The sequence below is a fragment of the Camelus bactrianus genome, chromosome X (genome assembly GCF_048773025.1).
Source record: "Camelus bactrianus isolate YW-2024 breed Bactrian camel chromosome X, ASM4877302v1, whole genome shotgun sequence".
Lineage (NCBI taxonomy): Eukaryota > Metazoa > Chordata > Mammalia > Artiodactyla > Camelidae > Camelus > Camelus bactrianus.
In genome coordinates, this window is record NC_133575.1 from 83,125,879 (window position 1) to 84,279,311 (window position 1,153,433).

The 1,153,433-nt window shown below is 39.2% G+C and overlaps 11 protein-coding genes, 2 long non-coding RNA genes, 3 other non-coding genes and 1 pseudogene across 37 annotated transcripts; 9 read left to right on the top strand and 8 right to left on the bottom strand.

Moving 5' to 3' along the window:
• The first annotated feature begins 154,297 nt into the window (after positions 1-154,297).
• Positions 154,298-154,873, top strand: LOC105061969 (translationally-controlled tumor protein pseudogene; annotated as a pseudogene).
• Positions 154,874-187,137: 32,264 nt separating this feature from the next.
• On the top strand, positions 187,138-187,210 carry TRNAA-CGC (transfer RNA alanine (anticodon CGC)). The gene has a single exon. It is a non-coding gene; the product is annotated as a tRNA-Ala (tRNA).
• Positions 187,211-259,835: 72,625 nt separating this feature from the next.
• Positions 259,836-262,831, bottom strand: LOC141576300 (uncharacterized). The gene is made up of 2 exons (XR_012504641.1): positions 262,716-262,831; positions 259,836-262,037 (listed from the first exon to the last, which is right to left on the bottom strand). It is a non-coding gene; the product is annotated as an uncharacterized LOC141576300 (long non-coding RNA).
• A 121-nt stretch (positions 262,832-262,952) lies between these two features.
• Positions 262,953-279,235, top strand: IRS4 (insulin receptor substrate 4). Of its 2 annotated transcripts, XM_074359166.1 has the most exons (3): positions 262,953-266,764; positions 273,657-273,743; positions 276,654-279,235. In XM_074359166.1, the coding sequence occupies exons 1-2, from the start codon at positions 262,963-262,965 to the stop codon at positions 273,710-273,712; spliced, it is 3,858 nt and encodes a 1,285-aa protein (XP_074215267.1). In that variant the 5' UTR covers positions 262,953-262,962; the 3' UTR covers positions 273,713-273,743; positions 276,654-279,235. The 2 variants fall into 2 exon arrangements, with proteins under 2 accessions (XP_074215267.1, XP_074215268.1); XM_074359167.1 differs by lacking the exon at positions 273,657-273,743 and having other exon boundaries at positions 276,654-276,787.
• Positions 279,236-301,395: 22,160 nt separating this feature from the next.
• COL4A5 (collagen type IV alpha 5 chain) lies at positions 301,396-497,648 on the bottom strand. The gene is made up of 51 exons (XM_010946101.3): positions 497,239-497,648; positions 417,737-417,796; positions 407,331-407,420; positions 400,836-400,880; positions 396,651-396,695; positions 396,503-396,565; positions 394,157-394,210; positions 393,789-393,815; positions 392,010-392,090; positions 390,223-390,285; positions 388,560-388,595; positions 388,429-388,470; positions 388,177-388,269; positions 386,879-386,932; positions 386,726-386,782; positions 386,402-386,446; positions 384,812-384,865; positions 383,254-383,295; positions 381,111-381,243; positions 375,655-375,828; positions 375,161-375,244; positions 372,181-372,273; positions 370,644-370,714; positions 370,152-370,343; positions 369,185-369,353; positions 367,249-367,341; positions 367,057-367,161; positions 365,987-366,084; positions 364,554-364,704; positions 355,239-355,352; positions 349,874-350,041; positions 348,911-349,000; positions 348,213-348,362; positions 346,729-346,827; positions 345,276-345,365; positions 344,697-344,836; positions 330,490-330,616; positions 327,623-327,703; positions 326,877-326,975; positions 326,275-326,325; positions 324,893-325,078; positions 316,334-316,467; positions 313,612-313,684; positions 313,400-313,471; positions 312,457-312,585; positions 311,549-311,647; positions 310,224-310,436; positions 305,960-306,137; positions 304,007-304,121; positions 303,488-303,660; positions 301,396-302,662 (listed from the first exon to the last, which is right to left on the bottom strand). The coding sequence occupies exons 1-51, from the start codon at positions 497,317-497,319 to the stop codon at positions 302,581-302,583; spliced, it is 5,058 nt and encodes a 1,685-aa protein (XP_010944403.2). The 5' UTR covers positions 497,320-497,648; the 3' UTR covers positions 301,396-302,580.
• Positions 497,649-498,906: 1,258 nt separating this feature from the next.
• COL4A6 (collagen type IV alpha 6 chain) lies at positions 498,907-763,349 on the top strand. Of its 2 annotated transcripts, XM_010946102.3 has the most exons (46): positions 498,907-499,192; positions 499,388-499,439; positions 617,278-617,361; positions 701,592-701,726; positions 702,910-702,954; positions 708,429-708,545; positions 710,919-710,987; positions 712,693-712,728; positions 715,520-715,582; positions 716,406-716,441; positions 716,633-716,674; positions 717,681-717,773; positions 719,097-719,150; positions 726,041-726,100; positions 727,173-727,217; positions 727,691-727,744; positions 729,135-729,204; positions 730,254-730,361; positions 731,427-731,567; positions 732,402-732,506; positions 734,241-734,401; positions 735,032-735,211; positions 735,787-735,970; positions 738,573-738,626; positions 741,710-741,781; positions 742,058-742,165; positions 743,232-743,453; positions 743,843-744,004; positions 745,619-745,789; positions 746,506-746,649; positions 747,093-747,218; positions 747,658-747,839; positions 749,699-749,762; positions 750,280-750,354; positions 750,876-750,983; positions 751,077-751,184; positions 751,580-751,651; positions 751,971-752,096; positions 755,823-755,939; positions 756,268-756,429; positions 756,619-756,717; positions 757,973-758,119; positions 758,825-758,941; positions 759,803-759,994; positions 760,697-760,983; positions 761,718-763,349. In XM_010946102.3, exons 1-46 carry the CDS (start codon positions 499,182-499,184, stop codon positions 761,976-761,978), a joined length of 5,121 nt encoding a protein of 1,706 aa, XP_010944404.2. In that variant the 5' UTR covers positions 498,907-499,181; the 3' UTR covers positions 761,979-763,349. The 2 variants fall into 2 exon arrangements, with proteins under 2 accessions (XP_010944404.2, XP_074215640.1); XM_074359539.1 differs by lacking the exon at positions 738,573-738,626.
• LOC141576370 (uncharacterized) lies at positions 543,199-578,371 on the bottom strand. The gene is made up of 2 exons (XR_012504731.1): positions 577,689-578,371; positions 543,199-545,372 (listed from the first exon to the last, which is right to left on the bottom strand). It is a non-coding gene; the product is annotated as an uncharacterized LOC141576370 (long non-coding RNA).
• On the top strand, positions 603,961-604,034 carry TRNAG-ACC (transfer RNA glycine (anticodon ACC)). Its single transcript has one exon. It is a non-coding gene; the product is annotated as a tRNA-Gly (tRNA).
• Positions 763,350-766,475: 3,126 nt separating the features above from the next.
• Positions 766,476-819,450, bottom strand: ATG4A (autophagy related 4A cysteine peptidase). 6 transcript variants are annotated; one of them, XM_074359541.1, is made up of 14 exons: positions 819,277-819,292; positions 786,819-786,929; positions 785,467-785,515; positions 783,818-783,889; positions 781,250-781,348; positions 778,790-778,891; positions 778,481-778,553; positions 775,856-775,935; positions 774,963-775,150; positions 774,763-774,841; positions 770,363-770,508; positions 769,093-769,149; positions 767,567-767,675; positions 766,476-767,015 (listed from the first exon to the last, which is right to left on the bottom strand). In XM_074359541.1, exons 5-14 carry the CDS (start codon positions 781,308-781,310, stop codon positions 766,945-766,947), a joined length of 966 nt encoding a protein of 321 aa, XP_074215642.1. In that variant the 5' UTR covers positions 781,311-781,348; positions 783,818-783,889; positions 785,467-785,515; positions 786,819-786,929; positions 819,277-819,292; the 3' UTR covers positions 766,476-766,944. The 6 variants fall into 6 exon arrangements, with proteins under 6 accessions (XP_074215642.1, XP_074215643.1, XP_010944406.1 ...); XM_074359542.1 differs by lacking the exon at positions 819,277-819,292 and adding an exon at positions 818,873-819,075; XM_010946104.3 differs by lacking the exon at positions 785,467-785,515 and having other exon boundaries at positions 819,277-819,437.
• A 70-nt stretch (positions 819,451-819,520) lies between these two features.
• PSMD10 (proteasome 26S subunit, non-ATPase 10) lies at positions 819,521-826,440 on the top strand. 2 transcript variants are annotated; one of them, XM_010946108.3, is made up of 5 exons: positions 819,521-819,698; positions 821,891-821,989; positions 822,858-823,004; positions 823,096-823,183; positions 825,489-825,631. In XM_010946108.3, exons 1-5 carry the CDS (start codon positions 819,585-819,587, stop codon positions 825,494-825,496), a joined length of 456 nt encoding a protein of 151 aa, XP_010944410.2. In that variant the 5' UTR covers positions 819,521-819,584; the 3' UTR covers positions 825,497-825,631. The 2 variants fall into 2 exon arrangements, with proteins under 2 accessions (XP_010944410.2, XP_010944409.2); XM_010946107.3 differs by having other exon boundaries at positions 819,522-819,698; positions 823,096-823,262; positions 825,489-826,440.
• Positions 826,441-831,183: 4,743 nt separating this feature from the next.
• On the bottom strand, positions 831,184-862,379 carry VSIG1 (V-set and immunoglobulin domain containing 1). Its single transcript, XM_010946128.3, has 7 exons — positions 862,134-862,379; positions 851,152-851,315; positions 843,565-843,763; positions 837,231-837,386; positions 836,708-836,827; positions 833,658-833,805; positions 831,184-832,863 (listed from the first exon to the last, which is right to left on the bottom strand). The coding sequence occupies exons 1-7, from the start codon at positions 862,180-862,182 to the stop codon at positions 832,470-832,472; spliced, it is 1,230 nt and encodes a 409-aa protein (XP_010944430.2). The 5' UTR covers positions 862,183-862,379; the 3' UTR covers positions 831,184-832,469.
• Positions 862,380-892,639: 30,260 nt separating this feature from the next.
• On the bottom strand, positions 892,640-933,319 carry LOC105061974 (NACHT, LRR and PYD domains-containing protein 12-like). Of its 5 annotated transcripts, XM_074358836.1 has the most exons (15): positions 932,853-933,317; positions 931,538-931,605; positions 922,281-922,314; positions 917,660-917,747; positions 916,533-916,577; positions 911,655-913,314; positions 909,598-909,687; positions 902,920-903,090; positions 902,623-902,793; positions 900,809-900,988; positions 899,952-900,122; positions 899,673-899,843; positions 899,192-899,362; positions 898,909-899,079; positions 892,640-894,776 (listed from the first exon to the last, which is right to left on the bottom strand). In XM_074358836.1, exons 4-15 carry the CDS (start codon positions 917,727-917,729, stop codon positions 894,695-894,697), a joined length of 3,153 nt encoding a protein of 1,050 aa, XP_074214937.1. In that variant the 5' UTR covers positions 917,730-917,747; positions 922,281-922,314; positions 931,538-931,605; positions 932,853-933,317; the 3' UTR covers positions 892,640-894,694. The 5 variants fall into 5 exon arrangements, with proteins under 5 accessions (XP_074214937.1, XP_074214935.1, XP_010944412.3 ...); XM_074358834.1 differs by lacking the exon at positions 922,281-922,314 and having other exon boundaries at positions 933,241-933,319; XM_010946110.3 differs by lacking the exon at positions 922,281-922,314.
• On the top strand, positions 904,652-907,030 carry TEX13A (testis expressed 13A). Its single transcript, XM_074358838.1, is given in 2 exon segments — positions 904,652-906,015; positions 906,018-907,030. Coding segments are annotated over 2 exon segments (1,227 nt in total). The 5' UTR covers positions 904,652-905,226; the 3' UTR covers positions 906,456-907,030.
• A 4,032-nt stretch (positions 933,320-937,351) lies between the features above and the next one.
• MID2 (midline 2) lies at positions 937,352-1,023,076 on the bottom strand. 6 transcript variants are annotated; one of them, XM_010946111.3, is made up of 10 exons: positions 1,022,719-1,023,073; positions 1,009,879-1,010,594; positions 997,672-997,767; positions 962,389-962,496; positions 960,857-961,005; positions 952,222-952,349; positions 950,889-951,122; positions 944,268-944,429; positions 942,628-942,835; positions 937,352-942,265 (listed from the first exon to the last, which is right to left on the bottom strand). In XM_010946111.3, the coding sequence occupies exons 2-10, from the start codon at positions 1,010,536-1,010,538 to the stop codon at positions 941,863-941,865; spliced, it is 2,148 nt and encodes a 715-aa protein (XP_010944413.2). In that variant the 5' UTR covers positions 1,010,539-1,010,594; positions 1,022,719-1,023,073; the 3' UTR covers positions 937,352-941,862. The 6 variants fall into 6 exon arrangements, with proteins under 6 accessions (XP_010944413.2, XP_010944414.2, XP_074214911.1 ...); XM_010946112.3 differs by having other exon boundaries at positions 950,979-951,122; positions 1,022,719-1,023,072; XM_074358810.1 differs by lacking the exon at positions 1,022,719-1,023,073 and adding an exon at positions 1,022,155-1,022,563.
• On the top strand, positions 996,497-996,570 carry TRNAC-ACA (transfer RNA cysteine (anticodon ACA)). The gene has a single exon. It is a non-coding gene; the product is annotated as a tRNA-Cys (tRNA).
• Positions 1,023,077-1,046,999: 23,923 nt separating the features above from the next.
• Positions 1,047,000-1,047,482, bottom strand: NCBP2L (nuclear cap binding protein subunit 2 like). Its single transcript, XM_045509999.2, is given in 3 exon segments — positions 1,047,000-1,047,175; positions 1,047,178-1,047,250; positions 1,047,252-1,047,482. Coding segments are annotated over 3 exon segments (480 nt in total).
• Positions 1,047,483-1,063,193: 15,711 nt separating this feature from the next.
• TSC22D3 (TSC22 domain family member 3) lies at positions 1,063,194-1,122,862 on the top strand. Of its 5 annotated transcripts, none has more exons than XM_074359873.1 (4): positions 1,063,194-1,063,209; positions 1,064,749-1,065,174; positions 1,120,104-1,120,155; positions 1,121,333-1,122,862. In XM_074359873.1, the coding sequence occupies exons 2-4, from the start codon at positions 1,064,855-1,064,857 to the stop codon at positions 1,121,561-1,121,563; spliced, it is 603 nt and encodes a 200-aa protein (XP_074215974.1). In that variant the 5' UTR covers positions 1,063,194-1,063,209; positions 1,064,749-1,064,854; the 3' UTR covers positions 1,121,564-1,122,862. The 5 variants fall into 5 exon arrangements, with proteins under 5 accessions (XP_074215974.1, XP_010944417.2, XP_074215975.1 ...); XM_010946115.3 differs by lacking the exon at positions 1,063,194-1,063,209 and adding an exon at positions 1,063,948-1,064,112; XM_074359874.1 differs by lacking the exon at positions 1,063,194-1,063,209 and adding an exon at positions 1,064,305-1,064,489.
• The last annotated feature ends 30,571 nt before the right edge of the window (positions 1,122,863-1,153,433 follow it).

Here is a 1,153,433-nt window from a genome sequence, read left to right on the forward strand (position 1 = left end):
GATTACTTTTGGTCCAGAAACCCTTTCTGAGTGGATGGCTCTATGGTCCGGAGGCTGCTTATAAACCTAGTTGCTGTTCTCCATTAGATATTGCTGGAGCTGTGCTATCAAGACAGGGAGGAGTAGAGAAAGGAAGAAGGAACTGGAGCAGAGGAAGGAAAAAATGTGGTTGAAGCAGAAGGGCCCACTCTTCCAAGGATTCCTTTCCTCTCACCCTCTCCCCTCTGCCAAGGGGCATTGTAGGCCAGGCAGACCCTAGTTCACACCCCAGCTCTGTCATTTATTAGTTGCATGATCTTGGACAATTTTCTTAATCTTTCTCAGCTTCAGTTTTCCACATTTGTGAAATTGGAAGGATTTTTAGGCCGACTAGATGAGAATATACGTATAAAGTAGCTGGCACATAGCAAACAATAAATGATAGTTACTGCAATTCCTTAAAACAGCTCTGTGGAATTCACTATTGCTATTTAATGAAACACTTACTGCTCTGCTGGGCAGAGTCGGATAATCTCCCCAGCTAGGCATGCCTATCAGAAAACAGGCTAGTCTTTTCAGACAAGTGAAATGTAGACACCCAGGCTGACAGTGACAGTCAGGCAGCTTACATATCAGGGAAGAGCTCACTGTGAGATGCTGTAGGCCTAACTACATCCTGGGGAAGCCAGCCTGAAACCTTCTGGAACCACTTCGGGGATTATGAATCTTCATGGGACAAAGTGAAGATGGTAAAGGTATCCCTTTCCTACCTATGTCTGGCATATGGTGTTTCTAAGCATAATTAATTAATTAATTTTATATTGAGGTATAATTGACATATGATGTTATACTAGCTTCAATTGGACAACATAGTGATTCAATACTTGAATATATTGTGAAATGGTCACCACAGTAAGTCTAGTTAACACCCATAACCACATACACAGTTACAAAATTTTCTTGTGATGAGGACTTTCAAGGTCTACCCTCTTAGCAACTTTCAAATGTGGCATATGGTATTTTTAATCCTGACAGCACTGTAACATAAGCAGTACATCCCCACTTTACCATTAAAGAGGCACAGATTAGTTTCATATGCTTCTGTGGACTTCAGGCCACTAAGCTACCTATTAGCTTAGCTTTGAGGTAAGGTTCATGTCAACTGCTATCTAGTTATATCCATCCTTCTGTGTGTAGGAATCAGGAGGTAAGGTGCTTCTCTAGGGGATAGGTACCAAGATGAAAAAGAAGGCACAAAACCACAGACATAAATTCTGGCAGAGACAATGTTATATATTCACCAAGTCCTGTTTAATTTTCCTCTTTCTGGGCTCACAAGAAGGTTACATTTCCTACCCTTCCTTGCAGTTAGGTGGGATCCATACGGCTGTGTTATTGCCAACGGTATGTGGAAGAAATAATGTAAACTACTCCCTAGCCTGGCCCTTAAAATATTTTATAGGGCTCTCCAGGTCCATACATGTTGCTACAAATAGCATTATTTTATTCTTTTTTTAATGGCTGAGTAGTGTTCTATTGTATAAATATACCACAGGTTCTTTATCCAGTCATCTGTCAATGGACATTTAGGATCTGGAGATCATCATTCTAAGTGAAGTAAGCCAGAAAGAGAAAGAAAAATACCACACGATATCACTTATATGTGGAATCTTAAAAAAAAAGACAGAAATGAACTTATTTACAAAACAGAAATAGACTCACAGACATAGAAAACAAACTTATGGTTACCATGGGGTAAAGAAGATGGGAAGGGATAAATTGGGAGTTTGAAATTTGTACCTCTTGGGTAGTGACGGAAATGTTAGGTATCTTGATTGTAGTGGTGATTTCATAGGTGTATACATTCATCAAATTGTACATCTGAAATATGTGTAGTTTGCTGCACAGAAATTATACCACAGTAAAGTTGTTTTAAAATTTTTAAAAATATATTTCATAGGAACCTTCAGCCCTGTCTTCCTCTGTTGCAGAGAGCTTGGAGTCTCATGGTGAGATGGGGCCATCACAGAATGGAAAGACCGGGTTGGAGGAGAGCCCCTGATGACTCTCATCACATTTTATGTCTATATGAAAGAAACTTTAGTTGTGCCAAGTCACTGAGATGTAAGAGTGGATTTTTTATTGTCACATAGCCTATCTTATCCTGCTACTGCACATGCTAGTCATATATATAGTTAGAAATACATACATACTGTAAAGAGTAGATGAAGAAAGAGATGGCAGGGAAAATGGCTTGGCATGTCATGGGTGGGGGAAGAGATGAATGACAACATGGATGAGAGTGACACAGTTTGGTGATTGCAGGGGGTTTGTGAAGATCACAACAACCTGAGGATGCCTGGCCCTCTATGTTTTCTGTTTCATGTGAGAAGAAACCTCATCTTTAGCTCTTGCTGAAGCTGCTACCCCATCCAGAAGGACAGAGCAATGTTGGGAGAGAACATTCCCAGTTTCTTAGATTAGGTTCACATATTAAGTGCATCCTGGTTGAGCAGATACTGATATTTGGCAACCCCTTGAGTTAGAAGAATTTTTGCACATCATTTAGTGTATTTTTCCTTAAATCTTCCTTAGCAGAAAGGATTTTTCCTGTCTTGTGTCCTAAGAATAGACAATAAGAAGTCTCTTGTGGCTGGGCACCATGACCTAATCCATCCTGGTTGCCCACTTGATCAGAGGCCCCAAATGTTACATTGGAGAGAGGGCTCTACACACCATGCAAGGTATGCTCATCTAGCCCCCAGGCTGCCAAAGATCTACTCTGGAGCTGCTTTCTGTGTCTTCCACTAAGCCTGGGCCATTGCCTGCCAGCAATCCAGGCTGTCCCTTAAAGTTGCCCTCAAGCCCAGATGCTGCAATTTAAGAGCACTTCCTTTTGTGCTGTTTTCAGGAGAAATGGGGAATGCCTATTACCCAGTCTGGCTAATTGCCTCCACCCAGCTTTGCTTCTTCTCTAGGCTGCTGAGTTAACTGCCTTTCATTAACCTAGGAAAACTTCCCTTTTTGGAAAGCCTCCCTTGGTGAGTATTTCGAGCCTGAGAGCAGCTGTATTCCTTCCAATGTCTAAGGAAGTCATTGAACATTTTACAACTTCTTGATGAACTCTTAAAAGGAAGTGAATTCTCAGCTAGGTTGAGGCCATCCACAGTCTCCCAGGGGAATGTACAGTGGCTTGAGGAAAACCTCATCCTGGCCTATTACAACAGTGCTGCCTTGCCAAAGTACACAAAGCCAGCCACTGTGCTCTGCCGCCAGCTGAGCCAGAGCGATGGAGGGCAGAGTGCAAGAATGGCAGGACTTCCCTGACCTGACAAGTCAGGAGGCCAGGCCTCAGGCCAGTAAGCTCTGTGCCATGCAGGAGTCATCACAGCCAAATGAGAACACCTGTTTCCACCCAGCCATGCTGAATGCAGTCAGACTTTCAAGAACTGTCTCCAGTTTCTGATCCTAAAAGAGGTGTTGAAATGAAATAGAGAGAAAGAAAGGATGAAAGAATAAGCGGGGGAGTGAGGGGGGGAAGGAAGGAAGGAGAAATGAAACGAAATGAAATGAAATGAAGCAAACTTTGCCTCTGAGTGTTTCTGGGCCATGACAATGAGTTGTGTCGACATCATATTTGCACATCACTAGACAACCCAACTGTGTGTGCCTAGTAAATTCACAGCACTGGAATTATGGCAGGAATTTAGGAACCAGGAGGCCTTCTTTGCCCCGATATGCCTTGTCCTGCTATATAAACATACCCAAAAGGACTTTAGGACAATTCCAGGAAAGCATAGCAGACGTGAAATAATAGAGTCCCAGTGAATGTAAAGATGTGCCTAGGTAATTTCCCTCATGCAGCTTAGTACCCCAACCCAGGGATGGACCACTGGATTTCTTAAGTCTCACTGTTTTTCCTATTGGCCCAAATTGCTATCTGGCTCCACCTTGGAGCCAGCTGTAGTCTCCCTCTGGCAGCAGCTTTGTGGAGCTCTGATACCTTATCAAGATTTCAGGGGAAGCACCAGATACCAGCAACCCAGTATCTACCACATTTCATACAGCAGGGGAGACTCTAAGGCCTACATCATGTGGAGCTCTGTTGGTTTTGGTGTCATGGAAAGGATGTAGCAGGTACATCTTCAATGGATAGACAGGAAGTTAGCACATTCTCTGAAGAACTGAGAGCAGGGGTGCTGAAACAGATATGGGATTTTTCCTAGATCCATTTCAGCTCCAAAATTCTGTAATTAGTACTAGCATTTAAAAACTATTTTATTTCGAAAAAGTCAAACTTGGCTTCCTTGACCACTTGCCCTCTATGATAAGGGCATAGTTCTATTATTCAGCTTCCCTGTAGTAGTCAGCATGTTTGGGAAGGCTGTGTGTGTGTGTGTGTATGTGTGTCTATGTGTGTATAAGTGTGAGTCTATTTCTTTCCAAAGAAAAAAGATACCTGAGGAGTTATAGAGACTCACCAACGGGTGCTTCCTGTACCAACCCACCTCAACCTGCCCACGGAGATAGGCTCAAACCTTAGGGATTCCTGAAACCATAGTGCCCAACAGCCCACACTTGAAATTGCTTCTTATGTTATCTTCCACTTTTTACAAGCACGGAAACAAAGCCATCAGGGCTGAAAGGTATCTGAAGTAAGCAGGTGAGCAAAACAGCATGAATGAAAGAGGGCAGTGAGAAGTAGGGCATTGTCCTTCTTGGATTAAATTTGTTTTTCCTCTGGGGGTCTAAGAAGGAGGGCATAGAAGTGACAAGGTCTTCAGGCAAGAAGGGACTTTAAGAAATAGAGTCACATTTAAACCACCCCAGACAGATGCCACAGTACCCTTATTTTAAAAATTTCTTGAGAAATTCCCTTAATTATTGTTTGTAAGTGTGCCCTTTTGGTTAACTTCTACTCCTTGTGCTTCTACAAGCTCATTACTTCTTGGTCTGTGGGTGGTGATGTAGGTGATGATGAGTGGGCTGTCTCAGGTAAGGCACTATGGAGTATACAAAGGAAGAAATCCCCCAAGATTTGGTCACCCTCTCTGCTTGATAGAGAATCTGGGTGCAATTTGGATAGCTCAGAGCCCCAGACTGAGTGAATGACAGGCCAGGCTAATAAGATCTAGCAAGGAAGTCCCACTGAGTTGTGTGACCCTTACCCATGAAATGTTCAAACTATCTTCACCCTTGCTATTTCTGAGCACTCCTGCAGGAATCCCCAAGAGTCAGAGCACTTCTCCATTTTCTGGGTACTTTAGAGATTCCTGGCACAATGAAAGAAAAAAAAACAAATCAGAAAGCAGCTTCTTTCTCCAGCTTATCTGTAGAGGGGATGTTTTCAGCTCTTTGTATCTAGTTTGGGGCTCCCTTTCTATTAATGCTCTGCATCTTTTAGGAAACACGGATTCTTGTTTGAATGACAGATCATATGTTTCTACTTAGCATGTGGCAGTCAACCTATTATTCTCATGCCATCTTATTGGTGATGGGAGCTGGGTGGATTGGGAGATGTTAGTGACATTTCAGAGAAGGGGTGACAGCAGCATTAGTATGTCTAGCAGCATCCAAACTGGGACACGGTGTGAAAAATAAAAGAAAGTGCAAATATATACACACATGCATAGACACATAGACACACAGACACACAAACACATCCATAAGGTTCTCAGCTTTGCTAACCTACCCTCCCCAGCACCCCTCCCACACACACACATAAAGAGCCACTGCAGCAAAGCTTGGCCTCCCAGAGGTACCTAAGTAAGAGCTATAGGGCTTGCATCTGGAAGAGCAAATATTAGGATTAAAGAAGTTAGATTCTTCTTAACTCCTCTCTTCTCCCACAGATTTTCCTCCAGGCAAGGTCATCCCTAGATAAAAATAGGGGTATCAGGTTCCTCTTCTTAATGTTCTCCCTGTCTCACACCCAACTTACTTGGCCTCACTACCGTATCCCACTAAAGCATTCACCTGTCCTCAACCTGCCTTCTCTCTGGTGGCTCCTACAGAGGTTGGCCTTTACTGAAGTTCTTCCTGCCCAGCAAAGCTGTGTAGGTTAGATTGGCAACCTGGATGGAAAAGGCCAGCAAAAGCTGAAAGGGCCATTTATGCTTCTGTCCCTGTCCAGACTCTCCTTTGTGGTCAATCACCTGCAAGGTTTTAACTGAGGGGGGTCCTGTGGGTTGTGCAAAGAAGGAAGAGGCAGATGCTGAGCTCAAGAAGCTCACAATAACATACAGGTAGCCAAAATGCACATGAAAAGGTGCTCAGTATCGCTAATTATCAGCTAAATGCAAATCAAAACTACAATGAGGCATCACCTCACACTGGTCAGAATGGCCATCATTAAAAAGTCTACAAATAATAAATGCTGGAGAGGGTTGGAGAAAGGGGAACCTTCTTGCACTGTTGGTGGGAATGTAAATTGGTGCAGCCACTATGGAGAATGGTATGGATATTCTTTAAAAAAAAGTAAAAATAGAGTTACCATATGATCCAGCAATCTGACTCTTGGGCATATATCCACAGGGAAGTCTAATTTGAAAAGATACGTGTACCCCAATGTTCATAGCAGCACTATTTACAATAGCCAAGACATGGAAACAGCCTAAATGTCCATCAACAGATGACTGGATAAAGAAGTCGTGATATATAAATATATATATATATATATATATATATATATATATATATATATATATATATATATATATATATATATCACACATACATACATACAATGCAATACTCAGCCTTAAAAAAGAATAAAATAATGCCATTTGCAGCAACATAGATGGACCTAGAGATTATGATACTAAATAGGGTAAGTCAGACAGAGAAAGATATCATATGGTATCACTTACATGTGGAATCTGAAAAAAAGGACACAAATGAGCTAATTTACAAAACAGAAAGAGACTCATAGACATAGAAAAACTACAAACTTATGGTTACCAAAGGGGAAAGGAAGGGGGAAGGATAAATTAGGAGTTTGGGATTAGCAGATACAAACTACTATATACAAAATAGATAAACAACAAGGTCCTACTGTATAGCACAGGAAATGATATTCAATAGTTTCTAATAACTTATAATGAAAAAGAATATGAAAAAGAATATACATATATAACTGAATCACTATGCTGTACACCAGAAACTAACACAACACTATAAATCAACTATACTTCAATTAAAAAAAGAATTTCATAATCTAGCTGAGGAGGAAGAAGCTAACATACCCACTGGAGACTGAAAAACTGGATATAATGGTGGAGAGATAATCATGAGCAATCTCATTCTTGCTGAAAGACCTGAGAGGCCATGCAGGCTTCCTGGTAAGCTAGAAAAGTCTTAAGACTTTGTAGGAGGTAGGCATTAACTTAGTATCCAATGAGTCTCACCATGGAGCCCCACACTGGGATGTGTTGGCAATCAGCTCTGCCTGGGTGTGTTGGGATTTGGAGTTGGGGTGGAGGGGCTGGCGGAAGCCATAACTTAGCACTCTTCTAACTCCAGTTCTCCTGCTGTTCTCCTCCTCCCTAGCTTGGCCTTCTGCACCTCCAGGTACCCCTCCAGGTATCATGTCCTTGAGTTTGGAAATTCCACCAAGCAGCAGCTGGAAGCCAGGCATTGGCTGCTGGAACAACATTGGCTGAATTTCAAGTTGCTTTCAGACCTTCACAGGGGAAATCTGCTTTGCTCTTGCTCATTCTAATCAGGACCATGTGCTCTGGGCCCCATGGAAACATAATTGGTAGAATACTTTCTCCAATAGTTCATCTTGGGGATTCAACAGCAAATACAAATTCAAGTTGCTGTGAAAGGGGTGCTTGGCTGCCTGGGCTCAAAAGCAGTGCTCCTGGGTTTCCAAGGGGATTTCTTGTCCTCAAAAGAGAGAAACTGTTGGGTCTCTGAAAAGGGCACAGCATTCTGACATTTCTCTCACTCCTTCCTCCCCTGAGAAACACAAGCACTTCTTGCATCAATAAGAAGAGGAAACTAGCATAGGAACAGTGATCCACTTCAAAAAGCCTCTCTTTAGGGTCTACTGAATAAAAAGCTGGGCGTTTCCACAAACAACTGCTGGCCAGAGAGGCCCTGGAAAGGTCAGATGTTCACTGAAGAGAGCTCTGGAATGGTGGGAAGCCAGGGACCTGGGCTCTAGCTCCAGTGGAGCCATGAATTCCTTGCATGATCTAGGAACAGGCTGTTCTTCCCCCTGCTAATTCCTCACACCTACCTTGGGACCCAATTTTCAAAATAAGGGAATGGCCTCTTCTCTGAGGGTTTTGGCAGCTCTGAAATTCTGTGATTTTAAAATCCAACTCTTCAAACAGTGGCCAGCGCTTGAGGGAAAGCAGCCTGTAGCAGAGCTCACTCCAGGGATAACTTCATGCATGGGAGCAGTGGATATCATTTCACTAGGGTTATATGGCACACTCTTGCCTTGCTTAAAGGTATCCCTTCATTGATATATCAAGAGCCTCTGCTTAGTCTGGTCTCCTTTCCTTTGGGATGATCACAGCCCTAATCCTATTTTCTAAAATGCAGATGGTCAGTGTAACCCCTTTGTGTGAATGCACTAATGAGACATATACTTCTCCCTAACTGGAGAATAGAGAAACAGGGAGAAGGTGATGGGGGAAGGGTATAGATTTGGAAAAGTGGTTGCCAAAGATACATATTTTCCTGCCTTACAATCTTACTCAGGGACAGCCCTGGTTTTTTACAGTCTTGCTGCTGTCATTTTGTTTCCAGAGTGGGTAAGGAAGTAGAGAGTTCTTACCTCCTCCTAATTATACCCTAATTGGAAAGTTAGTTTTCAGAGATCTTGGCCTATTCCCAGTTGGATTTGCATGAAGAGAATCATCAAATCACAGGGCATTCCTGCTACCATCAAGCAGCACTATATTTATGCTCTCCGTGAGGGATTTGGAAAGACCTTTAGGAATGGAGAGCCCATGGTCCTTTGCTCATCAATTTCTATTAATTAAATCCCTTTGTCATTATCAAGTTTCTCTGTTAGCTGAAGTTTCTCATGCTGTGATTTGCATGAGATATAGGATCTAATCCTAGCTCACCTCTTACCTAAACTTGTGACCTTGGCAGTAGTCAGTTAACCTTCTATTTGCACTAGGTTAAGAAACATGCAAGAAAAATGGTCTTAATGGTTCCCAGTCATATTTAGAAGGAAGGACAGGAGAGAGGGAGAGAGGGGCAGGTAGAATGAAGTAGGGTGGGGAAAGGAATGGAGAAGAGATGGAATGGGTTGATTTTTAAATAACAACTCTATCACTGAGTTTGATCACCCACCTTCTTCTCTAGACTTGGCTCTGAGTGACTTTTGGCTGTTTGCTAAAATCAAATCCACCCTCAAAGAACAAAGATTTATCACCACTGAGGATATTCAAAAGAATGTGCTGCAGGCTCTGAACTCAATTACTGAAGAGGAGTTTCAAAAAACGTTTTGAGCAATGGCAACATCATTTCAATAAATGTACAGGGATTTGGCCTACCAAGGTGCTAGTCTGAGGGATCACCACTCCTTTGGATGTGCATGTCTTAATATGCTTGTGAAAAAGCAGCAGCCACATTACATAATGGTCACATTTCAAATTATTGCCTGTTTCCTCTCCTTTCATTCTCAATGGGGATTGGCAACAGTTAGTTGCCAAGTTTTGTAGGGAGCAGCTGAAAGCCATGTGGGATTTTACCCTAGCTTGTTCTGTACCTATGGCTATTAGTTTCCCTTCACTGTAGGTGCAATAAAACCATATCATAGGAAATTGGCACTTGTGTAGTGCTTTATATTTTTCAAGGCAATTTCATATCAGATGATAATATCCTGGAGCGAAAGAACCCTATCTTACTTTTGAATACCCAAACCCTAGAACAATGCTTCACCCATAACACTCAATAAATATTCATGGAATGGAATAGCTATCCTTTCATTTTATCCTTGAAACATCCTTGTAAAGAAGGCAGACAAGGTATTATTCAAGCTATTATTCTTAGTTTACAAGGACCCAGGACACAAAGAGTACAGTGTGTATGGGGGTGGAAGCAGTCTACCATAGTGTTTAGTACCATGGGCTTTGGAGATAGTTCTGGATTCCAATTTGGACTTTCCACTGATTAACCATTGACCTTGAGTCAATTACTTAACTTCATTTTTCTCGACTGAGGAACAATATCCTTCTCAAGTGAGGATAATAATAGTTTCTAACTCCCAGGGTTGCTGTGAGGAAGCACAGCACTTAGCATAGGGCTGACATAGTAAATAAGCATTCAATCAATAGTGGCTATTCTTATTTAGTGAATTGTTTAGTTTACACAGCTAGCTGCTGGCCAAGCCCAAGGTGGAATCTAGGGCTAACTTTCAGTGTCAAATTCTTCACACAAGACAAGGTAGAAATGAGTATGAGATAAAGTGATCTAAACTCTAGAGGCTTGGCTAGCAAATGGAATACAGAAGTTCCTGAATGCCCTTTGTGCTTCTTACACAAGGGAGCTTCTGGAATGGATGTTCAAGACCAGTTTGTCCAATTTCTGCCACTTACAGAAATATTGTCTCAGGCTTGCAGGAAGTCCTTTTGTGACTTAGTCATTCCATCCATGGAAGCCAGAACCTCTTTCAGTCCCTAACCTCCCTGAGAATAGGGGCAAATATATATATAATTTTAAAAATATATATACACATATATATTTGTTATATATGTGTGTATATGTTTATGTATATAAATATATACATATATATTTGTTTTATCTATGTGTATGTGTACATATATTTATACACACACACACACACACACACATATTTAAGTAGCTGAGATAAAAGCCAAGAAGACAGAGTGGCCACTGATTACAGGATGAAATCTGAAGCAGCATCTCCTTGCATTCCAACTTCCTATCCCATGGAACAGAGCTAAACAGAGGCCCATGTTGGCCTGTTTCCTGATTTCAGAAACATAAATCCAATCAACTGAAATGCCTCCTGTTTATACTGGCTACACAAGGCCCCTCAAGACTTTACACAGGAAGTCATTAAAATTCCTTATATTCTCCCCAGGCAAAGGCATACCCAGTCAAGCGTCTTCCTTCTTCCTTCTATCCGGAGGAGATCTAGGAATCTAGCAGCCTTCAATGCAGTGAAGACACTTTCTATCTGTTTGGAGACTTGCAGATTGTCCCATTTGGGAATCTTGAGTGAAAATTTCAGTGAACTGCCCAAGGATTCTCGGCAGACCCAAGAATGGCCACTTATCTCTGCCATTGTACATGAGAAAGACCATATTCTTACCTCACAGGGTCCACTCAACCTGATTTCTCTTTTTTTTTTCCTCTCTTATAGTTACACCTGAAAAAACAGGGCCCTTACTCAAGCTGAAAAATATAGCCCCAGAGAGCCACAAACCCTTCAATCTTCAGAGTGCAGAAGACCAAAGGACCAGATCTCTACTTCTATTTGGCCCTATGAAACTCAAAGCCTGAAACATCCTGTTCTTTTGCCACTTCTGCTTCTTTACCAAACAGCTGGAGCTGCTCTAGTGGGGCAGAAGGATGAGTTCGAAAATACCCATTTTAAACTTTACATGTGGCTTGTCATCAACCTACAAGGAGAGCTTAAGCTAAAGCATGGCATTCTTCTCATTCCTTCTTTTCTAATTAACAACATATGATCTCCACTTCCTTCCCTCACTCCCTTTTCAGGAACTCCCCCACCCTCTTTCACTGTGCTAAAGGCCCAATGATACTGGAAGCTCAGGCCAGGGTGAGCCCATGGCTTACCTAGGTCGTGTCTTCTTCTCCAAGAGTCCCAAGTTACTTCTTTCTATGTACCAAGCTGCTTCCTGTTCAACAAATATTCAACTTCTTCCTGAAGAGACAAGTATAAGAGCATTTGTGGTTCTATGTCTTCTTGGGTTTGACAAATGATCCCTGTCCTAAGGCCCTCACACTGAGTATGGAGATCAAGCAAATGAGCAAGCAAGCTCTGAGCCAGCCCTTCCCAGAGTTGGTAGTTTTAACATCATCAGCCCAAACTTACATTTTCTGGCTCTCTCCCAAACTTCCAGCACTCCCACTTACTCCCTACTTGTTTGAGCTGTATGTTTTTAAAGCCCATTTCCCCCAACATGAAAGAGACAGACAGACAGACAGACAGACAGACAGACAGAAATAGATACAGAGACAGAGACACAGTGACTCAGAGACACAGACAGTCACGTGCTTAACCCCCAAAATAGAGCCTGGTGGCATAATTCAATGAGGAGTTATTTGAGACCTTAAGGATCTTCTTCATGACCCACAGAGAACATGGCTTGAGTGACTAACTCCAAAACCTCTAATATGAGACCCACATTTCTTTGGGCTCCCATTTTATACTCACAAGGTCCCCTAAACTTCATCTTGGGAAAGAGTTTTTGTGCTTGGCTATAGACCTCCCACAGAGTCAATGCCTTGTAAGGGGCTGAGGAACAGCTATTCTTAAGTCATACTAAAATCCATTCTTAATGGATGCACCAAAAAAAAAAAAATCATGGACAGAAATATGGCCTGAGGGTTCCCACACCTCAAGACCACCCTCGGAGCCCACAGGAGGAAGTAACCTGCCTCTATACATACACATGCCAAAAGCCTCTCCTATAGCATAGAAAGTCCACATGGGAAATCTCCTCCCAATGCCTGAAGGGGCCAATTGCCTCTGTTAAGTGTGTTAAAGTAACTAGGTTTTGCACCTTCTGAGATGTATCATGGTCTCCTGGGTTAAAAGGTGACACTCAGGTTGGTATGAACATCTGCAGAGGGGCTAGTGGCTAAAGAGACATGTATAGCCAGCTTTAACCCTGATGAATAGGTCAGTAGAGGAAAAAAAACATGGCATAGAGTTGACACAAGGAAGGAAAGGGGGAAATATCTCAATATATTCCACAGGACCTGAACAGCCATGCCTAGAGACCATGCACTAAAGCCCACTTCTACTCCACGTCCAAAAGTTGTTTACACTAGAGCTATTGTTTGCCATGCCTCATACTCTTTGGCTGGCAGTTGGTTTTAAAGTTTTGCTTATAGCAAACCATCTCATTTTTTCCCCTGCTGGGTACAGGATTTTATGTTGATGGTATTCTTCTTCTAGAGAATGTGAGATGGGAATTTTGTTGAAGATGAAGATTCTCAATGTGATGACGGGTAGACTTGAGACAAGACTCTCTACGACTAAGAGCTTCTCTCTTCTTCTTGTGCTATTGTTGGGAATACTGGTTCAAGGCTCTTACTCCTTAGAGCCCGTGTGAAACACGAAGTCCACAATGTGGTTCCTATAGCCAAATTTATTGTCATACCAGTAAATAAGCTTGATAACATGGTCACTGAGGACAATGCTGGTACAAGTAACAAAGACAGAGGAATAGGTATCACCGTTAAACTCACAAGAGACAACCTGGTCCTCTGTGTAGGCCAGAATGTCCTTCAAGGGGACTGTCAAGGCCTGACCATCTTCTTGATGTCACCATATTTGCCTGCTTTCTCCAGAATGCAGGTCAGATCTATGACAGACATGTTAGGGATAGAGACACAAATGCCAATGAAATTCCCATTCAACTTGGGAACGAACTTGCCCACAACCTTGGTGGTATCAATGTTTGCAGGGATGATGATCTGAGCTGCACCATAATCAACATGCCACAGTTTTCCAGAGGGATTATTCACATTTTTCAGGGTAGAATTAATGATGTGAACTGTGATCATGGATCTCTCTGTGATCCCTACATTTTCAAGGGTAAGTACCCTTGATCAAGGTGCCAAGAAGTTCATGGTACAGGAGGCAATGCTGGTAACCTTGAGGTAGTGATCATATTTCTCATGGTTCTCTTCCCTCACAGGCATAAGAACATCTGCAGAGGGGGAAAAGATAATAAACCTTCAACCCTCAAGTGAGGTCCAGTCTTCTCCAAGAGTGGGAAGAGGCCAGTGGACTCCACAGCATATTAGACACCAGCATCACCCCATTTGACGTCGTCAATATCTCACTCCTAAAAGATGGAGATGGGCTTCCTGTCATTGATAAGCTTCTCTTTCTTAGCCTTGGCAGTGCTGTTGAAATTTTCATAGGTGGAATCATACATGCAGTTGAGGTTGTCATAAATAGTGACAATACCTACTTTATCACAGATGAAAGCAGCCTACAGACCAGGCACTTAATAAAACCAAATTTGTTTATTCCAACCTTCACAATCCTGCTGCTGGAATGTGACCAGTACTGCCAAGAATGGTGCAGCTATGTATCATGCACACAGGAACAGACAGTGACCCATATCATTTTCAATGGTCAGATAACAGGTTGGGTTATGAGACTTCATTGCTCTCCAGTAGTTTACCAAATTTAGTTCATTGAACAAAGTTGTATTTCAGGCCATGATATCTCTCCTTCTATGCCCAGGTTGCTCAGCTTAGAAAGAAATAATCACACAACCACACTGGGGTTCCTATAAAAGCTTGATCTTGGAAGCTAGAACCACAACACTACCCAGAATCCCTCTATATTGCCTCAGTTAGTAACATTCACCATCCCTTTAATTGCCTATTCCAAACTTTAACCTCTCTTTTCAGACTCCTCTACCTCATCTACCCCTTACTCTTACAGTAGGTTGCTTTGCTGCCTCTGTAACTAAGATACTAGAGGCCATCTGGTAAGTAGAAGTATCCCAAACTTTCTGCCCTGACATGGTGACAAAAATATCTACATCTATACCCATCCTTGTCTACTTCTCTTCTACATGTGATCTGCATGTCACCCTTTCACATATGTTCTGAGATCTTCACTTACTTTCTGCTTACTCAAATCTACCTTTAATCTTTCCCAATCTCCTATTTCCATTTCCTCAGTATTTAAAGATGGCCAAGCCTTATTCTAATTACAGTAGAAAAAGAAACAACCCAAAACCCCTCAAAAACCTCTCCTTCAGCTATCATCTTGTGCATTTCATTATCTTACTGCAGTGTGAACTCCTCAATCCATTACAAACTGTTGCAATCTGCCTGAAACTATTTTAAGGTCCTCTCTTTTTTTTTTTTTTTTTTTAAAAAAAAACCACTTTACTGTGGTATGGTTCCTGTATGGTAAACTACACATATTTCAAATGTACAATTTGATGGATTTTGATAGATGTATGCACCAATGAAACCACTACCACTAAGGTCCTATCTTAATTGTTAAATTCAATTTACACATCTCAGTCACCACCTGACTTTATTTTCTGTGCCATTTGATACTGTTGGCCACTCCCTTCTACTTAAAACTTTCTTCTTTCTTGACTTCCATGGCAATATTCTTTCCTATTTTTTCTCCTACTATTAGTATCACTTTTTCTCAGTCTTCTCTGCAGGCTCCTCCTCCTCAACCAAACTTTTTAGTATAATTATTTCCCAAGATTCCATTCTCAAAACTTTTCTTTTGTCACTCCACTCACTTTCCTTGGATTAACTCATCCATGCCCACAACTTCAATGACCACCAACGTAATTAAAATTTCAAAAGTTGAATTACCAGGCAAGATTTCTACCCTGAGCTGAAAGTGCATATTTTCTATTGCCTACTAGACATATCCATTGGAAATCTATAGGTAACTCAAACTCAACATGTTCAAAAACTTGAATTAACTTTTTCCTTTCTCTCTCCAGTTCTGCTAATCTTTTAACTTTTCTATCTTACTATTCACTAGCTACTCAAGCCAGAAACATGGTTGACATTATCAACAACTTCCTTTCTTTAATTATCCACATCCACTCATTCACGGAGCCATGCCAATTCTATTTTCTAAATGGTTCTCTTCGCCAACCCTCTTCTCCATAACTTTTATCATTATTACTCCCAACTGGTCTGTATGCATGTCTCCTCTTCTTCTAATGCATTCCTCAATAGTAGATAAAATGACCTTTCTAAAATTCTAATCTGACCATAATTTCCCCTTATTTCAAACACCTAATTGACATAATTTCCATTGTTTCTCTCTAACTTTCCAATTGAAATATCCCAGGAGTTTGGAAGTAGCCTGGTGCAAGTAGAAACTTTCTTTTCTTTTATTTTAAGAATTAATAGTCATTTAACATTCTACTCCATATTCTATCTGTCTTTATTTTAATATAAAATTATATATTTCTCTATATTTTCCTTAATTTATAAAAGTATTTGAATAAATTTGGTGCTTCAAGAAGACTAGTCATGGTTAGCTCAAGAATTCAAGTATGCTGTACATCATCTCCTACTGCAGTTTGAAAAGCTCAGGCCCTACAAGAGTAAGTCCAAACTCATTAGCAGATCAAGCCCCAGTGGTTCTCAATGAAGGTAGGGCGGGTATTCTTTTAGGAGTGTTTAGAAAAGTATATGTGTGATGAAGTGTTTTTGATTATTACAATAACTAGGGAGGTACTTCTGGCATTTAATGGGCAGGGGACAAGAATACCAAACATTTTGCAAAGAGAAAGGTGATCTCACATGATGAACAACTGTCCTGCTGATACTTCCCATCTACCTCTCCAGCCTCATTTCTCACTCTGCACTCTCTTCATATTCCATCCTCCAGCCATAGCAAGTTATATACAGTTTATCTTAAAAGTCATGCAATTTTACATCTCCAAATCTTGACAGGGGTAGCTCCCTATACCTGGAATATTCTGCTTGACCTTCCATACCTCTTTTAGCAAGCCTTTCTTAATCTCAACCCACCCCTTCCCCTAGGTAGAATTGCCTGTTCTCTGGCACAATGATGCATGCATAGTAGACAATGAGTAAATGTTACTTATTTGTTGAATAAAGTAATTGCCAGTTAGTAGCATCTATTGATTAATTCATGTATAAACTCTTTCCAGAGTGAAAATTAGTCAGACTCTGCCCTCATTTGGGATCATTAAGGTGAGAGAAAAGGAAGAAGTAGAGTTGGAGCCCAAATGTACTGCAAGAAAAGAGCCATGGGTGAGGATGGGGGTTCTTGCATTTAGAGGCTCTAAGCCATCAGGCATGAGGGGCAATGGGTACACAACAGAAAGAAGGAATTAGAAAGAGAAGATAAGGGAGGGCAAGCGGGAAAATTGCATTACCTTTACAACCTGTCAATAGCCAGAACCTTTGCATAGATTTTTCTCCTGTACTGCCCCTGCCCCCGTCCCTGTCCCTTACAACCATTCCCATGGGCCCTGAGCTAGAGGGACTTCCATATTAGCTTCTACTTTATTATTTACTCATTTTTTAAGTTATAAAAACAGTTAATAAATACAAAAATCTTGATTTTTAAAACTGGCTTTAAAAAGACTATAAAGAAGGGTATAAAGTGAAAGAAATATCCAATCCATACTCCAAACTTCAGGCCCTGTCCTCAGAGGTGATTGCTGTTAATATCTTCTTCTGCCTATGCATACAGTTGTCTTTTTAATTAATTTTTTTTACAAAAATGAGATCATACCGTACATACTGTAATTGTTAATTTTATGTGTTCATTTGAATTGGTCACGAGATGCCCAGATATTTGGTTAAACATTATTCTGGGTGTGTCTGTGAGGGTGTTTTGGGATGAGCCTAACATTTGAATGGGTAGTTTGAGTAAAGCAGATTGCCTTCCCTAGAGTGGGTGGCATCATCCAATCAACTGAAGGCTTAAATAGAAAAGAAAAAAAAAAAAAGGTTAACCTTCCTGCAAGTAAGAGGGAACTCCTCCTGCCTGACTGTTTGATCTGAGACATTGGTGTTTTCCTGCCTTTGGACTTGAACTGAAACATTGGCTCTTTTTGGATCTCAGCCTTTCCAGCATTTGGACTGGGACTTACACCATTGCCTTTCTTGGGTCTCTAGCTTGTTGGCTGCAGATCTTGGGACTTCTCAGGTTCTATAATCAACCAAGCCAATTCCTTATAATAAGTCTCTTTCTGTGTGTGTGTGTGTGTGTGTGTGTGTGTGTGTGTATACACACATATATATCCTATTAGTTCTGTTTCTCTGGAGAACCTTGACTAATACAAATACTATACTGCAACTTGCTTTCTAAAAATACCTTGGGCATGTTTCAAAGTAGTCAAACAAATTTACTCTATTATTTGTAACAGTGGCATGATATTCTATATTACAGATATACTATCATTTATTCAATTGGTTAATGGAAACTAATTTACTCCCAGTATTTTTTGTAATGAACCAATAATTTTGCAGTGAATATAGCTGTACACATACCTCTGCCAAATCGTACATCTCTAGTCTAAGTATCAGAAAAGAAGTTGCTGGATCAAATGGTACATGCATTTACAATTTTTATTCATATTGTCAAATTACTCTCCAAAAGGCAGTATATATATACTCCTATTAATGGAGTATGTGAGTGCCTATTACCCCACACCTTTATTACCACTGACTTTTATCAGCCTTTAAAAATTTTGCCATTATGATAGGTGAAAAATAATATCACATTGCCACCAACTTGCTCTCTATAAAAGCTTAACCAATTTAATTACACTCTTCCCAAATGACCCTAAACCTCTGGAACCATATCAGAAATTTCTTGGGAAAATTCTAATTTGAATCCACTCAAGATGAAGATCATGTTTGGTGGCAGGCACCATGAACCTATTCTTCTGGTTAACCAGTTGAGCCCCAGTGGGCTCTTCATTGACCTATTTATCAAGATTCCCTTAAAAAAAATACTTCCTGTGCAGAAGATAAGAACCTTATCACTCTTAAGAAAAAAAAAATATATCACATGGTTTCAAAAGTGAAAACCAGAAAAGGAAATCACGTTACCAAATTAGATTGCTCACTCAAGAAGCAATTGCCTTTGAGAAAAAGCAGACCAGTCTTCAAGATCAAAACCATTCTTGCAAAAAGCAACTTGCCAAATGGAATAGTCATGCTCATTTTACTCACTGTAGCCCTGTTTGAGAAATGTGGATAAAGGTACTTTGATTGACTAAAATATTCACATTAACTTTCAAGGCTAAATGTTACTATCTAGCTAATACGTTACCAAGTTCTAATGAAACAGAATCAAACAGAAAGTGTCCAGTGCCCCATATATTTAGTAAGTTGTAAAAGAGCATGACTAGGTCAATTGAATCATTTCTCTGATACTGAGAAAATGGCATGGCTGCAATAACATAGTTGTATTTTAAAGGTCACCTGGAACAAGCTACTGATAAATCACACCTGACAGCCCCACAACAAATCAATGATAACTAAGCAAGCTTAACTTTCAAACAAATAAACAGATAGATGGAAGAGGAGTCATTAAATACAGTCTTCTTGGAAGCCAACATTGGAGGCTGTGCATTCTCTGCTGGTCTTTTGGCTTTAGGGTTGACAACTGATGGCAGTGCTTAAGGTAAAGGAAGATGTCATTATTCTCCCAGGCACCACATTAGAAACATATCACTTAACATCTGCCTTATCCCCATAGTCTATCAATTAGCTAATCTATTCTTTCAAAATGTCTCCTGCCTCTGTCCATCAACCTCCATAGCTTCCTCCATCAGCTTTAATCTAAGTGAAAGTTTTTCTTCATTCATGATTAATAGTTCTATTTGAAATGTCCAAGTCATCCTAGACACTGCTCCAAAGAGTCAGGTATACACTGAATCCTATTTTAAAGAGGATATTGGAATGATCATTTCATTTCCCAGACAAGTGACTTTGCAGTTCCCCAAAGTAGAGAAAGTCAAGTGTCTCTGCAGTGACCTGTGTATGTATGAGATGACTTGGTTTCCTGGGCAGATAGATTACCATACAGTGACTCAGTGTCTGACCAGGAAGCTACCCTTGTTGACAGGGTCAGTCATTCCTCTGGTCCCTAGGACTCAAGTTATCAGAGAGCACATCACTGAATTTACCAAAATAGAACTTAGAAAGACAATTCCTTTCTATGTCACTGTGGCATCTGTCCAAGCTTACTTCAATTAGTGCTTACATTTAGTTGATCAACAAATAAGTGTACAGTACCTGGGAGCAAAGCGCTGTGCTAGGTACAGTAGACTAGTACAAAGTATAAGATGTAGTTTTGGAATAGTCTATTGAGAAGGCAAACCTTACATGAGGCTGGTTGAGCTGGCTTCATGGAGTTATGAGGATTTGGCATGGAAAGGAACTAGAGAGGTGAAGGGGAAAGAAGGCATTTAGGTCAGTCCAGAATTTTATTCCTTTTGATCTGAAGCCTTCATTGAGACTCACAGAATAAAGTACATATAGTGTGCTCTTAAAAATAAACTATCAAGATCAAAACTGAAGTTAGAAGGCTTTTTGAGTTTAAGTTTAGGAAACATTTTCCAGTTGTTTTCATAAAAGGAATTGTCAATCCAATAATATAGTTGGATTGATAATAGTGTCTAAAATAGCTTTAGTTCTGATTTTTTAATAATTGGCAGAAATAAAGAATCTAGTGGTTATGAAACTGCCTGGGTCAAAACTAAGTCATTTATATCTTCCAGCATTATTCTAAAGTTAACATTAGTTAAAATGATCACCCAACTCCCACCAAAATTTCCAGTATGCTTACTGGTAACTAGAATCCATGAGCTCAAAGGAGTGATGGGACTTTTTTTTTAGTTCAGAAGCTGATGCACTGGATTAGAGGAGCAGATGGAATCTGCCATCTCTAATGGCAACAGGTATAGCTTGGGAGCAGGATGTTACAAAGGCTTGTTGATGCCCATGCAAGGCAAGATTGACCAGGGAAACAAGTCTATACTCTCCCCCCAGATATCCACCTAACCTCTCCTACTGTAATAGAATCTATATAATAATGTCTATTTTATTTTAGCCTGTATAATACAGGCTATCATTAATAGTGTCTACAGTAGTTTTAGTGCTGATTTTTTAATGATGCCACTTCCTCAGAGAGGCCTTCCCTGGCTCTTCCTATATAAAATGACACCCTCTGTCACTGTCTATCCTCTCATCCTATTTCATAATTATTTGAATTTATACTCATTGTCTCTTTAATGGACTTTTTGCTTACTGATACATATTCAGCTTCTAGAACAATGAGGTCAATAAATATTTGTTGAATGGATGAATGTCATAACATTTGAAAAAAGCTATATAAATCCCAAATAGGCAATTGGACATCATCGTTTAAACCAATGATCTCATTTAGGTTACTGCTTGTTTAGAAATGGTTTATGATTTGGGAAGGCATAAAGGCACCCCTTTCTACCTACACAGTCTCACTCCAGTTCCACCCTTTTCCATGAAACCTTTTTTCTCAGGTAACTCCATTCCTTTTCAGACCTCTAAATATGTGCAGCTTAATGTGTAACTGCCCTTGTTTCATGTGTATAGAATTTATTTGTAAGTTCTTTGAGAATGAGGATGATAGTCTTTTTTATCCTATGTTTTCTATCATGCTCAGCACAGCACAGGGCACATAGTAGGCACTCAAAAAAATTGTGCCACTTGTCGATTGATTCCAGGTGGGGAAATTGGCAAGCATAAGCTGTTGGAAGTAAGCTTGTTTTCTTTTTTCTAAGACAATCCAATAATCAACTGGTGTTAAAGAAATTATTCATAAGTCCTAGCAAATCATTTTAACTATAAAGGTAAATTTGATCCAGCAGTGTCCCTTGGGTACTCTTCACACTTGCTAATGAATAACTTAGGGGCCTAAAAAAATGAATTACAGGGCCTAGCCTTTGGTAGGGAGAGTTGTCAAATGAACATATTAATTTTTCCATCTGCTTCTGCCCTAGGCTATGTGGGTTACAGTGCCATAGGCAGCCTGCAAAGATTGCTTCATGCCTTGCCCTTTCCAGATTTCTTCTTCTAAAAGATGAATGTTGCATTCTTTCTGGAGTATGAAGATACTAGAATTCAAGTTGATTTCTGGAAACAGTAAATTCTCCAGCCCCAGTCTTGGGTTAAGAACACCGTGGTGTTTGTTGGGGTTTTTTCCCCACCAATTTCAATGGCTTTTGGAGCCCCAAACCCCAGCAAGAGACCGCTTCATCCTAGAATATTCTAGTGTGATCTGGGAAATGAGGTCCTTCCTAAACTCTTCTGAGATGACTACTGGCTCCCATGGTACCTTGTGCCAAGCCTACATATCCTACCCAGAAGCTGTGTTTCTACATCTTGGGTTGTAGAAGGTTTCCTTCTCAGGGATGGTGCCTTGCTGGTGGTACTGGCCAGTCATGTGGCTCTTCAGTGCTGCACCTGACCTAAAGTAGACTACAGGCTCATTTCCATACCATTTAAGATGTTATCTGTTTGCTCCTCATTTCATCTCAAAATGTACCTGCATCTATTAGCCTCTTGCTCTTTTGCTGCTGAACTGAGTTGAGATATGGATTTCCCTTAGTCAGTTTGCTTTTAATTGCAACATTTGTTACAGCTGGTGATAGAGACCAGCCTCAGCATTCCTACCAGGGTGCTATCTCTCTTCAAGGACAGTAACTCATGTTATTTTTGGAGTTGTGAGAGTCTATTTGATTTTGCTTTTTAAAAATCAAAAAGTTAAAATTATTTAAAAATTATTTTTTAATTTATTAAATTTTTTGTGTTAAAATTAACATATAATATTATGTTTTAGGTGTACAACATAGTGATTCAATATTTTTATACATTCTGAAATGATCACCACAATAAGACCAGTTACCATCCATTACCATACAAAGTTGTTGCAATATTACTGACTATATTCACTATGCTATTAACTTACATACTTATGGCTTATTCATTGTATGACTGAAAGTTTTTACCTCTTAATTCCCTTCACCTATTTCATCTTTTCTTCCCTACCCCCCACCCCCTAGTTTGTTCCTTGTATCTATGAATCTGTTTCTGTTTTGTTTTGTTTTTCAGATTCCACACATAAGGGAAATCATATGGTATTTGTCTTTCTCTGTCTGACTTATTTTATTTAGCATAATACCCTCCAGGTCCATTCACATTACTGCAAATGGCAAGATTTCATTCATTTTATGCCCGAGTAATATTCCATTGTGTATCTGTGTGTGTGCGGTAGTATGTGTATATGTCACATTTTTTTTATCATTTATCTATTAATGAACACTGATTTTTCAACAACTCTCCTTCCTTTGTCTCCTCTTAGGAAGAGACAACTTTTGGCAGACGTTAACAACAGCATAAGTCAGTGGGTCTAGTGTCTAATTCTGAGGCTTAACTATGGTTCTTCAACTGAGTTGTGATCTGAGAAAAATCACTTGTCTCATTTGGATGACAACTTCATTTATGAAATGAGGGGGTTGGACTAACTAGATCAGTGTTTCCTAAACCTTGCTGCATCTCAGACTCACAGGGCAGAAGCAGCAGTGAGAATTAAAAATACTGATTCTAAGGTCTTACCCCAGACCTACTGAATTAGAATACATCAGGGTGGGCACCTATAATTTTTTTAAAAGCATCACCAGTAAGTCTGATATATATATACAGAGGTAAGACTGAATCATGGTTCCTCAAACTTTAATATGCATACAAATCACCTGGGGAAGTTGTTAAAATGCCTGCCCTTCGTGATTCAATAGGTCTGGGCTGAGGCCTGAGTTTCTGCTTTTCTAACAAGTTTCAGAGTGATGCCCATGTTGAACTTTGAGTAGCAAGAGGCTAGAACTTTGATGGTTCTTAGCTGGGGATGACTTTGCCCCTCTGCCCAGGTAGTGTTGCCAGATAAAACAAATTTGCTAAATCTGGCAATCCTATCCCCAGGGGACATTAGGCAATGTCTGGAGACATTTTTGGTTGTCACAGCTGAGGATGAGGAGTTGCTACTGGGACCTAGCAGGCAGAGGCCAAGAATGCTTCTCAGGATCCTGCAATGCACAGGACAGCCTCATCCTCCAAGTAAAGAATAATCTGGCCTAAAACATCAATAGTGTCAAAGTTGAGAACCCTGGGCTAGATGATCTAATTTAAGGTTTCTTCAAATCCTTACATTACTGTATAAGATTCTGATATATAATTACAATAAAGTCATATATTTTGATCAATAATCAATGGTTACTAAATCAGAATTTTCTTCCCTAGCTAAAACACCTTATCACAACAGGAACTTTTCCAACAAAACTTCCAAGATTTATTTATGTTTTATTTCTCCAGGAATAACAATTGAGCACTGATAGTAGAAGAAATGCTGTCAATGCTGAAAGACCTTCAGTAATCAACCCAATCATAAACCCTCTCAGTCCACAGATGGAGAAATCAAGGCCCACAGAAGGGAAGTGTCCAGCCCAAGCTGTGTTGTTTTAAGGAAATTCTCAACATATCTGAGACTGTTGGGATAATTAATTGTTTATAAAATGTCAATAGTACTACCTGCTTTTAATTGGCAAACATTCTCATAATAAACTGGATAAGGAGATTCATTCTCCCCTCATTTGAAGATCACTACCATCCCCACTCCCGCTTCTGGCTTCTATTTCTATCTACATATTGAGAGTGATTTTTCTACAAAGCTAAGTTTACCTTATTCACTCAATACAGTCATTCTGATAGGGCAAGCTTTGGAAGAATTCACTTTGGCTTGTAGTAGTAATGAAAAATAAATATTCATTGAGGATTTACAATTGCTGGACATTGTTATAAGGGCTTTACATGGGCTAACTAATCTTACCAACCCTTATTTCAAAGTTGAGGAAACTGAGGAACAAAAAAGTTGTCACCTGCCCAAGGCTTAACAGTCAGTGGTGGAGTCAGGACTTAAGCCTAACAGGTGGATGCTAGAGTCCATGCTATTTAGCCATCAAAACAGACTGCCTCTCAGGGCTTGCAATTTTACTAAGAACTAGGAGCTCCTTGAAGGAAGGGGACATGCCACTTGCCTTCATATCCCCTGAGCTCAACATTATAATTGGGATATAGTTGGAGCTCCATATCCGTAGGTTGTATGAGTGAATGCTAAGATTTGGTGCTCTTGGCAAAGAAACCCACAGGCAGGTGAAATGGTTTTCTGCTTATTTCCCTTTCCACAGGCATTAGAAAGACTTTGCCTAATATTCTTGGCTTCCCACTCTGTTGCCTGAATAATTATAGTTTTTCTTTTCTGAGACAATTGGTGTTCAATTCAGGGAGGTACAGTGAGGATAGCCAGGTCTGTGAGGAGCTATTCGTCTGTCCTAGATAAAGGGTTAGCAGGTGGGAATGCTCCAAAGCAAGGCCAAGGGGTTCAGCCTAGATTCTGCACCTGGACGGCTGCTACCTCCACCTCCCACTGCCTTTGATGCCCTTTCTAGGCTGGCAGCTGCCAAACCCAGACTTAAGCAGATGAGCCTATAAGCACAGCAGGAAGATCCCTTTCTTCAAGAAAGGATGTAAGAAGAGTTCTGTCAAGACTCAGCTGAGATACTCCTCCCTCCCTTTATGGAGACAGATTGGCTTTATGGAACGATCATACACTGAAATCCAACAGACCTGGGGTCTCAGTCTGGTTCTGCTACTTACTACCTGAGTAACTTGACCTCTATTAGCCTCAGTTTTCCTGTACTGCATGGAATTGTGAGGAAGATTCCAAGTTAACTTTCTTATCACATGGAATGCCTTCAACCAATGTTACTTCTCTCTCCTCCAGCAGTTCCAGGACTCCCCTTTGCTCTGAGTCTTGTGGAAAGAGTATGATTTCCCAGGCTGCAGGCCATCTAGAGCTTGTCAGCCCAGAGTTGTTCATAGCCCTTTATTTCCTTTACTCTTCCCTTAGAGCAGTAGAATTGCAAAGTGGTATCTAAAAGTTGATCCTGTGATGTTGCAACCCAGGAAAATCCCCAAGAGTCAAAGAATACCAAGGATAGCAATGGCCAGCTAACTGCTGAAATGTGGCATCATGGTGAGTTGGTATAAAAAGAAATTGTGTATAAAAAAAAGAAGCAGAACTCATCTACAAAAGAAACAGGTTCATAAACAATCATGGTTACCAGGGAAAGGGGATGGGAAGGGATAAATTTGGGAGTTTGAGATTTGCAAATGTTAACCACTATATATAAAAATAGATAAAAAACAAATTTCTTCTGTATAGCAGAGGGAACCCTATTCAATATAGTGTAATAACCTTTAATGGAAAAGAATATGGAAATGAATATATGTATATATATGCATGACAGGAGCATTATGCTGTACACCAGAAATTGATACATTGTAATTGATTATACTTCAATTACAAAAAAAAAAATAGAAGCAGACTCATAGATATGGACAACAAACTAGTGGTTACCAGTGGAGAGAGGGAAGGGGGAAGGGCAATATAGGTGTAGGGGATTGAGCTACAAACTGTTAGATTTAAAATAAGCTACAAGGATCTATTGCACAATACAGGGACAATAGCAAATATTTTATAATAGCTATAAATGAAATGTAACCTTTAAAAGTTGTGAATCACTATATTGTACACCCGTAACTTATATAATATTATGTATCAACCATACTTCAATAAAAAATGTAAAAAAAAAAGAAATTGTATAAGTCAAAAAACAAATTGTGTAAGTCTGCAGACATGCTGGTATTCTGTACAAGAGGATTTGCTACCTCAAGATAGTTACTAGTTCTACCTTGGCAACTGGGAGATGATAGAAGAGCAAAGAAGAAGGCCTCAGTAATAGAATTCTGCAATCCAGAGGTAAATTATATCCCAAGAATGCAGTCATTTTGAGCCACTATTGTTTCTGTAGACAGAAAAAGTACCACCAGGAGGTAGAAGCTGGTTCATATATGGATACAGAAAAGCCACCCCAGCCATGCTTTCCCCTCTACATATGATAGAATTTCACCTAGTTCACAGATGTTCTCGTGTCAAGCATTTGCTATCAATAACTTTTAAAAGCCAAGATTTCTGGACTATATGTGAGTTACATTTGTAAATACTGTGATCTGGAAAAAGAACCATAGACTTTGGGCTACAACAGGAAAGCTAGGAACAATAGCCAGAAGAGCAGGGTCTTCCCAATTTAACAAGAATATACCTCATCTTTACAGGGCAATTTACAAGAGGAAACCCTTAAGAAACACTTGACTTGTGCCTTATAATAACATACTTGTCCTGAGCTTTTGGCCCAGATCTGCCACTAACAAGCTTGGAGACACTGGGAAATACACTTTTCCAGGCCTCAGTTTTCAAAGTTGTTAAAGGAGGACTGAAGTAGACAACATTCTTCTAGCACACAGACTGGAAGATTCTATGGGAGTGCCAGAGAGAGAACTGGATATTGACTTTATTTTTGGAAGGCAGGCCGGGACCTCGTCTTCTCCTTTGGAATCTAACGTAGGCAGAGTATCAATAGACACTTTTCTGTTCTTCCAGTTCTATCAATATGTGACTGACTCAGTTTAAGGACGGGAGTATGGGGGAGGGAGAGGCAGAGAGCAATGCCTGTGGGCTGAGACTATACCATGTGTTTTGTATTTGCTCAGCTTTACATGTGGCCTAAAGCCTGTTTGTTCTGTGCCTGTATTGTTTCAACTTCCATCCATTTCATTGGTTCTATAAATTGGCTTTAACCCAATTCTCTCTGTTTTGGTCATTAAATTTCAAATTGGTTCCTGGCTTTGTGTACAATCCCTGTCTTTCTTTAATAATGGAATCGATCTCACTCCCCAAAACGATGGTTGGAAACGTGAAAGCAGGCTAGTTACTGTTCCCTTCATTGTATTCAGTTTCCTATCACTTACCTTCCTTTGGATTTGCTCTTTACAGCAGTGTCCAGCATATTGGGCCTCAGATTCCTCTCTGATGAGCTGAGTCCTCATCCGTGGGAGGAGGCTGGATAATCCATGGCTCCTTGGGAATATGTTGTTAGGATGGCCACAGCAAACAGGCCTAAAATGAGAAACTGAATCAAAGCAGTCTAGTCCTAGTCCAGTGAAGCTATTCAGCTGATAAAAGGCTCTTGATGTTTGCCAAGAGCTGAAAGGGTTCCCCCTTACCTGAACATAGAAGGAAGCTGTATCTGACACAATGGCAATTAATCCTACCCAGGGATGTGCTGGTAAATACTTAACAACTGGCCCTGTGAGGAGTTGGAGGAAGCCCTGATTTACCATGTCTGCCAATTTCCGCAGTGAAAATACTCCCACCATGGTTGATTGCAAGCTAACAGCATGACATCATTAAATGTGGACTTGGAAAAAGATGAACACAACTGGCTTTTCAGAGCAGTGCAAGCAAACTCCAGCACACCACCCACTGCATCTGTATGATGGATCCACACAGCCTGAAGCTGCCAGACCTGGGGTCCCTGGGGCTGGCAAGGATTGGGGAGGAGAGAGTAGTGCTTACCTACTGTCCTGCTTCTCCAACCTGCTCCTTGGGAAAGATAAATCAGGGAGTCGGAAAAGAGAGTGACTGCAGAAATAAGCAGGGACCACTGCAGGGAGCTTTGACTGTCCTACCTGAATTGCATCCTTATAGTCTTGGCAGATGCTCATCTGGTGACCTGGAGGAGCAAAAACAGAGTTCATAGCCTGCCTGGATGGTGGAGAAAACTTCCTTTTAGAACTTGCATGCCTTTTTCCATATGGAAGGGAGAAAGAAAGGGAACATTAAATCAGTTTTTGTTCTTCAGCCAACTGTGTTTTGCCTACAAAATGATATAGATCCACCTCTGTCATGGGAAAGTGAAGAGTAAACTTTAGTGTCAAAGAAGCAGCTCTCTACACTTCATGGAACGTGGGGTCTGGACTCCACTGTAACACAACCAACCTGAGCAAAGGATGATCATCTTGGCAGCACTTTAGACTACTGCAAAATGAACACTGTAGCTTTAGTCACACTTCTCTAGACTCTGCTTCTTTTGTCTTGGCCAAAACAGAGACAAGCGTCCATGATCTAGTTGGTTGTGAAATGAAAATATTTGGCATTATGTGTAGTATCTGAACCACAAGGGCAGCCCCAGGTTTAGAACATTAAACCCTAAAGCTGGAAGGACCATGGAGAACAAAACGTCAGTGCCCTGATGCAGCTTTCTCACATCTCAAGGAATATTAAAGTTTAACACCACCATAACAAAACTAACCTGAACAAAGGGCAGCTATCTTAGCAAAGGTTTAGAATGTTGCAAAATGCACACTGTATCTCCACTTTAGACACACTTTCCTGGACAACTCACCTGGTAGATACCATTATTGGTTGTCCCCTTTTCAGCCTTGGCCAATACAGAGAAGGGCATTTATGGTAGAGTGGATTGACCATAGGATAAAGGTATTTGGCACAATAGCTGACATCAACATGTTAAGTTTGGGAAGCTAATGTTAAGGCTGGAGGGACGCTTGATTAAAACAACTGACTATGGTTGTAGCACTATAATTGAGTGTAAAATGTCATATACTTAAAAATCCCTAGGAGGAAAACCCAGGGACATCATGTTCCTTCCAACATGTTTTGATTTTTTCCCTACGATTTAGCACAGCGTAAGTTTCATTCCTGGGTCCCCCAAAACCTTTTAAAGAAGACTCCCTTCTTGTTTAAGTCTTTAGAAAGGAACTTGCAACATATGGTGATGGAGACGCCTTTCTTGGTGCCTAAAGAGCTCAGAGACATGTGGTTCAACACAAATGCCTAAAAACTAATTGTACCAAGGGACCAGTCACCTAATTGATTGACAGTTAATCTGATCCACTTCTTTGGCTACCCCAAACGTGGGTTGATTATTTGATGAACACTCTCAAGTTTATTTAGCTGTGTGACTATCCAACCACTTGTTAGTAAAGAATCCCTTATCCCTGAAGAGGGAATTGTAAATGTTGAATACTGTGGTTGTCAATCATGGGCTCATTTACTTGCCTCTTTGAATGATAATACAAATTCATTTGAAACACACACACACACACAAAAAGAATCCCCAAATGGCTTCTCAAAATTGTCTTATAGATAATAGCTAAAATTTATTGAGTGCTTGCTATGTGTCAAGCTTTGCTTTAAGTGTTTTACATGTAATATAAAATCCTCCCAACAACCTTCTGGTGAAGGTACTACTATTATCACATTTTATAGATGAAGATACTGAAACACAGAGAGGTAAATTATCTTGCCCAAGGTCACAGAGCTGGTAGGTGGCAGAACTAGGATTCAAACTTTGGCAATTAAGAGTCCTTACCTAGCCACTTTACTAATGTAATCTTATCATAGGCACAGAGTTTAATTAAAACATTAAAATTCTCCTAAGCTTGAAGTCCTCCATAGTGGCACCATACTGTCCTCCATAGAGGCTACACCACAGATAGACAACAAGACCTCCTGTATAGTACAGGGAACTATATTCAGTTTCTTATAATAACCTATAATGGAAAAGAATCTGAAAAGAAAAAATATATCTGTATGTATATGTAACTGAATCACTCTGCTGTACACCTGAAACTAACATTGTAAATCAACTACACTTCAATAAAATTTGTTTTAAAAAACGTCAAGAGAATTTGATAGAAAATTCTGGAGCCATGAGTAAGCTTTTCAAAAGTAAGTTATTACAGGGAATCCAAGGTGTTACTGTTTCTGTCTTTCACAGATCTTATGAAAAAGATTTGCTTTTGCTGGCTGTATGTTTTGTTGTTTGAGCCCCATTGTTCTCCTTTTAGTCTCTTCAGGAGGAAAATCCTTAGAAGTTAGAGTTGAAAAATGTCCAGCAGAGCAGTCAACTCCTTGCTTATTCAAGCAGGATTGTTCTCCATGACACACCCCATGTGTTTTTATTTAATGTTTCCAATCTTCTGAACAGAGTACACTTCTTCCCCTGAATACTTTGTTAGGAATTTTCTCCAAATCCTTTCTTTCTTCTGAACAGTCTATATGTTACATTGGCTTGTAATCTTCCAGACAGAACTGTGAAGCACTGAGCAAGTATTTTTTCAAGGCTCTACCCATGCCCATTCCTTAGCACCACCACTACAGTTACAGGGTGCTAAAATTTATATGCAACATGAAGAAAGAAAAGGCCACAGTTCTCAGGAAACACTATAATTTGGGCTGTTCTGGGGGAAGAGGGAAGCCCCTAGTAACTGGGACTGTACATGGTTATTATTGTACAAACTAGGGAGAAGTGAGAGGAAATCCACACTGCAGGTGAAAGACAGTAAGAGGCTCAAGGAGAAAGTAAATATTCTACAACTCTTCCTTATCTCCTTTTGTGCTAGAAAGATTCATGGCTCCATGAATGATCTGAAGTAGGGTCCCTACATAAGTTATCATCTAAATCAAGATGTTCTTTAGAGTACTCTTTGCTGAATAAAGACAACAGGTGTAAATTGAACTGTTCTGGGCAAACTGGAAAAGCTGGCTTCCCTATCCTGGAGGTAAAGCTCTCTAAAACTTGATGGCATAGATTCATGGTAGAGGACTCTACTGTAGGCCCATGTTGGACATCACAGAGTGCCCCACAGTTGCCCAGGACAGCACAAGGAGATGAGACAGCTCCCTGGGCCATGCATCCAGCCAGGGCATCAGCTGGGGGTTTTGTGTTCATATTTGTACAGTATCTTCTCAGATGAAATTGCCCTGCTGATTGCACAAAGGAAGAACAATTAGCACATTAATTAATTAGAATCTTGTTTTTTAATTCTGCTATGAAGACTAATCTTTTGTTAATTTGAATGAGATCCTAAGCTTACCCTAAGCTTTAATTATAGTGTTTTTATTTTAAAATATTGGCTGGCCCTGCTCCGATACTAGAGTGCTTAAATTTAAATACTCCAAGGGTAATTTAAACACATGATAATTTACTGACGAGTACTAATGACCCAAAGGAATTCCACATTGTTTAGTTCAAACAAATGATTAAGATGATAACAGACCATAAATTATGCTGATCACATTTTAAAATTCTTGTCCAGGGAGTGTGAGTACCTGTAAATGGGTGTGTGTCTGTTTGTGGTTGTCTCTGAACTGTCATGAGAGACTACAGAATAAGGGTATTGGAGACTTGCAGCTTTTCAGGGAGCCTGCCCTTGTTTTGAGTTCCTGCTCTATTATAAGCCATACTACCTTCATGACTCTTGGCAAGTTACTATCGCCTCTGAGCTTTTGTTCCCCATTTGTAAAATGAGATTAATAATACCCCTCTCAGAGAAGTGTTTGTGAGGATTAATGAGCCAGCATATGTAAAGTGCTGGGCAAATAGTACACTCCTGATAAATGGTAGCTATTATAATTTACATAGATATCTTATTTGTAGTTGTATATTCTTGTGTGTGCCTCCATGTTTATATTTTCCAGGTATCCATATTTGACTTTGAATCCATGTACTTACCTGGGTATATAGATGTATATTTCAGTATTTGCTGGTATGTATTTCTCTCTGTGTCTATGTTAATGCAGAAGTCTTGGTATGCAGCTAGATCTATGCATATATTGAGTGAGAGTCTGTGTGTATGAAGGAGGTGTGCCATATCTGCATGAAGAAATGTGTATCACTGTGCTTTCTGTAGTTGATGATCTCAAACTAGGCTGTGAAGACCACCTAAGCATGACTTTTCCATTTCCAGCAAATACTTTCAATTATTTGGCCTTGATTTCATCCTCATTTAGGTGGCCCAGGTAGTGGAGGTGGTTTGGTTGTGTTCCCTCCTTTTTTGGATTTGTGAGTATGTGTGTGTGTGTTTGTTAGAGCCAACAACTCCTTAGCCAACAATTAGCTACTTCCTTTCTCCTGCTTCCTTTTATTTTTCCTGCTCTCAAGTAACTCCTCCCTTCCCTTTTTTTCACTGTGTACAGACTTACTGACTTTTTACCCTCATTAACATTGGCAGGGAGGTGAGGGAAGGAGGGAACATCTGAAGCAGGTGGGACAGCAGTCTTCAGCTCTGAAACAAATTGTGAACCTGTTCAATGTGAACTCAAATTTGGGCCCCTGTTTTTTTGACAGGCAGATTAGCATAGAAAAGGAAGAACGTCCAGGTGGGAGAATCACCAAAGACAAATTGAGAGGTGGGTACTCACCTTTGTGGTATGATCTTACAATAACCATGAAGTCCCCTCCACCTGTTTCTCACACTGCCCTGCCACAGCACCTGAAAACCCACCATTAGGTCCTGTGCATGGTGAGGCTTCTCCACATGCTGCAAATACAGCTTTGTGGCCAGTTTTGTGGCACCCCTGTAATATGAAAGTGTACCAAGGTTCTGTCCCACTGGGTGAACCATTATTCTCATAAGTTCTAAAGAGTCTGGGGAATCTTCAGGACCATTCTGCTGGAATTTAAATTGTCACTGAGGAGAGGGAGGCATTAAGGACAAACAATCCTCACCTTCCTCTTTCTGCCTTTCCCTAATTTCAAGTCAACAGCTCATTATCAAGCATCGACCACATGAAGTCCTTAGATTGGGGGTGGGGACCAGGCACAAAAATACCACCTCTTCCTCTCTCCTCTCCACCTTGCAGTCTTTACCCTATGCCCTCCTCATTGCTGCAGGGAGCAAAGAAGATCAGATAGACCAATGTTAAACTATTTTGGTTATCCTTTCCCACAAGTTTTGGAATTTTAAAACAGGGCCTGGGGACAGCTTCGTGCACTCCTTCCCACATTTAAGCAGTGCCTCTACATTCTGAAATTAATCTCTCTGCCCCTTGCTGGAGCCAGTCTCCCATTTCTTCCACAGTGGAGACCATCTATTTGGTAGAGAGGAAGCATTCTGATTAAACTAACTTGATTTAAGGTGTGAATGCTATCTTGCTTGATGCATTTATTTTCCAAAATAAATGCACATTTTGCAGGGGAGCTTATTAAAAATAACTCTCAAATGGTAGGAGTTTAACAGAAATTTGGGGCCTTCAAGGCTATCTGAACCTCTCAAGATACAGCATATAAGTAATTAATGTTTTCCTCTCAATACTCATAAAATTCTTATATTCACCCAATTCTTCTGGTGCTCACTTTTCTCTTCAACAAGCCTCACAGCAAACAAAACAAAACAAAACAAAAACAAAACAAACAACAAAAAAACAAGCCTCATAGCCATGCTGTCATGATGCAACATGGCATAGGATTTCTCTTGACATAAGGGCTTCTAGGCTCCATAGAAGGGTTTGGATCACCCTGGGGGTGTGGTAGGAAATCATCCTTATTCTATCCACAGCCACTACACTGAACCCAGAGACTCCCATAGTAGAAGTCTAACCTAGCCTCACATACCCCCATGTAATTGTTGAACCCATTCCCTCAAATGTTTAAACATCTCCTTCTTCTTCCTCTCTTCTTCCAACTTCTATTTTTTCAGAAATAGTTAAGAATCAAATTCTACTTGGTGATCTACAAAGGGAGCTACATCACTGTGGGACCTATCTTATGAAAGGTAAGACTCTAAGGTAGAAAGCCCTGAGGAGTATGTATTTATATGAGACAGACGGCTGAATATGCTGAAATAAATTGTGAATTGTTATTCTTAATAAGTATTAGTAAATAATACTAATAGTAGGTAACATTTTTTGAACATCGCTATGTGCTTGGCACTGTATTAAGTGCTTTGCAGGCATCATATCCTCTACTTTTTGAACTATTGCAGGGCTGTGGTTAAGAAATAGAGTGCCTAGATTCACATTCTAGTGTCACCCCTTACTAGCTGTATGACTTTGGGCAAGTTACTTAACTTTCCTTTGTGTTGGGAATCCTATAAACTGGAGATAATAACAGTATATGTTTTATAAGGTGGTTGGGAGGATTATATAAGATAACCCATTTGGGCTTAAAACAATGCCTGATTCCCAGTACTTGGTCAATTAACATTATCTTTGGTTAATGATTCTCCAGTTAACCCTGTAGGGTAGGTATAGTACTAGCTTCATTTATATATTATGAAACTGAGGCTCAGAGAAGTTACTCATCTTGACCAAGATCAAACAGCTAGTAAGTAGAACTAGTGTTCAAACTCAGATCCATCTGATTTCTCATTGAACTACTTTGCTACTCTATTTAATGTATTTGACAGAGAAAAAACAATGATCAATATGTGAGTCCTAGCTTTACCTATATTGTTATGTGTAATATCTTATTAATTTTTACTGTGTTCTTCTACCTTCATCAAGATCATTAGCTAAGATTAGTAAATGTTACTGCATTCTAATTCACATATATGCATTTAAATCTTGCATTTGTATTTCACAACAGGGACCTAGCCTCTGCAAGCACTTTTATACCTTAATACCTGTAACCAAAACCTAGGATTTTACTTAAGCTACTAAATTAATGCATTGTACAGTAGCCTTATGGGTAAAATTCTAAGTCTCAGATTTATGAGCTATTCATTTGTACAGCAGACATTACTCTCTGTTCAATCTTTGGCCAGAAGAAGTTATACCAATGGAAAGAAAAGGTAAATGTACTTTAGCATGGGTGAGGCAATCAGGGCTAAGTACCTGATCAGGGAAGGGAGAATAGCTGTGAGAGAATAGCTGTGAGGCTGAGCCAAAAAACCCTGTCAGTGGGCCAATCAATCTTAGAAGACTTTAATGTATTTCAGAAACTGTTTAAATGATGGGAAAGACCATTTGACTGCCTGAAGGAAAAGTATTCCAGGGAGAATATATTGTTTTGGAAAAGGTTCAGAGATGGGAGTGGGATGTGCCTGCAGGGAACCTGAAACAGGTGTGCCTTCATACATGAGGTGTAACCATAAAGTGATAAATGTGACTTCTTTTGATACAAACATACCAGAACTTTATATCCTAGCAGTGTTGTCCTCTTCAAAGCAGACATCTTAGGGAGTCTAGATTCTTAATGAAGTTCAACATACCTTTGAAAATTCTCTTCTGGTCTAGCCTTCAGAGCAAAATGTGCAAACTGTGCCCATTCCATTAAGATAAAAAGTGAAAATAACTAGCTGCCATGTAAGAAGGGTCTGAAGACTGGAATATGACTCATGACTTCTTAGACATCACCTTTGATGATTACTTGGTAATCTGGAGAGGTGACCTTCTATACCAATAAGGTAAATGGACCCATCTTACTTGATTAAGGCTTGTGAGACTCATATGGCCTCTGGGATCTTCTCCCAGGTATAACACTCTCTTTTCTTTTTCATGTTTATCTTGAGTTGACGGCATATCATCCTGCCAGAGTTTACTTGCTTACAAATGGAGAACTAAATGGAGTTATATGAAAATCTTCTATACTTTCTATCCTTTATGAAATAGGCACCATGTGACCAAATGAATTTCATCCAGGTCTTTCTTAATGGATAGAGACAAAAGCAAGAGAGCTGTCAGACGGAGCTGGTATGATACAAAATTGAATAGAGATAATTGGGCAGTCCAAGATGTGTGATAACTGTTATCCTGGAAGCCCAAATGACTTTGTATGATATATGGGGTTTGTTTTTAACAGAGGCTTCAAAGAGATTAACAAGTATGAAAACAAATGATGGTCATTTAGATTTAAAAATGAAAACATGTACGGGAAAATTGCATATAGTCTGGGATGGAGCTTGGAGTTGGGATCAGGGATCTCAAATGACAGTAGAGAGGGTCCAGCTAAATGCTGGGGCTTGTGAATTTCATACTGTGAGTATAAACAGTGTTGCTACGAGAACATGAAGTTAAAAGAGGGGAAAAGAGATGGAGTTACTTGTGTCAATGCATCAAATGTTAGATTATGTTAGTTAAGAAGTAAGGCCAAAGAATGACTCATAATATTTATTAAGCACCTATTATGTTTCAGCTTCTTTAAATATATTGCTTTAAAACAAGCCTGTTAACTAAAGGTTATTGTACCCATTTTAATGATGAGGAAACTGAGGCTCATGATGTAACCTGCCTAAAGACACATAGCTAGTAGTTGGCAGAGCTAGGATTGAACATAGATCTCACTGACTCCAAAGTTTATGCTCTTAATTAGTATATTAAGCTTTTCTTTAAGGATGGGTGCATCTGAGTGTGCACGTAGAGAAGAAAGAGCTAGAAGAAAAGTGTGTTTTTTAAAGGCTAACAGTCTTCAGGAGAAAGGCTTAAGAATGTGGGCAGCAATGGGATCCCAGGTTGGTGTTGCCAATTACAGGGAATGTAGGAGGAAGAATTAAGTAGTGTTTGAACAGAGATTATAAACTGGTGGCCCGTTGGCCAGATCCAGCTAGCACACATGTTTTTTTTGGCCCACACAGTGTTTTCTAAAATATCAAATTTATTGCCAGTATTTAAAAAGAGAATTTTTCACATAAAAATTCCACTTTCCAGCTTCTCTTAAAAAAAAAGAAAAAGATCTGGCAACATGGGGCCTTCAATCCTGCATGGTAAAATCAGCCATGGTTGCACATTATACTGGTATTTGTGTACCAGTTTCCCAAAATCTTTAGCATGTCCTACACTTGGGCATCTTTACTCATTAAGTTACCTGCTGAGCTCCTGTAAACATTTTGATCTATGACTGATGGTTTTGATAGTCACACTTGATGACTCCCTATTTTCTTTCAAGAAGATACCATCTTATAGAAGAGATAGCAATGAAAGTAGGGCAAGACACCTTTTATGAGGTGATTCAAGGTGCTGAAATGTCTACATGGCTCCTTTGATTAATGTAAGAGAGGAGCTAGAATCACTGTGGTGTCAGCTATCAGCCTGGCTGGAGCTTGGTATGTTCTTCTTTAGTTGTTCATTCATTTGGGTACAGGTATGGGCATGCTGTATTTTTTTCTTGTTTGTTTGTCTGTGATTCAAGGTTGGATCATAAACAGTTTTTAGTTGGCAAGCAGAGAGCATAGTGAGGACCCCAGGGTCTTAGGTAAGATGGACCTCAAGATACCAACAGTAAAAAAAAAAAAAAAAAAAAAAAAGATATCAACAGTAGTAGGACCTGTCATCCATTGCAAAGAGTCAATGTTGGTCAGAGATGTTAGTGTATCCCTGAAAAGGAGGCAGCAGCCTAAAAGCCATAAAGGTGTCAGAAGGAAGATTGTCTAACTATGTTAGGTGTTGGGAAGAAATGTGGGAAGTAAATCAGTGATCCAGGAGGATTCTAGTTTATTTTTTAAGTGAATTTACTAAGGGGCTTGTATCTAGAACTATTACAATTCAATAATAAAAAGAAAAATAACCCAGTATGAAAATGGGCCAATTATTTGAATAGGCGTTTCAAGACAGAAGATATACAAGTGGCCAATAAGCACATGAAAAGATACTCACCATTGTTAATCATTAGGGAAATGCAAAATAAAACCACAATGAGATACTACTTCACACTCATCAAGATGGCTGTAACCGAAAAGACAGATAATAACCAGTGTTGTTGAGGATGTGGAGGAGTTGGAATCTTCATTTATTGTTGGTGGGTATATAAAATGGTGTAGCAGCTTTGGAAAACACTCTGGCAGTTCCTCAAAAAGTTAAACATACAGCTACTATATGTCCCAGCAATTCCATTCTTATGTTCAAGAATAAGGAAAATACATGTCCACAAAAAATCTGTACATGAGTATTCATAGCAGCATTATTCATAGTAGCCAAAAAGGAAAAACAAACCTAATGTCCGTCAACAGACAAAAAGACAAACAAAATATGGTATACTCAATACAATGGAATACTATTCAGCAATAAAAAGGAATAAAGTACTGATACATGCTACAATATGGATGAACATTGAAAACATATATGCTAAGTAAAAGAATCCAGACCAAAAAAGTTGTATAATGAACAGATATTTCTCCAAAGAAGAGATACAAATGGTGAACAGATATATGGAAAGATGTGCAATATCATTTATCAGGGGAATGCATACCAAAACTACAATGAGACATCACCTAACTTGTGTTAGAATGGCTACTATTAAAAAAAGAAAAGATATCAAATGTTGGCAAGGTTGTGGAGAAATTGAAATCCTTGCACACTGTTGGTGGGAATGTAAAATGATATAGCAACTATGTAAAATGGTATGAACATTCCTCAAAAAATTAAGATAAGAACTAGCATTTGACCCAGAAATCCCACTTCTGGGTATATATCCAAAAGAATTGAAATCAGGATCTCAAAGAGATATCTTCACTCCCATGTTCACTGCAGCATTATTCACAATAGCCAAGCTATGGAAACAACCCAAGTGTCCATCAATAGATGAATGGATAAAGAAGATTTGGTATACATACACACACAGTGGAATATTATTCAGCCTTTTTTTTTAAAAGGAGGAAATTCTGCCACTTTTAATGACATGCATGAGCCCGGAGGACATTAGACTAAGTGAAATAAGCCAGTCATAGAGGGTCAAAGAATGCATGATTACACTTATATGAGGTGTCTAAAAAGTCAACCTCTTAGAAGCAGAGAATACAGTAGTGGTTGCCAGAGGTTGGGGGTGGTGGTGAGAGAAATGGAGAGTTGCTATTCACTGAGTATAAAATATCCACTCTGCTAGATGAATAAGTTCTAGATATCTACAGTAGTTATGATGTAGAGTCTGCTGGTATTGTGCACTTTGAAATTTATTAAGAGGGTAGATCTCATGTTAAGTGTTCTTACCACACCAAAAAAAAAAAAAAAAAAAAAACGAACAAAGGGACACAAGAAAACTGTGGGAGTTTGTTAGGTGTGTCTATTACCTTGATTGCAATGATGTTATCACAGATGTTTGCATATGTCCAAACTCATTAAATTGTGCATATTAAATATGTGCAGTTCTTTGTATATCAATTTTACCTCAATAAAGCAGTTAAAATATTGAATGAATCCTTTATATGGAGTGTCCAGAATAGGTAATCTGAGAGACAGAAAGTAGATTAGAGACAGAAAGTAGATTAGAAAGTTTGGGAGAAGGATTTGGAGGGAATGGGGAATGACTACTAATGGATATAGAGTTTCTTTTTGGGGTGATGAAAATATTCTAAAATTAGACAATGTTGATGGTTGCACACCTCTGTGAATATAGTAAAAGCCACTGAATCGCACACTTTAAATGAGTCAATTTCATGATTTGTAAATTATATCTCAGTAAAACTGCTTTAAAAATGAATTCATAAAACAGACGTAATCTATGTATTGCATTGTTTCCTAAACTTGGGAAAAGAGAAAAAAATTAGAGATTTCTGTCCTTTATTGTATCTTCCATTCTTATCCCCTGAAAAGGACTTTAGGCCACTGCCCCTTTGGATTTCAACTTAAATCTTTAAGTTAGTGAAGGGGGCTGAAGATCATTGCTCAGCCCAAATTTCCTTTCAAATTGTGTATCTACATGAAAAGTCTCTCTGGACTTAGTATTCATTTGCATACCCACCTCAACCTTTACTCCAGGACACTCTCCTTGGTGTATCTGGTCTCTTCCTGAGTGTTGTTGAAGACAAATATCATTGAATACAAACAAATAAGCTAGCTAACTAGCTAGCTAACTAGCTAGCTAACTAGCTAGCTAACTAACAAACTCAAAACACCACAGAGGATTCCAAAGTCTAGCATTGGAAAGGACCCTAAAATGGAGTAATATATTCTAGGCAGACTCAGATGGGTAATAGACAATCCTTTATAGAAACATATCTACAATGAAAGCAATTCCATAATTTCTATTGCTATGTGGTACAGTCAGTCTCCTTGCCTCATCTGGTAGTTTCCTCTATTGTGAAATCTAAATTAAGTACTGGGAATCCTCAGAGAATATCTGAGAGAAGAACCATGTGCTTCTAGGAAAAGGTAAAGTAAGTAGGGTGGAGAAAAGAATGGCTATTTCGGAGAGTGGTGGTGGAAGGGACTCGTTTTTACTGAAGACCTTATAAACAGCTCTAAACAGGCAGACAGCACTTCAGCTCTAAGACCATTACCCTAGCTATGATAACAAGCTTTTCTATTGATGTGGTAAAAATGACTTTAAAGTGGAAACTCCCTAAGCAATTCCTAGTTTTATCTAAGACTTTCTTTTCTCAATTTGAAACTCAATAATTTCCTTCTGTGGTTTTATCAGTGGGCCAAAGGTCTGATAAGATTGCTTCCTTCCTGCACTAGGAACTCTGCCATCTCCCTTGGAAGAAGTGATATACTTGCCTTTCTCCCTTGGCTCAGAGCTCAGCGGAACAAGAGTCATAGGAGCTATGGAGCCAAAAAGTGCAGAGGCAGGCCACTGTGACTAGCCCAGGGGTGGACCAGAATGGACTTGAATTGAGTCCTCTATCTTTATTTCTGTGAATGTTGATCATGTGACAAATCACCTTGCTTTGCCCAGTTAGTCTGTAGGTTGAATCAAGAGCATAGTCTAGAAGTAACCATGGTTTATGTATGACTCTGGGGAGTAAACCTGGGTCCAAGAGAGTGTGTCTTTTCTGTTGTTGGCATTGTCAATAACACAGCTTTAGAAAATTTAGTCTGCTGAGTAAATGCCATGGAAGGAGATAGCCATTGTGTGGCGCTCCTGAAGGGAAGAGCTCTTGAGAATTTGAGCCACAAGGTAAAAGGTAAAACTCACCTCTGTTGGCTCTTCCCTCTCTTCCCCCTAAACAATTTAAGAAAATCACAAGGCAACCTTTCAGCTTTAGCAAATATCCCTGGTGACCTGATAGTGCTATCCTCATGCCCAAGATTAGCCTTTCCCAGAAGACTAGGGAGGTCTCCTGTCCCCAAATTTCCTTTATCTACTATCATGCTTTTGATTCTGCCATGTGACGGCTATTCCTTTGGTTTAACCCTTATGAATATACAACAAACATACAGGGGAAGAATGACACATTAAGCCACCAACTACATTTGACACCTTCAGTAGAGTTCATTTGCTGTATAGCAGAAGGGAAAGCAGGACTCTGAGGGACTAGAATATGGAATATAGTAGAGGGATTTTGAGCCAGGGGTCTGGGCGGAGGAAATCAGGATCAAGGTGGATGATGGTGCTGAAAGAACAGGTGGAAGGGTGCCAAAGACAGTCAGCTCTGCTGTAGTAGGAGATGAGCTCAGGAAAGAATCTCAGAAAAGGGACTTTTTAGCCCTCCTGTCTCACCCAAGAGAACTGAATGACACAATTACTGTTTAGTGAGGCAGTAAGAGATCCGGCAGCAAAAGAGATCTCCTTGCAGTGTGGCATCTTTGTCAGCTACTAAAAGGTAAGTGACAGCTAGCTTTTAAGCAAAAAGGATTTGGCATGTCTTCTGTTGGTAGATGTGTGGGTTTGGTTACCCCAAAAATGAGCATGGGAAGAGAATAAGGTAGAAGGAGTAAGAATAAAGGTGCAGTAAGTGTGAATGAGGAGTGGGAGGGCTGGGAGGATGGCAAGCTCCATAGTATCAAAAGCCTTGTCCAGGGCCCTCTGAGAAATGCTTTGCTTATTTCTTTCTCTCCTTTGTTGTTCCCTTCTTTGCTCTCCCTCATCTTTGTCTCCTCTCTTGCTCCTATTCTCCTAGAAATTCCTGCCTCTCCCTGACTTCTACCCTGACTGGATTTCAAGGATGCCAGTGGTCCTCTTTAGTCTTCCTTTGCCTCTGGCTCCATCCCAGTCCCAGCTGGTGTCCCTCAGGACCAAAGAGGCTGCTGGCAGACATTGTTTTCACAAATCAAGTCACATATTGGGCCCAAAGTCTACATACACCGTGTTAATTATCAGCTCATCAATTAATAGTGAGCAGCTGCATGCTTCATGTGTTTTTCCAGAGCTGCACAGGGGGCCCTGGTAGCTGATCACTGGTTTGGACTCTGGTTCCCAGTGGAGTTGAAGGGAACAATTTGTTTTGGCTGAGGATGACCTGTTAGAATAGAATTTCTCTGTCTCTCCTCGGTGTCTAGACTATACTCTATTACCCCATCTGATAGTCTATAAAGACTTCTCCGCATGGGATGCAGCTTTGATAGCAACCCAAACAAAGAAGATGGGAGCACAAAAGGAATCTCATTTTACCCAGCAGCTCCTTTCTCCTTCCTCAATGTTGCGCTCTTTCTCCCATTCCCCACCATACTAGGCTAGTGTGGAATATTGGTGAGGTGGTGTTTTTGCACCAGGAGTTACCTGGTGGATAATGGATTATGGGAGGTTAGGAGAACCATGCCTTCTTTTGTACCTAAGAGGCGACTGGGAAGAGGATGTAGGAAGCCTTTTCTTTTCCCTCCTGGAGATTGGAGTAATAGGCAGAAAAGAAATTGTCACAGATGTTTCAAAAGTCAGATATTTCCCAGAGGCCCAAAGGTATTCTGCATCTTCTAGGCTCAGCTGGCTTTTTCACACAGGGATTCTCCTGCTGCTGAAGCTCATGTCTGGCATGAATAGAAGGAAGGGGCCAAGGCGCCTGTTGGCCCCCATGAACTAAGCAGAGCCTTAGTAGTTGAAGGAGTCAGAAGAAGTGATGTGGTCAGTGTATGAAGGTGAAGATTAAGAGGCCATTCTGAGAATCTCCCAGAAAGTTTAGTGGCCTCCAAATTCTACACGTACTACTTCAGCTTCCTGTGCACATGGTAGATGCTCAAGAAATGCTTACTAAGTTGAAAGGGAAATGAAGTCACATTCTTTGAAGCCATTGGCTAGCTTCAATTAAGCCCATACAGATTTCTTGGAAAGGGGCTAGAAACACAGATTGGTATTCATCTTCAGGACTATATATATTCATTTTCATATTCTTTTTCATTAAAGGTTATTACAAGATATTGAATATAGCTCCCTGTGCTATACAGAAAAAATTTGGTTTTTTATCTATTTTTATATATAGTAGTTAATATTTGCAAATCTCAAACTCCCAAATTTATCCCTTTCCACCTTCTTTCCCCCCAGTAACCATAAGATTGTTTACCATGTCTGTGAGTCTTTCTGTTTTGTAGATGAGTTCATTAGTGTCTTCCTCTTCTTTTTTTAGATTGAACAGATGTGTGATATCATATAGTATTTTTCTTTCTCTTTCTGGCTTCCTCCACTTAAAATGATGATCTCCAGGTCCATCCAGGTTGCTGCAAATGGCATTATTTTATTCTTTTTATGGCTGAGTAGTATTCCATTGTATAAATATACCACAATTTCTTTATCCACTCTTCTGTTGATGGACATTTAAGTTGTTTCCGTTTCTTGGCTATACATAGTGCTGCTACGAACACTGGGAGAGGGGGCATGTATCTTTTCAAATTTGAGTTCCTTCTGGATATATGCCAAGGAATGGGATTGCTAGATTATATGATAGGTCTATTTTTAGTTTTCGGAGGAATCTTCATACTGTTTTCCATAATAATTCTCTTTTTCAAAGCTTCACTCTCAGACACAATTAAGATACTTGGAAACAGTTTGATCATTCTGAGGTTTGCTTTTAACAGTCTTTAGGTGATATCAGAAGCTACCAAAATATTTTGGTCTGGAGCTAGTTTGTCCTCTCTACTGAGGTAATATCCTTCTGAGTACTTATCTAATGTCTCACTCTTTAGGAGATTTCTTGACTTTGGCTTTTGGGAATGTGAACTCTAAACAGCTCTGTTTGAGCTTCAAGAATTGTTCTGCTAGCTACTTTCTGATCATCTGATGGTACTTTACTCACATACATGATCATAACTTATGGAAAACTGGAGAGGGAAGTTTCTACATGTCTCCAGAGCTCTCACTGTATACAGACTTCTCCTCTCTATTACTCTGACCTACATATTCTAACACCTTGTCCTCTTCAAATACTCCACTCTGTCTCCTCAACTTAGTGAGAATACCAGACTCTTTCCAGTTTCTCGCTTCCTGCATTACATCCTGGAAACTCTTTCCTGGTAGCTAGCTAGGGCAATTGTAGGGCTCACCTTATTTGTTTCCCTTCTCTTAAGAATCCTGTGAGGACTTGTTTGATGTTTAAAAATCATAGTTTCATATATTTTGCCTGTTTTTTCCAGTTTCATTGAGAAATAATTGACATACATCACTGTATAAGTTTAAGGCATACAGCATGATGATTTGATTTACATATATTGTAAAATGATTACCACAATAGGTTCAGCTAACATCCATTTTCTCATATAGATACAATAAAAAGAAAAGAAAGAAAAAAAGGAAAAAGCTTTTTTCCTTATCATGAGAACTCTTAGGATTTACTGTCTTAACTCCCTATATATCATAGAGCAGTGTTAGCTATAGTCATCATGTTGTACATTACATCCCTAGTACTTATTATTTTATAATTGAAAATTTGTACCCTTTGACCACTTCATCTAATTCCCCTTATGTCTCTGGTAACCACAAGTCTCATTTTCTATAATATTTTTTAAGATTCCACATGTCAGTGAGATCATACAGTATTTGTCTTTCTCTGTCTGACTTATTTCATTCAGGATAATGCCTCCAAGATCCATCCATGTTGTTGCAAATGGTAAGATTTCATTCTTTTTTATGGCCAAGTAATGTTCCATTGTGTGTGTGTTTGTGTGTATGTGTGTGGTTTTTTTTTTAAATCACAGCTTCTTTATCCATTAGTCTATTGATGGGCACTCAGGTTGCTTTCATATCTTGGCTATTGCAAATATTCCGCTATGAATATGGGGTACAGATATGTTTTTGAGTTTGTGTTTTTGTTTCTGTTGGATATATTTCCAGAAATGGAACTGCTGGATCATATGGTATTTCTATTTTTAATTTTTTGAGGATCATCCATACTGTTTTTCATAGAGGCTGTATCAATTTACAATCCCATGAACAGTGCATAACAATGCTCTTTCTTTTCCATATTCACACCAGCATCTTTTTTGGATGATGGTCTAACAGTAGTGAGTTTATAATTTGGTTTTAACTAGCATTTCCCTAATGACTAGTGATTTTGAGCATTTTTCCACATATCTTTTGGCTTTTTGTATATCTTTTTTGGAGAAATGTCTATTAAGATCCTTTGCTCACTTTTAAATTGGGTTATTTGTTTTTCTGCTATTGAGTTGTGTGAGTTCTTTATATATTTTGGATAGTAAGTCTTCATCAAATACATGGCTTCCAAATATTTTTTCCCATTCCATAGGTTTTATTTTCACTTTATTGATGGCTTTTTTTTTTCTGTGCAGAACCTTTTTAGTTTGATGTAGCCCCATTTGCTTATTTCTTTTATTTTGTTGCAAGTGCTTTACATGTCATATCCAAACAATCATTGCCAAGACCCATGTCAAGACAATTTATTCCTGTTTTCTTCTAGGAGTTTTATGACTTCAGGTCTTACATATAAGTCTTTAATCCACTTTGAGTTAGTTTTTACAAGTGGTATAAGATATGGGTTCAGTTTCATTCTTTTACACGTGAATACCACAGCACCATTTGTTGAAGATATTGTTTTCTCCTTTGAGTGTTCTTGGCTTCCTTGTCAAATACTAGTTGATTGTATATGTTTGGGTCTATTTCCAGGCTCTTGATTCTGTTCCATTGCTCCACTTGCCAGTACCATACTGTTTTGATGACTATAGCTTCACAGTATAGGTTGAAATCATCTCCTGCTTTGTTCTTCATTCTCAGGATTTCTTTGGTTATGGGTCTTTTGTGGCTCCATATAAATTTTGAGTGTTTTTTCTACTTCTGTGAACAATGCCATTGTAATCTTGATAGGGATTGCACTGAATCTATAGATGACTTTTGGTAGTATTGACACTTTAACAATATTAATTCTTCCAATCCATGAACACAGGATACCTTTCCATTTATTTGTGTCTTCTTTGGTTTCTTTTCATCAATGTCTTGTAGTTTTCAGAGTAGAGATCTCTCACCTCCTTAGGTAAAATTATTCCTAAGTATCTTATTTTTTTATGATATTGTAACTGGGATCAATTTCTTTATTTCTTTTCCAGAAATTTCTCATTGTATGTATAAATGCTACTGACTTTTGTATGTTAATTTTATATCCTGCAACTTCATGGAATTCATTGATTAGATCTAACAGGTATTTTTTTTGGTTGAAGCTTTAGGATTTTCTACATATAAAATCATGTCACTTGCAAATAGAGATAATTTTACTTCTTCCTTTCCAATTCTAGTACCTGTTATTTCTTTTTTCTTGCCTGATCACTGTAGCTAAGACTTCTAGTAATATATGGAATAGGAGTGGTGAGAGTGGGCACCCTTGTCTTGTTCCTGATCTTAGACAGCTCTGCATATTACTAATATGAAGACAGTCAGTTCACTTTAAGCAGGTATATGGAGGGAACATTATAGTGACTAATCAGATGTGAAATGCCTGCCCCAACTCCACCTACCCCAACTAAATTATATTTCATATAGAGTTGTAACAATGCTAATTATAATAATGCTTTACATATGTTCATGATTAAGATCCTGCAACATTTCACCTCTTATGTGTTTCCATGGCACATTTCCGTTTCAGTACAAGTTTTTTTTCATTTTATGAAATGCTGAGTACTACAATAGTTCCTTTTGCACATTCATTTTCTTTCCTGAAAACAAAAAAAAATTTTTAAGCTTTTATTCATTGATTTATAGAAGCATGCTTTACTTTTAATGACACTGTATCTAAGTCGTTGCTAGCCAAGCCTTAATTATGTTCCTGCTTTCTGTCTCCCCTCCCTTTTTTCCTGTCTTTTTCTTTCCTGCCTTGCAATTATAAATAGGGTAATGTTCAACTTGACTGGCTTGCATTTAGGACTTTCCCAAAAGGCCCTAACAGAGGACCTGGGGATGAGCCAGTATTTCACAAGTTTGGTTTAGATATGTACCCCAGAGGTTTCCCAAGTATCCAGACTGCCAAGTTGGCCTAGCAATCTCCCCAAAATCACTTCTCCTGCTGTGCTCTGCCCCTTGGACTTCCAGGGGATCTATTCAATTGAGTCCTTGTCTTCTAAGAGGCCCAGGTATGCTGGTATCTGAGGCGTAGCTAAACAAACCCAGCAGGGAATGGGGAGCTGCCTGTGTTACCACCATCAGAAGAGCCATTCCTCTCATCCATCTTTCATCACAATTCCCAGCACACATTAAGCACTTGGTTGCAGAGGAAAAGACACATTCCCCGGATCCCAGGGGTTCCTGTTCTGTGAGGACCAGGGACACATGCAACCAACAGACACACAAATATGAACATCATGACTTGGAAATGCTAAAGTTACAGCATTGAACAATGGTGTGTGTGTGTGTGTGTGTGTGTGTGTGTGTGTGTGTGAGTGTGAAAGCTACATAAGTTGAGGCCATTTTTCTAAGCCTTTTGTCCTTCCCAGAACATTTAGGACAGAGCTGATCATAAATTAAATGGGGCTTTTACCCAGTACCCTTTTCAGCCCATGTCTATATGCTCCTCCTTTCTCTATCTCTTTTTAAAAAGGAAAAGAAAGTCCTGTGGTAAAGCTGTGTGCAGCCATACATTTATTTTATTTAGTAGAGGAAAAAATGTAACCATCTTACACTAGTTGTCCCTTCTCTCCTACCTTCTGTTTCTTCCTCCTTCCATTGTTCTTCTCAGCCCCTTTCTTCTGAAGTCTCTTTCTCTCCATCTGCTCCCCTCTGTTCTCCTCTTAATCCCTAAGATATCTCTGCTGGAGATTGTAGCTGGAGAGTTAGAGACAGGCAGACAGACAGAGACAGAGAAAGGGGAGGATGAAGGAGGAAGGAGGGAAGAGGGGAGGGGAGAGGAAATAAGACAAGGGTGGGTGAGGGTTTTACGGAAGGAACAATATTTCCTCAGGCCCTAGCACATAGATTCTCTGCCTTCCCTTCACTTTCAAAGAAATTAATAATAATAGGTACCAAACAGTGAAAACTTAGTATGTGCAAGTGTTTTTAATATATTATCACATTTAATTCTTATTATTCTATAAGCTAGCACTATTGATTGCTCCCATTTTACAGATGAGAATATGGAGGTTCAGTAAGATTAATCAGTGGAATCAGACAGCTAGAGTTTAAATCCTAGCTCTGCTATCTACTAGCTAAGTGAGCTTGGACATGTTGCTTACTTCTGTGTGCCCTGTGTGTCACAATTTCTCTATTCTAGAAAGGTACATAGCCTGTATCCTATTTTGTAGAATCCTGTACTTTACTGATATGTTAAAATTGTAGGTGCCAATTTTTTGATTGCAAAGAACCAACCCAAATGTACCCCAGGACCCTCCTCCTCCCATGGGATTCATGCACTTAGCCAAAGATCTTTGGAAGACTTGGTTGATTGGCAGTTCAGGCCACTCATTTGTTGCATAATTAAACAAACAAACAAAAAAACCACATCTACTTGGTGTTGGCCATTCCAGGTGCTGAGGTTATTGTGGGTTAACAAGAAGACATGGCCCCTGTTCTCATGAAACTTTCATTCTAATGGTGGATGCAGACATTAACCACATTATCACAGAAATAAATGCAAAATTACAACTGTGGTAAGTGCTACAATGGATCTAATGGATAAGATCATGATACTATGAATGAGGGAGCAGGGAAAGATCCTGCAGAGAAGTGGTGATGGAGGTAAGATCTGGAAAAAGATAGGGAGTTAATTCTCAAGAAGAGAGAAAGAACTTGCCAGAAAAGTAAATAACTTGCACCTTGTTGCAGGAGGCAGTGGTGCAAATATGAAGAACTGAAGGCAGGTGAGTTTGGCCAGAGTGTAAGTGAATGAGCTGTGTATTGTAGGGTATAGTCAACATGTCAGTCTAGCATGCATTGTTTTTGAGCACACTGGGACATGTGGTAAACTTCCATTGTACTATATAAGCATGATTATAGCACATCAAAGATTTTCCAGGGCAGTAATGAATTCAAATATTCCATTGTGGTGTTGCCATAAGTACATTCATAGCATCAGTTCATGTATTCTAATTTATAGTTTAAAGAATATGGCAGCATGATGCATTCTCAGTTTCCTGTATCATGTCTATTTTGTGGGATAAATGGAATGGCCACAGGGAGTTTCCAAATAGTGAAGGGGGATTAGGTTTTAGTACACCATGAAGGAGGCATTTACACTAGGGTGGGAACACTGGCTAGGCATCTTTCTCACTGACTTTTCATTATTTCCTGATCCCCCTTTTTGTTCCCCAACCCCTCACCACCTTGAGGGTTGCAGTGCTGATCAAGTGAGCCAAAGCTGGGGTAGAGTTTCTAGAGACAGGAGCTTGAATTGGCCAGGGTAGTGACCTAGAATTATAAGGATCAGCAGGAGCCAGGAGATGAGGGCAAGCCTGTTCTTAGAATGCACTGAGAGGGTCAAAAGCTGAGCATGGCAAGCCTAAGGGGTGAATGAAGGGCCACAAATAGGAGACAGTTCCAAGAAGGTCTGAAGCCAGGTATGCAAAGGAACAGAGCAGGAAGTGAAGAGCAAAGGCAGGAGTGAAGTAAGAGGGTTCAAGCAGTTGCCTCAAATGAGGCCCTCAGGTCTGTGATTCATTTTCTTTGGCTGCCTGCCATGTAGTGTGTGGGTGAGTTGGCCCAGTATAATGGCATGGGGCTGGGACTTCTCCCGGTTTGCCCAGTGAGAAGTTCTGACTTGCTCAGGAGCATTCTTTAGGTGAGAGTCTGGTTCCCAAAGCACTCTGCTAATCCATAGCCTTTCTCTTGCACCAGCTCCTGCAACTAACCACTGTGGAGCTGAGAGTTTCAGCACCTCCTGTTCCTCAGCCCATGGTTGTCATGGAAGGGCATAAGGCCATAGGGAAAGATACAAGAAGGCTGGGCTTATCCAAGAGTGCTAGAAGCCACCTACTCACTATGTGGGCAGGGTTAATAGAAAAGAGAAGTCAAAGGGTTCACAGTTTCTTGAATTATAAATAGGCCCAGCAAGGTCTTCAAGCACTTAGTAGGGTGGATATGATATAAATTGGGAGGTAATAGTATTCAGTGTGGGATGACTTTTAGATTTGAATTCAAATCCCAGCTCTGCCATGTGATGGCTGTGTAATCCTAGGTGAGTCACTCAATCTTTCTGTGCCTCAGTTTCTATAGCTAGAGAATGAGGGTAATAATATATGTCACATAAAATTGTTGAACAGCTTATATAAGGGTCTACATGTAAACTATTTAGCATTGTGCCTGGAGTATAGTTGATGTTGAATAAACAGTAGTGGTTATTTTTACTGGGAAGAAAGCTGGATGTGATCTGCTATCTGAATTTTTCTCCTCAAGTATAGGATGGTGTTCAGTGTGCTGAAAAGTGGCAAGGATGGAAATTGTCATTGCAGTGGTTGGGTTAAGGGTGCATTCAATATGTAAACAATTTCTGAATGGGAACTTCATGGTATTAAAGTAGGGAAATCCATCATGTTGCTGAACAACATGTACTAGCAGAGATTTAGTCTGCTGGCCATTGGCAGTGACCCAGGGCTGCCCCATTAGGAGTTAGGTCTAGAGCTTGGCTGTACCAGGGATAGTTGGAATAGTCAGGAACAGGCAGAATCAGAGGGTAAATGCTAATCTTTGCCTTGGAAGCAATGAGATGGTCAAGTATGAGAGATCTGTGTGAAGACAGACACAGGGTGCAGAGCCAAGGTCAGGAGGCAAGTACCCATAGGAACCAGTTCAGAGTGAATGAGGAGCCAGAGCAGGAGCAAAGTGAGTGAGTTCAAGGTGATTGCCATGAAAAGGGCCCTGAGGGCTGACATTTGGCTTTATTGGCTGCCAGCTGAATAGTGTGTGGGTGAGTTGGCTGGAGTTGGTTGGTATGGGCTGGGGCAGACAGTAATAACAATCTTGCTATATGGATATAATTTCTATTTTGTAGGGAAGGAAACTGAGGATTAAAGACATCAAATAATTTGTCTCATGCCACACAGTTCATCCCTAGCAAAGATGAGAAGGTGGGAATGATCCCTAAGAGGACAGTTGAGGTAAAATGAAAAGCAAAGCAAAGTTTCCCCATGGGGGGGCGGGGTGGAGGCAGAAGCCAGAAGTACAAGAGAATGTTGGCAGTTGTTATAGTCTCTGAGACTGTGTTGATTAGAATGGCCACATCATAAGGGATGACTTAATGGTTAAGGAGTACTTCTGAAGCCAGACTGCTGGGGTTCAAAATCTCTCCCTGCTACTAAACAGCTGTATGAACTGCAGAAAATTACTTAACCTCTCAGTGCCACAGTTCTCTCATATGTAAAATGAGCAAGTAATAGTATCGATTTTTTAGGATTGTTATGTAATTTAATTTGTTAGTATAATTAAAGTGCCTGGCTCATAATAAGTGCTATCTAAAATTTAGTTAATAGTAAGAATCATCATCATCATCATCATCATCATCATCATCATCATCATCATCATAGGTTTATTTCAAGGATTTAGATAATGCATATAAAATACTTAGCACAATGCCTGCACATAGTAAGTGCTCAATAGATGAATTATTATTACTGTAAATATTCTACAACAATTAAGATTATGTAAGCATTGACTTCAGAAAGAATGCAGCAGCCTCGCAAAACCCATGGTGGAGACTATCTTTATGCTAGAAATCTGAAAGGACCCATTTCTCTCCTGCAAATACTGCCCATTCTCTCTGGTACACCTTTTTAACTGCAAAAGAAATGGGCTGTCCTAGGAGGCAGAGCACTCCCATCATTGTAGGCACTTAAGCGTAGGCTGTCTAATTGCTAGACAGGGTTGCTGTATAGGGGATTGACAGATAATAATGATATCTAACAGTAATGTAGGTACTCCTATTATCCCCCTTATGCAGATAAGGAAATTGAAGCACAGATCCATCAAGCTCTTTGCCCAAGATCATATAACCAGTAAGTGGCAGAGGTTCCTTCTAATCCCCTGACATCCTCGCATGAGATACAGAAGATTCAGTCCCAACACAGTGATATGAATAATACTATTGGATCCCTTTTTCCTTTTGCCAGGATGAAGGGGAATGATGGGGAGTTCTGCATTAGAGGATCTAAAAGAGGAAAAATATAAAAGAAGACAGTGAATTAAGTGGGACCTCTAAAGACAAACTTGATCATCTCACATTATTTTTTGAGGCAGCTTCAGAACCTGGAACCTAACCTCATGGGATTTGAACTGCCTGAGTTCTGTCTCCCAGGAATCCTCAAGGGACCTCAGGATAAGAACTAGCCCAGAATTGGTAATTAGAGAACCAAGTGCCCACACAAAATTGTTCTGCATGTTTCAGATCTTCAGGGAGATAACTTGTATTTTGCTTGCTGCAGTGGGCTCTATTTCAGTCATCAGTTTGATCTCCTGCCAGAGCTGTGTTCATGGAGGAGGGGAGGGGAAGAGACGGGATTCCTTGCGTGTAGGACAGTTCAGAGACAGGAGTGAGCAAGTCATATTTACTCACTCAGGAAATGAGATTACTTGGCTGGAACAATGAGCTCAAGTCATACAGTAGCAAGAACTAAAGGAAGTTTAACAAGGAGGAGTTTTTTAATAGAGGGTTTTGACATAGAAGTTTAGACTTTATATGAGTGGTGATTATCTGAGCAAGAGAAGGACATCAAAACACTTGAGAAATATTCTTACTGACCTATGCACACTACACTGGAGGGAAATGAGACAGAAGTTCAAAGAGGAGACTTGAAGATAGGGGAGGCTGTATAATGGCTCAGCCTGAAAGGAACTGGATACGGAACTGGATGGAAAGGGGGTAAAAGCCAAAGGAAGAAAACTGGCAAGAAGGGATAAGAAAATTACTGGTTAACATCAAGCCTTCTGTCATATTTCATCACATTTCTACTGGAGATAATTCCTCTCCTTAAAATCCACTTCCTACCTTTCTTTATTTGACTCACACTTACCTTTCTAGACTCAATCCATCCTCTAGATTTTATTAAAATATTTTGTTCATATATCTATTTTCTCTACTAGATTTAGAACTCACTGAGGAAAATATATCTATCCTTCCTACCTCCCTCCTGTCCTCCCTCATCTTTCTCTCTTTCTTTCTTTCTTTCTTTCTTTCTTTCTTCCTTCCTTCCTTCCTTCCTTCCTTCCTTTCTTTCTTTCTTTCTTTCTTTCTTTCTTTCTTTCTTTCTTTCTTTCTTTCTTTCTTTCTTCCTTCTTTCTTTCTTTCCTTCTTTCTTTCTTCCTTCCTTTCTTTCTTTCTTTCTTTCTTTCTTTCTTTTTCTTTCTTTCTTTCTTCCTTTCTTTCTTCCTTTCTTTCTTCCTTCCTTCCTTCCTTCCTTCCTTTCTTCCTTCCTTCTTCCTTCCTTCCTTCCTTCCTTTCTTCCTTCCTTTCTTCCTTCCTTCCTTCCTTTCTTCCTTCCTTCCTTCCTTCCTTCCTTCCTTTCTTTCTTCTTTCCTTTCTTCCTTTCTTTCTTCCTTTCTTCCTTTCTTTCTCTTCCCTTATTTTACCAAATACTACTGAATACTATGGTCCAAGGAAATCAAGAACAAACTTGAGACAGACATTCCCCTTGATTCTAGCAATAGTGAGCTTAGAAACTGATGGCATGTCTTGTGTGAAGCTATCTTAGTAACTGCCAGAGAAAATGAAACCTGCTGTCACTAGAATAGAGGGTGTGGTATAATAAAAATATATTTTTTTCAAAAAATAGAATGGGAGGACTCTTCTAAACACATTTTTAAAGTCCAACATCTGATAAAGGGCTAATACCTAAAATGTATAAAGAACTCATACAACTCAGTAGCAAAAAACAATCTGATTTTAAAATGGACAGAAGATCTAAATGGACATTTTGCCAAAGAAAACATACAGATGGCCAACAGGTACATGAAAAAATGTTCAGCATGATTAATCATCAGGAAATGCAAATCAAAACCACAATGAGGTATCACCTCACTCTGTTAGAATGGCTTTTATTAAAAAGACAAGAAATAACAAGTGTTGGCAAGGATGTGGAGAAAAGGGAAGCCTTGTGCTCTGTTGGTGGGAATATAAATTGGTGCAGCCACTATAGAAAACATTATGGAGTTTCTTCAATAAATTAAAAAAAAAATAGAACTACCATATAATCTAGCAATTCCACATGTGGTGTTTATTCAAAGAAAATCAAAACACTAATTTGAAAAGATATATGCATCCCCATGTTCATTGCATCATTATTTACAAGGCCAACATATGGCAACAATCTAAATGCCATCAATAGATGAATGGTTAAGAAAGTTGTGGTGTATATATACATGATGGAATACTATACAGCCATAAAATGAAGTCTTGCTATTTAAGACAATATAGACAGTTAAACAGACATACAGGGTCCCTGCGACACCCAGCCTGAGATGTGAGCTGGCAGGTGGGGGATGGGACAGGCTGCCCAAGCTGGGTGGAGAACTGGGGCAGCTGCCCTAAGGCAGCCCTGGGGGACTGCAGGGTGTTGCATGCCATGGATGAGTGGGTACATAGGGCAGAACAACCTGGGCCCTCCATAAAACAGCATGGTTGATGTGCCCTGGGGGAAAGGGTGCCATACCCCCATCTCTGAAAACCCGCAGAAGGTTTTCGGGCAAAGAGAGGTGGGGCTCAGGCACAGCCACCATATCCTCTGGCGCTTAGCACTCAGGCGGGGGTGGAGTTGAAGTCGAAACCTGAATCTTACCTAAGGGCTTAGCAGCCTCAAAGGCCAGATGGAGACTTGTTTACAGCCTGAGGCAGATAGGATCCTTCTGCCCTGGTATCTTTAAAAAAGGAGAAAAGAGGAAAAGATATATTGAAACCTGTGTATCATCGATAACAGGACATCAAAACCAAGAGAAATAAAAATGAAATGATGTGGATTTTTAAAAGTAATAATAATAAAGATATTTTTTAAAAAATTAAAAGGGATTAAAACTGGAGATATATAATTGTTTAAGAAGTAAAAATTAAAAGGGTAATAGAAAATAGAGCATGTAAAAAAAGATTTAAAATAAAAGAAAAAAAAAGTGTGGGGGGGTCTGTGTTCTCCTGGAGACTGTGTGCTTTTAATGTGAAGTCTTTCTGTCTTCATCCTGTTTTGGAAGCTCAGCTTGCTGTTTCCAGAGGCCTTCCGTTGGTGCCCTCCTCCGTGCTGCTCCCAGTGCCTGTCGGCAAGCAGATCATGCCTCCTCCCAACACTGGGTCAGGTGCAGCTCTCCTCCGCTGTGGGTGGGCGGGTCACTGCCCCTCCCGATGCCGCAGTCAGATGTTGCAGACTGGCCAGGTAGGAGGGTGGGTCGCGCCCCCTCCTAGCACCGTGGTCAGGGGCTGCGTTCCTGCCAGGAAGACGGGGGGCCACCCGCCGTCTCCTGGCGCCAGTCACTCTGCTGCTCTGTGCCGCTCTGCGCTCCACCTTGGGTGGGCTCTCTGCAGGCAGGCTCGGGAAAGACCTAGGAACAGCCCTGTCCCTGTGGCGGGCCAAAATCCAGCTTCTTGTTTGTCTTGGCAGAGCAAGTTCTCTGAGGGACCAGGACGGAAGGATCCTATCTGCCTCAGGCTGTAGACAAGTCTCCGTCTGGCCCTTGAGGCTGCTAAGTCCTTAGGTGCGGATGCATGTTTCACCCACGCCCCTGCCTAGGTGCTAAGCACCAGAGGATATGGCGGCTCTGCTTGAGCCCCACCTCTCTTCACCTGAAAACTTTCCACGGGTTTTTAGAGATGGGGGTATACACCCTTCCCCCCAGGGCACATCAGCCGTGTTGTTTTATGGAGGGCCCAGGTTGTTCTGCCCTGTACTCCTACAGCCATGGTGCGCAGCCACCTGCAGTCCCCTGGGGCTGCCTCAGTGCAGCCATCCCCGTTCTCTGCCTGACTCGGCAGTCTGGCCCTGACCCCAGCTGCCGGGCCGTGTCTCGGGCTGGGTGTCACGGGGACCCTCTGTGCCCGTTTAACTTAGTTCTGTGTGTCAAGGGCTGTTCTGTACAGATCCAAGCCTCGGAGGCTCCCCCTCTGTCCCGCTGGCCTCTCAGTTGGAGAGGGGAGACCCAGTGAAAGAGCACCAGTCCTCCTTTGCCGCTCCCTCCCCGCGGGACCCATCCTGCTCTGTTTTGCCTTTTCTTCTTTCTTTTTTCCTTTTCTCCTACCAGATTTTTGGCGTCTCTATCTTTTGAAGAGGATGATGTTCTGTCGGAGTTCTGCAGGTGCTCTGCTTGGCTGAGTGGGTCTGTGGATGTGAGTCTTGGTGTATTTGTGGGAGAGGGTGAACTACGAGCATCCTTCTACTCCACCATCTTAGCCTCCTCCACCAAAATTTTTCTTTTAAAATATTTTTATTATTATTTTTAAAAATCCACCTGATTTCATTTTCATTTCTTTTGGTTTTGATATCCTGTTACTGATTATACACAGGTTTCAAATATTGTCTTTTGACCTTTTTAACTTTTTTCTAAGGGTTTTTAAAAAGACATCACAACTTGATTGCTATTCTGCTTCAACTTGCTCTTGTATTATTCATTAGACACTCTTTTCAAACCTTTTTTTCTCCCTTCTTTTAAAATTCTCTTCTTCTCTTTTTTTTTTAAGTTTTATTCCTGCATAGGCGTTAGATAGATAAATACATGAACTCCTTAAGGACCACAATAGATAACTGATTCCCCATAAGCCACAGTGTCAGAGGGATATGAGCAAGATGAAGAAGCAGAGAAACCATTCCCAATTAAAAAAGCAAGAGAAATCCCCTGAAAGAATGATCAGTGAAATAGACATTGATGGCATACTAGATCAAGATTTCAAAAAAGGAGTGATCAAAGTACTGAAGGAACTGAAAGAGATAGTGTTTAGAGATATAAAATATGTCAAAAATGAAATTGAAGCTATAAAGAAGAGCCAAGTAGAATTGGTAAACTCATTGGATGAGATTAAGAATGATCTAAAGGCTGTGCAAAGCAGACTAGATAATGCAGAGGAATGAATTAGTGACCTAGAAGACAAGACAACAGAAAGCGCCCAATCAGAACAGCTACAAGATAAACAAATAAAAACAAATGAAAGTAGCATAAGGGACCTACGGGATAATATAAAGTGTGCCAATCTTCGCACAATTGGGGTCCCAGAATGGGAAGAAAGATCAAAGGGGATTGAAAAGGTATTGGAAGAAATCATGACTGAAAACTTCCCAAACTCAAAGAAGGAATCAGATATCCAAGTACAGGAAGCTCAGAGGGTCCCAAACAGGAAGAACCCAAATAGACCCACACCAAGATATATCATAATCAAGATGGCCAGAGTCAAGGATAAAGAAATGATCCTAAAGGCAGCAAGAGAACAACAAAGAGTGAGTTACAAGGGAACCCTCATAAGGCTCTCAGCTGATTTCTCTACACAAACACTACAGGCCAGAAGGGAGTGGCAAGATATATTCAAAGTCCTGAATGAAGAAAAGATTCAGCCTAGGATACTTTATCCAGCAAGGCTATCCTTTAGAATAGAAGGAGAGATAGAGAATTTCCCAGACAATCAAAAACTAAAAGAGTTTAGCAACACTAAACACATGCTAGAAGAAATATTGACAGGTCTACTCCAAATAGAAAAGCAGCAGGATGCTACAGAAATGAGAAACTCATAACTGGAAAGGTGATAACTCATGAATTACAAATAGAATAAATATGAAATTGTAAAAGAAGACATCTAAATCAGTGAGAGTGGGAGAGGGAGGCAAGAAAATATAGAATTTTTTTTCTTTCTTTTTAAAATTTTTTGTTCTCGGTAGGATGGGTTTGAGATCAAGTTACTATCAGTTAAATAAAACTAGTTACAGTAATGGGCTAATAGACTTACAAAAAAGGGTAACCACATGCCAAAAACTTACAAGGGAGTCACAAAAACTAAATAAAATCCATGAAAATACAAAGGAAAATTACCAAACCACAAAAGGAAGAAGGAAGGAACAGAGAGGAAATACCAAATCAACTGCAAAGATAAGTTCAAAATGGCAATAAACACACATCTATCAGTAATTACTGTAAATGTTAATGAACTAAATGCTCCAGTCAAAAGACACAGAGTGGCAGACTGGATAATAAAGCAAGAACCTTCAATATGCTGCATACAAGAGACCCAATTTAGGGAGAAGGACACAAATAGATTGACAGTGAAAGGATGGAAAAGGATATTCCATGCAAATGGAAAAGCCAAAAAAGCAGGTGTTGCAGTACTGATTTCAGACAAAATAGACTTTAAAACAAAGGCCATAAAGAAAGATAAAGAAGGACATTTTATAATGATTAAAGGAGTGATACAAGATGAGGACATTACACTCGTTAATATATATGCACCCAATATAGGAGCACCTAAGTACATAAAACAATTACTAACAGAGATAAAGGGGGATACTGATGGGAATACAATCATAGTTGGAGATTTTAACACCACATTAACATCACAGGACAGATCTTCCAGACACAAAATAAATAAGGCAACAGAGAAATTAATAATACAATAGGAAAACTAGATTTGGTGGATATTTTCAGAGCATTACACCCCCCCCCCCAAAATAGGATATACATTCTTTTCAAGTGCACATGGAACATTTTCTAGGATTGATCATGTACTTGGCACAAAAGAAACCTCAACAATTTTAAGAAGATAGAAATTATCTCAAGCATCTTTACTGACCACAATGCCATGAAACTAGAAATCAACAACAGAGAAACAAAGGAGAACAAAAGGAAAGCATGGAGATTAAACAATATGCTATTAAAAAAACCAATGGGTCAATGAGGAAATCAAAGCTGAAATTAAAAAATACCTTGAGACAAATGAAAATGAAAGCATAACCACACAAAATTTATGGGACATAGCAAAGGCAGCACTAAGAGGGAAGTTTACGGCGATATGGGCCTTCCTCAAAAAAGAAGAACAATCTCGAATAAACAATTTAACCCACCAGCTGAGAGAACTAGAAAAAGAAGAATAAAAAAACCCAAAAGGCAGCAGAAGGAAGGAAATTATAAAGATTAGGGAGGAAATAAATAAAACAGAGATTTTAAAAAAAACATAGAAAAAAAATCAATCAAACCAAAAGCTGGTTTTTTGAAAAAGTAAATAAAATTGACAAACCTCTGGCCAATCTCACAAAGAAGAAAAAAGAGAGAGCACAAATTAGCAAAATAAGAAAGGAAAATGGAGAAATTACAGCAAATAAAATAGAAATACAGAATATCATATGAGAATATTATGAAAAATTATATGGAGCCAAACTGGATAACCTAGAGGAGATGGACAAGTTTCTGGAAACATACTGTCCACCAAGACTGAATCAAGAAGAAACCGACTACTTGAACAAACCGATCACTAGAAATGAAATTGAAATAGCAATAAAAAAAACCTCCCTACAAATAAAAGTCCAGGACTGGATGGCTTCACCGGGGAATTCTACCAAACATACAAAGAAGAACCCATACCAGTCCTTATCAAACTCTTCCAGAAGATTGAAAAGGAGGGAATACTCCCAAACTCATTCTATGAAGCCACCATCACCCTGATACCAAAACCAGGCAAAGACACTACCAAAAAAGAGAATTATAGGCCAATATCACTGATGAACATAGATGCAGAAATCCTCACCAAAATATTAGCGAATAGAATCCAACAACACATAAAAAATTTATACATCATGACCAAGTGGGGTTCATCCCAGGGACACAAGGGTGGTTCAACATATGCAAATCAATCAATGTAATGCATCCCATCAACAAGAGAAAGGACAAAAACCACATGATCATCTCAATAGATGCAGAAAAAGCATTTGATAAAATTCAACACCCATTTATGATAAAAACCCTCACCAAAGTGGGTATAGAGGGAACATATCTCAACATAATAAAAGCTATATATGACAAACCTACAGCCAGCATAGTACTCAATGGTGAAAAGCTCAAAAGCTTCCCACTAAAATCTGAGACAAGACATGGATGCCCATTACCACCACTCCTATTCAACATAGTCTTGGAAGTCCTAGCCACAGCAATCAGGCAAGAGAGAGATTAAAAGGGATCCAAGTTGGAAAAGAAGAGGTAAACGTGTCACTATATGCCGATGACATGTTACTAAATATAGAAAACCCTAAAAGGTCCACACAAAAACTACTAGAGCTGATTGAAGAATTCAGCAAGGTAGCAGGTTACAAGATTAACGTTCAAAAATCAGTTGCATTTCTTTACACGAATGATGAATCAACAGAAGAAGAATGTAAAGAAACAATCCCCTTTAAAATAGCACCCAAAGCAATAAAATACCTAGGAATAAACCTAACCAAGGAGGTGAAAGAATTATACACAGAAAACTATAAACCATTGATGAAGGAAATTAAAGAAGACTTTTAAAAATGGAAAGATATCCCATGCTCTTGGATTGGAAGAATCAATATTGTTAAAATGGTCACACTGCCCAAGGCAATCTACAGATTTAATGCAATCCCTATCCAATTACCCAGGACATATTTCACAGAACTAGAACAAATCATAATAAAATGTATATGGAACCATCAAAGACCTAGAATTGCCAAAGCATTACTGAAGAGAAAGAAAGAGGCTGGAGGAATAACTCTCCCAGACTTCAGACAATACTATAGAGCTACAGTCATCAAGACAGCATGGTATTGGTACAAAAACAGACATATAGACCAATGGAACAGAATAGAGAGCCCAGAGATGAACCCACCAACTTTTGGTCAACTAATCTTTGACAAAGGAGGCAAAAATATACAATGGAATAAAGACAGTCTCTTCAGCAAATGGTGCTCGGAAAACTGGAGAGCACCATGTAAAGCAATGAAGCTAGAACACTCCCTTACACCATACACAAAAATAAACTCAAAATGGATCAAAGACTTAAACATGAGACAAGATACAATAAACCTCCTAGAAGAAAATATAGGCAAAACATTATGTCACATACATCTCAAAAATGTTCTCCTAGGACAGTCTACCCAAGTGATAGAAATAAAAGCAAGAATAAACAAATGGGACCTAATGAAACTTAGAAGCTTCTGCACAGCAAAGGAAACCATAAGTAAAACAAAAAGACAACCTACGGAATGAGAGAAAATTTTTGCAAATGAAACCAACAAAGGCTTGATCTCCAGAATATATAAGCAGCTCATATGACTTAATAAGAAAAAAAACAAACAACCCAATCCAAAAATGGGCAGAAGATGTAAACAAGCAATTCTCCAAGGAAGACATACAAATGATCAATAGGCACATGAAAAAATGTTCAATATCACTAATTATCAGAGAAATGCAAATCAAAACTACAATGAGGTATCACCTCACACCAGTCAGAATGGCCATCATTCAAAAATCCACAAATGACAAATGCTGGAGAGGCTGTGGAGTAGAGGGAACCCTTCTACACTGCTGGTGGGAATGCAGTTTTGTGCAACCACTGTGGAAAACAGTATGGAGATGCCTCAAAAGAGTAGGAATAGACTTATCATATTACCCAGGAATCCCACCCCTGGGCATATATCCAGAAGGAAACCTACTTCAAAATGACACCTGCACCCAAATGTTCATAGCAGCACTATTTACAATAGCCAAGACATGGAGACAGCCTAAGTGTCCATCAACGGATGACTGGATAAAGAAGAAGTGGTATATTTATACAATGGGATACTGTTCAGCCATAAAAACCGACAACATAATGCCATTTGCAGCAACATGGATGTTCCTGGAGAATGTTCTAAGTGAAGTCAGCCTGAAAGAGAAAGAAAAATACCATATGAGATCGCTCATATGTGGAATCTGAAAAAAAAAAAACATAAATACAAAACAGAAACAGACTCATAGACATAGAATACAAACTTGTGGTTGCCAAGGGTGGGGGGTCGGAAAAGATAGACCGGGGTTTCAAAATTGTAGAATAGATAAACAAGAGTATACTGTATAGCACAGGGAAATATATACAAGATCTTATGGTAGGTCACATAGGAAAAAAATGTGACAATGAAAATATATATGTTCATGTATAACTGAAAAATTGTGCTCTACACTGGAACTTGACACAACAGTGTAAAATGATTAAAACTCAATAAAAAATGTTTAAAAAAAGAGAAAGTTGTGGTGTATATATATACAATGGAATATTATACAGCCATAAAATGAAAACTTGCTATTTAAGACAATATACACAGCCCTTTAAGGCATTATGCTAAGTGAAATAGGTCAGACAAAAGTGACAATTACTGCATGAATATGTGGAATCTAAACACAACATGAACAAGTTCAATGATACAGAGAATGAATTTGTGGTTGAATTTTGTCCTCTGTTCTTGGCATAAAGCTTCAAAAATCCTTGGAATTTCCATAGTAATAGGAGAATTTTTGATGTGCTAATGATGTAACTCATTGGAGAGGTGGAGTAGATAGCTTCAGGATGGGAGGTTAATTGCCAGAAAAACCAACTGTGTGATTAGATAGTTGATTCCCAACCCCCAACCTTTGGGGAAAGAAAAGACCTGGAGATTGAGTTCTGAAGCCTTATATAAAACTTTGAAACTATGAGGTTCAGGGACCTTCTGAATTGGTGAACACATTGATGTTCTGGGAGGGTGGCTTGCCTAGGTTCCATGAGGAGAGGGTATGGAAGCTTGGTACTGTCTCCCTCCCAAGACCTTGCCCTATGTATCTCTTCATTTTGCTATTTATTTGTATCCTTTACAATAAAACAGTAATTGTAAGTACAGCACTTTTTAGCAAATTATTAAACCTAAAGAAGAGTTCTGGGAACTCTCAAATTTGTAGTCAGCCAGACAGAAGTGTGTGTAGCTTGGGGATAACCTGACATTTGCTACTAGCATTTGAAGTGGAGGTAGTCTTATGAGACTTTGTCCTTAATTTGTGGGATCTGTGCTAACTCCAGTTAGTTAGTGTCAGAATTGAACTGAATTGTAGGATGTTCAGTTGATGTCACAGAATTGCTGCAAAAATAGTGATGGGCAGCTCAAATATGTGAGTTATCAAGTTCTCTCACAAGGTGTATAGATAAAAGTTCCAGAATGGAGACTTGGTTGGGTGGTGATGGGGTCAAGTGGTGAAGTGAAATATCCGCAATTCATGAAGGATCCAGATGTGAATTTTTATTATGTTGGTCCTCTCTCAAGCTCAGCTCCAGATGGACCTCATGGAAAACAGAATAATGGCCTCCCAAAGATGCCTTTTGTTCTAATCCCCAGAACCTACGAATATGTTACTTTATATGGCAAAGGAGAATTAAGGTAGCAGATGGGATTAAGGTTGATCTTAAAATAGGGAGATTATCCTGGATTATCCAGGTAGGCCCAATGTAAATCCAAGGGTCCATAATTGTGGAAAAGGAGACAGATAAGTCAGAGGCAGGGTTATATAATGTGAGAATGACTTGACTGGCCGTTGCTGCCTTTGAAGATAAGATAAAGTAGGCCATGATCCAAGGAAATGCAGGTGGCCTCAAGAAGCTGGAAAAGGAACATAGCCCTGTCAATACCTTGATTTTATCACAGTGAGCTCAATTTCAGACTTCAGACCTCCTGTATAGTAGTAAGATAATAACTTTGTATTGTTTTAAGCCATTAAATTTGTGGTAATTTGTTACAGCAACCATAGGAAACCACTACAGACATACCTTCTTCTTTGTCCTCTCTGATCCACGCTGACTTCTATTTTTTCTGCACATAGTCATTTCAACTCAGTTTATCACCTTATTATTCATGAAGTACTTCATTGATAGTTTTGTCTTCCTAGCTATATGGTGAACTCCTAAAAAGTGGGGATCATGTTTTTAAAGCAGGTGTTAATTTGGTTATTCTTGTATAACAATAGTAATAACAAGAACAACAAAATAGATAACACTTAATGAGTGCCTACTGTGGGCTAAGCACTAATCATTGTCAGCATTTTACTCATATTAATAGCTCATTTAATCCTCACAGCAATTCTATGAGGCATGCACTATTATCATTTCAATTTTACAGATGAGGAAGCTGAGACACAAACAAGTTAAATATATTGTGTAAGGTCACACAGGTAGCAAATGACAGAAAAGGATTTACACCTAGGCATGCATATCTATATATCTATATCTATATCTATATTTTAAGAGTCTTCTTTTAGCTTCTATAATATTAAAAATCTCAGGTATAAGAAAGTAATTAATCTTGTATGTCCAGCTAAGGTGGAATAGCAGGGACCAGACTTACCATATGTCCTGTCGAAAACAAATAGAAGACCAGAAAAAAGTATGAAACAATAGTTTTAGCATTTTGAACATAAGGCAGAGAAGGGTAGTGATTCCTGAAAAACAGGAAACAAGAGAAGTGAGCACAAAGATTTCTTGATCAAAAGCTTACTACATGAGAGTGTTTCCAAGTTGCAACTCGAGGAGAGGAAACCCAGGTGGATACATCAGACTTCCTGAATTGAGGAGATGAAGTTTTGAGTCCAAAGAGTCCAAGGTGGCTAGAGTTTGCAGGACAGATTAATAGAACAGGGAGGTATGCACCGAGATTTGTGGAGGATTCCTTTCTAATACTGAGCAGAGTACTGATCAGCACAAACATGAGGAAACTAATAGAAGCTGGTGGAAAGATCCAACCAAAAAGGGTAGAAGGAATAATACTCAGCACTCACATAAGGCTAGGAATAATGCTTATTTCAACCAGGCAGATTGGAAAACCTCATAATTCATGAGCTATTGTTTGGAGTTCTTAGAAGGTATCTTTCTTCAGTTGTGGAGAATAACTTGTCCTAGACTGAACACTGACTGCTCTGGACCAGCCTAACAAATCTTAAAAAGAAGACATGAAAGGATCAAACTATTGCCAAGTAACTTAACCGTATTCCAGAACAAAAGTCAAGAATATTTATTGAAATGCACAAATATCCAAGAGGAATGACACCAATAAAATGGCAGAATAAGAATTTTTACTGCCTTCCTCCAAAGAACACCAATTTTGACAATTACCCATAAGAATACCTTTGTGGAAGTCTAGGAGTCCAGTGAAGAAGTTCCAGCACACTGTTGGAGCAAAGAAAATCTGAGTTTGGACATATTCAGTAAGAGGAATAGTTTCACTTCACCCACAACACCCCTCCCTCAAAGTGGCACAGCCCAGAGAAGAGAGACCTTCTCACCTGTGATTTCTCTCATGAGGAAAATGAGAGTGTGTAAGTGAGTACAACTGTGTGGGTTACTGCCAAAGAGGCTCAGTTCTTTCTTACACTATCCAGAATACTAAGGTGTGCTGAACAAATGGGGGGTGTGAAGGGGCTTGGGAGAACATCAGCCAGGGCTTTCAGAGGGCTTCACGGGGATGTCTGTCCTATTAACTACTTCATGAACTCCATCAAGAAACCCACCTAAGAGCCACTGGGAATACCTTGCCTGTGGATTTCCCCAACAGTCCCACAGGCACCTCCAATGCTCCATGCACCTCACCCACATACTCTACCCCTACCCTGTGGCCAGCTCCTGGTGCATGCAAAGGTGGCAAGTGTGAGCCTTTAAAGATGGCTTGTGAGCATGTGCAGAAGGCCAGCCCAATTCTGGGATTAGGAGAAAGCACACAAATCTGAGCATTCAGCACTGCCGTATGGAAAGAAATGGGAGGTTGTCAGCACCTGGTCTGGCTTTGCAGGATCTTATCAAGGGATAAGAATACCCACTCCCCCCGACTTAGAGGGATAAGTAGTGTGGAGCAGGTGTATCCATAGAAAATGTCTGAGAAAACCTCAGAATACTTGGCAGGGCTGACGGAATGTGTTTCTCTCCCAAAGCCAGTTAGTAAAGACTGGAGGAAGTCACTGCTACTTCGAATGCAAAGGAACACAAGAGTCTGAGGAGCATGAGAAATTAAGAAAATATGATACCACCAATATATAATTTTATGTGTCAATTATATCTCAGTAAAGCTGAAAAAAAATCCAGCACAAAAGAAGAGTAAAATTCACAATGTTGCACACCCAATAAAATAATGATCAGTCAGGAATACAAAGAAGCAGAGAAATAAAATCCACAATAAGAAGAAAAATCAACCCATCAGAACAAATCCAGAACTGATACAGATATTAGAATTATGAATGTTGACAGTAGCATTATTGGTAGTAGCCAAAAAACTGGAAATAACTTAAGTGTCCATCAAGAGGTAAATGGAAAAACAAATTCTAGTATATCTATACAATGGAATACTATATAGCAATAAAATGAACAAAGTATTGATACATGCCACAACATATTTGAATCTCAAAGTAATTATGCTTAGTGAAAGAAGCCAGACCAAAAAGAGTACACACTGTGTGATTCTTTTTATATAAAACTCTAGAAAATGCAAACTAATCTGTAGTGACAGAAAGCAGATCAATGATTGCCTAAGGGAGGTCGAGCAGGGGGGAGGGATTACAAAGGAACAAGATAAAACTATTGAGGTAATGGGTATGTCCACTATCTTCATTGTTGTGATGCTTTTATGAAGATTTTAAATATGTGTGTGTGTATTTTTTTAAATATGTGTGACTTACTGTATGTTAATTATATAATAAATCCGTTAAAAAGATAAAGGAAAAAAACAGCAATAAAAGAAAGTACTTAAATTGTTGATATTTATGACTAGAATTATGCAACTTTCATAGTCTGCTTCAAATACTTATCCATACAGCTCAAGCATTAGCAGGCAGTGTTTTTAAGGTCTCAAACCCCTGTAACTCTTACCCTCTGGGAAAATATAACAAGTAAAGTACATAACCCAGACATGTTTTCCAGGAATGGACAGAATCTCAAATACTTCCCCTATCTCCACTTCCCTGCTCAGTGCCATACATCTTCAGCTTTTGTTTGTCTACAAATATTTACTGAGCACCTGCCATGTGCCAGACACTGCACTAGGCAGGGTCGAGGGTAGGGGTTTCATATACAAGAGTGAATAAAACATGGTCCCAGTCCTTAAAAAGCTCTAATGGTAAATAAGTCAAAACACCATCCAACATCTAAGTGTGAAATCAGCAATGTTTGTTTTCTATGCTCCAGTGCCCTTCTGCTGTCTTCTTCATTCTGCTTATTAGAGAAAAGATTGATCAGATATGGGTTTGCCATCCTTTTGAGTCAATAAGCCTCTGGCAGGGATTAAGACAGTGCCTGTCTACTTATTCCATGAGACTACTGGGAGCCAAAGAGCCTGGGAACCTGGAGCCTTTCCTGCCTTTCTGGCTCTTGCCTGAACTTACAGCGTTATCAGAATCCTTGTTCTCAATCTGCCTGAAAACACGAAGATTCTGTGCATCCAGAGTCCACTGAAAACTCCGCCTGGGTTTTCAACTCCCCACCCATCTGAGTTCTCTTAGTCCCATACATATGCAACCAAGCCACCTCCTTCCCCTGCCATGTCTCCTCTGGCCTCTCTGTGATCCCCCAAGAAACCCTCCCATATCAATCATGTTGAACCAGATGGCCCAGAATTTGTGCTGCGGAGAGTCCCTTAGATACCCACAGCTGGTCCTTCAGAATGAAGAACAAGGAGAACTGTTCAGAGGGTAGTCAGGAAGGGTGGCCCACGGTTCTGAGAGAATATGAAGGGGTTGGAAATACCAGGTGCCACAGCCCAAATTTTAGGGACAAAAAGAAAAAGTAGGCATTTCACCTGGCTATATGTCAAAGTTTGAGGAATTAGTCATTTACATTGATTTCTTAATGGATGCCTCCCCATGACCATAAAGCACAGCTTATGCAGATAATTCAATATGTATCAGAATAACTTAATTGGTTATAAACTGCATTTTACCACAACACCAAACTCTGTTCATAAATACTCAAGTTCCAAAGTAGTTGCTTCTATACAACCACTTTAAGACACATATTTCTTTAGGACACAAGGAAGTGATGTCACACCCTGATAATGTTTGAAACAAGAAAGACTCTTGTCATTTCTGGAAGTTAGTAAGTTGAAAACTTATGGTAAATCCACAGAGTCTTTTCCTGGACTTCATTAAACCACTGTCTTTTGATAATATACAAAATGAGTTTGGGGACACAGAAAAGTATATTTCTTCAATGTGATTTTGGCACTTGAAGGGCCCTCACGTTCCTATAACCAGGGTCTTTACCTCTGTCCAACATACGTACACCTTTCTAAATTTTTAAGTCACTGGTTACTTCCACCTTGAGGAAAGTCTCTATAGTCATGATATCCCTAGGGAGAAGGGTGTCCCTCCCCAAAACATAAATGTATCTAGGCAAAAGAATTTCCCTTTCCTCCAAAGTTACTCTTGTCTCTTAAGCACCTTAGAAAATGTAGACTACTTGTCAAATATTCCTCATTCTTCTAGAGGGGATGTATCTGAAGATGCCCTAACATTTATAGAGGTATCTCTTGACTGAAAGGGGGAGGGTAAAGTTACTATTATGTTTGGAGTGGGGTTTCCACAAAGCTGGGCATTCTAGAAAATCTGAGCAGGTATGAGGCCACTGTATCATGAGTTCCAGTACTCAGCCTGTTGTGTGCATCCTAACTGTAGGTGCCAAGGTAAATTGTCCTTTGAGTAGAAGCTAGGCTACATCTAACATTTCAAGCCATTTTTTGTTACTTTTTTAAACTTGGTCTTTTCCCCCCCTATATTATATTCTACATGTTTATTTGGGAAAAATGGCTCTGGACCTTTAAAAAGTTTTACTAAGAAGGAGGGAAATACCACTGTTTTTCACACTGTGCTGTGCCAAGTTGTAACATTTTTTAGAGTTAACCAAGACCAATGATTTCCATCTCTGGAGTCTTCGTGCTTTCTATATTTAAAGTTGTTTGGAGAAAAAGCATCACATTCCACTTTAGGAGACCAATTCTATTACTTAGCAAAGTTCAGTGCAGTACAGAGGGTTGAGATGAATATTGGTTTTGTGTTAACTCCCTGAACCTTGTTTTCCTCATTTGTAAATCAGGAGGGTTGAACTACATCTCTAAAACTACACTCTCTAAAGTTTCTTTTATTTCTGACATTTGATGATTTTTAAATTCATTTATATACTCATTCAGTCTTCAAATATTTACAGAGCATGCATGATATATCAGATGCTGCATTGGCCAGGATGGGGTGGCGGTGTCAGAATCAAGACTGAATAAGACATGGCCCCAGTTCTTTAAAAGCTCTGGTGAGTTTTCTTTTCATGCCATGTTAAAGGCCTTTAAACCTTTTCTTTAGGGGATGAACAGCCATTGGTGGGTTTATTTAGGAGGAGGGGAATGTGTCTTGTTCACATTTAGAAAGCCAAATCATCCCTGTAGAAACTACTGAAGAGGCTGTTGCAGTGGTTCCTGACAGAAGTGAGGAGGGACACACTCAGCATCTAGTCAGCAATGTAAAATCAGTAAAACATGAGGGCCTTTTAAGTGTGTAGCATTGTTACCACTATGGAGCATGCACAATAGCATGAGAGTCTGTCTTTGTCTTCATAACTTGAGGAAATAGTTACACACTTCTTTGAAAAGTCAAGCAAAGCAAAGATTTCACCATGCAGTAATGAGGCTGGGAGAAATAATTTGTAAGATGAGAAAGTGTTTGAAGCCAGTTGTGATGATTAATCCCTCTCCTTCCCAAGTAGATGCGAAGTAGTATAGGAGTTCAGGAGAGGCAGAAAATGTGCACTAACTGCAGTGGTCAAGTAAGACTTTATGATGGAAGGAGTTGGCAGATTTGTAAAAGGGGAAGAAATATGTGAAGTCAGCAAAGCATAGATTGGAAGTGCCAAGTGATTTGTTTATGGAGTAGCATGTGGTTGGGTCAGAAAGTAGTGTGGTTTATGTGGTAAAACTAGAATTGCAGATAAGGTTGGATTAGATAGGTTTGAGTCAAATCTGGGAAGTTGCCAAAAGCCGTGTTAGATAGTTAAGACTTTATTCTGAATGTAGTGGGAAGCTGTTGAAAATTTCTAAGCAAGAAGAGATAATCTAATATGGGATTTAGGAAATGAATTTGATTGCAATGTGGAAGATTAACTGAAGTAAGGAGAGACTGGGGAGGTCAATAAGAAGGCTGTTGTAGTGTGGTATATATGATCATTCTGCCCTGTTGCTTCCCCTCCCAACACAGGCACACGCACACACGTACCACCCATTTCTCTATTCCCTGCACCACTGATAAAGCAGGATCCTTATCTGTCTGAATCCTAAGTCCAGTTTCGATGGTTTCATGTTGAAGTCACCATTCAGTAGGCATTTCTTGATCTTGACATGCAGAAAACTCTTCTTTTGCTGATTCAAAGCACCCAGCCTCTTCACAGTGTCACTAAATTGAACTTCCCATTGTGACTAGCTCAGCGCTCAGAGTCAACCACACATTTGTCTGGCATGAAACTATCTCATCCCACTGCCTTTTCCGGGATATCCAAGATTTTTTTCCCCTAACATTTACACAAAATATTATAACCAAAACTTTAGACCCACTGTCCCCACGAGACAGAACAGGCTCTAAATCCACAGTGACTTCTGGAGAAAAGGTAATCATTACAGTTATCTAAGAATTGGAGTGGCATTCACACAGCTAGTTCAATTAGCTCAAGGTAGGGACAATTCCCTTCCCCAAGGTAACCTCCTTTTGATTTCCTAGAGCTAAAGGGTTTTTTAGAGATCTTTCTCCTACAAATGAGGTGGCTGAGACCCAGAGAGAACAAGCAGATTTTCCTAGATTACCCTGCTAATTAGTGACACAACTGGGACTAGATGTAGTTTTTTAAGCTCCAGATCAAGCTTCTTTTCATTATACTTAGCTCTCAAGGCAATGTTTTTCTGATATCTGTTGCTTCACCCTAGAGAAAATTTTGCTCTCATGTGGCCATTTTCAGGAAATTGAAAATCTAAAGATAAGGAAGATTAAGAGGCCTATAAGAGTGATTAATCAGCTACTCAGAATTTCAAAAGAAAGTAATGAGGTAACACCCTATAGATTAGAGAGTGCCAGAGGGCATAGCAGCAATGGCAATAAAATATTTTAAACTATTTGTTGTATTTATGGAATACATTTTAATGTCACTAATATTTGTCACTAATACTTGTCTTTTATTAGTTTGTTTTTTTGGTTATTCAACAGTCCAAATATCTCTTTTAATTACACATTTTATTTTAAGATAATTGTAGATTATCATGCAGCTATAAGAAATAATACAGAGAAATACAAATGACACTTCATCCAGCTTTATCTAATGTAACATCTTGCAAAACTATAGTACAATATTGCAAGATCTTGACACTGATACAGGCAAGATACAAAATATTTCTATCACCACTAGGATTTCCTTATATTGCCCTTTTATGTCACACCCAGGACCCTCCTCCCCGCACCAACTTCCTTAACTCCTGACAACCATTAATCTCCATTTACATAATTTTGTCATTTCAAAAATATGTAAATGGAACCTTACAGTATGTAATCTTTGGGGATTTGCTTTTTTAAAACTCGGCATACTACTCTGAAGACTCATCCAGGTTGTTGAATGTATCAATAATTCATTCCTTTTTATTGATGAGTAATATTCCATGGTAAAGATATACCACAGTTGGTTTATCCATTCACCACTTTGAAGGACAACTAGATTATTTCCAGTTTGGGAGCTATTACAAATAAATCTGCCATGAACATTTGTGTACAGAATTTTTGTGAATATGTTTTCATTTCTCTTGGATAGAAGCCCAGGAACATGGTTGCTGGATTGTACAGTAGTTGCATGTTTGGTTTTTAAGAAACTGCCAAACTGTTTTCCAAGTGGCTGTACCACTTTACGGAAGCAATGTATGACTGGTACAGTTTCTCTGCATCCTTACCAACATTTGGTGTTGTCATTATTTTCTGTTTTAGCTATTATTGTGGGTTTGTAATGGTATCTTATTGTGATTTTAATTTGCATGTTCCTAATGGCTAATGGTGTTGAACATCTTTTCATATGCTTATATTCCATATGCATATCCTCTTCAGCTAAATGTTTCTTCACTTTTTTTTTTTTTTTGCCAATTTTCTAATTGGATTATTTGTGTCCTGTTGACTTTAGAGAATTTGCTATATGTCTGGATATGAGTCCTTTGTTCAATATTTGATTTTCAAACATAATCAATCTCCCAGTCAGCGACTTATCCTTTCATCATCTTCAAAGAGTCTTTCTCAGAACAAAATACTTTTAATTTGATGAGGTCAAATTTATTAATTTCCTTTTTCTGAATTGTGCTTTTATTGTCATCTACAAACTCTTTACCAAGCCCTAGATCCTGAAGAATTTCTTCTATGTGTTTTTCTAAAAAGTTTTATAGTTTTACAGGATACATTTAAGTTTCTGAACTGTTTTGAGTTATTTTTATATGAAGTGTAAGACTTAGGTCAAGGTTCTTTTTTATAGTTTTTTGTCTATGGATGTCTACTTGCTCCAACTGTTTGTTGAAAAGGATTTTTCCTTCATTGAATTGCTTTTGCATCTTTGTCAATAATCAGCTGGGCATATATGTATGGGTCTACTTCTGAGTTCTCAATTCTGTTCCATTATCCTGTGTTCCATCATTCTATTAGGCTTTCAATATCACACTCTTGATTACTGTAGCTATATACTAAGTCTTGAAATTGGGTACAGTGATTCCTTCCACTTTATTCTTATTTTTCAAAATTGCTTTAGCTGTTCTAGTTCTATTTTTCCAAATAAAATTTAGAATAATTTTGTCTGTACCTACAAGAACTCTTGTGATTTCTTGGGATTTTAAGAGGAATTATATTAGAACTGTATATTAATTAGGAGAGAATTGACATCTTTACTATGTTGACTCTTTCAATCCATGAACTAAGCATCTCTCCATTTATTTAGATCTTCTTTAAATTCTTTCACCAGCTTTTTGTAGCTTTCAGTATGTAAGTTCTGTACATATTTTGTTAGATTTACACCTAAATATTTCATTTTTGAGCAGTTGTAAAAGGTATTGTATTTTTTTAAACATTTTTTATTGAGTCAAGAAAAAGTTTTATACCTTCCAATCCATGTACCTTTTAAATCTCTTTCTTGTTTTATTGCACTGGTTAGAACTTCCAGCATTATGTTTAATAACGGCAGAGAGAATGCACATCTTTGCCTTGATCTTAGAGGGAAAGCAGTCATTCTTTCACCATTCAGTATAATATTAGCTCTATGATTTTTTAGATGCTATTTATGTTGAGGAAATTCCCTTTCATTCCTATTTTTTGGAGAGATATTATCATGAGTGAATGTTGAACTTACTCAAATTCTTTTTCTGCATAGGTTGATATGGCCCTGTGATTTTCTTCTTTAGCCTATTAATATGGTAGACTATGCTGACTGATTTTCAAATATAAACTAGCCTTGCATCCTTGGAATACATCCCATTTGGTTATGGGATATAATTCACATTCTATATTGCTGAATTCTATTCTTAATATTTTGTTAAGGATTTTTTGCATCTGTATTCATGAGGAATATTGTATTTAGTTTTCCTTTTTGTACTATTTTTGTCTCATTTTTGTATTGAGGTACTAATAGCTTCATAATACTTGCCTCTATTTTCTGCAAGAGATTGTACAGAATTGGAGTTAATTCTTTAAGTGTTTGATAGAATTCTCCAGAGAAAAAATTTTGGTCTGGAGATTTTTTTGAGAGTTTTAAAACTAGGAATTAAATTTATTTAATAGTTTATAGGGCTATTTAAATTATCTATTTAATATACAGGGAGTTGCGATAGTTTGCATTTTTTTAAGAATGGTCTATTTCATCTGAGTGTGTAGGGTTATTTGTAGCATTCTCTTATTATCCCTTTGATGCCTGCAAGATCTACAGCAATACTCCCTGTGTCATTCTTTATATTTGTAAGTTGTGTTTTCTCTCTTGTTTCTTTGTCAGTCTTGCTAAAGTTTTGTCAATTTTATTGATCTTTTTAAAGAATCAGGCCTTTGTTTCATTGATTTTTCTCTATTTTTTAATTGTATTGATTTCTGCTTTTATGTTTATTATTTCCTTACTTCTGCTTCCTTTGTGTTTATTTTGCTGTCCTTTTACTAAGTTCTTGAGGTAGGACTTACATTATTGATTTGAGACTTTGCCTCTTGGCAAATGTAAGCATTTAGTGCTATAAACTCTCCTCTCAGAATTGCTTTAGCTATGTCCTATAGATTTAGACATGTATGTTTTCATTTATGTCAGTTCAATGTATTTTTAAATTTCCCTTGAAGCTTCTTCGACTCATGGGTTATTTAGGAGTGTTCTCTTTAGTTTCCATGTGTTTGGAAATTTTCCTGTTAATTTTCTAGTTTGATTTCATTGTGGTCAGTGAGCATACTCTAATAAATGATTCCAATTTTTTCAGATTTTTTAAGGTTTAATTTATGGCCCATGATACAATCTAGTTTTGAAAATGCTCTGTGGAGTCTTGAAAAATATATATATATTTAGAATGTGTATTCTGCTGTTATTGTGTGGAATATTCTATAAATGTCAGTTAGACCCTGTAGAATATTGGTGTTGTTGAATTCTTCTATGCCTTTTTTGATTTTTGCTCTAGTTGTTCTATAAATTATTAAGTACAGTTCTGTGTTTGTCTAATTCTTCTTTCAGTTCTGCCAGTTTTTGCTTCACATATTTTGCAGCTCTGTTTCTTGGTGCATATACATTTAAGATTTCCATGTCTTACTGGCGTATTGACCCTTTTATCATTTTGTAATGTCCCTCTCTGTCCTGGGTAATTTTATTTCCTCTGAAGTCTACTTTATCTGATGTTAATATAGCCATTCTTGCCTCTTTGGCTAATGTTAGCATGTTATATCTTTTTCCATCCATCTACTTTCAGCCTGCCTAAGTTGCTTTAATTTATGTGCTTTTTCTGTAGATAGTATATGATTGGGTCATATTTTAAATTTATTCTTTCATTTTATTTTAATTGGTATATTTAGATTATTTACAATTAATGTAATTATTGATTTGTTAGAGCTTATGTCTTCCTACTGCCCTTGAGTTTTCAGTTTGTTCTCTCTGTTTTTCCTTTCTGTGTTTTTTTTTTTCCTGCCTTACTGTGGGTTACTGGCATACACATTTATATATACATTAGACAGTGTTATAATATCTGCTTCAAATATCAAACATAATTAGAAAACTCAAGATGAAAAGGAAAGCCTACTTTATTTACCCATATTTTTTTCTTTCTTTTGTTTTATCTTCCTGAAGTTGAAAAATTCCTTCTTTTATTGTTATCTTTCCATTTAGAGAAATTCTTTTAGCCATTCTTTTAGGGTAGGACTGCTGGCAAAAAATTCTTAGTTTTGCTTTATCTAAGAATGTCTCAATTTCCCTTTCATTTGTGAAGGATATTTCCACCAGATATAAGAATCTGGATTGACAATTCTTTTCTTTTAGCACTTGAACAAAAGCTGTGCCACTTCCTCGTCTCCATGATTTCTTATGAAAAATCTGTGTCATTCAAATTGTTTATCTCCTATAAGTAAGGTGTCATTTCTCTCTCATTGCTTATAAGATGCTTTTATTTTTTCTTTAAGTTTTCAGATGTTTGATGTAGCTTGGTTTGGATTTCTTTGTTTTTTTAATGGGAGGGTTTACTTCTTGAATGTGTAGTTTTAGATCTTTTGCCAAATTTGGCAAGTTTCAAAAGCGATTTTTTTAGTACTTTTTCAGTCTTGCCCTCTTTATTCTCTCCTCTGAGACACCAGTGAAATGACTGTTAGGTCTGAGACTCTGTTCACTTTTTTCCTCTGGTTATCTTCCTTCTGTTGTCAGATTGGGCAATTTCTCTCTTCAGGTTCACTGAGCCTTTCCTTTGTTCCTTATATTCTGTTGTTGGGATCATCCATGGTGGGTTTTTTTTTTTTTCTTGCTTTTGGTAGTTGCATTTTTCAGTTCTCAAATTTTCATTTGGTTCTTCTTTATATCTTCCCTTTCTTACTGAAGCTTTCTATTTCTTTGCTAAGACTCTATTTTTTCATTTGTTTCAAGCATGTAAGTAATTGTATGTTGAAGTATTTTATGGAGCTGATTTGAAATGTTTCTCAGATAATTTTAACGTTTCTGTCATCTCGGTGTTGGCACTTATTGACTGTCTTTTTAAAAACAGCTTTATTAAGGTATAATCAACATACAAAGGACTGTACATATTTAATGTGGACAATTTGATGAGCTTGGGCATATGCAAACACCTGTGCTACCATTTCATTTAGATAGAGAATTTCTTGGTTGCTGGCATAATGAGTAATTTTTTATTGAAACCTGGATATTTGAGATGTTATTATATGAGATTCTGGATATTATTTAAATCTGCTTTAGCTGGCTTCTTCTGACTCTGCTTTAGCAGAGAAGAGGAACGCACCTTGTTACTGCCGGCTGGAGGTAGATTCCAGTTTCTCTACACAGCCTCCTTTGACACTCAAGTGAGGTGTCCTCATTAGCATTGGGAGGTGGTGTCATTTTTAGCTCCCTATTACTGATATCTCCCTGATTGGGAGGGGAAAAAGTACTTCATTACAGCTCTCCATGAGGCATCTAATGACACCATGAGGTGGAGTGGCCTTATGACTGCTGGCCAATAGTGAAAGCTCTTCTCTCCACCAGGCCTCCTCTGACACCACCACAAGCAGGGAGAAGGAGAAGTAGCCCTTTACTCCTAGTAGGGGTGGAAGTCCACTGACACTGTGGTGGGTGAGGGTTTGGCTTGTTACCAGCTGACAGTGATGAAAGTCCTAACTCCCTATTTGGCTTTCTCTGACATCAATCTTTAGGTGAGGGTGTTGTGCTGCCTGGTTATAGACTCCAGACAGTGTTAGACACCCTTTTTATCCTTTACTAGCATTGATGGGGAGTAGGGGCCACCATTTTCTCTGTAGTGTTTAGTTGAAGTAGAGCAGTTATTACCTAAAATGTTTTCTATTTTGTTAGGCTGTCACTTTCCTGGCCATTTGGCTAGAGAAAGCAGGCTTTTGGGTGGACTTTTTGTTTCCACTTGTAGGCATTTTCTAATCAAAGGTTTCTTTGGTTCTACGTCTGAGATATATGAGGCAAAAGAAAACCCAGGAAACTCCCCACCATGTCATTCTTTGGATCCCAAGTTTCCTAGTTAGTCTGCTTTCTTCTCACTAACTTTCAGAGTCTTCTCTTGTTTGTTTCATACATAATGTCTAGGGTTTTACTTGTACTTAATTCGAAGGAATGGGAGAAAGTAAATCTACTCTATCTTCCTACAATCAGAAGCAATCAAACATCTCTTTTAACAAAACTTAATTTCTCTGTGTGTGCATGCACATGAATGCATGTCTTTTTTCCTTTTGGTGGATTTTCCTGGGCCTCTGCCATCCATAGAGTGTACTGAAGTCCAATGGCTCTATACTGAAAATTTTTCTTACCTTTGAATTAGTACCACTAACAATTCTAAAGAAAATCTTGTTTACTTGTCCCAAGAAGGCACATTACATTGGCATAAGACAGTATTGTAGAGTGTTTAGGAACAGACTCTAGGGTCAGACACTTGGGGTTTTAGTCCCAGTTTTATCACTGTGTGATCCTGGACTAGTTATTTTACCTCACTATTCCTCAGTTTCCTCATCTCTTATTTATAGAAAATGATAAGACTTATAGAGTGTGATAAACTAATATTTGTAAAACATTTAGAACGGTATTTGGCTTATTATTGGCTAAAACTATATATATATATATATATATATATATATATATATATATATATATATATATATATATATACACATTTAAAATACTTGCATTCTATACCACTAAGAGGGATGTCTTCTTCTTGCCTTCCCTCCCAAGCTTTGAACCTTGCCCGCCTCTCCAGTCTCATCTCACACCATTATCTCCTAGTTCAATACAAAATATTCCAATTGCCCTGAATTTTGTTCAGTTTCTTAAACATACAACAAGCTCTTTCAGCTCTAGGCCTCCACACTATATCCTACTCATTCTTCAGATCTCAGGGAGGCCCTATCCTGAGTCACAGACTAGTTCAGGTCTCCCTGCTTTGTGTTCCCACAGCACCCTACATTTCCTCTATAATTTGTGCCCTTGACTTCAAGCAGCTTCAGACTCAGCAGAGGGTGAGCTCTGGTCCCTTGTGGCCCTAAATTAGGCCTCAAGCCACAAGCAGCAGTTTATGATAATAACAATTCTGGAGCTAGTAAGGTTGGGGCTGGGACACAAAGAGTTTGAGATAGGTTACAGCACAGCTTTGAGTATATAAATTTGCCCAGGAACTTGGGGGAACTTAACAGGGTAAAACAAGAGAAAATATAAAAGGAACCTTATTAAATCTGCTTTATAACTTCATTTTAAATGCAGCTTCTTAGTCTTTAAACTTTTAAAAATAATTTCACATGCAACAACAGTTTAGTTATCCAGAAAGAGTAAATAAATGCTGACTTGCAAGCCAGTTCTGAAACGTTGCCAACCCCTGGCTTGGATGCCAGGAGACCCAGTATGTGGCCTTCAGCTGCCGATAATCACCATTGCCTTAAGCCTTCTAGCTTAGAGGTCACGTGCGCCTGGAGCCCATTGGTCCTTTACTTCAGGCCCTTTCTCCACTTCTTTCCTTCACCTTCAATCTTTCTGCCCATTAGTCTATCCTTGTTAGCCCTTCAATAAATATCTCATTCATCTCTCTTTTGTGTCCCAGTCCCTTCCAAGATCAGTCTGTTCCTTCTTTGAATGCATGCCGGAGGCAGATAAAATATGCAACAATTCTTTGTTACTAAAACTTGCTGATCTTTCTCCCTTAGTGTCTACCGTGTATGACATTGGATTCCCACTGTGACCATGATTGGTCAGGCCCCCAATTAGCTAATTATTTTTCTTGCTTCCAGTATCTACCCTGTACAATATATTCTGAATGCCATTGCCAAAATCATCCTCTTACATGGCACTTTTTATTATGCCATTTTATCCTTTTGTCTCTATGATATGTCAACAGCTTTAATCTGGTTTCAATTTCTGCCACAATCTGGTCCCGATTCACTTTCCAAGCCATAACACATACTATGTCTTTACCCAGAGTGTGGGACCTGGACATAGTATAGCATTTTCTTAAGTTTCCTACAGAAGTTTCTACATTATCTCCTTCTAACACTCACTCAAAGCCCTCTCCTCTTTTAAAATCTTTCTGGATATATCACCTTCTCCCCATCTTTGTGGGTGCCTATTCTCCCTTCCAAGATGCATATTTACACATGTTCATCCAGAACTTGACCTATAATGCTCTTCACTACCACAAGTCCTGCTGTCTCTCCTGAATGTGGCTGAAATAGTACTCACCAAGTATTCTACTGGATCCCTTACATTTCTTAGCTTCATTTGCAGTAATTGGAGCCATATAAATTGTTCTGACCAATAAACTGTGTGCTGAAATGACATATGTTACTTCTGAGCTGATGCAGTTGAGAGCTGATAGGCCTAGTCCATGTCTTCTCTATTCCTGCTGTAGCAACCTTGGAAGCTATGTGTTGAACTAGCAGAATTTCAGTATAGAAGGAGCCTGAATCCTAAGTTTCTGTATGGAAGACAACTCCTACCAACCTACACTGGACTTTCCATGAAAGCAAAACAAACCCTTGTGTTAATCTGCTGATATTTCTAGTTTATCTGTTGTTATAGCTGGGATTAACTACCCTAATTCACTTAACAACTTCAACAATGTAGCCTTACAATTTCTTGAGCTCACTCAACTCCAACAAATATGACCTCTGCTCTACTTTAGCAATTTCAGTAACCACATCCTAGAGTTGTCATTTTACAGAATTCATCTACTTCCAGAAATTATAATTCAGATATTTCACTTTCTGCTCAAAGCATCCTAATCTCCCGCCTCTCAATTTTCCCCACTCTTACTAAACTCATTCTTCAATATCTTTGAGACTTTCAAATCTTTGACCCTTCCCTATTCTCAGTGACTGACTTCCTACTGGCTCCATGTTCCATGCAAAGCTGGGACAAATTCTCACTCCTTTCTTACACCCTCACTTTTGCCCTTAGTTTCCTCAACTACTTACTTTTTCATCATACTTCCCTGAAAATCTCCAATATCAAATAAATATAAAAACCCATTTTCTTTACCTTTGATCCTAGGTTGCAGAGTGCTACTGCAGAAATTAGCATAATCTCATTGATGGATACCATTTCCAAAGTTAAGATTTCTACCCTCACATATACTCCCAAAATTGCTAACTAAAACTTCTTTTGTCCTAATCAGTTCTTCTCTTTCATTTGTTACCAATGTCTGTCATAGCCATTTATCTCACTCTTCTGAAGACCCTAAATATGCACTTCTCAGTAGATGCTCTTTCTCCTTCACAGAGGAATTAAAAGCCACCTAGAAGTGCCCTAAACTAACTGTCCTGTGTTGATTTATTTTCCTCTTGTATTAGAGGAAAAAAGAATGCCCTTACCTTTTCCAAAACAAATTATTCCACTCATGATTTGCCTCCACAGAGTCATTACTTTATCAGTTACCCCTCTTCACCTAGTTCTGTGTCTTTAACCCATTGGCTTTTTCTCACTTGCCTACAAACACACTCAAATTCTTTCCATCTTAAATAAATTACCTTCCCTCATAGCGCATGCCCCTCAGGCTTTCACCTTATTCCCTTAATTTTCTTCACAGCTAAACTTCTTGAAAAGAGCCGTTTGTACTCAATGGCTCTATTTCTTTGTCTCTGACTTGTTACTCAACCCATTGCAATATGGTGTCTGCTTTTATCTGCTGAAACTATTCTCACTAGAGGCACTGATGAATAATTAAACCAAATCAAATGATTGCTTTTCCTCAAATAGGATAAACTACTTGACTTCTAGGCAATATTTAACACTCTTTACCATTCTTTCCTGAAAAGTCCCACTCTGTTTCCACAGTATTACTCTCCTAATTCTTTGACCTCTGACTGCTCCTCTTTCTGTATCTGACCCTTAAATGTTGGTATTATAAATGTTTCCACTTTGATTCTCTTCTCATATGAATCTAGACATTTTCTTCCTCCCCATTATCTACCTTCATGCCTTCACCCACTATCTGTTTGTGAATGATGCCCAATTCCATCAGTCTTATCTCTAGCACTATCCTCTGCCTAAATGTTCCACAGGAACTTCAAACTCATTGTGTCCAAAACTGTATTCTCCAAGTTAGTGCTCCTGCTGTATTCTCAGTGAATGATATCAATATTCCCCATTTTCTCAAGCCAGAAACCTGGAAATGATTCTTCTCCTCTCTAAAATCTTCATTCTCCCTCTTTCTATATTCAAAATCCTAGCACCAAATAATGTCAATTCTACTTGAAAATTTTATGAATTTGCCTTCTTCTTATTATCTACTGCCCAAGTTTGGGTTCTTGTCCTATTTCACTTTGACTTCTACAAAAGCTACATAGATTATCTCACTGACTTTGATATCTCCTACCTGCAAATCATCATTCATCCAATTTGACCTTCAAAAGCACAAATCTAAGCATGTCAAGCACTTACTCCAGAAGCTTAGACTGTTTTCCATTGTCCATAGGATAAGTTTCAAAATTTTTAGTATGGTATACAAGGTCCTTCTTGGTAGGTCTAAATCTAATTCCATAACCTCATCTTCCAGCATTTTCCTTTACATTCTCCATCCTCTAACCACATTGAAATACTACCATTCTGCAAACACCCCATCCTCAAATTCAACTCCACTGTGCCATTTGCTTAGACTGTTCCTTCAGCTTGACTATCTATGAGCTCCGTTTTATTGATTCTATTTGGTCTTTATTCTTTCTGTGCTTCATTATGAAAAATTCCTGTCATTATCTATTCAGGTTGATTATTTTTTTCTGTAGTAACTCATCTGCTTCCACTTCCATTTGGTGAATTTTTCAGGTATTGTATTTTTTCAGCTCTAGAATTTCCACGTGTTTATTTTTAATAATTCCATTTACTTTCTTATTGCACATATGTATATCTTTAAACCCTTAGCATATTTATAATAGCTGTTTTGCATTTCTTTTCTGCTAACTCTATCACCTGTCATTTCTGGATCTATTTGTATGGGCTGGTTTTTCTCCCAGTTATGGGTCACATTTTCCAGCTACTTTGCATGTTTAATTTTTTTTATATTTTCTTTTTTAAATTTTTTTTGGCAAGAGGAGGTAATTAGGTATATTTATTTATTTATTTTTAGAAGAGGTACTGGGGATGGAACTCAGGACCTAATGCATACTAAGCATGTGCTCTACTGCTTGAGCTATACCCTCCCCCTGCATGTTTAGTAATTTTTTAAATTAGAGGTTGGAATTGTGAATGCTATACTTTTGAGTGCTGGATTATCTTGTCTTCCTTTAAAGACTGTTGGACTTTGTTCTGGGAGATAGTTACATATTAGTTTGATCCTTTCAAGGCTTTATTTTAAATTTATGAGATGGGCATAGGATAGTCTTTACTCTTCACTAATTTAGTCCTACCAGCAAGGCATGACCCTTATTAGCTCTCTATTATCCAATAGGAAGCCCTAGTTGCTAAATGAGGCCTCTTTACTCTGGCTGGTGGGAACTTAAATGGCTCTCAGTTCTGTGTGAACTCTGAGAATTATTTAACTGATAGTTTTCTGATCATTCATTGCCCACCCAGCCTTACAGAGTTTTGCCTAATGCATGCAGGTTTTTTTACTTAGCAACAGACTCCAGGGGACCTCTAGGAAGGTTTCTTGAGTTCTCTCTCTGTGTAGCTTCCTCCTCCCTGGCTACCTCAGCCTTCTTGAATATTGATCTCTGTGTCTTCAACTTGGTGAAACCCCTATGCTCTACTTAGGTTCTCCTCCCCTGCACCATGGTTGAGAAGTACCTCTTGGCAGAAAGCCAAAATGGCTTCATTCATTTCCCTTCTCTCAGGAACCATAATATTGTACTTTCTGCTGTTCAATATCTGAAAACAAATGTTTCTTTCTTCTCCTCATTTGTACCCTTCAGGACTTGAGAAAAAAAAAGTCTCTTCAGTAGTTCAGTCACCTGGCTGCCTAAGCAATGAGGTCATATTGTCATACTATTCAATGTTCATCCCTTTACATTCAAAAAGCAGTGTTGAGACATCATTTTTGTGCATCTTCAAAAAAATTTTTTTCCCAGATGAAAAAGACTCAAATGGGAGGGAACTTGTATCTCAGCTATTCCCAGACTACTGCCTTCTACTATATGTTTGTAATAGTGTGTTAAGTGTTTTTATCTAGAGAATACAAAGAGGGGGAGAAGGAGAGAGAGAGCAAGAGCAAGAGAAAGGGAGAGCATGTATGCTATTTGTCTCACTAGTCTCCAATTAGTAACTTTTACAGATGAATACTCAGTATTTAGTTTCTACTATCCTTACCAGATCCAACTGCTGTAGCTACTATAACCTATGTTGGTATTCTTTTCTGGGACTAGTAGAATATGAGGCAAAGGTAATTACAGTTTTTGCTACAGATTGCCCATGGCTGGACTTGTGTTGCTCCACTGTACAAAATAATTTAAAAATCCATGGCACAAGTCTAGGTAAAAAGGATAGATGCCATGATGCAGAACATATGAGCAGCCACAGCTCAGTTGGGCTATGACAAAGATCACAGAAAAGGTATGCAGTGGGTGATGCATAGTGTGGCTAATCAACAGTCTAACTTGCCTCCTGCGAAAGTAACATTGTGCTTTGGTTGATAATGAGACTTCAAAAGCAAAGAGTTTTAGAACAAGTTGTACTTGATGGGTTGCCATTGTAATTAGTGATCTTATTCTTACAGGATCCCAAAGAGTCCACAGACCCACCAAGTCACTTCCCAATAATATGACAAAAGTAAAAGAGGTTAAAAATGTCAGTATTGACATTAGGTGAAGATTTTAAGTTAGTATGCAAGAGAACTTTTCTGTTTAAAACGCAGATGTGATCTAAGAAAATTGGATGACAACTACCTACCTTCTCCATCTCTTCCAACCTTTTCTCTTTCTCTCTCAACTTGTCCTCTCTTTTCCCTACCCTCAACCCATTTAAAATCAGTCAGAAGAGAGTTGTGGCATGTTTAGTTTTTGGACTTACTGAACTTCCATCAAGTTGATGGATGACAGAGCCAGGAAACAGAATCATAGATGCTCTAGCTTGGGGGACAAAGCCCATTTTCATCATCTATCTTGATTTGGCAGGTGAAGTAAGGGCCAAAAACAATGGAGACCATCCTGTCTCCCACTTAATACCCCATCTGCTGCTACTGGCTTCTTGCTAAGTTCCAGAACATGTTGCTTCACACACGCAAAAAGCAAGCAACCAGACAAAAAAATTACCAGTACATAAAATGAACTAAATCTAAAGTCAAAACAAATCAACCAAACTAACACCCAAAAAGAAAGAAGATAGTAAAATGGACAAAAAATTCTCTTTGCTTATTTGAGTTAGGAGGAGAACTCTTCCAGAAAACAGTTAATTCTAATTTCCTTCAATGAGTGATGGAATTTATGTCCTCTGAGCCTTGGCAATAAGAAATCATGTCTTGTGGTTAAATTTAGACAAAGATTTTGTTGGAGTAATTGCTAAGCACCTAGGCACCACTGTTATGGTTTGATAGGCAAAGCTCACATTCCACTGTCAATCAATAAAATTTTTATTTATTCATTTTATTTACAAAGCACCATGCTAAGCTCTCTCACAACCACCCTCCACTCTTTTCTGGGTTGTGGTCTCCATTTCTGCTCACTGTTTAACCCATTGCTCCTAAGGTGCTAATGACTTTTAGAGACCATAAGTATTAACCTCCCATTATTAAAGTTTCCCAAACTTTAGCCACTCACACATCACTTCTTGATTTTTGTCATAGTAACACTAGTACTTAATATTTACCTAATGTATATCTTACTATCAACTCATTTTTTAAAACAGCCCCACCTTAAGCTATAATATATATTTATTTCACATATATACATATATGATATATACATGTACATGTGTATATAACATATACATGTGTATTATACACATGATATGATACACACATACACAATTTGACTTGTGTAAATCTGTATGCCTTAAAAGTATCTCCCTTAGCACCAGTAATACATGTATCTATATCTATCTGTGTATCACATTTCAGGGAAAATTGTTTTAAGGGATAGCTGAGAGGATTCAATGAAATAAAATATAGCACTGCTTCTCCCAGACTGAGGATTGTTGTGTCAAAGACTGCTCATTTGCCACCAAAATCCATTCTTCTGTTCCATAATGTAGTTATACCTTGAAAGCAGCTGCCCATCTACAATTTCTTGCATCTAAACGTGTGTCTATGTGAGTATTTATTGCCAATGAAAGCAAAAGTGATATGGACACTTCCAAACCAAAGCTTTTAAGAAGCAGTTGTAACTTCTTCTATTTTGTTTTTTCTTTTGTCCAGCTTGATACAGGGATAACCAGGAGGTCCTGGGGCAGAGGATCTCTACACTTGCTATAGATTAGAATCACCAGGGGGATTTTTAAAACATACCAATACCAGGCCCCATCCCAAACTGATTGCACCATAATCTGTACAGATAGAGCCTAGGTGACATACCATGGTTATAAATTCAAAGCCTCAATATTGTTAAAATGTCAATTATTCAAGAATTGAACTTTACAGTCAATATGATCCAAATTAAAATCCCAGCAACCTTTTCTTATAGATATTGACAAGCTGATTCTAAAATTTACGTGGAAATGCAAACAACATAGAATAGTCAAAACAACTGTGGAAAAGGAGAACAAAAATGGAGGACTATGCTACTTGATGTTAAATCTTATGATAAGCTACTGTAATCAAGACGATATTGTACAGACATAGGAGTGACATGTAGATCAATGGAAATGAATAGAAAGGATAGAAATATACCCTCACAATATATGGTCAATTGATTTTTGTCAAGGATGACAAGGTAATTCAATGGGGAAAGGAAATTCTTTGCAATAAATAGTGCTGGAAAAAAATGGATACCCATAAGGAGGAAAAACTAACTTGATCTTTCCTCACATTATACAGAAAAATTAAGTCAAGGTGGATCATAGACCAAAATACAAAAGATAAAACTATAACATTTCTATTAGAAAATACAGGAGAATATCTTCACAACCTGGGCAGAGGCAAAGACATGGAGGACAATAACTATAAATAAAAATATTTATAAATTACACTTCATTAAAAATGTAAACTTTTGCTCATCAAAATACATGAATAAAAAATGATGACTGTGAAAGACATAGTATGGGTGAAAAAATTCACAAGGCATATCTGACAAAAGGCTTATATCCAGACTATATGAGGAATGCTTAAGACTCAATAAAATAATTTATTTTAAAAGGGTAGATATTTGAACAGATATTTTGTAAAGGAACATATGCAAATATCCAACATATATGCAAGTAAATTTTCAATAGACACATGAAATATGCTCAGCATCATTAGTCATTAGAAAAATGCAAATTAAAGCCACAATGAGACACTACTATACAATCATTAAAATGCCTAAAATTATAAAGCTTGACAGTTTCATATGTTGGTGAGGATGTAAAGCAACCAAAACTCTTCCACTGCTGGCGGGAATGTAAAATGGAACAACAACTTTGGAAAAAAATCTGGCAGTTTCTAAGTTAAACATGCATCTACTATATGATCTAGCAAGTCCAGCTCTAGGTAATTACTCAAGAAAAAAGAAAACATTTTCACTGAAACTATTGTATGTGAATGTTCATAGCACCTTTATTCACAATCACATAAAACTGAGGACAACCCAAATGTCTGTCGTTAGATGAATAGATAAATTATGGTATATTCATACAATGAAATATTACTCAGCAGTGAAAAAACAAATTGTAGATATATACAATGACATGGATAAATCTCAAAGACATTATGCTGAGTGAATGAATCCAGGAATATATTATTTCATTAATGTGAAATTCTAGAAAATTCAAAGTAATCTAGACTGCTAGAAAGCACATCACTTGTTGTCTGGAATGCAGGTGGAGATCACTGACTGCAAAGAGGCACACGAGCACTTTTTGTGGTGATAGAAATGCTCCATATCTTGATAATGGCAAGTACATGGGTAAATACATTTTTTAAAACTCATGGAAATGTACCCATTAAATAGGTGCAGTTTATTTTTTATAAATGATATCAATAAAATTGATTGTTAAAGAGTTTACCAGGCCATTGTAACATTCAGTCAGATTTGATAACCATTGCTCTATGCCCTTACTCTCAAAGTGAGTTCCTAAGATCACTAGCATCTGATTTCCGAGGAGCTCATTAGAAATGCAGAATTTCAGTCCCCACCCCAGAGCTGTGGAATCATCATCTGCATTTTAATAAGATCCACAGTTAATGCAAATGCACTTTAAAATTTGAGAAACATTGGCCTAGGTGATAATGAAGTCTTGAGCTGGAGGCAGCCTGGGTCCTGAATCACCACATGGAGGAAAATCACCTGCTGACCAGGAATACTCCCCTTACACTAAACAGAGAATAAAATTCTCCTGTGGCTGAGGCATTTTAATTTGGGGCCTATTTATCACAGCAGGTTAGCCTAACTAAAAGCAGGTTGATCTAGATGGTCTGAGAGCACAGCCCAAAGTGATTTCAATGGAAAATAACTTTGATGTCTCATGTTCATGTTTCACCTTTAAAATTCACTCAAATGTCTTTCAATTTCATGGTGTATTTGTGTTTGTTTGAATATAATAATAATAATAATAATAATAATAATAATAATAATACTTTCAATTATACATTAAATTACTTCACTGCTTTCCCCTAAATCTAGAAATAAAACTGAAGCTCTAAGAAACTGTACCATGTCTATCTTGTTGTTTTCCCTTCCTCCAAGGGTTAAGTGTCCGCTCTTTAAGGAGCATGACATTGGGATAGGCAGTATATGGCATGAAGCAGAAATTAAATAAATACTTTTCTTGTTGCCACATGTAGGATGGTAAGATTTGAAAGAGAACCATCGGCACAGTACTTTAAATGATAAGAATGACTGTCTAGTCATTAGACTCCAGTCTTTAGCATACGATTTCAGAATTTCAGAAATTTTAACAGGTTTGGCAAGGAGAGGAATTCCTACAAACGCAAATCTTCCCTCAGTCTCTCAAATAGTACTACAAAGTGGTTGGCCTACTCTGCACAAAGAGCCACAAAAGCTTCTGTATATTTGCCAAAGTTGGTGTCAGGAGGCAGCGCTAACCTACTGAGCCCTTACTATGTGCTGGACCCTGGGCTGGGCACTTGCCTGCACATGATTTCATTTGGTCCTAGCCACATACTAGAGAATAATAAATTTTGCCCTTAATTTTGAATGAGGAGAGTGAGGTTCTGAGGAATTAGATGGCTGGCCAGACTTCACAGTGAATTGAATATAAAACTGTCTGACTCCAATGCCATCCTCTTTTTACAACATCCTTGTGCCCTGGGCAGTCGCTTATCTACCTCTTTATCCTAATGTATTCCTATCATTCTGAAAGAGAAAGGGCCATGGGACAGAGAGAAAGATTAAGAGTCAGCGAGCAAGCAAGAGCTCTTTCCTGTGTTGAGAAGGAGCAAAGGAGCCAGTTAAAAGCAGATGGGGCCACCACCTCATCACCCTCCCCACTTTTCCCCATCCAGAGGCTCAATGCACCTCACAGCTGCCTCCTGTTCATTCTTTCTTGATCCTTGTTTGGACTCAACGCCCTGCCCCCTCTGCAATCCTTAGGCTTTTCTCCGTTGTCTCTGGGCCACCTCACCCTCATTTCCCTTTCCTTTCCTTTCCTTTGATTCTCAACCACTGGCACCATCACCCCGCCCTCCACCACCATCCTTTGCACCCCACCCCCACTTCCTTTACCCCTTCTGCTCTCTCTGTTTCTTTCTCTTCTGCTCAGCTTTCAAGGCCCCATTAGGGCCCCACCATTGACTCTGCTCTTACAATGGCTCAGTGGTTTTGAGATGAAGTAAAACATCACTAATTTGTTCTAATTGGGGGGAAAGGTCAGTCTGCCTTAAATGACAAGTATGAGTGATAGGATATTTGGGGGGAGAAAATGCAATCTCATTACTTTCAAGTACATAAAGTAATCCCAATGAGTAAGACAAGAGGATAAAAGGCAAAGCTATATGTCTCAGAGATCTGTAAGTGGTTTGACAAATAAGCATGGCTCGTTTATAATTAGGACATTCAGTTTGGAGATACAAATGCTGCGGCTGAGGTCTTTGCACTTAAGTAGGCTAATATTTCCCTTGTTTACACAATTAGTTGATAAAAATGGGTACTTTCATCATAGATACAGGTACAATCTCATTAGAAGGGTCCAATATTTCAAATCCACTTTCTTATGTCACATGACCTGTAGGCAGAGTGCTTTGTTCAGCTAATTCTCCAAAAGGAGTTATGGTGAAGACAGCAAAAATACTCATTTTCTGGCTTCTCCTCTATGCAAAGTTTACTGTCAGTGAAAAAAGAAACTGTTCTGTTTCTATTCATTGCACGTGAGGATGAGGAGGTGTAGGGGAAAGAAATGAAGGGACACAAGCAGAGCCAAACCTCAAATGGTTTTAGTTTGGGATCTACTAATTTAGAATTGGTGAAAATTGAGAATCAGCTTACTTTATTTTTAACGTTCTATAAAGCCAATTTGCTAAGCTAATTACAATAGTAAACAAGATTTTCCTGCAAAGATTTATGAAATTCCTTAAAACACCAATTTTCCATGCATTGTTCAATATTTGAATAGCACCCTCTTCGTTTATGTGTTAAGTTAATTAACTAAACTTCTTACCAATTTCTGGAAGCAGCTCCCTTGAGGAAGTTCTACTAGAAAGCCCTTCTTTGGCTTATTTTACTTTATCATGTATGAAAGCAAACAATCATATTTATTTTCTTTTTGAATAGCTTATAAGTAAGGCTTCCCATCAATTCAAACTGGTCTCCCCTATTCTACTTTTCTCATAGCTCAGCAATATTTTCTTACTGTACAGTTAAGCAAGAATGGGAAGAAATGGGGACCGAATTCTACCAATGTCTCTCTGAACCTTTAGGAGGCCAAGGTCCTTGAATTCCTGTACATCTTGACCCTCTATCCCTGATGGTATGGAGGTAAGTGAGCAACTGGTAAAAGGAGACATTCCACAGTACTTTACCTTGCAGTCTTAGAGGGCTTCCCTTGTGCTCAGAATGGAGATATTCCATGCCTGGCTATGGAAACATAATATGAGCTTTTTCTCAGCTACTAGGGAAGTCAATTGATGTAAAACCACTACTTTTTCTAAAAACCACAAATTAGGGACTACTTCTTAGAATTGTGAGTTTCTTCAGCTTTAACCCAAAGGATTCATGGAAGGGGTCCTTGAAATTGTTCAGCAGGCCAAAGCTAGGGAGACAAGGGAGCAGCTTTTGTTTGCAAACCATTAGAAGTACATTTGAAAGGATTAACTTTATTTGAAAGCCACTAAATTTGCTGAACAAGGTCATAGGGCTACTTCAGACTAGTCTGAATTTTTGTGCTTTTGAGTTCTTACAAACATCATGCTTGGAAAGGAGCAACAGGAATTCTTCATTAACAGAATATACTGAATGGGTGAGGCTACTGGATTCAAGAATCGTGACCCATACCTGGCAACGTTCAAAGTGAAGTTGAAAGGAAAGCCTTTGCCTGCACATTTCAAAGGGAAATGTTCTAGGGACTGTTAAAGGTGGGAATATGATTATTTCTATTTGGGACTTCAGGAAGATAAAAGATCTAAGAGCCCCCTATATCTCCCCAAATGCCAAAGTTACACAACATTTTAATGGTAGCATAATCAAATTTAGTGTAACATAGACACAAGCCAATATTTTTCAGAAAAGTAATTGCTTTTACATTCTGTGGTTTAAAAGGAAGTTGAGCTGCATTCTAAGTGTGCTTTTGTTCATATTGAGGTTCTAACCTTTTCTGTAGGTGTATTCAATTTTGACATTAGAATGTAAATCAAAGAGACTATGGAATTTTGTTTACAAATTTCTACTTACAAGTCTGCATAAATAAATCTGTACAATGACCAAGGGTGATGTTTAAAAGAATACGTCAAAAGGAGTCAAAAATACAAATTGAAGAATTACTGACTAATGAAACTATTTGGCATCCCTTTTAGTACACATGTTCCTAAATGAGGCATACGTAATTTCTGGAAGTAGTCCCCACTTTGTGCTTTAGGGTTGGCATCAGAGACATTCTGAGTAGAAAGGGACCTTAAGATGATCCAGTGCAATATTTTTTAAAAATTTCTTTTCTTCAAATTTCTTCAATCAAAATCTTGCTTGAAAGCCCAACATAGGAACCTTGTAAAGGGGAGAGTCTCTAAATAAAGGAGAGACTGAGGAGACTGAAACTTAGTCTGCTCCCTCACCACTCATTCTCCCACATTTGCTGCCTGGGGAAGCTGAGGTCTACAGAAAGTGGCAAGAAGGCAGTGGTGAAGCCAATGAAATGAATCACTAAAGATGACAGGACAGCAATGTAGCGAATTTTGCTGTGTGTGGGCTTCCTCAAATCACACTCTATAGGCATCCTCATTTACCCAATATTTAAGGCTAACCCTGCTGGCTTATTTAAAAAGAGTGGTCTCAGACAAAACCTCAATAAGAATTTGCACTTAGACCGTTTGGGTCTTGAGATCTGAATAAGTAGAATGAGGGTGAAAGGTGCTCCCCGTCTTATTTAGGGGTTTCCATTTTACTGAACTTCTTTCTGAATAGGTGTAATGTTCCAGAATACTTTGCTTTGTTTTCTCTATGACTAGGAGAAGGGCCTGTGTGCATGTGTGTGTGAGTGAGTACGAGCAGCATGAGAGAGAGACAGAGATACCCATGGAAAGACACACACAAAGACACAAATACTGACACAAAGAGACACACTCACACAGAGATACAAAGAAAGGAACACACAGAGTGACACACACATACAGAGAGATACACATATTTACACAGAGAAATAGAGAGACACAGTGAGTGACAGTGACAAAGATGGCAAGACAGAAACAGTGACACATATATACAGAGTGAAACAGAGAGGGTGAGATTGAGACTGAGAAATTGAGAGAGACACACACAAAGAAGTAGACTGAGAGACAGATCTATGAAGACAGAGCAAGACTAAAGCAAAAAGCTTAAGAGGGAGTGAGACTGACCATGATGGAGAAAAACTGAGGCAGAGAAAGAGGAAAATCATGGTGACAGAGGAAGAGAGAAATCACTCCCATTGTTTCTTTCTCATTGGAAACCTTCAATGTTTGTTTCGTGTTCCATAGAACTTGGAAATTAAATTTTATTATCTCCTATTCAGAAGCAAACTTCTCACAGCAGTATCTGCTGCTCAGAGGCAAATCTTTTAAACTTACTATAGAAAATATGTTCTTTTTTCCCCATTTTCTTTACCAAGTATAATTGTTTGGGAATCACTATTATGGGAGCGGGGGAGCGAAAGCTGAGTCCAGGGCTGACAGGGGATCAAAATGATGAATTGACCAGCAGTTTTCCAGTCCCTGATGCCAGACATTCACATCTCTCTACAGCCCTGCAGTGCTGTGTGCTTCCTGGGTATATGCCCCATATAAGGCAGATACAGAGGCTGGGTGTACCCTATTTTCAATGTCTGTGTGCCGGGCACTCATTGCAGTCTTAGGATCTTCTCTCTGCTCTTGGTAGGAGATTTGCTCACTTCTGCAGGGAATTCTCTATCTTACCTATTCTGCTGGGAACCTTCTTACTGCCATCTAACACTGGATGTTATAATAATTCTCATGTAAAAATGAAAAAAAGGAGAGGTTCACATGGTCTCACAAGTCCATACACTGCAAGTGGTTCTGGCCACCAATCAGATCTAATAGTTTGGAGTCATTTTTCTCTCACACACAGAGAAAGAGAGAGAGACAGAGAGACAGAGAGAGAAATCAATGCTTATGTCTACTAAAAAATGTGTACAAGAAAGTTCATAGAAACTTTATTCATAATAGATCCAAACTGGAAACAACTCAAGTAAACACAGTAAAACAAATAAATAAATTACAGATAATTATGTATTCCTACAGCAGAATACTACACAGCACTAATAAATTAGTTACTGATACATACAACAGAGCTGAATCCCACAGAGAGGAATTATTATAAGTGAAAGAAGTCAGACAAGAAAGAGTACGTGTTGTATGATTCCATTTAAGTGAAGTTCAAGAACAGGCAAATTTAATGAATGGTAATAGAATGATGGTTATCTCTACCAGAAGGATATTAACTAGAAAGGGGCTTGAGGAAGATTTCTTTGATGCTATAAAATTTTTATATTTTAAACAGTTAGGAAAAAAATTTTAAAACAGAATATTTCATGGCGTGTAAAAATTATATGAAATTCACATTTCAGTGTCCCTAAATAAATATTCATTGGCATACAGCCACACCCATTTGTTTACATATTGTCTAAGGCCGCTTTTGTGCTACAAAGGCAAAGTCGAGTAGTTGCAACAAAGACCATATTGCTTGCAAAATCTAAAATATTTACTTTCTGGCCTTTACAAAAAAGTTTGCTGACTCCTGATCTAGGTCATAGTTACATGAATGTAGACATATGGAAAAACTCAAGCTGTGCATTTAAGATTACTGCACTTTATTGCAAATAGTTTTCTCAAGATCTAGAAAAAGGGAGATTAATAAGGACACTTGCTCAAATGCTTGGTGTAATTTAGGTACAGAAAAGAAATGATGGATTCAGCCCCTTCTTTACTTTCATTCTTATAGACAAGAATTACTTCTTTATACACTTTCTTTATGACTAAGGTATTACGTGAAGCAATATTAGAAGCAACTTTGATATAAATTAACCAATCAGAAAAGCTCTTTCAAATTATGAAATTCAAATTGACATCTTGCAGGTTGAAAAAAACACAATTAATATGTCATTTCCTGTTTTCTTTTTAAAAAGAACAAAACAGTAAAATGGAAAACTATTTTGGCAATAACAGAATGTTGGATTCTTATTGGTGGTCCACCTTTAAGTCATGTATTAAATCATTATTAAAGGTCATCATGACTTGTCTGAACAGGCATTTGTGTTATTAACTAAAGAACTGCTAAGAAAAATACCTATGCTACTCTTTCACAGGAAGAGAGGCCAGTGTGAGACAAATGACAGTGATAAATGCACTATAAAGATTTCTTGTAGGAAGCCTGTAATGATGCAATTTCTTTACATTGTCAAATTTGCTCCTAACTTTAGTTTCATATTTTGGCTATTTCCAATATTTATAAATTGCAATATATGTCAAGAAGCACATTTCAGTGTAAAAAAAATAGAGAGAGCTGGAAAATATATCTACAAGATGGCTTCAGGGTAGGAAATGCAATTGTTTCTAAAAGCCAGGATACAAGTTTAAAATCACAGTTTGGCAGTCAGACAAGCCAGTGACAGCCTTTTCATTAAATCTTGGCTAAATTGTATAGTTGTGCTGTTGTTGTAGTAGCTGCTATTGTTATGGCCACAGTTGTAAACCAAACAATATGGGAGTGATCCAAATAGAGTGGCAAGACAAAGCAGGGCAATTCTGTTAATCAGCTTGTGTTCTTTTTCCTCCTATTAAAGAAATTTTATATTCATCTTCTAAATTGCATACAGCCTCAACTATGCCAACCAAACATATTTCACCTGATCTGAAATATCTGGCAGCTTTTAAATTAGGGTTGCAGGACTTCTCCAGTCTATCTTTAATTCCATTCTTATGAACTCTGATGACTGATCCCACCTCTTGAAGTGCTGGGAGGTTTTACCTCCAGTTTAAAGTCTATTTGGCTTTAGAAATTAATTTTTACATGGGAAATATCCCACCATGAGGTTGTTGGAGGATTAAATGGAATATATAAAGTTCCAAGAACACAGTGGTGCTCTATGATTGACACTGATGCCAGCTTTGGAATAAATCCATTTGGTCCTTTATCCTAATTTGCTGGTAGTTGGGTCTGGACAGAGTGGAGCAATAGCAGAGCAGTTTAATAAAACTTTCTGTGATGATGGAAATGTCCCGCATCTGCGCTATCCAATTCAGTAACCACAAGCCACATGTGGCTCCTGAGCACTTGAAATGTGCCTAGTGTGACTGAGAAACTGAATTTTTAATTTAATTTAAATTCAAATGTAAATAGCCACATGTGACTAGTGGTTACCATACTGGACAGCATAGCCTTAGGGAACAAAATTGTACTCACTAAAGTATCTTTGGATTAGGTGCTCTTATCTTTTATAAAAGTGCCATGGATCCCTTGGGAAGTTTGTTGAACCCTACTGGACAATTTCTTAAAAATCTATTTTTCCTTTCTTTTAAAAAACAGCTTTATTGAAATATAATTCATATACCATATAATTCACCCTTTTAAAGTATATAAATCAGTGGTTTTTAGTATATTCACAGATATATGCAACTATTAACCACAGTCAATTTTAGAACATTTTTACCACCTCAAAAAGAAACCCCATATCCTTTAGCTATCATCTCCCTATCCCTCTACCTCTGTCCCTAACTCTAAGCAATGACTAATCTACCTTCTGTCTTTACAAAGTTCCTTGTTCTGGATTTATATATATATATAAGTATATACAAATATACACATATATTTGTTATGGGTTGAATTTTGACCCCCTAAAAGAAGTCCTAGCCCCCAGCACCTCAAAATGTGACCTTATTTGGAAATAGGATCATTGCAGATATAATTAAGAACAGGTCATACTGGAGTATGTTAGGCCCCTAATTTAATATGACTGCCATCCTTTTAAGAGGAAAATTTGGACACGGACAAGTCCATTCTGTGGCTTGTCTTTTCACTTTCTTGATAGCATCCTTTGACATGAAAGTTTTAAATTTTGGTGAAGTCCAATTTATTTTTTTCTTTTTTTGCTCATGCTTTTGGTGTTATATCTAAAAATCTTCTGCCAAATAAAGGTCATGAAGATTTACTACTATGTTTTCTCCTAGGTGTTTTATAGTTTTTGCTTTTACATTTAGGTCTTTGACCTTTGTGGTTAATTTTTTTTTTTGCATTTTTAAATTGAAGTATAGTCAGTTACAATGTGTCAATCTCTGGTATACAGCAGTGTCCCAGTTATACATATACATACATATATTCATTTTCATATTTTCTTCATTAAAGGTTATTATAAGATATTGAATACAGTTCTCTGTGCTATACAGAAGAAATTTGTTTTTTTAATCTATTTTTATATATAGTGGCTAACCTTTACAAATCTCCAACTCCCAAATTTATCCCTTCCCACCCCCTTTCCCCCAGTAACCATAAGATTGTTTACTATGTCCGCAAGTCTGTTTCTGTTTTGTAGATGAGTTCATTAGTGTCCTCTTTTTGTTCCCCTTTTTTTAGATTCCACATATGAGTGATATATGATACTTTTCTTTCTCTTTCTGGCTTACTTCACTTAGAATGATGATCTCTAGGTCCACCCATGTTGCTACAAATGGCATTACTTTGTTCTTTTTTATGGCTGAGTAGTATTCCATTGTATAAATATACCACTACTTTTTTATCTAGTTATCTGTTGATGGATAAATGCTGGAGGGGTATGGAGAAAGGGGAACCCTCCTATACTGTTGGTGGGAATGTAATTTGGTGCAGCCATTATGGAAAACAGTATGGAGATTCCTCAAAAAACTAAAAATAGACTTACCATATGATCTATCAATCCCACTCCTGGGCATATATCTGGAGGGAACTCTAATTTGAAAAGATATATGCACCCCAATGTTCATAGAAGCACTATATACAACAGCCAAGACATGGAAGCAACCTTTTAGGTTAATTTTTGTATATGGTACAAAGTAAGCATTTAAATTCATTAGTTTACATGGCCAGTTGTTCCAGCAATTTGTTGAAAAGACTTTTGTTCCCTATTGAATGGTTTTGCTATCCTTGCTGAAAATCAGCTGACTGTAGGTGTATTGGTTTATTTTTGGACTTTCAATTTTCTCCCATTGACCTATATTTCTATCCTTGTGCCAGTACCACACTATCTTGATTACTGGTGCTTTGGAGTAAGATTTGAAATTGGAAAGTGTGAGTCCACCTTTTTATTCTTCTTTTACATGATAGTTTTGGTTATTCTGGATGCCTTAGCAGATTTTAAAATCAGCTTATTCAATTTCTACAAAGAACTCACCTGGGATTCTGATAGAGATTGCATTGAATCTGTGTATCATTTTGGAGAGTGTTACTGAATTAAAAATGTTAAGTATTCCAATCCACAAACATGGGATATTTTTTCATTTACTTAGATCTTCTACAGTTTCTTTCAACAATCAGTAATGTTTAAGTTTTACATTTCTTTGTTCAATTTATTCCTAAGTATTTTTTTCTGTTTGATACTACTGTGAATGAAATTATTTTCTTATTCTTATTTTTGGATTGTTCATTGAAATGTATAGAAATATAATTGATTCTGTATATTAATCTGGTATCCTACAATCTTCTTGAACTTATTTATTAGTTTTGATAACTTTTTAGTGGATTTCTTAGTATTTTCTATATACAAGACCATGTCATCTGTGAACAGACATAGATTTACTTATTCCTTTCCAATTTTAATGCCTTATATTTCTTTCTTTTTCTTTTTGCCTAATTTTCCTGGCTAATCCCCCCAGTATAATGTTGAATAGAAGTGGCAAGGGTGGATATTCTTGTCTTATTTCTGTCCTGGGGGGAAAGCATGTGGTCATTCACCATTAAGTATGTTAGCTTTGCGGGTTTCATAGATCCTCTTTCTCAGGTTGAGGGTTTCCTTCTATTCCTAGTCTATTGAGTGCTTTTATCATGAAAGGGTGTTGTATTTTGTCAAAAACTTTGTCTATGTCTACTGATATGAGTGCAATTATTTTTTACTCTATATGATGCATTTTATTAATTGATTGTTGGATATTAAAACAGTCTTGTTTGGTAGAATTCAGTGGTGAAGCTACCTGGGCCCAGGCTTTTCTTTATGTGTAGTTTTTGATTACTGATTGATTCTTTTACCTCTTTCACTTATGTAAGTCTATTCAGATTGCTTATTTTTTCTTGAGTCAGTTTCAGTTGGATCATATGGTAAGTCTATTTTTAGTTTTTTAAGGAACCTCCACACTGTTCTCCATAGTGGCTTCACCAATTTACATTCCCACTAACAGTGTAGGAGGGTTCCTTTATCTCCACACTCTCTCCAGCATTTATTATTTGTAGACTTTTTGATGATGGCCATTCTGATCAGTTCATTCTCTCTCCTCTCCTTCTGGTATTCACATTACATGTATGCTAGCGTGCTTCATGGTGTCCCACATTTCTCTGAGACTTTTTCTTTACTCTTCACTCTGTTCTTTGATTTGCATCATCACTATTGATTTATATTCAAGTTCACAAGTTTCTTCTTCTGCCATTTCAAATCTACTGTTAAGCCCCTATAAAGAATGTGCTTTTTATGTTAGTTACTTTACATTTCAATTCTAGACTTTCCATTTGGTTCTTCTTTGAAATTTCATTTTCTTTATTGATATTCTCTATTTGATGCAACATTGTCATTATATCTTCTTTTATTTCTTTAATCAAGCTTTTCTTTAGTTTTCTGAACATATTTACAATGGCTACTTTGAAATCTTTTCCTGTTAAATTGACATCTGGTTGCTCTTTCAGGTAATTTCTGTTGCTTGCTTTTTTTTTTTTTTTTTTTTTTTTTTTTTGATACAAGGGTCATATTTTCCTATTCCTTTGCATGCCCCATAATCTTTTGTTGGAAACTGGACATTTTAGATAAAATATTATAGCAACTGTGGGTACTGGTCCCTCTCTTTGGTGCTTGTTATTGTTATTTGCTTATTTATCTGGTTAGTTAATGACTAGATATTTTAGTGAACTCTATTACCCTCATTCCACAGTGTTAAGTCTTTGATATTGCTCCTCAAGGAATCACAGCTTTGGGTGTGAACACAGTAACCCTGGGATAGTGTTACAGTTGGGCTCTCTTCTACTCTTTCCCTGACCACACCCATCTGTTAAACTCCACAAGTTGCCTGCTGATTGCTCTATTAGCTACAATGTCCTGCAGAATGAATTCCTCTATAAACTAGTCTAATCAGAATAACTTCTGAGGTCAGTACTTGATATTTGTTCTGACCTCATGAAGGTTCCTCCCAGCTCTCTTAATATTCTGATCTCTCCTGCACACTAACTGACATATAGTGTATGCTGTATTGACATTAGATTCTCAATTCTGTTCCAAATTCCCCTCATCACAATTTTTGCTATTTTTAGGTTTACACTTCCACGATTTGTTGCAAAGGAAGTCTGTTCCTAAAACAGGAGCTATCTGCTTAATGGCCTAGGTCTCCCCTTCTCTCCCCCCTCCCAGGAAAATATCTAGACCCGGGCTTTAGATCCAATAGGGGGGACAATTCTAGGAGTTCAGTGCCAGTGAAGGGAGGGTGGCAGTATCTGAGGTTCTCTTGGCTTATCTATCCTAGTTTGGAAATATCAACTCATGAACTTGGGCAAGGGCTATTGAGGCCCACATGTTTTCAGCATGCCATACCCAAGATAGAGCCACTGTTTCACAAGTGGGAGTTAGAAGAAGGGAGTCTGCACCTCTTAATTGCACTGCCCCAGGCTTAGCCTCAGCAATAGGCAGCTAGGAGCAGGGTGAGAAACACTGACATCTTGTGCCTCCTGCTAAGAAAGCTCTCCTGCTGGGAGCTGGGAGCAGAGGGAGCCCCATGTTCTTGGCTATAGCGATCTGGAGTAGAGTCACCTCACTAAACTGAGAAGGCAATGGGAGAGAGTGGTCTTGAGTCAAACGCCAGACTTTGTTAATAAATTCCATAGATTTTCTTGATTAGCTATTCTTCATTTCCTGTTTGCCTTTATGACCACTTACATACACACACACACACACATATGTACATATATATGTAATTTTATATAATATATAATCTCCATTTTCAATTGAGAGCAGGTCAGTGGAGCTCCTCATACCATCCATGCCAGAAATTGACCTCCTATAAAAATCTTTTCAAACACTTATGATATATTAATATAGGTACTTTTAAATTAATGCATTAAATAATAAGATATAATGATAAGTATAATAAATGCCATAAATTCAAAATAGTGATGAATAAAATTATATTTCAAAGTGTCTGTAAAACTTTAATATAATACACAAGTGTCTGTGATTATTACTGTAGAAAAATTACAGGGATGGTTAAAAATACTGTAGTGTGGTACATACATTCATAATTAAAGAAAATGCTACATTTCAACTAGAGATTAGTGAAAATAAAGATGTAAAATTTTCCCTTACAAATCCAGGGCCCCCTGAATTATATTTATGAACTCTTTGGGGGGGGCCATAAACCCCAGGTTCAGAATCAATGCTCTAAATGGTCCCTGGGATGAAGACAGAAATTGAGGAATCCTAAGGAACCCCATCCTGTTCTATGATCAATAAAGCACTATTAAGGCAAAACTGATATTTGGGTTATTGCAAAATCTAAATGTCTTTTTTCATGGTTTCCTTAACCTCCTTTCCTTCTTCATCTAGACAGCTGAAACCAGGATCTATATTTTTATTATTTCTTTCTCTACTGTGTTTTCTCTCCTTCATATCCAACCCATCTTCTTTCTCTGAAATAGCTCAAAATGTTTCTAGTAAAATGTTCCTCCATTCTTGTTACCATGGCCACCTTACTCAATCCTTCTTCAGACCTCTGACTCTCAAATTGCTTGGTATCAAGAATGAAACCTTATCATTTTTATCTGACAAGCTCACTGTCACATCACTTTGCTTCCCTCTCTCATTTCTTCTCCGGCAAGGACTGGCTCAGTATGTGACATACACAGTTCAGGACTGTAAGCTGATATTACTTATCATCCTCCGATCTTTTTCAATGGAAAGTCCTAGCACTAGAATCCAAGAAGAATCTGGTTCTGTTATAGGCTCAAGGAGCTGTCACTCTGGAGAAGTTCATACTGTCATTCTCATTTGTTATTTTGAAATGTCACTGTTACTTGGAAGATTATTATCCCGATCCTCTGCTAAACCTTTTTTCATCTATCTAAACAGCTTCTTCTTCTCCCCTTTTCAAATGTTGCCTAAAAATTTCTCTGATTTTGAAAGTATTTCCTCCATTTCGTTCACTTCTGGAGAAAATCAGTGACTAATTCATAAATCCAGCTGTCAACACTTGTCCCCAGAACTTTTTTCTAGTCCATCCTTCTGCAACAGGCAATTTCAACTTGTAGAAGCCTACCCTGGTTCCTTTCATAAAATTATAAACTAAATGGAAGTCTGCATATATGTACTGCTTGCTAAGGCCATTTAATCAATCTCTTAAACACACACTTTTCATCCAGGTTCTGTAGCAATACTATTAAAGGGCTGTCTTGAAACAGAAGAGGTTACATGCATAGGTAGGTGATGGGAGAAAAGAGCAATAAGCAGTTCTGTTTAGCTCTCAACAGGTAAGGTCATTCCTTATTTCTTTTAGTAACAGCTTCTATAGGCAAATGTAGCTATTGGAAAATATTCAGTGTAACAGAACCATTTCTGTGCCTGGGTACAAGACCCATCATAATATTGCTTTGTTTATCAACCAATTATACAAATTCTCTGCATTGATGACTCTGTATAAAGGTACTTTTCCCCCTATCTGTACATGTGATAGCCTTTTTCTATAACAAAAATACCTGAGCCTGTGCTGTTTGCAGTAGGTCCAGGAGAGGAAGAGAATTAAACTGAAATGTAGATAGGCTCTTTAATCCTCATTGTCTCAGCATCAAGTAGAAATTTCCACTCAATTACTCTTCTCGTGGCATTCTTTAAATATTTCCCAATCACCTCCCCTCAAAATATCTCACACACACACACACCCAAACCTAGCCTTCCAAATCACTGAAATCAAACAAAACAAATCCTGAGGTGGATGTGATGTATATAATACTTCCCAAATTTCTTTTCTGATATCTTCAGGAATAGAGTCTTAGTAAAGCTTCAATAAATAAAAATTCTGATTTAATAAACTAATTGGAGAGCCTCTGAACTTAGTATAACAAGGTAAAACTAATGAGTGGGAAGAAGGAGTTGGCAGAGTGGCAGGTTGCCAGCTTCTTTTTGGATACATTGAGTTTTAGAGTCTGGAAAAAACATGGTGGAGGTGTTTAGCAGGATGTTAGAAATTCAACTATATTTGTATTTCATAATTTTACATTTTATACCAAAACACCAGACTGACACTTTTAGATATTCACAATATTGATTAGAGTAGAAATCTTTACTTAGACAACTGCCTTAAGGTAATTGAAACAATATGTGAAAAAATAAATTAATGAATTCACTATTATTTTCATTTTTTGGACATTGCCCTTGGTTCAATCTTTGGCCCTTGAAACACATAAGTGTTGGAAGCATTTGGCTCTAGATAACATACTTGGTGGTCCTTATACTATTTTACATAACAAAATGTTGACTTACATCCATATTATTATGACATCATGAGAAGCACCCCATTTTGCACTTTACTTTCCAGAAGCAACAATTATTATCTCTGTTATTTTCTTCATCTAAACATTTCCTCTGAGCTCTAGAGTTAATCTACCTTTCCAGGAAGTTGAAATCTGAAGGCTGGCTTCTTACAGGTAAAAGAAAAGGATATTTAATCATCTTTGAGAATTAAGCACATCATATTTCTAATGACACTAATAAAGTCAATAAAACTGGATAATCTAATTGTCTTTTGCCCAAATGAAATGTCTCTAGCACCCTCTTTACATCTACCATTAGTTAGATAATTTAGGCAAAAAGCTTCTGCTTTTATATGAATTAGTTTGGATTGTTATATGGTTGTTTTCAGCCTGAATTGTCCAGATTGATATGGTGTGAGTTCATGAAAAAATAAAAAAAAAGCAGGCTGCCTTCCTTCAAATAGATGTGGGAGTGGGATTTTATGCATTAGGTGAATGTCATTCATCACTGCTGCCTTTGATGTTTGTAAAGATTATCTTTTGTGGAGAACACAGAAAACATGGTATCATAGAAGCACTTAGGGTTATTTATACCTAAATCTAAATGATAAAAATGGGGTACAGATTACTCAATAGGCTTTGATGAAGAAGTGCACAGCCAAGACCAAATATTTTAGGGATCCTACTTTCACTCCTATGTTGGTCACTTTCTGGAATAATATTAGATATCTTTGCAACAGACATTGTGGAAAATGTTAGTCAGGAATGGAAACTGAAATGAAAGCTGGTTTAATAAGTGGATTAAAAATACGATGATCAGATGGCCCATACAAATTCAGCTTATACCATCTTGGTATGGGAGCCTCTACATAAGTGGTCAAGTAACCATGAAAAGTCCCACAATGGTGTCCAGTCAAGGGCCAAGTTACACTGATCTGGTTAAAGACAAGCCATGAAGGGCTTTGGAAGATTTTGTAAATTATAAGTCTTGGTTAAACCAAGAAGAGTATTTTGGGGAACAACAACATGTAAACAAAGAATTTATAAGTGTTCTCTGTGGGTTCTGAGCCTCTCTGATCCTGAACTTGCAAAGGAAATTAGAGAGTTAGCCCAAGATTGGTGTTCCCTCTTTGGGCTAGGGTTGATGGGGAAAGTATGAGCAGAATCCTCTAGGTTGTCTGGTCCTGGCTGCAACCACACCACTCTGACTTTGTAATGCTTGCCAGACTCAGTCTGGAAACCACACAAAATATTAAGGAATAATCTTCCTGCTAAAGTAGCCCATGGTGACTGGTCCACAACATGATTGCTTAAATTCAAGAACAGTTTGTATTTGCTATATGCTTCCACATTTCTAACAATTCCATACTTGATAAACCTAGCTTCCGATTGTTATTTTTAAGTGCATACACATCTCCCAATAACACTATGCTAGAAAATGTTATGTGCAGGCAGCTGTGAATTAAGGATAACCTCAGCAATGTATATAGTTGGTTGACACTAGAAACCATGGTCCGTATTAAAACAAATCTGGCCCTGAAGTGTAGGACCCCAATGAGTAGTTATTTGAAGAAGACTTTTCATGACACGAAGAATGGCATTTTCAAGCCAAGCGTTAGACTAAATCAGGTTGGAAAATGTAAAAACATTCCATTTGTACAGGTGCTTCTAGAGATTCTCAGCAGTAATTTTAGCAATAAACAGTGAGTCTATCACTAGGGTCACATGGTCTGCTGGTTAATCTGTATTTAAAATGAGTGATATTGTTCATAATCATCCACATTTCTGAGTTAGGCTTGTAAGTCCTACTGAATGGAAGCTTGACTATGGAGATCTTTTAGAAAAATCCCAGAAGTTACTTCTAATAATTACAAGAACGTCAAGGTGGAAAAAGCAATAATAATAGTCATGGTCAACCTCATCATCTCTTAGGAGTGGTCTACCCACATTCAGGCATGGACACTGAGTAAGCTGATGGAGGAAGTGGTTTAAAATGAAGATTTTTCATAACCATGAAGAGGAGAGACACAAATTTACATAGAATAGCTTTAAAATTATTTGCCCTAGTACTCCACTGTTTTTTGTAGTTTTTACACCCTGAAGTCAATTTGTAACTTGCTGACCAAATGTGGTCTTGAATTGGAGCTTTCAGAAAAAATTGAAGTTTTCTACTGTAACTACTTTTAGGTTTACTTTCTGTGATGATTAATATTATGTGTCAACTTGACTGAGCCACAGGTGCCCAGATATTTGGTCAAATATTATTCTGGGTCATTCTCTGAGGGTCTTTTTAGATGAGATTAATGTTAAATCAGTAAACTGAGTAAAATAGATTGCCCTCTCTAATGTGAGTAGCCTTCATCCATTCAGTTGAAGGCCTGAATAGAACAAAACGTCTGACCCTCCCTTGAGTAAAAGAGAACTGTTCTTGCCTTACTGTTTTGAAGCTGGAACACTGGCTTTTTCTTATATTTAGACTCAGACTGAAACATCAGCTCTTCCTAGGTCTGAACCCTGATAGAATTCAGACTAGAACTATGCCATCAGCTCTCCTGGTTCTCAGGTCTTTAGACTCGAACTGGTATGACAACTTTGGCTCCCCTAGGCCACAAGCCTGCTGACTTACCTTGAAGATCTTGGGACCTGTCAGCCTCCATAATCACATGAACCAAATCCTTAAAATAAACAGATAGATAGATAGATAGATAGATAGATAGATAGATAGATAGATAATCACCTATTGGCTTTGTTTCTCTGGAGAACCCTGATTAATTCACTTTCAAATTGCCTTTTAAGCCATGCTCATCCTCTTATCTTTCCCATAAGTCCACAGAAAGAGGTATCCCTTTTTTGAAGCCCAGATCTTCCATTTAGAATATATCTCTTTAACATCTCCAACTTCTCCTCCATTGGCTCTTTTCCATACGGCTGTAATCATATATAGGTCTTTCCTATCTAAACAAAAAACATTGCTTGAGCCTTCCTCCCCACGCTCCACCCACATGCCACCCTATCTCAATCCCCACCCCAAGCTCCTCTTTTTCATTGCTAAATTTCACAAGAAGTTGTGAGTATCTGTGCCTTCAGTGCTTCGCTGCCCACACAGTATTTAATACCTTGCAATCAGGCTTCTATCCACACCAAACGAAAGTGATTTTTCAGGAAGGTTTCTAATCATCAATTTACCATTCTGGATTCTGGGGACAGAGGTCAGATTATAACAGAGTAAGTATCATATGGGCAGTGAGAAATTGGAGACAGTAGTAGGCTATTGTCTTGAAAAGGTTGGACAACAAGGAGAGGAGAAAGAGGGTATGAAGTCTATTGGTGGGGGGGATATCAAGTTGGACGGAAGCCTGTTTGTTTCAATGGGAAAAATTGAATACGTCTGCAGAGAAAACACAAGAGAGAGGATAACTGACAAAGCAAGAACTTGGAGGAGTTGAAAAGGAGAGAACCATTTCAAAAACACTTGGGGAATGATTGTTTTATAAACACAGAGTGAACAAATTAATGGTTCTTGTGTTGTCTATTATTATTCCTCCAGCTAAAATACCTGATCTTCCTAGCTCTGTCATCCCAGAAACAAGGGAATCCTAGATTCTGCTGCAAGAATTGTGGGAGAACTTGAACACCAATTGCATTTTTCCATAGAAACAAGGCTTTAAATCCTCATGAAGTGTGATTAAAAGAGAGGAGGCTTTTGTTATCTGGTCTGAAGATCAAACTACCACTTATGACATTGTTTGTATGGGGAAGTTCTCTCTCTAACTCTCCTTTAAAAGACATAGTATCCAGATTGGGAACTGCCTGTCCATAGCTTGGAGTCTGTCCTCCTATTCCAATGACACCAACACTGGGAAAAAAACCTGGAACTTCATATAGATAAATTGCATTCAAAATCATTTTCCAAACCATTCATTGATTTGTGGGCATGCCTCAATTTCACCCTAAAGTGGCATTACTTAGCTTGTTTGGCTTTCTTATTTACCCACCCTTGACTCCAAATGACTCTTAATGGTTCCCTGAACTCGATTTTCACCTTCTCAGTAGGAATGTTTTTGGCCCTTGAGGAAATTCCAAAGACTGGATCACAGACTCTGAAGGTAATATCAAAGTGGATTTCCAAAGATCATTTTGAATAGTGGTAGTCACTTCAGAATAAGTTTGTAAACTCCAAGGGTACAACTTTGAAATTTTGAGAAATAATTTTGTTAAGTTGATATATTTGTTTGATTTTTTTTAAAGCATAGACTATATTTTAGAGTGTTTACTAATTGTCTCTTCAGGGACTGATTCCTTTTCTGTCTAGCTTGATTGTAAGTGCTAAGAGCCAAGGACTGTAGTTTCTTTGTGGTCCTACCTATAGTCCTATATGGTGTCTTGCAAAGAGTTGATGTTTAAAGAATGTTTTAGATTGATGATCAATATGATGTATGTTCTCTTTAGTCTGATATTTATGACTTAGGGGCATGTAAATAGTAGTAAATCTCACCTGAGCTGTTTTGAACAGAACATAGTACATGTAATAAAAAAAAAAACTTGCAAAAACTAGAAGCAATATATAGAGTGGATGATGGCATAGTGCCAAAATTAGCTTTTAACACAAGCCAAATGGAAGAAAATAGGGAAGACCCTAGAAGATGGAAAGCTCAATCTCATTTTTTAAGCCTACAAACAGAACTACATATTGCAACTTACAACTCAATCTGACAGTTTGGGCGTAACTCTCATTGTACACACTACTCTGCCTTTCTCCCTCACTTCTCGAAGTTTCCTCGGCCCCTCATATGCTATCCTGTTGACTAGCTCCACATATGACATTTAATTCTTCACCTCTTCATTGATTTGCTGGAAATGACTCCAGATTTCAAAAACAAACTTACTATCTTATTGTCAATTTCTGTAGTTTGTTTCTAAATTGTCCTGAATATATCCTAAAGAGGGATATTTCCCCCAATTTATAAAAGGACACCAAAATGCAGGTTAACAAAACTAGCACCTTAATGAAAAAAATCCACGTATTGGTATTTTAATACCAATGACATATTCTTTAAAACTTGCAAATGAAATCTGAGTTGGTATTGAAGAAAGCAAATGAAAAAATGATGATGTTGGCAAGACCAAGAGTACGAATATTCATGAAGAAGGACAAGCATATATTTCCCTAAAATGTAGTGCTCTCCTTCCCAGGGGAGGCCATCTGGCCTCTTTGATTGCTAGTTAAAACCAATTAGAACAAAATGGGGATACTACCTTATTGGGTTTCACCACAAGCCTCCTGGTTTCATCCTTAATCTTATGGCTTCTTTTTAAATGTTTTCTGTTAATGGTACAAATTGAAAACAACAGCAACAACTCATGTTTAAGCTATGAACAGTCCACAAGGACTCAAACAAACACTCCTCATTAATATCTATAATCATTGCTTTATCCCAGAGAGGCAAAGATAATAACAACTCAGGCCTGCTCAAACATACAAACTGTTTTCTTGGCCCTTAGAACAGTCAGGCAGCTAGCTAACTGCTTATTCTTTGTTCACGCTCCCAGCACCTGAGGTCCTGGGAGTCTCTCAAGTGGAGTTGCAATAGTGTCAGAAACACCAATGGCCCTAATTTCACACACATTTCCACAAAGTGAGTTGTAACAACACTGGAGTGAAAGAAGCTTGCATTGCTTCACCTATCTACACATTGCAATCACTGGTGTATAACTTGAAGTTCCTAAATACTGCTGTTTTCTCGGGATTTTGGTCCAAGCTTCCTCCCCTTAACTGATTACTAGTGAACTCTGTTCTCTCCTCAGTCCAAATGTTCTTCTTAATAAAATATTCTTCCCCTGGTTATTGCTCCACCAGTCACCTCTCACTTTCTCTTATATCTGAGCCATAGCTACTTCTTCAGATGGTCCTCATTGCTCTGTAAATTAATTTATTTTTCTGGAGAAGGTAAAAAGAGACAATACCTAATGACCCAAGTTTTAATCAGATATATCCACTACCAAATTTGCATGTAATCATGATAAATTAGCTACATATACAAATAGTATAGAGTAGGGCATGATTTCCAAAGAATGGCATGCATACTATTTGTGATATGTGAGATGATTTTAGGTTGTACATAAACTAATATTGCTATGACAATAGTGACTTATTTTATTTTCTGCATAACACAAACACACACAAACATATATATGGCTAGCATCAGAAAACTGTGATTACTCAGGTTCTATTGCCTGAATAAGATGAAGGTTTCTAAAAAGGAGGGAGTAACTTTTTTAATTAAATAAATAATAGCATAGATCTTAACACAGATATAGGAAAATCATGAAAGTAGTACCCAAAAGACCAACATGTTTGTAGGGAAACATTTGTGTTATGGTTAAGAACTCTCCCATGTTTTAATGCTCTGCTCTGCCACTTATCAGCTGTGCCACTTTGGGAAAGTCCTACTCATGGAGTCTCAGTTGTCTCATCCATGAAATACACTTATCTTACAGGGCTGAAAAACAAAAAAGACATAACTGTCCTTCCTGAAATAGATAGGTATATGCAAATTAGGACTTGAGCCCTAAATTGGTCTTTCAAGCTAGTGTGAAAGGAGGGGAAACTATAGTTACCAGACAAAACATAGCAACATCTAACAGCAGAGGCATGAATTGGGGGAGGGTGTTTTAAGGGAGGATAATAGAGGCTTTGCTCAAACAATTTCCCAGGACATCAGAAGCTACTTTTGGTAAATGTTGGGAAAATATGTTGAGTTTCATAACAGACTGTCATCTGGAACAAGGGACTGTTCTTTTAACAACCTCTGCACTTACCAGATTGGTTTAGAAGTTATATGTTTCCATGCCTGTTTCCCCTATCACTTGCAAGCCTCTTTAGGACAGCAATTATGTCTTTTCATCTCTGTATTCCAAAATGTAGGACAGTGTTTGGCAAAATGTAATGGCTCAATAAAGGGCTGTGGAGCTGAAAATACCAGGGCTGATTTTGTGTTTTTAAATTTAAAACCCTTAAACTTTGACAACTTCATAATGTAACATGCTATGTGTTGACTCGCACATTACTGAGAATAGATTCACTTCCTGACTTTTCAATGGCTCCAGAGTACTAGAGGAGTGTCTGTTTGTGAATGAGCCTAGATATAATGAAAATGGAAAAATTCCTAGGTGAATATAAAGACTGAGAAGGTGAATATAAAGACTGAGAAGGTGAATATAATGCAAAGGAAAACCACATGATTCCCAAAACAAAATAAACACTTCGGGAAATGCTGGAAATCCTTGGGGAGAGAAGAGAAAACTCTACTACCCAAAGATAACAGACTCTATATCCCATTCTTCTAATTTAATTTATTGATATGAATACATTTTTATCATTTCCTTAATGAAATCTGGTAATTGGGGCATGATGCCTGCAAACACTGTCTCTCCCCTACCCTCACCATCACCTGCTCTACTTTCCCTTATGATTTAAGCTAAAGAGTAACAAGGGTGAGATCATCATTATCATTGCTAACTAACCTTTGGGAAAAAAAAATCAAGATTCCTGAAACATGGAAACACCTTACTTTAATCTTTATTATCAAGAACAGAAGATCCTAAAAATACTCCTGATTACTATTCTGTAATGGATAGGCTATAGAAAACAGTATACTGTCCATTCATAATACCAACTAACAGATAAACATCTAAAAGTTAAGATATTATGTTCTAACACTTGGAACTAGGAAACAAGTCAATTACTCCATCATTTTTATAACCTTTTGACACGACCTCAGTAGGTTTCCTGCCTGCTTATAAGTGAACAATTTTGAAAGGTGAAAATAGCATCTGAAACTCTAAGAACTCTTTCAATGTTAGGTTTCTTAGAACCTTAGCCTACTAATTTTTGAGAGCTTCAACAATAACCTGCTAGTGGTTGCAGCTTACTTGATGGGTATAACTTAATGAAAATTGCATTGAGACATGTCCACTAATATATTTCACGTGGGAAATTAGCAAATGACCTATGCTATGGTAAATAGGAAAATAGAATTTTTAGATACTATTTATTGAATTGTGGCCAAATCAAAGATCTAGAGATAAAAAGCTAGGCATTCAGCCATCTATTTAATATTTTCATCTTTCATAAACATATGATCATTGATGTATTTATTTAGAAGAGACACAACACATGAAAAAGATTTGGGAAATACATACCTAGGAAAGAGTTATAATAAAGACTTTCTGGTCATCTTAGGTATAAAATATCACAAAACCCTTTTGATTTGGTTCTAATTTTATGCTATGGTAGGTACCAAACAGTCTGTGAACAAACAAACAAAAACCCAAATTTGAGATATCCCAAAGACAATCCTCTTCTTAACTTGATATGGTTGGAAGAATATCTTTTTGACTTAAGTTGTCACCTCTTGGTATTTTGCAAAGTAATAAAAGGAACAGGGTGGAAGGTAATAGGCCTGGATTCTAATCCTTAGCTGTATCTTTAACTTATTTTACCCTGTCTTTTGACCTTTTGGATACTTGTTTTTCCTATTAGTATACCAAAAACAACATCTGCTTCACAGGATGGGCTTGAAAATTAATGAGATTATGTCTGAGAAGTACTCGAATATCAGGTGTTCTGTAAATTCTAGGTCCTGTTATTCAATATTAAAATTCATTACCCTTCTCAGAACCACCTAACTAACCTGCTGCATCTGTGGTCTGATCTCAGCACATAGGTGTAAACAAGAAAATGTCAAACTGGATGCCATGTTCTTCTCAATTTAATAAATTATGGTCAAATTTCATTAGTAACTAGCCATATTTTTCTTCCTCAAGTTTTTTATTCGGAATATTGAACAATTAGAGTTTATTAAGAGTTCATGACCACCATAGATAAGTATTTTACAATCTGATTGTTCTTGAATGTGAATTCTTAGCAATAGTAAGGATGAAGGATTTCCACAAGTTATCTTGGGGAAGTCCATCCTTGACCAATTTTTTTCTCTCTGCAGAGTAGGAATGTGTATCTCCAATATTCAAAAAAGAATCTTTTGTAGTAATTAAAAGACCATGAAGGAGTAAACATTACAGGGTTAAAGTTGTAAACTAACACAATAAAGGCCATATGGATGGCCCAGTTATCTTGATCTGTACTTGACAGTATCCTGGAGGAATATAATTTTTTGCTTTAATAAACTGAAAACTTATGCCCTAAAATAATGACAATAATAGTAAATGTTTTTAAGCAAGCATTTTTCCTATATGATCTCAATTGGTACACATTAAAAATATTTCCATAAGATAAATGTTACCTATCTGAAAACTAAGGCTCAGGAAGTTTTGCTACCTTGCCCAAACTCATAGGTTTAGTGAGAGACAGATCTAATATTTAACCCAAATCATCAGACTACAAATTTAATGTATTTTCCATTATGCTGTGATAACTGAATATGTAGATATTCAGAGGTCAAAAAAAAAAATCTCTTACAGTGATTCTGTAGCTCTTCTAACAAGCCAGAATTCTATCCAAATGGCTTTTCACTAAGGATTTCTATAGGGTTACCGAGCTGGTTACTCAATATACTTTGCCCTTATGAGTCTGTCTCTGATTGCCTTCTTCAGAGCTAGGATTGTAGGACATTAAGGGATACAGCTTTCAAGACTGTTTCCTGTTGCTGTGCACAGCTTTCCATCAACTTAATCATATTGCTTTCTTTGTGCTTCTCCCTCTTCTCTCTATATTTCTTTTTCTCCTCTGTTTTCACAAATCCTTTTGATTGTTTTTCCTCTAGGGCCCTGTCCCTACCAAAGTTTCCACTTGAAATGTAGCTATTTCCTATAAGAAATTCCAGGATATGGACAGTCATACCACCAAGTGCCATATGCTATAGCTCCAGCAAAAAGACCTCTCACAAAAGACAGAGTACTTTCTGTTCTAACAATGTCCCTCCTGCTTGAGCCCAACTCCTCCACATATTTTTTTTCCCAATATGTTAAGCCCTTAAAACACTTATCCTTCCTTTGTCAATAGACTCTTGTTTCCTCTTTTTGGGGTTGAAGAGTGTGCAGCAAGAACTCCTGGTACGAAAAAAGGCAGAAAGTTAGCCAAGTAACTAAACTAGGGGAAAGATGAAGGGGAAAGACTTTAAGAAAACATTCTTAGTATGGATGGTTAAGTAGCAACAGAGGATAAATGTAGGACACAGGTGGTCAGCATGTGTTTTGAGCAAAGGCAACATTATCCAACAGACAGCAGAATTCCTTTAGAATACTGCCATTTGCTATACAAGCTCAGAGGGCTAGAGGACAGGTTTTCCTCCAGGCGATCATCTCTACTGTGTCAGGTTGTATTACACCAAGTAAAGCCCTGACTAACATCCTGTCTGGTCTGTAACAAGACTGTATTTTAATTCTACTGCTATACCAACCAATCCGTACAAGTTGCAATCATAACTTAGTCCAGGAAACAAAAGCACTGCCTGGCACAGTGCATCCTGGTGCACATATAACCCACATCTTCCCTTAACTAAAATATGGTCTTTAAACTGACAAGGGAGCTCCCTTGTGGATATCAGCTGCTGTATTAGTCCAGTAAGAGTTGAAATTCCAGGTGACTCCATTTTGACCATCTCAGGAGCTAGAGAAGAATTACTGCTTTCTTCATTTTGTTGTTATGATGTGTCCTCCAGAAGTGTAGCTAAAAAATCAACAAATGGCTCTGGCAGAGATGAGTCCAATGGTTTGGCTGTTGACAAATCTCCCTAGGAAGATCTTTACTATTGATCATGTTAATGCGACACCTGCCCATCTGACTCTGGACTCATATGACCCAGGGTCTGTTGCCTAAATTAGAGAGCAGAAACCCACCTTAGGTCAGCTCCTAACCTACTAGCAGAGGCAATGTCTCATGGTACAAATGACTATGTAGGCACATAGTCATGCATTCATTCATCATCTAACAATTATTTATTAAATGCATACCATCTGTTAGTATGTTATTCTATGTGTAAAGAGAGTGACATCTGGAATTTAAACTTTTAAGTTTTTACCTAAGTCTGAGTGGGCACAATCAGGACAAGGCTAGAGATGTCATACAATTAGTAAATCAACAAGCTTGCTTCACTACATTGAATATGAAATGACAAAAGAACCAATTAAAGACCTAGCAAGTATTGGCCAGTCTCCCTGAATAATCAACTTCAGTACATTCTTAGTTGTCTGCATAATTCCTTGATCATTACTATTTGTTTAAGGGTGTTGAGGTGGGATGGTGACAGTTTGGAGAATGCTTCACAGCTGGGGAAAGTGTTCCAGCAAAAGACGGAGGACTGGGCACACGTATTGATTTCTCTTCCTTTCCGTAGTCTCATTGACATGATAGAAAATACATTTTCAAAATAATTAAACTGGGTTGGGAGAGGGTACAGCTCAAGTGGTAGAGTGCCTGCTTAACATGTACAAGGTCCTGGGTTCAGTCCCCCATATTACCTCTAAAAATAAATAAAATAAACCTAACTACTCCCCCTCCCCCCAAAAAAATACACATACAGGGGGAGGGTATAGCTCAGTGGTAGAGTGCCGGCTTAGCATGCATGAGGTCCTGGTTTCAATCCCCAGGAACTCCATTAAAATAAATAAGCCTAATTACCTCCCCCCACAAAATAATTAAACCATAACTGGGCTACAAAATAAGAAAGGTACCCAGCAATAGCCCAGAAAGTTTGAGGAGATCCATAGAGACAGAAAGTAAGTAAGATCTGCTTAATGGAGGGAAAACTGTGACCCAAAACTCGGGCAGTTAGAGTACCTTTTTTCAAGAAAGCTCTAAGAAAGCCATGCTCAGACTCAGGAAATACAAGAGCATAAGTGGGCCATGGAGTAATTTTCAGTATAATTAAGGAGCTGAATTCAGAACTGCTAGACCAATAAGAACTCTTCCTACCCAGGCTCTCCCTCCCATTCAAGGCAAACAGAGGCTGGCATTTTAGACTTGTCCCTGGCATTTTAGACTTGCCCCCAGGATTAAACCTGAAAACTGCATCTACATTATAGAGTAGGGTGGAGAGGCTTCAGTGGGGATTGGGGCTTGAAGAGAGTTCGAGGTAACTTTAGATCCCCACAACAGATATCCATAAACCAATGATTCTCAACTCTGCTTGCATATTAGAATCACATAGGAAGCAGTCAGGTTGAAAACAACTACTCTAAAGCAGTCTTCCTAAATTCTAATGCACATAAGAACCACCTGGGGACCTTTTTAAAATGCAGATTTTGATTCTGCAAATCTGGAGTAGGGCATGAGATTATGCATTTCTACCAAGCCCCTAGGCTCCCAAATTCCACCGCTATTGGTAGAAGGACAACACTTTGAGTAGCAAGGAGCTAAAAGAATCACAAGAGACTAATAGTTTCAAAACAGAATGGAAATATTAACCAACTTGGTCATATGAAAGTATAGTATAAGTGGGGAAGTAGGAAGAGGCAGGAACGTAGAAATAAGTAAAAAGATGCTAATTTCATTATCTTTCATATCTCACCTTTTAGGATCAATAGACCCTGTCTAACATTAAAATAAGATATATAGATTTAATTTATTACTGAAATCTATTTTAAACACCCTAAAAATAATATAACAAATACGGGGAAGTAGAATGAAATAGGAAGTCATGAAAATGAGGTAGGATCTTCATCTTTCAGGATAATAAAAATAAAAATAGTTACTGAACATTAAATATGTGCTAAAAAGTATTCTTAACATCCTACGTGTATCAACTAATGTAATCTTCAAAAAAACATTGTAAGGTAAGTACTATTATTATCTCTATTTTTGCTGATGAGAAAATGGAGGCACAGAGAGATTAAGAAACTTGTTTAAAGTCACAAAGCCAGGAAGTAGCAGAGCCAGGATTCAAACCCAGGCAGTCTGGCTTTAGAATCTATGCTATTAACCACTAAGTTCTCCTAAATTGAAATGAACCAATAGAGATTGTTTAAAACACTAGGAAATAGGAGCATAAACACATTATCTAATACTACATTTGAAACCACCTGAAGAATACAAACCTAAGTGGTGTCTGTGTGAGACTCAAGAGCAACTAGGGGATGGAGATGAGGATATTAATTTCACTTTTTATTTTAGACACTTCTGAGTTCCTTGGAAGTGTTTTGCCATGTACAAAGTTATTTAATTTTTAAAAACTAGTTTAATGTTTTTTTTCAATGAATTGGAAAAGTAGGAAAGAAATACACCAAAATATCAATGGTAATTATTTTCTAAGGGTGGATGAGGGTAGGAATTTATGTTCATTTTTTCCCCTTTTTCCAACCTCTCTGTGTTTTCTAAATTTTCTTTGAAATTATTTTCTAAGTAGTTGAACACATTTAAGATCTCAATGTGTAGGCCATATTGTCAGAAATAAGTTTCTGTTACTCCATATATTGAAAACAACTGGCACAGCAGAGATTGGAGGTGGTACTGGGACCTCTTTGGAGACATTTTGAAAGGGAGCCTAGCTCAATGAGGAAATCATTATCTTAGAATGGCTCTCCAAAGTTAACATAGCTTCTTATCTAAGTTTTCTGATCCCTCTGCTTCTCCATTCTCCCCCATCCTCCAACCCCCACCCATTGGAAAAGTAGGTACCTTTAATTGGTTATTTCAAGTAGCTTGTCATAGGTTATGCTCTTTTACAGTCTTTAAAATATCAGAACCAATTCCAGGACATCAGAAATAGCTTCTATCTGAGGTTTTCATGCAAACAGACCCTGGATATGCTACATTTAGCATGGCCAAGATAACAAGAAAGCTGCCTTCTTGAAAAAATGCTACAATTCCCCCACACAAGGCATTCTTCATGTACAGATAACTCATCTTGACAGCTTTGAAGGTCTTAAAATATCTTAGGTAGTTTCCTTATGGATACCCCCTTCTGGTCTAGTTCAAGACCCAAGATAATCTGAGATCTCTTGCAATTAACTATGCAATTTGATCAGCCTAAAGAGCTGAATCTAGGAGATCTTTCAGCATAAAAATTTCCAATGGAGATGACTCAATATAACCTAGAATTTGCAGGGGCAGACAGCTGAGGATATCAGCATTTAGTGAGTATAGTCCTATAAACTCAGCTAGAGAATTCAATGTTGTCACCTAGTGATTTGATAGAGTGTGTCTCCTCCTGATTTGAAAAGTAATCCCCAAAGAGTTGAGAATAATACAAAGAGTGAAGAAACAGTCATGGAGTTACTTGTGGTTCTTCTTGATTTCTATTATAATAGGGTTGCTTTGACAATTTGTACAGAATTCTTATATATAGGTAATATTGCTCTTGAGTTGCAAGCATGTGGCAACATCAGTGCTAACTGAATTTTGGAGGCTTAGCCCAAGTAGGAAGAAGTGGCTAACTAATATTTATCCCACCATTCTAGCACATGCATAGAGGCCAATAATTTCTTAACTTAATTTGGAATGACTCCATATGCTGATAAACCAAGCCACATAATTTTTTTTCTCAGTGGACAATGAAGTGACTCAGAAATTACTGACTTTTGTAGAAGAAAAACACAGTAAAGATTGAGTTGCCCCCAGGGAGGCTCATAGATCTTGGTATTTTAAAGGAAAGGACTCCCTTGCATCTCCTCTTGCTGCAGATGGATGAGAAGGGGTATGGCTAAAGGCAGTTGCCTCAGAAAGTGACACTGAAACAATGGAAGTTTTACTTTCATGTTTGTGTTTGATTTAATTAATCAAGACTTGAAATAATGCCCTCAGATATTACTGCAATACATTATCACACCTGGAATCATTAGATGCAGAGTCTTTAGGAAACACTGAAAAATTCCAAAGAAGATGGCAATTTAATTCATGACAGGTATTTAATTCAGAAGACTCCTTAATAAGAATGTTTTTACAGGTATCTGCAGTTGTATTATCTCTTAATTTTGAATTCACTTGGGCAAGGTCATTTTACTGAGACTTCTCGGATATCAATATCAAGGAGTTGCTTGACTTAGAGCTAGCTTCAGTGGTGGGGGTGGGGGTAAGTGCCTTATTCACAGTGCACTCATAGTCTCTGTAGTCTCACAAGGCATGCATTTGTAACTGCTGCAAGGACTTGAAGAAATGCTCAATTTCTCACTTTTCTAACACTTAGAGTAAAAGGCATAGTGAATTGGTGCAATAGGTAGAACTAAACTGAGTAACACCGGATACTTTTTGAAAGTTCCTAGATTCTCAAGCAATATCTTGAGAAATCTGTTTCACAGCTTCCTTCTTTTACAGTATTTTAATTTTATTTTATTAATGTCTTTGACACTGATTCACATGGGTGTGGATCACTTTATTATCAAGAGGCCTTGGCACCACTCTGATGCTTCCCTGGCAAAATATATAAAACAATAATTTTTAAGCATTTGATAGTGGACATGCAGGTCTGCTATACTCAAGACAGGAGAAGCACTCAAGTCACAGTCCACATACTCCCTGGCTTTCTGCCTGTGGGCAATTTCCAAACTGTAGTATAGAAATGTGTAGCCCAAGCAGAAAGTGGCAGTCTCATAGAGTGAAGGGAAGAGAGATCTGAGTTATGAATTACTCAGTTGACTGAAATTTGTGAAACAGTTACTAGAAAAGAAAGGGTTACAGGAATCTGCGCAGGAGTACCCCTTGGTTTCTTGGACAAATCCTTAGCTCAACAGAGATTTCAGAACTCACATAGTGCTGAGAATATATTAAGAGTTCTGACCCATCTAGAATGAAGGGTCTTTGGTAAACATACCAGGCATTCACTTGAAACCTGAGAAAGACCACACTTTAGGAGTAGGAACCACAAACCAGGAGTAGGGGCTACATCTTAGGACTAGGGGCAAAATAGAAATAGTCGACCCCCCTCCCACTGCAACAAAGCCTAAAACCAGACCTTGACATGATCAAGGTGATTCTCTAGTAATTTAACTGCCTTCCAGAACAAAATTTAATAATCTTTGGAAGAAGAAAACTTAATCCAGAGTCACTACAACATATCATTCACAAAGTCCAGTGGACAACAAAGAAATTAACAGACACATGAAGAACCAAGAAAATGTGAATTATAATACTAAAAACAAAATTCGTTAGAGGAAAACCTAGAAATTATTCAGCTACTAGAATTAACAGGAGAAAAAAAAGAGTTTGAAATACTTATTTTAAGTATGAAAAATTAGAGAAAATAGGGGAAAATGTAAACAGATATGAAAATTCAGCATAGGAAAAGAAACTCTAAAAAGAAAAAAATGGAAATTCTAGAACTACAAATGCAGTATCTAAAATGGACAATTCATTGGAATGAAAATAAAACTGAACATAATAGAAAGGGATTGATGAACTCATCAATAGAAATTATACTAATCAAAATAATGAGACAATAAAAAAAAGAATAAAGAAATAAACCAGAACAGACCATCTGAGACTTGTAGGGCAATATCAAGTGGTCTAGCATATGTGTAATTAGACTCCCAGGGGAAAAAGACAGAGAAAGAAGCATAAAAAATATTTGAAGAGGTAATGACCAATTTTTTTTGAAAACTGATAAAAGATACCAGCCCATAAATCCAAGAAACTCAGCAAACCTCAAGCAGGACAAATACACAGAATACACTTAGGGAAATCATAGTCAAACTCTGAAGACTAAGGTAAATAGAAAATCTTGAAAGCAGCTAGAGAAAGAAATAGCATTTTATTCAGGAAAGCAATAATAAGAATGATATCTGCTTTCTTATCAGAAATAATAAAATCAGAATTTTAAAATATCCTTTAAAGATGAAGGTGAAATAAAAATATTTTTGGCAAACAAAGCTGAAAGATTTAACTAAGATTAAATTAAAGATTTAATTAATAAAATTAAGATTTTAAAGCTGAAAGATTTAAAGAAACATTTACTCTTACTATAATTATTATATTTATTTATTTATTATATGAATTCTCTTTAATGTAAACACCAAAGGAATGTAGGAGATATAGCATATGTGAAAATAAAATATGTGACAAGAACCCAAAGTATAGGAGAGTAGTCATTGGAAATATATTGTTATAAAATTGTTAAATAGTTCATGAAGTAATATAGTATATTTTGAATGTATAATATGATAAGTTATAGATGTATTATAATCTCTAGAATAATCATTAAAAATAAAATATCATAGGGAACCCTCCTACACTGTTGGTGGGAATGTAAATTGGTATAGCCACTGTGGAAAACAGTATGAAGGTTTCACAAAAACTAAAAATAGAACTACCATATGACCCAGCTGGGTATTCCATTGCTGGGTATATATCTGAAAATCAAAACCACTAATTCAAAAAAATACATGCACCCCAATGTTCATAGCAGCATTATTTACAATTGCCAAGTTATGGAAGCAATCTGTGTCCATCAGCAGATGCATAGATAAAGAAGATGTAGTGTGTGTGTGTATACATATATACACACACCATGGAATACTACTCAGCCATAAAAAAGAAAAAATGTTGTCATTTGCAGCAACATGGATGATCTTGGAAGGCATTATGCTAAGTGAAATAAGTCAGACAGAGAAACACAAATGCTCTATATCACTTATATGTGTAATCTAAAAATAAAACAAAGTAGTGAATAAAACAAAAAAGAAGCAGACTCAGATATAGAGAACAAACTAGTGGTTACCAGTGAGCAGAGTAAGGGGGGGGGAATATAGGGGTAGAGGATTATTTTAAAGGTTATTATAGGATTATATGAAATTACGTGTGTGAAAGTTTTGAAACTTGTAAAGCACTATAGAATTTAAAGAGTCACTCAATAAAATTTTTTTAAATTTTTAAAGTTTTAAATAAATAGATATCACAAAAATAAAATATAAAAATGATAATGAGACATAACTAAAATATCAATGGGGAAATACATTAAAATACTTAACTAAATAAGTAAATAACCAAATAAATAAAATACTAAATATTTTTTTGCTCTTTCAGTGATTTCTTCTTACTTTGTGCTCAATGTAAGTCAATTCCAGAGCATGAGAAGTTATTATGAATCAAAGCATATAAACACAAACGCAATATACAATTCAAAATAGATGTATAGCATTCAGGCATAAAACTAAAGGGAATGTCCACTCACATACACAGTAGTTTGAGATCTATTAGATATGGTTGTCCTGGTGTAGTTTTCCAAAGATGGAAAAAAATGACTTTGACTATCAAGACTTCTATGGCCATATTAGATATTGGAACATCTAAGAATCAGTGTGTTATCAGGTGAACAAAAGACTTCAGGGCGTATCTATTTTTGAAAATACTTCTTTGCATTGAGGCAGTTATGAAAACATTTACTTTCCAAACTCAAGCCCACTTTAGGCTTGGAACTGGGTTCTAACTATCTAAACATCTTGAGTGATAACAGAAAGTATTCCAAATATGGCTATTCTGATTCATAGAGTGTTTTTTAAAGTATTTACAGAAAGAGTAGAAAAGTTTTTTTTCTGAATTTAATGTAAGTAAGCTTCCAGTCTTCACTTTCCAAATGCTTGATTTACAGTTTGGCTCCTCCACGTATTTTCCTTTCTAATTTCAACATTTGTCAATTTTACCTTCAAAATAGATCATTTATTGTTTATTATTATTATTATTATTATTATTATTATTATTATTATTATTATTATTATTATTAGATTCCACATGAGTGATATCATACGGTATTTTTCTTTGTCTTTCTGGTTTACTTCACTTAGAATGACGGTTTCCAGATCCATCCATGTTGCTGCAAATGGCATACAAAATAGATCATTTTTAAATTATAAAAACTATTCAACACATGCAGAAATAAAAAGCATTTTGAAATTAGTTGAGGTCAGTGTACTTCTAGTCTTTGTTATCAGTTTAGCTAAATGAATACAGTGCTTTTGTTGAATAGGAATAGATGATAAGTATATAAGCAAAATTTACTCATTTTGCTTGGATTCGGGGTAGATTCCAATCCATCATTGCCCTGGCATATATCAATTACTATATAAAAAGTAAAATGCAATGTCAAATCCAAAGCCTCAGAAGGAAGAATTCAGTTCCCAAGAGAACACTTATACCTTAACAATGTAAAACTTTATAAAGTATATCAGCATTAAATTAGTACCGCTGAAACAATGTATTGAGGATTTATAGTAATACCTGGAAGTTCCTGCTAATGTACATATAAGTACAATCATGGAAACTTTTTGTATTACGTGTTTTATGACCTTATAGACTTAATGAACCAAATGAAAACTTAATCTCTATTCCACATCCCATCCTTTATCTCTAGGTAAAATAGAATCTATTATCATTTTCAAGGTAGAGTTTTATATGTCCATACTTCTTAAGCCAAATTTAAGGAAATCATCTCTTAACTAATTTAGGATACTGTCTCTCTTCATTTTTGCACATGAAACTCCAGCTGATTTAGTATTAGCATTTATGATAGTCATGATCTAGTCAAACCCTTCAAATGTCCTTCAAAGCAATTAAATTTTAGGTTTTCAATATTTTCTGTGCCAATAAATTAAAGTGTGGAATTAGCGGATTCAACAAAGACATGTTTCTCCTTTGTCACTTGGATTGGGCTTAGAAGGGGAAGTATAAATGTTTCTCGGCCTGAGTCTCTTAACAGTAGAAATGTAGAAGAGAGAACAAGGTCACAATGAGACTGGCTGTTGACTGCAGAACACTGCCACTTGCCTTGGTGGTGGGGTTAACTAGATTGGGGGCAGCCAGTGTATTCTGGGGGGAGTTACTTGAAAGGGTTACAACAGTTGCTTGATCTGAGTAAATCTGTGTGGGTAGGAGCAGCACCAGAAACAACAGCCCCAGTCTGAGCCTGGCTACCATTGCTCTGCCCATATCTGCTCCATTGGTGCATAGCATGTCTCTCATGCTCCATTGGATACCAGGTGTGTAGAGAACCACTGGCTCTGGGCAAGTGGAGGCAAGGTCAAAACATAACAGATTTGATTAACTTTAAAAAGGTAAGGAAAGTAGGAACTGAAAAATAAAGAACAGATGAGATAAATAAAAATCAAACACCAAGATGGTAGACTTCAATCTAAAATATCAATAATTGTATTGTTTAAATAGACTAAGCACCTCAATCAAAATACAAGATTGCCAAACTGGGATGATAAAGTAAAACCCCACCATATGTTTCTTACTTGATACACACATTAAACATTAAGACACAAAGAAGCTGAAATAGAAAGGATGGAAAAAGATATGCCATGCAAACCGTAAGCAAAAAACAGATATTATGGCTATGTTACTATCAGAAAACATAGCTCATGATGAGGAGATACACTAGAAATAAAGTGAGCTAATTCATAATGATAAAAGGGTTAATTAATCAAGAAAAGATAACACTCCTAAATATGTTGCACCTGATGAAAAGTCCCTAAATATATGAAACAAAATTATCAGAAAATAAAGGAAAGTATAGACAAATCTACAAACAAGAAGACTTTAACACAATTTTCTCAGTAATTCATAGAATATGTAGAGAATTAATCAGAAATAAAATGAAAGGCTTAACATCATCAACCATTTGACCTAACTGAAATTTATGTACCATCAAGTCCATTAATAGCAAAATAGACATTTGGTAAAGAACATTCACCAAAATACCACATGTAGGGCCATAAAACAAGTCCTAGTACATTTCTGAAGATTGACATCATACAGAGGATATTCTCCAATAACCCAGGTATCGAAAGAGAAATCAATATCAACAAGAAACAAAGCATCCCCAAATATTTTTGAAACTATGTAACACACTACTAAAAAATCCATGGGTCAAAATGAAATCACAAGGGAGATTAGAAAATGTTTTTAAATAAATGATAATAAAAATAATACGTCAAATGTGTGATACAGCTGAAACACCCCTTAGAGAACATTTTACAACTCTGAATGCCTGTATTAGAAAAGAAAATATAGAATCAATGATTTCTGTTTCCACCTCAAGAAGTCAGATAAACAAGGGCCAATTAAACCCAAGTAAGTAGAAGAAAAAAATAATGATAATAATAATAATAAAAGTGAAATCAATAAAGAAACAAATAGTAGAGATTATCAACAAAGCCAAAAGTTTTTTTTTAAGATTAACAACATGAATGCAAGATTTAGTGAGAAAGAAAAGAAAATATAAGTGATCAATATCAGGAATGAAAGAGGAGATATCCCTACCCCTATGTTTCCCCAACCCCCTACTTCTCCCCATTGGTAACCACTAGTTATTCTCTATATCTGTGAGTCTGCTTCTTTTTTGTTATATTCATTAATTTGTTTTACTTTTTAGATTTGTGGTGTTTATATTTAAATTAATTATAATTAAATAAAAAATTTAAATAATTTTTTTCATTTATAACTATCCACGTTTTAATTGCTCAACAGCCACATGTATCTAGTGGCTACCATATTAGACAGTACAGATACAAAACATTTTCATCTTTGCAGAAAATTCTCTTGGACAGTGTTGATTCAATACAATCCAGAAAAAAATCTCTCTTTTTATTAAGAAATTTACATGTTGATTTAAAAATTTATTTGGAAAAGCAAAAGACCTAGAATAGCCAAAACAATCTTGAAAAAGAAGAACAAAGTTGAAGGATTCATACCATTTGACTTCAAGATTTTGTGTAAAGGAACAGTAATAAAGACAAGGTAGTACTAGGGGACAGGATTTTAAAAAGGATAAGTGGAAAAGCAGGAGTCCAGAAATAGACCCACACATACAATTTTCAAAAAAGGTACAAAGCAGTTCACTGGGAGAAAGGGAAACTTCTTCAACAAATGATGCTGTAATAATTGGGTACCCATATGGAAGAAAATCCTAGATTACTGCCTCATACCACACACAAAAAAGTATTCAAGATGGATCATAGACCTAACCACAACAATTAAAACTATAAGGCTACTAAAAGAATACATAGGATAATATCATTTCAAACTTGTGGTAGGCAGAGATTTCTTAGAGAGAACTTAGAAAACATGAACCATAAAAGAAAAAATTAATATACTTTATTTCATCAACATTAAAAAGTTCTGCTCATCAAAAGACAACATTAAGGAAATGAAAAGGCAAGCTACAGATTGGGTGAAAATATTTGCAACAGACAACAGACAAATAACTTGTATCCAGAACACAAAAAAAGAATTCCTAACACTCAATAGTGAATGAAAAGCTACCCAGTAAAACTGGGCAAAACACTTGAAGATACTTCAGAAAACAAGATATAGATGAATAGATAAGAAGAACATGAAAGGATGCTCAATATCAATGGCCTTCAGGAAAATGAAAATTAAAACCACAAGGAGATATAGCAATACCTACTAAAATTGCTAAAAACAAAACAAAACAAAAAATGACAACACCAAATGTTGGAGAGAATATGGAATAACCAGAACTTTTGTTCATTGGTAGTGGGAGAGCAAAATGGCACATCTTTGGAAGACTACTCAGTAGTTTCTTATAAAGTTAAATTGTAAGTCTACCATATAACAAAGCAATTCCACCCCTAGGCAGCAATCCAAGAGAAATAAAAATATTTGTTCACAAAAAGCATCTACTGAATGAAGCCATTAATATGAAATTCTGCAACAGAAAAAAAAAAAAAAAACCTAACCTATAGATTATAGAAATCAGACCAATGCTTACTTGGTGGTGGTAGGGTTGACTAGGAGGGTTTGAGAAAATTTTCTGGGATAACGGAAATATTCTATATCTTGTGAGTACATAAGTATATGCATTTTACAAAGTTGATATTGCACACTTAAGATCTGAGCATTATTGAATGTAAATCATAACTTATATTAGTTTTTTATTGTTGCATAGCAAGTTATCACAAACTTACTGACTTAAAACAACACCTATTTATTCCTTCACAGTTTCTGTAGGTCAGAAGTCCAGTATAACAGGACTGGGTTCTCTACTAAGGGTGAAATCAAGGTGTCAGCTGGGTTGAGTTCTCAGCCTGAGGTTCTAGGGGACAATATGCTTCCAAATTTACTCTTATTGTTAGCGGAATTTAATTTGTTGAGGTTGTAGAGTGAAACCCTCCAGTTTTTTTCTGTCTGCCAGGGACTGTTCTCAGCATCTAGGCTACTTTCAATTGCTTATCCCATGGCCTCCTACATCTCAGCAACAGATAATTTCTTTCACATTGAATTCCTCTCACAATTTAAATATCTCTGACTTCCCCTTCTACTACCAGCCAGAGAAAAATCTCTGCTTTAAAAAGGCTGATGTTATTAGGTCAGACCCACCCAGATGTCTTAAAACCAACCAATTTGAGACTTTAATTACATCTGCAAAATCCTTTCATAGCAGTACTTAGTGTTTGATTGAATAACCAGGGGCCACGAATCGTGGAAGAGGGGCATTTTAAAATGCTGCAGACCACATAACTGAATTAAAAAATGAAGGAAGAATAAAACCATTTTCAGACAAACAACAGCTGAGAGATTTGTTACCAACAGATTTTACTACAAGAAAAACAAAAGGAAATTTTTTAGGGTGAAGGGAAAAAGGAAAAAGGCGTGAGCCTGAATCTACAGGAAGTAATGAATAGCACCAGAAATGGTAAATATACCAGTTAATATAAAAGATTATTTTTAATGCCTCTAGAAGATTATTGACTATTTAAAGCAAAAATATTAAGAACATATGGTGGGTTTTATAATATGTGTAGAAGAAACATATGAGAGAATAATAGCACCAAGGGCTAGATGGGTCAAAAATGGAATTGTACTGTTAAAAGTTTTTTTTACATCATTTGTAAAGTGATAGAATAGTAATTCAAGATGGACTGTGACAAATTAGGGATTTATATTGTAATCTCTAAGGCAACCACTAAAAAACTGATTCAAAGATGTATAGCTAAAAAGCCAACAGAGGATATAAATTGAATTCCTAACATCCTGGTTAATTAAAAAGAAGACAGAGATGACTGGATAAAGAAGATGTGGTACATTTATACAATGGAATACTATTCAGCCATAAATATGACAGCATAACACCATTTGCAGCAACATGGATGTTCCTGGAGAATGTCACTCTAAGTGAAGTAACCCAGAAAGAGAAAGAAAAATACCATATGAGATTGCTCATATGTGGAATTTAAAAAAAGAACATAAATACAAAACAGAAATAGACTCATAGACGTAGAGTACAAACTTGTGGTTGCCAAGGGGGCGGAGGGTGGGAAGGGACAGACTGAGATTTCAAAATTTGTAGATACTGACAGACATATTCTGAATAGGTAAACAAGATTATACTGTATAGCACAGGGAAATATATACAAGATCTTGTAGTAGCTCACAGTGAAAAAAAATGTGACAATGAATATATATGTATGTTCATGTATAACTGAAAAATTGTGCTCTACACTGGAATTTGACACAACATTGTAAAATGACTATAACTCAATAAAAATTTTAAATAAATAATAAATAAATAAATAGAAGACAGGAAGAAAATAAAAAGTATAAGTACAAATAGTGCAATTATAAAGTAAATAGCAAATGGTAGACTTAAAGCCAACCATATCAATAACTACATTAAATATAAATAGATTAAAATGTTAAACTATAGGACAGAAATTGTCAATTGTCTTTTTAAAGACCCAGATATATGCTATTTAAAAGAGACACACTTTAAATATAAGCATACAATATATGAAGATATAAAGAAAAAACTATACAATGCAAGTACTAATTGCAGGAAAACTGTGTAGCTATATTAATGTCAGATAAAGTAGACTTCAAAGAAAGGTGTATTACTAGATATAAAGTTATGTCATAATGACACAAGGTTTAATTCATCAAAATATGTGAAAATACTAAAGGTTTGCACACCCAATAACATAGGTTCATAATGACCCAAGGAAAAAATTTACATAACTGAAAGAAAAATTAAACAAATCCACAATCGTAGTTGAAGATTTTAAAACTCTTCTCACAGTAATTGCTAGAACAAGAAGAGACAATATCATCAAAATTATGGAAGATTTGAAAAACTTGATCAAATTGACAGTGATAGAATACCATATTCAGCAACTGTAAAATACACATTCTCACAGGTGAAATGGGACATTACCTAAAATAGAGAATATGCTAGATCTTAAAACAATTATCAACAGATTTCAAAAGATTGAAACACTAAAGTGAATCAGAGAAAAGTCAGTTTTACTGAGTATTATTTTTAAATAATAAGTAAACCAGAGGATTAATCCAGAAAGTCTAACTATAGACAACAGGAGTTCCAGAAAGAAAGAACAGAGAAATGGAGGGGAGAAAATTATTTAAGAAAACTTCCTAGAGCTTCAAGACACTATTCATGAGATTGAATGGGCCCATCAAGTTCCCAAGATAGCAGATGAAAAAGAAACACATACACACACAAAGTCTTGTAATTACAAATTTTCTGAATCCCAGGAATAGAGAAGTTCCTGAAAATTTCAAATAAAAAAACCAGGTCATATAAAATAAATGAGAATCAGGATGACTTCGATTTTCCCTACAGTTCTGAATACTTGGAGCTGATAGTGCAATACTTTGAAAATTCAGAGGGAACATTATTTTCAACCAAAATTCCTATATCCAGTCAATTTATTAATTGAATGAAATTTACCCTCCATGCATCTTTTCTTAGTTGAGGATAAGCTTTAGCAAAAGAAATGAATAAAAAATAGCACAGGTAACTATGTTCAATATCTTGTCGTAACCTTTAATGAAAAAGAATATGAAAATGAATATATGTATGTATATGCATGACTAGGACATTGTGCTGTACACCAGAAATTGATGTGTTGTAACTGACAGTACTTCAATAAAAAAAATGAATAAACAAAGAAACAATAGGCATGGAATTCAGGAAATGGGTTGGCTGACATTTTGTCCTGTCCAAGATGTCTATAAGACATTTGGTCCATAAGACATTTGGTTCATGCCTAAATGTCCTTGAAATTGGGTCCTGTCCAAAATATCCATGAGCATATTTCATCCATGCCAAATGGTTTTGGACAGGACCAAATATTAAGGGCCTTTTGCTGTGGACCAAATGTCTTATGGATGTCTTAAACAGGACCCAGTTTCAGGGACATTTTGGTGTGGGCCAAATGTCTTACACATGTTTTAGACAGGACCAAATGTCTTGCAAGGACTAACTTGGCTGTGCAGTGAAAAATATTTCAGTTATCTGCAATAATGTAAGCACTATTTATCAATTCAACTAAAAAGAATGCTATAACTATAGTAGGAGGATGGGGATCTGAAGTGGTAGAAGAGTATGAGAATGAAATCCTCATGTATCATATCTGGAAATAAATAGACACTATCTAAAACTGAAATATTAAAAAAAATAGTCTAAGCATATTATTTAATGTTATGTAGTAAACAGCTAAAAAGTTAAACGTGATTAAACCCGAGGAATGAGGAATAGGGATAAACTGGGCAGAGGATGGCTGTTCTTCATTGTCAGACTATAGTATGTATTATTTGGAAAATAGTGCATATTATACATTAGTAAACAAACATTACACCTTTCTTTAACTACAAAAAAGGGAGAATTCCAGCAAAAAAACAAAACAATCCAATCTCCATTTATATTTTGAATATATGAAATAAAGATATAGAAAAAAATGATTTAAAGAATCTTTTTATTTAATTTCTGTGACAAGTAATGGCATGCTACAGACAACTTAGGTCCTTCTTAGGCTCTGTAAAACACTATTTGAGCAAATCAACACCTTTGGGCTTCTTATTCAAGAAAGTAGACTGACTACACATATTTATATTCTCCTTGTCCAATAATAATAGCAATAATAATAATATTTGTAATAGCTAACACTTATACAGTGCTCACTATGTACCAGGCAACATTCTAAGTAATTCACATACTTTAATTATAGTAATTCTCCATCAACTAGGTGTCATTATTATCTTCATTTTACAGATGAAAAAATTGAGGCACAAAGACGCAAACTATCTTGCCCAAAGTCTCAAAAATTGTTAGTGGCAGAGCCAGTAATCTGAATCCAAATTCCATGTTCTTAACAACTATACTATATTGCCTCTCACATTAAAATTCCACTAAAATAATCATGGGGAAAAAAAGAAAGTATGAGACAAAAAAAAACAGTTGTGTCCTTTCATGGGAGATTTGGTCTTCCTTAACAATTACAATCAAATACACACTTCTTACCATGGTTTCAAGACACTCTACTTCCCTCTCTAACTTCTCCTACTGCCCCACTATTTCTTCATTGATCTGCAGCCATTTGGGCTTTCTTTTGGTCCCTTGGATTTGCTAGTTGCTTCCTATCTTAAGGTTATTCCATTTTTCTGAAGTGCCCTTCCCCAGACCTAATGCTTTTCATCATTCTACTTGCTCAAATCAGAATGATCTTTCCTGATTCAGGATCTCATGATTTTAGGGTCAAATCAGATATCTTCCCTAACCAGCTTCTCTGCCTCTCATCATACCTCTATATCACACTACTCTGTTTATTTTCTTCATAGAACTTAATATTCTCTGATATTACCTTGTTTGTGTTTATATTACCTACTTTGTTTATTATTACTAGACTGTCCTTTACAATTGTGTCCTCAATACTTGTCTCTTCCACTTTTTCTCTATCATGTTCTTAGTGCTTAGAATAGTACTTGGTGTGGAGTCCTCTAAGTGCTCAAAAATTGCTTGTTGGGAGAGGAGGGAATGTAAAAAGAAATGGAATGTGTTGCAGTAGATGAGACACTTCAAAGAAATTTCTGGAAGCCAAAAATACAGATGAAAAAATGGTAAATGGTAAAGTGGAAAAAAGAAAGTCACAGCCTAGAAAACATTTGGAGGAAAGCTATAGTGGATAGAGCTGAGCAATCTTTTAGTGAAAACTTTAGGGTGGGAGTAAAAAGTGAGCTGAAAAGGGAGAATGATGGCAGTGTGTATGTGGAAATGCTGACCTCCTACCCACACATTTCCCATTACCCACATAGAATGCCATGAAGCTACACATTTACTCCTAGGCAAAGGCTTCCTGGAAAGAACCAAAAAAGCTAGCATGGGAGTTAGTGTCTCAGAATAAAATCTTCCTCATTGGGGCATTTTAAGTTCCCTGGCATATCTACTAGCTCACTGCCTGCTAACCCAAAGCAAACCCTTCCAAACCATGAGCCCTATTCTCATATACAAGTCAGCTTTTCTATTTTCTCATTCATAACCATAATGGATAATCATTAACCACAGGACAACTGAGGAAAACCTCTGCCCTGAAAGAAAAAGACCAAATTAATAAAAAATGATCTTTGAGGTAATAGAATACATGGAATTGACAATAACTCCCAAACAACAACCACCATCATTAAACTTCAAAACACCAAGAATAAAAAGAAGATCCCAAAAATTTCTAGTGGAAAAAAAAAGTTTACTTTCAAATGAACAAGAGTCAGATTGACATAGAGTTTATCAATACCAGATGCTAGATGACAGAGTACCTATAAAATTCTGAAGGATAATTATTTTGAATCCAGAATTTTAAACCAAACATATATCAACTAAGATTATAAAATAAAGCCATCTTCAGATATGAAAAGACTGAGAAAGTTGACCTCCTAGGCATCCTTTCTTAGACATTACTTAAAAATTGTTACAGAAAAATTAGACCAATGTTCATAGCAGCACTATTTGCAATAGCCAAGACATGGAAACAGTCTAAATATCCATCAACAGATGACTGGGTAAAGACGATGTGGTATATTTATACAATGGAGTACTATTCAGCCATAAAAACCGACAACATAACGCCATTTGCAGCAACATGGATGTTCCTGGAGAATGTCATTCTAAGTGAAGTAAGCCAGAAAGAGAAAGAAAAATAACATATGAGATCACTCATATGCGGAATCTAAAAAAAAGCAAAACAGAAATACAAAACAGAAATAGACTCTAGACATAGAATACAAACTTGTGGTTGCCAAGGGGGCAGGGGCTGGGAAGGGACAGACTGGGATTTCAAAATGTAGAATAGATAAACCAGATTATACTGTATAGCACAGGGAAATATATACAACATCTTATGGTAGCTCACAGTGAAAAAAAATGTGACAATGAATATATATATGTTCATGTATAACTGAAAAATTGTGCTCTACAGTGGAATTTGACACAACATTGTAAAATGACTATAACTCAATAAAAAAATGTAAAAAAAAAAAGAAAGAAAAATTAGAGAGCAAAGAAAAAGGAAGCCGTGGGATTAAAGAAAAAGTAGATCTAAACCAGAATAGAAAGAAATAGAAGTCCTATGATAGTCACTGTACAGTAGCACATACTTGAGGGTAGAAAATAGAAAAGAACTCTCGGAAAGCTGTCACTAGCATTGGTGTAACAAGGGCCAGGACAGTAAGAGTCATGAGAATGCATTTTTTTTTGTAGAGAATTAAAAACTATAATGAAACTGAATAAAAGTTGGTTAGTTTTTTTGTTACCGTCATGTACCAGCAATTCTAAAATATGTCAGTGACAAAATACTACTCCCTAAAAAAATATTTTGTTAGCCTAAGTTCTAATTGTTGCAGTGACTATTAAGTCTTGGTGACTACTGCCACTGCCCTGCCCTTGTATACCAATAGTAACCAGCAAAAAAGAGGGAGCATTGATATCAAGATTGAATGTTTGGTAGAGTATAAAAATAGGAGAATCTGTTTGAACTTGGTCCTCAGAATATTCTCCATTGAATAGTCAGGAGCATAACATTAGTCCTGTAGAGAAGCAATTACCATTCCAGCACAGAATTTGGCTATACAGTGTAAACTACAGTTATTATCATATAAAGACTACTTTCAGGTATTCAACTTTTAGAATCGATCAATCTGATTAATTACAGTACAGTTAAATATGGTTACCTAAGAGAAAGTAAATGTTATCAACCTTAACAATGTAAAAATAAAGGTATAACTGACAGTGGTTAAAAGGTAGGGGATGATGAGGTACGGTGAAAAAAAAGAGTAGGAGTGCTAATGGCTTCATCTTACAAAGTGGGGAATCAAGAAACATGGAACCAGAGATGGAAGTTTAATTATAGTTAACATTTCAGAGGTAACTAGTGGTTGAACTGAGAATAGGGATACAAATTATATAGGGAGAAAGAGTTGGGCAGGAATTTAAGTAAACTCACCAGATACTCACCTAGCAAAGTGGGATGTCAATAGACAATGTGTAAAATCAATTAAGAAATGATAACATAAAGATATTACTTAAGAGATATGGAGATAATACTGGAAAAACTGTTTGGAAAAGTTACAAGTGATTGTCATTGGGGAATCAGATTGAAAGTGGGCAGGAGAGAACTGCCTTTTTTCCGTATAAGCTCTTCTGTGCTATTTGATTTTTCAGCCATGCATTTAACTATATTTCTTTGCCAAAATTTTCTAAAGTTTTAGAAAGGAGTAGCTTTGAAGAATTTGACAATTAATTCTATACATAGAGAGAGCATCCTTTATATACGCTAACGTGTGTTATCTAAAGTTCTTCAACATTGTCTTAAGGGAGATAGCACAGCTCTGCAACTAACAGAACAATGCCCTCACTAGACTATTAATTCAGTTTGTTTCATTCACTCAACAATGCATGATGCTGAAGAGCAATGAGTTCTCCATAACCTCACAAATTCAAGCCATGGCTCATTTCCATGTCATAAATATAGCGATCTTTGATAAGCAGAAATAGCAATGACAGTAGCATATACTGCACCACCATCAATGATGATGACACCATGCTTTTCTTAGGCCTTGGGAAAATGAATGTATCTTAGCATATGAATCTCAAGGTATAGGCTGATTAACTTTGGTCTCTTTAAGATAACTCCTATAATCTATTTTATGTAAAGGATTTATTTTTTCTTATAATATAGACAGTTTGTTAAAGTATTTAATAGTCTTATTAAAGAATGGGTTTATACCATGTACCAATGCCCAGATTTTTTAAAACAAAAAACCAGAATGCCATCCTCATAACCATAAAAGTGTTAGCATTGAGCACCACTGAGCCAGATAATGGACAGACTGTTACAAAATGTTTATAGCTACCAAACTATTGTGAAACTAACTTTAATCACTTTACTATACAACCACAGTTACTAAAAGAATGAAAGTAGTGACAAATATATAACCATTTCACAGGTAAGGGTTTTACTCCTAGAACATATGAAATCTAAAGCTTTTTTAATAAACAATATTTGTATAAACAATGTTTTTACTTTATTGCCTATATTTAAAATTTTAACTCACAATTTATGGTCCTACTATTATAGGATTATATCAGAAGAATTGTTTCTGGCTATTCCTTCTTTATGTATTTCTCTTTTCCTTCTTTCTTTTTCATCTTCCTTTATTTTCAACGGTCTTACTTGTTTTCTTTTTTTCTGTTTCTCCTTTTCTCCTACCCAAGCCTCAGGCCTACCACTGGCACCCAGTGGCACCCCAAGGCATTTCCCATTGCACTCAATTATTCTACGTGATTGCTGACCACTATCATTTCTTTGCTAAGAAAAGATCTTTTGCTATTTTAGTTGTACCATCAAAATACTTCCTTAATTTAAGATTTAATTTCTCCTCTTCTATAACACATGCCACTGCTCTGTTGTTTCTTTTATTGGCATGTTTTACAGTACATCATTACCACCTGCCTTCATTCAAAATTTCTTTAAGACGGTTAAAAACATCAGATTGCTTAACCTTTCCCCTTGAGTCAGAGTCACAAATATCTTTGGCTGTCCTTCGAAATAGTTATCTTCTTACAAATTTATTTTTTAGGCATGAGGCATGAGAAATAATGCAGTGGCTTAAGAAAATAAACTTGAAAGTCTAGCCATGCCTTGGCAAACAAAGTCCAAGTGAGATGCTTATTAGAAAAGCCCAGTCCTTCAAAAGGGAGTTGCCAATGAGGCGAGGAAATGGGTTTGTGAGCTGAAGGAGTCTGCTAATGGAAATCAGCACTAGTTTCTATTTGTAGAGGCGGGTCAGAGGGATATCTTAAGAACCCCTATTCTGGTATCCACTTAGTACACTTCTGAAAGGATACTGGGCATTTTCAGCCACTTCTCCAAAAAGATAACTTGGAGACAGTCCAAATACACCAGTTTTCTGTATATAAAGTTCCCCAAGCCTACTATCACTTTACATCTGACCAAAAAATTGTCCATATGGATGTCTTTCTAACAAATAGTGCCATTTATTTTATTTTCCAAAATTCAATCACTAAAGATAATTTAAAAATAAGATTGGCCCTCCTACTGCTGTATTAGTACTTATCTTCTATTATACTGAATGTTTTCCTCAGAGAAATGTTTTCTCAGCTGACAAATACAGGGAGGTAACACAATACTCTCTCATGACAGACACCTCTGTCAGAAAAGAACATTGTGCAGTGCAGTCAATTCGTAATTAACCGGGGTTATGGGGAGCAGGCAAAGTATGGATTAAGTGTAATTCCACAGGTAAGTCCTACAGTTCATTTTTATCCATTAATTTCAACCTCTTTCCTAATCACAGGTTTTTTCAGAGCTCTTGACAATTAAGTAAATGTAGAGGTTTGTGTTTCACTTCCTTTCTTATCCTTGTCTAATGAGTAGGAAAATGGAGAGTGGGAAACAAGGGGAAGAGGTATTATCTACTAGCATAATAACAGTCACTGAATCTAAAAGTATAGTCTATGTTGGCTCATTATATAGCCCTAGTTTCTTCCTGAGGTTTCTGGGGTTTTATCATTAAGACTGGACCACAAATCAGAAATGAAAAGAACAAAGCAGAGGTCAAATTTTTTTAAAATCCAAAATCATATCAGATGTGTAAAATATAGCCTATCGATATACAGTTCTGGAGTCCAAAACTACCAATGTAGGCAGTTTCAATCCTAATACTGCTTTTGTCTTCCTGAGCAATTTTCTGATCCCTGGCTCTAATTTCCAATCTGTGAAATAGGGATTCCTCCAGGCTACTCTAGGGTGAGTTCGAAGGAAAACTAATAATGACTAAAGAGTGTATTTGATTTTAAAAAGAAATGCCTCCTGTGGGCACAGGTCACTCTGCTGTCTTCTGCAGGGGTTGAGTGATCTCAGGACTGTGTTGGTCTCCCCTTCCTGGCACAAATAGCTCAAGCTATTGTATACGTGAATTGTGTGCTAATAAATAAGATAGCTTAAAATGGGAGTATTTTTTCCATTTCTGCCAAAAAAGAAATCCTTACTTTGACTGGAATTTCCCTCTTTCTTGACCTTATTCACTTCCTATCTGTAGAACTAGGAGGTTGGACTAGATTATCTCTAAGGTACCATCTAGCTCCATAAGTCTGTGATGCTGCTTGTAAAAACTTGCAACTTTACCCTTTTTTTCTTTACTTAGAGCCTTATCCTCAGCAAAAAATCATAAAGTCAAAAGTAAGTTCAAGCCATGCTGCTGCATAAAAAAGTAAGAGATGTAGCTTTTTCTATTCTCTTTAGGTACTTTTATTATACTTTGAAAGCCAAAATAAGTATTGGAATTAATGTGAGTGCAAACTATAATTTCTATGCTCCAGTCCAATTTCTATGCCTGGTAGTCTAACAAATTTTACCAAGGTACGTCTATATGTTAAATGAAACTGGAAAGAGTAAAATACCACTTTACAGTAATGACTCAGTGTTGTCTTGATAACAAACAAACAGCATTTTTTTCCAGCAAAAAATATTGATGTTAATCTTGTTTAAGGAGAGGTTACATATTTGGGGGGGAAAAATGGACCCTTATTATCTAGTATTCCAGAATAACATAGGCATATAGACCTTGGACACCAATCAGCAATGATTTTTGTAAACGAGTTTAGTAGAGACAAAAAGACCCTATAAATAAGTATGTGCAAAAAGTGTGTCTGTGTAAGACATAGAGTGGATTATGGAGTAGATGATCAGTTTGAACTAGAGGTGGTGGAGGTGAGTAGCCAGAACAAAGAGTGTGAGTGGGGTCCCACGGAGTAGATGGGGAAGTAAGCCTCAAGAGACAGATCACAAAAGACTATAAATTCTAAATAAAAATTTTTTACTTGATCCTACAGGCCAATGTGTTTCCAAGTGTGCTTATACATATGAGGGATAATTTTAGATGGGTATATGGGTTATGTTGTTATTTGTAATAGTATTTATTTTAATGTGTATTGGAAAAAATAGACCTTCAAGCCCTTGATTTCACAGATGTAATTGCTTAGGGCAAAGCTAAAACTTTTTAAATGAATAAATTTAAAGAAAAATATTACCTAAATAAAAGTATGGACGGTACACAGATATGGCAAAATTATGAGGGTGATGCACAAATGACTGACATTTGGGAAACAGTTCTATATGGGGAACACTGAAGGATTTTAGTAAGGCAAAATTATAAAATTTATTGTTTAGAAAGATCAATGTACCTACAGCCTGGAGCATAGGTAAAAGGGGCGATAGTTAGGAGAGAGTATTGCAGTAAAATCTGAATTAAGGCAGTGGCAATGAGACTGTGGACTAAAGATAGATGTGAAGGATGTTAAGTAGACAGCATCCGTAATGCTTGATGAACAAGTGTATTAATCCATGGCCCAAACAAGGAAATAAAACTACTCTAAGTATTTAACACAAAGGAAGTTAAATACAATAACTGGTCACATTGATGTTGGAAGAACTGAGATGACACACAGGGGATTTCGAAGCTACACAGAGATTAGCAACAGCAGGAAGTTCCTGACACTCCCAAGGCTGAAAGGACAACAGGAAGAGATATTGTTACCAGAGACCAAGAGCAGAGGTCATGCCATGGAAGCTGGAATCTTTGCAAACCTGTCTAGTGTTAGCTGAAAACATGGAGGAGACACAGCTGTTGCCATGAGCCACTGGATTCTCCTTTTCACCCATCCTCCAATTTCCTATGGATGTTTCCTATTGGTTGAATCCAATCAGAGCCTCCTAACACGGAAGCATGGGAAACACAGCCTGCAGCTATCAACCCCTCTGCAAAAAAAAAAAAAAAAAAAGCAGAGCAAAGAAGGGTGAGGAATGGGTCCAAAGACAAAGAAGACTATGACTGGTACATTGTGTGTGGAAAGTAGGGAAGAAAGAAACATATAAGACAAAACCTAGGTTTATGACTTGAATAACTCATTAGTTAGGGTTGTCATTCTTTAAGATAAGAAATATTAGAGTAGAAATAGGTTTAGGGGCAAGATGAGTTTGTTTCTTAACCTGTGAGTTACCTTTAAGGTATCTGTGGAACATCCAACTGGATTGAGAAGATCAGTAAGGATTTGAAACATGGTAGGAAGAGCTGGCTGGAGATAGAGATTTAATAATTTTATGAGTGGTAGTTAAAAACATGAAAATAAATTGCACAGGTATATAGCATAGATTAAGAAGATAATAGGCCAAGAATGATGCTTTAGGGAAAACAACCATCAAAGAACAAACAGAGGAAAAGAAGTCAGCAAAGGAGCTTGAGAAGGAATACTTAAAAAGGTAGGATTAAAAGTAGTGCCTAAGGAGTCAAAGTAGGACAGAGTTTCAAAAAGGGAATGTTAAACAGTGCCAGATTCACCTAGCGTAATTAAGTAATATGAGAATCAAGAATCCATTAGCTCTGGCTATTAGGAGATCAGTAGTGTCCTTTGCAAAAGCAGTCTCAATGGAGATTTAGGGATAAATAGCAGTTTATAATGGTCTGGTGAGAGGATGGGAAATTAGGAAGGAATTGGAGATAGTGGTGTGAATCACTTTTTAAGAGGCTTGTGAAAGAAAAAAAAAGAGAAGAGAGAGGGTAGTAGCTTGATTAGGAATGCAGTATCCAGAGAGGGTTACTGAATTTTAAGTATGAGAGCAACTTGGACTTGTTTATATGTCGATCGAAAGGGGGAAGATGTATTAAAAATACAAAGGGAGAGAGAGAATAGCTAATGAAGTTCTTAAAGAAATATTAAGAGATAGGCATTAGTGCCAGATGGAGATATTAACCTTGGACAGGAGAAGGGAAGCTGCTTCTGAGACCAAAGGAAAGGAAATGAGTGGAAATAAAGATCATCTTCAGGTGTGGGAAATTGAAAGAATTCATCTGTAATAGTCTCAATTTTCTCTATGAAATAAGAGTTAAAATAAATCTCTAGAAAAGACAGTGGAAAGATGGTGGGGTAGGAAGTTCTGGAATTTTCACTCTAGGGCATGGACTAGCGCAGTGATCAGGGCTGTAAAGCTGAGATTGGAGAACACAAATTTGCTGCAACACCAATTAGCACAACTGTGTGGTTTCCTCAGCAGATTTGGTATTATTGGTTGTAGAAGTTGAGAAGCTGGCAGTTGGAATGATCCAAGTCTGGATTTAGCAAAGTAGTATGTCAGAAAAACAAAAAGTAGAGGACATGGAAATTGTCCATCAAGACAGAGGTTTCAATGAATCATTGTGAGGTCTGGGTTCAAGATGGAAGTGACTGATGTGATAAAAAAAAAAAAAGCCTGGAGATCCCAGTATTGGACAAATTTTTCCTCTAAAATTTATAAAATGTGACACTGGTATAATATTGGCCCCTTCTTGGTTTATCCTACTTTAGTTTTGTGGCCTAGGAAGAGGAAGGAAAGAGATGAATTAGAGGGCTATGTGTTTGTTAATGTCCTAGCTACATAAAATACATTCTTTTAGTTAACTTTCACAACTACCCTATGGAATAAATATATCTATCATACAGAGGACACAAATATATCTATCATAACTGAAGCTTAGAGACATTAAGAAAACTTACTGAAGTTAACGACAGCTAGTAATTAGCACAAAAAGAATTCAAATTCAGTTCTGATTGAAAATTCAGTTTTTCCACTATTCCCTGTTGTCTCTCTACCAAAAAAGAAGAAAAGAAAATTTACAAGTGAATTTGCTGCATGATCAAATGAACATGCAGTACTCTTGGAAAACAATACTTCCCAAAATGGAGTCTCCAAGTGAGACTACTAGCAACCTCCAAAGTTTATCCTGAACAGGTACATAGACTGATCTCTTGTACGTGCTAATATTTGCAGTATGGCAAGGCCTATACTTTGGTTTCTGGCATGAGTAAATAATTTGCTTATGACATTTAAACCAGACATCATCTCATTGGTGTCTCATTTAAAATAGTGCCAGGCTTCCCATTAGTTTTAAGTTTGGGTTTTGTTTTGTTGCCTGTGGCAAGGGAGAGTTGGAGGTGCAGGTGATCCACAGAGCTTTTACCACTGGAAGAAGTCCACAGACCGAAAAAAGATGGAGAGTCACTACATCAATGTCCTGGAAGCTGTGGCCTGCCCTAAGGGCTGAGTTTAAAAACTGGCTATGTATTTGAGTAAGGTAATGCTTGACACTCAAAATCTTGACAAGAGTCAGTGAAGGCCTAGAGTCAGGAGCAGATTGTATCAGCACAATAATCAAAGCTGGAGAACCAGAATCTAATATCCTTTCCTCAGAAATCTTCCTGGTCCCCAGCTTAAAGTTGAGATGAACACAGGACAGCCGACACCTCTAGATGTCAGTGATTGGTACTGAATGCAGGAAAGAATATAATTTTCTCTTCATAATTAGAGATACACTCATCCCAGGGGGGAAAACCCTAATTTTTAAAATATGATGAATTTAGTCAGTAGACAATCAGGAATGGGTCAGTGAGTCCCCTCTTCTATTGAATACTGAAAGAAAAGGAATCAAATATTTATTGAGCACCTAATGCATGCCAGGCATTCATTTTATACTCATCAGAAAAACTTTTGAGGCAAGCATTATTACCCCTATTTTACAGTTGGAAAAATGAGACACAAAGAGCCAAGTGAAGTTTCTCAAAGTCATGCAACCAATAAATGACAGAACTGGGGCTCAAATTTATATATACATGTTCCAAAACTCCTTATACCATAAAGCATTAAGTAATAAAAAGGAGGTAGGCATTTCTGATAGTGATCTACGCAAGGAGATTGTAGCTTGTCTATCCTGAAAGCTATTTATGAATAGGGATGCTACCCATTCACCTGGAATCCTTTGCAAGATTTCCTGACATTTGTGTGTGTATGTGTGTGTGTATGTGTGTGTGTGCCATGGACCCCTTTAGTACACAGAAAGACTATTAAATCCTTTTTTAAAATGCATAAAATAAAAGGCATACGATTACAAAGAAAACCTATTAAACAAAACTGTTATCAATATTTTTTAAAAGTTTTATGACAATATATCACTTTTTATTAAGGTTTTAAATATAAGATCTAGCAGTGGGTATACCTATAATTTCAAAGTACCTTCATAATCAAAGGAAATACTAATTTTTACTTATAGGTTAATAAAAATAAAGATGTAGTTTTTCTTAATAAAAGTTAGAAAAACCGTTGGATTCTAACCATGGATCCCTTATACACTCCCAAGGGGTCTACAAAGCAGTGTGTTGGAGTTGACATGAAGTGGCTTACAAGAGATGATTGTTGAATTTTCAAGCAGTTCTCAAGCTTGTTGCTAAGTGCAGCCTTTGTTAATAAGTAAATTATATAAATTTACAATTCAATAAATTATATGGAAATAGTTAATAAACACTAAAAACCCATCACTTCTTAATTATTTCATTGAATTCTATTGTTGTTTATGCTCTTCAGGTTATTTATATCTATTATATCTGTATGGTAAAAAAAAAAAAACTGTATAACAGCATGCTACCATGACATCTCTTCCCAACTCACATTCAGTGACATCAGGTTGGTAACTAGAAATCAGCCATGAAAACCAGAAAATGCTACAAACTAGGGCTTTTTATTCTGAAAAGATAACTGTTAAATATTTAATAGTACACAACTTTGTCCATGGGCTCCAGAATAAGACCATCTGGTAGGACAAGTAACACACCTGAAGATCTCTAGGGCAGGCATAACAACGATTCTAGGGTAGGCATAACAACGATTTTTGAAAATACAAGACCAAAAGCACAATCCACAAGAGAAAAGAGAAAATATCAGCATTCACCAAAATTAAGAACTTCTGCTCTTCAAAGATACTTTTAAGAGAGTGAAAAACACTCTGCAGAGCTGAAGAAAATATTTGCAAATCCCATATCTGATAAAGCGCTTATATCTAAAAATATATAAAGAACTCTCAAAATTCAATAATAAGAAAACAACCAAGTAAATAAAATGAAAAGATTTCAACAGACACTTCACCAAAGAATATACATGAATGACACGTAAGCCCATGAAAGATACTCAGTATCATTAGTCATTAGGAAGATAGAAATCAAAACCACAGTGAAATACCACTATGCACATACTAAGACTAGTTAAAATTAAAAGCATTGACTATATCAAGTGTTGGTAAACATGTGGAGCAATTGGAATTCTCATACATAGATGACAGGAATGTAAAATGGTACAACCGCTTTGGAAAACAGTTTGGCAGCTTCTTATAAAGATAAACTTAGACTTACCAAATGACTCAGCCAGTCTAGTTCTAGATGTCTTCACAAGAGATATAAAATCATAGGTCCACACAAAGACTTGTACATGGATGTTCATATCAGCATTATTTGCAATAGTCCCAAATGGAAAAAACCCAAATGTCCATCAACAGATGAATGAATAGACAAACTGTAGTATTGATACACAATTAAATACTACTCAGTAATAAAAAGGAATATGCTATTAATACACATAACAATTTGGGTGAATCGTTTAAAATTATGCCAAGTGCAAGAGGCCAGTAATAAAAGAGTACGTACTATATGATTTCATTTATAGCAAATTCTAGAAAGTGCAAAATAATCTTTCATGGCATAAAGCAGTTCAGTGGTTGCCTGGGGATGGAGAAGTTTAGGGGAGGGCATAAGGGAAGGATTACAGAGGAGCATGAAGAAACTTTTGGGAGTGGTGGACATCTTCATTATCTTGATTGTGGTGATCATTTCATGGGTATATATATATATATATATATATATATATATATATATATATATTTATCAAATTGTACACTTTAAATAAGGGCAGTAGATTGTATAAATTAAAAAATAAAATTTGTTATTTAAGAGTAAGACTAATCCTATTGGCAAAAGATTTAAACAGATAGTTCAACAAAGAAGGTATATGGATGGCAAATAAGTCTATTAAGAAGAGTTATTTCTTCTTAATTAATGTTTTTGAGACCCCTTCATCATGTCAAGTCACTGGAGGGGCCAATTATTTGAGGAGATAACTGTTTCAGATTTGTTCATAAATGTCTAAAATATGCCCTCCAAAGTAAATCACATATTTTCCTCCATATTCCTCATTTATTATATGAATATACATGGAAGGAGCAAGCAGGGAGAGTTTTCCTTTATAGGTAAAGAAGCTCAGGCAGAGATACTAAGCAACATGTCTCAGATTACTCAATAGGTCAATGGCAGAAATGGACTAGGATCCAGATCTCTATCTTCTCATTCAAATGATTAAGGGAAAAGTCTCTGTTGGAAGAGTTTTCTGTGTGGTTCCACAGCGTTATCAGAATTTGTGTCAGGTTATTGAAAGGTAAGCCTGCTGGTTGGAGGAATCTGTGTTCTGTTCAATTTTAACACACCCTTGGGAGAGATTTCAGTATAATCAAAAAAACTTGTGCTTTGAAATGTTTAAAGCATGTTTTAAGTTGGGTAGCATTTTTGCTTCTTAATCAAAAGGTCTCTTATCAATATGCTATTGCTTGGTACTGCTAATAAGTCCATTTAGTACATAAAAGACTCACATTCACACACAGATCCAGGAACAATATTTAAGTCAACATTTTAATAACTTCTATATTTTTCTCAAACCAATGATTGGTTGTGTCCTCCCCTCCCCATGCCACCCCTTTTCCCTTTAGATGTTGCAGGAGAGATTTTGGCACAGCCTAGAAAAGGGAGGAGGGAAATGAGTAGGAAAAGAGGGAGTTAAAATGGGAGTTACCCGAGGCCACTGCTCTCAAAACAGACAAAAAGGAAGAAACACAAGAGTGGGAAAACCCAAGCCTCTGCAACCCCTCTCTCAGAGTCAAGGCCTCCTTATGTGGGAATCCTGCCAGAAATTATAAGGTAGTGCTGAGAAGGAAGGCAACAAGGATTGAGGATGTTCTTACACTCCTGTTTAAGGACCATTTACAGAGTATAGGCAGCTTATATACCTAAACCTCTATTCTTCAATGGGAGACACACGCAGTCACCCACCCATGCATACACAATGGTCAACAGAGACCTCAGCAGCTACCAAGACACGTGTATGTTTTCGAGCAGACAAAGGGACACATCCAGAAAAACACACATTTTTCAAGCCCTCAAAAAATTAGGCAGAGAGGAGAATTACGGAAGAAAGAGTGCAGAAAGCCATAGGTGGTCGGGGAGGCAAGGGTGGAAGTGAGAGACTGGATTAGCAGTGAAGTGTGAAAGAGAGAGGGTAAATGAGTTAGTCTGGTTCCATAGAAACTCCACCTAAGGGTGGATTAGAACAGAATGAGACACAAATCTCCCCCAAATACTAGTGTTTCAAAGCTAGAATTTTCTATCAAGCCTTTGTATTCCCTATGCTAAAGTCAATCCTAATCACCTTTTCTACATTCTCCAGTAGGGTCATTTCCCATAAAGATTGTGCAAGTGCAGAATGATAATATTAGTGTGTGTATATATACATATATATTTAAATAATTCAAACTTTAAGGAAATATATTTCTAAGAAAATAAGCATGCATATCAGGTGATAGAAAGGCAAAAAAAGCAAATGCAAAGAAAAACAACTACAGCTATCTGAGAAGAAAAAAAAAACCTTAAGTAAAACTGAGAGCATCTTCTAATCATTGAAAAGTGGAAATTAGACAAAGGGAATAAAAAACCTACCTTTTTTCTTTTTGAACTGTTTTCAGTGTTGGCACACATTTGAAGGCACACATATAGACTGCTAAATCAATGCCCAATATAATCTCACTATTGTGAGTCACTGGAGGCAGGACTAGGCTGAAGTAGTGGAAAATCTGAAATACATAACATTTTCAAAGATATGCATTTTGATTACTTTCAAGTGCAAACAGTTACTCCAACTATGATAAGACAATTTTCCCTGGTAAAGGACCTGCTCTCCACAAAGAGTTCAGAATGGATTGTTTAGTACAATTGTGATTACCTTGAAACCAGCTATGAGTTTTTCAACGAAGTAGATTCTACATTGGCACTCCATCTTTCGGAGAAACGACAATAGCTAATGTTTATTTTGTATTTCCTGTGTACCAGGCAAGCATTGGTTTAAGCAGATTACATGGTTTGTCACATTTATTCCTCACTATTACTTTTATAAAGTAGATTCCATGATTTTCCTCATTTTATTGATGAGGAAACTGAGACTTAGGGAGATTAAGTAACTTGCTCAAAATCATACAGTTAGTTAAGAGTTAGAGCCCAGATTTGAACCTAAACAGGCTGACTCCAGAGCCTGTGCTATTAACTAGAGCACTGTGCTGCCTCAGATAAACAACCTTTTGCCTCAGGTAAAAAATCTGATATCAAGGATTTATTTTCAAAACGAAAGAAACTTTCAGAGTGTGTTTTGGCATCAGCATACACTGAACCCTCTCTTCTACGTCCTCTGGTCTCTGCAGCTACATACGTGGTTCCAAACAAATATCACTGACTTCCAGAGTCATGAGCCTCAGGGACTGCAGGATCCTCTGGCATCGAAGAAAGAGCCAGTTATCTTCAGTGAACTGCATTGCTAAGGTAGGAAAGTAAACTAGCACCTTTCAGAGGAATTTGTAACATGGATTGTAATCTAAAGATTTTCTGCTTAACTTTTGGTTAACCAGGAAAGTAAATCAATTACAACCTCCCATCCCTAAGCAGTAAAAATCATCAAGACTTTGCTGCAAAAAGCCTAACAATTGTTTACATGTATATGAATATAACTTAAAAATTGCACCTCCAGGGGAGAGGGAAATAGCTCAGTGGTAGAATGCATGCTTAGCATGCATGAGGTCCTAGGTTCAATCCCCAGTACCTCCATTAAAAAAAAAAGAAGAAAAAAAAAATTACACGTCCAATTGTATCTGCTCAGCAAGCTTTTTGTCTTCAGCTAGTGCATTAGATGAGCTTTAGCTCAACCTTGCCTCATCACAACACTCAAAGATTTTTAATTAGCAGAGTCAGAATTATGTAGAATTTTATATTTACCTCTGATAAACATACTAGTGACAATCTAATATGATCATTCAAATATGAGCATTCAACATTTTTGTTATGTGGTGAGAAATAACACCATGTGAACCAGGAATGATTATGACTACAGACCGAAAAAAAAAAATTAGAGGAAGAAAATTGAAGGAAAACTAAAGAAATCATCTTTGGATAGGTTGAAAAGTTAAAAAGCTGCTGGGCAAGTTGCCATGGATACCATGTACTGAATATAATACTGGACTTTTCTTACAGTGAAACACTAAAGGCCTGACTCTTCAGCTGCACACCTCCTTTCTGTGCATGCAGTAGCAACTACTTAAAATGGAAATTCTCTATTTCGATGAATGAGAATGCAATGGACAATTTCCTGTGCAAGCATCCTAATCTGCTGAAAGATATTCGAATGAGATTAATCCCAAAAGGATTTTTTTCCCACTTCTCTATTACCCAAGACTTCTAAATCAAACTCACTGCAGAACAATATTTATAAATCTACAGTAAAGAATCAGAAACCAGGAATTGGTCATAATCACAACAGACCTACAGAGCCTTTTTTCATCACTGACACTTGCCACCCAATGGAACACAGTCTTTTTTTTTTAACACCTTTATTATGACATGATTCCTGTACATTAAATTACACATATTTCAGATGTACAATTTGATGAATTTTGATAGATGTACACACCAGTGAAACCACCACCACGATCAGGATAGCCAACATTTCCATCACTCCCTAAGAGGTGCAAATTTTGAATTCCCAATTTATCCTTTCCTACCCCCTTTACCCCCTGATAACCGTAAGTTTGTTCTTTATGTCTGTGAGTCTATTTCTGACTTGTAGATAAGTTCATTTGTGTCATTTTAAAAAGATTCTACATATAAGTGATATCACATGGTATTTTTCTTTCTCTTTCTGACATACTTCACCTAGAATGGCAATCTCTGGGTCCAACCATGTTGCTGTAAATGGCATTATTTTATTCTTTTTTATGGCTGAGTAGTATTCCATTATATATTTTATACACACACACACACACACACACACACACACACACACACACACACACCCATATCTTCTTTATTCATTCATCTGTCAATGGACATTTGGGTTGTTTCCATGTCTATTGGAATAGTAAATAGTGGAATTGTAAATAGTGCTGCTGCCAATGGCACACATTCTTACTGCCCATTTATTGGAGATTTATGGGGTCTGGACAGAACAAATAATATGGCAAATTGGGAATCCCCTCCATAGATCACAGAGACACTATACCAGAAACATATACCAAAATAAGTTACTGTGTCAAGAGTTCACTGCTCTCTTCATATTCTTTGGATTTAACAAAATGACTAAGCCATTTCTGTAGAATTACAAGAGAAAAATTGAGCACTTAAGAGGGTTCATAGAAAAAGGCAAAGAAGTAGCAGAAACAGCCCTGTGTATAGCACATGGACCGTAAGGTAAAACAGACCCATGGTGAGAGTCTAAAAGGCTCAGATCCTACCTCCTGTCACTTTACTGGCTGGATGACCTGGGGTCAATTGCTTGATCTCACTAAGACTCCTCTTACCAGTTTATAATATATGGACAACAATAGTAGCTACATTACAGAGTTGCTATGAGGATAAGGTGAGTCACAGATATAAAACACTTAGAACAGTGTTCATTCTTCACTAAATGGTCACTTTTTATGCTTCCTCCATACCTCAAATCTTCGATTTCACTCCAGCCATGGCAAAAATACAAGTTTATGGTAGCACTGACTTCTACTTGTCATGTTCTGAGAGAGCACTGGCACAATCTTCATTGCCTGCCTCCTTCTACACGCACCTTATAAGTTCTCCATTAACATTCTCCATTAAGTTTATCTATTAATGTACAAGTCTTCAGGTTTTCTACCTTCCCACCATCCAATCCTTGCTTCTCCTGGCAATGCCTTCTAGGTAGCTCATGTTCTTCACTGTCCCCTCTCTGCTCCCTGAGAAATAGAACCTGCCCTTGGTGCGGCCCTGTGTCTCCTCTAAGTTATGACTCAGTGATCTTCCACAGCTTTTGAAAATTGACCTTATTCTCAAATTCTGGACTCGCTCTTTCCCTTATTTTTATTTTGCAAGCCCCCTGACTAATCTCAAATGATCCTCTTTATCTCTGGGGAACATTCCTAACTATTTTGGCTTATCTATTCTATTGTGCCTCTCTATAAGTTCTGTGAGTTGCTTCTTTCAGAATCTTTATATGCTATTAGCAAGTCTTTTACACACTTAGAACATAGATGCAAAAATCCTAAATGAAACGAATTAACTTTTAACAAGTATGATGAAGAAAAATGAAATAAAAGCAAAGACACCAATAATATAAACCACAAACCAAAAGAGAAAAACTACAAATACAGATGAAAGTATAAATGGTATAAGACATAGTATAAGATAATACTATACATTATTTTATATAAGTTAATTTGAAAGACGAGATTAAATGGAAATATAAATATGATGACCCTAATTGGCCCAGAAGAAATGGAAAATGTGAATAAACCAATATTTACAGACTAAGTTTAAACAGTAGTCAAACATACATTCCCTGAAAAAATTCATGAGGCCCAGGTGGTATTATGGGCAAGCATTCAAGGAAGAGATCTTCAGAGATCTTTCTATCTTACACAAATATTCTAGAGCATTAAAAAAATGGACACTATCCTACTTATTTCTCACATTTTGTGCACCTGGAAAAAAATATAGCACAAGGAAAGAGAGCTATAGCCTAATGTCACTTATGAATTCAGGTGGGAAAATCAAAAATAAAATATCGACAAATAGAACCCAGAATTAAAAAGAACAGTATCTCAAAAAATTGTAACTAAATGAGGTGATGGATGAGTTAACTAACCTTATTGTGGTAATCATTTCACAATATATACATATATCAAATCATTATTGTAACACCTTAAACTTACATAATGTTAAATATCAAATATATCTCAATAAAGTTGGGGGGGAATATAGTATGTCATGATAAAGGGTAGATAAATTCTAGAAAATCTAACAATGAAATTTACACATTAATAGATTGCAAAAGAAAAATGCCAAAAAGAAATCAATAGATTGAAGGGGAAACACTTAGTGAAATTCAACATATATGCATAATTTTTTAAATCATAGAGAATTAATTAGACCTTTTAAACTTCATAAAGGGCATCTACCAAAAATCTACATCAAACATATTTAACTGTGAATCATTAAAACTATCCCCATTAAAATAAAAAAACAAGGATACTGGCCAGTAGTACTATTATCCAACATATTACTAGAGTCTTAGCTAATGAATGAGAGTGATAGGAAATGAAAGGTATAAAGTTTGGCAACTTTATAGAAGAAAATGATTATGAAATACTGAGAAAGAGAGAAAATGCCATTATTTGTAGGACTATTACCTACTTAAAAATTACAAGAAATAAGAATTAATAAAATAACACAGATAAACAGAGAGTACAGAAAGGTGGTAGCTATATTAACATACAGAAATCAATCTTTAATATGTCAGCAATAACCTATTTAAAAATAATGGAAAGACAGACCAATGGAATCAAATAAAAGTTCAGAAATAGACAAAGTCACATGGAATTTTGTATATGACAAAGGTGGCATCTCAAATCTTAGGAATAAAGAAGGACTCTTCATTAAATAGTGTTAGGACAACTAGATAACCATTTGGAAAAGAAAAAATTGGATCCTAAATTAAGAAAGAAAAAACATCAAAATTCAGTTTTATAAAAACAGGAAAAAAAAAACATGAACAGATAATTTTTAAAGTGATATGAAATGACCTTCGAAAATATGAAAAGATGTTGAATTTTACTCATAATAAAAGAAATGCAAATTAAAACTAATCCAAGATATCATTTCCAATCCATCAGATTGGCAAAAGTTCAAAGCCTTAATAAAACACTGTTGAAGAGGCTGCACATAAAAATCCCTCTCATACATTGTTGGATTGAATATAAAATGGTGCAACTTTTATGGCAGGATGAGGGATTTGGCATTGTCTGACAAAACTACATTTGCTCTTTACCAGCAATTCCACTTCTAGAAATTTACTGTGAAGATATTCCTGCAAAAAGGTGCAATTCTTAAAACTGGGGCATTATTTATACATGTAAAATATTGGAAACAACTAACTGCCCATATAAAGGAAATAGATTCAATAAAATATGGTACATTCTCACAATAGAGTAATATAACATAAATATATAATACTGAGTTATACTAGGAAGATATAAAACAATATGCTTCATATTAGTTGTGTAAATTTAAAAACACATGTAATAACATAATATTATATGTCAGTTATAGATATAATAGGTTTATATAGAAAATGGACTAGAAAGATATATACTAAATTCTGATAGTATTTTCCCTTTGGCAGGTAAATGAGTACAATATAAATGAGGGTGGTCCTTAAAGGAGATTTTAATTTCTATTATTTTAAAAAGAAAAAAGGCTAGAGGTAAATACTACCAAAGGATAATAGTTACTAACTCATAATGGTGGGACTATAACTAATTGTTCATTTCTCTGTATTCTTTTTATTATTTTTTTCTAAAGTACAAAGGGTATCAAAAAATTTAAAGGAAAAATCTATTATCTGAGAAAGAATTACCTTCTCTTGCATTCCAAGACAAAATGTGAGGTAAGTGGAGCAACCTTATTTTTAAACCTTAGGGACATTTTGGAGCTATTTAATTAAGATTTCTTTAAGGAATCTATAGAGAGGTGGTATGACATAATGATCTAAAGTGGAAATAAAAAGACCAAGGTTCCAGAGACCTAGATCATAGATTCAACATCTCTCTGGGTTTTAGTTTCCTTTCTTTAAAATAAGAGAATCAAACAAGTTATTTTAAATCCTTTCCACTAAAAAAAATCTACAATTTTGCCCATGCAACAGCAGTGATCCATAAAGGGCAGAAAATCACTAGATGTGAATTACATGCCAGTATCTTGATGAGGATGAAGCTCTGGGGAGAAGAAAATAAGGAAGGTTGGCATAAGTCATTGAAGAAAGGTGTGTCAGTCAAGGTTCTTGATTTCCAGAAAGAGAAACTGGCTGTGATGATCTTAGACAAAAAGGGAATTTTTTGGAAGACCATCAGGGATTCAGAGAGTCAATGGCTAGTTGGAGGATCAGGCTTGGAAAATTGTCTGGAACCAAGGAGGCAGGACTCAAAGCTAAGCCACAAAACAAGCTCCATGAAGTACTCCAGCAGAGCTTTCTTTCACTCACTCAAGAATCAGAGTCTTAAGAGAGAGCTCCTGTTTTGTTGAACCTAAGTCATATTCCCTCTTCTTTGGTGGGAAGAGGAAGAATCATTTTTTCATTCAACAAATATTTATTGAGTGCGAACTATGTTCTCAGAGACAGAGCAGGAATAACAGATACATTTACTGCTCTGGGATTTGGAGTTGTTTATACATAGATAGTTGCTTTGCTTTTCTTGTGTTTGAATTTTTGTTTGTTTGTTGTGAATTTTTTACAATGAGAATATATTTATGTATTACTTTTGTAATAAAAACACAAATTTAATTAAGGAAAAATACTCCTGGTAAAGCAATGAAGTCAAGCTGTTGTAAAGGGATTAACATTTTGGGGAATTCTATGTGGTAGGTGCTATGTCTTCGAGGACAGCCTCGAATATAAACTTCACTGAAAGACAGCTGACTTTGGGATGAAGAAGACTATGGACTCTATGCTGAAGAAAACCGAGAAGGTGAAAGATGGTCCTGAAACATATGCTCGAAGTGTTTCTATGCCAGATTTTGAAGATGTTAGGAATTAACTAGGCTTGAGAGAATGGGGAGAATGAAGTGTCTGTCAAGACAAGAGAAGCACAAAAGGAAAGGTATGGAGTCATGAGTAAGTAATCTGGTGTGGTAGCACACGTAAGAAGAATTGGTATCATTTCAGTGATTCCACATGTGAGTTCAATGCTCTTATATTTGCATTTGAAACAGGCATTTCATAATATAAAGATGAATGGTAAAATTCATGCTAATAATTTAATTTTTTTACTATTTAGAATGGCATCCAATAGCAAATAGAAAGCACCTTACAATTCGAGAGAAAGACAGAGACAGAGAGACAGAGACAGAGGGACAGAAAGAGAGAGAAGGAGAGTATTTAAGTACATTTAATGACTTTTTTTTTTTAACAAGGAGCCCCACATTTTCATTTTGCCTTGGCCCTTGCAAATTATGTAGCTTACCCTGTTCAGGTCTGGTATTGTTTCTGCTGTTCTTTTTCAAAGGGAGTGGGTAGTCATTTTCACCCAGCATAAATGGACTGCTGAACATTTCACCACTAAAAATAGCAGGATAGAAATAACTGTTTCTTCTCCTTCCTGTTAATTTATAACCCTATAATTTCATTTGTATAGTTTCTCTATTGGAGTCATAGACCCTAGGCATTAGAGCAATATGACTATAAGATGGCATTAGAAATGAGATCAGAGTACAATTTTCTATTTGATTATAAACAGTTATTCATTTAACATATATTTATTAATTGCTGTGTGGTATGCAACCTCCAGGTCCATCCATGTTACTGTAAATGGCATTATTTCATTCTTTTTTATGGCTGAGTAATATTCCATTATATACATATATATATATATATATATATATATATATATATATATATACACACACACACATATACATATACATGTGAGATATATATATGTGTGTGTGTATATGTATATATATGTATATACCATATCTTCTTTACCCATTCATCTGCTGATGGACATTTAGGTCCATGTCTTGGCTTTTGTAAATAGTGCTGCTATGAACATTGGGTTGCATGTATCTTTTTGAATTAGAGTTCCCTCCAGAAATATGCCCAGGAGTGGAATTGCTGGATCATATGGTAAGCCTCTTTTTAATTTTTTAAAGTATCTTCATACTGTTTTCCATAATGGCTGCACCAAACTACATTCCCAACAACAGTGTAGGGGGCTACCCTTTTCTCCACACCCTCTCCAGCATTTATCTTTTATGGACTCTTTTTAATGATGGCCATTCTGACAATGTGAGGTGATACCTCATTGTAGTTTTGATTTGCAATTATCTGATAATTAGCAATACTGAGCATTTTTCATGGGCTTATGGGCCATTTGTATGTCTTCATTGGAGAAATTTTTTTTTAGGTCTTCTGCCTATTTTTTGATTGGGTTGTTTTTTTTGTTATTGAGTTGTATGAGCTGCTTGTATATTCTGGAAATTAAGCCCTTGTCAGTCATATCATTTACAGATATTTTCTCCCATTCTGTAGGTTGTCTTTCATTTTGTTCATAGCTTCCTTTGCTGTGCGAAAGCTTATGTTTAATTAGGTCCCATTTGTTTATTTTGCTTTTATTTCTTCAACTGTTTTTATTTAATTTATTGTTACACTCATTCTACTGACACTCTCTACCTTCAGTTTGCTGATGAATATGGAAGGTCTAAAAGGAAAAGGAGCAATGGTTTTCTCTCTTTCCATTTTCTTATATGCACTGTTTTCAGCTTAAGTGGTTGGATGGTTCAGGGAAGTAACACAAGTAAGAAAGGATATGACAAGGGTTCCTTGATAGTTCATGTTTCTTGGAACACTTGCTTTTTGTGTGTGTGTTAAAGGCAGTTCTTATTGGAATGGAAAGTGTGGCCTTCCTTGCTGACAGCATCTCTCTTACTTACTATTAGACATGTTGAACGCCCACACAGAGTGGGTCCACTGGAATTCTGTGCTCTGGGGCATCATGAACGTTATTTGCAAGTAGAGTGAGTAGAGTGTCAAGGAATGGTGATGAACATATATATTGCATGCATCTCCTCTGCTCACACATGTGCCTTATTGTCCTATTTGACCACACTTACAAAACACAAATTCAAAGATGAAATTATTAAGAATATCAAGACATCTTTTTTCTGCCCGCTCCCCCAACCCCCTGAGCGCCGCTACGGCCGCACCGCGCTCCCTCCGAGCTCCAGCTAAGCTAGCGCCGCCATTGTCTCCCTCCAGCCACCATCATGATCATCTACCAGGACCTCATCAGCCATGATGAGATGTTCTCCGACATCTACGAGATCCGGGAGGTCGCAGACGGGCTGTGTCTGGAGGTGGAGGGGAAGATGGTCAGTAGGACAGAGGGTAACATTGATGACTCGCTAATTGGTGGAAATGCCTCCGCTGAAGGCCCCGAGGGCGAAGGTACCGAAAGCACAGTAATCACTGGTGTCGATATTGTCATGAACCATCACTTGCAGGAAACCAGCTTCACAAAAGAAGCCTACAAGAAGTACATCAAAGATTACATGAACTCAATCAAAGGTAAACTTGAAGAACAGAGACCAGAAAGAGTAAAACCTTTTATGACTGGGGCTGCAGAACAAATCAAGCACATCCTTGCTAATTTCAAAAAAAAATTATCAGTTCTTTATTGGTGAAAACATGAATCCAGATGGCATGGTGGCTTTGCTGGACTACTGTGAGGATGGTGTGACCCCATATATGATTTTCTTTAAGGATAGCTTGGAAATGGAAAAATGTTAACATATTTGGCGGTTATTTTGGATCTATCACCTGTCATCATAACTGGCTGGCCACTGCTTTCATCCACACAACACTAGGACTTAAAAGACAAATGGAACTGATGGCATCTTGAGCGTCATTTATTTTGATGTTGGTTTATTTGGAGCAGAGGCATTGTTTTTGAGAAAAAAAAACACATGTAGGTTGTCTAAAAATAAAATGCATTTAAATTCATCTGAAAAAAAAAGAATATCAAGACAGTGATAGCAAAGCATAAATCAAGTGTGGGTCTCTTCTGAGTGTGAAGCCCTGTGTGACTCCACAGGTCACATGCCCATGAAGTTGGCCCTGGACTTTATTCTCTCCATCTCAGATCCTACATTGTTCCCCCAAACAGAAAAACAAAACCAGAAAAAGTATGTGTTTTTACAAAGAATGTGAGTGAAGAGGTAGCAGACTTTATCCTGAACTGGCCATCTAAAATGAAAACAATGAAAAAGAACCTCAAGTCACTTTGGTAAGAAAAAGAGAAAAAAGAGAAGGGATTAAAATTACTTTCTTCACAGATGCTGTTGGAGCATCTGTGAATGTCCTTACTCACATACAGACAAGCACCATCATCAAATGTTTGTACCCTCCCATACGAGTCCTCCAAACTCATGCAACCACAGTTAGTCACAATCCCCAACAACTCTCACATGCACACATTTCTAGGAAAAACACACATGGATGGGCAAAAAAACCCACAAGATGTCTACCATCACAGTTATGTTTAAAGAATATAAAAGGAAGGAAGGAGAAGAGAATGAGGAGGGAGAGAAGGAGGGATGAAGACAGAGGATAAGTGGACAAGAAGGTGAAAGAAGGATGAGGGCTGAATGGTGGATAAGAGAGAAAATAAGGATAAATAAGAGAGTGGGCTGGTTGAGTTAGCCCATGGTAAAAGGAACCACTTACTGACATTCTCTATTGACAGGAAAGAAAGTTGAGAGATTCAAAACAGTGATTTGATTACAGATAAAGACCAATTTTCTCTAGAGAGTGAGGTCAGCAAGACAGCAGAGTAGGAAGCCCTGGACAAGTCTTCTCCCCACAAACACACTGATTCATTAACAATTCATGGACAAATTATCTTTAAAAGAAATCAGAAACAAATTGAAACGCTCCTGCACCTTGGGTGAACACAAAACCACACTCACCAAAGCTTGTACTGAGATTCAGGACACCCTCTCACAACAATGCCTGCCCCTGTTGCAGCACCATAAAATCAGGAAGAGACCTCTTAGCTCCAGCTTCACACAGGAGAGGAAAGGGACTGGTTCATATGTCCAGTGCCCCAAATTTTCTAAGGAGGATTCTCAGAGGATTGGATTCTGTCTTGCCAGTCTTGGAGTTCTGATGAGTTCAACACAGTCTAGCCTCCCATGGAAGAATGGAGGTGATAGCTTGGGCTGGTAGATGTCATGGCTCTTCCTTCCTGCACAGAGCAAGCAGACAACTACTATAGCTGCTTGCTTTTTCCTGGAAATTGAAAAGTTGATAGAAGCCTCCAGAATCTCTGGTTGAGCTGTGTGGTGGGTGTTTTCTCCTATACAAGCTCAGTTCATGAAGACATGGATCTTTCTCCAGAACAGATCACATATTGGTCATAAAACAAGTCTTAACAAATTTAAGGAGAATGAAATCATATCAAGTATTTTTATGACCATAATGGGATAATAAAACTAAAAATCGATAACAGAAGAAAAATTGGAAGAAATATAAATATTTGGAAATTAAACAGCACACTCTTAGACAACCATTTGGCCAAAGAAGAAATAAAAGAGGAAATTAAAAAATACCTTGAGAGAAACAAAAATGAAAATACTTATGGGATACAGCAAAGGCAGCACTAAGAGGGAAGTTCATAGTGATAAATGCCTACATTAAAGAAAAAAAAGAGCTTAGCAAACAACCTAACTTTACACCTGAAGTAACTAGAAATAGAAGAACAAACTAAGCCCAAAGTTAGCAGAAGAAAGGAAATAAAGATTAGAGCAGAAATAAGTAAAATAGGAAATAGGAAAAAAATAGGTAAAGTCAACAAAACTGAGCTGGTTTTTTTGAAAAGTTAAACAAAATTGAAAAACTTAGCTGGACTAAGAAAAAAAAAAGAAAACACAAATAAATAAAATCAGAAATGAAAAATGTGTCATTACCTCACAGATATAAAGAACTAGTGGTTACAAGTAACAAGAGAGATGCAGCCGGGGCAAGAGAGAGGTAGGAGATTAAGAGGCAAAGGGGTAGGGGATTAAGAGGCAAAAATTACTATGTATAAAATAAATAAGATACAGGGATATGTTGTACAGCACAGGGAATATAGCCAATGTTCTGTAATAACTTGAAATGGAGTATAATCTATAAAAATAATGAATCACTATGTTGTACACCTGAAACTAATGTAATACTATAAATCAACTATACTTTAATTAAAAAAGAATTTAAACTGAAATAACTGGGGACTGGATGAGACTAGTAGCAGAAGTTTGTTTAAAAAATTTTTTTAGAATAACATGATCCAGATCTTTCTATTTGTCATTATTCTGTTACTGTTATATTCCCCAATATATGGTAAGCCTTTCAGTAAGTGTCTATGGGCAGAGTAGCTTCAGAGTTCCTCTACTAAAATTTTATGTGTAAATTATCCTTTCACATAATGCTATTGCAAGTCATCATCTTTATTCAGCATATTTCTTTAAAGGGGAAAAATTAAATATTATTTTTAATCTTCTAAACAGAAGAGTCATTACAATTGATGACACAGAAATAAAAAGGATCATGAGACCACTATGAACAGTTATATACCAACAAACTGGAAAACCTAGAAGAAATGAATACATTCTTAGAAACATACATCCTTACCAGACTGAATCTTGAAGAAACAGAAAGTCTGAAGAAACCCATATCCAGTTTGGGAATTGAGTCAGTAATCAAAAACCTCCCAAAAAAGTAAAATCCAGTACCAGATGGATTCATGAGTGAATTCTACAAAATATTTAAACAAGAATTAATTCTAATCTTCCTAAAAGTCTTCCAAAAAATGAAGAGGGAGTACTTCTGAACTCATTTTGTGAGGCCAGCATTACCCTCATACCAAAGCCAGAAAAAGAGACCACAAGAAAAGAAAACTACAAGCCAGTATCCCAGATGAACATAGATACAAAAATCCTCAACAAAATACATATAAATTGAATTCAATAGTACATTAAAAGTGTTATACACAATGACCAAGTGAGATTTGTCCCTGGTATGTAAGGATGGTTCACCATACGAAAATCAATTAATGTGATACATTACATTAACAGAATAAAAGATAAAAATCACAAGATTTTATCAACAGAAGCAAAAAAAAATCTGACAAAGTTCAACACCATTTCATGATAAAAACTCTCAACAAATTAGGAATAGCAGGAAATTACCTCAACATAATAAAGGTCCTATATAACAAATCCATAGTTAACATCATACCCAATGGTAAAAAAAAAACTGAATATGATGTTTGCCTCCACCATAAAGACCATAAAAATTTAGTACACAGAGCAGAAATGTACTGGATGAGTGTTGGGAAAACTTTTACCTTCCTCACAAAAGTAAAATAGATTCCTACAAGGTAGAGTAAGCACTAACACATTTTTAGATGATAAACTAGAAACAAAGGGATTGAATTATTTGCCTGCTAGCATATGCTCAAAGAATATCAGAACCAACCAGATTTCAGAGTCCTAATTAAAAATGTTAGTGATTCCTTAAAAAGTTTTATTGAAGTATAACACATATGCAGAAAAATGAAAAAAATCTGTTTTCAGCTCAATAAGTTCTCACAAATTGCAGGCCCCCAGTAACCAGCCTCCAGGTCAAAAAACTGAACAAAACTAACATCCCAGAAGCCCCCCTTAAGTCTCCTTCTAGTCATTCCCTCAATAAGGGTAGCTACTGTCCCCATTCATAACAACATGTATTAGTTTTGCCTATGTTTGTACTTCACATAATGGAATCATACCCTATGCGCTCTTCTGTGTACTGTATTGGCATACTGTACTGCATTTATCTACAGTGTTGATGAACATTTGAATCCAGTATTTACCTTTTATGAATAGTGTTGCTATTAGCATTCTTGTACATCTCTTATGTTGATCATAGAAGAGCATTTATGTTGATTTATTATCCAGAGGTGAACTTGCTGGGTTATAGTGTATGCATATGCTCAGCTTTACAAGATACTATGAGAGTTTTCCAAAATAATTGTCTCAATTTATGGTCCTATCTGAATGTATGAGTACCAATTGCTCTTGATCTTTGTTGTCTTTCTTGTTTTTGCTATTCCGGGTTTTGTGGTAACATGTCATTGTGGTCTTAATTTGTATTTCCTTGATGACTAATGAGATTGAACATCTTTTGTATATTTATTGACTGTTTAGATATCTTCTTTGGAGAAGTGCCTATTCAAACCTGTTATCCATTTTTCTATGAGTATACTGTATTTTAAAATTGATTTTTGTATGTTCTTTATATATTCCAGATGTGTCCTCTATCGAATATGTGAATTGCAAACATCTCTCTTATTATGTGACTTTCCTTTACAATGACAGTTAATTGTTAAACATCAGTAGGGCCTTTTTAAAAGGGCACTATAAATATTTAAATTATCTTCAAGCTGCCCCTTTAGTAGGCAAGGGAAGATAATCCTGTCCATTTTACTGATAGGGACAGCAACGGGCAAAGTTAAGACTTTAAAGCTGAGACAGGTATCTCACTACCCTGGTTCTTTGGTGTTCCATTAATACCAGATTCTATTGTAGATTCCTCTCTCTTCAGCACCTCTGACACCCCCTCCAACAACCAGTTGCCTACACACAATTTGACTGCAAATTAACATTTAGTTTCCTCTTGGAGGAAGATCAATTTTGATGTCAACCAGAATGGCTCTCCACTCCATTCTGTGTTTCCAGAGAGATTACACAATCATTAAGCCAGTCACCAATTAAACAAATTTATAGTAATATTAAACTGCAATACTAGCAGAAAGGTGCCTCACACGTTAAAAGCACAGTAACTCTTACTTCATAACAAAAGATTCACAATGGAATTTCAAGGTTAGCCGAAGTAAGAGACGAGTATACTCAGAAGACCTACTTCTGGGAAAAAAAAAAAATGCGATTTCAGATGCTCACTCCATATTCATCAAATGTTAGAAAAGAAGAAATGTTTGCTTTGCCTCTGGAGAGGTCCTGAAGCCTATAGGGGTTTGGCAGGACACATTTACCTGCTTCATATAGAGAATAATTCTTTAAACTTTGACAGAACTTTTGTTCAGCATGAGAAAAAATGTATTCCATCACAAGGAGGTGAAATCAATATCCCAACATCTGTGCCCTTCACCTAGTGGAAGGCTAGTAAAAGTCACCATTGGATTAGTAGGCAATAGTTACAATGGAGTGCTTTCACAGATCTAAGGAAGACACATTCTACCTCACCCAGGTATTTCCTCATCATCTGGCTGAAAATAGAATCAAAACTTTATTTTCTACTTTAAGATGTCAATCTCTATTAAAATTAAGTTTGGGTATGTATGATCGTGATGTTTGCATATCAATATGAATATACTCAATGCCACTGAACTATACACCTAAAAAGATTCAAGTGGTAAATTTTATGTATATTTTACCACAATAAAAACAAGCAAGCAAACAAATTAAATATGGGTAGGTAGGGCTATGGTTTAAGGAACATTCTTTAAAATTCTTCCCTGAAAATAGATTTATATGAGGGAACGTGTGAGAGAGAAAATAGCATACTTCTCAGAGGCCTTTAAGATATTGGGGCTTAAATTGAAGGAAATAATTTCAGTGGATCTTTTGGTATAAATGTAATTTGTTCTGGGCCTGTGACCCTTCTGGTGACCTGTAGTCCAAGTTCGATTCTACATTCTTTTTCCATTTACAGCTCCTTCCACAGTAAGTGTCATTACCCTCAAGTACATATTATAATTCATCATAGGCTAACAAAAAACTGTATCCTAATAGAGGTCCTTAGGGAAATCTGCTTTAATGAAAATAGACAAGAATGATTGTTAATTAGGATATCAATTATTTTATATAAAACACTTTAAATTGTTCTACGGTCCTTGAATACAGTTACTATTATTTTACAAAAATGAAGAGAGGAATTTCTAACCAAGGTAATCTTGAGGCTGGTCCATCTGGATCGTCTCATTTTCTGAATTAGTATAATCAGAATTTATGAGGTTTTAAATGTCTAGATTATATGAGTACCTCATGTCTGATTAGTTCATAATGCATTCTGCACAACATCCAGTGCAGTGGGTACTTAATAAAAACAATTTATATCGAGGAGGACATGCTTATTAATAGATTTTGTAATTATTGATTTACAATATAATGTATTCATGTACTAAGTAATGAATTAAATACCTATGTCAGTCACTGATCTAGGCACTAAGAATATAAAATACATCATTCTTGCATATGGAAGCTGACAGTCTAATGTGGAGGGCATTCATATAAGTAAACCATTGGAATATAAATTGAGAAATGCTATAGTTTTAGCAAAAATTATAAGATCATAAAAGAAAAATCCACTATTTTGGGTCCAGGATCAGAAAAGACTTCTCAGTGAAAGCAATATTTGAGGCAGTTCTTGAAGGAAAGTAGAAATTGGATGGACTTTGGTTGGAGTGGGGAATAAGGGTGCAAGCATAGAGAATAGCATTGTTAAAGGCAGTGACAGGTCAAGAAATTTTATATAGATTTGGGATGGAAAGCTGAAAGGTAGGAAGGTCTAGGAAACTTTTCTTAAAGTGACAAGGCCACTTTTTCATAGAAGACACATTTTCCCGTAGCTTGGGTGTTTATTTGGGATGTCTTTGGAGGGGTGATGAGGTTAAGGGAGCTTTAAAGCTCTCTGAAGCACCACCTACATTAAAGCATATATTTAGGGACTAACAAAGGACTGGTTTGGTTTGGCAGAAGTATTTAGGTGTAGGGGGATAGGGATGGCTAAGAAAGGTAACCTTCCCTCCCCTCATAGAAATGACAGGAGATGAAGATTCCAATGTAGCAAACCAACACTGAAAGACAATTAATACATTCTTAAATAAGGAACAGCCTCCCTTTTTAAGACTAAGGCCATTCATTTGTTTGATTTTAGAAAGATAATATGACTTCATTAAAGTCATTAATTCCTATGATTAAGCAACAGCATGTTTAGAATTTATATCAATCTTTGAAGTCCACATGTCTTGTATTTTATAGGAGGGGTAAAAGCCTCCATCAACAATTTTATATATTCATCATTGTAATCAAGGCATAACAACTAACTTTAGCTAACAGTTATTTTCATAGTACACATATAACCTCAACTCCAAACCATAAATGTAGTAGTTGGTCCTCCTTATGGAGCACATGAACTGCTTTCCATGGCTGTTTACAAACCAAATACACCTTAGTCCAGGTTGGTTTACCAAACTCACAAAAATACAAATCCAACAACTAGAGTATTTTCTTCACTTCTCTATACACTACATGGAACACAAACCAAAGGTAAGAGTAGCAATTGCTACCATTATTATAAGATATAATTTTCTTCCATTAAATTGCCAATATTAAAGCAGAACATGTTCACTTCTCTTGAGTGGAGCAGATGTGTAGTGGAAGAGAATACCCAGAAATACCAAAAAAAGACCAAGATGTTGCAAAGTTGGCATAGGGTGTGATCTATATGCCTACCAAGAATCACTGTGAGGCAGATCATTGGTATACCTTCCCAACTGGAAACAATGGACCAACAGTAGATAGGAAAGTATCAAACAAACAATTCAGGGATAAGAACCTAAGAAGAGGTTTGGTCAACAGGCAAAATCAGGCACATAAGCAGAGACATATTGGCATGGCAGGCGAGGTGGAGAGAGGTCATGGATAGGAAGGATAGTTGAATAGGTAAGGTCATAGTAGTTAGCTAGAGGTTGTTACAGAAGATCCCTGAGATAAGAGTTAGACAAGAAATGGGGATTACAAGAACTATAAAAGATACAGAAGAGAGTGATGATGGTCTGGGGAGGAGGCCCAGCAAGGCATGAAGAGAATCAGTGATCTCAGTGAAGTGAGTGGAATCAGAGCAACTGAGTGTCCTAGTGAAATCAGAGAGCCTGTAAGAAGATTGTGGCTTGAAACAGAGCAGGGCTGAATGAAGTTTTATTATTGTTGGTGAGTGTTAAGTGTAGTCTGAAGGTAAATATTAACAAAATTTAGAAGAGCAATGACTCCTTTATCTCTGGCATCTGACAGGTCACTAAAAAGTAAATATTGATTGATAGATGGCTTAAAATAAATGTTGCTGAGAAAATGACAAAGGAAGAAGTAGAGAAGAAAGAGGTCATGTAAGTGCTAGTTACTCACAAAAGAGAAGGTGATAAAGGGATGGCAAGGAGAGAAGTGAGTCTAGGCTACATTGTTATAATTAGTATACAAACGAACTTTGAGATAAATGCAGTTTCAGGAAAAGTCTCTGAGCCTCAGATTTTTCCACTGAAGATGGTATGGAAGGGTTGGACTAATGATCAGCAGGGTCCCCATTCAGCTTTGATACTTCATGGAACATGTTCTATGGTGAATCTATGAGTATGCCACTGGCACACCTCCTCAATTACACTGAGTTGAAAGAATCACCATTGACTTGAAAAAGACCTCCTTGGTGAGTCCATAGGGAAACCTGTGCTTATAAGAGAGAACCAGAGCTCCACTCTGGTGAGATGAACTGGAAAGATAAAAGGAAATGTGTTCTAAGATTTGGTAGGGATTTGAGATTGTCCTGCACAATGGATTAGGCTGAAGACAGAGATGATAAAGAATAAGGGATGGTTTGCGTGCTGTCTTGAAATAATGTAATGGGATTATTAAGTTTAAAGAGAGGACCATAGTAATGAAAGGTTTGGAATAGGAAGAATAACATGCAGAGGAGGGATGGAGGAGGGATTTGATTGAATACAGTACAGATCAAGAGTCAGGCAGAGAGAAAGAATAAATTTAGGGCCACAGGAGGGATATTAGTTTCAAATCAAACAAATGATCTTTCATTCTCAGCCTCCTCTTCTGGTCCCTCTTCTTCAATCTGCAAGCACAGACACCTGACTTCTTCATTTCTCCAAGGCAGTAGAGCATAGTGCGAACACAGGAGATTTAGAGCCAAGCAAAGTTGGTTTGAATACAGCTATGTTCTAGCTGGGTGACCTTGAATGAGTTACTTCAATCCTCTCTATTTCATTTTTCTCAGTTGCAAAATGGTAATAGTACCTACATTATAGGATTGTTGTGAGGTCTAAGTGAGTTAATACTCTTTAGTACCTACAAGGCTTCTGTCCTCTCCTCCAACCTATAGCCAATCAACTCCTCACAACTGCTACCTCAACTTTGATGTTGCTCCTGTGCCCAAAGTAGAGATCTAAAGGATAAAAGGCTGGTGGGTCACAAAATCCTGTTAAATGTCATGTGATCAGCGTCTTGTAGTGGAATGCACACTAGATTTGGAATAAGACAGAACTAGATTCAAACCCAAGCACTGTCACATAGAAGCTGTTTTAACCTTGTGTTAATTACTCCTCTGAGTCTTAGTTTTCACACCTTTGTTGTGAGGGAGCAATGAGATAACAAATAAAAAGTGACAGGTTCATAGTAGGCATCAATAAACTTTAATTCTCTTTCTGTTTTTTTATCACCAAATTTCTGGAGTGAGTTCTTAATATTGTGCATTAAAAATCTTTGGATTTTCTTATCTTCAGCCTGGTTTGTTAAGGTCACTGAAAACCTCAATGCCACATCAAAAGATAGTTTTCTTTATCATATCTACTTCTCTGCTGCTGTTGATACCATGAATCACTACATAATCCTAAACACTCTCCCCAATCTGGGCCTCAGGAATAGTAGTCTTCATCTGGTTTGCATCTCATATCTTTGGCTTCTGCTATGGTATCTGTTTCCATACTTCCACATCAAAGCATTTCCCACTGGCCTTAAGACTCCCATTTGGGATTTTTTTTTTTTTTACTATACAAATGAGGCCCTGTCTGTTCTTGGAGAAACTGTTAGAGATCCCCAAATCAAAGGGACTTACAGATATTTTCACTATGGGAAGAGGAGAAAAGGTATTCTAAAAGATGTCAGCAAGAGAGATGGAGGTACATCTTCCTTGACTGAATTGATAAATCAGCCAAGCTAAAAGTTCTGTCAAGAGAGATTAGCAGCTACGTGCTGATTGCCCATAGCATTGGCTTCTGCTGAAATTATGAAACCACCAAGTTACACAATTCTGAACATGGTGGGTTTACTGTACCAGGGTCAATACCATCTGTCTCCTGGATTCAATTATCATCTCTGTGGATGACACACAATTCTACTTGTCTGTGCTGAGCTTAATCCATGGGTTCAGTCCTGTATAACTAAAGCAACCATATTTTCTGCACCAAAAATCAGGAGACATATGCATGGCCTGACAAAGGACTGGGCTTTTTTTCTGATCTGTGAATTATTCATATGAAGACTTGCAAAGATTCAAAAATTCAATCACACTTACTTGTACTTTTAATGAATTTATTTTACTGAAAAGATTTCTGGCAGATGTCTATCAGTGTCACCATCAGTGTGAGCATACATTTATCCTTTGTGGCTTCCTTAAGGCTAAACTTTCCTGTCGCAAATAGGAAATTAGGTAAATGAGGTAACTTAGGGTAATGTTCAACTCATCTAACCCCTTGCTGCACACATTTAATCAGCTTTTAAATTATCGCTTCTTTGAGAAAAAAATGCTTTTCCTTTCTACCTTATTCTTTCTAATTCTGCTGCCACCAGCATCATATAGGCAGGTGGTTTATCAACTTTTGTGTGTACCAGAAACGACTGGAGAAACTTATTAAAATGACCAATTCCTGGGCCCCACCTCCACAGAGTTCGATTTGATAGAGCTGGTGTAGGTCCAAGATTTGCAGTTTTAACAAGCTTCCAGTTGTTTCTGGTGCAGGTGGTCAAACTATCACATTTTGTGTAACAGTGTCCTGTGAACTATCTACTTTGTTATTACTGGTTAAATTCAACTGTTTTATCAAAGGCTTATATTTTTTACCATAAAAGTATAATGAGAGGAAACTTAAAGTCTGTGATCCAACTTGAAGATAAAACATGTTCCTTATAGATTTAATCATGACACAATATGAATTAAGACACCTACTGGGCTCATTACAGTAGCGCTGTAATCTAATTGTGGGCCAAGTAACTGATGAAGAAAAAATAGCCCCTTAAGGGCTGAAACTTCATACCAAGAATCACAGCATAATAATGGTAATAGCACAAGTAAAATTTACAAAATGGGCACATTAATGCCTGACTGCAGCTTGTTTTCATTTTTAATTTCAATCCTATCTGAGACCTTTTTTATATTACTAAAAAACTGCTTATGTTCAAGTAACAGTAACTTTGGGTACTTGTGAATGCCCACCTTAATATGCAAACTTACAAAGAGGCCACAGTCTGACTTTTCATTGAACATACTCTGCATATTCACTTCCTCATCTGTGATGGTGCAGGCATCTAAGGCCAGAGAACAGGATCTAATGCCAGAACCGACCTAGTGTTCATGAGCATCAGCTACACAGAATATGAAGTAGTCTAATGTTCCATCTCAGGAGGATACACTGTCTACACATCAGTTATACCACACAGGACCGTGCTTTTAGAAACACTAGTCCAGGTTCTCCTGTATTGTCTCCTCTAATATAGGACCTGCACTCTTGGAATCTTCTTCCTGCTCAGCCTCAGTGGCTCCTCCAACATCTCCCAGGGGTATGCATATCCTCTCCTACCACTTGTTTCCATTAGTTACATTTTATCTTATTTCATCTATATCACTGCTTACTCAGACATTGTTTGCTTAGTCCTGTATAGGCATCCTTGCAAAAGTAATTCTACTCTATCGTTATATTTGCAAATATTCCAGGATGAAGTAAAAACATTTCTGATGTTTCTTGGCTGGGGTAGGCTATGTTTTCTAACTCATAGGCATTCTCAGGACCCAGACTCCTGGAGCAGTCACCATTTTGGACATTGACAGTCTCCATGGCAGAAGGAAAAAGCTTTTCAGATTTTACCACTTGCCACAGAAATAACAACTCATTGACCAGAACTAGAAACAGTCCTAATTAACCATAAAAGAACCATTGACTGCAGTCCTACTGCGTGTTCAGACGGAGAGGAGAACCGAATAACTTGATATCACTAATTACTCTAATAATCAGTAGAACTGACAAGTCACAGGTTATACACATTTCCCACTTTAATATACATGCCAAAATTAAACTCTAAAGTGGCTGTATTAATTTGCATTCCCACTGTCAGATTGTGAACATGTGTATCTCCTCATATTCTTCTCAATAATTGTTATTATCATGGTATTTTTGTTTGTGTGTTTTCCAGTCTAATGAAGGATAAAATGGAGCCAATATAACTTGTATTTTTTTTCTGATTGCTAGTGGAGTTACGCATTTTTTCATTTGCATTGGTCATTTGTATTTCTTCTTCTGTAACTTACGTATTTATGTGTTTGACCACTTTTTCTATTAAGCTGTCTTTAAGTATTCTTACAAATTTGTAGAAGTTCTTTATATATTATGGATATGAATCTTTATCTGTTAGGTGCATTGCAAAAATTTTCCCCAGATTGTCACTAGATTAAATTAAGTCCACTTATCTGTTGTTATTCTCCATAGACACAGGAAACAATCGCTTTGAATCTCTCACATAAAGTCCTCTGAAATATTTGAAAATAATCATCATCCTATAAATTTCTCATCTTTGGGCTAAATAGTTCCAATTCTTTTAACCTTTCCTCATAATACTGATGTTTTAGTTTCTTCAATCACATTTCAACTTTGTCTATGCTTTATTACTATAGTGGTCTATTGTAAACACCATACACTTTTAAACTGTGTGACTGGTCTGCTTTTTTCCTTTCTTCTCATTTTAATTAGCAGCTAATAAGCTTAAAGCTAAATTTGCTTCCCACTAATGGAAAAGACTTATGTCTTTATAACTTGCACTTCTGAGCCCCTTTCCTAGTCTTTTTATAGCTTTATATTTGTTTACCTTTCTCCTTTAACATCTGTTTTTATTCATATTATATTTTATTTTATATGTCATTATAAGATGTCTAATTATATTTCTGGAAAAAGTGATGTATAAATAAATGAGAAAGAGGGGAAAGAAAGAGAAGGAGAAAGTTCTGACAAATGTACAATATAAAGGTCCCTCTCCCAGAACTACTTAATTTTACCTCAGTATTTGGGTGGTACTTTACCGACAACATCTGTATGCTATAGATTCTGGTAAATTCTGATCCTCTCCATCCTATTTAGTCTTTTCTTTTAACACAGGCACCTAACCATCAGTCCATCCTACAAGTAACAACCTGTATTTTTCCTTTTTAAGTTTTATCCTTGCTGTAGGGACATTTTCCCTGATTGGTCAAAGTCATTTTGAATTAAATTCTGTCTCTGAGAATATTTAGCAACCCCTGACCCCTGACAACCACTTTTCTCCTCTGTTTCTATGAGTTCAACTTTTTTTTCTTTTTTAGATTCCACATATAAGTGATACTAATATTTGTCTTTGGCTAGTATCAGTGAGCATAATGCCTTCCAGATTCATCCACATTGTTGCAAATGACAAGATTTCCTTCTTTTTAAAGGATGAATAATATTCCACTACACACACACACATACACACACACCCCTTGGTTATTGTGAATAGTTCTGCTATTAACATCAGAGAACAGATGTATCTTCAAGGTAATTATTTTATTTCCTTTGGATATATACCCAGAAGTGGAACTGCTGGATCATATGGTAGTTCTATTTTCAATTTCTTCAGGAAACTCCATACTGTTTTCCATAGTGGCTGCACCAAGTTACATTCCTGCCAACAGTGTACAAGGCTTCCCTTATCTCCACATCCTTACTAACGCTTGTTAGTTCTTGTCTGTTTGATAATATCCAGCCTAACAGGTATGAAGGGTTATCTCATTGTAGTTTTGATTTGGATTTCCCTGATGATTAGTGATGTTGAGCATCTTTTCATGTGCCTATTTGTCATTGTATGCCTTTTTTGAAAAAAAAAAAAAAGTCTCTTCAGGTCCTTTGCCCATTTAAATATTTTTTCCAGTTTTATTGAGAAATAATTGACATACATCACTGTGGACGTTTAAGGTGTACAGCATGATGGTTTGATTTACATATATTGTGAAATGATTTCCATAATAGATTTAGTTAACATCTATCATCTCATATCATCTCATACAATAAAAAGAAAAGAAAAAAGTATCTCCTTGTGATAAGAACTCTTAGGATCCATTTCCTTAACAACTTTCCTATATATCATACAATTGTGTTAATTACAGACATTTTGTTGCACATTACATCTGTAGCACATAACTTATAAGTGGAATTTTGTACCTTTTAACCACCTTCCTCCAATTTCTCCTACCTCTACCCCATGCCCCTGGTAACCACAAATCTGATCTCTTTTTCTAGGAGTTTGGTGAGGGTTTTTTGTTTGGTTGGTTTTTGTTCTTAGATTCCACATATAAGTGAAATCATACAGTACTTGTCATTCTCTAATTTATTTCACTTAGCATAATGCCTTCAAGTTACATCCATGTTATTATAAATGATAGAATTTCCTCATTTTTATGGCTGAATATATTCCTATATATATTTATATACTACAACTTCTTATTAAACAACTTAGTTTGTTTCCTTGACTCTTTGCCCATTTTTAAATTAGTTTATTTGCTTTCATGATATTGAGTTCCATGAGTTCTTTGTATATTTTGGATATTAAACCCTTATCAGATATATGGTTTGCAAACATTTTCTCTCATTCCGTAGTTTGCCTTTTCATTTTGTTAATGGTTTCCTTTACTGAGTAGAAGCCTTTCTTTAGACAGTCAGTTTCATTTTTGCTTTTATTGCCTTTGTTTCAGTATCAAATCCAAAAAATCATTCCCAAGACCTATGTCAGGGAGCTTACTCCCTATGTTTTCTCCCAGGAGTTTTATGGTTTCAGGTATTATATTCAAGTCTTCAATTCATTTTGCATTGATTTTTTGTATATGGTGTAAGTTAGGGGTCCAGTTTCATTCTTTTGTATGACTCCTCAATTAGGTAAAATTTACATACAGTTGAAAACAAAAATTTTAGGTGTACCATTTAATGAGCTTTAACAAATGCATACACCCATGCATCCCAAGCCCCACTTCCAAAAGTTCTTGCTGCATACTGCTTTGTGGTGCACTTTTTTTGCAGTTAAAACCACATTGTGATCATCATTTGTTGGTAATAAATATAGATCTTGTTTATCTTTTTACACTGTAAATGTAAAATATGTCCATGCTGAAAATTCAAATGTCTTTTTCTCCCAAGCGGTGAATGATATAAACAATACTATTCTGCACCTTGGTTTTAGTTTTATCACGTTACAATGTATCTTGGGTATCTTTCCATTCCAGTATATATTGAGCTACACAATTCTTTTAACAGATATATAATATTCAATGATATTAATTTAATGTAATTTATATTATCTCCCTAGTGATAAATATTTGAACTGTCCAGTTTTTTACTATGGCAAACAAGGTTACAATGAAAAACTGTGATAGTTATTTATCTCCACATTTGTTTTATTATATCTTTAGGACAGAGTTCCAGAAATGAGATATGGGGACTTTTAGGCAGAGTTTACTTCCACACACATTCTGCACACCCAGAAAGCAGTCTGTATGATTTCTCTTACTTGAAAGTTTGTTTTCCAGGTTTCTAGAGCTGGCAAGATAAAGCTTATATTCTAAGACTGGGGAGGCCAAATTAGGGATCAAAAGATGAAAAACCAATCTAGGGCTTCTGGGCTAAGAATCCAAGTATCACAAAGCCCAGGGACAAAATAAGCTGGGACAATCTATACAATAATAATAATGGTTAGTACCTGAAAACAGTATATCATCAGCCCCATAAAGGAAAAAAATGAGGAAGGCAGACATGCAATTACCCAGGGAATTCATAAATGCTGGAAATCTAGAGAAGAGGTCTTCAAACTTGAATTCATATCAGAAACACCTGCAGGGTTTGTTAAAAAACCCAGATTGCTAGGCCCTACCCCAAGAGTTTCTGATTCATCAGGTCTTTGGTGGGACCTTAGAATTTGAGTTTCTAACAAGTTGTCATGTGATGTTGATGCTGTTGGTGCAGGCCATACTGAGAAACACTTATCTAGAAAATACAGACTAGAAAGATAACTCTCATATTTTAGCCTGTATTGGCCAAAATATTGTTCTAATTTTTCACTTAGTCCACATGGACAAATTCATGTAGATAGAGATCTGGTGATAACTATTTATTTCAACTTTCATTTGGATATCCTTTTTTCTATGTCTCTATGAAATTATGCCAATTTCCCTTTAATCTCTGCTCCCTTAATGTTCCATATCTCTCAGTCTCCATTACAGGCCCAGTATCAGAATTTTAAAATTTAATGAAAAACATCTTTAATAACTTAATTATCAAGTGTCAACATCCAAAATGCAGGTACAGATCTTTGTCACATTCGCCAACCTAAAGCCTATCTAGAGAAAATGGCACAGATTTAATATGTGTACTGGAAAGTTGAATTAACTATCTTTCTCCGGATGGAATGTGTACTAATTCTGTTAATTTACAAGGCTACGTGCTAAAATCAAAATAATACTGAATCAGAAGAAAAGAATTACAAGTATGAGTGCCTGCCTGTACATACACAGGCATATGTCTGTACATACATACTCAAGGTTATTTAACTTTTGAGACATGAAATTTACTAGCCTTTCAGAAATATGCTATCTCCATATGTCACAACATTTCCTGTAAAAAATAATATATATGTATGTATAAGATTACATGCCTCATTCTACTATTTATCATATTTCTACATGATTGATATTTTAAATAAAACTAAGCTTCACTTCTAAATAAAAAGATTAGCCAAAGTACTATCATATTGTGCAGCTCAAAAGCGCATGTTTCCAATAAACATTTAGTGAACTTCCACTATGTGCTATTCAGTAGGTTCTAGGGGTACAAAGACAAAGTTTCCTGCCCTCGAGTAGTTCGCAGTTTAGTGGGGGAGACAGTTGTAAATAAACTACTACAAGGCTATGTGAGAAGGGCTATTATAAAGGTATGAAGAAAATGCTGTGGAATGTAAAGGAATGAACTGCTTTTTTTCCTTGAGGAATCAGTAAACTCTTCATAAAGATTGTGACATTTGAATTGGATCTGGAAGGTGTTGCCTGGTGAAAAAGATAAAAAAAAAAAAAGGCCATTTCAGGCAAAGTGACTTGTACACAGGCAGACGTTTGGAGGTATGAAAGAGATTAATGTGTCCAGAGAAGAGTGATAAATTTGGTGTTGCTGGGTTCTAAGTGATTCGGATGAAAGCAAACAAACAAACAAACAAACAAACAAAAAACTTGAGCAGTAACAGAAGAGAGAGCTATGGATTGGATTATGTCCCCCCAAATTCATATGTTGAAGCCCTAACCACCAAATGACTGTATTTGGAGGTACAGCTTTCAGGAAGTCATAAGGGTAAAGTCTTAATCCAATAGAATTGGTACCCTTATAAGAAGAGGAAGAAGGAGAATTCTCTCTTTCTCTCCAGGCACATGCACTGAGGAAAGACCATGTGAGAACACAGTGAGAAGGTGGCCATCTGCAAACCAGGAAGAGAGGTCTCACTAGAATCTGACCATGCTGGCACTCTGATCTCAGACTTCCAGACTCCAGAACTGTGAGAATATACATTTCTAAGTCACTCAATCAATGATACTTTGTGATGGCAGCCAGAACAGACTAAGATGGAGAAAGAGGGTATTGCTGAGTTAATTTTGCACAAGAAGTCATGATAAAACCTTAGAGTAAGCTGGGATTTCTGAGCTCGTCTTGGCCAAGTGCCCACTGAGTGCAAGAATCAGTTCTACAGTATCCCTTGGCTTAAAGCTATCCAGTGATAAGAGACTTACTACCCAAAGAAGCAGCTCATACTATAATGGATAGCTTTGATAGTTTGAAAAGTCTTATATCAATATGCAATCTGTCTTCCTCTAATTGCTACTGGTCTTTTATTTCACTCTCTAGAGCCACCCAGCACAGATTGGCAACTCTTAGATTGCTAGCTCTAAGAAACAGCAAGGGTTCATTAAAAAAGCTGAGACCCTTTTTAACTTCGCATTTATAAACTGACCTGAGGTTGAAGATCTGTACTTGTACCAGGAACCATATTTGGAAAATGTATACTGACTAGGAATTTCTACAACAACATGCTACAACATGGATAAACCTCAAACATATTATGCTGAGACAGAGCCACACACAAAAGGCTATCTATTGCATTATTTCATTATATAATATATCTGGAATAGGCAAATCAATATAGACAGAAAGCATATTAGTGGTTGGCTGGAACTTGATGAAGAGAATAATTGGAAGCTACTACATAAAGGATATGAGATTTCTCCTTGGAGCAGTGAAAATGTTCTGGAACTAGATAATGGCAATTGTTGCACAACAGTGTGAATGTGCTAAATGTCATTAATGGTAAATTTAATTTTATATGTATTTTATCACAATTAAAGTAAAAACCAAATGGACATTTTAGAACTAAGAAATTACAATAAACAAAATAAAATAAAAATAAATAGGCTCAAGAACAGAATGTAGGGGACAAATGAAAAATTAGCAAAATTGAACTTAAAACCAACAAAATTATGCAATTCGTACAACAGAGAGAAAATAGATTTTAAAATTAAACAGAGCCTTAGAGATCTGTGAGGCAATAACAAAAGATCTAGCATTCATGTACCTGGAGTCATAGAAAGCAAGAAAAAGAGAGCAGTACTGAAAAAATACTTAACAAGTAATTGCTGAAAACTTGTCACATTTTGCAGAAGACATAAAGTTACAGGTTCAAGAAGATTTTCAAGCCCCAAACAGAATAATACCACAGAATACACACCAAAACGTCATGGTCAGACTTCTGAAAATTAATGACAAAGTCAAACTGGCAAACATCCAGAGAAAAATGACACCTTGCCTATAAGGGACAAATAATCCAAATTATGGTAGATATCAATAATTACATTAAATGTAAATGATCTAGTAACACCAATTAAAAGATAGGAATTGGCAAATTGGTTTTTAAAATGTGACCAAACTATATGCTAGTTAAAAGAAATTCATGTCAAACATAAAGATATAGGCAGGTAGAAAGTTAATTAATGAGAAAAGATGTATCATACAAAAATTAATAAAAGCAAAGCAGGAATCCATATCAGTACATATCAGATAAACTAGACTTCAGAGCAAAGAAAATTACCAGAGGCAGTATAATATTTAGAGGGTCAATCCACCAAGAAGATATAGCAATCCTTAATACATATGCACCAAATAACACAGCTTCAAAATATGTGAAGCAAATACTGATACACATGAAAGGAGAAATACTCAAATTCAAATTTATAGTTGGAAACTTAAGCACCCTTCTCTCAATAACTGATAGAACAACTACACCGAAAATCAGCTAGTATATAGAAGAACTAAACAATATCATTAACTGAAAGGATCTTAAGAGATATTTATAGAACACCCCACTTGACAACAGCAGAATACATAGTCTTTTCAACTGCCCACAGAATATATATCAAAGTAGACCATATCCTGGGTCATAAAGTAAATGTGAAAGAATTGAAATCACACAGAGTGTTTTCTCTTAACACAACAGAATCACACTACAAATCAATAACAGAAAGATAAACGAGAAAATCTCTAAACACCTGGAAGTTAAACAACACACTTCTAAGGAATTTGTGGGTCAGAGTAAGTCTCAATTGGAAGAGAAAAATAGAAGACTAAAATAATGTGCCTAATTTTGTGAACTGTAGCTTAAGCAATGATGAGAAAGATATTTATAGCACTAAATGCTTACATTAAGAAAGAGGCAAAGTCTCAAGTCAATGATCTAAACTTACCTCAAGAGACTAGAAAAAGAAGAACAAAAACAAAAAACAAAAACAAAAACAAAAAACAAAAAGCAAGCAGAAGCAAGAATATAATAAAGATAAGAGAAAAAATCAATAAAATTGACAACAAAAAATTCCATGAAATTCAAAATACACTAACAAAAAATATCAGGAAGGGAAATTAAGGAAACAATACTATTTACTATCACATTGAAAAGAATAAAATACCTAGGAATAAACCTACCTAAGGAGGCAAAAACCTGTACTCAGAAAACTATAAGACACTGATGAAAGAAATTGAAAATAACCAAAGAGATGGAAAGATATACTGTGTTCTTGGATTAGAAGAATCAATATTGTTAAAATGGCCATACTACTCAAGGCAATCTACAGATTCAATGCAATCTCTATCAAAATACCAATGGAATTTTTCACAGGACTAGAACAAATAATTTTTAAATTTGTATGGAAACACAAAAGACCCCGAATAGCCAAAACAATCTTGAGAAAGAAGAACAGAGCTGGAGGAATCATGCGCCCTGACTTCAGACTATACTCAAAGCTACTGTAATCAAAACATTATGGTAGTGGCACAAAAACAGACACAGATCAATGAAACATGATAGAGAGCTCAGAAACAAAACTACACATTTATGGTCAATTAATCTACAACAAAGGAGGCAAGAATATACAATGTGGAAAAATATACAATGGAGATACAAGTCTTGTTCAATATTTGAAAATCAGTCAGTATAATTTACCATATTAGCCAGGCTAAAAAACATCATATGATCATATCACTCAATGCAGAAAAAACATTTGACCAATTTAACACCCATTCATGATTAAAATGACTCTCAGAAAAAATAGAAATAGAATACAATTTGTCCAACTTAATAAAGCACATCCATATAAAAACTGGAGCTAAAATTTTATTTAATGGTGAAAAACTGTATGCTTTCCCCCTAAGTTAAGAAACAAAGCAAGGATGCCTGCTCTCATCACTCTTATAGTACTGCACATTCTATCCAGTGTAATAAAGGTAGAAAAGGAAATGAAAGGAATATAGATTAGAAAAGAAGAAATAAAACTATCCTTATTTGCAGATTTCATGGTGATATTTGTGGAAAATAACCAATAATCTACAAACAAGCCTCCTACATGAGTTCAGTGAGTTCAGGAAGATCAAAGTAACACAAGTTAAACACAAAATCAACCACATTTCTATATATTAGCAATGGACACATACATGGTCACTGAAATACCATTTATAACTACTCAAGAACAAATTGTGTATAAATGTAAAAAAAAAACATGTACAGGACTTACATGCTCAAAACTATAAAACATTGATGAAGGAATTTTTTTAATCTAAATAAATAGTGATTAATACTGTGTTAATGAATTAAAAGACTCAGCATAGTAAAGATATCATTTTTTCCCAAATTAATAAATAGAATCAATTCCTATCAAATTTTCATCAAAATTTCAGTAAGCTTTTATGTAGTTATAGGAAAGATTATTCTAAAAGTTATATGGAAAAGCAAGAGAACTAAAAAGCTAAAATACTTTTGAAAAAGTAGAATAAAGTAGAGAAATCACTCTGCCTGATTTTAAGCCTCGTATTGCTACTGTAATCAAAACTCTATGGTATTGGTTTAGGGATAGACACATACAACAACCCAGATGTAAAGAACTCAGATGTAACACATATATATCAAACTGACCTTTGACAAAGGAAAAAAGCAGTTCAGTAGACGAAAGATAACCATGTCTTCAACAAACGGTGTTGGAGAAATTGGACATTCAAAGGCAAAAAAAAAAGTGAACATTGATCCAAGTCTTATAATTATTCAAATACTAACTCAAAAGCTACAGACTTAAAGGTAAAATATAAAACAAACAACTTTTAGGGAAAAATCTTCAGGATCTAGAGCTACACAAGAGTTCTTAAACTAGATACCAAATGCATAATCCATAAATGGAAAAACTGATGTGTTGGATCTCATCAAAATTTAAAACTTTTGCTCTGTGAAAAACCTTGTTGACAGAACCAAAAGACAAGGTATATACTTGGAGGAACTATCTGTAAACCACAGATCTGACAAATGACTTGTTTCTATAACATAAAAAGAACTCTTAAAACTCAGCAATAGAAAAAATCCAATTATAAAATGTGCAAAAACCATGAGCAAACATTTCACCAAAGAGGATATATGGGTAACAAAAATTACATGAAAAGGTAATATTCAACATCATTAGCCATTATGGAAATACAAATTAAAACCACGAGATATCAGTGCACTCCTGTGAGAATGGCTAATAATAATAACACTAAATGCTGTTGAAGATGCAGAGAAACTGAATTACTCACCCATACATTGCTGGTGGGAATGTAAAATGGTATAGCCACTCTGGAAAACAGTTTGATGTTTCATTACAAAATTAAACATGTAATTATCATGCAACCCAGCAATTGCATTCTTGGACATTTATCCTAGAGAAATGGAAACTTATATTGACAAAAAATCTGCACAGAATGTTTATAGCAGTTTATATTTGTAGTTACTGTAATTAGCCCTAACTGGAAACAACCCAGATGTCTGTCCTTCAATGGTTGCGTGGTTAAACATAATGTGGTATATCCATACCATAGAATACTACTTGGCAACAAAAAGGAATTAACTATTGATACATGTGACATCTTGGATGAATCTCCAAAGAATTATGTTGAATGAAAAAAGGCAATACCAAATGGTTACACACTATAAGATTCCATTTATATTATTTACATTATTGAAGTGACAATATTGTTAAAATGTACAACAGATTAGTGGTGTCCATGGCTTAAGTAGGATCAGGCAACAGAAATATAGGTGTGATTATAAAAGGACAACATTATATATATCTTTGTAGTGATGGAACTGACTATATCAATATCAATATCCTGGTTGTGATACTGTGCTATAGTTCTACAAAATATTACCATTGAGGGAAATGGAAAAAAGTATTTGCAATCCCTCTGTATTTTTTATAATTTCATATGAATCTACAATTACCTTAAAATTTAAAGTTTGATTTTTTAATAATAGGCAACATAAAATGCTGAATATTATAACAACATACTTTTTGATATTTTTATAAGATTTTAAGTAGAGCTCTTTTTCTCCTTCAGAGTCCTTCTGAGAAAACAACTAAACAAAAAACACAAAAGATTATTCTAGAGCCACAATGTTAAACTTTTCAATTAAATCACAGAACGAACCAATAAACGAAGTAATACATATATTTAGCACCCAGCATGTGACATATATTTCAAGGGATTGCAGAAAAGTCCAAGGCACAGGTGCTGCTTTTGAGCAGCTTACTATCTAGACATGCACAGAAGAAATGATGCAATTTATACAACATCAGATTTCATCAGTTCTAATATATACTTTTTTCTCATGTTAACTTTTCTGAAATCAGAATGGCATCTTGGAGTAAATGAAATGCAGTAAACAAGAGGCAATATATGTTATGTGACAAAGAAGTAGGTTAGGCAAAGAGTGCTCATAATAGTCCAGAGGATAATTCATTGTAATCTGAAGAAGGAAGGGAAGACTACATAGAGGAGGTGCAAATGAAAAGAGCCTGATGCCAAGGATAAGATTTACAAGACACAAATGGTAGACAGGTGGTTTAAATGGAAAAGCAGAGAGAATGAAATTGAGCATAAGGTATAACATAAGAAAGGAGTAGTAATTGGGAATATGCAAATCACATTTCAAGTAACAGGGCACAGGGCAGTTTGGCTTGAGTAGAGCATTCATTGAAAAGAAACACAGAGTAAATTCTGCTTCTGATAATTGTGGGCTAGGTAATTCCTCTTGATGACTCCCAGTTAATAAGAATGAAGTATTTTTAAAATCATCTTAAAAGTATCAAAATATTTACTGGATAGGAATTACTTTTCAAAATCTAGGAGAAAGCAAATATTCCAGAGGGGTAACCCTAGTACTAAAAGCTGGCTTTGCTCTGAGGTCTTCTGACAGTCTGGGATAAATAGCTGTGAAATTGAGTAGTGGTTTTAGTAGTGGCACTTAGTGAGGGGAATAGAAGTCAAAGCCCAATACCTTCTCAAAGTGGCGATTCTGATAAACTCTCTTTGTCAATAAGCTCAGACCCCAAGGGACTACACCCTCAGGGTAAAGTGAAACTGGACTTGCCCTTCAATAGACTTACAATCCAGTTCATGAGTAGCCCAGGGACTATTAAGCCATAAACTTACATTAACATAGTCCCAAATTGCTAATGCTCCTTGGTGCCTGGCAAAAGGACAAAAATCTTCTCTGGTGAGGGTACCATCATCCTCAACTTTGAATTATTCTTTCTAATAGTTGTTAAGATCTAATTGTCAGTCTACAATCAAAGACAACCAGGCACATACAGAAATAATATAACATGTGGATGAACCAGCAGAAACAGCCTCACAGGACTTCAGATTTTGGACTTCTTATCAGACACAGACTAAAAAATATCTATGTTTACTATGCTTAAAGAAATCAAGCATGAATATGATCTGCATGGAACACAAAACCATTAAAAGTGACATAGCAGATATGAAAAGGGACCAAATATACTTCTAGCACTGAACAATTCAGTGTTACAATTAGAAGCTCTTTCATGGCTATAACAGCAGATTAGACACAGCTAAAGAGAATTTGATGAACTCAAAATAAGTCAAAACAAAGTATCCAGAATACACTGTATAGAGAAAAATGTTAGAATATACAGAAAGAAAAGAGGGTAAGAGATAGTGGATAGAGTAAGAAAATTTGGTATTTGTTTAATTGGAACCCAGGAGGAGAGAGAAAAAAATGGGGTAATATTTGAGGAAATAATAGTTATGAATTTTCTTAAACTAATGGAAAAAAACCAAATCCATAATTTTAAAATGCCTTAGAAATATCAACTAAGGTGAATAAAAATAAAGCTGCACCTGGAATTATAATAGTAAAATTGCAGTAAAACAAAGACACAGAGTGAATCTTGAAAGCATCCTGAATTTTAAAACAGCAGATTACCTTTAAATGAGCAAATTAGACAACAGCTGATGTCTCAAAAGCAACAAAGGAAATGGGAGGACAATGGAATGATAACTTCAATTAGCTTTAAGGTAACTACTAACCTAGAAGTCTGCAGTCAGCAAGAATATCACTTTAAAATAAAGATAAAATAGACTTTTTCAAACAAACAAAAACTAAGATATCTATTAGAAGAATGAACTAGAGTTAAAGGTATTCTAAAGGATATACTCCAGGAAAAAGGAAGGAGCAAATAGCAAAGAAAGTGGTAAACATGAGTAAATCTAAATGAACATTGATTACCTGAAACAATAATAATCCTTTGGAGGATTTTAACAATGTAAAATTAAAATGTAGCAACAATAGCATAAAAATCTGGATGTGGGAAAACAGTTACATTCTTCCAAGAAATAATGGAAGATAAATTTGGAGGAGACAATTGGGATCATATTATTAGGCAGATAAAATGTCAAAATAACGAGTTAGCATTTCAATGAAGAGACAATAGATTCAGGCATTTAAAGACACAATGAGAGTGGTATATTAAGAAGATGAGCCTGGACTTTTGTTTAAGTGGTTTAGAAGACAGACAGGAGACAGAAAGATGAGCACAGTAAACAAGGTGTGAAATAGTAAGGTATAGTAGTGGCAGTGGGAAATAAAAGCCCTAGAGAATATGAGAATAATTGGGAAAGAATAACAGACAGAACTTGGTAACTGATTGGGTGGAGAAGGCTGACAGAATGAAGTTAAGTGTGATCCAGAGGTTTCACAACTATGAAACTGGGAAAAGAGCCTGTTAACAGAAATAATTAAGTCAGAAGAAAAGTCACTTCACAGGAAGAGTAGCAAAGGTAGGGAACTGTACTTCAGGATGCATTGTGCTTAGGTGAAACAATAGTGCAAATAATCAACCAGGATTTGAAGATGAAATTAGCTTGCAGAAATATCAGGGCCTGGAGGAAATTTGAGGAGTCACACACATTTTGGTGGCATTTGAAACAGTGTGGAGACAGTGTATACTCAGAGAAAAGCAGAGAGTCAAAGACTGGACAGAAGCACACACATTTGGGAAACAAGATTATGAAGGAGGTCAGCAAAGATGATAGAAAAAGAGAAAGTGGCTGTGAGAGAGGTAGGACATGAGCAATGCAGTATACAGTGTCATGGAAACCAAGAGAACAGAATTTCAAAAGTGAGAGGATGATCTCCATTAAGAATTACAGGCAACTAGAGGTCAAGGATAATGGAGTCCAAGAGGCTCCTGAAGCATCATGTGTTCTCTTCATACTATCTCATCAGCCTTATCCTTATTGAAGAAAAAGAAACCCAAGAAAAATAGAAAATGAATTAAAGATCATTTGCAGGTTATTTTTATTTAGTCTAAATCCAAAGTTTTCCAAGTTTTTGTGGTGAAGCACTATTCTGTTTCTCAACGAAACCAGCAGGGACAGCTACTGCTGACATCAGAAGATGCAGAAACCCCTGAGAGTTCCCCAGAATCTACCAGAGGAGGCAAAGAAGGGAAGCATGATGCTAGCATTTCAGGCAGTGAGGTGAAGGTATGGGAGCACTGTAACTCAATGTTGCCGGGTTGGGTCTTGTGATAAATTATAGGTGCTACCTGACTAGTAGGCAATATTTTTAGAAGAGATTCCTATGTTATTTTTCTCTGTTGTAATTAAAACGTTACATTTGTGCAACCCACTTAAAAGCATAAATATTGTGTGCAATAAAGTGTGTGTCAATTTTCATGCAAACTTCATTAGTCTTCCACGGTTTTTTTTATTTTATTTTCCTCATTGATCTAGGTAAGGCACAGTTTCTGATTATGATTAAATGCTGCAATGCTACGTTAGGTCCAGACATCCATTTTCCACATTACTTTTACCCAAATCTCATTCATAAAATGAATAAACTGACTGTTAATATGCTATGTTCATTATACCACACTCCAAATTTATGTACTCTAAATGCTTTAAACATCTCTGATTTGGCTAAAGTACAAATCTGACTGTGACAAGAACCCATCTCTACCCACTGTTTGCCCTGCTGGAAAGAGATGGTCAATTATAACTATCTCTCACCCAACCCAACCACATGCTACCATTCCCAATATCAGACAACTTCTTTCCACCTCACATCATTCTGATCTCAGAGTCCTTCAGCTAACTGGCAACTGCTGCAGATTCTTTTGTATGGCATCATTACCATCTTTGTTTACTTTCATTCTATATGAGGCCTGCAGCTACAGGAGTTGGAAAGGTAGGATGTTTGAAATTTTCTCTTCACTCAGGCTAAATTATTAGGAAAGCTTTCTTTTACCAAAATACTCCATTGAAATTGCCATATCTAGAGGGAGCTTTAGGGTAGCTTTGTAAGCATAAACGAAGGACAACTACACTTGATAGATGATTTATATCACCAATGATCAAGCCAGTCAATCTGCATGTAAAATGAGCAAAAGGAAGAGGTCCACGGTTGATATTTGGATGAAGTTAACTTCATATCTCATTTTGGGTGAAGGCTACACAGTGAAGCCTAATTATTGTATTTGATATAACTATCTCATTTCCCAGACTCACTTACTAACTTAATAATGATAACAATAATAGTAGTAGCTAAAATTTATTGCACACTTATTATAATACCAAGCACTGTTCCTAGTGCTCTGCATGTATAGTGCTAGGCACTCTTACATTTTATGAATGTCAAATAAATACAACACTAAACATGGTGAAAGACATAAGATGATAAAAGATGACTCCTGTTTTTAAACACACAAATTTGGAATCTACAATATAAATTGCAAAATAATATAAAGTAAAAAGATTCTAAGCCGCAAAAAACAAGTTAAAAGATAAGATAAACAACTTATAAGGAAAAATATTTGAAACATAAATGGCAGACAAAGGGTTAATATCTTTAATATTAAAATAGTGTCATTAAATGAATAAGAAAAATAACACCTTAATAGAGAAACGGACAAGTACATGAACAGACAATTCACAAGAAAAAGAAATACAAATGCCAAAAAGTATTTTAAAATATACATCTTCAATATTATTTAAAGAAATGTAATTTAAAACAGCTATGAGATAACCACTTCTCACACATCAGATACACAAAGAAAAAATGAATATACTCAGTGATGCATGAAAAATGCTCAATATTGCTATCAGAGAAATGCAAATCAAGACTGCAATGAGGTACCACCTCAAACCAGTCAGAATGGCTATCATTAAAACGTCCACAAACAATAAATTCTGGAGAGGGTGTGGAGAAAAGGGAATCCTCCTACACTGTTGGTAGGAATGTAGTTTGGTGCAGCCATTATGGAGAACAGTATGGAGATCCCTTTAAAAATTAAATACAGACTTACCATATGATCCAGGAATTCCACTCCTGGGCATATATCCAGAGGGAACTCTAATTCGAAAAGATAAATGCACACTAATGTTCATAGCAGCACTATTTACAATAACCAAGACATAGAAACAACCTAAATGTCCATGGACAGATGACTGGATAAAGAAGTTGTGGTATATATATATATATATACATATACATATACATATACACACAATGGAATACTACTCAGCCATAAAAAAAGAATAAAACCGTGCCATTGGCAGCAACATGGATGATTGTCATTCTAAGTGAAGTAAGACATAAAGAGAAAGAAAAATATCATATGATATCATTCACCTTTGGAATCTAAAAAAAAAGAAAGAAAAAAAAAGAGGACACTAATGAACTCATCTACAAAACAGAAACAGACTCACAGACATAGTAAACAATCTTATAGTTACCAGCAGAAAGAGGGTGGGAAGGGATAAATTTGGGAGTTTGAGATTTGCAAATGTTAGCCACTTTATATAAAAATAGATTTAAAAAAAACAAATTTCTTTTGTATAGCACAGGGAACTATATTCAATATCTTGCAGTAACATTTAACGAAAAAGAATATGAAAATGAATATATGTATGTACATGCAAAAAATAAATAAATAAAAAATAAAGCACGAAATATGTGCAAAAAGACCCCATATGAATGGAAGTTTTTGTGTGCAAGTTAGTGCAATGTAGAAGATTCCTGAGTCTTTGAGAGTCTTTATGGATGTGTGTAGAATGTGAGCATGAGAATAAAAGAGATATAATTGAGTATAAGAGAAGAAAAATGGGAGCAAAGTAGGAGGAGGCAAGGTGTATGTTGAGGAAGGAATGCTTTTAAAAATATAAAAAGGGTGCACATAAGTCTAGAAGATGTTACTTTCATTATTCATATTATATATTTATTTGCTCAGAATATTCTCATTGATTTGGGGCAGCTGGACACACAATAGGGCCTTAATAAGAATGGGACATTTCATTCACTGTTTCTAAACAAATAAATGTGTACTAGATCAGCTGTATTTGTTCCTACAGACCACCTTATTGGAAAGGAAGACCCTCTACTATTGTATCACAGTTCATCAACATCACTTAGCAAATTAGCAAAGATAGCACCTTCTGTACGTTTTTTGTAAATGAGTATTACTGAGTGTACTAACTACCTAGGGAAGAAGAGTTAATAGCTGATGGGTGCAGGGAAGCATGAATTGAGAGTGATCTCAACAGTAGGAATAATAATTAGACTCTGAGGCCCAGGAGGCCTGGCTAAACAATGGATGAAAAGAAAAGCTTGGGAACAAGCTTTTTAGGGGAGTAAAAGAGAGTGGGTACATAACAGAAAAGTCAGTTTGGGACCAATGAATTAGTGTGAAAGTCACTAGGCTTGTCTCACACTGCTTCTCCTTTTATTTTTTTTTGAATTCTCTGTCTCTGGCTTCTCCAGCTCTCCTTCTTCCTCCCACTTATTCCCTTTGGATGTCTCCCAAAATTCAATTCTTGCCCCCCATCTACTGCCCTTTGTACTCATTCCTTTAGGGGAACTCATCTATTCTTCAGATTTGGGCTACTCCTTGTATACAAATGAATCTAATATGTCCAGTACCAGCACTGACTAACTCCAGTTTCTTATTCTTTTTCTGAATTCTAGTTCCAGTTGCCCACAAGATATTTTTCCCTTAGGTCTCCTACTGTCCCCTGAAATTTAATATATCAAAATTTTAATTATTTTCCCTTTTCACTCTCCTCACCTTTTTTAAAACAAGAATTCTTCCAAACCCCACCATTATCACTAACAGCACCACTAGTTTTCCAGTGTCTCATCCCTGAAACTGTGGAATGTTTTTGATTCCTCTCAAATCTTCATACTACATCCAATAAGCTGCCAAGTCTTTCTAATTCTTTCTTTACAAAATTCCTTAGGTTTCAGATTAATTGTTCTTTCTAAAATCACATCAAGTAATATCTAGATTGTCATATCTTTTCAAATGGCTTCCTTGCTCCAGCTTCTTTTTGCTCTAGTGCAACATTCATAAATGCTAAATTCAAATCATGTTAACACCACTTCTTAGAGCTCCATTAGTCTGGCGATTTTATCAAGTTAAACCCTTCAGCCTAGAATTCAGTACCCTACCTCAGCTATCTCTCTGTCCATGCTTCTCCCAAACTCTGCTCTCATTTACCCCCAAAGTAAAATCACAGAATGTGCATACTAGAAGTATCTTTGTCAGAAACGCATGTAAGGTATTTAGAAGAAGTTTCTAGGGACCTAGAACTAGGTGTAAAAGCCATCCAAATGTTCATATCAGTTGAAGAGATGGCAGTAGATAACGCGCTGGGAAGGTTTGGTATGATGAGAGAAGAGATTCAAGGGCAAAATCTTGGGTCATACACATCTTTAAGGATGCAGGAGAATCCACTCAGCAAAAGTGATTTTAGAAATCAATCACAGAAGGTAGAGAGAAATTACTCAGTTAGTGCCTACTATATACTACATACTAAATCCATTGTCTCTAAACCTCACCAATTCCTGGCAAGGCAAATATTATCAATACCTTTTTTAAAATGAAAAAAACTCAAAAACTGTAGCTCAAAAAAGTTACATAGTGGCAGAATAGGATTTTCATACAAAACCACGTTGGTTTTGATCCAAAGCCTGTGCTCTTTTCATCAAAGCCCATTGCAAAGGAATCAAAAATGAAGAGAACTAAAAATATATCTTTGGATTTGGTGAGAAAGAGGATATTAGTAACCATCCTGAGTTCAGTTTCTATACAGAAATGAAAGTGGAAGTCAAATTGCATGTGGGTTGAGACAGAAAAAGTAACAAGACTCTTAAGAAATTTGATAGGGGAGCAGGACAAAGCTATTGCTTGAATATGTAGTACGGTTAAAGGAAGGCATTTTATGGCAAGGAAGGCCTGTGCATACTTGTCCCCAGAAGAGAAGAAGCCAGCTGAAAGGGAGGGTTTGAAAATGCTTGCAAGAAAGGGGATAAAGAGGAGGAAGAGATGGGAAGACAAAGCACAGGTAGAGAGAAGTCAGTCTTGGTAAGAAGAAAGAAACAATTTTTTCTTAAAGACAGAATATAGCAAGAGAAAGAGGAGGAAGTAAAAGATTTTGGAATAGAAACTATGGTAATTGTCACTAAATCTCCATACACAATTCATAAGAACCTATAATATTCCACACTCCTTACACGTTTTCTCTTTAAATCCTGACAGCCCTATTTCTTAAGCATTTTAGGTAGGAGGTAATCATGATGAGGTGAACAACAAGGAGAAGAGGACAAGAAGTTTATAGATATATCTCTGCGCCTTCATCACTTCCTTTCTGGATCACATTTCCTGCTAATGGCTCACTCTGTTACAGCCACTGTATATCTTCCCTGTGCCTTAAAAAAATGTCAGGCATGCTTCTACCACAGGGCCTTTGCACTAGCTGTTCTCTGTGCTGCAAAGCTCTTTCCCTAGAAATCCGCATTACAGTAGTCCCCTTTATCTTCAGGGGATACATTCCAAGACCCCTAGTGGATGCTTGCAACTGAAGATAGTGCTGAGCCCTATATGTACTATGTTTTTTCCTATACATATACACTTGTGATAAAGTTTAATTTATAAATTAGGCACAGTAAGAGATTAACAGCAATGACTAATAATAAAATAGAACAATCAGAACAAGATACTGGAGGGGGGAGGGTATAGCTTAGTGGTAGAGTGCATGCCTCGCATACACGAGGTCCTGGGTTCAATCCCCAGTACCTCCATTAGATAAATAAATAAATAAACCTGATTACCTTTCCTCACCAAAAATAAATAAACAAGTAAATTTTTAAAAGAACAAGATACTGGAAAAAAAAATTCTGTGAATGTAATCTCTCTCTCTCTCAAAATATCTTATTATACAATTAAATGCCTACGAGTAGTAACAAAGCCTAAAGGCTTAGCTCCCCTCAGAGGGGTGAGGAAGTAGTGAGGAGGATCACTGGGAGTAAGGAAGCCAGGCACCATCACTGTGGTGCCAGGGCGTTTACAGGGGCATTGGGGAGACAGTGTGAGCATTACCTGAGGAATCTTGTATCCTAAAATTGCTGGGCTCACCAAAGGAGACTACAGTAGTCCTCCCTCATTTGAGGTTTTGCTTGCCATGGTTTTAGCTGCCTACAGTCAACCATAGTCCAAAACTATTAAATGGAAAGTTTTAGAAATACACAATTCACAAGTTTTAAATTTTGCACTGTTCTGAATAGCCATCCCACCCTGTCCCACCAGGCCCATGAATCATCTCTTTGTGTAGCATGTACCACCCATTAGTCACTTAGTAGGCATCTCAGTTATCAGATGGAATGTTGTAATATCACAGTGCTTGTGTTCAAGTAACCCTTACTTTACTTAATTATGGCCCCAAAGCACAAGAGTAGTGATGCTAGCAATTTGGAAAGGCCACAGAGAAGCCATAAAGCACTTCCTTTAAGTGAAAAGGTGAACGTTCTCAATAAAGAAAAAAATGTACGCTGAGGTTGCTAAGATCTACAGCAGGAACAAATCTTCTACGCATGATATTGCGGACAAGGAAAAAGAAATCTGTGCTACTTTTGCTGAAACACCTCAAACTGCAAAATTTATGGCCACAGTGTGTAATAAGGGCTTAGTTAAGATAGAAAAGGCATTAAATTTGTGTGATATTTTGAAAGAGAAAGGAACACATTCATGTAACTTTTTTTTCAGTATCTTGTTATAATTGTTCTATTTTATTATTATTGCTGTTAATCTTTTACTGTGCCTAATTTATTTTTATTGAAATATAGTCAGTTATAATGTATCAATTTCAGGTGTACAGCATAATGTTTCAGTCATACATATACCTACATACATTCATTTTCATATCCTTTTTCATTATAGGTGACTGCAAGATATTGAATATAGTTTGCTGTGCTATACAGTAGAAACTTGCTGTTTATCTACTTTTTATTTAATGGTTAGTTTCTGCAAATCTTGAACTCCCAATTTATCCCTTCCCACCCACTTTCCCCCTGGTAACCATAAGTTTGTTTACCATATCTGTGAGTCTATTTCTGTTTTGAATATAAGTTCATTGGTGTCCTCTTTTTTCTTTTTTTTTTCTTTTAGATTCCACAGATGAGTGATATCATACGGCATTTTTCTTTCTCTTTTTACTGTGCTTAATTTATAATTTAAGTTTTATCATAGGTGTATATGTGTAGGAGAAAACATAGTACATATAGAGTTAAGGACAATCCGCAGTTTCAGGCATCCACTGAGGGTCTTGGAACATAATCCCTGTGGACAAGGGGGAGACATACTCTCTTACTGTCATGCTTACAAGGCTTTTTCTGCAGGTTTCCCCCATTGCTCTTCCTCAGCATCTAGTGGGGTGCTGGGCATATTTCTGAATGGTGTTTTGAATTAGTCATGGGAGAATATTCCTGGAGAGAAAAAATGACAAGGCTGTGGATGGAGAAGAAAAGACAGGATTAAGATAGGAGTAACTGACTGAGGCTTGAGGATATTCTGCTTTGAAATCAGAGAGAGAAAATAAAAGGAGGAGGAGGAGGAGGAAGGAAGGGTGAGAGAAAACCTAAAGAAAAAAATGGTGGTAGGATCTATATTAGGCGAGAAGTAGGGTTTATGGACTCTCTCACAACCCTGTTTTGAGAATTACTAATGTACAGAGCACCTATTCTTTCTTTTTCTCACACACACAAACAAATTACACAGCTACACTCATAGAGTTAAACTGCAAATTTCACAAACTCTACCCTTCACACAACAGTTTAAACAAATTTTCTCACACATGCCCACATCCATCAAAAGACTCAGATCTCAGACACACACACCTTGATAACCTCCACACTTACTGACCTCAACACACATCCAGGTACCTCCCATGCCTTATACACACAGACACACAGCTGATGGACCACCTTATAGATGCTCCTGTACACACAATCCCCTTAAATCCTTCCCCACAAATTAACAACCACAGACCTGTGCATAGATACACAAATAGACACATCTATATGGCTCAGCTCCAGAATAACTCATCTCTTCTCCCCTCTCCTGTTTACCATCTGCAGTGGAAAAGAACCCTCTGTATAAAGAATAACTATTAAATAGATAGGGACCAGAAAAAATCATTTGTTGTACATTATTGTCAGTAATTTTGGTAACCAGATCAACAAAGCACTGCTAAAATGGACCATCTGCAGTGACATGGAAATTGGGGTTATAAAGCACCCTTATAATAGGATTTTACCTCCAGCTATGAAAAGAGGTCTACTAACAGATTTAGCATATAAATAAGGGGAAATCAGCCTATTTAAGAATGAAGGCCTTACAGCTGCATAATAATGCTAATTATACATGATTCTTATCTCTTTGTTAAGGCACTTATATGAGTCGCTTAGATTCTGTTCCAGTTAGCAGTATTACTGGATGTACTTGAAAGTAATACAATTACATTTCTTTCAAAATGTTCTATTACTTAGATTTTTCATTAATTCAGACTGACCTTAACTCCTCCTTTTATCCCACCCCAAACTTCTACTCCACAATTAGCAGGAATTAGAGCAGTTTCAGTGTATGTACAGACTTAAGGTTTTTATCCTTTTCTGCCTTGTACTAGAAGAAAGTAAGGGAGAGAGCAGAATGTCAACACTGAGGCCCCGGAGGGGAGAAATCTGGGAGGTCTGAGCAGATGGATCAGAAGGAAGAAAAACAGGAGGGGGATTAAGAGGGAAGGGAGGAGAGTGGGAGAGAGGGGTACAGAGAAGGGGAGAGCAGAGAACGTGACACCAGAGGGGAAAGCAGCAGGGAGAAAGAAGCTGAGAGGGAAGTCTAGGGACCTGAAATGGAGGGAAGCAGAGAAGTGGGGTGGGGGAGGGGGAAGCGGGAAACCCTATATGAGAGGTAATGAGCAGGGGCTGCAGGAGAGGCCTGGTAAGGAGGCAATGAAGGGCATTCAAAGGCAGTCTCTGTGCTGAATACTCAGTGCCTCTAGGACTTTTACACACATACACTCTTCACTCAAATTTGTTTGGTTCCCTTAAAACGTGGATAGACCAAAGATAAATTGTGCCTCCCTCACCATTTTCTCCAAGATCAAGTGTGCACATAAATACAGCACACAAGCACTACCCCACCTCTTTTGAGAGGGTCTGAAATCACTCTGCTTCTTTGAGCCGACTTTAAACCATCCAGCAGAGCAGCCTATGACCGTATATACTCCACTTTTATTGGCCCACATTACAGCGATTACTTAGGCACTACCTCGCTGATTGATTTGTTTTCTCTTAATTTCTCTCCCACAACCCTCCTCTCCAAATTCTTTCCAACCACTCAGTCCTCTGAAGCAGCCAGATGACACCCCACCCCCGCCTCCCTGGCCTCCAAGCAAAAGCGGCTGCTGTAGACTCAGCTTGTGGGTGTGTCAGGACCCAGCTGTGGAGCTGCTCACAAATGTGGCCTATCCTGGGGGTTGCTGTAGAGGCGCCGAGCAAGGCCGCAGGCTGGAACTACTCTCTCTGCTCCAGGGCTGACGTGGGTGGAGCAGCCACTCACCTCACTAACATTCGCAACTTTTCCTGAGGCTCTCAAAGGGAAATCTGGCTCTTGGAGTTCACAGTCCCCTCTGCTGAAGACCTTGGGGCAGGCTGCCAGGGGCTGGGGTGGACAGCGTTTTATTTGCTTACTTACTCTATGCCTTACTCAAAAGAGCTCTTCCAGAAAACGAAACAGTGAGCCAGGATATAGTCCAGAGCTCTCAATACTCATCTACTTCTAGGTAAAAATATTTCCTCACTCTTGACACTGTGACCCGCTTCCCCAGAAGGTGGGGTGGAGGGGACATCTTTTTGTCCTCTTTTGATCAGTGGTATTAATCTTACTGTCTTATAGCCTGGCCACCGGTCCCCAAATCCTTTTCACCATTTACCTGAGATAGGTCTGATAGTCCTGAAACAATTACACTCACTAACAACAGTTGGTCATGAAGGAAGTAGAGATTCAGGTGCTAGATGAATACTCCCCTCTTTGGATGCCGATCCAGACCCTCCCTGTATTCCTCTTGGAATCCCTGCAATCCTCCAGGCAGACATAGGGAAAATCAGGAAGTGGACAGTATTCTACATAGGGCAACCCAATAACCCTGAGACTTGGTTACTAGGCTGGAGCAGGCTTCCACATGCCAAGTACGCTAGACTATGTGGGTGCCATCCTTCCTTGCCTGGCACACTAGAGATGTAGCGATAAGCCAAACTACATGCAACAGAGGTTTCCAGCTGCCTTGCCCCAATACCTCTATTCTCAGGACTCTCCTCCCCGGGGATATTCCTCACCCAGCTCTCTAAGTTCTTTGAGTCCTAGTAAAGGTGTTTTTAACAGGGCTCTTTCAGAGCCTGGGTGCCCGTATCCCAGATTCCAAGCAGCTGGACAAGGGAGCCAGAGAATTCAGTACTGCATCTTCAGCTGCAGGTTAAGTCAAAGGGGTGGGGAAAAAAGGATTCTTAGAGATGGATGAGGAGATCAAACTGTGAAACCCTAGATTAGAAGCATCTCTGGTGACAGAGACAAATGCGCACATGCCCACAGGGTGAGCGAAAAGCCATAAACATGTCTTTTTAAAATGTTATTTATTTCAGGGAGTGTTCCCCTGGAGACTTCCTTGGTACTGAGAGTTTTCACCAGGTGCAGAATGCTGTGCACTCCGTGTCCTGTCAGCACTGAGCAGCAGATGAACAAGGCGGAGTCGCCCAGGAATAAGAGATGCCTCCAGCTTGCCAATCTCCTAGATAAAAAGCAGATTTGGGCAGTCCCATAACTGGCAAGCAGCATACCCTGAACCTGAGAAAGTTGATGTCATTATTGTTTGAAGGACCTCCCAACCAAACCCATTCCTTACTGTCCTAGTATCTCAACAAGGCCAGGATGAAGATGAGGCAAGAAAAATGCCTAAGATGCAAAATTTAAGGAGGCACTCATTCTCATGGTCATGTAAGTACATAGTCAGCAGTTACATGACCCTGAGAGTAAGAGTCTTCTTAAATTTTTTCACCTTAGAAATTTCTCTTGCCTTGTTAGATTCCTGGCCCTGTATCTCCTTCTAAAAATGCAAACTCCATCAGGCCATGTCTGGCCTGGGAAAATCAGAAGAAAGTCCTTTGCCTCATCTACATCTGATTGCACTATGCAGTTCATACAAGGAAAGGCACTTTAACAAAACACTGGGACCACACAACTGAGAATTAAGATAAGGAACACATTTGTAAGGATGCTATTTACACTCTACTTTGTTACTTCTCACAGTAGTGAACTCTTACACTTCTGAAGCAACTTATTCCATCTTTGGTCAGTTCCATTAGAAACATCTTCTATTACTAAGCAGCAATTTGCCCCTTCCCCAAGTTTCCTACCCGTAGCTCCTGGTTCTAACATACAGAAATGCCTATCCCATCTTCTATAGGACATTTCTTACAATATTTGAAGATAAGTAAGACATTCATATATCCCTTCGTGTACATAGAGTTACCATTTATTACACATCTACAAAACCCCAGCACAGTGTATGGAGCCAAACCCTACATGCATCATGCATCATCTCATTTAATCCTCATAATAATCTTGTATTAGGTAGATGCTTAATATTATTAACCCCATTTTACTAGTGAAGAAATTAAAACTTTATCAAGCCAAGGACTGTGCCTATTTATGTCACCATTATAGGCACACTGCCTGACACATGGCAGGTATTAATACATTCATTGATTTGAATGAGTGAGGCTCAGTGCCCAAATCATACAGCCAGCAAGTGGTGGAGCTGGGATTCAACTTCTAAGTCCAAAGCCCATAGTCCCTTTATTATTCCCACATACCTAGTTCTCTCATCTGACTTTCATAAGGCATTCATTTGAGTCCATTCATCCTGATGGCTCTCCTCAAACACAGGTCTATATCTACTTTAAGAATGACTGGTGTATTCAGAATGGCCATCGTTAAAAAGCCTACAAGTAGTAAATGCTGGAGAGGGTGTGGAGAAAAAGGAACCCTTGTACACTTTTGGTGGGAATGTAAACTGGTGCAGCCACTATGGAAAACAGTATGGATACTCCTTTAAAAAACTAAAAATAGAGTTACCATATGATCCAGCAATCCCACTCCTGGGCATATATCTGAAAGAAACTATAATTCAAAAAGGAAATTAAAGAAGACTTTAAAAAATGGAAAGATATCCCATGCTCTTGGATTAGAAGAATCAATATTGTCAAAATGGTCACAATGCCCAAGGCAATCTACAGATTTAATGCAATCCCTATCAAAATACCCAGGACATATTTCACAGAACTAGAACAAATCATAATAAAATTTATATGGAACCATCAAAGACCTAGAATTGCCAAAGCATTACTGAAGAGAAAGAAAGAAATAGGCTGGAGAAATAACTCTCCCAGACTTCAGACAATACTATAGAGCTACAGTCATCAAGACAGCATGGTATTGGTACAAAAACAGACATATAAACCAATGGAACAGAATAGAGAGCCCAGAAATGAACCCACAAACTTTTGGTCAACTAATCTTCGACAAAGGAGGCAAGAATATACAATGGAATAAAGACAATCTCTTCAGCAAATGGTGTTGGGAAAACTGGACAGCAGCATGTAAAACAATGAAGCTAGAACACTCCCTTACACCATATACAAAAATCAACTCAAAATGGATCAAAGACTTAAACATAAGACAAGATACAATAAACCTCCTAGAGGAAAACATAGGCAAAACATTATCTGACATACATTTCAAAAATTTTCCCCTAGTAGAAATAAAAGCAAGAATAAACTAATGGGACCTAATGAAACTTAGAAGCTTCTGCACAGCAGAGGAAACCATAAGTAAAACAAGAAGACAACCTACGGAATGGGAGAAAATTTTTGCAAATGAAACCAACAAAGGCTTGATCTCCAGAATATATAAGCAGCTCATAGGACTCAATAAGAAAAAAATAAACAACCCAATCCAAAAATGGGCAGAAGACCTAAACAAGCAATTCTCCAAGGAAGACATACAAATGATCAAAAGGCACATGAAAAAATGTTCAATATCACTAATTATCAGAGAAATGCAAATCAAAACTACAATGAGGTATCAACTCACACCAGTCAGAATGGCCGTCATTCAAAAATCCACAAATGACAAATGCTGGAGAGGCTGTGGAGAAAGGGGAACCCTCCTACACTGCTGGCGGGAATGCAGTTTGGTGCAGCCACTATGGAAAACAGTGTGGAGATTCCTCAAAAGACTAGGAATAGACTTACTGTATGACCCAGGAATCCCACTCCTGGGCTTGTATCCAGAAGGAACCCTACTTCAGGATGACACCTGCACCCCAATGTTCATAGCAGCACTATTTACAATAGCCAAAACATGGAAACAGCCTAAATGTCCATCAACAGGTGACTGGATAAAGAAGAAGTGGTATATGTATACAATGTAATACTACTCAGCCATAAAAACTGACAACATAACGCCATTTGCAGCAACATGGATGCTCCTGGAGAATGTCATTCTAAGTGAAGTAAGCCAGAAAGAGAAAGAAAAATACCATATGAAATTGCTCATATGTGGAATCTAAACAAACAAAAATAAAAACAAACAAACAAACAAAAACAAAGCGTAAATACAGGACCAAAATAGACTAATAGACAGAGAATACAGACTTGTGGTTGCCAGGGGGGCGGAGGGTGGGAAGGGATAGACTGGGATTTCAAAATTGTAGAATAGATAAACAAGATTATACTGTATAGCACAGGGAAATATACACAAAAGGTTATGGTAGCTCACAGAGAAAAAAATATGACAATGAGTGTGTATATGTCCATGTATGACTGAAAAATTGTGCTGAACACTGGAATTTGACACAACACTATAAAATGACTATAAATCAATAAAAAATGTTAAAAAAAAAAAACTAAAAATAGAGTTAACGTATGATCCAGCAATCCCACTCCTGGGCATATATCTGAAGGAAACTATAATTCAAAAAGATACATACACCCCAATGTTCATGGAAGTACTATTTATACTAGCCAAGACATGGAAGTAATCTAAATGTCCATCAGCAGATGAATGGATAAAGAAGTTGTGGTATATATCTGCAATGTAATACTATTCAACCATAAAGAAGAATGAAACAATGCCATTTGCAGCCACATGGATGGACCTAGAGATTATCATATTAAGTGAAATAAGTCAGAAAAAGACATATCATATGACATCACTTATATGTGGAATCTATAAAAATGATACAAATGAAGTTATTTAAAAAACAGAAATAGACTCACAGACATAGAAAAGAAGCTTATAGTTACCAAAGGAGAAAATAGGGGCAGTGAGGGATAAATGAGCAGTTTGGGATTAGCAGATACAAACTACTATATACAGAATAGATAAACAACAAGTACTTACTATATAGCACAGGGAACTATATTCAATATCTTGTAATAAGCTATAATAGAAAAGAATCTTTAAAAGAATTATACATATATATGTATACCCAAATTACTTTGCTATACACCTGAAACTAACACATTATAAATCAACTATACTTCAATTAAAAAATGAGTGATGTAACTGACCAGAGAATGCCAGCATGCTCCCGCTTTGAACACCAAGGTTCATGAATTTCCAGACAGGTATATAAATATTGATATAATTATACTCCAAGTGTTCTCAAATAGGATTTCCTGTTACCCATCCACTCCAACTTCCAGCCAGAAGCTCTATTCTGTCAGATCTCAGTGACACTGATGAGTTCACAATTAATGTCCTGAGTTCTAATACAAATTTCACTTTATTATACACACTGTCTCTGGGCATTAATATACAAACATTTGTGGATACAATACTGTGACTAGCCCTCTCCCCAATGGCTTGCATATTTGTCACCAGGTAAATCCTAAACTTTGATTTTTTTCCCCTTTCCTGTCATACTTGCTATCCTCCACTGGAACTAGCTTTAAAAGTTTATGTGGGCATTTTTCTCTGTTATTTGACACAATCTGCATAATCAGCCAGCCACCTTCCAGATCCTGTTTACTATTCTTTCAAAAGGCCCAAGCTTTGAAAAGAAGAAATAGAAAAACAAACAAAAACCCTGTGTTTCTAGATTCCCAGGTCTTCCAATTTATTACCCCAAATTTTATAATCTGGAAAGATAACTCTCTGATTTTCTGATGATATCATAAGAATCAGCAGAAATGGGTAATAATCAGCGGCTTTGATAAGTCTCTGCAGGCTATACAGCACATCCTGGATAAGTGCTCCTGGAAGATGGCACACTTTCAGGTTGGCCATATTTGAATCACTCGCGACTTCCATGAGACCTTCAATGGGAAATCCTAATGACCAAAATTTGGCTCCCCTGAACGTCTGTAGCACAATTTCTTGCTTCTATTAATGCTTAGGAATCTTTTATGTAGTTTATGCTTTTCAAGACAGTCTGGTTTACTCCACTGTGATTAGCATCACATGTCTATTATTATGGTTTATACCTATTTATGTTTACATTTATTTATTTACAGTTGTACACTGATTCCTCTCCTTCTCCTCCTTTTCTATGAACCTTTTTCCTACTGCTCCCCATGACTCTGCCTTCGATATCTTTAGCCATGACACCTTTGTCCCATGGATCCTGGGATGCTGCTACTTTAAAAAAAATCAAGCTCCATCCTCTGGGTAAAAGGTCTTATACCTACTGGGCATGTTATAAACCTCACAGGGTTAAGGATTTTTATTGCTTTTTCTTTTCCTCATCTACGACACATTCAACTAAGACTCAACTATGATGAGCAGGGCATTGTTTTAGAAACAGTGGATACAAATCTATACTTGCTAAAATTAAAAGGCTGGCAATCTTGCCCTAGTTTTGAGTTCTTTCTATGTTATTAGAATCTAAAACTTGTTTGTTTTCTTTTAATAATATTGCCTCAATCGTTGTGGATGCTTTTCAGCTTTCCTGATAATATGGAGTCCAGAGAGATGTCTTGTATGACTTTTGCCTCCTCCGCAGTCATGGCAGCTAGATGGCTTTTGGTAGCCACACAGCCAGTACTTTACTCTAGCAAGAAGTACGCTTGCTTCAAGTTACTGGAGAAGACCCCTAGGGTTTTCCTCTTGTTTGGGTTATTTTCTGTGGAGCCTCATCTTTTACAGGCACTATTGGTAACCAGCTGGTTCAACAACCATAGTATGCCACATTTTCTGTTGCCCTGGTAATATGAGCTTTTGCTGAGTAGTTTGTAGAAAAAAATGTTTTTCAAAATAAACATTTAAATTACATATATAAGTACACTATTAACATGCAATTTGACCCAAAAGTTTATAAACACATAACATGATGCCTTGTTGAGATAGTCAGTTTACCATCACTGGGGATACTGAAGTTGAGATTGTATGACTACCTGTAAGGGGTACTGTAGTGGAGATTCCTACATTGAGTTGGAAGCTAGTCTAGATAACCTCTAAGGTTCTTCCGACTCTAAGATTTCATGTTTAAAAACTAACCCTCAGAGGGTATACCCCATCTTGTATGACCTAGAGCTGAAGTCCTAACCCTGGGGGCCCTCTGCCTGTGTTGTGGATGTTGGGCATTTTTGTCGTCGCTGTTGCACACTCTGAACTCGGGGATAGCTTTAAAAGAATTTCAGGACTGTGTGATGGAATACACTGCCCCTAGATAGGCAGCATCTTCATAGTCCTCACTATATTTAGTACAGTCATGCACACGTTAGGAACATGAATACTTGTGACATTTGATTTTGCAGATTCAAAACTGTCACAGAACCCTTGCTTTCTATCATCCCTGAAATTCATGGCAGCATGGTGATAACATTTGGCCGGGTTGTACCCACTGATCTGAGCAATTTCATGAATTTTCCCCCTCTATCATGGCTTTCTTTAGGGTTCCATGAACCCAGAGTCATCCAGAATAGGAAATCATGGAGGAAATCACATCCTGCGTTTCCACCCAACCTCTCTTTATATTCCTAAGTTTAGTTTCAAGTAAATGAGTTTCCAATGTATATTGGAGGTAACATTCAATAAGGAAAATAGTTAAAAAGAAATATGTTGAAAGTGAGGAGGAGTAGTCCAATTACTTTACACTGGAGATAACCGGACATTTTATGAGACTGTTACTTTAAAAGTCTCAAATAATTTTAGTGTTCACAAAAAGAATCACTTCTCTTTGCTACCTATTTCTTTGGGCAAGGAGACCTGGACAATTTTGAATTCACAGTGCCCTTGGGAAAATCCTGCCTCAAATTCACTATGGATTTTTTATTTAGTTGCTAGGATGTTGAGTTCCTCCTAGGTGTGATCCAAGGTTATACCATTACCAGTGAACATAGTGACAACTAGAGTTCTTTCAGATGGTATATGGTTTGGTGGGCAGGTAGATAGAAGAAGAATGGAACAGGTTAATAGACAGGTAAATGGAAGTGCTTAAATAGATTAAAAGACAGGTAAATAGTTAGCACTGGAAAGAATGGCTCAGTAGGTAAATGATGGAGATTGGTGTTGGCATCTTAGAAATGGCATCCTTTCCTTGCCTGAATTCTGAATCTATTGTGAAATAATACAAAACAGTGAGCCTTTATTATTGATAAGGGGTAGGCTGGATGATGTAGTTTGTAACATTAGTCAAGAGGGTTTCCTGATACCAAATTTCAGAATTAGCAGAGATAACCACCCAGCCACAGGCAATGCTCTATGAGATTAAGCCTCTCCCTATGGGCTAAGTTGAGAGTTCTTCCATTATAAGAGCAAAAGAACAAAAGGTGGATGTAGCTTATTCCCAAGAAGAAGGGAGGAGGCTATTCAAATCCAATATTTGCTCCCAAACTCATTAGCCATGTCACTCCACTTCCCCTGGCGAGGCGCAGTAAAGGGCAGAGAGAGGCCAAGAGCATTACAGTGATGGCCAATCCTCCACAGGAAAGGAAACATCAGGAATGGAGAAGAAGCATTTCACACCCTGCTTCACTAAAATGTGGGCTTTTAGAAAGAAAATTAGTTGTTATAAAAATGATCCAAAATATTAGCCACTTTTATTTCATGTGAGAAATACTCTTAGCAAGATCCACAGCATGGTATTACTTCAACCTATAATTACTTATCTGAATCCAGTTAGCTCAGTAATTCAGAGCTGTATGCTACAGTGATGAAATAAGAAAGTCCTGGTCACATTAAAATATTCTCTATGGTATAAAAACCACATTGGGTTAACACTAGGTAATTTTAGCACATACATAATGACTTATTTTGACTATCTCAATAAGAGATCCAAGACCCAGAGTGGAAATAACATGTCAATATGCATAAAAAGTGACTGCCAGTGATAATGGATTCCAAATATCTAAGAAACTTGCATAATTAATAGCTGAATTCCTCTGAGACTGATCTTTTACTGACAAGTACATGGGTAGGACAGGTTGTCCCTTGGATTTTATAACAGTCACCTATCCCAGAGGTTGATAGGAAATTAATATTTTTCAGTATACTACAGAGCAGCCACACCAAGAAGACAAAACTTAATAACCTTGTCTATCAATCATTATTTATAGATGGACAAACTCAATATTGGGTTTAGAATTATGAAAGAGGAAGTTAGAAAGACTTGCAAACAACACAATGAAGATTTAATAATATTGCATGAATTATGAGTCAATCTCTATCAGCACTTTTAGGATGAGTTCTGGCTGGAAGCTATTACTTTGAACATGGTTATTTTCAAATTTTAAATCAAAAACATATTTCCTTAATCATCACACACAATTATCATTTACATTATTTCTCTGCAGGTTTAAAAAACTGCATGCAATGTAAACATAATTTGGCTAGAGACAAAACTGATATTGATATCAGGCAGAGACTAGTCTATAGTATAGAACACACATATTACGTGCCCTGCTTTTGATCCTCTCCACAATGACTAGGCCTCTTCCCTTTTAGATTAAGTCAAATATCCAAATGAAACAAATGGAAAATATTACTAGGAGCTTTCTTTTAATTACTACAGAAGCTACAATAAAGAAAACCCACTGATGAGAAAAGTAATTAACAGCATCGCTATTAGATGAAATGGAGTTATACTCTCCATTTCTCTAACACCCATGAGGAAATCCAACAGCATAGAAACAAATAATATAGCAAAAAAATGTTAGTTTAATGTTGGTAATTAACAGCTGATTTTAACATTTTAAAACATTAATTACCTTCTAGAGTTTCTGGTACAATCAAATCAAAACTGAATATAAAGGGCATTTACATGAAAGCAAATGTTGCTGTCTTTCCATGCGGTTAGATACGTAGTTTTCTGGGTGCTGTGATTTGTTGAGTCTGATAAATATATTTCCTCTGCTGATGACTGAAATTCCACTCTTTCTGTGGTTTTTAGAACTCCTTCTTTGGCTTTTTACTTCCCATTAGTCTATAAAGGCAACCAATATTTATTGAACACTGACTGTTCCAGACAGTGTACAGGTTGCTGGGGTTACAAAGATAAATAAAAGCCATTCTCCACCCTCAGGTAGTAAAAATACTCCTCAGAGGAGTATCATTAAATTCCTCACACCTATGTGAGAATTAGTTTTATCGATCCCTTCCTGCAAGAGATACTGAGGGATAAAAACGGAAAAGAAGGATTTTAAAGGGAGTTTGGAATGCACTTCTACTAGAATTAGTGCATGTCTTTCCTCTGAGTCATTAATCCCTTTCATTTTACCAGGAAGACGTTCTAAACACATTAAATAAAACAGCAATTATGTAAAATCACTACTTGCTCCAATAATATAAAATACTATTTCTTTCAACTACCAGATGGAAACAAGTTCTATGACCACATTTCACTTATTAATAAAAATGGGTTTCAAGTACAGTGAAGAAAGCCCATTTTAGAGGCAGAAAGGCCTAGGTTTCAATCCTAACTCTGCCACTTACTACTGGTATGATCTGAACAGCTTAATGGCCCTGAACCTCTGTTTCTTCATCTCTAAAATGAGAATAGTAGTAAATAATGTATGCAAAGCAATAAGCATGGTGCCTGGCTCGTATAGGTTTTCGTAAATACTGTGTCCTTTTCCCCGCACTAATAGTATACAACTGCTGTTCTCACGGTGTGGTCTGGGGACTTTTGTGGGTCTTCAATACCTTTTCTGTGATATCAAAACTATTTTCATAATAATACTAAAATAGTATTTGCCTTTTCCACTCTCGTCCTCATAGAAGTTTACAGTGGAGTGGATTATCACAACAGACTGAATGCTGAAGCAGATATGAGAATCTAGCTGTCTTCTATTAAGCCAGCTATTTAAAATATTTTTAATGTAAAATAATGTCACTCTTCTCACTTTTCACTCTATTTTTTAAATGTAGCTACTTTTTACAACTATATGTTATTATGTTAACATATAACAGGTTTATTATTGTTCATTGTAAATGAATTAAGAGGTAAATATTTTAACCTTTCTCCATTTCAATTTCTAATATTGTAAATGTTGATGGATATAATTCACACAAACAAAGTTCTTTGAGGACTCATGTTTTAGAACTACTGGTGATAGATCATTGAAATCCATAGCACGCCCTCAAATCTAATTTGAGGCCTTGGTTTTCCTATATTAACCTCTATGCTTTCCATAATTAATATATATCAACAGATTTAAGGTTTACCCCATTCTTATTTTGGCTTCCGCCAGTCTTTGTTAGAAGTGTGGATATGCCAGGAGCCAATGAAGACGTGGGCAAGAAGAGAAGCAAAGGGTCTGGAAATTTCACCAAATGATTAATTGTCTCTAATTATTAGCTGTAATGATTTATTTAATAGCTTATAGTGTTTTATTAAAGGGAGATTTATTAAGATTCAGTGAAATTCACCCTTTTGGTGTACTGTTCTATGAATTTTAACAACTGTACACAGCTGTGTAACCATAACCGCAATCAAAAAAGTTCCCTTTGTAGTTAGCCCTTCCTCCTTCCCCAGCCACTGGCAATCACTGATCTATGTTCTTACAGTTTTTCCTTTTCCATAATGTAATATAAATGCAATCATATAGTATGTAGCCTTTTGAGTCTTCTTTCACATAGCAACACAAATATGAGATTTATCCATGTTATTGCATAATAATAGCTTATTCCTGTTATTGTTGAATTATATTCTATTGTATGAATGGGTGAACGAGTTTGTTTCTCCGTTCTCTAGTTGGTGGATATTTGGGCTGTTTCCAGTTTTGGCGATTACGAATAGAGCTGCTATAAACAGTTTCATGCAGGTTTTTGTATGGACATATGTTTCCCTTTCCCTTAGGTAAACACCTATTCAGAAATATACAGACTGTTTTCTAAAGTGGCTGTACCAATGACTTTTCCATCAAGCATATCACTGCTAAAAATTTTAAGACTTCAGTAATAAAAAAGTTTCTCTCCTATTGGAGAGCTGTGTTTGTAAACAGTAAAAGACAAACATCGGGGAATATGAATGCATTCAGCTTCTCATCTTAAAATGAATTCTGAGAAATTAAATTAAAATTCCCATATATTGTCCTGCTTTCCAGCTTTTGTTCAACACAGATATTTTGTTTACATTTGATTATCCATTAGAGAATATTAGCTTATGCATTTTGAATAGTGCTGTCATAACAAAATTCATAAAACATTTGATGTCTCACTTTTGTCTGGCATCCACCATAAAATATAAAACAAAACCTGAGGCAGAACATTCCCTCTCACCTCCAAAAAAGGGAGTGAATACAGGAGAGGTATTTCTTATTTAAAATCATGAGCCTAACAATGTAGCCTTATCCATGATTTTCAGTAAAACATTAATGAGCCAGTTAGAATCAATGCTCAGATAGCAGAACGGTAGTTTTCTTTGCTCTTACAACCACACAAAGCCAAAGGAGATTATTTCCAGGATAGGAGATTACTTCCAGGATAGGAGACCTGAGAAAGCCAAAATTTTCAGGATTCAGTTTTTTTTTTTTAATCAGTAGCTAAAATTTGTACCTTCTTACATGCTCTTAGAGGAGAGATACTCAGAAACTCATAAGCTGCCTTGAATTGTAGGTACCATTTCACATGCCTCTAGACCTCTAGTTTCTGTATTAAAATATTAGATTGCAAGAGGTACTACAGGACATACAGTATTCAATCATGTGGCTCTTTTTGTAAATGGTGGTCACAAATGGCTGCAGATCACTTAATACATAAGTGAAATTGTCTTTTGAATACCCATACTAAGGTTCTAATCACTTGGTTTTAAGTTAACGATCAGTGTTCAAGTGAGTGCATTTAGGTATATTAAATGAAATCTGAACTCTGATAATATGTGTATAGAGGAAATTCCTGCTTTAAAACATTTGATTATAAATTTATACTGTTTAGTTGCTTTGGCAGATGTAAATCTGTCTTCAAAATTTGAAAAGCTCTGGCATTATTCATTCTGAAAATACTGCTGAGCTTTGAACGCTTTGAGCCAAGATTCAGAAGGCTATCCTCATTCATTTTGTATGGCATATCAGTTAAGGTAACAGAGGAAATGAGGCAGGGAGGTTTTGATGACCACTAGGGCTAAAACCAAATTGCAGAGTATGGTTTTGACCCTTCTCACCTTCTTTTTTGATCCCCACTCTCACTTCCAGTTAGCCTCTCTTCACCACTATCCAGGGCCATTGTATTATCCTGTGGCCTCTGTAAGTTCAAAGCAACCCAAGATGCCCTCCTCAAAAGTGATCTATACTGACAGAGAATGACAAATACTGTATGATAGCACTTATATGTGGAATCTAAAAAATAAAACTAACTGATGAATATAATAAAAAAGAAACAGACTTACAGATAGGGAGAACAAACTAGTGGCTTCCAGTGGGGAGAGAGAAGGGGGGAGGGACAAGATAGGGGTAGGCAATTAAGAGTTACAAACTACTATGTATAAAATAAATAAGCTACAATAATATATTGTACAACACAGGGAAAATAGCCAATATTTTATGATAACTATAAATGGAGTACAACCTTTAAAAATTGTGACTCACTATGTTGTACAACTGTAACATATAATATTGTACATCAACTATAATTCAATAAAAAGTGATTTATACTAAAAATAATCTTTCTCACTCTTCCCTCTCCCTAAGATCTTATTCTCTTAGCCGACTAGCCAAAAGGAAATAATTCTGGTCACTGAATAAAATAATTCATATCAATTAAAGTATGAATAATTGACAGACCCAAACTTCCTGTGCTAGCTATTTTCCATTGTCCCCCCAGATCCATTTCATCCCTTCTCCATCCTGCTCTGTCGCCTGAGAAACTGAGCTTTATGGGCTGCATCAACAGGTCATCTTGTCCTCTGCCTTCTCATTAGGTTTGGCCAATGGGAAATACTGGCAGATGACTTAAGGACACCATAGTGAGATCAGGATATTTATTTCCCAAGTTCTTTCTCTGCTGCATCACCATGGGTTGTCTAAGTCAATTGAACAAAGGCCATACCTTCTGTCAGGCGGTCCTCTTATACAGCTTTTAATGGCAATTTTGCAGTCCCTTTGCTCCTTTGGGCCTCTAGGCTCCCCACTGTTTCTAGTCATAGGATCTTGCATCATCCTTTGTTGGATTCTCCTAACCCTGCCCACACATTTGCTAATAGCACCTTTAATAAGTTCTCAGCTACACCATTTAAGTATGTCATCTCTTTCCTACTGGGACACTGACTTGGTCCCCAGGTAATTTACCTTCCTTTCCTCCTGCCCTGCCCTTCTTCTCACAAATGTAAATTAGACATCCCAATTCTGAAAGGTTATACAACCTATAAGATATGGAAAGAAGCCTCTGCTTCTGGACATGTTGATATGTACACTCTTCTTAAAGATTCAAGGAGCATCTCTGAATGTCTATAGAAATAATGAAGAAAGAAGCATGTAATGATAGTTAACATATTTTGAGTACTTGCTATGCCCCAAGCAATTTCTATGAATTACACCAGTTAACCCTCATAATGATCCAATATTTGTTATCCTCATTTTCATTTTCAGAATTTAATTATGATATGTCTTGGCATAGATCTCCCTGGGTTCTTCTGGGCTGGGGTTTATGCCGCTTCTTGAACCTATAAATTTGTGTGTTTTGCCAAATTTGGGAAGTTTTAAGTCATTAATTTTTCAAATACTCTTTCAGTCCCACTCTTTCTTCTCCTTCTGGAACTCCAATGATACTAATGTTGGATCTTTTGTTATTGCTGTACAGGTCCCAGACAGAGGCTCTGTTTCTTTCTTTTTTTTTTTTTTTCCAGATTACTTTCTCTCTGTTGTTCAGATTAGGTCATTTATATCAATCTATCTTCAAGTTAATTGATTCTGTCCTCTGTCATCTTCACTCTACTAATGAGCTTATCCAGTGAGTTTATTCCTTTTGAGAGAGGGGGGAATCTCAGGCTCAGGAGATCAAAGGGCTACAGACATGGCCACATTTTCTGGTGCAGCCCCTCTTGCTGGTGCCATTCATCTGCCCAGCTGTCTCTGGGCAGTAGAAGGAATTCTCTGGCCTGCAGGGACATAAAGGCATCCTAAGCCAGGCCACTTTCTAATGTAGGCCCCTCTTGTTGGTGCCTGCCACTCCATTATTTCTCAGTGGAGGAGCAGAATCTCAGGCCCAATCTCATGAAGAATAGCACATCACCAGGCTGCTTATTGTCAGCAGGACTTTCAATCAATCAACCCTCATTGCCTTCTGGGCTTGCCTGGTCCTACTGGTGGGACTTGTGTAATCAGAAGAATAAGCCTACCTAGGCCCCCTTCTGTATCTAGGGTGGAGGGCCAGAAATTCTGAACCTGGGTAACTTTCTTTTGTTGGGTGGTTCTACACACTGCCATTATGTTGTTCCTCTATTCCTTAGGTCCTAAACCAGTTCACTTACCCCTTACTACTATTCAGAATTATCTTCTTGCATTATTTCCTGGATTTAGTGTTATATTTAATAGGGAGGCGAAGAAAGAGACAAGTCCCTTCTTGTCTCTGTATTTAATAGGAAGGAGAGGGAGAGACAAGTCCATGTTATCTTGTCTATACCATAGATCCTCTTTCTAATTTTACAGATGAGGAGACTGTATCAGAAATGTTGAGGTATTTGTCAAAGATTGTAAGCTAGTGAATGGCTGAAGTGGGGCTCAAATCAAGGCAGTGTTTTTCCAAAGTCCATCTACTCACCGTCAGGTTTGGGGAAATTCATCAAATAATAGAGGCATTGAGACTAAAATATCTTTCATTGTACATAGAGCTAGTGAGCCCTGTATACGACTGCTTATCTACAGTATGATCTAGGGCATAGTTTTAGTTCCTTCCAAGGATTTGATTCATAAAGAGAAGAATTTGAAGGCATAGAGTTGAGACATACTGACCTTCATTTAACTGAACCATTTCTTTCCTTCCAATGTGCACTCTATTTGAAAGAATGAAGACTGGACCACTTGATAACTAAAACCCCAGTAGCTGAATAAAAAATTCTGAAGGAACAAGCATGACCCATTCTTGCCACCTAAGAATTTGGGAAAAGACAATTTTATTAGGTTTCTTCACTTCTGGACCAGGAAGGCATTTTGCTTGAGGGCTTCTGAGTATTGGAGACCACTTCTTATTTCCAGGAGTATTTATTGGCATTCACTAAAAGCAATGAGGGATTATCAGATATTCTACATAACAATCTGGTTATCTATTCTTATACCTTTTTACAATTCCTTACATAAATTACATAGCAAGGAAGTAATTCACTTGATTCCAGCCCTATTCACAAAAATGCAATTCACTTTATAGTAGCATAAATTGCCAGCAATGCTATAAATCACATGATCAAGTTCACACTCACCCACTTTCATCCATGTGCTATGGGGTGGTTCCCTCATATTAACTGGTTTTAAGGCTATCAGCACTTCCATCTCAAGCTCAGAGTGCTAGTGTTTACTAGAGATTGGATCAAGGAGAAAAATAGGTCATAGGATTCAATACAGGTTCCAAATCTCAAAGGATCAGGCAATTTCAAGACTAAGCACATAACTTCACAAATAAACAGGTTCCATGGCTTTCAGATTATGAGTCATTATCCCATAATTTAAACCTGATGATAATATTCCTGTATTGAAAACTACCCAAAAAAGTATCTTTATGATCATTCCATTTTTCTGCTTCCTCTATATGAAGTGGCCTTCTCCAATCAAATATAAAATCTATGTTTGATTTATAATTTCTTCTTTTTTTCCTCTTTAATGTTGCTAAAATGTGAGGCCACAAAATTTTAATTTGGCTCTGTAATGATAATGTACAGCATTTTCCAAGTGCACCCACCTACCCATTATCTTTATCTTCTCTTTCCCTCTACCCTAGTCAACAAAAAAAACCTTCATCAGGCAAAAGAACAAAACTTTAACCCCTCATGCATATCAACTCATGCAAATAGATCCTCTCAAAGGTATCTGGTTCTATAAACACTGGTTTTGTAGCACTCATTGGTTCCTACAAACTATAATCCAAATCAGGTACAAATAGAACACTCAGCCTCATTTATAATAATGAGAAAACTGGAAATAACCTGAATTATCCAACCATAGGGGAAAGTTCAAATAAATTATGCTGTATTATATAGTTGAATAATATACAGCATTTGAAAGGAAAATGGTACTAAAAGGGACCAGGGAGAAGCAGCTGATTTTGGAGATGGGGCACGGTAGGCACAAGGGGAGCCTGATATACATTGTTATGCCAGAAAGTAAGGAAGTGTTTCAGAAAAATGAAAGGAGTATTGTCAAAAGTACATAGGAGCCAACCTGAAGGAGCTACCACTGGCCAAGTCTAGAACAAAATTAGGATTAAAAAAGAAGAGACAGTGATTAATTATAAAACATTGAAAAATAAGAATCTATAAATTCATACTGATTACTAGATAGATAAATAAATAAATTGGGGAGGAAGGAGGTCTCTTGTTTACCTAGAATGCTGAGTCCCAACTGGTAAATGTGAAGGGAGTGATGAGTTGGAAAATTATCATTTTGCAATCAATGTTATATTTCCTAAAGTTGGAAAGTGTACTTTTATGTAAGATAATACACCCATTCTTAAGAAGCACACTCTGAATTATTTTAGGAGTAAAGGGCTGTAGTGCAACTTACTTTAAAATAGTACCAAAATTTTAAAAATATAGAAAGAGTGTGCACAAATGATAGAATAAGTGGAATAAATTGTTAAAAATAAATGAATCTCTACTTGATTAAAGAAAAAGAATGAATTAAAACTCTATGCATTGCCATGGAAAGATGTTCACCATATATTTTAAGGGAAGTAAAGCAGTTTGTGATATATAACTAGTATCCCATTTTGTAAAGAAAAAAGTATGTATATATAAGTTCACGTATGCATAGAAAAATATATGGAAAGATATATAGAAAACAACGAATGAAGTTTCCCTTTGAAAGGTGAAAATAGTGGAGACTTTAATGTTTTACTTTATACATTTTTGTACTGCTTGTATTTTTACAATGAACTTGAATTACTTTCATGAATATTAAAAATATTTTCCACATAAAAGAATTCACATGGGTAGACATCTTCTGAATTCCAAGAGAAAGAACAAATCATTCACAATGAAGTTTGACTAGAATATAAGTTGTTAAATTCAGTTTTAAAACGCACACACAATATAGAGAAGTATAACATAGATATTCAAGTAATCAGTGATAAAAATGTAAATATCAAGTGGCAGCCAGATCTTTCAGCAAAATAAATCCAAACCAAATCTAAAGTGAGTTATTTTTCTACTAAACATGTTGTGAGTGTGTTAAGGACCTCTGTGAAGAAAACCACAAAATGCACTAAGAAACAGAAAAGACATAAAAGAAGACTGAAATGAATGGAGAAACACCATGTTTCTCAATGGAAAGACTTAATAATGTAAAGATGTGACCACTCTCCTTCCCTTGAAGCACATTCTTCTCTTGGTATTTATGCTATAATCTTCTGTTTTGGTTTCCACCTTACTGCCTGCTCCTTTTCAGTCTCCTTTCCTGGGTTCTCCTTCTCCCAGGAACCTCTGAAATACTTAGTCCTTAACCATCTTCTCCTCTCTATTTGCATTCTCCCTAAATCAACTCACTTTTTCCCGTGACTTCAAATACTATCTACACGTTGATGACTCAGCACTGACCTCTCCTCTGACCACCAGCATCATATATCCAACTGTCTACTTGACAATGTCACACTGATGAGTCTTAGGCATATCAAACTTCAAAGGCATAAAGCAGAATCCTCGATTTCGAATTTCAGCTTGAGACACATCCTCTAGATCTTCATAAGGCTTCTTCTCATCATTTAGGTCTTGGTTCAAATGTCAACTCCCCAGGCCACCTGATCTAAAATATTACTCTCCATTTGCTGAAACAGATATTTATGTCACATTATCTTGTTTAAATGTCTTTATGACATTCATTACTATCTGAACTTATCTTATTTGTCTATATACTTAGTTGTTTATTACCTATCTCCTCACTACCACCACTGACAAAAATGTAAGCTCCTCAACAGCAATGATCTTGTCTGACTTGTTTACTGACTTGTTCATTTATCTCCAACATATATCATAGTGCTTGACATATAGTAGGTGCTCAATGAATACTCATGGAATGAGTAAATAAAGAAAAAATAATATATACATTTTAAATCATTTCATTTCAATCAAATTCCAGTTGTATTTGGGGAAAGGAGTCCTCAACAAAGAAATTATTCAGTGGTTTTGGAAAAAATAAGCATAATGGAATAGTGAAGAAATTTTTGAGAAAAAAAGTCAAGGAGAGGAATTTGCCATTGTAGGTATTTTTTAAGTACTAAAAATTGAACAATGAATATTTAAAGTAGTGTAGTACTGTTGAGGAATTGAAGTGGTAGATCTGAGAATAGAAATTGCAGACCAGAGCCAAATACATATAAACATTTAATATATGACAAAGGCAGCATTTTTCATGAACCACTGCCAGTAGTGAATGGTAAATTATTCAATAAATAATGTGGAGATAACTAGCTAAGTCTCCCTTTCTCCTGTGTACTACAACCTCCCTTGAGTGTTACCAGTTTCTTGTGTATCCTGCCAGAGGTAATCTCTGCACTTTCAAAGACTTTATACATTCCTTTCTTTCCCTACAAATGGTAGCATACCACCACACTACTCTGCACCATGCTTTTTTCACTTAAAAAATATCTTGTATATCTCTCCATATAACTTCATGTTGAGCTGCCATATTCTTTTTCAATAACTGCATAATATTTCATTAAATAGGCTAAATAGGAACACCATAATTTAACTAGCTCTCTGTGATGGTTATTTCCAAACTTTTGAAAGTATAAGCAAGGCTGCAATAATTATTTCACTCAAATATGACTATATTTGTGGGATAAATATTTAGGAGTGGAGTTTCTGACTCAAAGAATTTGTCCCTTCTGATTTTTGATAGATTATTTTCAAAATGTCCTTTATAGAGGGACTGCCAATGTGTTTTTCCAGTTTTATTGACATATAACATTGTGTAAGTTTAAGATGTACAACATAATGATTTAATATATGTATATATTATGAAATGATTACCACAGTAACTTTAGGTAATATTCATCGCCTTACATTCTTGTGAGGAAAACTTTTAAGATCTACTTTCTTATTAACTTTCAAATATACAAGACTGTATTGTTAATTATAGTCACCATGTTGTAGATTACATCCCCAGTATTTATTTATCTTGTAACTAGAAGTTTGTCTCTTTTGACTGCTTTCACCCATTTCCCCAACCCCTGCTCCTTGCCTCTGGTGACTACCAATTTGTTCTCTGTTTCAATGAGTTCATTTTTTTTTTTTTTAGATTCCACATATAAGTGAGATCATATAGTATTTGTCTTTCTCTGTCTGACTTATTTCACTGAGGATGTACCAATTTAAACTCATACCAGCAATGCTTGAAAGTTCCTGATTCTCTCAGCTATTCCCAATACAGAGTACTATAAACTTTCTTTTTTTTTTAACATTTTTTATTGAGTTATAGTCATTTTACAATGTTGTGTCAAATTCCAGTGTTCAGCACAATTTTTCAGTTATACATGAGTGTATATATATATTCATTGTCACATTTTTTTCTCTGTGAGCTACCATAAGATCTTGTATATATTTCCCTGTGCTATGCAGTATAATCTTGTTTATCTATTCTACAATTTTGAAATCCCAGTCTGTCCCGTCCCAGCCCCTGCCCCTGCCCTCTTGGCAACCACAAGTTTGTATTCTATGTCTATGAGTCTGTTTCTGTTTTGTATTTATGTTTTGTTTGTTTGTTTGTTTGTTTGTTTTTAGATTCCACATATGAGCGATCTCATATGGTATTTTTCTTTCTCTTTCTGGTTTACTTCACTTAGAATGACATTCTCCAGGAACATCTATGTTGCTGCAAATGGCATTATGTTGTCGGTTTTTATGGCTGAGTAGTATTCCATTGTATAAATATACCACCTCTTCTTTATCCAGTCATCTATCAATGGACATTTAGGCTGTTTCCATGTCTTGGCTATTGTAAATAGTGCTGCTCACAGTAATATAAACTTTCTGATTGTTGCCAATCTAATAGGTGAAAAATGTTATCTCAAACTTGTTTCATTTGCATTTCTTTTATAATAAGTGAGTTTGATATGTTCTCATATGTTTATAAGCCATAATTTTTATTTTCTTTTACACTAATTGTCAGTTGTATCTTTTCCTATTTTCTCTAGCATACTTTTGGTCTGTTCATCTATTGATTTATAGGAATTATTTATATAGTAAAAAAAAAAAGTTGGCTCATAAATTGGGGAAAAAAATTCCTACCCAAAGCCATAAGCCAAAATGAATTCTGTACGGATTTAAAATGTGAACATAAAAGAAGAAAGAATAGGATACTGGTGAATATATAAATAATCTCATGATGAGAGACTTTCCAATATGAACTTAAAGGTACAATTCATAAGGGCAACTATATACATATATATTTATTGATATGAAAAAAAGATTCACAATAAATAAAGTAAAAAATTTATGCACATTATGATCACATTTGTACTGAAGAATTCTGGGAAGATATACACCAAAATATCAGCAATAGTTGACTCTGGATGGTGAAATTTTACATGCTTTTCTTTACCTTTTGTTCATATATATTTCTTAATTTTATAGAATGATAATATACAATGTGTGTAATGAAATTTATACTATATTAGTGCACAAAGTATTTTTACAAATCAATATGAAAAGACAACAATGCTGGGGAAAGTGGGCTAAAGGCATAAACAGGCAATTTATCAAGTAAACAGTGCTATAGCCAACAATAGGATAAAAAGTGCTAGACATCCAGCAATTAAATTAGTGTAAACAAAAACAATACCCTTTTTCACTTATCAGATCAGCAAAAATAATCAAGTGAATATGAAATAGCACTCCTCTAACAAATGTAGCTGTTTCTAATAGTGCAGGCATTTTGAAGGGCTTTTTGTCAGTAAAGATCAAAAATTTTTTAAACGTGCATCCTTTCATCCAAGAATTACACTTCTATAAAGTGATCAGACAAGAGTGAAAAGATATATGTTTAAGAATGTTCAGCAAAGTGCTATTTAAAGACAAGATACAATAAACCTCCTAGAGAAAAACATAGGCAAAACTTTATCTGACATACATCTCAAAAATTTTCTCCTAGAAGAAATAAAAGCAAGAATAAACAAATGGGACCTAATGAAACTTACAAGCTTCTGCACAGCAAAGGAAACCAGAAGTAAAACAAGAAGACAACCTACAGAATGGGAGAAAATTTTTGCAAATGAAACCGACAAAGGCTTGATCTCCAGAATATATAAGCAGCTCATAGGACTCAATAAGAAAAAAATAAACAACCCAATCCAAAAATGGGCAGAAGACCTAAACAAGCAATTCTCCAAGGAAGACATACAAATGATCAAAAGGCACATGAAAAAATGTTCAATATCACTAATTATCAGAGAAATGCAAATCAAAACTACAATGAGGTATCAACTCACACCAGTCAGAATGGCCGTCATTCAAAAATCCACAAATGACAAATGCTGGAGAGGCTGTGGAGAAAGGGGAACCCTCCTACACTGCTGGCGGGAATGCAGTTTGGTGCAGCCACTATGGAAAACAGTGTGGAGATTCCTCAAAAGTCTAGGAATAGACTTACCGTATGACCCAGGAATCCCACTCCTGGGCTTGTATCCAGAAGGAACCTTACTTCAGGATGACACCTACACCCCAATGTTCATAGCAGCACTATTTACAATAGCCAAGACATAGAAACAGCCTAAATGTCCATCAACAGGTGACTGGATAAAGAAGAAGTGATATATGTATACAATGTAATACTACTCAGCCATAAAAACTGACAACATAACGCCATTTGCAGCAACATGGATGCTCCTGGAGAATGTCATTCTAAGTGAAGTAAGCCAGAAAGAGAAAGAAAAATACCATATGAGATTGCTCATATGTGGAATCTAAACAAACAAAAATAAAAACAAACAAACAAACAAAAACAAAGCGTAAATACAGGACAGAAATAGACTAATAGACAGAGAATACAGACTTGTGGTTGCCAGGGGGCGGAGGGTGGGAAGGGATAGACTGGGATTTCAAAATTGTAGAATAGATAAACAAGATTATACTGTATAGCACAGGGAAATATACACAAAATGTTATGGTAGCTCACAGAGAAAAAAATGTGACAATGAGTGTGTATATGTCCATGTATGACTGAAAAATTGTGCTGAACACTGGAATTTGATACAACACTGTAAAATGATTATAAATCAATAAAAAATGTTAAAGTAAATAAATAAACCTTAAAAAAATGTTCAGCAAAGTGCTATTTATAATAGTAAGATATTAGATATGATCTCAGTGTTATTTGACTACATTATGTAAATCTATATTATAATGGAATGGTATGCAACCATTAAAATTCTCATTTTTGTATTGACAGAGAGAGAGAGGGAAAGAGTTACAATATATTTTTAAGTAACAAAAAAAAGTTGATTACATATATGCTACAACATGGATGAACCTTGACAACATTATGCTCAGTGAAATAAGTCATAGGCAAAAGGAAAAATATTGTATGATTCCATTTATATGAGGTATCTAAAATTGGCAAGTTTATAGAGACAAAAAGTAGAATAGAGGTAACCCAAATTTGGGTAGAGATAGGAATGGGGAGTTATTTAACTTGTACAGAGTTTCTGTTGGGGACGATGAAAAAGTACTGGAAATGGATAGTGGTTATGGTTACACAACATTGTGAATATACCTAATGCCACTAAATTGTACACATAAAAATAGTTAATACAGTGAATTTTGTGTTATGTATATTTTACCACAAGTTTAAAAAGCAGATTGCAAATAACTATGTATAAAATGATCCCATTTTGTGCTTACCATAGGTGTATATAGTCACTAAAATACCCAGTTGATTTAGCACAGCAATGTAAACAGTATTTTGGAAATAGATTCTCCACTGTGTGTTTATAGATACTTTATTAACTTATATAAGTCTTTCAAATTTAAGTCTTAAGGTTTTATTTCTTTTACTCTAAAATGTTCAAGACAGGAAGATTTTAGTATAGATCTTTATTGTTACTTGAGCTCACCTCCATTTACTTGATTTCTGTGTTTTGCTTTTAAATAAGTATCTCCAATTTTTTTTAATTAGTTAACAGATAAATATTTATGACCGTTTTTGTTTCTAAATTAGATGTTTCATTGACTTGAAAATGATACTTATACCAATCCACTGCAAATTAAAGTTTAGTAGAGATGGGAGCATATACTGTGTCATTCATTCAGTCAGTCAATAGTATTTATTGAATAATACAGCAGTGAACAAAACAGATTTAATGTCTGCTTTCATGAAAAAGTGAAACATAGCTGAGACTGGAAAAATGATCAGGAGTTATAATAGTTAGGTTGACAACTGGTGGGAACATTACTCCAGGAAGAGTGACTAGTATCTGCAAATTTCCAGAAGCAAGAAAAAGCTTGAAATGATTCAATACCTAGTAGTGAGTGAGGAAGACTATAGCTAGAGTATAGGAAGGGAGTAAGGAGAAAAAAATGAAGGAAAATGAAGATGGAGAGACTACAGCCAGATCTTGCAGGGCCTTGTAGACATAATAATACTCTTATACAAAATTAGAAGCCATTGCAGGGGATGACATAAACAATCATACCTTTTTAAAAGGTCATTTTCCAAAACTTCCTTTGCTATAATTATAGCCAGTGATTTTTGTAGGGGTATTCAAAAGTTTTCAAGGCTTATCCACACACATTATCCTTCCACATCCTGTTGGGTAGATATCATTTTCTTCATTTTACTTAGGAAGAAACCTAAGTTTACAAAATGTTAAGTGAACTCACTAAGATCATATAGCTAAGAGGCACAATCAGTACTCTAGTTGAGGTCTTCTGACTTCAAATCTTATGCTCTCTATTGCCCTATTTTGGTACCAATCATATCACTGGTATTCAACTATCCATATTATCTTTTCATTAGCTTTGAAACTTTACTCTTAAAGGCAAGATAAGACAAGTCTTTGAGATCCACTTAATACTTTTTACTAGGAAAATAAAATCCCATCGATCTGGAGAAAAAGTTGAGTGTTCCACTTACGGGAAACCATGCTAGTAGTGGATTATTTGTACAAGATGAACTGCACTTAATATAGCTAATGGTGTTTTCCAGAAGTTTGATTATGGGACATGAAAAATATAATAAAACCAAATAGAAAAAGATTAAGGCAGATGCACATCAAATAGGGTACAATAGTTAAAGCAAGTAAACACTGCAAAATAGAAAGCACTTACCAGTAACTCAGATGTAACCAATTATTAGAGAATGCTTTCCATAGAAATAGTATTAATAGTAACTATGGCTAAACAAAAAGACACAGCTTCAAAAGCATACACAAAACTATGTAGCATGATTTGGGTACATACAGATAAGTACTATTTATCAGCAAGGCTGTATCTATTGATAAGTGCACAACAAATGAACTAAAGCCTAGCCAATCCATTTATTTTGGTTATCCTCATGACTGATGTGGAGAGCCAGATGACTGAGTGAACCAGAGCAATCAGCATCAATCTTGAGGATGATCAAAATGAACAAAGTGTTTATCTAACTCAACAAGTCAATAAGTCTAGTGAACAAGTGCTTATAGAGCACTGGCTATATGTCCAGAAATGTTCCAGATTTCTGTGGGGGCTAGAGTTAGAAGATGTACTCTGCCCTAAGTGAATTTATAATTTTTGGGGGGTTACAAGTTCTAAATATATAAACTATCAAAGCAGTATAAACACAAGTATAGAGTACACAATATTGTACATGCTATATGGCTTCAGGGATCAGTATGAGCCATAGTGAGCAAAATTAATTTGGACATCAAAGAAAAGATAAGATTTGAATTGTTGAGGAGAAAGAGAGGAAAACTGTAGCATACATTTGCTGAGTGCCTCCCCCAAAAATCTTTTTCTCCCTTCTTGCAATAGTGCTGAATTCTTGTTTGGGAAACCATTCCATCAGCAACTCTCAGCCAAGTGCTTTAAGCAGAGTTGATTCTTGCTCCAGGTGTGTATCATAATTGTATTAAGTCACTCAGGATATTCTATCCTCCTGGCACTAGTGACTGCCTTAGGGATGGGCAAGTAACCCAAACCTAAATGAATTACTGCATCTTATTCCTCTGGGCCCAGTAATTAATATAAAAGTAGATACTTAAAGGCTCCTAACAGGGTAAACTTCTGTACATTTTCTGAGAATGCTGGGATACAGATTTCTCCTCTACTGGGTAGTATATTATGAAGATTTGAAGCTTCTAGCCATTTAAAACCATACCACATGTGTGTGGTGCATGCGGACCCTGGAGTTGCCAAAGATCTACTATGTGGATCTTGTGGATTGGTATGGACACCATTGAAAGCAGAGTAGAAGCGATTCGGAGTAAATCTGGATCCTTGGTAGCATCAATAAACTGCTAGATCGATCCTTGCCTGAAGCCAGAAGTATCTCTGGAATTTTTAGTTATATGAGCTAGTAAGTTCTCTTTATTTGAGTGAAATCAGCTTTTGTCCAACCATTCACCTGACTAGAGCAAAGGATTCATGTTGGTGAATAGTGGACAATCATATTGGAAAATGAAGAGGCTTGTTATTCAAATTTATGTAGAGAAACTTGAATAACAAGGACAGGATATGGGACCTAATATAATAGGCAATTAGGAATTATGACTTGTTCCTTAAAAAGATAATGATGTGAGTGATGCGATAGCCTAGGAATATTGATCACACAGAGGTGAAAGTAATGGATGGCAGGGAAAAGAACAAGAAGACAGCAAGGAAGTCCTTTAGGAGGCATTGGGGACCTGGCCTATCGTGGTGGTGATGGAATATAGAGAAAAGGACAGAGGAGATGCAATAAAGTATTTTGGTTAATAACATGAATTCTGGAGACTGCCTGAGTTAGAATCTGGAATCTGCTATTGCTACTTATACCCTACATTACCCTACTTTGACTACCAGTCATATCATTTCTATCCAACCATTTCATTAGCATTTGAAACTTTAATCTTAGGAATATTACATATCTTTCAGTAAATTACTTAGTATTTCTGCCCCTCAATTTTCTCATTTGCAAAATGTAAATAAACCTAGTACCTCCATCATCATTATGATTAAATATGGAAATACATGTAAAATTCCTAGAAGAGTATGGAACACATAGTAATAGTCAATAAATGTTAGCCAATATTCAAACACTTTTCCAAGGCAAAATCTGTAGTACTTGGTAACTGACTGAAGAAAAAATAAAGCAAAGAGGACTATATTAGGAAACTTGTGTTCTAGCTCCAGGTATGCCACACTGGCTGTAGTGAACTTGAGCAACTTTCTTAACCTTTTGGGGGACTCTGATTAGTTATCTGTAAAAACATGTATATGGATTAGATGATCTCCAGGGCTGTCTTCAGATCTAATATTTTATGAGTCTATGAAATCTAAGTTATGAAAATATATATAATATATATATATGATATATAGTATGCTAATTTTATATTATATATAGCACTGGTATGTTATAGTAATATATGATATATTTATATAGTAAATTTTTGGGTAACATTTTGAATGCATTAATTAATATAATCCTTTCAACAACTCTGTGGGGTGGACCATTTTACAGAATAGGAAACTGAGGCTCAGAGCATTTAAATGACTTCTTCAAAGATGTATATAGTTGAAGCTTGGACCCAAAGTCAGAGCTTTGGACTCTGAACACCACAACATTTAGTATGGCTTGCTACCTTCAATTTTAAATGCCAGGGTTAGCATGGGAGCTATAGCACGTCTGAAAAGTGTGGTGTGTCCACATTAAAAAAGGCTTGTTTTCTGTCAGTAAACACAGGAGAAGTAGCAGATACAAACAGAATCAGAGGGCTTCTAGATTACTGTAGAATATTCCCATTTCCACAAGAACAGGTATTATGGTACTCAGGAGGGTAAAGAAGCCTGAAAGAAGGTGGATTTGAATAGGAAAAGACCCTTAGATGAGAGCCAAGCATCAGTATGTTGCTACAATGTCCTATATATGGAGAGTATGTCTCCAAGATAGATTGGTAATGAGTGGTATTAGTAGATTAGATTGTAGAATGCATTGATAGCCATGCCTTTGATAATAATGAAGGTTATGTAATAGCACGACACCATGTTAGCCATTGGGCTAACACGTTCCAGACAAACCTCAAGTGATGGCAGGAGGAAAAGCCACTAGTCATTGCACATTTACATATGAAGACTTAAGAAAACCCAGTTTTGAAGGCCAAATTTAGATCCCTAGATAAGAAACTCAAGGCAAAAATCTCTATGTTGATGTGTTCTAAGAAGCATTAGTTCCATGCAGAAAAATAAGAGTGGATAGTCCAAATTCTTTAGAACCCAGAACTCTTTAATAGTTGTAGTCTACACAGGAAGGCTAGGTTCCTCTTGAACAAAATGTCACCTAGAATCTTGTACTAAAAAGGAAAGGAGTGTGAGACAACCTAGTAGAAAAGCACAATATTCAGACCAATGTAGATCTCACTAGAGTAAAAGAAACTAAAGAAAGGTGTGAAAAATGGGTCAGGGCTATGACAGTGGTATAAAGAAAATTGAAGACAACTTAGAATACCAACTTCTTAAATACACAATTGACATATATAGGAAGTGGTTAAAATAAGTAAGGATACAATACACATACATGTATTTTTATACTTTTTCAAGAAGCTTTAAAAGGAGAATAGCTGAATTGGAATATACACAAGCATGTAAGGGTATAAAACAAGCCTTGAAGCAGTCAAACAGAAGGAGGAAAACCAACCACTTACAATGCCAAGTTACACATAACTTGGGCCAAGGAAGGCCCAGCCTGTGCTGTTAGATAAGTATATTGCTATGTGTATAAAGGTCAACATACATACTATAAGCATAGAATATTTGGACAATGAAAGGGCAATACAAACTTTGTGAGTGAAAACATACCATTTTTAAAACGTAAAATGTGTAAACAAAATCAGTAGCTTATGTCTACTTTACAGATTTGGCCAGAATAATATAATTTTGGCCGCCAAAATAGACATTTGTAAAATGGTGTATACTTTTGGAGGTTTTAAATTATATTAACAAATAAATTCACCAAACATTTCATTGAGGTGACATAGAGAATTGAGGTTTGCATAAAACAAATGACCACTTCTTACAATGAGATTTGTATGACTCTAAATAAAAGAATATGATTTGGACACACCAGAAATAGCCATAGAAACTACTGAATAATAGTAATTAAGTTTTGCATACTAGCATAAACAAGAAAGCCAGACTTAACAATCACTTGATTATTCAGTTTTAGGAAAAAGAGTGATGATAAAATGTAGGTATTGCTATTTTTAAAAACATACCTTTATAAATTAAGAGGCCACAAAAATACTTTTTGAAGTCACTTAGACCAAAACTCAATGAAAACTACAAGACTTTGTTGAAAGAAACCAAAGAAGACAAAAACAAATGGAAGGACATCCTGTGTTCATGGATTGGAAGAATTAATATTGTTAAAATTTCCACTATCCAAAGCTATTTATAGATTCAATAAAATTCCTGTCAAAATTCCAATGGAATTTTTAACAGATATAGGAAAAAAATCCTAAAATTTGTATAGAATCAGAAAGGACCCTGAATAGCCAAAGCAATCATGAAAAAGAAGAACAAAATCAGAAGCATCACACCTCCTTGTTTCAAACTATGCCACAAAACTATATTAGTTAAAACAGTATGGTCCTGGCATAAAAATAAATATATAGACCAATGGAACGAAATAGAGAGCCCAGAATTAAACACCTGTATATATGGTCAACTAATACCAGATATGGGCATATCAAGAATATCCAATGGGGAAAGGATAGTCTCTTAAACAAGTAGTTATGGGAAAACTGGATAACTACATGCAGAAAAATGAGATTGGACCCTATCTTACACTACTCGCAAAAATTAACTCCAAATGGATCAAAGACTTAAACATAAGATTGTAAAACTCCTACTATAAAACAGAAAGAAGGAACTCATAGACATTGGTCTTAGCAATGATTTTTTTTTATTTGACACAAAAGCCCAAACAACAAAAGCAAAATTGACAAGTGGGACTACATCAAACTTACACACTTCTGCACTGTAAAAGAAACAATTAACAAAATGAAAGAGCAACCTATGGAATTGGAAAACGTATATGCAAACTCAATAACAACAAAAACAAAAACAGATTTCAAAATGGGCAGAGGAACTAAACAGATATTTTCCAAAGAAGACATACAAATGGCCAATAAGTACATTAAAAAGTGCTCAAATCACTAATCATCAGGGAAACACAAATCAAAAACACAATGAGATATTACCTCACACCTGTAAGAATGGTTATCATCAAAAATACAAAAGATAACAAGTGTTGGCAATGATGTGGGTAAAAGGGAAACTTTATGCTCTGTTTGTGGGGTTATAAACTGATTCAGCCACTATGGATAACAGTATAGAGGTTCTTAAAAAAATTAAAAATAGATTCACCATATGATCCAGCAATCCTACTTCTGGGTATATATCCAAAGGAAATGAAAGCAGGTAATCAAAGTGATATCTGCACTCCCACGTTTATTGCAGCATTATTCACAATAACCAAGATATGGAAACAACCTAAGTTTCCATCAGTGGATGAATGGGGATAAAGATGATGTGATATCACATCATGCTAAATGAGATAAGTCAGGCAGAAAGACAAATATTGTGTGATACCTCTTATATGTGAAATCTGAAAAAACTGAACTTGAAAAAACAGAGTGGAATGGTGGTTACTATAGGGCTGGAGAGCAGAGGAATGGGAGAGTTTAAGAGCACAAGCTTGCAACTAGTAGATAAATAAGTCCTGGAGATCTAAAACACAGTACAGTGATTATAGACAACAAAATTGTGTTATAAGAGGGTGTGGAGAAAAGGGAACACTCCTGCACTGTTGGGAATGTAAATTGGTGCAGCAGCTATGGAGAACAGTACAGAGATTCCTTAAAACACTAAAAATAGAGTTACCATGTGATCCAGCAATGTCATTCCTGGGCATAGATCCAGAAAAGAAGAAAACTCTAATTCAAAAAGATACTTGCACTCCAATGTTTATAGCAGCACTATTTACAATAGCTGAGACATGGAAGCAACCTAAATGTCCATTGACAGATGACTGGATAAAGATGTGGTATATATATACAATGGAATATTACTCAGCCATAAAAAGAATGATATAATGTCATTTGCAGCAACATGGATGGATTTAGAGATTCTCATATTAAGTGAAGTAAGTCAAATAAAGGTAAATATCATATAATATCACTCATATGTGGAACCTTTAAAAATGATACAAATGAACATATTCACAAAACAGAAATAGACTCACAAAGATAGAAAACAAACTTATGGTTACCAAAGGGGGAAGGGGAGGGATAAATTAGTAATTTAGGATTAACAGATACACACTACTATATATAAAATAAACAGCAAGGACCTACTGTATAACACAGGGAGCTATATTCAATATCTTATAATAACCTATAATGGAAAAGAATCTGAAAAAGTATATATGTATATATTACTGAATCATTTTGTTGTGCACCTGAAACACTGTAAACAAACTATATTTCAATAAAAAAGAAAAAAACCAAAAAAACTGTTATAAACATTAAACTGCCTAAGAAACTAGATCTTAAAATAATGCCATTTGCAGCAACATGGATGAACCTAGAGATTGTCATACTAAGGGAAATAAATCAGACAGAGAAAGGAAAATACCATATAATACCACTTATATGTGGAATTTAGATGTTCCTACTACTTGAAAAAAATGATAATTATGTAACTTGATAGAGGCGTTAGCTAATCCTACATTGGCAATCATATTGCAATATAAATGCGTCAAATCAATATGTCATATACAATGTTATATGTCAATTATATCCCCATCTTAAAAAGACCAAAATGTGTCCAGTAGATCAAAAACAATTTAGCAATCAAAAAGCTCTATGATCTTCATGGCTATATGACAAAGTAAAAGAGATTTAGAGAGGTGGTAGGCGATAGAGGGGAATATATTTTTCAAAAATGAACAGGAAATCTCTAAATGTGTGCCTGGTGGAGTAAAACAAAATTATAATTTCAAGGATCACCTTACAAGACATTCCTAAATTACTATTTTAAAAAATTTAAGATAACAGAAGCAGAGAGTGAGCTAAAGAATCAGTGGAACCACTTAATGATCAGGCCAAAAGTATAATCAAGCATGAAAGAGTGGTAGCAGAGAGACCCAGCGAACCTATTTTTTTTTTTCTTTACCATAGAATACATGAATGCGAATCCTGAATCTAAATGAAATGTGAGGTAACGAGGTCATAGATATTAGAGCATAAACAAGCAGGCAGAGTTACAGACAGGATGGTAAGTGATATACATATCCAGCTGCCATCTACTTAAGTTTTTTAAGAAACTCAAGGGTGAAATGGTAAAACAGTAGCTTCAAGTAGTAATGTGTTGCCAAAACAGAATCAGAAGATTTTCAAGATCTTATATCAACCAGATTAAAAAAACCCACAAAACCCAGGAAACTTCTTTGGGGATTTACTTCCATAATTAGCCACCTGATAGAATAAATGCACAAGGTTGCCTCCCGAAATAAACATAATACGAAAGAAACTGGCATCTATGTTCTAGATGTTGTGGAGGTCAAGTATGTCCCCCTTCTCTTTCTCTACCTCTGCCATAAACCCAGTGATACTTCTATCACAGAATGTATTAATCTAATAGAAATGATACTCTCTTATAAACTTCAGAAGACAAAATAGTTTGAAAAATTAAAATAATCTCTGCCAAGATGAAAAACTCTGTCAGCTTTTTGGTCTTTGCAAAACCTTTTTTGTTTTTCTGGCAAGATTTCCTTGAAGAGGAAAGACTCCCTCTCCATACAGAAGGGTTTTGAATTGGGCAGGAATCACGGCCCCCAAATAAGAGTGATCTTGCCAAAGCAGAGAGTGCCAACAGAGATTCTGAAATCCTTCATGGATTTGGAAATCCACATCTTTCCGGTAGTTTATTCCAGTATTATTTCATCAGATAAATAGAGCAGCAAAATATCAGTAAAAAGTACTTGGTATAATTTTAGGAAGTATACTTAACACTATTTCCAGAGAAGGTAAGAGCATGCCATTTCCATTTATATTCACATTTCTATTTTTTTCCCTTTAATGCACAGTTGACCATTAGAGCTATTTTCCACAAAAATACTTCTTATAATTCTGCTTCTCATTTTAGCTACCCAAAATGCAGCATTATTTGATGGCATCATCCTTATGAATTTTAAAAAATCATTTCTCATAGATTTAACCAGCTTCTGATTCTTTCATGCAAAACCATACTTTTTAAAATTGAACTTTTACATTGGGATCATTGTAGGTTTACATGCTATTCTAAGAAATAATAGAGAAATATCCCATAACTTTACTCAGTTGTTTCCCCCGAAAGTAACATTATGCAAATATAGTACCATATCACAACCAGGATGTTGACATCAATAAAATCCACTTATCTTGTTCAGACTTCATCAGTTTTATTTGTATAGTTCCATTGCCAGAAAGATCACACATGTGATCTTCTGTTAATTTTGTTGTTGTTTTTGTCCCACAGGTCCCTATGGTTCTGTTTTATTTTTTTCTCAGTCTATTTTCTCTCCATTGTTTAGCTGAATAAGATCTACTTGTCTTCTAGTTTGGATTCTATTTTCTGTCATATCCACTCTTAGTATTCATCTCATCAAGTAAGTTTTTATTTCAGTATCACATTTTGGCTTTATCATTTCCATTTCATTCTTTGTTAACTTCTCTTCCTTTGCTGAGATTTTCTTTTTTTAATCTGTTTTGAGATACATTGTAACTACTCATTGAAGGAAGCTTCAACTGGCAACTTTAAAATGTTTGTCAGATAGTTCCAACTTCTGATTCATCTTAGCATTGTCATCAATTTTTTTTCATTCCAGTTGTGATTTTCCTGGCTTTTGGTATGGTGGGCGATTTTCTATCACATTGTGCATATCTTAAGTGTTAGGAGACACTTGATCCTATCTAAATCTTCTAATTTAGCCAGTAGTCACCTTATTTAGGTTTAGCATGTAGATTATGGCCTATTTTTGTAATCTGCAGTCCCAGTGACAATTGAGATTTCTGAGCTCTTATGATGTTATTTTGGTCTGTTTCCTTTTTCTGGGTCTGCTTAAGCTCCTGCTGGATCCCTGTTGGTGCTACTCAGCTTTGTTAGGTATAGAGTGGGTATACCAGACCCACAGCATGGAGAGTGTTTCCCCTGACATGTTCTCCCACTAGATGCCTGCTGATGGACTTCCAATCATATTTCTACTTTTGCCTGCAGAGAAAGAAAGTGCCTACTTGGACCTCTATCTGCCACTGGGTAGAGGGCCTAGGGCTACCAAGCCTGAGTGGCTCTTTTTTTTTTTAACATTTTTTTATTGAGTTATAGTCATTTTACAATGTTGTGTCAAATTCTAGTGTAGAGCACCATTTTTCAGTTATACATGAACATATACATATATTCATTGTCACATGTGAGTGGCTCTCTGACATTGGAGGAAGGTCAAGAAATTCCAGCCCTGAGTCACATTCTGCTGGGTGGAGGGCCAAGAGACAACATGTACACAGGTGTCTCTACTGTGGGTAGAAGGGCCAAGAGGTATTGAGTATGGAGGGAATTGTCCTGCCCAGGTTCTGCTGTTACCACTATGGGACAATTGTGCCCACTACTTCCACCAGGTGTGGGTAATGCAGTTGGTTAGTACTCCCTGAATCAATCCATTTTTGACACTAATTCTAGAGGATCAGGCCTTCTGTTGCCCGTAGGTATAGGTTTTGTCATTAAGCCCCTGCTGAGCTTCCCCTTTTTCAGCTCTTTGGCCAGGGAAAGCAAAATTTTTTAGGGTTATTTTGTCTACACTTATTGGTGTTTCTGGGTTGCAAAACTCTCTAGCACCCATCCCAAAATATATGGGAAACCAAAAGAAAACCCAGGGAGCTCTCTGTAGTGTCCTTCTCCAAGTTTTGAGATCTCTAACCAGTCTACATTTTGCTTTGCACATTCTCAAGCTCCTTTGTGATAGTACATAGTTGTATTCAGAGCCAAGAAACAGGGAATATTGAGTCTTTGCCAGCTTGCTCCAGTCAACAACATTCTTTTATGTTGGCTTCCCATGTAATCATTGAAACTATTTGATATATTTTACATTTTTTTGGCTATGGAAATCGTCAGTGACTTTATATTTTAGCATATATTACCCTGTATCAGAGGTTGGCAATCTATGGCTTACCATGGGTCAAGATGGGAAGCCCATATATTACAAAGTCAGAGTTGACTAGTTATGACAGAGATGGTTATGAGCCTCACAAAGTCTAAAATATTTATTATATGTCCCATTGCAAAAAAGTTTGCCAGTTCCTACTGCATAATATTTTAAGCTCAGTTATTTAACTAGCTAATTTGAAATTTGTATACCAACACAAAAGAGTATTGTTATCTCAATGTTAAAAATGAATTTTTATAGAAGGTAAGAAAAATACCAATTCAAGTGACAGGGTGAATTTTGTAGCAAGAGAGGACAGTACTGCTGCGTGACCAGAACCCAATTGTGGTAATATCAATACTCCTTCACTAATTCATACATGCATTTATTTAATAAACATGCACTGAGCACTGTAATTGGTACTGATACATGGCCACACAGAGGACATTTAATAAGCATTTATTAAGGGAACTAATTATGAATACTGACCAAAGTCCCAGTTCCCAAAAACTCACAGTTTAGGACCAGATATTGAGAGAGACAAGCATATAAAAAGATAATTGCATTACAAATGGAAATGGGCTTAAATAGTGTTTTGGAAACCCTCTAGGATGATATCACAGAAATTACAGCCCTCCACAAAAATTTTTCTTCCTTTCTTGGGCACACAACTAGACCACAATGTAGCACTTAATGTAGTTAGGTGTGGCCAAGTGAATGAGTTGTCTTAAATAAAATTTGAACACAAGTGACATATCCTATTTCCAGATTTAGATCCTAAAACTACCTATGCTCATCCATGCTCTTTCCTCTTTCTGGGTGCCTAGGATGTTGAGATTCTGAGCAACATGAAAGTCATATGTTGATGATTGGCGTGGTTTCTCTGCTTAGATCTTGAATGACTACATAGAGAAGAGCTATTCCACCAACCTTAAAAATCTCTCACAAATGTTAAAAGACAAAGAAATACATTTATATAGCGCTAATGTGATAAAATTTGGGGATCTATTTGTTACTGACACCTGGTGTAATATAACTAATAGAAGAACTTTACCTAGGGATGTAAAGTAAGGCTTCACAGAGGAAGTAATGTATGAGCTGGGTATTGAAAAATGGATGAGTTGTTCTTGTGTCAGTGAAGGGAGTAGACATTCCAGGCAGAATGAACAGGATGTCCAAATGTATATAGATATAATGTGGAAATGGCAAGATGTGTATAGCTGGAGCATGGGAGAATGAGAAGGACATGGAGAGAAAGTGATAGAAAGGAAACTGGAGAGAAGGTTAGAACTAAGATATATATCTATATCTATATCTATATCTATATCTATACTTATATACATAGGGAGAGTTTAACTTTACCCTTTGGGTACTGAGGAGACAACAAAGGTTTATTTTAAAATTGGGAAGTAAAACAATTAGGTTACTGGTTGAGAAACATAACTGGAGGCACCAATGGTGATAGATTTTGGTTGCATCAAAGATAAATCTCTTTGTAATTACTGTGTCTTCAAGTTCTAATGCCATAATTGAGATCAGAAATTGTTAGCATTATACACACTACTAAAAAAAAATGTGTATTCAAAAAATCTCAAAAAGAAAGCTTTAGCATAGAGGCAGAAAAATTAGAACTTTAGTTCAAAGTCTGTTTAAGATGATATTCTTATTATACATTAGAGATGATTAAGATGACTTTTTTCAAATTCTTAATATTTTACAAATTCAATAATTCTTGAATATTGTGCTTATGACTCTCAGGAGTACTAAAACATCACTTAATACTGTAGGTACAAGGAACCTGACAGAAAGGAATATAAAGTTTATTTCATCTCTTACATTATATACATTATGATATTATATAATAATACTATCTGTTTAATATTTGGAAATCTTGGCATTGATATTTTAGTCTTGTACAGCACTACATTATTTTTCTTTGATATTTACTTTCTTATGTCAAAACTGATGAAGGCAGTCAAAAGGTACAAACTTCAAGTAATCACTAGGGATGTCATGTACAACATAATAAATATAATTAATGCTGCTGTAAGTTATATATAAAAGTTGTTGAGAGAATAAATCCTAAGAGTTATCATCACAAGAAAAATTGTTTTCTACTTCTTAATTTTGTATCTATACGAGATGACAGATGGTCACTAAACTTGTGATAATCATTTCAGGATGTATGTAACTGAAATCATTTTGCTGTACACTTTGAATTTATACAGTGCTGTATGTCAATTATATCTCAATAAAACTTGAAGGAAAAAATAAAATAGTACTGAAATGAGTGTCATAAGTTTCATTTATGTTAAATATCATAGCTAGCCACAAATGTCAAAGAAATTATTGTTTATCTATCAATAGCAATTCTATTTGTAGCATAAGCTGGAAGAAATTTTAGATTCTAATAGTACAGAAATACTATATAGTATAAGGGCATAATAAAAGCTTTTATTGAAATTTATGAAACTCAATATAAATATAAAAGCAAGGAAATATCATAAATTCAGAAACTGGAGATAAACTGAAGGTAATTTTTCCACTTCAAATTATGGCCTTGTTTGGCAAGCTCATGCCAAATTAATTCTTTGCTGCAGAAATCCAGGGCCTCTCAAATTATTGTATCACAAAAAGAACATTATACCATCAAGATAACTGCAAAATAAAAGCCATTCCATATTTTCACAGAATCACTGCCAAAAAAAAGATGGTTCTCCTCTAATCACAAAGACAGGGGGATTACTAAAGAGGTGACAGAGGTCATTCACTCACCACTATACACTACCTTCACATCCTGAAAGACGGAGCCCTATAATCCATAGAAATTGCCAGGAGGCTTTAATACAGCTTTCATTCAAATCTATCACAGCTGTGAAGAGAGATAATGCTAAAGGTTTTGATAACATACCTTCAAGTACAGTGATAAGAGAAACGCCTTTAAAAGCTGACTCTTAAAAAATCAAACAATGAATAATGCCAAAAGATTCCAAAGTTCTCTTGTAATCTATTCTTCAAGTAAAAAGTTGATAATAATTGTTATCAGATAATTTATCTGCTTTTCATTTTTTACACGTTGTCTCTAGTCCTTCTGAATCAACTGTAATACCAATCAAGACAATCCCAAAATAAAAACATATCTTCAGACCTCAAAATAGTAAAATATGTTTTTGTTGCATATAAAATATAGGAGAACGAAACTACTATCTTTTCTGTTTCCATTTTTAGCAACAGAACAAATTACATGCCCAGAATGATCCTCCATTTGAAAATAGCAAAAATGATGCGTAAAATATTTTTAAAGTATTTGTATTTCCTTTTAAGGTCTGACAAAAAGTGAGAAATAGTTTGGCTAGGTGTTAAAAATATTACCTCTCAGAAAGTTAACTGAAGCTTTCATCCTGATAACCCTCACCAAACTAGGTAGAATTAAGCATTAATTTTTGCAGATTTAAAGGGCTCAGGAAACAGAAGACAAAGCCTAGTATTACCTACAAGTATAGGAATAAACTCAAGGTCATTATGGAAGTCTGGAACTCCAAAAATTTGAGGTCAGTTTAAGAGTAATCTATAAATAAATCTGCCTTTCCAACAAATCAAGAGGAAAATTGCCAACACGGTCCAAGATGGGAGCATAGGAAGATTCTGAATTCACCTCCCACAAACACAACAAATCTACAACTATATATGGAATAATTCCCTTAGAAAGGAATCTTATTGTATGAACACAGCCTTCACAACAAAGGATAAAAATACAGGACTGAGATGGGTAGGAGAGTCAGAGATATGGGCTCACCAAGAAAACCCCCAAAATCCAGCCACAGCAATCCACATTGGGAGGGATCACAAAGGTGCAAATCTTTTTTCCTGAGGAGCAAGGGATTCAAGCTCCACATCAGGCACCCCAACCCCTAGGTCCTGCACAGAAGAAATGAGCCCCTAAAACACCTGGCTTTGAAAACCAATGGGAATACCCCCAGGAAACTATGTAAAACAGGGAATGGAAAATCCACTCTTAATCCACTGAGCTCACGTGCAGACTTAACTCAACCTGGAAACAGGTGCAAAAATACCATAGGTGAAGGGAACCAACTTACTAATTTTGCAGCATCTGCCAAAGAGGCAGGAACTGGTTGGGATGCTCCCAGGGACTGAGTCACTGTCAGGAGCCATTTATGCAATCTCAGGTTACCTTGCTAATACTGGCACTGATGGGTACCTCTTTGGAATTCTTTATCTAACCTGTTGGCACCAGTGGACATGCCCTGCTGAGAGCCCTGCCTCCATCTGCACATTGGCTAGGCCTCAGAGTCAGCTGAACAACAGCCCCACCCACAAGTATCTTGTGGCAACAGTGGCCTCACCACAAGAGGGCACATAAAGCCCACATGGGGGACACCCCTTGAGCATCTGGCTCTAGTGCCCAGGCAGGATTGCATTTCTGAGCCCCACAGGACATCTCCTATACAAGGCCACTCCCTCAAGACTGGGAAAAATAGCTGAAACACCTAATATATTTCTACAAACACAGAGAACTAGGCAAAATGGGGAGACAGAGGAATATTTTCCAATTGAAAGAACAAGAAAAAAATCTCAAAAAAGGAACTAAATGAAATGGAGATAAGTAATTTACCTGATAAAGGGTTCAAATTAATGATCATAAAGATCCTCACCAAATTCATGAGAAGAATGGATGAACACAGTGAGAATTTCAACAAAGAGATAGAAAATATAAGAAAGTACCAACCAGAAGTTATAACTGAAATGAAAAATATACTAGAGGGATTCAGCAGCAGATTGGATGAGGCAGAAGAATTAATCAGTGAGCTGGGAGACAAAACAATGGAACTCACCAAGACAGAGCAGCAAAATGAAAAAAGAATTTTTAAAAGTGAAGTTATGTTAAGGGACCTTTGGGACAACATTAAATGTAATAACATTCACATTATAGGGGTCCCAAAAGGAGAAGAGAAAGAGAAAAGACCAAAAAATTATTTGAAGAAATAGTGGCTGATAATTTCCCTAATCTTGAGGGAAAAAAAAAAACAAAAAACAAAAAAAAAACAGACATCCAGGTCCAGGAAGCCCAGAGAGTTCCAAATAAGATAAACCAAAGAGACACACATCAAGACATATCATTAACATGGTAAGAGCTGAGGATAAAAAGATAAGCTTAAAAACAGCAAGAGAAAAAAAATGTGTTATGTACAAGGAAAATCTTACAAGGCTATCAGTAGGTTTTTCCGCAGAAACTTTACAGGTCAGAAGGGAGTAGCATGACATATTCAAAGTGCTGAAAGGAAAAAAATTTCCAACCAAGAATTCTCTACTACAGAATTGAAAGAGAGATCAAGAGCTTCCCAGGTAAGCAAAAGCTAAAGGAGTTCATCAACACTAAACTGGCCCTATAAGAAATACTAAAATCAACTTATCTAAGCTGAAAAGAAATAGTACTAATTAATAACAAGAAACATATGAAAGTAAAAAGCATGCAGGAAAAGGTATAAGTATAATAAAGGTAATGAGCTGATTACTTATAAACAAGCATAAGGTTAAAAAACAAAAGCAGTAAAAATTAAATTACAAAAAATTAGCTAAGGGATGCATACAATAAAAAGATGTAAAATGTGTCATCAAAAATATAAAATGTCAGTGGATATCAGTGGAAAGAGTAAAAAAAATAAAGCTCTGTAATGTGTTCAAAGTTAAGTTTCTACCAATTTAAAAGAGGCTACTACTTACATAGGATGTCATATGCGAACCTCACAGTACTCACAAAAACTGTTATAATAAATACACAAAGAGGGAGAAAGGAATCTATACATAACACTAAAAAAAACACAAGAAAACCCACACAAAAAAACACCAAAACACAAGGGAAGACAGAAAGAGAAGAAGAAAGGAACACAGAGGACTCCAAAAACAGCCAGCAAACAATTAACAAAATGGCAGTAAGTACATATCAATCAATAATTACTTTAAATGCAAATGGACTAAATTTGCCAATCAAAATACATAGAGTAGAATGGATTAAAAAAACAAGACCTTTCTATATGCTGATTACAAGAGACCCATTTCAGAACAAAGGATACACACAGATTGAAACTGAAGGGATGGAAAAAGATATTCCATGCAAATGGAAATAAAAAGGAAGCTGGAATAGCTATACCCATGTCAGATAAAATAGACTTTAAAACAAAGACTATAATGAAAGAAAAAGAATGGCATTACATATTGATAAAGGGGTCAACCCATCAAGAAGATATAACGTTTATAAATGTATAAGCACCCAACAGAGGAGCACCAAGGTATATAAAGTTATATAAGGCATCAAGGTATATAAAGCAAATATAATAGACAAAGGGAGAAATTGAAAGCAGTACAATAATAATAGGGGAACTTAACGCATCACTTACATCAATAGATAGATCATCAACACAGGAAATCAATAAGAAAACAATGGACTTAAATGACACATTATACCAGATTAACTTAATAGATAGATATATACAGAATATTCCACCTAAAAGCAGCAGAATACACTTTCTTCTTAAGTACACATGGAACATTCTCCAGGATAGAACATACGTTAGGTCACAAAATAAGTCTTAATAAATTCAAGAAAATTGAAATCGTGTCAAGCATCTTCTTCAACCAAAATGATATGAAACTGAAATCAATCACTAGGGGAAAAAAAAAAACAGGAAAAACCACAAAAATATGGAGATTAAAAACACGATACTGAACAACCAATGGATCATCAAAGAGATCAAAGGAGAAATTTAAAAAATACCTACAGGCAAATGGAAACAGAAATATGGCATATCAAAATATATGGGATGCTGCAAAAGTGGTTCCAAGAAGAAAGTACACAGCAATGCTAACCTAGCTCAAGGAAAAAGAAAGCCCCAGAATACCCTTCAGAACCCCTTCTAAAACTCCACCTGCTTTTTCCTCACCTAGAAGTAACTACCATGTTGATTTTTAATGGTAAGCATTTCCTTGATTTTCTTTCTAGTTTTACTACCTCAGCATGCATCCCTAAGCAATATTGTTTAGTTTTGCCTACTTTTTTAGATTTATATAAATAAAATAATAGTATACTTTATAGATGGCTTCTTACACTCAACATTATGTTTGCAAGATTCATCTATGTTGTTGCATATGGTCATAGTTCGTTCATTTTCATTACTATTGAGCCGTGGTTCTCAAACTCGAGAATGCATCAGAATCATCCAGACTTGTTAAAACACAGATGTATGGGTTCACACCCTCAGAGTTTCTGATTCAGAAGGTCTAGGATGGGGTTCAAGAATTTGTATTTTCACTCACTTTCTGGATAATGCTATCACTTGTCTAGGATCCACACTTTCACTGCTATATAATATTCCACTGTATGAATATGCTGTGATTTGTTTATCCATCCTACTACTAATGGACATTTGGATTGTTGCCAATTTGGGGCTATTTAGATAATGCTGCTATGACTAGTCTTATACATGTCTCTTCATGCACATGTTCACATATATCTACTAGAAGAATACCTTTGCTGGATCATAGGGTATGGATATTTTTAAATTAATGGATAGAGCCAAATTGTTTTGCAAAATAGTGTATTAATATACACTCCTCTTAGCACCGTCTGAGAGTTCTGGTTAACCCACACCCTTGCCAACACTTGGTATTAATCATTTCATCAGATCAATTGTGTTATCACATTGTGGTTTTGATTTACTCCTTCATAACTAAGGTGGTTGAGCAATTTTTTGTACATTTACTGGCCATTTGGATGTCCTGTTTTGGAAGAGCATGTTCATGCCCATTGTTTTATAGATTCATAAGCATTCTGGACATGAATCCTTTGTCAAATATAGGCTGCAAATATGTTCCATGGCTTCACTTTTCCTTTTCTGAATGGTTTACTGAAGAGATGTTCTGAATTTTATGTTATCAAGTATTTTCCCTTTAGTACATCATCGTGTTTAAGAAAGATTTCTCTACCCTAACATCATAAAAATATTAAATTATCTTCTAGAAGCTTAACTATCTTGCCTTTCGTATATATTTCTACACTCTTTGGGAAATTAATTTTTATGTATGTGAAAAGTAAGAAAATTTCATTTTTTATTTCAAAATTGTTATCTGATTGTTCCTGTATTATTTATTGAAAAAAAGCCCCTATCTCCACAAGTATTACTTTTGCCCCATTCTCTCTCTCTTCTCATTCTGAAATTGCAGCTACACGTATGTTAGATCTTCTCCATGCATTCCCTATAGTTCCATCATCATTTTTTAATTTTTCACTTTTTGTATATGCTTCATTGGGGCTATTTTCTTCTGATCAATCTTTCAGTTCATCAAATTACTCTTCAGCTAAGTTTTGCCTGATGTTAAAACACATCCACCAATTTTTTTTATTTCACTTATCATAGTTTTCCAATTCTAAAATATCCATTTTGTTATTTTTAAAATCTCTTATGTCTTTTCTAATAGTTGTTAGTATCCTGCCAAAAACTTCAATCTTGTCTTATAGCCCCTTGAGCATGGTAAACATAGTTATTTTAAAATCTGTGTGCAATACTTCATATTTCTGGATTCCCTGTGCATAGCTGCTATTGTCTATTTTTTTTGCTGGCTCTTGTTCATATTGTTTTGTCTCTTAGTGTGATTTCATCATATATTAAATGTTCTAATTAAAATTTGTTTATAGAAATAATTTGAAATTTAAGTCAACGTTATCACCTTCTAGAGAAAATTTACATTAGATTTCTGCCAAGCACCTATAGAAAATAACAATACAGCTTCACTATACTACAATTTCAGAGACAAATATGATTTGAAGCTGGGCTGTAGTCCTTGCAAAAGTTAATCTAGTTCAAGGTTACTCTTACTTCTATGGAGGAGCCTTTAGGGTTCCAACCCAAAACATATGGGATTACCCATGCCTCATGCCTCTTAGCGAGTCATGGACTCTTTTGCCTTCTGGACTCAAGAGTCTTTCAACATTTCTGTTTTGTATCTTTGCCATGTCTTGTAGAATTGGCAACATCCAAGGGGAAGAGCAGCTCCAAAAGGACAGCTCATATTTTTGGATTCCCATCTTCTTTGATCCAAGTCCAGTATGTCTTCACTACCTTGTTTAGTCTCTGATATACAGAAGATTTCAGGAAAGATTAAGTCTTTTTTGTGGTTATCCTCAGTGGGAGGGTTAGTCCAGTTTACCAAATCTGCAGTTACCAGAAGCAGAAGCCCCCAATCAACATTTTAGTTCCACAGTCTTTAACATGAGAAGACTACAAATGATAACCTGATAACTTTCTCTTATGAAAGACAGCAATCAGAACAAATAGAAGAGATTAACTTGGAGTACATAGACAAATGCAGTGTTTCAGATAGGCCATAGATTCAACTTCGTGTAAATCACGTGTTACCTTCCTCTCCCTGACACTCAAAACAGTCAATATAACATGGTGGGGTAAAGACAAGATAAAATGCAATAAAAACTTCCATTCAAGCAAAGTAAGGTTGAGAACATGTGGTAATCACTGCCCTGTAACAATCATCAAATCCTTCTAAACATGATTGCTATGATTCCTTCTCTACCTTAGCAGTGAAGCCAATTCCTCTGGAAGTACCTAGGTTCTGCTCTATGGTGACAATTCTCTTATCAATTTCCTTCATATTCCTCAGGTCTACCCTTTGACAGTTCTTCCTTGCCTATTTTCTTCCTTGGGTCTATAGGAAGTGAATCTTGGGAAAATAGTATGCCCTTCTTTGGGGCCTGGAAAGTTTTTACAGCTCAATTCCTATGGGTGAAAAATTGGGAGTGCAGGAGGGAAGCTAAAATGTCGAATAATCACTGGCTATTTTTAGTTCCATTTCTTTTATCCTTCTTTATTGAGGTATAGTTTACATGCAGTAAAATTCACTCTTTTTGTTGACACATTATGTATGGTTTTAAAAATGCACGTAGCTGTGGTACCCCTTTGTAGTCAACCCTTCTTCCCAACTCCAGCTTCTGGCAACTACTGATTTGTTCTCTGTATCTATTGTCTTATTTTTTCCAGGATTCATGTAAGTGGAATTATACAATATGTAGACTTTCAGTTTAGCTTCCTTGACTTAGCGTAATGTATGCACTCTGCTGCTTATATCAATAGTTATCTTTTATTGCTGAAATGTATTCCATTGCATAGATGAAGCAAAGTTTTTCTTTCTTCACTCACCAACTGAAGGATATTTGGGTTGTTTCCAGTTTGGGGTAATCATGAAAAATAAACTGCTATGAATATTCACATGTAAGTTTTTGCGTGCTTTCTTAAATCTTCATTCTTGTGGCTAAGTACCTAGGAGTGGGATTGCTGGGTTTTATGATAAGTGTATGTTTAATTTTATAAGAAACTGACAAGCTCTTTTCAAAATAGCTGTGCCATTTTGCATTTTACCAGCAATGTATGAGAGTTCCAGATGCTTCTCATCTTCACGAGCACATTGTGTGCCAGTATCTTTTTCATTTTAGCCAATCTGATAGGTGTGTAATGATATCACATTGTGGTTTAAAATTGCACTTCACTAATGACTAAGATGCTGAGGATTTTTTTTCATATGCTTATTTGCTACCTGTGTATATTCTTTGGTGAACTGTCTGTCCAAATTTTTTACTTCTTTTATATTTGAGCTATTTTTCATTTTACTGAATTTTGAGAATTATTAATATATTCTGGATACAGTGCTTGAAAAGGTATAAGTTTTGAAAACATTTTCTCCTAGTCTGTGTCTTGACTTTTTATTCTCTTAGCGTCTTTCACATAGCAGAAGATTGATCAAGTCAGATTTATCAGCTTTTTCTTCTATGGATTATGCTTAGTGTCATAGCTTGCAAATTTTTGCCTAACCGAAGATCAACAGAGACTTTCTTCTATGTTTTCTCCTCAACATCTTATAGTTTTTTGGTTTACATTTAATTCTACAGTCTATTTTAAATTAGTTTTTCTATTGAATGCAATGTATGGGTCAAGGCTCAAGGTTTGCTTTCTTTTTTATTTTTTACATATGGATGTCTGATTTTTTTCTAGCACAATTTGTTGAAAATATTAGCACCTTTGTTTTTTTTGCACCTTTGTTTTTTTTTTTTTTTTTGCACCTTTGTTTCTGGATTTTGTCTTTTGTTCCATTAATCCATACATCTGTCCTTTGAGAAATACCACACTGCCTTCACCTCTGCAACTTTATGGTAAATTTTGAATTCAGGATGTGTCAATCCCCTTACTTTACTCTTTTTCAAAAAAGAATTGGTTATTCTAATTCTTTTTTTATATAAATTCTATAACTAGCTTGCTGATATCTACAAAACATCCTGCTGGAATTTTGATTGGGATTACATTGAAGCAAAGGACCCAGTTCAGGGAGTACTGACATATTAAAAATATTGAGTCTTTCAATCCATAAACATAGCATATTTCTCCTTTTCCTGAGGTCTTTATTTCATCAGTCTTTTTTAGTTTTCAACCTACAGGTCGTGGATATAATTTATTAGAGTTACAACTAGTATTTTACAGTATTTTTTAGTGCCGTTGTATCACATGCTTTTAAAGCCTTGGTTTTTGGTTTCTCTGGCAATTCAATACCTTCAAAAACATATAGGCTTCTACAAAAATAAACGCCAACATATATGATCAACTAATATGTGACAAGGGAGCCAAGAATACAAAATAGGGGAGGGAGAGAACAAGATGGAGGATAGGAGAATGCTGAGTTTACCTCCTCTCATGAACACATCAAAAATACAACCACATGTGGAGCAACACTTGCTGGAAAAGACCTGGAGACTTGCAGAATGGCTTCTCTACAACCAAGGCTGTAAAGAAAGACCCACACAGAGTCTGGTAGGAAGGGAGAAGCAATCTGATCAGGATCCACACTCCTGGTGGGGGATCCAGAAAAGCAGGGAGAAAGAACAGGCTCTGAGAGTCTCCCTGGGGAGCAAGGGGTTTGAGTCACGTGTTAGGGAACCCAGTCCTGAGGTTCAACACCAGGAAGACAAATGCTCTTAGCTGGGGCTATAAGAAACTGAAGAGCACACACACACCCAGACTTGCATATTCACAGTCACAGTGCAGAGGCAGCAGACTCAAAACTTCCTGGGGCTCTGGCCCACTCCCCAGGACTGCCCCAGTGTGCCCCCTAGCCTGCACCAGGGACCTGATCCATCCCTGAATCACCCCTCTAGCTCTGGCACTGTTTTCCACTAGGGTGGAGGCTGCCACTGCCAATGAGAATTCTCACATTTAGAGGAAATGGAGCCAGCTCGGACCCTAGCCCTGCATCCAGCCAGGGTGGAAGCAGCCACTGCCACCATGTGTTTCCTTGCTCACATTTGGGAGGAGCAAAAATAGCTCCAGGATAGAAATTACCATCACCAGCAGGAGTAAAATCAGCTCAATAATGTTGCAACAACCCCTTCAGCCTATACTTATCCCCCAAGGCTCATAAAACAGGGAAAAAGTAAAATCAACATAGAAGCACAGCTCCAACCCCTCAGGCCCCAGCCATGACCCCAGTGAAGGCAGAGATTACATTCATACCCTAGAGAAAACTAACTCCCTCAGGGCTCTTGCTCCAGTCTCTCTGGCCCTGACTCCACCCCTAAAAGGGCATCAATGACCATTAAGCCTAGGAGAAGCTCCAGGTCACACCTGGCTCTTCATCTAGCCCCTCCAACTCCAGCCCTTCCTCCCACCAACATGGTAGCTGCCAGAACACCCTAGGGGAAGACACCTTCTCTGTTCACTTCAGATCCAGTTCTCCCGAAGTCACTGGGCACATGCAGACTGCATAGGGATACTCCCACATAAGGACATGACTTCCAAATTAGAGTAGTTAACTGTTTCACCTAATTTCATAGAGACAGAGAATGTTAAACAAAATGAGAAGACAAAGGAATATATTTCAAATGAAAGAACAAGAAAAATCTCTCAGAAAAACCCTAATGAAACAGAGATAAGTAATTTACCTGAAAAAGAGTTCAAAGCAATAGTAATAAGACTACTAACTGATCTTGGGAAAAGACTAGATGAACACAGTGAGAATTTTAATAAAGAACTAGAAAATATAAAAAGAACTAGTCAGAGATGAAGAATACAATAAATGAAATGAAAAATACATTAAAAGAAATTAAAAACATATTAGGTGATACAGTCTGGAAGACAGAATAATGGAACACTGCCACAGAGCAGAATAAAGAAAAAAGAATGAAAAGAAATGAGGACAAATTATGAGACCTCTGGGACAACATCAAGAGCACTAACATTCACATTATAGGGGTATCTGAAGGAAAAGAGAGAGAAAGGGCATGAGAAAATATTTGAAGAGACAATAGCTGAAAACTTTCTTAACCTGGGAACGGAAACAGTCACCCAAGTCCAGGAAGCTCAGAGAGTCCCATACAGGATAAATCCAAAGAGGAACACACCGAGACACATAGTAATCAAATAGATAAAAATTAAAGATAAAGAGAAAATATTAAAAGCAACAAGGAAAAAGCAAAAATAACATATAAGAGAACTTCCTTAAGGCTACTGGCTGATTTTTAGCAGAAACTCTGAAGGCCAGAAGAGAGTCTCATGACATAGTTCAAGTGATGAAAGGGAAAAACCTATCAATTCTCTACCCAGCAAGGCTCTCATTCAGACTTGAGGAAGACATTAAAAGTTTCACAGACAAGCAAAAGCTAAAAGAACTCGGCATCACCAAACCAGCTTTAAAACAAATGCTAAAGAAACTTCTCTAGGTAGAATAGAAAAGGCCACAACTAGAAACAATAAAATTACAAAACAAGAACACTCACTGGTATGCCAAACAAAGGCAGGAACTCATCCACATAGAAACTAGTAGGGAAATTAAAAGACAAAAGTAGTAAAAATCTTCTGTATTCACAATAAGCAGTTAAGGGATTCAGAAACAATTAGATGTAAAATAGGACGTCAAAACCAGTAACCTTGATGGGAGGAGAGTATAAATGCAGGGTATGTAAAATGCATTTGATACAAAAATAAATAAATAAACAAAATGCATTTGAATCAGCAACTTAAAACAACCATGTATATACGTAGACTGCTATACCAAAACCTCATGGTAACTGCAAACCAAAAATCTATAATAAATATACACACACAAGAGAAAAAGGAATCCAAATGCAGCACTATAGATAGTCATCAAATCACAAGAGAAGAGAACAAAAGAAGAAAGGAGAAAAAAGACCTACAAAAACAAATTCAAAACAATTAACTAAATGGCAATAAGAACATACATATTGATAATTACTTTAAATGTAAATGGATTAAGTGCTCCAACCAAAGACATAGACTGGCTGAATGGATACAAAAACAAGACCCATATATACTGCTGTCTACAAGAGACCCACTTCAGATCTAGAGACTATACAGACTGAACTTGAGAAGATAGAAAAAGTCATTCCATTCAAATGAAAATCAAAAGAAACCTGGAGTAGCAATACTTATACCAGAAAAAGTAAACTTTAAAATAAACACAGTTACAAGAGACAAAGAAGGACACTACATAATGCTCAAGGGATCAATCCAAGAAGATATAACAATTGTAAGTATATATGCATCTAACATATGAACACCTCAATATATAACTTGTTAACAGACATAATACATATGCACCCAACATAGGAGCACCTCAATATATAAGACAAAGTTTAACAGAAATAAAAGGAGAAACTGACAGTAACATAATCATAGTGGTGTTACTGTCATCCACTTACATCAATGCACAAATCAACTGGACAGAAAATCAGTAAGGAAACACAGGTCTTAAATAACACATTAGAAAAGATGGACTTAATTGATATTTATAGAGCATTCCATTCGAAAGCAGCAGAATACACATTCTTTTTGAGTGCACATGAAACATTCTCCAGGATAAATCATATGTTGGGCCACAAAGCAAGCACTGGTAAATTTAAGAAAATTGAAATCATATCAAGCACCTTTTCTGACAGCAACACTATGAGATTAGAAATCAACTACAAGAAAAAAAAATGCAACAAACACAAACACGTGGAGGCTAAACAATATGCTACTAAACAACCAATGGGTCACTGAAGAAATCAAAGAGGAAATCAAAAAAATATCTAGAGACAAATGAAAACAAAAACACAACAATCCAAACCTATGGGATGCAGCAAAAGTAGTTCTAAGAGGGAAGTTTATAGTGATACAAGCTTACCTCAGTAAACAAGAAAAATCTCAAATAAACAACCTAACCTTACACCTAAAGAAACTAGAGAAAGAAGAACAAACAAAAGCCAAAGTTAGTCAAAGGAAATAAATCATAAATATTAGAGCAGAAATAAATGGAATAGAGACTAAAAAAACAAAAGAAAAGATCAATGAAACTAAAAGCTGGTTCTTTGAAAAGATAAACAAAATTGATAAAACTTTAGCCAGACTCATCAAGAAAAAAAAAAAAAAGAGAGGATGCAAACCAATGACATCAGAAATGAAAGAAAAATTACAACCAACAACACAGAAATACAAAAGACCATAAGAGACTACTATGAGCAACTATATGCCAGAAAAATGGACAACCTAGAAGAAATGGACAAATTCTTAGAAAGGTACAATTTGCCAACACTGAACCAGGAAGAAATAGAAAATATGAACAGATCAATTACCAGTACTGAAATTGAATCAGTAATTTAAAAACTACCAACAAACAAAAGTCCAGGACCAGATGGCCTCACTGGTGAATTCTACCAAACATTTACAGAAGAGTTAACACCTATCCTTCTGAAACTATTCCAGAAATTGCAGAGGAAGGAACACTTCTGAACTCATTCTATGAGGTCACCATCACCCCGATATCAAAATCAGACAAAGATACCACAAAAAAAAAATTACAGGCCAGTATCACTGATAAACATAGATGCAAAAATCATCAACCAAATACTAGCAAACTGAATCCAATAATACATTAAAAGGATCATACACCAAGATCAAGTGGGATTTATCCCAGGGATGCAAGGATTTTTCAATATCCACAAGTCAACATTAACAAATTGAATAAAAACCATATGATAATCTCAATAGGTGCAGAAAAAGCTTTTGATAAAATTCAACATCCATTTATGATAAAAAAAATCTTCAGAAAATGGGCACGGAGGGAACATAGTTCAACATAATAAAAGCTATATATGGCAAACTCACAGCTAACATCATACTCAATTGTGAAAAGCAGAAAGCATTTTCTCTAAGATCAGGAACAAGACAAGGATGCCCACTCTTGCCACTTTTATTCAACATAGTTTTTATAAGTCTTAGCCCCAGCAATCAGAGAAGAAAAAGAAATAAAATGAATCTAAACTGGAAAAGAAGTAAAACTGTCACAGTTTTCAGATAACATGATACTATACATAGAAAATCCTAAAGACACTACCAGAAAACTACTAGTGCACATCAATGAATTTGGTTAAAGTTATAGGATACAAAATTAATACACATAAATATGTTGCATTTCTATACACTCCTATGAAATATTGGAAAGAGAAATTAAGGAAACAATTCCATTTACCATTGCATCAAAAAGAATAAAATACCTAGGAATAAACTTACCTAAGGAAGCAAAGGATCTATACTCCAAAAACTATCAGACACTGATGAAAGAAATTGAAGATGACACAAACATATGGAAAGATATACTGTGTTTTTAGATTGGAAGAATCAATATTGCTAAAATGACCACACTACCCAAGGCAATCTACAGATTCAAAGCAATCCCTATCAAATTACCAATGGCATTTTTCACAAAACTAGAGTAAAAAAATTTTTTTAATTTGTTTGGAAACACAAAAGACTTCAAATAGCCAAAACTATCTTGAGAAAGAAGAATGGAGTACGGGGAATCATGCTCCTTGACTTCAGACTACACTACAAAGCTATAGTAATCACAACAGTGTGGTACTGGCACAAAAACAGATACATAGATTGATGGAATAGGATAGAAAGCCCAGAAAGAAACCCACACACTTATGGTCAATTAAGCTATAACAAAGGAGGAAACAATATACAGTGGAGAAAAGACAGTCTCTTCAATAAGTGGTGCTGGGAAAACTGGACAGCTACGTGTAAAAGAATGATATTAGAACATTCTCTATCATCATATACGAAAATAAACTCAAAATGGATTAAAGACCTAAATGTAAGACCAGATACTATAAAACTCCTAGAGGAAAACATAGGCAGAACACTGTTTGACATAAATCACAGGAACATTTATTTTTTGGATCCACCTCCTAGAATAATGGAAATAAAAACAAAAATAAACAAAGGGGATCTAATTAAACATAAAAGCTTTTGCACAGCAAAGGAAACTATAAATAAAACAAAAAGACAACCTACAGAATGGGAGAAAATATTTGCAAATGATGCAACTGACAAGGGATTAATTTCTAAAATATACAAACAGCTCATACAGCTCAATATCAAAAAAAAAAACAATCCAACTAAAAATTGGGCAGAAGACTGAATAGACATTTTTCCAAAGAAGGCATACAGATGGCCAACATGCCCATGAAAAGATGCTAACATCACTACTCCTTGGGGAAATGCAAATCAAAATCACAAAGAGATATTACTTCACACCTGTCCGAATGGCTATCCTCAAAAAGACAACAAATAGTAAATGTTAGCAAAGATGTAGAGAAAAGGGAACACTTGTACACTGCTGGTGGGAATATAAATTGGTAGAGTCATGATGGAAAACATTATGGCACTTCCTCAAAAAACTAAAAATAGAATTACCATATGATCCATGTCGTATGATCCATATCATATGAACTCCTGGGTATATATGCAAAGAAAATGAAAACACTAATTTGAAAAGATGTATGCAGCCCAATGTTCATAGCAGCATTATTTACAATAGCCAAGATACAGTAGCAACCTAAGTATCCATTAACAGATGAATGGATAAAGAATATGTGGTATATATACACAATGGAATGTCAGCCCTAAAAAGAATGAAATTTTGCCAGTTTCAACAAAATGGATGGACCTAAAAGGGATTATTCTTAGTGAAGTAAGGCAAACTAAGAAAGATGAATACTGTATGTTTTCCCTTATATGTGGAATCTAAAAAAATAACATACAAATGAATATAACAAAACAGAAATTGACTCACAGATACAGAGAACAAACTAGTGGTTACCAGTGGGGAGGGGATGGAGGTGGGGCAAAATAGAGGAAGAAGATTAAGAGGTACTAACAACTAGGTATAAAATAAATAAAATACAGGGATGTGATTTACAGCACAGGTAATATATCCAATATTTTATAATAACTTTAAACAGAGTATAATGTATGAAAATGCTGAATCACTATGTTGTAAATCTGAAACTAATATAATATTGTAAATCAATTATACTTAAATAATAAAAAACAGTATACATAATGGAATAAGTATAGTCACTTCAATAAATGGTGTTGGGAAAACTGTATGAATGCATGTAGAAAAATGAAATTGTATCTCTACCTCACACCACTCAAAAAATTAACTAAAAATGTGTTAAAGACTTAAACACAATACCTGAAACTATAAAACTCCTACAAGAAAATGTTACAGAAAAAGCCCTATGACATTGGTCTTGAATATGACATCAAAAGAAACAAAAGCAAAAATCGAGTAGGGGAACTCCATCAAACTATAAAACTTCTGCACAGCAAAAGAAACAATCAACAGAATGAAAAGACAAACTATTGAATGGGAGAAAATATTTGCAAACCACATATTTGATATGGGACTAATATCCAGCATATTAAAGGAGTTCACACTGCTCAGTAACAAAAAAAAAACTGACTTAAAAATGGGCAAAGGACATGAAAATGCTCAATATCACTCATTATCAGAGAAATGCAAATCAAAACTACAATGAGGTATTACCTCACACCAGTCAAATGGCCATCATTTAAAAGTCCACGAATGATAAATGCTGGAGAGGCTGTGGAGAAAAGGGAACCCTCCTACACTGTTGGTGGGAATGTAGTTTGGTGCAGCCACTATGGAAAACAGTATGGAGATTCCTCAAAAGACTAAAAATATACTTATCATATGATCCAGCAATCCTACTCCTGGGCATATATCCGGAGGGAACTCTAATTCCAAAAGATACATGTACCACAATTTTCAGAGCAGCACTATTTACAATAGCCAAGACATGGAAACAACCTAAATGTCCATGGACAGAAGTTGTGGTATATTTATACAATGGAATACAAACTCAGCCATTAAAAACTAATAAAATAATGCCATTTACAGCAACATGGATGGACTTAGAGATCGTCACTCTAAGTGAAGTAAGCCAGAAAGAGAAAGAAAAATACCATATGATACCACTCATATGTGGAATCTAAAAGAAAAGAAAAAATAGGATACTATGAACTCATCTACAAAACAGAAACAGACTCACAGGTATAGTAAACAATCATGGTTATCAGGGGAAAGGGGGTGGGAAGGGATAAATTTGGGAGTTAGAGATTGCAAATGTTAACCACTATATATAAAAAAAGATAAACAAATTTCTTCTGTATAGCACAGGCAAGTATATTCAATATCTTGTAATTACCTTCAATGAAAAAGAATATGAACATGAATATATGTATGTATATACATATTGTGTATACATTGTGCTGTACATCAGAAATTGATACATTGTAACTGACTATACTTCAATAAAAAAAAAATGGGTAGAGGAACTGAAGAGATACTTTTCCAAAAAAGATATATAAATGGACAACAGGTACAAGAAAAAATGTTCAACATGACTAATCATTAGGAAAATGGAAATTAAAACCATGAGATACCACTTCACTCATGTTGGAATGGCTACCATCAAAAAACAAGAGATAACCAGTGTCAGCAAGGATGTGGAGAAAAGGAAATCTTTGCACACTGGTGGTGGGAACATAAATTGTTACAGCCACTATGGAAAACAGTATGGAGGTTCCCCACAAAATTAAAAATACAACTTCTATATGATGTAGCAATCCCACTTTGGGATATATATCCAAAGAAAATGAAAACAGGATATTGAAGAGATACGTGCACTCTCATATTCACTGCAGCATTATTCACAATAGCCAAGATATGGAAATAACCTAAGTGTCAACAAATGAATGCGTAAAGAAGATGTGTTACATACATGCACACAATGGAGTATTATTCATCCATGAGAAAGAAGGAGACATTGCCATTTGTGAAAACATGGATGGACCTTGAGGGCATTATGCCAAGTGAGATAAATTCAGAGAAAAGTAAACACTGTATATCACTTATATGCAGAACCTAAAATAGCCAAACTCATAGAAACAGAATAGAATGATGGTTAGTATGGACTTGGGGGTGGGAGAAATGGGGAGATGTTGGTCAAAGGGTACCACCTTCCAGTTAGAAGATGAATAAATTCGGGGGATCTAATACACAGCATTGTGAATATAGTTAACAATATTGTATTACCAACTTCAAAGTTGCTGAAAGAAGATCTTAAGCATTTCTCACCACAAAAAAAGAAATGGTAACTATGTGATGTGATAGAGGTGTTAGCTATAGTGGTAACCATATTGCCATATATAAGTGCATCAAATCAACACATTGTACCCCTTAAAGTTAAACAATGTTATATGTCAATTATATCTCAAAAAAGCTGGGAAACAAACAACAGCAAATAAAACCTATAGGCTTCTACTCTCACTACTTCTCTACAGTCCCATGAGGGAGTAAGCACAAAGAAAGATCTTTTCTAGTCTTAGTTTTTAATCCTGTCTCTGTTTTTGTTTGTTTGTTTGTTTTTGTTTTTTGCTTCTCTGTTTTGCCTGGCTCTTTCTATCTCAATGCAATGGTGGATTCCTGGAGATAATCTAAAAATAGATTTGAGTGGGAAGGAAATTCTCTTACTTTGATTTTTGCTGGATCCCACTGTCAGGAAGAAAACACTTAACTGGAGGTTCCTGAAGAAGACTTAGGGCCAAAATTTTATCTCCTGTTTATACTGTCTTATTGATTACCACTGATTTCTTTTGGAGTATTAACAGTAGTTGGTTCTCCAAATTATAGGAATCTTAGTAAAATCAGATCATAATCCATGAGTATAGCATGCTTCCTTTTGTCTATCTCTGGACTGCATTGTCTCCCTTGGAAGACAACTCAGCAGCTAAAAGCAGTACAAAGCAAAAGACATACCAACATACTGAATTTTTAAAATCATTTCCTGCAACACTGCAGCCTCAGTCAGAAGCATGCAGTCTGACTCCCAAAATATCCTAGGTGATTGTTTCACCTTTAACCAAAGTCCACCATCCTTCGGTCTGAAAAAATCTGACTGTCACCTGCTGCCTAGCCATTCTTACTTTTACAAGATATTAAGAAGCAATGAATTTTCTCTGTCACATGCAGAGAAAATAATCAATACCCCTAATGATATTAGAGAAGATATTGCAACTATGAAATAATAAAATGATGTTATTTTAAAAGGAAGATAAAGAAAATGAAAAAACAACTCTAGGAAAATAGTATGAAAGCAAAAATAGAAACTCAGTAATAAGAAAGAGTAAAAAATGTGGAAAATGAGACAACAAAAGAATATGCAATGACTCCCTGCATCTAAATGAATTGAAATCATATTTAGAAAACGGGTGGAGAAAATATGAGTGAATCAGTGCTAACAACACAGGAAATCAAACAACAACAAAATAATTATTAATTCCAAGGAAAATACAAAGTTGTAGATGAAACTGAAAGTATCATAGTATACTACCTGGCTCACCTGTTAATTGCATTTACATAGTCAAAGCACTGTAAACACATTGTTCTTATAATGGGAAAATGAAAGAACGGGAAAAGTGTGTGAGGTGTGGGTATAAGTATAAATGTGTAAAAGAGCAAAATTTGCATATGCCATAATAAGAAGTCAACAGATGTCTAAAACTGAAAAATCAAGACATAGTAAAATAAACATTTAGTTCAGAAATAATAAGGTAAGTATCAAAAGTTAAGATATTAAGATTAAATGTTGCTGCCTCTGGAGAGGAGAAAATGGGGGAAGAGTACTACTGTTTTTATAACAAGCTTTGTAGAGATATTTATTTTTTTAAAACCATGTGCCCAAATGCAACAAGAATAAGAAAACATAACCCTGCCAGGATTCTACAACTTAAATATATAGTCATCCCTCTGTATTCACAGGGAATTTCTTCCAGGAGCCCTGGGGATACTAGAATCTTCAGATGCTCAAGACTTTACATAAAATGATGTAGTGTTTGCATATAACCTACGCACATCCTCTGGATACTTTAAATCATCTCTAGATTATTTATAATACCTAATACAAGGTAAATGCTCTATAAGTAGTTGTAAATACAATATAAATGCTATGTAAATAGTTGCCAGTGAATGGCAAATTCAAGTTTTGCTTTTGGAACTTTCTGGAATTTTTTTTCCAAATATTTTCAACCAGTGGTTGGTTGAATCCATGAGTGCCTATGGATATGGAGGGCTAACTGTAGTTCCAGATTAAACAAAAGCACTAGAATTTGGCACTCCATCTTTTTCATGACTATCAGTCACAGGCTTCTATAAAGAGTCTGAGCCTTTTGAAATTTTTCATTAGTGTCTTCTATGAGTCCCAATTAACTTTAAACAGCAAGATAGAATCCTTGCAAAGTGAATGAGGAGGATGGATAGTGGTCTTCAGAGAAGAAATGATAAGCAAAAAGAACAGAAGAGGCATTTCAAGGGCATTCTGAATTTAAAAAGAAAAAAATTTCAAACAGTGTAGCATTCTATGTTCAGCTGAGAAATAATAACAAAAGAAGGCACATCAGTTTGGTTTGTGTAGCTATCAGAGATTGAAAGACTTTGTTTCCAAACAAAGGTTCTAGCATAACATCATTATAATCTGAAAAAAGGTTATCATAGAAGTGTGAACCATCTCCGCACGTGTACTGGTTTTGTGCAACAGAGCGCTATAGTTCTAGCCAAACATGAAGATAGCTACAACCATCAGTTAATTCATATCATGTGTGACAGTATTAAAGCAATTTAATACTATATTGGAAACTAAATAGGACAAAACTTCCTCAATTGCTTTCAGGTGCTCCATGCACCTACCCTCCAACCTTACCTCCAGAACTTAAAAAAAAATTAATGAAGTGATGTGGTTAGTTACCTAGTAAGTAAAGGTTTTTAAAAATTTTTTGCTAAAGATGAAAAACACACCTGGGAAAGTAGCATGGAATGGGCCCCTGACAGTGTTTTTAAAAATATAAACTTTAAGACTGGGGTGAAAACAGGTATACAGGCATACCTTGGAGCCATTGTGAATTCAGTTCCACACCACCACAATAAAGCAAATATCCCAATAAAGCAAGTCACATAATTTTTTTTGGTTTTCCAGTGCATATAAAAATTACAATTATACTACCTTGTAGTCTATTGAGTGTGTAATACCATTATGCCTTAAAAAACAATGTAAGTATCTTAATTTAAAAAATACATTGTTGCTAAAAAATGCTAACAATCATCTGAGCCTTCAGCCAATCTTTGCTGCTGAAGGGTCTTACCTCGATGTTGATGGCTGCTGATCAAGGTGGTGTTTGCTGAAGGTTGGGGTTGCTGTGGCAATTCCTTAAAATAAAACTGTAATGAAGTCTGCCACATGAACTGACTTTTCCTTTCATGAACAATGCCTCTGTAGCACGTAATGCTGTTATAATAGCATTTTACACACAGTAGAACATTTTTTAAAATTGGGGTCATTCCTCTCAAAACCTGCCATTACTTTATCAACTAAATTTATGTAATACTCTAAATCGTCAGTTGTCATTTCAACAATTTTCACTGCATCTTCACCAGGAGTAGATTCCACCTCAAGAAACAACTTTCTTTGCTCACCCATAAGAAGCAACTCCTCAGTAAGTCTCAACAGTGGACTTAAAATATTCAGTTAATCCTGTGCTGTCATCTGGGCTTTGTTGTTCCATTTATAGAGCACAGGCAGAGTCAATTTAGTATAATTCTTAAGGGTCCTAGTATTCTTAGAATGGTAAGCAAGCACTGGCTTCAATTTAAAGTCACCAGTTGCACTAGCCCCTAACAGAGTCAGCCTGTCCTTTGAATCTTTGAAGCCAGGCATTGGCTTTTACTCGTTAGCTATGAAAGTCCTAGATGGCATCTTCTTCCAATATAAGGCAGTTTTGTCTACATTGAAAATTTGTTGTTTAGTGTAACCACCTTCACTAATTATCCTTAGCTAGATCTTCTGGATAACGTGCTGCAATTTCTACATCAGCACTTTCTCCTTCACCTTGTACTTTGATGTTATGGAGATGGCTTCTTTCCTTAATCCTCATGAACCAACCTCTGCTGGCTTCATACTTTTCTTCTGCAGCCTCCTCACCTCTCAGCACTCACAGAAACAAAGCGAGTTAGGGCCTTTCTCTGGATGAGGCTTTGACTTAAGGAAATGTTGTGGCTGGTTTAATGTTCTATCCAAACCACGAAAACTTTCTCCATTATCAACAATAAAGCTGTTTCGCTTTCTTATCATTCATGTGTTCACTGGAGTAGCACTTTAATTTCCTTCAAGAATCTTTGCATTCACAACTTGGCTAACTGGTGCAAGAGACCTAGTTTTTGGCGTATCCTGGGACATGCCTGGGTATATATCCACGCGTACGCCTGCCTCGCTAAGCTTAATCATTTCTAGCTTTTGATTTAAAGTGAGAGATGTGTGACTCTTCCTTTCACTTGAACACTTAGAGACCATGTAGGGTTATTAATTAGCTTGAGTTCAATATGGTTGTGTCTTAGGGAACTGGGAGATCCGAGGAGAGGGAGAGAGATGAGGGAACGGCCTGTCAGTGGAGCAGTCGGAACATGCACAACATTTATAGATTAAGTTCATCATCTCATATGGGCAGAGTTGGTGGCACCCAAAACAATTAACATAGTAACATCAAAGATCACTGATTACAGATCACCATAACAAATGTAATAATAATGAAAAAGTTTGAAACATTGGGAGAATTACCAAAATGCAAAGCAGAAACAAGAATTGAGCTAATGGTGTTAGAAAAAATGGCACCAATAGACCTACTCTATGAAGAGTTGCCACAAACCTTCAATTTGTAGGGAAAAAAAAGTGCACTATTTGTGAAGAACAATAAGGTGAAGCACAGTAAAACAAGGTATGTCTGTAATAACAGGGGAATGGATTAGAATGATACCTTCAAGTTGAAAATAATGTTGTTAAAAATAACATCAAACCTCACACATTCTGCTTCATTGATTACAGTTATGCAAAATCATGAGTCTACATTGAAAGATGGAAAAAGAAATGAGCCCTATAGAGTTTAATATTTAATGGGTTCTACTTTCTGTAAAAATGTTGAAGTATATAATAATTCCACTAAGCCTGTTTGTGTCAAACACCTAGGAGTTATCTTTGATTCATTCCTGTCCCTCGCACTAAATCCAATCCCTCTGCAACTTCTGTAAACTTTACTTCCAAAATATATCCCAACTTTGTCTACTTATCTCTACCTCCACTACTATCACCTTTATCAGGAGCACTAAAATATTCTCCTGACTGGTCTCTCAGCTTCCACACTTGACCACCATCAATTCAAGTGTCAGTAGAGTGTCAATTTTAAAACACGTCAGATTATGTCACTCTCCAGCTAAAACCTCACCAATGGCTGCCCATTGCATCTAGAATAAACTCTGATTCCTTACCCCAACCTACAAACCCCTCCTTGATGTGGCCCCCCGCTCTTTGACCTCATGATGCTCCAGCACCCTGCATTGTTTCTGTTCCTCCAGCACTCCAAGCTCATGCCTGCTTTATGCCTTGTGCTTTCTGTTCCTCTGCCTGGAATCCTTCCTTTGATCTTTGCTTGGCTCATCCTTCTTGGCATTTTCATCTCAAAACCAATGTTCTCTCCTTTGAGAAGGAGCTTCTCTGATCACCCCACACAGTTATATTTTCTATCATATCACCCAGTTCCGTTTTTTAAACAGCACTTTTCACCACCTGGTATTTTCTTATTCATTTAAGTACTTGGCTATGTTACTCCCTAGCAGTATGTAAACTCCGTGAGATTAAAGACATTCTTATTCACTGCCATATCTGCAGTTCCTAAAACACTGTCTGGAACGTATCTGATCTGTGATAAATATTTTTAAATAAATGAATAAAAAGAATGGATGAAAACCAATTCATATTTAATAATTTAAAGAGATGTTCAATTATTAAGATTTTTGGCTCCAAGGGCACACAGTAAAGCTTACTCTCTGTGGATGGTTAAAAATAAGGAGCAATCTGAATATATAGCAACTGGAAGGTATATGTCTGTCCTCTTCCTACCTATTTCAGAAACATTAGAAATCACTTGTCCCTAACCTCTCATTTTTTTTCAAAAGAGTAAACAAAGATAAATAGGATCGAATGATCACATAGCTAGTAAGTTGCAGAAATGTTACTAGAACCCACCTGGCCTGAGTTCCAGAGCAGTGTTCTTTCTACACCTTTTTTATTACTAAAAATCGATATTTTTGCCTTTATCAAAGATTTGTTCTGTTCTAGCATAACAAAGCTTAAAAGGCAGGTCTTTCGTGAAGAGACCTAGTGAATCAAAGAAAGAAGTTTTACTTATGAGTATGTGGTCTGCCACGGGTGAGTACTTGAAATTGTAAAACAAAGATAAATCACACATGTTCGATTCTCAGGAAAAACTAGTACTTAGCTAAAGCTGAATGATGACATATAGAAGTTAGAGATTCACTGCAATACAGTTGCTAAAAGTAATTTGTAGCATGGCAAAATGTCACAGGTGATGATTAAACTTTAACATATTAGACTTTCAACTCACAGAAAGATTGTGTATAGTAATTCAGTTTCCATTCCAAGTAACAAATTTAAAGAAATATTTCCCACCTAGGGCTATGCTTTTATTTTAGTTCTAGTAGGTTGAGTGAGATTTTGTTTTTAAATTTAAGGTCCGAATAGCCAAAACTCAACTTAACCTGGACGTCTGAAAACCTTCAAAACTGATTTATAGGATTAATAATATTTTTAAAGTTTTCCAGGTCACAGCATGATTTCAATCATTTTCACAGTACAAACATCCTAAAACTCACAATTAATGGTTATAGTACCTCCAGATCATATGCATTACAGGACAGGAGACTGATCCTTATGTTCTCAAGCACAAATTCCTTTGGGTATAAAATGGATGAAACAAAGGAGTCACAAGCTGTCAGAATGTGACAAGTATGCATTTGCAAATCAAGCGAAAGTATTAGGTGACTAACACAGAGCGAGGACAGGCAGGGAGCATGAAAGACAATAGATTATCCCTGTCCTCCAGAAATTTACAATCTTGTTGATGAGAAAAAAATTTACATTAAAAAACCACAATTGTATTGTACACATATGTACACAGAGTGTAAAATCATAGAAAATAAGTAAACTTTAAAAGGAAAGTAACTCTTCCCTGATAAATATCAGCTTGTACTATTAGGTACTGTGAATAGGGTTTCTCAGCTTACACGTCTCACTTTTTGGAGTGCTCTCAGCTTTGATTCTATAACGCCTCAAAGATTCCAGAGGAGTGCTGAACCATGTGACAAAGTCTTCAGGTGGACCTTGAAGCAATCTTTAAAGAAATCTTTTTAGGTAGGCAAAAGGTTTTGTTTGGTTTGATTTTTGTTTTTTAATTCTGAAAGCACCAGTTTTATTTTCCAAAGGACACCTCTTTTCAGATGTAAATATAACTTTCTTAAACCCTATTCAAATGTTAACATTATTCCTATCTGAATGCCAATTAACAAAAAGAAGGAATACTTTAATACTTAGTTCTTGATTTTGAAACTATGTGAAATACTGATGTTTCCCTCTTTGAACCAGATTTTTCTTTAAGGTATCTTTTCTTTGATTGTAAAATATATCATATATGCAGAAGACTGTGTAAAATACATATGTGCAGTTTAAATAACTACATACTGAATGCCCATGTAACCATCACTTAGGTTAAGAAATAAGATCCCAGGTATTTTTAATGCATTGTCACAGAAGGAAGGGAGCATTTTACTGTGAGATAGAGTCTAAATTTCCTTGTTGTTTCTTAATAAAAAATGAAAAATTTCCCCCCTTATTTCTCCTTTGACATCTTAGTCCCAAATTTGGAAAAGATCCTAAAGTAAAGAAGTACAAACATCTTACCTTCTAACCCCTTTACATAAATTCTTTACATAATAGTTCATGACTCTCTCTGATGATGTATTTATGGGGAAGGAGGGAACATGTAATTAATGAAGAATGAAATATTTTAAATAGATGCTGCTGGTGTTTTTATAATTATGATTTATTATCCTGTATTGTTGCTATTTTTAATAAACTTCATGTGAAAAAGTTGGACAAGGAAGAATGATTAACAAGCCTAAACAAAACATGGTCTCTAATATGACTCTCAAGTGCATTGGCCCTAAATACCGAAGACTACATTAAATGATGTTTCCTCTTTTGCAAAAAATAATGCATTGTTTTCTGGGCTTATCACCTTCTGTTGTATTTTGCATTTAGGTAAAATCCTTCATTCAACAAGTAGTTACTGAGTTCAGTGCAGTACTAAGCACCACGAAGGGGTGAACAAAAGTAGAAAGACATAATCCCTGCCTTCAGGGGGGCTTAAAAACACTGGGGAAGATAAAGCATCCACTAATGAGGCAACTGAAAAGTACTTACAATCCATAAACAATCATCTGAGAGTAAAGTGCAGGCTGAATACAGAAACTCACCAAACTAAAAGTGGTTATACTTCCAAAGCAGTTTGTAAGAGTGTTGTTTTGAACTTAGAACACATTTTACTGACAGAACTATTATAAATAAATGCTGATTGGATTTCTAGGTTTGCCAAAAGAAACTCATTGAATTCACAATATATGGAAATTCTCTCTGTATATTGCCAGGGAAATATAGTAGAAAGTGAAAGTGTTGTAATACTAAGTTAGACAAAAAGGGAAAATAAAAATGATTATGAAATAGGTTCATAAAGCATATCTCGACATATTCTGAATGCAGATGCTTGAGCAAGAGCATGTTTAGTTAAAGCAGATAGATGAAGACTGCTGTGGGGATTCTGAATGGGACTCCATCAAGGGCACTTGCAGTCACTGAGGTATCGCTACTTTAACTTCAAAATATGTATTTTTCATTTCCGTTGACTCATTCAACAAATATTTATTGAGGTTCTCTACTATGTGTCAAGCTCTGTTCTAGGCACCAGGAATACATGGTGAGAGGACATAGAGAACACACAGGAGCACAGGGAACTCCTATTCTAGTGGGGGGCTGGGAGGGAAAAACAATAGTGTCAAGAAGTGATCCCTGCATTTCTTTGATTCATCTTCACCATTACTGTATGTTTATGACCGACATTAATTTTCTATTAACCGCCCTATATGATCAGTGTTGTAACCGTTCTTTGTTCCCAAGTGGAACTAAAGAAGGCAGGGGGAAATATCAGATACAGACATTTCCTGAGGTTTCTGACAACAACCAAAAGATGGGAAGAGGATATGTGTTGGAGAAGATTACCTCAGCTATGATCAATGAAAAGAAAAAATGGGCATGAATCCTTTGAGGAAAAAGGGCATTCCATCAGGCAGACATCACCAAGCCTTGCCATCAGTCATGGAGCACCTGAGCACCATTAAAAGCAATCTGGAGGAGGAGGTAGTCGGCATTGGCCGGTTAAACCTGTCTTGGACATGGCTTTTCTCTTCTTTCTCTCCCTGCCTCCTTCCCTGCTTCCGTTCCTCCCTTCCTCCCTCCTTCCCTCCCCCCCCTCCTTCCTTCCTTTTCTCCTTCCTTCCTTGAAGCAAACATGTATTGGTGATTGCCAGGCACTGTACTAAGCATTAGGGACACAAAGATGAATATAACACAGTCCTGGTCCTGGTCCTAGTGCAGTTTGTAGTCTAAAACAGTGTTCCCATCTCAGGGATTAGTTTTATCCAGGGGTAGTACTTTTGACTACTTAACAACCCATGTAGTACAAGTCTACCAATCAGAATATATGCCATTCAAGGTTCCAGAGTAGGGTCCTGGAAACCCACTACTGTGCCAGTAGTTAACCTTGTAGTGACTGTATAGTAGAGAGGTGGGAGGTCCTGAGGGAGGGGTTGGAGTAGCCAGGACAATTGGGTAGGTAACAGCACTTGGGAGGAGGGGGCTCATGGTAGGAACTGTTTACCAAGTGATATAAAAGTATTAGTCATGTTAACAATGACTGTCATTTAACAATGATATGACTGTATCAATGGGTACTGCTTAAGTCCTTAGCACTACCTACATCCAATGCTTAGGAAAACAAGGCAGTGGTTGTAGGGAGTTGATGTGAGTGAGGGAAGCGTTCCTCAGTGAGTCTTGAGATTAGTCTTGAGAAAGAAGATCCGCATTCATTGATGGTTAGGAAGGGGAGGACATTTAGGCACAAGAAATAGCCTAAGAACGACAGAAATGGATAAATCATGTATAGAATGCCATCAAAAGCGAACTTAATTGGAGGTGTGGGTGTTGAGAATGTATTGTAAATAAGATGAGGAGTGAATTTAGAAGAATGGGCTGTGTATAGCAAGGAAGAAAGGGGTTGGTGGTGTCAACTGGGAAGAGGGAAACGTATATGCTAGGGTTAGGAGTTCAGTTCTGACATAGCAGAAAAAAGCGGGGAGGGCTACTCTGTATGTCCTTGAGCATTATGATGAAAGCAACGTATGAGGGAAGGTATTCTGTTGACTATATGGAGACTGAAGAAGGGTAAGACCAGTTTAAGAGGCTACTTCAGCAACCCTGGTAGGATTAATTAGGGCATGGACCAGGATGGTGACTGTGGAAATGAAAGAAAGGGTTCAATCTGACACATATTGCAAGACGTTGTGAGGGGCAAAGAAAGAGGCATCAATGCTAAGCATAATATATTACATCTTAAATATGATAGGTGGTTTTCTAAAAACTCGAAGAAAAATGTAAGTCTCCAATACTAACCCCTTTAAAATAGCAAGTTTAAATAGTAATGATCCTATTTAACTTACAAAATAAAGATCCTAACTTTTGAATATGCGGCAGTATGCATTAATCATCTTTTGACATTGAGAACAAGGTTCCTGTATGATACCAATCAGAAACAGCATTGAGCTGAATTTTTTATTATTCATTCATATTAACACAGAAAATGTGTAGGGTATGAAATCATTGAAATGTATGTGAAATCTGCTAGATTTCATTGTTCTGATGTTTAGTTGACTTACTAAAAGTCATTTCCAAATGAAAGTTTTCTCTTTTGAAGGCGGGAAGAAATGCGTGATTTTTAACTGAGTTAATTTTCAATTGACTCCTAAGACAACAGGGAAGCTTTGGGAGCCTAATTAAACCTTGTATTTGCTCTAATTACTTTAGCCACGGACTGCTAGGAAACAAAAGCAGCAAACAGACCTGTTCTGTGTGCAGCAGTCAGGCATTTGATGGTTGTTTTCTCCAGCAGAGATTTTGAGTAGCATAGAGGTAAAGAAGTGGAGATGCAAAGCCATTATCTGCAAGCGGTGGCTGTAGCCACAAATCACAGGGCAGCCCTTATTCCTGCATAGTGTAGAAAACATCATTCATCGTGCATGATTTTATTTATGTCCTAACAGAGAAAGCAATCATCATCACTAGCATCATCAAGGTAGCATCACATTTTTATCAGCATAATTGGATGTTAGCTCACAAAGACTATAGAGTTAATACTTAAAGGACAATTTCTATATTGGGCAAGAATAATAGTGCTTTCATACTGGTTACTTTTTCCTCTTAGGCTTGATTCTTTTGAATCATGTCTGTATTTAATGTAACGGTTTAATTTTCAAGCTAAGTAAATCCACGCTTCTATCACCCATTTTGATATCAGGACAAGTGGAGTTTAGAAGACTGATGATCATGTGTATGAGGGAAAAAGCAGATGAGTTCTTATTAGTAGGGACTACTCAATTCAGTCAAACAACTGCAAACAGAATTCACAGGAAATTCCTTTTAAAGGCACACCCCATTAAAGGCATATTTCATTAGATAGAAACTGTTTTAAAGGTACTGTGGCTATATTTATCCATTTGCTTTAGTTTCTAGATGTAAAATGCCAGCTGAAATGCTTGACTTTTTTTCCCCTCAGCTAAACTGATAAACAAATGAGAAATATTGTAGGTTTTATTGCTTCTTGTCTTTTCTTTTTTAATCTGTGTTTGAGATTGATTCAGAGTCCAGACTTTATAGAAATTACAACTTCAGCTTTCTGAGGTAACTTGTCCTAAATATAAAAACAAAAAATGAAGAGACAGGAATCTACAAGCAAAGGACAGCAGAGCATTAAAAGCAACCATCTGGTGAGTTCAGGCCAAATACAAAGTCTCTACTTTTTGCCTGAACCATTTAGAGGTCTGTGCCACCCCTCTGCTTTATTTTGCCTATGGAAACCTGACCTAAACTAAACAACTATTCTATATCATTAAGTTGTCCAGGAAGATGAAAGTTTAAATATATGTCAGGCAAGCGGCAGCATCTGGTGCAATTCAGTAATGATCGTCTCCTCCAGAGAGCTTCAGTGTTGGAACAACTTTTACAACTGAGGGGATTTGGTTAAACTACGAAGAGAAAATAACATTCTTCTAGCCACACTTTCTCCCTGTTCACAAATACTAATATTTACCACATCCTCTCCCATCGCAGGAGACATACTAAGTAAAATCCCTCTGTGAATTATCTCACTATATCTCTAATTCCATTTTGTTGTAGTCAGATAATATACTTTGGGGTATTAATAATCTTTCATTGTAATCATTTAAAAATTATTTTCATGCTTGTTTTTTTTTTTAACACATTGATTAGCCCTAGGAATTTCCCTCTATAGTAGAGAATATGTCTTTACCAAGTACTGTTTAAGAGTGCTACGTAACATTTAACAAGCTCTCTTATAGTCTGTTGATAGGAGAACAAATTTAGTTCTCTCTTTAAAAGAGCAAATAAGCTTAAATATGAGTTCATTTAAAACATGGTTAGAACTGATCCTGGGGACATTTGTGTGTCAGTAGCTCCCTTCTAAACTGCACTCCAAACCTGATTGTGCCAAATTTACACATCTTTCAAAACACTAGAGAATCTAGTTTAAAGGTGATGTTTTTCATCAACAGAGTAGGAAAAAAACTTGCAACAAATACGACAAAGTTTTAATGTCTTTATTATGTAAACAAGTCACACATAGTAAGGAAAAAAACACTAAGAATAAAGTAGGTAAGGCAAAGGATATAAGACACTTCAGAAGATAATCTTTTGTCAGTAAATATATATTAATAAGTTTTTTTAAGCTCACAAGTAAAAACATGCAAATTAAAAAACAGTGGCATGTTTCACCCATCTTTTCGGTGATTTTTTAAAATAACAGTGTACAATTCTGGCAATCACAGTGGTGACAGGGTAAAGTGATATAATATTTTTGAAAAATAACACATCAGATGTTCATATATTTTAACCCAGTAATTCCACTCCTTGCTTACTAACCCATGACAATAATTCTAAACATTTTTAAAAAGCTATAGGTTCAAGATGTTCATTGCAGCATTATTTATAATATTGAAAAAAATGAAAACTACCTAAATACCTCAGAGCAGAGGGATGATTAAGTACATTAATACACAACTGCCTAGACTATTTTCCTGGGTTTTCAATGATGTTTAGGTTGATCCATAATAACATGGACCAATGTTATCACGTAATATTAAGTGAAGAGAACAAGATACACTATTATATACACGGTAAGCCTACCACTCTAGGAAAAGATTCTATAAAGACATGAAGATTTTAAAATCTATTATTCTCAGTATTTTCCAAGTTATATTTAACATGCAGTTTAATGTTTTTCAATACATTTTAAAATGTCACATTTTTATTCAAAGCACTTTCAAATGCATTGCCTTGTTTACAAAACAGTTCTAGCTAGAGTAAAACTCGGTGCTTGGAAAGCCTTATGAAATATTTTAATACCTATCATAAAAATCTCAAATTATTTTATCCATTACCATTTTGATTATCAGTGGAAGGAATCTTCTTTATCTGTGACTAGGCAGCTGAAACATGTGGGGAGCAGCTCTAGTCCTGGCTCTGTCAGCATCCACACTTGTTCTATCTCTAGCCTCTTTCAGAAATCACGGCTGCTCCTAGCACCTGTGAATATACTGTGCTTATAAACCAGTGGCAGCAGAGGGAATGATAACGACTGTTTCTAATATTTTGGAGAGAACCAAAACCAATTTCTTTTTTTCCAAAATGGGAGCACCCAAAAGGAGCCATTCCTCCAAATGTGTTTATTCTGTTTCTAACAGAGAACAAATTCTTACGAGGGCAGGGATGAAGGTTATTTTTATGATGTATACACTGCCTAGTTTACTGTTCGATTTTATAAATAATACGCTCTGCAGCATCTACCAAAGGGCAAAGGTGAACCGGCATTGCATTCTTTCAGAAATACCAAGTCTCCCTCCCCCTACCCCAACCCAAATCCCTCTTTGCAGTTGTGGTCACTCCTTTGACATTATAATGTAACATCGACCCATCTCTACAGTTAGGAAGCTGAAATCCTAGTAAAAGACAAACTGAGAGAAAGAGGGAGGGACGGAGGGAGGGAGACGGAGGGAGGGAAGGAGGGAAAAAGAGGGAGGGAAGCAGGGAGAGAGGGAGAGAGAGAGAAATTAAGAAACACCTCAGGAGGCTGCACTTACACTCCAGCTGTTTTTCCAGAAACAGGGGAGGCAGTGGTTCTTATTTTTGTGGTGTCAAGTTGTAGACTGTAATTCAGCAGAAATCTTTTCTTGACGCGAGAGATACGAAAGATATTCTAGGCTATGTGTTCAATATGATCCTTTGTTCTAAGTATGGGCTTTTCTTTTTCTAAAGTTTTTCGGTTTCGATCAAGGAAAGGGAAACAATATTATTTTGAAATTCTCTTAAACGCTTCTTTAAAACCATCTCCCATGGGAAAAATATCACGACAGCTTAACACTGATATATTTCAGTAAAAATCGAGTCCGATTTTTTTTCAACATGGCTGCATACTTTATAGGCCCCCAAATTTGTGCGTTCGTAGTCATCATTAATCAAATGGCCAGAAACAGCATCTTCAGCCAACCTGAGTTTCGTGGGCTAAAAATGCGCTCTGACGAAAGATGATGTTCATTTTGAAGGCATAGCTGTTATGTGTATGCCTTAGACTCGCGGGCTTTTGTCAGGGCTGGAGCGGGCTCGGGAGTGCCTGCAGCGCGATGGGCGGCAGGTCTGAGGGCCCTGGTCGTTAACACGTTTCCAGGGGGTGCCCACACTTTCCCCAGAGACTCTCAGCTCGAGGTGCGCGGCAGGAGTCAGTGAACCAGACTGTGACAGAAATAGAGAAATTATGTGAGGGACGGGAAGAAAAAGAGAGGGTGCCCGGCTCAGTGCCCTGGTCACCGTGGCTCGGGGATTTGCACTAGTTTATCACTACCATTAACAGCTGCTTGCAGAGGGTTGTTTACCGCCCGAACGCGCGACGACCAGACAGCGGAGCCCACTCCAGGGCCCACGCCACGCCTCCTTGCCCCTCAGCTCCCCTCCTGCCCCCCAAACTAATTACTTCTGGGCCCGCCTTGCTGCCGGACACTCCCATTGGCTCCCACCCCATCCAATGAGAACCTCGCAACAGTTTCACCTGGCTCCCGCTTCCCAAATAAACAAACAAACCGTCCCGCGACCGTGCCAGCTCTCCTCCTCAGCGCCGCCCGAGACGGTTGCGCTCCGCCCCCTCCGCCACCTCTCGCCCCCTCTAGCCAATCGAGCCCTGGCTGTGGTGCCCCCTCCCGGCCCCGAACACAGGCCGCTCTCCCCTCCTCCCCCCTCGAACTTCTCCCGCCCGCTCGTGCCTCCGTGTACTCTTTAGGACCAGCGTGGCCCCAGAGCCCCGCCTCCTCTCGTTGGTCCTCCCAAGGCCCACAAGCCGAGAGATTCACCAAGAAGGTCTAGGCCGGGTTGGAGGTGGCCCCGCCTCTCGGGCCCGCCGCCCCCTCCCTTACGCACCTCTACTGGCGGTGGCTCGCGCCCCTCCACTGCACTGGTAGCAGGAGCTGCAGCGGCCGCCGCGTGAGGCAGCGGTCACGTGTTGTTTTGCCCGCCGCCGCGCGCTTGGAGTGGAGTGGGCGGGGGCGCGAGCCAAGGCGGGAGGGGGCTGGGGCGGGCGGACGAGGGTAGACAGCCTCTTCCCCCAATCCTCCCTTCCCCGAGCCCCCCCTCCTCCTTGCTCACCTTAAAACCATCGTGCATCACCATGGCGAGTTGCTCCTTCGCTCGCGACCAGGCGACAAGGAGGCTGAGAGCGGCAGCAGCGGCAACGGCGGCAGCTCTAGCTGCGGTGGCGACCACCCCACTTCTTTCCTCGGGAACCCCGACCGCACTCATTGGGTCCGGGTCGTCTTGTCCGGGAGCCATGTGGCTCTCCACGGCCACTGGCTCCCGGTCAGACTCCGAGTCCGATGAGGAGGACCTCCCCGTCGGGGACGAAGTCTGCAAACGCGGCTACCTGCGGAAGCAGAAGCATGGGCACAGGCGCTACTTCGTGCTCAAACTCGAGACCGCCGACGCCCCAGCTCGGCTGGAATACTACGAAAATGCCAGGAAGTTCCGGCACAGTGTCCGCGCCGCGGCGGCTGCAGCGGCGGCGGCCGCCTCTGGCGCCGCGGTCCCCGCGCTCATCCCACCGCGGCGCGTGATTACCCTGTACCAGTGCTTCTCTGTGAGCCAGCGGGCCGACGCAAGGTACCGACACCTCATCGCTCTTTTCACCCAGGACGAGTACTTCGCTATGGTGGCCGAGAACGAGTCGGAGCAAGAGAGCTGGTACTTGCTGCTCAGCCGCCTCATCCTCGAGAGCAAGCGCCGCCGCTGCGGCACGCCCGGCGCGCAGCCGGATGGAGAACCGGCGGCGCTGGCGGCTGCAGCGGCGGCGGAGCCACCCTTCTACAAAGATGTGTGGCAGGTAATAGTCAAACCCAGGGGGCTGGGGCACAGGAAAGAGCTGAGCGGCGTGTTCCGGCTATGTCTTACCGACGAGGAGGTTGTGTTTGTGAGGCTAAATACCGAAGTGGCCAGCGTGGTCGTCCAGCTCCTGAGCATCCGTCGCTGCGGGCACTCGGAGCAGTATTTCTTCTTGGAAGTCGGCAGGTCCACCGTCATCGGCCCAGGAGAGCTCTGGATGCAGGTCGATGACTGTGTGGTGGCCCAAAACATGCACGAGCTATTTTTGGAGAAGATGAGAGCCTTGTGTGCAGACGAATACAGAGCCCGCTGCCGCAGCTACAGCATCAGCATCGGCGCCCACCTGTTAACCCTGCTGTCCGCTAGGAGGCACCTGGACATGCTGCCGCTGGAACCCAGCGGCTGGCTCAGAAGGTCCCGCTTTGAGCAGTTTTGCCACCTCAGAGCCATCGGTGACGGGGAAGACGAGATGCTCCTCACCAGGCGCTGCATAACACCCAGTGAGCCTGTGCCCCCTTCCAGGCGAGGAAGACTGCACCTGCCCAGAACGCGCAGGTCCAGGAGAGCAATTTCAGTGCCAGCTGGCTTTTTTCGGCGCTTAGCACCCAGCCCTGTGCGTGCCCCGCACCCAGAAGCCCCCAACGAGGGAACTTGCCTGTCTTCTGAAGCATCTGGTTCCGGCTCTGGCAACTCTGGGGAAGAAGGCAGTCCTCAGGGCAAAGAGGATCAGGAAGGAAACAGAGGCGACTATATGCCCATGAACAACTGGGGCTCAGGAAATGGCCGAGGCTCAGGAGGTGGACAGGGTTCGAGTGGCCAAGGCTCCAGTAGCCAGAGCTCAGGAGGAAACCAGTGCTCAGGCAGGGGGCACGGCTCTGGAAGTGGCCAGGGCTCAAGTGGCAGCCAGGGCTCAAGTGGCCAGGGATCCAGGGGCCAAGGTGCAGGAGGAAACCAGTGCTCAGGAGATGGCCAGGGTACCACCGGTGGGCACGGCTCAGGCAGTGGTCAGGGAGCTGGAGGTGGACACGGCTCAGGCCGTGGCCAGGGGCCTGGAGATGGTCATGGCTCAGGTGGTGGCAAGAACTCTGGTGGGGGCAAAGGCTCAGGAAGTGGCAAAGGCTCGGATGGCGATGGTGAACGTGGGAAATCTCTGAAGAAAAGATCCTACTTTGGCAAATTAACTCAGAGCAAGCAACAGCAAATGCCACCACCTCTACCACCTCCCCCTCCACCCCCGCCAGTTGCAGCAACTGGTGGGAAAGGGAAGTCTGGAGGAAGGTTCCGACTTTATTTCTGTGCCGACAGAGGAGCCACAAAAGAACGCAAAGAAGCCAAAGAAGTTAAAGACACAGAGACCCCAGAAGGTGCAGCTCGGGGTCCTTACAGAGCCAGAGCTTTTGATGAAGATGAGGATGACCCATATGTGCCAATGAGGCCAGGGGTGGCTGCCCCTCTCGCAAGCTCCAGTGATTATATGCCAATGGCTCCTCAAAATGTCTCTTCTTCGAAAAAGCGCCACTCTCGATCACCTTTTGAAGATTCGAGGGGTTACATGATGATGTTTCCCAGAGTGAGCCCACCACCTGCCCCAAGCCCTCCAAAAGTCCCTGATCCTGATAAAGAGGATGACTCAAAGGACAATGACAGTGACAGTGACTACATGTTTATGGCTCCTGGAGCTGGTGCAATTCCAAAAAACCCCAGAAGTCCCCAGGGAGGCTCTTCCTCCAAAAGTTGGAGCTCCTACTTCTCTCTGCCAAATCCTTTTCGGAGCTCCCCGCTGGGACGGAGTGACCACAGTGAGTATGTACCAATGTTACCTGGAAAATTCCTGGGGAAGGGCCTTGACAAAGAAGCCTCATCTACCGGTGGCCCCGAAGATGTAGCTTCAAAGCCTTCAGTTGCGGGGTCATTCTCAAAGCCTAGAGACGGAGGATCACCTTCAAAGCCTTCAGGTGATGGGCCCCCCAAGAACAAGGCTAAGAGACCTAACCGACTTTCTTTTATTACAAAAGGAAATAAAATCAAGCCAAAACCACAAAAGCCCACACATGAGCAGAAAGAAGTTGACAGTGCTAGCGACTACGTCAACATTGACTTCCCCAAGAGAGACAGGAATACGCCAGCTCCTCGTATTCAAAGACTGCCAGATTTGTGGGGCATAATTGCCGACCCCAGACAGTTCGCCTTTTCTAATTACGTGAATGTGAAGTTCGGAGTGCCATTTCCAAATCCAGCAAACGACCTCTCAGATCTTTTAAGAGCTATTCCAGGTGCCAACCCCTTCTCTCTGGACGGTGCTAGGTGGCCACTTCCGCCTCTTCCTCCCAGTGCTACAGGTAATGATGCTAATGAGGAAGAAGGTGACTACATTGAAGTGATTTTCAACCCAGCGATGACACCAGCCGTGCCTTTTGCTGACAGTGCCATTCGCTACGATGCTGAAACAGGTCGAATCTACGTGGTCGACCCATTTTCGGAGTGCTGTATGGACATTTCTCTCTCCCCTAGCCGCTGCTCGGAGCCACCACCTGTAGCTAGGCTGCTGTTGGAAGGACAGCTAGAGAGAAGACGCCCTCAAAGCCGCTCGCAAAGTTTCTCTGCATCCGCCAGAGCCGCTGTCTCGGCTTTCCCAACCGACAACCTGGAGAGAGATCTCTCCGCCTCCTTCGCATCGGCGGCGACCGCCGCGCCAGCCTTACCCGTGGGCCGGGCTTTAGCCGCCGCCTCCGCCCTCGTCGCGGCCCCGGGCATCGGCGCAGCGGCTGCGGGCTTGGAGGCCGCTGCTGGATTTGACTCCGCCTCTGCCCGCTGGTTCCAACCTGTTGCGAATGCTGCGGGTGCCGAAGCGGTAAGGGGGCCCCGAGACGCTGCGGGTGGCTCGAACCCTAGAGCCCCAAACCCATCGGCAGACTCTGCCGGAGGTGAGAATGGGGCCGGCGGGGCTGCCGCTGCAGCTGCCGCTCCCCCTCCATCGCCTGGCCGCGGCCGGGTGCGGAGCCCCCTAGAGCGAGACGATTCTGACAACGACGACAAGTACGTGAGGATGGACTTTGCCAGACCTGACAACAAGAAGTTCGACTCTCCCCAAAGAGGTTGGTAATTTTAGAATTCATTTCCCCAAAGTTAATAGTTGTTGCTTAATGAATCGATACACTACTCTGTCTACAGTGTTAGGAAAAGATGAGTTACTATTTCATTCACCGGTGCTTATTTAGCATGGAAAGTAGAATTCAGTTTTAATTATCCATGCAATACCTTGTGATCTTTACAAAAACTTAACTTCTCATCTAAGTTTCTGTATCTAGAAAGAACCGATTATCAATTAAACATTGATTCTGCATTTTAGGAGTAGTTAAAACTTACAGATCTGTAGCATGTGGATGCTTTCAAATATCCTTCCCTAACGCGTAATGCTTTATGCAAACAGGACGTCGTAAACTGAATCCCATCAACTCATTTTCAAATCAACAAGTTAAAGCGGCTTTTCTACAAATGCACATATTTAATGATAGGAAAATTAATAAGAGCGTCGAATATTAAGCAATAACAGTCAACTGTTAACATTTGGGGGAGGATGACATTCTCCTCTGAAAGTTACTTTTTAAAAAGCAGTCATTGTTATGCTGGTTTGCTGTGATTCACCAAGGTTAAACCTCAATTGTTAGCTGGAATGTCTGCAGGGAACAAAACGTAAATAATCCAAAACAACAGGTGATTAAAAGAAGAGGGTATTTGGCTCTGGAATGTGTTTTTTTGTGTTGATTTGTTTTGTTTTTACACAGGATGAATAGCCAGGAACCTTGAGCATTTCTTTTCTATGTCACTAATAGTGACAGGCAAGTTCACCTTTGCTGTGCCTCATTTTCTTCATAACTCCCCCCAAACAGGGTATGGTGACAACATGCTAATGAGTATGAATATTGCTTGAAAGGTTTAAAAAGCATTTAAAACATTCTAATTGCTGCGTCTTCTGGGCAATCCAGTAAAGCAATATAATAAGGCCGGAGGAAGACCTGACCCCAGGGGCAGCCTACCCTGGAACATTGCAAGCTTTTTTAAAGGGTTACTTTTTCAAAGGAAGAAATAAGAAAGAATAGAATCTGTCAGACTTGAAAATAAGACTTCAAGTAAATCTACTGTGTACATTGTGCAGTGTTGTTACCAATGTGTCTGGAGACATTCTCAAGAAATGATTTTGGAAGATGATGTCTCCATAGTCTCGACTGCCTTCCCTCTTTACCAGAATGTCCTTCTTTTCCAGTGAAGAGGAGGGATGGACCCCAGCAGTTTTCATTCCAGTAGTCAGTTTAGTGAAGATTTTTGCTTTGCTTGCTGTGTGGAATGCTTTTGTGATTGGATCTCTGCCCACTGTGCTCGATCAGGCAGAACAAGTCGGGGACTGATCACAACAGTCACCTAACAAGCTCCCTATTTAGTGCAGGTGTAGTCCCCCTCCCCTCTCTCCCCCTGCTTTAGAAAACTTGCCATACAAAAACTCACGTCTGCAGCACGGACACATTAAAGAGTGATCATTAAAACGACAAAAGGATGCTTTGGCTTGCAGATCTCCTTTAAATTGTGAGCTCCCCCCCCAACCCGCGCGCGCGCGCGCGCGCGCGCACACACACACACACGTGCGCGTGCACACACACACACACAGGATCACCACTACTACCAGTACTATGCATTTAAAATATATAATTCTTTTTCCAAGGATTTAATTCATAACCAGCTTTTCAAGAACAGCTCTATTTTTTATTCTGTAAAGCACACCTGGAAATTGGCCTTAAACTATTGTTTGAGTCTAACTGCTGAAGACCCCATTTATGATACTAATGTAAGTGTTCATTGCTGTCTGTGTCACTGCAGTACTTTGGAAAGGGCCAGTGTTCATAGAGGTTTGTCTACACTTTCCACTACTCTGCTTAAGCAAAGATTAAAATTAGTGAAAATTCCTTTGTTCCTTAAAAAAAGAAAAACACCCTGGCTTCCCAAAGATTATCTAGATCCTCAAATAATTATCACTATTTTAGCATAAGTTACTGATTTATAAATAACTTCAAATAACTTTATAGCTATGTTTGAGGTTTAATGTTCCCTAAACGCATTGTTCACTGAGCAAGTGCCTAACTTTATTGAGTACCTATAGCAAGGAGGCTGTATCTCACAGGGAGGTTGGTGCTTAGGTTGAAACAAGAGAGTGAATGTGGAAGCACTTTGGACCTTTACAGCACTTTACAAATAGAAAATATTTTTATTTTGTCGTTGGATTAACAAGCACTGCAGATTCAACAGTTTGAACAGATGATTTAGTTTCTTGCAAAAATGATTGAGACCAAGAGTGATTAAGACACATAATTTGCTGAGATGTATAAAAGGAAGGATATACAGAAGGAACTCATTGAAGGAAATGTCTTTTGCTACCATTTTCATGTAAATTGATATGGTACAATGTTGCCTGTGAAGTGTTAAGAACAGGCTGGATAATTTTGAGCATTTTGGGGCTATGGAAACATTTTCACCCATTTCTGATCTCCCTTCACCTTCCTATCTAACATGAAAAAAAGAGATCATGTCAGAAAACAATAAATCTGCTTTGACAAAAGAACAAAGGCACAGTCTTTATTAGGAGTTATGTATCCCCCAGGGTAATTTTAATTTATGGCAAATGCTTAGAACAGTGCCTGGCACGGAGTAAGTGTTGTACCTGATTTGTTACACAACTATTATTATTGTTGTTACTGTTATCATTTTTATTACCTTTAGAAACACAAAGCAAAATTAAAATTCTGTGTCCCCCGATCCCACTTTTCGGTTAGTCACTACTTTCCTTTAAAATGGTTTACATGCTTGTCCAGTGTTGGCCTCTTTATGATTGGGGTCTGTTTGTAACTTAAGTCAAATGAAGCGAGACTGTAGGCATCGAGATAACGTTTTTCATATAACCTGAAATTAGTATATAATCTCATTCACCTACAGTCACATTGCATCTAATACTTTAAAGCCATTTGTTCAAGGGAATTAGAAAGAAGCTCTCAGAAATATAACCTGGACTTGACTCTTAAAAATGAAATAATTTTAAAAGTGTGAAGTCTTAGGATTTCCAACACATGAGTTATAAATATTAGCATTTAGGAGGAGAATGCAATTTCCCATATGGTTTAGTCTCACTCTTGACCCACGAGTGCATTTTTGTCTCTTTTACTGCTGTATCTGATGTAAATTTTATAGTTTAAAGGGAGTTAAGGTTAAAAATTCACTGATTTTTCCATTTCAGAGATGGGAACATAAGATCAGCTCTAGGAGGAGTGAGAGAATTGGCCAGCCAAATTAGTAATGTTATAATAGCACTTGGTATTAAAAAGCAGAAAAAAATCTGTAGTAATTACCTTTTGAAATTTTAGACACTGTTATTAACATGAAGGAGGTATAAGCTTCTTTTCAGTGCACTACTGCCAAATCCTCTTGCTATAAATTCTAGGTGCCGAGAGCAAATTTTTTTTTGCTGTATTGGACTTATTTTTTATAAATTACTAGAATAAAATCTCCATATAGTAGAGATTTCTCAGTCACCATTGATGGGTCACTTATTTTAGGCAACATTCATCCCCACCCACACACAAAAAACTGGACAGTCATTTGAAGTAGAGGTGTTTGATCTATAATAATTAAAGAAGACTTCATTCAATTAAAATTAACTAAAGTTATTGGCAGTCATTATTCATTTGTATTCACTCTATTTTAAGAGTGATGCTTCTAGGATAAAAATTGTGGCCACTAGCAAAATATCTCCTTTAAACAAGGACTAGGACTTTAATTGAACACAGCAGAGTATCACACATGCATAAAAACTCAAACAAGATACCTTACTTTCTTTTCCTCTCCCTAATTGCCAAACATGAACCAAAATACTTCAGAGTCATTGGCAGGGAGCTGCTTTGGGAACAAATTTGGGCTTCTTAGAGTGACCCCCAAATTTTCATGATGGAATACATAAGGGTAACCAGTATAGGGAAAAACAAGGAATATTGTGTGTGATTATAAGGTATTGCTGTTAACTTGTCAACTTACTGATTGAGGAAATGCTTTACAGCTGCATATTGCCTTATAATTTGCAAAGCACATTTACATTCATTATTTTACTGGGGGATGGTAGGTACTGGAACTGAAGCCGGTGTTAAGGATTTTCTCATGGTCAAAGAGGTAAGTGGTCGAGTTAAAAAATCAAACCCATTCATCTGATTTCAAGCCCAGTGCTCCACCCAAAACACCACACTGCCCCTTCATCAGATGTTCAAAATCTGTTATTTTCCTATTGATGAAAGATTATGACACAGGCAAGGATTGGGAACATTTACAAGTTTTCTCAAAGTTGATAGTATCCAATTTTGTTGTAATTTACTTAATCAGAGTGTTAAAACTGTGAACCATCCGCCAGAGCTTGGGTAATGTTCATTACATTGAACTGTTTGCCATAGCTTTAGAATACAAGAATTCGACCTGTTCTGGAATTGAATGACACAAATAGCGTGTTTATCTATTTGGATCCCACGGAAGTGTTGAAAGGAATAAAAATGAAATGAGGGGGACATTCAGTAAACTTCCATTAATGGTCATTTCCTTAACTGAAGTTAGATATGTGTGATTTTCCTAATAATCCGTTGACATTTGTCACTTACAGCAAAAAGTCTTTTAATTTTATTTTTCCATATGTATAAAATCTGATACTCGAATCTGCACCATCATGTTGGGCAAAATGGGATAAAATGAGATAGGTGGAGGGAAAAGCGCTGTCGAAATAGATGCTCTTCATTTGTTTAAAAAGTAGATTTGCTTTTGGCAGTCAGGCAAGTAGCATTTTGAAGCCTTGAAAATCAAATCCTCTCCTTGGGACATAAAAATCCCTGTTTAAAATTAAATTCATTTTGTTTAGCACCTTTTTTTTTAATGCTTTAAGACTATGTAAAAATAGCTCAGACATTTTATTGGCAGTATTGGAAAAGAGCTTTTGTAAAATACTTAATTAAAGCCTGCAGTATGTTTTGTCTAAGAGGTGCTGTCAGGCTCTTAGATGGTGAGGATCATTTACTGGAAAACGCTGCTTGGTCCTGAGTAAGAAATGAGAGATGAAAAAGGCTACCTTTTATAATAATGAAATGAATACATTACAGCACACTCAGTTTTTACCACAGCTATTAGACTGCTCATTTTAAAGCTATTGATAAAATTGCCAAGATAACGCACTTACCATACGAAATTAAAATATATTCTCCAGCAATTCTGCATCGGTTATCAGTTGTGCAGCGACAGGTCTTCAATTTCCATCTTCTTTTGGAAATGGTAGGCTGTACTTGAGACACAGGAATTTGTAAAGATTTTTTTTTAATGTAGATATATGTCATCGTTTAGATTTGCCTTCTGTTAGAGGATGCCTTACAATTTCTGGCTGAGGGCTTAATTCCTTTTTGAATTAATGGAAAATATGTACTTAAATATTTATTTCATGAAAGGAGAAAGTTATTGCTATTTTCCCCCAGCTTCCTGACATCCTATTTCTTTCTTTCTTTCTTTCTTTCTTTTTTTTTTTTCTTTTGAAGTATAGTTGATTTACAATGTGTGTTAGTTTCTGGTGTATAGTGATTCAATTCTACATGTACATATATATATTCTTTTCCACATTCTTTTGGTTAGGGTTGCATTGGTTGCATTACGTCTTACCCTCACCGTGCCCTTTGCCAAACTTGCGTCTCTCATTTCAGGAAAACATGCCCTTTCCCAGCCTCTCTCTGGCCGTAAAGGTGAGGGCCACTCTGGGAGGCCCGCAGGGCCCATGGGGGGCTTACTTCCCCAGACGATGCTCGCCCTGTTCACCGCCTGCTCGCAGGGACAGGCTTCCTTGCAGCACTGCTTGTTCTGCAGGTCCTGGGCTGTGCTGCCTGCTCTACTGTCACTGGTTGGCACGGAGGCAGCTGGGCCGGTGTTTAAAGCTGTTTTCATGGTTGGATTGACCACAATATGTTTGATGCTAGCCAGACCTTCTGGATTTACCGAATATCCAGTTCCCCATAAATTGCTGTCACTTTAGCTAGTTTTCACGATTTATAGAATTTCCCTCTCTATGATTACTCATTTTCTACCGTAGAGTGGACACTTACAGAGAGACTATCAATGAAGTCGGTCTCTAAATTCATCTGGAAAATTATTCACATGGGCACCCACAGTCCCCTTGAAAATCTGACCAAGAAATGTGATTTTTTAAACTCCTGCTTTTTTGTACATTGTGTCTCCAGCCTTGAAGGCATATCAATACTGTCCTCACCCTCAGGATACCGCCCCCTCCAACACACACAGCCACGAAGGACTCCTTATTGTGGCTGCAGCTCTTACCATAGTTTCTATTGCTACCCTGCCCCGAGTTATTCCAGCTCCTTGACCTTAGGGGCCACTATTCTTATTGCCATGGCTAGAAGAGACCTTTGCCAGGAGTCTCACGTTGAAACTTCAAAGACATCTCCCCATGGAAATGATGTTAATAGTGACCACTGGGTGCAGTCAAAACAGTTCTCTCAGCTCAGGAACTGCGTAGGTTTAGTCTAGGCATGTGTAGATGAACCTACGAACCTATCCAATCCACCATGTATTTATAACATTGTTTCTGTAGGATAATTTATTCTGAGTTTCAGCTAAACAGTGAGCCTTGGAATATGTCTCTTTTGTAAATTGGAGACTGCCTATATTAGAATTCTAGTAACTGGCATTCTTTAAGTCGGCAGTAACTAGGCAGCAGAGTGAAGTGGCCCAAGTGTCTGTTGGGAGGTAGTGGACAAGCTGACCTGGGACGAAAATCCTGTCTCTGTACCCAGATAATCAGGACTGCAGTGAACCCGCATAAGTGGTGCCGGGCAGCGCAGGGCAGGTGTGAAACAATTGAGCTGACTTTTGAGGAGTTGGAGGTTTACAAGTGTCATCCATTTCCCTTAACAGATTTTTTGAGCATTCCGTCACAAAACCGTTGCCGCCATGAGGAGAAGCATATTTGATCTTCTCATCTGTGAAGGAGACAGTAGTCTGGTATGATTGGTGTTGTAAGGCTAGCAGCAAGTATTGCTAGTTTTCACCCTTGAGGGACAGCACTTAGATTTTTGTCAAGCTCTAGAGAGTCATCTTCCTATAATAGATTTCTAGGGCACAGAAAGGTGTGGTGATCTGTTCTCATTGGAAAAAAAGAAAACTATATATAAGCCAGAGGTGATGCTAAGCTAAATCATATAACTATATCATTATACATTCATCTTTAGGGTATAGGCTTTCATTTTTCTTCATTCCCTTTCATTCGTCCTCAATGCTTTACTTGTCGGGCCCGGCTTGTTCGTGATCACCAGTCTAGATAGCATGTTGACTAATAAATGGAATGAAAAATTTTCAAAAAAATTTAAAAACAATTTTTTTTGAGTTCTAGGAAGATTGGAGTTAAAAAGTTAAGTAAGGCCATGAGACTGGGGAGAGTGGAAAGAGAATGAGAGAATAACTGGATAGTTACAGTCCGGGCTTCTCTGGGAAGGGGAACCATTGCCATGTTGGACTCCACACTGTAAGAGAGGCAGGTTGAGGATTCACATAAAGAGACCTGGGATGTCCTGAAGGACTGGACTTCCCAGCTCGCCCTACAAATTTCCAGGGATATTGAAGTCATGTAGGCTTTATTTGTATATTAAAGATTAATGGTTAGGTTTAGGTTCTATTATACAAATAGAAACAGAAAAGTTTACTGTGTTTGTTCTTGAGAAGAAAATGATGCCTGCCGGATTTGAGGGGCAGGGGTAGGAAAATGTTTTGACCCATCAGAATCTATTGAGGTTTTCTCCCTTAGAGAGAAAAATTAACTTGAAGATTATACCGCTCCTTAAAAGGGGTGGAATTAACTTGTCATTACAAAGATCTCTGAGTAGTCAGAAAGTAAGAGGACCCAATAATGTAATTATTTATAACCGGTCAGTATCAAGTGGAAGTAATACATCAAAATCAAACCACATAATTGAAAGCATTGCCATATACCTTTCTGGTGATGGACTGATATCAAAGTGAACTGGAAACAGAACTAAGATATGATTGTCAGCCCTTTGATTCATTTTGCAGACAGTTTCTGATGGCGTTTTAATCTCGAATTGCTTTCCCTTGTCACCCAGCAAGCTCCTGGGTTATTTCCTATGCTGTTCTTTGGAATGTGCTCCAGGAATGTAAACTCATTTTAATATTGGCCTAAGTAAAACAGGATTACCAAGGTAAATCTGCGGCTCAGGTTCCCATAATGCATTTCAAAAGCAAATTAAATTATTTTGGGATTATCTTGTTTTCGATTGCATTATTGCTTTCTACTAGCATGGTTAATCAAGAGTTGACAAATATATTTGGTAAAGTAAACTTGAAATCACACCAGTATTTGCTAGGTTTTAGTGTGTTATCAAGCATTCACTCCCTGCTGCTGCGTAGGTGTTATAAGAAAGCAACTGAAATATGAAACAAATTTTAGTAGCCCATGTCATTCTTTAGAAAGTAGAGAAGAAAGAAAAACAACCCTAATAGCAACAAGTGCCCCGAATTTCAGGCTTAGTATAATGTTGATGGCATAGTTATATGGAGCTTAATTTGTATTTTCTAGGAAAAATACATACGATATACAGTATATTATAGAGGGTAGTAAGAATTCCCGTTTAAAGCTCATTCCGTGTACTACAGATTAACATATATTTATATTAAAATAAAATAGTAAACCAAATTTTATGTGATACCTTTCTAACCTTGAATTTCTGTTAAAAACCTCTAGCTGATAGCATTTTCAAAATTCGATGATGCTAGTCCAGTCTAATTTTGCAGGGGATAACTGAGTTGCTAGTATGTACTCTCAAGGTTAATGTGTTGCTATTACAGACACCTTTCGTCCTGTGTAAACTTGATAAATACATAGAATCTAAAATTTCCCACTGCTGACAGGAAAACGTCATATCTTTATTTATCTAAGGTGTTAATTTTTTTTAAACCTTTTAATGTGGTTGAACATCCTTATACAACGAATCGTGATGAATAACCACAAGTTCATGGGAGGGGAATGGAGGCCTTTGATGCTTCACCCAGATGCAAGCTGTTACATTTTAAAAACCTCTGATGAAAGAATGAATAGTTAAAATGTATGCTGCTGGTTTAATACAAGATCTTGTACTTGAAGCCTACTCTGGGGGATGCTCTCCTTGGATTCTCTGAGAGTGGCTGTAATGAAATAGGAGATTTGGTAGTTTGATGTGACCTGAAAGTACCACTCGCATCCCATAATCAATTTGCTGACCATTTATCCCCATCCCTTCTCCAGTCTAGCACCTTCTTCAATGTACCAGATACCCTTCCTCTGCCCCACTCCCGATTATGCACCCTCTCAATAAGCAGAAGGCCAAGAGAGTAATACCAGAACTTCTTTTTATTAGACAGATGGGGATTTCAAGCAAATCTCCTTTGCAGGTATGATTTTGCTCTTTTAGACATTTAGTGATTATGGCTATCACCAAGGCTGTGCTGAAATCCTTTGACTTGTGCCACGTAATTTGGCGAAGGCATAACCAAGCATGTAGGAGAAGAAAAAAATTCTCTTGGTCTGCCCAGTGCTGGGCTTACTTGCTGGCCCCACTGAGAGGAAGCAGAGCAGTGCATGCATGTTTACAACGCTGCTACCCCCCAGAAAAGTCAGATTGGCAGCCTGGGAGCAAAAGGAATAACTGCCCTTGAAGCTTTGCTGGGCTCATGCTGGTGTTTGTCATAGGCAGCCAGCATAGTTAGGCACCTCCATGCCAAGGCAGTCTCCTCACTATGGCTCTCAAAAACTACTAGTTCTATTTGTTGTTTTGTTTTAGAACAGGGTGGGGTTTGTGGGGGGGATCGCTTTACACTTTAATTCTGAAAGTAACTTTTATTGTCATCTTTTTTTCCCCCTAGAGTGATTACATTGCTACAAAAACACATTTTAGAAGAGAGGTGATGCTTATGGAATTTCATCTTTGTCTACTCCAGATCTGCCTAAAAGAAAAAGAATTCACAGGCTTCTGAATAGAAAGCAACCTGAATTTATAAAAGCCTACAAGTGGATGCTGGCAGTTGAATGATCCTAACACAGATCATTCACACAGCTGCCTTATGGATCCAGTGATTTGGAATTGAGAAATTCACACTGTATTTCGGTTTTGTTTTCTGGTTTCCCTCCTAGATCCGTCTCTTTGAAAGGAAACAAACACTATAAAAATAAGCATCTCATAACTCATTCCCTCTTTTAAAAAATGTTAATTACATATGTGTAAGTGTGGCCAATACCAATTTTACTCATGTATAATACTTAGATTTAGTCTTAAAGTTGAAAACCCTTGAAATAAAAGGAGAAAAAGAATGAGGTTATGTTCCTAAGAAGGTAGGTATGATCTGGAATCTTTTTTTTTCTGAACAGTACATACACACAGTGTTTCTTGATCAAGGAATTAAACATCAACTGGACTGATACCTTGATGTGACATTTCTAATATTTTAAAGGCGGGACCAAAGGGCAGATTATCTCAGTTTTGATCATTAACAAAACTGCAGCATCCTGTCCACATTAAATGTTACCTAAACTGCTATCTTGATTGAACATTTCCAACGTTTTAAAGGCAGAACTGAGGAACAGAGGATCTGTTTCTTCATATACATCACCATGATGTTCTGCTTGCAAATCAATTGAGCATTTCCAAAACCATTAATTTTTTTTTGAAACCTACATTTTCCCCCTAAAAGAAGCAACATTCTTCAAAAAGTCTCTTCACAAAGACCCTCTCTGCCTCTCTGGGCCTCCCCCTTTCACCCTCCATTCTTCCCCTCTTTCTGGCTCTTTCCTTGACACACACCCTCCCTCCTATGCCTAGGGCTCCTATAAAGAAATCAGTTTCCCATATTCCAGAAATTAGTGTGGACATATCAATCGATATTCTGATGAAAACTTAAGCCAAAAGGAACCTCTTACAAGGTCTCGTTTCCCTTTGAGTAATAAGACTATGTAAGATGTACCAAATTAAAAAAAAAAAAACAACCAAACAATCAGAGCAAGCTCCCCCCTCCCATTTTTGCTTGCCTCTGATGGAAACTGAATTAAGATTTTAGGAACCTGGACCTTTGAGAACAGGACACTAACAGGTGGTGATCACAAAGGATAGGTACAAAGGTCTTGAAGCTTGCTTAGAGCTTTGTTACGTGGTGGCACACAAATCACGACTTGTCGTGCCATCACTGGCAAACCTCATCATATCACAGATGGGTGTGCGTGTCTGTAGAAGTGTGTGAGTGCTAACGTGCGTGCGCATATTTGTGTGTATGCATACCTTTGTGTACCTGTGTACATGTGATTGTAGATGTACCTGTTGTGTGTAACTCTGTTTAAAAAAATTGCTTCGCATTTAACGTGCAACTTTGAAGTAGTGTACTATTTACCTAAAGTTTTTCACCACTCGGTTTTGACGTCTTTGAACGTGTACTTCTATCTTCGAGCAGGCTTATAGTACATGTGTTGCTACACTAACTTTTCTGAAGAACCGAGTTGACTTCTGTTATTTTTCCTTGCCTACCAACCAAAGGGATGGAGGGGCTCTTTTTTTTTTTTTTTTTTTTTTTGTCCCTTGTGAACGGTGCTGAGGAGAGGATGTGGCTGCAGTACCAGTCACTACTCCAGTTACTGGTCACTGCTAGGGGATCAGTTTCATCAGTTCCTTCAGACTCTTCTCTTTTTCCAATCTGATCAAATAATGCAGTGTGGCTTTTGTTCATTGTGGTAACAATGCAGTCTTCAGGCAGCCCTTTTTCCATCCTTCTGTCAGTCACCATTTTATTTTCCAGTAAGTTAAGTCATAATCGTTCAGAATTGTGGAAAGAGAAGATCATCCGGGGGAAAATGCTATATTGCTTTACTTGCATATTAGGTTCAGAGGCTGCCAGCAGACAGGGTACAGCACAGAGGTGACACTTGCTGAATAAATGAATGGGAAACCTCATACACAACAGTACAAATAGTAACAGGTACAAATAGTCACAGGTACAGCATAACAAATATGCAATCTTTTCACACTACTTCTTAGTTTACAGACACAACTAATTTATTCAGTATTGTGCTGGAAGAATCTTTTCAGAATATGTGTACCAACATATCACTGACCTTCCAGCTACCGGTTTATGCTGCTGTTAAGAAAAACCAATGATGGAACGATTTTTGTGTGTGTGTGATCTCTACATTTAATTTGGTATCAGACATAGTCACTTGGTCAGTAAAAACTAAAACTTTACAGTTCCAGCAGTTCATTACATTTGCTATTTCTGCTTCACAGATCTCCTTTGAGTTGCTCTGGCTTTGTCTTCCTTTGTAAATACTCTTATATTCTTTTTTCTTTGTAAACATCTCATTTGCAGTTTGGGGAGACAACCTTGCAACTCTGTATAGTGTTTATATATATATCTGACTTGCCTTTCCATAGAGCTACTCGCAATAAATGTGTTCATGAAAGTTATTTGTGTGGAGACTCATTTTTTTCTTAATAGAATTAGCCCTACTACTTCGTTACAAGTAGACTTTTCTGCTCAAAGCAGAATAACTGGAATAACTGAGGGTTTGGGTTACAGTTACTATGCCTAGAAACTTGAGGCTTTTCAACAGAGTTAATACATCAACTCTTGATTCTCTAAAAGTGGAGGTGATGCTAGTGTAGAACTTAACCTGAGTTTTCATGTCATCATGGAAATGTGTGAATCCTATGTAAAAAGCACTACTCAGTGAGGTTGAAGGTAATCAGTCACCGTTTTCTTTTGTCTCCTTCCCTTACCACTTAACTCTTGCCCTTTAAATGGCTCCATTTTCATTTACTTATTTTTAACCGCTGCAAAGGCAAATATGAGTACATGGAAAATACACCAATGAACATATACAGAATAGAAAACTTCTCTGTATTGATGTTTGATTGAATGTCAAGAATATATTAGCTATCAGAGAAAAGCAAATCAAAACTACAATGAGGTATCACTTCACACGGGTCAGAATGGCCATCATTTAAAAGTCTACAAATAATAAATGCAAGAGAAGGTGTGGAGAAAAAGGAACCCTCCTACAATATTGGTGGGAATGGAATTTGGTGCAGCCACTATGAAGGACAGTATGGAGATTCCTCAAAAAACTACGAATAGACTTACCGTATGATCTAGCAATCCCACTCCTGGGCATATATCTGGAGGGAACTCAATTGAAAAGACACCTGCACCCCAATGTTCATAGCAGCACTATTTACAATAGTCAAGACATGGAAACAACCTAAATGTCCATCGGCAGGTGACTAGATAAAGATGTTGTGGTATATATATATACACCTTTGTATATATATATATTACCCAGCCAAAAAAAGAATGAAATCCATTTGCAGAATCATGGATGGACCTAGAGATTATCACACTAAGTGAAGTAAGTCAGACAAATATCATATGATATCACTTATACATGGAATCTAAAAAATGATACAAATTGATTTATTTACAAAACAGAAAGGGACTCACAAACTTATGGTTACCAAAGGGGAAAGGGAGTGGGAAAAGATAAATTGGGAGTTCGGGGTTAGCAGATACTAACTACTATATATAAAATAGATAAATAACAAGGTCCTACTGTATAGCACAGGGAACTATATTCAATATCTTGTAATAACCTATAATGGAAAAGAATATGAAAAATATATACGTGCATAACTGAATAACTATGCTATATACCAGAAACTAACACAACATTGTAAGTCAACTATACTTCAATAAAAAAGTTTAGAAAGAATATATTAGCAAATTACATCATCAGCCTTATCAGAAACTGAAGATTTAAAGGGACACTAGACAAATAATTGCCTCCATGATTCTTTCCTTTACCAAATCACCCTTGTCACACAGAAGAGGAGTGAAATAAAACTTTGAGATCAATGTTTGTCCAAGGATCAATGGGGGGCAGGGGGAGGGATCTGTGGAGTCAGATGGGCCAGAGGGTAGGGAAGCCATTCCCACATCATGTACATAGGCCAAAAGCTACATTGATTGTATATTTGCAGACAGCTGAGTTCATTGTATAGCTTGACCTTAACCTGATGCACCTGAGAAGTCATATGTAAGGGACTATCACAGTGGGAAGGTATAATTAGGCTGCCTTTATGATTTGAAACTCCACAACAGAGATCATATTAAAATCTGTGTAATTAAGATGTGTATGTATATACATCTTAATTACACAGATTTTAATAACACATTTTATATTTATATCTATCCATATCTATATCTAATATCTATCTATCTTTCTATCTATATGAACCCTAATCCTCTCTTCAAGGGAGGCAATCTATATTCGTCAAGGCATAGCCCAAATATATTTTATTCACCCCAAACTGCCCCCCAAAGACAAATAGGCACATCTGCACTTATCAGTCTATATAATCATTGTATACCCATTTGGTGAATCACATCTTGATAGGACTTGAATTCCTGGAAAGGAAGCACAGTCAATGCGGCTGCTTTGACAGTCAGCAGAACTTGTTAGCCAGAAAGATCTACATTGAAGAGTTCACGAACAGAACTCCAGCTTCCCCACTCCCCTAATCGCATACACAGTAGCCACGTGCTCAGTATAGTACGTGAAGGGGTACTGGTTCTTTAAAGCATAAAACCTATTCAGAAGACTTGTCAGGTAAAACATGCCTAACTACACACTGTTAAGCACTTCCAGTGACTGCTTAGAAAAATATTACTAGGTTCTAATTGACCCGAAAGTGCATCTTGGAAATGCACCCAAAATGCTTTTTTAAATGTTTTGAAAACAAAACTGCCCAAAAGTAGAACCTGGAAAATGTGAATATGAAAATACGTGTGGGTAAACCAGATTAGGGCCCCTAATTTATAACATGTGCAAAAGAGAAATTATGCAAAATTAATGCACAGAATGAGTTGAATTGTATTCTGTTTTAGAAAAACCAATACATTTTCCCTCTAAGACATACATTTTAATGGATGCTGGTTTTCAGGAAGCTACCTTAAGTCCCAGTTTACTGCTTACGTGTACTTCAGAGATAAGAAATGCAACTGAGCTGTACAAAATGAGACAACTTCCCTCCTGTCTCTTGTGCGTGATAAATGCTAAAGCAATTAGGAATCATTGTTGCATGCTACATTGGAATTTTTCACTAACATCAGTGCTGTGCTATATAAATGGGGGAAACTTATTTAGAATAAAGTCCTGAGAATTTAGGAGGAGAGCACTGATTTAACTTAATATTAAACATTTAGGTCCACAGAACAGAAATAGAAACAATCCCCTACTTGACTTTTCTTATTTTTTCTGTTTCATTTTTTTTTGAGGTGTAATTGACATGTAACATTATATTAGTTTCAGGTGTACAATGTAATGATTCAACATTTGTATACACTGCAGAATGATCAGCACAATAAGTCTAGTTACCACCTGTCACCATACAAAGTAACAAAATTTTTTCTTGCAATAAGAACTTTTAAGATTTATTCTCTTAGCAACTTTCAAATATACACTACAATATTATTAATTATAGTCACTGTGCTGTACGTTACATCCCCATGATTTATTTATTCTATAATTGGAAGTTTTATCTCTTGACTCCTTTCACCCATTTCATTCATCCCCTAACCTTCTCACTGACAACCAACTTTCTGTTTTCCATGAGTTTTGTTTCATTTGTTCGTTTGTTTTGTTTTTTAGATTCCACATGTAAGTAAACTCATACAGTATTTGTCTGACTTATTTCACTTAGCATAGTGCCCTCAAGGTTCATCCATGTTGTTGAAAATGGCAAGATTTTATTCATTTTTATGGCTGAGTAGTATTCCATTGTATGTATATACCACACCTGCTTTATCCACCCATTGATGGACATTTAGGTTATTTTCATATCTTGGCTACTATAAATAATGCTGCAATGAACATGGGGTGCATACTATATCTTTTCAAATTAGTGTGGGTTTTTTGGGGATATATACACAAGAGTGGAATTGCTGGATCATATGGTAGTTTTATTTTTAATTTTTTGAGGAAACTCCATACTGTTTTCCACAGTGCCTGCACCAAGTTACATTCCTGCCAACAGTGTACAAGGCTTTCCTTGTCTCCACATCCTTACTAACACGTTTTAGTTCTTGTCTGTTTGATAATAGCCAGCCTAACAGGTATGAAGGGATATCTCATTGTAGTTTTGATTTGCATTTCCCTGATGATTAGTGATGTTGAGCATCTTTTCATGTACCAGTTGGCCATTCATATGTCTTTTTTTGAAAAATACCTATTAATATCCCCTTTTCATTTTTAAATCAGATTGAGGATTTTGCTATTGAGTTGTATGAGTTCTTCATATATTTTGGATATTAACCCCTTATCAGATGTATGATTTACAAATATTTTCTACAATTCAGTAGGTTGCCTTGTCATTTTGTTAATGATTTGACTTTTCAATCTCAGAATATGCATTATAGGGTATTATATTCCACAGGCAGTAATCTGAATTATCATTTCAATAACAAAATGAGCAAGGAAATATTGAAATGGGAAGCAGATTCTCAAGTGCCTACAGAAAAATGTGATGCTTACAGTTCATTCTGTATTTCCACACTTGTAATTCTGAAGATTTTCAACATTTTTATACTTTCTGTGTCATTTTCATGGAATTCAATGCATGTAGGCCATTTAAAATATATCCATGCTCAGATTTTTTGTTATTGTTTTATTTTAACTTTCTCAGAAGCAGTTTAGGAACCATCTGTCTGACTGTGCCTTTTTACTCTCTTTTTTTCCATCTTTATATTAAGATTATGTTCATTCTAGGAAGACAGGTGGTATTGGTGGTTGTGCTTAGATAGTACTCAGAATTATAGCTAAATATATCACATTAATCACACAGTATATATAACCCATGTAAGTTATAGAAACTGCACCAAAAGCCTTTATTGCAAGACTACCATGTCTTTTTGTGAGGGCATGACAACGACAATAGGCCAACATTTTAGTTTGTCAAGGGTTCCAGTTTGGGCCCCTAACACCTTAGAAAACTATAGTTGACTGTTGCTTTGTGTAGAGTTGATATTCTGGGATTAGGTTGAGAACTATAAGGGATCTTAGACATAGTGTAGACAAGACCCTACCACTCTTCCAAATACTTCTCTATTCATCCACTTCTCTCCCTTGGAGAAGTAATTTTAATCATATTTCCTAGCTACTAAATTCCTGATTAGAGGTCTAGTAGGAGAATAGGACATAATGATTGGAAAGATTTCTTCTTAGTCTAGAGTTCTATGATCCATGGTACATGAAGAAAATAAGAGTTTTCCATATAGGATTTGAAAGGAGGATTTTCACTTCTCTTTCCTTGTTTTCAGATTCCTCACCCCAACTAAGAAATGTGTTCACTGCATCAATGGGGCTCACAATATTTCACTTTGGGGGTTAACAGACTAAAACCATTTTTTTCTACTTTCCCCACTTATGATAAAGTAAAACCCTGTCTTACTAAAGTTGATGAGAACAATATCTTATCTGAAACTCCAATTGCTAAATCACAACTGAGACAAAAAACTAAGCTAGTCTAATACAAATATTCATTCTGTAAAAGATAACAGATGACCCTACATTTAAAGTCCTACGTGCCATATAGTAACAAAACCCTCTAGAAAGAGTTTGACCTACTGTTGTAATGAATATATACCCTGTGCTGGCACCTAGTAATTGTAAGTGATGAGATATGAAACTTCCACTTCTGGCCAAGATAGACCAGATTTATCCTCCCACCTAAACCACCAAGAAAAAAAAAGCAACTCAAAATATGAAACAAGGGGTTTCAAGACACTAGATATCAAATAATATAGACAAAAAACAAACTTGGTAAGCCCTACAATTGCCCTGTCTTACTGTCTTGAGAACTATTTCAGGCCATGGGGCAGGGTTGGGGAATCTAAGCCAATTCCTTGAATTAAAGAGATGGATCTCTAAGTCCATGGAGGCCAATGTGGCTAGAATTCCTGGGATAGAGTACCATAGATGAGGGGTTTTACAGACAGAGAACCCCAGAGATCTGTAGAGGGTCCTCCTGGAATATTCAGCAGAATACTGATCACCCCATGCATGTGAGAAAATTATCTGAGGCCATAGAAAGAACCACATGAAAGGATTAAAAGTAACAGCACTTGGCACTCAAACAGGCTCAGAAAGAGGACATGTTCCTATTAGCCCGAATGGAAAATCTCAAGATTCATGGGATGTCAGATAGGGCACTCAAAAGGGTTTTGCATCAGTATTATGGAAAATTAGTCCTAAATCTAGCACTGCTCCAGACCTACCTAACAGATCTTACATGCAAGATCTGAAAGGAATACCTTTCAAATAATTTAACTGTGTTCCAGAGCAAAACTAGAAAATATTTATAAGATTACAAAGTATCCAATATCCAACAAGATACAATCACAGTGCCTGGCATCAAACAAAAAATTACTAAGCATGCAAAGTAACCAAAAAATATGACCCATAATAAAGAGAAAAATCAGCAGACACCTGTCCAGAAATGACACAGGTGATAGAATTAGTAGACAAGGTCATTAAAACAGTTATTATAACAAATATCAAAAAGTTAAATAGAGAAAGGGAAGATATATAAAGTACAAAAATGGAACTTCTAGAGATGAAAACTACAATTTCAGAGGTGAAAAGAAAATACTAGTTGGGATTAATGGCAAATCAGACATTGCAGAAGAAAAGATTGCTCAAATTGAAGCCATAGCAATAAAGTCAATTTGACATGAAACAAAGAAAAAAGAAATTGAAAAAAAAACACTGAGCATTAGTGAACTGTGGGAAAATACTAAGTGTACTAGTATACATAAGTGGAGTCTATGATGGGCATGGTGAAGAGCAGAAAAAATATTTTAAGAAATAATGAACAAAACTTTTCCAAATTTGATGAAAACTATAAATCCACAGGTCCAAGAGGCTTAATAAGTACCAACACAAAAAACAAAAGCAACTACACCAAAGCACATCATGATTACATTATGTAAAGAGGAACAAAGTTAAAGATGACAGTAGCTTTTTTGCAAGTGAGAAGACTTTGGAGCGAGATCTTTAAAGTACTGATAGGATTTTTAAAAAGACATCTACCTAGAACTTTATACCTAGTGTAAAGTCCTTTCAAAATTGAAGGCAAAATAAAGACTTTTTTCAGAAACAAACAGTTGAAACAGCAGAAGGAATAAAACAGCTGAATGAATTCATCACCAGCAGAAGAAAGAAAATTTCTCATGCATGTAAAATTAAACAAGATGGAAATATAGATCTACATAAAAGAATAAAGTGAACTGAAAATGGAAACTATATCCATAAATTTATAAACTATTTTTCTTATTATTTAAATATCTTTAAAAGACACTTGAGGACATAAGTGGGAATATAACGGCCTCTGAAAATTCTCTCCCCTATAAAATCAAGGAGAAAATTGACAAAAATTGTCAGAATCAACTTTTTCAGACCTCTGGAAATTAACCAAATACTTGCAGCTATCTGAGGCATGTTTACTCAGGAAAAACGGTTGAATCTTGGTAAGAACACTGAGTTTCATGGTATTTCAACTTGCTTTATTCCCATATTCCCATTCTCAGCTATGTGATAACATAGAAAACTAATAACCCTCAATCGATATGAAGCCCAACCACCTAGCAGGAACTGGAATGGGCAGAAAAGGGTAGGCACTCCTTTGAAGACCCATTTCTAAAAAATTGCTATTACTGACTTGTTTGGTGGTTTCTAGGATGAACCCACTCATAAGGCTGCCAGTGCATACAAAATTTTCCCTAGGGACATTGTCAAAATCAACTAGTTATTTAATATTGCAGCTGCCTGAGGCTGTGAATAATAGTTGGGGAAAATAATAGGATAATCAAAAATCTTAAAAGGAAAATTTGGGAGGGTGAGATGTCCATAGGAGGCTTTGAAAAGCTCTGAAATATTTTTGTGAGCCTAGAAGGAAAAGAACAGGTGTAGTGATGTGAGCCTGCCCAGGGGTGCACACATGCTCATGAGAGACCTAAAAAGATCCAAAGTTCTCACCACTGTCTAGACTTTAGGCTTTTATGAATCAGGAAGTGAAGGCTAAAGGAGAGTTGTAAATGGCCTGGCTAACTGTTGAAGATATATCCTAATGAGCACATAGAGCCCAATGACAGAGAGATTTACTGGCTCCAGGCATTTCAGGAAATCTCTGTTGAGTAATTATCTGGACACTAATTTAACTGAGCAGAGACTTTAGCAGTCATACATGACAAAAATACAGATTTTTACAGAATTAGTACAGAAATATCATTAAACAACTAAGTAACAACAACAAATAGCTACAACAGCAAACTCTTAGAGGGGATATCTGATATCCAACGTCATTACATTGTTACTTTAATGCTCTAGTTTCAAGAAAAAACATGAAACAGCAAAGAAGCAAGAAAGTATGGTCCATACGTAGGAAAAGAAGTAGTCAACAGAAACTGTTCCTGAGGAAGCCGTGATTTTGGACTTACTAGACAAGGACATCAAATCAGCAATTTTACTGTTGAAAGGACTAAAGGAAACCATGTCTAAAGGTCTAAAGAAAAATATGAGAATTATGCCTTACTAAAGAGTAAATGTCAATAAATAGAAATTGTTTTTTAAAAACCATAGAAATTCTAGACTCTAAAAGTACAAAACTGAAGTGAAAGTTGATTAGAAGGGCTCAACAATACATCTGCGCTGGCAGAAGAAACAATCAGCAAACTTGAAGATTGGTCAGATGAGATTTATCCAGACCGAGGAATAGAAAGAAAAAAGAATGAAGAAAAATAAAAGGGCCTCTGAGAACTATGGGGCACCATCAGGTGAACCAACATATATAATAATGGGAGTCTCAGAAAGAAAAGAAAGAATATGTGAAGACATAATGGCCAAGAAAAACTACCAAAATTTGATGAAATACACTAATATGTGTATCCAAAGGACTCAGTTAACTCCAAGTGGAAATAACTCAAATATAATCTCACCAAAATGCATTAGAAAGAAACTATCAAAAGTCAAAGACAGAGAATCTTCAAAACAGCAAGACAGAAGCTACTTATGTACAAGAAATCTTCCATAATATTACCAGCCAATGTTTCATAAGAAACCAAGGAGCCTAGAAGGATTGAGTTAATATATTCAAAGTGCTACCAGAAAAAAAACTACCAACCAAGTATTCTATTTTGGCAAAACTATCCTTCAAAAATGAATGAGAAATTAAGGTATCACTAGATCAATAATCACTGAGAGAATTCATCATTAGGAAGATTGTCATACAAGAAATACAAAAACGAGTCCTTCAGGTTGAAACAGAAGGCTACTAGACAGTAACTCAAATCCACATGAAGAAATAAAGAACACTAGTACAGGTAACTGTATAGGTAAATACAAAAGACAGTATAACTGTATTTTTTGTTTGTAATTCTTTTCCTGCCTAATTTAAAGGAAAGCTACATAAAGCAATAATTATACAACTGTGCTGATGAACATACAATGTATAATTATGTAATTTGTATGACAATAAGCACAAAGGAAGAGACATATCATGGAGCTATAAAGGAGCAAATTTCAAATATACTATTGAAATTGAGTTGTCATTTATCTGAACTAGATTGTTATAACTCAAGGTATTAATTGTAATCCACAGGGCAAACAATAAGAAAATAACTCCAAAATACAGAGTAAAAGAAATGACGACAATGACAATGCCATTTAACACAAAAGAAGGAAGTGATGGAGGAAGAGAGGAACAAAAAGCCAACAATTTATAGAAAACAAAGCAACATGGTAGTCACAAATCCTACATTATCAGTAATTACATTAAAAGTGATGAAATTATTCTGGATGATACTATAGTGGTGGCTACATGTCATTATGCATTTGTCAAAGCCCATAGAATGTACAACATCAAGAGTGAACCCTAATGTAAACCATGGAATTTGGTTGATAATAATGTGTCCATGTTGGTTCATCGATTGTACCAAATATGCCACACTAATGAGGGTTGCTGAGGTTAGGGGAATATATATGTGTGGGTGGGGAGGGCTATATGGGAACTCTGTATTTTCTGCTCAATTTTGCTGTAAACCTGAAATTGCTCTAAAAAATAAAGTCTATTTTTAAAAAAAAAGTGAATCTGTTGAACAGCACAAGCAAAAGGAAAAGATTGGCAGGATGGATACAAAAATCATGGTCCATCAATATGCTGTCTACAAGAGACACACTAGATTCAAAGCCACAAAGAGACAGAGTAACAGGATGGAAAAAATATACTATGCAAACAGTAACAAAAACAGACATAGGGTTGCTATACTAATATAAAACAAAATAGACTTTAAAGACAAAAGTTGCTACTAAAGATAAGGAAGGACATTTTATAAGGATAAAAGGGTGAATCTATAAAAAGATATTTTATATATATATATATATATATATATATATATATATATATATATATATATATATATATATATATATATATAAAAATCTGGTCCCAAAAAATACATGAAGTAAAATCTAACAGAATTGAAGGGATAAAATTCAACAATAATAGTTGGAGACTTGATTACCCTACTTTCTATACTTTCAATAATGGATAGAACAACTAGGCATAAGATCAACAAGAAAATAGAAGACTTGAACAATGATACAAATCAACTAGACCTAATAGACTACTATAGACTGCTTGACCCAACACAGAATACACATTGTTCTAAAGAGTACATGGAAATTACCCAGAAGAGACCATACGTTCATCTATAAAACAAGTCCTGATAAATTTTACAAGACTGAAATAAAACAAAGTTTGTTCTCTGACCACACTGGAATGAAATTAGCGGCAACATATTTGGGAAATTCAGAAATACATAAAAAGCAAATAACATATCCCTAAATAACCAAGGGGTTAAGTGAAGAAATAACAAAGTAAATTGGAAAATACTTCAAAATGAATGAAAAAAAAAAACTACAACATATCAAAACTTATGGGGTATGGCTAAAGCAGTGTTTAGAGGGAATTTATAGCTGTAAATGCCTATATTAGAAAACAAAAAGATCTCATATCAATACCTAACCTACTATGTTAAAAATCTACACAAAGAAAAACAAACTAAATCCAAAACAAGAAAAGGAAGGAAATAATAAAGATTAAAATGGAAATCAATGAAGTGGAGAATAGATAAACAATAGAGAAAATCAACAAAATCAAAGTCGGTTCTTAGAAAAAAAATAACAAAATTGACAAACCTTTAGCTAGACAAACCAAGACAAAAGAGAGAGAAAACTCGATTTATTAAAATAAGATACAAAAGGGGGAACATTACTTCTGACATTACAGAGGTAAAAATTACTATAAAAGGATATTATGAACAATTGTAGGTCAACAAACTAGACATACTAGATGGAACAGACATATTTCTAGAAGGACACAAACTACCAAAACAGACAATAAATAATGGAAAAACATAATAGATAAAACAAGTAAAAATACTGAATAATTAATTTAAAAACCTTCCACATATAAAAGCCCAGAACAAGATAACTGGTGCATGCTACCAAACATTTAAAGAAGGATTAACAAAATCCTGGTCAAATTCTTCCAAAAGAAATGAAGATGAGGAAACACTTCCTAAGTCATTCTATAAGGTCAGTAATACGCTGATACTGAAGCCAGACAAAGACACTACAAGAAAACTGCAGATCACACCCCTTATGAATACTGATGCCCCAAATCCTCAACAACAACAACAAAATCCTCAATAAAATACTAGTAAAACAAATTCAAAAGCATATTAAAAGGACTAGGGAGGAGGGTATTACCCAGAGTTTGGGGAGGGTATAGCTCAGTGGTAGAGTGTGTGCTTAGCATGCATGAGGTTATGGGTTCAATCCCCAATACCTCCATTAAAAAAAAAATCTAATAATAAATAAATAATTAGATAGACCTAATTACCTTCCACCCAAAACAAACAAGAAACTTTTTTAAAAAGTTTAAAAATTAAGTCTATGACTTACGACCCAGCAATCCCACTCCTGGGCATATATCCAGAGGGAACCCTAATTCAAAAAGCACCTGCACCCCAATGTTCATAGCAGCACTATTTACAATAGTCAAGACATGGAAACAACCTAAATGTCATCAACAGATGACTGGATAAAGAAGTTGTGGTATATTTATACAATGGAATACTACACAGCCATTAAAAATGATAAAATAATGCCATTTGCAGCAACATGGATGGCCCTGAAGAATGTCATTCTAAATGAAGTAAGCCAGAAAGAGAAAGAAAAATACCACATGATATCACTCATATGTGGAATCTTAAAAAAAAAGACAAATGAACTTATATATAAAACAGAAACAGACTCACAGACATAGAATAAATACAGACTAGTGGTTGCCAGTGGGGAGAGGGGTGGGAAGGGATAAACTGGGAGTTCAAGATTTGTAGATACTGACTGGTATCTATAAATAGATAAACAAGTTTATACTGTATAGCACAGGGAAATATATTCAATATCTTGTAGTAGCTCATGGTGAAAAAGATATGAAAAAGAATATACGCATATTCAGGTATGAGTGAAGAATTGTGCTGTACACCAGAAATTGACACAACATTGTAAACTGACTGTAACTCAATAAAAAAAAATTAAAAAAAATTAAGTCTATGAAATAAATAAATAAACAAACAAACAAACAAACAAATAAATAAAAGGATTATATATACCACAATCAACTGGGGTTTATACCAGAATGCAAGGTTGGTTCAACATATTAAAATCCATCAATGTGATACACCTAATTAATAGAATGAAGGAAAAAAACCCCAGGTGATTATTTCAATTGATGCATAAAAATCATTTGACAATATTCAATAACCCTTCATGATTAAAAACACTAAGCAACTAGGAATGTAAGGAAAGTTCTTCAACCTAACAAATGGTATCTACAAAGAACCACAGCTAACATCATACTTAATGGTGAAATACTGGAATTTTCCCCCTTAGACTGGGAACAAGAAAAAGATGACCAGAAACAGAAACAGACTCACAGACATAGAGAACAAACTTATGGTTACCAGGGGGTGAAGAGGGTGGGAAGGAATAAATTGGGGATTCAAAAGTTGCACCTCTTGGGGATTGATGGAAATGTTAGCTATCTTGATTGTGGTAGTGGTTTCATTGGTGTATACATCTATCAAAATTCATCAAATTGTACATCTGAAATGTGTGTAGTTTACTGTACAGCAACCATACCACAATGTGTTAAATTTTCAAAAAAACTTTTTAAAAAGAAAAAGATGTCCATTCTTATCATTTCTATTTAATATTGTACTGGAGTTTCTAGCCTGATCAGTTAGGCAAAGAAAGGAAATAAAAGGCATAAAGGTTGGAAAGGAAGAAGTAAAATTTTCTTCCTTTGTTCATATAGTGTTTTTTTAAATACATATATACTTTTTTTTATTGAGTTATAGTCATTTTACAATGTTGTGTCAAATTTCAGTGTAGAGCACAATTTTTCAGTTATACATGAACATACATACATTCATTGTCACATTCTCTTTCGCTGTGATCCAAAGTTATTTTTATTTGCTGATGACATGACCTTATATATACAAAGTCCTAAGAAACCCACTAAAAGCTATTCAAGATAACAAACACATTCAGAAAAGTTACTGGATACAAAATCAATATACAAAAAAAGTATTTCTACACATTAGCAATGAACAATTTAAAAAGAGAATTAAGGTAAAATTTCCATTTACAGTAGCATAAAAAGAATAAATTACTTGGGAATAAATTAAATACAAGAAGTACAGGATTTATACACTGAGAACTACAAAACATCATTGAAAGAAATTAAAGAAGACCTATATAAATGAAAAGACATTCTGTGTTTATTAGTTGGAATACTTATTAAAATACAATACCCCCCAAAGTGATGTACAGATTCAATACAATCTATCAAAATCCCAGCTGGCTTTTTTTTCCCCTGAAGTAAATGACAAGCTGATCCTAAAATTTATATGGAATCACAAGGGAGACTGAATAAACCAAAATAATTCTGAAAAAGAAGAACAAAGTTGGAAGACTCACACTTGACAATTTCAAAACTTACTAAAAAGTTACAGTACTTGAGACTGTGTGGTACTGGCATAAAGACAAACATATAGATCAATGGAATGGAATTGAGAGTCTAGAAATAAACCCACATATTTATGGCCAATTGATTTTTCAAATAATGCCAAGACAATTCAATGGGGGAAATAATAGTCTTTCCAACAAATGGTGCTGGAACAACTGAATAGCCACATGCAAAAGAATAAAGTTGGACCCTTATCTGGCACCATGTATAAAATCTAACTCAAAATGAATCAAAAACTTAAATGTAAGAGCTAAAACTATAAAACTCTTGGAAGACAACATACGGGCAAATCTTCATTACCTTGGATGAGATGTGACATCAACAATAAAAGCAACAAAAGGCAAAATAGAATGGGATTTCATCAAAATTAAAATCTTTTGTACTTTAAAGGGAACCATTGAGAAAGTAACAAGACGACTCTCAGAATGAAAGAAAATATTTGGAAATCATATATCTGATAAGGGACTAGTAGTCAGAGTATATAAAGTATTCTTACAGCTCAACAGTAAACAGAAAAATAACCTAATGTAGAAATGGACAAAACATCTGAATAGACATTTCTCTAAAGAAGATACACAAATGGCCAACAAGCACACAAAAGATGTCCAACATCATCAGTAATGAGGAAAATGCAGATCAAAACTACAATGAGATACCACTGGGATGTTATAATTTTAAAATGGAAAAATAAATTTTGGTATGGATGTGAAAAAATTGGAACCCTTGTGCATTGCTAGTGGAAATGTAAGATGGTACACCTACTATAGAAAGCAGTTTGGCAGTTCCTCAAAAAGTTAAACATAGATTTACTAAATGGCCAAGCAAATTTACTCCTAGGTATATACTCAAAAGAATTAAAAACAGGTATCCAAACAAATACTTGTACACAAATGCTCATAACAGCATGATTCACAATCACCAAAAGCTGGAAACAGCCCAAATGTCAACGGATAAATGGATAAACCAAATGTGATATATACATACAATGGATTATTATTAACTATAAACAGACTGAAGTACTCATACATGCTATCATGTGGATGAACTTTGGATACATTATGCCAAATGAAAGAAACCAGAGCAGAAAGGTCATACATATATTGTACGACTGCTTTATACAAAACATCTAAAACAGGTAAATCCAAAGAGACAGAAAGCAGATTAGTAGCTACCAGAGGATTCTGGGCGTGGGGAGTGACTGCTTAATGGATACAAAGTTTTCTTTTGGGATGATTAAATTTTTTTGGAACCAGATAGAGGTGGTGATGGCACACATTGTGAATGTAATAAATGGCACTTGAATTGTCTGCTTAAAATAGTTTTATGTTACGTGAATTTTACCTCAGTTAAAAAAATTAAAGAACAAAGTACTGACACATGTTACAACATGAATGAGCCTTGAAAACACTATGCTAGTGGAAGAAGCCAGGGATAAAAGGCCATTGATTGTATGATTCCATTTACATGAAATGGCCGGAGTAGGCAAATCTTTAGAGACAGGAAGTAGATTAGCGGTTGCCTAGTGCTGGGGGTAGGGGAAATAGGGGAGAGTAGGAAGTCATTACTTATAGGTATGGAGTTTTCTTTTTGGGGTAATGAAAATGTTCTGGAATTAGATAGTGATGATGGTTGTGCAACTGTGAATATATTAAAAACCATTGGACACTTTAAGAGGGTGAATGTTATGTGAGTTATATCAAATAAAAAGAATGTACTATTTAAACAAAAATAATAAGGATGTAGTATGGGGTTTATAACATATTAAAACTACAGTGTATGAAAATAATAACACAAAGGAAGGGAGAATTGAAAGTATACTATTATAACATGTTTAAAGCATACATGAAATGGCATTATATAACTTGAATATAGATTGTGGTAAGTTAAAGATGTATACCATAAACCCTAAAGAGGTCACTGAATTATCAAACAAAATGTTATAGTTAGTATGCCACAAAGAAGATAACATGGAATCAGAAAAATATTCAATTAATCCAAAACAAGGCATTAAAAAGTGAACAAACGACAAATAGAAAATAGCAAGAAGATAGATTTAACCCTAACCATATCAAGCACCACATTAAATAAATTTTAGTCTGCTAAAAGACAAAGATTGTTAGACTGTATAAAAAGCAAGTTCCAACTATATACTGCCTACAAGAAATGCACTTCAAATAGACAGAAATAGATTAAAAGTAAAGTGATGAAAAAAAATACCATGCTAACACTAACACAAAGAAAGCTGGATGGCTATATTGCTATTAATATAGATTTCAGAGCAAAGAGTATGAACATTTCCTTTACCATATTGCCATTATCATAATGGTAAAGGGATCATTTCATAAAGAGGACATAAAAATCATAAAAATTTATGCACCTAATAAGATATCTTCAAATCAGATGAAGCAAAACCTGATAGAGCTACAAGGAGCAAAGCCTTAGCACACTGTCACGTGCCCATGGCTGCTTCTGCTTGCTCAGAGAGGATGAAAGAAAACACCAGTTTCTCGACAATGAGGTATCACCTCATACCTGTCAGAATGGTATCATGAAAAAGTCTACAAATAACAAGTGTTGGTAAGGATGTAGAGAAAAGGGACTCCTCCTACACTGTTGGTGGGAATGTAAATTGGTGCAGTCACCGTGGAAAATAGTATGGAGATTCCTTAAAAAACAAAAAATAGACTTACCATATGATCCAGCAATTCCACTCCTGGGTATATGTTCAAAGAAAATGAAAATACTAATATGGAAAGATAAAATACACTCCAGTGTTCATAGCAGCACTAATTATAATAGCCAAGACAGGAAGCAACCAAAGTGTCCATCAACAGATGAATGGATAAAGAAGATGTGGTGTGTGTGTGTGTATATATACACATATACATATACATATATACACACACACACACATATATACACATATGGAATGGAATATTACTCAGCCATTAAAAAGAATGAAATTCTGCTATTTGCAACAACATGGATGAAGTTAGAGGGTATTGTGCTAAGTGAGGTGAGTCAGACAGAGAAAGACAAATACTGTATAGAATCACTTATATGTGGAATCTTAAAAAAACAAATAAATGAATATAACAAAATAGAAACAGACAAATATAGAGAACAAACTAGTGGTTATCAGTGTGGAGAGTGATGGGGGAGGGGCAAGATAGGAGTAGGGGTTTAAGAGGCACAAACTACTATGTATCAAATAAACTGCAAGGATATATTGTATAGCACAGGGAATATAGCTGATATTTTATAATAACTTTAAATGGAGTATAGTCTATAAAAATATTGAATCAGTATGTTGTACACTTGAAACTTATCTAGTATTATAAATCAACTATGCTTCAATTTTAAAAAAAACTGCTGAATACAGGGGGGAAAAAGGAAGAAAATACCGGTTTCTCAGAGCAGGAAAAAGATGTGTTTGTGACAATGGCTTTAGGCTGGTATCTCTTTCCATTCCAGGTGGGCAGTTTTCTGTGCTGCTGCTGGCCTTAAGGTGGGTAACAGCTGCCACATCTGAAAGTACATGGTTAACTTAAGAACATATTTAAACCTAGAATCTCAAAGCCTGGCTTCTTACTGTATGAATTACTATAAGCTAAGCAACACCCTATTTTAGCCTGGATGTTTTCCAACTTGTCTTTAACCTTGCCTGCATCGCTAATCTGATAAATAACCACATACTGCTTGGCCCAGCTGGTTTGACATTTGTTCATCTGATTCTGAACCTTAATTTCTGCTGAAGGGAGCCAAATAAGGTAATTTACTGCATGTGATATATGACCAATGTAGGTTATATTTAGCAAACTCAAGTTGCTTCTGTGTTTATCTATGTTAGTGCTAATGAATACAATGAACTTTCCTGTTGGAACTAAAGAAACTTTCCCGTTCACAGAGTACTTTCTATATTGTCTATAATAGATAATAGATAGTATCTGCATGTTCTCAGGTTTACATTGCAATCAATATACATTGGGTCTTACTTGGACACTTGGACACTGGAACGTTTGCAGACCAGAGCATTCAAATTGTAGGAGCTCATCTGGATCCAAGAGCCCCAAGGAAGCCACCGGGCCAGACTCATGAGGTTTTCTTTAGCTACAGACACTTAGACCAGACAGATAAGAGTATCCTGAGGTACAGTGCATTTACTGTAAGTTCTCTGTGTCCAAGGGCTAATTCTAAAGGGTCTCAGGTGCTGCAATGGTGCTGGGAAAAGCATTCATCATTCATTAATGGGGAAATAAGATTTCTAAAACATGGAACTTATCGCTTCTCATGAGGCAGAAACCCCTGTAGTGCCAAGAATCTTCACTACACAGGATTCTGAATTTTTGGATACAGGTATCTTCATGACTAGATGGTGATACTAGATTTTGAATGAAAAAGAACTTAGTAAGTTGTTCTGTGACCTCGGGAGACTCACTTAACCATTCTAAAGCTCAGCTTCTGCATCTGTAAAATGCACTATTTGAATACATTGGGGTTATTGAGGCTCAGATGAAATAGTGTGTGAAGAATGACATTTTAATGAAAACCATATAAATATAAGGTGTTACTCTTGTTGCTACCGAGGCATCAGTGATAGTGTTCCTTGCAGCCCAAGCAAGAATCAAATACTGCATCAGAGAAAGACACAAAAATCTGATATCTGGTTTACCACTTGGCTTGTGATAGATTGACAATAGCAAGCACTTTACTGACCCCAAGGAAATCCACCAGAAAACGACCTCACTTTAAATGAGAGTATATTCACTTCTTGGCAGGCTCCATGTGACCCTGGTTGAAATTAGCAAGTAGTCTCAGATTGCCTTTGGTTTTAGAAGCTGTTGCATCTTCCCTAATCCCCAGTCTAAGTATTCACTCTGGTATCCTTGATGAACAGAAGGGAAGCAGATCTGAAGTACTCCTGCAGGCTCACTTTCACAGAGGCTCTTGAAGTTAGAAAACCACTTTTAAAACTTGTTTGGTTTTTTTTGGGGGGGGGGTTAATTAGGTTTCTTTATGTATTTTTAATTTTTAATTTTTTTTTAGTGGAGGTACTGGGGATTGAACCCAGGACCTTGTGCATGCTAAGCATACACTCTACCGCTGAGCTATAGCCTCCCCGAGAAAGTCATTTGTTTTAGGTGGTTTAAATTGTCTATTTTTTTGCCTGGTAACACTTTGGGGCTTTTTACTGACCGTGTACATGTATACTTGACTTAGCAGATTTCTCTGGTGCAAGTATTACTAGAGTTTTCTTTCTGGAGCTTTCAGTGCTTAGAATCTAGTCTTTCAACAAGACAACTGAGATTCTTCATTTGAAGTGGGATGAAGCAAGCCAAACGACCACCTGGGGAGAAGTCAAGAGGCATTCTTTAAAGATCCAGTGGACAGTATTTGAAAAATGTTAATTAAGTTAGGATCATAATGAATATATTTTGCCTCATTTCACTCTAAGAACCTTGGAACACAGCTTCCAATGAAGCTTGGTAAACTAGGTCTTAGATTAAGTGATGTGAAGTCATTTCAGCTGGCCTGTCCCTCAGTTCAAAGTGGAAGATGCTAATCACTCATGGCAGTTTTGTCAATTCACCTTCATTTTGCCACATACAGAATAAAGCACTGCTAATAGATTTTGGAAACTAGAAGCAGTTATGCATTCATCAGGTTGTCAACAATAGACAATACAGTTATATTAGGATAGTCTGGGGAGACTTTAATTAGAAAGATATAGGTAGTATGTAGAGGAACCACAAAAAGGTAATGCAGGAATCCAGGGCTAGCCACACAGCAGCAGCAGACTTGTCAGCATAACCGCAGACCTGAAGGGATGAGAAGAAAGAGGTTACTAGAATCAGAAGGGGGGGAGACAGTCAAGAAGGGCAGGTCATCCTGAGAGGAGCAGAGACATTCAATTGAGGAGAAGCCAACCTGAGGTGACTTCCTAGGCCCTGTAACAATAAATATCCTAATACCCTAATCTCAGTCTTGTCCCCCACTCTGCTATCCTGTTGGGGCATCCCATTGCTTGAACCCAACCAGAGGCCAGAGGGCACAGGAACCCTCTGGGGCAGAAAGCAGGGTGAAGAATGCGATGTGAATCTAGAGGAGGGAAACAAAAAAGCTAACGTAATTGGTATCAATATCAGCAATACCTGTGGGTCAGGGGAGGGGCATGCCATCTACTTATAGAAAAATAAGAGAATTAAGGTTACATCAATGTGATTTTAGCCTGTCTGTGTGTTAGAGAACAGGTTGGTGAGCAAGCTTCTCCAGACAGCTACTGCTGGCGAAAAGCCTCATGATCTACCCTCGTCTGGTCTAGAATTAGAAAGATTTGGTAGTCAAAGACAGAGCAGCTTACCTCTTCTAGGGAGTATATATCATAGTGAGCACCCACCTTTCTGGCTGAGTGGATTTTGGATTGCTCTCTCTCATGGTACCCTACAGCTAATAAGTATCTAGTGAATGTTTATTGCTATGGAACTTGGGAGACAGGCCTATCTCGACTTACTCCTTTGGTGTCCCAACTTCTGAGTATTTCCACCAGAAACAGACCTTCCAAACCTCCTGAATATACTCTAGAAATCACCGCTGTAAAATGGAAATGACATATAATTTAAAAATATTATTTATTTTGGAGCTGCCTAGGGATGAAAGTGTTTTTATAGTCCAGCCCGAGAAGAGCTTCCCTGCTAAAGAAGCCAGTTGAAATCCTGGCCAAACGAAAGTGATTGCAGAGAGCAGGGATATTTGCTTCTCTGTGGAGAGGCGCAGGAATTACTACCAGAGCCAACTCCTAATCAGGCTCTTAAGAGAATCTCTGACAGCAAAGCTGTCTCTTATTTTACAGACACTGGGAAACTGGGCCACTTCTTAAAATACTTGCTATTGATCTTATGAGGATAAAAGGATACATGAAGCTTAAAATAAGGAATCTGGAGGTAGGGCTTTAGACAATTCCACCACCACCATCAACAATAAGTTGCTCAACGAATTATTGCACATGCTGATTTATTTATTTACTTATTCATGTTGATTTATTTTTATAGGCGATAGTGCCCCCTTGTGATTAACATACGAATAAACTTCTGATGGCTTGGCATGACACGCCAATTGAGGCAAAGTATCTCATTGGTACCACAAGAAATAGAAAGTGTTTTTCAAATTTGGCCAGGTGAGAAAAGCCACTGTACCACCACAAGGTGTCCAGTAAAACACTTTTGAAAGCTTGGAAGTGAAAAGTGACACCAACATGAGATACATATATATACACATACATACACACACATATGCACACATATGTCTCGGTTGGTACATGTAATAACTATTTGTACCTGATTAAGCAGAACAGTTCATTCATTGCCTGCCTGCCTATATGGGAAAACCCTTAACTGTGTGTGACTGCTAAACTCACAGCAGGTAACTACTAGAGCAGCTACATCAGAATAATCTGAACATTCAGTGGCAAGGGTGAGTCAACAACATTGAGGTCCTGGAATAGACTGGGTTCACGTACTTTAAACAACAAAGCAAAGCTGGGGATACTTAGGGGACTTAAGAAACACAAAGACCAGCTGTATAGGCAATTATTAAAATGTTAGGAGGATCTTTTTGAGTCAAGATTTTCAACTTTCAGCTAAAAATGAGAGGCAAAGCTACCAACAGCAAAATCTCTCGAATCAGTGTTGGCAACTGTAACTTAAGGAGCAACTTCCAAGTGTACACTACAGCATGTAGAAAAATCTATGGGATATAACATGGTATTTTCAGTTACAAATACCTGTTAGTGTTTTCATGCATGTAGCTAAGCTTATGGGAAAATAAAGCTAGAATCAGCAATTGGCTAGCCTTGAAATCAACAGTATTATTAGGTGGTTACTATTATTTAGAACCTAAATTTTACTATAGATTCTAACCTTTAAATTTTGCACAGGTTCATATTAGGGTCTAAAATTCTCAAAATCGTTTGGTTTTATATTTAAGCAGTAACACATTTTATTATAGAGGCTTTTAATGCCTCTTTTAGCAAGTCCTCGACTACTTTAGAGAGTTGCACGTGTTCATTCTTAATCATTAGGAATATTAACTCACTAATCTGCTTTAAACATTATTAATGAATTCTTCCCCAGATAGAAAGTAGTTTTGCTTCCTTTCTCAGCCATGAACACAATGTTGTTAATAAATTTATTATCTCAAAAATACTTTCCAATGAGTTGTTTTCTTCACTGGAAAAAGTATATTATTAATGTTTTCTATTAGCTATCAGAGTGATCAAAGTCTGCAGAAACCTCTTTTGCTTTAGAGCTGGTCTAAATGATTCTCTGACAAGGGGGACTACTTGCTGATGTGTGGATGTGTAGTCTATCTGTAAATGACCAGATTTTTACACAGAGGCTGAAGAGATACACAACAAACCATCCTTACAACATATGATGTCTTTAATTAAATTGATATTGGTGAGTTAAAAAACATTAAGTGAGAAGATGACAGCTAGGGAAATAGGTATTCTATGACTATAATAAAACGTTTAGAATAAAAAAAGAGTAAGAAACAGCAATTGGCTTTGTAATTGAAGAGAGAAGACTAACCAAGTATTGTCTTCCCAGTTCTTGTACAAGCAGAGACCACAGGAGAATAATTCTTACATAAGAAGCACAGAGAAAAGAATCGTCAACTTTTTATAATATATTTTTGTTTCTGAAAATTATTTGGGAAAACTTTGCCCAGTCAGGGATGAGGATGAGCAAAAACAAGATGTAAGAAACATTAAAGCTGGGGGCATCTAGTGTTAAGAGTGTCTTGGAGAATATAGCAAAAAAAGAAAATGTTCCATTAGATATTATAATTTGGTATGCAACATGAACATTTAAAATTCTGATTAAAGTGACTAAATATGACCTTTTTTTAAAAAAGTCAAATAAGAACTTAGGGGGTAAAATTCAAGATAAATTTACTTTCAGTAGTAACTTGATGCAAGAATATAAATTCTCTCACTTTAATAAACATGGATATAAAATCTTGCTGTCTATATTCTAGGTTTTCCTAAGTTTTCTGTAAAGAGTGATTCATGGCAGGTCACATCTAAATGACTCAACATTTTGAGCTAAAAGGCTGTTTACACAATATACACATTCTTTACTTACAGAGCAAAATAAGCTTAATACTTTTATATTAAAAAACTGGGATACAGTAGGATTAGTAGCACCATAAAAAATAATTCTTCCCCCAAACTGCAGTCTTTTATTTTACTCAGTGTGATTCTCCTCTTAATTGAATTTTTAACGTGCCGTTTTAGTTACTGGGCAAAATATATAATCTTCATCTTATAATCCTTGGAGAAAGTCATTCTGGACCCAAAAAGTAAATTCATTTCCTTATTTCTTTCATAGAAAAATAACAGAGACCTTGCTCTGGCACATTGCTGAGGTACATCTGAATCTTCAGGATTACTAGCCAGCATGTTCTCTTGGTCATATATATAGTAGCACCATTGGTGGCAGCAGTGGGAAAGTTGGGGAGAGTGAGACATCGCATCCTGGGAAGTTTATATATATATATATGTATATATATCACATTTAAAAACACACAAAGAATTCTTCAAAATGTTATGTCCTCTTCATGCACACTTGACATCGGCTAATACGTGTCCTCAAGTCTCCTGCTTTCAGCGTTTCTGACTGAGGTTTGCTGGGAAATGAGAAACAAGACTATCAGATTAGCCTTTTCTAAAGGTGTTTCAATTCTATTACTGGTTCAGATTCATACCCAAACCCCCTCTTTGTGTTTAAGTAGCTCTCCCAATGACTTGGTGGTTAACTATGAGCAGTGTGATCTAATGCAATGACTGGTATTTTTGTGACTCCCCTTCCCACCACTGTTATCTTTGTCTATAGGTCTCTCCCTGTCTTTCTCTTATACATTTTTCTAATAGTCCTAGAATAAGGGCAACCTGGGTAACTGATGAGGAACAAATGATAATACATAAAGATAAGAAATACATAAAGATAATGCATAAAATATTAACCCAAAAGAACATATAAAAATAAATTTTAATCAAAAACAAATCCAATAGTTTATAGTATCCTGAGGTATGTGTATTATATGTGGTCTTACTCATTCAAACACCTGGATGAGAGCCTTGAAAATACCCTGGGAATGGAGACTATTGGACAGGGGAAGGCAACACAGATTATGGCTTTAATTTCTGGAGTGGCTACTGTCTAGTTGAACAGCTGTTCACGTGTTATGAAACAGGTCACATAACCCTTCCTTGCTCTGTCTGTTTTGCCTTTGAAGAATTACTACCAAGCCATCTCAAACCACACATACCTATTATTAGCCCAGTCTGTTTTTCTGAGCTGAGTCTGGTATATGAGAATAAGCAAGAATAAAGGACATAGTCCACTAAATTCCTAATATTTGTTGGGTATAAGCCATCCATGAACTGCCTCTCTCTTCCCTAGCATCTCTGAAGGAAGTTTTGGACCTAAACTAAAGCGATAAGCACCTTACCTGAACATGTCTGACACGTCCACAGTTGCCAGCCAAAAGCTATAAGAGTTGGCGTAATAGTTGCAGGTCCCCCGCCCATGACACTCAATGAAGGGAGCTGAACGAAACTCCTCCAAGCAGGAACCAGGAGAGGCCAGGGCTTGACCTGAGCCCTCTGCCCCTGCACTTGTGTGCTAGAAAAGACAAGGGAAAATGTGCCACAATACCCATGTGCCATGATACCTTAGTGAATACCCAAAGCTAGGTGTCGAGCTTGGCCAAAAATTCAAATCCAGTGAAGGAACTGCAGTCAGAGGAAGAGAAAAGCATCCACCCCAAGGCTGCTCAACAAAAGAAACAGGCAGATGGTGAAACTACATTCCAGCAAGTGTGTGAGGGGGAACAAAGGGTTCGGATAGAAGCTATCTGAGGTTCAAGCTTCTTACTACACAAATGGCAGAGATTCCTCGTATCAGGAAGAAATGCAGATGTGATGGACAGTCAGCTATAGTGACAAAGACAAGGAAGAGCGTTTCATACCATCATGAAGGAATAACCAATCCAGAGAGAATCCCATCCCTGAGGACAATGGGGAATCTGGATGGTCTGACTGTGAACCGCAATCACCACGGCTGGCGCTTCACATACCGCACATCTGGTAAGGGAAAGGGAGAAGGAACACAGTCTACACAGTGAGTCTCTGGGAGATAGCAGTCCCTCTTCTCTGGAAGCATTCTTGGTAGAAAAGCCCATTAAGGTGTCTTCAATGCTCATGAAAAGGAGAAAAGTACACTTTGAGAATTGCTTTTCCATAAGCCCTGTCTCTCAGTATACAGAATAAAGTTATAAATGAAAACTGTAAGCTTTCTTAAAGGGAACTACAGAACCACTGTTAACAGCATTTTCATTTTCCATTCTGCCCTCAGTTTGTATTCATGCTTGCTATAGTCAATGTCATCATTGCTTTAAGAGTTTGGCTTAGTGTACTGCACACACTACTTGCTGCCAAAATGCCCAACTGGAGGGTAGATGTTTAGTAATGCCGAAACCGTGGTAAGAACAATGTCCGGTAAACTGGAAAATACACTTTCTCAATCCCCACCCATTATTTTTGGACCAAAGGGTATTTATTAACCTTTTGGCCATATCTGTAGAATGCTGGGCAGGTACCCAGGCACTTGGAGATGTGGCTTTAATCTATAAAATCAAGTAAAATAGCAAAAGAGTAAATACAGCTGAGTCTACCAAATTTTTAGTGAAAAGCATGAAGGAACCTTTTGAAATACGACTAAACCCATTTGGCAAAGTTTTTCTATAAAATATGGCACTGGTTTAGGGGACCTTTTACTCCCAAGAGTTCAGACTAACAAAAACCACGAAAAAAATGAATTCCTAATGATTTGGGCAAATATATTAAAAAGAGCACCATGATTTTGCTATTAAGAAATGCAGAACTAGGTTTAGCCTTTATATTCAATGTCAAAGAAACAAGAGTTTCCAATGATTCATCCTTTATGATTACTAGACTCCTAGATTAATTGGGTCATGATCAGAATGAAATGGCAATATCTAATATGCCGAGGAGATAGAGGTAAACTAGGGTCCTAATGTGGCAACATTCTAGGAAATCTCTATTATGGTACCACCCTCCTCTTAGTTACTCATGCCCCAAGTCTCACCTATCACTTTCTCCTTCCCACAGCTAATCAATTGCCAAATCTTATTAATTCTATTAATGTGATACATATACCCCACTGAGAGCTCCAATCCATTCCTACCAGGACTACCCACTGTGTAATCCATGTTACACACTGATGTTCCTGCAATCTTTCCTGAAATGTAGCTCAAAAACGTCACGGCTCCCCATTATATATCAAATAAATTCCAAACTAAAATCTGACACTGAAAGCCTTCTACTGTCTGGGTCCAAGTTAACTTTCCAATCTCTTCTCCCTATGCAGCCTACATTCCAGACACATCAATTTACTACCCATCCCCATGTCCTCTGCCTGGTATGCCCCTCTCCCTTGTATGCCCCTCTCCCTTATAAATGCCTGCATCTTAAGTCCTTTCCATCCCTGAAGGGCTAAGCAGTTCAAAACACATTTCTTTCACATAATCATAGCAGATTTCTCCAGTTGGAATTAAATATCCCTTTCCCTATGCTTTCATAACTTTTTAAAATCAGATCTATTGCAGCACTTAGCCCAAGTCTGATATATATTAGATTAATTTACGTACATTTGCCTAATGACCAGACTGTCAATTCTTTGTATATTACACTAGTCTATCATGGATCCTAGTCAAAAGCAGATCCCCAATAAATATGGATCAAACTACATACTGAATTGAATGTTATAAAGACACCTCTGTTCTACCTAAGCTGAGAGGAGTATGATCAGATTATTAGCTTTGGGCTCATTTCCAACTAGCCAAACTAACTAGCTAAACTAACCAAGATTGGTAAAAGTCAAAGGTATACCAATATCTCACCGACTAATGAATGGCTGGATGCTCTGGCCCTTCAGGGGCTCCATGCTCATTGGCATGGGCTCTGGGGTGGAGAGCCAGTAAGAATAGTCATTTCTTGAAGCAAAGTTGCAAACATTATTGATATTGCAGAACATGAAAGGCATGGTACTGAAGCGACGAAGGCAGCTGCCAGCTGTCCCTGGGAAGAATTGGGGAGAAAAAGAAAAAGTATCATGACTTTGTTTCTTCTAACATACTAACAACCAACCTTTCAAAGAGAAACTTTTCCCCATTTCTTAGATAATAAATACACTTTAATTCTTCAGTTATAAGATGCACATTTATTCATATTTTAACATTTCTAAAATCAGAATGTATCTTACAATTTATGTAGGCATTTATTGTGGTAGCTCATTATATGTTCCCCAACACTGTTTTTAAACTGGCGATGCATCTTATAGACAATGGTATCTTATGGAGAATATTGGGTAATTTATTGTGGACAAGGGAGGGGCACATACTGAGTCCTTATAATATCATATCAGTACTGCTTCTCCAGGCTGCCCTCTCTTCTTCCAGGACATCTCCAGTATGTATCTTGTGTGGTTTTGCAATCTCTTTAAGGCTAGAGACAATTGTGGTGATGATCAATATGCACAGGAACCATGGACAGGTTTGGAGGTAAATAATACAAAGGAAAAAATAAATAAGAGAGAAAGGAAGGATGTGAAGGGGAAGAAAAGAAAAGGAACTAGAGCCTTTGAATTTCTGAGCTGGTAGGGACAATAGAGGTTCTCTCTACCAATGATCAGGCCTTTCTTGTCTTCTTTACTCACAAAAGAATGATGAAAAATGATGTACCCTCTCACACATTTTTAAGGTGATGCCTCAAATTTTTCATCAGAAGTTTAAATGGATACTCTGCCAGTTATTAAGATATTGGTTGTTGTCTCTTGGCTCCAAACCCACCCTTCTATATTCAACTTTGTAATACTGGAGCTTGGAAATTTGCAAACCACATTTAAACATTGCCAGCTGTCATTTCTAGTGTTTTGTGAATATTTATATTTAAAAACAAACTTTTACATCACTCTTTTAAATGTATCCAATGTAATTATTTGAAACCTAACAATAAACCTTTTTAAAAGTAATAAACTCATCTTTAATAACTGGAAATTATACAATGCTCCTTTTGCATTTGGAAATTATATTTCCATTCGACTTCCCTCACACAGTTTTGTCCTAATGTATTTTATTTTTGAAAGTCTTTTACTGATTATTCTATCATATTTCTCTGAAATAAAAATTTAAAAGTAACTTTTAAAAACTTTCTGTGACCATAAGGCTTTACATGCTAAGTATTTTATTTGAATTGCCATCTTTATAATTATTATTAATTCACATTGATCAAAAGTATAGATATTATAGACTTTGATAATTACTAAATATTAGAAGTAAATTCTTATTGGAAATGGATTTCTTAATGAGATGGATTAGAAGTGGACTATAGAGGCTGAGTTAATGGAGACTTTAACAAAGCCATTATTTTGAATTGTCCCTTTGAATTTGTCCCCTAGAGGTTTTCACCTTTCAAGGCAATATGCCACAGTACGATTCTTTTATAAAGTGGAAGATGGGTGGTAGTGAAAAAGGATGTAGGAAAGATGATTATCTAAAGTATATATACAGGCAGTTTAACTTAAGGAGAAAGTACATATGAAAGTTGAGGATGAAAGCTGATTTCTTTAAAATTATGCCTGTGTATCTCTTGGTAATTCCTCATGTATCCAAAGGGTTATGCTTACCTCAGACTGAAGATGACTGATAAAAGGTCAGTAATCCTTGAAATCTGGTAGACTGTCAGAATCATTGTGAATTTTTATACAGTAAGTTGGAGATGGGCCTAGGAATCTTTTCAAAAGTTCCCCAGATTGAAAATAATTGATTTAGTCTAATTTATACATTAAGAAAATTAGGCTCAGAGAGGTGACTGACTCAATGTCATGTGAGAGCAAATGACAAAATTGACATAACTGAAAAACAGATGGGTTTAGAATTGGTAGGGGTTGGATTCAATTCTTATCTCCAACACTTTCTGAGTATGTGGCTTTGAATAACGTCTTGGCTGTTTGTGTGTGTATAAAATGGAAAAAAATGCAATACTTGTCCTGTATCTTTTTTGATTATAGTTATGAAAATCAAATTAGATAATGGATATGAAGGTGCTTTTTAATTATAAAGTAATTTAAAAATGAAATTAACATTACCACTTAATTAGGGACAGAGATGGAAATATCCCTGGTCTCAGAAAGCAAAGGAAGAGGCATAAAGGAAGGCCCATAATGATAAGAACATGGGTGTTTGATTGCATTTGCTGTAGGCTACCCAGAGTGATGCAGAATTCTGGTTACAGTTGCCAAATTGTCAAAGAGAGGGTGATCTCATGAATTCTCAATGCCTCATATTCTAAAACTATAAAGCTTTAATAGGTTCTTAGTTTCTTTTTTTTTTCTCCAAGACAGAAGAATTTTAGTTTTCAGTCTATTTCCTCCACTCTCTTTTTTACACACCATAATCCTTTCACTAATCTAGCACTGACTGTGTATTTATTTGATCAGGTGATCCGCCCCCCCTTTTTTTTAAGGTGATTGTTTCCTTAATATCAAACCTATAACTACCTTTATTCTTTGCTTAGCAATCAAGATACCTCCAGTTTGATTCTTGAGTGAGCTCTAGCAGAGACCTTGCAATCTAGTACCACACTTGGGATCTTCGGCCCTATCATGGCCCGCTTATGTTTGAGGCCTAAGCTATACCTGAGTCGGGGCCACTTTGTAGCCTCTACATCTGAATACATACTATGACAGCCCTTCTTTGACCAAATACATGCATTTTGAAAAGCTATAGTGACATACTGGAGAGCAGATCCCAGTTATTTCTTTGCATTACATTTATAAATTTCATGACGCTCAAAAACTTCTAATAGTTCCTATTTACTTGATAGGTTAGGGATTTGAAGTCTACAGGCTTGATTATGGGTATAAATTAGACTCTGACAGTGGAAAGAGAATGGACTGAAAGGAGAAAAAGACTAGAGAAAATTATTTAAAGATAAGAGTATTTTCACAATGAAGATTTGTTGATTGTAAAATTAGAAAAAGATGATGTTCCATAATGAAAGAAAAAGAGGGAAGGAAAAGTAGCAGAGGAAAGATGAAAAGGAGAAAAAAGAAAAGTAGAAGAAGGAGAAGAAAGTTGTTGGGCAAACTGCTACTTTATTCGGCTCTGTAAAATGACCTGTGACTATTGCTTCCATGGAGGTGGATGTGCCGACTCTGGTGGGCCAGGGACTGCCTGGCAGGTGTGGCCAGATGCCCTGGGAACAGACTGAGCAGAGTAGACCTCTGGAGGTCTCTGTTGCTGCAGAGCTGCTTCCACATGGCCCAGGTAAAGAGACTTCAGGAGGCCTCTTGCTATATAGACCCCAGAAATTGGGAGCCTAGACCATCTTCTTAAATATCTTTATGGAAGCAAAAGGGATATATTAGGGACAGGCAGCCCCAGGTCAAACAATGGGGCCGGCCTCAAAATTCAAAGTCACAATTCCAGAAAAAGAAACTTTGAGGATGTGAAAGAGGTCATGAGAGTCATCCAGTGCAGCGTCATCCTATCAACCAACCTTTCCCATCCTAGCATAGAGAAGATGCATGGGAATACGTTAAATGAAGTGGATTTTATATGGAAATACAGTGCTTTGTAGAGCTTTAAACTACTCTGATAATACTTTACAAAGCTAAGGCACCTATTCTAGGAACTATAAACTAGCAAAATTAAGCAATGACCTTACTTTCTTTGATCTAGAAACTAAGACTCCTTCAGAACTTATCTTTCAACTTGATAAAAACCAGTGTCAGAAAAGAGGAAACTACCTCCCATAATCATGTTATGAACACTGCTCACTTAAGGAGCTGCTATACTATAGAGAGCCCAGGGAATCTGTTTCCTCAATAACTAAACTAACAAAAGTAAATGTGGCCCTTTCCAAAATGACTTTAAGCCAAAACTTGTACCTCACTCTGGCTAGTTAATGCTTTTAGTTTAAAGTCAAATTTAACTTATTTAAAACTTACAGTGAGTATGTTCAGCTGCCCTTGACATGGTCTTCAATGCGGAAGCCCCGAAACAACAGAGACATGCAATTTGGCCAAGGCTACTCTAGAACCCAACAAGCTTTTCAAAACAAAAACAAAACGCATAGTAAGAAATAAGATGCCAATTATCTCACCCAAGTCTTGACCATGAGCTCTTTTATTTCCTTGTACATACAGAAGAGAAAAGCCTTCATAAATCTGGATAGTTCCCTGGGGGCATTGTGGGGCATCTGTTGTCTGGCTGTGACGTGTGATGAGGAATCCATGGGCAATAGTGGAGGTTCCAGGGGGACCCGGGGGACCTTGCAATCCATCTGGTCCAGGGGGACCATCCAAACCACGGGTACCTATTTCCAAAGAATCATCAGTATACAAAATTAAGTAAGCTCTGATTGTGACTTCATTTTAGTTAATTTAGTCAATATTTATAGGATGTCTATAAAGGCATTGTCAGATAGCACAGATTTGGAGATAAATAAAATACGGTCCCTGCCCTCAAAGAGATTTAAATGTGTTTTTATTCTTCAGGAATTGTTTGATGATATTAGGCACTAAATAAATACTGAGTGAACGGAACATTAGATGGGAAGAACTGATGCTTATTTGGGGAGTTTGTATGTTATCTTGTCTCTCGCTGTACTAAAGGAGTCCAAAACCCATGACAACATTTCAGCCTGCTGTTTTGTTCATCAATGAGAAAGGAAGGGTGTGGTTGCTATCAGTCTGCCAACTTCAGTGCTGAAAAACATTTTCCTTTGAATCTGTCTGGGGAATTATTCTCAGGCATACCTTTTTGTTTAAAGAATAAGCTGGGCACTCTAAAGAAGCTTTCCCAAATTTCTAATTTCAATCTGTCACTGGTTCTCTTTTTCCATTTAGCCACTTGATTTGAGCTGATTTTAAAATTCTCTTTATATACAGGCCTTTGGCCACTGTGTGTATAAATTTTCATTTGGGGAAAACTTCACAACCATGCCCATATGTGATGAAGATGACACTAACTTGTTTCTTCCCTAGAAATACAGTTAATGAAATGGCAGGGTGTCAGTTCTATGAAGGCTGTACTATCACCAATCAGCCTTGTTGCTACTGATATTTTTTTAACCAATACAAACTTTTATGTTTATATTATTTAGAGATATGTTTATATTATCTAGAGTTGCTAAAACATACTGAAAATTATCAGGACAGGTAAGTACAGTGAGTACCTGGAAAATCCTCGTTTTGAGGAAAAGCTGGGTTTTCCAGTGCTCTAAATACATAAATAAAAACCACCTTTCTATGCTTTTCTTATGCTGGAAAATCTGTGTCATCCTATTTTTTCCCAAGCAACAGATTCCCCAGCTAGCTGTGCTCTCTCAAAAGGAGGCTCTCATGGCTGGAACTGGAGGCCATGTGTCTAGGGATCTCCCAGACTTAAGGACTAGTAGTATCAGCAGTAGCGTTTTACTTGTCTCACCTGGCTGGCCTGGCAAACCTGGGTCTCCTTTGCGCCCTCCTGCACCATCAAAGCCAGGGAGTCCATTGTGTCCAGGATCTCCTGGAGGGCCAATTGGACCTACAGGGAAAAGAAACAGGGTTTTCAAATGTGGGCAGAATAAATCCTCATCTGGGTAGATTTGGGACTCTTAAGGTCCTTGAGTGTCAACGAATTCATTATCTGGTCTTGTCTTTAATCCTGATAAATCCGTGGAAAAAAGAAGCAGACAAGGAATTAGCTTTAGTTTTAAACAATTCACTTGACTCTCTGGAGGTTCCCATAATATGGCAGTTGTGTCCTCCTTGCCTTCAGAACAAGATAGAATGCAAGGCCCAACTTTTGTTGTCAACCCCACCATAAGCAAGGATCTTACTGCCTGGTACTCTTTATTTATGAAAAGACTGCTACTCAACCACTTAATAAGAGAGAAAGACTGAAGTTAGTTTCTAGCTTTCTTTTATAATCAAAGTTGGCTACAAGCATAGAGTCAAATGGCCAACGAGATAGGATTTAATTTAAAAATCGTGAGGTCTCACAGTGGGGAACTGATAGCTCACCAAATCAGCCGTCTATCCTTCTGGTGGTTGGGATAAAGAAAGCCCCAGACCTTAAATGCATATTAATTTAATCATAGAGTTTTTAAGAACATTAACCATATTATTCAAATTAGGATAGCCAGAGGAGCTAGAAGAAATTGGACTTGGCCTAAAAGAAACTAGGGCATGAGAAATTAACATTTTCAAGGAAAAAGCAAGCGGGACCTGTGGTGGTCTGGTATCCTACTAGTTGCTGAGACTATATTCAAAGACAAACTCTGACAAGTGAAAGGAGAATAAGGGAAATGCACCCAAATACATAAGGCTTAAAAAAATGATCTACAAAGGTACCTGGTAAACCCTGAGGTCCTGGTAGACCTGGTAGACCTTTTAATCCAGGCTGACCAGGAATCCCTGGTGGACCAGCATCTCCTTTGATTATAATACTCTGTCCTGAAGGACCAGGTATTCCAGGGGGACCTAAGAGGCAAAACACAGAGATCTGAAGGTAGGGAAGACAAAGGTCAAAAGGAATGGATGCCAAAGTAACCTGAGATCAGAATAACAATTGGTGTGAGAGAAACTAGTTACATATATTGGAATCTGCTCTGTCCAACAGAAATTTGTTTGTGAAAATTATGATTATCTCACCTGAAAGACTGAAAAAAGTAAATAATTTTCTTAGGGTCCCTGGAAAAATTAGGCATATTGTGCCTACTTTCAAGCCTTGATGCATGACTCAGTTACTAGAAAGTCTAATCCACTGCAAATCTATGAACACTGGTGTCAGGGGAAGACAATTCCATTTCCTGACAAGTCCATTCTGATTCTAACATCATTTGCAGTTCTTGTTTGTTGTGCTTGTCAAGGGACCCACTGAACTAACTAGTAGGGGAATTTAGCAGATGCCCTATTTAACAGTTCACAGGAATCTCTGTAAGTCTCTCAGCAAAAAGAACTATTTTCATATTAAAAATATATAAACATATCTATGTGACTTGCTCTGGTGATCTGTTCAGTTAACTATGGGAAAGGTAATATAAAAATCAATAAAAACCTCAATGAAGCATTCTTATTGGTCCTGCATTTATCTTAAAAGGTCCGCTCTTGATATGACATTATTAAAACAAAAAGCTTCAAGAGATTAGTAAATAGAGGGAGAGTCCTGTCTATTTCCCTTCAGTTGTTGGGGACTGAGTCTCTGAAAGTTTTGGCTGAAAGGCAGAATGCAAACTTTCAAATTCTTCAATGAATCTAAGTATCAGGTATAATTAGCTCCAGAAATAAGTCTCACCTGGAGGGCCAGTAAGTCCTGGCTCCCCTTCAGGGCCAGTTGAACCAGGTACTCCAGGGGGTCCCTTCATGCCTGCAAAGAAGGTACATACAATTGCACAGCAAAGCAACAGGGCCATAGCCTTTCCCCAGTTGAATCAGAAAATAGGTATCTTCTCCCAAAGGAATTTAATTTAATGTAAAGCGGGAACCTCAAAACACCCCTTCAAATACCTGGAAATCCTGGAACACCAGGGAGACCAGGATCTCCTTTCATTCCATTGAGACCTGGCCGGCCAGGATTACCCTGAATAAATAAAATCATTAATTTTAGAAGAAAAACAGGGGGGGAGGGAAGGAAGTGAGGGCATAGGTGGAACTGCATACTGATTTACAGTACTGGTCCTTGAGTCAAACTTCCAGGGTTCAAATCTCAATTCACCTCTTATAAGCTTGTATGACCTCGAGTTGATTATCTAACCTCTTTGAGTCATAATTTTCTCACATCCAACATAAAGAAAATAACAGTATCTACTCTATGAAGTTATTGTGAGGATTAAATGAGATAGTTCATATTAAGTACTTAGAAAACTGATTGGCATGTGGTATGTAGTTAATAAATGGTAGCTATTTTTTTTTTATCATTAACAAAAGCACTACTTTTCTTTAGTGTAGCCCTGACATGGTAAGTGCCTGAATTAGAAACTAAGAAATGATAAAGTCCGAAAGACTAAGCAAAAAAATACAGTGAGACTATAATTAATTGCATTTGAGGGATAGGAAAACTATGGGAAGAAAAAGAGTTGAAAGTACCTCTAGAATGGAACTAAAGGAAGAGTTAGTGTGGAACAATAAAGCTGTTATTAACAGTAATGAAAAAGAGGTCAACCTGGTACATCTTATTATGCCAAAATGTAAGAAAGAGCTTAAAAAAGGGGGGCATGTCAGAAAGTCATAGGATCCAGTTTGAAGGGGTTCCTAAACCTAGGACAGTTTGAGCATCAAAAAAATTATACTTTAAAAAACTGTAAATCGTTGTAAAGAATGAGAATTTCTGAGTCCACAATGATAATAAAAAGACAGTAAATGGAAGAGAAGGGAGGCTCTCGCTTACAGTAGGGCCCAGTGATATATGTGGAGGTAGTGCTAGAGTTGAACACTCATCAACTGCCACTACCACAGTACTGAATGGCTGAAGCAAAAATCATAAATAGATATTACATCCAAGGAGAAATTTTGATGAGGAGCAGTATATTTACATGACCTTAATGTGTCTTCTTATAGTTTTACTTATTAGTTACAAGGGGGAAAGTAGTAACCATACAGTGGAGAAACCAGGTAGCAACTTGATGGTGTGATCAAAATGAAGGTACCAAAGGAGGGGCAGATGAACACTGTGGGCCTTGATATCTGAGAAGAAGACACCACTCATGTAGTATTCCATCTGGGGTGCATAACCTGAATCTAACCATGAAGAAAGAGGAGACAAAAGAAAAGACATTCTATTTTTTAAAATGTCAGGGTAATGAAAGAAAAAAAATAGGTTTAGAAACTGTTTCAGATTGAGTGAGACTAAAGAGAAATCACAATTAAATGCAATGCATGAATTGGTCTGGATCCTATATTGGAGGGGAAAAACGCTATAAAGCTCGTTACAAAGTCAACTGACACAAGTGGAATATGTAGGTAGAAATAGAACTATTACATCGATGGATGTTCAATTTCCTAAAGTTGAGTACTGTACTGTGGTTATATAAAATAATATATTTAATATTAGGAAATCTTATGCACTGAGGTATTTAGTGATAAAGGGGCATGATAGATGCAACTTATTCTCAAATATTTCAGAAAAAATACACAATTATAATTATACACACACACAAAACATGCATACAGAGAGCAAATGGGACAAAACATTACCAACTTGTCCATCTGGGTAAATGGATTTTTTTTTGGCCATTCTTGCAATTTTTCTATAAGTTTAACATTTCCGAATAAAACATTAGAAAAGGTGCAAATATAAGAGCTAAGTTGCACTAAATAAAATGAATAGAACTCGGCAATACTAGATTTACAAAATGCTGGTATCAGACAGTGGTCCTGAATCAGGCGTAGTGACATGTGAACTTGGAGTACGTGAGAAATAAATGAAGTAGGGAGTGAGTAAAGAGTGAATAAAGAGAAGATGAAATTTTTAAGTCTAGATGTCTGGAAGAATAGTGATGACAGGAAAGAAAGGTTGGTTGCTGGAAAGCTTTAAGGGCCATTTCTTTAGATTTTTTTTCCTGCTATAAGGCAGCCGTCAGAATTAAAAGACTGAGTCCAGATTGTGTTGACTGCCAAATCTAACAATAATCCTGAATGAAGGAAGGAAGTTTTGAGGATCCATAAAGAACCATGTGACTTTCTGGGTCACTCAAACCAAGGCAGAAAACACATGAATACAGACATAACACTATGCTATTATTCTCTTTTTGCAGGTAAAGGTGTAAAACCAAAGTGCCTATCTGCCTTCCTTATAGACACAAAGCAAAAATATACTGTGGAGCTAAAATTTACCCCTAACTCTTTCTAATTTCAAAGTCTAAAATATCACCACTCACCATGATTACTTCTCTATGGGTGGACTCATCCAAATGCAATGTTTTGATATATATGTTTCCTTTTATAAATTTGCTTTCACTAAAATAAAAGTTTCTCAAACCTAAATCTATACAAACCAAAGACTCTAGGCAAATTATCTTTTTTGAGGACCCCTTTAACTAGAAGGTAGCAAAGGCCCTTAGGTTGGAAGAAGATAGGAAACTTGCCTTTTTCTTTGTTTGTAATTCATCAATAAGGCATGCAAAGAGCCTTGAACAGTAAATGCTAATTCAAGTAATGCAGACTGAAATTGTCATTTTGAATGCAAATACCCACACCCCTTTCTCATCAAATATTTACTCCCATTTCCTACCTGGAGTCCTGGTGGTCCTTGATCTCCTTTCAGACCAGGCAAACCAGGTTGCCCAGGTTGGCCTGGGTTTCCTCTCTCTCCTTTAATACCTCCATTTCCAGGTAGACCCCGGGGACCTTCTGGACCTGGTAGACCTTGACAATGCACAACAAATAACCACATTTCAGTATAACATAAGAGTAGCATAAAAGTTAGGCTTTTAAGTTACCTAAATACTATTAGTCAACTAAATACATTAGCTCTCAGAATAAAATGCAGACTACATTAAAATATATAGATCCATGCTGACTCTCTAAAGTAAATTGGGCTGGGTTCTTTTTGTTATTAACACTGGTTTGCAGACCCCTTTAGTTTGTATTTTATTATATATTAAATCCAATAAGCTCATATCTAAAGAAAGGACTTGGGACATTATAATATTGTTTCTATAATCCCTAACTAAGTGTTTGATTTAAGTGAACCGAAACAAGACACCATAGGGCACTGCTCTGAAATTGGAAATGCATCAGAATTCTCAAGAGGGCTTGTTAAAATAGATTCCTGGGTCTACCCCTAGAATTTTGGACTCTATAAGGCTGAAAAGGGGCCCAAGAATTTGCACTCTAACAAGTGCCCAGTAGCTAAAGCTGCTGGTTCATGACCACACTTTGCAGGGTAATCAGGGATTCAAAGTCATTTGTCTCACGGTGATGAAAATAAAATTGCTTTATTTGCAAGTAGTTGCTTCTATTCAGCTTTTATTACTATGCAATGAAGATAGTTATTTACCAAACTAATTGTTTAATTTCATTTTAGTGATATGCTTCATACATGGGAATATTTTAGTGTCAGAAATTTATTGATTCAATGTAGTACTTTTGAAATTATTTTAAAAATGTTTTATATTGTTTGCATTTTAAATATTTCTGAAGAAAAATAATTTGGCATATAACTTCTGAATAAATAAAATAATTTAAAAAGGGATTTTGCTAAGCTCTTTCCTAACACTATGTTTTTAACACTAAATAAAGATATCGGGTCTTGAAGGAGATCTTATAAATGGCCACATTTTTTTCTCACTAGGTGGGAAATAGCTGTTTCTTGCTTGCAGAGTTCTATGCAGCAGCTGAGGTGAAGACTAAGTAGCCCAGCCTTAAGAAAATAATTATGAAGCCCTAAATAATGAACAGCAAATAGTGAGCACTTACATCTTCTCTCCTCCAGTAATCTTAGTTTTCCACTGGTTTCAACAAAATGGGAAGATATGTAGGTATTATTTTTGAAGGAAATATCATAGGCATATAAATTTAGAATACTTAGTTCATGCTTACATATGGACAAAAGGTCATATTTTTGATCTGATCCTTTCCAGTACTCTTATGACCCAGAAACAATGGCTACATACTAACAAGGCAGCATGGCATAGGGATAACGAATGTTGGACTCTGAAGCTAGAATGCTGGGTTAGAATCCCAGCTCCATTTTGACCTCAGTAAATTTATTAATCTCCTTGGCCTCAATTTCCTCTTCTTTAAAATAGAAATAAGAATAGTATCTAATTTATCAAGTTGTCCCAATAATTAAATAAGATAATATGTATAAACACAGTGCCTGGCACATAGTAAGAATTATATAAGAATTATAAGGATTATATATAAGAAGTTTTAGACAATTATTGTTATTATTATTATCTTCAAAACTAAAGGTAAGAACATGTCTTTAAAATATAAGCCTGTTTTTAATCTTTCAGCTATTTCTATGTGATTTCATAATATAACGCTACTCTATCTGTCACATGAGAAAGAAGAAGCAGGTCCACAACTATATGACAACCATTTTACCTTTGAACAGTTTAAATCATATAGTCACCCTGGCCCAGCAACCAGACAGACACACTCAGAAATTCCCTTCCCAATCATAAAGAAAGTGTTGGGGAACTCAGCACTTAAATAGACAAAAACAACTGTTTAGTTCAAACCCCTTAGATAGGGTTTTCTAAGAAAAATTGTTAGTTTCATACATAATGTATAATTTGGACTAGAAATCAGGTAGCAAATCAGATTATTAAGAGGAAAGTAAACTGTGAGTCAGCCTAACAATGACTAGGTAAGATTAAGATGAGAAAAAAAAAAAGGAACATTTTATAACCCTCTTCCCCAGTCTGAAAAGTAATCAGAACATTGTTACCATTTGGAAAAAAAAACTATGCATGTTATAGGTATTGCTCCTTTTGCAATTAAAAGGAAATACTGGGAATTTTACATGTTATTAATACAGACCTGCTGTTATAGAGTCCCTGAAATTTAAATTGCTGATTTGCTAGTGACGTAAGGGACATATACATTTTATTTTTTAACAATACTCAATAGTTACCCTCTTCTATTACTGAAAATAGCCATGAAAACACAGATCTGATCAATCTCAGGCAACAAAAATTCAAGAAAATAAAATCAATATACAGAGATTACAAATGGGCCAGATGCCTCTCAAAATATTTTAATGCAGTCTCAAAGATAAAAATAAGTGTATTTCCGCTTAAAATTCAACAGATCTCTATGTATAGAATACCTACTATAAATAATTGAAACCACAAAGACCTAATGTCATTTCAAACTTGATTATAAACAAGTCACATTACCTTTACCAAAATGTTAAATACCAGAGCAGGTAGTATTTGAGGATAACAGCACTCTTCAATGACTTCTGAATTATAGCAAAAAAAGTGCATTTCTCTTGTCACACATACAAAGCATTATAAGAAAAAAAAAAAAAAAGAAGAAAGAATTGACCAGTGAAGTCTAACCTTGAAAACCTGGGAAGATCAGAGTTCACCAAAGCCCAAAGATCGATGTTAGCAGTATCAGACATCACACAGTACAAAATAAGATTATGAGTTAGAAGTGGTTCACATTATAGCACAAGTTAAACAATAATTCTCTTTGCCAGCAATTCTTATACCTACAGCGTAATCAGTATGCAAACAGAACCATACAAGAGTACACAGAGCCAAATATTTTTAAATAGAGCTTATTCTAGGAAATAAGCTGCTAGTTTTCATTAATCCAAAAAATGTAAAACTCTACTGAGGACATCAATGTTAACACTGCTACTGTGGCTTTCCAAAAGTTAGCATCTCAAAACATTAAAGTTGGCAAGGTAGTACCATTTCACTGATAGCCTTCCATTCCTTTTACAAAAGGATAATTTTGGATAAAAGTTTATCTTGGCCTCTGCTATTCTTTACGAAAAACACGAGGTGCAAATTTCTTGGTATGTGCAAACTGCCCCAAGGAGCTAGAGCTAAATTTAAAGGCCTCATTAGACAGAAACACAAAGATAAAAGGTGATTAGAGAAATTAAAACATGAGTACACAATGGCCATTGCCAATTGTACTTTTGTTTGTCTTCTATGAAAATCATTCCATGAAGCCACATTGTGATTTTTTTATAATTCATTAAGAGGCTTTTGTCTGTGCATTAGTACTTGCAATAAGCTACTCAAAAAGAAAAAGCCAATATATATTTGCTCACCACTGAACTTGAAAACTCAGTCGAATTTTCCAAAGATGTGAAGACCATCAGTGAAGGGGTGCTTCAAAATACTTTGGCATGCAATATTCCACCCCAAACCACAGAAAATATCACATTTACTTTATATTATTCAATGCACATATTAAATCAGGCTATTAACTATTAAAAGAGGGATCATTTAATAAAAAGATAAAAAGCCTACAAATAGGACAACTCTTGGTTAATGTTAATTGACTCTAAAAACAATTTCCTTTTCTTACAAGTCTTGCTATGATTTATAAGCACTGAGGTTAGCAAAGAGAATAAATTGTGCTAGAGCACTGAATTCTAGGAATTAGAAGACCTACGATCTATTCTTGGCTCTACTACTTACATCTACTGGATTCTGGGCTATTCAATCTCTCTGAGATCGTTTTCTCACACACATAATGGGAATAGTGTTGTCTGCCCTAACCTCTCTCACAGAGTTGTTTTAAAAATCATATTTAATTTTTAAAATACCTGATATCTGCCTTGTGCAAGATGCTACAGGGAACACAAATATTAACTAGACCCACACTCTGCTCTCAAGGAGCTTACAATGAAGGTATATTATATGATACAAATGGTGGCATGTCATATAAATATAAAACATTACCATTACCATTACCATTACTGCTTAGTAATAAAACTTCAAAGTATTTGATCATTTGAAATTGAGAAGGCTAAAAATCAGGCTTCTGTTTGTTCCAGTGGTTTCTAAATCACATACAGCAAACTGACTCAAGACAACTGAGCAGAGTCTGGCCACACAATTAGGTAAATAAATTAGAATTCTTACCTAAGATAACTCAGAGTTTGAGTGAAGACATTTTATATATGCGTTTGATATGGAAGGACCAAAACAAGAACTCTTAGAAAAATGTCATTGAAATCTATGATATTTCAGTCTGAGTAACAAGGAAAACTTCAGATCATATCATAGCAAAACTTCTAAGACTTCAATATCTAAAAGGTAACATTTTAATGAGTTATATGCCAAGTCAATTTTTGTACATGAGGCTCTCAACCCATTATTTCTCAAATGACCTAACAAAGTTTAACTGAACAAAATAAAACAAAAAATCCTGAAGTCTTTTATATAAGTGGTAATAACTAAAGATAAGCTGAACTGATTGGAACATTTTAAATACAGTTTCTGCTTACGATTGTAGTATTCAACGATTATAAAAAAGAGAATACTGCAGATACCAAGTTCCAGTAACTATCTAATTTAGAATATATCTGGTAAATAAGCTGTCAAATTGGTTTTAAAGTAATGTGGCTACTTTCCTTTTTCTTCTTTGAATATATTTTAGTGTCTCAGAAGAAAGCAATCTTCTTCTAGCTAATAGTAGAATCTGGATGTGATCAAGGCAGCAGACGTCTATGTAAGTCAGACAGGGAAAGATTCAAAATTACTTCAAAGTATACCCTAGTCTTCTCTTTTATCTTGGCAATGGTTAAATAGCATGTTTTTGTCTTAATCTTTTTGATGATATCCATTTAGGAAAAACACAAGCAGTTAGTATGGGTTGATGGAGCTTTTGAGGCAACAGAAAATAAGAAAGTAAAGGCAGTGGCCAGTCTGCTATGGATGAGTCTCCTAAAATGGCAAAAGCAGCTTTGCTTCATCACTTAACTTATTTATAACTAGAATGAGAGGCCAGATCAGAAGCATCAAGCTATACAATGGACTCTACATGTTACTAGTAGAATAGACACTTAACTGAGTACTGGGGAGCCCTAAGTCAGATGCCCAGCTATGCTGGTAACTAACAATATGACCTTGAGCAAGCTTCTTAACCTCCTTGGGCCTCAGTTTTCTCATGTGTGACTAAACTTTACACAGGTTTCTCTGAGCCGTCTTCTCAACTAGGCCTCACCCATGGGCCCTGCCCTTGGTCTGCTGAGTCAAGTTTTAGCAAGAATTCTGCTAAGTCAATTTAGGGAGAGTCTCCCAACCCTTGATAGCTGATCAAGTTCCTCATTCCTCATCCTTGATGTCTAAGCCCTTGGCTTGCCTTTAGCAAAAATTCTAATAGGCCAGTTTACCCTCGATGTCTCCTTTTTGTAATTTTTTATCCACTGACTCCATCACCCTGCTAGTTGACTATAAATCCCCATTTGTCGTTGTTATATTCAGAGTTGAGCTCAGTCTCTTTCTCTCTCCTATTGAAATAGTCTTTCCCCTACTGCAATAGTCTTGAATAAAATCTATCTTGCTATTATTAACAAGTGTCTAGTAAATAATATTTCTGAGAAATGTAAAACTTAGGTACCTTCTACATCGGATACTCTATGGTTATATGAAATGGATTTGTGGGACAGTAATAAACCAGAGAATCAACTCAGAATCTTGAAAAATTATGAATTTTAAACAGATAAAAAGAGAAAATTTCCTGCCATTCCCAACAACCAGAATTCAGGAGTATACTTTCTGCTCTTGTAGTTTCTCCTTAGAAATCTGAAAAGGGCTATTTATCTTGAGTAATAATAAACACATTAAGATATTTGTGGTTCTTTTTACTCCTGATTAGGTGAATATCTTTTAATACAAATCAGCAATTTTCTATTGGGAACCTCTTGGTAACTGCTCTTTGATGTGTACTATTTATAGGTATAGGATGAACATAGGATTAAGAGGCTTTAATCTGTGCTGGTTGCATTTAATTTTTTGTTTTATTCTGTGCCTATTAGTCCATTTTCATAGCAGTAGAATTTAGAACTCTGTGACAATCCAAAATGCAAAAATGGGGTGGTTTGAAAAATTATGCGAGGTATGGCAAGTCAAGAACTGTATATTTGCAGGATCTGACAATACATATTATTGTTTACAAAAATGCCTTTTTGAAGAACAGTTCATTTCATTTATGCTAACAGACATAAGGCAAAAACTTTTAAATATAATCTAAAGGCAAAGGTAAAATATTATACAATATACTTTTGGGTACTAAAATTTTCAACTAAAAATGACACAAATATATGAATTTTAAAATGTTAAATTAATTTTCCTAATTAGGTAATTTTGAGTTATTCCAATACTCAGAAGCACTGAACTCTACAAGTTCCTGACAACTTTCAGAGATAGACCAACATGTAAGAACTGAATTGGCATATATGCTCTTAAAATATATTCAAACATTTGAAAACATTAGGTACAGGTGTACATATACCTATATACACACATATGCATACACTATATATGTGTATATAAATAATATACACATACATGAAATATATATAAAATATAAGAAAAGTTTCATACTTCATGCAGATACTACTTTGGAGTTAAGGAGCTAACCTGTAGGACCTGGATAGGGATCAAAGTTCACCAAGGCCCAATGTCATCATTAACAAAAAGGAAAAATACCAAATTGTTAGAAATATCAAGAAACTAAAGCATTACACTAACTTCTTTCAAGTTAAACTTTAATTCAATAAAAGAATACTCTGAAAGTTCATATTCATGCATCTGTATATAAACCAAATTATCACCACTTAGCATCAATACAAAAATAAAAACAGCACATGTGACATATTTTGAAAGACAAAAATTTTTTTTATAATAATCATTGCTATGAGTGCAGACAAAAACAATCAATTCTAAGAGCAATTGGGTTTTGCAATTCCATTTTAATTTGCAGTTTATGAACAAATAGAGAAGTCACAAACACTCATCAGATTCTTCTTCTGACTACTTTTTTATTATTTCTTTTATAAACAGTAATTTTTAAAGCAACTTTGTGACTGATGTCTTTATGTTGACATATTTCAAAGTAATGTTCAACATTGAGGCTCTGTTACTGGTAAGAATAAATAGCCACAGTGCTGATTAAAATATGAAAAAGGGTAATAGTTTGGTTTACTTGAATTATTGCATGCATAACCAAGCAAGGTATCTGTGTCAGTTCTTTACATTGCATGCAAGAGAGTTAACATGGCTGAGGAGATTTTCACTGGTTTCCTTCAATAGTAAACCAAAGTAAAACTTAAAGTAATACACTCTCTATAAACAATAGTCAGATCAGATAAAATCTGGTTTTGAAAATGATCTTCTGAACAAAGAATATGATCTCATCTAGTTGATGTTTTTATAGCATATCTTATTAAAATTAACTGCAATCACTTCAGCGTTTATGGAAAATTTCATTTTAAATACATTTTAAAAATGAGTCAGAGACCGTCAAAGGATAAAAGGGCAATTGTTTTGTTTCTTTAATCTTAAATTTCTCTTATTTAAAAAAATCAATGAAGGCCAAGTTTTCAGTACCTGGAAATATAAAAATTGAATATCAAGTCTTAAGAATCTATTAATAGTCTATCACCAGTGATTGGGCTCAGCAATATTAATCCAGGGTGAAAATGAGCAGCATTCCCAAACTTAGTAAAATGAAATGACACAGCACAAACACAAAATGAAAAGTGAACATTGGGTGCAAAACTGAGACTACTTGAGCAGTTAACACAAGACAAATGAGGTACAGACATGAAGCTGGTATGGAAAGATCGCTATTCAATTTAATCATGCTGTGATGTTGAAGATAAATTTGATTGCCTAGCTCCTAGAGAAGATAATTTTTTTTATTATGCTTGTTGACATTTGCTGATCATATGGCAGAACCATAGCAACACTTTTGGTATGGAACACAAGCATCTATTGGGTGATCACTAAAATGATTTCTGTGATGACATGCTGAGAAGCTCACATTAAAAATGCAAATGGAATTTTGCTGCCAGGTTATCAGTATAGCTTTATGTTTAATAAAGAAACTAATAAATCCACTATTTCCTTTTTTCCTCCAAGTCGGTTTGTTTTAGTTCAACTTTAAGTAAATGATAAAAGGCATTACTGAAATGAATTATTAGGTACCATCGAAATGGACAGAGCTAGGAATAAAACAAGCTATTTCCTCTTAAGAAGTTCTTTCGATTACAGATTCTAAAGTCCTAAAAGACTGAATAACCTGCCAGCAAAATGAAATAAATGGACAAATAAATAGACCATTCCCCTACCATTCATGTACGTACCTGGTCTACCAGGAGGACCTTGGGGCCCAGGGTTGCCTTTAGGGCCTTCCAGAGCTGGACCTGGAGGACCAGGAGGGCCTGGGGGACCTTGCAGACCAGGGAAACCATGAAAACCTGGTTCACCCTTTGGACCTGGAAGTCCAGGGTTTCCTGGAATGCCAGGTAATCCTCCATCACCCTTTTGACCTATGAAAGCAAAGTGATGTTAGAAAACGCATTAAATGATATGAGTATTAGGCTTGTCTATAAGACTAAAGCTATTCACACTTACTAGAAGAAGTAATGAAATTTACTAAGGTCATCTGTACCTCCCACCAATTTCCAACCCATTAAAAAAACACACTTTCCCTATTAAATATATTTATCTGTTATTAGAAGTGTATTAGAGTATGTACAGAAATACAGAAACAGTAATAGCTTGTATCCTAAAAGACACTTTTTGTATTAGGACATAGAATATGACCAGTAGCTATGAGAGAAAAGGAGAAAAAATAAAAAATATAAAGTAGCTGCAAGAATAGGTTAGAGATAGCTGGAGGAAATTTTTTTTAAAAATGTTTTGAGACTAATGGGAGCTATGGATATTCAGAGGTTGCTGTGTATCCTTGAAGACCATTCTATCCAAAATTTAGAATCACAATCTAGAAAAACTGTTCTCAACACCTTTTCTACACCACCAACATGCCTGAGAGCAATTTAACAGTCACACATGAAAGTAAAAACTTTTATGTCGGGATCATGAAAAGAATATCAGAATATGTAGTAGATATCTGTGGTTTGAAAAAACCTCATAGAAAGTAGCTAATGGTCATTTCAGAACATAAACATACATATCTGTACACACATTTTGTCACTTAATTAACTATTTGATGCTCACAATAAGAGTAAAAACAAATAATGGAAGGCAGATGTGTGTGCACACATAGCCAATCAATATGTAAGATGCAAATTAAGATGGAGTTTTCAAGAGACATTTTTTATTATTGGTACATATTTCTACAGTTTCCTTACATTATCTTGGCTTTGTTTCCATGGGGATAAAAGTGGCTTTTTTTTTCTGGCTAAAAGAACTTTTTAAAATTTAGTGAAATATACCTCTTCCTATAATTTTGCTTTCTTTCTTTATCATTTTCTCAGCGTTTATTTATGAAGTTAATGAAGAGATAGCTATACGTAAATTTTGCTAACAATGCATTTTTATAGTACAACTCCTTATACTAAGTGGCTAGTTAGGAAATGCCTTAAGATGTAACTCTAGCTTTGAGTTGTCTGGGGTGCATGTTCATTTTATAACAGTAAATGGTAGAGATGGAAAAATAAGTATATTAGAGAATATTATCTTTTTACAAACTGATTTAGTATTTCACTTTATTCAAGTTTACCAGAAAGTCCTGGGAGTCCAGGAGGTCCTGGGATTCCAAAGCCTGGTTGACCTGTCAGAGCATAAACCAAAAGACTCTCAAATAGATAATAATAATTGAAACAGAGACAAATAATTTGGGGATCATTTAGGTTTTTAGTAAGTGCTATAATGTGTATTACATGAAAAATAGAGTAGATTTCCCACATCGAACTACAATTCTAGCATGAGAAAATCACACAAACATGTATTTGTGATGAGTGTTAAATATATCTTTATATACTCACATCAAATATGAATATATATATACAAATGGAATATAGATTGCATAGTGAAAGGAAGTTACCCAGAGTAGCTGAAGAAAGCTGGGGAATTTCCTGAAATGAAAAGTTGGCCAAGAAAGGATATGGAGTTTTTCGTAAGAGGGAGGCAACTTGATCAATAAACGTGAGCTAATATTCTCAGGACAGAGTGGAAGAAGGTAATTAGGGAAGGAAAAGTGTGTGGTAGCTTAGATGGTAAGAAAGAAGATATAATTTCATCATGGGTAATAAAGGGCAAAAGTTAGAAAGTTAAAGCAGACAAAGGGGAAACCAGAAAAGAATAATGAAAAAAATATAGCACCTGGTTCACCCTTCTGTCCAGCTGGTCCAGGAATACCATCTTGACCTGGTTTGCCTTTTTCACCTGGAGGCCCTGGTGGCCCTGGACGACCTCCACCACCTAAAGAACAGAGTACAGCTGGTTATACCTATCTTTCCACATCACTTTTTCTTCCATATTCCAAATTCTTTCCTTATCAGCTTCAAATAGTTCTATGTAAAAGACACCAAGTGTCTCTGGGACACTGCCTTAAATCATGGAATCTTGTGAAAAAGAAGCATAAAAGAAATAAAGGATAATAAAAATAAGGAACTGCTTTATCATTCACTTAGTAACCCAAACATTTCAGCTTCTCATTTTAATCTACCTTTAGAATATACAAGAAAGTAACTGTGGGGATGGAATGGGGATGGGGTGCATTATAGGCCTCATATGGGGCCAAGAGAAATGACTGGCTTTAGAAGGAAGTAAACAAACATAAGGCTACACCTTGCCATCCTAAAATATCAAAGCTATCTACTGTTATAGGATACTTGAAAATAACTCTCCTTGGATAAAGTGAGACTGAAAAATAAGGTCTCACAATAATAATTTTAAGCAACTTTCATTTGAAGTTGTTCACTTTGTATAACAAGTGGTGCTAAGTGAATGATCACCATGTTTCTTTGCTTTGAAAATGTTCACAGCTCCCAGAAATGATCTGACTTTCCCAAAATGAATAAAGCCTTAGTCCTAATGAACAGCAAACCCTTATGTTTCATGCTTACCTACAGGACCAGGTTCTCCTGGAAGGCCAGGGTTCCCAGGAGGACCATTAATACCTTTTGATCCAGGAAGGCCTGGGGTTCCTAGAGTAAAGAGCTCAATTTAATAATAAAATAAAAACTGCATTGCTTTGAGACCTATAATTCAAATTTATAATTAAGAGTGTTAGCATAAAAACGGTGAAGAATAGAAAGAAAACCCCAAAAGATGCTGGTGTTTGCTGGATATTTTAAGAATAATTTTAAGTTTTAAATTGATTTATCCAGAGGCTGACATTACATATATTCATAATAAAAATTGCCACCATATTATACACTGGTAGAATTGGTACGATTCCATTGTACGGATATATCAAATTTTTCAAAATCCATTCATTTATTGTTTGACATTTGGGTTGTTGTTATGTTTCAGCTATTATGAATACCTATTCTATTTATGGAAACCTGGTCTACTTAACCATTATGAGTAATGCTGCGATGGATATTTCTGCACTGGTATTTTTGTGGACATAAGTCAATTTATCTTGGGTGAATACTTAGATAGGAATGGAACTGCTGAGTCACAGAGTAGGAATATGTTGTGTTTTATAAAACAAACAAACAGACAGACAAACAATATTTGGGAATTCCAGTTCTTCCAGATCCTTGTACAACATATGGTGATTCCAGTTGTTATAATAACAGTCATTCTGGTATTACTTCACCATAGTTTAAATTTGCATTTCCCTGACAGCTATGATATCGATCACCTTTGCATGTACTTATTGGGCATCCATGTATCTTCTTTTTTGAAAAGCCTGTTCCAAGTTTTCCCCCACTTAAAAAATGGATTGTGTATCTTGTTATTATTGAGTTGTAGAAGTTCTTTATATATTCCAGATATCAGTCATTTGTCAGATATATGTTTAGCAAGTATTTTGTCCTAGTTGGTGGCTTTCCTATTCATTTTCTTAATGCTGTCTTTCGATGAGCAGAAGAAAAGAGGAACTCAGTTTCTTTAAAAGAAAAAAACAGAGTGTGGAGCAATTGGACATCTCTATGAAAAAAAAGAACCTTGACCTCTACATCACACCATGGAACTATTTTTATTCGAGACATATCATAAACCTAAATACAAAAGCTTAAACATTAAAACTTACAGAAAAAACAGAATATTTCCATAAACTTCAATCAAATATTTCCTCAATAGGACACAAAAGGCACTAACTATGAAAGAAGAGTAAGGAATTGAACTTTATTAAAATTAACAACTTTGGTCATCACATGACAGCACTAAGAGAGTGAAAGGCAAATATGAGACAGAAAGAATCTATCTGTAATACACGTATCTGACAAAGGACTCATATTCAAAATATATAAAGAACCTCTCTGAATCAATAAGAAAAAAGGCAAACAACTCATTGAATAAGTGCAGAAAAACTTGGTGCAGGCACTTCAAAAAGACGCTATCCAAATGGCCAATAAGTATATGAAAAAGTGTTTAATGTCATTCATTAATAAAATGTAAATTAAAACTTCATTGAGTTACCACTATGTAACCCACCAGAAGTGCTAAAATTAAAAAGACTGACAACACCAAGAGAGGTGAAGATATGGGCAACTAGATATTTCATGCCACAAAGTACTATACTACATGGTTACGGCAAGCCACCAGCACCCACCCATGGACATACACACATTGCAGTTGGGACCATAATTTATAAAACGACTGTGGAAAATTGGCACCATTTACTAAAGTCAAATGTATAGCTACCCTATGACTCAGTAATTCTATTATTAAGTTTTTGTATAAGAGAAATGAGTACATACGTCCCCCAAAAGACTTGTCAAAGAACGTTATTAGCATCTTTTTTCCTTAATTGTCCCAAACTGAAAATAACTCAAAAGTCCATCAAGAGGAGAAGGGGTAATTGATTACAGTGTATTTCTTCAATGGAATATTATAGAGCAATGATGAAAAAGAAACTGCTGACAGGATAAATTAATCTTACATACATAGTAATGACTAAAAGACACAAGGACATATACTGTATGATTCCATTTATATGAATTTCAAGAACAGGTAAAATTAATTGATGGTGATAGAAGTTATAGTAGTGGATACCTGGAGAAGGGGGGATTCATTCACTGTGAAGGGCCATGGGCAAACTTTATGGGGTAAGATAACTGTTTTATATCTTGATATGCTTGATGGGTACATGGATATATATATACATACATCGGTAAAAACTCATCAATATCTTGTATATTTTACTGTATCTATGTTATACTTCAATAAAAACGTTAAGGAAAAGATAACCAAAGGCCCACTTCATACATACCACTGTGCAATCCAAAAAATAAATCAAAATAAATAAATACAAGTATAAATAGAGCAATTACTATAACAATCGAGTTCAGGCTACCTACTTGACTATAGTGCAAAGTCTCTTTGCTTGCATGACTCACTCCTTGTCATTTGAATGAACTGTACAATTGTTCTACCAACAGCCACCCACTGTGTGCCAGAGTACAACATTCCTAGAGAATCAGCATCAGGTTAGGGCTTGGCAGTGTACATTATCACCTACAAAAATAGTAATGCCTCTTCAGTGACTTGTGCCTAGCAGTCAAAGATTAAAAAATGCTCCACCAAACAGTGTCTCTGACCACAGGATATTGTGCTGCTGAGGTGGCAATACTCATTCTCACTGAATATAGAAATAAATTTGGGTAAAAAAATGGTTAAAGAACTATTTCAAAATTATGTTACTGGTCAGTATCTGATTGAGAAATAGAACAGAAGTCTGTCAAATAAGAAGTTGCTCGGTGGCATGGGTTAGAATAGATAAGGAAGGAGAGAATGAAGCATTTAAGAAAAGTAGTATTACCAGGAAATCCAGGAAGGCCTGGTTGTCCTTTTGCTCCAGGAGCCCCTGGTAATCCAGGCAAACCAGGATCTCCCATAGAACCTTTGATACCAGGGTTCCCTGGGTATCCGGGCAGACCAGGTTCACCCTAAAAACATGAATAACAAGATAAAACTGAAGTCTCTACATGACTTAGATTGTATAACAACATAATATTTATAGAGCTTTTACTATATGTCAGGCACTCTGCTAAGTGCTTTACATAAATTGCTTCATTTAATCATCACAACAGCTCTTTGAGTTAGGCTTTATCATCTCCATTTATAAATGAGAAAACTGAATCTTGGAGAACTCAAGTGCCTAAGGTTTCTACTAAGTAGCAAAACTGGGATTTGAACTAAGGTTTGTCAGACTCCAGAACTATTCGCATGATATGCAGATTATTATTCTCATTAATCCTTAACAACTCTATAAGAAAGATACCATTATTAGCCCCATTTTACAGTTTGCAGCTAATAAGTGGTGAAATCTGGATTGAGGTCCAGACAGTTTGATTTCAGAACCTGTGAATATCATCCCTAGTATGCTACAATGAAATTCATTACTTCCAATAAGTATGCCAAACAATAACTACAGCACGTTTTATTGTAAAAGGTAAATTTCATCTTAACATGAAGAAGTCTATCAGTTCTTCAGGAGACATCTCAAATCCCATTTCCTCCATGAAGAATTCCAGGACAAAGAGAATTAACCCTAAACATTTAGGGTAGGTTCTTATTCCATCATCTCTATAATGGTTGCACATATGCATGTCTTGACTCTACACTGAAAACTTCTTTGGGGTCAGAGACAATGCATATATAACCATTTTTGCTCAATGAACACTTGCATTGTTTTCTTCTAGTGGAGCCTTAGCAGAATTCATACCCACTTTCACAATTAAACCAAAATTTTCCCAATAACAATGAGAACATATGCCATAACTCTAAGTCTACCAGGGTTCACTGCTCTGCCCATGACGACAGTGACCTCTCCAACAAAGTGTCAGTGCTCAGCATCACCTACTAAATACTTACTTCCTTGTTCATTTAGTGCTTATGGTTGTCTAGGTGAATAAGATCATCTATTTGTGACTCAAGAGTTACTGCATTGCAGGAAAAACTTCTTAACCTAATGATTTTTCTCCTTACATCCCATTAAAAAAAAACAAGACTCTTAGGCTGGGAATATATATATTTTTGTCTGAACCTTTATAAATCAAACATCTAGCACATTTTTACACACATAATAGGTATACAATTAGATTTTGGACTGAACCAGTTTCATCTTAGGTATTTACACAGAAAAGACTTGAATAAACTATCATAATTCTTGTTATTCATGAATCAATGACATTTATATATCAAAATTGGAAAACAAGAAGACAATTTCAATATTCTGAACATGGTAAATCTGAAAGGCAGTTGACAAATTTCTGATTATTCATAATAAAGTATGTTAAATTCTACAAATAATTCCAATCTATAATTTCAACCAGCACTTGTTCCCTAATACAGTTCTTCTTACCACCCTGTGGCCTTCCTTCTTCAAACCAAGTAACTTATAAAAAGAAAGTAAAAAAAAGTGTATATATTTTACTAGGCCTTATGAAAAGCACTAAAATTTGCTAGTTCAAGTTTCAGTTAAGCTTTTATTACTCATATACTTGCAGAAAAAACAATGGGCTTCAAAAAAGGTAAGCAAGATGAAATGAAAAAGATAGTACTCAGAAAATCAACAAATTGGCCAAGAATCCTGTAAATCACTCTGAGAAAGGAAAAGTCTAGTCTATTTACATTTTTAGCAAAAGCTGGACGTGACTTGAATACGCTTAAACCACAAATATCTATGTTTATTCTAATGTCTAGCTTTGATATAATTATTTTTTAAACTTAGATATAATTGACATATAACATTATACCAGCTTCAGGTGTACAAAATAATGATACAGTATTTGTATATACTGTGAAATGATCACCACAGTAATTCTAGTTAACATGCATCACCATACATAGCTGTAACACTTTTTGTTCTTGTGATGAAAAGTTTTAAGCAATTTTCAATATACAATACAGTATTATTAACTATAGTCACCATGCTATATATTACATCCCCTGATTTACTTATTGTATTACTAGAAGTTTGTACTTTTTAACCCCCTTCCCATTTCACCCCATGCCCCACTCCTGCTTCCAGCAAAAACCAATCTGTTCTCTGTACCCACAAGCTTGGTCTTTGTTTTTTGTTTTTATTTTGTTTATTTTTAGATTCCACAAATAAATGAGATCATATGGTATTGATCTTTCTCTGTTGGACTTGTTTCACTTAGCATTAATGCTCCCAAGGTCCATCTATATTGTCACAAATGGCAAGATTTCATTCTTTTTTATGACTGAGCGATATTTCATTGTATGTATATAAGTATATATGTATATATGTGTGTGTGTGTGTGTGTGTGTATGTATGTATGTATATATTTTCATTCTTTATCCATACATGCATTGATGGACACTTTGGTTGCTTCCTTATCTTGGCAATTGAAAATAATGCTGCAACAAACATGGGAGTGCAAATATCTTTTCAAGTTAGTGTTTTCATTTTCTTTGGATAAATACCCAGAAATGGGAATCGTTGGATCATATGGTAGTTCAATTTTTAATTTTTGGAGGAACCTGGATACTGTTCTCCATAGTGGCTGCACCAATTTACATTCCCACCATCAGTGTGTAAGGGTTCCCTTTCTCCACATCTTTGCCAATACTTGTTATTGTCTTTTGGATAACAGCCATTCTAACAGGTGTGATGCAATATCTCATTATGATTTTGATTTGCATTTCCCTGATGACTAGCGATGTTGAGCACCATTTCATGTACCCGTTGGCCATTTGTATGTCTTTTTTGGGAAAATGTATATTCATTCTCTGCTCATTTTAAAATTGGATTTCATGGGTTTTTTCTTTGTTTTACTATTGAGTTGTATGAGTTCTTTATATATTATAGATATTAACCCCAATCAGATATATGATTTGCAAATATTTTCTCCCATTCAGTAGGTTGTTTTTCATTTTGTTGGTTACCTTTGCTCTGCAGAAGCATTTTAGTTTGATGTAGTCCCACTCATTTATTTTTGCTTTTTTTGCCTTTGCTTTGGTGTCCAATTAAAAAACCCACTGCCAAGACCAATGTCAAAGAGCTTATCACCTGTGTTTTCTTCTAGGAGTTTTATAGTCTCAGGTCTTATGCTCAAATCTTTGACCCATTTTGAGTTGATTTTTGTATATGGTGTAAGACAGTGGTCTAGTTTCATTCTTTTGCATGTGGCTGTCCAATTTTCCCAACACTATTTATTGAAGATACTGTCCCTTCTCCCACTGTATATTTTTGGCTTCTTTGTCATAAATTGACTATACTTACTTAGATTTATTTCTGGGATGTCTATTCTTTTCCTTGATCTATGTGTCTGTTTTTATGCCAATACCATAACATTTTGATTTGATTACTATAGCTTTGTATTATAGTTTGAAATCATGGAGTGTAATGGCTCCAGCTTTGTTCTTCTTTCTATTGCTTTGGCTATTTGTGGTCTTTTATGGTTCCATACAACTTTTAGGATTGCATGTTCTATTTTGTGAAAAAATGACATTGGAATTTTATAGGAACTGCATCAAATCTGTAGATTGCTCTGCATAGTATGGACATTTAAGCAATATTAATTCTTCCAATTGATGAGTATGGAAAATATTTCCTTTTGCTTGCGTCTTCTTCAATTTTTTTCATTGGTGTATTACAGTTTTCAGTGTACGGGTTCCCAGTGTACAGTGTACTTCTTTTGTTAATTTATTCCCAGGTGTTTTAATCTTTTTGATGCAATTGTAAATGAAATTGTTTCCTTAAATTTTCTTTCTGCTAGTTCATTATTAGTGTATAGAAAAACAACAGATTTTTTTAAATATTGATTTGGCATCCTACAAACTGACTGGATTTGTTTATTAGTTCTAACAGCTTTTTTGTGTGCTCTTTAGGGTTTTTTAATATATATGTCATTTGCAAATAGTGACAGTTTTACTTCTTCTTTTCCTATTTGATTGCTTTTTATTTTTATTTTTTTGATCTGGCTAGGACTGCCAATGCTATGTTGAATAAAAGTGGTGAGGGTGGGCATCCCTGCTTGTTCCAAATCTTAGAGGAAAAGCTTTCAGCTTTTCACCATTAAGTGTGATGTTAGCTGTGGGTTTGCCATATACGGTTTTTATTATCTTGAGGTATGTTCCATCTATTGTGATGACCGTATGATTTTTATCCTTCATTCTGTTAATATGGTGGATCATATTGTTTGATCTGCAGATATTGAACCATCCTTGCACCTCTAGAATAAATTCCCCTTGATCATGATACATAATCTGTTTAATGTATCGCTGAGTTTGGTTTGCTAATATATTATTGAGGACTTTTGCACCTATGTTTATCATGATAATGGCCTGTAATCTTGTTTTCTTGTGGCATCCTTGTCTGGTTTTGGTATCTGGGTTTAATACTGGCCTTGTAAAATGAATTTGGAAGTATTCCTTTGTCTTCTATTTTTTAGAAAAGTGTGAGAAGGATTGGTATTAATTCTTCTTTAAATGTTGGGTAGAACTCACCAGTGAAGCTGTCTGGTTCTAGACTCTTTTTTGGGAACTTTACTATAACTCTGAAAACGGAATACATCATCCCTAATGAGTCAAATTTAACATTATGAAACTACCTAACAAATATAGTAACACTGTTAAGACTTGAATGCTTTTTAACAATGATGAAAATAGGTCTTCTTTCAAGGTCACTGTGTTGTATAACAGGCAGTTCATGTAGAAATAGGAGTCAATTTTATCTCTTTTTTTACTGTTAAAATTCAAATTGATAATCCAAGAGTATTTGGATCATAGTCATTCTCTACTGTCTCTTAGTAACAGCATCTTTGCTTCCATTCCATGATATAACCTAAGACACAAAATAAAATATCAGGCTTGCCTCACTATACAGACTGGAAGACAAAAAGTTGGTGAAAAAGCTGATACTATGTGTTATTATGTTCCATTGTAAAGCAGCAGAAGTATTGCCAATGGGGGGAAAAAAACCAGAACAATGAGTTTAAAATATTTGGTGAGAAAGGGTAAAACCACACCCTACTTTATGGCAAGAAGAATAATACAACAGTAGCCCAATCAGTTGGAAGTTGTGGTTCCCACATAATAATCTTTTTTTTACAGTTCAATTTATATTTGAAGGTTAAAGACACCATGAACCAAGCCATACATAGGTTCTTCTTTAGCTGGGAAACATTAACAGTAGGGAAATTAAAGAGTGGATGCAGAGATACTCCTACTTAACATTTTACTAAATGATATAGAAAAGGGAGTATAAAATAAGATCTTTAAGTCTGCATGCTACTTAGCTCTCCTAGGTAGTGAAATTTTAAGCTAACGGGCAAACTGGTAAAAAATGGCTCAAAGTTGCCTGAGCATGCCAAAAAGCAATACATGGGATTCAGTGAGTACATCTAAGGTGAAAAATTTAGAGAAAAATAGGAACAAAGTTTATGGTATCCTTCACCACCAAATGAAGGAATAATGATAGCAAATTGTTTCAAACATCAGACAATGTAGCCCAAAGTGGCAATAAAATAGTAGGTGTAGTGCTAGTAACTATGTGACACAAAATTACATGTGTTCAAAATTAAATGTGAGGAAAAGAATAGCACCCATTTGTTCATCAAATTTCACTGTGGTTTTGATTTGCATTTCCCTAATGATTAGTGATGTTGAGTGTCGGTTCATGTGCATGTTGACCATCTGTATACACACAGTCCCTGACATATCATGGTTTAACCTCATGATAGTGCAAAAGCAAAACACATTCAGTGGAAACTATGCTTCACATTTTGAATTTTGATCTTTTCCTAGGCTAGCTACATGCAGTATAATACTCTCTTGTAGTGCTGGGCAGCAGTAGTCTATGCAGCTCTCAGTCAGCCATGGGATCATGAGGGTAAACAACCAACACACTTAACCACCATTCTATATTCAACCATTCTGTTTTCCACTTACAGTATAGTATTCAATAGATTACATGAGATATTCAACACTTTATTATAAAATAGGCTTTGTGTTAGATGATTTCGCCCAATATAGTGTTCTGAGCATGTTTAAGGTAGTTTAGGCTAAGCTATGATATTTGTTAGGTTAGGTGTATTAAATGCATTTTTGACTTACATTATTTTCAACTTATGATGGGTTTGTCAGGACATAACCCTATCCTAAGTTGAGAAAGATCTGTGTCTTCCTTGAAGACAGGTCTAACCCAAGCCCTTTGCCTATCACTGAATTGTGTTGTAAGGTTTTTTTGTTGTTGAATTGTAGGAGTTCTTATATATTCCAGATATTAATCCCTTATCAGATATGACTTGCAAATATTTTCTCCTATTCCTTGGTTTGTTTTCTCACTCTGTTGATAGTATCACTGGATGCACAGAAAATTTCACTTTTTATGTAGTTCAATTTCTCTATACGTTCTTTTGTTGTCTGTGTTTTTGCTATCATATCCAAGAAATCACTGCCAAATCTAATGTCATGAAGGTTTCCCCTCATGTTTTCTTCTAAGAGTTTTTTAGTTTTCAGGTCTTTTATTTACATCTTTAATCCATTTTGAGTTAATTTTTATATATGGTGTAAGAAAAGGGTCTAACTCCATTATTTTGCATGTGGGCATCCAGTTTCCCAAACATCATTTGTTGAAGACACTGTACTTTTCCCACTGAGCGGTCTTGGCACACTTGTCAAACATTATTTGACCATATTTATAAGGATTCATTTCTGGGCTCTCTTTTCTTTTGGTTTATTTATCTAGCTTTAGGACAGCACCACACTGTTTTAATTGTTATATCTTTGTAATATAGTTTGGAAGAAAAAATTGTGATGCCCCAGCTTTGTTCTTCTTTTTCAAAAAAAAACAAAAGGTTTTTTTTTTCTTGACTATTTGGGATCCCTTGAGGTTCCATGTGAATTTTAGGATACATTTTTTTTTTATATCTGAAAAAAATCCAATTAGAATTTTGATAGAACCTGTCTTGAATCTGTAGATCATTTTGGGTATGAACATCTCAACAACATTAAGTCTTCTGATCCATGAACATAAGATATCTTTCCATTTATTTGTCTTTTTAATTACTTCAGCAGTGTTTTATAGTTTTTAGTGTATAAGTCCTTCATCTTGGTTTGATTTATTCCTAAGTATTTTATTCTTTTTGATACTATTGTAAATGGAAATGTCTTATTAATTTTCTTTTAGGATTATTCACTGTTAGTGTACAAAAACCAACTGATTCTGGTATGTTGATTTTTTATCTTGCAACTTTGCCAAATTTGTTTATTGGTTTTTAGCTAATTAGATTTTTATGTGGAATCGCTACAGTTTTCTACATACATGACTATGTCACCTATGAACAGAGGTAATTTTACTTTCTCCATTCTGATTTTGATGCATTTTATTTCTTTTTCTTGTATAATTCCTCTGGCTAGCATTTCCAGTACTGGGTTTAATAAAAGTGGCCAGAATGTACATCTTTGTTTTCTCCTGATCTTAGGGAAAAGACTGCTTTTTACCACTCAGTATAATATTAGTTGTGGGCTTTTCACATATGGACTTTATTATGTTCAGGTAGTGTCCTTCTATTACTAGCTTGCTGAGTTTTTTTTTTTTTAATCATGAAATGGTGTTGAATTTTTTCAAATGCTTTTTCTGCTTAAATTGTGACAATCATGTGGGTTTTTCCTTTCATTCTGTTACTGTGATGTATACAATAGCGATTTTTGTATGTTAAACCACCTTTGAATTCCAGGAATAAATCTCACTTGATCGTGGTGTACGACTATTTTGTTAAGAACTTTTACATCAATATGCATAACAGATATTGGTCTATAGTTTTCTAATCTTACAATCTTTGCCTGTCACTGGAATCAGGGTAATGCTGGTAATGGTAACCAGGGTAATGCTGGTGTTCCCTCATCTTCAATTTTTTGGAAGCACTTGACAATGATTGGTATCAATTCTTTTTGAAATGTGTTGAAGAATTCAGCAGTGAAGGCATCTGGTCCTGGGCTTTTGCTTGTTGGGAGGTCTTTATGTTACTTTTATTATACAGTCTCCTTAGTAGCTATAGGTCTATTCAGAAAATCTATTCTTTATGACTCTGTATTGTGTGTATCTAGGAATTTGTCCATTTCAAAGTTATCCAATTTGTTGGTACACTTGTTCATAGTACTCTCATAATCCTTATTTTTGTAAAAGTGGTGGTAATGCCTCCTCCTTTATTTCATATTTTAGCTATTTGAGTCTTCTCCCTTTCTTTTGGCCAACCAAGCTAAAGGTTTTTCAATTTTGTTCATCTTTTCAAAGAACCAACTCTTGGTTTTATTGATTTTCTCTATTGTTTTTATTCTCTATTGTATGTATATGTTTTAATCTTTATTATTTTCTCCCTTCTGCCACCTCTGGGTTGATTTTGTTCCTTTTCTAGTTTCTGAAGGTATAAAGTTAAATTGCTGATTTAGGATCTTTCTTCTTCAATGTAAGCATTTACATTATAAATTTCCTTCTTAGCATTGCTTTTGTTGGATCCTATAAGATTCTGTATGTTGTGTTTTCTTTTTGCTGGTCTCTAGATATTTTCTAATTTCTTTTGTGATCTCATTTTTGTCCCACTGGTTGTTTAAGATTATCTTCTTTAATTTGTACATAATTGTGAATTTTCCAGTTTTTCTTCTGCTGTTGATTTCTAGTTTACATTCTATTGTAATTGGAATAAATACTTTGTATGGTTCCAGTATTTTAAAATTTATTAAGACTTATTTTGTGGCCTAACATATGATATGTTCTGAAGAATGTTTCTTGTGCACTTGAAAAAATGGATACTCTGCTGTTGTAGGATGGAATGATCTGTGTAGGTCTGTCAGGCCCAATGGATTCTGCTCATTTAAAAGTTGGTTTATTTGGTTTCTTATTGAATTTTAAGAGCTTATTAATATATTCTGAATATGAATCTCTTTTCTGATATATAATTTGCAAATATTTTCTCCCTTCCCATGCGCTGTCTTTTCACTGTCTTGAAGCTATTATTTGCAGCACAAAATATTAATGTAGTTCAGTATTTTTCCTTTGGTTGTTTGTGCTTTTGGTGTCATATCTAAGTAATTATTAACCTAACCCAAGGTCATGAAGATATATCACGTTTTCTTTTAAGATTTTCTGCTTGTCAATTTCAGCAAAAAAGTAATCTGGAATTATGGTAGGGATTGTTTTGAATCGTAGTATGATTAGATTTTAAGAAAGATCAATTATGCCACATTAAAAGAATGTTATAGATTCATACAGTTCTGCAGTCATCAAATTTAAGAGCTATAGAAATCTTAGATACCATCTAGTCCAGCTCTCAAAGACACATACTATATATAGAGTGCTTTATAATTTACAAAGTGTTCTTTTAATCCAATTGAAGCCTCAAAACAACTCTGTACAATAGGTGGGATAATTCTTTTTATTTACTGATGAAGATACAAAAGAATTAAGTGAATTACAAGGTCATGTAGACAGACTCAGGACTCAAACTTCTGCCTATTGATTCCCTGTCCAGAGTTGTCAATGTACCATATTAATTATGCTTTTTGACTAACAAGGACACTCTCTCATAAATTGTGTCGTTTGTAAACCAAACTACCATCTGACCTTTTACCACTATCCTTATTTCTTAACAACTTGTTAATTATACAATTTTTTTCCATGTATGACATCCCCCAATCATACTATTATATTTCCTGAAACTTTTATTCTACTCTTCCTTTATAATTATAGGCAGGCACTCCTCATCTTGCATAGTAGTATGGGACTATAAAAATGAAAATGCAAGATGAAACCATGTAAAGGGAGCTTCAACATCAATGGGAAAAATATGATTATTCCATGACCTTTAAAAGTTTTTCTCAAAACACTAAAATCCCTCTTCATATCAGTTATACATGTATAAAGTCATATGTTGATCATTTTGCCTTCACTAGCTTTCTTGGCTGAACATCTAAAGTCTCTCAAATTGTGGCACTGTCAACATTCCTAGAGTTGACTATTTTGTCTCTAACTCCATTTACATTAGATTTAAAATTTCGTTTCCAGTGTTAACATCTTTCATTTTTTTAAAACTGAACTTTCATCATCGTTGGTCAATTTTCTCTTTTGATTATCTATTTTTGTTAAATTTCGAGTTAGTTTATCAATAAGAGACAGAGGCAACACAACTACATGCTTTGCTGTCAAAGCATGACGGGAACAACAGATTCACAGCGACTAATCACTAACAGAATTTGATAGAAGTGAAATGATTGTTCACTGATCATGATGCACAGCAGTTATTAACACAGCGGCTCATGAACTGAAGAGCTAATATATCATGGTAACTTATGTTTGAACCATGTTGTAGTGGACTGATGTTATTTCACTAAATTGTGGTAACAAATTTATGCATATCAGAACTGTGCAAAGCAAGGACTGCCTGTGCCTACTAGAACTGAGAGATACAAATCTTATTTTTAAAATATATCACCATTTTAAGATAAAATAATACCATCTCAAAGAAACAACAGGATACTTCAAATACATGATTTCCTGGTTTTATCAGCTCTGCAAGTGTCCAAATTTTGTGTGGAATTTGTTTATTGAAATATTCTTGTAGGCTGCATAGACAAACTAAAAGTTAGCTTCTTGCTTCAAGAGGTGAATATACTGTGGACATTGCCCAATTGAAACATGTTTTTCTGCTGCTATTCATCACCATTTCAGAGATGAGTTATTATGGTTCCATTATATGAATGTTAAAATTCACTCAGTCTAGAAAAAAATATGTATGAAGAAATTTAGAAAATTAAAAAAATGGAATTTCAAATCAATGAGTAAAAATGAGGCTTATAACAAATGGATTTGGGTTATTTGGATAATTTACTTGGAAAAAATATAGTTTGTCACCTCACATAACATACAGAAAAAGTCAGATGGATTAAAGATGTAAATATAAAGAACAAAATCATGAAAGTACTGGAATAAAATACAAGGACTCTTTTCATAATCTTAGGATACACAGATCTTCATAACAATCAGAAAACTATGCTCCTGATCTTTTCTGTCATATCTGCTTCTCCCCAACATCTTCCCTATCTCAGTATATAGCAACTCCATTCTTGCAGTTGCTCAGGATAAAAACTTTTAGAGTCTCCTTTGACATCTCCTTCTCTCATATTCCATAGGCAAATCTCGCTGCCCTGACCTGGAAAATATATTCAGATTCTGACAGTTTCTTATCACTTACACTGCCACCACCCTGATCTAAGGCATCTAAGTCTGTATTATTTAAGTAGTGCCATAACTGGTCTTACTATTTTCACCATTATTCCTTTATGGTCTATTTCCAAATGAGAGCTGTGGTTTTTTTTTTTTAATTAAAGTATAATCATGTCACTCCTTCCAGTCACTCCTCATTTCACTCAAGAGTAAAAGTTCTTACTGTGATCTACAAGGCCCTAGATAATCCATCTGCCATTACCAATCTGATCTCTTCTCCTACTCAGTTTCACCTCAATACTTGGCTTAATCCATACTAGCCTCATTTATGTTTCTCAAATATGTCAGAGTCCCACCTTGGGGTCTCTGAATCACTGCCTGAGGCCACGTGATCAACTGTTATCAGAGAAGCTTTTCATTACTAGCCTATTTCAAAATGTAACAATTCTCAACAATTCTTACCCCCAAGCCTTGCTTTATTTTTGCTATACCTTCTAACATACTATAAACTTATTTATTTTGTTTATTTTGTTCATTGACTAGCTGTAAGCTCCATGCAGGCAGTGAATTTGTTTTGTTCATGCTCTATTTCCAGCACCTAAAATAGTACCTGGCACATTGTACATACTGAATAGATATTTTTTGAATAAATGGATGAATGAATGAGTACAACATTCACTTTTGTCAAAATGTTAAACTTCTACGTGATGAAATGCACAGTAAACACTGTCACAAGACAAACAACAGACTTGGCGAAACTGTTTGCAACATATATAAGACACAGTAGATGCAGCTTCACTGTTTATAATGTATTTCTACAAATCAATTGGAAAGATATAAACAAATCCCTTAACAAACGAGGCAAAGAGTATGAACAGACAATTTGCAGAGACATACATATAATATCTTTACTTTGAATCAGGAAAATTCAAATTTAAACAATGATACACTATTTTTTATCCTTAGGTTGAAAAAATTAGAAAGATTGATAATACCCAATATTCATAAAATGAGGAAAAACTAGAAAATTTATTTTACTGATCAAGAGAGTATCAGGGAGTAGAGCTATTTAATTAGGAAAATTTGCCAGTAACTATCAATATTAAGAAGCCATATAGGGTGGGGGAGAGAATAGCTCACAGTGGTAGAGAGCATGCCTAGCATGCACAAGGTCCTGGGTTCAATCCCCAGTATCCTCTACAAATAAACAAAAAAACCTAATTACCTACCCCCACAAAAAAAAAAAAAAGAAAAAAAGAAAAGAAAAAAAAAGAGCGAGCGAGCGAGAGAAAGAAGGCATATATATGGTGGGTTCCAGCAACTCTACTCAGAATTTATTCTATGGCAACATTTACCAAATAATCTTACGATATGTATGTAAGATACAGATAAGAATACTCAGTGCAACATATGTTTGTAATCATGAAATTACAAAAACAACTTCAGTATTCATAATAGGTTAAATTATTTATGGTTAACCCACACAAAAAATACTATGAAAGTAAAAAAGAATGAGGCATATATTTATAGGCTAATAAAGAAAGTTTGCTAAAATTTACTAAGTTATGACTGCTAGGTCCAGAGCAGATATATTCTATGACTACATGTGCACAATGTATAGAAAACTCAAAATTCTGTGTGTGTATATACACATATACAGAGAGATAGATAAACAGTAGATAGACAGATAGATATAAAGAGAGAAAGAGAGAGAGAAAAAAAATACACGAGGGATTCAAATTTACACACCAACTATTAAAAGTGGATCTCTATGGGGAAGGGAATGGAATAAATAACACATGTTTTAAAGGAGATTTTCACTTTTACCCTTGATATGTCTGTGTTATTATTTTCAATAAAATATGTATTCATGTCTTACTGATAAAATTAAAATAGAATAGAAAAATCAAGATTCATTTCAATAAACTTTACACTGTCAATCTGCAAATAATATGCAGAAACTTCTCTTGATTACTTCTTACAATAAGTTGATTGGGCGATCAAACTATAGTCTTTTCGTATACTATTAAAGAGAAATTATCCTTAAAATATTATTCACTAAATTCTTATCTCATTAGAAATTTTCACTAATTCCACAGAAGTTGAGCAACACAATTCCTTTTCTAATACTCTCAAAGGGTTTGTGTTGTGACTCAATGATTAAACAATGCTATAAGACAAACAATTCACTGGGAGAGAATATTTGCAACATACATAATAGACAATGGATGCATCTCTGCTAGTTATAAAATACTTCAACAAATCAATATGAATTATTACCTTTTACATGGAGTTCAGCAGTTGTCAAATATTCGTGAGTTCAATGATTCTAAAACAAGTTCTAAATTTGGTTGCTTGAGAAACACCACCAAAGTTTTCACATTAACTATGGGCACAGAGGGATATGTAAAACTGTTTTCAGAGAAGTACCTCAGATACGCAGTTAAGAATACTGCTGCACATTCATTAATTTATAAATTCCTTTGCTTAGAAATCTCTTCAAATTAGTTAAAAATATTAGGACAAAGACGAACAACTCCATCACCAAAAAGGAAAAGAATAGCAAAACTGGGTAGAAATATGCCTTTGGTTTACTGAAATTTACTCAGAGGTTAAGACAGAGGGAAAATAAAGAAATCAGAAAGATTTTCCCCCTTTTTTGGACTGGCTACAAACCCTAAAACATATCTCCTTATAATATAAAAGAAAAGGAATCAATTTCTTGCCCAGAATACACCGTGTCATTCTATAGTTTGTTTAATGACGAATTAGAAATGAGCACAGTATTAAAGAAAAATCTCATCTGCTTGGGCATGTACCTAGAGTAGCATTACCTTTGGGCCAGGAAGACCTGGAAGACCAATGCCTGAAATACCAGGATCACCTTTTCCTCCTTTTTGTCCAGGTAATCCCGGGGAGCCAGGTTGTCCAGGAACTCCAGGAGGTCCAGGAGACCCTTTTGCACCCTGGGGGCCTATTAAAAACATGTAACATGTAGTATTTTACAAAATATTCTTTGTGGAATATATATGATACATATGAGCAAGCAAAAAGATTTTTAAAAAGAACTCTGCAAATTCTGATTTTACATAATAATGAGCTTTACAACCAGGATTCTGATTTTACATAATAATGAGCTTTACAACCAGGATTATATAAAAGCTTGTTTTTTAAGGAAGTTTAAGTGAAAAAGGGTACAGCTGGAGAAAAAAATAAGTCTGTGTATTCTTTCTAAAGTTCTGTCTTTTAATTCTCACTTCAAATATTTGTGCAATGAGAGAGTTCTACCCAATAACTGCCTTAGATATTGTCTCAATTTGATTTTATCAACATTAGCCTCTTTCTTGATAACAAAGATAGTGAACCATCTTCCATTAATGGAACTAAATATTTGGGAGATTTTCAGCACTCACCTGGAAAACCCATATCACCTATGCTCCCTTTAAGTCCAGGAGGTCCTGTAAGTCCTGGCTTCCCAGGGAGACCAGGGTCACCCTTGGGACCTAGAAAAGTCAAGTTGGTAAAATTAAGGCAAGTCAGCAATATTGGGGTTTCCTAGTTTCCTGGAATGAGTTGTAATTAAAATGCAAGCATTGGATTGGATGGATCAGATCTTACTATATTAAGTTCCACAGATCTAAATCAGCATAAAACAGGCAAGAGTTACCTAAGAAATCTCCTTAGGAACACATTACAATATAATCATGGTAACAGAGGTCTCCTAATAAAAATTATTTTAAAAATGCAAAATTTCAACAGGATACCTTGTTTCTTGCCCTAAAACAATCTCAATCACCTGAAGTCTTACTTGTTGTATGTGTACCTTACTATATTTATCATAGATAAATCCAATATAATGAGACTCTTTTAAAAAGATTCAGAAGTGGCTTTCCCATGTAGAGCCTGACAATGCAAGACCAGGAAGAGAAAAGTGGTAATCTGTCAGGATATACCCTCAGTACAGTAGGCCAGAGACAGATAAGGGTTGATCGAGAGATACTGGATTATTCACTCCTATTAGTCATGGCTGTTGTGTTTACACATTCTTCCCAGAGCTTAGCTGTTTGAGCTCTGTTGTGTCACCTAGTTACTCTCCAAGGACCACAACGTTGCCTTAAATATTATTTTCTTGTATTTTTTTCTTTCACACTGACTTCTACCTTGGGGAAGATAATGCAGAATATGTGAAGGATAGAAAAGGAGAGAATTTCTCTTTCCAACTACATCAAGGTAATGTAGTAGAGAGTCCAGAGCAGAATAACTGATCTAAGGGGCTATTATTAAGATGGAGACAAGCTGCTCTTTATTCCTTAGGGACCCAACTAAAAGAAAATGGCTTAAGAAGCAGCAAGAAAATTTTATTAGAAATAAGAAAAATACCATATTGACTGTAAGAGTGATTAATCCTATAACAGATTACCAAGGTAGGTTGTGGAATTTTCATCCTTAGTTTTAAAAACAGAATTGGCAGCCATTTGTCTTACATGGTTTAATGACTGACTAGTCTGAAGACAAAGAACTGAAAAAGTTGAATTCTTTAGGCTCCTATAACTGTCTTATTTACATATGTTGCAATGTATATAAATAAAACACAGCACCTTACTTGGATGAACTTGTTTCTGTGTACGCACTGCTGTCACAAAAAGAAGAAACTAAGCAAAGCAAAATATTCTACAGATCTTGTCTGTTGACACTTGGCCTGAATGGCAACATTTTTGCTTAAAGGAAAGCTCAGTCTCAGCAGCTACCCAAGCATTGTGCCATGACCAGATCTAAAATACCATCACACATGATAAATGCATAATTACTTTGTTTCAGGGTTCAGGACTGGCCATCCAACTGCTACACGTAGTCTATCATATTTACCTGATGGTCCTGGTAATCCAGGTTGTCCACTCAGGCCAGGTTGCCCTGGGTCACCAGGCAAACCCTGGTAACCTTTTGGTCCTGAAACTCCAGGAATACCTTTCAAGGATGAGTATAAGAAAGACAAGTTAAGCTGGTATCATTAATCCATTAAATAAATTTGACAAAGCAAGGTACCCAATGAAATATGAGTGAAATACAGGAACCAGTGATATTCTGATATAGTCTGAACCAATAGCACTCTACTCACTGAAATCCCCCACTTTCCATTTAGCTACCATTAAGAAATTCAGAGCACTCAATAATTAAGTCACTTTCCTTTTTGGGTCTCAGTTTCTTACACTGTGAAATGAAGGAATTGGGGCAGAATATCTCCAACCTATTTCTTAGATTCTACAACTATCTTTGATAACCCTATACTAGAGGCAAATACACTTTACTGCCTCTATTTTGCAGAAGGCATAATGAAAAGAGAAGAGAAGTCTCGCAAGAAGTAAGTCAAGAAAGATATCTCATTTTAACAATAATAAAAAAAAAATAGGTGGCCTTGCCTCTTTCATGACCTTTCAAAACTGCAGTAATGTCTTAAAACTTTTTTTTTTTTTGAGGAGAAATCCCACCAAGTCCTGCTCACAGGGAAACATAACATCTGTGTATACACACCTACACACATGGGCTTACAACAGTAATGGTTATAACACAAAGGGAGCCACAAACTTTACTACAATCTGCAAATAAACATAGCTAGTTTTAAATTTCTATGTTGTTTAAAAAGCTATTCTGTATAGATTGGATTCTAAGTGCTTTATTTGCTGATTTGTGCTTATTCATATTTTCTGAAGTTTTGTTATGAATATGTTATACTTCTTTTTTAAAAAAGAACTTTTTATTTTAAAAATCAATGTTATATTTCATATCTTATTTGTTTCTAATAAAATAACTACAACACAGTTGTTCCCTAGACCTACTTTCAGTGACTTCTCCCAGGACTGAGCTTGACTGTTTATAGTCTAATAGACTATATAAGGTAGAATAACAAGGAACTGTACTTAAAAGCCATGTATGATATGGATATTAAGACACTATAGGGCAATTATGTACCACTCATCCCCATCTGGTTTCAAGAGGAAAAGAGTTTAAAGGACCAGCAAATTTCCCAAACACAGAAATGTTTTCCAAATAATTCTGGCTATATATTCTTTTTCTCTTGACCACATCCTATACTACTTTCTGGAAGGTCTGAAAGTGACTATTTTAAAATCTCATCGTTTGTGACAGGTAAACAACAACAAAGAAACTACTCAAAGAGAAGTTGACCAGTGAAACAGTACAAATCAGTGAAAATTAATTACTAAAACTTGATGTACCTGAATTAAATGTGCCCCTTGTTGGTGAATCCTGGATTACAAGTCACTTTTCATGCTATTAAAAATTAAACTTCACATATACTGGGAAATTCATTTATAAATAATGCATTCACTCACCTGGTAGGCCAGGGTCCCCTTTCTCTCCCTTTGAGCCCAGCAGATCTGGATCCATTGGTCCAGGAGGACCTGGAAGGCCAGGTTCTCCTTTACTACCTTTTTCTCCTGCAGGGCCAGGAAGTCCTGGTTGACCCTGCAAACCATCATCACCTAAAACCAACATGTGGGGGAAAGACACAGCAGATCAGATTCATCCAGCCAGGATTAACGCGTATAAAGATTATTCATATGTTACATAGTTGGGTAGGCCACTGACCATCAAAAACACTTGTGCACCATATTTACTTTCTACGAATAACTTGAATTCACACACACTTTTACACTCAAATAATAATCACTGTTTCTTCTGGGATTCTTTGACAAATATAATTAACTGGAAAAAATCAAAATCTGATCCCAATATTTTGTTATTTTGAGCTAAGCATTTACCATGTTTCATGGTATTCAAACTAAGCATGCCACCAAACTGAAAACAGAACCTACTTAAATGTCATGTTGCACAGAAACAAAATACAAGTAAGTGTTGCTCATTTTTAAAAATTAATTAATTTATTTATTTATTTCACCTTTACTCTGGTATGGTTCCCGTACAAGTGTTGCTCATTTTAAAGCAGTCAAATGAAAATATTTTGTATTGACATAAAGCAATATTTAATTTTCTCTCTTTCATGCATCTGCCAGCAAACCCTGAATATTACCTTTGAGACCAGGAATACCACTCCTGCCAGGAATTCCCAAAGGTCCTGGTGGTCCTGGAGGTCCCATCACACCCATTTCACCTTTGGTACCTTTGAAGAATATCAATAAGTAACTTTTACCTTTCCTTGATCTTGGGAAGATAAAAGATAAGTTTTAAGATGTCAACTGGAAAACTATTGAGAGTTGGAGGGAAGGCACTACGTTTTAGCCCTTTCCAACTACTGTAACCTTAGTGACCACTATTGCCTATTTCCCTGTGGTAGTTAATCTCTAAAGATGACCCCCAAATGAACCACACTTCCCAGTTCACAAAGCCTTGTGTAGTCTTCTCCCCTTGAATCCAGGAGGACTCCATGCCTCAGCCTTGACTAAGTAACACTGTATGATCCCCAAGGCTAGATCATAAGAAGTCTTGCAGCCTCCACCTTTGGCTCTTGGAACACTCACTTTTGGTTTGGGGGATTCTCTCTTTTGGAAGCCAGCTGCCCTGGAAGGAGAACCACTACCCTGACACTACCATAATGTGAGTAGCCAAAGCCATGTGAAGAGGCACTATGGATAATGAGATACCATGTGAAGAGGCCCAAGGAACAGTCAGGTGTCAAAGAAGTGCTATGTTGGAAGTAGATCCTTCACCCACAACCACTCCAGCTGGTGCCATGTGGATCAGAGATAAACGACCCTGTAAAGCCATCCCCTAATTCCTGACCCTTAAATTCTTGAGCAAAATAAAAAGGTTGATTTAAATTTTGAGGTCATTTGTTACACACAAATATATAACCAGAACTCTCAAAGAGAAAAAGTATAATGCAAATAGCAAAATGGGTTTCTTGCAATCAAAGACATTTGACATTTTTTACTTAAAGGATAGTGTCAATACAGAAAAGTACAAGAGAATAATGTACCAGTCATACTAGTTTTAATTTCCTGAATCCGAAACCAGAAAAGACGAAACAAATTACCTGGAAAGCCAGAGGCACCTGCTTTTCCTGGGAGCCCTGGTGGTCCTGGAGGTCCCATAGGACCTGGTGCTCCAGGGATCCCTGGACTGCCTCTCTCACCAGGAGGTCCTGGAACATCAAATCCAGGAGGCCCTGGATCCCCCTTCTCTCCTGGTATTCCATGCAAGCCTAGTTAATACAAATCATTATTAACAAGTATTGAAGCAGTTTTAAGAGATGAATCTGTTTATTTTTCTAGCAAACAAGTGATAGAATATTATATATAACAAACCCAACAGTGAGTTAGAGATACTCTTGGCATCATGTACACAAAACAATCTAACAATAAAAATGCTAGGATTTTTAAGCATATTTCTCTAAGAAAGTGCTTCTGAAATTATTTCAGGTGAAAGACCAATCTTTTCTTAATCCCTGGTCCATCACGGACTATTTTTTTTATTATAAAATACAATAAAAATTACTAGAAAACTAAAATAAAAAACTGAAGACATACAAAATACAATCTTACCTTTTGGTTATTATATTTAACAAATTACACTGTGAAATTGCTTTAAAAGTTTCTAACTGCTTACTCTCAATTTCTTCTAATTTCAATGCAGAGTGATAAAAAACAGTTTGTGATTCAACATTAGTCCATTGACCCCACTTGGATTTGCTAAAAGGTATGATGAATTACTGGGATATATTTCTATGATCCATAGAAGAGTAATTACTGAATAAGTCAATTACATGGGCCCTTTTGACTTTATTTTTGCTTTGTTTTACATGTTGTTTTAAAAATATATTACCATTAGCTTTTGTTGTTAACTTTTGTTTGTCAATAATCCAGCCAGGATTTTATAGAAAAAAGTATGACATTGCAAAAATATTTAGCCTTATTAAATTTTTATAAGACTGCAATACTCCAAAAATCAGGTGGTTAAAACAGAAGGCTTAGTGAAAAGAATTATATTACAAACATGGCGCAAGTTCCCACTCCAATACTTACCAGCTACGTGACTTAGTGAGTCACTCAATGTTGTTGGTTCTCATTTGTTAAATAGGGATACACTTTAACTGACTGGAAGTTAAGGGATGAAACAGGTGACTATTCTAAGCATCCCTTCAACAATAAGACCTAGTTTTATTGTTGAAGATTCACAGGCTATTATTTTTATAAGAGAGCAAGATGCTGGTATTTTAAGATTTGTTTGATAGCATATATTAGCATGTCCTTAAACTGATAAAATTCACTTTAAAGATTAGAGAATTCCATTTAGTTGGTACAGTAGTGATGGTTCCAATGCTGTCATTTCATAGTAAAATACTATAAAAAGGGGAGAGAGATTTTATATTATTATATTTATGAAGTATGATGAGATACCTAATAATGAGTACTATTATAGCTCTATATGGATCACTACCTATTGTTATATTCAGTCCAAGTAGTTTTTTAATAGCTGAGTTTTCAAGATAACTAATTTGTCCTTTGAAATATCCTCTAAGAGGTCAGCTGTACAAGATATGAAAAGAAACCAAAGAGTTCAATCTGGAGAAATCTTATTTGTTTTCCATGTGTAAAGCTTTAAGATGTGGCTTTTGGGGAAAAAAAGATGAATAAAGTTTCAGGATATAACATATAACATGGTGATTATCATAGATAATACTGTATAACATAATTGGTTTGCTATTAGAGTAGAACTCAAGGGTTTTCACATACAAAAAGAGATAAATATGTGAGGTGATGGATGTGTTAACTCAATTGTGGATATCCTTTCACAATGTATATGTATAGCATCATCACAGTGTACCCTTGAAATATATTACAATTCTAATTGTCAGTTATACTTCAATAAAGCTCAAAAAATAATAAAACAAAGGAAAAAATCCTATTTATAGTTTCTCAGAACTATTTTCATGTAATATCTCTTGCATTTTTTAAGATGATTCTATTTGGATGATTTCCTTCTACTATTTGCTCTAAGTATAATACATTCTCAATATTAAAAAAAGAAAAAAGATATGGCTTTTGAGAAAGAACTACAGTACCTGGGAGACCTGAAGTTCAAGAGGCAGGAAGTTACAGTTCAGCAGCAAGATGAGCCACCCAAGCAGAAGCAAGTTGCAAAAAGATTCATTAGGTTAGGAAACAAAACTAACATGTAAAGATTAGAACAAAAAAGTCTACAAATAGAAGTTATTAGATATTGATTCACTACTATCATATATTAGTAATGAGTAAAGAAACTTATTTTAGGCATTTGCTTAGATGCTCATATAACATATACTGTAAAGAAATGTGTTTGCCAACAGAGATACAATAAAACATTTACATTCACAAAAAGTAATACTCTTTGATGGAGATCAGCTTTATACTCTTGTTTATCTCTGATCTTTATATTGCTTTGAATAATCACTTCAGGATGTAAACTCTTAAAGGTTAGTTAGAATTTAATAATTATCTTGAGTTTATACTATAACAGGTTTAGGAGCAGATAACTCAATAATTATTAGTTGATAACTATGATTAAGCAACCTACAGGTACTAGGCAAATATTTCTTTCTTCATTGTTATTAGTAGTACTAGTAACAGAGATTATGCTGTACTTTTCACGGCATAGATCCAGGATGAAGAAAGGCAGTCTAAATTCAAAAGTTCTGCTGAATCTCCTTATACAATAACAGGAATTATATGGATATATCTATAGAGGTTAAGTGCATTAGAGGTGTAAGTGCTTTAAATTTATTGGCAGCCAAAGGGAACCAGCTAATGGAAAAAAGCAGAAAATTTCAAATTTGAAAAACATGCATTATCTGTGAAAACTTAACACACACACACACACACACACACACACACACACACACACACCCTGCCCAAGGGTTTAATAGCTAAAAAGTTAGAAAACTACAATGTACTCTTCTTCATTTATGAAAATAACATGACTAATTCCTTATGTCTTTGATTCACATTAGTGGTGATAAGCTTGAGCTGATTCAGCCATGCACATGTTCCTGAGATCAGGCAAATGTTAACAGCACATTTGGCTCAGGCTATAGTATATCTTTGGACATGGAATTGAGTATATTTAACTGACCTCTAAAAGATTCACTGAAGCAGTGATCTTCTAGCTAATGACCAGACCAAATAACAAGAATCAACAACTTCCATTTCTGCCTGGGTCACTAAGGCATGGGATGAAAAGCATTTTGCTTCTTGTACCTTGGCATTTCTTACTTTTATTTCCCTGCTGTCAAATGAGGAACTGATAATCAACAGGTCTTTAACTTACAAGCATGCATTAAACTGTACAGCCTGCTTTGGAAAAGGGAATGATAAACAGTAAAGCTTAATTAAATAATAGCAGAAAAACAGCAAACTGTGAACATTTCACACTGAAGAGGTGACAACATAGAACGCTTTGCATTAAGTTTTCTATCGCAAAATGAAACACAGCAAGTATATTAAATAAGCTTCTTCTTATAAAAAATTGGTAGTTAGAATTTCAACTACACACCATAAGTCAGGTGTATCAAGATATTAGTAGTAGCCTTGCTGATCATCTGGTTATTGAGATGTATAAACATAAATGGTATTTTTGAAATGGGCTAAGATAATATTTTGCTTTAGTGACATACATAAAAATTTACTTTAAAAGTGAGTATATGTTGTTATTATCAAATATAAAATGTGGTCAGTCCTATGGTAAAAAAAATTGTGATATGAGAACATTTTTATATTAATAAGAATGTATTCAATACATTTTCATGCCAATTGCTGTTAACTTCATTTGCTTGTTGAACCAAATTCAAGTTAAGATGTCGAATTCTATGGCAAAGTATATATTTAAAGAAAAAAGAGATGAGATTAAATTCAGCACTATTACTTTACCCCTGTCCATCCTATGTAGACTTTATAAATTTAGCTATATATCCATCAGTTAGAAAGAGAGAGAACATTATATAAATGAAACATTGTATAGTATTAGTTAAATTTGAAAAAGCATAAAAGTACAAATAAATGCATTTTTATCTTGCTCAGATTGGTATTAACAGTGGTCTCTTTCTATTCTTGCTCAGTTGTGATTTAAGAATTCAAAATGCTTCCAAAACCTTCTGCAATTTTGGGAAATAAAAGAGATAACAACACAACAGAAATGATAAATTCATTTCAGCCCCTTTGTGGAACAGCAGGCCAAAGCTATAATTCCCATATCTAAAAATTAATTGTTTTTTCTCAACATCCCTTTGCCACACTAGCTGGACAGATGGTTTTCTCATGAATGTTGAAGCAGCTACTTTTTAACAAGCTGGTTCAAAGCAACACTGTAAGTTTTCTTATTTTTAAATCAGTAGTGACATGTTATGGGCCATTTAAAAAGGTACAATGTGCCATAAAATAACTTTAAAACAGACATAAGCAAAAAGTAACCTTTACATTTCAGGCTTTTTTTATACATTGTTAACCAGTGTTTCTAGATTTTTTAGCATAACTAACAAAATACTTTTTGGCATTTAAGGTCAGAAAATATATTCAGTTGTTTCAAAGACAATGTATATACATCTGAACATCGTGTTTAAGTCATGTGATAAACTAAATGTGAATTAAGGAATGATTAAATGTTTCATATTTGTTGTAACATTATAAATTATTACAGTGCTTTACAATAACATAATGTTGGCCCAAGCGTGGCCCTTACTATGCCTGCCTAGATTAAGATTAAAAGAATTCACATTACCAGATGGCTCAGAATCCACAAACTTGAGTAAGCTCTCACACAAATGTGGAGGAACCACATGATTCTCTATTAGGTTACAAGCTGACAAAACTTTTTTGAGTATTCATATTAAAAAACCTTAGAGCTTATGAGTTGAAAAGTAATTGCTGATTTAGGGACAAAAGAGGATAAAATTCAACTCAATTCACTTGTTTTATTTAAAAAATGAGAATACGTAAAATATTTTTAACAGAATTTTTTTAATCCTAGTTCTCATGTTCTAAGCACTGTTAAGAGGTTCCAGAGACAAGGGTATATTAACGCCATCTAGCTACTCAGGTCTGAAATGATTGGCACTACAAGTTCTTAGTTCTAGGATTCCCAGGCTATGACTAGCTCTATGATTATAAGCCATGGCAACATACTGCAATTGTTAAACAGCATTATTGTTAACAGATACATTTTAAATGATGAGGCAGGACAAATATCAGGGATTAAGGAGCTCTTATGCTGTGACCTGTACTCTTTCACTTTTATATAATTATACAAGTAGACATGTTACCTCTCAAATCTGCTTTCTGGAAGACTGTTAAATAGGTTATACTCTATTGAGGAGCTAACCAAACTCCACCTAATGAGTGCTAGAAAATGCACATTTACTCCAGTCTTACCAGGTTGGCCTATTGGTCCAGGAATCCCTGGTGGCCCTGGTGGTCCCTGAACACCTGTTCCTGGCAGCCCAGGAGGTCCCATTGGCCCAGGTTGTCCACTTGGTCCAATGTCACCTTCAAGAAATAAATATAGTTTAGATATTAAAAACAACAGCTGAGTCACTAGTCCTTAGGAACCAAAATACCCAAGTGGAAAGGTACATTACATTAATCAGAGATCTTAAAAAGTTATCTATTCACTGAAGAAGAAAAGCATGCACAACTACTCAGAGCAGATGATAGAGAATCCATTAAAGTTAGACTTGTAATTTAACTTATGCTGAGCACTCAACTTTAGTACTTAAATCAACCTCACAGAATTTTACAAAAGATTAAAAACCATACATTTCTTTTACTTGCAACTTATCTTGGGCAAGTATCTATTTATAAATTTTAAAAGTATTTCAAATTATCTTTTCTTAGTGTAAATAATCTTAAACATCTTTCTATCAACTAACCTGGGCCCATGGCACATAAACATGCTCAGGCCTCTCCTATCATCAGTAAAACATCTTTGACCTTAGAAATCTTACTGTCTATCTCTGTATCTTTTGTCTGTCCCTCACACCTTTTAAAATTTTATATAAACTAAAATTCACTCTTTTTAATGTACACTTTGATGTATTTTGACAAACATATATAGTCATATAATCACAACCAAAATCAACATATATAGAAGATACAGTTACAGTTCCATCAATCCAAAAGTCTCCCTGTGCCTGGTTGTAGTCAACTCCTCCCTACACCTCAGTTCCCTGGCAACCACTGATCTACTTTATGTCTCATAATTTTCTTTCCAACATGTTTTAAATATCCGATCATACATTATATAGCCTTTTGAGTATGTCTTCTTTGTCTTAACATAATGCATTGAGATTCACCCATGTTGTTGCATTTATCAATAGCTTGTTACTTTTTATTGCTGGATAGCATTCCATTATGTGAATATGCTACAATTTGTTCATATATTTACCAGTTGAAGGACATTCCAGCCTTTTCCAATTCTTGGTGATTATGAATAAAGCTGTTATAAACACTGATTTATAGGTTTTTGTGTGGAGATTCACATTTTTCTTGGATAAATAACAAGGAGTGGGATTGCTGAGTCACGTGGTAACAGTATGTTTAACTATATGTGAAATTTTCAAACTGTTTTTCAAAGTGGCTGTACCATTTTGCATTCTAACTAGCAATGTGTGAAAGTTCTAGTTACTCTGCATCCTTGGCAGCACTTAGTATTGTCACTTTTCCTTCTGTTTTGAAGTCTATTCTGATAGGATAGGAAGTGATATCTCGTTGCAGTTTTAACTTGCATTTCCTAGGTGACTAATTAAGAATCTTTATACCTGCTTATCAGCCATTCAGACATCTGCTTTGGTGAAAAATCTGTTTAAAACTTTTGTCCATATTTCCAATTATATTCTTTAAATTTGTTTATTTATTATTAACTTTTGAGAGTTTATATATTCTGGTTAGAAGTCCTTTGTCAGATAAATGATATAAAACAATGTTATTCTTTTATGGATTGTTCCTTTGGTGTTGTATCTAACAACTCTTCCCTATGGATCACAGAGATTTCCTCTTATGCTTTTGTCTAAAAAAAGGGACAATACAATACTCCCTGTGGGCTAAATTTGACCTGTTGGCTGGTTTTTTAATTGCCTGTGAGCTAAGAACGGTATCTATATTTTTAAAGGTTGTAAAAGAGAGAGATAGAAAAAAAGATCATGTGACAGAAACCACAGGTGGCCCTCAAAGACTAAAATATTTACTACCTGGCCCTTTATAGAAAATCTTTGCCTGCCTCTGTTCTAAAATTTTTATCACTTTCGGTGTTTTTTTTGTACAAGGTATGTATGAAGTATGGACCAAGGATCATCTTTCTGTTTTGTTTTACATATGGATGCCCAGTTAATTTGGCACTATTTGTTAAAAGATTATTTTTTTTAATTGAAATTGCCCTTGCAACTTTGTAAAAAATCAGATTGTGCAGGTCTCTTTTTTGGACTCCCTGTTATGTTCCATTAATCTATGTGTCTATAATTTCACATATACGACACTATCTTAATTACTGCGTCTTTATATTGAGTTTTGAAATTAAATACTATGAATCGTTCAACTCTGTACTCCTTTTTCAAATTATTTTTCTACGTAAAAAATCATGTTATATATGAATTACAACAATTTTATTTCTGCCTTTCCATTCTGTACGCCTCTTCTTTTTCTTGCCTTACAGCACCTTCATTGCCTTATAGGACTTCCAGGACAGTAATGGAAAGGAGTGGTAAGAAAGGACATCTTTGTGTTGTTTCATATCTTTCAAGAAAATCAGTCTTTCAGCACTAAATATAATCAATCAAGTTTTTGTAAATGTCCTTTATTAAGCTAAGGAAGTTTCCTTTTATTTTTAATTTCCTGGGAGTATTTTTTCAGAATGAATGTTGAATTTTGGCAAATAATTTTCAACATCTACTGAGATGATAATCTAGTTTTTCTTCTTCAGACTGCTGATATAGCAAATTACATTGGATTTCAAATCAGCCTTGTATTCTGAAAATAAACTTTTTTATATATTGCTGAAATTCATTTGCTATTTTTTTTTTGAGTATTTTTACATCTATGTTCACGAGAGATACTGGTCTGTAGTTTTCTTATGTCTTTGCCTGGTTTTGACATCAGGGTAATGCTGGCCTCTTACAATAGTTGGAATCTTCTATTTTGGGGAAGAGACTGTGTGGAACTGGTGTTATTGCTTCTTTAAATGTTTGTTAGAATTTACCAGTGATGCCATCTGGACCTGTAGTTTTCTTTGTTTATAAGATTTTAACTACAAAATCAGTTTCTTTAATAAATATCTGGATTATCTATTTCTTCTTCAGTTAGTTTCAATAGTTTGTATCTATTAGGAAATTCATCCATTTCATCTAAGTTGTCAGATTTATGGTCATACAGTTGTTTCTCCATACTCACCTATTAGTGTTTCAATACCTGTAGGATCTGTAATGATGATCCCCTCTTTTATTCCTAATATTGATAATATGTGTCTCTTCCCTTTTTTCCTGGTTGGCCTGGCTAGAGGTGTATCCAATTTGTTGATCTTTTCAAAGAAACTAATTTGGTCTCAGAGGATTTTCTATTGTTTGTCAGTTTTCAATGTCATTAATATCTGTTCTTATTGATATTTTGCTCTATCTTTTGATTGCCTTCTTTTTACTTCACTTTCCTTGTCTAATTTCTTAAGGTAAAAAGTTAGATAATTTATTTGAGATTGTTCTTTTTTCTAATAATAGCTTTTCACATATGATTTTTCTTCCAATTGCTTCTATATCTGCAGCCTATACATTTTGATATGTTTTATTTTCATTTTTGTTTACTTCAAAACACTTTCTAGCTTTCCTGGTGATTTCCCCTTTGATCCATGAGTTATTTAGAAGTGTTTTGGTTATTTTTCATGTATGTCAGAATTTTCCCAGATAGCTTCCTATACTGATTTCTTGTTAAATCTGTTACGGTAAGAGAATCTGCTGTGTGATTTCAATACTATTTAATTAGCCAAAATTTTTTAGGGCCCAGATTATGATGTATCATGGTGAATGTTCCATGTGCACTTGAAAAGACTATGTTTTTGGCTCTTGTTGTGTATAATGTTCTATAACTGTCAATGTTGAAGAGTTATGCTGAAGAGAAAATCCTGACACTGCTCTGCTGGAATACTGTACATCCTATCCTTGCATTCTTCTAAATGAAGCCAGTGCCAAGTATGGCCCATGGTAGTTGATGAAAAGTCTAGCTGGACTGAAGACAACCTGATGTTGGGCATTACAATATCCTAATTTTGTATTTATAATTTTGTACTTTTATTAAATCTTTATTAAAGAGAACTATCAAAGTTGGTGTCAAAAAAACCTACTTTTCCCTGTTTTCCACATTTCCTCATAATATTTAAATTTTTTATTTTCATGTTTATTATTTTAATTCCTTTTTAAAAATATATTTTGCATTGGAGATTCATTTAGTTGTGACCATTTACTCAATGCCATTTTTAAAGAATCTATTCTTTCCCTCCTGGTTAATGATGGTATTTCTGTGAAATACCAGATTTATGTATATATATGAGAATGTTTCTGAACTCTTTCTACCATGTTGGTCTACTTGTCTGTTCCAGCACTGGTTCACAAAGTATAATTACCATGATTTTGTAATATGTTCTAGTATGTTTGCTAAATATTAAGTGTCAGAATCAGTTATATCAAGTCCAAAAAAAATTCGTACTTGAATTTTCATTGAAAATGCATTATATACACAGACAAATCTGGGGAGAGTTGACATCATTGAGTCTTCCCATCTACACATATGATTTATCAACTAATTAATTCTACCGTTTTTCAAATTGTTAATAAGTGTTCTAATTTTTCCACAAATACATTAGGCACATTTCATTTTATTAATTTATAGATATGACATTGATTTTTTGCAAATTATATTTTATTTGTTATTTCTTTCAATATTTGTAAACACACCATTCTATTTGTCACAATGATACTTTTTCACATTATTTCTGCTACCTGGAACATCCTTCCCTGAAGATTCAGTTCAAATGTCACCTCCTACATGAAGCCTCCCCACGGTACTTTAGATGAAGGCCCTGAACAAAAGTAACATATGAGGTAAATTAAATGCTTCTAAAATCATCCTTTTTTTTCTTTTTTGTTTAATGATTCTAATGTTCAATCTTAAGCACATTTCCTTCCTCATATTAGTGGTTTCCTGATGGATATTAGCCTTCTTAATTCCTTATTGGTCACTATGTTGCCTTGAAAATGTTTTATCAATCTCTCTTACACTTTAGTTACAAAGTTCTCATACCCAGCCACTGGTATAAGTGCATATGGTTGGGTGAACTTTTACTGTGATCTGATTGCTAAATTTTGACTGTGGTTTATTGGTCCAAAACATTAGTGATATGAATTCATAAAAGTACCCTATTGAGATAACTGGTATCGTAGTGATGCCACCTAGATTTTTTTTATAGTAGAGAACAATCTGAGCTCTTCAAGAGCAGAGTACATGCCTTTGTGGTTCTAGTGATTCAAGTAGTAACTGGCATAAAATAGAAATACAACAAATGTTTAAGAAATGAAGGAATTCCATGGCAGAAAATCCCAAATTCTTTTTCTTTTAGCACCTTAGGAACAATACTGGGGTTTTAATATTTGAGAATGATTCCCATTAGGATATGGGGATCCTATATTTCCTTTCACAGGTTAAGCAAATGTGTGATAAAGAGTTGATGTTAAAAACAGGCTTCAACCCTCTTCCTTCCCAAACCTCTGTCTCAAGGATATTTTTGTAAACAAAGTATAATAAGTGAGTAATTTCCACATGGAAACTATTTGCCATGTAACTTATCATTTGGAATGTGTCTATCTGCAAGTTTTGGGGTCATAGGTCCAAGATATCCCCCATGGAGATAACTGATGGGAAACGACAGTTTATAGCTGGCCATAATTGTTTACTTGACTACAGAAAGGTATTTTTAAAGGAGCTTATCTGAGAAGAATTTGTATCGGGCTAGTTCGGGGCTTTTGCTGGCAGAATATAGCCTGGTTAAATTGGGCTATGATGTCTCATTGCTTTAATGGGAATCAATCCAACATGTTTCAGGAGTATGGGGCTGATCAAATTATCCTCTGGGGGCCAAAACGTTGACCAGGAGAGTCTACTTCCCTGCAAACCAGAAAGGAAAAAACAAAAACAACTGCCAAACCAGCTATTCATATATATATATATATGGAGGAATCAAAATCAAGGGGATAGAAGAAACCAGTAAAGACATGAGCAAAGGACATGAGCAGTTTACAGGAAAAAATATTTATATCCCTTAAACATATGAAAAGATGGTTAATTTCACTGATAATGGAAATACAAATTTAAACTACCCCGAGAGTAAAGGCAAAGTATCTAATAAATCCAAAAAAAATGTTTTAAAAAGAACAAAGTTAGAAGACTTACATTACCTGGCATCAAGTCTTACTAGAAAACTACTGTAATATAAACAGTAGGTACTGACTTAAGGAAAGTAAAATGGGTAAGTAGAACTGACAGCACAGAAACAGACCCACACATATATAGTCATTTGATTTTTGACACAGACACCAAAATAATCCAATGTGGAGGCAGCTATATAAACAAATGATGCTGAGGAAAAATTATTTGAGATGGATGATAATCTTAAACATAAAAGCTTAAACTATAAAACTTAAAAAATAAAACTGAGTATCTTTGCAACCCTGGGACAGGGAACATTTTCTTAGACAAAACACAGAATATAATAATCATGTAAGAGAAAAATGATAAATGAAACATCAATAAAATTAAAACTTTTTTCATCAAAATATACTGATAAGAAAATGAATAGGTAAGCCAGACAGGGATAAAATACTCATAAACATATATTTGACAAAGGGCTAGTATGCAGGATATGTAAAAATCACTTCCAATTTAACAATAAAAAGAGAAACAACCCACATTTTAAAGTGGGAAAATATTTTACTGCATAAATAACCTACCAGTACATGTAAAAGAACTCCACATCATTAGTCATCAAGGAAATGGAAACTAAAATCAAAATACATTACCAATACATCTACCAAAATTCAAAAATGAAAAGACTGATAACACCAAATGTTGGAGAGAATGTGGAACAACTAAAACTTTCATACTGTATTGGTCAGAAAATAACTATTTTAGGAAATGGTGTAGTAGTTTCTTGTTTTATTATTGAGTTATAGTTGATTTACAATATTACATAAATTTCAGGTGTATAACAGTGATTCACAATTTTTCAAGGTTACACTCCATTTATAGTTATTATAATATACTGGCTATATTCCCTGCACTATACAATATATCTTTGTGTAGCTTATTTATTTTATACATAGTAGCTTGTACCTCTGAATCCCCTACCCCTATATTGTCCCTCTTCCCTTCCCTCTCCCCACTGGTAACCACTAGTTTGTTCTCTATATCTGTGAGTCTGCTTCTTCTTTGTTATATTCACTAGTTGTTTTAATTTTTAGATTCCACATATAAATGATTATCATACAATATTTGTCTTTCTCTGTCTGACATTTTACTAAGCATAATACCCTCCAAGTCCATCCATGTTGTTGCAAATGGCAAATTTTGTTCTTTGTTATGGCTCAATAGTATTCCTCTGTGTGTGTGTGTGTTTGTGTGTGTACACGCACAACTTGATCCATTCATCTGCTGATAGACACTTAGGTTTCTTCCATATCTTACTTATTATAAATAATGCTGCTATGAACACTGGGGTACATAAATCTTTTCCAGTTAGTGTTTTCATTTTCTTTGGATATATACCCAGGAGTCGAATTGCTGGATCATACGGTAGTCCTATTTTTAGTTTCTTGGTGAACTTCCATACTGTTTTACACAGTGGTTGTACCAGTTTACATTTGTTACCAACGTTGTACAAGGTTTCCCTGAAAAAAGTCCAGTAGTTTCGTATAGAACTAACATAAACCTATCTTCTGACCCAACAACTCTAGTCTTAGGTATTTACCCAAGCAAAATGAAAGCATATATCCATTTAAAAAAAAACCTTGTAAAAGAATGTTCTTAACAGCTTCACTCATAATAGCCCAAAACTTGACACAGTCCAGGTGTCTATCAACAGAGATTAGATATATAAACGTTGGTATATTTATACAATGAAATGCTCAGTCAAAAGATAAAAGAACTACTGATAACAAAACAACATGAATGAATCTCAAAAACAACAGTCTGAGTGACAGAAGTCTTTCAAAGAAAGTACATGCTGTATGATACCATATGGATTTTTTTAAACAGATAGAAATAATTTATGATGAAAAAAGTAATTATAGCATAGTTACCACTGTGGATGTTGGGATAAGGACTAAGAAAATGGCAAAGGGAAATTTCTGGGATTCTATCTTGATAGGGGTTTGGTTACACAGGAGTATGCATTTGTCAAAATCCAGCAAATGTACCCTTAAGATTTGTGCATCTCATTTACTGTGAATGTTTTTATCAAAAGAAAAAGAACAACCATAGAACTGTAGTTGATGACATACATGCTGCAGTATCTAGGGAGATATGTACTGCTGTCGCAATTTACTTTGAAATGCATCAAAAATAAGTCAATGAAAGGAGAAAGGGATGCATAGATATATGACAAATCATGCACAGTAAGGTGTTGATAGTACAATATCAATGATGGGTATATACTAGTTACTAGAAAATTCTTTCTACTTTGCCATATATTAAAATTTTTTAAAAATAAAATGTTGGCAGAGAGCTAAAATGTTAATTGATTTAGAATCTAGGTGGTGGATATATGGGTTTTCACTGTACAAGTCTCATTAATTTTTGTGTGTTTAAAATTTTTTCATAATAAAATATTGAAAAACTATACTGAGACACCTATTTGTTTCCAACAGGTTGTCAAAAATCTAAGAATTTGTCCACATATTCATTTACCAAGGCTATTGGGAAATAAGCACGCTTACACATTGTTTCTGGGAGTGTAAAATGGTGCAAATGGCGAGGAATCTAGAAATGCATTTACCTTTTAATTCAGAAAATCTATTTTTATTACTCTATTCTTATACTTGTAGACATATGAAATAATATGTATGCAAGATTATTCACTGTGGCATTATTTCTAATAAGAAAAGATTGTCAAAAACTCAATGTAGCAATTAGCAACTGGCAGAATAAACTATGGCATACCCAAGCAATTCAATACTAGGCAGCTATTTTTTAAAGTCAAGATCCCTATGTACTGATACGGAGTGATCTCTAGGATATTAAGTTAAGGGAAATAAGTACAAACAGTCAAAAGGTAGTACTCTATCTTTTGAGAAAAGTAGGAAGTAAAATATACATATATATATTCTTATTGGCTTGTACTTTTATGATGGAACACGAGAAGGATAAATACATAACTAAAAAATAGCTATATATGGGATGGGGAGGAACATAGTGGATGGAGACTGGGTACAGGGAAGACTTGTAAAAGTGTTACTTTTATACGTATATAATTGTAGCATCCATAACAATGAAATAAAACACACAAAAAATACCAGTGGAGAATTTAAAAAAAAAAACAGTGACAGAGTGGCAGCATAGGCTTTCTAGTTAATTGGACATCCACCTAATAAACTTCTCCAATAGTTTCAATTTCTATAAAAGTTAAAAAAGCAAATTGAGAAGTAGCAACAGCCTCCATACCTTTTGGTCCAGGGAGCCCATCCAAGCCAGCGTGTCCTGGAGGACCTGGAGGTCCTGGGAAACCACGGTCCCCTTTTGGACCAAGTATTCCTTTGAAACCTGGGAGTCCAGGAGGCCCAGGTGGCCCAGGTAGTCCAAATCCTGGTTCTCCCTGATGTATACACATGACAAAACACAAGAAAAACTCCCATGACTTTTCTGGTGTTTACTGTTTACCAGAGAGAATTTAAAGCAGAAAATACAAGGTAATATTTTCCTCCTTATGAGAGAGGGAGTAGGATAATTAAATGAAAAGTAATTGGTATGCAGGACAGAACAGCTGGAAGGATGGGAAACACGGCTTAGTATAACAAATTTAATTATTTGGTCTGGTTTCAGGACAAGAAAGACATAACTGAGAGAGCATGAGATTAAAGAACCCAAGTGAGGAAATGTGATAACAGACTGGGTATTAGATGACGATTTTAAATTTGACTAAGTATGATAATGGTATTGTGGGTTTTATATAAAATGTCCATTTACTAAAATACTGAATTATTTATAGGTGAAATAACAGAATACTGAGATCTGGGTTAAAATACTTCAGCAAAGAAAAAGGAATAGATGAAGCAAATATGATAAATCTTGATAATTTGGAATCTGATGGATATATGAAAGTTCATTGTATTATTCCTTTTACTTTTTTGTTCATTTGAGAAGGTTCACAGTAAAATAAAAAGTTAATCAATAGAGAAGTGATTTCTCATGAGAGTCGGGGTCATGGTCAACTGTTCTTCCCATGGAGAAAAAAGTAGTAATGATGGAAATACAGGAAGTTTAAATTAATTAAGCACAGAGGAAATACAGGAACAGTTAGGAAAACTACTCATACCACAGCAGTTTGCTGAAGGTTGACTAAGGAAAATTTTGGATTAGCTAAAATATAGTAAGAGGAATGGACACCAACTCATACACAGTATTATTATTATTATTATTATTATTATTATTATTATTATTATTATTATTATTATTATTACTAAGTCAATAGCAGTAATTTACATTATGCATTTGATGCATTTGGGACAGAGGAAAACAGCACGAAAAGTTCTCGACATGATATTCAACACTATTTCAACCGATCATCACACAGACATGGACAGAGAGTAAATGGAATGGCACAGGGGGAACTGAGGATTGTATTCTTTCATCTCATCTCATCAAATAAAAATAACTGGTCACTCTAAAGCAGGTTCAGAAACTTTTTTTTTTTTGCTTCCAATTTGACCTCTTGGACTATTGAAAACTGGAGTTAAATATTTATAAATGAAAACACAATCAGTTGTGTTTTATTTATACAGTGAAGAATTGGGATGATGTCTAAGTCAAAATACAGAAGGCTAAGGAAGATAAGGGAGATAGAAAAAGAAGAAAGAATAAATTAAAATATCTCAGACCTTTGGTCCTGGGAAGCCTGGTGGTCCAGGAGGACCTTCTAGACCAATTCTTCCAGGTATCCCAGGTGCTCCTGGAGGTCCTGGAATTCCAGGAAAACCTGTAAAATCATGTTTTTTTTTTAATCTCCAAAGAGATTAAGAAAGATATCCAAACTCCCAAACCCACATTTTCACACTCTCTAATCATGCCTAGTGACTATGGTAAGACGTTAAAACTGCAGTGACACTCCAGATACCTAATATTCCCTCCCTCTCAATCACCTTATGGTCCTATCGCTTTCATGTAGGGCTAATGTGTGTGGAAGATATGCTCCTCTAAAAGAAAACAAAAGCTATTACCAATGATATAGAACTAAACTTAAGGAATGAACCCCACACGAAAACACAGAAAAACTTTTCTTCTGCTTATAACTGGATATGGCATGATAAAGACCTACCACATAATTCTGGAAATGACTTAAAAACAGCTGCAGATATTATACACATGTATACACATAAAATCAAATTTGACTCTTTTGAAGTCATTTAGTATGAATGAGTAAGGGCATGTTTAAGCACTGATCTCAGACCAATGCACACACTTGCTATTCATGAGAAACAATCCTGTGAGGAATTAAGCAGAACTGAAGCAACAACCCTAAAATTTCACTAAATCAAGAGGATATGATGTAGGATAAAACATTACTTGGATATATGTGTACTATAAATCTGTTTTCTGTTTAATACAATCCATTCATTCAACAAATATCTATTGAGTGCTTACTATGTGCCAGGAACTCTTCTGAGCCCTGAAAATACAATGGTAAACTCAAAAGACAATAAATACTGTGATTTATGAAGCTTATATATCATTTTTGCGTATCTATGATTTAGATATTTTCTTGTCTGGAATGTTTTAGATAAGGACAATGAAATTATAGTGCATGCATGCTGTGATTTTTCATTTACATTGTTTATAGTACACAGCAAAAAAGGACAATTAATATATTTTATTTGCTGCGTGAACTATATCAAAAATAACATCACACTAGCCAGAAAACTTACTTTGCTTGCTACCCAATCCTACATACCTTTGGGACCAGGTGGTCCAGGAAGCCCAATTCCAGGGATACCTGGTTCTCCTTTGCTACCGGGTATTCCTGGCAAACCTGGCTGGCCTGGGAGTCCAGGTTCACCTATGGAGAAACAGCAGTTTTTTGGAAGAAGCCAAAGAAAGAAGCCAAGAAGTGCTGAAAACGTGGTCAAACGCATTCCTCACATACCTGGAAGACCTACTTCACCATCTCTGCCTGGGTTGCCAGGCAGGCCAGGCTTCCCTGGCTGGGTTATGGTCTGACCTGGATCACCTTTAGGACCTAAGAACAAGTAGGAATTAATAGTGAATGAGCAGTGGTCACTTGACTAAAGATCTCCATTAATTAAAACACAGAAAGAAGAGAAAGTTTCTACAATCTTTTGAAAATGCAAACTAATAAAAATCCACAAGAAAAATAATCCTATAGTATATATTCAAGGAAGACACCAAACTGACGGATGAAATTTCAAAGAGAAAAAGTAGATGTCAATTTTAAGAGTTTCCATGAAGATGGCACCTATAAAAATATTTTAAAAATGTAGGTCAAAAGAAAAATATTTCTCTTTGGTTAACTAACAGTACTTTAAGGTTTTATGTGTGCAAAAATCAAATACACCTACTTCTCGTTAATTGAAATAGGAACTTGAAATAGGCTCAGAACAAAGATTTCTCAAACATGACATAAAAAGCACTAACCATGAGAGAAATGATTGATAAATTTGACTACATTCAAACTGATTTCTATTCATTAAAGACATCATAGAGTTGAAAATGGCAAGCCATAGTGAATGAATATTTTGCAAAATAAATAGCTAACAAAGAACTAATACACAGAATATATATATATGTATATATATATATATATATATATATATATATATATATATATATATATATTTAAATCAATAAGAAAAAGAAACAATCCAACAGAAAAATGGTCAAAACACTTGAACAGACATTTCACAAATGGAAATTTAAATGGTCAATAAACATATGAAAAGCTGCTAAACAACGTAATCAGAGAAATGCAAAATAAAACTGTCATGAGATATATCATACTCAACAGATTGGAAAAACATAGAAGTCTGACAATAAAAATGTTCATGAGGATTCAGAGCAATAATAAATCTCTAATACTGCTGGCGGGAGTGTAAACTGGTATAATTGCTTTGGACATAGTTTGGAGTTATCTAGCAAAGCTAAAGATGCATTTATTCTACGTGTCAAAAATGTTAATCTGAAATACATTGTAGCCCAGTGACTGGGAAATGTTTTCTGTAAAGGATCAGACAGTATATACTTTGGGCTTTGTGGGCCATATGGTCTGTGTAGCACCTACTCAACTCTGCAGTAGTAGTGCAGAGCCACCATAGACAACAGTGAATGGGTGTGGATGTGTTCAAATAAAACATTCACTTATGACAACATATGAGGGGCCAAATTTGATCTTTGAACTGTAGTCTGCTGATTCTTGTCACAGAGCAGTGTGTGCACATGTATACCAAGATATGTATACAAGAATGTACATAGAAGCATTATTCATAATAGGCCTGAACTATAAATAACCCAATTGTCCACTAACAATAGGATGGATAAATCAACTGTCTCTCTCACACACAGACACACACTGGAATACTATACAGCAATGAAGATGAATATATTATATAAAGATACTTATCCTATAATTTCATTAATATGAAGTTCAAAAAGAAGTATAATTAAAGTACTTTGTTGGAGAAATGGAAGGGGATTATGATCAGGAAAAGACAGAGAGAGGAGGACAGGGGTTTCTAGGATGCTGGCAATGTTCTGTTTCTTACATGTGTGGTAGTTAAGTGTGTGTTTCCATTATAATTATTTGTTAAACTTTGCACTATGAATCATGTACTTAAAAATAACAATAGTAACAATAAAGACAGAAAAAATTTAAAGAGAAGCCCCTCATAAACACACAAACAGACACACATACATTGTGTTTCCTTGTTAAGGAGCTTGGAAAAGCCCAAAATATAAATGGCCAGGGAAACACAACTCTCATGAAAGAAGGCCAAGAATGCCCAAAAGATAATACATTTCTGCTTTTAAGCACCAAACTGAAAACAAAACAACCATAGTACACTCACCTGGTATTCCTGGCTGGCCTGGATTTCCTGCCACACCTTGTATGCCTTTTTCACCTGCTGGGCCTGGAGGGCCAAAACCAAGAGGGCCCATAGGCCCCCTATTTCCTGGGAGACCTGGCAAACCTGGGTTCCCAGGGGGACCTCTTTCACCCTTAAAAGCAATTCCACCCTGAAAAGGGAAAAGTTTAATACAGAAACATATAACAGCTACCTGTAGGTGGCTATTACTAAATACAACCAGAAAAATGATAGAGCCAGAAATAGTTCTTAAAAACAACATAAGTGTGCATTATTATAGGATGGTATATGTGATTACTCCAGTTATTCATTCTTTCAACAAATATTTTTGAGTCCCTACTATGTGCCAGCTGCTGGTGATATCACAAAGAACAAAAATAGGCAAAAATCTCTGCCTTCATGAAGCTTACATTCTATTATAAGCCAAGAAGTTTACAGTCCAGTTAACATTTTATAAAATACTACTTTCTACCTAAATATCCTGGGTTGTGTGTTATGCACAAAATAAGACCCTATTCATTTATATTCAATCTTTAGGCTCTGTGGCTCATTTAACATGGTCATCTACCCACATTCATCTCTAAGCCTACTATATATAAAAACCAAATTAGACTTCTGTTGTTAGGTCTAAATAAAACCAGACAAGGTGACGTGGGTAAGAGAAGGGGAATATCACACTGACCCATAAGCATCTTAATCTACTGCCCGCCTATTCATAGCCAATAAAACTCAATATAGTAATGAGTTAAGAAGAAGGAATTTATAAAACCACTGAGAGAAAAGAGTTGTAAAGAAACACCATGTAGTCAATAACAATATACCATTACTATATATAATCACATTCTTTTAAGCATTGACTGGATGTTCACCTTAGCACCAGGCCCATCCTAGGAAACATCACTAAGTAACAATTTGACATCACAAAACCAAGAATATCGAACCAACTCACAGGTTCTCCTTTGGGGCCAGGAAGCCCTGGCAATCCATCCTGTCCAGGGGTGCCAGGTAAACCAGGAAGCCCTGGAGCTCCAGGGGAACCCAATTCTCCTTTGTCACCCTTCATTCCTGGAAAAGTGAGGATGTCACCGGGTTCACCTTTAGATCCAGGAAAGCCTGGAGCACCTGGAGCTCCTGGTATGCCCTGAGGGGGAAAAAAAGGAAGTAAAGAGGGAAAAAAGAAGAAAGAGAAAAGGAAAATCAGTTTCTTTTTTTCTAACACTTTTTCCAGTTTATCCCATCAATCCACCCAATAACATTTAATATACAAAGCTATGAGTCCAGTGAGACATGTGCGTCAGCAACAGTGAAAGAATCAAATAAATCACAATTTAATAGAAAAACTAAATTTCTGTTACATATATCTGCAAGTGAAAATCAAAGTGAATCCAAGTGAAATGGCTTTCTTCTACTTCTTTTGTTCTATAATATACTCAAAACTTACTGCTAATCCTTTGGGACCGGTTGCACCAGCTTGCCCTTTTTCACCCTTCTGTCCAGGGAAACCAAGCGATCCTAACACACACAGAGAGACACACACAAGCACACACATATACAGTAATGTAAGCTTAAAGCCTGAACTTCTGACAAACCTCATATAAAAATCAGCAAGTCGGGAAGTCAGTTTTAAAGTAAGAATGCCATTCAATCCCATTTATTAATTAACAAGTCACATTTTAATTTTCCTATTTTATGTTCTCAAAATGAGGAAATCATCCTTTCTTTTATGTAAATCTAACATTTCATGTTATATATTATTGTATCCTTAGGTATTTCCAATTCCACAGCCTCTCAGAGCTTACAGCTACCAAGTACTATGCACAGAAGTGCTCAGGCTCCTATCACCACCCCACTGCCAAGGGGAAAAGGAAGTAAGGACAAAGTTTGCATATTTTTCTTTGTTCTTAAACATTTTCCTAGATCATTATCAGTTCTTTCTGTGGTTTGTCACTCCCTAAAGTTTGGTTTAGGAGAAATGCTTAGTGTTCAAAGACTAGAGGAAATATTACTAAAGCTGTGGCTCTCAAAATGGGTCTCTGGGCCAGCTGCATCAGCATCCCCTGGGTGCTGGCTAGAGTTGCTAGTTCTTGGGCCATCTACCACAGGTCTACTGAATCAGAAATTTTGGGGGGGAGGGGTGGGATCCAGCAATCTCAGTTTTAACAACCCTATAAGTAATTGTGACACATTCCCAGGTTTGAAAACCACTCGACTGGAAGTACAAGGCTAGATGATTCACTTGCAGCTATAAAACTTGCTAAAAATCTATCTCCAAGCACCAAATGAATTGGTTCCTTTGGCAGATACACCAGACAGAAAGGGAAGATATCTGGTGTCTATTCTCAGCCCTGACTGACGCAGACAGAGTGTGATTTTAAGAAAATATAATAGGCTATCCCAAGAGGAGACTGAGTAAAAGAGTTGTGGGTCTGATGGATATCAAATATGGTTCTGATTGGAAATGGAGAAGGAAGAGTTATATATAAAAAGAGAAAGACTTAAATATTTTTTAATTTTTAAAACTTAAAAAAAAGAAAGAGGAATATTGGCAGTTGGTTGCCAAACTCGAGTAGAAGCCCCGTTTCTTAATGACAACATGTGATACATCCCTAATGACTAGAATCTCTGCCACTGGAAACTACACTCAGGGGCCAGGCATTATGAACATTTTCCCCAATTTTCTGGAAGAAAGAAGTCTGACTCTGTATAAGTTATTTTCCTCACCATATGGAAAATAAGGAAGAGATTTTTCCTGGAATAATATTGTCAAAATGCTTTAATAGAAAGTGTTGGTGGCTTCAGGTATTGGAAACAAGAGCATAATTTATTTCATAGCAGATAGTGACTTTTCATATTTAATTATTTATGGATATGAATGAATAGCTATAAAATGAGAATCCAGCATCATTCTAAAACTATAAGCTTACTAATATCTAGCCTAAAAATATTTTTAAAAGTTGCCCTGAAGCAGAATGTTTTACCTGGAGGACCTGGAAGACCTGGCAAACCAGGCTGACCTGGAGGCCCTGAAATACCAGTTCCAATGCAGTTGAAGCAGGTGTCACCTTTGTCACCTAGAGAAAGCCATACCAAAAACAAATTTTACTCTAACTGGTACATATACCTTCTTTAGATAGGTTCTAAAGAAGTTATCACTAAGGGACAATATTCCTACCTAACAGTCTAGTTGGAGAAGCCTATATCTAGAATCAATTCATTTGATAAATATTTACTGAGTGCCTACTATGTCCAAAGCTCTAGCAGTTTGTGACACAATGATAAACAAAACCGACAAAATTGATACCTTCACGGTGCTCACATTCTACCAGTGGCTGGGAAAATGGGCTTGGATATGCTCAGGGATGGGTGGCAGGTTGCAATTGTAAATACTGTGGTCAGGATAGACTTCATTGAAAAGATACGATGAAAAAAAAAACTTACAGGACGTGGCACGTGCATAATGACTGTAGAGCAGTTCAGGCAGAAAGAATAGCCATGTTAGGCATATAGAAGGAACAGCAAGGAGACCAGATTGCTGGAGCAGAGTAAGGAAGGGGAACCAGGTCAGACCATTAACAGGCTGTAACAAGTAGCATACCATAAAACACCATATAGGCCATCATGAAGACTACGGCTTTTACTGTGAGATACATGAGAATCTAGGAGAAGAATTTAAACAGAGAAGCAATGTGATATGACTTAAATTTTAAAAGGATGAGTCTGGTTGATATGTTAAGAATAGAATTTTAGTGCAAGGATGGAAACAGGGTAACCATGTAAATGGCTACTGCTGCAGTGATCTAGGAGATATGGTAGCTCATTCCTGAGTGACACCAATGAAGATGATGAGAACTGGTTAGATTCTGCACATATATGAAGGCAGAGCCAATGGGATTTTCTCATGGATCATATGTGAATGCAAAAGAGGAGGGGAATCAAGGATGACTCCAAGACAGATCGAAGATCAAAATGTAAAAGGCAAAATGATAAAGCTTCTAGAAGAAAACACAGAGGAATAGTATCAGGTCCTTGGGACAAGCAAAGATTTCTGAAACAGAATATAAACAGCACAACCATAAAAGAGGATATTAATATTTGATTTCTTTTAATAAGTAACTTCTATTCAAGAAAAGACAAGTAAAATAGTCACAGAATGGGGAATATATTTGTGATACATATCAACAACAACCCAATTAAAAATAGAAGAAGATAGGTACTTTACAAAGAGAATCTACAAACTATAAAAAAAGAGGCTCATCATCAGTAACATGAGGGAAATGGAAACCAAAGCTTCTTTGGAAAATGGTTTGGTGACACCTATGGAAACAAAATCTACACCTACCCTATAACCCAGCAATTCCATTCCGAGGTATATACACAACAGAAATGAATGCCTATGTTCTACAAAATATATGTATAAGAATGTTCATAGCAGCTTTATTCATAGTAGCCCCAGACCAAATGTCCATTAACATTAGAATGAGTATTTAGGAACATCCATATAATGAAATACCAAAGAGCAGGAAAAAAAGAAATACTGCTACAAACAAAAACATGAATATATCTCACAGATATAATCTTAAAGCAAAAGAAACCAGACATAAAAGAGCACAAAGTTTAAGGTTAGGAAAACTATCTATTAGAGGATAAAAGAGTAGTTATCTTTGGGAGTTGCTGACTAGGATGCACAAGAGTCTTCTAGATTCCTAGAAAAGTTCGATATTTTGATTTAGATGGTAGCTACATGGGAGATTACAGATAGACAGACAGACATATAGAGATATACATATAGAGACAGAGTATATAGAGACACATATCTAGATCTATACCTATACCTATGTCTAATATACATAATATTCCAGGGAGGTATGAAGAAAAACAGAGCACGTAATACACTGAAAACCAAATGAAGAAAGCATTTAAAGAATGGAAGAATCAAGTTTAAAAAGGACTGAGACTTGATATTTGGATTAGCAGGGAATAGGCTGCTGGTGACTTTGACAAAAGCAGCCTCTATGGAGGGATGGGGTGGGGAGTCAAGTCCTGATTAGAGTATGTTTAAAAGAAATGAGAGGATATTGCCTAGAGATAGTGAGTAGAAAATTCTTGAGGATTTTTGCTGCAAATGGGAGCAGAGGAATAGAGTAGTATCTGGCAGGGGAAGTGGGATCATGGTAAGATATTTCTTAGATGAGTGAAAAAGGCTTATTTGTATACTGCTGGGAATTATCCAGTAAAAGGGAAAAAATTGATGATGTGGGAGAGGTAAGAATATCTGGAACAAAATCTTGGGGAAACAAGAGGTAATGGAATCTACTGTACAAAGAGAAGAACTGCTTTAAACAGGAGCAGTTATAATAATAGGAAGGCAGAATATATGGGCACAGATGCAAATAGGTGGAAAAAAGTGGTGGTGGCAATCTGTGCAAGTTCCCTTGTTATTGCTTCAGTTGGTTAGTGAGGGAGGAAGCAAAGCCAGAATCTTAAAATGAGAATGGAAGAGGAGGTGCTAGAAGTTTGAAGAGAGAAGAGAAGGTACAAGCTCAGAAGAAGTGGTAATTTGGAATTTTCAGGGCTGTGCTTTTGTTCCAAGGGAGTACAATGGCATGAGCGGAGGATAAAGGAATCAAGAGTTTATGCACGGGATTAATTATAATGATTGATCATGGAATTTAAGCTAGGTTAAGAGAAGAAGAAAGGACATCAAAAGGTTGAGGGACAGCCAAAGTTGGTAGGTTTCAGTGATTGTGATGTAATGTTGGAGTCAGGTTATTAGATATAGTGAGCTAGAAGGATAGGATATAGTGATCAGAAAATGAGATTCAGGAAATCAAGACTATGAAAGTGTGCATTACTGGTAATGGATGGTCTTGGAGTATGACCATGGGAGTGAGTGGCTGATGATATAAGGGATTTTGCTTATGATATGAAAGATTGAAGGAATGAATATGGAGATCAAACCTTTTATTCCTTGTTCTCCTTGGAGTCCTCTATCACCTGGAGATCCTGGAGGGCCTGGAGGGCCTGCTTCACATATCTCACCACCTGAGATAAGATAAAGCAATAGCAAGCCAACTGTAAAATATTTGGAAGACTAAACAAAAACAAAGCCCGGTAAGCTAGAAAAATAGAGCTATTTTCCATTACTCCTCTGCAGTAATACAAATACCTATAAGCAAAAGGAAGATATAATATTGGTGGTAATTTGAAGAGCAAACAAGTATCAAAGAATCACCAAAAATCAAAAGTAGAAATAGCACAAGAAATTGACACAACACTGCAAACTGACTATACCTCAATAAAAAAAAAAAAAAGAAAAAAAAGTAGAAACAGCAGAAGAATCTCTTAGCTATCAGAAACACAAAGAATGATGCCAGTCTTCAACTAGATTTACTTAAAAATGAAAACAAAACAAAAACAATAATAGACCTTAACAAGAGAAAACTATAGCTTACTTGGAGGGATGTGAGGGCCAGGAGGGCCAGGGGGCCCTGGAAGGCCAGGAGCCCCAGGCTGTCCATCAAGTCCAGGAGATCCAGGAATGGAAATTCCAGGTGGACCTTCATCACCTTTCTGGCCCCTTTCCCCAGGAAAGCCAGGGGGTCCAGGAGGACCTATGACTGCAGTCCCTAAGATAAGAACAAACATCCATTAAAGTGGTCAAAATGATCTTATTTTAGACACATTACTTTGGTTATCAGTGAGACATTAAGTAATGATAAGATCTTCCTTTAATGTATAATGCCAGTTATGTTCTTATTTTTTCTATGAGAATCAACATCTGGAGAAAAGATGGAAAGTTCCAATAACATAAGTACCAGTTTGAGTGTAAGAAAGAATGATTTAAAGTAGCTTTATTGCTTTTGGAAATGTACTAATAACTAACTCTCTATGCACTCTTCTTGGACATTACGATCTTTTAATATCAGAAATACTAGAAAGCCTTTGACAGAAGAAAATGAGGTATCTCAAAGTTCTCATGTAAATGTGGCTCTATTTCTCAACGTTCCTCTGTTCCCACACCATTAACACACTTTTTCATCACTACGGCTTATATAACATTTTCAAAACTGGTAAGGAAAATATACCTACTTTTGTTCTTTTTAAAATCATCTTCATCACACTTACAAATTTACTTTTCTAAATGAATTTTAGAATCAGCTTGTCATTTTCATTTAAAAAACCCAAAGAATTTTGAATGAGACTAATTTGAATTTAAAGGTAAAATTTCAGTAGAATCACCTATATATAACATTGAGTTCTCACATCACTTATTAACTTTTTATTATTTCATAGTATTTTACAAAATTATTGCAAAGAGGTCTTACAGATCTTTAGTTGGGTTTATTCACGGGTTAATTCGATTGCTAATATGAATTTTACTGCTATCACTATTGTTAACTGGATTTTTTTCCCCTTGTATGTTTAATTTTTTATTGCTGATTTAGAGAAAGGCAAATTATTGACGCTTGCAACACATATCTGGCTAACGTGCAAACATTCTAAGTTCTGGTAATTTGTCATTTGATTCTTTTAGGCTCTCTGAGTAGATTATCACACGGTTTGTGAATGACTAAAATATGTTGTTTTTTAAAATTACATCCATACACCTCTTTTTTCTTCCAGACTTAGTGCATTGGCTGGGATCTTTAGTATAAGAACAAACAGTATTTGTGACTGTGAGTATCTTTATCTATTCTTGATGTCAATGATAATGCTCCTGATGTTTCACCACAAAGTATGCCATTTCCTGCACAGTCCTGTATTTCCTATATGAAGTAGACAGCTTCATCAAGTTAAGAGTTTCCTTTTAATCTTAGTTTAAGAATTTTTTTTCTTTTTAAAAATGAATGAGTATTGAATTTTATTGACTGTTTTCTCTGCATCTATCAATCTATTCTTTTTCAGTCTATCAATGTAGTCAATTACAGTAATGCTGAACCATCCTTGCAATCCTTGGGTAAAATCTATTTGGTCATAATATCATATTATTGAATATACTTCTGGACTGATTTGATAATATTTTATTTAACACTGTTGCTTCTACATTCACAAATGATATTGAACTACAGTTAACTCCAGTGTATGTCCTTGGTGGTTTGGTATCAACACTGTTAAACTGAATTCCCCTTTATAAAAATGTTCTGAAACAGTTTGTAAAAAATGAGAATTACCTGCTCAAAAACTTGGTACAATTCATCAATAAAACTTTATAAAACCACCCATAAAACCAATGCTTTTCCATGGAGATCTTTATTGTTTCAAAACTTTCTATGGTAACTGATACACTTAGGTTTCTTACTTTCTCAGGACAAGTGTATTAAATTATGTTTTTAGTTTCATGAGGAATGTATATTGCATCTACAGTTTCAAATATATTGATATTGTTTTCTTACAATTTAAAAATTTTAATTGTATTTATGGTAATAATCATTTTTTATTTTATTGATTTTATTTGTGCCTTCTCTTACCTTGACCTTGATCATGTTTTATTTTTATTTTTACCTTTATCAAGTTTTTCCTTCTATTTTGTTTGTGCTTGCTTTATTTCCTATTATTTTTTCAATTTAGTTCATTTATTTTTAGTATCTCGAATTTTATGATAAATTAAGGCTATGGCTTTTGGCTGTATCTAATGAGTTTTGATATGAGGTTGTTTAGCATTTAGTAGTTTGTCATCTCCGTTCTATATCCTCTTTATCTCTAGTGTTATTTACAAATGTACATTTTAATATATAAACATTTGATGTTTTTTGCTCTTAATGTCTAACTTTATTTCACTGTGGTCAGAGCATGACCTCTATATAAATTTTAAAGATTTTTTTTCTAGTCTAATAGAGTCAATTTCTATAAATGTTTCATGTACATTTATGTATTTTCTCTGCTGTACACAACGGTTTTCTCTCTTCCCCAGAAATACAGCTTGATCATGTTGCTCAAATCATTTATACCCTTATTTTTCACCTACTGGATATGTTGTGGATTTGCCAATTCATCGCTTATAGTTTATCAGTTTTCACTTTATATATTCACAGCTATATTTTTAGATGTGTAAGTTTCATGACTTTTATATTATTGTGGTACAATTTGTCTATTTATCCATATAAAATATCTTTGTTTTTTAATGCATTTTTGCATTAAATTTTATTTCATACTGTATTAGAATTGCTAAACCAGCTTTTTTGGGAAGCATTTGTATAATATCTTCCCACTGCTTTCTCTTTTTTTTTAACTTTTTTTTATTGATTTATAATCATTTTACAATGTTGTGTCAAATTCCAGTATAGAGCACAATTTTTCAGTTATACATGAACATGTATATATTCATTGTCACTTTTTTCTCTCTGTGAGCTACCATAAGATCTTGTATATATTTCCCTGTGCTATACAGTATAATCTTGTTTATCTATTCTACAATTTTGAAATCCCAGTCTATCTCTTCCCACCCTCCACCCCCTTGGCAACCACAAGTTTATATTCTATGTCTATGAGTCTATTTCTGGTTTGTATTTATGCTTTGTTTGTTTTTTTTTTTTTTTTTTTTTTTAGATTCCACATATGAGCGATCTCATATGGTATTTTTCTTTCTCTTTCTGGCTTACTTCGCTTAGAATGACATTCTCCAGGAGCATCCATGTTGCTGAAAATGGCGTTATGTTGTCGGTTTTTATGGCTGAGTAGTATTCCATTGTATAAATATACCACTTCTTCTTTATCCAGTCATCTGTTGATGGACATTTAGGCTGTTTCCATGTCTTGGCTATTGTGAATAATGCTGCTATGAACATTGGGGTGCAGGTGTCATCCTGAAGTACGGTTCCTTCTGGATATATGCCCAGGAGCGGGATTCCTGGGTCATACGGTAAGTCTATTCCTAGTCTTTTGAGGAATCTCCATACTGTTTTCCACAGTGGCTGCACCAAACTGCATTCCCACCAGCAGTCCCACTGCTTTATTTTCAAATTTTCTATGTCCTTTTGCTTTAGATATGTCAACTGTGCACAGCATATAGATATTTTTATTCCAATTTTTATTTTAGTTTTTGTCTTTTAATCAGGGTTTAATCCTTTCACATTTATTGGAGTTACTGATTTATTTTTAACTTCTACTTGTCATTTTATTTAATTTTTTTCTCTTTATCCAGGTTTGTTTCTGTCTGTCTTGTCCCAATCCTAACTTGTATTACACAGGTCAAGAATTTTGCTTATTTTCTTTCGTCAATGAGTGTGTAAGTCACATTTTATTTCTATTCTTCTCTAGTAGTTACCACTAAAATTTTAACCTATGTACTTAAACCTATATGTTTCTAAAAACTTATAAATATTTAAATTCTTTCCCCCAACAAGACAAAAAAACTTTATCATTCACTTTCCTCATTCTCTTTGTACCTCTACATCCTATGTTAGTAATGTGTCCAATTATAGTTCCATGATGTCACTTAAAATACTTCTGGTATTTTTTAATGATCAGTATTTATTTAGATTTACTTTATTAATATTTTTCCTAACCATAGGTTCTTACATCTTACCACCCCCATCCCCAACTTCAGTTTGAATTCATCTCCTTCTTGGAATAAAATCTCCAGTAACTATTTCAGAGATCTGGAGGTAATAAACTTTCTAAGTATCCCATCTTCATGCTAGGATGATAGTTTGATATAATACAGAACCTCAAATTTATAGTTATTTTTCCTCATTACTTTGAAAATATGCTCCATTATCTTCCTGTGACTCTCACTGCTTTGTAGGTGATCTGCCTTTGCTCTCAGACAGTTTCTAAGAATTTCTTTTTATCCTTAAATTCTAAAATGTCTCCATAATGCATCTAGTGACATATTTTTGTATTATTATTATTTTACTTTTGGTTAGCAATTCATAAGCCTTTTCCCAGGGAATCATGCTTTTTTTTTAATAGATGGAAGTTCTCAGTCTCTAATTTTTCAAATATTGTCTCTTGTCCCATTCTCTCCTCCTTAAACTCCTTCATGGTGGATTTTGGAACTTCTACATTTATCCTTTATGTATCTTAAATTTTATTTCATACTATCTAACGGTTTAACTTTTTTTGCTGCATCTTTGGAGAATTCCTTATCTTAATTTTCTAGACACAGTATGTGTTTAGTCCATATCTTGAAATTAGAAACCCAAAGTGTATACTTAGAGCAAAATGAGACCCACAATTTATTCTCTTTGGGAAGAACACTAAATGTCACTCCCCTTAACATTTCATTAGCCAAATACTTTTGAAGGGAAAGGAACCATAATTTATTAAACATGTATGTGTGACAGATACTGTACCAGATGTTTTTTTTCAAATTTTACATGAATCTGTACTATCACCTCATTGCAGAGAACATCGAAATAAACGTGCTAGACAAGGGCTGTGCTCAATTTGTGGCCAAATTAGAAATGCTTTACTATACTGTGTATCTTCAACAAGGGAAGAACTGAGGTGCAAGATTTTACTGCACAGCAAAATCACCATGGGGATTTCCAGGTAGATGTTTCTGGAATTCTAAGTGGATAGTGCTATTTACTAGTTAAAAAAACAGTAAATCTTACATACCTAGGCATTATTAGCACAATGTTCCCTTCCATAACAGCATACAAGATATAATGATCAAATTTTTAGATTGCAGAAATGTTTGGTGTAATTTATAAATAACAAGAGGTAGAAATTATTTTTAGGGTAAAGGGACATTCACTATTCAAATAATTCAGCTTTTTTTTTTTTTTTGTACAGGTGAGGAACTTGGTGAGAAAGGCTATAGTAGAGTTGAGAAGTTTCTGTCAATTACAAAATACTCATTTCTTCCACTACCATGCTCACCCTGGACTATTATGACAATACTATATACATGGATTAGTAAAGATACTATAAACACAGGGGCATTAAGCACAGTCTTTTTTACCTGGAGGTCCAGGAAGGCCAGGTGGACCCTGTATTCCAGGAAATCCTCGCTCTCCTTTTTCTCCAGGCAAGCCAGGTAACCCAATGTTTCCTTTTTCTCCTACAGTTACACCAGTTCCAGGCCTAGGAATTACCTTTAGTATGAGAGAAAAAAATAAAGGAACTCAAAGAGGAAGAGACTTGTTCTTCTGAAAATAACCTAGTAGCTGCATATGATTACAATGCCATCATTTTCACAAAGTGTTCAGATGAAAAATCATCAAGACTACTTGTACAGATTATGAGTAGCATTTTATAGCACCCTTAAGCTTCAACATATTAGAAAATGTCCAGTAACAGTACTAGTATTACCACCTTCCTGAGCCCCGGGCTTACAGAGCTAGAATTATGTTTGATGTCTCTTAGCTTCTAATTCATATTCAATTCATTCCAATCACCTAAGCCTGGTAATTCTTTACTAAAAATGTCTAATTTGTCCCCTTCTTTCTTGTTGCGACAGCTACTATCCTTATCTCACACTTAGACTAACAGAATTATTCCCTGAATCCAAATCTACTACTAGGACATAACTTCCTCAAAAAACCAATTTTTCTGTGTTAATTATCCTGTTTAAGGACTCAAAATTGTTCACTACTTTTTACTATATCTGATGTTACTTTTAATCTTGGACTCTGTCAAGTCACTTCTCACTCCCAATACTTCTTTCGCCTGTTTTATGTTCTGTTATCTCTAACAATGAATTTTTGAGAGTGAGGTATGTCTGATTATAACCACTTCATGCATCATGCACATTCTTGCCTTTACCTTTGAATATGCCATTCCAAACAGCTATAACGTCTTCCCCCAGTCTTTATCTTTGCCAACCCACATTTCTTTCTTCCTCTTAAAAAAAAAACGCATCTCTTCCAAGAAGGCTTTATTAATTAAAATCAGCTAGCTGATCATTCTCTTTCTATCTTCTTAGACTTGAATGCCTAAAGAATTTTATATTAAATACTCTAAATATAAAGAAATTAACCTTACAGAGCTATAAAGGCAAATAAGCTTTAGATTTAAAAAACTGTCAGTCTGAGGTATAAATCATCACCTACTGGCAAAGTGTGATATTCAGCCTAGCTCTATTGAAAATTAAGAAATATTCAGACAAAAGGAAACTGAAAGTTGTAGGACCTAGAATTCAGATAGTAGTTCAGAAGGGAAAGTGGGCTGTTGGATAGGGCTGTACTCTCAAAATTTGTATTTCTTCTTATATTCATCAAAATTTTATCATCTCACTTCTTAAAAGGAAACACTTTCTCAGAGAAGTAAAACTCTGATTTTAAAATGAAAGTGAATAACAATTGTCTAAAATCTTCTTTAGGTATATCCTCATTAGATTTGATAAAGTGCTAAATATCAATATCTGAGACTCACTGGACAAAAAAAACTAAGTTAATGTTACTCAAGTGTCTGAGCGTATGGTTTTATGGCACTTGCACCTTTGCAGCTTCAGTGCAGTCTAAAGTCAAGGATCTTACCAAATTTCAACCAAAGGAAAACCACTATGTCAATTGCAATAATGATATTTTATTCTTAATAAGATTGGAAATATATCTGACTTAAATTTCATGGTGAATGCAAACATGACTGAAAATTTGTAAACCTCCCAAGTCGTCTTTCATAGTAGTCTCCTACATTTGTTATTAAGAGCCCCTAGGAAGCACACACTCAGGGAAGAAAGAAGTATGAATCAGACAATTACAAATTGAGAAAATCTATTGAGACCAAATCCATCTTTCCCTGAGCCCTGCAGGAGAAAGGACCAACAGTTTCCCCAACAGTTTCTTTTATTGAACCTTTGGAAGCAACTCTTGCACCACCTGCTGGTTACTTGAGAAATGATTTGGCAATCGTGATGCAAAAAAACCAATGACATAATTTTGGATCTTTATTATATAGGAGAAGTAACACACAGGCAAAGCAATACAAAGACTTTGAGGTCAACATCACTGAAGATTTCAGATGTAAAGACTTTTAAAGACAGTAGAAGTTGATAATGACTTAGAATTTTGTGTTCTAAGAGGAAAAGGTATGGAATATATAATCAAGACAAAAATTAAAATGCACAAATAAATTTAATGAATAAAAACTGAAAAAAAACTTACAAGTCCAGGAGGCCCAGGTGGGCCAGTGTCACCTTTTTGGCCCTGTTCAATACAATTGTAAAATAGGTTAGTAAAAATCACATGAAAACTAAGTTTCATAAAGAACCGGAAATCCATAATAAAATATCTCATAGAGAAATACAAAACGAGGAAATGAAACAGTGGTTAGCTAAGCCTAGGAAGACCTGTGATGTTGTCTCAGATTTACCAGCTATATGCTGACCAAATCAATTAACTTAGTCCAGAATTCTAAAGTATTTCTAGCTGTAACATCCTTTGATTTTAAGACTCCTATTTTCCAGCAAACTATAAATATTCTAAAAGAAGATGTTGAATTTTAAGCTGTTATAACTAGAATCAGCTAAAACTTACATTTTCTTACATTTAGCCATGTTCCTTTTCAACAAAATCGTCAGGCGCAAAAGTTTAGTGTCATTTCCATTAGTGACAGATACTTTGGAGCTGATGGACTTAACTATCATCAGGAATAGCTAATGAACCATCATTACTTTTATGAGTTCACTCTTAGACTCTAGTAAAAGACAAATTCAGACAAAACTGTTACCCTTAACCAGTAGCTACAATAGAATGAAGAAAACAGCATTCAACTGTTACTCTACTGGCCAAGACCCAAGAATAGATGTCTCTCTCACACCTCTATTCTCACTCTAGACCTGTTCATAGGTATCTTTCATCTGTCCATGAGCTCTTTTTAGTTTAAGGAGATACTCTGTCCTATAACTTTACTTATAACTTGAAAAACAAAATCCTATTTTTTGAGTACTTATTATCTTCCTTTATTCTAGCTATATCTCTTAAGCCAAGCTAGAACTTGGATCTAGTTTCGAGATAAAAACCATCATTAAAACATGTGGTCTCTGGGTACATTCAAGTTTGTAACACCTTTCCTTCCGTGCCTGCACAACAAAGCTTTTCCAGTTTGGGTTTTCATAGAAAGCCATTAAAGATCAGAGAGGTTGGAAAACTGGATATTTTGTGATCTGCCATAAATAGCAGAATTGTGCATTTCATACATTCTTTCAAAGTCACTTTTAGAATAGGTAACTAAGTAAATGATTTCAGTCACGCTGCATAATCAAATGGAAAAAAGAACAAAGAATTAGCCATAGACTTCCAGACAATAGTTGCATAGAGAATGGAAATGTTTAGTGGAGATATTCTAAATTCACAGCTATAAGCCTTTTTAGTATGAGGACCTCACTAAAATAGTGCTGAATCCTCTTTCTGCAGAACAAAAGTTTTGTCAATACATGCTCAAAGCAAAGGCACTACCTTTTCACAATGGAAATGTTGAAGTTAAACAATTCTCCATGTATTTCCACCACATGGACTGTGATTTAGGATAATGAAAGAAAATTTAGAGGAAGTGGTATAAAAGAAAAAAGACCGCCACCAAAAGATGGATTTAAAGAAGGTATGTTTTGAATACAAAGCTAGTTACTTAGAATTTTTTTTTCATTTACAACTCAATCTTGGGAAAGAAAAGATTATGTTAATCAGAATAAAACCAGTCACTTCAAAGTATTAAAATTCTTACCTTTTCTCCATCCCTTCCTGGCTCACCAGGGTAACCAGGATCACCAGGCAAACCCTTTAAACCACAGAAGACAGAGTGACATCAGCAAAAATGGTGGAGTAAGGACCTCCAAAAATCCTCTCCTCCATAAAAGCAACAAGGACACTGGCAAAAATAGTCAACTTTTTTAGAACTCTAGTAATTAATCAAAGGCTTGCAGCAATCCAGGAAGCATTTCTTGGGAAAAAAAGATTGAATTTTGGCAAGAACACAGGTTTGTGGCTCTATTCCCATCACTCTTCCTCATCTCCACAGTAGCCTTGAAAACCAACAGCTCACAATCACGGTAAAAACCAGCAGCACAGCAGCAATTGGAAGAGAAAGCACTAGGCTGGAACTTCTTTAAAGCCCCATTCCCAGAAGACTGCCATTATTTGACTTGTCTGGTGGTTCCCAAAAAGGTCCCCTTTGCAAGACTACCTTTATTTGATCTAATTTGAGTTCTCTTAATGCAAACAGAGAAAAGCCTTTTTCCCAGGGATAGGGATATCTGTCAAAAACAATCAGAGGCAACTGTTGAACATCATGGATGCCTAAATTATTGTTCTGAAAGAAGCTAGGAACTGAGGCCCTGAGTTTACCACTCCCCCATACGATTTTCTATGTTTAAACCATTTGTGTATCTAGAGTTTGTAAGCCGAGGGCTGCCTGTTTCACAAAAGCATCTGGAAACCAATTTGTCTGATTTTATTATTTCTACATTCTAATCTTGCTTAGAATGCACCCTTTCCTTCAGGATAGTCTCCAAATTTCATCAGATTTTCTATCTGTCCTTGAAAACCTCTTTTAACATCTGCAGTGAATACTCCTGATACGGAGGCTGCTTAAAATAATGTTTCTGGACTCAGATGTTTTCATTTCCCTCTTTTGGGGGGCAGTAATTAGAATTATGTGTCAAAACTTTTACTGAAAAGACTCATGTTCACAAAAATGGTATGTGAATGTTTTTTAGCATTTTATTCGTAATGGTCTTAATCCTTCAATGAGTATATGGATAAACAAACCTTGGTACATCCATACAACTACATACTGGTCAATAATTAAAAAGGAAAGAAATACTGATATACAGTACAATGTGTTATGCTATGTGAGAGAACTCTGATTCAAAAAGTCATAAAGAATATGACTCCATTTATATGACACTGGAATAGCAGTATTATAGGGACAGAGCAGATCAGTTGTTGCTAGGGGCTTTGAGTGGGGGGACAGGGTAGGGGATAACTACAAAAGATCATGGGAGAACTTCTGAGGGCAATGGAACTATTTTTGATTATGGAGATGGTTACACAACTGTATGCATTTGTCAAAACACAGAAAACTGTACACTAAAAATGGTTCATTTTACTGTATAAAAATTATATCTCAATAAATCTGACTTAAAAATCTGTCTTTAAAAGCAGAGGAATTTTAAATTCATAGTCAAAAGATAAAGAAAGAATAATTCCTATTCATCTATTTGCAAACCCAAGCCTCTTTGTCATCCTGCTCTCTACCAACAGGTATAAATGTTACCATTTTGCGGGGGGCACGGGATGGACTCCAAATACTCACTGGAATTCCTGGTTGGCCACTCTCTCCATCTTTGCCCGGTTTACCCTATAGAATTCAAAGAAAGGTAAGAATGTAAATTTGTTATTTAGGAAGTATGAGGTTAAAAAATATAACGAGCTTTATTCCTGCCTTTGACTCTACTAAGTAGACCTTTCAGACTTCAATGTTATAATAAATGAGTATGTCAGTCATGACATTTTGAGGCAATAAAAGCAGGATTTAAGAGAAAAGAATAAAATTACACACATGCATGTGCATGTGCGCACACACACACACACATATTTAAAGTTTTCTGCAAAGAGTATTAGCAGTCATAACACTTACTCTTTTGCCAGGCTCTCCTTGCTCACCCTTCTCACCTTTCACACCACCTGGAGGACCCTATACACAAAAATGTAATTTTATATTGGTTCATGGAGTACTATATATCAATATCAGTTTACATTAAATGATGCTAAACAATTTTAGGTTACTTACTGGAGGACCACGAATCCCTGGAGGTCCAGGAGGCCCTCGGTCACCAGGAAGTCCCTATGCAGTAATAGGGGAAAATACCGCAATATTAATACTGTTAGTACTATAGCTAGCTACGAACATTTTTAACAGGCTCAACTACAGACTCATGTAATATAACCAAAGATAATAATAAGTTTCAAATTCAAAGTTGCAATCTACTAGACAAAAGACTCTAGAGCCATCTTTGCTCATTTCAGTTAATTTTAGTGCATGTACAAGCCAAGTTTTGAAGTAAATAACAAGAAAATGCTTAAAGTATTAATGATTTATATTCTTATAAAATATTTTATAAAAAGCAAGAGTACCTAAGATTTGGGGACTATTTAACACACATACATTTTTGGCGGAGAATGAAATGGCCTGATCCATATGGATGGTAGACTTAAAATAATTTTCCTTTATTCTTTCTTATTAGCATTTAAGTGAAACAACAGTGCACACACACTGTTGAAGGGTGAGCCACTATTCTATAAAAGAAGTGCTTTATCATCTCATTTATTCTAATAGAAGCAACATATCAGATAATTATTTCTAAACACAACAAGGTTTAATGAGTAGTATCTTTCTCCTTGCATATCAGTTAAATGTCGAGAATATGGTCATCTAAGACAATGACTATCTATCTTACCATGATTTAATTTTGTACATTAAGGCATTATTCATAATAGCCAAAAATGCAAATAATCCAAATGCCCATCAACTGATGAATTAATAAAATTGTGGAATATACATACAAAGAAATATTATTCAGTCAAAAAAAGGAATGAAGTCCCAATGTTACAACATGGATGAACTTGAAAACATTACACCAAGTAAAAGAAGCCAGAGAAAGAAGATCACATATTACATGATTCCATTTATATAAAATGTTCAAAACAGTCAAATCTACAGAGCCAAAAATTAAGACTAGTGGTTGCCTAGGGCTTAGGAGGTTGGGGAGAAATATGAGTAACAACTAATAGGTATGGGGTTTTGTTAGAGCAGGCTCATGAGAATATTCTAAAATTAGATTGTAGTGATGGTTTCATTACCCTGTGAATATACTAAAAATAAGTAGAATGTACTTGTACACATAAAATCGGTGAACTGCATAGTACATAAAGTATATCTCAATAAAGCTCTTTAAAAATTTAATTATCTCAAATCCTTGTTATTTTTAAAATACTTCCACATATAACCATATTCCAGCTTGTAGTGCATTTTAATCAAATGCCACTTTCATTGCAAGATGTTTGTTGATTTCCTCTCTACATACTCACCTGATCTCCTTTCTGAAACTCTACATCAATTGGTCTTTTCTGTTCACTGATCTGCCCAGGTGGCCCAGGGGGACCCTGAAGACCTTGCTCACCCTGTTAGCAAGATAAAATAAGAAAGTGATATTTCATAATTTACACAGACAATAATATAACATGTAAGCTAAGTTATTTGCAAGAAGCAAAAAGACAAGTTCAAATGACTATGAAAGGAGAAAACTGAGGGCTGAATCATCAACTCTTTTCTTTACTCACCTTTTCACCCTTGGGTCCCTGGAAATTTAAGCCCATATTCCCCTGCAGAGAGAGACTTCAGTTTAAAACATCACCAGCAATAACAAAAAGAATCCGCAACAAATAAAAGATGTAAAGAAAAAGAAAATTACCTTCGGTCCCGGGAGTCCCGGTGGGCCAGGAGGGCCCTAAAAACAGAAGACACAGAAAATGGAAAAAGTGTTATGTATTAATGAATTCATTAAGTTATTTGGTTTCATAAAAAGTGAGGACTGAAAAAGCCCTTCAAAGTAATATTTCCTGTTTTTTTTCTCATTGCTTTCTAGTAAGAGACACACATTTAAACTGATTTAAACAAACTAGATAAATGCGGAGATTTCTTGAGACAAGCTAGAAGTGGGCAGGAGAAGAAATGCAAGGACAGGTAGAGGCAGAGGGGTAGCACTAGTGCCAAAATCAGTACAAAAATGAATCTCAATAAACATCAAACTTACCATATCAGAACTATAGGTTAAATTTAGGTACCATAAGACAACTAACTGTCTAGTTCTAAAAAGCATATGTTTACTTTCTTACTCCAGTTTTATTTTATATGATCTTTGTATATTTGAGAATGTTTCAAGGTTTGAAAAATAAATTTGGCATCTGTCTGTCCAAGTAAATCACCTCTTGATTTCAATGGACCTATATTTACATATTGTACCTTGGTGGCATTTCTAAGGCTTTGCTTCACTGGTTGAATCAGGGTTAATTGCAGGGACATTCAGAAGTACAGAGTGAATCAGGTATGTGGCCACAAGAATTAAGGGAATTCAAGGTGTAACAATACACCTAGGGTATGCCAAGGTTGTAACAACAGAGTTAGGAAAAACTGCCTTAGTCCAGAATCTCATGCTCTGCAAGACATCTACAACTGAAACAAACTAAACAAACAGGTTTTCTAATCCTCTTCTGGAGATTTCTAAGAAAGCAGAAACTACAGTCTTTTCTGATGGATCTTCTAGTGTTTATTGAACGTTATTTCCTTCATTCACGAATAGAGGACCAATTGTCACAGGCAAAAATGTACAATCTATACAGGTATAATGAAAACTGTCACTTAAATATATGGTAGATGAGAGATAGAGTGGCACATGAAAATTACTTTGACTGAAGTACAATTTTCTTGCCCTTTTAAGAGGGCAACAGCATATCTCTAAGTCTAAAACATGACTTGAATGAAATCTAAGTATTTTAGGGGTAAAAACAGAATTTATTAGAGCAGAGTAAAAATATAAGGTACCAAACAGGTGAAAAAGTAAGAGAATTGGCTGCCTATTCAGGGTCTTTATAAGTTTTTGCTTCTTTCCTGGTGTATACAAATCCACTGCAGACTGATTCACTACCCTCACCAATCCTACTGTTTTGTCATAGGCCCCTAAGAAATGAGAACTGGTATTTTTTGTGAATATCTGTTTTTGTTCCTCTTTAACAGAAAATTGCAGCTTGAAGAAACATATTTCATCAAGTGACTAAAGTGTCTTAATAAGATGTCCAGAACCAACTTCAACACTGACACATCAAGAGGTGCCAACAAAATACTTTATTTAAAATCTTTCCTTTTGTGTATCTCATTTTTTTCCATCTATAAAATGGAGCTATTACTTAGCACATATATTGTTTACTATAATGCTGTAAAATCTCCCATAAATAAGAAAATTATAGATTATGAGCATTGAAAATGCATTATGCTTTCAAGTAATATAAATATAAATATTTATAAAAGAAATTAAAAGAAAAGGAGGAGAAGAAATGAAACTATAGAGGTAAGCTTACCATCAAACCTGGTGGTCCTGGGGGACCAATTGGCCCTGGTATACCAGTGGGACCAGCTGGGCCCTGTTATTAAGGAAGTAAAGAAAAGGATGAGGAAAAAAACCCTCACTGTATTGTACAAAGAACTAAAGGGATGAAATTTAAACTTTAGTTGCCAGAATTCTGTTCTATAATTCTTTAATTTTGAAGTATTACAAGAATAGTTTTAAAATGTAGAATAAAAGTAACTGTAAAGAAATTCAATGAAACAGGAAAAATGCAGCTTTTAGAAAACTTGTTTTACAGCAGTTTATAACAAATGTGAGACCAACACACAGTGAGGTCATTTTACAAAATAAAGCAATAAAGATGGACATTTAGTGGGGTTTTTATGTTAGAAATGGGAACAAGAAGGCTACTCATTTCAAGGTGGCTTCCTTACTTTTAAAATATAAATAAATAAGATTAAAGGCAAAGAAGGAAGTGAGAATAACTGGGACAAAAGATAAGGGAATGGTGTAACTATTGTGGAACATAATTTGGCATCTTAAAAAGTTGAAAATTTGACTGCCTTGAAATCTAGCAATTTTATATCTAGGTATAAATCCTAGAGTGTTTTGTAATTTAAAAAAAATCCCAAAACAACCCAAATATTTAACAATAGGAGATCAGAGAAACAAACTGTAGTATATTCAAACAATGGAATGTTACATGGAAGTGAAACTGAACTTAACATATCAAATAGAAAAAGGTGTAGAAAACTACACATAAATTTCATATTATTTTAAAAGCTAAACTAAATACTCTATTGTTTCAAGATATATGTATATGTAATAAAACTGTTTTTAAGAAGCAGTGGAAAATTTAAGATGGTAGGTATATCTTGGGAGAATGCAGAAGAATGTGACAGTCAAGAAAACCACAGGTTGATTCAAAATTACCCATAATATAATATTCTAGTTCTTAAATGTTATGTTGGGTTATAAGTGTTCATTTGGTAGTTATGCTTCATAACTTATATATCTTTTGCATGTATTCTGCTGTATTTTCAAATATAATATAGTAAAAGTTTATAAAAGATAAAAGGCAAGACTGAGAGCATTTAAGAACACGCGGTTATATCAAGTATGGAAAGAGAAAGTGGTTAATGAGAAAAGTCTGACATTTTATCTAAACAATCAAATAGTAGAAAGTAGTCATTTTTATTTTTGGCAAAGGGATCAATCCTTATGAAATACAGACCTCAAGAAATTAATTTTCTGTTTTATAAACACCCAAAAGTTACTGTTGTCTCTATATATGTTATGTGTAGGCTGACATGACTTTTTTTCTTAAGATTATACTTGACATTCACTATGCATAAATTTTATCTTTCAGCCTTCAAAGCAAGTTCATATCTTATGTATAACTGATAGTGTTACAAATATCTTCTAATGTCTTAAATAGGAAACCGGTAATTTTTATCTTTAATCAGACCATTTACAATTATGACAACTACTCGTACTACCCTATTGATATCCATAGCACAAGAATAAGAATACAGTAGCCTATTTCTAATGCAAGACCCCAAAACAAAAATTCCCATGGAAACTGGATTGAGAGGTAAAAGAACAAAGCAGCTCTTCTTAAAATTCTCCCTGGTCCAGATTGCTTTTATTTTCAGGTCCAAGGTACCTGCAATGTCTATCAAACTTCAGATGATAATTTCTATAACTAAAATAGAGGGTATTAAAGGCTGAGGATAAACAAAGTGATGCTGTGATCTGATTTAATCAATATAGCAAAGAAGAAAATCACCAGATGCTTACTTGTAGTCCAGGAGGACCTGGATATCCTGGATTACCCTTTGGTCCTGGCAGTGATGACATAATTATACTACCTGGTTCTCCCTGAAAGAAACCATTAACGGAAGTTGTAAGTAATAGTCATGATGCAGGAAAGCTGGCAAAAATACAAAAAAAAAAAAAAAATGACCTGAGAATTCAATTTGTTACATAAGTGTCCTGGAAGATTAGGCGATCTCAATGAATAAATTTACCTTTTGAAGGAAAATGAAGAAGTGGCCAGAGTACGCTGAAGTACAGTTAATTTATTAAGAACCTGTCATACCTTTAGTTACTCATTCATAAAAAAATTATTAAATATTCATATTTGCCAAAAATTGTGTTGAGTTTTGGATGCTTAGTAGTGAAAAAGATAAATAAGACTTCTTGTTCTCATGGTGCTAACAATATACTTGGGAAATGCAGACCACAACATGTAAACAACTAAGAGCACAAAATGTTCTGTTAAAGATTATAAAGAAAAACTACATGGTATATGATAAAAAAAAAATAGTGGAGGACTAAAACTAAATGATAATTATGTGAAGTGATAGAGGGGCTAACTATTGTTTCAATGGCAGTCATATTACAATATATAAATGTATCAAATTAACAATGTTGTACAACTTATATTTACACAATGTTATATGTCAAATATATTTCAACTGAAAAAAGAAATAGCAGAGGAATTTAGTTTGAGTATTCAAAGAAGGGCAACCAATTAAGGCTGAGATCTAAAGGGTAGTAAGGAGTCAGCCAGGTAAAGATGGGGGAACCCTTGAAGGTTTATAAGCAAAAAGATTAAATAATTGATTTACATTTCTAAAAGATCATTCTTGGCCGCTTTGTAGAGAATAAATCAGGCTTTGGAGGGTAGTGAGGAGCTAGCAGCGAACAAAGAGACTAGTTAAGAGGCTATTATAATAGTCCACATGAGACATTATGGTTAATGTGGTGGCTGTGGAAATGAAAAGTGGATGAATTTAAGATATATTTTGTAGGCAAAACTAACAGTATTTCAAGACAGAATGGAGTGAGAAAATGTATGAAGGAGTAGAAGATGTAAATACTAACTCGGGTTTTGCCACATGTAAAAGCGTACATAATATACAGTGATACAAATTTTAGAGATTGGGAAAACAGAGGGAGGAACAGGTTTATTTTGGGATTTGCATTAACTTTGCACATGTTAATTTGAATGTCTTTGAAATATCTGAGTGGAGATGCCGGGGAGGCAGTTTAATGCATGCATCTAATTCAGAAGAAGTAGAAATGTAGGTGGTTCCTCACTAGACAGCAATCAACACCACAAGCATTAATCATATTGCTGGCATACAGGAAAAGAAGCTTTCAGGACTGTGTCCTGATACTTGTTGGACAGAAGGAATAACATCAGGTTGCATAGAAGACTGCAGAACGACCAGAGATGCAGAAGAAAAACCAGGAAAAGATAGTGTCACAGAAGCAGAGGGAAAGAGTATTTCTAGAGGGAGCAGGTGGTCAACTGTATCAAAATGGAATGAGGATTGAAGGAGTCAGAAAAGAAATTTGAGTCTGTTATACACATTTGCAAGTGTATCAGCCCATAAAAGGTACTTAAAGCCATGAGAACTAGGGAGACTACTTGAGAGTTTGTAAATGTGCAGCTGCACAACTTCTAGAAGCATCCATTCTAAGACAGAAGTCAGAGACATTATCTGATTGAAAATGCAGGCTTTCCAAATATTTTATTAAAAATGTTTACCTTCTCAATGAGATGCTTACCTTCATACCTGGGATCCCAGGAGGCCCCTATTATTAAAAAGAAAAGGAAAATTTTATGTATATGAGAGGGGAGCAAGAAAAAGAACACACTGCTTTCCAAATTGAATAGACTACTGCAGGGTCAGTCTGAGCACAAGGTATCTTAGGATACTTAGAGATGACATTTATATTAAATACCACAGAATCTTTGCTTTTACCCAGCACAAAACTATATGTACTACCAACTTCTTTTAAAAAAAATTCTTTTCTAGTTTACTACTTCAAAATGTACTACTTTGTTCAACATGAATGCACTGAGCTCACTTTCTACACTTCTGCTTCTTCTGTCAATTCCTGTGTTCATTATAATCCCAAACTTTATAACTTACAGGAGGACCTGGTAAACCAGGAAAACCCGGACTGCCTGGAAATCCACGTTCTCCCTAGAAGGAGTTAAAAATAAAAAGCAGGGAAGAATAAAAAAATAAAACATAACTATATCAACAAACAATGACTTATTGAAAAGATTTCTGTAAAAGCCATTTTGAAACATGCCAGATTGCCAAAAATTCATTAGCCTTCACTTTCCAATTACTTCAATGTCAACTATCCCATATCAATTCAACCTTCTAAGATACTTTTATCCCTATTCATCAATCCCAATCAGAAATAAAGAGAAAAATCTTCTACCTTAGTCATTTTCTTCTGACAAATCCATTTTGAGACAATCACCCCACAGATTCCTGGCCATGATCACATTTAATAGTTAATGATCTGCCCCAATTTCCTGCCCATGTATTATATAGATCCTTATTTTAACTGCCCTATTACATTTTTCTTTTACTGTAAACTATTTCAAATTATTTTTGTAAAGAGGAAAAGATGGTAAGAAAGAATGCCGTTAATATCACCAAGAGGACAATAATAGCAATAGTTCTAGCAATTTCAGGTCGTTATGTTTTCTAGGCACCCAATTTTTCTCACTCACTATTGTAAAGTACTAATATGAACACTTGGTTTAGAAAACAAAAACTAAAATTGCTATAAAAGAACCCCAATGCAACCTCCTTTCAAATACTTACATGCCATAGTAATCCTAGAAACATCCTTGTCAGAGGCTTAAAAGAGTAAAATTACTATAGCTGTGTGCCGTTGACTTACTGTCCAATACCCACCACTTTTTGCACGTGGAAAAAGTAGGCCCAGAGAGAAAGGAAGTGGCCTGCACACCAAGTTTAGAAGACAGAAAACAAAACAACCCATATATTCTGGTTCCACCTCTAGGGTTCATTCTATTAGTTACACAGGAAGAAACATAAGAAACCATTTAATCTGAAAGTATACATAATAAATCCATTTTAAAAATTTCTCACTCACATAAATGGGGACCTCAAACACAAATTAATCATGAGATCTGCTAAGGCGCTACTTTAACAAAAAGAAGGAGAAAGATCCCTTTAATCACACAGGATACTATACCACTGCAGATACATTTGTCTTCCACATTAAAACTTTGGCTAGTGGTCTGTTTGTTGCTCAAGGCATGCTGGCAAAAAAAACCCACAAATGACCAGAAGAGACACAAGAATGTAGCCCACTTTAACACGCAATGTGCCATGCAAACTAACTCCACATTGGTCCTATCACCGTAAGGTTGCCCCAGCTGAAATGAAGACCACAAGCCTCAAAATCCAAAATAATAATAATAAGAAGAAATATGTTATTTTTTATTATTACTATTATTATTGGCAAGGGTCACACTGACTTGGAGAAATCTTGGAAGTAAAAATAATTTTACTGCCTTCAAGCATACTCTACAAAAATTATCACAAAATATGGCCTTCATAACGCAAAATAGTTTGTTTAAGTAATTTTAACTATACGCCTTAATATAAAATGTGCCACATGCTGTCAGTTAAAGATTTAGGGTATTTCATGAATAGTTTCACAGAATATTATGCGCAAAATGGAAATGCCAAAAGGATATACAGAAAATAACATATTTCATTACCTATTGGAAAAGTAGAAAAGTGAGGGAATAAGAACTGAGATGATATGTAAACTTTAAAAAAGAGAAAATTTTCCTTTTTTTCCTGCTATCACTTTATGTTAAATCCATACAGTTGACTAAAGGCAATAAAAGTGAGTCAGGAAAAATTGTTTGTTGTATGAAGTTTTACTTTTCTTTTTAAGTTGTTAAATTCATTATTTTCACTGATGGAAAAGTTTCAGGTTTCATACTAATAGTTTATAGTAAAATTAATGTGCTGTATTGCATACAGATTTTTAGGATTTTTCTTAAGGAAGTTATTAAGCAAGGTAAAGAAAAAATTTAAAAACATTAAATATTTGAAAAAGTAAATTCTACCTAGCTGAGAGAAAAAGGCAAAGCTAATGAATGACATTCACAAATGTTACTCTTAACAACTGATAAAGTATTTGAAACACATATATCCTAATTCTTCTTTAACTCTATTCGCACTTTACACTAAAGTCAAAAAGGGATTTAGTAAGTAATCTTCAATCCAATGCAATATCCCAGCTAAGTACACGTGCTTAAAGAATTACTGATGTTTCAATATACTGAAAATGTTAACTCAGAACATAAACTATATATGTCCTAGACATGAAGCTTACTATAGCTCTTCTTCATCATTCTTCATATTGATTTATTTAAATTTTTAAGTCTATTATTATCAAGCATATTGCCTAAGATTAAGTCAAAGAAATCTCACCTTGGTTCCATTGCATCCAGGGATACCTTGAGGTCCTGGGGCCCCATCATGGCCTGGCATTCCCTTTGAAAAGGGACATAACACATGTATAATATTTCTTGGATTATTTTTTAAGAGATTTTAAAATGGGAAGCCAAATCCTACTTACAGGAAGACCTGGTGTCCCTGGAAATCCAGGAAGTCCAGGAGGACCCTATAGAAAGAAATAGATTCCCTGAACCAAATAACAATCAATAACAATAAAATAATATCCTATCTAAGGTAATTATGAAAATTACAATTAGAATAGCAATGGAAAAATGTGTCTCACTGATTATTACCACTCATTCTTTTAAACACTATAGAAAAAACTACTATCCATGTTTAAAAGTCTCTGTTCTAGAAAACTACAGAAGAAACTATCTGAGGGAGTACTGTCTTCATTGCACTTACCAGGAATAGGCAAATTAGTGGATGAAATGTCTTTTATAAAAGACAAAGGGCTTCTCCTAGGTTTGTGATGAATATGGAATTCAGCAGGGTATGGGTAAGTGACAAATACATCTGCCCCTGAGAACATCAGTATGATCACTCCCAAAATTCTTTCATCAAATGTCCCTGTCAGGATTGGCAAAAATACAAGTTTGACAAAATTCTCTGTAGGTGAAGCTATGGGAAAAAAGTACTCTCATACAACTGCTAATGGGATTTAAACACCATGGGGAGAATTTTGGAAATATCTAGCAAAACTGACACGTGTACTTATTTATCCTTTGAAGCAACTCATTTCTAAGAATCTATCCCAAAGGCACACAAGAAATTATGAAACAAAATATGAAATTCAAGGTTATTGACTGCAGGATTATTTCAGCTAAAGTTTAGAAATGGCGATACAACCATAGTTAAAAGTAAAGATTAGAAACAATAGGGACATGACTAAATAAATTATGGTACATCCTCATAATATAAAACTATGCAGCTGTTAAAAAGAATGAGGAATTCTGTACACTGAAATATGTAGTGATCTCCAGGATATACTATTAAGTAAAAGAAACAAAGTGTAAGTAGTGAATATAATATGCTACCTTTTTAAAACAAAGGTGGTGACATCAAACAGTGAAAAGATAAACAGATAATAATAAACATGATTATTTCTGGAGGAAGAAGGAAACAGAATTGGGAGAAGGCAAGGAGGGATGGGAAGCATCTCTGACTATATCTTCTCTTTCAGAACAATATAAATGCTTTAAATAATGAAAAATTAAAAAGAGGTAAAAAGGCAATCGTTAAAAATTGAAAGCAAACTGGAACCAATGAACCTAATGTACAAGCTGTGGATAATAACCATACAGAGAAGAGAATTACTTTGAATGCTTTTAAAACATGGTATTTTGACTGCTTAGAAATTAGTCATTTCAAAGGGGGAAAAAGAACAGCAAAGAAATAATTAGTGATATTTGAGAATTCTATTTTTACTATTAAAATTGAAATGGTTTTTTTTTATTTGTATATTGCTATTTTGAAGCTATTACAGCTTTATTACAGGTTAAAGGAAACAATAAATTACATTAATGTCATTAGGAATCAAGATTTTCACGTTAGGGAGAGAGGTGGTCGGGACAGAGAATAAGTATATAAAACTCTTTATTTAAATTTCAATTGGAAGTAATAATGTGAACTCGTGATATTTTTTCTCTCTAAAAAATACATATTTCCTAACTCTGTCCACTGAAAATACATCAAAACAGTGACAAATCTAGTAGCAATGAAAACCTCTTACATTCAGACTGTGGTATCTAAATCACTAAAAAGAACCTGGAATCAGAGACACAGTCAATTCTAGATCTGGAGAGGACATATACAAGATAAGCCTGAAGAGTCTTCTTGTGTCAGAAAGCAAGGAAATTATCAACAATCAATAGGGTTTTGTCAATAGGACAGAGCACATGGGTCAACTTGAAGGGGTTCCCATAGAACAAAGATGGCATAATTTGGGCTTAAAAAATAATAATGAGTACAATTGATTGAAACACATAAACCTCGTATCTTAATAATGGTAAATTAAAAGAACTTTCCTTGTTCATCACTAGAAGTTGCTAGAGTAGCAACTCATTACCCTATTAGATTTCAGTTGATAAATTAGAATTCAAGCTATTCAAAGAAGTATTGATAGGCTCTTAAAGATCACCATTTTGCAACTCTAAGCTCTAAATGAAAAAAAAATCGATCTAGGTAATGATCATCAATGGATGCTAAACTATTAGGTGAGAGTTGATGGCGAAATTTTTGATGGCAGAATCAGCCTCATTTATCTGAAAGCATTAATCAAACCTAGCATCAAAAAAATAGGACAGACATTGGTGCTGTAAGATGTAATTCAGTAATAGGTACACAGCACTACCTGTATTCTTTTTCTATTTTCTTAAAATTTTTGCAGTATAATTTACATACAGTAAAAGGCATACATGTTAAACGTAATTTTTTCTTTATCCCCAGGAACCTCTCTAGTACCTCTTCCAAGGCAGCCTAAAATTTGCAGGGAATATGGAGGACAGAGGAACAATTTAAATGACATCATGAGGAAACAATCAGCCAGATCCAGAATGTGGAACACAGTACAGCACAAATGACCCAGTTTTGCCAATGTCATAATAAAAGAGGCTTAAGAAACATAGCAACCAAATGTAATATGTGAAGGTTGCTTGGATCCTGGTTTAAACAAACCAATTGTAAAGAGATCTTTGAGACAACTGAGGAAATCTGAATAAGGACCGAGTTTTAAAGTATACTGAAACGTTATTGCTAAGTTTCTGAGGTTTAATAATGCTATAATGGTTATCAGTTTGAGAGACATATTGAAGTAGTGATTGGTGGAATGAATGATGTGAGGGATTTACTTTAAAATATTCCCCCAAATAGTGATGAGGTATAGATGAAATAAATTTGTCAAAATGTTGCTAATTTTTGAAGCTAAGTAATGGGGACATGGGAGGAGATCATCGTTTGATATTCTCTGTACATTTGTGTATGCGTAAAATTTTCCATAATAATAAGTCTTTTAAAATTTGCATGCCAAGGGTTGCCTGTGAGCTGAGACATAAGGCTGCAAGAATGATCAGCCCACTGATCTCTAAGCACTCTCAGACACTTGAAAATGGAATTGATACACCAGACAGTTTTTTATCGTCTCAACAGTGCCCGGGACATAGTTAATGGTAACTATAACTATTATGAGATATGTTATGATTATTATGAAGAGCTTTAATAGTATATTGATATTCATTCATTACAGAAATATGTCTGCTAGAATAAACTAAGGGTTTTGAGCTTCTTCCCTGCTTTTCCAGTAACCTACCCATGCCAGTCATAAGTAGCATATAAGGCAAGCTACATGTTAAGAAGTATATAGCAAACAGAATGCTTTGAATATTTCTATAAAATGTGTGCATCTACTAAATTTCTGAAAATCAGATGATCAGAATGTTTAACTGTCTTTTTCACACACAGAAATATGCTGTGTCACCATCCATGTATATTTTATACTTCAATTCAGGGACCTCATCAATCTATGAACACAGAATTTCAAAGCTAAAAGAGACCCTGGAGATTGTGTTTTTTGACTCTCTGATTTAACAAATGAAGAAACTGAGGCTCAGAAAATTTAAATATGATTTTCCAAAAGCCAGTGCTATTTTTAAACTATAGTTTCTTCCCAATTCTAAAACACACTAAAAAGTGTATGTCAACCTAAAAGCTTTTCAGAAAAATTACACTAAATGTGCACCCCAATTTTGAGACATCCTGATTTCCAGAACATTAAAACTTGAAAAATCATACATTCTAGAACTGAGGAAATGTAGTATTCCAAAAATAGTTATTCTTTAACATAGCACTTTAAACTAGTGCTTCCCAAACTTACTCTCTTCAAGATACACAAAGAAAATTATCATCATTGTACATGGTACACTGGGAGAGTACACAGCCTGAGGTGACAGTCCTCTGAACTGGACTGAGATGATCACAATGGTTGGGAAGTTCTGCTTTAAAACACTTGTATGATGTATGTTTTAAAGAAATTGAAAAATTATTGGAATTAAGCACTTTCACATTTCTTAACACAACTACTTTAAAATCTTACATTACTTTAAACAGACATCTGGATATATAAAGGTAACTATCAAAATACTAAAGAAAGGCTAACTGTAGACATATACAGGTTCAAATTTAACTTTTGAAAGATGCCATTTTTCTTTTTACATTTCACTATGAGTCTTTTCCAGATGTCTCTTACCACTTAATTTGCTTCTTGTCTGTTTTGACCCACAAAGCACTTGATACAGCCAGTATCACTTACTCTGATCCCTTTTGGTCCTGGTGGCCCTGGAATACCATCATCACCCTGAAAAATACAACATACTTAGTTTTTTTTTTCTTCAAAAATAGCCCTCAAGTAACTAATTTCAGATTCTAAAATAAAAGACAAATTTTTGTGAATCTTTGTGAAAGTTACTGAGGAACTTACGTACCCAAGGAATTAGCATTTAATATTGAGACTGAAAGCACTGAAGTAAATTATATGGTAAAAAAAAAAAATTAGAAAGGTCTTTATTTACTGAGGATAAAACTGTTGACATAGAGAAGAAATGTTATACTTGTAACGTTAATCATGAATCATGCAAGAAAAGAAAGATGAAGTAGTGGGAGAGATGTTCCCCAAATCACTTATGCATAAACAAAGTAAGAGCTGAATGTCTGGGCAGTTTCCATATTGTGTCAGTCTGCTTGCCATGCTGCTAATAAATAGCATCATCTCTGAGCCCCAACATGAGCTGTTCCTGAGTTTGCTGTTTTAAACGTTCGCTACGTTTTTTAAGGGACTTTCTACTGGCACAGTTTAAGAAGGAATAAGAAAGAACCACAGACTTTCCTTTCTAGCTTCTGCTGTAGACTCCATGCAAAAGGGGTTGCTCACATGTGTGTTAATCTCTTCACCCATTTCTAGTTACAATCACATTGCTGAGAATTTAAAGTCTTGCCTTACTAAGTTTTATAAAATACTTCCTTTTAAAAATGGAATAAAGGAAACCTAATTCTGCTCCAAAAGGCAGGAATTTCAGAGGAACATATAGCTGGTAGGCCACCATCTGACACTTTCAATAGTTTTTATTAAAATAGGATATCTTGCTTTCTACCAGTGGCTTCCAAACTACTCAACTCACAACCCTAGAGGTTCCACTGGAGGTTCTTTTGTGCCTATGTCACAGCCTTTCTTCAATCAGTGAAGTTCTGTTTTTATCTGTTTTATGTGGAACTTTCACGAAAAGTTTCATTTGGAGAAAAGGTTACCTGCTGTATTAGTTTCCAATGCTGCTTTTGAAATTACCACAAACTTACTGGCTTAAAACAATACAATCTTAAAGTTCTGGAAGTCAGCCGTATGGACAGAGGTCTCGCTGGCAGAGCTGTGTTACTTTCTGGAGGTTCTAAGGGGAGAATTAAGTTCCTTTCTTTCTCCAGCTTCTACAGCCACCAACATTCCTCTGTTCATGGTCCCCTTCAATCTTCACAGTCAGTGATGGCCGAACGAGTCTTTCAAACATTGCATCACTCTGACATTGACTCTTCTGCCTCCCTCTTTCACATTTAAAGGACCCATGTGATTATATTGGGCCCACCAAGATAATCCAGAATAATCTCCCTAGTTTAAGACTAGCTGATTAGTAACTCTAATTCCACCTGCAATCTTAATTTTCCTTGTCTATGTAACTGAACATACTCACAGATTCTAGGGATTAGGTTATGGACATTTTTAGGGGGTTGGCATTATTCTGCCTATCACCCCTTGCTTTAAAACAAGTTTACTAATCTATTTTTTCCACAACAGATGCATCTCTAAGGAGATTAAAGTTAATCTAATTCTATTTTTTTAACATTTTTTATTGATTTATAATCATTTTACAATGTTGTGTCAAATTCCAGCGTAGAGCACGATTTTTCAGTTATACATGAACATACATAGATTCATTGTCACATTTTTTTCTGTGAGCTACCATAAGATCTTGTGTATATTCCCCTGTGCTATACAATATAATCTTGTTTATCTATTCTACAATTTTTAAATCCCATCTATCCCTTCCCACCCTCCACCCCCTTGGCAACCACAAGTTTGTATTCTATGTCTATGATTCTGTTTCTGTTTTGTATTTATGCTTTATTTGTTTGCTTTTTTTTTCTCATTAGATTCCACATATGAGTGATCTCATATGGTATTTTTCTTTTTCTTTCTGGCTTACTTCACTTAGAATGACATTCTCCAGGAGCATCCATGTTGCTGCAAATGGCATTATGTTGTCGGTTTTTATGGCTGAGTAGTATTCCATTGTATAAATATACCACTTCTTCTTTATCCAGTCATCTATTGATGGACATTTAGGCTGTCTCCATGTCTTGGCTATTGTAAATAGTGCTGCTATAAACATTGGGGTGCAGGTGTCATCCTGAAGTAGGGCTCCTTCTGGATACAAGCCCAGGAGTGGGATTCCTGGATCATATGGTAAGTTTATTCCTAGTCTTTTGAGGAATCTCCATACTGTTTTCCACAGTGGCTGCACCAAAGTGCATTCCCACCAGCAGTGAAGGAGGGTTCCCTTTTCTCCCCAGCCTCTCCAGCATTTGTCATTTGTGGATTTCTGAATGATGTCCATTCTGACTGGTGTGAGGTGATACCTCATTGTAGTTTTGATTTGCATTTCTCTGATTAGTGATATTGAGCATTTTTTCATGTGCCTATTGATCATTTGTATGTCTTCTTTGGATAATTAATTGTACACAAAAATAAGCTCAAAATGGATCAAAGACTTAAACATAAGACAAGATACAATAAACCTAGAGGAAAATAGAGGCAAAACATTATCTGACATACATCTCAAAAATGTTCTCCTAGAACAGTCTACTCAAGCAATAGAAATAAAAGCAAGAATAAACAAATGGGACCTAATGAAACTTACAAGCTTTTGCACAGCAAAGGAAACCATAAGTAAAACAAAAAGACAACCTACGGAATGGGAAAAAATTTTTGCAAATGAAACTGACAAAGGCTTGATCTCCAGAATATATAAGCAGCTCATATGGCTTAATAAGAAAAAAATTAACAACCCAATCCAAAAATGGGCAGAAAATCTAATTCTATTTTAAAACAACTTAGAAGATCATTTGCTCAATCAATCTTTTTGTGTCTTCCCACTAAAGGCAGAAATAAGACAAAAATCCCTTAATATTGTACCGGTTGTACTAACCAACCAACATGGCTAAATAAGAGAGAGAAATCAGAGGTATAAAAATTGGAAAGAATGAGGCAAAACTACCACTATTTGCAAATAATATGATTGTATGTATGGGAAACCCAAGATAATTAAATGAAAAACTACTATAATCAATAACATAATTCAGTAAGGTTAACTGCATATAAAATTAATATGGAAAAATCAATACCTTTCTTATATACCAACAACTACCAGTTAGAAAATGTAATGGAAGAAAACATGCAATTTAAAGTAGCAAAAAAAAAGATAAACCATCTAGCAATGAACTTAACAAGAAATAAAGATTCAAAAGAAGAGAAGTTTAAAACACTTCTCAAGTTCAAAAAAGAAGACGTGAACAAATGGAAAGGCATTTCATATTTTAGATAATAGAAATCAATATAAAAAAGTCAATTCTCAACAATTTAGTTATAAATTTGATACAATAAAAATAGAAATAACATGAGCTTATTTTTTAAACTGGACATAGTGCCTCTAATGTTTATATGGAAAAATAAACAAGAACATTGGGTGGCAGTACATCAAGGAAGTTTTGTTAGATTCAAGAGCAGAAGGGACTGGTGCTAAATTTCTTGAGTAGAACTTTACATTGAGGAAAAAGCAAGACTCCTAATGACTGCATAGAATTTAAACAGATGGGAAATACAACAGAATTTCCCATGTCTAATGAGGTGCAAAAACAGCAGAATGTTCCTTGTGTACCCAAGAGTGGCACAGAGATAGCACAGACATCTGAAAGTGTCAGGTGGACAGAATTGAGCACTAACTCAGCAGCAATCTATACAGACTATTGGCATGGGACATCTCAGTGAATTCCAGCTTGGATTAGACCATCCCATCCCTCAACACCTTGGAACTACTTATGTTCTTCTTACCTTAGGCACAGCCTTGTGAAAATGAGGTGAATTTTAAGATTGGGCAAAGTTTCTGTTTTTTTTTTTAATGGCTTTTTTGGCTCATCTTCCTTTACTGTCTGTATTAGGTATACTGGTGGACTGATACATGAAAGGGCCAGTTCTATTCATTTTTCTGGAAGGGAAAAGTGGTTTGAAAACCCTTTTTTCTTAATTTTATTTCATGGAAAAGTGGTACATCATGCCATTAGAGCATTAAGGAAATCAAATGGATACTCATCAAGTAGTCCTCTGAGAAAAGGGGGAAAATTAATTTATCACTTCCTATCCCATTCCATACCTCAGCATGCATATAAGATGTTATTCTTGCTCATGATGTAGGAGAGACTGCCCACAAAGTAGTCGATGGGGAAAAGTATTCCCAACTGATAGGTGGACAGCACCTTTGGATCTATGAGCCTGGGTACAGGAGAGGGAGAGTATACAGATCTATCCTCGCCTCTTTCTCTCCCACAGAACAGCGTGTGTGACTTCTGCCTACTAAATTCACTGATACATCTGTCCCAGATAACTGCCACGACTCTGAACTTGACAAACTGGTAGATATGTCACCTACCACCCAACCCCGCAGATAAACATCTGACTGCTATGTCACTGAATACAACAAATGGTCACCTCTGTAAACATGGAACTTTTGAGTACATCAGATTCAGTACTTCCAACCTTATTACACTGGACTGGATATGTTGCCACAGTTACTCTGACACAACAGAAACAAAACACCTCCTCAGATGTCAAACTGTTCCTGTCTGAGATGGGATTAACTGACACATCTGGGAAAAGGGATGTGGGATCTGCCATGAAGCTATTTTGACCTTGATAGTGGTGGCCTTCTCCCCGACACCTGCCCCTAAACTTATACAAATTTTCCAATTCCACTCTGCCCATTAGGAGGGACTTCTGGCTGGTTGACTCCCATGATAATCAATGACGATTACATTCTCAGTATTGTGTATTGGAGTATTTCTTTTATAAAAGCCAGGCCCTTCAACATTCCTACCAATGTAACATGTACATATGAGTAATTGATAAGAGATTTCCAAATATTCAAAACAGCTCCTCTCACTGAGCATGTTACACTAAATAAAGTAAGAGTGGAACTTCAAAACCCAGTAGACCATGGTTCCTCAGGAGAACTGTCATGTAGTATTACTGACTCTCTGTTCGTGTGTATGTTCCTGGCAACTTTTCCCCTGTCAGGGTCATTCAGTTATGAAAGGTTGTGTGCAACCTGTCCTTGACCTCTACTGAAGTCACTAATAATACCACTTTAGCTTTGGAAGCACAACAGACTAGCCTAAATTCCTTGACCTGAGTAGTGTTGAATAGTAGCATAGTCCTCAACTTCCTGCTGGCCAACCAAGAAGGGGTCCTGCTATTGCCAGAATCTCAAGTTTTACCTACATCACTAAAACTGGCAAGGTAGAACAGTCCATCACAAGACTTAAGAAAAGTCTCCTGGCTCTCTAAATTAGATCAGATGGGCTATGGGCCTTCTATTCCTGGCTTGGTAATGGTGGGGTATATGGTTACACTCATTCCTCCAGGCAAGCTTGGTTGTCCTGCTTGGAATAATTTTGATTATGACCATGATCCACAGTGGCCTCAGACTAATTACCTATTTTTTGACATAACTCTTCAAAGTCTAACCCATTCAGGTCCATGTTGGGGTAACTTATGTTTCTCATTTGAGTCCTAAAAAATCAAGAGATGGAATTGAGGAGTCTGGCTCCTGGCTAAAGACCTATGTGTGATTTTTCAGGCTCAACCACAGGCAATTACAAAGGCTTCATGGTAAGCCTCATAGAGGAAAGTCTCATGTGCCCATCCCACAACAGAATTAGTGTACAGCCGATGCATGGCAGTCTCTGAAGGGAGCTATAGTCAAGGAATCAATCCCCTTGGCTGGCCACGCTTCTATGCATATCTGCACTGAAAGGCCTCTTTATCTGGAGTTTTGGTGAAGACCTCTTTATTGGGAGAGGGGGGATTCTTGAGGACATTTTCTTCTGTACTCTGACTCGGTAGTTTTCTCCTTCTACCCTTCCTCCTCTCTCCCTTCTCCCATCCTGCCCTCGGGTATGCTACAAAACAGAAGTTTTTTGCTCCAGGCTCCCTCAGCAGTAAAACAATTCCCTGTGGCTGTGCTGATCCATTTGACCCTCACTGGCACTGTTCCATGAAGAGTAATGGAAGAGTGGGGAAGTCCACGCTTTCTCTGGTTCAACATTTTGCTTATATAACTGTCATAGTAAGTGGCTAAAGGTTTGACTGTTACTTTTCATTCTGGCTTGTTGTCTTAACAAGTACTCTGACACCTGGCAGTTCAGCTCTCTCCAGCTCAGCTGAGCTCCTGACAGGACATAATTTGTCGCAAGGATCCCAATAACCACACACAATTAACAGCATCTTCCAAAAGTATTTGAATACAGCAGTAATATTCAGCTCTTTTAAGAAACTAACAATAAAGTATAGATACTCAGCCATTCTATTGCTTTATTTACATATTAGTTTCTGGGTATAATTCAGTAACTTTTTAATTAACTTGACACCTGTCCCACAATTAGATGATTTAATTCCTTTGGTATTACTGGTTGGCAACTTGGCACGTACCTTTTGTCCCCGAGGCCCTGGGGGCCCTTCTGGACCTGGAAATCCAGGCAAACCTGGATGGCCTTCCAAACCTGGAAATCCTCTCTCCCCCTGAAATTGAACAAGAATGCAAAGTAAGGTCATTTGTGAATTTTCAAGTATAAGCATGGTTGAGATTCAAAAGCATCAAATGGCTATCTAGAGAAAACTAATTTAATTTAATGATGCTAAATTCAGAGTATCCACTAACATGGAGAAAACTTTAAGACATGAGTGGAAAAACACAAACCACTCTGAATTTATATCATATTTGGTAATGTAATCTCTTGCTTTCTTGTAAAAGTAGAAAGCATATCAGAGATGAAGTGAAGTTTAAACATACTGACATCAAGAATCTAACAGTAAAGATGGCAACAAATCCAGGAGACCAGGTCTGCAGGGGTTACGTGAAATAAGTATGGTGCAGGGATGAAGAAGGGTAAAAGGAAAATATCAGAGATTTTAGGTTTGTAGCGGAGAGTTGCAGGATTATTCAGACTGGAAATTCATTAGCTGATTAGAGATACGTTAGCTAGAAAAATATCATACATATAACTCTATAATATCAAATATTTTATATATTTTTCTGATTGTAAAATTAATATAAAAAAAGAAATACATGTTTATGGTAGAAAAAAGAAAAAGAAAAAACCAACAGTAATTCCTCTACGCAGAATTACTATTTGAATTGTGATTCAAGTTCCAGTTCTGATCACTGCATTTATAAACACCAGCACAGGATACCTACTAGTGAGGGCCCACCACATCTTATCAGCATCTCTCAGGAAAGGTTGCCTGATGTGCATATCTGTACAGTTAGATAGGTAGGAGTTACAGAGCCACCGTGTGTACTAATAAACCATTAGATAGACACATTAGGGCTAGTTAACTTGCATACAGTCAATCATCTCAAGAGTGTGAACCCTGACATCTCTAGGGGGTCCAATCACAGAAAACAAATTCACCACTATTAAGTTTAATAACCCCAAAGGCTCATAACTCCATGGCATATGCTTTCATCTGCAGGGCTGCAAGCAGTTCCTCTACTTTCCCAAGGCTTAGAGGCTGAGTCTCTGGACCTTGTTCTGGGAATCCTCTCACCAAATCCTAGTGGAGCACCTATAGTGAGCATCCATTTCGACAAGGCAACTGATTACTGGGCCATTAGAGGCACATACCCCTGGAGGTTAAGGTAGAGACAACTTTTATTCATAACCCCAGCATGAGTTGGGGAGGGTGTTAAGTACTAAATTTAGTCTAGGTAGCTTAGGTAATTTTGTATTGAATAATTCCTTGTTATGTTGAATCATTCTGTAATAACTGTAAGTACTTTGGAAAGGCTACTTCTGGTCAGTTTCCACTTACTACTTCAAAGCCAATGAAACAAATATTAGCCAATTAATGGTAGGTCTAAACATTCCTGTGGCTTTGACAATAATTATTATTGACACATCACTGCATTTTCTATTTTCTATAAATATATCTCTGTTGTTTTAACCACTCATAGAATTATGATAGTTTTGTATCCATCAACCTCAACCCAATTATTATGAAGGAAATAGAACAAGAGAAGAGAAATAAAAGATTCAAAAATTTTAGAGTTGGATTGCCTCAAATCATTACATAGACCATTCCTGGCAGAGCTGGTAATAGAAATCTGATCACAAGTGCCAGTCAGAAAGGAAGCTACAAGGAAAAAAAAACAATCTAGTTCGAGTAGATTTCCATAAGTGGAAAACGCAGCTGCATTTTGGGATCTCCACTGGTATTTAGAGCGTATCTCTGCCAAAACTTGAGGATACTGCTTGAAGAGGGCTTCATTTTCTCAGAAGCAAAACTGTTATCTGGGCTATAGATTAGAGAGGAATAAACTAGAAACTGAAAGCTGAGAATGCTAGAAAGCTTAATTGTGCTGAAATTAATAAAAACCATATACCTATAAATTATATATCCTGAAATCTCATCACACTGTAATTAAATAATGTTCTAGTCCTATCTAGCTGACTGATCGATATTATAGCAGGGAAGATAGAAGGGCAGCTACTGGACAGTAGCAAAAAGAATTGCAAGAGCAATCCCTAGCCTTTGAAAGGTAGGAAGTTTCCTGCAGTAGAAATTATAGAAGGCTTCCATAAGGAGAGGGTGATGGAGGGTCCTCTACCTAATTCCTAACATTTTTGGTAGGGAAGGCTGACATTTGTTGTGTGCCTACCTTTTGCTACTGGTTGTCAGGCAATTATTTAGTCCTTACAACTACCTAGATTTTACTGTAATTTGCTAACATTCACAAACATAGAAAATGGTGTAGAGCATCTATTTCTGAAGGTCAAACTTAAAAAAAAACTGGTTTATACTGCCTGCCCATATTTGGATAAAATATTATTCTTATTTTCCTTTGTGGAATAATCTTCTCTCTCTGCCTGTCCCTTAAATATTGGTATTACTCTGGATTCCCCTTTTTGACGCTTTCTGTTTCCCAGAGAAATCTCAAGTATCAACACGTTTTTCCTAAAAGCTGGGCTCACACGGCCAACTGTCTTAAACACCTCCACTTGAATAACACACAGGCACCTAACACTCAACAATAACAATAGCAAACATGTACTGAGTGTTTTCTGTGTGCCAGAGTTTATTGTAAACTCCTTCCATGTTTTATCTTATTTAATTCTCCAAATGACAATATGAGGTAAATACTATTATTTCCATTTTATAGATGAAGAATTAGGGCAAAGAGAAGTTATATAATTTTCCCAAAACCAAACTTAATATAAACAACGTTGAATTCATTATCTTTCTACCATCTTTCATATTTCATAAACTAATACAACCCAGCCAGAAATGTATAATAATTTTGAGTTCACTCTCTCCATTACCTGTTCATCTAATCAACTAAGCTATCTTCATCATTTTATTCTTAGTGCCCAGCAGAAAAAAATACTCAGTAAATAGTCATTCAATGAATGAACTTCCTTGATGGATTATATAAAATTTATGGCACATGCTTTTCCCAAAAATTCAGAAAAAATAAGAGTTAGGGTTGGGAGAAATTATACAAAGGACGACTTTTTTGTGATAAAGTTAGCTTATATACTACAAACTAGTATTAAAAAGGAGCATAGCAGACTGATTTACCTAGAAGTACAGCCTAGTTTATGAGTAAGAGGTACACATAAAAATGTTACAATTTTACATGAAGGGTACTTTATAGCCACAATAAAAAAACGTTAGATGATCATGGGAATGAAAAAGTATTTTAGGAATAGTTTCTCAAGGAAGATGCAACATTTACAGGAAAAATACTGACTTTCTGAGGATAGGAAAAATAAAAATTAGGGCAAACTTATAACTTTAAAATTATTTTGAATTATAATATTGTAAAAATGATATAAACATATGAGCAAGGTAATACCCTTAATGGACAAGTGGAAACAATGATTTATTAGGTAATGCAATTATAATGATTTTATAATTATATAAATTATGGGCAATTTTGTCTTCTTTTTGTGTAATTTCTATTTTGTTTTTTTAATTACATAGCACAAAGAAATACTTGAAGTAATATAATTAGAACAAGAATATAGATCTTTGGCAACTGTCAAGATGGAGATATCTAGCAGGGAGAGTATAGCTTAGCAGTAGAGTGCATGCGGAGCATGCATGAGGGTCCTGGGTTCAATCCCTAGGACCTCTTTTGAAAAATATAAATAAATAAATAAACCTAATTACCTCCCCCTGCAAAAGAAAAGATGGGGGGAGATCATCTAGGTCAGATCTCAAACTTTAGCTTGCATCAGAACCACTTAGCTTGTTAAAACAAGATTACCTGATCTTACCCCCAGAGTTAGATTCACTAAGTCTGCTATGAAGCTTAACTATATTTCTAACAAGCTTGCAGTCACAGTAAATCCTAATGTAACTGGTAGAGGGGCACACTTTGTTTAGGTAATATTTGACTGTGACATGAATCTCAGGTTGTCAACTGATTAATTTCTTGTTCTCATCAAGAGTCTGATGAATTTTGTTTAGCAGTATGCAACTTGGACACATTCCTTTGGCAGAATGTACATGCTTCATTGTATCTGTGATAAACTTACTTTTAAAAAGCAGTTTTATTGAGGTGAAATTAATATACAATAAACTGCACTTAAAGTATAGAATTTGAAATTTTTTTGTCACATATGTGACAATCAAAATAATGAACATATACATCACTCACAAAAATGACATTTTTTCAACAAATGGTGCTAAAAGAACTGGACATTCTATGCCAAAAAAAAAAAATGATTCTAGACACAGATCTTACACCTTCACAAAAATTAACTCAAAATGGATCAGAGACCTAAATGTAAAACACAAAACCACAAAACTCCTAGAAAACAACATGGGAAGAAATCTAGATGACCCTGGGTCTAGTGATGACTTTTTAGATACCACAACAAAGCCACAATCCATGAAAGAAATAATTGATAAGCTGGACTTCATGAAAATTAAAAATTTCTGCTCTGCAAAAGACAATGTAAAGAGAATGAGAAGACAGGCAACAGAGTGGGAGAAAATACTTGCAAAAGACACATCTGATAAAGTACTATTATCCAAAGTATACAAAGAACTCTTAAAACTCAACTATAAGAAACAAACAACCTGATTTTAAAATGGGCCAAAGACTAACAGACACCTTACTGAAAAAGATATACAGATGGCAAATAAGCGTATGAAAAGATGCTCCACGTCATTGTCATCAGGGAAATGCAAACTAAAAGAACAATGAAATATCACTACATACCCATTAGACTGGCCCAAATCCAGGACATTAACAACACCAAATGCTGGAAAGGATGTGGAGCAACAGAATTCTCATTCATTGCTGGTGGGAAGGCAAAATAGTACAGCCACTTTGGAAGATAGTTTGGCAGGTTCTTTCAAAACTAAACATACTCTTAACATACGATCTAGCTGTCACATTCCTTGGTATTTTCTCAGAGGAGTTGAAAATTTATGTCCACACAAAAACATGCACACAGATGTTTACAGCAGCTTTATTCATAATTGCCAAACTTGGAAGCACCCAAGATGTCTTTCATTAGGTGAATGGATAAAGTGTGATGCATCCAGACAACAGAATATTACTCAGCCTAAAAAGAAACAAGCTATCAAGCCATGAAAAGACATGGAGGAGTTTTAAATGCATATTACTGAAAAGGCTGCATGCCTTGTGATTCTAATTATATGATGTTCTGGAAAAGACAAAATTACGGGAACAGTAAAAAGATCAGGGGCTGCCAGCGGGTACAGGGGGGGAGATGAATAGGTGGAGCACAGAGTATTTTTAGGGCAGTGAAAATACTCTGTATGATAAAATATGATGGGTGCATGTTATTATACATTTGTCCAAACCCACAGAAGGTATAACATGAAGAATGAACTCAAAGGTAAACTATAAAGAGTGGTAATGATGTGTTCATGTAGGTATATCCATTGTAACAAATGTACCACTCTGGTGGGGGATGTTGATAGTAGGGGAGGCTATATGCATGTGTTGGGGCAGAGCATTTAATCTGTATCTCTCAATTTTTCTGTGAACCTAAAACTACTCTAAAAAAATAAAATCTTTAACTAAAAAATAGCAATATTAGGGTAAACATTATAAATGTTTAAAAAATTTTTCTTTGTCCCTCTTTATAACATTTTCCTCATGCCTCTGCCCATTCCCCCATGTAATTACTTATTTGCTTTCTATCACCCTAGATTAATTTGCATTTTCTAGAATTTTATATAAACGGAATTACACAGCATGTACTCTTTCGTCTAACTTTTCACTCAGCATAATTATTTTGAGATTTAGACATGTGGTGTGTCAACAGTTCATTCCTTTTTATTGCTGAATATTATTTCATTGTATAAATATACATTTGACCTTTGAACATCATGGGGCTTAGGAGTGTTAACCCCTATGCAGGTAAAAAAATATGAGTATAACTTTACACTTGGCAACCACAGATAGCACAGTACTCTAATATGTATTTATTGGAAGATATATGCATATAAGTAGACTCACACAGTTTATATCTGTTGTGTTGAAGGGTCAACTGTGCTACAATTTGTTGATTCATCCACCTGTTAAAAGGCAATTGAGTTGTTTCCTTTTCTGGCTATTACAAATAAAGCTACCATGAACTCAGGTACAAGTTTTATATAGATACATGCTTTCATTTCTCATGGGTAAATACTTAGTAATGGACAGGGTCATAGGACAGGTTTATCTTTTTAAGAAAATGCTAAAATGTTTTCAAAGTGTTTGCATCATTCTAGGGTCACACCAGCAATCTATGATAGTTCCAGTTGCTCCACATCCTTGCCTACATTTGGTATGGCTATGTTTTAGTATTTATATATTCTAATAGGTTTACAGTGGTATCTCACTATGTTTTTTGTGCATTTCCCTAAATAATGTTGACTAACTTTTCATGTGTCTATTTTCCTTCTACATATCTTCTTTTGGGAATTGTCTTAAAATCTTTTGCCAATTTTTTTCTAACTTTATTTTATTTGGGGATGTTTGTTTTATTATTTAGTTTTGAAGCTTCTTTATATATTCTGGTTTCAAGATTCTTATCAGATGTGATTTATACATATTTTTCCCTAGACTGTGGGTTATCATTTCATTCTCTTAACAATTTCTTCAAAAAAGAGTAAGTTCTTAATTTTGATGAAACATAATTTTTATCAGCCTTTTCTTTTATGGATCATGTTTTTGGTATCATATTTAAGAAATATCTACCTAAGCCAAAGTCACAAGGATTTTATCCTATGTCCTCTTCTAAAAGATTTATAGATTTAGGTTTTATATTTAGGTCTATGATTCATTTTGAGTTAATTTTGTATACAGTGCAAGTAATGAGCCAAAGTCCATTTTTGTGCATATGCAGATCCAATTCTTTCAGTACTATTTGTTGAAAAGACTACCTTTTCTCCATTGCATTGCCTTTATACTTCTGTCAAAAAAAATCAGTTCATCATACACTATGGGTCTAGTTATGGACTCTATTCTGTTCCATTCACCTATATGTCTGTTCTTTAGCTATTAGCACACTATCATGTTTACTGTAGTTCTATACGAAGTCTTCGAATTATGTAATATAAATACTCCAACTTTGGGGGTTTTTTTAAAGTTGTATTAGCATTTCCATCTAAATTTTAGAATCAGCTTTTTAATTTCTTTAAGAAAAGCAAGAGTGTTCATTGAACCTATAGATGAAATGAGAGAACTGGCATCTTAGCAATACTGAGTCTTCTAATCCTTGAACATGATACGTCTTCATTAATTCAAGTTTTCTTCTCTCCGTAATATTTTTGTAGTTTTCAGTGCACTGGACTTGCACAGTTTTGTCTAATTTAATCCTATGTATTTCAAATTTTTGATGCTCTTGCAAAAGGCATTTTTCATAATTTCAATTTCCTAATTTTCAGTATTAGCATATAGAAATATAGCTGTTTTTTGTTTATTGATCTTATCTTATTGGTTTTGTTTATCTGTGATCTTTCTAAACTCAGAAGTTTTTGGACCATTTTACTATTGTTCATCTGCAAGAAAAGAGAGAGTTTTGCTTCCTGCTTTCCAGTCTGGATGATTTTCCTTTTCGTTTTCTTGTCTTACTGCACTGGCAGTTGAATAGAAATGGTAAGAGCAGACATGTTCCTGATCTTAGAAGAAAGGAATGTAAATCTTCTGCCACTGAATATAATATTAGCTAGAGGGGTTTGGTAGGTGCCTCTTAAGATCAAGGAAATCCATTCTATTCCTAGTTTGTTGAGAGTTTTTATCAGAAATGGATGATGAATTTCAGTAAATACTTTCTCTGCATCCATTGAGATAATTATATGGTGGGCTTATTTATGTTTAAACCTTTTTAGCCTTTTAATATGGTAAATTACAATTTTTGATTTTCAAATGTTAAACCAACCATGTATTCCTGGCATAAACCCTTCTTGCTAAGAAAACATTATCCACTTTATATGCCATGGGATCTGACTTGCCAAAATTTTGTTCCTCAATTCTGCATCTATGTTAATGAACTATAGTTTTCTGATTTTGTAATTTTGTCTTTGTCTGATTTGGGTATTAGGGCATATCTGTTTCATAAAATTAGTTGGTCATCAGTCCTTACCCCTCTATTTTCTGAGTTTATGAAAGATTAATATGGTCTCTTACATTAATGTTTCATATAACTCACCAGTGAAAACTTCCAGGCTGGAATTTTTACATGTGCATGGGAAGGGTTTGGTAATTCAACTTCCTTAGCAGATAATAGGGCTACTCATAATTTTTGTTTCATTTAGTTAGTTTTAGGTAATGTGTGTTTCTCAAGTTATTTGTCCAACTTTCAGTCTTCTCCTTTCAGCTGTTGAAAGCCCATCTGGTAAACTGCTCTCTCTTACATCTTGCTTTTCAAATCTAGGTTTACATCTCTTTTTTTTTTTTTTTTTACAGTTTCCATTGCTCTGTTGTGATTCTCTATCTGTTCCATTATAAGCAGAGCTCCCTTTAAATCAACAAATATATTTATCCTATATGCTTTAAATCTCTGTCTAAAAATTCTAACTTCTGTGTTATTGCAAACTTAGTTTTCATTGATTGGTCTTCTTGACTATGGGTCACTTTTACTTGTTACTTCTCATGTCTAGGAAGTTTTAATTGCATACTGGACTCTAGTTAATATGCAGACATTCCAGATTTTTTTTTTAAATCCTTTAAAAAGTACTGAACTTTTGTTTTAGGAAATAGTTAACTCGGCTGAACTAACACTTAAAACTCTATTTTCCTTTCAGTGGACGGCAGTTAAATCTATGTTCAGTTATTGCAGACTTTCAGCTGTTCCTTTTTGCTGGGTTGTACGAATCCTCCCTTATACTTATAAAGTTCAGGATTCAATCAAGGATTTGGGTGGCATTTAAAAGCAGATTTTTAGGCTTTCCCTTCCATGGTTCCCTCCATTCCAGCATATCCCTCATCACTTTCCAGCTATTCTGGCATCCTCAATTCTGTTCTCTGACTTTTTAAGTCACTAAAACTGTGGTTTTTCTGTCTGGGTTTTAGCCATCCTTTGCCACGCAGACTGAAGATCCCAGGAAAAAAAGCCACATAAATGCAAACTTGCCCAATGTACTTCCTTTTTTTAAAAGGTAGAATCCTTTCTACTTTTTTTCCTGCTTTGGTCACTCTCCTGTGTTATTAAATAGCTGTTATATTTTGTCAAGTGTTTACTTCTTATCTCAAGAAGAGTTAATCTAACAAAAGTCATTCCACTAACATTAGAAATTAATCCCTCTTGGTCTTTTTACCACTACAGAGAGTGCCTTTACTATAAAACTGTTCTCCTCAAACTAATGTTATTCAAACAGGGGTTCTGTATAACACTACTCAATTACTATTAATAGGTGTTCTGTTAGAAGGAAAGTGAGTTAAATGGTTAACAAGAGCTTGGAAATATAGCACTGCAAAATAGGTTTCTTTAAATCCAGGATTTTAAACATCTTTAATATGCTAGTGTACCTTCTATACACCTAAATGGAATACGCTATTGAGATATTGTCCCAAACTTTTTCATATATAATTAGTAGCATTCACTGATTCATTCAAAAATATTTACTGAGCTCCAAAGAGTGGAGACTAGAGTATGATCACCTTTTTCCCAAGACAATTCTTTTTAGGCCACAATTCACTATCCCTTTTTAGTCTTCTAATTTCAATGTCAATCACTGACTCATAGTGGCTAGGTTTAAGCTATTTAATCTTCACTAATACTTTGTGATCATCATATCAATACAATAGGGATGCTGTTGTAGGAGAAGTGAAATGAAAATAGAGATGCACCAATCATTAACTTAAATTACATGGATTAGATAAAAATACGTAAAATTGCCTAGTATGGTATCTACCACAGATTAGTAGCCTGATAAATGTTTGGTTCCTCCTTAAGTGTTTTTGCCTTCTTTTGCCGATTAACTCAGTGATTTCAACAAGATTCATCAGAAATTGGCAGACTACAACTCTCGGGCCAAATGCAGTCAGAAGCATGTTTGGTATAGTCAAAGAATTAAGAATTTTTTTTTAACACCTTTAAAGGGCTATTTTTAAAAAAAGAGAGAAAAAATATGTGGCAGAGACTTTATGTGGCCCACAAAGCCTAAAATATTTACTATATAGCTTTCACAGAAAATGTTTGCTGATACCTGAGATACAGTCTAATCTTTAGAGCAATCTAAAATAAGCAGTATAAAAAATTCATTTTATTTACGTAGATACTGACGTAGAAGCCCTGTTTTTTTTTTTAAATAAACTGCTATTTTATTGATTTTCGAAGTATTCAAAGGCTCATCTCACATCTTACCTTTTCTCCTTTTATACCAGTACAGTCACATTTTGATCCTGGAGAACATCCATAGCAAGCCTATAAGGAAGATAAAGAGGGAAGAAAATCATTAAATATGAACCTGAAAACCAGACTCTGACATACATCTCAACTGAATTCAAGTCATCATTACAATCCAAACTTGTAAAAACAACTACCAGAAAAATATCTGAAAGGATATATACTAAATTGCAAACAATGGTTACCTCTGGGGAACGTTTCATCTTTTATCGTATACATTTCTGTTTGAAATTTTCACAATGAGCAAATGTAATTTTTATAACTTTAAAGTGAAAAATCTTTCACAAAGACATAAAAAATGAAAAAAAACCACACAACTTCCCTGAAATATGTTTTACAGCTGTTAGGAACTCCTTTTCTTCTCCTAACATCACCTACAAGAAATTACCTCTCAACCTATATTAACAAAGACCTTGGCAACTAGCCAAGGATGCCTGCCACTTGAAGTCCCTTGCTTCTCTGCATTCATGAGCAATCACAGAGCATGAAGTACATAATTCTATATTTTACCACCTTTCTTTTCTTTGCTTCCACTGTTTCACCACTAGATGCTCAGTATCTAACAGTTCCAGGCTTTACCCCAAATACTGTTCCCACAGCTTAGATGGTCTAAATAGCCACTTTTAACAAGTTCATTCACTTGTATTAGGAACTGAGGTCCTGAAGACTCAAAAATATCCTCCTCTAAAATAAGAACCTATAGGACAAGAAGACAATAGATGACTTCTGCCATCCAGAACTATCCTTTACTCTGGCATGAAGCTTAACTGCTTAGAAAAACAAATAGTAATTAGTTTAACATATGTAGATAACTCAGCATTTACGTACAATAAGGAATTATGCTTCTCACCAAAAAATAGAAACTTTTGAATATGAAAATGAATGTGTATATCCATGTATGACTGAAGCATTGTGCTGTACACCAGAAATTGACACAACACTGTAAACTGCCTATACCTCAACAAAAAAAAATAAACACCAGGTTAAAAAAAATAGAAACTTTTATGTGATGTAATTACCAATTAATGTTTACCAATGTTCAGCCTTGGGAGCCTATAACTTAAAATGTACCTTAGCCTCCTTCCCAACATTCCATGCTTTCCTTTACTCCAATTACTACCAGAGTACCTTCCCCAGTCTTTATCAAGCTACTAACCTCATTCTTTTAGTTAGAATTCCTAACCCACTCACCTACAATCTGAAGCAATCCTCAAGCTGAAACTCCTTTTCCCAACTATAAGAGCAAATAATAATGGCTTGATGTTGGAGGAAATCTCTCATTCACAATGCAAAAGGTTGTTCATGTAAAAGATGTGCATTTGACATTTCTAATTAAAAATCTGTTATGTAGCCATTATTTATTATACACAGATGATTAGGTTATACACTCTAGTTTTAGTATTACACATCAACTACATTACAGGTTAAATAGACTTATTCACACTTACTCATCAAACATGAACTGAGCATGATTAGAGGGCAGAAAACTTGTTAGGCACTAAAAATGAATAAGAAACAGTTCCTTCCAACATATATAACTAATGCAATACCTACTGCTCACTTGTTATGTGCCAGCCACTATATTATGTTAAGTGCACATAGAGATACTAAGACAACGCATCATTGCTCTCTAATGGGAAGGATAATCCCATACACAAAAATTACATTACAGTATGTTAGGAATAGAGGTTAATTTAAGATATATAATAGTGTTTGTGCAAACATGAATTCTACATTCCAAAATATAACTTACACATTTTAGAAGACGCTGCTTCATGAAAATGGCTATATTAGAGTATGTATATTATCAATACTCAATTACATGCATTAATGCAGGAGTAAAGGATGGTGATAATCCAAAATGGCTGTAAATCTAAGAATTAACATTTGGCTGTGATATACGTCTGCACTTTACATATAAATATATTTGCATAGTTTTTGTGTTGTTAGTAAAAGATGGTACAACCTTCCATTTTCATGTTTCATTAAAAGTTGTACCTTTTTATGTAGGTACTGTATGTTTTCTGTATGTTGGAATATGTATATATAAAATACTGTATGTGATCACTTATATGTGGAATCTAAAAAGTAAAACAAACTAGTGAATATATAAAAAAAGAAACAGACTCATAGACATAGAAAACAAATCAGTGGTTATCAGTGGAGAGATAGAAGGGGGAAAGGCAAGATATGGGTAGGGGATTAAAAGGTACAAACTACTATGTACAAAGTAAATAAGCTACAAGGATATATTGTACAGCACAGGGAATATACCCAATATTTTATAATAATTATAAATGGAGAATAATCTTTAAAAATTGTGATTTATTATGTTGTAGACCTGAAACATATAATATTATAGATCAACTATATCTCAATTAAAAAAATAAAAAAGAATTTTAAAAACAAATCAAGCTTTTAAAAAATACAAATTAAGTTCCTGAGAATAATGCAAAGTGATAGCCTAACAGGATTTCATCAATATGGAGAAAATACTGTGTGATTCATACTTATAATTGTATTTCTAACTTTTCAGTATCCAACAATATTCTCTAATTCCTAACAATTTATAAACAAACAATAAAAATTTTAAATAACCTTGTGTGTCATTTAAAAAGTGATTTTACACAAAGTTTTTTGAAAAATTAGTAATTTCATCTTTTTGCACTTCTTTATTACTTAACATGTAGTTGTAATTTAGAGAGGTCACTACTTAAAACATTTGGTAATTACAGAAAATTCTGCATTCAATTTGAAATTTTAAATTATATTCTATTTATTCCACTTAGGTTGTGATAATGACTTTGGTACTCAGTTCAAAAAAAAAAAAGCAATTGTAATACGCATACCAAGCACTAGATGCCACTTTCCATACAGTTATAACCATTATGCCCACAAGGAAATAGCCCCAAATATGGTATCTGTTTAATGGAGCAACTTGTTTTTTACCAACATCTACTAATACTGAATAGGTACTTAACCACCAAGCACAAAGTTTGGGCTATGAGTTATACAAAAAAATGGGTGCTGCCTTTAAGGAACTTGCAGTCTATCAAAAACAAAACAAAACAAAACAAAACAAAACAAAACAAAACAAAACAAAACAAACTAGGCCCAAACAAATGAAGATAACATTTAAATACAGTGGAATAATAATAAAGCAAACAATGGTAAGAAAAAGAGCTCTAAGATACAAGAAATACATCCTGAGTTTACCTCAGGAACTGATTCATTAGATGACTATGGATAAGTCCTTCCCATATCCCAGGGCTCAGGTTCTTCTTTGTTAAGATGAGGTAGACATTATGATATCTTTAGGTAGCTTCCAGCTTTTACAGCCTGTGATTCAGAAGGATTTACCAAGTAAAAATGAGTTGTATAATCAATAATTGCCATCAAACTTAAGAGAGTTCCCTTGAGCCTACGAGTGTTCATAATGGCTCTATAGAGAGGTAAATAACTCCACTTCAGTTTTTTAAAATGAGTAGAAAAATACCTAAAGGGAAAATGGCCATACTAAGCAATAAGATTAAAACACAATTTTTTTCTGGCCAAAGAGTCAGGTAAAAAAACATTAAATATACCAGTCTAATGGACTTCTGAAGTCCATTTGAAAAAAGTACAGAAGGAGATTAGTCAAAAAAAAAAAAAAACAACTTTCAAAAACTGTGGAAAAACAGATTCTACAAAGTCATTGAAAACTGTTAGAGCAAGAACACTGATGCAACAACAGTAATGTTTAAACTTTTTAGTGTGGGAAAAATAATAAAGAAGTAAGTAAATAAGATTTGTTTCTCATGTAAATAAAATACATCATAAAGATACAATAATTAAAACAGTGTGGTATTGTTCAAAGGATAGGCAGCTCAATGAAGCAAAATACAAAGGCCAGAAACATATCTACACACACACACACACTTTACTGTATGACAAAAGTTAGCATATCAAATAGATGTGCAAATAATGTATTGTTCAACATATGGTGCTAGAACAAGTATAGAAAGCAATGTTTGCACCTCAGGCTCCTACAATTAAACAAAAAATACCAGATATGAAACTAAAAGTACAAATAAAAGCAAACTTCTCTATGTATTCGGACAACTTAAAGAAACTCACAAAAATTCATATACTAGGACCTCTTCCTAAAGATTTTGTTTCAGTAAGCTTGAGGCTGGCTACCAGACCTGAAATTTTAGCAAATATCTCTAGGAGATTCTGATTCAGGGGTTCTAAGATATACACTACAAAATAATGACATAGAGAAATTAGAAATATTCCAATAACATGGTGAGTTAGTTATTCAGACTGAAATGTCTGCTTAAAAAAAACTTGTATGCTTGAAAAAATATAAAAATAACTTAAAAGCATCAAACAGAAGCAGAAGATAATTTATCAAGCCAAAATCTACTGGGGGAGAGGGGAAAGAGTAAATTCATCAATGAAACTACTTTTGCCCTAAGGGCATTTACCAAACTTGGCGAATTTGAGATTCTTGTTTTACAGTGTAAAGGAGTAGTACCACATAAGAGTACCCTTTAATCCTACTCACAGGGAACTTTAAGAAAAAAATATCTTGGCTCTCAGCAGAGAAGTAGAGAGGGAAAATATCCTTTAGAAACTATAATGACAAGCTGACCCTCATACAGACTTGCAATCCAAATTAGCGATTAGCTGGGTGACCTCCTAATATCAAAGTGCAAATTTGTTTAGAGTGGAATCAAACTGTTTTGACCTCCCAGAGGCTGGGCAGAAATATATGTAAATCCTATGCAGAAGAGCATGCTTTCATATTAAACTTCAAAGAATTCCAAAAAATAATTTTTAAAAGGAAAATAAGCCACCCTATTCAAAACTCACTAAGCATACAGGAAACAAAATACCATGAGCAACAACCAGGAGAAATACCTGATAGCAGAAACTATTCAGCAAAGTTTTCAAATATTAGAATTACTAGACACAAAATATAAAGTGACATATTTTTACAACTATGAAAGATTTTTTTTAATTTGAAGAATAAAGGGACCAGAAAAATTTTTTAAAAGTAATATAGCTGAATTGAAATACAATATTAATTCTAGAAGTAAAAATGATGAAATTTAAAACTCATTGGATGGCTTCACAGCAAACTAGATACACCTGAAGAGACTTAGTAAAGTTAAAACACTTGGCAAAGTGAAAAGGAATTACTTATAATGTAGAACAGAGATAAAACATATAGGAAACGTGAAAGAATAATTAAGAGACATGGAAGAAAGAGTGAAGAAGTATAGCAAATGGATAATTTACATGGTTACAGAAGAACTAAGGTCTGAAATACAAAATAGGAATGAAGAGGGGAAAAAGCAGTAAATTTTTGGTTGAATTTAGTTAAAATTTACTATAAAACACAATTTTAAAAATAGGTACAGGGTTAAAAAATGAATACTAAAAGAAAAACAGTGATAATACAATGTAAATGGGAGAGGATGAGTGATGTGAAAGTATTCTAAGGTCCTTGCAATTGTGTAAAAAACAAGCATAGACATCGATTACTTTAGACTTTGATAGGCATAAGCATACAACCTAGGAATTCTAACTTCTACGATAAACCTTAAAAGAAGAAAAGTGAGGTATTCATTCCGAACTAGTAGAGGGGGACAATACTCAATAAATCCAAAAGAAGGCAAAAAAGAGAGACAGACAGAGATAGAAAATGCTAACTTAGTAAAAACAATGCAAATAAAAGAAATATATCAGTAATTACATTAAGCGCAGTTAAATGTAAAATAAGACAGCGTGAGGAAATAATCACACAAATTTGGAATATGGTACATTACGCAAAGACAAATAGCATGGACTCCTCAAAGTCAATGTCATGCCATAGGAGAGATGACTTTGTAAATGACAGTTTGAGGAACTCTGTGAACCATCTCCTTAACAAAACAACAATAGTGAAATTTAGAAAAAAAAATTTAGCCTCTGGATATTGCCTGATGAACCTACAGCAAATGAAGAAACTTTTATTCAACAAAATTTACTAAATCTCAGTATGAACAGCAAGAATCTATGGCATTTTATCCATGATATACTCCCTTCCCTTCTCCCTCCACTGATCAGCTTGACAAAAGCTCCATACAAGGTGGGAGCAGACATGAACCCAGAGCTCCTTCTCCCTCCAGCTCACAGTTAAGCACTATAGGACCTGCTTTACAAAAAATACTAAAGGAAATTGTTCATGCAAAAAACAAGCGAACTTAAACAGTAACTGAATACACACACACACACAAAAGGGTGGTGGTAAACATAACTTTGCAATTGTAAAAAGCAGTACAAGTGCATAGTTCTGTACCTTACTTCTCTTAAGTGACTTAAAAACTGATTATGTAAAACATATGGGTATACTGGCACTGTTGGGCTTGTAATATATAGAAGTGTAACATATTTGACAATAACATAACAAAGAAGGTTGTAGAAGCAAACTACTAAAACAAGAAATTTATAACACATAATAATTTGCGTTCATTGGAACAAAAGAACCAGAAATGTCATATAAGAAGTTCAATATAACAAATTATAAATATATACTTCCTCTCTTTGCCTTTCTCAGCTTCTTTAAAGTCATAAAGTTATATAACATTCTAATTCTAATTACAACAGTGTATTTTTTAGTTTGTGACATATATAAATAGATATAATATGTGTAACAATAAATAAAATGTAACAGAGCTCATAGGAGTAATATTTCTACATTTTACTGAAATTAAGTTGCTGTATCTTAAGTAGATTCTAATAGGTTATGTCCATGGTAAGCCCTAGAGCAACCACTAAGAAACCAACTAAAAAAAAGCAGTGAAGAGCTGGTGGGAATGCAGTTTGGTGCAGCCACTATGGAAAACAGTGTGGAGATTCCTCAAAAGACTAGGAACAGACTTACCATATGACCCAGGAATCCCACTCCTGGGCTTGTATCCAGAAGGAAATCTACTTCAGGATGACACCTGCACCCCAATGTTCATAGCAGCACTATTTACAATAGCCAAAACATGGAAACAGCCTAAATGTCCATCAACAGGTGACTGGATAAAGAAGAAGTGGTATATGCATACAATGGAATACTACTCAGCCATAAAAACCGACAACATAATGCCATTTGCAGCAACATGGATGCTCCTGGAGAATGTCATTCTAAGTGAAGTAAGCCAGAAAGAGAAAGAAAAATACCATATGAGATCGCTCATATGTGGAATCTAAAAAACAAAAACAAAAACAAACAAACAAAAACAAAGCGTAAATACAGGACAGAAATAGACTCACAGACAGAGAATACAGACTTGTGGTTACCAGGGGGGTGGACAGTGGGAAGGGATAGACTGGGATTTCAAAATTGTAGAATAGATAAACAAGATTATACTGTATAGCAAAGGGAAATATACACAAAATGTTATGATAACTCACAGAGAAAAAAATGTGACAATGAGTGTGTATATGTCCATGAATGACTGAAAAATGGTGAACACTGGAATTTGACACAACACTGTAAAATGATTATAAATCAATAAAAAATGTTAAAAAAAAAGCAGTGAAGAAAATCATTAATTATAGTATTTAACTAGAAAATATTCACTCAATGAAAAGGTCATAAAGGAGGAATAGAAGAACAACAAAATGCATGAGAAATATAGAAAACAAAAAGTAAAATGGCAGACAAAAATCCAATTATATCAATAACAACACTGAATGTGAATGGATTAATAAGCCAATCAAAAATTCAGAGATTTTCAGACTATATAAAAAGCAAGATCCAATGATGTCTACAGGAGAAAGTATTAAATTAAAATACACAAAAAGGTTGAAAGTAAAAGAATGGAAATAATACAGTCATGCAAACAGCAACAGAAATGGACTGAAGTTTGTTTCTCCTCTGCACAAATTCATATATTGAAATCCTAATCCCATTGTTATGGCATTTAGAGGTGAGGCTTTGGGGAGGTAATTAGATTATAAGTGTGTGGCCCTCATGAGTAGGAATAGTGGCCTTATAAAGAAAAGCCCTCTTTATGCCACACAAGGATACGAGGGGAAGTCAGCAGTCTGAAACCTGGAAGTGAGCTCTCACCAGAACCCAACCATGCTGGCAGCCTGGTATCAAAATTCCACCCTCCAGAACTGTGAGAAATATATTTCTGTTGCTTATAATCCACTGAACTTGTGGTATTTTGTGATAGCAGCACAAACTAAGATAGCAACCGTAAGAAACCTGGAGTGGATATACTAATAACAGACAAAATATCTAATAAAACAAAAATATTACTAGCGCTAAAGAAGGACATTTTATAATGATAAAAGAGTCAATTCTTCTGAAAGATACAATATAAACATAGGTGCACCTAACGACAGAGCCCCAAAATACATGAAAGAAAAACTGACTGAAGTGAGAAATAGACAACTCAACAATAGATGGAGACTTCAATATCCTGCTTTCAATAAAGAGTAAAATAGCAAGGAAGAAGATCAATGAGGAAATAGAGGACTTGAACAACAGTATAAACCAACTCGACCTAACAGACATCTATTCAACACTGAACCCAACAAGGCATATTTTACATTCTTCTCAAGACAGCACAGACCATTCTCCAGGATAGATCATATGCTAGACCATAAAATAAACCTTAATAAACATGAAAGAATTGAAATAATACAAAGTATGTTTTCCTATGACAATGGAATGAAACTAGAAATCAATAACAGGAAGATATTTGGGATATTCACAAGAATGTAGAAAATAAACAATTTATTTCTAATTGACCTTTGGGTCAAGGGAGAAATCACAAGGTATATTAGAAATTCATTGAAACAAATGAAAATAAGCTGCAAAATACCAAAACACATGAAATGCATTTAAAGCAGTGCTTAGAGGAATTTTTTTAGTAGTAAATGCCTATATTTAAAAAAAAAAGCCTGGTTAATAAACTAACTTTCTACCTCTAGATATGAAAAGAGAACAAACTAACCTAAAGACACTCAACATCATTAGCAATCAGGGAAACGAAGAACAAAACTACAGTGAGATACCACTTCACACATAGCAGGATGGCTGTGATGAAAAAAAATTCCATCTCGTGAAAAAAAAACATTTCATCTCGTAAGCAAGGACAGACAACAAGTGTTAGCAAGGATTCCAAAGTAACTGGTTCCAAAGAAACTGGAACCCTCATATACTGTTAGTGAGGATACAAAATGGCACAACTGCTTTAGAAAACAGTCTGGTAGTTTCTCAAACATATTATCCAGCAATTCCAAAAGTAGTTATAAACTTAAGCAAAACAGAAACAGACATCCACACAAACACATACATGATGTTCATAGTATCATTATCCAGAATTGCCTAAAAAGTATAAGACAATCCAAACGTCCACCAAATGATAGATTGACAAGCAAAATGTAGTATATGCATACAATGGGATATTACTGAGCAACAAAGAGCAATGAAGTACTAGTATGTGCCACGATATGAATGAGCCTTGAAAACATTATACTAAGAAAAGAAGTCAGACACAAATAACCACGTTGCATGATTCTATTCATACAAAATGTCCAAAATAGAGAAACCTAAAGAAACAACAACTAGATTGGTGGTTGCACAGCGCTGGGTAGTTGGGGGGCCATGGGGAGTGATAGCTAAGGGTTGTGGATTTCTTTCGAGGTTGATAAAAATGTTCAAAAGTTGATCTGGGTGATGGCTGCAAAACTCTGTAAATATTCTAAACCCCACCAAATTATGAACTTTAAGTAGATGAACTGTATTATATGTAAACTATCTCTCAACGAAGCTGTTAAAAAAATTGTCATGAAAAAAAAAAAGGTGGGAAAACCATTCTCTCAGGAAATGTGAAGGGTCTGAGATTTTTTTCCCTACTTGGAAGCTAACAGGTTAGCCTGCCATTGTTCCATGGATGCTGGAAGAAAATACAAGGTTTCTGATCAGAGACAACAGACAACTTATTACTCATAGTAGTAGCCTGGGCTTCCCTGAGGTCCAGTTCCCACAGGATGACATGAAGAGGACAAGACAATGCCTTCACATACACATTATTGCCATAGAAAAGAGACTGAGTATTTAGGAAACCTGCATATTTTATAATGGGCAGTAAGCTTGCTTGACCGCTGCTCTGAGATTTTATCTTTATTATACTGGACAGGAAACAAACCTGGCTTTTCCTCTAAAGGGAGATACTGCCTCTATTTTCCAAGTTGTTCACTGTACAAATATCCTTGAAAAGATAGTCCAGAACAAAACACCAGTTTCTCTCCTCTCAACATGTAAAGAGATAGGAGAGATTCATGGAAAATTTTCCAACACATTCCAGATTTTTAAAAACTTAATTCCAGATTTTTTAAACATTTAAAAACTTAAGAAAATAAACAAATGTCATACATAAACAGTTATGAAAGATTTTTAGGACCATAAGGAACATCTGAATATGACCTGAATATTAGATTATACTTTAAAATCATTGTTAAGTTTTTAAAGTGCAGTAATGATGTATTTACATGGTAAATGTCCTTTTTCTTTGGTGATGCATGAAGCATGCTGAAGTATTTAGGCATATAATGCATCAAGATGTTTGCAAATTACTCTGAAATAGTCTAGCAAAAAACATACGAATACACACAAACATATACACACAAAATACTTACATAATCATTAAATACATGCACACACAGACACTGAAGAGAAAGAGACATAAAAATATAAAACAAACATGGCAAAAAATGTTAACGTGTTGAATTTCAAGGGAAAATACACTGGTAATTCATTCAGTTTTCTTCTTTCAGTTCTCTGAAAATATTGTAACTAAAAAATTAGGTTGGTAAGTACATTGATAGAAACACTTAAGAGACAGGTATCCTCAGATTGCAAAAAACTGGGGAAATGGTAACATGTATGCTATTTAATGAAAGACATTAAAAACATTATGTTACATGGAAAGGTTCAAAGGAAAGACAAAAAAAGCTATATCATACAAATAATGAACAAAGAAAATTGATATACCTATGTTAATTTCAAACAAAATAGACTTTAAGGCAAAAAGTACTACAAAAGATAAACAGTTCACTTCAGAAGGATAAAAAGTTTGGTTCACAAGAAATACATTTAAAAATTTATTACAAGTTATTGAGTATAATTCTCTGTGCTATATAGTAGGTCCTTGTTTAACTTTTTATATAGTACCGTGTATATGTTAATCCCAAACTCCTAATTTCCCCCCGACACATACTTTCCCATTTGGTAACCAAAAAAGATATATATCTGAAACTAACACAATGTTGTAAACTAACTATATTTCAATTCTTTAAAATGGTTAAAAATAATTAACAGGGGAAAAAAAGTACCAGATCAAGAAAGAGAAATAGACAAATCCAGAACAGTGGCTGCAAATTTTAAATAATCTCTGATTACTGATAGATAATGTAAACAAAATCATTTGTAAAGATGTAGAAAGATTTGAAGATGATTACAAACTTGTTCTAAGGAACATAAATAAAACAGTGTACCCATCAAATGTAGAATACATATTTGTATCAGGCATACCCTAAATATTTATAAAAATTGATCATACACTGGGGTTTAAGGTTAGTCTAAACAAATCTCAAAAGACTGAATTCACACAGAACATACTCTCTGACCACGTGAAGTTAAGCTACAACAAATAATTAAATCTAACCAAAACAGAAGAGGAGGAACGAAGCTAACATAACCTTGATACCAAACCAAAATGAAACTGAATGTGAAAGGAAAATCACAGGTCAATATTACAAATGAATAAAGACACAAAAATCCTAAGTAAAATATGACAAAGTGGGATTTAACCTAAGCCCTATCCATTGTTGAAAGGGAAAAATAGGTTTGGAAAATAAGAAACAAAAAAAAATGTCATTCACAGGTGATATGATTGGATAGATAGAAAATTCAAAAGAATATACAGAAAAATTAGAATTAATAAAGCTTAGCAAAGTTGCTGGGTATAAATCCAAAATATGAAAGTCAATTATATTTTATATACCATCAATACAATAACAAAATTAAAAAAGAGATGACTTACAATGGTGTCCCCAGTGTAGTCTCCTGGGAAAAAGTGAAAAGAACTAGATATGTTGGAGCTTTAAAAAAAAACATGCATTCTAACAACAGAAGAAATGGAATTAGAGACTCTGCAGAAAAGATCAACACACATAAAAAAAGAAATATGATCATAGAATTTAACCTGGCTCTATAATACGCAACATATTCACAATATTCACATATTTAATAATGTAAACATTGCTTATTGATTTAACTGAAAACAGAGTGACTTACTGGGAACAGATGGTGGGAGAGAGTTAACGGTGGTAGCAGAAAGAGCACCTCATCTGTCATAACATAAAGTAAATAGATAATATGTTGATAAAGCAAAAACTACTTGCAAGATTTTGTCCTTAAAGAATTGATTCAGGAAGTCTAAAGGGATGAGGAAAGAAACTGATGTGTTTACTGTTAGCTGTACTTTTAAAACCATATGCATATAATATAATACTATGCCATATTATCATGCAATGGCTATTCTCATGAGTCTCATAAACTCTTAGAAGACATTAATTTAAATTTAATGTTTCAAAACATAAGTTATCTTTGACCTGGCTACTCTAAACACAAAGCCTCCATTTTGGGGGGGAAGGGACAATTCTTGAGCAGTCCAAGGCTAAAAAATTTACATATCTTTGGTTATATCCCTTTATTTAATATCCTGTCACAATCCATAAACAGATCTTGCTATTTCTTCCTAATAAATGCTATCAATAAAAGATTGTTAGCACAGTTGGAAAATGTCTTTAAAATTACCTAATATACCCTCTTGATTTAAAAAGAAATGGAGGGCCAGTCAATGACACAGCCAGAGCTACAATTAGTTTCTTGACTTTTTCACTATTCCAAACTGATTCCGACTTACTTTCAAATTCTGAGCAAAAGCCAAGATGTTTTGCCAGATTTTCTGATGAGGAAACATTTTCTTTTCACTATCATAAAAGTATTTCTTAAAAATCAAATTATAGATGAACACATTAATCTGTTTGAAAGCCTTTTTAATCAAAGCAGCGGTTACAACTTTCTACAAATCCAGAACTAAAAATGAGGAGACTAATTAAAATATGATGACTACAACATGTAATTCACCAATACTAACATAGTTAATGAATTTCCTTGATTAAAAACATTATAATTTTTAAAATAACTAAAGAATACAGATACACTCATTTAGCTTTCAAGATCCTATTTTTTTCCAACAGAGATGGAAGATGGTTGGGGTAAGGAGGTGGAGGGCCTAAGAAAAGTTACCAGGCCGAAGAAGTATGCCAGACTTCAAGGATGCTCATAAACTAATGTTGATCAAAGTGAGGCCAAATATTTAAAGACATCAGTTATCAGACAATGGAGGTATTCTGGCATCAAGTCTGGACAAATTACCAAATGCTTCATTACCAGAAGTATTTCAACCTTAAAAATCCACAGACAAGTTACTCAGATTAGCCCTAGTGATTTTACACTTAGGGTGGGGAAGCTATACTTACTTCAGGTAAATTTTTTATTTCCAAGTATTTTTGGATACCATTTGGAAATATGTGAAATGAAGAAGCTTTTTTAAAAATTAGGTTACTAGCAGTCTATAATAAAAAAGAATATGAAAAGAAATATATATATATGAATCACTATGCTATACACAAGAAATTAATACAACATTGTAAACCAACTATACTTCAACAAAAAATAAAAATAAAAAATAAATTAAAATTTTAAAAATTAGGTTACTAGGTGCTTTCAATGACATTTGTGTAAATGAGATTTTTACATTAGAAAAGTATAAATCAGAATGGCATTTGTTAAGAGTGGATTCTCTGACTGGCAAATAAAGAAATCAAGTGTAAGCTACTTTAATCAAGAGCAACTTTCTTCCTAATTTTAGGTATCAGTAATCCTAAATTAAATTTGAGAAGTTTTTATTGAGTCTGGATCTATACAAATTAATATGGGGTATATGCAGATTATTAAATATCTTATCTCTCCAGAGGATTTTATAACATAAGAAGGGGAATTAGAGAAATAACTAAATGAGTGTTTATTAGAGTAAGATAAATGATATAAGATGAACATAAATAAAGTATTATGAGCATTCAAAAAAGAAAAAAATGCTTAGAAAACGGGTAGCAGAGGGTTGAGTCAAGATGGCAGAGTAGAGAGACTCACAGCTCACCTTTTCCCACAGATACACCAAGAATTATATCTACAAACCCACTGAATCACACAGAACACCTACTGAACTCTGGCAGAGTGTCTCTCGCTTCGAAATATGGGAGGATTATCACAAAATCCAATAAACAACAAGTTTATACTGTGTAGCACAGAGAACTATATTCAATATCTTGTAGTAACTTAAGGTGAAAAGAATATGAAATCCAATATATGTATGTTCCTGTATGACTGAAGCATTGTGCTGCACATCAGAAATTGATACATTATAAACTGACTATACCTCAATAAAAATATATTAAAAAATAAAATAAAACTGGAAAAAAAGAAAACGGGTAACACACACAAAATATAATTTTTGACATTCCACTCTAGTAGATTTTTCCCTAGCGAGAATTCCCAAAGCTTTTAAGTGGAATGAGTAATATCTGAATGAGATAAGTACATATAAGCATGCTCACGATCTAAATTTGAAAATAAACACATGTAAGGATCACAGCATTGTAGAATTAGAAGCTTTCCAGTTCTTAGCTCTATATGATCTATGATATCTGCCTAAAACATTTCTAGCCATCCAGCCTCACCTGTTAACACCTACAGTGACGATGAACTCATAATGCAGCCCACAGTGCTAAGATTTAGGACATTTCTGCAGTAAGAGATTTAATTTGCTTAAGTCTTTATGAAGAAAATTCAACAATGGAAACTCAAGCAAGTAACAGATTAAAATCATTTTAAAATGAGATCAACTCAATGAATCACTTAATACTGTTTCTTAAAAGCTATCACATAAGCATCAGAAGAAACATTTAATTTCCCTACTCAAACTGAAAGCAGTTACTTTACTTTGGGTGTAGGGAAGATGGGCAGTGCTTATATATAAATTGTTTCTGCTGAAATGATTATTATTCATTTTTAATATGAAACTTCAGTAAAAAAAACCTGGTGATATATACATTTTTGGCAATAAAATGAAACATACATTCTCAAGTGATGCTGTCATTTCTAACTTGCCACTAAGAGAATATAAGCATGGGACAGATGTATTAAAGATTTGGGGTGAAAGGGATGCAAAACAATAAAAGCGATAACCCACATTTGTATAGATAGCTCTTTGTAATTTACAAATGATATGATATATATTATATTCGGTACTCTCAGTAATAATGCTGGGATATATGCAGCTATACCAACGTATGGTTTCAGATTGGAAACTGAGGTTTAAAGAGCTTAAATGACTTGATTTAGGACCACACAGTAAGCTAACACCTGAACTCGGATTTTTGTCTGTTGACTCCAAATGCCATGTTCCTTCCATTACTAACTCTAGAAGAAAATATCCAAAATTTCCAACTCAAAATTAGTGGTCCAGAATAATGGAATGATAAACATGAGTAACAATAAAATCATTTAAGTTATAATTTATTTCTGGATATTATGAAAACTTTCAACATCATTTAAAATGACTTAGTTTCAGATAAATGAGTTAATCACAGCTAGTGCTTCATGGAAAAAAAAAAGTTGAGAAGTTGAGAACCTTGATTTTGTGGCAAGATTTTTATAGACTAGCTATTGACACCACTGCAGCTTTCCATTCTACCAGGCCTGTACAGACATATCCTAGTTTCAACATCTTTCTTAGGATTGCAATAAAGCGGTTCCTTAAATGTAAAGAGATTAGCACAAGTTGAACTTATCTGCAGTTATTTGTTTTAACTTGGCCTTGGAAAAGTACTAACACCACAGATAAAAGAAACAAACAAAAAGACCACAGTTCCATGATAATAAGAATAAAACCTTCAGAGTTGTGCTGAGTATAAATATGTCTGGAATGTCTCCTATGAAGCAGTCAAAACCTGTATTCTAAGTGCATTTAAGACTCAGTGAGTCCAACTCCAGGGCTTTATGCCAATGTAAAAATGCACTAACATGCCCTAGGCCTCCCTGTTGGCTGCTGGCAGGAAGGTTAGAAGAAATTGTTTTTTGCCCTTACACTGAGTAGAACAATATTTCCTGTGCATTTCTAACAGAATTACTGATCATCTCAGCAGATGGTATTCATGGTAGGAGGAGCTAATATGATTTTTATTTCACAGGCAGCAAAGCTGGAAACCCTGCTACTACTTTCTGTAAGGCAAGTGTTCTGCATGAAAGCCTCCAAGGTATTTTCCAACATGGGCAGAAGTCAGGAAAACCCTAGTTTAGTACACTCACAAAAAAGCAAGAATGCTTCAGTTCTGGTTGTTTTGCTTATAAATCAACAGGAAAAGAAAATCAATGCCTTCTTAGTCATGGTCTTAATTATGGGACACATTACATTAAGTCACATATCAAAGGTAAAAAAACAGTATACCACCACCACCACAGCCCCTCCCAATCACAAGAGCTCTAGCTCCAACCAATAGGCTAGTAATTGTCAAGTCAGTATTTAGAACACTTACAACTTCCTCTAATATCAAACTGGCAATACTTTTTCAATATTGTCACTCAAGTAGAGTATTTCCAAAGCAGCTTCAATTCATATAGTACTCAAAATCTATTGTCACTTTGTGCTCTTGTCATGACAAAAATCTCTTAGTTGTGTCTTAGAGAGACTGGAAGAAGTATAGGTAAGAAAGAGATGATATGACAGGCAGATCTGGGAGATGAAAATGAAAAACCTTTTACAGGCTGAAAAAGTCCACATATCCCTTATATAATATAAGAGTCAATCTATGAGATTTTATTTTAATAAAAATAGCAACAACCTGACAATTTGCCATTTAATCAAGTTTGCTAATATGGGATTTTACCTGATTTTCATCACCAGCCCATTTCTAAGGAATGAATACTAGAGTTCTGGGTGAAAAGCTTTAAGAACCATATATAAACTAGAGAAACAATTTTACAAATCAAAGTCTACATGACTAGTCATCTGTAAGTATAATTTAAGGCAACACTGAATTTGAAACAAAAAGACTGAAATAAATACTGCATACTAGAAAACCAGAAAAGGAAATTCAGATGGTACATATGGTAGAACAAGAAAGACACATATGTGAGCAGACAAAATTGGAACAGAACGTATGCTATCTTGACTTGTGGTTAGATATTTGAAAATGGAATGTCTCTATTCTTGAGGGAATATTGACTGCATTCCTAGTTACTAACCCTCTGTAATATGTTGACACATCAAAAGGTGGGTTGTATGCAATTCAGTTCCATAAACATGTATTACATAACTTACTATCTCAAACAATAAGAACTGCTGAGGATAGGGAAAGACGGCACAAAGGTGAATATGGTACACAGAACTTGCTTTCAAGGACCTGGCAATTTAGCCAGAGAAACACAAAGGCAAATCAATTATTGTAATACTATTTTAAAAATAGGGAAAAAAAATGCTATGATGGAAGTATAAAGAAAGTGCTATGAGAGAAAAGATAAAGGATCAATTCTAATTAGGAAGAAATTATGACAAAAGAACAAATTGACAGCATTTTCTACAGCAGATTTTAAAAGAAAATAATAGGGCCAATTATTCATTTGGACTTGCTCTGTCCAATACAGTAGCCACCTGTGCCTATCAAACAATTGAAATATGCTATAAATGTAAAATACACACCAGTTTTCAAAGAGTATAAATATCTCATGAATGAATTATATATTGATTACATGATGAAACGGTAATATTTTAGATATAGTGAGTTAAATGACACGTTACTAAGGTTCATATCATTTGTTTTTTATGCTGTTTTAATGTCATGTCCAGAAATTTTTTAAACTATATGTGTAACATGCCTTATATTTCTATTGAATAAAGCTGATCTAGAAAATAAAAGTGACAATTGTGACCATTATTTGTAAGATATATTTGAGCTATAAGTGCAAAGAGTTATTATTCTAGAGAATAAACGATTCTTAGACAAGATAGAGAACCAAGTAAAAAAGAATAATGAAGAGTAGGTGGGAAAAACTATCTTATGAAAAGAGGAAATATTAAAAACATGATAATGAATAAACATATTTTTAAAAGCCCTTCTCATCACTTGGATAATAGAAAGAGTTCTATACAGCTTCCTTTTCCATTACTATGGTAGTCCTAAATCTGACTGCCTTATCCCCAATCCAGAACAATTAAATCTAATGTGCACCCAGTGCTGAGAACCAGTGTGTTGAAAAAATTGGGAAGACTCATACTCTTGAGAAGATAGTTGAAATCAGATTATTTCCAACAAAAGCATTCTGTTCTTTAAGCCTGAAAGAGCACAGATGAACTGATTGACATTTGGCAGTAAAAGGTACCAGGGAAGAAAAACTATAATGTCAGACTGAAGTTGTTAATAGTAAGGGATGAGAAAGCTGAGCACAGTCAACTGCAGACCCTGTGAGCTAAAGGCAGATTTTTGAAAGTTCAAAATTATAACTGCGATTTCATGACCAAAGACTCTAATAGCATAGTGATTATGGGTAACTCTAAAAAGTAAAATTCTATCATATGAGAATTCAATGACAAAGAAAATGGTCCTGTGAATAACCAGAGGTACAACACAAGGAACACTGACTAAATTAGATTTTTAAAATGTCAAAAGATAGAAAAGGGAGAAAAAGAAATGAAGAGAGGCACAAATGAGTAATACAGACCTGTATGAACAATCACAGAAAAGCTAAAAACATAAAAGGGACCAAAGCTCATGCATGGCAGAGAAAATGCATGAAAAAGAAAAGTAGCAAACAACTATATATGAAAATAGATTTAAAAAAAAACCCATGTTTCTTCTGTAGAGCACAGGTAACTATATTCAATATCTTGTAACAACCTTTAATGAAAAAGGAATATGAAAACAAATACATGTATGTATATGCATGACTGGGACATTGTGCTATACACTAGAAACTGACAAATTATAACTGACTATACTTCAATTAAAAAAAAAGCAGCAGAGATGTGGTTGGTCTCCTATTTGGGGAACATTTGATTTCCTTCATCTTCAACAAGAAAGGTGGTCTTCAAACTGGAAAGAACAGGAGTTGAGATGCTAACTAAAGGGCAGGCAATATTATGAATGTTGAATATATTCACATTTCCAGGTTCAAATGAATTATGCACTAAGCTAATATAAGCTTCCTCATGTTAGGAAAATGTTTAAATGTATGGAAACCAATAAAGATGTTTGGAAGGCTCAAACTGGAAATTTTTCAGTATTGTTAAAAAGAGAATTACAGGAACTACAGAAAAGTTAATATGACATGAAGTCTGGTGAAATACAATAGTATTTTAGATAAAGGAAATGGAGTAGCATAGTGACTTTAATTTCAGCAAGGTATTTAATACAATGTACTCACAGATAAAATGGCAAATTGTGGCTGGATGAAATTAGAACTCAGTCACATGGTTTCCCTTAAGTCCTTTCCATAGACTACAAGGTGGTCCCATAATATCTGACTCTCCTCCTATCTTTCTGACCTATTTCTTACACTATTCTATTGTCTAACCTCCTTGCCTTGCTTAAAACATGTTGAAGAGTGCTCATACTTTAGGGCTTTCACTCTTGCTGTTGCCTCTGGCTGGAATGCCCGAATCCAAGATATTCACATACCTGGCTCACTCATTCATTTCATCCAGCTTTCAGCTCAAATATTATCTCTTCAAAGAGTTCTGCCCTAATCATTGTACCTAGAAAAGTAAAACCACCATTCTTCATTTCCTATTTTTCTTCATAGTACTTATCACCATGTGGCTGCAGCTGTGTGTGTGTGTGTGTGTGTGATTGTGTGTGTGTGTGTGATTGTGTGTGTGTATTGTCTGCACACTAGAATGTAACCTTCATGAAGACAGTGAGTTTATTATGTTCACTAGTGGACCCCAGTACCTGAAACAGTGGTACTCATCTTCTGTCCCTTCTACTAGCCATTCTAAATCCCTCTCATCAGTAGTTATTCCCTCTAAGGGTCTTGGTGTCGCAACCCAGAATTGTGACTTAAATATTCATTCCTGAGGGGACTGATCCCCTAGTAATGATACATTGGTCATGCCAGAGTTGCTCCAGGTGTCCATTCACAGTTTAAATGGGACAAGGAGACATTAAGTAGATCCCCTGGGTTTCACGTATATTCTTCCCTGACCCCATAGGGGTAAAAGCAGCCCAATCTCCTTTCTTATTAGGATCAATTATCCCTGCCAAGAGGGAAGTCCCAAGACAAACTGCAAGAACAGGAGACCATGGTTCATCAACTAACCTCTCTTTTCTAAGTCTCCTGTCAAGAAGACAGGATCATGAGCATAATGCATGGACAAACTGCTCCCCAAATCTGCACAGATAAGTGGATGTGTGCAGCACATGGAAATGTGGGAGCTATGGAAATATGCCACTCAAATCTACTGTAGGGATCATGATTTATTTACAGCCCAAGCTGCCACCCCTCTAAATCCACCATCATGCTCAGAACAAGGCCATGCTTCACCCAGGCTGCTTCCAGACAATAACTGAGTACAGCAGGAATGCTATTACAGACCCATTCTTGTAGGAAAAGTGACTCCACCAACCGGTGACTTTGGCTTAAGGATTCTCCATAGGCCTGTCCAAAACTTTGTTAGAACCGCCCTGCAGTCTAACGCACTTCCTTTCCCTTGTCCTTTCACAGATGTCAGACCTACAATGTAATCTGAAGGTGTTCCCTGCCCATTACTGCTTCTCTGTAGTTTATGATACCTCTTTGAACAAGCTAAGTTATTAAAACTGAGCTGCCTACTGAAGGCTCTAACATTCTCAGAAAAAAATGATGACAATTCTCCCAAAAAATTGATAGAAGACTGCCAGATAAAATCTGTCACGAGAACCATGAAAATTGTGAATCACCTCTTCAGAAAGACTTTCATGATTCAGAGGAAATAAATAAGCTTGAGCACATGAGAGTCAACTATTTTTTTACCTAAAGAATTATTGATCCATTTAATTCAGTCTAGTCTCTTGAACATACACTTAATGAGATGGCTAGTTCCTTTAAATTATGTTTATATTTACTTTAATACCAGATGTTATTTATAATATATAATTGAGATAATTACTATTAAAGAGGGTGAAGCCTTCATTTTCACTGGTATTCAATTTAAGCAGACAAACTATTATTGTTATGCCAAAAACCAACATGATATTATCATCTGCAGTGCTATTACTAAAGATAACATTTACAGTATTATCTCCATGGGTAAAGCTGACCTGTCAAAACACCCATGAATATTTTTACCAAAAGTAAGCCTTCCTCCTTACCCTTTCAAAGGAGGAAATTAAGGCTTACAATGAAGAATTCCATCACTATAACAGAGACCAGGCAACAAAAATGACAACTTAAGAAACTTATAACCTACCACACAGTGCTGTTGGTGGCTCACCATGTAGTCCAATTTCAGGGAAGAGTACTCAGTTTTGACAAGCCTCAAACCCTTTTCACAAGAAGATGGTATGAATACTAGAAGCTATGTTTTATTGAGCACTTACTCCATTGGAGCTATTGTGTTAAGTGCATTATCTCAATCTTCAAAGCAAGTGTGGGCGATGGCGATTGTTATTTTTATTTCAGAGATGAGGAAACTGATCTCAAAAAGGTTCATAATTTGTCCAAATTCACACAATTATCGGTAGAGCCAAGAATCCTACCAGTGTCTTTGATTCCAGAACCAGCATGAAAAAAATCACTAAACCAAACTAACACACTCCATACTGTAACAACAGTAAATAAGCCATAGATCAAAAAATCAGAAAAAAACACCTATGAATAGAAATATGAATAGCAACAGTAATAAAAATCAGCAAATTGCTCTATCTTCTCCCACTTACATAATAGAAACAAAGGGCAGTTTTGAATTTCTAACCTGTTAAAGTCATAATTTCTGATTGAGGTAATCATACAGACATCAACTTTTAGAGCATCTTTTAGTTATCAGAACACAGAAAGAAATTAGAAGAAACAGTGAATAAAGAAAATATTTGTAAGCGTATGCGCAAAATTGTCCTTTATTCATTAACACTGAATTTAACTAGATAGATGTTAGCAACCACAAATACATATAATAATTTAAAATAAATCTATCTTATACACAGTCTTCCAAATGCTCAAAATCAACTGGAGATGCAATAATCAGAGACAACTGTACAATTACGTTAAGTAACTGTTAATTGCTTTAATGGCAAAAAAAAAAAAAAAGCTCAAAAAATTATAGTTTTCACTGTGGCACATAGCACAATACTTCTTTACCACCGTAACTTCTAAAAGTCCAAACTGCAGTATGCAACATAATAGCCTTAATCAATAATGCTGGATTTCAACTTTAGGGACTGTGGGTAGGAAAAGCGGCGGGAGGTGTTAATGGAAAGAGCTCTGGTGATATTAGACACATATCCATTAGCCAGAGAAGCTCCACTTTTACATTTGCTTTATTTTTTTTTTGATACATTTAAAATAAATGCTTGAAAACTCTCCTAGTCTACCTGAAGGATACCAGACATGTGATGACCTACCATTTATACAATATTTATTGCTCTTATCTTTTTTCTCATCTTTCCTCTCTGTTCTAATCTCTCTCCTGCTTTGATTTAACTTTTCTAACTATGCCAGTGTAAATGGCACCCCTTGGAGTTAAACAGTACAAAATGAGTGCAGTGGTCCTGGATGCCTGAGTTCTACTAAGAGTTTCAGGAAAGGTTATGTAATGCTAGGTTCAAATATACCAAAGGTTTATGCTCTAAATTATATATATCATTAAAGCCGCTTCCCTAGTAAATGGAAATGACCTTCTGAAAACCACAGTAGTTCATTTAACCAAGTTGAAAATACTCAAAGTGAATCATTTATTCATATTAGGAAAATGATGGTATTTATTATAACTAAGTTAAAAGCTTGCTTTTTTATTAGATCTTTTGCTGAATCTTGGAGGGGTAGTAATAAACTTGATTTCAAGACTTACTACAGGGGAGAATATAGCTCAGTGGTAGAGTGCATGCTTAGCATGCACGAGGTTCTGGATTCAAATCCCAGTACCTTTATTTAAAAAAAAAGATTAAGGGAGAAGGGGTGATGGGTGGAAAAGAAGAAGAGTTATGGTTTGGGAAATAATGGGAATAAGTTTGGCTTATATACTAGACAGCAGTGGTTCTTAAACTTCCCTGTGTTATGAGCCATCTGTGAAGCTTGTTAACAATTCTGACCCCTGGTTCAAACCCCAAGAAATTCATTATGTTTGAAGTGGGTTCAGGACTCAATATTCTATTGAGCAAGCATCCCGGGGGACACAACTGTGGGTAATCTTCTGACTACACACTATGAAATACTGAGCTAGAGAAATAGGACAAATATGGTTTTATTCCTTTCCATTATTTCTTCATTTTCTTCTGGACTCATTATTTGCCCTTAGCTTCATTTAATCCTAGATTGATCTAAGAATAATATATTTTAGGTACAGATACAGATAGTATCCTGAAATCATCCAATTTGGGGAATTAAAAAAACTTCCTCACCCTATGCCCAATACTATTTTGGGTCTTTCTCTAATTATTTTGTATCCAGTTTTTCTCCCCACCTCCCAACACAACCTTTCATTCCTCCTTGGTCCTCCTGTCCCATTACACTTGCCATACTCATCCCTCATAGTTAATCTAAAACAGCCCATGTAAACTTTGACTTTTGATGATTACATCTTTTTTCCATAATTTTTTGGAAGAGAGGGTTAATACTAGATCTCTGCCTATATACATGCACACTTTAAAAAGCCCTCTATTTTTGTTCCTTCAATATTTCTTTTAAAACTAAGAAACTGTCACATACTTTGTACAAGACCAAGTAGAATATAAAGAGTTTAGGTAAAACTTCTAAACTGTCACCCAGTTAATTTATAAGCACCTGATGAAGTACCCATGAATTTTCCACTATTTCTTAAGACTATGAGCAATAAAGCTTATTTCTTAATTGTCTTAGAAAACTAGAGCAATCACAATGGATTACATATTCTAAAACTTTTACTTTATCCTATCATTGGCTACATTAACCAGATTTGGCTGGGTAACTCTTCAAAGTAATTCTTTTCCTCATCTTCCTTCCCCATCTCAAACAACTTTAAAAATTCAAGCCAAATTCTTCCAGTGTCTCCTGACATTAGGTAGCCTTCCATGCTCTAAACCAAAGGGAACCAAAAAAATGCATTTTCCTATGAAGATTTTTATTTTTTTAAGACTTTGAAAAAGAGGTAAAAAATAAAACCTGGACCTATTCCCAAAGAGCATAAGTGCCCCTTTAATCATTTGGTAATTCCCGTGAGAGCCTGAAATCCTGCACCTACTCAGATATAATTTACTGTTCTGCTGTTGGGGAAAAAATTCTCAAATGTAAACATTGCTAGAATATTAACTACCATAGAGTATTTTAGTAATTTCTCAAACTGCCTGTGATAGCTTAATACATCCTTTATTTTTTAATCCCCAAGAAAAAAAAGTTAAGGTTTTTTTTTTCTTTCCTTTCTAATTATAAAGTGACATTCTCAGCCTGGAAATAAAAATACAGAAGTACCAAAAACTATAAAAAGAAAGACAAAGTTTCCCAAACTCCTAACATCCAAAGATGGACTGTGTTAATGTACTGATGTATCTAACATCACAGTCTGTCAATCTGCCTCTCTTTCAGTGTGAGTGTGTATGTGTATGTATATGTGTATTTCTTATACATAGACATATACATTTATTATGTTTGTACATTGATTATGTATATTATATATTCATACACATAGATATACGTTTTAGAAAAAAAAGAGTATCAGTTTTTTTGTTGTTCGGTAATAAGAAATCAACGAAGGGAATATATTTAACAATCAAAAGAGCCAAATGTAGGGGACTAGTTATATACATTACAGTATATTTATTCAAATGACTATTATGCAACTGTGAAAAATCTTGTTTCTGAAAAATATTTAATAAAATAGAAAAATGTTCATGATATAATGTTAATTAAATAAACATAATAAAAAACTGTATTTTAATACAAGGAAAAATCTAGGCCCAGATGGCTTCATTACTGAATCTGATCAAACATTAAAGGAAAAAAAATCAATATCAGTGCTACAAACACTTCCAGAAAATGCAGGAAGAGAAAATACTCATTTAGGAGGCCTCTCTTGATACAAAAACTAGACAAAGGAATTACAGAAAATATAATTACAGACAAATATTCCTCAAGATAACAGATATAAAAGAAATTTAATAAAATATTACCAAATTGAATACAATGATATATAAAAAGGATATTACATCTTGATCAAATAGGTTTTAATTTTCAAAATGCAAGATTGGCTCAATAATCAAAAGTCAATAAATAAAATTTTTCTCATTAACAGATTAAAGGAGTAAAATTATATGGCCATTGGACAAAATTCAACACCATTCATAATAAAAATTGTCTCCAAACTAAAAATAAAAGGGAATATCCTCAACCTGATGATATGCATGTAAAAAAATACACCTAATATTATATTTAATAATAAAATATTGAAGACTTTTCTATGTTTGGCAGCAGACATAAATACTCTCTCTCATCACTTCTATTCAATATACCATTCTGTCTAGCCACTGTAATAAGAAATAAGAAGCCAAAATGAGTGGAAAGGGAAAAATAAAATGGTTTTCATTTGAAGATATGATTCTTAAATGTAGAAAATTCCAAGTCATGTGTAAACAACTGTAAAGTGTAATTAAGTGAATTTTGTGATATTGCAGTATAAAAAGTAATTATATAAAAATTAAATGAATATTAAATCAATTAGTTATAAAATTAAAATGTTAAATAATATCATTTACAGTAACGTTATTAAAAGTCATAAATTAGAGATAAAGTTAATGAAAGATGTGCAAGACCTATACAATGAAAATAATAAAGTATTGCTGAGAAAAATTTAAAAGTTCTTAAATAAATGGAAATATACATGAAGTTCATGCATTAGAGTTTAAACATTGTTAAGTTACCAATTTTCCCAAAATTGATCCATAGATTCAATTCAACTCCCATGAAAATCCTAGGAGACTTTGTTTTAGAAATGGATAAATTGACTCTAAAATTTATATGGAAATGCAAAGGACATAAACTATTCAAAGTAATACTGAAAAGAGGAAGAAAACTGTAAAAATTACTCTACCCAATTTTAAGACTCATTCACTATAATGTTATACAACTAACACAGTATAGTATTAATGAATTAATACATCAGTGAAACAAAACAGAGAATCCAAAATTAGACAAACACAAATAAAGTCAAATGATTTCCCAAAAAGGTACCAGAAAAGTTCACTGGGAAAAGAAAACTCTCCAGTAAATTATGATAAAGCAACAAGATATACATGTTTTTTAAAAGAAATGTCAAGCCCTACCTTGTAATACTCAAAAAATTACTTCAAGATCAATAGTGACCTCAAATATACAGATAATATTTTAAAGCTTTTATCAAAAATGGAAATATTTTTGTGACCTTGGTATAGGGAAAGATTTGTTAGACAAGATACAGAAAGTATAAACACTAAAAGAAAAAACTTAGATTTAATCAAAATGAAAAACATCTAATCAAAAAACACTCAAGTAAAATGAATAAACAAGCAATAGATTGAAAAAAAACTTTTGCAAAACTTATATAATAAAGGACTAGTATCCACACTATATAAAGAACATCTAAAACTCAACATTAAATGGCATTTTTATTTGGAGATGTAGAGAACTAGAAAGACAATACTCCTAAACTTGGAACAAGAAAAAAGCTAAGCAAGCTGCAGATTAACAATTTTTTAGACCTATCACAGATTAAAAAACATCACAGGGCAAACAATGAGCCAAAACCTCTAGAGAGAAACAGGTTTAGATCATTAGATTATCTGGGGACGATAATTCTGAACGCCAGAGGAGCAGGTAGAAGGATTAAGTTAGAAATTTCAACTAACTGCCAAAGGCCAAGCATGGGTTAGCATGAGTGTGAAACTTCTGGGAGCTACACAGAGGAGCTCATACTCTCTAATGGCCCCTTCCAGGAATCTTATCAGGCTGTCTGGTGGGAATCTAAAATGATACAGTCACTTTAGAAAATAGAATGTTATTTATCCAATTAATTAAACACAGTTTTCATATCACACGAGTATTCTACTTTTAGGTATATGTCAAAGATAAATGAAAACATACATTTGCATAAAAAATTTTGCACAAATGTTCATATCAGTGTTATTTACAATAGACAAAATGAAGAAACAACCAAAATGTCCATCAACTCATGAACTGATGAACATAATGTGCTGTATCCATATAATAGACTACGATGAAAAGGAATGAAGTACTGATTTACCTTACAACATGGCTGAACCCTGTAAAAATTCAGCTAAGTAAAAGAATACAGTCACAAAAGACCACATATTGCATGGTTTTATTTGTACGAAAAGTCCAGAATAGACAAAAAAAATCTATGGAGACAGAAGTAGATTAGTAGTTGCCTAGATATGGGGGATTAGAAGACAATAGGAAGTTACACATAATAGAAATGAGGTTCCTTTATGGGGCAATAAAAACATTTCAAAATAAGATTGTGGATATGATTGTAAAACAATTTGTGAATACAATAAAAAAACATTGATTTGTACATTTTAAATGAGTAGACTATAGCTCAATAAATCTTTTTATTAAAAAAGAATGACAGTAACAAAAAATTAAAGTCATAGCAGCAATATTAGTTTTTGAAGAAACAGATATTATGAGATATAAAGAGGAACATTAATAATAAAGGGCTCGATTATACAAGAAAACATAAAAATATTTAAGTGTGTATGCAAGAAACAGCTTCAAAACACTTGAGGCAAAACTTGATAAAAATGAAAGGAAAAACAAGCAAACCCATGATTGTATTTTGAGACTTCATCAGTCCCTCTCAGTAGTTAATAGAACAAACATGAAGAAATCAGTAACAATTTCTTCATGATGACTTGAACAACACTATTAACCAACTTGATGTTTACAGAATACTTCATTAAGTAACAACAGGATGCACATTCTTCTCAAGTGTACATCATATGTTCACCAAGACAGAACATTTTTTGGGCCATAAAAACATCATAAATTTAAAAGAATAACAACCATACAAAGTATATTATCTGACCATGATAGAATTAGACAGAAATCAGAAACAGAAAGATACTGGGAAAATCCTCAAATATTTGGATTGAAACAAAACACTTCTAAATAACCTACAGGTCAAAGTAGAAGTTTTGAAAAAAATAAAATGTATTAAACAAATGAAAATGAAAACACATGTCAAAAACGGGTAGTGTATACTTCGCACCAATGTGGATGGACCTAGAGAATATAATGCTTAGTGAAATAGGTAAGACAGCGAAAGACAAATACTATATAGATCACTTATATGTGGAATCTAAAAACAAAATACAAATGAATGTATATGCAAAATAGAAAAAGACTCACAGTATAGAAAACAAACCTGTGGTTACCAAAGGGGAGAAGAGCGGGGGGACGGACAAATTAGGGGTATGAGATTAACAGATTAAAAATTACTATATATGAAACAGATAAGCAACAAGGAAAAACTGTATAGCATAAGGAATTATAGCCATTACCTTGTAATAACCTATAATGGAGTATAATCTGCAAAAATACTGAATCACTACGCTGTACACCTGAAACTAATATTGTAAATCAACTATACTTCAATTAAAAAATGGGTTGCATATAGCTAAAACAGTTCTTAGACTGAAATTTATAGCATTAAATGAATATATTAGGAAAAAAGGTCTCAAATCAATAATCTAAGTTTATACGTTAACAAATTACAAGGGAAAATCCAAAATAAAACCAAAGGAAGTAGGAAAAGACTATAGCAGAAATCAATGAAACTGAAAGCAAAAAAACAATGGAGAAGATCATTGAAAACAAAAGCTGGTTCTTTGAAAACATCAATATAATTGATAGTCTAGCCAGGCTGACTAAATAAAAAAAAAGATACATCTAAATTATCAACAACAGAAATTAAAGAGGAGAAGTCACCACTAATCCAAGGGACTTTAAAATGATAATAAGGGAATACTATGAACAACTTTATGCTCATAAATTTGACAACTCAGATGAAATGAAACAATTCTTAAAAATCTACACATTACAAAACTCATCCCAAATGAAACAGATAACTTGAATGGTCCTATAACTATTAAAGAAATTGAATTCATTGTTTAAAGTTTCTGAAAAAACAATCTAAGCTCAGATAGTTTCATTGGCAAATTCTACAAACATGTGAGGAAGCAATAATACCAATTCTGTATAATCTCTTCTAGAAAGTAGATGGGCCACATTCCAATTTATTTTATGAGACCAGCATTATGCTAACAACAAAACTGCATTTAGACAGTATGAAAAAACTACAACCCAATATCCCTCATGTACATAAATACAAAAATACTCTATAAAACATTAGCAGATTGAAGACAGCAATATACATAAAGAATACACCATGACCAAATGGGATATGTTTCAGAAATGCATGAAACAGTTCAATATTTGAAAATCAATCACTGTAATCCTACATATTAACAATCTAAAGTGTAAAAATTTCATTCAGTAAAAGCATTTAACAACATTAAATACTCATTCATAATAAAAACCTAATGAGCTAGAAATATAAGAAAAAATCCTCAACCTCATAAAAGCCCCTATAAAAATACATAGCTAGTATCTTATGTAGTGATAGAAGACTGAATGTTTTTTGAAAGAAGAATCTCTCTTACTCAAAATTAAATTGGAAGTCCTAGCCAGAACAGTTAGAGAAGAAAACTAAATATAAACCATATATATTAGAAAAGAATAAAAAGGTCTCAATTTGCAGATTACATGATTTTCTATAAAACCTAAAAAACCTCCAGGTTTTTAAAAAAAAAAGCCTCCAGGAAATCAACAAAACATCTCTTAGAACTAATAAATGAGTCTACCAAGGTTGTAGCATAAGAGGATCACATGTAATGATCAGCTTAATTAACTAAGGTAAATAAATAAATGGAAAAAAGAGATAGAAAATATCAATTATATTTTATATACCAGCAATGTGCAATTGGAAACTGAAACTTAAAAAGAAGTATCATTAACAACAACTACAACAACTAAAATACTTCAGTATAAATCTAACAAAATATGAACAGTTTTATATGCTTTTTAAGCTCTGTTATAACAAAATGTTCATAAGGGAAATTAAAGACAATTTGAAATACATACTGTGTTTTTTGACTGGAAGATGCAACACAGTAAAGATGTCAATTCTACCCAAAATGACGTATACATTTGGTGTAATTTCAATAAAACTCTAGCAGAAATTTTTGTAGATATAAAAAGGCTAGTATTAAAAGTCACATGGAAAAACAAAGTAGAATAACCAAAACATTTTTTAAGTACAGTAAAGTAGGAAGAAACCCACTAAAGGACAAAGCTACAGTAATCAACACAGAGTGGTATAGATGAAAAGATATACACATAGATCAATATAAAAGAATAGTCAGGAAATAAAACCATGCAAATACCTTTTTTAACAAAGGTACAAAAGCAATTTAATGGAGAAAGGAAAGTCTTTTAAACAAATGGTACTCATACAATTGGAAATTCATATACAAAAATATAAACCTTAAATGAAATTCCACATCTTACATAAAAATTAACACAAAATGGAAGAGACATCTAAATGTAAGCTTTAAAACTATAAAGCTTTTATAAGAAATACAGGAGAAAATCTTCCTTACGCAAAAACATTCTTCAGCAATAAAATATGTCTAACACACACACATAAATTTCTTAGAGACATGACAAATAAAGCTCATTCCATAGAAGAGAAAAATGATTAATTGTACTTCATCAAAATTAAAAATGTTGAAATGTGAACAACACTGTTAAGTAAATGAAAATAAAAGCTACAGATGGGGAGAAACTACTGCAAATCACATAGTAAACAAAGGACTTGTACCCTACATATACAAAGAAATCTGAAAACTAAACAGCAAGTAAGTAATAGACCAATTTAAAAATGGGCCAAGGACTTGAACAGCTATTTCACAAAAGAAGTTTTACAGATAAGCATATGAAAAGATGCTCAGTATCATAAACCATTAGAAAAATGAAAATTAAAACCATGATGAAATATCACTACAAAGGAGAAATAAAGTATGAATGATTCAGTTTCTCTACATCCTTGTCAATATTTGATGTTGTCATTATTTTTCACTTTAACCATTCTTATAGGTTTACAGTGATATCTTATTATGATTTTACTTTGCATGTCCCTAATGGCTCATGACACCAAACATAATTTCATGTGCTTAATTCTCATTTGTATATCCTTTTATGTAAGATGTATGTTCAAGTCTTCTACCCATTTTCTAATGGGACTCTGTTTTTTTTAATGGTAAGTGTTGAGAGTTCGTTATGTATTTCAAATACTAATCCTTTGCTGGACATGTGTTTTGCAAATATTTCTGCCTAGCCTATAGCTTATAATTTCATCCTTTTAACAAAGACTCTCACAGAACAAGTCTTTAATTTGGGTGAAGTCAAATTTATCAGTATTTTCTCTCATGAACTAAGGCTCTTGGTATAAAGTGTAGAAACTCTTCACCTTGCCCTAAGTATTAATGATTTTCTTATATTTTGTTTCTAAAAGTTTTAAAGTTTTTTTTTTTACATTTAAGTCTATTTTGAGTTAATTCTTTTTTTTTAATAGACTATTTTTTAGAGCAGTTTCAGGTTCACAGCAGAACTGAGCAGAAAACACAGAGTTTGCACATAGCCTCCCCACCCACACATATATACTCCCCTACCCTCAACATCCCTCATCAGTGTGGCATATTTGGTACAATCGATGAACCAACATGGACACATTATCAACCAAAGTTGAGTTAATTCTTTTAAAGATGTGAGGTTTGGGTCAAGGTTCACCTTTTTGTTTACAGACATTCAATTGTTCCAGCATCATTTGCTGAAAAAGCTACTCTTCCTCCACCAAAGTTTTTTCTCATTTGTCACATATTAGCTGGGAATATTTATGTAGGTCTATTTCTTGCTTCTCCCCTCTGTTTCATTGATCTATATGCCTATCCCTCTTCTATTACCATAGCTATGGTGACTAACTGTAGCTATACAGTAGGCCATAATATCAGGTGGAGTGATTCCTCCCACCTTTATTCTTCTTTTTCAATATTCATAACTGAGTTTTTAAGCATCTTGGTCTAACCCTGAGCCTGAACACATCAAGTGTACAATCATCTAAGTAAGTTTTCATCCCCAAAGACATGAAGTTCAATCATGGGGGAGGAGAAAATGGGAGGATGAAAAAGCTTAATTTTATGTTAATTTTTACAAAATTGGCATTATTTCTGCACTTTAGAATCTGCCACTTACATACCTTAATACATTTAAGGCATTTTGAGAACACGTGAATGACTCATTGGATGATTATTTATTTATAAAAACATTCATTTCCACATAAACCTCGCTCTACATTATTTAACTTATAAATGCAGTGAATAACACATCTGAAAAAAACATTGGCGCTTTAATGTATAACAATAGAAAAAGTCCTTCTGGAAGTAAATGCTTAGAGAATGCTGAAATACAAATTAAGAAAATAGCATAAATGTATTAAAACTTGAAATATTTTCTTGTCTATAAAAGATATAAGCATCTCAGAATGAAAAGATATAAGAACCAGATGTCGTCTTACCTCCTGTCCCTTGTCCCTTGTACTAACTGCAGCTGATTACATCTTTACTTAGGATCCTTTCTCCTCCTTTGCCCTTCCTATCACCCATTTGCCATAAGGTTCATTTACATAAAATGCTGACCTATAAGAAAATACATGTGTTGGAGTGAAATGTTTTCTAGAATAATAATTTCAAGCAATTCAATTATGCGTCCTATTATACCCAGAAGGAGCATCTTTGTTTGCAGTTTTTATAATGCTAGATCTGTTTGTACTTACAGAGAAATTCTGCAAAACTACACACAGAGCTCCATATTATAATTGTTTAGATCAAAACAGCCTTAAGTATAGCCTCAATTTTTATGTAAGCCTGTGCTTGAAATTTAATTTCTAAAAACAAGAAAGAAGTACTATAGACCTAAATAGCTGCAATTTATTTTCTGATGAAGAGTTTTTATTATTCTCTGAGCATCACGCAATATCAAAGTAAATCACAAAGTAAACAAAGCATGGCAACAATTTAACATTATATTTTAACATGCTTCATGTATAACTTTAGCCCATTCTTGGCAAAATACTAATTTACAAAACAATTAAAAGTGAAAATTGACTAAAATGTCAAAGAACGTTTAAACGATGCCATTCTTTGCATCAGTTCTTTTATGTTGAAGATACAAGGTAAGCCCTACAAATGCTGGCTAATCCCCCATGCAATTGGGGAGCTCCCTCTAGTGAAATATGGTACTTTATTTGATTGCTATGCAGACCCAAGGATTAGGTCCGTATAATCCTTGGATAACAGAGAAACTATACTGTATACACATTTATTCTTTTCTTAAGGAAACCAGAACTGTAGTTAACAACAGCATATCTATTGCCTTATAATTTCTACTGATGACGTTTCACCACCGTAAAGTATGTAAATAAAAGCCAACATAGAAAAACACTGCAAAGAAGCATCTTAGTCACTAAATTCAACTCTTCCAAAGAAGGATTAATAAAAAAGAAATTAATTTACCTATTGGCTGTTCCAGCACATTTCCTAAATGCTCACTACTTGAGTTAGCAGTTTATGAAGTAAAATTGTTACTTTTATCTTTGAAATCATTCATTTTTGAACTCTACACAAATTGCTTTATATGCACAAAGTATACTTAGTTGATAAAAATAAGTCTTTTCCTCTCATGTTCTCTATTTTTTAATTAATAAGATCCCTAAAATGGATGCGCTATTCCACACTCACTCACTGAACCCCCGCCTCTACCTTTGCTTATAAATGTATCTTTTGAAAAATTCCCCATCCTTTTGGTAAGTCTCGATAGCTACTAGAAGTCTATAATTTAAAATGGTATCAAACTCAATGATCCATTTTTAAATAGTTATACAGTGCTCTCTTTATTAAGATGAAAATGATAGGCAACTGTACTTACCAAAATACTAAGTAAATAAAAATGCCCAGCAGGAGGTTCAAGTGAGACGGTAAGACTTTAAAAGTCAGGTTCTATGCTTGGAAGAAAGAGAAATAAAGCAGAACCAGGTACTATTTGGGAAAGGGTTTTTACATACCATTAAATCTAGAGTCAAAGAACCAAAAATCCTGTAAAATACTAAATGATTTGTAAAAGTTGAGGAAAAGTTATCAATCCATCTGTTCACAAGAAATGGGTTAGCTTCTACATATCACAGGATAGAACAATAATCAAAATTTAATTATAGGTATAATAAAATTAAAAACGCACAAAAGAATCAATGGTTTGGAATATGTAATCATTCCCAACATTCCTATCAACATGCCATTCAATCTAAACCACATTTTAAAGTGGGTTTCAATTGTAACATGTCAAGAAGTATCCTTGTTTTGTTTTCCAGGGTATCTGTTTTAACATCAACTTTGCACAGGCTTCTACAGACTCCCTGATCTTTTATGAATGAAGAGGAAAATACAATGTGACTGATATTTTTAAACATCATCAGCCATTTATGCCAGATTTCTCATAGCAAAGATTTTATATGCCTTCCCTTTTGACATATATCACTAATTCATCAAAAATATTTAAAATGTTGTGTATTAATGGCTCAAAATACCTACTTTGAATCATAATTAATTAATTTGACAATCAGATCACGAACCTCAGGATGTGTAGATACCAAAACCTTGAAAACTAGTAAAATAAGAAAAAAATCCCCTAACTTAAAAATTGATGTACAAAGTTTGTCTTCCTTATTGTCTTGCCCACTAATATCTGTAAATAAACCTAGTGAAACAATAAGTTTACCATGCCATTTACCTGCTGAAAAACCTGTGGATGCTGTTACTCGTATGTCATAAATCATATTACAGTATAAATTAGATGAACTCAGGGATCTTGTCTTTTTAACAGCTATATATTAACAGGTCCCAGCAAAAAGCAGAAAAAGTAGCAGAGGCTCCATAAATACTTGATGAATGAATAAATAACTCAAACTCCTCAGATTTTTCTATTTCAAGAAAGAGTTACAATTCTACCCAAATGTTCTTATTACTCCATGATCTCTCCAGTACAGGCCAAGGTTATTTATCTTCCGTCATCTAAGTAATAATCACTCACTCCTACCTCCTGAGTTGACCCTTTCCATACCCTCCATTTCTTTGGATGTTGGGCTCAAAACTTTTTCAAAGATTACATCCTCCTCCAATAAATCCTTATCCCTTTAGTCAGTAATCCCTTCCTTAGCCTATCACATTTATTTAGTATGACAGATAAAAATCTTTAAATATCATTATAAAGTTTCCTTTGTCTATAACACTAATGGTCTTTATTTAGTACAATTTCTCATCTATTTACAGGATTATAATATTTAAAGTCATACTATTATTGTATGTAATACAATATGTGTAATATATATGTATATAATAAAATCATATTATTATTAATCATATTAATATTACAAATCAGATCTCATAAAATAATATCTCTCAATGGAGCAAGACAAATATACCTGCACTGTAAATGAATAAATTGTGAATGAATATTAATAAATGAGCTTAGTCATTCTCAGCAGGCCTACAGAAGTTGAAATCTAGATCAACGTATGCACTCCCATCTGACAACAAAAGAAGGAAAACGTCATAAGGACTGTTCTGGGTAGAAAAATCTAAATAATGGAGTGACATAGCATGCTCATGGATTGGAAGACTCAGCATAGCAAAGATGTCAATTCTCCTATATTTATCTGGAGGTTGAATTCAGTTTCTATCACAATTTCAGGAATGGTTTGTAGATACAGACAAACTAATTATAAAATTCATGTGGAAAGCTATAGGCCCTAGAGTACCTAAAACTGTTCTGAGAAAAAAGGAAAAAGTGGGAGGAATTGGTCTTCCCAATATTAAAGCTTACTATATAACTACAATAACCAAGATAATGTGTTACCAGTGAAAAAAATAGACACACAGATGAATGGAACAGAACAGAGGACCCAAAAATAGGTCCACATAAATAAACCCAAGTGATTTTTCACAAAAGTACAAAAGCACTTCAATGGAGAAAGACTAGCCTTTCCAACAAATGGTGCTGGAGCAATTAATTAAAAATGGATTATGGACCTAAACGGCAAAAGTAAAAAGTAAAACTATAAAGCTTTTAAGAAAATCTTTAGTATCTAGGTCTAGGTGAAGAGTTCTTAGACTTGACACCAAAAGCACAATACACAAAAGGAAATATTGATAAATTGGACTTGATCAAATTTAGAGGACAAAAAGACAAGCTACAGATGGGAAACAATGTTTGCAAACAACATCTCTGACAAAGAACTACAACTAGAATATAAAAAGAATTCACAAAACTCAATAATATAAAGAACAAACAGTCCAATTATAAAATGGGCAAAAGACACAAAAAGCCATTTCACTGAGGCGGATACAAAGATGGTAAACGAGCACATCAAAAAGTGATCAACATCATTAGCCATTAGAGAACTACAAGTTGAAACCACACTGATATATCACTACACACCTATAAAGAAAAGCTAAAATAAAAAACAATGGTAACAATATACGTCGGTGAGGGTGAGGAGAAACCAGATCTCTCATTTATTTGGGATGAGAATGCTACTCTATGAAACAGTTTGGCACTATCTTATAAAAGCAAACATGCAACTACCATACAACCCAACAATTAAATCCCTGATCATTTATCCCAAAGAAACGAAAATTTATAGTTACACAAAAACCTGTACAGTAATATTCATAGTAGCTTTATTTGTAATAGCCCAAAACTGGAATCAGCCCAGATTTCCTTCAATATGTGAATGATTTAACAAATCATTACAAAGTACATATGTAACATGGAAGATTACTCACATATAAAAAGGGACAAAATATTGAAAACCAGAAGAACTTGGAGGTATCTCCAGGGAATTTTACTGATCAAAAAAGCTAACCACAAAAAGTTACATACCATATTATTCTATTTGTACAACATTTTTAAAGGACAAAATATTAGACATGGAGAACAGATTATTAATTGCCATGGGTTATGACAGTGGGAGTAGGGGTGGAAGATGTGTGTGATTATAAAAGGGCAATACAGGTATCTGTGGTATTAGAGCTGTTCAGTATTTTACATGATGGTGGTGGATACATGAATTTATATACGTGATAAAATTGTATGGAATTAAAACACACACACATGAACACAAGTAAATCTCATAAACTTTCAATAGACTGGTGGATTGTGTTAATATAATATCTGGTTGTGATATTAAGTAACACTTTTGCAAGATGTTACCATCTAAGGAAACAGGTGAAGCGTACAAAAGATCTCTCAGTATTATTTCTTAGAACTGCAAGTGAATCCACAATTATTTCAATAAAAATTTAAATTAAAAAAGCAGCAATTTGAAAGGCCATTCAGTCTGCTATAGAACCTTCTAAATTATTTAATATTAGCAGTGACCAGAACTTTAATTGCACATTTCAAATTGCCTACATAAATTGGGAATCTTAGTGAGATGAAACAACTAATATATCTTACCAAAGTGTCCAGTCTACCCACCACTGCCCAGTAAATACTTAGGATTGCCTGTGGCTAGAATTAAAGTCGGACTTTGATGAAAAAAGTGAAGAATGGCAAAGAAACATGCACAAAAAAATCTACCTCTTAAATGCTATTATTAGAGGAGCATTCTGAGTAATTCTTTTCAACACAAAGCAAACTCAGACAGCATTAGAATAAGACTTCAGAGAAAAACAAAATCAAACAATATGTGGAAAAATGTTTTTAAAAATGCAACCTCAGAATCCCAACGTAAATGTGATTCAATTCAATTTGACATTTTATGAGCATGGGGTATATGCAGAGCTCTTAAGCTAGTGCTAAAGGAGAATACAAATTATATCCTCTAGAAGCTCACAATCTAGTGAGAAAGGCAGACACATAAATAAGTAATGATGGTACATGGCATTCATTGATAGGTGCTGTAATAGAAGTGATCTAGTGTGCCATGACAAAGCCCTGGGAACAATTTTGTTGTAGGATGCAAGAGTCCAGAGCCATTTATGAATCAGCCAATACATTTAAATATACACTGAACTTCTAACCTTCCTGTAATGTGGCTTAGGTATTGAGAAAGAAAATTGCATGCACATACTTCATATCAAAGCAGATCATAATTTTATATAATTCTGTGTAAATTCTAACACATTGGTAAATTTCTAAGTAAAGAATAATTTTACTTCTCTTGGGATGTAAAAACATTTTTAAAAAAGTACAGTCTATGTTAAGAGGTAATAAAATACTGAGTTAAATTTCTTTTGATTAATTTAAATCATTTAAAATTATTAGGGGACGTTGGTTCAGTTGCTTGTCAACCATGATATGTCAGCTGTATAATGAGTGAATTATGAAAAGCTAGTGAATTTTTTAAATACATAAAATGTTCCTGGCTTAGAGTTTTTTTGACTTAAAAATGCACTTTGGAATTATCTTTGTTCTCTTGCATAAAACAACATGCCCATAGGTATGAGCTCAGGAGAAAAGACGTGACCGTCAATCCAATAGCATCTCAACCATCATAAAAAGGAAATTATTTTTTATAAATATCACAGGGTCTTAAATATATGAAAAGATACTCAACCTTACTCAGAACACAAATGCAAATTAAAACCACAATGAGATATCATTTTTCACCTATCATTAGCAATGATATACAGTTTGATAGCACAATGTGTTGGTGAGGGTTGGGAAAACAAACACTTTTATCTATTGCTGGTATAAGTGTAAACTGGTACAACCTCTCTGGAGGACAATTTGGTAATATCTATCAAAATGACAAAGGCACATAACTATCCAACCCAGCAATTCCATTTCTAGAAATTTATCCTACAGATAGTACACATCGAAATGACCTATCACAAGGTTATTCATTGCAGAAATGCAATAGCAAAAGTCAGGAAACAACCTACACATTCTTCAACGGGCGACTGGTTAAATAAATTATGGCATACCCATAGGATCAAACAATACTATGTAGTTAGAGCTTTTCTGTACTAATATGGAATGATCTAAAGCAAAGTACATAAAAATGTGTAAAAATAAGGAAAAACAAGAAAGTGTGTTTATGTTTGTGGGTGCCCATGCTTTTATGCATGAAATAGCTCTAGAAGTAAAAACAAGAAATGTTAACATAGGTTTCTCTGGGAAGAAGAACTATGTGGCTGGGCACGAAGACTGGGAAACTTTTAATTGTATACTTTTTATAGCTATGAAAATTTGAACCACCTGAATGTGCTGCCTATTCAAAAATAAATGTAAGGAGGAAACAAAAGAAAGAAAAAGAACAAGAATCTAAAGTAGCACAGCTCACTTTCAAGAGGAAATTATTACAGCCAATTTCTCCTGTCTAAGAAAAACATCTTAGGACAGGGTAAAAACAAAAGGTACAAATTTATTTCAGTCGCAAGATCAGTAGTTGATCAGGCTGATGTTTGTTTCATGGTATTACGGTAAGTTTTCACCTCTGAAGTTTCCTGATAAGCAGTATGAGAGTATTACCTTTAGCAGATCCTCCAGTACCAAAAGAATATACTTGGTCAGAGATCAACATTTTGGCATAAATCAACATTCTGCAATACAGTAGAACTATAATACAACACTGAGGGTCACTACTTTTGAATTAGTGTAAGTAAAATATACAATCTTGTTTGATCTACCTAATCAGTTAATCCTCTCTTCTCCTCCCTCCCTCTTTGTCTCTCTGTCTCTGTCTCTGTCTCTCTCTCACACACACACACACACACACACACACACACAAACATGGACACACAGAAATTTTTTAGAACTCAATATAGATAATTCTTTCTTTCTGTGTCTTTTGTATAATTCAAGTATTGCACTCATCATGCTACACTGTAATTTCTTTCTCAGCAGAACTGCGAGCTCTTTAAGGGTGAGGAAATTATGCACTACTCAGCCTGGAACACGTACTGTAATGCAAGTTTGACCACTGACTGTCTCACTAACTTCCTTCCCAAAACATCCTCTCTGTAATGATCTTTTGCTTTATTCTGATAAATTTAAATCATAAAAGATAACACTGATATCATGTCCTTCCTTGTTTAGAAAACCTTAGTAAAGTCTATTTTAATCTTAGAAAGTCTATCTGAACACTTGCATATAAGACTATTTAGATTTGGCATACAAACCAAACCACATTAAAGTGAAAATATTTTTCAAGGTATCCCTTGAAAGCACTAAAAAAAAAAATTTCTTATGCACGGTGTACTGATTTGAATACTGTCCTCCCAGTATTCATGTCCACCCAGAACCTCAGAATGTGACCTTATTTGTAAATAAGGTCTTCTAGATGTAATCAAACTAAAATGAGGTCATAGTGGATTAGGGTCGGCCCTAATTCAATGACTGATGTCCTTGTAAGAAGAGAGAAATTTGGACACAGAGACATACAAAAGGAGAACACCATGTGATGACAGAGGTAGAGACTGGAATGATGAATCTATAAGCCAAAGAATGCAAGGCATCAACAAAAGCTAAGAATAGGAAAGGAGGGATTCTCTTCTAGAGCCTTCAGAGACTGGCACTTGCTGACATCTTGATTTCAGACTTCTAACCTCCAGAATTGTGTGAGACAATAGCTTTGTTATTTTAAGCCACCAGCCATGGTTTTTTGTTAGAAGAGCCCTTGGAAACTAATAGACATAGAAAAATTAAATACTCAATGCCAAGTAAAATGAAATAGTTAACCAGCAATGTATAGCATTACCTCATTTTCAAAAAACATCCTAATATTTTCCAGCCCAACTGTAATGAGATAATCAATAGAGGGGTAAAAATTATTTTCCACATTTCCCAATGTAGTACTGTTACCCAGTTTAGTCTCACAAATCCGAAATAAATAAACTATATTCCTAGATCCAGATTTTGTTCCAACTGTCTATTACCCAGGAAGGAGGACTTCACCAGATATCAACTCTGCCAGCACTTTGATCTTGAACTTTCCAGCTCCAGAACTGTGAAAAATAAATTTCTCACCCAATCTATAGTATTTTGTTATAGCAGCCTAAAAGACTAAGACAGTAATTCACTATATTAATAGAATATGGGAGAAAATACTACGTAATCATCTCTATACATGCAAGAAAAAAAATTGACAAACATTCAATAGCTATTTCTAACTAAAACACACCAAACTAGGAAAAAAGGTAACTTCTTTAATCCAGTAAAAGGCATTCCTTAAAAACCAGAGCTAACAGAGTTTCCCAGCAGTTGTACTACTGATATTATGGCCTGGATGATTCCTTATTGCACAGGGTAGGTGGGTGGGGGTTCTGTACATTGTATGATGTGTAGCAGCATCTCTGGCTTCCATCTACTAGGTACCAATAACAGTGCTCAATCACAACAGCCAAGAATGTCTCCAGACATTGCCAATTGTCCTCTGAGGGCAAAGTTTCCCCACCCATTGAGAATCACTGAACTAACATCACATTTAATAGTAACATACTTAATGTCTCCCCCTAATAATAAAAACAAGGCAGGGTGTTTTGACCTCACCAGTTTGATCTTAGTGCTTCTACTGAATAGTGTATTGGAGGTCCTAGCCAAGAGAGCAAGACAAAGAAAGCAACTGATAGGCATATAGAATGGAGAGGAAAAAGTAAAATTGTCTCTTTTGAAGGACATCATAATTATGCATATAGAACTTCCTGAAGAATCTAAAAAGCTACTCCTAGAAATAATAAAACTGGTACACTGAAATGTATAAGACATTGCTAAGAGAAATTAAAGAATACATTAAAAATAAATATACTATAGACATGTATAAAAAGATCCAATACCATTAATATCAATTGAACTATAGATTAAATGCAATTCCAACCAAGATCCCACCAGACTTTACAGAAATTGATAAGCTAGTCCCAAAATTTATATGGAAACACAATAAAGTTAAAATACTTAAATCAAACTTGCACTGCCTGATTTCAAGCCTTACTATGAAGCTACAGTAATCCATACAGTATGGTACTGGCATAAGAATAGACAAGTAGATCAACAAAACAGAGTAGAAAGTCTAGAGATAGATTCACACACGTATCATGAACTGACTTGCGACAAAAGTGAAAAGGTAACTGAATAAGGAAAGAATGTCTTTCCAAAAAACTGAAAATTCACATTAAAAATTATTTTTGAAATCCCGTCTATCCCTTCCCACCCTCCGTCAGGATTTCAAAATTGTAGAATAGATAAACAAGATTATACTGTATAGCACAGGGAAATATACACAAAATCTTATGGTAGCTCACAGAGGGAAAAAATGTGACAATGTATATATATATGTTCATGTGCAACTGAAAAATTGTGCTGAACACTGGAATTTGACACATTGTAAAATGATTATAAATCAATAAAAAATGTTTAAAAGATTATTTTTGGACATCAGTGAAAACGGTGAAGTAGGAAGTTCTAAGTACTTATCCCTCCATAGAAACATCAAAAAGAAGAACAAGCAGGAACTGTCAGAACCAAATTTTTTTAGAACTCTAAACCATCTAAGATTTACAACAGTCAAGCGAATGTTGAATGAAGAAAAACACAACCTAAGATTTTAGAAAATATCTGTGGTGTTTTTGCTTGCTCTAATCCAACTGCCTCCCCAGCTTTGTTGCCATCTTCAAGAGGGCAGCCACATTTACATTGTGGAACACTTGTTCCTGGTCCCAGAGGGAAATGAGAAGAATTTGTTCACAAAGAATTGTTTGTCTGTTCTAATCTCATTGGGAGCTACCTAAAGGACTGATGCAAGGCACTTACCTTTGTTTTACCTAACTTGTAAATGACTCAGGATAGAACAACCATAAATATTGTGAAAAAAACATGTAAAGTGAATGGACATCTTGCAGTTGCCTGGGGCAAAACATTACAGGTGAGGCATACCGAGAGAGTGCCAAAAGCCAGGAAGGAAAAGCAGAGGAGAGGGCACTGAAAAGTGACCATGTATGCTAGGAAATTTAAACAATTTCAAAAAAAACAGGCATATGCCGAGAGAAAATCCCATGCTCAGGAAAGACCTGAGAAAACATTGAACTTTCCCTCTGGCTGATCTCTAGACACAGTGTAAGTAGGAAGTGAAAGCTAAGGCAGAGTTGCACATGGCATTGCTAAGTGTTGAAAGAGTGCTACAACAGAGATTTTTCTTTTTTCCCCCTTTTTCCTTTAATCCTTTTCTCTCTCTCTCTTTTATTGATTCCTCACATTCAAAGAAATAGCTATCAAAACACCATCTGAAACAAAAGATAAAGGAACACAAATTTCAGTACTACATATGACAAGGGATATGGTTTCTGCAAAAACAGGTTGTAAAAGTCACCAAACAGATAATCGTACCCCTCAAAAATCAATAATAGCAAACGCTGGTAAAGGGCAAGCATCTCATTTCCAGAGTTACCATGTTAAAATATTCAAACACCTGGTCTTAGTAATATTTTTTGATATGTCTCCTCAGGCAAGGAAAACAAAGGCTTAAAAATAAACAAATGGGACTATGTGAAACTAAAACACTTTTGCATAGCAAAGGAAACTATCAACAAAATGAGAAGGCCACTTATTGAATAAGAGACGATATTTGCAAATGATGTCCCTGATAAAGGGTTAAAATCCAAAATATATAAAGAACTCATACAACTTAATAGCATAAAAGTAAACAACCTGATTAAAAAAAATGGGCAGAGGATCTGAACAGACATTTTTCCAAAAACAAACAGGCAAATAGGCACAGGAAAAGATGTTCAACACCACTAATCATCAGGCAAATGCAAATCAAAACAATAAGACAACACCTCACACCTGTCATAATGACTATTATAAAAAAGACAACAAATAACAAATGGTGAAAAGGATGTGGAGAAATGAGAATCTTTATGCATTGTTGGTGGGAATGTAAACTGGTGTAGCCACTATGGAAAACAATATGGATATTCCTCAAAAATTTTAAAGTAGAACTACCATATGATCCATTAATTCCATTCCTGAGTATTTATCCCAAGAAAACAAAAACACTACTTCAAAAAGATATGTGCACCACTATTTTCATTGCAGCATTATTTACAATAGCCAAGATACAAAAGCAATTTAATTGCCCATCAATAGATGAATGGATAACAAAAATGAATGGATAAAGAAGACTATTACTCAGCCATAAAAAAGAATGAAATCTTGCCATTTGCAACAGCATGGATGGATCCAGAGGGTATTATGTTAAGTGAAATAAGTCAGACATTGAAAGACAAATACTGCATGATTTCACTTATATATGGAATCTAAAAAACAAATTAATAAATACCAATAAACAGAAACAGAGTCATAGATACAGAGACTAAACAAGTGGTTACAAGAGGGGAGACGGATGGGGAAGAAACAGATGTGGAAGATTAAGAAATACAAACTTCCACTTGAAAAATAAGTAAGTCACAGTATGAAATGTACATGTAAAGTGTGGAGAATATAGTCAATAATTATGTAATATCTTTGTATGGTGACATATTCTAACCAGACTTATTGGGGTGAACATTTTGAAATGTATAGAAATATCAAATCACCATGTTGCATAACAGGAACTAACACAGTGTTGGACGTCAATTATACTTCAAAACAAACAAACAAACTCATAGAAAAATAAATCATATTTGTGATTACCAGAGGTGGGAGGTAGAGGGAGGGGAAATTGAATGAAGGTAGTCAAAAGGCAGAAACTTCCAATTAGAAGATAAGTACTAGGGATATTATGTACAACATGATAAATATAATTAACACTGCTGTATGTGACATATGAAAGTTATAAAGAGAGTAAACTCTAAGAGTTCTCATCACATGGAAAAATTTTTTTCTATTTCTTTAATGTTGTATCTATATGAGATGATGGATGTTCACTACACTTTTTGTGGTGATCATTTCATGATGCATGTAAGTCAAGTCATTATGTGGTACACCTTAAACTTACACAATGCTGTTTGTCAATTATATCTCCACAAAGAGAAAAAATTCAAATTCTGTTTTCAACCAAATATTGCATAGCATACAAAGAAACAGGAATGTTTGGCACATTCAATAAAAAAAATTGACAGAAATAATCAGTGAGGAAGTAGACATTGGCCTTATTAGATAAAGACTTTAAAATAACTACCTTAAATATGCTCAATGAGCAAAAGAAAACTATAGACCAAGAACTACAGGAAACCAGAAAAACAATGTGTGAACAAAAGGAAAACATCAACAAAGACATAGAAAGTATAAAAAGGAACCAAATAGAAATTCTAGAGCTAAAAGGCACAGTATTTGAATTGAAAACTTTGCAAGGAGAGTTCAGCATCAGACATTAGCAGGCAGAAGAATCAATGAAATTCAAGACAGGATAATTAAAATTATCCAGTCTGAGTGGCAGAAAGAAAAAGAATGGAGAAAAATCAACATAACCTAAGGGACCTTTGGAATACCATCAAGCACACCAACATACACACTTTAGAAATAAAAGAAGAGAAAGAAAAAGGCTCAGAAAGAATATCTGAAGAAAAAGTAGCTGAAAATTTTCCAACTTTGATCATACACAAATTTATATATTCAAGAAATTCAATTAACTCCAGGTAGGACAACCTCAAAAAGGTCCAAGACATGTAATAATCAAACTGTAAACAAAGACAAAGAGAGAATATGCAAACCTGCAAGAGAAAATCAACTCATTACAAAGAAGGGATTTTCAATAAATTAACATCTGATTTCTCATTAGAAACCACAGAGCCCAGAAGGCACTGAGATGACATATTTACAGTACTGAAATTTAAAAAAGAAAAAAAAAAAAACTGAAAAACAAGAATTCTGTATCTGGCAAAAACCATCCTTCAAATGTAAAGTTCAGATATGCTTAGATAAATAAAACCTAACAGTTTTCACTGCTATAGTATTACAAGAAATGCTAAATGGATTTTTTCAGGCTTGAAAAACACTGAACAGTAACTCAGAGCCTTATGAATAAAGAGCTCTAGTAAAGGTAACTACATAGGTACATATATAAATCAGTGTATTCTATTGTCAGTTTGTAACTACTCTTTTTATTTCCTATGTAATTTAAAAGACAAATGATAAAAGATAACTAAAAATATACGTTAAAGGACACACAATGTATAAAGGTCTAACTTGTAAGAACAATATGGTATCAATTCAAATCAGACTGTTATAAATTTAGGACATTAACTTTAATACCTATGGTAACCACTAAGAAAATATCTAAAAGAAATACATAAAGTGAAATGAAAAGGGAATCAAAATGGTACAATACAAAAAAATCAATTAAACACAAAATAAGAGACTAATGGAGAAAATGAGGAGCAAAAAGGGTTTAAGACTTACTAAAAACAAATAGCAAAATTGCAGAGGTAGATTCTTTATATTAATCCATTTACTTTAAATGCAAATGGATGAAACTATCCAATCAAAAGGCAGAGATAGGCAAAAAGATAACAAAACATGGATCCAATTTTATGTTCCCTACAAGAGACTCACTTTAAATCGAAAGATACAAATAGCCTGAATGTTAAAGAAAGAAAAATGATATTCCATGCACATAGTGACTAAAAGAGAGCTGACCGGCTGGCTATAATAATATCAGACAAACTACACTTTAAGTCAAAATCTGTTACAAGAGACAAAGATGAAACATGTATATTTTTAAAATGGTAAATTCATCAATAATTTATAACAATTAGAAACATATTCATCAAATAATAGATCCCCAAATATCTGAAGAATATATTGACAAAATTGAAGGGAGAATTAAACAGTTGTACAATAATAGTTTGAGACTTCAATAACCAACTTTGAATAATAGAATACCTAGATAGAAGATTAGACAATAGGTCTTGAACAACATCATAAACCTAGACCTAAAAGAAATATATAAAACATACCACTCAAGAGCAGAATACACATTTTTGTTAAGTACATATGGAACATTTTCCAACATAGAACGTAAGTTAAGCCACAAAGCCATCTACCTACGGCATAGCACAGGGAACTGTATTCAATATCCTGTAATAATGCAAAATGGAAAATAAAATGAAAATATATATATATATATATAACTGAATCACTTTGCTGTACACTAGGAAACGAACACAACATTGTGAATCAACTATACTTCAATATCAAAATTTTTTTACAGTCTCAATAAGTAAAAAAATTGAAATCATAAAAGGTACCTTCTCTAACCACAATGGAATGCAGCTAGAAACCAATAAAAAGAGAAAAAGAAAAACATCACAAATATGTGGAAATTAAACAATACATTCTTAAACAACCAATAAGTCAAAAAAGTACTCACAAAAGAAATTAGAAAACACTTAGAGAAGAACGAAAATGAAAACACAATATACCAAAACTTATTAGATGCAGTAAAGGGAGTGGTCACAGGGAAATTTATAGCAGTAAATGCCTACATTAAAAAGAAGGAAAGATCTCAAATCAACAACTTAAGTTTATACCTCAGAAAAACTAGAAAAGGAAGAGCAAACTAAATGCAAACCTAACAGAGGGAACTAAATTATAATGATCAGAGTGGAGATAAATGATACAGAGAACAGAAAAATAGAGAAAAATCAATGAAACCAAAAGTTGGTTCATTGAAAAGATCAACAAAATCAATAAACCTTTATCTAGACTGAAAAAATAAAGAGATAAGATACAAATAACTGAAATAAATAATGAAAGTTGGACATTACTACCAACCTTAAGGAAATAAAAAGGATTATAGTGAATACTATGAATACTTAAATATCGAAAAAGTAGACATCTTGGATGAATGGACAAATTCTTAGACACACAAATTGCCAGAAGTAACTTCAAGAAGAAATAGAGAATCTGAGCAAACTTATAACAAGACATTGAATCAATAATCGAAAACTTCACAACAAAGCAAAGTCCACAATCAGATACCTTCACTGGTGAATTTTACCAAATATTTAAAGAAAAATTAGCACCAATTCTTCTCAAAATCTTCCAAAAGTAAAAAGAGGAGGCAACACAACCTATTCATTCTATAAAGCCAGTATTAGCCTGATAACAAAGCCAAAGACAGCAAGGAAAAGAAAATTACAGACCAATACCTCTAAAAAAAAAAAAAAAGATGCAAAATATATCAATAAAATGCTAGCAAACCAAATCCAATAGCATACTAAAAAAGATTACACACCATGACCAAGTAAAATTTATCCCAGAAGTTCAAAAGTGGTAAACATAAGAAAATCAATCAATGTAATATGCCACATTAATAGAACAAGTGGAAAAAACATGCGATCATCTCAATTGATACAGAAAAAGCATTTGACAAAATTCAACATCCTTACATGATAAATGTACTCAGAAACTAGGAATCAAGGGAAATTTCTCAATATTATAAAAGGTACTTATGAAAAACCTACAGCTCAGTACTCAATGGTGAAAGATTGAAAATTTTTCCTCAAAAATCAGGAATAAGACAAGGTTGCTTGTTTTCACCACGTCTATTCAACATAGTCTGGAAGTCTGCCGAAGTAATTACATAAGGAAAATAAACAAAAGGCATCAAAATTAAAAAGGAAGAAGTAAAACTACGTCTATTTCAGATGACATGATCCTCTATACACAGAAATCTGAAAGAATCTAAAAATGAACTACTAGAGCCAGTAAACAAATTCCGCCTTAGGTACAAGATCGACACACAAAAATGAATTTTGTTTCTATACAACCACAATGAACAATCTAAAAAGGAATTTAAGAAAATAATTTCATTTATAGTATCATGCAAAAGAATAAAATATCTAGAAATAAATGTAATCAAGTAAATGGCAGATATGCACATAGAAAACCAGAGAAAAATGATGAAAGAAATTTTAAAAGACATAAATAAATAGGACATCTTTTGTTCTTGGATTGGAAGAGTCAACAATATTAAGCTGGCAGTACCACCAAAAGCAATCTATAGATGCAATGAAATCTCTATCAGTGTTCCAACAGCCTTTCAGCAGAAATGGAAAAGCCAATCTTCAAATTCATATGGAACTGCAGGGATTCCTGGAGAAGATGGCGGAGTAGAAGGAAGATCGCAGGTCACCCTCTCCCACAAATACACCAAGACCCACATCTACAGACCCACTCAGCCAACCAGAGCACCTGCGGAACTCTGAGAGAACATCGCCCTCTTCAAAAGATAAAGACGCCAAAAATCTGGTAGGAGAAAAGGAAAAAAGAAAGAACAAAAGGCAAAGCAGCGCGGGACAGGTCCCGCGGGGAGGGAGCGGCAGAGGACTGGCGCTCGCTCGCTGGGTCTCCCCTCTCCAACTGAGAGGCCAGCGGGACGGAGGGGGAGCCTCCGAGGCTCGGATCTGTACAGAGCAGCCCTTGACTAACAGAACTAAGTTAAACGGGCACAGAGCGTCCCCCCAACACCCAGCCTGAGACGCGGCCGGCAGCGGCCGGCAGCGGCCGGCAGGGCCAGGCTGCCCAAGCCAGGCGGAGGACGGGGGCGGCTGCACGGAGGCAGCCCCGGCGGAACGCAAGGGGCTGCGCGCCGTGGCTGTGGGTGCACAGGGCAGAACAACCTGGGCCCTCCATAAAACAGCAAGGTTGATGTGCTCTCGGGGGAAGGGTGCACACCCTCATCTCTGAAAACCCGCGGAAATTCGGGGGAAGAGAGGCGGGGCTCAGGCACAGCCGCCATATCCCCCGGCGCTTAGCACCCAGGCAGGGGCGGGGGGCGAAACCTGCATCCGCACCGAAGGGCTTAGCAGCCTCAAAGGCCAGACTGAGACTGGCCTGCAGCCCGGGGCAGATAGGATCCTTCCATCCTGGTCCCTCAGAGAACTTGCTCCACAAAGACAAACAAGGAGCTGGGTTCTGGCTCGGAGCAGGGACAGGGCTGTCCCTCGGTCTCCCCGAGCCCATTCGCGGAGCGCCGACCAGGGCGGAGCGCCGACCAGGGCGGAGCGCCGACCAGGGCGGAGCGCCGGGCGGAGCGCGCAGCCGCACAGACCAGCGGAGCTACCGGCGGCGGCGGCGCAGGTAGAGCGAGAGCGGCCCCCAGCCTTTCGGGCAGGAACACAGCCCCTGACCGAGGTGCTGGGAGGGGGCACGACCCGCCCTCCTACCCGGCCAGTCTGCAACATCTGACTGCGGCATCCGGAGGGGCAGCGACCCGCCCGCCCACAGCAGAGAGCTGCACCTGACCCAGTGTTAGGAGGAGGCGCGATCTGCTTGCCGACAGGTGCTGGGAGCAGCACAGAAGAGGGCGCCAACGGAGGGCCTCTGGAAACAGCAAGCTGAGCTTCCAAAACAGGACGAAGACAGAAAGACTTCACATTAAAAGCACACAGACTCCAGGAGAACACCAACAAACCCACCCCCCCCCCTTTTTTTTTTAAATCTGTTTTTACCTGTTCTATTTTCTATTACTCTCTTAATTTTTACTTCTTAATTCATTTCTATTTCTCTTGGGTTTTGATGTCCTGTTATTGATTAGACACAGGTTTCAAATACATCTATTCATCTCCCCCCCCTTTTTTTTGTAAAGGTTTTAAAAGGACGTCTCAACCCGATTAATACTCTGCTTCAACTCACTCTTCTATTATTCATTACACACTGTTTTCAAACCCTCTTTCTCCCTTCTTTTAAAATTCTTTCTCTCTCTCTTATTTTTTTTCTTTTTTTCCTGTTTTATTCCTAAATAGGTATTAGATAGATAAAATCCTTAAGGATCAAAATAAACAACTGATACTTCATAAACCACAGTGCCAGAGAGGTATGAGAAAGATGAAGAAGCAGAAAAACCTTTTCCAATTAAAAGAACAAGAGCAATCCCCTGAAAGAAAGATCAACGAAATAGACATCGATAGCCTACTAGATCAAGATTTCAAAAAAGGAGTGATCGAATTGCTGAAGGAATTAAAAGAGATAGTGTTTAGAGATATAAAATATGTCAAAAATGAAATTGAAGCTATAAAGAAGAGCCAAGTAGAATGGGTAAACTCATTGACAGAGATGAGGAATGATCTAATAGCTGTGCAAAGCCGACTAGATAATGCAGAGGAACGAATTAGTGATCTAGAAGACAGGGCAATAGAAAGCACCCATTCAGAAGAACTACAAGAGAAGCAAATAAAAAATAATGAAAATAGCATAAGGGACCTATGGGATAACATAAAGCGTCCCAATCTTCGCATAATAGGGGTCCCAGAAGGAGAAGAAAGATCAAAGGGGATTGAAAAGGTTTTTGAAGAAATCATGACTGAAAACTTCCCAAACTTAAAGAAGGAATCAGATATCCAAGTACAGGAAGCTCAGAGGGTCCCAAACAGGAAGAACCCAAATAGACCCACACCAAGACATATAATCAAGATGGCCAGAGTCAAGGATAAAGAAATGATTCTAAAGGCAGCAAAAGAAAAGCAAAGAGTAAGTTACAAGGGAACCCCCATAAGGCTCTCAGCTGATTTCTCTACACAAACACTACAGGCCAGAAGGGAGTGGCAAGATATATTCAAAGCCCTGAATGAAAAAAAGATGCAGCCTAGGATCCTTTATCCAGCAAGGCTATCCTTTAGGATAGAAGGAGAAATAAAGAGTTTCACAGACAAAAAAAAGCTGCAGGAGTTTAGCAACACTAAACCCATGCTAAAAGAAATATTGAAAGGGCTATTCTAAATAGAAAAGCAGCAGGATGCTACAGAAATGAGAAACTCACAACTGGAAAGGTGATAACTCATGAATTACAAATAAAGTAAACATGAAATTATAAAAGAAGACATACAAATCACTGAGAGTGGGAGAGGGAGGCAGGGAACTATAGAATATCTTTTTCTTTCTTTTTTAAATTTTTTTAACAGTAGGATGGGTTTGAGATCATGTTACTATCAGTTTAATAAAAACAGTTATAGTAATGGGTTAATAGATTTACAAAAAAGGGTAACCACAAGCCAAAAATTTACAAAGTAGTCACAAAAATTAAATAAAATCCATGAAAATACAAAGGAAAATTACCAAACCACAAAAGGAAGAAGAAAGGAACAAAGAGGATACACCAATTCAACTGCAAAGATAAGTTCAAAATGGCAATAAACACACATCTATCATTAATTACTGTAAATGTTAATGGACTAAATGCTCCAGTCAAAAGACATAGAGTGGCAGACTGGATAATAAAGCAAGAACCTTCAATATGCTGCATACAAGAGACCCACTTTAGGGAGAAGGACACATATAGATTGAGAGTGAAAGGATGGAAAAGGATATTCCATGCAAATGGAAAAGCCAAAAAAGCAGGTGTTGCAGTACTGATTTCAGACAAAATAGACTTTAAAACAAAGGCCATAAAGAAAGATAAAGAAGGACATTTTATAATGATTAAAGGAGTGATACAAGATGAGGATATTACACTCGTTAATATATATGCACCCAATATAGAAGCACCTAAGTACATACAAGAATTACTAACAGAGATAAAGGGGGATATTGATGGGAATACAATCATAGTTGGAGATTTTGACACTGCATTAACATCACTAGACAGATCTTCCAGACAGAAAATAAACAAGGCAACAGAGAAATTAAATACTACAATAGAAAAACTAGATTTGGTGGATATTTTCAGAGCATTACACACCCAAAAAATAGGATATACATTCTTTTCAAGTGCACATGGAACATTTTCCAGGATCGATCATGTACTTGGGCACAAAAGAAACCTCAACAATTTTAAGAAGACAGAAATTATCTCAAGCATCTTTACTGACCACAATGCCATGAAACTGGAAATCAACAACAGAGAAACAAAGGAGAAAAAAAGGAAAGCATGGAGATTAAACAATATGTTATTGAAAAAACAATGGATCAATGAGGAAATCAAAGCTGAAATTAAAAAATACCTTGAGACAAATGATAATGAAAGCACAACCACTCAAAACCTATGGGACACAGCAAAGGCAGTGCTAAGAGGGAAGTTTATAGCGATACAGGCCTTCCTCAAAAAAGAAGAACAATCTCAAATAAACAATTTAACCCACCACCTGAATGAATTAGAAAAAGAAGAACAAAAAGCCCCAAAAAGCAGCAGAAGGAAGGAAATAATAAAGATCAGAGAGGAATTAAATACAATAGAGATTAACAAGACCATAGGAAAAATCAACCAAACCAAAAGCTGGTTTTTTGAAAAAGTAAATAAAATCGACAAACCTGTGGCCAAACTCACAAAGAAGAAACGAGAGAGAGCACAAATTAGCAAAATAAGAAAGGAAAATGGAGAAATTACAACAAACAAAATAGAAATACAGAATATCATACGAGAATATTATGAAAAACTATATGGAACCAAACCGGATAACCTAGAGGAGATAGACAAGTTTCTGGAAACATACTGTCCACCAAAACTGAATCAAGAAGAATGTGAACACTTGAACAATCCGATCACTAGAAAGGAAATAGAAATAGCAATTAAAAACCTTCCTACAAATAAAAGTCCAGGACCGGACGGCTTCACCGGGGAATTCTACCAAACATACAAAGAAGAACTCATACCAGTCCTTCTCAAACTCTTCCAGTCGATTGAAAAGGAGGGATTACTCCCAAACTCATTCTATGAAGCCACCATCACCCTGATACCAAAACCAGGCAAAGACACTACAAAAAAAAGAGAATTATAGGCCAATATCACTGATGAACATAGACGCCAAAATCCTCACCAAAATTTTAGCAAATAGAATCCAACAACACATAAAAAAGTTTATACATCATGACCAAGTGGGGTTCATCCCAGGGACACAAGGCTGGTTCAACATACGCAAATCAATCAGTGTAATACATCACATCAACAAGAGAAAGGACAAAAACCACATGATCATATCAATCGATGCACAAAAAGCATTTGATAAAATTCAACACCCATTTATGATAAAAACTCTCGCCAAAGTGGGTAAAGAGGGAACATATCTCAACATAATAAAAGCTATATATGACAAACCTACAGCCAGCATAGTACTCAACGGTGAAAAACTCAAAAGCTTCCCACTAAAATCTGGGACAAGACAAGGATGCCCACTATCACCACTCCTATTCAACATAGTCCTGGAAGTCCTAGCCACAGCAGTCAGGCAAGAGAAAGAAATAAAAGGGATCCAAATTGGAAAAGAAGAGGTGAAAGTGTCATTATACGCTGATGACATGTTACTATATATAGAAAACCCTAAAAGGTCCACACAAAAGCTACTAGAGCTGATTGAAGAATTCAGCAAGGTAGCAGGTTACAAAATTAATGTTCAAAAATCAGTTGCATTTCTTTACACTAACGATAAATCAACAGAAGAAGAAAGTAAAGAAACAATCCCCTTTAAAATAGCACCCAAAGTAATAAAATATCTGGGAATAAATCTAACCATTGAGGTGAAAGAATTATACACAGAAAACTATAAACCATTGATGAAGGAAATTAAAGAAGACTTTAAAAAATGAAAAGATATTCCATGCTCTTGGATTGGAAGAATCAATATTGTTAAAATGGTCACACTGCCCAAGGCAATCTACAGATTTAATGCAATCCCTATCAAATTACCCAGGACATATTTCACAGAACTAGAAAAAATCATAATAAAATTCATATGGAACCATCAAAGACCTAGAATTGCCAAAGCATTACTGAAGAGAAAGAAAGAGGCTGGAGGAATAACTCTCCCAGACTTCAGACAATACTATAGAGCTACAGTCATCAAGACAGCATGGTATTGGTACCAAAACAGACAAATAGACCAATGGAACAGAATAGAGAGCCCAGAAATGAACCCACAAACTTTTGGTCAACTCATCTTTGACAAAGGAGTCAAGAATATACATTGGAATAAAGACAGTCTCTTCAGCAAATGGTGTTGGGAAAACTGGACAGCAGCATGTAAAACAATGAAGCTAGAACACTCCCTTACACCATATACAAAAATCAACTCAAAATGGATCAAAGACTTAATAAGACAAGATACAATAAACCTCCTAGAGGAAAACATAGGCAAAACATTATCTGACATACATTTCAAAAATTTTCTCCTAGTAGAAATAAAAGCAAGAATAAACAAACGGGACCTAATGAAACTTACAAGCTTCTGCACAGCAAAGGAAACCAGAAATAAAACAAGAAGAAAACCTACGGAATGGGAGAAAATTTTTGCAAGTGAAACCGACAAAGGCTTGATCTCCAGAATATATAAGCAGCTCATACAACTCAATAAGAAAAAAATAAACAACCCAATCCAAAAATGGGCAGAAGACCTAAACAAGCAACTCTCCAAGGAAGACATACAAATGATCAAAAAGCACATGAAAAAATGCTCAATATCACTAATTATCAGAGAAATGCAAGTCAAAACTACAATGAGGTATCACCTCACACCAGTCAGAATGGCCGTCATTCAAAAATCCACAAATGACAAATGCTGGAGAGGCTGTGGAGAAAGGGGAACCCTCCTACACTGCTGGTGGGAATGCAGTTTGGTGCAGCCACTATGGAAAACAGTGTGGAGATTCCTCAAAAGACTAGGAATAGACTTACCACATGACCCAGGAATCCCACTCCTGGGCTTGTATCCAGAAGGAAATCTACTTCAGGATGACACCTGCACCCCAATGTTCATAGCAGCACTATTTACAATAGCCAAAACATGGAAACAGCCTAAATGTCCATCAACAGGTGACTGGATAAAGAAGAGGTAGTATATTTATACAATGGAATACTACTCAGCCATAAAAACCGACAACATAATGCCATTTGCAGCAACATGGATGCTCCTGGAGAATGTCATTCTAAGTGAAGTAAGCCAGAAAGAGAAAGAAAAATACCATATGAGATCGCTCATATGTGGAATCTAAAAAACAAAAACAAAAATAAACAAACAAACAAAAACAAAGCGTAAATAAAGGACAGGAATAGACTCACAGACAGAGAATACAGACTTATGGTTACCAGGGGAGTGGAGGGTGGGAAGGGATAGACTGGGAATTCAGAATTGTAGAATAGACTACACTGTATAGCACAGGGAAATATACACAAAATGTTATGATAACTCACAGAGAAAAAAATGTGACAATGAGTGTGTATATGTCCATGAATAACTGAAAAATTGTGCTGAACACTGGAATTTGACACAACATTGTAAAATGATTATAAATCAATAAAAAATGTTAAAAAAAAAAAAAGAAAATTCAAGTCAAAACCACAATGAAGAATTACTTCATTAACAAACTAACAAACTAGAATGGTGGTAATAATAATAATAATAATAATAATAATAATAATAATAATAACAACAACAACAACAACAACAATAATAATAATAATAAAAACAGAAAATAACAAGTGTTGAAAGTATGTGGAGAACATGAATGCGCATGCATTGCTGGTGGGAATACAAAATGGCTCAGCAATTGTGGAAAAGTTTGGCAGGTCTTCAAAAACCTAGAATAACCACATGGCCAATAATTCTACTCTTAGGTATATATCCCAAAGTATTGAAAACAGGTACTCAAATACATGTATACACATGTTCATAGCAACATTATTCACAATAGCCAAAAGGTAGACTGCCCAAATGTCCATCAATGGATGAATGGATAAACAAAATGTTTATAGTCATACAATGTGATATTATTTAGACATAAAAAAGGAATGAAGCACTGATACATGATACAATGGGAATGAACCTTGAAAACATTACACTAAGTGAAAGAAGCCAGACACAAAACATCACATAATGTATGATTCCATTTGTATGAAATGTCCAGAATAGGTAAATCCACAGAAAGAGAATGCAGATTGATGGTTTCCAGGGGCTGGGGGGGCAGGCAGGAGGAGGGTGGAAATGGGGAGAAACTGCTTATTGGGTACAAGGTTTTATTTTGGATTAATAAAAACGTTTGGAACTAGATAGATACGGTGGTTGCACAAGATGGTGAACGTACTAAATGCCAATGAATTGTTCACTCAGCTATAGTTGAAAAGATCCTATACAATGCTGGTAGGAATGTAAAATAGTACAATTACTTTGACAAATATTTGGGCAGTTTCTTGTAAAGTTAAATACATTACACACTCCATTCCTTTGCATTTACCCAAGAGAAATGAAAATTATGTGTACAAGATGACTGTACACCCATTTTCATAGCAAAAGATAGCAGATCCGTGGCTTCCAAGGACAGGGAAAATTTTACTGGGAAGGGACACAAGTGAACTTTTCAGGGTGATAAAACTTCAATATCTTAGTTGTTGAAGGTGTGCAAATCTGTCAAAAGTGTACACTTAAAATGGATGCAGTTTACTGTATGTAAACTATACTTCAGGAAAGCTGACTTTAAAAAAAAATAGAAGGGAGGGAGCCTGAATTGGGTCTTAGACCTCTTCAGTAAGATTTCCACGGGCAACGCCCATGAGGGACGCTTCATTGAGGTCCCTGTTTGCGCCAAGGAATGCGGAGGCAAAACATTGTTGGAATAGCTAAGTTATTCACTTGTCCCCTGAAATTTACTAAATGGTATGCTGTATTTCCTGAAATATTCAAAGTATTTATTTAAATTTCCCTTAGGTGGGAAGGAACACCCCCAAATTAGTCTAGGAGAGACAAACTTACATATATGTAATATACATGCATACAGACATACATATTTATACTGTAATTATCTAAACATTTAATTTCAACCAAATAATTTAATAATTAAAAACCTTAGGAAGCTTCCTAGGAAATCAAAGTATGCTAAGTAGTTTTAACAGTTTTTGTCTATGGTTGCAGATAAACCTGCTTTCTCATTTATATATCAGTTTCAATTTTGTTTTTACAACTACTCCCACTTCCCCATTTTCTTGTCTCTTTTGGACCATTTCACCTCTAATCAGACAACACTACTTAGAGAATTATATCTGTTCTTAATATATTAAATATTTGTATACGCATATTTAACTAACATAATGTCTAGCCAATACCCCCAGAAATAAACTACAATAGTGTTTCTAACTCATTTTTGCACTTCATGGTAAAGACCAGAGATGAAGAAAGCTAATCAAGAAGGAAAACAAATTACCATACCTAAGGAAAGGCAACAAGATTTCACTAAATTATATGGAAAAAGACTACAGATCCTGCAGAAAAAATCAATTACTTTTTTGCTGATCACTTACTGTGTGCTAGGCATTAAGGCATTTTAGGCTAATAATATTAGCCTGATTAGTAGGTGAAAGACTCATGACTTAAACCAAATCTGATGTCAATGCCCAGGCTCTAAACTAAACCATTCTACCATAGTAACTTTAGAACTAGCCATCACAGGGGCTAGCTTTGTACTGCCATAAAGAGAGGAATCTGTCCTACGTACTGCAAAACATCAAAATGCTAACTAAAGCAGTCCATCATTCTACTTCCTGACCCTTTGCTGTTCAGGATAAACTCTCTGAGCATTCTCTTTCTATCCCAGTTCTAAAATATATCCTAACTTCCAACTCCTGCTCTTTCCAATAATTTGCTGTGATAAGTATTACATTAAAGCAAAAAGACAAATGTACCTCCCACACTACAAGCTATCTCACAGAGGAATGACAAAGAGATATACAGAATCCTAAAATAAGATGGGTGCAACATGCCTAATGGGATGCCACTCTCATTTTTCCCAGCCACATTCATTTGTACCATCTTCTAGACAGATTCAAACAACTGAACATCCTATCATCAATATAAACCCTAAAAGTGCTTCTCCCTTCTACCACACCCTATCTTGGCTATGAAGTCAACTCTCAAATACTCACTGAAGCTGACACAATTTTCTTCTTCAGGGAAATTATAAGGTGGGGTGGGGATTAGAGCTGTAACAGATAATATAATCCAGTATTTTCAAACAATACTTGTAAACATCATAAACCAGTTAATATTATTTTATTATGGCTTTGGAATAAGTATAGAACTTATAAGTAATTAAAAACTAAGATACCTTCTTAAAGTGTTTATTAGAGTTGCCACATATTTTACAAAACCTGAATATTCCTAATTCAACCAGAAAACACTCAATTACAACATAAAGGTTTAAAATTCTTCCTTTTTCAATTGCCGTCTAAAAATGGCCACTTGCCATCTGCCTCTAAAAGGACTGAATCAGGTTGGCACTTGCCATCTACCTTGGGTTAAATTACGAGCCACTGTAACCACTGACCTCCAACACTCTCTGAAAGGAGTTCGGGGTGGAGATCAGGAAAGAGGCACTTTGTGCCTTTGGAAAACTGGCAGAACAGGCCTTCAGATGGATTATTTTCAGTAGAGGATTTTATGAGCCCAAATTCTTGCATCTCCTCATATCTAGAAAAGCACTAAAATCATTAATGGTGACATCTGCTCCTTGTGACTAGCAGCGAGCCTCTGCCTAAATATGTGCTTGACTGCACGTACCCCTCTTCACTTAAATTATATATAATACTGAGTTCCCCCTATCCCTTTGGAGTAGTTCTTCAAAACTATTTGACATGCTGTCTCCTGGACTATCGTCCTCATTTTGCCCCAAATGAAACTTAACCCACAACTCTCTCACTGTGTGATTTTATTTCAGTTGACATAAGAAGGAATTTGTATTTCATAGTAAATTTGTGTCTATTTTTCTAAAGATTTTGGAAATATTCACAAGACCTTAAAACAAAATCACAGGTTTCATACATACATTATACATTTTGCTCCAAATATAGGTGTTGGTAAAGTGGAAAGGTCTTTGGCACTCAGTGGAGGGGGAGAAGATGAGGAGAATGCATGTTATACTTTATATGAAAGAGAACATACAAATTAAAGATGACTCTTTTCCATTGTGTTCAGTGACAGAATTACTGCTGGCATTAGGTTATTCTAGCAGCCCCTGGAATTTACTTTAAAAAAAAAACCTACTGAAGTTCTACTTTAAGAAAGGCAGGTAAAGGAAAACTCTAAAATTGATCTGATATGTTTAATAATAAAAATGATAAAGTTCTGTTTTAGTTTTTCGATAATTCACTTGTCTTCTTTTCCTTTAATAGGAATGATGGCATAAATATGGCTAACTGTTAAATATATTGTTAAATTGTTTAAATCCAAAAGAAGTTGACATACACAGCCGCAAACTGATATTCAATATTTTTAAACATGCTTATGGGAAAAATAATAAACACTTACTATAGATAACTGAGAAAATACAGACAAGGAAAAAGAAAAAAATAAGGATCCATAATTTCACTATCATCCTCTAAGTCTTTCTTCTCCATTTAAATGTGAATAAACATCATTAAAAAATCTTATGTTAATATTAAAAAATCCATGTTTAGACCGATGTTGTGTTTCTAAGGACAATGGTTAGGAAAGGAGATGAAACTTTAAACCCTAGAGTATTCTACCCAGAACGAAGCAAGTTAATGTTCCTATGAGTACATATTTCCATTAATTGTGATTTAATGAGAACTTATACATATACTCATCTTCCATAATAATTTACATTTCTATTAATGTTAAAACTCAACAAAATTTTTACAGTATTTTTGAGTACCATGAAGTAAAAATACAGATGAAAAAGTAGACATATAAGCAGAGCTAAGAAAAAGATTATAACCTGAAATCATTTAATTCGTCTTGCCTATGAATATTTCCAGTTTTTTCAAAATAAAATCAGAACCTGATTTTAAAACAAAGCTTGAGTAACATGTTTATATTGCCTCATGGAAATTGGAAAGAACTGATTTTGAATTCATCTTTGTTTTTTAGCATACTGACAATTTCAAATTATAATGATTTAACCACTGAAGAAAAATATACTTCTTTTTCTCTATCTGGGTATCATGGAACGGAGAAAAAATGAGAATATAGGTGTGAAAATCTACTAGGATACAGACAAGTTTATAAGCTCATGCTTTTAATATAATGGTTGTCAATCTGTAAATTCAAATGTGTCATTCAACTTAGTCAAGAAGAAAAATCTAAGCCCCTGAAGATGAACCTCTTTTTCTGCCTCTAAGAAAGGTGACCTTTTTCAGTTTAATCTCATTTGTTATTTTTCAACATTAGCCTGTGGTTTTTTCCACTATACAGTATACACAAATAAAGGCATGAAGGCTGTGAAAAGGTCTAATAAGCTTGTGCTATAACCAAAAAAAAAAAAAAAAGAGTCTGTACTGCAACTGTGGAGAAAAATGAAGTGCCTAAATAGGCTGTAAAAGATAAGCAAGAAAATAGGATTGAGCAAAGAAAGAGCTAAGGATGTATTTATTCACTATGAACCAAATTACTATGAACTGAATATACTCACTCTGAAGAAAAAAACATTTAAAAAAATTAAAAACCCAGGAACTCAACTGACCATAAGAACTAGAAAACAAGTTTTATTTTTCCTCTTCCAAAATGTATCGAGTATCTTTAGGGAGTGAGCAAAATGGGAGATGGGGAAATCTAGGGAGATGAATCTTGCCAGACAGTGGAATCTTTCAACATGCCCACATCTGAAGAAAATGTAGAGCTTATTTTAAAAATGAAAACATAAAAGGAATTAACTCCTTCATTTTGAAACAAAACAATGAAAATTAACATGACCTTAAAGCTAGGGCAAAATTGGCTCATTTATAGCCAGCTAGGAAAACTACTCAGAATGAATACTAAAGCTTAAATAAATGTTTCACATGTCAGAAGGCTTCCTGAAATTAAATTAAATTAACTCAAAATGGATGAGGGTCATTGTTCAAGCATTTCTCCTACAAAGTTAAGTCAAAACGAAGGAAAGTCAGGAAGAATCTTCCTCACCTCAAAATAAACTGAACTGTTTTTTTTGCTAAAATATTTTTATCCGTGACCAAATCTGGGACCTGCATACGGTTTAATTCTTTGTTTACTACATTATCAAAGAGAAATAAGACAGTTAAAGTAAAATAAGGTAATAAAGTAAAATAAGTTAAGGTAAAATAAGGTAATAGGAAATAAAAACTATGGAAATGGTCCTAGTCTTCTTTACCCTTAAACTTCACAGACAAGATCAGAAATCTCTCTATCCTATGATTAAAGGGATATTTTGGGTATGATAAAATTAATTAATCATAAAAACTACTCACCATTAATTAAATGAAAGGCTAACATCTGCTAGATGTGAAGTATAGAAGAAGTAGAAAATATACTCACTGCTTTTGAGGTAACTTACACTGTAAGTTTAGATAGATGGATGGATGGATAGGTAAGCAGATAGGTAAGTAGGTATGTAAGTAGATAGACAGATATAAATATCTGTAAATAGATGACAATATATAGTTTTAGAAATCTGCTCAAAGGAAATAATCTGAAAAGCAAACAATTTTGTTCAATAGTGTTCACATCAGTGTCATCCAAAAAATGAAAGCAGGCTATGTTGCAACAATTGCTAATGGACTTGCCATCTTGCCATAAACAACCAGAAAACTCTACAGAATATGTGAAACAAATGTTTTCAGACACTGGGAAAAGTTAGCAAAGACTATGGTCTCAACTCTCAAACATTCTCCTGAAGGTCCTAACAATAAGATAAAAAGGAAAACAGAGTGTGCAGACTACAAAAGAAGTAAGTCTATATTATATGTTACTTCACAGAAGAATCATCACATTATGTAGATAATTTAAGCAATTCATAAAAAGGTTACCAGAAATAATAAATTAATTTGGCAAGATCACAGTATATAGGTCAAAAGGGAAAAAAATCACTCGTATTTCTATACACTAACAACAAACAATTGAAAACAGAAAATAAAATACAATATCATTAATACTACTATTCAAACACATGAATATTTAGGGATACATTTAACAAAATATGTATAAGAACTATACGCTGAAAAGTATGAAACATTGCTGAGAGAAATTAAAGATCTTAATAAACAGAAAGATATACCATGTTCATTTATCAGAATATTGAATACTATTAAGATATCAATTTTGCCCCAAATGATCTGTAGATTAAATACAATCCCATTCAAAATTACAGAAGGTTTATCTGTATGAACTGACAAGCTAAATGTGAAATTTACATATAGAAATGCAAAGGAGGAGGAGGAAAAGGAGGAGAAGGATGAGAGGAAGAGAAAGAAATGGAGATGTGGAGGAGGAAGATGAAGAGGAGGAGGAAGTGGAGGAGGAGGAAGAAAAGGAGGAGGAATCAAAAATTTGAAAAAGAACAAATTTGGAGAATTTGCACCACCTGATTTCAAGTCTTGTAAAACTATAATATTGAAGGCAGTGTGCTATTGGCTTAAGGGTAGACATACAGATTCAGGAACATATTAGAGTCCATATAGTTAATTTATTTTCAACAAAGGTACAATGGGGAAGGGATTATCTTTTCAATAAATGGTGTTGGAACTAGTTAAACACAGGGGGGAAAACACTGAAAAAGTACCCTTACCAAACACCATACACAACTAAATGAGTCAAAAGTTAAAAGTATTCCAAAAAAATTTTTAGAAGCAAACATGGAAAAAAATTCTTGATGATCTTGGGGTAGTCAAAGATTTCTTATAAAGGGCACAGAAAGCCATAAACATAAAAAGGAGATAAACTGCATTCTCCAGAATAGATCACATGCTGGCCCACAAAGCAAGCCTTGGTAAATTTAAGAAAATTGAATTTCACATCAAGTATCTTTTTTGACCACTACGCTATGAGATGAGAAATCAACTACTAGAAAAAAAACTGCCAAAACCGCAACCACATGGAGGCTAAACAATATGCTACTACACAACCAATGGATCACAGAAGACATTATAGAGGAAATCAAAAAAATACTTAGAGACAAAGGAAAATGAAAACATGATGATCCAAAACCTCCGGGAAACAACAAAAGCAGTTCTCTAAGAAGTTTATAGCGATACAAGCCTACCTCAGGAAACAAGAAAAATTTCAAACAAACCACCTAACCTTACACCTAAAGCAACTAGAGAAAGAAGAAAAAAAACCAAAGGTCATAGAAGGAAAGAAATCATAAAGATTAAAGCAGAAATAAATGAAACAGAGACTAAGGAAAACAATAGAAAAAATCAATGAAACTAAAAGTTGGTTCTTTGAAAAGATAAACAAAATTGATAAACATTTTAGCCAGATTCATTAAGAAAAAAAAAAGAGAGTGGACCCAAATTAATAAAATCAGAAATGAAAAAGAAGTTACAACCAACACCACAGGCATACAAGGGATCATAAGTTGTTACTATGAGCAACTATAAGCCAACAAAAAGGACAACCTGGAAGAAATGGACAATTTCTTAGAAAGGTACAATATGCCAACACTGAACCAGGAAGAAATAAAAAAATTAGAATAGAACAATTACCAGTACTGAAATTGAATCAGTTTAAAAAACTCCCAACAAACAAATGTCCAGGGCCAGGTGGCTTCACAGGCTTCACTTCTACAGAACATTTAGAGAAGAGTTAACAACTATCCTTCTGAAAATATTCCAAAAACTGCAGAAGAAGGAACACTTCCGAGCTCATTCTATGAGGCCACCATCACCCTGATACCAAAACCAAAGACCACAAAAAAAAGAACATTACAGGCCAATATCACTTATGAATATAGATGTAAAAATCCTCAACAAAATACTAGCAAATAGATTCCAATGATACATTAAAAGGATCATACACCAAGATCAAGTGGGATTTATCCCTGAGATGCAAGGGTTTTTCAATATCCATAAATCAGTGTGATATACCACATTAACCAACTGAATAAAAACTTAATGATTATCTCAATAGATGCAGAAAAGTGTTTGATAAAATTCAACATTCATATATGATAAAAATTCTTGAGAAAGTGACCATAGAGGGAACATACCTCAACATAATAAAGGCCATATATGACAAACCCACAGCTAACATCATATTCAGTGGTGAAAAGCTGAAAGCATTTCCCCTAAAATCAGGAACAAGACAAGGATGCCCACTTTCACCACTTTTATTCAACATAGTTTTCTCTAAGTCCTACCCACAGCAATCAGAGAAGACAAAGAAATAAAAGGAATCCAAATTGGAAAAGAAGTAAAACTGTCAGTGTTTGCAGATGATATGATACTATACATAGAAAATCCTAAAGACACTACCAGAAAACTACTAGAGCTCATCAATTAATTTTGTAAAGTTGTAGGATACAAATTAATATACAGAAATCAGTTGTATTTCTATATACTAACAACAAATATCAGAAAAAAATTTAAGGAAATGATGCTGTTTACCACTGCATCAAAAGGAATAAAATACCTAGGAATAAACCTACCTAAGGAGGCAAAGGACCTGTCCTCCAAAACTATAAGACACTGATGAAAGAAACTGAAGACAACACAAACAGATGGAAAGATACACTGTGTTCTTGGGTTGGAAGAATCAGTATTGTTAAAACGGCCATACTATCCAAGGCAATATACAGATACATTAAAGGAATGCAATCCCTATCAGATTACCAGACATTTTTCACGGAACTGGAACAAAAAAATTTTTAATTTGTATGGAAACACAAAAGACCCCGAGTAGCCAAAACAATCTTGAGAAAGAAGAACAAAGCTGGGGGAATCATGCTCCCTGACTTCAGACTATATTACAAAGCTACAGTAATCAAAACAGTATGGTACTGGCACATAAACAGATACACAGATCAATGGACTAGAATAGAAAGCCCAGAAATAAATCCATGAACTTATGCTCAATTAATCTATGGCAAGAATATATAATGGAGAAAAGACAGTCTCTTCAATAAGTGGTGCTGGGAAAACTGGAAGCTACCTGTAAAAGAATGGATTAAAGACCTAAATGTAAGACCAGATATTATGAAACTCCTACAGGAAAACATAGAACACTCTTTGACATAAATCACAGCAATATTGTTTTTTGAACCAGATCCTAGAGTAATGGAAATGAAAGCAAAAATAAACAAATGGGACCTAATTAAACTTAAAAGCTTCTACAAGCTATGGAGACCATTAACAAAATAAAAAGACAACCTACAGAATGGAAGAAAATATTTGCAAATGATGCGACCAACATGGGACTAATTTCCAAAATATACAAACATCTCATACAGCTTAGTATCAAAAAAAAAAAAAAAAACAAAAAACTAGCAACCCAATCAAAAAATGGGCAGAAGACCTAAACAGACATCTCTCCAAGGAAGTCATTCAGATGGCCAACAGGCACATGAAAAGATGCTCAAAATCACTAATTATTAAAGAAATGCAAATCAAAATGACAATGAGGTATCACCTCACACAAGTCAGAATGGCCATCATTAAAAAGTCTACAAATAACAAATGCTGGAGAGGGTGTGCAGAAAAAGGAACCCTCCTGCACTGTTGATGGGAATGTAAATTGGTGCAGCAATTATGGAGGACAGTATGGAGATTCCTCAAAAAACTAAAAACAGACTTACCATATAATCCAGCAATCCCACTCCCGCACATATACCTAGAGAAAACTGTAATTCAAAAAGACATATGCACCCCAATGTTCATAGCAGCATTATTTACAATAGCCAAGACACAGAAGCAACCTAAATGTCCATTGACAGATGAATGGATAAAGAATGTGTATGTGTATCTATATATAATGTATATATAGATACACACACACACACACACAATCAAATACTACTCAGCCATAAAAAAGAATAAATTAATGCCATTTGCAGCAAAATGGGTAGACCTGGAGATCGTCATTCTAAGTGAAGTCAGAAAGAGAAGAATACCATATGATCACTTCTATGTGGAATCTAAAAAAAAAAAAAACACAAATCTATAAAACAGAAAAAGACTCAGACATAGAGAACAAACAAGGTTACCAGCAGGGAAAGAGGGTGGGAAGGGATAAACTGTGATTTTGAGATTTGCAGATACTAACTACTATATACAAAATGGATTAACAGCAAGTTTATACTGTATAGCATAGGGAACTACATTCAGTATCTTGCAGTAACCTATAATGAAAAAGATTATGAAAATGAATATATGTACGTATATGTATGTCTGAAACATTATGCTGTACACCAGAAACTGATACAACATTGTTAACTGACTATACTTCAATTTAAAAAGAATACAAAAAACCCCAAAGAACAGAAAAAGACGATAAACTGAACTGTGTCAAAATTTAACTTTTATTCTGTGAAAATATCAGTTAAAAAAATAAAAAGGCAAACCATCAAATAGAACATATCCACAAAACTTGTATATATCAGACAAAGATGTTGTATCCAAAATATATAAAGAGTTCTTGCCACTCAAATATAAGAAAACAAATTTAAAAAGAAATGGTCTATTGATAGACACAATATGGATAAATCCCCAATGTATTACATTAAGAGAAAAAATTAAGACTCAAAAGGTTACATATTGGATCATTCAATCTACATGACATTACAAAACAACGTAAAATTACAGGATCAGAAAATAGATGAGTGATAGCCAGGAACTGTGGATAAGTGAAAGGACTAATTACAAAGGGGCAGCATGAGGAAACATTATGAGGTGATGGAACTGTTCTGAATCTTGACTACGGTAGTGGTCACAAAATTGTATGCTTTTGTCAAAACTCACAGAATAGTATACCAAGGATAGTAAATTTTACTGAATATAAATAAAAAGGTCACTATAAGAAAACTACAAGTAGATCGCAATACTCAGACCATCAAAATGGCTAAAATTAAAAAGAGTAATAATAGAAAATGCAGGCGAGGATGGGGAACAAGTAGAACTTTCATACACTGGTGGAATGCACAATGGTATAGCCATTCTGAAAAACAATTTAGAAGTTTCTAATAAATTTTAAAACAGAATTTATGATACAACCCAGCAACTCAATTTCTTGAACATATGTCCACACAAAGACTTGTTCACAACGTTTGTAGCAGAGGAAGTCAGGGAAAACTTTGAAGACAATTTTCCCCACTCTGACTCAGTACATTTCCACACATAGCATTTCTCCTGTTCCTCGCCTAGGTCTCTAGGTTCCTAAAACTGCAGGAGCCTTCTGTTTGAGGTTCCTTCATCAGTAAAATGACCTGATCCCCACGTTTGTGCTGATCCACTGGCACTGCAGTCACTGCATGTAGAAAAATTACGTAAAAGGAAGGAAAGGGGAGTTGGCACGTTCCCTTGTTTGGTCTTTTGCCTATCGATCACAGTAACCAATTAAAAGTTTGTTACTTTCCTTTTGGCTTGTTTGTTTTAGTTGGCTATTAATATACCTACCAGCTCAGCTGTGCTCCTGACAATATAATCGTGTTAGCAGGTACAAATTATTTCTTGATGAAATTTAACATTTTTTTAATGTCAGCAAATAGGAATGGAAAAGGAGCTCCTCAATCTGTTACCATAGAAAACTTAAACTAACATAAGAGTGAAATATTGAATATATTCCCCAAAAGATAGAGTGCAAAAAAAGGATATTCTCTCTTACCACTTCTATTAAACTTATATTGGAGGTCTTAGCCAGTGCAATAAGGCAGAGAGCACAAAAAGGCATACGGATTGAAAAGGAAGAACTGTAACTTTATTTGCATATATGACCATCTACATAGAAAATACAAAGTAACTACTAGACCCTAATGAATAATCTTAGCAATACTGTTCTATACCGTGAGTATAGACTACATTTATTATTGGGTGCATCTGTCAAAACTCAGAACTGTGCATAAAATGGGTGAACTTTTCAATATATAAATCATACCCTAAAAATGAAAAAATAGTAATACCTTAGTATAAAAACATAAATATAAAAATGTATATCTATATCTTAGCAACAAGCAACTAAAAATAAAATTTTTTAAATTACATCATTTACTATAGAAACAATCATATGCATAGGAAGAAACTGAATAAATGCTGAGCATGACTTCTCTGAAGGTAATTAAAGAATATCTAAATTAATAGTGAAATGTACAGTTGTTCATAGATTGGAAAAATCAATAATTTTAAGATTTCACTCATTCCTAAACGAATCCATAGAATTGTTGCTAACCCTATCAAAATCTCAAAAAGTTTTTTTAGTAGAAATTGACAAGATGAATCTAAAATTTATATGGAATAGCTAAGACAATAGTCAAGAAAGTCTTAGAGAAGAATAAATTTGACTTATACTACAAAATTTAGAGTTATTATAGTAACAAAAAAGTAAGAAAAGTCTGATATTGGCATAAGGATAGACAAGCAGATCAACAGAACAGAGTTCTGACCTAGACCAAAGCTAATCAATGAAAAAAGGAATTATTTATTCATTTAAAAGTGACAATTTGGAAAACTGAGTATTTTAATACCCTTTTAAGATAACTGTGAACACTCTTTGATACTACGCGAAAGTTTTATAAGTGGTATACTCTTTAAGGTAAGTTGCAATATAGAATCTGATACCTCATCTATTTAATTTTTGTACTCAATTACATTAAAACATATTGATCTATTTTGTCTTTGAATGGGTCTTTTAGTCATGCATGATTTTGTAACATCATGCATCAGTCATTTGGAAGCTATTACTTCACTGAGATTTGCAGAACTTCCAAATGTTAACACATTTTACTATACATACAATAAAATCACACACATTAATATAAATTACCAACCTCATTAGAAAAGGGTTAAGTTTTGGGAAGTTGTCAAGCCCAAGGTGGCAGAGTCAAGTTTCCTAAAATTCTAATACTTACCTGAAAAGCTCAAATTTTTTCACTGGCAACAATTACTGCCAGTAGTTTTCCTTGAAATGATAGATTCACTTTGCTCATTTTTGAGAAAATTCTTGCCAAATACTCAAGTCTGAATAATCATATTTTGTCCCAGTTGTTCTTTCAAGTAAAATGTGTTCCATGCAAAAACCAGCTAGTTCAGCCCACAATTCAAATAATGGCACAAGTGCTTTTGCTAGAAACAATGATATTACTTCAGCACACAGAAATGTCTTCTGTATACTTCCCACTTTGTCATACAAAATATTAAAAATATGTGTACTCAAGGGTCAAGATTTAATAAAAATTAATGCTACATTGAGGATATTCTTAAGTAAAATTGAGTTTTTATCCCCTGAGAGTTTGAAGACTACAACTACTAGGACAATTTGGTACACTACACTGTTATATCCACCATCAGTGCAAATGTCAACACGGTGAAAAATGCAAAGTAGTCTTCAAATTACTGTTAAAATAGTCCTCATGTTCCTCCTGATAGGATCCCAGGAATCTCAGGAGTCCACAGATCACAATTTGAAAATCACTGACCTAAAGAATCCCTAATGTTCCTCCCACGCTAAAATGTCTATAATTATGTTAAGTAGTCAACATCTTTCATCTGTACAACTCCACCAAACATTAGTTTTTCTCTTACGTAATACATCTTGTATTTAACAAATACATCAATTTCTTACAAATCTTTTATTCAACTGATCCTGAGGACAAACTCATGAAGTCACGCAGCAGGAATGATTCCTCCCTAAAAGAACCCTAATTTCATTTGAATTTTCCCACCCTCTAACTTTTCCAGATAGCAATGTGCTTTGGTGTGTGGCGGTGGGGTAGGCATTGCTCTATCTTTATGGTACTATTCCACTTGCCAATGTACTGCTGTAAGCATATGCATGCAACGTAATTCTAACAGAACAGATGTAAGAGCTGTTTTCAGAGTGAAGGTGTGGGACTCCTGAGAAAGTTTTCATTGCTATATAAAAAGTTCCTACCTTCTTCTATTGGGCATCGTGGTATCTGCATATAGTGCCTGGAACTGCAGTAGCAATCTTGCAAGTATGACAGGCACCAATCTGAGACAGTAAACTGATAGGCAGAGAAGGCAGAGCAGAAAATGGAAACAACCTGGGTCATTATTTGGCTGAATTAATTAATCTTGGAATTACTCTACCTTCACACTTCTTGTTACGTGAGCTAAAAATTTTCTTTGTTGTTAAGGCAGTTGAATTAGTGTTTTCTACAACTTGCAACAGAAAACCTATCTGATATAAACAGTCACAATTATGCTTTTCACATACAGAAATGTTTTACTACATCAATTAGATTATGAGATTATGGACAGAGAAGGACCTCTCCTCCTATAGCAAAGTCCTGGAGAGCTCAAAATACAGAATATATGAAGCAATTTTTCACTAGTGTCCCACTCTTAATAGCATTCCCCCTCACAAAGTTCCATTGTCTTCTTCAGTATTCCATTAATGTCATATATACTATAAGAAATTTTGGAAGCAAATCACCCAGTTCTCTGAACATATAAGAAAGTTGTTCTTTGACTGAATTATATGATACAAATGCCACCAGAATTTCTTCTAGTTCTATTTTAGTACTATCATAAAACCAATTCCATTAACCTGACTAGCACGTGCTCAAAAATGGTGCTTAAATCTCTCTATAAGTTAAAAAGTAAAGCTAATGATTACATCAGATTTATTAAAATGTTTGAAGTTAATTTAGCAAAAGCCTGTTTCTTTCATAACATTTGTCTTTGGTTGTCTTTAGTTAGCAAACAGCATGAGATTTAACGTTCCCATTTCTCAAGGTACCTGGTACCATTGCAGACTACACTTTTGGTAAAAGGCCAGCAGAAGCTTCTAATGGAACAAAGGGCAGTTGCACTTGGACAGATTATGAAGGTAAATAAACTCAAGCATTGATGCATAAAATGAGAATCTGGTTTGTTAAAATGAAAGAAGCTTATGTATCAGAGATCACACTAAAGATGCCTCTCCAAAATGCCTCAAGAATTACTGCTATTAAAAACAAATCTTTGTAATGAAGATTTAGTTAAGTGGCTGGGTGGTTCATTTATAATGTTAATTAGAGAGAATTTATTTTCAAAAACCACTTCTGTTCCACGGTTGCTATTGTCAGAAGGGAATGAGATGATGGAATGATTACATTTTAAAAAGAAAATCATTAGAGGATAGGACCAAATCTGCCAACCAACTGGCAATCAATTGAGCATCAATTCTATAGTCACTGTACTAAATAGAAAAAAATTATTAAGACTGTCTCATAGGCACTCTTTTACACTACTGATAGGAATATAATTGGTAAAACCATTCTGGAAAGTAATTTGGCAAGAGCAGATCCCTATCATTTAGAAGCTTAGAGTTCAGCTATTCAAACGCCACCTGGAAAAGCCATACGTATAGCAGTTTGTGATTTTGTGGAGGAATACATTTGAATTGCACAAGCCACAAAGCTACCATAAAGGTAGTAAAGTCACTTACCTAGTGAGGAAACACAAAGAAAAAGTAAAGTGTGGGTGGTGCAAAGTGGATGGGGGACCTCTCATTCCATATGTACCTACAAGTTTGTTTCTAAAAAGAGATGGTGGCAGGAATAATATCACCCCCAAGGTGGGAAAACAGGTTAGTAATTAATGGGGGGAAGGTTCTCAAGTATCACTAAGGGAGAGATGAAAGCAAGGGACAACACCAGGCAAAGACAAAGGCATTTAAGGGTAAGTCTCATAGGCAGCTATGGGTAGGGGAGAAAGGGTAAAAGGGTCTCCCATTTCAGATGCATCCCAAAACTCCCCTGGGGGAGGAGGAATGTCAGGGGTTTGGAGTATGTTATACCTTTGCTATAGCTAAGAAAAAGTCAGTGGGGGAGGTATTTATGGAGTACAGGCTCCATCTTCTGTAAGGGGGAGAAATGTAGGGAGGGTGCACAATACACAAAATTAAAATTTAGGCCCTTGAGGATGAATGACCTAGGCAATACTAGTAAAGGGTTATTAAATAATTGGCTGGTGGCCTATCTTTAGAATCAATTCTACTGAGCAGTCATGGAAAGGGTAGTGGAAATTATTCAAATTTTCAACATGACCATTTTTCTGTACTATCATGAATGAAATACAGACTGAGGAAAATCTCATAAACAGGTTCTAGAGCAAAACTGCTTTGGTTCAAATCTTGGCCCAATAACTTATTAACTGTGTGACTTTTGGTAATTATTTAAGCACCCTGTGGGCCTCAGATTCCTTGTACATAAAATGGGAATAGTATTACCTACCTAACAGGGTACAACATAGTAATCACTAAAGAAAAAGTTAGCTATCATATTTACTCATATAGCCTTTCTAAATGTCAGGGTCCACTGCATGTACCAAAAAGGTTAAAAATACTGATGACCTTTAACCCATGAAGGAGGCAGTACTAATAAAAATAACACAATATGGAATAAGAACTGTTCATGGCAGCATTATTCACAATGGCTAAAAAACTTGAAATTTAAAAGTATATTCCATAAAAGTGAACAGGTAAATTAATTGTGGCTTGTATAAATATAAATTGTATGCAATCATTTAAAAATAGTATTTTAAAACTAAGAATTTTAATAGCATGGGAAAATGCTTGGTAAGTTAAAAATATTAACATATAAAATTGTATATAGAATGATCTCAACTTTTAAAAAATTTTAACCAATATACTTTTTAAAGAAAACATTAGATACGTAAGAAGGAAAATCAAGACAATAATACAAGTTATTTCTGTGCTGTACGTAGAATTGTGGAAAGATTTTTCTTTTCTTCTTTATAATTGTCTCTATTTTTCTAGTTTCCAACACTGAACATGTATTACTTTTGTTATCAGACAAAATCAACATGGAAATTGGATGAATGAATAAATATACAGTTCTTGTCTTCAAAAAGTCTAAAATCTAATAACAAAGATAAAATCCCATGAAACAAAATGCTTGTAAGACCAAGTACATTTAGAGGCTAAATATGACAAATGTTCAAAGAAAGGTAAAATCAGCAACTGATAAAGTAGTAAGGGAAAGTTTCACAGAAGAACTATTTATCTATTCTCATTAGCATGTAACCTCCATGAAGGTAGGGACCTTGTCTTTCCGATTCAGTTTCATCCACAATGTCTAGCACAAAATGATTCTGTGCACAGTACATACCCATCAAGGTGGAAACAGAACAACATACATGTAATTCTTAAGTACTTATGAGTTGCTGAATAAGTATCTCCTGAATGAATGTAAACATTATGCTAAAACTGAGGAAAGATTTGGATCCTTAGGATTCTAATCAAGATGAAGAGCCAAAACATGTATGTAGTGCTCAAGGGATTATAGGAAAGTTCACCTAGGGTAGCATGGAGGGAGTATATTGTAAAATGTAACGAAAAATAAAGTTGAATGAAGGGAAAGATCATGACAGATCTTGAAAATCAGGCAGAGAATCTGAGTCAATGCAATAAGAAATGGCAAGTCAATAAATAGTTTGCAATGACAATAATGAAATCTAAAATTTACTAAGCATTTAATATGTGCCAAGTACTATTCTAAATGCTTTACGTAACTTCTCTCATTTTATCCTCAAAACAATCTGTGACATAGGTACCACTGGCCCCCTTTTGGTATTGAGGAAATTGAAGTTCAGTGGTTACTTCTTGGCTGCAGGTCACATATCTTCCAGTCAAATTCCAGGTCTGACTCCAGAGGCAATCTCTAAAAGACTCTGTATTAGACCTCTACAAAGCCCACAAAACATGCCTTAGGAGAGATACTAGAAAGCAATGCGATCCCACAACATCAAAGATGCATGTTTATTCTGTGATCTCAGATTTGAATCAGAGATATAAATGCAAATTAATGTTTTTTACTATATATATATATATATATATACACATACAAAGAGAAACTGGAAGAAACAGATACAGAAGTGGGTATGTGTCTGTGTATATATACATATATCCCCTAGTTTTGTCTGCTGAGAAGGCCTAGAAGCAATGACACCCCAGCAGTAGCGAGCCGGCCGAGCACCCAGATCTTGATCTCTAAAACCATTATCCAATAAGAAGAATCAGAGCTCCTTAGAAAAACAGCTATCTCAGGGTTGGGGCAGAGAAAGGAGAAAATGAATCTGGAATATCTTGTAATGCCAGAATGTAAAAGAATGCTCAAAAAATTCTGGGAACACATTGAAAAGACACAGGAGCCAACTGGAACAGGCTTCTATTGGCCAAATCTGAGGTAATTTCAGGAAACAGTAAAAGTAGCATAATTTATTGTAACTCATAGAATAAAACAAACATCCATAAATCCATACTGGTATAAATAAATTACTAAGAAAATAAATAAATACAAATAAATAACAATAAACAGCAGAGAAGGTAAAGTTCTTTATTTCATTAGAATGCAATTAATAAATGCAGAAAATGTTGAAAATCGAAGATCACCATTTAGCAAATATCACAGCAGTAATTATTAAGGCCAGAATCCTCAATAGATACTAAATTTAGAGGGCAAAATTATGATGAGAAACAAGATATGTACGTCTCACAATATTGCCCCACATAGTCCTACAATCTACTCGCTTTGTAATTACAAAGGGAAAAACTGATTTTATAGTGGATAAACCTGGCAGACACAACCTTAACCAAGTTACCAAGGTTAATTCAAGGTAAAGAGTCTCATGTGGTGCATATACATACATCAAAAGCCAAGTAAAAACACATGGGAAAAAAAGGTACACTCTTACACAGTCACAAGACAGATATATATATATACAGATATACGTACAAGACTAAAGTTTTAAAGATAGTTGAGTGAATAGAATTGGACATGATGAGTGGGTAAACTGGTAAAAACAAAAAAAACTAAGTAAGCGAAGTGTTCTACCATATACACATACCCTGTTTTACCACAATAGACATGCTCCTGAAAAGTTCAGCACATTTAAAATTATTATGGAAACTGACTAAAATAAGGCAAATCTTTCTTCAAAATAATCATCTACCACAAATTACACTTGTTTTATAAATCTAACTTTTTATATATGTGATTGTATAAAACCGTACAATCTGCAGCAAGCAATTGCTTCCAGATTGCTTTTAAACTCTCTCTATAAATAGACAGACATATAGAGATCAAACTCTGATCTTTTTATTCTAAGCCCAAAGCTGTTTCTATTATACCATGCTGCCTCTCCTAACATCAGCAGGAAGAGATGTAATCCCCATTATATTTTCCATTTCACCTCCTGTGTCTACCCACGACTCAAAAAAAAAAAAATAGTGGAGATCCAAACACTCTGAACAGCAAATGTATCTCCATAAACCACATACAAAGGAGGCAGTATAAGACAGTTGTTAAGGGTAAAGAATTTGGAGTCAAATTGTCTGGATTCAAATTTCCAGCTCCACAACTTGCTAACTATGTGATTTTTGGCAAGTTAGTTAACCTCTATGATCTGTAGCTCCTTGCTCTGTAAAGTGGGAATAACAATGGTTTATACTTCGTAGATCTGTTGTGAAGATTAAATATGCTAATGTATATTTCCATATTTGCAGTGCCTGGCACATAGTAAACAGTCAAAAATGTTAAGTTATGAGAACAATGCTGAAAAATTCTTCCTATAAAGCAGTATACTTGGGCGGAAAAACTGTTCTATAGCCACAAACCACGCTACTACCCTTAACGAGTTGCTGCCACAAGTCACAGGGCAGACAGTATACACTTAACATAAGAAACCTGTTCACCCTACTGCACACACACAAAACTTACTAATATTTGTATAGTAGGGGCAGTATAATTTTACACATCATATCCATAAATCTAAGTGTACATACTACTGACATTGACTCAGTATAGGTATAATTACCTTTACATAAAAATACATTATTCCCATCAGTGGAATTGATCTTCCCTACTAAAACTGCCTTCCTCCCTTACTGCTAACCTTTCCGAATAAGAGTTACTTTATTTTACCTAATAAATGCTCTACCTAAACAAATCTTCCACATATTTGTGATATCCCAATATGGCATGACTTCAGAGATAAATGAATCACTTAACTATGAAAAATTAAAGCAATTTATGTAACAATGTTCTTCCTGGTTAAAAGTACTAGACTACTTCAGTCAACAAGCAGCCTCACTACCATCCAGTTTACTCTGGAGAAGGTCACCAGTATCTCCAGCACTAGTATGGAGAGCAGATACCATTCATATCTTTGAGATGATTAAAACATTCATCTAACTAGGATATTAATGTATGAAGCAGAAAAAACAAACTCCGGTTTTATTAGAGGCACAATATACTAATGACAGGGAAATGGGATATAAAATGTTCTATAAAATTATATAGGAGAAAACAGAAAAAAACTATATGATGTCTTCTGTAATTTCTTCATGGACACTCAATCGTTAGAATCCAAGAAAACAAACTTGCTCCCAAGTTTTGTCAATCATAAAAAGAAGATTAATTTTAACATAAAATGATTTAATATAAATTGATGTATAGTATCGCTATACATACCCATATGATCAGTGTCTAGTGCATATTTATTAACAGCAACGTCAAAAGAAAAAAATGAGAAATATTTAATCAAACATCCACAAAATCTTTGCCCCGGGTCAAACAAATGCCATAAGTGGTAAGTACCAAGAAGATGTTTTTAAAATTAACTATTTTCAACAACACAATTGTAGTTTTATCCAAGAGTCTGTAGCCCTACTGAGTGGCTGCACCTTAGCCCTTAAGATGATCTGCATCTAAAAAGCAGTCTTATATCATCTATTTTGACGGAAGAAAAATTATGGCAAGTGTAATTAAAATATTTGATATGCATGGTTTTCCAGCAGAGTTGCCATCACAATCATGTTGTGCTTAGAGTAATATGAAAGTTAGTTTTCATACCTTGAGTACACACTTTCCGGAGGATAGAAGGAGGGCAATGTAATCTGAGGCATGCTGAGTGTATAAAACAGCTAGACAGCTAGCTTAAAAGTGGACCCAGATAAGCTATAACACAGCAGTTGCATATAAAGAATTGATAGTCACTCAACCATGTGAAGGCCTAAGCCATGATCTCATATTAAACTGTTTTAAAACCACCCATTATGTTCACACAAGTATAATTTTTAAATAATCTGTCACACATGTAATTCTTTAGAGGTTAAGTGAAATTAAGGAGATGAGTTTCAGGCTGGAGAACATTTTCTCTGACAAAGCCATTCATTCCTTTAAATCTGCCTCTCATGCCCAGAAGGACAGTGGGAGGGACTACCCAGATACCCTTCTAGGGAATATACTGGGATTTTATTCTACATTCCTAAAACTGAGTGGTACTTTTTGCTCTATCATTTCACATGTACTTCCTTCCTAACTCTCCTTTAAACCAGAACAATCATCTCCTTTGGGGAAAAAAAAAGATAATTCTTTTCCTTTAAATACGTGATGGGCAAATTCTCAATTTGTTTCAGGTCCCTTAGGGAGTCAAAAAAAGTAAACAACAAAAACACAGCACTTTAAAAAAAAAAAAAAAAACGACGCAGAAGACCTGAAGCCTGAATCCATCCGTCTTTCCCTCATTCTTCTTGGTATATTACCTGAGCATTTGCAACAAGGATGTCAAGAGGGAAACAGTCTCTACAGAGCTTTTTACTAATCAGAGGTGAGAGGAAGTTCATGTTACTTAAGGAAAGGGCAAAAGGGAAGAACTTTACGGGTGCGCTTAACACTTTGGTGGAAGCTGGATTTCAGAAAAGCCAAAACATTAAACTATAGACAAAGTTTAAAGAGTGCGTGGATTGGGTACAACTAGTGAAAAGGTTCGCAGGCAGGTAGGGAAACAGCCGGGGGCGGAGGGTAGGGAGGAAAAGTTTTAAATCTCCACCAGAGTCTAGTGATCTATTAACATGCATCCTCCACCCCAGGCTCTGCTCTTGCCCCCAGAGCAGCTAGCTGCAGGAAAGCAAGCAGCCCTATTTTTAAACGCTTAAACCTCTCCCTTGGACTTCAGAAGGCTTGAAATACTAGCGTTGTAAATAATGTTTCTCCCTAAACAAGTGAAAGCAAACTTGAATTCCCTAGCCAAGGCCCAGGAGAAAGGAAGGTAAAGGGACAAAAAAGTGATTTTAGCGTGAGAGCGAGGTGATGGGGTGGGGGGGTAGGAGGAAGGACTTACCGCAGCCTCTGCGGGCTGCCCCCAAGGACTCAGGGCCAGTAAGAACCAGCCGGCAGCCAGGCTGACTCCACGCAGTTTCATTCTTCTCCGGCTCCCGCAGCTCCTTCAGCACCCGCACGAAATCCCCGGCTTGCTCTGACCAATTGACATAATCTTGAGGGTTTATAGGGAGAGAGCTAGAGCCGGAGAGGGACAGCGAGGGTGTCCCAATTGTGCCGGTCGTCTTGGGTGAGGAGAAAGAAGCTTTTTAAGAGTGAAGAAAAAAAAAAAAGAAACGAAAAAAAAGCAGCAGCAGCAGCAGCAGTTATTCTTCCCTCCCCCCTCCCCTCCCCAAAGCCGGTCTCTCGGGAGCACTTTTCCCTTCTGTCCAGACTTGCAAACTTTTTCCTCGCGCAAGTCCCACAGATCTACTTTCCTGCCTCTCTTCCCCCGCACCGCCCCCTCCCCACCAGCACTGGGGAATTCGAGGATCACTCCGCCACTGCTTTAGACTGCACCAGCAACCTGCGAGGGAGTGACGCTCAGTTATTTGGAGGAGGGAAACTTCCAGACCAGTTGACTGTGCACCCTGAGTCCAACCGGGAAGCTTTTCTATTCGTTCACTTGCACCTTCCGTTGATACTTCTCTTTCCTGCCCAGTCCCACTCTCATTGGTGTGAGCACCAAAACCAATTACAAATAGACCTGAGATGGGACTATTTTTTTAGCGGATGGATCTCAGAGGAACGGCTCTTTTTTATTGTTAATGATTAGAAACAAATTTTTATCGCTGCTCCCAGGGCTGGTGGGGTTATTTGCCTTCCACCTGTTCGCAAGACAGAGTTTCTACATACAACGGAGAATGTGCAAATATTAGAAATATATAAATATATATATATAAAATTAGATATATGCTTAGAACTGGAGAATTAAGAAAATGAACATATGTGTATGTGTGTGAAGACTTATGTATGTTATATACCTATATGATTTGGGAGCGTTCAGTACATATTAGTAATTATTATGTGGTTGAATGTTATTGTAGTACAGTCATATCTTTTTATTTAGTTATGTTGAATGCCATAATTAATACACCTAATTGGAAATATTTACAACGAGTTAATAGCAGTTGAATTGACGTCTCCCAAATAAAATAGACCATTACTTTCATAATTCTGAGGTATAGTTTTTTTTTAAGCACCAAAAGGCCCAGAAAATACTTCATGTGACTCCTTGGAGGCTCTTTCAGGGATTTCCTAAAGAATTTTCCAGAACAGTTGTTACTTCAAACATTAGAATTTACCACTTTAGAATCTTTCAAGGCTTTGGACTTATTTCATAGGGGTCCACTTATCCTTAAATTCTACTCAGTTTAGAGTAGATTTGCAGCTCCAGAAATCACCACCACCCCAGGAGCTTAGTATACAGTCAGAATGAGTGTTGTGTACATTTGGGCAAGTGTACAAGAGCACTGTGGGGCCCATTTATCTATGTCTATGCCTTAATCTGTGTATGTGTAACAGTTAACAGTGGTTTAAGGAAGTGTATGATGCATAGTTGCTTACATCTCAGTGTATTGGTCTATGCATGAAGCTGTGGAGATGCGTGGGAACGTTCTGTGTAGAGGTGCCTGCAAGTGGGAAAGACGGCCGGCTGCCCAAGGTAGGGGGGATGATTGACAGCAGACAGCCCCGCCCCCTTCCCCTCCATTCCTTCCTCTCCTGGTGCATGGAACTATCTTTTGAGTGCGGCAAGTTGTAGCGAGCACCGCTGACCGTGTTTCCCTTTGAGGCACCTCTTATCTAGAAGCTGAGTTTAGTTTCTTCCGAAGTGAGCTACTTCGCCCCCTTACCCCATCCTCCTGAATAAGGAAACAGCCTCCAAGCATCAGCGGAGCCCGATGAACCGCGGCCGCGGAGCCGCTTAGCAGTCTCCCGGGACCCAGCTCCGGAGGAGCCGCAAGCATGCACCCTGGGTGAGCTGTTGCTGCCCCGAGTTCCCCTCCTCTTTCTTACTTTGGGCTACTTTGCCGGACTGGGACTATACTTATACTTCTGTCATTGCAGAGAAAGTGGGGACAGGCAGCAAAAAGGAGTCTGGGGGTCTATGGACAGACGCAGGACCCCGCAGCCTAGAGAGCCCATGTTATTCACCCTCCCTCTCGTTTCAGGTTGTGGCTGCTCCTGGTTACGTTGTGCCTGACCGAGGAACTGGCAGGAGCGGTGAGTCTCTTCTCCCGACCCCTTTCCGTCCTCCTCCTTTGACCCTCTTCCCATCCCACCTCTTGTGTTTGTGTTAGGGGATGACAGAGGATTGCACCAGGAATCGGAGTTCACATCACTCCCATTTCTATTGGGAGTTAATGGGGTTCTTAGAGAGGAATAGCACAGTGTCAGGCTAACGCCTTTGGAACTCAGGCATCTTTCTGTCCCAAAACTTTGTAAGGGGTTATGAATATAGAACTAGAAGATACAAGAGGCACGGATTTCTGAGCCTCTTCTGGGACGACTTAAGATGACTGACATCTGATGCCTTTCTCTGCATCAGTCTCCAAGGCAAAAGAAATGTAAATTTCCCTGGTCTACAAGAACATGAATTGGCACACAAGTTTGAACGTGGAAGGAGAACATAAGTAGTGAGACTTGAAAGTGCCGCTAATGTTATAGAAGTTAAACTTAAGTATTTTCTTGTGAGTCCTTTGACAGTAAGTACCAAGTGACAACATCTGGAGTCTTTAACCCCCTGAAATGCACTGATACCTCTGCTGATGTTCAGTTTCTGCTTGATGTTTCCTTTTACTGGTTTTCTGTGTCATCAGAAAGTTAAAAGTTAAAGTGATTAGAACAGGAAAAAAAATTCTAAAAGTTAACATTTCATAGGCTGTTTAGACATTATCCATAGAATCAGCTAGGGAATGCAGGCAAAGAAATTCCTGTAGACATTTGGTCAAGAAAAGTTTAATGGATCCCAGAAAGTAGAGAGACCTCCAATGGAATTACTAGGATAAGTTACCAAAGGTGGAGTGTGACCTGAATAATCAGAGATGCTGCAGTTTTCCAGGCTTACTAGCAACTTATGCCGGCAGAAATAAAGTTAACTGTTGAGTTCAAATATGAAGTTGTTCAACTGTTGAGTACTATTTCACTGCTTTATTAAAAAAAAACTCTTAATAGTAGCCAAAGTCATGTATGTACTATATTTGTGTATCTGTATATGTGTGTATTTGTGTGTATGTGTGTGCATATGTATATATATAATATAGGTGACAGATAAATATATATTCCAAATATTTACCTTGTAGGTTTTGACAATTTTCAACTGATTGGCTCTATTTTTAACACTTTAAATATTTAAAAATAGTATTTATAGAGCCATACTTAATTCAACCTAATAAAATTACCTAATACTTTTATGGGAAAATAATAGATTACTTTGTCTTGGTATATGACTTTAAGAAAATATCAGAATGAAGTGAAATGACTTCTATGAAAAGAAGATGATGCCAGAAAACTTGACTTTTAACATTTTGTGACCTCTTAACTCAGAATATCAGCTTTTATGTAAATAAATTCTTGACTTTGTAAGCAGGAGTATTAATCTAAGGTTCTACACACTTCCCGGTCTGATTCCTCTAGTATACAAGTTTAGTTCTGTGTTACTTTGAGGCTCAATACTACATTTATTGAAAATACCAGGTTTTGATTAGTTAACAATTTGTCCAGGAATCTTGCCACTTGTAAAAATGTCATGTTTGGGCAGAATCCCCTCCAGTAAAACCTTTATTTCCAACTCTGGCTGGTTGTATTCAGTGTACTTTCGGGAAGAGCATTGACAAACCTATAGCTGGAGTCTTCCCAAACACTGCATCCTATCACTTGATATCCTAAAAATTCACTAGAGGATGTTGCCTTCATTTCATAGATGTACTGAAGCATGGCTCCAAAATCAAGAACTGCATTGGTGTGTAGATTTTAAACTCTGTCCCATTGTTTTACAATGTTACCTGCTATGTCAGTGTGACTGACCCTCGTAAGATTAAAATAAACCTTGAGATGCACTGACAATACTTTATTTTTTTGCCTTATTTAAGTTTATAATTGCTTCCTTCCCTTGTTGTTTCCTTCTGCATAGTATCTTTGACATTGTAAAGCTAATTTTTAATTTTTGGAAAAATGGCAAAGAGAAAGAGGAGAATAACAGGGTAAGTTCTCAGAAGGTGACTTTTCTGACGGGAGCTTTTTCCTTTGTACTCTTTGTACTGGATTCTCATCTATATTGGCTGCTTCTCATCTTTTACTCTCGATTCCAATTTATCCTCCAGCTTTGTAATGTTTTTGACTTGTCAGATGATTTTGAACATTTGAATTCTCTGTACCTTTTTGACTTATATTAATGAAAAATGATTTATAAAGAGATTGACAGGAACTATGTTGTGCTTCACTATGAGAAAGTCTCTTCACTGGGAGGGTTACATTGCCAATAATGGAATGTTGGTGAGCATTTAAGATAGGGTCATTTAGGTGCTTTTGAGTTGTTTCTTTGTCAAAGTTTATAAAGCAGTGCTTTTGAGGGGATGGAAAGCTAAATGTTAAAAGCCAGGATTAAATAATGAGTTTTCATTAAATTTCTTTTAATAGAGTACTTATTTTCATTCATGTGAAAATTTTCACAATTTATCTGAATGAGATACAGCCTAAAATTTCAGGATATCCATAATCATTTGTTGGTCATTAAGTGCCTAAGGCCCAGCACACAAAGATTCATTTAATGTAGCCTCTAACACTGTAGGAGTTTCCTTTCTCAGATAATGGTGGTCATTATGTTCCTTGAAGGATAGAATATTTAATGATGAATTATTATCTGTATCATGGTAGAGAAGAGACTAGAAAGATCCATATCTCACCATAGGCCAACACGGTTAGGAGTTAAAATATTTCCCAAATTAGTCAGGGCCCTTCTGTTTTCTTCCCACTTTGCCCCAGATCTGCTTTCACAAAAGACTCTAATACAACCAAGCATATTTAAAAGTCAGAGCCTGGTGGGAGAGTTATTTGAGTGGGGAAGAAGGGGCAAAGGGGAGAAAACATCTATTATCCCCTCTGCGTGGAACACAGGTAAAGTGCCTTTAACCACATTCCAGTCAAGGTCTGATTGAAATACAAACTTTTCTGAAAGTTGTAACTTGCTCAGATTGGTCCTTTCCAATGTGATTTTCAGTCATAATCACAGTCGTCAGAGTATGAATGGGGTAAGATTTTTCAGAGATGGAGAAAATCCCTTCCTAATCTAAGGATCAAGAGAAGTATTTGTCTTGTTTGGGATGTCTCTAGGATTTCTTTCTTTTTTTTTTTAACAACTCTTGTGATATAATTTACATACCACAAATTTGCCCATTTTATGTATACAATTCAGTGATTTTTTTAGTAAATTTACCCAGTTGTACAACCATCACTATATCCAGGTTTAGAACATTTTCATCACCCCAATAAGATCCTTCATATCCACTTAGTTAATTCCTATTCCCACCCCCAGCCCTAGGCAAGCATGAATCTACTTTTCTATCTCTACAGATTTGTCTTTTCTAGACATTTCATATAAATAGAAGTATATAATGTATAATCTTTTATGTTTAGCATCTTTCACTGAGCATAGTATTTTTGAAGGTCATTCATATTGTAGCATGTAGCAGTACTTTACTCTTTTATTTTTAGTACTGGTATTGGTATTTAGCATTGGTATTCCATTATGGATATACCCCATTTTGTTTATGCATTCACCAGTTAATGGACATTTGGGCTCTTTCCACTTTTGGCTTTTATAAACAATGCTCCTATGAACATTAACATACAGATCTTTGTGTAGACATAAATTTTATTTCTCTTGACTAGATAAATTTACTGAGTTGTATGAAAACTTTATATTTAACCTTTTAAGAAACTGCAAAACTGTTCTCCAGAGTAGCTGTACCACCTCACATTCCCATCAGCAGTGTAGGAAAATTCCTGTTTCACTACATCTTTGTCAACACTTGTTATTGTCTGTCACTTTCATTATAACCATCCTGACGGATGTCGAGTGGTGTCCCATTGTGCTTTTAATTTGTGTTTTCCTAATGATTAACCATGTTAAACATCTCTTCAAGTGCTTGTTGGCCATTTGTATATCTTTTTTGGAGAAATGTCTAGCCAAATCTTTTGCCCATTTAAAAATTGGATTGTCCTCTTACTGTTGCATTGTAAGAGTTCTTTGTGTATTCTAGATACGAGTTTTTTTTTTTACCATATATACAATTCACAAATATTTTCTCCCAGACCGTGGCTTATCTTTTCATTTTCTTAATATGAATTATTAAAGTAGTCTTTTGCTTTACCTACTAGCAAATATCCAATATCGGCTAGCTATGACTAATTGCGATATATAACATACATATGTGTGTATGTATGGACATAGAATATCTATCTTGGGATGACTAGGGATACTGATATATATGTATGAGTACCTCATCAAGTGAACCATCAAATAACTACATATATAAGTAACGCAATAGATGATAATGTAGTTACACTATGGACAGGTCAAAAGAAACATTTTAATGTAGTAAAAAGAGGAAATAGATACTGTTTAATGTGTTACTAAAGAAGAAGATAGATATATTACTATATCACAAATTTGTTTTATTATATATATTGATGATTGTATTTCAATATAATTGGTTTCTATTGTGATCTCATGTATTTTATTGAATATGTTTAAAAATAGTATTCTGAAAAAGAGTCCATAGGCTTCACCAGACTGCCAAAGTAATCTATGACATTGAAAAAGAACCCTCTAGTTATGCAATTGGCTTTTACAGTAAACAAATTGTCACCATCTAACGCTTCTTCAGGTGTTAGGGCATTTGTATTGACTACAAGTGCCAACAGTCTTCTAGATTTTAGGCATAGTATGGAGTCTCCAGTAAACATGCCCCGATTTTCTGTAAGATCATAGATAGTCAAGGCAGATCACAGGAGCAAAGTATGCTGTTCCCCTAATTACTTCATTAATATAATAATGAAACAAATAGATTGACTTTAATTATCAATATACATTGGTTTTTGCTTGCCTCAATTATAAGCATAATTCCATAATTTCACTAACATGTTTGGAATATAGATTTGTCCTATCTTGTGCAGATGATAAGACATACACACATATAGAAAAACATTAGGAAAGCACCATGCTGTATTAAATTACCAAGTCCTTTTAAGCTGACTAAATGTCCTAATGAAGCAGATCGTAAGGCTCTAACTTGTTTTAAAGTCTAACTAAATATAAATAGAAGACGTGAGAAGCATGCCCAAGGGGAAAAAGTGATGGGAAATTAGCTAAGAACAATTATCCACTCTCTTACCATCTGGAATTTATCCCTCTTCTAGGGTTTTTTTTCCCTCTATAAACAATATTGAAGTCTCCACCATTATGAAAACAAATAAAATTTTAAAAACCATGGCTTCATTTTCCTCTGTAACTCTAACCACCTCAATCACATTACGACCAAATTCCTGGTCATTGTCTACTCTTCTTCAACAACCATTTACCCTTTAGCCTATTACAGTCTAGACTGAAGCTATTCCACCAAAATTGCCCTCTTTCAAGTTACTAAGGGATACCTAATGCCAAGCCCAGTGGTTTCATTGCAATCCCCATTCTATCTGACATCTTTACAGTAGTGTTTGGCATTTTCCAATCATTCTGAAAAATGATCTCATTGTTTCTCTTTACACTTCTCTGATATTTTAATTTCATTCATTCAAAATTTATTCATTGAGCAACCACTGTATTCTAAATAATATGCCTGGTTCTGGTGACACGGTGGTGAACAAGTCAGGCATGATCTTTGCTTTCATGGAACTTACCATCTTCATCACTCACTGGTCATAAAATGGTGGTTTTGCTCTGCATTTTATGTTTTGCCTTCTTCTTGCCTCAACAATTTTAACTATGCCTCCCATACATTGATGACTATCAAATTTATATTCCCAGCCCAGATGTCTCTTTTTAGCTCCAAACCTTTATTTCCAATTACCTACTAATCCCTTGCATTTTATCTCAATTAGTTGATACCTACAAAGCATTTAAAATGGTGCCTAGAGCTTAGTATAAGCACTCAACCAGTGCCAACTATTGTGTTGTATTGCCCCAAAACACAGTGTATCCAAACATGAAAATATTTTCTAGTCCTTCCCATGACACTCCAACATGCTATCATTTTTATCATTATTAAAGTCATCACCATCCACTCAGTCTCAAGCAAGAAACTATAGAATCAGACACCCACTCTCATAATCTCCATCTTCACCAACTTCCATTAGTTTTACCAAAAATCTGCAGAATCTAGTTTTCTACTCATATTCTCACGGTTCCAAATATCATCATCATATATAAATAATCTCTTAACAGTTTTCCTACCTCCTGACTCCATTCTAATCTCTACACTGCCACCAGAGTTATTTTACTAACAACAAATCTAATTATATTATCACCTGATTTAAAAGTTTTGTTGGTTTCTTGTTTCTTCCAGGATTAAAATACATACTATTTGGCCTAAGACATGGAAGGGCCTTCAGTATCTGGCCCTGGCTACCATTCCAGCCTCATGTCTGAGTGTGTTTTTCCTGCCACCTCTCCCTCTCAAATTCAAAGTGTATATTACACTTCCTTCAGACTGAATGTCTCTCCATTCCCAAACCACTTTATGTTCTTTCACATTTATTTGCATATGCCATCCCCTCTATCTGGGATGTCTTTCTCCACCATTTATACCTTTTCTACCTAGTAAACTCCTACTCAATCTTTAATACCCAGATAAAATGTCATTTCTTCTATGAAGCTGCCCCAGACCTCTTTGGAAAGAATTTACTCTTTCTCTTTGGGCCCCCTTTGGTGGCACCTACCACACAGTTTTGAAATTCCTCTGCTTATATGTCATGTTGCCCTCTTCAAACTTATACTTACAATGTCCAGGATACCGCCAAACATATAGTAGGTGATTGATAGGTGACGTTCAAGTGAGTAAACAGATCTACTCCTAATGGCCTGTAGCAACTGCCTTTTCCTTATCTGTCTTAAGAATTACAAATGTTATTTCTAATAACAATGGCTTTGATGGAAAAAATAACAAACTCGTTCAATGGTATAATGTTTAAGAAAATGAACTCTGGAATCAGACTTACGTTTGAGTGCTGCCTCAGCCCTCTTTGTGACTTAGGATGAGTTATTTTTCCTTTGTGAGTCTCACTTTTCTCATCAGTAAAAAAGGGATAATGACATCTTCCTTCTGAAAGTGTTGGGTGATTAGAAGAGATAAAGTGTGTGCAGTTACCATTCACAAGGTAGTTGCTAAGTCCCCACTCTATCCCCCAACAAGTATTCTCTATTTCTTTTAATGTGGAGGGAAAATTAAAAAGTATTTCCCAATTTTGACAAGAGATATATAAGATGGGAAAAGGGGAGGTGTCAGAGAAGACTCTCATTTTGTAGATTGTATGTCTGGAAGAATAGTCATGTTTCTCAGTTGTCCCCCTTGTCTCTTTTTCCCTTTTCTACGGCTTTAATAATGACATATAATTACTAGAGCTTTAAATTTACAAAGCACTTTCTCAACATTATTTTATTAGCTGCTCAAGACTACCCTGTAAAATATATGGGGCAACTCTTCTCAGCTCAGAGAGATTAGCTGATTTATCCAAGACCACTAAACCAGCCAATGGCAGAATTTGGGTTAAACCCACCATACTGTGCTGTCTCTAATTCAGGCATTTTATCATCTCTTATCTGAACTCCTACAACAGACATAACCGTTCTTCTGGTTTCAGTCTTCCCCTGCCTCCCACCCCCTCTCCTGATATCCGTCCTCTCTGCAAGCAAAGGGCCTATTCTAAACCACAAATATGATCATGCCACTCCAAGCTCCCTGTACCCATCATCATCTGGCCCTGCCTACCCATCCAACCCCGTCTCCTGTTACTGTTCTCATACCAGCATTTGGACCCACAGTATGCTTTTGGTGTTGGCTCGATGTGCCATGCAGAGTCACTCCTACTTCTCCTGCTGTTTGAAACACCTTTCTTTTCTCATCCCCTGCATTCCTCCTATCTCTGCAGATGGACATATAATTCTTCCCCTAAGGCCCACTTAATATTTTTCTGAAGTCTCCCCTTCATTCTGTCCTTTTGTCTCTCCATCTATTTTTCCTTCTTTCCTTCCTTTAATGAATATTTATTTAGTGCCTTCTATGTGCCAAGCCCCTGTTGTTTGAAGGACCATGGCAAGTACTAAGCCAATGTGGCTGGAGCATGGGGAGTGTGAAGTGGAGGGTGGGAGGCAGAGCACTGTGGGAGATGAGGCAGGAGGAAAAGGAAAGGGCCACACCTGCCCTGCACTTTTATTCGCTTCCTGACTCCTTAGAGCATTTACCTAATGCCTGTGCTAAAGTGTATTTCTCCAGGTGGAGTGTGATGGGCATCCTAGTTATTTCTGGCTACCTACTCTGCCCGGCACTGGCAAACCCTTTATGCATGGAAGGCTCACTCCTGTGGCCCACAGCCACCCCTTCTGGATTTATAAAATTTAGACAAGCCATGAAGTATGTATCTTTTCTCACATGGTTCCATGTTTTAAGTCTGGAGGTCTGTTTCCTGATTTTTTTTTCCTTAATGGATTATAGTGCAGTTAAAAAATAAAGAGCTCCATATTTGGAACCAAATGTTCCTAGGTTCAAATACAGCCTCCGTCATTAATTATAGCCTTAGTTATTAAATCACTAAATATATTATTAGCTATAAAATTATTACTATTGTTGTTATGTCACTCACTGTGATTGTCTCTGTACAAAAATATGGGTTATGAGCCCATCTAGGGAATATTTTACAGAGAATTGCTTAATTATGTGTTGAATTTGTATTTCAAGCTTCCTAAAGAGAGGAAAGGAGTTAGAATTGTTATGCTTGTTCCAGTTTCCCCAAAGCCTCTTCTACTTCTGCTGCCTTAGGTTTGTTACCTCCTGTGGAAGCCAGGGTCCCAATGAAAGATTATGTCTGAAGACACCTCTTCAGGCATCTTTGAAATCCCGGTTCCCCTTAGTCTAACTACAATAGGGCTAGTTTGCCGCTATCTCTCCTTGCTTTTACTGAGGGGGAGTTGGTACTCTTCAGTGGAAAATTCCCTGGCCCTAAAGCTCTGTAACAGCATTTACCTCGGAGAGACCAGGCTTTCCCAGAAACGTCTAAGACTTCTGGCCAAGAGGCTGAATTGGTCCTTTGGGAGACAGATTTTCTCTGACGGAGGGAATGAACATTAAGTGGAATTTCTCCTTTGCTCTGTAAAGCTTTGAGTGACCATTTTTCCTCACCCAGAGGGAAGAGGGTTGGCAGAGAAAATCTAAAATGCCTAGAATCTCTAAATTCTGTTTGTGAGCGTAGCAGATCCCTTGAAGATGAGGATCAACTGTGGATTTGTAAGATTTATGTGACCTTGCCTTGGTGATAAGATTAAGTTGCATAGATACTTACCAGCACCTAGAATGCAACTGGATGTTGAGAGCATGTGCATAGATAACAATATTGGTGCTGGTGTTGATAATGATGAAGAAGAATAAAAAGAATTATTAGAGCACTTTTCAAAATTCATAGCAGTAGACCCTTTCCCCACCTGAAACAAAATATCATATGACCACTATAAAAACCAAACCAAAGTACTAATAAGTCAACATTTTTAACATTTATTTATTTGCAAACTGATTGAGAAGGAAGAGACTAAAAAGAACCATGAAATCTGAAATTGACAGCTATGGTAGTCATAGTCTCCAGTTTATTTCTGTGCAGAGAAAATTCTGATGTACTCAAATAAGTAGTGTTTTTTTTTATTAATAGTTTGTCTTGTCATCTCAGGATACTCCTCAGTTAAACAGACATAGCAAGAAAATCCCTCTTTCCAGGTCTACATACACTACTCTCCCTCTCTTCTCACTTGCATTCTCTTTCTTTCTCACATGCACACATAAATACACATTGTTACCTTGGCAGCACACATTAGCATAATCAGTGATGGTTTCTGATGTGCTCATGTTTGGTATGTAAACCATCTGAATGGTTCATGTGGTGGTTTAAAATAGCTTAAAATATGTTTTTAAATGAAACTAAAATCAGATGTTTTGAAACTGTGGAGATACTTCCACTATTTAAAAACACCAGATTATGTGATAATCCAACATTAAACTTCATAGGACATAATGAAGTGTAATAGAAGGTGAAAGAAGGAAAAAAGAAGGAAGAAGTAAGGATAGAAAAAAGGAAGAGGTCAGTATGGATTGTAGTTAGAGAAATCTTCAAGAAGTAGAATTTGTGCTGGGCCTTAACGGACTAGTGGAAAATGAGTGATAAATGCAGAGACTGCATATCCTAGATTTTCCAGGACATCCTTGATTTCAACTTTTCTTATCTAGATCTCTATAAATATACTTGTATTTGTCAGGACAGATGATTTATCTTTGATTTAAAAATGTAGTCTGAGGAAACCATAAACAAAACGAAAAGACAACCTACGGACTGGGAGAAAATATTTGCAAATGATGCGACTGACAAGGACTTAATTTTCCAGAATATACAAACAGCTCATACAACTCAATAATAAAAAAGCAAACAACCCAATCAAAAATGCACAGAAGGCCTAAGTAGACATTTCTCCAAGGAAGACATACATATGGCCAACAGGCACATGAAAAGATGCTCAGTATCACTAATTACCAGAGAAATGCAAGTCAAAACTACGATGAGGTATCACCTCACACCAGTCAGAATGGCCATCATTAAAAAGTCCATAGAGTGGAGGTATAGCTCAGTGGTAATGAGCGTGCTTAGCATGTGTGATGTCATGGGTTCAATCCCCAGTACCTCCATTAAAATAAAAATAAATAGATAAACAAACAAACACCTAATTACTCCCCCCCCAAAAAAAAACACACAAGAAAAATGCCCATAAGCAATAAATACTGCAGAGGGTGTGGAGAAAAGGGAACCCTCGTACACTGTTAGTGGGAATGTAAACTGGTACAGCCACTATGGAAAACAGTATGGAGATTCCTTAAAAAACTAAAAATAGACTTACCATATGATCCACCAATCCCACTCCTGGGTATATGTCTAGAGGAAACGCTAATTCAAAAAAATACATATATCCCAATGTTCATAGCAGCACTATTTACGGTAGTCAAGACATGGAAGCAAACTAAATGTCCACTGACACAGGATTGGATAAAGAAGATGTGTATACAGATACAATAGGATACTACTCAGCCATAAAAAAGAATAAAATAATGCCATTTGCAGCAACATGGATGGACATGGAGATTGTCATATTAAGTGAAGTAGGTCAGACAGAAAGACAAATATCATATGATATCACTTATATGTGGAATCTAAAAAATAATACAAATGAACTTATTTACAAAACAGTAATAGACTCACGGACATAGAAAACAAACTTATGGTTACCAAAGGGGAAAGTGGGGAGGGATACATTAAGAGTTTAAGGATTATCAGATACAAACTACTATATATAAAATAGATAAAAACAAGGTCTTACTGTATAGCACAGGAAACTATATTCAATACCTTGTAATAGCCTATAATGAAAAAGAATATGTAAAAGAATATATTGTATATATATGTATAACTGAATCACTATGGTGTACACCAGAAACTAACACAACGTTTTAAATCAACTGTACTTCAGTTTTTAAAAATGTAGTCCTATTAAATATCAGAGAGAGAAGCTGACCAGAGCAGAAGCAGAAGCATGGAGGCAGTATCAGTGTGCAGTGTGTCTGAGGAAATTAGAAAAAGGCACATTTTCCAAAAAAAAAAAAGAAAGAAAGAGAGAAAGAAAATGGAACATTTTCCTCTAGGCAGTCAGAGCTCCCTGCCAAGCCTCACTCCTTGGTAAGCAGCAAGCAGTCTGGATTTCAGCTCCCACTTGCCACCTCAGTCAAGTTTCCTTTTGCAGTGAACCCTGTGAACAGTCTTACACTACAGTCCTAGCAAGAATGAATGTGATCGAATAGAGGGTAGTGAGGAGAGCTACCTGGCTAAAGCACAGGAGTAGAGGGAATGACTGTGGACAGCTGGAGCAGGGTTAGGTTATGGAGGTCTTAAAAGCCAGGCAGAGAAGAGTTTGGCTCTAAAATGCTGTACTATTTGAGGGAAATACTGACGTGATCAGGGTCGTCTTTTGCCCACTCTTCTCATGTCAGACAATTGCCCATATGTATAACTCCCTGTATGCTCTATCTCCAACATGAATACACATGCCAAGGGTCTGCTCTGTTTATTTTTATTTCTTTTTTTTATTTTTATTATAAAGATGAACACTCTAGCTTTAACCACAGTCTTTGTCTTTACTTTCTTCCCTTCTATATATTATCCTAAATCAGTGCTTTTATCCTTCCCTTGCTCAAGAAGTTGTAATATCACCCAGATGCCTGCTCCATTAAAATATTGTATTTCTCCCACCCACCCACCCTCCAAAATCTCTCCCTATGGGACTGCTGGAAAAATTGAAGCCACGATGGTCAAGTTGCAAGAGATCTGTAGCTTTCTCTGGTTCAATGTCCAGCACCTGTTTTGAGCCCTCAGCCTGATCTCTCCCATCTTGAGGCCCCACTTAAGGGTCCCACTCTCCCTAACGGCTGTGATAGCCAAAGGTGCTGAGAGACATGGCTGCTCCTTTGTCCACTGACTCCCAGTTTATATTTTCCCTGTCAGACTGTAAGTCAGGGAGGAAAAGAGCGTTCTGACATAAAACATTGTACTTTAGAGCCAAATTGACAGCAGTTCCTTACCCTATTTTGAAGGCTCTCTCTATGCATTTCTGTGTGGACTTTCCTCTGTAAGATTGATATGCCCCTGTGCATACCTGTGAGAGGATGTGTTTGTGTGAGAATTTTTGTTTGTCAATTTTTTTTTCTTTTCAGTGGTGTGTCTTTTACTGTCTTTTTTGAAAATTTTGAAACCATCTCAAAATTACAGAGTATTTTCAAGTATGTTACAAATTTTTTTTCTTTAACCATTTGAGAGTCAGTTGCCAATCTCATCCCACATCACTCCCAAATACTTTAGTGTGCATTTCCTACAGAGAAAGTCTGTTACATAATCATTTTTCTCTTTAAAAATTATTATGAAATATTTTCAGCAATGGGAGTGTTTGATATATATATAATTTATAAAATAATATAATGAACGTATATAATAATGTAATAAACATAATATAATGAATATATGAGCATCACCCAACTTAGGAAATAAAATTCTGTTGAAACCACCTGTGTGTCACTCTCAGCCTCCCCTCAACCATCTTGAAATTGGTATATCTCCTTCATTCCTAAGGTGGAGTTTCCAAATGGGTTTCAGGTGGGTCTAGAAGTACCCTAAATTGTATGTAAAATTAGATATGCACGTGTACTTTTCTGGGGAACAGGTCCATAGCTTTGATGAGATTTATGTGCATAAAAGCAAGTTGCGTGTAAAGTACCAGATTTCATGAAAAAATAGTCTACAGTTAGCACATATCCCTTTCGGTCACTCATTTATTGCTTAGCTCTTTGTATTTTGGCTTTCTCCCCAACCAATTCACTGAGATTAATTTATTAAAAGTCACTTCCTCATCACCAAATTCAGCTGCTGCTTCTCGGTCCTTATCCTCTTTGAACTACCAGTAGCATCTTACCCTTGACTCACTTCTCCTTCTAGACTCTTTCCCTCGCCTTGGCTTCTGCACTCTCTTGACATTCTTCAACCTCCTCATTTGAAAAAATATAATACCTCCCTCATATGGTGATGAGGGGTAGCTATAATGTTCATAAAGTGCCTGATTGTTGCATGTGCTCAACAAATTGTAGCTATTATTGGCAGTTAATTTTCATGTATCTGTGTTGCATTTCATCATCCCCCAGCCCCCTATTTAAAGTGTTGTGAATGGACAGAGGTCATGCCAAGAAGACAGCCTGCAGTTACTGCAGCCTCAGCTTCCTGCAGTGCTACTCATTAGCCCAGTAGTAGCCTTATACCTATTAACATTTCCTGTTAGGGCAGAATTAGTGATCCTGAGTCTTTAGGAGAAAATAATTTAGAAGTTGAGTTAGACTTAAATTACATAGGGATATATTTTTAAATTTCACTCCCCAAAGTTTGTAACACTACTCTCAGCCTGGTCACCTTTAAGAACTGCAGATGGTGAAAAGGTAATTCTCCTTTCCTTGTTTGTTTAGCTTTTTGCCCACTCTGCTACTAAATAGACTGACAAATGTAGGTGCCAACTCTATTACGAAGGATACCTGCTGGCTTCAAACTGGCCTACGGCCAGTTATCCTGGACAGGCCATTGAGGAGCCTTATGACTTTCAGTCACTATTTACTTGGAACAGAATGAGAGGAAGGATTTATATCAAGTTACCAGTCCCCTGAGTCTGCCCTGTCCTGAGCTGTCCTCTTTATTTTTCACATCCTCTATTAGCTGCCAGTAACAGTGACATACTTTTGTTCATATGCATAATAGAAGCTTGTAGTATTTGAGGGCCAAGCCTCTGAAAGGCACCAAAGCTCTTACCCAGGTTTGTCAGCTGCAAGAAAAGCAGCCAAGTTATCTTTGCCCTCTGTTAGGTAGAATGCTTGACCTCATAACTGCCGTCCTTTGCTCATAATCGGATAGGTTACACTGCTATAACAAACGACTCCTGGCATCTCAGTGGCTTAAAATAAAAAATGTTTATTTTTTGTTTACATTGCATGTTCATCATGGATTATCTCAGGGACATTATGGGGTCCTCAATCTAGGACTATCTGGAACACTACTATGTTGTGGCAGAGGGAAAGAGTTCTGGAGGTCTCACACTGTACTACCAAAAAATCTTATTTTCTGTATGTGACACAGGTCACTTGTTTCATATACCATTGGTCAGCCTTGATCAGACACAAGTCGGAGGCCAGTATAATCCTACCATGTGCCCTGAAGGTGGAGAGCTAGAAATATTCAGTCACACTGTTACTTAATGTTCCCTGTGAAAAGATATCCTTGGTCTCTCTAGTCCTATCCCTTTCTCTGGGACATCTTGCTAAGTCACTTCCCTTCAGTTTTGCTCATTCTTGTTTACTTGCTTCTGAAAAAATTGAGCTACTTCATATTAGTTTGGTAATTATTGTGCCTTCCAAGTAATTATTGTACCAATAATTTTTTGGTAATTATTATGTGTAGGATGTGTTGTTCAGTGCAAGGGTTTTTGCCACCTTGATTTGAATTTCTTCTTCCTCTTTGGTGTTCCCGCAGTTGTATGCTGCTGATATACAGAGGTATTAGCTTGGAATAGTTTTGTTTCAATAAAATAATCTCTCTTGGACTCTTCCTCACCTCCTTCTGTTTACAGTTATACCACAATAGCTATAATTCTGTGATCCTCTGGCCATAAAAGTGGGATTAAATGACTTGCCCAAAGGTGTGTAGTTAGTTGGTATTAGAGGAGCCTGAACTAGAACTCAGGTTTTCTGACTCAGAGTCTTGTTTTCTTTTTATTACACCAGGCCCTATTATAAAGAAAGTTGTATAACTGGCAGCTCTGTAATTTACTACCAGAGATGACTAGTAAAAACAGAATCTAGTCTTTAATCTTCAACAGAAGGAATTTTCCATTTAAATATCTCCTTTTGAGTATTTCAACAAATTCCATGTCATAAAATCAGATTCCTGGGATTCCAATGCCAACAAATTTGTGTTCTTTCTTGAAGCAAACAAACAACTGACCCTGAATGGGTCAATGACATGATCCTGACTATCTGTAAGACTCAAACAACAAAGGACTTTCACCTTTTCTCAGTCTAGAATAAGACATGGTATGCATTGTATTATTGCGGGCTTGTTTCTCACTAGTATTTAGAATGTGAGACAACGTTCAAGGCTTAAATTTAAAAAGAGTATCAAGAGCCTAGTGAAAGTATTTCTATCCAAGCTATGTCAACTGTCTCAATTTGGAGTTCGTTTTTGTGTGAACTGCTGTGGGCTCTTCTCAGGTGTAGTTAACTATAAAGCTCTTCAATGGGGCTTCTTTAAAAAAATTTTTTTTAGTTGAAGTATAGTCAGTTTACAATGTTGTGCCAATTTCTGGTGTACAGCATCATGTTTCAGTCATACATATACATATATGTGTTCCTTTTCATATTCTTTTTCATTATAGGTTACTACAAGATATTGAGTATAGTTCCCTGTGTGATACAGAGGAAACTTGCTATTTATCTATTTTATATATACTAGTCATATCTGCAAATCTCGAACTCCCAATTTACCCCTTCCCACCTCCTTTCCCCACTGGTAACCATAAGTTTATTCTCTATGTCTGTGAGTGTTTCTGTTTTGTAAGTAAGTTCATTTGTATCTTTCTTTTTTTTTTTTTAGATTCTACATATAAGTGACATCATATGGTATTTTTCTTTTTCTTTCTGGCTTACTTCACTTAGAATGACGATCTCCAAATCTTCAATGGTGCTTCTTGTGTTAACCAAATTTACTATTGATAATGGCTTAAGAAAGGCTCTAGCCAATGAAAAATCACTAAAAATCATAGACAGTAAAGGAGGCATCTCTAATACAAAAACAAGTCTTAACACACAGGCATAGAATTCTTTTTTTTAACGTTTTTTATTGAGTTATAATCATTTTGCAATGTTGTGCAGGCACAGAATTATTGTTAAAATATCAACCGAGTATGACATGGGTGGTCCAGAGTACAAGTGGGTAACACAAACCTCTGCCCAGGCTTCATAGAGGACTACACCATTGAGTTTTTCTATACATTCAATAATATAAATTGTAGGTTAGAAAGAAGGAACCTTTTTGAAGAATGCCACATAGAACCCATTAGGACAATATTCTGGATTGTTCCAATACTTTGTTTTCTGGCATCAGGTGATCTTGATTACCCTTCTGACACTAAAACCCAGCATTATTGCCATATCTAGAAGCACAAGGCTAGATATCTGAGGACACTGGCCATTAGTGCAAAGTCAAAGCCAATTTCACTTATGTTATATCTGTGGTGATAGAATATCTCCCATAACATCTTCTCACAGAGTTCTTTGCCATAGTCATTTAGCTACCAGAGCAATGTTTCTCCTCATGGAAAATTTAAGACATGAACAAAGCGGAGGGAACAGTATCATAGGACCCCACGTTCCTATCTCCCAGCTTCAACAATTATCAAATTGTGGCCAACCTGCTATGACATCTTTATGAGGATTATCATAATCATTTGCATTTCATGGGCAATGAACTGCTTTTTAATTGCCTTTCCAGTTTTTGTGGCAACTGTAAGTATAAATATTAGGCTTTTACCTAAAGAGAGAGAATTTATTCATGTCACTGGAAAATAGTATTCAAAATGTTCATGGCCCTAGAATAGCTCAACTACAGATGTTATCAAGCAATTTCCCAAGAAATTCTTAGTCAAGGGAACCAACATCCTTCTGTTAGGATCTATCCATTATATCAAATCACTTAAAAGCTGGTAAAGTACCACTGCTTCTCATATTGTGGTCTATGAACCTTTGGGTATGAGCAAATGTATTCTCGGGGATCTACAAGTTCTTAAGATTAAGAAACATTCTTCCAATATCAACCCGGTAATCATCCTTCTGACTGTTCACTCTTGTACTCATGCTGAATTCTTTTACCAGTACTTATCTTTTAAAATGTCAATGCGTTATCCGAAGGCATTTTTATAAATTAAGATTTCATTTTCTTATGTCAATGTTTCTCAAATAGATCCATAAATCCGTTCTAGAGTTCCTAGGAGTTCTGAAAGATGAGACATACCACTCCAAGGGAAAAATATAGGAAAGTCTGAGAGTTTTAGCAAATAAGTTGCCATTGGAAAAATACGTAAGTCCTGAGGGTTACACGAATTGTTCCCTCAGTGAATAGAATGTGGACATTTTGGTGGAATAGAAAGCTTTCTGAAGAACATAAAGTTGAACAGTTAGTAGTGGAAAATAACATTATAAAGGTATACTGGAACTGGATTATTTAAGTTAAAACATAATATCTTACTGTAAGGTTAAGGAATCTGCACTTTTCTATTTTCTGTCAATGTGATACTGTTTTATGTGAGGTTGGGAATTTTGCTTTCTGTAAATATGGGTTCTGTAAACTTGGGAAGCTCAGTTGGAGAATATTTTGGAAGTCATTTGCTACTCTGCCTGTCTCCAAATCTAGGTAGGATTCTATACTGGATTTTAATATTATATAAGTAAAACAATATTCTCTGTATGTTCATTCCATTAATAAGCATTGAAATTGAAAACAATGAAGGTTTTATTTTAATATATTATATTTTAATATTATACCTATGTTATGTGGAAAAATAATCTGCTAGGGGGAGGACTCCCCTCTGCTGAAATACTGGTTACTTAGTGGAGGAGTCTAAGCAGGCTTTGGGATGAAAAACTTCCTAGTGCTTTCATTTCTCACTGCAGAGCTCTGAAAGCCAGACCATAGCTTAAACTATTGTATTAAATTAATGCATGCTACTACTAATAATACAATAACAGTAGCAAAAAAAGGTAATAATACCATGTGCCAGTCCTTGTACTAAGAATCTTATTTACATTTTTATTTCATCCTCACAAGAACCCAAGACAGTAGGGTGCTAGGACCTTCCTTCCTTGTTTGCTTGGGGTGCTGTTGATATCAGGTAGTGTACTTTGGTGGAAGTCCCTAGACCTCTTCTGTTTATATTTCATATGTACAGTTTCTCCATCTTGTAGTGGATTGTGTCGACAGAAAAAAATGCACAACCTTAAAGCTGAGAATTATGTTTCATTTGGCGGAATTTCTGAGGACCCAAGCCCGAAAACAGACAGCCTTTTAAATAACTCTCAGGGTCTGCTCCAAAGAGGTAAGGGAGGACCCAAGGTGCAGAGGAGTTTTGCAACAAAAACCAGATAGTTGAACATCAGAATAGTGCTGTTGATGAAAGAAAACCAGACATCTCAAGTTAATGAATTTAGTGCTTTTCTAGGTATGGGAAGAGACAAGAGTCTGAGCTCATTGAATACTTTCTTTTGATATGCACCTTACCTATCTAGGGCCTGTATCCTGTTCTTTCCCATCCTGAGTCCCCTCGGGGCCGTACCACTGGGAGTGGCTGCAGTGGCTGAGAGCTTGGCAGCAGGCAGTCCCTTTGTCTCCATTCTGAGTTCCCTCAGGGCTCACCTTCATGCCAGTGGTAGTGGCTGATGGCTTGATGGCCTCCACATCCTTTGTTTGCTGATATGGCAGGCAGTTGCTATTGCTATAACACTTACTCTCATATCCCAGGATGAGTATTTCATCAGCATCTAATATTTGCATGCAATTAACAAAACCTCTTTTATGTGTACTATCTCACTTGATCCTAGCAGGAACACTAAGAAATAGGAAAGGAAAATATTATAGAGTATTATACTCATTTGGGATGAAAAAATGGAGGCTCAGATACTTCTTACTTGCTCAAGGTACAAAACGTCTTCAAATCACCTTCAGCAGAGGTGCTACTGTTATATTCAATCTTGACTCCTCTTGAACTGTTGAAAGTATATTCATCTTCATCTTTTTTCTTTTTTCTGCTTAAGAGGGAGACAAACTAATCTTTATCTATTATATTTTTCACCTAACATGATGTCAGGCATACAACAGGCACTTAATAAATGCCTCTTGACTTGGAATGTTAGTTTTATATTTAAATGGAGGAAATAAAATAAAAATTAAGAAAATAAAATAAATTTTAGATAGGTCTTGCCATTTGTATGTGGCTGTTCATTAAGTTATCTTAGTCTTTTGAACTTTCCTAGGAACTTCCTGCTACAGAAGGGCTCCAAATGTTTTACCAGCCATTTATCACATACTGTCTAAAATTAGACTATTATACATCCATTCTTTTGGCCACTGATACTCCTAGATGTTATCCTTCAGTACATGTATCACTAGAAAGTACAAGTCGTTTACATATTAGTGCGAAATATTTTTTTTAATCTTTGCTGAGGGTTTGGCCAGGGTGGTTTTGAAAGAGGCAAAGATCATTTTGGAGCATGGATTACTCCTAGGGAGAATTTTGAAGGAGTGTACTAATAAATTATTTATTATCTACTATCACAACAATGACTAGCACTTGTTAAGAATAACTATGTGCCAGACTCTGTGCTTTCATTACTGTTATTATCCCTTTTTACAAGTGAGATACCTCAGACTCCGACAAGTCAGCTAACTTACCTAGGGTCACAAGGCAAGCAAGTGACAGAACTGGGATTTAAATCAAGGCCTGACTAAACCCAAATCTCCAGTTCTTACCCATTGCCCTGCACTGCCTAACCAGTGGGAGTAAGGAAAGGAAGGGAAGAAACATGAAAAAGACTGTATAAATGGTTGCTAGGAAGATACCCAAGCCAAACATTTACTTACGTCACAGTGGAGACTACAAAACTGTGAGATCAAGTCCTGTGAACAGGTGTTTTGGCCCAGATTCCCTCTAGGGACTCACTTCCCTTTCATTCAGCATTACTGGCTACTTTGCCTTTACTCAGTGCTTATTTGCTTACTCTCTTTGTTCTTCATTGTTGTTTCTCAAGTGGAGCCTGATCAATATAGTCATATTTTTATATAAATCTTATCTCCAATGTGCAGCTCAAAATGTGTTACTTCTGAATTCTGGTCATGCAAGGCTACTAGGAACAATGAATAATATGCAACGAGAGTTGCTTTATGGAAAGGTTAATCATTCTTCCAGAGTGAACTTTAAACAACTCGTTCTAACAGGCTGGGATGATAAATAATAATAATGACATTACCTTTACACTTGTGTTTAGGGTTTTCATATGTTATCTGAGTTGAGCTATTCACCAGTAACTATGAGATAGGTAGGAATTATTATACCCGTTTTGTAGATGTAAGGGATTCAAGCTAACTGATTTTAAGTGGTCACCTGGCCCATAAGTAGAAAAGTCATTTACAGAGTCACAACCTGAATTCTGTGCTCTTCCAACAGTCCCACATTATTTGCATTTCTTTTCATCCTGTGGCTTGATAATATCCCATCTTGTGAAGAGATCTAATTAACTGCAAGCCTCTTCTGTGAACCAAATAAATGGTATAGACATTAAGTCCTAGAGTAGTCAGTTGGGGTGGTTAAGAGGAGACCCATTTGGGAAGAGAATAATCAGGAAAGTTTCCTTCTAGGAAGTGAAACTTGAGTTGCAGGATGGTTTGTCAATTTCCCTCCTTTTTGAGAAATCCTGTAGATGGGAAGAGGATATGTTTGCCTGATTCTAAATTGATTGGGGTATAGATATGTGCTAAGGGAGAATGGTGAATTTGGGGGAGGCAGTGTTTATAGACCTTTCAAAAGTATGTTAACATGAAATGAAGCAGTTGGAAGAAGAGAAATCCAACTCACCTGCCAAGATCCATTTAAATTGCACCACTTCTACAAAGCTTGCTATGACCATTCTGGCCTCCATTCATCTCCCTTTTCTCTGAAATTCTCTAATAATTACAGTCTAGACTTAAAGGTTACAAACTGGTGACCCATAGTCCAAATCTGGCTCAAAGATGTGTTTTGTTTTCACCAATGCAGCTGTCCACTAGAGGTAGGATTTTATTGGCTTTCTTGGAGAGGAGGGCAGAACTTTGAGCCCACAGGCTTGCCACAAACCCCCACCAAGGCCCTCTAGGTGCTCTGGTGTAGTGAAATACAACTATGCTGGGAGAGTCAGGTTTCAACAGTTCATAGCTAAGGATATGTGTGGTTCATTGAGCTAGATGACCCTCTTCTTCCTCAGCAATGATGTAGAATACACTTAGGAATGGTCTCAGCTTTAGTGTCTCCCCAGTTGAAGAGAAAAGAGAAAATGGCACCAAGCTTTCTGAGAGATTAGATCACTGCCCTATTATATTTCTTTCTGCCTCAGAGCATTTTCCACTGAAGTTGATTAAAGTCTTGTAGTTAACAGGCAGATTGAATATAATCTTTTCCTCTTCAACCTATTAGTCACTGACTACTGAGCATAACTCTGAGAGATTTGATTAGAGAGTTCCATTAAAAACCGTCATACACTGCATTTTCCATGTCTTCATGAATTTCCCTTTGCTCTATTCGGTGGCCATGGACTTAACTTTCAGCCCATGCATTTTATAGCAAATGAGATGAGGAGAGAATGAAACCTTTAATTAGTGTCTCTTGAGGATGTGATGGCTCTGAACAGTTTTGCATAGATGAGAACCACCAGATATTATCCACATTGTCCCCTGAAAACCAGTAGTAATAGCTGTTTAACTCCTACATTGCCTTCAGTCTTTGTGAACCTCCAGAGTGCCATGGACCTAGGCTGGGAAACTGGTTCTAACTGGACTGTCTAGACGCCAGGCAAAGCCAATGCATCCTATTTCCAGCAAAGCAGTAGTTACTGCCTGAATGCCACTAGAAGCATGGCAAGTTAAGTTATCTCATCTCTACGGGGTCCTGCAGAGCATGCTGACTCAGCTCAGAAGGACTGGACTTACCCTAGCCCTCAATGTTATGGTTAACTTTGTAAACCAGGCAATCCATTGACTCAATTCCATCAAATAGACTATTTCCTTTCTTTTAAACTGTGTCAAGATTAAATCTATCATCTTACACCTGAACTTTAACATTAGTATTTTCATTTGGAGATTCACATTTTTACAAACTAATTTTGTGTAGGACTGTGGTGCTGACTCTAACATGATGACCCCCAAATAAAGTCTTTTTACATCATATTACTTTAACTGATGTAGCTATCTTCCTGTGTGCCATTGAGACTATTAAACATTCAGGATATGTAACCTACTCTTCCCTATTCCACAATAATTGCACCAACCTTCAGCTTTCCCCAAATAAGAGGAAATGGGTCAAATGATACAGACTGTCCAGCAGTGACTAACAAGAACTTTCAAAAGAAAGTCACCTCCCTAGCTTTGATAATTTGGCATGCATACACCAAATCAATTTCATGGTACTCCAAGCTGTGCTTTCTGATTGTGCCATACTTTTGTTGAATTAGCTGAACATGAAATTCAGTGTGTTGTTTCCTAGATCAGGGAAATGCCTTTGTTTAGCTAACAGGTGTATACCCACTAGAGTCATTATACACCGGCTGTCAAAATCCCAGAACCTTTTCTAAATCAACTGGGCTCCCTTTTCATTCAGTGGGATTGGTGCCTGAAGTGGTTGGGTGCCAGAAGATCACAGGAGAGGCAAAGGCATTTTATTGTTTTTATCAAATTAGTAGGGTGCCGACTGAAAAAAAATGGCACAACCTGAAAGTTGAGAATTACGTTTTATTTGGAGGAATTTATGAGGGCTCAAACCCTGGAGGCAGCCTCTCAGATCGCTGAGGGATTATTTCGAAGAGGTAAGGGAGGATATATAAAGGTTTTTGCAACAAAGACCAGATAGTCGGAACATCAAAAGATTACTATTAATTAAAGAAAACTGGGGGGAGGGTATAGCTCAGTGGTAGAGCCTGTGCTTAGTTTGCATGGGGTCCTGGGTTCAATCCCCAGTGCCTCCATTAAAATAAATAAATAAACCTAATAGCTCCCCCCCCCCAAAAAAAACTGATGTTTCATGTTAATGAATTTAGGGCTTTTCTATATACGGGAAGATGCAAGAGTCTGGGCTCATTGAAATCATTCCTTTGATATGCACCTGAGCTATCTAGGGCCAGTATCTTGCTCTTTTCCATCCTGAGTCCCCCCCCCACGGTGCACATTAGGGGTGGCTGCAGTAACTGAGCACTTGGCAGCAAGCAGCCCCTTTGTCTCCATCCTGAGTTCCCTCACAGCTTACCTTCAGGGCAGAGGTAGTGGCCAACAGCTTGATGGCCTCAGCAGCCTTTGTTTGTTAATATGACAGGCAACATTTTTCACTCACAGGGGAAGGGGTGAGGTGGTGTGATCCCTCCACAGATCTTTTCCAAACAGAAAACGATGCCTCAAATAGTACCCTTGATAATGATGCGCCCTTGCGGCTCACCTCTGCTTCCTCATCCTTCCTGAATTTATGGCAGTCCTGGATTAAGTAGAATGCTCCTTCACACAATTGAATATAACAAAGCAGTGAGAAGCTACCTCTGTTTTCAGATTTCTTGTGAGAGCGATATAGAAACTCTAGCCAGTGTGCTATACTACATCTGATATTTCTGAATGAATATAAATCTTTGTCCTGAGTTGTGCCAGATCCTCTAACTAATATAATTAGAGTGAGTAGTAATAAACCAGTATTTACATACAATACTTGTTTGGGGAAAGCTAGATAAGCCTACAAATCTACTGACACCATCTCTCACTCCTTTTACTGGGCAGGCATTCTGGATGGGTCCCAAAACACATTTCCTGCTTTTCTATTAAAACAAACACTAATGTTATTCCTGTGAGTGAGTCTTTTCTTTTTCCCTAATAAGGCTTATCTCATGCTCCTCTTCATTAAGATCCAGGTGTGCTTTTGTGAAAATGCCTATTTTAGCATGTGAAGTGCAGCCCGCCTGGGGGCACAACAGGGACCTCTATGGCCTCCCTTACATGGTTTCCGTAAATCTCTCTTCTTCCCTCTGATCCCACCCCTATGTTCAACATTGAACTTCCCCTCCAAACAGCAGTAGAAGGGGAAAAAATGAAACTAAAGAGATGCACTTGAAATGCCTGCAGGTTTTAAAATAAAACTTAATGTTCTAAAGGATCAACGTTGGCATGCACAGGTGCCCTGGATTTACAGGTCTCAGACACTTACAGTTCTAAGGCAATTGAAGTACATCTCTCTCTGTTTATTCTGTTGTTAGATTAGAATATCCCAGATAAATTAAATTCATAGATGACCTAATACTCTTATCTAACCTGTTTGTTTCAAAGTGGGTAGGAGTAGTGGAAACTCACTGGGTACCAACTGGAAGATTCGGCCTTAGGCAATTCACTTCAGTTCTTCCTGAGTTGCTTCATTTGCAAAATGATAACATTATCTGCTCTGCACACCTCACAAGGTCGTAGCCAAGTTCCCACACAATAGTGGATGTGTACACAAGGCTCCACAGAACTTTAAAGTCATATTATTTCAGACACCTCCCTTTCCTATCACAGAGGAGACAAAATTGCCTACCACTTCCCCTCAACTGGCGGCTAGAAGAAATTAAAATGTAAACTTAAAATCATCTATCTTTTCTGTAGTTTTGTTATATTTTTATATATAATATATTATATATTTTAAGATACTCTCCACTTGCTAAGTGAAAGGTACCTTCTCAGAAAGACTTTATGATCTTGGTATGTAGCTGTAATTTGCTGGCAACATCTTTAAGAGGAGATATTTGCCAGTACCTGCCTTGGCCCACCTCTGGGCTTATCTTTCTTGTGCATTAATCACCATATTGAAGTGCAGTTTATTTACTTTTTAATCTACCTCTACTGTGCCCAAATTCGTCATCTTTGCAAATGTTGACTGTTTTACCCTTTGACAGCTTTCTGCTTTTTTAGCATGCGTTGATGTCTAGACAGATAATAGTTATTAGAAGTTTGGGGAATGATTGTCTGAGGTCGCCTGATGTAGTTTGTTTAGGAGAAAACATTCTTTGTCTAAGCTTTAAAAAAACCACGCAACTCATTTGTCATTCCTACAAAATGGACATTGAGTTCTTTGTGCAAATGTCACCAAGAAAATGGAAATGCGGGGCAGTAAAGTAACATGGTTGATTGGAGTTTTGTTAGGGATAGTGCAAAGCCAGCCTTGTTCACCCTAAAATTGTGATCATCAGTCGAAGGGAGATTTATTGATTAATTATATTAACTATGTATGCATTCAGAACCTTCAGAAAACATACTGATCAATTCTCAGAAACGCTGACAGCCACTGAGAAACTCGTTACTTCTTTTCAATTTCTCACATTCCCCAAGGATCTTTCTCCTAGATGATAGGAGGATCCTGGAGAAGACTTCAGGGGACAAACCTAGAATGAACTACTTGAGATACACAGAAGGGGTGGTCATGCTTAGCTCAGGGAAAACATTGTTGGGGGCCATCCCATTAGCCATTCAATGGAAAAATGAAGACCATCCTCTACCCTTGATCATTTAGTGTCATTCCTGATCTTGAGGGTCATAGTTTTCAGCAAGAGATTTGGTATCCAACCCATTTTTTGCCTGATGCTTTGCCATCCTTTCCTACTACTTTTGAGGGGCTACAATTAAGGAGAGGAGCATAATTGAGTTTTTACATAGCTGACTGCGGACTGCAGGGTTTGTCGTAGTGGTTAAAGTACAGGTGGTAGTGTTAGATAGAACCAAGTTCCTTTCCAGCTCTTTCACTTTCTAGAGGTAGGTCCTTGCAGAAGTGATTTCACCCCTTTGAGTTTGTTCAAGGCTGATTTTTTGCACTGGTAAAATAGGAATAATAATAGTACCCATCTATCAGGAATGTTTTGAGGAATAAATGAGATAGTGCATTGAAATAACTTAGCATAATAATCACTTGATTGCTGGTGGTAGTTGTTCCCAATGTCATAGTTTCATTATAATTATTATTATAATAAATAATAACTTCCTGTCTTTGTGGTCATTATGGAAGATCTCTGGGAGGCTCTGTGGGCCACAGCTTAAGGAAAAGAGTTTGCTAGTTTCCTCTCCTTACACAGGCCAAGTTCCTTCTACCTAAGGTAATTATGCCTTCTGTGAATATAGACTGCTTTTTAAAAGTTAGGCATTACCCTATTATCCAGCAATCCCACTCCTGGCCATATATCAAAGGGAACTCTAATTTGAAAAGATACATTCACCTCAGTGTTCATAGCAGAATTATTTACAATAGCCAAGACATGGAAACAACACAGATGTCCATTGACAGATGACTAGATAATAAAGCTGTGGTATATTTATACAATGGAATATTAGTCAGCCATAAAAAAGGAATAAAATAATGCCTTTTGCAGCAACATAGGTGGACCTGGAGATTGTCATACTAAGTGACATAAGCCCGAAAGAGAAAGAAAAATACCATATGATATCACTTATAGGTGGAATCTTAAAAAGGGAGGGGAGGGGGACACAAATGAACTTATTTACAAACAGAGACAGATTCACAGACATAGAAAACAAACTTGTGGTTACCAGAGTGGAGGAAAAGGGGTGGGGAGAGATAAATTAGGAGCTCAGGATTTGTAGATACTAACTACTATATATAAAATAAACAACAAGGTCCTACTGTGTAGCACAGAGAACTATATTCAATCCCTTGTAATGGCCTATAATGAAAAAGAATATGAAAAGGAATATATCTGTATATAAATATAACTGAATCACTATGCTGTACACGATTAACTAACACAACATTGTAAATCAACTATATGTCAATTAAAAAAAAAAGGTAAGCATTGCAAACACAAGGTTCCCAACTGTGAAGACCAAAGATCCTGACCATTTTAGTTAGGCTGCATCTCTTAATTCCCAAAGACCAGTCCTTAAATGGTCTAAACCAGTGGTTTTCAAAAGTTTTTGAACAGCAACTTACCCCTTTTTCCCCTCATGTGAAATCATACAAAGAACTATAATATATAAAACATATAAAAGTAGCATTTTATTAGTTTGAAATTGTTCATAAGTTCTATATATGATACTTATGTATATGTTCAGTGCAAAAAATGAAACTAGTTGCTAAGAATGACAGTTGTAGTCTTTTGTCAGTATAATCCAATTTGTTTTTGCTTTTTGTTTTCTACATGGCTAAAAAAAATTAAAATCACATAGATGTAGTTATCAAAAATGGTTGCAGAGTTTTTTATCTTAATAACTGATCCAGAAGCTTAAAAGAATATTAATAGAAAAAAAAAACTTGCATGGACTTGTATAAGCTACTTAACTTCCCTGAGCCTTGGTTTCCATATTTGTATAATAGTACCTAGCTCAAAAGGTTATAAGGAAACAAGATACTATACATAGTCTTTATAGAATGTTGCAGGCTTTTCAGAATGCCCGGCTCATAGTAAGCAATCAGTAGATACTACCTGGCACTCTTTACCATGATCACCACCACTAGCAGCATCTGATTAAACTCCTTAAATCATACAGCAATCGAATTATTTAGTTTATCCCTTAGCCCCTTGCATCTTCCCTGTTTGATGGGAAATACTTTTCCAAATATGTTTTACAACTTGTAAAATGCTTACTTTAAATGTCCATCTCTGTCAAAAACCAAATCTAGGTTCTATAGTATACAGTTTGGAAACCACTGGTCTATATGTCATATTAGGTTTCTGAAAGTCCTCGCCTGGCAGATTATGAGCTCTTTGAGAGCAGAGGCTGTATTTTATTTATTTGTGTATTCCTTCTAGTGCCTGGGACAGCAGATGTTCAAAAGCTATTTCTTGGATTATATTCAAGTTCACTTCTCTGGATTTGAAAGAAACTTCCCATCACCCCTAATCCCATTCCCACATGAAATTAAATTTTCTTCTTGGGTTTCCTCTCCATTTTTTCTAACATTGCTGTAATTTTTCTATTGTCTCCTGAAATGAGGGTCCCAACCTTTTTGTAGGTAACGAGCTCCTCGGTTTCTCAGCTAGAACCTTCAGATTTTGATGGCCTTAATATCTCTAAAGAAGAAAAGCAAATTGCTACTGTTGAATAGACACTAAGATGTCACTGGCCCCCCTTCTCAAACCACAGTTTGGAGCCCTCCTGAGAGTTTGCATTAGCATTAATCTCTCATAGGAGAGGCAAAAAACATTTGATTTTAGGCTTTACAGTTTCTGGTTATAAAAATTACTTTTTAGCAGCTATCTAAAAGTCATTAGCAGTCATAGCATAGTCAAAGCCATTTGATTACATATAATTCACTCCCAGAGTTGAGGTTTCTGGTAGTAAAATCACAGATGCCATAAAGCCCTGATAGTTGTATATTAATACAACCTGTACTTAAAATCCAGTCGGCAAATCTAGATTGCCATTTCTTAAAGAGTTAGAGGACTGTTGACTTCGTGCCTGCCTTCCTTCCTTCCTTCCACAAACATTCTGTAACCACCATCATTACCACCACCACCATCAATCCTTGCTCTCAAGGAGTTAAATGTCTTCAGGAGAGAGAGACACACAAAGAGATTTCCATTGCATTTATTGCACAACATTCTACTTGAAATATGCAAAAAATACTATGAAAGCAAAGAGGAAGGATGCACCTAAAGCAGCCTCCATATGACATACTATAAGATAGAAAGGAGTTTTCCAAGGAAAGGGGTGAAGATGAAAAGAAAGACTAAAGCAGAAGTTGCTGAACTGAGCATAAAACCAAGGCAAGAACCAGCATGGTGTGTTTGGAAAACTCCAAGAAGTTCAGTGTTAGAAAAGCACCATGTGCCAGAAAAACAAAGCTGGGATAGGCAGGCGCCAGCTCAAAAAGGATCTTGAATAATGTAAGAAGCCTGAAATGTATCATCTAAGTGACAGTGATCTACTAGAAGATTTTAGCATAAGGATGGATACTGGAAGTCTGATAGAATGATTGTATGACAATTTTCCTAAATTTTCCAGTGAAAAAGAGGTGATAGGGGCAGGAATTAAGGCAAGAATTGTAGAAGTGGAGTGGAAAAGGCAGATTCACAAGAGATATTTAGGAAATAAAATTGGCAGAATTTTTTGATTTGGCACACGTGGGGTCAGAAAAAGGTGAATTACTCAGGAAAACTCCCACCTTAGGTGTCTAGCTTAGTGATGGCATTGATTGGTATGGATAACACATAAAGAGGGAGATATTTAGGAGGAATTAGGCTTGGCATGAATTTGGAATATTTTAAGTTTGAGATGCCCAATGTCCCTTGGTCCATGCAAGTGGAGATAACTATGAGATAGTTGAAAATACTACTTCTTGGTAGAGGTTTGAGCTAGATATAGCAATAGGAATGATGGATATGTTGATGGCAGTTGAAGCTATGAGAGTAGATGAGCTTCCTCAAGGAAAATATGTATAATAAAAAGAACAGAGATCTGAGAATAGAACCGTGGTACAACACCAATATTTAACAAATATTTCTTGAGTATCTATGCTAAATATATGCGGGGCCCTGACCTCAAGCATTTTACAACCTAGTTAAAGATAATACTGAATTTCAAACTGTTCCTCTAAGTGCCAGGGTTCTGGGGAGCTACCAGTAAGGCTCTTGTATGGGGCAGAGAAGAGGCTGGGCAGCCCCTTCACTCATGCTATAACATGCTTCACTAGCAGCATGCTTAACCAGAACACCATTTCTACTGTGTGTGTGTGCTGTGTATGTGTATTTCTTTTTCATTGTAAGTGATTTGGGTGGGGGGTAGGTGAGGACCCTACTGTTAAAAAAGAGAATTTGGCAATCACTTCTCTAAAGGACTGATTTAATTATAATCAAAAATCAGAATCGCACATTCCAAAATATGTGGGATGAATGTAATGACTCAAACTTTATTTTTGGCGAAAGGGAAGGAATGAGATCAATGTTTTTTTTTTTAAATTGGTCATGACCTATGGCCAGTGTTCAGGTGTATTTCATTCACTTCAACATCATTAAATCATCACATATTGCTAAATATGAGCTAATACATGGGAAAATGGAATATGTATTTGTTAGGAGATGCCTGCCAGATGAGGTTATTGGGTATTGGGACAGAGCCAAATAATGTAGATTCTGAAATATGCTCCTGAGTTTGGATATGATCAAATGAACAATTAGAAGCCATTATTCTTCAGTGGGTTTCTGCCATTCAGCCTTTTTGCGCATCGCACATGATATGTGAGGTGAATTGACAATTACTATTACTCAGTGAGGAAATTTTTACAAACTAAAACTTCCACTAGGTTGTTGGTCAGTGTTACTTCTGAAAACGTGAGAAAAGGATGATCTGTACATGGGGGTGATGGCTTCTGTCTCTCCATCCCACTCCAGTAATTAAGCAACAGAACTTATATCAGGTTTATGACTATTCAGCAAAGGAAATAAATCCCTGGAAATCAAGCATGTAAAGATAATCAGTGTTACAGTTCTCTGATAGGAATGGATTAATAAAGTTTGCACGTTTAAAAAGTTAAAAATGAAGTAGCTGCTGCAGGTCATTATTTTTATTAAGATAAGGTATAACTGATCCATAAAAATAAAATAATTGTGCTTATTTCTTGAATTACTGTCATGAATGCTTCCAGGTGTTCCCCTCCATTTGTGGAAAACCTGTATTCTAGTCAATTTGCTGTGAAATGAAATTCCATAGATTAAACATTGCAGCAGGAGTGGAAGGAGAATTTAAATGGGGCCACGGGGAGTAAAGGGAGGGGAAGATCTATTCCCAGCAGTTGGGAAGGAAGAAAACTTTTACTTGCTTGGATTTGATAAACTTAGAACAAATAATTTTTATATGGCTATCTCTCTACCAAGTCAAATATCCAGGTAAGGCAGACTACATCTGCTGCTGATTTGTCAATTCTTTAAGTTTAATAATTCACACTAGGTTAAGGAAAGACAAGTTATACACTTTAGAAAATTATTAGTGGTACAAAATGTAGTAGTTTGTAGTAGTCTATCTGAGCCCCAAAGTCAGGTCATTTAATATAGTGGTTGGGCATAAAAATTTACATTGCCTAGACAGTTTTGCTTCCAGCCATGTGATGTAATAGACATATTGGGAGTACTCACTAACTGAAAAACAATAAGATCGTTGATAAAATACAGTTTTTATGCATTTCTGGGGTTACAGAGAGTAGAAGGGGGATTCCAGAAGCCACCTCACCTCCTCAAATTAAAAGAATAAACTGTGCACTAAAACAAAAGCTAGGAGTAAGAGCAATAAGAAAGCCAGACATATGGGAATTGCTCTGAGGGAGAATACCTATAGTATAGTAGTTCTGCTGTCAGTTCACTAAGACTTGGAATGTCAGCAAGGTTGGGGTCAAAGGAAAGGAGGCTCTGAACCTGAGACTCATTAAATCAGGACACATGAAGGGACCATGGTGGTCCCAAGTTAATAGTGCCCTTCCTCCCCAAGAGAAGCAGACAAGAATACTCTTTGAAAAAATCCTCAATTTCAGCCTGTAGTTTTACAACAGATTATAGACAAAGCAGATGTGAATTTACAATGATCAAAGATCACCAAGCACCTGAAAAAATAAGACACCCTAAGCAAAAGTTAATACAAACAATAATGAGCAGATTTGTATTCCTAAGGACTTCAGATATTCAGAATACCTATGTATGAAATGTTTTTTTTTTTTTAATTAAGGATATACCACAAAGATGAGCAAGCAACAGGAGACTTTTAGGAGCTATTAGGAAATTTTGAAAAATAATTAAGTGCAACTTTATTAGAAATGAATAATGTATCTATTGAAATAAGAAATGCAATGAATGGTTAAAATAGTAGGTCAAGCCACAGATGAGGAGAGAATTGGGAAACTAGAAGAAAAACATAGAAGAATTATCTACAATAGAGACATAAATACAAGGCACTAGAATATATTTTAAAAACAAAGAGAAATGGAGTACAGAATGTGAGCACTTAAGTTATATCTAGTTAGAGCCCCAGAAGGAGAGAATAGATGAAATTGAGGAGAAACACTATTTGTAGACGTAATCACTGAGAATTTTCCACAACTGATGAAAGACATGAATTCCCAGATTCAGGAAGCACAACATATACCAAACAGGATGAGAGAAATAGAGACAGAGGTAGAAGTAGAAGATAGATATGGGAAGAGAGAGAGAGAATCCTAATCTAGGCACATGTAATGAAAGTTCAGGACATCATTAACAAAAAGATCTTAAAAGCAGGAAAATCACTTACAAAAGGAATTAAAACTGATAGCAGATCACTTCCTACTCACAATGGAATGCAAAATTTAATAGTAATGCAAGAAGAAATTCACAAATCTACCATCTTGGAGATTTCAAAACACCTCCCTCAATTATTGACAGTTAAAGCAGAGAAAAAATTAACAAAGCTGTAGAGTATTTGCACAGCCTAATTAACAAGCTTGATATCATGACTGTATATACAATGATGCACCCAACAAATAGAGAATGCGCATTCTTCTCAAGCATACATGGGACATATGTAAAAATTAACCATGTCTTCTGCCCTAAAGCAAATTACAACAGAATTCAAAGAAATCAGTATCTATGCAACATGTTCTCTAACCACATTAAAATTAAGTTAAAGTCAATAACAGAAAAAAAATCTAAATCCTCATACATTTAGACATTAAAAATACACACTGAAGAAAGAAATCATAATGTAAATTAAACAGAACTGAGTCATCATGAAAATCCTATATATCAAAACTGAGACATTGTGAAAGGTACATGAGGAAGAAAATATATATAGTGTTCAATGCTTACAATAAAAGGGAAAGACTGAAAATCACTTGTATAGGTATTTACCTTAAAAGAAATTAGAAAAAAAATAGAATAAATCTAAAAGATTGCTTAAAATAAAAATATGAGCAGAAATTAATGAAATAGAAAACAAACATGAACAAACGTGGTAGAAAGCATCATTAAAATCAAAAGTTAGACTTTGACAAAAGTAAACCGAAAAACCTCTGGCAAGAAAAGTAAAGTCACAAATAATCAATGTGAGTAATTTTTTTTAAAGAGGTAGTATAAGTATAGATGTAACAGATATTAAATATATAATGAGGCTGTTATGTACAACTTTATGCCAATAAATTTTGATAGTGGACAATTTTCTAGAAGGATAATTATTAAATTAATTCTGTAGTTAAAGTTTTACCAAAACTTTATAAAACAGATTATTTAAATCTTTATACAAATTATTCCAGAGAATAGAAAAAGTGAGAGTATACCCTCCACACACAACTCATTCTTTGAAATAAAGATAATTATTAGGAAAAAACGGATAACATGGCACCAAAGGAAAATTACTGGATCGTTTCTTTCATGAATATAGATGTTAAAAGCCTGAGCAAATATAGAAATAAATCCATCAGGATAGAAAAAAGAAAAATCTATCATGACGTGTAGGGTTAATTCCAAGAACGCAACTTTAGGACATATACAGACATATTTTGTTTTATTGTGTTTTGCTTTATTGAGTTTTTTTTTCAAATTAAAAGTTTGTGGCAACCCTGCGTCAACGAGTGTATCAGCACCATTTTTCCAACAGCATTTGCTCACTTCATGTCTGTGTGTCACATTGTGGTAATTGTCACAATATTTCAAACATTTTCATTTTTATTATATTTGTTATGATGATCTGTGATCAGTGATCTCTGATGTTACTATTATAATTGTTTTGGCAGCTTTTAGCAATAAACTTTTCAAATTGAGGTATGTACAAATACAGGGAATGTAGCCAATATTTTATAATAACTAACAATATTAATGGAGTATAACTTTTAAAAATTGTGAATCACTATGTTGTATACTTGAAACTTGCATAATATTGTATATCAATTATACTTCAATAAAAAATCAAGTAAAATAAAGGGAAAAAATCAAGGTATGTACATTGTTTTGTTAGACATAATGCTAGTGAGCACTGAATAGACTAAAGTCTAGTGCAAACATAACTTTGATATACACTGAGAAACCAAAATATTCATGTGACTCGCTTTATTGTGATATTCACTTTATTGTATTGCTCTGAAACAAAACCTGCAATATCTCCAATATCCCTGTATAAATGTAATTTACCATATTAACAGATTCAAGGAAAAGAAAAACTTATGCTTCTCTCAGTAGAGAGATTTTCACACGATAGTACATGGATAACTCCCTAACAGTTGATTTGATCTCCACAGAGGTGGAAACATTTTTAAAGCACTAAGCAATAAATATTATTTCTCAGATTTCAGTATGGTTACTTCCTGTTAATATGCAAATATTGTGAATTTTATTTTATTTAAAAATAAAACTTATAATTTCCTGATTACAAAATAATATTGTAGAAAGAAAAAAAATTCAGAAAAGCACAAAGAAAAGTAAGATTACCCATAATTTCACAATCCCTAACATTTTGGTGCATATCCTTCTAATAGTTTTGTGCATGTGTGTGCATTTGTGCAATTTACAAGAATGTGGTCATACTGTGCATACTACTCTGTTAACTTCCTATTTTCATTTATCAATATCATAAATATTTTTGTATGACATTCCTAACAACTTTATACATTAGCATGTAATGGCTCTATTGAATCATATCAAATAGCTGTACCATAATTTATTGTTACTCCCCTATTGTTAAACAGTTTAGGTTGTCTTCAATATAAGTTCTTATAAATAATGCTGTGATTAACATTCTTATAGCTGAGGCTTTACACTTATCTATAATTTTCCTTAAGAGACATAACTGCATGTGAAATTGCTGAGTTAAACAATATGTACCTTTTCTGAAGACTCAAGAAATTACCAACTTCAGACACATCTGCAAGTACATGGATTAAGATATAGTGAAGCCATATCTCAGATCAATTTTTGGAGACAATTGACTAAGAATTTTGAAAAAGTGAAATCAGTGTTGCACACAATGCACCAGAATATATGCCAGGTATAGTAAAGTTTTAAATGTAAGAGAGAAAATCTGCAAAAATTCTAGAAGAGACTATATAGAAAAATATTCTCGTAAGTGTAAAGTGGGGAATAACTACTGTTACAAAAATCTGAAAGCACAAGGATAAATATTGATACGTTAGTCCTCATTCTAAACTTTTTGTGTCAAAAATATATCATGATAGAATTGGTGGACAAATGTCACTTTTGAGAAAACATTTATAACACATGCTTAAGAGTCGCTTGATTCATTATTATATAAAGAGCTGAAGGCTATCTATGGTTTATGTGTATACCTGTACGTGTGTGTATAAATGTACACACACACACATAATAACTTGGCTCTTTTTCAAGAAAGGGAAATCAAAGCTTTCTCTATTGGCCTTTTTCAGGGAGCTGGAAAACAGATTTTCTGAGACTATTTGGAAATTATAAGAGGGTTCTTTAGTCTGAGGCTCAGGTGACATGAGACACAGCAGTTTCCCCCTGCTGTACTTGAGCCCAGATAGAAGGCAGTTCCTTTCCTCATGGCTCTGAGATGCAGCTCTAGTCTTGAGCTAAGGGAAAATATAAGTGGATTATGAAAATCTGGGAGTGACTATTAAAATGCTGATTATTCAGTTAATCTATTCCAAGTTGAAATGTGTAATGAGACAGTACCACCTGTGTGTGATTTGTACAACTAAAGTCTTTATACATTAAAATAAAGAAATCTTATATTCTAAGACACTCTGAAGGAGAGAGGAAAGAAGGGGAGGGGAGAGAGAGAGCAGAATTAAACTCTGAACCTAGAATTTCTGTTTCCTAGAGGTAGTAAGGGCAAAATATTAGTCCAGCAGTAAATGTGGCAGAGAAATCATTTCTTCTAGAATTGTCTTAGACACATTTTCCTAGCAAATACTAGTCTTTACTAACCTTCACCTCAGAATAAAGGAGGCTTAGTGTTGATTTTCAGAAAAGAAATGTTTTATTGGCAGCTATGTAGTCTGGGTAGAATGTCTTATAGAAATCATAAAGCATGCCTTGACTGGTAGTCATGATGACAAAGATAAAATAGCTTTCAGGCACTGAAAGGAACACAGTAAACTCCCTGAAATTAGCCATCTCCATTATCTTCCTCAATGTGAAACTAACTTACCCTAACTTACAACTCAGTGTGACTTTCACGATAGACAAGTAGGAAAACAGAGTGGGCTGGGAGTTTTGGAAGTTTCTTCATTATCTGTTTATATACAAGGATGGACTTTTCTGTGGTTCTTTTCCATTATCAAACTTTCAAAATGGTTAATGATGAAAGATGTTAGGGTGAATCATTGGGCTATTCAGCAGTTATTAAAATCTGCTGCCTTCCCTGGGTGTCTCATCTTCTATCCAGCCCTAGCATTTTGTGTGTTGAAAAGAACATTGCCTGAAGGGGAAACACTTGGACAAACAGTACTCTTGGAAACAATCCAACTAAAAACTTTGAGGCATGTTCCTGACCCAAATAGGGACATATCCTATTGTCTTTTTGCCCCAGTTTTGCTTGATTTATAATATCTAAAGAGTTACAGTTTTGAATAAATTGCAGTTTAATTTATACCAACCTAGAATGTAAATATAACTTGGCAATTCACAAATTTAACAGATAGAGTATTTATGGCACAAATAGAGAGGCAACAAACAAAGAATCTTAGAGACTATTTACAACCATCAACCAGGGCAGAATCTAGCATAGTACATTGAACGTAGTAGGCATTTAGTAAATATTTGATAAACTGAACTGAATGATTTCATAAAACAGCATTCTTTCTTACTGCCTCACTAAAAAATCTTCAGTGGCTTCCTATCAATATGAAATTAAAGTTCAAAATCCTCTTCCCATTCTGTACCAAGCAGTAGTTCATCCTATCTGTCATGCCTCCTTCACCATGGCCAACAGATACAAGGCTCCCCCCAAGCCCTTGACTGCTTATACTACAAGAGAAATGCCCTCACTTCAACTTAACCAAACACTCACACCCTTCCATTTACAGTATGCATTCCACTTCCTCTACTTACTCTGCCCTGACACTCTAGTTCCAAAGTACTTAGTCCCGCTTTTCTCTTTTGTCTTTCCCTTTAGTTTGGCTCTTATCAAGTATACTTATTGGTGTCTTCAGATTTCAGATTTGTCAGTCTTTTTAACTCAACCAGATTTTTAACTCCTCGAAGAGAGGGGCTCATGTCGCCTATGTTTTTGTATACCCCACCTCTTTTTTCTGGGTTCTTAACCTAAGGAGTGTATCCCTTAAGAATCTGTGGGTAGAGCTATATTTCAAGGTAATAGATTTCTTCGTAATCCTATATGGCTTATTTATTTTTGAAATGTTCCATTGAAGTAGAACATGCATCCAGATAAGCACACAAATCATAAGTATACAACTCAATGAATTTTTACAAGGTGAACATAACTATAATTAACACCTAGAATAGGAAATAGGCATATGACATCTACTCCAGAAGGGCCTGCTATGCCCCCTTCCAATCAGAACCCCCAATGGTAACTGTTCTGACTCTGACATCATAGATTAGTTTTATCTGTTCTTAAACTTTTTAATTTTTTTATTGAAGTGAGTTGCTTTATAATGTTAGTTGCAGGTATAAAGCAAGGTGATTCAGTTATATATATACATACATATATATATTTCTTTCATATTTTTTCCATTATGTGTTATTACAAGAAATTGAGTATAGTTCTCTGTGCTATACAGGAGGTCCTTATTTATCTGTTTTATATATGTAATGTCTAAACTTTAAATAGTATGAATCACTGTTACATGTTTTAGTTTATACATTTAAAAACATTTTTCTGAGAAAGGGTCCAAAGCCTTCACCAAAGTGCCAAAAGAGCCCGTAGCAACACACACACACACAGAGATACACACAAAGATGCTGAAACCCTGGACAACATCTTTGGCCTTTCCAGCTCTAGGATTTCAAAGAGTCTGATTCTACACATAAAATGAGGGAAAATTTGCAAAACTAATTGCAAGAGTAAAGTGACTCAGAATCTGATAATGCCTAAAATAGATGGGCAGTGCCAAAGGTTTGCAGAGATTGATTCATCTTTAGTTCTTGCTACCAGGGCAGGGTGGGGAGAGTACTTTTTGACTGAGCGAAATGAGCTTTATTTAACTATTTTATCATATATTGCTCATGGCTTTGTGTTTTTCTTTTTCCAAATAATTTTAAAGAGAATCACCTGCTTTGTGGACTAAACTCTCACATCGTCTAGCACAGGGTCTTGCATGTAAAAGGAGCTCAGTAAATGTCTGGTCATTCATTTTGTGCTTCAGTTGGCCATCTTGAAACAAAATGTCAGCTAATTAATTCTTTGAAAAAGGTACATCTTGTCTAATTGGCAGTTTTTAAGCAAACTTAAGTGGAATTTGGTTGGTTGGTGTCCGTTGTAGGGAGCTATGTTTGCACTTTACAGCCCTCCACGTATAGGCAGACACTGAACTACCTAATTATGTTCTTTCTGCCTAGCATCTCGTTGTCCTGATATCTTCTGTTCATTTAATGTCATTTTTTGAGTGCTTTCTATGCATACAGCACTGCATTCAAGGGCTGTGGCAGATGAAACCGAAATATAATATGCTGGTCCCAATCATTTCAGTAATTTAATAAGTAGTTTGAGAAACAAGATCTAATAATAAAAAAGAGTTTAAAAAGATGTAAGACTGACTATATTTAAGCAACAATAATAATAGTAAACAATAAAATTGTTGAATGTTGGAGGGGAGGATGTAACTCAGTGGTAGAGCATGTGCTTAGCATGTATGAGGTCTTGGGTTCAAGACCTCAAAGGCATTCTTTCTTTATTTACTTATTTAACTTTATTTATTTTAAAAAATAGCTGAATAAATAAGTAAATAAATAAATCTAATTACCCCCTCAAAAATCAAACAGATAAAAAAAAAACCCAGAACAAAAAGGAATTAGAAAAAAAGAATTATTGAATGTAACCTCCCTTTGAGAAGGTTGAAGAAGACTTCAAAACCAGATCGTCACCATTATGGTTGATTCAGAATTTCTATATAGCAGAGACTTAGGGGGTGGTGATCAGATTAGAAGATGGGCTGAAGGATTTTTCTTGAAGCTGCATTTACATTAGCAAACACATTATTCCTATGTGGGTTATATGTTTATTTATGTTAGATCTTAAAGAAGAGTTGGGGTCTGGCTTAGTGAAGAAGAGAGTGCCTTCTTGGTTGAGGGCGATTCAGAATCTACTGTGTGTATAACTGCCTTTGTGGAGGATATGATGTGTAAGACAAGGTTCTGATTCTCAAGAAAGTTGCAGCCTATGTGGAGACACATGATTTACATGCATAGAAATAAAAGAGATACAAATACAAATTTCATTACAAATAGACATAATTTAAAAACAAGTGTCAAGTTGAGGCCATAGTGATCAAAAGAGAAAGTGCTCAGCATTTGCCTTGGTGGCCAGAGAAGGCTTTCCTGGGTCAGGTGAAATGTGACCTAGGCCTGGAAAGAGACATGGGAATTGGATAGGCAGAATGAAGAGGGAGCCCAAGGACAATTATTTATTTTGTATTTTTGGAGGGGTGAGTAATTAGGTTTATTTATTTACTTATTTTAGTGGAGGTACTGGGGATTGAACCCAGGACTTCATGCATGCTAAGCATGAGCTCTACCACTGAGCTATACCCTCCCCTGAACCCAGGGAAAATTACATTGATTTGCTTTTCCTGACTTCCTGGTCAACACTGAACTCTCTTCCTGTGACTCACCTTCTCAACTGCATCATTTTCTAAATCTTAAGTGAATAGTATACCTTGAATGGTTTTTGAATTATAAGCCTATTTCCCCAACCAGCCTGTGGAATGATTATTTAGCATGGGGAGGTAGTGCTGGATCATACCTTTCTGTCCTGAAATAGTTAACAGAGTGTCTATAGGTAGCTCACTGTCAGGAGTTCAGGCACTGGGCCACAGACTTTAGATAAGAGAATGCCTTTGTGCTGGAGTGCACTTCATGAGTGAGAGCGCCTCAGTCCCGACACATTTGATGAATTCACTCAATTGGGGAAAACCCAAGCCAGTGCACAGACATTAAGATGAGTAAAGAAAACGCTCCGTTTACCTTCTTCATTCCGAGGTTGTGAATTCATTCTTGTGAGGCCTTGAGAAGGGAGAGTGGAAAGAGGAGGAGGAGTGGCGGTGGGGGATACAGAGTTTCTGACCTGAATTCCACAACAGAGGAATGTGTGAACAGCGAGAGGCGCAGGTACAGGCTAGTGCTCTCACATACCTGGGGAGAGCAGTTTTGATCCAACTCCCGTCACTCCATAGACAGTTGGCAGTTTGCTCTGGAGAATTCATATTAAAATTAATATTTTATTCTCCCACTCCCCCCCACCCCAGAGTCTGGGGAATGAGAGAGGGGTACCATGAAAAAGGAGGAGAGACAAATAACATTTTAAAACATGCACACATCAGGATATCCAGAATGACAGCGTGAATGGTTTCATGGAGGTTAAAGCTGTCCTGGATCAGGTGTGTTTAAAGGAGGACTATAAGGAAGAAGAATTATGTTTGTTCTGATTCCTCATAAAACTGCAAGATGGTTAACTGGGAGGAAAAAAAATGAGGTCAGCCTCTCTTATTATAGAATCCTTCGGAAAAGTTAGTTAAATGTATTTTGGACTGCCTGGGTGAGAGACTCTTGGGACAGAAGTTTGGTTCAGAAAATGTGAAACATACACTGGCACAAGCATAGTGCATTTGTTCAAGTTGCCATGCAAACTGTGAGGGCAAATATCAGAAATAATTCAGGGCACTGAAAAAGAGGAAGGAAATGTGGAGAGTGCTTAATCAGACTGACAGGATAAACCAAAGTCAAATCATGTCTGTTTTATCAGATTTAATGCACCCTACATATTGGGTTAAGGGAACAGGAGATACCTCCAGTTATAGTGTCCATTCACTGATTTTTCTCTCTCTAGTACTTTTCCTTTGAGATGGATGAATACTCTCAGGGGGCTTCTGCTCCTTAACTAAAGAATGATCTTATTTGAAAACAAGTATATGCATGTTCATGTATGCCTGAAGCATTATGCTATACACCAGAAACTGACACAACATTGTAAACTGATTATACTTCAATTAAATATATATATATATCCAAAAAAAAAGAGGCAAGAATGATCCTTTTACTTTAAGGGCACATTTCATAGGATCTGCTGTCATGGACAGGAGTCTCCCTCAACCCTCAAACTGATACATTCTTCCCATTTGAAACTGTGAGTCAGAATCTGATGTTCCAGAGGCAGTATGTGGAAGGCCATGCAGTAATACATGTTTGGCCTTTGATGAAGATCTATTTACGAACATTGCGGGAAAGGGTATGTTTGTCCTTATTTTTTTGTTTTATTTTTCTGTAATGCATTCAGAGACAAAGGAAGCAATGTCAAATTGGTTGAGGTTGGGATGGGATGGTGATGATATTAATATAAAAATAAGCTTCATTCAATAATATACTTTCCTAAAGAAAGTGTTAAATGGCAACATAGAACCCCAGAACCTCTATTCATATACGGATCATTTTAGTGTCAATTCTTTATTGAGTCATAATACACATTTGATAAAGTATGCAAACCTTAACTGTTCAGTTCAACATATAAAACAACATCCTAGATGAAGATATAGGACATTTCCAGAATTGCACCAGACTCCTTCCTATATAACTTCTACCACTGTGGATTAGTTTTGACTGTTCTTGAACTTCATAAAAATGAAATCATACAGTGTGCATTCTTTTATGTCTAGCCTTTTTGTCTCATCAGGTCTGTGAGATTCATTCATGTTGTTGCAAGTAGCATTTACTATTACTTTTAATGTAAATCAGTCATTGAACAATTTAGTAATTCTACAAGTAGATCATAAATGCCTTTCACATGCCAGACATTGTGCTAAGTGGTAGGAATCCATAGCCCAGTTACATGTGGCCTCTGCCTTCAGGGAACTCACGCTTTAGAAGGTTAAGATGGACAGGTTAAAAATAATAATATAGCCATACCCACTTTATTGTGACTGATGTTTATAAGAGTTACCATTCTCATCTTTTACTTTCAACCTGTCTTTACAGTTATGGTGACATAACATTTACTTATTTAAAGTATACAATTTAATAATATTTTGTATATTCACAGATATGTGCAATCATCACACCACAGTCAATTTTAGAACATTTTCACCATCTCAAAAAGAAACCCTGCACCCATAAGCAATCACCCCTCTATAACCTTATCTACCCAAATCCTAAACAACCACGAATTTACTTTCTGTCTCAAGAAATTTGCCTATTCTGGGCATTTCATATAAATACAGTCATATAGTATATGGTGTTTTGTAACTGGCTTCTTTCATTTAGCATAATATTTTCAAGGTTCATTAATTTGTAGTGTGTAGCAGTACTTCATTCTTTTTTATGGCTGAATAATATTCCATTGTATGGATATACCACATTTGTTTATCCATTCATCAGTTTAAAGACATTTGGATTTTTCCCACATTTTGAGTATTAGTAATAATGTTGCTAGGAACATTCATGTACAAGTTTTTGTGTAGACATGTTTTAATTTCTCTTGAGTATATATCTAGGAGTAGAAATGATGGGTCAAATGGTAACTCTATGTAAACTTTTTAAGGAACTACCAGACTGTTTTCCAAAGTGGCTGCACCATTTTACATTCCCACCAAAAGTGTATGAAGGTTCCAATTTCTCACATCCCTGTCAGCACTTGTTATTATCTTTTTGATTATAGGCATCGTAGCAGGTGTGACATAGTATGATTGTGGTTTGACTTCCTTTTCCTTAATAGCTAATGATGTTGAGCATCTTTTCATGTGCTTATTGACCATTTGTATATTTGTGTTGGAGAAATGTCTATTCAGATCATTTGTCCATTTTTAGTTGGGTTGTCTTTTTATTACTTAATTGTAATAGTTCTTTACATATTCTAGATATAAATTCTTTATCAAATGTGTGAATGTCTCTCATTCTCTTGTTGTCTTTTCAGTTTCTTGTTAATGTCCTTTGAGGCACAAAAGTTTTTAATTTTGATTAAGTCCACTCTATTTTTCTCCCTTTGTTGCTCATTCTTTTGGAGTTGTTTATAAGAATCCATTGCCAAATCCAAAGGTTTACCCCTGTTTTCTTCTAAGAGTTTTGTACTTTTAGCTCTCATATTTAGAACTTTGACATATTTTGAGTTAATTTTTGTATATGATGTGAGGTAAGAATACAACTTGATTCTTTTGCATGTGGATATCCAGTTGTCCCAGCATCATTTGTTAAAAAAAACTTCCTTCTTCTTGACTGATATTGGCACTCCTGTCAAAAATATAACTGAAAAAATAAAACTGAAAAATTGTGCTCTACACTGGAAATTGACACAGCATTGTAAAATGAATAAAAAGTGTTAAAAATATCAATTGATCAAGATGTGTAGGCTTACTTCTCAATAAAGTCTCACTTCTATTCTGTTGATCTATGCGTCTATCCTTACATCAGTATTACATTGTCTTAATTATTGGTGCTTTGTAGTAAGTTTGGAAATCAGGAAGTGTGGATCCTCCACTTTGATCTTATTTTTCAAAATTGTTTTGGCTATTCTGGGATTCTTGCAATTCCTTAATTTAGAATCAGCTTGTCAATTTTTACAAAGAAACCAGCTAGGATTCTGGTGGGAATTGCACTGAATCTGTAGCTCTATTTTGAGAGTATTGTCATTTAAAATACTGTTTTCTGATGAGTAAACATGGATGTTTTCCCAATTATTTAGATTCTCTTTAATTTCTTTCAGAAATGTTTTATAAATTTCAGAGTATATATTTTATACTTGTTTTATTAATTCTTGCATATTTTATTGTTTTTATGCTACTGTATATGGAATTGCTTTCTTAATTTTATTTTCAAATTGTTTGTTGCCAATGTATAGAAATACAGTTAGTGTGACCTGATATTACATTAGTCATAAGGAGAAAGAAAAAGGAGGAAAATCAAGACTAAAAAGTCCCTATCCTATTTTTTGCCTGTTACTGTGCAAAGCAAGAAAGAATAAGTAAGCATATCACTTTTTGTTAATAACAATGCCAATTGCATAGATGACATATATATGTTAGACTGTATAATAATGTTGTTGTTAGTAACTTATTGTTGTTGTTAATGATACCCTTGTTACCAATAACTTAAGTGAATATCATAATGGTTAACAGTTACTAAGTGCTACGTAAGTGCCAGGAACTGTTGTAATGATTTCCTTTACATACGTTACTTCATTTAATCCCCATTACAGCCTGTAAGTTAGATACTGTTATTCTCATTTTGCAGTTATGGAAGCTAGGGTACAGCGAGGTTAAGTAACTGCCCAAAGTCACACAAGCTGGTAAATTGGCAACCAAATCTAGTCTGAAGTTGTAGCTATCTTTTATTTGTTCTGCACTTTTAAAAATTAATTTGTTCTCAACATGTAAAGAGAAGGACAATTCACAGTTTGAAAAGATGTAGATTTTTCAGCTTCTTTTAAAATACATGCTAAAATCTAGCTACACTTGGCCTGCTTTCCCACATGGCAATGTTCTGCTGAATTTAATGAGCGTCTGCTTTATACAGAGCATAGACTCTCATAGACCTCAGTGCTTAACCAGCCTGCTTAACTCTTTTTCTTTTTTTAATTTTTTTTATTTTTTGGGGGGGAGGTAATTAGGTTTACTTGTTTATTTATTTTTAGAGGAGGTACTGGGGATTGAACCCAGGACCTTGTGTATGCTAAGCATACACTCTACCACTTGAGCTATAGCCTCCCCCTCCAGCCTGCTTAACTCTTACGTTATCTGACTGTCCTTGTAGGAATATAGATCATATATTTAAGGTATAAGACAGTTCTCAGGGAATTTTGGAGGAAGACAAACAGATAAAATAATAATAAATAATACAACTTATAATGTGATTTAATAATACACTTATGATTGAAAGCACAGCACTTTAAAGGTATAATTTTGAACTGGGCATTTTTTATAGTAGATGGCTTATATTGAAGAGTAGATGAAAATAGAAACATAGGTGAGGGTGATATACTTTATAGAAAATAATACTCTAATAATAGTAGTGCTATGTTCTAGGCATTGTAATAAATGCTTTATATGAGTATATCTCCTTGAATCCTTTCAACAACCCTATGAAGTAGATGAATATTACCCTCTTCTTACAGATGAGGAAACTGATGCCCGTATCAGTTCAGTGATTTGTTTAAGGACACACAGCTACTCAGTGACTCAAGAACCCTGAGCTCCTGATTTCTGGTTCAGTGTCCTTTATAAGGTCGTTTCAGAAAGAGCTGAAAATCTGGGAAGTTTCCACATTCTCTAAGGACAGTTTGTAAACTGAGGAAGTAACAGTGTTGCAGAGAAATCGCAAGTAGGATTTGCTTCAGGTGTTCCAGAGTTGCCTCTAAATTTCTTTCAGGGAGCTGTTGAATAAAAGATTAGACAGGTCAGTAGTGGTAAAAGAGAGCCCAAAGTTAATCAATACCACAGATTATTCTGGATTGAAATTGATGTTATTGCCTGTAGGAAAACTCCTAAGTCCAAAGTGTATCCAATCCTTTGTCCATTATAAAGCTCAGTAAATAACCTGTGGGTCAATGGAGACCTCACTATTCACTCTGCCCAGTTCGTGATCTATGTCTCCAGCCCTGAAGAAATCCACTTTCTAAAAAGTGATTCAGTTCAACTTTTTTTCTTAAATGGCAATTCAGTTATTTATGAACTAGTTTACTGAGATAATCCCCTTAAGCTGTAGAGAGCAGTTTATATGGGGAAGAATATCAACAACATTCTTGATTCACAGAAGTAAAAAACAGCCTCTTAAATTTAATCTATGATAATTAAATATATTAAGATCTCCACTAGCTTGTGTTCTTAAAATAGTGTATCGATAGCATTACCTGGTCAACTGAGTGTTAAGCACAAACTCCCCTGCTGAAAAATCTCAATAATACATAAACCCAGGAGATTCCATGTTGAATTCTTAGTGTGTTGGGTTAGTTAGTGGATGGACTCTTGGGGTCATTATCAAAAATCAGTGGCAGAGAGATTTGTAAGACAGACCACCAGGTTCAGCCTTCTAAAGAGCGCTGAAGAATTCTGGTCGTTGGTAATAATGAAGCGAAGTGACACAAAGGGTGTCATAGGGCAGAGCAAATAGAAGACTCGTCATTACCAAATCCTTGGGGGATGTTCTTCTTTCCATACCATCCAGCCCTGAAAGCTTTTTAAAAATATTACTTTTTAAAATGTGATATGGAGATAAATCTAGTATTTGTTTTTACCTGTAAGTGCCATAATACGACTAATGTGTCTCTATCAGCTCTGAAGGGCACTACACGTAATAAATTAATAATAACATAGTAAGAATTTGTGAATTTCTTCATATAAAGCAGACTCCAGGTTATTCCTTGCATCAGTCAGAATCTCAGCAGAAAGCATAAGGCATACTCAAAAGACTAATAAGAGAATTTAATGAAGTCACTATTCACAAAAGTATAGGCCTCCTCCCTGGGCACAAAACAGAGGAGGGAAAAGCTGGAGAGTCGATCTGGAGAAGCAAGCAGAAAGAATATCTAGCACATCCCTTAACCATATGTTAGGCCAACTGCAGTAATAAACAAGCCCAAAATTTTAAGGGCTTAACATAATAAAGGTCCAGTATAGATCCATAGAGGACATAGGAGCCTCTCTTCCATGCAGTAATCCAGGGACCCAGGTTCCTTCCATCAAGTTTGTACCATGGCCTATGGCAGAGGTCAGCCAACTTTTCTGTGAAGGGCCAAGTAGTAAATACTTTAGGCTCATGGGCCATACAGTCTCTGTCACAACTACCCATCTCTGCTGTTGTAGCACAAAAGTAGCCATAGATAATATTTAAATGAACATGTGTGGCTGTATTTAAAAATAATTTACAAAAAATAGGTGGCACCTGGATTTAACTCCTTGGCCATAGTTTGCTAACCCTGACCTAAGGCATCACAGTCTTCCTTAGAATCCTCTGCATCTGAGAGCAAATAAGAGGAGAGAAAGTATGTGGAGGTTTCGTAAGTTGCTTATTACTTTCAACTTTGCTCTAAACTGTTATTTCTCAAAGGGCATTCCATATATGCAGCACATATACTGCAGATTTTCTTAGGGAAAAAATGGGTCTGAGACCATATAAGTTGGGAAATATGTTTAGTAGATTCTCCCTCTGCATTGACATTTACAATGGATATTAATATGTCAAAGGCTCTGAAAAGTCCTTCAATGTATAATTTTTTAAAAAAGACCTCTTGTGAATGCTGCTTTGTTATAAAGTCACTGTCACCTGCTTTCTGAGTGGGAGATGAAGGAAGTAGTCTTATAGGTAATGTTGGGGATATTATTTGTGACCCCAAATGTGTGAAAACTTTTTAAACATTAATTGTAAAGCCAATAAATACATGCACATAGTTAAAAATTAAAGATTCCTTCTAATCCTTACCTAGCACCTACACCAGTTACCTGCTTACTTCAACTTCCATATGTTGTGTTTGTATGCCTATTGCTTTGCTCTGCCTCTCGCCTCTGGCATGCTGTCCTTCATGCCACCTTCACCTTCGGCTTCAATTGTATGATTCCAAAGACGTGTCTGTTTCATCCTTCACTGTGGTATTGCCAGTGCCGACAATATTGCTTGACACATAGTGTGTGTTCAATAAATGTTATATTAATGAAATCCTGTACTGCCTGGTAGACTAGATTCTAGTATTCTCTCTTTCTTTCTCTGTCTCTGTCTGTCTTTCTCTCTCTCTCTCTCTCCCTCCCTCCCTCCCTCCATCCAATAGTCTATTACACTTCCAGGCACCATCTGGTTAGGACAGGCCATTTGGGATCACAAACCCAACCTCCCTATTGTTTAGAGCAGTGATTCACAAACCTGGATGATTATAAAAATCATCCAGGGAGCTTACAGAAAACTGTGGATTTCCAAGTTTCTAGAATCAGAATTGCTAAGAATGGGATCAGGGAATCCAGAACTTTGAAACACTCAATTGTTATACTTCAAATACATAGTTTTTAAAATTATTCTTATTTTTTATTGAAGTGTAATCAGTTTACAATGTTAGTGTCAGTTGTACAAAAAATGATTCAGTTTTACCTATATATATTTATTTTCAGTTTCTTTTCCATTACAGCTCATTCCAAGAAATTGAATATAGTTCCCTGTGTTATATAGTAGGTCCTTGCTGCTTCTGCACTTTACATATAGTAATATAAATACATAAATATTTTATTAAAGGTTTTTGGGTACCAACAGGGAACAAAATCAATTAAGTCCTTATTTTGTGGAGTTTGTATTCTAGTGGGGAAATCACCACGTAAAATAGTTAACAAATAAATATATAATATGTCTGGTAGCATTAAGTCCTATGAGAAAAAAATAAAACAGAGCAGTGAGACACATAATGCCAGGAATGCATATATATTTTAAGTAGGGTGGTCAAGGAAGGGTGATGTTTTTTCTCTGATTTCCACCACCTCCCCATTCCCACCAATTCATTCTCCACCCATCTTTGCTTTGCTCTCTACCTGTGATAACCAGTCTCCCAGATGACCCCTAGTGATCTTCAGCTCCTGCGAATTCATATCCTTGTGTATTCATCTCCCACATTGACTCGGAATCCATCCGTATGACCAACAGAATATAACAGAGGTGATAGTGTGTGTGATTTTCAAGGCTAGGTTATAAAAAGACATGGAAGTTTCCATTTTGGCCTCTTTTCCCACTGTATGGGAAGCCAGGTGCCATGTCAGGAGGACCCTCAAGTAGCTCCATGGAGAGGCCCACTGGGGGAAGAGCTGAGATCTCATGTCAACAACCAGCATCATCTGGTCAATCATATAAGTGAGCCACCTGGACAGAGCATCTTTCAGCCCTCAGTAAGCCTCCAAATGACTGCAGCCCCAGCTGACATCTTGACTGCAGTCTAATGTGAGACCCAGGGCCTGGACCACCAAGATGAGCTGCTCCCAAATTCCTGACTCACAAAAACTATAAGACAAAATAAACATTTATTGTTTGAAAAGAAACTTGTCACTTTGCTGCTTCTTTAGATGTAGAAACCCCAGGGTTTGAGCCTTCTTCTCAACGTTTTCTCTTCATAAGCCTTGACAGCAAATGAAAATTCCAATGCATAACACAGAAAATTTTTAACAGTGGCTAGTTCCGAGGAAGGAGGTTGGAATGTATCTGTGGGAGGAGTAGGAATATATATGTGTGTGTGTGTGTGTGTGTGTGTGTGTGTGTGTGTGTGTGTGTGTGTGTATACACACACACACACACACATACACACGCACAGATACATCCCAGATCATGACTCCAACCCTACAAATAGGGTACTAAATTAAGGGAACTAGGAAACTCAGGCAGCATGAACAATTCAGGAAGGGATGGAGGAATCCAGTGTCTTATTTTTTTTAAATTTCCATTGAAGCATAGTTGATTTATAATGTTAGTTTCAGGTGTACAGCAAAGTGATTCAGTTATACATATATTTTTTCTTTTCCATTGTATGTTATTACAAGAAATTGAATATAGTTTCCTGTGCTATACAGTAGGTCCTTGTTGTTTATATATCCTATATGTAGTAATGTGTGTCTGTTAATCCCCAACCCCTGATTTATCCATCCACACCCTTCCAGTGTCTATTATTTTTTTAAGCGAAGTGTAGTCAAGTTACAATGTATCAATTTCTGGTGTACAGCATAATACCCAATCATGTACACACACACACACACACACACACACACACACACACACACACATATTCGTTTTCATATTCCAGGGTCTATTATTAACAAGCATACGAGGTGGTGACTAGGTCCCTTTTAGACCCTCATAGCACCCCGGGCATAATTCTAGCCCTGGAAAAATACTATGATATTTTAAGATTACACGTCTGAAACCTATGCTGAGCTATCTCCAAGGCCTAATGAGAAGACCTGGCACATAACAGATGCTCATTAAAGCTTGCTGAAGTGAGCTGAGTGGAAGAGCCATCAAATTATGAGGACTGGGATACAGAATTAGGGCCAGACTGGCAATGACAGTGATGCCCTGTTGCCTATAGACTAGAGAGTTGAGTTTGGGCACTTTAAATGCTCCTCTCTCAACTGTTATTTAGATGAATCCGAGGGGTTGGGGCACGGCTGAAGTTGTAGGCAGTAAGCAAATGGCCCCAAAAGGGAGGGTGGCAAAGGCTGGAAACCAGGTAGAGGCCTGGCTGGTCAATTAAGATACCCGAAGAAAAGATAGTGTTGGAATAGGTAAGAGACCTACTCTATACCAGAATATGAAGAAGGGTGTTAAAAGCAAGAATTTTCCAAGACTCTCAGATATCATGTTGTTTCTAAACTCTCACGATTTCTGATTATAAAAATTCCCTTCCCCAGGCAGCTCAGAGAAAAATCTTTGGGGATAATACTATTTTCTTTCATCTTCCTGTCAGATTAGTCCAGATTCTTGTGGTCAGCGATTTGTAGCCCTTGAAACATTGAGGAGAAGCATACCAGGCATCACAGATGAGTGGTGTTCCCCAAAGAGGTAGTGTTACACCTGCCCACACTGACCAGTATTTTTCATTACATACCAAATTTGAAAAAAAAAACACAAAAACCCTCCCTAATTCCTGAGACAAGCACATCAAAATGATTGAAAAATCTACAGTCCAAATCATTCACATCTTAATCCCTGGAGATGCTCTTCCCCCTCAACCTAGTTGAGTGAAGAAGGCACTTCCCTGGAGACAGCAATTAGATTAAAAAGCTAGGAGCCTTCCCCTTGATTACTTAAAATGATACTAAGTCCTTGAGCTAAAGTAGATGGATGGTAATGGTTTCCAAGGGACAGACAACTGAGAAAACACAACTTCATTGCACTTTCTTTCCAGTTTACTTACTTAATGCTGTGAAAATACTTTTTGTAAATTTTATTAGAGAGGCTGGAAGCCTTTTTAAAATGGATCAGAGCGTTCTCCCCTGATTTCAAATAGCTGAATGAAATTCTGCCAAGTGCTGATAATAACAATACTTCTGTGTCACGGATGGTCAGTCCTTACTCCCACCCTTACAAGCATGAAGTTCTAATCAGTATAATGAATGAAGTAGTTATTAACATTGTGAAAAAACACCCGAAATTGCTGCTCTTCTGTGAATTATACTGGTAGATTCAGGCTCTTTTTCTCTGGTCAGATGGCTCATCCAAGGACTTTGTGATTAAAAAGGCAGGAGGTTATTAACCAAATGGATAAATGAGAGGGCTGCTTACTAAAGAACTCACTCCCCACTGGGAACCTTCTCTCTGTATTGAAAATAGGATTTGATTTATACCCCCTTTTACAATGTATACCCTTTTTACAACCTTCGAAGACTACAATGTCAGGCACACCTGTATTTTAGGGACAATCCTATTAGTGATTTATGAACAGTAAACAAATGTGTAGATCATCCATTCCAGGTACGTATACCTCAGACAAACTTTTCCCCTGCCCCTCCTCAAGTCACTTAGCCTAGCTGTCTCCGTTTCCCACTTGTTCAAGTGGGATAATAATACTTTCCTCCCTCAAAAAGGTGTTTTTGAGAACTAAGCAGTTAGGGAGCTGCTTCGAAGATGAACTGCTGTTTTCACGATCCCTTGGCTACAGCAGTTAAACATAATGTAAATATGTCATGTTTGGTTTTCATGTAACCATACTCTCTTGAAAACAAAATTTGCTTAAAATCTTTTCCCACTTCTCTGCCTTGGGTCTGTGTGGGACTTGGGGTTAATTAGCATCCACAGGCTCTTATCTAGCCTTTTCAAAGGGCTAATTAACTAGTGTATACTTTGTCAAATTCTAATGAGAACTGATAAGGAGCCTTTTTACCCGGTTTTATTTTCTCTTGGGGGAGGATATATTATTTTAGCAAACATTTGTTTTGTTTTGTTTTTTTCCCAAGGAGACAATATTTGTGGATTTAACCAATGTCTACTAAGCACCTTTAAGGCCTATGGGGGATACAGAAGAATACAAAACAAAAATTTTCAGAGGAGGTAGTGGATCTGAGAAGGTTAAGCTGGTTATAAAAAAAAAAACAAAACTGTAAGCCAGAAACATTATGCATATGTGCGAAGGGACTCTCCAGTAAAAGAGCACTGAAGTGGGCATAAGGTGACAGGCTTGACTGATGTAGAGGCCTTGCTCTAGATAATAATGAACAAGATGAAGTGTGGAGGATGGACTTGGGGGGAGATATAATGGGCTTAATCAGAGAAGGAGAGCTTAATCAACAAAGAGGGTAGGGAAACTGGGAGAAGGAGGCTGTAGGCAAAAAAAAAGTGCTGGGCTGTGATTCCGGAGACCTGGGTTTAGTCCTGATGCAGACTTTGCCATCCTTGCCCTTTGGTTGGTAACTTCTCCTCTTAGAACTTTAGGTCACCCCTCCACATTGCAGAGGTTGGGACTACATAAGGGACTTCCAACCAGGGCATTCTAGGATTTGAAAGTTTCCTCGGAGGAGGGAGTTTTAAAGGTTAAATTCACTCAGGTTCTCAAGTTCTCATTAGGTCTTATGGCTTAAGAGAGAAAGTATACAGAGGAGAGGAATGAACCTTATGAAGGCCTTTCCATTAAAGCCTGGGACCAGAGTAAGGAAAAACCAATTATGGAGAAAAAAATACATGAAAGAAAACCCTGTATCAAATCCATTAAATTTGCAGTGGGGAGGTTGGTATCATGCAGTGGAAAGAATACAAGCTTTGGGGTTGAATAGACCTGACCAAGGTTTGAATCCCAATTTATCCACTCGGTTGTGATTTCAGGCAAGTTCCATAACCCCTGAGTCAAAACCCTCCCCTACTGAATTGTAATAATAATACTATACACGTAATAGGCTTGTTTTGAAAACTAAATGAGTTCATCTGAGCAAAGCATGTTGTACCAACCCGGTTTGCCATAAACACTCAATAAATGGTAGCCATTTAGAGGTCCCAATTCCTGGGGCCCTGGTTTGTCTTGACTGCTTTTGCTAGACAAGTTAGTTTATACAAAAGGGCCTCTTTAGCACCTCCTTAGAGACTGAGCTTTTATCATCTTTAAATTGAGGGCCTCCGTGTCAGCTTACATAACAGCCCCCTCCCCCCACACTACTAGACTTCCCCACCTCCCTTCCTAGAAAACAGGTTTTGAAGCATCTCTGCTATTTTCAATTTGTCAGTATCTGGATGTGCCTGGTCCCAGTCAATTTAGACGTAGGGACTTGGACCGTGTCCTTGTCCTTCAAATACCTGTGGGTATATTTGATTTTAATTCCTGTCAATATAGAGAGCTTTCACAGGATACTAAGGAAGCCATTTCCCATTGCCAGGCAGCCCCGACCACCCTTTCTCTCAGTTGCAGGGGCTTACTGGGGGCCTCTGCTAGGGTAGAGACTTTGGCTCTGTTACTCAGATATGTTAGGCAGAGATCTGTTTGGCGATTAGTTTGATGAGATAGGAGTGCCACACAAAAGGGGGCTTGTGCATTTATTGTAGTTACTGAGATTAAGGGAGCCAGGTACTGCTGTGGGAAGCTGCCTCATTGAAAAGAGAGGCCATTCTTTGATGTAGAGAGGCCCAGCCTTACCCAATGAGAAAAATGACTATTAGTTTCCTTGATTTTGCTTGAAAAGTGCTTTAGCCAACTGCTTAGCTTGTCTTATGTAATGCTTCTTTGAGGTGGGGGGTGGTTAAGTCTGTGCAGAGGAAGCAAAGTGGAGATTTCATTTTTCATTTGTTTCCCATGATCTCAGCGGCAGCCCAACTGACTCCCCTCTTCCCCGCCCCCCTGCTTTTGTTCTTTCTCTTTTTTTCCATCTTTTACACTTAGTCACACACTCTTCTTCCCCGCCCCCCCGTGCTGGTCTTTTTTCCAGCTAGTGCCTCTGTCATGCTCTACGTTGATCTAACCCATACCTCATGTAGCACTCACCCATTTTATTTGTTTTGACACATGCAGCCCCTCTCACTGTACATACGCCTTGCATCCAAGCTCTTTTTCTCTATTTACTTAGTTTCTTGTGTTATTAGAAGAGGAATTACATAGATACACCAAAAGAGTAAAGGGTTGCCTTTGGAAGCTGTATTGCGCTTAATATCAGAATAGGCATGTGTCTGATTTTGCAACAGCCACCAAAAGAAATTCAGAAGATAATACTGTGAGGAAGACCTAAAAGTGTGAAAACCTGAGAAATACTTCACTTTCCCTTCTCCCTTCTTGGTACGTCCACTGCTCTGTAGTGAAGCTGGCCAGTGGCAGCCCTCGAGCTGATTCTAAAGACAAGCTGCTCCCATCCTCCACGTCCTGCTCCTCTTCTTTTCCCTGTCTTCCGTCTCATCATGCATGGAACGCACTTGGCACTGGGCCTGCATTAATAAATGATAGCTTTACCAACCCTGGTATCCTTATCCGCTTTCCCTACTGTATGTTTCTTCATAACACCAGTCACCATCTGCCATACTATATATTTTAGTTAGTTTCTTTGTTGTGTACTTTTCACCCACCTGACCCCCGCCCTGCCCTCCTCCACATACACAGTGTAGGCTTCTCACAGGCAGAAGTTTGGGATGTTCAGTGCTGTACCACTAGCCTGGCACTTGGTCGTTGCACAGTAAATATTTGTTGAATAAATGAAGGAGCTCTTGTCTGTCTGCTCTCCTCTGCGATTATGTGGACACTCTGCGGAAGATCTCAGTGAGGCCACTTCTCCCAAATGAGGAACTGCACTTGACATCTCACTGTCGGTAACAACTGGACCTACGTGAAGGTGAGGCATCTCCTGCCTCGACACCAAGGAGACAACAATGACCAAGACAGTGCAAAGCTTTCAAGTCAGCTGAAAGTGCATTGGTCTCGAGGGCAGGTTTTTGTTATCTAGATGTCAAGCTCAATGGATAAAATGAGACATTTTCCTAGAGAAGATAATCTTTTCCCAGAAGATGCAGAACTAGGGGCAGACTTGGAGGCAGGCTGGCTGAAACAATGGTCCAGAAACCTAAGAAGGCCATCAGCTAAACAAGGTTAAAAGAGAGGGCAGAGAGAGCTGAACTCTTGCTTCAAATCTGAGTGATTTCAGCTGCTCCTGTGGAAGGAGGGAGTGTTTTTCTTGCATAAAATCTCCAACCCTGCATCTGGCCTTATTGTCTGTCTTGCTGTGCTTTGGCTCAGAGATGCTGCTCTGAGTGGAAAACTTTCTCTTTGAATGGCTTTACTCGAAAACTTCCAATTTGCTCCAGCCATTTAGTTGTTGAAATTTCACAGGAAATCAGAATATCTCAAGGTTGAAAGTTTGAAATGATTTTTAGTGCAATGATTTTCAAACTGTACTTTGTGAATTTAAGTTAGTCACAATCACTTTCTTTGGCAATTAAAACATTGGTGATTGTCAAGTGTTGGCAAGAGTGTGGGAAAATGGTAGACCTTGCTGGTGGGAGTGAAAACTGATGTAGCCTTTTTTGTTGGGTAATTTGGCAACACATGTCAAAAATTGAAATTCACATGCTCTTTGACCCATCAGTTCCACTTCTTGGAGACTATCATCTCCCAAGTATACACTATTGCATCAATTCTAAAACACACATTTATGTTATAGGTGTGCATTTTATACACATTTTAATATTTGTGCAATTGGGATGCGCCTTGATTCAGTGAAATATGGTACTTCCACACATTCACAAGAAGTTACTGTATGGATTTTCATTGCAGTGACACTTTTAACAGTAAGATTGAGAAAAGCACAAATGTCCATAGATAGGAATACTGGTTAACTAAGTTGCATTCATCCCAAATAATATCCTATGCAGCTACTTTACAAATGAGGTGGATCTATATGTGAGTATTTGAAAAAAAATTCTGAGGTATTTAATTAAGGAGAAAAGTTAAATATTGTTTAGAAAAATCACTGTTAAAGAATCCTGTTTTAATAAGATCCTGTAAGGGAGGAGGGTATAACTCAGTGGTAGAGCATGTGCTTAGCATGCACAAGGTCCTTAGTTCAAACCCCAGTACCTCCGTTAAAAAATAAATAAATAGACCTAATGACCTCCCCCCTCCAAAACAACAGAAATAAATAAGATTATATATATATTCTGACATATATGTACAAGCAACTGTTATCCAAGATTTCTTCTAGGGTGAGGATTGGCTCGTGGAAGACTTTTACTTTTCTTTTTTTTTCTTAATTGAAGTAGAAACCAAACCAGAAGAATGAATTCCAACACTTACTGTTCATTCCTCTCTATTGTTGATCTTCTCACTATTTCCCTGCAAGTTGGAGCTGTTCTTGGATGCAATTTCTCTCACTTCCTTTTTTTAACTTTTCATTTTGTACCTTTTTTGTACAGTTTGAATTTTCCTGATATGCTCATGTATTGCTGTATTTTCTTAAAAACCAAAAGAGGTTTCTAAGAAATGAATTAGGGTTCTTTTTCCCCCTTTAAACTTTTCTGTATTAAAAACACACAATAGATGTTATTTTAAAAAGGAAATCAATAAGACTGCCCCTGCCTCAGTAGAGTTCTTAGTATGATAAACCAGAGAACAAATGCTTTACTAGGTCCAATAATAGAGACTTGAACAGAGTGCTGGGCTAGCAGGGAAACATGGAGGGGAAACTGATTCATTGACTGAAGAGGTATCAGTAAAGTGTCACAGAAGGGACATTTGAGCCAAGGCTTGGTGGAGCAGAGGACACGTGGTGAGAAGCACAGTGGTGTGGAAGGCGTTTCTTGTCCTAGGAGTGTTGAGAGGTTCCATGTGGTCGGATACCATGTCTGTGGGTGAGGAGAGTTGTGAGTAATGAGAACAGATAATTATGTACTATGTGCTGGACACACTGGGCTAGGTGCTCCCAGTTTTCCACCTCCAATCCTTAGAAGGGTATTCAGGAATACATGGCCTTGGGAACATCAGTAGTGGTAAAGATAGCCCGGGTTTCAACATGAACCAAACTGGGTTCCAATCCAAGCAATTTAGTCTGCCTGACCCTTCCTTAAAGAGTTGTGATGAGGTTTAGGGAAGCAGTATACAATGTGCTTGCCAGATAGTCAGAACCTATACAAGTTAGCTGTGATTAATATTCTCATTCTTATCATTCCTCCCCTCCCAGATCTACCTTCCTGCTGCATATGCAGTAGGAACTCAGTGAATCCCTGCTGCTGAATGATTTGTGAGGGAGTTAGGGAAGGTATATAGTAGGACATGATATGACAGAGCCATCACCTCCTATTCTCCCATCCAGCCCTTAATACCATACAAGTCAGAATATTTTGCCTAAGAGAACCTAGTACATACCCTCTCTGAATATGTGAGAAGGCAAAACTTTAGGTACCTAAATAAGATAGTGGTTATACCTAAATAAGTATAATCAGTGAATCTGATCACTCCCAAGGCTTTTAGACTACATGGATGATAGAACAAAAAGTAAAAATGAAAAATCGCCAATGCGAATCAAATTTAAGGTAAAAGTCTGTGAGCTTCGATAAACAAGGTGGTGTAGTACCGACACCGGGACTGAAGCAGACGGACCCTCAAACATGGCTGCTGTGTCATGAGACTTGAAGTTGGTCATTGAAAGTACCCACTCTGTCATTTATTAGTGGTGTGACCTTGAACAAGCCATTTCCCTATGGAGAAATAGTCCCTCTCTGTTCTCACCTATAAAATAGGAGGGTTGAGTTAGGATTGGATTAGAGTTAGTTTAGGTCAGCAATCTGCAGCCAAAAGTAGTCTGCCACCTGTTTTTTGTAAATAAAGTTTTGTTGGAACACAGCTTTGCCTATTTGTGTAGTATTATCTCTGGTCAGTTTTGCACGGCAACGGCAGAGTTGAGCAGTTGTGACAGAGACCATATGGCATACAAAGCTGAATGCATTTACTATTTGGCCCCTTGCAGAAAAAGTTTGCTGGCTGCTAATTGATGTGTAAGATCTCTTCCACCACTGACATCCTGTAATATCCATACTTAATGCATGAGGCCATTTGCAATCACTAGGTTTACTGTGGAAACCTTTCATGAAATTTGAAAATGTTCCAGAGGTCCCAACCATAAATTTATTATTAATGCAACAAAAGTTTTTGAAGCATTTGCTGTTTGATCCAGACTCTGCTTGTTCTGAAGATGCAATGCAGAACAAATCCAGATATGCTCCTGGCACTCAGAGAGCTTACCATCTACTAGAAAAGACAGTTTTTAACAGAACGTCATCACATCTTTCACTTTTGAAAGCAAAGCCAATTGAATATTTCATAGTAGGTTGATGACTGACCGGGTTTACATGTGAACTTATGAACATTTTTGTTCGTTAATGTATTAGTCTGCTCATTCATTCATTCATTGTATATTTATAGAGTTTTTACTGTGTGCCAGGTGCTGGGCTGGGCTAGATTCCTAAATCTACTCATGAAAAAGATGCACAAAGTTTCTGTCCTTGTAAACCTTACAGTCTATTTGGGAAGGTATATATTAATCAAGAAAACCACAAATAAATATATAGTTTTCAACTGTCATAAGTACTTGAAAAGGACCAGAGTCACATGGCAGCATTTAACAAAGGAACATGCGCTAGACTGGAGAGATCAGAATGATTTCTGAGGAAGCATTTTGGCTAAAATTTAAAGGTTGAGTAAAACTGATCATCTAGATAGTACTAGTGAAAACTGTTGCTTTTCTTGGTTGATGGAAATGGAGTTCGGGGGCACTGAAATCTGTATTTTTCAAACTGCAGGTTGAAGAAAACTCATTCTTTTTTTCTTATTTTTATTGAAATGTTGTCAGTTCACAATGTTAATTTCAGGTGTACAGCAAAGCGTATATATGTATATATTCAGTTTCTTTTCCATACGGCTCACTACAAGAAATTGAATCTAGTTCCCTGTGCTATACAGTCAGTCCTTGTTGTTTGTTTTATATACAATAGTGTGAATCTGTTAATCCCAAACTCCTAATCTGTCCTCACCCCACCTTTACCAGCTAGTAACCGCAGTTTGTTTTCAATATCCATAAATCTATTTCTGGAAACCCATTCTTATTTTTTTAATCAATTGTATGGATCCTGACCAACCTTTGTTTCCTAATACAATAGAGTCGAATGGACAAGACAGGAATAGAATCAAATGAAAATTTCCACTTGCGTGATTGGAAAGAATTGTTTTGAGCAACTATGTAAAATGCATTTCTTAACTGAGTCAGTCCCAAAAGTGGGAGTCACTGATCCAATCTGCCTTGGCTCTATATAGTCACAGTTTATCAGGAAACATCTCTGTTCTTTAGTTGCTTGCCTTTAGAGACAAAGGAATGTGTTCTTCAAGTTTAAGTTTCTTTTGCATGTTTTTTTCAAAGAAAGCATGACGGTGAGTGAAAGAGCACTAGCCATCATTTCCTGAGTGCTTACTTTGGTACCAGAAATTACACAATATGCCTTGTTTAAATTATACCCTTTAATCTTTATGCTTTGTGTAACTTACACCATTTAATCCTCACTGCTATCCTACAAGACAGGTATAATTCATTATCGCTTTTTCAGATAACCATGTTTGAGGCTCAGAGAGGTTAAGGGACCAGCCCATGGTCACACAGCCAATAAATTTTTCTTGCCTAAATAGTAACAAAATAAACATGAATAAACTCAATTTGGTACTGTCTGAACATTCAAGAGATATATTAGAAGTGAGTCATATTTGAAATACCCCTTGAGAACCTCCTAGGTTTCTATTACCTGTTTGATGATACAAATTTTGTAGACCTTTCAAGTGAGTTCATCTCTCTTCTCCTTTCTATAAAAAGTGTTTCTTAATTCCTGAGCTGCTTAGATGGAATTTTGACTCACTTAATTCCAACATGGCAAAACTCATTCTTTGCAACTGGAAACACAGCATCAGAAAGTATGACCCTGATGTCACGCTATGAGTCCCCTAGCCCTGCAAGTCTCCAAAAAAAGTCACTAAGGAAGGAAAATTTGGGAACAATAGGCAATAACAAAGTGATCAATTCTCCAGGCTGGGAGATACAAACAAAAGATGCATGGCAAGTGGAAGTACAATAGAAGGCCCTGGGGGGAGACTCTGATGCTATCATTAAGAGACTCAAACTGGTTCCATTTAATTTTCTCAAACAAAATAGATTAGCAGGTGCCTCCTATGTTCTTACTCAAATAATTTCATTCTTCTTTAACATACAATGAGAATGGAGGCGGCAGGGAGAAATCCTTCAATGACTAAATAGAAGGAAATTAATAGCCTTTTGGGTCAGAGAATTATAATTCTAAAGACAGATTTTCCTTAGTCAGATAATGAGCTGCAGTTAAAGAGAAGATTGGAATAATGTGAAGATAATTCCACAAGTGCCCCTTTTCAGGACCCTCTGTCTTAAAGTGGCAATCTGAAGCATGATATGATGAAAAATTTCTTTGGAGTGGGAGACATAAAAACTTGGTTGGGGCACTGTCTAATCCAAGCTTGGCTAAACTTCAGAAAGTAACTTCACTTCTGTGAGCCTCAGTTTCCTCCTCCTGTAAAATAGCAGTGAAAACAAAATCCCTGACCTAATTCCTAGTGTTGTGAGGAGTAGATGACACTCATGTTTAGGAAATGGGTTTTATCAAATTTCTATAACAATGTAAGGTGTGAAGATGATACATCAGGTTCTTGCTTAAGAATTTACAATGGAAAGTCCAGAATCCTCAGAAGAGGCTTTGATGCAGCTAATAATGTGGCCCTACCTCACCTCTCTAGCCTTCTCACTCATTGTGCCCTTTATAAGACCTCGCTGCCCCATTTACATGGTTCCATTTGCTCTCCTGCGAATAAAATGTTGTCTTTCCTGCCTCTGATGTTTGACTTAGGTTGGTCTTCCTGCCTTTTGCCTCTCCCCTTTTCTTTTACTTGACTGAAATATCTAGGAAATGCACCTCACTTAAGAAGTGCCTCCTCCAAGTAGGCTGTCTACATCTACTACTCCCTACTACTACTCCCCAACACTGGCAGGATCAGTATCGCTAATCCTGAAGCCTGCTAGAAATGCAGATTTCCAGGCACTTCCCAGACCCACTGAATCAGCTTCTGCGTTGTAACCAACTCCCCACGGCACATGACAGTTTAAGAAATGCTGTCCTACACGGCTCCAATCCTCATTCCCTTCTCCCTTCTCTGCATTTCTAGAGCACTTGGGGACATCTGGCTCATTATTGAATTGCTCCCCCGTTAAACAAGTCTTCTCAACTTTTAGACTGTAAGCACTTGGGGGACAGCTATTTATTTAATGATTTTGTATTTAGGAATCATTTTTTTTAACCTGCTTTCAATTCCACAGAGGTCTCCTATGTATAAGCCACTGTGGGTACAAAAATGAGTAAGATGTAGTACCTACCCAGAAGGAGTTCAAGGTCAAGTGAAAGGAGGGATTCCTCCCTTCCTCCTGTCTTCCTTCCCTCCCTCCTTCCCTCCCTCCCTTCCTTCCTTCCTTCCTTCCTTCCTTCCTTCCTTCTTTCTATCTCTCAACATTTTGCAAACATTAGTCTGTTGCAGACACTAGACTAGTTGTGAGAATGTGAGGATAGTTAACACAAAGTCTCTGCTTTTGAGTCTAGTGGAACTACAGATGACCATAAGCAAGTATCTTTACTAAATGTTTGTTAATGCTGTGACAGTGTTGCCTTAGGAGTGCAGATGAGTGATTCACTGATTTGGGAAATGAGAAGGTAAGAAAGGCTATAGAAAGAAATTAGGGTTATATTTGAAAGGTGACTTTGAACCCCCAGGTAGACAGAGGTTTCCCACACAGAGGGAACAGCATGAGCTTGTGTGTACGTGCACACACACACAGACACACACAGTACATGGTGTGTTTAGGGAATGGCAATGTGTCTAATGTGGGATATGTGTGTGTGTGCTGGGGTAGGGGAAGAAGAGTCTGGATGGCTGGAGGTAAGGCTAAATTAGACTGGAAATCACAGTACAAAAGATTCTGTATAACATGTATAAAACTAGGAAACTTAAGTGGTTTTTTTTTTCCTTTCATTATACAATGGGGAGTGCTCAGTGATTGTCAGATATTATTATCTCATAGCAAGTGCTCAGTAAAACTCCCTTGAATTGATTATAGAAAGAGAAAGAAGAGTCTCTTCAAGGGTCGAGGCAAAATGACCCTTAATTTGCTCTGGATTCTGCCATCTTGATTAGGAATGTCAAGACGCTACTGTGATTGGGGAGGAAAACGTGCCTGACTGAAGACAGCTCCCTATCAGAATGGTCAAGTCAAAGCACAACATGAAGGCTCAGAACAAATTGGTCTGAATAAAATGTGGGTTATCATGTCATTGAAACCCAGACAGACTTTCTGATGTGAGGGACGAAACCTTGAAGGCCCCCTTTGCAGGTAACAGACACACAGGTGTCTGGAAAGTGAAGGTATGAGGATGTGGGGTTGCTATTGAGATAAGCTCACCACTGTGAAGATAAAGACTTGGAATTTGAGGTCTGAACACACAGTTTCCAAGCCTGGCTTTTCTACATACTAGTTATGGGGTATGAGGAAAGTTATGCCTGTGTTTGGGGGCTGAAAATAAGGCCCTGTTACTTTTTTTATTTTTATCACCTGTTTCCCTACTTAGACAGAATCTTTCTGTATGAAACCATCATGGCAGCTGGGGTGTTACACTCCCAAGAAAGCGCCTGCTAGATTCCTTGTTTTATGGACTCAACTTTTTCTTTATTCTTATTTTTTATTGAAGTGTAGTTGGTTAACAATGTTAGTTTCAGGTGTACAACAAAACGATTCAGTTATACATATACGTACATATTTATTTTCAGTATCTTTTTCATTACGGCTCATTATAAGAAATTAAATACAGTTCCCTGTGCTATGCAGTAGGTCCTTGTTGTTTAACTATTCTATATATAGCAATGTGTGTATATGTTAATCCCAAACTCCTAATCTACCCCTTTCCACTTTTCACCCCCTGGTAACCACAGTTTATTTTCTATGTCCATGACGTTGACTCAACTTTTGAGGAACCTCTGAAAAGGTTCTGATCGTCCCAGATGCAAAGATTTATGAGAGATTGTAGGATGTCAGTTGATTCATGGAATCACAGACTCGAAGGCTCAAGGGGAATGGGGAAATATTGCTTACCCCACCGAAATCCTGCTACAATATGCCTACCAAATCGTAATCCCAATTCATCTTTATGCTCTTCCAATAGACCCATGTCACCTCCAACTATAGTTCACTCCCTCCTCTACTAGTACAATTCTCTCCAACTGCCTTGAGTTTGAGGAGGTTCATCCTTGTTTGGAGTTTCTGTAATATCACATTGCATAAATGGAAGTAGACATATGATCTCTAGACCAAGAGACTTGATTGTCCTGAATTCTTCTGCACTGGTTAGATCACATCTCAGAGTTTAAGGATACTTCTGGGCCATGAATTTTAACACATATGTAAGGCAACTGGCTTGTGTTCAGGAGAGTATGGCTTGGGAAGTGAAGGCATGGGTGAAGGAAGTGGGGATGTGGAGACTGGAGAAGAGGGTACTTTTTAAAAAAAATTTATTGAAATATAGTTGATTTACAATGTGTTAGTTTCTGGTGTACTTCATTGTGATTCAATTATATATGTGTGTATATATTCTTTTTCATCTTCTTTATTATTACAGGTTATTATAATATATTGAAAATAGTTCCCTCTGCTATACAGTAGGACCTTGTTGTGTATCTATTTTATATATAGTTGTTAGTTAGTATCTGCAAATCTCAAAATCCTAATTTATCCCTCCTCCTTCCCCCACCCCGTAACCATAAATTTATTTTCTATGTCTGTGAGTCTGTTTCTGTTTTGTAAATAAGTTCATTTGTATCATTTTTTTTAAGATTCCACATATAAGTGATATCATATGAGATTGTCTTTCTCTGCCTGACTTACATCACTTAGTATGATAATCTCTACATCCATCCATGTTGCTGCAAATGGCATTATTTCAGCCTTTTTATATATACCACAACTTCTTTATTCAGTCGTCTGTTGATGGACATTTAGGTTGCTTCCATGCCTTGGCTATTGGAGAAGAGACTTCTGAGACAGGTTGGCTGTCTTTAAATATTTGAAGGGCCATGCCATCATGGGGAAAATGGATTAACTGTGTTCCATACTGCCACAAGGACTAGAGCTCAGATCAATACGTTGAAGCTACAGGAAGTAAATTTTAGCTCAACCTAGAGGAACACAAATAGTCTGAGCCCTCTGAAGGTACAATAGGCCACCTTGAGAGGGAAGGAGTTCCCAGTAACTACAGTTATTCCAGCATAGGCTGAATGTTTTTCAGAAGTAAAGAGGATATTGTAGATCACATTTCAGCACTGGATTGGGAAGCCAGCCCTTTTGGCCTCCTTTGTGGGCCTTGAGATGCTCTCAAGGAAGCATGACACTCCAAGGAATCACTGGAAAACCACTGGACTAAGTGACCTTTACAGTCTAGTTTATCCCCATGATCAGATCAATATATCTGTAGATTTTACCCATTTGTTCAAGTTCTATGCTCTTATAACCTGCTTCTCTTTTTAAATTTTTTTCTCAAAAGTGTAAGTGGGGAGCTCTGTGCTATCTAGTAGATTGTATTTCTCAGGTTTCCAAAGGGGACCTTGAGCCAAATGACTTGTGACCATTCCATGCAGGCAGGCAAAAGAGTTATTAGAATTATGTAGTACATTCTCTCTCTGTCTCTCTCTCTCTCTCTCTCACACACACACACACACACATACAACTAATTTGATGAAATTGAGATCCAGAGATGCCAAATGACTTGCCCAAGATCATACAGTTACTTATGTTAGATCCGGGAATAGAACCAGAACAACATATACTTCATTATTAATGGTGTGGCTTGAATTCGTAAGGAGACTGTAAGCCCTTCTCCTCTAATACCCTCTCACTAAATAGTTATTGAATGAATTTATTTAGAAGTGTGTGTTAGTAAGGTAAATCTGTGGTTGCAAGCTATAAAACAATATCCCATGGTATTTGTGACTTTTTAAAATCGAAATCAGTGGCATTTCACTAGCCTCTGAAGCTGCTGTGATCTTAATGAATGAGACTTAAGATGACTACGGGCATGCCTGTTGCTCCCAGGCTCTCTCCTGTTAAAAGAGGCTGGGATGTTCTTTATGCATGCTGTCGAGGTTTTATGACTTGGAAGTTCCATCCAGGTTCCTTTAAAATCCCTTGGCTAAAATCGAATGCTGTCCCGGGAATGACTTAGTGCACTGGGCCTGGGAGAGAGGGTTTCCTCTCTTGGATGGCTGAGTAGCTCCTTTAATCTATTTACCGCAAGTGTTCATTGCTCTGGGGCTCTGGGATTCTTCAGGATGAAAGCCCTCTATAAATATTTGTTATTGTTATGATAACCAGTATGGCTTCCTGAGTGAGATAAATTTGTCTTCTGGCTTCTGCTTCTCATAGCTGCCTTCCCTATCCTTTTATTTCTCTCTCCAGATAATTTTTGTGTTTGAGAAACAATCTATTTGTGCAGTTAATTAAACTGAGTGCAGCATGATAGGCGTTAGCAACATCTCAGGTTGTGACTGCAAAGGGATAAAGGCACTGAAGCTGGGGGTTCATACCATAAATATATTATTTTAATCAACCAGAGGGAAAAATATCCTTGAAAACAGAATTAAAAGTGATAGCAGAAAAATAATTAAATATTGAATGGAAAGGTCATGGGGACTGATTTCTACAAAATTAAAAATGGTAAATCAACGTTTGTAATATCCTGTAGACTGTTGTCACGATAACTCTGGCTTTCTAGTTTCCTATAGGATGTCAGATTGTTCACTGGGAACACAAGACCTCCCTGATCTGGCCCCAGACTGGTTTTCCAGACTCATCCATTCCTTCTCTCCCAGTGAATCACTCTCATCCCTCCTTGTTTATAAAGTCCCCCTCCTGCTTAAGTCACAACCCAGTGGTCCTTCAAGAGTTCAGGTGACAAGTCCATTATGAAACTTCCCTGACTATGTTTACCCCTAAAACATCGATCTTTCTGTTTCATCTTCTGAAATCCTATATGCTTGTCTGCATTCTCATTTGGCACACCATACTTTAGAGCAGTAAATGCTACTTATCTTCTCATGTGAGTCATTCTTGTCTCCTAAATATTAGCAGTTCATAAACTCCTGAGAGACAGAGCCTCGTGCTACCTTACATGCTGTATCATTGTGTTCCAACAGCACCATGTGCAGAGTAAACACTAGATTAAGAGGCTGATAACTTCACATTGAGGAGAGTCATAGTTGACCAGAATGGAAAAATGAGACTCACAGTTGGCATGAATGTAAGGATGTGGGGAGCCCGAGCAGTTGAAATGAAAGAAAACTGGCTAGATCTCTGGAGTTTGGGATTATTTCACAGTTGGGTAAGGGTATTTGTTGGTAGCCACCACACAGACCGAAACATCTGGTTGCCTCCAAATATGACTGGCACAGCTGTTGGTGTGCTTACAAATACTTCGCTCTTGACGTTAATGACTTTTGTCCAGCTGTGTCCAGTCTTCTAGCAACTGTTCTGACTACAGCACTTCTGGATCACATCTGTTGACTCTGCACGAGAAAGATATGTACATGGGGCTTCTTTTTTTAGTTCCTTAACTACAAATACGTTATGCAGGTAGTATTTTCCCTGAAAAAGCAAATGATGACAACCTCTGTCATTTAACTTTCCTGACCATGTGAGCCTTCAAAATAAATAATGGACATTTACTCACTCATACCTACCCCTCACAGTCTTGCATTCCATATTGATATACTGCTCCCACCACAAGCCAAGAACTTGTATTGAGTTCTGAACCCAGAACAGGCACCTAGTAGGCACTTAATAAATTTTTCCAGGTTTGGCTGATTTAATTAAAGATCTGCTAAATAGAGTCTAAAGGCTAAATCATCTGTGCTTAATTTTAAAAAGAAATAATTCAGGATAGATATGATCATGAATCTCCTGGTACAAGGTAGAGTATTACGTGGATAGTGTAGACAGTTGTCCTCCGTTAGTTTGGAAGACAGGATAATGGGGGAAAAACCTGCCATTTCAGCTTTCCTGAGTTAGATAAGAAGGCAATATTAGTAGAGAGGTTTAAAACAAGGACTTTGGTGTCAGACAGATCTGGATGAGAATTCTGGATTTGGTCACTTACTAGCTGTGTGGCCTTGGGTAATTTGCTTCATTCCCTTGCCATCAATTTTCTCAGTTCTCAAATGAGGATAATGGCATTGCTTACTGCATGAGGTTGGTTTGAGAATCAAAGGAAATGATGCAGGACACTTGGGCATTTTTCAGGAGGCAAGGAGGGAGCCAGTAGAGAATGAGAGGCTGATGATACAGAGAAGGGAGGGAATCACTGATTAGCCAGACTTGGGGATAGTATCTAAAGAATACTGTGGATAGATCTGCTTCCAGAATGGTTTGGGGTTCTGTTCTGCCCTGAACCATGTTCAAACTGTATATCTCTAGCGTGGATCCCAAACCCTAGCATTCTGAAGCTCTTTTCAGCTTAGACTCTCTCTCCATGCCTGGTCTAGAAACGCCACTCTCCAGAAAGGCTCTGGACTCCTAACTTTCCATTTCAGCTCTTTTATTCTACCCATGTCTTACCTTATGCTTTGTTGCCAGCTCATTGAATTCAAAAGGAAAAGATTGCAAGAAAGCCTTCTCCTCTATTTTGTATGCAGCCTCCCAAGTCAGAATATTGATTGAGTTCTATGATAACCAATAGGAGAAGATGAGACAATTTCTTAAGAATAATTATTCATTGAACTTAGATCTGCTCAGATGTTACAGGTAAAACAAAGTGGAACCATACTGTCCTCAAAAGAATTCTTAGTGTTTTCTTAGCTACTTTACTTGTCAATGATCATGCTTCCACTCAGCAAATGCCTACTCTGTACCATGTGCTGTGCCTGGCACTAGAAATACAGAAATGCATCATATAGTCTCCCAGCCCTTGAAAAATGCATAATCCAGTAAGGAAGACAGACAAGAAAACTGATAGTTCTAAGGCAAAGATCGAAGTGCTCTGCATAGGGCGCTGTGGGAGTCAAGGGCACTTGGAATTGTGTGGGAGGTATCAGGCAAGACTTTTTGGACAACCCAAGTGCTAGTGATATTATTTATCTAGGAATAACCTTGAACATGCTTTCAGTCATTTGCAGTCTTTGGTACTTTAACAATTATTTGTAACCAACTATTTGGATATAGCCTACTATTGATTTTAACAGGTCGATGTGTTGACAGTTTAAAAGTCTATAAAATACCTTCTTATAAAATACCTTCTTAACTAGGGACTTTCCCAGTCCCTAGATAACCCAATTCTGGGCCATTGTGTACTTAACTGCCAGAGTTACTCTTCTAAAAGCTCCCAAAGAAGGGTTGGTGAGTTGGAATTATCCAGGAGAAGGGGGAGAGGGAAAAGAGGTGGCATTGCAGAAAGAAATAGCAGTGTATGCATAAAAGGAATGGGATGAAAGAGGGGATCTTTTAGTGAAAAAGGAGGTTGGTGAAGGGCCAAGAGAACGGGGGAGAAGCAGCTGTAGAGGGCCATAGTATGCCAGAGTAAGGAGCAGGACTTCATCCTGCCAGGTAATGAGAAGCCACAGAAGCAGTTTTCTGTAAGACTGACCATCCCCATGCTGTCGCTGTTCTGTCTCAGTGCTTGTCAGGTAGGGAAACAGAGGCAAGGGGTGCAAGTGGAATTTTACCCAATCCCAGGATGATATTTTAGGCCCAAAGCTGGGATGGAGTGAAATCATTTTATCAGGTCTTCCTGAGAAGTCACCTAGCTCTGGGCTAGGGATTGTGAAATAGGAGGTTCAGGAGGCCTACCTTATCAGTTGCAGATTTGGGGATCTTGTAGAATCTAGTTCCCAGTGTGTGGAATGATAAAACGCTACCAGACATCTTCCAGCTCTAACATTCCTTTTGTCTTGTTGCAGTCCTGGGTACTTTCAAGCTCTCTGCCCATCATTGGAAGCATTCACTGAATGAATTATCTAGACCTGTCTGTTTGTATAGATCTATGTAGTTGAGAAGATAATCCTAAAAACCATGATACAACCAAAAAGAAATAAAGGACAGTCTAGTATGAGGTGGTGTGGACAAAAGTATTTTGATTTCAAAACCCTTCTTTTTTTTTTCTCCTTAAAAGGAATTGGAAAGACTTTCTTACACTTTGTGGTTATATTATGAGGACAATGAGTTCATGTTTGCAGGCATTTTTAGGTTTTTTTTTTTTTTCAGTCGAAAGGCACTACTTCTTCTCTTATTATTTCAGTAGATAACTATTACAAATGAAAAATTTCAGGGAAATGAAGAATGTTGGTTACAGCCCTGAACCGACTGTCTATATTGATGACATGTGGCTAGTGTCTTCATGCATATCTCGTCTAATCAGACTGCTTTTCTTGGAGAGCTCTTTAGGTAGGTGATGGAAACTTGGATTTATGGTGGTTGTTTATGAAGAGGGTTAATATTCCTACACTCTGGTTATTTCCTGCCTTTTTTTCCTGATACTTCTGAATGTTTTAGAAAAGTTTAACTCTGGGTGCTGAGGCACAACTCCACAGATCAAAAGCCCATGTTGCAAATCTGATTCAGTATAAAGTGAGTTATTTCACTGTTCAAACCTACCTGCTTCCTAGGAACCCAGCTACTTAGGTTAGCCCCATAACTTCCTAGCTTGCTTTGTATGACTTTTCAGTGTGTGTTATGCAAAGTTCAGCTCTTAAAGACTGATTCTGATACTGCTTGAACACGTGCCCCCATCCCCAGTATGGTTTAGATAAGGACTTTGGAGCAAGACTGCCTATGTTTCAACCCTAGTCATGTCACTTAATAGCAATTGACTTTACACTGGTCTTGCAGCCTCTCTTTTTTTTATAACATTTTTTATTGATTTATAATCATTTTATAATGTTGTGTCAAATTCCAGTGTTCAGCACAATTTTTCAGTTATACATAAACATATGTATATTCATTGTCACATTTTTTTCTCTGTGAGCTATGATAAGATCTTATGTATATTTCCCTATGCTATACAGTATAATCTTGTTTATCTATTCTACATTTTGAAATCCCAGTCTATCCCTTTCCACCCTCCGCCCCCTTGGCAACCACAAGTTTGTATTCTATGTCTATGAGTCTGTTTCTGTTTTGTATTTATGGTTTTTTTTGTTTTTTTTTTTAGATTCCACATATGAGTGATCTCATATGGCATTTTTCTTTCTCTTCCTGGCTTACTTCACTTAGAATGACATTCTCCAGGGACATCCATGTTGCTGTAAATGGCGTTATGTTGTCAGTTTTTATGGCTGAATAGTATTCCATTGTATAAATATACCACCTCTTCTTTATCCAGTCATCCGTTGATGGACATTTAGGCTGTTTCCATGTCTTAGCTATTGTAAATAGTGCTGCTATGAACATTAGGGTGCAGGTGTCATCCTGGAGTAGGGTTCCTTCTGGATACAAGCCCAGAAGCGGGATTCCTGGGTCATATGGTAAGTCTATTCCTAGTCTTTTGAGGAATCTCCATACTGTTTTCCACAGTGGCTGCGCCAAACTGCATTCCCACCAGCAGTGTAGGAGGGTTCCCCTTTCTCCACAGCCTCTCCAGCATTTGTCATTTGTGGACTTTTGAATGATGGCCATTCTGACTGGTGTGAGGTGATACCTCATTGTAGTTTTGATTTGCATTCCTCTGATAATTAGTGATATTGAGCATTTTTTCATGTGCCTGTTGATCATTTGTATTTCTTCCTTGGAGAATTGCTTGTTTAGGTCTTCTGCCCATTTTTGGATTGGGTTGTTTGTTTTTTTCTTATTAAGTTGCAATTTCCTCCTCTGAAAACTGAGGTTATTAATCGTATCTACCTTAGGAGGTTCTAGTCACAATTAAGTGGTTTCAATAGGTAAAGCATTTGACATTGCCTATCATGTAGTTCATATTATTATTTGCCTCTGAAAATCTGTATTTGCTATCTCCTGTCTCCATAACTTTCTTCCCTAAGAGATATTCATGGCTGACTCTTTACTATCATGCAGACGTCCACTCAAATGTTGTCCCTTCCACACACACCTTCCCTGTCCCTCTAATCTAAAATAGGCCCCTCCCTGCCATGCTCTGTCACATTACGCTGTGATTTCCTTCATTGTCTGTATCCACTCTGAAATGATCTGGTTTCTTTATTTTCACAGCATCTGAGTACTCTCACCAGAACACAAGCTTCATTAGGCCAGGGTCCTTGCTTGCTCTGTTCACCACTGTATCTGTATAGTAGTGCATAGCACGTGGAAGTATTCAATTAATATGTGTTGGACAAATAAACAGTTATTCTATCTTCTGAACCCAAATCCAGGCAACCTTTTCTGTCAATGAACCTCTATATGCTTCAAGGTGTAAGAAGCAATTGGATGATATGCTTTGGATCCTAAAACACTGAAATTTCTTGTACAGTTTTGATGGTTTAGGTAGAGACAGGACAGAGAATGTTATTAGCACTGGCTTGGGAAATCCAAGCATATGATCTCTGCAATGCTACTGTCTCCTACAACGATCGTGGCAAAATAGGTACCTGATAATGTTGGTCACCGCCTCCTCTGTTCTCATTGGTCTCTCTGGATAGATCTTGACATCACAATAGATATCTCCTTGCCATTTTTATTATAGTTTCTCTAGAGCATTTAGTACATGATTTGCACACGGCAGGTGCTCAATAATTATCCACTATATGAATAAACTTGATCTTTTTTTTTTAATGTCACAACTTTATAAGTCAATGAGGCGTGGAAAGAAAAGAGGCCACTTGCATTGGAATTTCAAGAGTTAGGGCTTATACTTGTGGGTTGGGGAAGTGGATACACTAACAACAGCCAACCTCTTTAATGGTGCTTGTCTAACCCAGGCCCTGGAGACTTCTCAAAGAGACCATTGTTTGGTGATTTCAAGGTGGGCTCCCTCTCAGACTTTCAGGTTGCCATAGAGATGGCATGTCTTTCTTCCTAAAGGACATTTGCTTGTAATCCCAGAACTCTGTTCAGCAAATTAGCACAGGTGATTTAGGAGTGGGGGGGTGACTCTGGCAGCTTCGAGGTCTTGCTACACTATAAAGGCCTGGTTTGTTAAATGAAGTGAGGAAAGAGAATCTGAAGACCATCCTAAAAAAGGCTATTGTTGGAAAGCCTTTCTTTTCCTCTCTGATGAATGAGGACATGTTAATATGAGGAAAGAAGGAAGGGTTCCAGGTCACAAGGTTCAAAATTCAGGGCTGTAATGTGCCTGTAATAGTCATTGTCACAGAAAATAACTTTGGTGGGCGGGAGGGGAATGTGTGTTCAGAAGTTGTTATAGTCAATGTCATATAATAAAGCACTTATATTGTAGAACTGAACTGAGCAGCACAGAATTGTTTCATAGCGTTTATTGGTTTCAGTTTATCTGAATATATGCTTCTTGAGGGAAGAGACCATATTATTAACATTCCTTTTGCATCCTGTAGAACACCTTCACCTGTCTCATCTGCAAGGTTGCTCTCTTTGCCACTCCCTTGTATTAATCTTTCTAAATCACTTCTCTGATAGCATCTCTTTCTAGCCAAACCTTGAGTGGTGCTTCCCTGCTAGTTAAATAAAGTCAAACTTTTGTGAGTGACACGAAAATCCTTTCAAGGTCTAGCTTTCTAGCTTACTTTCCCACCACTTCCATAATATACTCTAATCTCAGACATCCTGGAGGACTTACCTTGCACTTCCTGGAGATGCCCTGTGCTTTTGTGGTTGAATCTTTCCCACCACCCCTTCCCCCACCGAATGTTTGCTTATGCTGTTCCTTCCCTCTGGAATGGCTCTCCCTCACCCTATAATCTCTAGCTAATGAAATTCTTCCCATCCTTTAAAGCCCATTGAAATGCCCCCTCAGTGGGAAGTGATCTTTTGGTGTTGCGAATTCCTTTAGCCTTTTCTCCTAATCTTCTTTTCATCCTCCTGAGGCTTAACACAAAGCCTCCATACAGGTATTCACATCTTTGTAGAATCATAAATGAACTCTAGGTTGACTCACATATACCCCAGGGTCATAGCGACAGAGGTGACGGCCATCTAGCAAGGCTGGCCAAGAGGTATTTTGTATACTGAAGCCTATTTTCTCATTGTCTTCAGTGATAAAAAGAGGAGATGAATTTGGGAATTGTTTGGGAAGTGATAATCAGGCAAAGAGAAGGAGGTCTACCTGACTACAACTGAGGAGGAATCTCAGGATCGTCACCACACAGAGGAGTACAACACAGGCCTTCGAGGGAAGAGCATTGGGACCTAGAAACACTGAAGACTGTGGCCTTGTCTAGTCTTTCTTATTTCTTGCTACCACTACTCTGTGGAGCTCAGCCGCCCTGTGAAAGAACTCAGTAGCTTCACCATCAGCTCTTCAACCGGTGGCCTATGACCCTGATGCCAAGGAAACTATATAATGGGATTCCCCAGGGAAGGAATTGATAAGAGGAAAGAAAACCATACATATTCTTTTCTTTAAGATAACCTCACAAGGAACCCAAGTTCTAGCAAATCTCATAAAATGATGGAGAAAAATTGCCTGTTCCCTTGTTTAGAAGCAGTATGGCATAGCGTAATGCCAATGAGAGATGGTAGTGAGCAGTTACTTCTCGGGGACCTTGGCACGGTGGCACAAAGCATGTACCATAAAGTTTGAGTCTCATGCTTTGTCTTAAAATCCAGATTTGCTTTGTCATTTCATGCATAATGTAATTGTGTTTGTTTTAATATTTTAAATGATGCTTTAAGTTAAAGTTGATGCTTCAAAGATGTGTACCAGGTTTATGCCATGGCTTTCAAGGACTCCCTGGCACACCACTGAATATTCCAGGAGTATTCGCCATACTGACTGAATTAGTGAGGATTAAATGAGATAATATATAGAAAGCATGTAGCCCAGTGCCAGATAGATAGTTAGTGCTCTATGCATGGGACTTGTTTGTGGTTAATTCCTCACAGAATACGGTTTGGGGGACCATTAAGAGATTAATATCTTCCTCAAAGGTTTGTCAGGAGGATTCTGTGATGTGTGAATACAAAGCCCATTGGCTCCTTTGCTTCCTGGCAAAGTAAAAGTCCACTTTTGAGGGGGCCCTTTGCTATTCACACCTTCCAGAGTGAAATGTTGGGTTGCATTCATCATAACACCTTTTTAGAATTCGTTTCTTACGGGTCAAGTGTGCCCCTCCATTTCTAGTTAGATATAGAGGAAAGAAAATGGAGGCAACAGCCAGGTAAGAAGCAAGCACGCATGTGTGAGCGCACAGATGCACACACGCACGCACACACACGTGTAAGCGCACATGCATGTGTGCACACACATGTGCACACACACTTCTTGACAGCCTCATAAATGCTCCTCCTGATTCCTGTGTTCACCTACCTCCAAAGCAAGGGCTGCAGGCCAAAGCGTCCTTACCAAGATTCCTATGTACCAAAAACCTTCCCACATTGATCAAAGGAGAAGAGGTTTTGCAATGTGATGTAATGTGAGGTTTTATAATGTTTTGTAATGTGATGACAATTATCCAGGCAATTTGCAAAGGATATTTTACCTGCCAGTGTGCTCTCTGGCAGAAATGATCTCTGATTACAAGCCCTGTGCAGTGAATATATAGATCACTCTCTTGCCTCTGTGTATGTGTGTTTAATTTACATTTCTTGCTACCTGAAGAAATATAGCTGCAATGGTTTCCCTTTGCACATAACATCACTATTTATCCCAGTTGGAAATAACTTGATTTTGTTGTTCTTGATTTTTTTCTCCCTTTTTTTTTTTTTTGCCCCTCTACAAGCAGAGCTTCCATTTCCATCTTGAAACATCCGACGTTAAGATCAAGGTACAGTCCTGTGGGGGTGTCACCATCTGGGATCTGTCACAGGGCAGTGCTTTAGCAATAGATCACAACCATGGCTTTTATTTGCTCAGTTGTGGCTGTGAAATTCTTCCAAGCCACCCTTCCAACACACACACACACACACACACACACACAAACACACATACGGAGTCATCTACTTTTTAAAAACACTGCTTATTTTTGTGTTTAAACCTTAAACTTAAAAATTAAATCATACCATTACAAAGTAATTTATTTTTAAATCAAAACAATGCAGATAAATATAAGGAAGAAAAGACCTCCCCCACCACAACAGCCACTGTTAACATTGATAACAGTAGCTATTATATCTTTCCAGAGCACAAATTCATTTAATTTCACCTTAGTAATGAATAGTGAACTGTTAATAGGGCACAGTTCTTCTGGGAATGACAGTAATGTGATTTGAAATGAAGCAAAATCAGGGTGCTAGGATGTGCACCTGAGAGCTTATTGGGGCCCCTGAGGCTAACCATGGCTACAGCAGAGTTCCTTGCGGCGGAAACATAGAATTAAGTGCAGAAGAGAAGCCATTTCAAAGGGATTGACTGTCCTTTCCGAGGCTCTGTAATGTAAGCAAAACTTTCTCTGCTCATTGCGGGCTAAAACCTGCTAGCTCTTGAGAAGGAAAAGGTTAGTTTTTTTTAAACAGTTTTTTATTTGTTTGTTTGTTTGTTGGAAGGGCGAGGTAATTAGGTTTATTCATTTATTTGCTTTTTTTTTTTTAATGGAGGCACTGGGGATTGAACCCAGGACCTCCTGCATGCTAAGCACGCGCTCTACCACTGAGCTATACACTCACCCCAGAAAGGATTAGTTTTGACAGTCACCTGTCTGTGCTCTCCACCTCCTCACTGTCCCCAAACTAGAAACAAAGCCAATACTAAGTACCAAGGTCCTTTGAACATCATTTATTTTTCAGAAACCACTCTTTCAAACAAATCAATTATAGGTGCTTTTTGGGAGAGTGGAATGTGTGGCAAAAAGCCATGAAGCTCAGTGTTCTGTAAGATTTAGATGTTACGTATAGACCGATGAATGATTTAAATGTTTCTGGAAGTTGTAGCACTTTAAATAGTTACTTACATTGTCACCACCCATGAGCATGTCAGGGCAATATATTTATATATAACGATGTCATTAGACACTTGAATTCATTTTTTCATTCTTTCCACCTATACCTACAGCCCAGGTTCACAAACTGTAGTATGCCTCAGAAACATCTGGGATATGGGAGGATGTGGGAGAAGGGGGTTTGCTCCTAAGTTTCTGACTTAGTAGGTTTGCATTTTTCACAAGTTCCTAGGTGACGCTGATGCTTCTGGTTTGAGGACCAGATTTTGAAAGCTAGTACCCTACAAGAATGTGTAGGAATGGTCCTATTCCAAAATATTTAGGGAGAAGGTGAAATGCTAAATTATCCAGAATATTATTCTTGATTTAGGTGATTCTTTAATAGAAAATTATTGGAGTTAGCTGCTACCACCACCACTCCATACATATTGCAGATTTTACTTTCTTAGCTCTATAGCAGCATTTTCATTCCAGAGTTTCTTTTCATCCACCCCTGTACCTTCTAATCAACAGAATTGCTTTGATATTTGTGTTTCTGAAAAAATATAGTCTTCCAATAACTTCAGATGATATGTGGGCTAGTCTCTTTTGGAGAGAGGATTTCTGGCTCTGCCAATTATTAGCTGTAGATCCTTGAAGAAGTTACCTAACATCTCTGCACTTCAGTGTTTACATCTGTAGAAAGGAAACACACCCCCCCCCCACCCTCGCCAAAGAAAAACACAGGAAAACACCTGGCTCACCCAGAGTGTGTGAGCATTAGACGAGATAAAGTGTATATAAAAGGCCAGGCATATGGGACAATAATTATTAATTATTATTATCCATGTTTATATTGCAAGTGACACTCTACTACTATTTCCAGTGCTGATTAATCTGTAACAGATTATAAATATCTATTGAAGTCTAGGGAACAGCTTATAGATATCTTAGCAAATCAAGTTTTCCCTATAGTTCTAAGGCATTTTGGTGTCAGAGACAAGTGAGAACAGGTTTAATAATAATAGTTAGCATTTATTGGTGCCTGCCACCATGACCGCTGGGAATGGGCTGATCTAGTACTAACGACAGCCCTATAATGGAAGTATTATTATTATCATTTTATTCAGATGAGGAAATGGAGGCTCGGAGAGGGTAGGGTAACTTGCCTGAGGTCACACAGATGATAGTAAATGCAGAACCAAGATTTCAGCCAAGGGCTGCTTTCTCTCCAAAGTCTGAACCTCAAACCACTGACTCTTCAGCTCACAGGGCATAAGCTGTCTCTGTCTGGAAGGGACCTTAGACATTATAGTCTAGTCCTCCCATTGTAGAGATGAAAGAATTGAGGCCCAGGAAGGGAAGCGAGACATTTCAGCTCACTAATGGCCAAGCCAAGAGCTAAACTTGGGTTGAATCCAACCTCTGCAGTTTTCACAGCAACGTAGTTTTGCTTTGATACCAGTAAAAGTTTTCACTCCCCAGTTCAAGCATTGGACAAACAATGGCTCTGAATCAGGAGGGGAGGTTAGATATTCATGTTTAACAACCAGCTCTCTATGGGAGGAGGAGAAAGCCCTGTTTTGTAGCATTTGCCAATTTCCACCACATAAATACTCCCACCACGGCTGATTTCAAGCTATTGATATGATATCACTAAATGCAGAGTTGGGAAGAGATACATACAGTCTGGAGTCTTGAGCTGATGTGAACCGACTCCTGTATACCACTGCCGCCATCTTTGTAGAGAATGACAAAACAAACCTTGAATCTTGTTCCGAGGTAAGATTCCAATAGTCAAGAAAAAAAAAAAAAAAAGAATGTTTCTTATATTCCAGGATTCTAAAATTGAGTAGAATTGCTATTCTGGCCAACTTTTCTTTTAGAGTTTAGGACTGGCTCTGTTACTGATATTGAGCCCCTGCCAAGGGCCTCTTGTGACTTATTTATAGAATCTTTTCTTCCCCCAAAGGGTACAGGAATATATTGTGTCATGCTCTATCTTTAGAAATGCAAACCCCTTTTCTCAAATGATATCTTTGAAATTGAGGATAAATTTAGGTACTCATAAGTTGTTTGTTTTTATTTTCAAAAAAAAATCTACAACAGCCAGAGACCCTTTTAAAACTTATAAAATAACCTAAAGAACACATGTTTATTTTAGGAAATTTAGAAAACACAAGCAAACAAAAGAAAATGGGTTCAAAACTCATCTGTTATTCCAAGATCCAGAGATAAACAAGGCTAATATTTTAGTGTGCATACTTGTAATATTTTTTTCCTCATATGCAGATAGATTTGTTTTTTTAAATGGCTCTAACGTAAAAGAAATCCATTTACAAAATGAAAAGATATCACAGATTATTATTCTCTCGGTCCGGGTCCTGCCACTCTATTTGTATTCACGGAAGTGGTATGTTAGCTATATTTATGCTGATGTTCTACATGCATCTGAAGATAATGTTACTAATGGGGATTGTTATCTGTGAGTACAGATGGGGCGAAAAAGACCAGGGTGACCGTCTCAGCCCTTTCCAGTCTGCGGACCACTGTATACACAAAGAGTGTTTTTGAGTTACAATTGCAGCTGTGCCGATATGGTGGTTGATTGGGACTCTGCCTCTGAGACCTGAGGTCATCCTGGAGCTCGGAAAACAACCCCCTCCTGCACTGCCTTATTGCTGTAGCCAGCCCGGCCTGCCTGCTGCTTGTTTCCTGCTGCCTGCAGCTCAGCCCCATTGTTTGAAGTGGGGCTTCGGAGCCCCTTTAATGGGTTTTCTTCTGCCCTCCCTGCTTGGGATTGCCTCACTGCAGCTCACCATACAACAGTCTGATCTGGTGTCCTGGGGCCATCCATCCTTCACACATGTCCAGCCCAGTGGGGCGCTGTTAGAAATGGAATTTGTTCATTCCCTCCCCTCAGTCTTGATTTTAATGAAACAATACCCTCAAAAAATTTACTGGTCATAATAACAATGCTAGATCACTGACTTCGGGAAATTAATGTTTCTTTCTGAAATAGATGCTCATTATTAAGTTTGGCAAGAGGAGCCAATAGGAGTTGCCAGAGTTGCCAGAAGGTAAGGTAAAGTAGCTGACCTCTCTGGAATCTTGGCTTTTGGCTCTCGGTCTCAAATGTGGGTTTTCTTGACCGGTCCCCTTCTACCATGTTTCCTGGTTTTGATTCCCCACCTGAAGGCCACAGTTGAAAGATGGATAACCACAAAATGTTTGGGGAAATGTGACTCTCAATTAGGAGTGGCTTAAAATTGTGGTAAAATGCTTATATAGAAATGGGTGATATTTGGTAGATTCACGCTGACATTTTTATTCTAATGTGCATCCTTATTGGTGAGGGTAGACTGTCAGGCTTCCTCCAGAGAGAAGAAGCCATTTTACCTGGGGAAGCAATATGACCAAAGAGAACCCAGGCCTCTGGACAGTTTGTGAAAGACAAAGTAATTCTGTAGTTTCCAAGGAGAGAAGAATACTAGCTGTGTGACCTTAGGAAAATCACTTCACCTGTCTGTGCTTCAGTTTCCTCCTCAGTAAAAGGCAATAACTGATAGATCCCTCATAGGGATGTCACGAAGCTTAAATGAGACAGAGCACATGAAGTGCCTTACATACAGAGCCTGCCACAAAGTACATGCCCATTAAATGTTGGCTGTTTTCTCCAAGGGGAAGCCATGCTCCTCATGGCCCTAGCTGTAAGCTAGCAATCCCAAGGCAGTGAGCCAGCTGACCCTCCAGTTAAATGTCAGTGCCATGGAAGGAGGGGAGGGAGGGCTCCCCGTTTTTCCCTATTGTGTTGCTTTGAATCCTTCTGAATCACATTTAGACCTGTAGCTCACAGCCTTGGCTGCCATTGGAATTACCTGAGGAGCTTAAAAAAATAGATGTCTGAGCCCCACCTCCAGAGATGCAGATTTCATTGTCTGTGGTGGCACCTGTGCAATGAAATTTTTCAAAGCATCCTAAGTGATTCTAATGTGCATCAAGAGTTGAACCAGAGGGAGGGTAATGGCTCAGTGGTAGACCGCATGCTTAGTATGCAGGAGGTCTTGGGTTCAATCCACAATCCCTCCATTAAAATAAATAAATACCTAATTACTTACCCCCTGAATAAATACATAAAAATAAATAAATTTTAAAAAGAGTCGAGAACCACTTGATTTTAGGCAGATGCTGCTCATCTGTGATAAAGATGATGAAAATCAGCATCCTGCTATTGACAGCAGCAGAGTGCCGCTGCAGCCAGTACTGCTACGTCTCCAGCATGGATTCCTCCCAAATCTCTTGACCCAAGGCAATAATCACCAGTCCACAAAATTTGCTTTGGCCCCACCTATATTTACCAGATGTCACCCCCAGCCATACTGTACCCTCTTCATTTACTGTGTTCAGTTTGCATAAGGGAGAATAAAAAAGCTCACACCTGGCTTTGTAATTAAGTGGCATAAGTGTATGACGGTAGTCAAAGAGTTAATCTCATTAATGCTGATCTGTGCTTGGGCTCTTAGCCATTGCTCAGCTTTTATAAATGTAGGCTTCAACATGTATCTGCCTTGTCCACAATTCCAGATGGTGCTATAACTCATGCCCTTCTGTCGGTTCCAGAAGATGACTACATGTGTTTTATTTAGATAAACTGTAATTATGCCGACTTTCAACTCTTTGGGTAATTTTGGCCCATTTGTGGATGATAAGTGGTAAAATCCACTCTTCATTATTACATACTAAAAATCATCTGAAAATAGATTTGTCTGGTTAATGAAGTCTTAGGGAATGGAGGAGATGAGGAAGGGAACACAGTACCTGAGGTTTTAGTTCAGTATGAATTAAAAATAAGTAGGACAACTTTTGTTTGCTTGAAGGGCTCAAAGCCAGGAAGAAAAACTTACCTTGAGAGGGCAGCCCTTAGGGACATGTCTCCACCCTATACGTCTATGATGTATCCTAGCTTGGTGTAGACACTTAATCCAGGGTGGGGCCTATTAGTAATCCAGGCACAATCATCCCCTAACCCACCCCCCATGGTTAGTATTCATCTGGGTAACAGGCTCAGTTTGCAGTTAATTTCTACGTAAAATGGGAATATAAATCATCACTCAAATACTTGCATTTATGCCTGGATTCTTTCCTGTAAAAGTCCGTCACTCTTTATGGAGGAAAATGGATACAGTTTTTACAGAGGAACATGATTTATGAAGCGACTGTCTGAACCCCAAAAAACCCAGTTGCAAAGAAATTTGCTAGTTCAAAATCGTATGATCTTGAATAAGAAAGAAATGAGGGTTGATCATGCAGTATTAATTTAAAGCATTCTTTCTCATAAACATTTACTGGAAATGAATTTCTGATAATGTGATTTTTAATGTATGATTTAAATTGCTGAGGAAAAGGTGAAAGTATCTTTGTGAAATGTTAAAAAAAATGCCTTCTGGGAGGGACTTAGTGCTAAGCCTCAGCAAAATTCAAGTTTTATCTTAAGCACAAATCTTTTATATTCCAAAATCTTCCCCTAAACTCTGATATTCTGCCAAGTAGGATGAAGAAAGCAGAAGGGGAGGATAGTTGGTTTTGTTTTGTTTGTAAAGCTGTTCCTCTTTCTTGTTTATTCTTGGTGGCCAGGAGAGAGGTCCTGGGCTGCTTTGTTCTTTAGCTGGGATCACTGCTTTACCAAATGAAGGGTTTTGAAATCTTTAGTCTGCTGCCGTGAAGTGAAAAGCAGAGGCAACTTTTGCCTCTAAGTACATTCTAAGTGGAAACTAATGTTTTGGATGTTTCAAGGGGCTGACTTTAGACACAGGGTCCTGTCCTGGAACTTTCAATAAGATCTGAGCTTTCAAGAAGTATTACTTTTTGGAATGGAGTTGATTTTATTCTCAGCGTTTGATTAAATGGATACAGTATTTACCAGCTGCAGTTGGTAAAGTGGATCCTTACAGACAGAACATTCGTGAAAAAGAAAACAACAAAAATCAAGCTATTGTATTTTATCCCTGTCATTTGATAATAAACAGCTAAGGTTGTCTAATCAATTTCACTATTGTTGCTTGATTGGGCCACCTTTGGTGAATGGCTAGATATGTTTAAATGGCAGGGTACTTAACTCTCCTGAGTCCTCTCTCCAAGTCCTTTTTTGGCTTTTTGCCTTTGCGGCCAAAAATAACTGGTAAATGATGTTCACTCTCATCCTAATTTGGAATGGAAGAATAAAACTAAAGTTTTACTGCAATCTTTTTGGTGCCTCAGTTACTTCTGGCATTCAGTCACTCTGAATTTTTATTCAGTGTCTGAATAATGAATGCTCTATTTTCTATTTCACCTAAGAGTTAATTCATCAGTGAAATCAAATTTCAAAGTTAAGGTCCCATCCAATCCCCAAATCCTGTTAGAATCTCTGCTCTCCATCCTATATACTGCTATGGCTAGGAATATTTGTCGTTAGATCATGTTTTTGTTACGGGTTTTTTTTTTCTTGAAAGAGAAAGGCTGTTCTATACACAGTAACTTTCATTCTATAATTAGACCTCCTGTCCAACCAAAAATGAACCTTAAGAACCTTAAACAATTTTTCACTGCCCTAGATTGTTATCTGTACACCCCAGATCTTGCTGCACTGCTGTTTCCTGGTTTATATGGTATGAAGGTAGGAGCTGTATTTTAGTGACTTACACATAGAAGATGTTTGTTAAATTGAATTGAGTCGACCTTGTAGTTTATGGGTATGTTGCCAACCCCCAACCGTTGTACATATATAGTAGTTGCTCAGTGACTCTGGGGGAATGGAGTTGATAGTGTATGTTTGAATTGCAAAAGGGTAGGAATTGGAGAATTACCTTGGTTAGAATGCAATTTGTAAATAAGTGTATGCATTTATCATGTATCAACTGGGCCGTATATGCTTTGCTAGAAAACCAGATTATGGCTGAAGTATTCCTCTTCCTAAATGTTAAAGTTTAATGTAATGTAAATCAAAAATGTCAAAACCTTTAAAAATTTTATCTATAAATATTTCAGTGTGTATCTCTAAAAAATGAGTCTTTAACACAACTGTAATACTATTATCACAACTGCAAAAATTAACAGCCATATATTTTAAAAATTAGATTTTCTTAACTATTACCCAAAGCTTCCAACTTCTACCTCCTGAGTACTTCTTGCTGCTCTATTAGTCCACCTTTATTTTGCTTCTTCTCTGCCCTTTTGCTTCCTCAGAAAAGAGAGCCTCATGTGGTTTTTGATGGAGTATGACCAATCCTTCTGAATCACCCATTGTGGCATCCTGGACTTGGAGACATTTTCAGTTAGACTTCTTGGGGATGGGGAATATGAGCTTTTTTATGTGTGGATACTGGCCAGGCATATAAGTTGTCTCCTTTAATCCTTACAGTAACCCTGCCAAAGTAGATTTTAACAACAAATACCTTGAGTTTTCTAAGTGCCTTTTGGACATTAGATATGAGTCTGTGTAGGTGACCTGGACAAGGCAGAAAGAATAATAAAGGAAGGTAGTGACCATTTTTTGATCCCTTGCTATGATCCAGACACTATAATAGAGGCTTTTTAACTCTCAAATAACCCTAGGAAGTAATTCTTCTAATCCCCAGTTTACAGATAAAGAAACTGAGATTCAGAGATACTAAATATTGTGCTTTTCAGACCTTTAGTTCAAAAATCTGAAGATCCTAAAGGCATGAGATATGGGTAGAGTTAGTTGTCTAGAATGAGAAAGGAACTAAATTTTCTATGCCTGCTCTGCACGATTTATCACATATTCTCACCCAAATCCTGTAGGATGTGTAGCACTTATCCTCAATTTAAAGATTAGGCTCAGCAAAGTTAAGCTACTTATCCAAGGTACACAAGTAATAAAGTTGCCTAAAGGGAAATTGAATCCTGGTCAACCCTAAAACTTGTGCTTGTCCCCTTGCACTGCGCTGCTGTTTTTCTGGTCACTACTAAATCTGAACACCCCAAGTTGTCTTTATAACTTACTTATGGCAATTAACATGCATTACTCTGTATTCTGATATGTGTATTATAGTTCGTTGTATTTTCAACCAAATGTAAACTCCATGAGGGCTGGGATCTATGTCCGTTTTGTTCACTGATAGATCACCAAGGCCAAGAACAATGCCTGAGGCACAGTAAGTATTAAATAAATAATTGTTGAGTGAATGTGTAACTTTTGCTCCCATGAGATACACACTTCCTGTGGCTCGGTGAATCGTGGTCATCTGAGACAGCAACTAGCACAGCCGGTAATAATGCTTTTAAATTGGCATGCTAAAGAGTTATCATGTATGTTAATTCTAGTGTTAACATAAATTGAAAATCCAAGGCCAAGATTTATAGGAGGTGTCGGGTTGGAAGAGAGGTGGTCATCAGAAGAGGCTGTGACACTTTAAATGAGGGAAAGAAGAAAACGGATGACTTCTAGGGAAAGACAATGAGCTTCCTTCCCTTTGGAGAAACCACTGAGGGTTAGTGACCTGAAGGTCTTAAGCTTGAGAATAAGCTAGAAGGCCTGTTTAGGAGGCTGGGGAAGCTGCAAATCACTGTGTGGTCTATGGAAGAAGAATGGGTCTCCTCTCAGCCTGAGTTCCCATAACCTCACCCTATTCAGACCCTCACTCTCATATCCAGACATCTCGGCCTATGGGTGTGGAAAGGAGATTAAATATTTCCTGCTTGCTTCCAAGACTTGGTGGGTACAGGGGGAGCTGGGGAAGAAACAAACTTCAACCCCATTTGGGGGTCTTAGGGGAAGCCAGAATCAGCTCCTTCAGGTCATTTCCGACTAAGTGAGCCCAGAATTTGCTTGCAGAGAGAGAAGTTACCACCTCCTCACAGTTTTGCAGGCCAGCGCGGGGGAGGAACATGGCAGTTGGTAGATGGTAAGGAAATGGTGGGGGGGGGGTTGCTATAAAGGATAATGCTTATGGTCCCGACACAGACTCCTCACCTAATGTCTGTGTGCACTGTGTCATCTTTTGTTAATAATGCCTCTTAATGCAACTTTTGTTGCATTAAGTGCATTAAGTGTTTGTATTTCAGACATCCCAAGGAATGCCGGGAAAGGAAGGCAAGCCTAGACCAAACAGATGATATTCCACAAAAATAATGTCAAATTGTTTGGATGCAAGACCTAGACGTTACACATTTATCATTTCCGTTGATCTTCATGCTAATCCTGTGAAACAGACCCGTCACTCTTATCCCCATTTTCTAGATGGATAAGCTGGGTAACAGCAGGGCTAATTGGCTTGCCCTGGGACATACTGCTATTAATTGATAATTCTTCTGATTATAATTCTTTTCTTCCTTTCACACTGTCAGTAAATACTGAATGACCTGTTCATAGGAATATTAATCTGGTTTTGTTATATTGGAGATAAAGGGAAAAGGAGAGTCAGAGGGCAAGGTGATATCGCAAAGCAATTGCAAAGATCAAGGCAAGAGATAAGGAGTCTGTGCCACCATTGAATAAATTGCTCCCAAGTCCAGTGGTAGTTTCTGTCCCTCTTACTGTTGGACCCCTTATCAGCTCTCAACAAAGTTGTCTGTTCTCTTCCTTCCTGTGTGGAAATTTATTCCTATTCTGCTTGAGTGGCTTAACTTCCTCCGACCTTTAAGTGATGTAGTCCTCCAGGGCTTGGCCCTTGGCCTTCTTCTCTTCCCTTTGTGTCCTAATCAATCTTAAGCATTTTCAGTACTTTAGTGATCTCATATATGTTGATGGCTTCCAAAGTTATAGCTCTAATCCAGACCTTAGCTCTGAGTTCCAGACCCACTTTGGCATTCATTCATTCAACAAGTATTCATCAGGTGCTTGCTATGAGCCTGGCATTGTTCTAGCCACTTGATTGCATCATTAAACCAAACAGACAATGGCTTTTATTTCACTTACTTTGAAGGAGGAAACAATAATACATATAATAAGTAAGTCATATAGTATGCCAGAAGGTAATAGGTGTTATAGTCAAAAGGAAATGTAGAGCAGGGTAAAGGGGATTGAAAGTGCTGGGAAGGAAGCAGCAATATTAAATAAGGTAGACAGGATAGGCTTCATTAAGAAGGTGAGATTTGAGCCAACACTTGAAGGAAATGAGAAAATTAGCCTTATGGATAGCTGGAGAAAAAGTGTCCCAAGCAGAAGGAACAGCCAGTGCAAAGTCCCTGTGGTGGAAGTCTGGCAAGGAGGCCAGTGTAGCTAGAAAGGAATGAATGGGGGAGAGAGTTTTAGATCAGCTTAGTGAGTTTAAAAAGGGAGTGGGTAGATCACATAGAGTCTTATAAGCCATTGTAAGGATTTTAGCTTTTACTCTGGGTAAAATGGGAGCCTTTAGAGAATTCGCAGCAGAGGGCAGACATTATTGACTTATGTTTTAAAAGGATGACTGGCTGTTGTAGGAGGGCAAGAACAGATGGAGGGAGACCAGTTAGTAGATTATTGCAATTGAATTGTCTACTTGATAGCTCTTCTTGGATGTCTCAAAGGGACCTCAAACTCAACAGAAGACATCCCCCTTTACCCTGCCCACAAAACCCCAACCTGGCCCTCCTCCATTGTTCTTTATCTCAGTGAATGGTCCTACCATCCATCTACTTGCTCAAGGAGAAACCAACATACCATCCTTGATTCCTTCCTCTCTCCCACACCCCATGTCCAATTCCTCACTAAATCCCACTGATTTTTATCTCATATTACATTAATCTGTGTTTCTCTCTGTCTCCACTTACTATATCAGACCACCATCATCTCTAGCTTAAATTACTGCAGCAACCTCCTAATGACCTCCCTCATCCACTGCCCTCTTCTTGGACAGGGCGGTTACAGTGATCTTTTCAAAATGCAGATATGCTCAAGTCAATGCCACTGCTTAAAACTCTTCACTCGCTTCCCATATTTCTCAGGATGGCCCACAAGGATTCTGTGAGGTCTGTTCTGCTTCTGTCTCCAGGCTCAACTCAGCCCATTCTTTTCCTTGCTTATTACATTCTTAACTACACTTTCGTTTCCTCCACTATGCCAGATGACTTCCCAGCTGAGAACCCACACATTTCTTGTGGTCCTCATCTGGAATGCTTTATCTCCCACTTGTTTCTATGGGTCACTTACTTTAGATCTCAGCTTTGAATCATGTTACTCAGGGAGGCTGACCATCCCTGAATACTCACCTAATTTAGGCTTTCCCACTAACCCTTCTCACCACACTGTTTTCTTTTAGCATTTATTACAATTGCTTAATGTATAGATTGGTAGAAACCTAACTGCATAGCTACATATGTACAAAACTACTGCTTAGTACTTTTCTATATGCTGGTCACTTAGAACAACTCTGTGAGTCATATAAGTTCCATGAGGGCAAAAGTCATGTCTGTCTTATTTTCCACTGTGTCATCAGTGTATGATACAGTGTCTAACACATATCAGGCTATCTAATTTTATTTATTTATTTTATGGAGGTACTGGGATTGAACCCAGGACCTCACACATGCTAAGCACACACTCTACCACTGAGCTATACCCCCACCCTCAAGGCTCTCTAAAATATTCATTTGAATAAATTAACAAAGTCCCTTTTCTTCCTTTTAAACCAACCCCAGACAACTCTCTAATTCCACCATTTAGAGGGCATAGTGAGTCAAAGTTTTATCCATTGGGTACTTACCTAGTCAAGCACTGTGCTCGACCCAATTGCGGGCCCACAGAATTCTGCAAAACATGCCTGCCCTTGAAAAGCTTGTGTCTAAATCTGGATGCAAGACACACCTATGCAGCAGGATTGTCCAAAAATTATCCAAAGACTGTGCCATTGCTATTCCCAGTCACTGAAAACAACGTATTTTTGGATCCAAAGGGGTGATAGCATGGGAGTGGTCTCAGGGGAAGGTTACGGCCCTATGGGTGGCACCTTAATTAGTTCTCCACATTTCTGAACTTGGCTCTAAGCTTTACCCACTTGGAAACGTTTTGTCAGCTTAGGGAGACTAGTTTTCTTAGAGCATACCCACACTAAACAAATTCACATGAAGTGGACACTTAAACTAGAATACTAATTTTTTCACTTAGCATAAGAAAAAATACTGAGGATAACCAGATGTTCCCATGAATGAGTCTTCAGCCTGTGGGAAAATCCATGTGGGAAGCTGAAAGATAGCAGGAAGGTTGCTCGGTGTATATGGCACCACAGCAAGGGGAGTTAACTGTAGAATCCCAGTGTTTGCTGGCAGCCAGCTCTAATGGGCTGATCCCATCCGTCCTCAGGATGGGGATGCATGCACTGATCTCAGTGAAATGAAAGTAGATTTCTTGAGCCAAAGGTTCTTCCTATCCTTGGCAGTGAGGCATTGCCAAGGACTTCCTTTTGAAAGTCCCCAGTTTCAATGTTTCCAACTGACCTGCCTCCCGATGGACTCTCTTTAGATATGATAATAAAATTGATTGGGTCACTGTCCGGACTGACTCTCAGCCAGGAACCTCTGCTTTCTCTTGTAAGGTGACTTTGCATCTCACTGGTCTTATCTGATGTCCTTTAATTTTATTCATCAAATTCTTAGAGTTTGGTGGGTGCATTACTGGCTCTTCTGTACTATATAATCTAGCTAGTACAGTTCTCAAATTGAAGAGCAAAATGCATTTTTGATCCAGGAGTCACTGCCATTTTTTCAGGTGGAAAAAAGATTATTCATGGGTAGGAATGATTAATTTTGTCTTGGGCAGTTATAGAAGGCTTTCCAGAAGAAGTGACATTAGAGCTGAATCTCAGATTAGAAGCTTTGAGTGTGGAGTGGAGAATATGGTAATTTCCAAGTAGAGAGAACAACTTGTATAAATGTTATTGTGTACATGTAATAACAGGTACAACAAATTTTATACAAGTTGTTCTGTGTCAGGGTGAATGAAACATAGCCAACTGGGAATTCAGGTAAGTCCAATGGTAGAGAACTTAGGTACATCCCCTGTCCCATGGCTGTCAGGCAACCTACAAACCCTGTGACATAGCAACTATTGACCGTTCTCTCTGAAACCCTGGCACACAAGCCAAGGCTTGACACTTGAACTGTCAAAATCTGTTCTGAGTATGCAAAGATAAATATGAGAGTCCTTTCCCTATAAGCTTCTGACTATTTTTCTCCTCTCATGGCCTTCATAAAGTATACCTATTTGTGTAAATATGCAAGTTTCACCTACCCTCCTGTCTATTCCCCGCTACTAGGCTATGTTACTAGAAGATAAAGAACATTTTTTAAAATTGAAGTATGGTTGATTTACAATGTTTCAGATGTATAGCAAAGTGATTCAGTTATAGTATATATAGTGTATATATATATATACACACACACACATATACATATTCTTTTTTATACATATATATTATACATATATATATTCTCTCAGATTCTTTTCCATTATAGGTTATTATAAGATATTGAGTATAGTTCCCCATGCTATACAGTAGGTCCTTGTTGTTTATCTATTTTATATATAGTAATGTGTATCTGTTAATCCCAAACTCCTAATTTATCCTGCCCTCCACTGTCCCCTTTGGTAAACATAAGTTTGTTTTCTATGTCTGTGAGTCTGTTTCTGTTTTGTAAATAAGTTCCTTTGTATCATTTTTTTTTAGATTCCACATAGAAATGGTATCATATGATATTTGTCTTTGACTTACTTCACTTAGTATGATAACCTCTAGGTCCATCCATGTTGCTGCAGATGGCATTGTTTCATTCTTCTTTATGGCTGAGTAATATTCCATTATATATATATATTTTTTATATATATATAATATAATATATATATATATATATATATATATATATATATATATATATATATATATATATATATATATGCCACATCTTTATCCAGTCCTCTGTCAATGGACATTTACGTTGCTTCCATGTCTTGGCTATTGTAAGTAGTGCTGCTATGAACATTGGGGTGCACATGTCTTTTTGAATTAGAGTTTTCATCTTTTTGGGATATATGCCCGGGAGTAGGATTGTTGGATCATATGGTAAGTCTATTTTTAGTTCTTAAAGAACCTCCATACTTTTCTCCATAGTGGCTGCACCAAATTACATTCCCACAACAGTGCAGAAGGGTTCCCTTTTCTCTATACCCTCTCCAGCATTTATCATTTGTAGATTTTTTAATGATGGCCATTCTGACTGGTGTGAGGTTATGCCTCATTGTAATTTTGATTTGCATTTTTCTGATAATTAGCAATATTGAGCATCTTTCCCTGTGCCTATTGGCCATCTGTATGTCTTCTTTGAACAAATGTCTATTTAAGTCTTCAGATGATTTTTTGATTGGATTGTTTGAAAAACATTATTTTTAATGAACTATTTTAGATGTTTATCATTCCTGTGCATGTCTTTATACTTTTACCACATTCCTCAAGAACACAGAGTATTGTTTTACGTGTTTAGAAACTTTATGTCAGTGACACAAGACACATCATTTTACAGCTTGCTGTTTTTATTCAACATTATGTCTTTAGATGCAAATATGTTATAGTTCCTTGTCTTTCATTTTAACTGTTATCTGGTATGCTATTGTATGCATATAATCATAATTTGTGTATCTTTGTATCTCTTGTTGGATATTTAAGTTACTTTTTTCCATTTTGTGGGTAACACAGACAGCCATTTTGGAAAACATTTGGCGATATCTAGTAAAAGTAAAAATGAACATGCTCTTCAACACAGGCAAGTCCATTACTTGATATATACACTAGGTCTACACTGTCCAATATGGTACCCATTAACCACATGTGGCCATTTAAATTTTAATTAATTTAAGTATCAGTTCTTCAGTTGAACTAGACATCTTTCAAGTGCTTCATAGCCACATGTGGCTAGTGGCTACTAAATTTAACAGTGCAGACATAGAGCATTTCCATCATTGCAGAACATTCTATTGAACTCTCCAGTGTTGCCTTGGAGAATGACTGTATTTGCACATTTCCAGTATACTATGAATGTAAAAAGCATTTGATATCTATGGAATGAATGAATAGGAAAATATTGCTTTACAAGGCTGTATATGGTAAGTGTTAAATGGGTACCAGGAATAATAGCAAAACCAGTTTAAAAGCAGAATTTCAGGGTCCCGTGCATGAGTTTGGAGGAGAATTGAGTAAGGTGTTTATCTAGGGCAGTCAAGTGCAACATAGCAAGAGAAGGGGTTGGAATCATTATGGTGGAGGAAATCAGATAGCTCAAAAACAGAGAAGCTGTAGCAAGAATAAGAGCCAAGACAAGACTGTGAGTGGGGAAAATGAGTCATGAGGTCAGAAGCCAAAAAAATTTAAAAGGAGACCAAGAGATGGGGTGCAAGGCAGGTCAGAGAGAGCAGTTCAGGACAGAGGCTGTGAAAAATGTGAAGATCTCTGAAGCCCGTGCAAGCCTGGCTTTGAGATCAAACTCCTGTCATTTCCTTAGCAGATTGCCATCACTCACAAGAGGGGAGGCCTGTCTACTTTCAGTGGAAACTCTGGTTAGGAGAGGGTTATCTGTAAGAATGTGGAGGAAGATTAGGATTTGGCTCCCACTACAAGTAGCTCTGAATGTTGGGAAGTGTGAGGGTGGGGCCTGGACTAGGCTGCTAAGAACTGCATTCTGAGAGCATAATTAATGGGGAAAGAGTCAGAGACAAGGGAGGGAGCAGGTGTGGTAAAAGAAGAACAGATCCAAAAGAAAAGGAGGATGGAAAGGGCAAGGGTCAGATGAAGACAGAATACAATGAGAGGGGACATGACACATGTCTTGATATTGATTTTCATTTCATTGTAGAGTTCTTTCTATAAATTAAAACACACACACACACACACACACACACACACAGAGGAATGTGGTGTGGGATTCAGAAGCCATGGGTCTGATTTAGTCAGAAAGGACAGTTCTCACCCCAGGCTTCTGCCCAGCCCTCTGAGCTGCTCTAAAGTCCACTCCTGGTTTTCCAGAAAGCGTCTTCTCAGACTCCACTAACTTCCCCATGTAGGAGGTAGTGATTAAAAAAATTCTGGTCCCAGAGACACTTCTTTGGTAAAGAACTGTGGTGCTCTTCTTACTTGCTGCAAGTAATAATCAATCCTTCCTTCTCCTGGAAAAAAAACCTGGTCCCTAATATTTTTGGTAGGAGGGGGACATGTCATAGGGGAAGTTGGCTATGAGTGGAAAATCAGAGAGCCATTTCAAAGTGCATGGGTCAGGCAGAATATCCTATGTCGCTCTCTGATATCTTGTGAAGCTTAGCTTGACAATAAAAAATCCTATCTCTCCTGCCCACCTGTCACCATTTTACATGCTACAGATAGTCCAAGATTTCAGTTGTGGTTTTCAAAACTCAATCATATGAGTACCTACCTTCAAAACAAATAAAGATATAACCTGTTCTAGGACCAGACGAAACAAAGCTCTGTTTATCTGCTTGCTTCAATATTGCAAACTCATTTCTTTTTTAATTTTTTAATTGAAGTATAGTCAGTTACAATGTGTCCATTTCTGGTGTACAGCATAATGCCCCAGTCCTGTATATGTATACACATATTTGTGCGAACTCATTTCTGACCATAGCTTTTGAGAACCACAGCCGATGGCAGAAGAGCAAGAGACAGTTCACCCAAAGGGTAAAACAAGCCAATCTGACCTTAGGAAAGTAATTGTTCAAGTGGAGATTGCTCATTATAAGAACAGCCAACTGTCCACCAACAGTGCGTTTGCAACCCCAGAAATCTTTCCCAATGGCTTTCTATCCCCTCTAGCAATATTGTCAGAGGTTTGGATTCCTGAGCAAGACCAGTCTGAAAGAGCTGTGTGTGTGCATTACTAATTCTGTACAAAGATTACAGCTCTTTAATTCCCAAGGCCATTCCTCGTTCTGACTCCCCTACTTCTTTCCACCTCATGTCACTTCACTCTGCAGCTTCAAATCCCTGTGCCCTGGCCTGAACCAATCTACTGAAACGTGGGCAACTGTCTTGGCACGCATGGGCAATCAGATGTTTGAAGAAAATTGATGAATAACCATGTGTCCAAGAGATCCATAGGGCTTAGGGAATTAAAAGGCTTGTTCTTGTGGTTAAACACTGGGAATGCCATCTCATTCCCGTCCACTGATTTCTCTATTATCAGCTGGTAAGCCACAAGCAGATCCCTTGTTCATCTGCCAGGATGCAAACTAGCCCTTCTTTCAAGTCCCACTTTTGTTCTCAGGCTTAGGAACGCTGCAGTTATTCCAAAAGGAATCTGGCTGGCACAGTTAATTGGACTTATTAGGTCATAATTACAGTATCACAGCATCAGCCTGCATTTCTCTGGATTTGATTATTGAGCCTTCTGAATGTATGTCTTTGGGTCCTGATGCCACCGTTTAGGACTCAGTGGTAGAACTGATAGACGACTAACCTGTAGACAACTCGGCTGAATGCTTCCTTGAGCCCAAAGTCTATGAATAAACTGTGTCCTTGGGAAGGAGTTTTGGGAAAGCAGTTGATCATCATAAATTCTAACATGTTGAGTGCTTGCTAGGTGTCTGGCAGTATGCTGGCATTATCTCATTTAATAGTCACAACACACAATAAGTGGAGGTACTATTATGATATCCCCATGTTTACAGACGAGGACTCTGAGGCTCAAAGGGGTGAGGTAACTTGCCCAAGATTACACAGCTCAGAAACACAGAATTGGAATTTACTCCCATGTCCATTTTGATTCACAACACATGCTCTTAACTAAAACATGGCATTGTCCCTTCTTGGAAAGTGTCAGTCTGCTCCTTGGTTCACTAGCAAGAGCTCATCAGATTTTAATTTGTTAGGAACTAAAATGCAGTTGAATAAATAGATGTTTCCTTTCTAATGAACTGATGGGTTATATTGTCCTGTTTGACATGTCAGCAATGGGTTTGAAGCAGGTTGTGGAAATTTGTTGATTACTCATCAGAAGTATTTATTGGGCATCTATTACATGCCAGCACATGTTGGGTGATTCAGAGATGTGTGAGAAATATCATGTGAAATCACTTATATGTGGTTACTAAAGGGGAAAGGCGGAGGGAGGGATAAATTAGGAGTTTGGGATTCACAGATACACACTACTATATATAAAATAGATAGACAACAAGGTCCTACTGTATAGCACAGGGGACTATATTCAATTTCTTGTAATAACCTATAATGGAAAAGAATCTGAATATATATGGATATGGATATATATATGTATAACTGAATTGCTTTGCTGTACACCTGAAACTAACATTATAAATCAGCTACACTTCAATAAAAAATTAAATTAAAAAAAGACATGTGAGAAACAGGTATTACCATCAAGAAGTGTCTTATCAGAGAATTAAGGCTAACCCACAGGAACCCCTCCTAGAATGTATGCACATAAATGCCTAAAAAATAATATGCCAATCCAGGTGACAACTCTCAGTGCTGTGGGAGACAGTGAGCTGTTAATAGAAAGCACACTGACCTAAGAAGCAAAAAGTGTTGTTTTACAAACAGTTGTGTAATATTAACTTTTAATATTAATTTTAAAATAAAATGGCCTTACGTAGGTCTCGGTTTCTTGATTAGAAGCAGATGAGAAGAAATCATCAGGGAAATCATGGATGAGCTGGACTGTTTAGGTTGGGTCACATTTGAACTGGTAGGGAGGAGGAAGGAGACTCTAGGTGCCAGGAGGAACAGGGAAGAGGCAGTGAGAGTTATGGCAGAGAGTGGAAAGTGAGCCCAGAGTGTTTATGGGCCAGTGGAGAAGAGATACTTAAATGCTTTAAGAAGCAAAACCCACAATTAGGCTTAGGGAAAACCAGGAACCAGTGGAATGATGAATTGATTGATTGATTTTTATTGTGGTAAAATACACATAACATAAAATTTACCATTTGAACCATTTTAAAGTCTACAATTCAGTGACATAAGTACATTCACAATGTTGTGCAACTGTCACCATAATCTTGTTCCAGAACTTTTTCACCATACCAAATGGAAACCTCATACCCATTAAGCAGTCACTTCCCATTCACCCCCCTCCTCAGCTCCTGGCAATGACTAATCTCTTTTTGTGTCTATAGATTGGCCTATTCTGAACATTTCATATAAAGGGAATCACACAACATGTGGCCTTTTGTCTGGCTTCTTTCACTTAGCATATTTTTAAGATTCATCCATGTTGTAGTATGTATCAGAATTTTGTCCCTTTTAACGGCTGCATAATATTCCATTGTATGGAGATATATATATATACATACATACATACACACACCACATTTTGTTTATTCACTCATCTGTTGATAGACATTTAGGATGTTTATATCTTTTGGCTATTATGAATTGCCACTGGTATATAAGTTTTTGTTTGAACACTTCTTTTCAGTTCTTTTGGGTATATGACTAAACATGGAATTACTGGGTCATCTGGTAAACCTGTTTAATTTAATGAGGAAATGCCATGCTTTTTGTGGAAATCTAGCATAGTAGTTAAAAACAAAGGCTTTGAAGTTTGAGTTGAATCCTAGCTGCGCTATTTACTCATTGTATGGTCTTGAGCAAGTGTTATAACCTCTGAGCCTCAGTTTTCTCATCTACTGAATGGGAGTATTTGGAGTATTACATGGCATTATGCATACAAAGCACTTAGCCCAGTGCTTGGCATATAGTAAGCACTGGATATATGACAGATACTAGGAGTACCCTATGTAAGTCTCATGCTAAATGTGATGTATAGTTAACATCACAGGTAAGTAAAGGTACAGCCCTCTTACTGACTTTACAACTTACCCCTGCACCCCTTTGTAGAACTCAGAAAGTGATCTTAATTTCCAGAAAAATGAGGTACCCTGGTTTCTTAACCCCTTGATTTTTAATTATTTAAATTGGGTGTATGTGTGCAGATATGCACACACACACATATACACACTTACATATACATATTAATTTTTCTAGAGAAAAATTTCTTTAAATGGCAAAAGCCTGTGTGTTTTTTATGTAATACTTTCCAAGAAGGGACAATGCCATTTACTAGTTAAGAGAATGTGTTCTGAATCAAAACAGACATGGGAGTAAATTCCAGTTCTGTACTTCTGAGCTGTGTAATCTTGGGCAAGTTACCTCGCCCCTCTGAGCCTTAGCATCCTCATCTATAAACATGGGGATATTAATAATAGTACCTCCCCTTGTTGGTTTGTTAATGTTAAGTGAGATAATGCAAGCATAGTGCTAGGCACATAGCAAGTACTCAACTTCTATTTGTTGCTACTGAGATAACCATGACTTTCCCTTCCTTGTTTTCCCACACCCCACAAGCCATTGAAGTGACCCATGGGAGTTAAAGAGCCAAGGAACTTTAGCCAGATTTAAGAATATCAAATGATATTAAAGATTCTTTCCAAATGAAATGAAATTCATGATAACAAAAGCATCTCAAGACTCTGTAATCTCAAATATATCTTTTAAGTTCACTGCTTATAATTCATATTTCTGTTGGAAGTTGTATTTTTCTAAGAGGAATTAACTTTCCACCTTTGTGGAACAGACTCATATAGTATTTGAGCTGAAAGAGGAAGGGGCAGTGAAGGTAATTAACAACCATTGTACATGGTACATTCAATTGTCTTATTTGATCTGGACAACAACCCTGTTGTGAAATAAGTATCCATGTTCCCATGTTGCAGCTGCAGAAAGGAGTTCAGAAGCAACTTGCTCAGTGCTAGTAAGTGTCAGAACCGAGATTTGAACCCAGATCTCTCTGAAGGCTTCAATTTACTATACCACACTTGCTTGAAAGAATGTCTGAGTCCTTGTTGATGAAGCAGAAACCAATGAAGATAAAGTGAGTTGCCCAGGTTCACTTAAGCCAGTTTAATGATAAAGGAGGGACTAGAGACCATTTCCAAGAATGCCAGCTCATGTTCCTTTCTTGCTTATGAATGAATGATGTAGTGGTTCATAGTTAAAAAATGATTAAAAGTTTGGAGAGAATCTGAAAATAAGTTCCATCTGTATCTTAATTCCTTCCATTTCATGTTTCATAGGCTTTACTGAAAAACTGTTTTGTCTAGTTAGAAATGAACCAGTGACCTACATTCCCTGATGCCTGTGTGCCCATTGTGTTTACTACTTGATATTCAAAAGTAGATATGCAAATGCAGGCAATTCACAGGTGATTTCAGTTCTATTTTATAAGCATGCATTAACCATTATGATGGTTAATGTTATGTCAGCTTGGCTTGGCTGCAGTGCCCAGATGTTTGGTCAAACAGCAGTCTAGATATTGCTATGAAGCTATGTTTTCCATATGGTTAACATTTAAATCAATAGGCTTTGAGTAAAGCAGACTACCTTCCATGGTTTGGGTGGGCCTCATCCAATCAGCTGAAGGCCTTAAGTTGGAAAAGACTGAGATCCCCCTAAGGAAAAAGAAATTCTACCTCCAGACTCCCTTTGGACTTGAGACTGTAATATCAACTCTTTCCTGGGTCTTCACCCTGACAGCCTACCCTGCAGATTTCAGACTTGCCAGCCTGTATTGTATGATCCAATTCCTTTAAGTACATATATGTATGTATTTATATATATATACATACATAAAATAAACACACACACACACACACACACACACACACACACACACATGCTCTTAGTTCTGTTTCTCTGGAGAATCCTAACTAATACAACCACCAGGCACAGTGCTAGGCTGTGGAAATACAGAGAAGAGATCTATGTACAGAGATTTGTACAATGTGGCAAAATATGACAAAGGTAGGACAGGGTAGGAAAATAAAACCACAAGAAAAGCATACAGGTTTATTTCCTGCTGCCTTTTACAGCTGCTAATAATAATGCTAATGACACTTAGACTTTATTTGTAAATGGATGATTTATTTCATTCTGAAAGAGCAACCTTGCCACTAAGCAAATGGATTCTGCTCCTCTCTTTAGACTATTGTTTAAATCTATTGATTGAATTTATTAATTCAGTAAACATTTACTGAATCTTGGCTTTGTCCATGGTGTGTAATGACAAAGAAGTGATGGGCTGAGAATGTTGCCAGGGATTCTCTGTAATCTTGTTCTTATCTCTGAAACTTAGGGTAGGGCTGAAGAAGTTGTTTGATGTCATTATGCAGTGAGAACCATATGGAAGCTCCTGGTCAGGAGCTTGTCTCTCCAACGACTTGATTTGGGCCAAATTAGACAGTGCATCGGTGGGCTGAGGCAGTAGCCTGTCCCCCGCCTCCCACTTCCTGGCTTTCAGGATTGCCTCCTCAGTTTTCAGGCTCTTTCAGGGCCTAACTTGCATGATGCATCACTCATCAAAAGGCTAGCGCAGGTATTTTAGGAAAGGGTTATGTCCTTAAAATGTTGAGAATTCCACTTACTCCCAAAGACACAAGCTCTTTTCTGACTTGCTACACTGGAATCATTTACAGTCTTGTAGGAGAGAAGACTAAGTGATGCCCATAAAATACTTGGAGAGTCATGCAAAGCAGCATACGAAATATTTTCAGAAGTTTGTTTCCTCCACAGTATCTGAGCCAGTACCACGTGCATAGAACTTAATTGAATGTATCTCCCCAGCTAAAGCATGAGCTCCCCAAAGGCAGAGTCTTCATCCCATTCTGCTTCGCATCCATACCGTTTTGGGCCCTACTTCCTCTGCTCAGATCTTTAATGTGAGTGTTCCTCAGGCCTTTTTCTAAGGACCGCTCTCTCTGCACAGTATCATCCATGCACGATTCTAGGTTTCAGTCCAAATCTCTCTTCTAAGTTCTAAGTCTGTATATATCTAACTACTTAGATACATGTTTCCCTGGCTATTCACAGTTACCTCAAAGTCAACATGTCCAAAACTGAACTCATTCTACGCACACACACACACACACATACACACACACACAGACAAATTGGTCCTATCCCATGCTTCCCCATTTTAGCAAGTATCACTACCATCCTCCCTGTGGCTCAAGCTAAAGGAGCCACCTTTGACTCTTCTTTCTCCTTCATCTCCCAATCCAATCATTCACTTTCATCCATCCATTCCCCAATTCAGAAACCTAAATTCCTTTTCTAAAAGGGCTTTCCTATCAAAAACTTCAAACATATACCAAATAGAACAGTACAACGAAATTCCTCCAGGTACCAAGTGCTCAGCTTCAAATTTACCAGTTCAGACCATCTTTTTTCATGTATTCCCGCTTCTCCCCACCGTCAACTATTTTGAAACAAATTCCAGAGATCATTTCATTTCATCTGTATTTTATTATGTAGCTCTTAAAAATAAGTTCTGAAAACATCCGAAATCCCAATATCACACCCAAAAACAAAGTGAACAATAATTCCATAATATAATCAAACATCCAGTCAGTGTTCATATTTCCTTGTTATTTTATAAATGGTTTTGCTTCCTTACATTACAGTATCCAAATAAAGCCCCTACATTGTGATTAGATAGTAAGTCTCTTAAGTCACCTTTTCCTGTAAGAATTTCCCAGTTTCGATTGATTGGTTGCTGTTCCCCTGTATTTACTATTCCATTATTATAAAGCATTGTTAGTTAGAGCTAGAGACTTGATCAGATTCCATTTCTTTCTTGCTTTATCTCTCTATCCCTCTTTCCCTCTCTGTCTATGTCTCCCTCCCCCATCTCTCTCTCCAGGACTGTTTCATCACATTTCATCAGGTAGTTTTTCATTTTTCCATCAGGAGTCACAGAATGTCTGCAATGTCTGCTTGTTTCTCTTTCTGTGATGTTAACAGCTTTTGATATTCATCGCCTCAATCCCTTACCTCATAGGAGATTGCAACTGTTGATTCTGTAATTCTGGCTTTTATTTTAGGGGAAGCATCCCTTCATTAATTTTTATGGTTACCCTGAGTTACAGTTCATTTAGTAAAGGCGGGATAAATGCTTGATTCCACCACTGCCACCCCTCCTTTTTTAAACCAATTTTAAAAATAATTAGTTATTACTCTAGCATCCTCCAAAGGTGACCAGTGAGAGGGTTTTTGTTTGGGGACCTAGGGGAGAGTGCCATTATGAATGAACGGAGGTTTAAATATTTTAAGCATCCCATTCATTGCAGTTATTATTATTGATTCTCAAATCATCACTTATTTGGCCACTGGAAGCCTATTCAGATTGGGACTTGTGTCCTTTTGAGTACCCTATAGTATTTTTAACAGCTTTCCTGAAGTATAGTTGACATACAGTAAACTGCATATATTTAAAATGTGCAATTTGTTAAGTTTAAACATATGTGTACAACAATAAAACCACTAACACAATCAAGAAAATGAACACTTCTATCACTCCCAAAGCTTTCCTCATCCCCCTTTGTAATCCTTCCCCTCAGACTTTTCCACCAACCCCAGTCCCTGGACAATAATAAATCTGCTTTCTGTCACTATTGATTAACTTTCATTTTTCAGAATTCTATGTAAATGGAAATATGGAATATAAATGCTTTGTTACTGGCTTTTTTTACTTAGCATAAGTATTTTTATATTCATTCATGGTGTTGCCTGTATTAATAGTCCCTTAGGAGATGCGTGATATGCAAATATTTTCTCTCAGTCTGGGGCTTGTCTTTATGTTCTTTAAAGAATAGCTTTCAAAAAGTGAAAGTCTTTACTTTGGATAAAGTACAGTTTCTCAATGTTTTTCTTCTTTTTTTGCATCAAGCTTTTGGTGTTGTGTCTAAGAAATTTTTGCCTAATCTAAGGGCATAAAGAGTTTCTCCTACTTTTCCACTGAAAATTTTAAAGTTTGACTTTTGGTCAACGAATCTTCGACAAAGGAGGCAAGAATATACAATGGAATAAAGACAGTCTCTTCAGCAAATGGTGTTGGGAAAATTGGACAGCAGCATGTAAAACAATGAAGCTAGAACACTCCCTTACACCATATACAAAAATCAACTCAAAATGGATCAAAGACTTAAACATAAGACAAGATACAATAAACCTCCTAGAGGAAAACATAGGCAAAACATTATCTGACATACATTTCAAAAATTTTCTCCTAGTAGAAATAAAAGCAAGAATAAACAAATGAGACCTAATGAAACTTACAAGCTTCTGCACAGCAAAGGAAACCATAAGTAAAACAAGAAGACAACCTACAGAATGGGAGAAAATTTTTGCAAATGAAACCGACAAAGGCTTGATCTCCAGAATATATAAGCAGCTCATACGATTCAATAAGAAAAAAATAAACAACCCAATCCAAAAATGGGCAGAAGACCTAAACAAGCAATTCTCCAAGGAAGACATACAAATGATCAAAAAGCACATGAAAAAATGCTCAATGTCACTAATTATCAGAGAAATGCAAATCAAAACTACAATGAGGTATCACCTCACACCAGTCAGAATGGCCGTCATTCAAAAATCCACAAATGACAAATGCTGGAAAGGCTGTGGAGAAAGGGGAACCCTCCTACACTGCTGGTGGGAATGCAGTTTGGTGCAGCCACTATGGAAAACAGTATGGAGATTCCTCAAAAGACTAGGAATAGACTTACCATATGACCCAGGAATCCCACTTCTGGGCTTGTATCCAGAAGGAACCCTACTTCAGGATGACCCCTGCACCCCAATGTTCCTAGCAGCACTATTTACAATAGCCAAAACATGGAAACAGCCTAAATGTCCATCAACAGGTGACTGGATAAAGAAGTGGTATATTTATACAATGGAATACTACTCAGCCATAAAAACCAACAACATAATGCCATTTGCAGCAACATGGATGCTCCTGGAGAATGTCATTCTAAGCGAAGTAAGCCGGAAAGAGAAAGAAAAATACCATATGAGATCGCTCATATGTGGAATCTAAAAAACAAACAAACAAACAAAAACAAAGCATAAATACAGGACAGAAATAGACTCATAGACAGAGAATACAGACTTATGGTTGCCAGGGGGCTGGAGGGTGGGAAGGGATAGACTAGGATTTCAAAATTGTAGAATAGATAAACAAGATTATACTGTATAGCACAGGGAAATATACACAAAATGTTATGGTAGCTCACAGAGAAAAAAATGTGACAATGAGTGTGTATATGTCCATGTATGACTGAAAGATTGTGCTACACACTGGAATTTGACACAACATTGTAAAATGATTATGAATCAATAAAAAATGTTAAAAAAAATAAAAAAAATTTTAAAGTTTGGGGCTTACATTTAGATCTACAATCCATTTTATTTTTTTTATTTTTTTTAACATTTTTTATTGATTTATAATCATTTTACAGGTTTAGCCAATATTTTGTCAGGTTTATTCCTAAGTGTTTCATATATTTGATGCTATTATAATCATGTTTTAATGTCAATTTTCAGTTGTTCACTGTTAATGTATAGAAATGCAATTGATTTTTATATATTGAACTTGTATCATTAAGCATTACTAAACTCGCTTATAGTTCTAGCAGCTTATTTTGTAGATGTCATAGTATTTTTTACATTGTCATCTGTGAATAAAGACAGTTTTACTTCTTCCTGTCAAATCCAGATGCCTTTCCCCCCATGATTTATCACACTAGCTAGAACCTCTCGCATAATGTTGAATAGAAGTATAAACGTGGACATATTTGCATTGTTCCCAATCTTAGTGGAGAAAGCAGTCAGCCTTTCCCCATTAGGTATAATGTTACCTATAGGATTTTTCATAAATGTCCTTTAGCAGATTGAAGAAGTTCCCTTCCATTTCTAGTCTGCTTTGAGTTTTTATCAGGAATGAATGTTAAGTATTGTCAAATTATTTTTCTGCATCTATTGAGATAATCATATTTTTCCCTTTTGATCTACTAATCTGATGAATTATATTGATTGGCTTTTGAATGTTAAGCCAACCTACCATTCCTAAAATAACCTGTACTTGGTCATAATGTCCTATCATTTTTATATACTGTTGGATTCAATACCCTAAATTTTTGTTAAGAATTTTTGTGTCTGTATTTCCAAAAGACATTAGTCTGTGATCATAATACTTGACTCATAGGATGAGTTAGTAGGTAATCCCTCATCTTCAGTTTTCTGGCAGAGCTTGTGTGGGATTGGTATTATTTAATCCCTGAAATGTTTGGTAGATATCACCAGGGAGACTATCTGGCCTTAGAATTTTCTTTGTGGGGAGGGTTTAACTACAAATTCAATTTAAAAAATCAATATAGGACTATTCAGATTATCTATTTCTTCTTCAGTGAGCTTTGGTAGGTTATATATTGCATAGGAATTACTAAAGGTGTAGCCAAGGCCTTGCTACAGATGGGCTTTCTGAAATCACTTTTGCATGTCATTTTGCCGAGAAATAAAAAGAAAAGTAGGTGGATTTCAAAGCAATGAAACATAGAATCAGAGACAGAAGTACTGGACCACTTCTTTGCTTATGGGCTTTGGCTAAGGCCAAAAAGTTTCAACTGGAGTTTAACTTTGCTTGTGATATATAGTGCTTTTATTTCATTTAATTTTTTTAGCATGTTGCTTTTTAAAGTCTGTTCCCACCAACCAAGCAGACTACTGGACTAGTTTCTATTTTCTGCATATGAGAAGGGATTAGGGCTGTTTCTCCTAATTTTAGAAAGGCAGGCATACGTGACAAGTTGGTTTGTCTGGCTCACCCTGCAAGCAAAATTAAAATCAACTTCTGAAAGGATTTACAGCTTAAAATTGCAGCCATAAAATTAGGTAAAAGTAACATGCTGTTCTTGGCAAATGAAGACAGAGATCCTAGTCTGCTATTTACTGGGTTTTGTACTTTGGGGAGGGGTTCCCTTTCGTTTTCCTTCTAGTCATGAGGGATGGATTTGCCATGAACCATTCTATTTTCCTGCTTTAGATCCTCTTCCCCATGTCATCTCTCCTCATCTCTGAGTAAGCAAAACATCTTTACTCTCATCTATATCAATAGGCCTTAAGGAGGAGGGTATAGCTCAATTGGTAGAGCGCATGCTTACCATGCATGAGGTCCTGGGTTCAATCCCCAGTACCTCCACTGAAAAACCAAATAAATAAATAAACCTAGTTACCTCCTGCTTGCCAAAAAAATATCAGTAGGCCTTAGAGACTATCTATATCATGAGCTAAATAGCTAGCTAAAAAAATTATCTTTATGGAAACAACTTGTATTTGTTTCGCTTTCTATCTCCTTCTAATAGTTGCTACTGCTGGTAAGTCCGCATGGACTCACTGTCCATCTTAACTGGGCATTTGTTAGATTCTCTTCCAAGTGCAAAAGACAGAAATGGCAGTGTCCCTGATCATTTGGGGTCAATAACAGATGAGACCGTCTGTCAGGATATTTCCAGCAATCTGAATCCTGTGTCCTGGAATCCCAATCCTTCCTATTCCTGTCGGTTCAACTCTTAGAGAACTTATCAACTCTTCCATCCTAATTGAGGCTACCAACTAGTGACTCTAAGGGATTTTTTTTTTCAACTTGGAATGATTTTCCTAAAGACATCATATTATAAATAAGCCATAAGGCTCAGGGCCAAGCCACTAAAGCCCATGACACTGTATGCCTAAAGTCTAGTAGCAAGAATAGGCTGACAGAAAAGAAGACATGCGTCCCCACTGTGCCTTGCACAGCTGAGGAACCTGAGGCTCAGCCTAACCACTCAGAATAATCTTGTAGATTTTTATTAGCAACTGTCACAATTTCTCTGAAGCGGTCAAAAGGAGAGGCTGGTTAGAGCAGGCAATGAATACCATAATGAAACATCAATCATGCTACTGTTGGAAAAGAGGGAAGATAAAATTTTAAAAAGGACGTGTGGGGGAGGTGCCAAGATGGCGGAGTAGAGAGACTCACAGCTCTCTGTCTTCCACAAATACACCAAGAATTACATCTACAAACCTGTTGAATCACGCAGAACACCTACTGAACTATTGCAGAGTGTCTCTCCCTTCTAAATACAGGAGGATTCTCACAAAATCCAATAAACAAGTTCATACTGTATAGCACAGGAAACTATACTCAGTATCTTGTAGTAACTTATGGTGAAAAAGAATATGAAAATGAATATATGGATGTTCATGTATGACTGAAGCATTATGTTGTACAACAGAAATTGATACAACATTGTGTACTGACTATACTTCAATTAAAAATATATACATATATATATACAAAAAGAAAAAAAAAGGATGCATGAATGGATGTATTGTATATGAATTATAGCTCCATAAAATTGTTATGAAAAAGAAAAGATGTGATTAGGATTTCCAGAGAAATGGATGGGATATGAAAAGCATTCCATGAAAATGGAATAGCTGATAAAAAGACCTCTATGAGTAGAATATTGGAGGTGATAGGTTGGCCTGCAATGGTAGGTTGAGCCTGGTTTACAGGGTCCCTTAAATGTTGTGCTTGAATTTTGAAGTTTGCAGGTAAGAGGGGGTCATCAAAGGTTTTGGAAAGAAGACAGGACATAATTACATCTAAGTTTTAGAAAGGTGTCTCTTTACCTCTTCCAATAAATACTTCTTTCCTCTTTTGATTATAGTTGTCATTCAGCTTTAAGTTCCTTGAGTGCAGTCAAAGTTTTCCAAATACCTCTCTGTCTTCCACAGTGCCCAACACAGTGCCTTTGTACATAGCAGGTGTGCATTAAAGGTTATCCTCAAATCAGTGAAGTGGACTTGTTGTGAGAAAGCCTTGTTCTAGCCTTGTCCCTTTCTGGTCGTGTCCTCTCTATTGAAATAGGTGTTTGATTCATTCACTTCTCCCCATCTGATCTCCATATCCCTTGTTCAGGCCACCATCTTCTCTCACTCCAACTCTTTTAATTGGCCTCTCACCTCACTACCGCCCCCTCCTGTTCATTAGCTATACTGCCACTGGAGAATTTTTTTCTAAAGTGCCAATCTGATCATGTTACTCTTTGCTTAAAATTATTTGTTCAGTGACTTCCTGTTGCTCTGAGGATTAAACCAAACCTCCCTATCATGGCCTATGAGACTCTGCATGAGCAAGTCTTTGCCTGCCTATACAGCAAAATCTTCTGTCACTCTCCCCTTTACTTTCCTGTTTCCGTCTCTGTGGCTTTCTTTAGCTTCTCTTGTGTGCCGTGCTCTCTCTCACCACAGAGCATGTGCATCTTTTGTTCCCTCCACCTGGAAGCTTCTCTGCCTCACTCCCATCCCTTGACCTAGTTGATGCTTCCTCTTCTTCAGACTTCAGTTGAACTACAGTTTCTTAAATAAACCTCTGATCCCACCGAGGAGGCCAAGTACCCCTGTTCTATGTTCTCACATCCTTCCATTGGTCTCCTTTGTATCATAGAGCACAACTATAATTAAAAGGAGCAAGTCTATTGTATTTAGCAGGATACTCCCAGGGCGTAATCCAGTGCCTGGCACAGAGTAAGCACTCAATAAATATCTGTTGAATGAAGAAATCATCCTTATGTCTTAATGACAAACATTATAAACATTCATAGCATCCTATTTTTCTCCATCACACTTCTCACAATTATCATTTTTTAGATATTTGTGTAAGTATGTATCTTTATCTTATATGAGACTATAAGCTCCATGGTGGCAGGGACTATACTTACTTTTTAATTCAATTATATTTTACAGACAAAAAATGTGCTGATTATAAATGTATAGATTCGTGCATTTCAACAAATGTGTACACTCATAAGCATCACTCCAAACAAGATATAGAACATGTCCTTTATCCCAGATGGTACCCTTGGACCCTCAGTGAACCTCACCCTCACACCCCTGCAGAGGTAACCACTGATTTCTATCATCATGAAACCATTCTGATTTCTGTCGTCATCTATTCGCTTTGCCTATTCTAGAACTTTGTATAAATGGAACTCTTACTGAATTTGTGCTTCTGTGCCTGGCTTCTTCCACTTAACGTAATGTCTGCAAGATGCATCCAGGCAGTTACACGTATCAATACTTTGTTCAGTTTTTAAATTCCTGAATAGTATTCCATTGTACAAATATACGACAGTTTGAATATCCACTCACCTCTTGGTGGAAATTTGGGCTCTTCCCACTTTGAGGTTATCATAAGTAAAGCTGCTATGTGAGCATTCATGAAAAAGTCATATTCAATTTTTTTTAATCATCATATCCCCAGCACCTAGCCCAGTGCCTGGTACACAGCAGGCACTCAATAAATATTTGTTGAATAAATGAATGAATGCGATCCTTCCAATGTTAGTTATAACTGTTCCTTTCCTTCCTGCTTTGGAAACCATATTAGAAGGCATATAAGTAAGAGTGACTCAATTACAGAAAGAAATTTGAATGCCTTCTTAATACTTTAAAAAGTAAGTGGCAGAGTTTGTATTTTAAATATTATTACCCACAATTACTTTAGACACTCCTCACAGCTGAACCTGTCACACCAGTGTGTCACAATGTTACTTGTAGGATTTCCAGATGAAATATAGGATGCCCAGTTAAATCTGAATGTCAGATAAAGAAATAGATTTTTTAGTATAAGTATGTCCCAAATATTGCATGGAACATATTTATGCTAATCTGGGACATATTTATAAGAAAATATGCTGAGACATACTTATTGCTTTTCTGAAATTCAAATTTAACTCTGCATCCTGTATTTTTGTTCATTAAAACTGGCCAACCTAACTACATGTGAACTGTGTGACCTCTGGTCCTCAGGTGCCTTCCAGCTTTAAGGTTCAAAGATTCCTTACTTTCTTCTAGTTTCTTTCACTTCTTTTTCTCACTCTCAGAAATGCTATTCTAAGAACATTATGGACAGCATTTAGTTTGTCTATTTGTGTGGCTTAAGCATTTGCTCAGTGAATTCACTTTATTATCTAACTGAACAGTACATCCCCTCAGGCCCTGGTTCATTCTGGTTGGCTAAGACTTTTCCAAGTGAAATCCCAAATGCCTCTCCCCACCCCCTGACCCCATCAGTTGTGTTTGTATATGCATGGGAACACAGTTGGACACACGGAGGGAAATGCCTTCCTGAACTACTCAGCAATGTCTGGTGTCAGTTTCATCCTTAAAATGTAGGTGGTAAGTCTCACCTGGTAGGGAGCCAGCTCCTGCAGATCACTGTTTTCTCTTCCCAGAGCCTTTCATTCATAAACTCACAGGGAGCTGTTTTTAAAAGGCAAATGAACACCATAGAGAGCTATATTCAATATCTAGTAGTAACCTATGGTGAAAAGAATATGAAAAAGAATATATGTATGACTGAAGCATTATGCTGCACACCAGAAATTGACATAACATTGTAAATTGACTGTACTTCAGTAAATATATATATGTACCAAAAAAATAGAAAGATTTAAACCAAGTTAATAAAAAGGCAAATGAATGTTAAATATGGGATGGGACTAAGCTTAGTTTAATGTGTGTCTGCGTGTATGTGTGTGTGTGTGTGTGTGTGTGTGTGTGTGTTTAAATTTCAATGCACATGTTTTGTTTTAGAATTGCTCAAAGCCAGACTCTGTTTTATTAGCACCAAGTATGAAAACCTAGGATGATGCTAGAGGGGGCCTGGCACTAAGATTTTGAGTCAAACCTGGGTTTGAATTTGTGTCACTCCCAAGCTGTGTGACTGTGTAAGCAAACTATTAAACCTCTTTAAGCCTAAGTTTCCTCATCTGTAAAATGGTGGTGGTAACAGTGCCCTCCTCACTATTGGGACACTTCTGTGAGGTAACAAAATTGAAGTACTTAGCCAGGCACATAAGAGATGCTCAGTGAGTGGTACCCATGATTATGAATGTGGCCCCAGGACAAGTTCTGATTCAGACAAAGAGGCCTCTCTTGGTTTCTGGACTCTGAGGCAACTGACAGGAAATGGAGATTATAAAAGGGCACCTCGGCATCTCATATTCTTTTTCTTTTAAGGAGTTTAGCTTTGGGCTGAAAAGAGAAGCCCTGACTTTGAGTCTTCACTTTGTCACTTAACTAGCAAGTGATACCAACTCTGAGACTTTGGTTTATTTTTTTTTAAATCTGAAAAATTTACATATAATCATTCTTTCTTTGTTTCAAAAGTAGTTGTGAGAATTATATGGATATACAAGTTGTTTAAAAAGTGTACAAACAATACAAGCTATTGTAAAGTAAGTAAACAAATGTTGATAAAAAAGGCAAAAGGATAAAAAAGCATCTGTCAACATCATCTTTCTTTTCCTGACTTCCCAATATCAAGCTAATTCCTGGAACTAGTAGCAGTGGGTTCAGTGGAGGAAAAATTGACACAGAGAGTGAGGATAGCTGGTTTCTTATCCCTACTCTGATACTTAACTTCCTGTGTTGAGGAAGTCACTAACAGCTGAGCCTCCATTTCCTCATCTTTAAAATGCAAATCAGACATTGAGTGATCACCTATCAGGTAGACACGGTGCTAAATGCTGTAGTTATAAATAATACCAGCCAACATATATTGAGCATATATGTGCCAAGCACTTTGTTAGGGGCATAATCTCTAACCTCATTCACAGAACCCTATGAAGTCAAACATTATTATCCCTGTTTTATAGTTGAGGAAATTGAGGCTTAGAGAGTTTAAATTCATTTGCTTTATGGTGAACAAACCAACATCACTGCAGAGGAACTTACTGTCTAGGGGGATAGGTGAAGATATAAAAGAAAGCATTGTTATATTGTATATGTGTGTATGTCACTATATATAGCTATACATCTAAAACACTTATTTCAGATTTGTGGTAGAAAATCAAATGAGATTTGGTGTGAAAGGAGTTTTGAAGGAATCTGACATTATTAAAACAGAATAATCTTATGTTGTATGAAAACAGGATTGAGCAGCCATTTCAACAACCATTTACTGAGCTTATTCAAGAAGTATCTATTAAAAATATATTTAAAAAGAAGTCTCTATTATACTCCTAGTAGAGCTGTCCTTTTTTGTACTAGGTAGAGTATTAACAGGACCTAGCCTCTTTACAGCACCGTCTTTCTTCTGAGACCTGCTCATAATTCTAAAACCCACACATTTCTTCAACCTCACCAGGATCAATCATCCATTCATTCTACTACCTTTTTCACTGCCTCTTACTCACCACCTGTGCTCACTTCCTTCTTTAGGAAGCCCAGATTCCATAGCCTATCATTAAAAATCACTTCTTCTCATAAACCTTTGAGTCCCTTGCCTCTCTTTTTCTTTAGTATTCTCACTTAGCAGAACCCAACCATGGTTAAATCCAACTCTTCTAATCTACATCTGTACCCAACCAGCTTAAGGCTAAAGAGAACCTCACAGTATTGATGACTGGTCTTCCTTCAAGTCCATGGTCACTAACCTCAAGTGGACCCTTAGAACTGCATTATAGTTCTTCCATATTTCCCTAATTCTCCTTCCTGAAATTGCTCTGTCCAGATCATCACAATGCTAACTCCATTGGTATGTTCTTATCTTGTCTTACTTGACTTATCTACAATTTGGCACATTTTATCACACTTTCCTCCTTGAAATACTTTCTTCATTTGCCTTCCAGGACCTTTCTCTATGTTGCTTCTCTGCCTACCACACTGGTACTCCTTCTCTGGTACCTCCCCATTTTCCCTTAACACTGAAGTGCCTCCGTGATCAATGCTTGGATGTCTTCTTTTCCCTTTATCTACGTTCCTTTCCTTGGTGACTTCATCTAGTCTTGTAGCGTTGTATAATACCAGTGATGGCAGAGATGGTGCTCGTCATATAATCCGTGTTATCTCCTATTTTCCATACTATTAGGTTGTCCAGTGTGTGTAGTTCTTCTTAAAGGGAACATGAACACAATCATGGGCAATTAGCAACAAGTATTAACATCTAAGATGGTGGAGTTACTACACAAATCTAGCTTGGAAATCCAAGTCACCTTTGAAAGAAAGCCACTAAGGAGAGCTGCCTGTCCTTCATCGGATTGTGACACGAAAAGAAGTAAACCTTAGTTGTGTTAAACTATTGAGATTTAGGGTTTGTTACCACAACTTAGATGAGTCTATACTAAGGTATCACGTGTACATCTCCAAGCTAGCCATCTTTCTTGTAATCCAACTATCTATTCAATTTCTCCAGTTAGGTGTCTAACAGACATCTCGAAACCAGAATTCCTGATGCCCCTCCAACAGTTTTTCCCAGACATTTTTCATTATCTGAATAAATGAGTTTCATCCTTCTAGATGCTTAGTATAGCAACCTGAGTCACCCTTGACTCCTCTTTCAGTTACATCCCATATCCAGTCCATCAGCAAATCCTAGTAGCTCTACCTTCAAAACATGTCCAGAATCCTCCCACTTCTGCCAGTGTCTACAACTGCCTCTCTGGTCCAAGCCACTGTCATCCTTCTGCTGAACTACCATGTCAGCCTCCTAGGTGGCCTTCCTATGTCCATCCTTGCCCCACCACAGTTCACATGGAGCTGACGTGTCACTCCTATGTTCAGAACCATTCAGTGTTTTGTCAGAGGCAAAGTTCTTACACTCTGGCCCCTGCTACAGCTCTGGCCTTATGACTTACCGCTTTCCCCTTACCCACTCCAATACTCTGGTCTCACTGCTGCTTGGCCAAAACATCAAGCATGTTCTCTCATTGAATGCTGTTTCTCTTGCTCTTCCCTTTGCCTGGAATACTCCTTCCCCAGATTACTAGGGAGCTTGCTCCCTCATTTTCTCAAACTTTACTGTGCATCACAATCACCTGAAGGGCTTTTTAAAACACAGATTGCTGGGCCCCACCCTAAATTGTATGATTTAGTAGATCTGCAAGAGGGGCAAGAATTTGCATTTCTCACAGGTTTCCAGGGCTGATGATGCTGACCCAGGTACCATGCTCTGAGAAACACTGCTCTCTGCTCAGAGGTCACCTTTGGGCAAAGCCTTCCCTGACTTCCTTATATAAAGTAGCAACCTAACCCCAACACTTCCTATCCCTCTCCCCTGCTTTATTTTCCTCTATAACACATGTCATTGGACAAATATGGATGTGATATTTATTGTTTACTGTTTGTCTTCCCCCCAGATTATAAACACAAGAGCAGGGACTTGGTTTCATTTGTGGCTGTATGATGCAGCCTCTATCCCTCATGTCTAATACATTGCTTAGCAGATAGTAGGTGCTTAAGAAATACTAGCTGAGGAGATGGTCAAAATAAAATGCTGCACAGCCAGCCATCTGTGAACTAAACTTCTCGAGGAATTGCTCATAAACATAACTCACCTTTGCCAACCATCCAGTCACTCCAGTTAAGCTGCTCTTAGAGTCCGTCTTGCTTCCTGGGTTACCTTCTGTGTCATGGTCATCCCTGCCACCACTCATGCCAGAAAACACTGGTGATGCCTGGAAAAGCATATTGGCTTGTGGAGGGGACACTGTGATGTAACTATTTCAGGAACCCAAAGAGAGAGGGAGAATCCCAGGTGGACCTGACCTAACACTTGTGACTTAGTTGTTCGGAGAACAATTATTTCACAACCCTTTCTGGAGTATCCGCTGGTTCATGGGATGTAGAGAAGAAGAAAACAGAATCTGTTCCCAGTCTGTTGGCAGATCCAAGTAGACTGAGGCCAATAAGGAAAAGCATCATCAGCAACGAGGAGGGAATAAAAACTTCTGCCTGAAATTGCTGAGAGGGAAGAATTTGGGAGAGTATTCACCAAGAAGATGGTGTTTGAGCTAGGCTTTAAGAGTGAGTAGAAGTTTGGTTTGTGGTAAATGGGAAAAGGGGATAGGGAGGTCATTTTAGACAAAGGAACCAGCATCAGCAAAAGGATAAAGGTGTGAGATACTAGTCATATTTAAAATATTTACATAAACATCAACAAATCCAAATAGATGTCCTAACCAAGCAGAGTGGACATCTGCCATAGATAATCCAGCATGACCATGTCATTGCATACCATTTGACTATCAGCTCCAGAGAGAAGCCAGAGTGTGACAGAAATGCTGAATAGAGTGACATAGCTAATATTAATGCAGTAATAGCTGACACTGAGTGTTTACTATAAGCCAGGCACTGTGCTTTGCATGCTTTATCTTATTGAATCCTCCAATCAACACCTATATGGTAGATACTGTTGACACCTGCATTTTACAGGTGGAAAGTTGAATATCAAAGGGAATAAGTCACTTGCCTAAGGCCACCCAACTCAGAAATATTAAAGCTGGGATTTAAGCCTATACAGACTGACTCCAGAATTTACGTGCTTAACAAAGGTATACTGCCTCAGGTAATGGCTAGAAAGTAGTGGCCTCACTAACACTGTAGGAATATACAAAGAGGTAAAATAGGTTGACCTTTCCCTTACAGACATCACTGGTTGAGGAAACAAGACTCTCAGCTATGCAACTGAAGGAACGTTGTAAGGACTGTCCCTCAACAATGTGTGACACTTGCCCAGTGAGTGGGACATACATAGAGTGCAGGCTGTGTCCTTTCACTGAACTGGAGTGGTCATGGAAGAAATGGAACTTGAAATTGGTCTTGAGAGGTATTGAATAGAGTGAAGAATGTGGAATTAGGTTCAGAAGTGTTACAGTCTACTCGCTAGCAGTGTGACCTGGGCCAAAGTAATTTCCTTCAGTGTTCTCATGTGTACAGTGGGGGATTTGGATTAAACTAATGGTTCTTAACTTCAGCCTTCTACTCCCACGGGAAATTTTGGAAATTGTGGGGCTGTCTTTAGTTGTCCAAATGACTGGAGGAGGCTCTTAGGTAGGCACCAGGAATGATAGATGCTCTGTACACTATGAAGAATTGGCCTGCATCCTGCCCTACATTTAGAAGACCTCTGGACATTCATGGAGGTGAAAACCCTGTTTATAATTATCTGAGCCTAAAACATAACCACACTTTACATATTGAAATGATTTTTTTATGGTTTTATTATTATTGATTAAAACTACCCAGTAAACAGGGGGAAAGTAATAGCTCAGTGGGAGAGCACATGCTTAGCATGAACGAGGTCCTGGGTTCATTCCCTAGTACCTCCATTTTTTAAAAAAAAAAGGAAAAAAAAAACTACTCCGTAAACAAAGGAAAGATTGAATTTTATCCCCAGAACATTCACCATTTCAGAGAACCAGTGCAGTAATAGCAACTCCGTTCATGGTACTTGAGTCAGCAATACCACATCCCAGTGTCTTTCTGCTTCAGCAGGCTGTGGCATTCCTGGTGATTCTGCATCAAGCTTCTAGCCTTTGGTGAATTTCATTACTTTTTTTTTATAGAGCTATGTATGATCATTTACATATTGATACATATTGTTTTGGGGGGGAGGGATAAATGAGGAGTTTGGGATTAACAGACACAAACTGCTGTATATAAAATAGGTAAACAACAAGGACCTACTGTATAGCACAGGAAACTATATTCAATATCTTGTAATTAACTACAGTGGAAAGGAATCTGAAAAAGTGAATATGCATATATATCTTAATCACTTTGCTATACACCTGAAACTAACACAACATTGTAAATTAACTCTACTTCAATTAAAAAAATACCTATTGTTTCATTATAAGTGACTTTTTGTTTTTTCTTTGCAATACAATTATGGCATAATATATGCTTTTACAATTATTGTTTGCATCTGTATTATAACTTATTCCTATGAATTTCTTTCCACAAGAGCAAGAAAGAATAATAAATATTTATAATAAAAAATAGTGTGCTGGTCTGGTAGAGTTAAGTACCACTGTATTAGATGATCTTTCCCGGCCTTTCCAGTTCTAATTTTCTGTGGGTATAAGGAGTGGTTGGCTTTTAAGAGGAAGGGAGAGAGCATTCCAGGGTGGGAATGACACCAGTGATGTGGCCTGGTTGAGCAGGGGTTGGAGTGTCCCCAGACAAGCCAGGATAGGACAGAGACTTCCTCCGTGCTTGGTCTTGCCATGTTCCCTGGAAGCCACTCCTTTTATCCCTCCCCACTCAGTGTAATTGAAGACTCCTGGGGGAACTGCCAGGGCCAGCATTACAGGAAATTGCCTTGTGGCCAGTGGGGCTTCTCTGGTTACTTTCCTCAGTGACAGAGGACAGTGATGGTTTCCTGTCTGTTAGCTGGGTGTCTTTGCCTCCTTGTTCTGCCAAGTTCCCAAGAAACCTTAGCTTCTGCTCCTTACATTTTTGTGCAGCTCCTGTTACTGGAATTTTTTTCCCCTGTCTTATCCAGTTCCCTTGCCTCTGGCCTCCTCGCTCCATGCTAGAGATCTGGAAACTTTTGGTCCATGACAGACAAATATTATGGGACACCTAAAAGGCATATTGTTTGGAATTAGGCCATAGCTCCGAACAGATACCACTTCAACTTTGGCAATGCCTATTGAGTCCTCTCCCTTGAAGGTGATGGATTTATCATCTAGTAACATAAGAGTTTTTTCTTCTTGCTCATTATATGTGTTCATTGAAGACTGCCTGGAAAAGACAGAAATATATGGAGAAGCAAATAGAAATTATCCATCGTCACAAGAAATATGGTACTTGACATTAGACAAAGGGGACACAGCATAGGTGAGGGTTAAATTCAATGATGCTCTGTCTCCCTATTCTCTATTCCATGCCAGCCCCTGTCTTCCTCCTCACACAGCACCTCTTGATCTCACCCTTAGGAAAACTGGCCTGTCCTCTATACCCTACAACAGAGGGCAAACTGGAAAGTGTACAATAACACTTACCATGTCAAAGGCATATAAGAGAGATAAAATATCTCATATCAGGAAGGTGTTTGGAATCTAAAATAGCCATATTTTGTCATAGCTCTGCCATCACTACCTTATTACCGAGGTGTTGTGGTGATAAAGTGTTGTGGGAATGTCTAAAGAGATAAGAGACCATCTCAGAAATTTGCAGCACTCCCAGGGAATTAGGAAAAGGCTCACAGTAGAAAGAGGCAAGAATGATGAAGTGTGAGGCCGGCTCATAAATATGCCTTTCTCTTTTGAAAAAAAAAAAAACAGCCAACATTAAACAAAAAAGTTGGATGATACTAAATCCATCCTAGTGATAAAGTTCTCATTACAGATAATAGTTAGAATTTATGTTTTGCTTTTTTTCCAAGGTGGATAGGGTCAGAATGGCAGTTTCCTCATTTCTGAGTCTTTGCATTGAGGCTCTGGTAGACAGAAGACTTAGAAAACACTAAGGCATAAGAGTTAAGGTCAAGGTTTTGGAGTTAGTCAGACCTGTGTTCAAATCCCAGCTCTGTGAGCTCATCAGACACTGTTTACATGCCATTCACTGTTTTGGACACTGGGGATACAATGTTAGACGGCACAGATAAGGTCCCTGCTTACATGAAGCTTACATTCTAATGGGGCGAGACAGAATGTTTAATGTTGAAAACATCATGATATGATTGGAAGTAACTGAGGGCCACTTTAGGTTGAGTGGTCAGGAAAGGGCTCTTTGAGAATAGACAATTGAACTGAGACTTGGCTATGAGAAGAGGCCAGGGATCAAAAATATCTAGAGGAAGAGCATTCCAGGCAGAAGTAACGACTGGGGCAAAGGCCCTGAGGCAGGAACAGGCTAAAGTTTTTAAAGAATAGAACGAATACCAGAGTGACTGAAGCAGAGCCAGGCAGGGAGAGATTGAGGACATGAGGTTGGAGCGTCAGCCCATGTCAGGTCAGGTGGGGGCCTTGTAGAAATTCAGCTCGTCGTCATCATCATCCTCAGAGAACAGAGAAGAGAAAAAAAGTTAGAGAGTTTGGGGGATACTGTACAGTATCACCTGAGGAATTTGGGTTTGACTCACTGGGCACAGGGGTGTCACTGTAACGTTTGAATGGCGGGCTAAAAGTGGAGGCTGAGAACGACTCTGAGAGCAGAGTGCAGGATGACCATTTTCATCGAGCATGCCATTTCGAGCACTTGAAATTCTCCCCAGTTCTCTGCTACAGCCACTGCTTTGTCAGTGAGTGCAAACATCTAAGTCCAGTGGGAGCCAGGGAGATGTCTAGAGTCTATTTCCAGCCCCATGGAAAGAAACTCTTGTAGTTTGTGACTAGAATCTCTACCAATGAAGGAGTATCTAAGTCACAGTTCCCAAACCAGCTACCAAACTGGCTATTTAGTGTGATACGGACCTAAAAGGGTGCTAGCTTCAGATGACTTTTTATTTCATGTGACTCATGACACCATCAAGTGGGATGATTAAGCCACTTTAATTTATTTGGTTAAGAGGAGTGTGGCTACAGGTTCTGTTCCTGGGCAACATTGCTTCTTGGTTCACATGGTTGACTAATATTTTTCTTTTCTTTTCTTTTCTTTTTTAATAGGGAGAGAAGAAGGCCTATGGAAAGCCATGCGGGGGCCAAGACTGCAGTGGGGGCTGTAAATGCTTTCCTGAGAAAGGAGCCAGAGTAAGTTCCTTCTTTCATTGTTGAAAGACAGATAGTCACAGGAGCTGGTATCTGAAGTGTATGTGTGTTTTCTTTAGAATTAAACTGCTTAGAATTTACTCTCATGACCTTATGGAACCAGCAAAGTGATGAGGACCAGCTGGAAGAAGCTTTGCTAACGAATGATAGACAGAACTAGATTGGTCAAAGTTTCTGAGGGACCAGGGAAAGGTTTCCTTCGTTGACTCAATGCCAAGGTTTCCTCAAGGTTTCATCTGGAGTATTTCCAAAAGCCAATTAGGTTGTGCAGAACCAGATGATGATATGTTTGTAGATATGTGTAAATTTTCATAGCTCATTTGTATCCACTTGGTTCTTTCCTGCCTCTCAGGGAAACAAGTGGTGCAATTGTTATCTACAGACTAAGGATGTGATGCATCCAAAATCAAGGGTACAGGGTAGCTGTGAAGTCCAGAAATCTAGGTGACTACACATAAAGATTGATTTATAGATATTATATTAAAACACAGGATATGTTTTAAAACATTTAGTGATTTATTCAATGTATTGTCCTTTAATAGCCATGCCCAGTTCAAATGGTTGTGCAAACTGCAATGAACATGGCACATTGACACAGCATGTCTATCAATCCTCATATATACATATGTGATGTGTTGCCTCAGATGATTTGTAGTTTTGATTTGCCCTGAATAAACCTGCATCTTTAGTATAACTCAGCAAAAGTATTCAAGGGGGTTCACTCTGTAAAAAAAAGATAAAATCTAATCTACGTTTTCAGAATTTATGGCCACCCTGTAGAATTCAAATCTTCCGACTTCCAGCCTTGTATTTGCACTCTCATCACATTCAAACAAGCCGAAGAGCTGACATTGTCAAAGGAGGGTAGCATAAACAGGTCAACCAAACCCTCAAAACCATAGCCGAACAGGGAACAGAGTGACCGCTCCACCTCCTTCCTTCATTATCTTCCATTTGCAGTAAAGTGAAATGTCAGACTATGCCAGAATTTGAAGGAAAAGTATAAAAAGCCACCTCTTCATCAAAAGGGACCAGACCTATTATACATGAAAAGCATAGACTTAGAAAATCATAAAATATGAGAAAGGGAAAGTATCTTAGTGAGCCTCTCATCTTATCCACAGATTGTACTGGAGAAACAGACCCTGAGAAGGAAAATGTCTTCCCAGGGTCACACAGCAAATTGATGACAGATTCAGGCTATTACTTGGGTCCTTTGATTTCTCACCTATTTACTTTACTCACTGCTGCCTCGCATGGGAGTCATGTTCACTATAGCCAAGGAGGCCCACGTTCTTGCCTCTGATCTATAACCAGGAAACACTTTAGGAAAATAGAATTCTACAACAAATATATGAATATGTTCTTAAACAACAGCAAGTAACACAGACAAAGCAAAAGTCTCCCTTGATGCTCTGTCAGTCTCACTATTGCCTTTCTGGTTTTTTTCTGTGTATCATCAGATATGTACAAATATATATATATAAATAGTTTTGTTTTCTGGGCTTTTTTCAAACTATAATCAGTAATATATATTCTGTGCCTTTTTAATTTATTTGTTTGATCACATGATATGTCTTTAAAATCTTTTCCTTTACTCCATAGTTTAAGTTAGCCATTCCCTTTTGATGAACTCCTAGGTTGTTTCCAAATTTTTGCTATTTTTTTTTTAAATGGAAATGCTACAATGGAAATCCTTGAACAGGCCTCCTTGTACTCATTTCTAGCATAGATACTAAGGATCAGAATTACTAGATATAAGGGTAATAAGTTATTTTTAGTGTTCAAAACTTGCTCAATTACCCCACAGAGTATCTATTCTAATTTACACTCCCATCAGCATTGTACAAGGGTGCCCACATTTCTACATCCTTGCCAGCACTTGATATTTTTGCTAATATGGTTGAAAATCATCCCAATTCCCAGACTATATGTTAAGTTTAAGCATCTTTTCACATATTCATTGCAAGTTTGTATTTCTTCTGTGAATTTCCTGGATGTATCCTCTGCCCCACTTTTCTAAGGGGTGATTCTTACTGATTTACTTTACCCCTGCAAAGATATAGCAAATGCAAATAGCCCAAGTAGAAGCAGATGAGATTTGAAGTTTGAGGCAAAAGGACATTTCCTGATGGGTTGTTGTGGGGGGACAGGAAGTTGGTCAGACCCTGCAGCCAGGGAACTGAGAAGCAGCTCTGGACCATTAATGGGGTTGGGGAGAATTTAAAAGTAGAAATTCTTATATATTTTGAATAGAGGTCAGTCCTACACCAGGCAGACATGCCTATGATGACCTCATGGTTTCACCCCTGGCTGAGATTTTGATCTTTGAAGATAGAAGGCAGTGGATTTCCTCTGTGAGGAGCTCTCATTTGGATTCCAAACATCTGGAGCCCTAGTCTGCCTTCTCCTTTGAAAACATGAGTGGTTGAAGGGGTGTGGGACGGAGAAAAAGAGAATATCACCACACAGATTTTTTTCTTCAATTTTTAAAAGACTTGATGTCCACACAGTCAAATATGTTCCTAAAAGTTTATTTGTGAAGCCTGAAATTTCTGGGAACGTTTGTCAAGGGTATTGAACAAGACCAAGCTGTATTTCATGAGTCAAGTGCACTGATGTCCTATTTCCCAAATAGATCAGGAGGCCAGTGCACATGGGGGCCGAGCCTGTGAACACGGATGCTTGAAGCTGCCGGCGCGGCCAGGTCCATTTCAGACATCCTCCCTACCCTCCTGCGTTCCCAGGGCCAAGCAGATTGTTTAAACTGGCCCCAGCACTGTTGACCCTGCAGGGCAGCCCCTCAGTACCCCTTTTGTGCAGATGTCAGAAAGATTTGAGACTGTTTTCCTTAGCTGAGAAGAGGGCCCCATTTGGATTTCAAGCTGTTCCTCTCGAGCTCTGCGAGCTGGGAGGGGAACGGAACGTTGGGTCACCCCTGAGATACGCTGCAGCCCTTGGCAGGCCTGCCTCCCGCCTTGGGGAGACATCAAGCACATAGCTTGCTGGGCAGTGTGTATTTTTCCTTTGCCAAAAGCCTCTTGAACTGACTAAGACATTTACACAACACCTAGCACTCACTCCTACACGACTGTGATCCAGCCCTTTTTGGCTTAAGCTCTCTCAAACCGATTTCTCGAAGGTATGCCCTGCTGGTGAAAAGCCCTTGCCGAGTGTTGGTGTGCTGCCTTGTACTATCCAAAGCATCTTCTCCCAAGGTCTCTATTATCTGTATGCAACAAACAAACTGATAAGTGACTTGCCCAAGGTCACTAGCCTGTCTGTGGCTAAACCTTACTCAGCCTACTTTAGGAGAATGTCACCTTTAAAAAAATGACCCGCCTAGTAATGCTTACTAAAGGTGTCTTTTTTCCCCCTGGACACTTAAATTTGGAATTAATATTTGAGTTGTTTTTTTTTTAATGGCAAAAATTGTGTTGTTTGTTTTGTTTCTGTTTTTGGTTTTTGATGATAAAAAAAATTAGTGTTTGACTTCCAGCTTTCTTTCATGGGAGTAGGTGTGATTATCTGGAAGAACCATGCTTTTGAGTTCTTCCCTTCCCTGGTATTTTTTTTTTCCTGCCATTGGATTGATCAAATTGTTCTAGGATGACATCTCCATCCCTTCCTCTTTTTTCCCCGACTGGATTTGAAAGCTGTCTCTGCATTATGCTACACTGCGTGTGTTCGAGTTGGGAGCAGGCGGGACTGTTTGTTTTGTTCTGAGCCTGCCGTTCCTTAATAGCATTTCAGAGTTTGCCCTGTTTTAACAGTGTTCTGGTGTTTATATACAGCATGGAGAGCTCCTAATTATCCATGCCATCTAAGAATGCGTTGTCGCAGATAATCCCCGACCACAGGGAATGTTTGGATTCCCCCCTAGGTAAGGGCTGTTTGCCCCTATTTTATGGCTTGGGAAGCCCTGTCCTAGCTGGAGAGTTTATGACGCTGGCCTGCAACAGCCCAGGTTTTCTTAATTCCTTATCTCCTGCCTGCATCCTGCTGCTTCTCTGTCACAGAGTGTGTTTCCCATGAATTCCAGAGCCCAGATACATTAACCACCAGCCCTTCAATTTACTCTCCTCCTGCAAACAGCTGACATTCCCTGTGTCAGCTGACTGGTGCCATGACTACCAAGAGGCCTTTCCATTTTCTCCCGAATTAGGCAATTCCTGTGGTGTGTACATCTTTCCCGTCTCTCAGGGTACCCTCCCCCGTACCCTGGCCCTGACCCACTCCTACCACACGCACCAACGTCCTTAGCCTCTACTGCTCCAAAGCAAAAACTCATACTGTGCGTGCCCTCCTTAGGTGGCCGGGCTTCAGCTGCCTGCACTTGAGCATCTGGCCTTCTTTCCCACTTGCTGCTCAGTCCTCTGTGGGCTGGCCTTGCTGCTGACACTGGTCATCACTAACCCACCTGTTGCCAAAACAATGGATATTTTTCATTCTTATCTTCCTTGACTTCTCTGCTGCACGAGACACCTCCTTCTTTCCTGAAACTCTCTATTCCCTTGGATTTCATACTGCTGTTGTTCTCTCCTGTTGTTTTTTTTTTTTTCCTATTCTGATTGGGACTTCCCAGGGTTCTAACCTCATGCTATTTCTCTTCTCACTATAGGCCCCTCCAGGGTGGTGTCGTATATTCCAAGGATCTCAGCTCCCACCCGTACAGTGATAGATATCTGATCTCTAGTTCTAGCTCAGACCTTGCTCCTTAGCTTCAGGTCAGCATTGTCAGTTTCTTGCTGGATACCTCTGCTTGGAGTTTCACTGGCACCACCAGCATGTATTACACAGAATTCAGCCACCAACCCCCAGCAAACATGTGTCTTCCTAAGTCCCACCTGTGTCTTCCCCATCTCAACAAATGGTACCACCAAGCACTCCATTGCTCAAGCCAGAAGCCCAGAAGTCATTCTTGCCTTCTCTTTCCTTTCTCCACTATCACCTCCAATTCATCACCAAATTCCATCCATTTATCTTCCTAAATAGAGCTCAAATCCATCCACTGTCCTTCATACCTATTTCTCCAATCCGTGCCTGTATAATTTCTTGCCTGAATGACCATAATAGCCCCCAGACTGATGTCCCAATCTCCAGTCTCACTATTTCCCATCCATTTGCCCCTCGACCATCATCATCTTTCCAAAACATAAATATGACCATGAAACTGTTGCTTAAAATCCCTCCATGGTTCCCCACTGATCTGACAATAAAATCTTAACTCTAGCAGGCTTACAAAGTCCTCCATGGCCAAGCCCTTGACAACCTCTCCAACATTCTCTCGCATCACGAGGAGCCTCCCTCTTCAGAAAACAAAACAAAACAGAACCATACACATAAATGGAACTATTGAAAGTTCCCTGAACCTGCTATGTTATTTAATACATTCCAAGTTTCATACCTGCTACCCTCTTGCCGTGGACTCTCCTTCTATGAGCTCTATCCTTTCTCTGCCAACTTGCTTCTATTCACCCATCCTTTAAAACTGCACACAGACTTCACCTCCTTAGAAGCTCTCCATGATGGAAGATTATCTACTCTTCTCATCCTTCTCATGCTGAACTGCAGCGTGATTTCTCTGCTCTCCTCTATCTTATGAACTCCTCAAGGGCAGAGACCTGGTCTCAGACTCCACAGGGGCAGGAGGCACTATTGTAGATGGTTTCATCAAGGACTGACCGACCAACCAATTTGATTGAGTATGATTCCAGCCCTGCTCTCCTGGATTAGCTGTTAGGTTGCTGTGAAGCAGATGAGAGTCTCTTGTCTAGGGAGAAATCCAGTCTACAAGAAGGCAAAGAGCAGGGCAGTCATTTCCATATCTCCTTTAGATCCTATTAGCTGTAAGGGCCCCAGTTCTTTCCCACACTCTGGTTCCCATAGCTTGCTTTGGGATTCTGCTCTACCTAACTCCTCTGGGTTTTTGACCTTGACTTCTTCTTTTGCCTAACTGCTTCTTCCTCTGTGCCTCCCAATGCAAGGGACTTGGCAAAATGCTGTTGTTTTACTACCGGCAATTTGTTCCTCCTCCAAGGTGAGGACATTCATGAATAATTGTGAGTGAAAGAGAACCACACTTTCTTTTTGACATCGATTTCACCCTCCTCTCCACCAGACCTTTTGCTGAAAGCCTTTGAACCTTATGCAAAGTTGATAGTCTTGAGTTTCCCTTGTTCCTTTTCCTTGTGGGTGGAGAAGAAAAGTGTTTGCCCAGGGAAGTAGCCACTGGGTGACAGTAGGGGAGGGAGGTTTAAAAAAAAAGATCCCTGTGTATTTTAAATATAGTTACTTAGGTCAAGGATAAGTGATGATAATGTTAAAAGTTAGTGTCTGCACTGAATCAAGATGCAATCATAGCCCAGCAGATGTTTGTGGTTATCTTAATCCTTTCTTTGATCATGTTGGGACAGTATGGGGTTTATGGAATACATTATCCATACTAGTGAGGGGGCTTCTGTTAGAGAGGAGCCAAGGAGCTGGCCAAGGAGATAAATACATGCTGTGGGAGTCAAGGGCACTGCTTGAGATGTTCAGAGAGCTCAGTGCCCTGCCTAAGCTTTGCACACTGGGTGACTTTGGACTGGTGCTTTCCCCTCTCAGGGTCCCAGTTTTCCCATAAATAAAATGAGGGGTGTGGGCTGGGTGATCTCAAAGAACCCACCAGCTCTGCCGATCTAAGTCAGATACCGTGTTACTGTACCATGACAGTTCCTCGCCCCCAGAGTGTCTTATCGTGCTTTCTGGTGTTGCAGTGAGATATGGAGGGCAATGTTTGACAGTGCTCTACCCTCTGGAGTGGTGTCTTGGCAGCTGCCTCAGACGTAAATCACTTGCTGTGGCTTTTTACTGCCGATGCTGGAAGCACCTCATAGCTGAAGTTGCACTCCTGCAGAAATGCGTGGTGCTCCCCTCCTTGACCATCTGACTGGTGTGATTTGAAGAGAGTCATAGGGATGTTGCCTGACTACCCATCTCCCTTCCCCCTCTGGACATCTTCCCTGCCTGGTCTACCTGCAGTTCTAGCTTTAGAGACCCACTCTTTAGATTAAGCATGGCCCTAGCTTGGCATTGCTTGAATAAACTGCATATGCCTCTGATGAGAGGGGGCAGGCTGACCCTGCATACCTGGGGAGGGGTTGCACACACAGATCTTTAGAGACTGCTCAGTCTTCCATGTCCTGGCCCTGCTAAGCCATATGTCAGTGACACTGGATATCAAGACATGGGTGAGCATCTTGCCCACCAACGTGTGACATAGTCTCTCCTAGAGTCTGCCTTCATCTTCCCTCCCCAGTTTACTCCTCTCCTTTCCTTGTTCTTTTCTTTCCTTTCTGGCCTCTAACTTCCTTCTTTCTCCTTCCAGGCTTCCCCACCTCTGGCTCCAGGATTTCTCACTCTTGGCCCCTCATTCCCATTTCACCCACCATGGCCGCCTCACCCAGTTACTTCCGGCTGCTGTCAGTTTCCTGGGATTGCGTCCTGTGTCACCTGTCCCTGTTTGGGATCATCTATTAGCAGGCATTAAACTACAGCAGCAGGATATCAGAAAGAGTTGCTGAGATGTATTTTATAGAAGCATCACACTTATCCAGAGATTCTAAATCTCTAAGCCTGGATCAGTGATCTCCAAAATTGGTGAAGGTGTAGGGGAGGGGGAGGTTGGTACTTGGAAGTCAGTCCATTGGAAAATCAGTGTAAAAGAATTCCAGTTTCTATTTCCATTTATATTGAAAAAGTCTAGAAAGAAATTCAGATTTGGATCAAAATGATTTATGTAAAGTGCTTAAAACAGTGTGTAGTACACTAAGCACTATGTAGGTATTAGCTATTGTTATTACTATTATTAAGCCTTTCAAATATGTAATATGCATATTGTCACTGACCCCTCCATTGCATATGCTTTGTAAGGTATTCTGAGGGAAGATGGGATCCCACAGATGGAAGGGTTGACCCTGGGAACCTTACTTTTCTTTTTTTCCTGTGTGTATACCAGAGATACTGGTCTTTACTTGGGCCCAGTTAAGTGGATTTATGGATTATATTATCTAACTACATTAACCCTCACAAAACGCACAAGTGATTTAAGAAAATTCCTGCAGATAAACCATGTATTGAAGATAATACCCATAATGTAAGCACATGAAAATGGCAGTGCTCACTCTTCTCTTACTTCTAGAATGAGTTTTTCCATCAGCCTCATTATGCAGTAAAACCCACAACAATTTAATTATACCTCACAAGAAGTCAGTAAAAAAGTAATGCAAGAATACTCAAGAAGACTATATGAAATATGGATTTATACCCATTCTCAGTGATGAAAGACCGTGCCCTAAGTGTATATGATGCCTGGAAATATTAGCTAATAATATAATGAAGCCATCACAATTAACAAGACATTTTTTTAACTCGTAGTCCTGTGACCCAGGATGCATGAGCCTTTTAAATTTTATTTTTACTTTTATTTTTTTATTGAAGTATAGTCAGTTTACAATGTTATGTAAATTTCTGGTGTACAGCATAGTGATCATTTATACATATATGTATATTCCTTTTCATATTCTTTTTCATTATAGGCTATTACAAGGTATTGAATATAGGTCCCTGTGGTATACAGTAGGACCTTGTTGTTTATCTATTTTATATATAGTATCTAGTATCTGCAAATCCTAAACTCCCATTTTAGCCCTCCACTCCCCCTTTCCCCGAGGTAACCATGTTTGTTTTCTATGTCTGTGAGTCTGTCTCTGTTTAAGACATTTGACATGCTATTTATGTCATCTTTATCTCATCCTTTAACATTTTCTATTCATTGTGTGTTTCATAATATATATGTTTGTACATATATATGCAGAGTAGGACATGTATATAACTTATGTAATTATTAATAATATAGTATGTATATATACATATGAACCATGCTCTAATTTTATTTTAATTGAAAAGGGTGTGCAATCAGAAAGACTTGGAGACCACCGGCCTAGACCATACTTAACTTAGATGGGACCCATGAGCAGAGGCAAAAAAAACTTTTAATAAGAAAAAAATAACTGTCCCCAAATCTCTTGCTCTTTCCCTATAAAACAGCCATGCCACCAACGATAGAACCTCACCTTGACAACGTTATATAAAATAAAGCAATGGGGATCTCAGGAGTGGGGAGAAGTGAGACAGTGAAGAAATTTTAAAATCATAAAATCTCAAGCTTGGGAGGTTGGATCCAAGCCCCAAGTGGCATATCATAGTTTATAAAAGGCTTTCCCAGCATGCCTGTGAATGCTCTTTCCCTCTCTTTAAAAATGAAGACTTTTACAAGAAGACGTTTCAGAGAGGTTAAGAGACTTTCCCAAGGTCCCTTGCGAGTGGCATAGCTGAGATTTGAACGAAGTATTCTTTTCCCCTGCTCAGTGTTCTTTCTACCATATTAAATGGCCTCTTAATTCCGTGGCCATAATCAACTGAGCTCATCTTGGTTGTCTTATTGTGAATGGAGGAATGCTTGTGTGGAGAAAATCTGCCAAGAAGATGTAGACCAGATATAACAAATCAATCATCTTCCCCTGCCCCAGTGAGAAGTCACTCCTGACTGCAGGCATAGCATCCGTTTATATCCTTGTCTGGGTTTAAGAATGTTTTCCTAATATCCCTGTCTTTTACAAGTTAAAGAACTGAAAACCATGCATAAGGGAAGCTTGGTTTTCATCTGTGATTACAAGTTTTGTGAGGAGTCACATCAGTTTTTACAGCTCTGGTGCAGGTTTGGTCCTTTATGGAGGTCACTCATTGTACAGAAGTTCCTTGCAGTGGAATTAGAAATGTGTATAGATGAAACTACCAAGTATATGTCAGGGAAGTAATACGGTGTCTGCTCTCAGAAGGCTTGCATTAATGGAAGTCTTCCAAGAATGTTTAACAAAATTAATTGCATGGCATCTCTCTTAAGCTATAGAAGTTGATGGAGAAAAATGTGTATTGCTTTGCAGCAATTTGCCTCACTGCCCTCTTTTCAAAAGAGCTCTTATTTTAACAAATAAGGCAGATGGCCAGTTATTTTAAGACCACCTCTACTTACAGAGGTAGATGTCCTAGAATTTGTTCTGCATTTTGTTTTTCTCATTGTGTTGAATGAGGTTCAAGCCCACAAAACAAACATTTAAGAAAACACTTGGGAAGTGGGGTGCAGGCACTTTGGAGAATGCAGATCTACTGCAAGCTCCAGGCTTAGGGAGACTACACACACACACACACACACACAGAGAGAGAGAGAGAGAGAGAGAGAGAGAAAGCAGCAGCAGTAGCAGCAGCAGTGCTTAACTACACAGCAGTGCATCATCTGACTGAAAGTCTGAGTGGCCAAGCCCAAGTCCTTAAAAGAAGGTATTGGCCTGGACTGGAGTAATTAAGCAAACTCTTCTTTTTAATATTCTGACAAAAAATGTTTCTTTAAGAAGATTAATTTGGTGGGGGCTGTGTAGGGTAGATTAGAGTGAAAGACGTGATAGGTAGGTAGAATGTTCTCTATTTTTAGTTCCTTTCCTCCACATTCCTCTAACTCCTTGGAAACCACTACCTCTATGGCTTCGTCTCTTCTGATCCCAATTAAGAAAAATTCATCCCCAAACCAAGTAGAAACAGCAGCACTAAGGTGACCCTATTTTGATTACAGAGAGGAGGCTGTAAGATGGGATGCTAAAAGCTCCTGCAGTTACTGCAATGCCCAGTGAGAAAGGCCAACTCAATGGGTTCTGAAAGAGCATCTCTTTCCTACTTGACACAATTTTTTTACAGGGGTTATGAGTGAAAGGTAGGGATTGAGCAGTTGTGAAAAGGGGAAGTCATTGGTTCATATGACAGATCTTAAAGCGTGGTCAGTGGAGAAATCTACAGAGTACCTAGAATTGTGCCCTTATACTGAATTACCAGCTCTGACCTTAGCAGGCTCCTACTGTGGACTTATCTAAGCGCTTGGTCTTGCTATGACAGCTTTTACAGTTTTTACAAGGTTAGTTTTACTCCTTCATTTTTGAAAACCCAGGGGGAAAAGATGTTCATTCCTTTGGACCCCAGGAAGATTAATGCGTATGTTTCATTATCATCCATATCACAGAAGCCATGGTCTCGGTCCCTGTAGATGTCTTTGCTAGTTCAAGTAATCAGAGTGACTTGACATTCCACTGCTTTAGTTGGGTTCCCTCTTGGAGCTGACACCAGTCCTTGGTTGCTGCCCCCTTCACATGTTGCTGGGGGAATGCTAGTAAAGCTGAGAGCAAAGGAGGGACCTCTGGGGAAACATGCTGTGGGGCCTGGAATGGAATGAGGGGTAACCAGGGTTCAGGAGCCAGGTTTCCCCAGAGAGAGACAAAAAGAAAGCAAACAAAAGGAAGAGACAGGTCTAAACAGGCTTCCCAGACAGGGCCCCTTTGCTGTAAGAACAGAGCCTTAAACTTCACAAAGCTCAGGAAGGGAAGGGAGCCAGGGGTTAAACATAGCCTTTGCGATTCAGCTGAAGAATTATTAACTGAGCATACATAGAAAAGCCACATATGTTCATATAGAGCAACGTTTATTATGCTTAAAAGCCATTCAGACACGCCATGAACTCAAAAATGTACCTCAACCTGTATATCCACATAGACATTAATACTGATCCCCAGAAACCCCAAGGGTACCCACCCGTAGAAGCATAGCCTCAGAGAGGCTCAGCCGCTCGAAAACACCAGGAGTCCCCCCATGCCTAACGCGGGCCGGGGTGTGAGGCATGTGATAGAGTTTAATGACCTGATAAAATCCATCACTGGAACCTGGGCCCAAGGCTCCAGTGATCCGCACTAGAGTAAGGCAGACTTTCTTCTCTCTGAGTTTTACCTTCCAAATCAAGTCCAAACCTAGCTCTGAGAGCAGGATGGAAGCCTGTCTCCTCCCTCCCGCGTGAAATGAGGAGCCAGGCTTGCAGGCCCTCAGGGCACCGCAGTGTGGCAGAGGCCCCCTCCTGTCCCCCGGGCTCCTTTACAGCCTCGGGACTCACTGCCCCCCAGGCACCCCTGCCCCCGCCCCCCCCCCCCACAGGGCCTCCCTCAGTCCCGACCTTCCCCGATGCTTGAGGGGAGCCTGGTCTGGCCCAGGAGTCTGCACGGGCTCCTCGCAGGGTCCCCAGAGTCCCCGCTCCTCGAGGGGGGACCCGCGGCCCGGCGCCCACCTCCCCACCCCAGCCAGCCCCATGGCGCCCGGTGGCCGGGGTCTCCGAGGGCGCCTCTCAGGGTCGGGTCGCCAGGTTGCCTCCGAGGGGCCCCGAGGAGCCGGCGGCGCCGGCAGGAGAGACGGAACTTCCTCTGCCGCCAGAGGGGGTGGCGCGGGGCGGCCCTGACCCACCCCCCGCCGTGTTCAGGCGGTGGGAGAAGCAGTTGGGAAGAAGCAAACACGACACAAAAACAAACACAACCTGGGAACTTTGGACCAGCTTCCAAACTGAAAGTCCTCAAATCTCCCTCGTCCGCCCCCTCCCCCCACCATAAAAAGCAGTTACCTCGTGAGAAAAAGAAGGACGCTTAGACTCCAGGACTGCAGGGCCAGAAGACACCTCGGGGATCCTCTAGTCCAACCATTTCCTCTTACACATGGGAGTTCATAGTAGGAAAGAGACAAACTCTAAGGAATTTTTTTTAAGTCCTTTCCTTGATTATGAAGACCAGGTGCGTGTGTGGAGAGAGAGACAGAGACAGACACAGAGACAGAGAGAGAGCCCGAGAGCGAGCCATTTAGAATCCTGATACATGGAGCTTGTGAGCAAGAATGCCCTTACCCACTTCCCAGGGATCCACAGGTACACAGGATAGGATAGGTTTGCTTTGGTTTGGCCAAGAAAGGTAAGACATTTTATTTTACATACAAAAGGGGTGCAAACTGAGCCCTTCACCCCCTCCCCAAATTGGGGACGAGGTATACTTGAAGATCACATTTGTGCCATCCATGGTGTCCTAGGAAATGGGCTACTGTGAGATGATGTATCAAGACCCATTTGCATTTTCTCCAAAGAAGGCTACTTCCTCTGGAGAGTTTTTACTGAATGGTGTACAAATCTCTCTCCTGGAGGAACCATTTCAAATACACTTAATTCATGTTTAAAAGTACTACAAGGTTCATTTCACAGCTGAGCTTTGCAACTAGTGCAGGGGAAGTTTTCCATCTTGGTAGTAGAAATAAGTACAGTGGTTGAGAGCATGAGTTTTGGAGCCAGATAAGCCCAGCTTTTAAGATCTGGCTCTATCATTTACTAGGTGTGTTATCTTTTCCCAGTCGTTTCAACCAGGGGCAGTCTGCCCCCCAGGGAACATTTGACCAGGTATGGAAACATTTTTGATTCCCATAATTGGTGGGGTGCTACTGGCATCTAGTGGGTAATGGATAGGGATTCTGGTAAACATCCTACAGTGTGCAGGACAGTCCCCCACAACATGGAGTTATCTGGGCCACCATGTCAATAGTGTCAAGGTTGAGAAACCCTGTGTTCAGAAAATGGCTTAACTATTCTGAGCTTCAGTTTCTTCATCTGTGACCTGGGTTAATAATAGTACCTACCTCACAGCATTGTTATAATAAATATATAGACTAACACGTGTAAAACAATGAGCATAGTTCCTGGCACAAAGTAAGTGCTCTACTAATTATTAATTATCAATTCATCAAAACCTCCCTTAATTCCATATACTCTTATAATTACCATCACATTTCTCTGTTTCCCTTAGCATAACTCATTGAAATAGTTGTTTATACTCAAAATCTCCACTTTTCACATTCTCTCTTCAACTTACTTTTCAGACTTTCGTTGCCATCAATCCTTTCTTATAAAGGTCACCAGTGACATCCACTTTGTTAATTCCAATGATCATCTCTCAGTCCTCATCTTACTTGACCTGCTGTTAGCATTTCAAATGGCATTTCAGTCCCTCTTTCTTGAAAAACTTTCTTTGCTTGGCTTCCAGGATACCACTCGTTTGATTCTCCTCCTAACTCAATGGAGAAAGCTTCTCAGTCTCCTTTGCTCCAAGAGGAGAGGGACTTGGTCTGATTTGTTTTGTTTTGTGAAATGAATGAATGAATAATATTTATTGTAAGGATTAAATGAGTCCATGTATGTAAAGTGCTAGAAACATATCAAGCACTTAATAAATGGCCATTGTTACCACTACTACTACAACTATTACCACTGATGTTATTGCTATTATTATCATTCTCCCTACTGGGCTATGAGCCTCTGGAGCATGGATTAACATTGAGCTTGTCTTGGTCTTCTCTTATATAGAGCTTTATTCAATAGAAGAGTATATATCCAAATCTGGATATATATCCATAAAACAGCTTGCTGTAAATGAGAATAGCTGACAAGGGCATAAGCTTGGAGCAGAGCCTTAGAGGAGAAATAGGTTTAGAAGAGCCTGATTGGGGGTGGGGGTTGGTAGCTAGAGGCTCATGGGAATAGGCATCCAAAAGGGAGTCACATCCTAGCCATTTCCATTCCCCTCTTCGTAAATGATGGGACCATAAAAGGTAGGGAGTAGCAGTTCTCACCCATTAATCATCTCAATTTCTCCTCTCCCAGGTATGGGGGAGAAGCGGGACTGTGTCCAAATGTTAGCAGGAATAGAGCTTATCTGTTGGGTTTGACAGAGTAAGCAACATAAATTTACTTGACTCACAGGACTGGTTGAACCTCATTTTCAAGTCATCTTGAACTTTGAGCAACTTTGTACACTAATTAGCTCCTGGTAGCATCTTTACAAATTTGCAGGTGGCATTTATATTAGCCTGGGAATTTGGTCCCTTAGGGATAGCCACTAGAAAATGTACCTAACCCAAATTTTATTAGAAAACTTGCGAACACTCAAAACATCCATTAAGAAGAATAAACAAATGGGACGTAATGAAACTTACAAGCTTCTGCACAGCAAAGGAAACCATAAGTAAAACAAAAAGACAATCTACGGAACGGGAGAAAATTTTTGCAAGTGAAACCAACAAAGGCTTGATCTCCAGAATATATAAGCAGCTCATACGACTTAATAAGAAACAACCAAACAACCCAATCCAAAAATGGGCAGAAGACCTAAACAAGCAATTCTCCAAGGAAGACATACAAATGATCAATAGGCACATGAAAAAATGCTCAGTATCACTAATTATCAAAGAAATGCAAATCAAAACTACAATGAGGTATCACCTCACACCAGTCAGAATGGACATCATTCAAAAATCCACAAATGACAAATGCTGGAGAGGCTGTGGAGAAAAGGGAACCCTCCTACACTGCTGGTGGGAATGCAGTTTGGTGCAGCCACTGTGGAAAACAGTGTGGAGATTCCTCAAAAGACTAGGAATAGACTTACCATATGACCCAGGAATCCTGCTCCTGGGCATATATCCAGAAGGAACCCTACTTCAGGATGACACCTGCACCCCAATGTTCCTAGCAGCACTATTTACAATAGCCAAGACATGGAGACAGCCTAAATGTCCATCAACGGATGACTGGATAAAGAAGAAGTGGTATATTTATACAATGGAATACTATTCAGCCATAAAAACTGACAACATAACGCCATTTGCAGCAACATGGATGCTCCTGGAGAATGTCATTCTAAGTGAAGTCAGCCAGAAAGAGAAAGAAAAATACCATATGAGATCGCTCATATGTGGAATCTAAAAAAGAAAAAAACACAAACAAAGCATAAATACAAAACAGAAATAGACTCACAGACATAGAATACAAACTTGTGGTTGCCAAGGGGGTGGAGGGTGGGAAGGGATAGACTGGGATTTCAAAATTGTAGAATAGATAAACAAGATTATCCCGTATAGCACAGGGAAATATATACAGGATCTTATGGTAGCTCACGGAGAAAAAAATGTGACAATGAATATATATATGTTCATGTATAACTGAAAAATTGTGCTCTACACTGGAATTTGGTACAACATTGTAAAATGACTATAAACCAATAAAAAATGTTTAAAAAAATCCATTAGGTGTTGCTGATGATTCTAATAACATAATTTGGCAGCATTTTGAGTGAAAATGAGGTAATAGGCTATTTGAACCAAGTTTCTTTTTTTCCACTTAAAAATAGAAAGTCTAGTTTTTAAAATATTCCTGCCATTAACTACTGCCAATTGTGGCATTAAATAATGGCTAGCCTTTCCTTTGTCTCCTTCACCACCATAACTTGGACCCTGATGAAGAAATGCTATCAAATAAAACCCATATGTTTCCAGTCCCTGACCATCCAAAACCTACACTTCTGCTCTTTTGCATTATAGCCCATATGCAGTAACCAACCTGCTTTACAGAAGGGTTAGCCTATCTGTAAATTGCCAGATGGGACCTGCCCAAGTGCAGAGAAAAATTTTAATCTGGTTTACATAAACAACTGAAGATTTTTTTTTAATCCACAATACCCAAACCACTGACTTCTAAGGGAATTATGTTAATACAAATTTATTTTCAAATCAACATTTATTTTCTTTGAGTTTGAGCTTGCCATCAACTCAGAAATCCTCTAAAAAATTAACTGAGTTTATAAATTTTCTAAGCTTGTTTGAACAGACTTATTTTTCGAGACTTCCAGTAGGTGCTTAATAGATACACAAGTGACATAAAGGCTACCATGATTTTCCAACTGGCTGAGCTATTGGTGGCTTTCAGCAGTTCTACTGTTGTTTGTCAAAGACCCTCCAGTATTCACCTAGGCCCACAGATAGCCAAGGATCCTGAAAGAAGTGTTGATAGAGCCCAAGGGGGAAATTGTAATTCATTCTGGAGAGGTGACCCACCTGCCTGAGTCCCCTGAGCCTCCTGTAGATGCCAAATGAGCTCCTAGCCTAGTCATCCCATCTGTGACCTAAAAGTACCCAGAAACCACCCATTTATCTACTCATCCTGACTAACGTGCTCACAGACATATTTTTCCCACTGAGATATAGGCATTGCTTTCAGAGCTTTCAGAAAATGATTGTCACCCTTTTCAGCGTCATCATCATCATCGTCAAAATGAGAACATACAAGAATCAGATAATAATAGTTGTTGCCATTTATAAAGTATTTACTCTGTGCCAGGCAATGTGCTAGGTATTTTATTTATGTTGTCCCATTTAATATTTTTAATGAGATATAAATATCCTACCACAAAGTTCACCCTTTGAAAGTATGATTCAGTGGTTTTTAGTATTTTCACAAGGTTGCCCAACCATCACAACTATCTAATTCCATGACGTTTCATCACCCTGTCTCATTTAATTGTCACAGCAACTTCAGAGAGTAGGTATTTGTTTTAAATCCCATTTTACAGATGAGGAAACAAAGGTTTAGAAAGGTTAAAGTGATTTGCCAAGCATGGAGGTGGTAGGGCTCAGAGTCAAAGGCAGATCTCTCTCGACCCCAAACCCATATAACTCTTTCCATCCTATACCCCTGATGGTCCTTTATTTGTACTGTAGTCCATCATCAGTTCCATTAACAGGGACACCAAAGGGAAACATTGTAACTTTCTTGTTTCTCTCTTCCACTTCCTGCCCTCCTCTCCTTTGTCTCTCATGGAATTGATGGCTTTGGTGTCCCTAGCAACTACCTGCCTCCTGCTGACACCACCTTTATACACATACTAATATGCAGCCCACGGTTCCCCTGTCAAAATCTGCTCTCAGCTACTGCCCTCAATTTGCATTGAAGGTCTAAGACTCATAAAATTTTAATTCGTTATACCATGTTAGGCCTACTTTTGTTTAATAGTAAGCCATCCTTCAGCATAGTGATATGAACAAAACTTTTGGCATTAAGCTTAGATGTTAAGTTCTGGTCTGGTTTCCCCATGCTCAATATGTTTTTCTGGGCAGTTCACCCTCCAGGAGTCTCAGTTTCCTCAACTGTAAAATGGGAATAATAATAATAGTAGGACACACATCACAGGACTGCTGTGAGGGTTAAATTGCATATACATGCTAAATGTATAATGCAGTGCCTTAAAACAGAGTGCATGCTCAATAAATGGTGGTAGTTATTTTGGTGGCTTCAGTGAATGGGTAGAATGGGGAATTATAGAGCACCCATCAAGGTATATGGCCTAGAATCTCCCTAGGCTGTCTGCCCACAAGGCAAACTTTGATAAAAAAAGCAATTATTATGTGAGGAAATGAATGATAGTGTGCCAGGTAGTATACCAATCAAGTTAAATAGTTTCTGCAAATTCTTGCCAGTTTAATCAACTGCCAGTTTAATCAACTAAAAGCATAAAGATCATTTTTGGCATTAAATCTCTGATAGCTTTCTTTACAGCAGTCATAGCATCTCCCTCTTTAAGAAACTACAATGATTCCCTGTTGTCATCAAAAAGCAAAACTTTACTTGACTTGTAAAGTATTGAGCATAGCCAGGAGTTGCACAGTGTCGGGTTGGATCCAACCTGTCCGAGGAGATCAAGTAGTCCTGGCAGACTCATGTGGTAGGACAGAGGCCAAAAGCCCAAATATAGTTGAGAGTATAACCCACTGGCTGTTTTACAGTTAGCAGATTGGGATGAGAATCTGGGATATAGATTTCAAGCCAGGTTATCAGGTTAGGGTTTAAATCGATTCCAACATCCAATCCAAACAGAAGCAGTCAGCAGAGGTGCAAACGGCAAGATGCCCCTTTCACAATCAACGAGCAAATACCAGAGGCCTGAACTTGACTCATGATAATAGTTGCCATTTATTTATTTACCATATAACAAATACTTTGCTAATGGCTTTACCGTGCATTCATTATCTCATTTAATTCTTACAGCAATCTTATAAGGGCAAGTAGTATCATCTTCCCCATTTTAAAAGTTAAGGAAACCAAGGATCATAGCACTGGAAAGTGGTGAAGCTGGGACTAAATCCCAGATCTGTCTGGTTCCAACATACATGCCCTCAACCACTAGATTATAATAATGCCTCCCAAAACACCAGAGCACTGCTGGTAACCACAGGCCACACACTTGGAGACTTAGGCACAAGGATAAAATGATCTCAGTAATAAAGCTGACTTGCTGCTCAGCCAGAGAACTACTGAAGTGAGGTTCATGAATTTTTTTCTACTGTGCTGTGGCAGGACTTTGCTAAGAGTCTGAGGGGAGGCTGAGACTATCAGGGAGAGGCTAAGGGAGAGTCCGGATTGGGCTGAGGTGGGTTACTGCAAGTGATTTTTCAGGCTGTTAGTTCTCTTGCAGTTATGCACAAGTTCACTTTGTCCTATGGATGTGTCCTGGAAATTTTGTCTTGATTGCCTCATATATTCTTATTTTCAGTTGTCACAAATAGAATAATAGCTCCTCTCACTCTACCTTTAACTTTCTTATCTGCTTCCCTTGATCTATAAAGAATATGCAACAAGCTAGAGGAGATGGCTCTTTCTCCCTTAAAGAGCTCTACAGCCTTCTGCTAAATTAAATGACAACAATTTTTCTAAGAGGTGGCCCCATTTTGCAAAGATGGACTCTGGGTGCTACAGAAATAGCCTCAGCAGGAACGAGCGGAAGAGTGTGACAGTGGCAAATGGTTGGCCTCTGTTGGAAACCACCTTGGTCTTTTTGGAGGGTGGGGATATGCTGCGAGCTACCTCTGAATGTTTTCTCCCCTCTAGTGGTCAGTGGAAGGAGGAAAGAATGGTGGTGTAAGTGGTGCCCACTTTGTACTATAAATGCAATCCTGGGAATAACATCCAAAGAGGATTGCTTCCTTAAGAACAATGTTATCATTGGAGCTATGTTTCAAACCAAGGACACTGTATCAAATAAATTTAAAATATGACCAACATTTTTCCTATTAGCCAGGACACAATTATTGGACTATAATAATTCTAAATAATAAACTTAAGGCATGCACCTTAGAATGGACACAGAAACACTCTACATAATAATTATAAAAGGAGCCCCTGCTGTATCATCTTTTTCATCTAATTATAAAATGCCACTTAAAATAAACAATACAATATATATCAACTAAATGTTTTATTAACAATTTTTCACCTTCTTAGATTTTAACTTTAAAGTACTTTCCAAAGTAATCTAAGTTCTCTCCACAGAGCCATTTATAAAATGAAGTTCCACAATCACCCAGATACTGTTCAAACCATTTCCAAATGTATCTTTAAAATTAATACTGCCAATTTCCCTTCCTAATTAATCCTCTCTGCATTTTGGCAATATGTATCAATAGCCTTAAAAACGTTCACAGCCTTTGACCCAGTAATTCCACTCTTATAAATGTAATTGAAGGAAATAATCAAAGCAGTACAGAAAGATTTATGAATAAAGATATTCTTCAGAGCCCTATTTATAATAGTAAAAAAAAATTGGAAAAAAGCCTAAATGTCATACAATAGGGAAGTGGTTAGGTAAACAAATATGGTGTATCCCCTGCAGTGGAATATCATACAGTCATTAATATGATGTTTGTCTGAAGAGTGTTTAATGACTTGGAAAAATGCTTATGATATAATGTTAAGTGGTATTTATGGAAAACAGGTATTTATACAGTATGATCACAAGTTTGCAATGATAATAATTATAATATATACCCAACTTTAAAAAATACTGAAAGAAAATACACCAAAAAGTTATCAGTGGTTATCACCAAGAGGTAAAAATATGGGGAAAATGTTGGACAGGCAGAGGAAGAGGAGCCCCCAAAAAAGACTGATAAAGTATCCCTAAATAAGTTGTTAATTAGATCTGAAGGAATGAGGTGATGGCTGGGGAGCAGAGCCACGTAGGTTTTCTTGGAAAGAGGCTGGGTGTGTTCTGTGAATAAGAGATGGACTCAAGGAGGGGGACCAATCATCATCCTGGTTTATCCAGGACTAAGGGGTTTCCCAAGATGTGGGAAATGAAGTGTTAAAATTGGGACATTTCTGTGCAAACTAGGATGAACTGGTCACCTAAGACTCAAGAAAATCGAGACTGGGAAATGGATAGTGTCATGACCAAAGTTACACAGGAAACTGAGCACTGGACGGAATTCAAAAGGCTTATTAATTCTACTCCCTATTCTGCTGCCCATTAGTAAGATCCTTAATTTGAGTCTTAGTTAAGGCTATAAACACTTACCTTGCTTGTTCACCAGCTTGTTCTGCAGACTAAGTTCAATTATTCACAAATACACGGGATTATCAGTAACAATCAACATGTGCTAGGCACACACTACATTGCTTTGGGCAGGTGCAGTTCTAAGTTTAGCGGAGTACTGATAATTCGTTCAATGCTTGTCTTCTAGTAAACACTCATAAAACATTGACTCTGATTATTATATGTGATTGATTATGAGTCTGAACTTGAAAACACAGGTATGGGAATCCCCTAATAGCAACTCCATGAGATAGTACTTCTATTAATGCTCCCCTTTTACAGATGAGAAAATTGTGGCTCATATAGGTTAATTACCTTGCCTAAGTTTATACTTAGTGATAGTATAAGTGATAGGGCCGCTTGTCCCCTAGTTCAGCACTCTTTTTCCACTTCATTAAATTGCCACCCAGTGAAAAGCCTTTTGGTATAAGAACATTGACAACAGTTTTTTTTTTTTCCTGTAGACTACCTTCTTCCTCCCTACATCTTCAGTTTAGTCGGAGCCTACTCTTAGACTAAATAGAGGCCACCAGGGAACAGTCTATGGGATATTTGTTAGCAAGCCTCAGAGAACTTCAGGATTCTTTAGAAAGGCTGTATACCAATTACAAGGACTGCAGGACACTTCTCACAGGGTAAAGATGAAAGTCAGTAGTGTTCTGGTAAATGGTTAACCTCTGGGAGAAGGGGTAGAGGGACCCTGACTTGTAGCATGTGCAGATATCATGTCATAAATATTTCCACCAGGGCTGATTTCAAACTACCATTGTGACTGGCTTCTGTGAACCAGTGCTAGCCAGTACAAGCCAGTACAGGCCAGTTCCAACACACCACTAGAAGCAGAATACTAACTTTGGGTCAGTTGCTTTCCTGAATGTATATAAATTCAGTGAGAATGAAAAGATGTGCATTATTCAAGGAGTTTGGTTTTACTATGTGAAAAAGGGATGGAGAAGGGAGTACAAGGCAATGGGTTTGGCTGTTCCAGCTGGTGAGACAATTTAAGGGAAGGCCCCAAGGAACAGAGGAGCTTCCGGTTACTGCCTGCGAGTCCAGGTCTGGTCACTCATGAAACCTCCAGTGAAACCAAAGCTGACACCTGTGATTGGGATTAGAAGACTTTTTTTTTTCTTCTGCTTGTCAAGCTTTTCATTTCCCCACCAATTTTCTATTTTGAACATTTTCCATCCTGCAGAAAAGTTACAAGAATAGAACAGTGAGCATCCATATACCCTTCACCTCAATTTACCAATTCTTAATATTTTTCCACAGCTCCTTTATTGCTCTATTTTATGAACTATTTGAGGTATATCTCAGACATCTTAACCCTTCACCTGTAAATACTTGAGTTAGAGTCTCCTAAGAACAGGGACACTGTCCTATATAATTACAGTGTAGTCCTCACACTCAGGAAATACAACACTAATACAATATAGAAGTGCAAAGTCTATATTCAGATTTCCCCAACTGTCTCAATAATGTCCTCATAGCTTTTTTTTGGAGGGGGATGCAGGATGCAATAAAATATTAAGAATTGCATTTAGTTGTCAGTATCCTTGGTCTCCTTTAATCTAGAACCCGAAACCCCACTTTTTTTTCTTTTGTCTTTTATGACATCAACACTTTGTTAAGAGTCCAGGCCAGATGTTTTGCAGAATGTCTCTCAGTCTGATTCCTCTGATTATGTCTCATGAGTACCTTGAGGTTAAACATTTTTGTTTTCTACTATTGGATCCGTCTGAGTGCCTCACAACAGGAAGAATATGACATTTTTACCATTATTGATCATGGTAAACTTCATTTGGTTAGGGTGGTATCCCACATATTTCCCCATTGCAATGATACTAGTAAAGTTTTTAGTTTGTGCGAATACTCTGTTCCAGGAACTTCTTTACTCCAAAAGTATAAATTACTTTATTACTGAAAGTATTAATTACATGGTTCACTGCAGAACCATGGGTTGAAAAGGCATTTTCCCTAATTAAAAGAAAAAAAAAGAAGATGAGATTTATTAAAAAAAAAAAAAAAAGCTGGCACTAAGCTTCTTAGCCCAATTCATGAGCTATTCACATGACAAGGGATCTTATCTAAATAAGGGGTTCCTTATCTAAATTGTGAACTGCTGGTTGGTGCAGGCTTAAGTTCCAGTCTATACATATATGTATTCCTAGAACTTAGCCTAGTGCATAGGTGTTCAGGAAAAGTTTACTGAATACATTTCTCTCCAATTGTACTGTCTCCACGAACGAGAACTTAATCACACTAAGCAAAAAAAAAAAAAAAAGAGAGAGAGAGAGCAAAAAAGGACTTTATTTTGTCAACTGGCACCAGCTGGAATTGATTTGGTTGCTTAAGCACCACTCTTCTCATGGGAAATGACAGAGCTTTCAGTTTTCATCCAGGTATTTGACCTTACTCAGGCGCTATTCAAGTCTCTGGTTATTCTAAAAATCTTAGCTTCTCTATATTAAAGTCAGAAACTGCTCTAAATAAATCAAGGATCAGCCCTGTATTTGTTAGGATTAGACTTGGCTGCAAATGACAGAAAACCCAAAATAACAGTGGGTTAAACAATACAGTCATTTATCTCTCTCTGATGTAAAAGTCCCTAGTTCTAGCCAAGATGGAGTAACAGGGACTGGATTTACCCTCCTGCCTGAAACAAGTGAAAAACCAGACAAAATGAAAACAATAGCCTTCAGACATCGGACACCAGGCAACAAAGAACAGTGATCTCTGAGAGACAGGAAACAAACAAGGTGAGCCCTATGATTGCCCCAGCTTACGGCCTGGAGAGCGTTTCCAGGCAGTGAGTGATACAGGGAGGGGAACCCAGGTGGGCCAAGTGGGTGAGGATATGGAGCCGGGAGCTGGGCAAACCAGAGCAGCTAGAATTTGCAGGACAGAGTACTGGAGAAGAGAGAGCTACACAGAAAGAGAACTCTGGAGATTTGCAGAGTCCCCCTTGAATCTTCAACTGCATACTGATCAACACATGTATAGAAGGCCAGGAAAAGAACCACCCAAAAGCAGCAGAAGGACCAACCCTCAGACATCATACAGAGCTAGAAATAGTGCCTGTTCCTACCAGCCAAATGGAAAATCTCATTCACAGAGCATCAAAGTTCTTAAAAGGGTCTTGCCTCAATAGTGGTGCCAAATTAGCCCTAGACTCAAGGCTGCTCTAGACTGGCCTAATGAAGTTTTAAAAAGAGCCTTGAAAAGATCAGACTGTTTCCAAGTACTTAACTGTGTTCCAGAACAAAACCCAAAACTATTTATAGAAATACAAAATATCCAACATCCAACAAGATAAAATTTGCATCTGACATCCAATCAAAAACTTGCAGACACCCAAAAGAAGGAAAATATAATCCATAATAAGGAGAAAAATAAATCAATCAAAACTGGCCCAGAAATAACACAGATAATGGGACTGATATACAGAGATTTTTAAACAGTTATGAGTCTTTTCCATATGTTCAAGAAGCTAGAGGAAGGACTGAGCAGGTTAATGATATGGAAGACATTAAAAAGACTAAAATAGAACTTCTAGAGATGAAAAATTCAACACCTGAGACGAGATAAAAGTCCATGTAGGTAGCTGAGGGCTTGTATGGCAGCTCCATGATCCCTAAGGACCTAGGCTCCTTCCGTCTTGTTGCTCTCCCATTCTCAACATATGTTTCCAATTAATGATCCCAAAATAGCTGCTCTAGCTCCAGCCATCATAACTGTATTCCAACCAGCAGATTTGGCAATTAGGGGGAAAGAATATGCCCCTCCATTTAAAGACAGAAATCACATGACATCACTTTCCCTTACATCCATTTGGTCAGAACTTAGTCTGAGTCATACTCATCTGTAAGTGAGATCAAAACTTGTAGTCTTTATTCCGGGCAGCTGTGCGCTCAGCTGAAATGTCAATGTTTTACCACTTAGTAAAGAATGGGAGAACCAAAATAGGGGCACAACTCGCCATCACTTTTCAAGTTCAGACTCCTATCAGTGCAGGAGAGGTCCTGATCTAGTTTGAATAACATTATGATTTCTGGCTTAAAAACAATCCAAATGTGACTATACCTCAGTGTTTTTGATACTCAAAAATTAAAAATGTGATTCATTTGGTTTGAGGTTGTTTTGACTTTCAGCTCTGTACCTCTATATACTTCTGAGCTTATCTCAAACAAACTGCCAGACTTTTTCCATTTCCCTGATCAGTGACACCAAGCTAGAGGTGGAGTTTAACATTTTGTTTGACTTATACCTATGTTTATCCTGGCCAAGAAAGCAGGGTCATCCAATATTTTTATGCCCTAGTCCTAAAACAGCTCACTTTCTTTCTTTCCTAATAAAGTCACTAACACCTGTAGCTGAAACCAACTTTCACAGGGACATCCATATTGCATGCCCTGGAACCCCAGGGCCTTCCTCCTGATGGAGAAAATTTTAGCACATGATAAATACAATCTGTCATCTACAAGAGATGGTAGGTAGACCTGCAATTGATCTGTTTTTCATCAGGCAAGAAAGTATTACTGAAAAGTGGCAGTTCTTTCAAGGTGCTGTACAAGCCAAGTGTATGCCTGGCTCACCGAGTCTTCCCACAGAGCATTTTGTACTAGCTCTGCATGCTGTCTTGGGCAACTCAGACTAAAAAAATCTGCAAGAAGTCAGGCCTGGGTACTTTCCAGTTGCTAATAGCTTTGATTGTTTTAATAACCTTCTACTGAGACATTGTAGTGTAACATTTCCACTTTCCCCCCCACATAAGCTCTCTCCTCCTGTAATCACATTGCTTCTCTATTATAAGCATCGCCACCATCAATATTCTTCACACCAAATAATAGTGATTTGAAGTATAACATTAATAGGGGTTTCATATAGCAAACTAACAACCTAAAGAAATGCTTTGGTGGAAGGGGTTAAGATGGAACTTACAGTGCTTATTTGGGCTCCTGATTGTGACCTCAGGAGAAGACTCTTTCCTTGTTACTGAACCAAACTTGGGTCCACTCGCCCGTGTGCAGTAAACCCAATCTACTGGCACCAGGTTGTGGTGAAAGAAAGTACAGCATTTATTGCAGGGTACCAAGCAAGGAGAACAGGTGGCTCATGCTGAAAAGACCTGAAATCCCCAATGGCTTCCAGGGAGGGGTTTTTAAAGACAGTATAAGGGAGGGGCTGGAGAGTGCATGTTCAGCTCGTGTGCAATTCTTAGATTGGTTGGCACCAGGGAAGTTCCAAGTATCACAAATCTTCTGGTTTGAACCAGTCTGGAGTCTATGTGCTTGCGGTCAGCAGTTTTCATCTGCTAGGGGTCTGTTTCCTGTAAAAGACTTAGGAATGTGTGTCAGACCTTTATCTATATCTTTCAGGGAACTGGGAGTTCAGTGATTCTGCCATGTGACAGATTTATAGTCTAAATTGTTACCAGTTTCCCAGCCTGACAAGTATTCTTTGTTTCTATATCCTCACATTTCCTAATCATTAACTCTTCAGCCAGCCTTTTGAGACTTGGGGGAGGCCTGGGAGACTAAAGCAAAAGCCTTTTACTTCAAAGGACAGGGACACTGGGGCTTGTATGCAGTTTAAATATCCCCATTTCTTTGATACTCTTCAATCTTGAGGGGAACAGATTCGGAATAAGAAAGGGAATAAAATTTTGGATAGAGAGGTTAATCATAAACTTGGCTGAGGAACTTGGCTTTAGGAAGACTTGGTGCCAATCCCCACTCCTTTTCCAACCTTCCTTAAATTTTTGAGAGATTGGGGCAACAACCACTCTGGCTACTCTTGGGCTCTCCCACTGTAAACCTGTCCACAGAAGTCACAATGGACTAGATTCAATAAACACACTCATTGACCTGCTGTGTCCTATCTGATTGGGTTTCCCACTGGGAATCCAGTAAACCCAGAGTGTACCATCTGGGCCAACTGGGAAAGAGCAGATGGGTTTTGACTTAACAAAATGCTGTTTGCCAGGTTCAATTTTGTTTTCAGTAAGACCTTGCTGTTTGGATAAAATGAAGGATGGGGTAGAGAGTTGATGTAAAGGGAAGATAACTCATGAGATTGGGTGTGTGTTTTCACCCAGTAATAAATGGACATTATCAGGTTAAGTTGTTTTCCAGGTGAAGGTGAGAATTAAATCTTTATTCAGCATGGAAGTGTATTTGAAGCCTGGTGCTTTATGAGCTCCAAGAACTAGAACTTTGTTCCATTTATTCTAACTAACCCCTCATTGACCATGCTATCAAAAGATTGGGGTGAATGCTTGAACTGTCAGTGACTATTAACACTATAAATTGCAAACATTTGCTAGTTGAGCGTGTGTCTTTCTGACCCCTCTTTTTTATTGATTTGGAAAACATAATATTCTTTGAACTGGTTGGTTCCAGATCAGTGAAGTGTTTCGGATCCAAATAGTGAATTCCCACAAATGAGGCAAATCAAAGATGTTTGTGTGTGTGTGTGTGTGTGTGTGTGTGTGTGTGTGTCTAAAAAAAAACTTTTTGAGAGTTTCACCCAATAATGTACAAAAGGACAATTCAGCTTTAGATCTTTGTATCTTTCTTTTCAGTGGATTAAACCTAAAGCACAAGAGCTATCAGCCCTCCACTAGTCAGGCAGGGCAGTAGAGTAATATTAGCAAATCAATGAATATAACACTAAACCTATTGAATGTGTTATAGTTCTCTCTGTCTCTGTATTTTGGGCTTCTTCATCTTGCTCACATTTCTCAGGTGTGGCCCTTCTTCAGATGTTGTCTTGAACATCTTTTCATACAGCAAATTAGTATCCAACAATCTTCCTCCCCCATTACCTCTATTAAGAGGCTCTACCTTCCTCCCAAGACTTCTTTTTCTCTTGGGAGCCCAAGTCTAATGCATTCTTGTCGCTTTGTATGCCATTGTCATGGTAGATTTTAAAGTTTTTTTTTAAGTGTCCCAGTTATAAGGCACTGTGTCTTACCATTACCTGTAATCAAGGATGTCAGATCTCACAATTGGCAGGTTTAGCTACTGAAGAGAATAGAATGAGAGACTTGGAGACTCCCTCTCAGAACTTCAGAGGGCCACCTTATGGACAAACGAGGTTGTTCATCTTAAGGTACAGATATCCCAGCGCAAACAGTCTCTTTGAACCATCAGGTACATAGCAAGTATTTACTGAACACCTGTTCTGTGCACAGCATTGAGCTAGGTACCAGAGTAGAAATAAGATGGGCATGGCATGGTCCCCACCTTGGATGATGATTTTCAGCTTGAGGAAGGGAAATATTCTATAACACCTAAGAGTGAAATGTCCAGCCTATGAACCATCAAATGTTAGGGCTGGAAAGAAACTTTAGTTATCACCTAGTACAACTAAATATGCTTTCAAACTATGGACCCTCAAGTCCTAAGATTAAGAAAGTGCCTCAAAGGCTGTCTCTCTGCCCTTCTGGCCTCCATCCCTCTCAACCAATGGCTCTGCTTTGAACTTCTAGAAGATATTTGTGTAACAAAAGCTCCATAGCTTTCAAAAATTTATAAGCCATAAATCTAGTCCAGCCCTCTGGTGTTACCAGTGAGGAAACAGAACCCCAGAAAGGGGAGGGAATTTGGTTGAGGCTCCATGGCCAATTAGAAGCTGCAACCCTCAGTTTTTGGATTCCTATGATCCACTTACTCATGCCACCTATCAGCCTAGCAGCAGACATTTCTAAAATATCAGAGTAGCCTGCCGTCTTCAGAAGAGCCACTTATCTCGGGAGCAGGAGGAAGTTGCTTTGGGGTATCCTGAGCCAAGTGCTTAGCCTGAGTTACTCCAGGAGGTCAGAGAAAGGAGAGATCAGTGAGAGATATTATTCAGCCTCCCATTTTTTAAATTGAAGTATAGTTGATTTACAATATTGTGTTAGTTTCTGGTGTACAACATAGTGATTCAGTCCTACATTTTTATATATATATAAAATAAAATATATATATGTAAAATATATATATATGTAAAAATATACATATATATATGTATATTCTTTTTCATATTCTTTTTCATTATAGGTTATTGTAAGATATTGAGTATAGTTCCCTGTGCTATACAGTAGGACCTTGTTGTTTATCTATTCTGCTAATCCTAACCCCCTAATTTATCCCTCCCTGCCCCCCTTTCCCCTTTGGTAACCAAAAGTTTGTTTTCTATGTCTGTGGGTCTATTTCTGTTTTGTTAGTAAGTATATTTGTATCATTATTTTAGATTCTGCTTATAAATGATATCATATGATATTTGTCTTTCTCTGTCTCACTTACTTCACTTCATATGATAATCTCTAGTTTTATCCATGTTGCTGCAAATGGTATTATTTCATTTTTATGGCTGAGCAGTATTCCATTATATATATACATGTATGTGTGTGTGTATATACACACACACACACACACACACACACACACGCATGCACAATTGGATAACTTCTTTATCCAATCCTCTGTCGATGGACATTTAGGTTGCTTCCATGTCTTGGCTTCTGTAAATAGTGCTGCTACTGGAATGTGTGTATCTTTTTGAATTAGAATTTTCTCCAGGTATATGCCCAGGAGTGGGATTTCTGGATCGTATCAGCCTCCCCTTTTGCTGCCCCTAAATAAGTCCTCATCCTTCACAAGGAGATAAGAGTACTTAGCTGGCAGAATAGTGAGGATTAATTTAGATCATGCATGCAAAGTGTCTGGCATATAATAGGTAAATTAATGGTAAATCTTTATAATATAGCTATTTCTTTGGAACATAAAGTGGTACCTCTCAGTGATGTGTCTCCCAATTATATAGGCAAAGAAAATGAGGATTTATGAATCAGAATCCAGGTCCAGGGTGGGCTAAACTGGTGTACCAGATGAACACCAATTTCATATATGATTTGGTGGAGTCAAGGCACAGCCTCCACTTCCCAGGGACCCTGGCAGGGTTTGGCAGTCCTAGTGGGCCCTACTGTGCCAAGATAGAGAGCTAAGCAGAGGGTGTGGTACTAGATTTCTTTAAAGCACAGGTCTGGAAAATACTATTCCTTGTTTTGCCTCTCATAATTGGACTAGCGTAAATGGAGAAAAAATTGTCAAAAAGGATGGTTGTTTTTTTCTTGGATAAATTCACTTCTCAAAAAAAAATCACAAATGAAATTTCCACACTTGGAATTAACATACTCATACATCACTGCAAAGAGACCTAAGTAGGAAAAACCCTCTGTTTTGGAAACATGGCCTGGGAACCATCATTGATGGCATTGCCTGGTTTCATGGAGCCTTTGCTTCCTGTTTCGTTTCTGTGACTTTGGCTGGGGAATTTTCCAAGGCAAAGGTTACCTTCTGGGCTTGAACTTCAAAGCTCCACTCATTTGAACCCCCATCCCAATATCAAGCCCACATAGTTGATTTCCTCCTGAAGGCATATGTGGTTTCTTTCAGGTTGCTGATTTCATGTATTTCAATTTCAGTGTTCCCACTCTGCTAGTTCTCCTTGCCTTATGGATTAAAATCTGTCTTCTCCCAATTGCTTTATCTTTTCTGAACAGTGGTCCTGACTTATTAAAGGTTGAACAGTTTACCCCAGATTTCTTGACTAGAAAGTAGCAAGAGTCAGGAGTATGAGTCAGAGTCAGTAGTATACTAGGCAGTATGACTTTACAGTTTAGGAACTTAACCCCTATGCTCTATTGGTCCAGGATTCCCAAATCAAGAGGAAGTGCCTCATGGCTGGTTGCATCAAGAGCGAGTATGCAGAGAAAAGAGCAATGGGGCTTGAGGGATAGATAAGATTTTAGCAGAAATGAAGCAGTGAAATAACATGAGTGTACCATACAGGTAGAAAAGCACAGAGTAAAAAGTGGGTCAGGATAGATAGTTTGGTGAGGATATGGGGGTATTTGAAAGGGGCATTGGAAGCTGATTCCTTGAACAGAGTTGAGACTATGTTATGGAGAACCTGTTTTAACAGGATGAATTTATGCTTAGTTCAGTAAAGCAACTGAAGGTTCTTCTCTTCTTCCCATTTTCCTTCCTTCCCTCCCAAGTAATATATGTGCTAACAATTCGTATCTTAAAAAAAAAGAATACCACATGAAAGGCCCTCAATAGAGATTATTCATGTTAACATTTCTCTCCCTCTCCATATATAGAGATATATATTTCCAGACTTTTCTCCCATGCAAATATAAACACATAAATAATTCCATATTGTGGAAGGCCAAATTCTAAGATGCCTGCTCCCTGCCTACAGGCCCTGTATAATCCTCTCTTCTCAAATGCGGGCAGACCTGTGAATATGATGTGCTGTTGCTCCCTTGATTAAATCATGCTATATGGCAAAGATGGTGAGATAGCCATGCCTATAATTACACTACGTTGTATAAGAATTTCCCACTGGCTCTTTGTGTTCTGAGAGGACCGTGTGGCTAGGACTTGAGAGCAGCCTCTGGGAGCTGAGAGTGACCCCCAGCAGTCAGCCAACAAGAAATCAGGGACCTTGGTCCCCAAACCACTAGGAACTGAATTCTGCCAATAAGCAGTGAGCTGGGGTCACAGCCTTGGCTGACGTTGTGATTTCAACCTGGTGAGTATATTAACTATATTTTCTTCTTTTCTGTTTTCTTGATGCTCTGGCATCTGGGGCCTGCTGTCTGGGGAGAAACTGACCCTCTCAGGGCTACCCAGTTCTTAAAGATCACAAATGACTTACCCAGAAGGGTGCCTTTTATATGCAAAGCAACCATTCCAGAGATGGTATCTGAACCACTCCCTCTATTTGGCTCTGGAAGGCAATATTCCTCTGCCCTAATTGTCCCATGGCCAAGTACCAGATGACTAGTGAGAGCTCCTATACCCCAGAGCCCGCTGAAGTTATTCAAACTAGCCAGTCTTACACCTGTCACCCTGCCTTGCCTTGCCTTTCCCATGGAAGCTCCAATAAAGGCTCTTGACCATGCTCTGCCCTCACTCCTTCTGCCTCCTGGCCAACCCTGGTACTTCCCATGTGGCCCTGTGTGGCATGCTGCGCCCCTCCTTTCGGAATCTGTAGTAAATCACCTTTTCAGTGGCAGTCATCCCCTGATCTGTTGTCCCCAGTACTTGATTGATAATCAAACCTACATTTTAAAGTAGTCAGAGATCCTTAGCCTCAATTAAACCATGCTCAGACTCCTTGCTCATGGAAACTGTGACTTAATAAATTTTAAGCTGCTAAGTTTAAACTGCTAAGTTTGTGGAAATGTGTTCCGCAACAATAGAAAATTAATACACATGTAAAATTGATATTTAAACATACTATATTCTTCTCTAACTTATATTTTTTCATTTAATATAGCATATATAAGTTTATGTATATATAAATAAATAGATAGAAATAAATAAAGATAGATGTACCATCAAGAGATCTTGAGTAAGGGAGTTAACCACTTGAGAATCCAAACAGCAGTAAAATGTGGCACGGTTAAGAAAATCAAGAGGTGGAGGAAACTGGCAAGAGATTATACTGGTTATCTGGATTGGTCTTTCTCAACCTTGGAATCACCTAGAACAGTTTTTAAAATACTGATACCTGGGACTTACCAACCCCAGAGATTTTGATTTAATGGTCTAAGATTCAACCTGGGTATTCAGTGTTTTAACAGCTCTCCAGGTGATTCTAATACACAGCCAAGGTTGAGACCCAGTGGCAGAAACGTAGAGTGTGCCATCTTGAATTCAAATGGTCCTATGGAAATAGAAAAGGAGGGATGGGTGAAAAAGGTATTGCTGAAGAAATCACCAATAACCCAGTAGTAAGAAGACGGGGAATCCTCCTGCTCATCTTGCTTTTGTTGTTGTTTGGTTTCTTAGTTGGTTTTCATTAGATTTCCACTCATCTCATTAGTATTATTCAGAGAATTTTCATGGGGAGATAGAAACTTGAGGCTACTGATGTATCCATGGAGTGGTAGGAATGTTGACGAGGTCTCAAGGAGCATTCCAGCCAAAGGAAATGTTATGAGTAATTTCAAAGGAAGGAATTCGTGTTCCAGGTATGAGCCTGAAGTTGGTGGTTGACACCATGAGTGAAGTTAGAGTCACACAGAGGCTTTGATGCCATAAGAAACCAGGAGTTGTTCTCATCCCTTGAAAAGAAAGGGAATGTGAACTGACCTTTCAAAATGATAGCTGGGGAAGATGACCTGAGTGCAACATGAAGAAAAGTTACAGAAAACCTAAAAGCCAGGAAGCTTACAGGCTGTTACAGTAAGCCAAGCATGGGGAAAGGAGCCTATTGCAGGGCAGAGCGTGGGGGAGGGGAGGGGAGCAGGACAAAGCAAGAGATGCACCTGAAGAAAAGACAAATGTGAAGGACCTCCTGGATGTGCGTTGCAAGCTCTGGATTTGGAAAGATGGTAATAAGGAATTTGATCAAAAAGAATCTATTTTGGCATTGTCGTTAAAGGAAGGGTAAACTGGTTAATTAGATTTCAAGTGTTCTTGGGTATCCCTGAAGGCAGCTAGCTAATAAAGAAATTCCTCCACCGTAGGCTTTCCCTTGCTCAGAGTGAAGAGATGCAGGGTAGATTTCACAAGGGAAACGTGGTAGAAATATAGTGGTTTAACATCGTTCACTGGTTCTCATTCCTTAGAAAGGGGAAAACTCCCTTTGGACAGTTGCATAAAGTGAGAAGCAGCAATCCCAGCTGCCAATAAAGAGAGCGCACATTTTTTTTCCCTTTAGAGACCCCCAAGGTGGAACTTTCTGGGGCTGTATCTGGTTGTGATTCGTATCTTTGGCTGTGGTTCAAGCCCTGGCGTGCAACAAGTAAACTGGTCACTTGTAGCTGGAGCAGCAGATGGTCGGTCTTCCTTTTCCTTAAATGGCTGAGTCGGCCCTGAGTCCTTAGGAGTGTAAATAATTTACTCTCTATTCCACTGAGCCCAGTTAATATTACTTCTCAAAATACCCCTGCCTGTGCTCTTATATTTACTTATACTTTTCTTGCCAAGGTCTTGTAAATATCCCTTCTGATATTTATTTTATTGGTAGAAATACTGGCCTGCCCCAAACTCTGAAGTAAATTGTGAAGGATAGGAGCATCTTTAGTCAGCCCAATGGGATTTTTAAGTAGAACTGTCCCCCTCCCTGGGGGGAGTTCTGTACCAGAAACAACCATATGAGATCCTGCTATCCATCAAGGGTTTATTGGTTAATGAGGCCTGTGGCTGGTGTGGTTTTCCTGTGTTTAGCTTTTGGAACTCTCGGAGACAGTTGCTTGGAATAGAGAGCTGACAGAATTATTGCCCGGCAAGCCTGCCGGCCACAGCCCACCAGACTCCACCAACATCGATGACTTTTATGGCTGATTCAGTGAACAGAGAAGGATTTGAAGAGGCGCAGTGAAGAGCTGTTGGCATCCTGTTCTGCTATCTGAAGGAGTCTGCAAGGCTTCTCATCAAGCCGTCCGTTTTCTATCTTTTTTTACTCCAGGCTTTGTTATTCTTCCTCAAGTGCCTGAATGGGGACTCACAGGCAACCATGGCTTCAGGATGAGGTCACTAGAGTGGAACTTGGAACTTAGCCACTTCCTCACTTGTTCCTCAGTTAACTTGTGGCAAAGGGGAACCTTTCAATTAAAACCTGCAGTAACAGAACATGACCAAATTCAACTTTGCCCAGCATTCCAGCCCTTCAAACTATAACTCTTAAAACAGTCCATTTCATTTGCATAATAAATCTTGGATATTTTGTAAAAGTACTCTCATAGATCACATCTGAGATCCTATCACCTCTACAAGTTATCATATAGAATAACTGTCACTATGTAACGAGCCACACCAAAATTCAGCGGCTTAAAAGAGTTCTTATTTCTCACCAGGCTTTAGATTTGTTAGGCACTGGCCAGTCTAAGTTGGGCTCGGTCATGAGTCTGGGGCAAGGTTGAGGTTACCTGGTCTAGGCTGGGCGTGGCTGTGCTTCGTGTGTTCCTCATCCTCCTCCTCGATCCATGGGCTAACCTGAGTGTGTTATTTTCATGGTAAGGCAGAGATGCAAGAGTGAACAGAAACAATAACGCCTCTTAAGGCCTGGGCTCATGCACTGTGACTTCCACATCATTCAATTTTCCAAAGCAAGTTACATGCTCAAACCCAGAGTCAACAGATGGGAGATGGCTGGGGCAAAGAACTGGGGTCAATAATGCAATTTTCCAAGCAGGTAGCTAGGGCAGATATGACTGTTCTCATTTTACAGATAAGAAACCTGAGACCCAGAGAGCTGAAATGATTTGCCCAAGGTCACATGGAAAATCTGGGCAGTGCCCGAATGCAAACCCAATTCTTAAGATTTCTAATCCTCTCTGCTTTTTGCCAACACAGAATTCCACAATCCCATAACATATACAGCTAGGTAAAGGTCCATGGCTCTTTTCTCCTCATGGCCTGGTCCTTTTCTATTCTCCCGTACGTTCCTGGGATTTGCCTCCTTCACAGTTGTCACTGTCTACTCTTCCATTTGGACCTGCTTGGGGGTGGAAGATGGATGAAGTTCCTCCTACTTAAATACACAGACACAGATTCTCCTGTCTCTGAAACAGACATACCAATCTCCCCATTTCTAATAAAAAAAATAAATCTTCAAAAAACCCCTAAACATCACATGGTAGTTGAACTAGGGTGACCTCAAACTCCAACATACTATGGTGCTTTCAAGAATGGGAACATTCTAGTTATCTGAAATCTGTCAGCATACTTCCGCTGTCTCTGTCTGAGCTTCACTTAGATGTTAATAGATCCAGGCTAGTTTTCTCTTAGCTCTTACCTGAGTGCCTTTGTAGAGAATTCTTTTAATGGCCCTCAAATCATGAATCTGCCCCATCCTGCCCAGTCTGGTCTGGGTGAAATTTTAGTCTAAGCTGCTCATACGTAGCCTAAAGAGATTTGAGCCAGTATCTCTGATATAGCCTGCAAGATTTTTTTCAGGTGTGAGTTTCCATGACAACCCCGTGTCTCTGGCTTTTGATCTACTTGCACTGCTAAGTCTGACTCTGGCATCCTAAAGGTATAAGGTACATCTGAGCTTAAATTCTCTTCCTTGGGGTTTCTGGCCAGCACGCACTGACAGTGTGTTTGCCTCACACAAACCTTCTAGACAGAGGTCTCCACGACCCCAGTGTCTGAAAGCCCCTCCCTTTTCCTTGGCACGGTTCTTGCCTGATCTTTCTTTTTCTGCGGCATAACTTCCAGCAGCTGGTTGATATGGCTGTCAGGCTATGCCATTCAGTGAGGCTCTGCCTAATCTCTTTTGATTCTAAGGGCTAATGTGCCTTAGACATAGCCTTAGCCAAGGAAGCTGGGCTCTGGTCTCTTTCTCCATACTTCCATGGAAGAGTGGAAGACAGATGACTTGCAGTGATTTCTGGAGGCAGAAGGTAAGTGAGTGGCCTCTGTAGTAGTGGAACCAAGAGGGAATGATGGTTGTCCTTGAACCTTCAGAGTTGATAGCTAAATCCCGAGGGAAAGTAAATAAGGACAAGTTTGTAATAAAAGGAAATGGTGCTGCTGGGAAAAAATTGCTGATAAAGAACCTCAATAAATTCAAATAGTGTCTACTTTGGGTCCTTGATTATCTTGCAGGCTCATTTCTAGGGACAGAGAGCTGTACAGCTACCATGTCAGAGAGGATAAGGAAACAAAGAAGTCTGACTAGGAGCATTGCCTTAGATACTTTGTCTCTGGCTTTCATATGGTCCACCACTGGAATATGAAGAGGAAGCAAGGAGGTAGCTGGCAGTGTGGCCCCCTGTGCTATGATTCCTGATTTGCTTATAGAATAAATAGTTGGTGACATGGTTCAATAGTAGTAAGTATGGGCTCTAGAGCTAGACCGCTTGGGCTTGAATGTCTTTTGATATGTGACATTTAGCAAGTTTCTCAACTCTAAGTTTTAGTTATCTCATCTATAAAATGAGTGTAATGCATCCTACCTCATGGTTGTCGTGAGGATTAAATAAAATAATGTTTATAAAGTTCTTGGCACAATGCTGGGCACATGATAAGCACTAAATATTAACCATTGTTAATATTAGCTGATGCACATTTTGAGTGGGGGGAGCTTTCAAAAAGGAGGAATTGAGTATAAGAGTACATTGAGGCTACATGATATCTACTGATTATTCCTTTTTTCATTGAAGTGTAGATGATTTACAATGTTGTGTTAGTTTCTGGTGTGCAGCATAGTGACTTGGTTATACATATATATATTATTTTTCATACTCTTTTTCATTATAGGTTATTACAAGTTAGTGAATATAATTCCATATGCTACACAGTAAGACTTTGTTGTTTGTCTGTTCTGTATTTAATTGTGCCTTCTCTAGTAAACTCTTAAACATAAAAAAAGTAAAAAGCTCCCATCACTGACATGGTGGATTAAGGAAGTCCCCTTCCTATGGAAATATATACAGGCCAATGCTCAGGGCACAAAGAATGCTCATGAGTAGTAAGTTACCCCTCAATCGAACCTTACACTTCTGCTCCCATGTGTCAAGTGGATACTTATCAAGAATTAATTGTTTTGTTGCCAAACCCATTAATGCCAGTTGTACTTGCTAATATAATTAGATAGCTTAATGTAAATATATGAAATATGAGTGTAAAAGGGGAGCCACTGTTCCCATGTAAACCAACTTCAATTCTTTGGAAAGACTTGATAAAGAAAAGTTACTTTTAAAAACTGCTTTATTGTTAGGAAAACAAAAACTGAAACTAGAAATCAAATGGGATACATTAGGGATGTAACTTATGCAAGAAAAGAGTCTGAAATCTCAGCCCAAGGACCCATGCCAGAAAAAGGGCCTTGGTCTTACATCACATCACCAGATTGGTGAATGAATGAAACGTTTGTGTATTTTAGGTTGAAATAAAATGCTTAAGGACTATATATATCATTTTATATGATTTTCCATTTGAACCAATCAGTTACTTTTTATGCAAGAGAGTGTTATACAAGAGAACTTCTACTGTATGGTCAATGTATTGTGTTAAGTAACTTATATGCTCTGGGCTTGGAAGAAGGCCCAGTAGAGTACATTTACCAGCTTTGTGGATGGGAGCTTGTAGTAGGAAGAATAATGCCTCTCCCTCCAATGATGTTTACATCCTAATCCCCAGAACATGTGAACATGCTATGTTATATGACAAGGGGGGATGAAGGTTTCAGACGGTACTAATGTTGCTATTCAGTTGACCTTGAGATGGGAAGATTACCTGGGATTACCCAATGTAATCACAAAGGTCTTTACAACTGGAAAAGGGAGGCTAAAGAGAGTTTCGGAGTGATGTGAAGTGAGAAAGACTTGGCCATTATTGCTGGCTTTAAAGATAGAAGGAAGGGGCCATGAGCCAGGGAATGTGGGCAGCATCTAGAAACTAGAAAGGCAAAGGAATGGTTTATCCCCTAGAGAAAGGAATGCTGTTTTGCCAACACTTTGATTTTAGCATATTGACACTCATTTCAGACTGGTGAGCTACAGAAGAGTAAGATAATAAACTTGTATTGTTAAGCTACCAGGATTATGGTAATTTCTTACAGCAGTAATAAATGAATGCAGACATTGAGCCAAGTTGATGACAAACAACAAATCCTGTCCCCTAACCATCATCACCACCACCTCCCTGTCCCACTACTATGCTTATAGGAAACCTAGGGCCTTCATACTTTCAGGTACTCTAAACACAGGATTTACACTTAATATCTCAGTCTGGCCTTAGCTGTACCATATTTACTAAGTTGCTACCATTTGCCAGTTAGTGTGCTAAATGCTGAGGCCTCACTGATGAACAGCATAGATACAGGTTCTGTCTTCCTGGAACTCTCGGGCTATTTTCATTAGTCCTTCCAATTTCAAGACCTATACTTTATAGGAAGGTGGTTCTCAACATCTTCCTGTTTCTTGGCCAAGGAATAACTAGTTTTTTGCTCCTTTGTAAAACAGTATTTAAGCCATTACAAGCTCCATTCCTCCCCTAACTCCTTTTCTCAGATTACTTTTGATTTGTGACTCCCATATCGCCTCTTTTACCCACTCACCCATCCCACAAAGTGATTTTTCCAGTATTCTATCATTATATACTTCCAAGATAAAAATACCAGCCACAAAAAAGATATTTCCACCAAGGAAAGAGAAGGATGGCACCCCTCCACCCCACATGACCATGTTCATTGTAAGCTTTCTACTCCACTCAGGTGTTTTCCTCCATCCAAAATGAAGCACCTCATGAACCCCAAGTGTCTCCCATTTATCTGGTCCAGCTCTTGTCTGCCTTCAACAATCCCCTCCCCAGCCATAGTGGCTTACCTTTGCCTCTATAGTATGTACAGTTCTGAGTCACACCTCTGTGCCCCTTATTATTTGTCATTTTGTCCTCTATTACTCTAGTACATGTGGCATCTGTGTTCTGTTACTTTCCTGATTAGAAGTGCCTTCAATGGTTTCCCACTGCCCTCAGAATGAAGTCCAAACTCTTCATCTGTTGGTCTTCATGAGCTGGTGGCCCCATCTTCCTCTTTACATTCTAGTGCCATTCTCCACCCTCCCCCTATCTTACTCTGTTCAGATTGCTATAGCAAAAATACCACAGACTGGATGGCTTAGAAGCAACAGAATTGTATTACTCAGAGTTCTGAAACCCAGGATGTCCGAGATCAAAGCACTGTGAAATTTGGTGTCTGGTGAGAGCTCACTTCGAAGTTCATTGATGGCCATCTTTTCACTGTATCCTCACATGGTGGCAGGGATGAGGTTACTCTCTGGGGTCTCTTTTATAAGGGCACTAATCCCATTCATGAAGGCTCCACCCTCATGAGCTAATCACCTGCCAAAGGCCCCACCTCCAAATACCATCACATTGAGGGAGTGAGTTTCACCATATTAATTTGATGGGGACACAGACATTCAGTCTGTAGTGTTGTCCTCGGTAGCCATTCTGATATTTTCAAATATCAGTTGTTTCTGATATTTTCCATGTTCTCTTCAACCTCTGGGCCTTCAACATGCTGCGTCTTCCCGAATGCTTATCATCACCTATTTCTTTTCCCACTTATGCCCCCCCCACCCTCCTCACCTGGTTTACTCATCCTCCAGTTAACAACTCAAATATCTCTATTAAAATTCACCCCTGTGATAGGCCTCCCTTGACAGCACCGTCCCTTAGACACATAATCCTTTAGCGCCATGCATTTCTTTGTAGCACTTTTTAACTTACAATTACTTGGATTTTTTTCTCCCTCTAGATGTAAGCTCTGTGTCTGTTGAAAAAGAGAGTGAGTGGGTGAATGAAATAATGAATGAATGATCTTTTAGTCTCACCTTTCGAAAGTGCTTACTCTCTGTCTCCTCCAAATGGAATGTAAGCTTAGTGAAGGCAGGAACCTTGTCTAACTTAAATCGACTACTGCTGTGTCACCAGTGCCTGGCTTATAGTATACACAAAAAATACTTGTTAAAAACAATGTTGGCATCTTTGTGATCATCTCAATAGATGCAGAAAAAGCTTTTGATAAAATTCAACACCCATTTTTGATAAAAACTCTCACCAAAGTGTGTATAGAAGGAATCTATCTCAACATAATAAAAGCTGTATATGAAAAACCTACAGCCAGCATAGCACTCAATGGTGAAAAACTCAAAAGCTTCCCACTAAAATCTGGGACAAGACAAGGCTGCCCACTATCATCACTCCTATTCAACATGGTCTTGGAAGTCCTAGCCACAGCAATCAGGCAAGAGAGAGAAATAAAAGGGATCCAAATTGGAAAAGAAGAGGTAAAAATGTCACTATATGCAGATGACATGATACTATATATAGAAAACCCTAAAAGGTCCGCACAAAAACTACTAGAAATAATTGAAGAATTCAGCAAGGTAGCAGGTTACAAGATTAACGTGCAAAAATCAGTTGCATTTCTTTACACTAATGATGAATCAACAGAAAAAGAAAGTAAAGAAACAATCCCCTTTAAAATAGCACCCAAAGTAATAAAATACATAGGAGTAAATCTAACCAAGGACTGAAAGACTTATACATGGAAAAGTATAAAACACCGATTAAGGAAATTAAAGAAGACTTTAAAAAATGGAAAGATATCCCATGCTCTTGGATTGGAAGAATCAATGTTGTTAAAATGGTCACACTGCCCAAGGCAGTCTACAGATTTAATGCAATCCCTATCAAATTACCCAGGACATATTTCTCAGAACTAGAAAAAATCATAATAAAATTTATATGGAACCACAAAAGACCTAGAATTGCCAAAGCATTACTGAAGAAAAAGAAACAGGCTGGAGGAATAACTTTCCCAGACTTCAGACAATACTACAGAGCTACAGTAATCAAGGTAGCATGGTATTGGTACAGAAACAGGCATATGGACCAATGGAACAGAATGGAGAGCCCAGAAATGAACCCACAAACTTTTGGTCAACTCATCTTCAACAAAGGAGGCAAGAATATACAATGGAATAAAGACAGTCTCTTCAGCAAATGGTGTTGGGAAAACTGGACAGCAGCATGTAAATCAAGCTAGAACACTCCCTTATACCATACACAAAAATAAACTCAAAATGGATCAAAGACTTAAACATAAGTCAAGATACAATAAACCTCCTAGAAGAAAATATAGGCAAAACATTATCTCACATACATTTCAAAAATGTTCTCCTAGAACAGTCTACCCAAGCAATAGAAATAAAGGCAAGAATAAACAAATGGGACCTAATGAAACTTACAAGCTTCTGCACAGCAAAGGAAACCATAAGTAAAACAAAACAACAACCTACAAAGCCTTGATCTCCAGAATATATAAGCAGCTCATACAACTTAATAAGAAAAAAACAAACAACCCAATCCAAAAATGGTCAGAAGACCTAAACAAGCAATTCTCCAAGGAAGACATACAAATGATCAATAGGCACATGAAAAAATGCTCAATATCAGTAATTATGGGAGAAATACAAATCAAAACCTACGATGAAGTATCACCTCACACCAGTCAGAATGGCCATCATTCAAAAGTCCACAAATGACAAATGCTGGAGAGGCTGTGGAGAAAAGGGAACCCTCCTACACTGCTGGTGGGAATGCAGTTTGGTGCAGCCACTGTGGAAAACAGTGTGGAGATTCCTCAAAAGACTAGGAATAGACTTACCATATGACCCAGGAATCCTGCTCCTGGGCATATATCCAGAAGGAACCCTACTTCAGGATGACACCTGCACCCCAATGTTCATAGCAGCACTATTTACAATAGCCAAGACATGGAAACAGCCTAACTGTCCATCAACGAATGACTGGATAAAGAAGAAGTGGTATATTTATACAATGGAATACTATTCAGCCATAAAAACCGACAACATAACGCCATTTGCAGCAACATGGATGCTCCTGGAGAATGTCATTCTAAGTGAAGTAAGCCAGAAAGAGAAAGAAAAATACCATATGAGATCACTCATATGTGGAATCTAAAAAAAAAACATAAATACAAAACAGAAACAGACTCACAGACTCACAGACATAGAATACAAACTTGTGGTTGCCAGGGGGATGGGGGGGAGGGACTGGGATTTCAAAATTGTAGAATAGATAAACAAGATTGTACTGTGTAGCACAGGGAAATATATACAGGATCTTGTGGTGGCTCACAGAGAAAGAGAATGTGACAATGAATATATGTATGTTCATGTATAACTGAAAAATTGTGCTCTACACTGGAATTTGACACAACATTGTAAAATGACTATAAGTCAATCAAAAATGTTAAAAAAATGTTGGCATCATTGTGGAGTTCAGTCAAAATGTCCCTTTGTTAAATCTTTGGCTGCTTATACATAAAGAGGGAGGCAATGATGGCAGAGAAAGTTCCCTGTGTTTCAGGATTCCACCTGAACCTGGAATCCTGAAATTCACTCCATTTCCTTTCCTGTCATCTAAATGATGTTGGTTAATTCCACTTAGAAAGTTTACAATGTTGTTTGCCTCAATTACTTATACATAATTTTCCCCATCTGATTAATTGTATTTTTTGTAAGACAAACAAGCCAGATATAATTGACCCAATTTTATAGATCAGTGACTCTTAAATATGAAGCAAAATCACCCAGAGTGTTTGTTAAAATTGCTTATTGCCAAACCCAAGCCCAATTCTGATTCTTTAGATCCAGCAAGTAGCCAAGGAATATGTATTTTTAAAGCTCCCTCCAGGTCATTCTGATGCCAGTTGTCCAGGAACCATCCTTTGAGAATGGCTAATATAGATTTTGAATTGGGTGTATAAGCAGTGTAGTCATCTGAATACAAATAATAATATTAGCTACCATGCATTGATAGTTACTTTTGGCCAGGCACTGATCTGTTCAAAGAGGCCTTGTAGAAAGCTGTCATTATCTAATTTAATCTTTTCCACTAGCCTATGAAGAAGGTATTATTGTAATCCCTTGTCTTGTAGGTGAGAGAGCTGAGGCTGAGAGAGGTAGAATAATTTGCCTAGAGTCACACAGATAATAAGTCGTAGAGCCACTCAGCATATTCTGACTCCAAAGCCTCTCCTCTTTCCCTTAATTCCAGGCTCCTGGCCTCCGACGGAGCTTTCCTCATTTGCAGACTTCTGGAACCTTGACACGCTCCGTGTGCACTTACCTCCCCAGTCATAATCAGAAATATAATCTGTTGCCTTTAAAGGTGCTTTATTTGCATGGTACCAAGGGAAAAAGCTCTGTCTTCCTTCAGTTCTTTGTTCTGCATTTGTTGAAACAACAGGCCCCAGGGAAAGAGGCCCTTTTTCAGAAGGGAAAAAGAGATATGTTCTTTCTGCCTTCCTCACATACCACGTTAATTATCAGCTACAGAAACAACTGCCGAAACTTCTGGCCCGCTTGGCCCTTCTTCTCCTCCAAAGCAGGAAGCAACACAGCAAGAGAAGAGTTTCCCTCTGAAGCTCAAGGGCTCTCCCACACGCCATAGCCTGGGACCGAGGTTCGGCGTGCTGGGTGTGAGTCCTGTGATAAGATGAACATCCATTGGTGGAATGTTTATGGAAAGTAGATTAGGATGTACAAACAAGAGCTCTAATTCAGATTTGAGGTAAATCCTGAGTGAACTCCCTTTATGCTTGGCCTTTCCTGTACACTTGATATCAGGAGGTCATACAGAGTCCCTCCATGGACCCAATATGAATAGCAAAATTACTCCACATAAGGCTTTCTACATGTAGCAGAAGCTGGGGTTGAGAGGGCTTCACTGGGTAGTCAAGGTAGCTAGATGATGGATTTCTCTGTTGTACCCACTGCTGGCTTCCACCTTCTACTGCTTGAAAAGAGTGTCCTGGCCAACAACAATCTGGACACTTAAGCACCATACTAGAAGCAAAAGCCAGGAAGGGCTCTCCATGGGTTATTAGATTTCCACCAGGCAAGATTGAAGGTAAAGATGGCAAACAGTAGTTTCATGCCCACTCCATGCATGGGAGTGGATGCCTAGAACAATATAATGAGAAGACTTATGAGGACCCATCTGGGCACTGGTGCCAAAATCGATTAGTGATGTCTACCACGGACATGAAAATACAGAGGGCCAGTAGATGAGCCACTGTTTTGGTTTTTTTTTTTTTTTTTTTTTTTTTTTTTTTGACCCCTCTTGCTCAGAGCTAGTAGTTCCTTAACCTGATTGCACACAAATTACGGGAAACTTTTTAACAAATACTGGTACCTGGAGTCCACTCCAGACAAATTAAAGTAGATTCTCTGGAGGTGAGAGTCAGGCATCCGAGCATCCAGTGTTGAGAGCTACTGCTCTTTACCATCACAGATATACAGGAGACTTAACTCAATAGTTCTCAAATGCACTGCCACTGACAAGGACCTGCCAGGCTGGCTGCATAAGAATTGTCTAAGTAGCTTGTAAAATTGCAGATTCCTGGAACCAACTCCTAAAATTTCAAATTTAGAAGTCTGGGGTTAGATCCCAAGAATTTGTATTTTTAAAAATTGCCCAGGAGGAAGCTAATGTGCAGCCAGGTTTGGGAACCACTGTCCTAAGCTCTTCTTAATGCTTCAGATGAATGACAGTTCTGAGCAGAATCTTGTGCTCTGGGACAGTAGCTTTCAAACCCTGACTATGCATCAGCATTTCCTGGGAAACTTCTTAAGTTAAGAACACCGGTGCCTGGGTCTAACTCCAGATCAGTTAAATCAGACTCTCTAGGGTAGAACCTAGATGATTCTAATGTGCAGCTAAAACTAAGAATCACTGCTCTAAGAAGGGGAATCCAGGAATCTCATCTGACAACCTCATCAGGTCAATTTCATTTCTCTTTTGCTATAAAGTTCATCCCTGACGTAGCCTAGTGCTTTGGCTTGATGTTAGGTGGTAAAACCACTTCTGTTTCCCGAACCTTGTTTACCCACTGGAATCTATCATTTATTATGATTACGGTGGTCTTATGGGTCTTCCTGTACTAAGTAAATATTGGCTGCAGTCACTCATTTTTTAAAACAAATAGCTACTGAGTCTATCAGAGTGTTTATAAAACATAGATTCCAGTATCTTCTGCCTTTGTAAAGAAAGGTTTTTTATGATGGTTTCTTTAAATTTTGATTTAGCTAATTAAATGAAAAATAGGGCAATAGATGCTTTTAAGGGACAGAGTCTTTGTAAAGAGAAAGTTGTGTTTAAAGCTAGAGGCCTTCAAGGCCCCTCATTGTGAATTAGTAGGAGCAAAAAGACAACTTAATTACCAATCAATGATTGGCTCTTGTAGGGGAGGAAAAAGTTTTCCTTGGATAAGTCTGGAAATGAAAATGACAGGGACACAGTAGCAGGGGAAAATCATACAAATTTATTTAATATAAGTTTTCCATGATACGAAAACCTTCATAAGGAACTGGACACGTAGAAATAGTTATACTTGTATATTTTTATACTAAGTTTGATGAAGAGTGAGCAGTTGTGTAGAAATATGATAGGTTAAGAAGTATAAGTGTAGTAAACTGGGGAAAACTCAGCGAGGCCTGTTTGTTTACATTCTTCTTGGCATCCCTTTGTCTTCAGAGACAAGGATGCTCCTTTCCTCTGGGTATGGGGAGGGCATCTCTCACATGAGGGTTTTATGTCCTCTTTCAGAGGAGAAGGATGGGGAGAAGGTCAGAGTGACCTTCCTGCTCCTGCTGTTTTCTCAAACTCCTTCAACTTAAAATATTGAATATATCAAGGGGCCATATTTGGGGGTAGCATGCTGGTCCTTTTTCCTTTTAGAAGTTTTGCCTTTATGTTTAGCTGCTTCACCTTAGTTGCATAAGACATCTAGACAACTACAGACAGAGTCAACCTTGCAGGGATGGTCACACCAGACACGGTGAGATTTGCAGAGTATAGCAGGACTCCCCTTCTTCCTCCAAATGCATTTTTAAAAACTGCATCAATTTCATCACTTATGCTTGAATTTCCATCATTAGTGATTAATGTATTTGACTTAAACATTCCCTCATCAGATCCTCGTTTTTAAATATAAACAACACTAACACATTAAGTCCCCAATACCTCAGATACTCTCAAGAAAGAAAAGCCATGACTATCTTGGTGGAGAAATGATACCATAGAAGAGAAGGTTAAAAGGTCCTCACAAAGAGAGCCCGAGGCTTAGAGGACTAACTCCTCTTGTTCATGCAAGTTGGTTTTTCCCTGCACTTCCCATTGCAGGACTTCCTTGCAGAGGTAACCTGTTTAAAAATCAGTGAACTAACTGCTATATATAAAATAGATAAACAGCAAGGTCCTACTGTATAGCACAAGGAACTATATTCAATACCTTGTAATAACCTATAATGAAAAAGAATGTGAAAAGAAATATATATCTATGTATGTGTAACTGAATCACTATGATGTACACCAGAAATTAACACAGCACTGTAAACCTACTATACCTCAATTTAAAAAAAAAAAAGTGAATCCTTTGAGAAATAGTGTGCTGGGACCTAGCCATCTCTGTAGTCCTGGCGCCTGGTTTGGAGTAGTTGAGGGAACAGCAGCCAATGAAAATGTGCCATCATAGAACTGCCATGGGAGGTTTTGGATCCAGCCTTGGACCCATCCAAATGAGTCCCAACAACCAAACTTTTGGAGGACAGCCTAATCATCATTGTAAACAAGACCACTTCCTTTCCCCTTGCCCATGGAAAACAGTACCCAAGAAACCCCTCACTGATGCAATATCCCCATCCCCATGCTCTGAGAATAGACCATTGTGTTTCTGCCAAGAGCTGGCTTTCCAGTGAATAATCTGTTCCTATACATTTACACTCAGTGTGGAGTATCCTAGGACATGTTTATACTCAAGAAAGGTTAGTATTAACATTGTGTCAGGGAATTAATCCGTTTTAATTGCAAATGTTAAGAACAAACCCCCTTCTTTGGGGTCCAGATGTATGACTTGGTTAAATATTTATAGATCAGTTGGAATGTTTACCCTTAATTCTGGAGCTAGGTATTTACTTGCATAATTGCATACTCTTCCCCCACCTCCAACCCCATTCAGTGTTCTCCTGATGTTTCCTCTCTGTAAGGAGCAGCAGGGAGATGATGGAAACATCTGGCTACTGGAATAGAGCTACTGATATTGGTGGGAGCGGACCCTGAGCTAGTAGAGTAACCTGGAAAACACTATAGGTATATTACCAGGATCGTGGAAGAAGCAGGGGCTTCAGAATCAGGAAACATGGATTCTAGTCCCCAATGTGCTACCAACTAGCTGTGTGACCTTCTCTGGGCCTTGGTTTCCTCCTCTACAAAATAAAGGGGATGGATTTGAATTTTTAAAATTTCTTCTGGCTCTGAATCTTCATGGAAACTTTCTGTAAGCCATTTTGAAACCCCTACCCACTTGAGGTCTATTACTCACCCTTTCTGGAGCAGCACCGTCCAATAGAACTTTCTGCAGTGATGGAAGTGTAGTGTCCAGTAAAGTAGCCTCTAGCCCCATATAGCTATTGGGCATTTGAAATGTGGCTAATGTGGCTGAGGAACTGAATTTTAAATCTTCCTTTATTAATTTAATTGTAATAGCCACATGTGGTTAGTTGCTACCATATAAGGCAGCACAATGCTAGATGATTAGCAATGGTATTGGCTAGCTACTTACATAAGGCCATTATGTGTGCTAATGATGGTTTGTAATTTGGGGAAGATTAAAGAAGCAGTTGGTGAACGCTGCTCAGTAGGAATGCTCTTTCTTTGCAGAAGGTGGCATACAGTCAAATATTCTTAGATGTGTTGAGGTTTTCAAAAGGTACAACTCCTGAGTTCTTATTAGTTCCACTAAGAAGTGGCAAGCCATTGAACTGATTTCCTCTTTTTTTCTGTGTTAAACGTTAATATGATTTTGGCCACACTATGTTAAGCTGGGGAAACAATCCACTTTCATCATTTCACGTGAAACATTTTTCATACCAAAAAAGAGCTTGTTTACTTAATTTACAAAGTGTTTCTTTGCTGTTTAATTGTTTATTGATCTATATTTCATAGCGTTGAGTGCAGAGAGTTATTAATCTGTCTGAATTAAAAACAGTGGCAAGTCTTTATCATACGACTCATTGAGTGGAAAATCAGCTGTGGCTGTTCCTGGACTTGCCTTTCTTGCTTCCAAATTTATAATATTTGCCTGATATAGTAAATAACACAATATTTACTAAATATATTAACTAAAGAAATTTTATAACTAAATAATAATAAGCATTGATTAGTCAAGACCTCTATCATAATTCTTATAGAGCATATAGCATTCATTATAAGTCTTGGGAATATTTGAAAAAATACTAGACTCCAGTTCTATGAACTGGTTAGAATGGAGGCGTCTAACAAATATGATCCAAATGCCCAAGTGTTATTATCTATGTCTGGGATAGTAAATCTATGGCATGAAAGCTGTCATTTCCCACCCATTGCTTGATCTTTGGCATTCTTTCCTGCTGAGCTTGGACCTAGCCTCAGAGTTCTTCTCAGCACAGTGGTCTAGGCAGCCAGTATCAAATAATTAAGGCAATTAACTGACAACGTTTAAGATGAAACTTACTTTCCCTCTCTAACTTTTGCCAGGTGGACATGATCAATTTGTAAGAAATCAAAACACAGTAAAATACACACAGCTCCAGAGCTGAAAGGATCCGTAAATAGCATTCAGTCCAGGCCCCTTATTTTATGGGTGAGAAGACGGAGGCTGAAAGAAGGGAGGGGAGTTAAATAAGGTTACAGAGTCAGCTGGTGGCAAAAACGGGACTTGATCCCAGCCTCCTGACTCAGCCAGACTCAGCAAGACACCGCCTCCAGCCCACCATGTGGTAATTGTACTTTGGACGTTTGGTGCAGGATTATCATCGCTCTTGAGTTCACTGGAAATAATGTCTCCTTTTCTGGACAAGTGAGACTGGATAGGCCTGGCTGTTAAACTGGACCAATCTACTGGTTTGTGCGATGGCCACATCCGAACAGATCCTTTGGCGTATTTTCCAATGAGTCGGACTTACGTGTTTTCCAGACCTCTGTGTCCAGTGCCACCTGAATGGAAGGAAGAAATAGCAGCCTATTAATTAAAATGACCAATCCTAGCTTAGCAGGACCCGCTGGAATATTTAGTTCTGATGAACACATACAATCTTTACCATTGTCTTTAGCAAGTTCCTGGATGTTTGCCTTTGTTAACGTGTTGCTCTCCACCTAATAACTTGCTCTTCTTACAGCCTGTGCCCTCAGTAAGGGTTGTTCCTGTGCCAAAATTGTTTATTAAGTTTAATAACGTTGATAGCATTGTTGGGCAATATCTAAGAGTTGAGCTCTCCCACTTTAGAGAGGAGACAAGCCTCCTATTCTAATCAGAGGTAGCAGGAACCTGAGATTCTTGGTTACCCATCCTTTAGATTGTCTTTATGGTCTAAATGATTCTTTATGCTGGCAGTGTAAAATGATCTGCAAAGTAAGAATCACATTTATTAATTATTAAGTAATATAATTACTATAAATGCACAATCAGGAGAAGGGTATAATTGTGGGTAATGGCATTATCATTTAACTGCCAGGTACATCTGTTTCTGAACAAATGTTCAATGTCTCTGTTTAGAAGATGTATTTATATCCTAAAGTTTCCCCTGCTGTTGAACATTCCCACTAAGTGGCAAGTTGTATTAGAGTAGTTTACACACCTTCTTTTTTTTTTTTTTAACACTTTGTTGTGTCTTGGAAGATCCCATTCTTGTTTTTGCAATTAGTTCCGCATAAGCCTTTAAGTAAATGACACTTCAGTGTGTCCGAAGCTTCTCAGAAATTCTGAAGGCATGGGTAAGACAGGCCTGAACTCCCCGTTTCCTTAGAAAGATCACCCTTCAGCTAGTGACTTGTCATTTCTTTACAAGATTGGCTTGGTTCCTGCCCTACCTTGGCTCTAGGAAGAAGCAGGCCAGACACCCAGGGTTCCTTGACAGAGAAGAGGGTGTGAGTGTCCTCCCCAACAAAGCAAAAGTGGAAACAGGAAAGTTGTAAAGAGTTGGATTTTTTTTCATATTATCTCAGCCTCCTTCAGTGAGACCCCATAGCCCATCCTTAATAGGCTCCATTCCAACTGTTTCAGAGATCATCTCCTCTGCGATGTTCGCTCCTAAGATGTTACTTCTCCCAGAGATATTTAGCCTCAGAGAGGCCCCTCCCAAGGAGTATATGTTGTACAAGTGTACACTCTTCAAAAAGGAGAGTCTTACTGCTAACATTAGCCCCTTCACCTTCTGACAGATCATTCTTCTTTCTCAACCTTGTTGTCACCACTAGCCTCATTTTCATCTGGAATCAGATACTTTCTAAGCTTTCAAGAGTGAAGCTATCTCATCCCACACTAAGATCCAGCCATTCTACTCAGATCATTGACTCCTTCCACAACACTAGGCTCAGTGCCCTGTGTCTGAGCTTTTCCTGTGGAATTCACATTGAGAACAAAACCAGTATAATAGTGAGCTTTATAATTGCTAATTTATAGATACCAGATATTTGTCTCTATGTTACTAAGGGAATTTGAATGAAGCAGGTCCCCTGTTGTAAAAGTTTAGGCTTAAGGCTACCAGAATCTCTCTTTCTACTCCCCTTTACCTCCTTCCATATATGTTATTCTTATCCTCAAACCCTGCAACCCTGAGATCCTTCCAGAGGCCATACCTTCACTCATACAGCAAATTATGGTAGGGGAAGAACCCTTTATTACCTTGGGACCTCTATAAAGTAGACTCTAATATGGCATTAGATATACAAGAGGTTTTTTGAGTTGGGAGTCTCAGAGGGAAAAAGGAAAGGGAGCATAAGGAAGTAGGGGCTGTCAGATCACAGTGCAGGTCCAACTCCTGGGAAAGAGAGAGGGAAAGAAAGAGGATTAGATAAGCAGAATCCCAGACTGCAACACAGTTCTGAGAATGTTTCAGCCAAGCCAATAGGGAGTTCTCAAGCCAAAGTTGCCCATCAGATAGGAGTCCTCTGTGTCACAGGAGTGGGCCCATCTGCATATTCTTGCCACGCTCGGCCACTGGCTGGAGTCAGCCTACTGGAAGCATGACCTCGGCTTAAATGTGGTGATGGATTTAGAGGGTTGGCAGCTATGGCCGTCTGTCAATGATGCTCCCCAAAGCAAGAGACCTGGTTGGCACATTTTCATGGCTGCCACCAAACCTAATAATCACTGGGCTTGTTTCATTGGAAAACCTTCGTCTCCAGCTGCTACTTTGACCTGGAGCACTGTAAGTAAACCTTATTTCACCCACGTCAATGTTGTGGATCACAGCAGTTTGTTTGAATCAGTCATCTCTTTCCTCAAATCCTGGTCAGTTCCCCTCCATCATCACTAAAATCTATTAATCAATCTTGTCATGTGAACAAAAAATTGAAGGCATCAGCTTCTTCTCCCCGGGGTCCATCTCTGTCTTTTCCAGTACTCAAGATATAGCCATCCCCGTTGTTCTTTGTGACCCCAAGCTATTCTGCTTTCTTCCTCTTCTTTCCATAATCTTTCCATAATCTGGCACCTTCCCTCCTGCAATGAGACAGGTTCAGATTTCTCCAATCTTGTATTATCCTTCCCTCTACCTCAGTTTACCATCCAAGTTACTTTCCCATCATTCAACACTTGCTGCCATTGGTTCAGGGTAGTGCCTTACAGTGTAGTACACGTTCCAATGTGAGTGTGTGTGTCAGAGTCACTGGCAGGGCTTGATAAAACACAGATTATAGGGCCCCACTCTCAGAGCTTCTGATTCAGGAGGTCTAGGGTGGGGACAATGATTTGAGTTTCTAATAAGCTCCCAAGTGATGTTAATGCTGTTGGTCCAGGAACCACACTTTGAGAAGCACTGGTCTAGCAATTAAAGAGTGTGACTTCTGGATCCAATCTGCCTGGGTTCAAATCCTGACTCTGACTCTTAAGTTGTGTAACATTAGGCAAGTTCTTAGTTCCTCAGTTTCCTCATTTGTAAAATACTGATAATAATAGTGCCTACTTCATAAGATTGTTGTGAAGATTACATGATTTAAGATAGATAGTTCTTAGTTCACTGGCACATGCCTGACATGTAATAAATTCTGTAAAGGGTTAGTTATTATTCTTTAATTGACCCAAAATGCTAGATCCAGTAGGAATAATCTAGCCTAGCCCTCACCAAATCCAAGTCAAAATTCACATAATACCTTTATTCTTGCTATATGTAGTACTTATTATTTTACTAAATGCTTTTCTTTAGGTTGGCTCATGGTTTTACCTGGCTAAATTTATTATAAAATAAAACTAGATTTATAGTGTTGTGTTAGTTTCTGGTGTATAGCATAGTGATTCAGTTACATATATATATATATGTCTTTAGTATATATATATATATATATATAGTCTTTACTATACATATATATCAACTATACTTCAATAAAAAATAAAATAAAACTAGAAATGAAAAACCAGTGTTTTCCAAATTTAAGATGGAATGTATACAAAGCTATTAGAATAAAATAGATTTATCCACATACCACCTCAAGCCACTGGTGGTTTGGGTATGCCTCTTTGAAAGGGAACTGATTTCACTCATAAGCCTTCTTTTCAAATGAGGAGACTGAGATCAAAAAAATAAAAAAGGAAGTACTCACTTATGATCATGGAAAGTTGTCGGTAGAGCTGAGACCAAGGCTTCTAACTCCCTGGCTAAGACACTGTCTTCACTACCTCTTGGAAGAAGTGCCCCACTACTTCCTCCTCTTGCCTAAGGATGACTTTAGAGAAACTCGTTCTCTAATACTGAACTTACCTAATTTCTATCAAGTCTTTGTCATTTAACCTGAGTTTATAGGTTTGTGACAGCATCTGTTATTACATCATAGGGGTTCTGGCCATGGTGGATTTTTGTCCTAAGAACTTAGAGAGGCCGAATGTGCTGGCTGCCAGATAATTAAGAGGAAGTGTGAAAAATGAATGTGGGCAAGAAAAAGAGTCAGGATATTTTTTAACATGGTGAGGTTGGCAGACCAGTGACAGGAGAGAACTGAAAAAGAGATTCAGGGTACATACAGAACTTGGCTCTTAACAAAGTTAGAGGAAAGAGAAGAGACACGCAGGGCAGAGAAAAGAAGCTCTGAAGGCTGTGCTGCTTGGTCGGCCACAGACGGGCAAGGAGGGAGTAGATTTTGCTGACGGATCTCTTTATTGAACCCTCAGGCCTTTCTCAAGCTCTTTCAACCCTCAAGGGCATCCCGGCCTTCACTTTGAGAAATGCTGCTTTACCATTTAGTATGGAGCACTAGCACAGACTCTTCTAGATAACACAGACCCTCTCCTTGGTCCAGTTCAAAGAGCAGGCCATCAGAGCAGAACTTTGCATACAGCTCTCTTCAAAAAGTAGGCCCCCTCCCTCCTGACGTGCCCTTCCTTTTTGCTTCGTCCCCGTGAGACTCAGAGTGGCTTGAGTAATCAGCAAAACCAACACTGGGCGTTCTTTGTAAGTGTGCTCTCGAGAGGGATAGAGCCTTCTTAAGCCATCCAACTTCTGGAAGGCTTCCCTGGCAGATCTAGGGAAGGGTTTGTATGAAACTTGGTCAGGATTTGCTTTTTCTCTGAGGCACCATTTTCCATTGTTGCTTTTTTATTGCTGGAAGTTAAGAAGTTCAGAATTTGCTCCGATAAGGTAAACAAAATACTTTACCCTAATGGTGGTTTATCCAAGCTTAACTTCCCCTTTCCTCACCCACTCCCATCCTTCCACCCCAGCCCCATGATCCTGGCATATACCCACCTCGGACCCTCTTCCCTTCTGCATACTCCCCCAAGATAAGCAAAGCTTAATAGAGGTAGCTACATTCAGAGTGCCCACTGTTGTTACCACATCTCTTGATACAAGATTTAGAGAAGTACGTGAGCTCTATAAAATGGACATTCGGCCTCAGATCAATGTGCATTTAACATGTACAGCTGATTGATTTCATCTTTTTTCTTCCCTAGACAGGAACTAATTATTCCCCTTGCATGTTAGCCAGCCAGTAAGTCTTGTTCCTTGGGACTTGGAGTGTGTTGAATCAAACCAAATTACAAAAGTCCCCTGATGTCAACTACAACTGTAAAAAAGAGTACTTTTGTTGAAACCCTATTTCAGCCACCTCAGGGAAGAAGATTATAGAGTGAAAATCATTTCCTTTAAATTAGGTATGCCTAAAGGTTACAGATCTCCCACCGAAATGCTCAGTAAAATCTTAATAGTCCAGAACCTTTGCTGGCTGGCATATTTGTGGTATTCCTCTTTTAAGAAGAAACACATCTGACAGGAAAATGATCTGAGAAGTCAGGTAGATGGCCCAGACAAAAAAAGGAGCCTCCAGGTGGCATCCCAGGATGCCTACTCATTTAGTCCTTGTCCTACTGTCTCAGAAAATGGGAAATGATCTACTGGAGAATCACTCAGAATCCACCAAGTCCTCAAACAGCAAAGAAAGATTTTCCATAATCTCCAAGTGACTCTATCTTATGAGACCGGAAGGTTGCCTCTGAAAATTTAGAAAGATTGGGTTTTCAATAGAGTTTTCCCCTTAGTCCTCAATGAACCATACAATTCTGTAAATTTACATAATCCATACTCCCAAAGCCCCCATTACATAAAAGATTTGCTGTAATCTCTACTAAATGCCTTAATAAATTCATGATTTCACTGAAAGAGAGGGCCCACAGGAGCCCACAAGTCCTAGAATAAGATTCCCAAGGGCTCAGGAAGGGCTTGTGAATCCAACAGTGCCTTCTCCAGCTTGGGAAAGAAATGGGGGTTCTCGTTCTGTCCCAGCCTGGCCTGGACCACACGGAACCAGATGCATTCTCTATTCTTACTTGGTTCCTGGGCTTTTACGTGCAAATCAGTCAGTGGTCTCAGTACCTATGACAGGGTCCAGGATTCTCATTTCAACAAATATTCCGTGGCCATCTGGCTAGGTTCTAGGGATATAAAGATGAATAAGGTTCCCTCAAGCGCCTCACTACCTGGTGACAGAAAGCAACCAAGAGATTAACAATCACAATACAGAGAGGTCAATGTTATTATAGAGCTATAAACACCATGCAGAGTGAGTACTTTTTGTTATTCAACAGATAGTAGAAATAGCTATAAAGATGATTATTTCCTTTGCTGATGACCACTTTGTCATTATGGGTTAAGATAAGATTTATCTGAACTAGAAAAAACATAATTAGTTCATCACTGTACATTATAGAGATAGATGTTGACCAGCGTGAAACTTCTTGCAGAAAATGTTTTGGAATGAGAATTCACGTTGGGGCCTTTATATATTATATAACTTAACACTACTTTTGTATATCTACCTCCCTTCTCTAATGCCAGCTACAAGTGGGCAGGGATTTTTGTCTGTTTTGTTCACAGCTGTATCTGCAGAGCCTAGAACTGAGTCAGTAAATGTATAATCAATATTTGTTGAATAGATGAGTAAATTAACTATAGATAATTACAAATTATGTTCTGTGTCATGAAAGAAAATTAACGTGTGTGGTTAAACATTATAACCAGGGAATCTGATGTAGATCAGGGCAACCTGAGGGGTTTCTCTGAGCAAGAGACATTTGTGCAGAGACGTGAAGAGAGCCCAGACAAGAGTGGGACCTCTCAGATGACAAACGGCTCCTATTTGGCATACAAACCCCCTGGAAATTTGATGTCTGGTTTTTAAGTGACTCACATTTGCAGGCTACTCAGTTGACCTGTTAAGGAATGGGTTTGAAGTGGCAACCTGCGGCCAGGGGGTGGAGGGTGGGTCTTGTTTAAAAGATGGTCTCAGTCTCCCAGTTCTGCCTAAATCTTTGAGTTTAAAGCCAAGGAAACAGAGTTCAGACCCAAGTTCCCCTCTGGCCTCAGTCCCCATGTGGGATTCTAGACAGACTTAGCTCCGTGCTTTCAGCCTCTTGAAACTCCTCTGTGACCTCTTTGTAGCTGGCACCAGCACTCAGGACGCTCTTCTTCCTTGGCTTGCCTGGCAAGAGACGGGTCTGCCATCTGGAGTCAGGAAAACAGCCTGCCAGCCACTGAACAGTTCAGCCCAGGCCCCGGACAATGAGAATCAGGCAATAGCCAATTCCTTGTCTGCAATTTGCTGATTATCACACCCCAGGGTGTGGGATTGTACAGCCAGGACCGCTTTGCTCTGCCTCTCATCAAGGCAGAATGAACACAGATCCTGACAGGTCAAATCTTCCCCCAGACCTCAGAGGTTGCTGTACAAAGGACCAGGCTTAATCTCTGGCCAAGTGTATAATTCATTTATCTGCACGGTCATGAATTCTGGGCTCTCGGGGCAGGAAGCGTGGGGCATTGTGACTGGTTCTACGGGCCCAGGGAGTCACTTAAGCCCTGATTGTATTGTGGAGGGAGGGATTTTGGAGACAAAGGCCTCTGTCCTCCAGAGATTGAGCAGACTGGAAGGGGAGCCTATGCACACAAAGGAATGGCGCTGTAGGGAGAGGTTGACAGCCTTGTCATCAATGCCCGTGAACTTCTCTAGATCATGTAAGTGATGACAAGGGGGCTGGAATTAATTATTTCATAGACTTTAGCCAAGAGGAATTGAGATAAGGTAAAGAGTTCATCTCAGGATGTTTGCCCACTGCACATCCGCCACTTTGTAATGGAGGGCTATTTTTTCATGCGTCCCCTTCTCAGGGAGTTGTTGGGTGGAGGGGCATCTTAATTTTTGCCTCCAGCTGTCAGAGCCCCTTTACCACCACCCAAAAGACTTGAAGTAAAAGGCAGCGCTCTATAGAGAACAGATACTTTCAAGCTAATTGGAAATTGTTTGGGAAATTTACAGTTTCCTGGCTTGGCCAGCTGGCTCTCTCTCTCGGATCCTCCGGACTTCCTGCTGAACAGAGATGGGGCTTGGATGCCATTCTACGTTCCTGGAGTTTCATTTGCACGGTTCCGCAGCCTGAGGGAGGTGGACCTATTGCAATAAATGTAGCCTCAAATTTAGAGTTATTTGGATTTTGAAGTATTTCAAGCTCCATGTCTTTCATGTCACAGCAACTTCCATTGAACTCTGCAATGGAGGGCATTTTACTCATGAATTGTGTGTCATATATACACTGCGGGCTTCAAAAAGGGAGGAGGCGGAGTGTCATGGAAGGCAGAAAGCACTGCAGAGGGATGCAAAGCACAGGGCTCTAATGCCTACTGTGAAGTTGGACAGGCACTTCACCTCTTTGTGTCATGAAAAATCCTGATGCCCCGTTTTTTACTTTTCTCCCTATTCATTTTTGGGGTGTGATGTGAAGGACATGATGAAATGCCAAGCCCAGATCTCCCTAACCCATCCTGTTAGTGCCTACACTGACAATCATTCATCACACCATTGAAGAAGGGTCTCTGAGTGCAGCCATTATCTGGGATGGGATCAGGCATTAAACACATTATCAGTCATTAATACTTTCCCCCTCAAATACATTTATCAAATTAGTCACAACAGAAAATTGGGACCTCTAGGAAAATGGACTGAGATTATAAAGCTCTCTGGATTGACTGGACAGGAGTTTGTTTGCTTAGGCTTTTTACTCTTCGACACCTGGTGCCTAGATCATCAGCAAGCAGGGACTAAAGATTCCCTGCTTCGTGTGAGTTCACTTACCTGCCAACCAATAGCCGTATCATTGGTAAAACCACCAGAGGACTCTATATCTCTGTGCATCCCAAGCAGTTTGTTGCTTTTTTTTCAGCAAGTCTAAACTTGTTCTCGTTCTAGCTCTGTGTTAGGACCAGTAGAGGATATGGAAAACATTTCCATAGTTTTCCTTTAATGAGCTTGCTTTCTGGTTGTTGGAGATAAGTCAATAAAATCCGCAATATCTACATTTAGGAACCACGTGCTAAGTGGCATAATTAGTGCTCCAGATAGAGCTTGGTAGTGATGTAGCAGATGGATCAGTCAGGATAGGCTTCCTGAGGGAGGTGAGACTTTTTCTTGGGCCTTGAAAAGTGCATACAACTTTAATATGAAGAGAAGAAGGAAGAGGGCCGTCTGTGCAAAGAGAAGTACATAAACCAAGGTCCAGAGGTGGGAATGAGCCTATAAATGTATGTGGATGCAGTCACATAAAAGAGATAAGGGCAGGAAAAACAGCTTCAGACCACAGAGTGAAGAGCAGAGGAATCTTGATTTTATCCTTTACAGCAGTACCTTCAAAACCTTTTTGATCATACACTCCACATTAGCATACCCCTAATATATGTGTATTTATTTATAGTGTATACTTGTACTAATGCACTATCATAAAGCATAAACAAAAATTATAAAGGATGATTTAATAAAATTTTTAAATTCTAATATTTCTTTCTCATACCCCAAAGCGTCATCCTGTGTTCCCCCTGGGGTGCCTGTGCCCCTACTCTGGATACCACTGCCTTAGAGCATCAATTAAACAATTAGGGACCACAGAGCCCTTTAAGAATCTGATGAAAGCTACATATTCTCTTCTGTCCTCCAGAAATTCACACACAGATGCTTAAGTTTCTCATACAGTTAATTTCAAGAATGGTGCAGCAGGTGGTGAACCCTCTGAAGCCCATTCTTGGACCCCAGTTTAAGAACCCCTTTCCTGGGTGGAGAAAGGCACTGAAGGCTTTTGAGTAGTATACCAGCCTGTAGACTTTAATCTTTCCATTGAATTTGGTCATCACATAATAAGATGAATTGGCTGTGGCCAGGATAGCATGGTGGAGGGCAGATGGTAGAAGCAGGGAGACAGCTATTTCAAAACCTCAGGCCTGAAGTACAAATGTAATGACAATGGAAGAGAGAGGACAGATGCAAATAACATTTCAAAGGAAGCATGGACAGGTCTCAGTGATCAATAGCAGATGGAAGGGAGGGAGGGGAATCGGTGGCAACTCTGAAGCCTCAAACTGGGGTAGTGGAGGAAAGGCAATGATTCTTGGAAATTATAAACTGATTCAGAAGACAGCCCAGCATCGCAGCAGAAATGGTCTGAGGGCAGAGAGAAATGTGGGGATGAAGCTTGGGAAAACAAGAAGACAGGAGACACAAACTGGGGAGCTGAAACAATGGGAGCTATGAGGAGAGACAGAATAGCAATAGTAAACACTGTTGCACCAGACACTGCTCTAAGCACTTTACTTAAGTCAATTCAGTTAATCCTTCCAACAACCTCCGTGAGGCAAGTGCTATCACTATCTTCATCCCATTTTATAAATGGGAAACTGAAGTAAAGCAGCTTTCCCCAAAGTCACCCAGCTAGGAAGTATCAGAGTAAGGACTCAAACCCAAGCAGCCTCCAGAATCTCTACCCCTGAGCACTATTCCATGCTGTCTCTCAAGAGTAGGCAGGGGCAGTGAGTGATGGGGAAGTTCACAAGGGAGAGGAGAAGAGGAAAGGACTAGCACCTGTTGAGCACCCCCCCCCCATGGATCAGGCATCATGCTTGTGCTTTAATAATGATGAAAACAGCAGCAGCAACATAGTTAAAGCCACCAAAAGCTTTCCAAGTACGAGACATTGTGCCAAGTGCTTATGGGGCATACTGAACATGTCATTTGAAAACCACTCAACACCCAAATGCCATTCCCAGTTGGAAAGAATCCCCCATTGTATGAGCCTTGTTGTGGGGCAGGACTCCACCTCTCACTGTGGAAGCCAAAGGAGACCAGATACTTTCTTTACGTGTTCCTTGGTAGCTGAGGTGTGGGCACAGGACCTGTGCTGGGCTAATAGGTCACTTTCCCTGCAACTGTCAATCTGGAGCAACTGAAGCTAAGATGATGAGACAGAATTTAACCACAATAGTAGTCAGTAGCTGTGACGATGGGGGTACCATGACCAGACTGTTCCTGCTACCTAAGTTCCAAAGTGTTCTCCACCCTTCCATCTATTCTGGAAAGTCTCTGTATCACAGATTGTCAAACTACAAGTCTGACCTACTACCTTTTTTTTCCAAGTAAAGTTTTATTGGCACACAGCCACACCCATGCATTTACTTGTTGTCTTTGGTGGCTTTGGGGCTACAGGGGCAGAGTTGAATAGTTGCAACACCACACAGTCCACAAAGCCTAAAATATTCACTACCGGGCCCTTTCCAGAAAGTTTGCCCTCTCCTGCTCTACCTCCTTCAGTAAGTCCCTTTTCTGCTTCATCTATGCAGACTTGATTTCTGTCACTTGCAGCCAAGAACTTAGAATTGATACAAATGGATTATCTCATCTCATCTTCACAATAACCCAGATGAGTAGGTGCTATCATTAACCTTAATTTAAAGAGAAGAAAACTAAGACACAGGGAGGTTATCTGCCCAGGATCACACAGAAAATAGGTGCTGGTAAGTGACACAGTTGAATTCCAGTCATGTTCTATCTGACTGTCATACATGAAAGAAATGAAAATGGAGATGGAGCAGTTAAGTAGTCTCAGACCTCTTTGGAGATAGCAAATGAAAGAAAATTATTTTCCCCAGTTGTTCAGAAGCACCAATGTGATCAGTACCATGGAAACAGAGAAGATAATGGAATAGAGACAGCAGCAGCTTGGGTTTGACATGTTTATCTCCCTCTTGGCTGCTTCTATGCAGTCTATTAAAATGTTGGTTTGAGCCTCTGTCGAAAGGTTACAGTGACCTCTCAATTCTTGGATCCGCTGCCAGCCTTTTGCTTACTGAGAAATCTAGAATATAGTTGAGTTGCAGCCCAGAACTATACAAGACTGTGAATTTTGAATTCCCTCTTCGGGTCACTGGGACCTATGCTGGAACCAAGTGACAGGAGCCGAAGTACCATATCATTTCCTCTGCCAAAATCTGTGCCTTTTGGGGACAGAGTGTGTTGGGCTATACCCCGCAGGCCAGTGAGCCTTGTATTTGCCCAGCCTCGAGACCAAAGAAAGAGCCCAGAGACAGCAATGGAGACATCAGTGGTTTATTGGGTAGGGAACCTTACACATCTTCCACAAAAGACCCTGGAGTGACACCTCACAGTATATAGCAGACAACAAGCAGGTCATAGCAACAAACTTCGCTCCTTGGTGGAGAAGGAGGCTACCATTTATAGGGGGCATTGACATCAGGTTGGCTTATCAGTTACCAGGGAAACCAGGAGCAGGGGCACAGCCACAGGTTAATGACTATCATGAGGGCAGATGTTTCCTTTTAATAAACTAGCAGATAGAGCCATTTGGGCCTAAGGATTAGAACAATCACTAGCTGGGGCAGAAGGCAAGCACGTTCACATGAGTAGGATGTAGGTAAAGCAGGGACTGGTTGAGCAGGGGATGTACAAGGAGCAAGAGAGCAGCCATCTTGAGTGGCCTGACCATAAAGGGTGCTAGACTTGCTCACGAATACCACCTACATATCGCAATATGTAGTCTGTGCCCTCTTTGGAGGAGGTCCACATGTAGGTGACCAAAAAAGCTAATTTCATAGGCAACCCTCTGTCCTCTCTGTGTGGCTAGAGCAGATGATCACTTTCACACTGAGCTCAGCGGTCTGGAGCTTTTGCTTTGCTAAATGCAGAAGACAATGGTCAATAAGCCCCAGCTTTTGTGGGGTGGATGGCAGAAGGTTCGGGCATATACAGCTTTTCAGTCTTACCCACTGGGTCTGGAATTCCTTCCGTGAGACTCCTGTGAATGCTTGCAATAACACGGTGTTCCCTCTGCTCAGTGCACCATTCAGTTAAGCTAATTAATGACAAGTAAACATCTCACAGCGGCGAGCCTTCTGTTGGAAGTCTGAAGGTAGGGAGGATCAAAATGCAGTTTCTTCTGTATAGCACAGGGAACTGTATTCAATGTCTTGTAGTAAGTAACCTATAATGAAAAAAGAATATGAAAATGAATATATGTATGTTTATGTATGACTGAAACTTTATGCTGTACACCAGAAATTGACACATTGTAACTGACTATACTTTAATTTTTTAAAAAAAGAAAGAAAATGCAGGCTGGTGAAGGAGGCTTCTTGGACCAAGGCATTTGGAATGTTATTGAACTGACCTGTTCTTGTATATACACACATGTGCACACACACACAGTCCCTTCTGTTAAAACAATCTTATTTTAAGCTAGTTGGGAAAGTTTGTTAAAGTTTCTGTATTGTCTTGTCATGTGTACTGATGAAGTGTTTTTCTCTGTGATTTTACCCTCAACAAACTTCTCTCTCTGACAGTTAAAGAAAACCCTACTTCTGCCAAGTAGTTTGGGAGAAACTTTGTGAGAGCCCTGTATTTTGTAGCATGTGATGGTCCCCCAGGAATGTCTTTTTATTTTATTCTGCTAATGTGGCTGAGGAACAGTTAAAATGATGTCTGAAATCAGACATCACTTCACTGTGGGTCAAAACCCAGCTCTGTGGCCATCCGAGCAGGCTCTTTTTTGGATGAATGCCTGGAGCTAAGCAGAAGAGCGAACCCAGGGAAGCCATTAGGAACTTTCATTATTATCTTTTGATTATCTGTATGGGGGAAAGAAGGGTTGGTTTGGACAGTTTTGAACCAGCCTACAGTTTGCTCATCTCAACCACTTCAGCACGCTCGTTCTCACGATCTCATCACCATGCTCTCATCATATTCACCCAGTAGTGAATCCTTTTTCAAAGCACTTTCCCATTGAAGATTCTCATTAAATCCTCCCAACAATCCAGGGCAAGTTCCATGATCGGGGCTGCCCTGTGGATCAGTCGGTGGACAGCTGTGCTATTCGGCAGGTCAAGTGCTTAGGTGTGAGTTTCCAGGTGGGCCTGGGACTTAGGTATTGTGGCATTACTGGGCAGCTTAAACAGAGCCTAAGCAAACTGTGCTCACAGTTGCGGGTTTTTATGATCAATGGCCAACAATGCACGGTAGATAACCAACAAGAGACTTTGATTCTCTCAGTCCTTTGATTTTGCTGAAAAATTCTTCCAAATTAAATATTTTCTAACCAAACTCCATGTTGATTCCAGGCACTATAACTCTGAGAAGGCTGCTTAAAAGTGAATGCTGAATAACACGTTGTGGCAACAGAGCCTTGTTTGGTATAGTCAGAGAAGAGTGTTGGATAGCTCTCCTTTCATCCTCCTGTGAAGGAAGCAAAAAACGTTGACGAATATATCTGAATTGCTCATTCTTCACAGGACTTCCCATATGCCCAGTCAGACAAGGGGATCGGATGTCTTAGTGAAGTCCACAAACAGAAAATGCAGATCATAGCATTGTCCACAGCCTTTCTCCTGAAGAGAATGAAAAGAGAAAATATGACAGCTGTCAGTCATTAAATGTCACATGAGCTGCCCCAGCTTTGGGGGAGGACACTCATGTCTTTGATGGACGGGACGAAGTTGTTTGAGCGGGAAGAGGGCTCACATCTATCCTGTAATGAAGCAGTGATGTAGGTTGATGTTTCTCCAAACGTATACAGTAGCTTTTGTGTTCTCACAGGTGCAAGGGTGAGGCAACTTTGATGTTGCATTCCCATCAACTACTATTTAAAGCAGACATTCTCAGCCTTGGAATCTCAGCAAATTAGAATCACGTGGGGAGCTTTTTCAACCCCCCCCCCCCCCCAGTGCCCAGGCCACACCCTGTCTGAGCTTGGGCTAGCATAACAGACTATACTCTGGGTGGCTTAAACAACAGAAATGTATTTTATTATAATTTGAGATGCTGGAAGCCCAAGGTCAGGGTGCCAGCATGGCCATGTTCTAGTGAGAGCTCTCTTCTTGGCTGACAGACTGCCACGTGCTCACTGTGTCTTCACGTGGTGTAGAGAGAACCCTGATGTCTCCTCTTATAAGGGCACCAATCCTTTCTGATCAGGGCTCCATCCTTATGTCCTCGTTTAACCTTAATCACCTCCTTAAGATGCTTTCTCCAATATAGTCATGGGGGTGGGTAGGGGTGTAGGCTTCAATATATGAATTTTTAGAAAATACAGTTCAGCCAATTGGATCCCCTAAACCAATTAATTAGATCAGACTCTCTGGGAATGAGACCCAGATATCAGTAGTTTTTAAAGCTCTTCGGGTGATTCCAATATGCAGCCAAGCAGAGAACTACTAATTGAGAGCTTTGCTACTCAAACTGCAGCCCACAGATTAGCAGCATCCACATCACCTGGGAGCTTGTTAGAAATGCAGCATCTTGGGTCTCACCTCTGACCTCCAGAACCGGAACCTGCATTTTAACAGGATCCCCAGGTAATCCATACGTACCATACAGCTTGAGAAGCGCTGGTTGAGAGAATCTAACATGTTTCTACTCTAGAGAATCTTCCTCCTTCCTTATGTCATCAAATAAGTGCAACAATAGTTATGTGAGCCCTTTACAAACTATAGGATTATCTCCCATACCAGGTGCTTGACTGTGCAGTCTTTAATCGCTTGATGGTACAGAGTACATGAGGCGGTGTGCTGGGGTCTGATCACTCACTCAGGTGCCATGCACATTGTCGGGTAATTGTTAACAATGTAAGTGAACAGCCTGGCTTTAGGTTCTTTTCGGAAAACAAGTGCAGTCCCCTTTTTCTTATTGGTGATGCATTGCTTTTGGATCAGTTTCACAGGATTATCTTCTCTCAAAGCCATTTGCAGCCTCGTTTTCAGGCTATGAATTTCACCCAAATGGCTTGCTTAGCTTATTATCACACAAGTTTTTGTTTATTAAGAGGGCTTACCACTAACCAAATCTAGATGTTTCCTAACAGCTCATACTTAGCAGTTTCCATGGTTTCCATATAAATACACCTCTTTGTCTGGTCTTGTTACAACCTAGTTGTTAATTGCATGGTGGTAAGTGTTTTTCTTTGGCGCCGGCTACTCTGGGCTAGAGGTTTTCTTTGTTGTTGTAAAAATTCATTTTACTAGCTTCAGTTGGGGAAGATGAAAATGTTCTAGAGATGATGGATAGTCACGATGTTTGCACAGCAGTGTGAGTGTACTTAACACCACAAAAATGAACACTTAAAATTGATTGAAATGGTAAAATTTATATCATGCATTTTACTACAACTTAAAAAATTAATGCATTTTGCCAAATGCAGTGATGTGTCCTGGTTTGGATCCTGGAACAGAAAAAGGGCATTAGAGTAAAACCTGATGAAATCTGAATGAAGTATGATGTTTTGCTAATAGTCTCATATTAATGTTAATCTCTTAGTTTTGATAAATGTATCATAGTTATGTCAAATGTTAACATTAGGGAAACCAGGTGATGGGGTGTGGAGTACATGGGAACTCTCTGCTACTCTCACCACTTCTCTATAAATCTAACATTATTCTAAAATAAAAAGTTTATTAAAAAATAAAAAGTGATTCTAGTCTGACCCAGCATTTTGGAAAGGATGTAGAAAGACCAGTAGAATAATCTCACAGAAGACAACAAAAGCTAGAAACCTTCTCTTCCCCAGAGATTCCAGTTCAAACCCCTTAGAAATGATGGCAGCTGAGATGCAACAGAGCTTTGCTTACCATATTTGACCAATGACTTGGTCAGAGGGTGCTTTTTCTTCAGGGCTCTAAACTATAAAAGGTTAATTAATTAAATATATGTATCTCAAAGTAGTTCTTTTTTAATTTTGTTTTTTATTGAAGTGTAGTTAATTTACAATGCTAGTTTCAGGTGTACAGCAAAGCAATTCAGTTATATATATTCATACATACTTTTTCAGATTCTTTTCCATTATAGGTTATTACAAGGTATTGAATATAGTATATCCCCTGTGCTATACAGTAGTTCCTTGTTGTTTATCTATTTTATATATAGTAATGTGTATCTGTGAATCCCAAACTCCTAATTTATCCTCCCTTGCCCTTTCCCCTTTGGTAATCAGTTTGTTTTCTATGTCTGTGAATCTATTTTTAGTTTGTGAATAAGATTTGTATCATTTTTTTTTAGATTCCACATGTAAGTGATATCATATGGTATTTTTCTTTCTCTTTATGGCTTACTTCACTAAGAATTATGATCTCCAGTTCCATGCATATTGCTGCAAATGGCATTATTTTATTCTTTTTATGGCTAATATTCTGTGCTATATATATACCACATCTTTATCCAGTCATCTGTCAATGGACATTTGGGTTGCTTCCATGTCTTGGCTATTGTAAATAGTGCTGCTATGAACATTGGGGTGCAGGTGTCTTTTTGAATTATAGTTTTCGCCAGATACATGCCCAGGAGTGGGATTGCTAGATCATATGGTAACTTTATTTTTAATTTTTTAAGGAACCTCCCACAGCGTAGGAGGGTTCTCTTTTCTCCACATCCTCTTCAGCATTTATTATTTGTAGACTTTTTAGTGATGGCCATTCTGACTGGTATGAGGTGATACCTCATACTTTTGATTGGCATTTCTCTAATAATTAGTGATGTTGAGCATCTTTTCATGTGCCTGTTGGCCATCTGTATGTCTTACTTGGAGAAATGTCTATTTAGGTCTTCTGCCCATTTTTTGATTGGGTTGTTTGTTTTTTTGCTATTGAGTTGTATGAGCTGTTTGTATATTTTGGAAATTAGTCCCTTGTTGGTTACATGGTTTGCAAATATTTTCTCCCAGTCTGTAGGTTGTATTTTCATTTTGTTTATGGTTCCCTTTGCTCACAGTGGATCTTAATAATACTATTTGTTGAATGTCAGTTCAGCATAGTAGTTAGGAGTGTGGAAGCCTGAATTTGAACAGTGCTTTTCCCACTTTCCAACTGCATGACTGTGGCTAGTTATTTAATCTCTTTGCCTCATTTTCCTTATATGCAAAGTGTGGATGACAATAGTACCTCCTTCATAAGACTCTTCTGAGCATTAAATAAGAGTATCCTTATGAGGTGTTAGCACAGGCCTGACATACAGTGAATGCTGGATGTTATTATTTACATGCAGACACTATACTGTGTTTTATATTCATTTATATTATATATGAACTTCCTATAATGTCTCATTTTAAAATTGAAATACAGCTGATTTACAATGTTGTGTTAGTTTCTGGTATATAGCATTGTGATTCAGTTGTACATATGTATATTTTTCCTACTTTTTTTGTTATAGGTTATTACAAGCTATTGAATATAGTTCCCTGTGCTATATAGTAGGACCTTGTTGTTTATCTCATTTTTATTTTTTACAGCTTTTAAATTATATATTATATATACTAATTACATATAGTAAATGCAGTGTGTCCAAATCATAAGTGTACAGCACAAAGAATTTTTACAAAGTTAACACACTTGTGTTGTCAACAACCAGATCAAAATATAGAGAATCATCATCACCCCAGAAGTCTCCGGTATGTCCCCTCCCAGTTATTACTCCAATTACTTATTCTAAAACGTATATAGAAGAATAAATGTCTATGAATATCTAAGTTAGTTTTGAAAAAGAATAGATAACAGACTTGCCCTTCTACAGTTTGAGACATGCTTCAAAGACAATAATAATAATAATAATAATAATTAACAGTGATAATAATAGTAATAAGAAAGTATAGGAATGGCACAGTAAAAGGCCCAAACCATAGGGATAGAACATAGAGTGCAGAAACAGATGATAATTTCAGTGCAATTTCACAGCAGCGGAAGGATGGGTTGTTTGGTATTGGAAGGAGCAGGTCACCACGTGGCAAAACGTCCCAGTGTGTCACACTGAGAGCCACAAATGGATTATAGTGTGTGGAGCTGTTGATCCCCTTGACTCTTGGGGTGCCCAAGCAGGACCGAAAGTGGCCAGAGCTCCAGTGGCCTCCACCTCTGGCCATGAGCAGCCCCATCTGTTTACTGCATTATGCCGAGTGCATGCTATCATATCCTCTCTATGCCATGACGTGGAAAAAATTAAGAAGCACTGCTCTATGGAGAAAAATACAGTTGCATCGCTACCGCCCATCACATACAAAGGAGACTTCCAGGTGGATTAAAAGCCTAGATGTGAAAAGTAAAACTATAAATGTAGAATTTCTTTATAATTTGAAATGGTGTAGGACTTCATAAATAAGACCTCAAAGTCCAACACATAAGGTAAAAAAGTCAAGCATTTTATTACATCAAACCTAAAGACTTTCAGTTCAATGAAGGACACCATAGACAAAGTTGACAGATAGATGATAGACTTGAAGATCTTTGCAATGTCTAAAACTGACAAGGCATTGATACCCAGAATGTCCAAGGAACTTAACAGGAAAAAGGCAGAAAACACAATAGACAAAAAGAGCAAAGCATAGTTACCGCTACATTGTATGAATAAACCAAAATTTGTTTATTCATTCAATTTCTGATGGAAAATTGTCTTTTCTCAAGATTTTGGCCATCATGAATAAAGCTGTTATATACACTCAAAAAAAAAAATGGGCAAAGCATATTCACAGAATGGAGAGCTCACAGAAGGGAAAACTGGATTGGCTAACAAGCATGTGAAGAGGTGAAGGATCTTGCTAATATTCAAGAGAAATGCAAATTAAAGTAACAGTGAGATACCAAGTTATATTCATCAAACTGACAAAAATTAAAAAGTCAGATAACAGTGTTTGTGAGCATGTGGGGGAAAAGGGATTCCTATGTACTGCTGGTGGAAGTGTACATTGAAATCACTTTTTGAAGAGCAATATAACAGCACTTACTGATAGGAACTATGTATATATTCCTATAACCCAGCAGCCTCACTCCTGAGTATATATCCTGGAGCACCTCCACATGGTTCTAAAATGGAACCCTTATGAGGATATATATCACGGAATCACTTGTTTATCACACAATCATTTGTGTAAGGGATTGGAGGCAAAATAAGTTGCTCATCCGTGGGCATACATTTTTGTATACATACAAAGTTAAATGAATGCCTACTGTGCATACTAATAAGGATTATAAGCAGTAAAGTAGTTGTGCAAATTCTAATATAGATCTTGGAAACATCCTCATGAAAGAAAAGAGAAATAGAATGATATTTATAGCACAGTAACATTTGCATCAATTTAAATACACACATACACACCACAAACAGGAAATAGGTGTAGGTATAGATGTAGATACCCTGGATGGACTTCAAATACGGTAGAGAAAGTTCCTGTGAAGTGACAAGAATGAGATGGAGATTTGGATGAAGAAAAATAAAAAATAAAATAAAATAAAAGGAGGGGCCTTATATGGACTAATGATGCTATTTTGCCATGAACTGAGGGATGTGATTAACCCAGCTCTCTGTAGCTGAATTCCAAACCAAAAATAAAAAAAAAAATTGAATATTATGAGAAGGGAGATCCACAAACGATAAATGCAGGAGAAGCTGTGGAGAAAAGGGAACACTCCTACACTGTTGGTGGGTATGTAGTTTGGTGCAACCATTGTGGAAAACAGTATGGAGATTCCTCAAAAGGCTAAAAATAAACTTATCATATGATCCAGCAGTCCCACTCCTGGGCATATATCCAGAGGGAACTCTAATTCAAAAAAGATGCATGCACCCCAATGTTCATAGCAGCACTTTTTACAATAGTCAAGTCATGGAAACAACCTAAATGTCCATTGACAGACGACTGGATAAAGAAGTTGTGATATATTTATATAATGGAATACTACTCAGCCATAAAAAAGGATAAAATAATGTCATTTGCTGCAACATGGATGGACCTGGAGATCATCATACTAAGTGAAATAAGCCAGAAAGAGAAAAAAAAATCATATGATATCACTCATATGTGGAATCTAAAAAAAAATGACACAAATGAACTTTTTACAAAACAGAAATAGACTCACAGATATAGAAAAATATTTATGGCTACCAGGGGAGAAAGGAGAGTGGAGGGAAACGTTGGGAGTTGGGGATTTGCAGATACTAACTACTAAATATGAAATAGATAAACAACAAGGCTATACTGTATAGTGCAGGGAACTATATTCAATATCTTATGGTAACCTATGGTGAGAAAGAACATGAAAATGAACATACGTATGTTCCTATATGACTGAAGTATTGTGCTCTACACCAGAAATTGACACAACATTGTAAACTGTCTATACTTCAATAAAATATATTTAAAAAATAAAAAATAAATTTTAAAAACAGAGGGGAGATATTAACTCCAACCAGGAAAATATGAGAAGTCTTTTTGGAAGAGGTCAGATTTCAGTTGAGCTTTGAAGGATGGACAGAACCTTGGCAGAGTTCTGGAAGAGAAGGGTATTTTTGGCAAGGAAGCCACTTGGTTGGCAGCCCAGTGGTGAGAGAGTACAGGGTGGATTTAAGTATCAGGAGGGAGACTGTTATGCTTGGAGTCTAGGACACGTAAGGATGTTTAGGAGAAAGATAAGCGTTTACAGGCAAAGCCGAGTGGTGAAGGGCTTTCAATGCCCAGTTAAGGAGTAAGGGTTTCATTTCAAAAGTAATAGGGAGTGATGTACAGTTTTGAGCAGAGGAGTAATTGATCAGACTTAGGAAGATTACTGTCTAGCCTGTTAGATAGATGGCAGCAATGTTTGACTGGATGCAGAGAGAACTCCAGAGGCTGTTGTCATTCTCCAGGGGAGAGCTAATGAGGGACTGAGATAAGCTTTGGTTATAGGTCCCTCCGGGGACCAATAATAGTGGTGTGGATGTGGACTTGGGAAATTGACAGGACCTAAGCAGTAAATTCGAATGATGGCTCATCTTTATAGAGGAGCTGGAAGAAGGTATAGGAGATGCAGGAAATCACCAAGAGACAGGCAAGAGCCTTTGGGTGGAATGGAAGGGGCCGGTAAAGGAGACTGTGAGCTGATAAAAGACTAAAGAGCCCATAGTATAGAGCAGTGAAGGCCAAGGAGAGGGTTCGAGAAGGGAAAAGTGTTAGTAGTGACACAAGCTTCCAAGAAGGCCTATGGGGTTATTTAGCAGGGGTCACTGGTTACTTTCCAGACAGGACTTGCCAGAGAGAAGAGTTGGTCAGCTCATATGGCCAGGTTTGGGGAGAGTGGCAGGAGAGGAAGTAGAGGCCATGAGTGGATATCTAGTCTACCCAGACGTTTGTTCTGGGATGGTGGTGGAGACACGGAGTGGTCAAAAAGGCAGAGGAAAGATTTGTGTTTGTTTATTAGTACCAGGCAGACCAGAGCATGTTTGGAAGAACAAAGGAGAGCCAGCAGTCGAGAAGATATAAGGGGGAGGATGGTGGTTCCCGGAGTAGGGTCTTGAGGGATGGGAGGGATCCCCTGAGCCCTGGAGCCGCCTACCTGGCCATGCTTGTTGAAAACTAGCCTTGCTGTCCCTTGATTTCCACCTTTCCCTTAGTCATGCTCCTTTGTCTTGCCTTTGGGAGAGCTTTCCTCTCCCAGAGGAACTTACTAGAGCTTTGTGCGCCCCCCCCCCCATACTTCCTTACTTTTTGTTTTCTTCTCCTGGGTTCCGGAGACTGATTGAAACTAGACTAACAAAGAAACCTCTCTTTGTCAGTTCACAAGTCGAGAGAATCAATTAGCTGCCAGTTTCTTAGGCCACAGGACCCGAAGCACTCAAAGCCTTGAAGGGGAAAGCCCTGGAAGGTCTGTTTACCACTCAGCTCCAGGGGACAATTGTTGCTACTCAGCCCTGACAGGCTTCACTGGGGGCTTCAGCTCAGCAGACCTCTCTGTTCCCTTTTTCTGAAAGATTGCCAGCACTGGATCGAGAAGCTTTTAAAATCCTCATAAAGCCAGAGAACGAAAAATGTAGTGATGGATCGAGAGGTTCAACCTCCCTAGGCCAGGCCCATGGACAGGCCAGCTCTCTTTTCAGAGCTTTTTGTCCCCTGTGGCCCTAGGGTTGGGCTCATCTTGCTTCCTTTTCCAGCCGCCACTTCCTCCCCAACTGCCCACCTGGATTCCTCTCAGAATCATTTCCTGATTGATCCCGAGCTCTGCTTTCTCTGGGAACCAGATCACTGTTTTAAGTTGTTAAAAGTGCATGCGTTGCTCCTGTCTCTCAGGAAACAATGGGGCAGAGTGAGAGAGAACAAAAATGCAAATGACACTGTGGAAGTGGGGAAGAAACCATGAGTCTTCAGTGAACTGTGAACCTGTGAGCTTCCTGCTTCTCTGCCTACACATGCCATTGACGCTGCCCTGGGAGTTGGCACCAGTATCTCGGTATCAGCGTAAACCACCTCCCTTTGAGTTGGATCCTACACCGAGCTAGGAGGTCATGTAGACGTGACGTGACATTGCTGACCGTCTGGCAGATTTTCTCCACATTTGGATCCCCAGGTTGCTCTCTTTGGCTCCAGACTGGTCTTGACAGCCTTGATTCAAAGACTAAATGGTATACATAATTTCTGTCTCTCACCAGTCCCGACTTCTTACTTTGAGCCGGGCCAAATTTTCTAGTAAATCATTTATGAGGAATTGCTGGCTCCCTTCTGGCTCACTCTCCAGCCTGGCCCCCAAATCAGCTGTGTCAACAGTGTTTTGCCATCGTCCTGTTGGGCCTATCCCTCTCCCTCAGCCCCCCACCCCCACCCCCAGGACCTCAGATGCAGGTGCCAGCGTCCAACCCTGGAAAACCCCACCACCTGCTTTGCCTGCTCCTGCTCCTGGGCTGCCAAGGATTGTTTGAGGAAGCTTCCCCAACAAAAGTATGTTCTCTAGTGTCGGCAAAGCCCTCAGCACTGCTTGGCAGCTGGTCACACTTTTCTAACAATTGACTTCCTGGTGTGTCCTCCCCAGCGTCTCCTCCCTGCCCTTTCTGGTCGTCCTCAACCTCAAAGACCTTCACTCTCGATCTGTGACTTCATTTCCTATATGGATTGAGAAAATTGAGGTCAGTTTGAAATGGACTTTCCTCCACTTCCCTCTTACTTACCAAAACTTGTCCTGGGTCTTTTTCTTTACCTCCTCTTCTCTCTAGTTTGGAGGGATAGAAGATGCTTCTCTACCTCCAAGACAAACCTAGCAACAGCCCTTGGGTACTGAATTGCGTCCCTTCTGCCTTCTTCTGCCTTACGGTGTACACATGGGTGTGCATAACTAGTCTTTCTGACTTGGACTGAGAGCTGGCTCTCCCAGGGCAAGGCCCACGTCATATTCACCTACGTGTTCCCAACATGTAGCACCGTGGCTGGAGCACAGGAGGCACTCCACACGTTTACTCAGTTGATGAGTCATGAGGGGACCAAGTAGATGGATTTGAGTTCTTTGTCCTTTGTGCAGCAACTTAATTGGTTAATAAGGACACCACTGGTCAGCAAGAAGGATGGAAGGGAAGAATTGAGAGGATTCAATAAGCACCAGATCCAGGCATTTGGGAGGAGTTACTGGACATTTTTGTGGGAATTTTTGACCCATAATTGACCTGTCTCTTTTTATAAAGGGAGTAACAGAAAGAGCAGTAGACTGGGTCTGGCTCTGCTGCTCAAAAGCTGTGTGGGTCCATGGACAAGTTCATTAACCTCTGGGCTGAATGACCTCTTTAGTACATTGAGGACGGGGTTATTATGAGCATCAAATGGTGTCACGGACATGCAAACACATTGAAATCTGAAGCACCTCTCCAATGCAAGCTTGTGGCTTCTTCCCAATGCCACCCTGAGCACTAGAGCTTCTCTGTATCTATTCCACAGCTGCCTCCGAGGCCACAGCCCATCTTTCCTGTTGTACACAGAGCTCAGTTTCATCTCAGCTCCCAACTGTCCATCATGTAAACGGAAGAGATATCAGAAAGGTGGAGCCCTTACCCTTCACGTCTCCTTTTTGGCCTGGGCCTGTCTGTGCCATGAAGGCTTCACTTGTCCCTAGGGACCACTGCATACAGTGGACATGGGGAGCTGTCAGTCATCCCATCACCTTGAATTCATCCGCTGCTGGCTGGGAGGCACTGGGCGGGCTACATCAGAGGACCAGCAAGCCCAACCACTTTAGCAGATTCCTGTGCCTATGGGCATGAGTATCGGGGTTGAGATGCCTCTCTCTTTATCTGCATGGGTGTGGAAATGAACACTCCTTTGAGTCAAAGTGAACACAGGGATGTGGGCTTGCACAAGAATAGCTCGGAGACTATGTGCCTAAGTTGTTCCTCTCCCTGCCCTGCCCTCCCCTCCCCTTTCAGAGCTCCCTGAGTTCTTTGGCAAGGGGTCCTACCAGGGAATTTCTTTGATCCTATCCCTCTTTTTCTCCTTCTGTGTAAGGAGCAGGAATTGGTTACTCCCTGTTACCTTCCACGCCCCAAACTTGATGGCTCCTAACCAGAGACTTGGGGAAGCCAACATTGATACAGAAACAATCTGCTCACACCAGCTCAGTATTGGACCAAAAGTTGAGCAGTATAACAATGATGGGTCATGTATTATATTGGAGAAAAATGCCACAAGTGTCCCTCTTCTAATGGGATAGATACACTATGGCAAAAATTGTAAAATGAATTTCTGTCAAGTCCTGTTTCACTTTGATTTTTTATTATAAAATCTTGGCTATGTTTTGCTAGGAAAAAAAAAGAAAGAAAAGGATCAGCTTCAGGTTGTAATTCAACCATGTATTTTTAAATAAACCATGTATTTTTAAACTACAGTAATAGGATAATAGGGTAGGCCAATCATTTCTGAACTATAATGGCAATCCTGTGCTAGACAGTCAATTTGCTCCTACCTTTCACAGCTTTAAATTCTGCTCCTTGTTTCCTTTCATTATTTTTCCTACTGAAACCGCCTCCTCATGACCTTTGTTCATTTAAGAGCTTACTGCCCTATGAACCCAGCAAAGAAGGGTTTTTGAAAATTGGTACTTTGATGACTACGGTTTTTTTCCCCCAGAGCAAAGCTTCATCAATGGAATGAACCCTCAGCTCCTTTTCATGTGTATTGTCTCAAGTGATGCTCAGAGCAGTTCAGGAAATAGGTAGGACAAGTAATATCCCCACTTCACTGATGAGAAAACTAAGGCCTAGAGATTAATTGGCTTTCTCAAGATCATACAGTTAGAAAGTGAGGGCAGGAAATAAAACCTTATTCTTAAGATTCTGCTTTAAACAGGTGAATTTTTCTGTTTACTAGAAGGCTGTCTTAAGAGGCCTGTGCCGCCAAATCATACACAAGTTGTCTTTCAAATTCTAAGGAGGAAAACAAAATATTTATGGTAAACGTTTCCAGCTCGTGTGTTCGCTTTAGGTTGAATTCATCCTAATAGATAGAGCTGTATTTATTTTCTCATGCAGTCTGGAAACTCAGTACACACTTTCCAGTATAGTAGGGCCCTTTGTATAGTCTGCATGTGCATTTGAAGGGCTATGGGGACGCGTCCAACCATTTGTGATGGCTACAGAGGTGTTTGGTTGTCTTGTTTTTATTTTTGTGGTCAACTATTAGTCATATTTACAGTTTCACTTGATTTGGGGCTCTTGACCTTCCCGATTATACTATTATCACAAAAGCAAAGTTTGTTCTGGTTTCTGGTGTCATTTTATGAACATGTTAATAGAGAAAAAAGAGACCTGAAAATTCGTCATCAACTTATTTGCCTCTATCTGGCAGACATCTCTGCTTCATCCCATTTTAACAATTATTGGTGTTCCCCAAGGACCAGGGAAAATAGAACATGTTTAAAGACAAAATTACCAATTTCTGCTCACCCTAGTGATAATCAAATTAGTATACTGTGCCTGTAGTCCCCCTTCCGCCCTTAATTCAATATGCTAGCATTAGGGACTCGTAGCACATCAGAATTTGTCTACAAGAACCTGGTAAACTGTCCATTGCCCACAGACTGATCACCAAGGCCACCTGAATTGTGAAACAAGAAGAAATCTTCCATCTTTTTAAGTTCTAGGGAGGGCCAGCCCTTGAAGTAAGTGCCTTTTATGACTTAAATTAATTCTGTTGAGTGAGTTTCTATTAAATCATACCTGTTCCAGTGAAAAAAGATTGGGCAAATTGAGATAAATTGTTCCAGTATCAATGAAAATAAAACTGTTTTCTGCCCAGAGTAGCTCTCACTGCCCCTCTTCAAGTGGGTTTGTGTTTCTACTTTCAGAGCCTAATTCAATGCAGAGAGGCAGCAGAAGATTTGGTATTGGCGAAACTGGCTTCCCCAGTTACTTACTGTGTGAGCTCAAGCAAGTTCCTTACCCTCTCTGTATTTCAGTTTCCTCATCTGTAAGATGCAGCTAATACCCACCTCATAGGGCTGTTAGAGGATTAAAGGAGAGGGATTAAAGATGACGGCACTTAGTACATGCTGGGTAAAAAGAAGAGAAATATGAGTAAGCAGGGAGAAGGAAAGGACGCAGAGCGTGGCCTAGCAAAGAGTTAACTTTAGCCCTCTTGGAGGTGTCTTTCCAAAAATTTCAACATGCTGACAACAGCCAATGGGATGGGTGTGTGTGTCTTTGCAAACAGAACGTGTAGATGCATGTCTTCATGCCTGGGCTGGCTGCTTCAAACCCTGATTATAGCCTAAGAACTAGAAAACAAATGTGTTTTCGTTTGGGTGTTGAGGGTGGAGCCTCTGATACTACTTCTCAGCTGTGGCAGACACTCAGAATTTGCGGGGGTTCATTCTTTGCTAGACACCAAACACTTTTTTTTTAATTTTTTATCGTTTGGAAGATGAGAAGGGTCACTGCCCACGTAGGCCAATTGTAGACGATAGTAAAATAACATCATCAAGCTGAACCAGGGCTTTCCAGGCCACCAAATGGATCTGTATATCCGTATGATATGAGTCTTTATCTGCCATACTTTAGACCTATTCTTCACCTCTCGGTGCTCTTTCTCTCTCGTTTACTGCTGCAGACAGTGCTAGCCCATTAGTGCTGTCCCTAGGAGAGTGGCTGTAGTTCCCATTTGTTGCAACAGAAGGAGCACGGAGTTGATTGGGAGCCCCTGATACAGACTCTGCCACTGACCAGCTGTGTGAAATTAGCAAGCTCCGTTGGCTAACTGCTCTGCGGCTTACTGCCCTCCGCCTACCTCACAGGTGTATTGTGATGCTCCAAAAGAGTGGCGAAAGGAAAAGTGTTCTGAAGTTTCTCAGCTTCCTTCTTACCACATATTTCATGGCTGGGAGAGAGACCCCCAGCTACTTAGGCCAGAATCTGTTAAGTTCTTGCATCCCCTCTGCCCCAACTCCATAACTGAGATGGGAATTCCAGTTGAAAAGTAAGGACAAACTGTGGAATTCAACCTGGTCCTAGGCTGGCAGGCAGGGATTTCTGCTCCTCTTTTCTCAAAGGCCACCGGGGAGTTTTCAGGATAGCAGCAAAGTCTTCATTTTGCCCCTACTGAGACTTGGAAGTGGCCTTCTTAAAGATTCCCAAGGGCACTTTTAATTCTGTTTTCAGTCATTCCACAGTTAGGCTTCTTCCACACAATTAGGTTTTGAGTGTCTACTGCACTCCAGACACTGCATCTCTCAGAGATACCAAGGTAAACAAAATCACTTGAGCTCCCTGCCCTCTCGGACCTTCCAGTCTAGTGGCAGAAATAGGTGTGGAACATCTCCCAAATTGTTCCCTAGGTATCTGAACCCCCACCTCTCAAAGGTGAACTCTTCACCTTCCCCCCAAGATCCTTCCTCCCTTAGGCATCCTAATGTCAGTGAAGAGCTCCACTTAGTCACCCAATCAAGAAACCTTGGGAGTCATCCTTTGCACCTCACTCTGTCTTACCCACCAATTCCAATCTAGCATCAAGTCCTATTGTTTTTAGCCTCTGAAATATCTCTGAAATCTATCTCATCCCTGTCTTCACTGCCATGAATTTAGTCCGAGTCGCCATTATTTCTCTCCCAGCAATCACAACCTCCTCGGTAGGTTCCCTGTCTCTGGTCTTGCTGCCCCATCCGCTCCCTTCCACTTGCGATGTGTCCAGAGGTGAAGCTGTATGAACTCGAGTAAGTCCCTTTCCCTTTCTGAGTTTTAGCTTCTCCATCCTAAATTGGATAATTTCCTAAGTCTTGTACGGCTCCCTTTTCTATGGTTCTGGGATCAGCTGATTCTTGATTGTACTCTAGTGCAGCTATCCAGACTTCCAAAGAAGATATTGCTATATCTGGGCCACTGGCTTCTGGGTGTGTATATCCGTTCATTCATTTCTTCATTCAGCAAACATTTACTGCACACCCACTGTGTACGAGTCACTGTACTTAGCACGAGTGATTCAATTGTGAGTAAGACACAGGCCCTGTCATCAAGGAGCTCAATCTCTCAGGGTACAACTGGGCAACTTAGCCCATTCTATATAGTTGGGGTAATCATGGAAGTTTCCCTGGAATAGCTGATATCTTGGTTGTAGCCTGAAGGATAAATATGAGCTAGCCAGGAGAACAAAGGCAGGTATAAAGGCCCTAAGGCAGGATGCTGGGAGAGAATAAAGCTAGATTGGAGGATGGCAGACCAATTGGGAGGCTGTGGCAACACTCCATGGACAAGGGACAAGGAAGTCTTGAATTAAGACCACAGAGGTAGAGAGAAGTGGACAGGTTTGAGTTTTATTTTGGAGGTGGAATTAACTGTCCTTGCTGGTGAATTGAATGTGGAAAATGAGGGAAAGAGAGAGGTCATGGAGGTTACTTGGATTTCTGGATTTATCAGCTTTGTGGCTGGACTGCCATTTATTGAGTCAGTTCCATTAACTCTGGAGGAAGGGGCTGGTTTGGGGGATGAGATTGGGGAAACCATGAGGAGTTCAGCTTTGATCATGTTGAGTCTGAGTTGGAATATCCTAGTGGAGAAGTTTGGTAAGCCATTGGCTATAAGGATCTGGCACATGGAGAAAAGAAATCCAGTCTGGAGTTTCAGACTGGGGAGTCATTAGCATGTAGATGAGATTTCTTTAAGGAGAATAAGTGGACACTGAAGAGCTGAGTACCCAAGAGAACCAGGACATCAGTGCTAAGAGGGGAAATCCTCTCACAGCTACGGAGTGCCCATTCAGGCCTGGACACACAACTCTGCCCCAAAGAGAGTTGCTCAATGATATCTGTGCACCTCCCAATTAAACTGAACAGAGGGAGTATTAAGTACCCAATTGTAACTTCTCCATTTTACCATAAAGATACCTAAAGAAAGGGAACTGATAAGGGCATGCCATCTACCAGATGTTTTACATTCACTAACTCACTGAGAAGCTCCCAATAATCCTCCACTAGAGCTATCATTGGTTGGAGCTCTAGAGACTCAGAGTGGTTAAGTCACTTGCCCAGGGTCACACAGCTATTAAATGGCAGTAAAATCTGACTCCAGATCTGTCTGACTCCAGAGCCTGCACCATGAGACCACCTAACAGCATGGCACCACCTCTCGCAGTATAGCTTGAGCCTTCAGAAAGCCTGTGGACCCTCCATTTCCCTTCTGTGCTTCATAAACATCATTTGCATCCCCTAGCTTAACACTTTGCTCTCCATTAAAATACAAATCCCCCGGGGAGAAGTAAAGCACTAAGTTGTGTCAGTCATTTATGCCTCAGTGGGAATGAGTTTCAGATTCTCCCTTAGGAACAAATTTTAATTTTATAGGAGAAGGACACTGGAACCTTGAGGGACGGAGAAAAAGACAGAAATGGGCCTGGTGAGGAAAAGTCATCCCCCTCTTAGTTTCACGGTTCTACCGGGTCTGAGGCATGTGCTCTTAAGATTCTTCGATGCTATTTCTGCATATGTGTACTATATATGCAGACCCATTTCTGGGTCGGCTACGCCCAGGTATCTGGGGCTGGGGCATGGGTGTGGTCTGATCTAAAGTGACCTGAAACTGCATGCTGACTCCAACCCACCGTGGTCAGCAGGAGGCAGCCAGCCCCTGGGCTGCAGTTGTGAAACTAGTTTCTGGCCTTAGGCACAAGCCCCACTTGTCCTCTTGAGAATTAGACCCTGATGTGCATATTTAAAATCCTGAGCAGATGGAGGCAGGAGAGCTTGTTGGAAAGACTTGGAGAAGTCCCTTCTGCCCTGTCTGGGTCTATTTGCCAAAATAAATGACATGTATCGGGGCAGGGCATTGGTCCAAGCCCATTGAAATTCTGCTAGCAGTCCAAACAGTGATGGTGTTTCAGATTGGTTCTATGAAATGATCAGTTAGGAAGAGAGAAATGATGGGTGAGCATCTGGCTATGGCAGCCTACTGATGGGGACAGTCCCAGGGGCGGGACGGGGGTGGGGGGCAGCCTCAAGGACCCCCCCCTCCCCAGGACATCTGCCACTGGCAAACAGGGAAAGAGCCACACGCTGGCAGCAGGTGGTCCAGTTTAAGTCCCATGCCATTCCTCACTAGCTACGTGACCTAAACAAGTCCTTTCCCTTCTCTCAGCCTCCTTTTTCCCCCCATGTATAAAACAGAGCCTGGATGGAATGGTCTCTAAGGGCCTGTCCTGCTCGAACATTCTGTGACTTCTCTGACACTGGTTTGATTTCTTTTTCTCTGTAGTGGAAGAGGCCCACCCACCCACCTGCTTATCTGTAGCCGCTATGTTCTCACACTGACCTCTGCCGGCCATTCTGAAAACTGCCACCGATAGCCTCTAGGGATGAAAACAAGCAAACAAACCAAAACCAAAAAAAAAATAAAATAAAATAAAGCCGTTCATCATTTATTTTAGTATTAAGCTTCAGCAGTACACTGGGCATGTGACAGAAACCCTATTCATTGGAGACAAGGGGAAAAGATCATAGAGCTATATGCACAGAGTAAGCAGAGACGGCTGACAAAGCAGCTCATGAAAGAAATGTCTCTCCATTTCTTTTCTTTGCCATCTTCATTTCTTCATGGTGCTCTGTGCCACTGTGTGAAAGAAAGGACCTCAGTGGTTGGGAAGGTTCCTGGTCTCGTATCCTGCCACTACTGGCTCCAGAAGGGGCTGGCACCATGCTGAAGAGGCAGTTCTGGGCCAGCAGGGCCTCAGAGGCCTCAACATATCCCACAGGCCCTGCCTCTGGCCCTTAAGCCTGAGAGGTTTCTAGCTGGGACCAGCCCAGAAGTACACCTTCCTCCAAGAGGGTACCGTTTCAAATGCCCCTTTGAAAAGAGAATTTGAATTCAAACTCAAAGGATCCATGAGTTCTTTCGGAGGCTCACTTTAAGTTCTCTGGCCGGGACAGCAGAGTGAATGGAGTCGGAGATGTGACTGTGGCAAATGCAGCATGCCTTCCCAGCCAAGAGAAAGGGAGTGGGCTGTGGAACCCGCCCTTTCTGGATGGAATCAGACTTCCTGTGAAGTCCAGCCCTAGAACTGCCTCACCCCTGCTTCTCTTTGCTGGTTCTTGCTGAGCATGCACTCACAAAGGCAAGAGACCAGGGCTGGAGTGTGCCCAGGCCATGCACTGCTCAGGCTCTAGTGACGTGAGCAAAATGGGAACGGGGCCACCCCACAGTCTGCCCTCTCGATAGCTGTTCACTGGTTTCTCATGCTCTCCACCTCCCTTCCCTTGGTGCGCAAAAGCTTTGGGCAGGGCTCAGATTTGGGTCAAGCATTCAGTGCCCTGACTTCATCTCCACTGCTAGTAATAACATGGTCTCAGCCAGCCTGTCCTGCCCCACCTCCATCCTCCCACCAACCAGTTCGCTCCTCCCCCAACAGCTGGTTCTTATCCGTCTCCCTTGTTCCAGCCTCAGGCTGGCTGCCCTGGCCTCATGCTGACACACACATGTTCTCCCAAACACTCGTTGATGAGTTTCAGCCCTGAAACACCGTCTCCCTCTCATCCCTTCTCCGTCCCCAAATCTCTAAGGGTTCCCCATTTCCTGCCACACCAAGTCTTCAACTTTCTTGTCTTGCCTTCCAGGCCTACTTCGGTTGGGGCTCATTTAGCCTTTCCAGTGTGGCCGTGGCCCACGCCACCCCACCGCCCCCTTCAGCCATGGACAGAATATAAGCGTCCCGCAAAGCATCCATGGCCGGCCCCGCCTTTGTGTTCCTGCAGCGCTTGCACTTCGTTCCAGACTTTAACTATTTGCTATGGTTTTGTGTACGTTAGTCTCAAAAGCTAGGCCCACATTTTCAACTTCTTTGTTAATCTTCAATAGCACCCCAGCACTATTTTTTTAAGTATTGTTCTTTTAGTTTCATATATGTGTGTGTGTATATACATGCATATGTATCTATGTGTATATAGACAGTTAGATAGTAAAAACTTATAAGCGTAGTAAGTAACAGAATCATTGTAAACAAAATTCCCACGATAGGAGGTAAGAGCATAAAAGGTGGCAGTTCCCCTCCCACCCCATCGTTCCCCGAAATAAGCCTGTGAAACAGTCTGCAACCTAACGCCCTCTGTTGGTTCTATGTTGGGTGTCAAGAAAGGTTGAGTGGTGGGTGGTACCCCCCAAAGAATTGCACCTCATTGGGAGGAGCATCTTTTACTTCTTTGCAAGAGTCCTAGGTTAGGTCCCCGTGGGCCTGATTGACACTGGAAATTTTACTCTAAAGGCCCCACATAGCTGATGGCCACTTGTCTCTCCAGTACGTGATTCTAACCACTGCAGAAAGCATCTGTCCTCTCTTCAGCCCTTTTAAAAGTCAGCCTCGAGGGTGAATATTAAAGGGCACATTTAATGGACTTTACTCAGAGGTTTTCATAGATCCATAGGAAATTGCACAGTCAAGAAAGGGGCTGAGAGGCGGAGACGGGAAAGTGTTTATGAAAATAGGCTCTCTACCTGGTACAGTGTTGTGTTCTCTGAGAGTTAATGCACATTACTAATGCTTTTCATTTTTCTGCCAAGAAAATTCAGTCCCTACTGGGATTTGTTCTAAATGATAGACCAGCCCGCCTGTGTTGCAAACACTGGAGTTAATTCTCTGTCTCCACCGGCTTGAAAATGTCAGCCTGAACTCTCAGACTTAATTGTTACAGACACTTAATAACCCGGACATTCAAAATCCTCAGGCTGCTCCCTCCTGCTTTCATAATTGATACTTAATGGCTATTCTCAGGCTTTTTAGATTTTACACATTATACAGATGGCGGGGGGTACAGGGAAGAAAAGAGACATCGGGAGGAAACAAACAGTGTGTGTATGTGTGTGCATGGGCGTGTGCGTGTGCGTGTGTTCCCTGTGTGTCTGTCTCCAGTTGCAGCACTGGGGTTCTGGGAACAAAGATGAGTGGACAGGTTGGTCAGCCCATGGCTTTCCGGGTGATCCTCTCTCTGGCCCCTGAGGCCGTGTTCTTCAGACACAGCCCTTTCTGGACTTCACTCCAAGCATGTGGTTGGCCACTTGGACATGAGTTAGAAAACGTCACGATGCTCTCCAGAGTTCTATTCCTTTGCTCTTTTGACAATCTGATGGATGGCCTGGCATGAACTAGGAAGAGGACAATATTATCCAGCCTAAGTAACTAATCTCCTAAGAAGTACAAAGTTGAAGAATCTTGGTGCATGTGAATCTTATTAAATGTGCTTATAAAATATGTTCTATCCAAATAAGCTTAGCAGCCCCTAAAATAGCCTTTTCTGATCCATGTCTGGAACTTTGGCATGCTTCACAGGTCTCTAAGCCAAAATTATTTAGTGAAGTGATGACAGTGTTCTTTGTGCGTGGGAAAATGGAAAGTGTTGATGGTCAGTCCTCTATTGACTAAATATACTCCTTCTGTCCATCTTAGGGGCGACCGGGACCAATTGGAATTCAAGGTCCAACAGGTCCTCAAGGATTTCCTGGCCCTAGTGGTTTATCAGGGCTGAAAGGAGAGAGGGGCTCCCCAGGCCCTCTGGGACCATATGGACCAAAAGGAGATAAGGTAAGAGCACCAAAGCTTTATTTTCCTTTGACTCATGGGCCACAAGGATGAAGGTGAAAGGTTCTAAATCTCAGTTCTGTTAATTTATGGAGAGGATGTTAATCCTGAATACCTTGGTGCCAGGCTACATACTTTAAGAAGAGACAGCCTGGGTGATATGCTGCTAGTGGATCAGCCCATTTCTGGAGAAACTCCCATGGCCAAAAAATCAGCAAGTTCATTTATTAGCTATATGTCAGACAGGTGGGCTCACTGTAGTGGGAAGTCGTGTGGATTTGAACCGCGCGTAAGTCAGAAATCCAATCAGCTGGGAATTAGGATCCAAGCGAGGAGAATGAGACACAAAGGGTCAGAAGGCTTGGAAACCATCTGTGCCACAAACATAGGGAAAGAGATGCAAAAAAAGAGATAGATTGTGTCATGGTGGCTGGCTGAGTTGAGCAGTTCAGTTTATGTTCCCTGGCAATTTTAATCCCCTCCCATTCACCCCATTGATGAGGGAGGGATTCCTACCCTAGGGTTCTGGGTATGGCCAAGGACATGACAGCTAATGCTGGACAGAGGAGATCGACAATACGTATGTTAGTCACATATATTCAGCACAGGGGGGGAGGACACTGCACACCATGCAGGGCCACACGGGGCTTACACTCCTGAACAAAATGCACCAAGAAGGAACTGTGGGAGGTGGACTTTATAATGTCGAGAGGATGAGGGTCCCTTGGTTCCTGAAGGAGGATATGATTGGCTTGTTTGAATGATTCAGTGGGCCAGCAGGGAACTGATACCCGATACTCAGGAATAAGCGGGAACTGCACTTGGTCTATTTGATCAGGAGGGTTGTTTGCCTGGGAGACCTTATCTATAGCAGCAGAGTGGAGAAGGGAACTTTGGGTTAGGCCATTTGAGGCCCTCCCAGTTTTCCCAGATGTCACGGCAACACTTAATATTGAGCCTTGATTTTAGGTCTTACACTACACTGCTTAAGACAAGAACTGTCTGAGACCTTAGGTGGAGGCAAGTGATCACTTGGAACTGGAATAGGGAGCAAGGACACAGTGTGGAGAGGGAGACACAAAACACTTAACCACTTAGATCATGAATCCCATGAACAAACCCACTGAATCTAATGGAGATCAATTGAATCGTCTCTTATATTCCTCTCCCTACTCCTTTTTTTTAGGGTCCTATGGGAGTTCCTGGCTTTCTTGGCATCAATGGGATTCCGGTGAGTGTATCCACAGAGATATTTTTTTAATTGAAATATAGTTGATTTACAGTGTTGTGTTAGTTTCTGGTGTACAGCACAGTGATACGGTTTTATATATATATATATACTTTTTCATATTCTTTTTCATTATAGGTTATTATAAACTACTGAATATAGTTCCCTGTGCTATATAGTAGGACCTTGCTGTTTTCCATTTTTGTATATAGTAATTTGTATCTGCTAATACCAAACTCCTAATTTATCCCCCACCTTCCCCCTTTGGTAACCATAAGTTTGTTTTCTACACAGAGGCATTTTTAATAACACCTCTAGGTTCTGTCTCATAGCTCAAGCACTTTGGCCTTAACAACACCCTATCTCATACACACATGCTCAGGGTCAAGTTTTGAGATATGCATGGTAAGATATGAAGGGCACTGGTCACCCACAGTTTCCTTGGGATTCAGTTACAGGCAGCACTAAATCATATGGTTGGGGGATGCAGGGACATGTCCAGGCATAAGAAACCATCAATATCTTAGCCAAAATAAGTTAGGTCTTATGAGTTGAGGGGAGCTTTAATTGGGGATGAGGGACTGGTTCTGAAGTGTGAAGACAGTGGCACATTAGAGCACATACATCCTCATTATAAGAAAATTAAGAAGGTGCATGAAATTGGGAAAATGCATAGTGATATCTTGATACATTCCATTTCAATAATTTGTTCTCTTCAGCCTTATCTCATTTCAGAGTGAATTTCCTTTCAGTGTTTTAAAGACCTTTTTAAAATACAATTTTTAAAGGTTGCTTTCCATTTACAGGCATTACAAAATATTGGCACATTGTAAACTGACTGTATGTCAATAAAAAATAAAATCTTACATTGCATCTCTAAAAAACAAAAAAAAGTTAACTCAAGTAAAAAATATATCGACTGTATTCCCATGTGGTACAATACATCTTTCAGCCTATGTTACACCCAATCGTTTGTACCTCCTACTCCCCAGCGCCAGTGTTGCCCCTCGCCCCACTGGTAACCACTAGTTTGTTCTCTATATCTGTGAGTCTGCTGCTTTTTTGTTTTATTCATGAGTTTGTTGTATCTTTTAGATTCCACATATAAGTGATATCATACAGTATTTATCTTCGTCTGATTTATTTCACTTAGTGTAATGCCCTCCAGGTCCATCCATGTTGCTGCAAATGGCAAAATTTTGTTCTTTTTTATGGCTGAGTAGTATTCCATTGTATTTGTATACTACATCTTCTTTATCCATTCATCTGTTGATGGACACTTAGGTTGATTCCATACCTTGGCAATTGTAAATAATGCTGCTATGAACATTGGGGTGCATGTGACTTTTCAAATTAGTGTCTTCTCTGGATGTATGCCCAGGAGTGGAATTACTGGGTCATATGGTAGTTCTATTTTTAGTTTTTTGAGGAACTTCCATACTGCTTTCCACAGTAGCTGCACGAATTTCCATTCCCACCAACAGTGTACAAGGATTCCTTTTCCTCCACATCCTTGCCAACATTTGTTTTTTGTGTTCTTTTCGATGCTAGTCATTCTGACAGGTGTGAGATAGTATCTCATTGTGGTTTTGATTCTCATTTCCATGATGATTAACAACCCTGAGCATCTTTTCAAGTGCTTATTGGCCATCTGCATGTCCTCTGTGGAAAAATATCTATTCAGTTCTCCTGCCCATTTTTTAATTGAGTTGTTTGTTTTTTGAAGTTGAGTTGTATGAGTTGTTTATATATGTTGGATATTAACCCCGTATCAGTCATATCATATGAAAATATCTTCTCCCACTCAGTAGGTTGTGTTTTCATTTTGTCAATTGTTTTTACCAAGTGACTACTCCAAAGATCACTTGGAGACAGCCTCTTCCCTTTATCCTGAGGACCTGGCTTTGCTGGAGGTCAATGGGGAGTTTGAAGTTTGCAGACGTCTCCTTTTCCCATTCCTGCCAGCCCAGTCCCTTAGTTTCTCCATTTTCATCCAATATCCCTACTCATCCCACTACTGGAGATCGCATGATAACATTTCTCCAGCCTTTAAAACACAATATTTGGAACTTGCTGCTATCACTTTTTAGTTATATCCTTCAGCACTTCTCTCTGTATTTCATCTTTAGCCTGGGCTGTGTCTATCGCAGTGGTTTTCAACCTTGTTTAAGAGAAGAACCAAATCTTGTGTGGAAGCCCGGCACATAGAACAGGACAAAGTGGAGGGCCTCCATTTGAAGAAGGTCCTAGAACATGCTTTTATCCTTCCAACAATCTCTAAGGGATTCTTTTGAATCATATCAAAGCAGTTTGGTAAACCTTTGATTTAACAGTTTCTGGTGTTACACAACATAACCAGCTAGTATCAGATAAGAGGGTTCAGATTTCTTTGTGCCAACCTATAGGTATTTCTTGAGTACCTGCTATATGCTAGCATTCTACCATGGGGATACAAAAACAGCATATGGCTTTGCCCTCGAAGATCTTACCATCTGGTTCACTTTACCCCCAGATCTAGTATACATTTGTAGATTTGAGAATAGAAGGCTTACCTATCTTGTATTCATTACCTGTATCAACAAACAGACCATCAGATTTCTGCATTTTATTCAACTGCAGGGTCTGCAACATGCCCAGAAATGGGCCAGTGGGGAAATCATTGGATGGGATTGACCACCCTTTTATGCTGTCCCCTGGCATTTTCTTATGGCTGTGTTCCTATGACCACTTCATCCAGTATCCACTCAGAGTGTGTATCTTGTGGGAGCCAATGGGTGAGGGAAACTAGCAAACTGGAGTCCACCTCTTCCTCTTAGACCCCGGTGCTAAATTCAGCATATAGTGGGAGCTCTAAAAATATCTGAGGGACTGACTCCAAATTCTAGTGCTTTTAAAAGCAGACATTGTCAGACTGGCAGGACTCCCTCAGACAGAGAAAAACACAGACACCCTCAGCCCAGTCAGACTAATTATTTTGCTCAACTCTCAGCAGCACTTATTAAGCAATTTGGCTAAAAGCAGCAGCTTTCACCAACCCATCTTACTAAACTGATCACTGCACAAATCTGGTTCTGCACTTAATATTATTGGCTGATCGCTAACATATGTGTCACTGGTTCTGGTCCCAGAACTCCATTTTTGCTGTCATGTAGACAGTTTCAACAGGAATGAGCAAGATCAACCAAGTCTGTGCACTAAGGGGCGTGACCACCAGTTGAGAGTGAAGAAACAGCCATTCATCAAGATAGTCCACATTAAAGCAACATAGACTAGGGGTGGGAGGGCTGTGGCTTTTAGTGATATCACAGCTGGGAGCTGGGCTGTTGGCACCCACAAGACATGTAGGCCTACCACATGTTTGCAGTTCAAATAAGTCGGGAGCAGAAGTTTTCAATCTGTCCTTTGCAATTTATGTTTAGCTTTTCCCATGGCGTCCATCTCAGACATTTCCCCACCTAGAGATTTGGAAATGAACACACCAGATTTGTATCTTCAAAGTGGACAATGTACCACTCACCAAATGGAAACTTTTCCTTTGAGATCTGGTTTCTGAGAAACACTGCTTTTATAAATACAGCAGATCCACCTCTTCTGTGTGTTCAGGCCCCTGTGGTTCTATAGAACCATGATTTCCCCCCCTCAAAGAGCTACATTCTCTTGGAGAGCTGGTCCACACATAGGTAAAGTCACTATCTATACCAAGAAAAGGTGGAACCAAGGTCCCAGGACTAAGGAAGAGCCCTAATACTGAGCCAGCCTATTGTCTTATCTTAACTCATCTCTTACCCAGCTGAGAGATAGCCCCCAGCCAATTTGGCTGGAACTTTTTTAAATGGTGATGAGGATCCCAGGAAGAAATAGACACTACACCTTAAGGGATTGACTGAATAGAGTTAATTTTATGGTATATTTAAAAGACTAAGGGAAACAACAATGGATGGTAAAGCAACCAACACAGAGATGTTACCACCCCAAGTCTCAGAGGGAAAAGAAGAACTGGCAGTACTGGAACCCTGCAAGACCTGGAGCCATGGAACAGCAGTTGCCCAAGGGAAGCTAAGAGTGTAGAGAAATGTGGCCATTGCCAGAAATATAGCCAGGAAGAGAGGGCATGGGAGAAATCAACCACCTGTGCCCTTTGTCCTCCTATTTCGGGTCTCCCACTTGTGTCTCCCAGTGACTAAAGACAAGAAGACAGAGGGAAAGGAAGCCTGGGCAGTACCAGCCATAAATGTCAGCCTCCCAAGGCACAGATCTGGGGCAGGTAGAGTGTAGATCTTCAGGCCAAGCAGGAATAGCCATTTGGTAAGAAAATGTTGATGACTCTAATAAGATGTGTCAGTTTCCCCGGTACAACTAAAACTCATCACTAGAGTCTGGAGAGGCACAGATTGCAGCAAGTCTACGGCAAAGCTAAGTTGATTGACCATTCCTCTGGACTTAGCATTACATGTGTCCAGCAGTGTAGACTCACTTTTGTATGCACAGACCATCTATCTCCTACAACTATAATAACAATGAAAAAGAAACAGAATTCTATGGAGCATTTTCTCAATAAGCATTTGATCAAAGGTGGTTTTCTTCTAATAATTTGAAAAGTTGGTTTTGGAGTTTTGGCTTTAAAAGGTATATATGGGAGAGTAGGAATCTACCTTTTATTGACCCTTCTAGATTTTTGGTCTTTCAAGTCATCTTTTTGCTCCATACCCAACATACAACCTGCTTTTGATAGATTGAAAAAGACATATTACCTACAAAAAGGTAGAGTCTATGCAGCAAGGACTCCTAACTTTGAAAAATGATTGAATTCAGATACCAACTGTATGTGAATGATTAGTAATTCTCCAGCAAAACAACTGCCTCAGTAGTGAGTATGGAAAGGAGGACAAGATACAGTTCCCTAACTGCAGCAACAGCCTGACATGAGATAATGAGAAGATAAAATTGAAAGTGTGGTTCTTCCTTGACTTACTTATTTTTGACCAAGCAGCTTTCAGGAGAGTGGTGTTCTGGAAAGTCCTTCTGCTCTGTTGACCAAAATCTAGCATCATTTCCAGTACAGAGCTTCCAATACAGAAAGCCAGGCCAGGCTGCCCAGCTTCCAGTCTGCTCTCAGGGATCCCAAGGATTGGCCTGATTCCCTCTTGGTAGCAGTTGAGCTGCCAGACAGCTCAGCCTTATATTAGGACATCTTTGTACCTAAGGAAGGTAAAGTTGCAGTGTCCCATGTAGCCCATCTCTTCTCCTTTGATCCCTTTGCTTTCAACTTGGATCCTATTAAAGCATTGATCCTTTGGGAAGGCCTAGCACTGAGCTGTCATCAGACACATACACCTGCGTATAATGAACAGCAATGGGCACAGACATGATGGGGCTAAAGGAGTTTGGTAGCGTCCTTGGCTTCTCTCACTGTGGAGCTTGTTGGAGTCACTGAGAGTTCTCTGGCTGACTTGATCCCTTCTTCTCTCTTTGAACAGGGTCATCCTGGACAGCCAGGACCCAGAGGCCCACCTGGCCTGGATGGCTGTAATGGAACTCAAGGTGCCGTTGGATTTCCAGGCCCTGATGGCTATCCTGGGCTTCTCGGACCACCCGTACGCTGCCAGATCTTTGTACCTTATTGCAAACGGCTTTACTTGCCTCCAAGTGTGCCCTTTCTTCTGCTTCTCTGGAGATCTCATTAAGTATCTGAGGGCAGTGGGGGTGGGCAACCACTGCAGCCCCTGGTCCAGTGCAGGAGTCCTGTGCTGGTGGCTAAAGAAGAATACCAATTGCAGGGGAGTATACACATGCTACACTACTTAGGGTTTTTTTTTTTTTAAGTTTAAGGTTTTTTTTTTAGAGTTGACAAGATTATTAAAAGACTGTGGTAAATTTTAGAGCAAAGTACACATTTGGGCTATTTGACATTTCCCCACATTAGGTGATACTGGGAAATGCAGTACTTGGAAAGCTCACATGAGATTATGGAAGTGCTAATATTGACTCAAACGACTTGGCAAGCTTGGTCTCTACTAGTGATTCTTCACCAGCAGCGATTTTGTCCCCTCTTACCAGGGGACATTTGACGGTTATTATTGGTCATCATAACTGGGGGTGTACTACTGGTACAGGACAGCTCCCTCTCACCGCAACATCAAAGAGTCATCTGTCCCAAAGTGTCACTAGTGAGAAAGAGTTGAGAAATCCTACTCTACACGGACATAGTCTCCCCTACATCATAACCTTTGGTTCTGGGATCAATAAGGCATTTATTGGTTTTGGGGCCATCACTTTTATTTCATACCATTCATCCAGATGGGGCTCATATATTTGGATCTGAACACTTTATTAGATACCATGCCTTTACAAGTCTGCTTTTACAAGTAACTGGAAAGAGAAATACAACACATTCCAAGCCCATTCTCGACCTCATTTGAAATATCTAAGCTAATAAGGATACTAATGTGATATATTTAGCTAGAAATCACACTACCTATCAGACAGATTCCATAGCTACGTGAATTAATTAGCGTTTCACGGGAAGAGCAGCGTCATTGCCTTCAGTGACCAAGTTGTGGGTGTGAGAAGGTGAGACACTCAGCCAAAGCACACACCCCAAATTGGAATAAAGGACCTTAATAAAGGACCAAACCAGTATGCAGCAGGGAGTTGGAGAGAAAGATGTATTATCAACATAGTATGAGCTGTTTGAGTAGCAAAGGCCTCCAAGCACTGCCATGGCAACAGGGGAGGAGAACTCACATCTGTGTTAAAACAATGGAAATCCAACAAAGTGAGGAGTCACTGCCCCCAAGAGGGAGAAAAGAAATCTTGAGGTAAGAAACAGCCCCTGACAGCCAGAGAACCAGGGTAAAACCTAATCCTGTCCCTAAACCTCCCCTGAAGCCTAAGTAGGAACTTGGGTGTGTATTTTACTAGGTTGAACCTTACTAACCCTGGTGAATACTGAACGGATATTCTTTGAAGCTTCTTTGATGAAAGTGGTGGCCACAGGAATAAGGGGAACTAGAAAGTGTTTAGGAAAGAAACTGGTTTGTGCTTCTGGGACCACATTGTACTTTTAGTATACTAATGGACCTTCAACTCCAGGAATCCATCATTCAGTCACCGCTTCAGTCCTCAAAGCATAGCCCTACCCACAGCACTAACGTTAACTTCCCCTTCGGTGTAGGGACATTGATTTTCCCCAGGAGGACAACATCTGGCAGATATTAGCTGACATCTGCCACTGAAACATAAAAAAGTCTGACTGATAGACGAGTTGACTGTACTTTGAACTGTTTTCCAGGTTAACAGTGAGACACACCAGCCTCTTAGACAGTTGTTGAAGCCAAAGCTGTAAAGTCGAAGCACAGGATGGAGATGGCTATCTCTTAGACCAGAGGGTCTGCAAACTGGCCCACGTGACCCTGTCCTGTGGCTTGTTTGCACATTTTCAAAAGACTATGAAGAAAAACAGAAGAATATGGGACAGAGCCCAGATAGGACCCACAAAGCCTTTATTGTTTACCATCTAGCTCTTTATAGAAAAAGTCCCTAACCTCTGCCCTAGACAAAGTCCCTGTCAGTGACTTACACCTGTGAAATATGGAGCAGCTGAGCTAGGCTTATGATTGACATGTGGATTATATAAGGATGTTCAGATTGGTACTCTGAATAAATGGGGATGTTCACATTGGTACTCAGAATGAGAGTCTCCTACTTTCTAATTCCTTCACAGACTTCTGACTTGGGGGCCAGGACAGCAGGCATACAGCTTTGAGACCCAGCACCTGTTCAGGGGGTGGACTTTGCCTTTCCCCCTTAGCACAGCTAACTCTACCCAAGAATAAGCCACATAGTTTCAGGCTCTTGCTTTTCCATCCTCTCTCTGATCAGATCATACCATTAACAGTACTTTGTGTGTGTGTGTGTGCATGCTTGCACACGTGCCTTTCTTCACAAGTTTTTCTTATTTTATTCAGGGGCTTCCTGGACAAAAAGGCTCTAAAGGTGAACCTGTCCTTGCCCAAGGTAGTTTCAAAGGAATGAAGGTAAGAGCCTCTAAGGCAGACAGCTGAGTAGGCTAAAAGCTGAGTTCCCTGGGATTGAGCCCCACATCCAATGAAAATATTTCCAGAACTAGCATCTGTGTCTCTATTTAAGGAGCACAGCAAGCTGGATTTAAATAGGATCCGGAGCTTTTTGTGGTGGAAACATTGACAGAAATGTTTGCAACCATACTGTCAAAGAGATTTTCTTTGTAGGATCTACACCAAAAATAGGAGACACATCAGCAAACAAACAGTTTGCGTGGGTATCATTTTCCTTGACAAGCCAAGACATTTCCTGGAGGCAGATACCTTTTGTCTACTCCAGAATCCTTGATGTCTGCATACCTTGGTTCAAAGCCATGTATGTCTCTGCCCATCTTGGCGTGGTCACCAGCCCAGGATCCTGGTGCTGCCCTTTTCTGTACCTACACACCAGCCTGTCACCCTAGCTGGGCCCCTGGCTGTCTGCAAAAATTGTCCATCAACTCTGCAGCTGGCTGGAAACTTTCATCTCTTCCTAGAATTGACAAGAACCTTCTGTATTCTTGTGGCTGTACTCTTGGTGTTTGCTGGCTGGTATCCTGTCTCGGCTTGTCAAGGAAACTCTGGTGCCAAATGATTGACCCTAATCCCTTGCAGAGTGGGAAGGGAGCCCATCTTCTCCCTGGGAGCAGATGGGAATCCATGTGTCCAGCATCTGAGGGGAAGATGCATCTAAGCTCACTCAGCTGAGGATGAAGACTTTCTGTCTTCTATCCACACACAGAGCCAGAAACATTGGAAATCACTTTGGAAGGCAGTGATGGGGTGGGCATTGGGTAGTGGGTAGCTGAGAACTGAAGAAGGTACAGATTTTGGTTTCTTGACTATAGAAGCCATAGCAGAAGATGGAATGTTCGACTTGGGAATGACCTCATGGTGGTTAGATTCATGTTGCTCATCTTACAGATAGAAAACCCGAGGTAGACTGAGGCTATATGACTTGCTCAGGCACAAGCCCATTTACCAAAGAGCTAAAACCCAGGCAGTGCTCTTCCCATGTGGCAGAGCACTGATTTTTGAATGTAAGCCAAGTGAGGTAAGACTAGCAGGTGTCACAATATGGCCATTGTTGTAGCAAACATTGATTAAATGGTTTTGCCAAAAATCAGAGAGACCCTGGACCCAGTGGAACACAGCAATTTCCACAAGATGGTTATATTACAGATTCATACGGTGGCTGAAGATGCTGCAAAGTAATTAAAACGTAATCAGAGACTATATGCTCTGTTGATTCTCCCTTGAAGTGTCTGATTTGCATTGTATACATATGGGCACAGATTCTCTAGGGATGAAGGCACATGGGAAGGTAGCTTTGCTTTCCTCCAAAAAGAGCAGAGAAATCACCAGCCCGCAGAAGCAGTTTCTAATTGATAAGTTCCTAACAAAGGTGAAAATTAATTAATCCAAGTAAAAGATAAAATCTTGTTCAACCAAGTCTATCATGTTTTTGTTCTAGAGTCTAGATTTTTCTTAGGAGAAAAAAAAAGGTAAATGGTTGAATATGTCCAATTCATGCATTATTTAAAACATAAGACCTTGACAGAGGAGGCCCACCCTTCAGCAACGTGTTTTTATGCCCGTGAATCTTAGGTCAGTTATCTGTGAAATACCATAAGCTTAATGTATTCATCTCTTCAGTGTCCTGCCTTTATCTATTTCTCAGGGGGATCCTGGGCTGCCGGGCCTGGATGGAATTACTGTAAGTTGTTACTTACGTGTTGAGCTCTCACTGTTTGTTTAGTCAACATTACCGATGATCCCTTTTCATTCCTCTCTATGGTGTTTGAGGGGCTTTGTAGACCTGCTCAAGGACAATCCAGACAGTTGACATAGAACAGCTCACACTATTGACATTTTCCAAATGAGAAAGTATTGAGAGGATGGACTGTCCGCCCCCGGTGGCACAGTACGCAGGCTTTCAGACCTCTTAGCCGGGGACCTACGTACTCCCTGGGATGTATTAAGAAAGAATTTTGCCTTTCGTTCAGCAAGCACTTATTTACTAAAGGTTTTCTGTGTGTTCAGAGTGCTGTGGGTAAAACAAAAGAAGTAAAACGCTCTTCTTTAAAAGGTATTCCATATAGAAATGCCTTTTAGGGATTCAGTAATAGTGAGTCTATGAAAGACCATGAGTTGTATTAATAAGAGCTTTCTTTTTCCTTGAGTTTCCACCTTGTCGTCACTTTCCTTCAACGTGGCTCAAGAGAAGTGCCTTCTTTCTTCCTCTTTTCCTGTATCAGGCTTCCTTCCTTTCTGCTCTCATTCCAGAACAGAAAATGAGGTCCATCAGCTAAGTGCTACGAATAATTCCAGAGACAGTGCAGATATGGTCTCTGCACACACAGACAGCTGCTTTCCCGCCACCGTCTGCCCTGCGATGTGAAACATTAGTAGGAATGTGGCATAAGGATTCCACAATAGCTTTGAGAAAGAGATGCTATCTACCTAAGGATACATCATGAGAGACTTTCTAAGATAGAGGAGGTAGCCTCTGAGAAGTGTAGGTGATGTTTGGGCTGGCTGGCAATTGAAGGAAGCTTCCTCAATGGAGAGCAGTCCATTGAGAAAATGTGGACAATAAACAAAATGTATGCAAGCACATGTAAACAAAGATACGGGTCCTCAAGGCAGGGCATACAGATCTCCTAGAGCTAATTCATGTTGGCTTAGATAGTGTGTTAACTAAATTTGCAGAATAACAGCCAGTGTGTTTGCTGCATAACTTCTCTTGGAGATTCATTTCCTTATCCACAAAGGTACACTGTTTGTATACATATATGGGCAGAATAAATAAACCGCTGAGATTTGTGGAGGGAGGGTTTGTGGCTGAATAAGAGATTTGTGATCAGTAAGGAGACCGCCGGTTATTAGTTATTGTCAGAGCAATGTTCTACTATCATATATTCCTGGGGAACCTTTGAGCCCCTACTCTCTTTTCCTCCTGAGTCTCAACTGCACTCAGCCTCTCCATCCCTTACCTGAGCATGTATCACCTTATTACCGCTCCCCAGTTGTAACTGAGCCATGCATTTCCCCCTACCATCTTTGTCTTCAGGTGTCGTTGTCTTGCTTTGAATATTGTCATCATTCAGGTCAAAATATTTTCTAGTTTCCCTTCTGATTTTTTTCTTTGACCCATGGAGATTTATGGTGTTTAATTTCCAAACATTTGGCAACTCTCCAGATCTCTATGTTATCGATTTCTAGCTTGATTTTATTACCGTGAGAGTGCGCACTCTGTAGGATTTCAGTGCTTTTAAATTGGTTGAGGTTTGCTTTATGGCCCAACATATGGAACTATCTTGGTGAACGTCCCATATGCACTTGAAGAGAAGATGTAATCAGCTGGTTTGGGGTATACTGATCTCAAAAATATCCATTTGGTTAAGGTAGTTGATAATGTGGTTTGGATCTTCTTTGTCCTCACTGATTTTTTGGTCTAGTTGTTCTATGCATTACTAAGGGAGGAAAGGTAGACTCTCCAACGAGAATTGTGGATTTATCTATTTCTCCTTACACTTCCATCAATCTTTGCGTCATGTATTTTGAAGCCCTGCTATTAGGTCTATACCCATCTAAGACTGTTATGTCGTCTTGATGAATTGACCTATTTTATCGTTACAAAATGTCTCCTCTTTATCTCTAGCAATATTCTTTGTCTTGAAGTCAACTTTATCTGATATTAATGTAACTGTTTTTTACATAACTCTAATATGAACATTTTCAAATATAAAGCAAAGTTGAACGAATTTTTCAGTAAACACTTGTACCATGAGTATTTGACTATACTTGCTTTATCACACTTCCATCCATCTAGCCATCCATCAATCCATCTTATCTTTGATGCATTTCAAAGTTAATTGCAGACAATAGTACTCCAATCCTTAAATGTTAGTGCCTGCCTATCATTAGCTAAACTTCAAAATTTGTTTATAGTTTCTTTTTATATGAAATGGACATATAATGAAAAATACAAATCTTAAATGGGCATTTGCTGAGTTTTGACAAATGCACACTCCTGTATAACTCTACTCCCTCTTAACGTGTAGAACATTTCTGTCGCCTCAGAAAGTTCCCTCCTGCTCCTTCTCAGTCAATCCCTGCCCTCACCCCACATGAAAAGCAATCACTGTTCTGATTTTTTCCATTGTAGAGAAGTTTTTCCTATCCTAGAACTTGCTGTAATGGGAATAATATAATATGTAGCCTCTAGGGTCTGGCTTCTTTCACTTACAACAGTGCTTTTGAGATTCATCCTCATTGTTTCATATACCAATAGTGTGTTACTTTTTATTGTTGAGTATTTATTTCACTCTGTGGATGTATCAGTTTTTTTATCAATCCTTACATCAATGGACACCTGGGACATTTCCAATTTTTTACTATTAGGAATAAAGTTGCTATGAACATTCTTGTGCAATTCTTGTGGATATATTTTTCCTGAGAAACTGTCTTACTTTTTTGACCATGGTAAAAACTTGCCTTTCTAGGGCCCACAGGGAGCACCCGGATCTCCAGGGGCTGTAGGACCCATGGGACCACCAGGATTGCAAGTAAGACCAACCTAAATCTACCATGTGATCACAGTATTAACAGGAATGCCGCGGATTAAATGTAAGCCTGTGTCAATTAGGCCCTCCTAGTGGAGAAAGGCAACTTCCATTTTTGGAGGTTAAAGTGAAGCCTGCTCTTGGAAGGAGCTATTTGTTGTCTTCATTTATGAGTCTTTCTGACCATCCACTCTGTATCTCCAGAGCCTCCTAGTTCATTCAGCTCAACCTGAAGTATGGCCCAAGGATGGCTAATCTATTGTCACCTTCTACTCCCCTCACCCACAACAGACATTGCTAATCAGTCATACCATCACCACCATCACACACCGTGAGCACAGAAGCAGCTTCAAAATCCTTCTCAACACTTCACCTTGGAGAGCTCTGCCTACTTACCTACCTATGTATCTTTCTGATACCAAACCTATTTACCATCACTGGTATAGGAAGACCATAGCTAGGCATCTTGTGGTTCTGGGAAAGCCCTGGTCCCAGATAGTTCTCTCTCCAGTGTGTGAAATCCCACTGCTGATTACTTTGGTTTGGTTTCAACAAAAGTCATCATTTAAAAATTTATAGCTTATTGGTGAGAATAATGACACATGAAGTCTTCACTACCTTAGCATGAATGTGGTCATCAGGTCAGTCTGGGAGAAGTCAAAGGAAATAAAAAAGGAACCCTGAGAGAAGGACTTAGAATCTGTTACACCAAAGCCAGGCCACACCAAGGGGGTGCGGGACTCAGCCCCAGTGACTCTCAACAGGCCTAGGTTATTTGGGGCTGAAATTAACAAGTGCTAACTCTTTCTTTTCATTTTTAATCTAGGGTCCTCCAGGGCCCCCTGGTTTCCCTGGTCCTGAGGTAAGTATAGTTCGTTGTGGGGCATCTGGCCTCCTACCACTAGTACTCTAGTTTCCCCAGAGGTACTGTGGTTTGGTTAAACATACTTTCTGGTTAAAAAAAAAAAAAGACTTCATTCCAATTTCAGTTCCTGGAACTTGTTTAGTAATTGATTTTGGTTTTTTTCCCCTCCCTGCACCCCTGTGCCCCAGGGGAATATGGGGTTAGGTTTCCAAGGAGAGAAAGGAGTCAAGGTAAATAGATTTTGAAACATACAATCTGCATTCTACATGCTCCAAGAAATGTCTCTAGCTGAACACACGTGCCTGCTTGTGTAAGGGGATTTGGATCTTTGCCTTGGGAAATGAGCGTTTCTCACCTGCCATGTATCCTGTGGTGGGACCCTTGAGGGCTGCATGTGCACATGCCACACGTAGGCTACTGTGGTCTTTTTCCATCAAAATAGTGTAGTCTTCCTGCTTCCTACCTTTGAAGTGCACGTGCCTTACAAACATACTATCTTGAAATATATTCCCTCTTCCTTCTACTTGTGTGTTTCCCTGGTGTTTTGTATTATATCATGTCACCTCTTTCCTTGTCTCTGCTTCTCTTCTCCCCATCCTTCCTCCTCCGCCCGCTTCTCCTCCTTTCTCTATCTCCTCTGTCCCTCCTCTTTAACCTCTCACCATTCCCTTTTGTTTCCCTTCCCTCATTCTCCTATTTCCCTCTGTACTACCTGGATAGTGATTTAAGAGCCTCAAGGGAGACTGGGAGCTTGCCCTCCCCATGCTTCATGGCTGCCTCTTATAGATTGCGGTGCCCTCAAGGAGCAAATCCAGTCTCCAATGTTCCAACCCAGACTTCACTGCCTCTGCTTGTGCTCTTGGCCAAGATTGGACCAATTAGAGTCTGTTCACTGTTGCCGAGAGGGAGCCATTCACCTTGCTCGAACCCCTTTTTTGCTCTCTTCTAAATACCCTTTCATGCATGACCATGGCAACCATGAACCTGCAGTTTCCTTTCATCTGTCTTGCTTCCTCCCTCTGTGGTGCTGGTACAAAATGCATTTGGTCAGACTTATCATTCTTTTCACCCTTTGGGACTGATAGTTTCATGTCCTCATTGACGCAAGGGTGAGGGTGAAGAGACTAAAGTCACGGACAGTTTTATTTGTGTATTACATCCAGAGGATAAGCCTACCCTCTGGAGAAGTAGTCTGCATAATGTCTGCTTTGCCTAACGTTTCCTTTCATCTTACAGGGGGATGTTGGCCTGCCTGGCCCTGCAGGACCCCCACCATCTACTGGGGAACTGGAATTTATGGGATTTCCCAAAGGGAAGAAAGGATCCAAGGTAGTGAACATTTAAGAACAAGAAAAGTTAATAAGCCTTTTCCTATCAATACCAGAGTTCAACTCTAATAACCAGACTATACTGGTAGGATAGAGAGTTTGGGGTAATGGATTTTTGTTTGGAAGTGAGGGTAAAGCTTCTTTGTCTTGTCCCTTGTAAAAAGCTTTATAAAAAGTCAGTTTTTTGGTGTATGAATATGAGTGTGCTTGGGTTTCTGAGTACTCGTTTAAGTCTATTTTCTGTGTTTCAGTTTTGCAGATTCAATTATCAAGATGCTGAATAACTTAAACGTTAAATAGTTGGGTTTTTTCCTCCTAACTACCAACTCTCTTAGTACCTATGGTGTCCCCAAAGCACTGTGAAAGAACAATAGGATAGAAATGGTTGCTTTTGAATTATCATTTTAACAAAATTATTTACTCTCAAAACTTGACCCTGCAAATAAGGTACGCTGTCACCAAGTGGCAGTAGATACCCTGATTCACCTGAGCTGAACTACCAAGGCTGAAGCTACAGACCTGTTTAACCAAGATATTTTATCATCTGCATTTTGATGTGAGTGAGAGTATACATAGTTGTATTTGAATGGCTGTATGCTATTAAGATGTGCAGATATCTTCCATGAACCTGAATTCCCAACCTTCCTGGGGTTCCCTTAAGTTTTGTGATCCTGTGCCCCTGGTCAAGAGACCCAGGGAGGGGAAGGTGTCTAGTCCCATTTCTTTAGTTTTGTCTTTCTGGAAGCAACAGCACCAGGCCCTCTCCAGGTCTACAGGAAGTAATCATTGATTGGGGAACAATTTTGGAGCATATGAAAGATTGCCTGCCTCCCTAATCATCCCCAAACCTCAGAGAGCCCTTCCATGGTACCTAGAGGTAATTTACCATATCATGGAGAGACAGATTAGAATGTTATGTGGCCCTATCTAAACAGTAATTGTTACTCTTTTCCCAAAACCATTAATGTCTTTGTAGCCAGTTATTTGCTAGAGGAAATCATACTGAACAACTTCTTCCACTAGAAAGAAAATGGATGATCTTCTTTTCTGTCTCCCAATTCACCTGGGCATTTGAGATTCTGTTTTAGATAGTTTTTGCTCCCTGCCATGGACATTGGTTCTTTCCACACTACAAAGGGCTCCCTGAACTAAGACATCCTGGTATAGTTACTAGCTAGGAAGCATGGGCAATCTGCACCAGCATCTGCTGTCCCAATTGTGATATACTATGGTTCCCCACAGCCCAGCCCAAGTAAGTCAAGGGAGCCGTGTCTATGTTCACTGCTTCCTGCTGCTACTCACTAAGCTTTGGTTGATTTTCTAGGGTGAACCAGGGCTTCCAGGTTTCCCAGGAATAAACGGTCCTCCAGGTCTCCCGGTAAGTCTCCCTATTTGGTCAACATGTATTCAAGGATCTGATGGGACAAAAGCTATACCAACACAAAGCTAACAGGGAGACCTCTTCCTGTGGTTATTGTTGAGAATTTCACCAGCTCCATTACTAGAAAGCATTTAAGAAAATGTTCTGGTTTCTCAAACTGATGAGGATATTAGATTGCTGATGAGACTATATATCTTTGAGGTTATTATCTCAAGCTCTGGAGTTAAAACAGACCTAGGCTTGCCTTCTGATTTCACCAGTTTCTAGCTATGTGACCTTGGACACGTCTCTTAACTTTTCTGAGCCTCAGTCTCTTAACCTAGAAAAAAGGGATGATAATAGGGTGGTTATGAGGATTAAATGAGATGAGATGCATGAAAAGGACTTAGTACGTGCCTGGTACTTATCAATTGTTCAGTGAATTGTAGTGTTTATGACCCTACCTTCACTTTCCTATATGCCCTTGTATCTTAGATTCTTTCACCCAACAAACACCTTTTGAGGGTCCCTAGGTGCCAGGCCTTCTGCTGGACTCTGAGGCTGTGGCAGTAAATAACAGTCCCTGTCCTTGAGGAAAGTACATTCCAATGGGGGAGTGAGGGAGGAGCGAGAATAAACAAGTCAATAAATGAATCAAGAACAAGTCCATAGAGTGGTCAGTGATACATAGAAAATTTTTAAAAAAGGGTATAAGTGATGGAGTGTGGATGGGGAATGGGATGGGCTACCTTGAACAGAGTGATGACGAAGGGCCTCTCTGAGGATGTGTGTTTGAGGAAGCAAGTCACATGAAGATCAGAAAGAGTGTTTCTGGCCAAGGGAATCACAAGTGCCAAGACCCTGAGGCTGGAACAAGCTCAGGGCTTTAGAGGAACAGGAAGAAGGTGAATGGTGGAAAAGAGTGAGCAAGGCTGACCACCCGGCAGAGAGGCCAGAGCCAGATCATGGAGCCCTTTGTAAGTCAAATGTGGCTTTATGTTAAATGTAATAGGAGGCCATTGGAAGGCCCAGGCTTGTATTTTTAAGAAGATCACTCTGGCAGTAGGTGGAGGAGGGTAGTGGAGATTGGGGGAGGGGAGGCAGCAAGCAGAGGCTACTGCAAGAATCCGGGTGAGAAATGGGAGTGGCTCTGGTGATAGCAATGGAAATGGAGAGATGTGCACAGATTCAAAATATAAAATGGTAAAACTTTTTGTTATGGAACATTTCAAACATATACAAAGTGGCGAGAGTGGCATAATGATGCCAGTGGGTACCCATCACCTAGCCTCCATAATGACCAACTCATGGCTACTCTGAAGCCAAGAACAGATGTATTATGAATACCTCAGGATTTCTAAGAGATACAGACTCTTTTAAAAATGTGGTGCTGATTTCATCATCACTAATTGTCAATAATGACTTAATATTAGTTAACACATCAGAATTCAGATTTATGATTGTCTCATAAATATAATTTTTAATAAGTGTCTTGTTTTGAATCAGAATCCAAACGAGGTCCACCCATTTCATTTGGTTGATAGACCTCTTAAACCACAAGATGTGTTGTGAAGGAGCTGAGGAGATTTCCATGGACTGGGTTTAGGGGTCAGGAGGGAAATGGCTAAATCAGAAATGACGAGGCCTGCCAGTGCTTGCTGGTTAAGTAGGGATAGATGACTGCGGTTGTTCCCTGCACTTCTTTGAAACACTTTGCGTCTCTCTGGATGGCCAGGAAACAGAGCTAACAGAAGCAGTGGCTCAGATTGCTTCCATGATGTTCCCTATGACTCCATGGAAACACAGGGGCGCAGAGAATCATCTGTTCAATGGTCTTGAATTTTTTTTCCGTTTTTTTCTTTTCAATGGCCATTTTTTTTAACATTTTTTTATTGAGTTATAGTAATTTTACAATTTTGTGTCAAATTCCAGTGTAGAGTACAATTTTTCAGTTGTACATGAGCATATATATATATGTATATATTCATTGTCACATTTTTTTTTCGCTGTGAGCTACCACAAGATCTTGTATATATTTCCCTGTGCTATACAGTATAATCTTGTTTATCTATTCCACATTTTGAAATCCCAGTCTGTCCCTTCCCACCCCCCACCCCCTTGGCAACCACAAGTTTGTATTCTATGTCTATGAGTGTTTCTGTATTGTATTTCTTTTTTTTTTCTTTAGATTCCACATATGAGTGATCTCATATGGTATTTTTCTTTCTCTTTCTGGCTTACTTCACTTAGAATGACATTCTCCAGGAACATCCATGTTGTTGCTGCAAATGGCGTTATGTTGTCGGTTTTTATGCAATGGCCTTGATTTTAATCAGCTCAGTGTCTAATGAATCAGAAAGGAAAAGAATCCTGATGATGGAGACAGGACACTGGGACTTCAAACCAGTCCCAGCTCTGGGACTTCGCCAAGTCTCTGAACCTCTCTGTATATCTGGAACATGGCACTGGTCATATCTACCATTTTGAGGCCCAACTTGCAATGTATATCAAGTTTCTTTATGAAGTAGAAGCTGTGCTGTCCAATATGATAACCACTAGCTAGCCACATATGGCTACCGAGCCATTGAAAGGTGGCTGTTCTGAAATGAGATGTGCTGTATTAAAATACATACCAGCTTTTAAAAATGAGATGTGAGAAAAATAATCAAAAATAGCTCGTTAACAATTTTTACTTCAGTGTTGAAACGACAATATTTGATATATTTGGTTAAACAGAACGTCAGTAACTGAATCTCACCTATTTATTTTACTTTTTGAATGAGGCTATTAGAAAATGTAAAATAACATAGTAGCTCACATTATATTTCTATCGGACAGCCCAGATACAGAGTACTTTGCAAGTGGGTTGGGGAATAAGGTCGGCACCTTTCTTTGTGAGCATTTCACGTAGATTCTCATCATCTCAGTCATCCCTGTGACATCAGCAAGGTGGGCGGGGCTTCTATGCCTGCAGTGATGAGGAAACCATGACCCAGATGGGTGGAAGAGGCTTGCCCAGAGTCACACAGCAAGTTGTTAGCAGAGCTGAGACTGAAATTCAGTTTTCTTGAATGCTAGCTAATTCCAGGCTTTTTCCTCGTACCATACTGCCCCCTACAGTGTAGTTAGTTCTTGTCCCGGCCCTGGTAGATTGTAAGATCTCCTCTGTCCTTTGCAGTTTTACTGGCTCCTGCTCCCTGCCTCCCTCCCTTGCTCCCATTTCCTTCCCCGTTGTACCTCAGAGGATTGCCCCTCCTGCAGTTTCAACCCGTTCCCTTCTGCCCTGTAAAAGACAGACTCACTGACAGCAATGCACAGTGATAAATTGCAGTCCCATTTCAAGCTCAGCATTTCAAGTGTTTCACAGTGCAGGCTGAAAAATAGAAACCTCAGTTGACAGTAAAGATATCCAAGCTGGAAAATACCTTCCTTTATATATGACAGAGTATTTTCAGAGAGTGGGAATCAAGAAACCAGTGTTCTCATCCCACTTTGGCATGGATTCCATGGGCAGCCCTGGCCAAATCGTGTAACTCCTTTACTCCTAACATCTCTATCTGCTTAATGGGCACATTCATAGATACCTTCTGTGCCTTCTGCCAGAAAAATTGTAAGGAGAGAGGTGGCAACCTGTTTTGAGATACTCTGTGCTTTTCAGCAGAAACACATTTCTTAAATCCAAATCCTTCATATCGGCTTTTTATTATGCACACTCACTGAGGAAACAAGGCAGTGCCCAGGGTGGAAATCTCTAGGGAATCCAAAATGTTCCCTTCGACCATTTGTTTTCTTTCCATCCTAGCCCAGATCTTTGCAGGAGCTGCTGACAACTTGCCTGAGTTAGGCCTCGCCTTTGTTGACTTGCCCCCTCCACAGTGACCAAGCAGCCCTCCTTTTCTGGCTCTGCCCCACCTTCACACATGGTCCCAGTGGCACACTCACACGTAGGCCACACGTACTCCCATGGAGACTGTCACAGGGAGTCATGTACCTCTGTGCCCGCCAAGGCGCCAGCACACATAGGGTAAGGCGACATGGCAGATGAGGAGAGAGAGAAGAGAAGAAAATGGCGAATCCTAAGGTCCCTATTGAGTGGATCTGAGGCAACTCCTGGGCAGGCGGGAGTTCTTCAGCTGAGCACCAGACTTTCCAGGCACTTCAGGTAGGTCCTGCAGAGGAGGAGGAGCCCCATCTTGACAGGGGCCCCTGGCACCCTGAGGGCCGAGAGCAGCGGTGTGACGCGGTCAGAGTCCACAAGGAGACTGACTTTCCTAACCTCTCAAGTCACCCTCGCAGTGCCAAGCAGAACCCATTCCTGCAGTTTAGCTTCCAAAATAGGACCACAAAATATGATCATTCCCCGCCCCTCCCCCATGGCCTCTGCCCCCTTTCAGGCTTCAGCCTCCCTCCTGCCTTCCTGCCCTTGTTGTGCAGGTGGGGCTTGCCCCTCTCCAGCGCCCTCACTGGGGCCCCAGGGAGCCTGCTTCGGGCCAGGGAGGAGCTGGAGCCAAGGGTGACGGCACTGGCAGCCTGCCTCTCAGGCCAGCAGGCCCCTGAGGACCCGGGGCCCAGGTCTCTTTGACTCCGCAGTGGGGCCTGACACGCCCTGGTTGCAGCCTAGGGTTTGCAGCCTGCCTTTTTCTCGCACCACCCTCCTCACTCGGCCTCAGTGACAACATCACCCCCGGACCCTGACCCTTGGCCACCTGACTGAGGAGTTTTTGCAGAGCCACTAATATCCTGGAACTAAAAATACCAGGAGACCAGGGCCATAGAGAAGCAGGCCTATAAACAGCTAAGCTAGCACCCTCATGAGGCCCTGGGGGAGAAAGGGTGTGGGAGCAGTGGGTGCAGGTCAGCTCATGACAAGGACTGACTGTGACAGGGCCGGGGACCGGGACATCTTGCTAGAAAAGCTTGTTCAGCAGGGCCTCGTGCGGGGCCTTCCTGCGCCGGGAGACAGGCAGAGCCTACAGCCCAATATCTTGGCAAGTCATTTATGTTTTATTGGCTTTAACCCACACACACAAGTTACTTTTTAAAATTCTTTTCCTTTCTAAACTTTGGGTGTATTTCTTTCTTTTTGTTCACCTTGTAGCTCAAGCTCTCAGACCCTCTTTCTGAGAAAGCGAGAGTCCAGAAGCTCTGTCTGCTTTCTGGAGAAGGAGGACAAGGCCCCCTTGTCTTTCCAACTGTGGACAACATAGGTGGCGGTTGTGAAATTGTTCCTGAACATTCTTTCCTTCATCCTTTGCAATAGTTTTTTTCTCTGGGTCATTATTCTGTTTAATTCAACAAGTATGTATTAGACTACCTTGTATGTGTTCAGCCTGCAGTAACACGCCTTGGAGGAGACAGAAGTGAGTGTGATACGCACCTTCTGCTTACAAACTTTCATCCATAACCCATCCTTGTGCTTGAAGAGTTTGGGGCAGCAGGGGCTTCGATGCGCAGACCAGGGAAGGCTGCATGGAGTGTTTAACTTCAGACACCAACAGACACCGGGATAGCATGCCATGGTTTCCAACTTGAGCTGTAGGACTTCAAGATTTCAAATAAGTTGGCATTCGGTTTAACCCACAAGCCTTTCAAATAGAAATCCTATTCAGCATGAGGTCTGAGCTGTTTGACTCCTAAATGGAGACATAGAAAAGACAACAGGCAAGTAGGAACCAAAGCCTGCTTTGAATTGGACCCTTCACAGATATACACTGCCCCCGCCCCTAATGAAAAAACAACAAAACAACCCACATTAGAAAAAAAAAAAAAAAAAAAAAAACCTTGGGCCTAGAAAGCTAAGGGCTATTCAGTTAACTTTCAGTACCCGTGGAAATGCTCTGAGGATGTAAGAGGAAGAAAAAACTACAAATGCGATTGGAGGAGGGCTTTCCCAGCCAGCTGAGCCAGGTCACATCAAGAGGACAACAGGAGATGTGCTCTAACATTTAGTGTCTTTCCCAAGCTTACGTTTGAGAAAACTTCACTGCCTCCTTTACTCTCACAATAGGCCTAAATGCTATTTGCCAAAATCTATGCTCCTGGAAAGTCCAGTTTTAAACAAAATAACAAGACGACCCCAATTAAGTTTATTATGAAAGACTTGATCCACTTTGGTAATGAACCCTTCTGTATCTAAGGGGCCCAGAATGTGCTTGCCCTGGACCTGGAAGGGAGGAAGCTCTCCCCTTCACTCAGTTTTTTGGATTTCCGCTTGTCCCTAGAGAATTCCTGAGTCATGGCTGTGGCTGCAAGCCTTGACCTCCTGTGAGCAGGGCAAGAGGGTTTGGCGACCACCTCACAGTCCCTTTCGGAGTGCTCCTAGGGTTCACAGTGTTCTAGGCCACACCGAGACAGAGGTACTCCTTCCCACTGAAGAGGGTGTTGCAGTCATCATGTCGCCAAAGGGTAAAAGCCCTTCTAGTATCAACCCCCAAGTTTTAACACAATTCTCCATTTGCGGTTCAAAGAATCAAGCTCTTAAATTGTGGGAGGCAGCCTGTTCCCGTGGAAAGGGCCCTGGAATGGAAATCTGAAGCTCTGACTCTCTCACTGACTCTCTAATCCATACGAGATGCGTGGCCCTCCTGAGTGTTAGTCTCCCCATGTGTAAAAGTCAGTGAGGTTAGCTATGTCATCATTTCCGTGCCGGTAGTTCAGATTTCTATAAATTCTCATAGTAGTATTTTGGGGAGACTTGACTCCTAGAAACAAAAAGAAACCTTGATTGAATGGTTCAGATTGTATCCAAGTCCTCTGTGCTTCTCAGGTGGTGACAAGACACTCAGCATGTTAAGCCTCCCCAGTAGGATAGTGGAGCTGGTTGCAAATTACCGCCTTGCTTTGGATGGAGCCAGGAGACCTACGAGGAAATGGATGTCGTAACTTGTGGTTCCTTTTTTTTCCTTTAGGGATTTGGAATTGCTGGAGAAAAAGGAGAAAAGGGAATCCCTGGCTTGCCAGGACCTAGGGTATGAACCTGGAAGGCTGTTTGCCTGCGTCTGTCAGGTCACCTGGTCCATCTTTCCTGTTTGCTTCATTATGTTATGTAACTTGATGGCCACCTAAGCTTCTCTTGTTTCTCTTTCTCAGTGCTTGGGCAGGCCCCTGAGACCTCCTCCTCTCTGCTTTGCCCTATTCCCTTGACTTAGTGGCTCCCTTGAATAAGGACTGATATACCCCCCACACCAGGTGGCTCCTCTGCCTATTTACTCTCCTTGTTCTCATGTATAATTACCTTCTGGACTAAAGAATGATGTGAGTGTTGTCTTACTTTCATTCCATTCTATCCTGAGGGAATGTGGTCAGGTGGGCAGTAGGGTAGGGGAAGTTTGCAGGAATGGAAGAAAGAGACCCAATTGCAACTTTTATAGGACAGAAACAAGCCCAGGAAGTTCTAGAACATAGTGAGCAATGTTTGGCATCAACAGTTTTTAATAATAATCTCACTTCAAGTGAAGAAATAACTGTTAGCCTCTCTGAGTCCTAGCCTCAGGCCCTTAGGTCTTAGGCGGTAAGCAATTGGCCAATCTTATTCTTAAAGAAGCAACATTTCAGAGAACTGTGTCTTTAGCTGGGTCTTGAAATTTGTTAAGACTCTTTTGAGGATTCAGCAATGTTCCATTACCCTGCCACTTCTTTCTCTACCTTCCTCTGCTCCCTTGTCTTGAAAACACATAATCACCAACAAAGAATGCATTGGGGGTGAGAGACAAGAGGCCCTCCCACAATCTATTTAAAAATCTCATGACTTGGAACTAATGCAGACTAAGTATAATACCACCCAGCCCTTCTACCAAATTCCACCTAGTACTTAAAATGTTTCCATTTATTTGGCTCTTTAAAAATTCCCTGTGTGGCTATTCAGCCTGATGGATTAGTGCTTAGAAAGAAATCGTTAAGCCAAGTCTAGGAACATTCTCTTACCTGATTTTGGGAAATGCTAAATCCTGAACTCAGTTGGATAGCTTTGTTATATGAGTCCAGTGGCTTTTTCTAGTGTGGGCTATTAATCTTTCTAAGGTGCCTCTATTCTCTTTACAGGGTCCCATGGGTTTAGAAGGAGTCCAAGGCCCTCCAGGGAGTCAGGTATTTTGGTTAATATCATTAAAGCCTCAGTGTATAAAAATCCTAATCAAAAAGTCCCCTTGCTTTACTCAACATGACCATCTATCCAAAGGGAAACATCACTTATAATGCAAATTGTCCACCCCCCTTTGGTTGATCGAATCTCAGCCACTCATTTCCTTTGTTTCTACCCACGAAGGTGAGTATCCAGTGTTGAATTCAGCGCCGTGCTCTGACGCACTCATACGTCTTTCACATGTTACCAGGGCCTGGGAAGGCCAGCCTGCTTGTATTCATCTCTAGCCTTGTGGCCCTTGTCCTAAAATGCAAGTTGGCTACCTAGCTCCATATTGGCTTCTGGGAACATTTTACAGCTTCCAGAGTCAGGTATAATCCATACGTACCCTGGAATGCTGGCCAAAATCCCCGCGCCGTTTGCCCTGGCCTTATGCTGTTAGACATTCAATTTAGTTGTAACTGTGTTTCCGTCACAGGGCAAGAAGGGGTCGTCAGGTTTTCCCGGGCTTAATGGATTCCCAGGAATTAAGGTAATGTTGGGAAGTGAAAATCCAGGACTGGGGAGATGGAAGGGTGAAGAATTACTGTGTAGTAGTAATAGTAGTAGTAGTAGTAGAAGAATAAGTAGTAGTAATAATAATAATAAATGCTGTTTAGTCCATTCAGGCTGCTTTAACAAAATGTCACAGACTGGGTGTCTTATAAACAACAGAAATGTATTTCTCAGTTTTGGAGGCCGGAAGTCTGAGATCAAGGTGCCAGTATGTTGGGTTCTGTTGAAACCTCAGGCTTGCAAACTGCCTACCTCTTGTTATGTCCTCACATGGCAGAACGGACAAGCTAGCTCTCCTGGGCCTCTTTTATAAGGGCACCAGTCCTAATGGTGGGAGCGCTACCCTCATGACCTAATCACCTCCCAGAGGCCTCATCTCCTAATACCATCGCCTTGGGCATTAGGTTTTCAAGATGAATTTTCAGCGGACACAAACATTCAGATCATATCAAATGCCTACATAATGAGATGGAGTATTTCTTAATATTTGGACATTTTAGCTGCCCCCCTTTTTACACAAAAGGTGGACAACCTACCGTGAACACACAAAGCTGTTGTGCCTCCTTAGATCCTACTCGATCAGTGGTAGACTAAAAGGCAGGGGCGGTGGTTGAGGAGCAAATCCATCCCTACAAGGGGAAATATTTTATTACCGACATTGTGTAGAATTGCCAACTTTGGGGTTTTGTTACTGTTTTTAAATTCTCTCAGACAATGTATCCCCTTATTGCCTGCACCTGGGGCAGACGGCACCTTCCACTCCAGCCTGGATATGCCACTGCACCTGATTCTGGTACCTGAGGCCCTCTTTTGAGAGAACTAAGACTCTTCTGACTTCCTCTGCCTGACATCATCCACTGACAAGGGCTGTGACAGTAGCAGAGTCCCAAGCTTACTGAAAGTGGGAAAAAAAGTTGAAACTCGGCCCCCTCCTTAGCACTTCCCAGGCCCAGAAGTGCTTGTCCTGGAGTAAGATTGCAAAATAAAACTGGGATCCCTTGTCCTTGACAGGTTTGCAATTGAGTGTCAGGCCTCTGGCCTGCCTTGTGTCACCACAACCTTAAATTTACTGGACTTTGAAATTAAGCTTTTGGGGGAAGGGAGTATAGCTCAGTGGTAGAACACGTGCTTAGCATGCACGAGGTCCTGGGTTCAATCCCCAGTGCCTCCATTAAAAATATGTTCCTCATTAAAACACTATTGTGAGAAAAAAAAAGAAATTAACCTGTGGACTATTTGCCCCTGAAGCTCAGCAGTTACAGAAAGGAGGAAACTTACATTTTCCTGGGGAATGGTTTTGAGGGATCATAAATCTTAGGTGATAAGGTCACAGAAATATTTGTGTTTAACATATTTAATCTTTGCAGGGTGAAAAGGGTGGCATTGGCCTGCCAGGCCCAGATGTTTTCATCGATACAGATGGTGCTGTGATCTCAGGTGCAACTTTTCATTGATTTGAATAGGGAAAAAAAGACAGGAGGTTGAATTCTATATCCCCCATAATTGTTAAAAGGACTTTGTCAGGCACTGAATGGCTGCTAAACCTGATACCCACAAGGGCCACTCGTGGGTCCTGAACTTGGGGAATGAAGCTAATGCCAATGTCTTGGGTAAAGAAGCCAAGCCCCACACTCCATGTTTGTGTTGAGTCTACCAAGACTAGGATTTGGGTCAGCGTGGGTCTGGATTTGCTAAAAATGGTTCATTCTCCTAGTGATGCCAAGGGAAGGATTTATACCCTCCCAGCTAGGCTAACTTCAGCCTGATACTATGGGCCATGTGATCCCATGTATGCTTGAGTTTGACAGTTTCATAGGAAGTAGAAAAGTATCTTTGGCTAGGAGAGCAGGTGGTCGTCAGCCTTCAACAGAATGACACACTGAAAGTTTGTCTTCACCTCTCCTTGTTCTAGTGACTGTGTGTGCCCAACTCTTCCCTTTGCCTTCTTCAGAGATCCAAATGCTCAGTGTCTCCAGCTACTTCTCACTTGACCAAAGGCTTCTAATATAGCACCCCTTCCACTGGGGTCTCCTAACCTACCTCTCTCCTCACATCCTCTCAGGCCTGTGCCCTGTCTGGTAAACTCACTGAAGCTGAGGTGTTAATGGCTGACAGTGGCTTCCTGTGTTCCACACTCAAGAATCCTGTGTATAACATGAAAAGTAGACTTCAGCACCATAACCCAAATGGTAGACATTGGAGGCATTACAGCAGATCGGTAGTGGTAAAAGAACCTTCCTCATGCTTACCAGATCTCACCACGGAAGGCAAGCCCTGGCCTGACCAGTTCTGAACACTAGTAGAGACTTAGCTCAAATAGGCCCATTATCATATGAGAGCATTAGCATCGGGGGACCTATGAAGGGCAAGAAAGGCACTTCTAACCTGAGACCATCTCCTAGCAACTCTTTTTAGGCATTTTGTGGCATTTGTGGGCCTCCCTTCGGTCTGCTTACTGCTTTTTTTTTTTCCCCTTGCAATGCCAGGTTATCCTGGAGACCCTGGTGTACCAGGCCGCCCAGGCCTTAAAGGAGATAAAGGTATCCAGGGCCTGCCTGGCCCTTCCGGTGTCCCTGGATTACCAGCTATACCAGGTAAAACAAATGAACCCACCCCCTGCACAGATCAGTCCTCTTTATATTTAGGGTGTTGCTGTTTCCCAGACTCCAGCATGCCCTTTCTCTATTTACTCTTAGAGGGAGACACCTGTGTGTTTTCTGCCAATGATGCTTGGGGCCATTCATTGCCTAGGTTAAGCACACTCTGGTGCTTAGCATCCCCTTCTGAACCTCTGGCCTGGTCCATACCTAGCCAAAGTCAAAAGAAAGGTAGACTATAGTCAGTAAGCTCCCCACAGCCAGCCCAAGGCTAATGTAGATGAGGACAGGGCATGAGTGAGCAGCTTTCCTCTGACCTCAATAATGTACCGTACCTAGATAGGCAGTCCCAGATCATCACTGAGGTTTGCAGCAACCAGAGGAAGGCTGGGTTGGACAGCCAGAGCCCTGTCACTCTTTTGTGGATGTGCCATCCCAGCTGATGCTTGCCACAAGGCACTAACAAAAGCCCAGAGGAAAGTCTGTACCCAGACCTTCACTCTGTGCTTAACCCAGGCACTGAATGGCCCCAGCATCCTATGAGTGACACCCTTGAAACCATCATTGGAGGAACACACCTAGATGTCCCCCTGTAGGAGTAAACAGAGAAAGGGTATGCCAGAGTCTGGGAAACAATGATGTCCCAAATATAAAGCCTCTGACATTACCTTTCAAGACACCAGTATCTAAATTCCTCAGAGATGGGTCTCTGTAAGGACACCAGTGCTTTTAAAACAGCCCCTTGGAGGAGGTACAGTTGATCCCAACACCAAGGGGGAAATCATAGAGAAGTAGGAGGCTAGAGACCCACATTTCCCTCTCAGGTTTGCCATGGAGAAGTCCTGTGCCCTGGACCATGTTTCTGTACATCTTTGAGCCTCCATTTCTCAAGAGATTAGGCTAGATGATTCCTAAAGACCCTTCTAACTCAAATGCAGGAGGAGGGCAAATGCTTTCCCAAATTCTCCCTTGGAGTTAGTTTCTATCATATGCCATTGATTGGAAGACCCCTGGAGAAGATGGCGATGTGCTGAGCATTTTTGTGTGGGCTTATCCTTCCAGGTGTCCCCGGTGCTCTAGGCCCCCAGGGAGTTCCAGGCCTGAAGGGGGACCAAGGAAACCCTGGCCGCACCACAACTGGGGCATCTGGCCTCCCTGGCAGAGATGGTTTGCCAGGCCCACCAGGCCCACCCGGCCCACCCGGTAAGTTGTTCATTTCTCTCTTTGGTCTTGAGAAACAGGTGTGATCCAGACTCCAGAACAGTCCTGATTTATGATGGAGGGAGCATTTCACAGGTTAGGGACCACAGAGATCAGAGTGTTCATCAAGGAATAGGCAAGCTATGGCCATAATGCTGCCCAGACACAACCCAGTGCCTTCCGACCTCTGTAGTCATTTCGTTTCCCCCTTCACTGTTCTCAGCCCCTAAGCCTGTGGTCTTGTAGCTCCCAAAGAAATAGCACTGGCTCTTACAAGCTTTTCCTGGTCTTCAGGGCTCTGGCAGGGTAGGCTGAGAGCCAGAGAAATGGGAAACCAAGCCTGGATCCTCAAGGTGGCTGCTAAAAGCCTCCACAGGGCTTATTCTCCTTAAATCTTCTACCTGAGTTTGGGATTCTAGATTCTAAGAAAAAGGCTAGAAATGTGCCCCGTATGTTTCTTTGTAACCTAAATCCCCTGACCACTGCAGCTGGTTCCCAGTTCCTCTTTTGTCCTAAGAGGACTTGCTGGGATCAACATGGGGACTGCTGAGTTACTGAAGCTGCCTTGGTCATTCCTGTATTCCCAGTGTCTAGTCCAGGGCCTGGAACATATTAGACTTTCTGGAATTAGTAGTAGAGTGAATCAAGCCACCAGAGAGTAGACTTGCTACAGACTTCAGGTCCCTGTGTTGGATTTGGGGGGTGGGGGGTGGGAAGGGGGTGTCTCTGTTCTAGTGGTTGAGCTTTGGGGACCCTTGGTGACTGAGTTGATGTGCTGAGTCAAATGAGCCCAGGCTCATGGAAGTTGCCATTCTTTTCCATTTCTTTTTTCTGCAGGTCCAGCATTTGAGACTAGAACCCTACAGAGCACAGAGCCAGGGTTGCCTGGTCTCCGAGGAGAACGAGGTCCAAAGGGAAACCCAGGCCTGAAAGGAATAAAAGGTGATTTGGGCCCCTTAGGTTTCTTTGTTCCCCAGACTCCTTGGAGAGGACCCCCTGGGAATGAGCCAACCAAAAGCCTTGGAAACCTGAACAGAAGCCATCTTGGATCTTGACTGGGGATTGGATTAGAGGATTGTTATAAGTGATGTATTTGGGGCTCTAAGACTGAGACTGGCAATTGAGGTCACACAGGACAGAGTGGCTCCCAGGCTATTCTTCCTGCCCCCTCCGCCTGCAGAAGCTGTTCTGCACACTCCATGACCCCTCTCAGTTTGTAAGGCCAAGGCTGGAAGTCGCTTATCATTATCTTGAGCCTGAAGGAAAGGGCTCTGAACAGGTCAAGACGTGGAACTCTGAAAAGAGCCAGTTGGCTCCAGGAAAGCAACTCCAGTCCCCACTGACGTTGCAGGACTGACTGATGACCCCAGCCTTCGGCTGCACTGCTCTCGCCATCTTCTTGCCGTCATTCCTCTGTTTCATGCTCTAAGGAGAAGATGCTAAAGTGCAAATAAATCAATTCATTCTAGTTCCAGCCCAGGGCCGGGTGGAGGAAGAGGTGAAAGTGTCAGCTGCAGAGAGGTTTGGAGGTGACGCAGTGGTTTCAGGTTCCTGAAGTCTCTCCCCTTCTCTGAAGGAATGAACAGCTCTCCTCACCCTCAAACAAAGAGGATTTAACTTCCCCCTCTCCTTTCTTAATGTCCTATCGTAAAATGTCACTACCTAAGCAGAGGAGCTAGTTCAGAAGTTTCTGAAAGCTCCATCTCTGCTATTCAGGTCCAGGGAAGACTGGGGGGAAAGGGATATTAAATGGTGAGTCTAGACCTAAGATGTCAATGTTGGCCCTTCACTGACTCACTACAGAGCTAGTGTGCTTCTTAATACCATTCTCAGACTTAAAACAGGGCCAGCTCCAATGCGTCTCCTCCTCTGTTCCCATGGGGCCAGAAGGTTCTAAGTCTGAAATAGTGATAGTGATTTTCAGGTGATTCACTGGACATGAGAATCACCTAGGGGAGATGATGACAAATTAGATCCTTGGGTCTGGCATCCTGAGAGTCTGATTGATTAGACCTGGGGTGAGACCCAGCAAGCTGCCTTATAAACAGGCATCCCAGGTGAGTCATGCAGGAGGTCCACTGATCACACTTGAGAAATGATTATTTGGAGAACAGATTGTTCTTCCAGAGTTCCGGGGGTTATCAATTTTCTAAATTAAGAAAAGGCCCTTCAGGATCTTAGGAGAACTCAGAGTCACCTGTGTTGGCCCAAAGTCTCATTTTCTAGACTGTAAACATGGAAGGTATAGGTGGCTGGGCTGTCTTGCTAGTGACTCCTTGATATCTCTTCAGAGATGCTTTGCTGAAATCCCTATCTTCGGTTTATTTGACATTTGTCTCTGTGTACAAAAGACAAAGGAAAGACATTTTGATGAACAGAACCTTTGAGTGCATTGGATTCCAGAGTCTCAGCTGGTTAATGTAGGTCAGTGGTTCTCAACTCCAGCTGCACATTAGATTCGCTGATGGCTGGGCCCCACCCAACACTAATGAAATCCAAATCACCAGCACAGATGTACTTTGATGGAGAGTAAATCTAGTTCATTTGAGCCTGTCCTTTGCAGGCTTCCTGATTCCCTCCATGGAGTTGTTCAAGTCACAAATTACCACTGGCAGGTCTTCCTTCTTCTTGGAAAGATGGCCCGCTTTGTTTAATGTTGTCTTTTTTTTCCTCCAGGGGACTCAGGTTTTTGTGCTTGTGATGGTGGTGTCCCTAACAGTGGACCACCCGGGGAGCCAGGCCTGCCTGGACCACCAGGTCTCCTGGGTCTTCCAGGCCTAAAAGGAGCCAGAGGAGATCCAGGCTCTGGGGGTGCACAGGGCCCATCAGGAGATCCAGTAAGTCTTACCAAACTTTGACCCTGGAGGAGGAAATGGGAGCTTTCAAACGCCCCTTACTCCTCACCCATCACTTTCCTAAAACACATAAAAGAACGATGGGGATAAAACCAAGCTGCCAGGTTTCGATCTGTAATATGAAGAAGCCTATTGAGATGATCTCTAAAGTTCCTTTCTGCTCTAACCTACCTACGTTCCTGCCCTTCCTCCCTTTCTTAATCCCTCCTTTCCATACACAAAACCATTTACACTTGCCTAGCACTGTGCTGGGCCCTGAAGATAAAATTGGAATTAAGGGGAGGGTATAGCTCAGTGGTAGAGTGCATGCTTAGCATGCATGAGGTCCTGGGTTAAATCCCCAGTACCTCTGTTTAAATAAGCAAACAAACAAACTTGATTACCACCCCCCCAAAAAAATCTGAATGAAGACAAGATTACCATCCTCAAAGATTTTAAAATTTAGAAAGAGTAAGAAAATAAATGAGTAATTATAATCCAAGATGATGACATAATCCAGTGTCCAAAACTGCCAAAATATACCCAAGGATTTTTCTAGGTCAGACCTATGCGAAGTACCAGAATCCTATGAATTCTGCATCTCCTGATCACTCTTTTTTGTCTTTTTGTCAGGGTTTATTTGGGCCTCAAGGTCCGGCCGGCCCCAAAGGAAAGAAAGGGGAACCAACTCTCAGTACAGGATCAGGGATGCCAGGAGATCGGGGTGATCCTGGCTTCCAGGGGCTCCCTGGGGAGACAGGAGCCCCAGGCAAGGATGGAATACCAGGTTTACTGGGTCTGCCAGGCCTTCCGGTAAGTTGATTGTTCCTGGGTGATTAGCTCTAGAAATCCTCACACCTGACTGGGGCGGGGGCAGGGGGGTTCTGATGGCTACTAGACTGTGAGACAGGGCAGAACAGAGAGTCCAGAACATCTCTTCCCACCACTGCCACTAACACTTTTTGCTCTGTGCTTTTCCTTTCTGTGAAATGGGAACTTTTTTCTCAGAATGGGTCATTGGCTCACTTGATAAATGCTGGTGACAATTGACCATATCACTTAAAATGCTTCAGCTTCTCAGGCTATTCCCCTGGCAAGTAATCTAGCTGCTCTCTGTGACCCCAAGGGTAGTTATCCTGCTCCTGTTTATGGCCCCCCTACCCTAACCAATCTAGAACATTCTGTATTATCAGATCACCTGGTGTTGACAAGCTTCATTTCCATTAACTAAACTCAGAGAAATTGATTGATAAATTAGAGTGACAGGGAATTTTAACCAAAAAAAAAAGCATTGGTCATACTGGTTAGTTATTTCTGTCCTATGGTCAGAGAATTTTCCAGATAAGTCTCTAAGTCAGGCTTTCATTCTTTCTTAATGTGTTATCCAGGGTGATGGTGGACAGGGCTTCCCAGGTGAAAAGGGGTTACCAGGACCTCCTGGTGAAAAAGGCCGTAGTGGTCCAATTGGCCCCCCAGGAATTGGGCTACCAGGATCTCCTGGACCTCGTGGGCTTCCTGGAGATCAAGGAGTAGATGGATTACCAGGGCAACAAGGCCCCCCTGGGCTTCCAGGTGAGTCAGGGAATCAGATGTCTTTGGGCTTGGAAAACTGACTCCTGAGTGTAGATATGGCCCAGATGCTTGAAATGTGTCATAAGAAGACTGGTTGTAATCCCAACTTTCAATCCTCATGAGGGTTTTCATGTGGAAAAAGGATCATAATTGCATTGTGGTACAGTTACACACAGAACACTATAGATTTCCGCTGTACTTAGTGAAAAACTTCCTAACAGAGCAACCTGAGAAGGGTAACAGAGCTGCCTTGGGAGGTTATGAGCTCATAATTCCTGGAAAATTTCAAGCAGAAGCTGGATGACCATTTATTACGAGTGCTATCAAGGTAACGAGTGGAGACTGGACAAGATATCCTTTAAGGGGGATGGTAATATCATCAGCAGAGAAGAATCTTTCCTTAATTCATGAGATCTCAGACTGGGAAGAGACCCTAGTTATATGTAGTCCAATCTCCATTTCATACCTTAAATCCCTCCCATTTATTTAACTTCTTTTTCAACTTGAATTTCAGGAATTACAATGAGTGACAGTCCTGCTTATAGATCGTTAAGGTGCTATGCTAATAACTTGCCTTCTTCCATACAGCTCACATAGTTCTTGATCCCAACTTCTATGTTTCCACAACTTCTATGTTCCCATTAGTGGTACCACACTGCTTATAGTTGGCTGAAGTTTGGAAACTTGAAATTTATTTCAAGTTCTTCATTTGCAGTACTTCTTGCAATCTTTCCTTCCTCTTCTTGGCATTAAGTTCTCATTATCTCATGCCTAGCTTATCAAATACCTGTATGCTTGATGGAATACATGGATAGATGAATGGACGGGTGAATGAATGACAACAACTTCCTAAGTAGTTTATCATCTCCTACCTCCAGAGTTTCCCTGCTTAATCCCACTATGAACACTGCTGCCAACTTAATATCTGTAAAGGGGTGATACCATCATGTTACTCCCCAAGTTCAAAGCCACAAATGGTCTCTACTGAATAAAGAATAATGTTCAAACTCCTGAGGCAGTTTGGAGAATTCAAAAGTCCCCAAACATGGACACAACCAACCTTTCTGGCCTGACCTTATCTTATACTCTTCGTGTAAAAACAAAACAAAACAAAGCACTAAGACAATGGTGTTTTTCATTGTCCCCAAACACATTATGTTCATTTCCAACTCCAAGATTTTGCACATGTTGCCTTTTCTGGAATACTCTTCCTCTTGTCTCTGTGTAGTCACATCCTAGCCAGCTTTCAGGGTTCAATACAAGCCCTAATTCTTCCACTAAGCTTTCTCTTGACCCCTACAGTTTATTGGACAGTTAGATTATGTATTCCCTTCCATTAGTACTTTTACTTTGTCCAGCTGCATTGTAAGCCTTGGATCATACTAAGGAAGGTGAATAATCCTTTTTAGCATTTCTCAACCTGCCTAGTATAGTGCAATATTCCATGGGAGACTAATATACACTTATAGAGGAAAGGGCCTTCCCAGTAACCAAGGGGCTTTTCCTTAGACCTGTTTCTCCTCTTTCTACGTCACCTGTAAGGATTACAAAAAAGAAGACAGATGTCAGGTCTTGTAAAAATGTATTTCTGTTAAAATATACTTTTATGAATTAGTATAATAAGGATTATGGTACAAGTTAAAAATTGATGATTCAGGATTCTCAAAGCCAAGTCAGTATTTCAGTTCATGAATTCTTATTAAGGCTGTAAGGAATTTTATCAAATGAAATCATTTTGCCTTTTGGAGGCCCTGGTGTCAGCTATAGCTTTGCTTCTACCTCTGTTCCAAGAGATGATATTCACTCATGGTCATTCCACTGCCCCTTGGCCAACTGGGTCTTCATTCTAGCTCAACCCATTTTGCAGGCCACTAGGTTTTAAGCTGAGTTCTATTACCATGGTACCTATAAACTTACACACACTCAAATCTGGATGTTGTCAGTATTCCAACTGCTTGAAAACAGGCGGAGTCAACAGAAGGAAGCCCATGGGACCATTTCTGTCCCAGACTTCACTACCCCTGGACACAGAAAGTTCTCAGGAATACAGAGATATAGAAAGCAGTAGCCTGGGAGATGTCTTATGCAGAAAATGTTCTTGTTGCAGTGCCAAGACTTTCTAAAAAAATTACTTCAGTTAAGAGCATTAGCTTTCTTTCTCTCTCTACAGCAACCAGATATAACTCCTCGAACTAGCTTGCTTTCCACACAATTTTTAAAACACTCAACCTGTGGGTCCTGGGCATTTGCATTGTGGCCATTACTGCTGCCATGAAAAATGAAGATGCTGTCCTTAAATGTACTCACTCCAACCAGTGGTGGCTCAGGCGAGGACAGCTGCATTGCCAGGAGAGGGAATGGAGTCATCTGAAGCCTTTCAACCTAATCATGTGAATTATTACAAACCCTGGGCAAGCAGACAACTGGCTGTTTCCAAAGAGGCTCTGGTCCAGATGCTCATAGTAATCCATCACCCTGGTTATTACTGCCGCAGCTCCTGGGTCCTTGATTCCGTGTGGGTGCCAGCTACAGACAAGACTTCCCTTGGGCCTCAAGGAACTTCCATCCTGGTTTAATTTTCTTCTTTACTTGATTGGTCTAGGTGACTGCTGCTGCAGGGAGAAGGTTGGCACAGGAGACTTAGACACAGAGGGAGGTGAGAGCTAGCCAGGTCTAGAGGTGCTCAATCACCCATGGTGGCAAATCCCACCTTCCTGTTTGTTCACTTTATCTTAGACATTCACAATGGCCTGAGCACCACACTGGAGCCTCGGGTTGGGGAGGGATGAGCCACAGGCTGGGGTGCAAAGGCTAATGCTGACACTGCTTCAGAGGCTCTTTAGCACACCCCTCCCTGGAGGGAGGGCAGAAGGAAGCGGGCACGCAGTCTCTGCAAGGGGCCGAGCTTGTTCACCATGCATGCTGATGGCTCAGCTGATCTCTACCTTGAGTGTCTTCATTTATGAACTTAACTGAGGCCATAACTTGCCTTGGGAGGGACCTGCAAGGATCCGCACAGGTCTGATATTTATTCATTGGACCCAGGAGACACCAAGAGGTTAGAATCTTGATAACCAGAAGTGCTTTTTTATTCTGAAGATGAATTTTGACATTAATGGCAAAAGTTCTGAATAATCAGGTCATTTATTGCACTTATAAAACAGAACATGGGTAGAGCTGATTTCTACACTTTGGGGGAGACGGCTCTGAATTCAGGGATGTAAAGTGAAAGACAGGGACTTAAGCACAAGAGCCAGATAGCAGTATGACTTGAAGTCCTTACCTTCTAACCATTTTGACTCTCTGCCTGCAATACACAAGCGTGGTGTGTTGCACAGGACTGGTCTGAGGCAAAAGAGAAGTGTGTCTTTGATTTCCTCTGGTTTATACTCATCTTCCCTTTTCTCATTATTTTTCCTGCCCTGGATCCTTTGCAGATGCCTGTCCTTGGCCCCATGCCCCTAAAGGTTTTATTTTTCTCTGGCTATCAGAGGTGACAAGAATCTATGAAACTGGTACGATAACTTGAGGATGGATGTCTTTGTGTTTGGACCTGGCCCAGAGATATTTTTCCTGTACCCAGTTTGCTTTTTAAGACATAAAGCAATGAAACGACAATGTTCAACACACTGGAGCCAGTCTGGGCAGGAGAGTCATCTGCAGGGTCCCTCAATGATACCATCTAGGGAGGCAGTGCTTCAGCCTGGTCAAAGCCGAGCACAGGATTGGCAGCCCTCTCCCAGTGAAGCATCGCATCATGAGATGCTTGCTCATAGAGCATATTTCTTTAGTAGAGAACTAGCTCCCCAAAATAGCTCCATCCTCTCAATATCTGGCAGGATGGAAATAGGTGTGGCCATCTATGGAGGAAGATCAGGCTGTGGCCATCTCTCCACCTTTGAAAATATAACTATAAAACCTGGGGTTTAGAAGGCAGAAAGTTGCTGCCTGGGCTACAAAGTAGTGTCACTAACCTGACTGAAGTAGAATCCAGAGGATGGCCTTGCTGGAGCTTTTCTGAATACTCCTCCTTAAATAAGATAATTTTAAAAAATTGTATCCTTTGAGCACATACCAGGGATTTGAAAACCTCATATTTCTTTTATTTGAGGAACTTAATATTTGAGGACCCTGTTCCTTGACTATTCTTTTCTTCGAGTCTGTGTCAGTTAAGTCTTTGGCATGTGTTTCTTTACCTACCATCCAGTTTTGTTTAAAACACACACAAAACGCTAGTAAGTCTCAAGAAGAATCTTACTCGATTACTAGTAATGTGTTTTTATTTATTGAGGATAGGTTTGTGCTAAGGACTGTGTTAGGTTTAAAAATTAGAGGATTAATTCTTCTTTGTTGTGTTGCTTTCATTATTGAAAATAAACATAACTTTGTATTTGGAGAAAAAATAGCTGTTAGCACTATTCCATATGTAGTCCTCACAAGCACCATATGAGATAAGTAGCTCCCATTTGACACTTGAGGCTCAGAGAGGTTGAGTATATTACTCATACAACTGGTTAGTAGCAGAACTAAGATACAAGCTCAGGTCCGTCTGGCTTCAGAGCCCAACCTCTTAACCAAAACATTATACTGTTCAATTCCCAGTTTTGGTTTCGGAATAGAACAGGTGGGCTAAAAATGCCATCAAGCCTTTATATTGAAAAACAAAAGTGGGAATGGGGGAGGAGTGCCAGTCCATTGAGTAACTCATCTGAATCATATGTTGTATACATATCTTTAAGAGATGTAGTTTGCAATTTAAGTAGGGGCAAAAGCTACAGCACTTTATTAGAACTGTTGACTCTGTGGCTTAAAGCAGAGCTTGGCTGATTGTTTTAATGAATAGGCAAGACTAATTTTAATTACCATATCAATTGTTTGTAAATGGCACTTGAAGGAACTGACTAACAATTTGTTCACCAGTATTTTATTAAACCTTCCCTCTGTGATCATATAGACTCTTTTAATTTGCACTATGAATGAGCAAGGAAGAATTTGCTAGAGGAAGGGCTATGTAGGCCAATTTCAATGTCTTGAATACTGAAATTGACCACCCCTTCTCCCTAGTAGCAGTGTTGACAGTTTCAAATGAGGAGCTGAGGGAAGGGTCACTGTCTGTCATGGCCAAGAGAGTGGCTGTCAGTGTTTGCCTGGTCCAGACTTATGGGTACACCTGACCAAGGACAATCAATAAGGTTTCAGTAGATCCCAAATGACGTGTGTCAAAAGAACCTGGTGGTTTGGGAAAAGCTTCATTCCAAGAAGAGAGCAGTCATGTGAATTTGAGGGATCTTGACTTCAAACACTTCAGTCTAGTCTTGTGGGCATAACGGACCCTTGGGACTAACCCCAAGCACTCATCCTAGGGAGGGGCTCCATCTGAGGGCAGGGCGAATAGGCAATTGCCGTTGGCTGCTGTTCCTGCACCATTGGAAACTGCTAGAAGGTGTCATCCTGGCACTTGGACACTAGGAGCATTCTGATCTGTAAGAAATTGCACTAGGAATAACTCCCAAGAGATTCTCTTTTTTTAAATTGAAGTATAGTCAGCTTACAATGTTGTGTCAATTTCTGGTCCAAGAGCTTCTGATGCCAGGATTTTTCTGCATGGGCTGCCAGCTTCTGGGTAGGAAGACTAACGTAGCTGTTCCATTCGATGGAACGGGAGTCAAGGAGCATGCTAGAGGAAAATCGTCCCTGACTCAGTGGGTTCACCAGATGTTTACATGTTACCACTTTCAGGTGTCACCTTGCCTTGTATTATTCCTGGGTCATATGGTCCACCAGGATTCCCAGGAGCTCCCGGATTCCCAGGTATGGAAGGAGGGCAGAGAAAGCCCCGTGCACACTTGTAAGGGCAGTGCGCCAAAGGAAGCCAGTCATAACCCAGTAGTATATGGGGGTCCACATTCGTCCTGAGAGGGCAGCCTTGAGGGCTGAGGAAATAGAACGGCTGCTGGAGAGGGTTGTGTGGGGAGGTAAGAATAAGAGAGGCCATCCAAGAGACTAGGATTCTTGACTGAACATCACAAATCACATCTAGCCACAATGACCTTCCTTTCCCCTTGCTGCTAACATTTGGGTTTTCAGGCCCCAAAGGGGCCCATGGCTTCCCTGGGACTCCAGGCCCGCCTGGACTGCGTGGAAATAAAGGAGAGCCCGGAAGTCCAGGATTGGTTCACCTCCCTGAACTGCCAGGTAAGAAAAGAAGCTTCTTCTCCTGCTTCTTCTGTGTGAGTGTGTGTTTGGATAGTGGTAGCCATCCACCGGCTATAGGAAGTAAGGACTGCGCTCTGCTATAAGTGGGATGGTTTTGATTTCATACCTGGGCAAGACAGAGCTTAGAGCTATAGAATGACAGCATCTCAGAGCAATAAGGGTCACTTGAGATCAGCTAAGCCAACCCCTTCACTTTCAGAGGAGGAAACTGAGGCTCAGATGAAAAGTGACTTGCCTGAGGTCACAAAGCCGCTAGTGACAGAGCTAGGACTCAGCCCCGTGAACTGACTGCCAGTTCTACAGCAGTTTCCTGGATCAACTCCTTACAGGTCAGAGAAAGAGATTCAGATGAGTGAGAGTGAAGCTGTCATATTTCAGACCCTTTGCTTACACCCTGATGTTCCAACCTGAGCTTCATTGTTCCACACTGCATGAGTGGTTCTCAGACTGTGTTCCCTCAGCCAGCAACATCAGCAGCACCTGGGAACCTGTTAGTAATGCAGACCCCTGGCCCCTTGGCAGAGCTGCTGATCAGTAGCTCTGGGGGTGGGCCCAGCAAAGTGGGTTTGACCAAGCACCCCTGCCCCAGGTGACTCTGACCCATGCTCAGTTTGAGAACCATCCCTGCTCTGAGGCACAGGGCTCATCTTGGACCATGTGCCCTCAGGTTTGTTGGTGCCCCAGTTCCCTCTACCAACCAGGAAGAGAGAGGCATGATGGCAGATGTTAGACGACTCCAAAAGAGACTGGGCCTTTGACAGGCAGTCCTGGGTGTGACCTGTGCTCTTTGGTCACTGTAGAATCCCCAGGAGGGATTGCTGAGCTCTGCCCCAGGCCTGGCCTCACTGAGCTAGATCGTCCTCCAAGTCACAGGGGGGGCAAGTTTCCCCAGAATAAGGGACTCCTGGTCTTTAAGGGAAGTGACACACATTATTAATATGCTAGCTTTTGCAGTAGGGAAAAAAAATCTGTGTCAGAGTTCTCTCCCCAGACCTGTCAGCTTCTAAACCTCCATGGCCTTTTATTTTTGTCTCTTTACATTTAGGATTTCCGGGACCTCGTGGGGAGAAGGGCTTGCCTGGGTTTCCCGGGCTCCCTGGAAAAGATGGCTTGCCTGGAAAAGTTGGCAGTCCAGGCTTACCAGGTTCCAAGGGAGCTCCTGGTGACATCATTGGCGCTGAAAGTGGTGTTCCAGGGGAGCAAGGCCTCCAGGGACTGCCAGGGGACAGAGGATTTCCAGGAGACTCTGGCCTTCCGGGACCCAAGGGTGACTCTCTTTGCCCCATTTATCTGACCATGTACAGAAAGCCTTTCAGTAACACTTATACTTGCATGAATACCTGCAAGGATCTGGGGTGATGGATAAAGTAGGGGCTTAAAATGAAAAGCCATTTTGTTCTGTCCCTCCCTTTTCAGAACTTTTTCTTAAATCACCTTAGTCCATTCTCCTGTCTTAGCAATTCCAGATATAGCCATAACCAATAGATTTCTTGTAAAGCCTCTGATTTATTGCTGGGAATAGCAGTAAGGCCAGGGCTAACAAGACAGTGGTACCCAGGATGCAGCCTGGCCCACGATCTTCTACTGGAAGCTGGTTTGTTGACCAGTCCCTGCTGTGGATCCAGGCTGTGATCATCTGCTCCTTTCTTTCCTTAGGTTTGTTTGGGAAGTCAGGCTTGCTCGGCCCCAAAGGTGAGCGGGGCAGCCCTGGAACACCAGGCCGCGTGGGACAGCCAGGCCCCCCAGGATCTGGTCGTCTATTCGGCATCAAGGGCAAACCCGGGCTCCCAGGAGCACCAGGCTTTCCAGGCACTTCAGGTAGGTCCTGCAGAGGAGGAGGAGCCCCATCTTGACAGGGGCCCCTGGCACCCTGAGGGCCGAGAGCAGCGGTGTGACGCGGTCAGAGTCCACAAGGAGACTGACTTTCCTAACCTCTCAAGTCACCCTCGCAGTGCCAAGCAGAACCCATTCCTGCAGTTTAGCTTCCAAAATAGGACCACAAAATATGATCATTCCCCGCCCCTCCCCCATGGCCTCTGCCCCCTTTCAGGCTTCAGCCTCCCTCCTGCCTTCCTGCCCTTGTTGTGCAGGTGGGGCTTGCCCCTCTCCAGCGCCCTCACTGGGGCCCCGGGGAGCCTGCTTCGGGCCAGGGAGGAGCTGGAGCCAAGGGTGACGTCACTGGCAGCCTGCCTCTCAGGCCAGCAGGCCCCTGAGGACCCGGGGCCCAGGTCTCTTTGACTCCGCAGTGGGGCCTGACACGCCCTGGTTGCAGCCTAGGGTTTGCAGCCTGCCTTTTTCTCGCACCACCCTCCTCACTCAGCCTCAGTGACAACATCACCCCCTGACCCTGACCCCTGGCCTCCCGACTGAGGTTGAGTTTTTGCAAAGCCATTAATTTCTCTTCTATCCCCTTTGCCCTCCTGTGTTTCTGGGGTCTTCACATAGGCTGTCCAGGTGGGAAAACGGCACACCAGCTCACTGACTGACACCCCCACTATCTTTGCCTCTAGGGAAATTATCTTACTATACCTGGCAAGGCCAGGGGTCCCTGAACTCATGCTGTGGGGTTGGCCCCCATTGAATTTCCTTCCCTTGTTGTAGAATCCCCTTCACAGCCTCCCATTAGAATCCTGGGGCTTGCGGCTACTTGATGCTTTTCAATGCATAGAAAGCCAAGTCAGCCATTCATTTAGGTCCTTAGGGGCCCGAATACCTCTGTCGTCACTGATTTAATCCTTTGGTTTTTTAATTTCCTTGCTTTGTACCTGAACATTCCACTTTGGCAGCAGCTCAGGAGGTTAATCCCATTGACCAACTTAAAGCAGGGCGAAAGAAGTCTCCGAATACCTAGGAGACCAAATGGGCCTTGGGGATTTCTACAGTGCTTGGCACTAGGGGGTCTTTCAACCTTAATGCCAAGGAACTGGATGACTTAACTGCTTGCATGAGGGATTAAAAGGGCAGCCCTGTATCTGTGGCTCCCTGGGAGGCTGAAACAATGGTTCAGCTTTAACCTCTACTTCACCAATCGGCTCAGGAAACAGCCATTGTAGAGTGATTCAAACTGAAAATACCAGGAAACTTGAGTCCACTTGCCACCCTGGCTTCCCAGAGCTCCATTCAGAGGCAGGAGTGGGAACCACATTCATAACGGGGAAGAGTTATGATCAGAAGGGGTTTACTCGCCTTCCCCACCAACTATGGTTCCGTGTTGGAAGAAGTAACCATTGGCATGGTGCTCTGAGTGGTAGGTGCTAATGCTTCAGCCGCTAAGAACTCTGCCTGTTAGCAGTCTGCACAGGCCATTGTTAAAGGGCCGTTTACAAACCCCAACAAGCCAACCAACCATAAGCCATGGAAATGGGCAGTGGTCCAGATCTGGACAGAGCCTTACTTGACAGCTGTCCTGTGTTCTCTCTTGTGCTGATTCAGGACGTCCTGGAAAGAAAGGTCCAAGAGGCGAGATAGGTCCCCCTGGATCAGCAGGAAAGAGAGGCCTGCCTGGGTTGAAAGGCCTTCCAGGATCTCCAGGGCTGATTGGCTTCCTGGGGAGCTCGGGCTTGCCAGGGGGCACTGGGTTGCCAGGTCTGCCAGGTCCGAAGGGTAAGTGAAGCCATCAGGAAGGCACCAGTAGGTGCCCAAGAGGAGCTGCCATGCTGCCCAGCTGGCCCTCTCCTCTCTCTCTGCCTAGGAAATGGGAATGGGGAGGGAGATGGGCAGGGTTTTTTGTGGCAATAGAGTTGGACAAGGCCAGTGCTAAAGGAGGACCCCCACCCAAGGTGAGTCGCCCTCACTGCTAGCTGGGTGGAACACTGGGCTGAACAGCATGGGCAGGAAAGCCCACGACAAAAATAGCCACGCTGGGATCATTCATTTGCACGACCCCTAGTATAGAGCCTGACAGTTCTCATTTCCCAAGATCGTCCTGCTAGACACCAGAGGTTGGGCAGGAGGGGGTCCCAGGTCACACAACAGGTTAGCAACAGTGCCAGGCTGGAGCTCATCTCCCTGCCTCCTGGCCCTAGGCTTTCTTCTTTTTTTTTCCTGTGCCACACATGAGCTCTGACTTGGCCCATCATAAAAGGGGCACATGTCTCTTCTTTACTTTCTGGTGCTTAGTGCCATGTCCCTGTTTAGGAAAGTAGCGTAATGGGTACTGACTAAGAACTTGGGCTTTGGAGTTAGAGAAACATGGGTTTGAATCCCTTCTCTGCCACTTCCTAGCTGTGTGACTTTGGCTGAGTTAATGAACCTCTCTGAGCTTCTATTTCCTGGTATGTCAAACAGGGATAATGATAGAAGTTCTTGTTTCTCAACAGGGGAGAAGGGGTCCATTGGACTGATAGGTTTTCCAGGGATTCCAGGTCTCCCTGGTATTCCTGGTGCAAGCGGGTTAAAGGGAATTCCTGGGTCAGCTGGCCGAGTGGGACCATCTGGATGGGCTGGTAGCCCTGGTGAAAAAGGTGAGCTGGGGAACTGAATTCTAGAATTGCCACTCATGCTTCTCAAGGTACATTTTGTTTATCAGGTTTGTCATTCATGTGGCTTGTACCAACCCTGCGCTAGATCAGAAGATTTGGGGTTTCTGAATGAAGTCCTTTTAAACCAAAAGAACTCGTGACTTCTGAGTTACCACCACATGTTAGAGGCCTTGACACACATACCCAGATGCTCAGTGAAGGAGGGTTTTGAGTAGGGTCTAAAGCTGCTGGTGGACCTCAGGCTTGTTGAAGGAGAGGATATTTACATAAATGCAAAGTTAGGCAAATGGGCAGGGAAGAAGCTGGAAGAGCCCAGAAAGGGGGCCTGGGGCAGCTTGGGAAGAGCTGATATGAAAGGTCAGCCCATGCCTGACCCTGTGTCTAAGCTCCCTCTCACACGGGTCTCATGACCTCCATCCCTGCAGGAGACAGAGGCGACCGAGGGCCAGTCGGGATACCCAGTCCAAGACCTCCGATGCTGAACCTCCTCTTCAAGGGAGACAAAGGTTCTCAGGGCTCAGTCGGATCCATCGGATTTCCTGGGCCCAGAGGTGCGGGGGCTTGGAATGGGCAGGAGAAACACCCAAGACAGGTTTTACAACCAAACTTGACTTCCTTCCCGAGAAGAGGCCCCACAGTACAAGACCCTCCCCCCCAGAGCAGCCATGTGGGTGGCAGTTGGGGGTCTACAGAGGCTGCCTTCCCTGGGCCTGAGGGGTGCCTGGACTGTGAGATGGCCAGTTTTAATTGCCATGGTGGGACTGGGTTTTTGAACCACAGGTGGCTGTACCGCTGGAAAAGCCCGGCAGATAGTGGGGCAGGGGCAATGAGCGGCTTTCCAGAAGGCACCACCTCTCACCCCCACCTCCACCCCCTAAACTAACGGTCCCCAAGCTTGTACCTTGCCTGCCTGTGACCAGGGCTCCTGCACCTTGGGAAGCAGCTTTTCTCTCGCCCAGAATCTTCCCAAGCTGTTTGCTTCTTTCCCAGGTGACAAAGGAGAGGCTGGCCGCCCCGGGCCACCAGGCTTGCCTGGAGCTCCTGGCTTTCCCAGCATCATCAAGGGACTTAGTGGGAGACCAGGCTTCCCTGGCTCCGCAGGACTACGAGGCTTACCCGGCCTGAAGGGGTCCCCCGGAATCACAGGTTTCCCAGGAATACCAGGAGAGAGTGTAAGTGTACCCAGACCCTTTGTTTCCACACCAAGGGATGGCCTCCAGAACAGACAGAACTTTCTCATCCCAGCCCGCTCCCCTGGCTCCCTCCGGACCTAGCCTCTCCTGGAGTCTGACAGGTCTTCCCACCCTCTCCTGAACAGCCCCTCCTCTGGGCTTTTGTTTATGCTGTCTCCCCAACAGAGCATCCTCCTCACAATAGCCGAATACCTACCTGCCCGCCCCTCCAGGAGTCCTTGAGCTCCGACGCGTTTGGTACCCTACACTTCCCACTGCTTTCACTGATCCTAGTTGCATCCGTGTGGGTCTGATTGCCTAGATGAGATTGTTAAGACTGGAGAACAAGAACTTCCTTGCATGCTTTTTTGTCTGCATCCCACTGCCAGCATCCCATGTTGAGTTTGGCATGTCATCAGAATTCAGTATAGACTTCATGATGTTTTGATTTCAGAAAGGTCTTTGTTGCCTCCACAAGAGGCAACAACTGGCAAAGAACCAGAGCCAGTTTCTCTGGATTCTTAAAAGGCAGATTGGTAGAGGAGGCTTAGCAGTGAGACAGACTTGGGTTTGAATCTCCGCTCCATCACTCATTAGCTGTGGTTTTGTGTATACTACTCAACTCGCTGGAGCCTTGCTTCTCTCATTATTAAAAATGGGAATAATATTCAAACCTTCTTCTAACAGTAGCGAGGATTAAGTGAGATAATATGTGTAAAGCACTTAGCATTATATCTGGCACGTGGTAGGCTCTGAATGAATAGGAGCAATCATAGTAGTAGTATTGAGGGGACTAAATGAACTAGATCACAGGACATCTGTGCTCCCTGCAGGCAAAGTTCCTGTCCTTTCAAAGTGTCAGTCTATCTGGTGGAAAATAAACACACACACACACACACACACACACACACACACACACACACACACCTGAAGCAACTGCAAAAGAAAGAATTCTCAGCCTACTACTCACACACTAGGAGGGATGGAATCAAAGCGGGAAGGCATTCTGGGAGTGGATCTCAGCATGAGCAGTGGCTCAGAATCAGTAGATATAGGGGTGATGCACAGAAAACATCAAGCGAAAGCAGGGAGGTGTCCTGGGGAGTGGTTCAGTGAGTACAGTGACCCAGCTCAGAACTCAGACTCCCACCCAATGCACTAGGGAGCATATGTCTTTACTGGGTACATCTCAAACAAATCCAAACCATACCAGATGCCGTGGGAAGAAAAGTACCGATGACAGCAGACACGCTCGCCTTCTGGATTCAGATAGTTCGTTGAACATTAGCCAGTGAAGGCAGTTTTTCTTGTGAAAACCATGGTAGCATTAGCCCCAATCCAGATTCCAGTACCTGCACACATACAGCCTGCTACCTGGCGGCAGAAAGAGTGGGTGTTCCTCACGGAACCTGTGGCAGAGGGCTAGCCCCTTGTGGTGAGGCCACACTTTTTCTTGTGCATAATGGTTCCAGAGCTTTGGCATGGGCGGTGATGGCCAACTGTATGCCGAGCAGATCACATGCCTGGCTGTCTGTTACATTCTGTATTTTCTAAGAGACTTGCTAGAACATCCACACCTTGATTTACCAAGAGTCCAATTTGGATAGGCATTGGGAAGGTATAAATGACAAAACAGGATTCATCTGCAGATCAAATCCCACCCCTCTAAGCCCTAAATATGCATTGCCGCCCCTTGCTCATCATTTTCCCCTCTGCAGGATGTCCCCCTGCCAGTCCACCCCTGCCACAGAGTATGCGACAGACATCTCTCAAGCAGTGGCTTGGAGAAGGGAGGGAGAAGGTGGGGTGGGAAGCCCTCAGCACTGGGCAGAAATACCGATTCCCGCATTGTTTTGAAGGGTTCACAGGGTCTCAGTGGAGCTCCCGGGCTCCCAGGAGCATCTGGTCTCCCGGGTTTAAAAGGTAAGGAGCATTTTTCCCTTTAATGAGTTTTTCCAGAGTGTGGTGGATTTCCAGCAGGCCCAGGGCTCTCCTTGGGGGAGATTTTGTGTTTAAAGAAAGTGAGTTGATTTACATTTCTCCTTTTGGATGAACCAGCTTGGCTGGCTGTCTTTGTTCCTCAAAGATTTGTGACCACAGTAGTTTGACCCACCTGCCTTCCAGACCCAGTCGCAGAGGAGAAGCTTGGCTCTAGACAGTCTCTCTTTCTGATGATATATTTTAGGGCTCCTCTATCTTCTCTGCCCACACTGAGCCTAGTGATGTGTTTCCCAATGGACCTATGCTACGTATAGTAGCATTTCATGCCAGTAGCCTGGTAGCATCCCAGCACTTCATAGGTGCATAAAAGCATAACCTTTTACGAGTTTCTCTGGCTATATTGAATCTGAAAAGATTTTTTTTTCTTCAAAAGATCTCTTTGCTGCAAATTGAGCTATACCTTCTCCTGACCACTTGAACAATATCTTGTTATCCCCAGGAGATCAAGGCCAGACACTTGGAATTTCTGGTAGCCCAGGACCCAAGGGACAACCTGGGGAGTCTGGTTTCAAAGGTAAAACTGCTGTACTTTTGTCTCAGGTGTCTCACAGACTCCTCAAAATGGAGGATTGGAAAGAATTTTGGAGGCCAGCCCCAAGTTCTGCAACTTCTATCCAGTGCAGAAAAATTCCTACATATATCCACTCACAGACAGCCAACACTTTTTTCAAGTAAAACAGCCTCCTTTTCCTTCAAGACTCATAGACCTATGGGATAAGTCTAAGACCTTTAAGATAATGGCAGCCACCCCCGTAGTTTATAAAGTTACCTAAACTCCTCCAACAGTTCCACCCATTGCTCTTGCTTCTGGGAACACTCAGAACAGTTGATTTACTTTTCAATTGGGCAGCACCTTTCAGGTGTGAAGACAGCTGCCACAATGCCTTTCAGAGTTTCTTCACTGGATCCAGCTCCCATGGCAGCTCAAAGTGGTGTCACCTGTCACCTTCCTGCTCCCAGACTCCCCCTCTCCCGTGGAGGAACACACTGCCTGAAATGCGGCCTGATCACTCAGCATTTTTCTTGATTTTGTAGGTGCAAAAGGAAAAGACGGACCAGCTGGTGATGTGGGTTTCCCAGGAAACAAAGGTGAAGCTGGGAAAGTTGGTATTTCTGGAGACGTTGGCCTTCCTGGCTCCCCAGGTACCATGACACCTGACAACTTTATTCAGAAAAGGTTGGGATGAGTTTCAAGCCATGACCTGTTCTAAACTTCTGCCTTGTTTCCACTTGTAGGACTCCCTGGGATCACAGGCATGAGAGGAAATTCAGGGCTTCCGGGTTCTCCGGGCCACCCAGGGGCAACCGGGCCCCTGGGACCGCCTGGCCTAGTAGGAACCAAAGGTATTGTATTTGGGTGTATTTGGGAGCAGACAGATCCATGGAGAGCAGAGTTAGCAAGGAAGATCGTTGCCCTGGCATATGTAGCCTTTCCCTGACTTGGAGATCAGGCAGCAAGTCTGTTGGAGCTGGCAACTCAGGGCCTTGGCATTGCCACTCTGAGTTCTTCTTGAAGATACTACCTACCACCCTGCTCTGAAAGCTATATTGGTCTCTGATAAGAGCCAGGAAGACTCAGGGTGGAGGGTGGAGGTTACCAGTAGTCCAGTCTCCCTTACGGCATTAAATAATGCCTCAAGAAAGACCATGACCTTTACAATGCCCTTCGAGGCAGGACCTTTTGCTGATCCTTCATGATTCAGCATTGCTGGAGCCATTTCGGATAACTTTCCCCTCAGGTTTCCCGGGACTTCCTGGTTTACATGGGCTGAATGGGCTTCCAGGAACCAAGGGGACCCATGGAACTCCAGGTAAGCAAGATCCTCAAAGGCAAGGAGGAAAGCAGCAGCTCTTCCAGAAGCCTGGCAGGGGCTGGCCTTGAGTTCTTGACCATGATGTAACCCATATCCTTAGACTCCCAGATCTCCTCACCAGCCTCAAATCTGGGGTCCCTTGATGTGGGGAGGAAGGAGGATGGGGTTCGTCCTTCTACCTAAATGAGCTTTCCTTCCTGTCCTATCAGTCCTCTGCCTCTGGTGTCTGTCAGGCAGGCCCCTAGCAAGTGAGCTAGGCCTGAGGGCCTCACCCACACTCAGTTCTGTCCACACATCTCTCTGTGTCTCCTCCTAGGACCTAGTATAACCGGTGTGCCTGGGCCAGCTGGCCTTCCTGGCCTCAAAGGGGAAAAAGGTTCTCCAGGAATTGGCATTGGAGCCCCAGGAAAGCCAGGCGTGAGAGGACAAAAAGGTAGCCAAGGTAAGTGAGCCCAAGTCGGGCTTGGCTGGAGCCAGGGTTGGGGTTCATCAGGGCCATGTGGCTCACAGGGATGATCTGTGTGTGTCTTCATGTCTCTGGGGATCTCAGAGCCCAGTAGCACTGACTACTGACAAAGAGAGGGCAGACCATACCTAGGGCTTTGCTGAGGAGGGGCATTAGGGGGCAGTTCAGTGAGTCCCCTCTAGCCTCCAAATTCCCTCCCGCTCTCCCTTGTTAACCTCAGGGCCTCTTTTTCTCACTTTGCCAGAGCCTGGGTTTAATGGTCCTGAGGGACTGGACTTGTCCACTTAGAGGTTTACCAGAAGTTGCTCAGTGCCCAGTGCAGATGGCACTCCTAGGGTCCTGGGAAGACAGTGTGGCTGCTGGAAGAAGCCCAAGACTAAGAGGATAAATGTATCCCAAGGACAGGCACACAGCAAGCACTCAATTAGGATTTGCTGTGTTTACTAGCAATCAGGTTTCGCTTTAATCTCGGCCCCTGACTCATCACGTTGTGTGAAGTCCGTTTCTGAGCCCCCCTTGCCCCACCTCTCAAATAGTGAGAATGAATTCTCATTCTCTAACTCTCCTTAGGAATGCTCTGGAGATGCACAGACATCCCACACCATGTAGAACAGGAAATGAATTTAGTGTAGCATCACGGCTGAGAGTATGGGCTCTGAAGTCTGACTGCTGGAATCAAATTCCAGCTCTCCTTCTCACGAGCTACACGATCTTCAACGAGGAAGGCGCTTGCCCCTTCATCCTAAAGGAACCCTTAGTTTTCTTTTTCTGTAAAATATGACAAAGACAATCTACCCCATAGGTTTGGTGAGGAATCAGAGAGGAGTGAGGCATGTATAGGAAAGTACTTAGCACAGTGCAAGGCACATAGTAGTGGGTCAAGAAACACTGGCCGTTCTGTCATCGCATGTTCCCTGGGGGAAATCACGTTTGCAAAATATTCTGTTCCTCATAGTCCTGGGGCCTGACGTGTGGCCTGTGAGGAGCACCACATCATTTTATATGTGCATCTGCATGTTTGTGTAATGCACGTAGGTTTCCCAGGAACTATATTCATACATTAATTCATTTCCAGCTGCATTTTATATTAGGGCAGCTGCTGTCTCTGTGTTTACTCTTTCCTTTGTCTGGACCAACCTGTGCTTTTCTGAAAGCCAGCAGCTTCTCTGGAGTGAGGGTTCCACCCAGGTCTGAGCCTGTAGGGAGATTGTGTGGCTTCTCTTGCAGGAGACAGAGAAGCAGGGACCCGGGTGGAAGCATAGACAGGTTGCCTTTTCTGTTTTTAAACCTTGACTATGAATTCCTGGTCATGAACTTATTCATTGCCTCTGGCTATCTGAGGTAATAAAATCACAATTACAAATGCAGTAAACAGCACCTGTCAAGATGGATGCGGTTCAGGCACATAATGTTGAAGGGGTAAAAATGAAGTCACAGAGGAATACATTGGGTATGATTTCAGCAAATATATTGTTTGGGGATACAAATACACACAGTCAAAGTGGGATGAACAGTGAACGATGAAGACAAAATTCAGGAGTGGTTGCCTCTGGGAAGGAAGGAAGGTGGCAGAATCTGAAGGGCGTGCAAAGAAATTCAATGGTCACGCTACCTTTTTTCTTAAATTGGGTGGTTGGAACACAGATATTCATTGTATCTGGATTATTTTTTACATGTGATTTATAAATATTCTTCTATTCTCAATATCTAATTAAAATAATATGTTTTAAAAGAATACAGCAAATACCATACCCCACCACAGGACTCTACTCTTTGATTTGATCATAAAAATCAATATAAAATGAAGAGCTACCCCTAAGAAAACTTCCCAGAGCAACCCCTGTCCCTATAATACCTTTATCTAAATAACTTTAAAATATGCCACTCATTTTCATATCTGCACTAAATATTTAGAGGTTGTATTTGTATATTTCGGGGTTTTCTTTTAAGGCTCTGACACTGGAATTAGTAGGGAAAATATGCCGTCTTGCATTTTCATGTGATCATTTAAAGTGTCTTATTCTTAATCAAAGAAATACTTGAGCTTTTTTTTTTTCGCTACCTGAGGTCAGTAGTATCTTTATTTCAGGTTTAATGATATATTGGTATAATTAAAAAATTAAGAAACATATAAAAAGAGGAGGCTCCAAAAATTGCCATGGGAACGGACTTTTTATAATCTGTGTGCTGCCCACACTTACTCTACTATATGTGGTGTCTTTTTTTATTGGTTTTGCAATAATTTCAGGAGATATATATATATATATATATATATATATATATATACACATATACACAGACATATATATGGAGCTATATTTTCAGGAAAAAATACAATATGCCTTTCTTTTCAGATTATTACCTTTGTGAAAAAGAAAAAATACTTCAAAGATTCATAAAGATAAAACTGACAGTGCTAAAAGTAGCACCATGTGGCTTTGCAACTAGTTTTTCTTTTTGTTTTTACTTTGTTTCTTTTCCAGACATAATAATTGGAGCCTTTTCTTGGATTTTATTTTTTCCTCCTCTATATCGCCTCCTTTATATCTATATTCAATTAATGAGCTGTTAAAAACACCTAAATTAACCAATCTACCATCTTTCTTTACAAGTTTTCATGGAGTTACTATTTATTAGTGTAATATGAGAAATTCGACATGGATACTTTAAGCTTTTCTTTTCAGAAAAATAGAATTCAGCATGCATATTTTGGGATTTTCTTGGCACAAATAATCTCAACCACCAGAACAGTTTAACAACCAATTTGAATCTATTCTCCTTCATTTGAATATCATCTAGAATATAGCAAAGTAATAAATACATTTCTTCCATGTTACAAGAATAAACTGGATTTCTACCTTTGTATATATGGCTCTGATGTGTTTTCCGATCAAGATTACCATCTATGTATTTGACGTGTGCATATTAAATAAATCTGTCACCAGGTGAAATTTTTGGTTTTGAACATAGTAGAAATCATTCCTCAAACAGAAACCACGTAAAGAGGTGTGAAAATCTGAGCAAATGAATATTCTGTATGTACTCTACTAGGTGGCTGTTCTCTTTGGCCAAAAAGAGGGAAGGGGTTTAAACAATTAAGCAAGCATTCAGCTAATATCATGAATTATCTCTGAGTGTTTTCCAGCTTGCCTGGAAGACCCAGAAGTCAGCCGTAGGAGCCACCGGGAGGCACGGCGCCCTTGCCACCTCCATTCTGCTCCAGCCAGTGTCTGTTCTGACTGGTCAGGGCCTGTGCCCCATCTCCGTGTCAGCAGCAGCAGACATAACCGGATAACTTAATGAAACGCTGTGCGACAGGGACAATAGCTTTAACACTTTAGGAAACTTCAATTCCAGGTGCTGTAGTTCTACTTTCTTTTCTTCCTGACTTGGGGGAAATCTGTCTAAAATATTTCCATTACCAGTGAGGCTGGGGAGCTAGAACTTTCCGAAGCTCTCTCTAGATTAAAGGCAGCACTTGCTGCCAGCAGGGAGTCTCTGAGCCCCTGTCAGCCCTGCTGGCCCGCTGGCTGGGAAGGGAAGAAAAAGGGAGAAAGAAGAGCCCTCTGCTGGCCTTGGCTGGTCTGGCTCCCACCTTAGGGCTTCCATTTTCTCTGTGTGAACCTGCATTTTCTCTGAGAGCACCTGGCCCTCTCTTGGGCACACAAAACCACTGCAGCCCCCTTTATCTATTCTTTGCAGGTTTCCCAGGGCTCCAGGGCCCCGCTGGTCCCCCCGGGGCCCCAGGCCTCTCCTTGCCCTCAGTCATAGCAGGACAGCCTGGAGATCCTGGGCGACCAGGCCTAGATGGAGAACGAGGTAAAGACAGGATGCCCCAGGAGGGCTGGCCATCACCTTTTGTCTGGAGTTTGGGGAGGTCCTGTCTACAGTCCTGCCACATCCCCATTGCTGGACACGCATGGGCCATGTGGCCTCACAACCCTCCCCCGGCAGAGATGCAGGAGGCTAGGGTGGGCTGCATTTGCTAAAAAGGTTTGGGAAGGTCTGGGCACTGGGGCCCCACAGAAGGCGAGGGAACATTAACTGCCCTGGGAATGGGCTTTGGCTTCTGAGCAGTCCCGAGGCCTTCATCAGTGGCTGCTTCCTCTCCCCTCTGCCCTCATCCCTCTTCTGATCTTATCCCCAGGCCGCCCAGGGCCCCCGGGCCCCCCAGGGCCCCCAGGTCCATCCTCGGATCAAGGTGACCCCGGAGACCTTGGCCTCCCTGGAATTCCTGGCCCTCAAGGCCCCAAAGGAGACCAAGGAATTCCAGGTTTCTCCGGCCTCCCTGGAGAGCTAGGACTGAAAGGTATGACTATGTGGCTGGCTACTGGGCCCCTTCCCACTGCACAGTCAGAGATGGCCGCTCCCTGCAGCCCTGTGAAGAGAAGCCTGCTGATAATGCTCTTCCCGCCCTCACCTCTGCCTCCTTTCAACCACTGCTGCCACCAGCACCACCGTGCCAGGCCCTGACTTGCTTTCCTTTGGACTTTGCCAGGCATGAGAGGTGAGCCTGGCTTCATGGGGATTCCAGGCAAGGTTGGGCCACCTGGAGACCCAGGATTTCCAGGGATGAAGGGGAAGGCAGGGCCAAGAGGTGAGTTGAGAGCATGTGCCGGGCTGATCCTGAGCTTGAGGGAGGGGGCTGGGGGTAACGTTCCTTCCAGAGTCACTGCTTACCCTGCCAAGAAAGCCTGGATGCCTGAAGCATCTGGATCCAGGTCCTCCAGGGAGGGAGTGTGTCCCCCTTGGCCATACCTCTGCCTCCATCAGCTCCCAGGACTGAAGGCCATTGCTGCTTTGCCACCGTGGCTCCTGCCACTGATAGCTCCTCCCTGAGTTCTTTCTGCAGGAGTGGGCCCTGGGCTTGCACTCAGCTCACCACTCACCCATTTGCTCAATCCGGAAATGAAAAACCATCCTTTCCATCCTTTATCACCACTCCCCTCACTCGCACACATCCAGTCTGTCAGAAAGCCGTGAGGGGTATGTCTTCTCAACGGGCCTCACTTCCACTCCCATCTCATCACCTCCACCTCCACCTCCACTGCCCAGGTGCAGACCACCAGCATTTCTCACGTGAATCATTCCAGTGACCTGCGAACTGCTCTCCCTGCTTCCATTATGCACCTCCCCCCACAATCATTTCTCCACACAATGGTTAGAGAGCTCTTATAAAAACAGATGGCATCCACTAGCTTCCCATGGCATAGGAATAAACAACCTATGGCCATGAAGCCCTATGTGATGCCTCCCAATTCATCCTCATCACCAGCCCTTCCCCTCTGCTGCTGCTCACTGTGCTTTAGTCACACTGGCCTCTTTCAGTTATCCAAAAACACCACACCCTGGCTGGCCCCAGGACCTTTGCACAAGCTAGTTCTACTTCCTGGAATAATAATCCCCCACCTCCAGCTCCTCCTCATGCTTTAACAGGCTCAGCTTAACTGTCACTGCTTGTAAGAGGCCACTGATCACTCTCTTTAAAGCAAGTCCTCCACCCCGCTGCGCCCTCTGCTCTGTCACTGCACTGTCCATTTCCTTCAGAGTACATTTTACAATGTGCACTAAGATTAATGATTTTTGTCAGGTTATGCATTTTTTCACCTTTATCACCATCTCATAAAGGTCTTACCCCTCCATCCCCTGATTTACCAGGGCCTGGCACATAGTAGGCACTCAAGAAATACTTTTTCAATGAATTAATAAGCAAATTGGCTTGTTGGGCTTCTGTTAGCCAGCTGGCTGGGTTTGGGGTCCTAGGCTGTGATGCAGACTGAACCTCCAGGGACCCACCGTGGCCACCTTCACTGCCTCTGCCTGACATTTCCATTTCTCCCACCTGCCCACAGGCTTTTCCGGCTCCCCAGGTGCTCCTGGACAAACACCAATTGCAGAAGCCATCCAGGTTCCTCCTGGACCCATGGGCCTACCAGGCATCGATGGCATCCCTGGGCTCCCAGGGGATCCTGGGGTTCAGGGTCCTGTAGGCCTACAAGGTGAGGAGGGTGATAGAGAGAAGGGACTCTTCAGGAAGCTGAGACAGCCTCAGCTGACAGGCTGAAGCAACTGGCTGGGAACCCCAGCTCCACGGCGGCACCTTCGTCCAGCGTTTCCTCAGCTCCTTCCCAAAGCTCCAAGCTTGCTGCCAGGAAGGAGGGCCAGCAGTTGTATTTGGCTTCAGGGAATGTGTGGGCAGAGCCCACTGGCTAATCCAGACAGCTTGTCCCTCACTAACGTGCTGCTGCGGGAAGGAGGGAGTGTGATGGGGGATGAAGAGCAATGGAGAAAGCCCTGGGCTGGGGGACAGGAAACCCAGCTTCTCATCCCAGTTTTGCCCCAACCAGAGTAAGTTAGCTGTCTCGCTGGGCCTCGGTGTCCTCATTTCAGGCATGGGATGCCAGCAGTTGCCCTGTATCCTTCCCAGTGTTGCTGGGAGGATGAGAGGAAGGGAGAGGGAATGGGACGTGAAGGGGCTCGAAAGGCTAAGTTCAGAGTCGGGTCCCCGGGCTGAGCTGCCAGGACATGAACTAAGGACCAGCCCAAGAGGCTCAGCCCTGAGCTGAGCAGGTACTCTAAGGTGATGGCCAGTGTGCCCTCTCCTGGTGAGTCCTGGGCATGACACACGAGTCCCCTTTCTCTAGGGAGGGCTCCTCCAGACCCTCCACATTGAGTACCTCACTGTGGACTTTCTCTCCTTGCAGGCTCCAAAGGTTTACCTGGTATCCCTGGTAAAGATGGCCCCAGTGGACTCCCTGGCCCACCTGGGGCTCTTGGTGATCCTGGTCTCCCTGGACTGCAAGGCCCTCCAGGATTTGAAGGTCTGGCAATGGCAACATTGAGGGCACAAGGGCTTCCATGAGGGTTTGAGGCTCGGGGGGTGAATCAGAATCGCAAATCTTAGAATTAGGAAACTTGGTGGTAAAGTTCTACTCTACCAGGAGGCTGGAAAACTGGGCTCTAATCCATTCACTCCGCACTCCATTCTGAGCCTGTAAAGGGTTAGAGTCCTATATTCTGGAAGGCCAGGGACTGTACCAAATAGTGTTCTGGGTTCTCTTCCAACTCTTAAGAATTATGACTCTCCACTATAGTGTGCCCCCACTGCCCTGCACCTCCCCTCTTCGACCCAAGGATTCTGACATGGATGGAAGGGGGATGGTTCAAAGGATAAGAAATTTTGAGATAAGATACGGTGATTCTGCTACTTACCTCCGGTTTTCTATGTCATGGCAGATCAGTTGTCCTGAGGCCTGGTGCGGGAGACGAGGGTGTGGTTTTGCCCTGCTAATCCCAACTCTGCATTCGCTGCCTCTGATTTGGCAGGCCCTTGGTTATCTCCTATGAGAGCCTGCAGCACTGGCCCAAGAAGTATCCCCCTCATCCCCTCGTAGAGAACCCAAGGCCAGGTAGCTGTGGGAGGGAAGCCGGACCGTGTGCTTTTCAAAACAGGACGCTGTAGCTGCATACATCTGAGTTGGCGTTCTAGCTCCATCACGGATGAGATGTGGGACCTCTGAGCCTCAGTTTCGTTATCCACAAATTGGGGTGATGAGGTTGCCGTCAGGATCGAGGGAGCTAACGCTTATACATGAGGCACTGAGCTCAACACCTGGCACAAGTGAGTAGCTGCTGTTATTGGCTGCACCTGGCTCACCCATTTTCCACTCTCTCCCTCTCAGGAGCTCCAGGGAAGCAGGGCCCCTTCGGGAGGGCTGGAATGCCTGGGCAGAGTGTGAGAGTGGGCTACACCTTGGTGAAGCACAGCCAGTCGGAACAGGTGCCTCTGTGTCCCACCGGGATGAGCCAGCTATGGGTGGGTTACAGCCTGCTGTTCGTGGAGGGGCAGGAGAAAGCCCACAACCAGGATCTGGGTAGGTACCCGCTCAGGCAGCCAGCCAGCCCTGGCCATCTGTCCCCACAAGGACCATGAGCAACACTCCTCGCTCCTCCCAGCCCTTGGAGGGCCCACTGTTGGGTAGAGGGTTATGAGCACCAGTGCTGGATTCAAACCCTGGGTCTGCCACTTACTAGCTGCGTACTCTGGCCACCTTATTCAACCAAAGCTTCCACTTCCTCAATGGAACAAGGCTAATTCTAGTACTTGTCTCATAGGGTGGAGTAAGGATTTCCAATGCAAAATGTTTAGAACAACATTTGGCACATATTAAGTATCTATTAAACATCAGCAATTAGTAGTAATAATATGACACACGGGCAACAATTACCCAAGAATTAATTGAATTACCTACAGGTGTGTTGACTCTGATCCGCAGACTCACTCTATTAAACGCTGGTTTTACAAAGCAGATTAATTAGGGAGTCATCATTCAGTTTCTAAAAAGATTCTTTTCATTGGCCACTTCCCTGATTCATTGAAAATAGGATTTGATCAACAGACTTCAATGTGTGGACAGCGGTCCAGGATTGGAAGGAGAGGCATCCTTGCTCTGGGACAAGCAATTGGACATGAACCCAAACCTCCACCTAGTCTAGTCCTGGTGGCACCGGGGACAATCCCAGTCCCGCCCCTCAGCCAGACCTTACCTGTCCCTGCCCACCTTCTCTCCTTCCAGGGTTTGCCGGCTCCTGCCTGCCTCGCTTCAGTACCATGCCCTTCATCTACTGCAACATCAACGAAGTGTGCCACTACGCCCGGCGCAACGATAAATCCTACTGGCTCTCCACCACCGCCCCCATCCCCATGATGCCCGTCGGCCAGACGCAGATTCCCCAGTACATCAGCCGCTGCTGTGTGTGTGAGGCGCCCTCGCAAGCCATCGCTGTGCACAGTCAGGACATCACCATCCCGCAGTGCCCCCTGGGCTGGCGCAGCCTCTGGATCGGGTACTCCTTCCTCATGGTAAGGCCCTGCACCGCCCCCACCCCCAGTGTAAAAGCCAAGGGCAGGACGCACTGGGAGGGAAATCCTGAAATCAAATCACGTGCTGAGGGAGCCCTGTGAAGCAAGGGGGCCAGGACATTAGGCCACATACAAGGCCCGTTTGTACTCGGCGGGTGACAAACACTAAATGTCACCCTAAAGGGTGTGGTACAGAATGAAAGTAAAAGTTCTAGGGAAGGTAACTTCAGAGTAAGAGCTATGTCTGCATCTGCAGTGGGCGGGGCCCAGGGTCTAAGCACTTTGTGGCATGTCGCCTGCACGCTCCCTTCTCTGGGGCACACCGCCAAGGGCTTGGTGCACACAGAGGGCTCTGAGAAGAACTGCATTCTGAAACCTGTTGGATTTTCCTTAATTCAGCCTGTCTCAGATTATTTGTCAGTGGAAATGTGCAGGGGGCACCCAACACACCTCGGAACTTGGTGGGACAACAGCAGTTTGGAAAATGCTGGCTGAGATGCAGCCGCATCCCCTGAGCAGTGGGTTAGGAGGGCACTGGGGAACTTGAAGAGGGCACTCCCGGCCCTGAGGCTGCGACAAGGGAGGATGAGCGCCCCTCCTCCTCCTCTCCTCACCCCCTACCCTGTCCTAAAACACAGCTTTTGGTCTGCTGGCTAGACGAGGGGGCTGAGCCAAGGGACCAGAGCTGGGGCGGCCCTGGGGGTGCAGCTCACAGCACCCCCTGTCTGTTTCAGCACACGGCTGCTGGCGCCGAGGGTGGCGGCCAGTCCCTGGTCTCCCCTGGCTCCTGCCTAGAGGATTTCCGGGCCACACCTTTCATCGAGTGCAGTGGTGTCCGGGGCACCTGCCACTACTTTGCCAACAAGTACAGCTTCTGGCTGACAACAGTGGAGGAGAGGCAGCAGTTTGGGGAGGAGCCTGTATCTGAGACGCTAAAAGCCGGGCAGCTCCACACCCGGGTCAGCCGCTGCCAGGTGTGTATGAAAAGCGTGTAGGGTGGCATCTGCCACTCTGCCCCTTGCCCTCCCCTCCCCTACACAACGGGTCACCTCACAAACCTGAACGGTCTGAAGAAGAAAGGCCTAAGCTCTTCTGCCCGTCTGTCAAGTTGTGCATTGGAGTCTCACTTGGGCTGGACTGCTGGACCCTGGTCACCCCAACCCTCAGACCCCATGGGTGAGCCCACCCTGCTCAGATCTGCTGTCCCATCTATTTCAGTCAACCCGGTGCTACTGTTTGGTTCGGTTACTTGCATGACTATTCATGGCTACCTCAGAAAGACCTAATGGGCCGCCACTTTCTTAGGAAGCTAGCTTTCCTCACTGCCTTGATCAGAAAGCTCTTTATGATAGCTAATAAGTCATTTCTTGATGTCCAAGGTCACTGCATATCATTTGGCTTAAACTAGAAGCCAGTGTTTCCACATGAAAATAAATTTCTCTGGCTAAACATTCATGGATGGCTCAAGCCTGCACAGGGCAAGCTCTCACTCTTCACGGAGACTCACTGTGTCTAGGCAGGCAGCAGAGCTGGAACGAGGTGCCAGTCAGTAGCCTGGGGTGAGCTCTGCCTCCTTCGAGAGTGAGCATGACTGGGCCCCATATTGCTTAGGGAGGCTGGAAGGCTCATGAACCTCATATGGCCGTAGACAGATCACTTTCTCCTTGCCGGCTCCCTCCCCAGCCAGAGGCAGCCAACTTGGCCTGGTTCAGAGCAGAGCAGAGGATGCACCAAAGGTGGCCCGAGACCCAGAAAGGGACATGAGATCCGCAGCTCTTTCTCCCGGGCCAGGGATAGAGAGGAGGATGGGTAAGGAGGTGGGAATTTTGCTTTTGACTCCAGGAATGAAAAGGTAAATCCCTTGTCCCAATTTCTCAGAAGCCCCTGTTTATTCCAAATGCCATCCAGATGTGGCAAATCAAAGGTGCAGTGTTGCTTCCTTTGCATTTTGAGGCTATGAGAGACTTTCCATTAAAATGTCCATCCAATTGCCCTTTCATAGGTAGCCTGTTAAATCATTTTAATACATTTTTATGTGTTTAAAACCTCATAAAAATCTAGCACACGCCTCTCTTTAGCAGTTAGCAGGCCTAGAGCAAGCCTGAGTTAACTATAAAGTATACTGTATTCTGTTTCGGGGGATTTATTTTAACCATTTCCATTACTTATCAGTTTCCCAGAACACTTAGCTCTGTTGACCTGAGGCAGTTCCTTTCAGGTGATTCTGTTTCCTTAAATATTATGTAAACTGTGCCAAAACAGACAAAGCGTAATCAGTATAATCTGAACTATTGTTACCTTCACTTCCTGAGTAACAAGCATGGTGTCAGCTTTGTACATCACAAATAAAAGGAATTCAACATGAACATTTGACTCATTTGACATTGTTTGATGAAAACTTTCCTAAAGTCCATCTCACTGAAGTCCCCTTCTCACTGAAGTCCATCTTCATGAGTCCCCCCTCAGAGCCCTGGAGGTTCCTGTTACTGCAAGTCGAGCTTTATAACAAAACACTGAGGCGTGGAAAAATACAATTAAAGTCAAGGGTTGAAAATGCCTTGCACCAGGCAACAAATCCACAACCTGTTTCAAGATAAGCCTACAACTGTTTTTAGCCCCATCACATGCTAGAGTTCAAGAAAGGACTTCCCATACTTCTGGGGCCTCAGGGTCATTTACAGATAAATCAGAAGCAGAGAAATTTTATAGTCATCAAAATCAAACCTACAGGAAATTAAAGATGATTTAAAGAAATGGAAAGATATCCCATGCTTTCGGATTGGAATAATTAATATTGTTAAAATGGCCATACTGCCCAAGGCAATCTACAGATTTAATGCAATCCCTATCAAATTACCTAGGACATTTTCCACAGAACTAGAACAATCCTAAAAGTTACATGGAATCACAAAAGACCCAGAATTGCCAAAGCAATACTGAAGGAAAAGAAAGAAGCTGGAGGCATAACTCTCTCAGACTTCGGATAAAACTACAAAGCTGCAGTAATCAAAATGATGCGAAAACAGACATATGGATCAGTGGAACAGAATAGAGAGCCCAGAAATAAACCCACACACCTACGGTCAATTAATCTTTGACAAAGGAGGCAAGAATATACAATGGAGAAAAAACAGTCTCTTCGGCAAGTGGTGTTGGGAAAACTGGACAGCACCATGTAAAGCAATGAAGCTAGAACACTCCCTCACACCATACACAAAAATAAACTCAAAATGGCTTGAAGATTTAAACATAAGACAGGACACCATAAATCCAGAAGAGAACATAGGCAAAACATTCTCTGACGTTAATCTTAGCAATGTTTTCGTAGGTTTCCTAGGCAATAGAAATAAAAGCAAAAATTAAAAAATTGGACCTAATTAAATGGATAAGCTTTTGCATAGCAAAGGAAACCATAAATAAAACAAAAAGACAACCTACAGACTCGGAGAAAATATTTGCAAAGGGCACAACTGACAAGGGCTTAATTTCCAGAAAATATAAACAGCACATACAACTCAATAACAAAAAAAAACCCAATCAAAAAATGGGCAGAAGACCTAAATAGACATTTCTCCAAAGAAGACATAGAGATAGCCAAGAGGCACATGAAAAGATGCTCAATATTGCCAATTAACAGAGAAATGCAAATCAAAACTACAGTGAGGTATCATCTCACACCAGTCAGAATGGCCATCATTCAAAAGTCCACAAATGATAAATGCTGGAAAGGGTGTGGAGAAAAGGGAACCCTCCTACACTGTTGATAGGAATGTAATTTGGTGCAACCATTATGGAAAACAGTATGGAGATTCCATAAAAAAATAAAAATAGCTACCATATGATCTAGCAATCCCACTCCTGGGCATATATCTGGAGAAAACTCTAGTTCAAAAAAATACATGCACCCCAATGTTCATAGCAGCACTATGTACAATAGTCAAGACATGGAAACAACCTAAATGTCCATCGACAGAAGACTGGATAAAGAAGTTGTGGTATGTATATACAATGGACTGCTACTCAGCCATAAAAAGAAGGAAATAATGCCATTTGCAGCAACATGGGGAGGACCTAGAAATTATCATACTAAGTGGAGTAAGTCAGACAGAGAAAGACAAATATCATATGATGTCACTTATATGTGGAATCTAAAAAAATGATACAAATGAGCTTATTTACAAAACAGAAACTGACTCACAGACATAGAAAACAAATTTACGGTTATCAAAAGGGAAAGTGGGGGGAGGGATAAATTGGGAGTTCGAGATTTGCAGATACTAACTACTATATATAAAATAGATAAACAACAAGGTCCTACTGTATAGCACAGGGAACTATATTCAATACCTTGTAATAACTTATAATGAAAAAGAATATATATATATATATATATAAATATATATATATATATTTATATATATATATAAAACTGAATCACTATACTGTATACCAGAAACTAACACAATATTGTAAGTCAACTATATACTTCAATAAAAAATCTAAGATATAGGTGTATGTATTTGTGTATGTATAAAATATATCCTCTGGAAGGATGAATAAATTGTTAACATTGGGAGTGTTCAGGGAAAAGGACTGACCTGTGGGAGGGAGGGAGATTTCCCTGAATACCTTTCAAATTCTGAACCACTGGAATATATTACCTACTGGAAAAAAAAGAAAAAATGGAATCTAAGGAAACAAGTGTTCACATATACCCACATACACAAAAGAAAAAAAAACCCACCTTGGTTTGGTGCTAGCTTTCAAACCACGCTTGCTGGCCTTCCTGGGGACTTGGTTGAGGATGGAGGTGAAATGCACATGGGTTAAGAAATCAAGGAGAGGAAAACTGGAAGATACTGCTGGGCCTTGAGGGCGAGAGTGGTTAGCAAAGCCTATTTGATGAATATGTGCTTTAAAATTTAGTATGTGGCTAGTCCTGAAATGGTTTGGAATTGTACCTGATGCACAAATTAAATGTCACCACATAAATAATTCTTCCCAATTATGACTGTCAACCAAAATGGAGTCTCACTTAAACAACTTTTTAATTTCCCAAACAAAAATCCGCAATTTAAGTCAGTGGCTGATAAACTATAGCCTATGGGCCAAAGCCAGCCCCCCATCTGTTTTTGTAAATAAAGTTTTATTGGATTACAGCCAGGCTCATTTGCGTGCACTCTGTCTGTGGCTGTTCTGAGGCTTCACCAGCAGAGATGAGTAGCTGTGACAGCAGGTACATGGCCTGCAGAGCCTAAAACGTTTCCTGCTGACCCCTGATTTAAGTGATCATGATTTGATTTAAGGACAGGGTGACATTTGACAAAACTATCAGTAAGAATGGGGACAGTGACCCATCAAATAGTAAGGTTCCCTCAAACAGGAGGGAGATCACTAAGTGCACATCTGATGTAATTTCTTTGACAGGCTTTGATATTAATTATAATTATTTAAATACATATTCAAATAACTTAAGAACTTTTCCTCCCTGATGCAGTGATTATCACTTTATTATTAGAGCAAGACAACAGATTGCTTCTTAGTATTTAGCCCAAAGAGGTCACACCTGAAAGGGTGAAGAAGCACAGGGTCACCACCTCTGGTCTGCAGGTGCTGGAAGCAAGGTGGGAGTTGCTGTCTGTCTCCCAGACATCCACTCCTCATTTCAGTAGCGGAAGACTCGCCATGGCCATGTAAGAAGCTGGGAAGCAAGAGACGACTCCTAATCTTTCTCCTCCTAGATTCCATGATTGTTCTAGGTCTTTCTGGAGAAAGGGGTATTACTGTTCATTTATTTGGCTTTTTCTGAGAAACGGTGATTGGCTCAGTCATGATTGCTGTAGAGTTTGTATGCTGTTGGCATATACCAGGCACTTGCTGACTAGAAAAGTTGTATGTGATGAGTTCATGTTCATCTGGTGCCAGATGGAAGACAGATCTCCAAGCTGAGTTCCCACTATCCTATATGCTCAGGATCTCGAAATCTTCCTCCAGGTCAAACTCCTCTAGTTGTTCAGTAGAGTCAATGAATTCTATCAGAATACAGAAATGAGAAAGAAGAAAAGCTGGACACTTCGGTTCAAGCAATCAGTACATTACTTGCTAGTTAAGACCATGCATTTTTTAATTGCTTTGCTACAGAAAAGCTTGTGTAGAGGAGGCTAACAGGTAGGACCACTGCCAAGTATTAGCAATTCTCTATGAAGAATCAAAATAACCGGATTTGTTACATAGTCCTATTCACAGTGATGAAGATGAGGCTCTGGAAGACCTTTGAGGGACCTTTTGAATTATCCATTGCTTCTGATTTGCTCTCTGAATCAGGCCATGAAAAAAAAATTCGAGTCACTTTGATTTTGCACGGCACTTTTGCACAGACCTCATTTTCTTCTATTATCATTCTTTGAAATTGGTCAAATCAGTTTATCAGAAGATTGAAATAATCAGAAGCACCACTCCTTGATCAGTCCATCTGAGTAGAAATTTTACATTCCCCGGACAACACGACCCTCAATTGCTTGTCTCATAAAGCAACTGCTGTCCTTGGGTTTGCTGCCCAGAGAGCCCCTGAACAACAGCTTACCTGCCCCCGTGGTTGTCACTTCTGGCTTGGCTGGAGGAACAAAGGGAGGCCAGTGTGATGGATGTTTCTGAACTAATTCAAACATCCTTAAGTTTTCCTTTAGAATTTCCTGAGGAGACAGAAACAGTTGTTAAGCACTGCAGAGTCACAACACTTCTGTCCAACTGGCACCTCAAACCCTGAGAGAGTGGCCTGGTTGTTGAAAGGTGAAAGCACTGGCCTAGCAAATACACCCATCCTCTACCTGACCCATCTGAAGACCCAGGCCTCTTCAATTCTCCATACTGCTGGCCACAAAGGAAGGACACTGGAGAGAATATCTGATGGAAGGCCAGTACTTGCTGCCCACGCTCCATTATGAGGTTCAGGTCATATGGCAGTTGCACGGGACCAACTCAATTTAGGGGTGAGATGTTCCTGAAGTGTTGGCTCCTAAGAAATCCTGGGTAATCAAATCTGCCCCAAAAGAGTATTGGTTATGTACTGGCATGGTTTCAGTTTTAGTCCAACACTTATATGGCGTATGTCCTAATTTAAACGGCATCGTCTTATCAGAAAAGTTTCATTCTAACTTGAAATGAGATCTAAATCCAACTTTGCTGCATTCTGAAATGTACGTATTGCCTTTAGAATATAATTCTCCGTTATCTCTCAGCTAATTATTCACTGGGTTTCAGATTCAGATGGGGACTTCAGTGTTAACTATGTGTTCACTTGTGAAGAAAAATCTTACCGCCTTACAAGAGGCTCTGGGCTCCCATCTCTACAGCCTCTTTGCTTTGCAGATAGGAGAACATCATGTCTCCTGCCACCCCATCCAGGGCTCTGTACGCTACTCCCTATGATCGCCCTTCCTTCTTTCACTAAGCATTTATCAGTGTCTTCCACATATTTGGCATGTGTTAGAAGTAAAGGATGAGGGAGGCACATACAAAGATTGTGAGCCAACAAAACGATAAACACCCTTTGACATAAAATGCTAAAAAGAAAGAATACCTTGCTTTTGTATTTACACAGATTTCTGCAAATTGTGTTTCCTTTAAGGTGGAGTATGCCTATATTTTATATAAATAAGACAGTTAATAGAAAGGCAAGCCCCTTAAAACCATAATGGAATCCATTAAACTGCCAATGGACCACTAAACAAATAGAAAAGTAGTTTCGTTTCTTGAACCAGCTCTGTGTTATAAACAGAATAAGGAAGAATTTAGGCTGAGTTACATAAACTTGGCATTTTTAGGTTAAAATGGTGCAATATTAGTTGAATATTTCATTGATTCATAGGCTTAATGAGAAGAAACATTTAGTAGCTAAGAATATTGCTCACTGGACATACTAAGCAAATTACAAACCAGACATTGTTTTGGTTCCTGCAAAGTTAGGTGCAGTTCCCCACGTCTTATTTTCTTTCTCTTGCAATAAAGTAGTGTCAGGCTAGGTTTATGTTACTATGAAAAGTTGTCTTGGAAAAGAATTATACTGAATAATGTCTGTTTTTTAAGACTAAGAAAAACATACATCTTTACCTTCTGAACAAGGCTACACCAGCTATCAAAGTCTTTTTCTTCTTTGCAGAAAAATCCCTTGGGGGAAAGCAAAAGAACACAACTTAGAACAGGTCAGGGGCACCAAGGCAGGCCCTCTGTATTGCAAGATGGAGCCAGCCGTTGGCCCAGAGTTGTGATGTAGTATGTGGGCCGCTCCCTGTGGATGTGTCCTCCCAGCAATAAGGAGGAAATACGCGTGTCTCACTTGGACATACACGTATTTGCCTATTCATATTGATACTCTCTCTCTCTCTGCTTCTCTCTCTTATTTTGCCCCCTTCCCTTTTACCCCATCCCTTTGAAATACAGTAATTTGAAGACCAGTCTCTAAAGCATGGGGTTAATTCCATTACATTCAGTGCACAAATATACCTATCTATAAAGAATAGCCCATTAAAATCAGCAAACAAACGCCAAATGGTAATTTTAGCTAGAGACATTACTTAATAAGGTAGCTTTGACCTTCCAGAAATTATCTATTAAGATAAAGAACTGTCAGCCTCCTTCTCTAGCCTCAGAACCATCCTACAGTAGTGAAAGAACTGTCTAAAACAAGAGGAGGACTCTGTCAGCTCTCTGTCACTGGTCCTCTGACAATTGGGCTAAAGTGGAAGAGAGGATGCAGACAGGCCTTGGAACCACTGGCTACTCCACAGGCAGCTGCCCCCTCCATGTGTGGATAGCAGTCAAATTTCCAGGGGGGGAAACCCTGCAGCTTTCTGGACTGTGCGCACAGAGGAATGGACACTGTCCACCCAGGAGGTCTTGCCCCCTTATCCCTCCCTACCTATGTCCCATCTTATTCCCTGTGCCTGGGTGGCAATCATTAGAGGGCAAGAATGAAAAGGGGGAAAGATGGTAATACTAATGATAACTAACATTTCTTGAATGCTTGCAACATGCCAGGCACTGTGCTCAGAGTGTTACACATAGCGTTCCTCACACAACCCCACAAGGAAGGAAAGATTATTTTGCCCACTGTAGGGATAGGAAGGCCAAGGCTCAGAAAAGTTAAGGGACTCCCTATAAGTCCACAGCCGGTAGGTGGCAGGGCCTAGATCCCAACCTGAGCAGTTCGGCTTCATGGTCTGTTCTTTCCCCGCTAAACTACACTACATGACCTCTCACGGTGGGTGGGGAGTGAACATTCTTCTGCCACACTATCTAGCAACCTGGATAACTTCCAGGGAATCAAACTGTGATAAGGCAGCATTGTATCTCTTGGCCCACCCAACCTTCAGATACCCACCAATGCTACAGAAGGATCCAAGTTCAGGATGTTCATTCGCTGCGGGGATTGCAGACAATGGAAAGTCTGATCATCAACCGTTCCATTCTCTTCGGTGTCAACAAAGGTCTGGGTTGTGTGAGGGTCCAGAAAAATGAGCTCATTACCTGTTTTGAATGAGACAAGCTTAACTTTCGAAGAACCACCGGCCCTGGTCCCACTGCTCTCCTTGGGAGGAGGTGCTCTGGTTTTCCTAACCCCTCCCTTGGTGACAATGAGAATGAGATGACAGAAAGCCTGAAGTAGGGTAAACATGCTTGAAGGAAGCCACCTACACCCAAAGCCCATCATTCAATGAGAAGACTTGCCCTAGCATTTACATCTCTGCAAAGTCCACATCCAAAAATGGAAAGGGACAGGTTTGGGGAAAGGTAGGAATGAGCGACCACAGATGACATGGCGGGCTCTGTGAGCAGCAGTAGCCAAGGGGTGGTAGGTAGAATCACCAGGCCATGAGTCCAGGTGCCATTAGGGAGCTTCCTGACTCTTTCAACATTGGAAAACATCTTGCTCAAGACCACTGGTTCTTAGAGCTATGGTCTAAGAGCACATCTGGGAAGGAAAAAGGCTTTGGCTTCCAAAAGAAATGGGAATGCTGACTCTGCTATGGATGAGATACCAGGGAGCTGAATTCTTGGCTTGACTAGCTAGCAAGTTAGTCATCGTTAGCAAGTCAGTAATTCCTGTCAGAAAGCACTGCCTTGGTCACATTAGTATCAGTACAGACACGCCTCACCGGGAAAACTCACTTTGAGATGACTGATCATTACAAATGAGAGAAAAATCGTGCTCCATTAAATTGAAAAAGCCTAGCCTAGTAATGCCCTGGGAGGGGTCTGGGATAGTAAAATCTCTACTTTTATCTGATATTCAGAGGGCGGAGAGTCCCTCTGATGCTCATCAGCTGCATGCTGAGTTGGCCAAGTACCTGAGCTGGGTACCCCAACCTCAATGGCCAGGCCCAAAAACCATCTGGGCTCCTGTGTTCTAGACTGGGTTAGGCAAGCAAAGAGAGATCGCTTGAGGCAGAAGGATGGGGTAGGGAGGAACACCTCAAAGACCCTCCCTGGAATGGCATCCAGGATCATGTTGGGCACATCTAACTGCTCCTGTTGGCAAAGAGTGTCTCTGGTGTCTGATGCAAACATAGGGCACGTTTATCACAGATGAAGGACAGACCACTTCCCTCACTCTGTCTTAATTTTCTTATTTTTAAACTGGGGTCACTAGGCCTGTCCCAGTTACCTCACAGGGTATGACCAGAATGAGAAGATTTCACCTCTGTGAAATGCTTAAAACACAACACAAACACAAGGTGGTCATAGAAGTAGCTTGCTGAGACTCAGGAGTATTTCCCTTCATATATAATATGGAAATCAGTGCCTCCAAATGACTTGCTTTATGAAAGTCAAGGTACATATTCCCCCAGACCAAGGTGGGTAAGATCAGTTAATATCAAAAAAAGCCTCAAGGTACAAGGAAGAGTAACAACTACGATGTTTAGAAGGAAGCCTACCTAAGAGCACAGAAAGGGAAGAGGAGAAAGAAGTTGTGCACAAGAAAATGTAAATCCAAAGTAGGGTCAGAGGCCAGTGTTTTTTTTTGGTTTGCTTGGGTTTCTTAAACCTTTTTTTTAAAAATGGAGGTACTGGGGATGGAATCCAAGACCTCATGCATACTAAGCATCCGCTCTACCACTAAGCTATACCCTCCCCACCTCTGCCAGTGTTTGAGTTAAGGTACTGGGAATAATCACAGCATCCTCTCTGACTCTGGCCCTTTCCCGTGTGTGTGTATGTGTGTGTGTGTGTGTGTCTGTGTGTGTGTGTGTGTATGTGTGTGCGCGCGCACGCGTACAGTGGAGCTTTGTGGTCTGCCCTATTTCTCAGAGTGCTTAAAAGAGATACAGTAGATTAAAAAAAAAAAGTCCTAGAAACGATATGGGGGCTAAATCAACGTCTCTAATAAGACCTAAAGAGAAGGGGCAGGCACGTCAACAACCTGCAGACACCGGGCTCATGCGACGGACCTCCAGGTGGCGACCCCCACCAAAACGCAGAGGACAAACATCTCTTCTCTAAGTGGAAAAAAGTCTCCCAGCCAGTTTCTCAGCCTGGCCTGGTGTGTAGTCTTGCACACCAGGAGCTTCTCCCAGCTCCCCACTTGGGCAAGAGGGCACTCGAGATGCAATGTGGTGTGGTGGGCAGGGATGGCCAAATTGGGATCAAACCCTGGCTTTGCTACTGTCGAGCTTGATGACTTTGAGGAAACAGCGCCTCTAAATCTTTCACTAGGTGTCAATGGAAATAATGATCTCTACCCCACAGGGGTGTTTGCTAACTCTATCTATCTCTCTACAGCTATCCATCTCTAACTATCGATATTAATTTGTATCTCTCGACACATGTATACAGGTTTTAATATACAATATATAATATAATAAACAATATATTACAGTGATAATATAAGTATATGTATTTCTATACATGGAGAGAGACGGAGAGAGAAAGAGAGGGAGAGATTGAGAGAGAATGCTCTGCAGAGTCCCTGGTGTAGAAAATGGCAATTCTCATCTCTTCCCTCCTTTTAGGCATACTACCAATCTGGACCCCCCAGACCTGGTACAGCAAGGGTGTGAGTCAGAAAAGGGGTGTTGGGAGGACTTTGGAGCCTTAAGTGAAGGTTAAACAAAGGATTTATGAAAGTGAGTGGGCAAATGGCCCCTATGGAAACCTCTGTCTTGGGAGCTGAGGATTGCCCACAATTCTTTCATAAGTAGTCCGACTCCACAAAAGTCTCCCCGACCCAGTGGCCCCTGGAAACAGGAGGGCTATGCCAGCTTGGTGAATTCTCCCTGGGAAACTTGGGATAAAGGGAGGCCAAGGTGCCCAGAAATTCACTGAGATCCCTACAAAACTATTTTCCAATCTGTTTCCACCTTGTCCTCAAGCACAAGCAATAGAAAATAGAGTTCAGCAACATTTTCTTTGACAGGAACCCAAAAGCTTAGAAACAGAGAACATCTAAATATTAGGTTTTGTACTTAGAAAAATAAAAGCCTCCAGTTTCCTTATTTTCCATCAAGCTGTAGTTCTCAGGCTCGACCAGTAGATGGCAGCACTTGAGACAAGGCAACTGCGGAGAAACCTCACCTTAAAGAGGAAGAGCAAGCAGAGGAAAGAGGCATTGCGGTAAGGCTGGCTCTTTGTTGAGGGCTTGACTGTGAGGTGACAAAGCGTGTGAGTCAGGTGTCAGCCCTATTTTCCGTAAAAAGAACCTGAGACTGAAAGAGTTGTCACTCGTCCTGCTGTCACACAGCTAGCCAGTGGGAGACTGGCCACATCCAGGGCCAGGTCTGTTTCCACCTGCCTCCCTGAATCTCTGAGGGGGAGATGGGTGGGAGAGGAGCCAAGCTCATCTCACCCTGTCCTCTGCACATCCCTCAGGCCATTCCCTATGCCTGCTTTGGGCTCTCCCTTGCACTCTAAGCTCACAACTTCCTGGAAGCCCACTCCTGCCAGAGGGGTCCCGTATCACACTTCCCCAACCGCCTCACTTCCTCGCCCGTGCTCTTCAGTCCTAACCAGGTGTCAAGGTCTCTGGTACTCAAAGCGTGGCGAGTGCCAGCACCACTGGCACTACCTTGTTAGAAATGCAGGCCCCCGGGCCCCACCCCAGACCTGCCGAACCTGCATTTTAATAGGCTCTCAAGGTGATCCGTGCGCACATGAAAGTTTTGAGAAGCACCAGGCTACCTCATCTTGTGTGCCAAGGGCCTTAAAGGTCTCTGGTCACAGCTAGGTTTCCAGAGGCATCTACCGAAGGAGAGAATGCTGGCTGCTCATCAGGATCCGCATTAGGAGGTCAGCAGCTTTAAGGCTGAGCCTCCATTATAAGAAAAGGGATACCTCTGTCTTCACCTCCTCTAATTCCCACCCAGTCAGAGCTCTGAACAATGAACTAGCAGGCCGAGCTGCATGGACCTGGGAAGCCAGAGGACAGCTCCTAGCCTGAATGCTCAAGCCCAGATGAGATGGGGATCGGCAAGGCCAGGGGAGCCAAGCCCCGCTGCCCTGGGTCCCACAGGAATGAGAGACAGATCCTGAAGCAATACTAGGACATTGGGGTGTCCAGCGGGAAAGCAGCCGTGGAACCATCTTATCAAGAGGCAAGGAAGTGGAAGCATCAAAGGGGGATCTGCTCTCTATTACGTCCATGTAAGTGTCACTTTTCAGGCTGAAGACAGGATGAGCTACCCAGAGGCCACAACATCTCCAGGCTAGAATTGCCTGGTCTCCCGTGCAAACCTGCCCACCCTCCCCTAGCCCGCGATGACTTACTTATGATTCCTCTTTTCTTACCTAAGAATCCTATGAAATAATAGGCGTTATTTGGTTTTCCTCCTAATGCCCCTAAAGACTGTGGCATCTTAAAACACTCCTGGAGGGAAAGAGAATGCAGGATGCTCAACTCACTTGCGGACTGCTGCTCACGGATCTCCATGCTCACATGGTGGTGGGATGGGCAGGCGGCAAGGGGCTCGGGGCAACGTGCGACTTACTTTGAAGGCGTCAACATAGACAGGATTGATTTGGTTTATGCCCAGGCGAAGGGGCACGATGAGCAGCAGGGGTTTCCAGGCTGGGCGGCAGGCAGAGGGGCCCCTACGCTGGGTCGAAGCATTCAGAGAGTCGGGGGCGCTCTCAGCAGCTGTGTCAGCACTCAAGGGAAGGGTGCAGCACATCTTTTCTAGAAACAGAAGACAAGAGAGCTGGGCAAATAAGGGGGATCCAGCCCTCAGAGATGCCCAGGGCAAGACTAAGGGAGACCTCACATGACAGCCCCTGTCTGGAGGGCCCTCCCCTCTGCCACCAGGGCCCTGCGGCCCCACCTCCCGCAGGAGGCCCAGGCCACTCCTCCAGCCCTTCCTTCTCTTCCTGCTGGCAGCTGAACACTCACTTACCTCTCCTCAGATATCATGGGCTCACTGAGAGAATCTCATTTCTCAACTAGACTGCAAGGGCCTTGCAAACAGGGATTGGGTCTGCTGGTCTCTCTAACCCCGTGGCGGGGAGCACAGCGAGGGCTGCCACAGAAGACCTGTCGGTGATTTAACTCATTATCTGCACCCGGGGAGTCCTGGAAGGAAAGTGTCTGGGACCTCCCTGAGGGGCGGCAAAGATCCTCTAAGTGTGTTCCCCTTTCAGAAAGCTGAAAGGGAAGAGAGAAAAGGGAGCAGGGAGTGATGAACCAGAGCCCTGTACTCCCGAAGCTCCTCTGTCCTGCTAGAGGGGCAGGCCAGAGTGTGAGTGAGTGAGTGAGTGAGTGTGTGTGTGTGTGTATCTCTCCCTCTCTCTCTCCTTCTCTCTCCCCCAACCACACACACACTTTCTGAATGCTGAGGAAGAACGTCATCACCCACCACCCAACAAGGTCAACAGGCCGGGGACTCACTGATGTCCTCAATGACCACGGTGTTATCCATTGAAACATAAACAGCCAAGGAATTCCACTCATCAAATAAAGCAAGTTTTCTGCAAAGCAACATACAATGAAGTCACAATTGGAGAAGATGGAAATCTCGGCAGGAAGCAGTACAACCTACGTGTGCCCAGTGTTCCTGAAGTTACCAAACGCTGAGCCACAGAGAAGTTGGGATTTGGGTCAGGTCTGGCTCCCTTGACCGAGCTCTGGAACATTCCATGTCCAGTGACCTTGAAAATGGAATGCCAGAATCACTGTTTCTGAACCTCAAAAAGAAGGTCCTGCTTTACAAAATGGAAAAGTCTGCCTCGTAAAACGATGTTACTCCTATTGGGTGAAAGAGAGAAGTTACCAGTGCATCTGCTCACAAGAGATTTGGTTTTCTTTTCTTAAATAACAGACATTCTGATTTTTCAAAAAAAAAAAAGAAAACTGTTATTAAAATATCTATATTTGTTTAGGAATATAGATAATACAAAGAATAAGCCCCAGAGAAATCCAGAGAGAGAGAGAGAAGTGATCTCTTCCACCCCTTCCCATGTGCCGTAAGGATGCTGTCCGAGGAGACCTGGGCCGAAATGGCCTTAGTGCCTGGCCTTGCTGGTCAATAGCGGAAGAAAGAGAGCGTGCTGAATTGCATGACTTCAGAGGAAATTAGAACGAAAATCCCTTTAAAAGGGAGATAATCTGAGGTCTGAGTAAAGTATCTTGCTTATTTCTCCCTTATCATCTTCTCCTCTTGCCAATCTGAAGAAGACATGTTTAACCTAGCTTGGGTAAAACCCAGTCTCAATGGCCAAAAAAGCAAAACCAGACCAAACAAAAACCACGTTCTCTCCCAAACCGAAGTGGCTCCCAGGAAGGGGTTAATTACCATTATATATTTTTTTTAATTTTTCTTTTTTTTGAGCATTTTTTCTACAATTTCACATTTTTAAAATTTATTTTGGGGGGGGAGGAGGGAATAAAGTTTTTATTTATTTATTTTTAATGGAGGGACTGGGGATTGAACCCAGGACCTTGTGTGCATGCTGAGCACGCGCTCTACCACTGAGCTATACCCTCCCCCAACCATTATATTTTAATTTCACTCATTTTAATGTATTATCTTTCCCCAAAACAATAATGATGACATCTTCATCATATACTGTTGTTAATGATAATCATGATCATGATGAATAAGAACCCACTTAAATTCTTTTAAAAATGTATGTTTCCATTTGCTTATTATTGGGAACCTCAAAATTTAGAAGGAAGAAGCAAATTCTGAGGGATGTCATTTATAAATCAACCATATCAAGCTGGGTTTGGGGATCAGCACAGACATTCTAATCTTCTACACTTTCTACCCTGGGCTCCTAAAGTGGTTCCCGAAATCCTGCCAGATCCTCACTCAGCAGATCAACAATGCCGCCAAAGGGCACTACAGACTAAGGCAAGAACGTGGTCTCAGAAAGGCTGCACTGTTGGCAAAGAGTAATGCCAAGCTATAGGTTCCCTCCGGTTCCCAGGAAATCCAGACTACTTCCCTCACAAGCACATTACCAAAGCATTCTAGTTCACCGAAGGTTGGCTAATGATGGAAACAGTGCCCCATCTGTATTTTGCCTGGAGCAGGTCCTGCCATCACACTCCAGAGAGCCCGGGAACTGAAGTAGCTACACCAAAGAAGGCCAGGTGGTTTCAATCGTCTGATGCCTAAATCCAACCCGATTCTGCCTGCCATTTTCATTCATTCATCAAGTATTTATTGAATACTGCCATGTGCCAGGCAGTGTGATGTGCTAGTGTTTCAGGACAGAACCAGACAAATACAATATCTTCCCTCATGGAGTTTTTGTTTGGTGACAGGTTGTCAGGCAGGAGAGTGACAATGGATGAGGTGGCCTGCAGGTGTCGGTGCTGCTGCCATTCACCCCATTCATTTCCACAATGTTGGCCCTGGCCTCTCCGCTTCACCTATTGCTGTGGGAGGGGACTTCTGGGACTTACCAGGACAAGTGCAAAAGTACCACGCTGGGGTACCTTGAATCTGCTAAGAGATGACAAACTGATTCCAAGGCTCTCTTGGGGCTTGTCTCCTCCAATAGGTGGTGAGTTCCTTGAGGCAATGACTAAGTCTAGTTTATTTCTGTATACCCAGTACTTAGCACAGTAGCATCACCCAGGAAATGTTGACTGAATCAATGAAGAATTTTTTTTTGTAATACTACACAGGGTGGGAGTCTGTGTCTTGCCTAGGTTGGCTCAGGCCTCCCCCCTTAGCATAAACCTTTTGGCTTCAAAGTGGCCCTCAGGCTGATGGCTCCCTGGCATGTCAGCACCAGCCTACAGCAGGGGATATGGAGTGAGTCCTGAGGGGCCTCCACATAGACGGGTACCAATGACTCCAGCTTCGATATACCAAGACAGTTGTCCACATGTATTACACATTTTAAAGAACCATCTGAGCAAAATGGTCCAGATGTTTGGTAGCTTAGTGGGAGGGGTGGCTTAGTGGGATGGCAAGAAGAGTTAGGTTGATGGGACACTGAGTTGGTGGAGGGAGGCATAGGAGACAGTAGAATAAGGCACATGCCAGACTCTTTTACTTACTTTAACACCTGTGCAACTGTATTTGGTCCAAACCATTCGCCAATTGATTTCCCTTCTCCTACGCCCATTTGTGCTGTTTTTGTGTGGAAAAAATAAACATGTTAGCAAAAGGTCTTCCAACAAACCACAAACTCCTAATTTTTTGCATAAATAATTAAGTAGATGGACGACTTAGTGGAGCCACATATAAAGCAGAGGATGAGAAGAGCAAGTACAGGCCATGTAAGCTGAATTTCACATACAGTGTTTCTTTCCTCTTAATTGGACTACAGAACAGAGACAGCCTTTAAACTACTGATGTAATCTTACCCATTTGATGGATGGAGTAGCAACAGTCTTTTCTATCTAAGAAGCACTGTAGGATTCGTTGGTATTCTTTGGGTTGCTCTTTCTGTTTCTCCCAGTTCCAGTCTTTTCAGGGAAAAAGAGTTAAAATCATTTTTTATAGTAAGAGAGTTTATTATTTCTCTGCACTCTTACTGTGACTATGAAGTTAGAAGGAAAACAAAGGAGTTACATCTAGAAGATGAGAACAATCAGGTTAGAACATTCCTAAGAATCTTGAATATTTGATGACAAAGACATCTGGGAACTGATTTTTTTCAAAGACTCAGTGGGTATAAAGTAAAAGCAAAACAAGAAGTTGACCAAGGAATTGGCTTAGCCCACGAGCTGGAGTTGGATAAGTATGACCTGAAAACAGTGTCGCAAGGCCTTTATGGTCAGCTACCCAGTGAACAGGAGGTCACCACAAAACCTCGGTATATCACCCAGACACCACAGTGTCTCATTTCCACACAGACAGCAATGGCTTTGGTCCGTATATTTCGACAGCAGTGCCAAAGGAGTCTCACTGGGGGAAGTGCTATTCTGACACACAGCCCTTCCCAGGGGAAGATGCACCATTCGCAACTAAGGAAGCTTTAAGGGAAAAAAAAAAAATCCATGCTGCCATTTTTACACAACCTTTTAAAAAGGTCACACTGAGCTTTAGAAAAACAAATACCTTTGCTATCAGATCTTCAAGATTTCCTTATGACGAAAACTAAAATATCTGTAGGGATCCCATCTGCGCCTTAGACACAGTCCCTCAAATCCTACAGAGGCTACTTACTGCTCACTGAGGACAACTGCAGAAACCCATCATCGCCGTGGGCAGGACGCCCTACTCCCATTCCCTCAGCTCAAGGAACTCTGTCTAACAGGACAGATTTCTGAGCCTTAGTTTGCTTCCAAGACATAAATTTCTCTCTTGAGATTTTAGAGAGCATTTGGATTCACAACTGAAATCTACTTGAAGCCAAAGGCTATTATCCCCAGAGTTTTCAGTACTCCTTGCTTCCAGTAATTTCTGAAACCAAAGTTTTCAACTTCGTATCCAGCAGTCTTCAGAGGGTGAACACCATCCAACTGTTTTTCATCACCTACCAAACTGTCCAAGTCGGGGGGAAATCCTGGTTAGCTGGCTGCTAAATATTTACTGATGACAGTGATAAGTGAACACCCCACCTCAACTGTAAAATAACCAAATAGGAAGCCCTCCAAAGTACTTCTTTATAAAATTGCATCTTCTAATTCATCTTAGCTCTAAGATCTACTTTCAAATTCTTCCTGCTACTTTTTGCTTTTATATTAAAACAATTGAGACTGCTGACTGTGGGCTGCTTCTCCCCAGTTTGCTTTCCACAAAACTCACTTCCAGAAGAATCATCTTGAAGTGTTTCATAAGTGGGAAAGTTAAACACTAAGAACGGACCTGCTCCAAGAAGTATGCGTACAGCAGAAAAATCACTAGACAAGGAGTCAGAAGACCTGCCTTCTATTCCCAAATCAAAACTTTCTTGCTGTTTGACTCAGTTCCTAAGCCTCAGTTTCCTCATCTATAAAACAGATATTATGCCACTACCCAGGGGACGCAGGCACAGGATATCCTTAACCCTGAAATGAAGGCATTAAGCCCTGAAACCTCTGCAGACCCTTCCCCAATCCTCTCTGGTAACTGCAGGAGGATGGGTGAAGTGGTGCAGTGGGGAAAAGGGAGTGATGTTTCTGTACCTCTGAATCTCAAGGAACAACAACTGATGAGTTCAGCAGCCCAATCTCATCCAAGGTATCCTTTCAATCCCTCATCCCCAAGTCAAACCAGACTTTCACCAAATGCCTGAACTGGCATCCAACCAAGGTCAGCCTACAGACGCCGATAGGGAAGCACGCAGAGGTCTTGAGAAAGCAAGACTCAAGAGCTCCAACAATGATTACCGGAAGGTTCTTAATGAAGCAGCCTCCTGAGGAAGCTAATTTAAGAATTCCTTCATCATCAAATGGCCATCGTCAGTGAACCCAAACCAAAATAGCGCCAGCTCCTGCATTAGGCACTTCCTTTAAGGTCACTGACATCCTTCATCAGGCAGATATTTTAAATGAGGTCAAAAAACAGACTTACCACCACACCCTCCTTCCTGCTCCCTTTGTTATCTGATCTGTTTAAGGACTCACTCGAACAATAGCGAAGATGGAAATTCTAAATGATACACCTGCCTCAACGTTCAATTCTGTCCCAGGAAAATAACTCTCTGGCTTGGTGAGTCACAAGGAAATGCTGGCTTCCTTCTCGTGAGAGGCTTTGTTGACTTGTCAGCCCCCGACTTGAGCTGGCAGAGAGCACTTCAGGACCTGCAGTTTTGTTCCCTCAACACCAAGGCTAAACCACCAGCAATAGGTGCAGCTACAGAGGTCTCTGAGGCAGTTTTGAGAACAAATTTAACTCACCCCTTCCCAAGTGTCTGCAGATAAGGGCTTGAGCCAGCATCATTTGTCCACAGCGTAGCATACACCCCCAGCCAGCATCTGATGAAGGGCCCGTTCCCCCTGTTGGCAAAATGGATGGGAATGAATATGAATTCCTTACATTGTCCTCTCCTGAAACATTAGCATATTTGGGAACTGTACAAGACAGACAGGCACACATACTCTGAATAGAGAGGCAAGAGAGAGAGCCAGATAGCAAACAGGGTTTGTTAGAGGGCGGAACTTGCAAAGATAATGCTGAGTTAACCAAAACAGGTTCTACGGCCAAAGACAAAACAAACAAATGAACAAAACCTGCCCCTTATGTTTTCTGCTTAGAGACGTCCAGGTATGCATGCAGTTTTGGTAGATGACTACCATGTATGACTATCAACACTGAGTCCGTGCCATGTCATCATCTGCCTGACCAAACCTGGCTTTTCACAACTCACTTCTCAGGGAGGGCACTCTTACCTCAGATAAGGAATAAATGCTACCAAAGGTAATCATCAAAATGGTCAAAGAAATCTGGAAGGCTCTTGACTAAATATACATTTATGAAGGTCTAAACAGCAAAAAGGACAATGTAAAATAAAGGAAAGAGCCCTAGACTAGTCATCAGAAGACCAGTTTCTAGTTACCTAATATTTAAGTCTCATCTATAGATGGGATAATAGCACATACTCTGCTTAATATCAGTGGGTATTGTAAGAATTAAATGAGAGAGTATCTGTGAAAGTGTTCTACAACCTACTCAGGAAGAGGTAAATACTTGATGTTATGAGTATGGTCATAATTAAAAGTAGTATTAATAAATGAGAAATATACTACATCTTTAAGAGGCACAAAATCAGTTAGTAAGACAACAGGTTCCATGTAAAGAACACTTGATGTAATTTCTTCTGTATAGCACAGGGAACTATATTCAGTATCTTATAATAACCTTTAAAGAAAAAGAATATGAAAATGAATATATGCATGCATACGTATGACTGGGACATTGTGCTGTACAACAGAAATTGACACAATGCAACTAACTATACTTCAATTTTAAAAATTCAAAAAAGAAAACACTTGATGTAACAAAAATCCCACATACATGGCCAGGGTGAGCTCAATATCCTTTGTCAAGGTACCCATGAAATCAGGTAATTTGGATGGCAGAGGAGACATTCTGCGTTCACTGCTTTCCTTTCTCAGCATGGAGGTGCCGTAAGCATGATCTCACAAGACTAACTCTAAAGGGGGTCACCAACCATGTAAGGCAAGTGGACCAAGGTGGCTGCTCCTTTCTTTTTGTTGTGGGGACTGAAGGAGAGTTGCTACAGCAAGCTGGGGAGGGTTAAGCCAACTTGTGAGCTGGAGGCCAAATTAGTCTGGAAAAGAAGCAATGAAGCCCACATAAGGAAGAGACCATCTACTGCCAAAACATTGTCAGAGTTGAATCGCAAATGCTTTCAAATCTTACAAAGATCTCTTCACCCAGAGAAAGTTAACAGTTTAGAACCACTGGGTACTAAAGACTGGGTTTTTTTCTGTATTTTGTTCAGGTACTTCCTGTAGAGGGCCAAAAATAAATTTTTTTTTAAAAAGGTCTCTGTGGACTTCATTTTTCACACTTATCAAAAAGGCTGATTGCATTCCAGTTACTAGGTCCAGTGTGAACCAAAATCAGTCAGATAGGTTTCCTCTTAGGAGAATAGTTTCCACCATTTAAGTTGGATAATCCTTTCCTATCAGGCCATGAGACTAGGAACTGGTCACCCTACTTGCAAAAATTTACAAATTGTCTCTAGAGGAATCCTATCCACTTTGCTTATTGAATTGTCCTTTTTTCTGGCCAGCAGCATGTGCTCTTAACTGCCTAGAATTCATTCCAAGCAAATCTATTATAATTCAACTGTCAGTGACAAGATGTTTTTATCTCAAAGGAAAAAATAAAAGTCAAAGGAATTATTTTCTTTGCTTCAAGGTACAATCATTTTTTTAAACATTTTTATTGATTTATAATCATTTTACAATGTTGTGTCAAATTCCAGTGTTCAGCACAATTTTTCAGTTATACATGAACATATATATATTCATTGTCACATTTTTTTCTCTGTGAGCTACCATAAGATTTTGTGTATATATATAACTGTATATATATATATAATTATATATATATATTATATATATATACAGTTATTTTTAATAATCAAGTAGCTTCACAAAGCAGTGGGTTGTAATTTAATAGATATTGTTCAAATTAAAAGTTTATTTGACGTTTTCCTTGCTCTTAGAAGTAAAACAAGTAATATGTCTAAGTGCCTGAACGCTTGGCGGTGGGCTCAGAAGTATACTGGCATTACATAGGAACACCATGGAACCATACATAATGAGGCACTTTGGCAATGAAGCTTCTGGATAAAGCATAAGACTTAACTACTCCCCGAAATTAAATTCTTCACCATAGTTAGCTGTTAATTCTGAGGCTCTGTGAAGCCACTGATAACCTCAGGCAAGCTATCTATAAGGAAGAAAGCATAGTACAACAAATGATATACCTACCAATTGGTGAAAATTTCCTTCTGTATGTAAACCATAGACGAGCACTTATATCAGACAACAGCTTAGATTTTTCTGTAATTAAATGTGAAATTAATATTAAATCACCATATCCCAACTAAAGATATCTGCCTTTGATTTCTGAGCCAGCAGCAAACTCATTTGCAAATAACCAGTCAATTCCATTGTTATGAGGCTAGGGAAATTCATAGGAATCCCAGTCTCACTTTAGCCAAATAATTTCAGCATTTCCTCCCACCTATGTTTTGACCAGAGCTACTGGCTGGTACAATGATGTTGGGTAGAGCCTATCTCCTTCTCACTGAGCTCCATAGCCCTGGCAGTTACTTAACACTGGGGTCATGGCCAAAAGACAAGGACTAGGAAAAGCAAGGATCCTGGGTTAACCACTAACAAGGCGGTCAGCCCCTACCTGAATGATGATGGTTGGCTCGATCTCTCATCAGCATCCACTGTCTATTATCTAAAACTAAGGATGAGCTATATGCATGTGTGTACACACACTAATGTTTAACTAAATAGGAAATGATCCTGCTAAGCAGACTAAGTGTGTAAGAAATTTATCAATACTACCTAGTGCAACTGGCATTTGTAATTGAAATGGATATATAACATCACAAATGCTTTTGTATATTTTTTTCAAAGCACACTTTCACATAGTTTATAGCATAAATTTACTTCGATGGCCACAAATATGGCTTCCACACTTCCATCTGTACTTAGATGTGGTTCTGTCTTTCTTAGTCTTCTCTCTCCCTCTTCTCAACAACACATCCATATTTGTATTCTGTATAGAACTTATAGCCATTGCATTTTAAAAAAAGAAAAAGAAATTCAATTTTAGCCAACAGTCTGTTTTCTCTTCTACTGAGACAGAAAGGAAGGGGACAGGACACAGTCATTCAAGGAATGACACAGCAATTAACACCAAGGTGGTGGAAAATTCAGCTCCAAACAGACCTTGAGGCCCAAGATAGTGGGAGACTTGACTTCCAGTAGACCCTGAGCTTCATTACACGCTCACTGTAATATATTAACATGGTAAGTGGTACTTCCACAGGCGCCATGACAGCTCCAAGGCTAACCATAAAAGATAAAAAGTGGGCACTGGCCCAATTCCTGGTAATCCCAGTTCTTTCCCCAAAATAGTTGGAATAATCCTCCCACTTGTTAGCGTATGAAGCTACTGAGCCCATAATTACTAGCAACACCATGCCTCACAGGCTTTCGCTCCCTCCTAGATGGCCCTCACTCTGTCTATGGAGTGTGTATCTACTTCTACTTTAAACTAAGCCCCAAACCCCACACTTCATGGCCTTTCTCTTTCCCTCTGAGACAGCCTGCTCTCTGTCTATGGAATATGTAACTCTCTGAATAAATCGACTTTTATTCAACTGTGACTCACTCTTGAATTCTCAACCAAGACCTGGGACATGGCGATCCTCTCACCCCACATTTTCCTGTATCACTGCCTTTCCTTTGAACAAATCAGAAAGTTGAGCTGTCTGGATTTTCCCTCCCCTTCATGTCCCCAGTGCCCAGCAGATATGGGAAGTAGATGTAAAATGGTTAAGAGTAAGACTTCTGGAGTCATACTCTGCCTGGGGTTGAACCCTGATTCTGCTACTTACCAACTGTGTGGCCTTGTCACTTAACCTCTCTGAGCTTCAGTTTCCTCATCTGCAAAATGGGGAGAATGATAGTACCTACTTCACAGAGTTTTGAGTATCAACAAGATAATACTACATGGAAAGTGCTTCGATGGTACAGTACACAGTAAGCCTAAATTAGTAAGCTAACTGTTAGCTGTTATCATGTACCCTCCTTTCAAATGCTCACTCACTCCTTCCTCTGATAGTCTCTCTGCCTTCCAGCTTGCCCATATGCTAGAAAGGCTGGGGGAAGTTGTATAGACATTTTAACAATAATTTCACTTTTAAAGGCATTTTCCAACTTAACATTTGAATATGGGTATATTTGGCAACCTGGGGATTCCCACTGTCATGGAACGTAGAACTGGAAGACATCATCTCCAGTCCCCCTCATGTTAAGTACTGGTGAAAGGAGTTAAGATCCAGAAAGAGAAAGTGACTTATCCAAGGTAGGAGAGGAATCTGAATACAAAAGGCCTCCTAGTTGCTAGAGCTAGGCCCTCTCCACTGTTCAGGATTTTTCCAATAAAATGGATGAAGCCAGACTCAGACAGAGCTAGATGTTACCTTCCTCTCCTGCCTTTTCATCAGCTTCTCCCTGTCCCTCCCTCTATGCTAGGCCCTCCAAAGAGGATCTCTCCTCAGACATAAAGTATCAGAGCTGCCTCTCTCCAAGTTCAGGCTTTATCTAGGTGCTGGGTTGTCAGCAGTTTCACGTTAAAAGGTCTACAAGAATGTAAGGGTAAGGAAGAAAAATCCAAGCCTCCTTTTCATCTAGCTGCAGTGGCTAAAAGTTCTATACAAAATCAGATAAACTGAGACAGCGCTGCAGTCAGCAGAAGCTCTACAACTACAAGGCTTCTCAGTGTCTGATACTGTTTCTGACAGCCTTGGGCCCTTTAGAAGTCCCTTAGGTGACAATGTTTTTCATCTAGACATAAAAGGACATGAGAGGAATGAGAAGTATGTAGCCCAGTCATCAAAGACTAGGTACTGGTTAGCGATACTAGGAGTGGGTCCATGTTTTTTGAAATGCGAGACTTATAGAATTCGGGGGTTCTCCTTTAAGGAAAAGAATACAAATATCTGACTTTTTCAAATTGTACAATCACCTATGACCATGGGAACACACTCCTAAGGCCTCTCAGGGCCTTGGAAGGGACTTTGTGTGCAAACAAGGGGCCTGAGGCTTAAACACCTCTAGCTGCAAGGTAAATACACCCAGGAGTAGCATTAACACCTATCAACCCAAGGAGGAAAACAAGATAGGACCTTAACCTCGGGCACACACGTCATTTGGGTTCTCACAGACAAATGCTACCAAACCTTACCCGTTTTCAGAAGATGCTGTTTCCCCAAGATCCATACCAGCTCATCTGCATCTGGAAATTCTTCTAGGTAGTCAGTGAAAATAGTAATCTGGTTTTCATACTTGGATAAAACTGAAAGAAAAGGAAAGAAACTTCAGCAAAATTTAATACAGGGGGCTTGCTTCTGTGGTTTACTGATTATTACCTTTGTCCTGAAGTTGTAAAGGGTCACTGGCTCAAATCTAACGGAAGCAAATCCTTTTCCTTGAGGAACAAAGACACTGACAAGGCCTCAAAATCCTTTAGTAGAGGGATTTCCTCTTAACCGTCTATTTTGACCTTCCCTTTTTCATGGTCCCATTTAGCACCATCTTTTTGGTCACAGTTATGTCAACCTTTTTTTTCTCTCCAATGGGGCTTTCTTTGTAAATAGCCACTTTCTAGCTTCTCTGAGTGGGAGAGTAGCAAGGTGATACACTAATACCTGCACATCTAATCCCTGTCCATGTCGCAGGGAGTATCACGAGGGTTCCAGCAGCCAGTGGTTTAGAAGGAGCTATGACAATCTTGAAAGATTATACAACTGTGAAAACATAGTATTTTAGCTGGAAGACAAGATGTTTAACAGTCCTTTCATTTGCCATTTCATTCACTGATGAATTCTGCAAAGAAGGCTCTTGAAGCTGCTGATAAATAAAACTTGTTCTTAGCATGCACAAATGACTGTGGTTATTTATTATACTCAAGAGAAAGTAACTGAACAAAATATAACTAAATCTCATGAATTCACAGGCCACACTCTCAAAACGTATGACCATGTAGAGTGGGATGGGTTTAAAATCCACTTTTGTACCTCCTGCGGGGAAAAGATCTGACTTATGAAGGGGTCCTATCGCAGAAGTTCTCTTTAAGTAGTTTTCTGAGAGAAATAATATTGTAGGCAGTAAATAAATTTGCAAGCCAGCCCAGAAGAATCTATCTTAACCTGTAAGTGGAAAAATCAAATTGATAGTATATTTCATAGTTGATGGTATTTCGATGACAAACCATATTTCAAGTTCAAAGCTGAGATACCCAACACACACCTTCTCCTCTCAGCTCTTGGAGGCTCTGCAGGCCCATGTGGGGAGGGGATCTCAGAGAGAGTAGGGGTCATTTTGTGCAGCTACAAGTAGCTGCAGGCACTGTCCCAAAGCTGTCCCTAAGAGCACCAAGGGAAGGGTTTCCTATAAAAAATGGCATTGTGGGTGTGTTTAACTCATTTTAAAGGACAAATTGTTTTCTTCTGGCTTTGTTTTCTAAGGCAGGAGCATGCTGTTTTCATAGAAATAAATGTTCTTAAGTATAAATGAGTCTTATCTGATCACGAAAACAGGTTACTTGGTTGGAGGTTGAAGTTACGCTTTGTATAATTAATTGGTGTAAACTGAAGTTATAATTTGTTTAAAGTTATAATTTTAGAAACACAGCTACCCAGGGATACGGCCTTTCTTGAAACATATTCCAGAAGTCCAATCTTTCAGGGATTTAAGTAGCCTTTCTCCTCAAGATGTTTTAATCATTAGGGTCATTAGCCTTGGCAGTATTTCAGACCTAAAGATGTTAGAGATGAGACAGCGATTTCATTCCCCAGTGAAAACTCATCACTGCCCAATCTGCCAGAGAGCCTGTGCCATCTTAGCCTTTCTGCCACTGGCCTCGGCCCCGGGCCCATGCCCAGGAAATTCCAGGCTAAAAATGATCATCCAGGTCAGGCCACCCCCAGGAGGTGGTGGACTGAGGTGGTGTAAATCACACTGTGTACCTTCTCACCCTACTCTCTACCCCTCACAGGCAAGAGAAATCAGGTTAAAACGAATATCCAGTGTAGCCTAGAAAAGAGAAAAAAAAAACAGAATATAAGTAGCTGGAGTAGAATGTGGGAAAGGGACAACCTCTCTGGCATTCCCCTGGTAGGGATGAGGGAGGGTGGCATCGGATGAATGTACAGCATGTATGCATACAAGCATTGGGTCTTTTTTTAGTACTGGCTGAGAAAAAAAAATCTCTATCACCAGCCCTGTCTCAGTGAGTCACTGCCCAGCTATCTGGTCAAATTAGTACAGCCTCTTAAAGCCTGTGAGAACCACACTGCTTCATTTGAGATGGTCTGACCAAAATGGTAGCCAAAGAATTTTCCTCTTGCACTTCCACCCCTCTCAGGCCAGCATAAAGGCCATTACAGTCTCTGTTCTTCCTAATACTCTCTTAGAAAACAGACTCTCAGAATGCAGTGTGTTAGGCCATAGCCAGCCCAAGTTGAAAGCTACATGGATGAAACAAATGAAAGCCAGAACAGAAGATGAGATTAGCAGAAGCTAAGAGCAGTAACCTGGGGAGAGTAGATACAAGGGAGCTGGGGGAGAAAGAGGAATGGGTCTTCCACAAGAAGAACTCAGAGAGATGAAGAAGCAAACTGGGATGTAGTTGAGGTGCGGAAGCGAAATGGCATTTCCAAAAGAATCACTTATAATTAACAGCAATCCTTTAAAAAAAACTTTTTCATAAACTACTTTGGTCTTGCCTTAATATTAACAAACAAGACATCAGCCCCACATGAGTTCCTTGCCCTCTCAGCCTGTTTAAGGACATAGGGACTATACAGGTAGAGCTACAAATTCTGCAACTTGGTGGACCAAGAATTAGCTTCTTCAAGGTCTGATGGACAACAGGCTTCACTCTGTTTCATTCTACTTTAATGATCATTGCACTGAAGTCTGTACTGGGTTAGCTTCGTGGTTGACTAATAATTGAAAAAAAGATTTCCATAAGCATCCAGAACCAAAAAGTCTCCCAGTCTTGGCCAAAGGGCTCTGTGTACACATTGGGGCATGCCTTCAACACTCAGCCAGGCAGTTGATTAACTCTGCCTTAGTCTTCTCTTTCTGCTGGTACAGAGCTCAAGGTCAGCCAGAGTGAGAGCTTAGAGTCCTCTCTGGTCTTCCTGAGCCTCCCACGCAGCCTTGGGAATGCACATAGCCCCGAGCATGCATGTGGTCTTCTAGATTCCCAGGAGCATGCCAGACCTTTTCAAAGCCCCAGTGGACATATTACTCCCCAGCTTTTCCTTTTAAACTTTTTGGTCATCTATTCCTCAAACAGCTGTAAAGTTAATCTATTGCTTCTAATGGTTTTCAAACAAAGCCCTGGGGGGAAGGCTTTTTGCACCTCCAAGTCAGGGCAAATAAATACAAGTCCTGAATGTGGGGTCTTCTGGGGATGGCAGACAGATTAAATAATGACAATTCTCTAGAAATGAGGCTTTACAGGAGCTCCAACCCCATTCTATGTCCTCCAGGGGCTACCAAGCTGCCAGCTCCCTGTGATTGCAGGCTCTGGGTTCTCAAGGCTACTGCAAAGCTAGAGAGCAAAGGATAGGCAAGGTGAAAGTGAAAACGCCACAAAGCTCACTATTTTGGTCATTTTTCATGAATAAATACTCTCCAAACTGGTGTAACCCTTTGGTTAATTTCCAGAGTTCTGAAAAAGTTGATTCTGATCATTTTTGCCAGTTCTTTTCATTTCTATTATGGGTAGACTTTTCAGAGGTCCTCACTCTGCCATTTTTGCTGATGACTTACTTTAATAATTTGCTTTCCAGTAATTGACTGTATTTTTAAGGGTTATTTTGTAAAACTGCAAATAAGTGAAAAATCACTTTAAACAACAAATTTTCTGGTATGGCTTAACAAAGAATGGTACATCAAAGCTCCTAGATTCTGGGGTGTTTCAGACCCACAAACAACACACTCTCAGGTGAAATCAAAGGGTCACAGAATCTCAGAGCCAGAAAAAGCCGGAGACACCACAGCATATCTTCCTGTAGGTCACCTTATTCTAAAAGCATGTCAGGACACTGCTGGTTCCAAAACAGCCTTCTCAGCAATATATACACATTTTTACATTTTTTTTGTTGCCCTACAGTTAATGTACAATCTTATGTAAGTTTCAGGTGTACAACATAGTGATTCACAATTTTTAAAGGCTATATTCCATTCATAGTTATAAAATGTTGGCTATATTCCCTGTTTTGTACTATATATTCTTGTAGCTTATTTATTTTATACATAGTAGTTGGTACCTATTAATCCTCTACCCCTACCTTGCCCCTCCCCCATCCCTCTCCCTACTAGTAACCACTAGTTTGTTCTCTATATCTGTGAGTCTGTTTCTTTTTTGTTATATTCACACATTTAATACATACACATTTACTGTCGGGTTACAGCTTCAAAAATATAAGAAAATGTTCATGGGAGACAGATATGGTAAGGGCTGAATATACATTCATATACTCATTCCATAAACTTTTACAGAATACCTACTGTGTGCTAAGCACAGATGATAAAACATCACTGAGATGTAGCCTCCATCCTCCAAAAGCTTTTAATCTAGTAGAGAGGATAGGTCTAGGAACAACTAAAAACAATAAGTATTACAAGGAAGGAAAGTGAGTGAGAAGAGATCAAGATGGTAGAAAAAGAGGACATGGAGCCCATCTTTAGCATGAACACATCAAAAATACATCTACATATGGAACAATTATCACTAAAACTAACTGGAAACTGGCAGAAGGACTCCTGTACAACCAAGGCTGTAAGAACAATCTACACGTAATTAGATAGAAGGGGAAGAAAAGTGATCAAGTGGAGACCTATACCCCTGGGAAGGGACTCAGAGGAAAAGGGAAATCACATAGATGGACACCAGCCCTGGGGAGTGAACAGATCGAGCCACATACTGGGTGTCCCAGTCCTGGGGTTCTATGTGGAAGAGACAAGCCCCCTTGCCTGGTGGGAGGAAAGCTGGGACAAAGAGAAGGGCTGGAGCAGACTGGAATCTGCTCATGAGGAGTGCAGGCATGCTGGCTGCCCCTGAGGCAGGGTGGAGAGAGATCTGCTCTAGGGGCTGCCAGTTTCCCATGACTAGTTCCTCAGGCAACCCAGCTGGAACTAAGCAAATGCTCCCATCCCATTCACTTCATGCCACAGCACAGCACTGGTTCTGGGGCAGCCATGACCAGGAAAAAGACTTGACCATGGGATGCAGAGGCGAACCAGTCCTGGGGTGGAGCCCAAGTTGAGTGGCAGTGGACACCATTGACACTAACTCAAGCAGTGACCCCAGAAGCCACCCAGATCTCTGATGGCAGTCACCCGACCACAGCTCGCTCCCCACTCCTGATACACACAGAGAGATCACAAGGATCCTGTCTGCCCTGCAGAATGGTTCCACAACAAGGTGGGAGCAACTGAGGCTGGGGATAGTGATTAGCTGTGCGAGACCTAGGGGAGCTTCCCCTGAGGCAGGGCAGAGAGGGGTCTGCCTTAGTGGCTGCCAGTTTCCCACAACCGGCTCCCCATGCACTCCCCGGCCTGTGCCAAAAGAATGCTCTGGCCCTGCTCAAACCATGCCACAGCACTGCACTGGATCTGGGGCAGCCACAACAGGGGAAAAGTCTCAACCATGGGACACAGAGGCAACCCAGTCCCATAGCAGAGCCCAGGTGAGGCAGCAGCAGCCCTTCTTAGCTCTAACTCAAGCGGCACCTCAGAAGCTGCCCAGATCACTGATGGTGGCTGCTGCACCACAGCTTACCTCTCAGTATACAAGGAGAGGCCATATGGGCATCGCCAGTCCTGCAGAGTGGTTCCACAACAGGGCAGGGGTGGCAGAGGCTGTGAGGGACAAAGGGGATTTGTACTCGAGGTTATGTCTAAGCAGAGCCGTGGACACCTACATATCAGACCTCTGTCAGCACACCAGCCACACTTGCTTCAGTACTCCCCTCCTCCGGGGCAAAGGTCCTGGAGCAGGGAAAGGGAAAAACACACACTTAAAGGGAAGAGATCCAGCTCAAGCCCCACCCTCAGGGCTTCTGCTTCAGCAACTTGAGATCAGACCATACCTCTAACAGGGCAGTTACAGCCAATGTGTAGAGAGGAAGCACTGCCCACACCCAGCACTAGCTCTAGCCCTTACACCTCCAGCCACACCAGCTACCAAGGCAATAGCTGCCAGCACACCCTGAGGAAAGATGTGACGTCCATGTCAAACCTAGCTCTCCTATCAAAGGCATCAGACACACACACAGTCTGTATAGGGACACTCCCACAGAAGGATACACTTTCAAGATCACAATGGATAACTGTCTTAACCTAAATTCATAGAGGCAAGAAAGTTAAGCAAAAACAAAAAGGGAGACTAACTAGTCTCAATCAAAAGAACAAGAGAAAATCTCTGAAAAAATAATGAAACAGAAATAAAAAACTTATCAGATAAAGAATTCCAAACATTGGTAACAAAAATGTTAACTAAATTAGGGAAAATAATTGATCTAAACAGTGAACATTTCAACAAGGAATGAGAAAATATTAAAAAAAAAAGACCCAATCAGAAATTAATAACCCAAGAGCTGAAATAAAACACACATTAGAAGGAAAGAATAGCAGACAAAGTGATACAGAGGAATGCATAAGTGATCTAGAAGACAAAATAATAGAAACCACCCAATCAGAACAGTAGAAAGAAAAACAAATTTTAAAAAATGAAAGCAACTGAAGAGATCTCTGTGATAACAGTAAAGCATCCAAATATTTGCATCATAGGGGTTCCAGAAGAAGAGAGAGAAAAGGGGATAAAAAATGTATTTAAAGAAATTATAGCTGAAAACTTCCCAAACCTGAAGAAGGAAACAAATATCCATCTACAGATATCACAGAGGATCCCAAACAAGATGAACCCAAACAGACCCATACCAAGACGTATCATAATTAAAATGGCAAAAGATACAGATAAAGAGAGAATTTCAAAGGCAGCAAGAGAAAAACAAAGAGCCATATTCAAGAGAATCCCCATAAGGCTATTAGCTGATCTCTCTGTAGAAACTTTGCAGGCCAGAAGGAAGTGGCATGATATATTCAAAGTGCTGAACAGGAAAAACCTGCAACTTAGGATACTCTACCTAGCAAGATTATCACTTAGAATAGGAGAGATAAAAGACTTCTCAGATAAGCAAAAACTGAAGTAGTTCATCAATACTCAGCTTACCCTAAAATGTTGAAGGGTCTTCTCTAAATGGAAAAGAAGTAATAATTTATTGGAAAGGGAAAATCCCACTAGGAGAGACAAGTATTATAGTAAGACCGAGGATCAACCACTTAAATAAGCTAGTATGTAGATTAAAAGACATGAAATTGTAAAAGCAACTGTAAATACAATAAACAGTAATGGGATAAGACTGAAGACGTAAAATATGACATCAAAAACATAAAATGTAGGGGAAAAAAGCAAAAAAAATTTGGGGGAGGGGAGTAAAAATTGTAGATCTTTTAGAATGTGTTTGAACTTAAAACAACTACTAGTTTAAAACAAGTAGACATAATTATAGGTCAACATATATGAACCTCATGGTAACCACAAATCCAAATCCTATAATAGACACACAAAAACTGAGAAGAAAGGAAAACAAGCATACTACTAAAGAAAAACATCAAACCACACGGGAATAAGCACAAAGAAGAAGAAATGAGAAGAACAACAAAAACCACCAGGAAACAAGTAATAAAATGGTAATAAGTACATACTTATCAATAATTACTTTAAATGTCAATGGACTATATGATACAATCAAAAGACATAGAGTGGTGAACTAGATAAAAAACAAGACTCTTCAATATGCTACCTATAAGAGACTTGCTTCAGGGATAAAGACATGGGTAGAATAAAAGTGAGGACATGGAAGATGGTGTTTCATGAGAACAGAAACATGCAAAAGAAAGCGAAGGTAGCAATCCTCATATCAGACAAAATGGATTTTAAAACAAAGGCTATATGATCCATCAATCCCACCCCTGGGCATATATCTGGAGGAAACTCTAATTCACAAAGATATAGGCACCCCAATGTTCACAGCAGTACTATTTACAGTAGCCAAGACACGGAAGCAAACTAAATGTCCATGAACAGATGATTGGATAAAGAAGTTGTGGCATACACAATGGAATACTACTCAGCCATTAAAAAGACTAAAATAATACCATTTGCAGCAACATGGATGGACTTGAAGATTGTCATACTAAGTGAAGTAAGCCAGAAAGAGAAAAATACCGTATGATATCACTTATACGTGGAATCTAAAAAATTGAGACAAACTTATTTACAAAACAGAAACAGATTCACAGACATGGAAAACAAACTTGTGGTTACCAGGGAAGGAAGGGGGTGGTGGAGAGATAAATTGGGAGTTCTGGATTTGCAGATACTAACTAGCATATATGAAAGAGATAAACAGCAAGTACCACTGTATAGCACAGGAAATTGTATTCAATGCCTTGCAATAGCCTATAATGAAAAAGAATATGAAAAGGAATACATACACACACACACACATATATATATATATATATATATAAAACTGAATCACTATGTTGTACACCAGAAATTAAGACAACATTGTAAACAGACTATGCTTCAATTAAAAAAATTTAAAAAAAAACAAAGGCTATAACAAAGGACAAAGAAGGGTATTATATAATGATAAAGGGCTCAAAACAAGATGAGGATATTACACTTGTTAACAAATATGTACCCAAAACAGGAGGACCTAAATATATAAGCAAATACTAACAGACATGAAAGGAGAAATTGGCAATAATATAATAATAGTAGGGGACTTTACCATCACATTTACATCAATGGACAGATTATCTAGACAGAAAATTAATAAGGCAACAGTGGTCTTAAATGACATAATATACCAATTGGACTTAATAGAAATCTACAAGACATTACATAGAAAAACAGGAAAAAACATGTTCTTTTCAAGCGCATATAGAATGTTCTCCAGGAGAGAGCACATGCTAGGCCTCAAAACAAGTATCAACAAATATTAAAGATGATAGAAATTATATCAAGCATTTTTTCTGACCACAGCGGGTATAAAACTAGAAATCAATTACAGGAAGGGAAATGGGAAAACCACGAACACATGGAGACTAAACAACATGCTACTAAAAAACAAATAAGCCAATGAAGAAATCAAAGAGGAAATCAGAAAATACCTTGACATAAATGAAAATGGAGAAACAACATTCCAAAATCTAAGGGATGTAGCAAAAGTAGCTTTAAGAGGGAAGTTTATAGCAATATAGTCATTCCTCAAAAAATAAGAAAAACATCAAATAAACAACCTAACATACCACCTAAAAGAATTAGGAAAAGAACAACAAAGCCCAAAGTCACCAGAAGGAAGGAAATAATAAAGATCAGAGAGGAAATAAATAAAATAGAGGTCAAAAACAATAGAAAAGATCAATGAAATCAAGAGTTAGGTTTTTGAAAAAATAAACAAAATTGACCAACCTTTAGCCAGGCTCACCAAGAATAAAAGAGAGAAGACCCAAATAAAGAGGAGAAATAATATCTGATACCAGAGAGATACAAAAAATCATAAGAGAATACTATGAAAAGTTATATGCCAACAAATTGGATAACCTAGAAGAAATGGACAAATTTCTAAAAACATACAACCTGCCAAGACTAAATCAAGAAGAAACAGACAATTTGATTGGAGTGATTACTAGTAGTGAAATTGAATTTGTAATTAAAACAAAAAAACTCCTGGCAAACAGAAGTCCAGGACTGGATAGCTTCACAGGGAAATTCTACCAAACATATAAAGAAGAACAAATACCTATCCTTCTCAAACTATTCCAAAAAACTGAAGAGGCTGGAACACTCCCAAATTCATTTTATGAGGCCACCATTGCCCTGATACCAAACCCACACAAAGATACTATAAAAAAAAAAACAAAATTACAAGCCAATATCTTTGCTAAATGTAGATGCAAATATCCTCAGCAAACTATTAGCAAACTGAATCCAACAATATATAAAAAGGATCATATGCCATGATCAAGTTGGATTTACTCCAGGGACACAAGGATGGTTCAACATTCACAAATCAATGAGATATACGACATTAATGAAATGAAGGATAAAAATAATATGATCATCTCAATAGATGCAGAAAAGGCATTTGACAAAGTTCAACATCCGTTCATGATAAAAACTCTCATCAGAGTGACTACAGAGGGAACATATCTCAGTGCAATAAAGGCCATTTATGACAAACCCACAGCTAACATCATACTCAACAGTGAAAAACTAAAAGCCTTTCCCCTAAATTCAGGAACAAGACAAGGATGCCCGCTCTCTACACTATTTAACATAGTATTGGAAGTCCTAGCCGCATCAATCAGAAAAAATAAGAAATAAAAGTCATCCAAATTGGGAGGGAGGTAAAACTGTCACTATTTGCAGATGACATGATACTTCATATAGAAAACCCTAAAGTCTCAACCCAGAAACTGTTAGAATAAATGAATTCAGCAACATTGCAGGATACAAGATTAATATACAGAAATCGTTGCTTTTCTGTACACTAATAATAAGCTAACAGAAAGAGAAAGTTTTAAAATTCCATTTAAAATCTCATCAAAAAGAATAAAATTCTTAGGAGTAAACTTACCCAAGGAGGTAAAAGACCTACACTCTGAAAACTATAAAACACTGATGAATGAAATTGAAGATGATACAAAGGAATAGAAAGATATACCGTGCTCTTGGATTGAAAGACTTAATACTGATAAAATGACCATACTACCTAAAGCAATCTACAGATTTAATGCAATTCCTATCAAAATACTCATGAGATTTATCACAGAACTAGAACAAATAATATTAAAATTCATATAGAACCACAAAAGACCCCAAATTGTCAAAGCAATCTTGAGAAAAATGAACAAAGCTGGAGGTATCATGCTCCCTCACTTCATACTATACTACAAAGCTACAGTAATCAAAACAGCATGTTACTGGCACATAAACAGACACACAGATCAATGGAATAGAATAGAGAGCTCAGAAATAAACCCACACATCTATGGTTAATTAATCTGCAACAAAGAAGGCAAGAATATACAATGGAGAAAAGACAGTCTCTTCAATAAGTGGTGCTGGGAAAACTGGACAACTACATGTAAAACAATGAGATTAAAACATTTCCTCACACTATATACAAAAATAAACTTGAAATGCATTAAAGATCTAAATGTAAGACCTGAAACCATAAAACTGGAAGAGATCATAGGCAGAACACTCTTTGACATAAATTGTAGCAATATTTTTATAGATCTGTCTCCTAAAGCAAAAGAAATAAAAGCAAAAATAAACAAATGGGATCTAATTAAACTTAAAAGCTTTCTGCACAGCAAAGTAAGTCATCCACAAAATGAAGAGATAACCTATCAAAAGGAAGAAAACATTTGCCAATGATATGACTGGCAAGGGATTAGTATCCAAAATATATAAATAGCTTACAACTCAATATCAAAAAAACAAACAACCCAATCAAAAAATGAGCAGAAGACCTGAATAGACATTTTTCTAAAGAAGACATACAGATGGCTAACAGGTACTTGAAAAGATACTCAACATCATTAATTATCAGAGAAATGTGTATCAAGACAACAAGGGGAGATATGAATTCACGCCTGTCAGAATGGCTATCATCAAAAAAACTACAAATAACAAATGTTAGAGATGATGTGGAAAAGGAACACTTGTACACTGTTCGTCAGAATGTAAATTGGTAAAACCACTATGGAAAACAGTATGGAGGTTCCTCAGAAAACTGAAAATAGAACTACCATATGATCCAGCAACTCCACTCCTGGGTTGTGGAGTGATTATATAATCACTTCTTCTTTATCCATAAATCTGGTTTTTTCCCCATTCATCTGTTGATGGGCACTTGGGTTGCTTCCATATCTTGGCTATTATAAACAGTGCTGCTATGAACATTGAGGTGTATGTGTATACATATATATTAGTTTTTGTTTTTTTGTTTTTTGGGGTAAGGTTTTTAGGTTTATATATTTACTTATTTTTAGTGGTGGTGTTGGGGATTGAACCCAGGACCTTGGGTATGCTAGGCATGCACTCTACCACTGAGCTATACTCTCCCCCCTAGAAGTGGTATGTGTGTATATATATATATATGTATGTATGTATGTATACACACAGACACACACACACACACAGACACACACACACACACACACACACACACACCCCGGAATATTACTCAACTAGCCAAAAAAAAGAATAAAATTCTTCCATTTGCAGCAACATGGATGGCCCTAGAGAATATTGTGCTTAGTGAAATAAATCAGACAGAGAAAGACAAATACTGTATGATACCACTTCTATGTGGAATCTAAAAAGTAATACAAGAAAATATGTATGTAAAACAGAAACAGACTCACAGATAGATATAGAAAACAAACTAGTGGTTACCAAAAGGGAGAAGGAAGGGGGAGGGGCAAATTAGGTGTGTGGGATTAAGAGATACAAACTACTATGTATAAAAAAGATAAGCAACAAGGATATATTGTATAGCACAGGAAATTATAGCTATTATCTTATAATAACTTTTAATGGAGTATAATCTAAAAAATACTGAATCACAAAGTTATACACCTGTGACTAATATAATATTGTAAATCAACTATACTTCAATTTAAAAAAAGAAAGGAAAGTGATGTGGAAGGCAACACATGATTAATCTGGGGATGAATGGGTCTTCTATAACCTAGAAAAGGTAGCAATATGAGCTGAGCCTTAATGGAAATACGATATAAGTGGACTGGGGGAAGAGATGAAATTCCTGGTTGGGAGAACACCAAAAGGATATGGCAAACAACTGTATGTAGGGAGGGGCTGGGAAGAGTGAGACAGAGAGTCAAAAAATAACTTGCAGTTTTCAAGTGTGGGTGCTGAAATGGTAGGAGAAAAACATGGTAGGGGTGGTTGATAATCTTGATCCAGCCAGAACATGCTGGATTTATAGATTTGAATGACAAAGGAATAAGAGGTTAAAAGAAGTGAAGAGGAAATCAACCTGCATAGGGATTGTGTAGAGGGGCATGGTAGATGGCAGGTTGATTAGCAGAGCCTAGGAAGGCAGGAGAAATCCAGAAGAACAAAACTCAGCCTAAAATGCACCTTCATCCCCATCGTCCTGGGTCCACTTTGTGCCCTTGTTTTCCCAGCCTCTGCTAGTCTGTGCACAGGCCCTGCTCCATCTTCTTTTCTCTTCCTCCTAGTGCCCTGGTTTTCTGACAATCAAGAATTTTGAAAACAGAGAACTGGACCACAATTCTTAGCATTTCAAGGGGGATTTTCATGTTCAAAATTGCAAATTTTCCTGAATTTACTCAGCAAGTCACACCTTAATGATGCTGGGTTGTCAAATAATGTGAAAGACATGAATGATTTCTCTACAGACCAGTATAAACTCTGACACCCTAAGAAAACCTTGTCATTTTTAGACTTACACTAGAGAATCTTAATCAAAGAGTTATCATTCAGCTAGAGTTTATGACTTTATTAGATTCTATTTAACTGACTGGTATTGGTGGTAGTGGAACACAGGAGGGCTGCACCTAACAAATATCAGGGTAAGTCACCAAAAAGATAACCAGTCCAGTTGGCAAGGGGACCACTGTTAAGTAATAAGACCCTTTGGTTTTTAGTTAGGAAAAGCATTTGGGCCATAGAAACTTAGCGCCACAAAATACAAAATTTCTTAGAGATTTCAGTCAATTCATTTTACTGTCAATGGTGGTAAGAACCAAATGCAATGCAAAATTGGACTCTGGTCTTCCCTTAAAGTGATACTTTTGAAAACCTTACTGCTGTTTTAAGTACATCTTGTTTGTTGTTTACACTTAGGAACAAATTATTGCCTGCTATCTGCTAACTGAAATGCATTTGGATACATCCATCAGGAAATGGGATTCCATACACAAACAGGTCAGGAACGTACTTAACACATAGACCTCTGCATCTCTAAACTGCTGCCTCTTTTTGCTTTTGATAAGGTAACTGTTCTTTTTGGAGAGATGCATTTCTCAGAATAAAAAGATGTCACTTTTGTAAAGGTTATCTTTATTGATAAATCATACAAAGAGGATAGCACATTGGATGGATGGATCGATAGACGGATGGAGAAAAATATTTGGTTGCTTTATAATTCAAGACTTGAGGCATCTATTCCACAAACTGAGGTGAGAATCACCTTGATTCTTCATCAACAGGTTTTGCTGTTCTTAAGAATCAATCTGCTTATAGAAAGTGTGGTTGTATTCCCAAAGACCATTTCACATTAGTGCCAGTGCCAAGTCATGCAGTGGGTCCAAACTAAGCCTCTATCATACTGTATCTTTGATTTTGGACAGTATCCAAGCCAAAAAGCAGCAATACTTAATACAGAGCTCATGGTTCATGTAGGAAGCAAGGCAACACGACAATATTTAGTCAAAACTAAGAGTGTGTCAAATGATTTTTCTCCAACATCGAAAAGAAAAAATTGGGGGTGGGTTATTTTTTTGGCATGGTGAAGAAAAGGAGAAATTATTCTTTATCCCTTTTGGAAATAGCTCTAGCTTAAGAATTCGAAAATGTAGGTTCTAGCCCCACCCTGTCACTAACTAGCTATGTGACCTTGGAGAACTTACTGCACTTCTTTGAGCCTCAGATTCTCCATCTATAAAACGAGAAGTGTACTTTTCAAATAGCACATCATAACTCATCAGTGGATTGTATGTATATAAACTGGGTTGCGATATAAAATGTATTTCTCATTGAATTGTTGAATCAAAAAGTTCAAAAATCAAGGGTCCAGACCTACGCTATCCAATACAGCAGCCATAGCCACATGCAGCTGTTTACATTTAAATTGATTCAAAATAAATACAGCTAAAAATTCAGTTACTCATTATGTGAGTGTGGGTGGCATTAGCCACATTTCAAGCATTTAGTAGCCACATGTGGCTAGTGGCTACCATATTGAACAAGCACAGCTGTAGAATATTTCTTTTTTTTTTTAAAGAATATTTCTATCATTACAGTTCTGTTGAACAGTCCTAATCTAACAGCCTTTCTATGGCTCTGTAGGAGGTGGAGGTAGGGTGCATTGTTAGGAAGGGTACTCCAAGCTCTTGGAAGAGAAGACAGGTTCACTTGTCTCTTTCTTAAGAGAGTCTGTATGTGAATCTCCAAATACATGAGACAAAAATTATTTATTAAGTTCTGTACTTGGTTCTGTGAGGAATACAGAGGGAACATCCTCATAAACATTCACTAAATGTTAAATGAACAAACTAAGGCATCATAAAATCATAATCTAGTTAAAGACATAAGCCTTAGGTAAATGAAAGAGCTAACCATAAAAGGCAATGTACATAAGCAAGTGTTGATAATAACTGGCAACATTCAGAAAAGGGGGAAGTCTTTGAGCATTAGAAGGTATCAGGTCCAGCAATCTCACTCCTGGGCATATATCCAGAGGAAGCTCTAATTCAAAAATATACATGTACCCCAATGTTCATAGCACTATTTACAACAGCCAAGACATGGAAACAGCCTAAATGCCCATCAACAGATGACTGGATAAAGAAGCTGTGGTATATTTATACCATGGAATACTACTCAGCCACAAAAAATAATAAAATAATGCCATTTGCAGCAACACGGATGGACCTGGAGATCGTTATACTAAGTGAAGTAATCTAGAGAAAGAAAAATACCATATGATATCACTTATATGTGGAATCTAAAAAAAAGATACAAATGAACTTATTTATAAATCAGAAACAGACTCACAGACATAGGAAACAAACTTATGGTTACCAGGTGGAACAGAGGGCAGGAAGGGATAAATTGGGAGTTCAAGATTTGCAGATACTAATTACTACATATAAAATAGATAAACAACAAGTTTCTACTGTATAGCACAGGGAACTATATTCAATATCTTATAGTAACTTATAATGAAAAAGAATATGAAGAGGAATATATGTATGTACCTATATGAAACATTATGCTGGACACCAGAAATTGACACAACATTGTAAACTAACTATACTTCAAATAAAAAAAAGAAGTCATCAGGGAAGATTTCAAGGAGGATGTAGTATTTGTACTGGTCCCTAAATTATTGCTTGGATTTGGATGAGCAGAGATAAGAGTAGAGAATACTCCAGATGAGGGGAACACCTTATGTATGTGTCCGAGATGGGAATAGGTCCTAGAGAATAGTGAGCAATGAAATTAGATAGATGGCTTGGGACTAGATCGTAGAGGGTGGAAAGTCAGGCAGTAGAGTGCAATTCTCGGTAAAGTCATTAACAGTTTTCAGAGCACTTTCACATGATCTTTTGACAGTCCCTTGAGATAGCCAGGGCAAGGATCATTACTTCCATCTTAGAGCTGACGAACTGAGTCTCAGAGGTGATACAACTTGCACAGGGTCATATAGTTAATGAACAATATGACCAGGATTCAAACTGAGTTAATCTTACTCTCCATCCAGTATTCCTCCCACAATATCTTGCTGTTATGATAAAAGCTAGATTTGAGGCACTGGAGAGAGGGATACCAATGAGAAAGTTGTTGTAATAATCCAGGCATAAAGTGCTGAAGGCCTGGCCTAAGGTGGCCAGAAACCAGATGCTCTGGTTATATAACATACTATAAAGCAAACTGACAATGCAGAATCCACTGTTTATAGGGGAGAGTAAGAGTAGACAGTCTGAGGTTAGAACACTGCAGTTATTTTTAACTGGAAGTGATCTAAACTACCCCAAGGGAATAAATGTTAACAATATCATTCATATACTGTGTCCGGATTTTTCCAGACAGCTGGAGGCAATGTTTTGGACACGGTTCCTAAGCAAACAACACTTTATATGTCTATGCATTTTTATGAGCCATTTCTGACTCGATAGTCTTTCTTTCCTCTGTCAATTTCAATTTCCATTTCTCAGAACTAATTGGTCATATGATTTCTTACCTCATCTAGATTTCCACTGAGACAGGACTAGCACGAAAAGGTCAAGGAGCTACAGACCTTGGAGGTTTTCCACACTATTTAGTAAAACTAATTATTAGCTTAGCAATTAATTACCTAATAATGATTTACTAAGAAAATGCTAAAATATGCCATTGCCAGATTAATCTTAAAGGACTTCTCCACCCATGTCACTAAGCTGCTCAGAAACTTCCATGGGCTTCCAAGATTGTTCCAACTGATAGGAATCAAATACAAACTCCTTAGCCTGGCATTTAAGGCCCTCTCCAATATGGCCACTTCCTACATTTCTAGTTGTTCCCCAGTGCTCATTACTCCTTCATGAGATCTACTCTTTTCAGCCAAAATAAACCACATGATACACTGGAGACTCTGCTCATTCATTTCCTACTTGCACTCAAGTCCTACTTCAAATACTGCCTTCTCTATGAACCCTTCTTCTTCAATTTTCCCACCATGAAATACTTGCTCCTTCTTTTGAGCTTCTCTATATTCCTTTATTTATATCTCCTTCATGGCACTGGGTACTCATACTTTAGATTATTGCTATTTGCAGGCATGCCATCTCTCTGCTATTGGAATGAACTCCCATCTCAGCCCATGTAGTGTTCATCTCTGTATCCCCTATAGCTCTGACCATAGTGCCTTGCAGTGGTCCCCTAAGGACCAGCAAGTGTTCATTGAATGAATGGGCACACTGACCAAAGTCCAAAAGCTGGTTTATATGTCCATCCAAATATCAATTTAACCATCTTTTACTGAGTGCCTATCATATGACCAGCACTGTGCTAGGCCTTGGGGATAGCAACATATTTTCAGCAATTTCAAGTCTAATGGGAAAAGAAAGAGAAGGAGAGTTCATTTTGATACAGTATGGTCAGCACCTGCACAGAGGGCTATAGGAGAACAGCAGAAGGTCGTGTAAGCCAGTCTAGGGTACATAGAAGGCTTTACGAAGGAAGGTGATGGCAGGACTTAGCTTAAAGGATAAAAGTTAAGCAAATTGGGCAGGGGAAGGACATTCCAGACAGGGGAGAAACGTACCAAAACACTAGGGCTGAGAGACTGTGGAATGGTGATGCCACATGGAGACTATCAAAGGTTGAGGTTGAGGAGGCAGGCAGGGCTAGGAGATGCTGCTGACCTTGGAAGCCTTGGTAAAAATTCTAGACTTAACCCAGGCTTCGTGGTGCCTCTGAAGGGTTTCAAATACACCCAAGAGGAAGTCTAGGTGTTCCACTGTTTGCAGGACAGAAGCAGTGCAACAAGTAATTGCCTGTAATGCAGACCCTGGTTTTTTTTTTTTTTTACATTCATTATCAAATTAAATTCTGTTAAAAAAACAAAACAAAACCAAAAAACCCTCAAAACCCTGAAGTAATCATCTTTGTCAAGGAAGGGGTTAAGGTGGGTCTCTGTCTTACAGCACGCCCAGCAGTACAGCACGTCGGGAGAAACTCTGAGTCCTTTCCAGAAACAGTACTCTTCCTTCGGAGCACTTTTCCAGTTTTCTCGTCTGTTTACAACCACCTCACCCGCTTCCCAGACCACAGGAATTTTCCCCATACCCTTTCAACATCACACTTCATTAGGAAATGTTCCTAGCAGACATATGATGTTTAAAAATTCTTTACCTTCGATGTAATGTTAAATTATACTGCCAGAGTCAAGTTTTTGGATTACATAAAATTACACGTGTACCTTCACTTTCAAAACAAAAGATGTATCCCAAGTTAATCCTAAGGCAAATTTCTGTAAAGGGAACTTGATTTTTTAATGTTATTTTATGATCATTTGAGCCACATTACTCAAGAAAAGACAATTTGACCCCATCCAAAAAAGATACAGCTTGTATTAAAATGGCTCCTCAGTCCTGGTGTGCACTCTATGTACCAGACACCAGGAAAATAAATATCTATCTACCCACAAGCATGAAAGACCCAACCCACCAACCACAGCAAAAATACTCTCTAATATCTGACAGGAAGAGAATCTTGACCTGCTGAACAAAAAACAGATCAATTTTTATCCCTAAGAGTGGCTCTTCACAAAGTGGGTTTTCTTATTCTTAGCCATCAGTTCTTTCATTAATACTGAGTTAAATTATTCTAAATTAAATTAATTTGAAGTTAAACTGTCTTATTATTGAACCTACCCTAGCAGTTACACTCTTAGGTTTATATCCAAGAAAAATGAGTATGAATGTCCGCCAAAAGATATGGTCAAAAATGTTCATAGCAGCTTTATTCACAATAACCAAAACCTATAAAATAACCCAAATGCCTATCAACAGGGGTGCTATGGACTGAATGTTTGCATCCTCCCAAAATTCTTATGTTGAAGCCCTAATCCCCAAAGTCATGGTATTTTGAAGTGGGGTCTTCAGGAGGTAATTAGGTCATGTGGGTGGAGCCTTCATGAACAGGATTAGTGTCCTTATAAAAATAAATGCCAAAGAGATGATCTCTCTCCACCATGTGAGGACACAGCAAGAAGGTGGCCATCTGCAAACCAAAAAGATGGACCTCCCTCACCAGACACCTAATCTGCTTGTGCCATGATCTTGAAGCTTACCAGCCTCCAGAACTGTGAGAAAAAAATGTTTGTTGTTTAAGCCACCCAGTCTATGGCATTTTGTTACAGCAGCCTGAATTGACTAAGACAAGGGGAATGGATAAATACATTGTGGTGAATCACACATGGGAATGGTACACAATAACAAAAAAGAACTAATAGTATACACAAAATAGTATACACATGGATGTATCTCACGTACATTACATTAAAAAAGAGGCCAGACACAAAACAGTACAGATAATACAATTCTATTTATATAAAGTTTGAAATCAGGCTAAGCCAATCTATGATAATAGCAGTCAGAATAGTTGTTACCCTTGGAAGAAGGTGTCAACTAGGAGGAGGCAAGAGGGAACCTTTCGGAGGACCAGAAATGTTCTATGTCTTGATATGGGTGAATGTTACACATATATAAACTTTCACTGAGCTGTACACTTAAGATCTGTGTACTTTACTGCCTATAGACAACAATACTTCAAGAAGGAAGAAAAAGATAAGTCCCTATAGTGGATTTATTTCTGATACAGATTGGCAATGCAAATCAAAATTATGCAACAACAAAATATTCTTTTGTTATCAGGAGTAGAGATACAGTTCTGAATTTATCCCTGTACACACACACACACATCAAATCCAAGTGCAAGTAGTTTGGGGCTTCAGATATTATTTAGATATAAGGTCAATTTATTGGACTTTTCAATTAGTAGCATTCCAAAATGCTATCTATTTTTACAGGCTTATTTTGATTTGAAGTTCACTTATCAGAGAAATATATTGAATTTGTTCCCCAAAACTTAATGAAAGAAAGCACAGTAGACTGAAGAGAACACTGGCCTATGAATTAGAAGAGCTGGGTTCCATTTCTGCTCTTCTGCTAGCCAAGTCACCTTGGGCCAGTATTCAAGCTAAGATTCCCTTTCCTTACCCATAAAATGGAGATAATACTTTCCTCCCTTCAGAGCTATAGTGAGGATCAAGTAAGAGAATGGATATGAATGTGCTTTGTAAAATTTAAAGTGTTAATATCCCCAAAGCTGTGTTTAATTAGAACTTGTGCCTGGGTGTGGCCAATAGAAAATGTACTTAAATTTCAAAGCTTCTATTTCAGTTTCACATAACTGACATTTAACCAGAGAGTCAGGATTAGCAAGTACACTCTAATTCTAAGATCTCTGAAAAGTTGAAATAATTCCATTATAATAAACACTGAAAATAGATATGTTCAGGGAAGTACAGTTCAAAACGGCCTTGTTTTACCGAATTGTGACTTTTAGATGTAGCTCAAGCAATGCAATATCCATTATATTCAGTTCACACCTCTAGAACTTTAAACCGTTTCTGCAACACCCACGCCATAGTCCCCCTCTCCATGATGAACTTCACAATAACTGCCCCTGAAGGCTGCCTCTGCTTCTACCCTCTGCCATCCACTGTGACCACTACAGCAAAATTTAAAAAAAAAAACTCTTCACCCTGAAATCCTTGTCAGAACACTGAATACTTCTTGTCAGAGAGCCCCAAATGGAAGCTCTTTTGTGTCACCTTTGGAAGTTTGTTTCTTTGATGAGAAGAGGTGATGTAGGCCAGAGTAGCCTCAAAATGCTTCCTGTCACCAACTAGTCTTTCCAGTGGGCCCAGCAGGAAACCCCTGACTGGAGAGCCACGCAGTGTGAAGAGAGTTTGACAGAAGGAAAAATTAGGGTGATTTAGTTTCAAGGACACCAGTGGTTCCTGTTCCTGGAGGTTTCGTTCTTAGTTGCACAGTTAAGCTCCCCAAAGTAGAACAAGCCTGCAGATAAACAAGCAAAACAAACTAGAGGAGGTAAATCCTGAGCCTCTCAAAATCCTTGAGAAGCATTCCCTTCAGGCATTAAGTCCTAGTTAAGAAGCCTTTGTTGAGCCTACTGAGCTAGGGGATGGGGATCAACTTTACAAAAGTAGATCAACAGCAGCATGAAGGGCCAACTGACAAGGAAAGAGATAAAAAATCATTAAAAAAAAACTCATACGGGTTCACAGACACAGACACAGACACATACACACATACACACACACAGACAAAGACCAATGGTCAGAGACCATTTAGTGCAAGGGCAGACATTAAATCACATTTCAATAGGCTTAGTATACCAATATATTATAGCATAGGGCCTCAGGTTGACAGTCAATAGAGGAGACTAGTCTTAAGGGAAATTTAATGATAATGAATATAGAGAAAGCTGGGATACAGACCCTGGCCCCATTCTATTGTACCATAAAGGAGCTAGCTACAGCTTTAATGCCTGAATAAGCAGAGCCTCTGGTATGGGCAGCAATTGTGCCAATCATCAAACAATTTGTAGGAACAATGAATGTTACCCTATCCATAGTTTTTTACTCTGAAATGACTGAAAATGCAAGGTTTAGCAAAGAATTCTTACCTGATAGTTAACTTTTATTTAGTATTTATAAATATACCAATTGGAAGCTACAAAACAGTACTGAAGAAATTAAACATGACACAAATAAATGGAAATATATCTGTGTTCATGAGTTAAAAGACTTAATATTGCTAAGATGTCCTTACAATCCAAAGTGACCTTCAGTTTCAATACTCTTTAGTTGAGAAATTGCATGCATAAGACCAGAGAAGTCACATCCCCCTAAAAAAAGGTTTCAGAAACCTCAGAATCTCTAGCCAGGTTGATTGATGAAGGTCTTTCATTGAACTAATAAGCCAGTCCATTAAGAAATGGGAGAAATGGCTATTTTCTCAAATACACAGATCCCAACACAGTTACATAACACACAAAGAAACAGGTAAACATGACCAAAGAACAAAATAAATCTCCAGAAACTGATCCTAAAGAAATGAAGACACATAAATCACCTGACAAAGAATTCAAAATAACCACCGATCTAAGAGCTCAGGAAAATGGTGTATGAATAAAATGAGAATATCAACAAAGAGACAAAATATTTTTAAGTGCACCAAGCAGAAAATTTGTAGTTGAAGAATATAATAACTCAACTGAAAAATTCACTAGAAGGGTTCAACAGCAGATTTGAGTAAGAAGAATAACCAATAACTCAAAGACAGGTCATTTGAAACTATCCAGTCAGTGAAACAAACAAAAAGAATGAATAAGAGAGAAGAAAGTCTAAGAGACTTATGGGATATGATTAAATGGACCAAGATATGCATTTTGGGACTCCTAGAAGGAGAAGAAAGAGAAAGGGGCAGAAAATTTATTTGAAGAAATAACGGCTGAAAACTTTCACAATCCAGGGAAGAAAACGGACATGCAGTTTCAGAAGCCCAGTGGACTTCAACGAGAACCCAAAGACACTGACATTAAGACATGTTATAATCAAATTGTCAAAAATTTAAAGACAGAATTTTGAAAGCAGCCAGAGAAAAGTAACTCCTCAAGACAAGGGAACTCCCATTAAGACTACCAGTGGATTTCTCAGCAGAAACATTGTAGGCCAGAAGGAAGTGGGATGAGACATTCAAAATGCTGAAGGAAAAACATGCCCAACAAGAATACTATAGCCAGGAAAATTATTCTTCAAAAATGAAGGAAAAATAGACATTTCCAGATAAAAAAGCTGAGGCAGTTCATTGCTACTAGATCTGTCCTACAAGAAATTCTAAAGAGAGCCCTTCAAGCTGAAACGAAAAGACACTAAACAGAAACATGAACACATAGGAAAGTATAAAGGTCACTTGTAAAAGTAAATATATAGACAAATACAGAACACTGAATACTGTAACAGTGATGAGTGAATCATTCAAATTCTGGTATGACAAAAGTTAAAAAATGACTATAACTATAAAAATGTTCATAGATACACAATATAAAAAGATGTAATTTGTGATATTGATAACATAAGATGTGTTGGGGGGAGAAGTAAAAAGTACAGAATATTTGTATGTAATTGAAGTTGTTGTTACAAGTTTAAATAAATGATTATATCTGTAGTATGTTTTACATGAGCCCCATGGTAACCACAAAGAAAATACCTATAGAATAGACACAAAAGAAAATGAGAAAGGAATCAAAGCATGTCACTAAAAAAAAAAAATCAATGAAAGAAAGGAAGACAGCAAGGAATGAAAAAAGAGACCAAAAAGGTACAAGACAGAAAGAAAATAATAAAATGGCAATGGTAGGTCCTTCCCTATCACTAACTACTTTAAATGAAAATGAATTAAGTTTCCCAATCAAAAGGTATAAAGTGGCTGATGGATAAAAAGACAAAATCCAGCTATATGCTGTCTACAAGAGACTCATTTTAGATTTAAGGACACATGTAAGCTGAATGTAAAAGTATGGAAAAAGATATTTCATGCAAAGTGTAACCAAAAGAGAGTAGGCATGATTATATTTATATCAAACAAAATAGACTTTAAGTTAAAAAAAATCTGTCAAAAAGACAAAGGAAAACATTATGTAATGATAAAAAGCCAATTCATTAGTAAGTTATAACAATTATAGATATAAAGCACTCAGCATCAAAGGACTCAAATATATGAAGCAAACACTGACAAGACTGAAGGGAGATAAAGACAGTAACACGATAGTAGGAGGGGATTTCAACATGTCACTCTTAATAATGGAGAGAAAATTCAGACAGAAGATCAACAAGAAAACAAAATATTTGAGCAACACTATATGAATCTAACAGACATATAGAACATTAACCCAGTAGCAGCAAAATACATGTTCTTCTCAAGTGCACACAGAACATTCTCCAGAATAGATCACGTTAGGTCACAAAACAAGTCTTAACAAATTTTAACAGACTGAGATCATACCAACTATATTTTCCAACCACAATGGAATGAAATTGGAAATTAATGGCAAGAGAAAAACTGGAAAATTCACAAATATGTGGAAATTTAAAAACACTCTTGAACAACCAATGAGTCATGAAGAAATCAAAAGGGAAACTGAAAAATATCTTGATACAAATGAAAATGAAAATGTAACATACTAAAACTTATGAAATTGCAGCAACAGCAGTACTAAGAGGAAAGTTTATAGTGATAAATGCCTACATTAAAAGAGAAGAAAGTTTTCAAATGAACAGTCTAACATTACACTTCAAGGAACTAGAAAAAGAGGAACATATTAAGTCCAAAGTTAGTAGAAGAAAGAAAATAATTAAGGTTAGAGCAGAAATAAAAAAAAAACAGAGAATGGAAAAAAAATCAATGATACTAAGAGTTGGGTTTATAAAAAGATCATCAAAATTAACAAATCAAATCTAGTTCCATTAGCTAAAAAAAGAGAATTCTCAGATAAATAAAATCAAAAATGAAAGAGGCATTATAATGAATGCCACAGAAATTAAAAGGATTATTGGAGACTACTATGAATAATCGTATACCAACAAACTGGATAACCTAGAAGAAATGGATAAATTCCTAGAAATATATAACTTATCAAAATTGAATCATGAAGAAATAGAAAATCTGAACAGAATTATAACTAGCAAAGAGATTGACTCAGTAATCAAAAAGCTTCCAACAAAGAAAAAGCCCAGGACCTGATGAATCCACAAAGACTCCACAAAAATTGTGAGAACTAATAAATGAATTCAGTATACACTCTAATGATTAAGTCTTTACAGGATACAAAATCAACATACAAAAATCAGCTATATTTCTATATGCTAACAATGAACTATCTGAAAAGGAAACTTAGAAACCAATTGTATTTAAAATAGCATCAAAAAGAATAACATATCTAGGAATAAACCAAGGAAGTGAAACTCTTGTACACTGAAAATTACAAAACATTGCTGAAAAGAATTTAAAGGTACAAATAAATGGAAAGATAATCTATGTTAATGGACTGGAAAACAATATTGTCCAAATGTCCACACTATCCAAATCAATCTACATATTCAATGTGATCCCTATCAAAATGTCAATGGCATTTTTACAGAAACAGAACAAAGCAATCCTAAAATTCATGTAGAACCACAAAGAACCCCAAATAGCCAAAATAATCTTAAGAACAAAGAACAAAGCTAGAGGCCTCACACATCCTAATTTCAAAACATATTACAAAGTTATAGTAGTCAAAACAGAATAGTATTGGCATAAAAACGAACATATGGATAATGGAATAAAACACAGTACCCAGAAATAAATTCACACACATATGATCAAATGAACTCCAACAAGGTGCCAAGAGTACATAATGGGTGAGAGGAGTCACTTCTACAAATGGCATTGGGCAAACTGCATACCCACATGCAAAAGAATGAAACTGGAAACTTATCTTATTACACCACACACAAAAATAAACTCAAAATTAAAGCCTTCAATATAAGACCTAAAACTATAAAACACCTACAAGAAAACCCAGGGAAAAAAAACCTTAAGACATTGGTCTTGGCAATGACTTCTTGGATATGACACCAAAAGCACAGGCAACGAAAAAAAAAAAAAAAACAGACAGGAGGGATTATGTCAAATAAAAAGTTTCTGCACAGCAAAGAAAACAATCAACAGAAATATTTCCTCCAACATAGGATATATTCTATGTTGGAGGAAATACTTCCAAACCATATTTGTGACAGGGGTTAATATCTAAAATATATAAGGAACTCCTACAACACAGTAGCAAAAAATAATAATAACTATATTTTTAAATTGTCAAAGGACTTAAATAGACATCTCTGCAAAGAAGACATTCACATGGCCAACAGTTATATGAAAAAAGTGCTAACCATCACTGATCATCAGAGAAATGCAAATTAAAACCACAATTAGATATCATCTCATTCCTGTTAGGATGGCTATTTAAAAAAAAAAAAGATAACAAGTGTTGGCAAGAATGTAGAGAAATGGAACCCTCCTATGCTGCTAGTGGGAATGTAAAATGATGCCACTGTTATGGAAAACAGTATAGAAGCTCTTGAAAAAATTCAAAATAGAACTACTATATAATCCAGAAATATCATTTCTGGGTATTTATCCAAAAGAACTCAAATCAGGATTTTGAAGAGATATTTGCACTCCCATGTCCACTGCAGCATTATTCACAATAGCCAAGAAGTAGAAATAACCCAAATGTCCACCAATGAATGAATGGATAAAAAATGTGGCATATGTAGTGTGTGTATGTGTATGTGTGTGTGTAAATATATATATATATATATATATATATATATATATATATATATATATATATATATATGTATGTATGTATGTATTAGTCTGCCATATAAAAAGGAAATCCTGTCATATGCTACAACATGGATGGAAACTTGAGGACATTGTGCTAAGTGAAATAGCCAGTCACAGAAGATCAAATACTGCATCATTCCACCCAAATGAGGTATCTAAAGTAGTCAAACTCATAGAAACTGAAAGTAGAATGGTGGTTGCCAGGGACTAGGGGGAGGGGGAAATGGGGAGTTGCTATTCAATGGGTATAGAGTTTCAGTCATGCAAGATGAAAACAACATTGTGCTTATAGTTAACAATACTGTAATGTGGACTTAAAATTTTAAGAGGATAGATCTCATATTATGTATTTTTTACCACAATAAAAAAAAAATGTAAGTCATGCAGCTAAACCACTGCGGAGTGGGAAATTTATAGCACTAAATGCTTACCTTAGAAAAGAGGAAAAGTCTCAAATTAAAAAAATCTAACTTTCCATCTTTAAAAAAACTAAAAAGACAAGAGTAAAATAAACACAAAGCAAGTAGAAGGAAGGAAATACACATTTAAGAACAGAAATCAATGAGATTGAAAACTAAAAATTAAGAGAACAATCAGTGAAATAAAGACCTGGTTCTTTGAAAAGATCAGTAAAACAGACAAACCTCTAGCAAGATAAATAAAAAAGACAGAAGACACAAATGATTAATATCAGAATGAGAGGGGATATCACTAGAGACTCTGCAAACACCAAAAGGGTAAAGGGAATACTACAGTCAAATCTACACACATTTTACAATTTTGATAAACTGGAGCAATTCCTTGTAAAATACACACAAACACCCAATATGAAATAGAAAATTTGAGTACCCCTATAACTATTAAGGAAATTAATCTGTACTTTTAAAATTCCAAAAAAAAAAAACCAGAAAGAAATCTCCAGGTCCAATTGGTTACACTGGAGAATTCTACCAACCACTTAAAGGAAAATTAATACCACTATTACACAGTCTCTTCCGGAAAATAGAAGAGGGAATACTTCCCAACTCTTATTATAGGGCCAATATTTCAGTGATACCAAAATCAGACAAAGAAAGTACCAAAAATTAAATAACAAGTCAATATCATTCATAAATAGAGACACAAAAATTCTTAACAAAATATTGGCAAATATAATTCAGCAATGTGTAAACAAATTTATACACTATGTACAAGTGGGTTTATTCCAGGGATGCAAGATCGGTTCAATATTTGAAAATGAATCAGAAAGATTGCAAATTAAAAAATTCACATGGTCACATGGATATCTAAAAAGCTGTTTGACTAAATGCAACGTTCATTCATGATAAAAAAAAATCCTCAGAAAACTAGGAATTAAGGGGGAATTGCCTCAACTTAAAAAGAGTATCTACCCCAAAACATTACAGCTAACATCACATTTAATGCTGAGAGACTGACTGCTTTCTCCCTATGACTGGAAACAAGGCAAAGGTTTAGCTCTTACAACGGCTATTAAACATAGTACTGGGATTCTGCACCAGAACAATAAGAGAAGAATAGGAAATGAAAGGCATACAGAGTAGAAAGAAAGAAATACCACTGTCCTTATTTGCAGATGACAAGATGGTCTTCAAAGAAAATCCCAAGAAATCAACACTAACAAAAATCCTCTAGAACTTAATCTGTAAATCCAGCAACATTGTAGAGTACAAGACTGTCATACCAAAATCAGTTGTATTACTATATACTAGCAATGAACACATGGAAACCAAAATTTAAAATACAATATTATTAACAGTCACTCAAAAAAGGAAATAGTTATAATTCTAACAAAACATATATAGGACTTGTATCTGAAAACTACACAATGCTGAAAACCACACAATGCTAACAAAAGAAATAAAAGATCTGAATAGAGAGACATACCCTGTTCATGAACTGGAAGCAACATAGTAAAGATATCAGTTCTCCCCTTAATATACAGGTCTTATACAATTTTTATAAACATCCTAGCAATTTTTTTAGATATAGCCATGCTTGTTTTAAAATGTACAGAGAAAGGGAAATAAACAATTTGAAAGAACAATAAAACAGGAGGTATCACTCTACGCAATTTTAAAACTTATTACAGAGCTATAGTAATCAAGACTGTGTGATATGGCAAAGGGACAGACACACAGGTCAATAAATCAGAACAGAGAATCTGAAATAGGCCTATACCAGTACAGCATACTCATTTTCTACTACAGTACAGAAGCAATTCAATGGAACTGAAGCCATTGGAAATCCATAGTTTAAAAATTAACCTCTACCTAAACCTCACACTGAATACAAAAATTGCCTCAAAATGGATCACTGACTTAAATGTAAAATATAACTAAAAAACTTTAGAAGAAAATCTACAAAAAATCTTTAAGACCTAAGGCTTGGTGAAGAGTTGTTAGACATAACAACAAAAGCACAATCCATAAAAAAAATCAATAATGTGGACATCATCAAAATTAAAAGCTCTTGCTCCATGAAAAATCCTATTAATAAGATGAAAAGACAAGCCACAGATTGGTAGAAAAATATTTGCAAGCTACATATGTGACAAAGAAATTGTATCTAGAATATAAAAAGAACTCTCAAAATTGAACAGGTAAAAACAAAACACCCCAAACAATGCAATTATAAAACGGACAAAGGATTTGCAACAGCATGGATAGAACTTGAGGGTATTATGCCAAGTGAAATAAGTCAGAGAAAGACAAATACTGTATGACTCCACTCATATGTGGAAAATAAAGACAAACAAAATAAATGAACAAACCAAGCAAAAACAAACAGGTAGATACAGAGAACAGAGTAGTGGTTACAAGAAGGAAAGGGGCAGAGGGAGGGCAAAATGGGTAAAGGGGGTCAACTGGATGGTGATAGATAGAAACTAGATTTTTGGTGATGAGCAATCTGTAGTGTATGTTGAAGTAGAAACAATGTATACATGAAACATATAATGTTACAAACCAATGTCACCTCAATAATTTTTTTTAATTTTAAAGAAAATGGGCAAAGAATACAGAGACCTTGCATTGAAGAATATATAGGGATGGCAAATAAACACATGAAAAGATACTGACCATCGTTAGCCATTAGAGAAATGCAAATAAAACCACAATAAAGATATCACTATGATGCACTTATCAGAATGGCTAAAATAAAACACAATGACAATGACAATATGGCAAGGATGCAAAGAAACTGGATCTCTTATACGATGACTGCCATTGGGAGTGTAAAAATGCTATATAACCACTCTGGAAAAGCTTCTTTAAAAACTAAACATACATTTACCATATGACCCAGCCATTACTCTCCTGGGCAGTTATCTCAGACAAATGAAAGTTTATGTCTACACAAAATCTTATCCTCAAATGTTTTTCACAGTTTTATTTGTAATAGCCCCAAACTGGAAACAACCAAATGTTCCTCATTCGGTGGGTGGTTAAACAAACTGTATAGTACACCCATAGCATGAAATATTTCTCAGCAATAAAAAAGAACAGACTATTGATACAGATATCAATTTGAGTGGATCTCAATGTCATTATACAAAGTGGAAAAACTGGAAAAAGTCACATTCTTTACGATTTCATTTATCTAAAATTCTCAAAATGACAAAATTATAGAGAAGGAAAACAAATTGGTATTTAGCAGGGGTTCTGGATGGTGAGGGTAAGTGGTAGGTGTGACTATGAACTGGTAGCTTTCTAGTGAAGGAATATTTCTGTATCTTGATTGCAGTTATGGTTGCACAAATCTACACAAGCTATAAAATAACACAACTGCACACACACATCACTCTGTTACTGAATGTAAGTTCGTGTGCCTGACGCATTGTGAGGGCAAACAAACCAAAACATTGGAGTCTGGAGTAGAGAAAGGTTTACTGCAGGGCCAAGCAAGGAGGACGGGGTGACTCATACCCAAGAAAACCCCCAAATCCCCAAAGCATATTTAAAGGCCAGGTAAGGGAGGGGGACTGTGAACAACTTGTGCACAATTCTCTGATTGGTTGATGCTGAGGTAACAGGGCGGTCAACAATATCAACCCCCAGGCGCCAGACGGTCTGGGGGCCAGGTGCTCATGATCATCAAATTGTTAATTTCCTCCATTTGATGGTGGTTTTTAGCATCTGAAAAACTCAGGAAATATACAGGAGATACTATGATCTGGGTACTTCAGAGAGGAGCTACAGCAGAAGATATGGGGGAGGGGTCTGTCCTGGGAAGGCCCCACAGGTTCCTGCTTGGTTACAATTTCAATGTCAATTTCCTAGTTTTAATATTGTATTATAATTATGTGAAATGTAATGATGGGGTAAACTGGATGAAGAGTAGGTGGAGCCTTTCTATACTCTTTTTGCAACCTCTTATGAATCTTCTATTATTTATAATAACACGTTAAAAAAATATACCACTTATAAAGCAAATAACTCAGAAACAAGAGTGTGGAAGCAAAAACCCCCGGATCAAGTAAGCAAAATGTTTTATTACAACAACCTATAACAATATGCCAGTTTCATGAAGAGAGAGATTTTAAGTGGGGAAGATTTGTACAGTCCAGTGACATACAATACCAAGGACATTTCTATCTGTAGGATCTAAACTTGTGCTTTAAAAAATGACAGCCACAGATTAAAATGTCTCATCTTAAACCAGGCAAAAGGCTAGTGTGAATTGCTTGCAATTAACCACATAAACAGATCACACCTGCGAATAATGAAAAACCAATCGCAAAGGGTATTCAGGCCAGCTGTTCAAACTTTATGTAGTAAGTGGTGGGAATGGAGAAGTTATAAATAATTCTTACAATTCAATAATAAAAAGACAATAAAGACAACAACTCAATTTAAAAATGGAAAAGATACATGAATAGCTAATAAGTAAACAAAGATGTTCATCATCACTAGTCATTAAGGAAATACAAATCAGAACAACAATGAGATACCATTTCACATCCATTCAAAATGGCCCCAAAATCTGAAATATTTACTATCTGGTGCTTTACAGAACCCTGTTCTACACTATAACAGGATAAATATAAACATAATCAGTCTCTTTCTTGAGTGTATTCTTATCATTACCTAGTTTTGGCATGATGCTCTTCTGGATATGCCCTATAAAGGAGAAGCCTTGCATCTCTTCTCCTATGGCACTATTTAGGATTTCCATAAATAGAAACACTATTAACTTAATATTAACTTAATCTAACAAAGCCTCGATGTCGTCGTTATTATCATGATATTAAAGAGCCAACACCATACCACAGTGTCAAGATGATCCTTATCAAGCTGTGATGTCACCAGGCCATGAACTCACCGAGATCTCTTAGATATCAAGTGGCTCCTATGGCATCACACCCTGCCTTTGGCATCACCCCGGCACATCATCTTACTGTCATATGCTATCATTACTGTGACAGAATTCTGCCCTGATGCCACTCCGCCGAGATGTCAGAATAATTAACCTCCACTTCTTTTCATTCCTTTCGCGGCAGCAGCGAGGGGGAGGGTAGCCACAAGTACCGGTTTGAGCCCAGGAGGTAGTACTCAGCTTCTACTGTTTTCCCTTCCGCTTACCACTGCAGGTCAGGGCCCCCGGGGAACAGGACTTTTAGGTTCCTATAACTCTCTTGCCATGACCCCGCACCCGTTTCGCGTCACCGACTCAATGCCCCAGCAGCGACCACCCACCCCGGTTCCACACGAAGCCGCTCCCCGTACCTGACTCCATTCTCCAGCTGTCATCCTGGGCCAATTCCACCGGCCACTTGACTACGGCGGCCGCAAGTGACCCTGGGGCTCGTAGTTCCGCGCTGCAAGAAGCAGAGTCGGAGGGAGATGCGAAGGCGCCTCCCCGTCCGGAGCTGCGCTCAAACTGCAACTCCCAGAGGCGCCCTGCGATGAGACAAGCAAAAGAGTGAGGGAGGCCGGTGATTGGTGAAGCTCTACCGGCTCTTTTGATTGGCAGTCGGAGCCGGCGACGTGAGGAGGTCGTTGGTCTGGCTTCCTGGAGATCCTGGGAAGGCGAAATGGAGGGGTGTGTGTCTAATTTAATGGTCTGCAACCTGGCCTACAGCGGGAAGCTGGAGGAGTTGAAGGAGAGGATCCTGGCCGATAAATCCCTGGCTACTAGGACTGACCAGGTAAAGCAGCGCTGGGGCCTCTCCGCAGGAGGTGGCGACGGAGCCCAACGTGGCGGCCCGGCCCAGCCCAGGGTAGGCCGGTTCCGAGAGGGCCAGATCCCCGCCCCCACCGCCCCATCCATACCCGGGGTCACCTCAGGACTCGGGATCGGGCTGCCGGAGCTAGCCCCGCAAACCGCCAATGTTTTGTTTTTGTTTTGTTTTTGGCCCAGTACTTAGCTCGCTGCATTTTGGATATTTCTAGAACGTTTAGCGCATTTCTCAGATATGCCCAGTCTTTAAAATATCTGTGAGAAGGAAAGGTTCTGGTTTTTTAAAAATGGGTTTCTTTGCTTTTATTAGTGATTTTCCCCCCGATGGAACACGTGTGAAATGTAACTGAACGCCTCTTCTGTGCCGGGCAATTTACTGGGAGCTGGGGATGCAATCGAGTGGAAGGAACAAATGTTAATAAAATAATCCCAAATTATATGTCCGATTGTGCTAAATACTCGGGAGGGAAGTTGACGTGGTGCTTTCAGAACGTATAATGGAAGGACTTGATTTAATCTCGCTTAAGAAAGCCGAATGCTGTCATAATTGAAAAGGCGTTGCAAAGGAGGGACGGTTGGGTTATATCTAGAAGGATAAGTAGGGTATCCCTGAGAGATGAACGGGTATTCTAGGCAGAGGCAGAACAGAAGTGAGTGGACCTTAGGCAGTGTTTCTTTCTGCCTTCCCGCTCAAAGGACCCTCCTGCTTTCACCCTGAGTTTCTAGAAAGATTCACGGTGCCCCCAGTAAGCCAACACATATTTGTAGACGGCCTGCTATTTGACAAGCACCGTGCTAAGCACTAGTGAGTGTCACATACTTTAAACTCCCCATTTTTTGTCTTTGGGAAGAAAACTAGAAGTCAGGAGACTTTTTGCCTAGAACTTTTCTTTATTATTCAAAATTGAAAATACCTTTGCCTAGTTTACCTTCATTTTGGTCTGGTAATATTTAATGCTTTTGATTTAATCTAACTATATTAAAGTTTAATCATATTTATAACCATTCTTCATCAAGTCAGTGGCATAAAAAAGGGAGAAGCTATTTAAGATCAAAAGACTTAAGAAGCATAGCAAACAACTGTAACTTACCGACCTCCTATGGATCCTGATTGAAACAAGACAACTGCAAAAAGACATTTGGGGGACAGTTGGGGAAATCTGAATACAGACTGGGTATTTAATGTTATAAAAGAGTTAGTGTTAATTTTTTAGATTTAGGAAATTTTTTTTAGATACTCAAATATTTAGGGATGAAAAGTCAGGATATTTAAGATTTATTTTTTAAAATCTCATCAAGGGAAAAACCAGATGAAGCAAATATGGCAAAATATTTATAAATGTAGGTGATAGGCATATGGGTTTATATTATATTCCCTCTATTTTATGAGTTTGAAATTTTTTTAATAAAGTTTAAAATACCATTTTCTTTTACATAGGGCTAAGAAATGTAACAGTCACTGCAAAAAAAAAAAAGAGTCCCTTTGAGAAACATGACTAACTCCTAGCTTATTATTTTTTTAAAGTAATATTGCTTTCTAATGCTGTGTGTTATGTTTTTAAGTGGTTAGATAGATAATTTCAACTAGTTTATGAACATTTCTTTCGCATAAGATTCATTTGTTCTTTCTAGAGCATCTGGAAAATTCAGAGCAGACATACAGGGGTTTGTGTCCCAACTTCACCATTGACTAGATTTGTGAGCTTGGACAAGTTGCTTACCCTGAGGAATATTAGTTTCCTCATCTGTAAAATGGGGATAATGTCCTCTGTATGGGATCATGAGGATTACAGGAGATGATACGTGAACACTTAGCACAGTGTCTGACATAAAAGTATATAAATAATGTAAATAGCCAAAGGTCTATTGCTGCCAAAGCACTGAAATCAGTTTTTTTGCTCTATTGCTTTCATGGCTTTATTCTGCTCAGAATTGCCTACATTCATCAGTGTATTCTCTCCATGTTACTAAAACCTTGGTCTCTCTACTAAGTAATACAATTTATTTTAAGGTTACCTACCTGAGGATCCAGTGCTCTCCATTTCTTGTTTCCAAACTGTAGGTTTGCTGGCTCCAATATTAATTTTTTTCTGCTTTCTCACCTTAGTTCTTTGATTTCTCTTCAAGAATGATCTTACTGCTTCTCTGTTTCCCGTGTAGGACAGCAGAACTGCATTGCATTGGGCATGCTCAGCCGGACATACAGAAATTGTTGAATTCTTGCTGGAACTTGGAGTGCCAGTGAATGATAAAGATGATGTGAGTACTAGGCAGAGTTGATAAATTCCCAGTTATCTTTAGACTCCAGACTGGTGTTTACTGAAGCCTGAGTATTAAGCTCACAAACAAATTTTGACCTTTATGACTAGGAAGTTACAGTGTGACCCCAGTTACCAAATACGGGACTAGTGGTTGCATTATTTCAGAATGTTCATTTTGCCGCTCATACCCTGTAATTTAAGATAAACATGCCGATAGAGGCTTATTACAATGACCCCTAAGAGTCTGCAAACCCTTTTTTTATTATGTGGGAAATTTTTTTTGGTGAATATTACCTAAATAATGAGAGCCTAGATATCTTTTTTCATTATGTAGAGATTTAGTGTAATGGTATTGGTTATATTAGGATAAGACTTGTGAAGAATTAGGATGGAAACTTTTGTAGATAGATTCCTTTTTAAGGATGCTCAATGAAGTAATATTTCTAATGGCAAAGAAAAACAATTTAATTGAGGAACAGTTGAATACAGCAGGTATATCCACATAATAAAATAATATGCAACCAATAAAGTTATAATTCCAAAGAATGACATAGAAAAATGCTTACAACATAGTAAGTGGAAATTGTGGAAAATGCAACTCTCGGAACTTGATATCCCATGATCCCAATTTTAAAACACCTTAGAATTAAACTTATGTATTATCTCCATGTTACAGGATTATGGGTGCTTTTCTTTTCCTCTGTATACATCTGGTTTCCAGATGTCCTGCAATACTTAATAAGGGAAAAAGAAACAGTATAATTTTTTAAAACCATTCGCACTCAGCTCTTTGTAAATGCCTAAATGTTAGCATTAATCCCTGTGCCTTTTCTCCATGTTTTTTGTTCTTCCCGCCTCTTTTACAGGCAGGTTGGTCTCCTCTTCATATTGCTGCTTCTGCTGGCCGGGATGAGATTGTAAAAGCCCTTCTGGGAAAAGGTGCTCAAGTGAATGCTGTCAATCAGAATGGCTGTACTCCCCTACATTATGCAGCTTCCAAAAACAGGCATGAGGTAGTATTCCATTCCTAGGATACTTCTTTTGTGTTCTGAACCAATACACAAACACAAATAGATTTCTGCATCATGTTCTCCATCTTCCCAGATTGCTGTCATGTTACTAGAAGGCGGGGCTAATCCAGATGCTAAGGACCATTATGAGGCTACAGCAATGCACCGGGCAGCAGCCAAGGGTAACTTGAAGATGATTCATATCCTTCTGTACTACAAAGCATCCACAAACATCCAAGACACTGAGGGTAACACTCCTCTGTAAGTGACAAGTAGCAGTCATTTGTATTCTACCTGACATCAGCCCTCTTGCACTAATTCTTACACATCATTTCTTTTTTTAGTCTACTTATAAATGTAATACATGTTTATGGAAAAAATTTAGAAAGTACACAAAAGTATAAAGATAAAAATTCAAAACGTCTATCATCTTGCCACGCAGAAATAACCACTGATGACATTTTTATGCATTTCCTCCCTGTCTTTTATTTGCAGATGTACATACTTTACATACACTTTTTTTTAATTGGGACCATACTGTATATGTAGTTTTATATCTTGTTCTTTTCACCTCATAGTATATTGTCAGCATTTTCCAATGTTAATAAATATTTCTAAAACGTTTTCAATGGCTATACACAATTCCATTTTATGGATGTGCCATAATTTAATAATTCCTCTATTAATATATATTTAAACTTTCCTGAGTTTTCCACTATTATAAATAAGGCTACACTGACCAACTCTATACAACAATCTTTGGCCATATTCCTAATTATTATCTTAGTATAGACTCCTAGAACTAGAATTGCTGGGTCAACAGACACACACATTTTAAGACTATTGCTATGGATTGTCAGATTGCTTCCAGAGGAGTTTCATCATTGTACCCTCCCAACACCAGTTTGAGAGTGCCTATCACCCCCTCAGCAACACTGAAAATGCCCTTTTCTTATAGGAAAAATAGTGTTACAGAGTTGTAATTTACATTTTTTATTATCAGTGGAGCTAAACATTTTTAATGCCTATGACTAATTACATTTCTTCTCTAAACTGTAATTTTTTGTGTCCCTTTCTCTGTTTCCTTTTGGGAAATTAATATATTTTTTACTGATTTTTTTTACATGCCCTTGACTTGACATAGTACAAATATTAACCTTCTGCCATGTTAGTGGAAAATATTTTTCCCAGTTTGTCTTTTCATGTTGTTTATGATTTTTTTTTTGTGAAACAACAGAAGTTTTTAATGTCTACATAGTCAAACCTGTTCATCTCCCCTCAGGGCTAGAAAGTGCTTCCTTACCCTGAAATTAGTTAAATATTCACCCATATTTTAATGTAGGGGTTTTTTTTTAAACATTGCATTGGTTTGGTTATTGTTTTTCATTTAACTCAAATCCATCTGGAATTGATTTCATGTATGACCTGAAGCTGTCCTCTAACTTGGTATTTTTTCTGTAGAACTTGGCCATTTTTCTTCCTTATTGAATGGTGACTTTTTTGAACAAGAAATTCTATCAATCTTCTTTTTAGTCCAAAATAGGATTCAGGGTTTTTTAAAAGTATTGTTTTCTTAACTTTTAGTTTTAAAAATCTTTTCTGTAGTTCTGAGTGACTCTGTTTAGAAAGACATGCATATTTTAGCTCTTTCTCCGTAACAAGAAAGGCAGGGTGGCCTGGAGGAAATTTAGGAATCAGGCAGTATAGGGTCCTGGAAGAGCCTAGGTTTTAGGAATAGCTAGATGCTATTACCCAATCCAAACTTAGCCACTTAGCAACTATATTAAATACTTACATTAAGTTACTTGAAGTTACTTGACTTTCCTGAACCTAATTTCCTTAGTTATAATACGAGGATAATAATTCCTTCTTCACTAGATTGTTGTGAGGCTTAAGTAAAATTACATGTTAAGTGTCTAATACCTTACCTGGTAAACTTTAAGTGCCTGACAGTGTTTCCCCTCACTTACTGCTCAGCCATGTCATCATTGGCAGGGACTTTAACCTCTGTCACAATTTCAACTGTAAAATGGTGATGATAATACCTTGCTAACTTATGAGGTGGCTATAAGGATCAGATGACATAAAAATTTTTAAACTGCTTTTCCAAAATTTAAACCACACAAATTGCTATTAGCAGATTATGAATTGAAGCTCTTCTAAGTTCTAGCCCAGAATTATTGCACGTGTTTGGTGTAAACTACTAATCTCCATAAAATAAGAAAGTGGTTCCTTAGGCTGGCATGTAGATCCCCTCTGTTGTAGTAGGACCAGAATTGTGATTTATGATCTGGTACTATAAGGCTATTCCACTGAATTTTAACTTATAAACATTTTTCCCCATGCAAATTGATTTTCCTTTCCTGCTTAAATAACTTTCCAATATTACACTACCTAATAGTATGCAGTTTGACTACCTATCAGGAAATCCTGTCCATTACATAGAATTGCAAATGATTAATCGGTTTTTGTGGTCCTTGATTTCAGACACTTAGCCTGTGATGAGGAGAGAGTGGAAGAAGCAAAACTGCTGGTGTCCCAAGGAGCAAGTATTTACATTGAGAATAAAGAAGAAAAGACACCTCTGCAAGTGGCCAAAGGTGGTCTGGGTTTAATACTCAAGAGAATGGTGGAAAGTTAAGCAGCTTGGATTTAGTCTTACTTTGTATCTTTTGTGGTTGTCCCCTAATGTCCTGGAAACTGATGTACTTGTGCACAAAACATCATCTATCAATGATGAAGCTTTTTCATCTTCAGAGTCCTATAAACATGTTGAATATTGTTCCTGCTGAGGTATTTGTTCTACGCTTACAACTTGCTTTCCAGGCATTGAATAACTTGTTGAGATTGTTCTACTATTGTTGTGTATTACTCTATATTGAATTTTGGTTAACTTTGAGTAAGTGATTCTGTGGCTATTGTGAGTCTTCTGCACCCTGCCGTGCACCCTTTATCCCCCTCTGAGGCAGAACAACTCTGAGGTAGTACCAGGCCAGTTGTTCTGCCAAATGTTTCTAGGTGGACTCTAGAATGTTCTTCTGTTTAGTTGAAACACATCCTAACTTGTTTATCAATCTCACTCAGAGGCCTATGCCAAATATTTCCGGTTTTTTTCAACAGTATGGTTTAATTTGTTTTTGTTATAGGAGGAATACGTATGTATTTTGAGGACCAAATTTTCAGTTGGAGAGCATGCTTTCCAAGTCTGGTATTCATAAACACTAAAATAATGAAAAAGAATAGCTTGTGTACCCATGTATCTTTTTAATGAACTATTTCCCTCCAAAATGAAATGTATTATTTTTAAAAATGAGGTTTTAAAGTACCTATATTAAGTCATCCTGAATTGAATAGAATGTCAAGCTTGTTACCATGATATGTAACAAAAATGTATTTTGACTTTTATTTCAGAAACTAAAAAAATAAAACATTGAGAGAATCTCCTAATTTTTCTTTCAAATCAGTTAGATGCCCACTTAAGGCTTTAAATCTTTTATAAAGACACTTCTTGGGTTTTGGTAGCTCTAAAGGCAATAAAATTAGTGAAGCTTGAACTGCAGCTAAAAATCTTTAAAAACAGTAATTTCCTGAATTGCTAATTAAATGTGGAGCAGAAGAAAATTAATTAATAAGTGTAAACTTGATCTCAATTTAGGGAAACATTTTAAATGATTACTAGTCATAAAATCTAATGAACTCCAAGTGACTCTTCAAATTATTTTTTTAATTTGAATTTTATGGGCACATTTGCTTGAAATAAGTAATCCAAGTGAGCCCACAAACTTCGATTAATTTTGGGTCAGAGACTTAATGACCAGTATCTAAAATGAGTTTTGTGAACACAAACTGTGTTGTTGATATGCAAACCCTTTTTTTGAGTGCCGATCTTTATTGTTACTAATCGGGGAAGCATGTTCTTATGGAACTATGTTTATTGAGTGCCAGGAATAGAATTGATGACTGGGGAAATAATTTCTTTCCAGTGTTTTTTAGTGTTATCAGAGAGCAAAATTGTGTCTAATAGGGCCTGTTAGGACTGAAGGCATTCATAAATACTGAGTTTTGTCTGAGGTAATAGGCTTTGCGAATGTAAAAGAAAACTCATCTTAGTTCTTTAATAAACAGTACAAATGGAACCAAGCTTCAGGTAACCTGTAGGCTATTGGCATTTTAAATGAAGTGGCTTAACAACATTTGAATCACTGATTTGTGTAAATTTAAGGATATTGATGGCCTCAGATATTGATCAGATTATTATCTGTTCCCTTTAGGAAACCCGAAAAAGACAAAGCTGATTCAAGGTCAGCAGGTTTTATAGTTACTTTCAAAATAAACTTAAGAAAGATGACAATTTTAATTGTAAAGCTTAACTGAGAATATAAGATGGTAAATGGAAGAGTGGAAAAAAATTTACATTCTTAAGTATCTGTTGGAGAGAATCCACAGTTTCAGTGATGTTCTATAAATTCAAGATAATTCTGCATTTTACTTCGTAACCTTTGACTTAACAATTTAACTGTATGACCCCAGTGTTTTGATTTCCCAATTTAACTGTACCAACTACACTGATTTCATTACATGGCAGTGTCTTCTGCTTTCTGTTTCCATATCCTGTTACAATATCAAGCCCCCAAATCCTTCTGTCATCAAGTTTCATATAGTGTGGGAGCTCCTTACTTTGGGGTGTATGGCTCCAGCCTCACAGTTCTATTGACTGCCTAAAATTGAATGCAGAAATTTGTGCGTTTTTCTGGGAAGAGGGTTCTGTAGCTTTCATCAGATTCTCAGTGGAATCTGTGACTTCCCGAAAGGTTAAGAATCCCTGATTGAGAGAAAAAAGAATGCTAAATCAATTATCAGTAGACATGGGTTCTACAATAGCATAGTTGTACAATACTTCATAAACTTTTATATCCATTCTCCATTGTAGCCTTTTAAGAAAGCAGAAATTATCTCCATCTTACAAATGAGCAAACACCCAGATCTAGAGCTACTGAAATCTAGCTTTCCTGGATCCAGATCTATTTTCTCTCTGCTTCTACTCAAAACAGTAGCCCAAATGGAAGGTACTGTGGCATTTTGATAATAACCCATTAGTTGTTAACACCCTGCCCACCAAACACTATGCTTTTCTTTACACTTCTGGCGTTTGGGTTTTCACGGGGTTTTTTGGTTTGGTTTTTGGTTTCCTGGAACCTTCATTATCTTCTCTGAATTCTTTTTGTTTTTAAACCAAAGCTTCAAAGACAAGTGGGATTATTGAGTCTTTATTGATTGGTTTGAACCTTTTATGAGACCCTAGTCTAACCTGTTTTACAGCACATAGACATTGTAAAACAGCATTTTATTACTAAAACTTGGATTTGTTTCATTAAAATTAGTAGTTTGGTGCAGTTGAAAGAGCATTACACTGGGAATCAGAGAACTTGGGGTCTAGTATTGACTTTGTAAAATCTCAGGCGGATTATTTTAGCTCTCTTCACTCAGGGATTCTCCTCTGGAGACTGGGTGGGGTTTCTGCAGGAATGACCCAGCTTTTTAAACTACATGTACCCCTCCCTGTCTCCCCTACCGAGAATATAATTCTCATCTCCCACTTCCACACTGTCGTTGTCAGGAGTGGGCCATTGTGTGTGTTACTACCGTCAGGTGCACTGAGATTGAAAAAATTGGAGTCCTGTTGATCTCGAAGCTTCTTTCTAGCTCTTCTTACTCAAAGTTCATCAAACCTGGGTTACAGGCCAGTGTAAGAGCTGCAAAGATTAACTTAGCATACAATAGTACAGGAAAAGCTCATTTGGTAACTCTAAAGGACATGCGAGGTCTCAATTTACATGATTTCTTAGTTGTTGGTCAAGAATTACTATGTATTAGTCCCTTTTTTATCATAGATCACGATAACTGGGAGGCCCTCCACAGTGCAGTACAAATTCCAGCCTTCCTCCCCTGCAGTCAGCATGCTGCTGTTGGTAACATGCCAGAACTTGTCATAGTTAGCAAAGCTGTGTACTCCATGAGGACAAAAGCTAGCTCTGATTCTGCTCATCATTGTATCACCAGCCACAGTACCTGGTTCATAGTAGCCATTCAGTAAATGTCCAGTGGGTGACTGAATAAACAGATGAATCTGGGGAGAATAAGGACCTACAGCCCAAAACTGTTCTGTTGACTTCAGCATATCCTAGTTGCTAAATGCATAAACAAAGAGGTGAGGAAAGTTCCTGGAAATCTTTTTGGGTTGTGATAAGTGAATGGTTAAGAAGCCAAGACTGGTTTGGGATTTACTTGGGACTATCCACTTAAATTTTAACTTGTAACAAAATGAATCAGGTAGTTCCCTATCTGAATGAGAATAAAGCTGAAAGAATTTGGTCGAAGCTTAAACCTATCAGAATATTTGGGTAATGACTTATTACTCCATTACTTTTCTGATCCACTGATGAGTAAGCAGGAAAAAAAAACTGTTTTGTTCCCTTATTGGAAATCTAACATAGGAGCCCATTTTACTGCCCAAGTAGGATTTAGTGAGCAAAATTTTATGATTCTGTATTTTATAGAGTCTCAGGATTCATCGCAAACCTAAGTATATGGTGTATTATGGATGTACTAATAGATTAAGGAGACTGGGATAAAAATTGCACTGACCCAGAGTGGGCTTATAAATAGGTGCAGTAGGTAGATGGTAACCCACATGGTTTGGTTTGAGAGAGGCGGAGAAGTCTTCTTCCAGAAATATAGCCCCTCTGGATTGTTCCAGTGCTTGAAATTTCACCATTTAGTATCTCTGGATTTAAGAATTATCTGTCTTCAAGAATTTCCTGTTAAAAGATAAACATTCCTAAGAGAGCTAGCCCATTATCAACTTGAATGACATGACTGGCCAAGAACAGGTCACAGAACGGGCTACCTTTTGTAAGACTGGCAAAGGTAGAGATAGGTCCTGAGAAAGGAACCACGCCTGAGGGATGCAGACCTGCATGGGTCACTGAGCTATCAGGTGCATGACAATCCTCGGTGTTTGGAAAATAAAATGCCAGAAGGCCAGGAAGGGTACTGAAAGGAGAGATCCGAAGATATCACTTCAGATTAACCTCACCTGCTTCCCACCCTTGCCCAACTAAGGCTTCTGCATGGGCAAAATGTATTCTATACTCTTAAATCTACACCATACCCTCCGTTCCTGGCAAATTAATTCTGTTGATTTCAACTCAGCTTCCAGGCCATCAAGATCATTTTGAGTCATATAGCATAGTAGCCACGTACCCCAGGATGCATGATTTAGTAAGTGTGCCTTGTGTGTTTTTATCTAAGTCACTAGTTCTTATTCTTAGATTCAGGGAGTCCGTAATTTATCTAAAATTGTACATGTCACTTTGTGTGTATAAGCATTTTTCTAAGGCAAGGGGTCCAGAGTTTTCAGCATATTCTCAAAGTGATCCATTATCTCAAAAAAGGTTAAAAACCACTGATCCAATGATTTATCAGCATTTTGATCAAAACAGTGCTAGTAAGAGCAGAGTTTTATAAGACTGCCAAGAGTGCCTGCCTTCCTGCTCAGCACCAATTCATCAGAAATTTGGAGGTGGTGTTGTAATAGTATGTAATAGTAATTACATACTATTAGTCTCTTTTCTTGTGATTTGCCTCTATCAGAAAGGCAGAAGGGAAAGTGAATTCCAGTCCCTTTGGCATTCTTGTAATTGAAATTTTTACACTGTTGTGTTTAGCTTTTAAGCTCTAAATATTAGGTCATTCTTAAAACCTTATCATTTTGCTTCCTGAACCCATCATACACCATATATCATAATATTATATTTCATCTGAATGGAATTATAGATGCTTCAAAAATCCCTGCAATTGGCTGAAAATTAACACATCAAAGAAAATACATAAAGTAAAAGCTTGCTGTCTCTTCTCTCCATGACTGTGGACAAGTGTAATATTAATTTCAATTTCAATGTATCCTAAAACCTTCAAAGACTCTATAGGTATGATCTATATAGAAAAGGTTTCATAGTGTCCTCCACATGAAAATCTAGATGTGATAAGTTAAGAAATTCATTTATTTATTTAAAGACTTCACTTAGAAGGAAGTCAGGCACAAAAAAAGTACTGTATAATCCTATTTATATGAAGGTCAAGAAAAAGCAAAGTTAACCTCTGAGATGAAAAACAAATCAGTGGTTGCCTGGGTCCAGGGTGATGATGGCATTACACAAAGGGGCACAGGAAATATTTAAGGATGATGGAAACGCTCTATTTAGATTGTTGTGGTGGTTTCATGGGTGTATACATCTGTCAAAACTCATCAAATTGTACACTTGAAATAGGTGCATTTATTGTATATAAAGTATATGTTAATAAAATTATTTATAAAAGATTTACCTTAGGATCATTACGATTTTTATTGAGTATTACTTATTGAACCTTAAAATAAGATTTAAAATCTGATTGATTACATAAATGAAAAAGTCTACCTATAAATTGCTTCAAAATGGGATGTAGATGAAATATGATCAATAGAAAAGTTTTTTAACAGGTGAAGAAGAGGTGATATCAGTGCATTTTAATTAATAATAAGCATTTATACAAGAATGATCTCTCTTAATGTGGATTATCCCAACAGTCAAACAGATTAATTACCTCAGATTATCTAAAACAGATCTTAAGTGTTCATTTAGAACAGTTTCCTAATCTGGCCCTTCCAAAGTAGATTGCTTCAGACAGTGTGACAACATAATAGCTCATTCAAAACTAAATTGTACATCCCCTATGATATCAACATTTTGTAGTTACTGAAGGAAAATTGTATTTGGAATTGTTTGCCTGTACATTATTTCGCATTTAAAAATTGGGTTATTTTAGAAGTTTGCCGTGTTCAGATACTGGATAGCAGGGTGGTTTCCTTGGGAAATCTAATATGATAAATGAAGCATCAATTTTAAGACCTAGTTTTAAATGCTATGTACCAATTAATATGTACCCTTTATTTTCCTCTGGAATTTCTGAGGAATTTTTTTCCCATCTATGAGATAATGCTGGTTGAATTCTTTTGTTAGTGGTCAATGGGAAAATGAATAGGGAAGCTTTGACAACAACAAATCCTAGAAATAATATTGAATCCAATTAATGCCACCTTGTCATGTATGCATGTGGAATGTCCAAGAGTAGCTAAAAATAGAGATTTTCTGAAATGAGACACAGGTGTTGTTGCACAGCACTTTCAACTGAGTTAAAAAATCACTTGCCCTTAGTTATGTTTACATGTTAATCAAACTAAGTACTCTATTCTGGTAATGCAGGAACCCTTGCCTTTATTTAGTAGTTATCTTGACCTGTTTATTTTGGATTGATGGGAGGAGCACCTTGTTAGAAGATGGTTGGTCAGAGTCAAGGGAGGGGGTAAGAGATTGGTTAGGTCAACTGAATCCCAGATGCCAGTAATGGGTTCCTACTGAGGCTGCTAGCCTATGTCTTAGTCACCCTCTTCTCCTCATCACACAAGGGCTCAACTACAATTGTGGGCTCGGGCTCGGGCTCAGGCTCGGGCTCGGGCTCGGGCTCAGGCTCAGGCTCGGGCTCAGGCTCAGGCTCCGGTTCAGGCTCAGGCTCCAGCTGCGGCTGCGGCTCCAGCTCCAGCTGGATCTCGAGCTCAGGAACCAGGACAAGCTCAGGTCCTGAGGCAGGTTCCGAGGTAGGCTTCAGGGCAGGGTCAGGCTCGGTGATCGGCTCATGATCTGGCCCCAGTGTGGCAGCAGGTTCATTCTCATGGAGGGAAGGCTGCAGAGTTGCTTCTAGTTGGATGACATCTTCACTTGGCATTGCCTCGCACTCTGCACTTTGGCTTACCTTCGTCATTGGTCTGCAGGAAGAAGGTGCAGGGAAGAACAAGTTAGGGTTTGACATTTCACTTGTAGCCACAGGCTCTGTAGCTTCAGCGACCATAGTTCCCAGTCTCTTTGGGAACTTTGTGATTTCTGATAGTCTAACTCACTGTCAGACCACGTGTCTCCATTATGGGTGCAGAAAGGACAGGTCTCAACAATATAAAGAGAGTTCAGGAGAGAGAAACCAATGTTTAAGAGGTGGGAAAACTGATGTCAGGATGAAAGGGTCTAAAGATCTAATAAGGTCTTCGGGGGCCAAATCCATGACTCTGGCACATCTCTAGCACTCACTCTGTCTAGCAAATACTTAGTACTTAGTTGGTACCCAATACATAGTTGTGGAAGCACAAAAATGGAGGGAGAACAAATGAATGTGTGTGATATACAGAGTGACCAAGAGCCTGGGCTATGGGCAGGGCTGTATTCGGACTTCCATGGGCTCCCTGTTCCATAAAAAAAAATTTCAAATTATATTTTATCAGTATTGGTAGAAGGACAAGTATGTTAATATATTAAAACATTTTCCTAGCCCTAAAAGGATTGCTGTGGCAGTTAAATAAATTGATTCACATAAAATGCTTAGAACAGAGTCTGGTGCATAGTGCTCAGGACATGAGAGCATCACCGTTCTTTTATAAAAGCAGTGAGAGTGAGCAGAAAGATACCTCTGATAGCTTATGCTAAAAGGAGTGCTTAGGAAGAGTTGACTGAAAGAGGCATGCCTGAGAAATGTCTGTATTCAAGCAAAGACAACAAAGTAAGGTCTTACTCAAGTTCTGTGGTGGTTTTAGAATTTCTCTTCCTCTCCTTCCCCTTTGCCTTTGCCTTGGTCCTTGCGAAGCACACAACCGAGATGATAATGGCAGCACCCACTAAGGCACCCACCAAGGCCCCAACAACGATCCCAACTTCTGGATCTGGAGGATATAAGCAGCTGGTTAGTAAAGTGAAACACACTGTCTGCCTCATCCACGTGTATCTGTGACCAGTGGGAATATTTGGGGCATTCGTATAATTAGAAAGCAACTTGTATAGGCTGGGAGCGTGGAAACCCCTAGAACTCTTTCAGTTGGACTTATAGCAGGACAAGGAAGATGACTGGCTCGACTATGTCGCCTTCCCATTCACGTTTACACACATTAAGAAAAAAAACATGCCAACTCGGGGGAGGTGGGGTTGCTTCAGCAATAGGGTTTGGAGAAATGAGTCTTCGGTGTGTGTTTGCATGGCCAGCGAGAGAGACACCATGGAGCTGCCATCTGGTCACCAGAGAAATGACCTCTGCTACAGGCAGGGACATTTCACCAGGCTTTCCCAGAGCATGGGTGAAGTAGGTCCCTAAATACCTTCTCTTCCACAGATTCCATGTTCACCAAGGAGCCACCTGCATTCTGGCCACTGGGAAGGGATATGCCCATTTCCATAAACGGGCATCTGGTTTATTAGATCAGTCCATGGAAAAACTTAATGAGTGTGAGACAATCCAGCTGAGCACCAGACCTTCAAGCGCTGAGGTACTGTCCCCAAGAGACCATGTCTAGGTTTCCAGGTGGGCCCATCCCCATTCACCTCCCTTCAAACAAGGATGAACATGTTACATTTTGAGATGAAAAGCTAGCTGAGCTGCCTGATCATTCTTTTAATTTTCTATGATTAAAGGAATGCATGTGTATTATTTAGAAAGTCAAACAGTTCTACTAGGCTTCTAATAAAAACCCAACAGTTCCATTCTTCACTTCTTCCCATCTCTAAGTCCTGTTTACTATAGGAAATTGCCCCTATGTTTCTATTACTCTTGTTCTAATATGTCCTGCCTTTTTCAACTTTTGTCATTTTCTATTGGCTTCCTACTCTAGAGGTTGAAGATTTAACTCTTACACCACTCCCCTAACATCCTGCTTCATTCTCCTAATATAGTTATAGCATAGTTTTAAGTTAAATCAAAGTTTGCAGTATTATGACTATGTAAATATTGTTCACAGCTGCAGAACATAGTATATTATGATTCTTTCTTGGACAACATTTAAAAAGTTTCCCCAGTGTTAATAATTGCCCCATTTGGGGGGTTATGTTTTTTTAATAAACAATAGCTTTCAATAGCTTCAAACACATCAGATAATCAGTTAGTTTCTTATGTGTTGTTGTTGACTCCTCACTTGGAGACATCCCTTCTGAAGTCCTCCACCTTCCTCCCCAACCATGGACTGGCTGCCCTCCTAAGCCTGTTACTCTACCGTCGTCCTTCAACCTCCCCTTGCCTTCATCCCAGTTTTACAGATCAAGAAACAGGCTTTACAGGATTCATCTCAAATGGTAGTTCATTGGTAAAAGCTGGCCTTGGTTCTATAAGCATAATCAATTGTTTCTTCTTTGGCATCCTATAGACCCTGTACAGACCTCTATTATAACATTTAACAAATTTGGTGTTTGTCCCTCTAAGCTAAACTATGAGTTCCTTGAGTGTAAGACATAAATACATCTTTTTAACGTCTGTATCTCCATCGCCTAGGACAATCCCTGGCATACAGCAGATAGTCAATGAATGTCTGAGGAAGGGAGGAAGGGAGGGAGGGAGGGAGGGAGGCAGGAAGTCAGGAAGGCAGAAAGGCAGGAAGTAAATCAAATGCTAGACATCACTGAAGAGAGGAGTCAAAACGTAGCAAGGCTCAAGTACAAATCCTAGGAGTCTCTACATCTGCAATATGACTGTACTTCTAAAAAAGCAAAAGGAGACTGGGGACAATCTAGAGAAAAACAAGAGAAACAATCAAGGGACTAGGGGCAAAATGGGACCACAGAAAAGGACAGACCAAAAAAGATGAGGTTTCTTCACTTTGAATAGAAAAGAGCTGAAAGCAATATGAGAATGAAGGAGCAACCTAGAGTTGGAAAATGTCTGTTTCAGGCCAAATTAAAGGAAGAAAGCTCAACTTTATAGGAGAGCAATTATCCAATGGAACTGCCCCTCCTGGATAAGGTATATATTAAAACCACAGATTCACTGTAAGTTAGAAAAAAATGAATAGATGACAGGATCCTAAGTGTAATTAAGTGATCCTTGAGAGCTGTGGCAAGATATCCCTTGTGAGAGCTTGCCCCTGATTGGCTCAATTTGACAATCTCAGGCCCTCAAATCTACACTTAGTAACTAGGCACTTTTGAACTGGAAGGCTGAGGTTTAGAGGCATCCTGACTCTGCCAGTTACAAACTGAATGACCCTGGGTAAGTCACTTACCTCCCCCTGAGCTTTAGTTTCCTTTCCAGTAAAATGAGGCTTAATATTATCTTTTGCCTCCTAGACAGGGTGATTGTAGGACTGAATGAGATAATGCTCATAGCACCCAGCCAAGCGTCTGGCATATATTTTGTGCTCCAAAATATTAGCTACTGTGACTATAGATGCAATGTCATCATTACTATTATTATTAGAGGCAGATTTTAACAAATTACTTAGGAAAGTTTGTGAGCTCCATGTTTGACACAGACTGCTATAGCTTCACCTGGATTTACCAAAAGCATCACAAAGAAAGTTTAGCCCGGTACTGTCAATAAGACTGTTGTTTTACTTTCTAGAGATCTTGTGGGGGTTAAACAAAATAATTTTTGTAGACAATTTAAAGTAGTCAGTAGCATATATTAAGTATTGTGTAAGCATTAGATATTAGGATGGTCATTTATCATATCAACCTGTAAATAAAGCACCAGAATCTCCAGAAAGGCAGGAAGGACTAACCAAGGACCCTAATTAATTTACTCAGTTGGCAGGCCCAAGATACTTGACCTAAGGAGAAACTGTTAAATTTATACAATCAACTCACGTGAAGAAGTCAGATCAATTTCACAGGAACTATTGCCAAGGATGTTGATAGCAGTGCACTGGTAATAACCTTGTTCAAAATTAGTCAGATTTCCAATAAACAAAATCCCGGTGGCTGGGTCTGTCAAAACCAGGAAATAGAGTTTTGAAATCTGTTATGTGGGTATAGATCATGTGAATGTAGCAGACCATTCAATACCCACCCACTTCCTCACAATAGCCTCCCTTTCTTGCTATGTCCAGGGTCCAACCAGACCCCTCAAGACTATTCCAAAGGGAGCTCATCTGGGACCATGCCTATTCTCTCCAACCCGCCACCTCTGAGACAAAATGGTCCTGAGTTCTACAAGCTGGGGAGAAGACCAGAGGACAATCATCTTGTCGAAAGACTGACGTTCTTTTTATTTTCTCCTCCCAGAAAAATAGAAAATTGAGCTCTATGACAAGCAGCCAGCCACACACACATGCTGTCAGTCAACCCCACACACCAGGCCTTACCAGGGGCAGCAGAGGGCTATACTTACTGAAGCTTTCTTTCACTGGGACGATGTCGCTTCCTTCAACTTTATACCAGTAGTACACAGGGGAAGGTGTTCCAAGCACCGAGAGGCAAGAAAGAGATACAGGATGGCCAGTTTCTGGTACTCCTTGAACGCTGCAAAAGGGCTTAGAAGGTTTGACTGTAAGGCAATGACAAAGAGTAAAAAATCCTGCCTGATGAATGGCACTCTGTACCAATTTTAGCCACTTTCTCACTTTCATTTTGTAGAATATCTATGCTTTTTCTTTTTAATCTTTAAAAAGTTATTTTGACAGTTTTATAGTTGTACCACCAGGTGGGAGTAGAGCACTTCAGGTACAAAGACATTCCCATCACCAGGCCTTTAAGATTCTAATAGCGTCCCTTCCATTCGCCTCCTCCCTAGATTCATAACCATGAATTTCCACATTGTGTCTTAAAATATGCCTTTATTAAAACAGCCAAATGTAAGCAAACATTAAAAACCAGGAACACAGTTTATACTTCGGAAGTGCAGTTTTAAAGGAAAACAGAACCCTTAAATATTTTGAGATAACTGGTGACATTCTTTTTTAAAAATTGTTTTATTAATGCCATATTTTTCTTTTCCTTTGTGAGTCATTTTTTGGCATTATTCTTCTGAGGGTGACACAAAATGGTTGGAGGGTTTGATTTTGCCTGGGTCCCTCATCAGGAGGGCAAGCTTATTTTGGGGGGAGGGGTGTGGTACAGAGCACTGAAATCTTGATTCATCCTTCAAGCCACAAGCATTTACTTGAGTGTCTTCTGCATGCCCAGCACTGGACTAGGCACCAGAAATTTAAAAGTACCTCTGACACAGTTCTGGAGTGGGGCTGGGGGAGTGGTAAGAGATAAGGCTAGGGAGTGGTGGAGGCCAGAGCTTGTGGAGGGCTTCGTGTTTCATGTATTTCATACTGAGAGCAAGAGGACTACAGAAAGAATTTAAGTAAGGGAGGGACAATGATAATTCTAACGTTTTACATGGATTGCTCTGACTCCAGGGGTGCATGAGCCAAGGGAGAGGAGGAGACAGATTCAAGAGGTATTAAGAAGTCAAAAGGACTTAATGGCCAACTGGATATGTGGCCTGAGGAAGAGGTCTAGGTTTCTGATTTGGACAGCTGGGTACATGATTTTGCCCTCCCTTGAGATAAAGAATACAGGGGGAGGAGCAGGTTTTCAGGGAAGGAGTGAGGAGGAGGAAGGGGCGATGATGAGGTCAGTTTGGGATGTACTGAGTTTCAGCTGCTTATGCAAGCCCTCAATGGAGAAGTGCTGTGGGAAGCTGAGACTCTGACTCTCCTCCCTCACTCATCTTACTGCTCCCAGCTTATTCTAATGTCAGTCTGACATACAGATAAAGATCTGAATCGATACTTTTCAACTCACTTTCCTTATCTTAATTTGGATATAAACACTGCAAAGACATAGATTCTCTAACTCAAGCTAGTTAGACCTTAAATACTCTGGACTGCCTGGCTCTCCAGCTCTTACTTGGGAGGCAGCAGTTAAGAGCACATGGAATTGCTGTTGGCTACAAGCAGTAGTAACTCTTATTGCCACATTTTATACCTGTGACTGACGTTACTCTTTGAATCTCAGAATCTAACCCACTGTACACATAAGTGGGAAATAGACAAATATAGCTATAGTTCTTTGAAACATTTCACCATCCCTTCTTTTTTAAATTGAAGTATAGTTGATTTGTAATATTGTTAGTTTCGAGTGAACAGCATAGTGATTCAGTATTTTTGCAGATCATACTCCATTATAGGTTATTACAAGATAATGAATTTAATTCCCTGCGCTTTACAGTGCATCCTTATTGCTTATCTATTTTATACACAGTAGTTTGTATCTGTCAATTCCATTCCCCTAATTTATCCCTCCCTTCTTCCCTCTCCCCTTTGGTAACCACAAGCTTGTTTTCTATATCTGTGAGTCTGTTTCTGTTTTGTATATACATTCATTTGGTTTTTTTTAGAATCCACATAGAAGTGATTATGACAGTATTTGTCTTTCTCTATTGGACTTATTTCACTAAGCATAACATCCTCTAGGTCCATCCACATAGCTGTAAATGGATATATTTCATTCTTTTTTATGGCTGAATAATATTCCATTCTGTGTGTTTGTGTGTGTGTGTGTATTAATCACATCTTCTTAATCTAAATGTCTTGTTGCCCTATCCCTTCTTTTAAACAGGTGTCTTTTTTTATTGAAGTATAGCCAGTTTACAATGTTGTGTCAATTTCTAGTGTACAGCATAATGCTTCAGTCATACATATACATATATTCAGTTTCATATCCTTTTTCACTGTAGGTTACCATGAGATATTGAATATAGTTGTCTGTGCTATACAGTATAAACTTGTTACCTATTTTACAAATAGTAGTTAGTATCTGCAAATCCAAACTCCTAATTTATCCCTCTCTCCCTGCTTTCCCCCTTGGTAACCATAAGTTTGTCTTCTATGTCTGTGAGTCTGTTTCTGTTTTGTAAATAAGTTCATTTGTGTCTTTTTTTTTAGATTCCACATATAAATGATATCATATGGTATTTTTCTTTCTCTTTCTGGCTTACTTCACTTAGAATGACAATCTTCCAGTCCATCCATGTTGCAGCAAATGGCATTATTTTATCATTTTTTTGTGGCTGAGTAGTATTCCATTGTATAAATATACCACAACTTTTTTATCCAGTCATCTGTTGATCGACATTTAGGTTGCTTCTATGTCTTGGCTATTATATATAGTGCTGCTATGAACATTGGGGTGCATGTGTCTTTTTGAATTAAGGTTCCCTGCAGATATATGCCCAGGAATGGGATTGCTAGATCATAGGATGGGTCTATTTTTAGTTTTTAAAAATTTTCCATACTGTTTTCCATAATGGCTGCACCAAACTACATTCCCACCAACAGTGTAGGAGGTAAACAGGTGTCCTTTAATTAAAAGAGGTACTTTTCTATTTAGCTCTTTATTCTCTCTGCCTTATATTCCCCACTTATATTATTCTCTACTTTCTCAGATGGAAATGACTCCTTGGATTTGCCTACCCTAAATAAACTGGATTATTTAACTAGAAACCCAGTGCTACTATCACTAGGTTTAGATACTGCCTTTTAAAAAACATTTTGTAGCTTTTACAGTGGAATAGAACAATTTGAACAGAAAATTAAATGGAAGTGTTTCATCACAAAGTCAGACCCCAAGACTTGAACTAAAATGATGGACAAAAACCTAGAATGACTTGCAATCATTTCTTGAGCCCAGAATCAAACCCAAATAGGCATATTTTTTGGCTGAACACATTTTTCTCCTTTTATTTTTTATTAACTAAACACTTAGCGAATCACTTTGAACCCCATCCCAAACCCGTATATTTTCTAAAACTACTGATTCAGGATTGCATTGACATTTCATCCAGTTAAAGTCCCCAGTAGAAGTTGGATGTTTTACTGGCAAAGCCATTGATCTACCATTTAGCTTTATTGCTTTCAACAGAATTGGGGTGGGAGGAAAAGGCTCACCTCAGAAAACAAATGAAAATGCTTCAGCGTGTTCTCAAACCTCTAAATTCATCATTTTCTATTTAGGTGCCAAATTGCAGATGGAAGATGATGCTCATTCCAAATGCATACAAAATAATTATTCAAACTTCTGCTGGGTATTTTTCAGAGATTAATTTTCCAAGGCTGTCATAACTAATGGAAGTCTCTCTAATGAATGGTCATCCAAATCACCTGGGCCTTTGCTCAGTGCTGTTTCCTTCACCTAAATCGTGCCCTGCCACCTCAGCCCCTCTTCTGCTGACATGCTCTTGCACATCCTTTAACACCTGATGCAGAGGTCACTTTCTCCAGGAAGCCTTCTCCAGTTCCTCCTGAACAGCTTTTATGCCCTTTCCCCTGTGATCTCCCACCTCTCCTTTCCTCCCTCCACAGTAAGCTTTTATGTTTCGTATCTGTCTCCCCGACTAGACTTTGAACTTTTGGAGGGCTGGGAGCCTATCTTTTACATCTTTCCATCTCCACTGCCTACCACAGTAACTGGAATGTGTTCAGGGTTTGTCAAATGAATTTATGTACGAATGAGTGAATGCATGGGAATCTATGTCTACCACTGGGTAATGAAATGTCTCTGAAAAACACATTGCTAGAAAGAACAATACATAAGGAAATATCAATACCTCTCCCCACAAATGGCCTCCCTTACCCACCTGCCCCCACCATGTCCCACCCCTCAGTCAGAGAAAGTAGAACAGGCACTCATATGTAATGGAATTTGAGAACTGCAAACAGCCTCTGCAATTTTTAGAGAAAATTATCAGTCTCAAAATTTCCAAAAAGCATAAATTTGTAGAACATCTTTGTTCTTAGCCTAATTAATAAATATGGGATTTTGAGAGTTCCAAGCAAAGAAATCTACAGAGCCTTCCGTCTGTTACCTTGCCTGGATACTGGAGGCTTAAAGAAAAGTCATGACACAGTCATTGCAGGAACAACTGACCCAAAGACTCACGGGAAGAACAACTCAGAGAAGAAATGGCCCTCAACTTCTTAAGGAAGTTGATTAGGGATTCTCTAAACTTTAAGAATATTAACCACCTTGTCTAACTTTATCTCAGGGCTATTTCCAAGCTCAGAGAAAAAGAGGTTTGGCTTCTTTAGGTTGTTTCTGGTAAGAAGGAAAACCTAGAGCCAGGGGGCAACAGAAAATCATTAGAGACTAACCCCTCAAATTCTTTGAACACTGAATCTCTAGTATATCATTTGATTCTCATAACAAACCCTGTAATAAAGACAGGGCAGGAATTATAACCCCATCTCAAAATGGCCAGAGAATCGTAGCCTTCCTTGCCTGAGGCCACTGAGTAACAGAGTAAGAGCTGGAACTCTGCTGACTCCCAGCCTGATGTGCTAGCATCTATTCCAAACCATTTAGTTCCTGTGTATATGGCTAGTCTTCCAAACTGGAACATCAACTCTCCTGGGAAAGGGCTTGTGTATACTTCTCTTGTCGTCTCCTGTACCCCAAAGCCTAGCACAGGGCTCAGCAAAATAAAAACATGATGGAGGTACCCTGCTCCTAAAAATCAGCTCTTGATTACCTTTCCCTCTTTTCCAGGTGGTTAGATACAGTAGCAAACCTCACAGTAAATAGTTGGTTCCTTTCTGGCATCATGTGGCATCTGGCATCATGTCAGCAAGCTTAGACAGTTATGGACCGTTCTCCTAGGTGTGCACCTTGTTACCAACTGTGGCTTTTCCAAGCTACTCAGTTATCAGATCACTGGTTTGACCTAGTTCCTCCTTTCCTGTGATGGATATACACAGCTCAAGAGCAGCAATGACTAGATTAACTCCATTTGGGGTTACTTAGAAGTGGGAAAGCCCTTAGCTCAATGGTTAGTCGGTGAGGGTTGACAGCCCTTTCATTCCTCTCTTCAGTACTTCAGTACTTCTGAAGGCCTGCAGAAAGGACCTGGTAGGCCTAAAGACAGGAGCAAAACTCCCACTGTCCTCTCAGAGACTTGAAGGAGCCCTAGAAATCACCAAACACTGTGAACTCCCCAAAGGCAGAAACCATGCCTCCATCTCTGTTAAACCTCATGGCTCCTGGCATACAGTAGGCACTCAACAAATTCATTTGAAGAGCATATATGACTTGCCCAATGTCACATAATGAATATTTGTCTATAAATAAATTAATTAGGCACTCAACAAATTCATTTGAAGAGCATGTATGACTTGCCCAATGTCACATAATGAATATTTGTCTATAAATAAATTAATTCTCAACTATGGCTTAACATGTGGTCCTTTTCCCAAACAGCATGAACATTTTAGAAAGGGACCCTTCTGCCTTTATTCAAAAGAATGATTTAATGGTGGGAACTGTGGTTAGCTTAAGAGAGGTATAACAAGTTGACAGTTGTCTCCCCCACCTAGGACTGGCTCTAGTTGGAGCTTCCCTCTGAAAGAGCTGCTAGCGATCACTTAGTGGGACTCTGTTGTCCCATCTTTCTCATTGCATCCTTCAGAGACAGGGATCTCAGAGGTTTGGTCACCTATTGCTAGCTGTCATTTTGGCAGCCCTTTTGGTTTGGCAACTGTTTTGACATGTTTTATGAGTGATTTCTCAGTGTTACTCTATGGGTTAGGTTGGTGGTGTATCTCTATTTTCCTGATAATAAAAGGAACAGGGAAGATATTTACCCCTGGGACTTAATTGGCACCATAACTCACTGCCCTGACTCATTCAATGTCCTAAGTTGTTCCAAGAAGAGAAAAAGCAGAAAAAATCGTCCATACCTAATACGCTGACGTTGAGGATGCCCTGGTTTTTGCCGAAAAAGTCAGGGGGGTTGTTAACATCACAGACGTAGATGCCGCTATCTGCTGGCTGCATATGCGAAATAGTGATAGATGCGTTACCTGGAGCACTGGAGCCTACAATTCGACCTTTAAATTGCCCAATGGCTGCAGCTTGTCCACCTTCAGAATAGTAAATCTAGGACAGAAAAAAATGACAGAAATGAGAACTGGAGAGTGTCTGGGTCTAGGAATAAGGTACCCAAAAGTTCCCTCCGATGCTACCTTCTTTGATAAGCAGCAGCATTTCGTCCCCTGTGAGGAACAGGTCCCTGTGGCAAAGGTTTCTCAGCTCAGTGGGCCACTTTAGCTTTCTCACAGCTGTGCACAGCCATGACCTCATGTGCATTCAAAGCAGCTCTGTGATGCCATCAGGGCAGGGAGGTATGCCTGTCTTACAGACAGAAGGCAACTGGAGCTGACAGGATTCAACTCCTAAGCTTAGGCTAGGAGATCAAGCTGCTCACCTGATGAGTCTACCTGGAGGAAACTCATTATATAGGACACAAATGCCTGATGGGAAAACCAAAACCATCATCTTTTCCCCTACTTTACAAACTATTTTGATTCATGTTTACTTCACCCAGTGAGACTATCTGGAATATCTCATTTCCCTAAAAGTTAGACTATTCATTCTCCTTTTGAACACACATAATCCTTTGATAACTGAGTTCATCCTGTTTGTTAGAAGAATAACATTCCAGAGCAGAGAGGCTCCTGAGAAACCATCTGACCCCATGCCCTCATAGTGGTGGTCTAATGATGAAGCAGTGTAACCCAGTCAAGGGCCTAGGAAGTGCTCGGTCAATGGTAGCTTCTACCTTCTCCCAATGTGGCAGGAGGCAGAACTGGAATTCTTATTACTTTTAGACAAATAAGGGCACGCAGAAATTAAATGAATCACCCAAAGCCATAAAGATTTATTTACTATTTACTAGATTTAAGAAAGCTCTTGATTCTAGTCCCACCTCTATTATAGGACATGAATATTTAGATCATAATGGCAACTGAGGGAGCAGCATGGAGTGGTGGAAAGAGGCCTGGTCTAGGAGTAAGATAACCTGGGTTTTACCCACAGCTCGGCCTCTGACTATGACACGGGGGAGACAGCCTCTAGTCATGCCTCTGTGGCAACCTGCTTTGTAATACGAAAGAAAGTTATTTAATCTCTCCAACCTTTAGTTCCCACATGGGAACAAGGAGTCAGAGCAATGTTCTCTAAAGTATGATATGTATTCCTCAAGGATAGGCACATAAGTTCATTTTAGGTGGTAAAAAAAAGTGAAAACTTAAAAAATGTAATGTGTATTAGAGACATATCTAGCACATCAAATCTGTAACTCCACGAATATTAGTGTTTACAGTGAAACTAAGATATTTTTAAGATTTTTAAAAACCAAGTTAATATAGAAGACAACATTAATAATTAATAGTGCTGGTGATATACAAATATGACAAAATTCATAAATATGAAATATGAATGACTTGAGAATCACTGGACTAAGTGATCCCTGAGGTCTCTTCATAATACACATAGTCTCTTATGTACACACTTTGTTAGTTTCATGTAATTGTGTGTAATTCAAGTGATTCTTTTTTATTTATCATTCAATAAGCTGGTATTGCCCTAGTCCAGGGGCAATTAATATTTCATAAAATCTACTAGAAAAGGCTTATGGTTCATTTAATTCACTCTCCTCACTTTACAGAAGAAACTGAAGCCCAGAGAGGTTAGAGAAAAAAAGACACACAAAGTCAACAGTTGGGAGGGGTCTAGCAGTCAGTTCTTCTAATTCCTTGGCCAGTGCTCTTTACATTTAACAGGCTAATGAAAGAGGGAAGGCAATCAGCAAACCAAAAGATATTGTCTAGATAAATTCAAATGTATTCTCCTTCAGGTAGAAAGCCAAAATATTTTTTAACTAAGGCAGGAAAGGAGATTCTGATGGAAAATTCAAAGAGAATATATTTAAGGAGGAAACAACCTGTCTCTCCTCCAGTTCTCTAACATCAACTAGCTTTCTTTCCTGCCCTAAATGAGCCATTTATAACTCAATTCATCCATTCACACCTACTGAAATCACAAACTTTTGCCCCAGAGGGGTCTTGTTCCAGTTACAAACCTGAAAGCCAGCATTAACCAAAGGTATTCAAGCAGGTGGGGAAGAAGTTCAACTCGTCAAAGGTCTATGACCCTCATTTGAGTTGACACGTAAGCTTTCCATTTCACTAGCCAGTGCTGGCCTTATTTACTTTCTAATGAACTACTTGTGATCCTGTGGACTCTTACCTGGAACACAGCCTCTGGTCCATCAAGGAAGCCCTTTACAACTTAGACATCTGGCTGCTTCCCTGGGAGCAGGTCAGCCTGTTTTATGTTGAGGCTTGATGACATCACAATGAGATACATCTGTGCTGCCTATGGCCCACAGTAAGTCCCAGAGGATCTAGATGAAAGGACCTTATTTCTGCAGAGAGCAGGGGCCCAAGAGAGTGTGTTTTAGGTCAGGACTGGGACATGAAAAGAAGCCACGTGGTTAAAGTCTCACAGTTGGGCAGGAATCAATGAGCAAATAAGTCATGAGGCCCTGGACTTGTAGCTTCCCTACAAAATGGATCTTCACCAACCCTTCTACCCTAGCTCCTCACTCTGTAGCCTAATATATTTTGCCCTCTCACAAATAAAACTAAAGGTGTCAGGGACAGAAATGGAGGTAAGGAGGTGTAACAATTGGAGACCTAAAAGGGGAAGGCCTTGTCCTCAGGATGCTGTATGAGAAGCAAAGGCCCCAGGGCTAGTCGGTGGCCAGACACATAGATGGAGGGACTTTCTGTTAGGGGAAGTCCATGCTCTCACACTGTCCTTGTAAAGAAAAAAAAAATGAAATGTTTTCCTGAAACCACTTATCTAATCACACAGGAAGCACTGAAATTTGGTTCCATTTTCCACAAAAGAATAACTCTTTTAAAAATCAAAACTGAACAATGGCCAAGGCCCAGCCCATGATCCGGTGAGGCTTGTACACTTTTCAAAGAAAGTGTATTGTCAATTTAGAGATCAAAGCAATTAAGGTCCAGGAAAAGCCACCGATGTTCAACGGGCCATATCCTTTGGGGGTGGTGATGGGGGGTAGCAAGTCTGCTTTAAGAATATCCATCCAAGTGTTCCCTTAAGTGGTATTTGTGAATTTTTTGCCCACTTGCCCTTTGTGGCTGTGTTCATGGAAGACTTTCCTACATTGCCCCAAGATCCCCTCAGCCTGCCCCTTGGTGAAGTTAAGAAGCTGACATGTGGAGACATAATAGCACATTAGTTATAAGGCTCCCTTGGAGATCACTCAGCTCATGGTTTCCAAGGTTGAGGAGCCTTCAGGAACCAGCTGAACATTGGAAATATGGGAAATGGCTGGGAGGGGCTGGTGGAGAGTGGGAAGATCAGAGAGGACAGTGGGGACTGTGGTGAACTGGAGAGCCAATACAAACAAGGCTTTTGAACTGTGGAAACAAACAAAAATACTTGGCTAGCCGACCAACAAGCATCCACTGGCCAAATTGGGCCCAGAGGCTGCCAGTTTGCAACCTCTGATTCATCTTCTTCTATTATAGGAAAGGACACTGACGCCCCAACGGAGAAAGTGATCATCCCAAGGTCACACAATTTGTAGTCAGACCTAGAATCCAGACCTCTGGAGTTCCGCTGAATACATTAACATGGCACTCATAGTCCTGCCTTAGGCCAGGAAGATGATTCCCAGGCAATCTTCCCCGCTTGGGGCCAATCTACCCCCTACTCCAGCCCAACCCTTCTCCTGCCAATTGCTGCTATTCATTGGCGTGATGCTTCCCAGGCCGAGGGGGTTCACCACATGATGCCTTCAACAGTTGCCAGCTGCAGTAACAGCCTTTCTTTTCCTACTGTGCCAAGTTCCTATTCACATGAGGTCGTGCAGCTGGGAACCAGATTTGTCCAAAAAGAATTTTTTCCCCTTAGCTTTGTGACACTGCTCTCTAACTAGAAGCTGGAATATAAACAAGAAGGGTTGAAAGAATTCAGTCAGCTTTCTGTTTGAGTCTGAGCTGGAGTTTAATAAATGCCTTTAGCCTCCAGAGCTGCTTTTGTGGGTTCCTTTTGAAAGTGTGGAGGGCATGGAAGTCCACAGAAACCCACCAGTTCTCTCCCTTCCAGCTTCTTGCTTTCCTGTGCTGCTCATAAAGGCACTGGCCATGGGAGGGGAGGAGTGTTTCGTGGCAATGGTCTGAAGCCCAGAATTTTCTCTGGACTATACAGAGGGGCTGGGATTGCACATGGAAGGAATACAACACCAAAAGGAAGAATTCCCTGCCCCCAAACCACTCCCTTCCCAGCCTGCCATTTGCCTGAGATACCCACCAACTGAATCGCTTCTTTGAGGCATGAAAGTTTTCTGCTTAAATGATTTTCTTTGGGAGAAAACAAAATAAATGATCACCAGTCCCTAACACCTTAGCATTAGATTAATTTACCAGATTTACCAAGAATAGACAGCTGAGGGAACAGGACACAGAATAGATGAACTGTGATGCAACGGGGTGGTAGAAAAGGAAGAACTTGGAATATTTCTCAATAGCAGTCACAATGGAATTTTGGGCAGACAATTCTTTGTTGTGTGGGTCTCTTCTTTGTATTACAAGACATTTACTCTCTCTAGCCGCCACCCACTAAATGCCAGTAGTGAGTCCCATTTATAACAATTTAAACCAACACTCCCCTCATTTTCAAATGCCCCTGAGGAGATAAAGCACCCTCACTCCACTAACATTTGAAAAGCATTTGATATAATGCTGTCTGCAGAGGCCAGGACAAGTGGGAAGAATCTGAGCGGCCAAAGAATATAAAGACATTGGGTTCTAGAAAGAAGTTGTTCACATTATATGTGTGTTAGAGAGATGAAGACAGCAGAGTTTATTCCACTGTGGCTATTCTAGAAGAGTAAGTATTGTCTGAGAGAATCAGGCTAAGTGGGGTCAATGCCCGTTCTAGTCATGGGCAGGTGAGGTCTCTGTAGTTTTCCCAGTGACTTGCTGGATGGAAGAGGAGGCCATTCATATGATCAGAAGGGAACCAGACCATCCAAGACTTCCATGCTCCTCTGGAAAAGCAGAGAGAAGCATATGCCTGTAGGATATGGGGAAAGAGGGAAGGGGTGCCAGTTCTCTTGAAATAGAGACTTAAAGATGGTTATTATGAGGATCTTGCTGGGAAGAAAGGAGAGGAAGCAAGGTGGGAAAAGAAGAGTTAATTAAGCCTGTCTTTTTGGAGGTGGTTTTCATTGTATCCAAGCCAAGAGTTGGCCCAACTCCACCCTGTATTCCATGTACCTAAGGCACAGGCATAGCTCAGTTCTCATGCACTTGGAGAAGCATCTAGAATGTTTTAACATCAAGGAGCATGTTCTCACTGATGCAGCAGCTCAGTGCAGAGGACCTCTTTTGACTTGGACATCCCTGAAGAGTAGATACCTTAAATTACTTGCCTTGTCTATAACTGTTATTTTGAAGAATGAGGCAAATGGCAAGTAAAAAAGCTACTCAATAATTACTTATTTCTTAATAGATTTCTTTCTAAAATGCTTCTAAGAGACGTCTTGAGCTCAAGCCGCACAGTTCAGTAACCTACACCTTCTTCCTCTGTATCTCCAGGTCTCGGGAAAAAAGCTCATTGCTGATCACAAGATTCTTCAGCCCTGCATCTCCAGCTCCTCACCAGCCAAAGTTCAACCAAGAGGTGGCCTTGTAAGTTTCAGTGTCAGAGAAGGCATAAAGAAGATTTGTGTTCTTGAATTCTAACTGGCCTGGCCTGGCCTCTAGGCAGTTGAGGACATCTTGATTTGAGTACCAAGCGTAAAAACTTTTCAGAATATATTGGCAAGTCTTCCCTAAATTCAGCCCCTACTGGCAAAATGAGAACAACTTCAAGCCTACAGATAAAGAATGTATTGAAAAGACTAACTAGGAAACTAAACTGTTAAAAGGAAGAAAGATCGTGTGATTATTGCCATCCACAATTTAAGAGAGCAGCCTGCAAAGGAAAGGGATGATTTCTTACTTGACTGCAACATGTGATGTTTTGGGTCAGGGCATTCTGAGTGATGAAAACTTGGTAGAATTACTGTTGCTGCTGCTGCTGCTTCTGATGATGATAATGGTGCTTACAAGGGAGAAAACTTACAGGGCATTTTATATTTTCCGACTGTTTTCACATGCTTAATGTCAGTCAATTCCTCATGAGACATGCATAAGAATACCACTGTTCTACCATATTTTGAAGAGAGGCACCGAGTGATCCAGATACCTGTCTAAAGTAACCAGTAGTGAACAAAACTGTTGAATTTTGACTAGAGGGTGGAGTTGATAGAGTCTCCTATTGAACGATGTTTCCTGCTTAGCAAGTGTTCAGAACCTTCAGTAAAAAGAGGACTCAGCACCTCTAAAAGAGCAGTAATGGCTGAAGCAACACTGGCCCTCCTTCTTCTTCACCTCTGCCCTTGGGCCTCCCCCAGCCTACTCAACTCACTCTCCCTCTGTCTTTCTATAATCAAAACCTTTCCTTTCCTTAAAGGACCAACTCAACTATATCCAACTATTCCAAACCATACTGATTTGAACTCCTTGTTTCTCTGAACTCCTTATTTCATACATCCTTTTGAAAATCTGCTGAAAGCTAGATTTTTTCCCTAAAAGGAAATGTATTGGCATACACGCTGGCACACTCATGTGCATGCATGTGCACACATGCATGCACACATGCACACACACACACATACACAAACACATATGCTTTTGACTATACAATTTTAGTCCTTGGGCTAATTTAAAGAAGGAATTGCCCTTAAGGCCAGATTAAGAAAATCTGGGAATAGGCAGCTTGCAAGGAGAATCATCCTCCTCCTTTGAATTTCATCCACCCTCCTCCTGCAATCTCTTCCCCAGACCCTAGCCTCCCTTCCTGTCCCCTATCCTCTAGCCTCCTGCTGCCTTCAACTACCCAGATTCATTACTACTTTGCCCTTCCCCACCCAACTGGAGAGTCTCACTCCATCAGGACTCAGTCTGGCACTATGAACTAGCTCACTTGACAGGCAGAGCCCAGATATTAAGTCTGACAGAGATCTTCAGATCAACTAGGACATGCATTTGAACTAGGGTTTTCTGGAAATAATAGGGAGATTTTTGGTGGGGGTGGGGAAGCCCTTTCAGAACTACTCATTTCACCTGTGAGAAAGATCCTTCCTGTCTACTCTAGAATACAGGATATACTTAATGTTAACCTACATGGAATTGAAGATAACACGCTATAACTGAATATGAAGCAAGGACAAAGACCAAGTCACTTAGAGGATGATCTTCCCTAAATAGCTATCTTCAAACTCTGTGTCTGAGGTTCTGCCCCTGCTGTCACTGGCTTACCACTCCTTCTTCACACACTGACCCCAACAGTTTATGTCAGAACTACCGAACGGGAATAGCTTAGAGAAAAAAAGTCCTTACAGAAACTGGCTGTAACTCCTTCTTATGGAAGAATGTCCACTGGATTGAAAGCTTGTCCAGGGAGGCCACAGTGGTGGTGTAGGTGCAGACGAGAGTGACATCAGATCCAACAGTCACATTTACGAAATTGTCTGGGATGGTCACTTGCACTCCACTAACTCGACCTGAAAAGATAATCATCAAAAAGACAAAGACAATGACATCAAAAAGACTGATGACATTTTTTCATTACAAAGTACTTTCAATGACATCTTATTTGAGAAATCTAAGGTGAGAAGGAGAATGCAGAATGAACCATATAGGAAAGTCAAGCAAGTGACTGGCATGAAGTAGGGAAGTTTCTAACAAACTACAATGTGAAGATATTCAGCTCCTATGTGATGGTGAGCTAATAACACTGAACTGAGAATTTCTTCTGTGTAAGGATGACCTGACAATTTGTACAGCAACTCTGGGAAACTAACACACTCTCTATTCTTAACATGCTGAGAGTTTTTACTATGAATCGGTGTTGGATTTTGTCAAATGTTTTTTCTGTGTCAATTGATATGATCATTAATTTTTTTTAATTTAGCCTGTTATTATGAGAGATTATTACACTGAATGATTTTTGAATGTTGAACCAGTCTTGCATACCTTAACTAAATCCCACTTGGTTAGAATTATTTTTAAACATTGTGGGATTCCAATTTGCTAGTGTTTTGTTGAGGGTTTTTGAGTGTAAGTTCATGAGAGATATTGTCTGTTAAGTTTTCTATTTTTATAACTGTCTTTGGTTTTTGAATCAAGGTAATACTGGCCTCATAAAATAAGTTTGAAATGTTCCTGCCTCTTTTATTTTTTGGAAAAGTTTGTGTAAAATTGGTGTTAATTATTTTTTAAACATTTGGTAGAATTATCCAGTGAAAGTATCTAGGCCTAGAGATTTCTTTTCAGGAGGTTTTTAAATTATGAATTCAATCTCTTTAATGATTATAGGGATATTCATATTATATACTTTACATTGGGTGAGTTTTAGTAGTTTGTTGTTTTTGAGGAATTGATCCATTTCTTCTAAGTTGCCAAATAGATGAATGTAAAGTTATTCATAGTACTTCTGTATTATATTTTTAATGACTGTAGGATCTATAGTGATATTCCATATTTCATTTCTGATATTAGTGATTTGTATCTTATCTCCTTATATTTTTACTAGTATTGCTAGAGGTTTGTCGATTTTATTTATTGATTTTTTTCAAAAAACCAGATTTTTATTTCATTTAATTTTCTCCACAGTTTTCCTATTTCAATTCTATTGATTTTAGCTCTTTATTATTTTCTTCCTTCTGCTTGCTTTGGGTTTACTTTGTTCTTCTTTTTCCAGTTCCTTGAAGTAGGAACTTCAATTACAACTGAATTCAATGAGACTTCTCTTCATTTCAAATGTAAGCATTTAGTGTTATAGATTTCTTTCTCAGCACTGCTTTAGCTGCATGTTACATTAGTCTATATGTTATATTTTCATTTTCATTCAGTTCTATGTATATTTTTTAAAGTTGCTTTAAGACTGTCTCTTTGATCCATAGATTATTTAGAAGTGTGTTGTATAATTTTCAAATATTTAGAGACTTTCTTGTTGTCTTTCTGCTCTTGGTTTTTAGTTTGATTACACTGTGCTCAGAGAACAGAATTATGACTTCAATTCTTTTGAAAGTTTTTGAGGCCTGTTATATGGGCATGCCCATGGTTATCTTGGTAAGTGTTCTGTGGGACTTGGGGGAACAAGTGCGTTCTGCTACTTTGGGGTAGAATATTCTATACAAAGAGATATACTTTAAAACACTATGAATACTCTCCAAGATAGACCACATTCTGGGCCATAAAACAAACCTTAACAAACTTAAAAGAACAGAAATCATATAGTGTCACCTCTTACACTACAATGAAAATAAAGTAGAAATCAATATAACAAAAATGGTTACTGGAAGTCCCAAAACACATGGAGATTAAACAACACACTTCTAAATAACTCATGGATTAAAGAAGAAATCTCAAGAGAAATTTTAAAATATTTTAAACTAAATGAAAATGAAAACACAACTTACCAAAATTTGTGGTGTGCAGCGAAAGTGCTTAGAGGGAAATTTACAGCATTGAATGCATATATTAGAAAAGAAGAAAGCTCTAAAATCAACCATCTAAACTTATTCCTTAGGAAACTAGAAAAAGAAGAATAAATTAAATCCAAAGTAAGCAAAATAAGAGAAATAATGAAAATTAGGGCAGAAATCAATGAAACTGAAAATAGAAAATCAATAGAGAGAACCAATGAAACCAAAACTGATTATTAGAAAAGATAAAGAAAATTGGTAAGATTCTAGCCTTAAGAAAAGCATACAGGGGACACAAATTACTAATATCAGAAATGAAAGAGAGGCCATCACTGCAGATACGATGTATATAATAATAAAGGAATACTAGGAACACCCCTATGCCCAAAATTTGATAACCTAGATGAAATGGACCAATTCCTTGAAAGACACAATCTGCCAAAACTCACACAAAACATAGACAATCTGAACAGGCTCATATCTATTAAAGAAATTGAATGAATAATTAATAACCTTCCAAAACAGACATCACCAGGCTCAGATGGGTTCACTGCTGAATTCTACCAAATATTTAAGAAAGAAACTATACCAATTCTCCACAACCTCTTTCAAAAAACAGAACAAAGGGAATACTTCCTAACTCATCCTAAGATGCCAACTGAAATCAGACAAAGACATTAAGAAAACTATAGACTACTATCTCTCATGAACATAGATGTAAAAAGCCTCAGCAAATTATTAGCAAATCAAATCCAACAAGGTTTCAGGGTACAAGATTAATGTACAAAACTTTATTGCCTTCCTATATACCAGCATTGAAAAAGTGGAATTCAAAATTAAAAACACAATACCATTTACATTAGCACCCCCCAAAAATGCAATATGTAAGTGTAAGTCTAGTAAAATCTGTACAAGATCTGTATAAGGAAAACTAAAAAACTCTGATAAAACAAATCAAAGAAGAACGAAGTAAATGGAGAGATAGTCTATGTGTATGGATAGGAAGACTCAATATCATCAAGATGTCAGTTCTTTCCAACTTTATCTATAGACTCAATGTAATCCCAATCAAAATCCCAGCAAGTTATTATGTGGATATTAACAAAGTTATTTCACAGTTTATATGGAGAGGCAAGACCCAGAATAGCCAATACAACACTGAAGAAGAACAAAGTTGGAGGACTGAAACTACCCAGGTTAAAGACTTCTTATAAAGCTATAGTAATCAAGACTGCGTAATATTGGTGAAAGAAAAGACAAATAGATCAATAGAACAGAACAGAGAGCCCATAAATAGATCCACATAAATATGGCCAGCTTATCTTTGACCAAGGAGCAAAGGCAATACAATGGAGCTAAGAAAATCTTTTTAACAAATGATGCTGGAACAAAAGGGATCTCCATGTGCAAAACAAATTAATCTAGACACAGATCTTACTTCTTTCACAAAAATTATCTCAAAATGGATCAGCGATCCAAATGTAAAAACAAAACTATAAAATTCCTAGAAGATAATACAGGAGAAAATCTAGATGATCTTGGGTTTGATGAAGACTTTAGATACAACACCAAAGGCATACTCCATGAAAGAAAAAAATTGATAAGCTGAATTTCATTAAAATTAAAACTGCTCTGCGAAAGACACTATCAAGAGAATGAAAAGACAAGCCACAGACTGTGTGAAACTACTTACAGAAGACATATCTAATACAGGACTATTATCTAAAATATACAAAGAACTCTTAAAATTCAGTAACAAGAATGCAAACAAGCAGACTAAAAAATGGACCAAAGACCTTAAAATACATCTCACCAAAGATGCTATACAGATGGCAAATAAACATATGAAGAGATGCTCCACATTATATGTCATCAGGGAATTGCAAATTAAAACACTACACACACATTAGAATGGCCAAAATCCAGAACACTGAAATACTGAATGCTGATGAGGATATGGAGCAACAGAAATCCTCACTTGTTGCTGGTGGGAATGCAAAATGGTACAGCCACTTTGAGAGACAGTTCGGTGGTTTCTTACAAAACTAAACATATTCTTACCATACTATACAGCAATTATATCCCTTGATACTTAACCAAAGAATGTGAAAAATTATATCCAGAAGTCTGAACATGGATGTTTACAGCAGTTTTATTTATAATTGCCAAAGCTTGGAGGCAACCAAGATATCCTTCAGCAGGTGAATGTATTAATAAACTGTTGTACATCCAGACAACGGAATGTTATTCAGAGCTAAAAAGAAATGAGCTATCAAGCCATGAAAAGATATGGAGGAAACTTAAAAGCATATTCCTAAGTGAAAGAAGCCAATCTGAAAAAGCTACACACTGTATGATTCCAACTATATGATATTCTGAACAAGGCAGAACTATGGAGACAGTAAAAAGATCAGTGGCTGTAAGGTGTTGATGCAGAGGAAAGCATGAATAGATGGAGCACAGAGTATTTTTAGGGCAGTGAAAATACTCTGTACAATAATATAATGGTGGATACATGTGATTATATGTTTGTCAAAACCCAAAGACATTCTGTCTACTATGTTAGGAAACTCCTATTTAAATCTTTTATTTTAGCAGACAGTCCCTTTCATTTTGTTTTATTTATGTTTTTGCACACGTCTTAGCCTACTTTTGTGGGCTATATTTCTAATGCTAGTTTAATTTTCAATTTTTGCAGTGTTGTTTCAGTTTGTTTGGTTATCTGGGGTCCCCAGGGCTTCCGTTTGTCCCTGACCCTGTTGCCTGAGTGGGTGGAAGCATTTCTCCAGGTCAGGCTGCTGAGTGTCTCTCAGTGGGAGATCAGTATGGTAGGATACGCCTACTGGAACCCCCAGCTGCCCTGCTGTCTCTGTGGGGCGGGGTGGTGGAAGAGTCTCAGACCCACAGAGACAAAGAGCCTTCAGGAAGCAGGTATTTGCTGTAGCTTCATCCCTCTTGTCTGTTCCACTTTCCCACCTCAGTATCACTAGGTGAAAGTAGGAAGCCTCAGGCCCAGTGGGGAAGGAGAATGCTTCTTCTGTCTACTACTATTGGTGGGGCCCCGATGAATCTCCCTGGCCAGTGATATTGAGCTCATCTGATGTCAAAGGACTCCCATTTCAATCTGGGGGAAAAAATGAGCCTCCCTGTGAGCTGCCCTGTGTTGCTAGGTAGGATCAGGGCATGCCAGGATTGGGTCCCCTTCTTCCTTCGGGTAAAGAGATGTAAGACACCCTGCCTCTCTGTTGTTCCCAGGGTCCAAAGCCCGTTTGCTTTCTTCTTACCATCCTTCAGAGTTCTCCCTTGGTTGTCTCTTGCATTATTCCCAGGGAGGGTTTATACTTGTGCTTGGCAGGGAGAAGCAAGGAGAAACAGAACTATGCCATTTTGTCAAAACCAGAAATCTCCCTCAAGATTTAAGACTGTAAAAGGGGCCTGAGACCACAATGTTTGAGAACTGTTAGCCTTACAAAAGGATGTGCTGCCCATCTGGAGGAACACCAAAGAGCCCCCTACCCAAAAATCCAGCCTACCACTTTATTTGAAATCCTTAGTACTACACAAGCATTTTCCCAAGGGATGTTATAGGGTAACACTATAGAGGCACTGGTTCATCTGAGTAATGGGTTATTATCCACTGAAAAGTTAGAGAGTATAGAATCTCTCCAGGATGGAATGTAAGACTGTGAGGTAGGTATTTTAAAAGGTCAAGTTTAAGAGATGCTCTCTATGCTACAGGGCGCTAGAGTGAGAGCGCTAGCTGCCTGCAGGGTTGGGGCAAGAAGATACAATGATCGTGGGAAGATCAAAGGAAATAGTACAGAAAGACAAATTCCTGGCCTCCTTCCCAATTTTGCATACCCAAAGACTACTTTTAATTTTATTTTTCTAAATGACGGTGGTCAGGCAAAAGGAAATCAGGAAACTGACAAACATTTAGAGAAATTTTAGAGAAAAAGTAAACCATTGTACCAATTACCCCTGGTTTCTTGGATTCAATAGCCGTGTTCTCTGTCACAGCCAGGCCATCTGGTCCAGCTGCTTCTCTGCCAGAGTTGGCAGTTCACATGGCAACCGATGTCTTGATGAACTGAGAGAAGTGTTTCAGGGCAGACAGCGATGCAGCACCTTCTAACTATATGCAGTTTCCCCCTTCCCAAGGTTCTCCTCCCCGGGCTTTCCTGGTTCCCAAAATGCCTCCCCCCAAAACAAAACTGGCCTGCAGAAATAAGCTACTCTTTTTGACGGAAAATTCACTGGAGAAAACTAAGTGACTCTCTCCTGTCCTCAAGAACCCATCTCGTTTCTCCTGGAAGTTAGCCACATCCATCTCTGGCTATGCCCAAATGATGACTTCCAAATGTCTTTAAAGCATCCAAAATTAAAGGGACAGAATGGGGATCTGGTGGCCATTAAAGTTCCCATAAACTTTCCCCTAAAAACAGAGATTTTGAAGCTATTATTTGGCCATCATTTTTGTCCTCTAGTTTGCATACCAATATCTATTATGGGATTGGCTAATGGTGGGAACTTATGCTAAGTAAGGCCAAAATAACCCCCAAACAAACAAACAAACAAACAAAACCTTTAAAGCCTGCTCTCAACAAAAGTGCTTGAAAACAGAGTAAACACAATTCTCACACAAGGCAAGCCATGGAAGAACCCGTGATGCCTATGAACAATTATCTGTTGAGCACCTATTTTGTGTCACAAACAGTGCTAACGCTGGGGAAATAATAACAGACAAGAGGGACATAATCTCTGCCTACCATGTCAACACACCAGAAAGCCATTTATAGCACAGACCAGAATGCAGGCAAAAGAAAATCAAGAATTTGGGAACTATGATTCTGACTTAAATATTTTCAACATATTTTAATAGAAGACATACATAAATACGTAAATATGTAAAAGCTCAACAATATCATCTAGGAGTAAGGATGGTAACCTCCAAATCTACTGTAAGACAATATATTTCTAAGAATACTATACACTGTTCTGTAAAATAGGTAACAATTGGCAAGGCAATATCTCCACACCATTTTATTGCCCTGATTCGCTATACTCAGCACCATAACCAATCGTTAAATTCTGAAAAGATAGATTTCAGAAATTGTCCCTCTCTAATATAGCGACAATACACTTCAGAGCTAAGAGTTATAATATTTCCAGATGAACTTTTAAAAAACATCACATCATTCTATTAGTGCACATAACTTATACCTCTGAGATCACCCTCTAGCCTAGCACTGTCCAAGAGAACTTTCTGTGATGATGGAAATGTACTTCCTGTGCTATCCAATTCAGTAGCCATTTTCCACATATAGTTATGGAGCACCAGAAAGGTGAATTTGAATTAATTTATATTTAAATAGTCACATGTGGATAGTGAACAGTGCAAATTTAGTCTTAGAATGAAGGTGATTCTTTGTGTGTCAAGGAAAAAAAAATGTTCCCTTCCTTTGGATTCACTTAGTCAAAATTGAGAAATTATTTAACAATTGAAAAAGTCAAAAAATCTCTACATTAACAAGACTGTGAATAAACAGCAAAATAAAGATTAGTACCTGATTTAAACAAAACTCAGGATTATAATTTCACTCACTGACCTGGGTGAATCAAAAAAACAAAACAAAAAACCCATATGTGATTGAAATACGTGTGACTACTTTTAAAAATCAGTGCGTACTATTAAAGGAAAATAACCCAAGGTGTACACACTTGAGTTAATCAACACTCAAAAAAGATTTTAAATGCCTCATGTTTTGTTAATGATTGTTCATCCATCTATTTAATGCCTACAATGTGGCAGGCACTTTACTTATAGGGGGATTATTATTCTCCTAATATACCAAATAGCTGTGTTTAACCTTTTGAAGTGATTTAATTTCCAGCAACTTCATGTATAATTGCTTCATTTTTGAGTTAGGGAATAATATAACCAAATGATCACTCATTCTATGGATTTGACTGCAAAACCAAAGTTTAAATATAGAACTGCATTAAAATGCATAGCACGTACCTCCGGAAAATGGAAAAAACATTAACATATCTTTCCAACAGCTAACTAATATATATTACAAGCATCTAAAATGATATGCTTGAACTTTTTCAGAAGACATTTTTGATTATTTTCCTGAAATGGAATTTAACCTGATTTCCTAAGAAGTCATCAGAAAGGTTTTCATTAAAATAAAATCTCTCTTGCTTAGTTGTACAAAAAAAATTCATTTAAAATATGTATGTGAAAATCATTTCTGGATGTTTGGGGTTTGAGAAGGTAGTTCACTCTTTTATTTTCCCACCTTTATTGATATATGACTGACATAATGTTGTGAAGGTTTAAGCTGTACAAAGTGTTGATTTGATACTTATATATGTTGCAAAATGATTACCACTATCGCATTAACTAACACTTCCATCCAAAACATAATTACGATTTCTTTTTTGTGGTGACAACATTTAAGATCTACTCTCTTAACAATAGGGTATTGTTAATTATAGTCACATTGCTGTATATGAGATCTGCAGAACTTATTCATCTTCTAACTAGAAGTTTGTACCCTTTGACCAACATCTCCCCATCTCTCCCACTCCCACCACCCCTGGTAACCACCACAATACTCTGTTTCTATGAATTCAGTTTTTTTAGATTCCACATAGGAGTAAGATTATACAATGTTTGTCCTTCTCTGACTTATTTCCCTTAGCATAATACCCTTAAGGTTCAACCACGTCACAAATGGCAGGATTTCAGAAAGTAATTCTTTCAATAAACATTTCCTAAGTGATCACTGTGCCAAGCACTATGCTTGACACCAAAAACGTAACATTCTTCCTGAGCAGGAACCAAGTCCAGGTAGCACATCAAACTGCACATTGATGGAAACATTACCAGTTTCCTCACAGCCATATCTGCATCAACTGATGGATACTACCAATGGCCAGGCATTGAAATCTTTCTTTCTCTGACTTCTATACCTATGTAAGCACAGCAAACAACAATATATTGTACCATATTTTCATTCCATCTGCTAGAATGACACTGCCATATTTTGCTTTGGGCCAGCTAGACTGTATATGTATAGACACAAAGTACACACTGTATGCCACCAAAACCAGTTATACAGTAATTTAAAAACAAAGGCTCTGAAATATTTATTGGTCACCCTGATTGGGCTTTGTTCTAAAAGTCACAATCAAGTAAGATCCTGACATCATCTAAGTAACTTTGTAAATGATAAAAAAAAATTTATACAAGGTATAAACCCAATTTTGTAAGGTAATATATATGCTAATAAAGGAAAACAATAAGAAATTCACCAGAATCTCTGGTAAGATTGCTGGTGATTTTTATTTTCTTATTTGTATGTTTCTATACTTCCAACCTCTCTATAAAGACTGCATATTACATTTTTAATCAGTAAAAAATTTATATATATATATGTGTGTGTGTGTGTGTGTGTGTATATATGTTATTTATAGTAAAAACCACTCTTGCAACTGTTCCAAAACTAGTGTCTAGTATATGCCAGAGTAAGGTCTCACATAGGGAAGTCGGTGTTGACTACAGCTGTGATTTTAGGGGGCTGGTGCAGAAGGCCCAGGGGCAACCCAACTAACCAGTGACTGGAAGCTCTTTGAAAGGAACAAAGACTTTCACTGTCTAAAGTTAAGGTTTAAAATGAATAATCCTGGGGGAAAGGGAAAACAGTAACATATGCTCCCACCAGGATGGAAACTGAAAAAGGCAGCTTTTTCCAGCTCTAAGTCCTGGTTAGGTCACTGGATAAATGCAGTATTGCCTTCTGGTGACTCTGTAGAACACATTTGTTTAAACATTTAGTAACGAACATTTAGAGAAGTATTAATAAATGCCATATAGTTTTGAAAAGTAACACTTCTTTTGATTATAAAAATAGTGCAATATTCTTCGTAGAAACCCTGGAAAATATGAAAAAGCTAGAGAATAAGATAAAAATCATACATAATCCCATCACCCAGAGGTAATCACCATGAGCAGTTTGATCTATAACCTTCTAGTAATTTATTCTAAGCATGTGGTTATATCCTGCTTTTTCACTTAATATTTTATCCTGAGCATCTTCTTACGTCATTAAATATGCTTAGTAAACCTTATTCTAACAATTGCCTAATATTACTGATGGCTTAAAAATATCATTTCTTGGGTAAATGATCTTATTGCATCTACTATGGACCTGATTTATCATAAGAACAGATTCAAATGTATCTGCTATTTGAAAAAAATAGCCAAAGGATTTTTTTTTTGAATTAGTGATCTCTCCTGGGTCTAACCAACATTAGGATTTTGACTCTAAAAGTGATTCTGTTCTGCTCAAACTCCTAAAAACGTCCATATTGTGCACAACAATAAATCACTCACATATTTTCCTAAATAGTCTTAAGCTTGGAAAAGCACAACTTCCTTAAGAAATGTTCGATAATAAAGCATGGCAGGCGCTCCCAGCCAGGCTCTGCCTGCTGTAGCAAAGCAAGTCGATCACGAGTTTGAAGGAAACACTCAAGTAAAACAGAGAAAAAAGTATCCTTGGCACAAGTTTAAGCTTCTGAGTAAATTCATCTGTTCAGCTTCCAAACTAAAAAAAGAAAGATACTGTGATTTTTCTGGAAAAAAATTCTAATTCAGAAGCTACATAAAACAATTCTATTTACAGGCTGGGCCCCCAAAATATCAGCATAGCACATATTTGCTAAGCAAAGATTTCTGAAAATTATTTTACTCAGCATACTAATCACAGTTCCTTTTAAGCACAGGAGGGGAACACTCTTAAGTAAAAATTTGCAATTTCAGTTTAAAAAGGGAAACTCCATTCCCAATGATCTTTGGTGGGTTGGAGATCCTTTTCTTACCTGCAAGGCAGTTTAGGATCAGAAAGACCTTCCAAAATGTGAACACCATTGTTTCAAGGTTCGTGAGCGCAGCCAGGGTCCTGTAGCTTTGCTGGGCTAGGCTGAGTCTCAAACTGGCTTCTTCAATCACACCGAGGTTTGCCAGGCTTATCTGCCGGCATCACCAAGCAAACAAGCCTCCTCAGGCTTACTTATTGGGTACAGAGCTTTCTCAGAGCAGATCTGTATTTCTCTGAAACGGTTTTCATGGGGCATGTTTCCTTGAAATAATTTGCTACTGTGTTAATAATAAACCCATGTATTTAAATTCTTCAAGTTCTTTGTACACAGATTCCCTAAGTTTATTGTTTAAAATCAATCTTCTTAAAAAGTTATACTTGGGGGATAAAGATATAATTAGAGAGAGCCTATGCAAATAAAAGTTGACAAGGCTAATTAATTTCAAATATTTCCATAAAAGTCTTACAGCATTGATTGACTAACCTTTTACAAATAAAGTTAGTAAATTAGTGCTCTAAGATTTTTCTCAGGAGACAGGGTTCACAGGAAGGGCACAGGGGATATGAAGCAAAAAAAGCATTCATTTCTATGTGAAAAAACTTTGGACATGTCACACTTTTTTACAGCCCTAGCAGTATAATGAATTGCATGCTTATGTCTTCCAAATTAGAAACTCTATAGTATTTATTCATTCACCTAATTTTGCAAAATCAGGTGAGTGAATAAATGCTTTAAGACTTTCATTGGATGAGTCTGAATTTTTGTAGAATCAGGTTACTGAATAGGTGCTACAGGGTTAACTTGGAAAAGGGGTTCACTAGGAGGGAATGGCAGGCTGCACAGGTGAGAAGCCTTCACATGAACATGAACTTCTAACAAAGTTACTCTCGTGCTTAAGTTACCCTGAGATACATAAGGGCCTTCTCTGGCTCTTGCCCTGAAATCTCTAAGCCCTGTTGTTTCTGTCTCTACAATGGCTCTCAGATTTGTACCTTCTCCAATCAGCTGCTCCCATCCTGGTCCAGGTACTCAGCTCCTTACCCTTGGCCTACTGTAGCAGCTTCCTAAATGATTTCCTTGACTTCTTCCTCCTTCAGCCTGTGTACCAGTCACATGCCAATGGGCCAACCCTGATCAAGCACCTTCAGTGACACCATTATGGACTCTTTCATCAAATCTAAAGTCCTTAACCTGGATTCCCAGCCTTCTAAGATTTGGCCCTCACCTCATCTGACCTTTAGTCATGTTAAATCAGCCACTTGAAAAATGCTGTCAAAAATTATTGCTTCAGAGTGTTCAGTCACATGAAATATATACAAGTTGCACTGATAAGTTTTATGAACTTTAATTTACAAGAAAGGTTTGACACCATCCCACCTCAGCCAAGCCAATTTCCTACAGCTCCTCAGCAAGCCATTTTGCTCCCATCAGGCGTAACTCCTTCTCAAAGCCTTCCCTGCTCATGCTCATGGCTGATGCCAAACATTGGCTTCAGGTGAATTCCATCACTACTCAGAATTTTCTCTTCCCACCTCTTGCTATCTAAGCATATTCTTATCACATATCAGTCATGCTATCCTTTATGAAAAATGTGAAGAATCCACACACCACCCCTCTCTGGGCTCCCTCTTGGACAAACGTGTATTGTACTTAGAACCAATACCCTACAGTTGGCACCTGATCACTCTTCAGTAGTCTCCTATTTATTAACGGGGTCTCCCCTAAATCCACTGGCTGTGAGCCCCTCCAGGCCAGGGACCAGGTCTTATGCAGGCAGTTCCCAACCTAAGAAAGGGTGTGTCCCAAAATGTATTGGTAAGCCCATTGTTTGGGCCCAAGAATACATATTCCTGCCAAAGCAGTGCTATAAAATGGAAGTCCCATTCCAAGATCAATGCAGTGAATAGTCTAGCATTGGGTTGAATTCTGGCTACTGGGCCATATACGGCAGGGGAGGAGAAGGAGCAGCAGGTGGAAGAGAAAGAACATCCTTTTCCCTTCCCAAGACACAGGTTGAGCACAAGGCAACATTTTTTCCCCAAATAACTACTGCATTTCTTTGTCACCCACCTTCCCTTCTGTCCTCCACCCTCATGGTCTACTGGCCCCTTGTGTACCTAGGCTTCCCTAAGGGAGGGTCTTATTCTTCCAAAATCCGGTGCTCCAAAATTACTGTTTTCTTTCCAATCTTATTCCTCTCATAAACACACTCCCTCCTCTGTATAAGCAGATATCAGCTCCATGTTAGGAGGGAAAAAAATCAATTGCCATGAACATTCCCCAACTTGTTTACACTATTAAAAATAGAATGCTTGTTTTCCCCCAAATTAATCTCTGATCAGGAATACTGGGCAATGAAAAAAGAGAAATGGCCTGAGGGAGGAGGTTCTACAGAGGAAGACAACTTGTAGGGCAGCCTCCTGTAAGTCCACAGCTCTTCTCAGCCTTGGTTCTGCCTTTACCTGGGTCTGCCAAGCAGCCAAAAGACCCATGGTTTTCATAATGGCTCCTCCAGAAGTAATACTGGCTTTTCCAGTGGTAGGGAGCTGGGATGGGGAAAGAAATTTCTAGATTTGGTGTTTGTAAGCCAAGGGCTTCCTGTCCTTCCTTCCATGCCCCCATAGGTGACTGTAGTATGGTGACCATATAATGAATCATCAAAATTAAAACAATTTGAGAGTGAAGGGGGTGCTATTAGCAATTACAAGGGACAGATAGTATAAACCATGACATAGTCCCAGGCAAACCTGAATGTCTGATCACCTGCCCACAGGGGAGTGCTAAGCACAAAGCAGGTGCTAAGTAAAAGCCTGCTAAATAATTCAATATGTCGAAGGTGGTTGGCCCAGAGATGGGGAATAGAGTATGGTTTAAGGCTATTGCCAAAACCCGTCTGAACCAGAACCTCTCTTACAAACACAAAACACTCAAGAAGGTTTAAGTAAAATGCCTATACTGCTGCTATGTGGGAACTAACAGGTAGAACTCTGTTAAAATAAACTCTAAAAGACAATCTAAATTCGCTGCTTCAGGCTGAATTTTGATGTCATTGACTATTGCTCAGAAGAAGTGAGTCATCAACTAGCACATGAAATATTATTAAGTATCTAGCACATTTTTACAGAGCTTTACAATTTTTAAACTGCTTTTCCATTTTTATCTTCATGACTGACAATAAAACAGATAGGGCAGGTATTATCTACATTCTCTATACAAGAAAACAGAAGCTCAGAAACGTTGTGTCTTTCCCAAGGTCACATAGCACGCATTCGATGCCGTCCCTCCCATCACACTGCACAGTGGCACAGTGTGAATATATCGTAACAAACACGCTACTGCCTCCAGGGTTCTTCTTTGAGAACTTTCAGAAATTTGCAGTGCGTGACTTTTCCCTCATTTTTTTAAACTTAAAAATTACAAAAGTAATACATTTTGATTATGAAGGGATTTCAAAGAACAAAGAAGTATACAGAGGATAAAAAGAAAGTCTCCATTCTCTCACCCACATGTGCAATTGCATGCTATGTTTACGAGCTGGGAGTTTCGCATTTTTCTTAGACTGTTTATGAATTTACACACATGTACACAAAGTGGGTTTTTTTTAAAGTACAGCTAATTATACATATTGTTCTATAAGTTGCTTTTTTCCCCCAAGAAAGCATTTTGGTCATCTTTTTATGTCACCATGTACAACTACATCTATAGCTCTACCGTACCTATCTTAAGGCTACATGGTAATTCATAGTTTGAATGTACCACAACTTATTTTACCATTCTCCTACTGGTGAATTTTTAGGTCATTTCCAGTTTTTCACTATTATAAACAATGGTGAAATGAACATTCTTTTGCTTATATTTCTGCTCACTTGTGTGATTATTTTTGTAGATTGGGTATCTAGAAATGGAACTGCTGGATCAAAGGATATGAACATTTTAATTTTTGGCAGATTATGAAAAATTGTTCACCAGAAGCCCTTTACAAATCTACACCTCCGTTAAGTGTGTGGGTGCCTGTTTCTCTACAGCCTTGTCACCAGTGAAAATTATCGGTTTTTTAATTTTATTAGTATTGTGTGAAAACTGGTATTGCATTGTTGTTTTAATTTGTATTTCTCTAATGAGGTTGAGCCTCTTCACAGATTTACTGACCTAATTGGTGTTCTTTTCCCTGTAAATTGCCTGTTTTATGACTTAGACCATTTTTCCACTGAGCTAATTTTCATACTGTGGAAGTATTCTTTAAAATTATGAACCTTACTCTGAGTTTGGTATTTACATTATAAATGTTCTCTTCTAGTTCATCACTTTTCTAAAAAATTCTGTCTTTCCTAAAAATACATATTTCCTTCTAATACTTTTATAATTTTGTCCCACCTTTCAGTTATAGCAATTCTCTCCTTCCAGTTGCTCAGGCCAAAGGTGCCTGTGTCATCCCTCATTCCTCTCCTTCCTTCATGTACCACATCTAATTCATCAGCAAATTCTTTTGGGTCCATGTTCAAAATACATCCAGGCCCTGAGCACTTCCCCACCTTGTTAAAACCCTAGTCTGAGCACTAGCATCAATTGCCTGACTCACTGCCAGAGCCTCCTAACTGGTCTCCCTGCTTCCTCCTTGTCCCCTTACAGTCTACTATCACAGCAACTGGAGTGATCCTTTCATATGTAAGTCAGATCACGTCTCACTTTTGCTCAAGATCCTCCAATGGTTCCCAATTTGTCTCAAAGTAAAAGCCAAAGTCTTTAACTTAGATGACGCAAAAATTATCTGCACCACCCATTCCAGCACCTCTCCAACCTTATCTGCTACCATTCTTCCCTCTCTCTCTGCTCCAGCCACCCACCTGCTCTTCTTGTTGACTCTCCAAAGCAGCCAGGCAGGCTCCCACTCTTTAGAGCACGTGCACTGGCACTGGCCTTTGTCTGTGACACTCGAACCCCAGATACCAATAGGGCCAACGCTCTTATCTTCTTTAAGTCTTTGCTCAAATGTCAGTTTCCAACGGCTCACTTACTCAATTTAAAACTGCAGCTTTCCCCATTGCAGCCCTCCCAATCCCCACTAGCTTTTCCTTTTTTCATAGCACTCATTACCGTCCACCATACTATACAGCTTACTTACTGTTTTCTTCTTCACTCAGCTAGAAAGTAAATTTCAAGAGGGCAGGGATTTCCACCTTTTATTCCAAGGGCCTAGAACAGTACCTTAGACATAACAGGTACTCAATACTTTTTTTAAATTTGTTCGATACGAGTTTATTTCTGCTTGTCAGAACATACATTCACATACATATAAATGCCCATGCTCACAATATCAGTTCTGATTCAGGCTGTTTTTGTATCATCCTTCTTTTTTTCCCCTCTCCTTTTTTTTTTTAACATTTTTATTGATTTTTAATCATTTTACAATGTTGTGTCAAATTCCAGTGTACGGCACAATTTTTCAGTTATACATGAACATATATATATTCATTGTCACATTTTTTTCTCTGTGAGCTACCATAAGATCTTGCATATATTTCCCTGTGCTATACAGTATAATCTTGTTTATCTATTCTACATTTTGAAATCCCAGTCTATCCCTTCCCAATCCCTGCCCCCTTGGCAACCACAAGTTTGTATTCTATGTCTATGAGTCTGTTTCTGTTTTGTATTTATCTTTTGTTTTGTTTGTTTGTTTGTTGATGCTCCTGGAGAATGTCATTCTAAGTGAAGTAAGCCAGAAAGAGAAAGAAAAATACCATATGAGATCACTCATATGTGGAATCTAAAATCTAAAATACATTTTTGTTAAATCAATGAATTTGTGAATCTGGATTTAACCCATTTGAAATTCTGTTTTTGTTTTTGTTCTTTGGCAAGGGAGGTAATTAAGTTTTTTTTATTTATTTATTTAATGGAGGCACTGGGGGTTGAACCCAGGACCTCGTGCATGCTAAGCATGCACTCTACCACTGAACTATACCCTCCCGTGTCCATTTGAAATTCATTTTTCTGTACTGTGTGAGATGGGGTGGAATGTTTTTTTAATGCCCTAATGTCTTAACTAGGAGTAAATCCTTACCCTTTAAGGGAATTTTCTCTTTGGAAATAGCTAGATCATTTGAGGTTAATTCTAATAAATAAGGTAGGTGATCAAGTTCAGTAATGCTATTTTGTGGTCAAGAAAATAATTATAAGGTAATTAGCCTACTGTCTTTGTGTGTCTTGGGAGCTGGCTTAGAAGTCAATCTTGGGTTTCCAGAAGACAAACCAAGGCCATTCTTATAGCATCATTATGAGAGAGAGAGACAGACAGAGACAGAGAAACCTGAAAGCAAAGCTTTTCATACATATTTTTTTGACAGTTGAAGTAGTCATCATGGGAAAATTAGAATTTATTGGACTTCTTTATACATATTTTATGGTTCTGTATGATTTTTAAAATTTTGAATTACATATAGAAGGGCACACTCCAGTCAGTGCTTAGAGTCTAAAGATTTTAATTCATTCCTCTTGGAATGGTTCCAAAGAAGTTGTTTCAAAAATTCCTCACAGCACCACCGAAGCTTCCCTGCTTTTCCCAACGGCCTGCCAGGCATCTCTGCTTACATGCCCCACTGGTGCTTTAAACTTCACCTCACACATGTCATCCTCTGTTTCCAAGCCTGTGCCACTTCCCAGTCACTGTAGCTGGTGCCCCCATTACAACTCTTCACTGGGGTGTTCTTTGACTTCTGTTTTTATTCACCCTGCCATTCCACTAGTATCAAATCCTATTCAGAACGTCTCTTTAGTCCATCTTCTTTCCATCTCCTGCCATACTCCAGTTCAGCCCTGATTATCGGTAATTTAGATGATTACAGTAGCCTCCTAGCCCATCCCCTGGCCTCAAATCTTCCTCTCAAGTCCATCCTTTATAACCCTGCCAGGTAAATTTTCCTAAAGTCCAGTATAATCATGTCATTCTCATAATCAAAAACCTTCCATGACTTCCCGTCACCTTTTTGCCGAGACGTAAATGTTTTTATCAGACATTTAATAGGTACCAAACCTATGTTTCCTGTCTATTTTCTGCTACTTGTAACACCAAAGAATGTCAGAGCTGGTAGAAGTCCTACACATAGTCTCCAAACAAAACTAAATACTCTCCGTTCCCTGAACATATATGCCTCACTTCTCGATCCCTGTGCCTTTACATGGCTATTCCCTCCTCCTAGATCACCCATCCCATCAAGTCGAATTGTCAAAAATTTACTCATCCTCTGAGCCTCATCACAAATGCTAACTTCTCCACAGATTGTCTCCTGATTCCCATATGATGTGATCTCACCTTTGCAGCAGTAGTTAATACCATTTGCTCAGCACTTAAGAGGATAGTACAGCTATTCATATATGGGTCCCCTTCGTGCTTCTAAGAATGCAAGCTCCTAAGGAGAATAAGGACCAAGTTTAGGTGATTTCACACACACACACACAAAACCTGTTATGGGCCAGGCATTATGCTAGGTTCTTTACGTGTATTATATCACAATCTTCTTCAAAGCCTTAAGATATAGGAAATATTACTATCCCCATTTTATAGAGAAAGAAACAGAAGGACAGGAAAATTACGCAATTTGCACAAATCTCATATATATCAACAGGCAGACTCAGGACTCATATCCTCATCCCTCTCAACTGGCCTCAAATACTCCTGTTATGTAGCCCATATCCTAGTTCACATGAACAGTTAGGCAGTTTTCTGCTTTCTTCACTAGGCAGTACCTATTGGCTTCTGCTCCCTCTCCCTGTCCTTTATTGCACACATCTAGTGAGCAGCCATGTTTATCCTGCTTTACCAGGACCTTGTTTATCAGGTCCTTATGAAATGGCTGCCTGTCATCCTCTTCACAAGTAAAGCTGTTGCTGGTCAAAACCTCAGTACCTGGTAACCATCTTATTGCTGAAGATGAGGCTCAGAGAGAATGTTTCTCAAGATCACATAAACACCAGAGTCAGGACCTCAGCCCAAGTCAGCCGGCTCTGGAACACGTGCTCTTAACTTATGGTAGACTATGACTTAAATGACCTGGCCTAGTGATGTTATGAATTCACTTTTTCAAGTTCATGGTATATCAAAGTGACTATCTGAAAGGTAGCACTCATTTGGATGTGAACAAAGGTAGAATAACATCAGCATCAACAACAACAAACTTCCTTACTCCAAGTTAACACTGAGTTGCCTTGAAAACAATTAAAAGAAGTAGCACATAATTCTACAATTCTCCGAACCAGGAGGCTGAGAGTCCCAGACTAGGGATTCCAGAAAGGGAAACTCTCAAGTGAATTCTATGATAGTGCTACACAGTGAAAGAGTCCTCCTTCTCACTCCCATCCCTGTGTATAAGGGCTGGCATTTCTCTCAGCAATCAACGTGGTGTGAACTCACAACCCCTAAATATGCTCTCTGGGCACCTTGCTGGAACTCCTCCAGAGGCCTCCTGAGAATGGCCAGCAGTAGCCCTCAGTGAAGCTGTGAGACAAGGGCACTTCAGGAAGATGTTCAGGTAGGGCTACGGAGTTTCTGTCCTGTTGAATTTGGGAAATCTTTGTTTCCTCTCGCAGAGGGAAGAATCATGCAGAAAGTTCTCCTTTGGCAAGTCGTGTTTTAACAAGGAGTATGAGTCAGCTCGTGTCGAGTAGCGTGGGACTGCTTACCTAGCGATAGTAAGGAGGCTGGAAAGAGTTAGTACCAGGAACTCTATGTTAACCGATAGTGTGACTCAACCTGCTGTGTACATTAATGTGTTTGGGGAAGCCTACTCCTAGGCAATTTGTGTTGACGCACTGTACAAATACATGTCATAGGCTCCACTTAAAAAAAATACATGTATGCGCAGGCGCAAGCACACACATGTGCGTGCACACATGCACACACCTATTCAACCCAAAGAGGTCCCAGATCCTTCCATTACTTCCAATTGGAAGAAGTCAAGTTTGACTTGAACTCAGAAAATCATATTCTAATTGTACAATTGCAGGGCCCTGGTTTGGTGTCTGTTTGTTTGTTTAGCCAGTCCTATTTAATACTTCCTAAAACTGCCATACCTGAGTGAAGTTAACCCTAAAACTCAGAGATCCTTTTGGAACCAAGAGATTGAAGAATTTCACAGCTGCCTAAGGTACCATTAATGGTACCTGTGACTTAGTAATAAGAGTTGCCAAATGCTGAAGGCTTACTAGATGACAGGCTCTGGGTTTAGTATTTAATATGCATTAAGTCTCACACTAATCCTATGAAGGAGGTATTAGTCATGCTCCTTGTTTTACAAATGAGGGAAATAAAGTTCAGAGAGGTAAAACGAGTTTTCTTTGGTCACACGGTTTGTAAGTGGCAAATCCAGGCCTCGGGCCCAAGTGTGACAACTCCAAAGCCCACTGCCCTGCCAATTATGTGATGTGACTTCCCAGCATTGAACAAGGAACAGTAGAATACATAGTTAACACAGCCCCTGCTTGCATGGCTCACAGTCTCACTGGGAAGACAAGGCAAATATATACCAAACAGGACTTATGCTAAGAAGTATGCGATCCTGAAAGGCCACATTATGCAACACAGAAAACAAATAAATACAAGTACAAAAAGGGGAATATGGACTATTGCAAGGGATGGCTGTGATCCTCAAAATCTTCATTGCAGAATGAATTCTGTGGGATCCACCTGGCAGGAGACAGGGATTCTGGGAGGATTTGAGTAGGATACTTTTTCCTATCCCTCCCCATCCTTTCCCCTTTGGTAACCATAAATTTGTTTTCTGTGTCTGTGAGTCTATTTCTGTTTTGTGAGTAAGTTAATTTGTATAATTTTTTGATTCCACATATAAGTGACATCATATGATGTTTGTCTTTCTCTGTCTGACTTACTTCACTTAATATGATAATCTCTAGGTCCATCCATGTTGCTGCAAATAGTATTATTTCATTCTTTTTATGGCTGAGTAATATTCCTTATATATATATATGGAATACCACAACTTTATCCAATCATCTGTCGATGGACATTTAGGTTGTTTGAGTAAGATTTTTGAAGGTAAAGAACTAGAATGAACGATGAAAAGAGAGAGGTACTGTTTCAGAAAAATGACAATAAGGCAGAGGCCAGGCTGCTTTACAGAAGGGCTGGAAAGAAATCAGTGTTAGGAATATCTAAAAAAATAGTTAAGATGGGGGTCAGGCATGAAGAAGCTTACAAAGAAGAGAGACTAAGCTGGAGAAAATGGCAAAAGTGTCAAATTCTATCGGATTTGGTTTACAGTAGGGGAAGCAAACGAAAAGCCTGTTTCTGTACTTGCTTGTCTGCTTGGCTTTTATCTGACATGATGTTTTGCTCTTGCTGTTTATAGTTTGCTAGGTTTAATGAAGCAGCATAGCACAGTGACAAAGAGCGCAGTCTCTAGAGTCAGGCAGCTTGGCTTTAAACATAGGCTCTGCCATTTACCAGCTGAGGGATGGTGAGCAAGTTACTTCATTTCTTTGTGCCTCATTTTCCTCACCCATAAAATAAGATAAAAGAAGACCTACCTCATGAGATGATTATTGTTGTAAGAATTATTATTTGCAAAGTGCTAAGAATAGTGCCTGAATATAGTAAGTGCTATAGATGTGCTTGTATAAATACAAATGTAACTCCTTATCAACACTGAAATATGTGGGAAATTTCTAAAGTCACTGTGTAAAGATCATTCTCTTAAAAACAACTGGTAGATGGGGCCACCCAGGCAGACTACAGTGTGGCAATCATTGAGGAGAGCTGAGGAGTGGCTGCTGCCTTCACATAGGGCTTGTAACCTGGCAGGGCTCACAGTCCCCATCACCCTCAACTGCTTACACCTGGCCCACTTCATGTGCTCTTGTGACTCCTGGTTTAAAGTGAAAGGGACATCCTTGTTCCTAATATGCCCCTTTACTTACAAAGAGAGCTTACAAAGGAAGCAATTTGAGCCAGGAACCCAGGATGCTCTAACCCTGAGAGTCCAGGGGAAGTATCTGTCCTCCTCCCCTAGCTAGGTTCCTTCTTTGGTTCAAGGTTTTGGGCCACTAGGCTAAACAAGCACTCCCATCCCCAAAGCTTCCTCCACTAACTCAAGTCTTCCTGCCCACTTCAGCACTTCTGATGGGAAGGAGGACTTAGGGTTCCCACAATCCTTTGCAGCAGCAACTCTGGGGGAAGCACAGAGCTGAGATAAGCAAAACAGGGATGTGTAGACTTCCCCTGATTTATCAGGCCTTGACAAAGTGTGTCCTCCTCCTACATTCCTATAGTTTATTAAACTGTGCCTCAAGGTCTGAAAGTTCTATGGCTCAGGACGAATTTACACAGCAGCTAGCCCCAAACGAAGCTGTGACGTCAATCAAGTTTTTCTTCAGTTACCATCCATTAGAACATTACCAGGCAGTGAGCTTCTGGTGGTCCCTGGCTCTTCGTGTTCTGGAGCTGCTCAGGGCCATTTAGTAGAGAGCTTGGCCTGAGCCTCCCCCAGAGGTTTTCTGAGTCTCAAAGCCAGTGTGTCTCTCCCTCAGAGGAGCTGTTCTTTCTTTCTGCCCTCCAGGGGCATGACTGAGTCCCACATAGGTGGGGTGGGTATGCAGACCAGCTGGCATCACCCCTGGATATGGTCCCCACCTTTGCTCGTGAGGAATGATTAGTGTTGGGAGTATCAGGGCATGCAGGAGGGGAGAAGCTGCGGGAGGAGACACTGGGAAAGGAGACCTTGGGGCTTTAGTCAAACGCTACTGTGGCCACGGCTTTTGAATAAGCAGCACAGCTATGCTTACACCTGGGTGTAGCTACTCGAAGAGGGCCACAGAGGGCCCACTTCCAGGGTTAGAAATCAGGCGGCCCATCACACAGGGTTAAGACACAGACGTGATGTGACAGCTCCAGAACATTGAGTCCAAATTCTTCATTTCATGGAGCACCAATATTGCCCTGCGTCTCACAACTCATTGCAGGGGTCAAGCAGGGACTAGAATCAGGTCTCCTGACTCTTCTGGTACGACTTCCCAGGAGAGGAAAAGGTGTAGAAATGGGAAACTCAAGACTTGGTCTAATCACCCACGTATCTGATGAATAACAGTTCTGGAGCCCTTTCCAACTGGGTGGAGGTGGGCAGCCTGGTCCCAGCCCCAACCAGCAGGAAATAACTTTTGCCAATCTCCACCACTCTATGACCCTCCCAAGGTAAACAGTGCCTGGTTTCAGGTGGGACCTGCATCTGAGGGCCCTGCAGTAAAGAAGACTCTGGGTAGAGAGGCACTAAGAGAAGCATGTATCTGTGGGGAAAGCTGTTCTGATCTATGCATACCTCCCTGGCACTGTCACTATACATCCCAGCAAGGCTGAAATTCCTTACCCCATTTTTCAGCTAAGGCTTTGTGTTCAACAAGTGGTTGGGAAGGGTGATGATAACATGCTCTAGCCCCCCACTGCCTCTCCGACCTCATCTCCCACCACTCTCCCGCCTTGCTCACTCCTCTGTGGCCACTCTGTCCTCCTTGGTAGTCCTCAAACAAGCCAATAATGGTTCCACTCCAGGGCCTTTGCACTTACTGTTCTCCTCCAGCTATCTGTATGGTTTGTTCCCACTCTTCCCACAAATCTTTGTTCAGATGTCACCTTCCCAGTGGTCCCTTCCCCAACTACCCTATCTAAAAGTGTACCTGTCACCCTCTAAAGGCTTACTCTGCTTTTTATTTTCTCCTCATAGCACTTACCACTATCTTACACTATATTACATATTTTGTTTAGTGTATTTCCACACTAAAATATGAGACAGATATGTGAAAATAGAGACTTCGGCACATTCATTCCTGAATCTCCATCACCTGACACATAACAGGTGCTCAATAAATATTAGCTGGATAAATGGATGAGTGGATAGAGAGGAGACTTCCATATTCTTCTTGGTGCATGGTTACATATCACAAGTGACACTGTAAACACATATTCATTCCATTTATTCATTTACCAAACAAATATTCATTGAATGCCCTCATGTCCCAGCCATAGTATACTCAGACTAGTGGAAAAGAAAGACGAGTAGACAGGGAATGATGATACAGTGCAGTAAGTAATACCCAGGGTTTTTGGAAGCACAGAGAAGGAGCTGGTGAAGGCTTGCTTCTTAAGGAAGATGGATCTTGAAGAGTAGGGGATATTAGTCAGGAGAAGAAAACTGAGGTGGGGCTGTGGAGAAGGGCATTTCAACATGTGTGTGAACACAGAGGCTCATCTGGGGAACAACTTTACCGTGTTGGGCCACAGAGCGGCAGAGAAGGAGAGACGTAGGGAGAATGAAGGCTGGGGACAAAGCAGAGGTGCTGGCTGGAGGGCCTTGCTTGCCGTAGTATGTACGGAATTAAGCCTTTAAGTCAGAGGAGACAAACTTGTCAACCACAGAGAACGCCAGCTTACAGATGTATATAGTTTGACCTACAAAGTTATTCTTCTAAATTAAGTGGCCAAGATTTTTTAATTAATATATTCACATAAAAATCCAGAATTTTAGCTTTTCTTGAAGTATCAGAATATCACGCCCATCTAGCCCACATGGCTATAACTGCTAGCATCTGAGCAGGTGTCCCCATTAAACAGGGCTTTTGCTCTCCAATTTGTTTCCATTCAGCCTGCTTCATTGATTATGTTATGGCTAATCCCCAACCCCTAGTATGGCCAGGAAGTGGCAAGGCTTGGGGTTTGAGTCTTCAAAACCCACACTCTTACCCAATACATGATTAATGCCTGGCACAAAGAAGGCCCTCCATAATACTTCATTTGGAGGATCAACAAACTCATACCATTGTCTCCTACTGGAAAGACTTTCCCACTGTCTCTGCCTAGGCAGATCCTGCCCCATCTCTCAAGGCCCAGCTCAGATACAGCCTCCTGCATGAAGCCTTCCCTGATTTCATGCTCCCCACCCAACAGATGTGACCTCTCCTATGGCTATGGAGTGGAGGATATGAAGGCAACAAAACTAGGGTACAAGGGAGTACTGGGATGGTTAGAGCTGTGCTGCAGATGGAAGGAAAAATCTGAGGCTCGAACTTGAGAATCTGTGTACCTGAGTGGAGAATGCATAAATGGTGAAAGCTGAGAGACAGCTGTAAATGAAGTAAAACAGACCCCAGTTTTTCCTTGCTTGGAATGTCTCCTTTCTTTTTATTCCTCTTCTTGTTTTCTTTCTTTTCTAGCTCTCTGTCCCCTGTACCTTAACTGGCAACTGGCAGAGAGTTAACAAGCAACCCACAGGCTTGCAAAGACAGCTTTCTGAAGAACTGTTCTGAACAGCCAAAATAAGATTGCAGCAACAATACTGAGAGGGTCACCATAAACACAACAATCCCCAATCATTCCAACTGCAAGTTGTGCAGCACTAACAGATAAAGAAAACTGCACCCTGGGACAAGACCACAGTCCTATATCCCTCTCTCCTCCTCATCCTATAAAAACCCCAATGCCAATTTGGCTCGGGGAGTTACCTGATGTCAAGGTGCTCCCTGATACGTATCAACTGAATAGTCTGTAACCTCTATTTGAGTCACTTTAACTATCTTTAACAGTCTGATGCTTTGAGACAGACTGGGTCTGGATAAGCCCTCGAGCCTTCTGAGATTCAGATATGGACAAAGCAAGCTGAGGAACCTCTTCCTCCCTTCATGGAGGCCCCTGCTGGTCAAATGGTAAATCCCGTTCCTTCTCACGTGCTCCAGCTCTTTTTTGTTGCTGCAAGTTGCACGCTTTGATTCTTTGAAAGGGTTAATCCATTGTCTGACTGAAGTCACTGCCTCTATTTTCTTTTTGCCTTTTGAGGTTCTCTGGCCCTTCAGGTTCCCTGGGAGCAGGGAATGAGATGATGATCCTAAGGTCAAATAAGGCCTTTCTTCTTCTATGATGATCTCTTTTATTATGGGCTGAGTGGAGTGACTTCAAGGAAGACAATTTTGAACTGCAGTGGTCAGTTTGGGACTCTTGGGACCCATCAAGACTCATGTCTTAGAATAAAAAGGAAATAAGATGGCTACCTAACAGTGGGCAACTTTCTTTAATTGGCAAGGAGAAGCTGAGAAAAGAAACAGTTCAGAAAGATTCCAATCTATTGAGTCCTCTGTTAAAACAATCCCAGCCTTCTCTTCCCAAAGATCTTCTCCCTTCTAACTCTGTGTCTGCCCCTTACAACCCAATTCCCTCCTAGTCTTCCTCCCCTCCTGTGCTCTGTCCTCTGCTCTGCCCTCTTCCCCTCCTTTTTCCCTTTCTTAGCTTTCTCTCACCTTTAGATTCCTACCTTCAGAATTCTCAAGATATGTGAAAGTCATAGAGATAGGAGAAAGTCTTTCAAGGCAATCCCTGAAGGTTTTCCCTCTTCCATTGACTGAGGAATAATCCATATATGTGAATAATTTTAGGGAACAATTAGAAACCACTTTTAAAGAATATTCAGGGTTGGGCATGAATGCTAACACCCCAAAAGCCATCTGTACATTCTCCGTTAATGGCCTTAAGCCTGAAATATCAGATGCTATTCAGAAGCATAAAATAGGCTGGCAAACCACACCCATTCACGAGTTACAGTTTGAGTTCAGCACTTTTTCTTTCAGCATTTTGCAGAGCATGATAAACAACGAGAAAACCACACACCACAAATTTATGTCATTATGACTTAGCTTGAAGGAAATAAAAGGCCCTCCACAAACACAGCATAGACAGACAAGAATACTTGCAGATACTGCAGAGAGAATGACACTGGATCTGCTACTGTCCCGCTTTGGCCAGGAAACAAGACATTCAACTTGGATTGCCAGAGTTAGCAAATAAAAATACAGCAGATTTTGAATTTCAGATAAACAATGAATAATATCTTAGCGTAAGTATGTGTCATGAAATACCTGGGGACAGACACTAAAAAATGATTCATTTCTTATTTGACATTCAAATTTAACTGAACTTCCTACATTTTACCCTGGCAACCCTATATAGGTTGCTTAATCAGAAACAAAGTCCTCCCCTCCAAGGAAGGCATCCTAGAGTATCCCCAATTGCCTTCGGATCAGCAAGGAGAAATAACTCTATTCATAAATGGTCATCCAATCTCATTTTTAGTAGACACTGGAGCCACACTCTTTACCATTAATTCCTTCCAGTTTTTCACCATCCTCCCTCAGGATAATAAAAAATCTCCATGGTGGGATTTACCAATTGAACACATTCTTTCCCTCTTGTTTAGCCCTCTGCCTGTCTCTTTGGGACCCTCAGCTTTTCAACATACCTTTCTCTTCAGTCCTTCCACCTTCTCTAACCTATTCAGAAGGGACATTTTGGCTCAATGGAGAGCTACTACTAGGTGTACACCCAAAGGACAGACATTTTCTTCATCTCTTAGACTATGATAACCCAGCACGCCATCTTATGGTGACTTTCCTCAACGACCTGAGTAGTACCTGAAGAATACTCCTGAGTCCTCCATTCACTTTCTGCCTAAAATTACCTCAGTTTTCTGATTTAATTTCTTCAGTACCCAATATCCTCTCGGTCCCCTCAGCTACAGACATGGGAAAAATAAAGGATATAGAACCCTTACAAGCCAATATTGACCCCACAATGCCTCTGCCTAAATTGGGCCACTATCCCCTAAAACCCAAAGCACTAGAGGAGTATGACCCATTGTGACATATTTCATACTTAAAGGCTTAATCAGTCCCTGTACTAGTGCCTCCAATACTCTTATCTATCCAGTAAAAACAGCCTACTGGACATAGGTACCACTTTGTACAAAGAGTAAGGGCTATTAACCATATGGTATTCCACATTTCCCTATGGTTCTCAAGCCAATCACTATCCTGGTTTCTATACCTCAAAATTCAATATACTTCACAGGAGTAATCTGTTTAGCCTTCTTTAGTGTTCCCTTGCATTCTGATTTCCAATACCTTTTCACTTTAACATGGAAAAAACAACATTACACCTTGACTGTGATGCCACAAGACCTCACTGAAGCCCCTCCACACTTATCTCAGGTTCTCAATTATAATCTCCAAGAACTGCAATTTCTCTGTTCCTCTTCCTTGATCCAATATGCTCTTATAGTCACCTGATCTAACTTCTTCTAAAGAGGGCTCTCTTTATCTCTTAGAAACTTTGGCTATAAAAGGACATATAGTCTGTAAGGATAAATTACAATTTTGTTGTACTCAGATTCACTACCTAAGCCATGATATATCCTAGGGAGGCAAATTCCTCTGAGCAGATAGAAGTACAGCCATTCAAAATTGCCCTCACTTTATTACCGAAAGGCAACTTAGTGGATTTAGAGAATATTGCAGTTAGTAGATTCCCAACTTTTCTGAATTAGCTGCCACCTTCTGTGACATGACTGAAGATGGCATCCTTGAACCTTTGCCTTCAGAGGTCACTATAGAGTTAACCTTTGACGAACTCAAGACAACTACCCACAACCCTACCATTTGGAGTCACCCCAAACTTTACTAAGTCTTTTTTTCTGCTTATTTTTTATGATTTAAAAATTTTTTGATTTACAATGTTTTATTAGTTTCTGGTATACAGCATAGTGCTTCAGCTTTATATATATATATATATATATATATATATATATATATATATATATATCTTTCCATATTATTTTCATTATAGGTATTGAATACAGTTCTCTGTGCTATACAGTAGGACCTTGTTGTTCATCATTCTGTACATAGAATTTTTTTCTGTTTAAACACGAAAGGGATGGTTGAGTTCTTAGAGTTCTAGCTCAGAAACAAAATGGAAATCAGAGACTCATTGGGCATTACAACTTTTCTCTCTACCCAGTAGCTAAATGTATCCCTCTTGTCTAAGAGCAACAGCTGCAGCTGCATTTAATCTTGGGATCACCTGTCCATCTAATGGTACCTCATGCAGTTCAAACTCTTCTCACCAAAAGCACCCAACACTTTTCTGCTTTCAGACTCACTTTCTGTGAACTGCTGCTTCTATCCTAGACTCATATTACCTTCTATAGGAATCATACTCTTTTTAAAAATTGAGATATAATTCATATACCATAAAATTTATCCTTTTACAGTGCAAAATTCAATAGTTTTTGGTATATTCACAAAGTTGTTCAGCCATGACCATTATCTAATTTCCCAGAGATTCTCATGATCCTAAAAAGCAAAGCTACCCCCATTAACAGTCACCTCCCAGTCTCCCTTCCCCCCAGCCATAGCCAACCATTAATCACTTTCTGTCTGTATGGATTTGCATATTCTGGACTTTTCATGTCAATAGTATCATACAATATGTGGCCTCTTGTGACTGGCTTCTTTCACTTAGCATGTTTTAAGGGTCACCATGTTGTAGCATGCGTCAGTACCTCATAACTTTTTCTTGCTAAGTAATATCCCACTGCGTGCATATACCACATTCAGGTTGTTTCCACTTTTTGACTATTATGAATAATGTTACAATGAACATTCATGCAGAAGTTTTTTGTGTGGACATACATTTGAATTCTCCTGGGTATGTACCTAGGAGTGGAATTGTTGGATCATATGGTAAAACTCTATGTTTAACCTTTTGAGGAACTATCAAACTATTCTACAGTGACTGCACCATTTTACATTCCTGCCAGCAATGTATAGTGTTTCCATTTTCCACATCCCCATGACACTTGTTATTGTCTGTCTTTTTGTTTATAGCTATCCTTGTGAGTGTGAAGTAGTATCTCAATCTGGTTTTGATTTGCATTTCCCTAGTAAATAATGCCGTTGCATGTCTCTTCATGTGTTTATTGGCCATTTGTGTATCTTTTTTGTCATAATCTTAATCCAGCTATCTTATTCCCTCTTCCAGAGAAGTGAGAATCTCTTGATTGCTTAACTTTAACCTAAGAACTTCACCTCTTATCCCTGAAATATCTCCACAAAACCCAGAATTCTTTGCAGATAAGTCATATCGTGAGACTGAATAAGTATATTTTCAAGTTAGGTGTTCTGCCACTAAATACAATTATTTTCCTGAAGTCAACTTAACATAATGAGCCGAACTTATAGGACTGACTCTAGCCTACCAGCCACAAAGGAATGAAAGGGCTAACATATACACAGAAAGTAGATACGCCTTTGGTGTGGTTTGTTATGTTAACATGCTAAACAACAGAGCTTCCTAACAGCTGCTGCTACTTTCAATAAGTAGTGTGAGCACATTCAAGCTTTACTAGATACTTGCTCCTCTCCAAGGAAGTGACTGTAATTAAAGTCCATGCTCATACTAAGGAACAAATCCATAAGGCAAAAGAAAATGCCTTGGCTGACCAGTATGCTAAACAGAGTGCTCTCAACCAAGTCCAATTGGCTCAGCAAATTAAAGGTGATCTTGTTAGTCCAGATTACTTCTATGAAACCTTGAGCAAACTTCAGTTTAAGTATTAGACTCTGAAAAAAAAGGATCCTGTGAGAAGTCTGGATGTTCCCTTCATCAAATGGGATATGGAGACACCAAGACCATCTCTTGGTGTCTCCAGTCTCTCTGAAATGAAGGTTGATGAAAAATTTGCAGGCTATGACTTATTACAGTAAACAAACTCAAAAACTTCTCTGGGGAAACACTATTGAGAAAATTGTAATCAGATAGTAGCTGAAGTCTCCACAGCATGTTCCATCTGCCAGATCCATAATCCTGGAAAAACTCTTTTAAGGTGGGACATGAAGAGAAACCATAGCCTTGGGGACCATTTGAACATTTACAAATGAACTTTGTACAATTCTATACATCACAAGAACTTGAATATGTACTTATTATTGTCTGCCTTCATTCTGAATAGCTAGAAGTTTTTCCTGGTCCTAGGTTATTGTAGATTAGAATGTCAACTGTGATCCCTAGGGCAACCACTAAGAAAATAACTTGAATTTATATATTAAAAGAAATGACTAGGGAATTAAAATGGCACAGTAGAAAATATCTATTGAACACAAAAGAATTCAGTAATGAAGGAACTGAGGGACAAAATGTGATATAAGGCATACAGAAAACAAATAGCAAAATAGCAGAAGGAAGTTCTTCCTTTTCAGTAATTACATGACATGCAAATGGATCAAACTTTCAATTAAAAGGCAGAGAATGACAGAGTGGAAAGGAAAAAAAAAACCATGATTCATGTATATGTTGTCTGTAAGAGACCCATTTATAAACAAAACCACAAATAGGTTGAAAATAAAAGGATGGAAAAATATATTCCATGCAAACAATAACCAAAAGGGATCTGGAGTAGCTACCCTAATGTTAAAAAAAATAGACTTTAATACAAAAATTGTTACAAGAGATGAAGAAGGACAATATGTAATAATAAAAAGGTCAAACACTCAAAACTACGTAACAATTATAAACATAAGTTCCCCTAACAATAGAGCCCCAAAATGCATGAAGCAAAAATTGACAGAATTGAAGTGGAAAAACTGACAAGCTGGTCCTAAAATTTGTATGGAAATGCAAGGGACCTGGAATAGCAAAAACAATCTTGAAAAAGAAGAGCAAAGCTGTGGTCTAACACTTCTCAATTTCAAAATTTACTACAAACCTAGAGTAATTAAAACAGTGGGGTATTATCATAAGGACAGACATATAGATTAATGGAATAGAATTGAGAGTCCATAAATAAATTTATACATCTATGGTCAATTGATTTTTGACAAAGGTGCCAAGGACATGCAATGGAGAAAGAATAGTTTTTTCAAAAACTGGTGTTGGGACAAATGGATATCCACATGTAAAATAATAATAATAATTTGGAACCCTACCTCACATAAAATGCAAAAATTTACTCAAAGTGAATCAAAGATCTAATGTAATAACTAACACTTTATAGAGTTAGAAGGTAAGTAATAAATATTTGTACCTTGGATTAGGCAGTGGTTTCTTAAACATGATACCAAAAGGACAAGCAACCGATTAAACAATAAATTGGATTTCATCAAAATTAAAACTTTTGTATGTCAAAGGACACTACCAAGAAAGTGAAAAGACAAACCACGGGATTAGAGAAAATATGTGCAAAAGTTATAACTGACAATGGTCTAGTATATAGGATATATTAGAATACTTACAACTCTACAATGAAAAGACAAAGAACCCAACAGAAAAATGGGTAAAAGACTTGAATAGATATTTCTCCAAAGAAAATATACAAATGTATAAACACATGAAAAGATCATTAGTTATTTGGAAAATGCAAATCAAACTACAATGAGATACACTAGGATGGCTATAATTAAATAAATGGAAAATAGCAATGTATCAGTGAAGATTTAGAGAAATTGAAAATCTCATGCATTGCTGTTGTGAATAGAAGATGGTGCTGCTACTGTGGGAAAAGTTTGGCAGTTCTTCAAAAAGTCAGACATAGAGTTACCATATGACCCAGCAATTCCACACCTAGGTATATACTTAAGAGAAGTTAAAATCTACATTCAAACAAAAACTTGTACATAAATGTTCATAGCAGCATTATTCATAAAAATTAGTCATTATTCAAAAATTAGATACAATCCAATCGTCCATCAACTGATGAATGGACGCACAAACATGATATATTCACACAATGGAATATTATGCAGCCATAAAAAGGAACGTAGTGCAGATACATACTAGAACATAGATGACCCTTGAAACATTATGCTAAGTGAAACAAGTCAGACACAAAAGGCCATATACTGCATGATTTCATTTATATGAAATGTCCAGAGTAGGCAAGTCAATAGAGACAGAAAGTGAATTATTGATTGCCAGAGGGAGAATGGGGAGCAACTATTTAATGGGTACAGGATTTATCTTTGGGGTAATGAAAACGGTCTAAGATTAGATAATGGTGATAGCTGTATAACACTGTGAATATACTAAAAATCACTAAACTGTACACCTTAATATGGTTAACAGTGAAATTTATCTCAAAAACTTAATTTTTACACAGAGAAAAAAAATGGAGCATGTACAAGAGTCCTTACATTAGACAACCTATGAAGACACAAGAAAATAAGTTTTCTTTTAAAAGGTTTGGGAGAAAATTAAGTCTTCTCAATTATATACACCTGACTTCAAAAAAGGGACAGAAAATCTTTCCAAAGTGTACTGAACACATCCTACTGACCAAATGTGGTAAGTTATTTTACCCTTTCTCTTTTCCATTATCAAGGTCAGGTAGAATGGAGACCACGCATTGGCCACTGATCCTTCCACCTGTCTTCTTTCAGGATTCCAGCAGGTGTCTGGTCTGGCAAAGCCTTTGTTCAGTTGCCAGGGCCAGGTAGTATCTCAACCAACTGGAAAACAGTGGTCACACCAGATCCCCAGACCTGTGTGGGTCCATGGTCTGAAGCTGAGGTGACACCCATGCTGATCCCCCTTCTTAGGCCCTCAAGGCTCCTCATAGCCTACGGATATTTTTACCCCTGATTTTGTACCTCCCTATTTATAAGGGTATAAAAAGGGTGACCAGAGGTCACATCTTGCCCTAGGCAGTTCCGGGACTTACCTTCCTGTGGGGAAAATCTTGATACACGGTCCCTCTTGTCTCGGTGTAAAGATTAGTAGAGATGCTTTCACAGTCTGGTCTCGGACCGTAAACTATAAGGTCACCAAACCTTCTTGCACGAATACTGATGCGTTCAAGGAGGAAACCCTCACAAACACACGCAGCTCCTGGAACTACCTGACCACGGGAACACCACGGCAACACCACGGTGTAAGAGACAACATGGCAGCCACAGCCCACCGCACATGCGCACAGAGGCGCAGGATGTGGGGGCGGGCGGGGGCGGGGGCGGTGGCGGGCAGGAGCAAAGTCTGCAAACAGGGCCTGAGGGGATTTTCCTGACAAGAGGTTGGGGGGAAGGACTCGGAGTTTTGCACCTGAGTTTAGCTGAACTTGCTACAAATTCCAAAGTCATCAAAATGGGCCTCTGATGCATCTGAATGGAATTCCAGCTGCCTACGAAGCCTATTTCGGGAGTAGGGATTGGACAGAAAGTGGGCTGCGAGTTCGACAACCGCATTTGAACAGTGAGGGCGGGCTGGTAGCTGCTTCTGGGGCCCGAGGAGAACAGGAGGCTAACTGTAGGCAGTGAAGCAAGTGTGGTGGATGAGGGAACAAACAGGTATTGGGAACCCAGGTCCCCCTTCTTCACCTTGCTCTAAAGCATGGTGCATGGTAAATGCCAGTATACATCATCCGAATAAATGAGTTCACACCATGACCTCTTTACTGCCAAAGTTTCTACCTCCACAGTGATGAAATCCTGCCCCATCCCTCAAGGCCCAGCCCAAAGGCAGCCTTCCCTAATTTTGTGACCCATCTGAACTCCAGCAGATGCGGCCTCTCCTGTGGCTATGGAGTGGATGGGAGGGGATAGGGAGAGGCATTAATGCTGGGAGTGTAGAGGAGTGTTGGGTCCCTGGGGATTGGACAGAGCTGGACTGGAGGGAAAATCCTGAGTTTTGCAGATGCTGATTTTTGGCTCTTTAGTTTGTCTATTGGAGTTAAGGCTGCTATAGGGGATTTTACTTGGTTAAACCCATGACATAATATCCCATACTGAATCCTACTCTGGAGAAGTGCCTGGAGGCTTTTACTTTTAACCAGTAACTCTGTTGATTGTTATAGTCAGGCACATTCCCAAAACTGCTCTCATCTAACCCTCTCAATGTACAGATTAGGAAACTGAAGCCCAGAAAATGAAACTCATTCACCCAAAGTCACACAGCCCATTAGTAACAGAACCAGGATAAACCTTAATCAATTATATCTCTTACAATAGCTTCATATTGAATTCCCCAAGGATGGTGCCATGTCACAAACATACTAAGTCATTTGGCAAATATTTGTATGAATGAATTTATAAGATAAGTTAGCACTTGCCACCTGCCAGGATTCCAGGGAGTGGGATGCTAAATGGATAAATTTTGAAAGATGGAAAAAAATGAAAAATTGGTCATGAGACAGTAGGAAGTTAAGAGAATAAAACAGAGTCCAGACAGAACGTACCATGTATATAGTCCTTCAAAATCCTCAAGCCTTGGATGTGAGAATAGAAATTATGTTCAGAAGATATTCTGGGGGGAAGTTATATCAATTGACTGTTCCTTTCACGAACTATTTCTCCATAGCCTGAAAGGCTGTTTGATAGCATTTTACTTTCTCCACATCAGCAATAGGCTGTTTCATTTTCATTTTATTCAGTCTTCTGAGACCTTGACACTGCTCTATCAACTGTTTATATAATATTCTAAATCTTTTATTGCCATTTCAATAATCTTCACAGCATCTTCCTCAGGAAGAGATTCTATCTCAAGAAACCACTTTCTGGGGGCGGAGGTGGGGGAGGCAGGGTATAGCTCAGTGGTAGAGCACATGCTTAGCATGCATGAGGTCCTGGGTTCAATCCCAAGTACCACCACCTAAAAATCAATCAATCAATCTAATTACCTCCCCCCACCCCCTTAAAAAAACGAACAAGAAACCACTTCTTTGCTCATCCATAAGAAGCAATTCCTCATCTGTTCAAATTTTATCATGAGATTGCAGTAATTCAGTCACATCTTCAGGCTCTGCTTCTAATTCTGATTCTCTTGCTATTTCCACCACATCTGCAGCGAACTCCTCAAAGTCGTTCATGAGGGTTGGAATCAACATCCTCCAAATTCCTGTTAGTGTTGATATTTTGACCTCTTCCCATGAATCACAAATATTCTTAATGGCATCTAGAATGGTAAATCCTTCCTAGAAGGTTTTCCATTTTCTTTGCCCAGATCCATCAGAGGAATCACTGCCTATGGCAGTTATAGCCTTACAAAGTGTTTTTCTTTAATAAAACTCAAAAGTTGAAATGACTCCTTGATTCATGCACTGCAGAATGGATGTTATGTTAGCAGGCACGAAAACAACATGAATCTCATTGTATATCTCCATCACAGCTCTTGGGTGACCAGGTGTATTGTCAATGAGCAGTAATATTTTTAAAGTAACCTTTTTTTCTGAGCAGTAGGTCTTAACAGTGAGCTTAAAATACCCAGTAAACCACATTGTAAACAGATGTACTGTCATCCAGGCTTTGTTGTTCCATTTTTAGAGCACAGGCAGAGTTGATTTAACATAATCGTTAAGGGCTTTAGGATTTTTGGAATCCTAAAATGAGCATTGGCTTCAACTTAAAGTCACCAGTTGCACTAGCCCCTAACAGAGTCAGCCTGTCCTTTGAAGCTTTGAAGCCAGGCATTGACTTTTACTTGTTAGCTATGAAAGTCCTAGATGGCATCTTCTTCCAATATAAGGCAGTTTTGTCTACATTGAAAATCTGTTGTTTAGTGTAACCACCTTCACTAATTACCTTAGCTAGATCTTCTGGATAACGTGCTGCAATTTCTACATCAGCACTTGCTCCTTCACCTTGTACTTTGATGTTATGGAGATGGCTTCTTTCCTTAATCCTCATGAACCAACCTCTGCTGGCTTCATACTTTTCTTCTGCAGCCTCCTCACCTCTCTCAGCCTTTGTAGAACTGAAGAGAGTTAGGGTCTTGCTCTGGGTTACGCTTTGGCTTAAGAGAATGTTGTGGCTGGTTTGATCTTCTATCCAGACCATAAAAACTTTCTCCACATCAGCAATAGGCTGTTTCATTTTCTTATCATTCTTGCATTTACTGAAATAGCACTTTAATTTCCTTCAAGAACATTTCCTTTGCATTCACAACTTGGCTAACTGTGGCTGTTTGTTGTAAGAGGCATAGTTTTCGGCCTACCTCAGCATTTGACATGCCTGCCTCACTAAGCTTAATCATTTCTGGTTTTTGATTTAAAGTGAGAGATGTGGGACTCTTCTTGTCACTTGAACACTTAAAGGCCATTGTAAGGTTATTAATTGGCCTAATTTCAGTATTGTTGTGTCTCAGGGAATAGAGAGGCTCAAGGAGAGGAAGAAAGATGGGGAAATGGTTGGTTGGTGGAGCAGTCAGAACACACACATTTATTGGTTAAGTTTACCCTCTTACATCAGTGCAGTTCATGGTGCCCCAACATAATTACAGTAGTAGTGTCAAAGCTCACTGATCACAGATCACCAAAACAAATGTAATAATATTGAAAATATATGAAATATTGTGAGAATTACCAAATGGGACACAGAGACATGAAGTGAGCAAATGCTGTTAGAAAAATAGCACCAATAGACCTGCTCAACACAGGGTTGCCACAAACCTTTAATTTATAAAAAGTGGAGTATCTGAAGCATAAGAAAATGAGATATGCCTGTATGAGAATGTGAGATGTGAATGCAGCAAGGTTGCTCTCCCAAAGGTGGTGGCAGAGCTGGTCTCTTGGAAGAAGGCTGTGTTGTACTGAGTATGAATTCCATAATATTTAGCTTTTGAATTTTTTTGGGGGGAGCAAGAGAGTAACTTTTTGTAAACATGCAGTGTATATTAAACTTTGTACAAAAGTTAACATTATGTGTAATAAATGTTTTTATCGTGGTAAATTATACATGACACACAATGTACCATTTTATCTGTTTGAAAGTGCACAGTTCAGTGGTGCTGAGTACAATTTTGATGAATACATGGTTTGAAACAAAAAACGGGTGGTGGTGACCAATGATGGGACCCTGGTGACCTTCAGTGTTCTCAGGCGTGCAAATGCAATGACCATATAGTGTCAAGGTGCTTCAGACCAGGTGCTGGATGAGGCACACATGATCTTGAAGCAGCTGGTGGCTCTGGTGTGTAGGCTCTGAGGTGGGTGCAGAAACCTTTAGTTCCTCACAAAGAAGGCATAAGTGAATATTCAGTCCAGTTCTCTCCTGCCTCGGAAGGGCCCAGTAACACACTACTCTGAGCCATAAAAGATGATGAAACCTCTACTAGCCTTGTTTCCTCATCTGTAAAATGCAGTAATCGTCCCAGAGTTGTCATGAGGATTAAATAAATGTAGAATATATCCCCTCTGTTCCACTGTCATCGCATTAAGGGCAAGGACTGTGCCTACTCATCTTTGTATTCCCCATAGGCCCAGCACGTGTTTAGAAGTACATGTACACTTGTTGAATGAAACAATTCTTCCTTTATGTCTACCTCCTTCTTTCTCCAACCCAGAGTCAATATGAAGAGAGATGGTTGTACACATTTTGGGGGGTCAGACAGGTTTGAACTTTGGCTCTGCCACTTACCTGTGCAACCTTTGTCAAATTACTTGACAATTCTGCATCTCATACAGAACACGAAGAAAAGATGTATCTACTTCATAGAATTAAATGAGATAATATAGTAAAGCACAATGCCTGTCATGACTGAGTGTTTGAACAGTAATAATTCCTACTGCTGCTGCTACTACTACTACTACTATTATTATTACTATCTGTTTCTTTGGGAAAAGGAGGCATGCTCCCCCACCACTCTCATGGGGATGAAGGAGTGGCTTGGTGAGAGGGAGTATGATACATTCACACTAGGGACTGGAACTTTTTCAAGAAATATTTCCTAGAGTTGGAAAATCAAGAAAGAGATAAGTGAGCAAGAGAAACTGAATCAACCATAAATAAAACTGGGAAGTGGGTAATATTTGTTTGTGGTGACCCCCTTCCACGCCCAGGTGATTATGTCTCTCTCCAGTTTAAGTTTTTACTGGTGTGGACAGACCAGGCTTCCATGTTGTCTGTCAGTGTTCCAGATCCTTCCCCTCTTCTCTTCTTACTACCAAAGCTCACTTGCTCTGTATGTTCTAGACTCTTGGAAACCAATCAGGAACTAATTTACTAACCTGAGGTGAGATGTTAACAGGCTGCTAATAGTTTCTTGTTTCCTCCCTGCACAGTGCTTTTGAGCACCTTAACTCATGAGGGATACTGACTTGTAAAAATTACAGGTCTGGGTGGTGAGGAAGAGGAGGAATGGGGAGGAAGGAGGAAGGTCTTTGGGCAAAGAAAATTTTCCCATGGTGCACAGGCAACTGCCTACTTAGCCCTTGAGTGGAGTGAATCTTGAACAGAAAAGGAAAACAAAGCGGAATGGGCAGGTCTTTCCCAATAAACTCCTTTGATACCTTCAAAGTGCTAACAACCAGAAGAAACACCTCAAAGCTGAAGCCACCTCCTTTAGCATTCACACTCATTATCACTCATTGGCCCTTTTTTTGTATACAAAAACCTATTTTATTTTTTTAATTAAAATTTTTTTTATTTAAGTGTAGCTGACTTCCATTGTTAGTTTCAGGTGTACAGTAAAGTGATTCAGTTATACCTATACATACATATATATTTTCTTTTCATATTCTTTTCCACTACATGTTATTATAAGAAATTATAGTTCCCCGTGCTATACAGTAGGTCCTTGTTTTTTTTTTTAATCTATTTTATATATAGTAATAACACTATCTTTTTTGATCCTTTCTCTTTTGAGGTGTCCTTGTCCCCTGCTTGCCTGAGATCCAGAGTCTGTTGCCACCTGCATTTGCTACCAGCTGGTAGACCAGACTCCAGCTTTCCACCATCTTTGGGCCTCAATTCCCATTACAGGACTGCTTCTCTCCACTCATCTACCACCAATGGACATTTCTGAGCACCTACCATGTATAAGGTCCTATCTTTCCTCCTGGCTAATACAGATTGCATAATCTGTGGAGATTTATGCACACATCTGCCACTAGTTATCTCACAGAAAGAGATGTATTTGGTCTATTTTCCCAAGAAAGGAGAGAACTTTCAATTGATTTACCCACCTGGTTCCTTTTTTTAAAAAAATGTACAAACTCTAGAATAATCAACTATCTTGTCTTGCCCAAGACTGAGGAGTTTCCTGAGATGTGTGGAATCAAGACAGTCCTGGACAAACTGGGATGGTTAGTTACCATCAAACATTTATTGACTGCCCACTGTTTATCTGGCATAATTTTAGGTACTGATGGGTTGCCTTCCAGGCCAGCCTTAAATGAATGCTGGGAAAAGTGATGCTTAAGACAGAAATGTGCTGGTAAACATTTAACTCTCTGGAGGAGGATAATGGGGAGGAGGGAGACCCCTAATCTGTAGCATTTGCTGATTTCTGTGTTGTAAACAGTCCTACTGTGACCAATTTCAAGCTACCAAAGAGACACAGAGTGGAACACCATTATTTATTAACGTTTCCACTGTACAAATATAACAGATGCAAAGAACTTCAAGAGCAAAGATAGTAAAATGTGGTAAAAATAATTAGGAAGTTATGAGTTTAGAATATTTATTACCTTTAATAAAACTTATTTAATTCCAAGTTTGTATCATGTGATTTTTAAATAATGGGTTTGCTTAGCAACTGATTTGCCAAATTCTTGAAAATGCAACCATCAACTTTCACTAGTCAGTATAAGCAAGTTCCAGCGCATCACTAAAGAACCCTGGAAAGAACCTGTTTCATCATGCACATGTCTCTTTCCCACCCATATGCCACAAAGGACTGAAAACCATTTGCAACTTATTTCTTTGATCTGATCCCTGCCTTTAGTATACTAAGAAGAGCAAGACCAAGAATAAGGACACTTAAATTCTAATCCCAGTCTTACCATGAATTGACTGTGTGACCTTGACCTCTGTAGATCCCAGGTTCCCTATCTGTAAAGGGGTTAAATAACTGGTGTTCTTAAATGATTTTTTTCAGGCACACATGTGTGTACTTGTGTGGGTATATGTGTTTACAACCCTTTTGAGGTATAATTCACATACAATATGCTAGATATATTTTAAAAGTACAATTTGATGAGTTTTGACCGATAATCACCACAAACAAGATAAAGAGCATATCCACCACACCCAAATGTTTTCTTGTGTATCTTGTCTCCTGGGTTTGACATCCCCCTTTCTCCTCTGCCTCTCTTCCCAGCTTTTTAAAAATTAACGTTAACATGATGTATCTTTTCCCAATCTTTTATGTTTGTGTTTTTATACTTAAAGTGGGTTTCCTATAGGCAGTATATTGGTTGAGTCTTTAAAAAAAACTTTTTCCATTTTACCAGTCTAGTTATGAGACCATTAACTTTAATAAGACTACTGATACTGCCTAAAGCTACCATCTTGCTATTTTTTATTTCTCCCAACTCTGCCTGTTATCCAATGCCTGGGAACTGTTGTTTCCCATATTTTGCCCATTTTTTGAGTTGTTAATGTGAAAGGGTAAATCCACTCACTGTAACTTCATCATTGTGGAAGCAGAAGTCCTCCATGTTTTGTTTTTCATACTGATTTGTTATTTATATTACAGACATTAGCCTTGTCTTTATATGTGTGCCAAGTATGTTCCTCCAGTTTATCAGTAGTCTTTTAATTTTATTTATGGTATTTTTTTTCATAAAGAGATTTTTAATTTTGATGTTGTCAAATTCTTCTTTTCCTTTGGGTTTTTATGTCACGTTTATAAATGCCTGCCCTATGTTTACTTCTAAATTGTCATGTTTTAAAAGAAGAAAAATAACTCCTCAATATGATTGAGTTTTATTTTTAACATCAAGTTTATTAATTATAAAATACATGCACATGGTAAAAACATCAAGTAGAACAGAGGTCTATAGATGAAAATGAAAAGTTCCCTTCCTATTCTCCCAATGCCCCTGCTTGCCAACTTCCTCTTGCCAGAGGTAACTCCTGTTAGCAATTTCTTGTATATATCCTTCCTTGCACACTCTGGACACATACATACACATGCATATTTTGTACACAAACAGGACACACACACACACACACACACACACACACACAGAGGGTTCCACAATTTTTCATTTAATATTTCACCTTTGAGTTCTTAACGTGACTGAGTTTTATCATATGTTCACCAGACTGACAGAGGGACCACGGCAGTCAGAGAACATGGTAAGGGAAGTGCGCAGGAATAGGCATATTCATCTCTGTAAAGCCAAAACTTAGCACAAAATCTGGCACAAAATAAACCCTCAATAAATAAGTATTAAACAACTAAAGGGAAAGAAGAACTTGAGAAAACTGGAAACAAACTGCTACCTTGGCCATTCTCTCAAGCCAGACCTGGTCTCTTAACCAAGAGTTACCATCTCCCAGGGCAGCAGGGAACAATACCTGATGATGGGTGAGGACATGGAATATCTGGACCTCTCCCCTGCAATAACTTCCCACTCTGTGTCCCTTTCCCCACTAAATTCACTGCCTGCAGCACACACATTTAGTTCAAATGCACACTTCACACTGACTACACAGCAAGAAAATCTGTAGTCTCAAAGACTACACAGCTGCATTATATTACTGGTACACACTCATACCACTAATCAGCTACCACTAATTGGTACCTAGTATGGGGTAGGCACCATATTGGGAACAATAGCCCTGCAAGGTTAATGTCAATTTATCCTCATTTTATAGATGAGAAAACCGAGGCTCCAAGAACCCAAGTGACTTACTCAGGGTCACACAGCTAGTAAGTAGGTTCCAGAGATAACTCTACATCTTAATCAGGTCGGCCTATTTTTCTGTTGATCCCATACCGCCCCATTCGCTCTTATTTCACGGGCTCTGTGCTATTTTCCTTGCCTAGTACTCCCTTTCTCCACTTGTTTCATCTGGTATTTTGTAGAAACCAGGCAGAGACAGAAGTGTGCAGTTGTGCAGGATCTGTGCTGGGCTATGCAATATGCTGTCAGGGATGAGGAATGAGTCAGTCTTAGGAGTCCATGAACAAGAACAAACACAAGGGGGAGGTATTAAAAGTTCAGAAAGTTAGTTGAGCCTGGGAACTGGAGAGCACCCTCAGAAGCTTAGGATATGGATATTGTGGCAGCTCAAGAAACTCTAATGCAAACATTTCACTTTCTCCAGGCGCTTTTGGTGAGCTGCTCACAAATACAGCCCTTTTGCCTACAGTCTTATAGCCGCTGGCCAGTATATCTTCCCCTATCTTAATCCTACTTATTCTCAAGGACCACATCAAGTCTCACCTCCATGAAGCCTTTCCTTATTAATCCAACTCATTCCTTTCTCTTTCTTTTGCGAATTACAGTTTTACTTAAAATCAGCACCATAAGATATAACATGTGTTTGTTTGTACACCCTCTTGTACTTTAATCATTTCAAGTATCTTGTCTCTTTAAGTGGACTCATGAACATGTCTTGTTTCTATAATAGTTTCCCTGCCTGGTCTGAGTATTGGGAAACCTGGCTGGATTCTAGTCCCAACTCTCCCACGAATGAGCTGTGGGAGTTGGAGCTCGTCACAACCTCTCTGAGCCTCATCTTCTCACCTTTGAAAGTTTTTGTGAAAACACAGTAAACATTGTAACACAATATATGAATGTAAGGTATTATTGCTGAAGACATTTCAACTAAGGTGCTTTCACCTTTTACATCCTACTTAGTGGATGATTCTATGTAAGAAATAGCAATCACTGCTGCTTGTTTCATACTAGCATCCTCAGCAAAGGTTAACAGGTTTATAACAAGAATACTGAACAACTGTTAATGATGGTGCCGAACAGAGGAGGTCTATATGCAGCTGATTCAGGTGATCTCCTTGGAAACTACCAGGTGATTCCAGGCTTGCTCATTTTTAAAGCTTCTATTTTTCTGAATGTTTCTTCATGTAAATGATCCGTGTCAATGCTATGAAAAATGAAAAGAATCTTGTGTCAAGTCAAGCTAACATATGCCTCCAGTATCTTTCCTATTCTCAAGGGTAAGCTTCCCATTCACACTTGCTCCACAGCACCACTTGGTTACTTCACCCACTTGGCATTTACCTCCCCCCTCAGCCTTAGCTTCTTCCCATGGGTCTCAAAAAAGAAAATGCTTAACTTCCTCTTGGACTCTCACTGCCGTCCCTCCATGCCTTTGTACAAGGCCCTGCTGCATTAGTCCATTAGTTCCTGCTCCTCTATCTATAATCTCTCCCTCTCTACGGGCTCCTTTCCCTCAGCTGACAAATTTGCCTATCCTAAAACAAGACAAAAAAGAAAAAGAACAAATCCCCAGAGTTACGATCCCAAATTTCTTCTCCTTTTCACAAACTTCTTGAAAAAGGAGTCTCCACTCCTTCTCCTCTTCCTTATCTCCCATCTCCTGAAGTCACTTCAATCTGGTTTCCAGCCCTACCACAGCACTAAAATGCCCTTGACAAGGTCACCTATTCCTCCTAGTTGCTAAATCCAATGGACACTTTTCAGTACTCATCATTTTGGAACTCTCTGCTGCATTGGATACTGTCCAACACTTCTTCCTTGAAGCTCACTTTTAGAGCTTCAAGGACACCTTTCTCTCCTGGTTTTCTCCATGGGTTTTCCTTTCCATACCCACCTCTTAAAAGTTGGTATTGCCCAGGGCTAATTACCCAGAGATGTTCCTCAGAGGTTCTTCTCTTCTCACTCTCCCTAGAGGATCTCATCCATTGCCATGGCTTCAGCTATCACCTCCAGGGCCCACTCCTACATCCAATTGCCTACCTACTAGAAAACTTCCCACAGTGTTCCACACTGTTCTACAGGCACTTCAGACTCCACATGTCCTTGATTAACCCCTACTGACTACAAAAGAAGATACAAACTCTTTCAAATGTGTAGTGAGGTACAGTTTTTAGTTTTTAATGGAGAGAAGCTAATCTTCATCTAGCAAAGTGAAATGAGCAGCCCTGCTAGTTATGCAGTTGTAGAGTAAGTAGACATTTAATGCCATATAAGTATAATAAGACCTTTAGAATTTTTTGAGTGGCTTAGCAAAAGCTGTCTCACCTCCTGACATGTAGAACTCACTGCTGGGTAAGAGGTAGGCCAATATGCTTAGGAGACCTGGAGGTCTTCTGGGAATTAAGAGACCAGTTACTCTCAATCCCTTTTTTACTAATTTAGAATTAGGAACATGTGTCAGGGTGAGCCAGGGTATTTTACCCAAGGCGCAGTGTCTGGGAAGGGCACCAAGGCACCAAAAATAAAATTATCTTGAAGAAGGAAGATGGCTTAAGTGGGATCCCTGACACAACTCAGGGGCCTACATCTTTGCAGGCAAGGACTGGCTTCACACATGTATACCTGTGGCTGATTCAAGGAGCTGTTTTAGACCCAGCCTCCCTGACACATAGAGAACTTTAAGGAACAATGATTGCATATTCGGGTGTGGACTAAGATGTCAATAACTTCAGAGTCCAAGTATAATGACATTGCAGGGCTGGCAGGGATCCAGACCAGCCAGGGGCATCACTGTCCAGTCACCAAGCTTCTGTGGGACTGGGTAGGATCAGTTATCAAGATCAGCCCTACGTGGCAGTGAGAAACAGCAGCAGCAGTGGTCTGATTCTCCAACTAGCTTTGAAAGCAAAACTGGTTCCATCTTTGGGATCAGTTTTGGAAAGGTAAGGAAAGGTCACCAAATGTACAACTACTCTGGTATGTGAGAAAAAGAGAGTGATGACTGAATTTGCACCCAGAATTCTGCAAACAGATCTTACTAATTACACATGGCATACAAGGCCTTGCTTACTCCCTCAATCTCATTTCTTGACACATTCTACTTTTCACTTTATGCTGCAGCAATAGCAAACTTCCTGGAGATTTTCCACCTCTATCCCCATCAAGTACCATAAAACATGCTGCTTACTGTCTATTTTTTCTCATGCTATCTCCTGAGCCTGGACAACCCTTCTATATCTTTACCTCCAATTCCCTGGCTATAGTCCTGAGATTCAACTCAGGTGGCCCTTCTTCCAAGAATTTTTCCCTGAGCCTCTTGGCCTCGGTGAGTTGTCTCCTGTCATGGCTCCATTAAGACTAATTATCCTATTGCATTCATCAGTTTACATGCCTGTGTGTATCACTAGGCCCACTGGTCCTTGAAGAGTATAGATCGTTTCTCATGTCTTATTCATTCTTGTCTCCCAGCACTTGGCACATCTGTCTAGCACACAGTAGATATTCAGCAAATGCTTGTGGATGAGTGAAGGTTTAGCATTGTCAGTCTGAGGCTGCAACTTGTTATTTTTTCCCCCTCGATCTTTTGAATGTCTAGATACCTAGTCTTTTTTGAATATATCATCATGTCTCCTTGCCTTACCCCTAGATCTCTAAATTACTAACATTCCTATATGTATTTACTAACTGCAAAGCACTGAGCTAGAAACTTTGCTTGGGAAAATACAATGAGGAATAAGATTCAGACCTCACACTCAAGCAGCTCTTAGGAAATGACCTTCTTCCTTCAGCCTTTCCAATTTCCAGACAAGATTCCCCCTTTTAGGAGGCTCTCTTGGATTTACCCCCTCTCTAGCCCACCACCACATTAAATGATCCAGTTTACTCTCACCTTACTTGAGTAAGTATATTATTTCTATTGATTTCAGTGTTGTCTGTCTTATATACACAATAATGTTCAACATTTATTTGAGGTCAGTGAATAGTATCTATTCTGTGTGTGTGTCCTTTATTTTGTATTAAGAGCTATTATCGCACACTGCTATCGACTTGAAGTTTGATAAGTTATAAGGGTTGGAAGGTTGGCCTGGAAACACAATGGAAGCACATTGGTTAAAAGACAAAGGGTGAGAGAAACCGGTAATGGTGCAAATTATAATAAGAAACAAATAATGGCATGCCATCAAAAAATAATTTCTCCATGATGTCATTTAGGACCTTTGCTGAAGCATACATATGACAGAGTGCTACCACATTACTCTATATTTAAAGAAACATTAGGATTGATCATTGAGTTTACTTCAACCTGTTGACAATACAGACTTCAGTCACCTTTTTCTGAGAAAGATACCATGGAGGTCCCTAAACCCCTGAGGCTTATTATCTTGTGAATAATTCCCTCTTCCTAGGCAATAATTACCACACTCTCAAGTCTTGGAAACTAACAGACTTCATTTTGCTAGTAGAGAACCAGCTTCTGTGTCAGCCAGGCTTATAATCAGGCATTTATGCTGTTTTCATTTACGCTTCAATCCATCAAATTGGCTTTGGAATGTGGAATTTTTGCACTCAGCCTTTATTTTCCATTATGTGTTCCAGTTCTTGATGCCAGAAATAAATGGCCATTTGTCCACTGGTTAGCTGCCAACAGAGCATAGCTATATCCTAATTAAGAGTTACTTTGTGCGTTATGCCAGCCTGCTGAGCTGGCAGGTAGACACTGACCAGAAAGGGTGAAGCCCTCCACTTTCTGTAATTGTAATTGTGTAACAGCTTCATCCCCCTAAGTGGTGAAGACTTTCAAAAAGTAAACATCAAGCCCTCTAGCAGTCATTAGAAGAGGAAAGGGGAAGGGTTTAACATTTATGGAGTACCTCCTACGTGCCAAGGGTTGTACATTCATAATTAACGTCTCGCTTCATGCAATTCCCAGGCTAACACCAGGCAGTCAGGTACTACTTGTGTTAGCTCCATTTTATAGACAAGGATACTAAAGCTCAGGGAGAAGCAAGCATGGTCGTATAGCTAGTAGTTGCTAGACCTAGTATTTTAGCCAGATCTAGCAGAATCTGGATCTGGTGCTCTTTTTCCTACACCATGTTGCTTTTCTTAGCAATGAGATCCAGCACTGCCTGTTCTCAACCTTTCTCCCTGCCCCTGCATCCAAGGAAGAGGCCTATTGGTAATCTCACAATTGATAATCAAAAAAATTTGCTATTTTACCTAGGCATGGCCTGCCCTCAGTTTTTCTTCTCTTTTCTTGCTGCGGTGGCTATGATCAAACCCAACATGCTTGTCCAGGCCCCCTCCCTTCCACTTCCCCCACCACAGTAACTTACTAGAACGTTTGTAGTTTACATATTGGATGAATCAGTGCATCACACAGCATTTGCACTCCAAAATCCCTGAGGTCATTTCCACTTAAGTCTAGCAATGTTAGGTTCTCATTTCTGCTGAGGACAGAGGCGAGGGCTCCACAGCACGCATCTGTGAGGTAACATTCTGCTAGCCTATGGGCGGTTGGGGATTCAAGAAAGAAATTCGTTTTACCCCAATAATGACTCTCCATTTTATATATAGCCTGGAACAAGAGCTCAGTGGACAGAGTCCCTGTGCACTTACCACAAGGTCTGTAGTTTACAGGAAGGGTGTTTCAGCCCTTCACATAGCACCTGCATGCCTTCATCTCCTAAGGCATTGTCACTGAGGTCAAGGTCTCTCAGGTGTTCATTTGTGTACAGTGCATTGCACAAATCCTGACAACACTCTCCAGTCAGGTGACAGGTCCACAGTCTGCCAGGAAATAAGGCAGAGAAAGTTGGCATCATTTTATCTGTACTGGGTCACTTTAGAAATTGGATTTGCCCAATTGTAGAAAAATATGGTAGAAAAATCAGTGTCATGTTAAAAAAAAAAAATCCCTTGAGCCAGAGCCAAGCAGAGATTGTAGAGAGGGGGAAGATTTATTCCCCCTAAATTATTTGGGTCTTCATTTATTGCTTCCTTGGGAATTATATCATCAGGTCAAATAATAATCACTTAATTTGGGGAGTTGCTGAAACATTAAGAAACTCTGACAGTGACTATTGCACACAATACTCACGCCAGATCCTTTAACTGACAGTCAGGCTGTTTTAATCCTTCACACAGCAATTTCAGTCCCAAATCTTCGATTTTGTTATTAATTAGAAGCAGCTTTGTCAGGCTCCGGGTAGAGCTCAGGACTTGGGCGAGGGATTTACAACAAGCTGCAGAGAGGGAACATTCGGAAAGCCTGGAGGAATAGGGACAGCAAGATGGTTGTTAACCATGGCAGCAGGGAGTTCCACTGAACCTCAAATGTCAAGGCCCATGAGAAGTACAAGGACAAGCAGACACTTACACAAGATTCTCGATTACACCATTTGCATGCTGCAGGCCTTCACAGAGATGCTGTACTCCTGTGTCCCCCAGGGCATTGGCAAACACAAACAGCTCTTTTAAAGTCTGACTCACTTGCAAGAAAGAAGAGAGCTCCACACAGCTAGCACCTGTCAGGTAACATGTGCTCAAGCTACCCAGAGACAAAGAAGAAAAATCAGCCACTGCTGTCATTTAGCTTCCAGGAGTGTTCTCCCAATCTCCCCATTTAGCTAAGTCCTAGCCATTCTTCAAGTTCTAGCTGCTGGCCCACCACCTTCACAGAATCTCCTCCTGAGGTCTGCAGCCCAGAGTGACCTCCTCCCTTTCCCTGCGCTCATCTGGCATTTAAACAAGATTCTATAGTGTTAGGCATTTGATTACACATTGGACTGTGTTGCTCTCCAACTGTTTCATATCCATGTGTCCTTAAGGGCAGCTCTGTCACTTGTAGTCCTTTTGATAACTCCATTCACATCTAGCCCAGTGTTGGGTACATAGTAGGTATTCTTTCTAGAGTTAACATTTAATTAGCATCAGTCCTGTAAACAAACAGGACAGTAGTATACTAGAAAGAACATGAGATTTGGAGGCAGATTTTGGAGTCACATCCTGACTATACCACTTTTTCGCTGTGTGACCTTGGACAAGTCACTCCCCCCTATCCTGTTTCCTCATCTGTACAATGGGGAAAAGAAAGCCCACCTTAAACGATTATTGTAAGAAGTTAATTATGTAAAATAACTTCTAGCAAGCATCAAGCATAGATCCTGGCACACAGCAGGCATTTAACAAGTTCAATAGTCATGCAATTATGCCAGATAGTTCTAAAAAACTTACTCTAGTTTCTCCATTTTACAGTTGGAATGTCTGAGACCCTCACAAAGATACTTCACCCCTGTGTCCCCGAGGGGATTTTCACTCAGGTCCAGCTCAGTGAGGTTTGGATTGCAAGTGAGAACAGAGGCAAGATATTTGCAAACAGTCTCTGAGCTTTCAGGGAGAAAGCTAGCACACAACCTGGAAAGAAAGATAAACAGACACAGAATTGGCTACTTTATCATCCTACTCACCCTCTACCCACAAAACATCACGAGCAGAGAAAATAAAGGCCCACCCATACAAGACTCCCAACCTGGAATATGTCACAGCCCTCTTTCACACATGGGAGGGACTTGTACATTGCTCCCACAACACTGTATCCCTCAGTGAGAACTCAATAAATGTCGACTGCCCAAAAAAGAAAAGAATTGGGAGGAAATATCAAGACAACCCAATCTCATTTTAATTCCCTGCATGAATTAAGCACTCTCATATCTTCTTTCAAATCTGAGGGGAAAATGCTACAATCATCCTCAACAAATTTTACAGTCAAAGGAGCTTTCCTTTCCTCTTATCTGTAAGTTCATTATTAATTAATCTACCATCCTTAGAGAAACCCAGCCCATCACCATCATCCATATAATATTCCTTCCTTGGTCCAAAGACTGGTTTTTACTGATTTTGCTGTCTTCTCAATCTTTATTTCTCCATATTAAGTAGTCCAATTCTTTGAACTATTTCCCATCAACTTTTTCTTCCATCACTTTCAAGAATTTCTATATTTACTACAACCTTTGAGTCCTCAATTTTCTCTTGAGTTATCAATCTTGAAGAAGGCTCATGAGGACATGTATCTATATCTCTCCAATTTAGAAATTTTAAATAGAGATATTCTGCAAAACAATGAGTTTCAAAGTGGATTTAGAAAGTGTTAATGCTAAAGAACTTTTGCCTCAGAAAACCCCACATATATATTGTGATGGTTAATTTTATGTGTTAAGTTGGCTAGGTCATAGTACCCAGATATTTGGTCAAATATTATTCTAGATATTTCTGTGAAGGTACTTTTTAGATGAGATTAACATTTAAATCAGTAGACTCTGAGTTAAGTAAATTACCCTCCATAGTGTGGGTGGTCCTCACTCAATTGAAAGTTTAATAGAAAAAGACTGACCCCCTGGGAAGAAGAGGGGATTTTGCCAGAAGAATGCCTTTGGACTTGAACTGCAACACTGGCTCTTCCCTGTGTCTCCAGTCTGCTGGCCTACCCTGCAGATACTGAACTTGACAACTGCCATAATCTGTGTGAGCCAATTACTTAAAATAAATCTCTCTATATGTTCATATACATTTATTGGTTCTGTTTCTCTGGAGAACTCTGACTAATACAAATATGATAAATTTCTTATTAAGGCCATTATACGGACTTCGAAGTCGGACACATCTGGGTTTCTAATTGTGCCTCTGCCATGTTATTTAGTCTTATGACCTTGGGTTTCCACTTCCTCATCTGCTAAAATGAGGATAGTAATCTGAATCTCTTAGAGCTGTTGTGCAGATTAAAGGAAATCATGTTTCCAAAGCATTCAGCACAATGCTTAGCACAAAGTAATTGCTCAATAAGTGTGGGCTATCATTATTGTCATTAATGTTATTGCCACTTACAATGAAAATTCTCTTCCTATAATTTTTCTGGAACAGTTTTAGGGTCTGCCACTTTTATTCTTCCTCTCCATGACTCCTTAAGTGTGCTCTGATCATACAACATCCATGTTGAATTGCACATTTTAAAATTTTTTCTTGCAGTATGAAAACTAATAGTGACAACTTACTTGAGCTTCTGTAATTTGCAATTTGGATCTTTTAAACCATCACAGAGCAATTTCAAAGCTGAAGCTTCCAGTTTTGTTTCACTAAATTCCAGCTCAGTGAGCCACTGATTTGTGCTGAGAACAGCTGCTAGCGCCCCACAAGAAGCAGAGGAGATAAGGCATCGGTACAACCTTCAGAGAACAGAAGAATGACCTCATTATCTTATTCATACTCTCCCCTCTACACATACAAAAAGAATTGACAAAAAATGACATAAAATGACACGAACACAGACAAATTCTCCTGCTATCAGTTACCTCAATGTCTGTAAGATACAGTTTGGCTGTTTTAATCCTTCACACAGAAGCTTCATTCCTGAATCTTCTAGGGTATTTTTCACAAATTCCAAATCTGTCAGATACTGGTTGGTTTCAAATACTAAGGAGAGGTCTCTGCCACAAGAAGCCGTGAGGTGGCAGAAAATCAGTCTGTGTGGAGAAAAAGACATTTCAGAGAAGAAAAGAGAACTCTCTTTAAAGGTACCTCTTTGCTCCTTACTGATGTAATGAATTATTTCACTTCATTCAACAATTAACTTATTGAGTGTTTACTGAAAACACAGAAATAATTAAGACTCAGACCCTGCCTTCAAGGAATGCCCAGTTAATGGGGAAAAATTAGAAAATCATGGATTATAATACAGTGTGAAAAGTACTGCAAATGGTATTCACAAGGTATCATGGAGACACAGAAAGGTGGCACAATTCAGCCTAGCATGGGGTGGGGTTTAGAAGATCTAAAAATACTTACAAGAGGAGCAAATACTTGAGTGCTGTTGTGAAAGGGTAATAAAAATTGAACAGGAGTTAGGTGGATGAGGAGAATGAGACTGGGGACAGCAGGAGGGGCTGAGGTACAATTCACTCATGGAGCAACCTGTGCAAAAGCCAGGAGGTAAGAGAGGGGATGCTTCATTTGAAAAACTACCAATTATTTGCTACGGCTTATTTTAAAATACTGGAGGGTATATATCAAACTATTAACCATGGTTATCTTCCAGGTTGGAGGGAAGGGTTGGACTACAGGGAGACATTTACTTTCCAGGTATTTTAAAATTGTTTACAATGATCAGAAGTTATCAGAAAAATTATTTTAAAAAGTTTGAAAAATATAATGCATGCTTATTATAGATAATTTTTACAATTGAGAAAAATGTGAAGAATAAAGTTTTTAGTATATGTGCTGCCGAATGAGCACAAGAATAAAGTTTTTTTCAGAAAGTACTGTATTCCTACCACCGAAAGATAACCACTGTTAAAATTTGGAATATAATTTTCCAGATTTCTAACGCATGGATACATACAGCATTATATGTTCCCTGTAACAGATGAAACCACAGAAAGATTTATTTTTAAAAGATGAAAACTTTTACCCAACTTCTCCAAACGCCACCTACCAGAGATATTCAGAATATTAAGAGTCTGGTGTATATCCTACCACTCCCTTCTCCAGGATTATAGAAACATATGCAAACATACACACACATACACATACACACACACACACACACACACACACACAGGATTTGTACATTTTACAAAAATTAAACCATAGAAAACATTACTATTTTACATGCACTTTGTCATTCAGTCCTCATCTTAGGCCCATGGGTTAAAAACTGAAAGTTAACTATAGCACAAGGTCATACAGTATAAGTGGCAAAGTAGTACTCAACCTGAGGGCTGTCTGGATTATTCTCTAGGCCTCAAAAAGCCATTAGAAGTTTAAAGAGACAGTCAGATCCTTCTGACGACAGGGTAGGACAAGAGACAAACCTGGTGTTAGAGGGAGGCAGTGGTCCAGGGAAGAAATTATTTGGAGGGAGGGGAAGGGCTGGACTAGGATGATGGGGGGTGTGGAGGTGGACAGATTCAAGATACATTTTGGGGGCAGGTGTGGCCAGAATTTATGACCATTTGAGGTGACGGGGGTTGAGGCTGTACTCTGCCTCCACCTTCCTCCTCCAGCGGGTAGCCGAGGCCATTTGGGGGGTGAGGTGGGGCTGTTTCCTATTCTAGAGTATTCCATGTGTAGGAGAGGAGCGCTCCCTGGGTGGGACAAACCATATGGTGGGGATGGGGTGGGACTTTTTGTATTTGATTACAAGCGCTTCGCTTTCCTGGTTCTAAGTCTTTTCTTACCACTACAGTTTCTTCCCGCCTTCAAAGATTTTCAAAAGTGTAGCGCATTCCCTTATGTAGGGGGTGGGGGGAATGTGGGGAGTCTCCCTTGTGCACCCTTCCTACCTCCAATGTTTCTGGAAGTTGGTACAGTCCCAAGGGAAAAGCCTGGAAGGGTTGGCAGGAGGCTCTCTCTCCCGTTGGAGAAAAAGAGGTCCCCTCTCTCTCTGGGCATGGTAGACAGGCGTGTTTGCCCTGCATCCCCACTGACCTCGAGGTAAGGCCTGATGGGAAGTGTCCTGGCGGGCAAGCCAGTCAGGGGTTCTTGTTCTTTACAAGAGTGTGAAAGGGGAAGGGGAGAGGAAGCAGACATGAGAAGACTGGGGAGTGGACAACTGATTCCTCTCCGCAGGGCCAGCCAAGCCCCAAAGGCCCTCAGCCAGCATGGCCTTGAAACCCGAGGACCCTAGTGGTAAGTTCCAGCATGGCAAGGTGGTGGCCTTCATCAACGAGAAGATGGCCAGGCACGCAAAAGGCCCTGAGTTCTACCTCGAGAATACATCCCTGTCCTGGGAGGAGGTGGAGGCCAAGTTCAGGGCCATCCTGGAGGACACTGATGTGTCCAGCGAGGTCAAAGAGGCCTGTGCCTGGGGCAGCCTGGCCCTGGGCATGCACTTTGCCCACAGGCAGAACCAGTTAAATGAGTGCAGGGTGCAGTGCCTGCATGACTTCGCAAGACTGCAAAAGTCAGCCGCGCAGGCCTTGGCCTCAGACCTGAAGTTGCTCACAGCGCAGCGGGAGGTGGAGCGTGAGGAGGCGGCCTCCCAGCTGCGGCTGGCCCAGGCCAGCCTGGCAGAGATGCGGAAAGAAAGGGACCCACTGAGGTGAAAGCTCCTTCACGCTGTAAGATTGCTCTTTTTGGTCCCTGCCCCGCCCCCTGGACAGGTCTCAATTCTGCCCATTTCTCTCCAGGAGTGGGTCGCAGAAGGGCCAGGCCTGGCCACTGCTACTGGGGCTGGGACAGGAGCAGGTGAGGTGGAACAGAAGGCGGAGGCCACTGCTACTAGTGCTACTGCTTCCGGCATCACAGGAGGAGGAGGAGGAAGACAGAAGGATGCGGAGAGTGCGGAGGCAGTGGAGGAACTGAGTGGAGACCTTTTGCAGCTCCTCGGAGCTGTGGACCAGAAAAATTACACCTCTGGCGGGAAGAGGGAGGGAGAACTCAGGTCAGAAATATAACAGCTATGTTATATTTCTCTGGGACCCTCAAGCCCTAGTCAACAGTCTCACCAGAACTGCTTCCTGTCCAGCTGCCTGCCTCATTCACATATTCATACTCATGCCCCTTATCCCCCTTTCCAGATACACCCACACTATCTCCACCTACATCATCCCCACCAGCAGCAATGTTCACAGCAGGAGCTCTATCTCAGACCTCTCCCCACTGGGGACCCTCTGATGAAAGCTTATGGGCTGATGTGGGGGCCCAGGGAATAAACCCTTAAGAACCCTAAAGAGACAGGAGAGACTCTGATCCCTATCCGCAGAGGAGACAACCAGTGTTTCGCAGGCCTGGAGATTGTGACTGTCCTTGGTGTAAAGCTGTGAATTTTTCACGGAGGGAAACTTGCTTCCGCTGTGGGAGGGGTATCTGGCTGCAGAGCCCTCAGTGAATTCAGAAATATGAAACAGAAAATAAATATATTCCCAGTGGGAACTCAACTTTCAGAGGGAGGGGGGAAAGGTGGGAGAGGGGGCTCGGGGGGAGGGGAAGGGTGGGAGAATGGGGCTAGGGGAGTGGGTGGGAGGTGTGGTGGGTGTAGACTGACCAAGAAAGACATGTTTTGATGACCGCCTTTGTGTTCCAGAGCACTAGCATTCGACACCCCAGAACTGCTGCAGCTTCTGTTTGTATGTGTCTCTCCCCAACCCTGGTATCTGGTGGACCTGGGCAGCCATGTATATAACACCCCACCTTTCCCCCAACTAGACAGTAGATGATTGGAGCAGGAATGGACATCTGATCCATCCTGAGCCAAACAGACTCTCACACTAGGGTCTGCACAGAGAGGCAGATTCCATAGCCAGGATGGTGTTGGGTAGTGAAGCAGTGGGTCTTTTGGAGTCTGGATCAAGGGCAGAGCCATGGACACCGAGATCTGGCCCTGGCTGTGCAGGAGCAAAACCGTGTGCTTTACAGAGGCCAAGTGTCTTAGAGGATGACAGTGTGAGCCCCAGGGAGCAGACAGGAACACAGAAGCAGAGAGGAATTGATCCTGTGACCCCAGCGACTGACTGTGTGGTGGCAGACTACTTTTCCACTTCCTGCAATTATGCTGAGTGCAAATCTACTTTACACAGACCCCGTTTTCTTTAAGCTAACTTAAGTGGGTTCTTGTTCTGGGCAACCAGATTATTCCCAAGCAGGAAATGGCACCAGAAGAGCAGTTGTAAACCACAGACCATCAAATAAAATGTTGGAACTGGCTGAAAAGGTGCATCAGGGAGTGATGGGTAGTGGGGATTCCTGCATCCCAAGAGTCTGCAGGAATGAAATAGACTGGAAGCTCGTTCATGTTCTGAGCAGTGATATGAGAAACCATCAAAGCAGGTCCGGGGTTAACCCCGGGTTTACAACACGGCAGAAATTTGCCACCCCTAAAGAATCCCTCCAGGCTGCGTACAGAGGATGTCAGCACCAGCTGGAAGCGAGGACTGTTGTGGCTTCTCAGCCCCATGAAAGAGAATCCTCCCTAGTCCCCAGTGGGCAGAACTGGGGACAATCAGATCTGAACAGGGCACTCATGCCACTGCCAAGGAGGTGAGTCGGCAACTGACAGGGCCTGGAGGGTCTGCTGGTCTAGACCACTGACCAAAGGATGGTGCCATCCTGAGAGTTTCTCTCCCCTAGCCCATCACCAGGATAATAGTCGGAGGGGAGTCTGACTACAAAACTCCTAACGAATTCAGATATGAAGAACAGAACATACTCCAATGGGAAATCAGTTTCCAGAGGGAGGGGACGCAAGGGGGAGGGGGAGGATGGTCTGCATCTCCCTCCTCTGATGACTATAAGCTGCGCTGGAGGGAGCTAAATGTATGGTTTAGCCTACAGGAGGAAGGATGGTGAGGACTCACACCTGGACCAGACTGAGACAAATGGAGGAGCTCTGGACATCAACTGGAGACTATGGACCTACATACTGAAGCCATCACAGCCCTGGGACATCTGTGCAGCAGCTGGATGTGACTTCAGGCTGTCTCTTGTTGGGGCAGATGTGGACAACCATCAGGACTGGGGGCAAGCTCCCTAGCCTGCACTTGTCAGAAATGTCCTTGGGCTTGTTTATATCCTCTTAGGGCAGGGTTTCCTAACTTTAGCACTCTTGACACTTGAGGTTGGATAATTCTTTGTTGCAGGGGGCTGTCCAGTATACTGTAGGATGTTTGGCAGAATCTCTGGCCTCTATTCACTAGATGACAGTAGCACACTCCCTCCAAAAAATTTGTGACAACCAAAAATGTCTCCACCGCGGGAGGGTAAAATCGCCCCTGGCTAGGAACCATGGAGGCAGTGAGGTACTTAGGAGTAGTATGAACAGGAGGAAGACAGTTGCAAGGGTGGGGAAAGAGTTGCAAGGGGAGTGTTCAGCAGTGCCCAGGGCCCTTAAGACAGGAGGTTAAAAGTTGGGTCTGGCGGTCACCTTGAGCCAATCTGGGCATGGGGTGAAGAGGGGTCAGAAGCCCAACTGCAAGGATTGTGGAGTGTGCAGAAGTGAGGAAGTGCAGTCAGTGCTGGGGGCTCCTCTTCGGGGACCTTTGACTGTGAGGTAGATCCTGCACAGTGTATTGGAGTCATGTCCACTATACTGTTCAATGAAAAAAATATAATGGCTAATTGAGTGTTTTGTGAAACAAAACCTCCAAAAATTCTGTAAGCATATGTGTATGCTATGTATATTATAGATTTATGTGTGCCTTATGTTACAGATTTATGTTTGAATAAGCAAAAAAGGTCTGGAAAAATATTTAGCATATAAGGTATTAACTAAGGAGGGTGGGATCAAGATCGGAGAATGGGAATCAGAAGTGTGGGTTTGGGGTGAGGTTGAGGTATGGGGCAGTAGGATGGAGGGCTTTTATATCTTTATATATTTCTGTGTTGTATAAAGCAAAATAAATGCTCACAAAAAATACAAAAAGTAAAAGTAACTGAATTTACTGGCTTGGGTGGGTTTGGAAAGGCCACTTCTTCCTCTGGGATGGGAGGGAGGAAAAAGCAGACACTGATCTGCCTGGCAAGGGGGTGGGAAACCAGGGGGGCTCGTGTCTGTGTGTTCATGATGTGGACAAACAGACAAGGCATCTGAGAGTGAGCAAGGACATAAGGTCAGGGCGGGGGCGGGGGCTTCTGAGAAATGGCACTTGGTGGAATAACTGCACAGAATGGGGGTGGGGAATGGAGGGAGAGAAAAGGAAACTAAAGTGGGAGTCTGGAAGGAAAAGGCAGGGGAGCCAGGTAGGTCCAGGATGGGAACCAGATACAAACCTTAAGTATTACAGCCTGACACCCACTAGCTACAGCAATAACAGCACATACAAAAGGGGAAGAGGCAGGAGGGGTTGGCAGGGGTCTGTGCCTGATTCCCTGTCCCTTCTAGGCTTGTAGCATATCTTTTCATTTGCTGTTCTGCTATGGAGAAGCTCAGCACTAGTTATACTTTGTTTTCAGGTCCAATCAGCTGGGAGTGCAATTTCTAGCAACCCAGTCTTTACCTGAAAATACCTAAGATTTTAAAGTAAAGTTCAACTTACTTTAGGTCTTTGATTTTACAGTATGGATTACGCAGTGCTTGGCAGAGCAAGTGCAGTGGAGACACTGGCAAATTGCGCAGTTGGAAGGGCCTAAAAGAGACAAGAAAGTGAAAATAATTTAAAATGATTGAAGATAAAAATTTAAGTAAAACACTTATTTTGGCTTCTGTTGCTATACTAGTATTAATTTACCTCTTTCAAAAACCTTAGGCGGTCTTACCCCATTTTGGAGATAAGGAAATTAAGGCACAAAAAGTTAAGTAATTTTCCCAAGGTCACAGAGGAACAAAATGAAGGTCAATACTCAAATCTATTTGGCTCCAAAGCCAAAGCCATGTTATTGTGTGCCACGCACCAAGGTAGGCACTTTACATATAGAATTTATCCTATCTGGTCCTTAATCCAATGACAGGTATTATAATCACTATTTTGCAGATGCTCAGAGAGGTCAAGTGACTTGCCCAAGCTATCTTTATAATATAACTGATTCTTGGTTGTCAGTACTAACGGAAGAATTAATGACAATAATTGAGAACTAGAAAAGTTCAATACAATTGAAAAATGTGGGAGTTAGGGGCACCGATCCCCTCCAGTCAAAAATTCATGTAAAACTTTACAGTCAGTCCTCCCTATCCCTCCATATCCGAGCTTCTGCATCCAAGAATTCAACCAACCTCAATATTGTAGTATACATTTATTGAAAAAAAAAATCCATGTATAAGTGGACCTTTACAGTTCAAACCTTTGCTGTTCAAGGACCAACTGTAGTAAATTCTCACTTAGTCAACATGCTTGGGAAAAGAGTTTTGGGGTTTACAATTTGAAGAGAGTTTAAGCTCTCTGATAAAGTCAATAGGATTGAAGTTTGGGGACTTCACCTAAGGCTGGTTTTCTGGAAAGCCAGAATGAACCAGAAGCCCCTTTTTGCTTGCATCAGTGCTTAAAAATCTCTCAATGTATGCTGTCTGTTATTTTACTTTATAATATATAGTTGAATTGAAGCTGTCATGAATTCATCAAGACATTGCAGCCAAGGTCCTTCATAATTCCAAGTTCATGTAATTTTTCCTACCCCTTTCCCTCTGGTCTTAAACACAAACTCTTGCTGCACCTCTCTTCCCTTCTTCACTTCCCACAAACACAAATACCCCATGCTCATTTCCACTTCTATGTTACTGCCCACTGAAGAAATACAACTATCTGAGAAAAGACTCAGGTTAATGCACTTTCCAAGTCGAACCTTCTGCCCACTCTCATCTCCTTGTCAAGGTCTCCTACCCCTCAGCTGGCCCAACAAGTAAAGGAGAGGCGCTGTCAATATTAAACTGAGTATTGAGAATGGACCTATGATCAGTGGCATTTTCCAAATAACAAAGGTATAAGTCTTCTTGGCTGCTTTAGCCAGTAGAGCTGTATTTGTAGTATACAGAGTCTGTATTGTATAAATGGTTTACCTAAGCCTCTTTCAACCCCAGCTCTTGACTTTCCGTGAAGGTGCAAGTCTGGCAAAAAGAACTAAGGCTTTATAGCAATATTCACAGGAGTGCAGCTCTGCCCCTTACTAACCTGGTGGTTTTTGAGGCCTCAGTGATGAAGTATATGTAGAGGAGAGTGATGACCAATTCAACATGAAGTTTACAATCTTTTCCAGAATAGTTATCAACACCAAAATAGCAGAGTCCCCAAAAATAATCTTAATGACTTATGTGCTCATAACTTTTTATAATTAGAAAGCACCTTCACAGAATGACATTGAAGACTAATAAACACACATACTCACATACACACACTTATAGTGACTAGCACAGTGCCTGGCACATAGTAAGTGCTCAAAAATGTTAGCTTTCCCTCAGTGTCTACATAGGCCAGTGTTCAATATGTGATAAATACTCAAATCCTTATTGTGTTGATTGACATAAAATATGGAAACCAGAAATAATTAATTTTATTTACTGACAATGCTATAAATGATCATGCACTTGAATACTTGAAACAAACAAGAAGGCCCATCATTGCAGTAGGCCAAAACACTGAAGAAAATACATTAATATACTCACTGATTAAGCGTTAAGGTTGGTGGCATGAATGCTGAGGCTCGATCTTCCTCCTCAAATCCAAGTAGGTGCTGACACTTCAGAGACACTGACAGGTGACTGTGACTGCTTTTTACACAGAATGACATAGCCAGAATGTCCATTTTTGTATAGGTAGGTTGAAGCAGTATAATTGACTCTAACTCAGCAATTATCCTTTTTGCATATTCTTCTTCCTGAATCTCATACAAACAGCGGAACAAGTCCATTGGCTCAGTCTGTAACCTAGAAGATTTATCCTTTATTTCTTTCTCAGTCCACTTCAGTAACTCCTCTCGAAGTCCTGGAGAGACTTTTCTTCCAAAAGTAGTTTCCACAGTCTTTCCCTTTCCTTTATGTAAGAGACCAAATAAGAACTGTATTGTTAATGATGAAAACCCTTTTCCATACTGCTGGAATATTTCTTGCCACGTTTTCCCCACTTGATCAAAAAACATCCAGCTGCTGTCATTCTTCAGGGCATAGAACACAGCGGAAAGGAACTCTTGGAAACTGAAGTGAAGGAAAGTATAGACACTGACACCACTTTCAACTTTTTTCAAAAAGTGATTAAGAAAAGTGCAGTTGGTATCATACACTCCTATCCCATGTCTTCTGAGGTCACTGACTTGAAATAGGACCTGCTGGTTCTGCAGTCCCTCTGCAGCCAAAGAACAAAGGCCCCACAGGCAACTCTGTCCCTTCCACACTGAGATGCCTGTAAGGGTTTTGAGGCACTTGGAAAAGTAGAACAGATATACATCAGTCATGGTCTTAAGTGACCTCATAAGAGTCCTGTCACCATCTCCCTGTGACTGCAGGACACGGCAGATCATCCAGGAGATGATGGGAAGAGCAGACATAATGTCAAGGCCTTCATTTTCTCGCAGACCATAAAAGACTCTCATTGCTGCATTAGCACCTGAAAACTGACTTAAGAAATATGCTTTTTTTTCAGCATCTGTAAACCATAAGATCTCTGCCTGGATAGGTTGTTTTAACAGAGAGTGGAGCTTCTTCATGGTTGTAGGCCGGGCAGTTATCAGGAGGGAGGATTCAGGGAATAGTTTTTTCCTCACGAAACTACGTAAGAGGGTCTCTACCGGCTTCTTCTCCTGGAGGTTGGCACTAAGATCCTCTTCCTGGTCACATACAGGGTACTGAAGCTCAGGAAATCCATCAAGAATGAACAAAAGCTTCTCTGGATATACAGGAATAACGTCCAGGATTGGTCCATTTATATCTTGGAAAGTTTTAGCGATCAGGTCAGCAGCACTAAGTTTAGCAATATGGCTTATTTCTCTGCAGTTTACATAGATGAGATAGTCAAATCTGCCTGGAGTAACTATTCCTGCTGCCCAGTCAAACATAAACTTATGCACCACAGCTGTTTTCCCAATCCCAGCACATCCCTGAAGCACCACAGTTTTGGGTGAGCTGGAGCCATCTTCTTCAGGATCAAATACATGTTCCATCTCAATAAAATTATCTTGTTGAGGAATTCCGCATGCTGGCTTTTCTGATATACAATGTTCTTTTACAACAAGCAATCGTGACTTTATATGCTTGCCATGGAGATAACATTTATCAACTCCTATTTTTTGGTATTTTTCCTTTAGATGTTTTCTAAATACTTCCCGGTAACCTAATAAGGTGACACCAGAGTTAGTAATCACAGAATCCTAGACAACAATACAAACAACAACGTTATAACTAATATCACCATCACCACCATCTCCACTTGGATGTCTCAAAGGCTGCTCAAACGTCATGTATCTGAGCCCTTGACTGCTACTCCGCTGCCTAACCCCCTAAAAAAAACCCTCCCCAGGCGTCTCATCTTAGTGAAATGGTGCCAGCCTCAGAAAAATGTTAGGAGTCATTATTTCTTTTTTTCCTTGAATCCTCCGCATCCAATTAGCAAGGCCTATCACTTATACCTCCAAAACAAGCCGTCAATCCATTTATTTATCACTACATCCTCAAATACCACCCAAGTACAAGGCACTACCAATTCTTTACTGGACTGCTGAAATGGCCTCTTAATCATGTACTCTTGCCATCTATGGCTTCTCTCTACACAAGGAGCCAATGTAATCTTCTAAAAGTATCAATTACATCATGTCACTGCCCTGCCCAAAACTTTTCAAGAGCTTTTCATTACACTTGATATAAAATTCAAAATCCTTACCTTATCCTACCAGGTGTGCTACAATCTGGGCCCTACCTACCTCTGCTCCCCAGCCTCTTTTTACATCTTTCTCCTTCTCAGTCCTTACACTAAAGCCACACTGGCTTACTTTTAGTTTCTCACAAATGCCATGTTCTTTCCCACTTCAAGGCCTTTCCACCAACTATTCTCTCTGCTTGGAACACCCTCTTCCTGTTCTTCTCATGGAGAGCCCCTTCTCATCCTTCAGATCTTAAACATTACTTCTAAGCACCCAATTTAAAGCAGATTCTCTCTACCACTCCCTTTCCCATGACCCCGTTTTACCTTTATAACACTTATCACAATTTATAATTGTCTTGTTTATTTTTTCATTATCTATCTTTCCCACTAAACAGTAATCTACATGAAAACAGGGACCTTATCTGTCTTCTTCATCACAGTACCCTAAGTACCTAGTGTGGTGCCTGGAACATGGTAGTCAATAAATATTTATTGAAAATGGCTATAAATGCTTGTTTTTGAATTAAAAAGAAGTCATTTATTATGCCTATTCTGTGCCAGATACTATACTAGGCCCTTTACATATATTTTTAATTTAATTCTCACAATTTTCCCGTAAAGTAGGTATTATCCACACTTTATAGTTGAGGGAACTGCAACTTATTCCAAGGGTTTTAAGTTTATAAGTGTGCAATCTGTGTTTAGGTCTTGTGCTCAGAAGACCCATGCTTGGTGTAATACTCTGCTGTTCCTATCTTGAAATTCTTAAACAAGGAATCTTGCTTTTACATTTTGCACCGTACCCCATAAATAAGTAGCCAGTCCTGCTTATAGCATTTGGTAACTTGTCCTAGATTTGGCTGCTAGTAAGTGGCAAAGACTTAATTAAGAGACTTAATTAAGACTCAGGTTTGTCTGAAGCCATGGTTTATGTGCTTAAATATTATACCACATAGCTTTTCACTTTCTGCAAATAGAAAAAATAATCCAAAGAGTCAGTTATCTAGTTCAAACTTCTGTTAAGTCAATGTCTAAACTAGTGTGAACGAAAAATACTGCAACCATATCAGTAAATAAAGAATGCTGAAGCCTTCAAGTCATCAGCGGCTGCTACCACCCACCAGTGAAGACAAGCCTGCAGCCTGGCCTCTGCAACCACTCACAGTGGTGCACCCTGAGGGGACTCAGAATAAGAAAGGACAGGATACTGGCCCTAAATAGCTAGGGGCTTGTCAAAGGAATGAATTCAATGAGCCCAAATGTTTACTTCCTCCCATACAGAGAAAAGCACTAAATTCTTTAAATTGAGATGCCTGGTTTTCTTTAGTTAACAAGTAATCTTTTAATGCTCCAACTACCCGATCTTTGTTGTAAAACTCCTGTATACCCTAGCTCCTCCCCTACCTCTTCTGAGCAGTCCCTCAGAGCAATCTGAAAGGCTGTCATCCCAGGCTAGAAGGGGTTCCAGTCCTCAGAAATGTCCGCCAAATAAAACATAACTCTCAACTTTTAAGCTGTGCATTTATTTCAGTCGACACTAAGATTTCCCAATTAAGTTTTCCATGGAACACTTTTGCAAGATATTAACAAAAGAACGGTGAAAAAGGTGTCCTGTGGTCAAATAATGTAAGGGGAATGCACATTCTACCCCTTTTTAGAGTTCTCAATGCATATTATCATGTGAAAGGCTCTTAGAGGATCTACAATTAAAAAAAAAAACAGGCTGTTTAACTTTGTTCAATTCAGTTCAATAATTTCTGGTCTTAAATGACTACAGAATCCTTTTTCAAAAGCAAAATTATTAATTCCTGGAGAATAGTAATCTGTAAAACTCAATTTGGGGAATGCTGAGCTACATAAATGTTGGCAAACTTATTCTGTAAAATTCTGTAAACAGTTTAGGCTTTTAGGTCTCTGATGCAATTACAGGCATACTTCAGAGATATTGCGGGTTCAGTTTCCGACCACTGCAATAAAGCGAATATTGCAATAAAGCAAGTCAAACAAATTTTTTGGTTTCTCCATGCGAAGTTACATTTACACTATACTGTAGTCTATTCATTGTGCAATAGCATTATGTCTAAAAAACAATGTACATACTTTAAAAAATACTTCATTGCAAAAAAAATGCTAACCATCATCTATCTGACAGAACAAGATTGTCACAAACCTTCAATTTGTTAAAAAAAAAAAAAGCAGTATCTGTGAAGCGCCATACAGTGAGGCACAATGAAACAAGGTATGCCTTTACTCAGCTCTGCCATCTTAGTATGAAAGCAGCCATAGACAACATGTAAATGAATGGACATGGCTGGTTCCAGTAAAATTTTATTTACAAAAACGGGCAGCTGGCTGAATTTGGCCTACTAGCTATAATTTGTTGACCTCAGTCTAGATCATTCCAGAAGCAGACTGGTCTATTCTGTCCAGAAAGTTTTGAACATCTGGTGCTTGACCACCACCATCAGTGGTCCTCCTAGTAAGTGAATACCTATTCTAAATGATGTAAAGTCCTCTTTGTTATGATAGTCTGGGGCTTCATGGATATTGCCAAAAAAAAAAAAAAATCAGATTGTTGCCCAGTGAATATGGGGGACGAAATGGGAGAGGACTGAGAATGAGTAGCTGGGTTCATGGGAAGCACTATTCTGAAAACTTATAAAAAACAGTAAAACAGAAAAGACATCTACCTGTAAGCTCCTTCCATGAAAATGAAGCTAGAGAACTTGAAGCAGCTGTGGGAGGAAAAAGCTAGGTTAAGAGTAGCGCAATACACATTCATACCAAAACATGAAATATACAGAAATTTAACCACACTGTTACAGCCATTCATGCTGTTCCCCAAACAGACATATAACAAAGAAAGAAACCCACCTCACATTAGATGTCCAACATAAAATAAAACCTAAGAACTTCCCTCACAGATATACTTAAAATGTAAACATTTATATTTATATGATTAATAAGGAAAACTTTAGGCATGAACTTTAAGGGGCATACATTATTTGAAGTGATTGTTTCTGACATTTTTACTTTCCTTTGAACATTAGCGTATTGCTTCTGTTGAGCCTAACTAATTAATGAGAAAGAATAAGGTACTGCTGATACTAGTTCTACAGAAATATACAATCACCTACATTCAAATGCATATACACACACTCAATCCAAACACTTATATATATAGGTATATAGATAAAAACACACAAGCGCGCACACACACACATGCACACCCCTCCACATTCATACAGGATTTTAGTACTTGCACACCTTTATAGGCAAGAGTGAGACTAGGTGTGACTAGGTGGATGGGAGGAAGCAGAGCCTGGAGAGGCAGATATTAAAATGTCACAGAAATGGGCAGCAAGAGAATGGTCTGGTGAAGATAACCAGTTTCTAGTCCCCATAGCTAAACATTCCTCGGAGTTCAGGAATCAGCCACTGGGGGAAGAATTCCAGCAATCTTCACTCTACTTTTTTGTGGTATCTCCTGTGAAAAATCTGTGGTTACAATAAAGGGAGAGACTTAAGTCTTTCATGATTATAAATGCTTTAGGGACTATGGAAAACAGTAGAAACAACAGTTGCATCTTCTTTCTGTCTTTCTTTTTCCTCACTTTGGGAAACACAAAAAATTGTAGGGAGATTATTAATGGGTAAATTCTGTATCCATGTAATATCTTAATATACACACACTTATATACATACAACACAATTTTTAAAATTCAGAAGAATCCCAAAGTCCATGAGGAGAAGAAGTAGGGGAAAGAGAATGAACAGGATTACCTAGCTTATACCCTTTCTTACCTCAGTCACTCACCTTTATGTTTAGACAATAAACTCCAGGTACAAGCAGGTCCCATATCTTTTCTTTTCTTTTGACTGTTCATCCTGGCAAATCAAGAAGACTGTAATCCAAAACAGAAATGATGACTGTAAGGCCCAGTGGAAGCCCAAAGTAAAAAAGTAACTCAAGAAAGACTAGTCACCTAAGGCATTACGAAGCTGGGGGAGAGAGAAGGCCCAAAAACCAAGTAGATAGCTGGGATGGGACTAGGAGATCACATGAAGATAGACCAAAACCAACAGTCTTCAACTTGAAGAGGAAAAAAAATAAAAAGAGGATAGAATATCTGCAGACTTTTGAAGAGTACAAATATGGAGAATGCCAAATTGAGCTCTATATTGGGTTACTAAGGGAATAGGATTTAGGGAGTATACCTCTAATGCTTGTGGTCAAGACAAGAATGACTGTGTCCCTTTTTTTTTTTTTCTTATTTTTTTATTGACATGTAGTCAATTTACTGCTGTGGGACACAAGGCTGCCAGTCGCTAAGCCAGTGACATGCAAGTTGGTAAAACAATTTACCAGAGATTAAGTATAAGAATAGAAAGGAGTTTATTAAGGTGTGCTGTCATAGGCAACAGTGAGCCACAAAGGCAAGGGGTGCCTGTATGAACACTGAGGGCTGGTTGTTGGGGTGTTTTATAAGGTCAAGTCACAAGGTACCAGATTGGCTTGTGCACAAGTCTCTGGTTGTAGGTGAGGTAAGAGGTTTAGGGTCCATGAAGGGCTGTGAGGTTTGACTCTGATAAGGCAGGCATTACCTGGAGCTATTAGTTTGTTAGGGGAAACATGCCCAGTAAAGAATGTACTTTATCTCTTGAGGGAAAAATGACTCTGTCCTTCTACAACACATTTTGGTACCATTCATAAAGGGAGAATAAGACCACAGATTAGAATACTGTGGTATAAGAATCAGTCTAGAGAGTCAGGAGATCTAGGCCCTAGACCATTTCTAAAACTATCCACCTATGGACCTTGAGTAAGATTCTTCTACTTTCTGGATCTATTTTATTATTTTCAAAATGGCAGAGGGAATGTTAGCCTAGGTTTCTTTCCAGGTTGAACACCGTAAGATCAGTGGTTCTAAGTCCCAGCTGCACATTAGAATCACCTTCACACCACCCTCTAGAATTTTTTTTGCAATATTACTTATCAATTTCTAACACACTTGGTAATTTTCTTATGTATTAGGCTTATTGTTCATTTTCAGTCTTTCCCACCTACATTTAATTATTGGCCCCAATTCTCAGACTTTGCCATGAACTTGGTGATCCACACAAAAGAAGTAGAGCTTATTTTCCCACCTTTTGTCTCTGAGCTCAGCTTTGAGACTTGCTTTGGCTAATGGAGTGTACACAGATGTGACTTGAGCAGGGATTGAAATGTGCCTGCACGGTTCTACATGCCCCCTCTTGTGATCTTCTGCCACTGGCATGAGACAAGCAATGAGAGAAACAAGCCCCAGGTAGTCCATTGGTCTAAGGATGAGAAATGCATGAAGTAGAGCCACCCCAGTTTACTCAGTCCTACAGCACGAAAAGTAGAGTCACTCCTGCCTAAATCAAGAGTTGCCCAACAGAACCCTGCTTAATCAGCTGAATCCCAGCTGGCCTCCAGATCTGTGAGAATAAGTGATTAATAAATTCTTAATTTTTCATGCCACTGAGATTTTGTGGTTGTTATATATTGTGGCAACAGTTAACTGATACATCTTGCTGGAAAGTAAATGTTTAGAAAATGTTTGGCATGGAGAAGATATCCCTTAAATATGTGTTGAATAAACTGAAGGAATGAATAAAATCTTTTTTAAAAAAATCCAATGCCTAGTCTGCATTCCTGATAAATTAAATTAGAACCTTTGATAATGAGGTTTGGCATCAATTTCTTTTCAAAGTTCCCTAGGTGATTCTAATATGCAGCCGGGGAAGAGAGCCACTGTTCTAAGATTTAGTTATTTCTGATAGAGGAGAGTGTATTGGTGAAGCACACAGGCTTTGCAATCAAACAAATGTGTTCAAGCCCTGACTCTACCACTTACTATGTGACAACCACTGAATTAACATCTCTAAGCCTCAGATTCCTCAACTATTAAGTAGGGATAACAAGAGCACTTTCCTAATAAGGTTATTAGGAAGATTAAATGAGGTATGCATTTGAAGTATTCAGTATACTACATGGTACACAGTAAGGGCTCAATAATCCTAAACTGTAGCTAATGGTGTTGTTGTACCATTTGATATGGAGTAAAAATGTCTTTAAACTTAGATAGACCTTACTTAAATTCCATTTCCACTGCTTTCTAGCAATACGACTTTGAGTAAATTACTTACTCTCTAAGACTACAGTAATCCATCTGTAAAATATGGTGATAACAATAACTACTTCATTAATTTGTTGTGAGGATTAAATAAGATGACACATAAAACACTTAGCAGAGGACCGAGTGCAATATGAATAATAAATGTGAGAAAAAATAAGTTGGCATTTATTATAACTGACAGAAAAAAGTTACACTCTATTAAAATCTCCACATAACAACTTCATTTTTATGAGATGGAATGTTCCCAGCACAGTGTTATATTCCTATACCCAGGGTTCTTCCTCCAATCACTAGGAATATCATGTCCTTTAAAAAATAGAATAAATTCTCTAGTAAAAATTACTCCAATAAGCAGTACTGCCCTCAGGTAATGGAGCTGGAGGAGTACATGGCCATTCATTTTCTTCTTAGATTATCTCTACTATGCCCATTATTTCAATCACCCTTATGACTTCCTTGTTTATCCCAGTCTAGCCCTCTCCTCTGAGATCCAGATTTATTCATCTAAAGCCTTACTCAACATCTCCACTTGGATGTTGACACCTCTCTTTTACTTATCTCCTTTGGTAATCATTGTTTGGTTTGTCTGAGGTTCTGCTACCTAAATGCCCGAAGCTTCCTTAGTTCCTGACCTCCTTGAGGCCTTGTTTTTGAGTACTTCATGTAGTTTCAAGCAACTCTAGTATCCTTCCAAAAATCCCTGTTTTTGCTCAAGGTTTTCAGAATCAATTTCTGTTGCCTGCAACTAAAGAACTCTGACACAAAAATTATACCAGAGATATTAAGAATGAACCATCAGAAAGAGAAAATTTAAAAAACAATCCCATTCACAGTCACATCAAAAAGAATAAAATACCTGGAAATAAATTTATCTAAAGAGGTAAAAGACTTGTACTCAGAAAACTATAGGGCACTGATGGAAGAAACTGAAGATGACACAAAGAGACAGAAAGATATACTGTGCTCATGGATTGGAAGAATTAATATTGTTAAAATGACCATACTACCCAAGGCAAGCTACAGATTCAATGCAATCTCTGTCAAAATATCAATGGCCTTTTTCACAGAACTAGAACAAATATTCTAAAATTTGTATAGAAACACAAAAGACCCCAAATAGCTAAAATAATCTTGAGAAAGAAGAACAAAACAAGAGGTATCATGCTCCCTGATTTCAAACTGTACTACAAACTTCCCATAATCAAGACAGTATGAGGGGGAAGGGTATAGCTCAAGTGACAGAGCACATGCTTAGCATGCATGAGGTCCTGGGTTCAATACCCAGTACCTCCTCTAAATCAATCAATCAATCTTTAAAAAAAAAAACAAAACAGTATGGTATTGGCACAAAAAAAGACACACAGATCAATGGAACAGAATAGATAGCCCAGAAATGAACCCAAACTTACATGGGCAATTAATGTATAACAAATGAGGCAAGAATATATAATGGGGGAAAGACAGCCTCTTTGATAAATGGTGTTGGGAAAACTGGACAACTATATGCAAAAAGAATCAAACTGGACTACTTTGTCACACCATATACAAAAATAAACTCAAAATGGATTGAAGACTTAAATGTAAGACCTGAAACCATAAAACTGCTAGAAGAAAACATGGGGAATACACTCTTTGACATCAATCTTAGCAATATTATTTTGGGTATGTCTCCTCAGGCAAGAAGAAGAAACAAAAGCAAGAATAAACAAATGGTACTACATCAAACTAAAAAAGCTTTTGCACAGTAAAGGAAGCTATCGACAAAAACAAAAAGCCCACTGCTGAACAGGAGAAGATACCTGCAAATGATATATCCAGTAAGGGGCTAATATCCAAAATATACAAAGAACTCAGAAAACTCAACATCAAAAAACAAACAACCCAATTAAAAAATGGGCAGAGGTGGGTGGGGGGTATAGCTCAGTGGTAGAGCACATGCTTGGCGCGCACAAGGTCCTGTGTTCAATCCCCAGTGCCTCCGTCAAGGGGTAGAAAAATAGTCAGAGTACCTGCATAGACAATTTCAAAAAAAGACATACAGATGGCCAACAGGCAAATGAAAAGAGGCTCAATATTACTAATCATCAGGAAAAAGCAGATGAAAACTTCAGTGAGATATCACCTTACACCTATCAGAATGGCTATTATCAAAAAGACAACAAGGCGAGGATGTGGAGAAACAGAACCCTGTGCACTGCTGGTAGGAATGTATATTGCTGCAACCACAATGGAAAACAGTATGGAGATTCTTCAAAAAATTAAAAATAGAATTACCGTATGATCAGCAACTCCACTTCTGGGTATTTATCTGAAGAAAACAAGACCACTAATTATAAAATACGTATGCACCCCTATGTTCTTTGCAGCAATATTTACAATAGTCAAGATATGGAAGAAACCTAAGTTCCCATTGATAGATGACTGGATAAAGAACAAGTGATATATATATATACAATGGAATATTACTCAGCCATGAAATCTTGCCATTTGCAACAACGTATGTGGAATCTAAAAAACAAAACAAACGAACAGAAACAGAGTCATAGATACACAGAACAAACAGGTGGTTGCCATATGGGAGGGGGTTGAGGGGAGGAGAGAAGTAAGTTAAAGATATTAAGAGGTGCAAACTTTCAGTTACAAAATAAATGAGTCACAGTGTGGGGAATATAGTCAATAATTATGTAATATCTTTGTATGGTGACAGATGACAACTAGACTTATTGTGGTGATCTTTTGGAAATGTATAGAAATATCGAATCACCATGTTGTATACCAGGAACTAACATAGTGTTGTAGATCAATTATACTTCAAAAGCAGACTAAGAACCAAACTCATAGAAAAAGAGATCAGATTTGTGACCACCAGAGGTGGGGGGAGGGGATTAGATGAAGGTAGTCAAAAGGTACAAAGTTCTACTCATAAGATAAATTAAGTACTATGGATATAATGTACAGCATGATAAAGATAATTAACACTGCTGTATGAAAGTTGTTAAGAGAGTAAATCCTAAAAGTTCCCATCACAGGGAAAAATTTTTTTCTATTTCTTTAATGTTGTATCTATATTAGACAATATAATCATTTCATGATGTAAGTCATATCATTACGTTGTACACTTTAAACTTATACAGTGCTGTATGTCAATTACATCTCAATAAAACAGAGGAAAAAAGAAATTAAAAAATATATGAGAGAGTAAGTTACAGTCAACAGACTTTTAGGGAATTATGGGAGTATTTTATAACAGGTTATCAGATGCAGTTAGAGTAAAATGCTGTGAGATGGCCCAAATTTCAGAATGGGAAAGTAGTAGCCATTGTACTAGGATTTCCACTAGAACAAATGGAATCTTTATGCAAAGTACTAAAAGATGCCCTCCCCAAGAAGACAAATCAAAGTAAGATGTCTCCTCCGGGCAGCTGAATTACAAAAGGGTAAAACTGTGCTTCTTCCTCTGGTCTGGGGGAACACCAAACTAGGGAAAACAAGTTTGAGAGCAGGGTATGGGCTAATTTCAGTCCCCATTCATACCCTTGGCTGTGTGTCTTTTCAGTCAATAAACTGTACAACTTTTCATGGTGACTTTACATGGTATGCGTGCTGCCAATAACAGAGGAGAGAAATGCTACAAATTTAAATCTCATCTCTAAGCCTAAAATAAGACTCCGTGTTTTTTTATTGAGATATAACTCACATATCATAAAATTCACCCTTTTAAAGTGTATAATTCAATGCTTTATAAGTACACTCACAAAGTTTTATAACCATTACCACTATTTAATTACAGAGCGTTTTCATCACCCCAAAAAGAGATGCTGTAACCATTAAGCAAACACCCTATTCTCCCTTCTCCCAGGACCTGGCAACCACAATTCTACTTTATGTCTCTAAGGATTTGCCTATTCTGGGCATTTCGTATAAATGGAATCATACAATATGTAGCCTTTGTGTCTGGCTTTGTTTACTCAGCATAATGTTTTCAAGGTTCATCCATGTTGTAGTGTTTATCAGTACTTCCTTCTTTTTATGACTGAATAATAATCTATTTCACATCCACTAGAACAGCTATAATTTAAAAATGGAAAATGCCAAGATGTGGAAAAATCAGATCCCTCATACACTGCCAATAGGAATATAAAATGCTGCAGCCACTATGGAAAATTTTGACATTTCCTCAATAAATTAAACATAGGATTACCATGGGATCTAGCAACTCCACTCCCAGATAATATACCCAAAAGGATTGAAAACAGGTATTTTAAAAAAATTTGTACAAGGATATTCAAAGAAACACCATACATAACAGCAAAAAGGTGAAAATAACCCCAATGTCTATCAACTGATGAACTGAATAAATAAAATGTGGTATATACTTACAGCGGAATATTATCCAGCCATAAGAAGGAACAAAGTACTGATAAGTGCTACAATATAGATGAAGCTTGAAAACATGTTATGTGAAGGAAGTATGATTCCATTTATATGAAATGAACGTAACAGGCAAATCCATAGAGACAGAAAGTAGAGTAGTGGTTGCCAGGGTTGGGGGCAAAGGGGAATTGGTAGAGACTGCTAATGGTTATGCGATCTCTGTTTGGGATGTTGGAAATATTCTGGAATTAGTGGTAATGGTTGCACAGAATTGTGAATATACTGGAAATCACTAAGTTGTACACTTTAAAAAGGTGGATTTTATGGTATGTAAATAAAATCAATCAATATTAATTTAATAAAGTCAATAAACTAAACTTGAGGTAATCATTTTACAACATATACCTATATTAAATCATTATGTTGTCCATCTAAAATTAATACAGAGTTATATGTCAATTATAGCTCTATTAAAAATAGAAAAAGAGGCACAAAAACAGATATGGATCAATAGAACAGAACAGAGAGCCCAGAAATAAACCCACATATCTACGGTCAATTAATCTTCGACAAAGGAGGCAAGAATATACAATGGAGAAAAGACAGTCTCTTACGGCTAGTAGTGTTTGGAAAGCTGGACAGCCACATGTAAATCAGTGAATTAAGAACACTCCCTCACACCATACACAAAAATAAACTCAAAATGGTTTAAAGACTTAAATATAAGACAAGACATCATAAAAACTCCTAGAAGAGAACATGGGCAAAACATTCTCTGACATAAATTGTAGCAATGTTTTCTTAGGTCAGTCTCCCAATGCAATAGAAATAAAAGCAAAAATAAACAAATGGGACCTAATCAAACTTATAAGCTTTTGCACAGCAAAGGAAACCATAACAAAATGAAAAGACAACCTATGGACTGGGAGGAAATATTTGCAAACCATGTAACCAACAAGGACATAATTTCCAAAATATACAAACAGCTCATACAACTCAATAGCAAAAAAACAAACAACCCAATCAAAAAATGGGCAGAAGACCTAAACAGACATTTCTCCAAGTAAGACATACAGATGACCAATAGGCACATGACAAGATGCTCAATATCACTAATTATCAGAGAAATGCAAATCAAAACTACTATGAAGTATCACCTCATACTGGTCAGAATGGCCATCATTAAAAAGTCTACAAACAATAGGGGGAGGATATAGCTCAGTGGTAGAGTGCATACCTAGCGTGTACGAGGTCCTGGGTTCAATCCCTAGTACCTCCATAATAAATAAATAAACTAACCAAATAGATAAACCTAATTACACCCCCTGCAAAAAGGCAATTAAAAAATTTTAAAGTCTACAAATAATAAATGCTGGAGAGGGTATGGAGAAAAGGGAACCCTCCTACATTGTTGGTGGGAATGTAATTTGGTGCAGCCACTATGGAGGACAGTATGGAGGTTCCTTAAAAAACTAAAAATAAACTTACCGTATGATCCAGCAATCCCACTCCTGGGCATATACCCAGAGAAAACTGTAATTCCAAAAGACACATGCACCCTAATGTTCATAGAAGCAGTATTTACAATAGCCAAAACATGGAAACAACCTAAATGTCCATTGACAGATGACTGGATAAAGAAGATGTGGTATATACATACAATAAAGTATTACTCAGCCATAAAAAATGACATAATGCCATTTGCAGCAACATGGATTATATATTAAGAGAAGTAAGTAGAGATTATCATGTTAACTGAAGTCAGATAAGGATAAATATCATATGATATCACTTATATGTGGCGCCTAAAAAAAGATACAAATTTTATTTACAAACCAGAAATAGACTCCCAGACATAGAAAACAGACTATGGTTACCAACTGGGAAAGGTGGGGAGGGATAAATTAGGAGTGTGGAATTAACAGATACACACTACCATACATAAAATAGATAAACAACAAGGACCTACTGTATAGCACAGGGAACTATATTCAATTTCTTATAATAAGCTATAATGGAAAAGAATCTGAAAATATATGTATATATGTATGTATAGGTATAACTGAATTGCTTTGCTGTATACCTGAAAGCAACACTGTAAGTCAATTACACTTCAATAAAAAATAAAGTTAAAAGAAAACCAAAATTGGCCTAAGAAATAGAAAACTTAAACAGACCAATTAATTGTAGAAGAATGTGAAATTACAATAACCTACCTCAAAAATCACTAGCCCCAAAAAGTTTTGTGGGAGACTTTGATCAAACCATCTAGGAACAGATTAATCAAACTTTATATAAAATTTTCCATAGCAAAGTAGAAGAAAAGAAATGACAACATACAGCCATAAGGCTAGTATAATCTTGATACCAAAACTGACAAGTAAAGGGAAAGAAATGCTAGGTCTATCTCACTTATGAACCTAGATATAAAAATGCATAACCTTAATACCAAAATCAGTCAAGCACAGGAAAACGATAGGTCATTATTTTTCACAGGGATGTTGACAGTATTTTTGGTGGGACAATTCTTCATTTAGCGTCCCTGATCTCTATTCACTAAATGCCAGGACTCCCCACACACACCCAGTAAACTGTGGCAACCAAAATCACCTCCAGACATTTTCAAATGTTTACTGGAGTGGCTCAGCCCTAGGCTGAGGATCAATGCTATAGGCAATTTCATTTATGAACACAGATACAAAACTGCTAAACAAAAGATTAGTCCCTCAAATCCTGCAGTACATTAAAAATACACATTATACCCTGATAGGTTAATCCTAGGAATGCAGGGTAGCTTTAACATTTACAGATCTGTCAATGTGGAACAGGGAACCAATTCCTTACTTGGCAGGGAGAGTTAAGCATTTATCCTGTCTTTTCTATAGGAACTGTATTTTAGGCTTACCAAATAGCCCTAGTAACTAAGGGATAGTTCTTAACAGAGGTATGCTAGCTAATAAACTTAGAAAGAATATGAAAATTAGAAAAATCATAATTTTGAAGTCCTTAATGAAATAATTGGTTCACATAACAGTTATCAACTGAACAGTAAAGCCATTAGATGAAAGCGTGGTGGGAGAACTTTACAATGACAGGATCAGATTATCACCACTTCAATCCACTTTAGTATCACTAAGAGTGAGACAAGCAAACATTATGTAAAAAGAAAGCACATGGTATCAACCATGAAATAGTCTTAAATAATATGAATCTGAATCTAATCAAGCATTTAGATCTATCTTTCAGTCAACAGGAAATACAAGCAATACAGAAACAAGTGAAATAGCACCTCAAGGAAGTAATCAGCTAAATCCAGAATGTGGGAGAGTCTACAGAACAAATGCCAGATTTCTTCAACAGGCCAATGGCATGAAAATAAGAGAGGAGGTGTTTTTCTGTTTTAGTTTTTTAAAAGAAACTTAAAGGAAACATAAGACATATAACTTAATACAATGAGTTGACCTTGGCTGTTGAGTCCTGATCGGAACAAATTCCAATGGTAAAAACATATTTTAGACAGTTGGAAAAATCTGAAGATATGCTGGGTATTAGTGTGATAATGGAACTATGATTGTATGAGAAAATGTCCTTTTGCTATATTTTTTGTGATGTATACTGAAATATTTAGGAGTGAAATTATATATGATATTCATGATTAGTGTAAAATATCCCATGGCAAAATGTTGATGGCTATTAAAGCTCAGTTATAGGTACATGGGGGTTTATAGTACTCTCTACTGTCATTTATGTTTGGAAATTACCATAATATAAAGGTTTTAAAAAGCTATCAATGCAATTCAATGCATTAACCCTTTAAAGGGGAAAAAACTATATGTCCAACTTACAGGTGAAAAAGCAATTGATAAAAGTTTATGCCCATTCTTGCTTTTTAAAAGTCTTAAAAAAGTAGGAATTAAAGAAAACTTATTTGACTTAATAAAGGGCAACTGTCAGTAACTCACACTAAGGAGCATAGTTAAAATTTTAGAAGCACTCCCATTAAAGAGAGGAATAAGATAAGGATATCTGATATCATTGCTACTATTCAATCCTATGCTGACAGTACTAGCCAATGCATTCAGATAAGAAAAATACACATGGTATACAGACTGAAGCCAAAGAGAAAAAACTATCCATATTTGCACATAATCTGTTTGCTAACCTAGAAAATCTAACAGACTCAATGAACAAACTATTAGGAAAAAAAAGGAATTCAGTAAAGTTCTTGGACACAATTTCAAACAAAAAACAATAGTTATCTTACATACCTTTAGCTATAAAATGAAAGCAAAAATCCTATTATAGTAGCAATAAAAGTTATAAAGCATCTAGAAATAGCCCAAACAAGATACGTTCAAGACATTTTTAGGATGGCAAAAAATGATGAAACATTATTAAAGGACTTAAAAATTTGAATAAATGGAGAGCCATACCACATTTATTCATATAAAGGAAGACTCATAAATGTAAAGATGTCAATCATCCCGTTAACTCTGTAAATTCAAAGCAATGCCAACAAAAAGACCAATAAGATTCTATATGGGTATGATAATATGATTCTAAAATCCATATAAAAAGTAAACATGCAAGAATAACACAAAATTGAAAAAAGATGGCTTTCCATTACAGATATCAAACATAAAACTATAGAAATTTAAAGTGTGGTATAAATGCAGGTATAAATAAATGGATCAGTAAAACCAAATAAAGAATCCTGAAACAAACCTAAATATGCGTAAGAATCTAGTACTAAAGGTAGCAATTTAGAAGTGAGTAGATAAACGAAAGAGGGAGATACATGGCATATACATGGCAAAACATTTTGTATTAGCAAAAACTTAGAAATAACCATGTCAATGGGGAAAATGGCTACACAAATTATAGCCTATCTATTTGGTAGAATACTACGTGCAACAGTGAAAAAGAACAAGTTAGACTCACATGTGCTAACATGAAAAGTTCTTGAAGTTAAGTTAAACAATGGGTAGGGAGGGGGAGAATCAGGGTGGAAATCAGTGATGACCAAAGGGGGTTTTAATCCTCTAAAAGAAAAATGTATTCATGTGTCATACATATAATAAACTCAATAAATAAGAAATTTAAAAGCTGCATAATATGAATGAGTCAAGCTAAGTAAAAACTTATATATATAGAAATATTTATTCATGTGAATGCATGGAAAGGGAACTCTAAGGATACTCACCAAACTGCTGACAGTTTTTTTGTTTTATTTTTTGGGGGGAGTTTGACGGTGGGAGTGGCAAATATGGAAGGAGCAGAAAAGGCAAGTTTCAAGATTTATTCTCTGTATACCTGTGTATTATTTCAATCTTTTACCGTGAAAACATACTTATATATTATTGCGTGATTAAAAAATAAAGACATGAAAAAAGTCAAAGACACTGTTAAGTGGAAAAAGCTAGTTGCTATAATATATATATATAAAATTCTTTTGTATACATAGGTAATAACGTATATACCTATTGTATTATATATGTGTACATATATAATGCATACAGACAAAAATACAAATTGGATTTTCACAATTTATATACTTGTCACTTATTCTGTTATAATGAGCATATAGTTATGCATTACTTAAGAAACACTATGGTAATTATTTTGCAATATATACATATATCAAATCATTATGTTGTACACCTTGAACTATATAATGTTATATATCAATTATATCTCAATAAAACTGGGAAGGGAAGAAACATATAAACACAGATAAATCTAATCATGTCATTCACCCAATCAAAGCCCTTCAGTAGGAGTAGTCCCACTGCTCTTAGGATGCGGCCCAAAATAACTAAGGGGGCCTGCCATTCAGCCTCAGCTCACAATACTCTCCCCCTTGCTTAATATGCTTTAGTTGTAGGAGACACCTTTCAGTTCTTCAAGTCCCTTATACATGTTCTAGCTTCAAGTCTCTGCACATGCTGTTTGTTTCCTCTACCTGGAACACTTCCTCCATTCATCCTTCCTCCACCTCCTTCTACCCCAGTTGATCCTTCAGTTCTCATCACTTCTTCAGAGGAGCCTTCCGTGACATTCCACACAGGGTCAGGTCCTCCTGGTATAAATACTTACAGAACCCTTATTTTTCCTTTACAGCTCTTATCTCAATTTGCAGTTTTCTATTTATAGGTGGGATTTTTAATGTCTGTTCTCTCTCCTACTAGGCTGTAAGCTCCACGAGAGCAGGACTTTTGTCTGTCTTGTTATATCCTGACATTTAGTAAGAGCTCAGTAAATATTTGTGAAGTAAATGACTGCTCTCTGTTAATCAGGGTGGACCTTAGCTTGGCACTAGCTCCATTTTCCTCTCCATTCCAACCCATGCCATCAGATAAGCAACCTCAATGACTATGGATGACTCACTCAACACTGCTGCCTCACTGTCCCTTGATCTCCTCTACTTCTACAACCTCTGACCACATACCATTTCACATGCCATTTCTAGCTATTAGTGTCCTAGATCACCCGATAAACATAGAGCTGCTCCACTTTAGAACTCCTGAACTCCACTAACCCAATCTCTGTCTACACCCTCCTACCCCTCTTACTTGTTTCTCAGAATACCCACTCCTCATTCTCATCAAGATCTCCTATCCTTTGACATCTCCTATTCTTCAGTTCATTATCACCTCACTGCTCAACTACCTATCCAGTCTAAATGCCACAGTACACCACTTCAAACACTCTTGTCAGCAGCCTCACTGCTCTAATCCATTTTAATCTGCCATTTATGGAGCTACTATGGGCCACTCTACATATATTATTTCTGTAACTTCTCATAACACCTATATTAGGTAGGGACTGCTATTATCCCCTTTTACAGATCAGGAAAAGGATTCTTAAAGAGGTGAAGTAACTTGTTCAAGATCACACAACTAGAAAGCGATGGGATCTGAATGAGGTCTGTCCAACAGAGATCTGTCTGACACCAAGGTCTGTGCTCTGAACCAGTAGGTTCCTTTGCCTCTCAGAGGGAACAGTAACTCTGACTGCAACATAGAGAATGAAAGCGAAGGAAGCAGGCAAGTGTAAAGGCTTGAAGACTGAGGCAGCAATCCAGGTGAGAGTTGATGATGGGCTAATCCTTATCCATCAGAACACTGGAAATAATTCAAACTATAAGTCCCACTTACTTTCAGGAGTGTGACTTTACAGGATGGACCTGGTGGACTTTGGCTGAGGACGGCACAGCTAGGTGTGCCTAGAAGAGACCAAAAAGAAATCAGCAGTTTAATACATTCTTTCAGAATACAATTTTTACTTAATGTGCATGTACATATATACTTCCAGGTAAGCTGTCATTTATTAAATGCTTCCATGCGCTGGGAATTTATTATAGTCTTATTTACACTTCTAACTGTGCTGTGAGCTACTCTCCCATTTTATAAATGAGGAAAGTGGGGCTCACGAAGATCAGGGAAATGGCTTCACATCACACAGTTAGTTAATGGTAAAGATGGGATCAGAACCCAAATCCACCTACCCAGCGCAACCTTAAGAGTCACACTCTCCACACTCTACCCAAGCTGTTGAGACCTTTGGGCGCAGTAGGGACGGGGCAGGTTGGAGGGGTAGGGTTAGGATCCAACCAGGAAGCGCTGCTGAGCCCTGCGCTCCGACCTTAGCGAGAGCGGGGAGCTGACCAGCACTGCCGAGGCCGGTGCCCAAAGCCGGGCTGACCAGCCGCTGGCTCGGGGGACCTGGTCGCGAGGTCCGGCATCGGGGCTGGATGGGGAAGGCCACGGGGACGCCCGTGCGGCCGTACCCTGGGGAGGACCCCGTTCTATTCGCCCACTCTAAGGGCGCCACGTCCCAGAGGAACGGCCAAGACGGCCTCGAAGCCACCAAGCCCAGGATGGGCCCACAGAGAGCGGAGGCAACAGCTCGGTCACCTGTTCTGTTCCCCCCTCGCGGAATCACAAGACCCGGTGGCAAATGCCAAAGTCACACATTTGGGTTTCCCCCTCACTTTCTGCCAGGATCTGGGGTCTACCGATGGCCGTCCGTGGGCCGAGGAACCCTCTCCATTGACACGCAAACCATCTGCCTTTTTTTTTTTTTTTTGAGGAGATAGTCAGTAGTTTTCCTCAGATTTTCAAACGGGTCAGGTCCACCCTCCCCCCACCGCAAAAAATTTAAAAGTTAAGAATGCTGACTGGAAGCTGTCAGCCGGAGCTTCTCTAACATCTTTACCTCAGTCCTGCACGCTCGCAGTGTCAGTCCCCACCCCCGGCGTCACTCAGCATTCCTTTCCGTTGTCCCCTCCCCCCTCACGCAAGCCTACACGCACGCACCCCCCACGCACGGCCCCCCACGCACGCGCCGCACGCACGCGCTACTATTCTCGGCACATATCCCCATAAATCGCTGCACGCACACGTGACCCCCCGCGACCCTTCGCGCACACGCGCATTCCACCAGTCCTGTGCCCCCCCGCAACGTACGCACCTCAGGACCCCCTCCACACGCGCATCTTCGCTAGCCTCTCCCGTCACTCCTCTCTCCTTTCCAGGACGAGCTTCCGGGCCTGGCGGCCGGGCCCTCCCTGCCCCTAGCTTCGAGGGCAGCGAGGTCTCTCCCCAGCTTGCTGAGCTCACCCCGCCCGAGCCTGCGGCAGGCCCGTCAGACTGGGCGGCCGCTTCCCTCCTCACATCCCAGGAGACACCGGGCGGGGTGTGGCACCACCCACGCTCGGCCACCAGGGCCTTCAGATGACTGGGAGGCCAGCCGCTCAGCTGGAGGGAACTCCCTCGATTTCCTGTCCCTCCGGCTGGAGTGGGCGGGGGTGGGGGTGCGGCGGGAGGCTTTCTTCGTCCTCGCTGGGAAAAGCGCTCACCTGGTTCCCAAAGCCAGTTTACCCTTCCTCTCCTTCCTACCAGAGGGAAGGGATTTGGAGGGAGAGCCAAGGTCTTTGGGGCGGAGAAGGGGAAATGACTCAGAGAGGAGGCGGCTCAGAGGGAGGGGCCGGCCTGAAAAGGGGGGCGCATTAGAGAGCGGGAGGGAAAAGGGAGGAGAAAAGAGGATGGGAAAACCGCGGCGGGAGCGGTTTTGAGGGTGTCTAGCGCAGTCCTAGGAATCCTGTCTGATCAACCACGAATCCAGGAGCCGCTAGGCTGTCTTTTCTTCGGTGCTGAGCCTTAACGCCAAAGATAGCCAGGGCCAAGATCCTTGCTAGCAGCTACTGGGCATCACGGAATCTGCTGGTCTGGGCGAGGGCACAGGGATTAACTCTTCATGTTCTTCGGAGCCAATAATAGGCTTTACCGCATAGTGTTGCTGGGTGAATTGTATTAGTTAGTATATCTTAAATGCTTAGAATAGTGTCAGGGACACTGTAAGCCATCAATCAGTGATAGCTCTTATTATTACAAAGATGTTCATTTGTTGGTGGTCTGTCTCCCGTGTAGATTTTGAGAACATGAGAACAGAGATTACCTATTTTATTCATCACTGAACTCTAGCACTTGACACAAAGAGGCTATCAATAAATTACTTGTTGAATGAATGAGTGAGTGAATGATAACTTGGACTAATGGCTATGCCAAGACCCTCTCTTCTGACACGTAAGGGAAACATTTGTGGAAGTTTGAGGAAGAAGGGCTATGATTGGGAAAGGTGGCACCTAGGGCCCTTGCTGGTTGCTATATCAAATGACTGCCTCTGCCCTGGGAAAATGGAATGTCTTTGGCAGTTTCCTATGTGGACACATGGAAGACTGTAAGACAACTGACCTGAAATTTGAAAATGAAACGCGGCTAGCTAGAGCAGTATTTGCATCTTGTAGAGTTAGTATAGAAGGATGGGGGAGAGGGCTGAAGTGGAAAGCTCAAAAATAATGGTGGTAGATGTAAGTGGGGGAGATTGGCAGGGGAGCTCTGAGTGAACCAAAGTGTGTATGGAGGAGTATAGTCATCCCATAAGGAAATCTGATGGAAGTCCTAAAATGACAGGAATGTTATCCTCTTCTCTGCTCCAGTCATAGGGTTCCTGATGACCTGTCCTCATGTTCCGACATTCTTGGTGTAGGTATGCGAAGTAGGCTCTTACCACTTTATTCACTAAATTTGCATTCATGGAAATTAATACTGTTAGAGCTAGAAATTACTCATACATTACAATTCATGGTTGAAAAACTAAGGTCCAGAGATAGATAGCAAAGGACTTGGGCTTTAGGATTCTCTGGCCTTGGTACTGAATCTTACAGGGCCTGAATTTGTTATGCATCCCATTATTCCTTTAATCCCTGCCTCTCCCCATCCCAAACCCCAAAGAGACTGAGAAGAATGAAAGGACATAAATAGAAGGTCAGCAGAAAGGAGGAAGAAAGGAAATTCCTCAACAGACTCCTCATTTTATTTCCTTTTGGTTCCTCCCAGAGAAGGTACCTGGGCCTTCAGCTCGCTGCTGTAGAACAGCTTCACCATGGTACCCTGGAAGCTTTGCACTATCTACATAAGCCCTGCAGGCAAAGGCTTGAACCACAGCTAGTGAGTGTTGGCAAAACACCTGTGATCCTCCCAGACCGCAGGAAGATGGGAGGCCTATAAGAATCTGCTTTAAGGCCATCTCCCTCTCACCTCCTTGTCTCCCAGAGCTGTCCCCTGGGAGAATGTCCAGAGACAGTTTTTCATCACCTCCCACCTGCTGGGATCTGATGAGGTAAGAGTCTTCCTGACTCATCCCCCTCAGCATAAAGCTACAGACTATAAAGCCATTTAGCTGCAGTCTAGAATTGGCTTCCTAGCAACTAGATATCCCACAACTACCATTGTAGTCTTCTGGACCCTTTTATTTCAGTGTCATCCTTTTTGGTGTTTGGGACAGGGACCGCTGGGAGCAGGAACTTTTGGCTACTTTTTCTTTCACTGTGTAAATAATAAACTGTTTGAATCTAAAAGTAATTCTTTGTATCTTTACCTGCTAAATCAGGCCTTGGACTTGCCTGGCCTTATGTACTTGACAGCTGCTTGCTATGAATGTCCCATTTCTGGTATATCACAGCACCTTCCCTTATCACTGAGGGAGTTGAGCTGGACAAAAAGATATATAGATCATAATGGCTTTTTCCTGCCACTGTACATCAGAGAAAATCAGCCCAAATTCCACTTTTCTGGGACTTGCAATCTGGTGGGAGGAGTAGCAGATCTTCTTTGCATTCTGTGTACAAGGTTAGCCTGACAGGAAGTAGAGGGGTCATCTATATTCTGTTGTTTGAAAGATTCTCTTGGCCCAATATATGTCCCATACAGTATTGCCAGGGCATTACTGGCTGACCCTTCCAAACCTGAAAGTCTGAAGTTTGCCCCCCACCCCAGTCACCCCCAGGTTAGACAACAAAAGCATTGCCTCTAGAAAGTCTTTGTTAACATTTTCTTGTTTTCTGAGAAGGAAGAGGTAGAATGAGAAGTTGGTAGGGATATGATTTTTGCCCACACACCTCCACTAGCACAATACTGATGGCTAATATGTTAATTCTTCTAATTTCCCTTTGAAGGAGACTGGCCATAAAGAACAATAGCCTATTACCAAGAGGCAATTGTAGGAATGCTGAACCAGAAATAGTGCCCTGAAGGGAATTATATGAGTGGTGATGTGGAGTTCACCTAAGACAAAGCTCACAATGTACAAGGTGGCCCACTTGTTCTGCTTATCATATTCTAATTCTATTCAACCAGCACTTACTAAGTATCTCCGATGTACAAGTCTGATGAGAACTTCATCTCTCACCCCTGTGCGTCCAATAAAGTCTTCCCTTTTTGGCTGCCTCTAGTAACTCTAGTTTACAGATCAAAAACTATTTGGGAAGAATTACTAAATTGGGTACCTTGCCAGATTGTAAATGCTAGGAATACTTTTTTCATTTTAATATGCCCCCAAAGAAATGAGTAGAGTCCTTAGAATATAAATAAACGCCTCTTTGATGACCGGGCCAGACCAGTCACAACTGTAATCTGCATATTATGCCCAACAATTAGTTGTAGAAGACCACCTTGATCCTCTACCCCTAGAAATTCACAATAGGGGAGTCAGTCTCATTAGCTATCATGCTATATTCCAATATCCATGTAACAACCTACTTGGCCTCCATTACTCCTAACCTTTATAACAGACCACCTCACCCTCACCTACAGGCTCAGCTTCATTGAGACTCTAGGACCAAGCCTTTTCCTAAGTAGGGAAATATAAAGAATTGCATGTCTGCTCTGGCCTAGCATATTAAGATGGAGCCAGCCTTTCTAAACATCACATTCCCAAAATTGTGTAAAATCTTAGCTGTGGATAATAGCCCCATATTCAGCTTTTGCTCAGGCTGTTCTCCAGTTGGACCACTAACCCCAATAGTCCAAATTTTTGTTTCTTTTATATTTTATTTCTCTTGCCTTTGGGCTTTAGATCCTACAGGCCCTGGGTCTGACAGCCTGTTTCAAGTCTCTTCTCTAGCTACCATCCTTGACTGGCCCACTTCACTTCACATTGCATGCCCTCTTTAGTAATTCTGATTACAGTACACCCAAGCCCAGATCTGGTGGGGGGGATCTCTTAACCCTCCCAGGCTCCTCTGATAGGCCGGACGTTTAACAGCAAGTCAGCGCATGTCTTCTGGCCCTACCCTAACCTTAACTAGGTTCCAGCGCTGGGATTTTCTCTGTTCTTCCCTAATTCCCACCATCTGGCCTAATCACTGAAACTGAATGTGCTGTGTTTCCTTGGGCCTTGTACCTTCGTTTCTTTAGTCCTCCTGACTGTATCGTGCTCCTGAAATCAGAATCTTCATGATTGGATCTCGCTTTCCAGATGCTCCAGATCCTCTTGGCTCAAATCTCTACCTATTATATGATAATTATATGAGAATTTTCCCCAGGTCATTTAGACAGTTCTAGTAACTTGAGACCTTCTTGCTTTTAATCTTCCCCCAATTTAAACGCCAGTGAGAGACAGTCAAGAACTCATGAATACATATATATTTATTTAATTCATAATATAGCATTTTGGATGGGCTGGGATATTTTAGAGGGATGAGGCTGTGTAATCCGCAGATGCTCAGACTTCTGTCACTAGGAGAGACACTATTGGTCCGGCGCTCCCAGTACAAACAAGCCTGGGATAGAATATTTGATAAAAAATAGTCCAACAATCATCTAATAAATATTCTAGCCAATGACAACAACATACAGCATATGTCTGAAGCTGGCAGACCAGACTGTAAAAGGCAGTTTCACCTGACCTGATGGCAGTCAACCTGGCCAACCTGTAATACACAACCAAGTACAGCCCAATGGTTCTGAGGCTGCAGTTGGCTTCAGGAATTGAAATAATTGTGGGAGTGGTTCTCATCTGTCAGCCTCGCATTCTCCATTCTGTAGAAGAAAGGGTATCAAATGTTTGAGCTTATCAAAAAGTCCATCCGTGGATTGCTCCATCCAGGTAGTCATATATAAATATGTAAACCATGGAAGCTTAGAAAATTCACCTAGTGTATTTTAGCTGAAAAGAACATATAAGTGATTTTTGCTGCAATTTGAAATTCACTGCATCCAAAGATACACAATGGAATTACATGATAAAAACACATACAGATGCAGTTACTCTTACTTACAAGTAGCCAGAACTCCAATGTGGCATTAAAATTTCTTTCATTGTCTCAAAACAGGTTTAACTTTATTTTTGTGCTTTCTTCAATAAGACAATATAAAAAGTGGAAATAAGCATAAATTGCAGAGAGAAAGAATAATTTGCTAGCAGAAAGGATTGTAGGAGAATAGGCTGAGGAAAGCAACAACAATGAAAACTTATGGAGTCATCTTCCTTGAAGATGTTAAATACAGGTCCTATTCCCTTTGCCCAACTGGGTTTAACTAGAGGTAGTCAATGAATTCTCTGAAGGTACTTGGCGTTGCCAGTATTCTGTGAAAGTCTTAACTTTACTGAAGTAAGCATCTGGGGCTCACCACACCCCCACTGAGTACTTTGCCACCACGTTGTTTCTTGGAAAGCACTTTTCATTATTTGGCTCAGAAACTTCATTGCTTACCCCAAACCCAGTTTAATTTCCTACTTTATGCAGTAGGCTTAGCTCTGAGTGATTTTTAGCTTTAACCAAAACTTAAATCCACATTCAAAGAACAAAGTTTGAAAAGACTGAAGTTATTGAACAGAATTGTGCCACATGCTCAGACAATTCCCCAAGTTAACTTCTAAAGAGCTTTTGAGGAGGACAACACTGATTTATATGTATGAGTCCTGGGACATTTGCAAAATAGTATCAATACAGCTCAAATGGAGAAGTAACCAAGCTTTTCTGCTCAGGGAAACAACAAACACCAATATGGATATCAGAGTATAACAGGGAAACTTTGATTATTCATTTGTTCATTCATACATTCATGCAATAAACACTAGCCAGGCAACTACTCTGTTCCACATACTATGACAGGTGTTAAAAATAGAACAGCAAAACCAAAAAACACCGCCCCTGCCCTCAAGGTATTCACAGTCTAGTGGCAAAGATGATTCTTACATATTAAACTTCCGTGTGCATAAGAATTACCTGGGAAGCTGGTTAAAAATGTAAAATTCCACCTATATGCCCAGACATTCTAATTGAGTAGATCAGGGGTGGGGTCTAGGAATCAGTTGTTTTAACAAACACCAAAAACGCTTTTAACTGGTGGTCTGAGGACCACACTTTAAAAAACACTGCTATGCAATGTGATTATTGCTGAGAGGGGAGCATGCTCAGGGTGCCATGGGAGCTCCAAAGAGGAGAACATCACCCAGTCTAGGGGTTCAGGAGATAATCTAGTTGAGAGGGGGAAGGCAGACCAGGCTGGAGTCAAAAGTAGGGTGGGGAAATTGAAGCTTTGTCTCAGGGTACTAAAATCTAAAAGGCACAAAAAATGAATGGCAGGGGAGACCCAAGGACAAGGTAGAGAAAACTGGACTGGGGTGGAGGTGGAGTGTTTTGCACTTGTAGCATTTTCACACTATTCCCTTAAGTTTAAGAACGATTCCTACTGTTTACTCTGGGCATCACTATTGTTAACAACGTCTCTATTCCAGGCCCAGAGAACAACTTCTGTAAACAGTTAAGCTTGCTTAGAGTCATCAGTGTGAGGGAGAAGGTGGCAGAAGATGAAGCTAGGAAAGCAAATAGGAACTTAAAAAGCCAAACCTTAAGTAATTGGGACTTTCTACTGAATGCTATGGGAACTAGTGAAAAGCTTTATGAAGGGGGAAAATTCTTGTTTTAAGAATTTAAAGATAGGCCCTAGAGGAGAGACTTAGAAATGAAAGATACACATTTTAAAGCACTGCTACACTGTTTTGGGGCTGGGGCTAAGCGGAGGAGATTCATGTTTGTTGCATATTTAACTAAACGCCATACTTAATAGTTAAGGATGCCATACTAATGCCATACTTAACTAAACGCCAGGTGCTGTGCTAAGCAATTTACATGTGCTATCTTTTTAAATCTTTGCAGCAGCTTTGTGAGGTAGGTACAGAAGAGGAAACAGCGGCTCAGAGAAGTGAAGTACTTCTGGGTCATACTGTTAGTAAATGGCAGAGGAAATAGATTATTTAAGTCTGAAGGCTAGGATGAGCTTTCCATCACAGCGAGCTATCTCCCAGCACTGCTGAATCTTACCAAGGTTGCTCATTTCCTGATTAGCATCAAATACATATACTTTTTAAAACCAAAAAGCTGACTTTGCCACTGGATATGTAAGTTTGAGTCTGCCATCTGATTCTGCATCAGTCTTGCTTTCCATGTTAGGTGTACAAACAATATAAAACTGTTATTTGGGGGATCTATATACTTTGTCTCTCCTACAGACTAGTAAGCCACTTGACAGCAGGGACTGTGTATGAGCAATGTCAGCTGCAGCGTGGTACCTGGCATCTAGTAGTTTGTTGAATGAATTAATGAATGAACGTCCACCAAGGTGGTGGAAGGGAAGAAGGGAGAAGTTTTGGCATTGTTTCAAGGCTCCAGTCTGGGGGCTTGTTACAGCTACCACATTGTACAACAATAATATTTTCACAACTCCCAAGAAGTAGACTCCTTGAAGCAGATAAAGCTCCTGGAAAGGAGAAAGCTCTGGTTCTGACATTCCCAATCCCTGCAATGGAACTGACAAAAGCACAGACCATAAAGCTTGATTCCCTTCAATGACAGTGATAAGGACTGGGTTGAAGTCTGCACCTGCATTTGCCATGAAGGGTTGGCTAAACAAATGAATAATGTAAACAAGATTGCGAGAGGAATGGTTATTTAACCTGTTTAAGAAAACAAACTATTCTCAGGCATTCTGAAGCACTTCAGAAGTGTTTTATCTGAAAATATAAATACATTTATATGCAAATAGTTTTTGCATCTACAACACTCCATTCTTGCTGATTAAGTAAATAAAGCAGGTTCCTAAAGACCCTCAATTATGCAACTCTTTTTTTTCCCTCCTAATTCTGGTAGCTGTATGTACTTGAGAATAATAAAACTGTATTTCTTTGAAATACTCTGTGACAGAATTTTTTAACAATTCAGGCAAACCTCCTCCATTAGGTAGCATCAATGAAACTGTGCTACATATAACACGTCTACCTGGATTAATTTTCTATCCAGCAATAAATAGCATCGCTTGTGCAATCTTATCTCCCAGTCTCTCCTAATCCAACCTACAGTTCTTCCCACCATCTTTGTCATTATTGCATGTGCATGTGTGTGCGTGACAGGAGGGACAAAGGGAGGGATTAATGGAGGAAGGGGAGAAATGTTGACTAATCTTGATGTTCCCTTTAGGGGACAAAAAAATGGATGGTATAATTTATTTTCCCTTCTAGTATATTTCTCACTCAAATGAGGAAATTAAAAAGTTTATTATGTATATATAATTATAAAATGAATATATAATATATATTATTTATTCATTTTATATATATATTATATATACACATACATGTTTTCTTTATAATAAATCCTTGATTGTAGGTTTTTATAAAAAGCTACATATAACATGGGATCATTTGACACTTCAAAATTCTACTTGGCCAAATTGGCCAGCACTAGAAAGGGTGACATATCCCTGCTTTCCAGCTGGCTAGCCCCTTGTTCAGAGCATCTTTCTACATTATTTACCTGGAATTACCCTAATTCCTTCCAATATCATTTTACTCCTGAATCACTGGGAATTTTTCATTCTCCCAGAACAAGAGGGGCATTCTCCAAATTCCTTCTCCAATGGCTTGAACCCAGACTACTCAGATAATTTGTTCTGAGAAACTCAATATATTAATTCAGATACAAGCTTTAATGCACAAAAATTAAATCTATAATATCTAGTTATTTTGGATGCTTCAAATGAACTTTATTTTGTATCTTGTATATTGGACACTAACTGAGGTTTAGGAGGGGAAGAACTGCTGAACTAGAGAGCCAATGAATTCTATGCTCTCTTGAAACTTAATGGCAAGCTTTCATCCCAGAAACATAAGGGGATTCTTGAGGCCTGCAGTTGCATTCCTGCCGCTCAGGGTAATCAATAAAATCTGGGGCAGGCAAGCCAGACAGGATCATTAGGGATTTGTTCCAGATTGTGAATGTTGGACAAACGGGAAGAATGAAGGTCACGTCAAAAGTATGAAGATGGAGAGAGTTAGCTGGGTCATAGAAAGACAGCATGTTGTTGTCATAATCCAGAAGGACACCCAGACGCTTCAACTGTGGGGGCACATCCACCAGCATTTCCTTGTTGTTATGTCTCACTACGAAGTTACTATTGCATCGAGAGAAGACCCACGAGGAGGCGTTCTTGCCAATCCATTCATTCTTGGGAGCTGATTTGTAGGCAATGCCAATTGCATACCTGTGATACAGTGCAAAGGAGAGAGAAGTAAGTATTTATTATGACCTGAGTTGTGCTCAACCTCATATAGGATATCTAAGAAGCAGAATACTTATTTCTTCCTTAAACAGTTTATATTTCGATCTAGCGCTAGAGCTTTAAAAAAAAAAGTTAGCAATTAGAATGCTGTAATTCTCAACTCCTAGCTCAGTATATTTTCCATGATTTTATTTTTAAAAAGCTGGCAAATTTTCCTAGGATTGGTTTCCATCACATGCCTTTTGGCCTTGACTTTCTGGTATTCTGTTTGTGCTATAGAACTGAATCTCCCAGGAACCTAACAACAGGGGAGAGAAGAGAAAAGAAAAATGGGACCTACTCACCATGTTGAGGAACCCATGACCACCTCCCAGTAGTGGCAGCCACTGTCAATGAATATATTTCCTGCTGCCCCATAGCACCCTGTGCCACTAAACCTCTCTGGGGTATGGCTCTTCTTCAGAGAGCTTTCATCCTTTTCCATCTGCAGTCCATCATTGGAGATTTTCAACTTCTTGTGAGTCATTTTGGGATCCAGTTTAAAGGGTTGGCCTGAAAAAAGTAGAAAAAAGAAAATGCATGGGGAAGTATTTAAAGATTGTATCTTTGTCCTCCAGGACCATCACTACCAGAGGAGCCTCAATATGATGATCATTCTTGAGTCAGTGGTGTTTGGATTACATTAAGGAAGCAGGCCAGGGGCCACTGTTTTCAATAAAATTAAAATAAGCCGCCCCTCTTCATAAAGTATCAAATTAAAAGAGGGCTCTCAGGGTCTCAGGTTCTCAAATAAATTTTGTACTTTGTTTTATTTCAGTGGGTGGTTTGGGATTTGAGCAGATTTCAGAGGAAGGAGTATGTGATGTGAGACAAAGTGAGGGAATAGATGAGATAATTGCTGCTTGGTGGCAGAACAAAAAAAAAGACTGAGAACAACTGAACAACAGGACAATTTTTTGCCCTCTCACTACTGTGAGGTAAATAACATATAACTAGGTAACTTTGTTAGAGTGACTGCTGCATCATTGATAATTAGGGAAAATATCTGTTGTGTAGGATCATTCACAACAAGAACTCCTTATAGTCATATGACAAAACCAGTTAGTTACTAGGAGCCAATGGCTGGGGATGGCAAGAGTTGTATTATACAAAACATGTCTGGTACGTACCATTGGTGAATATAACAGCCACTTCCTACTTTTTCTTTCTTACCCACTTTCACTGTAGAGGCCAGGAAAGCTAAATCCTCACACTTCTAGCCTCCCTTGCTGCTGGGGTAGCTAAGAAGATGGAAGCTAAGTCAGATAGGGTTGGGGAAACTTCTGGGAAAGTGCCAGCTTTCTCGATAAAAGGGATAGCCATCATGTGTGCCAACACTTTCCCTTCTTTCTGTTGTGAAAGGAAATATAACATAAAGAGGTTGCAGTGGCCAGGTCATGACCACGTGTCAATAAACCAAAACCAGTGGGAGAAGGAGCCTGGGTCTTTTACGACATCACAGAGCTGCTGCACCAGCCCCGAACCACCTACCTTCAAACTTCTTACTATGTGTGAGATAGAGAAAAGTCCTATTGTTTAAGCTGCTAACAAACACTATTTGTTAAGCTAAATTAGCTGTATTTTTCTGTCACTTTCAGTCAAAAGCATTCCTAACAGGTATGGCTTCTCTGTGGTAGCATTTTACCATATTATCACAAATAGTTCTTTTTTACTCAATTGTCCCTCATGCGTGGAGGTGGAGTGCAGAGAAAAACTCTTCACTAACAGCCTCCCAAGCCACCAGCTATTTTATGTACATCTCCGTGTCCACATATCTCCCAGGGGCACAAACCAACCCCTGGCCCAAAGCACAAACTCCAACAGTAAAGCTCTTGTACGCAGTGCCTCTGTCTCTCGCACTGCCGTGGGTGCCAGTGTCAGGCTCAGTGTACTCGCTGGCAGGGAGGGAAAACTGATCTATCATTTTGGAATCACCACAACGTACTATTTGTTTTAAGTCGAGTAGGTTCACTGTTCCGGCTGCCTGCTTGGTTTATGGCTTTAACAATGAAGATGTAGCGTGTCCCACTCTGAAGTCCATGAACTGTGTAATGGTTCTGTTTAATGTTGGGCACAATCATCCAGCTATCCACGGAATTATACAGGCCTGCAACGTGGGGAAAGACAAGGATGTTAAGGTAATAGAGACAGGATAAGAAGCACACTGAAAATTCATCATAAGCTGCCCCCAAAAGTGAATTTCATTTTGTTTTCTTTTGAGTCCTGGAAGACACAGTGAGATGAACCTCCTCTACTTCTCTTCTCCCACGGAGCTAAGCTTATGCCAGGCTCCTCATTTCTGGTAATTGAATGTAACCACTAGTGAAAGTTAGGTTACTTCAGTTTGCTGCCAAATAACACAGTAAAAACTTCTATACAAAATCACAGAATCATCTCTTTTATGAAGTGTTTAGATATTTACCTCAAAGGTCCGATCCTCTGAGATTTGAGTTTGATCTCTTATGATGGATGGAGCAGTTCTGTGCAAAGCACAGTAACATGGAATCTCAGAGGCAAAAGGACATGTAGACACTGTATTTCCCTCATGTTACAAATAGGAAACTAAGATGAGGGGAAGAAAAGTGACTTGCCCAAGGCCACAGATAGATGGTGATGGTACTGAGAGTAGAATCCTGGTCTCTTCAATCTTAGTCCAGTGTTCTCTCCACTACCTCACAATTCATGGAGTGAACATAATGTTCCTTTGTTTCCACAAGGTAGCAAAGCTTTCAGGGCTTATGATTCAACTCTCTCACCCCATCCTCCAGTTTACTTCCAAAACTAGCTGGGCTCCAAAGTACCACAGGGAAGCCAAGGAGGTGACATAATAAAGTGAAATGTCATCTCCTCACTTGACACTACCCCTTCTTGGTTCTGATTCCAATATTCGTTTGAGGTTGGGTGGTTGAGGAACATGTTACCATCTGGAACCTTCTTCCCTCCCAAGCAGGGAAAGGGATCAGAGATCTAGGTTTCTGATTTTGAAACTCTTTAGACCATAAACATTGATTTAAACAGAGAAAAACATACATAATTAAAAACATGTATTTGACTTAACTTTTAGTAAAAGAGGGATCGACATTCTAGTCTGTGAATTATCTAGACTTCTCTCTTCTGTTATCTGCTTTTCAGTCAGTTAACTGCTCTTTAACCATAATTCTACCAGAGGGTGGAAAAGAAAAGACAGGAAAAATGAGTGGTGAATTTAGTCACTTCTATGCAGCTGTAGCAAAGGGTTTATTGAGGTTGAAAACTGAAAATAATAATAAGTGTTTTGAAAGAGATATGATCAGGAGGGTTTTAGACCTAATTTGGAGGGGGTGGAGGTAGAAAAAGTCTAAATTAAAACCAGAAAAAAGAAGCACAATGGAGTGCAAATAGATATGCTACAGAAGGAAGAATTGATGGAGATGTTCAGTGATTCTCATGAAAACACAGAAAAGGATAAGGGTCAGAAACAATGTTTGAGGGCTGTCTATGTACCAATACACACAGTATGAATCATAAACTGTACATTAAATTTTAATACAAAGGAGGAAATATATGATCTTCCAGATATACTTCTAACAATATAAAACAAACTTCACAGTGGAGTACTTTGCAGCCATAAAAAAGAATGAGGAAGATCTCTATAAACTGATATGGAGTTATTTCCAAGATATGCTATTAATTTTAAAAAGCAAATTGCAAAAGAGCATATATAGTATGCTACCTTTTTTTGCAAGAAAGAAAGGCAAATAAGAAAACATACATATATTTTCTTAGATTTACAAAACAGCAATAACGACAGGAAGAAAAATCAGACAATAATGAAGTTGCTACTTACAAGGGATGGGGATGGGGGAAGAGAATTAAAAGAATACAGGAGAGAATGACACTTCTCTGAGTCTACCTTTTGTGTATAGTTTTCCCTTTTGGAAACATATTGTTGTTTTACAAACTCAAAAAATTTAAATGAAGTCAATATGAATGGGAAGAGTAGGGTCTAAAACTGAAGGCAAACAGAAACAAATGAAGCCATGTTAAATATGTGTGTATGTATATTATGTGTATATATGCATATGTACATGCGTGTATGTGTATGTTTCTAGTACCCAGGTCTTGGTCTTTAATAACATTCTCCCACTAAAAGGAACCAGGGTTCCTTAGAAAAATGGCTGATTTCAAGGCTAAGGCAGGATACAGTGAAAATGAGCCTAGAACATTTTGTTATGCTGGAAAGGAAGTGCTCAAAAGAATGATGGGAGACTATAAGGACCCTTGAGTCAGCTTAAAAGGCTCCCACTGGCTAGATGTGGGCAATCTGAGCAGCAAAATAAGTAAGGGTGGTAAAGAATTATAAACCATTGAAAAAAGAGAATTCATGAGTCCACACTGATAAGTAGAAAAATAAACGAAAAGTGAGATATTTGCTTACAGTAGAATGCAGAATATCAACTTGTCAATGTGGGAGGGAATACTCAGTTGGAAAATTATCATTTTGCCATCATCAGCGTAAAGATTGGATCAGGTGAGAATTATTGATTGATGCTAAAACAAGGGTGGGAGTGGAATGGGTTTGATGAGGAAGCAGGGTATTTTCATCATCTTAAAGTATCACTGCACAGATTGCTTATTAGTTGCAAAAGGAAAAACAGTAACTATGCAGAGAAGAAATTAGGCAACACCCTTGATCAGGTGATCAAAATCAGCATCACCAACGAAGGGCAAGTAGACATTGTGTGTCTCCAGACGTGATGTTCTAAAGAGAACACATCTCTTATGTAGTATGCCAACCAGGAATGCATTATCTGAATATAATCACTAGGAAACATCAGAGAAACCCAAAATAAGGAAAAGCATAATAAGTAAATAAAAGAGCACTTTAAAAAATATCAATGTCATTAAAGACAAAGGCTGAGAAAATGTTCCAGATTAGAGGAGGCTAGAAATATAACAATTAAATCCAATACCTGATCCTAGACTATATAGGACAATATTGGATCTTTTAATGTTATAAAGTATATTACTGGATCAGCTGTCAAGATTGGAATATGAATGGTGGATTAGTTAAAAATACTGCATCAATGTCAAATCTCTTAAAGTTGATAACTGTACTGTGGATACATAAGACAATTTCCTTATTCTTAGGAAACACACACTGAAGAATTTAGAGGTGAAAGACCATGATGTATGCAATTAACTCTCAAATGGTTCAGGAAAAAAAACAGAAACAGAGAATGTTGGCAAATGATAAAGGAAATGAGGCAAAATATTAACAATGGGTGAATCTGGGTAAAGAGTATATGGGCATTCTTTATGCTAGTCTTGCAAACTTTCTGTAATTTTGAAATCATTTCTAAATTTAAAAAAGGTAAATACATGATCCTCTGGGTATCACTGAGACTTGGTGAGATGGCATTTATGACTGAATTATGGTAATGGAAGTGTACACCTTGTTCAAAAGGGAAAGACCACAATATGGAAGCCTATGAACCTGAGTGTAAATGCACAGCAGAGAGCATTTGCATGAGGATGAAAAGAAGGGAAAATAGAAGTTATATCTTTGTGGCAGTATTTTACAGACTGCCTGGCCAGACAGGTTATAGTCAGCACTTTCATAATGCAAAATGTAAAACTGAAACAGGGGAAAGATATGCAGCAATGGGGAAGACCGTCATCCAAACATCTGTTGGAATTCTCATTTAGCTAACAGCATCATCTGCAACATTATTGGCTTGTGATCATTTCAAACCTTACATAAGGTGAGGAGAACGTTTAAAATGAAGGAGGAAGTCTAAAAGGGGTGGGGGTGTGGAATTACTTCTCCAGACAAAATTCTTATCAACAAGGAAGAAATTTCTGGTTAAAGAAAATGTGGGGCTTGACTATTTTAAGATTCTTCATATAGGTGGTATCATGTAGGATTTGTCCTTCTGTGTCTGGCTTATTTCACTTAGCATAATACCCTCCAGGTTCATCCATCTTATTGCACACAGCAGATTTCCTTCTTTTTAAAGGCTTAATAACATTCCATTTTATGTATATACCACATTTTCTTTATCCATTCATCTGTTGATTGACAACTCTTGGTATGTCAATTATACCTCAATAAAGTGGTTTTTAAAAAAGGATAATGTGGGAAAACCCCAAGGGAAAGTAGCTCTCAGAACCAGGGTTCTGTCTAACTGTGGCAGGTCAAACCCACATGAAGGACTGGTATCTTTATGAATATTTATTCCTAGCAAAATAGATTCAACTTATCTGGGCATTGCCATCCAAAATTTTGCTTCAGGGCCCTGCCCTTGTCCCTGTTCTATTTCACTTTTGGATTAATGATCAGAGGAGGAAGACATAGAAGGGAGGCTGGGAAGGAAAGTAAACATACTCAAAGGCAGAAACTAGATACAAAAGGATTTTGGCAGGGTGGAATGAGGAGTCAGAACTAACCAGATAAAATGTCATAGGAATAAATTCACGGTGATGTAATTCCGTTTAGGCACTCAATCCCATAGGAATAGGATTTGGAATACCGGGGAATTTCAGCTGACCAGATACTCAGTGAAGACCGTAGTCAATGTGGCTGCTGGAAAGGGTATACGGCAGGGGGACATCAGCTAACACAAAAGAGCAATAATTCAGCTAACCTCTGCAGTGGTCAGACCACTTTCGAAGTACTTTTTTAAAACTTTTTTGACAACACATTTTATAAAGCACTTTGACAAACAGGAGTGTGTCCATAAAAAGGATACCAGGATGGTTAAAGGGTCTGAAACCATGTCACATGAGGAGCAATTCAAAGAACTGAAGATGTTTAGCCTGGAAAAGAGAAAATTTAGAAGGGACATGAAAGCTACCTAAAATTATCTGAAGAACTGTCATGTGAAAGATAGATTAGGTTTGTTAGTGAGGCACAAAGGGGCAGGACTAGGACTAATCGGTAGCTATGGTTTAATTCAAGGAGCATTAAGCTTGAAGTCTGACAGACTTGGGTTCAATTCTTGACGCCATCAGTTTGTAGCTTTGTGACCTTGGACAACTCATTTAACTTGAGCCTCAGTTTCTACATCTATAAAATAGAATTAATATCATCTATTTCATAAGGCTAAGTAAGAAGTCATGAGGACCAAATGAGATAAGTATATGGAAGCATTTGTAAATAAAAAAGCCTAATACATATGTAAATTATTTTGTTATTATTATTCACTAGGAGGAAGAATTGGGCCTTTTATAAGGAAGCACTGACAATTATTTATAGCTGCACACCAACTGAATGGGCTATTTTGTTAGAATTCAGCTACCCATCACTGGAAATATTCGAGACGAGATAGGACAATCACCCACAGGGTATCTGGTAGATGAGAAGATTTGACTAGATGACCTCTTAGGTCCCTTCCAATTCTAAGATGCTATGATTCTATTGCTATTAAGAATTATCCTTTAAGCTTTCTTTTCAGAAGCCCACATATCCTTGAAAATAGAGGTGATAGCCTTTTGATCTTTGTCACTTCTTGGACTTGTCAACTCCCAGCAGACCACTGCTGTCCCCACATCAGGAAAGAGAAGCCCAGTTACTGACTTTAAGACTTTCCAGGGCAGGGGACGCAAGTGCAAACAAGTATAGTGAGGAGGCCTTAGCGTTTGTGACCTCATGACCTGAAGAAACACCCAGGAACACAGCTACCAGGGCCAAGTGGCTTAGGTTGGAGCTGTACGAGGCAAGTGTTTTTTAGAGTTTGACCTCAAATGTTCTCTCACCTCCCCACTCTACCATGTGGCCCAGAACTGTCACAAAACAAGAAAAGGACGTCTCTCAGGAGGGTTTGGTCAGAAAAACTTCTCTCATGGGGGTCTGTGAAGTCAGACACAGAAGCACAAACACAAGGTAAAAAGAAAATACTAATTTGCAGCTACACAGATGCAAACTTAGGGTGTGAACCAGTTCCAGTCTCGGATCCAGCTTTAATTCTGCTTTCATTTCCACTTCCCCCCAGCACATTGAGGGGAACTTGCAGCTCAAGTTAAGGTCCTATTCTGCCTTGTCTCGCTCCAGTTCATCAGAAAGTGAAACCGTAACATGTGAGCTAAATGACTGCTTTATAAACATCTTTCATTTGGTGGCCCAAAGCTATGTTTTTATATTTGGTGTAACTCTTAGAGGAAAGGGAGAAGAGGTAAAGGGAAGAGTGACAGAGGCAGGAGGCTTGTCACTTATTCACTGATACAAACAGGTTTGGTGAAAGAAGTGGTAGTCTTTGAACAGAATGTATTTTACCATGATAATGAAGTGGAAGGAGAGTCAAGGAGAGGGATGTTCACACACATAGAATCAGAAATGGTGGTGGCTTGGCTACCCAGGGACGAATTCTGAGCTGTGATCTGACTGGGGAGAATGGAGTGATATGGATTAACTGAGGAAAGGCTAAAGATTACATAAACCAATGGGAGTGGCCCCAGTGACTGCCCAGCAAGGAAATACACAACTTGCTTGTCACCCATCAGTAAGGTCTTTGCAATGCCCTAGGAGTGCTTGCACTGTCTACAAAACACTATACTAAACAACCTAACATGTCTTACAAACACTTGCCTCGTGGCGCCCCGGCCAATCTTGAGCAGCTTACTGCTTCCTTACATTTCCTTATCTCTGGCCACAGGCCCCAACTACACCATGACTTACTGATGAAGTTAGCCTGGCCAGTGAATATGGTGTACTGAAGCTCATAGGAGCTGATGCTGAACTCATCATCCGAGATCCAGTGGACTGTAATGGTGTCATGGGAGGCAGTACAGAGTTCCTCTCGGATAGATGGTGGGTTTGGGGCTGTAAGGAAAGGTGGAAAAGAAGGTAAGGAGAGCACACTCTCTGTTCTGGAACTGTACAGTCATTACTGCTGCTGCCCAACCCGACATCTCGTGGAAAGGAGGTTTTCTTAATAAGAAGCTTTAGATTGCACGTACCATACAACCTGCAGCAAAGTGCTGAGACCTCAAGTTCCCCAAAACCACTTTTGCTTCAATGATAAAGATATTTTAGGCAAAGATCTGTTATTGAGATGATTGCCCATTGTCTACTCTGCCGGCACAAACACATATGTACTTATTAGAGCAAAGTGGTCACTTGGTTTTCTTATGTGACCTTCAACCTATTTCTTTTAATTTCAAAAAAGTTTTATTATGTATTTTGGCAGTATTAATATGGGTTAATTGTGCAAAGTAAAATGAGTTCCCTCATCTGTAAAATGAGGATGGTAATTACCTCACAGATTCATTGTATGGATCATGATACAAAATTAATATAGATTGTTTGGCATAAAGTAGATGTTCAATAAATGACAGCTATTTTAATATAGCAACAAAGATAACTACAAATACAAAGTTATTGTGTGTGTATATTTTTCTCATGAAATGATCATTCAACAATTCTGAAGGTAGCCAGCATTTTTGACAGTCTAGTTGTATCCCTCATTTTCTACAATTGTCTGCAAGTCAGATATTTCTTATATTTTTCTTCCTAATCTGCTAATTCCTAAATTTCCTTAAAATCATTTGAGTGGTACCTATACCCATGTGAGACATTCTCTAATATTCTTTAATTACCACCCAAGTTCTACCCCTATTGACAAGTGACAATATATTAATGATAGGCTCATAAGGAGAAATCCATTGGCAACTCTAGCTTTTTACCTTTGAGTATGGATGGTACACCCATTCTGCCCCTGGGACTTTTTGACAAATCATCTCTCTTTAGTTCATTACATGAACTAAAACATATTCTATCTAAAAAGACATATGTATTGTTTTAAAGGTTATAAAAGCATCTTCATTATAAATGTTGTCCTTTTCAGATTATTTTAAAGTGAAAGCACCCCCCCCCAAAAAAAGAGGATTAAAATAGGAAGGAAAGCACAGCATTTTCACACCTGTTAAATAATCTAACCCCTCCAGCAATTTCTTTTCTCTGGAAAAATCTAAAGCAAAGTTTTCAAAGGCATCATTAAAATTGATGTCTGGAATCAGAACTTGAGAAGATGCAGTTGCCATAGCGACCCTGGAAGAGAGAAAAGTACATCAATATACATCAAAATAGGTTTGCAACCTTTATCTAGTGTTTGATTTCTGGCTTAACAAGGTGAAAATAAATGACTGGTAGGGCTTGATTCACTAAATGAAAAAATATCATATCTTTGCTTTTCCAATGGAAACCATTTAAATTTTAATCATCAGAAACCAATCAAGGGTTATACCATATTTATTCACATATGGTCACCCCTCAAACATACTCCCCCATCCTGTCTTAATTTGGAGAAGTAAATACAGGATTTTTTCCCCTCTGCATCATTTTCCATCTGGCAGGCAGCATAAAAACTAGACCTCTGAAGGCTTGGTAAGGGTGGCTTAGGAGAATTTTTTCTCCCCCTCTATTTTTTATGCTAATCAACAAGTCAGCATGCTGGGGCTTGGTTAAAACCTCCCCCTACATAGTACACTTTGTTTGATCTTTTATAAGGTTTACATTTAACTTTATCATTCTCTAATTATATAATAATATGCTAGCTTTATCTCCCCAACTAATTCTAAGTGTCTCAAGAGCAGGTTTCATATTTTGTAACTCTTATAATCTTCCATGGTCCCTAACACAGTGTTGGACATATAGCAAATAATTGTTGAATGAATCATTGAATGACTAACAACAACAACACAACTGCTAACCTTTATTGAGCATTTAGTATAAGACACCATGCATGTACTTTACATACATTACCTAAGTTACTCCTTACCCTAACCCTGCGTAGTCTATGTTATTTCCATTTTGTAAATGAGACATAGAAAGGTTAAGTAACTTGCTCAAGGTCACACAACCAGTAAGGGTGAGGAAAAAAAAGAAATATTAACTGAACCCATGTTCATTGGATTCTAAACTCTATACCCTTAACCATTTAGACAGTTCTTCTTTTTAAAAATAAAATATATTTTTACATATTACAGCAATTCTTAACCATTGTTCCAAATCAGAATTATCTCTGAGCTTTGATCAAAACATACATGTTTAGGCCCTGTGCCAGACCTGAATCAGAACCAATGAAGATCCTTGAGCATGCAAATAACAGAATGGAAAGAAACATTAATTCGGAAACAATATGCACTTAGGGTGGAGGAAAGAGGCATTGAATGTAGGAAGACCAGAGAGGAAACTTTTATGGTGAACTAGTTGTGGGGATGAGAGTTAAACAAATACATATCCTTATGCACATATACCCTGCTACACATCTACTGACAATAGCTTTTGGCTGTTTCTGAAGATAGAGGTATTTCAGAATAAATTTCAGGCGAGGATAAATAAATGAAAGACTAATACAACGAGAGCCACTGAAGCATTTTAGGCAGAGGAGTGATGTGCTCAAATTTGTTTCAAGAACAATACTCCAGCTGCAGTTGATACACTGGAGGGGGTCAAAACTGGAGGCAGGGAAGGTTTTAAGGTGTCTGGGAATGAGCAGAAAGTAATGTGGTGAAAAGGGTGTAAAGAAATAAAACAGAAAGTTAATTCATAAAACATGAAAACAAACAGCTGACAAATGTATTTAAAAGTCCAATTAAATGAGAAATCAAAGAAATGTAAATTAAAATGAGATCGCATTTAAGATTATAATGACATCGTGGGAGATTTTTATGCCTATATTAAGTAATGCCTACATGTTTTTCTTAGGACTGAAATTGATTCAACTTTTGGAGGCCAAATTTAGCATTAAATATCAAAATAGCTTAAAGTGTAAATATTCTTTGACAGCACAGTTCTATTTCATAAATTTTTTTTCATCTGTGATTTTGTTTTTAATTATTGAGCCTTATTATCACATAATTGACAAAATTTGTGCTAATGGTATATCTTCTCTACTTTAATCCTTCTAATGAATTGGCAAAAGCACCCCTACCAATCACACATATACAGTAGTTCTACAGTTGTATGTGTTTTTGAATAGATGTTTAAAAGGCAATCCTGAATTATAACTTGGTCTGCCTTAGTAAAGAATTCATAAGCAAAGATTGCTACTGTATCGTGTCATGCTGAACTTTAAGAACATCTGATCTTATAGATTATCTATAAAATGTGAGAAGTGTTAAATATTCTGTATTTGGCATTATACATAAACCGCACTAAAATATCTTTCATTAAGTAGAAGGCAACATTTTAGATACAGAGAATTTTAATTAAATTGGCCTAATTAAGACCAAAAAGAGAAAGTATACATGGCCAGCATATCTCAGTCCTTGCCTTAACAGGCTAATGAACTTGAAGCACAGGTAAGTCTTGCTCTGTTCTGTGAGACAGTGAAGGGGGTTCCTCAGTATTTAAATATATGAATATAACCAGTTATATAAATCTAAATATGAACCCAATCTCCTATAGGTCTTGAGATGACATTTACCTCCTCTGTGAAAAGCTGAACATTATTACGCAAGTCCAATCATCTCTTTAGAAGAGGAAAACAGTGATGGCACTTGTTGAACTGGAATTACTAGAATAATTTAAATCATTCTTTCCTCATGTGCTACACAGAAGTTCCTACTTGCAAACTGGATGTTCTGCTCTCTAAGTACTTCACAATTTTTTTTCACTAAGGAAATAACTATGATATATGCAAAGATACAACTACAAGGGCACTCAACACACTGTGTGCAACACATCTAACAATGGCGACTGAGCTAAGTAATGTCTTATACATTAAAAGATGAAACATTGCAAGGCCACTGGAAATCAGGCTATACAAAAATATCCAATGACAGGGGAAAGTTTGTGATACATCATTAAACTTCAAACATAGGGTAAAATGCAGTATACACAGCATGATCTTTGTGATATATATTATATTTATTTATTTTTATTTATTTATTTATTTATTATTGTTTTACACACACACACACACACACACACACACACACACACACACACACACACACACATATATGGTATTCCCAAATGTTAACAGTGGCTGGAAAGTTAAGGATGAGATAAAAATGACATTGAGGTATGTGTGTGTGTGTGTGCGTGTGTGTGTGTCTGTGTGTGTGTGTGTCTGTGTGTGTCTGTCTTTCTATGTTTAAGCAAAACACATTAGCTATCTCTCAAGGCTTTGATCTCTGTTAGGGATAATACAATAATTGTCATTGTCATTTGTAAGGAGGGGAGGAATAACTCTCCCAGGTAAAATTTCATTTTAACTGAAGTCTTGGTTCTTAATACAATACAATGAATAATGGTGGGGAAGAATTTCAGATCCTATGAGAGGTCAGTGAGAAAGATATTTAGGTTGGGTAGGAGATTCTCAAGCCATACCACATAGTTAGCCATCTATTCCACCTACTCCATAGGCTATTCCTAAGCCCATGAAAAGAAGATTTAGATATAGAGTTGGGAATCATCAACAGCTAGATGATAACTGAAGCCCTAGGAGCTATAAGTTTGCAACAGGGAGAATATGTAGTAAGAAAAGACAATAGCTTAAGACAGGATCACAAAGAACAATAGCATTATAGAAATAGGTCAAGGAAGAGTTGCTCACAAAGGCAAATGAAACCAGACAGGTAGGAAGAAAATCAGGAGTGTTCTCAAGCTAAGGGCAGAGAATTTTCAAGTAAAAATGGTCAATAGGGACAAATGTTACTAAGAGACCAAGTAAAATGAAACAATAAGATAAAACAAAGGTGTTCATTTGGTGATCCAGGAAAGAACACTTTCAATAGTATGGTAGCGGCAGAAGACATTTCAGAGAGTTGAAGAGTGAGTGGGCATGATTACATACAGTAGTTTAAATATATGTTTTATCTCTGCTCTCATGAAATCCCACTGAAATGACAAAGAAAAAAAATCAGAAATCCATAAAGACAAAGAGAACGGAAAAGAGATGTGCGCAAGTAAGAGATTGTCAACAAGTGTTTGGAAACTAGAAAGGGATGGATGAGTGGTAACCAACAACAGAGCAGAGAAAGCTGGATCAGGAAGCCAAAAACATCAAGCTGATTTAGAACGACAGTTAGTTGAATGTTTGCATGAGGAAGAGCTAGACTGCCAGATTCACTCAACCAGAGACTACCCCTCTCTCATCCTGATGCCATACTAAAAGCAGTCTTAAAATCCTTTTCTTGCTTGGCTTCCAAAATAGTTGCAGTCAGACTTATACCCTGAGTCCCCCTCTAGAAGCAGGAGATTGGTGGATTCCTTCCAGGGGTAACTGACCCAAGAGGAAACACCTATGGAACTGACACTTAGGGTACACTCAATAAAAATCTGTATTTTGCTTTATAATCCTATAGCAAATTTCACCAAGAAACAAACTGTTCCCACCCCCTCAGATCTTCCAGTCACCTTTTGGTGCTTAAAATCAAACAGGCAGCAAAAATCTTCCCAAACATCTAGGGAAAGAAAGAAACTAAAACAAACTAACAGAGAAAAGGAACTTGGAGGAAACCAAGACAATGTAAGACAACTTTTTCAATGATCGTCAATATCATCAGGACGATAAACAAATAGTTTGTATACAGAAAGCAAGGACAGAATGCTAAAAAGAAGCGAAGATCAAGAAAGAGCTCTTATAAATAAATACATGAATGCTTAATTTAAAATTTTAATAGAAGGATTGGATGAAAAATTAAGGAAACATCTTAGAACAAGAAGACAAAGTCATGGAAAATAGGAGATAAAAGATTTTTTTAAGTTAGAAGGAAAAATTAGGATGCCCAAATGTTGACTAATTAGAGTCCCAGAAAGAGAGGAGAGAAGAGAGGAGGAAATCATTAGCAAATAACAAAAGACAATTTCCCAGAACTGAAAGTCAGTAGTCTTCAGATTGGAAAGACTCATTTAGTGATAAAAGACCCACACCAAGGCATATCTTGGTGAAATTTCAGAAAAAGTGAATTAAAGATAAGAATTTCAAAGCTTCAGATTTTAAAATATAGGTCACATTCAAAAGATCAGGAATCAAAATAGCAGTGGACTTCTCAATACAACACTAGAACTTAGGCGACAATAGAGCTGTGCTTTCAAAATTACAGGGAAAATTTATTTCCAACCTATCAAATTAGAAAATAGATTTTAAATATTATTTAAACAAAAAATTATCAAAAATTTATTTCCCTTGTGCTTTTTCTTAGGAAGCTATGGGAACATTTTTTTTTCAACAAAATTAAGGGAAAAAATGGTACATGAAGGGGAAATCATGTGGTACCCAATGGAATCCTTAATTAAGAACACAGAGCTGAGAATCTAAGAAGACTAAGTTAGTTGGAATTCGGAGGGCAGAGTACTAGAAAGGAGGAGAAAGCTGCACAGAAAATTCTGGAGACTTTCAGAAGGTTCTCTAATATTCAACAAAATACTGATCAACACACACATGTGAAGAAACTGCCCAATTCCAGAGAAAGAGTCACCCAAAAAGATTAGAGGGAAAAACCCCTAATGCTCCCACAGGGCCAGGAATAATGTCTGTTCCCACCAGCCAGACCAGAAAGTCTCATGATTCATGGGGCACCCAGTAGAGTACTCAGAAGGGTCTTGCCTCAGTAGTGGGGAAGAATTTCCCCTGGACTAAACATTGCTCTGATACCACCTAACAAATCTAAAAAGCAAGACCTGAAAGGAACAAGCTATTTTTAAGTAATTTAATTGTGTCCTGGAACAAAGTTTAGGGATATTTATAGAAACACAAAAATATACAGCACCCAATAAGATAAAATTCACAATGTTCGGCATCCAATAAAAGACGTGCAAAAAAAAAAAAAAAAAAAAAGAAAAGAAAAGAAAAAAGAAATAACCAGACATGCAAAGAAGCAAGAAAATAAAACCCATTATGAGGAGAAAAAGGCAACTGGTTGAAACTGATACAGAACTGACAAAGATTAGAATTAGACATTAAAGCAATTATTATGACTGTATTCCATATGTTCAAAAATTAGAGGAAAGGCTAAATATGTTAAGTAGATATATGAAAGGTATAAAAAGACTCAAATTGAACTTCTAGAGGTGAAAACTATAATATCTGAGATGAAAAATACATTAGACAGGTTAATTAGGCATTACAGAATAAAAAGGTTAGTAAGCTTGAAGACATTATCATTAGAAACTATCAAAATGAAACATAGCGAAAAAAAGATGAACAGGGTATCAGTGAGCTGAGGACAACTTCAAGCAGCCTAATACACATATAACTGGAATCCCTGTAAGAGCAAAAGGAGGCAGCATAAAAATATTTGAATAAATAATGGATAAAATTTTACCAAATTCACAGAACTCAATTGTTAATATTTAAAATGGAAAAAAAACAATATAAGGATGTCATTTAGAAACATAAAGGTTATGTCAATAGAAACACCTAATAGAACTGAAATTGCTTGGCTTTGTTGTAAAAGTGTAGACTATGGCACTAGACTCCCTAGATTTGAATCCTCCCTCTGCCCCTAAACTAGTTGGTTAGTCTTAGGGGAGTCACATAGCCTCTCTGAGTCTCAGTCTCTCACTTGCAAAATGGGAATAATAATAGTGTCTATCACATAAGGTTTTTCTGAGAGTTAAATGAGTTAATACTTATAAAGGCTTAGAATAATGCCCAGCACAAAGTAAATGTTCAGTATTCTTATTGGAGAGCAGAAACTGGAGATGAGAGGAGATTGCTATTTCTTACAGTTTTACTATTAGCAAAATTTGACTATTTAACTAGGTACATGTATTACCTTAATATAAATAATTTTAAAGGTTTAAGAAGAGTAAATTAGAGGTGGGGAAGTGAAAAGTCTTTCAAGAAGTTTGCCGTGAAGTGAAGGAGAAAGATATGGCAGTAGCTGGAGTGAATGTGAGGTAGAAGAAGGCTGTGGGTATTATTTTTCAGACAGGAGAGACATGAATGACTTTAAAAGTGGATGTGAGATCAACTAGAATGGGGTCAAAACAGAAGCTATGGAACAAAGAAGGTATGTGGCCAAAGCACAAATGAAGGGCCATCTCTTCCATTTAACCAGAAGGAAGATGGAAGTAACGGATGTGGATGTCTGTATGCCCAGCAGTTTGGTATGGGAAATTGAGGAATTTACCATTTTATATCTACTACTCTCTCTGTAAAATAGGAGGTAAAGTCATTGGCTGAGCATGAGCAGGAAGGTGGCAGGGCTGGAATTTTGAGTTGACTACAGAAAATCTGAAATAGCCTTTATGGAGACAAGGAAAAAAAGAAAGCTGACCAAAGCAATAACAAAAAAATTTCAGATCTGTACTGAGGGCCCAGCTGAGATTAGAAGCCATACATTTATGGTGCAGTAGTACCAATATCTTTGGTTATGTGATTTCCTCCAGCAAGTTTCTGTAACTCAAATACAGGCATGGAAAATGTGGGAAATGTTGGGCTGATTCAGGGTTGGGATGTTATCAGGTTGGTGTGATATAAAGACAGTGGGGAAAAGGAACTGGGGATATTGAAGAGAAAGTAGCTGAACCGAGAAATGACAGATCCTAAACAGGCTAAAGGAAGAAGTAAAGAGAGTAGGTAGCTGGTAGGTAGGTGTCAGGACTTAGAGGTCTCCATGGTTGAAGAATAGATGTATTGGTAGAAAAACTGACAACTGTAAGTATAGACATTGTAGTTAGAAATTGTGATGTTTTATGATTAAAGTGTAATTTTGAGTGATGGTGAGGTTCAGTATGTGGGCCATGGAAGTGGGTGGATGAAGTGGAGCAGAGGTGAAGGTTACTGGAGGAGGGGATGGTAAGGAACCAGAAGACAAGATGGCTAGTGTATTAGATGCGTCAACCATGTGGATGTGGCTAACGTTGCACAGAATGATGGTAGAAGCAATAGAAAGGACTACTGTGAACCTGGAGCCAAAAAGTCTTCAGTGAATGAAAGGGAACTATAAAGAAGTCAAAGCTGGCCTAATGAGCCCCTGTAGCTCCTTAAACCTTGATGACTATACTGAACAATGTTTCACTTTAGATCTTGGATTCTTAGTAAATGATGTATAGACAGGCTTGAAAGGATCCACAAGTCCTCTGAAATTGTATGCAAAATTCTATGTGTATATATCTAACACGCATTTTTCCTCCTCAGGAAGCGGATTCACAATTTTCATCACATTTTCAAAGGGGTGGCTGATTAAGTAAAAGCCTAAGAATTATTGCTGTAAAGGATTTATGTGAGGAATAGTTCAATGAAAACAACAGAAATTGCATGTAGGTTTAGGAAGGGAGTGCAGCTATCTATGTGGTTGAAAGTTTCTCTGCCCCTCCACCAACACCAACAGAAGGCTCCAGGCCTGAGTGGGCAGTGGAGAGCTCTGGCATGGCTAGGGCACATGGTCGGCTGTGCATGAGGACCAGAAGGCCACAGAGACAGAGAGAAGGGTGCCGGACACCCACAGGACAATCTACCACATTGAGGCTTAGTGACTAGCCAGCTAGGAAAAGCATCAAGTGGCAGCTGCCCTGTACATGCCTGAACAGAATTAAGTGATTTTAAGTTGGCCCCTTTTCGTAAGAGTAGGCATGCCCAAAGAACATAAGGATCTCACCTCTCGGCAATATTTTTTGCGGACTGGAGAAACCGTGCCTGGTCATTTTCTTTCAGGATGTGCTCGGCTTGGTTGATGAGGACTGTTGACCGTTCAAGACACTGGCGACAATTTGCAACCTGCTGTGCTAACTTTCTCAGTTTCATAACCTTAGAGGAATTAGCAAAAGAAAAATAAGAACATATCCAGTGTTTAATTAAAAACGATAAAACAACATGAAGGAGATCTGCTGCAGTGACTAAAAATAAGACCTATTAATATGCCATGGTCCCTGTCCTAATCACTCGCCTTCTCACCCAACCCCCCGTGCCTGTTTTGCCAACCCCTTCTTCCACCTACAGCACACGTACTTACCCTGCAACACACTCAGTCATATACTCTGGGTTACCTACCTCTTCTTTTTATTGATAACATTTTTTTTATTATAAAAGCCATGCATGGTCATTATAGAAAATTTAGAAAATAAAAAGTATAAAAAAGAAACCCTACCACCCAGAAACCACCATTGTTGACATCTTATTGTCAGTATACTGTCACATACACGTTTAATAAAAGTCTCCCTTTTCTTTGTATCTATATTTCTATGTATATATTTCTCTAAGCATCTTTGTGCATACCTGTGTGTTCATAGATCTGTATTCCTGGAAACTTCAATTCCTGTGTTAGTTGGAACCACCCAGCATGGCACAAAGTAATGGTTATCACTCCAGGCTCTCATAATTTCTCAGACTGTACACATAGCATGAGCTCATAGTCACTACACTGACCAGCAGACCACCAAGCATAAAACCACATAGATGCATGAAGGCTCACACCTGACCTTCTTGACCATGATTCTGCAGTTCCCATGCTCAAAGCCTGGAAATCTCCTCTCCTTCATCTTTTATATCTAATCAGTTGATGAGTCCCATCATTTCCTTGCGAGTGATGGCTATTATGTCCTTCCCTTCCATTTGTGCTGCCACATCCCTGGTTTAGGCTTTCATCAACTTATACAAAGATTCATTCCATAAGCCTCATAACTTGCTTCCCTGACTTCAGTATCATCCCATTTGGATCTACCCTGCACATATCTGCCATATCTATCAGTCTTCTCCCATCCTAAGAAACCAGAATGGTTTCCTAATGCCTTTCGGATTAAGCCCAAAGCCCTTATAATGGCATTCCTGGTCCTTTCATAATTCTGGCCCACACTTCTACCATTATTTTTTTCTTTTTATATTGACTTATAACATTAATACAGTAAAGCACCCAAATCTGAAGTGTACAACTCAATGAGTTTTTGCATATACATACCCCCACAAAACTACCAACCAGGTGAAGATACAGAACATTTCCAACACCCCAAAACTGCCATCATTTTCATTTGAGTCATAGTACTAGGCCAAGCATTGCTTCTTCTTTGCCTCCCTCCCTAAAACCTCATTTCTTCTTGCTTTCATGATCCACATTCAAACTGGAATCATTGGGATGAAACTTTGACATTTGTAAAGTCAGCTCTGTCTTGGCCTCACTGAAGTGCTGTGCTTTACCTTTGTCTCTTTGATTTTGACAGCAATCATTTGCTTCCTCTGCTGGATGATCTCTATCAATTCATCACATTCTTCCATAAGTTTTGCCTCATGCATAGCAGTATTCACCTGCCAAGAAAGTCCAGAGTATTACACAGTGATTTCTGCCTTTGTCCGCTGCTGGCTCTCAAAGGTTTGGACTGACAGCTAAGCATGCATAACTTCTTCCATACCTCCCACATAAGATCCACTCCTAGAAGAAGGGTAGAGATGATGATATTAATGATGCAAGGGCATTGAAGCACCACAGATAGGAAGCTCTCCGGCCTCTGGTAGATCATGATGGTTAATGGAAGGCTGGGCAGAAGGACAGATGAGATGGGGGCATGTTATTCCCACTGTGCGATTCCCTTTACTCCAGCACCCTGTCCTCTTGCTATTCTTTCGGAGAAAGGGTAAGGAGATTTAAGGATATCAGGGACAGGGGATTCCTCTCCACAGGCACAAGGATATTAAGGTGACATTACAATAATGTATTTCTATTATCCTAACAAAAATGTTTTCAGTTTTCCTTGTTCCCTTCTAATTTTAAAATATATGAATGACAGCTATTATCTTCACATTAAATATATAATTGTGTAAATATATTGTCACATAGTTGTCATCATGTCTTAGTAGATATTTCTTACCTTGGGCTATCCAGTATCTGAATGCCTTTTCTATTTGGGGATACTGGCTACCTGAAAATATCTTTACTGCAAAGTCAGGGTCAGGGTGGGGGTTGTGAAAAAAGGCCACCATTCTTCGTTGTCTTTCCATGTGCTGATTTGTCCTTCTACCTATCTTTACCACTGTTGACACTAGACGATGCGATGCCCCTAGACAGGCTAAAATGAGAGCAGAGGATATTTGGGCTGCCTAAGTGTAAAGGGAAAGGAAGGGGAAATTAACTTACATCTTCTAAGCACTTACTGTGCCAAGTACTTTATAGATGAATGATTTCATGTAATTATCATAACCACTTTATAATATAGGAGTTACTTTTATTTCCATTTCACAGATGGGGAAATGGAGGCTAAGAGAATTTCAGTGACTTGCTCAAGATTGCCTAGCTGGGAAGTGGTTAAAAACCACAATTCAAACCAAGATGTGTCAAGTGAAACCCCTGGTTTGGCTGGGTGGGCGGACAAGGTTCAGTTCCGTTTCAGTAGCACACAGTAGTATGATCATTCCAAGAATCTATTCAAGGGCCACTTAAGCAGAGATCTAAAAAGCTGAGGAACAGACAATGAGTTACCTGAGAGCATCAAATCTCAAGCAGTCAGATGTGCTTCACTAGTGAGGTAGGGCTGCACTTCCAACTGCTAGCCTTTTTCAGAGGGCTCCTTTACATACTCCAAGCCCAGCAAAATACCTCTTTCTGGACCCTGCTGCCTCCTCTCTAATCCTCTAAGGTCCCTGCTGGCCAATTTTCTGTTTCTTACTTAACTGAAATAAAATATGCTTGATGAATTTCAACTTTATTTTGTTTCATTTCCACCTTCCAGGGCATGGGAAATGCAATGAGAGCTTCCATTTATCTGAATGAACAGTCCCACCCTGGTCATTCTAATTTTTTTCTCAGACCCCTCACCCTCTACCTAAATTGGATCTACCTTTCCAAGGCAGATAATATCATCCTCTCAGGGATCTCCTACTCATGTGAGAATAAGAGATTCACTTAATGCTCCCTGGATTCGTGTTTAGAGTATCTGCAGACTTGGACAGTTCCCATTTATAGTTTCTTTCTGAGGCTGCTGATGGTAGTACACAATGGTGTAGTGCCTTATTTCTTATAATTTAGCCCTTGGACTAACTTTGACATAACACTGACTATATTCCAGGCACTGCCCTAATCCATGTATAGACTAGCTCTCTCAACCATCAAAACAACCTTACCATTAGCCTCATTTTACAGATGAGGAAACCCGAGCACAGAGAGACTAAGTGACTTGCTTAAGGTCACACCCCTAGTAAGTGGCAGAGATGGGATTTAGATCCAGGGATTCCAATTCTAGAGTCCACACCTTTAACCATACATTCTACTGCCCACCCTGTCTAGTGTAATAAAATCCTGTCTTCAGTTTCTGACAATCATTACCTCTTTGGCACCATCCATCCTTATTTTGTCATCTCGTTCTCTTTAGTCATTTCAGACTACCTGCTGTTCCCCTAGAAGGCCATGGCATGCCTTTGCTTGAGACTCTCCTTTCACTTGTAAAGTCATTTCACTATTTGTTTACTGAACAAAGTTCTATTTGTCTCTTCAAGCCCTGCTCAAAGATTGTCACTTCTGAAACTTTTTCTCATTTGCTTGAATATAATAGGTTCCCTATTTATATTCCCATAGCACATTTATATAATTCAATTATATCATTTACTACCTTATAGGAATGTATTAGTTTATCTTCCCCGTTCAAACATGAGTTGTGGAGGCAAGGGGCTGAATCTTATTTGACTATGTCTCTGGCATGGAGACTGGCATATGGTAGGTGTTCAGTAAATATTTGTTGCATGAAATTTAATGGAGGGGGCAGTATCTCACTGCTTGCTAGACGTGTCCACTTGGTTACTCGTTACCCTAAATTCAGTATATTTAAAAACAAACCCATCATCTTCCCTCAAAATCTGGCTTCCACCTCTGATTTCCTCTGTTTTGTTCATGATACTATCATTATTGCAGTTGCTCAGGTTCAATTACTGACTTCTCCCTCACAGATTCCCAGCCGTCTCAAAGTCCTGACTTCCTTTTTGTTTCAATCTCACTAAAGTTCTTCTGGTCACACAGTGAGGCTTGGAGTCAAGGAACCCATAAGTTGAAGCACTTATCACCCTTTCCAACTGTTACTGTAAAAGCCTCATTAATTCATCCCCTGCGTCCAGAATCTTTCCTTTGCTGCCTACCCTCATAATCCATCCCACCCCCTGAAACCAAGAAAAATCAACACCATCTTCAACATCAACCATGTATTAAGTATGTCTTGTGTGCAATGCATTATGCTCAGGCCCTGCCCTCAATAAATTTGCAGTCTGGGTGGGGAAAAGCCACATACATATAAAGCAAAGTCAAGGTAGCATAAATGAAATACTAACGAGTGATGTAGACTACTATCTACGGAAATTAGAGCGAAAGATCACTTTCAGTGGGGAAGTGGAGAAAAGATGCCTGAATAAAGTGGGACTTGAACTGAGCCTGAAAGATGGGTAGGATTCAGATTTAAAAGGTGAGAAGGAAGGAAATTTTAAGCCAAGCTAACGAGATTGAACCTTATTCTTTAGACAATATGGTATTTTTGAAAATTTTTGGGTAGGAGAAAGAGGGTAAGACGGTGGAAGAATGACCATAATTAACTTTTTTAAGAAGATGAAGTGGGACTAATCTGATTGGGGGTAATGGTATGCGTGGGGACAACTTAGGAGGCTACTGTGATATGAAAAAATCCTAGGCAAGGGGGGTAACAGGAATTGAAAGGAAAGATCAAATATTAGGAGCATTCCCTTGCTTGAAAATCTTCAATTAGACAGCGAGCTCCTTGAGGAATGGTTTTAATGCCACTTTATTTCTCCTGATGTATCAGGCACAAGACCTTACACACAATAAACACTTAAGAAACATTTGCCGATTGATGTAGCAAAGTGAAAAATCAAGATAGAAATGGCAAATATTAGAAAATATACTGCAGTAAAATGCATTTTGTAGAGAAAATGTAGATTGAAGTGAGGAGCTTGGGTGGGGTCTGAAGAATTGCATCAGGCACAACAAAACAGCAAGATCCAACCAGTAGAGCAAAAAGTTGGCTGAAGAGGCAAAATCCCAAACTAAAGGTAAAGCAGTGACATTAAAATCTTTCCATGTCAAGAAGCAGCCCAAAAGAGCAGGGTCCTTAAGTGTTTTCTGAACAGGAAATACTCCAGGGGAAAAATCTGTCTTCATGATGTGAAGAAAACATCTCAAATTGCTTGCAAGGTACTTGAAAGCCCTGGTATTTTCCTTGTCTGCAGTTGTCTTTGAAAATACAGTGAGGTATTTTACTTGCTTATTAACCCTCACTGGGGTTATCTTGATAAGCATTCTTGGTGGGTTGGTTGGTTAGTTGGTCAGTGGTTTGTGGAAGACTCCAGCTTTTTGTTGAAATTTGTTCTATGGTTTAGGTTAGTGGGTTTGACGAAATGGCTTTATGTCTGGGGGAAAAAAAAACCTATCCTCCCTGAAAATACCATTAGGGTAATCTTGGCAACCTACTTGTGTAAAAGAGGGGCAGTTTCTGATGTTTAAGACTGAGTCTCGGCGCCAGCCTTCCAACGTCTGAGCACTAGGGAACACGGGCTTTCCTGTTAAGTCTCCGGTCTTTTTCTCTGCTCTGTGTTCTCTCTCTTCTTTCTTCCCAAAGGCAACAAGACTTTGACTCACACATTTCTTTCCAACTGCCCACACTACTGTATTCCCTGTAGTTCTTGCCTACCTCCCAGCCCAAAGATTAAACCCAGACTCACCTAGTTTTCCCCAATTTCTACCCTTCCTTGACACAAGCACACATGTCCCCTGTTTGAAGGATTTTACTGCTGGTCACTACAAGGAAATAAATATGTGGGGGTTCACAGAAGCCACAGGTGGCTGAGGTTTCAGAGACTGAAAAAGTTATTTGGGTAATTATTTCTATTCCATAGTGAACTGTAAATGGACTAGACCTTTTGACCCTTCCCTTTTTTTCGAGAGCTTGATAGTTTCTTGGGAGCTTTCCCACCACTCATTCTGTCTTTTATTCATGGGTTTAAAAGTCATCAGCCTTCCCTCCAAGCCACCCCCCAGGAGAAACTTCTCCACTCATACCAGCCCCCATTAGCTCAGTCACGTCCTTCAGTCCTACAGAGCACTGCACAGGGGGTTCAGAAGGAACTGAGATTTCGTGTTCAGGTGGAACAGTATGTATGAAGTGGTGGGTGAGCCCTCAACCCAGACTCAAGTGCAATTTATTTACAGGGTAATAGAACTCGTTGCTGGCATCTCCACCTCAGTGGCCTCTACTCTAAAAAGTCAATGCCAGCCTAGTTTGTTCCCTAAAAGCTTCTACCCCCAGAAGATCTTCCCCTTCCACCTAGAAGATTTTAAAATGCCAGCATGAAAAATCATTTGGGGAAGTTTTTATTTCAGCAAACATTTATGCACCATGTACAAGGCATTATGTGGTTCCTTAGTGGGACCAAGATGATGAAAAAGAATCAGCTTCTGCCTTCAAGGCACTTTCAGTGTACTGCGGAAGATGAGTGTGAATTCGGCTAGTTACAATTTAATGATAGCAGAACAAGTGATATACAAACAAAACTCTGGGAGAGCAGAGAAAAGGGAAAATAGTTTGGCCTGTGGGAAGTGACTGGAGATTAAGGAAGGCTTCATGTAGCTGAGCCGGTCTTGAAGGATGAACAAGACTTGGGCAGGCAGAAATGAAGTTTAAGGGGAGAGAATTCTAGGCAGAGAGAATAATGTGGCTAGCATAGGCAAAAACGCAGGCAGGAAAGCAGAGAAACGTATTTGGTAAAGCAGATCAGCCTGACAGATGCAAGGGAGGGAAAGAAGTCTAGAAACGGGAGTTGCAGATAAGACTATGGAGAGCTGCACTGTCATCTGGAGTCTTTGTACCCAGAGAAAATGTCAGATCTTAACACCATATTAACACCTTGATCATCATTAATGAATACTTTAGTTGAGAACAGGGTGGAGGGAAAAAGCAGACACAGTGCTCAAAGAAGTGGAAGGGCTCAACAAATCTCTCACTTGCCATTCTTGCCCAGGACCACTCAGGTGACCACTGACCCACCTCCTCAGGCTCCAAAATGTCAGAGAAAAGAGGCTGAGGGCTTCGTTTAACATGCAGGCACTTTCTGTGCCAAGGAGATGAGAAGGAAAAGTGAGAGGTAAATTGGACATCTGACGGATTATTAAGGAGTTGTTATGGACAACTCTGTCACCTTGCCAAGCTGCAAGAATTCATTACTTTCTTATAATGATGCAGTCAAGAAGACACAAGGTTCTCTCTGTCTCTACACATTTGGCTTTCTTAGATTCGTTGATCATACTTAACAAGTCTGTATTGTATACTTGAAAGTTGCTAAGAGAGTGGATCTTAAATGTTCTCACCACACACACACACACACACACAAGTAACTATGTGAGGTGATGGATGTGTTAACTGTTTTATGGTAATCTTATTGTGATATATTAATGCATCAAATCATCACACTGTATACTTTCAACTTACACAATGTTACATGTCAATTATAGCTCAATAAAGCTGGAAAAAATAAGAAAACACAATATTTATGATTCAGATGTTGCACCTACCGTGGCAGCATCTAAGCTAAGGTGTTCATCCAGGTCACACTTTAAAGGACAGCATCACACACACCACCACCACCACAGCCTTTTGTATCAGGAAGGTTCAAAAGTATAAAAGGAAGAGGAAGATGGGACAATCATCTTTTTTGTTTTCTAAAGCAAAACACTGCAACATTTCAAAGATGATTCTGCCAGTTTTACATATAAATAACTAAATGAAGCAGGGCTGTTTTTTAAATCTGTTTCATTTGATTTGGGGGGAGGGTGATCACTTAACAAACTGGGGGAATATGTAAAACTATTAATAGGATGTTGAGTCCCCTGTCCTGGAGTAACTGCAGCTTAGGAGACAAAAAAAAAATTACTGAGGCATAGTTAAGCAACCTACTGCCTCAGTGCCTAAGCTTACTTTTTTTGGCAGAGGAGCGGTGAGGGGGTGGCAGAGTAGAGGTAGGTGGGGGTGGGAGTGTTGAAGCTGGCAAAGCAGTGTGGACTGGAGGCGGCAGCCAGGCCACGTCTAGAAGGGTAAGAGTCCAAGTACATTGAGCTCAGGGGTCCATGCTGTGCGAGGCCTCCTGACAGACATGGACATCGACTGACAGAAACGTTTCCTGTCAGGCTGTGGGTGCTTACAACATGCTAGGTGCTGTTCTAGTTGCGTCATATATTTTAACTCATTTACTTCTCCCATTTGCCCGATGATGTTGGCACTACTATTATCATGGTCATTTCACAGGACAAAGTGAGAAACACAGAGGTTATGTAATTTGCCCAAGGTCATACATAATCACTAGTAAATGGCAGAGCCAGGATTTGCACCCAGGCAGTCTGGACAGCTCTTGTCCGTGATTTAACCTGTGTGTGTGTGTGTGTGTGTGTGTGTGTGTGTGTGTGTGTGTGTGTGTGTGTGTGTGTGTGTGTGTGTGTGTGTGTGTGTGACAGAGACAGAGAGAAACAGAGACAGAGAGAATGTGCTCACAAACATACTTGTTTTCATCTCAGAGTTACCTCTCAAGATAATCACATTCCTTAGAGTTAACTATTACAAACATTTTGTGTAACTCCTTCCTGATTTTGAAAAAAAATATAGTATAAAAATGCACAAATGCAACATTTAAAACATATAATGCACACACATGTATACTGACACACACACATACTCTATGTTTATTTTACCCTGAGTTGAACTAACAAAAATTTTGGCAACAGAGGGAGAGGGCAGTTTGCTCCATAATCATGCCTTAGGAATGGGCCTGGGTCCTGTGGCAATTCTGTGTTGGTTTTAGAGTCCTTTCTCCTCAGGGATTAGACCTCCAAGCCTCGGCAGCCTTACGGTTAGTGACTTTCTCCCCCATATTCTCTTTCCGCAGAAGGTAACTGTTTAGAACATGCAAGAAGTGAGGGAGGTATAATCTAGGTTTGCACCTGGTATTCTATATATATAGCTAGAAATCCTACATGAAATGAGGCAGAAACTTCCTTTCTATCTCTTCAGAACCACAGAGTTGTTAGATCTTAAAAAGATTGAAGAAATCATCAATTCCTGGCCCCCTATTTTACAGATAGAAATATGAGGCATAGAGAGGAGAGGGCTTACCCAACATCACATTACTGATCAATGATAGGGTGAGGCTGGAGCCAGCCCTTTTGACTCCCCATTCAGTGTTCTGTCCATTCTACTGCTTATTTTGTGAAGCATAGCACTTGCTTATAATCCCCTCTGAAGATATAAAACCCTCTAGATCTCATCCTTGTGTATTCTCCCTAGAAATAAGAACATTTATATCTACACACACAAAAGAAATACTTGCATGAATATTTCTAACAGCTTTATATTAGCCCCAGACTGGAAACAACTGAAATGCTCTTCAGTGGGGGCATGGATAAACAAATTGTGGAACATCAACAATAAACATTTTTTAAGACAACTTGCAGAATGGGAGAACATTTTTGCAGATGAAACTGACAAAGGCTTGATCTCCAGAATATATAAGCAGCTCATCTGACTTAATAAGAAACAACCAAACAACCCAATCCAAAGATGGGCAAAAGACCTAAACAAGCAATTCTCCAAGGAAGACATACAAAAGATCAATAAGCACATGAAAAAATGCTCAATATCACTAATTATCAGAGAAATGCAAATCAAAACTACAATGAGGTATCATCTCACACCAGTCAGAATGGCTATCATTCAAAAATCCACAAATGACAAATGCTGGAGAGGCTGTGGAGAAAGGGGAACCCTCCTACACTGCCGGTGGGAATGCAGTTTGGTGCAGCCACTATGGAAAACAGTATGGAGATTCCTCAAAAGACTAGGAATAGACTTACCGTATGACCCAGGAATCCTGCTCCTGGGCTTACATCCAGAAGGAACCCTACTTCAAAATGACACCTGCACCCCAATGTTCACAGCAGCACTATTTACAATAGCCAAGACATGGAAGCAGTCTAAATGTCCATCAACAGATGACTGGATAAAGAAGATGTGGTATATTTATGCAATGGAATACTACTTAGCCATAAAAACCGACAACATAATGCCATTTGCAGCAACATTGATGCTCCTGGAGAATGTCATTCTAAGTGAAGCAAGCCAGAAAGAGAAAGAAAAATACCATATGAGATCGCTCATATGTGGAATCTAAAAAACAAAAACAAAGCATAAATACAAAACAGAAATAGACTCATAGACATAGAACAAACTTGTGGTTGCCAAGGAGGTGGAGGGTGGGAAGGGATAGATGGGATTTCAAAATTGTAGAATAGATAAACAAGATTATACTGTATAGCACAGGGAAATATATACAAGATCTTGTGGTAGCTCACAGAGAAAAAAATGTGACAATGAATATATATATGTTCATGTATAACTGAAAAATTGTGCCCTACACTGGAATTTGACACAACATTGTAAAATGATTATAAATCAATAAAAATGTTAAAAAAAAAACAATAAACATTTTTAAACTATTGATACACATAACAACTTGAATATCTCAGAGCCATTATGATGAGTGACACAGCAAATCATATGTTACACACTGTATGATTCCATTTATATGACAGTCTAGAAATGACAAAATTACAGTGATGAAAAACAGATCAGTGGTTGCCAGAGGGGCAGATGTGACTACAATGAGGTAGCACAAATGAATGTATACATATGATAAAATTCATGAAACTACACACACTCCCTTGCTTCCCAGAAAGTTGAGTACATGTAAAAACTGGTGAAATTTGAATGAAATCTGTAGTTTGCTTAGTAGAATATTGTATGAATGACAATTTACTAATTATGACGGTTATGTAGTTATATAAGTTGTTAACACTGAGGAAGAGTAGATAAGTGGTATGTTGGAACTCTATTTTAGCAACTTCTATATGAGCTTAAACTTATTTTAAAATTTTAAAGAAAAAAAGAAAGAAAACTCTAGAAGTTCCATAATGTTTTAGGCAGGTCTGGTGAAGCACCATTTATGCATTTTTCTGAAGTTATAACTAATACGTCCGTAGGCCTTTGCTAAAATGGCATCTCATCTCATACCTCATTTTGCACCCTAGTTAATTTTTTCCATAACACTTGTAACTCTTACTAAAAATATATGTTTATTGTGTCTCCCCCAACTAGAATGTAAGCTTCTTCAAGTTAAGGACTTTATTGTGTTCACTACTTATCCACAACACATGGAATAGTGCCAGCACAATGTGGACATTCAAAAAATATTTGTTGAATAAATGAATGAACGTGAGTATGTTGGCCCTGAAATAAAGGTATAGTGAGAAATTGTATACTAGGTTACATTTCTTCATTACATGTGACAAATTTCCCTTATATTTTCTTTCTACACAATTACTCAAAATGGCAATTTTGTTCTGTCATTTATATAGTGTTTGCTGCATTATGGAAGACTTGGAAAGATGCTGGAATAACCACCTTGGCGCTCGGAAACCACATATTCTGAAATGGTTCCTCACCCAACGCTAAAAGAAAAAGTTACCTCTCCTGGGTAATTGGCTGTGCTTTATTCACCCTTATGAGTATAAAAGATTTTACTTACAACAGCTAGCCAGCAGAGGGTACTGTTTATTCAATTATCCTTTCTCAATACGTATCATGTACCAAGCCATGTGCTGGGTATAAAAAAGTGGGTAACACAGTGCCCACTCTTAGAGTTAACAGTCTGGTTGGGAGACAAGTTGGTACATAGAAGTGCTATGTGGAAGTATGCATAGGGTGCTCCAGATACACAGGGGAAGAACACCTGAACCAGATTAGGGAGAGGGAGAGAGAGGTACAGAGCATGTGTGTTGGCCTCCTGGAGGAGATGGTATCTGAGCTGAGTCTTAAGAGACAAGCAGTAGTCAGCCAGGAGAAAAGGTGGGGGGAATGTAAGTTCTGTGAGGGCAGGTGCCATGTTCACAGTGTGTTCCCAAAACCTGCCCCAAGGCAGAAATATGCTTAATTATTCGTGGAATGAATGAACAAAGTAAGTACAAATAGTAAAAAGTGCATGCTAGAAGTAGGGAGGGTCCAGATCACGATGGGTCTTATAAACTTTTATCTTAACGGCGATGGGGAACCACTGAAGGGCTTGTGGTAGGGGAGTGACATGCGGGCTTTGCATTTTATAAAGCTCATTCCCATGGCAATGTGGAAAGTGGATTAGAGGGTGACAGACAACATGAATCAGAGAGGCCAGTTAGGAACTGCGGTTTCCAAAATGAATGTGGCATGGTCATGGCCACTGCCTTTAAGAAGCTTACAGTCCAATGAGGGAAACAAGATGGAATCAGGTAATACCAATACAGAAAAGCAGGCAGTGTAGTAGAGGTGATGCACCAGCCACTCTGCCCAAGGTCATGCAGCTAGTGGGTGGCAGTCAGTACCAGAAACTAGGCTTCCTGATTCTGAGTCTAGGGCTTTTCCCAAGCCCTCCTTTCCACTGCCTTTCACAACCACAGAATTATGTAAGGAAAGGCGAGCAGGGCAAGCCAAAGAAAGATTATGTGTTCTTTAGCCTCAGACTAGACTTGGGGGAGCATTTAGTTCCTCTTTGTACTCAGGTCTAACATAAGCATCCCTCCCCAAGACCTTTGTTCCTGGGAGAGGGCTTCAGCATCCTGATACTTCCTGTATAATGTGTAAGTGCTATGGATACAGAGCAAGGAATCTACTGGGAGAGCTAAGGAAATTCACACTCTGACAGCTAAGTTCAGGGAAGGCAAATTCTGAGAAAGAAGTCATTCTTTATGAGACAGGGACTTCAGATGACAAAAGGAAAAAAAAAACTGGTTCCACATTCAGAAAAGGAAGACAGTCACTAGAAAGAGCAAGGGCCCAAGTGGAAGAGTGAAAATAGCAGAAGTGTCTATATTGCTTCTAAGCTGCGGAGGGTGGAGGAGTTGGGGGTAGGGAAAAAACACCGAGAAGAATCAGGAAAGAGCCCAGGACAAGGACGTGAAGTATTCTGTATGAAAGCATCAAGAGACCCCCAGAAAAACATCCAACTCCATGAGTAGGTAACAAAGATGCCTTGAGAACATATATTCAGGCATCCCAGCTACCTCTTGAGCCAAGACAGAGACTAGAGCTAAGGAGTTTCTATGGGGGAAAGCCCAAGGAGGTAAAGGGGTCCTGAAGAGAGCCCTTGTCGGGCTATCGAGGTGGGAATGGAGTTGGGGATGGAGGAGGGAGAGAAAAGAGAGAGAGAGAAATGAGAGAAAGAGAGAAAGAGAGAGAGAGAGCGCGACAGAGCACATAGCACGCAAGAAAGCGTGCATGTGCAGTGGCTCTCTGGGAAGGATCCCTGGGTGTCTTAGGGTGGGGGTTTATCTTTACTGAACCAAAAACCAAACTGAAAATTGAAAATAGTTAACAGAATGGTCTTTGAAGTCAGACAACCCTAGGTTGGCCTCCTAGTTTTGTCGCTTACCAACAATCTGTCTGGTCCTGGGCAAGCAGCCTGTTTCCTCTTCTGTAAATGAGGATAATGCTAGTATCTAGCCTCATAGGGTTTTGCACATGTTTATTAAATTAAACAACAGAAATAAAGCACATAATACATTTTCTGATATATAATAGGTAGTCAAATAGTTGTGTTTTCTTTTGTTTTTACTACTACTGCTCTGATGATGATGATAATGGCTGTGACTATTGCTAAAACCACTACATCTTCTGGGGTTTTCTGCGGAACAAACAAGTGAGCACTGTTTTATCATCTGGTTTATTTTTATTCAGTTTCTGCATCTGTTTTGCCTTCTAGAACATACTGGGTCACGATTTAGTTTTCCTTGAGATTACCATGTCCCTTTTCTTATTCTTCTTCCCACACCTAAGAATCTAGACCGCATTCCCAAATGTAGTTACTTCCACACTGCTTGACAGGGCTTGCCAGACCTCTGAAGATAAGACGGCCTCTCTACCAGGAGCCAGACCATCACCTTCTCCCTCCATTCAGAGCGGAAGGCTGATGCCAGAAGGGAGATCAAGTGCTGATTTCTGACAAAACATCGATTATATTTCACATCTTTGGCTAGGAAGGAATGTGGCTGGCTCAAGCTTGTTATTCTGTTTTTCTGCTCTGGCCTCCTCCACAATTAACACAATCTCCCAGGCTCAGAGTCTAAAAAATATTAGGTTGAGTCTCGAAGAAATAGGTGTGTAAGAAAGAAAGCTAACATATTCCCTCACTTATAAAAATATAACACCATAATTACATTCTGTTTCAGTTTCCTCTGCGGTACTCCCTGAGGGAGAGGACCCCATCTGTCCTGTACTCCAAGCTCCAAGCAGAGTAGAGCGCTATACCTTGGAGGCTCATTAAAATACTTATTAATGCATTGATGAATATGCACCTTCCCACATATAATCCCTGAGAGCAGGGATTCACCAGTTAGCCTGCCTGTGGTATTGATGAGGAAAAATGAGAGGCAGTTGTCAAAAATATGAACAGACAGCGTGGCATTATGCAAGTACTTCTAGAATCAGCAATGGCCCTAGGTTACACCGGCTCATCCAGGGACACTATCCTGATGGGCACTGCTTTACGGTGAAAGGCCACACATATGTGTGTGTTCGTGTATATGTCTGTGTGTATATAATGCCTGTAAATTATAATCTCTCTCCACCTTCACTGGGACAAAGCAGGAGGTCTGTGTCCCCTACCCCTACATTTGCTCAGACAAAAGGCTGCGTTTTGGAGCTTCTTTTCCCTTACAGGTCTGCCTTTGATGTTTGTCTTAACCTGATTAACCTATATATAAATAGGGTATAAGGGGGCACAGAATGTGATTTACTTTGGGTCTTTACTTTTTGCCTAGGGCTCAGGGCTCAGTTTGTCACTTTGGGAAGTCCAGTAGCTCCTAGAGAAGATATAAAGCAAAGGAGAAGGAATCTCAACTTGCTGGGAAATTCCAAAGAGCTGATCATCTTAATAGGATGTTACTATAACCAAAGAAATCATTAATTACAGTTGTGTAGTTATTATAGCTGTGTTGTTGTTATGGTTTAGACTAGAGAGTGCTTTTAGATATATTTGATCTCTATATTTGATCTTCACAACAACTTTATGAGATTGTCAGGGCAGGCATTACTGTCTGCATTTTATGGATAAGGAAACTGAGATCCAGAGAGGTAAAGTGAGTTATCAAAATCACATAAACTAGGAAGTGATGGCGTTGCAACCCAAATTAGGTTTTCTAATTTCAAAGCCAGGGCTCGTTCAGATTCCCCATGTTTCATTCTAATCATCAAAGTAATCCTCCCCTTTGATCACTCTCTTTGTAGCTATAACTATTTTGGGGGGAGAAAAAGCACCCTCCTTTTTTTTTCTTTTTGAGAATTTTCATGTGCTAAGTTGCCATTTCTTCTTAGCATTTTTTTTTCTCTCAGGAGGTAACCAAGTAGAGTGGAGAAAGCTCTGGATTTGAAGTCAAGCAGGCCTGAGTCTGAATTTCAGCTTTAACACTTATAAGCTGAGTGACCTCAGACAAGTTCCTCAACATCTCTGAGCCCATCTTTCTGGTGAGTAAAATGGAAGCACTCTTACCTATCTCACAAGTTGCTCTAAAAATTAAATGAGAAAAGAGAGATAAAAGTCTTAGCACAGAACCTGGAACACAGTAAGAGTTAAATAAACACTGATTCACTTCCCCACTTCTCCCCTACCCCTACTTGCTATTCTAGTCTGGAAATATGCAGTACTTCTTTCCCAGAAAGCCAAAATTCACACTTTGATTTATGTCTATACTTACTCATCTTACTGTAAAAATAGTAAGATTATAAACTCATGATGGTTTATTGTTTACAACTGATATTTCTGTAATCTTTTGTTGGTTGATTGAGATAGTTTTGGAATTTAAAACATGTAAGTGTATATGTGTACACACAAATGTGTTTCCAAATCATTTAAAGGCTTAAGTTATTATTCAGAAATTACTTCCATTCTCTAAATCTGGATAAATCATTCTTCTTAATCTCATCCAGAAACTAAAGGGCTGGGTTGGCCTTATTTGAATAATGAGCTAACATATTTAGTTACTTTGTTCTAATACACTGTAGGAATTCAGGTCTATGATCTCTTAGAGTTCAAATCTCATATCTCCAGCACCAGATTCCAAATGCTTTTTCTAAGGAAGGATGCATCCACTAGCAGCCAATTTCCTGTGGGCTGCCTTTAAACAGTAATGTGGTTTAGTTCTTGCACCTGGATCTTTTCCTGTTGTCACATTCACCTCACTGAGGAGCTTCAAACAATGTGACAAAAAAAAGGAAGATAAATGGGGCATGGGAGAAAACTGGGCTAGTCCTGAGAGTGGAGATATAGGACTTTGACAGAAATGGATTCGGTAGACAAAAAATAAGCTGGGCCATAGAAGATTTTGACTGGAGAGAGGGTAGGAAAACTAAAATGTTTTCTTTACACATTTTAGCATTGTTTTAGTGACTGCAGTGAGCATACATCACTATTACCATTTCAAACATTTTTATTATGAAATTTTCTAAGCATATTTAAAACTAGACAATATGATAAAACCCCATGTGCCCCTCCCCTAGCTTCAACAGCCATCAACATTTTGCTATACTTGTTTGATTTATTTCCCCTTTTTGCTGGGGTATTTTAAAGCAAATCTAAGATATTATATTATTTCACTCCTAAATTCTTCAGTTTGCACCTCAGAAATAAAAAGATATTTTATTGCACAATCACAGTGATTAAAATAATGCCTTAATATCATTCATCTAGTGGTTGTTCCAAATTTAAATTTTAAATAAAAAATGTGCTTTTACAGTTGACTTGTTTGAATCAGATACTTTATGAAGAGGAATTTAATACTGATTTTTCAAAGGCCATGTATATTTCTAATAAATAATTGAATACTGCTGTTTCATGATGAAAAAAACCCCAGAAGACCCCATCAGTACCATGCACTCTTTCCACTCTAATTAGTGACGCTTAAAATTCTACCTTCACAGATCTCTGTACAGCAGTTTTCATTTATTCAGAAAGCATTGTGAATCTCAGTGTCCCAGAAAACAAGTTTTGAAAGTCATCACTAGGCAGAACAAAGAGAATGCGAAAGTCGGGGGATGGAGGGGTGGCAGGAATTGGGAAGAAAACTACTTAAGGACCAACATGGGGATATTTCATTGCTTACTCGAAATTGCTTCTAATTTCTCTGAACTTGTTGTGTATTGAAACTACCCAAGCCCCAAAGACTCAACAGTCTTATCTGTAACAGGAGTTAGTAAGCCTACTGGATGACATCAGTTTTGTCAAACTTAACCCTAGTTTAGTGGGAACTCCTGCTTTTAACTACTGCTTGGCACCCAAGAATTTTTCTCTTAGAGGGAAGACCAAAAAGAGGTGTAGGTGACTGAATTCAGTAGCATTCTGCAACATTACAGTAGAGGAAAACACAGGAAAGCTCCATCTGCTCCAGTATACACTTCTGGTGGGAGTGTAAATTGTCTTGGTGAACAGAGAATGTTGACAATATGTATTAATAACTTTAAAATGTGCCTTTTCTTTAAACTGTCAGTTGCACTTCTAGGAAACAAATATTTTTAAAATGAAAGGAGAAATGACAAGAAAAAAAGATACAGTCAGGGTGTGAAACAGACAGATGAAATTAGTAGGTTTCACACTAAAAATAAGCAAGGATATAGGGCATTTGGGAAAAATTACCAATAAAACAATTAATAGTTACATATAGAATTCTGTATCCTATAGAAAATATACATTCTTCTCTTCTATTCACAGAACATTGACAATCGATCATGTACTTCGCCACAAAGAACAACATAATATAGGTACATTTTTAAAAGTAGAGATTTTACAGTCTACCTTCCCTGATTATAATCCTGTAAAAGAAGAAGAGAATAACAAAAATATGAACCCCTAAATCCTTAACTACTTGGAAATTAAGAAACATGCACCTAAACAATTTTGGAATCAAAGAGGAAATCAAAACTGAAATTCTTAATTTTATGGAAAATAATGGAAAGGAACACACTTAATAAAATCTACAGGATACACTTCAAGCTCTATTCAGGAAAATGCATAAAGATGGAAAATAAATGAATTAAGTTTTCAATTTAAGAAACTGGAAAAGGACAATAAATTAAAAGTAAACAGAAGGAAGGATTTCATTTTTAAAAAGCTGAAATTAATGAAATCAAAATGAAACTATCATACAAAGGATAATTAAAATCAAAAGCGAGTTCTTTGAAAATCTTGATTAAGGAAAAGAGAGAAAGCAAAACAAAACAAAAAACACACTGGAAAAGGAGATACACTCACTGATACAGACAATGGCATGCCGGTAAACATTTAGCAATTGGCTCTCAGAAAAAGCCACTATTTGTATTGCCTGCTGATTTTCATGGTGTAAAAACTCCCACCATCATGGAATTTTAAGCTACCAATGCATAGTCACTAACTCAAAGATGGGAAGAAATGTGCACAACTGGCTATTCAACTCCAGCACACCACTAGATGGATATAAAAGTAATTATAAGGGAACACTATATGCAACCTATGGTGCAGTTGAAAAATCTATTAAATACTACCTAATTTTACCCAAGAAGAAATAACAACACCTAGAGAGATTGATAGCTTTAGGTAAGACTGGAAAGATGATTAAAGATGTGAAATTAAAAAAAAAAAAGACTCCAGGTTCAGATGGTTTCAGAACTGGGTTCCATAAACTCTTTAGAGAACAGATAATTCCCATGCTGTTTAAACTATTGAAGACCACAGAGACAGATACGAAGATCCAACTGCGTTTAATGAATCTAGTATAACCACAATACCAGAAACCTAAAAAAGATATCAGAAATCATAAGACTATAGATTTATTTAACTTCTGAATATATACGGAAAAATTTTTCATAAATCAGAAAACAAAATCGAAAAGGGTAACAAAAGAATAAAGTGCTATAATCAAACAGGGTTTACTCCAGAAATAAAAGAATGATCCAACATTAGAAAATATATCAACATACAGGATTATACTAATACATCCTAAAAAGTTTTTAAACAAAATTCAGCAGGCAATCCAAATAAAAATTCTACATAAAAGACAACTTTTAAATATAATTTAAAAAACAAATAGCAAACATGATATTCAATGGTGAAAATACTAAGGTCCTTCCCAGAATGTGAACAAGGCAAAGACATCTGGTATCACCACTATTATTCGACAGTGTTTTTAATGTTTTAGCTGAGGCAAAAGAAAATGAGAAAATTAAATAATTGGTATAAATATTGGTGAAGAAGAGATTTAAGTACTTCAGAGAAACCTAAGAAACTTAGCTTTTTCAAAGTCTAAAAATATTAATTTGGTAAGATTATTATATACAAGAAAATACATAAAATCAAGAGTTTTCTCCATATGCTACTTTAAATGGAAATAGAAAAGCAACCCACTCACAACAAGGACAAGGCCATAAAATATCTAAGGATCAGCTTAACAAGAAAGGTATTTTACCTATTTGAAGAATACAATAAAATACTAAAGAGAAGGTCCCAAAAATAAAACCTGAAAAGATGCAGAGATATACCATGATTCTCTTTGGGACAATTTAACATCATTTCTTCCCAATGTAATACAATGATAATCATAATTCATAACTGGATAAAATTATTTTAAATTTATATGGAGAACAAAACATCCAAGAATAGCAAGAAAATTATGACAAAGAAATACCAGATATTAACAAATATTAAAAGCTATCATAAAGTCACTATGATCAAAATAGTAAGGTATTGGCAAAACAACAGAAAATTATATCATTAGAACAGAGTAGAGTCTAGAATAGGTCCAAGTACATATGGAAACTCAAAATATGGCAATGGGAAAAGGATTGTTGTGTGAATAAATAGTCTTGACACACTGGCTATTTATCTGGAAGAAAACAAAACTACAAATCCTAAAATAAATTTTAAAAATAATATCCTAAAACACATTCCAGGTATTTTAAGACTTAAAATACAAAAAAGAAAATCACTGAAAATATGAAAGAACATTTAAGGAGGGGAGACTTTCCTTTACAAGCCAGAAAAACCAAAAGACATATAGGAAAAGAAAAATAAATGACAAACCAGGAAAAAAATCACAACATATGTTAACATCACTAATATCATAAAACAGTATTAGGTATCTCCAATAGTAGTGATATTAACCTTTCATCTGTCACATATATATACATCTCCATTCTTCTTCTCATCTAACCAACATTTTTTATTGAAGTATAGTTGATTTACAATATTGTGTTAGTTTCAGATACACAGTGAAGAGATTCAGTTATACATATATATGTATGTATATATATATATATGTATATGTATATATATTGTTTTTTCTGATTCTTTTCCATTATAGGTTATTGCAAGATATTAAATGTATTTCCCTGTGTTACACATCAAATCCTTGCTGTTTATTTATTTTATATATGGTAGTATGTATCTGTTAATCCCATACTCCTAATTTATCCCTCCTCTCTCACCTAACCAACGTATTAGTTCTGGAGGTTTTAAGTGCAACCTATATGCTGATCACACAAGCATAGACGGAGTCCCCTTTAAATTCGTGGTGTCCAGCTTCAAGCAGGTTCTCAACGTTTCCTACTAATCCTATATTAGTAGGATTCTCTTAACATCTCTCTCCACCTCTGCACAGTAGCTAATTCAAATCTCTACAGTCCTCAAAGCCCACCACTTCCCTACTCACTCATAGTAAAATCATAGCAAATGATTTTACTTCCTTCCTCACAAAGAAAACAGAACTCATCTTAGAGAATTCCCTCAAATTCTTATAGCAAACCAGTAAACAAACATACCTGCATCCTCAACTATCCTTCCCTCCTTCTCTAGCATTACAAAAAAAGTGTCATCTCTTCCTCTAGAAAGTTCATCCCTCTACCTGTGCTCTGTATTCCATCCTCTCCTGCCCTCTTGGGGTCCTCACTTGATCAATCTTCCTTTCTTCTTCATTCAACCTCTTCCTGTCAACTAGCTCCTTTCCATGAGAATTTATAGATACTTAAGTCTCTCCTATTGTTAAAAGAAAATCATTTACTTCTTCTGGAAATACTCTCTTCCCTTGGTTTACATGACACTAATTCTCCTAGTTTTCCTTCTGATCACTCCAACTTCTTTGCCTGGATCTTAAATGCCAGTATTTCAAGAATTCTATCACCCACAGTCTTATATGATCTCATCCATTTCTAAGGCCTCAATACCACCTATATGCCAATGCCTTGCTTATCTTTTATTTTAAATAGCTTTATTGAGATGTAATTTACATACCATAAAATTTATCTATTTTAAGTGGAGAATTCAATGATTTTTTTCAGTTTTATATATATATTTTTTCAGATTATTTTCCATTATAGGTTATTACAAAATATTGAATATTGTTCCCTGGGTAATACAGTAAATTCTTGGGGCCTATCTATTTTCTATATAGTAGTGTGTATCTGTTAATCTCAAAACCCTAATTTATCCCTCCCGCTCCTTCCTTTCCCCTTTGGTAACTATAAATTTCTATGTCTATGAGTCTGTTTCTGTTTTGTATACAGATTCATTTGTATTATTTTTTAGATTCTACATGTTAAGTGACATCATATAATATTTCTCTTTGACTTACTTCACTTAGTATGATATTCTCTAGGTCCACCTATGTTGCTGCAAATGGCAATATTTCATTCTTTTTTATGGTTGAGTAGTATTCCATTGTGTGTGTGTGTGTGTGTGTGTGTGTGTGTGCGTGTGCGTGCACCACATTTCCTTTATCTGTTCTTCTGTTGATGGACACAGGTTGATTCTATGTTTTGGCTATTGTAAATAGTGCTGCTAGAGAATTCAATAATTTTTATTAATTTATAGAATTGTGCAACCATTACCACAATCCAATTTTGCAAAATTCTCTCACCACGAAAAGATCCCAATTTGCCTCACTTATCTTTATCTCCATCCTAAATCCCTCTTCCTGAAATTTAGACCCATATAGCTAATTGCTTACTGAACATTTTAATTTGTATAACCACAAAACCAGTTTCCAAAACTGAAATTATCCTTGTCTCCCACCTTTTCTATTAAATCTGATTCCTCTCTAATACTCCCTAAATGAATGAATGGCACCACCAGTCCCTCAGAAATCTTGGGCACTGTTCTTAGCTTCTCTTTCTCATCTCCCACATCCAATTAGTCATTAAATCCCATATATTTTACTTCCTAAATATAATTCAAATCTATCCCTTTCTATCCTTTATTCTTACTTCACTAGTTCTGTCCACTAGAATCTGTTCCTTAAATTAATCTATCCACCCATTCAACAAATAGGATTAAGTGCCTACTATATGCCTGGCACTGTGCTACAATGGTCACCTAACTAGTCTTTCTGTCTCTCATCTTCTATCTTCCCAATACAAAACATGTTCTTAATCCAGCAGCCACGCAGCATAATTTTTTAAAAAACGCACTACTCCCATGCTTAAAACAGCTTCCTTCTAAATTTCAGCTGGCTTCTCTCTGACCTTGGGATGAATTACAAACTTCTTAACATAGCTCTTAGGTCCTTTGTGATCAGGTTCCTCCTTGCCTTTCTAAGTCTCATGTCTCATCAATCCCCTTGGATAAGTCACTTAGTTATCTGAGTTTCTTCATCTTTGGGGGATAATAATAATGCTTATCTCAGAGGTAGTTGAGAAGATTAAGTGAGATAATACATGTAAAGCATTTAGCATAATACCTGGCATATGTTAAATGTCAATAAATGTTAGCTATTGATGAGAGTGATGATAAGGTTAGCCAGCTTTGATTTCCCTCTCCTCTGAACTCCTACGTTTATTGTTGGTTTCACACAATTAAGCAGTCAATTATTTTATTTTGTATTGCTTACCATTGCTTCATACTGTTAGTTCTTGTTACCCTAACTAGACTATAACATCCTTGAAAGCAAGGATAGTGACTTACATACCTGCTGTAGTCCCCTGTAGTACTTAGCACAATGTTAAGCACACAGTAGAGTTTAATAAATAACTTTAGATAAAGGTTCACAAAGCAAAAAGTGACGGAAGTCTTATTGACTCTCTATAAGGGTATTTTTTTTAAAGACTATAAACAATAAATACCCAAACCCTGGGAGCGACATTTGCTTTCACCTCCTGGGCTAATGACGTGTCACTGTGTTAGCAGCTGTACAGCAGGTTAGCATTAAGTATAGGGCTTGGCAGTACTCATTGTAGGTCAGTGTTTTTTGAGGTTTTTTTTCTTCACATGGTTTGCTGCCAATATCTTGTTTTTGACAGAAATGGAGTGTGAAACCATGAAGATGTTTATTTCTACTCCCTGGCAGGCAGACAACATGCAATTTGCCTACTCATCTGTGAGATCAGATTCTTACTTCTTAAATAAAATGTTCTCTCTATGTTACCAATATCATATAAATTCCTCTTCATTCGAAAGCCAGTGGAATCCTCCTGAAATAGTTTGAATTTCTTGGCTGATGACTGGGTGGCAATCAATCCCAGAATAGCCCGGAAGGCTAGAAGATTCCAAGCTCTTCAGATGCTAGAACACGCCACAAATCTGGCAAGAATTTTATTGTGTGTGCACTATACAGTAAACTGGCATCTTGTGATAGTTTCCCCTTCTTTTTCACATCCTTTCTCGCCATATACCATTGTGAACCTTTCCTGCCTAGTCCTCTCGCTCTCGTCTCTAATCCTCCTCCTCATGTCCCTTGCTTGTCCCTCCACCTGAGATGTTTCTAAGAAGACATCTTCCTGCACTCATAAGCCTGCAGTTGTGTGCCAGCGGGACTAGCTGTATATAGATTGGGAGTGGAGGAGCTAAAGGAGGATCTGTGTTCTTCTATGAGACACAGACTCCCTTTGGTACAATGTAATCTTTTGGCTAAAGTTTTATTGGTTTAGAAATTATTCCAAAGCCAATGATTGTCTTGTGCCTTTGACGTTACTAAGGAGAAGCTGGAACAGGCCTAGGATCTGGAGGAGAAAAGGGGGAAAAACTGCTCTGAACACAAGAGACAATGTTTCCAATCAGAGGAAACAAAAAGCAACCTCCTCCAGTGTTTCCCAGTTTCTTCCCCCCATATGGTGAAAATTCCAAGGGTTTGGAAAGAACTCTTTGAGGGAAAAAAATCCCCACAGGTCAAAGCAGTCCTCATGACCCAGTTTAAACACTAATTCTCTCACTAGACATATATTCTTCCTTTCCTATATATCCTCTTTACAATATACCCCCTCCACACATACATATACACCAGAGGAACACTCAGGCAGCCAGCTATGAAATAGAGAAATGCGGAGTACGTGCAAGGGCATTAACACACATGCTCTACAGAAAGCTTATTACCACAAAGAAAGGCATGCCCAAATACTGCTCCAAATACACATGGTACCCTTCCCACACAGACATACATTCACATAACATGCCAAGACTGGTTATACAGACAGCCGTCTGTTCTTCCCCAGGCCATAGGCACAATAATCAGCACCTTGCAAAGCACTGCACACAGAGCTGCTGATTGATCTGATTAGCTTTACCCTTCACTTTTAATACAGCATAGTGATTATGAGCGTGGACTCTGGAGTCTAAATGCATGCAAACCCTCACTCTGCCACTTACTCCTTGTGTGACTTTGTACAAATTAGTTACCTGCCCCATGCCTCAGTTTCCCCATCTGTAAAATGAGAATAATAATAGTACTTATCATAGAGTTCTTGTGAAGATTAAATCAGCTAATGCATACAAAGGTCTTAGGAGTAAGTTCCTAGAACTGCCTGAGTCAGGTAAACTTGGATTTGAGAAATGATTTAGGCAGGAGGGGAAGTGGTGAGCATGGGCTGAGGTGTGGAATTCTCTTTCTATCCGGGGGTAGTAAATACCTGATTCCATGCACTTCTCAATATTTATTCCATCAAAGGAATGGGCCCACCATTAACAGTAATAATGTATCTGGACCACTACCACACCATACACAAAAATTAACTCAAAATGGATTAAATATTTGAATATAAGACCTAAAACCATAAAACTCCTAGAAGAAAACATAGGCGATAAGCACCTTGACATAGGTCTTATCAATGATTTTTTTAATCTGACACTAAAAGCAAAAGCAACAAAAACAAGCATAAACAAATGGGACTACATGAACTAAAAAGCTTCTGCACAGCAAAGAAAACCATCAACAAAATTAAAAGGCAACCTACAGAATAGGAGAGAATATTTGCAAATAATAATTCTGATAAGGGGTAATATCCAAAATATATAAAGAACTCATAGAACTCAATAGCAAGAAAAGAAGTAATCCAATTAAAACTATTTGCAGAAGATCTGAATAGATATTTTTCTAAGGAAGACATACAGATGGCCAACAGGTACACAAAAAGATGCTCTACATCATTAATCACCAGAGAAATGCAAATCAAAACCACAATGAGATATCACCTCACACCTCTCAGAATGGCTATCATCAAAAAGACAACAAATAACAAGTGTTGGAGAGGATGTGGATAAAAGGGAACCCCTGTGCCCTGTTGGTGAGAATGTAAATTGGTGCAGCCAGTATAGAAAACAGTGTGGAGTTTCCTAAAATAAAAAATTTAAAAATAGAACTACCATATGATCCAGCAACTCCATTTCTGTGTATTTACCCAAAGAAAATGAAAACATTAATTCAAAAAATATATGCAACCCTCCTACACTGTTGGTGGGAATGCAGATTGGTGCTGCCACTATGGAGAACAGTATGGAGGTGACTTAAAAAACTAAAAATAGAGTTACCATATGATCCAGCAATCCCACTCCTGGGAATATATCCAGAGAAAACTATAATTCAAAAAGACACATGCACCCCAATGTTCATAGCCAGCACCATTTACAATAGCCAAGACATGGAAGCAAACCAAATGTCCATCAAAAGATGACTGGATAAAGAAGATGTGGTGTATACGTGTGTGTGTGTGTGTGTGTGTGTGTGTGTAATGGAATATTACTCAGCCATAAAAATGAATAAAATAATACCATGTGCAGCAACCTGGGTGGACCTAGAGATTATCATACTAAGTGAAGTCAGACATAGAAAGACAAATATCTTACAATATTACTTATATGTGGAATCTTAAAAAAATGATACAAATGAACTTATCTACAAAACAGAAATAAATTCATAGAAAACAAACTTATGGTTACCAAAGGGAAAAGGGAAAGAGGGATAAATTTGGGATTTGGGATTAATAGATACACACTACTATATACAAAATAGAGAAACAACAAGGAACTACTGTATAGCATAGGGAACTATATTCAATATCTTGTAATAGCCTATAGTGGAAAAGAATCTGAAAAAGAATATACATATGTATAACTGAATCATTTTGCTGTACACCTGAGACATTGTAAGTCAACTATACTTCAATTTTTAAAAAAGATATATGACCCCCTTGTCTACTGTAGCATTATTTACAGTAGCCAAGACATGAAGACATGGAAACAACCTAAATGTTCATCAGTGGATGAACTGATAAAGAAATTGTGAGATATATATATCTTAAATATATATCTTTATATATATATAAACAGAATAGTATTCAGCCATAAAAAGAATGAAATCTTGCTATTTGTGACAATACAGATGGACCTCAAGGGCATTATGCTAAGTGAAATAAGTCGGAGAGAGAAAGACCAATACTGTATGATCACTCTTATATGTGTGATCTAAAATACATTTTAATTAAAAGATAAGCTCATAGATTCAAGAACAAATTCATGGCTGCCAGAGGTGGGGAATGGGGGGTGGGAGAAATGGCTGAACCATTTCTATTTATTTTTTAGTTTAAATAAATTGAATTTTAAAAAATAGTAACAATGTATGCATTCTTTTTCTGAGGAAATCTATATATTTGGAGTCATTGTGGTATTACATTTATTATTTATAGCCTAAGTGTGACAACATTAAGTACACTTCTGGGAGTAAATCTTTACTGCCAAACTCTTTTGTAATGGTTAAGAAAACCTGCATCCGCATGGAGACAGCTTTTACCTTGCAGCACAGCCATGTCCTAGGCAGTCTCAGGAAGGAAGTGCAGGGCCCACAGTAAACTGACTGTATGAATGGAGTCAGTATCCATACCTGGAGCTGCCCACTGTATTTTCACCCCTCACTTGGGTCTCTTGGCACAAAAATAATCTGAGTGAGTGCATGCCTTAACAGTGGGTGCCACTGCTTCCTTCTGCCGACTCTAGCGGTCATCCTCCCTCTGCTTCCTATCCCCACGAAGGGCTGTTGGGGCAGAGAGCTGCCAAATATAGGTACATAAGACCCTTACCATGGAGTCAGGAATGCCCAGCTCCCAAATAAATCATCTATTCTTCTGGAGCTGTTTAGTGAGGGAGAGTATCAGTGGGCATCCTAAGCCAGCTCCTTTCTATCTAAACACAAATGAATCCACGGCAAGTAAACAAATAGTGTCTTCAGTAGGCTGCATAGTGCTGTGGAAAGAACATGGACTTTGCAGTTGGAGAGATGCAGGACTGAGCCCAAGCTTACTCTACGTGTGACCTTGAGCAAGTCATCTAATTTCTCTCACTCTCAGGTTCCTCATTTGTAAAACGGGGATGTCACCAGCATTACCACAGGGTTGTCATAAACATTGAGATTAGAAACAAGAATGCCTCTCGCACAAAACCCGCACATATGGTTCAAATGTGATTCTCTCGAGTCCCAGTCCCTGCTTACCATATCACACAGCTAGACTCTTCTGGATAGGCAGAGACAGAAAGGGCATTTCAAGGGCTGTGTGCATGTCTGTTAAAGTGGTGGTGGTTGTTTTAGTTTTAGGGTTTCTTTGGTCTTTGTTTTGTTTCATTTCTTTGGTATTCTGGTTGGGTTGATGGCAAGTGAAGTTGGCAGTTGGCGTGGAACTGGAAACATTTTAAAGGTACAGGGTAGGCTTGGTAGGGCTTTAACTTGAATTGTTAGAATTCCACCAACTTTCCAAGAGCACATTGGAAATGGGGAACTTGGGCAGATTGTGCAAAGAGTGGAGCAAGCCAGAAGGGTCCAAAATTAGGCAAGTGTTCTGGTCACTTAGTGAATAACCTGGAATTTGAACACTAAGAAATGGGAACTGGAGCAAGAAGGCAGCAGATGGGAAATGGGGCTATAAAATGAGCTTCACTGCATGAAAGGAAGTGCAAGAACAGAATGAGAGTACATGCCTATATGAACAGCTCTGACTATGAAAACATGACCCCACCGAAAAGCTTACACGCCCTATAGATGTGGGGGAGGAGGGGAGGGAAAACAACGTCAATCACAACTCATTTTATCCTTACAACCCTGTCATGCGTTCGTACCCCTCCAAATGTTTCACATGCAACCTTTAACGCCCTCAAACATTTTATTTCTCTGGAATATATCAAGAATTGTCACAAAGTATTTTTGAAAAAGAATTGAACACATTAGGTGTCTAAAAATTATAAAAGCATTTTCTTTTCTAGTATAAAAATAGGCTATGCCCACATTTCAGATTGCATAGTTGATTTAGGGTTTTCATCTGTACTAAATATCAATTGCCATTTACTTAATGGGATTGAATATAATAGTCTGAATCAGTCATTTTAGCAGTATAAATGAATAGACTGACTAGGTCACTGTGTACTTATTTTCCATTGTTCATGAAAACCATTTTCTCCACCTATAATTCCACACTGGTTTCAAAATAGCTATTTCATTCTCACGAGGCGCTGTTAAGGCCAAATCCTCCTCAGGACCTTAACATTAAGTCTGCTCCTCTTGCTCATCCATCTCCCACAAAAACACTCACAGAACATTTTGGCTAATAAACATTTTAAAATCCCAAATAAATATCAAATCACTATGTTGTACATATGGAATTAACATAGTATTGTACGTCAATTACATTTCAATTAAAAAATCCTCCAAACTCTGTTTTTAAAACCACTAGAGATGAAAGCATCTGTGCCTCCCCAAAACTTTTCTTTTGCCTTTGCTTAGGGGCAGTAATCAAGAGGAATTTGGGCAGGATAATAAGCAAGTTTACTTAAGTATCAACTTAAAGAACCCATTAGATATTCTTGCAGAAGGGCAGTGAACTTTCCATACTAAATAAAATTTGTTTAATTCAGTAACTGAAAACTGGCTGCTTATTGAGCATAATAACCCTTTTTAGTGTACCACCCTTGCATAGTTATTGGTGGGTGATTAAATAGGGCCATGTGGCTAAGATTTCTAACATTTTTAGTGCTACAATTTCATTACCATGTCCCCTTCCCCAGGAAAATTCTAGTTCTTGTGTGAACACTGGGGAATGGCTATCTTCCCCACCCTCAGAAATAATGATAAATCCTCCAGAAGTCCTGAGGTCAGCGCCAGGAATCCCTGGCAAAGGTGTGGTGCCCAGAAATACTACTAGTACTACTAATCCTAACAACTGCGCCTACAATTACTCCTACTGCTATCACTACAACTACTACTACTGCTACGACCATTTATTGAGCCTTGACTATCTGCCAGTTACAGTAGCAAGTATTTTACATTTACTACCTTTCCCTTCAAAATATGATTAGTCTAAGTTTCATAGATGACAAAACTGAGGCTCAGAGAAGTTATGTGCCCAAGTTTACACAGCTAGCATGCCCAACTCCAGAGCTACCACATCACATTGCATCCCAGAACCTACATTCTTTCTAGGAGGAGTGAGTTGTAGAAACTGAGGCTTGGACCTGGGCAGGTGGGAAAGGCAGCTGGAAGCCAAGTCAGGATGGGAAATGAAGTGTGTGTGGTCAGAGTCAGTGGATCTAGTGATTCCTAATGTTAGCTACCCAGTAACAGAATAAACAACTAGAGTATTGTACGAGCGTTTGTGAATCTGATAGCTTTGCACTTCAAAAGGATAATAACTACCACTCTGCAACCTACTTTCTTTTTAACCTCTCTGAATCTATCTTCTGGTCTCACCTTTCCACTGAACCTTCTGTTTCCAGCACGAATGATATCTCCCTGTGTAATGTCACTGCTCCAACGGACTCTATCAAAACTGCCACACCTTGAAGGCCTCTCTTCCTTGGCTATTCTGAGTCTCTGTTTTGTTGATTTTCCTCCTCCCTTCTGCTCTTTGTTTCTCTTTTGCTTTTCCTCCAGAATTGACATCCATATCTCATTCCCATTACTCACTACAAGTCATCCTCACAATGAGTCAGGAACCACTGGTGATGAACAACAGATGTCCAAGAGGTGTATACCTTGGCCTTGCAAAAGGGAGTATAATGGAGTGGTTAGGAGCAGAGGCTCTGGAGCTAAAGTGCCTGGACTCAAATCTCCACCCTGTTACCTACTAGTAGTATGACCTTGGCAAATCACTTCAACCTCTCAGTATCTTTATCTGTACAGCAAGAATAATAACAATATTTACCTCATAGAGCTGCTGTGAGGATTAAATGAGTTAACACATATAAAGTGCTTACCTCAACATAGGAAATCATTAAGTGTTACTTACTGTTATAGTCTTTAGAGAGGTAGTATCTAAAATGTTGATTATTCCCACAAATGAATAATTTACTTCTGATATTTAATTTGTTAAATACACGCCATCCCTCAGTAATCTCATAAAAAGCTCCACAGTCTTTCTATTTATTTTTGGAAAGTCAGTTTGTTGTATTCTGACTGACAAACAATTGGATTGAGGTGCCCTAGGCTTTCCTCTCATTCTACACATTCTCCATGGCTTTAAGTGCTACTTAGATGATTCCCAGGTTTTTATATCCCTTTCCCACATCTTAGCTCCTGACCTCCAGATCCAGCCAGTTGTCTGCTAGGGATTTCTTACTTGACTCTCTTACCCCCAGGACAACAAATCTCACATGTCTAAAAAGAACTCCGTCTGTATTTCCTAACTTAGTTAAAGGCAACACATCCATTCAGTTATCCAAGCCAGAAATCTATGGCTCCTCCTACTATTCTCTTACCCCTGCACCCATTGCATCTAACTGATCACCAATAATTGATTCCACTGCCTACAAGTATGTTTTGAATTTATCCTACCATCCCATTTGCCCCAACCCAACACTACAGTTACTGCCTTAGGTTGGACCTTCGTCTCTTTCTGAATCAGTAAAAGCCACCTAACTGGTCTCCTTGCCTTCAGTTTGACCTTTGACCCTTGCTCCATCCTGCATACTACAACCAGAGCAATCCTGAAATGAAGATCCTATCCAGTTATTCGCTTGCTTTAAATCCTTCCATGAGTCCCCAGAGTCTTTAGGGTAAAGCCCAAACACCCATGTGTGGCACACAAGGCCCTTCATTATCTAGGCCCTAGCTACTTCTCCATACTTACCTCTCGCAACGATTCTCACATCTCCCATTGTGGCTGAACCAAACTTCTGGTGGTTCCCTGAACACCTCTACGCTGTTTACCCTTCTGTGTTCTCGCATGTGGTCCCCTTCACTCCCTTTCCTTATTTGTGTTGGCAAAATTCTACTCTTATTTCAAGATAACTTGATTTTTAATTCCATTCTGCAGTCTTGCCTAAGTCCCTGAGGCAGACATAGGTGTTTCTTTATCTATGCTAGCTTGTCATTTTGCACTTATCTGCATTACAATAATCATCATTTGACATTATATTTGACATTTTACCTGTCAGGTAAGTTCCTTGAGGGCAAGGACCATTTCCTATTTATCTCTATATACCCAGTATATATTCTGTGTGTAGTATACCACTTTGCCCATACAATTTGCTCATTTCCACCTCCATTAATACCTCTGTTCTCTGTCCCAGCAGAGGGAGGAATTTATTTTCCCTCCTTCAACATTTGGCTAAAATGAATTTTCTCCATTTAATTTTCCCTGATTACACTTACTTCTCTCTAATCACCCTTTCATTTTATCATGTCCTCAGTGCTTGTAGAAGAGTCTGCCAACAAGCTTATTTGTGCTTTAATGATTTAGATTCTATTATGTCTTCTAGCTTGACCATTCTAAAACACTTCAGGATCATCTGCTGAAATCATCCATAGTAGTGTTTTTTTAAACTAATTTCTGTTAAAACGCCTATTTTTATGCTTGGAGAAGCAGTCAGAGATCAATTCTTGCTCTTCCCAAACCAAATACCATTTCAGTGAGCAACAGGAGCAGAAAGGGGAGAACACCAAGCCACCTCCAGTTTGAACTCTAAGAGAAACACTTCTGAAAGCTATTGGAGCTAAAGCCTGGTGGCAAGACAGAAAGCTGAAATTCCCCAAACTAAGGGAAGCCTTCCCTCTCTTTAGCTCATCTCCTTTCTTCTTTCTCTTAATGCTAAGGAGCCGTACCACCAAGCTCCTTAAAAGGCTTGAGAAGAGCCAGAAGGAAATCAGTCTGCCCAAGGAGCTTCTGGGGTGGACTAACCCATTGTCCTGTAGCAGTTCTGGAGCAGAGGAAAACAGATGGCACCCAAAATACCCAGGAAAGTGCTGTAATACGCTCCGTGCCCTAAAAGTTAACGATAAAACGAAATAAGTAGACACAGAGGGGCTACACTACATTCACTTGTGCTCCTTGAACTGCACACTGCTTTCTAAATACTCCCCTTTCTCACTAGATACTGGGTTGGCCCTAGCTAGACTAAAAGTTCCTGGAGGCCATCAACAATGCATGTTTCTTTTGTAGCCCCCAAATGACCTATCACACTGAGTACACAGTGTTTGCTTAAGAATTGTTGTTGACTGACTGATTACTAAGTATTTAACCATTTTTCTTCCCCTCAGTATTTTCAGGAATGCTTATTTATTCACAAAACCTCTTGGAAGCCCAGAGGAAATACTCATCTGTTGGTATACATTTTCCCTTGGCTATGCGTTAAACAGAGATTTCCTTCGGAAATGTAAACAAAGGATGCCTGATGATGCAGGACAAAGAACTATATATAGAGATCAAGTGGCCAGAGGAGCAAGGTCAGAGCATGCCCTTCCTTAACCAGATTAAAGGAGTCTTGGGTCTGCCTCTCCTTCATTCCCATGTTCACCAACCCAGATGGAAAATATTTTCCAACTGCCTATCCACTGAATCCTGAAAGCTGGGCAGCAGCTCTAACAGGCTGCGTTACCAAAGAATTCAGCTAACAAATCTGTGGTGATCCTAATCTCTGTTTCTGTAATAAAAGGAAGACTGTAGCTTTGTTTACTTTCTAAGGAGAACAGAGAACAGGGAGAGAGAACCAGGAGAGGGAGGCAGTATTTATGGCTCTTTTATGAAAAGTCAATCTGTGACAAAAACATTTGCAGACAATCAGGAAGGGGAACAGGTTTGGCAGGAAAATAGCCTATTCCAGTTTTCTCAGAAGTGCCTTAGCTGGGATCCGCCACCCCCGCCCGACATGAAATGCCTGGTTTACGCTGTGAATATAGTCATTCCTGATAGACAAATCTGGATCAGATAAAATGAAAAAAATTCAAATCACCCTTCACTGTCTGGCTCTCATGGCAGACAGTATCCCACTATTTATTTCATTTTACAAAGTATTTAGAAGCATTTATGAAGTCTCAAATCCCATCTTTAACTGCATTTCTAATCCTGGGGCTTGTCCTGAAGCCTTCTGGACACACAGGCTCTGTGCTGAATGAGCATAATAAGTACCCTGGATTCACCCTATTATTATGGGGAACTTTAGGGCACATCCCTAACCTTTCAGAAGGGATGATGTCATAGAGCACAGCCATGGTCTTCCATAAACCACCCTGTAGGGCCCCTGTCAGAGACAGAATCCTAAACTGAATAGATGATGGCATTAACTCCCATAATACACTCTCATCCTTGACATGTAAAGCATTATCTCAAGATTCTTCCCCAATTCTCAGTTAACATTTTTATGCCATTGTCTATATTTCCTGCACATGTGTATCCACATCAGGGTGGACTTGTATAGCATGTAACCACCCAAGGGTAAATACTGTGTCTAGGCCATTTTCTTTATACCTGGTACAGTGCTATGCATAAATAAGTATTAACAAAAGGTGACCTTTTGTGTGCCAGAGCAGACAGTGGCCGATGGATTTAATAAGCATCCCTAAGGGAGCTTCTTAAACTCCTTCTTCACTGCTTGTCATGGGGCTGCTCTTTTTACCCACTTTGCTTACATTTGCCAGCACAAATGTCACCTCCTAAAGGCTCAAGCAGGAATATTTAACCTCAGAAAGGCACTGTGAAAACATAGCCTGTTACCTAAAGGGCCAGAATCAGTACTCCTCTATTAACACAATGATGCATTGTTTTATGAGACTAGCTCCTTGCCACTTGAAAAGAGTAGGACCCTGAATATAAAGGTTTGATTGGTGCAATGGACTGAGAAAGGTTGGAAAAGGGCTATGTTTGCATGAGGCTGGCCCGAGTGATAAGCTTCCCAGGGATGGGATGATAGGATGTTAGGTTCTAAGTAAATAAGCAATGAAAATAAACTGCTTACTTTGCTAATTGACTGCTTTTTGTGGAGAATAAGTAAGGTGATGATTATAATTTCTAACCACGTTTTATTCATTATGAGCTGTTACCCGACCCTCAATCATGCAAATTCTAAACCAAGGGATTCCTTATCTTGTCTCCTGCTCACAATACTTCCTTGTCTCTTCAACAGTCTGGGTTTCTTATACTGTAATCTAACAGCATAATCAGAAGCTTTGATAGAGTGGAACATAAAGGGATTCTGATTAGCTGAAAACCACTCTAAAATGCCTGCTGTTTTTTTCACCCCTCTTGGAAAAGATGAGGCCAAAGAGAAAAAGAGAAGAATAAAGAAAGTAACCGTTCACAGAATCATGACTTGAGAAATCTGGAAGACACACTGAAAGTCATGCATTCAGTTCAATCCGTCATTTTATAGGTAAGGACACTGAAGTCAAGAGGCTAAATGACTTATTCAAGTTTATACTACCAGTTAATGACAGAGTCAAGTTTAGAACCTATTTTTCCAACTTACATTCCAGTGTTCATTCTTTCCATTCCATATGCTTCTTCCTAAATTCCCTAACCCATCCCATACTCTCACACCTGGGTTTAACTGGTATCCTGTGGACCCTACATAGAGCACCACTCTCTTCCACAAATGGAGTAATTAAATTGCTATGGTATGCTTGTCGTATAAATACAATCTACTTTAAGAAGTCCAACACTTTAATAAATCCAAACCATCAGGAATGGTTACTCATATAAGAAGAGTCTCTGGGGGAGAGTATAGCTCAAGTGGTAGAATGCATGCTTACAATGCATGAGGTCCTGGGTTCAATCCCCAGTACTTCCTCCAAGAATAAATAATTAAGTAAACCTAATTACCTCCCCCCACCAAAAAAAAAGAAGATTCTTTGCCTTATAAGAAGATTCTGCACATTCTCTTAAATAGGAATCCCCAGGAGAGGATTAAGAGATGAGATCTTAACAAATTATTTTATTGCTTAAAATAAAATAAACTTGAACCATTACCTTTTCAATCACACAAGCAAGATTAGAACTAGACTACCAGGTTGTAAATAAAATTAAGAAACACTTTTACCTAACCACTACCCATGAGGGGTCCTATAATGTTTCACCTGACTCTGTTTATACTTTAAACCCTACCATTGCCTCTTCAATAAAATCAACATAAAACCAAATGCTATGGCTGAAGTTTCAAGCTCTTGAGAGACAGAAATAATATCTTTCTTTCATTACATCCACTTATGAAGAGGCTGACTCCTCCTGTAAGCTCTATTCTGAGATTTGATGAAGATATCATATTTCGAAAACCTTTTAACTTGTATAACACTTGATAATTCACAGACAACTTTAACATAGATGTCATTTGTGGATGACAAGAATAAGTGGTAAGGTGATGAGTGAGGACTAGGTAAGGTGCATGGGGAAGAAGAGGGGAAAGGCTTGGAAGGGGGAAGCAGTTCTGATATTTTTACAGAAACAATATTGCTTGAACAAACCTCAGCCTACCCTGAGGACCCAGGATTCCCTACTTCCCTTATTCTCCAGTAATCTCTTTAAGGAGCTATGATGTCCAATCTGATGAAGGAAGAAACACTTCATGTTGGGTTCTCATACTACCTGCTACTGGAAAAGGAGAAGGGCTTGCCCCTTGGACTGTTGTCTCACCAACCCACTACCACCATATTTTTTAAAAAACAGTATGAAAATATTTTTTAAACAATAGCATTTCTTATTATTATTTTTAAAACAATAGCTATCTGCCACTTTTCTTGGAACAAGCATCCTAAAGGAATGAGACTTTGTAGAACTATCATTCAGCCTTTCACTCCAAATGGCCAAGCTACACTCTGACAACATTCAAGTTCCCCTCAAAAGGATCGCCTGATCCAGGTCCTTTGAAAGAATGACAAATGTTTCTGTTACATACCTCAACCTGCTGGCAGATCTGTATTAGTTTAGCCATTTGATTTTCTAGTTCGCTGTTGCGTTTGACCAGGTTGGTAAGGTTCATCTCCAGAGTTTGCTGCCATTGCAGAGTGTGAAGCCAGAGGGAAACCGGGAAAAGGGGGAAAAAGAAGAAACGTTTAATGAGTATGAGAACCAATATCACGTGGAGATTAGTCAGTCAGTCAACAAATATTTCAAAGATTCACTGAGTCTGGGCCCAGCACTATTCCGGGTGCTAATTAACAATGCTGTACATTTGCTCCAGACTCTTATTATTGGGGAAAAGATGACATTCATGACTTTGTGGATGTAGGAATTTAATGATATTAAGGCAACTTTATGTTCTGTATATTTTAAAACTTTTTAAAGTAGTTCATAGTCAATATATCATTTTTCCCCAACAGTAATCCTGTGACATAGGGAGAACAGATTTTATTCTCCCTTTCACAGATGAGTAGGCTAAGAAAACTATAATTTATTGAACAATTACTGCTTGCCAGACACTATGCTAGGCAATTTCATATATATGTATCATTTAATAATCATGACAGCCCATGAAGTAGGAGATGTCAGCATTTTACAGATGAGAGAACTGAGCTGCACAGTGAGGGTAAAGTGTTTTGCACAGATATATAATTAGCATGCAGCAAAGCTAGGACTGGAACCCAGGTCTCTAGTCGTCAGCTGCAGCTTTGCCCCAGTAGTCCACGATTTTTTTTTCATCTTTGTTGAGAATACTTTATACTTATCAATAGGTTCCTTCAGGAAAAAAAAAAGATGGCATTTTAAGTGTGTACTTCATCAAAATCCAGCATTATATCTACAGCTTCCCTTTTTCAAATTAAGGAGTAGCCTGTGGAAATGCCAGACTTAAACGCAAAGCCTGGCTGTATCAAGACAGGACATCCATTGCTTACCATTGTTTTCTGGTACACAGATCCTTTTAGTAAACATTAGAACATTAGAAGCGCTTTGCAAATCTGTTTATTATAACATAGTGACAACAGTACTAAAACCTCAACATATTTTCAGTTGAGCAAGCTACTCTCTTCCAGTCCTCATATGAGAAAAATTAGAATGTTATTTACTTTAGATTGATAGTGGGCTTTTTTTATTCCTCCCCATTCGCAAGTCTTCAGCTCTGGTGGCTGCTTCTTTTCCAGGACCTGCTCCAATACCCACTCCTTTCTCACTCATCATTCCCTATGTCCCCACAAAGTCTGTTCTAAATGTAATACCCCAACTTCCTGGCCCTTATTCTGCTAGAATTCCTTCCCTTGATCGTGTTCATTGCTGTCTCCATGGTTCCTATGGTTTGTAGTTGTTCAAAGTTCATGTTTTTGGTGGGGGGAGGGGGAAAGGGGTAATGGGGGAGGGGAAACGACTCGCATACTTGGCCCCTTCTCTGCTTAGTAGCTGCGGCCCCTTAGTATCCTTGGCACTGTCCCATGCATCTATCCCAGAGATGTATTCCCATGGATATATGTATTTCCAGGACAAGCAGTCTGATCTCACTTGTTCTCAATCCAGATTATGAGAATCAGCTTAATCTCTACTTCCCTTCTTGCCAGATCTCTCTTGGTTTCTTTGGCTTTATTCCCATGGGAGTGATTTTTTACCATTTATTCAATTTTTTTTGGCTTGGGCACTCTGTCTTCCCTAGCTTTCTTTAACTTCATGACTATCTCAATCTGTGGCCTTCTCCTTAACAAGGACAAAGGGAGAGAAAAAGGAAAAACGAAGGGCCACAACTGTTGATTTGGATATGAGTTCTAAGCTAAATAGATGTCAGAGTAAAAAAAAAAAAAAAAAGAAATGGCAGTTCAGAGATTTAATACAAAAGGCATTTCTCTTGTATTTAATACAGAAAGTATTGAGCACCTACTCTATTCAAGGTGTTTGACTTCAGAGATAAAAAGGATGGGATGGGTCTTGAAGATGGGTTTTGATGAATAAGTAGGATTTTAACAGAGATGGAGGCAGGCATGGTGTTCCAGGCACAAGGAATAGCATGAGCAAAAGTAAAAGGGAATAAAGTACAGGACAGGTTCAGGAAACAGAAGTTGAGTTTGGCTAGAACAGAGGGTACAAGAGAGGAGTGGGGCACAAGGCTGGAAATGGAGATCGAGGCTCCTTTGTGAAGGTCTTGAATGCCTAGGTGAGGAGAGTTTGTCCATACTTTTTAAAGCAGTGGGGACGTACCAAAGGATTTTGAGCAAGATAATGACATAAGCAGGTCTGCGTTTATGAGATCAACCTACCAGCAATAAGTGGGGCTGACTGAAACAGGAGAGCCTGGGGGCACGGGCACTGGTTAGGAGGAGGCTGCAATACGCAGAACAGTTGGTAATGCAGATCTAGGCCAAGCTAAGAGGATAATCGAGAGAAACGTGTTTCAAGAAAGGATTTGTCACTGTCAAATATGCAGAAAGTGCAAGAAAGACGAGGCCTGATAAAAGGCAGCTAGATTTGGTTATTAGAGGTCACTGGTGACCTTTGAAAAAGGAATTTCAGTAGAGTTTTGGAAGCAAATGCCAAACTGTACAGGGTTAGTGAGTATGTCAATAGTGACAATGTGGAGACTACAAGTCTGGACTCCTCTTCAAAAATTTGGCCATAAGGTGAATATGATGGAGCTGTAGTTTGATGAAAAGGTCTGGCTCAAATTAAAGAGTGGGCGTGGGTAATGGACCCAATCAGTTTGTGATTTCCTCCAGCAGAGTGGTCCAGATTCCTAGATAAATGGAGATTTTATGCATCACAAATGACTCTATTGACATATTAGGCAAATATAATGTAGATTATAAATACTCAGAGCAGATACAATATTAGAAATTTGTGTTTCAAACTGTAATGCATTTCCTTTCAAACATGAGATTCCATGGGGAGAATGTTTTCTAACAAGTGCATGCAACCTGTTGCAACACTTGTCATGAAACTGATATCTTATAAATAATTCATAGTGCAGAGCAGGACTAAGATCCCTGCTGTGTGTTCCTCATTTATGGCCCAAAACTGAGACTCACAGCTTCTGTAAAGCCACTGAAAACAAAAATTAGGGCTGAACACATAATTTGGGGTCTGGTTAGACTACGGACCTTGGGTTACCATCAGAAAATTATGGCAAATGGTTACTTTGCTCTGGCCCCCTAGCAATTTGCAGAATGCCAGCACATTTTAACAACACAGAGCTAGAACTGACAAGATGACTCTAATTTCAACCTTACTTCATTAATATGAAAATGCTTTGAAAAATAAATCTTTGGCTAATGAAAACACCATCTGTTGATGGCTTTTTGCCACTGTTTTCTTACATTACGAGACATAATTTGAGGGAAACACCGAACATTTACTTACTCACTTCCTATTCATTTACCAGGAATTAAAGCCTCCTCTCAAACTGGAATTGATTCTCAATGATGAACATATGCAAAGGGGAGCAGAGAATTGAAGCAATTATGCAGTTTATTTCCTCACCCTTCCTTATTGTGCCTGGTGCTGACAAATTATTTAGAACTAGAAATTCTGGGCAACTCTAGGTTTGAATGATTTCATTGATTTGGTCGAGTAATTATTGTGTCTATATTCTGGCTGAGTAAACAAAAAGGATGTGTGTGTGTGTGTAAAATTCCCTTATGTAAAATTAAACGTGTCTCTTTGTTGTTGTGTTGTGGTTGTTTGGTTGCAAAGAATTGGTTTGTTTTCTTCTTTTCTCATGCAGTCCAGGTAACGATGGGGCCAGGGTCCCTCTAGCCAAGACGAGTTAGAGCAGCTTTCTCAGAACACTTGAACCGTGACAACGAGGGAGCCAAAATGGCAGGGAAGATGGGAATGGAGCTCTCTGCCGGGAGGAAACAGGGCGGGAGGTTGGCAGGGAGAGCAGGATGAAGCTCCCATTTCCCGCTGCAGAAGGTTACCTCTGGGCCCTTCTGTTGTTCCCCTGCGTGAGGGTTGGAGAAGCCACGTGAGCTATGAAACTGAATCCCTTTTCACCTGCAGATGACTACATCGTTAGAGCACTCACAAAATTATACATGGGTCCAAACAGCACAAAGTGAGGGGAAGATGTGGCTGATTTGCATAATTGAGATTTTAAAGGGCCCCAGTTAGCTAAATTGGCAGCCTGCACTGATTCCATTTTTACCCGAGTTCCACTTCATTTGTGTCATATAGACTTAGCCTGTTTGTGTTCTATTATACCCTGCCCAAAGAGGAAAATGTTTCGCTATTTCTGAGAAAGCCAGGCACAGGCTATTCTTCTTCCAGACAGCATCCCATAAAAAGAAATGGCTTCACTAACCCTCTCAAATAATTGCTGTTTTTTTTTTTTCACTTCTTTAGAAACAGGTTATTTCAGATAATTTTCTGATTGGCTCCCTCAAGAAACCTAGCTCTACATGAAAACACTGGCTCTTCATTAAAGCCAGAGCATCCCCTATGGCACACACTGGACTGTGATGTTCATTTGTCATGTTCCAGGAAGGGGCGTGTGTTCACACATATGTGAGCACACTTACACACACCTACCTGACATAGCAAGTCATGAAGCCTAAAAAGGGGCAGAGCCTTTCTGTCTGTTCTATTGGAACATGTATTACTGCCACTGAATGCCTATATTCCCTCTTGCTTTCTACAAGGTACAAGGGGGACATTATTAAAACCTAGACAAGATCCCAACTGTTTTAACGTAGGAGTTGAACCTTGGAGGTTGTGGAGAGAAGTGAAGGGAAGAAAGGCCAACCCACCCCAAACCTGAGCCTTCCCAATTGACAGAAGGCAACTTCATCTTTAAAAATACTCTGAGCCAGTGACCCCATTACTGTTCTTTGACATGTTCTTTTTTGACATCCTATCTATTCACTGATGTTCCCAGCTCTTCCAAAAGCCAGTAGCCAAAATCTTAGCACACTTTTAGGGTCACATTCTGCCTTCTTTTTTTAACTGCTTGTCTTAAAATACTTACTTTGCTTTTGCTTCAGTCTGTCACTTTATGTATCAATTACATATGGCCTTTCAACAGCAGAACACACCATCTGGTCCACAAACTGAAGCCCACACCCTTATGCCTGAGTTTATTCCTTCCCCAAACATTTATTTGCTGTTGTATAGACATGGGCTATGTCCTCAAATGAGATGCAGGTGACATACTGGATGTACGAGGTCTATTATACCTGAGGTTTGTTAGACAATAACCAGACTGTACTTAAAGTCAGGTGAAACACATTACCATTCCTCTCCTTTTAAGAAGGTTCTGGAATCATCCAGCAAAGACCCACCCTCTCCCAGTCCCTTTAACAGAAATGCTACACGAACTATCCCATATTCTATTTTTCCCCTCTCTTCAGGTGCAGAGCATGGTTAAATTTTTAGCATGGATGTGTAAATTATTATATGGAACTTCTGAAAGAAAACTTGTACTAAAAACCTAAATCCAGTGTTTATTTTGACAGTACTCAGAATATTGAGCTGAAGTCAGCTCTACTTTCCTGAAGGTCTCAAAATTGTATTCTACTTGCACGATTCCTCTTCGGTTCCTGCCTGTCATACACACCCTCCGCTTTCTCTGGCACTTGCTCGTCCTCTCTGTCTACCTTCTAGACCGAGTACCACAAGGCTCATTTCTTGGCCTTCATTCAGCTCACTAATGCATGGCTCTACCTCTAAGCTAAAGACACTCCAACCTATGTCTCTGACCCTGATCTTGCGGTCACCACAAAGGTCTGAATTTCCAATCCTTCTAGAACACTTGCCCTTTTAGTTCTGAGAGTGCCCCATGCTCACTCTCCTCTAGATATTTGAACAAACTATTTTCTCTTGACTAGAACACTGTCTGCCCCTTACTCCATCCCTGTCCCCACTCAAGGGTCCAAAAAGCCACCAAAAGTCTCTTTTGATGTCCCTCCTGTGCTCTCTCACAACCCCCTGTATCTCTGCTGTCACAGCACTCACCACACTGCTGGCCTCCCCAGCACTAAGCTGACAGCTCAACCAGGGCTGGGACTGCACTCTCTTTATCACTGTAACCCCAACACCTCCGCTGGTGACTAGCACCTAATAGGTGTTCAGTAAATGTTTGATGTGTGAATGAATGTTAAATGACCCACAATCAGATACATTCAAATCTGAAGTCAAGTCATCCCACCAAAACTGCTAGCCCCTTCCTAATTTCCCTATTTCTATGCTTGATACCACCATCCTTCAAGACATCTCCTACTCAAAAATCATTTAAGCCTTTCTCTCCATCATCTATAACCACTATAGTCATTCACAAAGTCCTGTCAAATTCTTTGTTCGGTCTCTCTCCGGTTTGCCCTCTCCTCCAACAAATCCATTTACGATTCCCTGCTTTTCAGCTTGATGACTTCTCACTAACCATTCCTCTGTGTTGCAGAGCTCCCTGTGCCAACCTCTGTCTTGGCACTTACCACACTGAATTTGAAGTTTCATGTCCTTATCTATCTCCCTCACTGAGCTCAAAGCTCCTCAGGGCAGGGATGGTGCCTTATTTCCCATTTCCCCAGCTCCTACCACAATGACTTGAACAATTTAAGTGTTCAATAAAGAAAAATTAGTGCTCATGAATTGTTTGTTAAATGAATGAATGACCCCCTGGCCTAAATCCCTGGTGCTACAGTTTAAGGTACTGTCTGGACCATCTTCAGGGAAGATAAAAAACAAGACATTACCTCATTATAGCAATGCTTCATGAATTTGAATGTCATTATCACATTTTCCCCTTTAGACCTCACTTCTTTGGGTTCAATACTTCTTGTTTCTTTAATCTTTCCTCAGCTATATCATATTTCTGTAATTTTTGTCCAATAATAACAGACAAGATTTTCATCCACCCAAGAACAATCTCTGAGTCAACGTTTGGTAAGCTGTTCTCAGACTAATGATGGTTAGCTCCTTTCAGATGCTGAAGTGGCTTGGGACAAAAAAAAGAAAAACAGAAAGATATGAGCACAGATATTTGGAGTATCCACTTGCTAAACTTGCTCTCAAACCTAAGAAACAATACAAATCATCTCCAACACAGGGCCCTGTTAATACCATGTGAGAATGGAGCCAGGAAATCAGTTGGAGGGGAAAAAGGGAGTTCAAATGAGTTAGCCCATAGTTCAAGTAGAAATGGAATAAAACACATTTTTACCACCCCCTACACATACAAAACATGTACAGAATTATATATAGTATAAGTAATGGGAAGCATGCCTCATTAAGAGACCACAGAAACCAGATTTACAAGCAAGAATGATTTTACGATTGGAAGCTGAAGGCAGATTTACCTAGAAAACCTCATGATAGATATTACTCCCATCCTTCTACACACATGTCCACCACCATACCCGAGACAGTGCCAATCTAGACACAAGTGCTTTGCTCTTATTATATTTAGCTACTGTGATTCAGTACTTAAGTGAGTGAAAATAAGAAAAAACTTTTTCTGTTCCCTGGTGTACGGTAACCCACACTGGCCTCCACTGAAGATCTGCCTCATCATGAGGCTCATCTATTCAGGAGATCCCTAGTCTCAGGATAGGTTCCACTGAAGCCCTTAAACCTCCCTAGGGTGGCCACAGAAAGCTTGCTTTCCACTCATGGCTCCCCTGTCCCCAAGTTATCCACACATAAGCCCACAGAAGATTAACACAGACACCCTCTCCCCTCACACACAGTGACACACATTTATAGATACACAGATTACACTCTCAGTCACTCACTCTTGCAAAAATACACACACTCGTATATAGTGACGCATACATATGCATGCAAATATAGCCCGCTGTCAACCCACAGAGACCCCATGAAGATATTTCTCCTTCTTTCTCTTATATTCATACTGGTTCAGAAACAGGCAAATGTCCATTGGTAGATATTGAGAGGGTATCTGTTTTGGCAGACAGAAGTGGGTGTCAAGTGGGTGAGTAGACAAACAACAGGGAGAAGGTGGTGGCTGAGTGAGAACGGGTGGGTAGATGACAGAGTGACTGAGTAGGAAGAAGGACAAGTAACCAAGCATGATAAGATTCTAGAATATCATATTTTCCAACCTTTTAACTCTCGCTGTGGTTTTCCTTTGAACATTTTCCAAGTCTCATATCTCCCTTCTCTTTGTCTGGCAATCTTTAGCTCTCTGTTTCAGTCTCTCTTCCTCTGTGTGTGTGTGTGTGTGTGTGAGTGTGCGTGTATTTTACTTTCTCATAACAAAAAGCTTACTCTAGTGCCAGGTAATATTTTAAAACAACAAGATCCCTGATAGGTAAATGTAACTGCATGTAAGAATTATTTGTAGTAATGAATTTGTGGAAATGTAATGAGAAAAAGAAAATGTACTTGTTTATTCTTTTCAGGAAATTCCTCTATTCCCCTTGGTTTTCATCAGCTATATTTTTGGCAGGCTGTGGGCATGGAAATGTGAAGACATCACTCTCAAAGAGAATTATAGTAATCACATCTGATTTATACACATGTCACCATAGGGTTAGGCAGCTGGAAAATCCAGTAATCAAAATGGGTAGGCACCTAAAATTAAGGATATGCCATACTTTTGATAACTCTGGTTTTCAACATTAGCAGTAGCTAATGATTTTTTCCCAGACTTCTAAAGTATTCATAATGGCAAGACAGGTTTATATCTTATAAGCTGAGAACCAAAACAAGCTATAGATGCTAATATACATCCTGCAAATCTATTATAAAAATTTAATTCATTTGGATTTCTCAAGCATATACTAGGTACGCTAGACTCTAAGGAAGATATTGAAGAAATGAAAGATACCGTGCCTGGCCTCAAAGAATTTATGGTATAGTTGGGGTGTGTTGGATTGGCCTTGTGGGATTTCAGTTGAGTACTAAAGAATAGATAGGAGTCCCAAGCAGGCCAAGAGAAGAGTATGAGTAAAAGTTAAGAGTCAGAAAAGAGAGTGGTATGTTTAGCAGACAGGAGGCCGTCCAGGACAGATGAAGGCAACATGTTTGAGAGTGGCAAGAGGAAAAGACAGATGGACAAGCATGAGAACCAAGTTGTACAAGACTTAGAATATCAAGTTGAGATCTGTCACCAATAGAGTCCCCTAAATTTGACCCCTTTTATAAAGCCAACATTTATTAATACAATAATATCAATCTTTTCTAAGGGGAAGAACTCATGCAACAATGAAAATTCCAAAATGTGAAGCACTTTTATAAAAATGCAACACATATCATAAACACATTGGGAGTAATAAGTGAAAAGAGAGGTAATAGAGAAAATAATTACTCTGATACGCCTCGCAACTATAATAACTGTCATGAACACAATTATTCTTTCAAATTGAAAAATTAATTGAACCACTAGTAGATTTCTGAAGGATGTTGAGGTAGACTGGACAATTAACTACGGATAATAAACTATATACTAAGTACCCCAAACCCTCTAATCCATTTTGACTACATGTTAAGAAGACAGGCTGGCTTCTGGTTATTCTGACCTTTCATCTACAATGTAATGATCTGTTTATTCTTTATAAAACAAATAAATATTAGAGACCACTAATCCTAATCAGGGAGGTTAGTACAAAAAGGGTACTTATAAATGCCAACAATGAATCTCCAGAACAAAAAAGTACAAATAAACACTGCATCAGTCACTGGCCAGAAAGTCAGACCCCTTCCCCTTCTCCTGTAGGACTCCCGTATACTCAAGGCCATCTCCCCCATAGCTTCTGACAGCTGGCTTTCTCCTTTCTCCTTGGGGAAGAATCAGGCAGATTAACAGGATAATCCTAAATGCTTTTCTAAATTAAAATTAACTCAAAGAAGTGAGTATATGTGACACTAAATGTCAGACTTCCTCTATGCTTAATGTGGAGAACTAATATCCTTTTACACTTGGCATCAAACGAAAGTGACCTCCACCCCCCACCCACCCCCCACATAAAAGCAGCACCTCCCTCTCCCTCCCCAAAGTCCAAGATGTTCCAGACAACATAACAAACCACGCGGTTGGGAATGATTCATATGTTTCCACTCTCTGTCCAAAAATGAGCAAAAAAGTTTCCACTTAATTTATAATTTGAATTTTCTGCACATTTCCTAAAAACTTAAAGGGGAACGATTCGAAATTTGGCCTTTTCTTTCTCCAAAAATTACTGATTAGTTACAGAGTAAAGCGTCTTTTTTGGTAAAATACTTTTGTGCTCCATCCATCCCTGGAGACAAGGAGTATAGCTGCATGATGCCAAATATCTAATCAATCATCCAATGCTTTCATGTTTTCGGATGTTTTCAAAAAGGTGGTGTTCTGTAGATACAGGTTTATTCTATCCAGTCTTTTGTTATCTCAACAGTACATATGGATACAGATTTTTCTGTTTGGAATATTTCTCAAGGCCAATGCCTTATTATAGTTCCAACACCTGCAAATATTTGGCAGAGATTGTTCTATCCTCTCCATATCCCCCACTCTTCCTGCCCCCCTGCCCCCATCTCTTGCCATTAAAAAGCTGTAAGTTTATACAATATGTCTTTTCCTTGATGCTGTTAATCGTTTATCTGTGACCTATGCAATGTGCAGTTGCTGGAGCATAAATTTAACTTTCAAATCACATTTCATGGGGGACGACTTAGGTCCAAAACAAATTGGCAGCAGGCTACAGTAGAAAGCGTACTTTACTTAACACTAGAAGCTGAGTTCCAGTTCCCATTCTGACTTTGACCAAACACTTAACCTATCAAAGCCTCCATTTATACCACTTTAAAGTATAGGACTTCAACTAGACCAAGTCCAAGGCCTGCCATCTCATGATTCTAAGAATTGAAGGCAATGAGATTATTCTTCTCTGCACTCTTGATATGAATGAGAATATCTCCCTGAGTGAAATCAACAGAGAAACACTGAACTTTGTATAAATTTATAAATATTAAATATAGATAATAATCAAAAAAGGCACAAACCAATGTCAGTATGATGCTCAATATTGCTTTCAATAAATTACAGACAGGAAAATGTATACTATTCTGAGTATTACTACCCTCATCAACATCATAATTTTTACATAAGTTATAATGATTTTTCCATAGCACAGCAAAAGGAAAATCTCCACTCCCTTATTGCCCTCCTTTCACCCTGTCTGGGTCTTCCTTCCAGCTTGGCTTATATATCCAGGCCCTATATTGGGGTGGCAATCTTATTTTTCAAATATTTTATTTCTCTGGAATTTCTGTGAAGTAGCTCCCTTCTTAAGAGAAATTAAACCTCATAGCAGGCAGGCAATGGGAATAAAACAATTTGCTAGGTCTGACATTTGTTAATATCAACATGAGGTAGTAGTGCTTTAAAAAATAAGCACTTAGACTAGCACATAAATATTATATGGCACAACTTCAGAAAACTCTGTCCTCTGAAGAGGAACTTCCAAGATAGGAACTGCAAAAAAGCACTTCAGTCTGTAACCCACAAAAACGAACGCTGGCACAAAATCTGATGCTGGATTAAATATTTATTGCCTTCAGTTTAAATTTTTAGTTCAGGCATTTGATTATCCCTCCTGACTTCATGGTACACTGAAGTCGCTTTTTTGTCTGTCTCTTTTGTTTTGCTCTTTAAGGCAGGCTTAGACTTAGCCCCATGTTAAGAGCTTGGTGGCAATTTGTACTGGCCGGTGCCAAAACTTTGTTTCTTTAGCGTACTGAGTGTGTGAACACATGCACTGCGGTCCTCCACAAAAAACCCTGGCCTACGCAGATACACTCAGATACCTCCACCCACACCTACATGGACAAACCCAACCTTCCCATTGCTATCCACATACATATGCAAATCAGCACATATGCTAATTGCAGTACACCTACACAGGTACTCTTACTTAAAAGAAGAGGTGGAAAGATCATGGCAAAGATATGTAGTGTGCAATATGTCACTGTCAGAGGAGAGAGGGTGCTGTTTCCCTGGACGGACTACTGGTGTGGCAGGCTATGGGTTAACTCCCCCAGAACTGGCTGTAGGTGATTGAATGCAGGCAGGTTTGTGCAACAGATGAAACAGGTTCCGGGGAGAGCTTGCAGGTGAGGAAGCTGTTCCTCACAAGAGCAACTTAGAGTTAACTCACTTGTCATACAGGAAAAGTGACCCATGTTTTAGAGAACTTGATAACTGTGAATAAAGAGACAAAGTTGTGTAAGGAGTATGTCCCAGATCCCTTACCTTGAGTTTCTCAAACCGATCATTCAGGGATGCGACCTGGTGGTCTCGGTGACGCCCCACCAGTTTGCATAAGGCACAAATCAATTGGTCATCAGATACACAATACATGTTCACTTTCTCATTCTCATGGTCCAGGCAGGTGATCCCTCGAAGATGTGTGTCTGGCACTGGTTCCACCAGGCGGTGGCTGGTGAAAGGTTTCTTGTTGGGGTGTGTGGCCCGCAGGCAACGGTCACAGTAGGAGACCTCGCAGGTGATGCACGTTTTCACTGCATCCCTTGGCGGGTCTTGCTCACAGAATTGGCAAGCAATTCGCTCACTAGACATGGCGCTGCTGGGCCTGTAAGTCCTCTCCCGGCGGCTCTCACTTGGGGAATTGGGTCCACTGACAGAAGCCTTCTGGAAGCGGTCGATAATATTCTGCAGAGTCACATTCCTCTTGAGGCCGTCCAGGCCCCGGTGGTTCAGTGAGATAACATACCTGCACGTCGGACACTGGAAAGCGGTAATGGGTTCAATGGATTCACCAGAGCTGCAGCTCGAGACCAAGATGCGATGGGCACAACTGAAGCAGAGGCTGTGAGCACAAGGGAGCAGAAGGGGATCTTCAAACAACTCTAGGCAGATTGGACAGGTCAATTCAGACTCCAGTGTTTCCATCTTTAGTGAAAATAATCCTGCTGAGACATTAAGAACCGCAGAGGCTGGGCTTTCACCTGCAAGGAACACAAAGCAAGAGTCATTAAGCATTTCCAAAGGAAACGTGGATGTAGCGTAATTACACACTAACCAATGAGGCTTTACATGCTGGATTCCCCAGGGATGCTGGAGCACAGGAAGGAGATTTGGGAATTAATCAGAAAGCCATTCTCTCCCTTCAAACCTGGTTTTGGCAAATGCCTGAGTTTATTTTCCTGCACTAATAAATAGAACCCAGTGGCCACCTCTGAATCCCGGTTTACTGATTGATATGCCAATTCCAGCTCACCACATTGGCATGGCTCACTCTCTCACATACCCTCTCCACTGACATCTCTTGTCCTGGACTATGATGAGCCTGAGGCCCTGCCAAATTCTCAGTTTCCATTCTCCAATATTGTTCTCTATTTTGCTTCCAGGTAAAATATAGAGGCTGCGCCTATTTCACATCTAGTGGATGGGAAAACAAGGTCATATTTCAAACTAACTCTCTAGTTCTTGAAATGATCCCATTCTAAGAGCCTGTGCAAAAAAGAAGAGAGAACTTTAGAAAAATGTAGCTCTTGGTGCAGGATAAAAAGTTCTTCAGATGTGTGAACTTGAATTACTTCTTAACACCACACATGGAAATTTCTGTTCATACCATTTCTAGTAAACTGAGTTATTAGAGACAAATGGGAAAATATTAAAATATAAAAATTATAAAACACATTTTATTGGTTTAAGGTATAAATTCTATTTATAGGAAAGAGAAAGGCATCTTTTGCTTTGGAATAATTTTTGTTCATCATCTCAGTGTCACTGGAGACTCTCATTAGGGCTTGAAAGTTTGATTCTGCCATTTGTAATTATTCAGATTTGTCATCTGTCAGAGGTATCTGCATAGCTCTCTTGTAGGATACTTAAATACTGAGTACAATTATACCTTATGCATAAATAAAATAGATGTAGCCCTAAAAGCTGTTTTTAAATCAAACCTTTTAAGTGCACCAAACTAACTAGCTATTTAATGGAAATCTATAGGAAATGGGGCTGTAAAAGTGAAGAATCTTTTTTGTAAAACAGTCACTCTCAATTGGTTTGGTAAGTTTAGGTGTTTGTATAACCACTTTTTAAAAGTGAGATGTGTGGTATTATTATTTTACAATTTACAAGTGCTTGAAAATTGTTGGCTAGTATTTTGTAGCTTATAACATCTATCAGCATTCACCTATAGAAATGAAAAAGTAAAACAAAATGTACATATACCATAGAATCTTAGAATTGGAAGAGACTTTAGAGAGGACAGATTCCAACTTCCACTCAAGGCAGGAATATTGCCTTTGATAGCTCCACTGCTCAAATTCAGCATGTCCATAAATGAACTTGCTATGCTCCCCTGCCCTCCAAAAACAAAACACCCATTCCTCTTCCAGTTTTCCATATCTGTTGAATATCACCATCCAAGCCTAGAAACCTAGGAGTTCTCTCATTTACATGTTTATCACTTCAACCACTTGGTGGCTTCCAGAACATTCTGTTTTATTTCATTTACAAATCTGTGTCTCCAGCTAACTCCCCCTGCTCCTTGAGGGCATCAACTATTTCATGTTTTTATTCATAGCACGGTGCCTTACACATACTAGGTATTCAAAAATTGTTAAATGAAGGAGACCTTAAAGTAGAGGAAGTTAAAAAAAGGGACCTAGCATTTACTGAACACCTCCTGTATTGTGAGTACTATGTTAAGAATACAATATTTCACTAAATTCTATCAGGAAGTCTGTACGGGAGGTACTAATACTATATGCATATTATGGTTAAGAAGTTGGGGCTCAGCGTTAAGTAAATGAACCAGGAACATACATACCCAGAGCACTGGGTCAGCCTAATGCTAATGCCTGTGCTCTTTCCCCTACACCTTTATTTCAATCATCTCACCTTCTTCACTTGACAGATATCTTGACTATTTACAAGAGGGTTTCTAGACAGCATGTTTCCGCTTCTATTTTTGTCTCTCTGTGTGTCTCTGAGTTTCTCTGAATCTGCCTCTCACTCCTAGTCCCTTTCAGAATCATATCTCTTTCTTCTAGGCCCATCTCGACCTCACTCTGCATTTCTATTACTGTCTCTTCCAGAACTGCACGTCTGCATTCCTCAGTGTCTGTGCTGGAAGCTACCTGAAAGAATCGAGTCAGGCCTCCCACCAAAATGACAGTAGGTCAGGAGCATTGCTGATAGACCTGTCTCTGTACTGAAACCTTTACAAAAACAATCAGACTACCACAATGCTTCTAAATCTTAGGACTTCACTGTATCAATTCTTCTGTACAGAGGAAAAGCTCTTCGAATTTTCCTGCAACCCTAAAAGTGCTTCTTAAGTGTGACACTTGAACCTCACTACAAAATTAAGCTTAGGACAACAGGCTATGGGTCAGGATTGCCTTGGATAAGGTCAAAATAGGATTTCTAACCAGAGATTTCTGAACCTTCTCGAAATGTTTAAAGACTGTTATGTGTATATCATATTTGCATTTTCATGGAGAGAGCGTTGTCCACAGCATTCAAAACGTTCTCAAAAGAGCCCTCAACAGAAAAAAAAGCCAAACATCAGTGCTCTAAAATAACTACCTTAACTGCGTTCAGCTCTATAAAGAATAATAGAAGATGGTTACAGTCTGTTGCTTCTGGTAAGTAAACTTCTTCTATTATACTGTTTCTATTCTGTTTTATTTTATCATCATACAATAACTGCTTTAGCCAATTTGGGGGAACTGGATATTTTTTCAACTTCTTCAAACATCTGTTCATCTCATCTCTCATTTATGAGGCCACCTTGTTCTGGTCACACCTAATATTTCAGCGTCCTTTCAACCTATCTCCCATTTTCCCTACCTCCTGGATTACCCAAGCACATTTCCCCTTAAAATTTATTGGGCATTTGCCATGTACCAAGCAGTAAATAATACTCTTTACATACATTATTTAATTTTCACAACAATCGTCTAAAAGATAGGTACTATTATTATAACAAAAAAGGTAACTTGTCCAGGGTCACACTTCTTTGCAAGTGGCAAAGTTAAGATTCAAACCCAGAATAAAACTGAGAGTCCAGAAATAAAATCATATATTTATAGCCAATTGACTTTTCTTTTAAATTGTTTTAAATGGAGGTACTGGGGATTGCACCCAGGACCTTGCGCATGCTACGCATGCAGCTCTACCACTGAGCTATACCCACCCTCTATGTAAATTGACTTTTGATAAGGGTTCCAAAGCCATTCAATGGGGAAAGAATAATCTTTTCAAGAAATGGTTCTGGGACAACCGGATGCCCACATGCAAAAGAATGAATTTAAAACTCTACCTCACCCTGTGCATAAAAATTTACTCAAAATGAATCAACGATCTAAATGTAAATGCAGAAATTCTTGGAAGGAAATATAAGTGTGAACTTAGATTAAGCAAGGGTTTCTTAGATGACACCAAATGCGCAAGTAATTGAAGAAAAAATAAACTGGACTTCATCAAAATTTAAAACTTCTGTGCTACAGATGACACCACCAAGAAAGTGAAAAGACAACTCACAGAATGGGAAAAAATGTTTGCAGATCATATATGTCATACATGTCTAGCATCTAGAAATATGCAGAACTCTTACAACTCAACCATAAAAAAAACAAGAAAAATTTTTAAAAAGGGCAAAGGATCTGAATAGACATTTCTCCAAAGAAGATATACAAATGATCAGTAAGCATATGAAAATGTACTCAACATCATTAGCCATTAGGGAAATACAAATCAAGACCAAACTGGGATACGACTTTACACGCACTAGGATGCCTGCAATATTACTTGACACACACTAGGATGGACATAATTTTAAAAAGACAGCAAATGTCATCCAGGATATGGAGAAACTGGGACCCTCATATGTTAATGTTGTGAATGGAAAGTGATGCAGTTGCTTTGGGAAATAGTTCGGTGGTTCCTCAAAATGTTAAATATAGAGTTACCATATGATCCAGAAGAACTGAAGATATACTCACTCAATAACTTGTACATAAATGTTCACAGCAGCATTATTCACAATAATCAAATGTTGGAAACAATCCAAATGCCTATCAACTGATGAACAGATAAACAAATGTCCTATGTCCCTACCATGGAATATAATTCATCAAGAAAAAAGAATGAAGTACTGATACATGCTACAACATGGATGATCTTTGAAAACATTATGCTAAATGAAAGAAGCCAGTCACAAAAGGCCACAAATTGTATGATTCCCTTTATATGAAATGCCCAGAAAAGGCAAACTCATAAGAACAGAAAATAGATTAGTGTTTGTCAAGAGAGGGGGGTTGGTGGACGGAATGGAGAATGACTACTAATGGGTACCGGTTTCTTTCGGGGATGATGTTTAGGAATTAGATAGCAGTGATAACTGCACAGCTTTGTGAATATACTAAAAACCTAAAAGGGTGACTATCAAGGGTGAATTTTATCTCACTTTTTAAAAAGGGTCAAATCCAGGTCTGACTCCAGAGTGTGAACAGTTAACCACTATTCTGTACTGTGTAATTATGTAGTATTTCTAAAGTCTATTGAATTGCTAACTCCTTTCAATTGTTTTTCTAGGTTAGCAATTCCCTGTCTAGGTTTTGTAATACCCTGGGATATCTCTAATGGTCAATGGGTGTCAGAAAATGATCAGCTCCCAATTTTCATTCATTTAACAATTATCAGTTCCCAATTTTTATTCATTTAACAATTATAAGACTCCTAAAAAATAATTGACTCCTATATCACAAAATACTCGTGGGAAGCACAGGAGGAAGTAGTATGACAAAAAAAATGAAACAATGGCAATGCTGCAACTTCAGAAAGTATGTGAATCACTAATCTGTGCAGAATTATAGAATTTATTAATACTAAAGACAGGATGTAAACCTGATAGGGTGCAACTAAATGACAGGTAATCATGAAGTTTTTGCCAGAAAACACAATGGTTTGTCATAAAATTGCATTTATGAAACATCTGGGAGGGCAGACCAATTGCCATGTTAAGAAATAAATGTCCACATCCACATGCACTGATTGTTCCCTTCCCATGTCATTTAGTTACTGCCACGTAGTCCAATAAGGATGTTTATGTATTTGCCCTTGTTCTATGATAAAATTGTTTCTGTATAGCTGACTGTCACCCTGCACCCCACTTCAGGTTGAGACCCCCGAGAAAAAAGCTGATGAGAATAAACTATAAGAAGGTATCACAAGGCTGTGTGAGTAGATGGAAATACAAAGGAGGAGTTTCAATGCAGGCGATTAAGATAAAAATAATACACTCTACACTTACAAAATGAAAGATTGATTTCAGCATTGCCCTCCAAATCCAGCATTCAGTTAACTCTGATCAGAGACAGAAGCTGTGATCTACACTTGGCAGAATTCTATTATTTCGAATGTTATCTGAACATAATTAAATGCCCAGTTATTTCAACAGTTTATATGCCATCTAGTTTTCATCTTCCAGGTCTGTGGAGCATGGCTCTGGGCTCTTACTATCTCCCTGAGGAGCCACTGTCTCCCTTTCTTCACAGAAAAACCATGAGTTTAAATCCCAGCCTGACCTCTGGGCTGTAGAATGAGGATTGAGCTGGGTTGTAGGATTTACATTCTTCAGGATATTAACATTAATGTCCCATGAGCTCCTCCTTAAAACACTTGAAACTGTCTCTCTGCCTCAGAGGATGAGCAAATGAGTCCTGCTTTAGTCTGATGTTCCCTTAACTGTAAATTGTCATTCAGGTTGGACTAGGATCACCAGACAATCTCTTTTAAGATATGTTCCAGCTTTGACATCCTATTATTACAGAACTCTTGCTATCTGTTACCACCTAGGAAAGACACCTTGGATTATTGAAAACCAGCTTCTCAAAACACAAATCTTATTTATTAGTGTGACTAGAAAGGCTGACAAGTGATGGGCATCATCATGAAAGGAACTGGATATAAATAAAATGCATTATTTTCCCTTGGCTAAGCCAAGGTTCTGAAGGACAGTGGCTGGTTTTGCCTGCTGTATCTCAAGAAAGATATAATGGGTGTTCCAGAGGACAACCAAAGGGGAGGGGACTCTCATGGGTGTATAAACTAGTGAGAACACCTTTCGGAAGAAAAGGAAAACAACCAAATCCTAGAACACCATTAGTAGGAAAGGACCCCTAGAAGTTCAAAAAAGATCATTTGGGAACATGAAAGGCTACCAATGCATAAGATAAAAGATAAAGACGGAAAATAGAAAGCTAGAAAAAAAGAGGCCAGGTTATCAGTAAGCATAATTAATAATAACCATCACCTTACATTTGTGTATCAATTTTATACTTTTTAAGTGCCTTCAAAGCCATTATCTCATTTGATCCTCATAGTAGAGCCTGGTTGTAGTCCCAGCTCTAAACTCAATTAGCTGAGTGATCCTAGATAAGACATTTAAATTATTTGGGCCACAGCTTCCTCGTCTGCTAAATAAAAAAATACCCACCCTATTTATCTCACAGGCTCTTGTGAGCATCAGATGAGGATAAAATAAAGTTATTAACTTGCTTTACAAATACAGATATTCTCAACATACATTCACAGATAACAGATACAGAACAAGTTATTAAGGAAATAGCACATGTTTGGAAATTCACTCCAAATGCATGGTTGACATAATGGAGGACAATTATACCCCCCCACAAGTTTTCTGAAGGGCCATGCATCTGATTGTGGTATTTATTGTGCTCATACATCTCCCCTGTTAGACTGGAGTCCCCCTCAAGGGAAGAGTTGTCTCTTTTTTTTCTTAAGCTTTTATCAAGTACAGGGAGAGCTCAGGACTGGTGGTTGATTACCGACCGACAGCACCAGAGCCAGTTCCTGTCTAATAGTTATTAAAGCTTACTTAATATTTTATAGTACGTGGGTTTAATGATCTTTTCTTTATAATAATTAGCTCCTAAATCTAATCATTGGCTAATTTATACCATATGGTCATCATAAACATTTAAACAAATAACACAACAGCAGAACGAAAAGTCCTAGATCTGCTACAAACACAGAAGATTAATCTAAGTAACCAAGAAACAGATTTGCCAAGGTAACACATGATAATTGTCAGAAATCGTAAGTACAATTCATAACACCTTTATCTTAATGCCGATTACACTGGCAGTTTCCAGGCTGGGGAACAAATGGAGAACAAACTTAATTTACCTGTTGCTACCAGCATTAACTTCCCATCTATTCTAGGACTGCTTTTCCCAATCTCTGTTGCCCAATGAAATATTTGTAAATGTTTAAATGTTCAGTGACACACCTGGATGGGCAGTCACCTCTACTTCTACAGAACACAATTGGCAACATATGTATGTGGGGCATGCTGTTGAATGTTAGGCTGAGAGGACCCCAAGTCTGGGTCAGAAACAAGGGACAGAGAACAGAAGCCTATTTGAAATCAAGCCTCTACTCCCCTGGGAACCACATGGATCCTAGCAACACTGAACAAAGGACTATAGACAAAGCAATGGAGGATTCTGGATGGTAAACCATTTTTCTATCTCTGGGCTGTATACATTCAAACACATCACTGACCTGCATTAGCACTGGCTACCATGCCCATACATTATACCCCTAACTGGGCAAATTGTAAATACTGGGATTTTCTGTTTCAGGAGGATTTTCAGTTATATAATAAATTTGTTATCAGATATTTTGGCCTCTGTAAGAGGAGGATCCAGAGACTGGGGATGCTGTTCATCAACTAGAGGAGTCTGACCTGCAGGAAAGAGGCTGAGACAAAGCCCAAGGTCAGGCAGTCAGATCTCTGCAGGGAGAAAAGAACCCAAGTAAGACAAGTCTTACTAAGGATACTTCACTAACCCATTTAGGCTGAACCAACACCCTTATTGTATATTCAGGTGAACCCCACGCAGAAAGGGGAGTAGTGGGATGTTGGCACATTACTCAGAATCCCTCCACCACCCATACTTTAACCATCTAGTAGTCTTAGCAGCTTATAGGATTTCTAAGGGCAATGCAGGAGCTGGGAGATCGACTATTGAAAAGAATATGTCTGTGGTCAGGGAGAAGGGAAAGATGGAAAAAGAGAAACAGTAGAAAGAGCCACAAACCTCCAGTGCCCACAGAAGACTCAGCAGAGTTTTAATGCATGAAAATGGAGAGCAAAACATATATTGATCCTTCGAAGAGGGGGGAAATGAAAAGGGGACAAGCAGCCTGAACAGGGGGATAATTGGAGTTGGAATTTCCTGTCTCGACACCACTCATCTGGTCTTCTCACTTGTTAGTAGGATCCCACACACTGGTTGAGAAACACTTTTCTAGTCTCTTCTCTACACTGATTAGTGATGAACACAGTATTTGTTGAGAGAGCTGAAATACAGACATTAGCACACCACCACCTCAGCACCCAAATTTCACACATCAAAAAGTGAACAATTGTGAGTGTTCCTGAACTGTCATACAACCAGTATCAACATGTTATGTGTCCTATTTTGATGATGCAATGCTCTAAGTCAAGACACACAGCCTAAGTAAAGAGGTGCTTCACAAACACAGTGCCTCATCTTCCCCTTTGTGCAGAAAAGGAGAAAAACTTAAGGGACACCCCATGGCTTCTACCAGCAGCCAGGGAGTTACCAAGATCCCTAAAGATTGAATGACAGACACATACAAGGCCAACCTGGTACCTCTGAGAACAGCCATTTGATACCCATTCTGTGCCTCTGCCCTGCCTTCATCTCCTTTCTAGGACTCTCTGTCCCTGTTGGGAAAGAGAGAACCTGAGTGCTAAGGAACAGAGTGAAGGGAGGACATTCTCACTTCTTCACCAAGCCAATGAGGTTTGCTGAGTGGCAAAGACATACTCCTTTTGCAGTCTCCCTCTTAACTGTCATGGTGTCAGCAGATTTTATGGGCAGAGGGAGGAGGGAATGGACAGGCTCACTACCCAGGGCAATTTTTGGATGCAATTATGAGACTCCACTGGCACTGCTTTAGGATCTGCAAGTTGGAGCAAGTTGCCCTGCACTTAGAGGAGGGATTAACTAAACCGATTTCACCTAAATCAGTTTGCACTGTTCAGATGATATGTTCATGAAGCAACCAAGTCATTCTGATTTGCAGCAGTACTTTCTGGGGATGGCCTTGCAAGGTACAACATGCTAGATGAGGAGTCTAGTAGTCATGAAAGTAAATGGGAGGGAAACAATCACTCCTTCAGGTCTTAAGCCTCTACCCCTGCCCAGCACAGCCCTGGCCAGTCCTAATACTGGAGCTTCGAGTAAGGAGGTAGACCTTAAACAAGCAGGAGGCATAAATACGAGGCCGAGAATGGGGCCTGAGCCCAGGCAGCAGAGGACTCTGCACACTGTAGGTACTTTTAATGAATATTGTTGACTTCACCACTGCTAGATGCTAATCATGCTCAGGTAGCCGTGCCTAAAATTATTAATGTCACTTTTCAGTAGAAATTAACTAACTGCCCCCATATGGGCTAACAATGGGTGAGATTATGTTTTCTAATGAGTGACTCAGATTGTTAGGTTGAAGTACATTAGAAATGGTCCAAGCCTTAGCCAAAAATAATCACCATTACTCTGTATGCCTAGTTTTATGTATGTTTTCATTCAGTTGTATGTGCACTAGGGAAAAAAAAAAGAAACAGACTTAGGACAAAGTAGGGTAATAGATTTGGTTCCCAAGGGGGTTAATAATGGCAAGTTAAGGTTTTCAGTAAACTAGGGTTCCTACGTACACCCAGTCAATCTATTATCCCAATAAAAAGTGAATGAAGTACTTTCTTTGAAACGTATAATGCTGAGGGCTTACAGAACCCTTTCATCTTCAAAGGACCAAGCCAAGACTCACAATAGCCAGTACACAATATGCTGCCTTTTACACAAGCGTATCGGCCATGAAAGAAAGGTCACAGGAATGTTCTAAGGCCATAAAGCCAATGCAACATCAGATTTAGGATGAACTCTCTCATCTTCTTGGCTCCTAGACTTGTATTTCAACCACATAAATCAAGTTGTGATGAAAAGTCAGGAGAAATCTAATTCACATTATATATCTGTATTAAGTTAATTGATTGCGCAGGAATATATAAAAAATAGCAAAGACTCTTTCCCCCTCAGGGCAGTGATGAGTAGAGAGGGGTGAAAAGGGGGAAGTAAGGGTTAGGAGTAACCAGCTGGGGTAGAGGAGAAGTAGGGGAGGGAACCTCCCTATTCAGCATTCCCCTTCTATTGGAACGCTGCCAGATAACTGATTGGCGTACTGGAAGGGAATAGAATGAGGTTAAAGGCAGCCCTTATGGCCCAACTTGAGAATCATAAGAATCAACCCACACACAGTACTTGTCTATTTGCATAGCTTCTAATATACCCCTTTATAAGAGCTCCGCCAAACAACCATCACCATCCACCCTTACCACAGTCAGAAATCCTCAAAAAAGAAAATTGGTTAAGAAGCCAGAGGCTGCATGGCTGGGAGGCTGGGAGTATACAGGTTGATGGGGAGGAGTCTAGGGGACGGGTGGGTTCTGGTGGGAGATTTGAGTGGGCTGGTAGGTGTGTGACGACGACGTACGAAGACGGCAAGTGAGCGGGAAGGCGGGTAGGGGCGTATGGAAGAGAGAAAGTGAAGAACCCAACGACCCCAGGATCCCAATTTCCTGTTCTGAGAAGAAACGCCTCCAAGAAATGCGCTGCACACGAAGCGCTAAGTAACCTAAACCTGATCATCACCAAAAAGGTTTCTGTAAATCTACTCCGCCGTTATTTACTTAATTCTTACGAGCCAGTAATGGAAAAACCCCACCTCTCCCGGGTCCAGTCGCAGGCTGTCCTTTAGACCTAATAAGTTTTCCCTCTCCCTTACTGAGCTGGTTTCACAGCTAGGCCAGAAATAAGGAACCACCCAGACGGAGACTCGAGGATCGCTCCCCCCGCAGCAAAGGGATTAAGTTTCGCCGGGCCTCCCCGCGGGCAGGGTGTCCGCAGCATCTCCGGCCGCCGCAGCAGCCACCGCCGGGCGGCCGAGGGGCGCCGCCCGGGACGAGGAGGCTGCCTGCCGCGGGAGCGTGGGAAGGCGGCGGTGCCCTTTCCCAGACTCGCGCCCCGGAGCCGGGAGAGCCGCTCGGGGGGCCCCCGCCGGGCCCCGCCAGGTTGCGCGGGAGGCCTCGGGCCGCCCCGGCCCCGCACCCTGGAGTGCAAACTCCGTCCCGGGAGGGCAGCGACGGGCGCCCGGGCCCCACTGGCGCAAAGGGGAACCAGGGCCGGGCCGGGGCCCCCGCGGCGGCCGCCGCCGCCACCTCGAGCCTCGCGGACCCCGTTACCCCGCCCCGCCGAGCCCCGGAGCAGCCCTCGGCCGGGCCCCGGCCGCACCTGAGACGCGGCCCGAGCCGGGGCCGAGCCCTGCGTGGGCGGTGGCGCTCGGCCCCCGGGGCCGCGGCGAGGGGGCGCGTTTTACCCAGAGCATTCCCGGCTGCCGGCCCTGTCCTCAGCGCGCCCGAGGGCGCTGGGTGCTCGCCTGCCTCCGCCGAGACCTGGCTCCGGCTCCGGCGCGAGCTCCCCGGCCGCCGCTGCTGCCGCCGCCGTTGCCGCCGCCGCTCTAGGCCGCCGCCCGCCTTCGTCGCCGCCGCCGCGCAGCAGCCGGGATCCGCCCGCCCGCGCGCCCCGCCGGGGACGGCACGGCGGCCGCCACGCTACCGCGGCTGGGTCTCCCGAGCCAAAACTTAAGAGTTTTTGCTCCTTAGTCCAGAGGCAGCACCATGACACCACAGTAGCACCACACTGTCATTTCCGCCGCCGCAGAGGGGAGGGAAAAAAAAGGCAATCCCGACGAAAAGGAGGATGGGGTGGGGGCGACCCGGGCTGGGGCTGCCGCCCCGAGGGAGCGCTGGGAAGGGCCCAGCGGCGGGGGCGCTCAGCCACCTTCCCGGGCTCACCTTCCGCCACCCCCGCCGCTCCCAGCTCCCCCGGCCCCTCCTCTGGAGGCGCGTTTACATGTTTTCTCCCCTGGCAGGAGTGACCGGAGAAACCTGAGCGAGCAAAGGCAGCGGGTGGGTGGGGTTCGGGTTACTACTATACCTACCAGCTGATTCCAGCAGCCTTTTCTCCAGCGCCCTGTCATCTTGAAGGAAGACACACGGAGAGGGGCCCGAGCGGGTGTGTGTGTCTGTGTGTGTGTGTGTGTGTGTGTGTGTGTGAGAGAGAGAGAGAGAGAGAAAGAGAGAGAGAGAGAGAGGGAGGGAGAGAGAGAGAGAGCAGAATGTGTGTGAAATGCAGAAGAAAGGCTACGGCCAAACTCTTCTTCCACCCGCCAAGCCCCTGGTGCCACAAACCCCCAGGTTAGAACAACGAAAAGGCCGTTGCAACCGATAATGAGTAGAGTGCCTTGGTCCGCCGCACAGGTCCTCGGTTGAAGCTGCTCTATGCAAAGTTAACTACAGAGTAAAACAAAAATAGTGGAGGAGACAGAAAAGGGCAGACAATTGAAGGAAACCCAACCCCTCTTTCTTTTTACAAAGGGAGAATGGCTGTGTTTTATTGGCTTTGGGCAGAAGTTGTGGGGATGGATTAAAGCCACCAAAATTTAAAAACAAAACCAAAAATAAAAGAGAGAGAGAGAGAAGGGTTTCATTTACACTTGCAAATCATTGATGGGCAAAACAAGAGGCTCGTTAATAAGAGGACAATGGGACAGATGCCAGCTATACAGGTATTCAAGGTCCCTAATAAGCTAATTGGTCCATCTGGAACCCAGAAGCGTTCATTGGTCTGGAGTCAGCCCGTGGGCTAACCTGTCATTGGCTCAGAGACCACCGCCCCACTAGCAAGGAGTCTGGGAGAGGGGAGGAGGAGGAGGAGAACCCTGAGGAGATTCTGTACCTAACATGGGGAGATGAAAGGAAGAAAAAGGGGAGATGAAGGGGAAAGAAGTGAGAAAATGGGAGGAAGCACCCCTCTCTCACGTTGACCTCTTATTACCTTGCATGGGAATGAGTCCAGAAAAATTAAGGTAATTCTGGGTGTATCCCATCAGAGAACCAATAGTAATTAGCCAACACCCCTGTTAAACAATGTGCTAGAGAGCACTGAGGTGGAAAGGAAGGCAAAAATCACAACCAAACTATCCTGATGAAAGTCTAGTCCTAAGAGAAGTAAAAGTTAATGAGTCACACCAAAAGCACAGGCAAAAATAAAGCAAAAATAGACAAGTGGGACTACATCAAACTTAAAAACTTCTGTGCAGCTGACGAATCAACAGTGAAAAGGCGAGAATGGAGAGAATATATTTGAAAACCATATATCTGATAAGGGGTTAATATGTAAAGAACTCCTACAACCCAATAACAAAACAACACGATTAAAAAAATGGGCAAAGGACTTGAATAGACATTTCTCCAAAAAAGATATACAAATGGCCAACGAGCATGTGAAAAGATGCTCAACACCAGTAATCATCTGGAAAATGCAAATCAAAACCATAATAAGATATCATCTCACACCTGTTAAGATGACCATTATTAAAAAAAAAAAGCAAAAACAGAAAATAGTAAGTGTTGGTGAAGATGTGGAGAAATTGGAACTCTTGTACACTGTTGGTGGGAATGTAAAACGGTGCAACTGCTGTGGAAAGAGTTTCTCACAAAATTAAAAATAGAGCTCCGATATGATTCAGCAATCCCAGTTCTGGAAATGTATCTGAAAGAATTGAAAGCACACTCTCAAAGAGATATTTGCATGCTCTATGTTCATTGCAGCATTATTCACCATAGACAGGAGGTGGAAGCAACCTAAATATCCATGGAGAGATGAATGGATAAAGAAAATGTGGCATATACCTTCAGCCTTAAAAAAGAGGGAAATCCTGACATGTGCTCCGACAAGGCTGAAACTTGAAGATAAAATGCTAAGTGAAATAAGTCAGTCACAGAAGGACAAATACTGCATGATTCCACTTATAGGAGGTATCTAAAGTAGTCAAACTCATAGAAACAGAAAGTAGAATGGTGCTTGCCAGGGGCTTGTGGGAGAGGAAGGGAAATGTTCTGTGGATGTAGTTTCAGTTATGCAGGACTGGGGTGAGAGGTTCTAGGGAATCTGTTGCACAACAATATTCATGTGGTTGACAGTATTGTACTGTATACTTAGAAAGTGTTGGGAGGGTGAATTTTATGTTATTTTTTTTGCCACAGTGACAGATTAATTTTTTTTAAAAGTTGAGTCAGACAGAAGTAAATTGATCCTGGCATAACAGAAGAGTCTATATATAAGGATTATGTAAATGCATTATATATATTTATAGATCATAGATATTGTTAAATGAACAGAGCAAGCTGTGTATGGTTTGCTATACTGTGTAATAAAAGGAGGAGGGTGTATGTCTGTCCATGTATGCGTGTGTGTGCGTAGACTCTTCAGTAAAGATACCTAAGAAACTGATTACTCTGGTTCCCTGGGAGTCAAGCGTAGGAGGGAGGAGTATTTAACATTGTATATGCCCTTTTGTGTTGTTTAAAGTTTTTATAATGTCTGTGTTTTACCTTTTCAAAAACAATTTTACAAGAATAAGGAGCATAGAGACAGAAAATAAAACAGAGATTACCAGGGACTGAAGGGAGGAGAGAATGGGGAGTTATTGTTTAATGGTGACAGACTTTCTATTTGGGATGACAGAAACAGTTCTGGAACTCAATGCTGCTGATGGTTACACAACATTGTGAATGTGCTTAATGCTACCAAATCGTACACTCAAAATGGTTAAAATGGTAAATTTTGTGTAATGTGTATTTTAGCAGAATAAAACAAATTAAAAAAAAACTAAAAGAATGAGGAGGTATACAGAACAGGTAGAGATTATTGTATTTATGTAAGAAAATAGATGTATGTATATGCCAGTAAATGCATAGACTAGTGCCTGGAAGCACACTGTAAATAGTGTGAGCCTGGAATTATGGTGGGTGTTAAGGGGATCTTTCCAGTTTGATTCTACATATTTTATAACTGTTTGAATATTCTACAGTGAGAACTTCTTTTGTAGTTAAAAAATTTTTTTTAAAGTTCGTCTCCAAAAAACCCAAAGTTGAGTCAGAAGTCAATTGATCCCTGAGAATTCTTTAACCTCACTTGATTTGATCCCTACAGAGAGTTGGAAAATTTTCTATAATGTGAAGAAGTGATCACTTTCATCACGGACACACTGGAACCAAGCTAGCTAGCTCCTGGCAGAACTGTCACTTAAAGGAGATTTGCTTTTAATGGCTTTTATCGTCCTTTAGAAACCTCCCTTTCCTTCACTTTTTAGCAGTCTCCCCTCCACCTGAGCTTCCAGTGCTTTCAAGCTAGTTCCTGGCTTCCTGGAGCTCTATACAGAATGCTCCAACCCCCTCTTCCTCCCCAAGCAGCAGCCCAAAATCTGGACCTTTCCTTTTCCCTTCTCAAAACTTAAAACTGCTTCTGGGTCCCTTTCACAAAGGACTTTACTGATTAATGATTTCAATCAACTGATTTGAACTAAATGTTAATAACTTCATTTGTCTCTCTATTAGTCGATAATGTTTTAATTTTAACAGAGGCCTTCAATGTATTAACTCAAAGGAATGACTAATAGTGTGTGTGTGTGGGTGGGGATGGGGGCTGGGGAGATTTTGCTAATCACATCACCTTAGCAGCTGCTTTGAAAATATCTCCCATTTTCAGGGGTTTTATGCAAATTATCGCTGTAAATGTATTAAAGTAAATGTTTTGAATCTGGCAGGAGATGCAAAATCGGCTGGGAGTATGTGATGAAATTATTTGTTTATAATTATTTAATGATTACCCTTGTATATAACATGTGTTGATCCTATTAACAAAATAAATCGGGCCCATGGGGAAAAAAAGACGTTTGACAGATTCAGTTTGAGGTGTTTAATTGAATTAATCTGAGGCAGACTCATGACACCACAGTCCTAGAGTATGAAAGGGACAGCTCATGGGCTCTTTTTTTCTAACTACAAATGGGGGTGGCGGGGTAGGCGGGGGAACGCTCCAGATACTGTCTACAGAGAGAAGGACAGAGCCCAGTCTGTTTCGGAAGGAAAAAATTGCAGAAGAGAGATTTTGTTGCACAAGAGAATTGTTGCTTCTGCAGAAGGGAACCTTCATACTACTCTCAAAAGAAGCAGCTAGTTGTCTGAAATCCAGAGGTTGACTGAAGGCTTTTCTAACCAGGGGGCTCTTAACAGGATGGGGAGAAGAAAAGGACTTTGGCGTGGGTTCATCAATAGGACATTGTTCTAAAACCAGTTGGGACCAAGCCGTGTAGCTGCTTAAGAGACAGTGGTTCAAAATAAATATGTTCCCAGTATGGAGAAATGGCAGGCTGCTGGTATGTCCTATTTGCCTTTGATCTGTATTTTGGTACTGTTTATATTAATTTTGTAATTTATCTGAATTCTTGTGTTTGTTGCAATAAACATGTATGTTTGAAATCTAGAGTACATTGGTAAATATTTTCCTAGAGTTTTCGTTAGTCTTTAGGCCCAAGCCTAAACCCTCCTGCTGACCATGCCTTCCTAACCAAGGCACCAGATCGCTTAGAGCCTGGCTTCTGTGATGTCACATCCTCCAGGTTTTTCTCCCATCTCACTGCCTGTTCCTCAGGCTCTATTGCTTCTTCCTAGTGCTCTTCAACCTCTGAAGGTGAGTGTGCCCCTGGCCTCGGTCCTTGGCTCTCTTCATCTACACTCATTTCCTGGGTGGCCTCTTCTAGTCCAGCAGTTGTAAGTACAGTCCCCACTTTATTGCTCCAGCTTGGCCCTCTCCCTTGAGTCCAGACTTGCATATCCCCCTAACTATTTCACATCTCCACCTGGCTGCCTCACAGACAGCACTAACTTAATGGGACCAAAAGACAGCTTTTGGTTTCTACTTCTCCCCATCTCAGTAAATGGTACCACCCAACTGCTTAAACCAGATGCTGGGATGTCCTCCTTGACACTCTCCTCTCCCCACCATCCGACGTTTAATCCAACATCAAGTCTTATATTGGTCTTCTGTCTTCCACTTTTGCCCCCTTGCAATCAGTACTGCCACCAGAGTGATCTTTTTAAAACGGAAATCTGATCATCTTACTTTCTCCCCTCCCGGCCATTACTGTAAAATTTAAATTCCTTGACATGGTCTCTCAGACCTGGTTGGCCTTAGCTGGCCCCGTCTACCTTTCCAGCTTCATCCTGTTCCCCTCTCACCCTTGCTCACTACAATCCAAACACACTGGCCTTCTGACACCCCTTGAACCACAAGCTCTGCATATTCTCTCCCTCTGCTGGAATGCTCTTCCTTCCACTCTTCACCCGGCTGTCTAGTTCCTTCTCTCAGGTAATACATCACCTACTCGGAGAAGCCTTCACTGCCTACCCTATCTAAAATAACTTCTTCACATTATTCTCTAATATAACACCCTTCAGGGCACTTATCATTAGCTAAAATTACCATATGTGTTTATTATACGGGGATACCCTGCCATGCACATGCACACACTGGCATATATAGCCCATGAGGGCAAGAACCATGTCTGTCTCCATCACTGGTGTATCTCCAATACCTAGAACAGTACCTAGCTCATAGTAGGTGCTAATATTTGCTGGCTGGATGGCAAGAAACAGGAAAGAGCACGGTCCAGAGATGACCTTCATCACACTGATACAGATTTACCCCAATCTTCAATCTGCAATGACAATATCACATGGAAAGGATCTCTTGGCAGAAATTTATAGCAGATTCATGCAGGGAGGCCAGACACACTTCTCAGTCCCTCACCTGCCTATATGCCAGCAATTTTCAAACAGACCCGAGAAAAACTAGTGTCCCTCAAGATATTAACTGGTGTCCTCAGAAAAATGAATTTGATCAAGTAAGTTTAGGAAATGTTACACACTGAATCTCTCAGAGCCTCACAGCACACATTAGCATATTAAGGCTTTAAGAAGTCCTACCAGTAGGGGAGAGTATAGCTCAGTGGTAGAGCACATGCTTAGCATGCATGAGGTCATGGGTTCGATCCCCTAGTATCTCTATTAAACAAAAAGAAAATAATAAATAAGTAAACCTAGTTACCTCCCCCCAAAAAAACAAACAAAAAAAGAATTCCTGCCCAATATAAAACCTATTTTAGCTTTGCTTAGCATTTTCCAAATATATTTGACCATGGAACTTTCATGTTTTACTCACTTATTAATATCTCACAGGATCTCTCAAAATGCATTTTTGGAAATACTATGACAGATACAGATACATATAAATATGAATAGATACAGATAGAGAAATGTATGTCTGTAAATATATAGGATGGATATTAATCAAAGTTAACATCCACAACAATAAATTCCAACTCAAAAATATCAGTGAAATGAGGTCGAGTAGGATTCAAGTTTACAATAAGGCAATGATTGGAGATAGTGCTTTCTGTTAGTATCAACCTGTTAGGATGACACTGGTCTGCGATGGGTTAAAAGTGCTGTTCTAAAAAAGTTCAGATCTTCTGGCCCGAATGAATTACTCCCTAGGCAATGAGAACCTGCGAGTACAATAGATGAACCACTGTCAGTGATCCTTGGGAAACTGTACACATGGGAGAAGTACCAGTACCACCTGGTAGTGAGATGGAGATGAACGGCTTTGAAAGGGGGAAAGAAGGTGGATTCTGCAAACTGCAGACAAGTGTGGACTTAATGTCGATCTGAGGCAAGATTTAGACCATTCTTCTTCTTACCCATTTCAGTACTTCTTTCTGTTCCTTGAACCCCCCAAGTTCATCCCTGCCTAGAGCTTTTGTATTTGCTGTTCCTTCTGCCTAGAGCAGGGGTGGGCAAGCTTCTTCTCTAATGAGCCAAACAATAAATATTTTAGGCTTTTGGGCCATATGGTCCCTGTTGCAACTACTCAGCTCTGAAGCAAAGGCAGCCACAGACAATGCGTAAAGAATCAAACTTTATTTACAAAAACAGGCTGTGGGCCGGATTTGGCCCAAGCTCCATGGTTGGTCTACCCGGAGTGTACTTTGTCAGGATTCTTAACACAGCTAATTCCTTTTTGTTCCAAATTCAACTCAAACTTCCTTGTCTCAGAATATATCATCCAATCTAAAGTAATTCTGTATTTACTTTCTTTCATATCTCCCGATTTTAATGATTTCCATTGTACCTATCACTAACTCATATTTTCTTGTTTATTGGCTTGTACCCACGCCACCACACACAACAGAGTAACTAACATTTATTGAGCTCTTATTATACACCTGACACTGTTCAAAGCATTTTACATGTATTAGCTCTTTTAATCTTAATAATAACCTCTCAGCAATAATCCTTAGTCTCCCCATTTTATAGACGAAGAAACTAGGGTTGAGAGATTAAGTAATTTATACACAGTCATATAGTTTAGCAGGTGGTGATTCCAGGATTTAGACCCAGGCTCATAAGCATTATGCTACTGTGATCTTGTGATTTATAATAAAAAATATATATTTGGTCTTTATTACTGTTCCTGGCACAGAGCTCCTAAAACTCCTGGAATTTCCTAAGTGAGGAGAGTGGAAAATGTGACTTTTTGTTATGTTAATGAGGTGAATATTGGACCACACCCAAAGTAGGATGCTGGTTGCCAGGGGACCTTCAGGGAGGGGAGATGTTGAAAGTTGAATCAATAGCCAATGGCAAATGATTTAATCAATGATGTCTATGTAATGAAGACTCCATAAAAATCCAAAAGGACAGGATTCAGAGAACTTCCAGGTTGGTGAATACATGTTGATGCTGGGAGATTGGGCACTCAGAAAGGGCTTGGAAACTCAGTTTCCCTTACCACATACCTTGCCCTACGCATTTCTTCCTACTAGCTGTTCCTAAAAATACATCTTTTTATAATAAACCAGTAATCTAGTAAGTAAAATGTTTCTCTGAGTTCTGTGAGCTGCACTAGCAAACGAACCAAACTCAAGGAGGGGGTCATTGGTACCAGCAATCTATAACCAGTGGGTCAGAAGCACAGGTAACATCTGGTCTTGTGATTAGCCTCTAAGGGAGGGAGCAGTCTGGCAGAATCAAGCCCTTAACCTGTACGATCTGACACTATGTCCAGGTGGATATTGTCAGAATTGAACTGTAGGACATCTAGGTAGTGTGGGAAAATTGCTTGGTGATATGGGGTAAAACCCCAACACTCACTGGAATTGGAGTCAGAATCATAGCTATAGTGCATCTCACTTATAACCTCCAGGAAAGCAGGGATTTTTGTCTGCCTGCTTTACTAATGATGAGCCTAGAACAGAGCCTAGTACAATGTCTGGTGTAAGTTAAGTGCTCAATAAATATTTTTCCACTTTGTAAAAATTCTAGAACACTCAGATTATTAAAGGGAGACATCTTCGCTAAGAATAAATGAAATTAACTTGATTTCCTTATTTGATGAGGCTAATCATTAGGGAGAATAAGGAAATGGAATTGGGGATTTCTTTGGATTTAGCAAAGCATTAAATAAGTTCTTTCCTGGAACCCTGATTTTACTAGATCTTTCAGTGTCATTTCACGCTGCTGTTCTTTTCTTTCTTTTTTGTGGTTTCCTTGACACCACACTTTCCTATTTCTCTTTACACCTCTATGACTATTCTTACTTGTTCTTTCACGTGATCCTCCTCCTCCACCAACACATAGGTGTTGACCAGGATTTCATCCTTGGTCTTTGGTTCTTCCCACCTTCCAAATTCACCCAGATGGTCCCATCCATTCCCATTGTTTCCATTTTCACCTTTGTTCTGCTGCTACCCAGATCTATATCTCCAGGCCAGAGCTTTACTCCAAGTCTAAAAAGTCCCACAGGTACCTCAAGTTGAACATGTTCAAAACCAAATTTAGTATCTCCTCCTCAAAGCTATTCCTTTTCTTACATTCCCTGTCAAAACTGATGTCATCACCCGGTCACCTCCACACCAGAAACCTGAAAGCCATTTTTGCCTCCTTACTCTCTCTCACTCCCCCAATAGCTAAGCCCTGACCTAATCTTGACAATTTTCCTTCTCAAATATTTCTCAACTCATCACACATGGTAACCAACTCTTAGTTGATCTCCCTGCATACACTTTTGACCCTATCCAGCTCTTCACACAGCCACCAGAATTAGCTTTTTAAATTGCAAATATGATCATGTAACACCTCATTGCCTACAAGATGGAGTCCAAGCTTTGTCATGGCCATGTAAATCTCCTCAAACTTGCCAGTTTCATTTCCCGCCATTGCCTCACTCACAGCTAATGTCACAACACCACCAAACTACTTGCAACTTTGCAATTCTCTAAACACTTCTATGACTTTGCTCATGCTGCAGCCTCTGCTTTTTTATGGGAAATAATGTTTTATTTCATAATATAGAGAGTTTAATTTTAAAAATACAATTTTGTTAGCTTTTCTGACTCTTGAGTTCAAGATTATTTTGATCATAACACACCGGATTGCATGAGAATCCTCCTGTATTTTGAAGGGAGAGACACTCTGCCAGAGTTCCGTAGGTGTTCTGTGCAATTCAATGGGTTTGTAGATATAATTCTTGGTGTATTTGTGGGAGACAGAGAGCTGTGAGTCTCTCTACTCCACCATCTTGGCACCTCCCCTCAGCAGCCTCTGCTTTGATGCCCATTCCTTCTGCCTCTCACTCCTTCTTTGCCTGGCAGACTTTTTTGTCATCCTCTCAGACTCAGTTCAGGTATCATCTCTTCAAAGAAGGCTTCTTTTAACATGCCCCATCCTGGGTTGGGTTACATGTCCCTCTTCCGTGCTTTCAAAGTACCCTGCTTCTATCACAGCATTTGTTCAGTTGTATTTTTCTTGTCTGTTCACATACCCATACCCCTCATTAGACTATGAGCTTCCTGAGGGCAAGGACTAGGCTTTATTCAAAGTTGTACCCATCACACCATGTACAGTGTCTGGCACATAGTAAGAATTCAGTTAATGTTTGATGAATCAACTATTTTTTGGCCATAACATACTGTTGGCTCATTGGGTTGATTTATAACATCCTTAATTCTTTTCACACAAACAATTGTTACATGGTAAGTGCAATGATAGAGGTAAAACAAGAGAACAGAAGAGGGACACATAACTCAGTCTGAGATGAGAAGAGGTAGAGGAAATGTACTACTTCAAACTTAAGCTGCAGTGATATAGAGTATGTGGAACACAGACGAGGTAGTGTGGGTCTCTTCACATGGTCAAACTATGCCTGAACAATATTTCAATCAATGAGCTCATTGGATTATTCAATAAAGGGAAGTAGTTTGGAAAAAATTAAGCCAAAGCTCAGGAATGGATGAAGGAAGAGGGAAGGTTTAACCAGGATAAAAGAAAACTAGAAGGAATTTGATGGTTTTCTTCAAATATTGAAAGGGCTGTGTTATGGGTTGAATTATGTCCCCCTCAAAAGATATGTTAAATTCCTAAACATTAGGACGTGACCTTAGTCTTGAATGGAGTCTTTGCAGATGCAACTCATTCAGATGAGGCATATTGGCATAGGGTAGGCCCTTAATCCAATATGACTGGCGTCCTTGTACGCAAAAGGAAATTTGGTCACAGACACAGAGGGAAGATGGCCATGTGAAGGAAGCAGAGATTGGAATTTCGTTGTCATGAGCCAAAGAACAGGAGCCCCCAGAAGCAGGAAGGGGCAAGAAAGGATTCTCCCCTAGAGCTTTCAAAAGAAGCATAGCCCTGTCAACACTTTGATTTAAATTTCTGTTGTTTTAAGCCACCTGGCTTGTGGCACTTTGTTACAGAAGCCATAGGAAACTAATATGGGCTGTCATGGAGCAGAGGGAGCAGATTTGTTCTATGTAAGACCCAAGGGATGGAAGATACAAGGAGACAGAAATGCTTCTTTATATTGAATGGAAACTTCATAGTCACACATATGCAAAATAAAATGAGCTGCTGTGGGAGCTGGCAAGCTCCTCATCTCCCCAGGATGCAGATTTGTGTGATAGAAATAATAATTATAATATAATAATAATAATAATAATAATAATAATAATAATAATAATAATAATAATAATAATAATACAACTTCCATTCTTATCCTGATTTGAACACGCCAACTTCAAAAAACTGTTTACCATATGATTGGAGACATTTGAATGCTGATTAGATATTTGATCATATTAAAAATTTTGTACTAAATTTTTAAGTGAAAATAATGGCATAATGGTTATAATGAAACAAAGTGGGAGATAGACAGTTGTAGGGGGAGTGAGGATTGCCCTTAAGTTTTTTAGAGATACACACAGAAGTGCTACTCAGCAAATGATACAGGTGTCTAGGATTTGCTTTAAAATAATTGAGAGGAAGGAAACATGAGTTGGTGAACAGATAAAATGATTGGCCATGTGGTGACAATTGTTGAAACTGAGTGATGGATACAAAGAGATTCACTTATACTATTCTCTTTACTTTGTGTGTGTCTGAAATTTTCCATAATGAAATATTTTTTAAAAAAGCTACCAGCTACCAGTTACTGAGCACTTAAGATGTCCAGAAATCATGCTGAGTGCTTTTAAAGGATCATCTCATTTAATTTAACTATGGCACATACAGACTTAAATAAAAAGTGACATTTCTGTATAGGAAGGCATAGTATCGTAAAGCTTTCTCTTCAAATGTGTCTGCATAATCAAGATGAAGAGAAAGCTCAATTTGTTTGAATTGCTTGAATTTTCCAAAGAATATATCTATGTCAAGTTGTGTACTTAAAAAAAATCTTCACAACAGCCCAATGAGGTATTATCATACCAATTTTATAAAGGAGGAAACTGAGAATCAGAAAGGTGAAGTAAATTGCCCAAGGCTGCTCAACTACTAAGTAGCAGGAGTAGGATTTGAACCCAGGTTTCTCTGACTCCAGTGTTGTATGCTTTTAGTGCCCCTGCTGTTCAAATTGTGGCCCAAGGACCAGCAGCATCTTATCATAGAAGAGTGACCTAGAAATATATGATCTCATGCCCCCTACCCAGACTTACCAAGAGAAATTCCACATTAAAGTTTGAGAAGAATTTTATATACTAAATGCTCTCCAGGGTTTTTAAACACTGGCAGGATGATTAGATCCAATCAAGGGTTCTAAACCCTGGTTACTCATCTGAACTAATTGAGGAAAATTTTAGAAATACTGACTTCAGATTATACTGTATTGTATGTCTGGGGTGGGGCATGAGAATCTGTATATTTACAGGCTCCCTCAGATGAGCTATCAGGGCTGGGGAGCACTGGAAAATGAGATCCACTAAAATCTTTTTCAACTGTTAGAGTCTCTAATTCCTGATAAGCTTGCAGAATATGAAGAATTCAGTTACGTATAACTATGGAAAATTACTTACCTGTTCACTGAAGGTCATCATTTAGAAGGGACTTTAAGTTTTCCTCTAAGGAAATATAAACTTCAAGGACTGAAAATGGAGTCCAGATGGGCAGAATGAAAGGATTAGTAAATATATCAAAATACATGACAATATATAAATCTTTTTTTAAAATTGAGGTACTGGAGATTGAGCCCATAACCTCATGTATGCTAAGCATGTGCTCTACTGCTCAGTTATATCCACCTCCATGTATATAAATCTTATATTTTATTTCAAGGAAGTATCAATGCATACATATGTAATAAAATAAGATACAGGCCTGTGACTACAAAACAATTTGATTGGTTTTCATTGGTGCCTTATGGAAATCAAACTTATTGTACTAGAGGTTTTTTTTTCTTCAGTGTGTACTAAGTCCTTGTCCTCAAGGAGTCCACGGTCTAGTAGGGGAAAGCTAAGTGAAGAGACAGTTACAATAGAGTGTGATAAATCGCTGAGATGTGATAAATACAAGCTGCTACAGAGCATGTAGAATGGGACCTTACTAAGCAACGGAGTTGTGAGAAGGGTAGTCAGGGAAAGATGAGTCTTGAAAGTAGAGTAGAGGTTGTGCAGGGGAAGAAGGGCATTTTTAAAAGATGGCACAATATGCTCAGTGGCACAGAAGCCAAAGGGAATATTGTATCTTCAATAAATGGATAATATTGTAGGCACATAGGTTGAGTGTGGAGTAGAATGAAGAGAAGAGCCTGATAAGACAGTCTGAAGACAGATCATAAAGGAATCTGTATGACATTCCAAGGATATGGACCTTATTCAGAAGCTATGAGCAATCTTTGAGTGGTTTTCAATAGGGGAATACCATGATGAAATTTGCATTTTAGAAAAACTACTCAGGTAGCTGCCGGAAGGATGGATTCGAAGGGGTTGAGACTGAAGCAGAAGAGCTGTTGAGAAACCATTGCCATATATTAAGCAAGAGGTACAAGGAGAGCACATCTATAAAAGAGATTTAGAACTTGGTGACAAAATAAGTGAAGGAGAAGAAAGAGTCAGGTTTCTGGCTGGGTACTTGGGGACAGTGGTGTCACTGTCTGGGATAAGGAATGTAGAAAAAGAAGCAGACTTTGGGGAGAAATGGGGATGGGGAAAAGTGGGAGAAGAATAATGAGATCATTTGGGGACATGTTGAGAATGAGGAGTCTAGGGAATAACGGGTAGAATTGTTGAATGAACAAATACATGTGTGGATGAGGGGCTCGGAAGAGAGACTGAATACATAGATGTGGAAATCATGAGTGTGCTCATTGGAATCATAAGAGCAGGTAAGTTTAGCTAGGAAGAGACTGCAAAGTAAGGTAGAGATAGGTGGAGGATAGAGCCCTGGGGACATCAATATTTAAGGGGTGGCAGAAGAAAAGACCCCTGGAAGGAAGGAAGAGGAGCAGCCAGAGAGGTAGGAAAAGAAGGATAATGTGGTATCAAGGAGCTAAGTGAGTTAGTTTTCTATTGCTATTGTACTGTATTGATGTTGTATTGTATTTTTATTTCTATTGTATTTGTTATCAAAGTGCCACAAACTTAGTGGCTTAAAACAATACAAATGTATTACTTATACTCTTAGAGGTCAGAAATCTAAAATCATTCTCACTGGGCTAAAGTCAAGGTGTCAACAGGGCTGGTTCTTTCTGGAGGCTCTAGGGAATTATCCATTTGCTTGTCTTTTCCAGCTTCCAGAGGCTGCCTGCATTCCTTTGGCTCATGGCCCCTTCCTTCCTTTTCAAAGCCAACAGCATAGTATTGTAGCATCTCCTTCACTGTCTCTGCCTCTGTCATCACATCACCTTCTCTAACTGCCCTCTTTCCTCCTTCTTATAAAGACGCATCAGTGGATGCTAAAACTAGTGGATGAAAATTTAAGGAGTAAAAAGATCCTTATGTAGTCTCAAAGTCTCTCCCTACTAGATAGCTATTAGTATAAGAGGGAAAAAAGAGTAACTTTACAGTGGAGAAACCCAGCAAACAGGATCTGAATCAGGTGGTCAAAGTTAATATGGCCAGTAACAAGACAAATCAACACCATGTACCCACTAAGGACACAGCCCTCCTGTGATGCTCCAATCCAAAAGCACATAATCTGAATCTAATCCTGAGGAAAACTCAGGTACATTCAAATTGAAGGACATTCTACAAAATAGCTGGCCTGTACTCTTCAAAATTGTCAATGTCATGAAACATGAGGACTGTAGAACTATTCCAGGAGACATGAAAGCTGAGTACTACTCATGAACCGAGATTTTCTTCTGCTACAGAAAACACTATTGGGACATGCATTCAGCAAAATCTAAATTAAGAATTAGATTTGTTAATACTGTACAATGTTAATTAATTCCTAATTTTGATCATTGTACTTGAGTTATGTAAGCCAATGTCCTTATTATGAGGAAATACACTCTGAAATATTTAAGGGTAAATGGCATCATGTCTGCAACTTACTCTCAAATGGTCCAGAATAAATCTCTGCATGTGTTTGTGTGTGAGAGAGAGTGGGGAGGGAGAGAGAGAGGCAGGAGAGGGGAGAGAGAGAGAGAAGAAGAAGAAGAGGAAGAATGAGGAGGTGGAGGAGAGGAGGAAGCAAATGTGGTAAAATGTTAACATTTGGAAAATCTGAGTGAAGGGCAAAATTAATTTTTTTACCCTTATTGCAAGTTTTCTGTAAGTCTGAAATTATGTCAAAATAAAAGGCTAAATGATAAAAAAGAAATGATTCTGAGATGAAGAAGTGGAGACAGCAACTTCTTCTCAACTAGTTTTACTTTACTTTCAGTTTCTTTCAACAAGTTTGCCTGTGAAACAAATCCAGAGGAAAGACAGTGGTGGTAGTGGTTGCAGCGGCTGCTCTTGTATAGATGGGGCAGATTTGTGTCAGTTTATAGCCTCAGGGGAAACATCAAGTAGAAACAGGGTAAAGATACAGGAGAGAGGGGGTATTGTTGGCATGGGGCACATTGGTGGAGCTCCACATTGATGGAACATTAGCCTTAGACAGGAGAATGGATAGATGCCCACTTAAGAAGGAAGAAAATATGGAGCTGTGCATATGTAGGTAAGTTTGTATGTAAGGAATTGGTGAGAGAAATTTCCTACTGATGACCTATTTTCTTTGTGAGTAGGAAGCAAAGTCATTTACACAGCACGAGGTGAGAAGTAAGTAGTATATAATCAAAATAACTATTCTGAGGAATGGGAGAGGAAGCTAATCAGAGAAATGTTGAGTTACCTAGTATTGTTGAGGGCCCAGCTGTTGTTCTGGGGAATTAAAACCTAAACACAAAAACTGGCTTCTTTGCAAAAGAGCAAACACAATGATTGACTCACACTCTGTAGATGAATTTGCCTCCTTCACAAAGTTAGTGCTTCAGCATGCACATGGATAGGCCACCTGATTCTCAGTTCCTTGATTTATTCATTTCCCATGATCTTCTCCTCCACTCCAATTCAGCCACCCACTCCCATGGTTACACCTTGGACCTTATCATCACAAAAATTCTATCACCTCTGCCATTTAATTTGAAACATTCACTCCTCTGCCACCTACCTTCATTGCCAACACACGCACACACACAAACACACACACACAGACACACATGCAAACACACTTTCACATACATAGCCTCTCCAAGACCTCCAACCCACTGGGCATCACCCTTCTCACTATCTATCAGCTTCCCTCATGACTTTGTTTCATTCCTTAACCAGTCCTGACTTTGTGTTTCATACTTACAAATACACTCAATTCCCTTGGCCATTTCTGTTGACTCTACTGGCAAAACTCCAACCCCAAATGAATTCTGCCATCTACCTTCTTGGAGCTTGAACCCAAGCAGCTGAATAGTGTTGTAGAGTATCATATCACCAAGCTGATTAGTTTCACTTTAAGTTTATGAAATGAAACCTCAAGAGAGTATTCAGTCCCTCCATTGTGCCCTTTTATTCAAGAAATCTTCTCCTTCAGTTATCGCCTTTCTCTTATGCATAAACAATCTCTCCCTCTCCTTTGAATCATTTCCATCAGAGTTCAAGCCTGCTCTAGTACTGCTGACCTTAAAAAAATAGACACTCTCCCTTGATCATGTATTCACCTCCAACTTCCATCCCATTTGTCTATTTCCCTTTATAGCCAACTATTCACGTATAGAGCTCTCTACATATGCTGTCTCCACTTCCTCTCTTCCCATTCAATCCTCAATCTGTTGCAAGCAGACCCCCACCTCTACCATTCCACAAAAACAGATCTTGTCACCAATGACCTAGATGTTGCCAAATCTAATAGGCTCTTATCTGTCCTCATTTCACTCACGCTTTCAGCCGCATTCAGCCGCATTCAGCACTTTTGACTACTCTTTCCAGTTTGAAATACACTTCGCTCTTACCTTTCTTGACACCATACTCTGGTGGTTTTCCTCCTAACTGCTCATCCACTACTCATTCAGCTTTGCTATCCGCTCCTCTTTTAGCTTATTTTGAAATATTCATGTTCTTCAGTGATCTGTCCTATTCCCTCTTCTCTTTTTACTCTATATTCTCTCACTGGGTGATCTCAGCGATTCCCATAGATTTAAATACTATTTTAAATTTTGATGGCCCCCAAATTTAAATCTCCCAATCAGAGCTCTCCTCTGAGTTCCAGTGGTCCACTTGACACCTATATAAAGATATCACACATGGGTGGGTATAGCTCAGTGGCAGAGCACATGCTTAGCATGCATGAAGTCCTGGGTTCAATCTCCAGTACCATTTAAAAAGAGATATCTCACAATAGATCACACTTTATAAATTCAAAACTGAAGCCTGGATTCCCCTAAGCATCTCCTTACTTTCAGTAGCAAGCACCACCATCAAATCTATCGCCTAAGCCAGAAATCCATATGTCATCTTTGATTCTTCTTTTTCCCTTATCCTGTCTTCCATATCTTACTCTTCAGCAGGCTGTATCTTCAAAACATATCTTAAAGCTAGTCATGCTTCTCTATCTTTATTGTCATCACTCTAACCTGGCTACTTTCAACTGTAGCCTGGATTGCAATATGACCTAATTTCTCTACTTGCATTCTTGTCCCCTCTAATCCATTCTCCAACAGCAGCAAAGTTGACCCTTTTAAAATGAAAGATCATGTCACTACACTTCTTAAAACCCATTGGTGCACTTAGGAAAAAAATGTACAAATTCTTTACTAACTGGCAAAACCTCATATAATCTCGTCTCTGTCTGTTTCTCTGAAGTCATCTCCCTTATTTTAGCCCTACTGGTCTTCTTTTAAAAGTGCCTGAAGCACACTAAACTTTCTCCCAAGACAAGGTCTTTGCACTTGCTCTTCCCTCTGCCTAGTATATTCTTACCACCATTCCTTTATATCCTTTAAGTCTGAACTCGAATGTCAATTCCTTGGATATGCCTTCCCTGGCCAGTCCTTCTAAATAAAATAGGTCCCTTATGTTATTCTCTTTCTTAACCTCTTGTTTGTTTCCTTTGTAGAACTTACTATAATTTATAATTATTCTATTTATTTACCTTTTCTGTCTGTCTCCTCTTTGGGCAGAGCTAAATGGGGATGGCTCATCTCTGCTCCGCATGGTGTTGGATGGGGCAGCTTGACTAGGTCTGGAGGATCCAATATGACCCCACTCACAAGACAGGAGCCTTGGTGCTCGCTGTCAGCTGAGGCCCTTAATTCTCCTCGTGACCTGTTTCTTCAGCTGGAGGGCTTGAACTTCTCAATATACCATCCGTGTTATAAGACAGTGAAAACAGAAGCTGCAAGAGCTCTTAAGGCCTAGCATTGACAGTTTTACTAATCATTCCTGTCCAATTCTACTAATCAAAGAAAGTCAAAGGACCAGCCCAGATTCAAGAAGAAGAGGGAAACTCCACTTCTCAATAGGAATAGCAGCAAAGTCACATTACAAAAAGGGCACACTGCATGGTAGGGCTTATTACAGTCATACACCCTTCCACACTCAAATATCCAAATGGCTCGCTCCTTCAGCTCTTAAAGATTTTTGCTCAAGTGACACTTTCTCAGTGAGGCCTTTCCTGGCCACTCTATATTAAATTGCAATTCCACCCTGCCCATTCCCTAAACAGTGTTTTTATTTTAACACTACAGAACTTATCGTCATCTAACATATATATTGTACTTACTTATTGCCTGTCTCCTCCTTCTAGAACACAATGTCCATGAAGGCAGGAATTTTTGTCCACTTTGTTCATTGCTGTACTCTCAAAACCCACAGAGTAGCTGGCATATAGTAGGCACTCAATAATGATCTATTTAATGAATATGAGTTCAAAAATAGTGAAACAAAAAAAGTGAAACCACATTATCTCAGAATACTTCGATATCTACTATGAGCATATTAAAGAATTTATAACTCAACAGTTTTCTCTCCTTTTCATTTTCCTGGTTTCTTGGTAAGACTTGAATAAGTTATCTGCAGATTGTATCTGCCCAATGGCAAATGAATATGTCTAATAAAACGAGGAAAAGCATGGATTATCTCAATAAGGCAGTTGGGAGGAATCTTTTGAGATGAGATTCGAGATCCCATGAGGTGAGATATAAGGCCATTTTCAGCTCATTATTTTGTATGTTGTGTCCAATTTACACTCACTGTGGATAGCTAGTTAAAGTTCCAGTTTTTTTTTTTAAGTCAAAAATGGTGAAGATAAAAATTTCATTGGCCAGTTGCAAAAAAAAAAAAATCCAAGAGCATCAAGAGAACAGAGAAAGTGTCTTTCAGGGAAGAGGTGATTTAAAGATAGCATTATATATCCTTTCCAGTTATCTCTGGATTGAGATCAGAAATTGGTCCAGTGCCCTATCCTTATTCAGACAAAGAGACAGCTCCCCCAGAACAGAATACAGCAAAGAATCCAAATATCTGACTAAATGTAATCCCCCCTCCCCACAAAGGAAGGTGTTGGTGGTGATAGCTCCATAGAAAAACCCATGAAGGAACACAAATTGAAAGAAGGTGGGTTGGGGGTGAAAGTAGGATTGTAGGGAAAGTAAGTCTTATGCAGGAAATTCTTAATTGAGGAAGCCTTCAGTATTACCAGGAGATACACAGATAAAGCAGCCTGCCTCTGCTTATCTCTGCCCACCTCCAACAAACTTTTTATTCAGTGTGATTTTTTTAACAGCTTTATTTAGATATGTCACATACCATACAATTCATCCATTTAAAGCTTTTAGTATATTCACTGAGTTGTGCAACTATCATTACAATCAACTTAGAACATTTTTACCACCCCAGAAAGAACCTTCATACCCAATAGAGATCATTCTCCCTCACTTCCTTGGATCCTAGCAACTATTAACCTACTTTCTGCCTCTTTTGATTTACCTACAGTGGACATTTCATATAGTGGAATCATACAATCTGTGGTCCTTTTTGACTGGTGTCTCTCACTTAGCATAATGTTTTCTAAGTTCATGCATATTATAGCATATATCAGTACTTCATGCCTTTTCATAGCCAAATAATATTTTATTATATGGATATACCACATTTTATTTATCAATTCATTAGTAGATGGATGTTTGAGTTGTTTCCACTTTTTGGCTCTTATGAATTATGGTGCTATGAACATTTATGTACAAGTTTTTGTGTGGATGTGTTTTCAGTTCCCTTGGATATATACCTAGGAAAAGAATTGCTGGGTCATATGGCCACCCTTTGTTTAACATTTCAAGGAACTGCCAGACTATTTCCAAAGCAGCCATACTGCATTATGTTCCCCTCAGCAATGTACGAGGGTTCCAATTTCTCTACATCATCAATAATGTTTGTTATTAGAATCTGACTTTTTGGTAATAATCATCCTAGTGTTTGTAAAGCAGTATCTCATTCTGGTTTTGATTTGCATTTCCCTGATTGCTAAAAATGCTGAGTATCTTTTCATGTACTTATTGACCATTTCTCTTCTTGGAGAAATGTCTAATCAAATCCTTTGCCCTTTTTTAAATTGGGTTATTTGTCTTTTAATTGTTGAATTGTTAAGAATTCTTTCAATAGTCTAGACACAAGTTTCTTATCAGATACATGATTTACAAAATGTTTCTCCCATTCTGTGTATTGTCTTTGTACTTTCTTGGTGGTGTCCTTTTAAATACAAAAGGTTTAAAAAATTTTTTTAAACAGAAATCTTTTTTTTCCTTTGTTTTATTTGTTTTGTGGGGGGGAGGTAATTAGGTTTATTCATTTACTTTTATTTTTGGAGGAGGTACTAGGGATTGAACCCAGGACCTCGTGCATGCTAAGCAGGTGCTCCACCACTTGAGCCATCCCCTCCCCCCTAAATTTTTGATGATATCCAATCATCTATTTTTTCTTTGGTTGTTTGTGGTTTTGGTGTCAAATCTAAGAAACCATTGCCTAACTCAAGATCTTGATTTATGTCTATGTTTTCTTCTAAAAGTTTTAGCTCTTATCTTGAGTTCTTTAATCCATTTTGAATTAATTTTTGTATATAGTGTGTGGTAGGTGTCCAACTTTATACTTTTGCATGTGGATATTCATTTAAAGTTGTCCCAGTACCATTTACTTTAAAGGCTATTCTTTCCCCTAATGAATTGTCTTGGTACCCTTGTCAAAAATAATTTGACTATAAATGTGAGAGTTTCTTTCTGGACTCTCAATTCTATTTCGTTGATCTATATGTCTATTCTTATGCCAGTACAACACTGTCTTGTTTACTGTAACTTTGTAGTAAGTTTTGAAATCAGGAAGTGAGAGTCTTCCAACTTGGTTCTTCTATTTCAAGACTGTTTTGGTTATTCTATTACATTTTCATGTAGACATTTGGATCAATTTTTCAATTTCTGCAAAAAAAAAAAGCCAGCTGGAATTTTGATAGGAATTGCATTGGAACTGTTGATCAGTTTGGGAGCCATTGTCCTCTTAATAATATTAAGAAGTCTTTCAATTCATGAACATGGGATACCTTTCCAGTTATTTAAGTCTTCTTCAATTTCTTTCAACAATGCTTTGTAGTTTTCGAAGTATAAATTTGGCACTTCTTATATGATATTTTTTCCTAAGTATTTTATTCTTTTTGATGATATTTTAAATGGAAATGCTTTCTTAATTTCATTTTGGATTTTTTATTGCTAGTTCATAGATGTGCAATCGATTTTTGTATATTGATTTTATCTCCTGCAAATTTTCTGAACTATTAGCTCTAGTACTTCTCTTTTTTGTGGACTCCTTAGGATTTTCTCTACATAAGATCATGCAACTTGCAAATATATTTTACTTTTCAATATGAATGTCTTTTGTTTCTTTTTTTTTTTTTTTTTGCCTAATTACCCTAGCTTAAAACCTCCAGCACAATATTGAATAAAAGTCTATTGTTCCTGATCTCAGGGGGAAAGCTTTCAGTCTTTAACCACTGAGTATGTTAGCTGTGGGGTTTTCATAGATGCCCTTTATCAGAGTGAGGAAGTCCTGTTCTATTCCTATTTTGTTGAGCATTTTTGTCATGAAAAGGGTATTGAATTTTTTCAAATGTTTTTTTCTGCACCTATTGAGATGATCATGTGATTTTTACCCTTTATTCTATTGATTTATTCAGCATGATTTTGAAGAACATGTTATACTGTAAGAACTGCTGGAGGAGTTTTTTATCCATACGGTATGAAAGTTTCTTTACTTAACCAAAAGTATGCTTTATAAGACATTGTTAAATGCTTAAAGGCATCCTTGGGAGCAGTCTAAGTTGGCACCCACTAGGAGGAGCGGTTGGGAGATATGCCAAGGTACTCCTCCAGAAACATCCTGTGTTAAAAACAAAAGTTTAATCCCATGACTTGAAACATCTCTTTTTCTATTTTAGGGAAGTTGCAAACAGGAGATGCTAAAAAGTTAGTCAACTCCATTGCTGTATGCAGAGTAAGCTAAATTAGCCAGAAATGCATGTCAGGTGTTCCTCTTTCTCCCAGAGCATAAGGATAACTATGGCTGGGTGGCATTAGATGTGGAGCTTGGACAGCAAAGAAGAAAGGAGAACACACTTGAGAAACTTGCTTGAGAGAGAGAGAGCTCAGATATCATGTAGTCAGTGGGATAATTTCCTGATAAAAAAGGAACCTCAAGGAGAGATTCGGACCTCCTGGCCTGACTGAAGATAACGGAAAGAGAGAATAGAGTACCCTGATTAAAGGCACCAGCTTTGATCTAGACTCTCTTGGTTTGAACCCCAGCTCTCTCACTTGCTAATTAGTGCCCTTACAGCTCTGATCCTCAGTTTTCTCACCTATGAAAAGGGCACAGAGTTGTTAAGTGTAAATGAAATTGTGTTTTAAAGCCTCTAGCAAATTGCCCAGCACATAATAGTCACTCCATAAAAATTGACATTCCCTTTCCTCCCTTATTCATGAAAGAATGTTACTGATCAGAGAGGATGACTGCAGGTCACAGGGTGAAGGAGTCAGGAGTAAGAAGGTGATTTTCTCTAATTTCCAGATGAAATGTCATAAACCCTGGAGATGTATGCTTGGGCACAGGAGAGAGCAACTTAAATCCTTTATACAAGAATGAAATTAAGAAAAAGTATTTGGTATCAGAGTGCTTTCAGCTGCATGTTAACAAGCTGGCTTACAGGATAAAATAATGTATCATCTCACGTAATAAGACATCCAGACGTAGTATGTGCTACAGGATTAGTTGATTCAGCAGTTTCTTTGGTCCTTCTTTCACTATCTAAAGAGTCCAATTCACCCTAGGGCTTGTTTCTCCTATGGTTGTAAGAAGGCTGCTTATAGAAATCACTGTACACATATTTATTCACATCCAGTGGGAAGGAGAGAGACAATTTCCCCTTCAAACATAAACTAAAAATCCTTCATTTCAGTCTTTATTGGGGTCCCCATTGGTCACTGTGCACCTCTGACTTTATTAATAATGATCATCACAGGATTGTAAACCTCTGATTGGCTTAAGCCTGGATTCCTAAGCCAATCACCAGCAAGAGAGAGGGAATTGCCATAACTAATTCACACTACTGATAGTGGCTAAGCTTTCTGGGCCCCAGAAGGAAAATGATCGTGGCATGGAGCAGAGCCTCCAGGCAATCAGCAATGGAAATGTAGTGTGAGGAATGGAGTTTAGCGATTTCTAGCCACTAAGGCTTTGGGGGTTGTTTGTTATTACAGCATAACCTAACCCATGTTATGTAACAATAGAAAAGGTGAGTAAAGAGTTATAAAGTATATTGAGAAGATGGAGAGAAGAGGGGTGCAAATGGGGGTGTGAGTGAGCCAAACCCTCATCTATAAAAGCAGAGTCAGTAGATGATATTTAAAATGAAAATAAATAATATAAGCAGTCATGTTATTTAGAAATATGGAGGAAACTACCAGGAAAAAACCTGCTAAAATAATTGAAAGTTATTGCCCAGGGAATAGGCCTTGGGGTAGGAAGAGGTGGGGCAGGATGATTTTTGCTTTCATCGTAAACTCTTCCAGGTTTTTTTAATAGTTTAAAAAATGTGCTTGTATTCTTTTGATGATTTTATTTAAATTTCTAATTATTTGACTTTTTATTTTATGCAAAATCTAAAAAATTGATCATTGTAGGCCCTAGGAACATGGTCATAAAATCCAACTGAAGTCTTCCTGAAAGGGAAGTTGTGCTTTGGTTGACTCATATCTCACATATCTAATTTATTTCTGAAGAACACTTCCCTGTTGACCACCTGATGGTCAAACTGATAATCTGACAATCAGCTTCAAAATTAAGACAAGAACATTTTTTTTTGTTCTTGTTTGTGCCATTTAATAATGTTTCAAAGAGAAAAATACATTACAAAGGTTTCTGATAAGCAAGTACAATAATTTAAATTTCTTATGAAATGGGCTATTTGCTGACCTGGTGTTGTTCTTTAATAGACTTACTGAAGGGTCAGAGCTGCAAGCTTTTCCCTAGCAGATTCCTCTCCTACCACAGGCCTGAGCCTGTCTTCCAAAGCCTCCTCTACCAGTATCAAAGTCTTCACGAAACTCATCTCTGACCTGGCCCCCAGATGGGCCACAATCATATTGTCTGCCCTCTCTAAAGCCTAGACCCCAATTTGTGCAGATAATATAGTCATTAAATGGGTCCCATTTAGGAATCGCATGGCATTTTGGGCATCAGCTCTGTTATGGTATTCTATAAAACAAAAAACACATGTCATTTTTTTTTATTTTATCCAGGCCCATAAATACAGCCTTGACATCACTGCATCTGCTAAAGACCTCGAATATTTGCTCTTCAGTTGTATAAAAGGAAAGATTCCCCACATAAAGTGTGGACCTTTCCATCAATAATTTTTCATACTTATTGTTGCCACTAAACTGCTGGTCCCGGTACTCACTCAGCACTAGGGATGAATCACTGCACAGAATTCTCAGGTCGTTGGACATAGTGCCCAGTAGGCACTGTGAGGGCAGCAGTTCCCGATCCAGCTTAGCAGCAGTGACACCAGCAAAGAAACCCTAAATTAAATTGTTAAAAAGAAGTAAAGTTACAAGAAGGGAAACAGAAATATAAACCTGTGTCTATTTAAAGAAGTTTGTGCCCAGATGCATAGACAACTCAGCTCTTGACCATGAGGATCACATCAAGGCAAATGCAAAATGGAAAGTTCCAAGCCCCACGGACTTGGTCATAAAATCCAATTTTGCAAGTCTTCCTGAAAGGGAAGTTACTCTGCCTTTGGTTGACTCATCTCTTACAGACTTCATCTATTACCAAAGAATACATTTAATAACAGTCTGCTCTTGGAAAATACGGCATGAAACAGTAAAATGGATCAAATTTTCATGAAGCACTGCCACCATCCCTGATCAAGGACTAGACATCAGATAAATTGCATACATAATCGGAGTCAAACACAAATATAGTTGTGACATGCTCTCTCATAATTTAAAGTAATAAATTTGTGACTCAAGTCTATAGTATGGAAACCAATGTATTGTATTGTTAGGTTAAGCAAAGAGTCCCTATACTATTAAGTATACAAGTAGCTCTATAAAAATGAAACTTGTCTGGCATCATAAATCTGACTCAAATCAAGATTAGATTTTATTAACACTAATTCCACTTGTCACCTCAGACTTTAGAAAGGCTTTTATTTAATTGTTTGGATATTCCAAGTCTCTTTTTAAAACCCTTTCAGAGAATTTTAACTAATGACCTTTTCCCCCTTTACTAAATTTCCCTACTGCAGTCAAAGGCATTAAAAATGATTCCACTGGTCTTAGCTACACTGAAAAAATTTGAGAAAAATGTGGATTAGTTCACCCCACCCTACCATCTCCTATTGTGCAATGGTTCTCAAATTTTAGTGTGAAAGAGGTAACTAGAGAGTGAGATTGAAATGCAGATTCTTGAAGCCCACCCTTAGGAGATTCTGACTCAGCACTTCTAGAGCAAGATCTAAGAACTGACATTTAACATTTAACCTGCACCTCTCGGTGATCCAGATGCAAGTGGTCCAAGGACCACACTTGGAGAAACTCTGCTGAGGAAAAGTGCATTCTCGTAACAAACCTTTCATGAGCACTCTTTATTTGCTAGGCACTATGCTAAGTGCTATGAATGCAACAATGAAAAAAACACAGTGAAAGTATGATTTTCAGAAATTATTGGATCCCCAGCACCTAGCATGAATGATGACTTGCACACACAGTAGACATGCAATAAATATCTGTTCAATGAAAGAACACATGAGTTCAGAATTGGGTGACGAAGCCAGACAGGTAAAGAAGAAAACACAATCTGGTGTGACCAATACTATTTTAGCAATATACATAGGGAAAGGAAGAAGGGAACTAACATTTCTTGAGCATCTACTTGGTGTTGGACACTGTGTGCACTTTCCACTATTTCACACAGGAAGAGAAACAGTTACCCAGTTTGGGGGCACCAGAGATGGCATCCAGAGAAGGGGCTGTGTGCACTGATTTTCAAACGACAAGGAGGATGTGTGTGTGTGTGTGTGTGTGTGTGTGTGTGTGTGTGTGTGTGTGTGTGTGTGTTTGGAGGGAGGATGTAGAAATTTAGAGAATGGGCCACACAGAGAAAATATGTACCAGGGCAGAACACAAAGAAAAATAAAAGCATAGAAAGCAGAAATGGAAGCCTAAATAAAACCAGGTGCAAATGACAGCGCTATACAATTCAAAGTAATGAAAATGAGGGGCCCTGCCTATTTAGATGTCATTTGAAGAGTAGTAGGAAGTCTTCTGCCCAAAAATCATCTTCCTGACAGTCTGTCAATGATGTCTGAAAATCTGCCGCTGGAAACTCATTACTTTGAGTCACTGACAAATTGCCCTGTTAAAAAACAAATTTCCCTCCCAGATCTCATTTCCTTTTTTTTTTTTTTGGATCTGGTTGGTTACTAGATTGGCAGATCAGAGAATGTGATAGCTATCATGGATTTCATTTATTCAGGCACTGGCCAAAGTTTTCCATAATTTCCTTGTAGATGAGATGGCAAAATATAGGCTGGGAGCTCCAGCTGTTTGTTGAGATGAGTCTGTAACTAGTTGAACAAACGAATGGTTTGGTGTCAGACTAGAAGGGAGGTTCTAGGAGTGAGCCAAAAAGCTCTATTCTTGGCTGTGTCTGGTTCAGCTCATTTATAATTTTGGCTTACTACAGACAAGAGCTTTTAAAATGGTCAGAGCAGTCCAAAGATGGAATGGGCTGCCTTGGGGGAGCAATGAGCACTAGGCACTGAGGAGTTCAAGCCAACCTTGGAGAAGCACTTGCCTGGTAGTCAAGCAGTGGACTTTCAGCCAGTGTTGTGTTATGAAACAAGCATAAATTTTGAAGTCAAAAGACCTCAGTTCAAATCTCAGCTTTTACTAGCAATGTGACCCTGAGCAAAGTACTTAACCATATTGACTTCAATATCCTCATCTGTAAACTGGGGATCAAAGTACCTACCCTGCAGCAAATGCTGTGACAGTGTCATATGTAAAAACACCTAGTGCAGTACTTAACACACTGAGATGTTCCTAAAACAGCAGTATTAGACAAATTATTCCAATACTGTGATTCAGTGACTCAGAATAGGACACATAAATACATATCACATCTGCCAATGACACAGAGATAGGAGAGACTTTGAACAGATCTGGGCAGTCTTGGATGATGCTGAACCAAAACTGACAGGGTGATGGATGATACTTAGGAATAAATGTGAAGTATCACTTTTAGATTCCACACATGGCTAAAAAACAGAGTGAAGGCAATCTGGAAAAAACACAGGCTTGAGAGCCATGTTTTATAATGGGGGCATCCCAGATTTCATTCATTTCTTCACTCATTTCTTCTTTTATTCAATAAACATTTATGGAGCACTGTGCTAGATTCTAGGGAAATAAGAAATGAGGTGCAGCCCCTGCCCCTGAGGAGCTGATAACCTGGGGAAATAGACCACTTACAAGATAAATTACAACCCAATGTTATTATTTTGCTTACAGGAGCACATTCTAGGCCCAGAGGTAACACAGAGAAGGAAGAGAAAACTACAGAGGGGGAATTCAAAGGGGAAGACAACTTTCTAAAGGACATGATCTCCAAGTCTTTTTTTTTAAATGATTGCATTGTATTTATTTTTTGAGTCACCAATTCAGATTTGTGGCACAAAATAGAAAATGTATGAAAAGATCTGCAAAGAAAGTCTGCCTTCCACCCATGTGCCCTAACCACCCAGCTCTCTGCAGAGGCAAATCACTGTCACTGGTTTCTTGTATATCTATCCAGAGATACACCAAGTCCAATTTTGAAAACTGAACAAGGGTTTGACTAGAAAACAAGGGGTCATTCTAGGCAGCGAGAACAGTGTGTACAAAAGCATGGGGGCATAATGGTGTGTTCTGTTTGACATTAGTTGGGCAAGAAGATAAGGAAAGGATTATAGAAGATAAGACTAGAAGGGTAGTCAGGGTCAGGTTGCAAAAGGCCTTGTAAGACACGTGGAGCCATTTGGACTGTTCTGGTAAGCAGTGGGGAGCCATGCTATAGTGCTTGAAGCAAAGGAGTGATGTGATCCAATTTGCATTACAGAAAACTCATTCTAGCACCAATATGGAGAACAGATTAAAAGGGAGTGGGCCAAGAGTCAGGGAGACCATTTAAGAAGCTATTTTAGTAGTTTAAAAAAAGAGATGATGGAGAATCTGTACTAACACAATGTAGTAGCATAAAGAAAAGACATACCAAATAGATAGTTAGAAGATGGACTTAATAGGTCTTGGTAACTGGTTGAATGAAGAGTCTAGGATGACTCCTAAGATTCAGGTCTGGACAGCTGTGTGGCTAGAGTTCTGCATCACCAAAATGGTACTAATAGGGTAGATAGAGGAGAAGGAGCAGATTTGAAAAGGAAGTTGAATTTGTGACACACTGAATTTGGTTTTGAGATACCCGTGGGACACATGTCCCACACGTTTGGTTGCAATTGAGTATCCAGGCTTGGAGCTTACAAGAGAGATCTGGAGAGAAAAAAAGGAGAGAGATCTAGGACTATAGATACAGAGAAGGGAGTCAATAGCACAGCAGATAAAACCATGGGGTTGGATGAGATGATCTAGGGGAAAGGTATAGAATGAGAAAAATCTTGGGAAGGACCAGCATTTAAGGGGTGGCAGAGAAAGAGTCCACAAAGGAGCATAAAAAGGAGTAACTAGAGAGGAGTGAGTAGAATCAGGAGAGGAGCAGCATCACCAAGGACAAGGAGTAGGCATTTTTAAGAGAGGCATGAGGACAGAAGTGGCATGAGAGTGAGATGTTAAATGCAGCAGGGAGATGTCTAGTAAAACAAAGACTTAAAATTGTTCGTCGGATTTGGCAATCAGGATGTCATTGGTTTCCTTAACAAGAGCAGTAACAGTGGTATTCTGGGGTCAGAAAAGCCAGACTGGAGGCGGGGGGAGGGTGAGGTTACTGGGTTTTGAATGGAAGATGAGGAAATGGAGACAATGAGTGTAGACTACTCTTTTGAAAAGCTTCTGTGATAGTGGAAGAAAAGAAATAGGGTGAACATCAGAGTCAAAGGAGAGGTTTGTTTGCTTCTTTTTTTTAATAGGAGAAAGTTGTGTATATCTAAACACTGATAGGAAGCAGCCAGTAAAAAGAGAAAAGATAATTGAAGATACAGAAGAGAGAGGGGATAACTGATGAAGAAAGGTCCCCAAGGAGGTAGGAGGGTATGGATCCCAAAGCATAGAAGTAGTTCCTGCAAGACAAGAAGAAAGGGGGTTAGGACAAGCAGGCATACAGCTATGTGGCAGGGTTGGGTAAAGGCAGGAAATTGAAAGTGAGCATCTGATGCCCTATATTTGCATACTGGAATAAGAGGGGAGGTCATCTGCTGAGAATAAAGTGGATCATGGGCATAGAGTTGGTGAAGTGGAGTGGAGGTGAAAATGATTGAAAGGATGAAACTTGTAGATGGGTCATTTATAGGGACATTAAAGTCACTCAGGATGGGGGCCAGAGTTGGGGAGATTCTAAGTGAAGTGCCAAGGTCTTCAATGAGTAAGAGAGCTGGAGGAGAGTAGATAACAGGATTGGAAGAAGGTAGCTCTTCAATTTCCTGGCCCCATGGGGTAAGAGAGAACAGAGAACCTCTACCACTGAACTTTGGGGAGGCTGCTTAGCAGATGCTAAGTATCTGACCCAAAGTAGGTGCTCAATAAAGGTGAAGAAGTGACTTTTTAAAGCCAACACTATTGTAAAATCACATTAGAAGATCATCAGAAGGAACAGTCGTAATGTACTCAGCACTGGTCAACCATGCATGGTACCATACATGGTACATCCATTTTTAGGTACCTTATTTTAAAGTGAAAAACATTTATAAACTCTAGTGAGCTGATTAGGAATTAGGCATATTTAATTTAGCAAAGAGATGGCTAACCTTTAAAGGAGGATATGACAGGCGTCATGATACATTTGAAGGGTAATTTTTGCTCCATATGGTAAAAGTAAGATTAATGGATAGAAGATACAAGAAGATTGCAAAACTCTTTCTGCACAGTTTTTCTTTCATCCAATGATAAGATGTGAACTTACCTAGCATATTCAAGTGGAAGCCGGATGAACACCTACCTGCAAAGGGAGTTAGAAAGGCCACAGTTAGAAGATGGGAAAGCAATGGAGTTGTTGTGGGCCACAGATCATCAAGTTGATCTGTAGACACTGTGAGAGACTATTTCCTACTTTATAAAGTGGAGCTTGGCTAGAAGAGAAGGCCCTCCCTGACTCTTCCTAGTGGGGAAGAATGAGTCAGAGCATCTAAAAATAGAAGAAAAACTTGAAGAATGGCTCAAAATGATCACAGTCAAAATCCTAACAGGAGGGAGGAGAGAAGGTGGCAAGATAAAACAAATAACCTTCCTGGTAACTAATTTTGCTGGCCTTCTGGAATTAGCAGAAGGACTCTGAGAAGAACCTTTTCAATGTCTGCCTTAAATAAATGCCTGGTAATGATTTCAACTATGCGGAAGAAATAAAGATTTGAAACTCTTTAAGAAGCCAGGCTGTTTCCTGCTCCAGATGAAGGCAGTAGCTCTGAGAAAGGAAGTTAGAAAGAGCTGGGACAGCAGTGTTACATGCCTCAACTTTCTAAGACAGTTCCTAGTAGTAGAGAGAAAACTGAGCAGCTGTGGAGGCCTGGACCTTTGTGCCAAGAGCAACTAATACTTGACTGAGGCTGCTTAGAGCTCAGAATGGTAGAAGATGTTCCTACATCTTAAACACCTGTATTTAGATAAACAACAAGTTTCTTCTGTATGGCACGGGAAACCATATTCAGTATCTTGTAGTAACCTATAATGAAAATGAATATGAAAACAAATAAATGTATGAATATGTGTGACTGAAACATGGTGCACACCAGATATTGACACAGTGTAAACTGACTATACTTCAATAAAAAAAATTAAACAGACAAAAAAAACCCACCAGTATTTAAAAAGCAGTTGAGCATCATTTGAAACAGACAGACCCGAAACAGAGACAATGGCCTAGGACAGACTACAGGAGAAAAGAGAATAATGAGTGATTGTTTAATATAGAAGCTGATCTTGATTGAATTAGGAACGAGGAATTAATGATGCTTAACTTTTTGTTTGTTTGTTTATCATTTGCACTATATGGCCTTGCAATTCAAAGTGTTGCCTGTGGACAGACAGGAAGAGCACCACTTGAGAGTTTGTTACGAATGCAGAAGCTCGGGCCCCTCCCCAGACCTGCTGAATAACCTGCATTTTAACAAGTGTCAGGTGATTTTTATGCACAGTCCAGTTTGAGTAGCTAGTTTCTTATTTGAACTTTTGCCTAGCAAAACTCCCTCTCCCTTCCTCCTTCCTTTTCTCCCTCCCTCCACCTCCCTTGATTCCTCTGAGTAGTACTCATGACATATCCAGATCAGGAAAAGAAAAGAGTGTCCAGGTAACACATTGTAAGCACGGCTTTAATAAAAAACAAAAAGTCCTACTGTATAGCACAGGGAACTATTTTCAATACCTTGTAATAGCCTATAGTGAAAAAGAATATGAAAAAATATATATATATATATTTATATATATATATATATATATATAGACAAAACTGAATCACTATGCTGTACACTAGAAACTAACACAACATTGTAAATCAACTATACTTCAATTTTAAAAAAATAAATAAAGCACAGGTTTGAGGAGAGCAAAACCACTGACTTGCTTGCCCATCATACTGTGTAAATAACTTTCATCAAGCTTTTCTGAACTTTTCTGAGCTTCAGTCCCCTCATCTGTAAAATACAGGTCACTGGAGAATTTGCCTCACAGTGCTGTTGTGCAGGTGAAATAAGGGGAAATTGTGTAAACTGTCTAGCATGGTGCCTGACACACAGTAGGTGCTCAGTATAGAGCAGTCATTATTATTGAGAGCCATCCATTTCCAAGTGAAGTTAGAAATTATAGAGAGCTAGTGTGGCCTTCCAAAGTCCCTGAAAGTCCCCTTGAGAGCCTCCATGAAAACCCCATCTACCTCATCCAAGTCAACCTCCCTGCTTCCAGCATCAGCCAGCAGTCAAGCTAAAGCATTTCTTATTCCCTTGGACTGTCTTCCTGTTTTTGCTGAATTAGTCAGATTTTCTACTATTTCATTGCAAATGGCCCACAGTTCTGGTACATTAAAGTTAAAAAAAAAAAAACTTTTGTGGGCTGGCCTGGAAATGTAACTACCATTTATAACAATTTTTTTTCTCCTATGGAAAAATGCATATCACCTTCCAAACAGTTGACTTCAGAGTGAACTTTGAGATCTCAGTCTGTGTACAAGTTGGAGGGTGCCTATATGTCAACATGTGGAGTGGTAACAAAGGGCTAGATAAACCGAGTCCAGAATTCCAGAGGTGGCTGAAAGGTAAATGAAAATGCTCCAAGGAGTGGAAATTAGGGCAAATAGATCAATCTGAGGGCACAGTCAAGATCTAGAAAGCTAATACAGGACATACACCTCAGGAAGGATATTAAAAGAGGGCAGCAACAACAACACAAACCATTTTTCTGCTAGATTAGGTCCGGGGCCCCTAATCAGTAGCTTGGGTTCTACAAATAATATCAAGGCCTCACAAGCTATCTCTGCAAGGTGGTTACCCTCCTCCTGCCTTGCTCTCTGTAATTTGTCTGAGTTCTCAGTTCAGAGAAGAAGGGGAAAGCAGCGTCCCTGCCCCCATTCTCCTCACCCCCACACCCTGACAGCCAGCCCCCAGGTTCAGCTGGCTTCCTTCTGCCCTTAACCTCCTTCTTTCAAGAGGAGATGAAAGCTTCAAGAAAATACAACACAGTTTTTCCTGACAAGCAGAGGGAACACTCCTGTATTGGATAAAATGAGATGACTGGTGAAAACAGGATCCCCAGGATGGAGAGAGGTGCAAACTTAGTAACAAAGGACCATGGGAAAAGCAAAGGACTTTCGTGTCTTTTCACTGAAGTCTTTAGCAAGAAGATTGGTTATATCCAGGGGAACTCTGGGTTAACAGGGCAGCAACCTAGCAATGTCTGATACCCACCATTGACAAATGCCCATTCCAGTATCTATGAAACTCTGCAAAAGCACCAAGAGTTGCACTAGCTGGGTAAACTGGGGGAAACTGAGCATCAGCTGCTAGTGGCACAGGAAGAGCTGGCTGTTGTGGGGAGATGGGGTTGGACTGAGGACCATACTTGTGGCCTACATGCACTCTACCCTCTGATCCAGATAGTAAGAGTGCTCAAGAAAGAGGGGGAGGGCTTTTGATTCACTTCTACCAGCTCGTTTTCAGTTTAGCAATATAGGGGCTGTACTGATCAGAAAACCAGACTATTCCTTTAGTGCACAAAAATATCTTCCGAGGCAACCACTGTTTGGCTCCACTTCTTCCACTGTCAGCTCTTCTCTTTTCTATATGATTTTGGAGACTACAACTTGAGCACACCACATGGCTAGTGATGGTGGTAGTGGTGGCTGGACCAGAGGTTGTTATTAAAAACAAAATCTCCAAACATAAGTATGCTTGGAGACATCACATCTGAAATAACGTAACAGGACAAATTAATTGCATAGTCAGACTGTCCAGAAGATCAGAGACAGAAGATTCCATCCCAGTCCACAAGAACCTAAAAATAATAAAACCACCACCACCAGCACTATCTACTACCATCATTTACTGTGCACTTATTGTGTACCAGGCAATATCTTAAGTACTTTTCATGCATTGTCTCATTTATTCCTCACAGCAACACAAGTTGTCGTTCCAGATTATTTGAAAAGGTCAGGTAGTAATAATGACATCTAACATTTATTGAGCCCTTACTACGTGCTAGGCACTAAGTGTTTTACATCCACTATCTCAACAAGGCACTGGAACATGGGCTCACCCTTCCCAATTTATCCTTCAAGGCTCAGTTCAGGCATCACCTCTCCCAGGAAGTCTTCCTTGACCACTCTCAATCTGGGTTAGGTACACCTACTCTGCATTCCTTCCATTACCACCCTGTGTTTCCTTCTATCACAACTTTATCTCATAACACACACATACATACACACACATATGCACTCACTCAAATACCCAACTATGAGTTGCAGAAGAAAACACTGTAGATATTAAGATGCAATAATACATGACCTCCAGGGGAGCTCTAATGTGAAAAGATACATGTACCCCAATATTCATAGCAGCACTATTTACAATAGCCAAGACATGGAAACAGCCTAAATGTCCATCAACAGATGACTGGATAAAGAAGATGTGGTATATTTATACAATGGAATACTATTCAGCCATAAAAACCGAGAACATAATGCCATTTGCAGCAACATGGATGTTCCTGGAGAATGTAATTCTAAGTGAAGTAAGCCAGAAAGAGAAAGAAAAATACCATATGAGATCACTCATATGTGGAATCTAAAAAAAAAAGAAAAAGAAAAAGAACATAAATACAAAACAGAAATAGACTCATAGACATAGAATACAAAATTGTGGTTGCCAAGGATGGGGGTGGGAATGGATAGACTGGGATTTCAAAATTTGTGGATACTGACAGGCGTGTGTAGAATAGATAAACAAGATTATGCAGTATAGCACAGGGAAATATATACAAGACCTTGTGGTAGCTCACAGTGAAAAAAAATGTGACAATGAATATATGTATGTTCATGTATAACTGAAAACTTGTGCTCTATACTGGAATTTGACACAACATTGTAAAATGACTATAACTCAATAAAAAAGAATTTTTTAAAAATGAAAAAAAAACATGACCTCCAGAAAACAGTTGTATAGAGAGGCTGAGATAAAAGTTACTCTGGCAGAATGGGGGGTGAATTTTGAGGCTTCTTCATATCATCCTGCACTAGCAATTTTCTAAAATAATCTAGTATTATCTTCATAGTAAAAAATCTTGAATTTGTATAAATAAAACATACTGATTTTTTTTGGCAAATGATAAAATTAGAAAGTCTCTCTCTCTCCCTCTTTTCCCCTCACCCACCCCAATCCCACCTCCTCTTTAGAGGTAACCACTATCAATAATGTAGTTGGAATCCTTCCACAGGCAAATATATTTTAATTTAAGCAAGAGAAAGATGTGTCGATTCTGAATAGAGTAAATTCTAATTGTAATAGAAGGATGGAAAACCAAACTATAGTAAAATAAATCAGCATTTAAATACGATCTAGAAAAATTAGAGATTCTTGAGTACTGGGGTCTTATACTACTGCTACTACTCCTATGCTGACTGCTACTATTTAAAAAATTACTATAATAGCCATTTATTGAGCTCTATAGAGAAGAGGAAAGTGACCCTCCATTGAGGTTAAGAAACCTAATACAAGTGCCCATTTCCATACCCTTCTATATAAATCCCTGTCACTTATACACAACCATATTCAAACATCCCATACACACACACACACACACACACACACAATATCCACACATAGGCAAAGCTCCATATAGAAATACATTCACAATCACAAAGACTCAAATAGCCAACATATATAGGATCTCATTTTTGTTTTTTTATTAACTCTACCTCACTGAAATCAGTTTAGTTAATGTTCTCTTGACACTTGCATATAAATTTCTACATTGTTATTTTGCATATAAAAAAACTAAAAGTAAGAAGGGATAGACATTGAGATCATCTGGTCCATCTCCCTAGCTGCAAACAGAGGTGTCTATACTCTTGGAGACCTCTGTCTACTTAATGATCCCTAAGGGTACTTTAAAATTTCTCCGTTTTCATCTCCATATTTCTCCTTCAATCAATCAACCAATATTTCCAGGTATTGTGCTAAGAACGTTTGTGGCTGGGAACCCAAAGCTGGCTGTCTATAAGAATCACCTGGGGGGGTCCTTTAACATAGTAGCTCTCTCGTCCCCACCCCAGACCTACTGAATCTGAATCCTTGTAGTCAGGATCTGTTATGGGTGATATTGTGCCCCCCTCAAAATCCATATGTTGAAATCCTAACCCCTAGTATTTCAGAATATGACTATTTGGAGATGGGATCTTTAAAGAGGTAATTAAGTTAAAACAAGGTTATTATGATGAACCCTAATCCAATATGACTGGTATCCTTATGAAAGGAGGCCATTTGGACATAGACATATACAGAGGGACAACCATGTGAAGACACGTGGAGAAGACGACCATCTACAAGGCTAGGAGAAGCCTCGGAAGAAAACAAGCCTGCCAACACCTTGATTTCAGACTTTTAGTTTCCAGAACTGTGAGAACATAAATTTCTGTCATTCTCTTCCACTTGCCAGCTCTATAACCTTGGAAAATTAATTCCATCTCTCTGAGAGCTGTAAAATAAGGCTACCTCATAGGCTTGCTATGAGGAATAAATGGAAAATGGTTGTAAAGCCTTTAGCACAGTGCCTTGCATACAGTAAAAGCTCATTCATGTTAGCTATTGTTATTAATACTATAAGGTGGTTGGTCTCAAACAGGGACTCTTAAAAATTCAGGGGATAAATATTACATCTGTATTTTCACCAGCCTCTAAGTAAAATTTAGATTTCCTTCCATTATAAATGCATAGAACAGATCACAGTAATATTAGCAGTACCTGTGAGTTTGTCACCAGTAGAAATCATAGTTTTATGTCACATTACTGTTATTAGCGGTGCATTTAAATATTTTTACACCCATCATTATTTTGAAGTTACCATGGTTATCAGAGATGCATCCAGATCTGGTTACTTACTACATTAATGACAAGTACTTACAACTACATAACAATTTTCTATTTTTAATATTTTGATAACTGCATTTCAATACAATTTATTTCCTTTGTAATCCTATGTATTTTATTTTATGAATCCAAAAACATTGTTCTGGGAGGAGGGTATAATTCAGTGGTAGAGTGTGTGCCAGGCATGCACGAGGTCCTGGGTTCAAACCCTAATACCTCCATTAAAAAATAAATACATAAATATAATCACCTCTCCCCCCTCACCAAAAAAAATAAAGTGATGTTATAAAAAAGAAAAAGAAAAAAAATTTTAAAAATTGTTCTGACAGGGGGTCTATAGGCTTTATTATTTTTTCAAACAGGTCCTTAGCACAAAAAGGGTTAAGGACCCCTCCGCTAGCAGGTTTTAAACTCTTACCAGATATGGCAGTCTACAAACCTGTGAACAATTATGAAAAGTTTCAGGAAGGATAGTCTGCTTTCCCCGTTAAGAAAGGTTAACGAAATTGAGTATCAGTGGTAGGGAAATGGGCTTGCCTAAAAATTACTGTGTGGCTTAACTTGAATCTAATTAGACTGTAAGTGCTTAGAAGGCAGCTTCCTATTCTCTAGAAACAGCCTCTCAGTGCCTTGCTTTCCTCATCTCTTAAGTGGGGGTGACTGTAGTATCTAACTCACAGGATTGTTGTGATAATTAAATTGGGTGATGCCATGTAAAGCACTTGCATAGTGCCTAGCACATGGTAGGCAGGTAATCAAAAATTCAGCTATTATAATATTAGTTATTATACCAGATTTGTCAATTTCCTTCCTGGTTCTCCACAGTACAAGTGAGTCTTTAAATATAGATTAGGCAGTAAATCATTGATTGCACTTTTTTTTGGAGTATGCATTCTTGAAACGGATGATATGCTTTGTAAATGTCTGATAAAACCATCACTAAAGAGTCACCTAATGGTTAAAGACATGAGCTTTGAAGTCAGAAAGCTGTGGGCTCAAACCTGAATGCTACTACTTCCTACTTATGTGACATGAGAACTTCTTTAACTTTCCCAAGCCCATCCCATCACTGGAATCATAGTAGCTACTTCATCGGATTGTTGTGAGGATTAAATGAGATGAGTTATGTGAAATGTACAGCTCTTAGCCTGACCTCATTTATAATAATTGCTAAATGAATGGCAAACTTGTGAAGTGGGAGGATTTCCTTAACGTTTCACACGAGGTCCCCTGAGACCTGGTCCCTAAATCCCTTTCCAGCCTTGACGGTCATCTCTCACATCTTATTCTTCAGTAACACCAACCTGCTTTGTAATCCACACCCAGCCCCCAGCATACATGCTGCAGTTCTCACCTCCAGGCCTCTGTTCTCTCCTCTCTCCCATCCCTCCTTTCAGGGCTGACGCCTCCTCCGCACTGCCATAGCAGTGCTCCCCACACACACACCCGGCCTCCATCATCACTTCCCATGTGTACTGTTTTTGTCTGTTTATGTATCTGTTTTTCCAACTAGACCATGAATTTCTGGGGGGCTTGGGCTGTGTCTTATTTATCTCTGAGTCCCCACTCACCCTGTACTTGGCACAGGGCAAGTGGAGAGTAGGTGACAGTTGATGATTCCATCTGAGAAAGTGGTATCCCTCCCCCTGCCGCATTTCTACTTCACCCAGAAAGCCACCAGCTTTGTCTGGAAGTGGCGCCCCCCTCTGCTCTCTGCATTTATACAAGAACATTTTGCTACTTGGAGCCTCTCCATCCAACATAATGTATGTTAGCAAAACAAGGCTTCACAGAGAGGAGCCAAGGAGGCCCTGCCCAGTCAGCCTTCCGGGGAAGGTATGCTATATGTTAATATAAGCTGGACTTGTATGCAAACACACAACCGCCTTCTGAACTCTATCTCTGAACTATCTCAATGTTCCTATATCTAAGTTATATTTGCTCTTGATCAGCCTGGATACAGTATGCAAAGCTGTACTGAATTATTAATGATACTACTTGCGAGCAAGGACTACAACAAGGGAAATGTCAAGGGGACAAAATCTGGAGTTCAATGGTACCAAATGCCAAGAAGGAAATACTTCCACCAGGGCCTCGTCCCAAGGTTATGCGCAAAGATAAGAGGACTCAGGCAAGTGTAGAGCAAAAGGCCCCAGCAGTTTTCAAAACACAACTTAAGTAAACATTTATGGAGCTAATATATTTTGTTATAATGTTTAACATAAAATAATTACAAACAAGAGGGAAAATCATAAACACTGTAATTAAAAAACAATTCAGTAGGCTGTAAGTCTACACAATGCATATGAAATTTCATATTCTACTACCTCCTCTGGCTTTTACCCAAGAGCATTAAAAAAAAAAAAAGACAACAATGAAGAAGAAAAGGGGAATTAACCCATAGAAAGGACTGGCTTTTTAGAGAACAAACAGCATCTTCAGCAGTCTGTGGGAACACAGGGACCGTACTCTCAGCTTTCCTGGTCTGGTCAGTGACCTCCCAAAGTCTCTTTCATCTCTGATTTTGGGATCATGTCAGGAGCCAGGGACAGATCTTGTTTGGGGTTTTCTGTTCCCTACAGCAGAGAGAGTACTGTCCTCCCTCCATTTCAGAAATTGCCAGGCCCCATATAAGATCCATAGGGACTTGGAAACAGGAGTTTGTTTGCTGCCCTTTGCTCCCAATCACCAGCCAATGCTTGTGACATATGGAGGGAATTTCAAATCTATGACACCCCGATCTACAGGCACTCGCGCAAGTGGAGCTCCACTAGAAAGAGGGTGGCTTTGCCCTGATGGCGTTCTGGCGTACAGCTTGGCTATGGGGCCTTCCTAGTGAAGATGTGCCTTCTCTTTCCTCCTGCTCTCAGGATCAGTGCAGTGTGAATTCCACTAGGAGGCACCCCTGGTGTCTGTGCAAGATCTAACTGACTCAAGCAGGAAATGTTCCACGCCTTAAACACAAGGTGGCAGTATATGCTGCTCTATTGCAAGGGCCATGGGCTTGTGAAAGAAACGAGCTGAAGGGGGGTGGGGAGTGCTGACAGAAACTGAAATCTATTTGAGTTTTCAGTGAAAACTGAACATCATGAATATTTTGAATTTTTTCAGGAACTAATAATTATTGAATCATAGGCATTCAAAGTATTCCAAGTCTTTAAGTCTTGAAATGCCCAGAACCCTACCACTTACCCACCCAGCACATCCCTACAACTCACAGAGCTGGGGTTTGACCCAGGGCACCAGCCCGCTGTGCTCTCCAGAAATCTGCCCTTTCACCTCAGCTCAGCTCCAGAGTCACTTTCTCCTCAGAGTCAAGAACCCCTCAGACCAAAGTTTCAGGATCCCCCTCCCTCAGTGCCTGTGAACATCCAATAACCACACCTCTTGAAAGGGTAAGGACAGAGATCACCTAAGGTGGCAGGTGGAGATCAGAAGAGAGGGGGGAGAGCAAGTTTGGAAAAATAAGTGAAGATATGGGAAGTGAGGAAGAAGGGAGAAAGCAGGAGAAAGCGGGAGTGAGGGAAGCGAAGGAAAAATAAAATGAAGAAAAAGAGGGGGGAAGAAAGAAGCCAAGGGAAGAAAAAGAGGAATGGGAGAGAAAAGGGGCAAAGGAGGAAATACAGAAACGGAGGAAAAGAAATAAGACAGGAGGTAAGAAAGAAAGAGAAAAGTGAGTCAAGAAAGAGGAAAAAAAAGGAAAAGAAAAATAAATGAGAGAAAGAATGGGAGAAGACGCGCGGAGAAGGAAGGCGGGGGGAGGGTGTGCCAGGGGGTGCAAATTGAGAAAAGAGAGGGAGCGGGTGCAACGAGAGGCGGGAAGCCTGCTGAGGAGCTGGCATTCCCGGAAGCCGGGACAGAGATCGGGTCAGATGGGGTTCAGGGAAGAGAGGGGAGAGCAAGTGGGGAGAGAGGGGACGATGAGTGCAAGGAGAAGAAGGGGACAAAACCCGAGGGGCGTTGGAGCGTGCTTCTGTGAGTTTTGTTTCAGACCCGTCTTGGGTCCTCCGGCTGCGCGCCAGGAGCTCTAACGCCTCAGGGGTAACCGCTCTCCCTGCTCCCCCCTCCCCTCCCCCGCTTCTCGAAGGCAGCGTCTCTCCTGTAGGGGGACCCGTCCGCGGTGACACGAGGCAGGTCGGCCCTCCTGCCGAGCTCGATACCCGGGTGGCGCGGTGGCCCTGGTCGGCGGTTCTCAGGGATTTCTGGCCGAGGATGCGCCAGGAGCGGCGAGAGAGCCCGAGTCCAGGGCGTGCGGAGGAAGGGAGAGCCGGGCCGGGCTGCCGGGAGCGCGGGCTAGGGTGCGAGCTGCCGTGCGGGGAGCGGGGGAGCGAGGGTGCGGGAGGGGGCGGGGCGGCGGGATGGAGGGCGGGGGCAGCACCGCGCCGGCTCCCGGGCGCGCGCCGGGGAGGCGGCGGACCCGCGTGGTCCGCCGGCCCCCCCCCCGGGGGTCATTTGCATGCTGTCACGGCCCCGCGCCGACTCCCGGGGCGCGCGGCTCGCCCGCTCGCTCACTTGCGCTCGGCTCCTGCCACCGCTCTGGCGGCGCAGCCCCGGGGAGTCCGCGAGCGGGCAAGCCAGCGAGCGGGAGAGGGAGGGAGGGAGCCCGGGAGGGAGGGAGCGAGGGCGCGCCCCGGCTCTCCCTCTGCCCCGCCGCCCGCCCTTCCTGCTGCCACAGGTCCGCCCCGGGCCCCGCTCTCACTTGGGAAACTTGGGACGGCGTTGGGGCCGCGTGTGGCACCTCAGGGGGGCGGCCCCGGCCTCGAGAGGAGGAGGAGGGGGGAGAGGAGGAGGAAGAGGAGGAAGTGAGCCCGAAGGATCCGCTCAGAGCTGTTTGTCCAGCTGTTGCTCTTCGCACCCCGAGCTGCGCAGCCAGAAGGGGGACGAGCCGAGGACAGCCGGCTTTCGGCGCTCATTTCCAACTCTTCTCCTCACAGTTTGTCTTTCCCAGACACCGTGGAGTCCCCTCAGGCCAGCCCAGCGGGCGCGCACCTGCCGGCCGCCCCTGACCTCGAAGGCCAGGCGGCCCCCGAGGCAGAGAAGATGGCCCGGCCCAAGACCGACTGCCGATCACCTGTCGGCCTCGACTGCTGCAACTGCTGCCTGGACCTGGCCCACCGGAGCGGGCTCCAGCGCGACAGCAGCGGGGACAACAACAACCCGGGCAGCCCCACCGTGAGCAACTTTCGGCAGCTGCAGGAGAAGCTGATCTTTGAGAACCTCAACACCGACAAGCTCAACAGCATAATGCGGCAGGATTCGCTAGAGCCCGTGCTGCGGGACCCCTGCTACCTGGTCAACGAGGGCATCTGCAACCGCAACATCGACCAGACCATGCTCTCCATCCTGCTCTTCTTCCACAGGTGAGTGACGGGAAATACGGAGGTGGGGCCACGGTCCCGGCTGGCACCCGCCTCTGCTGGACCCTCACCTCTGACAGAAGAGGCAGCCAGGAAGTCCACGAGGGGCGCTGAGGGGCTCGGGCTAACGGGCTGCCCTGACCAGACCCCGAGGCTACCTGGACTCCCGTGCGGCTAAGGGGAGGCCTGGCAGGTGGGAGCCCTGTTTTGAAAGGTGCCTGCAGACCCTTTCCTCGGGAGATGCTGGAGCCCTAGATGGTTTGAGGGTAGCTGGCGGCACTTTCTTCCCAAATGCCTGCATTTCTACAGCCACTTTGGATATTCTGCCGCGGGGTGCTCAAGGGGATCTGAGCATCTGAGTTCCTCCCTTATCAAAAGCCCATTTCTAAATATGCAAGCTATCAATGAAACAGCAAAGGTTTTTAAATTACTGAGTGGCCCTGACTGACAGGGAGGGCAAGCAAAATGTCAAGACAAGTTAAGCTGCTGTTGGGGCCGGGGAAGATGGGGAATAAGGAAAATCTGAGACCTGAGAGAATTTCTTGAAACTCTCCAAGGGGGGACACCTCCTCCACGGATCACAGCCTTCAATTTGGAGTGGTGGCTAAAAGCAGCCCCAAAGAGCATCCTAGGACAGGAGGATGGATGAATCCATGTCCTCTCAGGCGTGTGTTGGAGTGCGGGTCAGACTTTCTAGAAATCCTGCTGAAGGGCAAGGAGGGCAGTGGGAAGGGGAGAAACATAGTGGGAAGACCCAAGGTGGCTGCTGTCCTCCAGTCTGAGACACTCTGGTAAGAGCCGGTCTTAGGGGAACAACCGAGGCAATTTTGAGGCAAGGGAGACAACTTCAGGAAACCTAGCTGTGTATTTGGTGTTCTTAGAGCCACAGGGACAGGGCACTGTTGTGTGTGTGTGCACGTGCGTGGGTGAATTTTATTCTTTCTCAATGTTGCAGCTTATGTAAGAGAAAAAACTTGCTGCAGGAGACCTGGGTTGTAGTACAAGTTATGACTACTTCCCTGTGTGAGCCTGAGCAAATTGCCTGACCTCTCTGGGCTCTAAGATTCCTTCTAGTTCTGAGATTCCAGGTCGTGGGCAGGTAATGTGCTCAGACAAGGTAATAAGAAATTTTGAGCTCCCACAGAATATTTGAATAATTGGATGGCTTTTCAGTGAGGCACAAATAGGACATTTTAAAAGCCATCAAGCTAGGCAGGCACTGCCCTCACTTAGTGCTCAGCCCAGGTTCGCCTCCTTAGCCCCAGAAGTTTCAGGAGGAGACAAGCAGGGCTGCCGACTTTGTTAGCATTATTATAACAAGTTGTATTTCCAGCCATTTTCCACACCATCGAAGCCCTTTCTCATCTATTATTTCACTTCAGGCATCAATTTATCTCATTGCCTCCACGAAAGCAGGCCGCATATGTAACAGGTTTCGAGGGAATCTTCATTTCTGATGAAAGATTACTGCAAGCGTATTCAAACCACAGCTGCTGCAACCCTGCAGAGTAAAGCCCTACCAGGCTCCTAACAAGCCACTAGGCTTGTAGGCTGCAGGGGAGGAGTGGTGACGACATCTGGAAACAGCGCCCCCGTAGCACTTGCAGTCTTTCAGCTGGGACTGAAACTGCTCCGAAATGGCCTGATGACAGGTACATAAGAGGGGATGCCTCCTCAGCTCTGTTCCTAGGTTGGGGGCCTAGGAGGGTCAGATCTAGGTGAGTGAGGTGTGAGGCTGAGAGCCTGTGGTCAGAGTTTTCGCTTGTGCCACACCTGGTGAGGCTTCCTGGTGGTCTGGGTTTCTTGAGTGGCAAGACCTCCTTTGTCACCTACTCCACTGACACCTGTCTATTGACACTTGGTTCTTGGCAAAGCCCAGAAGTCCCACCAGGTTGGACAGGGGGCTGAGGGCCTTGGTGGAGGGAGCAGGGCATACTGTTGGGAGTTGTCTCTGTGCACCCTGCCTCCTGGAATCAGGGCAACTTAATGTCCCAAACAGCTGAGCAGTGAACCAGCAAGTACTCAGGCTTCAATGAGGCTGGAGAATGACAAGGTCCTGTGGCAATAGCCTTAACAGTTCCAGCAGAACAAAGCATTCTCTCATTTGACTTGACAACAGGGACCTTAGAGATTGGGGATTCTGAATTTGGTTGAGGTTTTGCCTAGAATGACATCCTTATTAGCAAAGTAAGAGATTGTTGTTGCTGGTCACAGGGCTTCTCTAAAATCTGAACTGGACAGTCTTCTCCTGAGTGAAAATTTCCATTTCCTTTTCTTACTTCATTTATTCCCTGGTTTTGTCTCTTCATACCTCAGCCATCATTTTTACTTCTGTTTCATTTAATGAGTTGATATTTCAAATGCCATCATTTTTTACCTCTATTTCATTTAATGATTTGGTATTTCCAATTCCTGCCTGGGTGTCTTTTTCCTCTAATTTGTCTACCTTCAAGGCCGTCTTTTCTGGAGAAGTGACTCTTCCCACCCCTCCTCCTGCAGCCCACCCCCTTGCTGCAAGGGATCCTATATTCTTGGGAGCAAGGGCGGGGCACATTCTTGATTTCTATCTGGTTTGTCTGCTTTGACCTGTCCCTGGCTCCCAGCTTAGCTCTTGGTTTCCTTGGAACACAAGAGTGTATGCAATTTGAGAGTAGGGCATGTTTTCTACTCACTTGGCTTTCTCTTGACTTCTAGTTATACAGTCAGTACTCAGTAAAGGTTTTTTGACTGGATGATGGCTTAATTGTTGGTGTAGTCCTACGTAAAGATTTTACAACTTTAATTTAGTCTTGGAAAATTCTTATTAAGGTTCAAGTGTGATTTTTTTTCGGTGTGAACCCCATGCAGTAACTCTAATAGCAGAAGTCCTGATGGACAGTGCTGTATATATACATATAAATCAGTGGTAATGGGCATGCAGCTCATTGGTATGTAAATAGTGCGTCTAAATGATTGGGAGGAAGATGTGTTTTACATACCATCCTTTCAATTTTGTGTTAGGTAACTAATAACTATAATAGATTAATAGCTAACATCTATTAAGTGCTTCCAACGTGTACTAAGCATTATATCTGCATAGCCTCATTTAATATTCACACCAACCCAAAGAAGTGGGCATTGTTATCACCATTCTTCATTTTTTGATGAAAGAAATTGAGGCTTGGGAAAGTTAAATAACTTACTCAATGCCTCACAATGAAGAGCAGAGCCAAGACTCCACCTAAGATCTGTCAGACACTAAAGAATTGTCTGTAAAGAAATAATTGTTAAGCAGAGGTAAATATTAGCCCAGAAACTAACCAGATGGTTAAATGTCCTTATTAGGTGGGGTGGCCATCCAGTTCGGGGACATAGGGCTTTCAATGCTCAAACTGTCTCAGGGAAACTAGGATGGTTGGTCATCCTATTATTAGGAGACTATACCTAGACTGTATCTTTTGAAAATGCTTCTGAAACTGAAAAACTCAGGAGGCACATAGAACATGCTGGGCAAACAGCTAAAATTTCCAACTGAAATGTAGCCTATTAAAAACATGCAAAATTGAAATATGAGGGGCCTTAGTTCTCTGATCAGTAAGGTGCAGCAAGCTGACATGGGAGCTTTAGCCATATTCTGTTGTTGTCACTGCTGTTATAATGTCAAATTTATTTCTAAGATTTTATCCAAGCCTCCTTAGTCAGTTCTATTCTGCCTTGGGCCCCCAAACCCACCTGCCCAATGTGATCTGAGATATTCTGAATCTGAGTTCCCTTCCAACTCTGAAAGCCCTAGGAGTCTACCTTTAAGCTTCTGAGCTAGCAACAAGTGGTCCCACACTTAGATCCTCAGAAAATAATAACAGCAAAGATTTTGAATTGTTTTATGTGTGCTAATTCATTTAATCTTCCCTATTGATTTGATATATAGTAGTAAGGGGAAAGATATAGATTCAGAGATCAGGCTTCCAAGAAAAATTTGCATGAAAATTATTTGTGCTTCTCTGTGTCTTCGATCTAAGATTTCATAAATGTGTGTTCCTGCACCTGATTTCTGAGGATGTAGCCACTTACATGGTGTGATTTGAGGAGCAAAACTCTCCCACCTGCCTACTGTAGTGCCTAAATTCATACTGTAAGATCAGTTCTCTGTCCCTAAACCATCTAAAACCTCTCTCCCATAGCACAGTGGTATGTGGACCACATTGTGAGAAATCCTGAGTTAGAGATTGCAACCCTTTGTCAACTAATTTGCCATTTGATTTTGAGGACGGAGTTCTTTGCAGTAGAGAGGTTTGGGTTTCTGTGTGCTTAAGTCTGTCATTCTTTGCTTTTGTGATTTTTGTTTTTGGTATCAAGCTTTGAAAGTCCTTCCCTAGCCCAAGGTAATTTAAAATAACTATTTCCCAAGTGCCTAGTGGTCTGACAAAGAATAAGCACTCTTGGATTAAGGCAGTTCTCTGTTGAAAAACACAAATGTGTTTGCAAACTTAACATTTCATGGTTTGTAGATCTCATGAGAACCTTGATATGTAAGAAATTGTCTTTTTGCTGACGCACAGATGTAAATTCCATGTGTTAAGAGGCTTTGGGCAGTGAGTGACCCTAGTGCTTTACCAGCATTTACTATATATATTACATATGTACGTGTGTGTTTTATATATGTAAATAAAGTATATGTATATATTAGATATCTACATATATAATAGTAAAGTATATATAACATGAAATTTGTCATTTTTAAATGTACAATTTAGTGGCATTAGGTATATTCACAGCGTTGTGCAGCCATCATCATTATCCATTTCCAGAACTCTGTCATCATCCCAAACAGAATCTCTGTACCTATTAAATAATAACTCTCTATTGTCCCTCCCCTAGCTCCTGGTAACCTCTATTCTACTTTCTGTCTCTATGAATTTGCCTAGTCTAGGTATTTCGTATACATGGAGTCATACAATATGTGGCCTTTTGTGTCTGGCTTCTTTCACTTAGCATAATGTTTTCAAGGTCCATCCATATAGCAGTACTTCATTCCTTTTTATGACTGAATAATGTTCCGTTGTATGGATACACCACATTCTGTTTAATCCATTCATTTGTCCATGGATGCTTGGGTTGTTTCCACCTCTTGGTTATGGGGAAGAATGCCACTATGAACATTGGTGTACAGGTATCTTTTTGAGTCCCTTCTTTCAATTCTTTCGAGTCTCTACCTAGGAGTGGAGTTGCCCAGCACCTGTGTCTCATCCCAATTTTGTGGTCCTCTACTATGGTCAGTTCATACGTAGTAATGCCTATGAAATGAGCGAGCATCTGTTTCTTTGTGGAGAATACCCCCTCCCTGAGTCGGCTGCTTGTGCTAGTGGTTATAATGAAAAGAAAGCTAAGACATTTAACAAAATGATAGAAATAGAAGTTTTAGGGGGGAAATGAGATGCTTTCGAAATGCTCATGAATTAGGGACTGGCAAAAGTTTGAGTGTATCTCTCTCATGAATGGCCAGGTTTACTACCCAGGGTTTACTTGTTGAAAGAATAACGCCTGACTTCTTTACTCGTCATTGACTACTTTGCATGGATCTGTTTATCAGAATTTCCTTCGGGGTGACAGTTCACTGGGAGTATGGGTCTGTGGGAATGTAGCATGGGAAAGTCAAGTTTGGAGAAGAGAAGCTGAGAGACAGGGCCAGAGTCCTTGAAAGGCCTGCTACACAGTGTGGGGCTTTGAGCAGCGTGAGAGTTCTGGATGGATGGGTCCTGCTCTTCAAGAAAGGTGGCAGGAACAGAACGTGAACTTCACCTCCTCCTCCAGTTTACCAGGACGGGACGCATGTGAGCCCACACCCCAGAAAATAACTCTTTCCAGGGTGACCTTATGTTCCCTCCCACCTGAAGAGAAGGTTAACAATCCTGCTTATATTTGCACTTCCAGATAAACTAACAAGCTCTCAATTCCAGGTAGAGTGTTGGCTCCTTTCCATAATTGGTCCTGAAGGCCAGGAAGTCTGGGTAAATGGAGATGGATGTGTCTGGCCCAGGCTGCCAGGGTCTCTGGGTCCCCTAAGTGATGGAGCCCAGCAGAGCACTTGCCTGCACCTTGTGGGCAGGTTAAGAGGAATAAGGTCGGCGGCATCTGCACCTGGTGGTGGCCATTGCGCTGTGTTTGCTCATCACAATTCTGCTCCTACCTGAACTTTCTCCTCTTATGTAAGGCATCCCTCAAGATAACTACAAAGCCATAATCTGCCATGGCTGGCTGGGTTTACATAACAAATTGGTTGGTGTCATGCAATAGCCTCTTCAGCCCTGGAGAAGCCAACGTGCTGAGTGGACCTGAAGCTTGGGCCCATTTGGTGGGACACTCTGTGTGCTCAGTGCACTCAAGGGAGAGCATTCCTTGACCACAGGGGTCAAAAAAGATAAAATTTCCCTTTTAGATGAAGAGGGCAATAATGGCCCAGGACATGTGCCTGCAATAATGGGACAAGGGTTAGGGCTTCGCTGTGGGGCTGCAGCTTTGGCAGAGCAGGTTCTTCTTAGAACCCTGTGGGCTAATGGGATCTCTGTGAAGGCCAGAAGGCTAGTTCCCAGCCTCAGAGCAGGTTTGATGAGGACTCAGGTCAGGGGAATGGCTTATGGAAGCCACTGTGTACCATGCCGAAATCTAGCTTCGCTAAGAAGTCAGAGTGAGGATAAAACGGGGGTCTGTGAGACTAGAAAACAAGGTTTTCCAAATGCTAATCCAGGCAGGAGGGAATCTTATAAAGGGGCAAATTCACTTGGACCTTCTAGCTGGAAATCCCTGTCCCAAAGTAGCTATTGCTCTTTTAGAAACAGTTTAATAGGTGTGAGATCCCAGCCAGCACGGGGAGACTGACTGGGAAGCTTCCCATTGTGCAGACACTTGCCCAAGGGGAAGCAGGAGCTAGCAGCATGCTGGTCAGTGATGCCCCAGGCACGCTATCAGCCTTCCTCCCCCGGGAGCCACTTTCCTCAAATAGACCCAGCTTGAAATCAGGCCCCTGCCTGTGGACGGAGCCCCACAGGGACCTTCCCCATCCTTCCTTGAAGGAAGAATTTACTCACGAAACAGCCTTGGGTATTCAACCTACTTCCTCTTGTCTTCTCTTCAGGGGAGATGGAGAGCAGCTGCTCACAGCTTAGGGATCTGGCCAAGATTCCCAGTCTGAGGTTTCCTGGCTGGTGATTGGCTACAGCTATCCCTGAGGAAGAAAGGGATGAGAAGTGAGAGGAAGGGAAGTGGTTCCAGCGGCTCCTTCCTGGCTTACCCCCCACCCCCAACTACACACACACACACACACACAGACACACACACCCCTCCCTTTAGTCTCACTCCCAGACTGGGCTGGGCCTGGGCCAGCCTGAGGGCCCTGACTCATATCTCGCGTAGTGCCTTATGTAACAGAGCCAGGTTACTGAGGCATCAAGCTTCTGCTTGCTCAGTGGCAGGCTTCCCTGGGGCCAGGCATTCAGAAGCCTGCTGGGGGTCTAAGTAGAACTCACCAGACTTCCAAAGGAAAAGCCTGCTGTCCCTAGTGGCAGGCCAGCAGTCTGCTCAGAGGCAGGTGCCAGGCTGTGAAGGGGATTCCCCCCTGAGCCCCCACACTGAGCAGCAAATGTCAGCAGGCAGGTGAGCTGCTGTGGGCTTAGTGTGTTTTGGGGTGTTTTTTGCAGGATCGGGGGCTCCTGCTATCACCTGATCATATAGTGCTAAAGAGACAGCCTGATGCATCTGGAGAGGCCCCAGAACAGGTGTCAGAAGTCCTTCCTTTTATAGCTGCTTGTTGATTCAGGTACTGTTCTGGAGACCTTGGGGAGAAGGGTTTCCCAGAAGCCAGAGGAGCTTTTTAAAGGAAGGCCCTAAAAGAGCCAATTCCCAATGCATTCTCCATGCAGTCTCAAAGTCCCCAGGCTGGCCTGAATTCACAGTGACATTTAGCTCTCTTCCAGGCCTGTTCAGAAAGTTGCATGACTGGCTTGGTGCAACTGAGCCCCCAGTAAAGTGGGGCTTGCTGAATTCTATGATGTATTTCTCTAATAAGCTCATCTGACTATCCACAACACAGAATAGCCCCACCAGTCTGATATTCCATTGGCTCAAAGTTTGTGACTCAGCCAATAGGTTCTCTTTTTCTCTTTCCTTGTCTTTGCCCAGCCTATCCCGCTGTGTCACCAGCAGGTAAATGGCTCACCAGGCTGAGGGTAGTTGGGGACACTGCTCTTCCATCCAAGAAGAAGAGGAAGAGACAGGGAAATAAAGGTGCCATGGGAATTACCAGCAAGCATGATTTGTATCCAAAGCTCAAATTCATGACTCCTCAGACAAGCTCAAGACCACCATCCCAGGGCTCAGGACAGCCAGACACCCCAAATCCCCTGAATCATAGCCAGAATTCAGTGAAAACTAGGGGTAGGGGCTGAGGTGGAGGTGCAGAATTTCCCTTTCTTGAGACCCCTGCCAGGCCTCCAGCCCCTCACTTCTCCCTATCCCCGCACCCTTTCAGTAAGTTGCAGTAAAAAAAGTAAATAAAATAAAAAGAGTAAGAAAATCCCTTTAGGGTTTTCAGGCAATACACCCTGCCTACCCAGGTGCACAGGGAAATGAATGACGGCAGCGCCTCACTCAACCTTGTACTGAGCAACCAAGCACTTCAGTTGAACAGTTGATCAATCCATCATTTATTGACCAAGGGCCTGCTATTTATCCAGTGCTTACAGCGAATTTTTCAAATACCTAGCCCGCTAAGCCCTGTAGAGGACACGGGAGGCAGCAGAGGCCAGGGCCAGGCTCAGGGGAGCAGAGAGTGATACAGCTTCACCCTAAGGCCGGCAGGGAACAGAGCAGGCCACGTTGGAGCTGCTTCTTCTTGAGGGAAAGGCCTCAAGCTTACTGCTCCGTGCGTCTGCAGGTCCGGAGCTTAGGCAGTGCCAAAGCAAACTAGGAAGGGAGAGTCTATGGCGGCGGCTTCCAGCAGGGACTTAAAGAATGGCTTGGCTCTGGCCTGGTGGGAAGCGGCTGTGGGGCTCTCTGGTTGGGAGAGGGGAGGAGAACCTTGCCAGTCCAGCGGGGCTCATGGGTTGATCAGGTCAAGTCCGGATCAGAAAGAGCTATCCCTGGGGTGGGGACAGCAAGGAACACTTTCCATTCTTCCTGGGCTGAAACTGAGAGGCACCCAGCTTCAGGAACGAGAAGCCTATTCTGCCTTTATCTCATGGCCCCTCCCTGACTCGGGGCAAGCTGGCCCCTAGTAGCCTCCCCTCAGATACCTAGCTAGTCTTGGGTAGGCAGAGGCCTTCAGGGCCAGGGAGCAAGAAGGCCCCTCTTCTTGATGTTTGCAGAGAACTTTGGAACCAGGGGGGTTGAGTTTGGGAGTGCAGTTGAGGATGGGGAGCAGAGGAACCAGGAGAGTGTGGCTTCACATATGTGAACCTCTGGCCTCTGTCTCCCCCAGGCCCCTCCTGAGGGTGGTAACAGATCCAGGAGGATGTCAAGGTGCTGCCATGAGAATATATATACCATTCACCCTAATCTGTCTGGAAAGAAGTTGATGGTGGCCCCACAGGGTGTCATCTTAGCCTTGTTTGTATCTTAGTCAAACCCTTCTTCCCCAGATGCCCTATAAATGCCCCTGGGGTTGGGCTGAGGAAGGAGGGAAGCCTGAAGCTGACAGGAAAGGAGGGTTGGAGTAGCAAAAGGAACCAGCCTCAGGTCGCCTGGGGAAGAAGGGTGCTGCTTATCGTTAGCACCTTGCTTTCTGGGTCCCTCTCCCCTCAGGCTGATAACCTGGGCATCCATGCCCACACCCTTTCCCACCAGTGCTCTGAAGAATCCACATTTTATGTTCATGAACAGATTCAGTCAACAACAAATATCTCTTGCATACCTTCCATGTGCCAGGCTCACTGTTAGGCACTGGGAATAGAACGGGAAACTCACAAAAGGCATGGGTGCAGCCATCCTGGAATAGCCAGTGGAATGGGGGAGATGGACATTAACCCAACAGTCACACTCATGAATGTATAATTACAAAGTTTAAGTGCCGAGAGAAAAAAAGCATTAAGCTTCTGTCAGAGAGAATAACAAAGGATCAGACAAAGCTTCCTGAGGAAGTGATATTGAGCTAAAGAAATGAATCTCTATTGCTGAAATTCTAATTATCAGACCCAGGCCAAAGGACACATGTTCAGACAGAGGGCTTTCTCAGGACCCCCGAAGTCATACCATTAGGTAGCTGCTCACACTCTTGGAAATATTTCTAAGCCATGAGCGGCCAGCAGGTCCAAAAGGGGAGGACTGACAACATCCTGACAAGAGGAAGAGATGAGTTTGAAGCCTACAGGGCAGCTAGTACTTAATGTCATCCTTCGCTAAAAATAGTCCATGACAGTATGGAAATGCGTAAAGGCTGGCCCTGGGGACCAGTGATAAAGTGGGTATAGCCTATGGAGAGGAAAATTTGTTTTTGTAAATTATTTACTGTAAAGAAAACAAGAAAGGGGAGGGTCGTCTGGGTTTTCTTTTCCCTTTGCGGGCCTCCTTCTGAGTTATGAATGCTTCTCATTGTACAGAGGCAGTGGGGCACAGAGCTTCGGGCTACAGTCCTTTCTGGGGCCTGGGGTGTAAATTTTCTGGGCTGCAAATGTCAGATATTTGTCCAGGCTGAAAAACAGCCTGAATGCAGAAGGGAAGAGAGGCTTGTTTAACCAACGGGAGGTAAACCTTGGACTTCAGGGAGCTGCGGGGCCAGGCAAAAGGAACTAAGATGATTGATCTGAGAGGAGTTTAAGGGTGGGCCAGAGGGTGGTAAAGAGAGAGGAGAGAGGTTGATCTTCAAATATAAAAAAAGTCGCAACTCGGAGATGGTGACTAGTTGTTTCCAAACCACACTAGGAACAGAACAAGAGGAAATAGGCCTCTACTGTAGCATGAAGAATTGTGATTAGATAGCAGAAAGAACTTCCTGACTACAAGCTTTCAGAGAAGCTAGACAAAATTACCAAGAGATGTTATATTACAATATGGGGAAGGTGGTGACAGTGGCAAAAAAGAACTGGATGAAAGTACTAGAGGGCTGGTTATAAGGACCATGGACAGAAGGGACAGACAAGTGGGGAAAGCAAAGGAGTCAGAAGCAGGTGCTTACAAGGAAAAGGAAAGCACATGTGGGAGAGATGAAAATGTTTTCAGGCAAATACCTTCATAATGAAAATGTGTATGAACTCTCCATTGGAGGTCAGTCATGGAAACTAGCATATACTGTCCCAGGGCTGGAATCGTATTGGGGAATGCACTGAGGAGCTGGTAGGTTCCCTCCGCATCCTTCAGCCTTCTTATCTCCTGGTCAGATTAGCTTCAATGGGACACCCATTCTCTACAGTCTAACAATTTGGGGAAGCACCTCAGTGCTGAGGGCATTGGAATAAGACTGCTCACCACAAGTGCTTGGGGAGAAGGAGGAGTTCTCCTTCCACACACCCAATGAAAATCAGACACAGGGGATAAAGTGGCAGCCAACAAGCCAGGCAAGATCCCTGTGGCAGGATATTTACAATGGTGGTGGAGACAGACATCAAATAATAATTGCACAAATAACTGTATCTTTACAATTGATCATAATGAAGGAAAGGTGCAGGAAGCTGTGAGAACACAGGCTAAGGGGGCTTCCCCCAGGATTAGAAAATCCACAAAAAGAAAAATCACCTTGTTAAAACCTTGGGCACTGCATGTGCTCCTCTGTGAGGGATTCTTGCGCTAAATCAGTAGCCAGGAAAGTTAAAATGAACTCAGTCATAGCTAATACCCTAAGATGTGGACTTGGAAGTTCCTCTGGCTCACTGGGGCCCTCAGTTAGGAGCCGACCCCCAAGGAAATTTTCTCATTACCAACATCAAGCAGCCTTGATTTAGGCAGAGTGAGTCTCTGAGGGCCATAATGGCCTATCCGCTGAAAATCAGGATCAGAAAGACTTTGAAGAGCTCATCACCTACCAGATGAAAAGGATGAAGGTCAGTGAAGAGAATAAAGAACTAATGCACTGAAAATTATGCTTGAAACTAGCCCCCCAAAATGACCATGTCTCCAAAATGCTGTGCCTTCAGTATCCTATTCAAATGTGGGAGGCTTTGCTAGTGTATTCTAGTATTAGCTGCAAGGTGTGCCTAGGGCTTCTGAGTCCTGGGGAGCCAGGAACCTAGAGAGGCAGGGCCCCACTCCACTGTTTCCCATTCCTCTCACAGAGGGGTGGGAGGTGCTGGCCCTTGTGTGGAACTGGAATGGGCTTCTTCACCCTCAAAAAACCCTTGAGGGGCCACCGAAGAGTAGAGAAGGACATTCACCCCCATGTGTTCCTGAAGCACAGGGGCTTCGCGTCTGATAAGACTATACCATTGACAGACTCAGTGACCTTTGCAAGTGACTTCTCCAGACCTCAGTCCCCTTATTTAGAAAATGGTGGAAGTGTGGTTGGGAAGGTTAAGTGAGAGGACGCTCCCCAGATGCACTCAGTAAAGGGAAGCCTTCTTTATCATTAGGCAAGTCATATGTGGAACCGGAACAGAACCTTTTCAGACTTGCTTCACCTCTCTGTCTCAGAAGTCCCCTCACCAACCTCTCCCCTTGCTCCATCAATCACACACCCTCTCCCACCCAAAGCCAGCTAACACCCACAACTCAGTCTGGCATGCTTTCTGCCTGTCAAGGTTTGCTCTCCGAACCTTCTTCATTCACACTCAGGTATAAACAACTAAGAAGGCTTCTGGTTTTCCTCCTGTTGGAGGCATGAGCTGCTGGGAGCTTTGCAATTTTGACCAGAGATCAAAAGCTACAGAAGCACGAGGGCTCCCTACTGGCATTGCTAGTGAATGGAGAAGGATTTCAGAGGGTGGTAGAGACAGAGACTGCCTCTTCAAGACCCTGAGCTTGCCCTACCCAGGATTGGTGGCCGGCACCTTCTGCTTCCACATGCATCTTAGCCGGGGATACAGGCTCAAAACCAGTAGGGCTTCTGCAGCCATTAGATCTGAACCCCTCTCTTTACAGATAAGGAAACTGAGGCCCAGAGATGGGTGGGTACCTGCCCCAAACCAAACAGCCAATTAGTGACCAGCTGAAACGAGAAACCAGGTCTCCTGATTCTCTGATCCAATGGTCTTACGACTTCTCGTCTCTAGACGGCTGTGCCCATCCCATCCCAGTAGGTACACAGCATCTCCATGCCAGGAGACCAGCTTTGGGTCCACCTGATGCCAAAAACGGTGTTTTTTTATTTGATTTTATTTAATGGAATTGACCAGCGGTTTGGGTGTTATGGAGTCCCAGCCCTGGAATCCTGCTTCTACTCAGGCTGGGGCTGCATGCCACAGCCACAGTCATGCAAGGGGGACAGAAAGGCCTGCTGTTCAGGTTGGAAAAGAAATCAGTTGCTGAAACATTGGTCTTTTTGAAAGTTCCAACCACAGGGGCTGGCTGGCAGAGCTGCCGTCTGGGCTCCCCCAGAGGATCCGGCCCTCCCCTTCAGTCTGAGAGTTAGTTTAGGAAGCTGGCCCGGCCTCGGCAGAAGATCCGGAGGGCAGTGTTGGCCCCAGGAGCTCCAGCCTTCCCTCAGAGCCTGGGAGCCCACGAAGGCACTCAGGGCCGGGAACTTCCTCCCGCCTCCACAGCTGAGCCAGCCCAGGCTGGCCCCGAGGCTCCCTGAGCACTTTTTCTTCTGAGCCTGGAAAAGAGTTTCCAGTTGCTCCCGCCCTAGCCCGGCAGCTACAGAGATAGAGCTAGAGAGTGAGAGGGAGGCAGAAGCAGAGAAAGAGAGAGGGGGAGAGGGGAGAGAGAGAGAGAGAGAAACCAACCACAGTGCAGCCAGGCAATCAAGGTTTCCCTGGGCAGCAGTGAGATGAAGGGGGAAAGGCTGGAGGAGCCACAGCTTGGGGAGGACCCTGAACTCGTGGAGGAGGCACAGTTCCTGGAAGAGCTACAGCTTGAGGTGGTGGAAAGTGGGTCGGATTTGGATCCAGAAGATCTGGGTTCGAGTCCTGACTTTGCCACCAATCTGATGCTTGAGCTTGAGTAAGTAACTCCCTGCCCTTCTATGGGCTGCTTTCTCTACTTAAAAAATGGGGGAGGGGAGAGACAAGAAGGTTTCTAGGCTCTCTTCCAATTCAGATATTCTGGAAGACTATACCTCTAAAATCTTGATGTATGTAGATGGGATGCATGCACACTTGAAAGTCATTGAACCCCTGAATGTTAGAATGATGGGGGTGAGGAAGAAGGGGTTCACAAGAACAATAAAAGGAAAGGAGAAGATGGTAAATGTGTAAAGAGTCATGATCCCAAGAGAGGGTCTAGGCTGAACAGAACATTAGGGTCAATTTTCGGAACTCAAGGAATGAGTTAGTAAGGAGAACCAGGGTGTTTGGGGGTGTGGTCAGTGTGTAGTTACTAATTGGCCCTTTACCAAATGTCTCCCAGTGGCCCCTTCTGCCCCAAAGCTCAGGTCCTCAACCCAGGATGTATTTCTTGAGTTCTTCAAGTGTGTCTTTGTGGAAATTCTCATTTGAATTAGGGGGATTTTCAGGTCTTGGATGTTCACATCCAGATCTAAAAGACTGCCTAAGAAGAAAGACTAGATTGGCCCCCTGTCTTAGAAACCTGGTTTCTTGGTAAACCCCTACTTTCACCAGACCCACCGCTGCATGACTCAATGCAGGGCCCTTTGAGAATTTGACGGCTGCTATATATAGCTACTCTCCCCCACTGATGCAGAGATGAGCTACCAGAAACTAATCTGTTGGGTGAGTGTTGGTGTTTGGTACATTTCACTGCATTCAGAATGGGTCATCTCTCCCTGGGTTATATGGTGAGGGTCCATAGCCATAGTAGGTGACATTTCACTAACCAGACAGCTCCTGGCCAGGCCAAGGATGAGAGCTTGGGGTCCCTACATGGTGGATCATCTCCAATGTCCTCTGCCAATTGTGTACCCACCAGCCTCTCCACTGCTGGGAAAGCTGTGGTACGGAGAGTAAGTAGAAGAGGAACCACCCCCACCTGTCCAGACACCTGCCCACTGCCCTAGTGGCTCACCCTCAATGCCTCACGCTCTGCTCCCTCCTCCACTGTCCCTCCTTCTTCTTGGCTCACTCCGTTCAATCATTTCTTGCCCCTCAGTTAATCAATCATAGATTCCTATGGTTGCAAGTGACCTTAGAATTCCTGCAGGGAATAGTGCTGCACTAGATAGAGCCCTATGGTCCTCCTCGGTGCCTTAGGGGCTGCAGAAAGGAGAGAAGGGAGAAAGGGAGGAGAGAGTTGGGGGGAGGGAGGAGAGGCCAGGGTAAAGATGAATTTGAGGGAGGAAAGGGAAAGAGGGGAGAGTTTAAGAGGAGGACAGAAAAAAAGAGGGGAGGTTGATTGTGCCACCACCCTCACCAAATAGAGGTTACACCCCCCAAACAAACAAGGTCACAAATAAGAATCTGCATGTGTCTTTTAAAAGTTAGAAGGGTTTGGATCCTCACCTGGCTTGCATTTCCTCACCGAGGATTTTCAAGCTGGGCTGCCCTGAACTAGAAGGCATCTCCCAGTGGGTGGTGGAAGTTAGGGGTCTCTGAGAGCCTGGGGAGACGAGTGGCCAGAGCTCCCAGCCTCAGCCCCACCTCACTCAGTTCTGCCCCCTGAGGACTTTGTATCCAGAGTCCCTGAGAGTGTCCAGGTTAGACTGGTAGGGGGGAGGCAGAGGATGGGGATGGGGGATGTTTATCTTTTTAACAACAACAACAAAAAGCTATAAGCCACCGAAGGCCCTTAACTCTCCAGCCAAATCAGGACTCTCTTGTAAAGCATCCCCAGGGGTGGACACGCTGCTTCAGCTTGAGGGCATTTACCCAGAAGCCGGTTCCCTTGTTGGTTAGCCCTGATTGTTAGACAGTTGTTGTGTTTAGGCGATATTGGCACAATGTTTCTGGCTTGCAGAATGCTTTGGCCCCTCCTCTCGTGTTCTTGCTGCGGGGCTCCTTTGTCTCCTGACCACCTGGGGAGCAAGCTCAGAGGAGGCGGGGGTCGCTGGCTTCCCAGGGAAGACGGTGTTTCCAGCGAAGTGCACCACGTGCTCCCCGTTTCCCAGCGGGAGGTTGCTGGGACCCGGGCGAGCTCCGGGCTGGACAGGCATGCTACTGATGTGGGCTTGGGGCACTCCAGCCGAAGCAGCCCCTGGGGCCAGGGCTGAGGAAGTCCACTCCACAGAGGGCACTGTCCGAGTTAAGTGAGGTCTAGTGAGGAATTCTCAACAGGGAAATAGCTCGAGGGAAAGAGCACTTGACCGAGAATAAGGGCCCTGTGTTCTGCGGCAAACTCTAGCCTTGGCTGGGGCCAGCACCTTGAAAGGAGGAAAATAATAAGGGCCCGGGCCCTGGCCCTGAGAGGAAGACGTGAAGGAGGCAGGCTCAGGATGGCATCCCGGCCATTCGGTGGCCTAAAGCCCCGCCGGCTTTACATTGCAGGAGGAAATAAAGCCGTGCTTGTTGGCGGTGGGGGCCATCTGCGTGCACTATACAGAGAGCACTGTTCCCCCGAGTGTGGTAAACACACTCTAGTGGTGTGTAAGATGATTTTTGGTGGTATGTGGACTAACTTTGTTTTTCTATTTTTATAGCTATTAATTTATTTAACATGTATGGGGATGGGGAGTGTGTCTAACACATACACCATACGATTTCAAAAATATTTCCAAGGTCAAGGCATTTTTAAACAGTGAATCTGCTTGACGTTACATTAGAGAAAATATTAAATAAATAACGATACTGGCAGCCTTCAGTTATGGCTAGAATCTAGAGAGCGGTATGCACATCATTGGATTTGGGGCCATCCTACCACACTGTGTTAGCAGAGGCAGGCAATAGGAGCCATACAGTGTGATTTGAGATCATCTCATCCACGTACACCTAGCTGGAAGGCCCCCTCTGACAGCCCAATTCCAAGTGTAAGAACACGCCGCTATTTTTATATCCCTGGTGTCCTGCTCTGCCCCATGATACTCAACACTCAGATCAGCAGCAAGCCTTTCCCTGGCTCCAAGGCCCAGTCTCTACCATGCTGTGGCATACACAGGGACATGGCCACTGGGAAGCTGGTGGGGTAGTCCTCACCAGCTTCCACTGATTCTTCTCAGCATTGTTCATGGGCACATTTAACTCCAGTATAAGGACTATTTCCGGGAAGCAAGTGAAAGAGGTTCCAATTTTTCTCTGAATGCACAAAGCCACAGTAAAAGGACAGGAAATATGTCACTGTGGCAATTTCTCATGGACCTGTGCTGATTTCCGGACAGATTTGGGCAAGATTTGGTGGGAAATTTGTATAAAATCAAACTGTACAAGAGGGTTGCCGCTTCTGCCGGGAATTTGTGATGGGCTCTGTGTAAATAAGCTTGGACCATTTCCTCCTTCCATTGCCCTGAGATAGGGAACATGATTATTAGTCCGGCTTCCTCCAGGGCTCACCTTGCAGATTGTGAGGTGAGCCCTGGAAAGAAGCGGAAAGGTGATAAAGGGTCTGGTTTCCTGCTTTCCGCCTGGGTTGTACCTCAGGAGCCTTGCATGTCTTCCCTATGTTGCCCCTGGAGCTGTCTTCAGTAAAAGGCTCAAGCAGAGACAGCTAAGTTTCCAACACCTCTAAGAAAGAAAATACCACAATGTCCTTTGCTCGTATGTTCCAGTGTTTAACAACCTCTGCTCTCTGAAACTGTTCCTCCTAAATTCTGTCCTCCAGCTTCCTGATACACCTCTTAATATGCTTAAATGGTTGTTATTATGTCCTTTGTCAGCACTCTTTTCCAAATTGGCAAAATCTGTATTTTAAAAAAGACTTTGAACCAGGTTGTGTTTCTCCATCCCTTACACAATCTCCAAATTCTCCACCAGAAACTTCATTCTGTCCTCTGTAACAGCTAAGAGTATAGCAGACACATCTGTCTTTAGCCAATCACCCAAGTCTCTCCTCTGACCAGTGACACACATTTGCAAGATGGCAAGTTAGGAACAGAGCAAAATTTACTGGACCTTGGAGGATCCAATCACCTGCCCTACTCCCCTGAGTTAGCTGCCCCAAGAGAGACTGGAGCAGCCTAGGGTTTCATTAGTGGCCAATGGCCATGAAATAGAGAAGGAAGATGACCTCAGAGTTCCTACGGGCTTCTTTTCTATTTAGAGCATCCAGGATCATGCTTGTTCCTTAATGATACTAAATTGTGTGCGTACAATTCATTGCAGCCTCTGTCTTTAGCTGCCCTATCCACATAGCCCCATTCTTGTATCTGGATAGAGTCACATTTTGACTATCCATATATTCATTATCCACTTTGGGGACTATCCATAGCAGTCACTGAATCCCAGGTTACCCCCACCTCCCTCAAGCTGGTCTCCAGGTACTCAGGCATGTAAAGTCACTTTGACACCAGTCCATAAATAAAGAAGATTCTTGCAAAAATCAATTATCCACTCACACACAGGTTCCAAATACCATCATAGTTGAATTTCACGTGGCTGGGGTACCTAACACTGGAAGTGTGGCACAGAAAATCCAAAATAAAAGTTATACCAAATAAAAACATGTATAGCTAGCTTTGAAATTGCACTATAGGTCTAATTTTTTCCCAGTAGTTCTGCCTTCCTAATTATTTGGACTGATACGAAAATGAGCTTGCATCCCTGGAGTATACAGAAACCTCTCTTAGGAGAACCTAAGAGAGCCTAAGGGCGCAGGGAGAAGCTAAGCTGAGAACAAGCATTGCCACAGACATTTCCCAAAGTGGAAAAGCCACCCTGAAATACTTGGAAGTTGGGTTTCAGACATACAGAAGTCTTCTGTCTGTGTTGTTGGAATGTGTCATATGGTCGTTTATGGCATGGACTTGTCCAGGAAGGTCTAGAGGGCCTGTCCACCGGTACCTAGTTTGACTTGGGGAGACACAGGGCCAGGGAGTTGATAGGAAATCATAGTTCCCTTCTCCCTCTTCGCCATAGCCTGATGGCTGTTTCACTGTGCTTGGTCTCGTCGCCTGACCTATGTGAGTCTGAAGGAGGTGGTGCAATTCATCTGAGGAAAATCACGTCTGAGACAGGAAGGGGCACGGCAGCCTCTTCAGCCAAGGATTTATGTATCTGTCACAGGAGGGAAGTGTGAGCTGAGAAATGACTCCCAGAAGTGCTAGAATTGGAAGAGACAGCGCTGCTGCCTTTCACAGTCAGTAGTGTATTCATTCGGAATCGGGCTACCTCAGGAGGCCAGCATCCTGGCCCTTCCTCCCTTCCTCGAGTCCATCCTCCCTCCTCGCTCCTCTCTGGCTCAGCACACACTTAAGAAAACAGAGCAGAGCCTGCCAGGTGCACCCTGCCAGGGGCCAAGCTGTAGGTGAAGGGAGGAGAGCAGAGACTTGTTGCTGCTTTTCGCCTGGCAGTTAAAGGCCAAGGGGATGGACCCCAGACCCTCGAGCCAGCCATAGCAGCTTGCGGCTGATGCCTTGACATCGTGGCAGGCCCTGTGGCCACTTGGATGGAGAGGGTTCCTCCAGTCCCTGCAGCCCACAGAGGCTGGGGGCTCACTCGTTCTGGCTCTATCTCGACTTAATTCTTTGTCGTCTTTGTGAATTGAGTTTTGCATTTTTGCCTGCTGGCTGCATTTTTACCTATGGGCTCTCTGCTGAGCCTGGGACTGAGCCTTTCCTCCACGTCCCTTTCCCTGCTGCAAGGCTGCCAGGATTGCTCCTTTGGCAACATCACTAGGCTCCTGGGGTGTCTCTGGGGAATAGAAGCTGGGCGGCAGTGCTCCGTCTTTCGGGCTCTAGTTGTCCAAATGGCATCTAGCCTCTCCAATGCCAAGGGACCGCAGCTGTAAGGTCCAAACAGCTGTCTTTGGGAGCACCCACTCCACTCGGGTCTGTGCCCGGCACCAATGGAAACAGACTCCTGGCTTCCAGGTGCAGCTTTCTGTGTGTTCTTCTATTCTTTGTCTCCAGGGCGGGGGCTTGGCCAAGGGAGCAGATTCCCCGCCAGGACAAAGAACTAGTGACTGTTGTCACGCTCCTCTTCTCAGGAAGCAACGGGTGGGCCAGGCCAGGCCTTGAAGCCCAGTAGGGAAGGTGAACGGCACCCCTGGCTCCAGACCTCGTGCCTCCTCACGTGCGTGTGGTCCCAGCACTAAGTGGCAGGAGATGAGTCTGAATTCTGGGGAAATGCCTCAGTCTGGAGAGGAGATTTTTTATCTCTCTTGCTGTAAACTTAATTGCCAAATCTGAAACATTTCAGCCTGGGTAGAGGAAACAGGCACCTCCCTCAAAAAATGGTGAACTGGGTAGAACTGGTTTTGACACTCTCTTTTCTCCCCCATCCTCCCTTCTAGCATAGGCTCCCTCAAACTACCCCCAGCTGCTCAGAGCTCTCAGCTACAGGGTGATAGATAGCTCATGTTCCAGAACTTGCCTGATCTCTCCACCTCTTAACCATTCCTCTGGGGGAGGCTTGCTTTCTGCTACTGCTAATGTGATACAACAATCTAGCCAAGGTGTAAACAGCTGGTAGTAGCTGAATGTGCTTCCCCTGCCCAAGTCACATTTCTCTTTAGACCTGGACCTTTGATAGGAGTAAGCTAAGCGAGCACTGCAGGTTCAGCTAGGGGCTCATGGAGCTGACCTTTTGGGGCGAGGTTCTGCTCACCTTTAGCCCCTCAAATCGTACCAATCAGGTAGCCACCCTCTCCATCTCTGAGTACAGCCATCCTTTGGGATGTGGTTGACTTTAGCCAAGGGGACTGGGAGGGTCCTGGCTATGCCCTGCCCCCACCTCCATGTAAGCCCAGACACAGGGGGCAGGCACTGGGGAAAGGCTCCAGCTTAGCTAACTTCGGTGTAGGCCTCTGTGTTCTCCCATCACCAGCCAGCAGCCACTTTTGGAAGATGCTGGGAAGAAATTGGCAATCCCCCCTCATGTGTGTATGTGTGTGTGTGTGTGTGTACCTGACTCAGTTGACTTTTCCAGTATCTGAGAAAGCAAGAGTGAGGCAATTACTTGTAATAGCAAAACCATTCTCGTTTGAAGGGAGGAGCTCTAACCATTCACCAAGCAAGGGTTACAGCCCTTCCAAGGGTCTGTTGCAAAGCTATTTTTGGCTCATTTGCTCTTCTTTCCTCCTTGAGTTCTGTTCCTCCCCAGGTCCCTCAGGAGCCCCCCCTCCACCTCCTTCCCAGTGTCTGTGCTCACACAGGCTTATGCAGGGGAAGTAACCCTTCGCCAAGTGATTCTCTCATCCAACACATTTTCCGAGATGATCCCACTGCTCCTTTCCAGAAGAGCAGGGACAAAGACTGTCTGGGCCGGTGTAACGACCTCTTCCTCTCCGCCCAGGCACACCGGAATTCCAAATGCTCTCGTTTCCTTCGAGCGCAAATGGTTTTTGCTGCTGATCCTCTGCTCTGGGTTACCCATTTCCTGCTCAGCCCTGGCACAGCAAACGTGTCTCTGCAGCAGCTACCTCAGGGTAATTTGAGAAGGAGCTCTAGGCCACCACATGTGGAAAAGGAATCAGGGGAAGACACATGTGGAATAAGAATCTCCTAGAGAAAGATGCTGGGCTTTTGCAAAGGGCCTGAGTAATATAGAAATTCCAGCACCGGATGTTTCTCAGATGCCAGCATCATTTACTCTAAGGTGATTTTTTTATTGTTATTATTATATCCTCCTAGTTACAGTGACTCTAACGAAATCCCTGACACTGTTCCATCTGCCTTAAGGAGTCAGCAACCACCCATGTCCTGGCTGCATGAAAGTCTTGGCCACACATACCCCTATCCGGCTTGGAACCCTCAGCTTGTACCTGCAGTATCTGATCGGTTTCTGCCTAGTCAGTCATCTGTGCCCTGTCGCTGAGCCTGTTTGGGCAGGGAGGATGGGAAAATGGAGCAAGTGCTCCAGGAGGGCGCCTACTGTTTCCCCGCCCCCCAACTCCCTAGCTCTCTCTCCTTGGTCTATGTCTCAGGCTTCAGGACTCTAGTCCTGCCCAGTCCCAACACTCCCTGCTTGGAATGCCGGGTCCACAGTTGTGCTCACTCGCATTTCCACCACTCCTCTTCTGCCCAGCCCCTGGGCCAGTGGCAAATTTCTGTCTGACTGGCCGCTGAGCCCACCTAAAGATGTCTATTTCCTTCTGGCCTTTTCCTCCTCCCGTGCCAAGGATGCTCACAGACTAGAAGGAGCTGCTTCAGCAGACTCACCCTGGGGAGCAACTCCTCCCCCACCCAAAGCTAAGTGAAAAAGCAGGAGCCCTGCTCATGTTCGTTCATTTGGTCCCATCCTTTGTTTTACCCATTTGTAGACCCACGTTTTCCGTGGGTTTTCTAGCACGGATTTGCAAAGCTGCAGCCCCATCCTAGGGTGACCCGAGAATGCAGGCCTGGGACCCTAGACAAGGCTGCTGAGTAAACAAAAGGTGTTGACCCCAACTCTGTCTGCCTTTCTGTAGTGTTCTCTCATCCTCTTCTCTGTGCCTTGTACCCCCATTGCTCCAGGGCCCAGGCTGTGGCTGCCCCCTGGATGTCTGGAGCACCAGGTGCCAGGCAAGAGCTCCTGCTCCGCACTCCCAGTTTTCCAGTGTGCTCCTTTAGAGCCCTAGGGATCCACCAGAGTGATCTCAAGGGCAAGCAGAGAGCCCAGCCAGTGGGACTCCATGGGCCTTGCCTCAACTTCAGCTAGAATAGTTCTGCTTTCATCTGTTTTATAAATTGGGTTTCAATTGTGAGACTCTGTTTGAAAGAAAAGATTCACTTAAAAAAAATCACTACCCTAGGCTTTTCTCTCTCCATACCCAAATTAACCTATTCCTTCCTTGTCCTCTTTCCTCTGGCTCTGTACTCTGCTAGGGGACAATGAGGGGGTACGGCTAATCAAAGAGCCACCTCTACTGATGTGTTAGCTGGCTACAGGCTGGTTGGCAATGCCAGTGCCTTCACCCAGCAAAGATGGTGAGGAGGGAAGGCAAGTTGGCACTCTGCTCCTCCTCGTATCACGTGACTGCTTCCCCACCCATCATTAATAATAATCCCTCGCATTTGCATAGCACTTGACAATTTCCAAAGCGCTTTCACAGACTTTATCTTATTTGATCCTTTGGAAAGCCTGTGAAGGCCGCCAGGGCAGGGGCTGTTATTTACATTTTACAGACTCAGGAGACTCTGGAGACCATTTAATCACTGGTCTCTCTGAAGAGCTTGCTAAAGGGAGCTAGTCAGTATGAACTGAAGGGCTGGTTAAAAGGAAGGAGAGAGTTGGAACAAGGGTTATAAAAGGAATGACGGGGGAGGGAGATGAGGCTGAAGGGAATACCAGAGCCAACAGTTCCGCCCGGATCCCCCAGCCGGGTTTGTGAAACTTCTTAGAAATAGTATGGAAATTTGGGAAGGGCTGGCCCAAGGAGCCAGGGAGATTTCCCGTCCTTGTGATGGTGACTGCTTGAGCCCGCCACCATCCCTATCTTTCCTCATCCCCAGTTTACAAACCTAACCTGGTTGCACAACTCCCTTGAGGCTCAGGAGGCAGAGTGTCAAGTCCTAGAAATGGAAAGGCTCACAGAAATCATCTGGTCCCACCCCTCACCTTATAACAGAAGCCCAGAGACAGAAAAAGTCTTGCCCAAGGTCACACAGAGAAGCAGAGGCAGAGCTAGGCTGGTACCAAGATCTCCTGACTTGCAGTCAAGAGTGCTTTCCGCTATAACACACCACTGCCTGTGTGTGTGCATGTGTGTGTGTGTGTGTGTGTGTGTGTATGTGTGTGTGTTTAGGGAAGTGTGTGTAGAGGTGTGAAGGAGGGTTGTGTGCAGTGACCAAATGCCTGAACCACCGTGGCCTGGACTTTGTACCCATGTGTAGTGACTGGAGGTTAAAGCCATTTATAGGGCCTGGCCTATGATAGGGTGTGAGAAAGACAGAGTTCAGGGTTTCTCTCCCAAGGGGATTCACCCATATAAACTGCTCCAGGTAATTAAGATCCCAGAAGAATTGGCAGCTGCTTGCTGAACAAATTAGACTCTGCCTTTATGGGCATGTTCTGTGCTGGAGATCAGAGGGCCCTCCCTGATGTTTGGTTCATTAGTCATTGTTCCCTGTCAGAGCAGGCACTCAGAAAATTGGATGTCTGGCAACAGCCTGTATTCAGAAATTCAATAGCAGAAGCAGCAACGGCAAGAGCCGAGTGTCTGGGACAGTGCTCCATGCACAGTAGGTGCTTGGAAAATGCTTGTTAGCTAACTAATGAACTAAGTAAAGAAAGCCTTTAGTCCTCTGTGCTATTCAGAATGAAACAGTGTCAATAACAGACCTGATTGCTTTTCAGCTGAGCCACATTTGAACTTTTTAATGGGCAGGCTGGTGGGACTTGGATAAAAACTAACTGGACCGGAAACTTCCTATGCAGATCACAGTACCCACCACTTGGATCTTAGATCTAATAGACTCACTGCTCCTTCTAAAAGTGCCCATGACTTCCTTCTAGTCAACTCTAAAAGCCTTTTCCCAGTTCTGCTCTTCTTTGGCCAGAACAGAGTCAGCCTGGTAGGGGACAGTGAGGTTCCAGAGCATGTGTGGGGAGGGGGGAGGGGGCACACTCCAAGAGGACATCCAGGGTCAGTGGGCTTTAAAATCAACTTATCCTTCTTTGCCGTCTTGCCGCAGGTCAAGCATGCCAGGTGAATTTGGACGGATGCTTTAGTATTGTTCTTAAATGTCAGGGGAAGATTTTTGGTTTTATTTTGGTTTGTTTTGTTTCTTATACTAAATGTTCTTAGTTCAAAATACCCAGGATTCCTTGCAAAGGTCAGCTAGCATAGCAGGACTAAGAGAGCCTTAGACGCTTTTGGCAGCTGCTAAAGGTTACCGCTGGTGTCTTGTCTATAGGCCAAGGGAGTGAACTCTGTGAGGGATTTCAAATGTCCTTGATGGACTTTTCCACCATGCTAAGAACCATTAGGAAAAGTCCTTCTCCAATTCACCTAGCTATCCAGTCCCTCCTTCAAATCCCATCCACCAAGTAAAAAAGCACTAGAATATATTGAGCACAGACTTTTGCCTTTGTTGGGAAGGAGGATGCGTATGAATGTGTATGTGTGTTGCTGTGTATGTATGTGAGGACTTGGTTGTATGGAGGGAGTTTCTGTAGTAATGTGACCATACATAAAAATATGTTCAAATCATATGCAAAAAAGGTATGGAAAATGTTCAGTAAATATATTTATGTGTGGATTGGGGGATACTTGTGTTTGTAAAGGGACACCTGGAAGGATGGCGTCTGGGAGGGCTGGTGTTCTTGTGTATGTGGCATATATATATGTAACTCCATCTGAGTCTATTCCTGTATTTGGGACTTGAGAGCCAGAGAGAGAGAGTGTGAAAGACGCAGGTGTGCCTCTGTGTGTGTGTGTGTGGTGAGGATTTGTGAAGTTGTATATGTCTGGACTATCCTCAAGTCTTAGGCTTGCCTGGGAGAACCAGCTTGGCCCCTATTCTTTTTCCAGTCACAGTCTTCCTTCTCCTTAGGGAGATATTTACTACCATGCATTCCCCTCTTTCTCTGTTTCATGATCTCTATCATCCCTCCCTGCTGCCCTCCTCCCCCAGGCCACCTGCAGTCTCTACCAACAAAGTGGGGGTGACTCCACCATTTAAAAGGTCAGCGCTCAATGATTGGGAAACAATCTCCTAGCCAATGAAATGTCTGCCTAAAGATTGTTCTTGGATCAATGGGAATCCTGTGGGTCACCCTTGGACAGATTAACATCATTAAGAAATGTAATATAGATATTCAATCCCAGAATTTTGGTGAATTAATTAAAGCCTTGTTTTTAGTTCTATTGAGAAGGAAAATCATTTATTATCTTTAGTCTGACCCTGAGCCTTCCAGAGAACTCTTATTCTGTGAAAATAAGGGCTGAGGTAGGCAATTCACACATACTTGTGAAATCTAAGCAGATTATCTCACCAGTGGCTATAACTAATAAACTAAAGTGACCTCAGTTTAAACAAACAGATGTTTAGGGCTGACAATTGAAGTACAAACATGACCCTAATTAATGGCTTGGTTAATAGTAAGTAGCTCACTCTTTGGAGGTATTAGCTAAATTCTCAGCCTCAGCTATAACATAGGTCTCCAGGCTACCTCTGTATTCTTCCTCTTAGAAATGAAAGATTTCTACCTAGTCAGTCTGTGAAGCCATTTGTGAGACAGGAGAGAAGGAAAACCTGGAGACAGTTCTGATTGGAATGAGTGTTTTAGGAAAAGGATCCCTAAATACTCAAGGCTCCCATCCATAAATGTGTGTCCACCATCAAAGCCAGTCCCTTTATATCTTCTCCTAGGTAAACCCATAAACAAAGTATACATTAATAACCATTAATGAACAAACATGATCTCTAATTTCAAATAATTTCCTATCAATAATTCACTCTGGGTCCAATGTAGTCCTGCAGCTAGATTCAGGGAGACTGCCACTTCTGGAAACGAACTTAGAAAGCAGCCTAACACCCTGTAGCCTAAGAGATGGATGAAGCTGAGTAGAGGATTCTGGGAAATGGAATGTCCAGCTCCTCGGTTTAATGGCCGCTTGGTGTGAAGCACCCCACCCTTGTCCCAACTGCTTATTTGTTATTTCATCAAGATGAGACAGGGAGGGGGTGGTTAAGTCAACTGACATGCTGGCTTTCGGTGACCCTTCTTTCAAGAATAGCTTTCTTTGCTGCAACGGATACATCCAGCTGCAGATTTCTGTCATCACTGGATGCATTTGCTGATGAATTCATAAATTATGCTGGCCTCCCCAATTGTTACTGAGTTGAACAAGCGCTATTGAGACCATCCTCTTGGCCACACCACTGTCCCAAGAGCCACTGGGAGAAGGAAGAGGGGAGAGGAAGCCACCAAAGGCCTGCTTCCCACTTTTTAGGAGCTTTGGGTCAAGTTGGGAAGATGGACTACACTCAGAGAAATCACTCCCAAATAATTATAAAGATATATGTCCACAGATGCAAAATAACACATACCAACATGTCCTATAAAATGATGGTCTCTATAAAATGACAGGTGGCATTAAGTGGCAAATGCAGCTGTCTGGAATCTTGGTACAGAACTTCATGAGTGGAAGGTCAAGAAGGACCTTATTCTAACTGTCGCCTGTATACCACAGCTCTCAGCCAGAACAAGGGGAATGGAAGTGGTTAGAGTAGGTTCTAAAGCATGTGTTGAAGTACTGAATGGTTTGGGCATGACTGTCTTCCATGCTGAGATCTTTATTTTAATGGAACTTTTCCCAGATATCCAGGTCATCCTGCCTCAGAAAACCGCGTGGCCATAGTGAAGGGTTGGCGGCTTCCAGTAGTGGAGGGTTGGCCATGTCAGAGAGGGTGGGGTCAATTCAGCTTCAGCCCCAGTCCATGGCTTGAGGACAGACCCAGCTGATTTGATTTTGGCCTGCACATGCCAGGGTCAGCCTTGTGGGCCTTGCCATCTGCCTACAATCTGGCGCCAGAGCTTGCTCAAAGTTAAGAAAGCTATCTATGGCTTATTAACTTTCTTGAAGCTGGCAGGCACTCCCACCTACCCGCTTCTTTGTCCCTGTTCACAACTGGAGTATTACATCTGAGCTGTGAAGGGGCAAGATGAGCTCTGAATCCCAAAGGAGTGGCAAAGGCCACATACCTAGGTTTGCCCCTGCACTGCCCTCCCCAACCAGTGGAAAAACTAGGACCAAGTTTCTCCCCTCGTCTAGAGCTTGGCAGGGAAGAGCAAAGTCCCCATCCCAACTCTGGCTTGACATTAAGCCCCAGGTATGATGCCCATCTGGCCCAGTAATGTCAACAGGCATATCCGTTGACAGGTGAAAGGGGTCTAGAGTGCTCACAGCCCCATACCATCCTCATGACCACATTCAGGTCCCCAGGTTACACTGCCCACATCACTTCAGAGCTTCTGGGTCCCAAAGTTCTTGCTTGAGCCTCAGATTGGTATATCTTCTTCCAACCATGGCCAGGACTCAGAACTCCTGGGGTAGTGCCCTGACTTCTAATGCCAGCTCTTCTGCTAATGAGCAGAAGTCTCTGCCTCGCTGTGGGTGGGCCTCAGTTTCCCCATGTGTAAGAGGAAATGGTTGGACTAGAGGATCCCCGAGGTGTCTTCTGGCCCTGCCGTCCTGGAGTCTAAGCGTCCTTCTTTTTCTCACGAGGTAACTGCTTTTTATGGTGGGGGGAGGGGGCGGACGAGGGAGATTTGAGGACTTTCAGTTTGGAAGCTGGTCCAAAGTTCCCAGGTTGTGTTTGTTTTTGTGTCGTGTTTGCTTCTTCCCAACTGCTTCTCCCACCGCCGGGGCCTGAACACGGCGGGGGGTGGGTCAGGGCCGCCCCGCGCCACCCCCTCTGGCGGCAGAGGAAGTTCCGTCTCTCCTGCCGGCGCCGCCGGCTCCTCGGGGCCCCTCGGAGGCAACCTGGCGACCCGACCCTGAGAGGCGCCCTCGGAGACCCCGGCCACCGGGCGCCATGGGGCTGGCTGGGGTGGGGAGGTGGGCGCCGGGCCGCGGGTCCCCCCTCGAGGAGCGGGGACTCTGGGGACCCTGCGAGGAGCCCGTGCAGACTCCTGGGCCAGACCAGGCTCCCCTCAGGCATCGGGGAAGGTCGGGACTGAGGGAGGCCCTGTTGGGGGGGGGGGGCGGGGGCAGGGGTGCCTGGGGGGCAGTGAGTCCCGAGGCTGTAAAGGAGCCCGGGGGACAGGAGGGGGCCTCTGCCACACTGCGGTGCCCTGAGGGCCTGCAAGCCTGGCTCCTCATTTCACGCGGGAGGGAGGAGACAGGCTTCTGAGAAGCTACAGGACCAGAGGTTTGAGGGAGGGCGTCTTGTTCTGTATGATCACGCGACCCTGGGACTCCCCCTATTTCCCAGCTTCCCGTGGAGACCTTAGTGGGCTGGAAGGAGCCTAGGCGGGGAGAACAGTGGTGATGTGCCACACAGAAGGCAGTGTCAGCCACTACAAACAAGCACAGCCTCTCAGACAAACACACAGTTTCTCTCTCATTCTCCTTTACTCTCGCTCTTAACTCTCTCTCTTTCACACACACACACACACACACACACACACACAGATACTGAGGCCTCACTGCACACCCATGTGCCTCTGTGGCACTGATTTTCTGTGAAGACAAGCTGATGGCCCAGCCCACATCACCTGTTGGTACAATTTCACTTTGCCCAGGTGTGGGGGAGGGGTAAGGTTCCTTGGGAGGGAAGGGGCATTTTCTAAAGCTAAAAAAAAAGAAAGAAAGAAAACAAAGCAAGGCTGAAGTCCTCCCACAGGCAGGCTCGTGCTCCGGGTGTGCTTTCGCAGGCCAGAAACTACAGAACTGGGAGTACTGCCAAGTGCTTTATCAAAGGAAACAGCCTGCCCAACAGCTGGAGATGGGCTCCTGCCAGCTGTGTGTGCCTCTTGGTCGCTCCTTCTTCTTTTCTCTCCCCTTCTCCTATCTCCATCCATCCGTCCGTCTCCTGCAGCCTTGCACTTTGCACAGGGAGAGCCCACGGACGGACTTCCTTGGACCACAGAGAGTACCCTTGGCGCTGAATAACTGAGCAGATCACAGCCCCAGCTGGAGTGGGAGAGGCTGTCCTTGTAAGGGGGTGGGCTGTCCAGAAGCAGGTCTCCTGGCATCAGGCAAGGAGCTGCTGGGTGGTGGGCGCTTCATCTGCAGCTGAAGCCTTGTGGAGACACAGTCAAGTAGTCCTTGGAGCTTCCTTTTCACTCACGGTGGGAGGCGGGTGCCTGGCTGGGTTGTGTGTTGGCGGCAACAGGGTATTTTCCAGCAACCTCAGCAACTTTGCCATCCGTATTCATTAATTAGTAAATTACTTGGATTCATTTCTCTAAGCCTTGGGCTTCCCAGGGAGGGAGGAGACAATGGACTAGAGGGGGAGAGCTCTGAAGAAGGGTGTTCTCCCCTTTCCAGGGGTAGAGGGCCCAGTGGCAGATGCTAAGGAGAGAGAGGGCAAGAGACATCTCTTGGGGGCTTCACCACTTCTCCCAGCCCTCACCCATATCAGACTCCCAGTGTGTCAGCTAAAGTGGCCGGCATAGTCCTGAAAGGCGGCTTCGAGCTGCGTTTGTAGAAGCAACCCAGTGGGGAATGGTGCCCACAGGGCTCTTAGCTCTGTGAGTGGAGCTAAACAAAGCATCCCCATCTCTGGAGAGGACCGGGGGCTTTGTTCTGTTCCCTGACTGTGCACAGCCCGCACCCTTCACCCCAGTTAACCCTCAGGGATGGCTCAAGACCAATCTAACATCTCCACTGCCAGCCTGGCCATGTCTTAAGGGCAGGGTCCCTGTTGGGTTCATCTCTATCCTCTAGTACCTGCCATGTGTTGGGGGCTTGAGTAATGTCTGGTGGCCTGGCCTCTAGGGAAGCCACTTTAAAGCTTGGGTCTTACCAAGAGGGAGGCAGCAACTTGGTCTGTATGTATTCCCCAAGGTTGCTGTGTTATTTGCTCTTTAGCAGTTTTACCGAGTGAGTACAGGTGTGATGGCAGGCACCATGACGGGGGCGGAGAGGGCTTGGGGATTCCCAAGAGGCGTGACGCTGCAACTTAGATACTCTTAGCTTCTGGCATCTGGTAGGCATTCTGCTGCCATCTTCCCTCTTTCACACCATGGCCCTTCATCTCCTCCACCACTCTGGTTCTTCTCCTAAGGCCCAGCTCTCAGATCTTCCCCTTTATCCCTCTCTTCCTTCCTTCCCTGAGGCTTTTTGTATAAATTGGAATGTTCATATGCTTAGTCACATGGGACCTGTAGCACATGAGCACAGGCTTTGGAGCCAGACAGACCTCAATTTGAATCCCTGTTCAGCCAAGCTACCTGGTAGGACTTTGAGTAAGTTATTTTGCCTCTCTGGATCTCAGATTCCCCCTCTGTAAACTGGGGAGAGTTAATAGAGATTTTATATATATAAAATGTATATATATATATATTTTAATATATATATATGTGTATATACTGTATATGAAGTGCTTTGGACTATGGTACAAAGTAGGCACTCAATGAATGCTAACTACTGATGTTCATTACTGCTGTGGGGCGTGTGTGTGTGTGTGTGTGTGTGTGTGTGTGTGTGTATTTTGAAGGCATCCATCATGCACAGATGGGCTGATAGGACTATCTGTTAAACCATCGACAAACTGGAGACCCTGATGAGGACATTCAGAAGGCACGTTGGCAGTTCCATTTATCCAGCCCTGTTAGCCGCAGTATTGAGAATATGGAGGTCAGGTACCTGAGGCAGAGTTCAACCCTTTATCCCTGATTCCATCCCTCCCAAGTACGGCTGCCCCTCGGGCCATAGGCCAGACTAGACTGCACGGCATGGATAGGGCCAAATGTCTTCTGGGAAACTCTACCTTCCCCACAAATTCTCTGAACTCTAGCTTCCCGGCTTCCCTCATTTGGGGGTCTCCTTTGTCTCACCTGTCCAGCCCACTCTATGCTATAACACACATGCCCTTGCTGCATTTTCCTCCATGTGTTGTCAACCCTGAGTGTAGCTGAAAGGACCAGGCCAGGATTCGAAATGACCATTTCTATCATGGTTTGTTGATAACCATCTTCCTGAAGATGATGATGATGATGATGATGATGCGTGCGTGTGCATGCGCACGTGCACATGAGCATGTATCTAGAACCGGCAGCCTTGGGGTACCAGTTCTTCTGCATATTTAAGCTTTGTGACACTAAGATTTCTCATTCCTACTATTTTCTGACTGCTCAGCCTTCCCTTAGCAGCAGCCTTGGAGAGCTAGGCAGTCAGAAGGATGCTGACATGGGCATGTACACAATTTGCGATCTAGGGCTTCACGAATGGAGGTTTGTGGGGCTTGCCCCCTCCAGCTCCCTCACAGGGCCACTTCCGATGGTTGGCACCAGCAGCATGTCAGCTGCACGGAGCAAATGGTGAGAGAGAAGAGATTCCAGGTCTTCTTTGGCTACGGCTGATTCCTTATTTCCTCTCCTTTCCCAGTTTGGGAGCATTTGTTGCTGTCTGAAGGGCTGGGCAGTGCCAAGACCACAATAAACAGCTTGTCCGGTACACACAAGCTCTTTGGACCCTGAAATGTCAGCTGGCCAACTGGCTCCCAGCTAGACCCTGCTGCGTGCCGTTTGCATCCGGCCTCGACAATGCCGCTCAGCGCTTGTAGAACCATGTGTCATAGCAACAAGCCTGGGAGTGGGGGCCCACGGTGACCTGGCCCTAGCTCTGGGATGCCAAGCTTAGGGGCCACACGTACAGCGCCTGGTAAAAAAGAAAGACTGCATTAGGGACCCAGCTTTGCAGATCCCAGACCAGCAAAATGGCCTGCCCTCCCCTTCCCCAACCTGGGCCTGGCCCCAGGGGCAGCAGACAGCCAGACTCCCTATGCCCCATATGGCTGAACCACTGACTGGTGTTGGACATCTCGCCCAGTGAAAGCTAGTGGGGTCAGGGCACATGCCTCCAGAGGATGTGGACAGAGCACAAAGGGCAAGAGAGGAGAGGGAGAGGCAGTGGGGTCTGGCGGCAAGAGTGCCAGGCCAGGATCCAGGGGACCTGGGCTCTACTCCCAGACCCTGCCACCAACTCCCTTGGAGTCCTTGAGCAAGATCACCCAGAGGGCAGGATTGGGGGACCACGCACAGGGCCAAGACCTTGTGTAGGAGAAGATGAGCTGCAAAATCTAGTTCATGCATTTGGGAGGTTGTGGTGGGTATTTAACCAGAAACACTTTCCACTGAAGACCCACCTAGCTGCCTTTAAATGCCTTGCATACCTCTTGACCAGCAAAGGAACCAAACTCAGGTGCCAGGGGGACATATCAAAAAAGAGAGTACTGCTTCTTCCAAAATGTCCTGTCCTTTGCCTTGCTTGGGAGGCCAATAGGCAAGGACAGAGGGCACAGCTGTCCCTTAGCCATGGAGGCCCTGCGATTGTCTTCACCTCTACCTCTTGCAGCTACCCAGGAGGACTTCTCTGAAGTGTGAGGTTTGTCTCTGGGCCTAGGAGTCTGTAAAGAAGTGGCACCTCCCAGATCACCTCCCTAGGCGCCCATGCCTCAATATCACCGATGTCCAGAGACCCACACTCTGGTGCACACTTACTCTCAGGACCTGCCTTCATGGCTCATACAAGCTTCCTCTGCCTGGTAGCAACAAATTTGCTGTTTTTCTGGTCCTGCGTGCTCATTGGGGTCCCATGAAGCACAGCCATCTTCAACTGCACAAAACACAGTGGATAGAAACTACCAGTGTCTGACACAAAGTAGGTGCTCAGTAAATATTTGCCAAATGACTCCAGGCTGGAATTAATTCATGATACTTTCATATGAAGGGCAGCATTTAACTGTAGACATTTCAGGCTCTGAAGTAGTTTGGGGGCAGGAGGAAGAAGCCTATTTGTGACCCATGCAGATAATAGCATGAGAGCAGCCACCCTCTGTGTGCGTGGAGGGAAGGTAGGCTACACCCACTGGGGCCGGGGGGGAAGGATGTCTGGGAAAAGGGCCAACATCCACTCCAGTCTGAGGGCCTCAGACACTTCCCAGTGCAGGAAGGCCCCATGGTGTTGTCTAATTGGCTTTCTAGTTATTCTCTTCCTTAGTGAGGGCCCAGCATGCAAAGCTGGGGTAGGGCTGAGCTTCCAGAATCTCTCCTGGAGCTCTGGGCAGCTTCTGATTATTCCCAACCAGGTGCCAGTTACCAGGGAGGGCCTTGGATCTGATTAGCATTACCTGAAATTACCTGAAGGAGCAAGAAGAGTCTTGGCCGGGGTCATCACAAGTCACTCATACCTCAACATGCCCCCCGCTCCCCATTCGGTTCAGGGGCTCTGGGAGCTGTGGTCTGGCCTTTACAGCTTCGCTTGCCAGATTCCTGTGTTGTCTATGCCTTCACAGCAGGGTGGGTGAGAAAGAGCGGCCCAGAAGGAAAAAACAAACAGAGGAAAGGTCTCTGGGTCTGTTGACGTTATAAGTGCTATTGATCTTACAAGATTTTTCCATTGGGAGGACAGTGAACTGACCTCGTTTTGCAGCCGGCTCGGGCTTTGACGCCACTGTCTAGGCCGTGAACCGAGAATCCGAGAGGCTATGGCTTTATCTCAACACATACTTGATAGTCACCACTCTCAGCAAGGCCAGGCTGGGGCCTCTCAGGGTGGGACGTGGGAGGATCCGGGTGGTTCCAGGCCTCTCTGCTCCTTCTGCCTTTTCCCAGTGATGCTCTATGACCCTGGGCCCAGGGACTCTCAGATCTCATGGGACCTGGATGGCAGGGAGGGGGGATTTTCAAGCAAGATGGACTCCAGACAAAAAGCTCAGACAGGAAGAGTGTGGTTGAAAGAGCACTGAACTTGGAGTTGGTGACTTGGACTTGGGGTCCAGCTGGGCCACTAATTAACTGTCTGGTTTCAAGCAAATGCCTTCCCCTCTCCTGGTTTCAGTTTTCTCATCTGTGAAGTGATAGGTGGAACTCAGTGATCCCTGAGGTCCTTCCCAGCTCCAAAACCCAGCAGTTTTGTGATAAATGCAAAAGTTAGGAAGGAGGAGAAGAACATAAAGAAGAGAAGAAGCAAGAATGAAACATTCCAGTACAGTACAGAAGGGGGAACATGGGAGAGAAGAGAGGTACACTGCACTGGGGTGTAGTGGGGAGAGATCCGGTTCCTAATTCGTTTACTAAAGAGCTGCGTGACCTTAGGTGGGTCACTTCCCATCTTTGTACCTCATTCCAGTGGGAGGAATGAGTTAGCTCCCCACCCCCCCGCCAGACTACATTCTCGCTGGGAAACCTAAGTATACACGTGGGAAACAATCAGGGAATAGAATCCGTGCTCAGTGGTGTGACATGGACACTAGGTGCATTTGAAGAAGGAGAGGGGGATGGCGGCTGGTGGGCTAAGGCCTTACCTAAAGGTCAAGGGAGCAGAGTAAAGGTGCAGCGGCCCACAAATCAGATAGAACTAAGGGATGGATTATTGGCTCTGCCCCTGCCTGGCTATGTCACCCTGGGCAAGTCATTTGCCCTATCCAAATTTCAGTTTCCTCACCCATAAGAGGAGGGGATTGAACTAGTTGATTCTCAGGGTTCCTTACATCTCTCTGAATATGTGGGAAAACAAAACACAACAAAAAGAGGCCAGAAGATGCCAAGTAGGCCAAAGGGGAGAATTGCACGTTCAAGGAGGAAGCCAGCCAATGTGGGTCAGATATATTTGCCAGGAGAAAAGCAGGATGGTGTTCCCAGAGCAATAGTGAGCTGGGGAGAGGAGGAGGAGGAGAAGGGGAGGAAGAAGGAAGGTGAGGTCAACTCAAAGGAGTGATTGGAAGGGACATGGATGCACCTTCGGTGAGAGGGTGCTTGGTTGGAGGGCATGCCGGTTAAGGAGCCCCTGCCTGGCACAGAAGTCTTGAGTGAGTCCTGGACCAGATGTTGAGGATGGCGAGTGCTACCGCAGACTCACCAAAGGAGGGGCCCCAAGTGGAGGGTGGGGAGCAGGGACACTTTCAAATTGGCAGGACTTATTCCATGGAGGAGAGAGGGCTCAGGGCCTATCACTAAGCATTTGATACTCTTGCATTTTATAGATCACTGATCCCTGCCCAGGACCAGAGTTAGAGTCTGGGCAGGTGTGGAAACTGAGGGCCTGAGAAGGGATTCAACCAGCCTGGGGGGGTCACATGACAATTTCATGGCAGGGCCAGGAACATAAGTTTTCTCTCCCGATTCAGAGCCCTGTACTCTTGGGTGACCCCTGCTCTACCCATTGGATGCTCTTAAATCTCTGATTGGAATTGTTAGCCTCAGGGAGAAAAGTGGAGTGAAGAAAAACCAATTCCAGGTTACTGAGGCTCTCAGGGATTTGGGAGGCTGAACCATGCTAGCAGTGCCTGGCAAGCCCTTTGGCTGCAGGGCCGATGCTTGGGGCAGGACAGTGAGGGCTGAGTGAGTGTGAAGAGGGTGGGTTCCAGAGTCTGCTAGGTCCTCAAAGACCAGCTGCAGCTGTGTGTGCTTGAGCTGGTCACAACCTGTCTGAGCTTCTATTTCCTTAGCTGTCATCTGTAAAATAATAATACTTTGTTACATAGGGTTTTTGTGAGGAGTAGGTGAAATAATGCACGAGAAGCACTTGGCACAGTGTCTGGTACATAGTAAACTTTCAATAAGTGGTGGCCTTTATTATCATCATTCCTCCCACCACTACTGGTTTAATAAATGTGAGAGTGTGTGATCTTTCCTACCAACCTCCCAACCCACCAAAGACCTAGACTCTGCGCTTGCAACTTCCTTCTCCACTCACTGGCCCCCAAATCCTCACACCACTTCAGCTGCTGAGCCCGGGGCCTCTAAGAGCACCTTTGTCACCTTCATTATGAGACCAGCTTTCCTGGGTGGCCTCTCTGGAGAGTCCCACCTCCTCCCGACCTGCCTGCCAACATGGGGACCCAGCAGCGGGCAGTGAGAGGGAGACAGGTGGCAGGGGCCAACAAAATGAGGCCATGCAGTGCCGCCCTGTCACCAGTTCCCTGGCAAGGCCTAGCAAGGTCACCTTTTGCTTCTAATTTCCTCCTTTGGGGAGAGGAGGGATGAAGCCCTGAGGCGGCATTCAGATAAAAGTAATGGCCTTTGCACACTGTCTGGGAGAAACCTGCCCAGTATTTGCCAAACCAAAAGATGGTCCAGTCAAGGGGACTGCTGTCACCTAGTATTCCTACACCAGGAGCTATCAGATCCATGCTGAGCTGCGCTAGGTGTCATTCCCCAGCCCCTAGGAAAAGTCCAGGAGCCTCTAATTCTGGGGAAGGAAACCCATGTTTCCTCAAATGAGAAGACTCTTGGGTGCGGCCTTCTGAGGGAGCTGATTGCTTATGCTGGGAAATTCAGAGGGTGCCCCAAACTGCTCCCAGCCTTTCATCCCTGTGGGAAAGGTGGGGTCACCAGAGAAACTCAGTGGCACTACGCCAGGGAGGCCTGAAATCACATTGGAGCATGCAGGTCCTAGAGATGAAAGAACCCAGCCCATTTTCTGGGTTGAGAGGTGAAGGGCAAGATGGGTGGGAAGAGTGGGCGAGCAGGGCCTGTCAAATCTAGAGGTGGAGCAGTTGCCTATCTGTGCGCTGTCAGGAACCCCAAAGCAGACTCCACCCCCAAATCTCCCCTAGATAGCGCAAGCAAACAATGATGTGTTTCTGGAGCGCACGCTGGGTGTTCCACATTGTGCTCAGCCTCTGTAGCAAATCATCAAGTTCAGTCATTACCCCTGCCCCAGAGTCCTTCCTCTTCAAAGCTTTGATGAGGATGAGCTGAGGTCAGGGCTGGGAGAGCAGGGTCACTTGGCACTCCGATGGCCCTGGGCCCTGGACAGCCAGAAGAGATAGTGTGGCAAGAGGCCCTTGGATGATGCAGGTAGGCCTGAGGGCGATAGGATGGGTGGTGAGGGGGATCCGGGCGGGGTGGGTGATGTTCTTAAAGCAGGGCAGAGGTGCACAGGAGACAAAATTTGGCTAAGGACCAAGGCCTGGAGGAGAAGCAGATCCTCTGAGAGGAAGAGAGGAAGAGAGGAAGAGAGGAAAGGGGCAGGCTGAAGGCACACTGGCATTTTTGTAAAGGGGGCTCTAGCAAGTAACCCGAATGAATCCTTCAAGCACAGCAGTGGGGAGACGTAACCCCTGGTATTTGTCTCGAGCCTTGCCATTTGGAAAGTGGTCTCTCTCTCTCTCATACACACACACACACACACACACACGCTCCTGTAATTTCATAACACCCCTGTCAAGGTGGGGAGGGCAAGAGTAATTACTCCCATTTGACAGATGAGGAAATCGGGACTCAGTAAGATTAAGTGACTTGTCCAAGATCACATAGATGTTTTTTTATGGCACAGATGGGACCAAAACTTTGGTTTCCTGACTCCCAGGGCAGCGAAATTCAGAATTGGCCTAATGAGCATCCAGAGTATGGCGGAGACCACCTCTACAGCATTATCTCAGGAATTCTGGGAAAGAACTCTGCCCCACAAATCTCTCTCTCCTCTCACTAACACCTGAAATTTCACTCCTAAAGATTTATTCTCTGGGATGGAAATTGTGCCCCTTGTTAAAATGTGAAAGGGTGCTGGAGGAAAGAGTGGGGACATGGAACAATATCTCAGCGCCTTAGAATAAGGCCTGGGAGTGTTCCTATGAGAGGACCCTGGCCCTGGAGTGAGGTTGGGGAGGGGAGAGCAGAGGGTCTGCTAGGAGAGGAGGGGAGGGGAGGCAGCTCCGGCAAACTTACTCCTTTTTGCGTAAGAAGGTGAGGAGTTGCGTCAAAGGGTGAATGCAGGCAATGCTGAGAAGGGGGGTCAAGTCTGCCTCCCAGAACTCTAATGGGTGACTGCACCTGAATCCTCTGAGGGAGGTTGAGGGAGGACTTCCATGTCACTGTGGGGGAGGAGGGGGCAGCCACAGTGTCGGCTGGACAAGGAAGCAGGTTGGCCTAAGAAGCTGGCATTGTGGAGGGGCAGGTGGGGGTGGGGGAGCTATTCAGGGAGCTGGCCTAGAGCCAGGGGCCAGTCCCAAGGGGGTGAGCAGAGGTTTGAGAGCTCTGGGCCCCATTCCAGCGCCTGACCTTGAGTCACCATGCAACTCGGCACTTTTCCTACCTCAGCCCAGACACCCATCAAGTCTCTGTTATCTCAGCTTCCCGTTTTACAGAAAACTGTAAAAGTTTCTCTTCTGACTCCTCCTGACCGACCCTGCCCTTCCTACATTCCTCGCCACCCCCCAACCAGCATCCTGCAAGCCTCCTGGGCCCCCTGAAGGCTCTTGCCTGCTGCCTTTGGTCCCAGAGGCTGCCCCTCTGCCGTGCAGGCTGCCCCAGTACCCTCTGGTCCTGAGGGCAAGGGCCTGAAGGCCTCACTCAGCCCTTGGCCTGGGCCTTTCATTCAGAGGCACAGCTGTAAATAGCTGCATCTGAGGACATCAAAACTGGGACTGTTAGGATGGGCAGCAACCTCAGAAGTCACTTTTACCCTTCCTCCCTTCCTTTCTTCCTTCCTCCCCTCCTTTCTTCCTTCCTCCCTTCCTTCTTTCCTTCCTTCCTCCCCTCTTTTCTTCCTCCCATCCTTCCTTCCTCCCTTCCTTCCTTCCTCCCTCCCTTCAATTATTCCATCTGTTGAGCACTTACTATGCACCAGACACTGGTATAGGCCCTTGGTGTATGGCTTCATGGAGCTCCCAGTTTAAATAGGGGTATCATTAATCAAATAAGCACCTAAACAAATAGAAATTTGCAGCCTTGATCCTCTCATTTTACATTTAGGGGAAATGAGCCCAGAATGGTTATGAGACTTTTCCAAGATTGTTCCAGTAGCCAGGGACAAAACCAGGCCAGAACCTGTCCCCTGACTACTCTCCCAGTGCTCTTTCCACCATGCTCTGGAAAGGGTACAGCATGAGTGTAAAGGCGGAGTGTTTATCCCTCTATGCAGAGCCAGACTTAACCTATAGTCAGAGTAGTACATGGCCTACTTGGCAAGATTTGAAGATCACTGATAAGCACCCACCCCTCCTCACTGTTACCCCACCTCCAGCTTATTCCCTCCCCACCCCGACACCCCCACCCATGCCTAAAATTATACCACTGCCTGAAATCTGAGGGTTACAGCTCCTGCGATCTGGGAAAAACCTGTTAAGTCATTACCTGCCATTTACACAAAAACATTTCCCTGATTTGTCCTTTAGGATAGGCCCAAAGTTCGGGTACTTATGATTTGGGGGATGGAGACCAAAAGTCCCCTTAAGGCGGCGTTGCTAGAGGGGCAGGGTGCCTCCAAACAGTAGTGAGGGGCCCCATGGAACCCGAGGCAGCAGGAGGGAACAGATTGCCTTCGGGGACAGGCAGGAGGAAGGTACCTGAAAAGGAAAGAGGAATATTCTGAAGACAGACTCCTACTTCACAGTTTAGCCTGGGGGCCACCTTGAACTGACACCAACACCGAGATCGGTGACATTTTGTTTCAAAATACATGTTTACATTTGGTCTTTCCTTATACTGGATTATACTGAGTCTTTTGTCCCTTCCCCAGCCTGGTGTCTGAGTAGTTTGTACTTATCTGCAATTAGGAGGGGCCTTCCCTGTGTCTGGTCAAGTAGGTGCCCTTAAACATCTGCCAAGGCTAAATTGAAATGCAGATCTTCCCCTCTTCCAGGGACTTGAGATGGGAATCCTTCAGTAAGTAAAGAACCAGCCCCCACCAGGGGGCTTCCCCATCCTGACCCTGATAAAGGCCTCTTTCCAGTTCCCCTGCAGCTGTGATGAAGGGGGTTTATCAGGAATGGACCTTCACACCTAGAATGCAGCCCTGCCTGGAAATCTCAAAACAAAGCAAAATGCCCAGCTTAGAGACAGCCCAGAGCTTTAGAATCACACACCGGGTGTTTACATCTGTCCTCTGTCACTACTAGCTGAGTGACCCTAGGCAAGTCACTTAACCTCTCTGAGTCTCAGTTCTCTCATCTGCAAAATGGGCCTAATGATAATACAATTCCCAGTTCCTACTGTCAACTGTCCATAACTGTCAAAAGGTTCAAAAGGCTAATGGATATATTGCTCTTAGCACAGTGCAGGCTAAGCAATCAGTACATGGGAGCTACTGATGTTATTATTTGGACCAGATGTGGCTTTGAGAGCTCCCAGTGATAGGTCAAGACCTAACAGCTGTGCATCCCTGCCTTCTTGTTTAATCGAGGTTTTCATATATCAGGTTTGCTTAAAGCAAGGCCCACCTGCAGGGCATTCCCTGAGCTGGTGATTCATGGGTGGGATGCATTCCACCCACCTATTTTAAGCTGTTCTACATTTTCTTCCCCCGACACGGACGTGTTTACACAGAAGAGGACAGTCCCAGTCAAAACAAGATGAAAATACCCTGCTGGCTGAGAGCCCCAGGCTAACTGGTTTCAGGTCCTCTCCCAGCTGTCAGCACCTCACAACAGAGCCACGGGGTGGTAGGGGGCTACCCAGGCCTACTCCCCTGCCTCTCCCTCCATCGGCCCAGCTCTTGGTATCAGGCAGTTGGCCATCACCTGGTCCAGACAGAGTGGGGTTCCGGGGCTGAGGTGTTGCCAGTTTTACAAGGGCAAGAAGGCGGGGTGCTGAGAGGCAAGGGCTGCCCTGGCCAGCTCTGGTGTGAGTATTGTGTCTGTCGCCAGGGCCGCCTGGTACCCAGGCAGAGAAGGCAACTGCCAACAGAGAGTGGGGGAAAATGGCCAAAGAAAGCTCCCCCGGCAACCTGACCTCTTGTCTGGCATTTCTCCCACTGGACTCATTCCTTTGGGTTAACAGGAGGCTCTTGGTAAAAAGAAATTAACCAGGGGAAGAAGAACCCACTAACCCCTTATCAGTCACAGAATCTGCCCGGGGGTCGATTTCTCACCTATGCCAACTTATCGATGAGCAGGCACCTGGGGAGGATATTTCCAGGGAGGATGCTTTGATGAGCACACACACGAGATCCCCTGGACAGGGAACACTGAAGCTAAATGTCCCCTGTAGGGCTTGGGCACATTGCTGCTCCTCACAGCCTCTTCAGAACAGTTTGCTTGTGTTTACCGAGAAGAGCAGGAGAAAACAATCTTTGTCATAAACTCTGCTCCTCTTACAGCTGCCCACTCAGGCAGTTTGGTTTCTTGACAGCAACTCCAGGAATATTGGGGCACATTTGCCTGTCCCCTGAAAGCCCAAGGCCACCAGTTACCCAGGACCCATTGTGAGGTCCTACCCCAGGCTGTACTGCTCCCCCACCCCGAGTCTATATTCAGTCCGCCTGGGTCACTTCTCTCAGAAGCCCCCCACCATTCAGACCACACTGAGCAGGTCATCGTGTTCCGTCCCTGAGAAAAACTAAACAGTTCCCCTTCTGAGAAAGACTTCATTTTAACAGGGATCCTCAAGACTTCAAACCCCAGGGTGACTTTAGGGTGAGAATTTCCTTTATGTTGGCAGGCATCAGGGTATTTTTAGTCAGGGTGGGTTTTTTATTTGCACCCCACCCCCTACATCGTTCCAGTTATATGGCTGTCACTCGCTCAGAATCAGGCTTGCTAGCCTGAAATCCCTCTTTGATGTTATTGCCAGCTGAGACTTGGCTGCCCTCCTCCCGGGCTTTATCACCCTCTACTACTCCCTGTGGGTGCCCTGTTCCCAACTGACCTAGCCCCTCCAGCTAAAGATGGAAACTGACCAAAGTCCCAGCGTTAGTGCAGAACCAGGAGGGCACACCCGGGTGAATTATCCCTTTTATTGAAGAGGTCAGGCCTTGGTTCCAGGTCATTAGTGGCCACTTACTCAATTAAATTGTGTTTGGGTTGGGTTTCCCAAGTATGTTTGATTTTCATTGGTCTTTCGTGTTTCTAACTGCAGGATTGCTCTCCAACAATGATTGTCCCCTAATTAAAATGTGTTAACAGGAGGCAAATTCATGAATTTGCCTATAGTTCTTTGCCATGGGGGCCATTAACAAAGTTCTAAAACTTATCTAGACCTTCTGTTTACTTATTAAGCACATGTTATGACATTGACACTGTGTGCCAGGCACTGGCACAGACTCTGTGGGTACCATGTTGAATAAGATAAGCCCCTGCCCTCGAAGAGCTTGTATTCTAGTCTAGGAAGCCAATCAGTGCTCACTTGAGACGGTGTGCACTGCCCACTTCCGGTCATGGTCTTAATCTGGCTGTGCCTTCGGTCTTGCTTGAAAGACTAGAGGTCCTGCTGATTACTATTTGTGCCATTGGAGAGGCTCTTGAGGCCAAAACGTTATGCAAGTTACAAGCCCTCTATACAGGAAAGGCTTGCTAAGACCTTCAAGAGACTAAATTTGAAATGCTGATTCCATTTTAACATCAATCCCTCAAACTACACTCCCCCATAAGCAGCATTGATAACGTGTGAAACCATGGAAATGACAAATTGGAACTGGACAGAACGTTAGAAATGCTAGACTTTGAAACAGCATCAATAGGGCTGCTCATTTGATGAGCCATTTTGCCAACAGTGTTGGGGGACAAGTGCCCTTACTCATGGAGCATATCACATTCACCTTGCCCTTGTTACTTCCCAGAGAACTCAGCTCTGCCGCCTACAGGATGTCCACCACATCTGGAAAAATAGGCAAATATATATATTGTTGTCAAGGACATCATCAGTTTGCAAAAAAAATACAATGATATCATCTCCATTTTCAGACTTTGGGGTGTCCATAAACATATATACCTTGTGTGTTGTGTATGTTGGGGAAGGAAGCATCATTTCCATTTCATGAATGAGGAGCCGGCAGCTTAGGGACTTGAGGAGCCTTCTAAACAGGTCCGGGGGCCTGCTGGCTAATGTGGGAAAAGAACTGTGGCCTCCTGACATGTTTTTTTTTTTTTCCCACTTGATCGAGTTCATTTATTTTTTAAAATATTTTTTAAATTGAAGTACAGTCAGTTTACAATGTTGTGTCAATTTCTGGTGTGCAGCACAATGCTTCAGTCATACATGAGCATGCATATATTCGTTTTCATATTCTTTTTCACCATAAATTACTGTAAGATATTGAATATAGTTCCCTGTGCTATACAGTATGAACTTGTTGTTTATGTATTTTATATATATTTCATTCTAAGTGAAGTAAGCCAGAAAGAGAAAGAAAAAGACCATATGATATCACTTATATGTGGAATCAAAAAAAAAAAAAAGACAAATGAACTTATTTACAGAACAGAAACAGACTCACAGACACAGAAAACAAACTCATGGTTACTGGAGTCAGGGAAGGGATGGGAAGGGATAAATTGGGAGTTCAAGATTTGCAGACTGAGTTCATTTAGAACGGATGCTAGAGCTGCGTTCCTCAGGGAGCACCTCCCCGGCATTCACACTAGGGGAGTCCCTCTCAATTCCTCTTGTCATCACTCTCTGTCTGAGGGCTCAGCTCCATGCGCCACGCCCATTATTGCAGAAGCCTATTGTTGGAGGGAAATCAGCCGATGACACGACAGATGCCTCTGGATTGTCTCCCAACCGGGCTCAGGCCCCACTGCCCCAAGATGTCCAAGCAGTATCTGTGAAACTCCCTTTTCTCAACTGCTGACCTAGTAACTGTCTCTACTTGGCCATTCCTCACTTTCCATATTGACTTTAGCTCTTCTGTAACTCTGTCAACAAACTCCGTGGTGTTATTAGTTTTAGCAAATAACAGGATGTCAGAACTGTTGACCAGGATTCGTTACTTTGCTGTTAGAGTTCTATCCCAGGACATAGGGGCCAGTGTTCCTCTTATTTTTTAAGGTGTATGAGCTTTGGCAGGAAGCCTTTCCCGGGCAGGTCCACTGCGCTCTGCTCAGTCTCTAGGCCTTTAAGGCTGCTCGCTGCCAAGACTCCGCCCACCAAGACGTGGGCCCTTCTGTCTTTGCTTGGTGGTACAAAGACATCTGTAAGTAGGTTTTTCAAAAAATCAATGCAAACACTTAGAATTTTCTGTTTTTGTGCTTTACCCTCACAGTCTCACAGTGGCCTTTAAAAGAAGTCTGTACTTGGTAAGGCAGCTTCAGGACTTAACATTCATGTCGAGAAGGGTGGGGGGATGGTATTTTAGGCTGGCATTAAGAATTTCCAGGCTTTTGACCCAAAATAGCTTGCTCTTCCAACCCTATCCCCAACACTACCTGTCTCAGGGAGCAAGACAAGAGGTTAAAAGGGTCACTCTGTTCCTGACAGGCAACCAGGAAGTTCAGGCCTTGGGGGAAGCATGGCCTTTTATATTTAAGCCCCAAACCTAGCAGGCTGTATAAATTAAACATAAAAATAAAATAAAATACCAAAACACAGGCCAGATGCGTACAACAGGGAGCAGTGAATTCCCCTTATGGCTTTCCCTTGGGAGAGGGGAGGCAGTGAGCCGCAGGGGTGCCCTCCTTGCCTGGGAGGGGCTCACAAGCAATGGGTGAGGATGGTAGGGGCAGGGGAGCGCAAGGCTTGGATCGGGGTGGGGATGGGCATGTTTGTAGAGATCCTGGCAAGGCTTTGTAGTCAGCCCCAGAAAGCTGCTGAGGGGGGATGAGTCACAGCCCTCCAGCCAACCTCGGAATGGATCCACGTTTGACCGGGCAGTGACAGCCACAGGGCTGGAGGAGAGCTGGCTTTTGTAGAAGGGAGGTAGGGCTGGTTAATTGACCAGACTGTGCTGTTAGAGAAAAATCAGCCCCTCCCAGTTCATTCTCTCCCTCTCTCCGGGTTCTTCTCCTCTCCCACCCTGTGGTGCCCACCCCCTACGCTTCCAACCTCCCAGGGCAAGAGTTCCCACCGACAGCTGTGAAGTATCATAGAAGCAGTCTGTTTCTCATAACAGAGAAGCCAAATTTGCCAAAGAGTGATTTATAAATCTGAGCAGGTTTGGGTTATCCTTCTAATAGCAGCTCTCATTCACGCTCTGATCAAGTGTTCAGGAGTGGGAGGCAAAGAGACGGCCAAACATGAGAGGGAAAGAGATGACTGAACAGATGTTGGGCTTAGAATATGCTGAACCCCATCATGGCATATCACGCAAAGTGGGTCGTGGTGACCCTGGCACTATGGGAGCTCTTTGAGTAGAGTGTGTCTTGGTCTCACCTATATATAGGCCATTGGTTCCCCAAAGCAGTTCCATGAACTGGGGCCAGATGAGCTGTGTCCACATCTCCTGAAAGTACCCTTCCCAAGCCACAGATGTATTCCACTAGATTTTCTAGGGCTGGAGCCCAGGATATCCATATTCTCAACCAGCTCCTCCAGGCAATCCTGATGTTAAGAACCTCATCTGGACCCATTTTCCCCCCAGGTTTACCTGCTGTGTGTTTAGTCATCTTCTGATGCTGATCGGTCACTCACTACTCTGTTGAAAGCAATACAACAATTTAGTTCAGACTTATTTAAGTATTTGTAACCAATAGTGGCAGGATGTGGTACTTTCCCAGGGCTTTTGGCATTGGAAGAAAAAACTTTCCTAATTCCTCAAACTGTAAAGGATTCCATTAGAACCCAAAAGTATGACTCAGGGAGTGGTGTTCGTAGGCACTGCGGTAGTCCACCCAGGCAGACAGCTTGGACTGAGAGGAATTCGTTCCCGGTGCCCTTCAAATCACACTTCTCAGGTCATCAGTCACAGCCATATATGGTATCTGTGCCAGGACTGGCTCTCCTAGAACAGTCCTCATTGTGGGTGGGTGTAGCTCAGTGGTAGAGTGCCTGCTTAGCATGCACAAGGTCCTGGGTTCAATCCCTGGTACCTCCATTAAAAAAAAAAAAAGACTTTCCTCATGAGGAGCCTGTGGGGATAATTTCTTAGGCATTCATGTGATTGTGCACAAATGGTATGTGCTTTTCTTTCTCTTTCATTTTCATGTGTAATTGACATCTTTGAAAACCATGGACCTGGCAGCACCAGCACTTCCTGCTCCTGGTGTGCATTGTGAAGCTGGTTCCCCCTATACCCAGTCGACTGCCACTTCAAGCTTCCCCCAAGACCCTGTCACCTATGACCCCTGCACAGCACACAGCCAGCTCTGGACATCAGAGAGAGCAGAGGTCATGGCAGGTGATGCTCTGGCCTGGTCTAGAGTGTCCTGCCTTGTCATCTGGCCATGTCCTATTGCCTTACTATCCCTTTGGGGTCACAGGGAAGCTGGCATCCGCTGAGAGAAGAGACAGAGACAGAGATTGAGACTGAATGATGCCCTCTGCCTACCTAGCTCTGGGAATTAGACTTTGTCAGATGCTGAAAGGGTGTTTGCATAAATATGTGTGTGTGAGTCTGTGCTTCTTTCTTCCTGATAAGGTGTGCGTATTCCTTGTCAGCATTTCCCAAACCTGGCAGGAGACCTCCCTTAACCCTCCCAGCACTCTTCTCAGCTCCCTGGCACTGTTCCCATGGCTCAGGGGTCGGGGGCTGCCCAGGGAGGAGCTTGCCTTGTTTCTCTCCTTTCTTTCTGTTCTGGGAGTAGTAGTGTGTCCCCTTCCCCTCCTGCCACTGCTCCCACCCCAGCTAGGCTATCTTATTTCCATCCGAGTTGGCGGGCGGTTGGGGGGGGGGTGTGGTTAGAGAGCCAGAGGCCCTTTGCAACTACAGGGCCCCTCCTCACAAGTCAACAGAGGATCAAGGAGCTACCTCAAGTGAGCGCGGGGTGAATAGCTCCGCTGTGAGGTAAGCGAGGGCCTCAGGCGTACAATGTGAGCGCCTTGGGAGACTCCGAATGCTTACCCATCATGGCCCAGAAGCCCCCTGGCCCTGAAGAGGCTGGCATTATTACCATTGTTTTGTTCCCCAGGGAACCTGGACCACTTCAAAGGTCATCCATTCTATAGCGGGGGGGGGGGGGCCCCACAATGGAGCAAGGTGCTCCACCTCAGAGCCCCTGGCCTCTTCACAGGCCCCTTGTCTGCTGGCTCTGCTTCCCCAGCAAGATTCTCCTGGTTCTCATCTTCCAAGCATCACCAATAGTCCCAAGTCCTTCACATACCTCTCAAAGTAACCCTGGCAACTGCCAGAAAAAAATGGCTTGGAATTTTTGGCTCTTGGAACTGCTCCATACAGCAGGAGGACTGGGGAGAGACCCTGCAGTGTCTCTCTTGTCCAGAGAAGCTGGTGGAAGGCTGGTGCAGACGAACAGACACAGAGAGTTGCCATGTTCTTGCTGCTTTCTTTCCTAGCCACTGGGAGAGTACAAAGGGGCAGGATTCCCAGAAGGCGGGCCTTGAGGAGGGGGGTTATGTGCCCGCCTGAAGATGCTCACTGGTCTGGGAGGGCAATATAGAGCAAGGATAAGACCACCAAGAGCTGGCCAAAGTAAAGCCAAGAGGTTGGCAGGTAGAGGTGACCCCTCCAACCCCATGCTAAACGTAGACCCCTTCCCTTCTCACAAGGAAGGGACTGGCAACTTAGAGACCCGCAAAGACCTGTGCTTTGTTCCCTTGGTTTACAAACCCCAGGGCTTAAGGAAGGGACTTAGAATGAAGGACCTTGGCACTGTTGACCATGTCAGAGGAGCCTTAGGTCCCACAGAAACTCCAAGCTTTGTGGCTGCTGTATTATCCCCATCTAGATGGGCACAAGCCAAGGACAGGGTAGGGAGAAAAAAAACATACCCGATTCTGAGGAATGAAGTGATACCCAGGGTTGAGGCGGTGGTGTGACAACTCTCCCAAACCCCAGGCTATTCTCCCTAGCACCCCTAAGCCCTAGGCTTTTTCCTGAAGTAAACATTTCACTGAGAACTAACCAGTGGAGAGACTTCTGAGTTTGACACAGGCTCAGGATATTCTGGAAGGAAGTACAATTATTGGCTTGCACTACCAGTTTGTTTGTTTGTTTGAATTTCACTGCAGTGTGCCTTGCACTTTGAATAAGGTGTTCAGTGAACTTTGAAATGAGTTGAATTGAATTGAATTGAATGATAATGGCAACTAGTGTGGGGAGGAGGAGGGAATTCCATTTACTGCGGTAAATTGAACATTCTTTTTTTTTTTCAGGAATATCTATTTCATACTTGTAGATGGATAATGGGGATGGTGGAAAATGAGAAGAGAGCTTAGAAAAATTATGGAGGTAAATTTTCCCAGCTGCAAGGCATAAGGGGAAGGGAGACAAGCATAAATATTGACACAAGGTTCATGAAATTTAAGATCCGCTGAGCTAAACTGCATTCCTGGATAACGTTGCCAATAGTTGCAGTCTTGCTGAGACGCCAAGGACAAACTGCCTCCCCACCATAGTCAGCCATCAAAAGTTAGGGTGATGAAGACGATTTGATGAGAGCCCTTTTTGACTTCTCTGAATGAGGGTGAGTGGGGTGGAATGCCTTGTCCAAAAGGGCTTTGGTTCTGCCTGTTGTCCTAGTGTCACTGGGAGATTGTTTGTGACGCTCACATGGGACCCTGTCCGGGAGGGAGCTGAAAGGCACAATTCATTGCTCCTGCCATTATTCGGTGCCAGAGTTTGGCCCATATTGGTTGCTAGAGCCACTTTTCCAAGAGAGCACCCCTGCCTGTCCGCCACAGCTCCCCTTGGGTTCCCGCACCCCTCCCCCTCCCACCATCGCCTTCTGCATCTGTGTCTGCATCCTCCTCCCTGTTTTCCTGCCCTCCAAAGTGGGGGTTCTGGCCCTTGGCCATGCAGGCCAGTTCATGTGACCCACAGAGGACAAGGCACTTTGTCTGTCACCGTCTTTCCTTCTTGCTTCCCTTCTTCTGGACTTTGGGGATTTTCCATGAGGCCAAAGTAACGATGTAAGTGGCATCAGCCCTCCTGTCTATAGTCTCCCACAGTGGAGTGGAACCCGAGGGGAAGAGAGAAGATAAGAGTGAAGCCAGGACACATTCACTGATGGCATTTCAGCTTCCTTATTCCCCCAGCCTCTTCAGAAAAAGGGACAAGTAAGTAATTAGAAGTCGACAGCGCTTCAGGCGGAAGGGGGCCCGCGGTGGAGGAATAAGTGGGGAGGGTTGTTTTGCAGCCGGCCCGTGAACTGTGCTCACGCTCCAGTGCTCGTATCCTTTTTGAGTCCCTTGTCCAGCTCCTAACTCAGTGTTTGCTTTGTGGTCTGTCCCGCACCTCTCGCATGGTGTCTTTTCCCGCTTCTCCTGACACAGGACTCTGTGTTTGGCTGGCCACATTGCTGCATCTTGGGGTGGAACAGTCCCTGTAGAAAATAAGGAAGACTGGCCTATAAATAGTTACCTTTGGGCTGTGTGGCACACAATGCTTCGAGTGTGACAAAAAGGGAACTGAGATATTCCCCCTGGTCGCCACCCCCAACCTACCACACCCACCCCTCGGCAGCGTGCTGAGATCCTGCCCGCCGGCTCTGTGACCCAGACTGCCCAGTCTCCAGCCCCCTGCGCCGTGGGAACCCTAAGGAGGAAGGGCTCTGGTCCTCAAGTGTCTGGCTTCTGAAGTGGACCAGACTGCTGGGAACACTGAGATGCTGCTCCCCGTCAAAGGGAACAAGTCGGCTCTCAGGGCCACCTGCCTAAAGTGGCGGAAGTTGTCCCATCCTCATCATGCCACCCTCCATCTAGCAGGGCGCCCCTGAGAGAGGGAGCGTTAGCTGTGTCTGTCTAATCACAGAATCCCACAGCTGTAGGGCTAGAACTGAGAGCCGGTTGAGGACCTGGCTCATTAGCTGGGCGCTGTGGCCACGGTGGCTGTGGTGGCTCTGAGTTCAGCCTACGGTGTAAGTCATGGGTTGGAAGAAAGGGAGTTTGGAAACATTTACACACGTTGGGGTTGCTGTGCTGTTGAATCCCTAGGCCACCGTTTCCTGCCTGGGCTCCACCTCCACAGGACACAAGAACCCCGAGAGCCTCCTGGATCAGCACTTTCCTTGGAAAAGTTAGATCAGATCATAGATACCTTATCCTGCACAAACGTCCACTCACTGCGAGGTTTGGCACAGCTATTCTGGGCAGAATTCCCCGCTGTGCCGAGGGTTAAGCAGAAAACCTTTCGGGTTCCTCCAACTTCTCCATTTCCTTCTACTATCCACCCCTTCCTCCCCTCCCCTTCTTGTTTGAAAATCTTTCTAAAGTGACATTTAGGTTGGTTATCTTCCTTTAGCAAACCCTGGGATCCCAGGATCCAGCCATTGTTACAAACAGAGACTCATAAGGCCTCAAAGTGAGCTCTCTTCACTGCTGCCTGATGAATTAGAGGTGTAAAGGGAACAAGAGATTGGTTGAGTGTGGACTGAACATGGGACATCCTTTCAAAGTCTTTTTTTTTAACTTACATCCCTGATATGAGCTTGTTTTCTTGTTGTTGGTTTCATTCTCCTAAAAGCTGAGCACAGCAGGAATAAGAAAAAAAAAGTTAATTAAGGGTGCCCGTTAGTGAGGCCCCAGGAACTGGACGTTTGACTGGACTGTGAGTATTATTGTAAGACTCCATACCTAATTTAGGACACTGTACACCCTAGGACTACATAGTACATTGGGGAATCCATCTGGTTAGATTTATAGTGCCTATTTCAGAGAGGGCTTTCTTTGAGGACTGCATAGCTGCCTTTTGAAAGGATGCAGGTGAGCAAAGCCTTCTTATAAAGCTCATTGGGACACTCTGGATAGTCTTCCACGCTGCTGGCGTCCTAGAGGCACTTCCCCTGCCCCTCACCCTTTCTTCCTCCTTACCAATTTCCTGGAGCCTTCAACCCATCCCCCAACTGCCTTGGTTCACTCATTCAACAAACCTACTCCCTGCCCCACTAGTAAGTGTGGTAAGAACCAACTTGGTCTCTAGGTCAGAAAGACCTGGGCTGGAGTCCAAGCTGTATAATTTATTAGCTGTGCCACCACCTTGGGCAAGGTAGTTTCTCAGACCCTTGGTTTCTTCATCTGTAAAATGACAGTGACATTGCCTACATCACAGGGTTTGTGACTCAACCAACACAACGTCTGGCCCGTAGCCGGAGCTCGCTTAATGGTAGCTGTTATTGTCAGTGGGTCTCACACTGAGCTTATTTCTAATTGAAGTATAATTAATGTACAATTCAAACACAGCCTTCTTAGCAAACTTCACCTCTTTTCTCTCTCCAAACTACTTGGATTTCTATGCCTCTGTCTCCATATAAGGGAGTCCCTATTGAAAGAGCCGGTTTTTCTTGTGTCTTATGCCCTGTTTTCCTGGTGGTGTTTTTTTCCCTGACAACCCAGCTTATTTATCTCTCCCTTTTTCATCATCTTCCTTGGAATCTTGGGGTGGGTAGCCATTGTGAGTTTAGGAAAGATTTACAAGCCAATGAAAGGTCAACTCAGAGGTTCTTCCTGGACCAAGAAAGCTCTGTGTGACACAGAGGGCAGATTAATATATCAGGAAATTCCAATATCAATTAAGCTCAGGATTTAAGAAGGTTTTTTTCCTCAGCTAATGTTCTTGATGAACTATAAATATAGTCTGCACTTTGTTCTGTCTGTTACACGCAGCTTAGTGTGAACACCTTGTTCAGAAAGCTTGTGACCTGAAGATAACATAATGTCCTGAGATTGGGATTGTCTCCCACCTAAACACTGGGGTGAAGCAAATCTCTGTCCTGGGATAATATAGTAGGTTCGCTTACATAGATCTGTTTATCAGCCCTTTGCAAATAGAATGGCCCTTGTGCACATATTATCACCAGGGGGATCTGATGGGAGTCTGACATCACTGTGAAAAATGTTGGTTCTTCGGTGACATAACTGCACTGGCAGCCTGGAGAAAATTAAGGCCTTCAGACTGGGCTTAACTGGGGCCTTGGCCAGGGTATTGGTGCCAGGCACCTGGTTAGGAGAAATATCCTGAAGCAAATAATAATTACCTTCTTTGCTGATAAGAGGCCCCAGTACTTTTCCAATAGCGTGATTGCACTAGGGTATTTCTTTGGACCACAGCCTGAATCACAAACTGATTCATGAGTACTGGCCCTAACTTCATCCAAACCATTTTATATGTGGTGGAACCCAGTGTTCTCCGTATGGCCCTGAATTGGTGTAAATAATACTCCCAGTTGCATCACCTGTCCCTTGTTCCGTCTAGGTTGCTCCATCTGGCTGCAATTCTGCTTATGTCCACCAGGTGGCCTCACTTAGGAAAGAGCAGGATAAAAGGACCTCAAGCTTTTTTTTTTTTTTTTTTTTTTAAAGCTTGAGGCTAAAAGGAAGGAAAATATATATTTGGATGGAAATATATGTAACTCTTAGTAGGCAACAATCACCTCATTTCCCTTGTGACTTGGACTCTGTGAAGTACTCCATAACTCTGTATGGCTAGATCCACCGCCAGGCGGGTGTTCTCCTGGATGGTGTGTATATAGCCTTGGTTTGTAGTTTTGTTGTCATTTGCTGTTTATAGGAAAGTAACAAAATCTTGTTTTTAAAAATAAGGACATAAGATTCCGGATGATGTATTCTGCATTGCAGAATAGGTTGTTGAGACCAAAGAGAAAGGGGCTGGAATCTTGTGGACATTGCAGTGCCCACTTCCCTACTGTCTCTTCCCCACCTCCCTCTGTCACCCTGTTGGCCCCTAGCTGCTCCCATGTACAAGCTCCCCAACTCATCCGAGTTCCTGGACGCTCTCTCCTCCTTCCATGCACACTGGCATGTACAAATTAACTGGTCCATGCATGTCACCGATCTGTGCATGTGTCAGTACACAGACAGCTACATCTGTAGGAAGAGGTGAGTAGATAGGTGCTGGGGATGGGGGCAAGCTAAGTGGGCAAGCTGGCTGGGTGAGGGGGCATGCAGGTGACAAAGTATGTGTGCAGGAGAGAGGCTGAGAAGGCAGGTGGTAGGAAGGAGTGAGGCTCCTGATGGCGAGGGTGGGTGTCCAGGGAGGGCGGCATGTGACAGCATGGCGAACGCATGGGAGTATGCTGGCTGACATCTGAAGAGGAGCTTTTCAAACGGGCGCTGCCCTCTACTGAATGCTTCCTACCTCCTGCTGTGGCGTTGGTACTTCTCCTTTCTCCAAGAAATCAGCTCCAGTTTGGTTTTTACCGATCTCCAGAGCCCTCTTTGGAGATGCCAGTTGGCATAGGAAAGTGCTGAACTGTTTACAGTCCCAGCCTAAGGTTCAGGGAGGGGATGTGGTTTAACTGGGCCACAAAGCCCGGTACAGGACTCATTTGCATGGCCCCTGACGCCATGTGACGCAGCCGGCTCCTCCTATATAAAGAAGAAGGAGCCGAAATATCTCCGAGTCTGGGTTGGACCGGCGGCTGTGGAGTTTGTGACACACTAGGTGACACCCCTCGAGTCACTTCCCTTCAACTCTGGAACGCCCGCCCGGCTTGGGGTCCGCTCGGCAGCCTTCGCCCCCCTCCTAGCCCCAGGGCCCGACGCGCAGAGCCCAGCCCGGTGGAGCGCGCCAGCAGCCGGCGGCCGCCCAGCCCGCCCAGCCCAGCCCGCAGCCCGGCCAGAGCTCCCCGGCAGACCGAGCCATGAACACCGAAATGTATCAGACCCCCATGGAGGTGGCGGTCTATCAGCTGCACAATTTCAACATCTCCTTCTTCTCTTCCCTGCTTGGAGGGGATGTGGTTTCCGTTAAGCTGGATAACAGGTAACCACCGGCCACAGCAGCCGAGCCCGGGCGCCGGCGGGGGCTGGGCTGCGAGCGGGATCTCCGAGCGAGCCGTGCGCCGCCGGTCCCCGTTCCCCGCGGTGCAGCATCCTGGGAAGGGGCGGGGGTAGGGGACGCAGGGAGGGGAGGGGGGGTCACCGCCGCGCTGGGATCCGCCGTCGGAGCGTCCCTGCGGCCGCTGCGCCGTAAGAACGAGCTGCCGCAGCCCGAGGCGGAGGCAGCCAGAGGCAGAGGGGCGGCGGGGCCGGGTTGGGCAGGGGGCTGGCCGCGCGCCGTGCGCCTCTGGGGGAGCAGGCCGGAAGCTTCCGAGCCAAGAAGGAATTCCTAGCTAGCTTCGGAGCCCGGTAGGTTTGCCCGGGATCTTCTGGGCTGGCGCCGGAATGGGCCGGCGGCGGGGGACTCCCTGGGCCGCGCGCCCCCATTGTTTGTCGCTGAGCAGGCCACGCTGGCCCGTGCGCCCCGGGACCCGCGCGCTGCTCCACGCGGAGCTCTGGGCGGCGGCGGCCGCCGCGGCGGCTGTGGCGGCGGCGAGGAGCCAGCCTGGGTGGGGAGGTGCAGCTTCCTGCAGGGGCCAGAGAGGGACCTGAGGACAAAGTGCCGGGAACTCTGAGCCCATGAGGCGGGAGAGAGGGAGAGCTGGGGCAGATGGAGGACTTTGGCCACAGCTGCCAGGTACTCAGAGTGGAACCAAGTGGGTAACGCGGTCGCTTTGCTTTTTGTCTTGGCAGTGCCTCCGGAGCCAGCGTGGTGGCCATAGACAACAAGATCGAGCAGGCCATGGTGAGTGGCATCACCGCGTCATTCCCATCCCCAGACCTGGCTTTTGCTTCTGTAGCTCAGGGTAGGAGTGAGCGGGTGGGTGCAAAAGCCTTTAGCCAAGAGCGGGAGGAAGCAGACAGCCTGCTTCTATCCCTTTAGAGGCCTTTAAGTGGAGTCCCGTCAGAATGACACCTTTTAGGACATTTCCAGTCCACCCTTGCTGAGCCCTCTCCTTTCCTCCTCCCTCTCCCATCCCGGGGCTTTGCAGCAACCTCTGCCCCCGCCCCCACCCCGCTCCCGGCCTGGCCAGTGGCAGGGCAGGGAGCTCAGACACTTGCAAACCTCTGTCTGCATCCCGCAGTTGGCAGGGGCCAGAGCTCATTGGATGCAACCGCACTGCAGTGCCTCTGCAGAGCCTGGGCTGGGGTCAGGAGTTGGGAGGAAACAGGAAACAAAGCACCCCACCCCTTCTCCCTCTCCTTACCAGGTAGAGGTCATACTCCACCAAACAGCTAAAATGGCTGCAGGGGTTGGAGCATCCAGCAGTTAGCAACCACTTTATTGTGTCCTGGAGCCTAATGACATAGTTCCCTGCCCCCAGTGCAGTCATCCGAATTCGGAGAAGATGCAGCCATCCTGTACCTTCCCCCAGGGCTAGTGTCCTGTCCTGCCAGGCGGCAGGACAGCTGCAACTCAGTATGCTGGGTCATGTGGAGAGGAGGAGACTCCAAAATAGCCCATTAAATTCTCTCAGTGAAGATGTGTAAAGCAGACAAACAGTATGGGGTGCATTGCAGGTGTGCCCTGGGATCTAGGCCAGCAGCAGGACCTTATGTGGAAACGAGGATATAGCAAACCACCGCCAAGCAGCAGAAGTCTCACCCAAAAGGCTTTGAAAGTGGCCAGCTTTGAATGTCATTAGAAATTCACAAAGGGAAATCCTATGTAGTTTGCAGCTGGGCTCCTGACTCAGACATGGCCCTGATCATACAGCTCTTCTGAAGCGAGGTTTTAAGTGTTTCAGAGAAAGGGGTAGAAGGACCAGGGCCATGGAGCCAGCGTGCTGACGGGCTACTGAGAGAAAACTGGAGGTCGGCTGCATGGGGGACAGCACCGGCACCCTGAGGGCCAGGGGAAGGTGCTGCAGAGGGCCTGAGGTGGGTGACAGATGTCTTTGTGGTGACCTCTCCTGGGACAGGATCTGGTGAAGAATCATCTGATGTATGCTGTGAGAGAGGAGGTGGAGATCCTGAAGGAGCAGATCCGGGAGCTGGTGGAGAAGAACTCCCAGCTGGAGCGTGAGAACACTCTCTTGAAGACCCTGGCGAGCCCAGAGCAGCTGGAGAAGTTCCAGTCCCGTCTGAGCCCCGAGGAGCCAGCTCCCGAAACCCCAGAAGCACCCGAGGCCCCAGGTGGTTCTGCGGTGTAAGTGGCTCTGTCCTCAGGGTGGGCAGAGCCACTAAACTTGTTCTACCTAGTTCTTTCCAGTTTGTTTTTGGCTCCCCAAGCGTCATCTCACGTGGAGAACTTTACACCTAGCATAGCTGGTGCCAAGAGATGTCCCAAGGACATGGCCACCTGGGTCCACTCCAGTGACAGACCCCTGACAAAGAGCAGGTCTCTGGAAGCTGAGTTGCATGGGGCCTCGTCACCCCAAGCCAGTGAGCCTCTAACGCCACAGCGCCCTGGGGGCTCCCAGGGCCTGGGCAACTTAGCTGCAACTGGCAAAGGAGAAGAGTAGTTTCAGTCGGGCCACCAGTTTGCTCCAGAAAGTATAAGGGGTCTGTTTTTTCATTTCCATGGACATCTTCAAGAGCTTCACCTGACAACGACTGTTCCTATGAAGAAGCCACTTGTGTGTTAAGCAGAGGCAGCCTCTCTCTTCTCCCCTGCCTGGCCAAGGCAGGGAGGGCCACAGTTGGGAGAGATTGAGCCAAGTCAGCCTTCTGTCGGTTAATATGGTGTAATGCATGGCTTTGTGCACAGCCCAGTGTGGGATTACGGCTTTGGGATGACCGCTTACAAAGTTCTGTTTGGTTAGTATTGGCATAGTTTTTCTATATAGCCATACATGCGTATATATACCCATAGGGTTAGATCTGTAACTTAGTGTAGCGATGTATTCATATACACATACACCTACGTGTTGAAGGGCCTAACCAGCTTTGGGAGTATTGACAGGTCCCTTATCTCTTAAGGCTAATTCCTTGACTGTGTTCAGTTACCAAGTTGATCCAGTTTGTCCTCTAGATTAAGTAAAACTAAAGAGTAAAGGCAGGGAGGAGGCCAGCCTCTGAATGCCTTGCTGCTGCAACCCTTGCCCCATCTGTCCCCTGAAGACGTGTGAGGTCCTCTTTTGAATGCCAAACCCACCATTCACTGGTGCTGACTACATAGAATGGGGTTGAAAGAAGATCAGTTGGGCCTTCACATTGTCATTCAAAAACTTTTTTTTATAAAATATTTGTGGAAAACTTTCAAGTGAACAGAACACTTAGCTTGCTGGAGTCCTCTTGTGGACCAGGGATGGACAACGGAATGGCTTTGACCCGACAGTGCCTGGGTGATGTGCTCAGGGAGCTTGTCTCGAAGGAGTTCTGTGGCAGTGAACACTTTCCACTTTCTGACACCTTATCCTGATGTCATGTCTCCAGGATTTGGATTTTGATTTTTCAAATGTAGCTTGAAATTTCAATAAACTTTGCTCTTTTTTTTTTCTAAAAATAAACCTGGCGTCTGACTGCTTTTAAATCGGAGTGGGTGGTAGGGGCCCCTCCTGTGGTCAGAGGCGCCATTTCTCTGACTCACCGTCTGTTCCTGAACACCCCTGTGAGTGGCAGGCCTGACCTACAGCCGCCATCTTGCATAACCATCACAATATGCCTATTGTATGGGTGAGGAGGCTGAGACTCAGCCAGTTTAAGTCACTTGCCCAAAGTCACACAGCTGTTATGGCGAATTGGGACTCAACCCTCCATCCAGCCCGCTCTGCCCTGCTCCTACTTTCACATAACAGCTTCAGAGTGAGTGGCAAGGTGAATACTAACACACAACTTCGGCTTGAGGGGTGATTTGGGAGGAAGGGTACTCCCAAGAAGGCCTGAAAGAAGAGGTCAGGAGATTCATGTAAGGGAGCAAGAAGTGAGGAATCAAATAAACACAAGCAGGGCTCTTCCCTCTTCAAAATCATCACCCGGATTACTCAGTGTGTTCTCCTTAATCCCAATCCACAGGAGACCTCTGACATTGGCAAAGGAGCTAAGAGGGCCCCTAGTGAGGAAAGGACACAGAATGTATGTGGTAGTCCAAACCCCAGCCCTCTCCCCCAAAGAAAGATGCTCTCAAGCCCTCCTGTTCCACTTGTCACTGTTGAAATGTCACTCACAAAACCACCAGCCTCATGGGCAGGGCCAAGTCTAAGGATCCTGACTCCACTTCCTCCTCTGCTTGTCTTTGGGGGTCATCCTCACCCATCATCCTTTGCCCAGCCCCATGTCTCTGGCATCTGGAGTCTGGCCATTTCTCTGAGTCACTGTTTCCCCCACCATGCCCTCACCTGGAGCCGCCATGGGCTCTGAGCTGTGTTCTAAGCCCCCAGGGTCCCCATGGGAGACTGGCACCCCTACATGAGTGATTCCATTCACTATCAGCTTCTTATAGCATATATGCCTACCCCTTTGTCATTTGAAATCTAACAGAACTCCTCGATTTTCCTGAGCCACAAACCTCAAGGACCAAGAGGTCTTGGCCCCCTCCCTTGCACCTGTCACTGCCTAAATATATTCAGAATGTTAGGCTTTCTTCTCTGCCAAGGTCATAGATGTTGGCCTGTTTGTTTCGAATCACTAAAACTCTTCTTCAGAATGTTACCAACCCCTGCTGACTGGCCTCTCAAATCCCAATTTCCCTCCCTGCTCCTAACTTCACTACTCATGATACCAACCTCATTGTCGACACCTGCCCACTAGCTCCATTTCGTGGCTGTGCAGATTTCATAGCTGCTGGAATGGATACAAATTTTGGATTAGGCAGCCACTCCCCCATCTTCCCCCACTCCTTGCCCCAACCCAAGCCGGCTCTCCCCAGTTCCCACTTACTTCCATCCCCACCCACTTTCAAGAAGAGCTGAGGGACTTTTTGACTCCAGCTCATCTGCAGACTTCCCACGCCCAGATTTCCAGCCCAACAAGAACAAACAGATGAAAAAAGGAAACTAAGAAGATGGCCCAGCAAGCACACAGCCCTCTCTGGTCATCCAGCCCTTCCCTACAAGAAAGGGGAAAAAACATACCCACAGTCACACAGTGGGAAAGAGAGAACAACTTCGTTTCCTAGGCAACCGTGACTAAACAGAGACAAACACTGCAACTTCTGAGGCCACAGCGGTTGCTAGACTAGATAAGAGGAACTTTGTGGCTGTTTGTTAGTCACACGGAGGAGCAGTTCTTGTTGTTTCACAGAAAACCAAATAGGGGCGGGGTGGGGGTGGGGCAAAAGAACACACTGCTCCAGGGAAGACCTTCCCAGGTGGGCTTTGGGGTTCGGGGCTCAGCTGGTCCAGCTGGACCCAGAACCAGGAAAAGAACCAGAAGAATAGCAGCCGTAATACCCCCTGCCTGGACATGCCCCCTCTCCCAGAAACCTCCTTTCTGTCATCTCAGTGGATCCTCATGCAGCCAGCCCACCCCGCACATCAGTGTTTCCCGCCCTTAGAAGAAGCACTTATGATTTACCTCCGTTTAGCAGACAAGAAAACTGAGAGCCAGAGAGCTCAGTGCTACTTGCACAGCTCCCACTGATCCCATGGAGCAGTGGTTCACAGCCTCTGTGACAAGGGCCCTTTTAAAATGTCAAAACTAGTCTCAGATCTCCCCCAACCCAAGAGGAGCTGAACGTTTAGTACAGCCATACCTCGCTTTATTGCGCTTTGCAAATACTGCATTTTTTAAAACAAATTAAAAGTTTCTGGCCACCCTGCACCAAGCAAATCTATCAGCATCATTTTCCCAATAGCATTTACTCACTTTTTGTCTCTGTGTCACACTTAAGTAATTCTTGCGATATTTTAAACATTGTCCACTATTATATTTGTTACTATGATCTACGATCCATTATCTTTGATGTTACTATGACTTGCTGAAGGCTCAGATGACGGTTAGCATTTTTTAGCAATAGTTTTTAAATTAAGGACATTGGGGCTTTTTTTTTTAGACATAATGCTATTTCACACTTAATAGACTACAGTATCGTGTAAACATAACTTTGATATGCCCTGGGAAACCACAAAATTCATGTGACCCACTTCATGGCCGTGGTCTGGGACTGAAACCATAGTATCTCTGAGGTGTGCCAGTGTTCATCGAAAGAGAGAGAACACGTGATGACAAAGAGTGACTGTGAATTCAGCAGGGCCTTTAAAAGAATTTATCGTATTTGCCATAAAAGCATAGAGGTGGATTTGAAAAGTGGAACAGAAATGTGGGTAGTAGATTATTTACAGACAAGACCCACAGGGGTGCAGGGTGCAGGGCTTCCAGGCTGGGAAATACCACATAGGAAGGCACTTCCAAGAAGGACCACTGGGACCTGGGGTGTAGAGAGAAGGATTCTAGAAAGACCATAGGACATAAAGAGCACAACCAACCATCCCTTAGGGTGTTTTGAAGGGTCCTAACGTCACCCTACTTATCCTGGGAAAATCTTCATTTCAAATCTCACCTCCTTTTCTCCTAGTTGGTTAGAAATTAATGGACATAATTAGTGCTTTGTAGACAGTCCAGTTCCTTGGGTTGTCTCCTGCAGAGCAGCTCGCTGAAACCCAAATGCTTAATGCTTAACCACCTCTGCTAGATGAGGCCAGGTTTCACAGAGAATTCCGTCAGTTAGCTATTTCAAGCAGAAGTGGTTTCTGGGGAAGAGCTGGTTGGAAGGGGCCACAATAACAATGATTAAGTAATAATAGCTAACACTTAAACGACACTTACTTTGTGCCAGACACTGTTCTAGGCCCTTTTACACCCAATTGCTTTTTAAAATCCTCCCTGCGAATCTAGCCAGATGTGCCATTAAGATCCCCGTTTTATGGGTGAGAAAACGAGTAGGGTGGAGCATCGATGGGGTGGGAAGGTTGGGGAGACAGATCCGCTGAGAAACAGACTAGAGAATCTCAACAGTTTTCTTAATTCCCAAGTCACTAGAGGTGTTGTAGGGGTGGGGTGGGGGGAGGTAGAAAGGAGACCACCCAAACTAACAGAGGGGCTAACAGAGGATTGAAAATGACCAATGAGGCTGGACGGATGGGAGCAAACAGGAAAGGAGGAAAGAGGGAGAACGGGAGACTGACTTGACTGGCCCCCAGCCCAATGAATTGAGCCAGGATCTAATAGGTCGGAGGGAGCCATGGTAAGCTTCTGAGCAGGGAAGTGATGTGATGCCAAAGATATTTGCAGGAGATGGGCCCCAGCAGCTGGAGAGGCTAGAGTGGAGAAAGGCTAGCCGAAGGCAGGCCAGCTGTTGCGGTAATCCAGGTGTGAGGTGATGGAGGCCAGCCGGGGCAGGGAGGGGGTCGTGGAAAGGAGACAAAGGGATGAAGCCAAAAGGCGCTGAAGGGCAGTGTTTCTCCCAGTGTGGTCTGTGGTCTGCTCACATCAGTTATGTTGGGAAGTTGGTTGACAATGCAGAATCCAGGCCCTTCCCCTAGATTAAAAAGTGGAGTGAGGTTGGGAATTAATAACTGACGAGCTCCCCTGGGGATGCTGGAGGAGATGAAAGTTTGAGGAACCTCCGCTAAGTGAAAAATCAGCATGACTTGGTAACAAAGTGGGTTGGGGAGGAGAAAGCAAAGTAGCCATGGGTTGAGGATGACTTGAAAGTTTTGTGTTCTCTCTTCTTTTTCATTGTGGTAAAATGTATGTATATATAATCTAAAATGTACCATTGCAACCATGTTTAAGTGTGCAGTCCAGCGGCATGAAGTACAGTCACATTCCTGTGCAACCATTGTCACTATCCATCTCCAGAACTTTTTCCTCCTCCCAAACTGAAACTCTGGACCCATTAGACATCAACTCCCGATTCCCACCTCTCCCCAGCCTCTGGTGACCTGCAAGTTTTCGTCTGGAGGATTGGAGACTATGGAAGCACCGAAGGAGACAGGCGGGTAGGAAAATTTTGCAGATTTGCAGAGGGAAGACGAATTCCCATTTGGATTTCCGGCTGAGCTAAGCATATTTACATATGGAAATATCCCAGAACCAGCTGTGGAAAGAAATGTGGAGTCCGAGGCTAGAGCACCAGATGCGGGTGTGTCTGCGTGTCACGGGAGCTAGAGGGATGCAAGCGGACTCGCGCCGCAGGAAGTGGGTGCAGAGGAGGCTGAGCAGAAAGCCCAGAGCCCGGCATCAGAGGCCGCCCACAGTGAGGCGAGGCGAGGGGGGAAGGAAGGGCCGGCTGGGAGGTATCAGAGAAAGAGACAGAAAAGCCCCCCGGGGAACACTGAGGTTTGTAATCTCCTCTCTGCTTTTACCTTTTTGCTTCTTCTTCTTGTTTAAAAATGCAACATACAAACTTTATCCAACAAAAGTAACAGGTAAAATCAAGCAGGCACTTATTTAAGAGAAAAACTGACTAGAAGAAATTTTATCTTAAACACCTTACAGTAACCTACTTGCGGTTGCATTGTCTATTTTTTCGTTCTGGGTGTTTTGTTTTTTTTTCTTGTTTTCCGTTTTACATTTTATTTAATTAATTTATTTCTTTAGTCTATTCTTGTTGACATTTCCTCGTCAGAGTCCTTACCACAAGCCCCAACAGCTTATAAAATTAAAGTAGTCCCTCAAGGTCATTTTAGGCTAGAATGTAGCAGCTGAGATATTCTAGGAAGAGGAGTCAGGAGTCCTGGGTTGCTGTCCTACTCTTTGGCTGACAAGCTGTATGACCTTGGGCAAGTCATGGGCATCACAGCGAGTTTCCCAATCTGCAAAACAAAGCAGTCACCCAGGATGGTTTCTAAGCCAGGTGCCCAGGGAGTCCCTGGGCCAAGAAGAGCCCTCTAGCTGTGAGATTTGTACAGCTACCTCCCTGCTCTGGACCTGTTTCCCCTCAGCCCTCAGATGCTATTCATCCTCCTACCGAGTTCTTATCAAGTTACTGAAGAAATAGCCACTTTTAAAGACCAATACATCACTCAGCACCATGACACTCACATCATTTTCTAGAGGAAGGAATCGCCTACAGCCTTATTTCCTTTCTCATTTTATGAATCTCTTCTGGTTGCCTCTATTGTGCCAACACACTTCTGGGTCACCAAACTCCCATGGGAGGGAGGTGGGCGGGTAGCATGGAGGATGCCTTGGGTAGGCAGACGGAATAGGCTCGCCTTCGAAAGACCTGTGACTAATGCAGATAGGGCAGGAAAGGAATGAAAAAGAGATGACTTGGACAGGGTAGGCACAGGGCAAGGCAGAAAGGAGGAATGAGGGCCAAAGAGGGCAGCACCAGCCCATTAGAATGTCCTCAGCTGAGCTCCTCTGATGTTTCGCTTCTTTTCCACTGGTGAACTTCCTCTTGCCACCACCTAAGAACTAACAGGACAAATTCTCCACCAAAGACTAGCTCTGTGGGTCCTGATCTCTCCCAAACATCTCTTCTTTGCTGTCCTTTGTAATCCAGAACCCAGACATCTCAAGTGCAAAACTAACCTAACAATCGTTCAGAAGTATCTCAAGGGACAAGCAATGTCCCAGTGAGTTAAGTCATACCTGGGATCAGAGAATAGGGTAATAGGCCATTAGGGCTGGATCTGGCTCTAGAGATCAACTGTCCCAACCTCCTAATTTCCCAGAGGAGGACACTGAAGCCCAGAGAGAGAAACAGACTTGTCGCAGCCACCCATGCAGTCAGCAGCAGGGCAAGGACGAGCCCACTAGTGACAGATGACCCTCTGGCTCTAGGCCTCAGTGTCCCCATCTGTAAAATGAGAAACTGTGCCACAGCAATAGTTTTTAACCTTGGCTGCATGTTGGAATCACCTGGCAAGAGTTTAATGCCCTACTGGTGCCTGAACTCCATCCCCAGAAATGTTGATAAAATTGGTGTGGGCTTGTAACCCAGGCACAGGCATCTGTAAGCTCCCCAGGTGATTTCTGGATGATCTGTGAGGATTTTTTCAATCTTGACATCCATTTGTGCAACACACATTGGCACCTCCTGGGTGCCGGGCACTCTGCTAGGCACAGGCCAGGTCAGACACAACAGGTGAGACCAGCTGCTCAGATCAGCAGGCCTGTTTATAGGCAACTCTACTCTTTCTCCAGGCAGCTTTATGATTAATAAAGGTGATATTCTTACCTCCCGTCTGACTCATGTATGTCTCTCTGGATTGATTCTGATTTCAGGAGGAAGAAAAGAGGTGCTATTTATCAGTCTCCTCAAAGTCTAAAACATTCTGCTGGGGATGACAGGCCTTATACAAATAACCCTACGGCCCCTTCTCAGCCACATTTGCAGGCTTCTCCTCCTCTAAACTGTTGGAGTGTCTCTGGGCTTGGCTCTACCCTACTCTCTCCCTCTGGAGGATTCCATCTATTCCCAAGGTCCTAAGTAACTTCCCCACGCTAATGACTCTCAAATTTATATTGCCAGTCCTAAGCGTTCCCCTGAGCTCCAGTCTCAAATATTCAGCTGTCTCCTTGACAGCTCCATATGTATGTTTCACAAGTACATCAATATCTATGTGATCAAAATCAAAGTATTGACTCCCACCTCCCCCAGTGTATCTGACTTCAGTATAAGGCACCACCATCCACAGAGCTGCTCAAAGCAAACCCTTGATTCCTCCCTCCCCCTCAGCTCTCACATCTAATCTGTTGCCAGGTGTGGTCCACTCTACCTTCGGAACACACCCTGAATCCCTCTACTTCTTTCCAGCCCTGTTACCACTACCTGGTCTAAGCTACCCTCATCTCTCACATGGAGGCAAAAGTTTCATGCACTGGACTGCCGGCTGGCATACTGGCCCTCGTCCAGTTCCACACAGTGGCCAGAGTGACTTTCTTAATGCAAAACTAGATCCTAGTGCTCCTTTGCTTTAACCTTATCAGAGGCTTATCATTGCACTTAGAATAAAGTCCAAACTCCTTTGCATGGCCTACAAGTTCCTACGTGATCTGGCCTCTGATGACACCTCCGGTCTTCATGCATGTCACGCCCCCTGAGCATCTTTCATTCCTGAAACACACCTTGGGGCCTTTGTGCATGCAGTTCCCTCAGTCCAGAAAGCTCCCATCAGCTCTGCCACCTGACTCTTTGCATGCCTTTTTGTTCCTGTCCTTCAGCTGTCTCCCTTCCCCTGACAGGCTTTTACCCCTAACCTTCTCCAAAGAAGCTTCCCCATGACTGTTTCTTTCATTGCACTTACCCTAGATTGTAATGACCAGTTCACATAGACTGTTGTGTCTGCCTCGCTGCACTGGAAGTCCCGGAAGGCAGGACTTATACTTATTTTGCTCACCACTACATCCTCAGAGCTGATCCCAGGACCTGCCACATGATGATCAGTTAAAAACACACACACACACACACACACACACACATATGGCAGTTTCAGATGTTGTAGCAGGTGACGGTAGGTCAAGGAAGAAATTTTGGTTGGGGACAAGGGGGGAGCTTTCCCAAATTCTTTCAAATAATGCAAGTAAATTGGCCTGTTGATTATGTCAGTTATGAAAGCCACAAACTGTTTATTCTTCCAACAAATTTTAATTGAGCCTGTCCCATGTGTCAGGTGCTGGGCTAGTCACTGAGGTTACTTTGACAAATCTGAGACTGTGATGTAGGTTCTCATGGGGCTAACTGTGGAGGGAAACTGCATACAGCCTAGGGGTACTCCCATACATCTTGCCTAGGGAAATCCCTTAAGATAGTCTAAACGCTCACTTTTCTCCACATCCACATTTTAACCTGTAAAACTTCACCCCATTGCATGAAGCTACTTGTCAAGCTACAGTCCCATCTTAGGGAGTGGGTATAGTATTAGTTAGGATTAGCTCTGGTTGCAATAACAGAAAAAACAATAACAGTTGCCTTAAAGACATAGATGTTTATTTATCTCTTCCATAAGAAAAGTCTGAAGGTAGGCAGTCCAGGGTTGATAGGGTGACTAAAGTCACCAGAGACCCAAATGTCTTCCAAGTTGCTGCTCCACCATATTTATAGCACGTTGCCTCATTGTCCATGATGGCTGCTCAAGCTCCAGCCATTGTGCCTACAATCCAGACAACAGAAAGGAGGAAGGAGAAGAAAAATCACCACTTCCTTTTGAGGAAGCTTCCCAGAAATACCATACAACACTTCTGCTTACATCTCACTGGTCAGAACTTGGTCTGGACACTCCTCCTAAGACAGGCTTTCTTTAACTGAGTACATGGCCATCCCCAAAGAGATGTAAGTTTCTGTTTTGTGGGGTTTTTTTAATTGAAGTATAGTTGAGTAATAATATTTTATTAGTTTCAGGTGTAAAAAAAGTGATTCAATATTTTATAGATTATACTCCATTTAAAGTTATTACAAAATAATGGCTACTTCCCTGTGTTGTACAATATATCCTTGTAACTTACTTATTTCATACATAGTAGTTTGTACCTCTTAATCCCCTACCCCATCTTGCCCTTCCCCTTTCTCTCCCCATTGCTAATAAGTTTCTGTTTCTAATGAAGAGAAGAATAGATGTTGGAATAAGCAACCAGCCTTTTCTTCTTCATGTGTTTGTATGTATTGAATGTGAGAGGGAAGGAGAAAAAGAAAAAGAGGAAGAAAACATAGAAAACTGCATCATAAAATGGTCTGTGCCCACTGACTTCCACATAAGGGAATGTACCAGCTCCAATGGGCCAGAGATGGCTGGAAGGTGTGGCCTTATGCCCTGGGAACAAAGCAAACAAAGTAACCCTTGGGATGGTGGGGAGGGTGTCTCTGCTGCTGCAGAACTGTTTTCCCAGAATTTTCCAGCCAAGGGGGCCTTAGAAAGTGACCCAAGAGGCCTCTCATCAGACAGATTCCAGAAACTGGGAGCCCAGACTATCCTCTTAAATGTCTCTATGGAGGCAAATGGGATAGTGGTCTCTGAAACAGGCAGCCCCAGGTCAAAATCTGGGGCTCCAATATCCAAGTCGAAATTCCAGAGAAGGCCCCCTTAGTTTGGGCTAAATGTAAAAGGAACATCAGCACAGAATCTTCAGCTCTTGGGGCTGCAAGAGTCCTTGCAAGTCATCCAGTCTGGCCTCATCCCACCACTCACCACTGTCTTCCCCCCTCCAACCTCACGCTCCAGATAGACAGGCTGCGCGGAGAAGGTGTTCATTTGAGGGGATTATTTTCTATGGGAATGTAGCTTTTTGCAGCACTAAAAGATTTTTGTGGGCAAAAATTGCCCAATAACACCTAGTTCCCCAAACCTAGGAATACAGGATCTGTTTCAACAGCCTGCAAACTTGCTGAAGAGTGGTTGCTAACCTTATGGAGACTGACAGAGACAATTCAGTGTCCCAGAAGGACAGCTTGCTCCCTCGATTCCCTTCTCCTTCTTACTCCAGACGTATCCACATCATCTCGGCAGCCTCTGCCTTGCAGATGGTCAAAGAATGAGTTTATTTTGCTTTTAGCCAAAAGCAAGAGACTCTTTAGAACTTTGGTCTTCAAGAATTTCCTTTGAAGATCCCACAGTTTAATTACTTTCAATTTCCCCTCATTAAGTCTGTGAAATGGGACATAAGGGCAATACTGGGGAATGCTGGGGGAAACTAGGACTCAAAGGAAACATTTTTCCTGTCTCTGGGCAGAGCCCATACTGGTGCCAGGCCGAGCTATGGAAGTTTGTCACCTGACCCTGCCTATCCAGTGAGCAAGAATTCTTCAGACAGAACATAGCTCCTGCCTTTCCCGTACATGCTGAACATTCTGTTTTTCACCCTTAGGAATAAACTGGTAAAGAACTGCATTCTCTTCTCCCAGTTATACAACCCCTTCCTTGCAAAATCGAGTAATTGGGTCACATTATCTCAGTCTGTGTGGTTTAGATGGGCTCGACATCAAGTTTCAAATTGTTGTCAAACATACACGTTGGAGCACAGCCTGCATTCTCCTGGGTGACACGAGGGGAAGCTGCTGAGTTCCAAATTTTGGCCACTTGTTTTTCCATACACATCTGATCATCTTAACCCATGTGACCTATTTCCAGTCCTCTCCTAGCGAGGCATTAAGCTCTCTTAGGAGTATATAAAACTAGTCCTGACAGGCACACTGTTAGGGGATGGGAAAGGGAAAATTCTGAGGAATCTGTGCTATTGCATTACCGAGGCCAGTCCCCTCCTTTTGTAGATTCAGTCATTCAGTCATCCATCCATCAGGTCAGTAAATATTCACGGAGAAGCTACTGTGGGCCAGGCTCTCTGATGGATGAGGTTCTTGATCTTGTGGAGCCTGCAATCTAACAGAGGGAGACAGACAGTCAAGAAACAAACAAGAACAACATCAGGGGGTGAGGAAGCCAAGGCCAAGAGAGAGGAAGGGACTTGCCTCCCAAGATCATGCAGTCCAGGTCTTCTGAGCCCCTGTCCTTCATCTTCTCATTGAACATACACTGAGTGCTGAGTACTTACCATGTGCCTGGCACAGTGCTAGGCATTGAGGATATAAGAGAAATAAGACAGACAAGATTCCTGTCCTCACATAGCTTATAGTATAGTCAGGGAGACGAACCATAAATAAACACACAGAAACCATAGCAACTTCCAGTTTCCAGTCCAGCATATAAGGAGCAGAGAAGTCACTACTCCATCAAACAACAAGCAAAAAGCTTAGATTCATAAGAGAAGTGAGGTCACAAACTGCTGTCCCTGAAATTGGAGAGACAGACAAGGAGATATAGACTTACAGCTGAGAGCTGTGGGAACAAGTCCTAGGGTAGGAAAACCTGAACTGTAATTGCAGAATTGCTGGCGGCTTCCGTGTGGACAAGCCTGAGATTTAAAAACCCCAGGGGAACCAGTCCTAGGGAGGCCACTGTACTTTTTTGAACTTTAACTCCGGGAGCTCAACCTGGTACTTAGAGTGAATATTGGGGGGGGGGGGAAACAACTCCCTGTGCTTCAGTCTAGGGGAGGCATAAAAAGTAATCATTTATAAACACACCAGAGCATTCTGTTCTTAAAAAGACTTGCCCTCAGGAGAAGCCAATTAACCAGTGCCTAACCTTCTGGGGTTTTAGCAGAGCCTAACTGACCTGAGGGAAGGAATTACCTAACTCCCGCCAACTCTAACCATCCTGTCCCACCGAAGCTGGGGAAAAAACTGAGAAGCCCTGGTGATGGTCACAGCCCAAGGGCACAGGATCATGAAAGACTGAGACCTAATCATAGGACTATGGAGTGCTTCCCCTCCTCCACACCTCACCACCACATAACTAAAGGATGATTTAGTGTGGTCTTTTATCCGGTTCATCGTGTCCCCCTTTCAACAACAACAACAACAACAAAATACAAAACATATTAAAAGGCAAAAAACACAGTTTGAAGAGACTGAACAAGCATCAGAACCAGACTCAGATACTGCAGGAATGTTGGAATTATCAGACCAGGAATTTTTAAAGCTATGAATACTATGTTAAGGGCTTTAATGGATAAAGTAGACAATATGCAAGAACACATGGCTCATGTAAGCAGAGAGATGGAAAGTCTAAGAGAGAATGAAAAAGAAGCACTAGAGATCAAACACCCTGTGACAGAAATGAAGAATGCCTTGCATGGGCTCATTAGTAGACTGGACACAGCTGCAGAAGGACTTTCTGAGCTTGAGGAAATGACAATAGAAATTTCCAGAACTAAAAAGCAAAGAGAAAAGAGTGAAAAATAAAACCACAACAGAACAGCCAAGAACTGTGGGAAAACTACAAAAGGTGTGACATACATGTATATCTGCGTATGTATCTATGTATGTATACATGTGTAGTGGTAATACCAGAAGGAAACCAAAGAGAGGAAAGACTGGAAGAAATGTTTGAAGCAATAATGATTGAGAATTTCCCCCAAATTAATGTCAGACACCAAACAACAGATCCAGGAAAATCAGAGAACACCAAGTGCATAAATGCTAAAGAAACTACACAAGGGCATATCATATTCAAACTTCAAAAAATCAAAGAGAAAGAAAAAAACCTTACCTATAGAGGATCAATAAGTAAGGATTATATGTAACTTCTCCTCAGAAAACATGTGTGCGAAAAGAGATTGGAGTGAAATATTTAAAGTGTTGAGAGAAAGAAGGCACCAACGTAGAATTCTGTACCCTGTAAAATTATCCTTCAGAAGTGAAGGAGAAATAAAGATTTTCCTCAAATGCAAATGGAAGGAATTTGTTGCCAGTAGACCTATGTTGCAAGAAATGTTAAAAGCTCTTCAGTGACAAGGAAAATAATACAGATTAGAAACTTGGATCTACATGAAGAAAGGAAGACTATCAGAGAATGAATAAATTAAGGTAAAATAAAAACTTGTTTCTTATTCTTACTTGATCTAACAAATAATCATTTGTTTAAAATAATAATAGCAGTAATGTATTTGATTATGTATGCTTATGTGTAAGTGAAACAAATGATAACAATGATACAAGGGACGCGAGGGATGATTAGGATATTTCATTATTTTAATGTATTTGCACTCTCCATGGACTGGTGTATTATTTGAAAGTTAACTTGGATTAGTTGTAAATGTATATTGCAAACTCTGGGGCAACTCAATATGGAAGAAGAAACAAAGTAAGACACTGATACTATCTGATTCTAAGACTTACTATAAAGCTAAAGTAATCAGGGCAGTATGGTATTGGTGAAAGAATACACCAAGAGATCAGTGTAACAGAAAAGAGAGCCCCATAAACAGACTCAAATAAATATGCTCAACTTATCTTTAACAAAGGAGCAAAGGCAACACAGCAGAGCAAAGGTAGTCTCTTCAACAAATGGTACTCAAACAACTAGCCATCCACATACAAAAGAAAATGAATTTAGACACAGATCCTGATTACTGCAGCTTTATAGTATGTCCTAAAATCAGATAGTGTCAGTCCTCTGACTTGACATGTAAGTGTAAAATGTAAAGCTATGGCAATATTCAGTTCTAGAAGTAAGCACAGGTGAAAATCTAGATGACCTTAGGTTCAGCACTAACTTTTTAGATACAACACCAAAGGCACAATCAAAACATCTGCTCTGTGAAAGATACTGTCAAGAGAATGAGAAGACAGGCCATCGTCTGGGACTGGGAGACATTATTTGCAAAAGACACATCTGATAAAGGACTGTTGTCCAAAATAGACAATGAACTCTTAAAACTTAATAATAAGAAAATGAACACCATCATTCAAAAGTCCAGAAACAATAAATACTGGAGAGGCTATGGAGAAAAGGCAACCCTCCTACACTGTTGGTGGGAATGTAGTTTGGTACAGCTGTTTTGGAAAACAGAATGGAGATTCCTCAAAAAACAAAAAATAAACTTACCATATGATCCAACAATCCCACTCCTGGGTATATATCCAGAGGTAACCTTAATTCAAAAAGACACATGCACTCCAATATTCATAGCAGCACTATTTACAATAGCCAAGACATGGAAACAACCGAAATGTTCATTGACAGATGACTGGATAAAGAAGCTGTGGTATATTTATACAATGGAATACTACTCAGCCATAAAAAGGATAAAATAATGTCATTTGCTGCAACATGGATGGACCTGGAGATCATCATACTAAGTGAAATAATCCAGAAGGAGAAAAAAATATCATATGATATCACTCATATGTGGAATCTAAAAAAAATGACACAAATGAACTTTTTACAAAACAGAAATAGACTCACAGACATAGAAAAAAACTTACGGCTACCAGGGGAGAAAGGAGGGTGGAGGGAAAAGTTGGGAGTTGGGGATTTGCAGATACTAACTACTATATATGAAATAGATAAACAACAAGGCTATACTGTATAGTGCAGGGAACTATATTCAATATCTTATAGTAACCTATGGTGAAAAAGAACATGAAAATGAACATACATATGTTCTTATATGACTGAAGTATTGTGCTGTACACAAGAAATTGACACAAGATTGTAAACTGATGATATGTCAATAAAAATACTTTAAAAATAAGAAAATGAACAACCTGATTTTAAAATGAACCAAAGACCTGAAGAGACATCTCACCTGAACAGACACCATACAGATGGCAAGTAACTTTATGAAAAGATGTTCAACATCAAATGTCATCAGGGAACTGCAAATTAAAATAGCAACAAGATACAATTACATACCTATTAGAATGGCCAAAATCCAAAACACTGACAACACTGAATGCCAGAGAGGATGTGGAACAAACAGGAACTCTCATTCCTTGCTGGTGGGAATACAAAGTGGGACAGCCACTTTGAAAGACAGTTTGGCAGTTTCTTATAAAACTAAACATGTATCTCCATATGATCCATCAATCATGCTCCTTGGTATTTACCCAAATGTGTTGAAAACGTATGTCCACACAAAAATCTGCACGTGGATGTTTGTAACAGCTTTATTCATAATTCTCAAAACTTGGAAGCAACCAAGATGTCCCTCAGTAGGTGAATGGATAAGTAAACTGGTACATCCAGATAATGGGATATTATTCAATACTAAAAATAAATGAGCTATCAAGCCAGGGAAAGACATGGAAGAATTTTAAATTCTTATTAGTAAGTGAAAGAAGCCAATCTTAAAAAGCTACCTACCATATGATTTCAATTATAGGATATTCTGGAAAAGGCAAAACTATGGAGACAGTAAAAAGGTCAGTGGCTTCAAGGGGTTGAGGGGAGGAAGGGTTAAACGACTGTAGTATTTAGTAGTAGGTTTTTAGGGCAGTGAAACTATTCTATGATGGCGGATACATTTGTCAAAACCCGTAATATGTGTAATACCGATATGGACTTTGAGTGATAATGACATGTCAATGTAGGACATGTCAATGTAGGTTTATCAGGTGTAAAAATGTCCCATCCTAGTCAGGGGTGTCCATAGTGGCAGAGGCTGAGCATTCGGGGGGACAGGGTGTATATGGGAACTCTACTTTCCGCCTAATTGTGCTGTGACTAAAACTGCTCTAACAATAAAAAAAAAAAACCAGTATGTCAGAGTGGCAGTTCCCTTTGAGATCATCTGTCCACTCTACTGATTTGGCAGGTGCAGCAGCTGAGGCCCAGAGAGCAGAAGGTATTTGCCTCAAGTCACACAGTAAGCTTGTAGCAGAGCCTGGGCCAAAACCAAATGTTTTGCTTCCCTGTCCAATATATATCACGCCATGTGGCAAGGGTCAGCACGTCGTATTTTTTTCAGTTGGACAATGATTTGCATAAGCACCTCTGAACTAGCTAACTGGCTCCATTGTCTGCAAAGGGACAGAATGTCTCAGCCCTTAGCCCTTGGAACACAAACTCTCTGCTTCGCAAAAAGGTCAGCGCCACTCCCAGGCCTCACTTCTAGCCCAAGTTCTGCTGAGCCCTCAGGGTTGGGGCGGCCCCAGAGGTGACAGCCAGGAAGGGAGCCTGGAGCCCTTCTCCCTGTCCTGTTCTTAGCCCTCCAGCTTGTGGCCAGAGTCTAGAGCAGGAAAGAACAACTGGGAAACCCATTTGTTAGGTCCTATTTATTCATTGTAAAGTCTCATAATTTGTTTTAAGGGAGAATTTTTACCTTGATTAATATCCTAGGCTCCCATGCATATGTTAGGCTGTGTTTGAATCTGTACGAACACACCTGAAGTGCACCATCTGTGGTTCATGGTGGGCAACTGGTGCCTCCATCAGCATTGTCCTCTCCTGAAGCCTATGACCAAAGCCCAGGGTCCTAGTTGAACTAACACGTGACTACGCCTGCATGCTCCACATTTGCAAAGAGACCCGATTCATGCGTGGATAATTTAATCTTCCCTGCTTCCTTCACGTTGAAAATGATTTCAGGAGAAGGAATCCTTCAGAGAGAGGTCAGCCTTTTCCTGCTCAGCCCTAACCCCAGTCTTAGAGTTCTCCATGCCATCTAGGCCCACGTCCCTATCCCCATCCCTACCCCTACTCGACTCCACTGGTAAAGTCCTTTCTCTTCTGGATTTTCAGTCTTGCGTGTCTACTAACCCTATAGCTAAAATGGGCTCCCTGGTTTCTTCCTTAAAAAAATGACTCTCCTCCAAACTTTCACCCCCCACCCCCCAGCTGCCATCCCACCTCACTCCTTCCCTTCACAGTCAAAGATCCTTGAAAAAGAGTCCCGCTCACTGGCCACTTCCTCACTTTCGCTCACTCCGAAGTCCTTGTAGTTTGGCTTCACCTGCCCCGGCCACCCTATGTGCTCAGAGATCAGAAGTGAAAGCCAGATCCAATGGACACTTTGTAGTTCCTGTCTTAGGGCCCCCCTGTAGCCCTGGGCACTGCTGAGCATGGTCCCCTTCAACCCTCTTCCCCTGGGTCTCCAGGGCCTTCCTCTCTTCTCCTCCTCCTGCTATGTCTATTATGATGCCTTTTTAGCCACCTTGACGAGGTTTTCTTTCATGTTAGCGTTCCCCAGGACTCTGCCCTCCGACCTCTTCTCTTCTCTACTCACTGTAATACTCTCCCATTTTAGTCTCATCTTTTCAACCTCCATCTATATAGTTCCACATCTCTGGCCCCAGCCTGGATGGTTCCCCAGAGCCCTAGACCCTTACTGGTTGGTGTCCCACTGACACCTCACACTCGGCACATCCGAGATGACTCATCACATTTCCCCACAAATTCTCCTCCTTCTGCTGTGTTCCGCATCTTGCTGCATGGCTCCAGCAGAGCCCAGTCACTTCAGCCAGGTGTCCGGGAGTTATCCTACATTCCTCTTTCTCCTTTACCCTCCCCCACTCCCAATCCATAGATTTGTCCCGCCAGCTGCCCCTTCAAAATATATTCAGAACATGACCACTCCTTCCCACCACTACCATCTTGGTCCAAGTCACAATCCTCTCTCACCTGGACAGCTGCACTAGCCCCTGAAATGGCTGCCCTGCTTCTACACTCTCCCCTCTTCAGTCCATACCCAACATTATAGCTGGAGGGACTGATGCAGCATAAACCGACCCATGTAATCCTCTGCTCAAAATACTCCAATGGCTTCTCATCTTACTTAGAATAAAATTCAAGCTCCCTACTATTGTGTAAAAGAAAGTCCACATTCTGGTTCATGCCCGCCCTATCCAGCTTTTCTCACAATAGTCCCCCCTTCCACCCAATGCCCCAGCCACTTTACATACCAGGTTCTCTCCCCTTCCTGGATCTTTGCTCATAACTCATCCCTCTGCCTGGAATGATCTCCCATAATGGCCAGTCAACCAGGTGACCACATTTGTATGTTTCAAGACAGCAAGAGAAAACTTCCCTTACTCCAGGCTGAATCTACCATTCTCTCCACTGTGTCCTCTACAGCCTCTGTCAGTCATTACCAGGAAGTGCCTGTGAAGCATCTAATATGCATTATTCCCACCCACTCCATAGGTAACAAATTCTATTCATTTCTGGCTTATTCTTCTTGTGTTTCTCTCTGTACAAATGAGCAGATGCATCTATAATTTCTTACTTCTTCTTATTACACAAAAGGGAGCATACTACAGATACTTTTTTGTGTGTGTTTGGCTCTTTTTACTTACCAACATATTCTAGAAATCACTCCCTATCAGTTTATGGAGAGCATCCTTCTCCTTTTTTACAGCAGCATGGTACTCCAAAGCCTATGCACCCACTCTCTTATGTATGGACACTCAGGTAACTTCAAATATGTTGTGATTAGAAACAATGCCGTAATGAATAACCTTGTGCATGTGCATTTCCATATTATTGGAGGCGTACCGTCAGGGTAAATCCCTAAAGGTGGGATTGGTGAGTCAAAAGGTAAATGCGTATATAATTTTGTGAGATACTGTCAAATTCCCCTCCAAAGGGTGGTATCCATTTTCTTTTCCACCAGTACTGGATGAGAGTCCCCTCAGGCATTTTTGGAAGGGGGTTTCTCAGGACAGTAGCTCCATTTCCTAGCTGACCTGTCTTTGTGACCGATCCATCCCAAATAACACCAAGGCCATTCAGCCACTCAGCACACCATCTTGCCCTTTGAGACTTCTCCTGGGTGCAGCGATGGACAAACCCCCGCCCTGCATTGCTGGTGATGCTCTTGCATCTTCTGCCTTTCCCATTCTTGTTGGAGGAGAAACAATCAGCAAATGACACGGGCTCCACGTGCACAAGGCTACAGGCCTCTCAGAAGGTTCTTAATCAGATGTCAATTAGAGGAACACAGGAAGAATTACAAGGAAAGTTTAGTACTTTTCCAGGCTCAACAAGTACCAATCTGGTTTGTTCAAAGGTACCTAATGAGGACAGGCATCCATCCTGTAAATAAACAAACCATCTTATTGAGACAAATAATAATAAAAGTAATTTATTGTGCTTTGAGGATCACAGAGTGCTTTCACATACACATACACACACACAAACACACACACACACACACACACACACGCACGTGCACGTGCGCGTGCATCATCTCATTTGATCCTTACAATAGAAGCATCTATGCTGGAACAACCGCTTCCTTGGCCAATCTTTGATGTGCATTAAGTGGTTCATGGACTTTCATTGTGATTTATCCACCCAGACTTCAGAGGGTTAACGAGAGCTGAACTCTGAACAACCTGAATTTATTAGAGACACAGGGTTGAAGGGAGCCTGGGAGCAGGAAGTGGTCAGGAAGCCCAGTCAGCCCCAGGCTCGAATTTCCCTGAGAGCCTCAGATGAATTATGATGGAAAACCCCAAACTGCACTGTATCCTCTCCCTTTAATTTAGGCATTTAATAAACAGATTGCAACGTTCTCCAGAAATGAGGAAGGTTAATAATTTCCTTGGATGAAGAGTTCCAAGCAGCCCTTGCGGCTTTGTGCAGACCTTCAAAAGAACTTCTGCAGACAGAGTCTGTGAAACTTTTTATACTCATCTATTAAATTTTCACTAGGCTCCCCTGCCCTCATTAATATCATTAGGGTATAGACCTGTGAACCTGTCCAATATTTGTCAGACATCCCAGAGCCCAGGGCAGGGATCTAAAGCTATAAAGTAAGTCATACCCTCATGAGGCATTCCTCCTGCCAACTTTCCCAGCTGGCAGTGCCCTCCTGTTTCTCCCTGGGCACCCAGGATTCCCAACCATCGCACCATTGCCAGGAACTAATTGAAAGAGGCTTTCTCCTGACCCCTCAGCTCACAGTAGCAAAGTGTCCACCTGCCTCTACCAACATGTCAGACTGGCACACAAAATGTAAGATGGGAGGCAAGGTCATTTTCTTCTTCCTTGGGCCTTCCCAACTTGTCAGGGCTTCAAGGGCAATTTGGACAGTGGAGAGCCTGTGAAGTCACTGCTTAAGGAAGTAGTTACAAGTGTGGGGTGTGGGATCAGACACATCTGAATTTAGATCCTGGCTCTCCCCTTTGCCAGCTGTGCATTCTTGGGTAAGGCACTTAACCTCTCTGAGCCTCATTTTCCTCATCTGTAAAGTGGGGGGAGGTGGGGCATAGTAGTATCTATGTCACAGGCATTATTGTGGGGATTAAATGAGATGAAGAATGGCAAACGCTTGGTCTGGTATCTGGTGCACAGCAGCTATTAGACTCCTAGCATGTCCCACCGGGAAAGGAACTGGGAGAGCATTTCCTAGGACCCACCATTCTCTTCATGGGAAAATAGACGTAGGGAGAGGTTATCCCACCTGTTAATGAAAGAACCAGGATTAAACAGAAGCAGACTCATAGATACAGGGAACAAACTAGAGGTAACCAGTGGGGAGCAAGTAGGAGTATGACGGGGTAGGGGATTAAGAAGCACTAACTACTATGTATAAAATAAATAAGCTGCAGGGGTAGGGTAGAGCTCAGTGGTAGAGCGCATGCTTAGCATGCGTGAGTTCCTGGGTTCAGTCCACAATAACTCCATTAAAAAAATTAAAAATTAAAAAAAATAAGCTACAAGGATATATGGCACAGCACAGGGAATATAGCTAATATTCTACAATAACTTTAAATGGATCCTAATCTACAAAAATATTGACTCACTATGTTGTTCACCTGAAACTTACATAAGGTTGTAAATCAGCTCTACTTCAAGAAAAGATTCCCTGACCTTTTTCAATCCACCTTTCAATGCCTCTCTGGCCCAAGGAAGGGTACTCCCACAGCAGATGGGTAGGTAGTGAGAAGAGGCCCGACCTGCCAGAGCCCAGGGAGGGGAGATGGCAGAAGTCACTTTGGCTGGCCAGTGTATGTGGGCACCAGTGCTGACTAGCAAGGGAGGCCTGGTGAGAATTTTCCCGCCTGGGGTTATTTCCATGATTACCTACACCCTCGGCTATTTCAGCAAAGCCTCCTTGGTCGACCATCTATTTGGTGTCATTTCTCCCTAACTGGTCTTCCGCGGACTTCTCCCCAAAGGGCAAACGTTTCGCTTTGGGAGGCAAAACATTCATCCTCCTTGAGCTGTGAGCAGTATGCCTCTCCCCGAGGCCTTTTAAGCTGGGTGTGGGGCGGGGGAGGGAAGGGACTTCTCTCCCCAGCTCACTTTGTGGCGGGAAGCTCTGTGGCTTTCACAAGGACAAGTGCAGCTGGGGAAAAAAGAGCAAGGATGCTGTGGCTCCATGATTGGCCATCCATGGAAGTGGTGTGTCAAAGAGCAGCCAATTCAATGCAAGCTCAGGCATGCGGGCCCCTCCCCTCTGACCTCACATGGCCCCTGCATGAGGTTGCCGCTTGCTTGCTCCCAGACCCAGGAGCACTGGGAGTGCTGCCCAGCTCAGCACTTCGTTATACTATGGAGGCAGGAAGGAACTGGCCAGTAAGTACTTGGCTCCTGGCTGGGCAACGGCCAGACTAAACAGAGTTAGGATAAGCAACTGAAGCGCCAATGCTGGCTTCACTTCACCCCCAGGCAGTGGAACTACAGAGCGCCCCAAATAATGGATACCAGAGTCACTTCATTTCCTTCTCACTCTGAGCATCCGCATCAGCTTCCAGATCCCCACATGTACCACGATGCATCCATGAATTCATCCCACCAGAATCCACTTAGTCTTCTCTGCTGGCTTCTTTGTTAACCTCCCTCTTGTGGAGAATAGGGCCAGGGGGCAGAGTGACTGTGGGCGAGGCATTCCCCTCCTTGGGGCCTCAGTTTCCTCATCTGTAAAATGTGTGGGCTGAACTCCTTCACTGAGGTCTCCACAGCCACCATCCCTCAGCCAGGTCACCATCATAACCTCCTGATCTCTCTGCTTCCACTCCTGTGCCCCGTTCACCACCCCCACTTCAATACATTACCAACACAGCAGCCAGGGGACACTCTTTAAAGTACAAATTAGATTGGGCCTCTCCCCAGCTTAAAACCCTCCCCTCCCACTTTGCATAAAATGCGAAGTCCTTACCATGACCCACAAGGCCCTCTGTGATCTGGCCCCACCTTGCTGCCCAGTCTCACCTCCTGACCCCACCTCCTCACTCCCTGTTCCCGCCACACCAGCCTTCCTGCACATTCCACAAACACATCCAGCTAGTAACTGCCTCAGGTCCTCACATGGCTGTACCCTCTGCCTGAGATGCGCTTCCCCAGTTTTTTGCTTATTTACCTCCTAGTCATGTTTATGATCTTGACTCAAGGTCCCCTCCTTGGGTAAACCCTCCTCGAACAGCATGCCCCCTCCACTCCCAACAGGCTATGTCAGGTCTTCCTGTCATATATGCTGTCACTGGACACTGGTTTTTCTGCCTTCATAGCCTTCTCCCAGCTATAATTCTTTCTGCAATGATTTAATGTCTGTCTTCCCCACTAAACTGTAAGCTCTGTGAGGGCAGGAGCCTTGTCTGTCCTGTTCCTCATTTTATCTTTGGTACCTTATGGAATGCCAGGTGCACAGGAGGAGTGCACTAAAAACTGAATGAATGAAGCTCCTTGCCAGCCTGGGCAGCCCACCATGTCAGCCCCATAGCTTGTTAGCCTGGTCACTGTGTTCCCACCCTCTCTTGGGCTCTAACCCAGGGGTGTTGACCCACTGACCTCACTGGCAGGCAAATGTTGTCATTCCTAAAGCCAAATGCAAAGGACTTTGGTTTATGTCATTCAGGCTTCTTGCTCCTTTCATCGGTGATTTCATCCCCTCAGGTATCTATCGGGCAACTATTGGATGCCTGGCCCTGTCCTTGAGGCTGCTGGTCTAAAGGCACTAGTCTTCCCAGACTTGGTCTGGGCTCTTCAAGAACTCACCTGTAAACAACCAATTCTCCTGCACGTCAGCCTGAGCTGAGTGCCGAGAGTACAGAGGAAAGAACAAATCAAGCACTGATTGTCCTGTGGAAATTTAGTGGAGGGAGGAGGAGGGGCAGAAGATTGTGCAAGAGGGTGATCTGATTAGTGGTGGGGCAGGACTGCTCTTCCGAATGGAAAGGTGAGCATCAGGGAAGGGCACCCAGGTCGGAGCGGGGGAGCATTTGGGGGAGAATTCTGTACATTCGGTGGCCGCCAGGGGCTGCAAGCTGGGGCATCAGGGCCACAAGCGCCCCTAATCCACGCTCACACATGACTAGGTCTCGGAACCACCCAGGGAAATTCTGAAATATGCAGAACTCACTCCTTCCTCTTACCCAGCCCTGTAGATTCTGACCGAGTGGGTCAGGTGTGGGGTGCAGCTACCTGCATGTTTAATAAACACCCTCTCCCAGCATCCCAGCAGGTGGTCCAAAGAGAACACTTAGAAGAACATGGATCTGTTGGACTGGCAGGTGATCTTAAGTGGGAACGCAAGTGGAAGCCTAGAACCGCAGTGCTTCTTGAACATTTGTGATGCGTTGCTGATTGATGGGGGAGGGAGTGGGTTTGTGGGTAAGTGACAGAGTCCAGGTGAGGGTAGGGGTTAAGGGTCCAAGAGTGCTGAGCCCATGATGAGAATCCTCAGGGCCCAGGTGGCCATCCATTCCCAAGTGTCTCCTACCCCAGGCCAGAGACCCCTTGTGTGCTTAAGTTGTTTCTGGGCCAGAAGAGAAGAAATAAGATGCGGGTTTCTGAGAGGTGAACCAGGAACAGCGGACTTTCCAGGCTTCTCCATGCTTCCAAATGGGCAATGATGGAAATAAGTACACTGGGGTCCAAAGCCCTTACCTGTGGGTGTGAGGGAGCAACAGAGTAGGAGAAGATGATATGAATGCACTTCATTCATTCATCCAGTCATTTATTCGTCCCACAGATGTGTGCTGAGAGCCAGGCACTGTACTAAGTGCTATGAGGCGTGATGGTGCCACCACCCGCCCACTCATCAAAGCCAGAAACCAGAGTGTTGTCTTAGACCCTTTCCTCTCTCTTACTTATCCCCTCCAGGCAATCCGTTTACCAAACCTCACTGATTCAACCTCCTAAAAGTCTGTGACTCCAACCCCTCTTCCCCAGCCCCTCTGCCGCTGTCAGAGCACCAGCACTCGCTAACTCTTTCCTGGACCTTTGCAGAAGTTTCTTCACTGCTCTTACCACGCCTGGGCTTGCCTCACTCCAGTCCATTTCCCACACTGTGGCCAGACTGATGGTCTCTTATTTTTAAACAGCTTTATCGAGGTAGAGTTTACCTACTGTATAATTCACCTCTTCTAAGTGTACAAGTCAGTGATTTTTTATATTCAGAGTTGTGTAACCATCACCACAATCCAATTTTAGAACTTTCCCATCACCCTGAAAAGGTCCATGTGCCCATTAGCAGTCACTTCCTGTCCCCACCCCCAGTCTCAGACAATCACTAATCTACTTTCTCTCTCTATGGATTTGCCTTTTCTGGACATTTCATATACATGGAATCATGCAATGTGTGGTCTTTTGTGTTGGGCTTTGATTGCCTGTCTTTTTGTTTTTGATAGGGGAGGGAGTTAGGTTTATATATTATTATTATTTTTTTATTTAACGGAGGTACTGGGAATTGAACCCATGACCTTGTGCATGCTAAGCATGCGTGCTACCACTGAGCTATACCCTCCCCCTGATTGCCTGTCTTAAATCAGAAGTCTGCTCAGTTAAAACCTTTGAATGAAATGATAACTAAGTGATGGATGTGTTAATGCACCTTACTGTGGCAGTCATTTTGCAACATATATGTATATTAAATCATCACTTCCACCTTAAATTTACACAATATTATATGTCAATTATATCGCAATAAAGCTGGGGGAAAAAAACCACTTGAACAGCTCCTCATCATCCACCATCCAGACACAACACTTTCCTGTTCCAGGTCCTTTCTACCCGACTGTTCTCTTGAACTTCCCATGGCTCCCTAACACACAGCATGCTCTTGCTTGCCTCCATGCCTTTGAGCCTGCAGTTTCCCTGCTTGGAATGCCCTTAACACCCCCTCCCTCCAAGGAGGTATAACCTCTGCTATAACGCCTCCAACATGCCATTTCCCAAATTCGGTTAATCACTTCCACCTCTGCAAGCACTCTGCACCTGGTCTATGCTTTATTCTGCACAACTGACCCTGCCTTGTAAGTAACCATACACGTAAGCAAATGTTGGGGGGTGGGGTGTGTTAAAAGCCCAGAAGAGAGGGGTGTGACTGTTGCTGGGACTCTTTGACAGAGCATCATGGAGGAAGAACTCAGTGTGGAGAAGGAGCTGGACAGGAGCGGGAGGTGTAAAGAGCATGCTTCAACAGCAGTGAGAGAATGGCCTGACATCTTGGGGCAGAGGGGAGGATGGTTTGGAAGAGGGAGAGCCAGGGGTGAAGAAACCAGTGTGGATGCTGGTGACTTCATCCAAGAGAGTGATGCTAAGGTTCTGAAGTAGTGTTGTATCAGTAGGAATGGCTACATGGCTGGAGTAAGGTTTCCAGATTTAGCAAATAAAAATACCAGACACAATGCAAGGGACATAGTTAAACTAAAAAAAAAAAGGATTTGTTTTATATCTGAAATTCACATTTCACTGAGGACCCATGCATTTTATCTGGCATCATCTCCATCCATGGGTGGAAAGCAAGATTGGGCCCAACCAGGAAAACCTTGAATGCCACATCAAAATGGTTACCCTGTGCCCTGTGGGTCAAAGAGACGCACAGAAGGGTTTGAACCTCAGGACTGACATGTACGTTTTAGAACAATGGCTCAAGTAGTGCCAAGGAGAATGAGTTGACATGGTGGTGGTGGTGACTGAAAGCTGTGACAGTAATTCAGGGGATAGCTGCTCAAGGTCTGAGTCATGGCAGTGGTGGTGAGCACAGAGAAGAGGGCAGAGTCCAGGAGAACCCAGCTCAAATCAGATGATGCTCCGTTAGTGCTAAAAACACATGGTGGGGGCGTGGAGCAGTAAGGCCTAGGGCTTGTGACTCAACGGCCAGGGCCAGCAGGGGAGCAGTCTCCACGTGGGGGCATCACATGATTTCTCTCACTACCTCCTGCCACCCAAGGGAAGGAGTGGAGATGCGCACTGGCCTGGCTTAGGGGGAGGAGCCTGAGCAGCTGCCAGAAGAGAAACCCCTCCCCGTCTTTCCTCTGGCCAGTCAGTCCTGCACACTTCCCTTTCCTCTCAGGCTCTGGGCTCCGGCGCTGGGCCAGAGCACACGGTGTTCTCCCAAGCAAATGCACAGATTCTGGCCTGGGTGATTAACTGTCCTGGGCCAGAAGGGCCTGTCTGCTGGGACAAGGACCAGGCAACCCCAAAGAACATTCCAAAGTGTCCCCTGTGCAAACCCTTACAGAAAGATTCATATCAGGGAAAACGACAGGTGTCTAAACAGTGCTGGCCTTTTCTGGGGGTGACTTTTAGCACAGCTGATGCATGAGATGGCCCATTTCAGCCCTGCTGGCCAGGAACATCTAGAACACTCTCCTAGCTCAAGCCTAGCACTCTTTGGGGATGCAAGAGCCAAGAAGGCAGAGCCTACTTCTGGTTGTTGATCTTTTCCACACTAGCCCAGAAACTTGCACCAACCTCCAGTTCCGCCCCGTCCCATGATCCTCGCGGCTGCACGTGGTTCTACATGCTAGGGCAGGGAACTTAGGCTGACAGCAGGGGAGGTGCTTCACAGGCTGCAAAGCTGGACACAAAGGGTGGGGTAAAAGTTTTCCTACCATCCCTGCTGCTTTTGCCCAGGATCCTTGGGATGCAGTAGTCCCTCAGGGCCCGGGCTGGAGTTTCCAGCACCATCCTTGGTAACCTCTGAGGCCATTAGGCCGTCGGTGGGGAGGCTGTCTAGTTAAGGACAGTGGCTCTAAAGTCAGATAGAGCTGGGGTCTAGACCTCACTCTCCCCTTACTAGCTGTGTTCCTTGGACAAGTTACTCAACCTCTCTGAGTTAGAATTCCAGCTACTCTTGTGAAAAATGGTAATTAGGGCAGTTGAGAGGATTAAATGTGATTATCCATGTAAAGCATTTAGCCCCGTGCCTGGCACTTAGTAAGCATTCAGTAAATGTTCAGTAGTATAATTATCTCCTTTGGATTTTCTGCCCATCTCTCCTCGTCAGATTTTTCCCCCCAAGGTCACAGCTCAGAACTGTCACCTTCAGGCCACCATTGTCTGGCCACTGAGCCCCGTCAAGGATCTTTCTCTGAGGAACTCAGTCCTGGCTCCACAGATGGTGGTCCTCTCAGGGCTTCTCATCCTAATTCAGGGCCACTTGCCTCTAGAGCTAGGCCTTTCACCTTTTATCTTCTGTGCTGTTGTTGGAGAAGGAGCCAGAGACCGAGGGCAGAGGGCAGGGCAGGGAGCAAGCTGGCTAAGCCGGGTGGGGCTGAGGAGATGCTAAGAGTCTGTTTGGTCAGCTCTTTTTCAGTGAGGGAGGGAGGCAGCTGCCACAGAGGGACTGAGCTTCTTGAGAATGTCCAGCCCTGCTCTTGTCTAAAGCTGGCCTGGGGGGGGGGGGGGAGAGCCCCTCCCCAGCAGACTCTGATCTCTTGGGTGGAAGGAACAAGGAGCTCAACTCCAAAGATCACCTCCTACATAGCCTTCCCTGAGGCCCCTCGGCTGTCACCCTCCAGTGCTCTCTTGCAAGCACTCAGGTGCCCAGATTCACACCACACACTGAAAACCCAAGGGGCAAAGTTAGTCTTGAAAAGAGAGGGGGTCCTGGAGGGCCTGGTGGTGACCCACCACTGGAAGCAGTTTGTTTGCTCTCCAAACGGTACACCAGGCCTCCAAAGTCACCTCCTTGTCCCTGCACCTCCCAGGAGTTATCGAGGGCAAGTGTGAAAATGTCTCCGGTGCTAAATCAATTAGGATCGCCTTAGCAATCCAGCCTTCGATTTCACACCAGCTTTTTCCCAGCTTTTACTGCACCTTCTAGGTAGAATCTCATTAAACCTTTTCCAATCTCTAGGAAAGGAAACAAGCACTTGAGAAAAGGAAGACACAAATAGCTGCATTCAAGCCGACTGCACAGAAAAAATAAGTAGGGGGGTGGGGAATAGAGATGTTATGCTTAAAACATCTGGGAAATGGTATCAGTCCTGTAAAAACAAGGCTGGCTGGGGGACCTTTCCATTGGGCTTTGCTTAGCTGTCTTCCTCCCAGTCAGAACGAAATGTTCTGTCTTTCTGTGGTTAGAACCTCTTTTCACTTGGAATGACTTGCCCATGTCTGGACCTTGCTCAGGGCTGCCGCTCTAAGACGCTCTCACGCAATCGTGAGTTACCCAGTGAGCCTCCGTGCCCAGTCTCCTCCCGCCCCCGTCCCCGCCCTCTCTCCTCCCCTCCTCCTGTCCCTGTCCCACTGGAAGAGTCGCTGTGATTGGTTCTTAGGCAGCATCCAAGGCAAATCGGCATCCCTCGCCTTTCGCTCACCCTCCCCTGTGAGCACATGGCTTCCCATGCTGCCGCAGGGGGCAGGTGGGGGCAGCGGCGGGGGGAGCGGGAGGGCGCGTGGGCCGCGCGGCTGCTGGGCGGGGCAGCGGGGCGGGGCGGGGCGGCCGCGGAGCCCTGCCCGGGTCCGGGTGATTCCCGGCTCACTCACCAGAGGCAGCTGGGAGGATCGGAGTTCTTTCGATTTTCCAAAAGCCTCCGACAAGTGTCCTCACCCAAAGCTGCCCAAGAAACCAAACAACCGACACTAACAAGGGCCTTGGGAGGAGTAGGGGGAAGAAATTTTGGCTTCAGCATCCCAGAACAAGGGTGGGATGAGGGCAGTGGGCAGGGCCAGGCTCACCTGGTACGGCCTTCGATGTTTGGAGCCGAGCAGGGGTCAGATGCCTTAGGGCGCGCCAGAGAAAAGAAATGGGAAAGGGGAAAGCGGCCAGGGTGTAAGATAGTGGTTCTCAGAGCTGGCTGCAAAGGAGAATCACCTGGGGAGCTTAAAAAAATCCTGATGCCGGGGCCTGACCCCAAACCAAAGTTAGCAGGATCGCCGGGGATGGGAATCAGGCGTGAGTAGTTTTTAAAATGCCTTAGGTGGTTCCACTGTGCAGCGGAGGTTGAAACCCAGTGGTGTGAAGAGCTGCGCAAGGCTGGTCCCCAATCTAGCAGCGCTGACCACGCCCAGGTGCTTGTTTAAACTGCAGAATCTCCAGCCCCACCTCAGCCTTAATGAATTAGCATCTGCATTTTTAAAGTAACCGCTTTATTAAGATGTAATTCACATGCCACAAAATTCACCCTTTAAAGAGCACAATTCAGTAATTTGTAGTACAATACTAACAATTTTGTGCAACCACCACCTCTTAACTGGTTTAATTTTCATCACCCCCCAAAAGAAATCACGTTACCAGTCACCTCCCCCCAACCCATTCCCTCTTCCCTGCAGCTGTGGGCAACCACTATGATACTTTTTGTCTCTAAGGATTTGCCTATTTTGGATATTAACGTGAATTTTAACAGAATTCCCAGGTGATTACTCCTAGAATTACAGTTTGAGAAACACTGGTGTGAGAAATCTTCTAGTAGTGGCCCTCGCTCCCCTCCCACAATCAGTGTCATGTGGAAATGTGGGTCCAGAGTTGTTAGATTTTTTCTGCTTTTTCAAGAAAAGCCAGAAATATGGATTTTTATGTGAAATCTTCCACTTTTTAAAAGGCTGGCTGTTCACTCAAATTTTCGGAAAACACTGTTTGAGCCAAACAAAACATGCCTGAGGGCTGCATTCAGCCTGGCAGTTGCCAGTTTGCAACTTCTGACGGTCACCAGGTTCTTACTGCCGCCCACTAAAGTCCTTCTTACTCCAGCAATAGTCCATTTCACCTTGTTCCAGTTTCCATGGATGTGGGGGAACGACTACTTCATAGCCTCCTCATTAAATCCTCTCCCATCTTATTCTTCCCTTCTCCAAACCAACAGCTATGCATTTATTGAGGACCTACTGTGTGTTTGGTGCTTTACACTCCTCGAATCACTTAAATCTTCACAACAATCTTTATGGCAAATATTCTTATTTCCATTTTTAATGACAAGGAAACTGGAGCTCAGAGAGGTTAAATAACTCTCCTGACGTTGCACAGTGGCCAAGTGTCCAGCTCCTGGATATCAGTGCCTGGGTTCTTTCAATCTTATCATGCTGCCTCTACTTTGCCAATCTTTGCCCTGAGGTCCGATTCTTCATCTTTCTTCTTCTTCTGAACCTTCTTCATTTCCCCTAGATTCGGGACACAGCTCTCCAATGAAGACTAGCCTATCACAGAGCGTGGTCTCAGTGAGCCTAAGACTTAGGTTTGCTGGGGAGAGAATCTCAGTTCCAAACACTGATGCTTGTTTCCCCTAAGTATACTCAGCCTTGTCAAATATGCATCCTGATCTTTGGTTTGGAAAATGTGGCCAACATAACTGAGCCATGCTCTATTTTAAGGCTGATTCATATTCAACTTGTGGTCAACTCCCTCCTTCACTTGGTGTTTTTCTTGTTTATTTGTGTTGAGCCAAATTATGTTGTTAGGTTTTGTCACTGACGAGCCCCTTGCACTTGTCCCCGCTGAATTTCATCCTCGTTTCAATGGACCTTCTTTCTCCAACCCATCTGACCAGGAGTTCTTCCCTCATCTCCTGTGGGTTTGGCCTCCTCCCAACCTTCTTTCATTTTCAAGTCACTTCAGGCTTCGGGCAACCGACTCCAACCTCCCTCAATGTCCCATCTGTCTCCTTCCTTTCACTGTTCTGGGCACTCGAGTGAGGCCACCTGGAGGTGATGCAGACAGGTGGAGGGAGGCAGAATCTGT

Coding starts and splice junctions, on each gene's coding strand:
- PSMD10 (XM_010946107.3), top strand. CDS start 819,585: ATGGAGGGGTGTGTGTCTAATTTAATGGTCTGCAACCTGGCCTACAGC. Junction 821,990..822,857: donor CAGTGAATGATAAAGATGAT/GTGAGTACTAGG, acceptor CCTCTTTTACAG/GCAGGTTGGTCTCCTCTTCA. Junction 823,263..825,488: donor ACTGAGGGTAACACTCCTCT/GTAAGTGACAAG, acceptor CCTTGATTTCAG/ACACTTAGCCTGTGATGAGG.
- COL4A6 (XM_010946102.3), top strand. Junction 734,402..735,031: donor AGGGCCCATCAGGAGATCCA/GTAAGTCTTACC, acceptor TCTTTTTGTCAG/GGTTTATTTGGGCCTCAAGG. Junction 747,840..749,698: donor CAGGAATACCAGGAGAGAGT/GTAAGTGTACCC, acceptor ATTGTTTTGAAG/GGTTCACAGGGTCTCAGTGG.
- VSIG1 (XM_010946128.3), bottom strand. CDS start 862,182: ATGGTGTTCACATTTTGGAAGGTCTTTCTGATCCTAAACTGCCTTGCA. Junction 843,764..851,151: donor AGGAGTTACAGCCAGTTTCT/GTAAGGACTTTT, acceptor TTTCTGTCCTAG/ATTTACTATTCTGAAGGTGG. Junction 832,864..833,657: donor AAAACCACCACAGAACTTGA/GTAAGACCTTAC, acceptor TTCTTCCTGCAG/ACCAATGACGAAGGTAAGCC.
- MID2 (XM_010946111.3), bottom strand. CDS start 1,010,538: ATGGAAACACTGGAGTCTGAATTGACCTGTCCAATCTGCCTAGAGTTG. Junction 951,123..952,221: donor GGGGTTAGATTATTTAACAG/GTGTGAAAATGC, acceptor CTTTCCTTACAG/CCCCAAACCCACCATCTATC. Junction 944,430..950,888: donor ATTGGCCGGGGCGCCACGAG/GCAAGTGTTTGT, acceptor CCCACGTTGCAG/GCCTGTATAATTCCGTGGAT.
- LOC105061974 (XM_074358834.1), bottom strand. CDS start 917,729: ATGAACAGTCAAAAGAAAAGAAAAGATATGGGACCTGCTTGTACCTGG. Junction 909,688..911,654: donor CCAACCTTAACGCTTAATCA/GTGAGTATATTA, acceptor TGTCTCTTTTAG/GCCCTTCCAACTGCGCAATT. Junction 900,989..902,622: donor TGCAAATTACAGAAGCTCAA/GTAAGTTGTCAC, acceptor CTTTCTTTCCAG/GTTGTGTGCTAGCTTTCTCC.
- TSC22D3 (XM_010946115.3), top strand. CDS start 1,064,027: ATGCGCCAGGAGCGGCGAGAGAGCCCGAGTCCAGGGCGTGCGGAGGAA. Junction 1,064,113..1,064,748: donor TGCCGGGAGCGCGGGCTAGG/GTGCGAGCTGCC, acceptor TTCTCCTCACAG/TTTGTCTTTCCCAGACACCG. Junction 1,120,156..1,121,332: donor ACAAGATCGAGCAGGCCATG/GTGAGTGGCATC, acceptor CTCCTGGGACAG/GATCTGGTGAAGAATCATCT.
- ATG4A (XM_010946104.3), bottom strand. Junction 769,150..770,362: donor TGGATCCTTCTGTAGCATTG/GTGGGTATCTGA, acceptor CTTTCCCCCAAG/GGATTTTTCTGCAAAGAAGA. Junction 767,016..767,566: donor AGTGACAACCACGGGGGCAG/GTAAGCTGTTGT, acceptor GTATTCTGATAG/AATTCATTGACTCTACTGAA.
- COL4A5 (XM_010946101.3), bottom strand. CDS start 497,319: ATGAAACTGCGTGGAGTCAGCCTGGCTGCCGGCTGGTTCTTACTGGCC. Junction 393,816..394,156: donor CTGGTTTACCAGGTCCTCCT/GTAAGTTATAAA, acceptor TTTTAATAATAG/GGGCCTCCTGGGATCCCAGG. Junction 304,122..305,959: donor ATCCAGCCATTCATTAGTCG/GTGAGATATTGG, acceptor TTCCCTTACCAG/ATGTGCGGTATGTGAAGCGC.
- IRS4 (XM_074359166.1), top strand. CDS start 262,963: ATGGCGAGTTGCTCCTTCGCTCGCGACCAGGCGACAAGGAGGCTGAGA. Junction 266,765..273,656: donor GTTCGACTCTCCCCAAAGAG/GTTGGTAATTTT, acceptor TTCCCTTAACAG/ATTTTTTGAGCATTCCGTCA.